General features: G+C 41.3%; 7 protein-coding genes, 1 long non-coding RNA gene and 1 pseudogene across 20 annotated transcripts; 4 read left to right on the top strand and 5 right to left on the bottom strand.

Moving 5' to 3' along the window:
- Positions 1-192,029: 192,029 nt before the first annotated feature.
- Positions 192,030-663,154, top strand: Lrrc7 (leucine rich repeat containing 7). Of its 2 annotated transcripts, XM_051165943.1 has the most exons (27): positions 192,030-192,561; positions 312,959-313,056; positions 400,467-400,669; positions 423,690-423,807; positions 449,999-450,077; positions 461,499-461,588; positions 465,602-465,658; positions 526,571-526,634; positions 551,179-551,253; positions 559,520-559,664; positions 564,696-564,768; positions 579,727-579,856; positions 581,156-581,271; positions 585,035-585,104; positions 586,825-586,924; positions 589,317-589,441; positions 591,338-591,586; positions 596,598-596,798; positions 603,523-603,634; positions 603,840-604,020; positions 605,237-606,917; positions 610,310-610,450; positions 617,695-617,814; positions 627,457-627,678; positions 635,329-635,421; positions 651,300-651,374; positions 662,864-663,154. In XM_051165943.1, coding segments are annotated over exons 1-27 (4,728 nt in total). In that variant the 5' UTR covers positions 192,030-192,559; the 3' UTR covers positions 662,972-663,154. The 2 variants fall into 2 exon arrangements, with proteins under 2 accessions (XP_051021900.1, XP_051021899.1); XM_051165942.1 differs by lacking the exons at positions 526,571-526,634; positions 551,179-551,253; positions 559,520-559,664; ... (15 more) ...; positions 651,300-651,374; positions 662,864-663,154 and adding an exon at positions 489,780-491,162.
- On the bottom strand, positions 437,074-437,964 carry LOC127206614 (prohibitin-2-like; annotated as a pseudogene).
- A 16,412-nt stretch (positions 663,155-679,566) lies between the features above and the next one.
- Positions 679,567-714,538, bottom strand: Lrrc40 (leucine rich repeat containing 40). Its single transcript, XM_051165893.1, has 15 exons — positions 714,341-714,538; positions 709,039-709,220; positions 708,008-708,081; positions 706,437-706,566; positions 702,404-702,527; positions 698,911-699,053; positions 697,322-697,494; positions 695,740-695,827; positions 695,576-695,621; positions 689,809-689,917; positions 687,303-687,410; positions 684,468-684,578; positions 683,268-683,345; positions 682,035-682,220; positions 679,567-679,684 (listed from the first exon to the last, which is right to left on the bottom strand). Exons 1-15 carry the CDS (start codon positions 714,489-714,491, stop codon positions 679,579-679,581), a joined length of 1,809 nt encoding a protein of 602 aa, XP_051021850.1. The 5' UTR covers positions 714,492-714,538; the 3' UTR covers positions 679,567-679,578.
- Positions 714,539-714,572: 34 nt separating this feature from the next.
- On the top strand, positions 714,573-743,125 carry Srsf11 (serine and arginine rich splicing factor 11). 8 transcript variants are annotated; one of them, XM_051165889.1, is made up of 14 exons: positions 714,578-714,702; positions 716,212-716,314; positions 722,900-723,096; positions 727,028-727,161; positions 730,938-731,047; positions 731,915-732,007; positions 732,511-732,560; positions 734,471-734,598; positions 736,635-736,716; positions 738,280-738,411; positions 740,106-740,195; positions 741,082-741,198; positions 741,522-741,660; positions 741,761-743,123. In XM_051165889.1, exons 3-14 carry the CDS (start codon positions 722,915-722,917, stop codon positions 741,953-741,955), a joined length of 1,452 nt encoding a protein of 483 aa, XP_051021846.1. In that variant the 5' UTR covers positions 714,578-714,702; positions 716,212-716,314; positions 722,900-722,914; the 3' UTR covers positions 741,956-743,123. The 8 variants fall into 8 exon arrangements, with proteins under 8 accessions (XP_051021843.1, XP_051021845.1, XP_051021842.1 ...); XM_051165892.1 differs by lacking the exons at positions 714,578-714,702; positions 716,212-716,314; positions 722,900-723,096 and adding exons at positions 729,147-729,208; positions 729,672-729,780; positions 730,529-730,645 and having other exon boundaries at positions 727,026-727,161; XM_051165886.1 differs by lacking the exon at positions 716,212-716,314 and having other exon boundaries at positions 714,573-714,702; positions 741,764-743,125.
- A 4,642-nt stretch (positions 743,126-747,767) lies between these two features.
- Ankrd13c (ankyrin repeat domain 13C) lies at positions 747,768-800,488 on the bottom strand. Of its 4 annotated transcripts, none has more exons than XM_051166069.1 (13): positions 799,978-800,486; positions 780,056-780,160; positions 775,442-775,527; positions 774,048-774,093; positions 771,842-771,908; positions 765,737-765,881; positions 762,493-762,576; positions 761,541-761,672; positions 758,448-758,609; positions 753,814-753,893; positions 752,295-752,393; positions 750,252-750,352; positions 747,768-748,435 (listed from the first exon to the last, which is right to left on the bottom strand). In XM_051166069.1, exons 1-13 carry the CDS (start codon positions 800,411-800,413, stop codon positions 748,305-748,307), a joined length of 1,674 nt encoding a protein of 557 aa, XP_051022026.1. In that variant the 5' UTR covers positions 800,414-800,486; the 3' UTR covers positions 747,768-748,304. The 4 variants fall into 4 exon arrangements, with proteins under 4 accessions (XP_051022026.1, XP_051022027.1, XP_051022028.1 ...); XM_051166070.1 differs by having other exon boundaries at positions 762,493-762,573; XM_051166071.1 differs by lacking the exon at positions 762,493-762,576 and having other exon boundaries at positions 799,978-800,485.
- A 17,295-nt stretch (positions 800,489-817,783) lies between these two features.
- Cth (cystathionine gamma-lyase) lies at positions 817,784-845,583 on the top strand. Its single transcript, XM_051165494.1, has 12 exons — positions 817,784-818,002; positions 821,470-821,551; positions 822,477-822,572; positions 824,368-824,477; positions 827,881-828,012; positions 830,151-830,208; positions 830,733-830,810; positions 832,445-832,597; positions 833,873-833,994; positions 835,643-835,695; positions 842,263-842,401; positions 845,247-845,583. Exons 1-12 carry the CDS (start codon positions 817,838-817,840, stop codon positions 845,253-845,255), a joined length of 1,197 nt encoding a protein of 398 aa, XP_051021451.1. The 5' UTR covers positions 817,784-817,837; the 3' UTR covers positions 845,256-845,583.
- A 241,989-nt stretch (positions 845,584-1,087,572) lies between these two features.
- Ptger3 (prostaglandin E receptor 3) lies at positions 1,087,573-1,114,283 on the bottom strand. The gene is made up of 3 exons (XM_051165740.1): positions 1,114,029-1,114,283; positions 1,113,106-1,113,972; positions 1,087,573-1,088,766 (listed from the first exon to the last, which is right to left on the bottom strand). Exons 1-3 carry the CDS (start codon positions 1,114,281-1,114,283, stop codon positions 1,088,503-1,088,505), a joined length of 1,386 nt encoding a protein of 461 aa, XP_051021697.1. The 3' UTR covers positions 1,087,573-1,088,502.
- Positions 1,114,284-1,125,020: 10,737 nt separating this feature from the next.
- Zranb2 (zinc finger RANBP2-type containing 2) lies at positions 1,125,021-1,136,578 on the bottom strand. 2 transcript variants are annotated; one of them, XM_051165493.1, is made up of 11 exons: positions 1,136,439-1,136,553; positions 1,134,912-1,134,964; positions 1,134,715-1,134,823; positions 1,133,904-1,133,986; positions 1,131,815-1,131,891; positions 1,131,283-1,131,417; positions 1,130,473-1,130,642; positions 1,129,028-1,129,114; positions 1,127,142-1,127,300; positions 1,126,138-1,126,212; positions 1,125,021-1,125,650 (listed from the first exon to the last, which is right to left on the bottom strand). In XM_051165493.1, the coding sequence occupies exons 1-10, from the start codon at positions 1,136,492-1,136,494 to the stop codon at positions 1,126,179-1,126,181; spliced, it is 963 nt and encodes a 320-aa protein (XP_051021450.1). In that variant the 5' UTR covers positions 1,136,495-1,136,553; the 3' UTR covers positions 1,125,021-1,125,650; positions 1,126,138-1,126,178. The 2 variants fall into 2 exon arrangements, with proteins under 2 accessions (XP_051021450.1, XP_051021449.1); XM_051165492.1 differs by lacking the exon at positions 1,126,138-1,126,212 and having other exon boundaries at positions 1,136,439-1,136,578.
- Positions 1,136,579-1,136,628: 50 nt separating this feature from the next.
- On the top strand, positions 1,136,629-1,141,394 carry LOC127206228 (uncharacterized). Its single transcript, XR_007832784.1, has 3 exons — positions 1,136,629-1,136,935; positions 1,137,961-1,138,001; positions 1,141,262-1,141,394. It is a non-coding gene; the product is annotated as an uncharacterized LOC127206228 (long non-coding RNA).
- Positions 1,141,395-1,153,433: the final 12,039 nt, after the last annotated feature.

Here is a 1,153,433-nt window from a genome sequence, read left to right as displayed (position 1 = left end):
TGCTTCTTTTCTGTTGTCCTAGTATACAATGATGGGTTTTTCTTCAATATCACTAATCTCTTTTCAATTAGGGTTGCTTTGAGCCTGCTTTGCCTGTATCTTTAAGATATCTATACATTTAATTACATATTTGGTATTGTATCTTTCTAGTCTCCTTTTTGTTCTTTTTTCCTATAACCCTTGTGAGTGTACAGCATGATGAACTAGTTTACCTGGCAGAGAATTTTCAAGGAATGAAAATATTCAGGCTGAAGCACAATAATTACTGGCTGTTTTTAATATTTCCATTGAAAATTAGCATCCAAAAAATGAAACAAGATCTCAGGATTTACAATTTAGAGATTTCCCCCAAAAAACCTAAATGCAAATTACAGTGTGATCCAGATATATTACTCATGGGGATATGCAAGAAAAATGTCAAATCATCCTACACAGAGACATTCGCACGTCCATGCTTATTGCCGATATATACATAATAGCCAGGAAATCCAACCAGACTGGATCATCATCAACACATTAACAGACAAAGAAAATGTGGTAAGTCTATGAAATTTTATGCAGCCATAAAAATTAAATTATGACATTTACAAGAAAATGAGTAAAACTGGAAAGCATTTCACTAAATGAAATGAACCAGGCTCAGGGCAACTACTTCATGGTTTCTCCTAAATGCAGAACTTAGATTGTGTGTGTGTGTGTGTGTGTGTGTGTGTGTGTGTGTGTGTGTGTGTAAGAGAGAGGGAGGGTGGGAGACATTGGGGGAGGAGAGAGTCACAAAACTAGAAAAGGGATGGAGAGATTTTTAAATTATTTTAAATTTTTCTTTTTTATATATACACTTATATTATTACACATATATACAATACTACCTAGAAAAATTCTTGGAGGTTATTCAACTACCTGTTTCTCCCAAACACTAGAAAATTAACATGATTCAGTCAAGCTCTTTACCATTATTTATACCAAGAAGCTACATTAACTACTTCTCTTGTTACTATGACAAAATACCTAAATATATTAGTTACTTCTTGTTACTATGACAATCAGTCTAAGGAAGGAAGGGGTTATTTTGACTCACAGTTCAAGGCTGAAGCTCCTCACAGTAGAGCAGGCATGAGGGCAGGAGCAGGAGGCAACTGCATCCACACACAGGAATCAGAGATGGGTGGATACTTGTGTTTAACTCACTTTCCTCTTTTTATTCAGCTCAGAACCTTAACCAATGGGGTGGTGCTGTCAGAGTTAAAGTTGGTCACTTGCCTCAATTACCCAGTTTATAAACACCTCACAGACATGCCCAGAGGCCTCTCTTCTGGATGACCTGGATGACCTAGAGTCTGCAATGTTGACCAGCAACATTAACAATATGGCCTTCCTCCACAGTCCAACACAATTTTTATTTCCATCTTTGATATCATCATAGTGTTTTCAACCACTTAAATATTCTTTTAAACCCCAAGAATGTCTCCAGAACTCTCTTTTCCTCTTGTCCTTTCCAGGACACTTACAAGAATTGACTTTCATGATTAACTTACAGACATATAGCTTTTTCAACTTCAAAGCTCTCTTATCTTCTAACAAGAATGTAGAGTACTCTTTAGTTCTATATTCTTGCATAACAGTGTTCTTATTTTCAGTACCAGTTTTTTGTTTTAATTGATTTGGGCTGCTAATAAGAAATTTGTTTTTCACAGTTAAGAGGCAGAGACTTCTGAAAATAAATATTGGAGTTTTTTTCCCAGAAGAGGGCTTTCTCATGGGCGGCCATCTCCCAGTTGTACATTATACAGAAAAAGCATTATCTGATCGGGTCTCTTTTGGGGATTTCTTTACTTTCATTCTGAAGACTCCATACTCACGGTCTAAGGACCTTCCCCAAACCATCCTTCCTAAGCATACCACCATGAACCTTAGGATTCTAGCTTATGAATCTTTGGTGTACTTCAACATTCGATCCTTTGTATAATGTAACCAACTAGAAAATATGTAATAAAGTTTTGCTTAAATATATTCTTTTAAAAAGTTTCATAGATGCCCCACCCTCAGTTTCCCTTTTCTCTTGAAGTCATGATGACTCTAGCTGAGCTTCAGCAGGGCCTAAAGGGGACATGGAGACTTCTATGTCCAGGCAGGACTTACAGTGATGGGAAGGGAACACCAACTCACCTATAAAACCTAAGGCCTAAAATTTACCCTGCCTACATGATGTGCAGAGATAAAGATAGAGCAGAGATTGAGGGAATGTTTAACCATGCCTGGCCCAACCTGAGACCCACCCCAACTCCTGATACTATTAATGATACTCTTTTATTTACGAACCAGAGCCTAGCATAACTGTCCTGTTAGAGTCCCCACTCAGCAGCTGTGGTGAGACTCACAGCCAAGCATTAGACAGAGCTCAAGGAGCCTTTTGGAAGAGTGGAGGGGGAGGGAATAGAAGGATCTGGAGGGCACAAGCCACAAGGAGATCAACAGAGTCAACTAACCTAGGCTTATTAGGGTTTACAGAGAAGGGGGCACCAAAGAGCATGCATGGACTGGACGTAGGTCCCCTACACTTATGTAGCAGATGGGCAGCTTGATCTTTGTAGTAAAAGGTTTTTGTTTTGTTTTGTTTTGTTTGTTTGTTTGCTTTTTCAGAACCAAGGTATGCTATGTTTTTGTTTCAATCCCAAGTGTGGGATATGGGGCGGCTTTCAGTTTGTCCACAGCTGAAAAGTGTCTCATGTGGGTTCAGAGAGGCATGCGGTCTTTGCTAGCTGAGATAGTTGAACTCTGGGGACTCTGAGAAGGATAAATGCCACAGTCCAGAGACAGAGAACAGTTCAAGAAAATGCTCTGAGAAGAAAGAAGGTTGCTGCTGGTTTGACCTATTACTGTGTTTGCTGTTTGCTGTTTTGCTTGTTAGTTGGACTGCAGGAGATCCTGATGACTGAGATTGGTATTGCTCCAAAGAACCCAACAACTCTAATTGGCAGGAACTAAGTATAGTGAGGACCATGTCACCTGTCCCTTCTAATCTCATTTCTCTCCTACCTTGTGTTGGAGGTTGAAAGGGAGGTAGAGGTATAAGAAATGCAAATAAAAATAGTTTTAAAAATACACACTACAGATATTCACGTGGGTCCCCTAGTAAGTTGAATAGGTGCTGTCTATGACATGGATTATGTTGCCTGCTTTTTGATCACTTCCCCCTATGGGGCTGCGTTGCCTGGCTTTAGTGGAAGAGGATGAGCTCAGGCCTGATGCTATTTGATGTTGGTGAGTGGTAGTAGGTTGGTGGTGGGGGCTCCCCTTTTACGAGGAGAAGTGGAAGAGGGATAAGAGGAAGAGGGTGGGAGGGCTGGGACCAGGAGGGGAGGAGGAAAGGCATTACAATCAGGATGCAAAGTGAATATATAAACTAAAAAATGAGTTTTAAAAGTTGAAAATAACTTGTTTCTTTGACAACTAAAGTTATTTGTTGTAACTTTGAATTATATAGGCCATATTTATTTAGCCTAAAACTATGAAATCGGGGAGTAAAAAAGATTTGGGCATTTTTGCTTTATTGTTTTGTTTTGTGAAAGTCATAAGAAAGGCATACATCAAGACAATAGCTACATATACTAATAAGAATGAAATGAATATGAAGTATATTTGGAATTTCTGTAGAATGGGAGAACATGTAGGAGTGAAGCAAAGGTGTCTGAGTATTAGAAAAGGCTCATGAACAAAACTGAGCAAATAGCAAACGTGGGTGGATAAAAGCTCTAAATGAGAACACCTTCCATAAGTCATGCTGTAAAATAAAAATGTTCACATTTATAGAGAGTATAACTAAAAATCAGTAGGTGATTATTAATTTCATGAATATAAAAGATACAGATATATATATATATATATATATATATATATATATATATATATAGTTTTGAATTAGAAAAGGCTGACATCACATGGTAATGCTTGTCTATAAGACGTTCAGGTGGTAACTGACACACATAAATAATGACAAATGACAGGATATATTAACAGGTTCTTATAAAGGAAGTGAAAAAACAGTAGACAGGTAGGAACTATATTGTGGCCAGTATTTCTTCTAAATATGAACTGACTGAGGAGCAGAGAACATATTACTTTGAGCACCTACATGTTCAGTGTCTTAAGCATTAACCATCACCATGTATTTGTTAAAGGAATAAATAAAACACTGAAATAATCACTGTGGAAAGACTGATCTTCATAGGTTTTTTCCCACAAATATTTATTGAGAACTATTCTACAATGAGTAGTGTGTTATAAAAGCAAGTAGAACATTATCCCTGCCTTGTTACACACAGTGCTTTTGAAGCACATTAGCATTTCCTAACCTTGGTTATGTAGTTATTCAGATTTAATTTGTGTTCAGTTTTTAAAAGAAGAATGGTTCACGAAGGATAGAGTAGCATGCATGTTTAAAAAATAAGATCTGAGAAGGATCTGGAAAGAAGAAAGAGCCAAGTGTGAAAAAATATGGAAAAACCCAGTGTTCAGTACAACAGTCACAGAAATGAGTAGGAGCTAAACCCAGAGGTGAGGAAAGAAACAAGACCAAAGGAAAACTGTAAATCTAAGAAATTAAATGTCATAAGTAAAGTAATAACTTTAGCAGTTCATAAGAGGGGAAAATGAGGAAGTGGGAATGTAAAGAAAGTATGTTTATGATCCTTTATGCTTGATAATAAATTAAATATTGCAACATCTACAGGGCTGCAGGACTGGAAGCCAAATGCTCATAGCAAGAACTAGAAGAGAGACAAAACCAATGTTAGCTACATAAATTGACATTAGAAATCTACCCAATATATTAGTCAGGGTTCCCTAGAGAAACAGAATCAAAAGGAAATAGACAAATGACAGAAAAACAGATAACGGAAAAATAAATATATACATAACAAACAGTTCATTCACTATGTGGAATTGGGTCATGCGTTTATGAAGGTTGAAAAGTCCTAAAATATGCCTTGTGCAAGATGAAACCTGAGGAAATCTAGTAGTGTAGTTCTGATTCACGCCTGGGTCCTTAGGACCATGCAAACCAATGCTATATATTCCAGTTGAAATTTGAAAACCAAAAGACAGGTACAACAAAGCAACATATCTGAGACAGATCAGAGTCATTTTCATTCAGTTCTCTATGACTTCTGTGAATGACTTATGTTACTCAGTTTACCTTATCAAATGCTAACCTCTTTTTAGAATATACTCATAGTCACACTTTGAGATGTTCAGTACCTCTTTGTCATTCAGTTTCTCCCACCCTTCTGTCTGAGGCACATAATCACATAATAAAAATTTCACCCCTGAATTGTGATTGCCTCACCCAGAGCAAAGGAACATCCTTGTTCTCAAAGATGCAGATATGCTAAGAGGATTCTGGACAGTAAACCCTTGTTTGTTGATATTAATCAAACTCCCTTTGTATAATTGATCTCCTGTGACTATCTGCTCACACACAAGTTGCTGTACATTGATTCAAAGTTGTCATTTCTCAGGTCTTCATTTCTGGATAAGACAAGGTGTCTTAGTTAGGGTTTTTATTGCTGTGATTTAAAAAATCACGACTAAAAGCAAGATCAGAAAGAAGAAATTTATTTCCGCTTACAGCTCTCAGGTCACACTTCATTACTGAAGACGTCATGACAGGAACTCTAGGCAGGAACCTAGAGGCCGAATATAAAGCAGAGGCCATGGAGGAACACTGTTTACTGGCTTACTCAGTCTGCTTTCTTATACCATCCAGTATCATCTGCCCTGGAGTGGTACTGACTGCAGTGAGCTAGGCATTTATACATCAATTACTAAGCAAGAAAATGTACTATATACTTGTCTGTAGGAGAGTTACATGAATGCATTTTCTCAACTGAGAGTTACTTTTTGCAAATGACTCTACAATGTGTAAAGTTGACATAAGATTAACCAGCACAGAAGGCTCCTGTATCATATAAATCTTATTTTGAATAAATATATCTATATTTTTCTTGTTCTAATTTTTTATAGTGAATGAAACCATGAACATTGTCCTAATTTCATTTCTGTTACTGTTATAAAATACTATAACAAAGTGACTTAAGGGAGAAATGGATTATCTTAACTTACAATTCCAAGTTACAGTTCACTGTAGCATGGAAGTCAAGATGGCAGAAACTTAAAACAGCTACTCAGGTCACATCCACAGTAGATGTATACATGCATGCCAGCACTTTTAAACTTTATTTTTATGTATTCTCTCTCTCTCTCTCTCTCTCTCTCTCTCTCTCTCTCTCTCTCTCTCTCTCTCTCTCTCTCTCTCTCTCTGTCTCTGTGTGTGTGTGTGTGTGTGTGTGTGTGTGTCTGAGGGAGGGAGGGTGGGAGGGAGGGAGGGGAAGGGGAGAGAGAGACAGAGAGAAGTTAGAGTACCCATGGGTTAGACATGATGGCTTCAGATTCCCAGGAACTGGAGTTACAGAACACTGCGAGTCACTTGACTTAGGGGATAGGAAGTGACCTCATATTCTCTGGAAGAGCAACAAGAATAATGTCTCAGCCCCTGGTTTCTCATTTTTTATACAATGCAGGACAAAAATTTATGGGTTGGTATCATCCATGTAGTCAGGTCTCACCACATTAATTACTGTAATTGAGACTATCCCCAGCATCCTTACTAAGAAATCCACCTAGTATAGATTAGCTCTCATTAAGACTCAATTCCCAGGTGATTCTCAATTACATAAAGTTGACAAACTACCACAGCCTTGCACTGGAAAAAATATTTGCAATTTCTCCTTAAAGAATCTTTCTTGCCTTGTGGGTGGAAACATACCTCAGAAGTCAGATGTTACCATGTAAAAAGCCTATGTGCAGGAAAATCTTCTTCATCATGCCATTCAACAATATCTCTGAGTAAGGTAAGAAATTGAATTAATTTTCAGTTTGTTTATATGGTGGATTACATTGATGGATTTCCGTATATTAAACCATCCCTGCATGCCTGGAATGAAGCCTACTTGGTCATGATGAATGATATCTTTGATGTGCTCCTGTATTCGTTTTGCAAGTATTTTATTTAGTATTTTTGCATCTATGTTCATAAGAGAAATTGGCCTGAAATTCTCTTTCTTTGTTGAGTCTTTGTGAGGTTTAGGTATCAATGAGACTATGGCCTCATAGAATGAATTTGGTAATTTTCCATCCATTTCTATCTTTTGGAGTAGCTTGAAGAGTATCGGTATTAGCTCGCCCTTAAAGGTCTGGTAGAATTCTGCACTGAAACCATCTGGATCTGGGCTTTTTTTGGTTGGGAGACCATCGATGATTGCTTCTATTTCTGTAGGGGAAATGGGACTATTTAGCTTGTTTATCTGTTCTTCATTCAACTTTGGCAAGTGAAATTGTTCAAGAAAATCGTCCATTTCCCTTAGATTTTCAAACCCCTTCCCAGATCTAGCCAATGGTCAGAATATTCTCCACAGTTGAGTGGAGAGTGTGATACGACTTTCTCACGTACGCTGGTGCCTCACATTTGACCATGTCCCCTGGAGGGGGAGACCTGGTGGCACTCAGAGGAAGGACACGACAAGTAGCCAAGGAAGAGACTTGATACCCTATGAGACTATAATAGGGGATGTAATCCCCCTCAGGGAACAGTCCCTAGGGGGGGAATAATAATGGGCAAAAATGGGGGGGGGGAGGAAATGGGAGGATACAAGGGATGGGATAAACATTGAGATGTAACAAGAATAAATTAATAAAAAAAAAGAAATTGAATTAAAAATGGTGACTATTTTCTGTTGTTCTTAGGCATTTCCTGATGTGTGGCTACTCCTTCCAGAAAGAAAGACTGCTCTTGACATTGATAGAGCAGACAACCTCTGTGGAGTGCCCATTCAATGCCTTGTCACTAGAAAATCAAGCTTCCTTAACCTTTTAATTTATATGCTTAAATAAATATCTTGTAGAACAAAATATTCCTTTGGATATTGAATAAGTCAAAACAAAATTAAACTTAGATGAATCTTAAATTCTGCAGGAGATAATAAAAGCAACTCTACTCTCTTCATGAAAGACAGATCCGTAAGACCTTGCTTAGATGCTAACAAAGATCACTCTATCCTTTTGATTGACCTGGCCTTTCTTTGACTTCTCAGAACACTGACAAAGACCTCAATCAGTATTTCTTGGCATTCATTTAGTGGGGCCTAAGGACAGTGAAAAGCAGTCACTGTGCTTGGTATATTGGTGTTCTGAAATACCTGTCTTATTGAAGGCAGAGAAATCAAATTACAGTTTAAAACACACATACAGCCATTCATTATTAGTAAGGTGCTAGAGTATTTATAAAGACAAAGCTGGAGACCAAGTGTCATGGATGGTTACACATTTGGAGATCTCAAGAAAACTAAGAATGGAGCGACTAGAGAGGCACTGAAGGGAAAGAGAGGAGAAATAAGTGAAAAGAACACAGATAAAAAGGAAATAAGGGGAGAGGATATTCTAGAGTTTGACTAAGGCCATGTCCAGAGCCACAGTGAAGATGGGGTCTGTAACGAAAGCTACTTAGATGAAGTAGCATAAATTGCATATTTCAAAGAAACAAAAATTTCTGGTTAAGAAAGGAGAGAAGGAGTGACGTTCACTAGGAAGTGATGAATGTGGGGAGGCTGAGGACAAAGGTGCAAACCTCATGGTTTGACCATAGGACTCTTTTCGTGCTTTTATGCAGAGCATGCCCAGAAACATTCCAGATTGGGAAAAATGAGAGGAGAAACAGGTAGCTTAATGACTGTCTTTTGACATAGTGATACACATAAGAAGAGATGCAAGAAATAGCTGAGGGATTTTTTTTTATCAGTCTTACAGGATCACAGTGTCATAGTGAAGCAAAATTCTGAACTTATTCTAGCTTGCTGTTCTAGGGAGGAGGACAAAAATACCCACTGATGGAGATTCTGTGCCTCTCTTCCCTTGTGGAGAATCTGTCAGTAAGTCTTTGGTATTTCAAGTACAGAATAGAAATTAAATACTCAAGGTCAGTGCAGCTTAGTCATTCAGGTTAATCCTTTTACTTCAGATATATTAGACATAAAGGTGACACTTATGTCCCATCACTTTTCAAGTCCAGTTAGTCTTTAATCCTAATTATGCCTGACCTGATTTAAAGTGAACAGAAACTCATCCTCCACAGAGTAAACAGGAGCCACAGAGCTTTTGTTATTCATTAGAACAAGCCTCTGTCTCCATTCCAATTATCACTTGGGGTTTTAAGGGTCCAGGTTAAGTGGAGTTGTCAGAGTTCTGTTTGTTGGATAATGAAGTAAGAAACATGAATTAATAACAACAGCTCAGGTTTGGGCCATGTACTGAAATCTGCTGATGTGTCCATTAGTTCATTTCAGCCCAATAATGTTAGGCAGAAATTGTGCCTGACTCCTCATCCTTCTAGTGGGAGTAAGACCTGGCCCTTCCATCCTGAGTTGATAAATTTAATGAGCTTGATGCCATACCAGGAGCGTAGCAAATGCTAAATAAATGCTGTCTGTTTCTGTTGATCTTTTACTATGAGAGAGAAGGAAATAAGGAGAGACAGAAAGGAAACAGAGATTTATATCAGGCGTATGACTGAGAGACTCTGAGCCTCATCTGTTTGAAAATGTTGTCCAGGGATGTGCTGTATCATTAAGCAAAGTGGATTGAAGCAGATGTATTAAAGTAGTATTGATTCACTTTGTAAATATCCAGTTTCTAAGTCAGCAAGGGGTATAAACTAGAAATGTGAATAAACAGGTTTCAGGAGAGAGAAAACAGACTAAAAACCACTGGCCATCTACATGGAGTTGTGTGTTTGTATTTCATCTGTCCAGACTCAGACTACCCTCTCTGCCATGTCAAACTGAACGTGCGCATGCGCACAGACACACACACACATACACACACACACACTTTTTAAGAAATTAATGTACTCACTTTACATCCCAATTATAGTTGCCTCCTTACTCTCCTCCAAGTCCCACCCTCCATCCTTCTTCCCCTGTCCCCCAGTACTCAGAAATGGGGAGCCCTCCTCCTTTATGAACTGACCCCAGAGTATCAAGTCTCTTCAGGACTGTCTGTTCCCCTGTGACCTGGCAAGGCCACCTAACCCAGGGGAAGTGATTGCAGAGCAGGCAACAAAGTCCATGGCAAAGATGGCTCCTGGTCCCCTTGCTAGGTGGCCCAAATGGAGACTGAGCTGCTTGTCTGCTACATGCCTGGTCCTTGGTTGATGCATCAGTCTCCGTAGGCCCCCTTGGGCCCATATTTGATGGCTCTCTTGGTCATCTTGTGGAGCTCCTGTTACCTTGGGACCTTCTATCCTCTCACTCTTCCAAAATACTCTCTGCACTCTGCCAAGTGTTGGGCTGTGATTCTGAGCATTTGCTTCGATCCCCTCTGGGTGGAGTTCTTCAGAGGACAACTATGGGAGGCTCCCTTCGTATTCCCTCTCTCCAACCACTTCCAGTGTTTTTTCTATTTGCCCTTCTTAATGAGAATTAAACATCCTTTTTAGAGTCCTTCTTGTTACTTAGATTATTTTTTGCTTTTCTTGTTTTTTATTAACCATTTTTTAATTTTTTTACATATGTATTTATATTATTGCACATATATACAATAAACTACCTATAGCAAGAAGAACCATGACACAATAAGGAATTATATAAATGTTACATTCTTAGTGGTTTTGTCTATTTGTATTTGACAGCCTTGAAGGAAACATCTTTCCTATCTTGGTATATCTAAAATTCTGAATGTAAATAAATATCTATCATATCATTATCAACTTAAAACATCTATCTAGACCTAAAAATATCTTAACCCCTAAACAACTAAGCTTCATTGTAAAACTAAGTTACCTGGTCTTCAACCCCATCAGAGACTTGAGAAGGAATAAAATTGACTACTGGAGTATACCGGGAGTACAGGTTAGTAGATTTACAAATGAGACAATGACAGAGACAGTTTGCTACCTGAATAGTCACTCAAAACTCTCTATAACATTGGAGCATCATTCTCGGCCTTCTGGCACAATCTGTCAGACATATTTTAATGCACTGGTATAGGACTGCTCTTGAGGACTTGCTTACCCTGTCCTGTCAGAATTTGGCTGTCAACTCTGCCTACATCCAAGCTTGCCCTTTTTAGGCAGAATTCTGTCTGTGGTAGAAACAAGAAAATTTTGCCCAGTGGCTTGTTTGCCACATTTGAAGCCATCTCCATAAGGAGATTCTTTGATGTTCATCATCCTCTTTGAGGTAGGCTGGGCATTGCCAGGAGTTAAACTGTCAATGAATCTTTAAAATAAAAAAAAAAAATTTTTTAATGCCATATTCTGTATGTCTCTGAAGTTTTGAAGACCTTTCTAACTATTTTACCTTATCTTTCTATAGAATCATATCTATCTGTTGTGCCTAAGAAGTATATTCTTGTGATAAAAATAGACTAGTAATTGATATGACCATGATTTGATCAACTAACAATTAAATTGTATAACTTATTTATCCTAAACAGCCTTCAATAGTACTTTTAAAGTATTGGATGTGAACCTTGTATTATAATTGAGTTATATGGGCATAATACCTCATATTAGAGTAGAAATATATCTAAAGTGTGTGAAAAATAATCTGAAATTTGAATTCTATACCAATGTATCTAAAATTACACTTATTTTGCATCTATATACAAAATTCTATACCAGTGCATTAAAAATAACCTTGTGAGTGACAATTGAGGCATTAAGTTGAGGAGTAGATTCACTAATCTATTTTTTTGTTCTATCTTCCCTATATATTTCTATATTTCCCCTTCATTTTTCAACCCCTATCTCCAAACCTAAGAATGGGAGATAAAGGAAAAGAAAGACATCCTTGAGTTCAAATTTGTTTTCTCTTTAAATAAGACTAATAATAGCTTATGACCAACTTCCATTGAAAATAACCCTCCATAGTCCAAGAAAGCAACCAAAAACCTACACGACCCTCATTAAAGGAAATGGAGCGTTGTTCTCTTAGGTTTCTTCCAGCTGATTTGGGATGAATAATACCTTTGTAGGGTTACAAACAAAATTTGGGAAAAGGTTAAACAAGCTATAAATAGTATTTGTGGTCCAGTTTCTAATGTTGAGAAATTCCAGGCTGAATTAGAGTCCTGTGTGGGAGAGTCTGAAATTCTGGACCAATTGGGATTGGAAGCTTTCTTTGAAGGTGTCTTGGGAGCTGTCTTGTTCTGGTAAGGAAAAGCAACCGAAGCACTTGGTGCTGGGAATCAGCAGCACTGGTGTTTTGTAGCTTTCAGATTGGTCTTTAGGTCGCTGTGAAGTCCTGGTTGTCCTTACAATCGATGCAGTGTGCTATCAGTGCCACCCTCTTAGATAGATAGAATCTTGTTATTTAGATTATTTAGGTCTGTAGATTGTAGTATGGTTATCCTGTGTTTTATGGCTAATATCCTCTTATAAGTGAATATATACCATATGTGTCTTTCTGGGTCTGGGTTACCTCATTAAGGATGGTCTTTTCTAGAACCTTCCATTTGCCTGCACATTTCATATTTTTAATAATTTAATAGTATTCCATTGTGTAGATGTACCACTGTTTCTTTATCCATTCTTCTGTTGAGGGACATCTGGGTTGTTTCTAGTTTCTGGCTATTACTAATAAAGCTGCTATAAACTTAGTTGAGCAAAAGTCCTTATTTATGGTAGAACACCTTTTGGGTATATGCCCAGAAGTGTTATAGCAGGGTCTTGAGGTAGAGCTGTTCCCAATTTTCTAGAAAGTGCCACATTGATTTCCAAAGTGGCTGTACAAGTTTGCACTCCCACCAGCAATGGAGGAATGTTCTCCTTTCTCCACAACCTTGCCAGAAAATCCTGTCACTTTTTTATCTTAGTCATTCTGATAGGTGTAGGATGGAATCTCAGAGTTGTTTTTATTTGCATTTCTATGATGACTAAGGATGCTGAGCATTTTTAAATTGCTTCTCAGTCAATTGATATTCCTTTGTTGAGAATTCTGTTTGGCTTTGTACCACATTTTTTAATTGGATTATTTGGTTTGTTGGTGTTTCATTTCTTGATTTCTTAAACTTTATATGGAAAAACAAAAACCCAGAATAACTGAAACAATTTTATACAATAATAGAACTTTTATAGATATCTCCATCTCTGATTTCAAGGTATACTACAGAATGATAGTAATAAAAACTAGATGATAGTGACATAGAAATAGACTGATTGATCAGTGGAACTGAAGACCCAGAAATAAACCCACACACAACAGACAATTGATTTTGACAAAGGAGTCAAAACCATACAATGGAAAAAAGATAGCATCTTCAAGCAATGGTGATGGTCTGACTAGATGTCTATATGCAGAAAAAAATGCAAGTAGATCCATATTTACCACCCTGCATTAAACTAAAGTCTAAGGGGATCAAAGACCTCAACATAAAACCAGACACACTAAATCTACTAGAAGAAAAGTGGGGAAGATCCTTGAACTCATTGACACAAGAGACAATTTACTGAACAGAACACCGACAGTTCAGACTCTAAGAACAATAATTAATATGGACCTCATGAAACTGAAAATCTCCTATAAAGCAAAGGATACTGTAAACAGAACAAAATGGTAGCCTACAGACTGGAAAAAGATCTTCCCAAACCCTACATCCTACAGTGAAGAGTACATTCTTAATTATGTTTTATAATGTAGCTACTAATGACAGAAGGCATTTAGAATCCTTCTTGTAGACTGAGTACATAAAGAAGGAAGTTCAATAAAGTTCTCTCTCATTTTACTCTACTTATTTCTTTGATAATGATCATTGTTCAGATGCATGGATAATTATATAACTTCTCATTTTAATTGTTTCTCTTCTCACTCCATCTACCATGATAGTGTGCATATGTGCGTGCGCACACACACACACACACACACACACACACACCTGCATTGGTACTATGTTCTTCCCATTGCAGGCCAAGATTTGGGGTACTGTTCTGGGGTGTGTGTGTGTGTGTATGTGTGTGTGTATTGAATGAAACTCATTATATATCTCAGATAGGACTCAAAGCCATGTCTTCCCTTCCTGCTTCAGTTTCTCAGTTTCTTGAGTGCTAGGGTTGTAAGTCTCCGTACAATTTTGGGATGCATCAGAGTCCCAAAGTAAATACTGCTTTAAAGTTCTAGAAATGAAGTCATGACCATCCATTCTCACTTGTATATGTTACTTTCTGGCTGCATAACTTTAGACTTGTAACTATATTCAATAGTCACTACAATATTTTTAAATACAAATAAAAAATATTAATACACACAGATACCTGTGCAGATGCAGGCATGCTATCTGTGACTATTGCAATCATTAGATTAAAAAAAAATACATGCAAGTTCCCCAAAACATTTTATAAATACCTATGTGAATACAGTTAGCATGGGACAATTCTTTTTTTTTTTTCTTTATGCATTTTCTGATAACTTTCTTTTTTGTTGTTGTTACAATTAGTTCTTTTTATTTATTTTTTTAAAATATTTTTCCTTTTTTATTATTAATTTATTCATATTACATCTCAGTTGTTATCCCATCCCTTGTATCCTCCCATTCTTCCCTCCCTCCCACTTCCCCCACTCCCCTCCCCTATGTCTGTGACTGAGGGGGACCTCCTCCCCCTGTATATGCATGGGATAATTCTTATCCAATAAAGTTTCATCTACATCTTCATAAGGGAGTAGACATGATTAGCACAAAGATTACCACAAAAGAAATTCATAGTGACTCTACCACACTGACTTTAAAAACTAGGTAAAGTTGATGACAGCTGATATGATGTTGAGTCTCACAAATGGGGACATACTCTTTTCTCTAAGAGCTTTTTATTGAGAAGTTTAGTTTTAGAAAATCTCCATGTTAACAGTAATTCGTCCACATATCCAATCTTTTTCTTTTATTTCAAGCTGCTCTCAACTCCCCCTTCTGGGCAGAATGTTCAGGGCCATGCTTTCTATGAAAACTTCAACAGACACTGTGCACTCTCACAGGACGCATCCTCTAATACCTTTCATTGTTTCTGTTCTAGGACAGTCCTTCATATCAACTTGGATAGTGCTAAATGTTTCATTGTATTTTCACACTCATGGTTTTCTCTTTAGATTTGATTCCCTTCATTGACTATTTTAAGTAATATTTGTCCTTCATGAGTGGTAACTACTACCTCATATACACTCTTAAAACATCCAGGTCCAAGTCTTTCAGGCTTATGCCAGCCTGAGACTGGACAATTGTTGATTAGGACAGTGGCTATTCTGAGTAGATGTTTCACTGTAGATGCTATGCTTGAAATCACAGGCAATGCACTCTGTACGTTTAGGAAGTTACACACCAATAGAACCTTAAGACTGTGTGATGGACTAGTGAGAAGTCCTGTCAAGATTGATTTCTCCCTAAAACAATTTCAGGAATGAAATAAGAGTTCATTAAATGCAAGCCACGCACATGGCTAATGCTTGGCAAATGAAGTGTATTCAAATTACATTTATAAAGTCCATTGTTCTCTGGCATTAATTACTAACATTGCTGCACCAACAGTGATCACAAAAGAGCCACACACTTTCTTGATGAAAAAAAAAAAAAAAAAAAACCTGCCAGACGAATTAGATTGAGGAATCATGTGGCTCTGCCAGGAACAGGATCACAAATGAAATTCCTTCATCTCTACTGCCTTCTCGGCTGATTGGCTTTTACAAGTCAAGTCATTTTTCCGAGACAGGGTTTCTCTGTGTAGCCTTGGCTGTCCTGGACTCACTTTGTAAACCAGCCTGGCCTTGAACTCACAGCGATCCACCTGCCTCTGCCTCCCAAGTACTGGGACTAAAGTCGTGCGTCACCATGCCCAGCTACAATTTATTTTGGTTTGGACTCTGTTACTGAATTATTTTCCTTAATTATTTTAATTTATAACAAGATAATGCATAGAGGTTTCACCAAAGGACAGTCTTTAGATCAAAGAGGAAACCATGTCAAAGGAAGGAGCATAAAAGTATGAGCTTTCGGTAATTTATAGTTATGCATTTTAATTAAAAGTAATAATTACTTATTTGTACCATGTATAGGTCAGAGAACTACACAAGCAATTGGGTTTCTCTGTCCACACATTATGCTGACTTATTAGCGTCTCCAAATCCTGATACTTACCAATGTCACTGTTAAAATACTCAGTTAGTTCTACTAATTCCATTTTGTTAGGTATTACAAAATTGACAAATTTGGACATATTTAATTAGTAATTCAAGTGTCAAGTGTTCTCTACATTAAACAAAACTGGTGATCTTATAGTTAAAAGGCATAATTAAGAGATGAATTAAGTAATTACAACAAAGCAAGAAAAAATCTACAAAAATTTTCAAAGTTGTAATATGCCCTACCATAGTTAATTGCTACATATAACATTGTTAGGTTGAAATAATGCTTATGTTTATGCTTGAGTCATGTCTGGGTGGAGTGTAGGTTAGAGTCTTGTATTATTTATAGAACATGACTTTTACTACTATAAAACTCCACTAGCAGCAAGTTGTTATAGAATGTATGTTTATTTGAGTCACAGATATCTGGAAACAATCATTTTCTTTCTACTCTACTTATGCAACTTTCAGGAGGATTGCTAATGTTTCAAGCCTTAGTTTCTATTTGTGAAAGGAAGGGAGTCGATCTGAGTCACAGGACAGTTCTGAAGTTTAGGAGATTGTTTTCTTTCCTTTCTTTTCTTTTCTTTTTGTCTTGTTTGGTTTGATTTTGGTTATGGTTTTCCAAGCATAGTTTCTCTGTGTATCCATGGCTGTCCTGGAACTCACTCTGTAGACCAGGCTGGCCTTAAACTCACAGAGATCTGCCTACCTCTGCCTCCCAAGTGCTGGGATTAAGTGCATGCAGTGCCACCACCACCCTGCAAATTTAGGAGATAGTATATAACAAAATTCACTCACATTAGCCATAGAGTGGTTAATAACTGCACCCCTTTGTTGTAGAATTTAATCTAGTCAGAAAAACTGACACAAAAAAAAAACAAGAGAAAACAAAATAATAACAAATATCATCATGATGTGTACAAAGACTTTGTTTTAGGCAGTGTATGTTTGTAAATTAAAATTTGAAGGACACAGACAAGCTTATCAAGCAGCTTGTAAAGGACCAACACAGCAATAATTTCTAATTTACAAAATTTCTCTGATAACAGTGATTGATTATTCCAACTTAACAGACTAAGCACCCAAGGGATTCTACTTAATGTTATGGGCTATTAAAAACAAAAGGGTTTAAAAACAAGAGGGTTTGCTCTACACATCAACCAAGCCTGAAATCTACCAAGGGACAAAGCAAGTAAATGCTTTTGGCTTAGTTGGAGTCCATGCTATCTGGAAAACAATCCTGCTAAATAGTTTTTGAGGCTAAAAGATAAGAAAACAAGGGGAATGTTCTGTCCCTTGGCTAGATCTGGGTAGGGGTTTGATGATGACTGCATGTTTTGTCCTTGGTTGGTGCCTTAGATCAATCAGAACCCCTGGACTCAGATCCACCCATCATAATGTTCCTCTTTTAGGTTTCTTGGACCCTCTGGATCCACCTACTTCCCTATCCCCTATATTTTTCTCACCAGGAGTCTCAATAGGATGTTCTCACCTCTATCTCACTTTCCTAGTAGGTGAAGACTTTCATGGGACCTGCCCCCTTGGGCTAGTGTCCAGTGATAAGTGAGTATATACCATTTGAGTCTCTCTGCTTCTGGGTTAGCTCACTCATTATGATCATTTCTAGTTCAATCCATTTGTCCACAAATTTCGTGAATTCCTTGTTTTAAATAGCTGAGTAGCATTCCATAGTGTAGATGTACCACAGTTTATTTATCCATTCTTCTACTGAGGGACACTTAGGCTGTTTCCATGTTCTGGCTATTCACATGATCTCTGGTGCCCCATATTTGGCCATGCCCCTTTGTTGGGGAGGCCCAATGGCACTCGGAGGAAGGATAGTGGACTACCAAGAAGTGATATTCTAGCACCATAGTCAGGGGGAGGAGGTCCCCCTCAGTCACAGTCATAGGGAAGGGGGGTTGGGGTGAAAGTGGGAGGGAGGGAGGAATGGGAGGATGCATGGGATGGGATAGAAAATGAGATGTAATATGAATTATTTTATTTTTCAATAAAAATGTGTTTAAAAGAAAGAAAGAAAGAAAGAAAATAAGGGGAAGGAGAAAATGTCCTGTAGCACAAAAAACAGCCTAGCCATTTTTTTAGACAATTAACTATCACATCCTTCTTGCAAAGTGTGATCATTTAATTGATACATTTGAGCAGGACTAAATCATAAATAATAACATAATTGGTGGCCACCAGGCCAAATGACTTGTGTTCTTACCTAAGTAAGTTGAAATCCAAGGCAGAGTGAATGAACAGAGTATTTTTCAAAATTATTTTTAATTTGCTCATTTTACATCCTTATCACAGCCCCCTCCCTCATTGCCTCCTATTCCCACTCTTCCCCTTTCATCACCCCTCCCTTTCTCATCCCCCTGGCCCTAGTCCTCAGAAAGGAGGAGCCCTTCTCCCCTGTCATCTGACCTCAGCCTATCAAGTCTCATCTGAACTGCCTGTATCCTCTTCCTCTGTGGCCTGGCAAGGCTGCCCGGCCATGAATAGGCACGGGATCCATAAAATTCCTGTGTTGCCTATTTACTGCATCTGAGCAGTGGCTGTAGTTCCTCACCATGTACTGTCCTTGGTTGGTACATAGGTCTCTGCATTACCTCTCGCCAGCCTGGGTTTGTTGATCCCATGTCTCCTTGTGGAGCTCCTATGCCCTCCAGCGCCAACTCCTCCATAAGACTTCCTGGCCTCCACCCCAAAGTTTGGCTGTGAGGCTCTACTCAAAATAATTAGTAGCTTTCCTTTATTCAAAAGGCAAGCAGGCTGAGAAAGAAATTAGAGAAACATTACTCTTCACAATACACACACACACACACACACACACACACACACACACACACACACACACCATAAAGCATCTTGGTGTAACTCTAACCAAGAAGTGAAAGACTTGTATGACAAGAACTTTAAGTTTCTGAAAAAAGAAACTGAACAAGGTATCAGAAGATGGAAAGATATCATATACTCATGGATCAGTAGGATTACCAGAAATGGCCATCTTACCAAAAGCAATCTACAGAGTCAATGCAGTTCCCATCCAAATGCCAACACAATTCTTTTAGCCCTTGAAAGAACAATTCTCAACTTCATATAGAAAAACAAACAAACAAACAAAAAACCAGACTAGCTAAAACTATCCTGTACAATAAGAGATCTTCTAGATGTATCTCCATCCCTGATCTCAAGTGTGCTATAGAGCAACAGTAATAAAAACTGCATGGTACTGTCACAGAAACAGATAGTTGGATTGAAGAAATCTAATCAAAGACTCAGAAATAAATCCACACACCTAACACTTGATTTTTGACAAAGCATACAATGGAAAAAAGATAGCATCTTCAACAAATGGTGCTGGTCTAACTAGATGTCTATGAAGAGAAAAATGCAAATAGACCCTTAAAGGAGAGGTAAACTTGTTTTTTAGGATCCCAAGTGTGGATTGAAACGGTCTTGTAAGAAAACAGGTGAGGTTAATCCACTAAAAGACTGACCACCTCGTGCGAGAGCTTGATTGTTGCCAGCTGAAAAGATCCTGTGAGGAGATATATAAATGAGCCCAGAACTGGAGGCAGGGCTTTTTGGAGACTTGGGATAGTTTTGGCTGTTCATCGCTACACTTTGAGATGCTCCTAGAAAGAATCACTCGAAGGAAGGCTGTGGGACTCCGGCTCCTGCTAAGGTTCTGGGTTCTGGTTACTCTAGGTTCCAACAAAAGAAATCCTGCAGATTGTGCCAGGAGAATCATTCCTTGGAACCGATATCCTTATGGTTTTGTTATTGTGTCCATTAATCCTCATTTCCTATTGTTTTGGTTAGTCGGGTTATAAGTGATGTATGCTCATTCACTAAGTTGTTAATAAAATATATTGTTTAAAAAATTGAACATACAGACCGTTATTTATGACCCTACACAAAACTAAAGACCAAATGGATTAAAGACCTCAGTATGAAACCAGGCACACTAAATCTGTTAGAAAAATAGTGGGAAGAGCCTTGAGCTCTTTGGCACAAGAGACAACTTGCTGAACAGAATGCCAACAGCTTAAGCTCTAAGATCAACAATTAATAAATGAGACCTCATGAAACTGAAAATATTCTGTAAGGCAAAGGACAATATTAATAGAACAAAGTAACAAAGTAACAGCCTACAGACTGGGAAAAGATCTTCACCAACCCTACATCTGACCAAGGGCTAATTTCCAAAATATATAAAGAACTCAAGAAATTAAACACCAACAAACCAAATAATCCAATTCAAAAATGGGGTGTAGAACTAAAGAGAGAATCTTCAACAAAGGAATATCGAATGGCCGAGAAACACTTAAAAAAATGCTCTATGTTCCTAGTCATCAGGGAAATGCAAATCAAAAGGACTCAGAGATTCCATTTTACACCTATCAGGATTGCTAAGATCAAAAACTCAAGTGACAGCACATGTTGGCAAGGTTGTGGAGAAAAGGGAACACTCTTCCATTGTTGGTGGGAGTGCAAACTTGTACAGCCACTTTGGAAATCAATCTACTGCTTTCTCAGGAAATTGAGACTAGTTCTACCTCAAGACCCTGCTATACCTCTCCTGGACAAATACCTGAAAGATGCTCCACCATACAACAAAGACATTTGTTCAACTATTCTCTTAGCAGCCTTATTCATAATAGCCAGGAGTTCTCTGGTGGAGTTTTGAGGGTCACTTATGTACACTATCATATCATCTGCAAAGAGGGATAATTTGACTTCCTCCTTTCCCATTTGGATCCCCTTGATCTCCTTTTGTTGTCTTATTGCTCTGGCTAGAACTTCGAGTACTATATTGAAGAGATATGGAGAGAGTGGGCAGCCTTGCCTTGTTCCCGATTTGAGAGGAATTTCCTTGACAACTGAGATGTTCTTCAACTGAAGAATGGATAAAGAAACCGTGGTACATTTACACAATGGAATTCTACTCGCCTATTAAAAACAAGGAATCTTGAAATTTGCAGGCCAATGGATGGAACTAGAAATGATCATTCTGAGTGAGGTAACCCAGGCTCAGAAAGATATGCATGCTAAATTCTCATTTATAAGCACATAATACAAGATAAAGGCAAATAGAATAGATAACAGAAGCAGCTGAAGAGAAGGAACAGGATGGAACCTACCACAGAGATACTCTGAAAGACTGCCCCCAGCAGGGGATCAAAGCAGATGCTGAATCAACACAGTCTTAGAAATTTAAAAAATATTAGCTGTTGAGAAACCACTAATCCCTTTACATCTGAACTATGACAGTTAGAAATCAACTGAACTACTGCCAAACCTTACCAATCAGAATTCATTATTTCACCCCTACTTAAAGGCTTCCCATTGCAAAAATAGAATGTTATCTTTCTCTTGTCTCCTAGAATGTGTTCTGGATGTTTCCTCTCACAGTTCTTGCTGGATTTCAACATTATGTTGGGTCTGGTCCTCCTCAATTCACAAGTGTCTTTCAGATTGTATAAGTCTTTGAAATTTTAAGTTTATCATTTTTGCAAAGTGAACTTATATAATTTCAAAAGGAAATGGCTTTGTGTTTAGTTATAGCTTTCATTTTCCCCTGGGAGTTCCACCCATTTAAAGAATAAAGATGTTACCCACTCAAATCAAAAGTAAGACACCTGGTCCCTTTGGTATAAATATACACAAAGATTTTGCTTATTATACTTCAGAAAATAGGCCAAAAATGTAAGTAGCACAGGAGTCCAGAACATTATGCATTTATCTTACTTGTAGAAGATTAAAGATCAGAATTGAACAATGCAGTCTATTTTATGGGATTATTTGTCAAAGGTATGCCAACACACTCCCTTGTGTCCCATTTATTAATCTAACTGCAGTTATCAAAACTACAAATCAATTGTAGCTATGGATGGAATTTGTGTGTGTGTCCATACAATTTGCATTTGCTTCAAGCAGTTTCACAAATGTTTAATGAGTGAATATCCCTACATACTTTAAAAAATACAAGCTAGTGAGAAAAATAGAGTCCTTCCAATATACAATACAAAAACACTTTGGCAAATCTCAGACAGCCCCCCCCCCCCAAAAAACAATTAATGAACATAGCAAATGACTCATTACCACTCCAATTTAGCCTTATGATTTCTTACAAGTATGAGTTGAGCCAGGGGAGTCAGGACACAACAAGAAAACACACAGAATTAAGTACCATAGACTCATGGAGGCTTTCATAGACTGAACCTACAACGAGGGAGCCTGCATGGGTCTGATCTAGTCCCTTGAACATAAACTATAGTTTTGTAGCTTGGTCTGCTTGTGAGAGTGCTGTAAGTGGGAGTGGGGGCTATCTATGACTCTTTGGCCTGCTCTAGAGATACTTTTCTTCCTGCTGTATTGCCTTATCCAGCTATAATATGAGAGGAGGGGCCTAGCATTACTGCAACTTCATATGCCGTGTTTGGTTGATACCCACAGGAGGCCTAGCCTTTTCTGAGGACAGAGAAGTGTGGGGAGGGGAAGTGGGGCAGAGTGACTGGGAGCAAAGGGAGATAGAAAACCGGTGGCTAGAATGTAATATATAAGAGAAAAATAAATTTATAATTTAAAATAGTATGAGTTTTGTATCTTTTAAAGGTGAATGATATGGGAAAAATGGAAGGATTCAGTCAAGTTCATACATTGTGAAAAGTAGAGAATTCAAGTTATTCAAATGACTACTGGCAAGCCTCGCCCTGGCAATCATGTTGAGTAGAATTATCAAGTTTTTGCCAAACACACTGCTGTATAGGAAAAATCTGTGGAAGCTGACCTTTAAAACAAAACAGACAAACAAAAACCAAGCAAATTGCTTTCAAAATCTTAGGGGAATATCCTCCTAGATTCAGACATTTTGTGAATCTTACAGTATCAGGTAGATAAATATTAAGAGGAGCATATACAAGGCGCACAGCAGCAGCAGTGGCTCCTGCCAAGCCTGATGTGGACATTTTGGTTTCTTTAAAAACTCAGTTATGTTATGTAAACATGTTTTTGTTTGAATCCCAGATGCAGTATATGTGGGCTGCTCCAGTTTGTCTACAGCTACTAACAGCCTTGTGAGAGGGTGTGTGATCTTTGTCAGCAGGAGACTGCCTCATGTGGGGGCATGCTTCTTGCCAGCTGGAAATCATTTTGTGCAGACTCTGAGAAGGTATAAATGTGGGGACCCAGGTAGAAAGAGAAAGGAGGGCTGTGAGAAGACTGCATGGAGGAGATGGTAGGAGGAGGAAGAAAAGGCTGCTGTGCATTTGCGGTTGCTAGCTGAATATCCTGACAACAGAGATTGGTACTGCCCCCACAGAACCCAAGAACCCTAAACAACAGGAGGCAGCGAAAGACAACTATATCTCTTCTCCATACCAGCCTTTCTCTCCTACCCAGTGTTGAGGGGTTGGAAAGGATTGGGGTGGAAAAGAGAAAAAGAAATATAAGAAAAGAAAATAAAAACAGATTCTAAAAGTATACCTTGACTCTCCACTTCCAGTCTGTAAGGCAGAGAGAGCAGAGGACCTCCCATGGCCATCTTTGTTTGCCACACCTCTCTTTAAGGGGGGCACTGTCAACCTAGTGTGACTTGGGAATCATAATAGCTGATGGCTGACTCTGTCAGTGGTGGTCATTGTTCAAGAACCTGAAAGATGCCTAAAGAGTCTTAAAGAAGTTCCTGATATATTTTGATTTTAAAATTATGGATTAAAAAACATAACAATATTAAAAGAATCAGCCTTATTCCTGATCACAGAACATAAGGTTTAAAGGGACTATTGATAACTTCTATGCTGTTCCCTTTGCATGTATGTGTTATGTGTTATACATTGCCAGCAACTTACACTAGTATTCATATTTTTGTATAACAAACATTGTATTCTTATTAACTACTTCAATCAACTGATAACTTAAAGAAAGTTGTTTATTTTACCATTCTTTTTTATCTTAGGGTGATTCTACCTGTTTAAAAAAAGAGATGAAACTTTACAAAGCTGCATCTTTGCTCTAGAGGCCATCAGAAGAGCACATAAGGCCCCAGTTTACAGACAAGTTGACCTGACTTATACTCTTCAGTTCTCCAATTACTAGTCCTGTTATGTCACCTTTATTCTCTATGTTATATATAATCTTTATTTGGTACTGTCTATTTCTAACTCTTTCTACAGTGGATTGCTCTGTTGTAGAGTCTAGAAGGCTAAAGATTACATATTTTAAGTTTTCTAGTAGTCAGAATTCTGGATAAAAATTAAGTTCATCAATCAGGTGAGAACACATATGTCTCGAAAGGAAATTGGAGGACATATAGACTATTTTCTTTACACAAGTGAGCAAAAGTCCTGTGGAAATAAAGCATTTTCTTGAACAGTGAACTATAGTCTCAATTTACAACTATCAGGAGAGAATTTAGATCACCTTGGGAGCTGCTACAACTCTCTTCTTTGACCAGTTGTGTGTCGGGTCTCTTATGCCGGCAGATAGGGCTGGAACGGGAGAGTAACCAGGCATGCCATTCCCTCTCCCTGGGGGCTGAGCAGGATGACGACCCAGCCTCTTCCTACGATGCCCAGAGGAAAAATACACTGAGTCGGGAGGTCTCAACTTTATTGTGGCAGGTTTCTCTTATATAGAGTATAGGGAGTGGGCAGGGCATAAGGCGTCAGGGGATATGACGTCTCCCAGGATGTAAAGTCACCTGATATTGTGGAACCAATTGGTTTGTGTTACGTAGTTGTTGGTAGGCGGGGCTTCCACCAGGATGGGCCATGCTGAGTCATTCCTATGCTGAAGTATTTACCAGAGACTGTTGCTGAAACTTGAGCCAGGCTCCATCTTGTCCTCAAGGCCTTAGAGGGCTGACAGATTCAGCCATAGGGCCCAACAGTTGTGGATGAGTCTTCAAACAATAAGTCAGCAAGATTGTCCCCGGGAGGTAGTATTATTACAATTTCAGAGCACTGTACTTAGCTCTAGCCTAGAGCCTACTTACCTACTCCTCATTACCCTAAGTACCTCAGCCTGTGGGTTTCAATCCATTCCTTCTTACACTGCCTAGTGGTTTCTGAATCCCAGTCTCAAGCCTCAGCTTTCTCGTGTGGAAATTGGGGCAAATAGGTGCTTGTTTAATGATAAGGAGAACTAAGTCATGTGTCTTATGCAGAGTTCCTGACTTAGTATACTGCACAACATGAACCTAATATATATTTAGCCTGATCTCAGACCAACACACAGCTGAGTTTAATTCAGTCACAAATTGTCAGTCATGATCAGATAAGCTCAAATCAGGCAAATATAATATATAACCACCCACACTGTTTGCTGCCCTTGTTGATGTTACATGCACAAGTGGTACCTGCCACACTGTTCTACAAAGCCCTAAAGTCTTCTTATGCCAGTTACAAAAGTAAAGAATGGTTCTACACTCAGTTAATGAGTTCATACTTTCTATTTCAACAGTAGGAACAACTTAGATGAGAGCACTTCTGAACTCCAGACTGATTTAACAACAAAGTCACAAAATAGGCTTGTTTTATAAAGAGAACTGTGGGTGTGAACTGAAATTCCCAGAAAAAGAGCCACACCTGTGTTGTACACTCTACAAGACTGATCAGTTTTGGAGTGCTAAAATGTTACAGGTTGAGAGCCCAAATTATCTTATGCTATCTTTATTCTCTTATTTTGTGTTCATTGCCCACATTGTATCTGGCCTAACACTCTTATGACTATGAGGTAAATCTTTTGTTGGATTGTACAAACATGCCCAACTTTTGTCTTAAGGTTTCCATTGCTCTGAAGAGACACCATGACAAAGGCAACTCTTTTAAGGAAACCATTTAATTAAAGGTACAGTCTCAGAGGTTCAGTCCATTATCATCATCGTGGGAAGCATGGCGGTGTTCAGGCAGACATGGTGCTGGGGAGCATAGACTTCTATTTCTTGATCTGCAGCCAACAACAGGAGACTATATGGATTTCACACTGGGCATAGCTTGAACATTTAAAACTTCAATACCCCACCTCCACAGTGACACACTTCCTTCAACAAGGCCACACCTCCTCCAATAAGGCCACACCTCTTAATAGTGCCACTGCCAATATCCAAACATTCAAACACATAAATCTCTTGGGCCCATAACTGTTTAAACCACTGCACCTAACTTTCACCAATCCAAAGGCTAATAGTGTCCTTAAAAACTATGGAAATTTATTAAAAATGTCCTTAAGAACTATGGAAATTTATTAAAAATGTCTTTAAGAACTATGGAAATTTATTAAAAGTGAGCATTACAAGTAATGTAAAACCTTTGACACTGGGTAGCAAAATATCTTAGAACAAGGCATTTGTTGTCCCCCAGTACCTGAATTCTATTACCTTGCCTTCCCTTTGTTGAAGAACCATTTTATCGATATTTAACCACTGTCTTAAGAAAATCTGCCCAGAGGGTTAATTTTAAGACTCATTAGAAGTAAGGATTCTGAGGATATTTATAGCATACCTTTTAGTCATTTTCTCTCTCTTTTGCATGGGCTTTAAATTAGACACTCTTTTCCCCACTTCCTAAAGTTCAGTCAATCAATTCTGCCTTTATCTTTTAACTAGTATCTCTCTATGCAAATTAGAGGTCATGGCAGAGGTGATTAAATTAGAAGAGGCTCTACAAAGATACTTTAATGGAAGCTATTGATCTGCTCATTACTTGGCCTTGAGTTTTTAAACATCATTAGCAGAAGACAGAAATTAACTGAAAAGTTTCATTAATCTGGGGGTTGCTGGCATTAGGAATATATGAAAGTCAGGCTTCAGAGCTCTTTGGCCATGTATGAAGCAGAATTTCTGGCTACATCAGTAGAGCAACCTTACTGACACCTTCCTTCATGATGTGAGCTCTATACCATGTCACTTAATTAATTATTTCACTTTCAACAATACAGTAAGATACACTGAATAAACCCACTGTCAGAGAGATTCAAGAATGTCCATGAGAAGGTCATCCTCAATATTTACTTTATTTTATGTAGAATAGATCTAATTTTAGAAAAATTCATGCATCTTCATATGAACATAGCAGTACTCATGGAAACAAGGCTTCTGGAAAATATAATATATAAACTTCTTTTGACATAGAATAACAACCCTGTTTTAAAGAATGTTAAAAAAAAAAAAGTGGTTTTGAGCAGAATCTGAATAGATCTGGCCTGGGAATTTAGATTCAAGTTAAATTGAGTGGTGCATTCCGCTGTGAGAGAGATCACAGGAACTGAGATAGCCAAAGAACAAATGCAGTGATCCAGGAGATAAGTTGGCCTGGAAAGTGCCTGCTACATAATCATGAGAACTTGAATTCAATCACCAGCACCCTGCAAAAAGCTTGGCATGGTAACACATGCTTGTCATCCCAGCACTGAGGAGAGATAAGGATGGATCCCTAAGGCTACCAGACCAGCCTAGACAACTATATGAGTTCAAAGTCAGTGTGAGTCTTACAAAGGAAAACAGAGGAAGAGGAAGATGGCTCAGTGGGTAAGAGTGCTTGCTGTGCAAGTATGAGGACATGAGTTGGATTCTTAACAGGTGCATAAATATCCAGGCTTCAGGCATCTGTGACCCAGGGCTGGGGAACAGGCTTGAGAAAAAATCCAGGTTCAGTGAGATACCCCACCTCCAGAAAACCAGACAGATAGCAATAGAATAAGACATTCAACACCCTCCTCCGGTTCCTGTACTTGTACACACACACACACACACACACACACACACACACACACACGCACGCACGCACGCACACACAGAGTGGCCAAATTCTGAGGAACAAATATCCCCTAAGATTGCCCTCTGACCTCAACATAAGCAAACAACAGTTTATATTCACCCAAGAGTACAAACACCAATCTATGACCCTACACACTCAAAAAGTGTGAAATAGTCACAAATCAACAAACTTGATGCATACATTGCTGGGTTGTTAGTTAAGTTGTTTATGAGTGCTGAATAGCTTGTACATATTTCAGCTGTTGTCTTCCAGCATCTTAGCTGCAGGCTTGTAGAAGCTAAGGTGCTAAGCATAAGGATAGACTATTGCAAGTTTACTAGTAGTCGTAAGAATATGAAGTCAGATGTAGAGGTTGAAAGCCAGTGGATATTTGGTTTATTCATTTAGCCTAGTCTAATTTTGGATGTATAACCATGACCATCCACTTCTCCTACACCATGTTATTCTCTTCAGGCATCTCAGTGCTGATGAGGCTTTCTCAGAGAACTACAGCTTCACGTACAGTCAACAGGCCTGTTCTCACTCTGTTCATAGGTCCGTGGGGGCTCAGGGGAGAAATAAATATGATAAGATGTAATAGCCTATGACCATAGAATGGGGGAGGAGGTCCACCTTGGTCATAGACCTAGAGAAGGGGAATAGGGTGAAGGCAGAGGCGGAGGGAGGAACGGGTGGATACAAGTGAGGGGAAAACAATTGAGATGTAATCTGAATAAATTAATTAAATTTTAAAAATTAAAAAAAGAAAAAACCACCAATAATATTGTGGTAATTGAGTGATTATATGTATTTAATCTAGTCAAATATCTGCTTAGTAAAAATAAATTAGAATTTCAATGTGATACATAATTTTTATTTTTGCAAATTTTAAAGCCATACCAAATTCACTAGTAATGACCCTTAAGAAATATTGACTGTACTCCAGAGAGTATCAAAAATTCTACAACAAGCACTCACTGAAAATAATCTCAGTTTTTCAAATGTTAGTGTTACTGGTCATTAAAACAAAGCAAAACAAAACAAAACGTTCAACATTTTTATCCATCAGGGAAATTCAAATTAAAACGACTTTGGGATTTCATCTTAACCCAGTGAGAATGGCCAAGATTAATAAAGCAAATGACAGCAGATGGTGGCAAGAATGCAAAATAAAATAGAAATTATTCATTAAAGGTGGGAGTGCAAACTGTTACAACACTGTGGAAATCAGTGTGGTGGTTCCTCAGGAAGCTTGGAACAGATCTACCTCAAAATGCAGCTATATTGTATACACAAAGGACTCTACATTGTGCCGCAGAGACACTTTCTCATCCTTGTTCATTGCTGCTCTACCCATAACAGCCAGAAACTAGAAATGAACTGGATATCAGTCGACTGGTGGATAATTAAAAATATGCTACATGTATACAATGGAATATCACTGAGGTATTAACAACAACAACAACAGCAACAAAACTAAGAAAGTTTTAGATAAGGAGATGGTGCTAAATACAATAATACAGAGTGAGGTAACCCAGACCCAGAAAGAAAAGCATTGGGTGTTTTCTGTTATATGTAGATATTAGATAATGCATGTTTCAATGAAAACAATTATAGAGGTTAGGTGGCTTGCAAGCTCCAGGAGGGGAGGAGGGAAGCTGCCAAGAAAGAGGACATAGAATGTAGAGGTGTAAGGAGATAAAGAGGAAACTAGAATAAGAGAATTAAGTGGGAGGTTGGGGGCCCCCTGGGTCATAGTGCTAGGAGAGGGGAATAGGGTGACAGTGGGAGGGAGGGTGGAATGGGAGGATATAAGTGACAGGATAACAATTGAGTTGTAACCTGAATAAAATAGTAAAAAAAAAAAAAAAAAAAAAAGTAAATTTATTTTTTTTTTTAAAGTAGAAATATTAGGAGGGGGAGCTAATACTAAGGGCCTTTTGAAGTCACATAGATAACTTTTACCACAGAAGTTTCCTAAAATGTAAACATTTATGAAAGAAAGTGGAGTCATTAAATAATGGTGGAGACAATGCTCCAAGTAGATGTCTTATGCTATCTTGTAAAACCTACAAAGACAGGAATGCATTGTGTCCTGTTGAGGCTTGGGCCAAAGGGATCCCATAAGCTCCTCCCCAAACATCACAGGTTATTGTTGCTGTTTTTCAAAACCTGATGGTAAGGAATACTTGCAGAAAGCACAACTTACATATGTCATTGAACATGGAGAAACTGAGCTGATGCCCAACTAGAAGTATCACCCCTACGAACACAGGGTCATGATTCTGAAAGGCGCTCCGAGTGCTACCAGAGAAGAACAGCCATCACCACTGTCACACAGCTATGAACCCGATAACATGCAACAGAGACCAGCCTGTACAATATATTGGTGCAATAGGGGCACAAATGTTATGGGAATAACCAAGCACTTTTTAATTGGATTTAAGACCCACTTATAAGATAGAACCTACACCTGACATTGCTAATGTGGCCAAGACTTGAAACTATATAAGTCATGGTCCCTAGGGGGATAACACAAAGTCCCATAACAGGACAATGTGCAGAAATTAGAGAGACCTTAGAACACTCAACCGTAATGAGATATCTGTATCAAAACCATCCCCCTTATGTCTCAGGGATTTATATGAAAAAATAAAAATATGCAGGCAGAAAGATTTTTAAGAGGCAGGGATGATTAATGACTCCAGCGAAAGTGTGTCTTCTGGACACACATATGACCACACAGAGACTGTGACAGCATCCACATGACCTACACAAGTTCAAACCATACAAAATCTCAGCACTGAGGAGGAAAAACTGACACAAAATAGCCATGAAGATATCTATAATTAATATCTGCTAGGGAAGGGAAAATCACCTTTCCACAATGAAGTGGTGCAGAGCAGGTTTATCAGCCTATTTCCTGGGCAGATGCCATGCCCATGAGAATTTGGCCAAGTCAAAAAGGACTCCATGTTTTTTAAATCGTGCTTTTTGTTTTGCTTTGTTTTAGGTTTTTTATTTTTTGTCTTGTTAGTTTTTGTTTCTTTTTTCTTTTCTTCCTTTTGAGAAAGAGTTAAGAAACATGAAGCTGGTGGGTAACAGGATGGGGGCAATTGGGAGGGGGGGAGAATGTGATATAAAAACATATTGTATGAAAACATTTATTAAATAATAAAAATAATTGACACAGTTTATTTTAAAGGTTCATGTAGGTTCTAGTTTGCTCTCTATTTCTGTGATAAATAACATGAACAAAAAAAATACTTGTGGAGAACATGGTTTATTTCATCTGACCCTTATATATCAAAATCTGTCATTGAAGGAAAACAAGGCAGGAGCTTCAGGAAGGAACCTGGAACAAAATCTATGGAGAAGGGATGTTTCCTAGCTCATAGCCATGCTCAGCTTGCTTACACAACTCAGGCCCGCCTGCTTAGTATGGCCTTATGCACAACGACCTAGGCCTCTGTCAATCAACACAGTCTCTCATAAACACGCCCAATCTGGCTTTATCCCTCAATTGAGGTGTCTTCCTCCCAGATGACTCTAGATTGCCTCAAACTGACAGTAAAACCTACCAGCAAAAACATTTTTAATCTTGATTTTTGCTGAGCCCTAGGCTACCTCCTGAAGGTCTGAGAAAAATATGGAAACAAAGCTGTTGTCTTTTTGTCTTGTTCACAAATTGCATTTATGGTTTTATATTAAAAATATATATTTTTAATTTAAAAAAAAAGGATAAGGAATCCCTTACATTTGAGACCATTTCTAGCTCTGCAGCTCTAACAGTCTAGGAGCCTGGTATTCTTATCTATTGTCCTCCATTAGCAGCTTAAGACCTATCAGGAAAAAGAATTTGCATTAGAAGTGAAAATAAAGGAATAAGGGAGAAGTCATGCATTTTTTTCCAAAAAGAGAGTACCTTAGTGAGGTCTCCCATAGTGCCAGTGTGTGTTGAGGTCACCTCAGTGGGAGAATTTATTCTGTTAGAATCAGGAGACAGAACGTGTAGGCCAAATGCACATCTTGCACTTACACCTACTCAGCCAACAAGCATTGCCTAGGGTCTTACCAGTGCTCTCAACTCTGTGCTCTGGGGAAGAGGGTATGATTAGTGTAAATTGGCTCCCTGGAGCTTTCAGCATCACAGGAGCCATGAAAAAGTGAACAAAAACTTAATAAAAAACTTTACTCTCTACCTTTTATTTTTATTATGGAACACATGTGGGTTTCTATGATCCTGAGACAGATAGGCCCATTATTCAGCTGCACATAACTGCTGTTTTGTGGAGCTGAAATGTCTCCCAAGGGCTCACGTGTTTGAACCCTTAATCCCCAGCTGGTGCTGGTTAGGGAAATTCTGGAACCAAGAGCTAGGTGGAGCCTTGCTGGATGAAGTACCATCACTGGGGGAAGGCTTTGAGGCCAGCCTCATTTTTTTTTTTTTTTTTTTTCTCTCTGCTTCCAGAGTGTAGCTTCGAGGTGATCAGCCTGCTCCCTGCTCCTACACCTTCCCTGTTTGTTCTCACATCATTTCCAACATGATGGACTGTATCTCTCTGGGACAATAAACTGAGAGCCCTTTCTCCTTTGAGTTGTTTTTGTCAGGTTTTTCTCAGAGCACCCATGAGGCATTGGTTAAAACTGTCATTCACCTTAGTAATACCGTTAACAAAACTGGAGAGTGTGTTTGGATTTTTCCAGTGACTTCATTAACACTTCTCTGTGTTTCAAATCTAATCTAGCATATGACCTTACACTGAGAAAGTAGATTTTCCCCTTAGTATCCTTCATTCTTTCATCTTTGAGGATTTCTCAGTTTTTCATGACTTTTAATATCCTTGACATATTTGGACGGTAATGGGTTTTGTGTGTTTGCATGAGTGGGCAGGATATTAATCATTTTAGTTTGTCTGAATATATATATATATATATATTGCACTGAGGGGAGGAATACAACAGATCCTACTTTCAAAGTGGGATACAATGTACTTCAGGACATTTTTGTTGAGTTCTTTAGAAAGGAGTCTACAAATCCAGTTTACACTCAAGGGGAGAAATTAAAACTTCACTTTATGGAGGAAGCAGTGTTTAAGAAAGAATTATTCTCAAAGAAAGTGTTGTATCTTTACTCCAGTCATAATAAACAGTTTTGGAAGTGATAAGAACCTTATAGGAAAATAAAAGGAAGATGTAATATGGAAAGATGGGAGCGTGGGAGGGTATCCCTGTTATCCCTCCCTCCCTCCCTCCCTCCTTCCACCCATCTCTGTCTCTCTGTCTCTGTGAACGTGTGCACACTGGTACAGATAAGCATAAAGGTATATATGCATATGTGTATGAAGGCTAGAGGTAACCTCGGGAGTTACCCATCTGCTATTCTGAGCCAGTCTCTCACTCTCTCATTGCCCTGGACTTTGCTCATTTGGTTAAGCTGGCCCTCAGCAACCCCAGAAATGTTGCTGTCTCTACGTTCCCAGTGCCATGATTACAGGCTCACTCCATTATGCTGGAATTTTCTATGTAGGTTCTGGCAGTTTAACTTGGGTCCTCGTGCCTGTATGAAAATCGCTTTACAAATTGTGTACCTCCACAGTCCCAGAAGACATCTCTTGGGGCAGCTGTATAAGCAGGGCATCAGCATATGACTGTGGTTGTGAGAATGGTGGAAGAAAAGTATACACCAACCTGACGCATCTTTTCCCATTACCCGTAACACAGAACCAATACTACCTATTAGGGATTGATGGTGCTAGGAGACAGCATCAAGGAAAAGCAAACAAAAGCAAGGAAACATTCTGTTTAGGAAACTAATAGAGTTCACATACTGAAGTGATAGTTACCACTAAAAAACAAAACTAAACAAAACAAAACAAGACAGAATGTCTTAGAGGAGTTTTTAAAGCAGAACTTTGAGCAAAAAACCCACAGTGGTCACAAGTAGGTTTTGTTACTGGGACCCTTCTAGGAAGATTCTCCCCTTATGTTTACTAAGCCTAAGTACTGTAAAACATCTGGGAATAACAGGATGGAGTGTCACAATTAGTACCTCAAAGTGAAATCTTGGACACGTGTAAATAATGCGACCATTGAAGAAAGCAGAAGGTAACAGGATGGAGTTGGATCCTCACATCTGATGAGACTAGACTGTGAAGTTCCAAAATTCGTGCGAGCTTGCTAGCACCACGCAGAAAGGAAATACGAATGTAAGCAAACTGAATATAAAGCCATAGGAGGACCACGATTATTTTTAAGTTGAAGAATTAAGAGATCAAATAGAAAATGGATTGATTAGGTAACTGGTACCTATGTACACCAGGAAAGCAGATGAAATAGTTAGATAAAAGTGCCCCTAATCTCGCCTGCCCTTATTTCCCGTGATGTTAACTTTTCCCACAGTTCTCAAGCCTGTGCCCTATTTCAGAGTCTTTTCCCCCACTCATCTTCTGAACTTCAGGATACTGAGGGAATTTGATGTTCAGACATTTTATTTTTAGGATATCACATTATATAATACCTTGGGTTGGTGTCATTCATTTCAGAAACTGCTGTTTGAACAAGAAGTGAAGGAAAATGTACCTAGTAGATGTCAATCTTTACATTTAAACCTTGAAATCACCTAAAAAAAATAGCCCTCCTGGAAGCAGTTTTCTTTTCATCTATTAACACATGTGACTCAGGGTTCATTTTCAAAAACCAGGTTCCTGCACCATTATCTCTAGCAGCCATTTTCAATCAATTAACATTCCTGAGAACAGTTAGGTACAATCCTTTTTAAAAAGACCTTTTATTTATTTTGTTTCCCTACTGTGTAAGACTGCATCACACTTCTTTTGAAAACTGGCCTCTCTATTCAAGGATAACCATGAAAGCAGGTTAGAGAAGAAAGCAGAAAATGTGCCAATGTCGGGACAATGGAAATCGTTGCATGAGGCTCCAATATCAACAAACTGCAAAACATTTCTGCATTCACATCTGCTCAACATGTAAACTGTTCTTTTTACCTTAAAGGAATGTTCTGTGGTACCGCTGACAAAAATCAATGTCAATTTGAATTTTTTTGCATGGAGAACAATAGGGAGCTTCCGAACAACTGTTATCACAAAAGAAAGTTACTACTTTCTCCTGGCTTTCCACTGAATTGCTAGGGTTACTTTGGCTTTTCCTTATCTCTACCAATCATTTGCTACTGCAGTCTGTGATTTAGGGCAAACTCTGTGAGGTAACATGGAGCAGCCATCTAGAGCACTCCAGAGATGCTAGTGCATGAGCCAGCCCAGTCTTTCACTTCATTGCTAACAAAGAGGAAAAGCATGTGTGTAATTACATGGACTGCAAAGCCAGCAGCCAGAGTTGGCACCAGGGACTGTTTTCCTGCCTCCATCATTTCATCTGGACAAGAAGCTGCCTGCACACTTTCAAAGGAGGGGATGCGGGCAGGAGGAAATCCACAAGGAGCCACTCCAAACAAGCCTCTCTCTAGTTCCTGCCATTTCAGCTAATTTTAAAAGTTACTGAACTCACTGAGTCTATGATTTGAGGCTCCTTATGACTACTCTAGGGTCAATATATTAAAAATACATGAAAATAATAGTGATACTTGGAAAATACAAAATAATAAGTGAGGGTCAGAGGCATACGGATTGTTAGTCACGAGGCTCGCATGTGTGGGTTTGCTCACCGTTGGATAGGCGGTGCTCACTCGTGAATGTTTTGTTCAGTCAGTTAGCACGTCACTAGAGGTCAGGAGCAAAGAGTGCAACATGAGCCTTTTTGAAGAACTCTGCTCCAAATGGCCTTATGGCTGAAGGCCTCTCCATAGCCAGTGGACCTCACAGACACATGTGCAGCCTACAGCCACCGAGGATGGATAAGCACTGCAAATTAGTCCACTAGTGCCAGAACCTGATATACATAAAATGTAGGTCAAAGTATTCTATTTTATACCATATTTTTCTTCAGAGCTTGAAACATGAGAATGTTGTCCCAGCATTAAAGAGAAATGATAAATGAATAGCCTCTTAAATGCTATTTAAGAGACTGCATTCAGTTTCCACATTATGACTGAAATATGAATTCCACAAGGTAGATAACCTGTGTGTTTTGTTTACTGTCATCTGTCATGCTTAGCACCGAGCTTGCCTCAAACAAGCTTACTCACAGATATACATAGATTTGATTACTTAGCCACTGATTCAGATCTGCAACTTTACATGAATTTATTTATCATTATTGTCCTCTATAAAAAATTTGAAATATGGAGGAGGACATTGTTTATTTGTACTTATTCTGTGCCTAAGTAGGTGCTTGGCCAGGGAAGAGAATGATCTAAGAAAATGATGGGTTGTGAATTGGGAGCTATGTCCATAACTTTAGTACTCAGTGGGCTACGGCAGGAGGATTGTGTGTTTCAGGCCACCAAGGGCATGTTAGCCTGGGCCTCAAGCATATGAAATAAGAAAATGAGTCTTCTATCTGGGAAATGTCATTTCCAAAGATTAAGACAGCAAAATGATTCTATTTTTTCTTTCGCTCTTTCATTCTTTTGTTTTTGTTTTTTGGTTTATATTACTCTTTATGAGTTGAAACTTTCAAGCCATCAACCTCAAATACTCACTTGACTTGTAAAAGAATCAATTTTATCTCTGAATTTGGCTGTAGTTATGCCACAGAGTGGCCTTGTTTAAACTTATTTACGGATAGTGATCCAAAGCAATACAAACACTCTCGTAGATAATGCAGAGGATAGAAAAGGTAATGTACAGGGTGCACTGGTCACAGAATGACAGGTACAGTAGACCAAAAAAAAAAAAAAAAAAAAAATCAGAACAAGCAGAGATATAAAAAATAATTCATGAAATCAAGAAAGGTAACAAAAAATTGGGTAAATATAGCATATTGGTTTTTACATATCAAAACACAAACACTTAAATATATGTTATGGGTTTCAACAGTAAGAATTTAAAATAAAGAGCAAGGAGACAATTGGATGACTGGCCGCTAGGACCCCTCATACACAGTTATGTGGGTATGGCAGTCAATGCATATTGTTAGAAAGCCTTGGTAGGAATGTGGGAACATATTTTAATGTAAGTGAATTCAGAGAGATAATAATGATTGCAAACCTGCTGTGCATAAGACTTTCTGTTTGTGTTTTTAAGACTCAAATTTTCTCTTTGCTGGTCAATTAAAATGATATGGGCAGTACTTTCTTGGAGAAACACTAAAAATTTCATCACAAATTGTATTGAACTACTTGAATATTCAGGTATGCATCAGAAGTGGTTGCCTTTTTTAATATATGTCATTTTCATGTAATGATAAATTTTATCATTTAGCTATTATCAAAATATTCTTCCTATAATTTGTGAAAATAAGAATTTTAATACTGAAGGACATGGACAAACATATTTTGTGTTGCTACAAATGATTTATTTTGTTACTGGAAATTATGTTCACCCTTAATTTTAAAAAGAAAAATTTTGGTGTATATGTTACTGTTACTTGACAGAAAATAAAGCAATAACTGAGTAACTGCCACATTGAATTGAATAGAGATAGTTAAAGTCAGTACCTGACTACTATTTTCAGTGACTGTAATTGATTGCTGTTTTAATAAAGTTTACATGCACAAAAGCAGTTTTCTCCTTTAGTTAAGGTGAAAATAATGACTAAAACAAATGAAAAATAATAAACTACCAGGCATTTTATATGCATTAATAATTCATAATAATTCTGTGATAACTAATGTCCTTGTGCTCAGAGTCTTTTGGAATCTGAGATCCACACTGTCATTATTGTCACTGTTAATTATATTCATAGTTCAAACGGAAGCAGATCTTTGTGTGGCAAGTTAACAACAAAACCAAAGTTGGAAACATTTACCATCTAATTAACATTAAAGTCAAGAGTTAATATTGATCTTGATCCAAGTTGTACTATATATAATAAAGTCGAGATGAAGGCACTCAGCTGTATAATTATAGCCAATTCAGAGGTAAAATTGATTCTTCCATAAGTAAAATTAATGTTTTGATGTAAATGGTCTCAAAGTTTCAACCCCTTATAAAGAACAATGCCATAAATCAAACCACTTTGAAAAGAAGAGAAAGAAGAAAAGTAAAGATGTAAAGAAACATAGAAAATAGATGGAAAGAAAAAAGATAAATTCGTGGAGCACATTTCTGACTATTCTGAGCAGAGTTTGCGTCACTCCTTAGCTTTTTATAAATCCTGTATTTTAAGCATAGAGAAATTGTTTCAGGGCCGTAAGCAATATAATTGTTCTGCCAATTTACTTATGTGTAACAGTGAAATCAAAATACTTTTATAAGAGAATAATTGATTCTTCATTTTCAGAAAATAAGTTTTTATGTATATGGTACTGGTGATATAATCTAAGGCTTTGCATGTGCTAAGGCAAGCGTTTTGCCACTGAACTACATGTCCAACTGCAGAAAATAACTCAAATTACATATTTGCTCCTTTCTTTATGTTCTCTGTGGCCACCTGAACATATAGTCTTGCTAGGATATTGTCAGTGACTAAATTTATGAACATCATAACTTACCAAGATTTTTGAGATATGCATCAAGTCTACAGCATCAAGTCAGATGGCTGAAGAGGTAGGGTAGGTTTTAAAAGCTACGGGGCCCCCACCTGGGTTTTTCTTGAGTCATCATCTGATGTGATGGTGATGATAACATCACTGAACACCCACAGGAGACAAACTTGTGAAAGGTTAGTGAGGTCTACCCTCTGCAGATAAGACCACTCTGCTCCATGTGATCCTAAAACAGAGCAAGTGTTAGGGTGAGCACCTGTCACACCACGGTTCTGACACCTATCCTAGCAGAGGAGGGGTGCACTTTCTAAAACGGCTTCTTCTCTAGTCCTTATCTTATTTAGCCTGTGTTTCAGCTCTGTGAGATAAAACAGTACAACAAAAGAGAGCTGGTTAGTCCACTTAACAGGTAAGAAAACTGAGCCTGTGGAAGGTGAAGCCACAAACTCACATTGAAATCTCTTGGGTCCATGTCTTCTGGCTTGCCCTGTGCTGGTTGGAATAGGCATGTACCTGGTGTAGGATCAAAGGCTGGGGTAAGCTTTGCTCAGTGTACCTTTCTCTCCTCTGAGTGGGAAAGTGGAAATTGCTCAGCTAACAGGTGATGCTTTCATTGGAAGTACTGTGTAGGGATATGTCATTCATGATCTCTCTGAGGTTCTCCGCCTGAGAAAGGGAACCAGGTGTATGTGTCAATTAGTGCTAACAATTGGTTAAATACAAGGGTACTACAATGAAGTAGGTTGAACCAATTTCTACCTGGAAAAACTTGGAGCATGCTTCAGATAACCGGAGAGCAGACACCAGAGTCTCAGATTAGCCTGCAGGCTCCGGAAGCATCCTAGAGATGTTTAACTGTGATCACAGGATAGAAAAGAGGGTACCGAGAAAAATTAACTTCTATGACATATTTAAATCCATATTTCTATATGTCAATACCTTTGGTTACATTCTTGGGAAAGAATTTTATCATGAGAAGTTTACCATGTGAAATTTCAGACCTATGAAACAGACACAAAAACATACAAGTACATGCAAACTTAAATATAAAAACAGAGACACACAAGCACACACAGAGACAAGCATACACACATGTGTACATTTCTCTTGGTCTCCATATTTTAGATTTCATTGTATTTTCCTTTACAAATCTTTTATGCATTGTTTTATGCCATTTTGGGAAAAAATGGTGCATAAGCATACCTTTATTAAAGACCGAAATACATAAAGAAATAGGCATATTATGTACAAGAAAATAAGTTCTGTGGGAGGGAGAGAACAGATTAATGGTTATCAAGAGTGCCTGGGCCGGGGGGGGGGGGAGGGTGTGTGTGGTTGGGGTGAGCTTTATGCAGAGGGTGACACTGAGCTGCCTCCAGGTCAGAACATGCTTGAGGCATTTGTCAGAAAACAAGGCAATGAGTGGGCTTGGGAGCTGAATTATTATTCAGCTTTTCAGGAAAAGGAGGGAAGTTGACAATTGTAAGCAAATGTGGACAGAACCCCAAGCGTAAGTGAGCACAGGAAGATTTTACAGTGTCATTCCGTCTGCCATGCTGAGATTAGCTTGAAGGGAAGCAGAATGGAGGCAGGTCTAGTGTGGAGTCCCAGTGACCACTAAGCCAGAGAGGAGCTGGGCTGGTGAGAGGACCTACCTATCTACTCTTAGTATATTTTGAAAGATCAGGCAGTAGACTTCTAGAAAAATGCAAATAAAATTTCTTGAGTAAAGGTCCAATTTCTTTCATATTGAGAAAAATTCACTTTAATACAACATTAAATCATATCAGAACAAGAGTAAAGAAGATAGTCTCAACTATAAATTAATTAAGATATGATGTTAGTTGGATTCAGATAAACAGCTGCAGTGTAAATTTACATGACCATTTGGGAAACAATTTAAAGGTATTTGCTGGCATTGAACATATGCACTGTCTATGGCCCAGTTGTTTCACTTCTAGCTACATGCCTAACAGAGATATCTGCTCAGGCTCACAGAATGGCATGCGTAAGTATTCATAAGGCATGTTTGTAATAACCCAGTTGAATGCTACTCAGTAGTAGAACGTATATTATGAGATAGTCACATGATTGGATACAATAAATTCTTCATGAAAAACTGTATATTAATTCTCTTGACAATCACATGGTCCAAGCAGGCCAGTTAACTTACGCTTGACAAGTCAGGTGAAGATCACCTTTGTGTGGTGTTTGGGGCTGCTGCTCGGTGCCTCCACTGGTATGCCACCAAGTATGCTCCCATGGCTGGAGGCGGTCAGAGGCAGCCGTGCAGCCTGTAGAGAGCCATTTATTCATCCCACCTACAATCTAATAAGATTATGCTAAAACTCTTTCACCTATAAGAATGTCAGGAGTAGAAAATAAGTATTGTAGGTCTATGATATTATGAATGTAAATCAGAGAAACTTCTATGAACCATGATTTTCATCTTATCAAATATAAAACCAGCAAGCATATACATTATTTTTGCCACAAATCTTTTCTAAAGAATACATCCTTCGACTTCATTACAACACAAGCAACATGGCATATGAGGGAAGTTATTCCTTGAAGCATTGTGTGCCTCAGCAAGAAGTTGAAACAACCTCAAAGGCTATCAAGTACAGACTCGTTGAAATTAATTATGGCAGCGCTGGTTCAGTGGACAAACATGGGGCCGTGAAAAAGCATGAGGAAGAGTACTAAGCTCTGACTTGAAACAATTATTGTTAAATTCCAAGAAGTAGGGCATAGGTGGCCTGGCATGCACTGCTGTTTATATACAAACCTATATACAGGCCTTCAAGTGGTAGAACATGACAAAAACTGATAGTAGTGGTAGAAAAAAATTTACCAGCTTAGGTGAGTATATTACTTGTTTGAAACACAAATGCAATGGACATTGAAACAACAGATTTTCCTAGGGAGAAATTCATACTCCTACCCCAAAACTATTGCAGTCAGGGAGAAAAGGGACATTGTACTGTACAACAAGTGACTTTGGTATTACAAAATAACACCTTGTATTATTAAGTGTTAGAGTTAATAAATAATTGAAGACATTCAGAAAAGGTAGTTTTATAGTCCCTGCTTAATAGGACATAGGACACCCTATTAAGTGATGTTACTGTCAATTTAAGGCCATGTCTACTTCCTTGTTCATTGAATTGAAGTGAACATAGACCATCTAACAAGTAATTAGTCTAAACTTGCCTTTGGTTTTCAGTTTTTCATAGCTTAAATGTAAATGCTGCAGGAATTTTTTTAAAATATATGTGTTTTAGGTATCTCATATTACAGTGAGAAGACAAAGGTGCAATTTTAGCTGTGTGTATTCACCGAGGTGTTTTTTCATCTGCCCAATGTTTGGTTACACTGAAAATCTTCCCATACAGTTGGACATTTATCTTTCTTTTTTTAGGAATGTCTGTGTGGATCCTTTGCCCACTTATTAAATTGTTCTTTTCTTTTAGATAATGAGTATTCAAAGACGTTAATCTTTTGCTTATTATATATCTGGAAAATAGTTTCAACCATTCCACGTGTTTTGTCTTCTTAATTTTCAGCTTTATATAATTGCACTTGTTTTTTTATTTTTTTTTATTTTTTATTTTTTATTGATTTATGTCTAGCTAGCTAACTTTCACCTAACTGCGATCTATCAATCATCTATTTGTTTATTTTTGGTTTTGGTTTGGTATCATAGCTATGAACTCATTGTCAAGATCAATATTATATCTATCTTTCTATTTGTTTATTTTTTTATTTGGGTTTGGTATCACAGCAATGAACTTACTGCTTTTTAACTGCCTCTTTTATTAGGTTAGCCCAGGGAATTTTGAATGCCCTGTGGATACTTTTGTGGGTGATATAAGATAATTGTTCAATTTTAGCCTTGCCACAGAGGAAGTGTAGCTGCCGTGTGCCATGGTTTCTACTAACTCAGGTTCTCATATTGAAGGGGCAGAGAGCAGCAAATACATTGGTTTTCAATGATGTTAGGCATAGGAGAATTTGCTTTCATAAGGTCGTATATCTGAAGATTTAAAATAATTTATATAAACCACCATTCTTTTCAATGTCACTGTCTTTATGATTTATTGATAATTATTATGACTAAAATCAATGTTCCATTAAGGCCATGAGTTCAGCACTTGGTGGGGGATTCTGGAATGTGCCAAAACCTTTAGGAAATGGGGCCAACTGGAAAGAAGCAATGTGTGGGCACACCCTGAAGGCATATCATGACCCCATCCCCTCTTCTTCTTCATCTTCCTTTGCTTATCGGGTTCAAAGAAGAGAACAGGTACCTCTGCCCTACTATGACAGACCCAGAGCAACAGGGGCAAATGGTAAACTGAAACCTTGAAGCTTTGAGTGAAAATAAACTTTTCCCATTATTAAGATGATTACCTCAGATAATTTGGTACAGTCATAGGAACCTCAACAAGATAATATATTAATCTTTCTAAATTGTATTTAATTGCTCGTCTTTCGTTTTCTTATTTAACGACTGCTAATTGCAAACTCAGTAAGTATTTACGTTGATGTTAAAGAAATCTTTTATCTTTGTCTTGTTTTGTTTTATTAGTTCTTACTGAGCATTTTATTTGCTTATTTTTAATTTTTATTTATTTAATCACATTAAAGCTTGATACCAGCCCCTTCCCTTCTCTTTTCCCAGGTCCACTCTCACACCATTTCCCCCCAATTTCCCCATCTCCTTCTCTGAGAAGGGGAGGACCTTAAGGGTTACCAACCTACCCTGGCACCTCAAGTCACAGTAGGACTAACTGCATCTTCTTCCACTAAGGCCAGCAAGGCAGCCCAGACAGGGGAAAAGGATACACAGACAGGCCACAGAGTCAGAGACAGGCCTCCTCTTGTTGTTAGGAATCCCACATGATGACCGTGCTGCACATCTGCTACATACATATGTAAAATGGATCTAAGTGCAGCACATGCAAGCTCTTTGGCGGTTAGTTTACTCAGCCTTCTTGTGGTATCCTTAAAGGCACTGGCTCCCTTAATCCTTCCTCACACTCTTCCACAAAACTCCCTAAGCTTGGCCCATAGCTTTGGCTATGGTTCTCTGCATCTGTTTCCATCAACTGCAGGATGAAGCCTCTCAGAAGACAGTTATGCTAGTCTCTTGTCTGAAAGCATAGCAGAGTATCATTCATACTGCCAGTGGTTGGCTCTTTCCCATAGGGTGGGTCTCAAGTTGGGCAAGTCATTGGTTTGCCATTTCCCCGATCTCTGCTCCATCTTTATCACTACATTCCTTGTAGGCAAGGACATTTTGGTTTTTTTTTTTTATTAATTTATTCTTGTTACATCTCAATGTTTATCCCATCCCTTGTATCCTCCCATTCCTCCCCCCCCCATTTTCCCATTATTCCCCTCCCCTATGACTGTTCCTGAGGGGGATTACCTCCCCCTATATATTCTCATAGGGTATCAAGTCTCTTCTTGGCTACCTGCTGTCCTTCCTCTGAGTGCCACCAGGTCTCCCCCTCCAAAGGACATGGTCAAATGTGAGGCGGGGTCAGAGGTTTTTATGGCTGAGTTGGTGTCCCCTTCCCTCCACTGGAAGTCCCTCCTGGCTACAGGAGGTGACAACTTTAGGCTCAGGTCCCCACTGTAAGGGATCTCAGCTAGGGTCACCACAATAGACGCCAGACAGCCTCCCCTGTCCCAGAGAGGCTCACCCCACTGATTCCCCCTTCCCTCTTCAGTTCCTCTCCTCCCACCCCCACTGCAGACCCCAGCTCTCCCCATATTTGATCCCTGTCATCGTTGCCCTCCCCTCCTGGTCTCATACGCAGCTCTCTCCCTCCACCTCCTTCAGATGTCTATTTTATTTCCTCTTCTGTGGAGTTTGAAGCCACAGTTCTTAGTTGGTGGAGCAATTTACTGAGTATTTTAAAGTGTCAAGTTATGTCACTGGAGGCTCCAGAATACACAACTAAGAATTGTTATACTTATTCTCTCCCCGTTATTATTTCAGCAGATAAACACACACACACACAAACACACACACACAAACACACACTATATATATATGTACTCAGTTATTTAGCCAGTGTCTCATAGGCACCTGGTGGCTGAATCATAATGATATTGTGATTTTAATGACTTTTTATTTTATATATATTTTACTAATTTATTCATATTACATCTCAATTGTTATCCCATCCCTTGTATCCTCCCATTCCTTCCTCCCTCCTGCTTTCACCCTACTCCCTTCCCCTATGACTGTGACTGAGGGGGACCTCCTCCTGTATATGCTCATAGGGTATCATAAACATTATTCTTGTCATTGAATACTTGCCAGTTGTTAGGAATTATTACCTCACTTGATTACCTTTTTCTTTTCCTTATTCATATGATCATGATTTTATTTTGTTTCCATATTATATTTCTATGAAATTATATGAGTCAACATGAACTCCATCCCATCCTCTGGTGCAAGGAAGAAGCTTTTAAACTGTAATCAGGGTTGGGCCTACTTCACTCATCCCTGAAGAAAGGAGGTTTTGTCACCCATGTTAGGGTCTTGGTGCCATGCTTCATGTCTTCTGCCAGACTTCCCTGCTGCAAAAACTGATGAAGTGATGGTTGCCTGGTGTGGCTCCTTATTCCTCATCCCTACTGTATAACCCAGAGGTGCCTTGACTCCACTGGCTGTCAGATGGTTTGGCAGAAGTTGACTTCATACTGGCTTGCAGTTTCTCCACACAGGCTGTGAGATCTGTACTGGGCAGAAGCGTTTTGGGATGCTGGTGTGCTGGATCCTTAGTACAGCAGAAAGGCTTTCAACTTTCAGTATGGTGTTTTTCTTTTGAAATAGTTATTCTGTTATGTTCCTTAAAATCAAAGCAAACACTCATTGAGATTGCAATTAGCAGTCATTAAATAGGAAAACCAGAGACCAACAATTAAATACAATTTAGAAAGATTAATATAGCCATGGTACATTTAATATCATTGCATAGCTAATTTTCTACTGTTGTCATCAAACATCAATGTGATTTTCTTTATACACCATGCTTTAATGAGGAACTTCTTATAGCCTACTTGGCAGCTTGTCCATTTTCAATGCCAGATATTATTTGCTGAAGCAATTTAATTCCTATGTGTGACGTTGTTCTTGCCAAGTAAAGAATACTGATATGAATGTAACCCAAAATCATAATTTTAAATAATGTTTTACTCAAAACTCTCACTCAACTATATTTCTTGAGGTTTTTATTGTTGTTGTTGTTGTTTTGTTTTGTTTTGTTTTTGGCTAGAATTTTGTTTGGTAAGGTTCTTCCTTCTATAGTACTTAGTTCCATATTTTAATGTTCTATACTTTAAGACCGGTAAAGTTATTTGTTAAAATGTGTTCATTATGAGCTGCCTGTATGATGTGGTAAAGGCTGGAAGTATTTGACAATTATTTGCAGAGATTTCCTTGTTTGGTCATAAGCAACAATGTAAATAAACTACTTTTATTAATTCTAATATATTAGGAATGAAAATGTAGACTACATAAGTAGAGGAAATTACTGATATATTCAACTTGATATATAAAGAAAGGCTTCATAAAGTGTGGAGTACTGAAACTGAATCTCAAAAGTAGAGATGTAGTCTCACCTTAATGGAGAGGATTTTCATAAAAACAGGGAATAGGCCTTTCCACAAAGAAAGGAAACCAGTCCTATCTGTAGCTATAGACAGGAGGAGAATGTATGACCACAGACAGAATTCTGCCTAAAAATGGGCAAGCTTGCATGCAGGCAGTGTCGACAGCCAATCTCTTCACAGACAGGGAAAGCATGTCCTCAATTAGTTCCTGCCTCACAAATATGTCTGTCAGCTATATTGGGCCAGAAGGCTGAAAATGACGCTCCAACATTATAGAGAGTTTTGGGTGGCTGTTCAGGCAGCAAGCTGTCTCTGTCGTCTTTTCATTTGGGAAGCTGCTAACCCGCACTCCCAGTATACTCAGGTAATCAATTTTATTGCTTCTCAAGTTTCTGATGGGGTTGAAGAATGTTTAGTTTTACAGTTAAGCTCAGTTGTTTAGGGGTTAAGAATTTTTAGGTCTATACAGATGTCTTAAGTTGATAATGAGATATGATAGATATTGATTTATGTTCAGAATTTTAGATGCACCAAGATAGGAAAGATATTTTCTTCAAGGCTGCCAAATACAAAGAGCCAAAATACTATGAATGTAACATTTATAAAATTCCTGATTGTTTCGTGGTTCTTTTTGCTGTAGACAGCTTATTGCATATGTGTGTAATAATATAAATATATATATATATATAAATATTTAATGACAAAGAAGAATTTAAAAAAGAGAAAATTTTGTGTGCAGTGTGACTACAGCACAGACAGGCAATTCAGTGACTCTGGGGAGCAGGAGTGACTCAGGGGAAACTGAGTGAGGTCAGGGTGCATGAGGGGAACAGGAGGAATATTAGAGGCTCAGAGGCTTTAAGGTATGCATGAACCATGGGTTGTGGGTACACAGAGAGCAACAGCACCTCTAAATGAAGTCAGAGTCCTCCCTATGGCAGTGAAGACGAGGATGAGCTGAGCTGAGGTGAGTAGTTACAGCCGTGCTGCCAAAAGCTATAGTGGTTTAGACTGAATCAATTATAGCAAAGCCTGTGGAAGTATTTAAATATAAAACAGATGATTTCTAGTTAGCAAAAAGTGGTTAAAAAGTGTGTTTTGTGTGTTCATTCATTAATTATTAATTAATTAATATTAATTAAATTTACATGTGGCTGTTGATCATTCTTCAGGGGAATTACCATGATGGATCATCCATAGCTACTGTTCTTAGGCACATCATAGCTTACAAGTGGGGAAGTATGCTGAATTTCAACACAGGACACTTAAAAGGCTGTGGCAGGGGGAAATCCCATGTTCTAATCCAAACTGGAATATATAGCATGGTCCTGTCTCAATAAATCATCACCAATGACAAAAAATAAAAAAATGGAAAAAAAAAGAAAAAGAAAAAAATAAAAAATTTGAGTAGGCCATTTTTGTAGAGGTGTACCATCCAAAGTTCTCCATAAAAGTGTAGCAGATAAGATGAACAACTTGGAAAAACACTTCTGCATAAAGCTAGGGAGCATGGAGGGCAATACATAGATAAGAGCTTGGAGAATCAGACCAGTGTGATTTAGCGAATGAGATACACAAAAGAAAGTGATTCACATTTCCTGAGCATTGGAATAACATCATAACTGTGCTCAAGGTATGTATTTGTCACAAGCGTATAAAATGAGTTGAAACAGATAATGAACATGTGTCTGTCATCAGTATGTGAGTGAAAAACTATCACAGGCAGGAGATAACAGGTTAGTGTTAGGATGATAGATGGGGAAAGAGGAGACGACTGCACGTATTTTCCTAATTACGCTAAGAGCACAGAGAGAGAGAGTTCTGGGAAGAACGAACACCCGTGTGAGCTGTCAGGATCAATGATGGTGAGAACTTGGGAAGATGATAACTGTGTCAGCATCAAGTCAGAGATGAAGATAGATGTACCAATCAGAGTTCTCCCCTGAGGGCAATGGTAGATCCTAGACTGTTACCTAAGTAGATGGTGCAAGGAAGGAAAGGAGTACTGAGGTCCTGTGAAGAGGCATGTGGCCATTTAAGCCCTCCAGGACAATTTGCATTATAATTGTATGAATAGTCACCACTATTAATATACTCACTTTACAGATGAAGAAATACGTTTAACATGACTAGCTTGGACCCTGATCGCCTTACATTGAAACTATGTGCTTAACCTAAACACAAACCTGCACCACATGTCAGACAAGGAAACATGCAAGATAAGATGAGTTAATGTAATGGTGCTTTAAATTGTCCTGTTAGCTACTGAAAAAGTGTAGTGCTCTTTTGTAAAGGGGGAATGCTGACTCCCAGAATAAAATCCTGTGGCTATGCGGTGGGGGCTTCTTAACTCACATCCTAACAACTACCTACCAAAAAAGATCATGAATATAAAGAGAAAATAGCTGTCCACAGACTGGGTCCATTTGTTGAAAATGCAGTGGAATGCTCTATCTGCTGTCCCTCTGGCACTGCTCCACAGGCTTGATAGTTCTAGTAGGAGCAATTCTGCCACACTGTTGCATGAGCCTGTCCCAAAAGTCCAACCTGGAAAGGTTTCAGGTCTTCTAATGATCTTTTCCCAACACCAGTTTACCAATGCTAAATTTATTTCTGCTCTATCTGGATAGTGCAATTTCTGTCACAGAAACACTAACTTCACCAATTAGTTGCAACTTTCAATTTGTCACAACCTTCAGTAGCCTGGAAAGAATTGTAATGAAGAACTATGCAGATCATGTTGGACTGTGGACATGACTGAGGGGAGTTGTCTTGGTTGTTAATTGATGTAGGAAAACCCATTGTGGGTGACACCATTTCCTAGGCAATTGCTTCCGAAAGATAGAAGACAAGAGCAAGCAAGCAAGACTGCATTCCTTCCCCCGCTCTTGTCTGTGGGTCCAATGCTTTAACTTCCTCACAGTAATGGATGGCAACATGGCATTGTAAACAAAAATCAAACCTAACAACCAAACAAAAATCTTATTATTATTACAGGAGCAGAAATGAAACTAGGATACTAACCTACCTCATAAAATACCAAAGCAATAAAATTAACAAAACAAGTTTGGTAACACTGGAGTTTCACATTTTTTCCCCAAAACATTTTCTGAACCTTCTGTGTGAGACAACAACGTGCACATCCAAGAAGGCTGGATTGAAAGACATGTTTTAATAGTATATTCATCAAATGAGTGGAGAAAAGGGCCAATGGTCCTCTTACTATTTCCCTTTTTCTCGAGTGTTTTTTAAATGTATTGTAATTGATTCATATTACATCCTGATTGTTATCCCCTCCCTCCTATCTTCCATTTCCCAGCATTCTTCCCTCTTCTGCCCTATTCCCCTCCCCTAGACCTCTGACGGGGGTTGGGAGGGCCATCATGTTTTAGGACTTTTGTTTTATGATGTTGTTGCTTTCTTACAGAGTTTGCCAGAATCAAGTAGTCTTTATGTAAAAGCATTGAACTTTAAGGAAAACGACTTATCAAAATCTGAGTCAGGAACCATCTGTGGTGATTCCACTTACAACAAACAAACAAACAAAATCCAAGTTCCTCAAGGACGTGTTATAAATGAAGGCTCATGCCAGGCACTCCTTAGAAGGAAAAGAACATACTGTGTTCATTATAACAAAGATGTACGTTAGTTCACAGTTCCAGTTAGAGGTTAAGGGACTATATCTTATTACAGTATCTCCCTGGCTTAGTCCTATGGTGAAACAGGGTGATACATGGTAAGGAAAAAAAAAAGCAAAAGAGACTTGGCCACAGTCACACTATCAGAGCCAATGGTTACCCATCTACATCTAAATCACATGAACATTAGGAAGAACTCCAACTGGATCTTTGGGTTTCTATTAAGTGCTCCCTCCCTCTCTGTTCTCTCTCTCTCTCTCTCTCTCTCTCTCTCTCTCTCTCTCTCTCTCTCTCTGTGTGTGTGTGTGTGTGTGTCTGTGTGTCTGTGTGTCTGTGTGTATACATGTGAATGAGTAGGCACATGTTTTGAGACATGGTCTCTTGTTGGCCTGAACTTACCAAGTAGGCTGCACTGGCTCATCAGCAACCTTCGTCTCGACCATCTTTGCACTTGGATTACAAGAATAAGCTGCCATGATCAGCTCCTTACATGAGCTCTGGGAATCAAACTTGGGTCCTGGTGCTTGCAAGACCAGCATATTCCTGGCCATGTTATTGCTTTAGCCCTGTGTTAGAATGGGGAATATTTCCATCCACCTGTCAGCAGGGACAAAGGTTCGCACCTTACCCTTGCTGATACAGTTTGAGATTTTTCTCTGCTTTCCATTTTGTTACAGTTGGATTAACATCTAATAAAGCAGCTTTGTACTATTTAAAAATTGGAATTACCCTGAAACAATCAGGAGTTATATAAATGTTATATTCATAGTGTTTTGGCTATTTGTATTTGGCAGCCTTGAAGAAAACATCTGTAGGCAGTTTATTGTATATATGCGTAAATATAAATGTATAGGTAAAATATTTAATAAAAACATACCAAAAAATTTATAAAATGGAATTAATTTATTTTTTTTGCAATTTAACTTATAGTCCATGTTTATAACTGTTTGTAACTGTGAGTTCCTTTCTTTACAACATTTAACATGGGTCTATATTTACTTGCCTTCATTAAAGATGGTTGAAACCTATTCTGTTTACTTATCTTTATGCACCATAACATGCATGAAAGATATGCATTTCTGTATTGATTTCTCCCTGACTTTCATGCACTACTTGAATACCTGGCTTCCAGCATTTTGATAATATGATATCTAAGTATATGAGATGGCTATGTTCTTATTAGGGATTTGAAAATTGTAAAGTATTGCTGTACATGCCATTTCCCTTGCTCATGCTTTTTAAAGCTTAAAAGTAAATACCCACTTTGTCTGATTGAATAATCACGGAATCTAGAAGCCAGTCAGTGGACAGTAAAAATTCTACACTCTCTAATTAGGCTCCTTTCTAGTCAGCCTGATAACTTCCCAGTTAGAAAAGGGCCATGCCAAGGTCATAAATTATTTGTTTATTTTACCATCAGTATGTGCATTCTTGAGGATTAAAATCCATTCTATGAACTTTAATTCCTAATATTTAATCCCTTTAAACAACAATATTTCATGAAGTATTTCCCTCTATTCAGTTAATTTAATAGATCCAAGCATGTTGCTTGGGCTTTTACTCCAGAAAACTGTTATTTTTCTCCACACACTTAAGAGCCTCATAATGGATTTCTCATGGTTTTTCTGTTTTCTCAGTCTCACTGGGGATTAAAAAAGATTAATACTATCATTTTTAGTGCTGCTTGCTGCTTTGACAACTCACACAAGTTTTAATAAACTCCAGGAAAGGGCAGTGCTATGGTGATAAGAGAGAGGAGTGACCATGCGCCACCTCATTGGACTAGTGTTTGTGAAATCACTCAGGTCAAATCTCACGTTCTATGCAGGTTAAAAGTATTTGGGGTTCTTTGGTTATTGTTTGCACTTAATAAGCAACCCTTACCTTTGAAGGGCATCTTTTTACAAAGACGGCATCTTCACCTCTGTTTCAATCTTAATAATAAATGAATATGTATAAAGAAGTGTAAACAGAACAGAGAAAAGATATACTTTCAATTTCTTCTGAATGCATTTGTAATTTATCAAGTTGATTGATTTTCACATCTATGAATTTAGTTTTTATTATGTTCTTAATGTTCAATGTTTCATAGAAATTCCACTAGTCAACTTCAAGTCTTAATTTCAAATTCTCAGTGAAGAGCTTTTGTGGTGAGAAGCTCTTTCCAGAGTACTTGGTTCCAGATGGTACCTTTTCTCCCAGGGTGTGAACGCATGACTACACTTCCAGTCACACGGTCAATCTCTTACACTGTAATACCAAGTCCAGCTATGTGCTGGAGGGCAGGTGCAAGGCGCTGTGCACATGTGATGTGATGTATTTGATTGTGTGTTCGCGTGCGTGCATGTGCACTTATGTATATGAGAGAGGAAGTACAGGATGTGATTTCCTTTTCATGGGGGTGAAAGCCAGAGGTTGATACTGGAAGTCTTCCTAGGTTGCTTTACACCTTAGATTTTGAGACAGGATTTTTCTTCTCACTGAACCTGCAGCTCACTAATCGGGATATTCAACAAGGCCAACGGCTCCCCCTCTCCCTATCACTCCAGAGCAGGGATGCTCACTGCCGCTTTGCTGCTGCTGTTATTTGTTTCATTTTAATGTGACCCAGTGAATTGGACTGACGTGAGGTGTTTATACTTGAGAATAAAACATGTTACAAATTGAGCCCTCTCCCCAGTCCCTTTCCATGTCCTTTGTATTCAAATATCATAAATTTTGATACCCAAGTTATTCTCAAAGAACTATAAAATATAGGCAAGAAACAGGAGCAAATTTTTCAAATAACTGGCATGGTTATTATGCGTTGGCATTAAGAACACAGTTTTGGTTATAACACAAAATGATTTCCTGCCTGTATCTTCTTACTACTGTCAGGAGAAAGTACTCAAGCTTGGAAATGAGGTAAAAAAGCTGCTAAATGTAGTTTCAATGTTACACATGGGCAGTGTTTAACATATCACAAATCTAAAACTTAATTTTTAGGAGCATGGCCATCCTCTGTTATTTACTACTTATTGGGAGTTAAAACTGTAAATTTGCATGTGAAGTTAAGAAATTTTATTGAATTCAATTTGATCCCTTTTGTAGAAAAGCAAATTCAAGGTTAACTGTAGTATATTAACTTTCTTAAATCCATCTAATCATTTTTTTCTTAATGCAAAAATTGCTGTTGTATTTAGAGTTAGGATCTCCTTTAACAATTCAGTTTGTCCTATAACTGAAAATCCTCCTGCCTCAGCCTCCAAGTGCTTAGTGGCCTGTGCCTCCATGCTGGGCCTGAGAAATGTCATATGTGACATGCTGTAACTGATCCGTTTCCCAGTGCCTTTGCATCACCTTACTGATCATGTAGTCTTCATAGGTAAGCTAGATACATTGTTTCTACAAGGTTACTGATTGCACCTTGTAGGAATCATTCTTTGTAAATGTAAATTTTGCATGGATTCTAGACCTCTTCTGTAAGTGATCTTAAGACTGTGGAGAATACCTCTGTGATCTTAGATCATTAATTCTCTGCAGTTTATGTAATTGAAAGCGTTCTCCCAGATGAGGGAAGGAAAACCAGTGTGGGCACTGCTACAATCTGATCTCTTGGTCTCCCTGGCAGAGATGACATCTACTGAGAACAGATGTAGGTGGCAGGCTCACATGACCCTGGAAAGTTCCAATGCAATGGTGATTGACATGGCTTCTAACTGCCTCTCACCTACAGCTTCCTGCTGCCTTTCTATGAGTATCCTATTCTGAATACTGTTTTGTGAACATTTCTTTCCTAAGTTGACACTTTGATTTTATATTCTGGATTTTATATTAGTTATCTCTGCACTACACTTCGCTGTCATGTGCCAAGTGAAACTCAAAGTATCATAACATGGTTTCTAGATTCTATTTTGTGGATAGAAAGAATTCAATAAAAACAAAACAAAACCATTCAAGAAAAAAAAAATAGCAGGTGAACACAAGTGACTGATGTAAGTAGTTTTAGAACTAAGTATCTTAGAACTACTTCTAAGATAAAAAAAGAGGTTTGACTATAAGACAAAGGTCCAATATCATCATTAAAAAGGTTCCCATGGGTGGGCCACTATGTCATAGGCACCTGGTACAGCCACAACAGTGACTTCAAAGAGCACAGACAATGCTAAAGTGGCTGTGTTGTTAGGACCTAAAGAGAAATTGTCAGTGTTTGTTGTATAACACTATGGCAATTATTTACATTGAATAGAAACAAATAATTTTCTCATATTATTTGTGATTCATGCCATTTGTACCTCTGCATCATGAAACAGAGGCAGTTACTTTGTTTTTCAAGAATATACTTTATATAAGACTGTGTGTCTAAAATCAAGCCCATATGATAGAATTCCAAAGCATACTCAGAACATCTGATAATGTTAGCAAATGTAGCCATATCTCCAGGGGAATGTAGCAGGAATCCTAGCATCTGCTCAGTGGCAACAGAGGTCCCTGGGTTCCCAGCCTGCCTCTGTCTTAATTTCCTGTCCTCATTTTTGTTAAATTATTTAACCTACAATTTTATAATTAATGTACAATGATTTCAGATTCTTGAAAATTGTCTCATTCAATCTCATTCATCTCACCTGGGCTTTTAGCCCCAGCCGACTTGAAACAAGTTAGACTAAGACATCTGTGCCTTGGTGTTCAGGGCTTCTGCATCCTGCAAGTGTGGGAATGGAAAGCTTGGGAGAAAAGTGAGGCAAGGTTTGAGTGGTCCATTGTGCTTAGACCAAAGGACTTGAGTTTGCTTCCTTGAATCAAGTAACCAATCCCCCAAAGGACAAAACTGTTATTCTGTTTGGAATCGCATTCCAACTGAGCATTTACCATTCCAGGAGCACAGACAATGGCCATCGTCTTTTAGACTGCACACCGGAATGGAGTTTATCTTCTATATTTGGCACAAATTACTATGTTTATTTCTTACACCTTACATGCTGATACCCAGATTTAATTCTCACAAAACACTATTTTCTGATTTCAAGGGTTTTATGAAAAGCATAAGTTCAGTTGCCGATGCTGGTGGCATCATTTCTTTTTCTTTAAAATCTTACTCCTTTTTCCTGATTAAAGTCTTCCCCTTTATAGCAATCACAAAACACTTAATGATATATTATACAATACTCTCTTAGATATGGGCAATACAAATATAGGTAAGTTCATGTAAAAAGAAAGCCATAAAAGATATGCAGATGCAAATGGCAACAACCTGCTCTTCTCCCTCTGAGATCATCACACTTTTCCCTTCCTTAAAGGTAGCCTGGGTGTGGCTCTTCCTGTCCACATAGGCAGGGTAGGCTTTTGATAGCACATATTAATCGAACCTTGAGTGTTATGGTTGAAATGTGAAGTGTCCCCTCACAGGTTTATGTATCTGAACACATGGTACCCAATTGGTAATACAATTTTAGGAGGCTGTCAAGCTTTTGAGATGTGAGACCTACCTGGCAGTTGTAAGCCTTGAATGTTATAGCCTGACACCACTTGTGGCCCATTTTTTCTGTTTCCTGGTCCCTGGAGATGTGAACACTTTTCACCACAAGTTTCCACCAATGTGGACAGAGTTGAACTTCACCCTTTAAACCATAAGAAAAAGCAAATCTATCTTACTGTCAGTTCTTCTGCCAAGTCTTCTCCCCCAGAAATGAGAAGAGAAACTAATATATTAGTCATTGCTTCTTAGAGTCGCAGAGCATTGAGCTCTAGGCAGTAGTCACACTATTCCCTCTGTGTCAAGGGATTTGTGCTTTTCCTGGCCAGCTTTTTGGTCCTTGAGTATCCTTTCAGCTGATACATAAATTTAGGACTAGTCCTATTATTGCTAATGGAACCAATGGCAGGGAATTACCTATTCAAAGTAAAAAACTGCATTCACCAAACAGGGGTGTGTACAGTGACCTCTTCTCTACCCAGATGTATTGCTTTTCTTCATAAGGAAGCACTCAGATGCTCAGAATATTATAACATCTTATCACCAGATAATGGTCACTGAATGGTAAGTTTCACACTTGTGAGACCTTGGTCCAGAGCCTTGTGGCTCAGGCTTAACATAATCTACAAACATCAAAGATAATGATAAATTGTACCTGCTTCAGGGTTAGGGAGATGTTTAATCAGTAAAGTGCTTGTTCCATAAGTGTGGGGGCTTGAGTTTGATTCCCAGCACACACAGAAAAGGCTAGGCAGGGAGATATGGGTGCATCTGTTGTTCCAGCACTGAGAAGGTAGAAATAGGGGCATCCCTGGAGCTAGCTAGCCAGCCAGATTAGCCAAATCAGTGAGCTCCAAGTTTAGTTAGAGGCCCTAGTGCAAAAAAATGAAATGAAGAGTGACTGGAAATGATACTGAGATATCAACCTCTGCCCCACAGATGTATACATATATGTCCATGCATGATAGTGTACACATATATACACACAGAAACACATAAAATATTTATTTGAAAATGAGGAAATGGAAATAATAGTGAATAGTGTACATGAACTCATTATAAATAAATTCATTGGACAATCTGAAATTAGAAAATGTTATCACCTTATTGGTGAAATAATAGGTGTGTGTGTGTGTGTGTTTCTGATTATATTACCTCAGGCCTCACATATACTAAGGAAGTACGCGCTTACGAAACCACATCCCTAGCTCCAGCACTATTTCTACATTACAACTTTAGGTAGAGAAGAGGGTCTATAAATAATGCTGTACTTATGCCATGTTTTGAATTGATCCTCTCACTGAGAAGAGCTGGAATAGTTAGAAAAATATTTTTAAATAAAATATATTGTCACCTATTACAGAACCATCAAGACAATCTTGTGAGACTAATATTTAGAAGGAAAAGGAAACCTTTGAAATTTGTGCAGAGAAACCACTCTCATACACTGAGGGAAAAAGCACTGCTAAGAATTCTTCTGGGATTTAAGTAGGGAGAGTGGATAATTAGAGTGTTTTCACATGACACAGATCTTGGTATCATGCAGCAGTGTTCACATGCTTTGGTTTGAACTGTAAAATGGGTGACTAATGAATTGCTGATTAGGATTCAGGCTCTGAATGACAAACAGAACCAAAACTGCAGCTTTATAGTCTGCAATGTGTACAAACCAGAAGTCTCTTTTCTCATTCAATACTAAGGGGCTCTCAGCACAGAGCCCTCAGCAGAGAACTAAAGCAGGCTAACTGCCTGTCGGAAATTGGTCTCCACACTGTATAGAACATAAAATGGGCCCAATATGGAGCTCAGCAGATAAATCAGCAGTTAAGAATGTGTTCTGTTCTTTCTGGTCTTGGAAAAAAAACTGTTTGGTTCCCAGTTCCCATACCTGTTAGTTCACAACTACCCGTGACTCTGGATTCTGAAAACCTCATGTCTCTTGTCTCTGTAAGCACTGGCACATACTCCCATGCAGATGCACACATGTATGATTAAAGTACTAAAATCATAAGTGTTCCAAATCTCTCTAATCTTATAGAAATGTTAAGGAATAAAATAACTAAAATGTGAAACTAATGTGACTACATATGGACACTTTTTCTTCTCCTTAGTTACTCTTCCTCGTTTATCCCTCCTTCTGTTTCTCCATGCTTCCTCCACTATCGCCAATCGACACCCTGTAGGCTTTTAAGCCAGATGAGATTTGAAGGTAATCACTCTCTTTCAGAAACCTATGGATTTTTATCCCCAAAGAAGCCTCCATGATTAGTTGTTCATTTTTTTTAATCTACCTGCCAATTAGTTCTGGCCAAAAGTCCATTTATGACGTAGATACAGATGCTTGATTTGATGCAAAAAGAAACTAGCCAATGCCAAACTGATCTGGCTGTTAAGATAACCATGCTACAATTCACTAAAAGTAATTCTATCCATTGCTGACCATTGATTCCTAATTCCTTCCCTTTTGTCCACTCCCACAACCCTCCCAGAGTGTCGTAGCTGTGCTCAGGGCAGCAGAATTGCACTTGAGCATGATGATGACAACTCAGGGAAACTAATCAGCGCAGACACAGAAAATCGAAGGGGACGCAGACAGGTTCAAACTGTGCCTGAGGCACATGAAGGCTGAGGATTCTTTGGCAACAGGAAACGAAATCTGTTCTGGAATAAGCACTATCTCTACATGCTGATTCAGTGCTAATATTGTGATTTTTTTCCCCTTGATTTTGAGATATTATTTTTTCAACTGATTCTAAGTACCATCAAAGTCAAAATCACTTTTGCATTTATGATGATTCTGGATTTTTCCTGATTTGAATACTTTGTAATTCAAAGTCATAACTGGCTGATTACTCTTAACCCAGGGAGTACCAATGACATAAGTATCCAAATATATTAATTCTTTCATGCCTCACAGCGTTTCATCTGGATTATGTCAAGTCCTTGGACATCTATACCTAAGTGAAGAGCTTGTTTAATTTTAAAACACTGTTGACGAATTTAAGGTTCACTAACTTTGTCACTCTTTGGGGTGCGTTACCTACTCATAATGATTAATGACTACCAAAGTAGGTTTATGTTAATGTTCATGAAGTTAGCTGAGAAAGAACAATATATTTGACTCTAAAGTTTTGAGGGTTGCTGTATACATGGCTTGGGATGTGGCATTTCTTTGGTGTTTATTTGGACTAGAGTGTTGAGTTGTTAAGTCTGATTAAAACAAACCAACAAACAAACAACAATGCAAGCTTAAATTCACCATATAGAAAGACTCATTTCATTTTAAGAATTGACACCAGACATCATGGGTCACTTAAACATAATTATCTACACGGAATGTTATCTGCAACAATCCAAGGTTTATAGAATGGGAAATTCTCTAGTCTATTATTAAAAGGACTTTAATCATTTGCTAGTTTTTTACTAAGTATTTTTATAAACAAATGAATCGTTAAAGCATAAGAGTTGTATACTGTTCACATTTGTTTTTACATTTTAAAACACTTTTATTTACACATATGTGTCTATGTGTGTGTGAGCCATGTGTGTATAAATGTGCCAGAAGAGGGCATTGCACTCCTGAAAATGGACTTACAGGTGGTTGCACTGCTGATGCTAGAAACTAAAGTAGTATCCTTCAAAACAAACAAACAAACAAACAACAAAAAACAAAACAGCGAGTGCTCTTAACTGCTGAGCCATATCTCCAGACCCTCATTCACACTTTTAACAGAGAAAATTTCAGTAATGAGATGAACATCAGTGTTTTCTGTATACAATAAACCCTCATGAGGGTTTATTTACAATTGTATCTTTCTTTGTTATGAATAATCAAATAATAATTAAATGTACTAACATGAATAATATTCACCAATAATCATCTATTTAAATGGTTTGCTTCAAAATTTCTATTTTCTTCAGAGCCATTAGTAATCATTGAACTCATCAGAGGAAAACAGGTACATATTGACTTTTTTCTGTTTGCAATTATCTCACAACTGCTATCCTTATTGTTCTTATACATGAACGGTATATCCTTCTATATTCATATCATAATTTATTTAAGAAATTTTTACAGCTATAAGGATAATATATATTCTACCCTAATAATTAAACATTCTACTGGAGTTTTGCATATGAATTAGTAAGAATATAGTAATGTGTATATACTGTTATATGTACATTATATGTGTATAAGGGTTGTGTATATACCATAAGATAAATACTTTAATTGTATCTAAATCACATTTCAACAATTTTTATTTATTTGTGTATGTGTCTCAGTGAGTGCATGTGTGTGTGTGTGTGTGTGTAGGTGTGCAGGTTTGCACACCTATGAGCACATGGAGGCCAGCAGAGATGATAGAACCCTTCACAGCCACAGCTACAGGCATTGTGAGATCTTTAGCCTGTTGCATGGGCACTAATATCTGATCTCTGGTCCTTGTGATTGTGCAGCAAGTGTTTTAACCTCTAAGCCATGTCTCAGGCACCCATTTCATTTTAATTTAATATTTTAATATACTTGGTAATAAATACTTGAATAGCATGATTATTGATGTCATACATCGTTGTAAGTAATTTGATGAATTAATTCCCTATTGCTGGACATTTTGGTTTTTCTGAGACTTTCATATCAGCAACATATTACCTTTAAATATCTTACATCAGCTTTTGCACACTCATCAGTAATTATAGGATATATGTACTATTTCTTAAATGTAGTTAATAATGATGGCTCTATTTTTATGCTTTTTCTTCTAATATCTAATTTCCTCTTCGTGACCATCTATCCTAATGCCCACTTCTCCCTGTCACAGAAGGCTTGGCATGTGCATCCCATACCCCTCATTTCCATCATAATACACCTGGAACTGATGTCACCTCTTGCTCTGGAAGTTAGCTGTTCTCACATGTACCCACCCTCATTAAAAAGTATGCTTTATTCCCAACCCTGGACTACAAATCATAAAGCAGTCCTTCTTCACAAGGGAGATGATCTCCTAGAGACCCCTGAAAGGATTTTTGAGTTATGTCTGTCATCCTGATCAGGGATGGCTAGAAACAGCATTGTTCCTGGTAGGTTTGCTTCACGCCTAGAGTTTGGCCTTTGTTTCTCCTCAAAGAATTTTTGTGCATCTTGAAAGACTTATTAAGGTACACCAGTCACCTAGATGGGTTAAATATCTTTTTGTTCAAATTTCCTTAGCTTTGAATCTAACTCAGTTTTGGATTACACATGAATTTTTTGGGAAATTTTAATATATATTGAATTTTCAGAAATTTAAGCACTATGCACATAGTCCTTTTTTCTCAAATATTATCAAACTGTTTGTAGTATTACAGAAAATTACATCATCATTGACAATGCAGCTCAGTGTTTGACTTACTTACACACACTGTCCCTATAGGCCTGCAATTATAGCTGCTGCAGGCTTTTGTGTGAAATAACAGAAGTTCACGACATTCATTTATTCATGGAAGACACATCAACTTTATCTCTCCTTTTTGTTGCAATCATTCTGGGGATTTATATGTTGGGATGAATATACTATTTTTATTAATTTGGTTCTTTCGTATTTAAATGATTAAACTCATTGATAGCTAAATATCTCATCTCAGGGTAGACAGAGGAGGAATGACAGTCATGCACAAAGGGAGTTTGTGCCCTGATAAGATTGAGAACTATTGGCATCCTAAATTCTTGTTTTCATAAAATATTGCCAAAATGTATAGTTTATGTTTATGTGTTTATCAACATTACTACTATTTATTGACTTATATGATCTGTATATGAATAGTTTTACTTGAATTTTCCATGAAAGGCAGGCTATGTTGATTTTAAAATTATGGACACTGGGGAAACTGACTTAGGTTAACATTTTCCCCTTATTAGTTGTATATGAACATTCTATACTTAAAAGATGATGAATAACTTCCACATTTAAATAACAAAAATAATTTTAGATGAAGCAGTCAAATTATGAATCAGTCAGTAAACACAAAAACATGATTGTAATACCACATTTTTTAGAAGCCAGGTATGGTTGTGTACTTGTAATCCCAGGACTGGGGAAGCAGATACAAGAGGTGCAGTAGCCAGGCAGCTTCGCTTGGAGAGCCCAGGCCAGTGAGAGATCCTATCTCAATGAATAACTAACTAAGAAGATAGATAAATAAAAGAAAGAAAGAAACAGCCAAAGAAACAAATGAACAGAGAAAGAAAGAAGGAAGAAAGAAGAAAGAAGCAAATAAATATCTGCTAAAATAAGCATCACCTGAAGAAAAATACCCACAGTTGCCTTCTGTCTTCAAATGCATGTGCACACTCACAAAACTGTATACACATGTGCAACCTTTACATATGTGGAAATTTATACTCACCTGTGCACATATTGTACCACAAACATTTATAAGCATAGATAATGTCTAACCCATAATCATAAACACTTAATTCATTTAATATAGGATTTAACTACAATTTCTATGAGCTGTATAGCATGTCTATAAATGTTCTAGATTCTCTAAAAGAAGCTTCCTTGCAGTATTATACAAGGCTGGCAAACCACGTGACATGATTAGGCTAACAAAATATTGCTAAGGCGATTGCCATGTACTTTCTGGAGTGTGCACTAAAGGTGTGTGTCTCCACAGACGTCATTGAGAACTCCTTTAGTGACAGTCTTTCTGTGACCTCTGGAGAAAATTTTCCATTACTTCTCCAGAAATATTTCTGATAAATTTTATGCTTGATAGAAACAAAATTTTCACTTCCCATCTGAGCTACCATCTCTACTGAACATCAAGAGCTTGCTTATTTTTACCTTACAATTTTTATGAACTGTATTTACATTCAATTTCTTTTCACCTAAAATGGAAATGTGAAGTATTTACTGAAAATAAGACTATTCTTGCCCTGTTATAAAGGAAAATTAATGCAGAACTCTAAGTTAACAGCAGCAAATTGGATGCCTGTATGGATGCTGCGAAAGTGATTTAGAGAGCCCAAGTCATTTCTGTTATTATTGTTATTTGTAAAACTCATTTGAGAAATTGCTTATTCCTTCCAGTTGGATTTTCCTATCTAAAATTTTCATCTTAAAAAAATCAGAAGGTTAATTTAAAACTTCAGCTCTGACCAGTTTTCTGAGACCATGTTCTTAAACAGTTAGTGGCTCTTCCCTGACGTGGGGACTATTCCCCAGTGGGGGTCACATGTAACTACAGAAAAAGGAAAGTGTAGAGTTTGGGGATGAAGAGGACTGTGAGAAAGCTTGTCTCTGCCTGATAGTGAAGGGCTGGACTCACCTGGAGAGACTGCACAGAGAGGCATATGCCACATTCGGAGCCCACAGACAAAACTGTAAGGCTCTGTGTGAGGAGCACCTGTGGGCAGATAGGGGGACACCACTCCAAAATTAGGTTCATTCACCTTAAATGACTATGTCTAGTAATTTGAAAACATGACAATATGTACTTTTAATGTTAAATTTTACTATGGGACTATATAGCAAAGATATTTTATATTGTCAGGCTATATAAAGAGATAATTTATTTTTAAGTTATTCCCCCCATAAACATTTTTTTACTTTTTTAGTTCCAATTCAAAAAAGTGTACTCCCAGGAACAGTGGAAGACTTGCTTCCTCCTCATCAGCAGTTCTCTAGAACATTCTGAAACACTCTAAGTTGCAGCACAAATCTGTGACAACCATGTTGAGAGTGAATAACCCATGCTATGAAGTTTACACTAAACAAACCAGAATTTTCTTCTAAAATTAATCTTATTAATAGACTATTTAAAATAAAATTTACATTTTATTCTATACAATAATAATCAACATTTATTTGTTGATTAATGAAAATGATTGATGAAAAGTGAAAGAAAGTAAGTAATTTCAAATATGTAATTAATAATTTGTATATAACACGGACTTACTTAACAATGAAGGCAAAATCCAGTTCCTTACTCTTTCTGCTGATGGACAAATCACTAGACCACCACGTACTGCTAACAATAAACATATTTCTTAATATCATTTCATTTAAAACTTGATTGGTTGTCTAGAGGCATAATTTGTAAATCAAAATGACCAAACTAAATGACCTTTAACAAATATTGGCTTTTGGAATTTCTTAGAAAACAACCACAAGCATTACCTGTCAATGCATGTATGGTCTTCTAGGCTTGAAGGTAAGACTGCAGGCACTGTGTCTGGAGCTCACTCTGCGTGTACAGACTAGACTGTATTCTCAAAGCACCACAGGGAGGCCAGGCAAGAAACAATCTCCCTCACTCGAGTCATCTCCTCCTGAAGAATATGATGGCTTGGGATATCACTCATTAGAACAATTTGTTGACTCCACAGATACAAAACTGTCAAAGATGCTTTTAACGGCTATATAATGGGAAATTATAAATTGGTCTCTTGACTACAAACATAGTTCTGAGAACATTAAACAGTTTGGACTTTATAATTTTATCACTGTTAAATTTGAGCCTTAAAAGTTATATTTTTAATTAAAGATACTTTAAAATCCAAATAAATTTTAAACCATAAGTACAGCCCACAGAGAGACCAGGATCCTCATTTACAAAGTAACATAAGTTTTTGTTTGAGTTTTGTTTGTATATGACTCAGTTTCTATAAATAGCTCAAGGTTTAAAAAATTAAAAACGACATAGTGATTACACTTACATACTAATTAAAACTATCTTGGAGGCTTGTTGTTTTCTCCTTAATATTAGGAAAACAAAATGAAACAAATCATCTTGGAGGCCTGATTTTGCCTTGTCTCATAAAAGAGGTGATCAACATCAGGCTCAGCAGCATGAGGGGTCTTGTGGGTCTGACCATAATTGGTTTATATCACGTGGTCATATTGACGAAGGTGGTGGTGAAGTTATGTGACATTCCCTCCCTGTAACTCAGTAACAAAGATGTCCTAGCACATGGTTGCTTTCATATGAGGTCATCAGAAAAGATGACAACAAGGCACTTCCTTGCTTTATACTCAATAGTGATCACGCCGTCTTTTTTCTTATTTTCTCTTCAAAAACATCTGTTTTCCTAAATAAGAGTCGAACCCAAGTTACATACACAGTATGCTGCAGCAAATTAAGATTGCCTATGTATATATTTTTAAGTCAACCTGTTTTTTCAAACCATGTTTTAAGATGACCTTTTTTTTCCTGCATGAAATTTAACAGATTTGCTTTTGAATCATACCCAATTAACTTACAAATTCTAAAATACAGAAAACTAGACTTAACTTTTCAACAAAAGTTCCAAAGATTGTAAATAAACCCCAGAGGGTGCATTCAAAAAGTTAAGCATCAGAAAGTTAAAGTTACAAATTGCTATTTATAACCTCTGTAGGAAATAGTTTGCCTCTTAGCTGCTCTCAATCACAGTGTTTTTTCCTGAGATGTTCTGTTTTGCTTCTTCTCTGTGCTACAGCCTCAGGTGGCCAGCCTGATGCAGAACATATGTATTGGAGGAAACTTTTAAACTAAGAGGGTATGGAGTAAGCAGGTGATGGAAGAACCTGCTACTTAAGGTTGTAGTCCTGAACTTTTTCTCTGCCTGAATTCATTTAGCGAGTATCTCTAACCTGGTCTCCTACCTGTGAGGCCCTGTAGCCCATTGCCAAAACGCAGGTTTAACTTTCTTTCTCCTGATAAGAAACTGCCTGGCAAGTATCTCAAAGTCCTGGTACGTAAATAAAGCGCCTATGCTGGGAAGCCCTGACACACACACAGGAACTATATAGCCCTTGTTCAACTTGAATAAAGCTGAGCTGTTTCACCAAAGCTGCTCCCAAAAGTTAGTTATTCCCTCATATTCATAGCCATTGGTTTTCTCTGCTCCCTCTCACCTCATGGACAGATAGATATCAGCTGAAGATACCAGTGAGAAAAGGAGAGTCATAGCTGGTGTCTGAACGTTCGAGATATGTGACAATCCCTCCAGAGGGTAGCAGCATTTGTCCCCTGACCTTTATGTTGCCTACTTTTCTTTCTTTGCTTTACGTTCTCGGTTTGTGCCTTTGCAAGGGAGAGCCTACATTTGCGGACATCTGAATCTTTTTGGTTGTGGCTGCTCCCCAGTACTGGCTGGTGGTCCTTCTACCCTCATTTCAGACCCCAACAGCCTGGCTGGGCATAGGCAATAATTTTTTAGCCTCTCATACCGAACCTAGTGACACAGAAAACATTGAAAAGTCCCTAGAAAGGCTACCAGTTTCTCAAATCTTTGGACATGCTTGAGCTTGTTAGGGAGTGTCAATACTCCACTGGCAAACTGCCTGGAGAACTCCAGGGAGTGATGCATGTCTCTGGCAGCATGTCCTTTTTCCTATTATGGGGAATTTAATATCACACCAGAGGGATTTCCAAATTTGTTCCCTGAGAGCCTAACTTAAATCAAGAGAACTTAAAATCTCCCAAAAGGAAAGCCTAGAATTCTGGAAGAGGGGCTTCAATTCACACCATGGGTACTGTCACAGATATCTTTAACCCAGTTGTCTGGACCTAAGTTGCCTACATGGCTTGTAAAAAGAAGTCCAGGAAGGCTCGCCTTCTTCCCTATGATAGCTGCCATGAGGCAATGCATAGAAGAAATTCTCAAAACTCAAAATGACCCATTAGAGGAAAAAGCACAGGCAGATAGACAAAGGACAAGACTGAAATGAGGAGGGAGACCCTGAGGATTGTCAGGAGCTGATTTAACCACTTTAGAAAAAGCAATTGATCTAATTAGAGAAAAGTTACTCCATAACCCACAACACTCCTCTCCCCTCTATGCCCCAGCCCCCAATGAACCTTTACTGGCAAGGTCAAAGATGAGAAATTGAGGTCAAAGCTCCTAAAGATACAGAGATAAACCCTGCCCGACCCTCTGCACACAGCCCCCACCCTACTACCACTGAGTAACTCTGTAATCTCAGAGACACAGGGAGCTATTACAGCCAGCCATCTCAGGCTCTATGGCCCAGGAATCTAGAACCTCCATGCTTCCTCTTAGCCTACATATACAAGACAATATCCACTGGTGTGGTATTCTTTCCCAGCAGCAGACTTGAAAGAATTATGCAATACTGTCCACCAGGATGCAATTCATGCCCCTTGGACCAAGTCTACTTTACAAAGTATGGATAGTGACCTTTTAACATCCCAAGACTGGGGAGATACATGCTGGTTCACTCTCCCTAGACCTCTGTACAGTGAAAAGCCCTATTTAGAGATGAATGTCAGATGCAGGCTAGGAAAATTAATTACATAATCATCAAATAGGACCAAAAGGGCAAAACCCTCCTGCTCAATTAATAAACTAGAATCCTGACCAGCTGGTTGGCCAGGGCAACTTCTCCACAGGAATTCAGCAGGCCTTACTCCCTCCTGACTGCTTTGATCAGGTCCACTTATGTGCACTTCAGGCCTGGGACCATTTAATCCCTTTGTCCACAAAGCCTGGAGAGACCTCCTCACTGACCTTCCTAAAACAAATACCAACCGTGACCCTGACTGATTTTATGCTAATGGCTAGAGCCAGTTCAGACAGGAAAATAATGGGCTCTACAGCCAAAGCAATGCTCCTGAATAATCTTATCTAGAAAGAAATGATCCCAGAACTCAGACAGGCATGCCAGGAGCTAAAACACGAACATTATGGTAAATGGGTAATGGCTACCTATGATATTGGGACTGCCTCATACAAGGCCCCCTCCCTTTGCCCAAGCCTTTGAAGGCACAACAAGATGTAATTCAAAGTGTTTTAAATGTGGGAAGACTGAACAATGGAAGGGAGACTCCCGAAAATATGACTCAGCTGCCCTCAAACCTCCTAAATCCATCTATGCCTGCTGCCTTTACTCATGATGGAGTCCACCCTTTCCCAGCTATAATACATGCAATTTACAGCTGTCCCCTTCCTCTAATCACTCCCCTCAACTCCTCCCAATGCTTTTTATGTGTCATCCAGCTGCTACTGAGAGCTGATCCATTCACATCTCTCTTCATGAGCTCCATGGGGCCTTACCCACATGGAAGTTACAAAAACTTCTTTTCTTCAACCGACCACTCCCCCTTTGTCTTGAAGGGTCCTTGTCAAAATCTCACCCTACGTGATCCTGTGGCATCACTGTCACCAAGACTACATGTGCTAGCCCATCTCCCCGACCTTCTCTGGTGCAGAAACCCCAGCATTAATCTCCTGCATTGAACCCCTCTTTTACTTGATTATTGTTCCCCAGGTTTATCTCTGTGAGCCTGAAGAACTTGCATACAGCTGAGAAAAGATCAAAAGGAAAGAGAGATCTTCATCCCTCTGCTTGTCAGACCGGGTCTCACTGAGTGCCACCAAAACCTGGAGCAGCCCTCCTTCAAACACACCATACATGCATTTTAGAAACTGTAAAGGTACAAGCAAGATTTTTCAGGTTTGGAGAGAAAGAGACACAAATAGGCTAAAGGCATGAAGGCAAAAGGCATAGGATAAAAGAGTACTTTCCTATTTCAGTAATCGTAAAGATTTCAGTTTGGAGAGCCAGCAGCATTTGATCCCTGGACATGGCTGCAAGCCAGACAGAGCCTTGAGAAAGAGTAAAGTGAACTGGGAGCGTTGTCATGAGAAAGGCCTCAGACCATGCTACCATTCTGTTTTATGGGGTCATCTAAATCAAAGTTTCACATTTGTGCCAACAGTGGCCATTTGTCTAATGTATATTGAGGCTGGATTCGCACTGCAAGATGAATCACCAGGCTCGATGATCCTAATTCGAGTTCCTTTATGTTAGCCTACACAAAAGCTATGGTGGAACTCATAGTGGATGAAGGATCAAGGCAAAAGCAGGAGTCAAGTCTAGACACCTGGGGTACCCCTTTGGTCTTGGACTGACCAAACAGGCATGAGCAGTGTATATTATGTGGGTAGAGTCTCCATGTCCTATAGTCCCATGTTCAAAGAGGCCAAAAGGGATTCAATGCTGTCTAGTGAGAAACCAGGGAGCTTTCCTCTCCTACTCATTCTTGAACTATGGTGGATCACTGTAAATTGTAGCCATCTTAAACCCCGGAATAATCTTGGAAACAGAATCCTCACTGAATATAGCAGTAGGTTGTCTGAAAGCCTACCTGAAGTGCCTCTTAGTGCCTACACAACTTCTGACAGTGACAAGAAAACAAGACTTTATTATTTTGTTGTAGCCACTGATAGTGCTTGCTTGTTTCTTGGTATTGTTAATTGCAACTGAATTGAACTTTCAGATACTCATATGTTTGGGTTAATTAAGTCCAGAATCAATTAAATAGGACTAAGGCTGAACACTGTGATAATTATTTCTCATATGAACATTAAACATTTTACAGTACTAACCTTATTCGAACATAACATATGTGAAATAAGGCAGTCAACAAAAGCAGAAAAACAAAATAACACTTCTTGGGATGTATTGAAGAGCAGATTCACAGTGTGTGCCTGAACTGTGTACTGCAGTCTGACACTTTGAGAGAGTGGCTCAGGATTAACAGCTAATATCAGTTACCAATGCCAGTGGGAATTCAGAGGCAACATCTTATTGTTCTTCTTTTAATACAACTTCAAAACAAAATCAAGTAGGTTGGATTAAGAACAAAAGATCACTGTATGAACCCAGTAGTCCTTCACAAGGGCGCCATGGACTCTAGCTCACAGGCCACCAGGGGCCTCTGAGAGTCTCAGATCCTCATTGCCATAGCAGGGGTCTACACTGAGACACATGTTGATACAGAGATACAGTGAATGTGCCTAGCTCAGTGCTTAGCAAGTGAGACTGATGGTATCTTAACTTGCCTCTAGGCTAAAGAATGTCTCAAAACTGGAACAGTCATAGGGGAGGGGAATAAGGGGAAAATGGGAGGGAGGGAAGAATGGAAGGATACAAGGGATGGGATAGCCATTGAGATGTAACAAGAATAAATTAATAAAAAAAAAAAAACTAGACTAACTTCTTTAGTGACATAAGGAGAGAAAAGAATCACAAACTATTAAAGCAAGTAATGCAACCTGCAGTCACCAAAAGTTTGGAAAGCTGCGTGATGACTACTGTACCCACCTTTGGCTTTATACTGAAGACAGTTCCTTGACAAAGAATGCCTCAGGCACTAGAATGATATTCTAATGTATGCCTAAAACCTCCAGAAGATGATGAAAATTAGCCTTCCCCATACTCTCTATCCAAACCTGCTTAACCTCTTACAGGTCTAGAATATTTTAGAAAACTTTGCAGAAACACTGTGTGTAGGTATAGTCTCTTATGTCTATAGGGAAGCATCGCCTGTCAATGTCCTATAGATGATGCAGGAAATAGGAGAGAGGAATTCCAGTAGAAAGAGTGAATTCTGGGGCACAGTGCAGGGAATTATCCCCAGGACACCGAGGAGAATAAATGTATGAAGCCTGAGCAGAACTTAAAATAAACGGATATTAGTTATGAGGAAAGTCATGGAATATACCTCGCTGTATTGGCCTAGGCTTCTGTAAGTATATTTAGGTCTTAGAGTCAGGATTTCTGGAAACAAGGGCATGGGTGAAAAACATGGGCTAAAGAAAACCCCCATCTACAACTGTGAAGCTTTAGGGTTATGGGCTCTGTTCCAATCAAATATCTAACTTCAGAGCCAAGATTTCACATGAAAAGACATAATCGCAAGATATATTGGTAGATTCTAGAAGTTTTTCCATAGATCTGGGACTTGAACCAAGGACCTTATATATACTAAGTAAGTACTCTGCCACAGTTGCTCCTAAAGACTGTATCAGCATCCAGGTAGTTCTTGTTTCCAGACTTCTTACATAATCAACTCAAGCAGTTGGATTTCCTGTGATGCAGAGATCAGGCCATTGTATGGTTTTGACTTCTTTGTTAAAAGTCAAGTGTCCCTGTGTATATAGGTTTATTTAAGGGCCTTGGATTCAATTCCATTGATCTAATTGTCTATTTCTATATCAGTGCCATGCAGTTTTTTATTACTGTTGCTCTATAGTACATCTTGAGATCAGAGATGGAGATACCTCCAGAAGCTCTTTTATTGTACAGGATTGTCTTAGCTATTCGGGAACTTTTGTTTTTCCGTATGAAATTGAGAATTATTTCTCTCAAGGTCTATAAAGAATTGTGTTGGCATTTTGATGGGAATTGCATTGAATCTGTAGATTGCTTTTGGTAAGATGACCATTTTACTATGTTAATCCTACCCACCCATGAGCATGGGAGATCTTTGCATCTTCTGATATCTTCTTCAATATCTTTCTTCAGAGGCTTGATTTTTCTTTCATACAAGTCTTTTACTTGCTTGGTTAGAGTTACACCAAGGATTTGAGGAGCTGGAAAACTCAAGAATATCATAAGCACATGGCTCACAGAATCAATGTACCAAGACTCAAGTGGTATCACAGAGATTAGGGAGCCTGAAGGGGTCTGACCTAGACCTCCGAATATATGTCATGGCTGTATAACTCAGTGTTCTTGTGGGATTCTTAACAGTGGGAGCCAGGTCTGCGTTTGACTCCTTTGCTTGCCTTTGGGATCCTTTTTCTCCTATGTTGCCTCATCCAGCCTTGATATAAGAATATGTGACAGGTTTTATTATGGTTTATTATGCTGTGCTTGCTTTGATGTCTCTGGAATGCCTGCTTTTTTCTTAGGGGAGATGAATGGCAAAGGGATTGTGGGAAGGGGAAGGAGAGGAGAAAACTTCAGGGAGGGGAGGAAGGTTTTTTGTTTGTTTGTTTGTTTGTTTTTTTATTACATCCTGCAGTCAGGATGCAATCTATGGAAGAAGAATAAATAAAATGGGAAAAACCCCAACAACCACCACCACAACAAACTACCCTAATGGACCATGTAGATAATTAGTATCTCCTATGAATAAAAGTTGTTTTGTACTTTGTAAAACTTTTAAAAGGTAGGTTGAAAGTTTGGGGCAGTGTATTCACAGTTATTTCATATAAATAATAATTAATATTAATTATATTAGGATTTGGTACAATTCACTTCAGAATAAATAAACAACATATATAACATGCAAAGGAAAGTTCACTAATTCTACAACAAAAGCTCTGTGATTCTATTAGCAAAACCACTTATCTGGCAGATAGAAAACTCAAGAGTATAGTACAAGGGCTAGCTTATAAATTGATTATTTCTTGTAAATCAAGATGCCATTAAAGCACAGTAATTATTTAACATGCATGGCTTCTCCAAGGAATGGGACAGTTGTGCTTTAAAGCCTTAATAAGTACAGTCTGCATTTGAAGAAAACACCTAAAAAGCCAATGCTTCCTTCCCTAGAAAGCACAGCAGGGATTGTATACAAATCGCTGGTGAACTGATATACAGAGGAACTCCTTTATGATATCTTGAGCCTTCTATCTTAAAAAACTCGGAAACAACTCTTGTTGTGACTAATTATCATCCACATGCTAGAAATGACAAATCATCTCTCTTCAGCACAAGACGGTGAGCGGGGGTGGGGTGGGGGTGGGGGCAGAGAACAGACAGAGAGACAGAGCTACAGGATTGTATTATAGTAAACTTGTCTGTTTAATATGCTAACTAAAGTTTTTCCATGCATAAAGAACTGTGATTTCTAATAATTAAATGGATTTTTGAAGTCCATGCCATGCGAGAGTTTAACTAATGTTTCAAAAATTCAGAGTAGAAGTAGAAAATTAAACATTAATTAGAAACAAACAAACAGAAAAGCTACAATGATTATTTGAGGTAATATTTTTTGAAACCTTGTTTGTTCTTGGATATAGCAAATGCCTGATCTAGCATTTTCAATCAAGGCATTGTATCTGGTGGGCATCTCTGGAGCCTAAAAATCCCAGAGTCCTTGAGGGATGGCTGTGCATTGTGGGAAGAGCTACTGTGTCTGACTCTATAGACCAGGTGCTAATTGTCTTACGTATCTAATCATCTCATCTCATATTTAATCATTTTGAGATTGTGAACCAAAGAAAACTGATAAAGGATGCATGACAAGCCTGGAGCATTAGCTGAGATGTTATCTATAAACTACCTGGTAAGGTCTCTGGTGAGGACTTAGAAGTTCTTCAGGTGTGAGGAGGGGTGTGTGCTGACATAGCTTAAAAAAACAAAAAACAAAACAAAAAAAAACAACAAAACAAAACAAAACAAAAATAAAAACAAAAACAGGACATCCATGCAATAGAATTCCTTTCATTTGACCTTTTCTACCAAATAATGTGGTTGGTCGCAGGATATATTCCTAGCAACATCATATTTTTAAGAATCAGATTAATCTAATCCAATTACTGAAGTAATTTATTTTACTGCAGTGTCATCTCAAAGCAGGACAACAATACAGGTGTTTATCCTGCAATCAGTCAGCATCTAGAACAGTAGCTCATTTTCCATCGCAGACACTATTGCCTTTGATTGCCCTCTACAGGGAGGTATTTTCCCAATGTACACAGCTGGGAGTGGAATTGTGCCATTTTCAGGAGCAGGCAGAATCTCTCCATAAAGACTTTGACATTTGTCAGCCTTGTTGCTGCACAGTGTGCATGACACCCATTGGATCCTAAGCAGTGCCTCACTGAGGCATTAGTGGGCACCCATGATGCTTCTTGGCTGGAACATCTTCCATACATTCAAAGTCACCCATATGCCTCCTATAAAATGCCTGTGAATGTACTTGTTCTATTTTAATTTGCTCATTTATTATTTTGTTTTTGTTGTTGCTGTTGTTGATTGGTTAGGAGGCTATTATCCTTGGTTGGTTGGACATGCTGTACCATTTACTAGGTTATTAGCTTAGATGTGTATTCTTTATGCAATCTTTTGATTACAGGTTATTAATTTTCCATCAATAATTTGCTTTCTGATTTACATGTTTCTTTTCCAAGAGATAAATAAACACATCATACGTACACACACACACACACACACACACACACACACACACACACACACACACACACACATATCCTATCATCAGAATAGCATTCCATTAGTATTTTATTGAATTACGGTTGTCTTACAGGGATGTAAGAAGTTCATTGACATACTTTCTTCTCAAACGAGCAAACTGATTCCAAGCCAGGCACTGAGAATCTTTTTCTGTGTGCTGACGCACAAGGCCTCCATCATAGAGTCTCTTCATAGTGCACTGCCATCACTCGGTTCCCTTTCCTAGAGTTCTATTCCCAGTCCAATACCATTCTATTAAAATCTTTATAGCTTCATAGTAATTTTTATCAGAATGAAGGAAGTGTTCTTCTTTATAGCTATTTTGGCTCTATACTACCTTAAACAATCTTAAAAACTTGTTTGTAAAATTTCACAGAGGCTCAGCGGGGCTAGAATTTAGAACATAGGGAGATGTGTCTAAAATTAACATTGCTAGCTAAGAACTGAGCACACTATATGCTTTATTCCTCTATTACACCTTCAAAAATATTACAATATTTTTCACAGAGGTTATAAACTCCCTTTTTACATTTATTTTTAGATATTATGACTTTCTCCTTCCTATTTATACTGTTTGTTTATTTAAAATTTTCTAATTAACAATTATTTTTATACCTTTTAAATAAAACAAAATGGCATCGTGTACTGCCTCCTTTTTGTGTCCAAGCTCCCTTGTTCTGTCCGCTCTCTCCCTTCCCTGAACTCTCACTTGATAGCCTCTGTCTGTGATTATTGTTGTTGCATGCACACAGTGATGACTTTTAATAGCAATCATCTCATCTGTTATACGTGTAGATTGTTTAATTTTTAATTCTTTCTCTCATCATGACTTGATTGTTATTGCTTTGAGGCTTATGGAAGCCTCAGCTTATCAGACCTCCAGCACAATATTGCAGTGGTAAAGTATATGTATCCTCATCATGCCCTTAATTGTGAACAGAATATCAATGTTTTACTTTATATGCAGCATGTGTTACAGATCGGTGTTCAGAAACCCATAGTTCAAGGCATTCTTTTTCTCTTTAGATCTATATTCTTTGTAAAGTTTTCACTTGGTGTTTCAAAATTCCCAGTCCTTAGAAGCATCCATAGAAAGGCCATCCCCTGTATAACCTCTTATGTCTCCTGCTATGACATTTCTTAAGCCTTGCCTGCTCTCAGCTTCAGTGACACTGGACCTTTCTTGACTTTTCCATCCTCCAGACATGTGTCTGCCTCATATTTCTGCTTTGCTGCCTCATGTTATCTCCTCTAGATATAGGCAGGGCTGCCACCTTTCCAGGCTTGGGATCATTAGTAGAATGTCTCATTCCCAAGATGTGCCAGAGTCACCATCTTTATCCTCACCTTGACAACTTTGGTTCCCCTCCTCACTTTCACTTTGTCATTCCAGCTTATTGTTACTGTACTATACATTATTATCTTGTTAATATCTTACTTTGGGAAATTTTCTGTTGAGAATCTCTGTCTTCACAAATAAATCAACTGAGAAATTGCCAAAGATACAAATAGACTCCATTCTGTTTCATTATAACCTACGTGTACTGATTATTCTTTGTCAGAAAGGAAAATTGTTCAGAGATACTCTTCAGTGATATGCACAAGTCCAGAATTATTTATATGTGGTCATTTAAAGTGACATTTACTTCTCTCTCTCTGTCTCCATCCATATCTCTCTCTCTCTCTCTCTCTCTCTCTCTCTCTCTCTCTCTCTCTCTCTCTCTCTCTCTCTCTCTCTCTCTCTCTCATGTGTGTGTGTGTGTGTGTTTTCCCCACTAAGAACAATAGTTAATTTGTGTTTTAGTTTTGTTTTTTAATATATATGACTGTATTAATTATAGGAGAATGTAGCTCCTTTCCTAGTCAGAATGATGTGGAGTAGCAAAAAGTTATTTTTAACATGGAACAGATTGACTACAGCTATGTTTCTATGGCTACTAAGGTCCTTGAACAAAAGATGAAATAACAAAAACATTACTGGATGTTATAGTCTCCACGAATTTTGCTTTCATGGGCATGTATATTTTCAAAGCAAATGCAATTGTTTTTATTTGAAATTGAGAAGAGTGAATGAATTTACAGCTCTCATTGGGAAGTTGTACTATGGTAGAAAAAAATACCTTTGTGTGATGTTGGCTTGCTGTTGGAAGTTTCACTACACAGAAAGAAGAGTAGGGTAGATATTGAACAGACAAAAGAATAAGAATAGATGATTAACCAGCTTAGCTAAACAAGACTTCAAAAATATGTAAGATAGATGATCTGTTTCTTGGTAAATAGTGACTAGTTCCTTCTTGGACAGTGTATGCCAGCATTTTAGTTAATATGACAGGCACCTTTACTTGTAATTAAAGCACCCATAAAAATAGAATATGGAAACTGTGGGGGTTTTCTTCTTTACATGAAACCTTGTTGAGTACATAAGGAGTTCTAGGCTCTAGTATATATCATCAGTACAAGGACTAATCCATGAGAATTTAACATGAAGTAAACAAACATAAAAATAAATTGGTGAAGTGTTGTAAAAGGCCTGGATAAAATGTAACAGGAGAAAGCTCAAAATTCACAGAAGAATAGTGTCACAGTTTGGTGAATAGACAAAGGAGGAGAAGCCTCTATAGCTTCCTCTCCTAGCTTATCCTGGAGAGGGGTAGGCTTTGTGCCATCCTGAAGTTGACCACATGTGTAATCTATAAAAGGGTGTTGGGGAGCCACCAGGTAACACGGAATTAGAACTAGAGGGTGGTTCAGGATTTTCTTTCCTGCCATAATAAATATCTGTCACGCCCGTTACTGTGTGTGATCATCTACAAAGAGATAATTAATTCTTGTAAGCTAAAGGAGTCAAGTGCCGACTCATTATCTCCCTCATGTGTGAGACTCATTTGATAATTATGAATATAAGATGGACTCTATCATAAGGAGTTGTTGACTATTTATTTAAAGAAGGTCTTAACTGATTAAAAAATGTCATATTCCTTCGGTAAACTTTGTGAAGTTTCTTATGATGTCAGCCACATTTTTTGATTAAGCCCATTACTTCAGAAAGTCAGTGATACTGTGAACATGAGCTTACCAGAAAGAAAGGCTCATTGGCAGGCTGATGGTGGCTTATATGGTAATATGTCAATGGGTGAGCTGTCCTAGGAAGTATATGAAAGAACAGGAGCATAATTGTTAGTTTTTCTTCCTAGAAAAGAGGAAAAAGAGAACACTTCTAAGTATAAGAAATGGAGAAACATATCTCTTTTTAGAAAAAAGAGATCAATTTCAGGAGACAGAGAAACTAAAATCATCGTGATAACCCAGTGTGTGTTAACCCAGTGTGTGTTAATCCAGTGTGTTTCATTGTAACTATCATTCTAATGACAACATGGTTCCTGCAAATTTTGTCTTGATTTAAATAAACCTGTGCACCAACATGAAGGACTAATGTGTTTGCCAGACAGCATTGTAGGGAGCATGTGATGTAGGTATGAACACAGATCTAACCATAAAGAGCTTACAGTTGACTGGGAGACATTGGCAAATTAACAAAACACATTCTGTGAGAGGATATCAACTACTATCTGAAGTAAACGTCATGTGAAATGAGGTCCCTAAGGTGAAGTGTTGAAAATAGCTTCCCAAAACTTATTTCTAAGCCAAAAAATGCAGTAAATAAGTAGCTGAGCATAAGCAAGGTAAGAATTCAAAGAAGCCTGTGCAGATGCTTAGCAAGAGCAAAAGAAACTTCTGATTCAAGGATACAGGTGGTTCTGTCTCTACAGCTCAGAGTATAAAGGGAAATGCTAAATGATGCCACTGGCAGTCTGTAGTTTCGAATGCTCTTGAAGCAAGACATGGAAACACCTTGTTTCTAAACTGTAACAAACAAAGGGATGATGTATTATCAGCCTGATGCCATGGCTCATGAATGCAGGAATCTCTTTGGCTTACAGAAAAAAAAAAAAATAATGAGGGTGATGGTGGCGTCTAATTCCCTTTTCACTGCTCACTGGCCTCCACCTTCCAGTCTGGCTGTACTTCCTGACATCACTGCTAGCAATCTCTCTCAACTCAGCACACTGCAACTTTATCCTTCCTTGCTTCTCATACTGAACACACAGGAAGCTATTGGATTTACCTTGCTTTGTAATGAGGATCTCTTAAACTGTAGGGCCCAATAACATTATGTGCCAAGTAATGATGCATGCACACACACACAGACACACATACACACACATATACACACAACACACACACACACACACACACACACACAAGGCTTATCAAGGACCCAAGTAGACTTGTGGAAGATAAGCAAACAGTTGTATGCTCTTCAAAACTATCAAGTCCACTGTAGTCTACTCAAGTGATTTTTAAACCCCTGTCAAACAGTGCTTTATTGCATATTTCAATATAGCTAGAAAAGGAGATTTTGAACATTCTGACATAAAATACAGATGCTTGAGGTAATAGATTTTCTAAATATCCTGATGTGCTTATTATCTTATTTGTATAGATACTGAAACCTATGGCTACCTTTTAAGTATACACAATAACCATAGGCTAATAAAACTTAAAAAATTAATAAAAACATGACCACCTGTCCATTGGTTAGATCTTAGTAGGGGTTTAAAGTTTAAGTGGGAACTGACTTTCACACGTACTCTGGTGCCCTATATCTGACCACGTCCCCTGCATGGGGAGGCCTGGTGGCACTCAGAGGAAGGATAGCAGGCTACCAAGAAGAGACTTGATACCCTATAAGCATATACAGGGGGAGGAAGTCCCCCTCAGTCACAGTCATAGGGGAGGGAAGTAAGGGGGAAAGTAGGAGGGAGGGAGAAATGGGAGGCTACAAGGGAGGGGATAACCATTGAGATGTAATATGAATAAATTAATTTAAAAAAATATGGGCACCTAACCAAAGATGAGACAATGACAACACATTTGCCTGTTTAGTAGCTTGAATGGAGACAGCTGAAGTGTGGTGTTTTGTATGCAAATGGCCCCCATAAGCCCATAGAGTGTAGCACTATTAGGAGGTATGGCCTTGGTGGAGTAGCTGTGGCTTTGTTGGTGAAAGCATATCACTTCAGGTGGGCTTTGAGGTCACAGATGTTCAAGACAGGACCACTCTCACTCTTTTCTTTTTCAATCCAGTGTCTCACTCTCTTCCTGCTACCTACTGATACCAATGAAGAACTGTCAGCTACCTCTCCAGCTTTATAATGCATCTGCCTGCATGAAGGCATGCTTCACACCGTAATAACAACGGACTAAACTTCTGAACCGTAAGCCAGCCCCAGTTAATTTTTCCTTGGCTGGTGCCATAGTTTGAGCGGGACCCCTGGGCCCAAATCTGCCTATCATAATTTTCTTCTTGTAGGTTTCTAGGATCCTCTGGATCCTTCAACTTTGCCATTCTCCCATGCTTCTCTCATCTAGAGCCCCAATAGGATGTCCTCCCCTCTGTCCCAGTTTCCTGGTTACTGAAGACTTTCATGGGACATGCCATAAACTTCAAACCCCTACCCAGATCTAGCCAATGGACAGGACATTCTCCACACTTGAGTGGAGAGTGGGGTCTGACTTTCACATGTACTCTGGTGCCTCATATTTGACCATGTCCCCTGCATGGGGAGGCCCGGTGTCACTCAGAGGAAGGATAGCAGGCTAACAAGAAGAGACTTGATACCCTATGAGCATATACAGGGGGAGGAAGTCCCCCTCAGTCACAGTCATAGGGGAGGGGAGTAAGGGGAAAATGGGAGGGAGGAAGGAATGGGAGGATACAAGGGATGGGATAACCATTGAGATGTAATATGAATAAATTAATAAAATAAAATAAAATAGAAGAATTTTTCCTTCTTAAGAATTGCTATGATCATAGTGTCTCAGTAGTAGAAACCCTAACTAGGACTGATGATATAGAACTAATAAATGATGGGGACATTGAACGGAGTGCTTCCTGGATTAGAAAAGAAGTTCAGTAAACACATGGATACCCAATGAAATACAGAACATACCATTATGATTCAGTTTTCAGTATATACAAATTGGAATCTTCAAGCTGACAACATTTTATTAAAACAAGAGATATTCTTGAACTAGTTTGTCCCAGTGTATTTAGGATTTGCAAGTTTTTCATGTACTTGCAACTCAGTAAGAACAAAGGCAATCATGGCTCAAGGTGGCCATGGCTGAGTCCTTTGTGCTCCCAGGAGTTCCTGTACTACATCTGAAAACAAAAAATCTTACCAAGGACCACCCTGCTCTTCACAGGGCTCCCTGTAGGCTTTCCATTCTTCACAGGCAGCAAGAGTGACAGTGGTGGGTGGGAACAGATGATATCCCAGTGTTTAATTTGGGCATTTGAATTCTTATATAATGAAGTTTTCCTATATTTATTTTGGATATAGTCTTGTGTTTTCCTATCAGGCACCATTATCTGCTTCTCACCGCCAGCACAGTGAGAGTTCATCCTGGTCATGGAGCAGATGACATATCATAGATTGTACTGTGTGCGGACATGCCAGTAGGCAAATGTTTGCAGAGTTTAGAATTGCACAGACAGTCTCCTATAATACTCAGAAGCAAAAGGAAATTTTGGTTATTGTATTAACACAAATCAGAATAGTGTAACTACTCTTTATTAAATGCCCATTGTGTCCTGGGTGCTTTATATAATGCTGCATTCACATGAGTGTCTTTCTTGTTCAGCTTTTGGTAGAATCCTAAAGCTAGGATGCTGGGGGAGGTTATAACAGGTTCCAATTACTGCTGAGCAAAAACATAGCACTAAACCTCAAAGCTTCAAGCAACATTTGTATTTGGTGTAGCAGTATATGCTCATAATTGTACTGCTCAGGAGGCTGAGCCAAGAGAATCACATGTTTGATGCTACACTGACTACATGGTGAGATGCTGTCTGACAATAATAAACCCAAACAAACTAAATTAGGTATCCTATCTGTGGCTTCAGCTGCCTCCCAGGCCAAGGGTAATGCGAAGGGTAGGCCCAAGTTGTTTGAAGACTAGTCCATTCATATTATTAGGCTCCGTGAGAAACAGAAGCTTGAAACTGGCATCTAGAGTTTTCTATGCAGCTTTTCCACTTGGTCTGGCTCCCCACAGTGTGGTCATCTTACATATCTCCTTCTGAGACACAGGTCCTAAAATCCCAGGGCAAATGTTTCAGGGCAAATAAAACAAAGCTGCACCACCCTCTGTGAGTCACCCAGGGTCACCTCCCTAATTTTGTGGAAGCCTACCGATTTTCAAGGCAATATAATCTCCCTTGTTAATGGATGTCCAAATGTTAACAGCGTGCATTTTTTTTTTTCAGTTAAAGCATCTGCACATGGAGAAAAAAAGCTGTCAGTTTAAGTTGCTCTGAGAGAATACCACAGAATGGCTGGTTTAAAGAGTACTTGTTTATCTCTTGAAATTCCGAAAGTACATAAATCTAAAGATCCAGTGCCTAGTAAGGACACTTTCAACACAACACTTTCAAAGTTGTGTTGTATTCGCTTTACAAGTATAACACATACCATAAGGGGCAGAGAGCTTGGTATAAACTATTTATAAGGGTACTAAGACCTTTAATGGGCTTTTAGCTTCATGATCTAATTAAACCCCAAAGTTTCCACCTCATAGGCATAATGCATTGACAGATAAGATTTCAACATACAGATTTTAGAGAGATACAGATATTTAGTCCATAGTGGAGTGTGCACTACAATCTAAAATCAGCAATGAAATGCATTACTTATCACTCTGGATAATAAGGCAAATGCATGGGTTAGCAATTGGAGGAAAGAGCTTTTTGAGACATGCCAACTGTAGCCATATTTGTTAATTCTGTTAAACAGTTATAGAGAGAGGTCTGAAGTCTTAAACTGAGCTGCAATTAACTAGCCAGTGTAATGTAGACAATCCAATGCTGTCTAAAGTAGATACCCTCCTGAGCCAGGCTGGGCAGGGACATTCATGTTGTCACAAAGGATCAACTGCGAGTTCTCTTGGAAATACTGCAATATTGTCCTCCATTCAGAACTAAAGAGTCCTTAGCAGAAAGAAGACAAAAGTGTTAGAGGAAAAGGCTTAAGGGAATTTGGTAAATCAGGTGTATACTGTCACTGTTGCCAAGGACTTGATATCAAAGATATCAAAGTTAAAAGCACCAGCTATCTACCATAGCCTGACAAGAGAGCAATTAAGTATTCCTATGTCTCTAGACTTCTCTCCCTCCCATTGTGTTACAAGACGACTTTCAAGAAGGAACATGCCTTATGACAACGGGAATCCCTTCCACTAGAGGATATGGAAAAACAGGCTTTAGTTGAATGAGAATTCAGGGTTTAGAATGCCTGTGGACTGATGTGTCATTAAGACTTGGGGGAAGAAAGTTTGGATGGAGACCCTGAGAATGACTAATATTAGACAGACAGACAGAATGGTTTCTGTCAGAGATTTTAATTGCTGGTTAAATATTTAAAAGCTCTAAAGAATAGCAGTCATTGGGAAAGCATCAAGCATGCTTGCTTTCTAACTTTTCCCAATATTTCAAATAAATGTAAACTCATGCACATTGAACTTGTTCTCATTGATTAGAGACATAGAAACTATTATTCCACGAACAAAAAAGAGTAAGTCTATATCTGTGGCACTTCTGCAATAAGCCCTAGTATCTCTGTGTCCTTGCATTGTGTACAGGTCATCTTTGTATTGGCTACAGTGAAAAGAATACAGAAGAAATAATGTCATGCCAGCTTCCAGGCCATAGCAGTGACATCTGAGAGAATTCTTTGTCTTAGGTAAGCTTCTCTAAGATCTGGATCTACAGTGAAGTCCAGTAACCTCGGACTGCCATGCCCATCTTTGGGTGCCAACTAAACCTAAATTCAATCCAGACAGGGGTCAGGCCAGGAAGTCATACAGAATGACTCCAACTACCTCCATCTCCAAGGAAATCTCACAAAGTAAACTCAGCTGACACTTCATAGAAGAGGGAAATACCCCAAGTCGACTCTGTCCAAATCAATAACTTACAAAAGGATGAGACACATTACACATTGATTGTTATTATCTAAAGCCATGAAGTTTAGAGAAAATTTCACATATTAATAAATACACCCAAGATCCCCAATTTGTAAATAAGGAAACAGATTCTTCAACATAAGATTGTCTGAATGCACAGAACAGAAGATAAGTAACAAACCAAATCTGATGTGTGTTGTCATGGTAGTCTTGGGATTGAAGACTGTTTGGTCTGTAGTCAGGTTAACAGTTCAGTAAAGAACTAAACAGAGATGAATAGGATTATGGGCATTAGAGAAGATGCTGACAGGAGCTGCAAACATTCTTAAGGTGAAAACAGATGGGTTTATTTACATATGAGATAAGTTCTGAGACAGTGAACTGGGAGTCAAGACTGATCTCAGCATTCTTACCTAAACTAGATGCCAGTGGGAGTGGCCAGTAACAGAGGCAGTAAGGATGGAGCTATGTCAGAGCTGCCCCATGGAGAGAATACAACCAGTGAGACCACAGATGGCTGTATATACAGAAAGATCTGTAGCTGATATAATATTAAACAAAACATAATTTATCACCAGGGGAACCCAACTGTCATTATTCATACACTGTTAAAATAGCTGATGTGTACCGCAGGCTTAGTGAGTGTCCCATTGGAAAAACAGAAACTATGTCAGCATTTGCATAGAAGGTGTTTTATGTAAATAATCAGTTTCATGTTTAATTACAGTTATAGGAAGAATGGGAAAAATACAGAAGGCCCAACACACTTCAAATTTATTTATGAGATATGTCTCAAAGAGCTGTGTTGCTCCTAGGAAGCATCTGCACAGCGTGATTTCCGTGACCCCATTGATATTTGGTCTAAGTCTAGCTGTGAGGTATTTCATGGGATGAATTAACATTCTTAATCACACAGGGAAGTTTTCTTAGCTATCCCAGTGGGTGTGATTCAATCAGATGTAAGTTTCTGAAAATAGTGGATCCCTTTCCTGAAGAAGAACTCGTCCTTAATTCAGTTCAGCCCAGAGTCCCAGTGCATCCTTTCTCGGGCATGTCTGTGAATGCTGGGCTTTCTAAGTCATCCAGCTCCAGCAACCAGTGTGAGAACTAGAACAGATCTTTTCCCTTTTCTGTTTGATCCCTGGCTGATTTAGTAGAGATGATAGAAAAACCTTATCTACAGCAGGTGTCAGGTGGGTGGAAAGTGAGCGGTGAGGAAGGAAGAGTAATGAGAGAGAGACAGCAATGGCAAGGTGAAGCCTTAACATGGGCTGTTCATAAAATATGTACATGCATATATTCTAAATGTAACCTTCTCTCTGCCTGAATAATGCTACCTAAATGTATGTTTTAGGGCTGTTTGGTATTTGACAACCAACTGACGAACTCTACTCTGGAGAGGAATATATATCCTGCTTTCAGCAATTCCTTGTTAGCTATAGTTTTGACCTCCTTGACAATGCATTGTTATTTCTTTTTCCATGCAGAGTGCAGAGTTTTTTTTAAATGTTCATATTCTTAAGCCATTTCTCCTTTCATTTTCTTCCCTTCAAGCTCTCCTTTGTACCACTCTTTGTTCTTTTGATTTTTAAGAGAATATTCTATCAGTGGTTCATTATTTCTTTTTTACAGCTGAGACAGCAAAAAAAGACGATTTATTATATTTATTATACACAAGTTATATTTGGCCACAAGTGAAAACAGAACTAGTTCAGAATGCTACAGGTTGAGGGTATAGGGCCAGAAGGACTATTTGGGTTGTAATTAAGGCAGGTGGTCTTAGCAGGAAGATGGTGACATCCCAGGTCCCCTGAGACTTATTACCGACAGTAGCATGCAGCCCAACAACTTGTACCAGTGTTCCAGCCTTCAGCATCCCTTTCTTCTGCTCCTGCAGCCTTCATGATGCACAGGCTAACTTTCTTGGCCCTCTGATTAAAATTTTTCTCTTGTGCTCCAGCCTACATGTTCATTTCCTCCTCCACTTCACTCTCACGGTGCAGGAGTTTCAAGGAAGATGACACTAAGGAAGAGCGCCATCTTTGGGATACATAATGGCTAGAATGTAAATGCTTTTAGTTTAATATTTGATAGAATGATAAGTGAATAAAAATATCATAGAAAAAGCAAGAATATAATCAATGCACACTTACTGAACTTCAGAATACTAAAAAGAATAGAGTTTCTGGTGTCTAACACATTATAAAGTTGCACTTCATCTTTGAATCAGCCACTGTGACATGAAGGTGTCACATTGTAACTAATCCTCTCTGAAGATATATGGCTCTGTCTGCTAATACAGGTGTGCAAACCTTCTGAGTGCATCATGGGATGTGGCAGCCATTGTTGTCTGGATCATGTTCACCCCATCTCTCTGCCCCTTAGCGCTTGTGGGTTAAATTCAGCTACTCAGTGTCCACTGTCCCTGTTTCTATTATCCTCAATAAAAGCATTCTTTTTTTCTTTTTTAACATATACATTTATGTTATTACACATGAATAAAATAAACTACATATGGCAGGAAGAACCATGAGACAACCAGAAATTATATAAATATTACATTCATAGTGATTTGGCTATTTGTATTTGGCAAAACTTGTAGTAAACATCTTTCCTATCTTGTTGGGTCTAAATTTCTGAATGAAGATCAATATCTATCATATCTCATCTCTATTAACTTAAAACATCCATCTTCAAACTCTGGTGCCTCATATTTGACCATGTCCTCTGGAGGGGGAGATCTGGTGGCACTCAGAGGAAGGACAGCAGGTTACCAAGAAGAGACTTGATACCCTATGAGCATATACAGGGGGAGGAAATCTCCCTCAGGAACAGTCATAAGGGAGGGGAATAAGGGGAAAATGGGAGGGAGGGAGGAATGGGAGGATACAAGGGATGGGATAACCATTGAGATGCAACAAGAATAAATTAATAAAAAAATTAAAAAAAAAAAAAACAACTTAACCCATAACCAACTAAGCTTAATTGTAAGACTAAACTATCTGGTCTTCAACCCCATCAGACATGTGAGAAGAAATAAAACTTAAATAACTGAGTGAATGAGAAATGCAGTTTAGCAGCTTCCAAAATGAAAAAAAACGACTGAGACGGTTAACTGTCTGAACAGTCACCCAACAGTCTCTATAATGTTGGAGCATCATTCTTGGCCTTCTACCCCATTATATCTGAAAGACATTTTTGGGAGGCAGAAACTATTGAGGACTTGTTTACTCTGTCTTGGCAAAGTTTGGCTGTCGACTCTGCCTACATCTAAGCTTGCCTATTTTCAGGCAAAATTCTGTCTGTGGCAGAAACAAGGACCTTTTTCCCAGTGGCTGGTTTGCCACATTTGAAACCAATTCCATAAGGAGTTGCTCATCATCTTCTTTGAGACAGGATAGGTGTTGCCAAGAGTTAACTTGTCTTGTTGTCAAAGAATCTTTATAGGAATAAAAACATCTTTAAGTGCCATATTCTGTAGGTCTCTCAAGCTTTTGAAGACCTTAACTATCTTACCTATATATAGAATCTATTAGACCTAGGATATATATATATATATATTCTTGTGATAAAATTAGACTAGTATTTGACATGACCATGATTTGCATCAATATTCAAATTGAACAAAATTCAATACCAATGAATTAAAAATTACCTTATTTGTGAGTAACAAACAAGGCCTTGAGATGAGGAGTAGATTCAATAGTCTACCTTTTGTTCTATCCTCCCTCTATTTCAATAACCCACCTTTCTTTTCAGCTCCTATTTCCTTACCTACAAAAGAAAAATAAAGAAAAGGAAAGACATCCTTGAGTCCAAACTAGTTTTCACTCTGTATAAGACCAATAATCACTTTTAATCAACTCCCGATGAAAATAAGCATCTGTAGACCAAAAGAGCAAACAGAAAACTACCCAACCCAACTTAGAAGAAATGGGATTTCAATCTCTTAAGGTTTCTTTGGACTGATTTAGAGAAAATAATACCTTTGAATGGCCCCTCAAAAAAATTTAGGAAAAATGGTTAAGTAAGCTAGGGATAGCATCTGTGGTCCATTTTCTAAATGTTGCAAACTTCTGGGCTTAATAGGAGTTCTGTGTGGGACAGTCTGAAATGCTGTACTAATTGGGATCAGAAGCTTTCTATAATGCTGTCCTGGAAGTGTCCTGTTCTGATGAGTAACAGCAACTGATGTACCTGGGGCTGGAACATGGAGGATGAAGGATGTCAGCATCTAGCATGCTAAGAGGAATGAATCCTGTCAGGTCTGATCCAGTGTCAGTGTCCAGTTCTTTTGTTCTGAAAACATAACATCTCACACGAATTATACAGTTCTACCATTATGATTACATGACATATGCAGAATGCACAGAGCAGCTAAGGCTGGTTCTCTTCAGCACACATTCTTAACTTGTACTTTCTCTTTAGGCGTCTAATGACCCTTGCCTTTTCTACTATATTAACAGTCTCAGCTGACCTAAGAGCTAAATGGCCTAAAGAATATGCTGACCACTTACTGGTCACCATGGCTCTTTAGTCTAACTTAAAATTAGGACTTTTAAAGATGCAATAGAATTATTATTTGAATTTTCCCTCCCACCCCAGTCTTTTGGGGGCTAAAGAGCACAGCATTATTTTGGTACTATAAAAGTCTCCCCCATGGCCTTTTTACTTATTTTAAATGATCACATAACCATCTTTTATAAAATAGGGTCACATTGTATTAAGGAAATCATAATAAAATGATTAAGTTACTCTAGATTCAAATGGACAAGTGTTTTTTAGCTTCCAGGATAATAATGGGTAAGTTTTCATGTTTGTTTGTTTGTTTATTTTGTTTTGTTTGATTGTTGTTGGGAATAAAATGGTGAGTATCTTATAAGTAAAATCAAGCTTGTAATATATAGTAGGAAATAAGTGACTGTGGTTGTTTTCACATGTTTGCTCAAAGGTACCAATACCACGAGCAAGGATAAGCCAAATTCCACAATGATCATTAAATCTCAGGTATGAAATGCGAAACTCTGGAGTGGATTTGATGAACTTCACCTCTGGTTGCTGTGTTCAAATCATCCATCAAAGGCTATTGCCAGGAAAAGCAGGGTTTTTTTGTTTTGTTGTTTTTTTTTTTAGTCTCCTGGTGACACACATGGCTATTCTACATAATGTCATCATGGCTAGCTTTTATACTAGAGTTTCTGAATAAGCTTTGCAGTGCTGCACAAAATGGGTCCTCTGAAAAATAAGAGTAAAAGTATGTGGTACACATCTCAGTGATGCCCCACAGAGCAAATGCCTAACTGTTTGATCTTTGTAACTTAAAGATAGATGTGAACAAAACAGATTTTCTAAGCACAGAGTCTGTTTAAAGAATCAGGCCGATGTACTGAGACAAACATTAACCTTGGCATCAGGACAGTCAGTTTTGCCTCAATAGTTCGTCCCTCTGTGCCTCAGTTTCCATATTGGGAAATTAGAGAACAAAATAAAGATTGTTTTTAAATGATGTCATTAAAGAAGGCCTAGGTGGGTCATGCTTGTCACCAGTTACTTTTGCTTGTCACCAGTCACGCTTGTCACCAGTCACACTTGCTTGTCATCAGTCATGCTTGTCACCAGTCACGCATGTCACCAGTCACACATGTCACCAGTCACGCATGTCACCAGTCACACATGTCACCAGTCACGCTTGTCACCAGTCACACATGTCACCAGTCATGCTTGTCACCAGTCACACATGTCACCAGTCATGCTTGTCACCAGTCACACATGTCACCAGTCATGCTTGTCACCAGTCACACATGTCACCAGTCACGCTTGTCACCAGTCACACTTGTCATCAGTCACGCTTGTCACCAGTCACGCATGTCGCCAGTCACGCATGTCACCAGTCACGCTTGTCACCAGTCACGCTTGTCACCAGTCATGCTTGTCACCAGTCACGCTTGTCACCAGTCATGCTTGTCACCAGTCATGCTTGTCACTAGTCATCCTACTTTAAGTATCAGTGTGTATGTGAACCCTAGTATCCCAGAGAACATTAAAATGCCCATGGGGGGCCTCCTCGGGGAGTATGCACTTACACCTATGACTCTAAATACTGATCATATGTGTAGAGACCTTCATGCAATGTGCAGACAGTACTTTTACAACTTTTATAAATTTTATTTGCTACATATGTCAAGTCAAACCAGTGGTCACAAAATAATAAATGCACTAAATTCTTTTCTCTAGTATTTGAAAATATCAGCAAAAAATTACATGGATTCATGATATCCCTTTCGTTCTTACTATTTTGGCACACCAACAAGTAAAGGCACACCCTCATCTCCCTAAGCTTAGTATTTCCCTATTACCTAAGCACAACTAAGTTTAGGTGTCAGGAAAAAGACAATTAGAGAGAAAAGAAGGGATAGGACCAAGTTGGTCTTTCTTTTGGCTTGAGGGAGCTGCAAAGCCCCTTTGACATGCGTTTTCTCCTCAGCTGCAGACACAAAGCCACAGGAATAGCCTACATGTCTCTCAACCAGCACTGAAGGCCTTGTGTAAAACAGTAAGTGGGGAAACGGTTTTCTATCTTATTGCCAGGAATTGAGACATAGGTGTTTTCACATAATTTGTGCACTAGAAGCAGATGTAGGATTCATTACCAGTAACCAAAATCACAAAAATAGCAGATCTCTCCCGTGCCATCATCAAAAGAAACAGCTGCATAGTTGATAGCTGAATTGTTGTTGAGGAAGTCCACAAGGACCACACTGCAGCCCAGAATGTACAGCTTTCTGTCCATTGCAATGTGATTCTATATAAGCCTATCAAATAGCTATGGAGGAGTCACTATATACTGCTGAAAAATTAGGTTCAACATGTTTTATTCTATATCAGTAGGAATCAGAAATGCAGGAATCAATGAGGGTTCTTATCGCCTTCATAAAGTATTATATTAAATTCTGAAAGTTTTGTTTCAAGTTACTCAGGCCAGATTCAAAGAACTCCTTTGCCTAGAATTGACAGAAATTTTTGGACAAAATACTAAAATGAGACTTGCATGTAAGCACCACTTCTAAGCAGATAAGAAATTTAAATTTATCACACTAATATCAGAACAATGCTTACACTTTGAACAACTTTCAGATCATTTTATAATTTGAAAGTCCTTGCTGAGAAGTTAAAATCAAGTGAGAACAAAAATTAGAGGCCAGAGCCCATGAAGAGTGAGGACCAAACTGGAATACCACAATAATTTGATGCTTCAAGAATAAGATTCAACCAAAACATACCATCTTTCTGGTGTTTCAGTTTATTACCGTCTGTTTCTATTAAGATAATCAGTGTCACAAAATACATATCAAAAGCAAGTCCACACTATGTGCAAAGATGACCACAATCTCTCCAACAAGTGGCACCAGGCTAATTAATATGTATACAGAAACGATGGATTGGAATGTACTTCATTCCCATATATGCAATACTCCAATCATGCAATAAAAATAAAATAAAAGGCAAATAAATGAAGCTTTTGAATATTGAACAGAAGCAAGAACTACCCAAAAGAACTACACTGACTGCATTGAAATTAACATTTTTCTAAGGAATGGGAAAAATTAAAAATGTTTAAATCCACTTACTTAAAAGCTAGAATGCTCCAAAAGTATTTGTGGCAGGTTATAGAATTTCTACAAATCAGTAAGCAAAACTCAAGCAAACCAATAGAGAAAATAAACAAAAGACTTGGACTGATGCCATCTTTTGAATATTTGTAAAAGGATATTTTAGTATATTACATGAAATATCTTGGTCATTCTAAGCAAATAATTCAAACTGATCTGCATCACCTGAAACAAAACTCTTAGAATGTAGGTTAGTATTTCTATTGCCTACCAAACTTCCTAAGAGAAATTTAAAAAACCAACAACAACAAACCAGTCAATTCATGGTTTTCTAACTCCTGTTTATATGGAATAAAGCATATATTTAAATGAATTCATCAACAGACTTTGCTTCAGAGCTATGATAGCTAAGAAACTGGGAAACCTAAACAAGGCACTTTTCTGCACAAATCCTCCCTGCTTCTGGGTGTAACATTTTCCCTCCAGGATATGGGGCTGGATCCCCCTGAAGAAGAGCACTCAGTGACCTAAAACGAGATGATAGCAAATCAGGGATTTTCTTTAACAGCAGCTGAAGACAGGAAAAACAGGTAAAGATCAGATCTTTCCTGATACACCTTGGGGAAGAAAATTCTAGCTTCAGTGGTTTGCCCTGGGTATGAAGTTATAACTCAAGAGCTGAGGACAGTGTGTGTGTGTGTGTGTGTGTGTGTGTGTGTGTGTGTGTGTGTGTGTGTGAGAGAGAGAGAGAGAGAGAGAGAGAGAGAGAGAGAGAGAGAGAGAGAGAGAGAGAGAGAGAGAGATGATATCTGATTATATTAGGACAGCAGAATGAAACAAAAAGGAATATGCTACAAGCCATCATCAGACCTCTGGATAGCTAAAATGAAAAAGAATTTGAAAAGAAAAACTTTACAGTTGGATTGGTAAGAGTTGAGAAAAACTGGTAAATTATACACATCAACTATTAACTAAACATACTGCCTATATGGGACTCCACTCAAACCCACACATTGATATTCACCAAAGACAGACTTAGATGGGAACATAGCTGCAGTGCCATTATTCATGATTACCCATCATGGGAAATTTTTGAAATGTCCACCAACAGACAGGACGTGGTAATACTTAAACACACAGGGAAATAAACAGCATGTAAAGCAACAAACCTCTGCTACAAGCTGTGTCTCAGGTAATCACACTGACAACGTGCAGAGTAGAAAACACTCCCAACTTTGGGCTGAGGCGATATTTCAGTGGATAAAGCTCTTGTAACACAAGGGTAAACACTGGAATACAGATCTCTAAAACTCACATAAAAGTAGGTGAATATGCTGGATATCTGCAAACTCAGGAAAGAGAAACAGGGGATTCTCTGGACAAGCTGGTCAGCTAGACAGACTAGCCAGAATCAGTGAATCCAGGCACAGCAAAAGGTCCTGCCTCAACAAAATGGAAGACTTCAGGCCTCCCTACAGAAGTGGCTGCACACAAGCAAGTGTGCCCACACTCAAGAAAACATAGAACCACACAAAAAGAAGGAAAAAAAACTTCTTTTATGTTGCAGATGCATCCCGATGGTAGAGTGTTTGCCAAGCATACATCTAGCTTTGAGTTTGATTTCTGATGAAGAGGGGAGAGAAAGGAAGGGGCTATGATTTGAATAGCAATGGCCCATCTATTTCCCCTGGGAGGCCTTGCTGGCACACAGAGGAATGGGAAGCAGGCTATCCTGATGAGACCTGATAGGCTGTGTTCAGATGGTGGGGGAAGAGGGCCTCCACCTGTCAGGGGACTAGGGGAGGGAAGTAGAAGTGGGAAGGAGGGTGGGAACAAGAAGATAAAAGTGAGAGGGTAATAACTGGGATATAATGTGAATAAGTTTTTAAAAAAATTTTAAGTCCTATAATGGTATGATGACCATTTTTACTATGTTGATTCTCCTGATCCATAAGCATAGGAGATCTTTCCATCTTCTGAAATCTTCTTCAAATTCTTTCTTCAGAAATTTGAAGTTTTTCTTTTCATACATGTCTTTCACGTTCTTGGTTAGAGTTACACCAAGATACTTTATATTATTTGTGGCTATTATGAAGGGTGTAGTTTCCCTAACTTCTTTAGGTCACTGCTCCCTGAACATCCTGTCTCATGTCAGCTTCAAGATTAATTACAGTAGCCATGGTCTTCACTCAATGAGAAGCACTAGGATTGGTACCCAGAAGAATTTTGGATGCTATTTTGTTTTGTTTGTTTTGATATCCCTAGGTGCTTTATGGCAGCCCCTACTGAAAGAATTTCACTAGTCTACATGTCTTCCTCATCTGCAGTTATTACCACAGGCTGTTTTTACGACTAGTACATCTCATGTGTATTCATTAATGTAAAACATGTGTATAAGGTAAAAGTATGCATTCTTGGTCTCATTTCCATAAATATTTCTATAAGCTTATTTTAAAATAAAAGATGATCTCTGTATAAAACTGAATTTCTTGTGTTTAAAAGAAATTTTCTTCATAAATCATTACATATAAAAATTGAGTTTCTGTCATATTTGGGACACAGAATTTTGTTATCTCAATAAAGATTTCACTGGGATTCATGAAAAATTAGTTAAAATATTAAAACAAAGTACAAGAGTTGTGGAAACTTTCAGCTATTATTGCTTCTTTCCTCTTGTGGAAACTATAAGAATTTCACTCAGTTTACATAAGCTTCCAGAATTAGACACTGTGCATGGTATTGTCATGGTATGTGGAATTTTATGTTGTCCACTAAGATTTCTGACAATCTAATGAGTGTATACTGTCTAACTCTAGGCACAACAATGATGAGTGATTCATGCTGTCACTAGGTTCACAGTTAGTTGATCGTAAGAAAAAGATCATTCAGATGAGCCTTTAAACCCTCAGTATTTCTTTGGGTTGGTACCAAGTATCCAAGAGATAAGACTGTACAGACAGAGTGAGAATCAGCATTCATTTCATAAACTATCAATAAAATGAAGAGACTTGTATGAGTTCAGAATGGTGATAGCTACCAAGGAAAGGGGTCCATAGTTCCACAATCCCTAGGAACCAACTTCTTCCAACACCCAGTGTAAGTCAAGACCAGCAGACAGTTGGACATCAGCCTGTTACCCTTGAGTAGAGAACCTCACTGTGCCATTTCCAGACTTGTGACTTACAAAAATGAGTAGGTCTTGTTTCAAACTGCTGAACTCTGGCAATGTGTTATAGTGCAATAAAAAGCTAACAAATTTCAGTGCCTAGGAGTGGAACACGACTGTCACAGACAACTAAAAATGAGAACTGATCTGGGAACTGAGCAGGAGTGAGCTGGTTTTTGAAGAGTGGTGAGTACTGTACTAGGAAAAGCTTATGTTGCCTCAGACACTTTTAGTGGAAGTGTGAATACTGAAAAATGCCACTGACACTGCTGCAAAGCAAAGTGAGAGAGCTGGATACTGGCTGTTTAGTGTGGGGTCATGGAAACTGCCCATGTGTGCCTGTGTGTGTGTGTGTGTGTGTGTGTGTGTGTGTGTGTGTGTGTGTGTGTTAGAAAAAACAGAAGTTATGTAATTGATACATATTGATACATTGGATATAGACTTAAAGAGATATTCAAGCAAAATGTCAAGAGTCGGGACTAAATCTGGCTATTTTTGGTGCTTGTAATAAAAATGTGATGAGATGGGTGTAAATGAGGATGAGGAGAGCGAAATGGGAGGCTGTTTAAGAAGAGATTTGCTGGAGGCATGCTTCATACTCTGTGCTGACTCTACAATCCTGTGATGAGACCTGCAGAGATCACAAGGTCAGAATATTCATCCACAGTAGATTAAAGTTGTGTCAAGCAGATCCTTTCAACCAAATCTCATCATCTGGGGAACTTTCAGAGGCCTGTCTCTAGCTCACCGAGAACCAATTTGAAAAGTTACTATTTCAGAAATCTGTGCGTATGGTTTTGTTTAACTGAATGAATCCCGCATCACATCCACACAAGGCCCTTAAAATTATGTCAGTAGAAACACTTCCAGCATAGACAAGGCTTGAAAGACTACAAAAAATAAAGAAGTTCTGAAACCTCTAAAATTCTACTGGAAGCATGTAAAAAATTCTGAGCTACAAAATCTAAAAATTTTCATGACTTACAGGAAAACCCTGCAAATATGAGAGTATGGCAAGGTTGCAGGGGGCAGAGCAAAGAGCAACACAGGCTTATTCCCAGGCCTGGAGGACGAGTCAAAGAACTCTGGTTGGATTCTAGCCACCTGGACTCCAAAATGACTTTATACTACCAAGTCATTGTCCTTGGATCCCTTTTGTATAGCAAAGCCCAGGACTTCCCAATGCTCATCCCATGCTTGTAAGTTGGGATTGTTGGAAGCAGAAGACAATGTTTATCTTCTGGTTATCATCCAGTGAGACAGTCAGCTTGGAAGGTTGAGGGGAAGAAATAAAACAGAATGAGAGTAGAACTCCCTGTAGGTTAGCACACAAAGTAAGGCAGCTAGGGGTGCTCACAGAGAATTTAAAAATGGCTAAAGAGAAAATGTTCAAGAAATGCCTTTATGAAAAGTATCTGCCTCTGCAAAAGCAGGAGTTTTTGGAAACATATTTGAAAGAGGAATCCTTCAGAAAAATGAAAGTGTGCTTGGAGATCCCACAGGGCTCACCTGTCATGATTATACTGTGTACTTGAAGGTTCTACACCAGGGATACAAAGATCTTTCTTCAATGATAATTTGGAGGCTGGCATCTTGGTTGGCAATCTTTAACCAAGAGCTCTTTGATGTTGCAGCAATTATAGGCTCCCTCTGCTCTATGGAAAAGGATGTGCTAATGGCTTCATGTTTGTATTTTTCCCTGTCTTATAAATTTAAGCCAAGTGTTTAATCAGTACTGTGTGTACAACAACATTTTAAAGTGCAAATGACAGCATTTTATCTCTAACAGTCCTATAACTGCAATGGATGTCATTATCCCTAAGGTTTTTTTTTTTTTCTTTCTTTTTTTTTTTTGCTTTGGTCTATTCATCACTAGTAAGGCCATTTTTTCATTGTTTAACAAAATCTAAAGTATGCTTTTAAATCCCCCTATATGCGCCACCATTTCTCTGGTAGATGATCACTTATACTGTAGCTGATAATAGTGTCTTAGGAACCAATGAAGAAATCTCCCAGCCTTAGTCTTGATTATTATGATGTTTTCCTGAATTTCCTGGTTTCACTCCATTACCTTTGCTGTTCTTTCTGGTCACTCCATGATTAGCATCTCAAAAAATGTTGTGTCTCTTTCTGCAACTGGGCTGTGCTTTCACTAGCATCCTTTCCTGGGCTCTTCAAGGAGCCCAGCCACAACTTAGCATCATCCCTTTAATTCTGGGGCTTCAACTGCTACTGAGGCTGCACCTTCATAAACACAGTGCCAAGCCCCTGCTGGTTTTCATGATGCTTCTTGCCTTAAAAACCAGTACCACAGCTGGGCGTGGTGGTGCACGCCTTTAATCCCAGCACTCAGGAGGCAGAGGCAGGCGGATCGCTGTGAGTTCGAGGCCAGCCTGGTCTACAAAGTGAGTCCAGGATGGCCAAGGCTACACAGAGAAACCCTGTCTCGAAAAACAAAAACAACAACAACAACAAAAACCAGTACCACCTGGGCGACTCTTATACTACCAAGTTTGGCTGGCAGCATGAGGCACATCCTTGGCCACCTCTGGAACACAACTTCTGTGTGCTGATTCTCAGGAAACACCTCCCAGAAAGTTTTACCTCAGAGATTGCCTAGGTTTTTTTCTTAATCATTGCTAATTTCATAGCTCCAGCTAACCAGCATTAACCAGTAAAACAAAGATTTCACTTTAGTGTTTCTGGTCTCTTGTTAATTGGAGACCAATTTTCTTAGTTGAAAATATACAACAGGCCCAGTGGAGTCTTTAAGTGACTCTCCGACCTCCCTCTGGAAATTCACATGCTGGGTCGCTAGCCTCGGCATTTCTCTGAACACTGTTGTCTGTGAGCTACCACAGAACATCTCAGAAAGCTTTGAACACTTATTGTCTCTTCTGTCACAAAGTCCTTTGCAACTATCCTGAAAACAATACAGTCAGGTCTGTCACTCATGGTAACAATTTTTGTCTTAGAGTTAATATTGCTATGATGAAATGCCATGGCCAAAAGCAACTTTGGGAGGAAAGGGTTTATTTTTCTCATACTTCCATATAACAGTTGATCATAAAAAGCAGTGAGGGCAGAAACTCAGACAGGTTAGGGATCTGAAGCCAGAAGGCGAAACAGCAAATGGAGGGAGGAGAGTTACCTAATGGCATGCTTATCATGACTTGCTCAGCCTGCTGTGTTATAGAAACCAGGACCACCAGGCCAGGGATGGCACCACCTACAATAGATTGGGCCTCACACATCAGTCGCTAACTAAGAAAATGCACGACCGGCTTTCCTGCAGCCTGATATAATGAAGGCATTTCTCAATTGAGGTTCCCTTGTAGGAATAATGCTACTGTATAAAGCAAAGCTGATTTCTGTACCCCGTACCATGTCGAGGTGCAAGCCGTGTTATGGCAATCTCCTCTATCAATGTAAACACTGCTCCCCAACTGTCCCCTGGCATGCCAGTTTAATCCTGAAGGCTTTGATCTTCTTAAAACCTACTGTGTTTTGTGGATCTTTAATGCCTCTACCTCCCTTCCAACCCACCTACCCTAAATAAGAAAGAAAGGAGGTTAATAGGGAGAGTGGAAGTAGACCTTTCAGACGCAGTTTCTTGGGGCGATTCCATTCTTCATCATCGGCGTTCCAGCAACAAACACAGCAACAGGAGAAAGAAGTGGAAGCAACAGCAAACACAGCAGCAGGAGAAAGTGGGAGCAACAGCAAACACAGCAGCAGGAGAAAGTGGGAGCAACAGCAAGCACAGCAGCAGGAGAAAGAAGTGGGAGCAACAGCAAGCACAGCAGCAGGAGAAAGTGGGAGCAACAGCAAACACAGCAGCAGGAGAAAGTGGGAGCAACAGCAAGCACAGCAGCAGGAGAAAGTGGGAGCAACAGCAAGCACAGCAGCAGGAGAAAGTGGGAGCAACAGCAAGCACAGCAGCAGGAGAAAGTGGGAGCAACAGCAAGCACAGCAGCAGGAGAAAGTGGGAGCAACAGCAAACACACACAGCAGCAGGAGAAAGAAGTGGGAGCAACAGCAAACACAGCAGCAGGAGAAAGTGGGAGCAACAGCAAGCACAGCAGCAGGAGAAAGAAGTGGGAGCAACAGCAAACACAGCAGCAGGAGAAAGTGGGAGCAACAGCAAACACACACAGCAGCAGGAGAAGTGGGAGCAACAGCAAGCACACACAGCAGCAGGAGAAGTGGGAGCAACAGCAAGCACACACAGCAGCAGGAGAAGTGGGAGCAACAGCAAGCACACACAGCAGCAGGAGAAAGTGGGAGCAACAGCACACACAGCAGCAGGAGAAAGTGGGAGCAACAGCAAACACAGCAGCAGGAGAAGTGGGAGCAACAGCAAGCACAGCAGCAGGAGAAGTGGGAGCAACAGCAAACACAGCAGCAGGAGAAAGTGGGAGCAACAGCAAGCACAGCAGCAGGAGAAAGTGGGAGCAACAGCACACACAGCAGCAGGAGAAGTGGGAGCAACAGCACACACAGCAGCAGGAGAAGTGGGAGCAACAGCAAGCACAGCAGCAGGAGAAAGTGGGAGCAACAGCAAGCACACACAGCAGCAGGAGAAGTGGGAGCAACAGCAAGCACACACAGCAGCAGGAGAAGTGGGAGCAACAGCAAGCACACACAGCAGCAGGAGAAAGTGGGAGCAACAGCACACACAGCAGCAGGAGAAAGTGGGAGCAACAGCAAACACACACAGCAGCAGGAGAAGTGGGAGCAACAGCAAACACACACAGCAGCAGGAGAAGTGGGAGCAACAGCAAGCACACACAGCAGCAGGAGAAAGTGGGAGCAACAGCACACACAGCAGCAGGAGAAAGTGGGAGCAACAGCAAACACAGCAGCAGGAGAAGTGGGAGCAACAGCAAGCACAGCAGCAGGAGAAAGTGGGAGCAACAGCAAGCACACACAGCAGCCTCTCTGAAGACTTATCTGTAGAGTCTTTATCTAGGAGCATCTTAAATCAGGATTGATGAGCAGCCAACGTATTGAAGTGAAGCAAAAGCCAAAAGCCAAGCCTCTAGTTTGAGGCTCCTATTTATATCCTCTCAAAGTCCATACCAAGCTGTTTTTTTGACTGGCAGGGACTCTGCTTCCGCAAAGGGCAGTTCCCTTTCTAGCAGAAACACATGCGCCTTCTCACACATCTGTTTTACATCCCACATTTGGGACCAAAACAAAGCCATATTGACATCCACTACACTCCCTCATTTGTCATATATAACAAACTATAGTTTACGTCAAGTTGATATAATTTAGCCCGCACACTGAGTTTTAATAGAAACACTCAACAATGGATTCTATAATTAGTGAGAAATCAGCCTCAAGCAATATCAAACCATACTGAGCACTGCAGCCATCACACTAGGTACCCTAATAATTCCCCAAGATTTTTCTCTACTCAGAGTCTAGAGTTTCTCCCTTGCATGATTTCTTTTTAGAAAAAGCTAACTCAGCTGATTATAATTACGAAAATTCTACAAGAATGGAAAAATAATTAAAGATAACATGTATTATTCTTGAAATAGAAACTGTTTGGGAGAATTCAAAGTGAACATGTGAGCTTTGTGTTGGAAAAGATTTGACTGCAGCTCTACCATTAGCATTCACTGGTCCACATAACTCATTTTAATAACGAGGAAACTGGAACAGGGTCTATGTGACCTGCCTATGATCACAATGTCACACCCATAAAATGTGGTGAGTTGACTCCAGACTCCAGGCTCTTGTTGTGGACTGTTTATTTATCCCTATTTGTGCCATCACTGAAGAGCTATCTTTCTTCTATTCCCCTCTGCTATCCCACTCAGCAAATTAACTTTTTTTTTTTTTTTTTTTGCTTCTGCCAGCCCTCATCACATCAGCTCACCTGTAAATTCACACCAAGTGAATAGCTGTTTCCTCAATGAATCTGACTGAACATTTTTCTTAGGGCATGGAGAGTAACACTCAAATAGGAAAAACATTTCTGATAATTGTCAAAATGGATTAGAACCTGATCCAAAACCAAAATTCTTCCCAAAGAAGAGAAAACTGAGAGTGGCCTGTAAGAGGAAACATCAGAGGTGGTGTGTAGGGACCCAGGGGTAGGAGCTAGACAGGGGAAGGAATCACGGTGAGAGCCCTGCTCCCTCTTTTGATTCTCTCTCCTACTTTGAACGGCTCGTTATATAACCGTTTAAGTTACCCATCTTAGAACTGAGAAGGTGTCCACCAGGTCTGACACCAAACAATCTCTATAAATTTTTTGTCTCTCTTTGAAGTTGTGTGCTTACCCGAGAAACAATAACAATATATGTTAAGGTTCTGTTTTCCTTTAACTGGCCTCAACATCTTGAAAGATTTCTCCAGAGGTAGTTTTTCGGATCTGAATGTGAAACTTATTCAAAGTTGCTTACCTTTGTCTCAGGTAGGTGGCAACATGCCTATGTTAGCTGAACGGCGTGGTCACTCAATTCCAACACAAATATGGTCTTGGTTTAAATAAGTGGACCATGAACTGTGTAGCATATAATTTTCTTTTTTTTGTAATATCCTATTATTTGAAACATTTAAATATGTAATTTTTTTTCTTCTGGGTCTTTTTTTTTCTGGGTCTTTTCTCATTTGAAAATTTATTTCATTTCTATATGAAAGAGCGTGTTATCTAAATAACTATTTTCTTTCTCCTGTTCTTGGCTACATGCAACACTTTAGGCTTTCGTCTGGGGGTCTTATTTAGTAGCAAAATTGAGAAAAAAATATGGAAAGTTAATGGCATTCTTCAGCAGACTCTGCTTATACTAAAGACTCGGGGGAAATGAAAGCCACCCAAATACACCAAGTAGATGGGGAATATTATAAGATCCAACTCAAACTATTTGAGTACAAATCCTCCGAAATGGGTATAAGCTATTAAGCAGACACAGAGAAAACTATGTGTATTGCTAATTACATTTGTCCTTCAAGAACTCAAGATTAGCTACACAAGACAGAGAGATGGCACTTTGGGAACTTCGTATCTGTAACAATACTTGAAGGGTTTTTTGTTGTTGTTGTTGTTAATTTCAGATATGAAGATAAAAATACCTGTTTAGGAAAAGATGTGATGTGAAAATAGCAGCAAATTTATTCCTACACTTAATTATTATACATTTATTAATCCAAATAATATATTTTTATTGCAGTGAAAATCTTAAATTGGTAGTTTTTAAAAAAGTAACAAAAACAAGATTCTGAACACTTCAGGACAAGCCTCTACTACAGGACAAGCATAGCAGTGTACCATGAGTCTTCTGCCTGTACTGTCTATACTCTGCATCACGGGATATATTACACATGATTTCTATTTTACTATGATTTCTAAATATACAGTTCATATCTTAGTTTCTTAAATTTTTTGTTAAGGCTCAAGCTACTCTCCACATTATATTGTCTACACTGAACAAGCTATAAATCAGAATATATAAGTTGAGGGTCGTGTCTTATTTTAATTACCTTTATCTGTTTTAATGCACATTCTTTTAGAAATTGAAAAGAATGAATTGTATTAGAAGAATCAGGTGGCAGTTTTGTCTTACCATGCTAGTAAAGAATAGCATGAGAAAATCTACCACACTACTTGTCCACTCTATAATCACTGATACCTGTTTGTTCCCCTTAAACTATGGCCACAAATTGTCCAGGATGCTGTTTTTCCTCCATTCACAAACTCCACAAACTCCAGGGATAGACCTTTGTGTCCTAGCAACACCACTGATTACACATAGGACACATGTGGTGGACTCCGTCCTCACCAATCACGACACCTCTTGTGTCATTTCTTATGATCATCTGTGGCATATTACAGTGAGTTCTTAAGAGCTTAGATTTTTGAAACACAGGGGACTCCATTTTTACACCTGCAAATAGTTTGCTTTTTAAAATGGTTCTATGCTGTATTTCCCTGCCACAAAAAGTCAAAAGGTACAAGAAAACCAGAGGCAAACATCTTGGTATATATTCCCCTCCAGTATTTGTTTTCCTTTGGTGCACGCATGTCCTGCTGGGCCTTGCAGCGTGGTTTTGTATGTGCACAGATTTTCTACCTGCTCCAGTCTGCTATGCAAACATCGACAACAGGAGGCGACTTTACTTTCCCATGAAAGAGCTGATTTTTAATTTTCTGTTTATGACATTAGTGGCTCCCCTGTTGGGAAGAAATATGGATGCCATGCCACACACTGAGCCATGTCATTAAACGGGGCTATGCCACACCTCCAGCCTGCTGGCTCTGGTAGCACTGCAAAATAATCATGTAATAAAACTATGATCAATATTGTATGAGTTTCAGAAGCATATGATGAATTCTAAATTGCTACTGATAAACTCCATGTCACGTCACCAGTCAGAGCAGAGGATGAGCTGGCATGCAGGATGAGATCCAATTTGAGCTGCTGCTTTTGAGTAAGGTCATGTGTGGTGTTCAATAACAACGGTATTACAGTAATTGACTCTTCTATTGAGCACAGAGCAGATGTCAACGTTATGTTGCAGCAGAATAGCATGTTAATGAGTCATTGACACCTTCTCAACATTGTGCTAGAGGGCAGGGCCTAGAATTTCTACAAGAGTTCCATGAAACAGAAAGACTATGGATGCTGAGTCTATGAGACATAAATCTCATGTGAGACTGACCACTCGTTTTTAAGATGAAAAGGTTTCTCTTTTAGAAAAGATGCATTTCAAAACTTCAACAAAACATTCATCTGATATATTAAGTGAGTTAGCATGTATAGAATTAAAATGTACTTTAAACAATAATATGAGAGAATAAATTTTAAGTGTCATGAAAGGCAAGTTATCTGAGATGAGTTGGAGATATTGAAAGTCTTCACAGAAGTAATCATCTAAGATCAGTCTTAGTAACTGCCTGGGATTTTGAATACCAGATGTCAGAAATGAAAAAATGCATTAAAAATTAATAAATGGAGAATAACATTAGTAACAAACAAAACATGAGGTGCATCAGGGAATAAGCTTAGCAAAAGAGGCTGATGTCAGGCTGATTGGATGGCAAGAGTTCTTCGGATACAGGTGCTCCAAACAGTATAATTGAATCAATACTTTAATGTGAGGCAGGATCTGTGCTATGTGGATTTTCCACCTTCTATCAGTACCCTAACCTGTAGGAACAGCATCGTGCACAGACCTCAGGATGCAGATCTGAGTCTTCAGGACATCCCGTGGAGGAGGGGTCAGAACCTGGGCTAGAAGATGTCATCATTGCTGTATTTGTTATTCTCCTATGCATGTGGGCAGGAGGGATGGAGCTGGGATTTAAGAGTAGAGTAAAAGATGGCAGAAATGCATATCTGAGTATCTTTAATTATTGAAACAATATCTGCAGAATACTTTCCAGATACCTGGTGGTATAAGAAACATAATTGTCAAATTGGTGACTCCTGCTTATTTAATTTTTGCTCCCAAATCTCTTTTTTCCACCATAAGTGCTTCCTGATATTGTTGTTCTATACACTGACAGACTTTGTTTGAGTAAAGTTAAATATTTATTTGCTGAACTTCATACACCCTGTTCTATTGGTTTTTTTAACAATTACTTTAAAGAATTTTGAGAACTAAGAAAAATAAAATATCTAGTATGGGATAAAACTACCTATCATTATCAGTAGATGAATAATAACTCACAATGAAAAAGACGTCCTTATTTCAAGAATGTGGTGTAAACAGTGCTGTTTTTGTTGAGTTGGCTTCTTAGACATATCTTTGTACACTATGTTTGGTCTTTCCTACTACTCGAAATAAATGAATATTAGAGATCACTTTGGTCCCAATCCAAACAGTGATTTCAAACCCAGAGGATTAACATAAGGCAGGAATATGATGTCACTGTTAGGGTCTGAAATCCAGGTGGTGTCTACCTTGCTGCTATTCAGGGCTGTGGCTTCATACGCAGCTCCCCTGAAAAAGGAAAAGCCTTCACGCTATGTGCTTCCAGGCAGCTTTCAGTTACAATTTCAGGGAACATAGCTATGTTCACAACTAGCATTTATCCTGCTCCTTTTATCACTCTAGCAAATCTGAGTTTCTGTTCCGAATGGAGGGGATTATACAAAGATGTAAATGCAGGTTTAGAGGATTGTGGATGACACTAGAGGATGCCCACACCATAACTGGACAGATATGGAACCGGTTAGGGGTCCTAGATGCAGAGGTTAGCATGGCAAGTGTGAGCCAGGCTTGACTGGAAGCTGTAGAAGTGTGGTGCTCCGCTGAGACACCAGTTCATGGGTGGTGCCTGATGGGCTCTCCCCAAAGCAATGCTACAGCAAATGTTGGCTGAGCTTTTGTCTGATAATCTTCCATACTATTTCTCATTTAATTCACCCTTTGGTTCAGTTTGTTGACTCTTGAAGCTACCAGAAGTCTTTCCAGCAAATACATTTTAAACTATAATCAACTAGATGTGGATTTCTATTTACATAATCAATAAACCATGACTGATATACTTAGAAAAACAAAAGTTGTTTTCTAGGATCCTAATCTGTGAATGGCACCTCCCCTGACTTCCACTGTTATAGACAATAAAGGCAGAATTAAAAAATCTTTTTAACTTGGTGGCAACCAATAAAAAAAGATATATAAAATATTTCTTTTCCCACCAGAAATACTCCTAACTCCTCATCAGGCAAAGGACTCCAACTACAGGCTTCTACAGTGTCTCTCCCTCAGACAGTGATTGTGTTCTAAGACTCATTTATTAAATAAAATAAAATTCTTCCAACTATATATAATCTGGTCTCTGATGTCCATGGATAGCACCGGTGCTAGTTATCTACTTATGGATTTATCTGTCTATATTTATCTATCACCTATCTATCTACCTATCTATATGTATTTTATGTAGATAGATGATGGATAGATACATAGATGATAGATAGATAGATGATTGATAGATAGATAGATGATTGATAGATAGATAGATGATTGATAGATAGATAGATAGATAGATAGATGATAGATAGATAGATAGATAGATAGATGATTGATAGATAGATAGATAGATAGATAGATGATTGATAGATAGATAGACAGATAGATAGATGGATGATTGATAGATAGACAGATGATTGATAGATAGATAGATAGATAGATAGATAGATAGATAGATAGATGATTGATAGATAGATAGATGATTGATAGATAGATAGATGACAGGTAGATGATAGATCGATGATATAGATAAATGATAGACAGTTTCTTACATGCTTGCAAAATTAATGAGTGACTAAGGCATCAAAATAAGAAAAAATGTCTGTCTCTTTTTCTCCACCATCTTGGTCTATCAGTTACCCATGTCTATTTGTGCCAAAAGTGATAGAATTCATGTTCCTTTACATCTTTTGGAAGTTTTATCCTCAGAGTACTGGTTTCAAAATCCATTCACAGTTAAATGTTCTAGTTTTGCCAGTTATTCAGTTTCATAAAATGGAAATCCCCTAAATAATATTCACAATTTGACACAATATGAGATGAAATATGTGTGTTTGTGTGTGTGTGTGTGTGTGGTGTGTGTGAGAGAGAGAGAGAGAGAGAGAGTGTGTGTGTGTGTGTGTGTGTGAAAGAGAGAGTGTGTGTGTGAGTGTGTATGTGAGAGAGAGAGTGGAGTGTGTGTGTGTGTGAGAGAGAGAGAGTGTGTGTGTGTGTGGCTGTGGTGATGCACACAGGTACAGGTTCATATGCATGGGCACAGGCCCATGGAGGCCAGAGCATAACTTCCAGGCATATGCCTATATCACGCCTTCCTGACCCATTCGCTCGAAACAAGGTCTCTCAGTGCAAAAGAAGACTACAGTTAGCCAGAATCACTTCAACAAGCTCTCAGGATGTACCTACCAATATCTTCACTAGGACACAAGTATCCATGTTTGGTTTTCTTTTCTTTTCTTTTTATGTAGGTGCCAAGGATTTGAACTCAGGTCTTGTGCTTAAAGAGGAAGTTCTCTTGCCCACTGAGCCATCTCCCAAGTTCCTATAATGAAACTCTTTCTGAATGTTTATAATTAAATGCATGTGCTTTGTTGTTATATTTATATTTCATACCTGTATATTGTCTCTGCTTCGTTTGAGTGTTCTTTGTTGTTTTTAATTTAGACCACAAAGATATCCCATGCAGCACAGCTCATATTGTCTCAAATAACTATGTCTGTGTACAATTTCCAAATGCTACATATTCTTTACGACATGACCAAATATTATGTTTTCTGTACCTTTTACCTCTCCATCCCAAGATATGGTATTATAATTTATGTGATGGTATATATGTTACATATCTTTAAGTATGTAAGTTCCTAGAGTTGCTGATGACTGATATATGTTCATGCTTTTTGTGTCTCACACACACATGGATCTTACAATGAGGAAAATATACATAAAAATTTCACTGAAGATGACTTGACCTCAGGAAGACCTGATCTCCCGACAACAAAATTAGGTTCTCTTAATTTCTTCGTGATGGTAAGCATGCAGTCTCCATATATATGACCCTAAAAGATTGCATATTCTAAATAATGTTACTCATTAAAACAACAAAGAAATATTTAAATTAAAACCTTGTCAAACTGATAAGCTTTCTCAGTTTGCAGTGTTGCATGCCAACTGTTTCTTATTTTATTCTACTTATCTTCCAGGAAAATTGGAATTGAGAGGGACTATCAGCCCATTTTGCTCAATGATGTCAGTCAACCCAGAGCCACTGTGTTTAATTTCCTCTGCAAAGCTCCGAGGGTTCTTTCTTTAGGCTAGTGTAGTTGGTTCTCCATTGCTTTGCCCCAGGGGATCCAGAGACACAGTAAAGAAAAGAAGTCCTTGGTGGGGAAAAGGAATGCATATCATGAACAGTCTGTAAAACTACATGGGCAAGCCACTGAAATATAAACCTATCTATGGCAACTCAGTGTCCTCACTCTTCTTTTCATAGAGAAAACCTAGAGATATGCAGTAACCCAGAATTCCCATCATTTCTTTTTATTTCTCCCAGGTCTTACATGACGCTTGCTTTATCCACCATATTTTATGCACACATAGAAAGAACGTAGGATCATTGATTAGCATGGTTACCTATTATAAGTTGGATATAGGTTTACATAGTGAAAGTATAGGGATAGAATAGAGCAAATTTCTTTGATAAAGAAGCAAAGGATTTACCTCATTTTAAATGTATAGAGATGTGAACATACGCTTTAGTCTCAAAGCCCTATAAACACATGTTGCTGCTTCTAAGAACTATTCATAAAATAAAAACAAGATGATGAATGAAAATAATTTAAAGTTTGGGCTTTAGGGTATGATTATAAAGGTAAATGATCCTAGGTTGGAAATAAAAATTTAGATTTTTGTTAAAGAAAATGCTCATAAAGAACATTTATATTAATATATGAACATACCAGTATCTCTTTCTAAATAGTTATACTAAATGTATCTTATGTTAACTAAAATTTCAATGAATTATTTTTCTGTTTCAGAAGACCTAAATTTTAAAAGTAATAAATAAGCTGCTTTGGCACACAAATTCAAGCAATGAAAACTCACTTGATTTTGGAATGAGTTTCATATTAGCAATCTGTTTTCTGAGGGGACAAAAGCAATTCAATGTAATAAGCATTTTCTGTTGAAAGTCACAGTGGGAATTTTATTCTAGAATAAGTTGCATGCTGTGGCTTGGATTCTAAATGTTCCCAAAGGCCATGTCCTAACTCCGTGGTCACCAGCCAGTGGTGCCCTTGGGAGACTCTGCAACCTTGAAGAAATCGGAGTGAGTAGACGGAAGTGAGGACTGTAGTGTGCCCTGGGAGGCGACACTGCAACCTCAGCCCCTCCTTCTTTTTTTTGCTTCCAAGTTGTTATACACTTGGTCAGCAGATCCTTCTACCACCTGTTTGTCACAATGTCCACCTCATCACAGGTTCAAAGCAAGACAGCTGATAGCTGACCATAAAACTGAACAACACAGATTTTCCCCTCTTTTTAAGCTGGCTTCCCCTTTTTTCCATAACAGAGATAAAAATATCACACAATAACAAATTCTTAATTATAATTCCATTTTAACTCATTGTGGTGGTTTGAATAAGAATGGCCTCCTAGACTCATGTGTTTAAATGCTTGGCCTACAGGAAATATGTGGCACTAGTAGGAGGAGTGGCCTTGTTTTGGAGGAAGTGCGTCAATGTGGGCACAGCTATGCCCAGTGTGGCGGACAGACTTCTGCAGCCTGAGGATCAAGATGCAGAACTCTCAGCTCCTTCTCCAGCACCATGTCTGCCTGCATGCGGCCATGTTCCCTCACATGACAACAATGAACTAAGCCTTTAAGACGGTAATCCAGCCCCGGTTGAATGCTGTCCTTTATTAGACACTGCCATGGTCGCGGTATCTCTCCACAGCAACAAAAACAAAGAACCCTGGTTATTCCAGATGCTGTCCCACCCTGCCCAAATCCTTCAGAGATTTGGCTCTGTCTTTTAAGTATCTTGCACATCTTCCATATTTTCTCTCTTCTGGGTTCAGTCTGACTATCAACAACATCTCTTGCAACAGTGTGCCTTGTGTGCTCTCACTCTCTGTGCACTGTCTCCTACTTTGCTTTCTTCTCCACTCACCACCTCCACTACGTTGAAAATGGAGCCCGGCTGACTCCAAACTAAAAATCTTCATTCTTTCCCAAATATCCACAAGTAATGTTTTACCTCTGTATCTGATTTCTTTTGCATGTTTGTAAATATTTTAGAACCTTGCTCCACAGACAGTGCATCAAAGACAGGTTGAGTATCTACCAGTCAATGCAGAAAATTCTGAACCAGGATTCCTGTATCGTCCATTGAGAAAACTCTTGGGCCCTGAGCCAATCCTCCCTTCTTGGCACCCACCCTCTTTTTCTGCTCTGTGCTCTGTGTCCTGCGTTCTACCTTGTGCTCCTAGAAAACAGTAATAGTTAAAAACTCCCGTCACGCTTAGATTTTAGGAAATTTTTCTCTAGAAAACCCCTCCAACAGGAGTTAGAATTCCCAAATGGCATCTTTTCTTACCTGTGAGAAAGCCAGGCATGGTGTAGACCCACCACATTCTTTTCATGTCCTAAGCTGAACTTACTCCACTCAGAAACTGCACCAAAAAACATTGCTAATTCAAGATGAGCATCTTCCCTGTTTCTTCTGTGTCTGATTTGACCTGTACTTGATCTGAAGTAAGTTGGCCCTGTGACCTGCCAAAGCATCTAAGAGAACCAGCTTAAATGGGGGAAGGTTTATGCTAGATCAAGCCTTGGTCATTTCAAGCTGTTCCCATTACTGTAGGCTGCTGTTGAGGCAGAAATCAAGGTATATTTGGTAGAGCAAAGGTGTGTCTCTCATAATGACTGGGAGATGTAGAGACAGCAAAGATCTGAGAACAAAATATATCCTTCAAAGTCTCTCCCCCATGGAGGTACTTCCCGCAATGGAGGCCCGTTTTAACTGGTCCACGGGGAAGTTAGAATCCTCAAGATAGGAATAGCTCTGAAAAGTGCTACCACCCAAAGTTCATGGCTGCTGCATCTGAACTTTGGGGGGACACTGGATATCCAAGCCACTGCACGTAGAACTGGGCTTTACTCAGAGACTGCAATGCAAACAAAACCCACAGGAAAGTTTTTCCCAAGAACTTTTCTGGTTAAAGTGAAGACACAGTCTGGTCAGCTCTCCAGTTAGTCTGCCTATTAGCCCTGCTGCCTTCTGACAGCCAAGCTAGAGCTTCATAGTAGAAGGGTTAGGAAACCATGCTTTTCTTCTTCCTCCCAGACACTGGCTTACTACAACAGTTTTTTTTCAGAACCATCACAGAATTAGTCTTTAAGACATTATTTTTTAAGAACAGAGAGGTGGCAGGATTGAGAAATAAAGTCCCTATGATTAATTAGTAAGGTTTCTGTAATGAGCCCAAAATGTGCTAAAACCTTAAAATGCTGAAGAGAACTGAAGCTGCGGGTTCTGCTTCAGTGGTAGGGTAGCCTTCATTCACAAGGCCTTGGGTCCAGTTCCAGCAAAAGAAAGAAAGGCAGTGATTGAAGAGAAATGAAATTAGGGTTATCTAAGGATATTTTTTTGCCCCGAAAACGTAATTGTATTATGCTTGAGATTCAGTTATGGGAAGTGATATTGCAAATCACCAGCTGTCTGACCTTTCTTAACATGTGTTAGGTGCAACGTACTAGGCAGGTTGATTTCTGTGACCAGTCTCCTAGAAATTATAGGGGAAAATGACTATAAAGAAGAATTTTATTAGAAATTTCATTGTGTTTTTAAAGAATTATTGTATTCAACTTCTCTTGGCTATGATGTGCAGATATCAATGCTGAGCAGTTTGTGTATATGTCAAAGTCTCTGGTGCCTCCACATAGCATGGTTGACTTTATTTTTTAATGTACAGTAAAGAGTAATTCTTCTACAATATGTGTTAATTGTAACACACTGCAAGGCAGCATGCTATGCATTCCTTTTTAAAGCTTAGCTTTAAATTTTTTATTGCTCTTTGGCTTGTAATTATATTACATACAAGTAGAAAACAAAGATTCTTTAAGTTTACAAATTGAGTGTTTTATTATGTTCCAATTCTAGGTATATTAAGAAAGGATTATTTTTGGTTCACATACTGAAATCATATTCCTAAGATATATAGATGTGATTAGAAACACTTCACTATCCAAAGTAACACAAGGACTTTCTAAAGTGACATCTATGGCTGGTAATATATGTGCTCATCATTCTCTGAGCTGGCCTTGTCTTAAAAAGACGGAGCAAGCTACTCTTGTAGCAGCAAGGATAGAATATGCAATAAAACTAAAAATAAACTCAGGAAACAAACATTCACAAATTCTACCTTCTACCACTATAGCAATTGGTGTGACTCACAGAAATGATAATACAAGGAGAAAGAGACAAAAAATAATCAACACAATTTAACTATGAAGAGAATAGTAGAACCAGGTCTAGGAAAAGGCTGCTGAGAAGTTGTGCTTGGCACTTATAATTTCTAATGTGGGCTTTCCTACATAGTCAGCACTTAACCAATTCAGGGTAGCCTGTTACCTACACACCATTATTAGCATTTGAGTTAGATTTAAGTTCACATTAATTAATTTCTGGGTAGATAAGAGCTTCTCTTTCTCATTTGGCTAGTGTTCCTTTAAGAGAAAATTATTTAAATTTTCTTAACCATCCACCTATGGAAATAACATGAAACTTATTTTTCTTTTAAAGTTCAAAGCTCCTGAGAAATTTTCTAGTAGCAAATTCTGTGACATCCAGTTTGACCCATGGCTACAGACTAATTTTTGACTCCCACCCTCTTTCCTACCTCAACCCCATTTTTTGAAAAATCTATGTGTTAAAATATAACCATAGAGAAAAGCGGCATTTTCAAAGCATACTCCAGATTTTATGGGAGAATACCATGTTCACCAATATGTACAAGGCAGATTTGAGGCCTGACTTCCAAATAGGTACATATACACCTGGCTTCATCAAATACTAACTACAGGAAGTTGCTCTTGAGAACCCTGAGTAAGACTATGTTTTTCCCCTTGAGATGAGAGCAGCTCCTTAAGCTAAATTCTTCTTACATAAGAAACATAAATAAATCCAACTTGTTCATAATGCTTTTAGAAACTTTATTTTCCTTCCACCTTTCCCTTTGGTCATGTGTCTGGACAACAGCTCAGCCCACTCAGTCATGGCTCCAACCCACTCAGTGGCTTTTGCTGTGGGAGCTGCTGACCAGTCGGCAGTAGGAAACTGCTGGGTGGGCACAGAGGGCAGCTGCATACCCTCCAACCAGCCCACAACCCCCACCTCAGCAGCAGCAAACTCAGGTGCTGGATCAACCATGCACCCTGGTCTCTCTCCTTGTCATATCCTGCTCCTCCTTATCAGTCTCCTCTGGGCCTCTGTAGAAGTACAGATCAGGCGTAGCCCCCACTGATGCTAAGAGGAGACAGTGTCACACAGGCAGAGAACTTCCTGAGCCAGACCCACCAAGTGAGCTCCCTTGTTCTCTGGATGCCAGTGCTCACATAGCACAGAGGAGCATCTGTTTTACATGGAGCAATGATGGAACATAAAATGCTTCTGTGAGTGGCTGGTGCTCAGCCCTGGGACTCGTCACTACTAGAAGGTTGCATGGATCTGGTTAGTGAAGATACAAGGCGTGAATGGGCCAGCACTTGGATTTGGCTTCAGTAGCACCACTCAACATCCAGTGTTCCTGGAGGAGATGATGCTGACATCAGCAGGATTCCCCAGCAAACAACAGGTTGAGCTGGGAGCAATAGTTTCTACCTAGTCCTCTTCAAACTATAATATAGATACCTTTTCTCTTTGTATGTGTATCATTCCATCTGGAAGTCAAGATTGGTACCACCTACATGAGTTCCTGCAGAAAGGAATTGGAGGATACCTTCTTTCTTCATCTGCAGGCATCAAGGACTCTGGACATTATATGTTTCCCTTTAAGTTATTATGGCAATCAAGAAAAATGCCACATGGACCTGTCCCATTTTAAATAAAACTTAAATAACTAAGTTTAAGATGTTAATTTTAAAAATGTGAATTTTGTTTTTGTTTTTGTTTTTGTTTTTTTGAGACAGAGTTTCTCTGTGTAGCCTGGGTTGTCCTGGACTCACTTTGCAGACCAGGCTGTCCTCGAATTCATAGCGATCCACCTGCCTCTCCCTCTCGAGTGTTGGGGTTAAAGGCATTCGCCACCACTGCCCAGCTAAAATGTGAAATTTTTAAAATATAACATATATAATTATCAACTTGACACATCTGGTAAGAAGGAAGATCAACTGAAGTATTCTGTCTATCAGATTGGTTTGTAGGCTTGTTTGTAGGGCATATACTTAATGTAGGAGGACCGGGCCACTGTAGACAGAACCATGTGCCAGGGTGCAAGCCAATAAGTAGCATCCCTCAATAGTCTCTGCTTCAATCCCTGTTCCTCGCTTCCCTGAATGATAAACTGTAACTTGTAAGCCAAATAAGACATTTCTGCCTCCAGTTGCTTTTGTTCATTGTTTTATCACAACAACAAAAAAGGAAACTAAAACTGCATATGACAATTTTTATGTTTGATATCAGCCAACTCTCTCATTATCACTCAGTTAAGCACTTCCCAGTGTGTGTGTGTGTGTGTGTGTGTGTGTGTGTGTGTGTGTGTGTGTGTGTGTTGTGACTATTGGTTTACTGTACATAAACTTTGGCTATTATTTGCATCTTTTGATTTGGATGCAAGTCCCACATTGTAATTATTTCCTTTTACCTCCTCTCTATATTTTGCTGGGGTCCATGCCCGGGGTGAGGGCCAGGGTCTGAAAAAAGGGTGGATGCAGAGTGTCAAGGGAGGGAAGGAAGGAAAGAGAAGAAAGGGAGGAATAAATAAGGTATGGGCATCAGGAGGGGTTTGGCAGCCTGCCTCAGTCCACCCTTTCTTCATTTTCCTCCCTTGAAGCTCGACATCCGCCCTTCTTCAGGCCCTGACCCTCACCCTGGAGCTGGACCTGGCAATGGTGCTCAAACAGGGACCTGAAAATAGGGTAAGTTTCCCCCTCACTGTCTCAGTGCAAAGACGGACCTCACTAGCGTGCTACAGACCCATAGTATAAGATAAGTCTGGGTAAGAGAGTGAGAAGTAGAGAAAAGTACACAATGGAACAAACTAACTCCTCTGAGAGCTGTATGTTTATAGATACCTCCCCAAGAGTTCCCTTAAGAAGAATGAAATTCAAGTTCAGGACAGTAGCTTGTCAGAATTTTTATGCTTTGCACAAAAGATTAGCCCTTGGTTTCCAGACCAAGTGACTTTAAATTTAGAAACCTGGAACAGATTTTAAAAACATATTCAAGTTTGGTATCAAGTGCATGGACCTGAAACTAGGCCTACTGAGACTTTTCTTATTGGAATATGCCTCGACAGGCTGCTAATGTCCCTGAGATTGCTCAAATCCTAACAAGAGCAAAGGAGGAAGCTTCTTGGGAGGCACTGACGTATAAACCCCTCAAAAACTTAAACAGGCCTCTGCAGATCATGGTCCTCCCTCTCCACACACAATCACTCTAGCAGAAAGTTTCACTGCTAGATGCATGACCTCCTATGATATAGACAGAGGCTAAGGTTTGATTATTGTTTTTTCTTAGTGGCCACTGTTAATAGCTGTTGACCCATTACTTGGAAACCTGAGACTTTATATGAATGAAACAAATCCTCCTAACTACAGAAAAGGTACAAGCAGCCACAGACTAAGCTAATGTACAATTAAAATAGTCCTTCTAGTATCTTCTGTAGTGCTGGGTTTGAGTATAGGTATTGTTTAAATTTGGTTTTACCTTAGAATATCTTGCTTTCTCCATCTATAGTGATTAACAATTTTTCTGGGTATAGTAGTCTGGACTGGTATCTGTGGTCTCTTAGAATTTGCAGGGCATTCCACTAGACCCTTCTGGCTTTTATGGTCTCTGCTGAGAAGGTTGAGTATGATTCTGATAGGTTTGCTATTATATGTTTCTTGGCCTTTTTATCCTTGCAGCTTTTAATATTTTTCTTTTGTTATGTACATTTAGTGTTTTGATTATTATGCAGCAGGAATATTTTCTTTTTTTTCTTTTTCCCCTAATATATTTGGTGTTTTGTAGACCCCTTGCATGCTTATAGACATCTGTTTCTTGAGACTGGGGAAATTCTCTTCTATGATTTTGTTGAAAATATTTTTGGGTCATAGAGCTGGGAATCTTCTCTTTCTTTGATTCATATAATTCCTTAGTTTCATCTTGTCATGGTGTCCTTGGTTTCTTGTATGCTCTGTGTCAGGAAATTTTTTTTTAGCTTTCACATTTTCTTCGATGGATGAATTTCTTCCATCGTGTCTTCTACTCCTGAGATTGTTTCCTCCATCTCTTGTATTCTGTTCACAGTGCTTGCCTATGTATTCTTGTTTTCTTCCCTAAATTCTCCCTCTCCAGAATTACCTCCGTTTGTGCTTTCTTTATTGTTTCCATTTCTGTCTTCAGATCATGAACCATTTTATTGATTTTTCCTCCATCCATTTGTTTATATTTTCTTCTATTTCTTTATATGATTTATTCAATTCATTCATCTGTTTGTATGTTGCTAAAATTATAACAATGATTTATTTATTTCCTCACTAAAGGTATCAGTCTGTTTGTTAGTACCTTCTTGTATTTCTTTCAGGATTTTCTTCATTTCTTTCATTATCGTTTTCATAAGTATAGATTTAATGTCATTTTCTTGTGTTTCAGTTGTTTTAGGGGATCCAGGACTGCTTGCCATAGGATAACTAGGTTCTGAAGATGCTATATTGCTCTGGTTGTCTATGGTGTTGCCCATTAGAATTCTGTGGGGTGGGGAATGGTGTGCAGGAAGAGCCCTGGGCAAGAAGTTAGATGTTCCTGAAGGTGACCTTCTCAGATTGTTGGGAATGGTCTCAGATTAATGGGTGGTTCTCAGGGACTTTCTGGGTCTCTACAGCTGTATGATCCTAGGAGCCAAGGGGCCTCCTCAGGAGTCCGGGGACCCCCTTCTCATGAAGGGAAGTCCCAGAGTTGACTGCTTTGCTACTGACTTCCTTCCTTTCGTTCTTTCTTTTTCTTTTCTTTTCTTTTCTTTCCTTTTCTTTTCTTTTCTGTCTTTCTTCCTTTCTTTTTTTCTTTCTTTTTGAGACAGGGTTTCTCTGTGTAGCCCTGGTTGTAGATCAGGCTGGCTTCGAACTCATAATGATCCGCCTGCCTCTGCCTCCTGAGTGTTGGGATCAAAGGAGTGTACCACCACCCCTGGCTGCTACTGACTTTCTTGCTCCAAGGTTAATTAGGCCCCTCTGCCTAGCCACTGTGCTCAGTCAGTGTGTTCTGATACTGTGTTCATCGAGTTGGGGAGCGCACAGGTTGAATCTGCCTGTCTGGGTATCGAAAGGAATCCATTCCTCTATGGGAGGGGCTGAGGCTGCTGTGCCCTGAAAGTCTCTTCCGCCTGCTCGTGAGTGTGGGCACCTGAGGTGGTAGCTGCATGTCCCTGACCTGGAAGGTAATCATTTCACTGGAGGGACTGAGGTTGGAGCCTACAGACAATGTATGTGGAAAGTCTCTTCTCAGTGATGGTGGGCACTGAGGTCGGAACAAAGCCCAGGAGTTTTGCCCAGGGTTTAGCCGGTGACCTGGGGTTGGACTCACGAGTTTCCTACACTGTGGACTCTTGACTCACCCGGGAAAGATAGATATTGCCTGTCAGTTGCTCTGCTCTTACAGATGCCCTGCTGTTCAGTTATGACGCCTACTCAGCGCCGCCATCTTGGATCTCCTGGAGTAAAATTTTTATCTTGGTAAATCAACTTCCTTATGCTTTATTACCTGTAAGGCTAAACCAGTCTTGATTTGATATACCCGGGCATTTATGCGTTAGATATCATTATCAATGTTCTTAATCGACTCAAAAGATTTGTTACTGCTCTTATATTAAAAATTACTGCCTTAATTGAAATTTTAAGGTCCGTCATGGCCTCTGCCACAACACTAGTTTAACATGTTCATATTATAGAACATGTTAGTCAACTTTCAGAATAATGCCTTGTCACTAATCACTCAAGAAAAAATTTGACAAAAGTCTAGAGGGTAGAATAAATGCTTTTTTAAAAAAAAAAAACCCAGTCTTATTTAAGGATAATCAAATTCAAAATATGTAAATTTGGATTAATTATTTTTTGTCATTCACTGTTTAAGTAAAGTTGTACTGCTTTACTTCCACAAGCACTCTATGATTACCTGGACAAAGAGTAGGTCCCACCTCCAGAACCTAAGAAACGATTCCAAATTAGCCACAAATATACAATCTTTACATCAACAAATTACAACCATTGGAATCTACCTCAACTTTTGAGACTGCAAATAGATACAGTGTCTCACTTCTTCTGTCTCAGGACTTCTCACCTATTATCATCAGTTCCAGGGCAATTCTGAAAAGTGTGCTTTTGATTATTATCCTTCCAGTCATCATCTGAGGATTGAGAAAAGTGCTACATTCTGCACAGTGAGATCTACAGGCCCTTAAGTTTACAAATAAAAAGGGGGGAAATGGCACACTCATATCTAATGGGAACAGCAAAAGTCATAAAGCTAGCACAGCTGTTTGACAAAGCTCTATCAAAGCTGAGCTGAGTGATGCAATTGCTGTGGTGTGGTCCCCACTTTTTGGCCTTGAGCTCTACGTGTCACATGCTTCGTGGGCTTTTTATTATTTGTACAGCTTGGGGATACTAGATTAATAGAATTTTTCTTATGAATCATTTATGCCCTCTTCCCGGAATACTGCTTCTAAGGTTCACCAGGAAAGTTCTAAGCATACCACCCCTCCTGCTTTTAGGGAGATATCCTTATATGACCCTACCTGAAGGTCTTCCTTATGCCCTGGAGTTTGTGGCTCAAATAATTATGGCAGCGACCTCCTTATGAGCCTTTTACTCAAAAAGACTCCTTGGCATATCTGCCCCTGGTTGTTCCTTACTCGGGATCAAGATAATCAAAACAGAGTAAACTTTAAAAGGTAAACAATATTCAGTGGTAGGTTAAAGAAGTTGGCAGCAGATCAAATTAAAAGCCTTTTCCTACCAATGAATGGTGTGGATAAATGGTAAAAGAATAGAATATTAAGACCTCCTTTCACACATACTCTGGTGCCTCATATTTGACCACGTCCCCTGGATGGGAAGGCCTGGTGGCACTCAGAGGAAGGATAGCAGGCTACCAAGAAGAGACTTGATAGCCTATGAGCATATACAGGGGGAGGAAGTCCCCCTCAGTCACAGTCATAGGGGAGGGGAGTAAGGGGAAAGTGGGAGGGAAGGAGGAATGGGAGGATACAAGGGAGGGGATAACCATTGAGATGTAATATGAATAAATTAATAAAATAAAATTTAAAAAAATAATAAAAATAAATAAATAAAAAAGTAAAAAACAATTGAGTTGTAATCTGAATAAATTAATAATTTAAAAAAAGACCTCCTTTTCTTAGAAAAAGTTAACTCATACAGGGCCACTAAAGAACAAATACCAAGATTAGATATGTAAATAAACTCTACAAATATATAAAATGGAAACACTGTGCTGTGGCAGAAATTGAATAACTGCAACAATTTTGGCCTGAGGGTTTTTTTCTTTGGGTGGTGGGCTAATGACAATGTGCACTCTGACTATTAAAATTTGATACGACACTGCTTAGGATATGACAATCTCCCCAGGCTGGCTTGGAGATTTTCTTTTTTGTCTAGTGCCCTTGAAACTGCAAGAACTCTTAGCCTGAGAACAGGCTCTCATACTTTGGCAGAATATGCCCTTGAAACTTCAATATTGTTAAAAGTTGTCTTGTAGGGTGGATGAGGGAAAATGGTAATAAAAGATTATTCTGTCCTGTAATGTTTTATCAATAGTGACTTAACTTACAACCAAGCAGAAGTTAAAACCAAGTCCCGGCACAAAAATTATAGGACCTATGTTTTAAAAGAACATGCATCTATCCTTGTCTATTGTGTTCTGTATAAATAAAGAAGCACTCTGACTGACAATCAGCCAGGCTGAAAAACTCCCTATACCCATGCCTGACTCATCCCTTTCCTCTCTCTCCTCCCTTGGTTGCTCTGCATCTACCCTTTTTCAGGCCCTGACTTCACCCTGGGGCTGGACTCTGGCAATGTTTAATCTCCCTCCCTCCCACCTTCCCCTTACTCCCCTCCCCTATGACTGTGACTGAGGGGTACCTCCTCCCCCTGTATATACTCATAGGGTATCAAGTCTCTTCTTGGTAGCCTGCTATCCTTCCTCTGAGTGCCACCTATTTATTTATTTTTGCTAAAGTCCCAGGGTTTTTTCTTTCCCCTAATGAATTTTGAAATATGGTAAATTTCTGTTTAAGATTATTTGCCACAAAATTGTACTGCCTGACTCACCTGTTCATTTATGTTGCCAATGAAATCTGACCTTCACCACTGTGCCAGGCAATTATGTGTGCTCTTAAGGTTTGGAGCTTACCAAAGAGAACAAATTATCCCTCAAGGAGATCACATCTTTGTGTGGTAATGAAGACAGAAAAACTCACGATGACTCTACATGGTGATAACGTAGGAAGCCGTGGACTATGGTAGAGCCTGAAGATAGCAGATGCATGTCAGTGCATTTAAGCAAAGCCTTCCTTGAGGATGACAGAAGTGTGTTTAGTGCTTGGACCTTTAGCTGTCTGTTGGGACACTGAGCAGTGAAGTCTGGATTTTCTCCTTGTTTCCTCTGTGCTACTGTTCTGATGAACTATGAATGTTGGTTCCTAATAAAGTGACATTAATTGAGTTCAGTTTTATCTCAAGAGAATTGCCAAAGCTTCAAAACCAGGGCTTAACTGTAATATATTTCTGATTTCTGGTCAGTTTACTTCTAGTACTCTCTGGTTCTGATATTATATCCCAGTCTTTCATACTTAAGCTTGAAGCATCACTGCCTTTCATACCCACCCTCGACACTATTCTTATTTTTAGTTTCCATGGACCAGAATTAAGAGGAGTAGGTAGGACCTCCTCACCTTCTTCCCCCACTTCTGCCCCAGACTCTTGTACAACTTGGCAAGGAATGTTAATGGGCAATATCTCCAAAGCAAGTTGAAGTATTTTGTCTCAGTTGACTTTTCTCAAGTACAGAGTGAGCAGATAGACTTTCTGGATGAATTTTAAGTAGGATATATTTTTGGTTTTCTTTGAACATTTGTGTTGTTGTTGTTTTTTTCAATCTTTGGTTTTTGAAGGAAGATGTGCAATGTTCTTATTCTAAAAATTCCACCTAATTTGTTGAAGTTCTTCTTCTTAGTGTTCTTTATTATGTATTTGAGATAACTATTGATGGTTTTCACTTACTATATGAAGTTTTGTTTTAAACTCTTAAAAATTTCTATAGGATATTTATACATCTTCTCAGGAGATGTATAACAGGACAATATTGTTATATCTGTGTGAAAAGCATCAAGGATTTTTATGAGTTGTTTCTACAGACTTTGAAGGGAACAAGGGACATAAACTTTACACAGCAAATATTTGGTGCAATGTACTTTTGTTTGTCAGCAGCGCTGGATACAGAAACACATACATGCGTACACATTCTGAGAAGGTTAGAACTCTCAATTACAATTAGCTTTTCAGGTAACATGGAAAGTTAGGAGAAAAACCTTGAAGATTTACTTTTTTCCTGCAGTCTATATTACAAAACTTATTGTACAATGCATACATTTTACATACAATTAACAATCCCAAGATTCTTCACATTTCTGACGGCTCTAAAAAAACATCCCCACTGTTATAATACAAAGTTATTTTTAGAGTAGAGGGCAGCATGTAATTAATGCTGTGATAATACTTTCCATGTTATCTACTTTAGGACTATTTGGAGAAAATAATTTTAGGGCAAATGGAACCAAACGTGATACTAAACCCTAAGGAACAGTTTAATAGTTGTCTTCATTTATGTAAACCACCTGAAGGAGACTGCCCCTCATAAGGACCCACAGTTGTGAGAAATAAAATCAGAATCTGCAGAATTAGGTTTCTTATGTTTAAATCCTTACAGTTTTATAGAGGAGGGTGACAGGGATAAAAAGGAATTGGTAGATAGAGTAATCAGAATATTTTATGCATCTTTGAAATTGTCAAAGACAAATTTAATAAATAAGAATTCTTATATATTATACATTTCTCTCATGTTAGTGGAGCAGGTAGGCAGCTAACATACAAATTTTTAATTGAGCATATAAATCTCCAGGCTCAAGCACATATATTAATGGAATATGTAAGAAAGAAAAATATCGCAGATATTTTGTTATAGCACAGGTAAGATCCCTCTTTTGTCCTTCACTGAGTGATTTCATACCTCTGTCAAAATTCATTCTGCTTATTTGTTACAACTCTTCCTCACCAATGTTTTTCTTTTGTGACCAAAGAAACTGCAAGTCTTCATAGTAAACTGATATATTTTCTTCTATTTTGTTCTTTGTCAGAATAATGCTAGCTGATGAGGAGTGGGCCTTTACCTATTACATCATATTATGCATTAAATTTAGGACCAAGTCTTTAACATAACTTCTATATGAATCACTTTTAGGTTATTATTTTATGTTTTTCATCATAATTCAATAAATTACATAGTATAATTTTTGTATGTGATTATTTTTTATACAGAAGTAAGTACCCAATAGTTTCAATTTCTCAGAGTTGTTGTAAATGATATATATTCTATTCTTGTGTCTCTGCATTCTTTTTTAGGATATGAAAGTACTTTTGATTTGGCAGTGTTGAGATTATATGAACTTTTCTTTAATCTAGTTAAGAATATTTAAAAGGTTTTGTTTTGTTTTTCACATTCCTTAAGAATCCCAGCATCATAATTCTACCATCTGGAAATAGCTTTATTTATCACCTTCTAAACTCCATTTTTTTTTTACTTTTAAAATTTCTTTTAATTACAGTATTATTGTGTGTCTAGGCTTAAAAATAAAGCAAACATATTTATTATATGGTAGCCTGATTCTAGGCTGGCAGTATTTGCACTTTTAAAATGTTCCAGACAAATTTAAAACACCTGTACCGGTCTTTTTATTTTTTCAGTCCTTTTATGAATAGCAAATATTAATAACTAACTACTTATACTTACATTCTTTCATAATCTACACTATTAAGTAGGAAAAGTTATTTTAGTTTATCTATCTTATTATTTAGGTCTATTACTCCAGTGGCATACCCTGTATGATCTCATATCTTTAAACTACATTTTTAGAAAGCTCTAAGGATGTTGTAAAAAAAAAAAAAAAAAAAAGGCCTTTAATCTGTTACCAATTCTTCTGGCCAGTCAGAGTTTATCAACCATCCCTGAGTTTTCCCTGTTCCAGTCTATTGTATGAGTCTTTTTTAGGGGTGGATAACCCCCAAAGATCCTTGAAGTCATCCCCTCATAAAGAAATTTCTAGTGTTTTAGTGCTCATCACAATTTCCAGGGCATAAAGAAGACTTCCAAATAGAGCAAGATAAGTTATATTTATAACATATATATATAATTTAAAAGTTATTTCTCTAATAGGAGAGGGGATAGTAAGTTTAGAACTTTCCTAAAAAAGACTGGGGCACAATTTTCTAGGGAAAACACATTAAGATGACTCATAATGAAGAAATTCCCCAAGAATGCAACATGCAGAGACCCAAACCTAAAAGCGAGAGGCAGAATGACAACTATTGGCGCATTTGGTTCAGCTTTGCTGGAACTGTGTCAAACAGCTATGCTGGCTTCATGACTTTCACCATGATGGACTCACATAGGGCAAATATGGCAGAGAAAAGTTCCCTTTTTGCCTTACACATCAAGGGAGTTGATTTCCAATCCTATCATCCATAAAGATCTCGTGAGCAAGTCTCTTGGCAAAGGCTGATACAGATAGCCTCTGTGTATACATAATGCCCTGTATATATCTTGTGTGCTTTCAATAACTTTGCATTTATTTATTCTACTGTAGTAAGATGATTTTATGCTATTGTGTGAGATATTACTTTTTTGCTATATTTTTTAATATGTAGCAGCTAGCTATGTAGCAGCTCACGTTGGCCTAGAACTCACAATACTCCTATGTCAGCTTTCTGAGTACTGAAATTATGGGTGTTAACCCCATGCCTATCAGGAAAGTCTTAGAATAAAAATTTCAACCCTATTCCATCTCATACCCCTAATAACTAACACAAAGACAACGCCAGATGTTTGCTGAATACTCCTTGCAACTAATAGGGCTTTAAGTATTAGAAAAATGGTTCATATTTTCTACCTCAGTTGATAGTCTCACTATGGCATCATTTCTGTTAGAGCACTAGTTCTTAACCTTCCTAATGCTGTGACTGTTTAATACAATCTGAGCATATACAGGGGAAATAGGTTCCTCTAATTCACAGTCATAGGGGAGCAGAGTAAGGGGAAAATGGGAAGGAAGGAGGAATGGGAGGATTCAAGGGATGGGATAACAATTGAGATGTAATATGAATAAATTAATAAAATGTATTTTTTAAAAATACAATTTCTCATGTTATGGTAACCCTCAACCACAAAATTATTCTCTGGTACTTTAAGACTGCAATTTTCCTACAGTTATAAATTATAATATAGATATTTGATATGCAGGATATCTAGTATGCCACCCCTGTGAAAGGCTCATTCAAGCCCCAAAGTGGTCACAACTCACAGATAGAGAATTTTTTTATTATAGATAATCCTCAGAATTAGCTATTTCACTCTAATTTTGTGGGCAAGAAAACTGGGAATTGTGATTTCATGTTGTCCCAAATCAGGGAACAGTGTCCTGCTTTCTAAACCAGATGAAATAAGGTCTTGTGTTTGTATGTGCTTTGTAGAGTGGGAAGGTAGATATATGCACTTTTAAATTTTTTCACCGAGAAACTATGACAATCATGGCAGTCAGAAAACTCATAATATCCAGGCATGGTAGTGCACACCTTTAACCCTAACACTCAAGAGGCAAAGGCAAGAGAATCTCTGTGAGTTTGAGACCAGCCGAGTCTACAAAGCAAGTCCATAGAAACCCCGTCTTTAAAAAAGCAAAAACAAACAAAAAATAAGAAAAGCAAATAAAACGCATATTATTAGATTCTTCTCTTGAAATGTTGATCACAAACCTCAACATAGAGAGTGAACGATTGTGAGGAAAGGGTTATTGCTATTGTTTTCCAAACCAGTGGGGGCTAAATTGAAAATATTTCTGTGACAGAAATACAGAAATGAAATATTGCTCAACACTGTGCTGTTTTATCTCTAATTGTGCCACTAGAAAGAAGCAAAATGTGAGTTTTATTTACATTTGTAACTGAAATTGCTCATTTGAATCCTGGTTACAGTTATTCAAACAAGGATAGCTAAATAGTTCGTGTTCTGAAATATAAAAAAAATCAGAGTAAAATTTGCTTGCTGAGGCACGCTGAGGCATGCTGAACTAGAGATGTTGATTTGAGTTAGGTCTGCACCATCTCAACTCATCTAAATTAAATGCTTGTGTGACCTCTATCAGAATGCCTGCCACTGAGGCTTAGGAACGAATGCTGCTTGATTGAGATGGTAGCAAAGGAGAACACTGAGTTTCTGAAGACCCCCTGTTTGGACAACATCTTTACTAGGATAAATATACTCCATTATGTAATATATAAAATTTCCACTCTGTCTAGCAACAATCAGCTAAGTTCTATTTATATTGGGTCAGGAAATCTTGCACCAAAGCTAAACAATTTTGAGTGAACATAAGTTCAGGAAAATTCAATGTATTCTTGTTAACATTTTCTGTTTCTTCAAAATATTATACTTTATTCTAGGTTTTTTAAAAAGCCAAAATAGTGAATGGAGCCACAAGGACAACACTGGGAAACACCAGAAGAAGTGAGCCTGAACTAGGAGAGGATTTTAAATGCAGGAATAAACTTCGTTACTTTGTGCCCCCACTGCATATCCACCTTGCCAACTAGACAACTGATAAACGGCTCCCATTATTTCTCGATGCCTCTAAAATCATAATAAGATTCTCAATCATGGACTTAGTTTAACAACCCATGAACTTGAACTTATTCCTGTGTGAAAGGATCCCAGAAGCTTCTGTGCGGTTATAATAAAAATAATTAATTGGGCCACAATCCACATTGTTCACCATTCCAAGGAGGCCTATGGGGCACCCAAGCAGCTTCCTGCTTAGAGCTCTCAGCTTGGTTCTCACATGCCTGGCCCAACTGGAACACAGACAGCAAACCTAGCAGAGCAGAGCTGGGTGCAAGCTCCAACCTGATTGTCCTCCATCCTGAGGAGACCTGTGGGGGAGTCCTAGCTTAGAGCTCTCTTTGCCTGCTCCCACTCTGTTGTCCCATCTGGGACATAGACAGTGACCCCATCAGAAGTACCTTCAGGCCTGCTAACACCAGAGACAGCCAGATGGCTAGAGGCCAGCAAGAACACAAGCAAAAATACTCAGAGACATGTGACACAACTGGAAACCAGTGGTCCTATCACAGCGAACTCTGGAGATACCAACATCCCCAAAGCATAGGAAGATGTTTTTAAATCTAAGGTGATACAAATTATAGAAACCTTGAAGGAGGAAAAGAAATCTCTCAAAGAAATACAAGAAAACACATTTAAACAGATAAAGGTGTTGAATAAATCCTTTAAGGAATTACAGGGAAATTCAATAAAACAGGAGAAAGAAATTAAAGAAATGAATAAAACTATTCCAGACATAAAAACAAACAAACAAACAAACAAAAAAACCAAAAATCAGAAGCAGCAGCAGCAGTAAAACAAACAAACAAACAAACAAAAACAAACAAAAAAAAAACACACACACAATCTGAGGCAATTCTGCAGTTGAAAAACCTAGGGAAGAGAACAGGAACTGCAGACACAAGTAACACCAAGAGAATACACAAGGTAGAAGGAAGAATCTCATCTCACGTGTAGAAGATACGGTTCAAGTACTTGATACACCAGTCAAAGAAATTAGGGATACTATACACTTCACAATAGCCACAAATAATATAAATTATTTTGGTGTAACTCTAACCAAGGAAGTGAAAGACTTGTACAAAAAAAAAACCCCACTACCAACAACAAAAACAACAAAAAGCCTTTCAAGTCTCAAAAGAAAAATATTTTAAGAGATATCATAAAATGGAAAGATTGTCATGCTCGTGGATTTGGAGAATCAACATAGTAAAAATAGCCATCTTACCAAAAGCAATCTACAGATTCAAGGCAATCTCTATCAAAATACCTACACAATTATTTACAGACTGTGAAAAACCAATTCTCAACTTCATACAGAAAAACAAAAAATGGGAATAGCTAAAAAAATCCTCTACAATAAAAGATCTTCCAGAAGAATCTCCATCCCTGATCTCAAGTTGTACTATAGAGCAACAGTAATAAAAACAGCATTGTACAGGAATACAAATAGGCTAGTTGGTTAATGGAATTGAATCAAAGATCCAGAAATAAAACCACACACTTATGGACATTTGATTTTTGACAAAGAAGCCAAAACCATACAATGAAAAAAAGACAGAGTCTTCAACAAATGGTGCTGGTCTAACTGGATGGCTACACATAGAAAAATGCAACTAGATCCAGACTTATCACCATGTACAAAACTGAAGTCCAAGTGAATTAAGGACCTCAATGTAAAACCACAGACACTAAATCTGTTAGAAGAAAAAGTAGAGATGAGTCTTGAACTCATTGGCACAGGAGACAACTTCCTGAACAGAACACGAATAGCTCAGGCTCTAAGATCACCAATTAATAAATAGGACCGCATGAAACTGAAAACCTTCTGTAAGGCAAGGGACACTATAATCAGAACAAAAGGACAGCCTACCGACTTGGAAAAGGTCTTCACCAAGTCTACATCTGACAAAGGCTTACTATCCAAAAATACATAAATAAGTCAAGAAATTTAATACCACCAAATTATCCAATTAAAAATGGGGCACAGAGCTAAACAGAGACTTCTCAATAGAGGAATATCAAGTGGTCTGGAAACTTCCTTAGTGAACAGGGAATACAAATAAAAAACAACTGTGAGATTCTATCTTACACCTATCAGAATGGCTAAGACCAAAAATGCAGATGACAGCACATGCTGGAAAGGATGTGAAGAAAAAGAAACACTCCTCCATTACTGGTGAGAGTGAAAATTTGTACAACTACTTTAAAAAGCAATTTGGTGCTTTCCCAGAAAATTGGGAATTGTGCTACCTCAAGACTCAACTATACCACTTCTGGAAATATGCCCCAAAGTTGCTTTACCATAACAAAGACATTTGCTCATCTATGTTCATAGCATATTTCTTCATAATATCCAGAATCTGAAAACAGCCTAGATGTTCCTCAATAGAATAATGGATAAAGTAACTGTGGTACATTTACACAGTGCAATACTACTTAGATTTAAAAACAAGGAAATTGGCAGGCTAAGGGATGGAACTAAAAATAATCATCCTGATTGAAGTAACCCAGATCCAGAAAGACACACACGGTATATACTCATGTATAAGTGGATATTGGCCGTAGATAGATGTCCTCTGAGAGACTCTTCCCAGTGGGGACTGGCACAGATACTGGGGCTCACAACAGAACTCTGGGCAATATACTGGGATTTGCATGGAAGATTTGGGAGGACAGAAGTATCCAGAAGGTTCAGGAGCTCCACTGGGAGACCAACAAGCTAGTGGATGTGGACCCTGGGCGTCTTGCACAAACTGATGCACCAACCAAGGACTTTGCAAGCAGAGAAACAAGACCCCCTCTTCAGATGTAGGGGATGGACAGCTCATTTTCTATGTGGTAGTGGATAGAGCAGGGACTGCCTCTGTCATGAACTCTGGTGCCCACGATTTGATCACTGCCCCTTGTCCAAATGGCCTTGCACAGAGGAAGGGGATGCAGATTATTCTGATGACACATGATAGGCCAGATGGTGAGGGAGAAAGGCTCCCCTATCAGAGGGGGGGTGTGTGAAAGGGAAGATAAAAAGCAAAGGTATAACAATTGGGATGTAACGTGAATAAATTATAATAAATAAAGTAAAATAAATGTGAAAAAATAAGTAAAAGAAGGAAAAGTCTGAAATTAAAAGAACAAAACAACAACAACAAGACGAAGCTACGTTACAAGGAAGTCCAAAGAGAGCATGCTTCAATCTCACTCAGAAAGGGAAATAGAATAGGCATTGGAAGAGGATGGAGGAAGGGAACTGGGTATGGGAGGGGGCAAAGAAGGAATCAGGGATGGGGACTAGGGGTAAGGATATCTGTGTAGAGAGCAACAGGCATCTAGGGGATTTCCCAGAGGCCTGAGTTAAGGGACCCCCACGAAGTCTATGGGGGTCATCTGAGCTGAGACTTTCAGTGACAGAGGAGTGGCCACATGTTGTAGCATGGCAGGACTTCCAGTGAGGGGATAAGAACACCAACCTACTCACAAAACCTTTGAGTCAAAATTTACTCTGCCTATAAGTTGTGCAAGGACAATGATAGAGTAGATTGAGGGAATGACCGTCCATGACTGGCCCTAATTGAGACTCATCCCATGGAAGAGAACCAATCCCTGACACTATTAATGCTACTCTCCCATGCTTATAGACAGGAGCCAACATAACTCCTCTGAGAGGCTTCACCCAGCAGCTAATGCAAACAGATGCAGAGACACACAGCCAAAGATATTTTTTCTTAAACTCAGTCTGTACTTCTTAAAAGTATCTTATCTCTCATGGAAATAATAAATATAATAATACTATAAAACAATACAGGAAACATGGCTCTGTAGTCTGAGAGAAAGCATTCTAGACCTTGCAGAATCAGTGCAATTCACAATCACTGTTTCAACATGTATCTGCTGTTCTGAACCATCTCGAATCCTTCTCGGTTCCTCCCTGAACTACAAGGCACAAAAAGGAAGCAGTTGAATGTGCAGAACAAAGATTGTTAATAATGAAATCTGGGCTACTCTAGAAATGTTATCTGGAACACATCAGGTGCCAAAACATGAGAAAAATTATCTTTCTATTTCAACCTCTCGGTATGGAAAATACCTACCTGGCTTCTGCCTAGAAATGGGATTCTATCAATCAGAAAGCAAAGGGATTGACTTAGATAGTAAGATAAGAACACACACACACACACACACACACACACACACACACACACACACACACACACACCTTTTATTCTGCATGATTTCAAGTTATCCAGGATCCAACGAAGATGCTTACATCTCACTCAGAAGGAGAAATAGAACACAGAGGTAGTGGTTGAAGAGAGGTAGGAGAGGAAGCACAAAGAGACATGAGGGTCAAGATCAAACCTGTGGCAAGTGAGGGCTGTAGGACAGAAAGTCTGTAGAGAAAAGAGAAACCCTGGCTGGGGGCATCTCTGTGACAAGCTAAGTCAGGGTAGACTCCTGGAGGGATATGAGGGGAACTCAAGCAGAGATTCTTAGTAGCAGGAGCCATAGAGACTGAAGAGGACACCTTCTAACTAGACAAGTCTTCTAGAGGGAAGGGAACATCAACCCATGCACAAAAACTTCTACCCCAAATTAACCCTGCCTACAATATGTGCAGGGATAAAAATAGAGCAGATAGAGCAGAGATTGAGGGAATGTCCAACCAATGCCTGGCCCAAGCCAAGACCCACCTCGTTGGAAAGAGTCACCCTTGACACTATTAATGATACTCTGCAGACAGGAGCCTTGCAGAGTTGTCCTCTGAGAAGCTCTATCCTACAGCAGTTGAAACCGATGCTGAGACTCACAAGCAAACATTGGGTAAAACATAGTGAGTCTAGTGGGAAAGTGGGGGAAGAAGAAAAGAACCTGAAGGTTCTCCACAAGAAAACCAACAGAGCCAACTGACCAGGGCCCAGAGGTACTTTCTGAAACTGAAACACCAACCACGGACCTTGCATGGACTGGACCTAGGCCTCCTACACAGCTGTAGCCTATGAGCAGCTCAGGCTTCATGTGGGTCCTGGAGTAAGGTCCTGTCTCTGACATGGGCTCTGCTGCCTGCTTTTTAATCACTTCCTCCTGGCAGGACTGTGTTGCCAGTCCACAGGGGAAGAGGACGAGCTTGGTCCTGATGCAACTTAAAGAGCTGGGGTGGATAGGAAGGGAGGGAGGGACTGGGAGGTGAGGAGGAATGGGGCTATGACCAAGATGTAAAGTGAATTAATAAAATAAAAGATTTTGAATTTGAGTTTTATCTCGCCAACTATGCAGTAGGGCTTATAATGACTGTAGTTTCTCAGTAATTGGTAGTAACAACGCTATAGCAAATATTCATTTACAGTTTGGTACATGTCAGGGTGACCAAATGCCTACACACATTTCTTCATTTTATCATTTGATAACATTACTGGGAAGGTTCTGTAATAATCAACGAGAGAAAATATAGGCTTACTAAATGAGACTGAAGTTACTGGAGTGAAACACAGCAGGTAGCTAATTCAGATGTGGAACTATGCAATTTTGGCATGTGAGTTTCACCCTCAACATGACTACATCATATTAAATGGCAGCACACATCCGAGAGAAAGCTTCATTTAAAATACTAAGGATGTATCAGCTTTTTCCTCTCCCCTCTGAATGTGTAATGTTAGAAATTAAACAATAAAACCTTGTTGATAATCATTTTTGTTTTGCAGACTCATAAATAAGGTCTATTTAAATGTAAATTTATTTCACTGTATTAAAATGTAGCACACAAATACAGGATTAATCAAAGAAAGGCTTATGGAGAAAGCAGAGAGATCAGTAACCGTGAAGAAGATTCTTCTGGCCATTGGAAGTGAATACAAAGGACTTGGCATAGATCTGTGAGCTAAAAAGCCATTCTAAAAGAAATAATTTTTGTAATTTTTCATTGATTGTGAGGAGCTTCTCTTAGGATGTTCATCATTTTCCAATAGAAATCAAGTGCTTTATTGCCCTAACAAAAAAGTCTGTGTGTCGTAATGCCCTATTTTATGTTCACAAGCCTGATTCCTGGGAACTCTTTAACTGTGGGTGCCCACACTTAATTAACATCCTGATTTACATGGTGCAGCTGCTGCTTTTTAAGACTGGTCCATTATTGGAAATGCTGCGGAGGAATCAGAGGCAAGTGTGCTCTTGCTTCACTGGACACATACTGCACAACCAGAGGTATTTGTAAGTCAAAAAATGATGCTTAGTAAGTAAATTGGAGGTTGCAAAACTAGATAGTTCCAGATATTTTCTGGCAAAGATGATGTATTGCTGTGAGGCCACTTATAAAAGTAGGCAATTAGAATTTAATTTATGGTTATTATTTTATTAACTTGGTACTTACATGTACTTTTACCTGGATTGGATCCTGTGTACAATTAGTCAAATAAAAGATTGGTCTTCACCTAGATCCAGTCATAAAAGGAGACTCAGAGTTTCAAATGTGGAACATTTGCATTAGTAAGGCTGAGGCAGAAGGACCATGACCTTGAACACATTCTGGCTATATAAAGAGTTATAGGGCAGCCTGGGATGCATGGGGAAACCTCATTTCAAACAACAAAACAAAATAAATAATTTAAAATGTTCTCCACAAATATAAAGGATGCATGGTGCTGTCATTTTGCCACAGGTCAGAGGGTCTACAAATCACCAAGGCAAATACTTGCAGAACTGTCTTGACTTACAGTTGTGGTCTATCTAAGCAAACCTACCATTAGCTGAAGAAAACATTAGCCCCACAGCATGTGTCTACCCTCTGACCATCACAGCCTAGCAATGCCACTTTCTCTGCTTCATAATCACAATGACAAGGCACTTAGGCTGGTCTGTCTAGGATTACCAGAGTGTCCTGAAACAGTGGTCTGCAGGGTGTGTCTCAGTGGCTTTAATATATTTTGTCAATAACTATCTTGTCAATAAACATGATTTCCCCCTAAAATATGTCCCTTTACCACTACCATGCAAATCTTTCTTTAAGTCCATTGTCTCCCAGTCTCCTAGATAGCTATTCTGTGCCTTCCATAGCTTTGTTCTGATCCTTCAGAACCCCTGACATTTATTCCTAGATTTGGCATTTCCCAATACAATACAATGAGGTATTCGGGTTTGAAATGTATACATTTTTCAGAATCTGTAATTGAAAAAGTGCATTGAAAAAAACCATTTTTTTCTGAGTTCCTGGAGATTGAACAGAAGTAAGTCTGGCTGGACCAAAAAGATCAGTTCCTTAAAATAAAGGTACTCATGTTCTGGGAGTTTGTGGTTGAAATTTTATTTGCTGTGCACGGCAGTTTTTGCTCCTGACTCTGTCTTCCTCTCCTCCTTGCCTAAAGCAAGTCACCTATCTCTGATCTCTGCAAACCTGACATCAGTCCTTCACTTTGTTTGCTGCTGCACCTCATCTCAGCCTCCTGTTCCCCTGACTGCGCACTGGAATCTGGAGTCACCAGAAATGGAGCTACTTTTAGATGTCGATCACAAACACCCAGTGCCTGACCATGCGCCTCTGTAATCTTGCAAGCCTGTTCTTCACCAGAATGTCGCTGTGCACTACAGGCTCAGAGCAACCCGCTATCTCATCCTCAGTACTGCAAGCCACAAGAAACACTCCTTCTAACAGGCCCTTGGTAACGATAACAGAAAACTGACTAAGACAGTTAACATTTTAGATCTCAATAAAGTTGAGAAATTAAAGAAACTATGCTAGATAAACAGGAAAAATAGCAAAGAAAGAATTTTTTAAAGAAGATAATCCAGCATCCAGGCCACAGTGACTTTAAGATGAAGGCTTCCAGCTTGAGAGAGGCATGCTTCTGAGACCACCCATAGACTGACTTTGCATGCTTCCTGCTGCTTCTTTCAAGAGGGCCTCCATCTTTCTGGTTTCTCTACCATCTTTGGATCTACCTTAGAGATTCATTTTCATTCTCATAGGCCCCCACATTGCCACACTAGGGGAATTTTGGATATTTTGATCCCCCGGCATGCTGCTTGGCCTCCCTGGCTGCCCATTATTCCTTTGAAATCTAGGTGGAAGCCTCCGGAACCAGAGAAGCCAGCATGAAATGACTAACACAGATCTGCAGACAGCATAGATTTATTGGGTTGACCCTGGGCTGTGGACATACCATGGTGGAAAATGTGGAGATATAGACCAGAACATAGTGGACTGAAATACCACTAGCACAAAGACAAAAACTAAATGAGTGAAGAAAAAAGATGAATTATAAGGGGAAGTTGGGTTTATTTCCCTTTGTGAGCAAATGAGGTGTGGAGATTTTCCTATATACAAGTGTATATAGGAAAGTACTGTGTGGGGAGGGACATTCCAGACCATGCTAAGTTGAGGAGCACATCTATGAGTGTGCAGTTCAGGTCATAGATTAAGATGTCACATGTCTTTGGGAAGTATATGTCTAGCTCCAGACTGTGAAGGATGTAGTGAAGTTAAAAGGTTAAAATGGCCAATAAAGATGCCTTTGGGCTTGTTAAATTTTTCTAGTTAGTTTAAACCAACAAAACAAACAACAACAACAACAACAAAAAACAACCTAAGAAAAGGAAATTTTGTACATGTATGTTTGCATATATGAATTTGGCCCTAGTGTTTTTGTTGCTTAAGAGCTAAAGGCAAACTCACCTTTAATCACAGCACTTGGGAGGCAGAGGCCAGTGGATGGATTTCTGTAAATTCTGGGCCAGCCTGGAATACAGAGTGTGTCCCAGGATAGCCATAGCTACAGAGAGAATCTCTGTCTCAAAAAAAAACAAACAAATAAATAAATGATAAATGATGATAGATCGATAGATAGATAGATAGGTAGATAGGTAGATGATAGATAGATATTATAGAGAGATAGATGTCAAATAAAATTTAAAAAGTAAATAAGTATATAAGGTTATTCATCTCAAGGTGTCCAGAGATTAAGAGGAAAAAAGGCCCGGACTCCCATAATCCTCTCTGGTGGCATATCTTCCTGATGACCCAAAGCCTCCTGGGAGCAACATTTCTACTGCATCCTAGTTGTGCCCATGGAGCACTAAGCTTTCAACACAGGAGTGCCTGACAGGTATATGGAGGAATCAGAATCCTATGGTTTGAAACTAGAATACCCTTCAAAAATTATAGCAAATACCCATAGCTCACTTACTTCTCCCTCTTTCTGGTTTATTACCTGTTGTAACCCAGCAGAAAGGAAGCTAATTATTTTCCCTTTGTGTTTACCACATTGTGTATAAAAGTCAGCCATTGGTTCTGGCCTTTACAGAGCTGCTAGGTAAGCTTTTCAATTATAGTGATTTTGAAAATCTTTCAAAATCTTTCTGTATACTATCTTATCTGAGCTTACAGCAAAGAACTTCTGTTTCTGATACCTTGTCTTATATAATGGGAGGAGTAATTCATTTTATTTACATGGTTTATAACTATCCCAGAGGTAACATAACATAATATGATATCCTTGCACTTTCCTCAAGATTTCCCACCCTCTTCCTGAATGGTCAATTTGGAAACCTGGCAGTTCTCTGTGATAGTTCATGTCATGTCAACTTTACGTCCAATTCTGTACTCTAATTCTTCTGGCTCCCTATCCAGATCCATTTTCATGGCTTCTGACCTAGAGGAAGAAGCATCATTGCTTCTAACTCTCTTGGGATTATCTCCCACAATGTCATCATAGAGACGTTTTCATTCTTACAGTTTATTTACTAAACCTTTACCTGGTCATGACTAATAATGTGCTTTGGGTCATGAGCAGTTTGGGAAGGACCCATAATCCTTCCAGAGAAATGTTGCCTCTTCTTCCTGTCCTAGAAAGAAGCTGTAGTGTGTTCTGCCTTTGTGACCTGTTGCTGGCCCATCTGTGCACATTCATTTTGCATCAGGGTCTCTGTTGCTTCATTGTCGCCCTTTAGGAATAATGATCTTCTGAGATTTGTGTACATGATCAGCACTTACTGACACAAACTCTGCTCTTTTCTTTTCTTGTGGAGCCATTGTCCCAGAACACCTTGAAATATGGTCTCTCCTATTTTACTTTAAAATTTAAATATCTTCTGTGAAAATTGTTTTTTTGAACATATTGGCTTCTGTTTATAAGTGAATCCCATCAGCTTTCACTGGGGCATGCAACCTTCCTGGTGTTTGGTGTTTAATACAAGCAAATGTTGTAGATTTTCTCTAAGTTCAAAGTGATTTCTTTAAAGACTTGCTAGTGAATAAGCAACTTTATGGACAGTTTCTTTGATAAGCAATATTTCAGCAAAGTTATTTGGGGTGATAATTAATGTAAGGCATTTAATCCCAGTCATTTATGACATAGTCAAGTTGCAGCTTGTGTGTAGCTGCGAAATTGTAACAAAATCTAGTCTGTGAGATGGTTTACTCATTGCCATGAGATGTTGCAGTGTGATTTTTATCTACTAGCTGCAATTTCTCACTTCGGATAGGCAGCTGCTGAGAATCCCAGGCAAGTGGGGTTAAAGCCATCATGACCACTGACAACATGGAGTGGATAATCAAGCATGTGTTCTACACAAAGCAGGATTAAAATTTCATTTTTACTGACAACAAATGTTGCTGAATGTTATATTAGAATAGTTCCACTCTGGTAACATAAATTAAATGGCTACTTTGCTTTTATAGAAAACTTTATAATTTTTTAAGTGATCCACAGGTGAAACTGAATTCAGCAAGACAACAATTTTATTTTTATTTTTTTTTCAAATAAACAGCTGTTAAAATGTGTAATCAATAAGGACACAAGATTTACTTACTGACCTTGAGAGAACAATATTCAACTTCATATGGAAAAAAAAAAGGATAGCTTTAAAATTCTTTACAATAGAAGAACTTCTGGAGGAATCACCATCCATGATTTCAAGCTCTGCGACAGAGCTATAGTAGTGAAAACCTCATGACATTTCTATAAAAAGAGAAAGATTAATCAATGGAATTGAATTGAAGATACAGAACTAAGTCCACACATGCATGGACATGTGATTTTTGACAAAGAAGCCAAAATTATACAATGGAAAAAACGAAAGCATCTGCAACAAATGATGCTGTGCTACCTGGGTGCGTCCTGTAGAAGATGCAAATGGTCCATATCTATCACCTGAACCAAACCCACATCTGAGTGGACAAAGACCTCAGCATAAAACCAGTTATATTGAACCCCATAGAAGAGCAAAGGGGAGTAGCCTTGAAGGCATTAGTGCAGGAGACAACTTCCTGAACAGAACACCAACAGTACAGGCCCTAAGATAAAAAATTAGTAAATGGGACCTCATGACACTGAAAAGCTTCTGTAAGTCAAAGGACACCATCAATAGGACAACATGGCAGCCTACATAATGAGGGAAATCATCACCAACCTCCCATCTGACAGAGAGCTGATATACAAATATATAAAGAACTAAAAAAAATAAAAAATAAAAAACAAAAAAAACTAGACATCAGCAAAACAAACACTCTAATTAAAAACTGGGCAAACAAAAACCTTTGGGTGACTGTTCGGGCAGCAAACTGTCTATGTCATTTTTTTCATTTCGGAAGCTGCAAACCTGCAGTTCCAGTTTACTCAGTTAATTGTCTTCCTTCTCAAGTCGCTGATGAGGTTGAAGACCAGATGGTTTAGTCTTTTAAATTAAGCTTAGTTGTTTAGGAGATAAGACAATTTTAGGTCTAGATAGATATTTTAAGTTAATAAAGATGAGATATGATAGATATTGATTTACATTTAGAACTTTAGATTCATCAAGATAGGAAAGATGTTTTCTGCAAGGATGCCACATACAATTAGCCAAAACACCATGTATGTCACATTTATATAATTCCTGATTATTTTGTGGTTCTTCTTGCTGTATGTAGTTTACTTTGTTTATGTGTAATAATATAAATGCATATGCCCAAAAAAAGAACTGTAATGAATTCAGCTTTTTAAAAATGGGGTGCAGATCTAAACAGAGAATTCTCAACAGACTAACCTCAAATGTCTGAGAAGAACTTAGAGAAATGTTCAACATCCTTAGCTATTGGGAAAATAAAAGTGACTGTGAGATCCCATCTTATACCTGCCAGACTGAGTAAGATAAAAAACATAAATGACAGCTCATGCTGGAAAAGATGTGGAGCAAAGGGAACACTCCCCCATTGCTGGTAAGAGTTTAAACTTGTTCATCCACATTGGAAATCAGCATGGCAGTGTCTCAGAACATTGGGAATTCATCTACCTCAAGGCCCATCTATACCACTCCTGGGCATACACCCAAAGAACACTCCATTTCCATGAGGACACTTGCTCAATTATGTTTATAGCAGCTTCATTCATAATAACCAAAAACTTGAAAAAAAAACCCTACATGATTCTCAACCAAAGAATGGATAAAGAAACTGGTACATTTACACAAATGGATATTTACTTAGCTATTAAGAACAATTATATTGTGAGATTTGCAGGCAAATGGATGGAACTAAAAAAATAATCATACTGAGTTAACTCAGACCTAGGTTGACAAGCATGCTATATACTCATTTATAAGTAGATATTAGCTGTAAAGTAAAGGGTAACCATGCCACAGACCCAAAGAAGCTAAGCAACAAGGGGAACTCAAAGGGGGAGAATGAATCTCCCTGGGAAAGGAAACAAAATAGATAACTCAGGTAGAAGGACAAACACAGGTGAGATCAAGCGTGGGGAGGAGGGAGGGAGGGATGTATGGAGTACTTGAAGAGGTAACTGGAACTGGGGATGAAAGGGGCATCTCAGGATGAGCTAGAAACCTAGTGTGATGGAAACTCCCTGGAATCTACAAGGGTGACCCCAGCTAAGACTGATAAAAATCGGAGAGATGGAGCCTGAACTGGCCATCGCCTGTAACTAGGCTAGACTTCCAGTAGAAGGATTGGGAGAGCATTCAGCCATATAACCTTCAGCCTATAGTTAGTCCAGCCTACAGGATGTGATGGGTTAAAGGTAGCACAGAAATTGTGGGAGTAACAAACTAATGACTGGTACAGCCTGAGATCTATCCAGGAGAAAGCTCACCGCTAACACAGCATGGAGGGCCAGGCCCCAGAAGCTGGATATCTCAAAGAACCTAGGGTAGAACCAAACAGGACTGGCAAAGAAAAAAAATGTCAATGAAATTATTCCTAATAGCATTCTGATACTCATAGGTTGGTGCCAAGCCCCATTGCAGTCAGAAATGCATCATTCAGGAGCTGATGGAAACAGACACAGAAAGCCATAGCTAAAACTTAGGCAGAGCTCAGGAAATCCTGTGGAAGACTTGAAAGAAGGAGTGTAGGAGCCAGAGCCAGAATACCACAAGATCTCCACAGTCACATCTCTCTGTGATCCCTCTCCTACCTTGTTCCCTGTCTTCACCTACTACCTCTGTCTATTCTATTCCCCTTCTGGGTGAGATATAAGCATCCTCTCTATGATCCTCCTTGTTACTTATCTTCTTTGGGTTTTTGCATCGTAGTATGTTTATCCTGTACTATGGCTAAAATACACTTATAAGTGAGTACATACCATGTGTGTCTTTCTGGATCTGGGTTACCTCACTCAGGATAATCTTTTCTAGTCTCATCCATTTGCCTGAAAATTTCATATGTTCTTTGTTTTTGATAGTTGAGTACTATTCCATTGTGTAAATGTGCCACAGTTTATCAATGCTTCAGCTGAGGGTGCTAAACATAGGAGAGGGAGCACAGAGAGATATGACGGTGGATATCAGACCTGGAGAAAGAGGGGGTGGAAGAACAGTATACCTTTGGAGAAAGGAGAAACTGTAGGTAGGAGCATCTCTGTGATGAGCTGCAGACCTAAGTCAGACTAAGCTCCTGGGAAGATATGAGGGGGACTCCTACAGAGATTCCTAGTAGCAGAGACCATAGAGACTGAAGAAGATACCTCCTAACTACACAAGTCTCCTAGTAGAGGGAGGGGAACACCAAACCACCCACAAAAACATCAACCCAAAACTCACCCTACCTACAAGATATGCAGGGATAAAAATAGAGCAGACAGAGAAAAGATTGAGGGAATGTCCAACCAATGCCTGTCCCACCAAAGACCCACAACATAGGAGAAAGACACCGCTGGCACTATTAATGATACTCTACTACGCCTGCACACAGGGGCCTAGCAGGGTTGTCTTCTGAGAGGCTCCACGCAGTAGTGTTTCAAAACATGCTGAGACTCACAACCAAATGTTGGGTGATGCTTATGGAATGTTGTGAAAAAGTGGGGGAGTGGAAAAAAGGACATAGAGGAGACAGGAGCTCTACAAGAAAACCAACAGTGCCAACTAACCAGACCGCAGAGGAGTGTGCTGAGAGAGTGGGGGCTTTATCTTACGTGAACTCTGTTGCTAGCTCTTTGGTCATTTCTCTCTGTCAGGACTGCCTTGCCAGGCCGTGGGGAAAGAGAATTCCTTCAGTTCTCCTCCAAGTTGATGAGCTGGGGTGGATTGGAAGTGGGGCTCCCCTTTTCTGAGGAATAGAGGAGAGGGGTGGAAGAGAGGGAGGGAGGATGGGACTAGGAGGTAAAGAGGGATGGGACTATGAACAGGATGTAAAGTGAATAAATAAATAAATTAATTAAAAAATAAAATCCTTTTCAAAGTTGAAAAATATCACTGGAAAACACACAGAATAAATTAACCTGGGCTCATGGGGGCTCGCAGAGACAACTGACAACCAGGGAGCTGCATGGGACTCACCTGTGCCCTCTGCATATATGTTACTGTAGCTTGATAACAGTGGGATCAGAAACTATCTCTGACTCTTTTAATGGCTCTTGGGACCCTTTACTCCTCCTGGGTTGCCTTGGCAATCCATATACAAGAGGAGGTGCCTAATCACTGCAATTTGATATGCCATGTTTGCTTGATATCCAGAGAAGATCTGCCCTTTCCTGAAAAGAAAACAGAGAGTGGATAGGGGAGCAGAGGAGAGTTAGGGGGAGGAAATGAGTGGAGAGAAGGGAGGGCAAAAGTGATTAGAGGATAACAAATAGTAATAGCAATAATAAAATTTAAGAGTATTAACTCTCACGTACTCTGGTGCCTCACATTTGACAACGTCCCCTGGAGGGGGAGACCTGGCAGCACTCAGAGGAAGGACAGCAGGTTACCAAGAAGAGACCTCATACCCTATGAGCATACACAGGGGGAGGAAATCCCCCTCAGGAACAGTCATAGGAGAGGGGAATAAGGGGGAAAGGGGAGAGAGGGAGGAATGGGAGGATACAAGGGATGGGATAACCATTGAGATGTAACAAGAATAAATTAATTAAAAAATATTAAAAAAATAAAAAGAATATGAGATGCTATTCTTTTTATAAATGTAATAATATGTAAAACATAATTCTAAAATATGTGTGGGATATATAATACTATCAGTATTTAAAAACCACAGTCCAATTATTCTTTTGCCTAGTGTTTCATACATTGACCCACACATTGCCTAGTGAATTAAAAGCCTTAAAGCAAATATAGAATCCACATATAAGGTTATGAAAATAATCATGACAATGTTTAAACGCAGTCATAAATTCTTTAGAATTCTCCCTATAGAATGTGTAATGGGGAATAAATGCCTGGTTTTACTGGTTAATAATAGAGATTATATTGAACCAATTTCTTGGTACATGTATTTAAAACTAGCTCAGGCTCAAGATCCATTCCTTTCTTTTGGCTTCCTTGCATCTTATTTCTCTTAATAGTTGCCCCCCCATACTGTGAGGTTAGGTATACAGTTTACAAAGAAATGCGAGTAACGCTGGAAGCTATGTGTGAGCACCAGTTACTACCCACTCTTTAAAGTAACTCATTGCCAATTCTGATATGTGATATGTAGCTTCTTTGTTTTGTTTTGTTTTTAATTATATTTTTACATGTATATTTATATTATTACACATAAGTAAAATGAACTACATACAGCAAGAAGAACCACAAAACAATCAGGAATTATATAAATGCTACATTCATAGTGTTTGGGCTATTTGTATTTGGCAATCTTGAAGAAAACATCTTTCCTATCTTGGTGCATCTAAATTCTGAATGTAATCAGAATGTAAATCAACATCTATCATATCTCATCCTTATCAACTAAAAACATCTTAACCTCTAGACAGCTATGCTTAATTGTAAGACTAAACTATCTGGTCTTCAACTCATCAGAGATATGTGTAGTTTTAAACTCCAACCTGCCACAACCTAAAACCATCTGAGAATGGAATCTCAGTTGAGGAATAATCTAAACCAGCCTGGCTTTTGGACATGTTTATGGGAAATTTTCTTCATTATTAATTGACCCAGCTTACTGTTGATGACACTATTCCCTAGGCTGCACCCTGAATTATATAAAAGTGAAGAAAGGTAGCTATGAAACCAAACCGGAAGAACAGTAAGTGAATTCATTTCTCTCTGCTCTTGTCTGTGGATATGGTATGACCCACTGTCTCAAGGCCCTGCTTCTGTGACTTCCCTGTAATGATAGACTCAACCTGGAAGTGGGAGCTAAAACAAGCTCTTTTTCTTCTATGCTGTTTTTTACCAGGGTATTGGTCACCATAACTAGGATATGATATTAACCACCCTTCTGCTCATCCTATACTAGCATGGACTGAACTTTATAACATTAGGATATAGGATACATACAAGCAATATATAGCAATACATACAAGCAATATAGACTAAGCAATAAAGGCCATTGCAATTTTCTTTATAAAAATATTTTTATTTTAGTTTTATTTTATGTGCATTGGTATGTAGGTGTCAGATCTCTCAGAACTGGAGTTACAGAAAGTTTTTAGCTGACATGTGGGTGCATTGCAACTTCTAAATCCTCTCAAAACCCTGAGGAATACCCCATGAAGCCACTCAAACAGTCTTCGGGACCCAAGCACAAGTGTGGAGTTGAGATCTTTAGCCAAAGCCTGTACCAGTTCACAGTTCACAGGAGTGCACCTTTTGAAAGCAAATTCTTTAGGCCCACACAAATTCGAGGGTATCCACAGCCCCAATGGCCTAACTGACAGAACCCAGGGGGGCTGATCCAGCTGAGCCTCCTTCAACTTTCTAATCACAGAATCTATATACAAAAGGCAAGTGCTTTTTCACTTGCTAAATTTGAATTAATTTGTCCTGTATTGATAGATAGTGAATGCACAGGCATCAGGAAATCATCTCAGAAGTGGATTTTCCAGCCTCTCTACGGCTACCATGTAGAGAACTGAAACAAGACGTCAATGAGTCTCTCCAGAACAACAGCTGTGTGCACCACATAAAAGGACTGTTCTTTTAAGCCACAAATTGTAAAGTAATTTGTTGTGTAACAGTTAATAATGATCAGGTGATGAGTTTACAGAGGTAGAAAAGTACATTTACAACAGTGTTAAAAGTGAGATTAGATGACCTACCATTGTTAAAAAGAGGAGCACCTCACCTAGACACCACAATGGGAATTCCAAGAAAACTGCCCACAGCAAGGATTACCTGAGCCCTTATGGAGAGGATACTGCTTTTATTCTGGTGTTTGGTAATGTAACATGTTCTCTATATATAATTTATTTTGTCCTTCATTATCCTTGGAAATCCAAGTTTATAGCTTTATACATATACTGAGTGATAACTATGTTTACCCAAATAAGATTCTGTAACTTTTTTATTATTATTATTGTCTTGCAACAAATAATAAAAATAAGGACAGCATATGACAGGAACTAGGACATTTAATACCTAATGCAATTAAGATTTATAGTTTAGGTTAAATTAATTGCTGTGGCTGTAAAGAAGATATTTCATTATGACACTGTATTATGGATCTGGATTCAAAATGCTTGTTTTCAAAATCCTTCCTAAAAATCTTGTGGGTGTTTTTTAAATATAAATTTTGTCCTCCTATAATTCCAACTGGGCGAGGTTCCTTGGTTTACAGAGGTAAGTACAAGGCAAACATTCTAAGAAACTAGTTTTCTATAGTTTCTGGGATCCCAGACAGCTGATTAACTCACCAAGAACATCGTTTTTCAGAGAGACTGCTCAGTATTTCAAGACCAAGGACAATGTGGATGTGCAAACAAATATGTCCCATAGACATTATTATCAGGAAATTCAGAGAGAAAACAAATACGGCATTCACAAATTTATCAAACATTGGTTCAGACTATGTATTCTTTATAAAACTGAATCTCTTCCACTAACAACTTTAGTTATGCTCATGGCACAGTTGCCTGGACCTCCTCTGAGTATGGCTCATTAGACTACAAGCAGTTGGTTCTAACTCTTCCATTTTATAGTTAATGTTATACACTTTTGTTCTTTCAGTCAAGTCAGGAGGCCACATGTGAACTTCAACCTCAAGTACCTTAACTGTATTTGTTGTGCTGCTTAAACTCATTAGTGTTGTGCTCTTGGAAATACACAAACCTTGAGATGGCTTCACTTTTGTTTTTATTCCTTTCAACATCTTGATGTAATATCTATTCCCACTGAATTCCAGAATGAATCCATCTCATTTCATCTGATTAGCTTTGAAGTTTTTCTTCTTCCTTCTTTCTGATCAGTGCTGTTTTTGAGGATATCTTTGATTTAACAGGGAAGGACACCAACTCTGAAATAACATAAACTTCATGCAAGAATTCAAGTATAACATATCCATATCCTAAGTGATAGGTTACTATGGTCAGGGCCTGACTACTATGTCATAGTATATAAAGATTGCAATGGTGGTGGCTTCATTTCAGCCTGCTTGGAAAAGGAAGAGCATGATACCAACCCATAAAGACCCAGACTAGAAGCTTCATATATCACTTTTTATCCTTAGTATAGGTCATGCCAGGCTGCAAAGGAGACTACATGTGGCATTCTAAAACTTGGAGATTTAACTACAAATCAAAAAGGAGGCAAGAATGCCAACAGAAGTTATCAAAATCCATAAGGGAAAAAAACAAAATTGTAATATTATATGTCTAATTATGATTTATAGGAGAGGTTTTATACATAATTGATACTGAATAAATGTTGTTTAAAAGCTATATAGTACATATATTTAAGGATAGGATAAAATCATTATTGCTTTTCTTCTGAGACAGATTCCTTAACCATTTCAGATTTTTAATATCAGAAAATGGAGAACCACTTCAGTACTATGAGTCTGCAAAGAAAACATCATAAGTAAAGATTCCAAGTAGAAAATTGCATTATTTTGCATGTCTCCAGCATAGTATAGCATCAAAAAGCAGCAAGACCCCACATCACAGACTCAGAAGCATGATGTGCAAATCGGCTTGAGATTTTTGATAGAAGGGCCATAATGGGGCATCTGTGCTTGCAGAGCATGGCAGGTCCTGGTGAGCAGATGCTAGGCATCAGCATGGTGGGAAAGCCCAATCACAACAAATCCAAGGGGAGAAAGAGAACAACACATGCCATGTACAATGGCTACGTACACCTTTAACTATGGTCACAACCAAGAAGATTTTAATTCCAGCACCTTCAATACTGTAGCTGCCTGTCCTCAGCACCACACCCAGAAAAGTCGCTGGGTCATAGTTCCTTTGGTCTCTCAGTCAACCCACTCCACTGTCATGGCTCAGCCAATGTCAAGTTCTTATGAGCTACAATCCATTAAGAAAGAACTGACATTACTCACAGAGGCCTCTATCAGCAGCATTTATCATTTCCTATAACCTCACCAAGAATATGTATATGTGATCTTACAGGGCCCAGAAATACCTATTGCTTTCTCTCCTTAGTCTAACTGGCATATGCTGTGGCGCATCAGGGTTTCCTATCATCTGTATCCATTTATTTTTCTTGAACTGTGTCTTGAATAAGGGTGTGGTGCTTTGCTAAATTTTCCTGTCAGAAGATAATTTTGAATTTGTCAACCCATCCAGCATGATGACTGGAAAATATTTGAAAGAAGATACAAAATGTACTTAGCAGGAAGCTGAAAATACACAGCAGTGTTTTCTACTTGTCACTGTAAAAGAGCATGACAAATTCATTGTGATCCTGACTTCACAGCTGTCAGCTCTTCTACATACAGTGGTCACATAGGAGCTATGGTTGTCACCAGCAGTGGAATTTGATGTATTTACCAGAACATCAAATATCACCAATTGCCAGAAAAAAATGCTCATAATCCTAGTAAGACAATGAGTATCAAAAGGCACATAACGTGTCTACTCAGGGGGCCAAACAATTTTGGCAGATAAATTTGTGATATTTAACTTCATTCCAACTGCTGACCAGTTTTTTAGGGAGGAGAAGATGCCCTGAGTGGGTAAAGTCCTGAGTGAATTTGCGCTATTGACATGGCCATGGCTGTGTCAAAAACCCCAACCTCAGATTCATGGAAAAGGTGACAGCCTTCCCAACTCTAGGTTTAGGAAAAGGCAAAGTTTCTTATTCTGGTCCATGTGTAGATATTGATAGCATGTACAGAAAATGTCCACCCACAGATTCCTCCATCTGTTATTGTTGCCTGAAGACTTCTTCCCAGAGAGACTGCTCCTACTGAGATTAGCTAAACCTGTGTCCTTGATCCAGCTGTACACCACTTAACTAGCTCTCCTTGTTTATTTGCATTGATGGCCCAACATTGTTGTTCAGCTGTATGCAATAACCCAGTCTCCCAGTCCATCTCCACATAATCAACATGCCAAACTCCCAGGGTTCTGTTGTTTCTCCATCAGATAGCCCAGACTACCAATCCCAGCCATTTCTGTGTTTCTGTATTTTCATTTCCTCTTTGTCCCCAGCCAAGTTAAATCCCTGGAAGCAACACAAGGGGCACAGAAAAGTCATCATATAAATATGTACATATTGCTATAAAATGAAGCCCATTGAAGAAGCTTATCAATTATGAATGTATCTGAGACAGAAGATCTATGTTCTCCAAGGAGACCACTGTGTGCTTGGCAGTGTGCATGGGGTCAAGATGTAGAAAGGAACGTGGGAAGATTTTCTGGCATGTGGAAAGGTCAAGTGAAAACACCAATGCAGGTGTGGGTAGTGATGGAATTAATTGAACTATACATGGAGTTTGGGTGTCTTATGGACTTGCAGGAATTGTGAGTGGCTGACTTGTAAATAATACAGTGGTGACCATGTGGCAGAAAGTAGGAGATGTCACAGTGGATTTTAGGAGCTGTTAAGAAGCCCTGAAGCAATCTGGGCATGGTGGCCCACACCTTTAATTCCAGTACTTGGAAGGCAGAAGCAGGTGGATCTCTGTGCATTTGAGGACAGCCTGGTCTACAAAGCAAGTCCAGAAAAGCCAGGACTACAAGAGAAACCTGTCTCAAACAAACAAACAAACAAAATAAGTAAATAAAATAAAAAAGAAGAAGCCATGAAGCAAGAGTGAGCATTGGGTTTGGGAAGTTAGTGGTTCCATGCTGTGTGGTTGTAATTTGTGGAAATCACAGCAAAAATATAATGCATATAAGGCAGGCAGGGCTTGGGTCAAAGAACTTTCTAGACCTGTATGAGCTGCTCTGTTTCTTACCCAGAAAATAACATTATGCTTGCATGAAAGCAAAGAACATATCTTCAGAATTTTGCTAGTAGCATGGAAAATAAGATTAGAATATTAGAACTAAATCCCTTTGGTTAAGTGCTGTCATTCTGTGACTCAACTTTTGCTTCTCCAGGGAGATTCCTACAACTGTTGCAAGACTAACACGTTAACTTACACAGGAACAGATCACCAGCATTTCTGCAACTGAGCACAAATGTTCGACTGTTAGAAGTGCTGGCCTCCTGGGACACTTCTCATTAGATAAGAGATGTGCTGTGAAGACACAGGGGGGTTAGAGAAGCGGGCTGTGCACACCGCGTCACAGCAGGAAGGCATTTCCAAACACAAAGGCCTGCATATACCTGCAGTTCTCTCTCTCTCTCTCTCTCTCTCTCTCTCTCTCTCTCTCTCTCTGTGTGTGTGTGTGTGTGTGTGTACACATATATTCCCAGACACCATCAGATAAAATCACCTGGTCTAGCCTCAGATGATCATGGCCTTAAACAGTAGAAAAATATTCTCAACACATTAAGTCTTGACATGTCCCTGAAAAATAATAAAACATGGTATGAAGACATTGGGGTGGGGTAGAGAACTAATGCAATTCCTACATATTTCGATTTGCTGATAGTCCATTTTTTATTTATATTTGTCGCAATAGGTTTTTGCAGTGTATAGCACTGCCTGGCCTGGATCTTATAAAACCCCACCACCATGCCTGGTGTTTGATTTTGTTTTTGTTGCTGTTTTCATGCAACATAATGTACCCTGATTACAGTTTCCCCTCCCTCTGCTTCTCCCAGTTCCTCCCTACCTCCTCTTTTATGTAGGCTTACCCTCTTTCTGCCTCTCAATAGAAAATAAACAGGCTTCTAAGGGGTAGTAGTATAATATAGTAAATATAATATAATATATATATAGTACCTATTGACAAAAAACAAAGACTAATGCATCATAGTTGGACAAAAAAAAACCCAGAAGGAAAAGAACCCAATAGAAATCACAAGAAACAGAAACCCGCTCACTCACACACTCAGGAATTTCATAAAAACACTAAAACCAGAACCTGGGGTATATATGTAAAGGATCTGTAAGGTAAAAAGAATGAAAAATTAAATTAAAAGATAAATTCTTTTTTAAAAAAGAGAAGTCCTGACATGACATTGTGCGATAAGGAGCCTCCAAAGATGTTGCTGAGTTCATTTTCTGTTGGCCATCTATTGCTAGACATGGATCCCACCCAGAGTAGTTTGGTTGCTTCATAAAACTCCCTTGGAGGAAACTAAATCTTCATTTGCAAGTGTTTACCAACTGGAGATGGCTTCCGGGTTAGGAATGGGCTGTTTGTCCACTTCTCTTTTCAGATATAGGAGCCCATCTCTTGCAGACCAGTGTAGGCTGTGTGCATGCTGCTTCAATCTCTGTGTATTCATATGTTCATCAATCATGTTGATTTACAGGGTTTTGGTGTCCTCCATCCCCTCTGGCTCCTATACTCTGTCTGACTTCCACAGAGTTCTCTGATGCCTGAGAGGAGTGATTTATGGAGACATCATGTTTACGTTTGAGTATTCACAGATTTCTCACTTTAGGCATCATGTCTGACTGGCTCTCTTTATTTTTCCTATCTGCTGAAGAAAGAAGCTTCTCTGATGATGACTTTTAATTTTAAAATATTTTCATATTATTGATGTAAAGTGAATGTACTCATATGGCCAACACTTAAGTCTAGAAATAAAATATTACTCAAGGAAGTTATGAAAGTAAGCAAAACAAAATATAAACGACTATGGTGACCTCTAAACTTGTCTTTATTTTGAGATTGCATCTTTCCCTTTCTTTCCTTTGGTGTTAAAATAGCCTTTTCTCTCGGGAAATAATTGTAGAACTGAGCCTTCTTTGCTGTTTTTATTGTCTTTAACTTGACAAAGGGTGAGGTATTAAAGTGCTAGCCTCCCTGGGTACTCCTGAAACACAATCTTTCTGCAGCCATAAAATCCCAAACGTGGATTACTATCAATGAGAATGACAGAAAGAGGATTTATTTAGGTGCATTAGGAGTGGAACATATTAACTTTATGTCCATCCCTAAAGTGAAAACCAGATAAATAATTTTTCAACAAATAAAGGATATACGATTCCTCTCCTGGGGAAAACTGATTAAAAATAGTGAATGTTTTTTTCCATATCTCACTATGAAATTTTTTTTTACATATTTAAATTTTTATTTAATAAACATTTGTTTTGCAAATTTTAGTTTAGTTAGTACATTAAAAGATATATAAAGTTAAGTAACTCATGGTTTAATAGTTTAGAAATTAAATTAGGACATTTACATTTTTACTTGAATAAAGTACATTTCTAAATTTAATATACTAAGCATAGCTTCTAAATTATTGAAAATCCATAAAAAGCTAAAACATATTGCATATTTTATTTTGACAAATTTATCTTCTTGAAAATATTATTGATGACAGTAAACTGTTTTGTTATGAACTCACCCTGTCCAAAAATTGTATAATATTGGAAAAGATCAATGCAAATTTCTTACAATCCCTGGAACAGTCGCGCTAGACCAGAGTACTGATAACAAGTTTGCCACATTGTCATTGCTTACAGAGATGTGGCATATGCATTGTGATGGAGGAGAATTGCTCCCCAACCAAGATCTCTGACCCACTTTGTCAAGCAGCCTCCACAATGCCCTAACTTTCCAGAACTTCACTGTTATGTGCCCACTCCAGTGCAGGGAAGCAGCTGTTCCCTCTCTGCCAAGTTGATACAAAGAGAAAAGTATTTTGTATATAACAAATCTGTAATTTATGAATCCATTAGTGCTCGTGATAATAAAATGTATCAGAGAAAGGCATTCAGAAAAGGAAGAAGATACTGGGCATCACATGAGAAGGGAGTTCAAGATGTAAGCCACAATTGTGTACCATGTGCAACTGAAGATCCTGAAATACAGTTTAACAATTCTGCTCCAGTCACTTAAAAAAAAAATGTGTAGATGTTTAAAGTTTACCGCCTGTATTGTCCTTGGCTGGTGCCATAGTTTGAGTGGGACCCCTGGGCCCAAATCTGCCTATCATAATGTTCTACTTGTAGGTTTCTAGGACCCTCTGGATCCTTCTACTTTGCTATTCTGCCATGCTTCTCTCATCTAGAGTCCCAATAGGATGTCCTCCCCTCTGTCCTAGTTTCCTGGCAAGTGAAGGCTTTCATGGGACATGCCCCTTGGGCTAGTATGCAGATATAAGTAAGTATATACCATTTGATTCTTTCTGCTTCTGGGTTAACTCACTCATTATGATCATTTCTAGCTCAATCCATTTCTCCACAAATTTCAGGAATTCCTTGTTTTTTATAGCTGAGTAGTATTCCATAGTGTATATGTACCACAGTTTCTTTATCCATTCTTCTACTGATGGACACTTAGGTTGTTTCCATGTTTTGTCTATTATGAATAAGGCTGCTATGAACATGGTTGAGCAAATTTTCTTGTTGTGTGCTGGAGCATCTTCTGGGTATATTCCAAGGAGTAGAATAGCTGGGTCTTGAGGAAGCCCTATTCCCAGTTTTCTGAGATGGCACCAGACAGACTTCCAAAGTGGCTGTACTAGTTTGCATTCCCACCAGCAGTGAAAGAGTGTTCCTTTCTCTCCACATCCTCGCCATCATGTGGTGTCACTTGAATTTTTTATCTTAGCCATTCTGATGGGGGTAAGATGGAATCTCAGAGTTGTTTTGATTTGCATTTCCCTGATGACTAAGGAGGTTGAGCATTTCTTTAAGTGTTTCTCAGCCATTTGATATTCCTCTGTTGAGAATTCTCTGTTTAGTTCCAAGCCCCATTTCTCAATTGGGTTATTTGGTTTGGTGGTATTTAATTTCAGAACATTCTCCACAGTTGAGTGGAGAGTGGGGTATGACTTTCATACGTACTCTGGTGCCTCATATTTGACCATGTCCCCTGGAGGGGGAGACCTGTTGGCACTCAGAGGAAGCATAGCAGGTTACCAAGAAGAGACTTGATACCCTATGAGCATATACAGGAGGAGGAAATCCCCCTCATGGACAGTCATGGGGGAGAGGAGTAAGGGGAAAATGGGAGGGAGGGAGGAATGGGAGGATACAAGGGATGGGATAACCATTGAGACATAACAAGAATAAATTAATAAAACCTTTTTAAAATGTGTAGATGTTTGTATTCTTAAGGTATTATACAAACATTGTGAAGTCACTTTGGGAAAATGCCACAAATAACTGAAAAATACTGTTTCCTGTATATAATTATGGAAATTTCCCCAATAGGTCTTTTGACATAGTTTAAAGCTGCCTTCTTCTCCCCTGATGTAATATGACTTTTACTTTGTTAGCTATCAAGAGAACTTCAAACCGAAGTAAGGTGCATTATTTATAATTGTTAAATAATCTCAAATTAAATATTATAAAATTATGCAGTGCTAGAACAGTTGCAATGAAACCTAGCAATTATGTATTGTAGGTGGTTTTGGAGACAGGCATGATTCTTCTGAAAGGTTATCAAAAATACTTTTTCTGAACAATACATTGTTCATATCATTTGAAACATTAAAAGATTTTTTTGCTCTTGGAAATTTGTTACAAAAAGACATACAAGGAACAAGCTACAAGAAACAAGATAGGTACCACAGACTGTTTAAGAATGAGTCAAGTATGGGGACTTGTACTGATATCACAGTCGCTGGCAGAAGGAAACCGCAGTTTCATGAGTCCAGTGCTAGCCTGGGCTTCCTAATGGTCCCATCTGTGTGACAAAACCAACAAAAAGATTAAATTTGACACAATTGTAAATTTGCTAAAATTAGTGGAAGTTGTTTTCACCTCAGAAGCTTCAGTTGGGCCACTCAAGGCAAGGGAGTAAGAAATCAAGGGAATGTGAAGAGATCAGCCCTGAGGGTCAGGGTGAGGAGACGTGGATCAGAGGAGGAGTGCTGTGGGTGGTTGTGTTCCAGACATGGCATGGCTATTGCAATAATAAACTCACAGCAGCTTTGGTTACCTGTGCAAAACCTCCACAAGGCAGCCAAAATCCCAGCATGGGTAAAGCGCATGTTCTTCGGGCACCACCCTTACTGAGGAGCTACTAGAAATTTAGAGTTGGTAGAGCAAGGAGATTTATTCTTTTGGGTTTTTTCCTTTTCTTTCTTTGTTTCTTTGTTTCTTTTCAAGGGAGTGGCCATTGGTAGATTTTTCATATTCCAGTGGATGGCCCCACACCCATGTGCATGTGGGTAATGCTAACTGGACTTAGTGGACTGTCAAGAAGAATATTTGAATTTGGGAAGGGAGCCTGTTGGGAAAATATGGGAAGATTTTGAGGGAAGAAACGGGGTATATGCTCTTATGCTTCATTGTATGAATGAATTATCTAAAATGTAGACAGAGAAAGAGAACACAGAGATGCTTTCCTTCTTCTATCTTTTTATTTCCTTTTGTAGCCTGTACTTGCACCTGCACAGCTCCGTTTCTGCAGCAGCCTGCTTATGAAACCACAGGGTCTCATAGACCTCATGCCCACCTGTGGTGATCTCTGGCATATTCTGGAAGATTAAGGATCAGCAGTGTTATGGTTTCCATATTTGAGGAAAACAGCCCACCAGGACCTTTTGTTCTATTTCAACTCTCTACAGTCTGACTTCGGTCATCACTGGTGATGTGAACACCTCTATAAATGTCATGATGGCAGTACGTTTGGTCCTCTCAAGATGATGCTTTTCTTCCAGTCTTACTTACAGCTGAAGGGTTTCATAAGGTTTACCTCTGAATTTAGTGCCAGTTTGGTTGGTGTCAGTATCTCCTTATATGCTACTTTTCTACCTCTACTTTATAGTTTGATTTTTTTTTCTCAGCACTCAATCCTAACTCTCTTCTCAGTATAGCTAATCACTGTAACAACCTTATAGGCCTCATAATTTACCTACATATTATATCTAAATTATTATATTTATTGTATCTAGATTATTCAGGAATCCTGAGACCAAGTCTGAAACCCATGTAAATAATTGTATAAATGTGATTTTTTTGTGCAGACAACTCAAACTCTACCTTAGCATCAGCCTATTCTTACACAATTAAGCCTCTTTGTAGCCTCCCTCCACCAATGCCACCTTTTGGACTGTCTGATTTAATAAAATGATATATTGACTGCATTCCCATTGCTGTGATAAAATACCCTGGAAAAACTAACCTAACTGAAACATACTTGCTCTGGCTGACAGTTTCAATGGGATACAGTCACTCATGGTCGGGGAAGACACGCATGGGGCTGACTGATCACATAAGCAGAAAGCAGAATAAACGGAAAGTTCTACAGCCTAGAGGCCACCCTGGTGACCCACTTCCTGTAGTGAGGCCTCATTTTCTAAAAGTCCTGTGACCTGCCTAGACAGCCCCACCAGCTGCTATGTTCATACGTGAGCCTCTAGGGAGACAATTTACATTCAAAGCACATGTATTTCTGAAGCTGTTGACTCTTCTTCTTGTCGGGATACACTCTTAAAAACGAGGCGCCATCGTTCACAGTCCTTCCCAGTCTCATTCATGGTTTTTCTCTGTAAAGACCACTGAAACAATCCCTTCAATGTCCTCCTAACCACGTTTCCAGGCCACTCTGGGCACAGCAAGTACAGTGGTTGTGCTGAAACACAGGGTAGATTGTGGTCCTATCCTGGGGAGAATATCGACAGCTTCCTACTTTCTGACGTGGGATGAAATCTGAAGTTTTTATACAGCACAGCAGAGCTGTCTAACTGTGTTTCTAACTGTTCTAGCTTGACACAACTTTCAACCCAGGTAATGTCTTAATAGTAACTATGTTTTTAAAAATAATTTTTGTTAATTTTTTGGTTTTTACATATACATTTATATTATTACACATATATACAATAAGTGGCCTATAGCAAGAAGAACCATGACACAATCAGGGGTTTTATAAATGTTACATTCTTCGTGTTTTGGCTATTTATATTTGGCAGCCTTGAAGAAAATATCTTTCCTATCTTGGTGCACCTAAAATTCTGAATGTAAATCAATATCTACCATATCTCATCATTATCAACCAAAAACATCTGTCTAGACCTAAACACAGATAGATATGATTCTATAGAAAGATAAGGTAAAATAGTTAGAATATGGGATTTAAAAATGTTTTTGTTATTTTAAAGATTCACTGACGATGAGAAAGGTTAACACCTGGCAACAACCAGCCTACCTCAAAAAGGATGATGAGCATCAAAGAACCTCCTTATGAGGTGGCTTCAAATGTGGCAAACAAGCCACTGGGCAAAATGTTCTCATTTTGGGTGACTGTTCAGGTAGCAAATTGTCTCTGTCATCTTCTCATTTGGAAAACTACTAACCTGCACTCCCAGTGTACTCAGGTAATCAATTTTATTCCTTCTCAAGAGTTTGGTGAGATTGAAGACCAAATAGTTTAGTTTTACAATTAAGCTTAGTTGTTTAGGGGTTAAGGTTTTTCAGGTCTAGACAGATATTTTAAGTTGATAACATGTACACTACATTTATTATCTCATGTAAAATTGATGTGCAACATATAATTATAATGTATAGTTCTGATCAATCATTATAATAATTGGGACCATAAAGGAAAGGATACCAAGATGAAGAAAAACCAGGTCATAGGTTGCGTTCACACAATCAGTTCCTAGCAGAGACAGATGAATTGAAACATAACCATCATCTTATCTCTCCATTGGGGTCTCCATAAACTATTTCAAGTTCTCCAAATATGCCAGGAATTGTAATTCAGGCATTATTTTTGGTTGGGTTACAAAAGAGAATCAAATCAAGTGGGTTTTTTCAGTTTCTATACAGAAGAAAACCTGTCACCTATACATCATAGTTTAAACCATAGATCTAAATTCTACATTAAGTGAGACATGAAAGTAAAGACTTTCCACATTCTCAACAACATTTAACACCTGAAATCTTCAATATAGACTTTAATTTTTCCTGACAATTACTTGATATTTTCCTAATCTTTAAAATGTAATCGTTATCAGTTATAATGTAAAGATATTTTGTTTGGGGTTTATTTAATTAAGCAAGGAAATTTTCATGATGACAGTTACAAATCATAAAATTTATTTATTTTGATCCTTGGAGAGACAGATACATAACAAGCTTATCGTATGAAGAGAGAAAAAAACCGCCAAATTCCTAAATAAAATGGAAGGTGTTAGAATGACTTCAAAATACACAGATAGCTCAAAAATAAATATTTACACCTTTTAGAGGATTCTTTATGCCATTTTGTCAGGGGAAAAAACTCAAACAGACACTGTAAGAAATCATCATACAGTTTGTCCCAGGCATTCCAGGATTGCTATGTACCTGCACAGGAAAGGCTCACCTAGAGGACTGACCCTCCCCTCTTTTCCTGACTCAATGCATGCTAATGGAACTCAGGGGCTTTGTTCCTGACAAGATAAGAGAGTCCATAATTGGTATATGTTCAATGAAAACGAGCAACAAGAAAAAAATCCTCATTAAAACTTAATTGAATTACATTTTATTTTTCTAAGGTAGCCGTGAACCAATTTCCTATGTTTGATAACCTTGCACGCATTGGCCCATCCCCCACAGCTTTTTCTTTCTAGCTTCTATAACTGAAGTATTACTATTTTGTTTTCATACTTTATCTAATTTTAAAATGGTAAGTGAATCATGTACAATGTGAAAATAGACAAAGTTAATTAACATCATTTAATGCCACCTTGCTTCTCTATGACATGAGTAGAAGGAGCAACTTTGTGCATCTTGGTGAGCATCACAGAGATCTTATAACTGGCAAACTGCACTCACCGCCTGAAGACTATGATTCCATCCAACAACCCCATCTCCAGAAAATTCCTGTCTAATGTCCATAATCTTTGTTGAAGTAGCTAAAATATTTTTTATGCTTAGAAGATGATGGAAGTAAATATGATTAGTTTATAAGAAGGCTGTCAATCAATATTCAGCTCAGAGCATTGGTATGGGGATTCAAAGAAGAATGTATATTCAAGTCCATAAAAGAAGACCAGGGTGTACACTATGCACTTCATAAGCATGTTGTTATTATTCATACCACATAGCAAAGTCCAGGAGAAAAGAAACCGCCTGGAGGAAATATGAATGAACATTAAAAGAATTCTATTGCTTTCATTACACAAGGTTAGTATGTTTTCTGCAGTGAACATAGACAGAAGTTTTGGATGTTGACAAAATAACATGTTTAACATTTCTTTGAGACATTTGTGCCTTAATGTATATCTAGACACACCTGGGAAGTCTCTTACTCAGGGGAAAGGCTTAATAAAACAATCAGGCTGAAATAAATATCTAGTAGTATGGCACATCCTTCTGCAAGTTTATGCCTCATCCTATAGTTCCTGGAAATTTCTCTTACTCATCTCTGCTCCCCCTGTGCCTAGCAGATTTCTCTGCATACATGTCTATGCAGTAAAATTGATATGATAAGCTTTTCTGGAGACCTCCCAAGTATCACTGGAATAAATTGTCCTGCTGTGAGTGTTACAAAGCCTTATAATAAAGAATATACCAGCCAGGCATGGTGGTGCACTCCTTTAATCCCAGCACTCAGGAGGAAGAGGCAGGCAGATCTCTATGAGACCAGCCTGGTCTACAAAGAGAGTTCCAGGACAGTCAGGGATATTACACAACGAAACCCTGTCTCAAAAAAAAAAAAAAAAAAAAAAAAAAAAAAAAACCACAAAAACAAAAACCCAAACAAATAAGAATACACCCTTCTGAAATCCAACAAAGTGTTAAAAGTGTTATTATTGACTAAATACAGAAACAAATAATGTTTACTGGTAAATAGAAAACAATTTATCATAACCTGTAAAGATATATTTAAAAAGATGTAGTTTAAAATAAAGTAATATTTTCTTAATTTATAAAATTTTGCTATATAAAAATAACTTTAAAGAAAATCAAACAATCCTGGAACTATAGTGTGATGATATTTACAACTCCAACCCTTGAAATTGAGAACTTCAGTCCATGGTAGGCAACATTTTCTGTTGAATTTTGATAAGAACTAGAGATTTGTTTACAAGCTATATTGGGTGTCTTCTGAAGAAAAACACCTCATCTAAGGCCAGTGTTTCATAGATAAACAAGTCAGCAGTTGATACCTTGACATCCTGTCATATTAATTCAGACAATTACAGATAGAGCCTTAGATGTATCTTTTTTATTATTAATTTATTCTTGTTACATCTCAATGTTTATCCCATCCCTTGTATCCTCCCATCCTTAGATGTATCTTGAAAAAAGTGTTTATCCATTTTGTGGGATGAGAAAGTTGCACTAGTGATATTATTTGTATAAATTACATAATTGCATTACTAATGGTATTAGTTCTAAAAATATGACAATACCTGATATACCAAACCCCTATTCACAAAGACTTGTGCATCAATATCCAGGGTTTCAAAAGTCATCCAAGAAGCTGCACCCCTCTATTTAATGAGGGTGATGTTACCATCACATTGCTGGTGACAAGAGACAGTCCTGGTGAAGAATACATAGTAATTGCCCAAGGTTAATCTGCCCAGGTAGTCACCAATGCTTTTAAGAAGCATTGCATATTACAGACTAGTATTGAGAAGAAATGCAACTTCCCAAGGCTGGGATGGGACATATTCCTGTGTTCCTGCCTGCATTCAGGCCCAAGACTTTATTTTAATTTCCTTCTTCAGCATGCTTACTGGGCTATTATATTTAAATAAGGCAGTTATAATTGTTCCACCATTGTGGAGTATATAATTTGTACTTATTTCCCTCTACATATACCTGTCTTAACCTAATCTTCAGTGGTTTTGTAGCTATTTAAAGCTTTTTTCCTCTAAAATTTTATTTTAATATGCAATTCTCTGTCATTAAACTATTAAGTGATGGTGATGTCTATTCTATTCATTATCGGTGGTCTGTCACTAACCAGACCTGTAACAATTTAAATGCCAACTGATATTTTCACTTAATACCAATTGTTATATTTTAAATAATTACTCATTCTTTATTTATTTCATGAATGCCTCAGGGCAAAAGCAAGTTTCTTCCAAAAATAGCTACTCTCTTAATGAAGGTGGTATTTTCTTGAGGTCTCTTTTGTACAGTCTTTCCAAAATTACCTTCCATTACTTTTACATAGACAGTTGTGAGAAGATGTCAGAATAAAGCAGAAAAAAGCAATGAATATGTTGTGGTGTATAACAGTGGCATTAATTTCAATATCTCCAGAATTATTACCTACAATGAAATACACATTCAGAAAAACACAGAAGTATATTTCACCTTCTGGTGGTAAATTTAGACTTTATTTGGAAATATATACTTTGAAAATATACTTTTTAAAAGTTTTTCTGACTCTTAGCCAGAAATTCACAGACAATTTAAGGGATGGGAATAAGTAGTCAAGAATATGTTACAGTAGAAACAGTCTTTCATCCTTCTATACATTGCTGCTGTGGAATAGAACAGTTAATGGGAGCTCTGGGTGTATTCCCAGAACAAGAGGAAAGCATGGAGATAGACGTGAACTGTTCTTAAAAATTAAACACAAGGAAATGTTCTGTGAGAAAATAATGGTGGAAATAGAAGCTTGGTGGATCCAGTAGAACAACACATTAGGTTCTGCTACACAGATAACAGTAAAAATGGAAGGCAGCATGGTAGAATTTGCAATTAACAGCAAGGAAAAATCATGAATACACAGGAGAGTGAAGGAGACATGGTAGAAAGATTCAGTGCAATGCAATGAAGGTCCCAGAAAGAGGACCAGAAGGGAAGGGGGAAGATGGGAGGAGCAACTAATGTGAGGGTCTATACTGGCCGACTAGATCAAATCTTTGTGACTAGACTCCTGTGAACCGCAGAAGGAAGTGTGAGCATTGGGCTCTTTGGTGATGAGCAGTAAATATGACTTTAAAAAGACAAAAAATAATGAAAAACTAAGACAGAGAAAATACACACAGTTTTCAAAGAAACATCCATGTGACTGAATTCCATAAGCTAAGGACAACAAAACACAGAAGTAAACATCAAGAAGCAACTGCCAATTAGAATTCACACTTAACAAAGTTATTCCTCAGCCAAACTTGAAGAAGAAAGTCATTTTTATTTTTATATTTTTATAAAGTCATTTTTAAACAGAATTGAGATAAATTTTTGTCACCATACATGCATTTCAAAGAATAGTCAGAGGTGTCATTTTAACAGATGGAATCAGAGATACAAAAAGGAAAAAGAGCATCAGAAAGGGTCAGTATAGGAAAAAAAAAACAGCTTAAAATTTGAGTATATTAATTAAGATGGTTTCTGGAGTCAGAAATCAATATAAATGGTAGACCAAAAATAATTTAATATAAACAACTATTCACTAGGCAAAGTAAGATGACTATTAAAATAGGTATCAGAGGGGCTGGGTTTCACATGTGCATCCAAAACAGAAATGCTAACAAAAATGAGTCTAGATCCTGGAGAATAGAAAACAGAGACTGAAGTCTAAAGAGACATCTTAAAACACACTTCCCAAAAGCTGGAAAGCATGGCTACCCAGCCACATGTTGTATCCAAATGGAAAAGAAAAACTTTGGAAAGAAAAGTCAGAGCTGAAATATATTGCTCTTGTTCGAAAGTGTGGCCTGACTGGATCTGGTCATGAAAAACTACTGAGAATGGAAAAGGAGTTCTCCCAGGGCTTGCCGACAAGCACAACTGATCTCTGGGAAAAGCTGTCTGGGAGGAGAGCATGTCCAGAGGGTGGTGAGAACTGGTCAGCCATGTGGCCAAGGCACTCATGAGCCATAGAAACAGGAAAGAACCTGCACTCTAAGAAGGAAAGCAGCTCCTCCCTGTTTCTTCAGCCATTGTTCTATAGTGCACTCTCTTGTCAAGTCTCACACTAGTCCAGTGGACAAGGATCAATATTCAGAGAGCAACAGGATCCAGATTGACAAAACAGGTGAGGAGAGGTGAAGTTTATAAAATGATAAGCATTTAACGCCTGCAGTGGGGTTTTGTACTCTTGTGTCTCTATTTCATTTACTTATTATTTACTTACTTTTATATAACTAACAGGAGGTGTATCTGCAACATATTTTTAAAATATTGTAAAAGTCCTATGAAAGTCTTCAATTACCAGGAAAGTGGGACAGAGGGGAAGACTTCCTATTGGGACTCTAGGTGAGAGAAGTTGAGAGAATGGGGAAATGGAAGGATCCAGAGGGTCCTAGAAACCTACAAGAACAATATGGTGGACGGATCTAGGCCCAGGGGTCCTGCTCAAACTATGGCATCATCCAAGGACAATATGTGCAGTAAACTTTGAACCCATATCTAGCTAATGGACAGGACATTCTCCACAGTTTAGTGGAGAGTAGGGACTGACTTTCACACGAACTCTGGTGCTCCATATTTGACCACGTCCCCTGGATGGGGAGGCCTGGTGGCACTCAGAGGAAGGATAGCAGGCTACCAAGAAGAGACCAGATACCCTATGAGCATATACAGGGGGACGAGGTCCCCCTCAGTCACAATCGTAGGTGGAGGGGAGTAAGAGGAAAATGGGAGAGAAGAAGGAATGGGAGGATACAAGGGATGGGATAACAATAGAGATGTAATATGAATAAATTAAAAAAATATATTTTAAAATATTGTAAAAGTTAGGAGTGAGATAAAGAATGATTGTCATAAGAATTTTATTTTACCTACAAAATGGAAAATATACTATGGTGGAGTGCACCATATCGAAGATATTTGTTGTTGTCTCTGAAGAAACCATTAGAAGGATTACAAAAGACCTTGTGACAGAGGAGTAAAAATGGCAGCACTCACTGTGTCTCACCAACAGGACAGCAGTGACTGCACAACAACACAAGGAGCAAACTTAGAGCTACAAAACCACAGTGCTGGTGTTTCCAAGGTTAGATGGGTCAAAACTGTGAAGAGTATGGGTGGGTCCAGCTCCAGGCTACCTGGCTAATTCACAGAAAAGTCCCTGGGTCCCTGCAGGCATGTGTGCAATCTCCAAAGTCTAGCCACTCACCTACTTGCATTTGGCACCTGTGCTCCGTGTCTGAGAATGAACAGTGTGCCAAAAAACACCAGTGTCTGGGTCTTGTAGACCAGAGAGGAATCCATGATCTGAAACATAAATGGATCTGACCTCAAGTCACCTGGCCAATACATGGAAAGTTCTGAGGTCCACACTGGTGCATGCATGCTCTCCAAAGTCTAGTCACATGCCTGGCAGTGGCATACAGCATCTGATATATGCTCTGTGTCTCAGACTGAATTGTGGGCCATAAAACATGAGTGACTAAATCTCCTTGCTAAGAAGAGACACCAAGGTGTAGAACACAGGGAGATATTACCTCAGGTCACCTGGCTGGTCCATAGAAAATGTCCAGGTCTGACCTCAGGTCACCAGTCTGATCCACCAGAAGAGTTCCCAGATCCCCACAAGTAATGAGTCTCAACCTATGGTCACTCACCTATGAGCTACACTCAGTGGCCAGTGAAGAACACCAGAAACTACCATCCAATGCCAGAGATAGCCAGATGGCTAAAGGCCAGTGTAAAAACACAAACAACAAAAGCCAAAATAATATACCATCTCCAGAACCCAGTTATCCCAAGGCAACCATGCCTGGACAGTCTAACACAACTGAAATACAATAAAATGACTTTTCCTTATGATGATGATAATGGAGGAAATGAATAAAAACTGTAAAGAAATAAAATAGGACTTAGCCAAACAGATTGAGGCCCTTACAGAGGCCATGACATAGCCCTATAGAGAGGAAATCAATAAACCACTGGATGAAATTTAAGAAAATGCAAAGAATCAGGTAAAGGAAATCAATAAAACAATTCAACATTTGAAAATGAAAATGGAAGCAATTAGAAAAGCACAAATTGAGGAAAGCCTAGAAAGAGAGAATTTAGAAAAGAAAGCTGGAACTGTAGAAGTTAGCATCTCCAACAGAATATCAAAGAGGAAAGAATCTCAGGTGTAGAAGATACAATGGAAGAATTTGATGCAACCATCAAAGAAAATGTTAAATCTACAAACTTCATCAGACAAAACATCAAAGAAATCAGGACACCATGAAAAGACAAAACCTAAGGATAGAAGAAATTGAGTAAAGAGAAGATGCTCAGTTCCAAGGCCCAGAAAATATTTTCAACAAAATCAGAGAAGAAAATGTCCCCAATTTAAAGAAAGAGATGCCTATAAACATACAACACCTACAGAATAGAATAGATCAGAAAAGAAAATCCTCTTACCACATAGTAATCAGAACACTAAATGTACATAACTAAGGAAAATATTAAAAGCTGCAAGGGGAAATGGCCAAGTAACATACAATGGCAAACGTACCAGAGTCATACCCAAATTTTCAGCAGGGACCATAAAAGCCAGAAGAGGCTGGGAAGATGTCCTGCAAACCCTAAGATATCAAAGATGCCAGTCCAGACTACTATACCCAGAAAAACTTTCAATTATCATAGATGGAGGAGAAAAAGATATTCCAGGACAAAAACAAATTTAAACAGGACCTACCCACAAATCTAGCCCTACAGAATATACTAGAAAGAAAGCTTCAACCTAAGGAGGCCAACTACACCTAGGAAAACAAAGTAAATAGACAACTGAACTTTAGCAAAACAAAAATTATAGAAGCATACTACCACAATAAACATTGAGATAAAATAATCTAACAGGCAGTTACTCGACATTAATAGTCTCAACTCTCTAATAAAAAGACACAGACTAACAGAATGGATGCATAAACAGGACCTAACATTCGGCTGCATACAAGAAACACAACTCAGCCACAAAGACAGACATTATCTGAGAGGCTGGAAGAAGATCTTCCAAGTAAAAGGACCCAAGAAGCAAGCTGGAGTAGCCATTCTAATATCTAATGAAATACCCATTCAACCAAAAATTAATCAAGAGAGATGAGGAAGGACACTTCATACTCATTGAAGGAAAACTCAACCAAGATGACATCACAATTCTGAACATCTATGGCCCAAATACAAGGGCACCCATATGTGTAAAAGAAAAATTAATAAAGCTTAAACCACATATCGATCCATACGCATTAATAGTTGGAGACTTCAACACAACCCTTTCATCAAAGGATAGGTCAATGAAACAGAATCTAAACCAAGAAATAATGACACTAACAGATGTCATGAATCAAATGGACTTACCTATATCTACAGAACTTTTCAACCCAACACAAAAGATTATACCTTCTTACCAGCACCTCATGGAACCTTCTCCAAAACTGATCATATAGTCAGTCACAAAGCAAGCCTCCACAGATACTAGAAGACTGAAATAATGCCTTGTATCCTATCAGACCACCATGGACTAAGGCTGGGACTCAATAAAAAGCCTACACACATACATAATCTGACCAACTCTCTACTCAATGACAACTGTATCAGGGAGGAAATAAAGGAAGAAATTAAGGAGTTCCTAAAATTCAAGGAAAATAAAGGTACAACATAACCAAACTTATGGGACACAATATAAGCAGTGCTAAGAGGAAAGTTCATAGCACTAACTACCTTCATAAAGAGATTGGAAACATATCATAGAAGCAACTTACCAGCATATCTGGATGCCCAGGGGGAAGAGAAAAAAAAAGAAGCAGATACACCCAAGCAGAGTAGATAGCAGGAAATAATCAAACTCAAGTCTGAAATCAAATTAGAAACAAAGAGAACAATTCAAAGAATCAAGGAAATCAAGAGCTGGTTGTTTGAGAAAATCAATAAGATAGACAAGCCCTTAGCCAAACTAAGTAAAAGCCAAAACCATAAAATGGAAAAAATATAGCATCTTCAACATTTGGTGCTGATATAACTGCAGAGCTACATGTAGAAAAATGCAAATAGACCCATTTTATCACCGTGCACAAAACTAAAGTCCAAGTGGATTAAAGACCTCAACTTAAAACCAGAAACCCTAAATCTTTTAGAAGAAAAAGTGTGGAAGAGCCTTGAATTCATTGGCACAGGAGACAACTTCCTGAACAGAACACAAACAGCTCAGGCCCTAAGATCAACATTTAATAAATGGGACTCCATGGAACTAAACAGGTTCTGTAAGGCACAGGGAACTGTCAGCAGAACAGTACAACATCCTACAGACTGGGAAAACATGTTCACCAATCTTACATCTGACAAAGTACTAATATTCAAAATATATAAGGAACTCAAGAAGTTATCCACCAACAAATCAAATTATTGAATTAAAAATGGGGTACAGAGCTAAACAGAGAATTCTCAATAGAAACTATCAAATGGCTGAGAAACACTTAAAGAAATTCTCAACATCATTAGTTTTCAGGGAAACACAAACCAAAATTAATCTGAGATTCCATGTTACACCTACCTAGCAGAATGGCTAAGATAAAAAATTCAAGTGACAATACATGCTGGCAAGGATGTGGAGAAAAAGGAACACTCCTCCTTTGCTGTTGAGAGTGCAAACTTGTACAACCACTTTGGAAATCAATCTTGTGCTTTATTAGAAAATGGGGAATTGTGTTACCTCAAGACCCAGCTATATCACTCCTGGGCTATATCCAAAAGATATTCCACCATACAGCAAGGACAGTTGCTCAACTATGCTCATAGCACCTTTATTAATAACATCCAGAATCTGGAAACAACCTAGATGGTGCATCAATCAAAGAATAGATTTTTTTTTTAAACCTGTGGTACATTCACACAATGGAATGCTACTCAGCTATTAAAAACAAGAAAATCTTGAAATTTGCAGGCAAATGGAAACAACTAGAAGTGATCATCTTGAGTGAGGTAAACCCAGACCCAGAAAGACATGCATGGTGTATACTCACTTGTAAGTATATATTAGTCCAACATAGATGTCCTCTGAGACACTCAGCCTGAGAATGTAAATTATGCCGGGTCTCCCAGCTGGACTCTGGGTACTGAGGGTAATATGGAAGACTGGGAAGGTGGGGTGGAAGGACCCAGAGGGTTCAGGAGCCTCACAAGGAGACAACTAAGACCAGTGGATCTGGACCCAGGGGACTTGCACACACTGGTATACCAACCAAGGCAGTGGATGTGTATAACCTGGACCCCCTTCATATCTAGCCAATTGACAGCTAATTCTCCATGGCTGGGGGATAAGAATGAAGTGCCTCTGACATTAACTCTGGTGCTTGTGATTTGATCACTTTCACTTGGCAGGGAGGACCTGTGGGAAGACAGAAGATGGGGATGCAGGCAAACCAGATGAGACCTGATATGCTGAGGGAGATGGTGGGGAATGAGGAGCCCCTTGTCAGAGGTCAAAGGGAGAGGGAACGGGAGGAAGGGTAGGAGCAGGAAGATGCAAGTGAAGGGATAACATTTGGGATGTATTATGAATAAATTATAATAAATAAAAAGGACAGTGTGACTAAGAAACTGAATGGAGAAAGAAATAATGAAATAGATTTAATTAGAAGAAGGAAGAGAAGGGGAAGGGGAAGAGGAGAGGAGGACTATGAAACAAAGACCAAAAATTATGATTATAAACTGCCTAGTTACAAGGAAATATTTTAATACTGGAAGTACATTAAAAACAGATTAAAAATTGAAGTGGACACAGTATTAAACTGACTCCTAATTCCTATTTCATAATTATACCCAAAGAGTTATGGATCTCTCAACCCTACAAGAGAAGCTGCTATTTGTGGCAGATGCTATTAACATGGAGACTCATAACTGGTCAAATTTCAGAGAGTAAGAGACTACAGAGTGTTCATCCCTAAATGAAAGATATATAAAGCTCCCTCCTCCCAAGGCTCAGAAATAATTATGGAAAAGAGGATAGAAAGAGTATAAGAGGCAGAGGTGGGGAGAGACTACAAGGAGACTGTCTTCTGCACATAGCAGGGCAGCTCGCAGAAGTTATGACAGAATGCTCAAGACCTGTACAAGCTTAGCACTGGCCAAATTTCTAGCTGGGAGCTATTGACAGTTGTCAGCTTCGAGGAAATGGAAATTCAGTTTTTTCAAATAGCGTGGCCTCTAATAAGCCAGCCATACCCTAGTAGATAGTCACACATCCAGTAATATTTTGGCTCAACAAATTGGTCCTAACGGGTTAAAAGAAAGAAGAATGCAATGTTGGGTTCATAAGGTATGGGGTGGAATTAGAAAGAGTTGGAAGGAGAGGTTGAATATAATGAATAAAACACTAAATTCTCAAAGAAATGATAAAAATTATAATTTAAAAGCTAAAAATTAGATAATACAAAAAGATGTAATGTAAAAGTCCAGAAAAGACAAAACCAGTAGAGCTGTCTTCTCAGCAAATAGCTTGGACTTGAAGTCAAGACACCATGACTGGGGACAAAAGGAATTTTCCAGAGTGATGAAATAATCATTTCAGTAATAACATAGTTCATAATTTGTAAGCTGCTAATAACATGGATTCAAAATATCCATCATAAAACTAGAATTAAAGAAAAAGGCTCTTAATTACAGCCAAACATTTTATATCATCTCTACCAATAACTGAGAAGAAAACAGGCCAAGTACTAGGAAGGGATGAAAATTTAGAAACCGTTGCTAATTAAGTCTCCTAAATCACATACTAAAAGGACAATATCAACAAATGCAGGAAACACTGTATCTGGGTATACGTCATACACTTACCTAATAGACAAATTATGCCATGAATTAAAAAAAATGTTAGTCGTGGAAAACTTAACCTACTAGTGAATAATAAATAAAACTCTTCAAAATTTATAAAATATTGATAAAATATAAGCACTAAGAAAATGATGAAGTGGGAGTCCATAGACTGGAAAAAACAATGTTGGAAAACACTATTTCTAGCTAAATTAGTATACAGACCAATACAACCCCAATTTCAACTAAAATTCAAGAGATGTTGTTTTCCTTGCTTTCTTGGAATAGAGACTGGCAATGAAACTAGGCAGTGAGTGTAGAAATCTGGCCTTTGTAAGCTAGCAAATACAGTATTTTAAAAGAAAGGGATTGGGTGAGACTGTATGTTCCTAGGAATAAATATGTACTGTTTTGCTGTCATAATTAAAATTGCTGTATACTTTTGAAAGGAGAAACAGTCTGATGGAACAAATTTCAAGGAAAGCCCTGCATGTGAATTTTTGGTCAGGGTCTCATGCTGGCACCAGTCTGAACAGTCAAGAAATAGTAATTGTCAGTGTGGCATCCTTAATGAAGTTACAAAAATAGAATGGGTCATATGTAAATCCAAAACATATCTTCAGTTTATATAGTATGTCAACCTAAGCAAGACTTCTAGAAAATATTTTTGTGATCTTGAGATAGCCAAGTATTTTTGATGTGTGAAACAAGAACTGATCATTATTAAAGGAGAAAAGTAGAACATTGGATTTCATTGAGATGGCAAACATCTATTGTTAAAGTAAAAACAAAACAAAACAAAAACTCCATTACCAGACTACAGATTCCAATCACACAACATATCACATTGTGTAAAGAACAGACATTTTATAAATGACTCATAAATGGAGCATATATAAAATTCATAGCAGGCAGTAGAAGAGACAATGGCTCAGTACTATATAGGGAAATATCTGAACAAAAGGACAACAATAGACTGACTAGTAAACTGCAAGGTACTCAGCCTCCTTAATCACGGGGAAATAAAAGTGAGACTCTCAGTAAGACCCCATTTGATTTTAACTTATAATAATTACTCAACTCTTACATGGGCAGGAGAGTTCTTAGAGCCTTACTGGTCTTAAATATGGTGGATGGTAAGAAATTTAAGGTATAGCGTGTATGTGTTGAAACCTTAATGTACCTAATTACAACTGTGAAAACAGACTTTGCATTCAATAAAATCAATAAAAGTCAAGTCATTATTGGTTTAATAGACATAAGGGATATGTGAGTTGGTATGTTCCAGACTCCTCCTGAACTACCCTCAGTAGCAGAACAGAATAAAGTCAAAATTCCTACAGTTCTGGAAGAACTGTTCAAAGATTCTGAACCAAGCAGTTTCTTCAGAACTCAATTTTTTTTGTCTTAAAATTGTACATTTATTTTCAGGTACTCTATCATAAGCCTGTGCTTGACTTATTATGAACTAATGCTTTGCAATACATAAAACACAAAAAGATGATGGTATGAGAAACTGTTTGAAGCCCTGGAATACATACATATCTCTATGTTATCAGCTCTGGTGACCTGAGGCCAGTGGCAATGAGACAAACTCTTTAAAAATAGCTATAAAAATAATGAGGATATTCTTTGTCAACATTGTCAATGGGCATTTTATGTACAGATCATTACATGGTAAACAATATGCAGTTGTGTGTTCTCTGCTCTAATAGGGGAGCTGGTAGGCAATGAACTGACTGCTGGCCAGACTCCCCTAAGGTTTCTGTCATTATCTTCCTGAGATTAGCACAGCCCAGGTGTTTATTTAGTGTGGATTTCTGACTATGGTGGTTCTGCATCTTAAAATCTTGAGTCTCAACAAATCACTGATACTGGGATTCTGTCCAACACAAGAATGTGAGGTACTGCTTCGATGTTTAGGTGGGTGTTCACCTGTCAGTACACATACTCTCATCAAAGAAACAGAAACTTATTAAAAATCAGCTCAAATGTGAATCAATATTCCTTCTAAAGGAATCTCTGAAAAGTTGCCTAGGTGACTAATTAATCAATTACATGTGAGCCTGAGGTTTCTCTTGTACTCTGGGGCTCAGGAAAAGAAGTCAATTGCTTCTCTGTATGAGATGGACAGTACACTGAGGCACTTCCCAGTCATTCACATGCCTGTCTGAAAACTGTGTTGTAATATCCTTGCCACAGCCTACAGCTCAAAAGGAAAGGCGACTCAAACAGAGAGACTTTTGTTGTGATAATTCGTAATTTAAGATTGAAACTGAAAAGCAAAACAAAACAAAACACAAAAGACTGAGACTTATAGGAGAGGCAACTTCACTTGAGAAACACCTACCCACCATCTTTTGGTGTGACCAACTGTGCTAATTCTCCCACAACACCATGAATTTTGAATCATATTTGGCATCTTTTGAGTGTCTCCAACAGGCTCATATGTTGAGCGCACCTAGTCCCAGGTGGAGGTGAAGTTCTGAGAACACGTGTGACTTTCAGGAGGTGGGCGTAACTGAAGAAAGTGTGTCACCAGGGAAGTGGGCTTTGTGGCATACAGTCCGTCTTTAAGTCTTCTCTGGCTCTCTGCTTCCTGAATAACTGAACAACCAAGATGTGAGAAAGCTGCCTCATGTTCCTACCACCAAGGCCGGAGAATATTTAGGAGGGACACGATGTCCTCACAATGGTGAGCTGGATGCATCATCTGCAAGTGAGTAGATAATAGGGTTGGAGAAGATCCTCGAAGGAAGTGACATTGGAACAGAGACCGGCTGGAGTGTGTCATTTATAGGAGTGTCTGGGTATTATTTCAGGGAGAGATGTTACCAAAACAAGTGTCTTGAGAAATTGTATGACTTGTACAAAGCATTCAGTAAGGTAGCATGACAGTTGTTTCACGGTGGACTTGTGATGAAATGGTCATGGTGGTGGGACAATGTGGAGAAATGGATGGACGTGCACACAGATAAAAGCAACTGAATAGCTGGTACAACGTAAAAGTGCCCTAGTTCTACAGTACACAAGTGTGGGCGTGATAGACCTCAGTTCCATGTGTGAGTGTAAAAATGGGAGGCCTAAGTGTGCATGAATGTGAGGGTGGGAGATTATGCAAACGACTCAAGAGATGAGCCAACCACAGAGGAAAAAGGTTTCATCCTTAGTTGCAAGTGTGATTTTCATGTCAGGACACCATGCAATTAAGGGTCTCTTACTTGCAACAATTTTCTATGTGTGAGAGATCTTGAGCAACCAGAAAGGTTCCCAGAGACCTAGAAGGCGTTGCTCTTTCTTAATAGGGTGCAACATGAGAATCTCTCTTGCTAGTTCTACTTACATTCTATTTGTCAAACTCTACTTAGTAGACTACTTGACTGTTAAATATGGAGGTTTGGAAATAGAATATTTATCATAAATATTTCCTTGCCTGGCTAGAAAACCCACAGAGGGGAATAAAATTATATGGTAAAATTGCTATCCTACACCATTCTTTTAAAAAAAAAAACTTCAAAATTCAAAAACCCAAATCTACCAATTATAACCCTGCTTACATATCTATTGACATAAAACTCAGTTCCATTAAGCACTTAAATACTGGAATTCACTCTGCAGCAGTGCCATGACCAACTTTTCTCTTAGTAAGGTTTAAAACCCATGCGAAACACTATTTGGTTTGCTGAATTCCTAAGCTAAATACCGTAGCATAATCAGTTTTAATTAAGTGGGCAGCCATACCCAACAATAAACACTTCATAGGTACCTGTCTGGTTCCAAACTGTACTGAATGAATTTTTTATTGCCTATTTCCCTTCACTTCCGTGGAATTTTTTTTAGCCATTTACAAGGCTCTTCTATTTCAAATTTGATGGACATGCATAGTACATGAGGCAATCTATATTTATGTTCCCTGAAAAGGCCAGAAGTTCACTGAGCACACCTGGAAATGCCCCTGTCAGAACGTACCTGTGAACGTCATGAATACCACATCTCCTGCAGCACCCGCTGGATCTGGGCAGTGACCACTGCAGCAAACAGCAAAGACTCATTCATCTCCTGCAGCATCCGCTGGATCTGGGCAGTGACCACCGCAGCAAACAGCAAAGACTCATTCATCTCCTGCAGCATCGCAACAGTCAAACATGTTAAAAGTCGTCTTAACAATTCTTCACAAATACTCATCTGTAAGAAAATTTAATTGTCATAGTGCCAATTATCTTATTTTTTAAATTTTTTTTATTAATTTATTCTTGTTACATCTCAATGGGTATCCCATCCCTTGTATCCTCCCATTCTTCCCTCCCTTCCAGTCAATTATCTTAGATTGAGAGCTAGAATGAATTTAAATGTCAGTCTCAATTTATTAGCATGTTGTTATGATAAGGCATCATCAACAAATTCCGTAAAAGTAAATGAAAACACTACTTTTTATCTTTGAAATAATATAAATAACATCTATTTTTGTTTATATTACATATAATATAATTGTCATACAGTTTAATAAAAATAACTAAATGAAGGATGTAGGCATTTTAAGAGTCTGGTAAGTTTCAGTTATTTTGGAAACAGGAGCTTTACAATTGAAGTGTAACAGTCAAGGAATTATCACAGTAGAACTCACTAACTTTCAACCTGCACAGGCCAACTGATTTTGAAAACATAATTTTAAAACTATAATTAAAATGTCTAAGAAAGATCAAACATCGAATTGATAAAGGTGAATACTATAAAAATATACTCATCAGTGAAAAAAATGAACATTATAAAAGCTACAGCTACAATAAGAATGTTCAAAACAAAAGACAAAAGTGTTAGAAAATAGCATCACCTGGGAGGAAACTAAAAAGAATAAAGATATCAAAAACAGGAAGGAAAAGAGGCAAAAATTAAACACTTAACATAAAGGTCATGTAACTGAATAGTAAAAGTTCTGAAAACAATAGAGGAAAAATAGTGATACATTATCACATAATTAACAAGAAAATATTTTTTCAGAGCTAAAGGTCCCCCAAGTTTTTGCACTCACAAAGAAGATACTCCAAGGATCCTGCATAGTGTGTAAAGAATGCACTATGCACAATTATAAACCTTCAGTACATACAGACTTTGAAAGAAACAAAGTCCAAAGAGGTCAAATGCACGGGCCAGTGACCTTCCAGGAGCAGCTCCAGGGCCAGTAGTGGTCAGCCATGCCTTCCAGGAACACGAAACATTCAAGAAGGAGTGTGCACAAGATTTTTGTCATGAAAACAATATTACTTCTTAGAAACTTAGGTGAACAATAGCTTTGGGTTTCATCAAAACTGGACAAGAAAGAAATATCTAAGCTAGGGAGAAGAGAGGCAAAGAGTAAAGGGATTTGCCTGGTAATATCCATTTCAGAGACTGAGAATGAAATGTGTCCGAACAGGGAGAGTAGAGAAATGACACGGTGGGCCGAAGTGCTGGCTGTGCGAATGTGAGGACTAGAGTTTGCATGCACAGTAGTCTACATGTCCAGGCCCAGCCGCGCATGCATGTAATCTTAATGCTTGGAATCCAGGGAGCCAGAGAGCCAGCCTGTATAGCCAGTCAGTGCGCCTTGTGTGTAATGAGAGATCTTGACTCAGAAGACAGAGACAGCCTTACAGGAAGACATCCGTGTCAACTCCTGGTCTCCACTCACACACATAGTCCATTTACGTTCCTTTACCTACTCCACATCTTATCTTGAAGCAATTTTGGATATTTTCTCTCAATTTCATTTTATCTTTGCAGGGTAGTGTGTGTGTGTGTGTTCATGTGTGTGTGCGCGCGTGCATGTGTGCGTGAGCGCAGCAAGCAAGGAGGTGGTGTATGCATGCATGTCTGGAGGCCAGAGGCTGATGAGCACTGACTGCTGATTTCACCAAAGACCTGGATGCCTTACTATAAGGAAGATGAAAGGGGACCATTGAATAATCCAAGATCTTTACTATAACAAACTTAATAAAATGTTATCAGAATGATCCAGGCAACATAATTCAGTTTCTGCACAGTATTTAGAAACGCAGGTTAAAACAAATGCAGCTAAAACCTGGAGTGAAGCTGCTTATGAGAAAACAGGACTAGAAGATAGGAAAGGAGGCTGGGTTTTAAGGGGAAACTATCTGTTTATATGCACAAGGTTCAATGATGTACAAATATGTGCCCAGGTTGCTCTTTCAAAAATTATTTGTGACCCTTTATCCTTTTGGTATCATTTCTAGTATGTTAAGGTACATTCAGGCAATTGAGCACTCATTGATGATTTTCAGAGGTCAGTATGGCAGCTGTAATATAAGTTGTTTCTGCAGGGAAGCCTCAGGACTACTCTGCTGCGGAATCGCAAGGGCTGACCGCTGAGTTCAGAGGACACTGCTTCTTATCTGCTTAGAATTTTGGCTTCATTTTTTGTCGTTTGATTAAATCAACTTGGTTTTTTCTCTAGTAGATGGGACATCTTTTCAGGTTCCTTCACTAATGCTAGCCAGAGTTGGCTTGCAGCAGCAAGAGCTCTTCCCTGTCTTTGGGGTGGCAACTTTTCCACACTCATTGATAAAAGTCAGCTGTAAAAGTCCATGAACCAGGTACCAAGGGCAGTCTCACACCCTAAATGCAAAATGAAAATGCAGTTTATGAGGCCGCCCTCTGTGTTTTGTTCTACTGAAGGCAGAGGACTGTTCACCTACTTTCTACCTTCAATCTTTCCAGTGTGCCAGTAGGAACAGTTCTTGAGTGCCTTTAAAAATCTAAGTGAGCTCCGGACCTCTCTCCTGCAGGCTGAGAACACAGGCTCCATTTCTTCACCTTGTAGAGGAAAAGCCCACATGGTATCAATACTCCAATAGTCCTCCCCTATTGCTTTTGGTCCTCTCCTGGTGTGAGAGATACTCAAGCCTGGAAGCATCACATTTGCATCTGGTCAGTCAGTGCAGTGCAGGTGCACAGGACCAGCTTCAGAATGCAGGGCCATGTGACAACTTTGGCTTTGTGCCTGGCCTCCTGGTATCAAATGTATCTAAAGAGACATTTTGTCATCTTGCTGCACTAATATTTTAGTAATATTTGCTGAACTATGTGCATTTCTATTTGGATTAAAAAGTTAAGACTTCTTTCCACTCAAGATTAGAAAATGTAGTAAGACATCACAATATAAACTAAAAATAATTTATAACCTTAACACTTTTATTATTGTTTCTCAGTTTCCGTGGCGTAGGAAGACTTGGCACGAACCATATGTTGACATGAAGCAGCAACCTCCAGTAATATCTCTGAGACTAATCTGCAAATAACACAAAATACAATGACCATAAAAATGAGACACAACACACATAAATGAGGTGGTGACATACAGCAGCTCCTTACCGTCCCAGTAACTGTGGTACACAGCTGTCCAACAATATCCACTGGAATTATGATTGATAAACAGCTGGACTTCAATATCCCCTGTAACGTTGGTACACAACTGCCCCTCAATGTCCCCTGTAACTGTAGTACACATCTGTCCCTAATTATCCCCTGTAATTGTGCTATACATCTACCCTTCAATGTCCCCCTGTAAATGTGGTGCACACCTCTCCCTCTGTCTTCCACAGCTATGGCATATAGACATCCTTCCATGGCCCCAGCCTTTCCCCACAGATTCCTATATTCACAGATGTGCAGGACATATGCATAAACAACGAGTAGCTGCATATAACTTTAAGGTATTTATTAGTTACTATACCACATAATAAAATGTAAATGATATGTAAATATTTGTTATACTGTATTGAATAGGGAATAATGAAAGAAAAATGTATCTGTACATGTTGCATACAAAATCCGTCATGGTATACACTCCGATTAGTGGGTTAAGCAGTGAGAAATGAAGAACTGGAGTGTATGCACACCGGTTGCCTGCACTTGACCATGTGGATTATGCACCGTACTCAGGGCATGGCAACCTAAAGTTTTGTTTTTAGAGAAATTTCTGTGATCTTCTTTCTAGGTGTTTTTGGTCCATGCATGGCTGAATAACCAATAAAGGAGCTCCACTCATCTAAACAGAAAGCAGACAGCAATCAGAAATGTATTGTTCTTTCTTTCTAGTTCCTGACATTGAGCTGTTAAAATCTCAGAATTTCATAAATGACAGATTTCTACAGGTTAGAGCTGAGGTTGTGCTCCTGAAATGATGGGTCTGAGGCCTCGCAGCAAGTGTGAATACAAGAAAAGCCTTAAAGACCAAGTGTTCAGAGAATGGTGCCTTTCAGAAGCAGAACCTCATTCCAGGTAGGTGCCAGGGAGAGCTCTAACACATCTCCTGAGCAGTGAGATGTGGGCAGCTCCTGAGCACACAGACATGTTTGAGTGGGAGGTGCAGCAAAGAGAGGCCATGGAAGGTCTGCACCTACGCTGTACCTTACCTGTGCATCCTGCCCATCTGTCTCCTGAGCTTTGTTACTTACAAGTGACTGTAAATGAAATATTTTCTGAGTCCTATGATCCATTTTTAGCAAGTAATCAAATATAAGAAAGGTCATAAAATTCCCAAATTGTAGCAAGTGAAAGAAGGTGCCCTGTGCTCTGTTGTAGAAAAGTCTTAGGGGAATGAACCCTTAAATTCGTAAGATCTGATGTTAGCTCCGGATGTGAATCATGTGTCTGGATACCCAGAGGGTTTCAGAGAACTTTCAGGATCAGAACACACTTCCAAGAAACTTTACCAAAGCCTGAAATTGCGAAGGACATGAGCCTGGTGTGATAGCCACCATGTATTTCTGTGTTTCAGCTGACCCCTAGACAACTATATTAAATATTCCCATATGTGTAAGAAACTAAGCTTATTCATGATCTCTTTTTTTTAAGTATTTTTTTATTAATTTATTCTTGTTACATCTCAATGTTTATCCCATCCCTTGTATCCTCCCATTCCTCCCCCCCCCCATTTTCCCATTATTCCCCTCCCCTATGACTGTTCCTGAGGGGGATTACCTCCCCCTATATATTCTCATAGGGTATCAAGTCTCTTCTTGGCTACCTGCTCCTTCCTCTGAGTGCCACCAGGTCTCCCCCTCCAGGGGACATGGTCAAATGTCAGGCACCATAGTACATGAGAAAGTCATATCACACTCTCCACTCAACTGTGGAGAATATTCTGACCATTGGCTAGATCTGGGAAGGGGTTTAAAGTTTTCCTCCTATATTGTCCTTGGCTGGTGCCTTAGTTTGAGCGGGACCCCTGGGCCCAAATCTGCCTATCATATTGTTCTACTTGTAGATTTCTAGGATCCTCTGTATCCTTTTATTTTGCTATTCTCCCATGCGTCTCTCATTTAGAGTCCCAATAGGATGCCTTCCCCTCTGTCCCAGTTTCCTGGTAAGTGAAGGCTTTCGTGGGACATGCCCCTTGGGCTAGTATGCAGATATAAGTGAGTATATACCATTTGATTCTTTCTGCTTCTGGGTTAACTCACTCATTATGATCATTTCTAGCTCAATCCATTTATCCACAAATTTTGGGAATTCCTTGTTTTTAATAGCTGAGTAGTATTCCATAGTGTATATGTACCACAGTTTCTTTATCCACTCTTCTACTGAGGGACGCTTAGGCTGTTTGCATGTTCTGGCTATTATGAATAAGGCTGCTATGAACATGGTTGAGCAAATTTTCTTGTTGTGTGCTGGAGCATCTTCTGGGTATATTCCAAGGATCTTAAAACCAACAAAAAACACTTTTTAAACCAAAAACTAAAAAGATCCTACTATTTTTAAGACAAATTTGTCAGCATGCTCTGAGACGTCTGTGATCTCTGGATATGGATTACTTTCATATGATGTCAGATTTCTATGAATGATGCTAAGGGTGTAGGTGAGATACTCTATTTCCATGCTGCTATAAACCTTTTTAGTATTAGCTCTAGATTGAAGAACCATCAAAACCAAGGTCAATCACAGCACTAAATCATTTAATAAATGCATATTAAATGCTTATTACATACAAGGTGATTTGCAAAGAAGTAATACAACACAATGACATAAGATAATAAAGCCTTCCTTTCTGTACATATTAGTGTCAGAGTCCTGAGTTAAATAGCTATTATGTCATAGGTTAAATGTATAAAAAAATAAATAAACCCTTTCTGGAAAAGTCACAGGTGAAAATTAAAGCATAATCTTGGCCTAACTATATTACAGACCAATAATAAATTCTTAGCCAGAAGAGCCGTATCCTAGCCCGTATGCCCTGCACTCACAGTGGTTGGCCCATTTTGACTCACAGCCCATGAAGTGCCTGCTATTGCACTGCTAGATCTGAGTTTACAGATTGCTCTGGTGCTGCTACCAGCTTCATGTGCACAGAAGGCCAGAGATGCGCCCTTTACCCAGCACACCACAGTCCCAGTGGTAGCCCCCTAACCAAAGACTATGTTCCCCAGGGCTTCAGAAGGCCCCATTCATTTGCCCCTGCCAGAAAGGCCCAGAGACAGTGCCTTCATCGTTATAGATCTTCCCTATAAGATTGTTTTCTGCTGAACTTTGCCCTCTCATTTAACTTTGTATTGCTGTACCCACTTCCTAAGTTCTTTAGAAGTCTAAATCAGTTGCTTGGAGAATACAGCAAGCCACTGTGGCCCTAACAAAGAACCACAAGCAGGGTGTCTAAAAAGCGGGCAGTGTAGTGTCAGTCCTGAAGACCGAAGTCCCAGATGTCTCTGGAGCTCCTGCCTTGTGACCGCTGAGGGGGAGACTCTGCCTTCTCATTCCTAACTTCACTCTGGAGCTCCTGCCTTGTGACCGCTGAGGGGAGACTCTGCCTTCTCATTCCTAGCTTCACTCTGGAGCTCCTGCCTTGTGACCGCTGAGGGGAGACTCTGCCTTCTCATTCCTAGCTTCACTCTGGAGCTCCTGCCTTGTGACCGCTGAGGGGAGACTCTGCCTTCTCATTCCTAGCTTCACTCTGGAGCTCCTGCCTTGTGACCGCTGAGGGGAGACTCTGCCTTCTCATTCCTAGCTTCACTCTGGAGTTCCTGCCTTGTGACCGCTGAGGGGAGACTCTGCCTTCTCATTCCTAGCTTCACTCTGGAGCTCCTGCCTTGTGACCGCTGAGGGGAGACTCTGCCTTCTCATTCCTAGCTTCACTCTGGAGCTCCTGCCTTGTGACCGCTGAGGGGAGACTCTGCCTTCTCATTCCTAGCTTCACTCTGGAGCTCCTGCCTTGTGACCGCTGAGGGAAGACTCTGCCTTCTCATTCCTAGCTCACTCTGGAGTTCCAGCCTTGTGACCGCTGAGGGGAGACTCTGCCTTCTCATTCCTAGCTTCACTCTGGAGTTCCAGCCTTGTGACCGCTGAGGGGAGACTCTGCCTTCTCTTTCCTAGCTTCCCAGCAGTTACTTTTGTTCCTGAACTTTGTTCCCAGCCCTCAGACACACACGGTATCCCGTGATCACATCTGCATCTGGATTTTCTCCTTATGAAGACATCTACCACACTGAATTATAATTTCAAAATAACACTACTTTAATCTCACTCCTTATATCTCCAACTAAGGTATTTCCATATAAGTCACTGGGAATTAGTACTTAATCAACTTTGATGGCAACACACAATTCAGTACTTAATAAAGTTTTTCTAGCATAACAGGTTCATATAAATTTTTATTTCAATGTCTGCTTTCAGAAAGTCTTTGTGCTGTTTTAGATTTAATAATGGCTTAATTGCAATACTTAGAGTTACCAGAAATGCCACTCACCTAAAAATTTTGTAAACGTTGATTTTATTTCCTCAGATGACAGAATGAGATGAGAGCTGTTTCCGAGCCTTCTAGCTTTCTCTGGACATTCTGTGGCTGGTTCAACTCAACTGTTCTGAACTAAACTCCTTTCCAGGATGACTGATTCAAATGCGCTTCTATTGGCTTCTGACTGAGTTTTTCTGCCTAGCCTCAACCTAATTATGGCAATGTGTTTTAATCGTCCGGATCCTTCCCTTTCTCTGGTTCTTTCTGTCTTCACTTGTGTCTAGCTTGTTCTCTCTGCAACCTGTCTCTGTACAACTGTCCCAGTAATCAACTCTCTGTAAAACCTACTCTCTCTCTCTCTCTCTCTCTCTCTCTCTCTCTCTCTCTCTCTCTCTCTCTCTCTCTCTCTCCCTATGGTGCTCTTAAGTAGCCTCTCTTTCCTGTCCTGTTCTCTTCAGGGTTGGGAATATGCTATCTCTGACTCATTATGTCAAGTATTTCTCTGATTTGTCACTTTATCTGTCCCTCAATTAGACATCACTTTCCTTTTAAAAAATGGGTAGCCCAGACTGGCCTTGAACTCATCCCACCTCCACCTCCTTCAGGAAATCCTACCAGTGTGTGCCACCATAACTGGCATAGGCATCACTTTCAAATATGGCTGCTTCCTTCTACAAACTAACCTTACCATCATTATTTAAGATTAAAGATGTGTACTAAGAGTGTGTCTGCATTCCAGGCAGATCATACTGTAATTCAGAGCTTGTCTGCAGTCTTGCCAGATCACATAGACATAGAAGGTCTTTGGATGTGATCCCTTGTCAGAGAAACCATGTTTCTGGATTAAAATTCCTCTACAAAACTGACAAGTAATAAAAACAATTAATTAAATTATATAAACAAAAAATTGAAAAGAGTCATTTTTGAAGCATAATTTCAAGAATTTATGAGTCACTGAACAAGTTTCATCGAGTCCTGACTGTGTGTTTTATTTTAAGCTATAACAATAAAGAAAAACATTCCTAGAATAGTCCAGAGAAGGTAAGGTTTAAAAAGAAACAAAATTATTACTAAAATATTTATTAATTTAGATGATGATAATGGTGTGGTAAATATTAAGCTGGTCATGAGCCAGGAGGTGTTTGTGTGTGCATGTTTGGAAGTGGGAAGAGGGGCTTTGATGGTTTGGTCTTAATAGGATTCAATAAAAATCTAACATTTCAATGAAGACATGGAAGCAGCAAGGAAAGGATTTCTGGGAGTGTATGATGGAACCGCGTTCTAAGCGAAGGGGGTGGAGGAGCCGTCTCAGATAATATGGAGCAGGAGAACCATCTGTTCCTTAGCAATGAAAAGGTTCAATGTGAAGAGAAAGTTCAGGGGGGAACACTGTTCAAGGACAAAGGCACTGGGCTACTGCAGAGCTTTGGCCTTACTCTGGATTATTGGAAAGCTGTTAGGTGGTGCAGAGCTGAGAAGAGTGCAGTACACACCTGGACAGGCTGTCCTGCCTCTACGCTGAGAGCTCAATGCGGCCAGGGAAGCAGCAGGAGACTGGTATTGGAAGGGTATTGTAATAACCAAGAGATGAGGGGAGTTATGTTGCAGCATGGTAATCTATGTTCAGGTGGTTACTGATGCATTTGATCTTACCTGGTTATCGCTTTCTTAAGGTAAAATATCTTCAAAGACTGTGACTACCTTCTCAAATCACTGTCCCCAGAAAACAAGTCACATCATCAAGTGGTTTTTCTCGTGGTAGAAAGAGGACCATCCTGATATTTACTTGGTAATACCAGCAGAAAATTATATATCTGTAGTTTTATCCCAACAATGACCCAAGGGCCCTCCTGTATACTACAGTTGAGGCCAAATGTGCAGTCATCCAAACAACATTTTTAGAAGATGGCTTAGAACCCAGCTCTATACCAGAAATCTTGTCAGGAAAAAAATAGAAATTCCTTAAGTGGCCTTAACTCATTTATCTCTCATGGAGTGGGCAAAAATCATTGAAATGTACCATCAGTTATAAAACGGGAAAGAGATACAATAAACACCACTGAAGGCAGCCAGTGTTAACTGCAAATTCAGACTGGTGATGGGACAGGTCTGTTTGTTCACATCTTTGTGGTGACTTCATATAGCACTCCGTACGGAATAAGACTCTCTAAAGATAGATTTTAGGAAGAAAGGATCTTCCTAAATAGAATGGTTTTCTTTGTAGAGGGGTTCTAGTTTCTATGATTTGTTTAAAGGGAGAGCTGAAGACATGCAGGCAACAAAGGATTCCAGAGAGACTTTGCTTCTGTGACCCAGTGTCCTTGAAACAGAAATAATTAGAAAACAAAGTACTACACTTGGGGTTATCATTTTTATTTATGTCTTTAAAAAAAACACGATTTGGTTTCACCTGCTAAGTTGTACATTAGTTTAATTGTGCTGTAAATCTTAAGCAACTAAATAATTCAGTATACATGTGCTTTCTGCAGTTTATCAGGTGGAACAAGCCAACTCTGTGTAAGGATTACAAGCACGTCTATAAGAATGGTGTCAACACCAGGCAGAGCACTAATAGCCAGCTCAGTTACTCCTAATTACCTGGAGCATTGTTCTTAGACCTCTATATATTCACCTCGCTTCCTTCTATTATTTAGAATAAGGCTCTCCAAAGTGCACAAACAAGCCAAAGAATGTCCACAAACTTACCCCAAGCCAAAGACAGAAAGTTTTACCACAGAGTCTAGAGTCTGTGTCTACCTGGAAGGCCAGTAGAGACGTTCCTACATTACTTTTTGTATTCCAGTTTCAGGACACCTGCGATTAGAACAAATCAATTTACAGTGTCTCTGGTTTTAAATCTATAGAAAATACCAAAGCTACTTTCACAACATTTAATATGATCTGTGTACAGCTGGTTCAACTGACTTCACCACGTAAAAGTAAAGAAAAAAATTTCAAACTTAGTTCTATCACCTAAATATTTACAAGTTGAAGCTAGTCAAATACAAATAATTATCTTTTAAATTACTTGGCTTAACAATAAACAAAATAAACACTTTACTTTTTAAAGTTTCATTATTTTATCCTATATTTTTCAATATCTGTAGCACATTTGAAAAAGTGCTAAGACTGCATTTTATCCTCGGCTTTGTGTCCACTTGTTCTTTGAAATACAAAGAAAAAAAAAACCACCAAATTATATCTAATTTTTCTTCTAGTTTTTATGTTTCTTTTTTAAACTTTTATTATTTTAAAATAATTTATTCAGATTACATCCTGATTGGTATCCCCTCACTTGTATCTTCCCATTCAACCCCTCCCTCTTCCACCCTATTCCCCTACCTTAGACTTGTGACAGAGAGGACCTCCTCCCCAACCATATGGTCACAGCCTGTTAGGTCTCACCTGGATAGACTGCTTCCCTTTCCTCTGAGTACCTCCATGCCTGCCCACAAAGGGGAAGTGATCAAATTGGGGCCACCAGAGTTCATATCAGAGGTAGTCTCTGTTCTCCCTACAACCATGGAGAACGAGCTGTCCATTGGCTACATCTGAACTGGGGGTCTAGGTTCTCTGCATGCATTGTCCTTGGATGGTACAGCAATTTGTGCAGCCCCCATGGGTCCAGATCTCCCAGCCTTTCTGGTCTTCTTGTGGATTCTCATGGTCATTCTATCTCCCCATTCTTCCAACCCACTCTCACCTGGAATCCAACAGTGAGTCCTAGCATCTGTCCTGGTCCCCCGCTGAATGAAGACTCTCAGAGAACACTCATGTTGGGCTAATATCCACTTATAAGTAAGTTTATACCAGGTGTGTCTTTTGGATATGGGTTATCTCACTGGGTGATCATCTTACAAAGGTCCTTCCTACAGTTGAATTCAGCATGCAGATAAAACACAGTAATAGAATGTCCATAGGCACCTGCATTTGTATGCTGAGACATTTAGTGTATTCATAAAAGTAAGTATTCAAGAGTGTGTGTGTGTGTGCGTGTGCACATGCATGTACATACACACACTGTAGTAGGAAAAGTGTACACATGCACTACATACAGATTAATACATATGTTTGTGCATAAAGAACATATACATGTGTTTACTATATGTGAACATGAAACACAATGTTTCAGGTAATATTGTGATACCTTACCACCATTTGCCAAATGATCTCAAAACAAGTTTCCACCGAGGAAGTTAAAGCTAATCAGTTTAAAAATGGACGTGGTTCCAGTGTTGTTCTAAACAGAAATAAAACAGATTCATGGTTTTAAATCCCAATCTCCAGTTCCCATCCAAGGAAAGGGAAAACAGAAGTCAAGTCTAGCTTCTCACCATAGACAAATTCACCTGGAGTGTCTTTTCCTGTTCTCCTGTGAAGTGCTGGTGAAAATGGTTAACCCTTAAGCTCTAGCCTGAATTAGATGCCAGAGTGAGCAAACAGATGCAGCTCTCAAAAATCTGACAACAACTCTCATCTTCCTTTACTGTGAGTTGGTTCTTTACAGATTTCCCCAAGGATGATGAGTAAGATGTTGACTGCACAGCACTCACGCGCTCTAGGAAGTCTCTCTTGAGCTCAGATACTATCTTTTTAAGTAAAGAAATGTAAACTTTGACCTAATGCTCTGTATAAATGCCTTACCTACATCTGTGCCCTGTCGGTATTTCATTTCATCTCATCTTTGGTTTTCTTCATCTATAATAAGATGTTGTTATGAAGACTCTAACAGGATAAGTTTATTATCTTGACACATAAATATTACAAAAGAGCCACAATGTCTTTTAAATGCTATTTCTGTGTATTAACTTTCCAGTGATGAAATGGAAAACAGTATTAATTGAACAAATATCATCAATACTTGTATAGTATACATTATGCAATGGTTAAGCAGAAATGACCCAGTCACTTTAGGTATACAATTAAGATCATAAAATGTCCTTTTATGATCTAGGAAATAATATCTGCATGAAGATTCAGGATCTATTATAAAAATATAATGACTGACATTTAAAAATAATGTAAATGAGTTGCTTCCATAGTAATTTTCATATTGTAGTATCAAACTACCATTTTCTTACCTATTGTTTTTAAAGTACTTTGTAACACAACAGGAAATTATTCTATCCACTTTTATTTGAAATAAAGTATCAGTCTTCACTAAATGACTGGGGTGGAACTATATTTCATTTTCTTTTACTCTGCAAGAGAAAACACACTAAGTCTTCTGGGCTCAGAGACACTAGTCTATGGCATTCTCAACCAATGGAACACAGAGAACATCACCAAGTTGAGGAATAATAGAATTTGCATCAGGACCTGATGGAAGAATAGGTTATCAGAAACACTTTGACTGAATCTACATGATGCCAGGTATTTCTTCAAACATTAAAACATTCTTTAGTTGGAGGAATGGAGTTTACATCTGGGTTGTTTAAACTCAGAGGCTACCAGTGATTCTAGAATCTGTGACCTTTTCTGGGGAGATATGTGAATGGGCTGGATGCTGTAAAGGTGAGCCTGTAATAGACAGAGAAAGCAGCGTCATCTTTTGCTATTACTACTAAAGGCTCATGGGATTCACTAAAACTTATTTTCTGCAAGGTATTGATACCTTACTTTCAGTTATTTTTGTCACAGATAAAAATATATTGAAACAATGAGATCTTGTCCATTCTTTAACATATGGTGGGGGAGGAGGTCCCCTCCTGACAGAAGTCTTGGGAAGGGGAATAGGGAGAAAGAGGGAAGGATGGTGGGAAAGGGAAGATGCAAGTAAGGGGATAACAGCTGGGATGTAATCTAAATAAATTATGATAAAAAATTAAGACAGAGTAAATCCTATGCATTTCAAACCTCATTATTATATATACAGAGATTAAATAAGTAGCATTTTCTATTAAGTTGGGGAGGGTTACATGATCATTACTCAAGGACAAAAGTGAAATGGACACAGGAATTCTGACAGATAAATGGTGTGAACATTAACTGCTTAACATTTGGACAATTGGGAAAGTGAGCATATGAATATTCTTTTTTATTATGCATGTGAGTGAGAGAGAGAGAGACAGAGAGAGAGAGAGAGAGAGAGAGAGAGAGAGAGAGAGAGAGAGAGAGAGAGAGAGAGAGAGAGAGTCTTCTGCTGGGGCATCAAACCCACCACTTCATATATACTAAGCCAAACTCCCTTCTGGTGAACTGCATCCCCAGCCATGACAATAATATGTCTAAAATATATCCTGGACAAGTCATATATGCAAAAACAAAACCACAAGAGTTTTTAAAAATTTAATTATTTAAAGTTTATTCACTTTACACATCTATCACAGCCTAAACCTCCTCTCCTCCCAGTCCCACCTTCCCACTCTCTTTCCCCTTTCCTCCCTCCCCTTTTCCTCACAAAAAGGGATCCCCATCACCACCAAGCCACCCCTGCAAATCAAGATGCATCAGGACTAAGCCCATCCTCTGATGCATCCCCTGATGCCCAACAAGGCCGCCCAGTTAGGGGAACATGTCAGAGACAGCCCCAGCTCTAATTGCTAGAAGACCCTCTCTGAGTTATTTTTATAAATCAGTATTTGTTTCTCTTAGTTTATTTCTTAATCTGGCTATCACACAAATAATTGAGATTCTTTTATAACGCAAGGCTTCACAACAGAATCTGAGCAGTTCAAGTCTGTTCTTAACCCCCTATGCTATCCTGTCTTACTCCCAGAGATATTTGTGCTTTGTAGCTTTCCTTGGCTCCCACTCCTTGCTCCTTCCTACTGATCTTGCTTGGACTTCTACCCGTGGCTGATTCTCTGCTTCCTCTCCTAACTACCCACCTTCCCACTCCCACCCCAACCCCCCACCTCTCCCCACCAAGCCAACACACACATAGGAAGTCCAGCCCTATGCTCTCCCCTACTCATTGATTAGGGATTCCCTGTAAACTGCTTTATTGACATAACAGGAGGACAATTGGGGAGCAGAGTTTATACAACATTTAGACAGGAAATCAGAATTTAAACTACATAATAACCTTATGCCCACAACCTTCATGAAGATAGAGCTGCCCATCAGCCACATATGTGTAGGGGACCTAGGTCCAATCCATGCATGCTCATTGGTTAGTGGTTCAGTCTCTGTGAGCATCCATGGTCTTCGGTTAGTTGACTCTATTGGTCTTCTTGTGGAGTTTGTGTCCCCTCTGGGTCCCTCTGTCCTTCCCCCCATTTCTTCTACAAGACTCCCCATGGCCTAATGTGTGGCCATTGGTCTCTGCATCTGTTTCCATTTGCTGCTGGGTGAAGCCTTTCAGAGGACATTTATGCTAAGCTCCTGTCTGCAAGCATAGCAGAGTATCATTAATAGTGGCAGGGTTTGGCTCTCTCCCATGGGGTGGGTTTTAAGTTGGGCTAGTCATTGGATGACCATTCCTTCAATCTCTGTTCCGTCTTTATTTCTGCATATCTTGTAGGCAGGATCAAAGGTTTTATGGGTGGGTTGGTGTCCCCCTCCCTCCACTAGAAGTCCTGCCTGGCTATAAGAAGGGGCAACTTCAGCCTCCATATCTCTGGCTGCTAGGAGTCTCTGCTAGAATTGCCCTGTATCCTTCCAGGAGCCTCCCTTTCCTAGGTCTCCAGCATGTCCCAGAGATGCCCTTCTCTCTCCTAGCCCTCTCACTTCCCACTCCTACTCTCCCTCTACCTGATCCCCACTCTCAGTCCCCTTCCCACTCCCTCTCTCGTCCAGTTCTCTCTCTACATCCACTTCCAATATCTATTTTATTTCCCTTGGGCTCTCCTTGTTACTTAGCTTCTTGGGTCTATGGATTGTAGAATGGTTTTCCTGTATTTTGTGGCTAAAATCCACTTATAAGTGAGTACATACCATGTGTGTCTTTCTGTGTCTGGGATACCTAACTCAGGATAATCTTTTATAATTTCATCCATTTGCCTGCAATTTGCATGATGCCCTTATTTGTAATAGCTGAGAAGTGTTCTATTGTATAAATGTACCACGTGTTCTTTATTCATTAGTTGGTTGAGGTACACCTAGGTTGTTTTCAATTTCTGGCTACTATAAATAAAGCTTCTATGAACATAATTGAGCAGGTATCTTTAGTCTATGATGTCATGATTTAGGTATAAGCAAGCCCAGGAATTGTATGTCTGTGTCTTGAGGTAAACTGTTTCCAATTTTGTTAAAAAGCACAAGATTTACTTCTAAAGTGGCTCTACAAGTTTGTGCTGCCACCAGCAATGGAGGAGTGGTCCCTTTATGCCACTTCTTCACCATTATGTGCTGTCACTCCATTATTGCAAAATAGTTTTTAAAAAGAAAAATATGAAAGAGACTCCATATACTATAGGGGTACAGCTATACAAGTTTCTGCAAAGCGGTAAGAATATACAGGGATTGTGTTATTTCTGAAACACAGTGTGTTGTTCATCAAGAAGAAAGCTGTTTACTACTGAGAATACATTTCTGTAGAAACAAAAGGTAGCAAAATAATTGTGTGTTATTATATGCTAATAAATAGTTATGAAACTATATTATATAAATAACTAGGAAAAATTATTCATATATATATATATAAAACTAGGAAACAATTATATAGAACTTTAACAAAATGTCTGAATCTCTTAGGATGTTAACAAAAGGCCTATATTGTTTATATATACAGAGATACAATAGAAATATATTGTTAAAAAAGCAATGTATTCTTTCAACAACAGTAATGTAACTGGTTTCTTTCATTTTTTTTTTTTTCTTTGAGACAGGATTTCTCTGTGTAACAACCCTGGCTGTCCTGGACTCGCTTTGTAAACTAGGCTGGCCTCGAACTCAGAAATCCACCTGCCTCTGCCACCAGAGTGCTAGGATTAAAGCTTGCACCACCATCGTCTGGCTGGTTTCTTTATTCTTAACTCTCAGCTTATTGATGAACCTTTCACATCTCTATCAAAAGGTACAGTGATGTTCAATTTGTTTGCTTTTCTAATCTTCATTTCTCAAACTTTAACTCAGAGCAACAAGATGAATGTTGGGAATTTCATGATTCCAGTTTTTTTATGCATGGTTCTATAAAAATCTAAAGAGAAGCATTGGCATAGTTAAGATTTTATGAATTGCAACTAATGTCTTAATTGTTATTCACAAGGTTATTTTTAATTCACTGGTATAGAATTTCACATATAGATGCAAAATAAGTTTAATTTTAGATACATTGGTATAGAACTCAAATTTAAGATTATTCTTTACATACATTATATATATTTCTACTCTAATATTCAGTATTGTACCAATACAACTCCATTATATTACAAGATTTACTTCCAATACTTTGAAAGTGCTATTGCAGGCTGTTTAGGATAAGTAAGCTATACAAGTTAACTGTTATTTCATAAAATCATGATTATATCAATTACTAGCTTATTTTTGTCACAAGAATATACATCCTAGGTATAACAGATAGATATGATTCTATAGAAAGATAAACCAAAATAGATAAGGTCTTCAAAAATCTCAGAGACCTACAGAATATGACATTTAAAGATGGTTTTATTATTTCAAAAATAGATTTACAATCAGACAGGCTAACTCCTGGCAAAATCCAGCCTACCTCAAAGAAGATAATGAGCATCAAAGAACTTCCTTATGAAGATGGCTTCAAATGTGGCAAACAAGTCACTGAGCAAAAGGTCCTCCTTTCTACTACAGAAATAATTCTGCCTAAAAATGAGCAGGTTTGGATGGAGGCAGAGTCAACGACCAAACTCTGCCAAGATAGGGTAAGCACGTCCTCAGTAGTTCCTGACTCACAAATATATCTTTCAGAGATATTGGGCCAGAAGGCTGAAGAAGATGCTCCAATGTTATAGAGAGTGTTGGGTGACTGTTCAGGCAGAAAACTGTCTCTGTCATCTTCTCATTTGGAAAGCTGCTAACCTGCACTCCCTGTGTACTCAGCTAATCAATTTCATTCCTTCTCAAGTCCCTTCCTAGTCTAGTTCCTAGAATATTTCAAAGAACATGGGTATTTATGCTGCTCTAAAAGTTTGCTAGATCTCATCTGGGTAGCCTGCTTACCCTACCTCTGAGTGCCACCAGGCCTCCCCGCCAAGGGGAAGTGGTCAAATAGGAGGCACCAGCGTTCATGTCAGAGTCAGTGCCTGCTCTCCACACAATGTGGAGAATGCACTGTACATTGGCTAGATCTGAGTAGGGGGTCTAGGTTTACTGCATGCATTGTCCTTGGTTGGTACAGTAGTTTGTTCAGGCTCCCCTGGGTCCAAAGGCTGATTTCATATGGTCCTTGATCTCTTTTAGTTGTCTCAGTGCTCCAGCTAGCACTTCTAGTACTATACTGAAGAGACACGGAGAGAGTGGGCAGCCTTGCCTTGTCCCTGATTTTAGTGGGATTGCTTTGAGTTTCCGTTTAATTTGATGTTGGCTATCAGTATTGATAAAGGCTCTATATTATAGATATAGACCTTGTTTCTCTAATATCTCCAAGACTTTTATTATGGGGGGAGGCTGTGTGTCTGTGTTATATTTTGCCAAAGCCCTTTTTTTTTTTTTTTTTTTTTTTTTTTTTTTTTTGCGGCTAATGAGATGATCATGTGATATTTTTTTCTTCCAATTTGTTTATATGGTGGATTACACTGATTGATTTTCTTATGTTGAGCAATCCTTATATCCCTGAGATGAAGCCTATTTGATCATGGTGTATGATATATTTTATGTGCTCTTAAATTCAGTTTGCAAGTATTCTATTGAGTGTATTTGCATCAATGTTCATGTGTGAAAGTGGTCTGAAACTCTCTTTGTTGATTCTTTGGCAAAGAACACTGTCAATAGAATGAAATGGCAGTCTACAGATTGGGAAAATATCTCCAGGAATCCTACATCCAACAAAGGGCTAATGTCCAAAATATATAAAATACTCAAAAAGTTAAACACCAACAAACAAAATAACCCAAATTAAAAATGGGCCATAGAGTTCAAAAAAGATTTCTCACAGAGGAATCTCCAATGGCTAAGAAGCCCTTAAAGAAATATTCAGTATCCTTATTCATCAGGCAAGTGCAAATCAAAATGACTCTGAGATTCCATCTTTTTTTAATTTTCTATTTTTTGTAATTTTTCACATTACATCCTGATTGCTACCCCTTGCTCTTATCATCCCATTCCCACCCTCCCTCCTTCTTCTGGCCTATTCCCCTATCTAGTCCTCTGATTGGGGGTGGCCTTCTCCTCCACCTTCTGACCACAGGCTATCAGGTCTCATCGGGATAGCCTGCATCCCAATCCTCTGTGTACCTTTGAGGCTGCCCTGCCAAGGGGAAGTGATCAACTCTTGGGCACCAGAGTTCATGTCAAAGGCATCCCCCTACCTCACCCCTGCCTCCATGTGGAGAATGAGCACCCAACAGCTACATCTGAACAGGGGTCTAGGTTCTCTGCGTGCATTGTCCTTGGTTGGTGCATCAGTTTGTGCAGCCCCCCTGGGTCCAGATTCACTGGCCTTGCTGACCTCTTTGTGGAGCTCCTGACCCCTCCAGTTCTTCTCCCCCTCCCTCTCTTCCATAAGACTCTAATCACTCTGTCCAGAGTCCAGCTGCACCTCCCGGGATCGACCCCAATCCCCAACTGGGTGGAGTCTCTCAGAGGACATCTATGTTGGGCTTATACTACAAAATAGTGAGTATGTACCATGCCTGTCTTTCTGGGTCTGGATTATCTCACTCATGGTGATCTTTTCTAGTTCCATCCCTTTGCCTGAAAATTCCATGATTCCCTTGTTTATAATAGCTGTGTAGTAGTCATTGTATAAATGTATCATACTTTCTGTATTCATTCTTTGGTTGAGGGGCATCTAGGTTGGTTCCACATGAAACCAAATACCTTCTTTAAAACAAAGGACACTGTCAGCAGAACAAAACCACAGCCTATAGACTGAGAAAATATCTTCATCAACCTTACATCCATCAGAAGGCTAATGTCCAAAATATATAAAGAACTCAAGAAACCAAACACCAACATGCCAAATAATCCAATTAAAATATGTGGCACAGAGCTAAACAGAGATTTCTCAACAGAGGAATATGGGTGGCTGAAAAGCACTTAAAGAAATGTTCAACATTCTTAGTCATCAGGGAAGTGAAAATCAAAACAACTCTGAGATTCCATTGTATACCTGTCAGAATGGCTAAGATCAAAAAACTCAAATGTCAGCACATGCTGGCTAGGTGTAGAGAAATGGGAACACTCCTCCATTGCTGATAGGACACCCTCTAACTAGATAAGACTCCTGGTGTAGGAGGAACAGCAAGAACTCTTCATTCTGTTTCCATGCTGTATTCACATCCCACCACAAACGTCTTTTGTCTAGTTGGATCTTTATAGCCCAAAATGAGATTTAAAAAATTTTTTTTAATTTTTAAAATTAATTTATTCTTGTTACATCTCAATGGTTATCCCATCCTTCATCCCTTGTATCCTCCCATTCCTCCCTCCCTCCCATTTTCCCCTTATTCCCCTCCCCTATGACTGTTCCTGAGGGGGATTACCTCCCCCTGTATATGCTCATAGGGTGTCAAGTCTCTTCTTGGTAACCTGCTGTCCTTCCTCTGAGTGCCACCAGGTCTCCCCCTCACTTTCTCACATACTCTGGTGCCTCTCATTTGATTTTTTTTTTTTAAACGTATTTGCTTTACATTCCAATTTTAGCCCCTTCCCTCTTTTCCTATTGATCCCACCCTCTCTCTCTCCCCCCACCCCTAGTCCTCAGAAAGGGGTAGCCTTTCTCTCCTACAACTGACCCCAGCCTATCAAGTCTCAAGACTTCCTGCATCCTTTTCCTCTATGGCCTGGTAAGACACCACACCAGGGGTAAGTTTTCAAAGTTCAGGTCACAAAGTCCATGGCAGGGACAGTCTCTGCTTCCCTTAATAGGAGACCCATATGGAGACTGAGCTGCCTACTGGCTTTATCTGAGTGGGGGGCCTAGGTCCCCTCCATGAATTGTCTTTGTTTCTTGCATCAGTCTCTGCTGCCCATGCCCCCTACCAGCCCCTCTGCCCAGATCTGTTGGCTCTGTTGATCTTCTTGTAGAGCTCCTGTCTCCAAAGGATCCTACTCTTGGGAGTCTGTAATGAGATCATAAAATAAAGAAAAAGGAGAAAGAAGTCATGTGGTTTAAAATGTTCTATTGCTGTGGCACTGAGTTTCAGTTTCTGGTTCTCACAAGTTTTTTCTCCCATTGGAAAGGGAAACAATGTCTCCCATCTTGTGAAAGGCCATTTCTTCAGTCTATGAGGGCCAGGAGTTACTCATACCCAGTTGTATAGAATGTCTTTGAAATGTTTCCATACATGAAGTCAAAGTAAGGAATTCTGAGTTCTAACGCAAGAAGTCCTAGGTTCAGATGAGCTTTTTGTGTCTTTTTCATAAGGATAGGCCCAACACACAGCTTTAGGAAAGAAGTGAAATACTTTGTGAGAAAGAACAGCCTAAGAAGTACAGAAGAGAACTGGAACCTTGCAAAGGATTTTTGTAACGGGAAGTAAGCTGTGATGAGCTACTTTTAATAGATTTTCAATTCATACATAAAAAAATTTCATAGCACCTCCTCCAGCTGAGACACTGTAACTTACAGCAAGATGTTCATAGAACAAAACTGAGCACACACATACACACAAACGAGTTCAGCAAGGTCGGTTTTTCAAAAGTGTCCTTTCAACATTTTCCCCCAATTCTTTGTCATTATGAGAAGAAGTTTTACAATATTCCACATGCTTAAAAATAAAATCTGCTTTTCCAAAATGCACTCCTTTCCCCCTCCTATATGTAAATTAAGGGAAGTCTCCTTATAAGTCAACCCACATATTCACAGTGCCCTGAGAAAGCAGCAATCCTCCCCCCTTGCCTATCTTAGATGAATCCCAGGCCCAGTGTCTTTCTAGACAATCCCTGGCAGCCATGGGGGCAAAAAGGACTTTTAACCTTGAAGAGTTTTAATACTCCAGATCTAAGATGCCAGCACTTTTACTTTTCAGTAAATAGGGAGCTCACACATAGCTCTAAATGGCATCTGAATGTCACCATCTACTAACTAGCATTACAGAGAAAGAAGATGAAGGCTCCTAGCCCTACTGCCTCTAAATCGCAAAAGAATCCCGGGATAGAAAGAATTCGGCTGTGGTCTAGAGAAAAGGGGTCTAAATATAGCACGTTTCATCAGTATTCTTTTTAAAGCTTTTTGTACATGCCTGGGCTTCTGTGTGTGCATTCCTGTGAACGTGTATGGGGGCGAATGTTCCTGAGTTCAGGGCAGAAGAAGCAGGATTGCGAATAGATGAAAGGAAGTTGGGAAACACTTCTCATTTTTGCGTATTCCCAGAGCAGCAATCCCAGACCAACATGAGAAGAAAGGGTCTTGAAAGCTGCCATTAACTCTGGATGACAGTAATAAATAAGCCACTGGACTCACAAGCAGAGACGTTTCTCTTGAGCATCCTGCAACCTGCAGCGGGCAACGCGGGCAGAGAGGAAACCCCAAGAAGGCGCTCCTGGCGGCCTCTTTGCTGAGATAGCCGGAGCGGCAGCCTACGGAGCCACGCGCAGCGTCACGAAACTGGTGCGGGAGCACCCGGCGCGCAGGCCCGGAGCCGCCTTGCTGGCGGATGCCGGGCGCTGCAGAACGCCGCGCCACCAGCAGGATTGCCCAAGGCTGGTGGGAGAAAGCCCCGAGGAGTCAGAGCCGGCGCTGCCCCATGCGGTGCCTGGTGACACCTGCTTTGTGCACTCCAGGCAACCGAGGAACCTAGAGAGCCTGGCTGGTTGTCTAAAAGCTGCGGGTGGTAACGGAACCAATGAAAGCAGAACATCTCTTTTCTGCGCGGGACATGGATTGTGTTCCTCCAAATTGCAGGGAGTCCAAGTAGAGGTCACCAGGGGCAAGCAAGGATGTCCAAGAATGGCTGAGGTCTAAGAAGATGGTCAACCACTCTGAGCCCTGGAAAATCTCCTTGACATTTTTTACACTTTGAAGCAGCTGCAGCTAGTGTCGTCGGAAAAGAGGGTGGGAGGAAAGAGAGGGGGCGGGGAGAGTGGGGAGTCACAGGCGCGAGCCAGGAGCAGCGCCTCATCTGCCAATCCTGGCACCTGTGCGCCAAGCCGCGGCACCGCGGAGGACCCCACTCCGGGCCAACCCTGGGCTCCAAGCCAAGGCCACCCAGCCTCTGGGCCAGCGGGACCTGCAGCCGCCCACCTCGGGCCCCCCCCCCCCCGTCCCCCGCAGCTGCAGGAGCGCACAACCCCAGGCAGTGCTTGCTGTGCCCCGAGCCACGGGGTCCCTCGCCCCTTCAGAAGCGTTGTGGCCGGCCCAGGCAGCAGCCGAGTTGGGGACACAATTCGCCCGCGCTGCCGTTCTCTTCTCCACCCAGGATTTATTGTCTGTGGAGCCTTTGGGGGGCGGGGAAGGACCTGCGCCTCCTCCTCCGCCGCCGCCGCCGGGGCCGCCACTGCTGCTGCTACGGTCGCTAGCGCGGAGCGCTGGGCGGGCGGAGGCTGGGGACTGGCCGCATTGGTGCTCCGGGAGGGCTCCCGGCGTCCTCCGGGCACCTCTCCATCGGTGCACCTGAAAGGCAGATGCACTATGGTCTGACGTGGCATCTGCCTGGAGTCCCCACTGTCTTCGCTCCGGAGGACTCCTGTACTGGCTTCACTGCGGACCCCAGAGCACTTTAAGGAGTAACCCTCAGCAGCTGCAAGGCCTTCGCTCCCTGGACCCTCATGGGTAGTTTCTGCCTCTGGCGATGTGAGTAGGGCATTGGGGAAACCTCTGCCGCGGTTAAGGAGTGGGGTTCCGGGAGGCTCAGGTAGCCAGCAAGCCTCAGCGTCGGGGCGGTTGTTAGGCTGTGAGAACCGCGCTAGCTGGACTAGTGCTTGGGAGCAGGGCGCTTTGGATGGTCCAGGGACCCTAAAGGGTTACATATTGCGAAAAGGAAAGGTGAGGAGCGAGTGTGGGGCATCTGTGGGGTCTGGCAAGATTGGTTTTCTGAATTTTTATTGTCCTGGGGTCTCCAGTCCGCTTTCTCCGGAGGTGTGTGAGGGATGGAACGAGTGTGATCTTTACACACACACACACACACACGCACACACACACACGCACACACTTGTGGCAGCTCACACTTGTGCTTTATCTTGGAAGGTGTTGTATGACTGTCTTGGTATCTATAAAGGAATTGTTGGGGTGTATGTCATTGAAGATGGAAAGAAATGGGTGGGGTTGGGGAGATGAAGAGGATGGGAAAGCAGGAAAGACTAAAGGGCAGAAAGAAGTGGAAAGCGATGGGGATAATGCTTTCACTGGAGTCAGGGAGGATGCTTGTCTCCCAAAGCCAGGCAACTCCTTTGTGTTCCTAGGGAGAAGCCAGGGAACCTCAATGCTCCTGGTTCAGCGCGGGGGTCCCTTGTCTTCTTCCGGAGTCTTTAGGGATTCAGGACGTGCTTTGTATTGCATTTGGGAAGAGGAGAAAGACCGCCAACATTGGGGTAACCGTGGCACCCTGACTCGGAAAAATTAGCTGGGCTACCAGTGATCTCCTGTATCACCAATTTTAGAGTCAAGATGGGGGCGGGATGGGGGTGGGGGCTGCACAGATTGTCATTAAAAAACAGTGACTTCATAACCGAGATGGCTGCAAAAAAATTGCTTCATTATACTATTTGGCCGGCAGGGTTAGGGGGAGAAAAGGCCCATCTCCGCCCCCTCTCTCTTGCTGGTTGCCCCTCCCCACCAAGGTACAAAGAAGCGGCACCCTCAGCAGGCAGGGAAGGGGTTACTTTCACAACTCCTGGGAATCAGCCTCAGGAAGGAACCATCTGTGACTCCCACATTCCTTTCCAAGTTCTCCACGTAAAATGAATCTCAGAAAACAGGAGAGGGTGGGTGGGAACTGAGGCAGAGGGCCTCCACCTGCTCCTTGCTATTACTTTCCCAGCACACTTAAGCACATCGGAATTACCTGCAGTGGTAATTGGGTCAGCAGGAGAGCATGTGCACCTGAGTCTCTAGATGGGGCTCTGCTGATGGATAAGAAGCAATTTGTGTTTGAACATATTTTAACCTGGGCAAAATTTCTAAGCACAATAGAGGTTTCATCGCGTGGGCGAGCAGAGTGCATACCAGTGAGAGTGAGCACGTGATCCCTCCAACGCAAGAGAAACTGTACTGGGAAGTAGATTTTCTTTGTTCCAGGCTGAGCCTATGAGAAGCTCAGCATCCCAGGTGCTGAAGTTCCCCCTTTATTTTTAATAAAGTTAATCAGAGGCAAAAGAAAGGGATGAGGAACAGAGCCTGGGATGGCTCTTGGCTAGCAACCTCAGACATTTCTTTGTTACAACCCACCCTCCACGCAGACACCTGGTCACAGCTGACTCCTACTTTGAAATGATGAGTTCCCTCTGAAGGCGGAGGGGGGAAGTTCCTTAGAGCCCCCCCCCCCAAGAGCACGTGGGTGCACTAGAGCCTCAAAAGCTGCTGCCTTTCTGAAACACGTGCAGGTGTCTCTGGTTCAAGCACTCCCAGTTCCAGGGGTCCAGGAACCGCCTGGAGAGCTTGCTGGGGAATGACTGGCTCAGTCTGCCAAGCTTCCTTCAAATTATGCATCATAGCACAGGATAGGAGAGAAAGTAGGGTACAGGGGTTATTTTATTTCTCCTTACCCATCTGAGACTAAAGTTATTTAGGGGTGTACTTAAGTAATGCCTGTGTTTGAATCCCTCAGGTGCCTCAGGCTTGCAAATGTCCGGAACTCAGATAATTTATTAATGTAGTGTAAGTAGAGCTGGTTCCCTACCCAGTAGTTGAGGACAGTTGGCTACCTAACTATGTGCTACATTGCCAATTCCCCTCCACAACACCCAGATGCCATAGGAGAAAAACTGTCCTCAATTTCCAGAATATACTGTGAGCTGAGAGGTCTTTATGCACATTTTTTTTTTTCATTTAACTTCTCAAAAAGATGTGTGCTCACCATGGCAACCCTTGCCTCCCACATCCTGGCTCCTGCACATATGCGGCTTCAGAATTAGAACAACTTCATAAGAAATGAACTTGGTCCAATTACAGGAACCATGTTTTATTCAGAATTTTAGCATTGCTTTAGGCAAGCATGAATATCTTCTTAATTAAAACCACATTAAATTTTATTTTGTAACCTTTTAATTTTTCTAATTTTCCATATTATACAGAACATAATGTAAATTGTTTAGTGTACCTTTTATTTGCTTCAATTTTTAAAAAACTGTGAAGACATTGTTATTACAAATCTTCGTTGCATATGAAAGACATCTATATGACATTCAGCATGCTAATCTGGGGTTTTTCCACACAGTGCACAGTCCTATTTGTTGTTAAATAAAAAGTTCTCTGATTATAACTTAAAACATCACTTTCTACAATAGCTAAAAAGTTGTAGGTATTGGAGTCCAGTTGATGGTGGTACCTTCCTGACACCGTGACTCTGTTCCCTCAATGCCCATAACCCAGTGTAAGAATGGACCACACATTCCACAGTATGAAACTTCACTTTACACCCAAATCAAGAGTACACAGGAAATGACCAGCTGCTCATACATTTCCTGTTGGGTTGTTTCTGGATTTGTTTGTTTGTTTTGTTTTGTTTCTCCACAGATATTATTTCATGTCTTAGACAATTCTAAGCCTTAAAAATATATGGTGTTCTTTAAACTCAAAAACACCCACACACACCATTATTTTGTTCTCTTTAGCAGCAGCTTACTTTGCAGTGAATCCTCTACACTTCTCCATGGGGATGGGAGAGGTCTAATTGTCCTTGGATTTGCATCTTGACTTTGGGAGCAATTAATAATAATCTGTGACACAGCGGAGATGTTCACTCTTTTCTGATCCTGGAGTGATTGCTATCCCTATGGAATGACAAAGTGGAGATGTTCTAGGACCTTCTGAGAACCTTGAAGTTTTATCTAGGAATCTCTAAGTACCACATCAGAATATGGAATTTGAACATTAAAATAGTGATTTCAACAGTGTAAAGATACTGTATCTGGGGAAGTAATGGAGCAGAAAATACACAGATGCATGGGCTTCTGTATGGTCTTTAAGAATCTCTGGAGCAGAATTTACTTGGCCTATATTCACACCATCAAGCAAAGCCCATACTTCATTTACATCAGGGTTCCCTCTGTGTTACATATTATGTGAACTTTGTCAAATGCATAATAACCTCCATCAACCATTTTAATATTATACAAAAATGTTTTATTGCCTTAACGGCCCTTTATATTACACTTACTCATCTCCCCCGCCCCCCCCACACACACACACCACACACACCCCACACACACAAACACACACACACATACCACACACACACACCACACATACACACACACACCACACACACAAACACACACACACATACCACACACACACACCACACATACACACACACACCACACACACAAACACACACACACATACCACACACACACACCACACACACAAACACACACACACATACCACACACACACACCACACACACACAAACACATACACACACCACACACACACTGAAACTTTTGGAGTGCTGAAACTTTAGACTCCTTAATTTTGCCTTTTATCATAATGTGATATAATCAGATTGCATGTGTATTCAGGTCAGCTTCTTTGACTTACCAATATTTGCATGTCTCAAAACAATCAAAATATGAGGCTTAGTCCAATTTTGTCAGTGGAAGGAAGTATGGTGGCATGCAGCAGACATAGTGCTGGAAAGGAAGCTGGGAGTTCTACATCCAGAAAGAGAGATGAACACTGGGTCTGGCTTGAGCATTTGGAACCGCAGAGCTAACCCCAATGACAGACTCTCTCCAACAAGGCCATACTTCCTGATCTCTGTCAAGTAGCTCCTCACCCTAAAATGACCAGGCATCCAAATATATGAGCCTGTGGTGGCATTGAAAGCCTTCATATTCAAACCACAGGACTCTTCTACAATGCTTTCAACTTTGTTCTGTGAATCAGGTTTGATTCATTAGAAATGTTCTATATTTCTATAGAAGTGACCTTAGGTGCCTGCAATCACCAACGACATGAACTTTTTTTTTTAACTGTAACTGAGCTAGAAATCATTTCTATCTGCAGAAAATAATGAGAGTTCCACAAGGAAAGTCAGTTGTCAGGTTTTATGAGCTCTTGTTAAATTTTTTGGTATAAATTAGTTTTTCTGTGGTAATGAGTGTTGTCTCTTTGTGTGTGCTTACATACAGTGGTGTAATGCGAACATTAAAACAGTTCTACTGAAACAGTCCACTCTCTTCCTGTTCTGGAATTAGGTGTGCATGCTGGGGAGTCAGTGCACAACACTTGATAATCTGCCCTTTCTTAAGGTAAACAGTGGCTGAACTACACAACACTATTGTAGGAAGCATTATCCCCACCACTTTAAATACTGGACACTTGAGGCTCAAAGGTGTGAAATAAAACTTGTAGAGTAAAATTCCAGAACATTTTCTATTTATTTATTTATTTTAAAGTAAAATTTTAATTTTTAGAATTCCATCTACAGTTATACTATATTTACACACTTCCACCGCTCCCTCTCCTCACTCCAATTCATGCTCAGCCCTCATATTCATGACATCTTATTCTATGCTTATTAGTTTACATTTATAAATATAGTATACATATATACAAACTGCCTATATCATTTAGTGTTGCTTTATGTACATGTGTTTAGGTACATTGATAAAATTTCTGTATGGTTGCCTAAACAAAACTTAAATTTTCTTGATGTATAAAGAAATTAATGTATTCTGATCTAAATTTTCAAAAACCAGCTACATATTTGGCAATAACATATATTACTTTTTTGACTACCTTAAAATAAGTAAAAGAGATAGTATTGCTTGTATCCTAGGAATAATTACCTCATGGAAGAAGTATTTCTATTACCTGTTAGAATCTGTTACACTAAATTGTATTAAGAGACTTTCAGTAAAGTACGCATCATCAATAGCTGTCATCTATTCTGAAACAATGATGGGAGAATTGATCAATATCTTCTTGGGAAGTGTCAGATAGGCCACTTACATTACTAACCAAAATAGAACATTTGTCATTTGTCATTCAAAGACATGTGGAAAATTTATCAAATAAATGCAACTCTGGGGGTTTCCCATATGCACTCAGTTTCATTGACTATTCATTGCTTTAATAAATGTAAAATATCCATCTCAATCATCATTTTAATACACATGAAATTAATAGGAGTGATCAGGGATGAGATAGTGAAGCTTCTATCAGCATCAACATAATCTATTCAAACACTTTAACCAAGGAACCAAGTTCACATTGATATCATTTCTCCAGTTTCCCTGGTTATCTTTGCTTTACATCAAGTTCAGATTGTTTCAAAGTTATTTGAAATTATGGGATAGTTGTAGTATGCAGAAGGGATAACCATAGGAAACTTATTAGGCTAGAAACACAGGCTGTGACTACACACACATATGTCTATGCTTTCATATAAGGACAAAATTATATTTGTGGAATTTAGGAGGTAAAGTAGCAGTAAAATATGTGTTTCTATGAGGGAGGGAGAGGAGGAGAGGGCAATGGGGGGAGAGAGAGAGAGAAAGAGAGAGATTGTTCTACTGCTGTTTTTCAAACTTTTAAATTATTTTTTAATAACTTATTCACATTACATTACCCCCTCACTCACTTGTAGCATCCCATTTCCTCCTTCCCTCCCTCCCTCTTATTCCCTATTCCCTTCCCCTAGTCCTCTGACAGGGGAGCCCTCCTCCCTTAGCCTATGAGGTCTCCTTAGGATAGCCTGCATCCTCTTCCTCTGTGGCCAGGCTGCCCTGCTAAGGTAAAGTGATCAATCTGCAGGCACCAGAGTCCATGTCAAAGGTAGTTCCAGTTCACCTTACCAGGGGATCCGTGTGGAGAACGAGCTGTCCATCTGCCACATCTGAACAGGGGGTCTCAGCTCTCTGCACTCACTGTCCTTGGTCGGTGCGTCAGTCTCTGCAGGGCCTCTGGGTCCAGATTTGTTGGCTTTGATGGTCTCCTTGTGGAGCTCCTGTCCCCTCTGTATGTTTCTATCCCCCATTCTTCCATAAGATTCTCAGTGCTCTGCCCAGAGTTTGGCCATGAGTCTTAGCATCTGTTTTGATCCCCTGCTAGGTGGCGTCTTTCAGAAAACACCTATGTTGAGCTAAAATTCACTTATATGTGAGTATATGCCATGTGTGTCTTTCTGGGTCTGGGTTACCTCACTCAGGATGATCTTTTCTAGTCCCATCCATTTGCCTGCCAATTTCATGATTTCCTTGTTTTTTAATAGCTGGGTAGTATTCCATTGTGTAAATGTACCACAGTTTCTTTATCCATTTTTAAACTGAGGCACACCTAGGTTGTTTCCAGATTCTGGCTATTATGAATAAAGCTGCTATGAACATAACTGAGCAAATGCCTTTGCTGTATGGTGAAGCATCTCCTGCTGGTTTGCATTAACACTTCACCATAGGATTTTCCTAGGAAGAAAAGAGCACAGCATTATAAACAACAGGAAATCAGAAATAGTATAGAAAAGTAGAGGCCAACAGCTATAAAAGAAAAGTTTGACTTAATTTGGTGAGAAAATGAATGGTTTATGCTATTATCATATTTGAAGGAGGAAAAAAATACTTTTGTGAAGTGGCCATATATCTTGTAGAAGGCTGCACCACCAAGTTAAGTGCTTATAGAAGGAAAACAAGAAGTGAGACATTGAGGCACTGCTGTGGGGACATCAGTGTACTCGGATGCCAAGTACCGGAACAGAAAGCTGAGATGTGCAAGCTGAATATCAAGAAATCTTGTGATACAGACGGTGTGAATAAAATAATTAACATGGGTAGATAATTAGATTTCATGAGTAGTAACTGCTCAGTGGTCTGTACTCACCAGAACAGGCACCTCTCAGTGTCACAGAGGGTGGAAAGGTACCTGGGACCACTTTTCACCACATGTGATGAATACAGTGCCATTCAGAGACAGTGTAGTGTGTTACATAAATTTTTTTCTTCTCCATTTCAAGTGTGGTTAATTTTGTAAGACAATTATAAATGCTATGGTAATTAAATTATTAAAAACCCATTTAAACTTGGAGTGAGTGTTAAGCATTAGGTATCCCCTGGGATAATATTAAGTGTGGTGCAGCAGGTAGAGGTCATATCTGCACACACTGCGCATGGTCTGTTGCTCAGTACATGTGACAGGAGAATCCTGGTCTCTCATCGCTTCCGAAAATCTTCAGAGCTGAACAAAAGTCCTTTATATGAGAAGACAAGTTGAGGCTTGGAGGAAATTTGCCTCTCTGTTCTGGTCAAAGAGCTGTAAGTGGGAGCAATTGCTGACGACCAGCTCTTAGTGTCCAAGCTTTGCCCATAAAAACCACACTCATGGAAATAGTGAAGCATTTTATACCATAGGGCATGAGCAAGACTTAATCCAATAGGTAAGGTCAACTGAGCCAGCCAATGAGATGGCACCACACATTTATATTTTTTATTAGCTTTGGCCTGAATTTTTCACTAAGATTTTATTTGGCTTAGTTTTTGTATAATTGCCTGATATTTTCTCCTTAATTTAACTATATAAAAAGACTACAATGTCATAAATTTAACATTCATTAAGTATTCCTTTTAAAAATATGTCTTTATTAAAGAAATACAAAATTAACTTTCACTAATATTGAAGCATTCTAAATGTAGATATTACACCCTATCTTAATGAAAACTAAATTTTTCTCTTAAATCATCAATATTTTCATGATAATTCCAGCAACATGAATCTTGGGTGATGAGAAATGTTCAATTTATTTTACATAACTAGATTGTTTTCTAAATACATTGATTTTATTACAGGCCAATTGCTAAGTTTTCTTAGTTAAAAAAAAAACTATTTAAAAAGGGAGGAATGGGAGGATACAAGGGATGGGATAACAATTGAGATGTAATATGAATAAGTTAATAAAATATATAAAAAATAAAATATTACAGCTTTATAGAAAATATTACCTTTAATGTTGAGTAGGAAATCATTCTAATTTGGGAAGATACATGCAACACAATTGGAGTTTGCACATCAAGCCACTTTCTGTGCTTTTCCCACTGTTCTGTGGTTTGCTTATTAGCTTTCTCAATTCCAATCTCAAAAGTTACAGTTTACATTACCTCAGAAATGACAGATTTTTTCTTTTCAATGTGTTTGATATCTGATATACCATATTTGTTCTGTCACAAGACAAACTGTAAACAGTGTCCCATGTGCTGCTCTTTCTAGGGCTAAACTGATCACCACACATTTTCTAGCTTTGCTTATCAGAAAATAAGGGAAAGACCTGTTATTCCACAGATAAAACATGCCAATACTTTAAAGCAGTTCTGAAATTTAGATGTAAACCTGTTTAAAATATGTATTTACCTTAAAACAGTGAAGCATAGAAATATTTGAAAACATAATGTGAAGGAAATTACAGGTATAATCCTCAGCCCATAACCACTTTTCCAGGCATATTGAAGGGGATCGGATAAGATAAGTAGATAAAATGCTTGTTGTGCAAGTGTGGGGGACCTAGGTTCATAGTCTCAGAATCACGTAAAGAGGCTAAGTGTGGTGGAATACATTTGTAATCCCAGTGCTGGCAGGAGAGCAGACAGGGAAATCCCTGGAGCTTGATCTCCAGCCAAATCTAACCACACTGGTGAAATCCAGGTTCACTGAGCGACCTGTCTCAAAAAAAAAAGGGGGGGTGGGGAAATTAAGGAAGGCATCCAATGTCACCTCTTCCACACATAGGCACATAAATAAGTACAAAAAAATGTAACACATGTGCGCGCGCGCGCACACACACACACACACACACACACACACACACACACACACACGGTGAAAGACAGATTAAATCTTGTTTACAATTGTAGGAACACCAACCATAGTGACTAACTACTGCACTGCATATCAACACTGATCCCACCGCACCTCTCCTCCTGAGAAGTGCTTACTCATTCTGGCCTTTGGCATGCAGGTTTAAGGCTCGTGGGTGTGACAGAATGGAACATAGTTCCGCATTTGAGAATGCAGTCCCACATACCAGTCTGCACGACACGATCTGAGTGTTAATACTTCTGTGTTAACAGGAAGACAGATGCCGACCTCCACCAGCCCAGGCCTCCACTCACCCTCATAGTAACAACTGTTGCATCTTTCAGGTCTAGTTTTATTTAGTGAGACAATATGTAAGAATGCAGTGTTTTACATGCTTTGTGATGGCTTACTTGTTAGATTTCTCACACTCAGCATACCTAAGTGTGTATACCTGTGTACTGCTTCCTGTAGTCACATAGCTCTCCTTGTAAATTCACACACAGCTGACACTAACGTAGGGTGTGAAGATCAGGGCCGTTTGATAAGAAAGTGCATTTTTCACTACCTCTGTACACGAGAAACTGCCCAAACTGACATATGATTTTGCAAATGAATATCATGAACCAGACGCAGAGGAAGGGTAAGCAGGCTACCAGGATGAGACCTGATAGGCTGTGATCATATGGTGGGGGAGGAAGTAGATAAACTTTATCAGATTAAATTATGGCCAGGTGTAGTGTATCATACCTTGAAACCCCATTATTCAGAAGAATGAGGTAGGAGGATTGAGACCCAGAGGCCAGGCTCCTCTACAAGTTAGCTACACAGTGAGGCTATGTCTTAAAAAGGGAAACAGGAAAAGAGGAGTATGTCCCATCTTGAGACAGAGTCCCTACTCACTAATGAAACCCTACCATATGGCAAGTGTGCTGGTGAGTGAGGGCTCAAGCAAGTGTATGTGCACAGGGCCTCAGAGTTGTGTGTTGTTATTATCACAAATGTTTATGTAAATAAATATATACATTAATTGACTCAGACTAAGACCACCACCTTCGGGAGCAGTTGCCATGACATGTACCTCATTTAGTCCCCTAAGACATGAGATAATGGAGACTGCTAACCATGTGTCTGTTCTGTCTAGCGCATTTTCTGCTGCTATAACTGAATTTGAGTTGAGATATTTTATAAAGTAAACTTATTCAGCTTACGTTGTAGAGACTTGAGGCCCATGAGCCCACGAGCCATCCCTTCTTGCTGTGGAAAATAATCCAGAGTCCAGATGTGATACGGTTGTAATACATAGGATGAGGCTGGGTACCAGAGGCAGAGCCAACATGGTTTCATAATAGACACGCCCTCAAATAACTCTTCAATCTATACATCCACAAGTAAGTTCCGTCCTCATGTTATAATCAGAGTGTGGCTTTGAAAATCCTGGGCAAACACCCCATCACCGAAATGCACCGCCAGCCTCTACTCACCTTGTAAGAGTTCCAGCTGGCTCTGGCTCTTAAAATCCCACAAGGGATGACATTCAGCATGAGTGTTGAGGGTATTTAAAGGATAGTGGCTGCTCTGTCTACAGCCATTTTTTATTCTGCATGAGACACAGACAGCGCCATTGCTCAGAGCTTGACTTCTCATGTGTCAAGCTCACACTACTTTCCGGACTGCTTTCTAAATCTCTTCTCTCTTTCCTGACAGGATTTCGTTGTATGAAAAATAGAAATCTGTATTCTGATTCTTGGAATATGGATTAGTTCTTTCTTGTTTAAATGCCATTTACTGTTAATATCACTATTTAACAGTTTATAAAATGTCATACTCTCATTATATAAGACACCATTTTATCAGGAGCTAAGAGTCACTGTCCCATGAGCCAACGTTGTAACAAACACGATAATGCCTGTTGGTGTTTCAATTGAGAACAAAGGGAAAAAAAGAGCCTTAAAACTCTGCTTTAGGGTTTCATGCTCTTCCCTTCTGGAGGAAAAACCATTAAAAACTTATCTTTGAACTGAATAATTATCGCTGTTAGTTGGTAAATTCTTTTTAGAGTAATTAGTTGAAACAAAACTATATCAAATACATAGCAGTTTAATGAAATGCACCATCCCCTGAGTGCATTGTCTGTCTGTCACTCTTAAAAAATTATCGTACCTTTATATTGTATGATTTTAAGCAATCTTCCCAGGTGAGGATTCATACTATTGTTGCTTAAATAATAGCTGTTGGTTTAGATATGCATCCCAATCAAGAACATGCATAGGGACTCTTTTATTTTGTCCACTTCTAGAAAATTAGCCAATGCCTTAATATAGAAAGACATGCCATTGTGTGAATGACTGACTGGATGTTATTGAGGCCTTGGTGACACTTAGACCACGACTGAACAAACCTCATCTGTCTTAGACTAGTATAGGACCATGCTTTCCAGCTTCTCCTTCTAGTCATACATGATCTTGAAACATGCCTCAGCAAGAGTGACAGAAGCATCTTTTTTCCGAGAGCCCATGACTCAGTGGGCTGTGGGTTCTTATATGGCAATGGGGCAATGGTAAAAAGCAATGTTGTGATGGGGCCTACATCTATATGTCTTGACTCTGAACAGATACACCAAGTCACATTCATTCAGCAAACATTCATTCACTATATAGCTTGATGAAGACAGACAGCTGAGACATACTGATGAAGACAGACATACTGAGACTCAGGGGTTGTTATCAGAAATTACTGTGAGGACTCCTTTTTGTCAGTCTGAGAGACACAGATGAATTCTAGTGAAGATGAAATTCTAATGTTCACCCAGTGTATGGCGTTATGATTATAGAGATAATGTGTGTGTGTGTGTGTGTGTGTGTGTGTGTGTGTGTGTGTGTGTATCACGCCTGTAATGTAACAATGAATCATGAACACATGAACATAATCCACTTAAGAACATCCTTTATGTTTTAAACATCTATTTTTCTCAGTTTAAATCCTATGTGTGTATTCAAACACAGCAGAAGATTAGAATTAAGCTACGGCCCTTAGACTATCAAATCGAGGCCAGGGTCATCAGGTTCTTTTTATCTGTATATTGTTGGGATAACTTTTATAATGGAAGATGAAGCTAAGATTTTTGTTGTATAAATAGATACAGTTAATCTAGAACTGTGTGTTTTAGGTCCATTGCTGAAATAACAGTGAAGACAGTGGAAAAGTGTGGAGTCAAGAATGATTTCAAGCACTCTAGCTTGAGAAATTAGATATGTGAAGGCACAGGCTGCAAACTGTAGAATCTTGGAGAAGAAGCTAATTCATCCAAGTGCAACTAGAACACTGATAATAACAGGAATGAATCCAAGTAACAAGCTAACATATAGAAGCAGCATAAATCAGAGCAGCAATTAATACAAAGTAAATGCACCTGTATGAAATTATTAGAAATACATTGAGCACTTTTATGGAGGAAAATAAAGCCTCCTTTAAAAGTATGTTTTCAAATAAATGAAAATTGGATATGCAACAAAATTACTCATTTTATTTTGCTATCTTGATTTCCTTTTAATTAATTTTTGGCATGAAAAGAAAGCATAAATGCATCCCTCTTCTTCTGAATACTAATTTCATCCATCCATTTCTGTTTTGCTTTACAGTTTGAAAAAGCTGCTTGAGTTCTGGTCTTTTGTATACTTATTTCCTGAGATAAGTAGAGACTTCACTCACATGTAACATGTTTTAGTCCCATCCACACCTCATTAGCCAAAGCAAGTCACACAAACAACCCAGCAAGACAACCAAGTAGCTTACTGAGGTCCACATAGGCATAAAGGCTCGCTGATAACATGAGGGTCGCAGCTTCTTTCTGCAGCTGTCTCTTGGCTTTATTGTTTTTCAAAAAGACAGTTTGTATTCTTAACATGGGGCTGCCTCCTGGTGGGGACAATACTTAACATGGCTGCCTCCTGGAGTCCTGCACCTTAGGTCCCCACAGTAGTGAAACCTACTTCTGTGGTCAACTGGAGCTGAAGAGTCAGCCATGATTAACAAGAAACCAGCACGAGCGCAGAGAAACCTTTGCTTTACTGGGACAGCTGATGCTGTTCAGCTAGAGCTAAGAAATTAGTGCTGATTAAGAAGAGATCAGCATCACTGGGGTGGAATCTTCTGAGAAGTTGTTTGTTTGTTTTGGTTTTGGTTTTGTTTTTCCTGAGAACACAGTGAAGCTGTGTTCCAGAGGCAGCCATGATTGTGCCTTGTATTGGTAACCAGACTTGGTAATACCCAGGTAGTACCGGTTGTAAAGGCATGATGGGTCATGAAGGGCAGCTGAGGTGTGGTACTGTGAGAGGCCGGAGTGGCCGTCGGTGAAGATGCCGCCTTAGTGGCAGTTGAAGGACGAGGATTAATGAGGCCATGTGAAGAAGTTGAGACATGGCACCAGGAAGATGTCTTGGGGAAGCTTTTGGTGAAAGTGCAGCCCACTTAGAGCAAGAGACCCCAACCCCACCCGGCAGCGGTGGAAGAGATTGGCTGTTTTAAAGGGATGGGAATTTTAATGTGTTTGAATTTATAAAGATTATTGGACTTTTTTATTTTGTGAGGGTTTTTTGTTGTTGTTTTATTGTTATTGTTTGTTTGTTTGTTTTGAGATTGGGTTTCTCTGTGTTATCTTGGCTGTCCTGGACTTGCTTTGCAGACCAGGCTAGCCTTGAACTCACAGTGATCCACCTGCCTCTGCCTCCTGAGTGCTTGGATTAAAGGCCTGCACCACGGCACCAGGCTGTTATTTCTGTTTTTAATGTGAGATCTTGGGGATGAATAAGGGAAGGATGTGGCTTAATAGTGATGTGTTTGTGTGTCAGGTTGACAAGAGGTTAGTTGTACTGGCTCATTTTATGTCAACTTGCCACAAACTAGAGGCATCAGAGAGGAAGGAAGAAGCCTCAGTTGAAGAAAAGCCTCTATGAGGTCTAGCCGTAAGGCATTTTTTCAATTAAATAAAGGGAGAGAGGGCCCAGCTCACTGTGAATGCTGCCAGCCCTGGGCTGGTAGCCCTGGATTCTTCTATAAGGAAGCAGGCTGAACAAACCAGGAGGAACAAGCCAGTAAACATCACCCCTCCATGGCCTCTGCATCAGCCCCTGCCTCCAGGTTCCTTCCCTCTTTGAGTTTCCATTCTGACTTCCTTTGGTGATGAACAGCAATAAGGAAGTGTAAGCTGAATAAAGACCTTCCTCCCCAACTCGCTTTTTACTGGTAGTGTTTTCTTGCAACAATAGAAACCCTAAGACAGGTATGAACAAATTTTTGGCTTTCTTTGAATTTAAATGCATTTTCAAATTTTCCCAAGGTTTCCCTTTGCTATGCCTTAATATTTCACTAAGGTGTAAAGCATTTGGAAAATATATGCAGCTTGAAAATATAGAATAACAACCATTTAGTTCTTGGTGAAAGGAAACTTATCTTTTTGAAACATTGGAGCTTAGTAATATAACAAAATTAGAGAGCCTTTGAGATTTCAAGAATGGGTGTACTTTATGAGATCTGAGGTACTTACAACTCTATTCGATATTTAAAATTGTATATATTATGCCTTAAATTTTGGATTAAATGGTTATTTATAAATCTTATTTTCAAACAGAAAAGGTTTCATTTTGTTCATAGGTGAAATCAATAAGCTTGAATGATTTGTCTTAATGTTTTTATTAATTCTTTGAGAATTCCATATAATGTATAAGATCTTATTCACTCCTTACTCCTCCCCCTAATTCTTCTAAGATCCACACCTTACCTACCTGTATCTGATAACTTCATGTCTTTTAAGAAAACAAACCATGAAATCCAGTGCCACCCATATACTCTGGGCTGAGGGCCATCCACTGGAGTACAGTCTACCTACTAGGGTCCACACAATTAGAAAACTGACCCTTCCACCCCTAAAACCATCAACTGTATACAGTTCCTAACTAAGGGAGGGAGCTCATGTGAACCTTCCCATTTCAGGATGGGATGCTGACTGGTCTGATCTTGGGCAGGTCTTATGCGAGCAAGCACAGCTGCTGTGAGTTCATGTATGAACTGGTCCTTCATGTGTGAGTTCATGTCCAGAAGATACTGTTTTGTGCCATTTCTTCTTGATCCTTGGGATCTTCATCTTTCTGCCTCCTCTTCTCAGATGGTGCCTAAGCATAGGCGAGTGGCTGTGGATAGACATGTTCCATTTATGGCTCATCACCCCACTCTGGATTTTGACCAAGTGTGGGCTTCTGGATTAACCACCCTCTACTGTAACAAAGAACCTTCTCTGATCAGATCTGACAATGCACTAATTCGAGATATAGAGACATAAATGTAGTTTTGTACGATACTCATATTCAGCAGAGTAATAGTAGTCAGCTTACCCTGAAAGCCTACGTGGTTCTGGCCATACATTCTTGTCTAGATTTGTAGTGCCAACATAGGCTTCCCCGTTGAGCAGACTGTACATCCAATTAGAAATCAGCTAGTTGCCCCATAAAGCATCTTTGCCACAATTCCACTACTATGCATGCCTTGCCATGCTCGTTATTATTGCATTTTGTGGTTTTCACGAACCAGAAACAGATCTAACATATGACCCCAAACACAGGAACACTTACTCACTTATGTTCATAGCTGTTCCATTCACAATAGTCAGGCCATGAAAACAATCTAGATGTTCTTCAACCAGGAATGGGTGATGGAACTATGGTACCAATGTAGAATAGAACTTCATTAAGCTGTAAATAAAAATGGATTTGCAGATGAATTGGTGGCTCTATTAAACATTATACTGTAACCCAAACTCAGAAAAAAATCACGTTATTATTCATACATGGATTTTAGCATTGAATCTGCAGTTTGGACTCCTTAATAATCTAGGAAACTAGAAAGAGACTGCCGGTTGAGTGGGAGAAGAAATATTCCAAAGGAGAGGAAGTGTACTAGAACACAAGCAACGTGATGGGCGAGCGGAAATTCTAATAAATTAAATTCTTTAAACCATGTTTTGTTTATACTTTAATAGTAGTTGTTTGTTTATTTGTTTGTTTAAATAAGTTAGATTCTGGATTTTAGGAATAACAAACTAATCTCTGGAACAGTGTTTTTCAGGCTTTCTTTTTTCATGGTTTTGGTTCTTTTTGCCAATTTAAATAGTATAGAGACCTCCAAAGATAGGTAAGAAGGCTGTGTTTAAAATGGATGTTTTATGTTCAAGAGCTGTCATGCTAAAGCATGATTAGTTTATAATTTCTCATATTGTATTTTAACAAAAAAACCCTTAACTCCCCAGGTGGGGATATTAAATAAAAATATTAGTGTTGTTTGTTTCCCCACAACAGACTATCAGTACACTTGATCATCTGAGCAAAGCCACTTGAATCGCCTTGTAAGTACAAACACTTACATTTTGCTGGCTCCCATTTTTGGTTGGTTCATTTTATGTTCTTTAAGATCGGGCTTTAAGAGTGGTTCACTTTATCACGCCAATGTGCATACAAACAGGTGTTTTGGCTTCCCGTTTTGCCACTGCTTAATATCCTGTGTTCTGCTAAATAAAGGAAAAGACAAAACAAAAGAAACTCTGGGACTTTTCCTATGATCTGACATATGTACTCACCCCAGAAAGAAACTGTCATAGATCAATGTAACTATTACACCAAAGTCCAACTTAGTAGAGCAATGGCTCTTTATTGGAACTACTAACAGAGATATGGTGGTGGTGGTGGGGGGGTGTTACACACAACAAGTGCAGGGATGAGTCAAAGCAGTGCAGCACTAAAATGTGCACCTCACCATGGATGGTGGTCCGCAAAAGCTCCAGCCATAGACTTCTGCATAGCTTACAGGCAGCAGCTGGACAGAATTAAGAATCTCTTCTTGACAGCTCATCTAGTCCCTCTATTCCCTTCACATTTGCTTACTCCTTCTAGGAATCGGTTCAGAGGCCTCTGAAAATCTTTTTTTTTTCCAGTTATGAACAGGTTCTTTTTATTTTTTATTTTAATTTTATTAATTTATTCAGATTACAACTCAATTATTATCCCATCACTTGTATCCTCCCACTCCTCCCTCCTTCTCGCTCCCCTAGGTCTATGACCAAGGGGGACCTCCTCCACCACTATATGGTTATAGGGTATCAAGTCTCATCTTGGTAGCCTGCTTATTCTTTCTATGAGAGCCACCAGGCCTCCCCACCAAGGGGAGGTGGTCAAATATGCAGCACCAGAGTTCATGTCAGAGTCAGTCCCTGCTCTCCACATAACTGTGGAGAATGTCCTGTCCATTGTATAGATCAGAGTAGGGGTTTGATGTTTACTATTGTATTGACCTTGGTTAGTGCAATAGTTTGAGCAGACCCCCTAGGCCCCGATCCACCCATCATGATGTTCTTCTTGTAGGTTTCTAGAACCCACTGTGTCGTTCTATTTCCCCACCTCCTATATTTCTCTTACCCAGAGTCTCAGTAGGATGTCCTCACATCTATCCCAATCTCCTGGTAAGTGAAGACTTTCATGGGACATGCCTTTTGGGCTAGTGCCCAATTATAAGTGAGTATATACCATGTGAGTCTTTCTGCTTCTGGGTAAACTCACTCATTATGATCATTTCTAGTCCCATCTATTTGTCCACAAATTTTGGGATTTCCTTGTTCTTATAGAGGCCTCTGAAAAATATTGCAAGTTTCCACTGTCCTAGACCTGTGACGTCTTTTTTTTCACCTCTTTAGCTTCATGAGCCACCTCTTGTTTCAATCCAGAGGAATCTGCTTCGTAAACTGGGAGCTTGGCTTGGAGGGTGAGGACATCTCTTTAGAATACTTACTTTATTTCCCTGTTGTGATTAGCTAAAGAGTTTATGAAATCTGGCTGTAAGATGTTATCAGAAGGAGTTGCTCCAGAGGTGACGATGTAGGATGGGTGCATTCCTTCAGATTCTATACCTCTTACTTCATGAGAAAAAAAATATACAAAGGTGTTCTGTGGGAGCCCTATGCATTAGAAGACAAAGGATTTTGTCATTCCATGTTATTTCATCTATATCTCATTGTTATTCTGGCCTTTGAAACTGCCAAATACCTATCCAAGTTGTATTTTTCTGGTATCTGATGCAGTGGCACGTGTCTTTGAACGCAGTTAGATCAAAGATTGGTTTTAGAGATTTTCTGTTGTTATCTGTAGCTAAGTGACCTTAGAAGGTTAATTGTTTTAACAAAGCACATCACAGTGTATTCATTTGAAGTTAGTGCAATAATAGCTATCTTGTGCAGATGATTAAATGGTTCAATAATTTGGCTAAAATACAGCCTAGAACAGCATTGCCTTTATGATACTTTGGGTGTTCTCTGGTGATCATCTTGCCCCTGTCTCACTGAAACAATGTATTCATTTAATATTCATTTGGGGATGAAGATGCTGTTGGGTACACTTGGTAGATTCCCATTTTCCTCTCTACTTGAACAGAGTGGCTGCATCATTAGAAAGCTCTCCCATCCTATTCTCATTGACATTGTATGTTTAACAGGATACCTCACACAGTGCCCCATACGTGTTCACAGAGCTCTTCCACTAACTTACAACAAACCATGCAGATCCTTGTTAATGTTTTACTACAAACATATACAAAGTTACTTATTTGAGTTTACATACATACATACATACATACATAAAATCCTCACCAGCTCTTTGAAAAAAATATGATAATCAGGAAAGGAATAAAAATACAATTGTCATGTAATATCATTATAATATGATGTATCATTATATAATCACTTTAAACATTAAGTTCCCTGTCCCCATTCACAGGGAAACAAGCATCAAGTGCAGTTTAGAAAATGAACTTTTAGAGGTGACCCTAGTTGAGATTCCAAGCAGCTGCTGTTAAGGAACATGAAGTCCTCACCTCCTGTAGCCAGGTGAGACTCCCAGTAGAGGGGGAGTAACACCAACCCACTCATAAAACCCAAAATTTACAAGAAGTATAGGGGTAAAGGTGGAACAGATATTGAGTGAATGGCAAAACAGTGACTGGCCCAGCTGGAGACCCACCCCACAGGAGAGGGCTGAATACTATGATTATTAGTGGTACTCTGCTACGCTTGCAGACAGGAGTCTGTAATAACTAGCTTCATCTGCAGCTGATGGAGACAGATGCAGACGCAAGACCAAGCAATGGACCAAGCTTGGGAATGCTGTGGAAGAGTGGGAAGCATAGAGGAAGCTGGAGGGGTCAAGGGTACCACAAGAAAAACTGCAGAGTAATTTAACCTGGACCCACGGGGGCTCACAGAGACTGAACCACCAACCAAAGAGCATGCATGGGACGGACCTAGATATAGCAAATGTGCAGCATGGTCATCATGTGGGTCGCCTAACATTAGGAGCAGGGACTCTCTCTGACTCTGTTACCTGCTGCTGGTTCACTTTCTCCTGGGTGGGCTGCCTCACCACTCCCTGGTACAGGAGGATGTGCTTAGTCCTGCTGTTACATGAGATGCCAGGGTGGCTTGGTACCAATTGGGAGGAAGAGGGCAGGGAATGGGAGAAGAGGATTGGATATAGAGTGATTAAATAAATTTTTAAAATGAACATTTATAGAAAAGCTACAGGATTATATGAAAGCTTAGAATGCCAGGAATCCATGTTGCAGAGTATTCTGATTCTTTTATTTTTCAGATAAAATATGTTAGTTCTATAGATCAGGCTAGATACAGTAGTCTAATCCAGCCATGAACCCTGAGGCTACAATGATGATCAGTTGGGTAAGATGGTCCAACTGGTGGCAAGATTGCTGATGGGAGCAAGGGACAATTCTCTTGGTTGGATTTTAGGCCTGCTCCACAGGAGGGAATTCATGCCTGGTGATATAAGCATGATTAAAACCCAGCACTAGGGAAGTCATAGAGCCTAGGAAAGAACATAGTGATGGTGCTTTTCTAAACAATCAAGTTGTCAAACTGCCTTCCAACTCTGGTTTTCTGCTGCTCCAAACCTTGATCAGAGAATCACCTTGTTGTAGAGGACAGTAGATAATGTAGAGTCACATTCCTATTAAGAATGCTAAGAATAAGCAACTATGAGTACTCAGTAATAAATGGGACACCTGTATCAACACTTGCCAAGTGTGGGGGGACAAGGAGGAAGTGGGGACGGGAAGAATGTAAGAGCTGGGAGATGGAGCAGAGAGCTATGAAGTGCTATCCTCTGGATGTGACGTGGCCATTATGTATATGAACTCACAGCATCGGTGCTTACCTACATAAGACCTGTGCAGGATAAACGTAGATAAAATCCCTGCATGGAGATGAAAGGGTTTCCTGAGGCCTCAACCCTATCTGAGGGGCTGTCTGCAGTTCGTGGCTTTAGGAGGGTCACTTTTCTTTAGGTTTATGGCTACTGGAAGGTTTCTCATGCCTCATTGGATGACCCCCACATTCAAGCACTTGCAGACAATAATGAATAGCCTCAGTTTGTTTTTTAAAAATTACTTAATTAATAGGAGGACGTAAAGTTGGGAGACAGATTGATAAGGGCTCTGGGGGGCAGTTGAAGGGGGCAAGTGAGGAGTAGGTATAATCAAGATACATTGCTATATGTGTGAAATTTCCAAACAATAAACTTATAAAATGGTATTAGGGATATGGCTTAGTGACAGGACACTCTTCCAGTACTCACAAGTCTCAGAATTCTACCACTATAGCTGACAGGGGAAAAAAAGCATATACCAGGTGCACATGATATAGTAATACATGCGTGTTTATAAGTTGAACCATTGTAATGAATATCACTCTGCATATGGAAATAACCTGTGATATTAAATTGTACTGAAAGCACCAAAAAAAAAAAAAAAGAAAGAAAGAAAAAAAAAGCTTCCAAATAGCCTGTAGATGTCAAGAATAAGTTGTGGACGAGCACAGTAAACATTTCTTAGAAGTACAAGATGTGATAAAACATTTGCAGCCAGTTAAATGAGGGCCACTGACCTTGTCAGAATGACACAGCTAGCCACCAGGGAGTGTGGAAAGAACTGCACAAACTATTACCAGGAAACACAGGCTTCAAAGAGTTTTAATTATCAAACTCTCCCATTGTTCATCTTAAACATCTTACAAGATAATGTCTTTGGTTCCTTTACTCCATAGATGAATATCCACTCCTAAAAGCATTGCTTACAAAATGGCTTTAGAAATAGAAGGACACAGACTCTCGCATAAATCTATAATGCTAAAGGCTTACTCTGGACTAGATTTACCACTCACACAGTGGAGGGACAAGAGTTTGTCTGACACTTGGCCTTATTGTTTCCAGTCATGTTAAAGATAATTCAAACTTAAGATTAAATTCATGCGGCTTAAAATATTGACTTATTTAAGAGATTTTTCTTTCTTTCTCTTACTGTACCCATACATAAAATGGTGAATATCACTGTACTCAACCAGTCTGACTTCATTTCCATTATCCATCTGGCAAATTAATATTTCCTGTGTGTATATATGTCTGCATGTACACTGTGTGTGTGTGTGTGTGTGTGTGTGTGTGTGTGTGTGTCTGAATTCATGTTCATGTTTGGTTTGTTCATGTGGGTATAGAGCCCAGGCATCACCTAGGGTTTTTTTTTAATTTATTCTTGTTACATCTCAATGGTTATCCCATCCCTTGTATCCTCCCATTCTTCCCTCCCTCCCATTTTCCCCTTATTCCTCTCCCCTATGACTGTTCCTGAGGGGGATTTCCTCCTCCTGTATATGCTCATAGGGTATCAAGTCTCTTCTTGGTAACCTGCTGTCCTTCCTCTGAGTGCCACCAGGTCTCCCCCTCCAGGGGACATGGTCAAATGTGAGGCACCAGAGTACGTGAGAAAGTCATATCACACTCTCCACTCAACTGTGGAGAATATTCTGACCTTTGGCTTGTTCTTTATCTCTAAAATATTGTCATCAACTCCTAAGGGAAAATAATTTAAGATATAAGACATCTAATTTTTTTGTTAAACTTTGAATTTTCAGTTTTGTAAAAATCTGTACAAGAAAGCATAGCCTACATAAATGGTGCAACTCTGGGAAGCATTTGCTCTTTGAGTATGGCAGTCTGTGGAAGGCACTGTTTTCTTTCCTTTGGTATATGAAGCACATGCATGGCAGATTTGTATGTCTTTCCTCCCCCTGGGAAATCTGTAAGTATGAAAATGGAAAAATATAGTATGATGTCAGTGTCGATGTGTGATGTCACATCTCTCCCATACAGAGAAAATTTCCCTTTAAAAGTCTCCTCTGTTCATTATTTCACTTCTTCACATACATTGCATGTACTTTTCTTGAGTTTCCTGATTGATGCCAACTCACACTCATTACTGTTTCCTCAGTGAGTTCCATAGCTCATGACTTATGTCACCTCTAGCAATCTCTGGGGGTCTACACTGGTTCCTCTTCTGCAGTTCACTCAACTTCACCTCTAGTCACTTCACAGTCTGGAGGCTCAGAGAAGGGCATGGACTCAGGGCCAGTTGTCACTTCTCCACCAATAAATGAATAGCAAAAGAGCTAGCATGAAGTTTCATAAAAGGTGTGAGCAGATCTACTTTCTAAACCACTTCTTTCTTTCTGTTGTTAATGCAGATGACAGGGTTGACTTTCCTAAATGAACTATAAAGTCTAAATACAACAAATCCTATTCAAAAAACAAAGAAGGCATAAGATTTGGAGTGATTGAAAACAAAAAGGAAAACAAAAATAACTCTGGATTTGAGCTTTAGCTGTGCCAATATTGAAGAAATGTCAAGTAGGCTGCACAGTTTTACAAAAAACTATTATATTGTTATTTATTAAAAACCGATTTTATTTCCCTCCAAATAAAGAAAACAATACCATGTCTACCTCATCATATGATGATGAAAATTGAGGATTATAAATTGAAATGCTTTGTAAACTGTTAATAACCAGACATTTTTATTTAGGATTTGATTACATTTAAACTAATGGCCATAATAATTAATATGATGAAGTAACACAGCTTTAACAATCTCTAACCTATATTCCTGTACCTATTATATTTCTATTTTCTTATAAAACTTTTAAGTTGCATTCAATCTAAAACAATTTCTTCCTCTTTTGCTTTTCATACTGTAGTTGCCGCTGCTGCTGTTCACCCCTCCCGTGAGTGAGTGAGTGAGTGTGTGTGTGTGTGTGTGTGTGTGTGTGTGTGTGTGTGTGTGTGTGTGCATGCAGGGTGGGGGTGTCTTGGTGTGTTTGTACAGGCAGGTGTACATGACTAACTGTGAAAGAGATTGCAATTTCTAAATGACATACCCTCTCTTTCCTCTGATCTCTGTGCACATACTATCACTAAATTTATGTATATCCCCTCACACTACTGAATACTCAGTAACAGTATTTTATATGATCTTATTTCCAACACACCAGGCTTTTAGAACCTTTCTGCCACTCCTGCTCACCCTGAGAAACTTGAGCTTGGACACTTAGTTTCTCATAAGGACTCTCTGGGGCCTGGACTTCTGGGCCTATGTCTACAGAGACCTCCTTCGGTCTGCTAAAGCAAATAGCACTGAGGCCCTCCAGTGTTCTGAGGAGCTTTTAGATTTTCAGGGCCTTTGGGGAACAAAAACATAAGATTCAAATGAAAGATTCTTTGTTGTTGTTGCTGTGGTGGTGGTGGTGGTGGTGGTCGTGGTGGTGGTGTTTTCTTTTGTTTTGTTGTGTTTTTTAACGTTTATTAATTTAATCACTTTACAACCTGAACCCAGTTCCCTCCCGGCTCTTCTCCAAGTCCCAAGACTAAGAACATCCTTTCACATGGAGCCTGACAAGGAAGTCCAGCTAGGTGAAAGGGATTCAGTGGCAGGCAACAGTCAGAGACAGCTCCTACTCCCATTGTTAGGGGACCCACATGATGGCCAAGCTGCACGTCTGCTGTAGGGGGTCTACGCCCATGCCATGAATGCTCTCTTGTAGGTGGTTCAGTCTCTGTGAACCTCTATGGGGCCAGCTTAGTTGACTGTGTAGGTCTTGTTGTATAATTAACCCTTTTGGCTCTCTCTACCCTTCCTCCCAATCTTCTATAGAGCTCTCTGAGTTCAACCTATCCTTTGGATGTGGGTCTCTGCATCTGTTTCTGTCTGTTGCTGGATGAAGCCTCTCAAGACAGTTATGTTAGGGTCATGTCTTCAAAAATAACAGAGTGTGACTAATAGTTAAAGTTGGCTTTCTCCCATGGGGAAGGTCTCAGGTTGGGCCACTCATTGGTTTGCCATTACCCCAATCTCTATTCCATCTTTACCCCTACACTTCTTATAGGCAAGACAAATTTGGGTGAAAGGCTTTATGAGTGGGTTGGTGTCCCTCTCACTCTACTGGGAGTCTTATCTGGCTAGAGGAGGTAGCAACATCAGGCTCTTTAATACCCATTGCTAGGCGTCTCAGCTAGGGTCAGCCCCCATAAACTCACAGGAGTATCCTCTGTCTGAAAGCAATCTACAGACTCAATGCAATTGCCCCTCAAAAGTCTAAAACAATTCTTTATAGACCTGGAAAGAGTAATTCTCAACTTCATATGGAAAAAAGCCAGGATCACTAAAATAATACTGTACAATAAGAGAACTTCTGGAGGTATCACCATCCCTGAATTCAAGTGATACTTCAAAGCGATAGTCATAAAAAATACTGTATAGTATTGGAATAAAACAAGGCAAGTAAATAAATGGAATCTAATAGAAGACCCAGAAATAAGCCGACACACCTATGGATGCTTGCTTTTTGGGAAAGAAGCCAAAACCATACAATGAAAAGAGGAAAGCATCTGCAACAAATGGTGTTAGTCTAACAGGATATTTGCTTGTAGAAGAATGCAAATAGATCCAAAATTCATCACCCTGCATAAAACTCAAATCCAAGCTGATTGAAAGACCAGATACACTAAATCTATTCAAGGAGAAAGTGGAGATCAGTTTTGAACTCACTGGCACAGGAGACAACTTCCAGAACAGAACACCAATAGTTCAGATACTTAAATCAACAATTAATAAATGGGACCTCATATAACTAAATAGGTTCTGCAAGGCAAAAGACATTATCAATAAGACAAAATAGCAGCCCACAGACTGGAAGAATATTTTCACCAACACTACATCCCACAGAGTGCTAATATTCAAAATGTATAAAGAAGTCAAGAAATTAAACACCAGCAAACCAAATAACCTAATTAAAATGGAGAACAGAGCTAAACAGAGAATTCTCAACAGAAGATTCTCTAATGACCAAGAAGCACTTAGAGAAATACTCAATGTCCTTAGTCATCAGAGAAATGCAAATCAAAATGACTTGGACTCTGAGATTCTATCTTACACCCATCAGAATGGCTTAGAAGATCTCACGTGACAGAGCACGTATGAATGTGGACCAAGGGAAACACTCTTCTATTGCTGGTGGAAGTGCAAACCTGTGCAACCACATTGGAAATCAATCTGGAGGTTTCTCAAAAAATTGGGAATAGGTCTTCCTCAAGACCTAGCTATACCACTCCTGGGCATATACCTGAAAGATGCTTCACCATACCACAAAGCCATTTGCACAATGATATTAACAGCAGCTTTATTCATAATAGCCAGAAACTGGAAAAAAAAACTAGATGTCCCTCGATGGAACAGTGGATAAAGAAACTGTGGTACATTTACGCAATGGTATGCTACTCAGCTATTAAAAACAAAAACACCATGCAAATTGTAGGAATAGATGAAATGAGAAAAGATCATCCTAAGTGAGGCAATGAAGAATGAGAAAGGCACGCGTGTTATATACTCACTGATGAGTGTATATTAGCCATAAGGTACAGGATAACCATGTTACTATCCACAGAGCCAAAGAAGTCAAGGAGCTTCTAAAGGAAGATAGTTGAATCTCACTCAGAAAAGGAAATAAAATAGACATCTGAAGTAGATCATGGAGTGAGGGAACTGAGTAGGAGAGGGCATGGGACGTAACAGGAATAGAGATCAGATGTGCAGAGAGCACTGAGGGGAGGAGAGAGGAGAGAGAGAGAGAGAGAGAGAGAGAGAGAGAGAGAGAGAGAGAGAGAGAGAGAGAGAGAGTGAGAGAGAGAGAGAGAGAGAGAGAGAGAGAGAGAGAGAGAGAGAGAGAGAGAGAGAGAGAGAGAGAGAGATGAGGGATTCTTTATGTGAGATCCACACATACACCCCACATCTTTCGCCTTAACGCTAGGCCCCTTATTGGCATCCATAGTTCTCTTTGCTCCAGTTGTCTTGACTCGTCCTGTACAGCCAAGCACTTGTTTCATTTGAAGAGAACATCAGATAATGTCAGATAAAATTAGAATTTTTGTCCATTTCTCTTAGTTTGATATTTAATGTGTAGCTTTTAAAACTCCAGGATTGTATAAAATATACTCTGTCAATCGCTTGTATTGATACTTAAGACTGAGTAATGATTTCTTTGTTCTCAGCTGTGTTCATTATCTTCCTCTGTAATGCAATCTCCCAACCTCAGCCTTGTAATATAGATAGGTTATAAGAAGAAATATATTGAAAGGCATTCATACATTAACTATCCTCCAATGCTATCTGTTTATAATAAATTAACATCGCCACATGTTATTAAATTTTTTATTTCTTTAAATAAGTTATTGTTTATATTCTAAAATACTTGAAATTATAGAAGATTTGATTATTCTGTGTCTTTAACTAGAAAGCAGGGCAGGTTTCTGCATCTCTAAACTTCAGTAAGAGTGTCTTTCTGGTGAACTTAACCATATTAGCCACGATAATGAAATAGAATAATCAACAAATTATTAGTGGGAAGAGCTCTTTAATGGAGTTAGAAGGCTACTCTTCCATGCTCTTACATCATGTTATGCCAAAGAACTTAAATGTGTCAGTTGGCAACTCAAATCAGCAAAGTCTAATAATGTCAACAATGGCTCACAATCATTGTGCATAGGCATCCTTTCTTCACACTGTGACTGAGACTGTGGATTGTGTTTACTCAGTAGTGAGGAGGCCCTGCCTCTTCTCCAAAATGCCTTTGCTGTAAACCACTTCTCCTAGTGAGATATAATGTCTGAAATATGTACTGGTGTCGCAATGGCAAAGGGCCTGTAGGAGCAAGTAAGTCTATACTTCTCTGAACAGAATATCCGGCCAAAAAAAAAGCTAAATGAGGAAGAATTTATGTTGGTTCATGGGTTTTAGAAGTTTTCATTTATCAGCAAGGTGGAAATGGCAAAGGAAGCCGCTGTCTCTGGAGGTAGAACACTAATGCAAGGGAAAACAAAGAGAGCTGGACTTGAACCAAGGTTGAGTGAGAACTACATCTAGTGATTTACATCTTCCAGCTAACTCTATGTCCTAAAGGCTCCACAATGATTAAAGTAATACTACCAACTATGGATCAAGCTTTCCTAACATGAGTCCATGGAGACCTTCTGGATCCAGGCCATAATAGCAAGGATCATGTCCTAAAATTCTAACAGTGTATCCAAGAAATCATGACAATGCCATTCACTAAGGAGTCTCGTCAGCTTATGTTGCACAGTTAAGCTATAAGATCCCAGCTAAAGGATCCAGGTCACTCTCCAAGAATATCAAATGTGAGTAATAAACACGAAAACTAAATATAAGATAGCCTTTTTTAGAAGTGCAGTCTCTGAGCTCTGCTTAGTCTCACCTACATGTAAGAATGGGAGAAGGATATACATTGAAACATCTGTCATAAAAATTACCATTAAATATATCATTAATTATGTTAATAAATGATGGATAGATCCTGTGACTATTTTGCGTAAACACTAAACAACTTGGATTTCACATATAAATCTAGTTTAAACTCTAGTATATCATGCCACAATTAATTGAAATAAGAAACAAATTCTAAGTAATAAAATTAAAAGAGTAAAGTATACTTGTGTTTCTGAAAACTGTTAAGGGATAGTTAACTTGTTTTCTGCCTGAAAATTTATAAAGATAAAATCCCAGTGAAACTGCTGAGCAGTGAGATGGTCAATCACCAAAATATCCCCACTTCATAAACATTTCACTTCTATTAGCTTACATTAGCATCCAGGGCTGCCAAGGAAATTTTATGTGTGCACCTTATCAAAAGGGGCAATGGATAAGAAGAAGCTGCATCTCAGAATGGTGTTTGCCTCACAGATGTCAAGAGGAAAAATCTCTCTGCCCAGGAGGCATAAATCACACAGGCTCTGAAGCAAGGCCATCTGAGCCTTAAGTAATGCCCCTGTGGAAGGCACAATAAAACAGGAACACCCATGATGGATTCCTCTATGGGAACTTATTAATAGTATCTTTAGTATCCTGACAGCTTAAAGTGGTTTTTTTTTCCTATGAACCATATTACCCAGGTAGACATAAATACTTACACACACACACACACACACACACATATATATTATATATACTATATCTCTATATATACATCATATATATGTGCGTATATATACATTGCATGGAATATATTTATTATATTATATCATATTATATTTATTATATTACCTGGAAATGTACCAGAAATCTGGACTTAAGTTTATGATTCATAATCAAGTGAGGACTTAACTCTTCATTTTTGTTGTTGTTATTTTGAGGCATGGTCAAAGACTGGCTTTGAACTCACTACATGATCAAAGACAGCCTTGAACTCTTGGTTCATTTGTTCACATGCTCAGATTCTGGGGTTACAGGTCTACACCCCCATGTCTGGTCATGTGGTCATAGGGATCAAACCCAGGGCTTTGTGTGTACTGGACAAGAATTCTACAATTGACCTGTGTTCTCTGCTTTTCTCATCCTATTAGAATCCAAAGGAATCTGATAGAGCAAAGAGTGGACACTGGTGTGTCTATCAATCTGTCTGTGCTCTGTCTCCCAAGGCTCACACTGTTCTCACTTAGAATTTTATTTCTTCTTTCATATTCTTTTACTTTTTGTCTTGTATACACTTATTCAAGAATTCTTAAGCCATGTGCCCTGCATAAGAAACACTGGAAGTGCTGTGATAAGATTTAATTCCAATTTCCTTATCCAAAGTCTACAGGAAGCAAAGGATATTGTATTTTCACCCACTTCATGGGACAGGGAATCCAATCTCCCTTTATCCCTGCCTAGTCACACACACACACACACACACACACTCCTGCGTGATGACCATTTGAAATATCACCAGGAGACCTGGGTGTGTGAAATGTGATATAAAATATACTTTCCTCATTTGGTAATTCTCTTCCTGTACAAACACAAATACCTGAGTTCAGATCCCTAGCACCTACATTAAAAACCAAACACACAACAGTTCACAGATGAAATCTCAACACTGATGAGGTGAAGACAACAGGACCCTGGGGCTCCCTGGCCAGCCACTCTAGATGAGTCAGCAAGGTTCAGGTTCTGGGAGAGACCTTATCTCAAAAAGGAAGGAGGGGGGTAATAAAGGGAGACATGTGACGTCAGCCTCTGGCACACACACCTCCAGATGCAGGTATTCTTGCACACACACACCTACATATTTGTGTTCACACAAGAACTCAGTCACATATACTTCCAGGCTTGAGTATCTGATTTCTAAGATGGCTTTCCTTCATAAAGCTATGTTGCAACAAGATAAAAGAAAAAAATTAAAATCTACAAGTTTTCTTTGTATATTACTCCTTTTCTTCACAAGTCTTTAAGGTACATACATGTAAGGTTGAAGTTAAAGACTGACCATGATTTTTATGTTCTCCCTTTTTGTGATATTTGTCAACCCAGTGCCCAGATTACTGGCTGTGGATTCAAGTTCCCTCAGACTTGAGTTTGAAATTATGCTCTGATATTTCAACTCAAGAAAAGAGAGGCTGGAAAATTTTATAGGCACAAATACAGCAACCAACCCTAAATTTTTTAGGACTTTGTGCCAATCCCTGGGACATTCCACCCCTCTGCAGTCCACTAGCCAGAGGGATCCTTGGTTTAACATTTTTTAATTCTTTTTTCCTCAAATAAGAATAAAAATTCTTCATGTTGAGAATTGTAGTATCTAAATGAAGTATCACCAAGATGTCAACAAATACTGGAAGTTATTAAAATGTGTAATTTTTTGTTGTTTTGGGTGTCTTGTTGTTTGTTGTTGTTGTTGTCGTTGAGACAGGGTTTTTTTGTGTAACAGCCTAAACAGCTGTCATAAACTAACTTTGTAGACCAGGCTGGCCTCAAACTCATAGAGATCCACCTGCTTCGGCTTCCCTAGTGCTGGGAATAAAGGTGTGCGCCACCACACCCAGCAAAAAAATGTGTAATTCTTATTGTCTTCATGAAGTTGACATTTTTATAACTGTCCAGCATATACAAGAATCCCCAGTGATCTGGACATTTCCCCTAATATCAGTTATATCAAAGTACATGTTTCTGTGCATACTTCTTTATCATTTTGGTGGCTGAAATGAAAATGTCACACACATACACCCCCCACCATAAACTCATATGGAGTGACATAATTGAAGGTGTCGCTTTGTTGGAGTGTATGTAACCTTGCTGGAGGAAGTGTGTCACAGGGAATGGGCTTTGAGGTCTGAGAAGCTCAATCCAGGCCCAGTGTCTCACGTTTTCTTCCTGCTGCCTGCCAATGTGGATATAGAACTCTCAGCTACTTCTTAAGTACCATGTCTGTCTGCATGCTGCCTTGCTTCCTGCCATGACAATAGTGGACTAAACCTCTGGACTATAAGCCAGCCCCAGTTAAATGGTTTCCTTTATAAGAGTTGTCACAGCAATAGAAACACTAAGAAATGATTTGGTGCCAGGAGTCAGGTGTTGCTGTGATAGGCCTAATCATGATTTTGCTTGGGAAATATAGAACAACTTAGTACTTTGGACTGTACAAGTAACTGGGTATTATAAGTGCAGTGGACCATACTACTAGGAACATAGAAGACATCAGTGCTGAGGATGATTTGACCTATGGAGCCTAGATCAAGATGTTTTTAGAGGAAACGAATATTTGTATGTGGCCTAAAGGCCATTTTTGTGATATTTTGGCAAAAAAAAAAATGTGACTACTTTCTACCCTTGTCTTCCTGAAGCTAAATTGAAGAGTTTTAGATTAATGACATTAGCAGAGGAAATCTCAAAGTGGTCTTGTATTTACTCTGCCATATGGTCATTAATGTTCACTGTTATGCATATCTATAGTGAAAAGGAGCAAGTTGATCAAGGAAAAATACAAAATACACATTGGAGGAGAAAAGAGACACCAGGAAGTGGAATGGAACTAAATCCTATGTGCAAAAGAGGGAAACATATTAAAGAAAAGCCTAATGTTAAACGGAATAAAGTGATGAGTGTTGACCTCAGGGAAAGACTCCATCCAGATAAGCTTCCAAGTTGTAAAAAGAAACTAAAGAGCTATCTAGTGCTGTGTGTGGTGATGCACACTTACAATCCCAGCTCCCCAGAGGCAGAGACAGGCGGATCTCAGAGTTTGAGTTTCAGGACAGCCAAGGTTAGGAAGTGAAGAAAAACATCAAACACACCAACCTGGTTAAAATGTATTTGAATAAGGTGATCATATTGCAGCCACAGCAAACATGGAAACTTAGGAGCTTCTGCCACGTGGTTCTAGCTTTAGAGTCAAGGATACAAGAACGGGGTTATGGAATCTCCCTCTATGACTTAGGAAAGCCACTAACTAAGACCATAAGTGTGTCAGGGCTGTGCCTGCACAGAGGCCCAGAGAGACCATTATGAAACTGAAGGTAAATCCTTGATTGCCTTAGAGACTGCAAGATATTGATGATGCCAGAAGTATGGGATACCTTCCAAGGAGAGCTACTAACAGGCAGTGGGAACAACTCAAGAGAAAGAAATGTGTTTCAGTAACAAAGCGGAAAGGAGTTGAAGACCTAAAGAGCACATTGGCATCAGTCATGAAGATGCAGAGTTGGGAGTTTGCACAGCTTGCTTTTTAGTCTTGTTTTGGTCCACTGTTTTCTCACTTTGATCCAGTATTTCCTCCCTTTTGGAATGGTAATATATATTCTATGCCATTATATATTGGAAATATGTGGTCTGGTTTTTAATTTTTATTTCATAGGGGACTACACTTAAGTGATTGCCATGAGTCTCAGAAGAGACTTCGGACTTTTAAACAGATTTGGGGCTGTTATAACTATGGAAACGTTTGAAGTTGGACTAAATATATTTTGCACTATTATGTGGCTACAAGTCTATGGGGACCAGGGAATGAAATGTGGTGGTTTGAATGAAATGGGCCCCATAGATTCATAGGGAGTAGCATTTTTGGAGGTGTGGCCTTGTTGGAGTAGGAGTGGTCTTGTGGAGGAAGTATGTCACTGGCAGTGGGCTTTGAGGTTGTGGAAGCTCATGTCAGGCCAGTGGCTCACTCTCTCTTCCTGCTGACTGCTGCTCTGTATGTGGAACTCTCATTTACCTCTGTGGTACCACGTCTTCCTGCGTGCTGCCATGCTTCCTGCCAAACTGATAATAACTAAACCTCTGGACTGTAAGATGGCCCTAATTAAGTGTTTTCCTTTATAAGAGTTGTCATGGTCAAGGCGTCTCTTCACAGCAATAGAAACTCTAATAAGACAATCCCTTTATTAGCCAACTTTATTCATATCATTATATTCATATGTTATTTATTATAATTAAAATTGTAGTATAAAAGATTGTGAATTTTTATAGCCTTCTATGTATACCATCAGTTTGTTTTCAGCAGGGTTTTGATAGTCACTGGCATTTGAAGTTTTAGTTTTTTGTGGTGTACGTTTTAGAGTGCAAGGAGTCATATGAGCGGTTTCTGTATGTTCTTCTTTAAAGTTAGGCTAGGAAGCTCTTCTTGAGTGCTAGTGACTCTGTTAAAAATTTTAACTGTCCTGGATCTCTTAGGGATGATTCTATAACCTTCTTCCTGAGAATTCACATTGAATACATCGTTTCCTTCTTCTTTTCATCCTTCAGACTTATCCATACTCTGTCTACACAGACCCACATTCACCCTGAATCCTTTTTTTTAAATTTTTTTAAATTAATTTATTCTTGTTATATCTCAATGGTTATCCCATCCCTTGTATCCTCCCATTCTTCCCTCCCTCCCGTTTTTCCATTATTCCCCTCCCCTATGACTGTTCCTGAGGGGAATTACCTCCCCCTGTATATGCTCATAGGGTATCAAGTCTCTTCTTGGCAACCTGCTGTCCTTCCTCTGAGTGCCACCAAGTCTCCCACTCCAGGGGACATCGTCAAATGTGAGGCACCAGAGTACGTGAGAAAGTCATATCCCACTCTCTACTCAAGTGTGGAGAATGTTCTGACTATTGGCTAGATCTGGGTAGGGGCTTAAAGTTTACTGCCTGTATTGTCCTTGGCTGGTGCCTTAGTTTGAGCGGGACCCCTGGGCCCAAATCTGCCTATCATAATGTTCTACTTGTAGGTTTCTAGGACCCTCTGGATCCTTCTACTTTGCTATTCTCCCATGCTTCTCTCATTTTGAGTCACAATAGGATGTCCTCCCCTCTGTCCCACTTTCCTGGTAAGTGAAGGTTTTCATGGGACATGCCCCTTGGGCTACTATGCAGATATAAGTGAGTATATACCATTTGAGTCTTTCTGTTTCTGGGTTAACTCACTTATTATGATCATTTCTAGCTCAATCCATTTGTCCACAAATTTCGGGAGTTCCTTGTTTTTAATAGCTGAGTAGTATTCCATAGTGTATATGTACCACAGTTTCTTTATCCATTCTCCAACTGATGGACACTTAGGCTGTTTCCATGTTCTGGCTATTATGAATAAGGCTGCTATGAACATGGTTGAGCAAATTTTCTTGTTGTGTGCTGGAGCATCTTCTGGGTATATTCCAAGGAGTGGAATAGCTGGGTCTTGAGGAAGCCCTATTCCCAGTTTTCTGAGATAGCACCAGATAGATTTCATTCTTATCCCATTAGTCCTTAAACAGCCAAGAATCATCTTAGCAGATTTTTCTGTCACTGATGTATGCTGCCAACATTCTAAGAAATATTAATCCATCCATTATGTCATATGTCTTCATTATGATTTAACCTTCCTTTGGCCTGAGTGAACTCTACTCAAAATGAAAACATTGTTACCTGAACCCTCCTGAAGAGTGGCAAGGAGTCTATTCTAAGGAATAGGCCTTCTTGTTAGCATCTGATAGAAAATGGTTACACTACACCTAAAGGCATCTTTGCAAAAACGAACAAAAAGATCACTTATGCCTCTTTCAAGAGTTTCCCTTTATATTTGGGAATACATTAGGCATTTTTTCCAAATTGCTTTACTTAAACATAAAGCTACATAGATGATGGGCACTATCATGCTCACACAGAGCATAGCTCATGTGTGGTAGCTTCATGGTGGCCAGATATTGTGATGGATGCATTATTCTTCGGTCCACAGTGAAAGCACAGATGTCATATGGTAACATGCTGAAGTACAGGATTTGTACAAATACATCACATTTGACTCTTTCAAAATATTTAATATTTAACTTCAATTGTGTTACTTAAACACTAGAAGTTTTCTTTAACTTCATCTTTTACAATAAAGTACACTTTAAAAATTGTCTGTATTTAATAAAATTTGTACAAGATAATTGCCTACTCCTAAACTGTTAATTTGCATTATATGGAGGCGATTGTGTGACTTAAAGTGAGGTCTAATTACTTCTGATATGAATCTTCTATATTATCTTTAATCATACAGAATTGGATTGTGATTCGTACAAGTACTGTATCTGTGCAGTTCTTTAAAGCTCTTCATTTGTGCCAGGCCTTATTCTGGCTACTTGATTAAGATGAGCTAATTTATTCTACACATGACACCAATACTCATACCATTTGAAGACTGAAAAAGTGAAATATCAGATTGGTTAGGTGATTTTTTAAAGGTCACACAGCACATTAATTGATGGGAATAGAATAAAAGCCCTGGAGATTTGGCTGTAGAACCACTGCTGCCCACCACTGTATAAAAATACCTTCGTGTCACATCCCTCGGCCTGAATTTCTCAGTAAATGTAAAACTTCTAGCTTCTCCCCATGCTCAGTTGATACTCGAGAAAAATAGTGGGTAAGATGTTTTAAATTTGAGTTGAAATTATGCCTACTGATAAATCTCCCAAACCTCAGTGTTCCATGACGAGGTAGTGATAATAAAAATAGACAGTTATAGCTTGAGCTTAAACATATATTTCTTTCATTCCAAGTGAACAAGAAACAATAACTTGAATTAGGAAAAAAACTGGACCACTTATGTCCTTCTTTAGAAATAAACTTTTAAATATATCTTGTAACTAATCAGAGAACAGGAGTGATAATGGGCAGTATCAAATGAATTTGCAGTTTACCACACATGTACCTTGAATTCTTTCCAGAGTAAATTCAGGGAAGTAATGTGTATAGTATCTTCTCCCCCTTGATTTCCTCTGGTGCCAGTGCTTTGCTGTTCAACAAGATATGATGACATCATAGTGTTGGTGAGATCTGCAGCCAGTACCACGCTAGTGACACTTCTCCGAGTAATCAGCTTCAGAAATCTTCACTTATTCTCTTTTAAAATTGAGTAATACAAAGCAATATATACTAGCTGTCTAAATTTCCACTCTCTAATATCTTTCCTTGTAAGTAGTGTTTTAGGCTAAGGATAAAATAAAATAAAATAAAATAAAAGACTGTGGTTTTAAGAATTCTCTCTTCAATCTTTTTTTATGATTTCAGATAACATTTGTTAATATATTTTATTAATTTATTCATATTACATCTCAATTGTTATCCCATCCCTTGTATCTTCCCATTCCTTCCTCCCTCCCTCCCTCCCATTTTTCCCTTATTCCCCTCCCCTATGACTGTGCCTGAGGGGGACTTCCTCCCCTGTATATGCTCATAGGGTATCAGGTCTCTTTTTGGTAGCCTGCTATCCTTCCTCTGAGTGCCACCAGGCCTGGCCATTCAGGGGACGTGGTCAAATATGGGGCACCATAGTTCACATGAAAGTCAGACCCCACTTACCACTCAATTGTGGAGAATGTCCTGTCCATTGGCTAGATCTGAGTAGGGGTTAGAAGTTTACCTCACGTATTGTCCTTGACTGGTGTCATAGTTTGAGCAGGACCCCTGGGCCCAGATCCTCCCATCATAATGTTCTTCTTGTAGGTTTCTAGGACCCTCTGAATCATTCCATCTCTCTTCAGTCTTTAAATAGCTGCTGTGTCCTCATCAAATGAGAAGTGCTATAAAAGGGAGTGAGGGCCCTTGGCTGTGTTAGCTAGTTTTATCTCAACTTTACACAAGCTAGAATCATCTGAAAACAGGAAGCTTCACCTGATAAAATGGCTACTTAAGATTGGGTTGTAGACAAGTGATGGAAGCAGATGCAGACACCCCTGCAGCCAAAGGGGGGCAAAGCCAGATGAACCTTTCTGATTAGAGGGAGAAAGAATCCTAGGATCCAAAAGGGTCAAGGACACCACTAGAACGTGATGTACGGAATCAACTAAGCAGGGCTCATGGAGGTTCACAGAGATGCAAGTGATACAGACCCTACATGGGTCTGTGTTAGGACCTCGGCGTACATCTTATGGTTGTGAGGTTTTGTGTTTTATGAGATTTCCAAAAGTGAGATTGGGGGTGTCTCTGACTCTTTTGCCTGAACTTGGGATCCTTTTCCCCATACTGGGTTACCTTGTCCAGCCTTGATATGAGAGTCTATGTCTATTCTTGTTGTAATTTGTTATATGCCATATTTGGTCATTACCCCTGGGAAGCCTGCTTCCTTTACTTTTCTTTTTTAAGGGAAACAGAGGGAAAGTGGATCCAGGAGAGAGAGGAGGTGGTGGGTAATTGCAGTCATGATGTAATATATGCAAAGAATAAAAAAAAATACAAAAAAATCAAGGAAAATAACAATTACAATTCAGGAATAATTTTTAAAATTTGGACTGTAGGCAAGTGTGTAAAGGATTTTCTTAACCAGTGATTAATGAGGGAGGTCACAGCACATTGTGCCTGGTGCATCCTCTGGGCTGGTGGTCTTGGGTGCTATAAGAAATCAGTTTGAGAAAGTCATGAGGGACATATAGTAACCAGCACTCCTTTGTGGCTTCTGCATTAGCTCCTGTGTCAAGATTCCTACACAACTTGTGTAGCCTTAGCTCCCTTCAATAGAGTATGATTCGGGATATGTAAGTCAAATAAACCCCTTCCTCACAGGAGATCATCAATCCAATAGAAACCCAACTAAGACAGTGGGTTCCCTAGTATAGCCCTATGCCACCCCAGGATAGATAGCCTTGATGGGCTACTTAACTTTGCTGAATTCCAGGTTTTTCTTTTCAACAGGAAAGATTGCATTCCAGCAGACTTATTGCAAGAGCCATAGACAACATATGTAAATAACATGATATATTGCCCTATACAAAATGGAAAACCCATAAAGTGTCCACTATTGTTTTCTGCCTTTCTTCTTCTAGACCTTACCTACTTCTACCAGAAGCTGTAAATAATTTTTTCTCTGTTTAACAAGAAAAGTCTTACAAGCTCCAATTTGAATAGTGTATCTTCTAGATCAGAATTTGAATCCCAGCATCAAGCAGTGTGCTAAATGCCTAAGGAAATACCTCGTATGTAATAAATGGTCAATAAGTTGCTGCCCACTGAAATATCTATTTTACTGAGTTTCAAAAAGCATGAAGAGGAAGTGCAGAGTGGTGCTTCCTCAGGAGAAGCCTAGACTGGCTGGCTCATTCCACATGATGTGCAATCACTGTTCCTTCAAAACAGCTTCTTGGACATTAATTGTAGCTCTAGAACACAGGGAGAAATAAAACAGGCAACCTGACCCATTACCTCCAAGTGAAATTCTAGAGAACCAGTTCCCTTTCTCTCTTGTAAGGTTTTGTTATTGGGCAAGGTGAATGGATCTAAGTTTAATGTGTTGTGCCATTTACTAAAGCATATTTGAAAAGATATGTTTAGTCACAGTGATATAAATTACTGCTTTTTAGATGAAGCTGCTCTTTCTTTCTCTGTAGCTAAGGAGTGACAGATTTCTAAGCTTCATTTCCCTGTATTCCCAAGACTAAGCTTCCAGGAATATGAGTTACAGTAAAACAATTAGCAGTATGCCTTGATCTGTTTTAAAATGAAAAACTAAAATGCACAATGATGGTGATGCTTTGGACTAACAGCACAACTGAGGGCAGTCAGACTTTATAAAGTCCTTTGAGTGTTAACTTGGTATGTAGTAGGCATAAGGGAAAACTCATTATTATATTCAGCAAATTGTGATATTAGCTCATTATACCTTTCTCATAGAATATTACAAGAAAAGTTTAGATTTTGAGATATATGTTGTGTTCCTCCAGGGAAGTCTTGTCTCTTCAACTAATTTCCTCCAGCAGATACTGTGAATGCGTTACTGGGTGCTGTGGCTGTGCAATATGATTGGCACACAATACAGTAGGGATAGTTACAATTCCAGTGTTAAACTTTACAGTCAGAAAATATCTTCCACTCTTATTGCTATAATAACTATCATATGGGGGAGATGAGTCCCCTCCCAGATGCTAAATCTAGACAACTGTAGCCAGGGAGTGAGTGTGGACATAGGAGGTAGCCAAGGATCATTACCACAAACCAGGGAGTGGCAGAGCTACAGCTGAAATGCAGCTTTGGCCCTCTTTGCATGAGCCTTTCTACTATGTCATAAAATGAGAAATAGATACTGGCATTGAGAGGTTGAAAGAGATGACAGAAAGGGGCAGATAAATTGAGATCTGGGATTCATTTAATGATGGGAGTATGGTGGGCCAAAATATGGTGGGGCTTGAAGGCAAGAGATGAGATACAGGTTAAGTCTGAGCAGTCTGTTTGCCAAATCCCTCCTTACAAAGGAAGCATTAAAGTTTTATATTTTTAAAGATTTAATTTTTATTTTATGCATATGTACCACATACAGAGGCCAGGAGAGGGAATTGCATTCCCCAGAATTGGAGTCAATGACAGTTTGAGCAACCATGTGGAGCTAGAAATGAAACCAATACTCATAACCACTGAACCATTTCTCAAGGCCCAACATCGAATTTTCCCTGTAAGATTTTTCACAGACTAGATGAGGCCACTGCATTACAAAGACTAACCTTTGTTGTTCAAAGTACATTGACTGAAGTGTGAATCTCATCCTATAAACACCTTGATTAAAGCAAATGTTTAATCAGCTAGTTATAGGGGCACAGTGGTCTAGGTAACATACATATAAATTTAAATTGTCTCTTGCAACTCAGTACACAGGGACACTATACTGGATACAGTTACTTAGCTTGAGGACACCAATCATGACCTCTAGTGTTCTCAGGCCAGGCTCCTGATGCCTCTGTTCAACGTTAGCATTGACCCACCTGAGCCTCTGAATCTCTTTTTATGTCTACCAATCTTCAGACTATTTCAGGTCACAGTGGAATTAATATCCTCTGCTCACTCATTTCTTACCTGACCCAGCATGGTAAATGAAGCATAACTATTAGCTGAAGTATGCCTGACATTCTAGGAAGAGTCTCATTAAAAGGAAAGAAGAAGAAAAAAGGAAGCAAAACTGGCCGAGAGACGTTTGCTGCATCTAAGCATGGAGCACACAGGGATAAATAAGACCATATCCCAGCTATACAACTGGAGAAACAAAGTCTCAAAGAAGGTCAGTAGGCAGCCTAGTAGCTGACACTCACCGCCATTTCTGTGGTTCCATGTTCTTTTGATTTTTCTACGTGTGCCTATAATTCCATGCTCTGAAGACACAGTCAGGCAGCTCTCTTGACCACTTCTTGCAGTGTTCTTCAGTCTGCAATATGACTCAGGGTAGATTTTCTCTGGGAACGACACAGAATTGCTGGTGGGTGTTACTCCTGCATTTCCTTTATGAACCTGGCCATGACAGAATATAGAATTAATTATTAATTTCCTAAACTTGATTATAAGCTATTTATTAGGTTTGTTTGTTTTTTAATTTGGGACAAGGTCAGTAAAAAAAATGCTTAGTTACAAAACTTTAGAAAATACTACTTCATTCATCAGGAAGTTCTTTCAATACAGAGAAGGGACTATGATATAAGTGACACCTGGCGGCCTTGGAACCTGGGCCCAGTCATGGCTCTGTGCACTAGAGAATGAGATGACCTCAAATGCAGCTATGGTGGCCATGACACCCAGTCCTCCTCTTCGCTCATGGCCATGCTCCTGGGTTGCATCTGTGCTGCCTACAAGCGATGAAGATGGACGTACTGTTTTCCAGCTACAGAGCTGAGCAAGTTCACCCTCACCCATAATGACCTTCCAGAGTACTTGTCAGTATAAGCTTAGACATAGTTCTGAGGCATGATGGAAGTCTGCAAAACTGTTTCTTCATTACAAGGAGGAGACAGAGCAAGGGCCTCTGGGAAAAACAGAAAGGAAGGAGCCAGAAGGTTCCTTTTACTCCTCCACAGCCAGTCAGCCTCTTGATATGATCTTCTATGTCAGGTAAACTTTCAGTACTTATTTCTTGTTAAACAACTTTTTATTTTATAATAAATTTATATTTTTAGAAAATTTCAAAGGTAATAAATGGGGTACAATTTTGTCCATATCCACTGCCTCCTTTATGATCTGATATTAATTTGCAATAATAAATTGATACATTGCTATTAAGTATAACCCATACATTATTCAGACTTAATGGGTTCTTTATCTATCATTGATTTGTATATTACTGATATCCATTATTAATTTCAAACCCTTAATTTTTGGTATTGTGCTAGTCTTCTAAGACCATCATGACAAGTCTCCCAAAACCAGATGACTTAAACTAGCAGAAATTTGTTGTCTTGATATGGTGAGGCAGGAAGCTTCAAATTAAGGTGTGAGACAGTGAGCTCTTCTACATAGTTCTAATCAATTAACTAGTCCAATCCAGGCTTCCTTAACAGTGGCTAGAGCTCTGGAGACCTGTGGCAGTCCTTGGCACATGCCCATAGAACCTTGAGTCTACGTTTTTCTTCACAGGGCTGGCCCTATGAAGTCTGTGCCATTCTTTACCTATGTCTTCACAGGACTTGCTTCTTAAGTGCTCAGCCTCTTTCCCCTTTTTTCTGCCTTCTTATATTGTTACTCCTGGTTACATTTAGGACTCACCTTTCCAAATAAGGTCATGCTAAGTGACAAGATTTTTTGTACTTTTTGAAGCCAGCGTTCATCCCAGTGCAAGAATATAGACAGTAAAATTTGATCCGGGCATGATGGTACATGCCTTTAATCCCAAACAAAGGTAAAGTTAGTTTATAGAAGGAAGCATCTCTGTTTGAAAGTGATGTCTAATTGGGTGGCATAAAAGGTGGCAAATCAGAGAAGATTTGACAGATTAGGATATGCCCAAATCTTTTGAGAAGAGAGTGAAAAGTGAAGCTACTTAAGAGACAGTTTTCTACAAGGTTCCCAAATACAATTAGCCAAAACACCATGAATGTAACATTAATATAATCCCTGATTGTCTCATGGCTCTTCTTGCTGTATGTATTTATTATTTATATGTAATAATATAAGTGTATATACCAAAACAATAAAATAAAATCTCTAGAAAAAAGGAATGAGAGAGAGAGAGAGAGAGAGAGAGAGAGAGAGAGAGAGAGAGAGAGAGAGAGAGAGATTTACAAAGAGGAGGTAGTTTTACCAGGTCAGTAACTGAGAAATGGCTTGCAGAGAGAGAACTCAGGTGAAGACGGAATGAGCCAGAAAATGAGAAGAATCCAGAAGATTAGAGCAGATTGCTGAGTTAGTTTGAGGCCAAGCAGAGTAATTCTGAGCCAAGAGAGAAGCCAGAATAAATAAGTCAATAGGAAAAGAGTTTGAGCCAGAACAGCTGAGTTGAACTGGCTAGCCCAGGGCTCAGAAAGAAAAAGTAAGGGTAAGTTTAGTAAGCTTCCAGGACTAGGCCAGGAGAAGGAGCTAGTAAGCCTCCCAGAAAACAATTGACCCAGGAAAATAAAATTTACTCTTACATAAGACAAATGGGACCATTAGCTCAGCCAAGGACAATACAGGAGGTAAACTTTAAACCCCTTCCCAGATCTAGCCAATGGTCAGAATATTCTCCACAGTTGAGTGGAGAGTGTGATACGACTTTCTCACATACTCTGGTGCCTCACATTTGACCATGTCCCCTGGAGGGGGAGACCTGGTGGCACTCAGAGGAAGGACAGCAAGTAGCCAAGAAGAGACTTGATACCCTATGAGAATATATAGGGGGACGTAATCCCCCTCAGGAACAGTCATAGGGGAGGGGAATAATGGGAAAATGGGGGGGGAGGAATGGGAGGATACAAGGGATGGGATAAACATTGAGATGTAACAAGAATAAATTAATAAAAAAAAAAAAAAAAAAAAAAAAAAAAAGAAAAATAAATAAATAAATAAATAAATAAATAAATAAATAAATAGAAATTGCAGTTTCAATGATTGGATTGTAGATTCTAAAAGTATATATTTTGGCAACTTCTGCAATGATCTTTAACAGCCTTCATATTTCTTGTTTTAGTTTAATTTTGTGATGTATTCTTTGGAGAGTCTAGGATGTGGTAGTGGGTGAGGAAGCTTTTCCTGAGGGTTGGACATGATCGGCTCTTCCAGGGTTCTTGGCACCTCTGGGCTCTGTGATGCTAAACAATGATTCTGGTTTTCATGCTCCACAAAGCTGGTTAGAAAATAAGTGAATTCTTCTCCAACCATAGAAATCCTTACATAAACTCAATTATAAGGTTATGAATTGTTTATTTTTTTGCCTTTGGAATGTTTTTGATATTGTAAAATGTAAGTTTATTTTTCAATTTCTTTGGACCCAGGGAAATAAATTATGTTATTAAAATGTTTAGGGAGGGAGGACGTTGATATAACTTTCATTCCACTAAAACTGTATTTTTAAAAATCCAAATCATGGCTTTTACAGTGTTTCTACTATTTTTCATGGATACACTTTTTTTTTTCAAATTCAAAAACATCTATAATCTTACATCTCTCAGGAATTTATCTAACATACTAATTTTATTTTATCTGGCCTACCCATTGTTGATTTTATTCTAGTCCACATAGCCAAATATCATTATTTTACCTTGGAACTAAAAAACAAAATTATTTTCACAATAAGTAAATGGCCTTTAGAGAAATTAACATATTTTTAAAGTCACCCAATAATCCCACCACGAATGAGAAGCAGGTGAGTTACAGAAGTGATCTGCTAAAGCAAGAAGGGGCACCACTAACACCTTAGATTGATTAATGGCTCGAATTTTTGGATTAGCTCTAACAAAGAGCAGGACCCTGAGTTAGCAGCATTAATGACAGCTTTTATTTTGATGAAGGGCTGCAGTATTTTGGCATCACTCTGTGGTTTGATGAAATAATTATTTGTAAATAATTATAAACGTGCCAATATACTTGTTTTTCTTATGTTATCTCACTGGCAGCAGGTTTTAGGGTGACTTGGTCACTGTTAGATTTGTGAGATTAAAAAAATACAGGTTAAAAAGTGCCTATAACTAGTGGATCAATGGAATTGAACTGAAGACCCAGAGATGAATCCACACACATTTGGTCACTTGATTTTTGACAAAGAAGCCAAATCCATTCAATGGGAAAACAACAGCATCTTCAACAAATGGTGCTGGTCTAACTGGATGTCTACATGTAGAAAAATGCAATTAGACCCCTATTTGTCACCATGCACAAAACTCAAGTCCAAGTGGATTAAAGACCTCAACCTAAAACCAGAGGCATTAATCCAGTTAGAGGAAAAAGTGAGAAAGAGTCTGGAACACATAGGCACAGGAGACAACTTCCTGAACAGAACACCAACAGCCCAGGCCTTAACGTTAACAATTAATAAATGGGACCTCATGAGGCTGAGAAGCTTCTGTAAGGCAGATGACACTGTCAAGAGAACAAAGCGACAGCCTACAGACTGGGAAAAGATCTTCACCAACCCTTCATCTGACAAAGGTCTAATATCCAAAATATATAAATAACTCAAGAAATTAAACACCACCAAACCAAATAACCCAATAGAGAAATGGGGCTCAGAACTAAACAGAGAATTCTCAACAGAGGAATATCAAATGGCTGAGAAACACTTAAAGAAATGCTTGACCTCCTTAGTCATCAGAGAAATGCAAATCAAAACGACACTGAGATTCCATCTTATACCCATCAGAATGGCTAAGATCAATAACTCAACTGACACCACATGCTGGCGAGGAAGTGGAGAAAGAGGAACACTCCTTCATTGCTGGTGGGAATGCAAACTAGTACAGCCACTTTGGAAATCTATCCGGCGCTTTCTCAGAAAAATGGGAATAGGGCTTCCTCAAGACCCAGCTATTCCACTCCTTGGAATATACCCGGAAGATGCACTACCACACAACAGGGACATATGCTCAACCATGTTCATAGCTGCCTTATTCATAATAGCCAGAACATGGAAACAGCCTACATGTCCCTCAGTAGAAGAATGGATAAAGAAACTGTGGTACATTTATACTATGGAATACTACTCAGCTATTAAAAACAAGGAATTCCTGAAATTTGTGGACAAATGGATTGAGCTAGAAATGATCATAATGAGTGAGTTCACCCAGAAGCAAAAAGAGTTAAATGGTATATACTCATTTATATCGAGACACTAGTCCAAGGGGTACGTCCCCATGAAAAACTTTACCTACCAGGAAAGTGGGTCAGAGGGGAGGACATCCTATTGAGACTTTAGGTGTGAGAAGCCTGGGAGAATGAGGAAATAAAAGGACCCAGAGGAAGACTACAGGCAGGTCTGGGCCCTGGGGTCCTCCTCAAACTATGGCACTGGCCAAGGAAAATATAGGCAGTAAACTTCAAACCCTTACCCAGACTAGCCGCTGGACAGAACATTCTCCACCATTAAGTGGAGAAGGAGCTCTGACTTTCACACAAACTCTGGTGCCCCATATTTGACCATGTCCCTTGGACAGGGAGGCCTGGTGGCACTCAGAGGAAGGATAATAGGTCATCAAGAAGAGACTCGATACCCTATGAGCACATACAGGGGGAGGAGGTCCCCCTCAGTCACAGACATAGGAGAGGGGAATGGGGGGGGAGCGGGAGGGAGGGAGGAATGGGAGGATACAAGGGATGGGCTAACAACTGAGATGTGATATGAATAAATTAATAATAAAAAAGGAAAAAAGCAATATAAAAAAATGCCTATAAAAGTCAAGCTAATGACTGTGATGAATGTTAGAGGAATAAAATAAAAAAGGCAGATCATTCATACAGCTTCTGAATTTTCTAGAGTGTGTATACTCACTACAAGGTATCTAAAATCTACTTCCAAAGACCCAACATCCTTTCCTGACCTCTTCAGGCACCAAACACACGCTCAGTGCTCATACATACAGGTAAAACGTTCATATACATAAAATAAATAAAATAAAATTATTTTTAATCTAAACAAAAATTTCCTTGAAATAAATGAGGCATTGTTTGTAGATTGAGTTCCCCTGGTATTCTTGGTGCATTTCTGGTCTTTCCTGAAGAAAGAAGTATTGGCTGTTGAAAAAAATCCCCTAGTTCTAAAAGCCAGCTTCCTGAAGAGGACTTAATTAGCATTTCATGATGTTGGCTCCTGCTGAGGGCGGTCCCAAGTTGAATAATTCCCACTTTGAGACACAAATAACCAGCCCCTAGTAAATGTATGGCTCTCCTCACCAGGGGAAGAAAATAGATATAGGATAAATCTCAGAATCATCCAATAAAAAGAATAACTGTACTTTGAAAAATGATTTTTTTTGTTTGTTTGTTTAAAAGCAAACTTCAACAAATACAAAAGAACTGCCCCTACAATTTCATTGAAGGTTTAGCTTCCTGTAGCTCTTAGTAGCTGCCTGCTTACAATCAGGTCGTTAAAACCAGGCTTGGTTGTAGGATTATCTTCTCAGTTTATCTCTCCCATTTAGACTGTACCTTTGGCAAATCTAAAATGAAAATTTGGTTGTTGTCTGGACAAATTTTCAACAGCATCCAAGTGTCGAATATTTCTTGCTGATTCACAGTTTCAAAATACAATGCCTTTAACAAGTCTCTTTTATTCATTTTATGTCTTCATTACTATTCTTTTTTTCCTTTTTAAAAATTTTACTAATTTATTCAGATAACAACTCAATTGTTATCCGATCACTTGTATCCTCCCATTAGTCCTTCCCTCCTGTTTTTACCCTATTTCCTTCTCCTAGGTCTATGACCAAGGGGGACCTCCTCCACCACTATATGGTCATAGGCTATCAAGTCTCATCTTGGTAATCTACTTTCTCTGAGAGCCACTAGGCCTCTCTACCAAAGGGAGGTGATCAAATATGGAGCACCAGAGTTCATGTCAAAGTCAGTCCCCACTCTCCACATAACTGTGGAGAATGTCCTGTCCATTAGGTATATCAGAGTAGGGGTTCGATGTTTACTGTTGTATTGTCCTTGGTTAGTGCGATAGTTTGAGCAGAGCCCCCCTGGGCCCTGATCCTCCCATCATGACGTTCTTCTTGTAGGTTTCTAGGATCCTCTGGGTCCTTCTATTTTCCCATCTCCTATATTTCTCTTACCTAGAGTCTCAGTAGGATGTCTTCACATCTATCCCAGTCTCCTGGTAAGTGAAGACTTTCATGGGACATGCCTTTGGGCTAGTGCCCAATTATAAGTGAGTATAAGCCATGTGAGTCCAGAAAATGCTCCAGCACACAATAAGGACATATACTCAACCACGTTCATAGCTGCCTTATTCATGATAGCCAGAACCTGGAAACAGCCTAAATGCCCCTCAGTTGAAGAATGGATAAAGAAACTGTGGTACATTTACACTATGGAGTACTACTTAGCTATTAAAAACAAGGAAATCCCGAAATTTGTGGACAAATGGATGGGACTAGAAACGATCATGAGTGAGTTCACCCAGAAGCAGAGAGACTCACATGGTGTACTCATTACTATTCTTAAAGGAGTCTCTCTAAGGCACCTTTCCTTAGCCATCCTGGACGTCAGCCTTTCTTCCCATGTGCTGGACACAGCATCATCTCTGTAAACTGGGATTTCTGCAAACTCACTGAACCTCCCTAAAGTGCTTGCTATTTGGCTGGTAGGGAATATGGTAATGCCTCCGGCAGCCAGCTGGGGCAAGTGGAGTCCTCAGCCAGCTGAGCTCCCAGGGCTCCTTCCTACTATTACTAACAAGTCATTCAGACTAGAGACCTGCCATATCCAATATCTTCCAACAAACCAAATAAACAGTTACATTCTTTTTAAAGTAATATTTTATTAATTATTTAAGAATTTCACCCATTCATAAATAATGTTTTCATTATTTTAGCAATTGCAATCTTACAATAGCCTGGAGGTTTTGTTCAATGATGGACATGCAGGGAGAATGTGATTATCTACTTACACTATCCAACATTGTGTCCAGGAGCATTGACATAAGAAAGGCCCGCCTCTAACTTAACAACAGATACGTAACTTTGTGTATTAAGCTTCTCTAAAAGAACATAACTGATAGAACATATAAAGACTATATATGACGTTCACTAGAGTCACTTACAGTCTGTGGTCAAGCTAATGCAGCAATGACAATCTTCCCATGGAGAGACCAAGAACCGAGTGAGTCTATGAGGCTGGGTATCTCAGGCGCTCTTCAATCAATGCTGGAATCCCAAAGAAGTAAATTCCTTTATTGTTTTTTACTTTTTTTTAATAATTTTTTTAATGTATCCACTTTACTTCTTGATTGCAGCCCCCTCCTTCATCTCCCCGTGGACCCACCCTCCCTCCCATTTCACCACAACCCCTTCCCCCTACTCATCAGAAAAAGGGGAGCCCTTCTCCCCTACCATCTGACCCGACCCTATCAAGTCTCATCAGGACTTCCTGCATCCTCTTCCCCACAAGAGGACATGATCAATGATCAGGCAACAGAATCCAAGGCAGAGGTAGCCCCTGGACCCCATATTAGGGGATGCACATGGAGACTGGGCTGCCTATTGACTACATTTGTGCAGGGGGTCCAGGTCCTCTCCATGCATGGTCCTTGGTTGGTGTATCAGTCTCTGCAGGCCCAGCTGGGCCAAGATCTGTTGTCTCTGTTGGTCTCCTTGAGGAGATCCTAACCTCTGCTGGTTCTTCTATTCCGCAACACCGCCATGAGACTCCCAGAACTCTGCCCAAAATTTGGCTGTGAGTCTAAGCATTTACTTTGATCCCCTGCAGGGTAGAGTCTTTCAGAGGTCATCTATGGTAGGCTCATGTCCTATTCTTTCTTTTTCAACTACTTCCAGTGTCTATTCTGTTCACTCTTCTGAATAGGAATTAAGCATCCTTCTAGAGTCCTCTTTGTTATGTAGCTATCCTGTATTGTATGGTTAATATCCATTTATAAGTGAGTATATACCATGCATGATTCTCTGGGTCTGGGTTAATTCACTCAGGATGATTTCTTCTAGTTCCATCCATTTGCCTGCAAATTGCATGATTTTCTTGTTATTAATAGCTAAGTAGTATTCTGTTATATAAATGTATTCTTCTGTTGAGGGACATCTGATTGTTTCCAGATTCTAGGTATTATGAATAAGGATGCTATGGACATAGTTGATCAAATATTATTGTGGAATTATGGAGCAACTTTGGTGCATATGCGCAGGAATGGTACAGCTGGGTCTTGACGTAGCACTCTTCCCAATTTTCTGAGAAAATGCCAGATTGATTTCCAAAGTGGTTGTACAAGTTTGCACCCCATTGAGCAAAGAAGGAGTGTTGCCCTTTCTGCACATATTCGCCAGCATGTGCTGTCACTTGAGTTTTTTATCTTAACCATTCTGATGGTATAAGATGGAATCTCAAAGTCATTTTGATTTCTATTTCCCTAATGACTAATCATGGTTTAAGTGCTTCTCAGTTATTAGAGATATTGGGTAGTTCTGTATGCCATTTTTATTTGGATTATTTGATTTGTTGGTGTTTAATTTCTTTATATATTTTGGATATTAGCCCTCTGTCAGATAGAGAGTTGGTGAAGATCTTTCCCAGTCTGTAGACTGTTGCTTTGTTCTGTTGACAGTGTCCTTTGCCTTATAGAAACTTCTCAGTTTCATGAGGTTTTATTGATCTTAAAACCTGAGCTGTTGGTGTTCTGTTCAGGAAGTTGTCTCCTGCTCTTCCCTACTTTTTTCTAATAAATTTAGTGGGTCTGACTTATGGTGAGGTCTTCAATCCACATGGACTTTAGTTTTGTGGAGAGTGATAATATGCATTTGTATTTTTCTATGTGCAGACATTCAGTTAGACCAGCACCAATTGTTGAATATGCGGCTATCTTTTTTTGATTGTATGGTTTTGACTCCTTTGTCAAAAATCAAGTGTCTGTAGGTGTGTGGGTTTATTTCTGGGTCTTTTATTTCACTCTGTTGATCCACCATTGAGGTTTTTATTGCTGTTGTCTATAGTACAACTTGAGATCAAGGATGGAGATAACTCCAGAAGATATTTTATTGTACAGAATTGCTTTAGCTATTCTGGGTTTTTTATTTTTCCATATGAAGTTAAGAATTGATCTTTTAGGTACATAAAAAAATGGTTTTGGCATATTTAAGGGAATTGCATTGAATCTGTAGATTGCCTTGGTAAGATGGATATTTTTACTATGTTAACCTTAGTGATCCATGAGCATGGGAGATCTTTCCATCTCCTGATATCTTCTTCCATTGCTTTCTTCAGCAACTTAAAGTTTTTTTCTTACTAGTCTTTCATTTTCTTGGTTAGAGTTACACCAAGATACTTGATTTTGTGTGTGTGTGTGTGTGTGTGTGTGTGTGTGTGTGTGTGTGTGTGTGTGTGTGTGTTACTATTGTGGGCTGTTTTGTTTCCCTGATTTTTCTTAGCCTATTTGTCTTTCGTATACAGAAGAGCTACAATTTTTTTTTTAGTTAATTTCGTACCCAGTGACATTGCTGAAAGTGTTATCACCTGTAGAAGTTCCTTGGTAGAATATTTGGTGTCACTTTGTATACTATCGTCATCCACTAATAGTGATATTTTGACATCTTCCTTTCCAATTCATATCCCCTTGATCTCTAATTTATTGATTTCAGCCCCAAGTTTCATTATTTCCAGTCATCTACTCCTCTTGGGTGTATCTGCTTCTTTTTTCCTAGGGCCTTCAGGTTTGCACTTAAGTTGCTTGTATGAGATATATCTAATTTCTTTATGAAAGCACTTAGTGCTATGAACTTTCCTCTTAGCACTGCTTTCATTGTGTCCCTTAAGTTTGGGTATGTTGTGCCTTCATTTTTATTGAATTCTAGGAAGTATTTAATTTCTTTATTTCTTCCCTGACCCAGTTGTACTTGAGTAGAGATTTATTCAGTTTCCATGTGTGTGAAGCCTTTTGTTATTTCTGTTGTTGTTGAGGTCCAGCTTTTGTCCATCGTGGTTTGACAAGACACAGGCATTATTTGAATTTTCTTGTATCTGTTGGGCCTCGCTTTGTGATCAACTGCATGTCAGTTTTGGATAAAGTTCTGTGATGTGCTGAGAAGAAGGGATAATATTCCACGTTTGGGTGAAAAGTCCTGTAGATGTCTGTTAGGTCCATTTGATTAATGATGTCTATTAGTGTCATTATTTCTCGGTTTAGTTTCTGTTTCATTGGCCTGTTCTTTGGTGTGGTGTATTAATGCATATAGTTCAATGTGTGATTTAAGTCTAAGTAATGTTTCTTTTTAAAATATGTATACCCTTGCATTTGAGGAGTAGACATTCAGAGCTGAGGTGCCATCTTGGTGCATTTTTCCCCTTTATAAGGATAAAGTGTCCTTCTCTATCTCTTGTGATTAGTCTTTGTTGAACACCACTTTATTAGATATTCTCATGGCTACTCTAGCTTGCTTCTTGGGTCCTTTTGCTTGGAAAACTTTTTTTTACAGTACTTTACTCTCAGATAATGTCTATCATTATGGCTGAGGTAGGTTTTTTGTATGTAGCAGAATGATGGGTCCTGTTTACACATCCATTCTGTTAGTCTGTGTCTTTTTATTGGAGAGGTGAGTCCACTGTTGTTGAGAGATATTAGTGACCGGCGACTGTTGGAACTTTTTATTTTGATATTGGTTTTGGAAGTGTGTTTGTGTGCTTGTCTAATTTTGCTTTTGCAGTAGTAAACTTATTTTTATTCTTTGTTTTTGGGGGGTATAGTCTCAGGTGTGAGTTTTCCTTCTAGTATCTTTTGTAGTTCTTGGTTTGAGCAAAGATGTTGTTTCAATTTGGTTCTGTCGTAGAATATCTTGTTTTCACCATCTATGGTGATTGAAAGTTTTGCATGTTATAGTAGTCTGGACTGGCATCTGTGGTCTCTTAGGGTTTGTAAGAAGTCTGCCCAGGCCCTTCTGGCTATTATGGTCTCTGATGAAAAGTCAAGCATGATTCTTGTAGGTTTGCCATTATGATACTTGGCTTTTTCCTCTTGCAGCTTTTAATATTTTTTCTTTGTTCTGTATATTTAGTGTTTTGATTATTATATAAAAAGAGGATTTTCTTTTCTGAATCTATTTGGTGTTGTATAGGTGTCTTGTATGCTTATAGGCATTTCTTTCTTAAGATTGGAGATATTTTATGCTATTATTTTTTTTGCAGCTGCTAATTTAATGCATTTTCTTTTTAAATTTTAATTTTATTAATTTATTCAGATTACAACTCCATTGTTATCCCATCACTTGTACAACTCCCCCCCCAGTTCCTCCCTCCCTCATGCTTTCACCCTATTTCCCTCCCCTAGGTCTAAGACCAAGGGGGACCTCCTCCCCCACTATATGGTCATAGGCTATCAAGTTTCATCTTGGTACCCTGTTTATCCTTTCTTTGAGTGCCATCAGGCCTCCCCACCAAGGGGAAGTGGTCAAATGTGGGGTACCAGAGTTCATGTCAGAGTCAGTCCCCGCTCTTCACATAACTGTGGAGAATGTCCTGTCCATTGGGAAGATCAGAGTAGGGGTTCAATGTTTACTACTTGTATTGTCCTTGGTTAGTGCAATAATGAATGTATCTTCTATCACATCTTGTTGTTTCTCAAACATTAAGGGCAACATCTCTTAAATGTGTTTAAGAAATATAATGAGAGTATTATGACTCCCCCGGACCCACCTGGCTGGACTTGGCAGGGGACCCAGAAGGCTGTATACTATTATTTTGTTTAAAATATTTTCTGGGCCTTGAATCTGAGAATCTTCCAGTTCTTCTTTTCATGGTGTCCTTGATTTCTTGAATGTTTTGTGTCAGCAACTCTTTAATTTAATATTTTCTTTGAATGATGCATCAATTTCTTCTATTGTGTATTCTCCACCTGAGATTCTTTCCTCCATTGCATCCCTTGTAGTCTGTTGGCGATGCTTACCTCTGTAGTTCCTGTTTGCTTCTCTACGTTCTCCCTTTCCAGGATTTCCTCAATTTGTGCTTTCTTCATTGTTTATATTTCCATATTCAGATGTTGAACCATTTCACTAATGTCCTTCACCTGTTCATATGATTCTACAATTCTTTGAGTGATTTATTCATTTCCTCTATAAAGGCTTCAAATGTTGCCTGTATCTTTTTGTATTTCTTTAAGGATTTTATTTGTTTCCTCAGTTACCACTTTTATAAGCATAGATTTAATATCATTTTATTGTGTTTCAGTTGTGTTAGGGGATCCAGGGCCCCCCACCTCTGATTTCTGTTCTCTCACCTGGCCTGCTATCCATACTCCTAATCCCCACCCTGGTTACCAATTCCATCCTGTCTCCTACCCTGTTCCCTCATTCCATCCACCTCCAATGCCTATTTTATTTCTCCTTCTGAGTGACCAACAAACAGCTCAGGCACAAAGATGAACAATTAATAAATGGGATCTCATGAAACTAAAAAGGTTCTGATAGTCAAAGACAGCAACAAACAGAATGGAAAAAGATCTTCACCAACTAACTGTACATCCCACAGAGGTCTAATACCAATGTATATTAATAACCCAAGAAATTAAACACCAACAAACAAAATAACCTAATTTAAAAAGGGGGCACAGAGCTTCACAGAGAATTCTCAACAGACGACTGAGAATCACTGAAAGAAATGTTCAATGTCCTTGGTCATCAGGGAAATGCAAATCAAAACAACTCTGAGATTCTATTCTATCTTACATCCATCAGGATATCTATGATTTTAACAAAATCTCAAGGGATAGCACATGCTAGTGAGAGTGCAAACTTGTACAACCACTTTAGAAGTCAATCGTGTGCTTTCTCAGAAAATTGGGGATAGTTCTACTCCAAGATCCAGCTCTACCACCCCTGGTCATATATCAACAAGATGTTGCACCATACAAGGACATTTGCTCAACTATGTTCACAGCAACTTTATTAATAATAACCAGAATCTAGAAACAACCTAGATCCCCTCAACAGAAGAATTGATAAAGAAACTGTACTACAGTTATACACTGGAATACTATTTAGGAATTAAAAACAAGGAAACCTTGAAATTTCAAGCAAATGGATGGGACTAGAAGAGATCATCCTGAGTGAGCTAACACAGACCCAAAAAGACATGTATGGTATTTACCCACTTATAAGTGGGTAATAAACTATAAATTATAGGATAACCATGCTAAAATTCACAGACTCAAGGAATCTAAGTTAGAAGCAGTGTCAAAGGAAGGATGCTTCAATCTCATGCAGAATGTATGGCCTAAATTTAATGCAGATCTTCCCTTAAAGTATTAAAAAAAATCTCTCCCAGGTATGCCCTACTGCTTGGATTTTTCAGTTGATTCCAGATATAGTCAAGCTGACAACTAAGATTGCCATTACATTTTGCATAGCAGCAACAACAAAAAAAAAACCCCAATAATTTAAACTACAAATTTCATATAGTCTAAATACAACATGATTTTACAAAATTTTTATTTCTGCATAAAACATGCTTAAGTCTTAGCTTCTCTAAAGATGAAACAAAACAAAGACAGACTGAAAATCTAAGGCTTTGAAGGTTGGGTAAGAATTGATTCTGTGAAAACAAAAAGGAATAAGAGAGAAAGAAGATAGACTTTACAAGTGTCCTAGGTTTGCTTAATGTAGCTCTTAGAATCTTACTTCCATTTAATTCATTCATCTATATGGTACTTTATACGCTGATGATTCAAATATGACTCACTTTTGGATTTTTATGAAGGTGATTAAACACAATTGCAGAACATAATTCATCACATTACTCTTTGCATGTGTCTAACCTCTGCTGGCAAAAACTTTTTCAATAAATAAAAACCAACTGACAGTAGTGCCCAGAAATAAACACAGACAATACAAAGGGTTATAAACAGCTTCTTAGTATGTTTATTACAATTGTCACTGCTAAGTGACCAGGCTCTACTCAAACCAGTGCAGCTTCAGGGCTTTGTTTCCAACGACGTGAATAATAACTTCCTTAAGGTAAAAGTTCTAAAAAGCAGTGTGTGTGAGTGTGTATGACTGACCAGAAACATTGAGCTGCTGTTTATGCAGAATTTTCATTTTGCACATTGCCATCCAGAATAATTTTCCATGTTTTTATATGCATACAAAGCAAGGAAACAGAATATGAAAATGAAGCCTCAGTAGCCTGTGTCCAAGTTCAGCTGCTGTTCCACTCCTGCTCCATGGAGACCGGCATAACTTATTCAAGGTTTTCTAAAGAAGAACCAATGTTCCATTATTTCCCCTGCTGCACTGTGGGGTGCAATTTACAAGGAAAGGCGTGGAGATTCTGTAATGAGTCCTTCTTTCTTGTAGAAGACACAAGGCCATTTTCTCTGAACAATTTTCTGTGATCAAAGCTTAACTAATCCTCTGTGATGGTATTTAAATAATCATGTTATCTTTTTTTTTTTTTTTTTTTTATGAAATACCGGTGGTTAGTTCTGAAGTCTTAGTGAAACCCTGTACTGGGTTTGGAAGGGTTTGAATGTTCCTTTGTCTACAACGAGATTTTTTTAGTTCATTTTGCCCATTTTCAGTAGTCCTCAGACGACTGTTCTCCAGTGCTTCTGCCTTCCTGTTTCTCTAGCTTCATTGCAAGCTTGTTATACATTTCTATGGGTTCTAGATTTAAAAAGAAACATGTTCATTGACTCTTCATCTTATTTATCTTATCTTGGCCTTGTAGTAATTTTAAATTTAGTTTAATAATATAAGATATATCATTAGAGTCAACTCTTGTTATTCATATATATATATACAGTGTATACATATATATAATTACATATGCATATATCACAAATTCTTATTACATACCTGGAATACAATATAGCTACTGCTATGAGTTGCACCTTTAGAGTCTGTGTCAGTGAGTTCCAAAGCAATGTTTCTAAGGGAAAGTCAAATGTAGGCTCATGTAAGCCAGTACATAACTTTCATTGACTGAGCAGTACATAACTTTGTTTTATGAATTTTTCTACTTTAAGAATAATTTATTCAAATTAAATTTTTAATTACTTAGATGTTATATGCATCAGTGATTTCCTCACATGCATGCCTGTGCACCACACTTGTGTCTAATGCAGAGGTCAGAAAAGGTGTTGGATTTCCTGAAATTGGGGTTTTAGACCGTTGTGAGATACTATGTGTCTCTGCTGCTAGAGCATAAGTTCTCTTAAGTACTGATCCATCTATCAAGCCCTTCGCAACATATTTTTGTTGATTCATTAGTGTTGGGTTCTTGACCAATACTAATTTTATTGTTAAATGCATTGTAACTCCTGCCTCAAGGGTCCTTCCTGACACATGTCATTTCTACATGGCTGTATCTCAGCCTTCTTATGACTAACGGCTGGACAGTGCTTTGATGTTATGCTGGGGCCATGTAAAAAACAACCTCAAAAAGTGAAAATGCTAAAGACCACAAAAGGGACATGTGTTTATCATGAGTGAGTCACTGAAACAAGAAAACAGGGATGGCTCACTTGCACATCTGCCATAGCCATCCAAGCCAGCAGCTTCTCTGTTTACAGATGTCTGTACAAGCATGGCAGCTATGGGTGTTTGACTGGCAGCTCAACTTCTGCAAGTAGGCAACTTCAGAAACTAATGGCAATTGCTGTCCTTCAGTTTGTGATTTTTTTCCTTTGCTTCTTCTCTGTCATTCTTATTCAATGATGTCTTAAAAGAAATTCTGTGCTACTCATAACATTAACCAATATTTCATTACAAACTTTATTTCCACAAAATGAAATTAAAATAAAACATAAAGCTGGTGTTTTTTGCAGTAAAAGAAAACATACTACACATTTTTAAGACTTTAAGGTTTAAAACTACTACATCAAAAATTGATTTTATCTAACATTAAAAAATCATCACAGCCAGTAGGAGGAAGCACACACTTAATCCCAGTATTCCAGAGTTGTTGGCAGGTAGAACTCTAGACCAGCCTGGTTTACAAAGTGAGTTCTAGCCCAGGCAGGCCTACACAAGGAAGCCCTATCTTAGTTTTCCTCTTTCTTCTAATCCAGAAAAATAACTGTACTTTATTTGTAATTTTCTGTTTTGTTTTTGTTGGAGCTAATAAATGACTCACTGATAAATATCTGAATACTTATAACTTAGTTTATTAAAAGTTTAAAATTGAGGTTATTAGACATTTGACTAAATATTTTAATTAGTAGGAAGTGGCCATGAGGAGAGTTAGACATAAGCCACTATGAAATGTTTTTAATAGGGAGATTAGGTTTTCTCTGACAGTCTTATTGCTCGCTATCCTGATTAGCTTTCTATCAACTTGATTCAAGCTAGAGTTATCTGAGAAGAAAAACCATAGTTGGAAAAAAATGCCTTCATAAGATTGGTGTGTAGACAAGAATGTGGGGTTTTTGTCTGCATTAAGGGTTGGTGCGGGACGTTACAGCTCACTGTGGGCTTTCCCATGCCCAGAACTGTGGTCTTTAGTATCATCAGAAAGCAAGCTGGGCAAACCATGAAGAGAAAGTGAGTAGGCAACACTCCTCCATTGTCTCTGTTCTAGGTCTAGCCTTCCTGCATGGAGTTTCTACCCTGACTTTCGTCAATGATGGGATGTGACCTCAGAGTTGTTAAATAAAATAGGCCCTTTCTTCTCCTAAGTTGCTTTGAAGTAATAGCCATGCAGTAATGTAAAGGACAGGACTGTTTACCTAGTTTTTGTAAACCTTTTTTGGTTTAAAAAAAATTATTTATATGTTCACTTTACATCCTGATTGCAGCCGCCTCTTCTCCTTTCCCTCCACCACCTCACACAGCCCTCTCCTCATTCTCTGCTCTCCTTTTCCTCACAAAAGTCGCCCTTGGGTACCAACCTGCCCTGGTACATTAGGTTACAGCAGGACTAGACACATCTTCTCCCATTAAGGCCAATTTTTTTATGTTATATAATGAATTTTATGAAGTATTTCTAATGGTTTTAACTTAGTTTTGTAAACTAAGTTAAGTTTTATAAATTAAAGTTTAGGGGTTTTGATAACTTCCCTTAATCAAAATCTTGCCCAAGGTCAGAGAGCAAGTAAATGCTAAAGCCAAAATTGGTGTTCCACGCCTCACAAAATAGTTTCATTATATTAAACAGCTCTTTACTATAGCTGCTTCTGTCTAATCTTATGGCCTGTGTACCTGGAAGTTCATCTTTTCAAAGCAATCTTTTTTTTCCCTTCTGAAAATGGTGCTTTATTTTATTTTTTTATTAAACATTTTTTATTTTTTACATATACATTTATATTATTACACATATATACAATAAACTACCTATAACAAGAAGAACCATGATACAATCAGGAATTATATAAATGTTACATTCTTAGTGTTTCGGCTATTTGTATTTTACAGCATTGAAGAAAATAGTTCTGAGACTGGCTGAGACATGAATATCTAGGCATAGACAGTGTGTCTTATTGGCTACAGAACCCTTATGAATTACTATTAGATGCCATTCTTCCTTTAGCATAAATAAAGATTTACAGATTTTTTTCTGCTCATACAAAGAACTGAAGACCAGCCTTAGTTGTTCTGTGCATCACGCACACCTTACACACTTATAATTTTAGGACTGTATAATGCTTATGAGAAATTAATGTGCTCAGAGCAAAAGAACCCGACACTGACATTGGATCGTACCTGACAGAATGCATTCCTCTCAGCATGCTGGATGCTGACATCCTGTGTCCTTCATGTTTCAGCATTAAGTTCTTCAATTGCTGTTCCTCATCAGAACACGACAGCTCCCACGACACTTCCAAAGAAAGCTTCCAATCCCAATTGGTCCAGTCTTTCTGACTGTCCCATACAGTACTCTAATTAAGCCTGGAATTTTTCAACATTTAGAAACTGCACCAGAAATGTGATCCCTAGCTTGTTTAACCATTTCCCCAATTTTATTTGGGACCTACTAGGTAGTATTCATTCCCAATCAGGCAGAAAACAATCTTATTACTTCACCCGTAATTTCTTAGAGAGCTGTGAGTCAATCTCTTAACTTGTTTTGACTTACACAACCACCATAGGCAGAGTAGTTTGAAGCACTAACATTTCTCACAGATCAGGGGCATGGATTCCTGATTGACCTGCTTGTTGAATCCTAATGTCAAAGACCATAAATAAGTGCCCAAGCTTTTCCTAGTATCTTTCCATGAGGGTGATGATTTCAAAGAGAGATGTACCTTTATGATCTTATTACCTCTCTGCCACTAACATATATGTCCACAGCTAATTTCACAACAGTTAAGACAGGAGTCCATCACTTGTATACACAAAATCTTTACTAGAAAATTTTAGCATGAGAATTTGTTATTTATCTTTGCTCTTAAAGTGAGTATTTATGGGATGCTAGTGTAAAATTAACAGAAAAGAGGCAGGTCTAATTCTTAATACTTTTTTGTGAAAACAACTATGAGATATAATGATAAATTAATAATAATAATAAAAATATTAATAATGTAATTACTATAGTTTCCAGACCCAATGGCATGATAAAATTTATTCTAAGAAGTACTAAACACAATCAGATGCAACCCTGAAGTGCAGGATAACTGTGTGTGGCTATTTCTATCAAATTGGAATGCAGAGCAGCTCGGAAATGTGCTCCCTGTTAGCTGTTAGCACTGGGGGAGGTAAAGCGTTCATTTGTCCTGGCTACTATGGCTGTTTCTGTCATTGACTGAATGCCAATTTGAACTGTGTCTTTTGGCACATGAAGGAGCAGGAGCAGTTTAAAATCGCCTGCAGGCAGCTTTCATTGTCTTTCTTCATGTTCCCCTTTTTGGCACTGATTACTTATCTCAGCTCTCCTGTTAACTTCCATGTGACTTCAGGGATAAAGAAATTTAAAAACTTGTGTGATCTGTCTTATTTGTAAAATGCAACTAATCTACTTACTGCAGCAATGTGTGGGGTTGCTAATTACACCAGACAACTCTAATTACTTGGCTGGCTAGAAACAACTCACAAATTTGGTCAGTACATAGGGGTTATATAAACAGTTTGACATACAGACTTCTCCACTACCTATGCCTTTGGACACAATAGAACTCTCTGAGTTTATTGCATTTTTTAATTTGAATTATTTGTAAGAATCTGGGATTTTAATTTTCTTCTGATTTTCTCAATGTTTGACTAAATACGTAACATACAACAATCAGATTAAATATAACTACAATGGATTAAAATCCATGCAATTGTCATTTCTCTTTCAAAGTATAGGTTTTTATCACCAATTTCATGTTTTATAACGAATATATAAGTGCCTCTGTAGAAATCATCTTCATCCTCTCCTCATTTGCATCTACAAGTACTGAAAACAAGGTTCTGGTTTTACTCAGACTCTCTTGCAGATGATTGACCTTGTATAGTATTCTGATCAAGAAAACTTTTGCAGAAGGCTTCTAGGTATTTGTGAATCCTCCTTGCTCCTTCCATGTTTATGCTCAGAAAGAGCTGCAGAAACTACCTTGAAGAAACAACCAACATAACAACACTTGAAACAGGTACCAGTGACTTGCCATGTCAGTGTTGACAGCTTTCTGACTCCTAAATACTAATCATAGAGAAAAAAAAATCTTTCTTAAAAACTGAAGCCACCATAAGTGTACTCATTTTAGGCCAAACATTCTGAAAACAAGATGAAAGATATTAATATACATTAATAAAAGAACATAGTGGACACTCACATGAAGCATGAAAGATATTGGCCTATGACAGTGATGAAACCCAACCTGGTAGAATATGAAGACCCAGACCTCCTCCTGGCGTTGGTAGTTGGAGGGTTCTATTCCTTCTACTGTCCAGAAGAGCACTTTGTCCTTTCCAGAACCATGACTCCATGCTCTAGGAAGCCCTTGCTTTCTTCCTTTCCTTCACTGTCAGAGCTGAGGAAGGTGCCTGCCTGGGTCCTGCCCTTCCTACAGCATTCTGCTCCCTACAGAATGAGACCAGAGACACATTATGAACATGAAGGTTATTTGGGCTCCCAGTTTCTTTAAGCATCTATTTCCCTTGAAATCTTTAGGAGCTTGAGACTTGTTTGTTTTAGTCAATTCTGTTTTAATGGTTCTACCTTATGTTCTTTCCTCTGTATTCCAATTTCTCTCCAATTATTGATTTCTTGTTGAGAATATCAGACACAGAGAGGATGGTTCTCTCGTAATTTTCTCCTATATTAAGACAAACTTTAGTAGACTTTGTCTCTTAGATAATTTTTCCTAGGCAGAAATTTCCTAGAGGTAATAGTCTAATAGTCTTCAAAGAATCATATTTGTGGGCTTTCTTGTTCCTACCATTTCTACCAAAATACTTATCAACTGTTACTTGAGCATATCCTTATTTATATTTATGAAAACAGCAACAGAAGTCACACACGTAATTTAAAACTAACAGGTCAGGGGTTATCACGTCACTCCTTACCACTGTTACCTTAACCACATAGTATAGGTTAATGTTCCATGTTTTAGTTTTAGATGTATTGATCTCTGTATTTAGAGAGTCTGGCTGCTGCCATAAAAGTGTTCTCAAGTGTCTTAAACAAAATTATTCTTTCTCATGTCACAGCATAGAGCTGCCTTAGTGGGGGAGTTAACCTTCTCAAGGTAATCTTTCAAAGATCTTATGGAACCATAGTCAGCACACAACAGAGATGCATGTGTTTCCAAGCTTATGACCACACCGGAACACAATTGCCAAGTTATGGGATCAGTCTCAGTGCCACTCAGTAGAGGACTAGAAAAATTAAATATGGTACATATGCACAAGGGGATAGTATTCATCCATAAACTGATGATTTATGTAGAGAAAAGTCTGTAATATAATGAAAATAAGTCAGTGTCAAAACTGACAGCCATGTCATATATTTTTTCCTCAGATAAATAATCTACATTTTTAAATGAACACAAAAAAGGTGGGCTGAAGCGATGTCTCAGCAGTTATACTGAGCGCACAATACTCCTTTAAGAGCACCCAGCTTGAGTTCCCAACATCCACAGCAGGAGCCTCACAACCATTTATAACTCTAGTTCTAAAAATTCAATTCCCTGTTCTGATCTCCTCATGCACTAGCATACACACGGTGTAAATAAATCCATGCAAAAACACACTTACAAATAATAAATAAATAATTGTGACTATTTAAGAAGTGGAAAGGACTATAGAGGAAAAGCAGAGAAAGGAGTACCAGGCAAAGTGATGGGAGAGTATATATGATCCAATTCTGTTATATGTATATGTATATACATATATAAAAGAAAATACAGTAAAGCTCAATCTTATACAGTGAATAGTGATAACCAGCATCCACAATCCATTCACGTTTGGCTCCACTTCTGTCTCTGCAGTAGTCCAGCTGTGGTCCACAGACCTTTGCTCTGGGTCTGGCTTTCTTGTTTCTATTTGAACATTTGTGTCTATTTTTGGTGAGTTGACATTTGCACCATAAGTACAAAGAAAGAAGTAAAACTACAGCTGTCTTCACACAGACCAGGTAGTGGTGGTCAAAGAAAGAAGTAAAACTACAGCTGTCTTCACACAGACCAGGTAGTGGTGGTCAAAGAAAGAAGTAAAACTACAGTTGTCTTCACACAGATCAGGGTAGTGGTGGTCAAAGAAAGAAGTAAAACTACAGTTGTCTTCACACAGACCAGGTAGTGGTGGTCAAAGAAAGAAGTAAAACTACAGCTGTCTTCACACAGACCAGGTAGTGGTGGTCAAAGAAAGAAGTAAAACTACAGTTGTCTTCACACAGACCAGGTAGTGGTGGTCAAAGAAAGAAGTAAAACTACAGCTGTCTTCACACAGACCAGGTAGTGGTGGTCAAAGAAAGAAGTAAAACTACAGTTGTCTTCACACAGACCAGGTAGTGGTGGTCTACCACAAAAGCTACCAGTGCTGTTTTCTGTCACTGGCTTATATGAAATACTGCTGCTTCTCTTAAGTATTCCTGCAACCAATAAGAAAAATGTTAATTCCAATAGAATATTTTGATTTATTATCAACAGATTGTATCCTTTGTGTAGAAATGTTTTTCCATTTTTTCAATGAAGAAATAGGATATAGAGATAAAAAGCATTATTGTGCACAGAGACATATTATTTGATCTCAAGGAAATGTCTTTGTGTGTTGGCTTGAGCTCAAGTAGATCCTGTGTGCTTTTCCCTCTCAACCCCATTTGGCTTCCATAGGATAAAAGTTTTGCAATCAGAATATATGGTATAAACTATATGGTATAAATGACCCATCAAAAATACATGAATGAGATAATTGCATTAAGGATAATAGCTGACTGTATTTATTGAAAATTGTAAAATTTTAGATTTCTAGTAAAAATTAGAATAATTGAAAACTTACTTTCCTCTAAGATCTTGAAAGCCTTCCGGTAAAGGTGCCACAATGCTGTTATTAATAGCAGTGCTGATGAAATGCTTCAACATATAGAAGATTCATAAAACTGAGCATGGGATGCTGAGCAAATGACCACCTTATCATAGTTTGAAATTAAGTGTTAATAAACATCCACTCAAAATGTCATAATTGTGTAGATTTTCATGTAAAGAGTACAAAAATTATTATTATGATTTTAAATTCTATGCAGAAGAATACTTGAAGAAACAAGAATTTTAGACAATTACAGAATATCTTGAATCATAAGATGTTTTCTGAACCAGGCAAGGTAGCATGCATCTATAATCCCATCACTCAGAAAGCTGAGTACCACATAACCAGCTTCTACCTGAGGTGTACTGTGAGATCCTCTCTCAAAAATATATTCTTTGATTTCCTGGTTATTTATTTGGATTTTCATGTGAAGAAGCAGATTCTGACAAGACAGTCATCTTATATTAAACTATACAAAAAGAAAGTTTTTAAAATATACATGAATGCCTTCATGCTTTAAAATTTATAACTGTTTGGATTTTAAAATGTCATTTAAGTTAACATGTAATGAATTGCTTCAAAATGTATTCATGGATATTTATTAATTCTCTCATTTTTATATATGTAAATTTTATAAATATTTATAATATTATAATAATTGGAAGACATATTTCACATTAAAAATATACTCTTTGATTGCTGGAGAAATGATTCAGTCAGTAAAGTACTTTCTACATGAGCATTAATACCTGAGTTTGCTATTCACTGCCCACAGAGACTTCCAGATATGAACATGTGCCTGTGTTGGGAAGACAGAGACAGGAGGTCCCTGAGGCTGGCTGTTCATTCTGCTTATCTTCATGTTTAGTGAAGCCTTATTTCAAAAAATAATAACAATTTGGAAAGCAATAGAGTTTGATAACACGCCTTGATCTCTGGTCTGCATGCACACATACATGTTCAGAGAGAGAGAGAGAGAGAGAGAGAGAGAGAGAGAGAGAGAGAGAGAGAGAGAGAGAGAGAAGAAGAAGAAGAAGAAGAGGAAGAAGAACAAGAACAAGAACAAGAAACAAGAACAGGAACAGGAACAAGAAGAAGAGGAGGAGGAGAGAAGAGAAGAGAAGGGAAGAGAGAAGAGACAGGAGACAGGAGAGAGAGAGAGAGAACCAGCTACTTGAGCCCCTGAATGATCAATAACCTTATGAGTATAAAATAATTCTGAAATTTAAAAATAAATTAGCCTGTTGCTCTAAAACAGTGGTCCTCAACCGTTGGATCATGACCTTTTTGGGGGTCAAATGACCCTTTCAGAGGGCTTGCCTAAAGCCATTGGAAGAATATGATTCATAACTGTAGCAAAATTGCAGTTATGAAGAAGCAATGAAAATAATTCTAGGGTTGAGGTCACCATAACATGAGGAAGGCTGAGAGCCACTGCTCTAGGATACCCTGTTCAAGCACTGCTGAGGGAGGCACACTACACGCACAGACTGTAATGTAGCTGGCCTTTTGGCCACGTTATTGCGTTCTTTTCTGCCTCCACATGCCACTCCTTTCCCCTCCAATCTTTCAACACGACATAGGAGAGAAAATAGGTTAGGGAGAAAAGGGAGCATCAATATTGTTAGACTCGTTCCTGCTGATTAGACGTCTGAAGTTCCTGGAGGCAAGTTTGATCTTTGTCATCAGCATATCTCCAACCAGCAACAGCAACTGGAGCAAACAGCAACAGTTGGGGGCCGCAGCAGAAGGAGCATCAGCCACCTGCCTTGGGACTCTGGCATTATATACACTCTAAAGATTCCCCAGAATTCCAAACACAAACTGTCATCAACTGGCAAAATTACACCACTGCTAGTGCATGAGGTAAATCATAGTCAGCTGCTAAGGACAATTTGAACCATCCCCATATCCCACACCTGGGATTAAAACAATAACTTATTCCTGTAACATTTCTGTGTTTTTAAAGAAACCAAAATTCTCACTACATTTTGTTCTTTCTAAGTCACTGAATGTAATATGTTTAGTGAGAAATTATAAATAAAGACACTTTCAGTGAACTAAACAGTTTCTCAGATTTGTGGCCAAGGATTTCCGGAGATGTCTCCTGCCCAATTCTAATCTTTACAAGTTTTGATGGTATCCGTAGCTTCTTATTTTCTTTGGAAACAAAAACAAAACAATATTCCCAATGCAAAACTATTGTAGACTTCAATTCTGATGTTAACACATCCTTATAGGTTGATTAAATGGCACAAATTTTTTCTATAACCACTGTCTTTCAACTGCAGGAGTTGTATTTTTTCATTGCCATTCAGAAAGTTTAAAGTTAATGAAGCATTATTTACTTTACTTTTAAAGAAGTCTTTACTCTTTTTTGTTTATAAGGATTTCTTTCAAAGTACAGTTAGTTCTTTCTACAACTGCTTGTCCTGTAGGATTGTGTGGTATGCCTCAATATGCTTTATATTATAAAAGGCCAAGAACTGCTTCACCTTAATGGAAACATGTGTGGAGGCATTGTCAGTATTGATTTGTTCAGGTATCCCCATAATAGCAAGTACTTCCCATAAATGTGTAATTACAGAATCACCCTTTTCAGAACTCAAATAAGTTGATCGTTGAAACCCTGATTATATACCAAAGGTATGATGTACACACTTTAGTTTTCCAAATTCAGCAAATTGAAATAAATGCATCTGCCCAATTTCATTTCTTTTAGTATCCTCAGGGTTACCTGCACAGGGTAATGGAATTTGGTTATAGGAAGAACAAGTGGGATATTTTCTTATAGTGTCCTTGGCTTACTGCCAAGTGATAGAATATTTTTTTCTTTAAAATTTTACTGTTAATATAGTGTTCTATGAAATTTTGAGGCTACTAACACATTTGATATTAATTTCTTTAGGTCCTTGAAAAACATGTATGAGACCGAATATGAGTGACATATAATAGTCTTTATTTCTGATTGTTTGTTGCAGTTGCATTAAAAAGGTTAATTCTGAATTATCTGGAATATTTCATCAGTTTCTATATACAATACAACTCTTTCTGCATATCAACAGTACTTATATTAAGAGACTCAAGAAAATGTAATAATATCATAAGGATTACATACAACTCTGATTTTTTAACTGAAGTATTTGGATTTTAAATTACTTTGCTTATTTTGTCTGACTTATAGCCTACCATTTCCAACTTATTTGCATCATTATGTACTGTAGATGCTTCAGGAATTGATGTTCCCTTTACAGTACATGGAAGAATCCTATTATTTCTTTTTATAAACAGAAGATGCTTTCTTTTAGGATATTTGTTATTAGTTTCTCCCCAATGGTTACTACAAACTCTTTACCAATCTTCATTAATTGTCCATAATGACATAGTTTCAGCATTAGTAAAAGGCACTATGATTTCAGCTGGGTTTGTTCCTGACAATTGACTTAATCTTATTCTACCAAAAGGCATATCAGAAACCTTTTCTATGTAAGTCTTTAATTCTTTACTTTATGTGCTAAGAAATCTATTCTATAATACTATCTTCCCTTTGCATAATGAGCCCAGTAGAAGAATAAGTGAAGGCAAAATAAGCAAAATACAATCAACTTTAGAATCAATTAGATCCATGTATGCATACTATAATCTCTGTTCTAGCAGACTTCTCTCTCTCTCTCTCTCTCTCTCTCTCTCTCTCTCTCTCTCTCTCTCTCTCCTGACTGTTTAAATCCAAATATCCTTGTAAAATTTGAAACAAATTACTTAACTCTTAAGTGATTAACCCAATGGTAGGCTGTAGCCAATTAATTTAGCCCATTAAAAATTTTAAACCATTAAGCATCTGCAACTGGTCTCTTTGGATCTGTACCTTTTGTGGTTGAATTTTTTGTTGACTTATTTTATAACCCAAGTAGCTAATAGAATCTCCTTTCTGTTTTTTCAGTAGTAATATATAACCCCAAGTATAACAGAATTCCTTATGTTTCCTTAAACATTTTCTCTAAAATATCTGCATCAGAATCAGCCAACAAAATATCATCCATGTAATTATAAATAATGGATTGAAGAAATTGCCTATGAATTATTTATAATGGTTTTTACACAAAATATTAACATAAAGTTGTATTATTTAACAGTCCCTGTGGAAGATCTTTCCAATGATGTCTTTTTATTAGTCTACCATTATTGTTAGTAGATCATGAAAAAGCAAACACTTTCTTATTATGCTCATGCAAGGAGCTTGTGAAAATCCTTTAAATCAATTACTATCATAGGTGAAGACTTAGGTAATGAAGAAGGTAAAGGAATTTGAGATTGTTATGGACCTCTTGGTTGAATTACCCTATTTACTGTTCTAAACCAATTATTATCCCCCATTTTCCTTATTTATTTTATTACAAACATAGGAAAATTCCTTGAACTGGTAGACTCTGGTGTATATTGAGCCTCCAGCTGTTCTGGTACAAGCTGCTCAAGTACCTGCAATTTTTCCTTATTTAGGGGTATTGTTCTACCCATACGGCTTTGACCTTCAACTATTTTAAGAATAGGGCCCTTGGTACTTCAGCAGTGGTCCCCCTTATAAATTGGGAAATTCAATCCCTATGATGTCCTGTGTTTGGACAATTGGCACAGCTTTTTTTTAATGACATATATCAATATCTTACCCAGGAGCATCTATCATTTAACCCAAAATTTCATCATGAACTGTCTTTGGGATTGCAGCAATATTAATCTGAATATCCCAGTTCTAAAGGATGCCACTTTATCTCATCATAATAGTGATCTGCACTATTAGCAGGCATGTGCTGTACAGTAACTGGGAAAACCAATGATCCTTTTATAATCCCAGGATGCCCCTTCTCTGGCATCACAGTGGACTCAAGATTAGCCCTCATTTAACCCTGTCATCCTGCACAAACTGCTCCTCTTCCCAGCCACACACCCAGCTTCTACCACAACCAAAGACTACAAGAACTTGAAACTGGAAGTGCAAGGTTCCATGTGGGGCTGAAATCCACCTTCTTTGCCAATTTTCTTTCCTCTTTGACACTGATGGTCGCTCCCGTTATCTTGATCAGTCTTTTATTCCTCCTTTTCTAGCACTATTCATGTCCCAAGTGATTCCACCTCTACCTGCAATTTTTCCAGTTTAACAGACAACTCTGCCACTGCCACCATTTCAAAAATGATAGAATAGAATGATGCTTTTGGTTTCCCCATTTTATCTACTTTTTATTTCTTAGATTCTATCATTTCTACCTGCAACTTTTCAAACTGCTCAACCATTCTCCCAACTTTTTTGAGACAGAATATATGAGAGAGGAGGATGAGGATGAGAAGGAGGAGGAGGGGAAGAAAAAGAAGAAAAACAAAAACAGAAATTCCCCTTTGAGAGCAAAGAAGGGGATAGTTTAGAAGAAAGACCCACAACAAAGCTTTTATTGATGTCTTGAAACAAAATATTTTTCCCTTCATCTCCAGTCATTTCCTCTACATCATTTATAATCAGATTTCCCATTCTGTGGAGTTCTACATCTGGGTGGCACTTGTAGTTGGTCTTTTGGCTATTTTATTGAGTTCTTTTTCCCTACCTTCCCTATCTCTTCCATTCCCCCAGCAATATGTAGAACAGATATAAGGTTTGAGGGGAGATGGGGTTACATATCACTAGACTACTCCCTGCTGATTGGGGACATCAAGTTCCTTGGGGCAAACTTGATCTTTGACATCAGCTTATCTCCAACCAGCAAGCAGCAATCCAGAAAACAGAAATAAGCAGTAACCAGCAACAGCAGGAGGATCAAACAGCAAACAGGGGCAACAGCAGAAGGAGCATCAGCCACCATCTCTTTTGGGGCTCTGGCATTACATACCCTCTGAAGAATCCCCAGAATTCCAAATGTAATCATGCCCCTGCTAGAGCACAAGGCAAATCATAGTCAGCTACTGTGGACCATCTAAAGCATCTCCATATCTCATATCTGGGATTAAAACAGAAAAATATATTAAAGGAACCAAAAATTCTCACTATAGTGTAATAGTTTTTTTTTTTTTACTAAGCTGGCACCATAAATCCTACATTTTACAACTCTCTTCACTATCAGAAAGCTGCAAGGGATACAGACAAAGAAATACGAGAGGAATAATAATTATCTGGTATCCACTGACCATACTGAAATTGGAAATTATACTTTTTAAAAACTGTTCATTTCTACTGATGTTTGCCTTGCATGAAAATATTTTCCTTTTCTGAACTTACCATTTGTGAAAGAGACTTCATACACATTTTTGTATTTTTAATTTTATATAGTGCCTGACTATGTAATCCATGCTGTACTCAAGCCTATGATCCTGCATCCTCAGTATCCATAGTGCAGGGATTAAAGTTGTGCACCACCAAATAGTTATGAGATGGTATGGGGCTTGTGACTTATCTATCTATCTATCTATCTATCTATCTATCTATCTATCTATCTGTAATGTAAATAGCCCATGAACCCATAGTCCTATCTTCATTTCTCAAAAGTGAAATTTTATGTAAATGACGATGACAAAAGTTACCCAGTGATTTCTCTTGTCAGAATTCAAATAAAAATTTATCTAGTCTACCTTTCCTCCTCCTTCCGGCTTTTCACACTGGCTTATAGAATTATGATTGGTCAAGATCAGAGCCTTGCCCTTTGAACTTCTATGATCATCTACCAGTGCTCATAGATTCTCTAGTTTATACTGTTTGAAGTCCTGGATCTCAAAAAATTTCTAGGACTGAATTTATATTTCTTGAGTCAAGTATATAGATCTTTCCCTCACTAAAAACTTTCCTGGCTGAAATATAATTGTCTCATAATTGCAGTCACTATTTTCCCTAGAATTAGAATTATTTTTTCTACTTTAGAGTATTAGCTTGTAAATTGCCTTGTCAGGTTCTATCATTCTATTTGTACAAATATGTTTGCATTGCGGGTTCTAACTCCTCTGGTAGCAGTGGCTCTAATAGCTTCAGCCTCTGAAAGAAGAAAATTGGCATTGCCCTTTCATTAACTGGTGCTGTTCTGTGTGTGGAGATTTCATCGTCCTCCTCTGCAACTGTCAACAGTAAACACTCCTCGCTATTCCTCCAATTTTCTTTTTATCTTCCATTTCCCATAATCCAGTTCTTCCTACACATTACTTGTGTGTGCAAACTCTTCCACAATTCTGGCATGTCTGGGCCTCCTGGTTTACCACCTGTCATACATTCCTTTCTGTTGCTGCCATAAAACACAATTACAAAAACAATCTAGGGCAGAAAGGATTTATGTTAGCTCACAGCTCCAAGTTATGGTCCTTCCCACAGCAAGGAAGTCTAGACAGCAGGAATGTGAGGCAGCTAGTCACACCTAGTCAAAAGCAGAGAGACAGAAAATGTCTTGCTTTCTAATGCATAACTTCCATTCTCCTTTTCAAATCTCTTTCTAGAACCTTTCATTCTGATTGCTATAATGTACTTTCCTTGAACACCTGCCATACTCAGCCAGTATTGTTCTACCTTGCAGTGTCCCTGCATTTACTGTCTCCTGCCTCTGCTTTTTATTCTATTAGTTACTGCCTCTTCATCCAATCACAACTGACTGGATGCTATTGATTCTTCAGCATTTGCCTGAGTCAAAACCTTTCTCCAAGATTCCTTTGGGTTATTGTACCATTTCTTCATCTGTTCATGTGGTGTGGACTGAAACATGAACTTTCAGAATGTAATGTGAGGCTCTCTGGTCTGTATCCTCAGTCCTGCTTCTTCTTATCTGAACTCCCAGCTATTTTTTTTTTAATACTTTGCACCTTTCACAGAGCTTCTAACGTGTGGTTTGTGTTACAGTTCCATTTACTTACTTGTCTTTACCTGAATATCAGTTATTACTCTCAAAGAGGAAATACTGTCTTGCTTATCTTCTACCCACCTAATATCCAGAAATCACTGTATGATTTCAGCTGTTATTCTCATATTTTAAGATTATTAATTAGTGAATGCTGAGTGGAAAATTCTGCAAGACTAAGCTTCAATTGGGGTGGCTTTCTAACCCATTGTTCTCTCATTCGTAATTTTAGTACAGAATCCTGTCTGTCTTAAAATCATACATTCATTGTAATCAGTTCCCAAATGGCCTTGTGTTCAGATAGCCATTCCATCAGTTCAGGACCATTTCCCACAGGCCAGTCTATTCAGACTGTTCAACAAATGTTAACAAATCCCTCTTGTCTAAGATCCCAAGGAGTATCTATTAGTTTAGAACTACTGTATCTGATATGGACATCAGAGCAGCTCAAAGATATTCTATGAAAGGTAAATGATGATACACTTTGTACATGAATTGCAAGCATGTGCAGCTACTCAAAAGGGATGTCCCTTGTTAAAAGCCATGGCCTGAATGCCAAGAATGGAGAGCTTTAAGATAACTATATTAAACTCATCTTGAAACTAAGTTTTTAAAAAGTAATACTTGACTTTAAAGAGCAAAGGACACTGTCAACAGAACAAAATGACAGCCTGTAGACTGGGAAAAGATATTCACAAACCGTACTTCTGACAAATGGCTAATATCCAAAATATATAAAGAACTCAGGAAATTAAGCACCACCAAACCAGATAACTCAATTTAAAAAAATAAGAGATACAGAGCTAACAGAATTCTCAACAGAGGAATATCAAATGGCTGAGAAACACTTAAAGAAACCACTCTGAGGCTCCATCTTATACATATCAGAATAGGTAAGATCAAAAACTCAAGTGACAGCACATGCTGGAAAGGATGTGGAGAAAAATGAAGACTCCTTTACTGTTGGAGAGAGTGCAAATTTGTACAACCACTTTGGAAAGCAATCTGGTGCTTTCTCAGAAAATTGGGAACAGTGCTATTTCAAGACCTAGGTACACCATTTCTGAGCATATACCCAAAAGATCCTCCACCATACAACAAGGACATTTGCTCAACTATGTTTATATCAGCCGTATTCATAATAGCAAGAATTTGGAAACAACCTAAATGTCCTTCAACTGAAGAATGGATAAAGAAACGGTAGTACATTTGTATGACGGAATACTATTCAGCTATCAAAAACAAAGAAATCTTGAAATTTTCAGGTAAATGGATGGAACTAGAAAAGATCATGCTGAGTGAGGTAGCCCAGACCCAGAAAGACACACATGGTATATACTCTTTAGTAAGTGGATATTAGCCCAACATAGATGTCCTCTGAGAGATTCCACCCAGTGGGGGATCAGGATAGAAAATGGAACTCACAGCTGGACTCAAAATGAAGCACTGTGAGTTGTAAGGAAGAGTTGGAGGTGGGGTGAAGGTGGGGATGTCCAGAGCTCCACAAAGAAACTATCAAATCTGGGGGATCTGGACCATGGAGGGATAGGGGGCTGCATAGGGGCTGCACAAACTGATGCACCAACTAAGGATATTGCAAGCAGAGAACCTAGACCCGTTGTTCAGATGTAGCTGATGGACAGGTCATTCTCCACGTGGGGAATTGGAGGGAGTAAGGGACTGCCTATGACATGAACTCTGGTGCCCCCTATTTCTTCACTGCCCCTTGGCAGAAAGGCCCTGTGGGAACACAGAGGAAGGGGATGCAGGCTATCTAGATGAGACCTGATAGGCTGTGGTCAGATGGTGGGGGAGGAGGACCCCACCTGTCGGACGTCATGGGGGAGGGGAATAGGGCTGAAGAGGGAGGGAGGGTGGGAACAGAAAGATAAGAGCAAAGGTATTACAATTATGATGTGATGTGAATAAATTCTAATAAAATAATGTTTAAAAGAAAAAGAGTTTAAGGTTTCAGAAAGAACTTTACCAGGTTTAATAAAGCTCTTCCTAATAAATTTCTATGGCATATAATATACCACACTATTATTGAGTTTAATATATATATACATCTTGCAATTCTATTCTAAATGGCTGATCAGAGTGGTGGCAGGCTCATGACTGGCACCTGATTCTTCTCACCACTGAGAAGCTATTGGCTCTTTGTTCCACTTCTTCTGACCAGGAACCAATCATAATCAGTGAGGATTTGCAGCACCTTACCTATCAGTCTACGTTTTCTGTCACATGGGCCTTAAAGGAAGGAATAAAGGCTTCTTGTTCTTCTATGGCTCCTGGCCCCAATCAAAGGTCAATTGCTTCTTTTACAAGGTACTAGAAATAAACATTCCTTCAGAGAATATACAACTTCAGTCACACAGATATGATCTTATAAAATCCTTTAAAGGACAATTAAAGAATTTAGTTGACTTGAGTCAATTCTTGTGGGCTTTTTACAGTTTCAAGTAAAAGATGTTTTGGAGATAATTGTGATGATATACTGTCAGAGGTAATCTACCCAACTTAAGAAAATGTGCATTTTGATCTAATCACCAAAGACATGGAGTTTGGTTAAGAGATATGGAAAATTATGTGACAGGATATCTAATTTCTCAGCATAAATCAACTGCTTTACTCAACTGAACGTTCTCCCAGAAGTTAGTGCTTTATATTTGGTCTCAGTATTTTTTGTCAGGACAGTAGGAAAATCTGATATAATTTTTTATCCTCTTTCTTAAGAAACAAAAGACAAAAAAGACCCCACAAATTTCTGCTGGATGTTTTGTGCTTTTACTAATTTGAGACCACTATATATTAAGAGAAAAGCTTCATCCATAAGTATAAATTTTATTTTATTTTATTTTATTTTTTCTTTTACTTTGTTCTCTTGTTTTATTCACTTCAAATCAAAGACAGCACACAAAAATATGGACTTGGAGCTGAATAACACAAAACTATCCACACAACTAGCATACTGACAGTGCTGGGTACAATATACTGGTCTCCTTTCCTTGGTCTTCCTTGGTCTTCCCTATTAACTCTACTGTCTTTGCCTCCCTAAAGATATGACTAGTTTGGAAAAAATATTACCAGTTTGATATTTCACAGAGTAACTTATTTACCTGTTTAAACTACAAGGTGGAAAAAAAAAACATTTCTTTTATTTTCCTTTCCCTCGTTTTTTAATTTATGTCTGTGTTCATTTTTTATGTATTCCATTGTTTGAATACCTCCACCAGTTGTTTGTCTCTTTCCTGAACTTTGGCTTGGCAATGGCTTACAAGACATAACAGTAAAAAAATTCATAAAAGACAATAACTAATACACTAGCCTTGGTTAAAGCAGAGGTATTTCTGCTCTGCTAGCAGCACTATTAAGAGAATGAGAGGTATATCTGTGGGAAAATACTTTCAAGTATCTGGTAAAAGATTAGCAGAAAATATTTTTTAAATGTTAAAGCTGAACAATTAGAAACAAATGATCTAATTAAAATTAGACAAAAATATGATCAAGTACCTCATTAAGTAAGCTATATTACATATATGGTAAGTAAGCATATGAAAAGATGTTCAAAATTATATCATTGGGAAATTCCTAGCTAAAACAATGATATGTAAATATTTATCTATTATAATGGGAAACATCTAAAACAATAGCAGAGCTGTCACATATGCAGAGATCAGGGGTCTTCACAGCTGGAAGCTGAAAGATGATACAAGATTTGTGCAAGGAATGTGGCAGGTTTGACAAAGCTAAGCATGTGCTTATCATATAAGCCAGAAATCAAACCGTGTTTCAAAAAAATCCAACCCACAGGTGTTCATGGCTTTTTTATTCACAAATAGTTAAAGTTGAAAGCAACAAAGATGCCTTTCTACAGGCGAATGAATAAACAACTCTCTCACATTCAATCAAAGGAATAGGGCAGAAATGAAAATAAATGAGCTATCAGCTGAGTAAACACATGGAAGAAATTTAAATGTGTGTTCTTAAAAAGAAAAGTCAGCCTAAAGAGATAAACTGCATTATTCTAATCCTGCGAGTTTCTAGAAGAGGAATGTTTTAGACAGTAAGCGGGTCAATGGACACCAGAGAGATTAAGGCTGATGATAGTTGGATAGGAGGAACTAAGACCACTCAGGTAATGAACCACTCCCTAAGATTTTCTAATGGCAATACGGGTGATTATACACAGGGGAGGACATCCTGTTGGGACTCTAGATGAGAGAAGCATGGGAGAATGGCAAAGTAGAAGGCTCCAGAGGGTCCTAGAAACCTACAAGTAGAACATTATGAGAGGCAGATTTGGGCCCAGGGGTCCCGCTCAAACTAAGGCACCAGCCAAGGACAATACAGGCGGTAAACTTTAAACCCCTACCCAGATCTAGCCAATGGTCAGAACAGTCTCCACAGTTGAGTGGAGAGTGGGATAGGACTTTCTCACATGCTCTGGTGCCTCACATTTGACCATGTTTCCTGGAGGGGGAGACGTGGTGGACAGCAGGTTACCAAGAAGAGACTTGATACCCTATGAGCATATACAGTGGGAGGTAATCCCCGTCAGGAGCAGTCATAGGGGAGGGGAATAAGGGGAAAAGGGGAGGGAGGGAAGAATGGGAGGACACAAGGGATGGGATAACCATTAAGATGTAACAAGAATAAATTAATTTTTTAAAAAAGACTTTTTAGAGAAAAATCTATTAAATCCTTCCCCCAAAAGTTATGGTTGACTATGGATTTATTTGAAGCTGTGTCTGAAGACTTGGAATCTTTGATATATTTTCAGAGTTTAGAGCAATATTATCACGAGGAATTTATCATGCACAGACTGGATCTTATCAGTTGGAAACAAGGACTTTTTGTAGCTTATGCTCAAGTGTCTAATCTTCAACAGCATCTCTCTAAGACCAACCACTTGCCTGTTTTCTAGTCCTAAAATGCAGTGAGCTCTTGCCTTATTGTTCATTTTCTTCCTGCAGAGTCCACCTTTCTTTCCACTCTAAACCAATTCTGACTTTTCAGTATTTCATCCTAGCTGCCATACATACCGTCAATACACCTTTGGCCCCTATATCTTTTTTCTTTGCAATCATTGACAAGCTGTCTCTCTAGTCACCAACATATAGGTAATAGGAGATAACCCATAGATTGACACTATTTGAGTTGATACTTTTAGAGATTACTGCTGATCCCTTGTTCCTGTTTTATTTGGTCACTATTTCTTACCTTCCCCCCATATCTAACTTGATTTCAACTCTAACAGTTCTCATCAGTTAAAAGTATCACTCTAAAATTGTGGGGACTATAAACAAGATTCACATGAAATGTGTCCATTTTTGACCACCTAGTCTGCACCCATCCTGGCATGTGCACCTGTCTCTCTCCTCCCTGTTTCTACTTGCAAAGGTAACTGCTTTGCTGTTGCTTCTGACTGTGCTATTCTGCCTCCATTCTCTCTCTCTCTCTCTCTCTCTCTCTCTCTCTCTCTCTCTCTCTCTCTCTCTCTCACTCTCCTTGTTCCTTTCCCTCTTACTGTTTGAATCTGAGTGTTCCTTACAGGGTTTCAACCCTCATAGAAGGACAACCTCATAGAAGGAAGGACTTGACTGGAAGAAATTGGGCTTTAGGAGACAGGGTCATCACAATTCAGGATTGTGGTTTGTGTGTCCTGTGAATAAATCACCATCTCACACTCTCACCTACAAGGATGGATCAATCCACTCTACTTTCTTTTTCATGATGGACTGCTCTGAAACTATGAGCCAGAACAAACCCTCCATCCCTGAAGCTCCTTCTGTCAGATATTTGGTGAATAATGACAAAGTACTTTTAACAAGTAATAGAGTCTTCCATTAGCCTATATTATATTGTGGCCATTCTTACATCTGCTTCATCTTCCTTCCTTTCTTCCTTCCCCCTGTACAGTTTCACAAAAGAATTGTCTGCTCTCATCCCAATGCACAGTCTCAGTAGTACACTATCTCAGAACATATTGTTGTTTGTTATTGATGTAGAGGTTTGACTTTTATGAAATTTCACAATGATGGAATGCCAAGTTCAGTCATTAAGTGACACATGACTATACTGACTACATTTATTTTGTAATTCATTATTATGTTTAATAAAAAAGTAGACATGACTTCTTGATTTCACCATTTTAGTAACTAATGATAGTTAACAACTTCTTAAGCCCTCATTGAGGATTTCTTTTTCTAATAGTCATTTTGTCCGTAAAACTTTTTTATGTTTATATTCATAGAAACTTTTATACAAATATTTATTTTAAATATTCTATTTCTTTTGCAACTTCCCAATAGTTGTATAGTTTAGTTTGTGCTGTTTCTTCCTTGGGTTTTGGGTTATATGCTTTTAAAAGATATCTCTTTTTGAGAAATTTGTTCACACAGACTCCCTACATTTACTGAAACTCCAATATGCTTTAATCCACTCTAACATTTATTTCCCTCAACTTCCCTCATGGCTGCCACTGTGAAGGCCATCAATGGAAAGTGACCATGTAATTCACAAGACACTCTTTTCCTGCAGATTCACTTGACACTGTTCACTGCTTGTTCTGCCCTGGTCCTTTACTGATATATATATTATTCTTGTTACATCTCAATAGTTATCCCATCTCTTGTATCCTCCCATTCCTCCCTCCCTCCCATTTTCCCCCTACTCCCCTCACTGTTCCTGACTGTTCCTGAGGGGGATTTCCTCCCCCTGTATATGCTCATAGGGTATCAAGTTTCTTCTTGGTAGCCTGCTAGCCTTCCTCTGAGCTTTACTGCCTTCTTAACTCAGGGAATTTTAGCCAAGGAAACTTAACCTTTCTCCTTTCACATAGCTCTGACTTGTAGCTACAGGTTTGATGCTGTTTTGATGATTCAAACACCACGGTGAGGATGGTTTCTCCTCATAACCTAGAGCTGCAATACTTCAGAATCACAGCTTAATAACTCCTCTTTCCACCTTTCCACTACACTCTAAGAAATGTAGACAAGAAAGTGTCCAAAAAGTTTATTTTTTAAGGCTGGGCTGGTATCTGATGATATTCATGGGCAAGTTCTCCTGACTCAGGAACATCATTCCACCTGCTGCTCTCATCTTCCCAAAAGCCCTGATCACGTGATCTTAGCACTACTGCATCTTCCTGCTCAAGCTCCTAACCAGCTTGTCCAGTGGTTCACACTCTCTCCCTCTACTCAGAACCCATCTCAGTTTTAACACTCTGACCATGTCTGTATCCTCATCAGATATTTCTAAAGCCCAGCATTAACCCAATGTCAAATTCTAAAGCATGTTTGTTTGTTTGTTTGTTTTTATCATGTCTTACCAGTGAGTTTCTGACTGGTTCTGCCTCTAAAAGAGCCTCCCTTTCTTTTGTGACATTTTAATTTTTAGGTTATCTATGTATTCTTTGTGGGCTTTGTGACAAAGCCTTGGCTCTCCATTCCCTATAACACTTTCACAATGTTGTGTTTCCTTAGATCCTCTTTGTAACTCTCACACAGCACTGTCACAATGTGTGGCTGGACAGTGTTCTTACAGCAGCAGACTGCCAGGAACATTTACACAGTCTATCAATAGTTGTTGAATTTAGAATCAACACAATGCCAAGCATCCTCACACACAAGTTAATATTTTTTTTACACTACTCACTCTTTGTTCACATACTTTTGACTAATGTTTTATATAATTTGTTACATAAATCTCATGTTATTGAATTTATTCTCCAGAAAACAGTTTTATATCTATTTTCCTTTCTTACGTGTCTTAGCATTTAAGCCGCTGTTGTGTGGCATAGTGTTTTGTTCCTGTCTTGGGGTGTTCCTTCCTTTGAGTATTCGATGTTTATGTTCTTGCTGAACAGGTGGATGAGTGAATGAGTAAGTGCTCTCTTCTCTCCTAGACTATCAGCTGCACCCCAGCAAGGAATAGGATGTCTTGTTTGTCCACAGAATCCCAGTGTATACAGATAAGTCTAATGAATAAAACATCATTTTAAGGTGGTAATTGTCAAGAAAATGAAATTCTTCTGACTAACATTTTTAACTTGTATTATTTTTTCAGTTTTAAAGTAATGAAATAGCAAATTAGAGCATTTACTACTTGTAGTTTTGAAAACTGGCTGTTATTTATTAGATAATATCTGATCAGCATGTTTTAATTTTTGTAGTTGTTTATGGATTCCAAAGTGCAACACATACCTGTAAAATTGACATGTCATGCTGACCACATTCCTCCCTTCCTTGTAGAAAAATAAAGTAGTTTCATGTTCTAGAAAATGTTTGTAAATCAGTAAACTCTCTTATTTTGTTTATTTTAATCTCCATGCATTTATAATACTGTTGCATATTATATATTAATATCTCATTATTTATTATATGAGAAGTCACATTTATAGATTAGCTACAATTTCCTTCAAAGTTAGAAGATCCATATCTGTCTAACCATTGTTTATTTGCAGTATAATCCACTGTTTAGACAGTATCTTAAGGCTTTGACTTCATTTTCCTGCCTGTTTGCAAGCTCATTTCTACCTAATCCTTTCTTTTAATCTTTTGTTTTATATTGACTTTGACCCTTATAAACAGCTTATCATTGGAATTTGTGGCTCAGAAAACATTTAAGTATTCTTAAGGTCATTTGAACATGGCATGGCACAATCACTCTACCTCAGATTCTGGAAATAGCGGATATAAGTTTAAGTTTGAAGATCATCACAGGGGCCAGTGCAGTCAATAATTCAGGCAACACAACTGCAGAATGAAGCCAGTAAAAAAGTAAAGCAAACACAAAATATTACTCCAAATAGCTAAGCTTTTACTTTGGTGAATGGGATTAATCTTTGATTACTATAAGAAAAAGAGAAAAATAATTATTTTAAAGTTATATTAATAACTCCAATTATGTCACTAATTATTTTATTACACTGACTTAACAGGACAAATTAATCACTAGAGGAAACTGAGGAAAAGTGCCGATAAAACTAAAATAGCAGAAATTAGAGGCAACAGCATAAATGGTATCAAAAATAACAAAGCAACTTTGCATTTTTGACAAAATACATTTTGAGTATGTTTTCTATTATTTATTCAGCATGTTTATTTAATCAAAATAATTGGATTTTTCTGTGGGTTACTTTGTGTATTTTTGATGTTTCTATTATTATTGAGTTTCTATTATTATTGATGTTTTCTATTATTGTTATTATTATTTATTATTATTATTATTATTTTATATTTCAACTGTAGTTTCACCTCCCTTTTCTCCTCCTAGATCCACCTCTGCACCTTCCTTCTATCTCATCACCATCCATTCCTCCTCTGTTCCTATTCAGAAAAGGGCAGGCCTTCCATGGATATCAACCAAACATGCAATATCAAGTTGCAGTAAGATACCTCCCGTTGTATTAAGGCTGCACAAGGCAACTCAGTAGGATAAAAAGGATCCCAAAAGCCAGCAAAAGAGTCAGAGACCAAGCTATATAACTGTAACAAATGTGCAGAGGGCCTAAGTCAGTCTCATTCAGGCTTCCTGGTTGTCAGTTTAATTTCTGAGAGCCCCTATAAGCACAGGTTAATTCATTCTGTGTGTTCTCTTTGGTTTCCTTGATCTCTCTGGCCCCTACAGCCCTTCCACCCCCTCTTGAGCAGGATTCCCTGGGTTCTGCCTACTGTTTGGCTGTGAGTCTCTGTACCTGTTTCCATCAGTTGCTGTGTAATGCCTCTCTGATGACAACTGGGCTAGGCACCAACCTATGGATATAACAAAATGTCATCAGGCATCATATCATCAACATTTGTTGCCCACCTTGTTTGGTTCTATCCTAGGTCTCTGGGTTATTTAGTCTATGACCCTGGTCATCCAGGCAGTGTCACAGGTAGGCTCCCCTTAATCGCATGAATCTCAGGCTGGACCAGTCGCTGTTTGGCCACACCTGAAATTTCTACACCATCTGTACTCCAGCACATCTTGTCCACAGTACATATTGTAGATCAAAGGTTACATAGCTAGGTTGATGACTCAGTCTCTCCATTGGAAGTCTTATCTGGTTTCAGGACATGGTCAGCTCAGGCTCCATATCTCTCATCACTAGGAGTCTTAGCTAGGGTCATCCTCTTAGACTCCTGGGAATTCCCATTGCGCTAGGTTTTTATCTCATCTATGGATTACATTTCAATGTGAACATTCCATGTGCCTAGAATTTTTTAAAGCTATGTAATCTGAAACACAAAACAAATTGCTCTTGTTAGAAAACATCAAAAAGGTGATACTGACCATACCAGGTCAGCAGTGTTGGTCTAGTGTATTAAAGCCAATGTAAAGATAGAGTGAAGGGCTCACCAAGTCATTTATGTTTGTTTTCAAAATCTGCCAATATTTCTATATGAATTATATTACATAATGCAATGAGAACTGTTTAATAAGTGAAGAAGAATGAAGAGGGGTGTCAAATTCTAGCCAAAAACCATGCAGATGTTACATATAGATGACTAACTTTTAAAATTGTAGGTAAGATAATAAAATAGGCGATATGTTTTGTTTGACACACATGGTGAAGGGCTGAGTGATGATGAAGCAGGAGGTGTCCTTACATCATGCAGCCACATGAACGTTCACTTCTGTGCAGTTTGAAAACATTTGAATACGTCTTCCTTTTCCTGTATGTGGCCCAGTTTCTTGTTAAGTATTCATTAGGGCTACAGATAGAATACAGTCCAGCTAAATTTAGAATATATTGTCCTCTTCTTCAGCCTTCTGACAGACATATTGGGCCAGAAGGCTGAAGGAGATACTCCAACATTATAGAACTTTTTGGGTGACTATTCAGGTAGCAAACTGTCTCTGTCATCTTCTCATTTGGAAAGTTACTGATGTGCACTCCCAGCACACTCACGTAATCAAATTTATACCTTCTCAAGTCTCTGATGGAGTTGAAGACCAGGTACCTTAGTTTTACAATGAAGCTTAGTTGTTTAGGGCTTAAGATGTTTTTAGGTATAGATAGGTGTTTTAAGTTGATAATGACAACATGTGATAGAGATTGATTTGCATTCAGAATTTTAGATGCACCAAGGTAGGAAAGATGTTTTCTACAAGGCTGTCAAATACAAATAGCTAAAACACTAAGGATGTAACATTTATATAATTCCAGTTTGTGTCATGGTTCTTCTTGCTATAAATAATCTGTTGTATATATGTGTAATATAAATGTATAGGTAAAAAATTTAAAAATGTGTAATTAATTTAAAAAAATTTAAAAGAAGTATTGTCCTCAACAGTCAGTAAGTAAATAAAATGGAATTACTACATGTGCAAAGGCACACACACACACACACACACACACACACACACTTACTTCAGATGAATTTGCAAATTGAAAAGGAAAGGTGGAGGTGGTTCTCTAAGGTTGTTTGCAGTCTTTATTGTTTTTATGGTCACTTTGCTTCAGTAAAATTTTAAGTATAAAAATTGTTGATAGATTAATCTGTCTTTGATATGACAATAAAGGTAATATTTTAATGTTCACTAAGCATGATTTTGCTGAAGAATTCAGGTAGGCAGAGACCTTTATAGGGTTTAATGGTTAAAGTCCATTGTATTGAGAGATACACATGGCACTAGGGACACATAACTTTAGGTCAGCCCAGGAAGATGTTTTCAGAGAGGCTTGATGGGGGGAGGGGTGACCCACTCTGAATGTCTGAAGCATCAGTCTCAGGCAGGACTCCACAGAATGAAAAAGGAAACAGGAAGTGCCAGCTGGGCACAGGGATTTATTCTCTCTCTCTGCTTTTTCTGTTGTATCTTGGACCAAGTTTTTCCATCCTCCCTGCTTTTCATGCCATGATAGACTGGTTTCCTCTGACCTTTAAGACAAAATAAATCCTTTCAATATTCTGTGTCTTTGTCAGGTAACTTTTGCCCAACAACAAGAAAAGTAGTTAATATATAGGATTAAAATAAAACAATAACAACAAAACCACCTAGGATCTTGAGCCTGTTAAAAATGAAAATGTCAAAGTTATATTTATTTAAAATATTTCTGAACATACTGAAATGTAATGCTGTTTTTTTTTCTTTTAATATATTCATTGGAGGAATTATAATAATAGACAGTCTAAAGTTAAACTAACCATGCATTCCTGGAATAAACTTATATTGATTATGAAAGACATAAATATGTATACCTGACTGGATTTAGTTTGCTAATATTTTATTCATGATATTTCAACTATGTTTATGAGTAAAATTAGACTCTCATTTTTTCCCATGTATCCATTGTCTTGTTCTTTGATATGAAGGTTAACTGGAAGAATATTCTATATTCCCTCCTTTTTTCTTTTCATCTATGTCTTCATTTCTTACTTTCTTTCCTCTCTTTTATCTATAATCATTTGTGTATGATAGATCATCTGAAGCATATAGGCTTAGTTTTTATTTTATAGTGATGTTTACTGATTAATGTTGTTTGTTTATAGAGAAAGATTTTGAGCTGTTAAATAACTATTAAATTTAATGATACCTAATTCTTTTTAATATTTTTATTTTTATATATAATGTATACATTATACAAATATAAAGTAAACTACACAGAGAAAGAAGAACCACAAAAGATCAGGAACTATATTAACGTTACATTCATAGTATTTTGGCTATTTGTACTACACCATGGTACTTAATTCTAATTGCTTTTTCACTATCTCTTCTGTTCATGTGTTCCGAAGAATAGTGCATTCCATTTGTATTTTCAGACATAGAAAAAGACTGTCATTATAGTTGTAGGATCATTTCTATGCAAATTTCTGTACATTCTGTAAGTAGGAAGAAAGGCAGCAATGCAAGATTGACAGAAGCCTTGTTTCTTATCATACTTTTTTTTCAAATGTGGAGGCTCCGGTAGGATTCTTACTCTCAATTTTACTTGTTTACATGTATTTCTGGAAATGCATGTTACCACTACTGCACTTTTAGGTTTATCATGCCAAGCTGGTTATTGGTGTGATTCTTAGGTATCATGGCTGGGTAGGACTGTAGGTTGTGTCTCTTCTTTGGAAGCTTGCACGATGCCTTCTGGTACCATAAAAGCTAGTCAGAAGAAGAATTTTTTTAGAGTTTTAGAGTACTATCTGAATGTTTGATTTTGATTGAGCAATGTTCTAAGCTGAACTGGAACTTATGATCCTCCTGCCTCAGACTTCTGAATACTGGGATTTCAGATACGTGCCATCATATTTTGTTTTTATAATCTGATATTATAGGTAGATTAAAGAAATATGTTTCAATCTGAAAGCTCAGTGATGGGGGATTGTTTTGCTTTTCTTTGTACTTTGACATTAGCCTCAGGCCCTGTGCAAGCTTTGGCAAGCACTCTTTCTGAGCTACATGAGTAGCCACCGCTTTGCTTTCAAGAAGCTGTCTTGCTAAATTCCTCAAGATGCCAGGCATTTTTCACTCTTTCTTTTTCAAACTCTGAAGTGAGTCTTAATACATGATATGTCTGTTTCAACATAATATCTTACTTATTTAACAGTTGTTTTTCATATTGTCCTAAGAACTGAGGCCAATTTTGTTTTGTTGACTTTAAAACTAGCTTGAGGACAAAAAAGAGTACAACCTCCGTACTACCCTGGGTAAACACAGGAAGGCTACATGGAATCAAATTTAAACAGTGTCTAAATATTTTTTTACTCTTCTTAATAGCAACCATCAGGTCATTTTGACCACTAGTGTACAGAAGAACAGTTCATCCAAATGTACCTCTGTTCCATGAGCATCCTGGGTACCATTTCTTGTGGTGATCATTCCATTTCTCCCCTGCATGTGGGATTATTCCTTGTTGTTTTTTAAAATTATAATCTGTTATATTGCTTAATGAAATGTAACAGTGGATAGATAACAGCACTTGAGACTCAAGACATTGGAAGTCTCTATGACCTAGTAAGTTGTGAGCTAAATTTGTGATCTCTTCTGTGTGAAGAGAGAGCACTAGAACCCTCCTGATCTGAGGAGCTGTGGAACCAGATGTGGAAACATGAAAACCATCTAACTTTATTGTTCCTTTCTTTTGTGAAACTACTTTTGTTTCCCTCAACCATAGAACACCATGTGGCTGAGGGCGCAGCATTCTCTTCAAGAACAAATATTTCCACCTGGGCTGTTGCTATGATATGTAAAACAGCTTTCTGCTGTATGGTCACCACCACCTGTCCATGCAGGGGCCCTGTCAAGTCAGAGATTCCATGGCTTGTGTGCTCTGTGCTTTGCATATTCTGTATCAGGTACACAGATATCCAGTTCTTATGTCTCTTTTATAGTATTTAAAAAAAAAGAGAGAGACTTTGGCTAAGGAAGTCATTTCAATTCAAAAGTACACTTGACTGGGTAAAACTTAAACAGAGGCCACTGTCTTCTTTGTGCTTTAAAATTCTCCCTTTTTTTCTTCAAAGAAAAGATACTTGTTTGTTTAAACGAGATTCTGGGTATCATCAAACGCATTGCAATGGCAGGTCTCAGTTTTCTAAAGTAAGACAGCCTGTGATTGTAATCAGTAAGAGGTACCCAATGTTTCAGCCATAATGGTCACATAGTGTTGTCAAATGATATTTTATATTCAGTAACACCTTGATGATAATTGCCGCTGTGCAATGAAGCTTTAAGTCCAGAGGCCATCTGGTTTTTATAAGAAGGGACCATGCAGTTGAGGACAAGTGGTTGAAACTAATCACTTCTGCAGAGTGGACCTGCCTCTGAACATACCCCATTTCATTTTAAGCTTTGTCTTCCCCAACAAAGGACATCAAAATGCTGTTGTGTTAACAGCTTTGAAATCCTCTAAGTAACTAAAACAATTTATTATTATGGAGGAAATCCATGAGTTCTAGGGTAGGAAGAACATGTCATAAACAATGCAAATTCTTTGGTTCACAGAGCAGTGAACACTGTGATTGTAACTGATTGGTAGGAACAATGGAGCTAAGAACCCAAAACAAGGCCAGGCACACTATCATTGTCTGCTGTTCTCCTCAGGGAACATAATTACCTCCTAAGGGATATGTGGACACTGTATATTGATGCTTTACTTACACCTAAGTAATACAGAAAGACTAAAATTGTTTTCCGATTTGTAAATGAATTAGCTGTAATTTTGAGTTAATTAAAATTGGGGAGATGAATCACAAAGTTAACTCTACTATGCTTTAATTTCTGATATGAAGGAACAGAAATAATATAGGGTAAAATGACAAATTAATGTCCATTGCTCTTCATTGTTTGTCAAATATGGAAAAGAAGTTGAAGATTGTTTGTGGAATGAAATACTAATATAAGTCACTATATATACCATTAACTTTAGCAATATTCTATTACTATGTAAAAATATATATGTTTATTACTGGAAACAAACAGTTCTTCAAATATGGGAGGAGGACAAAATGATTAAAAAGTTAAAAGATCAGAAGATCAAAGAATGTTTTGTTTTATGTAAATAGAGAAACTGGAGCATTGATAAAAATAAAAATAAAAATTACAAAGCTATTTCTTTGTATCTTTCATGTAAATAATGTTCAAACCTTTGTTGTCCTAGTAATAAATCCACTAACACTGTGTCAAAACTGCCAAAATTTTGAAGAAATATATTTATTTCAATTCATTATCCATAAATATTAAAAACTTAGAAAAGTAGCTGATCTTACACCTTTTATATGTATAGTATAAAATTCAAATATATGTATCTTGTACTGTTATTCGATTGATTTCACTCATATGTATGTGTATTTTGATATAGCCACAGATACTAGAATTTGAATATGTATGCCCACAATTCATCTTTTATAAGCATAGTATCCAAGTCCCTATGTTATTGAAGGTGGGAGATTTGAGGAATTAAGATCAGATAAGGTCACGAGTGGAAAAAAAGTGATTGCATTAATGGCTTTGTAAAAAGGGGTCATTTATACTTGGCATGATTGCTCTGACTCCCAGGGGGTATCCTTCTCTGTGCTTTACGTCCAGGATGCTTTTGCTGAATGCTAGGTGGATCCAGTGCCGTGCTCTTGAATGATACTGTCAGCAGCATAACAGCATTAAAAGACTAAGCTGATTTAGAGACCAAATATAAAGCTATTTTTTCACCTTAAGTAATTCTGAAAAAAAAAATATAAAAAAATATTATTTTGGAATTGTTGTATCAGGAACTCACTATATTATACTTTAAAAAGTTATTGTTAATCTCTGCAAGGTCCCATGAAAATAGAAAAACAGAAAGGATGGAGAAAAAATGGATATAAAGGAAAATAACCTTCAAGTGAAAGAGACAAGACAGAGGATCTCCTCATGAAGGCTCTCTCCAAATCTTATGCTTTTGTGCTTTTCTCGTGCTATAAGAATCTGAAAAACACTCATCAAACACCAGACCTCTACAGCTTCAGATTTTTGTTGATGAACTTATAGTGGCTCAAAATATTCACTTTATTGATTATCACATGAAGAAATACCATACAACTAGGTAGACAGAAATGGCTGAAAACTTCATGAACTGTGGTAGTTACTGTAGTCATCTTCATAGAGGGAGAACTGTAGGCTTAGATTTTTCAAAAAACCTACTTTCTTTAGGGTTCTCAAAAGCTTCTACCTCCCTCCCAACCCACTGACCAGAGGTAGGAGAGGACGAAGGAGAGGATGGAAGGATGTGGACTTTCTTAGACCTAGTTCCTTGGGCCACTCTGCACTGACAGGGTACCGGAAGTCCGGTCCAGTAGCAAACACCAACAGCAATACAAATTCATAGAGGTGGTGCAATCCATCAGAAGCAGTAAGGCTTTGCTGAATCAGCAAGGTGTTCTTATGGGGCCAGCGTCCATGCATAGTTCTCTGGAACACTTCTTTCTGGGCAGCAAAGACCAGCAAAGTGGTGTCAATGCAGAAGTGTTGTCTCAGTGTCTGTGGGTTATACTTACTTATATTCTTTGTAAACATCATCATGTACTCTCTCACATGTCCGTTTTCAGCAAAGTATCACATGCTCTCTCCCAGAGCACACAAACTAGGAAAGCTGTTTCCTTCAGAACAGAAGGTTCTTGGTCCTGGGGTGTGTAAGGCATCAGGCTGAGCAAGCCATGAGAAGCAAACCAGTGAGCAGCATGCCTGCCTCCAGGTTCCCACCCTGAGTTCCACGGATGATGGACTATACATTTTAGGATGAAATATATAAACCCATCCCTCCCAAGGTTTCTTCTGGTTGTGGGCTTTATCGTAGTAATGTAAAGCAAACCTGGGCATAATGGCTATGATTCCTCCCCCCACCCCCTTAATTTGGGCAATTTTTATACACACTTAACTTCTGATAAAAACATCCATCTCTCTTTGCTCTATTGAACCTTCTAGAAAATTTCTTTACATCTTAGATCAGTCTTCGCATTTTATAGCTCAGAAAAAATGAGGTGCAGGGGGCATGAGTAGCTAAGCAGGCTTATGAGGCCAATCTGAATTTAACAGTTCTCTATGAACAGCAGTCAAATGCCACAGCTCACGCCATTTCAGCAGGCTTCTTTCCTTAGAACGTTTTATATAACAAATAACTTGATGCTTAATGAATAAATAAACTCTGTAAAGAAGAGAAAATCCAAAATTAATTACTGTGTTTGTGATATTTTGATAAAATAAAAGCCAAGTTTTATTAAAGTGATGCTATAAAAGGTTCTGACTGGTTTGGGCATCAAAACCAGATAAATATCAGTATCAAATTGATTTTTACCATTAAAATTTTAAAAGAAAGGTGAATTTGATTTTATTTTCTTGTTCTAAATTGCAAAACCCTAGGGGTTGAAAGGCTGCTGTATTAAATTTTAAATTTTGGAGTAAACAAATTATAGTAGTGTCTTGTGACATGCTGGGATCTTGAAAGTTATAATAGCTGTCTGAGCAATGAAGAAGGGGACATAGCAATGCTCCTGAGTACCCTAGTCTAAAGCATGATGACAGGTGACTTTCATGTAACACAGAGAAGTGTGGACAACACACACCATACAATCGAAACTTGATTGTGTGAGTGCCAAAAAGAATTATTAGTGTTGTATAAGCTCATATGTGTATCTCAATATGTGCTCCCCCCTTCTTTCATCTAAGAGTATTTTTAAAAAAGATCTGGAGTTCTAATAAGCATTCTTGCATAGATTACTACTTAAGCCATTATTTCACTTTTCCCCATCTTTCTGGAGTAAAGCAATAATATAATAATTTTTACTTCTTCCTCAAAGTCATCTGGGCTCACTATGAAGCCAAATGCTAATTCAAATGTTCATACAAAAAAATCTAGCTTCACTCCAGATGGATTTTTCTGAACACAAATGAAAATACCTTCAGTTCATATAACATTTTAGAAGGTTTACCTTACAATATTTGTTTTAAGTATATTTCAATGAATTTTAATAATTCCACGTTATTATTGTTAGCTATGTGTTTCCTAATACATGTTGGAGCCACACCAAATACTAGTTTAATATAGGAAAACATGATAGGCAAATTCATCTAATGGAACCTGGTTTTAAGAAAGTGTAGCCTGGGCACCACTGTCAGTCTCCTTGATTGTAATTGTTACTGGTTTTATTAGAAAACAGTGCTTGCAGAATTACAAAATTTTCATTGTATGGTTTTGTGTGTAAGGAGAGCCAACAAGTTTCTCCCTTCCATAGAAATGCGTGCCAGAAGGCAAAGAGGGTTAGCTTATTTTCAGTTGGACCTACTCAAAGGAAGACCTGAGCTGAAAAGAGCAAAGCAGATCACTTCTGTTCCCCACCACCAGGGTGGCCAAGGTGGCAGCTATTTCTTCTTGGTGATTTATTGTTTCTGCCTCCACCCACAGGAGGTAAAATCCCAGGCTTTTGTTTCCTCTGTATTCATTAGCCCTAGAGTGCCTTCCACTACTGTAAACTCTGTTAGTTCTCAGCACCACCCTTCCTTCCATCATCATTTTCTCTGTACTCAGTTTCTCTGAGTGTATATGAAAAATACTTGACTTTTTTGTGGCTGCTGTTTGGATTGTTGTTTACTACACCTCTGAGACACCTGGTTAAATAAGTGAGGTGATACAGAGGAATTTTTATCCAGCAACAAGACTTCTCAGGCAAGGGAACACACCCAGAGACTTAGGTCTGTGTGGCCCAGCTGTTATACAGACATGCCCTTGTATACACCTTTAGTCTCTCTGCCTGGAATACAGACATTTAGTACATGCCCTTAAACCCAAACAATGACATCTAATTGTGGGACAGACACCATGACAATCAAAGAAAGATTTGACAGAATGAATGAGAGATATGATACTCCCAACTCTCATGAGAACACACAGGAAAGAGAAGCCACTTAAGAATAGTGCAAAAAGATAGCAAGGGAGTTTGTGAGGGAAGCACAGTAGAATTCAGGATTTCACTGCAGTTCGGTGCAGTTCAATTGAGTACAGTTGAGTTCATATGGTTCAGTTTGTGGAGTTCAGAGGCAGTTTTTTCAAGCAGAGCAATTCGGTGAGAAGTGGAGGGAGCCAATTTGAATCAGTCACCTTAGAGAGGAGTTTTGAGCCAGAACAACCGAGTTGAACTGGCCAGCCAGAGTTCAGAAAGAACCAGAAAGCATGAGCTTATTGAGCAGTAAGTCTCTGAGGCTGAAACCATTGTAGGCCTAGGTTAGAAGATAGAGGCTAGAAACTGAAGCCTGCAAGGAAGCTAGAGACTTCCACGACTAGGCCTAGGGGATGGATGGATAGACAGACAGACAGATAGATGATAGATTAGATGATAGATAGATAGATAGATAGATAGATAGATAGATAGATAGATAGATAGATAGAGACAGAAATGCTCTGGGACCAGCACAAGCCATGTATTATATTAGTAAAGCTTTGGTACAACTCTCATCTCATGCCCTCATCCGAGTAAATAAAAACCTTTATAGGAAACATGTTCTAAACTCTTCAGAGAGTATGTATCAGGTCTGTGTATGATCAGGAAGATCATGGGATGGTATTTTTTGTGGATTCTAGAAAATTGCTGGAAAATACTGAGAACATATTACTTTGAAAAAGTAAAGGTGCATTCATAAAGAGGAAAAGAGTTTATCATTAATGTTGCTGATTGTTCTTGGGTTCTCGACCTGCTTTCTACACACTTCAGCATCTTGGCTAATGAATTAGGCCATGCAATGCTGTGCCAGCTGCTTTGTCACTTGTGCCTCACTTTAATCGCCTGTAAGAAGGAAACATTATTTCATCTTATAAAAATGTCTAAGACAGGTGGCACTCAGAGGAAGGACAGCAAGTAGCCAAGAAGAGACTTGATACCCTATGAGAATATACAGGGGGACATAATCCCCCTCAGGAACAGTCATAGGGGAGGGGAATAATGGGAAAATGGGGGGGGGTGAGGAATGGGAGGATACAAGGGATGGGATAAACATTGAGATGTAACAAGAATTAATTAATAAAAAAAAAAAAAAAGAAAAAGAAAAAAAAAAATGTCTAAGACAGTACCTGGGAGACAAGTCCTAAAAATTATTGGTTATTATTTCCCCAATTTCGTACTTGGGAAGTAAAGAAAGTAATGACTGTACGTTGCCTAATCAAAGGCATGACTGGGATCAGCAGTGCAGGGGAGGGCGAGAGCTGCTGATTTCAAAGGTCTGTGTCTGAGAAAGGGATAGTAAACATAGAATGCAAAAAACGTTTGAGCTTCTAAACAATGACATATATTTTCCTACGTTAAAAGAAAATAACAGCATAAAAATGCAATCAGGAGGAAGTAATGGGGGAGATTAGGAAGAAATTTAGAAGTTCTGGGTCCATCCAGAACAAAGGCCAACAAGACCTGCACACCACATCATGCTAATTTAAAACAACAACAACAGCAACAAAACACCAGTAACTCTCCAGTCCCCCCATGCATACGGACACCTCTAAACCAAGCGCCCTCCTGCAGGTACAAACTGCCTCCAGCCTGTACTACACACAGCCTAGATATTGCCTTGACCTGCAAGGCTGGTGTGGAGCTCTTAACATAAACCATGAGGTTGGAAAGGGCTTTGTCAGAGTACCACCTGGCCTCAATCACAACTGCGTAAGCCCCAAGCTCCCAGGTGGGGATTTCACAGATTTGAAAACCTCATGAATCATGGCAGGTGAGTATAAGTAAAAGATCGCAAGATGTCATTAGTGGATCCATCAGCATAAACTAAATAATCAAGATGAGTATTAATTTATGTCGTCCCCCCGCCCCCTGCCAAGGAGAGGAAATATCACAACAGCCACACTGTTGCTTCACTGTTCATTCTCTACTTCTTTTATTCAAAGGAAATTTCCTGTATCTTACTGTAAATCTCACTTACTCTTCATAAATAGAGAGAGTAAATTTACTTGTAAATACTTTTGAGCATTAGTTAAAGGCTTCTTCATACACAAAAGCAAAGACATCTCTCATTTGTTACAGAGGAACATATTGTTTTATACAGATATAGAATCTTCATCAAGTATTCATAGTGAAGAGCTGAAGAGAAAGCTCAGTGGTTAGGGACACTGCCCACTTTTCCAGAGGACCCAGGTTCAGTTACCAGCACCACATGGACACTCACAACCATGTGTAACTCCAGGCTCAGGGGACTTATTTCCCTCTCCAACCATCTCTGGGAACCAGACGTGCACAAGGTACATAGACATACATGCATATAGAAATCCACACACAAAAAATAAAATAAATAATTTTTTAAAAGAATGCACATTTGGCTGACTGTAAGCTAGACTGTGCCTGATGCCTATGCCTTAAAGCTTTGTATCCAATTACTGCCTTTAATAAGCGTGCCTTTCTAATAGAATGTTGTACAGTTTCTTACAGTGAGATTTTAATTCTTCTTTTTGAGATGCACTCTGAATGCTTTGTGATTACAGATATTCCAACAGAGTTGGGGAACATGTTGCAAGCACCATTACCCTGGCTATCGCTAGCTTACCTAATTTAACGGGTGTATCATCCCACATTTTTCACTCTATTATAGCTGCCACTAGAAGCAGTGCTATCCTCGTAAAGGTTACCACCGTGCTGACAGGTGCAGATGTTGGACTCTGAGTTATGGAATGAGACTTCCAGCTAAATCACACCCAACACCACCCGGCCAACCTGGTATGTCTGGATTTATGAAAATAAGTGATGAATGCCAACTGCTCATAAACAGGCGACAAATGAGATTTGCTACCTGATATAACTAAAATTTTGTATGAACTAAGAAGCAAACATAATAGTAACTGCTTAATGGTTTCCTCATAATACTCATCTCTATCATTTCAAATCTACATTGTTATCTGAAGAAATATAAGGGTATTTAACAAAACTGATGAAGAAGATTAAGGGGCAGCACATTGTCTGTGAAAGGAAAGCAATTACAATTTTTATGGTTAAGATTAAAATGATGCACCCGCTTTGGACACAATGGAACTTTGAAAATCTAGCTTCACCTGTCAACTCAAAGGTCTTTTTACACTTTACCTTGTTCTACCAGCCAGTTATTTTAGATAACATTGGCAGATAAAGTTAACTGAAGAGTGCCGCCATAAGTCAAAAGCCTGTGGGTGGACAGATGTCAGAATCCAAAGCCCAGCTCTTGCTCACCACTGAAACACTAATTTAGCAATAATATATGGGACGATTTGTCACTATGAGATTTTCAAAATTCAATTAAAAAGTGACAGCATCCTTGCCTAGCCCATGGAAGAGAATACCTGAGTGGGGACGAAGCGCAATGCTGTTAGCAGGTATCAGATCCTGTGAGAATGCCTGGCTTACTAATCAATGCTCTGTCAAGGAGAACGAAAGGGAGAAATACGCCTTTCAACCTCTACCTCCTCAGAGTGCCTCCCAGGGACTGGCTTCTGTTTCCTGTCACTGAGGTTACTGCTCTCCTTGGCAGAGTTCAGGTGCCTCCTTTGAAAACTAAGAGGAAGAGGTCGCAGCCAGCTGCATGTCTTGGCATGAGCATGCGAAAAGACCCAACTTGAGTATTCTTCCTCAAAAGTGTCTGAAAGAGAGGATTGAGGAATGTACCCCATGGTCCAGCACTCCAGGGGGCTACACATGCTTAGGGACTTGTTTCCAGCTGAAGGCACTGAATGTTTAAGCGAAGACACAATGTCATGGCTGCTCAGAAAGAGTCAAGTGTAAGAGTAGAATTAAATAATAGGCAGTAAAGTCAACAAGAAAGGAAGGCATTGCAAGTCCCTGAGGCTCTCAAACTGAGATCTGCACACCTACGCCTATGTAAGTTGCATCTTCCCCAAAGTTTCAGAGTTCAAGTAGGTCGACCCATGTGTAAAGCAGTTTACAAAGAACAGGAGTAGTGACATTTTTTTTCAAATGCAGAGATCTCCACACAAAAATATAAAGCATGGGAAATAATAGGAAAAAATTTATGACTCCAGCTCCTTAGTCAAAAGACCTGGAGAGATGAAGCATCCAAGGAAGTCTCCAGAATACCCTTGGTAAGAATGCCCTGTACACCAAAGACATCTATGCTTCAACAAGGCAAGGCACACACAGGAAGAAACAGATGCTGGGGCACAGAGAAGCTGAACTAAAGGGCTCACACAGAAAGATCAGCAGTGAGCTTTGTGATACAAATGAAGACCTCAGAAGGTCATTTAAAAACATACAAAAGTGAGAAGAACAAAACCAATTTAATTAAGACTGAGAAATTTATTGAATACAATTAAACAGTACCCATACCTTAACAGTTCTAAAAGACAGAAATGAGATTCATAAAATACAATGACCAGTCCTGAAAAGACTCAGAGGGAAAACTACCCCAACATACACCATCATGAATGCCAAATTATAGAGACAAAGGACTTTGTGAAAAGCAAAAGATCACATATAACAGAAACCTCATAAGAGGCAACACTCCGAGAAACATTTGGCAGGTACAAGGAAGAGAAGATATATTCAAAGTGCTGGCAAAAAAAAAAAAAAAAAAAAAGGTACCAAGAATATTATAATTAAGAGGGGGTAAGAAAAGGGGTGAGGAGGGAAGAGAATGGAAGGGGAGGAGAGGGACTAATGAATGAATTTCCTACAAAGTGGAACCTGAGGACATTTGTCTCCATGGTAAGTGCTTTATGAGAATGACACTTATGTTCCTTTCGGTTAGAACGACATGGAAAGGCATCCTGAACTAATATTAAAGTCTAGGTCTCAAGGCAAAGGTGAGTGTAGATGTACAAGTGAACTTGAATTTGGCAATGTGTTTTAAACAGTGCAAACTATCACTAAGATCTGTCAATGACCACAGAACATCACATGCAAACTGTGACTTCAGAAACAAAGTAGACTGAGAGTTAAGAGTGTTAAAATGGCTGTCCAAGTTAAGTTCTGATTAACATAAAATAGACAGTTATAAGAGGTTTTAGTGGTAATGGTGAAACAATTGTCTTTTAATGATGAACAAAGGAAATGAGAATCAAAACTCCAAAATGATGTTTAAAAAAAAAAAAAAACAGTGTAAATTAATAAAAAAAATTCAAAAAATAAAATAAAATAAAAATAAAAACACACACACACACAAAAAAAAAACAGTGAAATAAAGGATGAGAGGCACAAACTCTGTGGCCAACAGAAGCATTTTTTAAAGATTTACTTATTTTTGTTTTATGAGTATAAATGTTTTCCCTGTGCATATGTACATGCATATTAGCATGCAGCCTTTCAGAGAACAAAAAAGGACACTGAATACCCTGGAACTAAAGTCACAGAGGGTTGTGTGGTGTGATCTGAATATGGGTCCTCAACAAAAGCAGCCAGTACTCTTAAACACTGAGCCATCTCTCCAGCCAACACACACACACACACCCCACACATACACACACATACCAGACACACACACACATACACACACATACCACACATGCACACACATACACACACAGAGATACACACGTACCACACACACACATACACATACACACACATACCACACATGCACACACATACACACACACAGAGCCACACACGTACCACACACACCAAAAGCTGGCTTAATTCACTTTCTCCTCAGTGTACTCCAGTTTTACTTTTACCCAAATAAATTATATGTATAAATTTAAGAGAAGTAAGGGAAAATATGAAAATGTAAGCTGAAGGTGGCTGTATCTTTATTTAATCAAATACAGAAAAGCAAAGATGCACAATAAGCCTGCCCCCTTGAATTCGTCATAGATATTTTTTCCTTTGAAAATTCCTTTTTTTTTATTAATTTATTCTTGTTATATCTCAATGGTTATCCCATCCCTTATGTCCTCCCATTCTTCCCTCACACCCATTTTTCCATTATTCCCCTCCCCTATGACTGTTCCTGAGGGGGATTACCTCCCCCCGTATATGCTCATAGGGTATCAAGTCTCTTCTTGGCAACCTGCTGTCCTTCCTCTGAGTGCCATCAGGTCTCCCCCTCCAGGGGACATGGTCAAATGTGAGGCGCCGGAGTACCTGAGAAAGTCATATCCCACTCTTCACTCAACTGTGGAGACTGTTCTGACCATTGGCTAGATCTGGGTAGGGGTTTAAAGTTTACTGCCTGTATTGTCCTTGGCTGGTGCCTTAGTTTGAGCGGGACCCCTGGGCCCAAATCTGCCTATCATAATGTTCTACTTGTAGGTTTCTAGGACCATCTGGATCCTTTTACTTTGCTATTCTCCCATGCTTCTCTCATCTAGAGTCCCAATAGGATGTCCTCCCCTCTGTCCCAGTTTCCTGGTAAGTGAAGGCTTTCGTGGGACATGCCCCTTGGGCTAGTATGCAGATATAAGTGAGTATATACCATTTGATTCTTTCTGCTTCTGGGTTAACTCACTCATTATGATCATTTCTAGCTCAATCCATTTATCCACAAATTTCAGGAATTCCTTGTTTTTAATAGCTGAGTAGTATTCCATAGTGTATATGTACCACAGTTTCTTTATCCACTCTTCTACTAAGGGACACTTAGGCTATTTCCATGTTCTGGCTATTATGAATAAGGCTGCTATGAACATGGTTGAGCAAATTTTCTTGTTGTGTGCTTGAGCATCTTCTGGGTATATTCCAAGGAGTGGAATAGCTGGGTCTTGAGGAAGCCCTATTCCCAGTTTTCTGAGATAGCACCAGATAGATTTCCAAAGTGGCTGTACTAGTTTGCATTCCCACCAGCAATGAAGGAGAGTTCCTCTCTCCCCACATCTTCGCCAGCATGTGATGTCGCTTGAATTTTTGATCTTACCCATTCTGATGGGTGTAAGATGGAATCTCAGAGTTGTTTTGATTTGCATTTCCCTGATGACTAAGGAGTTTGAGAATTTCTTTAAGTGTTTCTCAGCCATTCGATATTCCTCTGTTGAGAATTCTGTTTAGTTCTAAGCCCCATTTCTCAGTTGGGTTATTTGGTTTGGTGGTGTTTAACTTCTTGAGTTCTTTATATATTTTGGATATTAGACCTTTGTCAGATATAGGGTTGGTGAAGATCTTTTCCCAGTCTGTAGGCTGTTGCTTTGTTTTCTTGACAGTGTCTCCTGCCTTATAGAAGCTTCTCAGCCTCATGAGGTCCCATTTATTAATTGTTGACACTAAGACCTAGGCCATTGGTGTTCTGTTCAGGAAGGTGTCTCCTGTGCCAATATGTTCCAGGCTCTTCCCCACTTTTTCTTCTAAGTGACTTAGTGTCTCTGGTTTTATGTTGAGGTCTTTAATCCACTTGGATTTGGGTTTTGGGCAAGGTGACAAATATGGGTCCAGTTGCATTTTTTTACACAAAGACCTCCAGTTAGACCAGCACCATTTGTTGAAGATGCTATCCTTTTTCCATTGAATGGATTTGGCTTCTTTGTCAAAAATCAAGTGACCATATGTGTGTGGATTCATATCTGGGTCTTCGATTCGATTCCACTGATCAACCAGCCTGTTGCTGTGCCAGTACCATGCTGTTTTAATTACTATTGCTTTATAGTACAGTTTGATATCAGATATGGAGATTCCTTCAGAGCACCTTTTATTGTACAAGATTGTTTTAGCTATTCTGGGTTTTTGTTTTTCCATATGAAGTTCAGAATTGAACTTTCAATGTCTTTAAAGAAATTGTGTAGGTATTTTGATAGGGATTTCACTGAATCTGTAGATTGCTTTTGGTAGGATGGCCATTTTTACTATGTTAATTCTCCCGATCCATGAGCAAGGAAGATCATTCCATCTTTTCAGGTCATCTTCAATCTCTTTCTTCAGAGTTTTGAAATTTTTTTTCAAACAAGTCCTTCACTTGCTTAGTTAGAGTGACTCCTAGATATTTTATATTGCTTGTGGCTAATGTGAAGGGTGTGGCTTTCCTAATTTCTTCCTCTGCAAGCTTGTCATTTTTGTATAGGAAGGCTACAGACTTTTTTGAGTTAATTTTGTATCCAGCCAATTTGCTGAAGGTGTTTATCAGCTGTAGGAGTTCTCTGGTGGAATTTTGAGGGTCACTTATGTACACTATCATATCATCTGCAAATAGAGATAATTTGACTTTCTCCTTTCCCATTTGTATACCCTTGATCTCCTTTTGTTGTCTTATTGCTCTGGCTAGAACTTCGAGTACTATATTGAAGAGATGGGGAGAGTGGGCAGCCTTGCCTTGTTCCTGATTTTAGAGGAATTTCCTTGAGTATCTCACCATTTACTTTGATTTTGGCTATTGGCTTGCTGTATATAGCCTTTATTATGTTGAGGAAAGTGCCTTGTTTCCCCAATCTCTCTAAAACGTTAAACATGAATGGGTGTTGGATTTTATCAAATACTTTCTCTGCATCTAAAGAGATGATCATGTGGCTTTTTTCTCTTCAGTTTGTTTATACGGGGGATTAAATTGATGGATTTCCGTATATTAAACCATCCCTGCATGCCTGGAATGAAGCGTACTTGGTCATGATGAATGATATCTTTGATGTGTTCTTGTATTTTGCCAGTATTTTATTTAGTATTTTTGCATCGATGTTCATAAGAGAAATTGGTCTGAAATTCTCTTTCTTTGTTGAGTCTTTGTGAGGTTTAGGTATCAATGTGACTATGGCCTAATACAATGAATTTGGTAATGTTCCATCCATTTCTATCTTTTGGAGTAGCTTGAAGAGTATCGGTATTAGCTCACCCTTGAAGGTCTGGTAGAATTCTGCACTGAAACCATCTGGCCCTGGGCTTTTTTTGGTTGGGAGATTATCAATGATTGATTCTATTTCTGTAGGGGAAATGGGACTATTTAGCTTGTTTATCTGTTCTTCACTCAACTTTGGCAAGTGAAATTGATCAAGAAAATCGTCCATTTCCCTTAGATTTTCAAATTTTGTGGCATATATTCATTCAAAGTAGGATCTTATGATTCTTTGTATTTCTTCAGTGTCTGTCGTTATGTCTCCCTTTTCATTTCTGATTTTGTTTATTTCAATACTGTCTCTCTGCCTTTTAGTTAGTTTGGCTAATGGTCTGTCTATCTTGTGATTTTCTCAAAGAACCAGCTCTTGGTTTTGTGGATCTTTGGACTGTTTTCATAGTTTCTAATTTGTTAATTTCAGCCCTGAGTTTGATTATTTCCAGACGTCTACTCCTTTTGGGTGTTTCTGCTTCTTTTTTTTTCTAGGGCTTCCAGTTGTTTCGTTAAGATGCTTATGTGCGATGTTTCCAATTTCTTTTTAAAGGCACTTAGTGCTATGAATTTTCCTCTTAGCACTGCTTTCAATGTATCCCACAAATTTGGGTATGTTGTTTCTTCATTTTCATTGAATTTCAGAAACTCCTTGATTTCTTTCTTTATTTCTTCCCTGACCCAGGTGTCATTTAGCAGAGAGTTGTTTAGTTTCCACGTACGTGTAGGCGTTTTGTTATTTCTGTTGTTGTTGAATTCCAGCCTAAGGGCATGGTGATCTGATAGGATACAAGGTATTATTTCTATCCTCTTGTATCTATTGAGGCTTGCTTTGTGACCTACGATGTGATCAATTTTGGAGAAGGTTCCATGGGGTGCAGAGAAGAAGGTATATTCTTTCTTGTTTGGGTGAAAGGTTCTATAGATATCTGTTAGAGCCATTTGACCCATGGCATTGGTTAATGATATTATTTCTCGGCTTAGTGTCTGTTTCAATGACTTATCCTTCAGTGAGAGTGGGGTGTTGAAGTCTCCCACTATTATTGTGTGGGGATCGATGTGTGGTTTAAGCTTTTTTAGCAGATCTTTTACAAATGTGGGTGCCTTTGTATTGGGAGCATAGATGTTCAGAATTGTGATGTCATCTTGGTTGACTTTACCTTTGATGAGTATGAAGTGTCCTTCCTCATCCCTTTTAATTAATTTTGGTTGAAAGTCTATTTTGTTCGATATTAAAATGGCTATGCCTGCTTGCTTCTTGTGACCATTTGCTTGGAATATTTTTTCCAACTTTTCACCCTGAGGTAATGACTATCATTATGGGTGAGATGTGTTTCTTGAATGCAAAAGAATGTTGGATCTTGTTTATGCACCCATTCAGTTAGTCTGTGTCTTTTTTATTGGAGAATTGAGACCATTGATGTTGAGAGATATAAATGACCAGTAACTGCTAAGAGTCTTAATTTTGATGTTGTTTCCAGTCGAGCGTTTGTGTAGTTGTGTTTTTGCCATGGGGTAGTTATCTATTTCCTGCGTAGTTTTGGTTGTAGCTTTACCCTTTGGGATGGAGTTTTCCTTCTAGTACCTTCTGTAAAGCTGGATTTGTGGATAGGTACTGTTTGAATTTGTTTTTGTCATGGAATATTTTGTTTTCTCCATCAATGGTTATTGATAGTTTTGCTGGGTAAAGTAGTCTGGCCTGGCATCTGTGGTCTCTTAGGGTTTGCAGGATCTCTGTCCAGGCCCTTCTGGCTTTTATGGTCTCTGCTGAGAAGTCAGGTATAATTCTGATAGGTTTACCATTAAATGTTATTTGGCCCTTTTCCCTTGCAACTTTTAATATTTTTCTTTGTTCTGTATGTTTTGTGTTTTGATTATTATGTGACGGGCAGTTTTTCTTTTCTGGTCAATTCTATTTGGTGTTCTATAGGCCTCTTGTATGTTTATATGCATCTCTTTCTTTAGATTGGGGAAATTTTCTTCTATGATTTTGTTGAGACTAGTTTCTGGGCCTTTGAGTCTGATATCTTCTCTTTCTTCAATGCCTATTATCCTCAGATTTCTTCTTTTCGTGGTGTCCTTAATTTCTTGGATGTTTTGTGTTAGGAGTTTTCCAGATTTGGCATTTGCTTTAATGGTTGCTTCAAGATCTGTGATTGTATCTTCTAGACCTGAGATTCGTTTTTCCATCTCTTGGATTCTGCTAGAAAAGCTCACCTCTGTGTTGCTCGCCTTCTTCTCTGAGGTCTCACGTTCTCGTTTTTTCTTCTTTCTTTGTGTTTATCATTGAATCCATTTTCGTTTTCAGATCTTGAGCTGATTTTTTTTTTATTTCTTTCATCTGATCATTTGTATATTCCTGAGTTTCTTCTATTGCCTCTTTATAGGTCTTCAGAGCTTGAACGGTTTTATTTATTTCTTTCATCTGGTTGTTTGCATTTTCCTACAATTTTTCCAGTTCCACTCTATATGCTTCTTTTATGTCTCTCACCTGTTTGGCTGCGTCTTCCTGCATTTGATTATGAATTTTATTTGTTTCCTCCATTATCATCCTCATTACTAAGGATTTGAAGTCATTTTCTTGTATTTCCGTTGTATTTGAGTTCTCTGGGTTGTTTTCTTTGGGAAAGCTGGAAACTGGAGACGCCATGTTGTAACCTCCTAACATCCACACCAGTGAAAGTTCTTGTTGTGGTAAGACGTCATGATGACCTTTGTTGCTAGTACATCTTACATGACAGTGGAGCCTCATTATTCTTCCATGTTATAGAGAACTGTCCTTAGCTAAGACCCTCCTTTCTGATCTGTTTACTTTGATGTACCATCAGTTCATTTTCACCAAGATGAATGCTTTTGTTAGGTAGGGGAGGTATCAGTACTGCTCTTCTGCAAATAAGTAGAAGGAAAGTTGAAACAGTAATAGAACTGTGGCCACTTGCCATTCATTTGTTTGTCATTTATAAATGACAAGTTGTTTTAATGACAAATTTTTTTACTTGTCAGAAATAAAATTAATTTTATCAAATGCATTCTGGTGATGAATTATCAAGATGGTCTAGAACAGAAACACTCACCAGTATTTTAAGGAGACTGGCTTCAACTCAGGAACCCCACACCAAGACTCAGGTTTCCTTCTGGTGATGCCACAGTATTCTGTATCTCAGAGCTAATTGGGCTTCTTTCACTAGCAGACAAATTAATCCCTGGAGCGTGTTAGGCATCATGAGAAAGCTATGAATTTGCTCTGATTTTCTGTGATAAATTACCACTTTATAAATATTTAATGGAGTTAAATAAAGGAGTTCGCAGAAATGCTTGGATACTCTTGCAATCAAGATATTTGCTTAAGTTATAGATTACATTCAACTGTGAGGAATATAAATCACCCAAACCATCTCAGACCAGCAAGCAGCCATTTCTCTACATGTACGTCCACCATCGCTGCTGTGGCTCCATTACAAGCGGAAAATGATCAGAAGGTGAAGAGGGCAGCAGAGCCTCTTAAAGACCTCTCCAGTGTCCCCAGGTGACTTTTAATGTATAGCAGAAATGGAATGCATTGCTACTCCGAAATCCTCAGGAGATAGATTTTTAATATTTAGGTACATTCCCCAGAACACATCTGAAGCTATTAAGGAAAAAAAGTTATGTAAGGCATCTAGCAACATCTTCAAATTATATGAAGACTGACAAAAATATTCAGACATTTTCATGTACATTGGCTGATAAGTGAGGGATAATTCATCTTTCATTTGCAAACTAAAATCTGAAAATGATTTAAGGTATACTTTATAAATAAAGCACTGCTTTCTGTGAGTAAAGCCATCATGCCACCAACTTGAAACCAGGAGTCATAAACAGAAACATGTGACCAGGCACAGGGATGTGACAGATCACACATTTCCAATTAGACCACAGTAGATCCAATGATTGGTTCTTCCTGCTTGCATATTGGCCAGATAAAGAGTTATTTGAACTGAGTCCTTGTTACAGTGCAGGTACCTTGTAAATAAGTGGACATCCTACTTATAAAAGATGTAATAAGTGACTACTAAATTTATATTAAGTATTCATAGAAATGGTGTACACATGGACCAGTAGATATATTTTTTAACTAGAAAAATAATGATCAAAGCTTGAGATATAAACAATGCTACAATAAACTGCCAACTTCCCTTTTTGTATTAAATATGCCCAACTTAACTCTGCCCTTAACTGACACTTTGAAATTCAACAATATCCATTAGGAAGCCCAGGGACGCCTTTTTCTTTTTATCTTTTCTTTTCTTTTCTTTTCTTTTTCCCCATTTTGTGTCTGTTGGCCATTGTTGCACTACATTCTGGGTGAGCAGAGTAAAGATCTTTCTTTAAAGTTCTGATTTCATTTTCTGTGGGTTTTTCTATTTAATCAGTGGAGGGTGGAGGGAACACTACAGTACACCTGTGGAGGATAAACAACTTTTCTGTGTCAAGTCTCCCCTTCGGCCCCATGGTTCTCATGGATGGAACTCAGGTTACCATGCTTGGCAGCAAACACCTCTAACCAATTAGCCATCTTGCCAGAGGACTCTATTTCCTGCACACACTACTCCATCTGTTATGCTTAGTATTTTTATTCAGTGTATAGCATCTTTAATTAGAAAAAATATTATTGTTTAGAGATGGTAGATAAGTGGTGTTTTGGGAAATGGGATTAAATACAAGGAGGTACTGCAGGTTGAAATTCAGTGTTCCTGCTGTTAAACTGTGCTAGGGCTGAAAAAATGTCTCATTTGCTGCCACAGGATGAACATCTCAAGTAGTCATTTTGGCAATAGCCATTCTTACCAAGGAAAGTGACATCTCACCACAGTTGACTTCTAACTTACCTGCTGGATAGTGATATTTAAGGTTTTTCTAATTCCCTTACATTTGTGTGTTTTCTTTTGAGGAATGTCTGCTTAGGTCTTTTGCTATTTTTAATTTGCTTGAACCACTTTGATTGATGTTGAGGCTACAGCAGTGAATACAGCTTCATTCTGCTCTTGAGGGGCTGAGGGGCTGACTCAGTTCAGATAGTGTAAGCCAGAATCACAGTGCATAGGCCACATAGATCAGTAAGTTAAGGATGCTACCCTCACCAAATGTGCTACAGTGATTTTGTTCTTCATCCATTATTGGAAAATGGTGTTTTCCTCAAAGGTGGGGGGGAGGTTGTTACCTCATATAGTTGCTTTTGAGGATTAAGCAGGTTGACATACATGCATTGTATAAAGTGGTAAAGTTTAGTTTGGACAAATGTAGTGCAGTTTAGTTGGTTAGCAATGTAGGTTGTGGAGCGAGATGGCCTGGATTCCAATTCTGATTTCATCATTATCTAGCTGTGATAGAAGAAGTTGTTTCATCCTCTGCAAACTGCTAACCATAATTTACTAAGGACCTTCACAGGGGAACTGAAAAGTTAATGATATGTTTAATTCATACAATTGGGAATTTTGAATAAATGTTGATTAATAGCTTATTAATTGAAACTGGAATATTGGGCCTTGGACTCCTTCGTACTGGATACTGTTTGTCGGATATTTTACTAACCATGTTATATTATTTCCCTTGTTTTTGTTAACAAAATATGGTAGTTATAATTTAAATTTTCCTTCATTTCAAACGTCATTATAAATCTGGAGAACAATAGAGTGAATTATCTCAGGCTTCATGAGTGCTTACTAAGCACTAAGTGAATTTGTACTTTCTAGTCAGGTGTTTATGTGAGTTTCATAACAAGGATTATTGTTGTGGGACTTCAGAATTTGTTTTTTATTTATTATTGGTTTCTTTGCATAAACTGTTAATTCAGATAGTTCAGGCATCTTAATAAATGGATACAGTACAAATAACATGGATTTTCTAACCCTGCAATATATCAATATTTCACCTTTTTTCAGAATAAATATATTTGAATAAGAATGGCTCTATAAGCTCATAAATATGAATTCCAGGGAATGGCACTATTAGTAGGCATGACCTTGTTGGAGGAAGTTTACCACTGGGGGTGGTCTTTGAGGTTCCAAAAGCCCAAGATAGGCACAGTGAGTCTCTTCCTGATGTCTGTGGTTCAGATGTAGAACTCTTGGCTCCTTCTCAGAACCATGTCTGCCAGTGTGCTGCCATGCTTCCTACTATGCTAATAATGGACAAAACTTCTGAAACTGTAAGCAAGCCCCAAATAAATGCCTTTCTTTATAAGAATTGCCCTGCTCATGGTGTTTCATCACAGCACTATAACACTGAGTAAGACAATAAGTAATTTACTTTACTCCCTTTGATGATTATTGCTCTTGATACTTGAAGAAACAATCAGCCAGTGCAATACTTAAATCAAACCTTCATTCACAGCAGGTGATTAAAGAGCAATCTAAAATTCTGAAGCCATATAAGAGGTTAAGAGTTGAGCAGAATCTTTATTTTCTATGAAGAGTTGGGTCATCACTCTGTCTCCTATTCGGTTCAAAGTGACAGAGGCAAGCTCAGAAAATGGCTCCTCTTCTTGGCTATGATCAGACCATAAAATTTCAGGAAACAGAATAAGTCACCATTAGCACAAAATAAGATAAAAACCATTAGCAAAGAATCATACTGTATTTTTCTAGAGCTGTTATAACAATATTGTATATGTTCAGACAACAGAAATTCCTTTTTTTCCTTTCTGCAGGCTGGAAATCCAAGTCCCACCTAACAGGCGTTATGTCTACTGAGGTCTCTCCTTGGTTTAGAGGTTCCTCCTGTGACCTCACACAGTCTCTCTTTTTTTATTTCTTTTTTATTATTTAATTAATTTATTCAGATTACAACTCAATTGTTATTCCATCACTTGTATCCTCCCACTCCTCCCTCCCTCCCATTTTCAACCTATTCCCCTCCCCTATGACTGTGATTGAGGGGGACCTTCTCCCCCACTATATGGTCATAGGCTATCAAGTCTCAACTTGGTAGTCTGCTTATTCTCTTTTTGTAAGCATGGCTCTGGTATTACTTTATGTGAAAATCTTCTCTTCCCATAAATACACCCATCAATTATACTTCCGATTGCTTTGATCACTTTTCTTAAAGATCTTATTTCCCAAAGCACCAGTACTTACGCTCCCACATACCAGTTTTGACAGAATACAATGAAGCTCAGAACAGTCTGTTTAGAGTTCTTCTTATGGATGGCTACAGTTGGACTTCAACTGGAATACACAAACCAGTAGTAACACGAGATGTTATGTCTTTTCATTATTTTCAATAGGCAATCATTTTTATGTTCAAGAACCTGCACTTATAAGACAGTTCTATATCAAATGAGAGATATGTTATCTGATTATTTGGGATATTTCCCACCAACCAGATAAAGATTTTAGTAGAGTTTCTAATTAATTTGCCCTCTGAGTTATTCGTCAGCTACATATTGCTCACTGGATGTAGATTATCTTACAAGGGCATCTGTTTGCCTCCCTCTGCAATTTCCTAATGCACACATGCATGATGAGGGTGAGTGGAACACAACACCACCTTAGGATCAAAGTTTAGGAAGGACAGTATCCCCATCATTCCCAAATAGCTGCTGGCTGAGGACTTCCAGAGACTTCCCAGTAGAATAACACTACTGAGAGGATGACAAGAGAGAATTTTCTGTAAAATGGAGCACACTCCAGAAACAGGAAGAGTGTTATTTCTCTGTTATTGTGGTTCCACCACAACTGAGTTGAATTTCCAGGGGAACTTGGTTATTCCCCATGTCTTCATGTGAATTTTGCCTTATAATGTTCATGGTTCCTCTCAGTTACTTGGATGTGCTTGGTCACTAGTATTCTTTGATTTTACAGACTTTTCATTTTTGGTGCTTCTAGATGGATTGCTCTCCTGTTTTCTTCGTTGTCTGATAAGGTCTTAGGTGTTTGAACACACCCACATGCATTTACAGCTGGGGATTTTACTTATGAAATGTGTAATTAGCCACTAGCCTCAGAATGCCTGTTATATACCAACATGCTTTTGGGGACATAAAATCCATTATGAAGTATGTATTTAATCTCTTCCTTATCATGTTGGTTAATAATTACATTTTTACCACTAGCTTCTCCCCAAATTAGATGTTATCATTACCTCAATTTCTGTATTTGGTTGGCCCGTTGCTTTTAAGATTATGACGTGGAAAGTTGGGAAGAAGTTTTTCAGCTTGTTGTAACGTGTAAAATGTTTATAGACTGTGGTGGGGATAGAAGAGAGGTGAGGACAGTGCCAGGCACACCATTTCTATACATGTCGGGTACCTGCTTCTTCCAATGAAGCACATTTCCTCCACCTGCCAATTACGGCACCAAAATGTGAATCCACCAGTGGATGAATCTGTCAGTTAGGTCAAAGTCCTTCTCATCCCATCACCACCTTTCACAGTTCCCACATTTAAAACCACAGCAATGGGACTCAAGCTTTCAACATGTGAGCTCTTGGGGGATATTTCAGATCCAGCCCTGATACTACCATTTTATGAGAAAGGACATGTTAAGTCCAGAAAAAAGCCTAAATTAAAGCTTCAAGAAAAATGTGTTTTTCCTCATTCCTTAAGTGCAAATGGTGGAAATTTTAAGCTGTTGATCTAGAGAACAGAAGAAGTAATGAGAAGGTAATGCCTAGAATGCTAGACACAGACCCTTTCACAGGCTAATGTGTCTGTCCTCAACATGCTAGTGATTCGGTAATAGCCAGAAGAATGGTTGCAGGAAATGCAAAAAGAGATAAGATTTGGTTGCTTTAGTAGACAGCAATATAGAAATGAAAAATAGTATTTTAAAATATTTTTTGAAGTCATCCATGTGTTGCTTAACTTTCCTAGAAACACCCACCTGCCCAGTCTATCTAACACAATTTATAGTTCAAACACTCCTCCCAATATAAAGTGGGCTTTTTCCAAAGCTTTCCTATTGTACGGTGACCCTTTCCATCCCAGAGGCTGGTTAAATGTTGCTAAGTGCCCTTGACAACTAAGAGCAACACAGTGCAAAGGAAAACATAAAAAGCAGATGCCATCATGCCGCATTATACCACAGTCATAGCGAGAAGATGAGGAGCGAGGAGACGAATAGACAGAGGGGGAGGGAAGCAATAGAATAAATGCCCAGCGACAAAACCACACTGCTCCGTAAAGACAAGAAATCCGTGGCTGGTTATAAACCTCAGATTAGGTCTCTCCAGCACTTCTGTGTTACTGATTTACTGAGAGTGAAAAATATTCCTGAGTTTATTAGGATTAATTTGAAAGAACTGAAAGCATAATCATTTTAAACAAAATGACTAACCCATGAATTCTAGTTATTTAATAAGAGCAGTTGATCAGTCAGACATGGGACTGTTTATGAAGAGGTTCTTGCAATAACTGGAAAATCGGGAAGTAGACAAGAGTTGCAACAAAGAGAAATCTCTAGCAGAACCTCAACTACCCATAAATATGAGTGTCCAAGACAAAAATGAGTTTATTATATAAAATCCCCAAATACATGGAGAAACCAATGTCCGCAAGAGACCTGACCATGAACCAGTGTACAGAAGGGAGACTCAGAAATGTTGTAGCATAGGGTTCAGATACCTGAATCTTCTATAGTGTCTCAAGAAATGTGGGTGGAAACGTGACAAGGGTGGAGTCTATAAAAATAACCAGATGAATTGATAAGACAAGAGAAGAGGAAGCTAAGTGACAAATCAGGGTGATGCAGCCACAAAGTTTCCAGGAACAGGAAGCTGCTTCGTCTGTGTCTAAAGGAGAAAAGCAGAGGTCAGACCAGATGTAAGCAACTAGCAGTGAAGCCGTAACCAGGGAGCCAGCGGCGATGCTCTCAGGTGCAACTGCCCATCCTTGACTCACTAACAAAATCAATTTCAGAGGTTCAAAATGTAGACACTTCAGATCAACAACTGTGCTCATTTAAAATCTCCTGACTCAATCGAAAGAAACTTTTCAAATATCTTCAAAACTAAAAAAAAAAAAAAAAAAAAAGTGGTTTTAAAAATAGATAATTCAGTAAGGGATAGTAAGTATATATTAAATATATAAGTTTATCTGGGCATGAAAAGAAAGTACAAGATCAAAACAATAAAGTGGAAAAGAAAGCTTAGCTCAGAAAATGGAAGAAAAGTGAAATAAAAAACAGAAAGCAAAATAATTTAGAAAACATAAATCCAAATTAGTGTCAATTAATCATAAATACAAAAATATTATTAAAACTGATTTTAACGTGGATTTAAAATAAAAAAAAAACAAGGGGCCAGAAAGGAAGCTCTGTGGTAAAGAGTGTTTGCTGCTCTCATAGAGGACCCAGATTCCATTTACAGCAACTCACACACAGTTCACAACTACCTGTTACTCTGGTTCCAAAGGATCTAATACCTGTTTCTGGCCTCCTTAGCACTGGATGTATATAGTGCACAGACATACATGTAGGCAAACACTCATGTAGATAAAATATTTAACAATATATCATCACATTAGATAAGAAAAATAAAACAAAGCAATAGGAAAAATAAACAAATTCACCATTGACTTTGGAAAATATTCACATTCTCTCATTTGTTAATGGAAACAAAAGTAGTATCATGTTGTTGCACACTCATTTCTAAAGCACATTTGGACTTTTCTAGTCAACAAAAAATTATGAACTGAAGGAGGATAAAGATGATGCTAGAAATTGATAAACACTTTTCCTTTTTAGATTTCACTTGGATATTTTTTCTTATTTTACATGTACATTTATATTATTACACATATACACAATAAACTACATACAGCAAGAAGAATGATAAAACAATCAGGAATTATATAAATGTTACATTCGTTGTGTTTTGGCTATTTATATTTAACAACTTTGAAGAAAACATCTTTCCTGTTTTGGTGCATGTAAAATTCTGAATCTAAATCAATATCTATCATATCTCATCTCTATCAACTTAAAACATCTATCTAGACCTAAAAACATCTTAACCCCTCTTCAACCCCATCAGAGACTTGAGAAGGAATAAAATTAATTACCTGAGTAAACACGAAGTGCAAGTTAGCAGCTTCCAAAATGAAAAAATGACAGAGACAGTTTGATGACTGAACAGTCACCCAAAACTCTCTGTAAAGTTGGAGCATCATCTTCAGCCTTCTGGCCCAATATATCTGACAGACATATTTGTGAAGCAGTTCCAAATCAGTTGGAAGAAACCACAGGAGAATGACACCTCATTTCCCTTGGGGGGGTTGGTTAGGTAGGCTTTTTGTTGCTTTCTTCAACTATAGATGTGTATTTTCATTGGGAGTTGTTTTTAAGTTATTATTGGTCTTATTCAGAGAGAAAACAAGCTTAGACTCAGGGATGTCTCTCTTTTCCTTTATCTTTCTTTCTTAGGTTTAGAGATAGCGGTTGAAAAGAAAGAAGGGAGAATATAGAAATATATAGGGATGATAAGACAAAAAGTAGATTAGTGAATCTACTCCTCAACTTAAGGCCTTAATTGTTACTCACGAGATTTTTTTAATTCATTGATATAGAATTTTGTATATTGATGCAAAACAAGTTTCATTTTGATAGATTGAGATAGAATTCAAATTGAAGATTATTCTTCATGCACATTATATGTATCTCTACTCTAATATGAAGTATTGTACCCATACAACTCAATTATAATACAAGGATTACTTCCAATGCTTTGAAAGGGTATTGCAGGCTGCTTAAGATAACAAAATAATACAAGTTAATTGTTCGTTGATCAAATCATGGTCATGTCGATTACTAGTTTATATTTATCACAAGAATATACAACCTAGGTTTAACAGATGGCTATGATTCTACATACAGATAATGTAAAATAATTAGATAACATCTTTAAAAACCTCAGAGATCTACAAAATACGACATTTAATGATGTTTTTATGATTTTAAAGATTCTTTGACAGTAAGACAGGTTAATTCCTAGCAACACCCAGCCTACTTCAAAGAAGATGGTGAGAATCAAAGAACCTCCTTATGGAGATGGCTTCAAATGTGTCAAACAAGGCACTGGGCAAAATGTCCTCATTTCTGCCACAGACAGAATTCTGCCTAAAAATGAGCAGTCTTTGATACAGGCAGAGTAGGATCAACAGCCAAATTCTGCCAAGACAGGGTAAGCAAGTCCTCAATAATTCCTGCCTCACAAATATGTCTGTCAGAAATTGATATATACTTAAATCAAAATGAAAATAAGAGCGTTCTGGAGAAGACCAAGAAGCTACAAGGAGGGGAGGATGGAGGGTGGCCTGTGGAAGAAGCACCATTGAAAGTGTAACATCTGAACAAAATGGATAGGGAAGTAATTCTAGAGAAAGGATACTACAAGGTAAAGGCGTAGGACAAGAGTCTGTCATATTTGTGCATGTTCAGTCTACTGAGCATAGATAACACGGGATCAAATATGAGAGAAGAAAAAGAGAGATGAGGAGAAGTTATAGGTGGTCACACACAAAACCGCATGGGCAATTGTAACAATTGAAAGAAACAGAAGTTCTCAGAGAATTACAGAAAAAGATCGACTCACATATTGAAAGGCCTCAAGGGAACAAAGATGAGCAGGGAAACTTTGACATTTCTTTAGTGGAAAATATGTTTACCTTTCTCAAGAAAGTCAATAGTCAGTGTCTAGAAGAGCGAGTTCTTCCTTCTCCTGGGAAAGAACTAAGAAAAAATGAGAGGCACAGAAGCTGGAGGTGAAATTACTGTGTGCCTGGTGTTTCTTAGTGATATCAAAAAGCATTAGGATAAAGGCAAAAGTTTGGGGGATTATTTGGTTTGGTTTAGTTTGGTTTGGTTTGGTTTGGTTTGTTTGGATTTATTGTTATTCTTCCTGGAATTTATAAAAAAAATCATTCAAAGTCCATCAGAGTTGAGGTGCTGTAATTTTCACCAAATCTTAAATGGGTATTCAGTTAAGGTTTCCCCAGAAACCTATTATCCTTAATAAATGAGTCATTGTTATTATTTCTCCAGTAAAGTATACCACATGCTCTATTTCCCCATCTTAGTATAAAATACTAAGCTTAAAGTAGTATATGATTTGAAAAGCCCTAGAAATTACTGATGTGATTGGGATCATGGTGTTGCCCTCTGCTCATGGCTATCAGAGTGTTTGCTGGGTTATCCAAGGTGAAAAAAATATAAAGTGTCTTTGTTGTGAGTTGTCATTACCATATACAAAATCTAGAGAAAACTCCAGAATGTCATTCTAGCAGTTCTCAGTCCAAAGACTGACTACTGGGCTTTGTTACCAGAAATTCTTCACAAAAGGAGAATGGGTTGAAGGCAGAAGTTACTCTTCATATACCTTACTCTAAAGACTGATGCAATTTATATTCTGGGACGTTAGAATATGTTATACTCAGATAGATAGATAGATAGATAGATAGATAGATAGATAGATAGATAGATAGATAGAGTGTTATTGATTTTGTTGTATTTCCAAAAGAATGACATTTATTCTTTGAGCCAACCACATCCATTTTCCTTCAAAAATGAATATTTTATAGTCCCCCAGCATGTAATTCTTCTATGTCTAAGAAGTTACCATATATGGTAGTATTTGTTTCTCTGAGACAGAACACTCAGTAAGGCTACTCAATGCCAATGAGAGCAAAGAACTTCATCTGCCAGCTCTGTTCAAGTGGGGAGATCTGCAAGAAGCAGGAAGTCTGAGTGTGAGTCTTGACCTTGCTCTAACACATTAACCATAGAGACTTGTTATGAGACCAAGTACAGGTACAGCCACAGACACGTTAGCCCTGTGTTGGAACACATATTTGTATCAAATGCCATTTGTTCATTCACTAAATCTTTTAAAATGAATGAACCATTTTCAATGGGTTTGGCCAAGCTCTGAAGATATGAGTTCTGCCCAACTCTAGGGTATAATGAGTGTGTAAGATTCTGAGACAGGAGATTCAGAAGATGGCTGGGGAAGAAAGTCAGACCATTGCAGCTCCTTGAAGGGGAGGAGTCTGTGCTTTGATGATTTTTGGCATCCCACTCATAAATACCAACCATTACAAACATGAAACCCAAATTATTACATGCAGATGAAACATAAATTGTGACATATATATATAAAATCTTTTATGAATTAGTGGCTGGAAATGTTTCCAAATCTCACAAGTTAATCAGTCATTTTATAAGAACTTCACCCAGGAAGATTTGCTGTCTCTTGTGCTACCCAAGACACAGTCATAAAGCCAGCATCATTCTACCACACTGCTAGTATGTAGATGGATAAAAAGTACAAACCATTTTCTAAAAAATAAAGGAAAAAAATTATGTAAGACCCAATATCTGGGAGTTTGAGGACCTTGATTTTTCCCTGTTGGTTAAAAACAAAAGCCGACGTTCATCTCAGGTTTTTTTTAGAAAGCATTTGCTTGCTACATCTGCAGAGAAAGTTATATGCGGCTCTCATTCTAGCACTTGTTTCCTCTCAACACATTTTAATGGCATGTATCCATTTTAAATTCTGTTTAAAAACATAAGTGTGGAGCTAAAGAAAGAGTTTAATTGGTAACGTTTCTAGCACGTAAGCATGAAGACCTGAGTTCAAATCCCAAGAACCAAAGTAAAACCATATTCACATAGAGACAGCCTTCAGGACATATGCAGATAGGAGTATCTCAAATGCTGGCCTCTGGCCTCCACTTGCACGTATGCATGTTTACCTGTAAGTACTTGTGAACATATGGACACACACATATACCACACAAACACAAATTAAATTAAGGTAAAATAGTCAGATACAGTCTTCAAAAACCTCAGAGTCCTAAAAATCAATTTTTAAAATTGGGGAAAATGTACCATTATGTTTCCTGGCTCTCAAAGTACATGATACAGAAATGTTAAACTGTTTCCTCTCTGAAACCATTGATGATTCTTGTTCTTTGAGAAATTACTTCTATCTTTCACCAAATACCTGACTCAGCTCCAACACTACAGCCTTTTTGCCTGTATTTCTGGTCTAGTAATTTTACTTTTTCTAGGTAGTTTGAGTGAAATTCATTCTCTTCATGGTGATCTTCCCTTTAAACTTTGTTTTTAATATAGGTCAGTTCAACATACTTATCCAAGATAATTGGGTACTGCTTGTTTCTATGCTGCCATTCATAATTCAACTTGGATCCATATAAGCACTAAGTTATATTTTGCATGTGCATTCTTTTGGAGTCTACCCATGCTTGGGAATTACATTACTGTGATTTGGATTCAACTGTCCTAAAGAAAATTACCACTGACAAATTAAGACCATTTCCATTGCACCATCAACTCTTCCTTGAATTCAAAACTAAAAAAAGAGACTTGGAAGTTCAGGGTGTTGACATTTTAAGGACATTAGAAATTAATGTTCATAGTATGTTAGCACTATGCATTTTTATTTCATTTTTTCTTTCCCCTATGAGGCTATAAAACTCTGTCCACTGTTATATCTAACTATAATATAACAATTATCTTTTTATCTGTATCATCAGCTGTGCTTTCATTTTTATTCCTAATTTGTAATTTGTTTAGTTTTCTATGAACTATTTCTATTGCTGTTTTAACCTATAGAATAGTGGTTCTCAACCTTCCTAATGCTGCAGTCCTTTAATATGGTTCCTCATGTTGTGGTGTTCCCCAGCTACAAAATTAATCTTGTTGCTACTCCATAACCACAATTTTTCTACTGTTCTGAATTATAGTGTCAATATCTTTGGAAGTCGAAGGTTGCCAATGGCATTTTAACCCACAGGTTGAGGACCACTGCTATAGAAGTATAAGCTATATTATGTCAGCCAGTTTTACATCAACTTGACACAAGCTAGAATCATTTTGGGAGAGAGATTCTAAATTTATAACATACACCCACTAGATTGGCCTTTGTCAAACCAATAATGTATATTCTTGGTTGATAATTAATATGAAAGGACACAACCCATTGTGGGTAGTGCCACCACTGGGCTGCTCGTCCTGGGTGAAACAAACAGCTGAATAAACTGTGAAGAGCAAGTCAGGAAAGAGTATTCCTCCATAGTCTCAGGTTCAATCCATATCTCCAGATTCCTGCCTTGAACTCCTGTCCTGACATCCTTCAAAGATGGACTGTCATGTGGAACTGCAAGCTGAAATAAAGCCTTTCCTCCCCAAGTCGCTTTTGGCCATGGTGTTTTATTACATCAATACAAAAGTAACTGAAATGTGCATTTTCTTTGACTGTGTTATGATTAGCTACTTCCAGACATGCTAAACTGTGTAAATCTGTAGCTATATGCAGTTATTGAAATTCCCACTGGAATAAACCAAGACTCAATGAAGCTATTGAATCCCAAGTTTAGTTCTTCTGTAACACTAGCCAGTTTGCAGTCGATAGTTGTGTATGGCTAGAAGCTGGGCACCACAGATGTCTCGCATTTCCTTCCTTTTCTGAAGCTTAAATAGCAAAACCCTCATTAAATGGAGGCAGATCTGATATAAATACAGAGTTTTCTTCTGTGTAACCCTAAGCAAATCACTTGGTGTCATCTCTGAGAGAGAGGCTCGTCAAAATGAAATGATCATGAAAGATAATAATAATACCTACAATAGGCATTTAGGATGCTTATACCTCACAAGTTACTTTTCCCAACTTCTATGTCCATCATGAGCCAGTCAGTCAGTCTCTCTTCTTTTTCCATCTAGTATAAATCTACTTCACCCAGATTTTTATTCTTAACCTCACTCTCATTTCAGGCCACAATTCTGTATGAATTGAGTGTGTATTCTTTCCCAGTCAAATCTAAAGTCACCACTATATTGTGGTGATCATAAGACTTTCAAAGTGATCCCTGGCTTCTCTGATGTGGCAAGGCTTTGTTATCTCTCTCTTTGGCCGTTCCTTACCCTTATGGCATCCATCATAATTACAGTCTTGCCCTGAACCCTTGGCCCACTTCTATATTGGTGAATAATTTTATCAACTAATTGATCCATTAAACTTCCTCCCTACATTTCCAAATATGTAATTGCTGTTTGTAGGAGTTCTCAAACACTGAACAGGGTCTGAACAGAATTTTTCAGAAACTGATTTCATTGATTACACCCTTAGTGAGTATCTTTAGCTTTGAAGTAAACAGAAGTTTGCATAAATAGCAGGGTGATCTCCAGAAGACTGTAGTGTCAATTATATAACACTGTGGACATGAATGTGTGTCTACCAGTGGGCACGGCATTTGTAATTTTAAATAATAAAGATAATTTGAGTGTCTTCAATGTTTGTTTCCATGACTGTGTGATGTATGTAATTTATAGGACATTTCCTCAGCTCCAGTTAACTTTTCAGTAGTTCTTAAACATAAAATCTCATTCAATGAAGCAGACATTAAATGACACCAAGACAGTAATCAAATGCAGCATGGAATCAACATATTAACAAGCAAATATACATTTTCACAATGTTGTTTGATGTGATGAGTAGCTTATACATAAAACATTCATATAAAGGTATGGAGCTAGAATTAGTTTTCTGTTTATGGATGATTTTAGCTCAATCAGAGATGTCTTACTCAATAGAGTAATAGGCATATTGTTTCTATAAAATCATGTGCCCATGAGAATAGTGGAGTAAAAATTAGAAAGCAAAACCTAGGAAAGACTGATTATATCTTCCACAACCCATGTGGCCCTGAGTAGGTAGCTGGTAATCTCTAGTCCTTCAGTTACATCTCTCAGTGGACTTCTCTGGGTATTGAATGAAACAGACAAATGGTGAGATATCACAGAGGCTTCAGTCTTATTCCCATGGTCAGAGAGCAGTGCTAAATTTTGAAATGTCTAAACTCTCAGAAAAATAATAGGGTATTTAGCTATTTAGACAATATGATTTGGATAACAGGGCATTTTTATTTATCCAAGTATTCTTATATTATCATTTGTGAGCTCTTAAATTGAGTTTGTTAATGGAAGTTTGCTATAATAACATTTTCATCTCTGAAAACTGGCAGTTTGTGTGTCTGTGTCTGTGTCTGTGTGTGTGTGTGTGTGTGTGTGTGTGTGTGTGTGGTTCTTTTTTTCTTTTTGTTTATACATGGTCTTCATAGATATTCTCTCTCTCTCCTCTCTCTCTCTCTCTCCCTCCCTCTCCATATTCCTGGCCTTGGGCCTCTCTGTGCCTTTCTGGTCCCAGTATTCCAATCCCCTCTTATCATGTGTGTTCTAACACTGCCCCATCCCTTTCCCTCTTCTTCTCAGGGGCCCTTTCTAATTTCCTGATCACTATCATTCCTTACTCCCAAATGAATATATTTGTATAAAAATTAAAAGCTAAGAAGGTATACATAATATAATTTGTTTCATCCATCTTCCCGTGAATTTCATTATTTTACAGCTAAATGAAATTCTATTGTGTATATGAACCAAATTCCCATAATCTATTCATAAGTTATGGTCATCTGGTCTGACTCCATTTCCTGGATATTGTGAATAATAATGATATGGGTACAATCTCTGTGGTGGGGTGTGCGGTCCTATGGGTTTATTTTAGGAAAGATACAGCTGGGCCTTATGGGAACTCTAATTTTAGTTTTTTGAGGATCTCCCTCATACACACACTGATTTCCATTGTGGCTTTTCCAGTCTGCATCAAGCCAATGATGATTAAATGTTCCTTTCCTCACATTATTTCCAGCATTTGTTATCATCTGCCTTTCTTTGGTGGTCCTTCTCACTGGTGTAAAGCAGAATCTCAAAGCAGTTTAATTTACATGTGTCCAGTGGATGTGGGTGTTTTCTGTTTCCACAATGACTAAAACATTTGTTTCCTCACATATTTCCCCTACAAAGCCAAAGGTTTCTTTGCTTTACTGAATAACGGGCAGTTTCAACATTTTTACTAGCACAATGGACACGAAGGAGTTACTTTCTATTTTCATTTCTAAGCCAAGATTATGATCCATAACCATTCCTTCACCTGCCCCGTTGCCTGTGACATATCACAAACCACCTCACCTATGCCTAGGTATCTAATCCTCACACAAAAAAAGTACTAGAAGTGGCCATCACTTTACTGATGAAAAACTAAAACACAGATGGTATGAGCAAGTTTCCATGATGCCATCTGTGAGAGATAAGATATTGAACTAGGCCCCACAGCCAGCAGTCAGCATGAAGCCCACCCTGGCTCATCCACCCTTTACTACAAACGTTGTGTTTCTTCTGAAATATGTTTGGTATTTCCAAAATGCAGCCTTGGGACACTGGGTCCTTGGATGCCAATTACAATCATCCAAGGACAAAAATCCCTGAGTCTTGGAAGCACCTCACCTGCCCCCACCAAGGCTGGGTGAGAATATACTTCTCTCACATGTTAGAAATATTTTTAAAGCAATCGTTTTCTTGAGTGGTTTATATATATTTCTAACCTGGATAACTTCTCATCTCATATCAGAATTTAATTATGATAAATAAAACTGATTTTGTTTGACTATTTGAGGGCTGAAGATATGGATCAGTGCTAGAACACCTACCTGCTACATTCAGGCCCATCATCCAATCCCCTACATTAGAAAAAATACTTATACACAACTATGGAGACATTTGCATATTCAGGTTGCAATTACTCTATTTTTGTATATTGAATTCATAAAGACAAGTCAATGTTTACTTAAATTATCATTAGACCATCATAGAAATTCATACATTTACTAGACTATATTATCAAAATTGTATAATGAATTGATTCAAGAGTTGGAAACTAGAAAACATACTAAGTTTACTTTGCATATTTAACCATCATGGCAAAAGTTATGACTCTCTTCCACACATACACTATTAGAACAAATTATATCTTAACTCCTTCAAATCCCTCTTGGGCTTTTGCCATGGTACCATCATTATGTCAAGAGCAGTAATTTTTCTTACCTAAACTAAACTTCAAATGGAACTAAGAGTCAAGTCATAATTGCATGTAAGAAGCATTTTTTTATACTTTACAGACATGGCCACAAGCACATTAGTATGTGTACATGGGAATTAGTAATAATAATGATAATAATAATAATAATAATAATAATAATAATAATAATAATAAAACAAGGAAATAATAATAAAAGAATCCTTTTAGATTCACTCAGTATCATGGAAAGAAGCAGCGAGTCTATTCATGAAAACTAATCTTTGAAATGTTCAGTACACATTCTTTCTTCCTAAAAGATGACCTTACATTTTTTTATAAATGTATTTACTTTCAATTAATTATCCCTTTTTAATAACTTCTCATTGGATTTATTGAGATGTTTAATAAATTATCATAGACTGTGTAGTTAAATGATAGACATACACAACTCATGGTTTTAAGGCTGGGAAACCCAAGGTTGTGGTGCTGGTAGATTTGCTTTTAGGCAAGGCCTTCTTCCTAATGTGTGGTCTTGTGTGGAAGAGAAAGAGACCTCTGTTCTTTCTCCCTATTTTAGGAGGACAGTGATCCCACTGTGAAGATCTCACCCTTTTAACATCCTCTAAATCTAATTCTAAATCTAATTACTTCCAAATGCCTTTATATTGGGGCAAGACACAAACATTTAGTCTCAACGGTCTCTTACTATACTGTATGAGTTTTGTCCACATAGTGGTGTGTGGTGTAATGTGCTGTGCTGTGTGTGTGTGTGTTGTGTGTGTGTGTGTGTGTGTGTGTGTGTGTGTGTGTGTGTGTGTGTGTGTGTGTGTACATATATGTACACATCCATGTGGATGCCAGAAGACAAACTCAACTTTCATTGTTCGGGTAACTTGGTGTTTTTAAAATAGAGTTTCTGTCCTGAAAGTTGTTGAGTAGGTTGTATTGGCTGTCCAGCAAACCCCGGGAATCCACCTGACTGCCTCCACAGCACTGGGATTACCAGAACATGGCACCTCACCCGGCATTTTTACATAGTTTATGAATATCAAATTTCAGTTCTTTTGCTTATAAGGCAAGCACTGGCATTACTGAGCTGTCTCTCTAGCACCATATATATTAAGTCAAAAGACTTTTAAATGCCAAGAATTCTCCAGCTTACCGTGCTCCATGCTCCCTTGTCATCTTATTTGTTGGATATTCTCAGTAGTGTGGCCTTCAAGGCTTATGTCAGTATTTAAATTTTAATTTGATATTTCCATTACCAATCAAGATTTTGGTATTAAAATACTCTTGCTCTTTCTCTAACAGGATGGAGAGCATAATACGGGGACGGAATCCCCCACAATATCAGCGAAGTCCTTGCAAGGAGGCTCGTGCTGCACTTCGAAAGAGGCCTGAAGAGGAGTGTAAGTCTAATCAGACTAACCATGTTCTATGTAGAATTATGGTGAAAACAAAACAAACAAAAAACAGGTTCACATGTTCACATTTAAAAGCTCAGGCAAATTAGAGAAGTAATAAATATCTGTTAAGCTGACCTTTTTTAAAAATTACAAAAAAAAAAAAAAAAAAAAAAAGAAAGAAAGAAAACAAGTTTTGTGAGTTCTGTTTTCCCATGAGTGTTTCTCTGGCACTTTAAGAACTTCCCATGGTTGTCACAGATCTTCAGAAGACAAGACAGTTGACACTACTACAGATGTTAAATGTCTGCCTTCTCTTTGTGGTATCTGTGGTGCTTATTATGTTTCTGTATTTATTTATCTCAAATGGATCATTTGCATTTAATTATCCAGTGTATGAATAGGTATGGAAAACTGAGGCCATTGCTTGTTAACAGATCACTTGTGTAGAATGAATAAAACTCTAATTTCAATTCCCAGACCTCCCTGCAACTGACAGAATAAAGATAATTCAGAAAACAAGCAAATAAACAAAAAACCCAAAAACTTCCAATGGCATTTGAATTTTGTTTTAAATGAGAAAAGTGTACACAGTACTCTAAATCTTTCAAGATCTCTATACACTGAACAGACTAATGTCCTAACGCAAAGAACCATATAAAATGTGCTTTAAAATCAACATTTTACAGTTTTCTTTGCACTACAGTTCTCTCTTGAACATATTTTTTCTTTCTTAAAATGCCACACTCTTTGAAAAACACTGTGTTACTAGAGAATTAAATGCCTGAGGGTAAATGTAGAGCTATTTGTCAAACTGAAATGTTTGATTTAATGGAATTTAGTAAAATGTTTTGAAAGATAGATGCTATAAATGACACTGTAGAATCACTTTAATCCAGCCTCAAATTATTTTGTATTAGAATGTGTAGTCATCTCTAAGACTTCATTTAAATATTTATATTCCGTAGCATATAACAGATTGTTGGAGACTTTTGACATGCTATTCGCATTGGAAGTGTATAAGATAACTCATTATATTCACTTCCCTTGTGGTATTTGGATACAGTTATTTTTAACATAATAAATTATGTTCCATTATGACAAACATTAATCTGAATTTTGTCATATTTTAAGAATTTACATGTTTTAACTGTAGAGTTAATGCTGAGCTCCACAGACATAGCTGGCAGAATAGATTTGTGTTTTGAACTGGTTTGAAGTGTAGGTAAGAATCAAATGCACTGCCTGCATGCTCAGCAAGCGAAATACTCAGAGTGTTGTGTAGTGATACCAATAGATACCATTTTGCAGTAGCTTTTATGTCTCTAGAGTGATCTTTTACATGGTGGATTTATGTCTTTTAATCCTATAAACAATATTAAATAAAAACTAAAATGTGAAAGTGAAAATGCTATTCAGCCAAAAATACTTATGAATATCCTTGATTTTAAGTACTATTTCTGTTACTAAATCTATAGGAAATACTGGGCTTTCTCTTTTCTGATTCAATACTTCATGTTCATCTATGGTATAGGTCTAGAAATCTTACTTAAGGCCTCAGAAGATATGTGGATACATTAATAGATGGTTCCCAGAGAGTTGCTGGTTACCATAAACAGTGATTTCATGAGTACCCTTTTAGTGAATTAAATAGGCTAATGGTTGCTCAACTGCAGTATACTCTGCTGTCTATCCTGATGATTGTTTCTGTCCATACGGCTTTATGGAAAGATGGACATCACATATTTGTTCAAATGTTCTGCAAAACTACTTTGGGCTGTGCAGTAAGACTCAAGCAGTCCTGAGTCAGGCCAAATGCTCCAAAAAACAAAGCTGAAGTTAGTTACCTGGTTCTTTATAGAAAAATTTGTGTTTATAAAGTCTCACTAGGTAACCCAGATTTTCCTCTTGCCTCAGCCTTCTAAGTGCTGGCATAATGATTGAGCCGTTCCACATGGCTTAGGAAAGATTTGAACACCTCTCTGAAGTACTGGTTCTTAAATTGTGGCATCTAAACCAGCAGCATGTGAATCACCCAAGAACTCAATAGATGTGTAGATTCAAAGGCTGGTGGCCAAACTTGCTGGATTAAATATCTCATCGGACAGTAGTGATCTGTACTTTAAGAAGCCATATTAGAGACTATGATGTAAGGTTAAGCCTGAAAGTCACCAGTTAAGCAAGTAATTGATGGAAGCCTAGAGTAAGCCATCAGCTACACAGGACTAATGATGCTCGATATATCGGTAGACGTATTTCATACTTCAGCCATGTTGCTTTCTGGTGTAAACTACATCTGTTGACTACATATACTTCGTATGTAGTTAAGAAAGGTATTGCTATAACTGACAGAAGCCCTCACATGGTGTGTGTGTGTGTGTGTGTGTGTGTGTGTGTGTGTGTGTGTGTGTGTCATCTTCCCCAGAGATTTAGGTTACCCCTTGTTGGCTTTTTGTTATTTCTGTTGTTCTTGAGGTCCAGCTTTTGAGTCCATGGTGGTCTGATAGGATACAGGACATTATTTCAATCTTCTAGTATATGTTGATGCTTACTTTGTGACCTAAATATGGTCAATTTTGGAGAGGATTCCATGAGGTTCTGAGAAGAAAGTATAATCTTTTGTGTTTGGGTGAAAAGTTCTATAGATACATGTTAAGTTCATTTTTGGTGACATCTGCTAGTGTTATTTTTTCTCAGTTTAGCTTCTGTTTTGTTGACTTATCCTTTGGTGAGAGAGGAGTGTTGAAGTCTCCCAGTATTAATGTGTATGGACTGATGTGTGGTTTAAGCTTTATTAATGTTTCTTTTACAAATGTGGGTGCCTTTGTATTTGGGACATAAATGTTCAGAATTATGATGTAACCTTGGTTATATTTTCCTTTGATGAATATGTAATGTCCTTCCTCATCTCTTTTGGTTAATTTTAGTTGAAAGAATACTTTATTAGATATTACAATGGCTACTCCACCCTGCTTCTTGTGTTCATTTGCTTAGAAGACCTTCTCCCAGCCCTTTACTCTCAGGTAATGTCTATCTTTGTGGACGAGGTGTGTTTCTTGTATCCAACAGAATGTTGTGTCCTGTTGATGGCTCCATTCTGTTAGTCTGTGTCTCTTTTCTGGAGAGTTAAGACCATTAATGTTGAGAAAGATTAATAACCAGTAACTATTAGGTCCTTTTATTTTGATGCTGGTTGTAGTAGTGTATTTGTGTGCTTGTCTAATTTTTGTTTTGATAAAGTGGAGTTATCTATTCCTGTACGTTCCTGGGTGTAGTTAGCTTCCTTGGGTTGGAGTTTTCCTCTAGTACCTTCTGTGGGACTGGATTTGTGGATAGGTACTGTTTAAATTTGTTTTTGTCAAGGAATATCTTGTTTTCTCCATCTATGGTTATTGAAAGTTTTGCTGGCTATAATAGTCTGGACTGGCATCTGTGGTCTCATGGGGTTTGCAAGACACCTGTCAGCCCAGGCCCCTTCTCGCTTTTATGGTCTCTGCTGAAAAGTGGGGTGTGATTCTCATAGGTTTGCCATTATATGTTATTTGGCCTTTTCCCCTTTCCACTCTTAATATTTTTCTTTGTTATGTACATTTATTGTATTTGTGTACAGAGTTTATTCATTTCCTCCATTATCATCTTCATTAGGAAAGATTTGAAGTCATTTTCTTGTGTTTTAGTTGTGTTAGAGTTTTTACGGCTATTGCTTTAGGATAACTGGGCTCTGGGGATGCCATATTATTTTGGCTTTTGTTGTTTGTGTTTTTATGCTGGCCTTTAGCCATCTTGCTGCCTCTGTCATTGGGTGGTAGTTTCTGATATCTTTCACTGGCCATTGAGAGAAGCTTGTAGGTGACTAGCTATAGGCTGAGAACCCTCACCTGTGGGGATCAGGGAATTATTCAGGTGGATTAGACATATGACCTGAGGTCGGACCCTGGGATTTTGTGTAGACCAGCCAGGTGACCTGAGGTCGAATCTACTTCTGTTCCACACCATGGTGGCTCCTCTCAGCAGAGAGACTTAGACACTGTTGTTTTGCATTCCACAGTTCTTTCTGAAACTCAGAGTTCAGGTCCCGTGTGCCCCACCAGGCATGTGGCTAGACTTTGGAGTCCATGTGCCTGCCTGTGTAGACCCATAAACTTTCTGTGGATTGGACAGATGTCCTGACACCAGATGCACTTGTGTTCCAGACTCTGAGGTCACCTCTGGGCTAGAAGACCAGGGCCTGGTATTTTGTAGCCTACAGTTCTGTCTGAGACACAGAGCTCAGATGTTGCCTGTCCCACCAGACATGCTGTTAGACCTTAGAGCTCAGGCTTGTGCCTGCATGGACCTGGGAAGTTTGGATTGGTCCTGTTACCTAAGGGCAGATCTAACTGTGTTCTAGACCATGGGTAGAAAAACATTGGTGTTTTGTAATCTTCAGTTCAGTCTGATACCCAGAGCGTAGGTGCCATGTGCATGCAGGCAAGTGGCTAGACTTTAGAGACTGCATACACACTTGCAGGGACCCAGGGACTTTTCTGTGGATTAGCTGTGTAGCCTAAGGCCAGACCCACCCATGCTACACATAGTGTGGACACTTCTCACGTGGAAATAACCAGCACTGGTGTTTTGTATTTCTCAGTTCTGTCCTAGGATGTGTGATCAACACCGCCATCTTGGATCTGTGCCTAGGTTGCTCCTTGTAAAAGGGAAGTCCTCACTGTGCTCTGATAGGGAGACATTAATCCTGAGAAAAAGATGCCATTTTTTAAATAGTAGAAACAAAACATTTTGGTAGTCTTTTTAAGTTTAGAAAGGCACGCAAAGAAGTCTATTCTACATCACAACACATGTGACAGTAACTAGCAGCAAAACAGTGCTTGTTATTTTCATAATGCCTTGATGCCTTAATGGACTATTGTGAGAATATGAAGAGTTATATGATGTGCTGCACAGATCCTGAGACATAAAAAGTTGTCTTTGGCCCTTTGATTTCTCCCCCTTCCTCCTACTTTGTCCCTTTTAGCTTCTTAATATTACTGTCTTGTACCAAATTAATTTTTTGTTTGAGGATAATAGAATATGTTTTATATCAAAAATATAATTTATCTGAAAATTCATGAACCTCTAGCTTCCAAAAAATGAAATTTCAGAAACTGAAAATTTATGTTACTTCTTTTGATAGAAAAAAATATGTGGCACACTTCAAGTTTCACCCAGGTGGCATCAAGCTGATCCTGAAATTGCTAGAATACAAGTCATGTTATGTTTCAATGCACTCTTGATGCCACAGGTTCAACCCAGGGTCCAACCCATACCTTCTGGTCACATTTCAGGGAGAGTTGCCGCATGAGTCGCTTTTCAGGGAGAGCTGCCGCATGAGAAAAACAGCATCATAGGAGGTCTAGGGGCATCATCCACTCATTATAAGAACAGAGAAGAATGTGGAGCTCAGATGACAGCATCTCTTTGTGAAAGAGGGTCTTGATAAATGGAGTAATTCACACTGCCATCATTTGTAAGCTCTAATCTTTTATAGTGCTTTCAATATTGAGATTGACATTATGTCACCAGATACTGTCCTTGGCTAGTTGTTAAATATTAATTTTATCTAGCTGTGCTGAATCTAGAAGGCTGAGCAAACATCCAGAAAAAAAATAAGTTAATTCTTATGTAAACATACTTATAGACATAGGAAATTATTTCTTATTTTTTTTTTAAAAAGTCAAATAAAAATTTGTCATTAAAACTATAATGAACCCTCAGTCACAGACCTGGGGTGGGGGGAATAGGGTGAAAGTGGGAGGGAGGGAGGAATGGGTGGATAGAAGTGAGGGAGAAAAAATTGAGATGTAATCTGAATAAATTAATCTTAAAAACTAAAATGAAACTGAAAAGCTTCTGGAAGGCAAAGGATGCTGTCAACAGAACAAAATGACAGCCTATAGACTGGGAAAAGCTCTTCACCATCCCACATCTGACAGAGGACTAATATCCAAAATATATAAGGAACTCAAGAAATTAAACACCATCAAGCCAAATAATCCAATTAAAAATGGGATAGAGAACTAAACAGAGAATTCTCAACAGAGGAATAGCGAATGGCTGAGAAACACTTAAAGAAATGTTCAACATCTTTAGACATCAGAGAAATGCAAGTCAAACAACTGTAAGATTCTACCTTAGCCATTATAATGGCTAAGATCAAAAACTCAAGTAACAGAACATGCTGGTGAGGATGTGGAGAAAGGGGAACACTCTCCCATTGCTGGTGGGAGTACAAACTTGGAAATCCACTTTGGAAATCAATCTGGAGATTTCTCAGAAAATTGGGAATAGTGCTACCTCAAGACCCAGCTATATCACTCCTGGGCATATACTTAAAAGATGCTCCACCACACAACAAAGACATGCGCTCAACTATAGCAGCTTTATTTGTAGTAGCCAGAATCTGGAAAACCAACTAGATGTCCTTCAAGGGAAGAATGGATAAAGAAATTGTGGTACATTTACACAATGGAATACTACCCAGTTATTAAAAACAAGTATCTTGAAATTTGCAGGCAAGTGGATGGAACTAGAAAAGATCATCTTGAGTTAGGTTACCCTGGCCCAGAAAGACATGCATGGTATATACTTCCTTATAAGCAGATATTAGCCACATAATACAGGATAACCTCACTACCATACACAGACATAAAGAAGCTAAATAACCAGGAGGACCCTGGGGAGGATGCTTAATTCTCATTCATAAGGGCAAATAGAATAGAGACCGGAAGCAGTTAATGAAAAGTAACAGGATGAGGGCCTACCATACCAGTCCTCTGAAAGATTCTACCCAGCAGGTGATCCAAGCAGAAGCTGAGACTGACATCCAAACTTTGGGGTGGAGATCAGAGAGTCTTATGGAAAAGTTGGGGCACAGAAGGCCCTGGAGGGGACAGGAGCTCTACAAGGAGACCAATGGAGCCAAACAATCTGGGAGAGAGGTGGGCTGCAGGGACTGATGCACCAACCAAGGACTATGCATGGTGAGGACCCAGACCCCCTTCTCAGATGTAGTAGGTAGGCAGCACTGTCTCCTTATGGGTCCCATAATATGGGGAGTAGGGGCTACCTCTGTCATGAACTCTGGTGCCCACTTGTTGATTGCTTCCTCCTGGAGGGGTGGCCAGAGGAAGAGGATGCACACATTCCAGATGAGAATTGAGAGGCTGAGGCCAGAGGGTAGGGAAGGAGCCTCTCCCTTTCTGAAGACTAGGAGGGGAGGAGTGGGTATGAGGGAGAGAGGGTGTGACCAGGAGGCAACAATGGAGGGGCCTACAGTCAGAAGGTAAAGTGAGCAAATTAAAAATATAAATAATGAAAGAAAAAGGAAAAAGACTACAATCCTGATCATATAAAAAAAAAAAAAAAAAAAAAAACACCTGTTTATGTCCTGTTCCAAAGATCTCCCCAAAGAGCCTTCTGTGGCAGCCCCATTTGCTTGCTTGACACTTGCTCCTTCGGACGAGCCTGATGGGACTGCAGCCCGTCACTCCAGTGTGCAGCTTCCATTCAGATCTCACCGATAACCTCCTCATGCTGCCGTCAGTGTTGCTGTCTCCATGTCAGCAGATACAACAAACACACTGGCTTAATTTGTTGTGAGTTCAGACGTAGGTTCTCTGCTTCTGGTCTTATCAGAAGCTCAGTTTGGGAAGGTTCCATTTGTGAATGCTTTCAGTGTGCTAGTAGAATTTATTCCTTTAGAGATGATAACAAACTGTCCCTTCTTTTTGTTGGCTGCCTTCTGGGAACACCGTTTAGGTTAGGTTAGGGTTATGGATCTGTATATATTACTTATATCCTGGTTTTTAACTTCTTATGTGGTCCTTTAAACTCATCCATTCCTTTCAAGTTTGCCAACTCACTAAAATATAATGTTTGATATATTCCCTAATGATCTTCTTGATTTCACTAGAGTCTACTGAAAAGTTCCTCTTACTTCTAATTTTATTAGTTTGAGATTTCTCTTTCTTTGTATTAGTTAAGATTTTGACAATCTTGTTAATTTCTTTTTTAAAATAAACTCTGTTTAATAAATTTTGCATATTGTCTTTCAGACTGCCGCTTATTAATTTCTCTCTCAGCTTTATTATTTCTTGACATCTAAAGCATTTGAACTTGGCCTCTGTTTTTTTTGTTTGTTTGTTTGTTTTTTTCCTAAAACCTAAAAGTTTACTATTGGGTCATTTATTTGAGTTAGTTTTAATTTTTCTTTTAATGTAGGCACTTATAGATATAAATTTTCCTTTTCATAGAAGCTTGGCTGTATTCCAGAGGTTACTGTAAAAATTACTGCCATTTTCATTTGATCCTAGAAATTTAAATTTTTCTTCAATGACCTGCTATTCATGCAGAGGTGTGTTGTTCAGGCTCTAAGTACTCCTGTGGTTTCCAAGGTTTCGGTTACTCTTGAGTTCTAGCTTATTCCACCACTAACTGATAAGAGACAAATAATGTTTTTTTTATTTTGATTTGTTGAAGTTTGCTTTGTGATCGGTAATGTGATCGGTTTCAGAGAAGGTTTGATTTGCCACTGAGATGAAAGTGCACTCTCCCTCTGTTAATTGGAATATTACATGTATATCTGCTAAATGCCATGGGCCTGTTGTATTACACAGTTTTTACGGCTCTTTATTGATATTTAGTTTGGGAGACCTATCTACATATGAGAGTGGGATAGTGGTGCTTTCTATTGTAGTCAGGACATATGTAGCCATTTGTATCCTTTATCATTTGTTTTGTGAAACTGGGAATCCTAAGACTCAAACAGTGCTGGCAAAATAAGAATTTAGACTGATAAATTTCACTAACAAAAGTCAACTGAAAATGGATCAAAGATCTTAAAATGTGAAAAACTGAAAACATGGGGAAAGCATCTCAAGATGCTGGCACAGGCAAGGTTTCCAAACAGGACTCCAGCTGCCCAAGGAGTAGCCTGACTTGACAAATGAAAATGAATATTAAAATAACTTTGCATATCAAAGGAAACTTCTGGAAAGTAAACAGATATCCTACATGATGAGACAAAACTTATGTGAGTCACACTTCAGATACGAGGTCAATTTCTAGAATATATAAAGAACTATAAAAATTACGACATATATATACAACTGTCAATCATTGGGCCAATGAGATGAATATTATGTTTAGGAAAACTGACCAAAGTAAGTACTTATGCCATGCAACTATTTCAGATATCAAAATGTTTTACATTAGTCCCTTTAGTGAAGATCATTGTGTTTAGTCCTGTTACTATCTTGGTATTAGCCACTGGAAGTGAATGAACCTGGTCCTGTGCTTGAGCTGGCTTTACAAACTCCTTACACTGTAAACTGTAACCCCAGAGTTCTGGCTGTGTGTTTCCCTCTATACCATGGTGTAATATGTCACGTCCTTGTAACTGATCATATTTTGTAACCATCCTTTTCCCCCTACCACACAACTACATGGGATAAAACAGGGTTTCATACATGGTAGACAAGTACACAATACTGACCTATATCCCACTACACTTACTCTTTTTTAATGTTTTAAAATAGTTTGAGATAAAGCCTTGATAAGTTGCTTAGCTTGATCATTCCATAGCTAAGCCAGCTTTAAACTTTCCATCTTCCTGCTTTAGCTAACTGAGTAGCTGAAATTGAAGGCTTATGCATTAATCAACTACCCCGCCTTTTGACATTGATTCCCACTTTACTTTTCTCTTTCAGAGACCTTGAAACTTTGACAGTCACTTTTGATAAGAAATATAGATTTTAAGAGTCGGTGAATCAACAATAGAAACATTAAACAAATTAGATGCTGTATTATAAATAGAGGAAGATCAGTTAAGAATGTGAATGCAATATAGGCATGGACTCCTCTGGCGGAAAAGACTTGGAAAGTTGTAACCGCAGCAGTAGGGAGATAAAAGCAGAATAGCAAATTATGGTCTAACCTGAGCTACATATTCAGACTCTCTTTCAAATAGCAAAACAAGGAAGTGATTCTGGAACTCCATTCCTCTAGTCAGCTTCTTTGCAGCTGAGCTGGGTGAAAAAAACTCTTCTTCATCTGCTCCTTATTTCTACATGATGCCCCACCTCTGTCTAACAGCGCAGTTTTGTGCACTCATCTGAGGGGAACCAGAGTTCTGCAGTCCTCGTGACTAAGGTTCCTTTCTTCTAGGTTCCTTTCTTTTTCTTCTTCTTCTTCTTCTTCTTCTTCTTCTTCTTCTTCTTCTTCTTCTTCTTCTTCTTCTTTTTCTTCTTCTTCTTGTTCTCCTCCTCGTCCTCCTCGTCCTCCTTTTTCTTTTTTGAGACAAGGTTTCTCTGTGTAGCCCTGGCCCCTGGCTGTACTGGACTCACTTTGTAGACCAGGCTGGCCTCAAACTCAAAGAGTGCTGGGATAACAGGCGTGTGCCACCACGCCCAGCCATAAGATTCCTTTCTAAGATGACTAAACTCTACAACAAAATCAAATTGATAATATACATGATTTTAGCAAGAGGGCTAACAACAAAAACAGAGAATTCTGATTTTCTCTAATTGTGAACCAATTAATCTTATCAAACATCATGCTGTTTAGGTTAAAGTTATATAGTATCAACCAGTTGATTAGAAAGCTGAACTTGTACTCAGTTAAATTCTATATCCACACATATAATCAACACATTCCACTGACTACTTGTTTTAACACAATATAAAAGAAAGATTAAAGGGAGGTTAGGTAAAGTTGGATTCACAGTTTAAACATTTTTATACTTTAGAAATAAGTAACAGCAGCTAAAAACCTCATACCACCCTAGGGTGTTCAGGTCTGTTTGGAAGTTTTTGCACCTCAAAGCAGTAATAAAAAATCCTAGCAAAGAACGTATTTAAGAACACTGTATCCTTGCTTTGGTACAACTACCTTGTTATTTCTGCAGCATCTCCCCTAAGATGAAAGATCAGATACAAGTTTAGAAAACATCCATCATCATTTATTTTTCTCTCACCTGTTACCTAGCTACCCGTTAGTTTGCGTTGGATTTGAGCCTATATGGGATATATACCCTGAAATGCAATTTGTCCAGTCACATAGTAGTTAACTATGAATGGGTTTTAACCTCTAGCATCCATGACTGGAAGGAACCAAAGAATAAGGGATACTTGACAAGAAAAACCACAGGTAAAATCCAGAAAACTGATAGGAAGCTTTGAAAGCAAAGTTTTATCTAGGCCATTTTGGTGAAGGATTGATTTGTTATCAGATAAAAGACTATTTAAATAAGATGTTCATGTCTTAGACTTGTCTTGTTTCTTTGTAAGCTTAGATTTTCCAAAGCCTACTTTACTTAGGGTGCTTAAACACTTCAACCTCACTTCTAATCAACTAACCAAAGGGAGAAATAATGTTAATAGGAAAAAGGGTTTGTGGATCCATTTAGACGTGGTTCCACTCTGAATTGTGCAGATTCCAGAAGTCCAATTCAATAGCCAATACCAAACAGCAACAGGAATCTATAGCAGTGGCAGGATCCAGCAGAAACTACAGGCTCTGCCAAATAGGCACGAGTCAGCGGAAGTGGCAAGAATCAGCCAGAGTACCACAAGAAGTTCTCTGGAACATTTCTCTCTGCGAAGCAAAGACTAGCGAAGACCAGAGAAGACCATTGAATACCAGCACAGCATTCCATGGCATAGCAATGCAAAAAGCCTCATCCTTCCAACCACCATGCACCTTCTCATGTGTCTGCTCCCAGCAAAATATCACATGCCCTCTCACAAGACAGCTTTCAGCAAAACACCATATGGTACACCTGAGTCTTCAAAGGAACCAGAAACTTCTACTTCATTTATTATTCCTTCCTTTGTGACCACGTTTCAGGTTCCTTTCTTCTCTCTTGGGGAAAGATGAATCTCCTCCTCATTGTTTCTGACACTCTTTGGGCAAGAAATTTTTTTTCACATACTTCCTTAAGTCTTCCTGTGTTACTTTCTGCAGTCCTTGTGTTGTTCCTGTTGTACTTCCTGTGGTTCCTGGGGTTCTCATGTAGTAATCCCTGCAATACTTTCTGCAGTCCCTGTGTTGTTCTTGTGGTACATGTCTCTTTTAGGCCCCTCAGTTATTAGCTGCTTAGGGATTGAGGAGACACATTTTATGCATAGTTTTATCTCTGTTATTAAACACAACAATTGATGTATAATCGCCTCCTTAAATAGTGAGTAATCATGAAAGATGCAACTTAATTACTACTACAGAAGTTACAGCTAAAAGTATAGTTGGACTTGACATCCAGCAAATTACTTCTGTATTCCAGTGGCAATCTCAGCAAAGTGCCAGGCAGTTACATATCATCTGTCATTTTTATGATTTAAAAAGGCCAGATTGGATGGCTGGATTGTTGTTTTTGACAATTGAGTTCTTTATATAAAAGAATTATGTAAACCTTCTTTGCAACATCAGCTCTATCTAAAGGAAGGGAGGGCTGGATGCTGATACAGGGACTATTTCAACCTTTACAGATTCAGTAAACTGCTTAAGGATCTAGAGAGATGGCAGCAGTTAAGAAACTTGATGCTTTTCCAAAGGACCCACTTTTTTTGTTTTTGTTTTTGGGTTTTTTTTTTATTAATTTATTCTTGTTACATCTCAATGGTTATCCCATCCCTTGTATCCTCCCATTCTTCCCTCTCTCCCATTTTCCCCTTATTCCCCTCCCCTATGACTGTTCCTGAGGGGGATTTCCTCCCCCTGTATATGCTCATAGGGTATCAAGTCTCTTCTTGGTAACCTGCTTAATTCCCAGCACTAACATTAGGTAGCTCACACCTACCTGTAACTCCAGCTATAAGGCATCTGATGCTCTTCTCTGGGCTCCATGGGAACCTGCATGGTGTACATTCACACACAAACACACACAAACACACACACACACACAGAGAGAGAGAGAGAGAGAGAGAGAGAGAGAGAGAGAGAGAGAGAGATTTAAAATTTTTTTTCATATAAATGCATAACAATCTGAAAATCATCTTATCCTTACTAAGGCAAATATCACAGATAAAGGTTATGTGAGATTACCATTATTAAAAGTTTCAGCCCATTAGTCATTGTCCCCATGGCTCTAAGACCATGGGTAAGCTGCATAATTTAACAGAAATTGGTGTTCTGTTCATTTTATGATTGGGAAATATAAAAGAAGAGGAGCAGTAGACTAAGTCTCATAATCCTTATTTAAGACCCAGTCATTTCAAACCAACCATTTGGCCCAAGATTTCCCACGCCAGCCCACCTAGCATCTCCCTAGGAGTTAAAAGCCTATAACCCACGTGCTTCCAGGGAGGGACTCTTAAGACACAGATAGCAACAGTGGTGGGAAACTACATAAGTGTAGAGAAGACTCTATGTCTAAGGCTCTCCATAAATTTTATTCTCCCAGTCTATTCATGGCAATCATTAAACCTTCAGTAAGCTCCGGAAGCATTCAATTGCCCTGTAGACATCAGATCTTTCTTTCCATTGAATCATTATAGGGTCAGAGAAGGTCTATACTGCCAACTTTACTTCAGGAGAACTCTGGAACAGTCTTGACACTTCATGTTTCATTCTCTTCTAACTGCCGTGTGCCATGTGCCACACATATGATCAGATTGCATTAACCAAATATGCTAAAGGGGTGTGTGTGCTTCTCTCTACTCCATGGTGCCTTTGTGACATATTTCCATGGTCCATTTCTGTATCAACTTGATATTCAATGTTTAGCTAAATATTACTTTTATGTGCATAAAATGTAATTCCATGACAGGCCACCACTGCCATTAAATGGACTAAGTAAATTAGATCACCTTTCCCTACAGTGAGTGGACACCATCCAACCTCTGATGGCCTGGAGAGGACAAAAAGGGGGTAAAGAGCTAGATTCATGCTGTCACACCGAGGCCATGTGGACATTGCTTTCCTCTGGTTGCTATTGCTCTGGCAACAGCAGATACAGCATCTCTCTGCCTTTGCCTCTGTTTTCCAGGCCTTTCAGCCACAATTCTGCCTACACCAGATCTCTAGCATTCAGGAAAAGGCTCTTACACATCTCACGCACCAGAATTGTCGTAATAACGTATTATATTTTTAATGAGTCTCATCATATATAGATAATATGTAATTTATACTTTTCTATAGAATGATAATTGATACACAATGTAAAAAACCCTAAAGCCCAAGTAGACAAATACTGACACCTGATGGAGTTGGAAAAAACAAACACAAAACAAAGTAAGTTAGGAAAAATTCATAGGTATTTATACTGTGAAAAAATGGAGTAAAGTCACAGCACTTAAAAAAAAAAACAAATATAAACGACGTACAAGAATGAGGATGCCTGGAGGACGCCTGTTGAGAATCTGTGGCTTACGTCTGTACACTCAACTAGCAGAACTTTCCTCTCAGGGATTGTTTGCAACATCTGCAGAAGCAGTTGCCTAAAACACTGGTCGTGGTTTTGGAGGAGTTAAGACACTCTTGTGTCTTTTTCCAAAGTTTAAGAACTTGCAACGCTGGACACTCAGTTTATCAGAGCTTGTTTTTGTTGTTTTTCTGTTCCACGTCATGTTTTCGAAACTTTAACATTCCCCTTTTCTTGCTGAGCACAGCGGGTGTTAGTCTGAAGAGCCAGTGTCTCTGACCCTTGAGCCCCAGTGGCCACTGTCATCTGGGTGGCTGTAGAGGTCAGGTCCATCGAACCTAGTCGGCCATTCTTGTCTGTTCCCGCACCACCATGACCCTGACCTGAGCCTGCTGTCCCTATTGCACATGTGTGTCCCAGGGGGACCTGGCGTGGAGGAGGGTTACTTCTTCAAGAAAACTGTTTTCCTCTCCAGCAGAACTTCATACTGCTGCATCTTTTTTTTCAAAAGTAAAATTGACAAGTAATATTTCATCACTCCTTGTTATACTTCAAAATGAGGTTGCCATGAAAATTACAAGATTTTTTAGATAGGTAAAAGTTTTAGTATAAATTTTTCTCTGATGATATTAAGAACATACTTATACATGTATGCCTGTATGTATATGTACATACATACATATATAATCTTCATTGCCTATCTGACACAGGATTCTGAAGAGAAAATGAAGAGAACACAATGCTTATATATAGAAATTTATCTTCAGGAGTTGGCTCACCTCATTATGGAGGTTGCCAGGCACAGTGAGCTGGCAGACTTGAAACCCAGTGTGGCAATTCAGGCTCAAAAGATGTCTCCTCACAGGAGAGGGCTCAATCTTTTCCTGCTAAAGCTTTCAGCTGACACCCATCCAAATTAAAAGCTCGATATGTTTTCCACATGGCTTACTGATTTACAGGTTAATCTTATTCAAACCACCTTCACAGAAACATCCAGACATAGGTTAACTGAGTATCTGTCACTCTGGTCCAGTCACACTGACAAGTTAATCTTCATAGGAAATATTTGTTTGCCTGGCTACTCTCTTTTCAGGCCTCTGAACTGGATTTAGCTTGAATGGCTTCCCTTGTGGACCTCTTCCTTTCTTACACAATGTTATCCTACCACTGCTTACTACTATTTTATTGTTACTTACTCACTACTTTAGAACCCAAACATATTTTTGTAAATTATTTCTACAAATGTGATGTCATTAGGTCTCCCAAATGAAAAATAGGCTATTCTTAAATTCTAAGCCTTCAAACTATCCTCTGTTGTAATCCTGCCATATTTGTATGTTAGAGAGTGTCACCAAAAAGAACTTCCCCACTTATAATGAAACCCAAGGCCAGATGGGGCCTCTCTCCACTCTGCCTTTCTCTTCGTGTGAGAGGCGCCTCTGGTGCTGAGTCTTGTTTTTCTGAAAATTGCCCGGTTCCATACATTTCTTTTTTTAATAATTTATTCAGATTACATCCAGATTCCTATCCCCTCGCTAGTATCTTGCTGTTCCTCCATCTCCTTCCCTCTTTTGCCCTATTCCCCTCCCTTAGACCTCTGAGAGAAGGAGACCTCCTCCCCCACTATATGACCACAGTCTATCAGGTCTCATCTGGACACCCTGCTTCCCCTTCCTCTGAGCACCACCAGGCCTCCCCACCAAGATGAAGTGGCCAAATAGGGAGCACCAGAGTTCATGTCAGAGGCAGTCCCTGCTCTTCCCACAACTATGGAGAATGTGCTGTCCATCGGCTAGATCTGCATAGGAGGTCTAGGTTGTCTGCATGCATTGTCCTTGGTTGGCACGTCAAAGGTGTATGGAAGAACGGGGAGATAGAAGGATCCATAAATTTATTGAGAGCTCTCTTAGGCAAGATAACTTGAGAATCCATAGAAATAATGAGTTTTAAACTCACCTAAGAATAGCATGAATATTTTGTGGGTTTTATATTGTGTTGGTTTTCTGTCTCTTCCTTTTTAAATATGTCCAGTTTTTTTTTTTCTGGGCTCCTTCTTACCACCACTATTTTTCAACCTACAATTCCTCACTTCTATGCAGGCTTTTTTTTTTCTTTTCCTATATGAGAGAATTTTATTTTCTAGGTCACTAAACAAACACCATTCTTGCTTTTATGACCAATGCAAAGGCCCTTATAATTTTTTTAATTAATTTTATTATTTTATTTATATTACATCTCGATTGTTAGCCCTTCCCCTGTTTCCTCCCATTCTTCCCTCCCTCCCACTTCTCCCCTTCTCCCCTCCCCTGTGATTGAGGGAGACCTCCTCCCCCTATATATGCTCTTAGAATATCAAGTCTCTTCTTGGTAACTTGCTATCCTTCCTCTGAGTGCCACCAGGTCTCCCCATCCAGGGGACGTGGTCAGAAAAGGGGCACCAGAGTTCGTGTGAGAGTCAGATCTCACTCTCCACTCAATGGTGGAGACTATCCTGTTCGTCAGCTAGGTCTTGGTAGGGGTTCGAAGCTTACTGCCTATATTCTCCTTGGCTGGTGCCTTAGTTTGAGGAGGACCCCAGGATCCAGATCTGCCTGTCATAAAGTTCTTCTTGTAGGTTTCCAGGACCCTGTGGGTCCTACTATTTCCCCATTCTTCCATGCTACTCTCGCCTAAAGTCTCAATAGGATGTCCTCTCCTCTGACCCACTTTCTTGGTAAGTAAAGATTTTCATGGTACGTATTCCTTGGACTAGTGTTTTGATATAAGTGAGTATATACCGTTTGTCTCTTTTTGCTTCTGGGTGAACTCACTCATTATGATAATTTCTAGATCAATCCATTTGTCCACAAATTTCGGGAATTCCTTGTTTTTAATAGCTGAGTAGTATTCCATGGTGTAAATGTACCACAGTTTCTTAGTCCATTCTTCTACTGAGGGACACTTAGGCTGTTTCCATGTTCTGGCTATTATGTATAAAGCAGCTATGAACATGGTTGAGCATATGTCCCTGTTGTGTGGTAGGGCATTTTCTGGGTATATTCTAAGGAGTGGGATGGCTGGGTCTTGAGGAAGCCCTATTCCCATTTTTCTGAGAAAGCGCCAGATAGCTTTCCAAAGTGGTTGTACTAGTTTTCTATGCAGGCTTTTAAAAGAACTTTTTAATTGAATTATTTTTTATATATACATTTATATTATTACACATATGTACAATAAACTACCTACAGCAATAAGAACCATGAAACAATCAGGAATTACATAAATGTTACATTAATAGTGTTTGGGCTATTTGTATTTGGCAGCCTTGACAAGAACATCTTTCTTGTCTTCATGAGTCTAAAATTCTGAATGTAAATCAATATCTATCATATCTCCTCATTATCAACTTAAACATCTATCTAGACCTAAAAAATCTCAACTCCTAAATACTGAGCTTAATTGTAAAACTATCTGGTCTTCAACACCATCAGAGACTTGAGAAGGAATAAAACTAATTGCCCGAGTAAACAGGGGGTGCAGGTTAGCATCTTCCCAAATGAGAAGGTGACAGAGACAGTTTGCTGCCTGAGTAGTCACCCAAAACTCCCTATAACGCTGGAGCATCATCTTCAGCCTTCTGTTCCAATATATCTGACAGACATATTTGTGAGGCAGGAACTATTGAGGACTTGTTTACCCTGTATGCAGGCTTTTTATCTGTGGCCACACTGTCACATTATCCTTGATGGTCTCTCTAGAGGGTGTACTATCCAACTGTTCTCTGAAATTCTCTCGTCTTCTGTAGATTTCTCTATGCTCTGCATCTCTTTTTCTACATCTCTGTTTTAGATTACTCAGATCCTAGTCTATCTATTCATTTGAATGTCTGTTTTCCCAAGCTTTAGGAAACTACACTATTTCATAGCTCTCTAATTTAGACTATAAAATGCAAATGTTCCCCTAAGGAAATCTCTCTCTTCAAAGTAAACAGTTTTTTATTTTCCACTGCTCTGTTCCCAAAATAAAACCCAGACCATCTCATTCACCCCTGTGCATCCCAGGCCTGTTACTCAGTCTTTCTTAAAGCCTGATATTCTCCAAACATAGGCTTTTGTTTTTCTCCTCTTAGCCTCTGATATGCAATAATTTCAATAAATGTTTTGGCATTTGTAATTCCACTGAGGGCAAAGCAGATGTTCTTCATCATAAGAATTGGCCATCATTTTTTATTTGTGTGTCAATTCACTAATATTTAAAGGGTGGTAGGAATGCATACTGAGTGCTGGTTTTTTGCCTCAGAAGAACACAGAAATCATTTGCAGTATGAATTCTTCCAAAGACTCCAGTAGCTAGCCCACCTTCACTAGCAGAGGCAGAATACAGATGCCCAAATGTGGGGCTTGCCTGCAGCTAAGAAGGGGTCAAAGTATGCTTAAAACCCCAGATTTTCTTTCTTATTTATAAATTGATTTATTTAACTACTTTACATCCCAATTTCAACTTCCCCTCCCCCGTCTATACCCAGTCCCTCCCTCTCACCTCACCTCTCGCTATGCCTTCCTCTCTTTCTCCTCAGAGAAGGGGAGACCTCCCAGAGATATCAACCCACCTTGTCATATCAAGATGTAGTAAAACTGGGCACATCTTCTACTGAGGCTGGACCAGGCAGCCCAGTTAGGGGAAAGGAGTCCACAGGCAGCAACAGAGTCAGACAGCCCCTCCCCCTGCTGTTAGAGGTCCCACATGAGGACCAAGTTGTACATCTGTTACATAGCTGTAGGAGGCCTAGGTCTAGCCCATGCGTGCCCTCTGGTTGGTGTTTCAGTCTCTGGGAGCCCCTATTGGTCTAGGTAGTTGATTCTGTAGGTTTTCTTGTGGTGTCCTTGACCTCTCTGGCTTTTCCCATCCTTCCTCCCCCATGTTCCACAAGATCCCCCCAGCTCTGCCTAATGTTTGTCTGTGGGTTTCTGCATCTGTTTTTATCAGCTGGTGGGCAAAGGCACTCAGATCAGAGTTGTGCTATCTTCCTTTCTGCCATGGTAGAAGAATATTATTAATAGTATTATGGGTGTTTTCCCTTTCATGGCATGGGACACAAGCTTGACGTGCCATTGGTTGGCCATTCCCTCCCTTTCTGCTCCCGCTTTATACCTGTACCTCTTATATCCAGGAAGAACTGTGGGTTGAAGGTTTTGTGGCTGGATTGGTATTTCCATCCCTCCACCGGAAGTCTTACCTGGCTACAGGATGTGACCTTTTCATGTTCTATATGTCCTATTGCTAGGAGTCTTAGCTAGGGCATAGATTCCTGGGAGTTACCGTTGTCCTAGATTTCTAGCTTGTCCCAGAGATGCCCCCACCCCAACACATACACATTGCTTCCAGTTCTCTGTCATCCTGAGAGTGGCAGGAGTTTGGCTGCTCTTCTGCCTTGCTCTGGTACCAACAGACCTGAGCATAAACCTTTCATGAGTTAGGATCTGCCCTGAAGTCAAAATCTTCTAGAGCCAGCTTATGAAAGTGGGAAGCCCTGGGTCTATCCAAAGCTTTCCTGGGTATTACTTCATTTACCAAAACTATCTTCTGTAGATCTATCTTCATTTTTGTAAAACAAAAACAAAAACAACAAAAAATCTAGCAGTCGTGTATGTGGCTTGGGTACTCGCTTCAGTGATCTCCTCAAGAATTTGTATGTTGCTTCAACACCAACTGCCACCAACTGAGGCTGTTGCTGGCAAAGCCCTGAGACTCCATGTGGAACTGAAGGAAGAGAATGGCTGCTCTTTGCATCTTCAGAACCTCAAAATCAGATATCTCTTCCATCTGTGGAAAATAGAGAAAATTTCAGGATTTGGAGAAAGGGCTCCCCCATGAAACACGAGACATGAGCAACCATCCTCTTCCCTCAAACCGTACCTGTAACTGTCTGCATGTGGGCCGCTCTTCAGTAATAAAACTGAACACTGATACCTATAGTGCCATCCCAGGATGCAAAGCAAAAGACAGAAAACTCAAAATTGCTCCATGATTTCATGAAAACTCCAATTCCAGCTTAACTCCCCCTTTCAACCAGTACTTTGCTGCACAAATGTCAGTCTCTCCTGACAAAAGGGATGCCCTCCCAAAATACATGGTCCAAGATATAATCAAAACCATGTTCCACAATAAGACTTATCCAAAGCTTCAATTTAATAAGTGAACAAAAAGCCTTCCATAACCAGAGAATTCCATCTGTGCCTCCTTGTATAATTTTGTCTTCCCAAAAAAAATCTTGAAAAGTGAAAAAAAAAAAAAAAACTTCTAGTCTTCTTAGCCTCACCTTCCATGCTAAATATGACTGGGATGTCAGCAATCACATTCCATGGCACAATGGATAAGCAACTAGATATTTGGCTCCCTTTTAAAGAGTTTAAAGGGGATATCCTTTTTTTTTCCAAACCTTAGAAAATAACCCTATGGTTGCTTTAATTCACAAAACATAAATTTGATTTTTACAAGAAGAATATCTCAGTCTAAATTGTTGTCCAACATTTTTCATTCAACTTTAAGAAATCCCTTCCTTTGCTACTCACCGCAAGTATGCCTGTTCACTTGTTTGTCTCAGTCAGGAGAGTGTGGTGTCCATCTTCTTACTCTCGGCCCTATCATCTGTCACTTCTTCTCTAATTTCTTTGCTCAGATTGAGAAGGGAACTTGAGAAGCTTTGAGGAATACAGGAAAGTCTTATGTGGATAGAGACTTTGCTCCCTACCAGTGACGAGCCATGCTTACCAGAAGCACATGCCATGCCTTTTCTTAAACCTCTTCCTTGGCAGAACTTTTCACCTGACCTCTCTGGATGCACTGTCCCTTCAGAAGGTCCTTGAAACTCCTTTGCCATCTTTGGGTAACTGAAGATTTGCCTCCAAGTTGTTCTCTGAGGATTTATCTGTCCCACCAGACAGTTATATCAGGCAGGACCAAACAGATGGACAGAGATGCTCATGCCTTGCTTGCTTAATAACACTGAGCATGCATAAGACTAGGTCAGCAAAGATAGGTACTAGGACCTCTGATTACCTTGGGCTACTTCGCTGTGAGGGTAGGACAAGCACCAGTCTTCTGTATTTGAGTGCAGGAGATAGACTACAGGTTTTCAGAGGACTCCAGAGGAAGCCTGTCTCCCAAAGCGTAGAGACAAGGATAGCATCCTCCTCTGCATAAGATTTGTATTCACAAGAGAGCACATAACAAATCCTTCTTCACAAATCCTGCTCTGATGCTCGTGCTGGGCCATGGCCGTTAGGAGTAGCTGGAACACAAAGGGGGCCAAGGTGTCTACATTTGATTAACATTCTCCTCATGGCTAGCCTTGGGCCTTAGGAATTTGCTTCTTCTTTATAAGTTGTTTTTTTTTTTTTTTTTTTCATAGAGAACAATACTAAGGCTTATATGAGTTTATGTACAATAAAGCCTGTAGAGAGTTACTGAAATGCAATATATACTACGGTACTATTTTATAAGTCATAGCACAGTGCTATGTTTTCCTGTTAGGTGACTTTTTCTGGGGAGACTAAGTGATTTATATTCAGCTAGATAGGGCACCAACAATAGATAAAAAGAAAGGATTTGCTGGGTCTGGTTTCGAGAACCAGTAAGCCTATTTAGGGTTCCATACAGGATTGTGAGCTACTTACAACAGGCTATACCACTGAAGAAAAATCTCTCTTTCTCTTCCTGGCAACTATTAACTGCCTTCAGGGAGGAGAATATGGCTTTGTGAACTCTTCTTTCTCTCCAAAAGAAAACAGTGGGTCCGGTTTTGTGTGGGTTTTCTAGTAGAAACCACATTAACCTGGCATCTTTTACCTCACAACTATAAGCAGAAAATCAAAGCTGGAAAGCACCTACCTATGTGAGGTTGGTTTCACTACTTTCCTAGAAAAGCAAAGCAAGGCTTTGAAAGAAACCTACTGTCAAATCTTAATAATATATGTGGCCATTTGACTCCAAGAGAGAAAAAAACAGACTGAGAAGACACAACAATCTAGAAAAGTGTAGGAAGCCTCCCAGAAATTCATGGCTACTGCCTCTTCAATGGTGTCATTTCTGTGATTTGGCCCCAAAGGTCTGAAATCACCAACTTTCCACTTCAGGATTTCAGACATTTCCAGGGAGTTTTCTCCTGCAGCTTAGAGCCAATCACTGTCGGTGCTCCCCGTGGCTCTGTCTCTGTCAGCCTCTGGGGTACCTGAACTCCTACCTGCTACATCTGTAGCTGTAAACTCAAGGAATCTGCATTCAGATAAGGGTATTTCCTAACTTGAAATAGATAAGATTGTCCCTGTGGCTTAAAATTATGGATAGAAGACAGCTATCAGGCTTCAAAGAACTTCCTGTCTGAATTTTCAGGTCAAATTCTGCTTGTGAGAAACTAAGGTTATCAGTTAGGAAACTGCTGTGTGTTAAATGTGTCAGCTTCATGAACTGTGTAAGTGCAAACACAGCCTCAAGCAGAAAAGCTTCTAACAAATTGATAGCTGGTAACTCATAGCTCTGAGGAGGCAGGGATTGTGCCTCTGTGGCTCCTGTGTTACCACCAGCATGGAGCACAGGCGTGGGCATGCGATGATGCTCAGCAAATACCTGTCTTCTGGATAAATTAATCAGTAAAAGACATCTTCATTTTTTAAAAAACATACATACTTTCATTTTTGTTCTCTTATCTTCCACATGAAATGAAAAGGCAAGTCATTAAGTTGATGGCATTTTAAGCCACTTATGTATTTATGAATTCATGTCTCTTGGTGGTTCCTGATGGATCCATTAACAATCAAACCTCCAACCAGCACAAGGCTGTTTCAAATCTAGAGTATGTAACTGTTTCTGTGAATTAAAACTCTTAAAAAACAAGAAACTGTCTGGTGTATTCAGAACATTCTAGCTTTAATAAATCTTGTTGTTTAAACTGAGTGGGTGGTTTTAAGATCATTGAAATTAACTCACTTCAAATTAGTGCACAAAGGTTGCTTGTGTTAAATGATTCCAAATGATACCTGGGTATTACACAGGTCAAAGGAGAGTTTATTCTAATGTTTTAATTGTTTGAATTAATGCTGTTTAAAATGAAACGCATAAAAAAATCTTTGCATTTATAATTTTAAACCATGCTCATAAGTTCAACTACATTTTAAACCAGACATTTTGCTTTATTTTGTCTGCGTCTGGGTATCTGCAAAGCAGAACACAGATAAATGCTTCCTTATTAAGTTAAAAACAAAAATACATGTGACTTTTTGAGGCATTTGTCTGGGTGTCTAAAGACTGAAAGGTGTTACCTCTCTCTCTGCTCATAGGTCATGGTGTTTTCACTTGCAACACTTGGCACACTATGTGTCCTTCGGGTACTGGGGAATGACACAGAGCATGTCAAAAGCACATTGGTCCTTACTGCTACCTCCTGATATCAACACTGCTGACCACATGTGGCAGTTCTGCATTCAGCTGCACTCTGGCTGGCACAGTCATCCACAATACTTTGTCTGGATGCCACTTCCAGACAGCCCCTGACATGCAATGTGTTGGCCACAAAGTTACCTTAAGGCTTTTTATAAGCTTTTGTCTTTTTCATGTTTTTCTACCTGTAGAAAAACTCTTAATTAAATTTGTTATAAAGAGTATTAGAAGGGTCAGGGGAGTAAAGAGAGCATTGAAACGAATTCTTTTACAAGGGGAATTTTATGTTTTATTTTAAATTTTGAGAATTCATATAAACGGTGTATCTATGTCAATTCCTCTCTTCCCTCTCTCCATGTTACTGTTCCCACATTCTCCCTCTTCCTCTCAGTTATTGAACTCTTCTTCTCTAATTATTATTATTACATGTAGATATGCATACATGTATACATACATACACTGGCTAAATCCATTTAGTGCTGCTATATGTATCTTAGAGCTACCATTGCTTGATGAAACACCATGGCCAAAGGCTTGGCAGGGACAGGATTTATTTTACTTAGACCCCTAGGTAATGGTCCCTCACTAAGAGAAGTCAAGGCAGGAACTCAAGCAAGGCAGGAACCAAGAGGCAGCAACTGATGCAGAAGACATGGAGGGGTGCTGCTTACTGGTTTGCTCATCATGGATTGCTCAATGACTTCTTATAGAACCGAGGACCACCATTCCAAAAATGGTACCACACCCAACGGACTCCAGCCTCCCTGATCAATCACTAATACTCTAGCTTGCATCAAGTTGATGTAAAACTAGCTAACGTGTGTGTGTGTGTGTGCGTGTGTGTGCGTGTGTGTGTGTGTGTGTGTGTGTGTGTTCAATTTCTTCAAGTGCTACGTCTGAATTGCATATTCTTGATATAGGGTGCTCACTGACCTTTAGGAGAATCAGGTGTACTGAAGGTTGCTGCAGAATGAGTGGAACAGAGAGTGAGCTTAGAGAGAAAAATATCAACACTGGGAGTGATTTTTGATTGAATAAACAATTGTGGGTGGCACTTGGGAATTAATTGCTAATCTGACTGAGGAGATGTGAAATACACAGCATCTCTGGCATAGAATACTATGCATTAAGTAGCTGTAATGACTTCCTGTGTTTACAAAGGAATCAATAGCAGTCAGGATGGGGTGAGCAGGTGAATGAGTAGCCATCATCCAGATATGCTACTCCCGTCAAGATCAATGGCTATGTTTATTAAATAGACATAATTTATATTTCTAGTGCTGCATATTATCTGCTCTTTCATTAAGCGGGCCGCGATGGGCGTGTTCTCCACCTTCCTGTCTGCCTAGACTTCACCTTCTAATTGTTTGATGAATTTTATTTTTATCTTTTCCTGGTTCATTGAACATTCTTACAGAAATAAGTCTTTCCTGGAATTACCTTTGTAAGTGATTAAACACACATCATTCATTTTTAGTAGTCATCTAATGTTTTAAAACAAAGAAAAATAAGTCTTTGTCATAAAACTCACTTAGTATATTAGCTTAGGTTTTCTGGAACTTATTTATTATAATGTTGAGCAAAATTTAAAATTTTCTGATATTTTATTTCAAATTATGGGATTATAAGAAGTAAAAAAGACAGTAAGATTTTTGTATGTTTGTCCAAGAGTATCAAAATTTAAGATTCCTTCAATTTGATAATAGTCAAATGGCCACCTGTCTATTCTAATACCGATTGAAAATAGTTTTATCTGTAGTACTCGTTCAACAACTTATATAAGCAATATTTCAAATATACAAAAGTCTATAAATAGATATTAATAGTATATTTTCATGTAAATAATGATGATCATCCTTTCAGTGACATAAAATATTTCAAAATATCATCAATTCAAAATTATACCTTCTAGGTAAATAGATAAATCAATAGATAGATAGACGATGCATGGATACATAGTAGCTGACGTATATGTGATAGACATGTGTAAGTAGGGGATATGTAGATAGATGATCGATAACTAAATATGGTGAATGGGTATATGATCTATAGATGCAATGAAAGATACAGATGAATGAATGATAATACATTCATCTGAGTCACTATCCCTTACTATTTAATGTAATTTTTATTCCTTTCTGGAAGAAAAAATTAGTCAATGTTCTTGCTTAGAGATGCTCTAGGTTATAATGTGTCTAAATAAACAGGTCAAGCAGCAGTAGTGTCTTGAATAGATGTGCTTTCTTATAACTGAAATGTTTATTTTCCCTCACTGACTGTCCCTCTTTTTCACTCAATATTAAGCCATAATAAGCCTCCTAGTCTTCAATAAGATTATTTACTCTCCTTTATTTTACTTTTCATGATTATATTTTCTTTATCAAATACTAGTTTATATTGATCATTAATTACGTTTCAAGTTCTTTCCTGGAGGGTAGTGAGAAAAGGCAATAAAATATTAAAGTGAATGCTTAGGTTGTATACATTTTATTTGTTAGCTCAATGATCAGTGACTGAACACTTCCTATGCATATAAAGTTTTTAATTAGCATTTTGTTTTTGCTAAATCTCTTCTTAAGGAAAAATATATCCAGTTGGGAGGGAAAGATTTTTCAAAAGAAATATTAACCAATGACTAATTTTCTTCTACTCTAGCAAGCTCTGAATTATGTGACTTTATCTTTGGGAGCATGCATTCCAGTCAAGGAACCATAAAGACCACAGAAATAACCCCACCCAACTCTAGCTTGCTGACCCAATGAGCTTATTAGGAAGCATGAGTTAGAGGGTCCTTACAGGGGGCTGCACACTGGAGAAGCCCACCCCACCATTGGTGATGGCTGGTGGAAGATGAATTCCTGGGGCTCCCCACACAGCTTCTAGGCAGCTCTTCCTGAGTCTCCTCTACTAGTAACTGCTTACTGTTTACATAATCTCAATGATGGTGCCTCCTGGGTCTTGAAACTTTGAGTTTTCTAAGATTTCTTAGGATAGAGTCTAATGAGCCTCCCTTTTATTTAAAAATTTGTACTTGATTATTTAGAAGACAGTTTTACTATGTAATTCAGATAGCGTTAACCAGTGCTTCCCCTGCCTCAGCCTCCTGAGTTCTTGAATCACAGATCTTGTCTTAGTTACTTTTCTATTGTTCTGAAGATACCATGAGCAAGGCAGCTTAGAGGATGATGAGTTTGCCAGGCTTTACCGTTCCAGAGGGCTATAGTTCATGACCAGCATGGTGGGGAACATGGCAGCAGGCAGGCAGGCATATCACTGGAGTAGTAGCTAAGAACTTACACTCTTATTCAAAAGGAAAAGAAAGATAGTCCACCTTCAAAGACACATCTCCTCCAACAAGGCTACACTTTTTTTCTCATTTATTTATTCATTTAGTCACTTGACGGCCTGATCTCAGGCCTCCCTCCTCTTCTCTCAGTCCCACCATCATGCCTTCCCCATTACCCACTGCTTTCCTTCTTCTCTGAGAAGGGGAGGCCCCAACAGTTTACAAAACCACCCTGGTACCACAAGTTGCAGCAGGACTAAGTGCAGACTCTCCCACTGAGACCAGACACAGCAGACCAGCTAGAGGAAAGGGATCCAAAGGAATCCAAAGGATTCCTAAGCCCTCTTAGACAGTTCCATTGAAGACCAAGCATTCAAATATATTAGCCTATTGGCCCACTCTCTTTCAGACCACCACAACTATGGTACATCCATCTTGGCTGTGAAGTGTTGCAAGTAGACAGACATCAACTTTTAAATCCCAGAGAGAAAAAGTATATTTTAGGAGGCATTTAAAAGTCCATTGCTGAATTAAGGATTACCAACTTGATGTAATTCACTTGAGTTTGGCTTTGGCAACATGAGCTTCATTTCCTCATCAATAAAAATTTAAATATGTCACTCTGTCACCATGACCTTTGCTCTGAATTTCTTATGTTCTAGAACAGCTTTTGTGCCTAGGAAAAATCTCAAAGAAATTTCAATTTTTAAAAAGTTTAAAAAGTTTATATTAAACATAGTTTTTAAAGTATTTTTCTTAAAAATTGAACATGAAAAGATATTGTTTACAAATATGTTAATGTTAAATAATCACTTCAAGATGTATTTATAGACTTTGTTCCATTTTAAAGGTATTTTCTTTTATTCATAGCTATAAATGACTTTTTCTACTTATTTATTTGTTTATTGTATATTTTAAGCCATGATATATTACAGAGCCACCCAAAAACTGAAATTCCATCTCTAATCAGTTATGTATCTGTGGGTAAAGATACCCAAGTTATCTTGAACATTATGATCCACTACCAACCCTCAGAATATAATTCTCCTATGTATCCCAATTAAAATCAAAATAGAGTAATTCTTTTTCACTTCACTGGAATTATATGTCCTCATATCTTAATAGGTCAAATTCTTTAATTTTATTAATACACTTAATACCATTTATACATTTTCTTATATTAAACCACAAGTCATTCCTAGAATTTATTTTTCTTTATGATTTCAGTTTCTAATTTGCAAGCTTTTCCCAGAATCTGAAAGTCACTTTTTATAGTCTTCTCACAACTTTATCACCGGGTAGACATAGGTCTAACACCTAAGTGTCACATCAAAGTGTATTTTCCAGGACTATGGCACAGTGACTCACAATGGCTCCACCTCAGAGCCACCTCATCTTCATCCCATAATCTATTTTTTAAAACTGGAATCCAGAGCTGAGGCTTGCCACACATAGAAAAAGAACCAGCGGATTGCAGCAGGTTCTTCGGACTTCTGCTGGTTTGTTCTCCATTAGCTGGAGTGAATTACTTGCCTGGAAGAGACCAGGACGAGAGGTACACCCCTCCCATCAGGAGGAGGAGGATAGCATAGAGAAATGCATCAAATAATTTCATTTGGAAAAAGATCTCATGTAGCCCAGGCTGGCCTTGAACTCACTATATAGCTGGCAATGACTGAACATCTGATCCTCCTCCCTCCACTATACAAGTGTTTGGACTACAAGGATTAGCCACAATGCCTGATTTATGTAGTGCTAAGGAGCAAACCCGAAGCTTTGTGCACACTGTGCCAGCACTCTACTTACAGAGACACTTTACCTCTCAGGCATCAAATACTGCACATTCTTATCCTGTCGCCTATCAAGTATGGTTAGATAAGTGACTGCCATCAGGACTTGGGCTGAGATCCAGCAGCTGTTTTGTTGCATGGCCTACTACTAAATTATTTCCCTGTTTTTGTCAAGGTGTGTGATCAAGCTAATGGCTCTCTCTTGAAGCTACAATAAGGCACCTGAAATGAAATCATCTCTGTATCCTGAGCAACATGAGCAATATTATATTGTTCTGTTTCCTGTTTCTGTCTTCATCCTTGGCTTTTTCATTTTGCTTCTATATCTGTGTCCTTTGTCTTCAGGTCCAGCTATCTAAAGCAAAATAGCTGGTTTGTACATGACTAAAAGGAACTGCACTGCCCTGTCGTGACACTTTGCCTGCCCTTGTCTTTTGTCAGGAGAAAGAGACTGATGCAGTCTTGAGTATTCGGACCAACCCGCATTGCTCTAGAGATCACATTTACCCTCAGGGGCGCTCTTCACGTTGTTATTTTGAGAGACTAGATCATGCTGTTTCCTAGTATTACACTAACTTAACAATAAGCAACCTGCAAGCTGTTTTATCAGATAGCTGTTGGCAGCATTTCATTTGTCCTGTAATGTGTTTGTTCAGTAATTTTTCATAAAGATGCAAGAATAATCTAGCTGCCCAGATTATAGAAGGATTTGAAAGGAAAAGAAATTTAGATTTAATGATGTAGGAAGTAGGAAATAATTGGGCTTTCTGAGGCAGGAGACAGGAAAATGGTGTCATTATCACAGTAGGGTAGAAGGTTAGGATTTCATATCAGATCATCATGAGCTGGAATCTTACCACCACGAATGGAACCTCATGTTCCTACCCAGTGAAGAAGATCTCCCTACCTCCTCTCTGGGAGTCTCATCCATGCATTGATTTGGCAGACATCAGCTTCCCTCTTTCTAACCGATGTTAGTACATGAAACAAGTCAGTCCTTAACCATGATATGCTTGAATTGATGACAAAATTAAAGCTTTGAAAAAAAGAAAGCAAATCCATTGTGAACAATTTTGAAAAAGAAAATCTCCAAAGGAAAGAAACAAGCAAAAGTGAATTCTGGCAAGAGACATTTAAAAGAAATTGGTAACAATGAGGAGCAGGTGAGAAGAGTTTATGCTGTTGAGGACTGCCTCCCAACCCACCTGATCCAAAGGTAGCCCAAGGGTCTCTTTGAGTCTCCTCAGAACACAGTCCCAGCTTCTCAGAGTAGAACATTTCTTCCACTCATTATGTCTTTCTTTTCCTTGTTTATTTTCTTCTTTACTCTTATATTTGTGCTTTCTGAGAATCTTATCCAAATAAACTATTTATTCTTCAAATTTGGTCTCCATCAGAGTCTACTTCTGGGGAAACTAACCTGAAAAGAACCATTTGTACTCACCTGGGGTAAAATCAAAGTAAAATGCCTTCTCAGCAAATGTTTATTCACCCTTATTTCTCCTGACCCCTAGGCCAAGATGTTTGCAGTAAATTCCAGGTAACAGCTGTAGTCCATTTGGTTCCCCTCCCCCATGTCTTTAAGTATGCTTTTAACTACCAGCATTCAATGCTGTTCTGTAGTGTAGCAATGACTTTCTAAAAACTTTCATCAAATATCTTGGTTTAGGAGCATTCAAATCATGACTGACTTGTCAATAAGAACCCTCCACTCTCCCTAGTGTGTCCTGGTGTCCCCCTTCTGGGATCATACAGTATGAAGGCTGTACTGTGTCAAATTATATCTCGGCTTATGTTTAAATGTGCTTTATCTCTATCCCTCCACAGACCCTTCTGTGGGTATGTTCATAACGCATCATAAACTCCTGTTTCACTTGATGAATTCTGTTTTCCATCTCTATGGGCAGACCTTTCGCCACACCTGTCTACTCCACCCAGATTTTACTATGTTTAAATGCTTGATTTCTTGCTTCTGGTGAAATACCCTACTCTGGTTCTTGGTTTGACTTCTGATAATGGGTTTTATGAACATACTGGTGATGTTTAACATGTAGTTGGTTTTCACTTGTTGAGGAATGAACAATGGATCTTTGGAATTTTTTTCACCCTTGTAATTCACCCTTCAAATGCCCTTTGCCATAACTCACTCGCTGACTGAGATGCTCATTGAATTTCTTTGCTATGCAGTGTTTGTACTTAATCAGCTCCTAGGATATTATTGACATTAAATAATCAATAACGATTAGTAATCATGTCACAGAAACCCTAAAAAAAGCATTGACTATGACATTAACTTAAAGCTTCCAGACAAATCGATACTTTATTGCAAAGCATGCTTGACATTTTAAGTTCTCTGGACTTTTCACTTAAGCATCCTTTTGGATCCTCAATCTCATGCTTTGCAACTTCCAGACCCCCTCTACCCTACGGATTTCAAAGGATGATTTTAATGATTGCTTCAGTGTTTGCAATGAAGAATTGTATTTAAGTATATCATTAGTGAATGGCAGGTTGTAGGGCTTGACATCTAGGCCTGACATATTTCCCTGTACTCACACTAAAGCCTGAAGCGATGCGTGTTAAATATTTCAGTCCAACCAGACTCTCAGATTAAAAGTGTAACACAAGAAGAATTTGCCCCTGGGAAATCATGTTCTAAGTAGTAGCTTATGCCCAGAGGGTTTTTAACATGTGCTTTCTACTTTTGAGTAGTTTGCCAGAGACACAGTTCAAACTCTGGGCAATTGCTGACTGAGAGGGTACTCCCGAGGATCGTACATAAACACCGCAGCACGCATGCGTCTGCCCCATCATGGTCTACATACGGCCACAGCATCCAGGACCATGGTTTAATTTCTAGAATGTTAACTAAGAAACAAAAAAGCTAGAATTTCCACAAAAATAATTAGAGCCCAAAGCAAGGAGCCTTTTTTTTTTTCTAAGCTTTTAAACAATACATCTTTGTAAAAGCTCTCTCAAGTCTTTGAAATGCTCAGTTATGCAGCCAAGTATACCCTGCACAAATCAGGACTGGAAGAGCACTAGAAAATTCTGCTCACTTATGCACCTTAGAGTGTTTTATTTTATTTAGAGGAAGGAACTGGTTGACGCTGGTATGCTGGAGTCTATTATAACGAAGAAGTGTCTTTGTTTGTGATTACTGTTTTTTATTTTGAAATGTCAGTATCCCACTAATCACAGAGACTATCGCAAACATCCAGTTCTGGAAGGGAGAGCAGCAAGCTTGCCCAGGTTTTAAGGAGTAGAACATATACTCTTATAAATTAACTACGTGTTCCTTTCATCATAGCAAATAGTAAGTTGACTTAAGTAAAAGCAGGCAGTTTTTTTTTATCGTAAAAATGGGAACAAGCCAGAGGTTTGTGTTTGTAATTCCAGCTCATGAAAGCGTGAGGGACTCAAACAAAAGGATTCTTGTCTATTCAAGGCCGTCCTGAGCCATGGAGAGACCCTCAGAAAGACAGAGAGGCTATCAAAAATGAAATGTATCACCTTTTAGAGTAGAATAATATATCTTTTCTTTTTTGTTGTAGTTTTTGTTTTTGTTTTTTGAGACGGGGTTTCTCTGTGTAGCCTTGGCTATCCTGGACTCACTTTGTAGACCAGGCTAGCCTCAAGCTCACAGTGATCTGCCTGCCTTTGCCTCCCGAGTGCTGGGATTAAAGGCGTGCGCCACCATTTGTCATAATAAGACAACAATGAGTGTTTGGATTTTAACATCTTATATCAGTAAATAAAAACACATGGTGAAGTTCAAATACTGTTGTCATTTTGTAGCTGACTCCTATTTTCTAGTTTGAAGATCTAAGCTGTATTAATGGTCTTTAGTTGACTATAGAACTTCTGTTTCAGTAACATGAGCTATGTTCCTGATCAGTGCAGTTAAATCTTGCTTATTAAAATTTGACACATTTGAAATATGCATGAGATCTAGTATAAAATTCACCAAGGAATATTCAATTCTAAGGAGTAAATGAAATTATTAAATGCTAATTCAGCATTTTACTCCCCCATAGAAGCATTTCCACTACAAGATGTAAACCACAATTGTTGATGCTATCTATGTGTAATAGATTTTACCCTAAGAGCTTTGCTGGACTACACCAGTCAGTAATCTTGTTAGTTCCTAGGACTGTCTACTTTTTCCCTTTGTCAAGGCCAATGGTCAGATAACATCTGCATAACATTATTTTTTTTAGAATTTACAAGAAGGAAAATATATATACAAAAATTTGTTACAAAAAGGAGCCACAGCCTTTTGACAGGTGACCCTCAAACTTACACTTCCCAACAGTATAAGTCAGCTTTCTGTTGTTGTGACAAAAATACCTGAGATTATCAACTTATTTGCTGGAAAAGCTTATCTGGTCTGTTAGTTTCTCAATGTTCAGCTCATGAACAGTTGGCTTTGTTGTTTGGGGCACTGTTGTGAGAGCAATCATTGTGGTAAAGAGCATGACAGAGAAAAGCTGTTTGTTTTATGAAGGCAAGGAAGTGAAGAGGGGAGAGAGAGCCAGAATGCCAGAATCCCTTCAGGTTCAACTCACAGTGTCTACTGTCCCTCACCTGGACCCTACATGTAAAAAGTTCCTTCACCTCCAGACAGTCCCATTGGCTGGTGACCAAGCTTCAACACATGGCTTTTCAAAACAGTCTAGACCCAAGCACCAGTAGCACCCTTCCCTCCCCAGGAGAAGATGGTCATAAACATACACAGCTACTCTGAATCTCTGCTCCCATTTTAGAGGATAAATGCATTGAGAAGCCTTCCCAGAAAGGCCTGATACCTTTTTAGATGCCCTCATAAAAACAAAGTTTCTTTAACCTTAAATAATAAACAGCATATGAAGAGCTTACAGCCTGTAATGAACAGTCTTAAGGGGAACCCCAAGAGTAGGAAGAGAGAACAGGCTAGAGAAAACAGCAGTTTGTTTGATGTAAATCTAAGTTGGAGGCACAGAAAGTTTGAAGGACCAAAGGACCTATGGAGGAGCATGCACTTCAGAACCAAAACTGACCCAACAGAGAAAGCCTATGACCTCAACTTTAAGGTGAATTGTGCAAACTGACCTGAAGATATATGAAGAGCAAGAAAACTTAGGCAAAATGAAGAATGGTTGAAAAGGAAGGAGACGAGGCCCTGTCCCCATATCTGTGTAAAGAAAACGTGTAGCTGAGTCAGTATTCATGTGTCATAACAGGAATCTGGATTTTTTTCACTCCCTGACACAACGATGACAATTCTATAAAGATGTTAAACCACATCAATTCTGTTTTCTTTCTCATATTTTATTGCTGCTATTGTTTGAGTTCAGTTCTAACAGATACATTGTATTTTAATTTAACAATGCATATGTAATCAGAAAACTACTTGAGCCTAAACACATGGTTTGCTAAGCTTTATTTTGTCTAAGACTGAGCATTTCAAACAAGTAAATAATTGCATCAATTAAATGAACATAATCATCATCATTTTAATTGCTATTGATACACTGTCACTATGTTTTTAATTTTCTAAAACATCCTTTGGTGAGTTCTCCCTGGAGACTAGCCCTTAGTGCCTAAGTTCTTCTGAACATAGTTGGCATAATTAAATACATCTTGACTATTTCCTTCATCTCTTCACCCCATTTAAAGATTTGGTTGGAATATTAACTAAGTAAAAGTAACAATAGAAGCTTTTGGAACTCTGTAAAACTCTCTAGCTTTGCCTCACTCTGCTTGGACTAGATGGTTCTCAGTTCTACAGTAAGTGATGGATGTACATAATCTGGGTAATTTAATAACTCCCTAGAGATGGTCTCAGATGAGCTGTGGATAGAAAGACTTAATATAGAATATTTGAATGAATACATTTAAAATATTTTTTTATTTCCCACATCAACCATGGGTAGGACACATACAGAAGTCAAACCTTTATGAAAAATAAATGTATATAACTTCATTCACCCAATGAAAACTACTCACCAAAATTTAATTATTACAAGTGCTTTGGAATATGTTTGGCTCAGGTTTTTGGTTTTTTGTTTGTTGTTGTTGTTGCTGTTGTTGTTGTTGTTATCCATGATATGCAGAGAACAACAGCCATGGCCACTTCTACATGAGAACTAACCACATCAAAGCAGACTGTTTTGTTTTAAGATCACTGGAAATTACTAATTCAGTGTTTGTAGTAATGAGAACATAAAACCTCATTCAAATGGAATTATTGGAAGTTCCTCTAATATGTAAGAAACAAATCGTATATTTTTAAAAGAAATTATGTTTTACAATTTTCAAAATAAAAGAAAGAGCACTGTGTACCCATCATTCAGGTCGTATAGTATTAAATCAGCAAAGGGGGTATTATGGTTAATGTAGTCTTCTCACAGGGATGAAGAGTCGTTTCAAAAGCAGAGGTCACACACTGAATTTACACGGCCATGTCACAAATGTTTGAAGGGTGTTTTGGAGAGTGACAATGATAGGAAATGTTGCATCAGACAGCTAGAAATGTCCCTGAACATTCTGTTCTTGCTTACTATGTTCATTTAGATGCATTTGTTAATTTATAAGTACAGTTAATTAAAATTGTTTAAATTTTCTTTTTTTTTTTTTTTTTTTTAAGGAGCCCGCTACATGAAAAGAATGCAAGTCAAAGTGCCCACAGCCTAGACGTCTTCAGAGACAGGAGTGACTAGCAAGTAGATACTGTGATACTTCCTATGCCTAAGTGTACAGGGTTCAGCCATGGAATGGGGATTGACTCTATGATGACCAAACATTCTTACCGCTTTAAAGAGATGCTTAGCAATATTTGTGCTAAGCTCTACTATGCCACAAAAATAATTAGGAAGAATAATGGCCATCATGAGTTTCTGGAAACTCGTTTTCTGTCAGTAATAATGAAATCATTTTTTAACATAAATGCGAGATTAAGTACTGTGTCTTCCCCCAGGCCTTACTTTTATATTCCCAATTCAACACTTATTCAGTCATAAAAAGAGTAAATCAGTCTCCTAATTTCTGGCGACATATTCAACCGTGGTACATATGTATTCATGCATGTCATAAGCTATTTGAGGACATTATTTTGTAATAACACATTCACTTCTGAAGGTTGCACTTCAAAACTTTGAGGTATTATGAAATAAAACCCAGGCACAGAGTAGAAGCTCTGACCTGAGCAGCACACCCTGACATCTGCAAGAGACAGCATCAGAGATTCAGTGACAAAACCATGTAATGTGTGGTTGAATAGATTAAAATGTTGGGGGCTCCACAGAGAGAAAAGGGTATATAAGATTAAGGGAATGGCAAGAGAAGGTTTGAAGCACTCTTGGGTTCATAGTAATGTGGTCAAAGTCGAATCTCCTCAAATTTATCTTGAATATTATAATAGAATCAAATGGTCAGGCCAAAGGATTTTTGAAAGTACATGCAATAAATATTTTACTACAAGTAGATTTGTATTTTTAAACTCTATGTATTAGTATTTCAAACATTTACATATATGTGCACATAAACATCATTTCAAGATAAAAATTAGTGTCATAAATTATTAAGCCTTAAAAACAAATTCATTAAGTTTTTTCCCAACAAAAGTATATAAGAATATGGGTTTCACATTAAATTTTTTTAATTGTGCGTGTATTTATGTATTTAAAATCTTATGTAAGGAGAAAGTTCTATGATAGAAATTATAGAAAATATATAACTTGTATTTGAGTTTCTTAGCAACACAGATTCCTAAAGCCAAAATAAGTGTCTTCCTTTTCAGTATCCTTTGAAATTTTTATGAATGAAAAATTACAGATGATAAACAATTCATATACAAAGTTTATCAAATATTTATACAGTTGAGACCACACAATTTGAGAGGAAAGCATACTTAGCAATAACTAAGTGAAGATAAAAATTTTATAATGTAAATTATTTGCCTTTAAGGCATTTGCTTACACATTTAGAGATTTTATGATGGGCTAGCAGAAAGCAATACTTCTTACAGTTGGAGGAAATGTGAAAGAATGCTTCAAAATGCAGTCAATTTATAGTTCACCTAAGCAACCTCATACTTAAGGAGGAAAATGGTGAAAGTATGCTTATAAATATTTTTATGTAGATATCAATAAATATTCAAGAAGTCCATGATGTTTAGAAGGCAGTAAGGAAACTAAAAATAGAATTGTTCTTTAAATAAGTGGAAAACAGTGGGTGGCGGATGCCACCGGACTCCTGCAGGTATGCTGCTAGCAACCAGGATGCTGACACTTGAAAGTAGCCAGGTATAAATAGTAGGAGCTAGATCTGGGAAGGGGTTTAAAGTTTACCTCCAGTATTGTCCTTGGCTGGTGCCTTAGTTTGAGCAGGACCCCTGGGCCCAAATCTGCCTATCATATTGTTCTACTTGTAGATTTCTAGGACCCTCTGTATCCTTTTATTTTGCTATTCTCCCATGCGTCTCTCATTTAGAGTCCCCATAGGATGCCTTCCCCTCTGTCCCAGTTTCCTGGTAAGTGAAGGCTTTCGTGGGACATGCCCCTTGGGCTAGTATGCAGATATAAGTGAGTATATACCATTTGATTCTTTCTGCTTCTGGGTTAACTCACTCATTATGATCATTTCTAGCTCAATCCATTTATCCACAAATTTCGGGAATTCCTTGTTTTTAATAGCTGAGTAGTATTCCATAGTGTATATGTACCACAGTTTCTTTATCCACTCTTCTACTGAGGGACACTTAGGCTGTTTCCATGTTCTGGCTATTATGAATAAGGCTGCTATGAACATGGTTGAGCAAATTTTCTTGTTGTGTGCTGGAGCATCTTCTGGGTATATTCCAAGGAGTGGAATAGCTGGGTCTTGAGGAAGCCCTATTCCCATTTTTCTGAGATAGCACCAGATAGATTTCCAAAGTGGCTGTACTAGTTTGCATTCCCACCAGCAATGAAGGAGTGTTCCTCTCTCCCCACATCCTTGCCAGCATGTGGTGTCGCTTGAGTTTTTGATCTTAGCCATTCTGATGGGTGTAAGATGGAATCTCAGAGTTGTTTTGATTTGCATTTCCCTGATGACTAAGGAGGTTGAGCAATACAGGAGGTAAACTTTAAACCCCTTCCCAGATCTAGCCAATGATCAGAATATTCTCCACAGTTGAGTGGAGAGTGTGATATGACTTTCTCACGTACTCTGGTGCCTCACATTTGACCATGTCCCCTGGAGGGGGAGACCTGGTGGCACTCAGAGGAAGGACAACAGGTAGCCAAGAAGAGACTTGATACCCTATGAGAATATACAGGGGGAGGTAATCCCCCCCAGGAACAGTCATAGGGGAGGGGAATAATGGGAAAATGGGGGGGGGGGGTGGGAGGATACAAGGGATGGGATAAACATTGAGATGTAACAAGAATAAATTAATAAAAAAAAAGAAAAAAGAAAAAAGAAAAAAAGAAGAAAATAAATAAATAAATAAATAGTAGGAGCCCAAACAGGTGGTGACAAGAGAAGGGAAGACATTAATTTGAAAGAAACATTCTGTGCATGCTGCATGCACTCATATGTGCAACTGCCCTGCTGCAACAAGGAAAACACTGTTTCCTTGTAGTCATCCGTAGCCTCTGGCTTCATCTTCAATCCAGACAAAATCCCAGCATGAAAGGGGAAGTGGGCAGGAAGTCCCACACCTTAGCTGAAGGCCTTAGCAACTGATACCTGTTGATAAAGGAAAAGTCAGTTTTCTTTAAGGTTGTGACCCTGGTAGATTGACTTGCTCATTGTGAGGCCACATACGCAAGAATACTTGGGCAGCACAACAGAAAGAAAGAAAAGACACAAAGTTGAGTAGGGAGGACAAGGATGATATATCTAGAAGAGTTAGGGGAGGGAAGTGAAGACAATCAAAATAGAGCATATGAAATTATCAAAAAACTAACAAAAATGGAAATGATACATGCATACTCCATGGTCCATCATAACTTTAGACAGATAAGCTGTGACGTGGAACATTTTTTAAAAGTCAGGGATAGAGGGGAGGGCAGCTGACTTCCAGTGGAGTCTGTTACCATGGCAACTGTGTTTAGGAAGCTGAAGTCTCCCACCTCTAAACTCAGTAAGCTGAGAATGACCACAGTGGAGAGCTAGCTGGAGTCAAGCCTATGTACTGAATAGCCTGGACAGAGATATTTGAAGCCACAAGAACTTAACCAGTCAGAAGGCAGGTTACAAAGTGAAAGGTGAACATTAGCCAGGTACAGCTCTGAGGCTTAAGATTCAGTCATCAGGATTATGTTTAAGGAACTAAACCATAAATTAAGAGTAAACTCAAACTAAGAATGTACCAAATAAGTTACTGGTATTCAAAGCTGACGAAAGTTCTTGTGTAGAGTGACTGACAAAGACTCCAATTAGTCAGTAACTGAGATGGGTAGCTAAGCCAGTCTAACACTGAGAGACTTGATCTATGAATTCAATATGGTACCTTTGTGCTGTTTCCTGTCTGTAGGGGCAAGTGGGAGATTTCAGATTTACCATGCCAAAGTCCAGTTTTAAATTCACATATTCTATTTGTTGAATTCTATTTTCCATATAATCTTTGTTTGCTCTGTTTCTGCTTCTCCTGGCCTCACAATGTGGGCAACTTTTCTAGTTGCGATCAGTGCAGGAATGATAAAATTATTTTAGATTCTTTTTGTTTAGATAAAGATAACTCTTATTCTTTTGTCTATGTTCTTCCTTTTACTGATGAACATAAAAATAACTTTACTATAAATACCTGGTTATATTAATAATCTGAGCTCACTGTAGAAGTTTAAACAATACATTGATGTACTAAAAAGAATATATAAATCATGTACAAAGCACCCAGGTGATACCAGAATGAAGTAATATAGCTTATTTGGTGAATATTTCACAAAATGTGCCTTTTTATCATTAATAAAAATTTTTGTTTTAAGTCTTTTCTAATTTTTTTTCAAATACTGGCAGCTTTCTTTTAGTTAACATCTGTGTGTTTTTCTTGCTGCATCCTTTGTTCAACCCTCTTGCTCTTGAATTTGAGTTCTCTATACATACCATCCAGTATGGAAATGTTGATCTTCCTAGGAATACGTAGTTAAGTTACACTTAGGTTTAATTGAGATTGCTTCTTTGTATTTTCTGTGTTATTTCTTATTTTATCTTTAACCTCCCTGTGCAAGTTCCCTTTTCTCTCTTTTATTACTTTCTTTGGGATTGTTTGCTAATTTGATTCTTCTTGTTATTTCCTTTCTTTTTCTGTGTCAACCTACATTCACTTGTTGCAGTTTAACTCAGTGAATGTTGGCAGTTCTCTGCTAGGGATAGAATTCTGAACGATGCTCCATCTTCTGCTGCATCAAGACATGTTTCACGGAGATTGCTTCATCCTCACATCGTTCCCGTTGTAAATATCCACTGATAGTTACCAGTTGTTTGCCCTGTCTGTTGCTCTTCATTTCTTCCTGCATATCTGTATCTCAGATAATATCTTTTTATGCTTGATAGAACCTCCCCAGCATTCCAAAAAATATGTTTTCTAGTTTTATTTCCCTTGACAATGTGTGGACTTTGTATTTACAGGCTCTATGATTTCAGTCATTGCATAATGTCCTAGCTTCCACATTTTTGGTAGTAAATATCAAAATTGCTTACTGTATTGTTTTGTTTTATTGTATAAATAATTTGTATTCACCTACAAATATTTCTGTAATTTTCTGGAAATGGATATAACTGGAGATCATCATATTAAGATAAATGTGTGTGTGTGTGTGTGTGTGTGTGTGTGTGTGTGTGTGTGTTGATGGGTATCTATTGACTTCATAACTCAACTACAATAGTAGTGTAATGAAGAGTGAGTGTGTGTGTGTGTGTGTGTGTGTGTGTGTGTGTGTTGATGGGTATCTATGCTGACTTCATAACTCAGCTACAATAGTAGTGTTATGAAGAGTGGTATGTGAATGTCTTGTGTCATGTTGATGCAGACTCTGAATGTATACACAGGTGAAGCTAAGTCATACGGAAGTTCTACTTTTGAAATGTTTAGAAACCACCATTGTGATTTCCTTAATGAACATACTAACATACATTTCAGCAAGACTGAGAGTTACCTTTTCCTCCCTTCTCACTAGCATTGCTGTAAACTTTTCCTGATAGCCATCTGACTGGGATAACATGGAATCATAATGAATTTTAATGTGCCCTTTGTCTGTGTTGTCCTATCTTTTATGTGTTAACGAGCATTTGAACTTCATTCTCTGAGCACTGTCTGCTGGTCCATTCTATTGTTCCATTGTGTGATTGGATTGTTTAGGTTTGGAGTATTTGGTTGCATTCTCTATTTACTCTAGGTGTCAGATACAGAGCTGACACTGACTTTCTCCCATTCTCCAAGCTCTCTCTTCTTTTCCTTTGAAATGCAGAAGCTTTTTAGTTCCATGTGATCTCATTTGTCAATTCTTATTACCATTTCCTGAATGATGGAGTCCTTTGCAGGAAGTCCTTGATTACGCCTGTATCTCTAGTGGGTTTCCTATGCTTTTCTCTAACAATTTCAGAGTTCCAGGAGAGACCTTGGATTAATTTTTTTGAGTTAACTTTTATACAGGGTGAGAGGTGGAGAGAGAATTCCACTCATTTATATGTAGAGATCTATCTTCCTCTACACCATTATTAAAGCCATCTTTTCTCCGGTGTTTGCTTTCTGGATCTTTGTAAAGAATAAGATGACTGAAGCATTGTGGGTTTGACTCTAATTCTAGGCTATTCCTTGGTCTACAAGTCTTGTTCTGTAACACTGACATCTTGCCCTTTGTTCCTTTGGCTCTGCATTCAAATCAGACATCAGGTTACCTAGAGCAAGCCTCTTTCTTACTGCATGGGGTCTGCTGAGCTTTCCTGAGAATTTTAGGAAATTTATTCTATTTCTGTAAATGTATCATTGGAATTTTGTGGGAATTGCATTGAATCTGTAGAACATATTTGGTGATATAGCTATATAATTTCAGTACATCAGTTCTGTAAACCCGAGATCATGAGAAATCTTACCATAATCTGGTGTCTTCTTTCATTTCTTTCTTCATTGTTTTAAACTATAGAGGACTTTAACTTTCTTGGTTAGGTTTATTCATACGTATTTTTGAAGCTATATAAATAATATCAATTTCTTGATTCATTTCTCACTGTGTTCCTTATTCATACATAGAAAAATTCTGATTTTTATATGTAAATTTTGTTTTCTTACACTTTCTGAAGTGTTTGTCAGTACTTAACATTTACTGGTTTTACAGCCTGATGCCCAGGATCATATTATCTGCATCAGAATTAATTTGACACATAACTTTTCCATGTGTACCCTTTAATATCTTTTCTTTAGCTCACTTTTATATGAAAACTTAAAGCACTGTTTTGAAGAAGTGTGTAAGAAATACACACTATTATTTCATTCCGGATTTTAATGGTAACACTGAGTTTTTCCTTATTTAGTAACATATTAGCTATTTGTCACACATAGACTTTATTATATTAAGGTACATTCCTTCTCTTCCTAGTTTCTTTGTTTTTTATCATAAACGATGTTGAAATTTGTCAGAGGCTTTCCCTACATCTACTGAGATGATCAGGTGATTTCTGTGTATAAGTCTAGTAATATAATACATAAACATTGAAATATTGATTATGTTTCCAATGCCCATTTCTTAGAATGAGGTCATTTTTGTTATAGTGAATGGGTTATACTTTGGGGTTTTTTTTTTATTTTCCCAATACATAATGGAATTTGATTTGAATGCATTTCTGAAAATCTTTGCATCCATGCTCATAAGAGATTCTGGTTTATAAATTTTCTTTTTTTGTTATGTTTTTATTTGCTTTGATATCAAACTAATACTGAATTCTAAATTGAGCTTGGTAACATGCCTTCCGTTTTTAGCCATGTAATAGTTTGAGGAACAATGTGCTGTTTCTTCTTTAGAGGTCGGTAGAATTCAGCAGCACGTACACCTAGCTTTTGCTAGTTGGGAAACTTTGTAATGATTTCTTGGCCTTAAGTTATTTATATATATTCTCTTGGGCTATTTTTAAGTAAGATTTGTCTAGAAAATTATCTATGTTTTCCTAGTTTATTAGAATTTAGGCTTTCAAATAACCCAAAGATCATTTAAAGTTCATCTGTACCTGTTGTAGTATTTCCATTTTCTCTCTCATTTATTTTTATTAATTAATAATTTTTACACATAAATTTATATTATTACACATTTATACAATAAACTACCTATAGCAAGAAGAACCATGACACAGTCAGGAATTATATAAATGCTACATTCTTAGTGTTTTGGCTATTTGTGTTTGGCAGCCTCGAAGAAAACATCTTTTCTATCTTGGTACGTCTAAAATTCTGAATGTAGATCAATCTCCATCATATCTTGTCATTATCAATTTAAAACATCTATCTAGACCTAAAAGCCTCTTAACCCCCAAACAACTAAGCTTCATTGTAGAACTAAGCAGCTAGTCTTCAACTCCATCATTTGAGTGTTCTTCAATGTGTTTATTTTGATGAACATTTTGCAATTCTTTTAAATTTGTCTTTTAAAAGAACTGAGTCTTGGCTTCACTGAATCTGTTCATTTCTGTTCCATTGGTAGTTCTCCACTGGTGGTCTCTCCATCTGCAGAGTGTGCATCAGCTTCTTCTTACTTTCTTAACATCCTGTAGTACTTCAAGGTGTTAATTATTTGATATTTCTCTAATGCTAATGCAAACATTTATAGATCTAAACTTTCCCTAGGAGCTACTTTCATAGTGTCTGACCCAGTGTATTGTATTTCAATTTTAATAAAACTTTAGGAAGTTTTAAAGTGCTGGTTTCTTTCATGACACATCCATCACTCTGTCACATGTTGCTCGATCTCTATGAGTTTGTGTGTTCTATACACTCCCTTGCTATAGATTTTTAGTTGTACTTCACTGTAAAGTAAAAGAAAGACTTCAGTTGTCTGTATTAGTTAAGGACTGATCTGTATTCCAAAGTGTGGCTTATGTTTTAAGAAAGGTCCGTGGGCTGCTGAGGAGAATGTGTGTCACTGGAATGCCTGTTAAATCCATTGACTATAGTGACAGTTATCTCAGGTGCTTCTTTACCGACTTCTTGTCTGTGTGATCCATGAAAGGAGTGGGTCGTTGGAGACCCCATTACTAATATGTTATGGTCAACTTGTGCCTTTATATACAGTAGTGTTTGTTTTATCAAACTGGGTATGCCAGTGCCATCTTGTTTTTATTACTATGACTCTATAATATAAAGATCTAATGATAATGATTGTTCCTCCCTCAGGATTGTTTTGTCAATGTGGATGGAGTCTTTCATGATTCTGTATTATTATTATAATAGTTTTTTTTTTCTATTCTGTGAAGAATGAGATGAGGATTTTATTTGGTTTGCACTAAAAATATAAATATCATAGAGTGAAATGGTCCTTTCTGTACACCAGGACTCTTACCTGGATGTAGGTATTGGCCTCTCTCTGCAATCCTTTGTGTGGGGTACAGGTCCTGGCCTTTGTGTGTTGTTGGCAAGGTCATGAAAACCATGCCTGTCTCTCTGACGTCCTTCATGTGCACCCATGTCCCAGGTCGGCCTCTCTTTGTTGTTAAAATGGTTGTGGGAGCCATACTTTTCTCTTTCTGGTTCACTCTAATCTGTGACTCGGCAGATTTGTATCCTACAGTTCTGATTTAAAGAACTACCATTGTATCTAGGGGCATTTTGTAGGTGAGGTCTAGACGACACTCCGAAGATACTTGCTATGGATTCCCAGCATAAGCTCTGGAGGGACCTTCACCTCTAGTGCCTTCTGAACATGAGGTGGCTTTTTGGTGCTGTTCTTGTTGGGTGAGATAAAAGAGAATTTTGCCTGTACATAGTCCTGTTGCCACAGGCTTTTTTTTTTATCTACCAGTCATCTGTCTGTCTGTCTGTCTGTCCATCTGTCTGTCTCCCTTGCCTCTATTTCTCCCCTGTGTGTCCTATTCCATGTATGTTTTCTCTTCCTCCTTGCCATCTCCTTCCCCCTGTCCCCATCTCCCTACCACATCTCATCTCTCATCTCCTCTTTCCCTCTACTTCCCATCTTCTCTGGTTAGCTCAAGCACTTGCTTTCTTTTTTGCTCTTGCTACTCATAAAAAATGTGCTACTGAAAAGAATTTTCCAACTCTTATCCTCACACATTCACTAGGAAAAGGATATTCTCAAGGACTGAGGCCTCAGGAAAGGATTTAAACTCTCTTTCCCTCTGTTCTGCTCTCCAAAGCTTCCTTTCCGTCTTGGAGACATTTCACCCTCACTCTCCAGGTCTCTACTCTCCCTCTGTCCTGGGATTTTTCACAGAGGTTCTGAAATCCATGCACAGTGTGGCTGTCACAGCTCATTGTGGTTTGTATTTGCAGTTTCCTGGTGGCTAATTATGTTAACATACTTGCATGTGCTTATTAATCATTTGCTGGAGAAATGTCTGTTTAACTTTAATTTTCTAACCTAGAGAGTTTTTGTTTCTGGCTGTTAACCTGATATTCAAAAGCCCTCCATATTTTTTTCTTTTTTAATCTTTAAATAGATGTTTAATGATTTTGGACAGTTTCACTCATGTATGCAATGTATTGTGGTTAGATTTACACACCCACTAACTGCCCTGTCTTTTCACACCCCTCCTGCTGGCTTGCTTTCTTTCTTTCTTTCTTTCTTTCTTTCTTTCTTTCTTTCTTTCTTTCTTTCCCCAGAAGTAGATGCCATACATTAATGAAACCGCCATCACACAGAAGTACTCTTATCAGCAAATACACAGCAGAGTTAAAAATGTATTTTGCCTTAAACACATGGTTTTTATAAACAGAAACATTACATCAGGATTATCTGTGGAAGTTTACAAAAAATGTTTAAGTCCAGGCCTCACTGTTAGAATGGGAGTTGGTACCATAATGTCTTTGTGTGTGGTTTGTGTTTTTGTTTTTGTTGTTTTGGTTGGTTTGGTTTTGGCAGCTCTGGGTACTGGACATCAGTACCTTGCAGAGACTAGTAAAGTTTTCTACCACTAAGCTATACCTCTAATCCAGGGCTAAAGTTTGGTTTTTTGAAATGGTTCTTGCCATAGCCGAGGCTTGCCTCAAACTCCTGATTTGTTGCCATCCACTTCCGGAGTGCTAGGATGAAGAGAGCACCTTTCCTGAGTGTTCTGTTTAAGTATAATAATTATAATTGCCTAATATCTTCTTATGAAAATAAGGATCTAACACTTGTTATTTGTTTAGTCCAGGGTGCTAAAGCCAACGCATGATACTCTCCCCCCTTTACTTTTCATTTTCTTCAGTTTACTATATGTATAGTAAAATTCATGTTTCTACCATGTATTTTTGTTTTGTTTTTACTGCTAATATAAAGCCTTCTATCAGGTTAGGACAGTCTTAGCCATTATTTCATCAGGTAGTATTTCTTTTTTTTTTAATACTTTATTTTTTGCATATACATTTATATTATTACACATAAATAAAAATTACATACAGCAAGAAGAACCACGAAACAATCAGGGATTATATAAATGTTACATTCATGGTCTTTTGGTTAACTGTATTTGGCAACCTTGTAGAAAACATCTTTCTTATCTTGGTGATTCTAAAACTCTGAATGAGAATCAATATCTATCATATCTCATCTCTGTCAAATTAAAACATCTGTCTAGGCCTAAAAACATCATAACCCCTAAATAGCTAAGGTTGAATCTAAGACTAAACTATCTGGTCTTCAAACCCATCAGAGACTTGAGAAGGAATAAAATTTTACTTGAGTGAACCAGAAGTGCAGGTTAGCAGCTTCCAAAATGAGAAAAGAGGGGAAAAAAATTGACAGAGACAGTTTTCTGCCTGAACAGTCACCCAACACTCTCTATAACATTGGAGCATCATGTTCAGCCTTCTGGCCCAATATATCTGACAGACATGTTTGTGAGGCAGGAACTATTGAGGACTTGTTTACCGTGTCTTGGCAGAGTTTGGCAATCAACTTTGCCTGCATCCAAGCTTACCCATTTTTAGGCAGAATTCTGTCTGTGGCAGAAGTGAGGATATTTTAGCCAGTGGATCCTTTGCCACATTTGAAGCCATCTCCATAAGGAGGTTCTTTGATGGTCGTCATCTTCCTGAGATCAACTGGTAATATTTCAATCTCATTCTTTCTGAGACCTCAACCTTACCCCTTCCCTCTGCCTCCCATTGTTTTCTCACCCCTTTTTCTGTGCACTAAAATCTTTTCTCCCACTTTCCTTTGAATTTTTTTTTATTACTCTACTTCCCAGTTCACATTTCTGGATTTCTAACATGGTTTTAAATGTATTTATTAAGCACTGAGTTTGAGATATTTGTCAATCCAAGTCCATTTGAGTTTTTATCATATTTCAGTTCTCTGGTGAAATTCTCTTTATACTTTCATTTTCTTCTAACTCATTAGGTGCCTTTTCTCCCACCTGTTTGAGCAGAATATTGTGATTCTTTTAAAGTTCTTGCCTAGTAACTCTGATGTATTGGTCATCTTTATCTTTATTTTTAGTGTTTGTTTTCTTAAATTTTAGGTCATTATGATCCTGTCTAATTAATTTTTGTTTTAAAACAAAAATCTTAAAATATTTAACAAAAATTTGTGTGGTTTATTATTTACATCATGTTGTTTTAAATTATTACTCTTCTGCTGTAGTCACAGCTTTTGAAGACCTCATGCAAGGGAAATGGTCAACAGAAGTAACTAGTATATGCATGCCTTCATAAATTTAACATACACTTTTTATAATGAGTGCTTTTGGGCCTATAGCCTTAAGCATATTTATTGAATGACAGTCTTGAGCACATAAGATTTTACAACCTCTAGGTGATAAAAAGCCAGGCAAGTAACATGGAGAGCAGATTATAAATAACTTTTCAAATACTAATACAAACAGAAGCAGGAGCCCAAGTCATCCAGAGGTGTACAGTGTCCAAAGTGTTTCCCTTTCAACAGAGCGCATGTGTGTTCAGTGTGGCACTGCCCTGAAGGGCCTCAGGCTGGAGGGACGACTTGGACTACCTTCTGCTTTATATTTCAGAAGGTTGAAAAGTCCATGTCGTGATCAATTAGACTGTAGCAGCTGAGACAAGAGGCCAGCTGGACACTGAGCTTCCTTACTTCCTGTCCTTACTCCAAGCTCCCAAGATAAAATCCTTTCATCTCTAAGTGATTTGTTATTATGTGGATTGTCCCACAGTCTATTCAATCAGAGTAAATTGTTCTAATTTCTGAATTTGACTTTATAACTGGATATCTTTCATTAACATCTCCTATTTCCTGTTTCCAACATGTTTCCATCTAAAATAATGATATATGCACTAGCCTGTATGTATTTTATTTATTTATTTTTTGTAAAAAGTAAAGTATATCCAGTTACAGGATTATGGAGACATAGGAATGTCTTTAAAGAAATTATTTGTAAAATTGTTTTATTGAATAAAATATGCATAAGAAGGCTGCAGGTGTGGCCTGGAGGTCAACTCCCATTACCATAATTTCAGCAGTCAAGGTCATTCTCTGCTATGTAGTAAGTCTGACAGATACATGAGAGCCTATCTCAAAAATAATACCGTAATATAGTAATATATGTGATAGAAATTAAAGTTTTAACAATTTACATGTATAAACCAGTGGCATTTAATCAACTCATATTACTTTGAAAACAGTTTATAAGTAATAGCTCATCTATTCACAAATCTAAACCTTTTAAATTACATCAGCTGGATAAAATTCTGTCCCACTGCTATTACCAATGATGTAATTTTACTCTGTATGGAAGGTAACTACTATTGCCAGCTTATGATCTAAAAATTATAAGAATAATTTTCACCTGTGTGGTAGATATAGGTTGTCATAGTTTTTCTTTTCCATATTTATCACATCATATTGCTTTTTTATTTACTGTAAAATGCTACCTATCATATCTTCCCACAAGGAACTTTCATGCTTTCATTTTTTGAGTCTCCTCAGTGATACCTTGCATGGTTCTGTGCGACGTCCACTGCTGCCCTGCTCTGAGTCACCATGTAACACAAAAGTGGAATTGCTAAGCACAATGCTATGCAAATTTGTAATTTTATACATTTTATAAAATTGCTCCTCATTAGTACTGTTTCATTTTTACCATTGTTCATACTGTAATGGACATGGCATTGCAGCTGAGTTCTGGTTGATTCCCTGATCGTGGGGCTGTGAGCATCCCTCCATTCTTTATGTTCTACGTGGGGAGGGACCTATTCCTTGCCCTGCTACCCAGAAGTCGGCTAAGCAACAGTTGCCCTTTTCTGCCTTTATTATTCTGCTGGTTGCAAAGCAGTGTTTTGAGTACTGCCAACAAACATTCTACTAGAAGAATTCATCCTTTCATAGAGTCCTATCCTTTATATTATGCTAGCTTCTTCACTTTATCACTTTATAACTATTCTTTGTATATATGCCACAGGCCAGACTTATTTTCTTTCTAATGCACTGCAAATGATTCCCCGGATTTTATTGATCTTAGGTTTTACCCTTTTAGTTATATAAGGCAAAAATGCATCTATTGTTTTCACGTTGCATAAACTAGTTTTTATATAACTTTTCTAAATATACTTTGTTTCTATATTTAATCCCCCCAGAGAAATGGGATCATTCTTGTAAGTTATAATGATAAATTTCTTATTATTTATTTCCAACTAAATTCACTAATGATAGTGAAAAAAATCTCAATTTCTATAATAAAAGAATCTTTTATCTTTAATTTAAAACACACAAATGACTTCACACTTTTGTATAACTGTCCTGAAGAAGACATTTCCAAGATAAAAGATGTCAAGAGGGGCTAAGAACATGGCTCAGTGGTTACGAGCGTTTGATGTCCCTGAAAAACACAGGTTCAGTTCCCAGCGCCTACGTGGCAGCTCACGGTCACTTATCACTTCAGTTCTGCGACACCCATGTGCTCTTCCGTCCTGTGTAGCACTGTGCTCACATCAACAAAAATTAAGGATCAAAGCAGAAGCAGGATAGGACCAGAGGCTTTTGAATCACACCTGCCATCTTACTCGGGTGTCCACGTGGACTGACTATTAAGAAAGGAAGGAAAGTCCTGGGAACCCGAGGTGACACCTGCCTGCAGAGAGAGCTGGAGAGAAGCAGAGAGGTTGGCACACGTGTGCTTGGCTCTCGCCAGCTGAGAGAAGGCTGCTACCATTTTACTGGGTAAATTCCACAAGTTATTAGAAAATTTAGAAATTAAGCCTTTAAATTTTCTTACTACTCAGTTTTTGTGATGATTACAGACCTTAAGTCTTTGCAAGTCAATACTGGGACATATCTAATAATAAAAGTTCATTAGCATAATTATGGGGGTTAGAAATCCTGAGGTCAGGGTGTCTGCAAATAACACGTCCCGGTAGAATGGTTTTCTCTTAGGCTGCTGTCTTCCCTCATCATCTCCTGTGGTAGAAGGGGCCGGGAGGAGTCCTTGAGCTCACCTTGTAAGGCCACTCATTCCATCTGTGAAGAACCCAACACTCTGCAGGACCCCTCACCCCTGATACCTTATAGTGGGGAGAGGGTTCCATCTCAGGTGTTTGGTGTGTTGTAAATGATCAGCCCATTGAAGATCAGGATCCAGAACAGCAAAGGCATATGAGTCATGAAACCATGGGACCCAGCTGCTGAAGATGCATATTATGGAGTCTAATCATCTGGTTTAGAACACAGTGTCTTTCATGGTAGTTTCTGGATGATCACTTAACCTTTCATTCATTCTATCCACTCATTTTAAAAATTGAAGCTAGCTCAGGTCAAGAAGGCCTGATTGGAAATGCTAGGGGCATACATGTTCCTTTCTGGTTCCAGCATTCTTTGTGTTTTAAAATAAATTGTGTATGTGTGTGTGTGTGTGTGTGTGTGTGTGTGTGTGTGTGTGTGTGTTAAAGATAAGAAATAAATGTCAATGTGCCATTTATTTGTTTATTTTATATAATATATATATAATATATTATGAGCTTAAATAGAAAATAGCTTCAAATCACAGTTTTATTATACCCACCCACATTGTGACTGTAACCTTGGTGAAATCATGCACAGTGTTCTACTTCTGACATCATGTGCATACTCAAAAGTTCTTAAATTTTGGAACATTTGGGACTTTCAGGATGTCCTGGCACTTCCTCTCATGATGAACAGAGAAACAGGATGAGCAACCTCACCCTTCACAAGCAAAGTCCCATCTCCCTTACAGGAAATAGGAAAGCAGGGAATGAAATATCCTGTCACACAGCAGAGAAAAAAATGCCCATGGGAATGACAGGTGCTCCTTACCTTTCTCCAGAGAAGAAATGCATTTAGCACATCTCTTTCATCCAGCATCCTGGCTTGAAAACCCAGGACATAATAGTAAACTAGCTTACATCCTATGGCCACCACCAGCCAGCTCAAAGCTAGATTCCCCTGCCAGGGCCTAGCACCAGAAAGCATCCCACTACATGCTGCCAGCCAGAGAAAGGTGAGAGCTAGGACTCTGAAGTATGGCTTCTACTGATCACTTTTTTAACACAACCCCAAAAAGGTGGGAAGCCTTAGTCAGTGGCCCTTGGGATGCCATACAGATCAAATTAGACAAATTTATTTTAAATGAAAACACAGGTGGAGCTTGTTATTATTATTTAAAATTCATTAACCTGTTCTAAACATGTTCTGAAAATTGTCATTCATAAATTGTGAAGGCGAATAAAGTGTAAAGTTATACAAAAAAAAAAAAAAAGAGAGAGAGAGACAAGAAAGACTCTTCAGAGTCTGCAGAGGCGCCTCAGTGCTGGCCTACAACTCGGGGGTCCACATGGACTGACTATTATGAAAAGAAGGAAGGTTCTAGGAGTCAGAGGTGAGCTGCAGACCTGCCAGCACACGAGAGGGAGAGGCTGGAGACAAGCAGAGAGGTTGGCACACATGGACTTGGCTCTCACCACCAGAATGACAAGTGAAGGCTGCTGTCAGACGCACACTCCAGGCTGCCAACCATGCCTGTGCTGCTCTCTTCCTGAGCCAGCAGCCCCGCTCTTCATGCTGAGAGGTTCCTATGATGAGCAACCAGGTTCAGTATCTGCTACATCTGGCTGTATAGCTGTCGTCTGTGCTGAACAATGAACCAGACCCCACCCTGAGATCCCAGGTAGCTCTGAGAAACTGAGTTAGATGTTTAAATGATAGCCAGAGCCATATGCCTGGGGAGGGAAGGAGGCACTGAGCCGAGGTAAACTGACATTGATGGAATAAGTTCTCTGTAGCCCCAATATATTTAGACTCATGCTTTATTCCCCATGCTATTTATTTAAAAAAAAAAAAAAAAAAGACAAGTCACTGGGGGAGGGGAGGTCTCTCCTGACTTTGCTGTGGTTGCCTCGGTTGCTAGAGGAAAGCCCACATGTTCCTATATAGTAGAAAGGACCATTTTGTCTCTACTGTATTGGGCTTACTTAAAATAAATTAGATGGAGAGAGTATTGTAAAATTTTATCACCTCAATAAACTCTATAGAGTGATAACATCATGAGAAGAAAAAATTAAAATCTTCTTAAAGCAAAAACAATAGAACGACAGTGACAACAGAAACCTTGATGCCGTTGACTAGGGGGTAGGATGTGGGGAGGACAAGGGACCTTAACAGAAGAGGCAGAGGACAGCCACCAGGTGGTGAGCATGCCTGGGGTTCTCTGAAATGTAGCACAGGGGTCTGGAGTGAGATGTGAACTTGGGAAATGAGTCCACAAAAGCAAAACAATCTTTGAAAAGTGCTTTTTTTAAAAAAAAGAGTCAAAGCCTGTGGCGAGGTCTAATTATCAGGGGAATCTGGTAGTTTCTGAACCTTTGCAGCCTGGAAAATTGAGTGAGTCTTAGGTTGGGTGCCTTAGTTTGTTTTTGTTTTTGTTTTTGTTTGTTTGTTTGTTTGTTTGTTTGTTTTTTGAGGATTTCTGAGCAGCGCTGATGGGAAAGAGAGAAAGACCAGGGTAAGCTGAGGCTGCAGGAAAGCCTCGGTGGATCATCGTAGCTGGGAAAGTCCTTAGGACAGTGCCTTGTGTGAGGTTGAACGGCTGGCTTGAGGTTCTAAGCCAGGATCCTAAAACTCACTTACAAAAGATCATATTCTGAATGAGGTGAAATTGCATGCTTAAAGGACGAGGCCCCAAAAAAGGGTGTCTGTGGCCATTAGTGAACAGGCTTGCAGCAACGTGTAGCAATGCGAAGTGTGAGCTCCTGTGTTCCTCAGAGCACCGTGGGAAAGTCAGGCTTCCTGATGAAGTTTGCTGTAACGCTGTGGTTTTCTCAGTCTTCCTAACGCTTCAGCCATTTAACGCAGTTCCGCATGCTGTAGTGACCTCCAATCATGAAATTATTTTGTTGCTACTTCATGGCTGTAGATTTTATGCTGCCACGGATCATGATGTAAATATCTGATATGCAGGATGTCTGATATGTGACCCCCTGTGAAAGGATCATCTGACCTCTAAAGGGGTCGCACCCCACAGGGTTGGAAGCACTGCTGTAAACAGGGGCATTATTGACGCCTCCCATACCCCTCTCATGTTCCTTGGTGCTTCCATGTAGCCAGCCCCTCACTGACAGATCTTCACAAAGAGAGGCTTCACTTACTCTTCTATTCTCCATTTGAGCAGATCTTTTGTTTCATGTTCTCATTGACCCACTGCTTACCTGAACCACAGGAGACAGGGTAAGGTTATCATGTGTTATGTAAAAAAAAAAGAATATATTTTACAGAATTATTTTTATACCAATTACCACTAGAAGGGAGGCTTTCTGTGGAACATCTAGGTTAAGGATTTCAGAAGTTACAGGCTAAGGCAATATATCATTTCCAAACTCTGAAAAATGTAGAAGAGCCTGGCTTTGCATATTTTATGTTTGGCTTTGCCTTTCCTTCAAAGAGGATGCTTAGTGAAGAGGCCACAATTACAAATATGAAATTTTAACATATCTCATGCTCATGAATATAGAAAAGGTTAATAAAAGCTGTTAATCACTCTGGCAATTATTAATTTATGGCCACTCTGCGTGTAGGGTGATGTAAAACAGTTCCCGGGTGGGATCTGAGTCAGCACATATGCTAGCCTATCATTTTTATTTTTTTCCTCGTCCTGCATTTTTATGTTCCCTGTAGCTACTTAATGCGATGCTAACTACATTCAGCTGTCTGTGATATGTACTGAGTGGAAGTTCATTAGTTTTCAAATGATATAGAACCATATTTTGTCATATTATCAGTAGAATAGGTTAAAATGTATTAGTGATAAGAATTTTTCTGAAACTGTGAGGTTCTTGGGAGCCACTTGTGCCCAGCATTGATACAAACTCAAGAAGTGAGTCCACAGAAGCAAAAAGAGAGAAAAGTATAAAACAAAACAAAAGCAAACAAAAACCCCAACCAAAGAAAAAAATGTCAAAAGAGAGAATGGATGAAAATAAGTCTAGTTATTTATTAAATCTGGCCCTTAGGATAAAGCTGGAATCTGTGAGCAGATTGCATCACTTTGCTTTCCACTGCGGCCTACTACCAAAACCTCCCAGATTTGTTCTTGCTTTGAAAATCGTGTGTAGACACACACACACACACACACACACACACATGCACACACGTTACATTAAAGCTATAAACATGTAGAAATGGAAGAAAAAACAACATTGACTTCCCCTGTTTTGGGGTACACTCCTTGGTAGAATGGGTAGTTACTGTTAATTCAGACTACACACTATCACAGAGAACCACAGAGTTGGAAAAACAATGGTTGACTCCAAATCCAGCCCTTTCTTTGATCATTAGCCAGAGAAAGATAAAAATTAATTACATTTACTTCTATTTTAAAGAGAAAAAAATCTTAATTATCCCTACCAAGCAAAACTATGGCAAACAAAAGGAGACTTTTATTTGTATTTGGGGAACTTGTGACTATTAAAGATCATTAAGAACTGGCAAAGAAATAAAACCACTTACATTCCTCAGATCTGCCCAGTGCGAAGAGGAGAAGCCTGAAAGGTGCACTTGCGAGCTGAATAACGGCAACTGTGCGAGCTGAATGACTGTATTACAAAACGCAGAATCAGCAGAGACAATCAGGCTTATTAGGGGATGCCAACAAGAGTCACACTGCCCCATAAACAGCCACTGCAAGGAAAAGGCACCATAAAACTTGTGTGTTCATCCTTTGCAAAGGTAGCTTTTTGCTTGGATGATGCTTCTAAAAATGTTCCCTTTGCTAGCAAACAACAAATTGGAAAAATGTTATGTGGGACAAAATGTTCAGTGTCAAACTTAGTGGATGTGGTCTCCATCTGTGAATGTTAGCAAATCTTTCCAAGAGCGCTGTTGATGCATTCTGAAGACAGCAGAATAACATCAGATGCTCAGAACAGTTTATTACCGCTTACAAAACAAGAACCATAGCCAAGAGAGCCTGCTTATAAATAGTAAGAAATAATTTCTTTTTTATTATTTTTAAAATATACATTTATGTTATTATACATATATACAACAAACTACCTACAGCAAGAAGAACCACAAAACAATCAGGAATTATATAAATGTTGCATTCATAGTGTTTTGGCCATTTGTATTTGGCAGCCTTGAAGAAAACATCTTTCCTATTCTATCTTGCTGTGTCTAAAATTCTGAATGTAAGTCAATATCTGTCATTTCTCATCATTATCAACTTAAAACATCTATCTCTGAAGATGATGCTCCAACATTATAGAGAGTTTTGAGTGACTGTTCAGGCAGCAAACTGTCTCTGTCATCTTCTCATTTGGGAAGCTGCTAACCTGCACTTCCTGTCTACTCAGATAATTAATTTTATTCCTTCTCAAGTCTCTGATGGGGTTGAAGACCAGATAGTTTAGTTTTACAAATAAGCTTAGTTGTTCAGGGCTTAAGAAATAATTTCTTACGTAGAAATAAGAGTTAAGAGGCCACCCTTTGCCTTCTACTTTATAATAAAAAAAAATGATATATTTCGGATAATTGCTTGGAAATACCAGAGAAAGTACTTGATTCCTTTATCCTAACTTTGACTCGAGTTTTTGAACTACATAACACCTAGAAAATAAAATTAAGTAGGAAGTGCGGAAAACTCTCACTTTAAAAAAATGTATTATGAGTTACAAAACAATTCTAATTTTGTAATAATAATTATCAGATACTTTTTAATATACTGATTCTTACTGAGTCTAGAACTATTAAGGACGGCTGTTTTTTAATGAATTAAACATTTAACATTGTATTAAAGAAACAGACTTGTGTTTTTTAAAATTCTAAAACATTTCATAATATGGCATAACCTGAAGTGTGTGTGTGTGTGTGTGTGTGTGTGTGTGTGTGTAGACTGAAGTAGCAGAAATATAATTGTTTTCACTGCTGACTTGCAGATTGAAAATTTTATTAATTTATTTGACTACAGACATGCACTGCATTATGGGGTTCCTGTCACAGTTTCCCTACCTTATAACAATTTTTCTGTGCTTACTTATGAGTAAAATAAAAGGCAATTTGGGTGTCACTTGTACCTAGCATTGATAAATCAGGTATTTAACAACAAAAAAAAAACATAAACTTAAAATAAATAAATCAATCATTAGCCTTGTTTTCTAGACAGTTTAAGTACAAGTCCTTCATTGAGTTAACCTCACAGTCTGTGCTCTGTCCCAGGGTAGACAATGTGTCATTTCATAGGATGTAAAGAAACTCCTATTCACAGAGAGAGGAACAAGGACCAATTATAAGCTTAACTGCATGTCCAACAGGCGGCAGGATCCTTGCCAGACTTCCACTGAAGGGCTTTGGATTAAGAGTCAGTAGATCTGGACTCTCGTCCATGTCTGTTGTCAAGCGGCCACACGGTCTAAGCCAAATCACCTCTTGAAAACATGTCTCCCCTATAAACAGAGCAATTTCAGACTGCTGTGATTACTTGACTTCATTGCTTTCTAAATACACAATGCATGTTTTCATTAATATATAGCAAAGATTTTCCTCATCAAACATAGTTTTGAATTAAAAAAAATAAAGTAAAATGTGCATCTACTTGAATTAATGTGAAGTGTTTTTTACTTGGGTTTATTTGGCCAATAATAAGTAAATCAAATCTTATCTAAGAAGGATAAAAAGCAGTATGAATGTCTTCAAAACTCTGACTTGTCCTTCTTTTCTTAATTTTAACCTTGTGAACAGTGTATCTTGGGTATTTAAGAAGCATGGAGTATAATTATAAGATACAAGCACAGTGACTTTGCTAAGATGAAGCGAATTCACATGTCCCTCCCTCATACTTTCTCCCCTGTGATAAGAGTGACTTTCTGTCCATTTAGCAAAACCCCTAATGAGTACAGTTTTTCCAACCACGGTTCCCGAGCTCAACATTCAATTTCTAAGCTTATTCACCTGCCTATATGTAACTTTTCATCCTTCCCGAACCTAGCCGAAACCGGTTTTATTCACTCCCCCTCTCCCAACCTCCTCTCTTCCTCCCTACCGCCATGCCTCACTCCCCTCCCTTTTCTAAACTTCTATTACACATATAAGTGAAGTGATAAAATACCTTTCTTTCTCTTTTTTGGAGGGGGGGGGGAGGTTGAGACAGGGTTTTTCTGTGTAGGCTTAGCTGTCCTAGACTCGCTTTGGAGACCAGGCTGGCCTCAAACTCTGCCTCCCCAGGGCTGGGATTGAAGGCATGCAGCACCGTGCCCAGCTGAAATACTTTTCTTTATATGCATGGTTTATACCAATTAAGTGTGCTGTATAACCAGTCCACCCATATTCTTGTCTATTCAGGGACATTAATTTGCATTTATATTTGTATGAAATATACCTATGGTCACATTTTTCTGTTTACTCTTCATTAATACATATTAAAGTTTCCTATACCTTCTGACACTTTAGTTGGTGAGCATGAGGCGCAGGCATGTCTCAGGTTCACTGGAGTCCATCCTGAAAGGCATTGCTGTGCTGTATGAGTTCTATCTTGGTTTTCTTAGAGTTTCCATACCCTTTTCTATAAAGGTTGTACCAACTGCAGTCTCAGCCGCTGTATGTAGACCCTCGCCTGCATTTGTTATTTTTTTTTTTTTTTACCATCCTTGTGTGCATTTGAAGTGTAGTTCATGACAGTTTCAGTTTGTATTTCCCACTGATGGCTAATGTGATCATGTTTTTTTTATACCTATAGGCCATTGTTATGTTTTCTTTGAAAAAAACTGTGTGTTCAAGGCCACTTGCCCATGTTTTCATCATGTTATTTGATTATTGAATTGTAAGGGTGCTTTATAAACTTGGGCATTAATTCCTCAATGTGATGGAGTTTGCAGCAATTTTTCCCAGTTTATATGTTGCCTTCTGTTCTGTCACTCACTCCCTTTGCTGTGTTAGTTTGATATATACCTGCTTATTTAGTGTTGTCTTGTAACTGAAGTTTCCCATGTGGTATTCAAAAAACTCACCTCCAGGCCAATGTCAAAGAGGCTCTTGCTATTTTTTCTTCTATGAGGGTTGTAGTTTTAGGAGGCTCGTTCTTGAATCTTCTATCCACTTTGAGTTGATATTTGGGCATGATAAAAATAAAAGCATCCAAATTCATTCTTCTGTGTGTGATAATCAGCTTCCTAAGCTTCATTTATTAGAGTAACCACTCTTCATTGCTTCTGATGTACTGATCAAGGGTTAATTGGCCATGTGGTTAGACTTTTTCCCCTTGATTTTCTCTTCTGTCCCATTGGTCACTGTTTGCACCTGTATTTCAGCGATAGATTATTTTGAAAATGATATGATGTTAATTCAGGAAGCCTAATATCGACAAATTTATTTTTCTTTCTCATTATTATTTGTTCTACTTCTGTGAAGAATGCCAGCAGCAATTTGACAGAGACTGAGTTAAATCTGAGTCATGACATGGATATAAATTCCCTCCAGTGTTCTTCATGTTTATGAACATGGGATAGTTTGCATTTTCTTCAATTTCTTCCATAACCTTTAATTACTGTAAATATAGAGCACTTCTTTGGTTAAATGTATGCCTGATTGTTTATTTATCTTGATGTTATCATAATGCAATTATCCTTTTTGTTTCTTTCTTAGCTAAGTCATTACTTGTCTATAGAAGTATTGGTTTTTATATAAATTTACATTCTGTGACTTGATTAAATTTATTTATTAGTTCTAACATTGCTTTATAGAGTTGTTGTTTTCTATGTACAGAAACATATCATTTGTAAACTGAAGAAATTTTAGGGTCTTTTTTTTCCTTTCCAGTTTTTATACATTCTTGGTTTTTTGTTTATTTATCTGATTCTTCTGGGTAACACTTCTAACACTAAATCAAGTAGATATAGCAAGACAAAAGCTTAGCAGGAGAGCTTTAAGTTGTACACACACACACACACACACACACACACACACACACACACACACACACCAATAAGTGTTTGCTTTGGATTTTCTTAAGTGGAGTTTATTAGGCTGAGGAATTTTTTAGAGTTGTTTCAAGAAAATGATGTGGACCTTTGGCAAAGAGTTTCCTGCATCAGTAGGGATGACATCATGGTTCTGTTACTGCAAGTGTGAAGTATTCCACCTACTGTTGCACATGTTCATAAATGGCTTCTTCTGATTATCATGTATGGCCTTTTCAGTGTTATGAAATTTGGTTTATTAACATGTACAGATGGGTGTGAAGTTCAGAGATTGACATCAGGTAACTTCCTGGGTGTTTTAAGACATGTTTTGTTTTTTTCACTGAACCTGGAGGTCAACAATTGAGCTAGGTCAGCTGCCAGTGAGTCCTGGACCACTTTCCATATCTCCAGCACTGGGCACTTAGCTGTTCACTGTTAAGTTCTATGCGTTGAATGCAGAATCCTTATGCTTGCACGTCATGTAGTTTACCCAACTGACCTGACTTCCCAGCTGTGTTTCTGATGTTCTTTGGCGATACTGACCTCTGGTTTCCTTCTCTGTGTTTTTTGCTTGGCTTATGTGTTATGTGTTCTTGGACTTTCTGCATGGTATTTCCTCTAGATGTATTTTTGAAAGAATTTAAGAAGTTTTTAGCACTATTTCTTTGGACGTTTGGTAAATTTACATTTCAAGTAATCTGGTACTGGCTTGTTGTTGTAGTGGTGGTGGTGGTGGTTGTAGTTGTGGTTGTGGTTGTTTTTAAGGGCTTTTAAGTTATTCCCTTAATTTCTTCTGTGTTATTGTTACTGGTTTAGAGGTAAAGTGTTCCCCAAAGGCTGCTGTGTTTGGACACTTTTCCCCAGCTGGTAATGCTGTTTGGGGAGGCTGTGGAACCTTTAGGAGTGATACCTATCTAGAGGAGATAGAGTGTTGGGAAGAGACTGCCCCTCTTCTGGCTGAGTCCCTGTGAGTCCTCTCAGATATGTACAAATTCTTGCCGCCATGCTTTCCCTGCTGTGGTATACAATACTGTAAGACACCGAGCCAAATAAGCCCTTCCTCCCTTAGGTGGTCAGGCATTTGGTCACAGTAACAAAGAAAGTAGATAATGGTAGTCTGCTTAGGCTTTCTGTCTCTTCTCTATTCAGTTTGGACAGGTTATTTTTTCTAGTAATGAATCCCTTTCTACAATGACTGGTTTGTTGGTACACAGTTGTTCCTAAGAGTCTCTCATGGTGCCTTTTATCTCTAAAGCATATCTCTACTTTTACCTCTGATCCTGTGTCATATATATTTTTATAATATTCTATCTAAGATCTTTTTTATTGTGTTTTCCAAAGAACCAACTCAGTTTTGCTGAATTTTATTCTGTGGCTTTTCTTGTTCTTTATTTGGTTTGTTTATGTTCTGATCTTTATTACATCTTTACTTCTACTGGTTTAGAGTCTAGACTGTTACTTTCTAGCTCTTTTAAGTCATTTATTTAGTGTCTTTATTCATCTTAAGTGACAGCATTCATTCCTATGAAATTCCATCTTAAGACTTCTCACATAGCTCATGAGTTTTGACTTCTTATATTCCACTGTCCTTTGTGTACAGATGTTTGAAGTCTTTCTTTTTATTTCTTCTTTGATCACAAATATTCTGAAATGCTATTTAGTTTCCATGTACCTGTGGATTTCCCAGGAGCCCTTCTTATTTTGACTTGTAGCTTTATACTACATTTATCAGAAACAATACTGGACATAATTTTATTCTTCTTGGGTTTGTTAAACCTCTGCCTAACTGGAGTATGTTCCCTGTGCCCCAGAGGTGGTTTGCTGTTATGTGTTTGTTTGTTTGCTTGTTTGTGTTTTTATGGAGGTTGTTTTGTTTTTCCTCTTGAATGGGAAGTTCTTTATATGTCTCCTGAGTACCTCTTGGTCTAGAATGCTGTCAAATACATTCTTAATTTCTGTCCTGCTTTAGCCATTGATAAAAGTGGTATTGAAGGCCCTTACTCTTGTTATATTCTATTTCTTCCTTTAAATTCACAACCATTTGTTTTCCATGCATAGAGGCTGTGATGTCAAAATATATGTGTGTATATGGATTTACATGAATATGTTTATATGTATATTTGTTAGGTCCTCCTGATTAAGTGGACTAATAATCACAATGATCATTTCTTACAATACTCTAGACTATATTAAACTAATAACAATTTTATTATATATAGGCATTGCTTACCTTTCTCCTGTCAATTTATGTTTCTGACATAAAACTTTTATGCTATTTTTATGTATTGTAGTGATTATCTTCTAGTATTTTTACTTTTAATGTTTGTGCTAAAGGTTTCTAGGAACCTCTGGATCCTTCTATTTCCCCATTCTCCCATGCTTCTCTCACCTAGAGTCCCAATAGGATGTCCTCCCCTCTGTCCCACCTTCCTGATAAGTGAAGACATTCATGGGACATGTCCCTTGGGCTAGTGCTAGAGAATTGAAAACCAATCTCTTCAAATTTTGACCTGATTATGAATTTCCCTCTGCCTTTGAGTTTTATGTTTTCTAGTATTTTCTCAGGCATGATAATCTTCACTTCCAGTTGTTCTCTCCTCTGAATCTGCTGAAGCTGGGCTGGCGATCATAAACATCTCCACTTTTGCTTGTCTGAGAAAGGTTTTCCATCTTTCATTTCTGGAAGGCAGATTTGGTAGATATGGCATTCTTGGCTGCCAGGAGTCTTCTTCCCACACTTTGAGTATGTCAGCCCATTTTCTTCTGACCTGAGGAATCTGCAAACAGTATAACGGAGACTTGCTTATTTTCACTTCATGTGTTTCTTTAGGTACTTCTACCCTTTCACTTGTTTGATTTGGTTTGGCTTTTGATTCTTGGTAGTTAATTAATTACATCTCAGAAAAGACCTCTTTGGGTAGAATATACTCTGAAAGCTTTTATCTTCCTGCTTCTGAGTATCCCAGCATTCAGACAGCAGAAGCAGGAGCCTCCTCAACTTGGGGCCAGCCTGACCAGACTGTATACAGTCTTTTCTAGGCTGGCCTAACCTATATAGGCCTAATTTCAAAGGGAAAAAAGTAAAATAAAAAAGAGAAGCTTTTAAATAAGCTTTCTTTGTTCCACTCTCTCTCCTCCTTTCTAGCATTCCCGTAGTGTGAAACTCTTCACTTATGGGTATTGTACAAATGCTGTAGATTCTCTTTACTCTTTCTAGTCCTCATGCCCACTTCAGTTGTTTTAAAAGATCAGTCTTCAGTTCCAGAAGCTTTCTTTCTGTCTGCTCTAGTCTGCTACTGAAGTTCTCAGTTGTACTTTACTTAATATGTATTTACCGAGTTCTTCAGCATGAGACTTCTGTCCATGTAATGCATCTGCTGAGTTTCTCATTTGGATCATGATTTTGCTGATTTCATTGAATCGTCTCTTTGTTTATTTGTCTTGTATCCTCAGAAGTCTTTGTAAGATCATTGCTGTAAGTCCTTTCCTAGCTGATGGCCAGGTACCTGGTGGCTTAGTATCTCTGTTGATGCTGGGTCAGTGTCTAATAGAACACCTTCTTATCATATCCAGTAGTGTTACAGGGAAAACTCATATCTTTGGAAGGGTTCTCAGGTCAGTTGAGGGGGTTTCATTAGGATGCAGCAGTGTAGTCTCTGTGCAGCTAGCTATACTGTGTGTAAGCCATGTATGTGGTGATTACTGGCCTGGGCTCCAGGAGCTGCTGGAGATAGTTGCAAGACCAACACAGATTTAGTGGCAAATCTTTATAGACCACCCACCATCACTTTTCTTCCAGGGGAGAGACTTAACTGAGGATATCTATATTGGTGTTAGATCTGACCTGGCCACAGGCAAGCACAGAGGCACCATACTCTAGGGCATGAAACTTATGGTGCCTGAGAACGACTGTGGTGCCTGTGCTATAGGGCAGGTTCACCCCTCTAGGTATTGGGATCCTTCCCATCAGTTCACTGCAACCAGACCTGGAGAGCAGGTCGCAGCACTGGTGTGGTTCCATTGAAAACAGGGCGTTGTTTGGCCATGAGCATCCCAGCTACAGCTTGTTCCCTGGGCCTGCATGCCAAGAACATGGCAGCCACTAAATGAAGGAAATGGTGTGCTTCCATGCCCTTGTCCTCAGGAGAAGAGAGCTATGGGCCCAGCCCTGGAATGGCTGTGTGTGACTATGGATGGACCAATGACTGAAAAATATCTTAAGGAAAGAAAGCTGCAGTAGTTGATGTCTCTTGGAGAAGGAACCACTCGGGTAGTAAGTCTAGTTTCAGGGCCCAGCACGTAGCAGCTTAGTCATGGGGGAGACAAACTCTGCCAAGACATGGAAAACCAGTCCTCAATAGTTCCTGCCTCACAAATATGTCTGTCAGATATATTTGGGACAAAAGGCTGAAGATCATGCTTCAGCGTTATAAAGAGCTTTAGGTGACTGCTCAGGTAGCAAACTGTCTCTATCATCTTCTCATTTGGGAAGCTGCTAACATGCACTTCCTGTTTACTCAGGTAATTAATATTATTTCTTCTCAAGTCTCTGATGGGGTTGAAGACCAATTTTACATTCAGAATTTTACACACACTAAGATAGAAAAGATGTTTTCTTTAAGGCTACCAAATACAAATAGCCAAAACACTATGAATATAACATTTATATAATTCCTAATTGTTTTGTGGTTCTTCTTGCTGTCGGTAGTTTATTGTATACACACACACACACACATATATATATATATATATGTGTGTGTGTGTGTGTGTGTGTGTGTGTGTAATAGTATAAATGTATATGTAAAAAGAAAAAATAATTTTAAAAAATTAAAAAACAAGAAAGAAAACCTGTTCACAGGCCACACAACAAAGATTATTGTACAGGCCTGCCACCTTGTGGGCAAATCTTTTCTTAAACAGGTCACTCCACAGTTTTCATACCAAGACTTTTGTGGCAAAGACATAAGAAGTTGAGAAATACTAAACATGAATTTGCTGTTTTGGTTTTTTCCTTTATTTTTAATTTGAATGTTCACTTTACATTCCAATCTCTGTAAGCCCCCATGGGACTAGGTTAGTTAACTCTGTTGGTCTTTTTGTGGCCTGTTTGTCCCCTCCAGGTTCTTCTATCCTGGCCACCCACCCCTTTCTCAGGACTCCCTGAGTACTGCCTACAGCTTGGCTGTGAGTCTCAGCATCTGATTTGATCAGCTGCTGGGTAGGGCCTCTCAGAGGACAGCTATGCTAGGCTCCTATCTGTGAACATAGCAGAGTATTGTTAATGGTGTTGGGTTGGTTCTCTCCCATGGGGTGGGTCTAAGGTTGGGCAGGCATTGGTGGACATTCCCACAGTCTCTGCTTTATCTCTATCTCTACATACTTTGTAGGCAGGGTAAACTTTGTGTAGACAGTTTTGTTGGTAGACTGGTGTTCCCCTTGTACCCCTACAAGTCTTGCCTGGCTAGAAGATGCCCTCTTTGGTCCCCTGTTGTTAGGAAGGCTCCACCACTGGAAATAACCTAGATTTCCCTCAACCAAAGTATAGATAAAGAAAACATGGTACATTTACATAATGGAATACTACTCAACTATTAAAAACAAGGAAATCATGAGCTTTTCAGGCAGATGGATGGAACTAGAAAAGATCATCCTGAGTGAAGTAACCCAGACCCAGAAAGACACACATGGGATATACTCACTTACAAGCCAATATCTGCCCTATATTACAAGATAACTAACTGCACTACAATTCACAGACCCAAAGAAGCTAAGTAACAAGGAGGGGCCTTTCTTGAATCTCACTCAGATGGGAAAATAGAATAGACAGTGGAGGTGGATGAAGAGATGGACATGGTGAGGAGACGGTGTGGGGAGAAAATGAGAGGTGAGGATCAGATGTGGGGAGAGTGGGGAGGGGAGGTAAAAGGGCTTGGAGAGAAAAGGGAAACTGAGGGAAAACGAGGGTATCTCTGAGGTAAGCCAGAGATCCATGACAGGGTAGGCACTAGGGATGATATGGGGATGACTGTAGCTGACACTCTTTTGTTTTTAAAGAAAAAGTAAAACAGCAAGTGTAACCCAAGTCAATTGTTGCTTTTAACAAAAATCTCAATCATTTGATTTAACCAACAGAGACTTGGGCGCTAGATGCTATGGTAAAAGCCCGCTAGCACAGAGAGGCAGAGAAAGCACTCAGCTGACCTTCTTCCTCAGTCAAGGTCCCAGAAGGAATCTCTTCTTCTCCAGTCTGACTCAAAAACCCCTCAAACTGAATGCCACTCCCTTCTACTCCCTGTGTGTCTCTTTAGCTGTCCTCCTGACTTCCCCTTACTCTCTCTGGTTTTTTTTTTTCTTAATAATTCTATCTTCACTTCCTGTCAACCATTTGCTTGTTCTGCCTCTTGACGGATGGTTGGCTTTATTAAATTCTGTTTACAATATTCAAACAGAAAGTTCTTGGATTAAAGGTGTGTGCTAGGGCTGAGACACATCACAACTGAAAACAGGTTTTTCCAGTAAATAACATAGTCTCAGGGATTTCAGTGTGATCCAATATCCTGCAACAGTCATCACTTGCTTCAGTAGGCTCTGTGCTTCTGTTTGGAGAAAACTGCCTTTTTGCCAGAAGAATATAAAATCTTGTCTGGACTTACTGGAAGCTCACAGGTGCCAAATGAAGACCAAAGTGCCTATAAACTTCCCTCTGTATCTTGCTGAGACCACAGATAAATGAAGTGTGCTTCATGCTGACAAAGAGTGCTGCATTCGTCTTTGGATCCTATGTTCTGGGAAGGTAGCAGGGATGACAGAGCTGGGGTTAGACAACCCCATCGTGTGGGCCCTGTACTTGCCCCTTCCTCATCTGCCTCATGCTTCCGAGCTGGTTCTGATCAGCCTTTGAGTGTTTTTATAGGGTCTGCGATATTAGGACAAATCCACATAAAAGGCTTTTGTCTGCAAGTTTTACCTTGCTTTTCTGTATTTTCTTGCAAAGTCAAGAAGAAACCTGTAACTCTAAGTACTATCTGCTTTAATGTGTGCAGTGTTAGTTTAATTTGTGGACATTTGTTGTATTTATTTGCTTGGGGAAGGGGAATAGCGCTACTTTGAGAGAAGGGGAGAATATTTTTGTTTAAAACAGCATATTGGGCAAGGGTGTGTTAGTTGTAAAGACAAAGCCCCAATCCCCAGGGACAGTTTGTATGGAAGAAAAGGTGCACAGAAAACACAGGAGAACCAACCTGCCTTACTTAATAAGCTAGCAGAAATTACAAATGTGAGTCTTAGCAGTTTGAGAAGGGAAATGTGTAAGTGAACCCTGGAGACTTAAGAAACTGGAGGCAGAAAGAGGTCCTTGGAGGACTCTGAAGAGTGTGAAGGCAAGCAGGGCCTAGAAAAGATGCCCAGTGAGAAATCCCTTACAGAGGAAGAAAATTAGACTAAATTATGCCCAGAATAACAAAATTTAAGTTACTGAGTATAATGCAAAATTTCTGTGTAGAAAAATAAAAGGGGGTGGGTCAAGAGACTAGCTAATAATACCATACCAGAAGTTGGTCACTATGGTGACCGGAGGAGACATAATATTTGTGGAAAAAAAATTTCAGATTGGGCCAAAGAGAAAGAACATCAATTTGCTTCTGCCATATAGTGTTTCTCAAAGTGAAAAAGGAAAAGTGGAGGGAGCCAGTTGGGTTAGAAACCATCGTGAAAGGAGTCTTACAGCTTTCACCATATGGGACTAGCAGAAGAAAAGTAAGCATAGTAATTATAGATATTAATCGTGGAAGGGCACAAACTAAGGCTTTAAATGGATCTAGCATAGATGATCGAGAATATTCCTAGATCCACGTGTCAGAATGACTGAAGGCCACGTCTTTTCCATCATGATAATGTGGTAGCTATTCAATGTCTAAAGCCGCATAAATTCAATGAACATAACATCAAAGAGGAAAAGATTGTGTTGAGACTTTCAAAATGTCAATTAATTTTCATGCAGGCCTTTGTGTTCACTTTTTTTCAGTTATACTGAAATGTGTTCATATTTAACTTTAAAAAGAGAAGTGAGCTATATACTGATTAACTGGGCAGTGTATGGCTAATAATGCTAAATTTGATTTAAAAAAAAAACAAATTACCAAGATATCAAGTCATATTTGTGTGTGTGTGTGTGTGTGTGTGTGTGTGTGTGTGTGTGTGTGTGAGCCTAAGGGCAATGCCAAATCTTCTTTAGTTATTCTCCACCTTAGTTGCAGGTGTCTGCCACATGCCTCACTTTTTACATGAAATCTTGGTAGATCACCTGTGGCTCAAATGCTTCCACAGTAAGTGCTTTACCCCCTGAGCTATTTCAGCCAACCCCTCAAGATATAATTTGTCAAAAACAAGTTTAAATTGTGCACAGAGGTGGCTATGAATTGAATCATTCAAGATGTTAATCACTAGAGAACACACTGTTTTCTGGCTTCTGATAATAAAAAGGGAATTATTAGGAAAATTGAATTCAATAATGTTCTCAACCTGCTAGTCAGAATCAAATTGTATATACCCAATGTCCGTGTATATGAGCAGCATCAGAAAGGAAAGTCATCTCCTTCAAAGAGCCACCAAGTAGAAACATAAACAAAAGGAAGATCAGAGGGCCCACTACACGTTAGTCACTTAGGGTAGTCGCACAGGCACGGAGCTGTATAACCAGCTGGGCCTGATATTGTGGATTGGGTGTGGCTTGGTCCCTCTGAGACTCATGGTGAGATTTGTTCTTCTGCATCAGTATTGAGCAGTAGCAAGGATGTGAGGAGGTGAGTTAGGTCTTAGGAAAGGGTTTCATTTCCGGGAAGTGGATCCGTGACTGAGGTCAAGGTCTCCGGCACTCAGCCTCTTATGACCTCCTTCCTCATACTCAGCCTGCTTTCCCTCACTCTCACAGTGCAAGCAGCAACAAGAGGCCCTCTCCAGGAGCAGCCTGCCAATATAAGACCTGGACTTCCAAGTTAGGTATCATGAAAAATCTATTTCTTCTTAAACTACCAACCATAGACACTGTGCTACAGTAACGACAACAAAAGGCTAAAACTTCTGCCGTTATGAGAGACCCTGATCTTGTAGGTGTCAGGTGTATTTGAGAGTTCATGTGCAGATGGAGGCAGAAGTCAAGCTCACATGGAGTTCTCCAGGAACTGTCCACCTGCTTTTGTGAGGGAAGACCTCTCATTAGCCTAGAGTTCACCAATGAGACTAACATGGCTGCCAGGGGGCCCAAGGGATTAGCCTGCCCCTATCTCCTCACTCCCTAGGGCTCAGGCAATCAAACTTGAGTTCTTGGGCTTGCAAAGTAAGTACTTTATTAAATAAGAGATAAATGTATTTAATCTTATGTACTTCATTTTGAGTGTGTTTAGTATCTTTATTTCAAGTTGTCATCAGAGCATATTTGTACATGTTAAATGTATGTATATAAATATTATATGATATATTAGCAACTCTCTATTAATAACTTGGGGTATGAGGCTCATTTATTTAATAATGTTTGACAAGTTTTACTCTCAAGTTCACCATTCACAGATAAAAGCATATTTTTGAAGAATTATACCATAGACTTACATTGTTTAAGTCTTTCTGAGTAAAAATATTAGGGTAGTACCTTCAGTTTTGCCAAACATGCCCCTACTTTCTTAAAGTATAATTGTAATATATCAAACTATATATGCAAAGTGTATATGCAAGGTGTAATTGTAATATATGCTCTCCAAAACCATGGCAAATTGCAAAGAATTTTTTTTTAAATACCATGTGTTCTTGTTTCTACATAGGATACAGAAAAGCACTCCTATGTCATAGATTAACTAAGAAAGTGAAGAGATTCTACTGAGCATGAAACCAAGCTGAGATATGGTTATGTTTATGAGAGTTTTTTATTTACAGCATAAATGTCACCAAGGAAGACATCCAGTGAAGGATGATTTGTCACTTAGATGTCACCTATATGTGATGTCTAGCAATATACAGGAAAGTGCTAAAGATTTTTGTCTTCATTGGAAATTAGCAGCCGAGGTCACAAACAGTCCTAGGTGAGCCCTGTCACTCAGCAGAAGCCTAGTCCCCTGAAAAGCTTACAGCCTGGGGAAGGTGGTGACCTTTGTTAAGGGACTGAACTGTAGTGAAGTTGGGTGATCAATATTTCTCTAAGTTTAGGAGACATTCACAATCCTTCTTGGCAAAAGAAAAATGTTTGCAAAAGTATAGAAGATGAGGAGGCTTCACACTTAACGCCAGCCAGGAAGAGGCTGTCAGCTTTACCAACAGGATCCAAGAAACCCAACTGAAAATCTGCTTAAGTAGGGACCAAGGGGGAAAGCAGCACCTCAGCTCTGCTACAAAGAGGAGAGTCACATTTGCAAGTCTGACTCATCCTTGACATGAAGTGGGGAAGAGATAAAATAGAGAGTGGGGGATGCTTCCCACAGCTGAGAGGAAGGTATGACAAGTGATTGGTGAGAAAAGATGGCCAGATCTTAGAAGGGTCAAATTTGGAGAGAAGAAAAATGAGTGACTGTGTAAACCCTGTTACTTGTCAGAAGGTGGTGAGAGCCCTGTGGGTGGCAGTTTGTACAGAGGCAAAAATTTATGGGGTAAAGTCTTATAAGAACTAAAATAGAAACTTTAACACTAAAATTGAAGGTATATTCTGTTATCATGTAATGTAAAGGCTTTACAATTACATACACTTGTTCTATTTAAAAATGAAAAAAAAATCTCTAAAATGTGATAGGCTATTTCTTATGTCATACTCATATCTATTATAAGCTTTACAAAAGAGTTTAACAAAATTTATAACCCTGAAATAACCAAAAAGATATGATAAATGTATTCCATGCATATGCTAGGAGAATCATCACCATTTGAAGTGGCAGTAGGAAAGGAAAACTTGGGAATATTTTTCTCTCCATCCATGTATGCCTGGAAAATAAGCCTCCCATTTAACAAACCACCTAGGAAATTATATAGAGAAATGCCATATCGGTTCTTCAAATGCCGCAATTTAGAAGTTACCCAATCATTATAAGGCTCTCTTCTGATAAATGCTGTCTCTCCAAAGCCATAGCAAATGGCAAACTCCCATGAATGCTATCTGGGTGATCCACATTGTATTGGAACCAAACCTGAGAATGAGACTAGTTATCAATGTGAGGTAGTAGAAGAACTTTTCCCAAGGAAGCATGGAGAAACTGCATGTTTACCATAGATGGGACAACAATGACAGAAATAAAGAGCCAATTTCAGGAACATGAGCTGTTTATAGGCAGCTACACTACCTCCCACCAGAGGTTTCTTCCAGAAACTGCTGTATGCCTATTTACCATCTGAAAAAGTTATATAAGTCCTCTTCCTTTGCAGCCTCCAATTGCCTAAAAGGCCTCAAAAAGAGGTAGGACCTCATTAGTCCTTCTTCTTCTCCACGGGTCAGTCTTGTGCTCATAGCCTGCTGGCAGTCCTGCTGAGGTGCAAGAGGACAGCAGCGACATCAGAGCCACAGAAGAATGGTGCACAGCAGATGACACAACCAAAAAAAGAAAGAAAACTGGAAACCTATGAGATTGACAGATCTCTAGGAAGAAAGTGGGGAATCTCCAGATTTGAGGTTGAAAGGCAGTGATTGATAGAATAATAATTTATTTGTACTCCTTTGAATTAAATCTGTTCAGTAGACTAACCTTTTTTTTTTTTTAGTCCTACATTTTAGAATACTTCACTCTTGTTGCTCTATTTTAGTGGGACATTTTTCTTTTTCATTCTTTTTTATTATGATTTATTCACATTACATGCCGAGGAGGAGCCTCCTCCCCCATCTTTTCATCTGGTCTACCAGATCTCCTCCACATAGCCTCCATTCCCTTCCTCTGTGGCCTCACATCATCTCCCTGAAAAGGGGAGGTAGTCAACTGTGGAGCACCAGAGTTCATGTACAGGTAGTCCCTGCTCCCCACACAACCCTGAAGAATGAGCTGTCCATTGGCTATCTCTAAACAGGGTTGTAGTTTCTCTGAATGCATTGTCCTTGGTTGGTGCAACAGTTTGTTCAGGGGTCTAGATCTGTCAGCCTTGATGGTCTCCCTGTGGGATTCCTGTCCCCTCCTGGTGTCTCCATCCCACTCAATCTTCCATACCACTCTTAGCACCCCACCCAGAGTCCAGCAGCAAGTCCCAGCGTCTGTTCCCATCCCCCACTGGATAGAGTCTCTCAGAGGACATCTATGCTGGGCTAATCCACTTATAAGTGAGTATACACCATGTGTGTCTTTCTGTGTCTGGGATACCTCACTAGTTCCATCTATTTGCCTAAAAATTTCAAGATTTCCTCATTTTTAATGGCTGAGTAGTATTCCATTGTGTAAATGTATCACAGTGTCTTTATCCATTCTTCGGTCGAGGGACATCTAGGTTGTTTCTAGATTCTTTCTATTACAAATAATGCTGCTGTGAACATACTTGAGAAAATGTCCTTATGGTATGGTGGAGCATCTTTGAGTATATGCCCAGGAGTGGTATAGGTAAGTCTTGAGTTAGCACTATTCCCAGTTTTCTGAGACAAGGCCAGATTGATTTCCAAAGTAGTTGTCCAAGTCTGCACTCCCATCAGCAATGGAGGAATGTTCCCATTACTCCACATCCTCTCCAGCATGTGCTGTCACTTGAGTTTTTGATCTTAGCCATTTTGATAGATGTAAGATGGAATCTCAGAGTTGTTTTGATTTGCATTTCCCTGATGACTAAGGACACAGGGCATTTTTAAGTGTTTCTCAGTCATTCAATGTTCCTCTGTTGAACAAGTCTTTGTTTAGCTCTGTATCCTATTTTTAATTGATTAATTTGGTTTGTTAGTGATTAATTTCTTGAGTTCTTTATATTTTTGTAAATGTAGCATTGGTGAAGATCTTCTCCCAGCTGTAGGATGTCACTTTGTTCTGTTGACAATGTCCTTTGCCTTACAAAAGATTTTCCGTTTCATGAAGTTCCATTTATTAATTATTGATCTTAGAGCCTGAGCTATTGATGTTCTGTTCAAGAAGTTGTCTCCTGTGCCAATGAGTTTGAGGCTATTCCCCAAATTTTCTTCTAACAGATTTAGTGTGTCTGGTTTTATGTTGAAGTCTTTAATCCACTTGGGCTTTAGTTTTGTGCAGGGTGATAAATATGGGTTGATTTGCATTTTTCTACATGTAGCCATCCAGTTAGACCAGCACTATTTGTTGAAGATGTTATCTTTTTTCCATTGTATGGTTTTGTCAAAAATCAATCAAGTGCCCATAGATTTGTGGGTTCTTTCTGAGTCTTCAATTCAATTCCATAAATCAACCAGCTTATTTCTATGCCAGTGCCATGCTTTTTTATTTACTGTTTCTCTATAGTACAGCTTGAGATCAGGGGTGGAGATTCCTCCAGAAGATTTTTTTATCATACAGCATTGTTTGGGCTGTTCTGGGTTTTTTGTTTTTCCATATGAACTTGAGAATTGATCTTTCAAGGTCTATAAAGAATTATTTAGATATTTTTATAGGGATTATATTGAATCTGTAGATTGCTTTTGGTAAGATGGTCATTTTTACTATGTTGATCCTCCCAATCTGCAAGCATGAGAGATATTTCCATCTTCTTATATCTTCTTCAATTTCCTTCTTCAGAGACTTGAATTTTTAATAATACAAGTATTTCATTTGTTTGGTTAGAGTTGAACTAAGATACTTTATATTATTTGTGGCTATTGTGAAGGGTGTATTTTCACAAATTTCATTCTCAGCTCATTTATATACAGTAGGGCTACTGACTTTTTAAAATTAATCTCATATTCAGCCACTTTGCTGAAGGAGTTCTCTGGTGGAATTTTTGGGGTCACATATGTACACTATCATATCATCTCTGAATATCAATGCTTTAACTTCTTCCTCTCCTATGTGGAGCCTCTTGATCCCTTTTTGTTGTCTAATTGCTCTAGGTGGAATTTCAATTATTGTATTGAAGAGATGTAGAGAGAGTGGGCACTCTTGTCTAGTCCCTGATTTTAGTGGCATTTCTTTGAGCTTTTCCCAATTTAGTTTGATGTTGTCTATTGGCTTCCTGTATATATTGCCTTTATTATGTCTCAGTATGCTCCTTGTATCATTGATCTCTCCAAGACTTTTAACATGAATGGATGTTGTATTTTGTCAAGTGTTTTTTGTTTTTTTGGTTTTTTTGGTTGTTTGTTTTTGTTTTTGTTTTTGTTTTTTGTTTTTGACATCTAAGGAGAAGATCATGTGGGGTTTTTTTCTTTCAGTTTGTTTATATGGTGGGTTACATATGTATGCCAGTATGTTGAACCATACCCATATGCCTGGGATAAAACCTACTTAGTCATGGTAGATGATATCTTTGATGTGCTCTTGGATTCAGTTTGTGAGTATTTTATTGAGTGTTTTTGCATCAATGTTCATAAGAGAACTTGAACTGTTTTACTGATTTCCTTCACCTGATTGTTTGCATTTTCTGAATTTCATCCATTGATTTATTCATTTCCTCTCTGTAGGCCAGTGTCATGGCCTCTCTAAGGGTCTCAATCTTTTGGGCTGTTTCTTCTAGCATTTTGTACAGATTTTATTCATTTCTCCCATTATTGTCTTCATAAGGAAATATTTTAGGTTATTTTCTTGTGAATCAGTTGTTTTAGACTGTCTAGGGCTGATTGTATTGCAATAACTCTATTCTGGAGCTGCCATGTTATTTTGGCTTTTGTTGTTTGTGTTTTTACACTGACCTTTAGGCATCAGGCTGTCTCTGGCATAGGGTGGTGGTAGTATCTGGTGTCCTTCACTGGCCATGCAGCTCATAGGTGAGTGGCTATAGGTTGAGCTCCCTCACCTGCAGGGATCAGTGAACTCTTTTGGTGGATCAGGCAGGTGATCTGAAGTCAGATTTGGGAACTTTCCGTGGACCAGCAGGGTGACCTGAGGCCTGATCCACTTATGTTCCAGTCTATGTTGTCCCCTCTGGGCTAGAAGACTCAGACACTGGTCTTTCATAGCCCACAGTTCAGTCTGAGTCTCCAAGTGCAGGTGCTAAGCACCGCTGCCAGTCCTGTGCTTAGACCTTGGGGCCTCTGCCTGATGAGTTATATCCTGGCGATTTAAGCCACACTTCAATTTGAGACATACAGTGCAGGTATCACACAGGCATACAAGTGGCTAGAACATGGAGGCTGTGCATATGCCTTCAGGGACCCATAGACTTTTCTGTGGATTTGCTGGGTGTCCTGAGTTCAGACCCACACATGCTCTGCATAGTGTTGACCCCTCTCGCCTGGGAAACACCAGCACTAGTTATTTCTAGCTCTGTTTAGTCCTGAGGTCATTGTGCAGTCACTGCTGTCCTGCTGATCGGACACAGTGTGTGATCTATGCCACCATCTTAGAGTCTTTCCTTTTTAATCTTTTATGTAACATACATCCTTTTTTCATGTTTTTCTTATAGTTTTCCCACTCCTTCCACTCCTCCCAATTCCTCTACACCTTTCCTCCTCTCTGGAAGTACTCCCTTCCTGTCTCTCATTAGCAGGTACTTCTAAGAGATAAAAACCAAACATAATAAAATTAAATATAATACAATGAAGCAAAAGATTATCATATCAAAGTTGAACATGGCAACCCACAGGAAGAAAAGCATCCTAAGAGCAGGCACAAGACTCAGAGACCTACTCATTCTCATAGTCAGGAGACCTATTAAAAATACTAGGGTAGTATCTATAATATATATGTAGAGGAACTGATGAAGACCCATGTAAGTCCTGTGCTTTCTGCTTCAGTCTCTGTGGGCTCATATGTGCCTTGCTTAGTTAATTTAGAAGACCTTGTTCTCTTGGTGTCTTCCATCCCCACTGGCTCTTCCATTTTCCCACCTCTTCTTCCACAGGGTTCTCTGAGTTCTAAGTGAAGGGATTTAATGGAGACTTTAGACTCCATCAATATGAAATTTTAGATTCCATCAAAATTTAGTCTCTCTCTCCATATAATGCAATTGGCTAATTTTATAAGCACTGGTGCAAAGAAAACACTACTGAAGACAAGGATTTAAGGCACCTTACAATACTGCTGCATCATCAAACTGACAGAAGTTGAAAGTTTGTTGATAACAGCTGCTGACTGTGGGTCAGAAATGAGTATACATATGGAATACCTTAAGTAAGATCACTCAGTAGAAAGAATTAACTCCACATTAGTCAGTGGTGAAATTTTAAATCCTTTTCAGGCAGTAGACATGCAAGAAGGTGTGTTTGTAATTGTTTGACCAGACATGGATTAAAATGTGAAGAAGTAATGACTTATATATGCTCTGAGCTTATAAAGAGCACTCTTCAAAAAATTAGTAGATATATTTGCAGTCTACACAAAAGTGTTTCAAGGAATGTGTGTGAGAATGACATGTTAGAATGTTTACAGTATGACGCCAAGTGAATGAACGTGACACAAAATATATTTAATCCTTTTTCTTTTTAATGTGTTTTAATTGAAATGGAATCATATCATTTTCTCCCTCATATTCCACTTCTCCCTCCAGTTCCTCCAAGCTACACTGTCTTGAACACCTTCCATGCCCCCCACTCTTGTTGATACCTTCCTTTTCTTTGACTATAATTATTTAACATATACATATAATGCTTAATATATATTGCTAAGTCTGTTTTTGTATATGGTTACAAAACTTCCCACTCTATTTAATCTTAACAATATGTGTGCCTGGCATGTTATTGTATGTATTTAGCCTATCACCTTAAGTAAATGAAAATATGGACTCACTCATATCAGTGCCTTCTTTCTGGATATCAGAAGTATGGGAAATGATATATTCATATTTATTCTAAATTTCCTAAAATTTTATTTGTAATCATGCATTTCTTTTATAGCCTAAGTAAATAACACATGGAATTTTAAATAGAAAAATTTTCTGAGCAAGCAAAGTAGTGTGGCCAACATACCCAAATAGTTCCATGATTATTGTGACTCCTTCTGTCTGAGAAACAATGTTCACTCGCAACACCACCTGCTAATGTAGCTCATGGTCTGGTGTTTGGCAGTGTGCTTTCTTAGTCATGTGATTTTTAACTTCGCTCTCTGTCTACATCATTTTCAACTGCCATGCAAAGATCTTGCTTCCAGTGGGAGCCACTGTTCTAGTTGACATAAACTCCTTTCTGTATGACATCTGTCATGGCATTTTCAAAACACATTTAAATTCATTAATTCTGTGGATTAAATTGCTTAAGTACAAGTGGCTTATGACAACCACTGCGGGGTTGCCTAAGGACACTGGGAGTCAGCTCTTTTCCTGGATTTACATTTCTGAGAATAAGTGGGCACAGTTAGTGTTATCTTTCTGTGATCTCATACATGCTCTTCCCTGTGTCTTATTTTATGCTTTCCCTGGACATTTTTATCTGCATCTGAAATCATATTTATAAACTATCTTCAACAGGCTTGTGAGCCTAAGACCAAATAAGACTTTTATCTTTACATATCCAATTGCCTATAATGAAATGGTGCCACTCATTGTTTGAGACTTATGCAATGTCTATGATGTGTTAAGTGTACAAATTAAAGATTTAGAGTCTAATTAACTGCTGATACCTCAAGAGTTTGGCTAGCAGACAAATGTGGCAAGTCCATCTGGCATGGGGCCATCAGCTTTCTAGATGTCAGAGAAGGGCCACTACCTGCCTTGGGTTGGAGGCTGAAGACGATGGTGGCAGAGGACTCTAAGGGCATCTGTGATTTAAAATAGCACAAACTGGGACCGCATAGTGCTGGGATGTACACTCTCATCTTCCTTGCACCTGATGGCTAAAGTTCAGGTGATAACACTGCTGCTTCCTTTGAGGCTATTCCTTGTTTTGTCAATGGCCCTCCACTTTGTGCATCCTCCATCCTATCCCTACATGGCCTTTCACATAGACTTCTGTTAATAAAGACACTAGTCCCATTGGAGGAGGGTATACACTACCTCAGTTGACAAATCAGAACATTACATCTACAAAAATTTCATCTTTCAAATAAGGACAGAGTTTGAGGTCCTGAGATTGGAAGGCAAACATATTATTAGGGAAATTGCATACAACCTTATTTAACCCTCAATGCAGAGTACTTTGGAGGGAATTTTGCATGAGTTTAACCCCTATCCTTAGCTGAACAAGATTATTCTTTCTTAGAAGCATAGCCCAGGAGAACTGAGTAGGCAGGAGTCTTCAGGTCAAGATTGAGGTATGACAGCCTAAACAGAGAGTGTCAGGGCATGTGGATATTGTTCAAGAACTGGGCCCAGGTGTGTAATCAGTGGCAAACACTGTGTGATTGACAGTGAAAGCAACAGGGAGCTCATGAAGAGTTTCACACACACCACATATGAAATTTATAACTCATTAGCCCTGTAGTTCTATGGTTACATGGAATACGTTCTGTCCAGTGGCAGGACCCGCTGTTTGAACCCACCCTTTTTAGTCTAGGTGCTATCTCCCTTCTTTGGCCCTTTCCAGTGCTTTTCAAAGCATTTTCTCCTGGTTTGTATTCTTTTAATTCTCTCAAAATCTGTTGGCTTTTAATCATCTTCTAAATAATTTAATTCAGTAACAATTTCCTTTCACTAAGAATGAACCAAATGGTTCTGGCATTTATTGCTTACAAAACGAATCAAGATGGGTGCTTAAATATTCAGAATGTTGCAAATTGCTGCTTGAAATTGCACTTTTTATCCCATATCATAGACTAACAGTGAATTCTGAATTCTAACAGAATTGTTCAGCTCTAAAATGAGCTCTGATTCAGCCATTTGGGGTTTTCATGAGCTTTTCTTGTGGGTGTTTAGTCGGAGGCTGCATTCGCTATGCCTAGCCTTCCTCTGTAGACAGCTTCTTGAATTAACTCTTGGTTAACTCTCCTTTTAGCCTTAGGGTGACATCAGGTAGGCTTGTACATTTCATGACTGTTAAAATCTTCCCAATTAAAAAGTTACTGACTAGATTTATACCCAAAGCAATTTAATTGATTAAAAGATTATCACTACAAGCCCTGTTTACTTTGGTGAGTCTCAGAATTGCAGTGTTTGATCTAACTGTCCTGAAGGCACAAATACAACCATCATCAGCATTAATTAAAATATTAATAAATACAAGCAGTATCACTGAAAGTGCTTTCTTTCAGTCACTTATATAGGACTTTCAAAAAGCAAACATTTCCCCCTAACCTGCAAAAGGGACCGCAGGTTCTATCCTCCCAAAGGGAAGAACAGTAGGATAGAACACTTTACTTTGAAATGCTTCCCAGCTCTGAAGCTTTTATTCCAATGGAGGAAGATGTGGTGTGTTCCACAAAAAGCACATCTTTTTCAAAAAAGGAAATATTAACATCTGTATACCCACCCTTCTATTTAGAACAGTATTTGTCATGCTTAAATAAGCTTTGGGCGACTCTGATATCACAAAGAGAAGTGAACTTTCTCTTGATAACTTCTTAAGATGAGTGATCACCTTGACTTTGTACTAACGTGTTAAGGTTTCTCAAGAGATATTAAGACATAAGGACATCACCTTAGCAATTTACTCAAGAATGGGATAAGTGATTAGACTCAGGGTTCCTCTCAAACACAGGGTTCAACCGAGGAAGCAGCCTCTCTGTCTCTCTGACAGAGATGTTCTGGTCTTTTCTGTACCTCCATGTCAGCAAAACTCTGAATGTCAGGACAGATGAAATGCAATAATATGAACTAGGAAAAACTTCTCCTGAAAAATAAAGCCCAGGTGGAAGACATAGTTCAGTGAAATACCCCTGGAGACTCTGAGTTTAATACCCCATACCACAAAATGGAAGCTTTTTAAAGGAAAAATGTAGATCCAGTGAAACTTTTAGAACTAAAGAATGCACCTAGCTTTTGGGAGATAACATAGTAATTAATACATAATATCATATTTTAATGTACTTTATTTCTCTAACTGTATTAAATGGATGTCAATATATAAAAGCTAAAAACTCTGCTCTTTCATAGCAGTTAGCATAAAGAACAATTATAGATTTATTTTCTTGGCCCTCTGTTCAACATTTATTTCTTCTCACTTGCCTATAAATTCATTAGTTCAGGGAACTCTTTTATTCCTTGGTGTTTCCCAGCATATTACCTCGTATCTAGCACAGCAGGAGAGCAATAAAAGTGACTCTGAGCTGCATAAACAGCAAGCCACAAATACAAACAAGAAACCATGAAAGCACAGTCCCTAAGCAGAGACTTAGCAAATATCTCCAAGGTCTAAAGTCGAGGAGTGGAATTTATTTAAATTGGCCACCTCATTAAGCAGTTGAAGATGAAATCGAGAGTGATAGGTTTGTACTGGGAATCACCTTGGAAAGAAGTCCTTTGAAGCCAGTTTGTAAGAGCTACCTCAAAGACTGCAGATGCAGCCCTTGGTGGTGCGTGCCTGTGATCCCAGCACTCAGGGAGGCAGAGGCGGGCTGATCTCTGTGAGTTTCAGGCCAGCCTGGTCAACAAAGTGAGTCCAGGACAGCCAAGTCTACACAGAGAAACCCTGTCTCAAAAAAATAAAAAGAAGAGGAAAGAACGAGGAAGGGAGGGAGGAGGGGGGGAGAAAAAGACTGCAGACAGTACAGGAGCCCTAAAGGCCTGCTAGGAAGAAGCTGGCACAGGTGTCAGTGAGTACCCCTGAAGACAAGTAATCCCTCTTCTTGCCTCCTTGATCCCTTGTTTTGATTGCTGATAAGATGGCATCAGCACTGAAGTCCAGGAGGTGGTCTGCCCAACAGCTGAGTGATCCTGGCAAGATGATGTTTCTTGTGATGACAATAAATAAATAAATAAATAAATAAATAAATAAATAAAAAACTTTATTTTGTATTATAATTGTAAGACGAAAATGAACCCACAAACTCTAATTGGGTTTTGAATGCAATCATTTCAACAATCAAAGAACTAAACAAGCCTCTGACACTGTACTCAGCATCGCTGACCCTCGTGGAGATGACCCTTGATACAGTTTCAGAGATGTCTTTGAGCTCAATGAGTTTAAAGATGCTTCTTTCTAAGTAGGACACGGAGTGAGCTTGGCAGATTTCCATATTCCTGGGGCACAGTTAGTGAAGCAGCTAGAGACACTTGTCACTTGAAGAATGAAAGGCTATGTGGATGAGTAAAAGCTGCATGTATGCCATAGAAAACCTTGACAAGACTAAGCCCTCTTTTGTTCCACACTGCTGCAGGGACAGCATCTTAGGCAAGATCAGCTCAAAGCCTAAGGTTATAGTGGGTAAAAAGGCACTGACAGTCAGGCACACAGTGCATGTATTCTCACCTTCTGGCTTGTGCACATATAATTTCTCAGGTGACTGAGTTCCTTTTGGTCTAAATTTTCAGTGCTATTGGATTTATATAATGAAAAGATGGATCTTCCCATGGTTTCACCTGGAATAAGCCTGACTAGGAAGCACTGCCACTCACATGTTTGTGGTAACGTATTAAAGAGGAACTGTGGCTGTAGACCACATGCTGTGATTGTAGACAAGAAAAAAAACCCTCTGAAGGTGTTCAACTCAGACTGAAAAACATACACAATTTAAAAGACAGGGAAACTACGCGGTGTTGTGGTAACCCAGAATCCAGAGGTTCGTGTCTTTGACTTCAAAAAATATATACTGTGCCAGCCATGCAAAACACACACAAGCGCGCATGTGCACACACACACACACACACACACACACACACACATTTATTTTCCTCTTGACCTTTTCAATTCCTCTAAAAAAAACCCAAGAACCTAAGAATTTCCTTTTTTATGCCTTACTTGAGAGCAGGTCTCCCTGTGCAGCCCAAGCTGGACATGAGCTGGCAGTCTTCTCACTTCTGCCACCCACGTGCGGGGATGACACACCTGACCTAACCCCTTTTTCATGTTGGGAGACTGTAAATTGGTTTGAAACTGCAGTAGACTATATAAATTTATAAAACTGAAATCATCTTTAGCATGCATATCCATTGACTTTACACAGTTAACATTTTTGTGTGTCTCCTTTGAACCTGATTTGCACTCATCCTGAGAAACACCATGTTGAACAGTCCAGATGTGGAGCCTGCCCTCACAAGCTTCTGATATTGTTCATAACACGGAGTTTTGAGTAATTAAAATGTGATCAAAAGTAACCCAAAGCATGTAGCTGCATGGCATATTCTCATGCTATAGAAATCAGATAGGGAAAAGCTATTTTTCTTATTTGGTTTGAGTTTCTAAAATACAGTGTACCTTTGTTTCCTGTGCAGAGGAAGGTATAGCTTACCTGGGGGCCTGGTATAAGAATATGTGACTTTTAAAATTTATTTATTTATTCATTTTACCCTAACCCCCTCCATCCTCTCCTCTGTGTCCCTCCCTCCTTCCTTTCCTCTTCCCCCTCCACTATTCCTCAGAAAGGGAGCCCTCCGTCCACCCACCTCATCTCATCAAGTCATATCAAGACTGAGCACATGCTCTTCCCCTGTGGTCTGTCTAGGAAGCCTTGCGGGCTGGGGGAGGAGGCTGAGGGGGTTGTGGGTGGGCAGGGGTGCTGGGGGGATTGTGGACGGTGAGTGATCAAAAAGCAGGCAACAGAGTCCATGTCAGAGATAGCCCCCACTTCCACTTCCCATACCGGCGACCTACATAATACCTGAGCTGCCCATCTGCTTCATCTGTGTGGGGGGCCTAGATCCAGTCAGTAACCAGTCCTTGGTTGGTGCTTCAGTCTAAACAAGCCCCTCTGAGCCCTGGGTAGTTGGCTCTGTTGATCTTCTTGTAGAGTTTCTATCACTTCCAGGTCCTTCTATCCATGCCCTCACTTTTCCACAAGACTCCCTGTGCTTTGCCCAACGTTTGGCTATGAGTCTTTTCAGCTGTTTAGATCCACTGCTACGTGTAGCCTCTCAGCAGACAGCTATGCTAAGCTTCTGTCTGCAAGCATAGCAGAGTATCAATATTCTCAGAGGTTGGCTGTCTCCCATGGGGTGGGTCTCAGGTTGGCCAGGCATTGGTTGGACATTCCCTCAATCTCTGCTCTATCTTTATCCCTACACATCTTGTAGGCAGGGCAAATTTTAAGTTGAAGTTTTTGTGGGTGGGTTGGTGTGACTTTAAGTGCTCCACAAACTGACAGCAGGGCCCCACCGCAGAGGACAACAGCCACACAACTCATTGAAGAAGTTGAGCTGGTGCCTAAATGGAGCCCTCAGCCTTACGTTCTAGTCTCCTTAGGGTGGGAAGGTACTCTGCAGAATACAAAAGAGAAATGTGGACATCAATCCAGCCACAATCTTTTAACTTATAATCTATCCTGCCTTCATAATATGCTAGGGCAATGGTGGTAACCAATGTCTGATTTGACCTAAGGCCCACTCCATGATGAGGAACCCACACACAACACTGCTTTTGTAATCAAGAGCGAGAGAGTAGATAGCCAAGAGATTTACAATAAAACCAAACAGTTCTGGTCTAAAAAGAAATCAATAAAAATGATTCCTAATTATATTCTGCTATATTCATACATCAGTGGCGTGTACAGCCATCATCAGAGAAGACACCTCTGGCAGCAGACGGGGAAAAGATGCAGAGACCCACAGCCAAGCATTAATTGGAAAGAAAGTCTAATAGAAAGTGATAGAGAAGAAAAATCATCTTGTTAAGGTTTTTGGTTAGCTTTTTAAAGATTTCCACGTTTAAAAAAAATATGTAACTGCTTATTTACTAATTTGTCCCCAAAATATCCTTGCACTAATTTAAGAAGTTAAAGGAGGCGTAAGGACAGCCTTGGATGGGAACTCAGTAGCTTTTAAGTAAATTGCACCTGGTTGCTGCCATATCTGAATCGAACTATGCAAAAGCCACATGAAAATAGCAGGTATAGCAAGGCGTGCTTGTGGTCTCAGAGTTAGGGTGAAAAGACAGGAAGATTCTCCTAGGCCTGCCAAGATAGCTGAATTAGCAAACTCCAGGTCACTAATAGACCTAGTATCAAAGTGTAAGACAAGGCAAATGAGTTCTGAGGGGCAATACCAGAGGCTAGCCTATGGACTCTATATTCATGTGAACATGCATACAGATACAGACAAACACTCATACATATGACCACAAACCAGACAGAGAGAGAGAGAGAGTTGGTGGGCAAAAATAGGAAAATTGCCTCTGCAAAGAAGCATTTTTCCAGAGCAGGTAGATGACCAGAAATTTTGGCTTTAGAATTTTCTTGGCTCAGTAACAGTTATTTCTGAAATGAAACCTGCCGTGGACACAAAGCTTCAATTACCCTTTCAGAGCATCGTTCAGTATTGGAGGACAGCCATAGATGACCAGATATTTCAGGACAGCCATAGATGACCAGATGTTTCAGGAAAGCCATAGATGACCAGATGTTTATTTCAGGAAAGCCTCTATTCTGAGAGCTGAGGACCAAAGGAACCAAGCAAAGCAGAACTCAGGAGCTACATGAGGAACAGGGTGCGGGGGAGGTGAATCTATAATTAACATCCTCTGAGAGAGATGAAGTTGGCATGGCCCTCTGACACACAAACAGGAGCTGTAAAAGCAGAACACTCAGGATGCAGCACACAACTCTCATAAGGTATAAAATGCACCATTGGATTTAAGGCAAGCCACTACCTGGGTTTAGAAAATAAACTTGAGAAAACTTCCTGGAAAAAAAGAATCAAAGAACTGTGACATAGAAATTACTAGAAAATAAGCGATTTACTGGTAGGCTATATCTAAGATATAGTTCCCTCATCCACTTAGTGAGGAATTGCAGGAGAAAAAAACTTTTTAATGAAGGGGAAGAAAGTATCCATTAAGTAACAACCTTCAGCAGAATTGCAAGATGAGGGGCTGGGGTGGGAATCAAAATCAAGCACAGTTTAAGAAAACACAGGGCGCATTTGTCACGAATTTTTAAAACTGGAGATAAAAAATGTTAAACTTTCTGCTGGAGAAGTTGAGCGTGAAATGGGACTTTAAATAGGAATGGAAGTGGGCTACCAAATATGTGCCTCCAAATTCATGGCGAAAAAGTATTTTTGACCTAGAAATATATATCCAGATGAAATTTCAATCTTTTGTAGGTAAAACATGCCATCTTCAGACTATAAGAAAAGTCAAAAAACAAACAAACAAATGAACAAACAAAACAAAAACAAAAAACCCACAAGTATCTACTATACTTCCTTTCTCAGAAAACAAATGGAAGTTATCTTCTGCCAAACTGAATGAATAAAATCTCAGAGGGCAACATGGAACCCAGAAAAATATAAGCTATAACACAAAAAGGAAATGTGGATATCACAGAATGATAGCGAAAAGAAGCTCTGCATGGATTTACAGAAGCAAAAGCTCCAGAGGAGAACAAGAAGACAGTGTTCTCAGAGTGCAGATGCAGGGGTGGGATTAAACCTGTGGGCCACATCCAGAGAAGACAGTCAGGAAACTGAGTCAGTGGAGGGTGAAAAAAAAAAAAAAAAAAAACAGGCAAAAGTCACACCCATGCAGAAGAAGCTGTCAGTAAGAGCCCTCGTTGCCCGATCATGAAGGTTGGATCAGGAAGGTTCATTTACCAAGCCAGATGCTCCATGCCTATCTGTTACCCCGTCTTTAAGTGGAGCAGGGACAGGAAGATTGTTGGAACTTGGTGGCTTCTAACCTAGAGGAGAAAATGCAAGCCCCAGATCCCAGGAGAGACTCCACCTCAAAGGTACAAGACAAAGAGCAATAGAGGAGAGCACCAGACACTCTCTTTCAGCTTCTGTGTATGAGGCACGTGCATACGTGTGTGCATCACACAGATGCACACACAGATAAACAAATCCTTGTAAAAACGAAACAACTATTTTAACTAAACACAAAACAGAACACACAATATTATCTTTCCCACCAGGAATTCTTACACTTCCTGCTAGCTGTGGCCTATCATCATTTACCTTCATAACTGCGAAGCACTCCACAGATAGTCTCCAGAAGACAACGGGATGCCTCTCACTTGTAAGATGCTTTGTATGTGCTACATTCCAGATTTTAATAATATTTGGTAAAATTCTAGTTACCAGGTGTTTTGATTCATTCTCTAGAGGTGGGAAGTGTCAGAGTTGAAGGAATAAATCAAAGGCAGTGGAGCAGAAAGTCACCTTATTAAGGTGTTTAGGCAGCTCTCTACTGACTTCCATGTTTAAAAAAAAAAAAGTAACTGCTTATTCACTAACGTGTCGCCAGAATATCCTTGCACTAAGTTAAGAAGTTAAAAGAGGCATAAGGATAGCCTTGGATGAAAACCCAGCTGTTTTTAAGTAAAATGTACCTGGTTGCTTCCAAATCCGAGTCAAACTATGCAATTAATAAAATGCTATATAGCTTTTTAATAAACATCATTAATTACATTTTACTTAAACAATACATTTTTTAAAGATGTGTGTGTATGCATGCGTGTGCAATGGGTGAGGGGGGATGCCTGCAGAGCCACCTAAAGTTGGTCCTCAAAACAAAACACCGGTCCACTGCAAGAGGAGCAAGCACTCTTAACTGCTGAGCCATCTCTTCATCCCCTCAACAGTAACCTACTACAAACCACCAATTAACAGGCTGAGGAAATAGATCAGCATCAACTGGCAAAGTGCTTGTCACACAAATATGAGTTCATGAGTTCAATTCTTGGAGCTAATGGAAGGAAAAAGCCAGGTTTGCTGGTGTTTCTAATCTCAGCACTAGGGTGGCAGACAAGAGGATCCCTGTGGCTTGCTGGCCACATGGCCTGGCCTACTTAGCAAGTTCCAGGCCAACAAGAGACCCCACCTCAAAAAAAAAAAAAAAAAAAGGTGAAGAATGACTCCTAAGAATCACACTGGATGATTTAATCACACACACACACACACACACACACACGAATACACATACACACATGGATATACATACACACATGAATACACACACACACACCACAAATACATACACACACACAAGAATACACACAATATCAAACTGACATGAATTATATTAAAAAATAAGATATCTCATGTATCTAATATATTAAGGTATACTAAGATAAATATTTTATATTTAAAAATATATTAGTCAAGATCTCCTTCAAAAATGTGGAGAAAGAACACACAGTTAGGAAAGAGTGTCTTCATTGTTCGCAGGCCATACTCACAGGAAGAGTGACCATTAATTAAAATGAGAAACTTCGAAAGCCAACTAACAGTAGCTGATGGCAGTCAGGCCATAACTCCCAGCTAACAGTAGCTGACGGCAGTCAGGCCATAGCTCCCAAGCATTCATTTACTCACCCACACATTCACCTGTCACTCTACGGCCGGTAAATACTTACCACTGTCCAGTACTAGGACAGATATCAGGAGGAATAAAACATTGCCGTGGCCCTCAAGCTTATCATAGGAGAAAATGACATGAAATGCTGTAAAACTAAATTTAATGTTGATGATATCATGGTATAAGACTGCAAGGCCTTTGTTCATTTTGACTTAGAGAAATCAAAAAAAAAAAAAAAAGAGGGAAGTCAGGTTTTTTATAAATAGTTTTCTTCCATCTGAATCAAGACTTTATGGCTCTAAGAGCATAGAACCCATAAAGACAGTGTTTAATGAGAGTGTGAAACATTGGTGTGCCCCAATAAAGTCATTCATGGGGTCCATCTGTGGGTCAAAAGGACAGCATAAACTCTGAGGTGAAATGTGACTGGTTTTGGAGAAATTAATACTCTTTCTAATGGTTCTGTGGAAGTTGTCCTGTATCTGACTCCACATCTCAGGGCAGTTAAAGGGCTCAAGGGTGCGATGCTCCCATGTCCAGTAGAGACTGTATGCACAGAAGAATCATAGTCAACCCCTTCATCTGAAGATGCAGCCTTCCTTGGGTGTCAGTGCTAAACACCTATATGTCTTCTCTCCCAGTGCAGTGCCTGGAGATGACCACCAAACGGAAGCTCATCGGCCGCCTGGTGCCATGCCGCTGCTTCCGCGGTGAGGAAGAGATCATCTCAGTGTTGGATTACTCCCACTGCAGCCTGCAGCAGGTGCCCAAGGAGGTCTTCAACTTCGAGCGCACACTAGAAGAGCTCTATCTGGATGCCAATCAAATTGAAGAGCTGCCAAAGGTGGGTTCTGACAAACTGGAAGACACACTGTCAATGCCAAGGTCCCAATGCCAAGACTCAGCATGGAGCTAGTTAGCCTTCCTTCAGTGCAGGAGACTGTCACATAATGTATCACAGCCACTCACAAAATAGACTTCCATCCGGGTAATACACCACAGCTTTCTACCCAGGTAGCTGACAGAGTACAGCCTTCTGCCATGATATTTGGTGTACAGCTGCCAGCTATCCAGATCTGGCAGGTAACACAGCAAGAACTTCCATCTTGGTCACCAACTTGGCCTACAGAGTGAGTTCTTCTGGTCTATAAAGTGAAACTATGGGATTCCTCATTCATATTTTTATATCACAGAGAGAGAGAGAGAGAGAGAGAGAGAGAGAGAGAGAGAGAGAGAGAGAGAGAGAGAGAGAGAGAGAGAGAGAGAGAGAGAGAGAGAGAGAGAGAAATATGATACAATTTTAAAACATAAGTTTATGATATGTGCTAAAATTACTTTTCTTTAAAACATGAGATAAACTATTCATTTTAGGTCTAACATATTTTACTAAGAGCATATTATATAATGACAAACATGATAAAGAGACTGCAGACATGGACAGAAAAAGAAAACATTGAGTTAGTGAGTTTTCGTGTCAAAATATTCCCATAAAAACTTTAACTATCAACCTTTACATATGCACACTGCCATCATAAGGAAAACTAAAACTCTTGTGACTTTATTCTCTGTTAAATGATTAGGAAATGACTAAAGCAAACCAAATACAATACCTCAGAGAAGCTCAAAGTTAGAGGCAGCCTGAAAGTTACCTAAATAACTCACAAACTTGAGCAGTCAGCTTGACATTTACTTGCGAGAGACTTATACATCCAGCATATTCCATATGCAAAAGTTTGTTAAATATTTTAATATGCTAATCAAAGCAAATCATGAACATGATATTTTACATGAGGTTATGAATTACGATGTTTATAAAATGTTTTGAAATTAGGAAATGCTCAATGTTTACTTCAAATATAACCTACTTCATTTTTTAACAATATAAACTAAACATGAAATTCTAAATCTTGGCTCAGAAGATCTGAGTCAAGTCTAGAAAATTGGTTAATCACATGGCTTAACTCCAGGAAGATCCCCAGGTGACTTCTCAGGAAGGGGTATCACTCAAGTGTGCTCTCCCTACCACTGGAGGGTGGCCACTAGAAACTGGTAATGTCAGCCAATCACCGGCATTCAGTGAAGACATATCTGGTGCCTTTAGCATTGCACATTCAGTCTACTTGGCACTGACTATTCAACAATGCACAGAATTTCATGTATTACCACAAATATTTAAACTAATAATAAATGTGGAGGTTTTGAAATTTGGGAAAATAAGTACAAGATTTTTGGCAACTGTTGTTGGTTTTAGATCAGACCAATATTAGATTAGCAGACAAACTAAAGGTTGAGTTAATTTTTTCTTTGTGTTTTTTCTTTATTTATCTGCTCACTTTATATCCTGATTCCAGATCCCTCCCTCCTCTCCACCCAGTCCCACCCTCATGTCTCCAACCCTCATCCCTTCTCCTTCTCTAGAAGGGGAGGCGGGGCTCCAAAGGGTAACAACATACTCTGGCATCTCAAGTGGCAGCAGGACTAAATGTATCCTCTCCCATTGAGACCTGACAAGGCAGTCCAGCTAGGGGAGAGGAATCCAAAGACAGGTAACAGAGTTAAAGGCAGCCCCTATTACCATTGTTAGGGGATCCACATGTTTACCAGGCTGCACATCATACATAATTGTAGGGGGTCTTGGTCCAGCCCATGGTTCACTTTGGTTGGTGGTTTAGTCTCTGTGAGCCCTCATGGGACCAGGATAGTTGACCCTGTAGGTCCTCTTGTGGTGTCCGTGACCCCTTCAGCTCCCTCCATCTTTCCTCCTGCTCTTCCACAGAACTCCCAGAGCTTGGCCTATTGTTTGTTTGTGGGCCTCTGATTCTGTTTCCATCAGCTGTTGAATCAAGCCTCTCAGAAGACAATTATGTTAGTCTACAAGCATAGCAGAGTGTCATTAATAGTGACAACAATTGGCTCTCTCCCAAGGGGTGAGTCTCAAGTTAGGCCACTCATTATTTTACCATTCCCTCAATCTCTGTTCCATCTTTATCCCTACACTTCTTGTAGATGAGACAGATTTTGGCACAAAAGTTTTATAAGTGAATTGGTGTTTCCTTCTCTCCACTGAAAGTCCCACCTGGGGACAGGAGGTAGCAACTTAAGGCTCCATAACCCCCTGCTAAAGCTGAGTTAAACTTAAATTCTGAATTTTAAAAAGAGACCATAAGAATTTAATAAATAGATCCCAAATATCACACTGGACACATTTATGCTGGAAGAAAGCTTAAATTTCTATTTACCCTAGAATCATCTTTCTTTGGCTTCTAAAGATAGTAACTTTAGGTCAACCTCATCTTAAAATATTTTGCCAGATATATAAAAAAAAAAAGAAAGAAAAGTTTAAGACAACTAGTGAAAGCATAAAGCATGGTGAGTGAACGAAGCAACTAATTCTCTGTTACATTACATACCTTAGATCTTTAGAAAAAGGTCAGTCTCTGCTTCTGAGGATTTGGCAGCCTGATTACAAGAAAAAAAGAAAAAAGAAATATTGGATACCAGTAGAAATAATGTTTCATAGAAGTCAAATACTCTTGCAATGCTATGCACAGAAGAGTTCCCTTCTTGGGGAGATAAAGAAAGGAATTGTCCAAACATGGATAAGCAATCAGGATAGCATTATCACAGGGAAGGGAAAACAGAAGTGTGTGGGCAGTCAGGGTGAGTTGGGAACATAGGAAGAAGAAGGATCAGAGAGTGACAGGTGTCCCGACTTACACACAGCACTGTTGAAATGTAAGTGTCAGCAAAATAAAATCTTGAAGAACATATGTTATGTGATTCACTGGGATCCTAGAGAGGGTTGGGGAAAAACCTTAAGATAGTTTGTCTGTCCTACTAATTACACCAATCAACTAGCAATAAATAAAAACAACATATTGTACCAAGCATTTAATGTAATTCCTCTGTACTTAAATAGAAAAGAAACTGTTCATTGTCTCCTACTCTTTACATATTCAAAACCTCTTATATAATCACTTAAGGTCTATAAAACAGACCTTTTTTGTTTGTTTGTTACTATCACCTACAGCCTTGCTGGTCTGTTCTGTGGTACGCAATGACCTGAGTTGTTTGACATTTGAGATATGATCACAACAGTGCAGGAATATGTTTGTAAATTGTCAGAAACACTAAGAAAGTAAGAAGCTATCTAAAAACAACCCTAAAGCATGTGGTGTAAGTCAGGTTTCTCTTTTCCCTGTAATGGATAGCCCCATCCAAACTGACTTTTCAAAGATGTTACACAACAGAAAGAGAACAAAGAGTCAGGGTTGGCTGCATTTGCAAAGATGTGTCAAGTTATGAGAAAAGAAGCAAAAAATAGATTTAGAAGAACAGGAATATTTTTATTGCAAATAGTTCCCTCTGTGGTGCTTAGTTTTCTATAGTAAAAGGTAAAAGTACAAAAGCAATCCTTTCCCACAGAGACAGAAGCTTGTACTGTTTGTAATTTAATTCTGCTTTGCTTTTTATTTTGGATTAAGAAGTAAAATATAGACAGGATAATAAACTGTAATTTTAGATTGAAATAATATACAAACATATACATGAATAACATTGTAAAATGAACAATACAAACTAGTTCTTGACATTTAAAAACTCTGTAAAACAGAATGAAAATTATTTAGAAAGCCAATATGTGACCAAAGTTATAAAAGGGGAACTTGGTCAATTAAATCATGCTGACCATATCTAAAATGGAGTGGATGTAAATTTGAAACATTTTACTTTGCAATCTTATCCCAAGGGTATTTTAGAGACTGAGGGCTTATGTTGTGGACCTGGGTTTGATCCTAACTCTGCTACTTAGTTGGGAAGGAATTTCTTCCCAGAAGCCTCTATTTCTTCACCCAGAAAATAGCAGCACTCAGTTTCCTGGGTGATGGTATATGGGGAAGACCTAGAACTAAAAAGTCAAAACCAGGTATTTACCCCAACTCCGTACTTCTCAGCGAACCTCTGTACAACTAGAATGGCCTCTGTGGAAACCCAGAGCTTCATTTAGGGTTTTACATCATGATCAGCTACAGTTTCATTCATTCACCCACAAGTGGGGTGTTGAAGTCTCCAGCTACTAACGTGTATAATCCTATGTGTGGTTTAAGCTTTAGTAATGTTGCTTTTAAGAATGTGGATGCCCTTGCATTTGATGAATAGATATTCAGGACAGAGATATCCTCTTGGTGGACTTTTCCTGTTATAAGTATGAAGTGTCCTTCCTATCTCTTTGATTAATTTTGGTTGCAAGTATATTTTATTGAATATTAGAATGGCTACTCCGGCTTGTTTCTGGAACCATTTGTTTAGAAAGCCTTTTTCCAGCCCTTTATTCTGAGGAAATGTCTATCTTTGTTGCTAAGGTGTATTTCTTGCATGCAGCAGAATGATGGGTCCTGTTTTCACATCTATTCTGTTAGCCTGTGTCGTTTTATTGAGGAATTAAGTCCACTTATGTTGAGAGGAAATAAATAACCCCACACCAGCAAAACCAAAAGAAAAGAATGCCCTCTCTTTCTCCTCTCTCTCTCTCTCTCTCTCTCTCTCTCTCTCTCTCTCTCTCTCTCCCTCTCTCTCTTTCTCTCTCCTCATCAACATAAAAATAATAGGAATTAACAATCATTGGTTATTAATATCTCTCAATATGAATGGACTTCAATTCCTCGGTAAAAAGACACATGTAAATGTGTAAATACAGGAATGGGATCATTTTAATATGAAAAGAGATTTGTTTTGTAAGGTTTATTTGCTTTTTCAAAATAATAACAAATACCATATTATGATAAACAAAAAAATTGCCTACCAATGGCTGTGAGTTTAGTATTTAGTATGGATGTGTAGTTGTGCCTGTCAAGTTTTTTGTGGCCATGTTAAATAATAATGAACATTTGCTGGCTCATAGAACTAAGAATAGCATAAAGAAACTGATGTGGAAAGAACAGAAAACAGACTTTGAGGTGCCTGGCCAGGCTCTGCAGCACAGCGACAATGTAGGTCAGCTGCCCCAACAGACCCCATAAAACTGTGACATTTGTTCAAGACTCCTGCATATTCAAATAATACCTAGTGAGGATTCCTTGTAGGGAATGACATGGCTATGATGGAGTAAAGGTGTGGTTTCCATACAGGCAAGCTCACATTGCACACATACACCACACACATACACATATGTACACACACAAACACGTGAACACACCATGCACACACACCTGCTTGCACTCATACTCACCTGTATACACACGTATTTATCACACACAATGTTCTCCAATATCTCACAGTAGCAGTGTCTTCAATTATATTGATTTTCTTTTCATTTTCTCATAGTTGCTACTTAAAGCCATGTTTACTAAATCTTTAAACATAATTATTTAAAGGCCAAGACACTCTTTTGTATTGTGAAAAGTCTGATGAACCAAGAGAATCTAGATGGAAGGTAACAAGTTAAGAGATGCTAATTCATAGGTGTATTATACTTTATGAAAACTTGAATATCACTATTTCTTTCTGTGACTAAAAAGAGTCTTTTTTAATAAAAAGAAACTACTTTTATTTCTATACTCACTGGTTAAACAATCATATCTGAGAACTATCAAATGTCTTAATCAAGATTTAAAATGACCTAAATTTGAATTGTGGAGAAAAAAAAACTGCTGCTTGATCACTGACACTGCTTTTTGGTGACTATAATTATTTTTGAGTGTCTCCTGTAAATATGGATTTGTCCATAATTTGGCATTTCGTGTAAGTACTGCCCACCACACAGTTCTCATAAGGACCCTGCATTTAAATAAAGATGAGAAAAAAGATGCATCATTAACTTTCTGCTTCCTATCAATATCTGGGGCACAACATTCTGACTTTCAGTGTAAAAAGTATAGTGTTTTTCTGACTATATAAAACCATATTAAAAGTAAAAGTGCCTCATATATGTGGGTAACTAATAAAGATGTGACAAGGATGGACTGTCTAATCTCGTCCTTAGAGTACCATTCCCAGATGCAGTCTTAGAGTCCAGTTATTTTGGCATTCATGTGGACAGGTTTATTTTTACAGCAATTGAGAATTTAGGTGAAGTCTTCAGGCATGTGAAGGAAAATGAGAGACAAATGAACAAAAACTGCTCTTGTAGAGAAAATATCAGATTTCTTTTCATTCTTAGATCCCTACTGTTGCTTAGAATTTTTCACATAGGAAACCTAACCTGTCTGTTACTCTTAGACATTAGTCAGGGAATGAGGGGGCCCTTCATGCATTTCAGTCTTCTGGGTGAAGACTCACTTTTTGCTTATTTCTCTAAAACTGGGAGAAGCTTATTTGAAAAGCCCATTTATTAATCTTTGCTGCCATTTTGGGGTAATCATATAAAGCCCCTAAATTTTAGGTAGAATGTATATATTGCTGTACTTCTTCATTCTGCATATTTTCTGTAGATGTTATTCTAGGTACCAGGGATTATTATTGGAAAAACCAAGTTCCTGTCTCATAAAATTTATTTTACTGTAAAGAGTAAAGAATTTAAATAGTAATAGGTAGCAGCAGGTGACCTGATGAAAATAAAATGAGGACTTGCCCAAAGTCCACTTCAGGTTGAAAGGGCAGTACATGCAGCCATGAATCATGACATTCTGTGTTCTGCCCTGACAGACAGGGAGGAGTCACAAGGAGAGAGATGAGAATAGACATGCTACGCCAATAGTCCAGGGACTTGCAGGAGAGTGAGTGTGTGGTGAGTGCAGAGGAGGAGGGTGAGTGTGTGGTGAGTGCAGAGGAGGAGGGTGAGTGTGTGGTGAGGGCAGAGGAGGAGGGGTGAGTGTGTGGTGAGGGCAGAGGAGGAGGGTGAGTGTGTGGTGAGTGCAGAGGAGGAGGGTGAATGTGTGGTGAGGGCAGAGGAGGAGGGTGAGTGTGTGGTGAGTGCAGAGGAGGAGGGTGAGTGTGTGGTGAGTGCAGAGGAGGAGAGTGAGTGTGTGGTGAGGGCAGAGGAGGAGGGTGAGTGTGTGGTGAGGGCAGAGGAGGAGGGGTGAGTGTGTGGTGAGGGCAGAGGAGGAGGGTGAGTGTGTGGTGAGTGCAGAGGAGGAGGGTGAGTGTGTGGTGAGGGCAGAGGAGGAGGGTGAGTGTGTGGTGAGTGCAGAGGAGGAGGGTGAGTGTGTGGTGAGGGCAGAGGAGGAGGGTGAGAGGTGTGGTGAGGGCAGAGGAGGAGGGTGAGTGTGTGGTGAGTGCAGAGGAGGAGGGTGCGTGTGTGGTGAGTGCAGAGGAGGAGTGGTGAGTGTGTGGTGAGGGCAGAGGAGGAGGGTGCGTGTGTGGTGAGTGCAGAGGAGGAGGGTGAGTGTGTGGTGAGTGCAGAGGAGGAGGGTGAGTGTGTGGTGAGGGCAGAGGAGGAGGGTGAGTGTGTGGTGAGGGCAGAGGAGGATGGTGAGTGTGTGGTGAGGGCAGAGGAGGAGGGTGAGTGTGTGGTGAGGGCAGAGGAGGAGGCTGAGTGTGTGGTGAGTGCAGAGGAGGAGGGTGAGTGTGTGGTGAGGGCAGAGGAGGAGGGGTGAGTGTGTGGTGAGGGCAGAGGAGGAGGGGTGAGTGTGTGGTGAGGGCAGAGGAGGAGGGTGAGTGTGTGGTGAGGGCAGAGGAGGATGGTGAGTGTGTGGTGAGGGCAGAGTAGGAGGGTGAGTGTGTGGTGAGGGCAGAGGAGGAGGGTGAGTGTGTGGTGAGGGCAGAGGAGGAGGGTGAGTGTGTGGTGAGGGCAGAGGAGGAGGGTGAGTGTGTGGTGAGGGCAGAGGAGGATGGTGAGTGTGTGGTGAGGGCAGAGGAGGAGGGTGAGTGTGTGGTGAGGGCAGAGGAGGAGTGGAACAGACAGGGCAAGAGGTTGGCAAGAGCTGGTAGACAAAACCATACTGAATTTCAGATCTTATTCTAAGTGAAAATGAAGGATTTTAAGAAAAGCAAGGATATGAAACTCCTCATATTTTTGAAGTGCCACTTTTGATGCAGTGGGAATACAGCATGACCAATGAAAAGTAAAAGTGAAGAAATCGGGGCTGGTTAACTCAGGGGAAGCTAGAGGCTTCCACTTCAACCATGGTAGGAAAAAAAAAAACCTTCAGGCTAGGTTTTTGCACGTGAAGGGGATAACTTAGCTAATGGAATGAGCTCTGGACTGAGAGATTTGGGACTGAGAAAGAACTAGAAAGAATAGCCATTTGTAGAGCTAGAAAATAGGCATGGAGAATCACTGAGAATAAAGGAGGAAAGCACACGTTCACAGGGAGGCAGATAAAAATAGAATGTGCTTAAAAGTAAGAGGGAGTGTGAACAGAGACCATGACTCTAAAAACAGGGAGCACTGTGTTTAATAGACAGAGATAATAGGTACCCTCAACAGAGTGTCTAGGTGACGGGGAGTGAGGAAAGAGCAAGAAACATGGAGAGAAAAGTGAAGCACGCCGGAGAAGCCTGTAAGAGCACGGTGCTGCTTTCTCTCGTGAAGACAGGTAACATTTGGACATGGGGAGACTCCAAGGTTCAGAGTGTGGGAGCTCTGACACCTTCTGGCCTCCAGGGCACCAGGCACTTAAGTGGCACACTTAGGTGGTACGCTTAGGTACCTCAGACAAAGCACACAGACACAGTAAATAAAAACAAATACATTTTTTAAAAAATGGGAGCTCCTTGGTACAAATCAGTGATGTTGAAACTCATTTGTCTAAATAAAAGTGAGAGAGAGAGAGAGAGAGAGAGAGAGAGAGAAATTGGATGCGGGAAACCCCTATCTTCATTAGAGGAGCCATGTTCTGGTGGTAAAAGAACATAGATTTGCTGAATGTGTGAAAGGCTGACTGAGAAAAGCAGGTATCTCCAGTCAATGTAATGAGAGAGAAAGGAGAAAATGTGGATGCAAAAAGCAACAGGTTATGGGACTTGTGGGACATAATACACACTGAAATTTGTGAACAATAGAGGTTTTAGTGTGTGAAAGGAAGTTCTGAAATTCAGTAACCTAAAATGGTGGGAGTAGGTGACCGTACAATATGCTGAGAAGATGGGTGTATGAGTGCTAGGCTTACAGAGGAGGGCCACATGACAGGAACTAAGATATGTATGTCAGCCATAATTTGCAATTTTTCTTCTTTAAGTAAGGACGCAGTAATGACCATCTGTGTGTGGGGCCAAAGGCGCCTCTTTGTCAGGACAACTCTTTCAGGTGGTTTTATTGGCCTCTCCTTTTTTTTTTTTAAATATATTTTCTTAGCCTCGTTTTGAATTTAAGTCCACTGAAGCTGAAAATGTTAGGAGATGACGAAAGGTTTTGCACTTGGAAAGCAGAACAGTTTTTAATATAAATTTAAGTTTATATCATGTGTGTTTTCAAACTCGGTCTTGCACTAACTAAACAAGTACTCTATCACTAAGCTACAACCCAGCTCAGAAATATCTCTATAATCTAACATTTGATTAAACATGTATGAATTAAAAGACATAATCAAATATTATAGGATTTAAACCCTAAAAACTAAGAAAATTATAATATTCAATTTTGACATAGGCTCCCATTTATTATTTGTTGTTCTACGTGCCTGTTCTGTGTCCTGCACAAAATGTCCATTCCTGTACCAATGAATTCAAGCCTATTCTCCACTTTCTCTTCTATGTGATTCAGAGTATCTGGTCTTTCACTGAGGTCCTCGGACTTGAGCTTTGTGTAGGGTAATGAGGATGGATCTATTTTCATTCTTCTACAGGCAGCCATACAATTTGGCCAGCACCATTTGTTAAAGATGCTGCCTTTTCTCCAGTATATATTTTTGGCTTCTTTGTGAAAAATCAGGTGTTCATTTGTGTGTGGGATTAGGTCTGGGTCTGCAGTTCTATTTCCTTGATCATAATATATCTGTTTTTATGCCTAAACTGTGCTTCTTCTATTACCATTGTTCTGTATTACAATTTGAAATCTGAGTTGGTGACCCCTCCAGGAGTTCTTTTATTGTTCAGGATTGTTTTAGCTATCTTAGGTTTATTGTGTTTGCATATGAAGTATAAGTTTAGTTTTTCGATGTCTGTGAAGATTTGTGTTGGGATTTTTCTGGGACTTGATGGAATCTATAGCATTCTTTTGGTAGGATGACCATTTCTACAATATTAATCCTGCCAATCAAGAAGCAAAAGAGGTTTTCTTTTCATCTTCTGATGTCTTCATCAATTATTTTTTCTATGTTTTTCATTTACATAGTTAGAGTAATTCAAAGATATCTTAATTTCTGAGGCTATTGTAGAAGACATGGTTTCTCAGATTTCTTTCTCAGTGTGCCATTTGTATACAGGAAAGCTACTGATTTTGTATGTTGACTTTGCATCCTACTACTTTACTGAAAGTGTTTATCAGCTATTGAAGTTTCCTGGTGGATTCTTTACAGTCTTTTATTTATAAAATAATATCATCTGAAACAAGGATACTTCATCTTATTCACTTCCTAATTGTTTTTTGTTTTGGTTTGTTTTGATTTGTTTTGTTTTGGTTTTTCTTTTTTCTTTTTTTCTTTTTTTTTTTTTTTTTTTTTTGAGGATGAATTTCAATTACTTTTTTTTTCTCCGTTTTATTTATTTATTTATTTTTATTAATTTTTTCTTGTTACATCTCAATGGTTGGTTTGGTTTTTCAAGACAGGGTTTCTCTGTGTAAACTTGGCTGTCCTGGACTCGCTTTGTAGACCAGGCTGGCCTCGAACTCACAGTGATCCGCCTGCCTCTGCCGCCCGAGTGCTGGGATTAAAGGCGTGCACCACCATGCCCGGCTTCATTTCCTAATTGTATCTCCTTGATTTCTTCAGTTGTCTTATTGCTCTAGCTAAGATTTGAAGCACTATTTTGAATACCTTTGGAAAGAGTGGGCAATCTTAATCTTGTTCCTGATTTTAGTGGAAATGTTTTGAGTTTCTCTCCATTTAGAATGATGTCATCTATGATCCTGTTGCAAATTACCTCTATAATGTTGAGATATGTCTCTCATACACCTTGTCTCCCCAGGACTTTTATCATGAAAGGTGTTAGAATGTTTGTTATAGAAAGAAGTTTGATATATTTTTGTTAGATACAAAATATGGGTTCTTGGCTCAACATTTCCATTAACATTTCAAGGAAGAGGGAGCCTTGGGTCTGAGTCATTCTATCATGGCCAGAAATAAAAGACCAGCTTTTATTCTGAGACCAGAAGCAAGTAGTGGGGCTTCTTTAACTTTGATACATCTTTAGAAATGAGTTAGCAGATACCTTATAGACTTCACTCAAAAGTCCAGATTTCTGCCTCCTCTTTTTAAAAATCACACGGAGATCTAGTGAGGCCCATAATAACAGTTGTTGACAATGCCAGGTGATAGGGCCTTACAGTGAGGAAGTGTGCTTTGTCAGGGACCCAGGGAGGCTCACGGCAGCACTGAAATTTTCTGTTTAGATACTAAAAAATAAATGAGTTTTAAACTCAATGTAGATGTGCTATGATAGTAATATTAAGCTTAATAATAAAAATTTAATTTAAAAACATCATTGGAACACTAAGCATTAGTTATGTGTTATTTGTTCATCACAGGAGAACAGGAATAAAAAAGATTGACATGCTTGTTAGCATGGAAAGCACAGGTTCAACAGCACAGCTATCAGGTCTGTGTCTGCTAAAATGCACAACCAAGCAGTGACTGTGACACTTTTGAAATGCTCAGTGGAGCAAGACTTAGGGATGGGTAGGAGCTTTTCATGGGAAAAAAAAAGTGAGTGCATTCCAGGGTGTGATTGAGGCATTGCCGAGGAATGGAAGTTCCACATTGTGTATGTAAATAAGGCAAAAGAGAGGAGTGACGCTGAAACGATGTAGCCTTCTGTGCTAACCTAAAGAACTTGAATTTTGTCCTGAAATCTATTTCCAGACAAGTTCAGCTTATAATGACAAGATAAGACAATCTTTTAGAAAAACAGTCTGACTGTACCAACTATAGACTATAAAGAGTGAACACAGAGGCAGGAAGGCCATGTACCCTGAGCCTGAGGCAATCTCAAAATCTGGGGTTGGCCTGACCTGTGCAAAAAGCTCTGGAATGTCAGGTTATTCCAAACTTCTAAAAGAACATAAGAGTACTTGAGAGCTATTGTGAGTCTGACCTTCCCTAGACCTGATCTTCCCTCAACTATGTAAACCACCATGTGCCATTAGCTTCCAAAAGTTGGTAGATCCTAGGTAAGAAAACACTTATGAGAGTCTACATGCGCTGCATCCTGCCATAGTGACCAATAATTGAAAGACTTCTAAGACAGAAGTCTGAGTAAGCTGTAGAGTTCACAGTGACCTGAACACAGAGATAGAAAGCATGTTCTCTCTTTTGTCTTCTCAGAGGTATGGAGTACAAAGGTTAAGAGAGCCCTGACTAGACTTCAAAGAGAAAGAACCATTCCTTTGATAATGTGGGTGCATGCTGGTGTTAGGCAGTGGAGACCACACCTTGGAGCCAGGCCATCTTGACTTTAGAGAATTCCCTAACATGGGTTCTCACCTGTGAAAAATGAAAAACTGTCTTGTACTTCACAAGAATATTTTGCCTGTCTTTCAATTTTGTCATCAACTGACCTTGTGGCAATGCTTTTCTGTTTTAGATTAAGTAACACCACATCTGAGTGAGAGATAACATGAGTGTTTTAGCAAGCCAACTCTCACTAGCTATCACATTGTAAACAGCACAAAACTGTTCTCTTTTTCTTCCTATAAATTGAGAAATGACAGTTCCATGTTCCAGAATTTAAGTGATCTTTTTATAAATTAGCATTGATCTAAAGCAAGAGAAAAATCATCTTACAGGCACTCCTTTCACAATTTATGTGGAAATTTAAAGTAAATGAATCTCTGGAACTAGCTCTTCTTGCCATGCACTAAGGCAACTTATTGTTTCCTTATAAGCTTGATGCAGCACTGGTCAGTCCCCTGGCTGGTCAGACTCAGAAGCACTGAAGGCCTTCTGCAGAGCCTCTTGTCACTTCCAGCTTCCCTGGTAACGGCAGATCCTTGCTATGGGGCGGTGGAGGAGAGAAAGGAGGGAACTTATTGCCCAGGAAGTTTTCTATTTTCTTTCAATTTTAAGTAGATAAATTAAAGATTTTTTTTCCTTTTTGGCAATACAGGTTAACTGTGCTGCATTTAATTTCTATAGCCTTGGTAGTCTTTTCTATGTCGGCTGTCTTTGTCTTTGTTCTAAATAATTAATGGTTGACTACAGAGAACCTTGTAAAAATGTGTTCACCATGCCAATGTTCTCATTGACATTGATAACAATAGCTGTTTTGATTGTCACTGAAAGAGTGTCACTAGCCTGGTAAGAAACCTAATTCAGAACTGTGGAACAGAGCTTGGTGTGGAAGACTCTAGCAGACAAAATCCCAACTCTATTTGCAGAAAAAGGGGGCACAGAAACCGGGAACCTAGAGAGTCCCAAGAAGGGATAGCTGCAGAGCTGGATCCTCACTCTGGCCAGGAAATGACGCCTCCTTTGTTGATATGTCCAGTCCCAGCCTCAGTTGTGGGGAAAGCAGGTTCTTCCTGTCCTGTCCTGGTTCCCATAGCAACCATTCTCCTGCTCAGCACCACACTCAGAAGCCAATCAATCACCCAGCTCAATGCTACCTCAGTCTTTGGGCGTTCACCCTTTCTGATCTCACTTGAGCACTCATCCATACTCAATGAGCCTAAGTGTTGCCATGAAACCTGTGTGCCTCAGTTTCCCTCATCTCAGTAACTACTTATGACTTTGGGACCCTGTCTTCCTTGACTTCCTCTCAGCTCACCTTCCAAACAAAGCCGTGTCTCGCCATGTTTAGTTTTGTAATTATTTATTAAATTTCTCCTTAACCTTCTCCATCCTGATCCATTTGTCTGGCCCGTGTCTGTAGGACACTAACAGAACAATCACCTTATTGATAGATCTTAAACTAGCTCGTTCCTCTTGTTCTGTTCTCCACACAGCCAACAGTGATATATTTCCTATGTAAATATGACCAGGCCACAGAAGAAGTTAAAGCCTGTTAAGGAAGTTAAAGCCTCACCTCTGCTCTGCCTTCTAAAAAAACCTGTGTACCTGGGCCTAGGCCTGGAGTACTAAAAAGAGTCCCTCATTGCCTGGCTATAATGACCTGTCTAACTTTTAGCTTCACGTGGTTGATCCTGAAACAGGAAATGGCATTTCCTCTACCTGGTGTCCACTTTGCCCCTCATCTCAAGATCTCTTCCTTCCTGACTTTTTTCCTTCACTTTCTGACACAATCACTTCATACCTCCTTTTATAGCTAAATATACAGGCTGTTGTTATAACTGCTCACATGACATATATATTGTACGTTTGTTCTGTGTCCACAGACACAGGGAGAAGCAACTAGTGCTGTTGTGTCCACACCCCTCTAAAAGTCAGGTCAAAATCAGTATTCAATCTAAAGCTCTATTCTTGCTACATAGTCATTGCATAAGTAACATGATTTTGTAAAAGTGGATCATAGGAATATAAAAGATTAAATTAAATGACAAGAGATGCTCCACAGACCATGTATGAAACTCTCTATCAAATGTCATCAGACCCAGTATTGTTTGCACCTATACTTATAGTTTGCCTGAGACAAGGCCAAGGCTCCCTTAAATTCCAGATAACCAGGAATCAGATAAACGTCTAGGCAGCAGAAATATAACTAAAGAGAACTCCAAAATAATCTACACCAGCACACACATCCCTGATCTATAGTTTAATGTGATATTAGAATCTACTCTAGGCTTACAGTGTAGGGAAGGGACAGAGTACCTGACTTGCAAAGCCTTGGTTCAGTCCCCAACACTAACAAAACTGTATACCCCAAATATCCTAAATCATTGAAACTGGCAAAATTAAGAACAACTAAAGGTATGATTTTCTTCTCAGTATTGGTTTCTGTTTCTCTTCCAATGTTACTACTTGATACTGCCAAGTAATCATAGATATTTAAGTTAAGTTTTTTCACCTTAAATATTAAACGAACATGATAAGTCTTTAATTGTGTTATATCTTCTATCTTCAAACCAAAAGTTGTTATTCTAGTAATCATAAGACAGTGACAAATGCTAAAAACTACCCTGCTGTTCCAAAAGAAAAAGCAACCCAGCATCTTTGCACAAGTCGTTGCTGCAAAGATCCATATTTTAGAAACATCAGCCACACTATTTACCATTTTATAAGATGAAATGCATGAGGACTTGTTGCAATCTTTCTGCAAGACATAAGACACATCTCTTCCTTGTAGCTCACACAATATTGCCAAATACATTAAGGTGAGACAAACTGCTCCATTTCCTATGCCTGGAATCTCACCTTGCCATGCCTCACACCTGCTGGATTTATGACCCTCATGTTCTGGTTGCTTATATGCTGCTCTCATATGGGGACTTTCATCTCCCACCATCCCACTTTCAGTCACAGGAACAGTTCTTTTACAAACACAAATTTAAATAAACAAATAAATAAATTCATTGCCAATAAGCATTTAAAGTGGGTACAGGTTCTCTAGGTTAAGGATAACCAAAAGTGTTTCATCTGATGTCCTCAGAAAACTCTTTCTCTGATGTCTTGTTTAGCTAAGATATATGGCATTTCTCTTTACAGTTGACTGGATGCCTGAGGAAAGGGGTTGTTTATCTCTCTTCGAGTCCTTCCACTGTATAGCTGTTAAAGACGTCCTAGCTGAAGATCAATAGCCTGAGAAGAAGCAAGGGGTGGGGGAGGAGGGCAGAAAGGAAAAACAGGAGGAGAGGGAGGTATTATTTGGAAGTGTACAATTTCACAAAATACACATATAAAACTATGTTTAATCTATTATGTCTGAATTTCTGCTTTCCTAAATAAAGATAATTAGTCACACTTATATAAAACTAAAGTATTTTACTTTTTTTTTTTTTTTTTTTTTGTAATGCACACAAAGTAATTATGTCCTTGAAAAACCTTTCAAACGAAGTTGGGAATGAAAGTGCTTGAACGTTTGAAAGGAGGATTCAAGGAGGTATTTCTAAGAAACCAGCCATCCAGAGATACTAGTTCATGATACTAAAGTCCATTCCCAAAGCCTTCTCTGTAAGCACCCATAGCCCTCCGAGTTGAAAATTTAAGATTTTACATGAAACTTTCCAGGATAAAAGTTCCCAATTAGTAAATCCTCTTAGTTGTGGTGGAGAGTTATTTTCTTATCTGTGCCCCACCCACCCCAGGAACTATGTTTTGACATACAGTTACTCAGAGGCAGGTCATGCCATTGCTACAGTGGCCATGAGTCTCCAAGCCTGGAGGTAATACAGTGCCACGGCACAGTGTGATAATGTCCAGCCAGTGCTTTAGGCTGGCACACACTCACATGCCTCACCAGCTGCAAGTTTGCAGCTGTACGGTCATCAGCGAGCTTCCTTTCAGCCCTCCTGGGATGGCTCATGGATGCGCCTGGTCCTGCTCACTCTCCTTACTTACTCCTCTCAGATGTCATAGTTACCTTTCCAGAGGATAGATCTTGGCAGAGCGGGTAGTGCACTGCTTTGGGGACAGCGCTGTACCTATACAAATGTGCATGTGCGTTGTTGGCTCTGACCTTTGGTAATTATATACTATTAAAAATGTGTTCTCCTCTGGAGGAGTTAAGAGTGACATATTTCCAATACTGTTGTAAGAATAAAATAAATTTTTATAGTCACTGTAGCAATGACATGACATGCATGTGACTTGTCTGTGTGTAACAGGCACTCAGGAAGTGGGCTTCTTCCATGTTGCATTATTCCTCCTTGTAATGCTGTTCTTGCGGGAATATCTTCTCACTAAGAAGATGAAATACAGTAGACCTCCCTTGACACACTGTCAAAGCTACAGACAGGAACAGGAAGAGCATTCAGTGCAGCCGTCACACACATGAACCTTCATGAAAGCACCTCAATGTAGGCAGTAAAGACTTGTGCAAAGAAACAGGCAGAGCAGGTAAACTGATGAGAAGGTGTGAGCATGCGTGTGAAGAAGGAAATGCTGGGCAGGAGGCAGGACAGGAGAGTAGAACACCAGTGGCAGACAGAGCGCGCTGTCCTGGATGATGGAGGCAGTTGGAGGAGGCACAGGTGAGAGAGGGTGTGGTAGGATGACGAAATGCAGAGATGAGGCCTCAATGGCCACAGTGAAGAGTCTCCAGAAGAATAGAGGACCGACCATTAAAAGCTTAAAAGTGCTAGACTGTGCTGCACTTTAAGAAGTAAAATAGGGCCGTGCACATGCCTGTAGTCCCAGCACTCAGGGAGGCAGAGGCAGGCAGATCTCTGAGAGTTCAAGGACAGCCTGGTGTACAAAGCGAGCCCAGAACAGCCAACACTACACAGAGAAAAGAAGAGGAAGACGTAACACATGCTTAACTCTCAGACATTCCCTAGAGACACATCCCGAGGGTTAATTACCAGGGACTTTTTAATTTAATATCTCTCTCTTGACAGATATGCTTTCATTCTTCAGAATTTTAGTTCTGCCCCATTTATTAGCCAATAATTAGCACACTACTGTTGCTTTAAAGAGTAAATGACTATTTAGGTTTACCTATACTCTCCTTTTAATATATTACTAAATTTACTTTGTCTTTACTTCACCCATGACGTGTCTTCTACAGTCGTTTTCTCTTGTGCTTACAGAGATCATTTGACAATTGCTTTAATCTGAGACTCTTGATAAAGAACTCAGCTGTTCCTGTCTGAGATGCTGCTGTTCTGCACTTTTTGTTTAAAAAAAATCTGTCAATATAACATTATCCTTGGGTTTTAAAGATTAATATCTAGTGAATTCCACTCTGACTGTTTTCCTTAATTACATTTTACTTTTTTTGTTTTTAATGGACACATGTTTATGCATGCTTATGGGTTGCTATGAGATGATTCAATACATGTCCACGGTTTATAACAATCTAATCAGGGTGATTAGTAACCTGATCCCCTCCAACATTTACTGTTTTCATGTATCGAGAACTGACAAATCATTTTTATGGTTTGGGTGCATGATCTGAAATTGTTGTCAACCACAGCTATCCTGTGCTGCTAGTGCTAGTCTCTCCAGCCTCCGCACACTTTTAAATAAAGTCTTTCCTTCTGGCGGTTTTTTAGACACTCTGGTCCTTGCACTCTGAAGTTTCATCTGAATCTGTGTGCGGACTCTTGTTTGTTTGTTTGTTTGTTTGTTTGTTCGTTTTGTTTTTCCTTGTTCAGAATTTGTTGAGCTTGTGCCTCCTATAAATGAGTGAAGCTAAGTTTTCTGACACCCGTTATCAATCCCTTCCTCTTCCTCTCTACTCACTTTTCCTAGTGTTCCAACAAAACTTCTTTCCTCTGTGTCATTTTGGAGTCTTCTCGATCACATGGTGTTTTTCTTGCCACATGTATTCTATTGTTCCTTGCTGCCTGAACTACCATTACTTTCTGCATCTGGCTTCAATCTCTTTTAATCTTCTTCCTCTCTGACCTCTCTCCCTGATAATCTCTTGTTTCATTATGCTTTCCGATCCTGCCTTAGTTATCTAAACATAACCTAATAAGACATTCATTTCATAGGGTTTTTTGTTGTTGTTTTGCTGTAGCAGCTATAACAGCCTATTTCACTGTTTATTCAGCACTTTGTAATTATCACATGAATACTGAAACTTTTTGGAGGGGGACCAACAATGAGCTTTATTTTTTGTATACAATCACAAATTTGATCTTTATTACTTATACAAACTTGCTTTCACAGTTCAATTAATTGATTATTCTATTTGCAAAATGTTTCTGGGAATTTGAGGCTGGGTTTCAATGCAATAAAATACTCCCCAGTTAAAGTAATTTACTCAAATTTTCATAAAGCAGCTTTTGACATAGTGGGAAGATTTTCAAAGAGAAGCCACCATGTCTCTAAGGGAAGGTGTAGAGGGCTTTCTAAGGCTGTGACTATACCAGACCACTGCCATTTACACCATCCTGCTCCCGAATGTGCAGTGTTCAGTGTATGTATCTACCACAGTGACTCTAACAACTCCTCTCTAATCCCAGGGAGCAGATTTTGTTTCCCAAATAGAAGGGGGGAAAATCCACAACAGAAACTACAGTACCAAATATCCCCACACACATATCATAAAACACTTCTGCAAAAATATCTGTAGGAGAAATTTCTGGAAGTAGAATGGCTAGGTCAAAGAATTTACAATGGAGGCATTACAGTGTCAAAGGCAGTGCTGGATCACCCACTGTTGGTGTAGGCACAAGGATGCTTGTCCAGTGTTAATTGGAGTGGAAAGTGGTGAATAGTGAAACTTTGTTGGCTAACTCCTCGGTTCAGAGATTGAGGTTGACTCAAAGGCAATAGTGACAGTCAGCTTAGATCCAGCACATGCACCTGCTATACAAACACTCAGGCCACTCTCCCCAAGTACCAGATCTCCTCATACTATCAAGTGAATGTCTGAAACTATTTTAAAGTGGAAAGGACAGAAACAGCATGGCCACTCCTCAGCCCCCCTCTGACACGCCCACATAGATTCCTTCTTTTCAACACTCCATTCAGAGAAGCTTTCTAAGTTGCTGGTGTTCTTCCCCAACTCAATCAAACGCCAGATCCTACGTACTTATTTCTGATACCCTAGTACAGATTTACACAGGGCACTTGCATGTATGTCTCTGTATTCAAGCAGAGTCTAGACCTTTACCTTGAGCACTGTTTCTCAGTCAGTAGAACCCAACCTTGTGTCACTTTTACTTTATGTCACATATACTTTACAACAGCCTAGGTGACTTCCCTGTTGTTTATGGTCCAGGCCACACTTGACTCCCTCAGACATTTGTGTATCTCAGTCATTCTCCCTAGACCTTATTCTGAGAGCTGTTTCTCAGTCAACTGAGCCCGTCTCTATGGAAGAGGCCATATCTACTTTATAAGGACTATCAATGTAAACATGTCTTAAGCTTTGTTGTACACATGGGATTGAGTAAATTACCATCATGAAACTGTTTTCTACAAAATTGTGCTAAGCTTAAATATGCCCAAAATAAACCGCCCAGGGTCAGACTCTAGAAGTTTGAACCAACACCCACTACCGAGTCATGCTGAACAAGATTTCTTTCTTGCTTCATAGACCGGTACTTTATTGGCCATGGTGTTGGCATAGTCCCACACAATAGAATATACCTTTTTAGCCTCAAATATTTTTTTACTCAACTTTTGGACCTTTCAGAATCACAAGTTTTAAAAAAAATGTCTAAGTGTCTGTGCTTCGGTTATAAAAGCTTCCTACAGAGTCAGTAATTTAAGTTGCTTCTGAAACCGATATTTTTCCAGAGTTAAACTGCTTCCTTACCTAAAGAGAAAAGGCACGCTAGTGCAAATGCATTTTCAGATTCAAAACATTTCTATTGTTTTTCAAATGTGATTATTAGCCAATGAAAATCCGGGTACCCATATAGTTAACAGTTTGACTCTAATCATCTATTAACTGTCAGTCTTATTTCCTCTATACTGAAGAATACAGCTGTTTTATAATGATCCACCTCATTTCCACTCAAAGCTTGAATCTCACAGAGGCTTTAAAGGCCTCTTATCTTTGTGGAGGGCATGACTCATGGGACGAAGTTCACGCAGATAAAAAACTTGATCTAGGAAACAGACTCCACCAAGAATGTTTACTTCTCAGAAGCTTCCTGTCCAAAACCGCCTGTCTCAGCAGGAGTTTGGCACTCTTCTCGTTCTCCCTTTAATTATCTGCACTCTCAAAATTATTGGCTCAGCATAAACTGCGGACAGCCAAGCATCCTGTGGTAAATGCAAGAAGAAATATGTGATACCCAGGCAGGCTGATCAGGACTCTGCCTCCAAAGAAACGGCTTTGTTTAGGAAAATAGCAAACGGACCGTCATATTGCTGTACATTAATGTACTTCTAACTGCTAACAGTAGCCCACCTCTCCTGGACACTGCAGATTCACAAGTGCTTTATTCGCCAAATCTAAGGCCCTTATTATGAGATAGATCATTAGAGTAGGAATATTGGGATGGGGGAGATAAAAACAAGTTACTCTTGATTGTAAGGTACATCATTCCAAATGTCAAAGACATTAGTAAAAGAAAACTGTGGGGCTTAGAATTGATAGGCTTTCACTCTCTCAAGTCTCAGGTTGTGTGGCTTAGCATCCCTGCTCCACAGACAAGAAAACTGCTGGGTTCAGAGATAACACTGCACCAAGAGTCAGGATTGAGCAAACACTGATCTGGGGCAACTGCTCATTCTGGCTTAGATTTTCCCTGGTTGAGCATGGAAAGGAGTTTTCTTTTTTAATTTTTTATGTCACTTTATTCAAAATTGAATATAACTAGGACTTCTACTAAATTTTGAATGCATATGAGAAATTAGCTCCTATAATAAGATTTAAAAGACTCTATTTTAAAAATAGTGAGTCTTAACATTCCTTAAAAATGGTTGTGGTAATCAGAAGAAAGAATGGTTAATACGTTTTACCTAAATCAGGGATGAGATAGTTTGCGAAGCTGTAACTAACTGCATTGCATGTCCGTATATCACATCACTGTCTTACTCTATAGTACAGACTAGAAGGGAGTTGAGAGCAACTTCCAGTACTGTAGCCATGTGTTTTCCTTCTTAGTTAGGAGGAATCTCTTTCAAAGAATCCATTAAACTTCTCTTTTCAAAGTTTTATAAGAAAAAAGAAGAAGAAGTATATTTCTATATAGGGTGCTAAAAAATAATTCTAACATACCAACTAGTAAATAATCTTTTTTTTAGTAAATAATCTTCATAAAGAATCCAATATGACTAACCCAAAATGAGAGACTTCATATTTCCTCTTATGTAAGAAGTCCTATGATCTCCTTTTTAAAAAGCTAATGAGTTAAGAAATAACAACCATATGCTAGGCTGGTATTTTTCCCTATAAATAAGGAATTACATGTTGGAAGAAATGGTACTAGTTAAATATACTGTTGGCCAACTGCATAATCATGATTACCAGACTTCATCTGTGGAAGTTCAGCAAAGCAGAATTAAAAATGTCAAAAAAGATCTCATTAGGATAATTCTTCTAGAAATTAATAAAACATTCTCTTCCAACTGTTCATGCCTTTGGCAGTCAAGATGAGCTGAACAGAGCTTTTAAAGATCTTAGAGTTGCTGTTTTTCACAATGAGGTACTGGAAACACCTATATAAATCACCCGAATTGTTGTCTTACTGAAAATGTAGGTTACCTTACTCTTAGAGTGGCTCAAGAAGCCATCTCGGAAATAGATCTTATCTCAACCCACTAGGAACTGTAGGCAAGTGGGGTTCCAGAACCAGTTGTAGCACTTGGTTCTCCCTCCCTTCGTACTTTGTGCTGACAGAACTGTGAATTAAGCCTGACTGAATTTTCATCCTCTGTTTCATTTATGAGTGATTAGCGAGGCACTGCAAGGGGACACAAAAGAATGTGAGTGTTGTGTTCTGATAGGCCACAGCTCTTGATAGCACACAAGTATGTATTTAGAATGAAGAAATGAAAGTAAGGCTTTCTGAAATCTAATAAAACTAGCTTCAAGAATGCAGAGGGTAACTCCTGAAGGCTTTTGTCTGCCTGGTTTTCATTTTATTCTGTTCTGTTTATGTCTGTGTGGGATAAAACTGTGAGGCACTAACAGCTGGATGCCTTGTGAAGCTGTTCCAATTTGGGTGTGGAAGAAACTAAGGCTTTATCAATGTTTCTTTTACTGTCACATTGATAAAAATGGCAACTTCAAATTTTCTACTGAGTTTATGTATGAGTGGGTCTAAGCAAACTGTGGCCTAACTAGTGAGTGGTCCTTTTCTGTTGCAGCAATTGTTCAACTGTCAAGCTCTGCGGAAACTAAGCATTCCTGATAATGACCTCTCAAGCCTGCCAACCTCCATTGCTAGCCTAGTGAATCTGAAAGAACTCGACATCAGTAAAAACGGTAAGATAAGAATCTCCAGGCAACTTCATAACTGTTTTGTTGGGGGAGAACTGATGTATTTTGATGCTAATTACTGCTTGCTGTCTGACCCACCTTTTGCTTAATAAAAAGCCCCACCTGGGCAGGGCAGGAGATAGGTGGGGCTTAGAGAGGGAGGAATTCTGGGAAGAAAAAAGACTGGGAAGAAAAAGGAGACCTGAAATGAAGAGAGGAAGGCCGCCATGGGTTAGCTGGAGGAGAAGCACATGGCTGGCGTGGATGGAGAATCCAGCCCAGATGAAGAACATTAGCAAGTATTTGGGATTATGGATGGGAGGTAGCTTGATAGAAGTTATTAGAAGCAGATGGTGTGGGATTGAGGCAGGGATCCCATGCCTGCCCCACTATGGGAGGTAGTTTAGAAGATTGATATCTGCCCTGCCTTGGTTAACTCAGACTATTTTAAAATATAACACGTGTCTGTGTATTGATTGATTGCTAGATGGGCCTACAGCTAATACAGATAATTTTTAAAACAATACCTTTTACTGAATATTTCTTCTAATTTCTTAGTGAGTGATGACTTTTCTTTGATTTTATTAAAATTCTATTAATTTTAAGAGCTAAACTGTAAGCCATACCTCAAAGAGAGCAATCTTCTCCTTTCCCTCTCACGGTATACCTATCTTCCTCTGATCGGATTCCTCTCCAGACTTAGATATGCTTTCTAACTTTCTAAACTATTCCTTATCCTCTGCTAGGTTACTCCTCATTTTCAGAGTGTTACGTACTCAATGGGCTCCTTGAAATAATCCTCCCCCTTGCTTCCCTGGGCACTACTGTCCCCTTGGCACTCACCTCTGCACAGCATTACCATGGTAACTGGCTTTCTTCTTCTGAACCATATCGTAAACTCTATCAGGTGACAGGAAAGATATTACTCTTTGGGCTACTAACACATTCCAGTTTCCTTGAGCAGAGCCTGGAAAACCATCAAGTCTCAGTCACATCTGTTTGAGCCAAACTCATGTACCTGATGATTTTTGACATGGTACTAATATTGATTGTCATATTGATATTTTCTCTGAAGGTTTCCTGGAGGAATCAGGGCCTTCAGATGGTCTCAAGTGTCCTAATTTATTCAGTAGAACGTCATTCCTTTCCAAATGACTTCAGCTGCCTACCTATCTTATTAGAATAAGTCAAACATCTATCCCAAAAGATTGTGACCTGATAATTTGTGGATGCAAAACACAGCTCTACCATCATCAAGTTCTCAGAAGGAAAATGTGCCTGTAGTCACTTACAAGTAGTGCTATGGTTACTCTGCTCAGTATGGTGGATGCCAAGGGGACAGGCATGAAAAAAAGGAAATCCTCGCTCACAAAACTTGCATCTTAGAAAGTGATTTAGATAGCTAAACGAGTAAGGACAAAGGATTGAGTAAATGGTTATATGTAACGCTCTGTTCAACCTGAAGGCCATCCTTAGGAGGAGGGCGAATGTGGGGAACATTTCCTACAAAGCAATAAGCAAGACAAGAGGGAGCTGGATAGTCCTGGATTGATATCTAGCTTAAAGACTTCTGGCAAACTCCATTGGTTACATGTAAATATGGCATCTGTGAGATGCCTGATGCCTCATGGCACTCTATAACAGTGCCCTGAGGGGAACTCTCTAAAGGCACTGGCACTAACTTGAATGTCCTCTTCACAAACCTTCTCCTCTACACCCAGACTCTGCTGGTGCTGTCCACTACAACCAAATCCCATTTCACCCTTTTCCCACCTGTGAAGATGACTTGCAATATTGGTAATATATTATCTTCAGTCAAGCTGCTTCCTAACATTTAAGTTGAGTGATGTCTCAGGTTTTGTTGTTGTTGTTGTTGTTGTTGTTGCTTTTTTATTTCCATTCCTGCTATTGTATGGCTGCTATAGAATCTCAATAAGTATTTAATGAATGAATTCATGGTTGAATGGTTGAAAATCATCACTAAGTCTACAGTGTCACTGGAGAGATGTGGCAGGGACCTGCAAATAATCAGTGATCTCTACAACACTACTCAGAGGAGTGTTTAGTTATGTGCATTTTTAGAGAATGGGAAGACTAATTAAGACTCTTGTATTAATAGAAACGGACTCAAGTTCCAGATTTATCCTGAAAATGCAATACATGTTTCAACCAGACACTTAAACAATCTTCCACAGTAAGCTAACTGGCCACTCAGAGGGTTCTCGTGAAGACAATTCAAGAAAGACAGAATAGCAACCATACTTGGACCCGTGGATAGGGCCTCATAGCCACTTTTATTCTTGTAGGATTATATTTACTAGGGGGTGGGGAAGTGAAGTGATGGCAATTAAGAAACTACACAGTTCTTCCTGAAGACCTTACTTAAGTTTCTAGAACCCACACCTAAACTGCCTATAATGGAAACTCTAAAGGAATCCAACACTTTCAAGGGGCATCGGTGAGCCCAGACATATCATACACAAATAAAAATAAAATAAATGTATGTAAAATAATAGATTTATAGAGAATTCCCTGTGTGTTACTACTGTCAAAATGCTTATATGAATTTATATTTCAAATTCTATTTTCACCTTATAATTCTAAGAAATATAATGTTACTAATAGCACTTCTGGCCTTTGGACAGGTTTTGTAGACAGGTGTGAGTAAATGAAAACATTACCTTATTTTTAAGGATAATCAGACAACATATCATGTGGGCATCTTTGGAAGGTTTTGAAACTATTGCTTACCTTCCCTCCCATATCCTGGAAACATTTACACAAAATGGCATGCAAAAGATGTCAGGACACTGTAGTGTGCATGTTTGATTGCAAGGGTATGAGGTGACAACGCCCAGACCACAGCTGGCAATCACACAGACATGCCTTCAGGAAATTATAGCTGCAAGCTGTCCCCTGTCCCCATGTGCTGTGACAGGGACCTGGGCAGTTACACAAGGAGCTTAATGAAATCTTTCAGGAATCTGTCAAGTGAAGAAAGAACAGGAGCCTGAAGCAAGTAGAATCAGCATTATAATTGGCAGTCGAAATAGCTCTGCTGGGAGGGGAGCAACAGCAGCAAAGCTGGAGTACAGGGGCTAGAACACAGATCGATACCTCTAGGCAGACCCATGCAAGGACGCGTCAACCTAAACAAAATCTTGACTGAAGTGTGCTCGGATTAGATGAACTCACTCTGAGTCGAAGGCTGCTTTTGGCCATCCGTTGTAGACTCTAATCTTATTTCTGCCATCTTCTTGTCGTATCACCCTTGCTCATTGCAATAGGAGCAAGCTGGCCCCTTCTGACACAGGAGCTGTATGATTCTCTCAGCCCAGGTTCTTTCCTCTCTGGACAAATGCTATAATCTCAAAAGTCTTCTGTATATGAGAAAAAAATTCCAAGTGTGCCTTCATGCACAGACGTGCACACACATTCGTGCACACATGCATACACACTTATATACACATACTCCATACTCACACACACACAGCAAAGAAGGCGTTTCAAATATGTGTTCTAAAATTTTCTTTTTTTTTTTTTTTATTAATTTATTCTTGTTACATCTCAATGTTTATCCCATCCCTTGTATCCTCCCATTCCTCCCCGCCCCCATTTTCCCATTATTCCCCTCCCCTATGACTGTTCCTGAGGGGGATTACGTCCCCCTATATATTCTCATAGGGTATCAAGTCTCTTCTTGGCTACTTGCTGTCCTTCCTCTGAGTGCCACCAGGTCTCCCCCTCCAGGGGACATGGTCAAATGTGAGGCACCAGAGTATGTGAGAAAGTCGTATCACACTCTCCACTCAACTGTGGAGAATATTCTGACCATTGGCTAGATCTGGGAAGGGGTTTAAAGTTTACCTCCTGTATTGTCCTTGGCTGGTGCCTTAGTTTGAGCGGGACCCCTGGGCCCAAATCTGCCTATCATATTGTTCTACTTGTAGATTTCTAGGACCCTCTGGATCCTTTTATTTTGCTGTTCTCCCATGCGTCTCTCATTTAGAGTCCCAATAGGATGCCTTCCCCTCTGTCCCAGTTTCCTGGTAAGTGAAGGCTTTCGTGGGACATGCCCCTTGGGCTAGTGTGCAGATATAAGTGAGTATATACCATTTGATTCTTTCTGCTTCTGGGTTAACTCACTCATTATGATCATTTCTAGCTCAATCCATTTATCCACAAATTTCGGGAATTCCTTGTTTTTAATAGCTGAGTGGTATTCCATAGTGTATATGTACCACAGTTTCTTTATCCACTCTTCTACTGAGGGACACTTAGGCTGTTTCCATGTTCTGGCTATTATGAATAAGGCTGCTATGAACATGGTTGAGCAAAGTTTCTTGTTGTGTGCTGGAGCATCTTCTGGGTATATTCCAAGGAGTGGAATAGCTGGGTCTTGAGGAAGCCCTATTCCCATTTTTTCCTTCTGTCTACAAGAAGTAGTGTTTGCATGGTATAGTTGCCTGTTCTATGGTAACTTTTGCCTTGTTTTGAGCTTATCTCACCATTTCAGTGGGGAAGTTACACTGGGGATCCAGCCTGGGGCTTTATGCCTGCTAGGTAGGCATTACTTTTCAATTTGTTTGTTTCTACACATGGAATATTATGATATCTTCAAATTCAGAAACTATCTTGTTCACTTTTCTATTTGAATCTATGAGCACGATGTTCAGGGCTTGTTTATTCTAAGTCTGGAGCAGGTAAATAACATTTTATCGTATTAAAAAGTACAATGGTATTTATGTGATAGTACATTCGAGACTCCTCATAAAGTTCCACCTGGCACATGGGGAACTTCTGAATGGTTTAACTGAATGCTGGAAAAGCTGGGGAAAGACTGAGACTCGCACCGAGTAACCACTAACCTTAGTGCCAACCTAATGCACTGCAGCATGTTAAATACCTATGTCCTTTGGGGTGATGAGCACCACCTGTCAAGCTCTGACCTTCCCTTTAGCTTCACACTACCATAGCAGGCTGTCTGCTGGGCATTGCTATAAGAAAAAAGAAAAATTCCCAAGTCATTTAATTTTATCAATGAAGACTCGGGAGCCAGATGCTGGGTGAAAATCTGCTAGCTCAGAGAGACAGACAGAGAAAGCACCCAGCTGACATTCCTACTCATCTCTCATTCCAAAGGAAAATGCGAAACGGCCAAAAGCCAAAGCCCAAGACCAAAAGTGGCCTGCTAGTTCACCCAACACCCCAGGAGGAGAAAGCTAAAAGCCAAAAGCCTCTTCTTCTCCATGCTGTCTTAAATACTCTTCTCTCAAGGTCCCTCCTTTCTACTTAATCCCTGTCAGCTGGTTTCTTGCTCGGCCTCTTGACGTAGGGTTAACTTTATTAAATCCTGTGTGTAGAAAGCTCTTGGACTAAAGGTGTATGCTAGTGCTGAGCCACACCATAGTCACTTGTTTACAATAAACAGAAAGGTTTTTTTTATTAAAGATGTGTGTTAGGGCTGAACCACACAAACAAGAAACCGGTTTTTATAGTTCCCCACAGACAATACAAACATCTTACAGTTAAAAACCAAACTTTTCACCACCCCGTTATGTGCATCCTTCTTTTTCTAGTCCTCTGCTTATTACTATGGCCCACTGAGACAACTGATGAAAACAAAATTGTTCTCACTTCTAATTTCTTATCCACTCAGTTACCATGCCTACCATGTCCTATGTCTGTGGAAGTCCATTTACTTCTTTTGTGTCTCACTGTTGTAGTTTCATTCTGTCTCTGGTGTCTGGTTTGTACTGCCCACCTAAACATCCCCTAACTGTACATATTCAAACACTGCCAAACCAGTCCTCCACTTGTTAGCTTTAGCACCCACTAAATGGCTAGCATGGCTATGTTTCTTTGTAGCCTACGGTGTTTCAGTGGACCTAGGACGCACTGTAGGCTCCTCAGCACAAAGCTCAAAGTCTCTCTCCACAGCTGACCTAACAGCACTTCCATTCCAAGTGCCAATCTAACCACAGATGACTGGCATTTTTTATCTTTATGCTCCAGTACAGAAAAGCATCCTAAAACATTTAATAGAGCTTCGCGATCTCTTTCCCTCTTCAAGTATTACTTCCTCCTGTATAAATCACTTTCCATGTCTCTTTTATCTGGCTCACTTTCACTCTACTCAATATTGAAATGTCATTGTTTCTGTGAAGACTCTGGATTTCTAAATTAACTGGAGTTTGACCTCTGTGTGCTAGCGTGACTTCTGTGTTCCTTCATTTAAGACAGTTGGTAAATAACTGTATTTAAAATGTACGGGGTTTCAAGTTTTAAGCTAGTGAATACTTTAACTATGAGGAAAAGAATGCCAGATAATGTGTCTGTCATGAACAGGGAGTGTTAACATGCATTGCAGATACCATATTCTTCTTAGATGAATAAAACCTTACAAACCTTCACCCTCCTTGCTATAAGAATTAAGGTTTAAGGTTTCTATAAAGTGCTACCACATTTTACAGATTATTCTTCAAAAGATTTTTAACTATTATTTTATTTTTATTTTTGTATATGAGTTTTTTGGGTCTTTGTGTCATATGCATGCAGTGCCCAGGCCAGAGAGGCCATAAGAGGACATCAGATCCTTTGGACCTTGAATTGCAGATGGTTGTAATGAGTGGCCATGTGCACGTAGCCACTGAGAACTGAGCCCTGGCTTCCCAGTGACACTCAGAAGCCTGGGCCTCCGCTGACTGTGTAGTCTTCCGGTTCTTCAGCCTCTCGAAAGGGCTGAAGCTCGCTGAACTGTTCCTGTCTGGCTGGGACCTCTTCTCACTACTACAGTGTCTTATGGAGTTTCACTGTCTAAATATTTCTGTCTTCTCTTCCGTTCTTCATTTTAGGTGTCTCAATGATGCTATTAATATCCAGTCCCAAACTTTAAGTCAAGCCTGTTCAGATGCACAAGCCATCTGCAATAATTTTAAATTTTTGATTTGAACTTAACCATTAACTTGGAAAGAACTTATGCCTTCAAGGTGATAAATACCAGCAGGCTACTTCCTTTCATTATGTCTTACTTTGTGGCTTTCGATGGAGTTTTATAAATTTCTCAAAGTGACACACATATTTAGTTGTCCAGTGTGTGTGTGTGTGTGTGTGTGTGTGTGTGTGTGTGTACTTGCCGCAGCACATGTGTGGTGGTCAAAGACCACCTACAGGAGTCAGTTCTTTCCATCCACTGTTTGAGTCCCAGGACTAAATTCAGACCCCCAGGCTCAGCAGCAAATGCCTTTACCCACTGAGCCATCTTGCCAGCCAGTTTCACACATATTTTGCAGTTACTGAGAAATGTTCTAAATCACTAGTTTATAAACTGTGTGTCTTTTAAAAAAAAATTTTTTTTTTACAATTTGGTTGTTCCATATTTTAGAAATATTATTAATTTTGAGACATTTGTCTTATACTCAGTTGCAGTGCTGACTACAGTGCTAACATATTGGCTAAGAGTTCTGCTGAAATTCCTGTATGTCATATAGACTGAACATGGTCCACTTTCTTCCTTTCTAATTCTGATATCTCATATCTTTGTGTATTCTTGACTAGTTCTTTCACAAGTTACAATCCAACTAGTAACTAGACCACTCAGCCTTCCATATTTTTAGTCTTATTTTTAATTCTTTTTTATAAATGTGGTCATTTCAGTCTTCTATGATCCTTCACCATGTCTACGGCCATCTTAAACTCTGCATTCCTAAGATTATTTAATCATCTAACTTTTTATCAAAAGTTTTAATAGTATTTCAAGTAGTCCTCCTTTGCCTTTTTGGTCTTATTTGGTATTTGTTTGTTTGTTTGTTTTCAATTCATTAATCCCACTTTTCTACTTCTAATGGCAAGTACTTTTATTATGTATCTCTGTGCTTACTCAGGTGTCTTTAGCATTCCAGTGCATTTGATACTGTTGCAGCCACATTGTCTTTGCTGGTGTGTGGCCAGCCACATGGTGTGGGTGATGCTAATTTCTTGTTATTCATTGGCTTTCACATTGTAACCAAGTGGGTTGTCAATGTTCAAAATGTTGCTGTAGTGAAAATGCACATTCTCTGAGGGGTGGGTGCAGGGTAGACACATGCAGGTAGCACAGCCCAGCCCTACTGTCAGCTTCTCCGTTATGAATATATCATGTTCATATCTTAATACACTCCAGGCATTCAGAGGATGAGGAGATGGCCACCAGGGGAGCCTAAGTTAGTCACACGGAATGAGTGCTCCCAGCTCTACTGCACAGGAGGGGGATTAGAGTGATAAGGCATGACATGTTTCAAAAAGGAAAAAAAAAATGAGTTCACCAGTGAAATGATAAATGTCTGAGGAAATAGGCAGGTGTGGACCCAGTGTACTCAAGCATCGGAGTATCACAGGGTTCCTGGTCAGATGCAAACAGTTCATGTTCTCATCTTTCAGGTAGAAAATACATTTTAAAATACATTTAAAAGAGTAAAATACATTTTAAAAGTAAGTAGAATATTTTCCTACATGGTATAAACAAAATATCCAATTAACTGGAAAGCAGTGTACTAGAAAATGGGGCTACAGCTTCTTACAGTCAATGAAAACAGCATTTCTTTTTCTTAAAAATAAGTTCATTAACCTTGACCTTCTAGTTGACTTTACTAAAGCTCTGCCATTTGTGTAATGAGAGAAATAGAACATGTCCACATTGCTTATGTGTCAGCCTTTCTTCCTCAGTGATTATTGTTTCCTGACTGTGTGCAGCGGCCCAAGGGAAGCGTGCTGGTGTCCATCCCAATATCCTCCATCTGTTACCCTCTGGGTTGGATAGTTTTATGTGCACTTTACACAAACCACTGTTATCTGAAAGGAGAGAATCTCAACTGAGAAAATGTCTCTAAAAGATCCAGTTGTAGGGCATTTTTTAGTGGTTACTGATGGGAGAAGGCCCAGCCCATTGTGGGTGGTGCCGTCCTTGGGCTGGTGGTCCTGGCTTCTATAAATAATCAGATTGGGCTGAGCAAAGCACGGTGAACAAGCCAGTAATCAGCCAACCTTCGTGGTCTTGGCATCAGCTCCTGCCTCTAAATTTCTGCCCTGTTTGAGTTCCTATCCTGACTTCTTTCAAGGATGGACCGCAACTTACTTTTGGTCATGGTGTTTCATTACAACCACAGAAACCCTAAGATACTCACATGTCTAAATTTGATAGTGAAATAAGATCTATGTGAATCAGAGAGGAATACATTTCATGATAATCTGCTCTCTGAACAAACAGTCTAAGTCTACTTGTAGCTAATTCACAGCCATTGTAGAGTAATTGTTTTACATGGTGACATTAGATTATAAATGATAAGGATTAATTAGTCAGTGATTTCATTTCAAGTTTGATTGTTGATTTGTCATAGCTTCTTGCAGACAGTGGCACCATAATATAAGGATTTTAATGAAAATGAATTAATTTGAAAGTGCTTCCTAATTCTCCAGCAATTAAGTGATTTTTTTTCTCTCAACCCCTAAAACTTATTTCTATATGTGAATGGATGTGAGCAGCATCATGGAGGGCGAAATCACCAGTGTTAGTTTTAATGAGAGCCAATCCTGGTTGAAGGGCTTTTATGTGTGTTAGTGATGTGCCAATTACTCCGCCCCTTCCTGGGGCACTCGTGAAACGGGGCAAATCACACTGCATCTGCAGAAGGAAAGGGAAACTTTCTGTTCCAGAGTCACAGTAGGAAACAGTTGATGGATTTTTAAAAAGGTTTAAACCTTTGAGGATATTGAAAGAGGAGCTCTGGCTGTCTGGGCTGTAAGTCCTCGTAGAAGTTCCCTTGGGATGCTTCATGCGTGTTAGGGAGAAAAATGTCGACATGTGTTCACAATCAGTAGCTGTGCTTGTGGGAACCCTGCCCTGTACAGCTCCTTACTTCCACAGCATCACAGCACAACTTATTAAAATCACTGTCTCTTGCACCTGAAGTCTACTTTCCCTGTCTGTGGAATCCCTTCTGCATGTGGTAGTTTCAAATAAATTCAGAGTCTCTTTTGCTCCACCAAATGACTTTATGACAATGAAAATCAAAGCTGTTCCTCCTGTCACCCACAGCCCAGCACCAGGCATTTTAACTCTACCGTTCTTGTAGAGACATGACACCTGGAACCTTTCAGCAGCACTCACAGTCGGGTTAGGCAACTAACACACGGACAAGAAGAGTGCCATCACCTCACCCTCGGAAGCCCACTCTGGGTTCTATGAACTAATGACCAGGTTCCCCAGGGTCACGGGAGGGCCTTTTCAAAACTATATGATTGATTAATTCTCCATGGTCTGTAAATCCTTAAAAGCAATTTGAAGAGAACGAAATTGAGCTTGTATGAGCCATTTTAAGTGCTCATAGCGTGCAGTACTCACCGTCCATTGTGAACAGGACCTGAACCTAACATTCAGAGCCTCCTGTCAAAACACAGGTGGGTGGAAGGCACAGTGAAGCATTCCACTAGAAATGAAGCGGGAGCCAAAATAACATTAAATACAAAATAATGTTAAGTAGTCTGTTTCATGAAATTCTCACTCAAAATCTCTGTTGTTGGATGAAAGAACGGGAACACAAAATCAGTGCCAATCAAGGAGTTTGGACTGAGTCACACATATCCCTTTGTAAACACAGTATGTGTCAAGGTCATAAGAACTTTACAGAATTGTCCCAAGATATGTCCCTGAGGCAGATTCCATTGTGTGGATGTATCCAGTTACTGGTAACCTCACCAGCATTTGGCTGTTCTAGTAATGCCACTGAGACCGGCTCTCACAAGTAACCTGTGCTACCCAGGCTGTGGTGCCTGAGTCCCTCTTTCTTCTCCCAGGAATAGACCACAAATTCACTAGCCCAACAGTTACACACATGTCACTTTGACCTTTCACAACACTATAAACTGCCCTCTGCAGTCTCCTTGTCAGTCCTCATCCTGTAAAGTCTATGGTGTAGACTGTTGCCCTTTGTGCCTCATATCCTTAGTAGCTGTCTATAAACACTAATATATGAAGTAAAATTAAACTGTATCTTCTTATTCATCAAAAAATTTAATTTGTTAGTCATAATTATTGCAAAATAATTCTTAGTTATCTTTTTAACTTTTTAAAAATGTATTATAATTTATTCAGATTATATCCCTACTGCCATCCCCTCACTTGTATCTTCCCGTTCCTACCTTCTTTCACCCTTCTGCCTTATTACCCTCCCCCTAGACCTCTGACATAAGGGGACCTCCTCCACCACCATATGCCCACAGCCTATCAAGTCTCATCCAGATAGCTTGCATCTGCTTCCTCTGTGTGCCCCCAGGGCCTCCCCACCAAGGGGAAGGGATCAAGTTGGATACACCAGAGTTCATGTCAGAGGCAGTCCCTCATCTCCCCACAACTGTGGAGAGTGAGCTGTCCATTGGCCAAATCTGAACAGGGGGTCTAGGTTCACTGCATGCATTGTCCTTAGTTGGTGCAACAGTTTGTGCAGGTGCCCCTGGGTCCAGATCCACTGGCCTTGACAGTCTCCTTGTGGGGCTCCTAAACTCTCTGGGTCCTTCCATCTCCCCATTCTTCCATACCACTCTCAGCACTCTGCCCAGAGCTCAGCAACAAGTCCCAGCATCTGTCCCAATCCCCCACTGAGTAGAGTTTCTTAGAGGACATCTATGTTAGGCTAATATGCACTTATAAGGGAGTATATACCGTGCGTGTCTTTCTGAATTTGGGTTACCTCACTTAAGATGATCATTTCTAGTTCCATCCATTTGCCTGCAAAGTTCAAGATTTCCTTGTTTTTAATAGCTGAGTAGCATTCCATTGTGTATTGATCGATTTAAGTTTCTAGTACTGACATGAGCTCATCCATGTTGTCTAACTGACTGTTTTTATAGGAATGGTATGCAGGTATTTCAGATCCTTGGCATCCAGTGAATCTTACTTGCTTTCTTAGTCATTTTTTTTAGTTCTGGAGAATGAAATAATCTACATATAACATCTTTCTCTATACCTTTCATCTTTTACTCCTCAGAGTCTAATCCAACTTGTTCAGCATGTAAGTAAGCTGCCTATGTTCTTCTCAAAATAAAAATCTATAATTTCAAGAATTAGTAACAATTAAAATAAAGATGAAATGTTTATTAGCTGTGTTTCTGTTTTGTTTTGTTTTGTTGTTATATCAGATGCAGCACTGCAGTCTTTCTTATCATTTAGCACTTATACCACAGAGCAAACTATTTGGTATATTTGTGTGCAATTCAGAAAACATAATCACTTGGTGTATCCACCCTTAATTATGTATATTCATTTGTGCAAAACTTTGTAAGTAAGAAATGCTTCTTATAAATATGAAGGGACACTTAATTATTTAAGTTTGGCATTTATAAAGTCTGTTATTTTGTTTGTTTGAAAAGGAATAATTATCATTTTCATCTTAATATAGGCAATTAAAATCTACATCCTCTATACGAAAATGAAGTGTTTCTTACCATGTCTGAAATGTATTTTAGTTCAATGCTTTAAGCTATTGCTGTGGAATATAATTTACATGTAATTCAACAAGCATTTGCCAAGTTGTCATGTTGTTATAGGTGCAACCTAAATTAAACATTAATGAATCCCAATGTCTGACTATATCGTGATCTTCCTAGGTCAGTCTCTCCTAGCTGCTGTCATCCTTAACTCTACCAAACGTACCAGTCCCTAATATCGCGATCTTCTCCTGTGCCACATCCCAGCCAGTATTAAATGTTTTCTTTACTCTTTCCGTGATTCAAGTTCTGTGGTTAATTACCAATGTGTTCTTCTGTAGACCTTCTTAGCACCCCGTCCCTAGCCAATGCCTATGGCTCAACAAAACTACCAGCCCGATTGAATTCAGTTCTTTGCACACATACTGGCATCGCAGAATTCATGATCCGGATCCAAAGTGCAGCCTTCTGCTCCTTAGCAATCATCTCATTCTCCCCACTGTGTCGATGACCAGATCTGCTCCACCTCCAGAACTGTGACCTGTCATCTCCATGTTCACCCTGCTGAGTATGCAGCACTGAACAATCTGAACCTCTCAGAAGATATTTCCTTTCCCGATCCAGCCTCTGTCCTATACTCCCTGATGGCTGCATGTTGGTCTTCCTTAATCAAGAAGGCAGACTCAAGGGAATCCATCACATGATGCTTGGGTCTGGGTCACCCCCTCCCCCCTCACACACACACAGCTGGCTCCTTGGAACTGGAGGAGTGCACCCACTTCTCTTGCGGTGTTCCTGCTGTCCACTCATTTCTTAACCCTTTATGAGGCTGTCGCTTCCCCGAGTAAAGCTTTGATCCTGTAGCTTCAGCACAGGGTCGTCAGCTGTGAGGCAGATGTGGTTCTATGATGTGGTGATTGTCTTGGAGATGTTCTGGGCGACCCTCTTCCGGAACTTGCTGTATCCGGGATTCTTGCTCAGTGCTTCTCCGAGCATCCTGGCAGCCCGGCCTCCTCCTCAGCCTGCACGATCTTCTGTCACCCAGTTCCTGATTTGCTTTTTCCACCAAAAACTGGGCCCGTTGGGCTTCCTGCTAGGCCACTTGTTTGGCTTCTACAGCAGCTGTGTACTCTCTGTTGAAGCTCATCTCTGTGATGGCTACAGCATCCAGGATGAGGCTCAAGGTCTTGGCTCACTCTATCAGCTCTCTTCAGATCAAAAGGGACACCTGAGCCCTCTGGATAATCAGCTGTGAGGCATTGAACTTGGCCACCCTACTCTTGAGCACCTCGCTGAGATGGACAGCAGCGCTTGCTCCTCACAGCCCAGCCCTAGGTGTTGGTACATGCTGGGGAGCTCCTGGGCATTGGATCGAGATAGCACGCGCAGGGAGATGTTCACCATCCGCAGGTCTTTGGAGCCCGTAGGGGAGAAGATTTTTCAGGGTCTGGCCGGTATGTCATAGATGATAGGGTACTGGAACCAGGGGATCCTGAAGTGAAGGCCTTCAGCCAGGATTGTGTCTTGTTGCACACTACCGATATAATTAAAGAAGATGTCTCTGTGACCACCTTCCACGGTGAACACGGATTCACGGACAGCACAGGCCACAGCCACAGCCCCCAGCAGCAGCTTGAGCACCGTGCGCATGCCCTGAGGCCTGGTGGGCAGGTATACCACTAAGTCTTTCAAGTTCTGGGCCATGTCTGATCCTCTGGAGGGCATCGGCACCAGCGGTCAGGAGCGGGTGCCCGCCGGCTTCTACCCAACTCCAGTTTATAGACGGAATCTGTGATTTTAAATCAGCCTTGTCTACATAGCAAGCTCCAGGATAGAGGTGCACAGTGCCCAGTTTCCACAAACAGAACAGAAACAGCCCCCGTGAAGTCAGAGCGAGATAAAACTCATCCAGAAACCACTCCTGCAGTAAGATGAGCTCTCATTCCTCTGGCAGGTGCCAACATCTGAAACAGGAAGGGGGCTTTGAAAATACACTGGCAAAAAAATAATAATAATAAATAATAAAATAAAAATGTATTGACAAAAGAGCCCAGGAAGAACTCTGAGAGGGAGGCTCCAGGGTGAGCTACTGAAAACGCAGAGCTCCTCCCAACACGTGCCTGAAGATGCTCACAAATATGGATGACATCCAGAGAATCTAGACAGTGAAACTGTTACTGTCCAAATCCTCCTTCTGAGGAATCTGAGGCAGGCAAATTCCTTGTCCAGGCCATGAATTTGTACCTAACACCTTCCTGGGGGCCCTCCAGGTGGGAGAAAGACCCGCTGCCTTGTTAAGCTGTAACTAGTTAACCTGCAGCCATCACCTTCTTAACTAGGATGGAGCAAATAAATTCGCATTCCCCTTTTTGTTTTCTGAGACAGTCCATTTGCTCTGCACTGTAATTCTACACCCTCCTGCCTCAGCCTCCCCATCACTGGGGTCTTAGGTGTGAACCCCTCCACTTGGCTTGTCTCTTTCTTCTTCCTCCTCTCCTCCTTTCTTCTTTTTTAATAAAATTTTATTCAGCCCAGCATGGCCTCAAACTCTCAAACTACTGGTCCTCCTGCCTCTCCTTCCTAAGTTGCAATAGGGGGTTACAAAACAGAAAAATTAAGGCTCCTGCAAGCCTCTTTTCATGGACTGAACATGTACTTGTGTGTAGTGACCTCAGAGGTCAGAAGAGGGCTCCAGATCCTCTGGAACCGCTGTTGCAGGTATCAAGAGCCGCCATGTGGATGCCAGGATCCCCAGCCCCACACAACCCCTTGCTATAAGAAGACAGTAAGATCCTGCTTGACCTTTGACCTTCAGAGCCCTGGAACTGTAAGAAGCTGCTCTGTTCTTTATTCCAAGATACTTCCTTAGAGAATCTGTGGGAGCAGCACAAATCAGCCTAAAATCCAGGGTAGGAGCTCAGAGCAACTCGAGATCAGGGAAGACAAACTGACCATAGACTAGCGGGAAAGGAGGAGAAGCAACTAATTAACAATCAACTTTACTAAGAGCCTTTTAGAAATCAGTCAATACTTTGTAAAAAAAAAAAAAAAAAAAAAAATTGCAATATTGATTACAGTAAAAACACTATCTCCAATGAATTGAGGGCCCAAAATTCCAATCACATACATTTTAGTGCGCGTTATTAGTCTGATAAATACAAGGCTAAAGGAAGAAAAATGCACTACTTTTGGACTATTAAGAGCAAATACTAGGCCGGGCAGTGGTGGTGCATGCCTTTAATCCCAGCACTCGAGAGGCAGAGGCAGGCTCTGTAGAGCCTGGTCTACAAAGTGACTCCAGGACAGCCAAAGCTACACAGAGAGACCCTGTCTCGAAAAACCAAAAAAAAAAAAAAAAAAAAAAAAAAAAAGAGCAAATACTGAAAAATGAGGCACTATAGAGTTGCTATGCTGGGCAAAGCACCACAGCTAGTGGGGCAGGCTGTACACTACAAACATGAGTAATCTACTGAGGGGCATGAGTCAATATGGATGCAGGGTTGGGGACTGACAAGCTTTTTCACATATGAGTCTTACTTACAAGACCCTTCCCTCTCGCTCCAAAGACGGCTGGGAACTGAGCCAAGATACAGCAGATACAGAGTGGCGCCTCAGTCAAAGTCGGTTCTGCCAGCCACCCACTTTGGTTAAAACCCTTCCCGCAGGCTCTCTGCATAGAGCTCGATGGACACTGAGATTTTCCTGCCATGTCATATCCCAAGGGTGGCAGATTCGTCTGGATAGCCAGCCAAAATTTCCCTGTAACATTGGAACATCCATCACCAGCCTTCTGGCACAATGTATAACAGACTTTATTGAGAAGCAGGAATTATGAATGTCTTGCCTAGCTTGGACTTCCTTTGTTGTTGTTTCTTTTTGGTTTTTGTCTTGTTTTGTTTATTTTTATTATAATTTGTTCATATTACAACTGATTGTGATCCCCTCACTCTTACTTTTCTCTTCCCACCCTCCCTCACTCTTACACCCTATTACCCTCTCCTAGCCCTCTGACAGGTGGGGCCCTTTGCCCCCACCATCTGACCACAGCCTATCAGGTCTTCCCTGGACAGCCTGTATGCCCTTCTCTGTTCCCACAGGGCTTCTCCACCAAAGGGCAGTGATCAGACGTCGGGCACCAGGGATCATGTCAGAGACATGGATCTATTTGCATTTTTTCTACATGGAGACCAACAGTTAGACCAGCACCATTTGTTGGAGATGCTATCTTTTTTTCCATTGTACGATTTTTGGCTTCTTTGTTAAAAATCAAGTTCAATAGGTCTGCGAATTTTTTTCTGGATCTTAAATTGGACTCCTATGATCAACCAGCTTATTTCTATGCCAGTACTATGCTGTTTTTGTTACTGTTGCTCTATAGTATAGCTTGAGATCCAGGATGGAGATTCCTCTGGAAGAACTTTTAATGTACAGGATTGTTTTATTCTTGGTTTTTTTTTTTTTTTTTTTTTTTTTCAATATGAAGTTAAGGATTGATCTGTCAAGGACCATAAAGAATTGTGTGGATTTTTTTGTGGGAATTACATCGAATCTGTGGATTTATTTTGAAAAGATGGCCATTTTACTATGTTGATTCTCCTGATCTATGAGATTTTTCCAACTTCTGATATTGTCTTCAATTTCTTTCTTCAGAGATTTGAAGTTTTTTCATTCAAGTCTTTCACTTGCTTGGATAGAATTACACCTAGATACTTTATATTATTTGTGACTATTGTGAAGGACATAGTTTCCCTAATTTCTTTCTCAGCCCATTTGTCATTTGTACACAGGAGGGCTACTGGTTTGTTTGTTTGTTTGTTTGTTTGGTGATTATGTATTCAGCCACTTTGCTGAAGGTGGTTATCAGTTATAGGAGTTCCTTGGTAGAACAGTTGAGGCCACTTATGTATACTATCATACCATCCATGAATAGTGATAATTTGGCCTCTTCCTTTCCAATTTGTATCCCCTTGGTCACATTTAGTAGTCTTATTGCTCTAGCTAGAACTTCAATTACTATATTGAAGAGATACAGAGCAAATGGACAGCCTTGTCTTGTCCCTGATTTCAGGGGGATTAATTTAAGTTTCTCTATGTTTAGTTTGATGTGAGCTACAGGCTTGCTGTATATTGCTCTTACTATGTTTAGGTATGTGCCTTGTATCCCTGCTCTCTCCAAGACTTCTAAAATGAATAGGTTTTACATTTTGTCAAATGCTTTTCCAGCATCTGAGTAAATGTCCATGTGGGTTTTTTTTTCTTTCAGTTTGGTTATATGATGGATTACATTGGTGAATTTCTGTATATTGAACCATGCCTGCATGCCTAGAATGAAGCCTACTTGGTTATGATGAATGAGATTTTTTGATGTATTCTTGGATTCAGTTTATGAGTGTTTTGTTGAGTATTTTTGTACCAATATTCAGAAGAGAAATTAGTTTGAAATTCTTTGTTGAGTCTTTCTGTGGTTTAAGTGTCAAGGTGACTGTGGCCTCATAGAATGAGTTTGATAGTGTTCTTTCTGATCCTATTTTGTGGAATAGTTTGAAGAAAATTGGTTATTAGCTCTTCTTTAAAGGTGTGATAGAATTCTGCACTGAGTCCATCTGGCCTTGTACTTTTTTTGGTTAGGAGACTTTTGATGATTGTTTCTATTTCCACAGTATATATAGGACTATTTATTTTGTTTACCTGATTTTGATTCAATTTTGGTAGTTGGTAGCTATCAAGAAAATTGTCCATTTCATTTAGATTTTCAAATTTTGTAGAATATAGGCTTTTGAAGTAAGACAAAGATCTTTTGGATTTCTTCAGTGTCTGTTGTTATGTCGCCCTTTTCATTTCTGATTTTATTGATTTGAATATTCTTCCTCTGCCTTTTAGTTAGTTTGGCTAATGGTTTGTCCATCTTGTTGATTTTCTCAAAGAACCAACTCTTGGTTGCCTTGATTCTTTGAATTGTTCTCTTTGTTTCTATTTTATTGATTTTAGCCCTGAGTTTGAGGATTTCTTGCCATCTACTCCTCTTTGGTGAGTCTGCTTCTTTTGGTTCTAGTGCTTTCAAGTGTGCTGGGATCTCTCCAATTTCTTTATAAAGGCACTTAGCACTATGAATTTTCCTCTTAGCACGGCTTTCATTGTGTCTCATAAGGTTGGATATGTTGTGCTTTAATTTTCATTGAAATCTAGGAAGTTTTTAATTTCTTTTTTTATTTCATCCCTACCCAGTAGGGAGTTGTTCAGTTTCCATGAGTTTGTAGGCATTGTGTTGTTTCTTTTGTTGTTGAGTTCCAGCTTTAATTCAGGGTGGTCTGATAAAACGCAAGAGATTAGTTCAATCTTCTTGTGTCTGCTGAGGTTTGCTTTGTGACCAAGTATATGGTCAATTTTGGAGAAAGTTCTGTGAGGTGCTGAGAAGAAGATGTATTCTTTTCTGTTTGGGTGAAAAGTTCTGCAGATATCATTTAAGTCCATTTGATTCATGATGTCTATTAGTTTCATTATTTGTTCATTTAGTTTCTGTCTTGGTGATCTATCTATTGGGGAAAGTGAGGTGTTGAAGTCTTCCACTATTAATGTGTGGGGTTTAATTTGTGACTTAAGCTTTAGTAATGTGTTTTGTTTTGTTTTGTTTTGTTTTGTTTTGTTTGAATGTTGGTGCTTCTGCATTTGGGGCATAGATGTTCAGAATTGAAACATCATCATGGTGTTTTTCCTTTCATGAGTATGAAGTGTCCTTCCCCATCTCTTTTGATTAGTTTTTGTTGAAAGTCTGTTATTAGATACCAGAATGGCTACTTCAGCTTTCTTCTTGGAATTTGCTTGGAATACCTTTTTCCAGCAATTTACTCTGAAGTAATATCTATCTTTATTGTTGAGGTGTGTCTTGTATGAAGCAGAATTATGGATCCTGTTGTACATCCATTCTGTTAGCCTGTGTTTTTTATTGGGGAGTTGAGGCCATTGTTGAGTGAGTGATATTAATGACCAGTGGTTATTGGTTCCTGATTTTTTTGATGTTGGTGGTGGTAGACTCTGTGTGTGTGTGTGTGTGTGTGTGTGTGTGTGTGTGTGTGTGTGTGTGTTTCCTTTCTTTTGATTTATTTTCTTTGTTTTCTAGGATAAAGTTAGCTTTTTGGGTTGGAGTTTTCCTTCTAGTATCTTATGTATGGATTTGTGGCTATGTACTGTTTAAACCTGGTTTTGTTGTGAAATATCTTGTTTTCTCCATCTATGGTGACTGAAAGTTTTGCTGGATATTGAGAAGTCGGGTGTAATTCTGATAGATTTGCCTTTATATGTGACTTGGCCTTTTTTCTCATGCATCTTTTAATATCATTTCTTTGTTCTGTACTTTTAATGTTTTGATTATTATGTGGCAGGAATATTTTAATTTCTGGTCGAAACTGGAGTTCTGTAGGCTTCTTGTATATTTATAGACATTTCTTTCTTTAAGTTAGAGAAGTTTTCTTCTATGATTTTGTTGATAATATTTTCTGGTCCTTGGAGCTTGGAATCTTCTTTTCCTCTATTCCTTTTATTCTTAGGTTTGGTCTTTGCATAATGTCCCAGATTTCTTCGATGTTCTATGTCAGGAGCTTTTTACATTTACTGTTTTCTTTGACTATTGTATCAATTTCTTCAATCATATCTTCTACCCCTGAGTTTCTGTCTTCTATCTCTTATGTTGGTGATGCTGTGTCTATAGTTCCTGCCCTCTTCTCCAGGTTTTGATTTCCAGAATTGTCTCAAATTTTTTTATTGTGTCTATCTCCATTTTTAGGTCTTGAATCCTTTTATTCATTTCCTTCTCCTGTTTGCTTGTAGTTTCCTGTCTTTAACTACTTTAAGTGATTTGTTCAATTCTTATATCTTTCTTTGTTTATTCCTGTTCAAGTTTGAGGGATTTGTTTTCCTCCTTTAATGCCTCTATCATTTTCATAACCTCAGATTTGAAATATTTCTCTTGTGCGTCAAGTGTGGTAGTATCTCCAGGGCTTGTTGTGGTAGTGAGACTATTGGGTTCTGGTGGTATCAAATGGCCCTGGAAATTGTTGCTTGTGTTCTTACTCTGCTAGGAGCTGACATGTCTCACTGCCAGGAAAGCATTTTATTAATAAAACATCTTTAAATGGCATATCCTATAGATATCTGAGGTTTTTAAAGGCTAGCTGTCTATATTATGTCTGAATAGGCAAATGTTTCTTTCAGCTACTTACTATGTGTTCAACTTTGAAAATATCTTTCTGTAATTAAGTAGACTAGAATCTAACATGACAGTGAGTTTGATTGCATTTCTTAATTATCCAAAATAGCTTGTAATAGTAGCTTTCAAGGACTAGAACTTCATGTTGTATTTCTAAATGGCTTGCATTTGTTCAATACCTTAAATAAGAGTTAAAACGTGTATATATAGTATTTACTAGCCAAATGTAATATTAATTGTGTATTAATATACAAAGATCTATACCAATGTGAGTTTTTTGGATAGTAATAGCTCTATAGTTAAGACTAGATTAAATAATCTACCCTTATTTCTATAATTTCTAAATTATTCCTACGTACTCCTTTTTTCTTTCAACTGTTTCCATCCCTTTTACCCCTAACAAAGACGATAAATAAAGATAGAGAAAAGAAAAAGAGAATAATCCCTGAATATAATCCTGATACTTTTTCCCCCTTGATCAAGACAATTAACAACTTGTAACTAACCTCCTTTTAATGATGATCAGCACCCAAAAAATGACCAAAAACCTCTCCATCCACTCTTAAACCAAATCTCGTTCTTCAACCTAATTACTTCCTTCCTGCAGGTCCCTTTGCGTCACCATGGGCTTTTGCCAAGTGTAATGACTACTCCTGATTCTCTTTGGATGTTCAATCAGCAATTTTCTGGATTAGGTTCACCTTGTCTCTCTAATGGAAACGACTTCTCCACTTACAGTCTAGGGCTCAATGCTCTCATTTTGTCTAGGACCTTACTGGGCCTCTTGTTTGGTCTCCTATGTTAACTCTCTCTTATTTTGACTGGCATCACAGCTTAATTTCCTGTCATCTTCATTGTCTTCTAGATTGATTCTATCTGAGCCAACATCTGTTTCATAGTTTAGATATTGTGTAATAATAGAACTCTCATTTCTTTTGTTTTTAAGATTTATGTATTATGTATACAGTGTTCTGCCTGCATGTGCACCTGCAGGCCAGAAGAGGGCATCAGATCACATTATAGATGGCTATGAGCCACCATGTGGTTGCTGGGAATTGAACTCAGGACCTCTAGAGGGACAGTCAGTGCCCTTAACCTCTGAGGCATCTCTTTTTTAAATTGTAGCTGAGTAGTATTCCATAGTGCAAATATACCACAATTTCTTTATCCATTCTTCTACTGAGGGACATTTAGGTTGTTTCCAGGTTCTGGCTATTACAAATAAGCCTGCTATGAACATGGTTGAGCATATGCCCTTGTTGTGTGGTGGAGCCTCTTCTGGGTCTATTCCAAGGAGTGGAATAGCTGGGTCTTGGTTTATTTATCTGTGGGTGAGGGTTGGTGTACATATGAGTACAGATGCCTTCAAAGACCAGAGGAGTCAGATCCCCCTCTGCAGGCAAAGGTACAGGTATTTGTGAGCTGTCTGATGTGAATGCTGGAAATTGAACTCAAATTCCTGAAAAACAGTATGTGCTCTAAACAGCTGAGCCAATTCTCCAGACTTAAATTACCAGTTCTTAAGTCTGTCTGGCCCTCTCTGTTAAACTCTAAGTTTACAAACAAACCCTTCCTAGTACAACTCTGTCTTCTCTCTCAAGGTTAGTTCCTATACCATGTTCCCATCAGAGCAGGAAGTAGCTCAGTCTCTCAAGTCACCCAGCCAAATGTTCTAGGGCCGTCCTTAATTCCCTTTTATCCAATATCCAAGTTTTTTGTGATACTTCTCATCACTAAAACACAGTATATATTTACATTTACATATTTCTTCAGTGTATGCATTCAACTAATAAAACGTAAGCTCCACGAATAAAAAGCATTCCCTGTCTTTTCTAAACTGCTTCCTCTGTGTTCAGCACTCCCAATACAGAGTAAAACGCTCAGTAAAACCTCCTGAATATGTGAATGACTCTTCAGGAGCACAAATTAAATATATATATATTAAAAGAAAAATAACAGAGTCTTTAACTCGTAACCATGCACAATGCTGTTCTGTTTCATGTTGTTGTATTTTCTGCTGTTTTTTTTTTTTTTTTTTTTTTTCTACTCTCATTTGATTTTAGAAGCAGAACAACAGACAGTAAGAACAAAGGGCTTAAAATGGTGGAGTAAATCCTCATGCAAATGCTAGAATTTAAATTTCTCTATGTGGACGGTTTTTAGACCTGGGTTTGGTTGAGAAATTAGATAAGGCAGGCAAAACTTAAAACAAACAAAGCAAACATCGGGAAAGTGAGATGGAAAGACAGCTTCTGTGTCACAGAAACCTCACAGTTTTGTTTCCCTCTGTGTGATGTCATTTATAGGCTCAGGAGTAAATGTTCTGTTGCTGTCAAGCTCAGAGCTTAGTGGTGACAAAACTCTTTCCTACATCTGAATTACAAGCTTAACTTCTATACAGAGATAAATATTTCTTTTCATACTTGGATATGCATTTAAAGCCAATTTAAAGCTAAACACTAATTTTAATGACATTACTTTGGTTTCCTTTTTTACTTCATAAACCTTTTTATCATTAGAGAAAGCTGAAAGCCATTTTAAGTACAAGCTTATGAGCCTCTGTAAGGGGCTGGAGAGGTGATTTAAATATCAGACTCTGAGTTCTGCTCCCTGGCATCCATTTAAAATGCTAGGTATGAGTGGGGTCTGACTTTCACATGAACTCTGGTGCCCCATATTTGACCACGTCCCCTGGATGGGGAGGCCTGGTGGCACTCAGAGGAAGGATAGCAGGCTACCAAGAAGAGACTTGATACCCTATGAGCATATACAGGGGGAGGAGGTCCCCCTCAGTCACAGTCATAGGGGAAGGGAGTAAGGGGAAAATGGGAGGGAGGGAGGAATGGGAGGAAACAATGGATGGAATAACCATTGAGATGTAATGTGAATAAATTAATAAAATATATTAAAAATAAAATAAAATAAAATGCTAGGTATAGTGGCATACTATGACCCCAGCACTGATGAGGTGGATACAGGAAGGCACCTCAGGTGAGTGAGTTTCAGGTTCAGTGGCAGACCTTGTCTCAAAAACTAAGATGGGGAGAGATTAGAGAAGACACTCAGTATGAATATCTGGCTTCATGATGAGGAGTGTATTTGAGCAAACAGGCACATGTGTGTCACCCTAACACACGTGACCCTGGTAAGATGATGTGACCTTCATTTGTACTATCCTGTCTGTTTCAGATAGTGTAAAAGTATCTTTTATTCACCTAAAGTAATTATCATCTCAGAGGCTTACTGCCTCTGTCTGCTAGCCTCCATACAATCTAATCTAGGCCCAGGACGTTTTCAGCCTCTGAGACTTACTGCTGAATAAGCTAACCCTTTCTAGCTCTTCCTTAACTGTCACTGACAGGTTCAACTCAGCTTTTCAGCTCAAATTCCTCTCCACGCCGATTGATTCAAACTGGCTTTTCTAAGCTGCTGACTGAATTACTCTGCTTGGCCTCAGACTAACTTTGGCAATATGTATCAATCTTCTGGCTCTTATTTTCTGGCTTATTCTGTCTTCACCTGTGTCTAGCTTGTCCTCTCATACCAGCTCTCTTTTTAAACTCTGTATGGCCGATTCAACTCAGCTATTCTGGCTCCAAACTCCTCTTCAAGCTGACTGATTTAAATTAGCTTCTCTCAGCTTCTGACCGAAGTGTTCTGCTTGGCCTCAAACTAATTCTGTTCTAATCTCCTGGCTTCTTCTCACTCCCTGGCTTATTCTGTGTCTAGCTTGTTCTTTCTGTGTAACCTGTGTCTGTAAAACTCTCGAGGTAAACTACCACCTCTCTGCTCTCTGTGCTGCTCTCGCCTAAGTCAGTTCTTTTTCCTCTTAGTTCTTGTGAAAGTTGGGCATACCCTATTCAGTCAAATCTTTCTCTGATTCATCACTTTGTCTGCCTGTCAATTAGACCTCACTGTCAAACATGGGTGGTTCCTTCTACAAGCCAACTTTACCTTCATTGTTTGGGATTAAAGGTGTGTACAAAGGGTGTGCCTGTGTTCCGCCCAGGTCACACAGACATAGAAGGCCTTTGAATGTCATCAGAGCAGACATGTTGATGGATTAAAATTCCTCTACAGTATAGGAAAGCCCAATGAAAAGCACAAAATTAAACCTCCTAACCTGACATTTATCCAGGATTTTCTGTCTCCCCCTCCTCATGACAGGTAGAAATGATAAACTGATTAATCTCAAATGTCTTTCTTCCCTAATACATTCTGTTTACTGATAGGAGAATGAACAAGCATGACGTCAGAGACACAGGAAGCAGAATGTGTACAAGGAATTAAATAGCACTAATAAGTAACAGACAGGTTACTTCTCAAACAATTCAGAGTTTAGAGAAAAGACTTTTATTTTCCTTTGAGCCAGGGCTCATGTAGTCCCAGCTGGCCTTGAATTACTATGTAGCCAAGGATGACTCCACCTCCCAGGTTTTCTGGGACTGCAGGTCTGTATCACTACACCTCATGTGTGTGGTGCTGGGAATCAAGCCCAGGCCTCTCTCCACTCCAGCACACACTCTGCCAACAGAGCTACAAGCCCATTCCAAAGCAGGAACATTAAGAAATGTTCAAGCATCATATTTTTTTAAATGGGGAGTTCAAACAACAAAATTAATCGAGTGTAGCAGTTAAGTATTATATTGTATCTATTCCCTTCAAGTAATAATTACTTTGTTAATATAGTTTTGATTAATTCTGTGATTTAAAAGTTTTGTTTCTAGCATAGCTGGTTTAAAAAGCAGGAATGCTGTTTGCCTTTTGTCATTAATTTTGTGAACCCAATCAAATTATATTTTCTGTTACATTTATTGAAATGAATACATTTGTGAAGTAGCAACATAGTGCCCTCATTTGGTCTCTCTCTTACCTGTCTACCCCCTCCCTCTTAATGATTAATGTCGCTTGCTATTTGTGAATAATAAAACTGCCCATTTTTAAAAGCAAACATACCATTCTGTCTATAAAACACAATGCCCCCATATAATTAGTGACCAGAGAATGTTCTGGTAAGAGTTTGCTTCTATCATGAGGCCAGTTCAGCATAACAAGAATGTCCAGATATTCCAAGAAATGAACATAGGGTGTTCTTACAAGGAACTCATATAGCTTCATGATCCTAGCTGAACATCAGGGTTTAGAACAGCGGGTGTGCGATGCTGATTTTACAGTCAAAACTTTTGCAACATATTGTATCATCAAGCTACTACTTTTGTTTTCATTCCTGAGAGTAAAGCACTAAATACAGTTGTCCTTAATTTTGGATGCAACTTCCAGCTATTACTATCCTAAAGTATTATTTAATATCCAATTGCATTAGGAAAATTGCTCGTATACCTGTCATTTTGCATGGTTTTATTATATTCAGTTATCATCTCTGCTTGAATATTTGCCTTGCATGCAGTTTAGATCCAAACTTGTAGTTTTAATGGCTTATTTTCACTCTAGGAACCAGAGCTTCAACAAGCTTGCTGGGATATCTTCATAAACTCAGATCACTGTTTTGTTTTGTTTTGTTTTTCAACCTTTTAGGTGTACAAGAATTTCCTGAAAACATAAAGTGCTGTAAGTGTTTAACCATTATTGAAGCCAGTGTCAATCCCATTTCTAAGTGAGTATAAATGATTAAATTTTACTTATATTTTTATTTGTATTTTCATTGGCTTACAGTGTGCCAAGATAGGCATTTTATGATAATAGTTTCCAATGCAGCATCAATTGTTATAGTTAACAGAATAATAGGAAATCTACCACGGATTCAGAGTTTCATTAAAATGATTAAAAGCATCGTAAATGTAAAGAAAGACCCAACTGGCACAATATAGCATTACTTTGAGCAACCATGGCATTGGTTTTCTGTAGTTCTCAGCAGTATTCCATGGACGAGAGTCAAAGTCAAGGAAATAGTTATTAGTGGCAGCCATGATGAGAAATTAGCATCAAGGATCCAATGTTATGATTAATAAAAAGAAAATAAGACAATAAGATAATAAGATACCAGGTAACAGATATTACATTGTAGAAGAGTTTATTAAATGAGCATGGGGGGCGGGGGGAGGAAAGAGTACCCCCAGAGAGAAAGAGACAGGGACAAGAAGAAGGAGGAGGAGAAGGAGGAGGAGGAAGAAGAAAGAAGAAAGAGACAGAGAGAGAGAGAGAGAAAGAGAGAGAGAGAGAGAAGGTAAGAAGAGAGAGGGGATAGAGAGGTAAGAGAGAGACCATGTAGAGGGTCTGTCCTTTTATATGGCCATGGGCAGGGTCACGCCCCCATGGCAGGTAAGCAATGGCATCACTGGTAGGCCGACTGAAGCAGAATGCTAACACCCAATGGAACTTTAAAACAGTAGAAGGTGTAAAAATGCCAAAGATGCTTTAACTGTCGAGTGTCCCATCAAAGATATTGGGTCTGACTATAGCTAAGAAGTGCCTGGTCCCAAAAATAGCAGAAAGAGTAGAGGGGAAAGCCTAAAGGTGTGGATGGAGAGATATGAATAATAATGATGCTAACATCAGGAAAAGGTGTCTGTGGCTCAAGACCTATTAGTTAAGGAATCTTGTAGGAAAATGAAACTCAACATATAGCTATACTGCTGACTCATGTGTTTTCTGGGGTGAGAAGGAGGTCTGTGACATCATTAACAAGTCAGTTAGGTAAGTCTTGAACCTGAGCATTCAAGTAAAATGGAAGCAAGATTAAAATTCAGAAAGGCTGCTGACATCTTAGTAGTCTAGTGGGAGAGACTGGAGCAGAGCGGTCCTGGAATGCAGATGGTGGTGTTCAGAGAGAGAGATGGCATCTTAATTACATGAAGCTGACAGCAAAGTCCTTCAGGACTTTGTCTAATTGAGTAGAGGAGACTAGAGTGCTTAACAGAGGAAGTATTTTCAAAAGACACAAAAAGGCTGGTCAGGGTTTTTTACACCAGAGGACACAGTAGACAGGGGTAGAAAATAAACAGTGTTGTGTGAGACACAGCAGAAAAATGTGACGTATCAAACAAAATCAGAGCTTTTACCTCAAAGTACAATAAGGAAGGGGGAAACAAACCCAGGCCTTGACAACAGCCCCCCAACTCTACACCAAATGCATTTTTCTCAGCACCTCAGCATAATGGATACCACTAGCCTATCACACCACAACTGTAAACATGCCCTAAGGCCTTGCAGCCCAGAGTGCATGAAGAGCTAGGCTGCTTTACCACGCATTAGTTTGTGTGTTTTCTTTAGTTCCTTGATTCAAATATGTTGCCTTGTTTAGTCATTGCAGCCAGTCTTTTAGGGTAGAAGACAGATTAAAAATTACATCACTAAGAATTTTAAAACTAGTTTTATCATACACATATCCAAATTTATTTTATATATTTAACTTTGTAAAACATTTAGATGACCTGTCTCATCGAGAACACTTAACACTTTAAATATTAAAGAGTGTGGGAGTGTATAAAAACATAGTCAATAGAAAACTAAATGTAACTAGTGTGTCCATCTTCAAAGTCAGATTTTCTTTTAAGTTATATAAGTAAAACCCCCTCATCTTTTGTCACATCTGAGTAAACTTTGACAGATGGTTAGTCACAAACTATAATCACTATAAATAATTCCAACATCCAATAAACTCCCTTAACCCAGCTGTCTTTTCCAAAATGCCTTGTGGATGGCTGGTGTCTGTGTCTGTGTCTAGTTTTTTTGTTTTTGTTTTTTTTTTTTTACTCATCTTGCTGGCGGTCTCTTTGTCCACATGTCAGTCCCTTTATTGTCAAGAGCATCCCATTGCAGAGACATCACAGGACTCTGTCCACTGATGGGAGCTGAGATTGCTTATGTGCAGTGCTGATAGAAATTGTGTGCAGACATTTGAGAAATCCACGCTTCTGTCACTTGTGTTGCTTAGTGCCTAGCATAGTTGAACAGAATTCATATCCTTAAGCATAAAAGAAACTTACAAGCCTTTGCAAATGGTGGCTGTTCCTTTGTCACCAACCACTGCTATCAGCTCTCATTTCTGCAATTTCAGTCAGTCTGGTAGATGAGCTGTCTCCTTGTAGTTTTAATTTCATTTGTAGTGTCCAATCAGCATATTTCTCTGCATATTAATTAAAAGTATTGTTTCTTTGGCAGTGATTCAAATTCTTTTCAATTTTTTTCTTGACTTGCCTTTTAAATGCTAAATTATAAGGTATTTTCAGATTTCAGGGGGCAGTATGAGTCCCAGTTCCATGGTTTGTTCCTTCACACTCTAAATAGTGCCCTTCAAAGAGGCTTTTATGTTTGTACAAAGTCCTGTTTAAAAATATGAATCTTAGCTTCCTGCTAAAAAATAAAATAAAATACACTTTGCCAAGCTGAGAGTCCTGTTGATTTCTCTGAAGTTTTGCTCTGGAGCTTTCATAGCTCTGGCATCGCTTTGCCTTGGCTTACAATCCTCACCACAGCCAACCTCTACCTAACATAGGTGCTTCGTGGCCTTGAGGCTTTCCTCTGATGTCCAAGTGTCCCATTGCTTCAAATCAGTTGTTGGGAAAGATGCCCATCCTGACGAGTGCCACCAGGTGCCTCTGCTGAAAGCTAATTGGTCATATGCGTGTGGTGTCCATTGTGCCTTCTGTTGCATTGCACCAACCCATGTCGCAGATGTTCCCTCAATTCCTGTAGCTCTACATTGCAAAGCGTGAAGTCAGGTAAAATGAGCCCTCATTAAGTTTCTTCTCTGTCATCATGGCACAAGTTAGTCTCCGCCTTTTGCTTTTATACATAAATTTCACAAGTAGCTTCCCAGTTTCTTCAAAAATATAAAAATCTGCCAGAATGTTGACAGGGATTGCATCAAATCAGTTGGTCAAATTGGCTAAGATCAATATCTCAGAAATATTGAGAACCTTAACCCTAAATATATCTCTAAACTTTCTTGTATTCATTTTTATAAAGGTTTACATGTACATATTACATGTTTTATTTATTTATTTTCACAAGTTTACTTTTAAGCTATTGTGAATACTTTTTATTATCCCATTTATTTAGCCACATATATCAATACAGTAGATTTTTATATATTTATATTATAACCTAAAAGCTAACTAAACTTTCTTTCTTAACACTACTGGACTGTTTCTAGACATTTGCAAGGGGGGTCTATGTATGTAATCATTCATCTGTGGATTTGTCTTTTCTCATTATTTCTATTTGCTGAATATTGACTTAGTTGTCCTGTTGGAGTAACAAAGAAGTTAAAAACAGGAAGCACAGTCTGGTTTTTTATTATCTGTCATTGCTTCTTATTTTTCACATATACCTTTTGTTGGGTTAAGGAAACGTCCCATCACTGATCTTCACTTCCGCTGATGATCCTCCCAGCAGGATTGATTCAAGGCAATATGGCCTTTGTCTGCCATGACCTGTGCTTGTGGTTGGTTGGTTTATTGTTTGTTTGTTTGTTTGTTTTTCTATTTCTATATTTTAACGATACCCTCTTCTATATTCCCAATCTGCTCCACATTTTGGGGAGGTTCTTGTGGCAGAGATATTATTCTGAGTATCAATGCATATTCATTTCCTTCTGTGTAATAAATGCCCATAAGCTCAGCAGTTTGTTTACTGTCCACCGTCATCTCCCAGTGTCTGTGGTTCAGAAACTTGTACATGGCCAATTTCAGCTGCTGGTTCATATTCTCACCCCCAGGAAAGAACCGAACAGTGTTTTCATGGGGCTCAGATAGATAAGAGTCTACTCCAATACTCACTGGAACTCACTGGGGCTGTTGCAGAATTCCCTCCTCCCACAGGGAGGCATGTTCCCAGCTTCCTGCTGGCCATACTCAAGGCATGATGCCTCTCAAAGACACTCCTCCCTGCTCTGTAACTATCTTCAGAGGCAGCTTGCTACCTAGTCAGGAAGATGCTATGGGAATGGCAGCCCATTGACAGCCACCCCCACTGCTTTTACTGACAGGAAAACCCCTACCTTGCCACCATACACTGCAGAGTTGTCATGCATTTGGTATCTAGTTTGCAGAGTGCTTATTTATTTTTATTGCATGTTGGATTTGGCCAAAGCTGATTTCTAAGATCTGTGATCACTTAGCTTTCTTTCCTCTGGTTTTATAGCAACTCACATTGTTTAGGGTTTCCTGTCAATCATGCTTGCCAGGAACAAACTCTATTTAGCCACGAGTCTTGTGCTCATATTTATGCTTTACCGCTCTGGTTTACTAGCACTGACTAATACTTTGTCTGTTGATTTCGTGAGCTATGCCATTCAGATGCTTCCACTAATTCTTTTGTCCAGATTGTTAGCAAGGTAAAACTGGTTTCATGAAGTGATCTGGGAAATGTTCTCTTGGGTTTGCTATGGTAATTAGCCTAGATTAGTTCCATCTCTCCATTAACCCTTGGTGGACTTTGCTGGTGCAGCTATTTGGCCTGGAGTTTCCATTATGGCTGTTAGCCTTCCCTTAATAGCTACAAGCTATCCAAAGCAGCTATTTCTTCTTTGGGTACTAGCAGGAACTATTTTCAGGAATCTGTGCACTTTGTGCAAGACATGCTTTGCTGTTCCCAGTGTGATTTTCTCAGTCCTTGACTGTTTCTATTTCTGTAGCTCTGGTGTTATTCTCTCATCACTGACTTTGAGTCTTATTGCTTGGCTTCTCACTCTGACTACCAATTTATCAGTTTTATTGGTCTTTTCAAAGATAGATTTGCTTTTATTGATTTTCCTGCAGTGATTTTTTTTTAATTTTTTCAGTAAGAACTTTGTGAAATAATAAGCAATGAAAACACTAGAAATATGAAAGTTACAGTTTCAGAATCACTACTTTGCTTTGCTCTCAGTCGCCAGGGAACATAATCAAAGTAAACCTTAAAATGACTTCTTAGTGAGAAATCAGAACCCAGCATTTACTGAGAAGCCTCTCTGGCTTCTAAGTGCATAGCTTCGTTTTGCTTTCCACAGTGATATCAAAGAAGAGCTGTGGCTGAGTCTCACTGAAAACACGTCTTACCTCTATGCCAGTCACACAGTGGACACGCAGCCTCCGCACATGGGAAGGAAGGTGTCGGTCAATCTGCCTGGGGTCTCTACTCATTTCTATAAAGCTCCTACTATCTACCCTCTTCCTTTCTTGTTTTCTTGAATCTCACTTTCCCAAAGAGTAAACTTATGCAAACATCCTCCTGGGAACTATATCCAAAAACAAACACACTCTAAAATCCAAGCTGAAGAAAGACAGTTACAGAATGAAATAACTAGTATAAAATTAGTGCCCTGAGAATCTGTAAAGAATCACTACCAGTCAATATCAAACTATTGTGTGTAAAGTTGCAGACAAGTCTGGTGTACCATGGAAGTAACCCCCAGTACTAGTAAGACTGAGGCAGGAGGAGTGATTGGAGTTTGAAATCAGCTTGAGCTATATAGTAAACTCAAGGCTAGTCTGGCTTGTATAGCCAGACAATGTCTGTCGCAAAGGGTGGTGGGGGTTGTAGTCCAGACCACGGGGGTGGGGGTTGTAGTCCAGAACACTGGCTCGGTGGGTAAAGCATGTGACCCACACATTTAGCATCTTGACTTCAATCACCAGATAGCACTTAAAAAGAAGAAAAGAACAAAATTGTCTTCTGACATCCAAACACACTATGGCCTGACCCACCGCAACAAATAATAATAACAATTTTTAATTTAAAATTGTTCAGGAAAAGGATTTTCTATGAATAAAAAAAAAAGGAAGAAAGAAAAAGCGGAAGACCTGAAAGTAAAAGATACTCTTGGATAATAGAAGGAGGTAGGAGTGGGAGAGGACAATATCTGTAGATAACACTTAGTGTTAGGAGATGCTACGGTGAAGCCTGCCCATCTGAATAACCTGTATGCTAATGAGGAAGGAATAAAAGAAAATTATTTCCAAGAAGGGAATTCGCTGTTTAGTTTGTGTTGACTAAAAGCAGGTGTTAAGTGGATATAAGCAAAATATGCTGGCAACTGTCCAAGGAGATGCATATTCAGCATTCAAGAGCTACACTGGACTTGCTTTCTTGCGAATGCTTCAAGGACATAAAGCTCTACAGAGTTACAGAGAAGGCAGATGAGAGAGTGAGTTATTTCACTCCTGCTCCACAGCAGCTGAGGACTGCCCCTAGGAAATTCCGAGGCCCTGGCTGAAGACACCATCCTACAGGGACTGTGTTGGCCTCAGTGTACACAAAGCCACAAGCTAGATGGCAGGGTAGAGATGCAGGAAAATAACCAAAATGAATAAACATGTTTTCCACAGAATATTAAAATCAAAATCTGACTATAATTGATCATTGAAATTACCATTGTATTAATTGAAAGAAAATATATTATTATTTTACATTACAACGTTTATAAAAAAGAATGATATGAAAAAATACCTAGTGAAGCCAAGTGTCAAGAAGGACACGCAGAGGGACTGGAGAAAGTCTCGACATTAAAAGCTTTGTCTGCTCTTAGAGAAGCCCAGGCTATGTTCTCAGTCTTTAACTCTGGTGTTAGGGGATCAGACGCCCCCTTCTGGCCTCTTCAGGCACTGTATTCACATAGTTCACAAATATATATGCAGGCAAAGCACCCACATACATGAAATAAAGAAAGAAAAGGGCACAGAAAAGGAAACTCTTACAAAGCTGCTTTGGTTATAAATAGATGGGGGGGCTATGAATAAAATTTGGCTATCCTCAGGAAATTTAAACTTGCACTCCCTGCAACGCATTACTGTTGCTTTCAGGGAGGGCAATTGTGTGGCCTCTAGTGAAAGGTCATTGGGATATGTGTTCAAATGACTTCACAGAAGCCACATGTATGACCTCAAAGGAAAACCCTGAAAATAACTACCCTTTGTTTACAGGAGAATGCTAAACAAGCTCTGCTGTTACTGTGTGACGGCAGGGCTTTCTAAGACAGATAGTTACTGTCCAAATGGATGAATATGCAGAAAAAGTAAAGCCATTTTTTAAAAGCCATGGAAAATATAAACAATATGATTTGACTTATATAACATGCAAAAACCACAAGCAAGCTTCTTTTTAGGGAGGTAAGCAGGCACACAGTAAAAGTCTTTTTAAAATAAAAATAATAAGCATTTAAGAATTTCTGGCTATTGTGAAGGGTGTAATTTCCCTAATTTCTTTCACATCCTGTTTGTCACTTCTGTACGGGAGGGGTATTAATTTTTTTAATTAATCTTGTATCCAGCCACTTTGATGAAGGTATTTAACAACTTTAGAAGTTGGTGGAATTTTGAGGGATCACTTTTGTATAAGTATCTTATCATCTGCGAATAGCAATACTTCGACTTCTGCCTTTCCAATGTGGATCCCTTGGTCTCCTTTAGTTGTCTTATTGCTCTAGCTAGGACTTCAAGTACTGTATTGAAGAGATGGAGAGAGTGGGCAGCCTTGTCTTGTTCCTGGTTTTAGTGGGATTGCTGTGAGTGTCTCTCCATTTAGTTTGATGTTGGCTGTCGGCTTGCTGTGTATAGCCTTTATATGGTGAGATATGTGCCTTCTGTCCTTGATTTCTCTAAGATTTTCATCATGAAAGGGTGCTGGATTTTGCCAAAGCCTTTTTCTCCATCTCAGAAGATGATCATTAGATAAGTTGTCAGGAGACAACTTCCTGAACAGAATACCCACAGTTCAGGCTCTGAGATCAGCAATTAATAAATGGGACCTTTTAAAACTGAAAAGCTTCTGTAAGGGAAAGGATACTATCCAGAGAACAAAATGATAGCCTATAGACTGAGAACAGATCTTCACCAAACCTACATCTGACGAAGCACTAATATCCAAAATATATAAATAACTCAAGAACACAAACAACCCAAATAACCCAATTAAAAAATGGGGCACAGAGCTAAACAGAATTCTCAACACAGGAATCTCAAGTGGCCAAGAAGCACTTAAAGAAATGCTCAACGTCTTTAGTCATTAGGGAAATGAAAATCAAAAAAACTCTGAGAGTCCATCTTACACCTGTCAGAACAGCTAAAGTCAAAAACTCAAACAACAGCGCGCGCTGGTGAGGATGTGGTGGAAGGAGAACTCTCCTCCATTGCTGGTGGGAGTAGAAGCTTATATGGCTACTACGGAAAGAAATCTGGTGCTTTTTTAGAAAGCTCTACCTCAAGACCCAGCTACACCACTCCTGGGCATATACCCAAAGATGCTCTACCCTATAACAAGGACACTTTCTCAACTATGTTCAAAGCAGCTTTATTTATAATAGCCAGAACCTGGAAATGACCTAGATGTCCCTCAGCCAAAAAAAAAAATGGATAAAGAAATGGTGATATATTTACACAGCATGATACTACTAAACTATTAATAAACAAGGAAATTATGAAACTAGAAAAGATTACCCTGAGTGGGGTAACACAGACCCAGAAAGACATACTTGGTATGTACTCATTTATAAGTGAATTTTAGCCATATAGTACAGGATGAACATGCTACAATACACAAACCCAAAGAAGATAAGTAACAAGGAGGACCCAAAGGAAGATGCTTAAATATCACTCAGAAAGGGAAATAGAACAAACAGAAGCAGTGGTTGAAGAGAGGGAACAAGTAGGACAGGGAGCACAGAAAGAAATAGGGTGGAGAACAAAGCTGGAGAGTACAGGGTACGGGGGCTGGCGGGGGAGGACAGAGGTGGAGAACAAAGCTGGGGAGTACATGGTAAGGGGGCTGGCGGGGGAGGACAGAAGGCCTTCAGAGAAAAGAGAAACCATGGGCATGGAGAATCTCTGTGACAAGCTGGAGACAGACCTACATCAGCATAGTCCTTGGGAGGATATGAGGGGGACTCTAACAGAGTCTCCCTCCTAGTAGCAGAAGTTATGGAGACTAAAGACGGACACCCTCTAAATACACAAGACTCCTAGTGGAAGGAGGAGAACACGAAGCCACTCATAAAAGCTTTAACCTAAATTTACTCTACCTACAAGATGTGCAGGGTTAAAGACAGAACGGACAGAGCAGAGATTGAGGGAATGACCAACCAATGCCTGGCCCAACCTGAGACCCACCTCGTGGGAGAGAGTCAACTATTAACAATACCCTGCTATACTTTTATACAGGAACCTAGAAGAGCTGTCCTCTGAAAGGCTCCACAAAGCAGCACATTAAAACAGATGCTGGGACTCACAGCCAAACATTGGGTGAAGCATAGGGAGGCTTGTGGGGAAACTGGGGGAAGGAGAAAGTACCTTGAAGCGACAGGAGCTCCACAAGACCAACAGAGCCAACTACCTGGAGCCTAGAGGGGCTTATGGAGACAGAAGCACCAACCAAAGACCATGCATGGACTGGACCTAGGCCTCCTACACAGATGTAGCAGATGGGCAGCTCAGACTTCATGTGGGTTGCCTAGTAAGGGGAACAGGGATTATCACTGGCATGGACTCTGTTTCCTGCTTTTTTGATCACTTCCCCCTGGCAGGACTGCCTTTGCCAGGACACAGTGGAAAAAGACATGCCCAGTCCTGATGCGACTTGATGAGCTAGGGAGGGTGGGTAGCCAGGGGACTCCTGTTTTCTGAGGAAAATGGAGAGGAGGAGAAGGAGGAGGAGGAAGAGAGAAGGAAGGTGGGACTGGAAGGAGAGGAGGGAAGGGCCTATGACCGGGATGTAAAGTGAGTAAATAAATTAATTAATAAAGAAATTAAATTGCAATAAAAAAATTTGTAAGACAAGCCTGGAATGATGGTACATGCCTCAGAACTTAAGAGGCAGAGGCAGGCGAATCTCTGTGAGTTCAAGGCCAGTCCGGTCTACATAGTTCCAGAGAAGGCGAGGCTGCATAATAGAGGGACAAACTGGAAGATGTAGCCTTGGAAAGGCCTGGGAGGATTCCACCATACTAGCTGTTTCTTTATTCTGTTGTGTGTGAACACTCATTCTTTTACATAGGAAAAAAAAACATTTCATAAGAAAGTGTGAGCAGAAGAGAAACGATGAGGGGAAACCCATGGGCCACCATGTTCCCACAGTGGGATGTGGAGGCTGCAGAAAAAAGCAAAGGGAAGGGCTGTCAGTGGTGACAGGGTTCTGTAGGCAACTTGAGTTGCAGAGTGAAGGGCAAAGGAGACCTGGTGACTGCAGACCAGAAACACCAGAGTAGTCGGCCTCAGTGAGTGCAAGCAGCAGTGCGCAGGATGCCAGCAGCCAGCTCAGGGAAACGGGGTACAAGGTGAGGAAAAGGTGACTTAGAAATGTTTTGTGGAAGTCCAGACTAGATTATAGATAAAGACATTAAAGTGTTAAAAATAGAAATACAGTTGTAGAAAATGTTGTTCCAAGAAAAATACTCGTGGAGACTATTTTAATTAAACAAAAAAGATTAAAGATTTAATGTTTGCAAGTAATTTTTAAAATTTCATTATTTTAAGGTTATATCTTAACTTTTCAGTGTCACTTACCGTCTTCATGGCTCTGTTCAAATATCTTCCAAATCTTCTTGCTCACCTTTAATTAACAGGAGATAAACCAATTTTGCTTTTATGCAGACAGGTTAAGCTAGCATTGGAGAAACTATTAGAGTGGGAGACAGTTGAGTCCCTTTTCACATGGAGCAGGCTTCATTACCATGGTGATGATAAACTGTAGGGAAACATTGATGACTAGCGAATCAGCTCGGTGTCAGGAGGTCCTTGCCTGACTTGACGTGACTGTTCTCACAGGAAAGTCCTGCTCATCTTAAAGTCCCATGGTCACTCCGCTGAGATTTCCATAAGAACGTCTTGACTGGTGTGGAAGATGCAGCCAACAGGATGAGATTCCAGCTCTCAGTGTTGTCAGTGTTGTCAGCTCAGGAGAGCAGCACTGGGGGGAGGGATTGTTTATTTTAATAAGTTAGAAGTTTTAGAGCTTTTAGCTGTAACTGTATGCTCAATAAATTCTTCTCCTACTGAAAGGAGAGTTTGAAGACACAATTCCTCTCTCTTTTTCCTTCTCTAAGGTGTTGTTATGTTTCTATAGCAACACTGACGCAGTGACTAAAACTTCAATTCCTTTTTAGGCTTCCCGATGGCTTCACACAGCTTCTTAACCTGACCCAGCTTTACCTGAATGACGCCTTCCTCGAATTTCTTCCAGCTAACTTTGGAAGGTAAGGATAAAAGATGTTACCTGTGTAATCTCATCTTTCCTCTGCCAAGTGCTTCATTAGTGCAAGGATGTGAGTGACAGAGATGATTACAGTTTGGTCTCATTAGCATACAATACATGTTAATTAAATGTTTTATAATAATTAGCATAAAATCAGGTCGCCACATAATATGATTATAAAATAATTTTTAGGTGAGTTAAAGTTAAATATAAAAAAGAGAGCCCAGGTAATATGAGCAATTTCAGGAGGGTGTTCACAGCTCTTGGATTGCAAAATTCCTTTATACACAGGGAAGCAAAAGACAGCATTATAAATGTGTAGATAGATTTGACCGACAAAATACTTTTCAGATAGAATAAATCATAAAACATAAAGCAAAAAAAAGTTTTCATTATGTATGAAAACAAATGACGTCCTTAATATATAAATTCATTACAAATGAGCATGAACACAGTGATACTGGGAAGGATTTGTGGCTGCACAGGCAGCTTGTGATAAAACATAAACACATAGTGAATGCAAGAGAAATGTCTGCTTCCACAAATATCTGGTAAATACAAATTAAAACGACAACAAAGTACTTAACTTGTCCTAGCTTTTGAACCCACCTTATCCAACTGAAGGTTAGATACATGCTTAAAGAACTTCAAAAATAGTAATGCCATTCACTGCCTTTAAATTTATTACTAGAAATACTGGGTTCACATATGGATTTTGTAGACAAGTTCGATTTTCACTGCTGACAAAACGAAGACAATGAAATCGCATCTTGTCTAGGAATTTGGCTGACTCTCCTGCAGTGCTCCTGTGTGGCAGAGCTGTGGAGAAACTGATGGTCATCCAGGAAAGCATGCTCTAGTCATAGATGACTGTTTGAAGGCTAAAGTTCTAGGTGGCTTTGTTTCCATTCATATCTCATTTCAATATCTTCTGGTGCTGTTTTCCTGTATAATATACATGTCATTAAAACCAAAGACATTCCAACGCCATTGTCAGCTTTGGTTATTGTTTTTGAAATTGTGAAAATGGTTAACTGGGTGCAATTCTGCGCATGGCCCTTGACAGTGGTGAGGAGAACAGTAGGTGGCATGAGGAACTCACCTGACACACAGTGATCTCTCTTCCACACTGTAACGTCCCAGACTCCTTAACTTCTATGGATGAAGATATCACAGCATCCTAAACCACATACATGACGGAAATTACAAGTCATGCACTTATAAAAGAGTGTTTTCTCCAGCTGCACCTACCTTTGTAGACTAGAATTATCCTTTGAGTATCAACGTTAGCACAAGGGGCTCTAAAATGAACAAATCATAAAATATTTATGACACTATAAGACACTTTTTATTATTTCTCTTTTTTTGTTATTTCTCCTAAAATGAGTATGAAGTGTAGGCTAAGAGGACACATAATATCGATTATCAAAGCTATTTTGAATTAGAATTTAAGTTTTGTTTTAAGTTGTCAAAATATGCTCTGTTTAATAGCATATTTACTTTATAATAATTCATAATCTAAGCAGTTGTCCTGCCTTCAACTAGGTGGTTTGACAAAAGAATGCTCAAATTTTCTACCAACCTGAAACTTTGTACTCTTTTTTTATTTTGTTTTTTATTGAACATTTTTTAATTTTTTACATATACATTTATATTATTACACATATATACAATAAGCTACCTATAGTAAGAAGAACCATGACACAATCAGGAATTATATAAATGTTACATTCTTAGTGTTTTGGCTATTTGTATTTGGCAACCTTGAATAAAATATCTTTCCTATCTTCGTGTGTCTAAAATTCTGAATGTAAGTCAATATCTATCATATCTCGTCATTATCAATTTAAAACATCTATCTAGACTGAAAAATATCTTAACCCTTAAGCACCTAGGCTTCATTATAAAACTAAACTACCTGGTCCTCAACCCCATCAGAGACTTGAGAAGGAATAAACTTGATTACCTGAGTATGCTGGGAGTGCAGGTTAGCAGCTTCCCAAATAAGAAGATGACAGAGACAGTTTGCTGCCTGAACAGTCACCCAAAATTCCCTATGATGTTGGATCATCATCTTCAGCCTTCTGGCCTAATATAGCTGACTCTACTCTGCCTGCATCCAAGCTTGCCCTTTTTAAGGCAGAATTCTGTCTGTAGTAGAAACGAGGACATTTTTCCCGGTGGCTTGTTTGCCGTATTTGAAGTCATGTCCATAAGGAGGGTCTTTGATGCTCATCATCCTCTTTGAGGAAGGCTGGGTGTTGCCAGGAGTTAACCTGTCTCATTGTCAGTAAATCATTAAAATAATAAAAATATTTTAAGTGCCACATTCTGCATGTCTCAGAGAGTTTTGAAGACCTTGTCTATTATACCTTATATTTCTATAGAATCATATCTATCTGTTGCACCTGGGATGTATATTCTTGTGATAAAAATAGACTAGTAATTCATATGACCATGACTTGATCAACTAAACCAACTCCCATTGAAAATAACCCTCTATAGCCCCAAGAAGGCAACCAAAAACCCACCTGACCCCCCTGGAAAGGAAATGGGGTGTCATTCTCTTAAGGTTTCTTCCAGCTGATTTGGGACAAATAATACCTTTCTGGGGGCCCAAATAAAATTGGGGAAAAGGTTAAACAAGCTAGGAATAGCATTTGTGGCCCAGTTCCTGAATGTTGAGAAATTCCAGGCTTAATCAGAGTCCTATGTGGGACAGTCTGAAATGCTGGACCAATTGGAATTGGAAGCTTTCTTCAAAGGTGTCCTGGGAGCTGCCTTGTTCTTGTAAGGATCAGCAACTAAAGAAACTTTGTACTCTTAACAGATGGGATTGGTCTTACTGAACTGTTAGCACAGGCACTGGGATGTGAGCTTTTCAGATGTCTACGAAGCTCTTACTATTGGGGCTTTTGTATGCTGAAGCATCTTATTTAAGAAAGAATTAAATTTAAACTGAGGACTAGAGAAAAGAAAAAGGGACATGAAAAAGGCCTAGATAAATACCTAAAAGCACAATAAAAACACATAAGTGAAGTCATTTAGATAGTGAGATTTTTTCCTTAAAAATTAAAATTGTGGGACATCCAACCAGTACTGATTTTACAATAGCATTGTGAGAAACAAAGGCAAGGCTCAGTCTAGTCGTGTATAGCAGTGTATGTTCCTGACACCACACCATTATGTCATCATGTGTGAGGTGCCTTTCTGTAGCACAGTGGTCTGCAAGCAGCAAGAAAGGTGAAAGCAGCCTCTTCTACTCAACACTGCCACAGCAAACAAACCTTCTCAGAAATGGTATAATGCAAACCTTGGGGTCGATAAAACATAATGTGCAGAAGTGTTCCCATTGTGCCTCTAGTGAGATCAGAGAGAGCAAACACTTAACCACAACTCATGATGTGCTGGGAATTTGTGTTCATGGATGACATCATGTAAAGTATTCAATCTGAGTATTTAGTGCTACTGGTGAGCACACTAAAGTTGGGAGGGTAATGGGTTAATTAACTTGCATAAGTTTATAGAGACGGGATGTACATGTATCTGATTTCACATCAAGCCAAAGACTCATAGCTCTGGAATATTCCGTCTGTCTTTCAGGTCTGTCTATAGTCTCTCGATGAAAAGCATTGTTATGTCCCAATGAGCATAACACCTGAAATTGAGAAGACACTCAATAATCTGATAAACACACAAACTTACTCAGTATAAAGTGAACATACTTTTATGCAGCATTAGGAACATAGTTATACGTCGTTGTCAGTGGTAATGTGACCCTGCTCATCACAGGCTGCATGTTTCTTTAAAGCGTGGCACGGGCACACACACTGTGCATAGGTATACACGCAAGCAAGATACCCATGCACATTAAAAATAAGTAAGTATCTGATACAATACTAAAAAACTGGTGAGCTTTTCTGTCTAATTAATGGTCATGATTGTTCACATTGCTATATAAGTGCTTTTTATGTAGAAATTGCGAGAAGTAATTTTTAAAACTCTCCTTTATAGACTTGTCAAATTGCGGATCTTGGAGTTAAGAGAAAATCACTTGAAAACTCTACCAAAGTAAGTGGCACCATCTTTTCCAAAGTCCACGTGTGACTTTTCACTGCTAGCAAAAAAAAAAAAAAAAAACCTTTTCTTTTATTGTGGTAACTTTGCCATTTTGACTGTATTTTTCTACACATTCTTACGAAAGTCAAAATTCTACAGTAAACTATGGATTCGTATGAAGTAGTAAACTTCCTGCTTTGCAAAGCAACTCACTGGCAGAGTTTTGCTTGTGGCTGAAGAGCCTTTGCCATTAATCTGAACCAGCATCTGTGTCATTCTTACAACCAGAACCATTTCCCAGGCTTCAGCCTTGGATGCCTCACTCTGCAGGTTACACTGCAGATTGCGGCGGTTTGCAGTTGTAAATTAAAATTAAAGTGGTTTAGTAGGTGAAAAAGAAAGGGTTATATTTACATGTTCTTACAAACTGTTCATTTTAACCAGGCAATTTAAAAGATGGTTTGTATAAATATTCAGAACATTTTAAAGCAAAAGCTAATTTTATACAGTTTTGTAAAAAATGCTTTGTTTTCCCCATATTTTTTCATTCATGTACAGTAGTATAGTTTTTGTTGTACAAGAATAAATGTTTTTTTCGAGATCAAAATATATTTGCAATGTTTTTCACTCAGGTGAAGTGATATGCTTCGTCTGTGTGGAGGTTCAATGTGCATCTTGTTACTAGTATGGTTTTCCTTCAGTTCTGCAAAGACACCAAGTACACCCATTTATTCCCAGCCTTCCAATAAGGCTTAAACATATTACATTCATCCTCTGCTCAACTAAACTTAATCGTCATAGTTCCTTTTAAAATACATTATCTGACCAAATGAGGCTAAATATACAGATAAATTAAGTGCAATTATGTATGACAAAATATTCGAACATTTCATCACGGCTACACAGCGTGAGTATTTGGGAGGAGGCACAGCCATGCTCTGGAATCTACTTGGACAGACACAGGGAGAATTGTGTGCTTGATTCTCTCTGTGTGGCAGTAAAGAAGAAAGTCTCAGAACAAGAGTGTGCTCCACATCAGAGCATCCTGTGTGCCTTTCCTGGACCGGATTCCTAGACAGGCGTAAATGAAGTGGAATGTCTCCAGTGTAGGTCTCCTACACAGAGAACTAATGCCACTGTTTCATGTGGACAACTTCTGCTTGTCACCTTGAAACCAGCATAACAGCTAAGTGGGACAAAAACCAAGACGGAAGAGTGCTGGCATACTTTTTAAAACTATTTTTATTTTAAGTTCCTTGTGTCTCTTTCTCCTTTTTCCACCCTATTCCCTTCCAAAGCCCCAACACAGGTAGGCAAGAAGGAAGATTAGTGGCCAGAGGGGGCGTAGTTTTCCTTAGCTGCTTCCTGCTGTTTAGGGCTATTGGTTTCCTTGGGGCAAGCCCAATTTTCATTTCAGGATTATCTCCAGCTTCTTCTTGTCAAACTGCATCAACAGCAACCAGGAGCAGCTTGGAATGCCCATCTCTCCCTAGGTCTGGCTTTTTTCCCCCTGACAAAGACCATGCTCCCTGCAGGAGGTAATTCACAGCTGACAAAGGTCCCTTACCCTCCCAGGAGACAATTATCAGCTGTGGACAAACTAGAGCAGACCCATATCCCACATATAAACTAAAACTTCCACAACAGAAGAAAACTGATTGCTTACATCTGATTGTATTCATTTAATTCTGGGAGAAAATCCTTAAAGTGCAGAGGGAAAAGAACCACCTCCTAGGTCGTAAGGATTTTAGTATTTTTGATATAAGTTGTAATATGGAAGTTATAATATAGGATTAATTCATAATATGGACTTCACAGGTATGAGTAACAGTGCTCTTAATTGATGTGTGGATGTTTTTCAGAGCTTCAGAATCCCACCCAGCATTAAGCAAGATTAAATTAAGTTGAACAGTGGGCCTGGAATGTTGGGGAATGCAAAACTTTGTCAAAGTCTCTCAGAGTAGAACACTGAGTATCATTGGAGGACTATTGTACATGTCACAACTATACGGTTTTATCTTTAAGAAACATTTCAGAGGTGTTTGCAATTCAGAATTTGTTTTATGCTATGTCAACAAGAATCTAAGAAGCAAAATATAGGCAGAGAATGCATGATGCTTTAGTTTAGTTTTGACATCTATGGAATGAAAATTGCATAAAGACATTCTGTTGAATAAAGTAAACTGTACTTCCATGTAGAGCCTACTATTTGATCACCATCTGGACCTGTAACTTAGAGGTACAGGAGAGCTTTGTACATTCCTTAAGTTTGCTTTTGCAATGAAATAAAAAAAAAAGCCTTAAATGTAGTTTTGGGAAAAACTATTTAAGCTTCATAATAAGCGCTCAGAGAATCGAAAGCTTGTGAGATACAACAAACTGGAAGCCAATGTTGGGGTTTTTTGTTTTGTTTTTTGGTATTATTTTGTTTTATAGGCTACAAATGCCTGGCAATCGATAGGGAGCCCCAAAGTCCATAAGAATTGATGTAGTAAACATTAGAATGCAGCCGTGTTGCAACATGACAGGCTTTATGTATGCAGAATCCAAGGTCTGTGTCTTGGTTTGAAATGCGAGCATATGCCGTGCGTTTCCTTGCAGTATCCCTTGTGGCTAATCCTCTAGTGGTTCAAAGAGCAGTGGGAGTTAAGACCCTCAGACATTTGCTTAAAGACTCGCTGAGGTTGCAGGAGGGCACTGTCTGTGGTAAGAACGGACACAAACGTTTGAAAGTATAATACAAAGAAAAATCTTGAGGCTCGGCCATGCCGTTTTTCTTACAACACAAATAATTCTCCTGCTACCTGAGTGTTCTGAGTGGCAGTCGGGACCTGTGGAACTGACCATCCAGGTGACTTAGATGTGAAGAGAAACCTGCCGTGTTTTCTTCGTTTCGTTCACGTTTATTTACCTGTCTGTTTCCTCCTTTGTTTCTGTTTTAAGAGTAGCTGGGAGTCAGAATTAAAAAGAAGAGCTCCTGGCTGGTTCAGGGTATCTCAGAAGGTCAGAGCCCAGCTGTTGACTGGGCTGCAGCTGCCCACAGCCCTCTCTGTCTGGAATCTGCTTCTGTGTTTTCTGGGGGTGCTTGGTCAGTGTGTTTCCAGATGGCTGTTGCAGAGAGATTTGGCCGAGCCTTCGGCGTGTAAATCTATTCCTAAGTTGCAGCTAGCGCCCCTCAGAACCGGTGAGATGTTGGGGGAGGCAGCTAGGGAGAATAGGAGAAAGAGGTGGGGGAAGCTTTGACATTTTTATAACTTGATCTCAAAGGCGATATGCCAATGACTTCTGTCATATGCTGCTGGTCCCCAGTTTTCAGGACCCTGCATATGGAGAAAACATGAGTGACTCCGAGAGATGGGCAACCAGTGGCCACTGTAGAGATGCCCGCTGCTCAGCATGGCTGTCTACCGTTCAGTTCTAACAGTGCATCCGCGGCATAGGATGTGGCAGGCGAGCTCACAGAGCACGTGCGGGAATCTTGAGCAGGGAACAGCATTCCTGTCTCCCGAAGCTTGCTACCTACTTGTGTGTCTGAGAGCCATACCACTGCTGCTTTTGCGTCAGAGACTTCCTCTAGCCAATCCTGCATGGCTGGTCACCCCCTGGACAGTGCTGATAGTCAGACCACCCAAAGTCAAGCCTGCTGATCGCCTCAGTCTGCTCTTTGAAGTTCTTTCGATGATTTTGATCCCTAACTTACTTGTAAATGAGATCATCAGAAGGTATCCATGCCACTGAGGGAAAGCCTTCATTTCTTAGTTTTCCCCCTGCTCTGTCGCTGTCAGGTGCTGTTGTTGTTGTTGCTGTGTTGGTTGGTTTGGTTTTTTTCCTGCCTATGTCATGGTGAACAGCAGTAAACCAGCAGGACTCTGACGTAATGAGTTGCCATATAGACAGGATGTTGGTGTCGCCTGGTTGTTTCCGCACTGAATACTATGTAGGAATCTGTAAGTCTATTGTGAGCCATGTGGATCTAGAAGTCATCCTGTGAGCAGCTCTAGGTGGGGAACACAGGGATATGGCAGGTAAGAAGCAAGCCTTAGAGGTCACTGAAAGAAGGGGCTTAAGGCGGACAGAGGCGCCCAGCACAGAACCGTGTCCTCTGGGTGACAGGCTCCGCTGAAAGCCTGAAAAGCGATGTTGAATCTTTAAGATCCTAATTTTAAACTCATAATCTTGGAACGTACTTAGGGCATTTTTGTGCCCATTGTTAATTTTCATATTTCTATTTTCACCTAGGAACAACTTATTTGGCTGTTTATAAAAATAAAATGCAGCAAAATGCCTAGTATACTATAAGGGAACCCCACAAAAGACCTCCAAACTCTGGGGCCCAGGCTTGTCCATAGACAAAGATCAAAGAATTGTTTGTTGGCATATCACCTCAAGAAGAGTCCTTCGTTGAAAAAACTTTCAATGAGGCTGTTTTAAAGGGTAAATATCCAAATATACAAAGAATAATCTGAAGATGATCAGCAGTTTATGCTACATAAACTAGTAAGTGGAGGGCCTCCTGTTTACAGGGTTTCATTTCTTAAGCACCACTGCTGCTAAGTGATTTTCCCACTGCAAACTGAGCTTCAAAAACACCTTTTTCTCTCTGATATGTGAATGTCTAGCAATCCATAACCATACACATCATACATACATACATACATATTACACACACATACACACATACACACACATACATGCATGCATACACATATACACACATGTGCATACACACATACACACACATACATGCATACACATACACACACATGTGCATACACATATATACACACACATACATGCATGCATACACACACACATGTACTCAGGTGGTGCTGACACAGTATAACTTATTCACTGTGACTGATTTGGGGCACTTAACAGATCTACCCGTTGCCACATATGGGAAAATGTCCTTTTTAAAGGATGAATGAGACTCTGTCACCTGTGCACACCACTTTGTCTTTACCCACTCACCTGTTACAGGACTCCTGAGTTGTTTCCATACAGAGACTGTTGTGACTGTTGACACAGTCAGTGTTGGGGCTCATGGATCACTGTGAGGACTTCATTTTGATTCATTTGAGCATTGCTGGGTCACATGATAAACCTAATTTTAATTTCCTGACAAGGTTGTGCACAATGTTTTACTAAGCTGATTTCTATAGTTGGTATACAGCTTTAAATTCTACCAGAGATAATATTAAATCTCATTCTTAAAAAATTATTTTTAAAGGTAGTTTCTAATGATAAAAAGCATGATCAACACAGAGAAAGGTACAAGTTTTGTTTCCAAAACCTTGTGGACATAGGGATGAAGAGGACAGTGTACATGTGTTAGCTAAGATGCCTGAGTATAAAAGCCACTGCGTTTCAATTGAAAAAAAGGTGTATGTTTGTGCTGTGTGTGTGATCTGTATAATGCCTATATTCATAAATATCACTCCGATGTCTAAAGTGCTCATTTCCAAGCACCACACTCTGCCTTACAGTCCAGAGAATGATTTATAACAGCTGTGCTCCAGGCTTCAAATGAGTGAGCTTACACAGTATTCAGCAGAGCAAAAACAAAAGAACAAATAGCAGGCGCAAGGCAGATAGGAGCAGTAGACAGGAACAAAATACCATCGAATCAGGTACTTACACCATCCAGAAGAAATGCAGAGAGAGGAAGCAAAGGCGACATAGTCAAACCAGGAGTGTACAGCATCCCACAGAAATCAGCAGGGGAACAAAGTTCCTCTGTCCACGAGCTTCTCCCCTCCCCTTCCCAGTGCCAGAGCTTCTGTGATCTGGGGTAAACAGTAATCACTATTGGAAGCAGTCTCTTTCCTTGGCTGTTCTCAGGGCACCATGTTTTTAACTTAGCTATGTTCTCCGTTCCCCCTGTTACAGAGGTAAGGGGCCAATCAGCCCCAGGATAGGAAGTGTAATCTGAGGCCTCTTCACCCTGAGTGTTCTTCCAACATGCTTACAGAGCACATGAAAATTTGCCCATGCCATCTATATTACATGTGTTTAAATTTATGGAAGATCTTCATTCGTCTTTGCTAAGGATATTTCGTTGACAGATTTTCCTGGAGGGTCATGTACTGGCTGAGTTCTCATCCCCTTTAAACTTTCCCTTCCTTCATCCTCTGTTTTGATCCTGGCTATCATTGTCAACACACTGAAGGAAAGCTCAGAAGCAGCATGTACTCTGATCTGGGCCGCAAGCCCACAGCCATTTCTCCTTTCCTCTCAGCGTACTGTGGATGGGTGGTACTCAACCTCCATATCAGTGAAATACTTGGGGGTGAGTTTTCTAGTGCCTTGCAGCAAAAAAAAAAAAAAAAAAAAAAAAAAAAAAAAAAAAAAAAATGCCCTGGTCAGGCACAGCTTTCTGAATGGCTTCTTGGTATTTCTATTCTGATTTTGTGATTGTTGTCTATCTGTAATTTACAAACAGATATTTGTGTTTTATAATCACATTAACAATGTTCCCTGCTGAAGCAAACATTTCCATTTACTATGCACAAAACAGCACGAGAAACTATTGGGAAATTGTACGTGTTCTATAAATATAACCCTAACCGCATAGACTGACTGCGATTGAGTTCACAGAGGGCGAGCGACTGCCCCCAGGCCTCACTCCACTGTAGTGTGCAAACCCTGTCACTTGGCTGTGGTTCTCCTGTTAGCAGGGAACCATGGTCTGCTTAATAAACAATTTAAGTTTTTAAAAATATTAACTTTTGATTAAAAAAAACATACTTGAATATTTCTGAAATTTATATTTAACAGAATATTTTTTATTTTGCTGCTAAAGTACTGGCACAGTGAATCTAATAGTTGTCTTATCCAAAAAACAATACTTATTTTTATTACATAAAGTTTTTTGTTTGTTTTGTTTTGTATTTTGGTTTTTCAAGTCAGGGTTTCTCTGTGTAGCTTTGGTTGTCCTGGACTCACTTTGCAGACCAGGCTGGCCTCAGACTCATAGCGATATGCCTGCCTCTGCCTCCTGAGTGCTGGGACTAAAGGCGTGTGCCACCACACCCAGCTTTTTACACCAGGTGAGAAAATGTGAGGCTTTCTAAGGCCAGAGGAACCGACAAGGTTTCTCTTGGTAAACTAGCGTGTCACCATGCCTGTTCCCTAAGGAAAACCCAGAATGGGATGATACTATATTCAGCAAAACCATAATACATTGGAAATTAATAAGGACATTGGGATCTTGACACTAGTTTTCCAGGCCAGGCCGCTCTTCAGTCTTCAGGCTGGGAGGTCTCTGCTGGCACTCTCTTCCTCTGGGATGGCGTCCTTCAAGTGGGAAATTGTAGCAAGGCCTCTGGGTTCAGAGTGGACCAACCCTGACCCTGCTTTTTCCTCTTCAGAGGCATTTACACTGAGTCCAGAAAACTTCTACTCAGAAAGGAGAGGGATGATCTTAGAATCAGCTCTTCCTGTCCCTAAACCATGAGTCAGACATATGACTGGATTGCTTAGGTTCCAAGGACCCACTTATTTTCATCTCCTGCGTTGGCTGCACTCTCACTCTAAGGAAGTGCCCTCAGAATCCTGGTAGTGTTCTCAGGAACCTCGAAAATGCTTGGAATTTGTTCATTCTGTGGTGATGAAAGATTACTCAGCAGGAAGCTGTAACAACTGTAACAATGTCAGCACAGTGTCAGAGTGCTTATGCATGTAAGGCAAGTACTGACAGATCTGAGACGAGACAGTGGCAACATATGTATTCTTAGTTAATTAATTTTTAATTGACCAAGAATGAATGCCACTGTTTATTGTAGAAAAGAATCTTGCCTCAGCTCTCCCTAAACATTAGCCTGGGTTGTTTCCAGCCCATAATATTCCATGTTTCTCCTATAAAAGGTTCAGCATGTGTCATCTGTACAGATAAGGATTATACTAATATGTGACTAGAATGGAAAGTTTTGGAAATTTCTTGTAACTAGAATTATGATTTTAGTTTACAGTAAATGTGCATTTAAGTGTCTAAAAGTTGACATTTTTTCAAACCTATTATTTTAGCAGCACCTATCCATGTATGTGTATATATCCATTGCATAGTCAATTATGATCTAATTTGATATCCATAGACAACAGGGTTAAATGACCTGCCCATGTGTACTAACACTAGCTTTTGTAATGACCTGCCCATGTGTACTAACACTAGCTTCTGTAATGACCTGCCCACGTGTACTAACACTAGCTTCTGTAATGACCTGCCCATGTGTACTAACACTAGCTTCTGTAATGACCTGCCCATGTGTACTAACACTAGCTTTTGTAATGACCTGCCCATGTGTACTAACACTAGCTTTTGTAATGACCTGCCCATATGTACTAACACTAGCTTTTGTAATGACCTGCCCACGTGTACTAACACTAGCTTCTGTAATGACCTGCCCACGTGTACTAACACTAGCTTCTGTAATGACCTGCCCATGTGTACTAACACTAGCTTTTGTAATGACCTGCCCATGTGTACTAACACTAGCTTCTGTAATGACCTGCCCACGTGTACTAACACTAGCTTCTGTAATGACCTGCCCACGTGTACTAACACTAGCTTTTGTAATGACCTGCCCACGTGTACTAACACTAGCTTCTGTAATGACCTGCCCACGTGTACTAACACTAGCTTTTGTAATGACCTGCCCACGTGTACTAACACTAGCTTTTGTAATGACCTGCCCACGTGTACTAACACTAGCTTCTGTAATGACCTGCCCACGTGTACTAACACTAGCTTCTGTAATGACCTGCCCACGTGTACTAACACTAGCTTTTGTAATGACCTGCCCACGTGTACTAACACTAGCTTTTGTAATGACCTGCCCATGTGTACTAACACTAGCTTCTGTAATGACCTGCCCACGTGTACTAACACTAGCTTCTGTAATGACCTGCCCATGTGTACTAACACTAGCTTCTGTAATGACCTGCCCATGTGTACTAACACTAGCTTTTGTAATGACCTGCCCATGTGTACTAACACTAGCTTTTGTAATGACCTGCCCACGTGTACTAACACTAGCTTTTGTAATGACCTGCCCACGTGTATTAACACTAGCTTTTGTAATGACCTGCCCACGTGTACTAACACTAGCTTCTGTAATGACCTGCCCACGTGTACTAACACTAGCTTCTGTAATGACCTGCCCACGTGTACTAACACTAGCTTTTGTAATGACCTGCCCACGTGTACTAACACTAGCTTTTGTAATGACCTGCCCACGTGTACTAACACTAGCTTTGTAATGACCTGCCCACGTGTACTAACACTAGCTTCTGTAATGACCTGCCCATGTGTACTAACACTAGCTTTTGTAATGACCTGCCCACGTGTACTAACACTAGCTTTTGTAATGACCTGCCCACGTGTACTAACACTAGCTTTTGTAATGACCTGCCCACGTGTATTAACACTAGCTTTTGTAATGACCTGCCCACGTGTACTAACACTAGCTTTTGTAATGACCTGCCCATGTGTACTAACACTAGCTTTTGTAATGACCTGCCCACGTGTACTAACACTAGCTTCTGTAATGACCTGCCCACGTGTACTAACACTAGCTTTTGTAATGACCTGCCCACGTGTATTAACACTAGCTTTTGTAATGACCTGCCCACGTGTACTAACACTAGCTTCTGTAATGACCTGCCCATGTGTACTAACACTAGCTTTTGTAATGACCTGCCCACGTGTACTAACACTAGCTTTTGTAATGACCTGCCCACGTGTACTAACACTAGCTTTTGTAATGACCTGCCCACGTGTACTAACACTAGCTTTTGTAATGACCTGCCCACGTGTACTAACACTAGCTTTTGTAATGACCTGCCCATGTGTACTAACACTAGCTTTTCTAATGACCTGCCCATATGTACTAACACTAGCTTTTGTTACAATTTGAACCAACATTTTATTCTCTTCTACCGTTGTGATAGCACTTATAGATCTAACACATTTAAATCTGTCTTTTGAGAAGTAACCACAAAATAATCACACTGAGAGACATTTTTCTTAGCTAAATTATAAAAACTGAAATGCCAACCTTTCTCTAACTGTAATTTTTTGTTTAAAGTTAACAAAGTTGACACATATGTAAGTAATTCAAGTTAGTAGAAAATAGTTTCTTCAAATTTATAAATAGGATAATCTCATTTTTACTCACTTGAAAGCAATAATGCTTTCCACTCTAGAGAACCCACTCAAAATAATACATAACTACTAATATATAACTATTTGGAGACATGATACAGATATAAAATTTAAGCTGACTATGCCCATACCTCTCCCAGGTTACTGATGGCTCACTTCTCTAGTTTAGTAGTTGTTCAAAGCTTAACAGACCACCCTGTTTGCATTTCATCTTTTCTTTGTTGATGTGATATCAATTTTCTCAGTAGCAGTTTCATGTGTTGAATTTCACTTTTCTGCATATCCAGCTGTCATATTTGTGGGGTTAATGCTCTCTCAAGACATCTGTAGACATTTCACAGATTCTGGGTGCATGTTATACCTGGCAACATGCTGAGCTCACATGGTGTCATTAGGCTGTTCCTCAGCATGTACTGTGTGCACTCTATGTGCTGTAAGTTCCAAATCTGTAACGAGAAACAGCAAGGGAAGGGCTGAGCACATTGGCCAGCATCGCACAGCTCCCATCTCTCTCCCTTCCCTTCATTTTTGTTGTCTTCTGCAGAGCTTAAGCGTAAACCCTAGGCGTTCCCACACCTAGCAGGTGCTTGTCCCTGAGCCTCAGCTGCAGCCTCAGTAGTACTCAACACTTATAGGTAGTTGAGGAATGAAAATGAGCTCTGCCAGGCTTGTAACCCCCAAATGGAAATAAATAATGGCTATGTCCTTGCTGACACACAATCGTCATGCGCTGGCAAATCTGAGACTTAATACCTAAACTAATAAAATGAATAGCAATTATTTTCTAAATTATTTTATTTGTGCTGTATGGTGTGTGTGTGTGTGTGTGTGTGTGTGTGTGTGTGTGTGTGTGTGTGTGTGTGTTGCCATGGAGACCAGAAGAGGATGTCAGATACCTGAATCTGGTGTAACAAATTATTCTGAGACCAAATGGAAACAAACCCTGGTCCTCTGCTGACCCATCTCTCCAACCCTAGAAAAATAATTTTGTAAGATAGAGAGAGCCTAAATATAAGAATGTTAATAATTTTTATATGCCTTCTAGAAAAAAATACTGATAGAAAATTGAAAGAAATATTGCATTCCTTAGAGGAAAAAAAAAACCTGTGATACAGAGGAGTAAATTTCACAGAAAAAGCATAAAATTTGTAAAATAAATCATTGTTGATAAGCAAAGAAGATATGAAAATAATGAAAAAGTAGTTCTTACATAAGATTTAATATCTCAAGCTATAATTCTTTTTATGAAGTTCAGTATCAGTTTAACTAAACTGCCCTGAAGTTTCCTTAGGCTCTTAATTGAATGAGACAATCTGTGTTCAAATGGGAAAAAATAAATGTCAACTATAAATTTTAATGAATATTAATGATAGAAGAATGATCTTAACATACATCAGAAGACAGTATTTAAAGTTCTTGGCAAATAAATATTGTTACAAAATAAAAGGTAAGAATAAAAAATAGGAAGTCAAAAAGTAGATCTCAATGTTTGTAAAAACTTAAAGTGTGACAATGTTGATCATGTAAGTCAGTGAGAAAGGGTGGACTATTTAGTAAATAGACTTGCCACTTGATAACAAAATTCTATTAGACTTAATGCTATGTTGAAAACAATTGCCAGGAATATTTCATACCAAGAAAAAGAAGACTAAGAAAAGTCTGTTAATAGAGTGAATGCTGAACAATAATGGTGCACAGAATTTTTAAACCCATGTCTATAAATTATTGTTGAGGAGAAAAGGGCCATCCAAGTACATATAAGATAGTGAACCTTTACAAACTAATAACTTGATAGCTTCCTGCAATTTGTGTGTGTGTGTGTGTGTGTGTGTTGTACACAATTATACAACTGCAGAGAAAAAAGTAGAAATATATACTGGCTTATGTACTTGGATCAGCTAGGCGGGAGGGTGGTGAAAGACAAACACTTGATATTTCAACTATTTATAACTATTGACAATATAGGTGTGTCAAATCACACAAATTTAGATAAATCATACTTTAATTTTACATTAGTAAAATTTACATATATGATTTTACATTATGTATGGTCAAGGCATCAAATCCTATAAAGGTTGAAAAGACTCCCACTGGTATATTTTAGGTGCAATCAGAAATATAAATTTTGTTGCAATCCACTATAGAATCCATATTTTCAGCAGTGTTGGAACTTTTCTGGAATGCTCTTTTGGTGGTAGTGGTGGTGGCAGGTTTTTTTGTTTTGGTTTGGTTTGGGGTTTTAGGGGGTGTTTGTTTGTTTGTTTTGTGTTGTTTTTGTTTTTGGTTTGATTTGTTTGTGTTTTGTTTTGTTTTTGAGACAGGGTTTCTCTGTGTAGCCTTGACCATCCTGAACTCGATTTGTAGACCAGGCTGCCCTTGAACTCGCAGCAATCTGCCTGCCTCTGCCTCCCTGAGTATTAAGATTAAAGGCATAAGCCACCGCAGCTCGTTGAGATGTTCTCTAGATGTATGAAGTAAGTGCGTGGCTGAACATTGGTCAGTGAGCTCAGCATATCATGACTTTGTGCCACAAGTGTTGATGTGATCATCACTAAGAGTTTCTGGGTACTTTTTCCCCTAACATACAACAAATTCAACTTTGAAATCTGCTGGACACAAAGAATGATTGCACAGGTCCAGCTTATAGAAAGCTGGGAGTGAAAACCAAGCGGAAAAACAAAAGTGCATCCATCCAATAGGTCTGACACAGTCAGCATAATGTCCCCAGAGAGAGAGAGAGAGAGAGACACTACCAAATCCAAGCTGTACTTCAGACAGTAAAGCCCTGATCTGTAAGAAGAACCAGCTGCTGGTGGTGGATGGTTCCTCCTACAGAAGCCATACCCCCGAGGGCCAGCAGGGAATTCAGGCTAGCTTCCAGACCAGACACTCTTGCTTTGATGATTTGCTTCCATGCCTGCCTGTGTGGGGCTGGAAGCACAGGTGTTCCTGTGGCTCACAGACAAGTTATAGTATCAGTTACTAAAGTCTGGCTTTCTGGCACCCATTGAAGAGTGCAGCATGTGACGAGTAGGACGACTCTCTGAGGTTGAGCCATCTCTGCTAAAACAGCATTCCATTGCGAACCCCACCCTCCCCTTCCTGCCCCCAGTTACAAGGTATCTAGAAGGATAGTCTCTAGAAGGCTGGTGCACACACGGGCACACTCTACTCTGGATTGTCACTATTCGGCACAGTGGTTTCAAAATCAAGCACAAAAGTTTTTGGTTTGGTTTGGTTTGGTTTTAAATAAAGTGGAATTATTGCCCGCATCTGGACATAAAGGAAACAGTATGTGGCCCGAGACAGTGTTAAAAAGTATTTACTTACAGTTGTGGCGCTAGCTCATCGATGAGAAATACTCTCCTTACACACACAAGTACTAGTTCAATCTCTAGAACCTACATTTAAAAAAAAAAAAAAAAAGCTGAGCATTGACAGGCAACTCCTGTAATCTCAGCACTGAGGAAGCAAATACCTAGGGCTTGCTAACCCAATGTGGAAAGATCTAGGCCACTGGCAGATGGGGGAGGTGTTGGGAAGCGGGTGGCAGAACTATTTTAAGAGACAGAGGACCAGGAGGACACCAGCTGTGAGGTAGTATCCTCTATCTACAACAGAGAGCTCCACCCTGGAAATCTCAGCAATATAGTCGCATAAACAAAATAAATCAGTGAAATCACCAGTGGCTATGCCAGTGTGGACGGGGGTGAGGGTGGGTAGAAATAAGCTCACAAGACCACATGCCTACATGAAGGCAATTCATGCCTACATGAATGCAATTGGTTGCATTAATTGCAATAGGCAATTAATAGCTGCTGATAAAGGAAGTCTCAATCTTCTTCAGGAGACGACCTCCTTGATAGATTATCCAATCATGAGTGGTCCGCACATATACATATGTGCAACACTAAATGGACTTGTGTGTGTGTGTGTGTGTGTGTGTGTGTGTGTGTGTCTATAAATAATAATTTTTTTAAAGCTCATGACTTTGAGAAAAAGTCGGGATACAAAGGACACTGTTCAGAAGCAGGACAGCATTCAGCGAGTGTAGTCAGTGCAAAATTGTCACGTTAAGAGTTAGCAACGTGGTGGCTGCTCTTCATTCGTGGCCCACCCCCTTCTGTTCTTAGTGGGCACGTCTTGGAGCCTCTCCATCTTAAGTTCCACACATCCCAGGTGCTGTGAGGTTGGAGTGGGACAGTCCTGCTCTCCCTCTGCTTCACTGTCTGGACTTTGCCTGGCATTTGCAAACTCAACTAATAGAAATAACATTTTCTAGAGCCTCTGAATCATCTCAGTCCTATTTCTTACTCCCACATTAGTCAGTCAACAAGCTCCATCAAATCTGTCTAACTTGCTTATTCATTTCCTTCTGTCTAAGCCTCCTTTATTATCATTCAAATCTCAAATCAAATGCCATTTACCCGTAAAGGTCTGTGGTGGTCCTTGCAACACAAAGTAGCCACCCCCATCACTGGCCACACAATTATAATTTCTATGTTAACACAGATAAGTATCCCGGATTTGCCCCTGAGAACAGAGCTCTTTCCCAGCTGGTTCGCCGCTCTGTACTCACTGCGCAATAGACTTCCCAGTGTATCAGATACAAAATATGAATGTCACCTTCAAGTTCGTTCATTATGAGATCCACTCAGCAGCTGACTCAGTGCAGAAGATAGAAGGATGAATAAAATAGACCCTGTCATTCACCTCATGAAGCCAATATGTAAAGGCAATTACCTAATAAGTACACGCTCAGTGTCAAATTGCAATCCTGAGTGGTGTATCTTATTTTCCCTTTTCTACGTGTTTGTTGCCTGTGCTTTAATTCAGTTCATCATAAGAATTGCCCATTTCTGGTCCTCTGCTCTCATTGACATCAGCTCTATGTCCAAAGCGAAAACACAAATCCAGTGTCACTTGTGACATTGAAATCTTTAGTAAATTCAGTGACTTCAGTCATTAACAATTTCAGAAATAACTATCCACAGGCTTTTAAGATAACATCCCCCTATGGATTCCTTTCTCTGTCTTTGTCTCCTCATCACTACCCTTTCTCTTTTCTACAGCCTGTGAGTCACTCCATAAATTACACACTTGCTCCTGGGCTTCTGTGTATATGATCCCTCAACCTCACAGAGCTTCCCCTACCCTTCTGCTCACTTATTTCCCACAACTCTAGAGATAAGTGGACCTAGAAAGCCTCTTGCAAGCCGCTCAGACTAAAGCCCCACTGATACAGTTACAGAAACAGCTATGTAGACACCACCTTTACTCTGTTTACTGACTTGTTTATTTCCCTTGAAAATCTAAGAGTTCCTTCTGCAAAAGTGTTTTTCACATTGTCATCTCTATTGCCTAAAACCGTGGCCGTTATATAAAGTCTTTGAAAGAATAGTTGAATAGATAGTGAGTTATCTGGAAAATAAAAGTGTGTAATGATATCCAATGATAGAGCTTCAACATACACCACTGGGAATGCACACGAAGTGATGGGGACATGCTTGGTAGGAGAATGTTTGGCTTGCCAAGCATGTAAGAAGTCCTGGTTTAACCCCCAATACCATTTTAAAAATTAGTAATAACTAGGCATGGTAATGCACACCTTTAACCACAACACTTGAGAGGAAGAGGAAGGCAGATCTTTGTAAGTCAGAGGACAGCATGGTCTACAAGTCCAGTCTAAGACATCGAGGGCTCTGTTACACAGAGAAACCCTGTGTCAAAAATAATAATAATAATAATACTGAAAGAGTGATACAAAAAGGATATTGACCAGAACAGGAAGGTGGAAGCCCGTTTTGAATCTTTCTAACACTGGTAATCAACACAAAGAGCCTTAAATCTTTTCTGTTATTGATATGAAGAACAGCAGCCAGCCATAACAGTCAAGGCAGTGTGGCAGTTATGCCATCACACAGAGGACACTGCAAGGTTTCTATCAGCAACACAGAATGTATCAGCATCCCCCAGTCATTAATGAGACTTTAAAAAGTGAATAATGGGTGTGCTTAGGGACTCCTCTCCACCATGTAAGGAGTGTGGGTAGAAGCAACACTGCTTTGTGTGCTAAGAAAACTTGAGTGTTTATGGCAACCAATAAGGTCTAATGAAGGCCAGGAATTGATGCGCCCTTTTGCTGTCTTATGAATGCTGACTTGTTAGGGAGAGGGAGGAGAGAATGGAAACAAAGGTTAATTGGCCCTTGACCAAATGCCAGCATCCTTTTTTCAATCAAAATGTTGTTTGTGTCATTAGCCATTGAGGCTGGAATGAGTATTTAACAAAAGTTCGGGAGTAGAATTTCGTCATTGCACCCGAGGACATCCTAGCTGAAAGGAACTACATTCACCCACCTCCAGGGCCCAGGAGAACCAACCTTGTTTGCCTCAAAAGGTACATGAAGTAACAGCACTGGGTCTTACAGTTCAGCCATGTTATCAAAGGCTTCAGCTGAACAGCTGTAGAGTGAGCACCGAGAGTTCTGCGTGTACTAATTAATACAGGCTGCATTCCATGCACAAGACTTCATGGAGTCTAATTGTTGGAAGCAAAAGCTAAGGATTGCTGGTGGAAGGGCATCGGTACTAATAGGTAGAAGATGGCTCCAGGCAGGCAGCTAAAGCCCTGCAGAGCATCATGATGAGCTAGCCACTGAAGGTAACTCCCTGTGTAGAGATAACACAGAAAGATGGGGCTCCCAGAACCATACACATATCTCAGGGGTGACCGGTAAATCAACTGTGACCAAGACTTACTGGCAGTAATGAGGAAGAGAGGTTTGCCAGGATGTTATGGCATAATAGAAAAGAAGCCTTGGGGTAGATGAAAATTTTGCAAAGAAATTAATGCCTGAAGGCACCTATCTAACAATTCCCTAAGACAGTCATTCTCAGCTTGCAAAATATTGAAAGTAGAGATAAACTCGGGAGAGAGCTGCAGCTACAGCTGTGTTGTTATTTCTAGCACTGTGGTATCAGGGTAGAATGGCCAAGGTTGGTTGTATTTGCTTTTTTTATTTTATTTTTAATCAGTGGATCTGAAAAGAAGACAAAGAACAGGAGGTAGGAGATAAGAAAAAGAATCTCAGCCCAGCTTTCATTCTACCCACAACCACAGATACCTTCTAGACATTGTAGCTTCCCAAAAAGGCATTGTTTCCATGCCAAAGAAGAGAATGCAAATATAAATGTTGTTTTTATTTACTTAGCTGAGGGGATGAGATGGGAGCCATTCCCAAGCCTTTCTAGCTCTTTCTGGATTCTGGCTGGCGAGTTCAACTCAGATGTTCTGGCCTAAACTCCTCTCAAAGCTAATTCAAACTGGCTTCTCTTGACTTCTAACTTAGTTTCTCTACCTGGCTTCAAACTAATTCTGGCAACATGTTTTAATCTTCTGGCCCCTTCTCTTTCTCTGGCTTGTTCTATCTTCACCCATGTGTCTAGCTTGTTCTTTCTGCAACTTATGTCTGTAAAACTCTCAGCAAAGAACCTCGCTCTCCCTATGCTACTGTTAAGTGACCTCTTTCCTCTCTTGTTCTCATGAGAGTTGGGTGTGTCCTATTGACTTCTTCTGCCAAATCTTTCTCTTTGCCCCTTAACTAGATGTCCCTTTCAAACACTGTTGCTTCCTTCTATAAACTAACCTTACCTTCATTATTTGGGTTTGAAAGCATGCATTAAGGGTGTCTGTATTCCAGCCTGATAACAGAGACCTAGAAAGTCTTTGGATGTGATCTCTTGCCAGAGCAGTCAGGCTGCTGGATTAAATTCCTCTACAGGCAATGGGGTCAGCAGTTGCAGTGTAATGCTGGACAAAAGAGCACACTCCCAGATGTTGCCTACCTCTGTGATAGACACAAAAAAACCCAATGTTAAAAAAAATTAAACAGGCTCCAATGTTAGGCAGACTTTTCAAACATGGCTCCTCTGATCCAAAGGTTGTTTATCACACTGTACTCATGAAACATATCTCTTAAGATGACAGAATTATCACCAGCAGGCCCAGAAAATGAAACCACCAGAACATTCTTGGAACTCATAATCAAATCCAAACAATAAGCAGACTTCGTGAAGTTGTTTTTCAAAACAAAGTTTCTTCCATTAGCTTTGAAATTAATTGTTTAGCAAAGAATGTAAACTTTGCATCCACATTCCTTTGCTAGTTACTTCCTGCTGTCAAGGGTCATTAAATTGCAATGTTGAAAGCTGATGACCGGTTCCTTCTCTAAGACTTATTCTTAGAACAATAATGCTTTTATCAATGTGTTTATTTTTTTGCCAATGACTGTTAGTTGACTAAGCCCTAAAAAGTTTATATATGAAGGTCACAATAGGAATAATATGTTAGTTCTTCACACTCTTTGGGACACTGGTGTGTAATAGTTTAGCAAAGATTTACGTATAGAGAATTTGCAAAAGCGTTTTTACTTCAGTTCTGATGAGAATTTTGTTGCAAGTTCTTTGTTCTTTTTTTTTTTTTTTTCTTCTGTCTCTAACTTTGAACAAACAGTGAGTAATTTATCAGTAAAGGTATTGAGATGGTTTATTAATGCAACATCTAGTATATATGCTGGCCTGAGAAAACAACAACCTTGGCTTTGGAGGACCCAAGACCTGCTTCAGAGCACAAAGCTGAAGAATGAGCATAAGTAGTAATATGCAAATTCCAAGGCAAATTTGAGGGAGAAAGAGCTGAGGAGTGTGAGGACAGGCTTTTAGTGTCTGCGTCCAGGAAGTGGTAAGAAGCAATTCTTGTATCAAAGCAGTGAAATGGATAAGACACAAGACTTACTTAGGAAAGAGTAAACACCTTAGTGAATAAGGGTGTTGCAATCGTGCAAGACTGATAGAAAGAGAAGTAAAGGGAGACTCTGTTTTCCACATGGGCAAAGTTGTCCTTTAAGCAGTGTAAATAACAGTTTGAGGTTGGAGAGTTGCAGAGAAGAGGCTAATTTGAACTTGTGAAGTGTTGGCATGCCCAAGAGACAATCATACTCCCAATGAATCCAGTCTGATAACTCTGGAGGTAGCAGCAGGGCTGATTTCTCTGCATCCACTTTCCTGACTTTGCAGAGAGAACTGTGCCCTCTCTGCCACTGTGTAGTTTTTCCTCTGTGTATGTCCTAAACTTCCCTTTTCGTAAGCATAACCATCATACTGCATTAAGGTCCACCTTTATGGCTTCATTTTAAATTAATGACTTCTTTAAAACCAGCCACATTTTGTGTTCACTAGAAATTAAGATGCTTACTTAAGGTATGATCTTTAGGGAATGCAACTCAGTCCATACGGAAATGATGAGGCTGCAGTCTGTTTGACAATCATATGAAGCATAAATTCAACAGAGGGTCAGAGCAGCAGCCTATTATAGCAAGCCAGGCAAAATCAGAGATAGAGGAAAGGTTTAAGTGAAATTATACTGCATTACATAAAGAGAGATAGAATCAGCAGTTCATTTTTTGTTTTTGTTTTGTTTTGTTTGTTTGGTTGGTTGGTTGGTTGGTTTGGTTTTTTGACGCAGGGTTTCTCTGGGCAGCCTTAGCTGTCCTGGACTCACTTTGTAGACCAGGCTGGCCTCGAACTCACATCGATTAGCCTGCCTCTGCCTCCAGAGTGCTGGGATTAAAGGTGTGCACCACCACACCTGGCCAGAATCAGAAGTTCAGTGGAAGTGGATTAGTCAGTGCTGAAAACAAGCATCTTCCAATGGGAAAGTGTGAAGTGTTGGCTAGGGAAGGAATTATAATGATTTGTGAACACTGACACCTCACAGTGATACCCCAGGCTTTTGTGTGGTAGACACAGGTGAAGGATGACATGGAATGTGCTGTGATTTTAGCACCACAACAGACCGAGGAAAGGATTAATGTATCCTTTCCACACACTGAGCATGCAAGTCAGCAAAGCCATATGCCTTGCCTAAGGTTGGCCCAAAAAGAGCAGATGTGAGGTCCAGCCGAGAATTTCTTTCATATCACCAAGAAAAGTAGATCAGTGGAGTAGAGCTCTTGTGTTGAAAAGAGAATGGTTTGTGAACTAAAATAGGTCATGTATGTGGCATACACCCATAACTTCAGCATTCAAAGGCTGAAGTAGGCGGATTACCATGTGTTTGAGGCCAGCCTGGGTGATACGGTGAGCTCAAAGACAGCATGGACTACTTATCAAAACATCCCAAAATACAGCACCAAGCACAATGACCAAGAAAAGGGGATAGATGGCTCCTTTCAGAAGACAGCTCTTGCCATTTCCCATCACTCCCAGTCACTGTGTGAGCTGTCTTTATATAGTGCATGCTCAATAAAAAGTGTTCAATGACCAGAAATAAATGTTTGCTGCTAATTGCGGAGTAATGTGTGAATACTGGGATGGCAAGCAGAAGGGTGTAGATCTAGCCTCAGAGTCTGGAGCCAGTCAAGAGGCTAGTGCTGAGAGAAAGTGCAAGGAAAACAAGACACCGTTCTTCCTGCGGGAGGTGAGTGGGTTAGGATGAGGATACTGATAGAGACTGCACCTAAGTTAAAGGAATAATGATCCTCTGGGGTTGAACCAAGGGAGTGTAGTTAAGAGACAAGCGTGGCTCCCTCCTAGGCACCTTGTCTAAGTTTCTTGCTTTAAAACTTCAACAAGACCCTGTGCTGGAATTCCCTCTTTTCATTGTTTATTAATGCTTAACAAAAACGAAGACCTAAAATAGATTTTTTTTTTTTTTTTTTTTTTTTTTTTTTTTTTTGCGCTCAACAGGTTTTTCGTGCTCTGTCCCCTTTCTTTACCTTTCACCTCATTCACTCCTTATTCCAGAGACACTTGCAGGCTTTTCATATACAACCTCCTAGTTATTTATTGATCTCATTTTGTAATATATTAACAGATAGATGCAATATTTAAAGTGTTATTACGTGCATTTTAAAACGAAAGTATTTCGAAACTTAATTTTGTTCAAACACAATTGAATTTATTTAATTCATCCTCTGAGGTTTTTAAAGCTACATTTTTTTTTAAACTTTTTTTTTCTTTTTGGCCAAAGACTACCTGGCAAAGGACTCTTTTAAAATAAAAAAAAGCATACTCACAGTTCACTGAGTTTTATTAATCTCATGTGGCTAATGACATGTGGTTGAAAACATTATGTAATATATGAATAAAATGTGGTGTGCCTAATTTGTGTCTACGTCTACAACAGAACTCTTGCACCTAAGGCTCACAGATCATACTGGAAGAGGGTCAGAAATATTGTAAGAGTCAGAGGGACAATGGGTTTTCTGTGAGATTTCATCTCCTAGAAATTTTAGAGAAGCTACACTGATGAAATCTCACCAGCATGGCTGCCTAAATAAGACTTGAATAGTGAGGGCACCAACGGACCTGCTAACACCCAAGTGGGAAACCTCATGTGCCAAAATCCTAGTCAAAAAACTACAGGCGACTGGGAAATGCTGAGAGTGAGAAAATGGTTATCCTATACCAAATTGTTAGCCCTGAAATCATATGCATACAAGTAAATTATAAGAACTGAAAAGATGGTGTTTATATATTACAGATGTGAGCGTGTGTGAGTGTGCATGTGTATATTTAAAACAACAGTTAAAAGAAAAAGAATAATTATATTATTAATGAAAAAATATAGTAACATTCTGTTGGACAGTTTCATTATTGAATTGTTTATGACCTATGAAAACAGCAAATGGTCAGGCAGGAATCTTACCAAAGTACTAGTACTAAGACGTGATTTTCTTAACGTTCTGTAACTAGCACATTGCCTACTTCCAAATCATCTGAAGAAAATACAAAGGGAGCATGTGTGTCTTAAACTTAATGTTGAATTGAATTATCTAATTTGATGCACATATGACTTCAAATTTCAATCATTAAGCACTTTCTATTTATGTTTAGGAATATATATATATACATACATACATACATACATACATACATACATACATACGTACATGTCAACTACTAAAGAAATAGAATCCTTGAGTTTGAGAGATAGCAAGGTGGAGGCATGGAAAAGGTTAGAAGGACCAAAAGAAAGTGGGGAAATGATGGAATTATATTTTAATTTTTAAAGACCTTTAAAATGCAGTCATATATTTCAAATCTAGGAATACATCATTTTTATATAATATTATGCACATGCTCTTTTGTCTTTTATGACAAAATAAAAATGTGAATCAATAGGCACACATTTTCATATTAACCTGAAAATAAATATTTCTCTCAAATGATGGATTATTATGTCTAAAAACAAAGAAATGTAACCAAACCTATAACAAAATCTGGATACAAAACATGCACATAATGAACATACATTGCCAGTCAAATGCACCAATGAGAAATTTATTGCTTCAGTATGCAATCCCAGTGTGCTTTAATTTTTAAACCACTTGACAAGTTCTTCTAATGTAATTGATAATCATATAAATTTGTAGATTTTTCATGCTTTTTAATGTAAAATACATAAAGATTAGTGTGCATTCACTTAGTTATATGTAAAAATACTATAAGGAAACATTACATTTTCATTCTCTCATTGAAATTTCAAAAGTTCTTTTACTGTAAACAGAAACTTCTAGTGTATCTTAAGGTATTTTTCCGTGATCTCATATTTTGCAAAGATATAATTGCATTTATCTGAGGGATCATAATTTGCTTTGTGCTTTGTTTTGTAAGTATATCTGGTTTTTTAATTATTTGTATTAATAAAAGTGTAACATTTAAAACAAATAAAATACAGTACATCAAAAATTATTAACAAAACAATGTATAAGCCATTAATTAAAATCTATGATTGATAGTCTTCCTGGGAGTAAAGTGTAGAGGAAACCAAGAAATAGTTTGATTGAGTGACTCTGAATGGCTTCTATAACAAATTCTGCTCTGTGAGCATCTGTCATAATTTGTGTTCATTTGTCACTCCACCATACATGAAACGTGATGGATCTGGTAGAAGTGCCTGTGTAAAAATGCCAGGTCTTGAAAATGGTTTCTTTACCTCTAAACATCTATTATGTGGTATGGCTTCCAGAGATAGTAAATGTTCTTGTAAATGATTTTGTTTTAATATATTTACCATATTGCATTCAAGTCTGAAATGTTTTTCAAAATACAAGGTGTCCATATTTCATTAAAACATAAAGCCATCAAAAAGCCATCAAAATTTATTAAACATTTATTATAGAATGAAAAAGTAAAACAATTGCTTGTTTCAAGCACAACATAGTCTTCTAATCAGAAATTTGCGTTTTAGACTATATTCCCAAGACTGTCCTCAAACTTGTAACCCGTCTGCCTCAGACTTACAAGCGCAAGGGTTATAGGTATATGCTGCCAGGCCCATCAGTCAAAATGTCTTTTAATGTAGTAAAATGCTTTCTTTTACAAAGGCAGGCATATATATGCACACACACACACACACATATATATATGCACACACACACACACACACACACACACACACACACATATGCTGGCATCTCTTTGTTTTCTCACATGAAAGCTTTTTTTGAAACACAGATTGAACAGATGTATTCTGCACTGCTGGAGATGCACGAGGACAATGGCTCCGCCCTTGTTTGAACAGCATGCGTCACCATTGCTTGTGTTACAGAGCAGCTTGTTTGTCTGAGCACTAGTAGTCTCAGAAGTGTACACACAAAACTCGCTCTAGAGAACGGCATATAATCGCTGACCGTCCAGGGGAATCTAGCATTCTCCTTTAGGGCAGGAAACATGCATGGGTTCTGTCATCCAGTCACTTCCCTGTGTTTAATTACTGATATTTTTCCTAAGCCTGGACGCGCTCCTCCACACAACACCTTCCACACGCCCTGTGTAAATGTGACCCACACTAAAGCAAGCCGGCATCTCCCTCCCTGCCATACAGGCCAACTGGTAGTGACCGTAGTCACCCTCTGCCTCGGGAGTTCCATCTTTTGGGCATTGAAATTGATTTTTCTCATCTTAGCATCTGAAGATCCCGAGTGTCCCCCTTGCCCAGTCGCCTGAGACTGTACAGTGGCACCTACAGCTGAGGAGGCGGCGGCAGCAGCAGGAGCTTCGGCACCAGTAGACTTTGGAGAGGTAGTTCTCCCAAACCCTGTCATAGAGCCAAACATTTGTGCTGTGCCACCTGCAAATAGGGGCAGCCATCTTACTGCCTCTCTGTACACAATGTTTGGTCTTTGTTAAAAGTTTAATGGCAATATTCCTGGCTAGTAGAGGGATCTAATTTTTCTTCGAGTGTATTTTGTTGCCATTACTTGCAGTACATATGAAATTTTATCAGTTGCAGGAAGCCACAAACCTCATGCTTCATCAGCTTCATTTTCCCATGTGTTGTGTGAGGCTGCTGTTGCATATGATTTGGTTATTTTTGAATCAAATTCTTCGGAGACTGAATGTTCCCAGTCTTCCTGCCTGATGTTCCATGGTAAGCTTATTTTGCTCAGTGACAGACTCCCAAGTGGGAATTACCCATAATTCCTATTTCCTACATGTAGTTAGAAGTAGGACATTTAGCTATTGAAGCTTTGAGAGGCATGCTATTCATCAAACAGGGGGTCTTCACAGTACCATCTTTTCTTTGGGGAGAAAGGAAAAACAAAGAAGTTATAGCCATTTTCTTGGGGATATTGCTTGACCAAATACCGTTGGAAAGATCTTCCTATTACAAATGAAATGTACTAAACTTAAAAGCTTGTCCTCTGCTTTTGGTTATATTTCATTTTACTGTCTAGGAAATAACAAAATCTGACACTTCATTCAAAGCCAATGCTATAGAACCAAAAGGAATCTTTCTGAATGTTCCGGGCTTGTTTGTGTACTCTACTATGAGAAATATACAAAAAGAGGAAAGTGCTCTAGAAGGCAAAGCTATTTGTATAAACCCCATGTGCACATAAAAGTGGATTTTTATTCCTTTGTTAAAATTATGTATAGCTTTGTTTGTCTATGAATACTTACGGATGTGTTTGTAAAGTCACTCAGTATGTGTGGCATTATTTTCAGCTGTGTGTGCTATGTGCTGACTCCTGTCATTTTCACATAGTTGCACATATGTCTCAGAAACAATGTTCTGAAAAGCCTGTGCTATTCTGAGAAGCCATGCCATCATTCTTTCTTGCTTCTTTAGTACAAATCGTAAGATCTTGGTGTGGTTATATAATATGTTCTTATGAATTTTCAGTGCCATTTGAATATCACCAACACTCAGCTTCCTAAAATATATTTTAAAGATAACGTGGACCACTTGTCATGAAAGTGCTTTAAAAATTACAGAAACCTCACTATTCTGTTTCCATGGTGTCCTGAGAAAACCACTACATTGCCCATTGACGAAGCTTAAGAATCTAATAAAGCTAAGCTGCACAAGTAGCAGTGTCCAGGTGGTGGGATGACCTTTTGAGGATATGTCCTTACTGCTGTAAGCCAGGCTGCCCTCTGGTTTCATGGGAACACATAAGCACTGAAGGTTTATAGAACAGAAATCAGCAACTCGGGTGACTGACCCAGGGCTCAACCTCACATCACAGAACAGCCTCTGCCCTGTACTTTCTCTGCCCTCCTGTGTGTCATTGTTAGCACTTCAGGAGGTGTCAGTGATCCTAAATCCATCTGTTTGTGTCAGTTTAATCTTTTATCACCATATTAATTGAGCATACTAATAAATGTGCTTATTTTATGAAATACATTCTCTAATGGTAATCTTTGATTTTTTAACTAAGATAAAATAACAAAAGAATGAAATGTGCTAATATACATTTTGTAATTGAAACAACTTTTAGTGAATCATACTTCAGAAATATATTTATATTTTTAGACTTTATATATGTATACAATGAAATATAAACAAACCTAGCCTTTATTTCTCCCATCCAGCTCCCTGAATATCCCCCTCCCAACTTTATGGGGTTTTTTTGTTTGTTTGTTAACTCATTAAGTTATCAGCTCTGCTCACACACACATGGTACCAAGTCATCCAACAGCCTTCATAGCACTAGCTGACACTATGAAAGCTAGCCAGCAGAGAGAACACTTCAGGTTAGTTTAAGAGTGATTTATTTCTCTACATCCTATAAAAAAAAAAACTGTGTGGTATCATAAAGAAGTGCCTTATGCCCTATACTTTGATTTTCAATTAATAGTATTGTCTTCTGGGAGGAACATTGTTCACCCACATAGGGTAAGTCCATCCAAACTCTTTTTGTTATTGTAATTTAAAGTTATCTTACTAAGTAGCAGGGATCCATAAAGCTTTTTCTTATATCCATTTAGTTAGCCCAACAACCACTCTGTCCTTCTCTTCCCTTCCACTCTCTACCGGATCCCTCCTTCACCCTTGAATTCTCAGTACCTTCCATTCTTCTTTCATTTCACACGAAGGCTGCTGTCCTTCAGTTGCATTCTTCTTACACTCATTTGTAAGCTCGCAGGCTTCCATGTGGCTCTTCATCTCCTCCTCCTTTAAGTTGTCCCTCTCCATCATGCCTAACCAGGGAAGGGTGTTGGGAGTGTGGGAGATTTAAATTTTCTCAAAAGAAATTTGTGATTCTTGTACAATATGTTTGTTAAGAGTAAAATGGAAAGAAGCTATACGTGTGTTTTGTTTAATTCTATATCATTCTTGTTTCAGGCATCAGCCAACAGAATAAGTTGGATAAAGGCTGATGGTGTGTTTATTGGCATAAGAAGAAAATATTTGCCTGACATCACGACATGTGCACAACCTATAATTCTAGTACTTAGGAGGCAGAGGTAGGAGGATTACCACAGATTGATGCCAGCCTGGGCCACATAATGAGTTCCAGGCAAGACAGGGCTACATACCAAAACCTACTAAGAGGGTGGAGGTAAACATATAACAGCCGGGTGCACAGAAACTGCACAATAGCTGAACATCTGTTTAAGGTAAGGTGGTCTACCAACCCAAAAATCCCTACACACACACACACACACACACACACACACAAGCATGCACGCCACACATACACTCCTGTTTTGATATGTGATGTAATGTATAAACACACCTGAAAATTTTTTTAAACAATTTTTTTTAACTTTACATGCTGGTCATAGCCCCATACCTCCTCACCTTTCAGTCCCACCCACCTTCACTCTCCCCCATCTCCCCTCACCTAGTCCTCAGAGAAGGGGAGGCCTCCTTCCATTCCACCCCAGCTCTACAAGTCACATCAGGACTGAGTATGTCCTCTGCCCCTGTGGTCTGGCAAGGCCATTCTGCCAGGGCAAGTGATCAAAAAGCTGGCAATGGAGTCCATGTGAGAGACAGCCCCCACTCCCCTTACTAGAGGACCCACATGAAGCCTGAGCTGCCCATCTGCTACATCTTTGTAGGAGGCCTAGGTCCAGTCCCATGCATGGTCCTTGGTTGGTGCTTCTGTCTCAGCAAGTCCCTCTGGACCCTGGATAGTTGGCTCTGTTGGTCTTCTTGTGGAGCTCCTGTCACCTCCAGGTCTTTTTCTGTCCCTGCCCCCACTCTTTTTCACAACACTTCCTATGCTTCACCCAAAATTTGGTTGTGAGTCTCAGCATCTGTTTCAAACTGCTTCTGGGTGGAGCCTCTCAGAGGACAACTCTTCTAGGCTCCTTTCTACAAGAGTAGCAGAATATTTTTAATAGTGCCAGGGGTTCTCTCTCCAATGGACTGAGTCTTGGGCTGGGCCAGGCATTGGTTGGACATTCCCTCACTCTCTGCTCTATCTGCTCTGTCTTTATCCCTGCACCTCTTGTAGGCAGGGTGAATTTGGGGTAAAAGTTTTTGTGGGTTGTTTTTTTTTTTTTTTTTTTTTTTTTTTTTTTTTGGTGTTACCCTCCCTCTACTATGAGACTTATCTAGTTAGAAGGTGTCCTCTTCAGTCTCCATGGCTCCTGCTACTAGGAATCTGTGCTAGAGTCCCCCTCATATCCTCCCAGGAGCCTGCCCTGACTTAGGTCTCCAGCTTGTCACAGAGATGCCCCCATCCACAGTTTCTCTTTTCTTTACAGGCCTTCTGTTCTCCTGGTCCTGCTGTGCCCAGGTCTGATCTCTACCCTTATTTCCCTCTGTGTTCCCTCTCCTATGTCTTTCCTTCTCTTTAACCAGTACCTCTGTCTATTCTATTTCCCCTTGTAAGTGAGATTTAAGCATCCTTTCTTGTATCCTCCTTGTTACTTATTTTCTTTGGTTCTATGCATTGTAGTATGTTAACCCTGTACAATATGGCTGAAATCCACTTATAAGTGAGTACATACCATGTGTGTCTTTCTGGGTCACTAAGGATCCATCCATTCACCTGAAAAATTCATGACTTTTTGTTTTTGTTTTTAATAGCTGAGTAGTATTGCATTGTGCAAATGTGCCAGTTTCTTTATCCATTCTTTAGCTGAGGGACATCTAGGTTGTTTCCAGATTCTGGATATTGTGAATAAAGCTGCTATGAACACAGCTGACCAAGTGTCCTTGTTGTATGGTGGAGCATCTTTTGGGTATGTGCCCAGGGGTGGAATAGCTGGATCTTGAGGTAGCACTATTCCCAATTTTCTGAGAAAGCACAAGATTGATTTCCAAAATAGTTGTACAAGTTTGATTTACAGAGTGGTTGCACTCCCACCAACAAGGAAGGAGTCTTCCCCTTTCTCTACATCCTTACCAGCATGTGCTGTCACTTGAATTTTTTATCTTGGCCATTGTGACTGTTGTAAGATGGAATCAGAGAATCATTTGCATTTGCATTTCCCTAATGACTAAGGATGTTGAGCATTTCTTTAAGTTCTTCTTGGCCATTCAAGATTCTACTGTTGAGAATTTTCTATTTAGTTCTGTGTCCCATTTTTTAATTGGGTTATTTTCTTTCTTGGTGTTTAATTTCTTGAGATGTGTGTGTGTGTCTGTGTCTGTGTGTGTGTGTGTGTGTGTGTGTGTGTGTGTGTGTGTGTTCCACCCCAGAATGAGACAAAGAAGAAAGGCATAGCTGGGGAGAGATGCCAAGGGGCTCATTTTATACTGTATTGTTAAAATGTGCTTTGTGAGCAGCAGTGTGGTCACAGTGAACAAGGATTAGAGGAAATTAAGCCAGACTTGTTTGTAGTGGGGTTGACTTTATGAATAAAGAATTCACTCACCCTTAGCCTGGGTGCTAAAGAAGCAAAGAGGACACACCATCCAACAATTTATTGCTTTAAAATCACTTCATTGAAATTTGAAGCTGTTTTTATTAAAATAGTCTTAATACACATTTATACTGTGAATATAAAATATGCTCATTTTAACTGTAAAAGTCATTGTTGTTTAATGAAGTCATAGCAATCTATAATTACCAGCAGAATCTGATTTTGCCCAATCAATCCCCACTCCTATCTTCTCTCTAACCCAGGCCACAGATAAGCAGTTGTCTGTCTTCTAACTCTATTCATTTGCCTGCACAGTACAATCTTTGGTATTTGGAATCTTATATTTTTAATATTTCTGAGGTTCCTGCCAGGATGTTACTACACAAATACAATGAAAACATTTCATGCCAAAATAAACTGTGAGCAATGAAGAATGAGGACATGTGGTAAGCGTGTTCCTGAGCATGCTCAGAGAGCAAAGACATGTGGTAAGCGTGTTCCTGAGCATGCTCAGAGAGCAAAGACATGTGATAAGCATGTTCCTGGGCATGCTCAGAGAGCAAAGACATGTGGTAAGCATGTTCCTGGGCATGCTTAGAGAGCAAAGACATGTGGTAAGCATGTTCCTGAGCATGCTCAGAGAGCAAAGACATGTGGTAAGCGTGTTCCTGAGCATGCTCAGAGAGCAAAGACATGTGATAAGCATGTTCCTGGGCATGCTCAGAGAGCAAAGACATGTGGTAAGCATGTTCCTGGGCATGCTTAGAGAGCAAAGACATGTGGTAAGCATGTTCCTGAGCATGCTCAGAGAGCAAAGACATGTGGTAAGCATGTTCCTGAGCGTGCTCAGAGAGCAAAGACATGTGGTAAGCATGTTCCTGAGCATGCTCAGAGAGAAAAGAAATGTGGTAAGCATGTTCCTGAGCATGCTCAGAGAGCAAAAGACTTAACACTGAGGCAGCCAGGACCATTAGCCAATGAAGAGCTAGGCTGAAGTGAAGGAATTGGCCTCTGGGCTTCAGGAAAAAGCTGAAACAGTGTCTATGCAGTTAGGAAAACACACTGTACGACTTCACCTAGAACCAAGGAGATGTTGCAGGCTGAGAGATGGGTAGCCCTCATGGTTGGTATGAAAACTGAAGTTCTTAATACAGAAAAGTGAGGATTCCTTTGAGAATGGGCTGTACAAACAATTATAAAATATCAGTAAGGGCCATGGCCCAAATAATTAGAACCTTTTCAGTCTCAACAAATAACTGTGCAGGGAAAATAAACATCCTTTCCAACAGTAGTAGTTTAGTGAATATGGTGGGCAGTGGATGTTGTGTACACAGAGACAAACTGCTCTAAGCAGGTCAACAGAGAGTGAGTACCACGGAAACAAAGATGGAGAAAAGCAAGGAGAATTGGAAAACAAATTTGAAAATAAACTCAAAGGACATTCATTCACATGTGCTTTTTTTTTCAGCACATGTAGGGGAGAAATTGATGTTCTCAAATGTATTTCAGATCATTTCTCAACTGCAGGCTTCATTCTGTGTCTCTGGGACTTAATTCACGTTATTTTACAGACAGAACATGGAGGTATATTCTAATGCAGCTAAAGACAAGTCACAAAGGCAAAAAGGGGCATCTTGCTCAGTAGATGAGTGTCAACAGCTTATCTGGTAGCATATAAGAGCTGTGCAAAGTACATGGCTGCACATGGCATGCATATAGCATGTTGCACATGGCATGCATATAGCATGCTTATTCCTCCATATCAGCCACTTTTTACATTCTTATCCTTTATTTCCCATAGCCTCACATGTTAGAGAAAAGAATGAGATAATTGTCTTTGTAAATGTGGCATACTTCACATAATATGATAATCTCTAGTCCCATGCATTTGAGTGCAAAAAAATTTTATTCTTTTTTGTTTTAAATTAAACATTTTTTATTTTTACATATACTTTTATATTATTACACATATATACAATAAACGACCTACAGCAAGAAGAACCATGACACAATCAGGAATTATATAAATGTTACATTCTTACTGTTTTGGCTATTTGTATTTGGCAGCCTTGAGGAAAACATCTTTCCTATCTTGTAAATCAATCTCCATCACATCTTGTCATTGTCAACTTAAAACATCTATCTAGATGTAAAAACACATTAAGCCCTAAACAACTAAGCTTTGTTGTAAAACTAAACTACCTGGTCCTCAACCCCATCAGAGACTTGAGAAGGAATAAACTGATTACCTGAGCATGCCGGGAGTGCAGGTTAGCAGCTTCCCACATGAGAAGATGACAGAGCCACTTTGCTGCCTGAGCAGCCACCAGAACCCTCTATGATGTAGGAGCAGCCTAATACAGCTGACAAACAAATGTGTGAGGCAGGAACTATTGAGGACTTGTTTACCCTGTCTTGGCAGAGTTTGTCCACCAACTCTGCCTGCATCCAAGCTTGCCCTTTTTAAGGCAGAATTCTGTCTGTAGTAGAAATAAGAACATTTTTCCCGGTGGCTTGTTTGCACATTTGAGGCCATCTCCATAAGGAGGGTCTTTGATGCTCATCATTCTCTTTGAGGTAGGCTGGGTATTGCCAGGACTTAACATGTCTCATTGTCAATGAATTTTTAAAATAATAAAAATATTTTTAAATACAATATTCTGCATGTCTCTGAGGTTTTTGAAGACCTTATCTATTTTACATTATCTTTATATAGATTCATATCTATCTGTTGCATGTAGAATACATATTCCTGCGATTAAAAACAAACTAGTAATTGATATGACCATGATTTGAACAACTAACAATTAACTAGTATAACTTACTTATCCTAAACATCCTGAAATAGCACTTTCAAAGTACTGGAAGTAAATCTTCTATTATAATTGAGTTATATGGGTACAATACCTCATATTAGAGTAGAAATATATATAGACATATATATATATGTGTGTGTATATATATAATGTGTAAAGAATAATCTTAGGTTTGAATTCTATACCACTGTATCTAGAATTAAACTTCTTTGCATCTATATGCAAAATTCTATACCAGTGAATTAAAAATAACCTTGTGAGTTACAAATGAGGCATTAAGTTGAGGAGTAGATTGTCTCCTGTGCCAATGAGCTCAAGGCTTTTCCCCCACTTTTTCTTCCAACAGATTTAGGGTGTCTGGTTTTATGTTGAGGTCTTTAATCCATTTGGACTTCAGTTTTATGCAGAGTGATAGATATGGATCTATTTTCATTTTTCTACATGTAGCCATTCAGTTAGACCAGCACCATTTGTTGAAGATACTATCTTTTTCCATTTTATGGGTTTGGTTTTTTTTCTCAAAAATCAAGTATCCGTAAGTATGTGGGTTTATTTCTGGGTCTTCGATTTGATACCATTGATCAATAAGCTTATTTATATGCCAGTACTATTTATATATACCATGCTGTTTTGGGGGCAGGGTTGTGGGTTTTTGTTTGTTTGTTTGTTTGTTTGTTTGTTTGTTTGTTTTACTGTTACTTTATAGCACAGCTTAAAATCCGGGATTGAGATTCCTCCAGAAGATTTTTTTTTTTTATTGTACAGGATTGTTTTAGCTATTCTGTGCTTTTTGTTCTTCCAAATGAAGTTGAGAATTGATCTTTCAAGGTCGGTAAAGAATTGTATGGTATTTTCATTAGAATTACATTGAATCTGTAGATTGCTTTGGTAAGATGGTTATTTTTACTATGCTGATCCTCCTGATCCACAAGCATGGGAGATCTTTCCATATCTTCTTCAAATTCTTTCTTCAGAGATTTGAAGGGTTTTTTTCATACAAATCTTTCTCTTTCTTGGTAGAGTTACACCAAGAAACTTTATATTATTTGTGGCTATTTTGAAGGGTGTAGTATCCCTAACTTCTTTCTCAGCCTGTTTGTCACTTGTATACAGGAGGGCTACTGATTTTTTTTTTTTTTTTTACAGTATCCAGCCACTTTGCAGAAGGTGTTTACAAGCTGTAGGAGCTCCTTGATAGAATTTTTGGGATCGGTTACGTACACTATCATATCATGTGTGACTAGTTATAGTTAGACTTCTTTTCTGATTTGTATGGTATCTCCTTTAGTTGTCTTATTGTTCTAGCTAGGACTTTGAGTACTAACAATATTGAAGAGATGTGGAGAGAGTGGACAGCCCTGTCTTGTCCCTGATTTCAGTGGAAGTGATTTAAGTTTCTCTCCATTTCGTTTGATGTTGGCTATTGGCTTGCTGTATATTGCCTTTATTATATTTAGGTATGTGCCTTGTATCCCTGCTCTCTTCAGGACTTTTAACATGAATGGGTGTTGGATTTTGTCAAACATTTTTTTGGCATCTAAGGAGATTACCATGTGGGTTTTTTTCTTTTAGTTTGTTTATATGGTGAATTGCATTGATGTATTTCTGTATATTGAATCACTGCTACATGCCTGAGATGAAGCCTCCTTGGTCATGACAAATGATAGTTTTGATGTGTTTTTTAATTCGGTTTGCAAGGATTTTATTGAGTACTTTCACATATATAATAGAAATTGGTCTGAAATTTTCTTTCTTTGTTGAGTCTTTCTCTGGTTTAGGTACAAGGTGACCGTGGCCTCATAGAATGAGTTTGGTAATGTTCCTTCTGTTTCTATTTTACAGAATAGTTTGAAGAGACTTGGTATTAGCTCTTCTCTGAAGGTCTGGTATAATTCTCCACTGAATCCATCTGGTCCTGAGCTATTTTTTTCTTGGGAGACTTTTGATGACTGCCTCTATTTCCTTAGGTGTGATAAGACTACTCAATTTGTTTACCTGATCTTGATTCAATTTTGGTAGTTGGTAGCTATCAAGAAAATTGACCATTTAATTAGATTTCCAGGTTTTGTAGCATATAGGCTTTTGAAGTAAGATCTGATAATTCTTTGGATTTCCTCAGGGTCTGTCATTGTATCTCCCTTTTCATTTCTGATTTTGTTGATTTGAATACTCTCCCTCTGCCTTTTAGTTAGTCTGGCTAAAGGTTTGTCAATCTTGTTAATTTTCTCAAAGAACCAGCTCTTGTTTTCATTTATTCTCTGAATTTTTTGTTGTTGTTATTGTTTTGTTTTATTTCATTTCATTTTGTTTGTTTCCAATTCATTGATTTCAGCCCTGAGGTTGATGATTTCTAGCCATCTACTCCTCTTGGGTGTGTCTGCTTCTTTTTGTTCTAGAATTTTCAGATGTGCTGTTAAGTTTCTAGTATGGGATCACTCCAGTTTCTTTATAAAGGCACTTAGTGCTATGAACTTTGCTCTTTCATTGTGTCACATAAGTTTGGGTATGCTGTGCCTTCAGTTTCATTGGATTCTAGGAAGTTTTCAATTTCTCTTTTTATTTTGTCCCTTACCCAGATGTCATTGAGTAGGGAGTTGTTCAGTTTCCATGAGTTTGTAGGCTTTTGGCTGTTTCTTTGATTGTTGAGTTCCATCTTTAATCCATGGTGGTCTGATAAGATGCAAGGGATTATTTAAATTTTTTGTATCTGCTGAGGTTTGGTTTTTTGTTTCTTGTTTTGTTGTTGTTGTTGTTTGTTTGTTTGTTTGTGATCCAGATTGTGGTCAATTATGGAGAAAGTTCAATGAGGTGCCAAAAAGAAGTTGTATTCTTTTGTGTTTGGGTGAGATGTTCTAAAGATATCAGTTAGGTCTATTTGTTTCATGATGTCTATTAGTTTCCTTGTTTCTCCATTTAGTTTCTGCCTTGATGATCTGTCTATTGGGGAAAGAGGGAAAGTGGGGTTGAAGTCTCCCACTAATAATGTGTACGGCTTGATGTGTGGCTTAAGCTTTAGTAGCGTTTCTTTTATGAATGTGTGTGCTCCTGAATTTGGGGCCTAGATGTTGAGAATTGAGACATCATCTTGGCGTATTTTTCCTTTGATGAAGATAAAGTGACCTTCCCCATTTCTTTTGATTAGTTTTGGCTGAAAGTCTATTTTATCAGATACTAGAATGGCAACTCCATCTTGCTTCTTGGGTCCATTTGCTTGGAAAACAGTTTTCCAACCCTTTACTCTGAAGTAAAGTCTACCTTTACTGCTGAGGTGTATTTCTTTCTTTCTTTCTTTCTTTTTTTTTTTATTAATTTATTCTTGTTACATCTCAATGTTTATCCCATCCCTTGTATCCTCCCATTCCCCCCCCCCCATTTTCCCATTATTCCCCTCCCCTATGACTGTTCCTGAGGGGGATTACGTCCCCCTATATATTCTCATAGGGTATCAAGTCTCTTCTTGGCTACTTGCTGTCCTTCCTCTGAGTGCCACCAGGTCTCCCCCTCCAGGGGACATGGTCAAATGTGAGGCACTGTATTTCTTGTATGCAGCAGAATGATGGATCCTGCTTTTGCATCCATTGTGTCAGCCTGTGTCTTTTTACCACAGAGTTGAGGTCATTGATGTTAAGAGATATTAATGACCAGTGGTTGTTAGATCCTTTTATTTTGATGTTGGTGTTGAGTATGTGTTTCTGTGTTTTGGATTTGTGGATGTGAAGTTATTTATTTCCTGTGTTTTCCTGGGTGTAGTTAGCCTTCTTGAGTTGGAATTTTCCTTCTCATACCTTCTGTAGGGCTGGATTTGTGGTTAAAAACTGATTAAACTTGGTTTTGTCATGGAATATCTTGTTTTCTCCATCTATGGTGATTGAAAGTTTTGCTGGGTTGGCATCTGTGGTCTCTTAATGTTTGCATGATTTCTGTCCCAGCACTTCTATCTTTTGTAGTCTCTGTTGAGAAGTCAAGTGTAATTCTGGTGGGTTTGCATTTATATATGATGTGACCTTTTTCTCTTGCAGATTTTAATGTTCTTTCTTTGTTCTGTACGTTTAATGTTTTTATTGTTATGTGGTAGGAGGATTTACTTTTCTAGTTTAATATATTTGGAGTTCTATAGACTTCTTGTATGCTTAATAACATTTCTTTCTTTAGGTTGGAGATTTTTTCTTCTATAGTTTTGTTGAAAATGTTTTCTGGGCCTTGGAGCTTGGAGTCTTCTTCTTCTTCTATCCCTATTACTCTTAGATTTGGTCTTTTTATACTGTCCTAGATTCCTTGGATGTTTTGTTTCAGAAACTTTTTTAGTTTCAACGTTTTCTTTGATTGATGTATCGATAACTGCAATCATATCTTCCACACTTGAGATTCTCTCTTTTATCTCTTGTATTCGGTTGGTGTGTCTTGTGTCCATTCTCTTCCTTATGTTTTCCAGCTCTAAGATTGCTTCAGCTTGTGCTTTCTTTGTTGCTTCTAATTCCCTCTTTAAGTCTTGAATAGTCTTATTCATTTCTTTCTTCCATTTGATTGAATTTTCCTCTAATTCTTTATAGGATTTATTCAATTTCTTCATCTGTTTGAATGTATTTTCTTATGTTTCTTTGAGTGACTTATTTTCCTCTTTCAAAGCTTCTATCATTTTCATCACCTGAGCTTTAAAGTCTTCTCCTTCGCTTCATGGGTGTTCATATCTCCAGGGCTTGCTGTGTTAGGATCACGGTTTCCAGTGCTGTTATATGGCCTGAGTTTTGTTGCTAGTCTTCTTGTGCTGTCCTCTAGGCATCTGGTCATCTCTGGTGTTAGCAGGCCTAGAGTTTCTTCCAATGAGGTCACTGTCTGTGTCCCACGTTGATCTGGCAGGTTGGGAAGAAGTAAAGAGAGCTCCAGGCCGAAGATTGTTTGCTATGGCTCCCTGAAGGCCTCCTCAGCACAGTGGGTGTTAGAGCCTGCACCCAGCTCAGCTCAGCTGGGTTCCCTGACTGTATCCTAGCTGGTTCAGGGAGGAGAAGAGTGGGCTGATAAATTTTCAAGCCCAAAGTTGCTCGGGTGCTCTATAGTCCTTTTTGAGATAGGAGGGCTCTGTCTATCTGCTCTGTGTTCCAGATGTGCTAGGCCAGTAAGCAGCTGGGTGAGGGGCGCAGCAAGAGCTCAAGCTTGAAGCTGCTCAGGTGTCCCACAGACCTTTTTGAAATGGCAACACATGTGAGTCTTGGTCTATGCCAGACTCAGCTCTGTCTATCTGTTCTGTATCCCAGATGGGTCAGACTGGTAAGCCGCTGGGGGGCTGAGGGGGACCAGAAGCCAAAGCAGCTGTTCTGCTTCTCTTCTCTGTGCCCCCAGGGCTGGCGGAGAGAGATTAGAGCTGAAAGCTGCTCATGGAACAGCAGCTAATGTGGGGTGTGGCTCACACAGGTCTCTGCTCTGCACATCTTCTCTGTGACCTACATGGATCAGGCCAATAGGCTGTAAGTGGGCATGGTGAGATCAGAGCCAGAAGCTGCTAGCAGGATTGCAGCTAATGCAGCTTATGGCCCCAGCAGGTCTCTGTTAATCCTGTTTGCTTTGTGTCTTAGCTGTGTCAGAGCCGTATGCTTCGGGAGGGTGGGTGAAGACAGATCAAGGCCCGAAGTTGCTCATAGGATGGTGGCTAATGTGTATTGTGGCCAGCACCTGGATTCAGCTCTGCCGGTATGCTCCATGTTACAGATGGGCCCGGCTGGTATGCGGGGGGGGGGGGGGGGGGGGGGGGGGGGGGGGGGGGGGGGGGGGGGGGGGGGGGGGGGGTGAAGAGCAGCGGCAAGGCAGAGCTGTGAGAAATGTGAGAAATTGGAACTCCAAGCTGCTCAGAAGCTCCACAGGCCCTGTTGAGATGGCTGGGCTCTGCTTATCTTCCTTGTGACACAGCTGGGCTAGGCCAGCAAGCAGCTGGGGGCTGAGAGAGATCAGAGCTCAAAGGTGCTTGGGTGCCCCACACTCTTTCTCAGGAGTCAGCTAATGTAAATTATGTCTGGTGCCGGGACTTAGCTCTGCCTGTCCACTTCCAGTCCCTGATCTGGCAAGCAGTAGAGAGGTGGTGAGAACCCAGAGCTGCACAGATATCAAACAGTCCTTCTCAAGATAGCAACTAATAACTGAGTAGTATTCCATAGTGTAAATGTACCACAGTTTCTTTATCCATTCTTCTACTGAGGGACACTTAGGCTGCTTCCATGTTCTGGCTATTATGAATAAGGCTGCTATGAACATGGTTGAGAAAATCTTGTTGTGTGCTGGAGCATCTTCTCAGTATATTCCAAGGAGTGGAATAGCTGGGTCTTGAGGTAGCCTTATTCCCAGTTTTCTGAGATAGCACCAGATAAATTTCCAAAGTGTTTGCACTAGTTTGCAATCCCACCGAAATTTGTGGACAAACGGATTGAAAGACTCAAATGGTATAAACTCACTTATATCTGCACACTAGCCCAAGGGGCATGTCCCAGGAAAATCTTCACTTACCAGGAAAGTGGGACAGAGGGGAGGACATCCTACTGGGACTCAAGGTCAGAAAAGCATGGGAGAATGGGGAAATAGAAGGATCCAGACGGTCCTAGAAACCTACAAGAAGAACATTATGATGGGTGGATCTGGGCCCAGGGGTCCTGCTCAAACTATGGCACCAGCCAAGGACAATACATGCAGTAAACTTCGAACTCCTACCCAGATCTAGGCAATGGACAGGACATTCTCCACAATTGAGTGGAGAGTGGAGTCTGACTTTCACACAAACTCTGGTGCCCCATATTTGACTACGTCCCCTGGATGGGGAAGCCTGGTGGCACTCAGAGGAAGGATAGCAGGCTACCAAGAAGAGACTTGATACCCTATGAGCATATACAGGAGGAAGAGGTCCCCCTCAGTCACAGTCACAGGGGTGGGGAGTAGAGGGAAAATGGGAGGGAGGGAGGAATGGGAGGATACAAGGGATGGGATAACAATTGAGATTTAATATGAATAAACTAATAAAATATATTTTTAAAAAGATAGCAGCTAATGTGAGTTGTCCCCCAGGACTTTTCTGTTGGTTAGCTGTGTGGCCAAAGGTTGAACCCACCTGTACTCCACACAATGTGGATCCCTCTCACCTGGAAATCATCAGCACTGCTGTTTTGTAGCTCTCAGTTTGATCTCTAGGTTGCTGTGTAGTCCTGGTTTTCCTGTTAATCAGATACAATGTGCAATCGGTGCTGCCATCTTGGATTGACCCCAACTTGATTCTTTTATGGCTGAATAAAACACTAATATATATATATACACACACATATACACACATATATATGGTGTATATATGTGTATACCTATATATATGGTGTATATATGTGATGTGTGTGTGTGTATGTGTATGTGTGCATACCATATTTTTATTTGGCCATCCATTGATAGGAGCCTGGTGCCACATCAAGCCTGGGTGTGTGAGAGCTTCCGCAGTAAGCTGACTTTCATTCTTTTGGGTTCATATCAACATGTGTTACAGCTCCATTAACTGTAAAGTAGTTCCGTTTTTAAATTTTTAGAAGCCTTCCTGCCGGTTTCCGTAGTGGCTGGAACAGGCACATTCCTATCCATGGTGTACTAAAGGTTCTCCTTTTCCACATCCTCGGCAGCCTTTGTTTTCATTTGGGCTCTTTAATTTTTCACGATGACTATTTGACTTGAGTGAGACAGGATGCCAATATAGTTTTGATTTTCATTTCCCTGATGACTAGAGATATTAACACTTTTCTGTGTGTCTACTGAAAATTTTTACTTCATTTTAAAAGTATGTGCTTAAGACATTTGCTCTTTTGTGGCTATGAAGAACTTAAAAATATTAAATGCAAAAGAGCAGCTAGTACAGACTTCCTCTTGAACACAAATGGCTTTCCTTTATTGTTTTGGCCATGATCCAGCCCAAACACCAGTGCCTGGGTGAGGAGCTCCATGCTCTCCAACCCCAGTCTCTCTGTCAGAAAAGCACATGGCACTTAGGTGTGAAATCCTAATGAGGTTTCCTGTTGTGGGTCTTCCCACGCTCTGACTTCTTGGGCTCTTTAGAAACAGGGTGGCTTTATTCAATGGTGTGTTTTCAGTGACAGGAAAGCTGACAATGTTAAAAGATATGTTATTATTTGGGAGGTCTTTTCTACGATCCCATTCTAACTCCCAAGTAAATAACACAGCATCTTATAAGTTTATTAATAAGCTGGGCAGAGATGATCTATGCTAATCCTTTATACTAGTCTGGCTACTTCCCAGCCTCACGCCCCAAATTGCTTGCCATATTGGTCTTACCTGAGGTGATTTTGCTCCATTAGGTCAGTCCTTATGACCACGACCTTTCCCTAGCTTTTCTTTTTTCTCCCCTATCTTGTGGTTTCAACCTGAGACCATGTAACTGGGAATAAAAGTCCTGCCTGTTCTTTCTTGTCCAGCTATAGGCTCATGGCAATTTTATTAGCCAATCACAGATTTTGAGGGAGCTAAATTTACGCAACATTGGTCAACGAATGTGAGAATGGCCATGTCCAGACTTCAACCAGATCTTGGAGCCCAGAATTCAGCATCCAAATACACAGAGCACCAGGCCAAACCCCAACAAAAATCAGCAAATGGATAGAGGAGATGTGGCAATAGAAAAAACAGAATTTACTGATTAGTATTCTAGACTACTATGTATAATAAAACAACTTAACTAAAATATCTAATGGTATTTTACGTATCTATTCACAAAACTGTGAAGCCAGAATTATTCTCAACTGCCTAGTACATTTGAGATGTCAGTTTAAATCATTCAGTGACAGGTTGATTATCTCCTGTCTTACATGCATGGGAGAAATTATTTAAATTTCTTTTTATTTCAGACTATTAATATGTTAGCAAAATAATGTATCTTGGAGATGAAACTGGAGTCCCAACATAAAATTGACTTAACCTGAAAAGTACCTTTTACAGAGCCTAAAGATAATTTTATATAATATTTGTAGTGAGTCTGAATTTTGACTGTGGCCTGTCACACGAGATCAGGTGTGGAAAATTCCACTTATTACATTACATAAGAGCCCAGAAAGTTTTGGATTTGGAAGTATTCTGTATCTGAGACTTTCAGGACAGGATTATTCAACCTGTGAAACATTGTTAAGACAAAAATGGTTGGCATTCTGAAACCAGCAAAGCATAGGCACCAGCTCACTTTTAATGGTATAACCATCATGGCAAAAGCTCAGACATTCAAAATGAAATAAAACAGATGGTATGGCATTCAGCTGAATGAAAATCAGCACCTCAAAGAGACATCTGCATTCCGGTATTCACTGCTGCCACGGTGTAAAATAGCACATTTTAGTTAACTAATGAATAAGCAAATAAATTTCTGGGTGTGAGTGTGTGTGCATCATGCATCTGTGGTGTGTGTTCGTGTGCATATGCACTTGAGCATGAGTATTTGTGAATGCCAAATCAAGTGTCTTCTTCAATCACTGTCCATCTTATATTTTAAGACAAGTTCTCTCACTGTAGCTAGAACTCCAATTTCCACTAGCGCCACTGGCCAGTGACCAGTACCCAACTGGTCCCATCCCTCCTCACCAGCCCTAGGGTTGCAGACGCTCACCACTGCACCAGGATTTTTACTTAGGGACCTGGACTTTTGTCCCCAGGCTTTTGCATCGAGTATATTACCAACTGAGTCATCCTCCAGCCTCGCATTTGAACACAGAGTTCCTCTATTGTGAAATATAAGCATTCATAGCAGCTCTCTCAGTGTGCTCAGGGTTTCACAACAGAGATGAACAGGAAACTGCTAAACTATGAAGATGCTGAAAGGTCTTTGCTGGGGCCTCGCTGGCCCCTGAAGGAGGCATCACTTCTAGACTGCATGCAGTGCAATCACTAGGTCAGAAATACACATTTAAAAGCCTCATTGAAGTGAAGTGGCATGCGATAATGCCTATTTGATTTTGCCTAATTTAGGAAGAAGAAATTTAACTCTATTAATTAATTGCTAATATTTGAATTTGAAACTATTTACACAGATTGACACATCAAGTCCTCTCAGCAACACAGTCACTCAGAAGCAAAACGTCATTTCACAAATGAAGAAACAGATACACTAAAAAGCATCTTTCCAGAGGTCACAAGACTAGTAAGGTGAAGAAAAAAGAGTTACACCCAAAATCTTAGCTCTTCTTGACTACCATTATACAGATGCCTACCCAAATTATATTGAAACTCTAAGGATTTATGGTATTTCCAGAAGCGTGACTACATTGGCTATTTATTGATCTCAGAAAGATTTTAGCTATATTTTTCAGTGGAATTAGCAGACCTCCTTTTTATTGAAGAGTTTTGTTGAAAATTAAGTGACATAAAATAAATTGCACATACTTAAAATGTATAAATTCATGACTTGCACTACAGGCCTGCCTTCCTCTCTCTCTGTGTGAAATTTGTTGACTGGGTCATGTAATACAAAAAGTTGTTCTGAATTTGGTCGTTCCTAATTTGGCTTACAGATCTATTTCTCAAAATAACCATGACATTTATTAGCATGTACTATGAGCCATCTACACATTTTACAACTACTAACTCAGATAAGGATCACACTGCAACAATACTGCATTTTTCAGACATGGAAACTGTGAAGGTTAGGGCAGCTAAATGCACGGTTTTCAAGCTTTGATGAATCTGTTGGTGTGGAAAGGCATGTACTATCTGTACTCGATGTTACCAGTATAAAGCTAAAGTAAGTTTCAACAGGAAGAAAAGAAATGTGCATGTCTGTGGTGCTGGGAGAGCGGGGGTGGGGTGCGGTATGAAATCCAGGTGTTAAGGGTGTGATAGGAAAAGGCAGAACATTAAGCTGTGATTCCTTCTTGAAAACCAGATAGTTTAGTTTTACAATTAGGCTTAGTTGTTTAGGGATTAAGATGTTTTTAGGTCTAGATAGACGTTTTAAGTTGATAAAAATGAGATATGATAGATAATGATTTACATTGAGAATTTGAGACTCATCAAGATAAGAAAGATGTTTTCTTCAAGGTTGCCAAACACAACTTGCCAATACACCATGAATGTAACATTAATATAATATCTTTTTGTTTCGTGGTTATTCTTGCTGTACGCAGTTGATTGTATATATGTGTAATAATATAAATGTATATGTAAAAAAAGAAAAAAGAAAATAATTCAAACTGACAAAAAAATGCTGGAGGAGGAAGAGAGAGAGACAGACAGACAGTGCTGAAGAGGTTTAAGACAGCATCTCCTATCTTGAATTTTGGATCTGACCTATGAAAATTCAGAGTGCCTCTATTTCAGATAATGAAACAGAAAGGTGCTGGCTGCCCAGATGCTGGCACCTTGACATCAGCCTTCCTGGCCTCTGGAACTTAATCAGTTACCCTTCCCTGGTACTGCATTCTAGCACACTTGTGCTCTGATAAGATTCCAACCATGAAAGTCAACTTCAGGTCATTTTCTTTTATCTTGGCACAGTGTTTTTCTCTTGGTTTTTCCAACTGTTTGAAAAATGTGAAAATTTTCTAATTTTTAAGTTGCTACAAAGATCAGTGGACCAGCTTCCTCTAAATAATAATCTGTACCGTGGATAAGACTCTGTGGCCTTTATGAATAGCATGGGACAAGAACCGCACTATTCATCATGTGGACCTAGAAGTCAGTACAGGAGAGGTTTCAACTCCTCTGGGCCCTCATAGCAACAGTAGACCACCCAGGCCATAGGTTTCGGAACAGAGGCCGTGATGGACTTCCATGGCACTGTCATTTTTCTTCAGTGATGTCTAAGCACAATCTTCTTCAGGGGACTCTAAGGGGCATTGTCCATTGCTTGGCCACATGTGAGAGCTTTCACACTGGCTCCACATGCACCAAGAGGCTTCACTTCATGTTGACTATGGTTTTAATATAGATAAAAATACCAATTTGGTAGTATACAATTTTCTTCTAAGAAGCCAAATATAATAAATATTTCCCCTGGCAACTGCTCATTAAAAAGAGACCAGAGAGACTTTATCCAGCAACTGTTGGAAGTAGATTTGGAATCTAACAGCAAAACACTAAGCTGAGCTTGAAAAGTCCTGTGGAGGAGGGGAGCGTTGGAGGAACCAGAGGGTCAGGGACATCAGGCGAGTACAAGGACATGAGGACATGGCCCACAGAATTAACTGGCCGTGTCTCGTGGGGACTCTCGGAGATCAGGTGCCCAATGGGAGCAAACACTGGTCCTCTGCATGCGCTAACATGGCTGAGTAGCCTGGTGTTCTTGTGGGAATGCTAACCCTGGGAGAGCGACTGTCCCTGATTCTTTGGCCTACTTGCAAGACTCTTGTTCTCTTACTGGGTTACATCATCCTACCTTGCTGTGATGGTCTGTGTCTGGTCTTACTGTAGCTTGCTATGCCATTTGTAGTTGATGTCCCTGGGAGGCCTACTCTTTTCTGAGGCAAAGTGGTAATGGATCTGTGAGATAGGAGGGGGCGGGGAAGACTGGGTAGAGAGGAGGGAAGGGAAACTGTGGTCAGGATATAATAGTGTCTTCTTGACTTTGTAGACATCCTCCAGGTGTGTGTAAAAGACTCTCTAGTCCCTTACCCATGAGTTTAGATTCATCAAAGCAGGGATACATAAGAGGGCCATCCACTTAGGATGCTGCTGCTACCTCCTCTGGCTGTAGATAACGTGATAGCGGTGTTACAGACAGTGAAACTAGAAAATAAGCTGTGGTCAAATTTCCAGGTAGCTTGAGTTCATTAGTCAAGAAGTTGAAACTTTTACTAAAGTGTTATGATTTCCAACGCCAAAAACTGCAGGATTCACCTACATTGTGGATTACCCAGGTGAGGGTAATACAGCCTGCGAGCAGAAAGCAGAATCTGGTGAGGAAAGTGTGCCAAATGCCAGAAAGCTGTCAGTTAGGAAGGTAAACAGAGACAGTGGGAGACCACGCAAGAAAGCTCAGCTATGTCAGGGGATGTCACAGGGCCGAACCACCGGGGGCTGTGGCAAGGTGTTTTAGAAGATAATCAAGAAATAGCCTCCAGGCTCCTTTTATTCTGGGATATTGGGAAGGTAGTGGGGGTGTTTATGGCGAGAGGGAAGAGGAAGAGAGGGAACCAGTTTTGTATGTGGCATCACTGGCCTGAGCAGCCCTCTTCCTTTGGAGATGGAGACTTTGTGTTCTGGTTTGTCCAGTGGCCGTTCCTCAGATGGGGCCCCCGCAGTGTGAAGGCTCTGATAGCTCAGCCTGTGGACTCACAGAGGAATAACTCCTCAGGAAAGCACGGCTCGGCTCTGTTCCTTGGACATGAGAGCTAAAAGAAATGAGGACACCTTTGATCTCCATGTCGCAGAGAGGTTTTCTGAGAAAACATGATGCTATTTCTAGAACATATCAGATACTTTAGCAGCTAGGAAAAAATGATGACATTAATGCCACCTGTTGAACTCTCATTTACGCACTAGCTCATAAGAAGCCTTGTCTAAGTTGGGCCCTGAAGTACCAGTTCCCTTAGCAATCTGTCTTCTCCTAGGTTGAATGAACCCCAGTAAAATTAATTAAGGTATTTCATCATCACTTTATTTCTTAACTTACTATATCTCCTACATAACATCCAGAGCTGGGACTGTACCAAATTTGCTATGCTAGAACTATTGTGCTGTGCAACCTAAAGCCATATATCGACTGTCCTTACTCTGAAGCAGGAATGTGTGTGTGTGTGTGTGTGTGTGTGTGTGTGTGTGTGTGTGTGTGTGTGTGTGTGTGACACTGAGATGCAGCTGAACACTGCAGCTAGATTGAGGTGCCTAGCATCTAGGTATGCAAAGGAGTCAGGTAAGCTAGTGAAAAACTATTTAGTTAACAATAAAGGCTTAATTTATAGAGGATTTAGTAGGCGGTATGATGTATCAGCATGGAATGAAGGCAAAGAGTTTAGACAGTGGGCTTGTTTTGTCCATGGTGAAAACCGAGGTTTGAGGAATCAGAATCCTCAGTTGCATTTCACTTCAGAGTACAACTTTTACTGAGAAGCTGTGGTAGATCTTGTGACTATTTTAAAACAAGATTTACCTTATACAGATGTAATTACCCATTTTAAAAAATGGTGATTAGACGCATCTTTTACGCCGTTGAACTGAAGCTAGTTTCCTTATGAAGTACGTTCACAGTTTCCTCAATTCAAGTAGCTTTTTTGCCCATTGATATTTTTAGTGTACAGTCAATTATTCTTTTTTTTTCAATTTTAATAGCATGTTATTTTCTATATTCCTTTTTCATTGATTAATTTATTTATTTACTTTACAGTCTGTTCACAGCCCCCTCCGTCCTCTCCTCCCAGCACCACCCTCACACATCTGTTCCCCCATTCCTCTCTCCCCTTCTCCTCAAAGCAGTCAATTATTCTTGATAGCTATCCTTCTGTATTTCACTTCAAAACTTCTAAGTAAAAGGTGTTAGAATCATATTTTAGCATGATAATCTGCATGCTATATAATGTCTACTGGAAAAATTAGACCTAGTTAAGGGCAGTTGAAATTACCCTAGATGAAATTCATTCTTAATTGCCATTGTAAGCATAACTAAATACCAAAAGGAGAGTCACTTCAGTTTTGGAACAAGATATAATTTCACTTCCCTGCATAGTAACTGCTGTTAACAGATGTACCCAGACAGGAAGAGGAGAGCCTTGGTGAGAGCTTTGCCTGAAAGGACTGGATAACTCTGAGTCCGATATGCTTTAAATGAAGCAAATGAGCAGAAGGTTTCATTTTCTTTGAAAATATGATAAATCTAAAAGGAGAGAAATGTGTATTTGAGAAAACTGACGACTAAATTTCAAAATCTATAAAGAAATACAATGTAAAGAAACTATATATTTAAAACACAGAAAAGTGCTTATAGAAAAGACTAGAATTCCTGTGGAAATATGAAGAATACTTGATAAAAGTGACATAATTTAGAGTGGGACTCTAGAATACTGAAAAGTCCAATGTGAGAAGGAAAACTAAGTGAACAACTTATCAAAATGCATTCTTGTTAGTGTGTAGTTAAAATTAAAAGGTGTGTGAATTTTTGCATTCTTTCAATATCTTATTTAGCAATTTTTATTTTCCATGATCCTAAGGGCATGTTTTGTACCAAATTAGAAAGTGATCCACATTGTTTCAGTTTAATATCCATTACTTCATAGCATTTTAATTTGTATATATTATCAAAAAATTCTAAGCTGGGAGCAGTGGTGCATGCCTGTTATCCTAGCACCTGGAGAGGCAGAAGCAGGTGGATCTCTGTGAGATTGAGGCCAGCCTGATCTACAAAGCAAGTCCAGGACAGGCAAGGGTATACAGAAAAACCCTGTCTCAAAAAAAATCTAAATGATAAAATGTTAAAATTATTTTCTTTCTCATTGATTTACTTTGCTTAGCATTACTAAATTCATTGTTGAAAGCGAGTTCTGTTGTTGTTGTTTATTTGGTTGGTTGGTTGGTTGGTTGGTTGGTTTGGTTTTTGTTTGTTTTGTTTTGTTGTTGTTGTTGTTTTTGAGACAGGGTTTCTCTCTGTAGCCTTGGCTTTCCTAGACTTGCTTTGTAACCAGGCTGACCTCAAACTCTCAGCAATCTACCTGCCTCACCTCCTGAGTGCTAGGATTAAAGGTGTGCGCCACCATGCCCGCAGGTTCTTTTTTTTTTTTTAATGTGTGGTACATCTGACCCTATTGAATGGCTTTACTTTGCATTCTAGCTCCACTACCTGGCACACTCAGTGAGATTCTTACTTGTTTAGTAGCTTTCCATTAAAATAACTGAATTCTGAATAGAAGTGGGCTTTTAAAGAGTGAGCAGATGTCTGCACAGTGGCATCTCTGAATCGGGTCAGTGCTGTGGTTGTGGTCCCCCTGGCTGGATTTCCTCCTTTGGGCTCGCTACACTTGCTTCCATAGTTCTGGGGCAGCTTGGGGTGTCACATGCTCATGCAGCCTGAACAAAAGTGGATGGAAAAGAAAGCTTTTGTGTTTCTCTCTCCCTCAAATCAGAGAAGAAATTCACTTCCTGTCCGAGAAGCCAGGACAGGACTTTGAGCTTGTTTCCAAGCTGGGAAGCCTGTCTGTGTACAACGTTCACTTTCGGTCAGTGACATGGGACATATTTGCCAGCAAGAATGGAAGATGGAAACCGCTGTGGATTCTTTGGTGGGATTTTCAAAACTCTCACTTAGCGTCTCAAGTGCTAATTTTCCCTCATCTTAGTTGCAGGCTTCAGCCTTGTTTATTTGTTGGGCAGGACATCAATAGCTAAGCCATATGACATATATGAGTATTAATATAAGGAAACCCAAATATAAGTGTCAAGATTTTCCCAGAAGTTTACCCAGAAACATTGACCCTGGCCTGCCTCTGCATAGCTGGGTATGCACACATAAGGTGAATATGGCAGAAGTCTTTGAGAAAAGAAACTTGTGGTTTTCCCGGCACAGTTATCTGCAGGCGTTCCAAACAGCCATTTTGCTTCAGATTGTCCAGTAGAACCCAAACTTGTTCATGAAAGAGTAATAGAAACTGCAATATCTTCTACGAAAGCTGATGTGTTTGTCGCTTATGACAGTGCCCACAGCCTTTTGATGGACTCTCTAGTGCACAGCAGAAGATGTAATTACAGAAGCCAGGCTCTGGAAATAATTGCCCAGGAGCCCAGCAGGCCTTGCAAGCTGGCTTGATTACCTTCTCTGCATCAAGAGATACAGTTTGCTGATGGGAAAGTTTGTGTGCAGGGTGAATGAATAATTGGTTCACGTTATAAACCTGAGAAAACCAAAAAGCAGCAACAAAATCCAAGGCTCTGCTCAGCCTAATGAGATAAAGCAAGGATCCGGGATTTACCTGTTGACAGTTGCTCTTCTAAAGGTGTACACTTGCATAATTCAGTCTGTCTATTTCAGCCAAGTACACTTGGCTACGTCAAGTAGAAGGCCCTCGGCAGCTTACCATGTGGATTTGGTACTTCTCCCAGAGTATTTCATTTAACTTGAGATGAGTCATTACAGTCAAGAAAGTGTTTCCAATAAAATAATAAAGTCAACTAAACTTTCAAATGTCAAGTTTTAATATTAAAAATAAAAATATGAAGACACTCAAAATGGGAGACAACTTGATGAAAACTATAGATTTTAAATGTCTGCTATAGTTCAAGTCCACAAAGAGAAATCTCTTAATGGATTAAAAAGCTGGTCAAAAAAATAGATCTTTCCAATATTCTTTGGAAGAAAAACAGATATTCAATCTGCCCCCTACCCTTCTTCTAGAAGGTACCAGAAGGCAGTTTGGCTATTTTTGGTGTCAGGAAAACCTGGGATGATTCAGAGTACGTGAATGTCATAAGAGTCATTGGTTCAAGATCTGTAATAAAAGGGGTCCAGGGGTTGGGAGGGTGGCTCAGTGGGTGAAGTAAGTACCTGCCACAGAAGCCTGGGGCCCAAGCTCAGACCTCCAGGATCCACACTGAGAAGTGAATCATGGTCATGAGCACATGTAACTATATCGCTGGAGATGGGGGCAGAAACATCAGGAGCCCTGAGACTGTCTGGCTGGGAAGTCCATCTGACCAGCTGGTGCCAGGTCCAGAGGGAGAACCTGTCTCAAAGGATAAGATGAAGAGCAGTCGCAAAGGATATCTGACTTTGATCTCTATCCACCACACTCACGCGCATGAGTGTGTGCTCTCTCTCTCTCTCTCTCTCTCTCTCTCTCTCTCTCTCTCTCTCTCTCTCTCTCTCTCTCTCCAGGGATTTTTTTTCTTTAAAACATCTGATTGTGTAAATTATATTTTACTTGCCATCAGAAACTAAATTTATCTTGTTTCCAGGTTTGTGGCAATAAGCTTTATGTCTTCAAAGTGAAATGTACTAGTAATTACCAATTTGTGCTTATTTGTGTGTGTGTGCGTGTGTTGTACACATGTAGAGATCAGAAGACAACTAGGGAGTTGGTTCTTTCTTGGCATCTAGATTGAATTTAGGCTGCAGGGCCTGCATACAAGCATCCCTCCCATTAAGCTATCTCATTGGTCCAGTAGATGTATTTTCAAAGAATTCCTGGACTTTCTAGGTTTTTTTGGTATGTGCGCTGTAATAAGAACAACAGGGTCCGGTATGATATGGGAGTTCTTAAATGCATAGGTTATTACCAAGAACAAAGCGTGATCAAGTGAAACTGGCAGCTATAAATTATAAAGTGTGTCTCTGCCAAGCTTGGTGTACAGCCCAGGTGGAGTGCAAAAGAACCATGTCTAAATACTGACAGAGAAGCGTGGGAGAGCAACATTGAGTTTCCCTGTCTTTGTGCCACAAATAGCCAGTAATTGGAGAACGTGTGCACACTTCAAGGGCAAGTTAAAGTTTGAATGCAAAAGCTCATGCCAGAATCTCACAGAATCCTGTAAGTCAGCAGCCACGTGACTCACTGGGGATCCAGGAGATGCTGCAGTCCTGCCAACTTTATATGGCTCGGAGGTAATTATCCATTTGAACAGAGAAAACCTCTGAATGAGATGAACAGAAAGACATAGATTGCACTATTCCATCAGTGTGGCAGACTATGAAAATACTGCATTGTCTTCCATCCAGTGCCAGCTGGAATGTTTGAAGAGGATAAGTGCTGCAAAGTGATAGCATGGCAGGACACACTTGACTTTAATAAACACAGCCAAAGGACAGTGTTGAAAGCCAGTGTCGCAGACACCAGTAACATATATAACAAAAAAATGACTATTTCAAAAGTACTTACTTATAATTATCTAGGGGAAGCTTCCTAGCTCTTCATTTATCTGCCCTTTGTGAAGCGTTTGAAATCTTTACTGTTCTTAGGGACTAAGCTAGTGGCCCCAACCTGTAATGTTGTCTAGATGTGAGATTTTTAAAGGCTGGTACAGCAAGTGATGAAAACCTTTTTTAAGCTTTTTTAAAAAATAATAATAATAAAACATTATTTGTAGGGCTGTAAAGATTTCTCAGTGGTGAAAAACACCTCTCGCTCTTGCAGAGGATCCAGGTTCAATTCCCAACACCGACAGGGAAGCTCATATTCACCTGTAAACCCAGTCTCAGAGGATGATCCCATGCCCCTGCTGTCCTCCATAGGCACTAGGCATGCATGTGGTACACAGACACACATGCAGACCAAACATCCATACATATAAAATAAGAATAGATATACAATAGATAAATAGACACACAGACAGACAAATGATAGATAGATGATAGATATAGATAGGTAGATAGATAGGTAGATGAGTTTCATTAGACTTCAGCCATATCTGAGTATTGAAATGCCATCTATGGCAGCTTTTTCTCTACAGTAGTGGATTAGAGAGATTGAAACAGAAACCACATGGGCCACAGAGCCAGTAGCATTGCCTATCTAGCCCTTTCAGAACATGTTTGTTGGCCCCCGGTAGAGACCATAGTGAGCCGAAGAGCACTTTTTTTCCCATTAAAATAAGCACTAGTCACTTAAATAATGGCCAAGGTAAACAAAATAAGTCAGGTTCAGACTCTTGCCTGGAGCTGTAAACAGGCTGTGATCTGAGCCAGCTCCATTGTGTATTTCTTTTGAGGTTCTGACACATCACCTAGTCTTTTCTCCTAAGATAGCATTTCCCTTCCGTGGGCTTGCTATGTGTGGTTCCAAGGGGAAAAAGCCAGGCCATCTCTTGGGGAAGCGTGGGAGCCAAGCCAACGAGTAGTGTTCAACACAATCACATGGGCAAGAACCTGCAGTGAACCCTGGGTCCTAGGGTAGAATCAGACAAGTCTGTGAGACATGACAAGAGAAATTGCACGAATGAAGTTTCAGTATCCACAGTGGCCCATGCTTTCATGAAGTCTGTGTGCCTGTGACTCTATGGACTGAGGTGGAATTAAGTTTTAGGTAAAACATGAACTAGTCTAGCAAATGTCAAGCAAAGTAAAATGCTCCATACCAAATAAACAGAAAATAGCCTGTTTGCATCTGGTGGAGACTCATCTGGTAGAGCATTCATGAGTTTTATCTGAGACTTCCCACCAACACAAAATCTATCCCCAGCCAGGTATGCATTTTATCCCATCATGTGGGAGGCAGAAGCAGACAGATCTCTGAGAGTTAGAGGCCAGCCTGTCTACATAATGAGTTTCAGCAGAGCCAAGAATATGTAGAGAGACCCTTTTTCTTTTCCTCAACAAGCTTTGGCCAAAACGTACCAGCCATTCAAATTGTTTTAAAACTCCTACAATATCTGTAAGTTCATAAGAAAACTTCAGAAAATGATGACTTACAATCCCTTAAACTGAGCTAACTCCTATTGAGTGTTTTTGTGTCTGTTTTAGTCACTGCAATGAGCCCGTGGCATAGAAGTGCATGTCTGCCTCCTACTCACAGTAGCTGAGAAAACAGGAGTACAAAGCAGACAGTGGGAGATCATCTGCTCTTTCCTCGTAACTGGGAGAGCGGATGGCCATATGGCCATGTGTGTAGCTATTTTGCTTATGATAGCTGCTCAGTGCTGCTGATGCCTTGTCTGGGGAGGGCTTCCCATACAAATTGTCAGCAACTGAGAACTGCCCCCAGATTCCTCCTTTTCCATCTACAACAACAAGGTACTAGACTCTTAGCAACAGCTCCCACGAGAATTTCTTCACCTTGGACCAAAATCGTTCGCCTCCTTTGGAGAGACATGTCCATATTACATGTGCAATTATTTGAGATACAAACTCAGAGGAATGGCGTTCTATCTTTGCTCTGGATGTATTCTTTTGGTGTTTTCATTGTTTCTTTTCAGATGTGCAAATATACATGATTCATGCTACAAACCCTTCAAACCCCAGTGGAAATGTCACTGCTTCCTGACATTATTCCTAATTACTAAGTCTTTAGTTCTTCCGACCTCCTGTGGCACTCTATACACATTTTTTCCCTCGCAGTAATCTCTCTGGGAAGCAGTTACTCACTTAAAGGTCATTCCCATTTAGAAAATGAGCCCTTTAGAAAACAGGCCGCGTAGGGTGTGCTAAAACTCCTACCACACACTTGATAGCCCCCATGTCAGAGAAGAAACCATCTCAAAACACCAATAATGCCAAGTTTGAGAAGCCTGCTTCTTAGAAATGCTGGCAACTCCACTGCTCAATGTGGAACCTGCCGAAAAGAAACAGTTGAATTTCTAGCCAGAGCAATAAGACAACAAAAGGAGATCAAGGGGATCCAAATGGGAAAGGAGAAAGTCAAATTATCCCTATTTGCAGATGGTACGATAGTATACATAAGTGACCCCCAAAATTCCACCAGAAAACTCCTACAGCTGATAAACACCTTCAGCAAATTGGCTGGATACAAAATTAACTCAAAAAAGTCAGTAGCCTTCATATATACCAATGACAATCATGCAGAGGAAGCAATTTGAATAACTACACCCTTCACGTTAGCCACAAGAAATATAAAATATTTTGGAATTACTCTAACCAAGCAAGTGAAGGACTTGTTTGAAAAAAATTTCAAAACTCTGAAGAAAGAGATTGAAGATGACATTAGAAGATGGAATGATCTTCCTTGCTCGTGGATTGGGAGAATTAACATAGTAAAAATGACCATCTTACCAAAAGCAATTTACAGATTCAATGCAATCCCAATCAAAATACCTACACAATTTTTTAAAGACATTTAAAGTTCAATTCTCAACTTCATATGGAAAAAGAAAAAACCCAGAATAGCTAAAACAATCTTGTAAAGTAAAAGATCCCCCTGAGGAATCTCCATACCTGATCTCAAGCTGTACTATAAAGCAACAGTAATTAAAACAGCATGGTAGTGGCACAGCAATAGGCTGGTTGATCACTGGAATCGAATCGAAGACCCAGATATGAATCCACACACATATAGTCACTTGATTTTTGACATCTTCAACAAATGGTGCTGGTCTAACTGGATGTCTATGTGTTAAAAAAAAAATGCGATTGGACCCATATTTGTTACCATGCACAAAACTCAAGTCCAAGTGGATCAAAGATCTCAACATAAAATCAGAGACACTAAATCAGTTAGAAGAAAAAGTGGGGAAGAGCCTGGAACACATTGGCACAGGAGACAACTTCCTGAACAGAACTCCAACAGCCCAGGCCTTAGACTGAGAAGCTTCTGTAAGGCAGGAGACACTGTCAACAGAACAAAGCAACAGCCTACAGACTGGGAAAAGATCTTCACCAACCCTACATCTGACAAAGGTCTAATATCCAAAATATATAAATAACTCAAGAAATTAAACACCACCAAACCAAATAACCCAACTGAGAAATGGGGCTCAGAACTAAACAGAGAATTCTCAACAGAGGAATATCAAAACAAATGCTCAACCTCCTTAGTCATCAGGGAAATGCAAATCAAAACAACTCTGAGATTCCATCTTACACCCATCAGAATGGCTAAGATCAAAAATTCAAGTGACACCACATGCTGGCAAGGATGTGGAGCAAGAGAAACACTCCTTCATTGCTGGTGGGAATACAAACTAGTACAGCCACTTTGGAAATCTATCTGGCACTATCTCCGAAAACTGGGAATAGGGCATCCTCAAGACCCAGCTATTCCACTCCTTGGAATATACCCAGAAGATGTTCCAGCACACAACAAGAACATTTGCTCAACCATGTTCATAGCAGCCTTATTCATAATAGCCAGAACATGGAAACAGCCTAAGTGTCCCTCAGTAGAAGAATGGATAAAGAAACTGTGGAACATTTACACTATGGAATACTACTCAGCTATTAAAAACAAAGAATTACTGAAATTTGTGGATAAATGGAATGAGCTAGAAATGATCATAATGAGTTAACCCAGAAGCAGAAAGAATCAAATGGTATATACTCACTTATATCTACACACTAGCCCAAGGGGCATGTCCCATGAAAGTCTTCACTTACCAGGAAAGTGGAACAGAGGGGAGGACACCCTATTGGGACTCTAGGTGAGAGAAGCATGGGAGAATGGGGAAATAGAAGGATCCAGACGGTCCTAGAAACCTACAAGAAGAACATTATGATGGGAGGATCTGGGTCCAGAGGTTCTGCTCAAACTATGACACCAACCAAGGACAATTCGTGCAGTAAACTTTAAACCCCTACCCAGATCTAGCCAATGGACAGGACATTCTTCACAGTTGAGTGGAGAATGGGGTCTGACTTTCACACAAACTCGGGTGCCCCATATTTGACCACGACTCCTGGAAGGGGAGGCCTGGCGGCACTCAGAGGAAGGATAGCAGGCTACCAAGAAGAGACTTGATACCCTATGAGCATATTCAGGAGGAGGAGGTCCCCCTCAGTCACAGCCATAGGGGAGGGGAGTAAGGGGAAAATGGGAGGGAGGGAGGAATGGGAGGATACAAGGGATGGGATAACTATTGAGATGTAGTATGAATAAATTAATAAAATATATTTTTTAAAAAAACAGTTGAATCAAGTGAATAAAATCTCAGAAAGGACACCTACCATGGAAATGCCGTGACTCCTGCTCACTATTAGTGGCAGCCATACTTACTGCATGTGTTCCTCTAAATGAAAAATATGGGGGACAAATTGACAGAATGACTAGAGTTTACCACCTAGCACAAGAGAGACAAAGGGTGTGAAGGGAGTAAAAGGAGGGAATGAGGGGAACCGAAAAAAATAAAAATATGTGACATACTTGGAAAAATGTTAACAGTATATACAGTGAAACTTAGCGATATACCTATATAATTAATAAATGCAAGCAAATGTACATAAAAACTGTCTATAAATTCTTGTGAATGATAAGTATAAGAATTTTTACTTATTTGCTTTAGAGTTTTATTTTACTATTAACTGAGAAATAAAGAAAAACTTGTATTTTTATTAATGAAGATAAAATTTTTTTTCTAATCAGTTTTTCCTGTCATCTCCTTTCAGATCCTCTCCACTTTCTCACAGAAAACAAACAGGACATTTTTTAAGGGAGTAGAATAAAACAAAGGAATCAGACAAACTTACAACAGAAGAAATGAAATAAAAATCACAAGAAATACATACACACCAAGAGACACACCCACGTTTACAAAAACACAAAACCAGAGACCATAATAGAAGAGCAAAAGACACGTAAGGTTTAAAAATGTCCAAATAAATCATTGTAAGTCAAAACATCTCCAAAAATACTATTGTATTCACTTTTGTGTTGGAGCACCTGCTGCTGAGCATGAGGCCTGCCCTTATGTGTGGCTTGTGTACCCAGTGAGACTCTCATGCAGAAGACGATCTTTTTCCTTAGGGGGTGATTTTCAATTGGAAATAGATTCTGAGTTAGTTATGGAAGCTTCCACCACCTGGGCCCCATCTGGTTTAGACCTGTACAGTCCCTGTGCCTATGGCCACAGTCTCTCTGAGTTCATATGTGTGTCAATCTGTGTCTATAAGACCTGGTTTCCTTAGTGTCTTCCATTCCTACTGGCTATTATAATCTTCCCACCTCCTCTTCCTCATAGTCCCCTGAGCCCTGAGGGGAAGGGTTTGATGAAGACATTCCTTTTATGATTAAGTGTTCCAAGATCTCCCATTCTCCGTACATTGTCCAATTGTGGGTCTCTGAGTTGTTCCCATTTACTGCAAGAGCAACCTTCTCTGATTTTGGTTGAGCAAGACCCTGATCTATGAATATAGCAGAATGGCTTTAAGAGTCATTTTTACTGTTATGTTCCTTTACCAGAACAATAGTATTTGGTTTCCCCATAGACCCATGGTCTATTTAGTCTCAATTTCTTGGCTCCCAGAGCAGTGTCAGAAATTTATCCATATGGGCTCCATCTCATGGAGTGGACCTTAAATCCAATCAGATAACCATTGGCTATTCATGCACTTGTGCCACTATTGCACCAGCATATAATACAGCCAGTTTAACATTGTAGATTGTAGGGTTTGTAGCTAGGTTGGGGATTATTTGCCTTTCCCCTTTGGTAGTATGCTGACTATTTTTCAGAACCATGAATACTAGTCAGTAGGAGTGAAGGCCCATACTTAGGAATCAGCCTTACTTCTCTCTGGTCAATTAGACTAGGGAACCCACATGAAGCCCACGCTGCCCATCAGTTACATCTTTGTAGGGTGCCTATGTCCAGTTCATGCATGGCCCTTGGTTGGTGCTTCAGTCTCAGCAAGCCTCTCTGGGCCCTGGTTAGCTGGCTCTGTTGGTCTTCTTGTGGAGCTCCTGTCACCTCCAAGTCCTTCTATCTTTCTCCCACTTTTCCACAAGACTCTGTATACTTCAACCAGTGTTTGGCTATGAGTCTGTTTTGATCTGCTGCTCGGTACAACGTCTCAGAGGACAGCTATACTGGGCTCTCCTCTATAGCACAGCACAGTATCTTTAACAGTGTCAAGGGTTGGTTCTCTCCTGTGGGGTGGGTCTCAGTTTGGGCCAAGCATTGGTGAGACAGTCCCTCAATCTCTGCTCTATCTTTAGCTCTGTACATCTTATGGATAGAGTAAGTTTAGGTCAAAGCTTTTGTGGGTGGGTCAATACTCCCCACCTTTCATTAGTAGTCCTATCTAGTTAGAGGGTATCCTATTCAGACTCCATGACCCCCACTACTAGAAGTCTCATCTAGAGTCACTTTCATATCCTCCCAGAAGGCTACCCTGTTGTAGGTCTCCAGATTGTCACAGATCTGTTCCTACCTTCAGTTTCTCTTCCCTCTGAAGGCCCTCTGTCCTCCTACCCCCATTCTCCCCAGGCCTCACCTCACCCGCACTTCTCTCTGAGTGCCCTCTCTTCAAACACTTCAGTGGCCTATTTTATTTCCCCTTCTGAGTGATATTTAAGCATTTTACCTTGGGTCCTCTTTCTTACTTATCTTATTTGGGTCTGTGAATTATAGTATGCTTGCACAATTCTTTACAGACCTTGAAAGAACAATTCTAAATTTCATATGGAAAAAAAAACAAGAATAGATAAAGAAATCCTACACAATAAAAGAACTTATGGAGGTATTTCCATCCTTGATTTCAAGCTGTACTACAGAGCAAATGTCATAAAAATTGCCTGTTTGGCATAGAAATAGAATGGTTGATCACTGGAATCAAAGCAAAGACCCAGAAATAAACCCACACACCTACAGACACTTTATGTCTGACAAAGAAGCCAAAACCATACAACGGAAAAAATAAAGCATCTTCAACAAATGGCTCTGGTCTAACTGGATGACCACATGTAGTAAAATGCAACTAAGTCCATATTTATAACCCTGCACAAAAACTCAAGGCCGAGCAGATCAAAGACCTCAACATAAAGCCAGATACACTAAATCTATTCGAAGAGAAAGCAGGGAAGAGCCTTGAACTCACTGGTGCAGGAGACAACTTCCTGAATAGAACACCAATAGCTCAGGTTCTGAAATCAGCAATTAATAAATGGGACCTTTTAAAATTGAAAAGCTTCTGTAAGGCAAAGGACACTGTCGATATAATAAAAAAGGCAGTCAACAGGTTAGGAAAAGATCTTCACCAACCCTATATCTGACAGATGGCTAATATCTAACATATATAAAGAACTGAAGAAATTAAACAACATCAAATAAATAATCCAATTTAAAAATGGTCCCAATTCAATTAAAAATTAAAGCTGGATTTGGTATCAGAGAGTGGCTTTCTCGTTCTCGAAACCCCCACACATTTGTTAAAGGAAAATCCAAAGTCTCATGTCAAAAGATCCACCTGGTATGGGATAAAGGAAAGCAAAAAATAAGAGACCATACCATTGCCATGAATCTGATAATCCTTTGGTTTTCATTTGACTCTCTGAAGCTTTTCTTACAGTATAAATATTCCTTAAAGATCTATAAAATTGTGTATGTACATATATTCTATCGTGATACTAGTAGTCATATCGAGTACCAATTCCGGAAAGAAGCTTCGTCTAGCTTCTGTATGTGCTTTTAGGTCTGAGTCTGAAGCAGGAACAAAATACGTGTACCTTGGATGTGGATGTGCTTAATAGATTAAGGAGTGTTTGATCACACTATGAACGTCAAGATTGTGTTGTTCATTGGAAAAACTTGTTTCTAGTTGTGGTGTAGCTCAGCCTTAGCACATCTTTAAGGCAAGATCTTTCTATTTGAATATTGTAAACAGAACTAAATAAGGTCAACAGAGAAAGCAACCAGTTGACAGAAAGTGAACATAAGATTATTAAGAAAAAAACGTAAAGTAAGAAGAAGTCAGGACAACAGAGGGAGAGAAAGGCACAGGAAGTAGAAAGGAGGTGTATTCCATTTGAAAGGGGTTTTGAGATGGCATGGGAGAAAGCTTACTTCTTGCACGTTGGCTGAAGAGAAAGATCAGCTGAGTGCTTTTTCTGCCTCTCTGAGGTAGCAGTAGTTTACCTCAGCATCTGGATCCTCGGTTTTCATTGGTAAAATTGAATGACAGGGATTTTGATAAAAACAACAGTTATCTCTATATAGACCGTATAAGCAGCAGACTTCAAATAGTGTTTCTACAGTTTGCAAAGTTTCTGCCTAATCCATGTGGTTCTAATGATCTTTTGACAACTTAACAGACAGGCATGGCTGTATCCCAATAGATCTTTATGCAAAGAAAGGCCCTAAATTTGGACTTGGTCTTGTTTTGGAAAGTAAATTAACAAATTTCAGCATTTCCCCAAAGGATAATTAGTATATATAGGGGCTGAAGCTGTCATGCAAAGGTGATTAAAGAGAGAACAGTTTGGCCAAGAACAAAGACAAATCCTATAACTAATACAGATTTTTGAATGCACGTGAAGATAAAATTCTATTAATTTCTTCATTTAATAAAATTAATTTGGTCTCAGTCTTTCTTTGTAGTGCTTGGCAACAAGTCTTTCGTTTTATTTTGTCTTCTCTTTGGACATCAGTAATACAAAGAGTTCATAGGTTGCCAGATTATGGATTGGACTCAGTCTTCAGAGAACTCTCATTCTCAGTAAAAAAAAAAAAAAAAGACTCGTTATCTAGAACTATGCAGCCACATCACAGGCAAGAGCCTGTTGTCATCTCATGTACCCTACTACACTGTCCATGTGACCCCTTTACTGGACGTCACAAAGTTCTTGACTGCTGCTCAAGCCTGTGGTCTCAAAGTCGTATTAAAAGATGCCTCAATAGTCTCCGAGTCAGAAAAAAAATCTAATTATCTCTCCATGGGTCTTAGGTACCCCCTTGCCCAGTCCAGAAGCATCTAGAGATGTAGTGAGAGGAGGAACACATGGCCTTAAAATGATGACCAGGGCCTCACAACCACTTGTGGGCTGAATGTCCACACAAGCCCTTCAGAGTATCATGAAGCACATCCTGACATCTGGAGGTAGATAGGTAGAATATAACAGTGAAAACGTGTGACAAATTCTTAAGAGTCTTGGAAAACAAGGGGAAAGGAACGAGTTAAAAATAAAATCTTCACATAGAATAAAAAAGGAATGTACCACTTTATTCTCAAATATTAAAATCCACTCAAGACCTTTTATACCAGTTATGCATGCATGCATATGTCGCATACCACACACACACACACAAACACAAACACACACACTTTTCCCTAACATAAGTGTCTCATTCGAACTCAATGGAATAAACTGAATTCTTTCAACCTATTTCTTCCTTAAATTTGTTTCATCACTGTTGCCACAATGCTACTCAAACTAGAAACCATCTACCACGTCTGGGTAGACAATTTTTGGAGCGATGTATCAAATGCTGCATTGTACATAATGGCTTCGTTTTCCATCTGTTACAGGTCAATGCACAAACTGGCCCAGCTGGAGAGACTTGACCTAGGCAATAACGAATTCAGTGAGCTGGTAAGAAAATGTGCTTCATAAACTTATCAAACAAACTCCTGGAGATTCTTTCTGTTGTATTTTCACAACCCCAAGCATTAAAGCATTGAGTAAATATGTTTATTTTGTAAACATTAATATAATGAAATCTAGGAGTTAGGTTGTTTGACTATATAGTAACCCACAGGGACTGTGTACGACATACCACAAAAAGAGTCAGAATTAGAGCAAATGTATGTTGACAATTTAAGTACCAAAGGTGTAGCAGGAGGAACCAGGTTAAGTGTGTTACAAGCTTCATCTCTGCTAATTCTTGCCTGGCATGTAAATGAGCTTGACGTGGTCACTGATACACACTGTTACATGGCTGCATGAGAGTTACAGGGCTTACTCAGAGCCCACACCTTGAAGACTGCTCTGCTGCTTTAGATTCCTAGTCCCAGGATCAGCACACTTCCAGGTTTAAGTAAAGTGCCTTTCCCAAGAAGACATGTTGATGCCTCACTGCCTGTGAGACTGGCAGTGCTCTGACAGCCATTTTCAAGGTTTGGCATTCTTTAAAGTATGCCCAAAGACCAGAATCACAAAATCAAATTAGAACGCAAACATAAAATCATTTGTAAGAGAACCTGGCGTTCTGTATGCAGAAGTTTTTCCATTAGACATTGTCAAGTCTTCAAAACCCAATGTATCTGTAGTTAAGGGAAGGCCTCTTACTAATCAATCAGCTTTTCCAACCCTTCAGTGGTTGACTGATTTGGGGGAAAGTCAATTAATCTCTCAGCGTCATTTTCCTAATCTATAAAATGTGGAGTATAGTGATGGCTGCCTCAAAGGGCTTACGTGAGAATTCAGTTAAATAATGTGTTTTTAAGACCTGGCCAAAAGAGCTCTTGGCCAGTGCCCCTGTGTCAGGATGGCAGAGTTTCCATTCATGCTAAAAGGTAATTCATGAAAAATACTCTGTCTAATTTGAACATATCCTGTCAATTAATATGCTGCCCTATCAGCTGTTTATCAATGGCAAAAGAAAGATTTTATTTATCTGTTATTAAAAGCTTTAATGTGTCTTTAAATAAAAATATCCTCACTAAAATATATTTTATTCTGCTACCGTCCTCCAGTAGAGAAACTGGAATATGGACCAAGGTCGTAACTTGTACTTGTGAGCTGGATGGAAAGGGCTCCTGGCATGAGAGGCTTGCAGTGTGCCAACTGCACATGACGATGCAGGGTTCTCAGTCTGGACACGTTGAGACATGTGCTGCAGCATGTGCCTCTGAAACCAAGCACTGTCCCGCTCACTCTCCCTCTTAAATACACTGCCATGGTTGGCTCTCCTTCTGTGCTCCCTCCAGAGCCAGCCAGCCTACTCTGAGAGTCCTCTGGGTGTGCATAAACTGAGATAAGGCCAGGAAAGGTAGACACCGGAGCTTCCATCTGTCATAGCCACTCAGAGAACTGACCCAGTCTGATGCACCCTGACATGCATTTTTCTTTTCTCTGTTTCAAAGATTTTTTTTCAGTGTATGTATGTGTGCACACATAGTGTAGTAATAGAAAAGACTGTCAGATCCTTGTGTGCTAGAGTTACAGACAGTTGTGAGCCACCTAACCTTGGTATTGGGACTTGAACTTATGTCTTCTAGAAGAGCAGTAAGCATCCTTAATCACTGAGCCATCTCTCTAACCCTGAGTCATGGCATTTTAAGAAATATATGTGTAGTGCCAACCACCCACAAAATTTTCGACCATAAATTTACCCTGTCTACAAAATGCACAGGGATAAAGATAGAACAGATAGAGCACAGGTTGAGGAAATGTCCAACCAACAACCAATCCAAGCCCAACCCCATTGGATACTATTAATGGTACTCTGCTGTGCTTGCAGAAAGGAGCCTATCAGAGTTGTCCTCAGAGAGGCTATACCCAGCAATGGTTCAAAACAGCTGCTGAGACTCAGCCAAACATGCAGCAGTGTGTAGGGAGTCTTATGGAAAAGTGGGGCAGGGGGCAGGAAGGAGAAAAAGATCTAGAGATGACAGGAGCTACACAAGAAGGCCAACAGAGCCAGGGCCCAGAGGGGTTTGCTGATATTGAAGCATTACCCAACACCACGCATGGACTTAGGCCTCCTACGCAGATGCAGCTAATAGACAGCCCAGGCTTCATGTGGGTCCTCTAGTAAGCGGAGTGGGGACTGTCTCTGATATGGACTCTGATGCCAGCTTTTTGATCACTCCCTGCTGGTGGAACTGCCACGCCAGGCCACAGTGCAAGAGGACATACACAGTCTTGATGTGGCTTGATAAACTGGGTGAATGGGAAAAGTGGGGCCTCCCCTTTTCTGAGGAATAGAGGAGGGGAGAGGGGGAGAGAGGGATGAGAGTGGGGCTGGGAGGAGAGGAGAAATGGGGCTATGACCAAGATGTAAAGTGAATAAAAAAATTTTTTTAAAGATTTGTGTGGTGGAGATGTGGATTGGTGAGGACGGTAAATAGTAAATGGTGCAGCAGGGCGTGTGTGCAGATAGATTTGACGTCAGCGGCTCTGGGGAGGGCCCTGCTTGCCCTGAGCACATATGTCTTGGTGTCATAAGAAAAAGAACATATGTACCACAGTTTCTTTATCCACTCTTCTACTGATGGACACTTAGGCTGTTTCCATGTTCTGGCTATTATGAATAAGGCTGTTATGAACATGGTTGAGCAAAGTTTCTTGTGTGCTGGAGCATCTTCTGGGTATATTCCAAGGAGTGGAATAGCTGCATCTTGAGGAAGCCCTAATCCCAGTTTTCTGAGATAGCACCAGATAGATTTCCAAAGTGGCTGTACTAGTTTGCATTCCCACCAGCAATGAAGGAACATTCCTCTCTCCCCACATCCTCGCCAGCATGTGGTGTCGCTTGAATTTTTGATCTTAGCCATTCTGATGGGTGTAAGATGGAATCTCAGAGTTGTTTTGATTTGCATTTCCCTGATGACTAAGGAGTACCCTATGAGAATATACAGGGGGAGGTAATCCCCCTCAGGAACAGTCATAGGGGAGGGGAATACTGGGAAAATGGGAGGGGGGGAATGGGAGGATACAAGGGATGGGATAAACATTGAGATGTAACAAGAATAAATTAATTAAAAAAAAGAGAGAAAAAATTATAATGCAAAAAACTTAAAAAAAAAAGAAGAAAAGAAAAAGAACATAGCAACAGAGATCTTCACCTCACTTTGTAACTGCATCTTCCTTACCTTTAAAATAGCATTGTTCCCACACGTCTCAGGGCCTTTGGGCAACCCTGGATGTAAGAAAATCTGCAGTAAACACTCCATGTATGATCTGAAGTTCAGTCACCAAAGACTTTGCAAGCTTTTCACATCAACACTTTAAAGATTTAGATCGAGGAAAATGATTGGGTATCTTAGGCTCTCTTTTGCTATGAAGAGACACCATGACCATGGCAACTCTTATGTAAAAGAAAGCATTTAATTGGGGCTTCCCTACGTTTCAGCAGTTTAGTCCATTATCAGCATGGCACACAGGAAGACATGGTGCCAAAAAGAACTGAGAGTTCTTACGTCTGGAACCCCAGGCAGCGGGCAGAGAGAGACATTGGGCTTAAGTATTTGAAACCTCAAAGCCTTAGCCCTGTGACACACTTCCTCCAAAAAGGCCACTCCTCCTATTAATGCCAGTCCATATAAGCTTATGGGGGCTGTTTTCATTCAAATCATTATCCTAGGATATGTTTATTTTTATGAAATTATAGTTATTGAAGTTGATTTATGATTTACTACAATGTAAGCTTCATGGTGTGTAATAAATCATCCTCTATATCAGCAGTTCTCAACCTGTAGAGTGTGACACCCCCCCCCCAAGACTATTGAAAAACACAGATATTTGCATTACAATTCATAACAGCAGCAAGATTACAGTTAGTTATAAAGTAGCAGTGAAAGTAATTGTATGGGTGGGGGGTCACCACAGCATAAGGAATTGTGTTAAAGAGTTGCAACATTAGAAAGGTTGGGAACCACTGCTTTATATAAATGGTTTTATTATTTTTGTTTCCATTTTGCAATTTTCCACAAGTACTTCTACTCACTCTTTTCCTTTTTTCTCTTTAATTTATTTATTCACTTTACATGTAGACCCTAGCCACCTCCCTCCTCTCCTACTAGTCCCACCTTCCCACGCTCTCCCCCCATCATCCCTCCCTTCTTCTGAGAGAAGTGAGCCCCTTCTTCTGAGAGAAGTGAGCGCCTCCACATATTGTCCCACCTTGCCACTTCATGTCACATCACGGCCAAGCACATCCTCTTCCGCTGAGGCCAGACACAGCTGCCCAGCTAGAGGAAAGTGATCCAATAGCAGGCCATTGCATTTTCATCAGTGACAGCCTCTGGCCCAGTTGCTAAGGGACCCAGATGAAGACTAAGCTGTCCATCAGCTCTATAAGTGTAAGGGCCCTACGTCCAGTCCATGCATGCACTTAGGCTGGTGGTTCAGTCCCCGTGAGCCCCCATGGTTAGTTGACTCTGTAGGTCTTCTAACATGGGGTTCTTGACCCCTTCAGGTCCCTCTATTCTTTCTCCAACTCTTCCACCAGATTCCCAGATATCCATCTAATGTTTGGCTGTGAGTCTCTGCTTCTGTTTTGACCTGCTGCTGGATAGAGCGTCTCACAGTACAATTAATTTGGCTCATGTCTGCAAGCATAGTAGAGTATCATTAATACTGAGAGGGACTGGCTCTCTCCCATTGGGTGGGTCTTAAGTTGTGTCCGTCATTGGTTGGCCATTTCCTCAAACTCGTCTACCTCTTTATCCCTGCCCATCTTGTAGGCAGGGTAAATTTTGGGTCAAAAGGTTTCTGGTTGGGTTGGTGTCTCCGACTTCCTTTGGAAGTCCTGCCTAGCTATAGGGGGTAACCACTTCAGTCTCCATAGCCCCTGCTGCTAGGAGTCTGAACTAGAGTAAGCCAACTCTTCCTAAGAGCCTACCCTGATAAGGCCTCCAGCTTGGCCTAAAGACCCCCACCCCACCCACTTCCCATCTCTCTTTCATCCCTACCACCCCCCACTCCTCCTTTCCCACACCTGGTCCCCACCCGGTTTCTCTTCCCCGCCCCCTCTTCCACCCAGTTCCCTCTCTTCACCTACTTCTAATGTCTGTTTTATTTCCCCTTCTGAGTGGTCTTAACCATTCTGGTGGGTGTAAGATGGAATTTCAGAGTCGTTTTGATTTGCTTTTCCCTGACGACTAAAGACATTGAACTTTGCTTTAAGTACTACTCAGCCATTAGAGATTCCTCTTTTAAGAATTCTCTGTTTAGCTCTGTACCCCATTTTTAATTGGATCATTTTGTTTGTGTTTAATTTCTTGAGTTCCTTACATATTTTGGATATTGGCCCTCTATCAGATATGGGATTGGTGAAGATATTTTCCCAATCTGTAGACTGCCATTTTGTCCTATTGACAGTGTCCTTTGCCTTATAAAAGCTTTTCACTTCCATGAGGTCCCATTTATCAGTTGTTGATCTTAGATCCTGAGCTATTGGTGTTCTGTTCAGTAAGTTGTCTCCTGTGATCAAGGCTCTTCCCCACTTTCTTTTCTATTAGATTTAGTATCTGGTTTTATGCTGAAGTCTTTAATCCACTTGGACTTAAAATTTGTGCAAAATGATAAATATGGATCCATTTGCATTCTTCTATGACTACATTCCACACTGTCATCATGACCCTCAAGAAGAAGAAATGTTGACATTTGCTCAACAGACCACTGGCTCTACTACTCAATATTTGACTGACATCAACATTTCAATACCCTTCTATATTATATGTTTTTAGTTTTAACAGTTCTTGCACATGTTTAGTTTCTTGCTAAGCACTTTGCCTTTTGGTTGTAGTTACAACTGTTTAGCAAATATAATCTCCAACCCACTGGGTTTTTTACTTTTACATAGCTACTAAATCTGTTTAATAAAATATGAACAATTGGGGCTGGAGAGATAGCTCAGTGCTTAAGAGCCCTATCTGCTCTTCCAGAGGTCCTGAGTTCAATTCCCAGCAACCACGTACGTGGTGGTTCATAGCCATCTATACTGGGATCTGACGCCCTCTGCTGGCATGCAGGTGCACATACAGATAAATCACTCATGCATAAATAAATAAATAAATCTTTTTTAAAAAATATGAACAGTTCCTACATAATCTTCAGGGACTTCTCCGTAATGATTCAAATAGTCTATGAATAAATTGGTTTCTTGCTCTTCAATTTTTAAACAATATATGCCTCTGAATTTAGAATTTTCCCTTCAATATCTTAGTGCTTTTGGGTTTTATGGAAAGAATTTCCGACGTAAAGCCACTTTCCACTTCTGAAACAAACAAACCACAAGAGCATGTGTGAGTGTGCGTAAAATAAAGTATCTTATACTGGATATTTTATAAGCCATGTAAATTCATTCTCAGGGTTGTAGGCACTGGAGGATTCAGTTTGGGGTTGGGGTTCACCGCCCCTGCTTCCAGGATGACCCAGTTGTGCTCTTTCATGGCAGAAGACAAGGGCAGAACAGTTGAACTCCCTCAGAAGCTTCTTTCCAAAGCATATCCATCTGGTTTGGGGATCACAGTCCACAGGGTGAATCACTTGTCAAATGCTCATGTCCTGATACCACTGCAGCGAGGATTACATTTCAGCATGGATTTTAAAGCCACATAATAAAAATCACCATATAATATATTCACTTCAATACCATTCCAGATTTTTTTAAAAGTTGTGCTCACAGTTGTAATTACATACATTATTCTGCCTGCTTTATGGATTCTTGTTATTCATTGATTTGTGGTAATTTCCAGTGCTTATCTGTTTAAAATTACCTTCTAATCTACTTTATGTTCTCTCTTGCTAGAATTATTAAATATGAATGTAAGCAAGAGATTCTGCATGCTTAATAATTGCAAGCAAGCTGGACATAGTGGCATATGCCTGTGTCCCAGTACTCAGGGAGGCAGAGGCAGGCAGATCTCTGTGAGTTCAAGGCCACCCTGGTCTACAAAGTAAGTCTAGGACATCTAAGACCACACAGAGAAATCATGTCTCGAAAAATTTTAAGAAAGAGAGAGAGTGATAGAAATGAAACCTACTTAATTATTTTATATATTTCATGAAAAATCCCAATAAAGAATGATTTTAAATATATATTTCTATTTCCTTAAAAACATGCTTCCTGTCTCCCTGCTTAGAAATATCCAGCATCAATTCCCCAGCATTAAGATGGACTCAGCATTTAGATCTTTCTGGAGAGGTCACTATGGGAATACTGGCAACTCTGAAATTATGCATAATGTGCCAGTTGCTAACAGAGCCTGCTACACAGGGGGCACTACGCTTTTGGGTTAAATGTACTTTTAAGAACAACTAAGTGAAAGCCAAAGCAGTATATCAAGAACAAGAGAAAAATATTTTATCTATAGAAAAGACAAAGACAATGTTTTGCCAATAATGCAAAGATGGATTTAACATCTCATCATTGTGAATTCATACAAAATTAATAATATTCAAAAATATCAGAAAACTTTTCTAAAAAACAGTTCGTAAAATAAGTCACCCAAGGATATATTAAAGAATTAACATTCTATGAAACTTCCTTATAGAGAAATGTAAAGAAAATATTCTGTATTCTATAAGCCACCTTTCAAATCTCTAGTGAGGCTGAAAATTACAGGAGAAAAGAGTTTTCATCTCAGAATTCATATGAATTTTATTTCTGTTTGTTTTTCTCTCTTGACTTTATAAAATTTTCAAATGAAAATTTGTGGATTGGAGATGCCCTGATCTATATACCTAAAAAGATCAATGGTTTGCAGACTGTGTGCTCAGGCACTATGTTCAATGAATATATTCTTATAGAAATTCGAAGTTATTGAGTACTTTTCTTAATGTCTTCACATGTAATTGAAATTCACTGAACTGTTAAACTACTTTTGTTAAAAGCATGACAGTACAAACATCCACTTCCCTAGTTTTCCCAAGGTTTGCTTATTTTTAATTACCTAAGATGCATGCACACTCAGAGGCAAGCAGTACCTATTCATTTCCTCCATGTTTAATTACAGCATGTTTTCTACATCTAATCAAATTTTACCAATTGTTCCTTAAGTAAAGATTATGTTAAAAGAACAAAATAAGAATGGATCATTACATAACAAGACATCCTATCTTTAGGCAAAGCATTTAAGCCTTGAGACATCCTGATTAGTAATGCCTCCACATGTCTGCATTTGGAGAACTAGTAAGACTTTGAATCACAAGCACATCAGAGGCATTGCCGGAAGTCATTAGCATGACAAGAAAACTTGAAAACTGAAACCCACTTCTACCGTTATTGCAAGCACATCACATCCTAGTCTGTCTTGGTCAGGAGGTGCAAACTGTATCAATTATTTCACAGAAGTTTTGCGATAAAGAGTGACTAATTATGCCCTGGAGAATGGAAAGAAGAGAGAACGCAGAAATTATGGCTCCAGGAAGCCACTAACCCAGAACAAACGAGAACAGGTGAAGACTAAGGAGAACCCACAGGTGAGAATGTTGGAAGTGCCTCCTGCTGCTGCTGTGACTTTAAAGCCAGGACTTTTGTATCCTATAGAGAAAACCACAAATGGAAACAACTGGTCTTACTGGTTTTCAATGTCACCACAGTGTGAAGAAATGTTGCTGGTAAAATAATAATGAGAAGAAAAGCTAAAAATCCCTTATTTTTCCAACCTCTCGTTCTCTCCAAGATGCTGTATTTTATGAAGAGCTCGTCACAGACCCACTTGTCAAAAAGATATGTGTAAACTCCAGATTTCCAAAGTAGACTATAAAAAAATGAGCTCCCATTAGAAAGCCAGTAAGTTTAATAAGCAGAAGCTTAACTCTGTCCTGAGAACAATAGAAATTCTTTCTGACTAGATTTTGGCACCATTTTCTCCAGAAATTTCTCTGTGACCTAGCAGAATACCCAGCTCCCACCTGGCCCTTGGGATGAATCATTTGGATTTAAAAACAAACAGTTCAGTCACTTTTAATCATCAGAAGCTTGTCCACGTGTGCAGGAAATGTTTAATTTAAGCTAGAACAGTAATGCGGGTGGAAGAAATACTTCCATTCTTCTGAAAAAGCAATCATTTTATTATAAACCGTCCTTTGAAGAATCAATCCCCCCCCGCAAGCAATATTAGACAGCCTTCCGTACAAGTTATGTAAGAAGCTTTATAATACAAAAGTGTGGCCATTATTACCATGCTGGATAAAGCTGTATCCATCTGACATAAGACAGTCGTTTGGGAAGAGGAAGCCCCAACTGAGGAACATGAACACAGGGACTGGTTAAAGCCATTGCATGTTCAGAGCTCACTCAGCTAGTCTGCAAGTCCTTGGAATGGTGGGCCAGAAGCAATGGAGGCCAGGCTTGTGAAGCTGCCAGGGAAGTAAAGACTCTATCATGCCCATCCATGATGTTTTTTTTTTTTAATTAAGACTGTGGTTCTAGTCAGCTTGGGGTGAAGAATCAGCCATGACTAAGAAGAGACCAGAACCACTGGAGTGAAATGGCTTTACTGGGACAGTTGATGCTGGTTGTTACCTGGAACTAAGAAATCTGCAGTGGTTAAGAGACACCATCATCATTAAGCATCATAAATCTGGGAGTGTTTCCTCCGGGTCAGCACACAGAAACTGTGGCACAGAGGGAGCTGAAGCTACACCTCATGGTGGCAGCTAAACTTGGCGTTGAAAGGACACCCAGGTGAACTGGTTTAGAAGGCATGAAGGGGTCATGGACAGAAATTGTGTCTTGAGGCCATGAGGGTCAAGGCTGGAGTAGGAAGAAATGCTGGCACAGCTTGTGGGTGAAGGTGCAGCCTCAGGTGCAGTAGAAGGCTCAACATTGAAAGGGTCATGAAAAGAAGTTGAGGCTTGGTGACATTCAGTAGGGTCAGAGTCCCTGAGGAGATCTCAGGAGAAGCTATTGGTGAAAATTCAGCCCTGCCAGTTGTAGCAAGAGACCCCACCATTTAGAAAATGTCGATACTTTGGGGTACTGCCGAGAACAGCAGCAGGTAGGAGTGGAAAGCGTACTATATGTGCTATGACAAGACCCTCGGAGAGAAAGACCTTAAATGAGAAAGCATTTAATTTATTTTTTATTTTACTGGGCCCAACTGTTGTGTGAGATTTTAGAATTTTAGAGAGATTTTGCAGCTTTAGAAAGAGAGGTATTTTGAAGAGGTTGAACTTTTAAAGAGTTTGAATTTTTAAAGACTTAGAACTTTAAAAAATTGGAATGTTTTATACTGTGTTGTTAATATTAGCCTACTATCTAGGGGATAAATAAAAAAGAAAAGGTTCTAGTTGAACAGTGATATGTTTGTGTGTCAAATTGACAAAAGATTGATTATGATGGCTAGTTTTATGTCAACTTGACACTAGATAGACCTGTTTTGGAAGGGGGAAATTCAATTGAGAAAATTCCCCCGCTAGATTTCACCTATGGTCAAGACTTGGGTGCATTTTCTTGATTGATTATTGATGTGAGAGGTCCAAGCTCACTGTACATGATATCACCCCTGGACTGGTGGCCCTGGGTGCTATAAGAAAGTCAACTGAGCAAGCCATGGGGAACACACCAGGAAACAACATCCCTCCATGTCCTACGCATCAGCTCCTGCCTCCAGGGTCCTACTTGAGTTTGTGCCCTGACTTGCTTTAGTTGTGGGCTGTAAAATAAACCATTTTCTCCCCAAGTTTCATATTGTTCTGGTGTTCTCTCACAGGAAGAGGCCTTACTCTGGAATTTGAAAGGAATACTTGATGAATGATTCAGTTAAAATAATTTTTCCAATGAAAATAGTTGCAGATATTTCTTTCATAAGAGGCTCTAAGAGCAATGCAACAGCTGTTGACACAGGATCTCAGTTCAGGGTTCCCACTGTCAACTATGCAAATAAACACTTGGTTTTGTGGTTTCAAACAGCAATAGCATAAATCATTTTGCTGGGTTTGCTAAGAAAAGAGATTTTTCATGTTTGCAGTTCTCATTACTGCAGTACCGTGATGGCCACCATGAATGGAATCAACCGACATCTATAATGAGAGGGCATGTTCTTTCAATTTAGTAAAGTACAAGTGATTCTGTCAACATTTTCAACCAGAAAAATTAAAGGAATGAAAACAACTTGAAGGAACCACAGTAAAGTGTGGTAAATGTGAGTTCAAGTTCACAATCAAGACTTTTCAAATAAAGCAACTGTACTATGTAGTCTGGGAGTGAAGCCTGGGTGTTGGGCTATGCATAGGTTGTGCGTTAACCAGAAAACAACCAGTGCATTTAAAAATAATAATCAGAGTTAAGCCTTCTGACTTATATGCCCAAATGGTAATATCTAAATATTAATAAATTAATAAGAAGTAGTTAATAAGAAATCAATAATATTAATAATTAAGAAGAAGAAGAAGAAGTTACTTGACTTCAGACTTCATAATAAACAAAACTATGTGGTGTTTTACCCATCCAACTCAATTATAATATAAGGTTTACTTCCAATACTTTGAAAGTGCTATTGCAGGCTGTTTAAGATAAGGTAAGTTATACAAGTTCATTGTTAGTTGATCAAATCATGATCATGTCAATTACTTATCACAAGAATACACATCCTAGGTGCAACAGATAGATATGACTCTATAGAAAGAAAAGGTAAAATAGTTAGAAAAGGTCTTCAAAAACCTCAGAGACATACAGAATATGGCATATCAAGATGTTTTTATTATTTCAAAGATACATTTATAATGAGACAAGTTAACACCAGGCAACATCTAGCCTACCTCAGAGAAGATGATGAGCATCAAAGAACCTTGCTGTGGAGATGGCTTCAAATGTGGCAAACAAGCCACTGGGGAAAATGTCCTCATTTCTACCACAGACAGAATTCTGTCTAAAAATGAGCCAGCTTGGGTGCAAGTAGAGTCGACAGCCAAACTCGGCCAAGACAGGGTAAGCAAGTCCTCAATAGTTCCTGCCTCACAAATGTGTCTGTCAGATGTATTGGGCCAGAAGGCTGAAGATGATGTGCCAACGTTATAGAAAAATTTTGGTGACTGTTCAGGCGGGAAACTGTCTCCATCATCTTCTCATTTGGGAAGCTGCTAACCTGTATATTCAAGTAATTAATTTTATTTCTTCTCAAGTCTCTGAGGGGGTTGAAGACCAAATAGTTTAGTTATACAATTAAGCTTAGTTGTTTAGGTGTTAAGAAGTTTTTAGGTCTAGACAGATGTTTTAAGTTCATAATGATGAAATATGATAGATATTGATTTACATTCAGAATTTTAGACTCACCAAGATAGGAAAGATATTTTCTTCAAAGCTGCCAAATACAAATAGCTAAAATACTATGAATGTAACCCATATATAACTCCTGAAAGTTATGTGGTTCTTCTTGCCGTAGGTAGTTTATTGCATATATTATAATAATATAAATGTATATATAAAATTATTTAATAAAAAATTGTAGAAAATAAAATAAAATCCTCAGTGATGAGTCAAAAACAAAAACAAACTAAAAACAAAACAAAAAAAAAAACCAAACAAACAAAAACACTGAAAATGATAAAAAGAAATATGAAGGAAATGTAATGGGGAGAAAGTGAACCTAAGGTGGTCTTGTAAGACTCCCACAGACATTTTAGTAAACCCCTGAAGCGGAAAGCCATGTGTACATGTATGGAAAGGCACTTCCTCGTGCAGGGAAGTAGTGCACGCCGGAGGTTGCAAGGCCAGAAGGGAGCAGTAGAATGTGAAGAGGAGGTGGCAACGAGCCAGTAGTGAGCAAGGGAGAACGCCTAGCCACTGGGTACCCTGAGTCAAGAAAGGCTCCGCTGGCGAGCCAGTAGTGAGCAAGGGAGAACGCCTAGCCACTGGGCACCCTGAGTCAAGAAAGGCTCCGCTGGGGCTCTCACTCAACCCTTTCACCTTCTGGCCTAGGCATTGCCTTATGTTACACAGCGTTACTGTTATCTCTTTGATTACTATGTTAAGCATGAACAGGAAGAGTTTTGGAGTGGAGGTTGTTGAGGTGGAGTCAGAGACGCTATTAAAGTCACTGTCACAATCCAGGGGAGAACAAGAACGCCTGAGGGAATCCGAGCAGTAGACAGGATAAGAAGTTAGTCTCTGAATCAGCTGTGAAGGTGTTGTCAGAAGATCCCACGGAGTTTGAGCTCTAAACTTTTCCCTCTCAGCAGAAGTAGCAACCCTCACAGACTTTTGGAGCTCACTAGAGGAACCAAAGAATTCTGATTTCCCACAGAGAGTCCTTTTGGTTTTATGAAGTCAGAATGGACCCAATTTACTTTATTGCTTCTAGAGCTCCACCTCTAAGTTCTAGCCTCTTGCTATGTCTTTCCTGGTCACTAACAGTAGCATTTTCCCCTTCGTTTCTTTCCATTTAGTTTTGGCTTCGTCATTTGGGCTGGAATGGAAGACAAATCTCTCTGGTGCCTCGGGTCAGATTACTGTTTATTCATGCCGCACACATTTGCCCTATGTTTGTTTGTGCAGATATTCTGTAAGAACTGAGGTTCCAAAGATTGATTAAACACAAGTTTGGCTTTTTAGAAATCCAAGCTTAACAACAGGAATACAAATTAGTGGGGCAGCTAACAGAAAGCTAGATGGAAAAATAAGATAGGAGAGCTGAAAGCCGGCTTCTATTGGAAAAGGTATGGAAGTTCAGAAAAGGAAAGCTTTGCAAGTAGAAGGGAAGAGAGCACAGCTCTGGGAAGGCACAGCAGCATGGCACGTGAGACAGCTGGGAGGGCTGTGTGGTGCTGGGCCAGTAGTGACCCTTCTGTAAAAAAAGGGAGAAACATTGGGAAAAATCGCAGCCAGCACAGCAGAGTCTTCAATGCCATCCAGTCATGGTTGGCAGCCTCTCAAAGGTCAAGACCCTACACATAAAAAGAGCCCTGGTATGAGTGATGACATACCAACAACTGTTCACTGCTAACTCACTCTAGGTATCTCAAGATGCAATGGGAGCTATAACTTCAATAGGAACAAAAAAAACCAGTAATCTGTGAAAATCACGGTGATTTAAGAAACACTGTGCTACCAGAAGCAAAGTGAAAACGGAGGAAATGAAACGGGAAAGGGTCGGTTTCGGAGCACGTAGGGAAAGCTAGTGTGTGGCTTTGGCTGCAGTATGAATAAAAAGTAGAGAGACGTAGCTAGAGAGGAAAGTGAACTGAAGATAAGACAGCTCCAGCAGCATGGAGTTTGAGTGCCTTTGAAACATGTAGGGGAAAATAACCAAAAGGAGAAATATATATGCAGGACTTATAAAAGGCTCGTGAGCATCTGGGGCTCACCAGCAGAGTTGGCCTATGTATATGATAAAGACAGAGAAATTAATGCAGAACTTATAGAAAGTGTGTAAAGTAACAAATACACAAATGCACAACTTCATAAAGTATGCAACGTTAACTGGTAACTCCATGATTCAACAAAAGTTGCACAATGTCAGAGAGCCTCGCCCTATTCACCAAGATGTCACACATCAGACTCTGAGGAACACAGGAAGAGTTACCAGGAAATGACTCCCCTTCTCTAGCGTGCTTGCTGCACAGCTGGGACACGGCATTTGCTGCCTTTCCCCAGACTCTCTACAATGCTGTTGAGTTGGTTCCTCCAGCTCTTTAACTCTGAGGAAATAGGTTCTTTCTCCAGCCTCATCTGTTGTGACAACTGAGATCGCCATTGTCTTTGTGGGCCACTGCTGCTCTTCCCCACCCTGGGTGCGCATTTTTATATGGTGTTAATAAGACAGAAACACAATAAAGAAAAATGTTCAGCTAGCAAAACATAAGCATGTATTTGTCATAACGTCATCCCAGGTTAGAACTCCCTATTCACCTTCAGGCACCTCCAACATCTCAGCATAAAACCACCTGTGTTTGTCAACAGTGAGAAGTGGCAATCATCTTGTCTGCCTTGCTGGCGTCAGCAGAGCACAGAAAACACAGGTGGCACATTGTCTTCTTGTTTGCTGCAAAGACTATTTTATGAATGAAATAGTCTGTAGTAATCAGTCAACAGAAAGTTTTTTTTCTCAATCCTGCCATAAGCTAGACAGCGTCTCCATCCTGAGAGAATTACAAAGAAGAATGAGGGATGCCCTTGCCTTCAGGTAGAGGTTATTTTTATGTATTAGAGACAGGCCACTATATGCATCTTAAGAAAATGGCATGTGACCAGCACCTAATCATCTCATGTCCCCTGAATATATGGGCTGTAGATTGACCATAGTAGATGCTGGGTTATTTGGAATTGGTGTGTTCACAGGGTGAATTATGAATAAAGAAATTAAGCCATATTCTTCATGGTACAATACTTTGTTGACCTTGAGAAATGAGTTGGACTTAATGTGTGTGGAAGAGAGGGCATGCTGGTCAGGAGGGCCAACAGTGAGTTCAACAAGAGCCAGAGGCAGGTCAGAGGAATGACGCAAGGTGCCTCCCCACAGCATAAGCTCTAATTTCATTTTCATGCAATAAAATGTTGCAAGCTGTGTGCCTGGATGTGATTAATGACCAACGAGGGAGCCATAGAGCTGACTTGGCATCTCTCCACCACCATGGCATGGGCAGAAATATAAGACTGATACCGAAGTAACCAGCCCAAGTGTCTGTTCACAACTCCACATGAAAGGGGAAAATAAACCAAAGCATATGCTACAAGAAAAAATATGGACAACATTTTTCATATGACAGCCATAAGAATTTACACTTTTAGCAAAAATTTACTAGCTTGTTCATGCTAAATAAAACAACACTAAAACTAAGTTTAGAAAAAAAATAACAGCACCTGCTCACAGGTGGAGAAAAGACTATCTTGTTACAAGAAGGGCAATAAATTATTTATGTATATATGTATATATACATGCTCGCACATATATGTGTATATATATATATATATATATATATATATATATATATATATATATATATATATATGTTCCTTTGTTATTAGGACATAGTGGCAGCCCATGCAGCTATGATTAACTCACCTGTGCACTCAGCAGTCTGTAGGTTGCTATTAGCAACTGGCTGACCGCTTGTAGAATCCTACGGACAACGTGATGAGGAAAAGCCCACAGTAGCACTTGTTCTTACATGATGGCAAAGCCAGGTGTCTTTAAGTTTTGACCACTCATTCATCCATTTATCAGCTACTGGATGAGTGGATAAATTTCCCCATCCACATTTTGCTCGCTCTCATATTGCACTGAGCAGAGCACAGTGTCTAGTAAATGTTTATAGTTGGTAAAGTTCAGATGAGCACACTGATCCCTCTCTCAGGCCGTAAGAATACACATCTATAAAGTAATATGGGAAAAGTAATAGTGCTGTGCCACTCATCTAGAATCTAGAAGAAGACGCACTTTAACAAGTGAGATCAGACCTGTAGGATTCTAACCATGACATATGAACTGAAGTTTCTGGTGAAATTTTCTCCAGCACACCAAAATGCCCTGCAGAAGTGATCTTCAGCTGAAACATGAAGGATGGATGGAATTAGTACAGAAAAGAAAAGTAACAGTGCTTTATTCAGAGATCTTGGCAGAGCACAAGAGGACAGAAGGCTGGTAAAGGTGAACCTATGTGAAGATAGCTTTCCCAGAGTTCCAGAATTATAAGTGTTAGAAAAACTATGTAGCCAAGAACATGCATTCTTTTAAGTTGCTGAAATACCAATTGGCTTAACAAAACCGATGTGTGTGTAATTGCCAAAGGTTGAAGTTACAACCCAAAAGCTCTTCGCTCATTTGTAATGTAAAACTTTGACTAAACAAAGCAAAAAGTATTATAATCAAAACAATTGAGCATGTACTTTTGAGTTGTATAACCCTGGTCCTTGTAGATTACAGCAATAAGATTATAATTTTACTAACTCACACAGTACCACTAGCCTTCACAAGGGTTAATAAAGAAGTCAATGTAGCACCAAGAGGGTACTTTAGGTGCATTGATGTACAACTGTATTGACCTTAATACACCTGGCAAGCAGTTCATTAAATTATTGTTTAAAATGAATTTTTAAAACATATTATTAACTAGCATTGTTCATGTAAGAGAATTCATACAAAGAAAAGTAAGGCTGAGACTATGAAAGAGCAACTAAGTGGTGTGAAACAAAAGGAATGTTTGAAACATGCAGAGCCATGCATGCTCGACTTTCAGTAGCTATGAAGCTATGGAGTGCAGGCCAAAAAGACGGGCAATAGTCAGTCAACTCATTCAGTGTTTCCTGTGGCACTTACGCTTATAACATTTACCACAATCTCGGACTCCAGATACATCTATCACCATTAATCTGTCCCATCTACGCGCCCTACGGCAAAAAAGATGGTGCAGACATAAGTGTTGGTTCCTGCTTCCAGTCAGTGAGATGCTCACAGATCATCAGATTGGTGGCACAGTTCCTCTGAGGTTTCCTTTTTCAGCAATTGGGCAAGACTCATAAAGTTTAATAGAATAAAAAGCCTTATGTGCCTGATATTGACTGCTGACTTGCAGAGAATTCCAGTTCTGAGTTGCACAGTGCTCACTGAGCAGTGCTGCCTAGCGACCCACAGGCATCCTGTTTTCTCAGTGCATCTTATGACTTGCAGGAGTTTCTGCGAGCATTTTTGCAACAGGAATATGGTTAATTTCAGGGATTCAGAGAGGCGCGCCTTCCTCCAGAATTTACAACTGCCAGTGTGGACCTCACAGCTGAAATAGGATGAAAGCTATTTATTGGCTTATCAACAAGAAAGTAACTATTTCATTTTTCATTTGTTGAAATACCTAACTTAGAAAAAACTATTTCTCTTGTACAGAGGAAGTAAAAGTTTATTGATTTTTAGATGTTAGCTCTCAGGAATATGTGGTGATGTAATTGCGTATGGAATATATCTAAATATTTTTCAGCATCTCAAACACTGAGATGAAGAAAATTAATCTATCACAAGAGCCACATAGCTTGCTCCAGATACAGTTTTCATTAATGAACAACTACACATCACTTGAAGATTCTAAAACTAAACATTGCCCCGAATATTACAAATTTTTGTCTTAAAAGTACCACCATGAAATTTCATTGAATCAATCGGTCATGAATGTAAGCTTTGTGTTTACACATTGAAATTTTTCCTTCCTTATGCTCTTTTTGTCTGTTGCTAGGAAGGCACCAAGTCTGACAGATGCAGATGATGTCTAGGGTCCAGCACCAGTATTGAGGGGATACAGACTCTGCAAGTCCCTTTTTGTCCTGCATCGGAGCAGGTTTAATAGTGAAGGGAGAGCAGGCAAGATACTTCTGCCATGTTCCTGTGGGAAACAGCAGGTGGGAGAGGGTAAATAAAAGGGGCAACAGAGACAGTGATGAATAAAATGAGAGCAAGGCTGCTGCTGGGAGGGGCCCAGTGGAGACAGACTGAGTGTGCATAAATAAGAGATGAACTCAAGACTGGTGTCTGTACAGATCAAGAGATCAAAACACGGGTAAGACGTCCCCTGGATGGGGAGACCTGGCGGCACTCAGAGGAAGGATAGCAAGTTACCAAGAAGAGACTCGATATTCTAAGAGCATATATAGGGGGAGGAGGTCTCCTTCAATTACAGACATAGGGGAGGGGAGAAGGGGAAAGTGGAGGAAGGGAAGAATGGGAGGAAACAGGGGAAGGGCTAACAATCGAGATGTAATATGAATAAATTAATAAAATTTAAAAAAAACATGGGTAAGAAGGTCACACAAACTTGGGAGGTACAGTTGTAGTGTACAAGAATCAGAAAAGTTACTGAAAATATATAAGTTCATTGCAGTAAATTTAAACTAAATGTGCACCCAACTCAACTTCAACCAGGTCCTAAGTGGGCTACTTTATGCTATAAGAATGTGATTTTGTTGGGGGAAAGGCAGTGTTTCGGGGGCGTTGTTATTGTCGTTTTGTTTTGGGTTTACAAATGATTTTTTGGTTTTGTCTTTTGTTGTTGTTGGTGGTGTTTTGGTTTGGTTTTTTAGAGACAGAGTTTCTTTTGTAGTCCTGGATGCACTGGACTCACTTTTTATGTAGCCCAGTCTAGCCTCTAATTCATAGCAATCCGCCTGCCTCTGCCTCCCGTGCTGTGATTAAAGGTATGTGCCACCACACCCAGCTGGTTTTGTCTTATTTTTAAGTCAAGTTCATACTCTGTACTCTTAGCCAAGTAGTGGGGCTATAGGTATGAGCTATTACCTCTGGCACCAGAGAGATGCAATAAAGAGAAAATCCATGCATCAAGAGAAATGCTTTGGCTAATTGTCTGCTTATTTTTGTAACTATACACATAGGAGCCTAAGGCTGAAGTTTCAGATGGGTAGAGTCAGTCTGCTTGGACTGTCACTACTTCAGGGACCAGCAGTGAAGGTGGAGGAAGTAGAAGGAAATGACACTTTAGACAAGGGTGAAAAATCATCTCCAGAGTGCAAGACAATTTCCTGAAGGACAGTTGTTAAATAGCAATCACCCAACCCCCACCTAAGGCATTTGTCAGTGATATGAAAGGAGGCCAAAGCCAAGTTCCATCTCTCTGCAACAAATGCTGGTATAGTTGCAGAAAGGGCAGAGGGAAGACCCTTGCTAAGCTCCGGATACTGCACCAAGAGTTTGCTAAATGGTATGCTGAGAAACTGTCCATAACACATCTATGCTTAGGAAGGAAGAAGAGAGAACAAAGGTAGTTAGTGGTAAGCCGCACTGGTTAACTGATGCATGGGTTTTGTGGGATGCTGGGCTAAGTGAAACCGCCACACAAGGAGGGGTGGTGAATACATGGTGCCGAGACTGCACATAGCTGAGACTGCAAGAGTGCCACTGATCACTGTGGTGGAAATCTGCGTTATCTTACAAGAGTGATTGATAAGGGTTTTAGGAAACTATCAATTAGGAGCATGAGTTGCTTTTTTGTTCAATTCAGATGGGCTTTCAAGGGCATTCCCACGAATAAGCTGCTTTGGGAGAAGCTGGAAACAAAGATGACAAGGGAGTTCGGATACAGCCTTACAGCATCTCAGTGTCACGCTACAATTCAAATACCAACGGCGAGAAGGATGTCTGTGCCAGCCAGGGCTCGGCAAACAGGCCCAGGATGACCAGATGGTAGCAGGAAGCATGCAAACCGCAGAAAATGGAGCTCCTCATGCCAACAGGGTGTTGGGAGAAGACACTGAGTAAACAGGCCAGATGTGGCACGTTCTGTGTAATCTGAGGCTTGTAGTCTTTGTGTAATAGGAAGCTTTACAAATGGGAGTGAGCACATTGGCGTAGTTCCTGGCTAAAGTGAGCACAGAGGTGGGAAGACGTGAATGGCTACCACTTCTAGAGAAAGAAAGTAAAGCCAATTCACATTATGAGGCCAAAGTATACATAACGTTCTCTTTTAAACTGACAGTCTAGCAAGATCAGCAAATTTGAGGTCTTAAGTGGACGGCAGTGCCATAAAGTGAGATGTCTGAAAGCAGAGTTGCTTCCCTTGACCAAGCCAGGAAATGTGAGCTCCCTGAGCTACCTCCCAAGAGGCCTGTTCTGTGCTGTTGTTGTTCCTCCATTCCAGAAAATAACAGGGGCTCGGTTCATGCTGAGCAAGCCTGTCAAAAAAGGCAAGGCCAAACTCTAGCAGCTGACCTCTTCTCACTAACAGGCTCTTCCCGAGAAATAACCATGGACACGTGGACGACTGTCATTTCCCAGGATGACTCTGGTCCTGATCTTAGTCACCATGGTCCATGCAGCTTTAAGATCAGGCTACCCTCGGATGCTGGTTGTACAACTTGAGCTGCGTTCATTTATTTCTTTTAGGCGCAGGTCTCTGTGAAGTAAAGACTAAAGCTAACTCACCAAGTACTGAGCACCAAGTGGTTTGACCGTGGATGAAACATTTTCCACAAAAGTTCATCTTTTGGGAGCTTAGTGTGGGTGGGACAGTGCCAAGAGGTGACTGCGCCTTTAAGAGATAGAGCCTAACTAGAGATACTTAAGACACTGAAGGCCTTGCCTTTCCCAGGAATTAATGTAGTCCTCACATGGGGAGGAGCTGGTTGGTCCTCAGGAGTAAAAGCTTCTGTAGAGAAAGCCAGCTTGCATTTTCCTTCTGTCATCTTACGGTTAGTTCTCTGCTATGTTGTAATACACCAGGGAGACCTTGATGAAATGGAGCCTGTGGCCACCACAAGTGCTAACCTGGTGAGCCTCTTTACTTAATAAAGTACCAACCCGTGGGTATTTTGCTGTAATGATGGGATTGGATTTAAGCAAAAGCTCTCAGAAGTCTCCCCCTGTGGGTGGTAATACCATCATCACCCAGAACTGAGAAAGAGCCTGAGACAAAAAAATGACAGCATGGATCTGCCTATCCCCAAACCCCTCTTCAATATTACTCGAACTGTCTATCAGCAATGATACCTCCCTCAATGATTTCGTAAAATGTGTTACTGAAAATAATCTGTGGGAAAACACCTTGGTGGAGCTTTGAATGAGTTGGTGGGACTGTCCCAACATGCACAGAACCTTGGTTTGGCCCCCAGTATCATATAAACTAAGTATGTTGGCACAGGCCCGTAACGTCAGAAATTCAAAGTCATCCTTGGCTACAAAGTGAGTTTGAGACCAGCCTGGCCTTTGTGAAGCCCAGCTCAGAAAACAAACAAAACCTTTTAAAAGTATCTTACGAGAGAAAGTATCCAACACATTTTAGCCTTTGTTGGTTATTGTTATTTTTGTTGTTGTTGTTGTTTGTGTTTATGTTTATTTGATACAGGAAACACTATATCTGAAAGAAGATTAGATAATTTCCTTTGGAAACATCTAACCAGGAACATCCCCTGCCCACTGACACAGACTTTATTCTGTCCCTGTGCCTGTGATAATTATTTCTAGTGCAAATGTGGAATCAGATGAAGCCAGACCTGCTTGCTTATAACAACTCTGCTACATTTAGAGATGAGTGAGTGGAAGCCACGTTCTCTACTCTAGACCACGAGGGCACCTTACCATTTCTCCTCTCGAGCTCCCTCCAGAAGCGCTGCACATTGCCACTTTATTTAAGATATCTTTGCACTTGGGCATTCAGCAGAAGCAAAATTCTGATATCCACATGTGACCTTCTGGCATCTATAGAACAGGACATTCAAAGAACAGGAGGCAGGACAGCCCCACCACTGTCTGATTAGGTTCTTGGGTGCTGTAGTGTCTTCTTGTGCGGAAGAGATATCTCCAGAGTGAATGAATTCACAGTGAATACCAAGCTTACCCTTGACTTAAACTCCCAAGTTTACTCACTGTTTGCTTCTGCGCCCAGACTTCTGGGCTTGGTCTGGGCACAGGAGACTCTAAACAAACCTCTACTGGCTGTTGCTTTCTGAGTAATGGCCTGCCTTCCGGAATCTTTAGATATCTTGCTACGCTCACTTTGTCATTTCACATATTGGCTCTCCTTCCCTACATGACATCATATTTTCCCCTATTCCATCAATATACTTATCTGAGTATTTAAATGGGATGCATAAAATTCAAAAGACATTAAAATATTCATAAGAGATTGTGGCTTAAAGTATTTTAATTAATTATTAATCAATTACATTTTCTCAGCAGTGCCTTTCATTATTGTCACTAGAATACCTATTTGTTCACTCAACAATTACTGAAATATCACATCATTTTCTTCCTATATATTCCTGAAAGTGCATGAATTAGAACAAAAGCTTTAAATTTTTATGAGCATTTTAGTGGAATTGACTCTGAAATAAAACAGAGAAGAATAAAATTAATGTAACCTTGAAACAGGCCCAGACCGTTTGGAAGTGACCTTTCTGTCTCCAACGAAATTACCTGAAGAGGTTAGACAATCTCAAGGCATGTTGTACATCACAACTGAGAAAATAAGTTGGCTTTTCATCAAGTGCTAAACAATTTCAGTCATCCAATTTTGTGTATCAGGGTTTCAAATGTAGGCTATGAAATCCATGAATAAAACATTCACCACTTGTGAGAGCCAAAGGGATTGTAATAAAGCAAGTGTGTTGTTAAATAAAAGGTTTAAGAGAAAATGAAAGAAAGTTTCTGAAGCTGAAGTTAAGCTTCCCTTGTGAGGTGCAGATTTCAGATGTTACCCAACAAACTGAAAGGGTAAAGGGTGAAAAAGAATTTAAGCACCGATGACCGGGACATTTAGAGGAAATGATGTGATTTGTTGTTGTTTTTTAAATGCATCCAGTGAATTTTGCCTTGAGACTGGGACAGAATTCCAACATTTTTTTTAAAAAGCAGTTTTTACCATCTCTTATGGGATGTGTGTCAGAAGACATTCTTAGCACAATTATAAAATCAAAATATCAATCAACTTTGAAAAATGTTAAAGATGCTCTGCTTTCTGCAGTATTACACATTCAGAATTTTAGTTCCTTATGTAAAAATAAGCATAGGCATGTTATTCATATGCACATTTGCTTCTGTCATTACTCAATCCTGAAATTATATGTGTACCAAGAAATGTTTTAAAATAAATTTCTGTATGATTTTTGTCAGCAAAGGCTTAATTCGTATACCACTTTTCGGATCTATATGCCTAGAGTCACCTAGATTTCTCAGCACAAGGGGTCTGCCAGCGGTAAAGTTTAGCCAGCCTGCCCTAGAAGAAAAGTAACTCTAAGGCACAAAAGAGCTCTGTGTCATCATCATGAAAAACAGTTCTTGGTGACAAAGGGAAGAGAGGAAGCCAAAGGCTCTGGGTTGTGACTACCACATCTCGGTTCTGCAATGCTCTCTGCCCACAGGCATTCTGTGTGAGGTTCTCAAACACACAATGAGAACCTAATGTGTGCAAAGAGCCTGGGCCTTCAGATGCTGATACCACTTGGGCTGGCTCAGGGGTTAAAAGTAAAGATTGCTCTTTTAGAGGGCCCGGGTCAATTGCCAGCATCCACACTGAGGCTCCATAACACCAGTTCAAGACGATCCAGTGCCTACTTCTGGCCTCTCTGGTGCTGCATACGTATGGTGCCCAGACATGCATGCAGGTAGAACACCACACACATAAATAATAAATAAAAAGGTCAAAAGTTTAAAGAAAAAATCTTAAGTTATGCAAAAAATTACCAAGTAATTAAAGAACAATTAATGTAAGAAAGATAACTAAGCTATATTAAAGAAATAGATTAAGATGTCTGAGTAATGGGTCTTAATTTTTATCATAATTGTTCTGACTGTATCTAAATCATTCTAGAGGCCCGCTGATCCCTCTATACTGCTTTTTTGGGGCTTGGGGGTTTTTTGTTTTGTGTTTGTTTGTTTGCTTCTTTTGGGCGATCTCTTAAACTTGAAATTTATTAGATTAATAATGATTCTTAAAAAGAAGATCAAGACTCAAGAAATGGCATCTAATATCTATTTTCAAGGAACACTGACTTGGTTTGTCTCTCCTCTCTTTCTCCCTGCCTCTCACCCAGCCTGAAGTTCTGGATCAAATACAGAATTTGAGGGAGCTATGGATGGACAACAATGCATTGCAAGTGCTGCCTGGGGTACGTAAGCTTTGCCATGCATGTGTTCTGACAGTTGGTTATGGTTACCCCCCCCCCAAAAAATCTCATTTAATTTGCTTGTCTCCTTGTGATGTTATGCAGTGATGCAAAGCCTGCATGACAGTAAGTGTGGATGTAAGAGAGGTCACCACACAGTGGTGGGTGATTCACACAAGGGCCACTGAGCACAAGAACAGTTGTTTATTTGATGACCAAGGTGAGTCCTAACAGAGCCAGTCACTCAGGTAGCGCATACAGCGTGGGTACTCTGCACAAAGGATGACTGGCATTTTGGGAAGACAGAATGAAGCTCTTCAGTGCATGGCCTCATTGCACTGTTTGAAATGGCATGCAGTCTGAAACGTTTAAAATCGATTGTTTCTGAGATTTTCCAGTTAGGCTTTTTGGACTGTAGTTTATGACAAATAACTAAAACCATGAAAACCGACACCTCAGAGGCCTACATTAGTGTAATCTCTGCCAGACACAGTCACTTGTACTATTTTTGCTGACGCTAACTGAGACTCTTCTTGATGCACGCTATCTCTTTGGGTTCCCGTTGCGTGTTTTTAATCGTTAATCCCTCATCTCCATTCTCAGCATTTGGAAAGCAAAGTGATGCTTTTTAGGGCCTCCAGCTCTGTTTGTCTTTAATCTTCTGTCTTTGTGACTTTTTTGCAAAAAGAAAACATCTGAGGATTCTCTTGATGTCCATTATCCTCCTCACTGGATTTTAAAAGCTGATAAGTTAGTTCACGGTTGTTCTAAGACACTTTCCTCTTACAAAAGCAGACAGATGACTGCACGGCTGTCCTTCCTTTTGCTGTTATAACTCTTCTGTGAGAGAAATGGCTTCCTCCGCTTCTTGCCCAGTAGAACCCACTTACACCTCTGAACATCACAAGGATCCAACCCAACACAAGCGGAGCCAGAGTTAAGTTTTCCCTCTGTGAGAGGTGGTTCCGTGATTCCTCCCCTGAAGCAGGTTCACCTGTTGGACTCTCCAGAGAGACTGTTGCTGAAGTCCCTATCTAGTGAAAGACTGGCTCCTGGAAACAGCCCTGCTGCTAGTGGCCACACACTGGAAAGAGTGTATACTCACACATGTCCCTCACCGCCTTTCCTGGCCATCCCAACACACATATCACTGAACAATGAGTCAAGGCAGGTAGAGGGAATCAATTTTCAGCTAAGACAGAGGTTTCAATATTTCCTCAAAGCAAATTTTACTATTCTTTTGAATTTACTTTAAATTATTTCACAGGTAACATACACAAGGCATTTATTCTCTGTGAACAAGCACGAGCCCGTAGAAAGGGAGGTATCTGGGAAAACAGTAAGGACTTTTATTTTGGAATGGCTACATCTACAGCATCACAGACGTAAACCAGGAAGTTTGCCCACTGTGTCCTTACTGATTTACACAAGACTGTGTACTAATGCAATCAGAAACTGTGCCAGCAGCAGTCAGGGACCATGTAGTCAGCTCCTCAACTGGACTGTTTGGGAAACTCACATAATAGTAACTCCAGAGAAGAAAATTTGTGAATTTAAGTGGTTGTTTACTTGTTTGTTTATTTATTTATTTACTTTTGATTTTTTTCAAGGCAAGGGTTCCTCTGTGTGGCTCTGGCTGCTCTAGAACTAGCTCTGTAGACCCAGCTGGCCTTGAACTCAGAGATTCGCCTGCCCCTGTTTCCCAGGTGCTAAGATAAAAGGTGTGCACCACTACACCTGGATTAAGCAGGTTTTTAATAGTCTACTGTTCTAGTGTTTTATTGCAACCTATCACTGTTTGATAAATTTTATTATAGGCAAGCATACAGAGAAAGTCACAGTCTGTACAGGGCTGGGTCACAAGCAGTTTCAGACATCCACAGAATGTCTTAGAACATGCTCTTGTGAATTAAGGGAGACCAGTGTATGAGAATGCAGATAAAACACCTCTTAATTCCCAAACAGAGATGGAAAAGTCAGAATGTTACCTAGCAACAAGTTTACACCAGCTTCTTCAATAGATTAATTTACTCAAAGCCACTTTTACTTTCCATTTGCTGTGTGAGGCACTGCCTGGTTATTTTATAAATATTTACCTTTGGAATCCTCAAACAAACCCTAGGAGTAGGTTCTGTCCAGCCCAGGGTCACAGAGCCAGTGATCTCTGGGGCTGCAAATCAAAGCAGCTGCTTTTACCCAGCAGTGTCTGACCACACAGTGTGTGTTACCCTGTTCTCTGGAACTTGTACAAGGTACAGATGAGAATCAGAGTCATTGAACTTTCTACAGAGGTTATATTTTCAGAATTCAGAGTCTAAACAGGTAAGTAGTGAGACTGACAATCTTGCCCAAGACCTGTCTCTTTCAAAAATTTTGCATCTAATATACTAGCTCAGCTGTGGCCCGTGGCTAATTTTATTTAGCATGCTTTGATTTTTAATTTGACATTTTGCTACGCCCTGTGTGTGAATATGACATTCCTTCCAGCTTAAGTGGCCTCAGCCTGCTCTCCAGTTCTACATGGTCTTGGCTGCCTGCTCGTCTCCAGTGCAGTCAGCAACGCAACCTGTCAGTCAGTCTCAAAAATGAATATTTACTGTATAAAGATGTGAAGGGAAAGCACACCCACTTTTTCCTTTGCTCGTGCATCCTAACATAGTAAGTTAATGTACTTATAGAAGCCTGGACTCTTGTTTTTTACTCATTTTCCACAACTCGGAGAGACAAATAGACTGATCAAGATGGAGATCTACAAAACTCTGTCTTCTAACTATCAATCCAAAGTTAACACACAAAACTATGGCCCAATGGTGTATGGGCTTATATTGTTTCTAAATATTCTGGCACCTTCATCATCCTGTGATTTCCACTCTTTCTTCTGTCACTCACGTTCGGACACCCCCTCTGCACCCTGAATAGTGCTGGCATCCCCACGAACTGGAGACCTTTGCTGCAACATAGGCTTCCTTTAGAAGGTGTTTGAAAGACTCAAAAATAAACGCCCGAGTGTTGTTTCCCTTCCAGGGAGTGCTTAGAAACTGCACAGCCAATGCTGGTCAGCGCTGGAAACAGCAAAGCAGCAGCAGCATTGAGAGCAGCTTCGAGGATTAAAAAACCCTTTTCCTGACTAAGGAGCACGAAAGTGAATGCAATGCCGAAGCACACAGGCTCCTTCACCCCTGGAAAATAGAGGGCTACCATGACTCATACTGTCCTTGGGATGGGACATGATCGTAAAGTGGCAGTTCCGAGTTGGGAACATGCCACCTGCTCCCTTCTTGCCCTCCGTTCTGGAAGCCAGCTCCCCTGGGACACGCAGAGGCAGGATGGGGCCCTGCGCTGATGAGCGTCATGGGGGACAGGGTGGTCTTCAGTCCAATCCAAGGAAGGTTCAGTTTCAGCTCCCGCACTCATTCGTGGGGCAGCCTGGGAATGTCAGGAAGAAAGATGTGTCCGTTCTTCACGAATGAGGAGCTTTCTCTAGTCTCCATCTGCTGGAAATGCGGGGTGCAGCTTCCCAGGCCCCTTCGGGTTCCCTTTTCTGATGAGAGCCTCCTCGTTCACGGCCAGAACCCCACTGTGGGCAACCTTCCTCCAGTAGCCCACAAATGCAGGATGTGAAGACCCTCCGGTCCTGCTCAGACACCTGAGGGGTTGAGAGAAAGCTTGGCTGGAGACTGTTGTTTTTAATTACCAGCACAGCCTAGTAATTGTTTATTATTATGCCTATACCTATTATTATTACATCAGTATAACCTGCTAGCAATCAGTCAAGACACAGACACTTGTTATATTTTAAAATAGCCTTAGTTAACCAGGGGCAGGGCAGACATTAATCCTCTAAACTACCTCCCATAGTGGGGCAGGTATGGGATCCCTGCCCCAGTCCCATGGCATCTAGTTCTAATAATTTCTCTCAAGCTACCTCCCATCCATAATCCCAAATACTTGCTAATGTTCTTCATCCTCCATCGGTGCCAGCCATGTGCTTCTCTTCCATCCAACCCATGGTGGCCTTCTTCTCCTCCAGTCTCTCTTCTTCTTCCCAAGATTCTCTCTGTCTTCCCAAGCCCAGCAACCTTAGCCACACCTGTCTCATTTGCCCTGCCCAGGTGTGTGGCTTTTTATTAGCATCAAAATAGATGCCATCCTCCAACAGGGGCTTTCTCACAATGTCCTCACCACAGGCCAGGTGTACAGGTCTGCTTCCTTCCTTCCCTTCCCTTCCTCCTGTCCTCTGTTGTTGATTCTAAGAGGATTCTTTCTGGAACTCCCATCATTGCCTCTGCTTCCTAGGAATCTTCACCCACAGCCTTAAGCTCCAAGCCTCAGTGCCTGCTGAAAAGCAGCTGCAGACAGTGGCTGTGCGATAGGCTGGCGAGTCTGCTTTCCTGGGAGGCCCAGGGAAAGGGGTAGGGGATCATTACAGCTGATCCACATTGCAAATTGTATCACAAGAATATAAAATACTAAATTTAAAATATGTAAAAACTCTTAGTGTCAAGTGTCTGTCTATTGATTAATTTTGCTGGCTTATTTATGCTCTAAGGTGCATGAATTGCTATGCAATCAAAAAACATGAGACACTTATCTGGAAACACCCTGAAGCAAAGGAAGATGCAGACTTTTGCCTAACTGTTTCCTGTTGTACATGTGCAAGCTGAGTGACCACAGCAGGGGCTGAACCGCCCACCCTGTGCAGTCAGTCAGAAATCCTTGACTTGACTTCACCTCTTTCTTGAGTCAATCCTTCTTCCTCCTCACGTCCGCTGCCTTAGGAACTTGGCTACTACACAGACAAAATACTTTGTCCAGGAGCCAGTAGTTCCTTATTGTCTGAGGGATTCTTCCAAGACCCTGCATACCGCAGGATAAAATCCAGAGACACCGAAGTTCCCTATAAGAAGCAGAGCAGTGCTTGCAGCTAAGCATCTGAGCCTTCCAAACGTCTTAAATCCTCCCCAGACTCTGGGTAATAGCCACTACAACAAAACGCTCTACAGCCACGCCATTTAGGGTATGGCAGCAAGAGGGAACTCTTCAGTAGTTTCTCTTTATGTGTTTTTTGTTTGCTTGGGGATGATCTCCTTCATGTTTCTTGCTGGGAACTTCCTGTAACTTTGCATATTTCTGACATATGATTGGTTGTGATGCCTCAAGCCCATGGCACAGCATCTAAGAGGGTCCTAGATTCTAATCATGAGTCTGCCTTTGTTAACACCCCTTGAACTTACTTTTTCTTTTTCTTTTTTTATAGTTCCTCTTTTTTTTTTTATTTAATTAATTTCTTCAGATTACATCTCAAGTGTTATCCCATACCTTGTATCCTCCCATTTCTCCCTCCCTCCCACTTTTACCCTATTCCCTTTCCCTATGTCTATGACTGAGGGGGACCTCCTCCCTCACTATATGGTCAAAGGCTATCAAGTCTCATCTTGGCAGTCTGCTTATTCTTTCTCTGAGTGGTACCAGGCCTCCCCGCCACAGGGAAGTGGTCAAATATAGGGCAACAGAGTTCATGTCTGAGACAGTCCTCACTATCCAATCAACTGTGGATAATGTCCTGTCCATTGGCTAGATCTGAGAAGGGGTTTGATGTTCACTGAAAGAACTGTCCTTGTTTGGTGCAGTAGTTTGAGCTGAACCCCTGGGCCCAGATCCGCCCATCATGATATTCTTGTTGTAGGTTTCTAGGGCCCTCTGGATCCTTCTATTTCCCCATTCTCCCATACTTCTCTCACCTAGAGTCCCAAAAGGATGTCTTCACAACTATCCCAATCTCCTGGTAAGTGAAAACTTTCATGGGACATGCCTTTTGGGCTAGTGACCAATTATAAGTGAGTATATACCATGTGGAGTTACTTTTTCTAAGCACAGATCTGATCAATCTATTTCTATCTAACAACCTTTTCATAGCTCCTCTTGCCTGAAAGATTAAGTTTTCACGGCCTCATGTCATGTGACTCCTTTCTGCACCAGTCCTCTTCCTGAAAACCTGAGTAAAGCACACATCTCAGTTGCTATTAATGCTTTCAACATGCCACTTCTCCAAGCTTCTCTGTGAGTGAGAGCTGTTCTCTCTTCTCTTCCAGGTTTCCTCTTTCTTTTCTTTGTGTGCTTGTGTGTGTGTGTGTGTGTGTGTGTGTGTGTGTGTGTGTGTGTACGTGCGGGGTGTGTGTGTATATATGTGCACGTGTGCACATGTGTGTATGTGCTAGTGTGAGGGTATGTGCATATGTGTGTACATATATAGAGTCCCTGAGATCAATATTAGGTGACCTTCTCAATTAGTCTCCATCTTATTTTTTAACATAGCATCTCTTGCTATACCTGAGGCTCGCTGGCTCAGCTAGCCTGCCTGCCTGTCTTCAGGTCTGTCTCTGCCTCTCCAGCACTAGGATTGCAAGCACACGCCACCATGCCTGGTTTCTGAATGGGTGCCAGGGATTGAACTGAGGTTCTCAGACTTCTGCAGCAGACACTTTACTTACTAGACCATCTTTCTACCTTTAAGTTTCCTTTTTCCTGGCAAATTACACCTGCTGGACGATCTTTGTCCTTTCCCCTTTCCTCTGTGATATTTCTCATATGAATTTTCATGCAATATAAGGAATACTTTAATTGTTTCTTTGGATTTTTGCCTTCAGTAATGTGAACTTTCTAAAGATGAAAAAAAAAAAAAAAAAAAAAAAACCCTTGTGATTATCATGGTGTTGAGCAGTAAAGATCAAAGTCCTTGGAAGGAGGAAGCAGAAATGTTTTGAATCGAAAATCGGCCTGTACTTCACAGGGAGAATTTGTTTACATTTTTAAAATTCCACTGTGTTCATCTAGACAAGTTTTTTCCTAGACATATCTGCTGGCTCATGATGTGGTCTGCAGTATGGTAGCGCAGACAGCAGCATATGAAGAGAGTCTCAGAAAGGGCTGGCGAGTGAGCAGAGTGACGCAGGGGTCTCTGCGACCACCATGGCCAGCAGAGTACTGATCTGTGGGAAACAAGAAGTCAGTTCAATTCAACATGAGTAAGTACCCGAGGCCGGTTCAAACCTCGGGAGTATGACCTTGAGTGGTTTGTTTTAGGCATATTTAACCACAGCACAATTGGTGAAGACTTTGCTGCTGGTGATTAACTCAATCCCATGTGTACAATAAAGCATACATAGATCTATTTGAAGAACAAAGTAAGCTAAATAAAGATCAGACATGACTACATCAAAACTCTTTGTAAAGCACATATGACACCTTCCATACAGATAGTCTCAGTAGACTAACTGAGAAAAACAAGGTTATGTTAAGGGTCTGGGGGAGGGTCCAGTATAGTCTTGGCCATTGGCTTCTTCTCCGAGACTTCTGGGCAGATGGCAGGTTATGTATTCATTTCTTTGAAAAAACAACCCTGTGTGTTTAACATTCCAGGTTCCTCTCGTCCTTATCTGCAAGTACAAAGACTTCTTTGCCTCCTACATTGTAATTGCCAAAATCAAGTCCAAATTATAATTTCACTTCTTTCTGAGGCATCTAAACCTTAAAGATAATACACAGTGTTCAGTACTCCATTGGCAACGTTGAGACCTGTTGTCCTCTGACTGCTGCATTGGCGCAGAATTTATCTATAACCACTGCAGTAAGATAAAATTCACAGGCTGTATAACTCGGCAGGTTTTTCTTCTTTAGCAGACTCACAGTGTTCTAGAATAATCATCATGCTCTAACTTTAGAACATTTCCATCACCCTTAAAAGGGATCCTAAATCTTTGGCAATCTTCTCCACTTTCTGCCTATAAATTTACCAGTGTTGGACATTACATATGAGTGTAATCCTGTAATGTGTGGGGATGTGTGGCTTGCACCTTTCGAAGTTCATCTATTTTGCAGCACATTTCAACACTTCACTCACTGTTACTGCCAAATAATATCCATTATGTGGGCAGGCCACTTTTGCTTACCCATGCAGTCACTGAGGCAGGCTTGGGCTGCTGCCACTTAGCTATTGTGAATAATGTATCTGTGACCATTTGTGTCGACATGTGTTTTTATTCTGCAGAATAGGTCTAGGAGTGTGTTGGACATGTAAGGATTCTGTGTTTCCAAACGGATGCACCAGTATCCATTTCCAATCAATGTACATGTGATCAATGCTTCCACGGCCTCTCTACTGTTCTGGTGATGACTTTAAAGTTAATTTCCAAACACTGTGGTTTTTACAGCTTCGAGAGCCTTGTGGAAGTTCCCCCGACTAACCCTGAGTTTATGCACTGTCTTCAAGTCTATAGGGAGGTTAAAGACGTTGGTGTACCTGGACGTGTCAAAAAACAGGATAGAAACAGTCGACATGGATATTTCTGGATGCGAAGCCCTCGAGGACCTCTTACTATCGTCCAATATGTTGCAACAGCTGCCTGACTCAATAGGTGAGGATGTAACACTTTGTCAGGAGTAATTGTGTCTTGTACAGTTTTCTTCTTTGGCAGTATAACTTATTTATGCATGTACCACTAGCCTGACATTAATGAATTAGCAAATTTACCATGCAAGACCATAAAACAGTATATTACAAGTAACTTAAAATGAACTGTAAACTTTAGCTGTTAACTCTGTAATGAAATGTTCCTATTAAATTGATGTATCTTAAAATTCTCAAATATCCTGAGTTGTACAGTTTTGTCATAAGGAGCAAGTATTTAAATTTAGAGTTATTTGGTGATGGTGGGTATATTATAACATTGGTATAACAGGTAAATAAGACAAAAACATATGAACATAAAATAGATTTTAATTCCATTAGTTTTTAGAAGACATATTGTCCTTAATGTTGTAAGATGCTTGCCAGTAAAAAATAAAATGTGAGTAGGTACAGCATGCACCCTAGGTTTTTTACTTATAAATTTTATGAGGAAAGTTATAATCCTTTGTATTCTTCCTATTATTTATGAGACATCTGAGGTAGGAGAATAGTTGTCAATTCACTTAACTTTGAAGTGGGAATTTTAACTGTTTGGAGTAGATGTGTCATGTATCCAGCAAATTGCTAATGCTTCTGAAAGTTAAATCACAGGCTACGTAACCCAACTGGGGAAACTTGATGACAAAGCAGTTTCCTGTTCCCTCTGGTATTTGATCGCCACTTTAACCACCTCTGAAGGCTGATGGAGAACACTAGTTTTAACAAAAATCACACTAGCTTTTCTCATAAATGTGCTGACTTTTTTATTTGCATATTCAACACATCCTAAAAAGTGTTTTTCCAGCCGTCAGAAGTAATGGAAAGCCTGCTTAAAGTGCTCACATGTCCCTGATGCATCTCAAGAGGTCTGGTGCTGTGAGCATATTGGTCACCTTAGATGAAATTTGTGGGCAGAGGAGTGCGGAAAGAGCTGGTGTGTGTGTTGTGACACCGAGGAGGCTTGCTGGCTACACAGAGCATTGTCTGATCAAGACAACAGAGTGTCCGTGTGTGACTCTGCACCCTCAGCACCACTCCATGCAACCAAAAATACATAGGCAATTCAGAGAACATAATTTTGCCCATAGCTGTCTTCCCAGTACTGAGACTGTGTGTGTCTGGCCTCTGCTATGCCCTCCTTAGTAAATAACTTATTTATGATAAGAAGAATGAATATTTACCTGACAAATAAGGAACCCCAAAATCATGCAGGAAAATGAAGTTAAGTAAGTATGCTAAAAAACAAAAATGTGCCTACTTAAATAGAGATAAAATGTATAAGGGGTAAAGTATAAGAGGACAAGAAATTGAAGGGGAAAAATCCATACAGAAGACAAAATAAAAGAAGTTAAAATAACCATAGACTAGAAAACAATAAAACTGTATGTCATAGATGTCATAGATCACAGCAAAAATAACAATTACATAAACATGATTTGTTTGAGAAGGACCAGTCAATTCAGAAGACAGGGCATTCTTACTTTGGCAGGATTATTTGTTAATTTACATTTCTTTTAAAAGGAAATTAAAATTTTTAATTAACCTGCTGCACTCATGGGACCCACAGAGACTGAACCACCAACCAGAGTGCATGGACGAACTGGACTTAAAACCCCTAGACATATACAGCAGATGTGCAGCTCTGTCAACGCATGGGAGTCCAGCAGTGGGAGAAGGAGCGGTCTCTGATTCTGTTTCCTGCCTCTGGATCCCTTCTCCTAGCCGGGCTGCCTTGTGCGGCCTCAGTGCTGGAAGATGCTCTTAGTCCTGCTGCGACTGGAAGTGCCAGAGTGGGTTGGCAGCGCTTGAGGGCCTCCCCTTCTCTGAGAAGAAGGATGGAGGGAAATGGGAGGAGGGGGAGATGAGAGTGGGGCTGGGAGGAGAGGAGGGAGGGGCTTGGGATCAGGCTGTAAAGTGATTAAATGCAAACATACACACATATATACAGACATACATTTTTTTTAAAATTCAGCCTGAGGAGTTGTCCACCACTTGGAGGAAAGGCATCCTGTTTGATTGATATAGAACACTGAGCTGAGTGGGCAAGACCTTCTCACTGGACTGGAATTTCAGGGGTATCTGCTGGGGCCTGGTTATATACACAAACCAGTCTTCTTTAGGAAATTCTCCTATTGGCCAACAGACTTGAGGGCTTTATTCTGGGCCCTGAAATAACCACAGACACCAACTGGGTGAGTAATGGCACCCCCTCTTTTTTTATTGGAACATGGATCATCTATTGAGCCACCAGGAATTTTTAAAATAAGACCTAAGAATTTCCAGAGAATTAGTAAAATAAAATACAACTAAAACAAAATATCCACTGGTGTCATGAGTCCTGCAGGTGAGAGTCAGTCAACAGAGAGGCAAACACTCTGTGTTGGTTCCTCCATGTGCTGTCTCCAGGAAGGGTGAAATGCCCTCTATTCCTCTCTCAGACAGTTTTAATTAAAAAAAAAAAAAAAGCATCTTTAGATACAAATAAAATCAGTAGAGGAGGATGAATAATGTTTTGCTTTTCCAAATATGATCACTTAGTAACTAGAGCAGGGACTCCACAGTCAAGATACCTGAGTTCAAGTTGCTTGACAGCTGTGTGACCTTCAGCAAGTCACGTGATGGCTCTGTGCTCCATTTGCTCATCACTGTGTGGGAGTAACACCACGTTCTCATTTTGAGGGCCTCACTAGTTAATATAATGTTATTAGAAAGGCTCTGGCATACCAAATATTCAGTCAGTGACAGCTCCTGTAAGAGCTTAGACTTACTGGGGAGTACACAGCCACTTGTTTTCATAGTGCTACTACAATGTGTGCAAATGCCAGATAAACGTCTACTTTAATAAAAAGGCTATTTTAATGTTTGGTGCATTCATATTAATTATTTGTCTATACAAGAATATCTACAATCACAGCAATAATCCTCCCCATCCTTTTTGCCAATACTTCAAATTCAGGAACGTTTAAAAAGACAGAGAATATGGGGATTGCAAACACAGAGGAAGAAGAAGACAGGAGCCTCAGTGGAGCTGCGGGTTGGCCCACAGCTAAAGTCCTCCCAAGCCTCTCAGATAGTCCAGCCTACATTCGTGAGGAGTGTATGAGCAGCAGAACAGCTGTGTGGATGTAAATCCACAGACTCAGGCAGAGCAGAAAGGCCTGGCTTGCTTCTGCTGCAAAGATTCCTGTGAGAGCCGCCCCTCTAGTCTGCATAGAAAACATTTGCCTGAGTCTAAACCTGCCTGAAGTTTCCCTCATAACTGCTTTAAGCCAGAGGCCTCAGACTTTCTGGAAAAGCTCATAGTGACCTGATGTCCTGGTGTCTTCTCAGCCTTCTATCACCCACACCTCAGCTTCTTGTGAGCCAGTACAGTGGTAAAGAGACTTAACACTCCCACAGTTACACTGATTGACTAGAACACAGCAGTGTCGTTGGGGCTGTGAGCTACAAAACATTCTACTGTAATCTGTGAATCCGTGCATAAACAAAGCTGTGTGTCCTCTTACATCCCAGAGTTGATGTTTCAAAATATATGCACACACACACACACAGTCACAGCATGCTCAATACCCATGTGCATGTGGGGACATACACAGACACTCACACACACACACACACACACACACACACACAGTCATAGGATGCTCAATACCCATGTGCATGTGGACACACACACACAGGCAGACACAGAGACACATATACACAATTCCAAGACAATTTCAGAGGATCACATTTCCATATTATTATATCAAAAATTCCTAGAAAAACTTTGTTATAGAAAATGGTTTAATTTTCTTTAGTTTGGCATTCCTTGAATGATATTTGATCATAAATTCAACATTTTAATGACAGAATTTCTGCAGGACATAATAGTCTACAGTATATAGATATATACACAGCTCCCATATAAAGCAAAAGCTAACCTGGTAAGTGTGTTTTGTCCTTGGGTTTGGCTATTCAAGCCACCATTGATTTACAGGCTGTATAATAGGGGTGATTTTGCCAATGGTGGCTGTTCTCTCATTACTGTGTAGTGACTGTACATTAAAGTGCTAGAAGGAGAGCAAGCCATAAAAATGTGGAGGGCATGGGTCAGACACTGAAAAAATAAGAAGTTGTGGGGCTATGGAGATGGCTCAGTGGCTGAAGTACTTGCCAAACAAGCGAGGAGTAGACTTTAGATTCCAAGCACCCAAGTAAATGGTAGTCTGAGCCTTAGAAGGTGGAGCCAGAGGACCCCAGAGCAAGCCTGCAAACCAGATCAGTAAAATCAGCCAGCTCTGTGTATGATGGAGACAACTGGCCCCAACGAAGAAAGCAGGTGTAAGAGCAATCCTAGAAGACTCCAGAAACCAACATTGGCCACCACAGGCATACATACACACATGCATCCACAAAGCACATACACCTCTCACACACACGAAAAGAATAGTCCATTAACATTAATCCCTGGCCAGACCCATTTGATGCATTAAACTATCACACTATTTTTTTTAACCTAACGTTGATCAAGTCTAACACTTCTAGGATCTCAGAGACCAGTTAGTCATTTTCCAAGTCTGTGATCATAAGCACTTTATTGCGGGACCTTTCCTTGCCTCTTGTTGGCTGTTGCACTCCATTTAGATCTGTGTCCAGTTTGTAACACAACAAAAATTAGTTACTGGTGCCTGGGAATTAATTCAATATTAAATCTCAGCTGACTCAAAATGTTTCTACTGGTCCATTCGTTTGCTGATGAACAGGAAAAGATGTGGGCGCATCTCTTGGCAAGTATGTGGACCTTGAGTTTGTTTATTTGTGTGCTATTATGCTATTTACTCCCACTGACGTGTGAATTTTTACGACAAAAAACAAAGCTAGTCTGTGTCTGCACGTATGTTGCATATGCAGAACGTAGCCGATCAAAACACCATGCACCCATCACAAGTGACCCTCTGATCTCCATCGGCGGCATTTTCTCCTCTGATGTTTTAGTAAAATATCTTCTCTGTTTTAGGATTGCTGAAAAAGTTAACAACTCTAAAAGTAGATGACAATCAACTTACAATGCTACCCAACACCATCGGAAAGTAAGTACCCATGCCAGCCCATCAGCCTGTGTGTGAAAATTCTTCCTTTAGACTGTATTTCATTCAGTTAATGTTTGTATACATCTTAATAACTTTATATCTAAACACTAAATCAACTGCTGATATACAATATAATGAGAAATAGTCAACCATGAGCATTTCTCAAGCAAAGTGACTATCATGCCTGCAGTTACACTGTTAATGGTACTTTACAGAGAATACCAGTATGACACTTTTTACTGAGTAGCAGCTATAAATTCACTTAAATACTTCTTGAAAAGGGGAATCAATTTTTTAAGTCTTGGCAATATGTATGTTGAAATTACACTCTATTAATTTTGTATGTGTAGACGCTTGGTATATTTTTAGATACCAAAGAGAAAATCATTTGCTTATCCAGAATTTTTTTTTAACTGAAAATAAAATCCCAATGTTGTCTTAAAGGATAAAGCATACTGCAAATTTTTAATTGATTTGAACTTAAATGGCTTATAGCATTTAGTTTACAATTCCTTATGGGCTACGTATGCTCTGTGTTTCACTGAAGTGACTTTATTGACAATGTATGAAATGAGGTGTCAGAACATGCTATCTCCAGCCTGAAGTCATGTGAGACCATTCCTGTAAGGCCATTCCTTCAGGCTCTGGCTACCTCATCCTAGTGTGGAGTATATAAATTCTTTCATTTAACAGAGTTCAGTACACACAAGGAGGGAAAACTTCAGCTTTTAAAAAACAATTAGGGATACCTGACAGAAAACTGCCTGTTAAACTCTTCAAGTTGACAAAGAGTTTAGCTCTAGAGCCACTACCACTGCAGGCTACATGGTGAACTTGTCACTACTTTCTCTCATCCCATCTGTCCTCCACCAAGAGGACAAGCAGCCACTTGTCTGGAAAGAGTTTCACTTCTAAAAAGTGAACAATACAACAAATTTACATTTACACATTCTATTTTGGAAAACAGTAAAAGGTTCAACCACTAACACAGTACTCGGGCCATCCAGCACATTTCTATAAAGTTAGTTCCATTTTCTCCACCAGAGTGAAATGTGCATTTTTGGGGTCTTGAACAAAAGCAATTTTCTTTATCAATATGATTTTCTTCAAAAACCTGTTCCCAATATATGTTTAGGCACTGGTCTTTCCTCCCTAGGTCAAACTCAGGGAAACTGAATCCAAATTCATTTATCACTACAAATGCTGTGATTGGTATTTTGCCTCTTAGTTTGCATGTATATACAAGCTAGTTCCTTGATTTTTTTTTTTTTTTTTTTTTTTTTGAAGACAAAAATAAGAAGTTGGATTAGCCAAGCATAGGCATGTTTTCTCATCAGGAAAAGGCACCAGTTTTAGTCTCCCTGAGGAGTAGTTCCTATCCAGAGGTGTGGTTTTCAGCATCTATTAACCTCTTGTCCCCTGAGGAGACAAACTGGATTCTGGAATCTGGTTTAATCCCAGACATATTTAGGACAAAGTCCTGTCATAAACTGGGAGTCCACATGCTAAATTTCTGTGTCTGCCCAGTGCAGGATTTGTCTCATGCTGGTAGGTGCAGGACTGAGTGTCTCTGCTTCCTTCCCAGAAGCCAGGTAGTGTTGCACAAACTCTAAACTAGAGTTGGCCTTTGAGTTTAGTCGTCTTTAGGATTTACTCAAGTCCCTTGACTTATAAATGAGGAGAAGCCTTAGCTGAGAAATAGTGAATCAATACAGGCATTTACACTACTGTGTTCAAAGGACCAGACCCATGATCACAAGTCAGCCATCAACTCTCATGTTGGTATGTAGTAAATAGAGTAACACTACACCTTCAAATACTGATGAGATAAAGCACTGAATCTCCATTATGAAATTACTGATTATGTCAACAAATACCAACAGGATAGAGCACTGATTCTCCATGGTGAAACTGTCCATTCTTATGAAATTCTCAGATGCACAAAGCCAGAAGAAACATTTGTGCTGGGTGAAAGAAGCAATATATAGGAGTTCAGTAGGGCCAGTGCCTCCTTAAAGGAGACCTGGCACCTTGTTGCTTTTTTATTTTATTAATTTATTCAGATTACAACTCAATTGTTATCTCATAACTTGTATCCTCCCATTCCTCCCTCCCTCCCACTTTCACCTTATTCCCCTCCCCTAGGTCTAAGACTGAGGGGAGACCTCCTCCCCCACTATGTGGTCATAAGCTATCAAGTCTCATCTTGGTAGCCTGCTTATTCTTTCTTTGAGTGTCATCAGGCCTCCCCAATCAAGGGAAGGTGGTCAAATATGGGGCACCAGAGTTCATGTCAGAGTCAGTCCCCACTCTTCACATGACTGTGGAGAATGTTCTGTCCATTGGGTAGATCAGAGTAGGGGTTCGATGTTTACTACTTGTATTGTCCTTGGTTAGTGCAATAGTTTGAGCAGATGCACTGGGCCCTGATACACCCATCACGATGTTCTTTTTGTATGTTTCTAGCACCCTCTGGGTCCTTCTATTTCCCCACCTCCTATATTTCTCTTACCCAGAGTCTCAGTAGGATGTCCTCACATCTGTCCCAATCTCCTGGTAAGTGACGACTTTCGTGGGACATGCCTTTTGGGCTAGTGCCCAATTATAAGTGAGTATATACCATGTGAGTCTTTCTCCTTCTGGGTGAACTCACTCATTATGAGCATTTCTAGCCCCATCCATTTGTCCACAAATTTCAGGATTTCCTTGTTTTTAATAGCTGAGTAGTATTCCATAGTGTAAATGTACCACAGTTTCTTTATCCATTCTTCAACTGAGGGGCATTTAGGCTGTTTCCAGGTTCTGGCTATTATGAATAAGGCTGCTATGAACATGGTTGAGCATACATATGTCCTTGTTGTGTGGTGAAGCATTTTCTGGGTATATTCCAAGGAGTGGAATAGCTGGGTCTTGAGGAAGCCCTATTCCCAGTTTTCTGAGAAAGCGCCAGATAGATTTCCAAAGTGGTTGTACAAGTTTGCATTCCCACCAGCAATGAAGGTGTGTTCCTCTTTCTCCACATCCTCGCCAGCATGTGGTGTCACTTGAATTTTTTATCTTAACCATTCTGATGGGTGTAAAATGGAATCTCAGAGTCATTTTGATCTGCATTTCTCTGATGACTAAAGACATTGAGCATTTCTTTAACTGTTTCTCAGCCATTCAATATTCCTCTGTTGAGAACTCTCTGTTTAGTTCAATTATAGAACTTGAAGCAACCATCAAAGGCACTTTGACTTAATATAACCAACATTGCCCTTGATCACCGTGGACTGTGTGGACATAAGGATCCACTCTCAGGCTACTGTAACTAGTTGGTCAAGTGTTCTTAGGCCCAGGAATCACCCCTAATGGGGCTCACAAGACAATGATCAACAGAATGAACCATGAAGAAGTCTGATTTATAGTGAAAAGATAAAGGGATATGAAGGTGTCTGTCCTAGAGAAATGTTTTCTGATAAGCACCTGGAGTGAAGGTTCACAGCTACAAAAGCAGAGTATCTAGAAACTCGTGGTCACAGGCTCCAGCCTTCTACTGTACTTTGCCAGGGCTACTTCCGGCCTTTGCTGACACATTCCACTCTCCCTACCACATACCCCAGGAACCCAGAGAAACACCATCACGCATTGTTGCCCACTCTAGTCCTAGATTCTCTTTCTGATGTCAGAGTAGGTAGTATGGTTTCCTTAGCCACTTGTACTGGCCAGCATTCCATCACTATGAGAAAATACACTTAAAGGAGGAAGTTTGTTTTGGCTTATGGCATCAGTTGGGTGCAGTGCGTGGTCACGTGACTCTGTTGCTTGGCTCCAGTGATACAGCTGAACTCCCTGAGTGTGAGAAAAGCAGGGTTGCTTAACTCACAGTGTCTCAGACGCAAAGTGCGAGGAAGGGAATGGCCCACATGGACACGCCTCCTAAGCTTCTACCGCCTCAGCAGTCCGTCAGGCTATGGATCCATCCATGCATACGGCGTTAGAACTCTCATGATCCAGCTGCTTCCCAGAGCTCTACCACTAACACACCACACGAGGGAACATGAGGGCCCAGCTTTCAACACTTAGAGACACAGTTCACATCCAACCTTGCTTCCCTGTGATGCAGACGTGAAGGCGCTGACCCACAACTTTCTGAAGACCTACAGTCAGAGGTTTCTGCAGAAGGGAGAGACATCATCTTCAGTGGTGTAGCTTCTGAAAAGTTGTCCACACTTCTGTAATGATGGGTCACCTATGCCTCTGCAGGCATCCCTAATAAACTCCACAGTTTGCAAAGAGAAAAGAAAGAAGGAATGAAAATGCTCAGGCTTTGATGGTACACATATATTATGCCAATCACTGGAGAAACCACTGGCTAATGTTCTAAGATTAACAACTCTCCTGATAAAACATACAAACACTGTTTACACTGGCATGGCTTTTACACACCATGTGCATCAGTCCCATCACTCTCTAGGCTTCCCTTGCTCTGGACTTCCAATGAGACAACTTTGTTCTGCCTCCTTAGTCCTGTCTTACTTATTACCTGGAGTAGTCTCTTCTTCTTTTCCTAAGACTTACTGCTTTTCATCTTATAGTCCATGCTTTCAAAATTCAACATGCATCACAGACACCTGACAATCTTGTTTAATGGACAAGCTCTGGTCTAATAGGAGCGATACCTTAGGGCTTAGACGTCTACACCAATCTCAGGTACCCAAGTGACATCACAACATCTAATTCACAGACAACCCTGAGTCGGAAGGGTCCAGATGTGATTGCCTTCTGCTCCCTACCAAATGTCTACTGGAAAATGTCCTCTCTTGGGAGGCAGAGGCAGGCAGATCACTGTGAGTTCGAGGCCAGCCTGGTCTACAAAGTGAGTCCAGGACAGCCAAGGCTACACAGAAAAAACCTGTCTCAAAGAACCAAAAGAAAAAAAAAAAAAGAAAGAAAGAAAGAAAGAAAGAAAGAAATTGTCCTCTCTCCCTGTGGTTGCCTTTGTACTTTATACTGCCAAGCCTCACTTTTTATATTCCAGTCCACAGAGTTTATAACTGCTGATTTCATAGGTTATCTTACTCTTTAATTCCAACTCACAAGTTGTATTAAAAAGTCTCAGTTAAGGCCGTCTTTTACTCCCAGCTAAAAAGTTGTATAAATCTTCTAAAAATGACACTTAATTTGCTCTTGGTAAACTGTCTGGGGCTATCTGTGGATCTGTGGTTAAGAGGTTGAAAGCATCAGGCTGAAAGGGTGGGTAATGGATGTGTCTTTCTATTTAGAACTCTAATGTTCCGACTTTCCACTAATTGCCTTGACTCAGAATGAAAATACAAAATAAAAAATGGGGAAATTACAGGAGTAAAATGGGTGCCAGGTTATCACATACTTAATTTTCTTTTTGCTAAAATTGGTAACTCTCTTAAAAGTGTGAAAAACAAATGGGACCACTTAATTCAAAGGTTGGTGGCTGGCTTACAGGGGTAAAGATTGAGAATTTCATCAGAATAGCTTGTTTTTCAGAGATTTTTAGTGTTATTATGTTCCTTTGATTGTTATTTCAGAAAATGAATAAGGAAAGTGTCAGTAGATTGGACTAACTCTTCTGGAAAAAACTCACTTGAAAATCAGTAGTGAATGCAAAGGAAACAAAACAATGGTGCTTCTACCAGGTCTTTGGGTTTAGTTTTATTGAGGGGGTATTTGTTTTATTTGGTTGGTTTGGTTTGGTTCAGGAAAATGTACTTACTTTGCATGTAAGTATAATTAAGTGCTGGAGAAATGATTCGGTCAGTAAACTAACTGCAGCCACTGCAGCCCAAGCTTAAGGACCTGGCCTCATTCTTCACAAAACAAATGTTCCACTTCCCCTTGAAAATGTAGCGATGATCTCCCTCTCTCTCTCTCTCTCTCTCTCTCTCTCTCTCTCTCTCTCTCTCTCTCTCTCTCTCTCTCTCTCTTTCTCTCTCTCTCTCCCTCCCGCCCTCCCTCCCTCTCTTCATCTTCTTGGAATAATAGCCCCACTGAGATGGCTGAAACAGGAGACATGCCTTTTGATGGTTTTAGAATTTGTACCCAGGAAGGCAGTCTTCATCGCACTGTTCTTCTCCGGCCCTCCAGAAGCTGCTGTACTTCTGTGGTTGTGTTATCTCTCTGTTGTGTATGGGAGGAAGCTTGAAGGTGCTCTCTCCTCAGTCTCATAGCTGCCTCCAATTGCACTACCTCCCACAGGCTCCGTGTCGCGACCTCATGACATTGGGCAGGGCAGAACATCAGCATGTGAGTTTGGGAAGAAAACACCTATTCAATCTATAACATACACATTTGAAACCTCTAAAATACACTGTTGATAAACAAGATATATAGTATTTTCCAATGCGTGTGCGAGTTTGTGTGTGTGTGTGTGTGCGTGTGTGCGTGTGTGTACACATGCTTGTATGTGCACCTGCATGTGGAAGCCACAAGATAACCTTAGGTGTTATACCTTAGGCACTCTGCCTGTCTGTCTAACAGATAATCTTTCTTTGGCATGGAGTTTACTGAATAGATTGAGCTGTCTGGCAACAAACCCCAGAATCCTCCTGTCTTTGTGTCTCTACTGCTGGGATTCAAGTTTCCATGTCCAGCTTTTTTATAGGGGTGCTGGAGATCCACATTCAGGACCTCATATTTGAGCATCAAGCCCTTTACCCTCTAAGCCAGCTCCTCAGTCCTCCAGGCTTTCATAGAACCCTCAGGAGTAAACTGCTCAGAGTCATGGAGCAACCAAGAGCCACTTGATGACAGGGACATCACTGTGTGAAGACCACAGAGGCACTTCCTTCCACAGGCACAGCAGTGAGCTTTTGAGGAAGTTGAAGGAATACCCTCCAAAACACTGATTAAAAACCATGGCCTAGTAAGCACTTTACACAGTAGGTTGTTTACTGCCTGCCGAGAGCAGCATCACCTCACACCCAAGTGCAGAGTCATACTATGTGTTAGGGTATCACCCAGTAACCAGGACTCTGCTTTGTCTTGTTGTGTATTTTGTTTTGTTATTTCATTTGTTTGGTGTTCTAAGGACCCATCACATGGCTTCACACATGCCAGGCAAGAGCAGTGGAGTCACTCTCCCACGTTCAGCAGTGAAAAACCTTCATCCCCATCATTATGTTTCTGAAACTGCATCATAAATGCCATCTGCCATTCACAGAATGATGACTGCATACTACATCTATCGCTGTATTTGATTTCAGGTCAAAGGTGTTAAGGAAATTTGAAACACATAAATTAAGCATATTGCCCCAGTGATAGATGCCCTCACATTCATGCACAGGTTATTGAGAAAAACACAAAAGTAATTACATGGCATCCACTGTGGTTTTTAAATACATACAATTTAAAGGATTCCTAAGAGGCACCGTTTTCCCCCGCTGCCCTCACAGCATCTCACAGCTGTTGTTTGTGGCTGCAGCGAAACTGTCATTGCACATAGCCCACATGCATGAAATGTTTCTGTAGGTTTAACTAGTAACACAATGATTTGGTATTGCTTAGTATCATTTGGAGCAGATGGGATTTGTTTTTAAAGTCTGTCGATAGGCAGAGTTATTTCCTCTGTTTTCCACTAAAAATTGGTAGAGCAGTATTTGGGATTTTGAGAATAATTTTTTTTCATGCGATCTAAAATACTTTTTCATGGTCTTCCTTTTCAGTTGATCTAATTGGCTTCCCAATAGAGCAAAGAACATGAAAGCTCGTAGCTGCTCTGGGTGGATGGCAGTGTTGGGTGGAATGGAAGTGTGTTGTCTGTACAATGATGGGACGTGCTAGGGTCTGGCCAGTACTTCTAAAACATGCAGCTCCCTCCTCTGTTTGACCAAACCCAACTTAGGCAGAGATTTAGAACCAAAGTGAGCAGGCATCTTCTGTTATCAGCACAGAATTAATCTGACTGAAGTCTGGTAATGTCCTCTCGTTATTTGGAAACAGCCCCACAGCTTACCTAAGGTTAATGGGAAGTATGAGGTCTAAGACTTAATCTCCAGCCTAAGTTAAATGAGTAGTTTTATAATATCTGAAATAAGAATAACAGAAATCACGTTTTCTCTCATACATAGAATTGGGAAATGTGTAAGTGGAGAAGGGCGATCTGAGAAAGGGGCGTGGCCATCAGAAAGGGGGCGTGGCCATCAGAAAGGTCAGGGGTAGCAGAGGAGTTAGTGTGTTTTACATATATGTATGAGCCTGACATGTAAGCTCATTATCAAATACAGCTAATTTATATTTATGGAAACACCTTTAAAAGAGTATAACAAGATTACCTCAGTGTTTCTCTTGCCCATAGAAGAGCTTGATGGGCTTTACTTCCTTCCTGTGTACTTTGACCTCATAGACATGTCTAAGCACTACTGTCACCTCTGCTACCCAGCCATAAAGCTGACAATGGGCCAACTGAGCAACTCAGCTAGATACTTCCTCTGATGGTTGTGAGTGTAGACATCCAGCCCAACTCACAGCCTGCAGCTTGGTCTCTGCCCTGCGCTGGGCTAACACAGTCAGTCATACCAAGTCTGCTTAAAGACCCTCTCTCTCTCTCTCTCCCTCTCTCTCTCTCTCTCTCTCTTTCCCTCCATCCCTCCTTCTATCCAAAATATCTGCAGATATACAAAATTCTGTAGAGATACACTTAGTTCATATGCCTCCCACAAACCACTAATCAACTTCTGATAAGTTATCAGCAGCTTTACTTTAAGACACAACCAAGTTTAACTAAGTGAAATTCCCCTAACAGCATCTGAATGTTTCTGAAGGAAAGCTCAGACAGTGATTCCTCAGCATGCCGTCTACCTCCTGCTGTTCAGGGTTAATGGAGTCTGACCTCTACACCAGGCGTTAATGTGCACTTAACCCTTATTGAGCCTGTACAGATTGTGCGTTGCCCATTTTACAGTTGAGGGGGTTATGGTACATGAAGTTCACTCAGCTCTCAAGGGCCACATTACTTCTGTTAAAGACGCGCTAAGACGAAGACCAAAGTCATCTGTTTATTAGCAACAGCATTCATGTAGCTTCACTAGCCGTAAATAATGTTGAAGTGGATTATAGATTATCTATGTGACATGTTCACATTCCTTCATTCATCCTGTAACCAAGGACCAGCCAGGAATCTCCTGAAGGTCAAAATGAACTAGGGAAACGCACAGGACATGTCTTCGGAAACAGGGCGGAAGCTTTTTCTTCTGTTACTGTCACTGGTGCTCAAAGAGCTGGGACCTAAATACGGCCCCAGCTGTTGTTGGCATGCCTACCGTGTACGTTACATCTTGCTCTTGAAAGAGTTACGAAAGCAATATTTTACGCCTTCCTGGACCCAGAACATGCGTGTCTCCCCGGAGCTGGTTATGGGTGCAGTCCGCTCCCATTTCTAACTACAGCATCAGAATCTGCATCTTAGCAGGTTGCCCTGAAATTTAGGAAGCACTAGTAAAAAAAAAAAATACCTTATGCTTGTTTTTGCTTTTAACCTGGGAAGTTATAGACATTGTCTTCTACATAAATACTGCCTGCTTGGTCTGTTCTTTATAATTCGTTTTTATTAATACCAGTGGTAACCTGATCAAATGAAATAACTGATTTTATATAAGAGCCTATATTAAAATACCTTTAGTGAATTAGGAGTTAGTAATTAATTAATTAAATAAATTTATTAATCATTAACAAACTGAGGTGGCACTATATGTCATGAGTTTAAATCTTGGGAATTTCAGAGGTCATTGAGAAGTGTGTATTTGTGCCCACCAGCTCTACTTCATAACCCAAAGATTCCAAATAACTGTCAGGCTCTTAATTCTTTCTGTTCATTGCATAGGGCAAAAAATGGTATCTGTTTTTTCTTTTATTCACTTTATAGCATTGACTGCAGCCACCCTCCTCTCCTCCCAGTCCCAGTCTCATATGCCCCATTTCCCCTCCCCCTTATCCTCAGAGAAGGGGAGACCTCCTTGGGTACCAACACACCCTGGTACCTCAAGTTGCAGGAAGACTATGTGCATCCTCTCCCACTGAGGCCAGACAAGGCAGCCTAGCCAGGTGAAAGGGATCCAGAGACAGGCAAAAGAGTCAGAGACACCCTTCACTCTAATCATTAGGGGACCCACATGAAGAACAAGCTGCTCATCTGCTACATATATGTAGGGGCCTAGGACCAGCCCATGCATGCCCTGGTGGTTCAGTCTCTGTTGTTCCCCATGGGCCCAGCTTAGTTTATGCTGCAGGTCTCTTCTTGCCATGTCCTTAATCCTTTCCCCCACTCCTCCCCAAGTCACAAAGCTCAGCCTATTTTTTTTGGCTCTGGATCTCTGCATCTGTTTCCATCAGCTAGTGGATAAAGCCTCTCAGAAGACAGTTATTCTAGGCTCCTGTCTACAAGATCCTGTCTACAAGCGCAGCAGAGTATCATTAATAGTGACATGGGTTGGCTCTCTCCCATGGGGTGGGTCTCAAGTTGGGACAGTCATTGGTTGACCAATCCTTCTATCTCTGCTCCATCTTTATTGCTGTACTACTTGTAGGCAGGACAGATTTTGGGTTGAAGGTTTTGTGGGTACATTGGTATTTCCCTCCCTCCATTTGCAGTCCTGCCTGGCTGCAGGAGATGGCTTCTTCAGGCTCCATACATCTCGCTGGTAGAACTCTCAGCTACAGTCACCCCCGTAGACTCTCAGAAGCCTCCCCCGCCCCAGAGTTGCACCACAATGGTTTCCATTCTCTCTCCCAGCCTTCCCCCTCCCAACTCATGATCCTCACTCCTATTTCCCCCCCGCCATACCCCTCCCACCCAGTTTCCTCCCTCCATCTACTTCAGATGTCTATTTTATTTCCCCTTCTGAGTGAGATTCAAGCATCCTTCGGTTGAAAAAAAGAAAGAATCTTCAATAAATGGTACTTGTCTAACTGGATGTCCACATGTAGAAAAATGCAAACAGGTCCATATTTTATCACCCTGCGCAAAACTCAAGCCCAAGTGGATCAAAGACCTCAACATAAAACCAGACACACTACATCTAATGGAAGAGAGAGTGGGGAATAGCATTGAACTCACTGGTACAGGAGACAACATCCTGAGCATTCACTAAGATCAATAATAAATAGGACCTCATGAAACTGAGAAGCTTCTCTAAGGCAAAGGACACCGCCAATAGGACAAAACAGCAGCCTACAGAATATTATCTTTTTAATAAAGGAAGTTCTCAGTTGCATGGTAGCATGATCTTATATAGCAAAAAACTCTGTGTGTTTGTGTGTGTGTGTGTGTGTGTGTGTGTGTGTGTGTGTGTGTGTGTGTGTGTGTGTGTCGTTCAGGATACAGTACAAAAGCACAGAGAGAACAGGACTGTTGACTGAAGTGTCTGGTCTTTTCCCACACCAAATAGTTACTCAATCATCAGTAGGCCCAAATTGGGATGATACTACTTAATTCTGACACATTTTTATTTAGTTAAAATAAGAAGACAACAAATAAGGGCTCAGTCCCACAAGGCTGCCTCTGAACTAGGGATCAAGCACAAACCCTGACTAACCACTTTAAATAGGAAGCTCTTGCAATTCTTTTTTCAGACTCAGCTTTTTGTTTTTGGTTTTGTTTTATTTTGTTTGTTTGTTTGTTTGTATGATGTCTCAGAGAACTTGGGAAAGGGTTGTGAGTTATATTGCAAAGGCACAGATGAGCAGCAACAACAGAAGTCTTGCAGGGAACAGTATTTTTAAGAGAACGCAGAGCCCCAGTGCCTCTCTGTTGTACTGCCTTCCAGTACGTTGTCCTTTTGGTGTTTTATTGAGGCTTTATTTTTAAAACATGATTGGCATGTCATTGGCCTTTGGTAATAAGCTCAACTTCGGCTTCCCTCCTTACCAGAGGTCTGGTGTGACTAGAATTACAACCTTAAAGTTATGTGGCTACCTCCCTGACACACACCTCTCCTGCAACAACTTTCAGTCATGTCTTCTCATTACTATTCAAAATCACTTTGCCTTTGACCACACCAAGAGTTTTAGGGACTCTGGGCCAAGAGCTGATTGAATATCAGAGTATTAAATACATATCTCTCAGTATAAATTACATTATAACTAGTCCATAAGAATGATCATACATTTTGACACTGCATGACTTTTCGACAAAAACTCTTTTTTTAAAGATATGCCTGTTGTGACATTAAGTACTCTAACCACATATCATAAGTGTGTAAAAATATGAGAAAATAGTAAAACTAATTTTTGCTTAGTACACTGTGCATTAAGAAGATTGAGAATTAAGGTTTCATTTTGTTTTGTAAAAGTCCACCAGGAAGACCTTGACTAGCAAGTTTGATACACATGAGCCAGCATCTTTCTTTGCCTCGGTAGATTACCGTCCTCCAAAATTTGATTCTTTGTGGTCTCTTTGTCATGCCCCTCAGGTGAAGAGCCTCACCAGCATCACTCTCTTCTGGGTCACTTCTTTTAGGATGTGGGTTGCTTTGTCCTCAAGAATAGCCTGGGAAAGCCTATCTAGGATTCCCTAATAGTGTCAACATTCCCGTGGTCAATTATTTCTCCTGTAGTTCTGTTCAAATCTTGTGGAGTTATTTCCTCAGAACACTGGCAGTTTCTGCTGTGCTGCACTCTATATTTGTGAGAGGGTGTATGGTCATGCGTATGCCGCTGCATTTGTGGGGTAGGTAAGCACATGGGCACATACAAAGACCAGGCCAGCACTGGGTGTCTAGTCTCAGGAGCCATGTGCCATGTTTTTGAATCAGGGTCCCTTACTTATGTATAGCTCGCCAAGTAGGCTATATTGGTTGGACATCAAGCTTCATGGATCCTCCTGTTTCTGCCTCCCCAGTGCTGAGATTACCAGTGTGCCCCCATGGGCCTACCTTTTGGTGTGGGTGCCAGGAATTTAACTCAAATCCTCATGCTTGAATGATAAGTGCTTTTCAAACTGAGCCATCCTCACAGCCCTAGAAGTAATGTCTTAACAATCAACCTGTTTTGCCCAAGTCTGAGCCTACTCTTGGCAGACAAGGAACCAACACACTGCCTGCTTTGCTGTCTATGCGTGTGCTTACCACAGAGGCACATAGCTAATCGCAGCAGGGCTTTGACAGTGGCGCCTGATCCTTGATGCTGACACTCGACCTTATTCACGTTGCGAGTTTTAGATGTAAGAACCTGTGATGACCCATGCGGTTAAAAACCAAATAGCTGAAATGTCAGTGGTGTTGAGGGACTAGTGTTATTACTGAACCATGGTAACTTTGCAACAGAAACTCCCAAAGCAATGAGTGCCTTACTGCCATTCAAAATTGACCTGTGAATGTGTGTATGAAAGAAAGAAATAAGGATTTTATGTTAACTTTTTAAATTGTTTAAAAGTCCTTAACTCAACCTCTGAATATACAGCTGATTTTTTTCCTTAAGTATCAAAAACAAAACAAAACAAGAACAAAGCTATAACTCTAAACTATTTTCTAAGAATATGGCCCTAGGTTCTTGACAGAAACCTTTGATCCTTGAACGGCTCATAGGCCTGTAGGGACTCTGGCCACAGTCACGCTGAACAGAAAGACACCAGCTATCTCCTGAGACCTGGCCTGGGGCTGCCTTCCTGATTGCACTCAGATGATTAAATGCACTCTGCCATTTCTGTCGTGTAGTCTTGGTGACCTACTCTCACGCCAATCTCTTCTGTGACTTTTCATCCTCAGAGAACAATTTTCTTCCGCTGTGTGTCCCTTTGCCTGGGAGGTAAATGAAGCAGCTTTGGTGCTTTGAGCTGTGGTGGGTGGTCGTTGTGTTAGTCACTGACTCTGAAAGGCATGCATCAAGAAAATGACAGACCTGGAACACAAATCCGTATCGCTGACTTCTGAAGCTAACGAGTTGTCGTGTGTACATAAGAGAAAGCTTATTCCTCAACCTTAGTCCAACTGGTTCATCTTTCCTTCTGCAGTGATGTGCCCTTTCACTCTTGGGAATTCCTTCCTGCTCACAGGGCCCTAAATATCACTGGCAGTTTCAGTGCTGTTAGCGCTTATGCTGAGCCGATCCCTCCTCATCTCCGAGTTATGCTGAACAGGATAGAATCATCTTGTTTCCTCATGATCATTTATTTCAGAGTGCGGTCGCCAGTTCTCTTCTAAGGACTGATGTGACTACGTGTGCAGAGCTGGGGTCTGGGACAAACTAAAGCGGCATGCCCGCTTGAAGCAATGCCTCTTATTCCATTCTAAGTGTTGACCGTGGACAAGAAAAGGCCCATTATTTCAAGAGGCACCAAAATCTGAGCCATTGTGGAAAAGTTAGTATATTTTACAAACACTGTATGATTCAAACAGCACACAGCTCCATGCTGGACATGTCCCGCCTGACGGGTGGGATGACGGAGCTGAGAAAGCTATGCTGTCGTTGCTTCTGCCTCACATGTGCCGCTATGTGGCCAACAGCACATTCCTTGGTCTCTGTAAGCCTCAATTTTCCTCATCTGCAAAGTGTATTTTAAAGGTAGATATTGTATACAGTTACTGCAGGGGTCTTTAACCAGGGTCTAATCTCTTAGGGCACTCAGTAAAACCTGAAGCAGCTCACCCCTGGTTCTATCTTGTCCTCTGTGCCCCTCACTTCCTGCCCTTCCAGCTACAGGTGTGCATTCCATGTCTTCTGCTGCCAATGACACCTAAGTAGTAAACAAACTGTCTTTTGTGTCATCCTGAGTGGTTCAGATAAATGACAAACACAGCCGTGTGTGTGTGTGTGTGTGTGTGTGTGTGTGTGTGTGTGTGTGTGTGTGATGGTATTTGGTCCACTGTACTTACTAACTAGATTGATTTGCATCTTGTTGTGTTACTCCAGGTTAATGGTAGTGTGTGAATTTGGACATGTGGCTTTTTCAAAACTTTTTTTTTTAATTGCAACTTTTAGAATGTCTAAAACTGTGTTTTAACTTCTCAGCCTGTCTTTATTAGAAGAATTTGACTGCAGCTGCAATGAGCTGGAAACCCTCCCTTCCACCATTGGCTACCTGCACAGCCTTCGAACCTTAGCCGTGGACGAGAATTTCCTCCCAGAATTGCCCAGAGAAGTGAGACGCAAGCCCATTTCTATCAATTAATTTTCAATTAATCTGTTTTGAAATGAAATCGCACCTAACAGGTGCAGTCGCAGGATAGATTTATGAGTTGAACTTGAACTGTGAAAATATGTAGGCATTGCCTATCTGATTACATAGATGTTAATTGCTTTTTTGGGTGATAAGCTCCATACCATTTTGCATGTAAAGAAAAGTAGAACATGTTCATCAATGCTGAGAGATGCAATTTTGAATAATTTATTTACTTTGCTTTTAAGAATAGTGAGGCACAGCAGTTAGGATAATTGCATTTCTACTTCTGAAGCAAAACAGTGGGTTGTTGCTGGGCGCAGTGGTGCATGCCGTTAATCCCAGCACTCGGGAGGCAGAGGCAGGCGGGTCTCTGTGAGTTCAAGGCCAGCCTGGTCTACAAAGTAAGTCCAGAACAGCGAAGGCTACACAGAGAAACCCTGTCTCAAAAAAAGAAAAGTGGGTTTTTACTATGTTTGTGAAGCTTGATGTTTCTTTTAACATTATCTTAATTTCTGGATATGCGAGGAGAATATTTTGATTTTTATCTCTAAACTGGATTTTATTTATTAAATGTCAAGAAAAACATGTGAGGTGTATTTTCAACCTAAAACTTTCTACTAAAAATATCCACAATGACAAATTAATAATAAATATATCGTTATTTTACATTTGACTTAAAACCAGGTTTGCTGAGGAACTATCAAGAGTGTTATTGAATGTGTGCTGCCCAGTTTTAAGTACAGGTAGATTGGTAATCATGTAGAAAAAAAGCATGATTTGTGAAAACATCGCTACCAAGTGTTTAAACATTTACATTGTTTAAAAATGTATTCTTAATATGCGCAAGAATATGAGATGCGCATTGCTGCTGTATACGCTGCTGTAAAAAGCCAGGTTATAAATCCGTAAGACAACTAATACATACCCTGCATGCGCTAAGAGCATTGGAATGTAAAGAGTTCTCTAGGCCAGGTGTGGGGGCACATTCCCACTGTCCCAGTGCTCAGGGACAGATGAAGGACAGCCACCTCACAGTCAAGGCCAGCCTGGCTCATACAGTGAGTGTTGGGTTAGCCTGGACTACAATGGTTTCAAAAACCCAAAGAAAAGAAGAGAGAACATAACTACGGTCTAAGCTGTTCTGTACACTAGAGAAACAAATATGCAGTAACAATGCATTGTGATTCCTTCCTAAAATGCACTTTTGTTTCTTGTTCAAGAACTCCGTACGGTAGGCAGCACAACCCTGTAATCCCCACTTCTTTTTGTCCCCTTCAGATCGGAAGTTGTAAGAATGTCACAGTTATGTCTCTCCGCTCCAATAAGCTAGAATTTCTTCCTGAAGAGATTGGGCAGATGCAGAGGCTGCGAGTCTTAAACCTGAGTGATAATAGGTATGTAAACTATTTGATAAAAGTAGATTATAGCGCAAGAAGTGGTGTCACACGCCTTTAATCCCAGCACCCAGGAGGCAAGGACAGGTGGATCTCTGAGTTGGAGGCCAACCTGGTCTACGTAGTGACAGGTAAAATATCACTTGTCAACTCTGATCCATTGTAGTAAGGATGGATAATAGTGACATTCAGAGTAAGAAGGATCTTATGACAAACAAAAATGAAATTATAATTTGTCTTTTTTTCCCATCCCTATTAAAATATTTCCTCATAGGAAATGGAAAGAGTAGATACTGGTGGGTAATGTTTCTGTCTTGACACAGTGGCTACAGAGACGGGTGCATAAACCCTGTTCTTGCAATTTCTGTTGGATGAGTGATGGTATGAATATCTCATGCCTTGCACTAGGGTCATCGAGACCAGAGTTTGGGAAGTCATAAAGAATATGCACAAAAGTTCAGGAATAAGCATAAAAGTTTTGTTTTTCAGTTTCCTTTTGAAAACAAAACGTCAATTAAAAAAAAAAAAACTCTACCATCTTTGTAGTTAAGCCATGTTCCCACATAAGAGAATAAAGGGTTTTGTTGGGATGCTTGAGATTTTAATTATAAACCAAAGCAGCAATGTGACAACAAGGCTTTGTGCATCAAAACTCAGTCACATCCTCCTCGGGCTTGGTGACCAGACTGGCCGAAGAGGCAATGCCTTGAATGTCACATCCAAGAAGGCCTTTCTTAAGATCTTGAAATACATTCTTAAGAGCTACATTAGGAGGTAGGAGGTAGGCTTCTATCGGCTGCAGTGGAGTCAGCGCAGGAGGATGAGGTAGGCTTCCATCGACTGCAGTGGAGTCAGCACAGGAAGATGAGGTAGGCTTCCATCGGCTGCCGTGGAGTCAGCACAGGAAGATGAGGTAGGCTTCCATCGGCTGCCGTGGAGTCACCACAGGAGGATGAGGTAGGCTTCCATCGACTGCAGTGGAGTCAGCACAGTAGGATGAGGTAGGCTTCCATTGACTGCAGTGGAGTCAGCACAGGAAGATGAGGTAGGCTTCCATCGACTGCAGTGGAGTCAGCACAGGAGGATGAATTCCTATTGGGGAAGCATCACAAAATGAGTTATCTGAGCTCCGTGGGCACTGTCAACCTAGATAGAGGATTTTCATTGACCAGCTATAGAACTCCTACATACTCAATTTTCCTAAACATTCTGAATGATTATATGGACAGTACACTTGCCAAATATCACAAACAAACCATAATAGAGGTATTGATATGCTGGTGGTCCTCACCTAGCAAAGCTGGTAGGATTCAGCACTTGTCACGGGTCAAACACATTTGTGGATGCTGAGGAAGTAAATATGAATAAGATATCAGAGACGCACAAAGCCAGAAATTTAAAATACATCCTCAGGTTAAAAAGAAAGAAAGAAAAAAAGAAGAAGGATGCTCAAAGCATCATATATATCCTGTAGTACAGTGACTGCAAACACAGCCAAGTTAATATTTTCAGTTCATTGGGGGTAGGGCAGACAATGCATAGTGAGATCTGAGGCCAAAATTAACATGGCCACAGAAAACCAAGTGCTTAGAGGGACTTTATATGAGAAGTGCTGTCATAGTGATGAACTGTTGCGATTTGTGTTTAGTATGATTGGGTTGCAGAGTTTGCCACGATAGCTAGCAACGGCGGCTGTGTTGCTCTGTCAGCTACCAGGTGGTGCCTTGGCCAATGCCCTGCTCGTTCATCAGTGATCACTGGGGGAGTATAAAGCATTGAGGGCCCCGCTGTCCATCACATTCTTCTTTCTGTACTGCACATTAGGCCTGCACCATGATGACCCTCAGGAGCATGCGTGAACATAGCATGAATATTGATGGGTTTCATTGATGCATCACTTGGTGGCAGCTTTTTACTCAACTGTATATAATACAAAAATACTGCCCCACCCCATAAATCTTACAGTTCTAGTCTAAGTAAATTTAAACAACCTATGTGAGTAATTCAGTGTTAAAGTTATAATTCTGTGCCCCCAAAACGTGATATAAGTAAACCCCTCCTTTGTTTGTGTTCTTATTCATATTTTACTGGTGTTCATTAGTTCATAAGATTTAGGTAGTCTCCCTAAGAGCTCTGTCTACTACACACTCTTAACATGTGCACTGTGGTCAACCTCTTTTAATATTTACTAAATTGATTTAAAGTGCCTGGTTGCTTTTGGACAATGACTCCTTATTAATCATTATATTTTGTACTTCCTTTCTAAAAGTGCATTTGTCAATTGGTTAATAGGGTTCCAATATATAAAAGACTTATTAGAGTCTTCATTGCCAGTTATGTATAGAATGTTCGTGTGTTTGGGGATGAGCCTGTGGAGGATGTTCTTGTGAGTATGTTTGTGTTGCTGGCTCTGCAGCTCGAAGATGATGGTTACCCAGGTAATCAGAATGTGCTGGTCACACACTGGTTCGAAGGCATCCGGAGCACACCGAAGTAGACGTTGGCCAGCCTGCTTTCCCAAAGGCAAAAGCCACATTTTTACTGAATGATACAGCTGAAGCCAATCTTCACATGTCTCCAAATAACTATTTTTAAAGATTCTTTCTTCTGGTGTCTCCCATGCAATGTTCAAGGCCTGAGAGAAGATAAAAACACATTTTCAGGAGACGATCATTGCTGTGGAGACTCTGAAGTGACTTAGATAGAAGGCATCGTGGCCCTTGCCCTTTTGGAAACTAGTGTTGTGAGGACGTCAGATAATAAGCAGCCACAGAAATGGTCACCTGTAAAAGCTACAAAGTGTTCTATGCAGGAAGGGCAAGGCACTCTGAGACTAGGCTGAGTTAAGTAACTTAGATTGGAAACCAGGAAAATATTTTACATGAAAAAATGGTATTTAAGCACCGAAGAACTGTGGGATTTCAGTGAAGCTGTCAAGTGAAGCATGGCAGGAAGAACATTCTGGAAGGGGATATGCTGAAGTTTCTCCTGGGTTGTTTGAGCATCACTGTGCACTCCAGCTATGAGAAAAGGGGTATCACTGCTAGGGTATAAAAATGACTTTAGGGTTTTTAACACTTTATTTTTATTCTATTATTTAGGAGTGTATGTGTGTGTGCACACACACAACAATAGGAGCTGCTTTGGAGTACATATTAGGTTTTTAATATTTTATTTTTATTTGTGTGTGTATGTGTGTTACATGTATGAAAACCCCCTGAAGTTAGGGTTAAAAGGAGTTGTGAACCTAGTGTGAGGACTGTGATCTGAACTCATGTCCTAGAAAGAGCAACAAGCTCTTTTAACCACTGAGACATCACTATCCCTGGGGTGCAAACTGTAGAGCAAGACCATGAATGTTAACTGGACTTTTATATTACTTAGATAATATGGAAAGCATTTGCATGAATAGAAAGATTTTTGTTGTTTGAGGCCTGGGAGATGTTCTCAGAAGGTAAACGTCCTGATGATCTACATTTGGTCCTGAGGGCCTACATGGTGGAAGAAGAGAAAAAAAAAACTCCCACAACTTGTCCTCTGACTTCCACATGCTCATCGACACACACACATATGCACACATGTGCACGTGCACACACACACATGCACACACACACACACACACATACTAATAAATAAGGAAGGAAGGTGTTCATTCTTTTAAGACTGTTTGGACACTCAGGAGAAAGGATTGAAAGAGCAATAAGTTGACACAGAGCACGTTTGCCTCAGTACCTGTGCTATGAGATGTCTCTTGTCTGTGCAGGCTGAAGAATTTGCCATTCTCATTCACCAAACTCAAAGAGCTTGCAGCGTTGTGGCTTTCCGACAATCAGGTAAAAAAAAAAAAAAAAGAAAGAAAAAAAAAAAACAATTATACCATGATTTATTGTGCTCCTTAAATGAACTGTAATTGAAATCTTAGGTTACTGAGTCCCAGTAGGTACTCTTGGCAACTATTATAAAATTCAGATTCGTCATGCCTGGTGGAGGGATTTGAGCAAGGCTTCCATCACACACTGTGCAGGTGAAGCTGTGGCCTCTATGCTCCGCAAACAGCTCTGCTCGGCACCTGCTTCATTACCAGAGCTAAAGACAAAATTGATGGTCTGTATGGCTTTTCAGCTCCTGGTGGTACACACGTCCTTAGAGGATACACTTTAATTAGAGCTCTGACGGTAAAAAAAATGAAAAACCATTACTGTAATCCCACAAGAGGGAACTGCCAGCCCCTATCTTCCTTTTGCGTCATTGTTGTTAATTATAATCAGCTTAAGTCTAAAACTTTATAAAGGCCTTTGCTTATATATTGATAGCTATCTTCAGTACTTTTGTGGTTATCTTGATATTTTTATATACTCTGAAAATAGATTATAATGGAATCAGGGGTTACCTGTTAATGGATAACTTTATTAACTGAAAAAGAAAAGAAAACAGAGACACACACTTTGCCTCAAAAGCAGCTGAGGGTCATTTCAGCAGAATTTACTGAGAATCATTTTTTGTGTTCCTAAATCTTTGAAACTCCTACCCCAAAATAATGAATGGCCAAATAAAAACAATGCGTCTTCAGTTTGATGTATTAATATTCCCTGGGCATCAAGTCTGTACTTCAATTACTTAGGTTCTTTGATTACACCTAAAAACAGCTTCTACGACATTTACAGTGTAAGCCCCAGAGTCGCCTCCTCTGCTCCCAGCCCTTGCTTCCCCCTGCTGGTGAAAGGCTGGATTGTCATCCAAGCTCTGATGGCCTCCTCAGCAGCACTTGTCTGTCCTTACAGGTGTATATCTCCAGGGTCGGACAGCTCTGCTGCTGGGTCCATAGCTTTACATTGTAAAAATTTCTTATCACAAGTGTTATTCTAGTGGTGGGGATAACCAGGAAAGTTACCACACTGTTTAACTTGAACTGTGGTTTAATATCTCTAGACAGCTTTGTGAGGTGTACAAGGCCCCCAGAAGACCTTGCTTCTTCCCTGTTAAGTACCATTTGCACTATCCTTACGAACGTAATACTTGAGTTCTAAAAGCCTTCAAAAGTAGTATTTCTGATATCAAACTAGTGGTGGAGAATAAAATAGAGCACAAACATTGGCTAAGTTCACAGCTCATATCCAGATGTGGGCCGTGCCTTGCTCAGTGTCTGTCTAGACCACAACCCATGAGAAGGAATGTGTGCCCAGGACCACACCAAGCACTCACTCAGTTGAACAGTTTAACACGCTCTGGCCTCTGAAAGATTAGAACTGAAGTGCACACTTGAACAGATTCTGGTTAGCTTTATAAGAGTATACTAAAATTAATAATTAATAATAATAATAATTATTGTTGTTGTTGTTGTTATTATTATTATTATTATTATTATTATTATTATTATTATTATTATTATTATTATTATTATTATAACCTTAAAATCTGGAAAGAGTCTCAGCATTGTCTCCGGTTGTGTCATCTTATCGATTCGTCTCTGAGAGATCAGATCGTTGGCCAGTTTCTTATATTAACTCTTGGATGATTTGTTCATCTAACCTGTGCTGTGCTTGTTACTTCCAGTCCAAGGCCCTTATCCCTCTACAAACAGAAGCCCACCCAGAAACCAAGCAAAGGGTACTGACCAACTACATGTTTCCCCAGCAGCCCCGTGGTGATGAAGGTATGTTTTTGGCATATGCATTCTTTAATGTTTATGATGTAGTGGATAAAAAGAGATGTTTTTATTTCTAATCTCTGTCCAGAAATACTGGTTCACAGGCAGCAAATGAAAACTCTATAGTACGCCATCTGGGAGTTTGAGTCTCTGTGCTGTAATATTTTAAGTAAGATCCTAAAAACAAGGCTCATTTGGGAGGTAGCTCAGTTGGTAAGGTGCTTGCCGTGCAGTCATGAGAGCCTGAGTTCAAGCCACACAATCAGTATAGAAATCCCAGCATGGTGACCCATAACCGTTAACCCCAAACCTGAGGAGCAGAGACTGAAAGGTGCCTTGTGCTTTCTGGCCAGCAAGCCTAGCCCATATGTGAGGTGCTGCCTCAAAAACTATGGTAGGGGTAAAATGAAGAAGATACCTAATAATGATCTCTGGCCGCCACTTGCATGTGAACACGCATATAACCAAATGCACATGAATAAACCGGTGTGCACATGAACACACACACACACACACACACACACACACACACACACACACACACACAAGAAAAAAGTATTCCTCTTTATAGCTCATGTCAGCACTCTACAGTGATCTCTTTAAGAGTTAGGCCACAGGGTATGGAACCTGGTCATCAAATGTGCCCAACTACCAGCAGCAAAAAGACAGGCTTCAGAGACAAAAAGAGACGATCTCCAGAGTGTCTTCTCTTGTGCTCACACATTACACAACATATTTTAAACATCAGGGCAGCAATATTGTACCCCTACATGTGAGTTAGTCACAGGACAGGACTTACAACAATGACATTGAGATTCACTAAGCAATGTCAGCAGCTATGATTAAAAGATACTTTCTAAAAATCGGAATCTGCTACAATAAGTCTCCTACCTATGATCACATTATTGTACAAATCTTTAAGAAGGTTTGACCTTTCCTGTTTGAAACCGCGTTGGCTGACATGTGTTTTCTGTAGTCATGCAGAGTCTCGGTGTTGCTTAGAACAGTGTACCTACTTTAATGTGCGCACAGATAACCCCACTGTGTCTGAAACTACCTTGTGATATGAACTGTTTGCTTGTGTGTTCTCTTTTTCAAGAATAATGATAGTAAATGGCTTTCCACCTCTGATGTCCAGATACAAATGAATATGTAGGGATACTTTTGACTTGCAGAAATAGGAAAAGGGAAGGTTGTTTTGAAATATAACACTATCCCTGGGTTTTAAAATAATGTGAGAAAAGATAAAAAGTAACCCAGACCCATAAGCCATCCCTGAGATCCAATGTGTTGCCTAAACCCCTGGGTAGTTCTGGGTTGTTAGGTCAGCAAGCTGGTGACCTAAAATATAAGGGCATTTGCCTTCCTGCCTTAGATTTTCTGTGTGTTTTTCTATTGAGGACAGAGGTTTGGTGTAATAATTGAAAAATAATTCTTGAATTTCAACTCAGTCAGTCACCTTCTCTCTGTTGAGAAGAAAATAGTAAATGAATTTTAAGAACCCTATAAAGCAAATAAATATATGACAAAGAGAAATTCTTTGGAAAAGGATTTAGCCTCGACTGAGCAGTTGTTACTGGGGTTCCATGCAAAACTTACTACTATATTACAAAGCAAATTTTTCCATTAGACAACATTTTGATGTAAATTGGGGATTTACAAACCATCTTCTTTGCTTCTTTGAGACATTTAAATGAAATGAAACTATAGTGTTAAAATTGAAAATCTCCATGTGTTCTCTACCTTAAAAATACGGTAACTACACACACACACACAGAGAGAGAGAGAGAGAGAGAGAGAGAGAGAGAGAGAGAGAGAGAGAGAGAGAGAGAGAGAGAGAACCAACAAGGGAGTCAGATTACAGAGCACTTGACTGACTGAAAATCATTGCTGTGTATTATCTAGCTTTGGTTTGGTTTTAAGGTGGTGAGGGCTCTGCAGTCACCCCAACATAGAGTAGAACCCAGGACCTGAGAGACCTGGGGCAGAATCTGAAAACGCAGCCAGCTTCTTTGTAACAAGGATGACGATGGTGTGATTCCTCCACTGCTGTGAGAATTCAAGAGACTGGAATGTTTTGACCAGTCTCCATGCTGTGACTGTTAGCCCAGGGGAGCTCATCCTGTGCTGGGAAACTTCCCAACATCTCATGACTAACAGTAAAATGCAGAAGACCACATAGGAAACACCGAAAAGATTTTTCCTCTTTCCCCTTCCTGCCCTCTAGCTCTCTCCTTTTCCTCCTTTCTCCATATGTCTTTTCCCTGTCCCTTTAAAAGTATTTATTGTATTCACTGGTGGTGCTTGCCGTCTCTTTTTGCATAACATATTAAACTTTTTATTAAATACATTGTGTATGTAAAAGAAAAGAAAAGCATTAATACTTTGGACTCCATAGATTTCCAGTCAGACAGCGACAGCTTCAACCCCACCCTGTGGGAGGAGCAGAGACAACAGCGCATGACTGTTGCCTTTGAATTTGAGGATAAAAAAGAAGATGACGAAAGTGCTGGGAAAGTTAAGGTGAACTTTTGGCCTTTGTTTCTCTGTTATTGTTCATATCTGTCCACTGTTGTTATTCAGCTAGAGGAGGGATAGAGTAAGTGGCCTCTCTGGAAGATCATAGTTATCTCTATTTTCATGAACACGCCCCAGTACAGAGGGCCAGTGCTTGGGCAACATTTGGTGTGATTCAGAATTGATAAAAATGTCCCAGTTCTGACTAAGCAACTCTGATTTGCACTCACCCCTCCACACACCCTCTGATATAATGACATGAGAGAGATTCAAGCTGAGAGTGGGGGAAAGCTCCAGGGGGTGAACCTCACCTAAGTCTTCATTCATCTGTAACATTCTACGATGGCTCTTCTGTTCACTGGGCCATACCTCACGCAGACAGTACTAGCCAAAACACACCTGTGTGGAAGACAGGCTGGCTAGCATGCTACAGTTGCATTGCAACCCTAAAGCCTTCTATATGGCTCGGGAATTTGAGAAGAACTTTTGTTTCTTTAAATTTGAGTTTTAGAAGAAGGTGAGTGTCCAGCCACAAGTGACTATCCTGAATGAAGAAATAAGATTAAACTTTTAATTCATATTTTTCCATTATTTAAAATTTCAAATATCAGAATTGGCTGAGATTTCATTAACACTTACTTTTCATGCTATGTCATGATGGCATCTTGAATCTCTCATTAATTTTTTGCGCTTTGTTAAAACCATCATGAACACTAACATCTTTCACTCATACTGACTAATGACCTAAGTACCTATTTATGCATCTTATTAATAAACCAAGGTTGTGTGATGTGTTCCCTGTTCCCACCTTACCACATATACTAAATTTTACTTCTTAAGCTATTGTTCATGATGACTATGTCATCACAGAAAACTCAAAATGGAGTCACAAATCCAAAATGACAGGTTTCCTTAAAAAATTTTTTTTATTGAAAAAGATTTATGAATGATTGGTTACTGCTGTCTTCCAACCAAAGAAATGTTTTAAAACATATGGATTCTTATAAAATAATCATGCTAAAATGGATACAAACCTTTAAACTCCCCCTTTTCAAGGATTTTGTGTTAAATCAAGATCCAATGGGTGTTGGACTCTTGATTACATTTTTATATTTCATTGAATTTTCAAAATAACTATATCCTTCCTCCCTGTTATAAATACATAACCGAGGATTCAAGAGAAAATACATGTAATATGTTCCATATTTATATTGATACAAGCATGAAATATAGAAATGGAAACAAAAATTTAGAAGCCCTGTTCATGTGCTCTGTTGTCACTAGTTTGTCTACGCTCAAAGCGGATTCCACGTGCTTCAGAGTGGTTTGAGTGTTTTGTTTTGTTTTTTTCCTCTGCATTTATCTAAATTCACTTTATTTGTATTTTGGTAAAAACAATACATGTTTTTCCAAAATCTCAAACTACTTGGCTTTGACTAATTTGGCTGCTTCTGATGCCTTTGGCTATCAGACGCATTAAAAGAGAAGCCCTTGTAGCCACACCATCCTGGGAAGATGATGAACGGAGCACCCTGGATCTTGCCAGCTCTTGTTCTTCTGGTTCATTACATGTACATTAAAATTAGCGCCACTTTAATTTTAATTGACCTGAAATTTAAAAAAGGAACCACGGGGCTATGCTATCAGCTTTCAATGGGACAAAAGTAAAAAGCCCTGCGCGGAGTGTGTGCAGTGAGTGTGAGTGCTGCATCGTGGGAGGAGGCTGCCACCCATGGCTTCATGTCATGCTGTTTTAATGGGGTTAGAAATCATTGTTTTAAATGTGTTGCCCAGAATGAGAGAAAGAAAAAGAAACTATGCAGGGGTTAGAGAATTATCAAGCGAACATGTTGCTGCAGTGCTCCTGTTTCTCCCAGAAAATGGAGATTCCTTCTCCCACAGGCTCTCTCCTGCCAAGCCCCCTGGGACAGGGGCCAGCGTGGGATTACTCTCCAACCTGCCAGGCTGTCTGGCGATTGCTGCACACCATGGGCCAGGTGTGATCAGCAGATCCAAGATATGCCCGTCCCCCAGAGTGACCCCCAGCTGGCATGGGGTTGTATAAGTGGCCTCCAGCAGGAGAGGAGCGTGTGTGCTCCCTTGCCAGTGGCAGCACAGTCCACCACTCTTCCTTCCCTGAGTGGCAGACAGGTAGGCCTAGGTGTGTGGGGAAGGAGCAGGCCAGTAGAGGCTCCCTTGGAGCAGTGCTTTTCGGGGTGCTGCTGCATGGATAAAGGGTGATAACTGGCTGTCGATTCCCCAGCAGCCTTCATATTGCCAGCGTCTGAATAGACTACTGACTTGGCAAGGTGGGGAGGCCTGAGTCAGAGGGCGGGGACATCGATTTAAGGTGGCCTTTTCGTGGGATACCTGGCATGGCTTTTAAGTTTGTTTGCTTCTCTTCGGTTCTTTTTTATCGCGTGGGATACTGCCCGTTTGTGAGAATGCTGCCCAGACTTTGGAGGTGTTAGGGTTGTCCTCCGGTCCGCATGCTTCTTCTCAGTCAGCTTGGGGAGACAGGAAAACACCAGAAGTTGAAACTGAGATGAGATTGGCCGGGGGATGGACTCTGAGCAAACAGAGACTTGTGTTCAAAAAGCAGCAATTTCCCTTAATTTGATGATGCAAATTATACGAATTCCTGTAAGAGAAGATGGGGTTGGGCGTATGGCAGGGAGGAGGTCCCATTCCCAGAGATGGATAATTGATAGGAAAAACACAAACAAACACTGTGTTTTTATAAAAGTTGCCGCCCACATGTAATGGACTAGATTCTCATCCTGTGTCTTATATTCCTTCACGATATAAGACAAGTTGAGAACGCACCTTCCTGACTAAAACTACCCTGTTTCTGTCTTTGTAAAAAAAAAAAAAATTCCCCATTAATTTCTAGAATAAAATTATATTTAATAATCACTGCAAAACTCTATTGTTTCTCTTACTGGAATTTACAATCAAATTCTATGTTAGTGATTATGTAGAGTATATTATATTATGCATATATAATATAATATATGAGAAACAGTTCTGTCTGAATCCAAGACACCATTTCTGAATGCCCACACTATTATCAGTGATTCTTTACTGAAATTCCAGGATCTTCACTGGCTTGAAACTGCTATTTGCATTTATTGTACTTTATGTAGATGCTAAGAGTCTTGTGAAACATTTTACCTCCAAAAAAGATTTTTTTAGTGAAAGTCTTGCATTCTACTACAATGTATATGTGACATGAGCAAATACTTTATAGTGAGTGACAAATTTAACACTATCTCAGAATGAATTTTGGAGATTTGCCCACCTCTGCATATCAGAAATTCATATATGTTTTATATCATATTAGGATGGAGAATGTCTCCAGGCCAGGTGTTTATAAATAAAGAAACTGGTTTTAGATACTAACTCACTGAACTAGTAACACAGCTCTTCATATCCAGCTCACTTCTGAAGTACTGAAGACAGGGACTCAGAAGGTCTGCACAGACCTCAAAATAAGAATTGAGTTATAAAACACAGTTTTAAAAGAAGTGAAATTAGAATTACTTCGCTTTATTTTTTGAAATTTCAATTACCCAATTATTTAACAGTAAACTTCACATTTTAGTTTGACAGCACCTTTTCCTCAAGGTTGCACAATTCTGTGTCTCCCTGTGCCAGGAAATATCTCTAAATTGATCAACAGTGATGTAGACCTTAGAACCCAGAAGGCACAAGCTTTAATGTGACCTCAGAGAAAAGTTAAGCTCTCTTACCCCAATATACCTTTTGTAAAGTGACAACAGGTGCTTTATAAAATTTAAATGTACAATTGCAAATTAATGACATTCTATAGTGCATATTATTATTCCACATATGGTGATGTATATGGTAATTTGTATTTAAACCTATAGTATTACTGCAGTCATATAGCTAATTAGTAATAAGTTAACTTCCTCTATAAAACACTCAGCACAATACCTGAAACATGGTGAACCTGGAAGACAGATTCAACATGTAGTCAGACATTGGGGCAGAGCTTAAACTATCAAAGGAATCCAGAGTTTTTAAATAAACAAGTAAAATTACAGCACTAAAAACAGTATCATGATGGGTGTAGTGGTGTTTACCTGTAATGTCAGTAATCAGGACACTGAGGCAGGGAGATTGAGAGTTCCAGGCCAACCTGAGCTACAAACTAAGATCTCTGCATCGACATAATACACTTTCAAAGTACCTTCATATTTATGTCATTTTAGTTATAAATAAATGCAAGTGCATGGGAAAGGTGTTAGATTTCCATTGTTCATAAGGAGAAGCCACAGCCTGGGGCTAGTGGCCACTTAGAGATAGATCTATGGCTTGCATTTACACTTCATGACCCCAAGTCCAAAGTTCTGTGAGAAGAGTGTGTAAGAGGCAAAGTGCGTACTTTCTAGATGAAACAAATTCAATTTTAATGGTTCCTAAAGATTCCCAAATTTGGGGGAAAATATAAAATGACCCATATCAATAAATAAACTGCAACCTTCACAATACCCTTGAAAGTGACAGCAAATGGTTTAAGCTTTGTGACAGATCTGCTTCGGTACAACAGTAAAACAACCAAATATATCCTGATGATGTGAGCAAAACACTGCACCAAGTCACTTTCTTTGTTGTAGTTTTGTTTTTGTTTTTGTTTTTGAGACAGGGTTTCTCTGTGTAGCTTTGACTGCCTTGGACTCATTTTGTAGACCAGGCTGGCCTCAAACTCACACCCATACACCTGCTTCTGTCTCCTGAGTGCTGGGATTAAAGGTATGCACCACCACAGCCAGCCCATCAAGTCACTTTTTAAATGACCAGAAGGCCTCCACACGGCCATTACCATGGGGGTAAGACACTAGGGTGAAGCATGGGACTCAAGAGGAAGAGCAGGGCACATGTCTGCTGTGTCACACCGTAACATCGTGTTATTGAGAAGAGAAGAACATTTGAGTTGCAAAGAATTTTTGTGTACTTCCTCACTTTATATTCTTTTTTATAATCTACCACTGGCTATTAAAAGGCAAAATGATGTTTCTAATTGGCAAGATGGACACTCCATTCTACAATTCACACTTTATGAAGTGTAGCTTTGTAGGGTTTTTTTATTTATAGGTCCTTGATGTGATAGTAAATACTTTTAAACAAGTTTGATACTGTACCTTAAAAATAGATAAAATCCAGAACTGATGTTTCTAGCATGGAATTAAAGCAGATGCTTGAGGACATACACTCTAGTGTGCTCTGCCCAGCAAGGGCATCATCAGTTTATATATCCTGAAGAATACACTATTTGTTAATCTCCTGGAACATACCACTGTAGAACTATAACAACTCACCGTTTCCTTAAAAAAAAAAAAAAAAAAAAAAAAAAAAACTATTTTTCCCTTGGGTTTTTAATTCTACTTATTAGTTCCATTTTCATTTATTGGATACATAAAAAATTAAATTATATTTTCCCTACTTTAAAAACACCTTTTACTCTGCATTCCAAATATGCATTAAAAAATAATTTTGTTTTTTCTTAATACTTTTTATATTTACATATACATTTATATTATTATATGTATATAAGATAAACTGTATAAAGCAAGAAGAACCACGAAACAATCAGGAATTATACAAATGTTACATTTATAGTATTTTGGCTGTTCGTATTTTGCAACCATGAAGAAAACATTTTCCCAGCTTGGTGAGTCTAAAATTCTTAATGTGAATCAATACCTATCATATCTCATCTCTATCAACTTAAAACATCTATCTAGAGCTAAAAACATCTTAACGCCTAAACAAATAAGCTTAATTGTGAAACCAACCTATTTGGTCTTTAATCCCATCAGAGACTTGAAAAGGAATAAAATTAATTACCTGATTAAGCAGGAAGTACCATTTTATGTTTTTAATATCAAAAGAAATTGCATGGTAATATCCAGTCCTGGTATCTGATTAGAATAATGAGCCACAGTGAATTCTAAGAGTAACACCATTGGTGAATTTGCTAAAATAGCAGATTAGCAAAAGTGTTTGAGTCCTTCATATTCTCCAGCCTCTCCTGCATGCCATGGACTGAGTTGGGAGTCTGTCCTGGATGCTTCCGGATGCTTCCCTCTGCTCCTACTCTCTTCCTCCTCCATTCTTTCCCACTTCCTCTGCTCCCACCCTCCACCTCACACACATGCTTTCCACAAACACATACCACAACCACTTAAGCCATTCCATTGTAAAAAGTTGATTCTACTCAGATTCAAAATGACAGAATTGTTGGCACCAGTCAAACTGGCTGTGCCTATCTCTTTATGTGAGTCCCTGCCTGCATTCAGCATGAATGAGCTGTATTGATTCTCTTTTAAATAAATACATTACAATGGGTACTCTCATGGTAGACTATTCTACATGAACGAAATGGCTATAAGAAGAGTCCTTCAAATGTGTTCTTGGAAGTTAGACTAACACCTTTAAATGGATTTAAAGCTGGAAAAACATCAGCCAAAATCTGTACATTAACCTAAAACATATTAGGAAACAGACTTTTAAATTTCTCTTTATATAAGCTGCTACTTAAGAGGCATATGATTTTATTAGTTTAAAAAACAAGTATGAAGGCCATCCCAAAAAAAAATTTTTGGAAGTACTAAAATAATAAGCCACCCTACCTTTTAACAGTGTTCTAGTTATAAATTTGTGCTAACACCTGTTTGGCTTTTTCAATGCTTAACTCTATTTGTAAATCTTCTGAAGTCTCCTCCCAATACCTGCACTGAACTCCAAAGATGTTCTCACTATGAAAATTGTTAAATTTTAAAATTATTAAATACCAAAGGTGGGAAACTTTTAAGATACAATGCAGCTGATAATATCTTGATTACATTTTTTTCAACATTAGCATTACTTAAGAGTTTTATTCACTGATATTTCACTCATCAAAAAATAGGATATAATCTAAAAAACATGTTTATGATGTATAAGAGTATAGAGAAGTCGGGGCCCACAAAGTTGAATGTGAGTCAAGCCCCACTCCTTGCATCAGCAGGAGTTCCCTGGGCAGCTCAACACTCACTGTACTGCATTTGTTTTTGATGATGCTTGTACCATGGAGTAGCTTGGTGAACATGCTTGCTGAAGTTATTTTTATGTTAAATTTCTTTTTATAAACTTCTAGGTTGAAATAAACCTAAAACGATATCCAACTCCTTACCCAGAGGATTTAAAGAATATGGTAAAATCTGTTCAAAATTTGGTGGGTAAGCCAAGCCATGGAGTGCGTGTTGAGAACTCAAATCCAACAGCTAACACGGAGCAAACTGTGAAAGAAAAGTTTGAACACAAGTGGCCGGTGGCCCCAAAGGAGATTACAGTGGAGGTATTTGGAGGTTATTGGTAATTGCCAGTGTGGTTTGACGTTTAGACTTCTGGGTAATGGTGTTTCTTATAACTGAATAGATTGCTTTAATAAGAAGTTACACATTATTTCCTCAAGTTAAAAAATGAGTCTTTTTTGAGATATGAGGGTTGCGTTTAGTAAATCAAAGATGGCTGCCCTACCTCATGGCCAAAATTATTACTATGTCTTTAATACATGCAATGGCTCATCAGCTACCCAGGCTAGCCAGGAACATATTATAACCATGAAAATGTTGGCTACCTAAATTTTATCTGATTATTTTCTGGGAAAACCAATGCAACATTTTTATTCAGACAATCACAGTAAAATTCCTACTAAGTTTAGAATGAAATTTTTAAAAACTTTTTTGTGTTTGAGTTTCAGCCTTGAAAGGGAGAGAGAGAGAGACAGAGACAGAGAGAGACAGACAGACAGAAACAGAGACAGAGACAGAGAGAGAAAGGAAAAGAAAGGAAAGGAAGGGAAAGGAAAAGGCCAAGCCACAAATGTTAACCAGAATCAGGAACAACTAAAAACTCAGACCTGTGGAATCTGACCATGAGAATCTTACTTACTACATTTAGAAATAAGCTACAAGTTCAGTCTTACTGATTTGTTTGGTCTGAAAAGAATTCAACTACATTCTGCCACCTCTACTACTCATCAGCTCTTTGACTTACTAGTTGCATCCTTTACTTTCACTAGAAACAGAAATAGAGTGAACATGTCTGGTCCATATTATTTCTCTATAATCTAGACTGGCAAAACTCTTTTACGAATCTGCATTTCAAATAATTCATTTGTGGCATTTGAACACAAACAATATATGTTGCACTGTGCTAAACACTGTGATAGGAATGAAATAAATAAAAATGTGTCCCAGGTTCCCAAGTGATTCAAACAAAGCTAAGCCAGAAACACACGTAAAGTGATCTGATGATTTCTCGTTCTAAATTGGGGCTGAAGCCTATATTAAAGATGGCATAATTCTTTAAAATAGGAACCAGTGAAGGGAATTCCTTTCCAGACAGAGAGACTTTGAACAAAAACAGCCACAGTCAGTTAGGAGGCTGAAACAGGAGGATGGCTGGGGAAGTTCAAGGCCAGCTTAGGATACAGAGTGAGGCCCTATTGTAAAAACAAAGCAAACAGTTATAGTATGCAGAGCCACAAAAGGGAAGTGCACTCTGACACCTCAGGAGGTAAAACCTGGAGTTTTAGAGGGCAAAGTAAATTTTCTTTTCTTTGCCGTATAAGTGCCACTGTGTTCTCTGTTTCTCATCACACACACACACACACACACACACACACACACACACACACACACACACACTTTGTATTTAAACTTCATGGAATCACACCCTAACATCCTTTGTAGCATTGTAGTAATGAAACCTAAAAGTGAATAAATTCACTACAAATATAAGAAGACTTATAATTGCTTAATTTTGGAAATGGAAGGGTAAAAGGGGAGAAAAATATCTGTGGTCACAAATTTAATAATAAGCCGCTGGTAGGTAAAAATTAGTTGAAGTCTCCCATGAACATGCAAAGATAATACATGCAAAATTAAATTTTACATTTCCTCCCAAAACTTGTTCCCACTTCTGTCCTGACCTTAATCTGATTTCACATTATCTACCAGCTCTTTTAGGCTAGAAATAGGGCTGATAATTTCTTCTTTCTCTTCACTCATCATCCCTTCCAAACAGTTACCCCAACCAGCACATTTTCACCTGTCTTTTCTCAAGTCTGTAACTCTGTCAGCATTGCTACAGAAGCCATTGTCTCCTTGCCTTACTCTGTCCCCTGCCTCCTTGTTGCCTTGGCAACACTTTTCCTAAAGCGTGCAAAGCTAATCGTTTCCTTGGCAATAGCTTCTTAGTGCTGGGAGAAGAGCCTGGGGTTCCTCATTAGCCAGGGCAGCTACGATGGAAGCTGACTTCTGACTTCATGTTTACTGTGTAAGCTGCCCTATCCCTTTCTTAGGCTTCACCATCTACTGATGTGATCTCTGTAAAAGGACATTCCAATGGAGATTTCAGTACTTTCTCTGAAATCGAGATTCTGTGTCTCTTTTTCCTTTTAGTCAGCTGCAGGCAATCATTGCCCTCTTAAATGCAACCAAAGTAAGGACCACACTAAATTCCACTCAGTATCTTGATTTAGTTACTGTGGACACTAACTAAGTGTCTTATTGATTATGAAAAAAATCAGCATTTATTGTATATTTCATATCTGTATATACTTTTCATTTTTTATACAGGGTTTCAAAATTTTGATATTAGCCCAGGCTGGCCACAAACTCAAGACCTTCCTGCCTCTGTCTCCTGAGGATCATGATTGCAAGTTTGTACCACCATGTCTGGTCATATGTGTAGACTGTGCAGTAGGGAATATGCACTTCATGATAGAATCAGCCAGGTGACTTAAACACCTTAACCAAGGGAGGAAAAAAAATGAAGACTTGAGAGAAGCAAGACAATAAATAAATAAATAAATAAATAAATAAATAAATAAACAAACAAACAAACAAACAAATAATAAGTCGGGGAAGGCAATACAGGAACCTGGTGGGATGGTGTACGTAGAAGGTAGAGGCAGGAGGATTAGGAGTTTCACGATCACCTTTGGCTACACAGTAAGTTCAAAGCTAGCAAGATACATAAGATTCCATCTCAAAAAGACAAAACATTTCATAAGCAGCCGAGTGAATGGGAAAGAAAAGCCAGCCCCAACTGACCTTTTCCCGTTTCCTAGAGTTTTCGCACAGGCTCCCCTAGAGAAAGAAAAGAGCCAGGACAGCCATAGGGACCAAGAGAGCTGGTGACAGGAAAGCTTCCCCTTCCTGCCTTTTCCCCCTTTCATAATGCCCTCGGAAGCCTGTGTGCTCACTCCCCAGCTCTGGATATGCTTAGCATGCCCTCACCCTTCAAATCTCAAAGGGTCACCCCTCATCAGTCTAACCTTCTGGCTATCTTTGCTGTATCATTCTGTGTTCTTGCATTAAAATGCAATGAAAACGCTTAGGATGGTTTTATATGTTATCTTCGGACAGTTTCAGAAGATAGGCGCCATTTTTATCTTGCCTAGAATGTGCAGATGATCATTCAAGTTGTGATTTTTTTCAACTTTGAGTTGCCGCCAAAACCATCAGCTCTTAGTAAAAAATCATATTCCAGTTTTTGGATTCTGACCTTTTGCCAGGCTAACAATATGCTCTCCTTAGTTGACAGCAAACCATGTGCCCTTTGGCAGCTGCAGAATCCCAAGCGCACAACCAAATCCACTACAGTGTGCCAGGCTGCTGGCCTGTGCAACTCGGGTGTTAGGAATTTCAAAAGCATTTTACTTAACAATATTTCCAACGTATACCGGGTTTATTTGATGTAACTATAGGCTGGGAGCATCTGTATACTCAGAATCCAGCACAGAGGAAGCGTACAATGAGTTTTTGTTGAATAAAACAATGGTTGGCTAAGTCTAGCGTTATCTCCATCTGATTAGAAGTTCGTGGGAGTCCAGGCGAACGTCTGAGCCTTGTTGGATTGATCCAACCTCGTTGGCTGCCTTGTCTAGCCACGCTTCACCTGTGCATGGAAGACATTCCTGGAGCACTCATGCCCTCTGTGTCTCAGCAATTTTTGCTATTTTGACATCATCAGAAAGATAAAATTCATAGACTGGGAAATAAAATGTTTTATCTTTTTTTAAAATAACCAGAGCCAAAATATTAAGATCCATGAACCAACAGACATTGACCATTTTTTCTCAAAGCTGGAAGTCATAGCAAACACAACAACTCTCAGTCATCACACACCAATATTCAGGTTTTACTTTTTGATCATAGCAATCACCAAAGTCTAACTTCTTGTGGACTGACACCAAGAATGTACAGCCAGATGTTGAAACGAAGTACAACACTGAGCCAGTGTTTCACAACTGGCTGGTTGGTCTCAAGCAGTACCTCTCCGAAACACTCTCTACAACCCATAATATCCCTGTGAATTAGCAACGGCTTCCACAGCTGCCTCAGGACACAGTTTGGGAATCATGGGGAAAGGCTTTTAAGTCTAGGAGGCAAGAACTGCTCTCTTGTGTCTAACTTGTTGCTGACCTCAGCAAAGTAGTTGTGTCCAGGCCACAGTTTCTTTACCTCTAACAATGTAGGCGCTAAGAGACCCTACAGTGATGGACTAGGGTGATGACAGGTATTTATATACAAAGCTAAGCCTAGAACTTGGTACAGAAGAAGGCTAAAGCAGGTAATTCCAGACCATTCCTCAGGAGAATAAAACTCCAGGTCCTGCTTCGTTCTCTTTAGTGTTCTGCATATCCCCATCTGGATACCTGTGTGCTGCAGTCAAAAATGATACAAGCCTTTTTCTTAGTGAGGAGACAGCCTGTTTTCCCACGACAGAGAAGCCATCTTGTTTCCCTCATAACGGGGAAACAGTCAACTGTCCCGGAGGTTTTTCCTTTATTGCTCTTCTTAACTCTCATCTTAGACTCTCAAAAGCTCAAAAGTACACTTTTATTCTTCTTGACTTTCACCTTAGAATTATCTTTCTCCATGTTATTAAGAGCCAAGATTTTGTTTAAATAAAGGAACGATATTGGGATAAAAACAAAAAAAGGAAAGGGCTTTTGTCCTCCCCTTCCTCCAACTTTGGTCTCCTCAGCAGGAGACATATTTAGATGAACTTCTGATGAGCCACTTACTAAGGCTGCTTGCCTTCCAGCAGCTTCCACTGTTTACCACCATGGAGGCAGTCTAAAAAACTGCTTTCCTCAGTTTTAAGAAGGGTCAGAGACACATACGCTATCTGGACCATGCAAATACGTTGTTTCATACAAATCTGTTACCTTTATCTACATAGATTAGGTAGAAATTAGCACTAATTCTATGACCTAGCACCTTCTTCTGATGGATGTGTTGGATACGGGTCTGAGGACTACATCACCTCACCTGAGGTACCCGGTTAGTGAGTGATGAGGCGGACACAGGATGGGGACACAACACCATGTGGTTGACAAGTCAGCGTGTCTTGTTCCTTGCACAGGAGTGCTTCTCCAGCTTGTATCTTCTTACGCATCCCTTCCAAGTCACACACATGCTTTTATGCTTTACTACACCAACTTAAAATCCTACCATTACATTTCTTGCGCTGAACTTAGAAACTCCATGGAAGTGCGATTTCTCTCTTCAACCCCAGGCTTTTCAGTTCTCCTTTCTCGTCAGGATACCGTTCAAATCAGATCCTTGCCTTTAGCCTTGATACTGGGGGCCTCACTGGAGGCCTCACTCTGGAAAGGGGAGCTATCCATGTGGGAACCTAAGAGAGCTACATTTCAATGCTGGGTCTTTGTTAAGTGTTTCTCTGAGCCCCAGGTCCATGAAAGGGTTGAAGTAAATAATAGTTCATTCTTTATCTCTCTTGGAATATTATTCTTCTAAAAATTCATAAGTATCAAATGGATATTGGGTTTTCATAAGAAAATATTCTCATACACCCCCAAAAATAAGTTCAAAAGAACATATTTAAGCCAAGCATTAAAGAAATTGATGTGTTTTTCTGCAAAACCGGAAACTTAAAGCCTGTCCCTTCGAGTGCTTCTGTATGTTCATTGTAGCAACCAGACACTAGACAAATGTATCCAAATTTCTGATAGTTTACCCAAGAATAGACTTCTCTGATTCAACAAAGTATTTCTACTTGTGTTAGTTCAATGCTCCAAATTAACAAGATGCTAACAAACAAGCAAAAAACCCTGAATGTTCTTCTTTGAATTCAAATTACCCTAAAGAGGTTATAAGACATCGCTGTTGTGTATAGAAAGTGGGACTTTAGATTTTGGCTTTATCGGTGCTCTCCTGATAGATGTTTAATTGGGAATTATCTGGATTCTAGTTATTAAAATTAATGGAATATGTGCACTGTTGAAATGACTCAGTGGTTGAGAACTCTGGTTGCTTTTGCAGAGGATCCAGGTTCACCAGCATCCACATAGTGTTAACTTCTGTTCCAGGAAATCTAATGCCCTCTTCTGGCCTCCCCAAGCATTGCATACAAATAGTGTATTTTCATACATACACTAACAAGTAATGCCATGAGAACACCAACTACCTCAGGAAGGAGGCTCTCGGCAGACCCACAGTGACTGCCAACACAGCCACACAGCCAGCTGGGACACAGCAGGGATTGAAAAGCAGAGGCTAGGGATGCACAGATACTGGACCGCCCAGTGGGATAATGTGATGGAAGTGACAAGGATCCCATTGCTCAGCAATGCCCTTTCCACTTGGAACTCTTGGGTTCTCCCATCCAGCACATGTGACTATGAGCCACACTGCCTGTGGAGGGCGTAGCATGATTAAATGCTGTGTTGAAATGAGCTCTGCTTCATCTCAGTTAGGTTGGGAATTCCCAGAAGACCCCGTTGTGTGTCTCTGAGGAATCTCCACAGTGCCAGCCACACGAATAGCATCCAAAAATACATTTAGTGAATAAATGGGCTCATATAAATTTTTTTAAAGTATTGCTCAATTAGAGATACACAGGGTTCTTTTTTGCAATGCCCCATAGTGAATTGAAGTCTAGGGCCACCTCTTTTTGAGTCTGAGCCAAATAACATATTGCCATCTTGCTTAACCGTTATTTAAATGTTTACTTTCCTTGTCCTGTATTATTATATCTCTCAGGATTCTTTTGTTCATCCAGCTAATGAAATGAGGATTGGGGAACTTCACCCTTCATTAGCTGAGACCCCTCTGTACCCACCCAAACTTGTTCTGCTAGGGAAGGACAAAAAAGGTAACACCATCGTGACGCCGCTGTGGAACTGTGCCCAATGCATGTGCATGACAAACCGCCACTTAATCATTATGACACGCCATAGTCTCCGAGTACTCGCACATGTGTGCTTCCGGCATCAATCATACGGAATCTGCTTTTCATACTTTCTTTCGCACCCGTCAGTGTCCGTAGCGTTGTAACATGTTTCCCCTTTAAATTTCAGAATCAACTGATGAGTCTGAAGTTGACAAAACTCACTGTCTGAATAACAGTGTCTCCTCAGGCACCTACTCAGACTACTCGCCCTCCCAGGCTTCCTCGGGATCCTCTAACACTCGGGTGAAAGTAGGGTCCTTGCAGACGACAGCTAAAGATGCCGTCCATAACTCTTTGTGGGGTAACAGGTGTGTTGAGAACGCCCTCCCCTCAACCTTCTGTGTTCCCAAATGCTCGTTTTCAGCAACTTTGACAGAGTGGAATCTGTTTTAATGTTGAATTTGTTTTTAGCACATGAGTAGCACAGAATATAGAAGATGCAGGTAAGCATATGGGCTTACCTGGGACTAGGGGTGTCAACGCCATCCTCCACGGCCTGGCACCCATGCTGGTGGGAAGGGACTATGGAAAGTCACAATAAGAACTAAAAGCTTGAAAGTAAAAATTTGTGTTTGGTCATTGCTAATGTGTGTGTGTGTGTGAGTGTGTGTGTGTGCGCGCGCGTGCACACACACACACACACGAGATTATAAGTATATATAATTCAGCATTATTAGCAAATTAATTCAAGCACTCTCAGGAAAATAGGCATATGCTGGAGGTGGCTACTGGCTCAAATGTGCCACTAGCCTGATGCCATAGTACAGTCAATGTTATAGACAACCCCTAGATATACTGCCCGTAGGCTGATATAAGACTGTGAAATCGTGAGAAAAAAGAAGATCTCGAGGGTGGAGGAAAGAGAAGGCAACAGACACATGTGACAAGAAACTCGAGAGAAAGCACAGGAGAACAGGGAGGAGTGAACTAGGGCAAAAACTACTGGCACCTAAGTCTGAAGACGATGTTTGCGCCAACTTTAAAACTTAATGAAATAAACAAAACTGGAGACTTGGCCTTACCTGAAGAGAGCGTTTACTCACTAGAAGTACCAAGCCTTTTAAGCTCCCTCACCTGGTGGCTTGGGTGTGTTCTCAGTCAGATACATAGGGGAACCCCTCCTGCCAGCCAGTCGTCAGGGCCGTGGCTAGAAAGGAACTTATTTCACCCATTCGCTCATTTTGTTTATGTGTATCCTGAGCTCAAATAAGAAAAAGACCTCCCTCTTCCTGTTTGCGTTCCCTGGGAGGACCTAAGACGGTATACACCGAATACACTAAGCGGTGAGTTTCCTAGCGTGCCAGAAGGCCATGGTTTCTTCCAAGATATGAAAGTCAGAACAGATTAAAGCGGGCCTTTTTGGATGGTGGACACGAAATGATGCTGCTTTAACTATAAGCCAGGTGGAGATAAATGAGCTACACAAAGGCTGGTGGCACTCTCTGTTTCTTATTCTTCTTCTGGAAGCATCACCTCTTCCTCTTGGTTACATATTTTTTTTTCTCCTTTTGCTTACGTTCACAGGATTGCACCACCTTTCCCACAGCCTCTGGACGCAAAGCCGTTACTCAGCCAGCGGGAGGCTGTTCCCCCAGGGAACCTCCCCCAGCGTCCAGACCGGCTGCCAATGAGCGATGCTTACCCTGACAACTGGACCGATGGCTCCCATTATGACAACACGGGTTTTGTCTCAGAGGAAGCCACGGGCGAGAACGCCAACAATAACCCTCTGCTAAGCTCCAAGGCTAGAAGCATACCTGCTCACGGGCGCAGGCCTTTAATCAGGCAGGAAAGGATTGTCGGCGTTCCTCTGGAACTGGAGCAGTCCACGCACAGACACACACCGGAAACAGAAGTGCCTCCCTCCAACCCCTGGCAGAATTGGACCAGAACACCCAGTCCGTTTGAAGACAGGACTGCTTTTCCTTCCAAATTAGAAACAACCCCTACTACCAGCCCCTTGCCTGAAAGAAAAGACCACATGAAGGAGCCCACGGAGACACCAGGTCCCTTTTCTCCAGGAGTGCCATGGGAGTACCACGACCCCACCCCCAACAGGAGTCTCGGTAACGTCTTTTCTCAAATCCACTGCCGCCCAGATTCATCCAAAGGTGTTATTGCCATTAGCAAAAGCACGGAGAGGCTCTCCCCACTCATGAAAGATATAAAGTCCAACAAGTTCAAAAAGTCTCAGAGCATTGATGAAATTGACATTGGTACCTACAAGGTGTATAACATCCCGCTGGAAAACTATGCCTCCGGGAGTGACCACTTAGGAAGCCATGAGCGGCCGGACAAGCTGCTGGGGCCAGAGCATGGTATGTCCAGTATGTCCAGGAGCCAGTCGGTACCCATGCTGGACGACGAGATGCTCATGTACGGAAGCAGTAAAGGGCCTCCGCAACAAAAGGCATCCATGACTAAGAAGGTCTACCAGTTCGACCAAAGCTTCAACCCACAAGGAGCGGTGGAAGTGAAGGCAGAGAAGAGGATCCCGCCCCCTTTTGCACACAATTCTGAGTATGTGCAGCAGCCCGGCAAAAACATCGCCAAGGATCTGATCAGCCCCCGGGCCTATAGAGGATACCCACCCATGGAGCAGATGTTCTCCTTTTCCCAGCCGTCTGTAAACGAGGATGTCATGGTGAATGCTCAGTTTGCCAGCCAGGGGCCCAGGGCAGGCTTCCTAAGGAGGGCTGACTCCCTGGCCAGCTCCACCGAGATGGCCATGTTCCGAAGGGTCAGTGAGCCCCACGACCTGCCCCCTGGTGACAGGTACGGCCGAGCAGCCTATAGGGGAGGGCTGGAAGGCCAGAGCAGCATTTCAATGACTGATCCCCAGTTCCTCAAGAGGAATGGCAGGTACGAAGATGAGCACCCTTCATACCAAGAAGTGAAATCGCAGGCGGGAAGTTTCCCCGCTAAAACCCTTACCCAGAGGAGGCCGCTGTCTGCCAGGAGCTACAGTACAGAGAGTTACGGGGCCTCCCAAACCAGGCCAGTTTCAGCTAGGCCTACCATGGCAGCCCTCCTGGAAAAAATACCATCTGACTATAACTTGGGTAACTATGGTGACAAGACGACAGATAACAGTGATATAAAGACAAGGCCCACCCCTGTGAAGGGAGAGGAGAGCTGTGGCAAAATGCCGGCAGACTGGAGACAGCAGCTGCTTAGACATATAGAAGCTAGAAGGTTAGACAGGGTATGTCTGGCGTTTCTCTGTAAGAATTCCCCTCCTGCCTTGGGTTTTTCTTCCCTGGTGTCTCTGAGCACTTGTGGCGGCGCATGAGTTTCAGGAATGATAGCTCCCAGAATTTTATTTTATTTTATTATTTTTTGTGGGGGAGATGGATTGCAGTAGCTTATTGTGGGTATTGCTTGTGCTTTCTGAGAAAAACTGGCAGGTGAATTACATATCAAAGCCTAAATATTGTTGGTAAGACAGAATTTGACTCTGTTGTTTGGGACGGTGCTTCAATGTCTTTCTAGCCATGAAAGCAAGGCCGCCTCTCCCAGGACCCAAAACTGTTCCCTGGTGACCTAAAGAGTGTTATTTTTATTGAGTCTATAAAAAGTGAGTATTTCATCCTTTTCCACATGGACTCACTTATATTAAACTTGGGCTTAATTTGTTTATAAAATTTGCACATAGCTACAGCTAAGGGACAACTGAAGTTATTACTTCTAATGAGCAATAATCTTCCCAGCAAGGAACAGAAAAATAAGTGGAGATTAAATGCCCTCCTACACACTATTTTATTCGATTAAAAAAAATCCTGCCATTTAGAACATTGGCTTTTATGTAGAGGGAAATTCTACAATTCAAGTCAAGCTACAAACAACAAATGCAGGTGATGTCTCGGGAAACACAACAAATGTAACAAATCCGTGTGCACAACACAGCAAAAAAAGGAAGTAAATATCAAATTAATCCTAATTCAGTTTAAAAATTGAGTCATAATATTGTATAGGAATGAGCTATGATTGGGTAGTTAAAAACAAAAACAGAAAAACAGTACAAAGCACATGGTTAGTTCTTGCCGCCTGCTTGAATTGCTCTGAGAGAGACCGAGAATTTCATTTTCTTGACTGCTGCTCGTCCACATCATCATCCAGAACCTCGTGGCCCTAGTTCAAAGGATTCTGTGTGCCCCAAACTCACGTGCAAATTAAAGATCCTTTGCAAAAAAAATGGAGCCGTTCCCTCTCCTGTCCTCAAGTTAGGGTGCTTCATTCTAATGTGTTGGCTTTGTTTAATGCTTGGCTTTTAGAAGGCAAGCTCACTGTGTTATGAATTTCCTTAACTTTAAACTTGAGTTTTCAGGTTAATTCTTTTTTTTTTTTTTTTTTTTTTTTTTTTTTTTTTTTTTTAATGATAGGTAGGCTGTGTCTACATAACAAGCGAACAGTTTTCCTAGAGGGGGGATGAATTAATCAATGTAGCTGCGGGCCCTGATTTCTCTGCATGAAGCCTCAGCGCTGCCTTGTGAGATACTTCATCAAAATGTTTCAAATAGGTGTACTCTGTTCCTGAAGAAAACTTTGTTAGACACCTGGGCAGACGGTACATGCCTCACCGAAAGTCATACCCTCCATGCAGACAGATAGGGGTGAAAATATTTAGGGTCGAATAACACAATGCAGTTGGGGACTCTGGCCTCGTGTAGACCATATAGAACAGGGCAATGAGGTAAGAACAAAGAAGGCGCTAAGAAGGTGTGGGGCGTGGACGCACGACAAGCAGCTAGAGACAGGGTGAGTGGGAACCAAGTGGGACGTGGAATAACCAGGTGTGACGCATTTGGTGTCACTGATTTTCGGGCATCCTGGATAGACGTGCCCCACCCACTTTGAAGGGAGACATTAAGCAGTAAGTGCCTCCCATAGCTGGAGATAGGGCTGGGAAAGGGTTTGGACAGGCAAGACTGAAAGCCCTGCCTGTGACTAATGTGAATTTATCCGTATCACGTTGCTGTGATGACACCTTCCTTTTCTATTGAGCCCTCTGTTTATAATCCACCGGTCCTAGCGCTCACTTTTCAGAGCAATTTTGATGTATATTTAGTACTTCCTCATTTTGATCCAAGAAGTTGAGTTACTTTAGACTACTGTTCCAAGCCTCAGTTTCCTAGGAGCTTTCTTGTTGTTTACTCCAGGTGACATTTCCTTACCCACTCAGCTGAGTGACTTAGCAATAACTTAAGGTGCATATCCTTTGAAATCTCTCAGATATCCCCCTCCCTAGTGAATCCATGGTGCAGTGCACATGTTACCATGTCAAACAGTTCTGACAGAGCTGGCATCCTGCCAATGGTCAGATGGCACCAGAGATGTAGGGTAATTCTTTCCTCCAGAACTCAGCTAAGCTATCCAACCCTGAGCAAACAGCAATACCAGCAGCTACAAGATCTTTGTGATTTCACATAAAACTAAACTGCCTACAGGACTTCTCATGTTATAGGCTTAACAGTCCAACATGGAGTTGGCAAAAGATCTCAGTATTGGCCTTGGAGAGACAGCTTCAAGTGCTGCACTAGCAAAGGGATACTGTTTCCCCCCTTGTTTTAGTTGAGAATATTTCTGTGACAGAGCCCCACTGTGGCAAAGAATTTAAAACATGAATCCATGTGTCTGAGATTGCTGGTCCTCTATGGGACATCAGGGAATTAGCCCTGAACCAGGAGAAGGAGAGTCTTTTTCACTTTTGGAATGGTGACAGTGAACTAGTTCTTAGTCCTTAACAAACTGAATTTTCAGACAAGTATATTACCAGTCATGTCTCTCCATAGCTCACAAAACTGGTGATAAAAAAATCATTACTTTGGTACCAGTGCTCTTGAGCAAAAACAGTCATTAGTCCTCAGTGATAGCTAAGAAAAGATCTACTGCATTAAATAAAAGAATTACTGACAAAAGAAAACATTACAAATGACTATGTATACACTGTAGATTGAAATTTTGATGCCAGACCATTTTTTAATATCTTAATATTTTTACTGAAGCTCTATAGAGAAAAATTACTAATAACTAGTACCTGGCAAAGGATATTCACAATATAAATATTAACAGGGTGCTGTGCAGATATTTAATGTATACTAAAAAATGGTACTAACCCATTTTCAAATCATAACTGCCCTAAGGTTGCCACACATTAGCTTAGGCAGAGTTAGAAATTAACATCTGTCTTTTATGTGTGCAGATCTTACAATGTGAGACAATGAGATTATTAGTAGATGTAATCTTATTAAAATCTCACTGTTAGAATTTGCAGAACTAATAGACTACTGCAGATGAGCAAAACTTGTCTCAAGCCAGGATCACCCTGATATCCGAGAGACAGACACTTAGCCTTTATATGATAGCAGGTGTAAACAGCGTATCTTTGCGCTTGTCGTTTCCGTAGCTCTGGGCGGTACTATTACGTGCACAACTAACCCTGTTACTGTATGCTTTTGTCTGATGGAGCGCATGTTTATAAAGAGTTACTGTTTGCCCGCTTACAGTTCAATGTTATGAATTTAGATGTGTTCATGTAATGATCCGTTTGTGGAGCCCGTGTTTACACCCTGTCACATGGTTATCTCCTCTACTCAGAACGCTGCTTACAAACACAACACAGTTAACCTTGGCATGCTGCCCTATGGAGGTATTTCAGCAATGCATGCAGGCAGAAGCATGACTTTAAACTTGCAGACTAAGTCTAAATTTGACCTTCAAGACCTACCTCTTCAGAAAGTAAGTATGGACTGCCCTACATGTGCCAGCATCCCAAAGCCACTTGATGTTTGTTCCCTTGGTGTGTTCAGGCTGTGCATCCAGCCCTGCTTGCTACGGACTCTCCATGGTCTGGAAGCACCAGGGCAACGATGTAGCACCTGAATCAGCTGCTCAGTGTTGATTGTAGCTAGAATGGTTAACCAGACTCGTGCTTTTTGGACTGAGCAGGCACATGGCTTTTGGGGTTGCTTTAAACGTCATCTCTCTGCTTATTTTTCTGTTCTTTCATGTTTTCTTCCTTTCGCATTCACACATCTGTTGTTTACCGTTTTGGAAACTACCCCTTCCCTCCTTTGGTGAAGCATTCTGAGAACAATACTGAAAACTGCTTTTAGATTTGGGTGGTTCCTTTAGAAGGCACAATATCCTAAAAGAGCATGAGAGTTAAATGTTCAGCACAGTAGATGCTTTTTTCAAGTCCACATTCCTTGTGGAAACAGCACAGGAGGAAGAGATGTACGTAGTAACAAGTTCGTATATTTAAACAAAAATGTAAGCATGTTAGCAATACATATAATACTGTATGCTAATGAGAGGAAGAATTCCCATCGTTAAGGAAACATTTGTTCAGTCAGCACTGGAAATGCCCATTTACCTGCTAAAACTGATTAATGTTTTTTTCCCCTCTGTTATATCTCAATGGGGACTAAGTGAGTCATTTTCATACAATGTTATTATGACAACATGTTAATGTGGTCACTTTGTAGAGAAAGAAGTACAAGATAGGATCCCACCCTCCAAACTTTTTTTTCTGTAGAATATTAAATGTGGGACAAACTCCCATGTCTTGATGCCTCACATTCACTGTCAAATGTCTAGTAACATCCCCTAACTCTAGATAGTTTAATTCAGGCTGTGGGTAGCATAGCATGCTTAGAGTTTTATGTCCACAACTACAGAGAGAGAGAGAGAGAGACAGAAACAGAGAGAGAGAGACAGAGAGAGAGAGTGAGAGAGAGAGAGAGAGAGAGAGAGAGAGAGAGAGAGAGAGAGAGAGAGAGAGAGAGAGAGAGAGAAATCAAAACCTACCTAAACTGGAGACTTTTAAATATTACTTTATTTATTCTCAGTCTCCCAGGGGATGCCCAGTGGTGTTTGGTAAACAGCCCTGCTGGTGTTTGCTGAGGTCAGCAATATCTCTCATCCTGACGCTCACGCACCGGCTCACAAAATCTAAACTTAGAACTGGGCTTGTGTGCAGTTAGTTTATTAAAGCGAGCACAAGTTGGCTCTATCGTGTTAACTGCACAACCATTTTTCTTGATACCTGCTAGATGTCCAAAGTCCTCAATCTTTTTCCATCCAAAAAACAACTTATTTATCCTATCCACACTCTTGGACGGATGAGCAGTCACAGCTATAGACCCCTCCACAAGAGCACTTGGGAAGTAACGTAAATCACTTTGAAACTAAAGTAAAAAATTTTTTTTCAACAAATTCATGAGCAGATTAAAAGGATCTTGATTTAAAGAAAGCTACTGCTAGAACCCTCTGAAAATATGTAGTGGCAACAGCCATGTTGTGACCAAGTTGGAGCCTAATTACTCTAATCCCTACAACGGTCTGGATGCACATGGCCATGGAACAGCAGCAGTCCCCTTGAATGTGTCTCGGGTGTCTCAGCTGTTTTCCAGATATGGGTTAAGGATGGCTGCCCTGTTGTGTTAGCCTTGCAGTGTGGTGGCCCTGGAGAACAAATGTGTTACCTCTCACTGTTACCACACACCGTAACAGCAGTATCACAGAGCTGTATTTGAGGACTTCAGCTACCATCACTCGGGCACTGACAGGACTTAAGGAAAGTCCCTTAGGAAGAGATGTCCCTCGGGAGAACACAATAAATTCTAAACCTACATTTAAAAACTGGAATCCTTCAAAGTAAATTACTGTCAATATATTATCTCCTGCATGAAGGAGGAAGGAAAAGGAAGAGTAGGAATGAAAAGGCCATTTCTAAACTTAGAAGCTTAAGGTCTTTAAAAATGTACTCTACCTAGTGTGTAATGAGTTTGAAAACATTTATTCATAAGTATTCAAAACATAGCCAAAGCTGTGGCTGTGGCAGTTCAGCCCATAGGTTACACGTTAATCTTCTATAGCTTCTCCCAGATTTATTGTCTCTGCAGAGCTTGGGTTTGCAAAGTTGGGGAGGTTTCCTGCCAAACTATAGAATTAACCTATTTTTATGTAATTTTTAAAATTACCATGCAAGGGAGTCACATGGACTCTGTCATCCTATTTTCTCCACCCCCCTTAAGATTTCTCATGGTCCCATACACATGCACAAATATATATACACATATATTAAAATCTGTACATGAGCAAAAACGTGCAGCACTTGTGTTCCTCTCTACCCCCCAAACTTGGCCTCGGGCATCAGGAGGAAGAAGAACTCTTATTCCCTCAAAGCACAGACACTGCCCCTAAGCGCACTCATAATAAGCTAACTAAAGGACACAACTGCCTGTACTGAAGAGCCTGGCACCTGGTAGTGCTTGAGGCACAGTGTATATTCAAGGGCATGGGGAGGGGAAACATGTTGCTGTTTTGAACATTTCTCACCCATCACTATTTAGTGCATCCCAGATCAAGCATATATTTTTCATGGATTAAAAGCCAATTATAGTCTTTCTATTCTGTAAACAGTAAATGATAATTTCATGAAAGTCTTTTAAGATGCTTTTGAAAATGCCACCAAATACAAAAAAGAAACACTTAACACAAAGATTAAGATTATTCATTAATCTGTTGGTACCTCTGCTGAACTTGAAATTCTAAGAGTGTTTATGAACTAGAATGTTGACATATAAGTCAGACTTCAGTTATAGGATATTGATATTTTCTATTTATTCATTCATTCATTCATTTATCATTTACTTGCCGCCTTTCCAAAAAGCATTCAAGTCAACTTTCTATGATGTTTTTAATGGTTCGTGTGCTTTTTTTGGATGCGTTCTACTGTACTGAGATCAGCTATTGTCTTGAAATGTTATGTTACTGGGGAAAGGATAACATTATAACGGAATGTCAGTTTAAAACGCTATTTTTATTGCCTACATTAATGATATAATGATAAATATTGCCATTTGGGGAAAACAAAGGCTGAGAAACACTGAGAACCCACTTTGTGTGTTACCACAGGGCACTTTAAGGATGTTTTTTCTAGAAGCTCATAAACCTAAGTTGACACATTTAGGAGGTGTACGAGACAGACAGGAGACCAGGGTTCACAAGTCACACAGACATATCAATGTGCTTTACTGTCATACCCATGGCACCCAGCACAGCAGTAGAAAGAATTGAAATCTGACTCTACCTGGTAACCAGTGTTTGTCCATTCTATGGTAAAGTCTTTTCACAATTTGTAACACCTGACATTTTTATACCTAACTCACAATAGTTGCTACATCCTTCCTCAGATAATACTCCTTATTACCCAAACAGCCATAAAGTTCATGATATGGATAAAAAAATTAAAAAGGGAAATAAATGGACACATGCCCCATCATTCTGTGGGTACTGCAGGTGAAGTGTCTCGGGTTATCAGTGATCACCACTTGCTTTGTCCGGTCCATCTGCACTTCCTGACAGTTCAGTCTCACCAGAATGTGCTTGGTGGCATGACTACCACAGACTCCTAGCATCACGTGATAACCATGCTGTCAGCTGCATGGTTAAAGCCAAGGAGTCACTTACTCAATGCCAATTTTCGTGATGAAAGCAAATCAAGATCTAGGCTATACCTCAGGCTAGCTTGTGCCTGTAATTCCTATTGATTCTGCTATGTTTATTATGGCTCCTTTTCCTTCCAGTAAGAGCCATCCAACATTTTATTATGAAAAAAACAAAAAACAAAAAACCAACAACAACAACAGCGTCCTGCAAATGCACACAGTCTTCACAGGCAGAGACTAAAATGTGAAAACGTTAGTATCAATGAGGGGTGATCTCATCTCTTTTACACACTAGCACAGTCTTTAAAAGCCATAACCATGGAGATTCTTTCTCACAATATATTTGCCTTTGTCATAAATATCTCTTCTCAGAGGCTTGCTGGAATACTAATACAGAAACAATTTCACTAAAAACACTTTGGGGAGATTATTTCTCTAGCGGTTACTGTTTTTGTTTTTGTTGTTAGTTTTTCTTTATTGACTTGTATGTTTGCTCCAGTTTGGGCATTTTGTTTTGTTTTGTTTGTTTTGTTTTGCTTTGCTTTGTACAAGGTCTCAGTATGTAGCCCAGGCTGGCTCAAACTTGTGATTTTTCCAGCTTCAGCCCCCCTTCTGAGTGCTAAAACTATAGGAGTGCGCCACCATGCTGCTTGGGACAAATTATCTTTAACATTTTCTTAAATCTTTGGAAATTTCCTTTGCATACCATGTGTTAATTTTCTAATAAAATAGACCCTTGCATCATGATTGATGTCACAAGAACTCAGCAAAGTGTCAAAATCTAATGCCACTTGTATATTTTCTCAAGCAAGATGGCATCACATGTAATCTCACAAGCATGCTGCACACCATTAATTAGCAGATAAACGGGGTTGCTCGTTCAGCTATGCCCATTTTCTTGGGCTAATGCTATTCACACATATATGCTTAAAGAATATGCATTTATTTGGAAACATCACACAAATATATGTACAAATATACTCAGACATCTGGAGAGAGATTCACATTGATCAGAAATCACTTCTTTTACTAGACATTTGTCACCATCCCTAGTTCTCGGACTCCTCAGCACTAAGTCGACCAATGACCACAGCAGACTTGGCAGCCAATTTCTTAAGCTATTGTCCTTGTGGAAATGTTTGCTTTTGCAATAATTCACACTGGCCGTTTCCTCTGTTATCTAACAGCTAAGTCCTGTGCACTGTGTGTTACCTTAGCTGGTTATGTGAGCTGAGGTACGTCAGGCCCTTTCCTGGCCTTTAAAGTCCTAGAGTCCTAAGGCTTTAGCGTGCTCTCTCTGAAATAAACCTTTGTAACAAGAGCTAGGCAACAGTATGTACCTCACTTTAAGTAACAATGTGAGCATACTAAATATTTTTACTTTTCAGTTGTCCTCTTTCACTACCCAACATCAATAAGTTATTTCTGTGGTCCTTCTATTTCCCCAGGCTTTAGTGCCTCGATTAGGAAAAATCAAATAGTAGCCCATTCTTGAAATTAATAAGGAAACCACTTTCAGGAAGTTCCATTAATTTCACTCTGTAGTGAAAAAGAATCTTGTTAACTGATCCTGAATGTTTCTGTTCCTGTGTCCCCTGTAATATGAAAGAATTAGTGCGGTAGTTAATTCTAGTTTTTAAAAAGAGACAAATAAATTTATAAGCGTTTGAAGAAGCTGGGTTATGGTGTCAGGGTTTTGATAGAATGGAGCTGCACCTTTGTTGTGGGCCAAGAAGAACTGTAGCATTCTGAATAGCTCTCAGTGGCAATTCAAGAGAGGGCTATTCATTTCTGGGCAGGTAAGAAAATGCATAGGAGAAAATACATAAACATTGGGGTTGACATGAACAGTGAAAGGAAACCTGTGCTGGACTCTGTCTGCCTCTCAAGAGTGCATCTTACACAGAGACAGCCAGTGACACCTTGCATTATCCCCTCCAGGCAGAGGACCCACACCAAAGAGATGAAGATACTGAAATCCGAAAAGAAAACACTTTACCAGTCACTCCTGAGTGCATGAACACCTTTCAGCTACTTAATCTTTGTATTCAGATTTGCCATATCTTAATATCTAGAAAAGTAGTGTGTGGGCACATGTGAATATCTTAGTCTAGAAATAGTAAAGACTAGAAATCTATTTCAAACATACATCAGGTCACTACCTCACTACTTTCAAACATGTTTTTCATGTTTGGGTCTCTTCATTCGACTTTTTAAACACAAAGTTACTCTTAACACAAGAGTTTACATTGAAAAACATCTTTTTTTTTTTCTTTTTGTCTCTTTTGATGGGCTTACAGAAACAGAATTTGCACAGCCAAAGCCAAAGTGAACTTTGCACTGTGACCTTTTCATTATGTCCACTAAAGGGGCTGTGAGACAGTCTCACTCTGAACCCTATTAATTTCTCTGTATTTTCTGGCAGTTCATTAAAAACATGCTCATGGTCAGAATACAGACAAGGTCTTTTTAAAGAGACCATAGTAGGGCTATTCAGGGCAGCCAGATGAGGCCTACCAGGCAGAAACCCAGCTCACCAGGGCTGAAGGACCGATGCACAGAGAACCAGCAGGCACTAACCAGGCACTGCTACTGGGCATTCTTCAGACAGCCATGGGCAGCAACTAACTCACACAGGGATTCCCAATAAAACAAGCACAACTCATGCATCCTGTAGGTTAGTAGGGAAGAGGATTTTGTACACATGCCCACACTGTTTGTACCACCAGCGACCTCTCCAGTAGAAGCTATGGGTCTCACCTTCCTGATGGTATATGACTGCTTAATGTTAATCTATCTAGAGTATTGATCATCTAAAAATATCTAACATCAATACTTGTAAAGACAGGGGTATTCCTATTTGCAAAAAAAAAAAAAACCACAAGCAAGAAAAATGAGCCTTTTAAAAACTTCTAAGAAGTTTAATATATAAGTGATGCATAAATAACTGAATTTAATAACCAGAACGGCCATGGCTTTACTTGACCGTGATTCTAGCAGCTGTCTCTTAATAAAGCATAGCACCAAACATCATCACATGGTGCTGATCCTCCCGAGGGTTAGTGGAAAGTGCACCCTTACAAAACCATATCAAAGTCCAAAAATTGCATGTTAGGGGATGGCTTGGAATATTGCACATTCCAGTCTGAATTGCATGGTTTCAATTTATATTATAAATGGTAAGATCAGACTAAAGAGGCAAACTAAGCAAGCATTAAAATGTTGTGGGTGTTTTTAAAACATTGACTAATTTTATTTTGATTATCTTTATTTAGGTACTGTAGAGAATCTAAACTTTAAAATTCAGTAAACTCTGAGGTGCTTATTTTTTTAATTGTATTTCTCATTGTTTCCAAAATAGCTGTCAGCTTAGAATTCCTAATCAGTAAATAGTGTATAATCGTGTTTCCAGTTAGGGTATATGTTTTCTATAATCAAATAAAATTAATTTTACCATAATTGTTAGGGACTCTTTTCAGAAAACTATCGTAAACATCACTAAAGAATGCCATACCATTTTCGCAATAGACCCCGTCCCAGCAAAGCAACACTTTAGACAATGGACAAGAAGAAGCCTCTCCTAGTGGCCAATGGGATCCTTACCCACGTGGGAGGCGGGATGTACCTCCGGACACCATTACTAAAAAGGTAATCAATTTCAAGTTGACACAAACCATGAACCTCACACATCCATCGTAATATGTAGTCTCTATCTTGTGTCTTAACATCATTACTAACTTCATGGTAAATTCAGGTTAAGTATTCTGCCGCTCAAGGGCTTCTGGTCAACCGTCAACGCATTGAAAAAGGATGGTCCTCAGTTAGTAACAGTTGTAGGTAAACAGCTTTTCCCATGCTCAGACTCGCCGTTTCTAAGACGTGCTTTGAAATGCAAGTTGTGTTACATATACTCCAACAGTGCACATGACCAACTTCCACAAAATTATATTTACCATTAAAAGGGGTGAGTGGCCACATACAATGTTGTTACAGGACCAACGAGATGCCTCGGCATGGAAAAGTGCTTGCTTTCAAGCCTGGCTACCTGATTTTGGTCCCCAAACCCACTTAACAGAGGGAGAACCAATTCTCACAACTTGCCCTCTGACCCCCATACATGCTTTGTGGCTCGAATATGACCACACACACACATACATGTGCACAAACAAATCAATCTGTAAATAAGCACAATGAAAGTGTTTAAAAATGGTGTCTGACATTCAAGATCATGTAACATTTACCAGAAAACTAGGAAGATTCAAATGTCTGTCTGCAGGAACGTGTGTGAATTCTACTGTTCGCACAAAGGAATATTTTACAGAACCGAGCAAGGAGTGAATATGGTTGTGATAGTGGGTAAAGGCCCTAAAAGCATAACCAGTAAATACTGAGCAGGCCCAGATCTGTGCATTTTTGTTAGCACATGATAAGCACTGTGCTTAGAGTTCTGCATACTTTACGGAGAGCACTGGGCCAGACCCTTCCACCAGGCGTGGTTCGGGTGCTACGGTGTTGGGGATCCAGTGATGTCACATTGTAACTACCCTTCACCGACATTGTAACCTTGGTGATTTAGCCTCTGATGAGTTGGTGAGCCATTGCCTTCCAGACACCACTCATGCCTTAGGCAACACTGAGCAGCACAATGTACTGTGAAGGGTGCAGGCTGTGACCATTCCTAGGAAGGACACCATTTGGGGGAGGAAATAAAGCGAGCTAAGGGCAGGACCATGGTAACCACGTCACTGGAAAAATAGGCAGAAGTTGAATCGTGTCGGCTGTGTCCTGTAGGAAATAAAAGAGGGAACTATAGGAGTATTTTCAAAGAGAAACGGCATGATCCAATGTTTATTTAAGCAGATCTCTGACAGATTTTCAGAGAACACTCTGCAAAGGAGAGAGCTTAGAACCAAAGAACCAAGAGCTTCTCTGACTATTCAGAAGAGAAAAGATGGAAGCATAGTTTGTAGAGAAAAGGGCTTACATGCAGTACAAACCTGTCACGTAGAGCCAGGAGTGCCTTGTGGAATCCCCTTCACATATTCAGTAGGCAAACTGGAATGGAGGTAAATTAAATGTACTCTTTACATTCCCTAGGAAATCAATACAGCAATGTTTTTATTTCTGTGCTATGGGAATAAAAATGAATGTTAGGGCTAGAGAGATGGGTCTGCAGATAAGAGCATGTACTAACTATTCTCACAAAGGACCTGAGTTCAGTTCCCAGCAACTTCCTGTAACTCTAGATCCAGGAAGACGCAAAACCTCTGCCCACTGTGAGCCCCTGCCCACATACATGCATGAGCCCACACAGAGACACACATTCTCATAAATATAATTTAAATAATTAAATAAACATCTTTAAAATAATAAATATGTTAATTGGACTTACTATTTATTATTACTGTGTAATTAACATGACATGGAGAGATGCTGGGGAAGACAGAGATAAGAGAAAAAGGAGAAAGAGGGAAAGCGACATAGCTACTTGTAAACAAGAATTATATAAAGCCCAAAAATCCCATGAAAGTGAGACTCTACAGAGGCAGCTCCATGGTAACACCTGCGTCAGGAAGATAGTATTGAAGAAGTAATAAGATATTTTTGAAGAAGTCATAATTTCCCTTTTTACTGATCCATTTCAAGTATTTGTTTTGATAACCAAAAAAATCAGGATGATATAACCCTATAGATTGCTTTTAATGTTAACTGGACTGTGTAAAAATGTTAAAGGCTTACTCTTTCTGTTATGTAACTACAACTATTCTGGAAAGTGACAGTGACATGGCTAGGCGCTTCTGAAAACATAAATCACAAAATTGGTCTAAAGAAGTGACAGGTGAATAGCAGGTGTTAGATGTGACAGTCACTGCCCTGTGTTCTTACACATCATTATTTTTATTTATTTATTTTTTCATCACTCTTCTTAGCAGAGCACATTCCTTTATCTCCTGGTGCCAGTGTGGCCATGCGGTGGCCACGAAGTCAGGAAGCCCTCTTTATGCCCCGCTGACTCTGAATCCATCCCTATGTTAGAAATCAAAACCCAAAATTATCTATTAGATAGCTATTAAGTCAAGAGGTAGAAAAATAAACTCATCACAGGTTAAAGCAATGGAAATTGACTGTCAGTCTTTGGCATGGGTGCCCCACAAGGCGAGTGATTGCTCTTCTTCAGGAGTTTGAGATAAATCAATCACATTCCCATCATCTCTGCCTTTGAGAAAAATCTAGAAGCAAAAATGCAAAATTAACCCAACACCACAGAAATGTCCATGGCTTACTGTGTAGCCAGAAGACCTAGATAGCACAGCAACAGTTGGTCAAGGGTTATTGCAAAAGAGAAGATTTAACTTGTTGGCATGTGGTTATTAGCCCTCTAACCCCATCGGGTCTGGGTTCCTAAAAGTGTTAGGACAGAAAGAAATGACTCGGAGCCTTTATCACTGTTGCTAGTATCTCCTGTCTCTTCTCTGTATCGGGGGACTTGTCAGAGTAACATTAGAAAACACTACAGGTTGAAATGAACAGGCACACACTGACTTTTGCTGCATGCCACTCTCACAGAAGCTTCGTTGTTTTCCACATAGGTTAATAACTTCCAGTACCATTGCTGTACCCTGTGTGTTGATGTTTAATCATAGAATAGTGTGCTGAAGGATATTCAATAAAACAAAGGTGACTTGACCCACATCACCCAGCTGCCACCCTGTGGCATGGGGCATCAAAAGAGACGTCCTTACCTCATCTTTCATCTGTTACTAGAGACCAAGTGGTGTGTCACCTGCCTCTAACTAAAACCTGCCAGATCAGCAAGACCAGTGAATGCCCCTCACATTGAAGACATGCCATCAAACTCTGTGAGGCAGCAATCTAGGGCCCAGGTGTGGGGAGTAGGTTTGGCCACCAAATATAAATTAAAAAGCACATTCTTCTCAGCATTAGCTCTTATGGAGTTGTCACAGTCATGCATATGTTTAGATCGGGCACTACAGGAAAGTTCTTGAAAGCCTCGTGTCGTCTTCACAGTTTCATGCGATGACAACCTGACTGTATGGGATTGACAAACAAGGAACTAGAACTAAGTGTTGCCTGAGCGTGTGGTGTGCTCACGCCTGTTTTCCCGTCGGTGTCTACTCACTGTGCTTTGTGATAATTAAATAAGGAATGTACTTTGAGCATACCCACCCATGCCTTCCGCAACTCCCCTCCCTTTCCCAAGAGCCCCCGTGGGCCCTACACACTTTTGTTTCCATTTTCATACCATATACACATGCATGATTTCATGATCTGTATAAAATCTAGAAACCAAAATGAGAGACAACATTCCTACAAAAAAAAACGTAAGTTTGTTCATTATGGCTGAAAAAGGAATCCTCTTTCCCTCCCCCCTTTATCCAGCCCCCTGTTGTTGGATACCTGGGCTGGCCCATGACTTAGGTGCTGTACACAGTGCTGCCAGAAGCTCTGGTGTTCAAGAGTCTCAGTGATCTGTCTGCCTGGAACTCTTCGTCAGCACTCTGGGGTGAGCGCTGGGTCATAAGACAGGCCTATTTCAGTTTTCTTAGTAAACCTCCATACTGATTTCACAGTGGCAGAACTGGTTTAGATTCCCAGTAGGGTGTACATGGACCCCTTCGTCTACATCCTCACTGGCATGTGATGGTGTTATTCTTAGTGGTTGTTATTTGCACTTCCCTGAAGGGTGGTAAGGGTCTCGTCTGCTTATTTCATATTCTGAGATTTGCCTACTCATCTCATTAGTTCCTTCATTGACTTGGTGATTTGATTTCTTGTTATTTAGGTCTTGTGTGTGTTCTTTAAGTGTCCTAGATATTACGTCAGATGGATAGCCAGTGAAGCTGTTTCCTTCTCATCCTCTAGCCTGTCTCCTCATTCACTTGTTTCCTTTGCGGTGTACAATACTTTTAGTTTTGTTAAATCTCATTTCTCAATTTTTGGTGTTATTTCCTGAGTCACTGGTGTCATTTGGGGGCGGGGGTAGTCCCTGCTTATGCCAGCATCTCTGAGTGACTGTCTTAAGGTCTTTGCTTTACTGAGCCCTGCTGTCACTGCAGGGGCCTGCCCGTGTCTCTGTCTAGCAGGCGAATTTGGTGGTGTGATTCTCGCCTTAGCTGTGTCCCACAGGCCCCGCTGATTATATCTTCATGGACAGTGTTCGGTGCACTGTCTGACCTGCCCTGGCCTTTCTCATTGGGCCTACACTGTTTAGAAATATGTTGTTTGCGGTGTTTGGGGAGTGTCCTCCCATCCTTCTGGTAGGGGCATATAGTGTAAGGGAATTGTGGTTGGAGACCGCCTTCGGGGTGACTTCAGTCAACTTGTTGAGAGTTGTTTTTCAGTTCAGGTCATGCCGTAGACAGATTGGGAGGATGCTGGACATGACAATGTCTAGACATGGTCAGTGCATGGTTGTGTTGGGCTCCCATGTAATTTTTTATTCTTAATAATTTTCAGCCTATATTTTTCTATCAGTCATTTGGAAATGGATATTACAGCTATCTAGTCCTCTTCTACTTCAACAATTTTTGTTTTCCATAGCTGCACCTCTGTTGTCTGACTATATAGAGATGGCTACAATTTTTGATGAACTAACTTCTTTCATAGTATAAAATTCCAATCTGTCTCCGGTACATCATTTTTCTTTTCCTTTGATTAACATTTACACAATGTAACTTTGTATATCAGTTTTTCTCTGTCTGTATCGTGGTATTTAAAGTAAGAATTGAGTGGCTGAGAAGATTGGCCAGTTGATAGTTTTGCCGGACACAGGCTTGGAGGATCAGAGTTCAGATCAGAGCACAGGTGAAGAGCTAGAAACAGCAGGTGCGACTTGCAATCCTGGCACTGAGAAGGCAGCTGGAAACAGATCCCTGGGTTTTGCCGGCAAGCCATGCTCAGTCAGTGAACTCAGGTTCAGTAAGAGAACGTTTCAAAAAATAGAGTGGAGAGCAACTGAGAAACACTCCCAACATCAACCCCTGTCCTTCGCATGTGCATATATACCCACATGTGCACACTCACAAGCATGGTGATAGAGACACACACGTGCACTATATATGCACATACAAAAACAGTAATAAATTAAGGATTGATGCATCAAAGTTTTAATTTTAATTTTTTTTACTTGTAATTGTGGGTTTTGTTGCTTCTGGTTTTTATTTCCCTGCTTCTTATTGAATGTCTCCTCAAATTTAATTTTCATTTATTAATTATATTTTTAGTGTGACCCTTTATATAGCTTTTGTAGTGCTGCTCCTGAGGTGTACACACACACACACACACACACACACACACACACACACACACACAGAGGGAGGTTGCAGAGAGACAGGAGAGAGAGATTACAGATCTACTGGTGTCGAGATTTAGTGGCTAAAGCTACATGGACCTGACCTCCCTTCCACTTCATGCTCTCCCCTGCCTTGTGTGGTCAGACTCCTCTTGTGTCTGGCCTATGTGTGTCTGCACATAGCCACACAAGATAGTGTCATAATTTTATTCTGATCCTAAACGAAAGCTCACAAATTTAAGGGAAGAAAAGCCGACTTATCCACTGCCTGATCTGTTGGCAATGTTTTTTCCTCCCTTCTTAACCATACAAGGTTTTTCTGCTTCTGTTTCCTTCCTGCTGGTGAGCTGCCTTATGATACTATTTTAAGAGAGTCCTTAGGACAACAAATTTCCCTCATCTGAGACTGTTCTGATTTCCTGTTCATTGCTGAAGAATATTTGGACAGTTAGAGAATTTAAGCTGACAGTTAATTCTTTCCAGCACTTGAAAATTATGTAATTTCCTTCTGTCATTCATCGCTTCTGGCGAGACATCTGTTGACATTCAAATTGTTTTTCCTTGTAGAGAAGGTGTCGTCTTTTTCTCTAGTTGCTTTGAAGGTTTTATTTGCCTTTAGCTTTTAGTCATTAAATTAGGCTGTGTCTACACACATACCTTGTTTTCTATGCTTCCTGAACCTGTCAAGTCTTGTCAGTTACCAAATTTCTAGGATTGGTGAGGAGATTATTTTTTTTTTTAAGATTTATTTTATTTTTAATTATGTCTGTGTGCAGTGCCCACGTAGACCAGGAGAGGGTATCCGATCCCCTGGAGCTGGAGTTCCAGGATGTGGACGCTGGGGCATCTCCCAGCCCCTGGGTACTGTTTCTTCTGGTTTTAGCTCCACCCCCTTCTCTTGTCATTCTGACAGCATGATTGCTAAAACACTGTGTCATCTCACAGGCTTTTTGAGACTTTCCTCATATTTTTCCAGTGTGCTCTTTCTCTGTTACTCAGAGAGGATGATTTCTGTTGTCCCAGTTCCCAGCTCTCTGTGGTCTCTTGCTAGGATTCTCCATCACCTGGGCTTTCTATGTCAACCGCCATGCTTTTCAGCTCTAAAATCCCCATGTCCTTCTTTCTGCCTGTCTCTGTTCACTGAGCCTTTATCCTTCTTTGCCGATGCTTTTATTACCCATGTGTATTGGGTGTATACCGTCATGTTATGGAACATGTATGCTTTTCTCCAGCCTCCCCTTTCAAAGCCCCCAAATTATCAAGTCGTCTGTTTCTTCTTGTCATTCCAAACATGTCACACTGTCTTTGCAGAATCCTTTGTGTTTGCATTCCCCATACAGTGACAGGCAGCGCGCACATGCCTTACTTCCCTCAAACCCCCTTGCTTGAACAATCCCAGCTGCTGACATATGTGTTCCTGCCGATGTGTTGTACTTCATTGTCAGCATCCTCATCACCTTCATGAAGCTTCTGTGTTTCCTGTCTTCGAACCACATCCATCCCTCTAAAGCATCTTGTCATTTGTGTTTGTTTGATTTACACAACAAAGTGTTTGTTCTTTGCCACCTGCTGCCCACAGCCCAGGAGAGTGGACGGGCAGGCAGAATCGCGTGTGGAGTGATTGCTTGCTCCCTCCATACACACAACCTGAGAACACAAGCTTTATCAATTCATAGTAACAGAAAGATTGTTGCTAAGTGCAACAGCACCACCCTGATGCCTACCTGTAAGCTTGAAGCCCCAAACAGAGCATCTGAGACCCAGCAGGCCTAATCCGAGCTGCCAAGGACCTGCCTGTGCATACCAGCCAGACCCTGTGGTTCCTCTGCGTGGTTCCCTTGCCGTCCTCAGTTGAGCTGGTGATGGGGGCCAGGCTGCAGTGTAAGGCCATAGTCAAGAGGATGACCTTTGATAGACGGCTTTGCCAAATCCTTGTTTGACAGTTCCCAGTTATATGAATTACTTGGGCACATTGCATACTGTTGTACAACCTTAGTTTCCTCTTCAGTAAAATTGTATAATGATGATAACAACAATAATGATGGTGATGATAATCACCTCTTCGTGTGGTTGTGGAACTCGAGGAGGTGAGATGTCACTCAATCCTCAGCACCACATGTTTGCGCGATAACCATTGTTTATTCATTGATTTGCTGCACCATTCACTGAGCAAAGTAAGTAGGATATGCTTCGTGTCCTTAAATATTCAAACTAGGGGCAGGGGGATGGCTTGGTTGGTAAAGTGCCCACATAGGCAGGATGGCCTGAGTTCAGATCTCCAGCACCTACCAAAAAATCTAGTTATAATGGATGATTGTAAGCCCAGAACTGGGGAGACAGAGGCTGACAGCTCCTGGAGCTAACATAACCAGGCCAATGTGCTTCAGGTTAGGTGAGAGAACCATTAAGAAAGACACTCAGTGTCAACCTCTGGCCTCCAGATGGGCATCCACACATGTACATGTGCACACATTCATGAACATGTACACACACCATAGAAAAACAATTGAAGTATCTATATAGTTCTGAGTTCAAACTGGCCTGACAGAGGGAAAAAAAATCAGGAAAAAAAAAAAAGAAAGAAAGAAAAGAAAAGAAACAAACCATAAGCCTAAAGTTAAGCGTTCTGGAGAATAGAGAAGTCTGTTTCACCTTTCAACCAAGCCATTTCCAAATTAATCAGAAGAGTGGCTTTCAAGCAGACATTATTGATTTTCTCCTGCAGAGCATATATTAAGGTGCCGAAGCTGCCAAATCTTTTACCAAGTGAAGGCGGGAACCAGGTAGGAATGCAGAAATCAGCCCCAGTCAGCCTTCCTCCTCTGGCCTCTTGGATCATTCTCTCTGATCTGTAGCTGCCTGTGCCCAGTGTGGTCATTTAGCAGAGAACAGCTCAGAATAGACCCCTAGCTTTACTGAGCTTCCATCCACCAAGCAAGAAAATGGAAAGCTTGTGGCTACAGAGATGAGATGAACTTCACATAAGGACTTCCAGTCTCCTGGGCTGGCAGGAAAGTGAGAAGGTTTCTGGAAGGTTCCTAAGAATAAAGATGAGCCTGGGGTATAAGGATTTGCCTTTGGGGTTATGCTAGCCGGGTACAGGAGACCATCACACTGAGGTCACTGCCGTGTCACTGGTACAGGCCAAAACCCCACCCCCTTCCCTCCAATTCCCTATGGCGGAAATATCTCTAATGCTCCTGAAGTCAGAAAATGGGTTTACAATGCCGAGACAGCTAACCGGACACCTAAAATAGAGTCCAGAGGCTGGTTGTTTCGCATTGCACATTGCCAATTAATAAATTAGAGTATTCTCTCTCTCTCTTTTTTAAACTACCTCTCATTTGGAACCCAGCAACATATGTCCCTCTAGATGGTGTTCCGTGTTCACTACAGGTTTCTTTATTTTTAACAGAAGGAAGTGCACACCTCATTCCCGCAGATGGCAGCTGCTTGCAGGCATCTAGCACATGATTAATTTCTAATGCTCTTGGGCTAATAATGTAACAAATTAATAAACACTGATTATTCTCTTCTGAACAGCTCTCTGTGCTCCCATGTCACAGAACTTAGGCAATTCCTCTGTTTTCACCTCTGATCTCTCTGGGTTATTTTTTTTTTCAATATAAATGTGAGCTAGAACTCTCTTTTATTTTTAAGTTGTGACATATATATATATATATATATATATATATATATATATGTATGTATGTATCCTTCCCAGATGAATTTTATTTCCTTAAAAATCAGGAATAAAATATTTGGCAAACCACCAGGTATCTGCACCTGTAACATCTCCATCAGCCCCATGGACACACCCTACCTTTCCTATGTCATCCTGCCCAGCCTGAGCTGAAAGGCCACATGATGCCTTCTCACCTGTGGGGGATCTCCTTCCAGACTCTCGCCCAGGGTGTTGCATGGTGCCTTCTGTTTGCATCACAGGGAACCCAACCTGACAATTCTACTTTCCACAGGCAGGCAGCCACATTCAGACCCTGATGGGGTCGCAGAGCCTTCAGCACCGCAGCCGGGAGCAGCAGCCATATGAAGGGAACATCAACAAAGTGACCATTCAGCAGTTCCAGTCGCCGTTGCCTATCCAGATCCCCTCATCACAGGCCACCCGGGGACCGCAGCCTGGACGGTGCTTAATTCAAACAAAAGGGCAGAGGAGTATGGATGGCTATCCTGAGCAGGTAAGGAGGCTCCTGTAACTGTAAGTAAATATTCAGGAAGGTAGAACGGCTCCACACGGCATGCTGGCCCCACACACACGATGTCCTTCGTGGACACTGACCATGGTTATGGGCAATGACACATTGGTAAAACACCCTTCACATGCAAAATGCAATGGCTCTCCAGTCCTGTCCTTCCTTCCCACTGTCCACGCCGACTCAACTCTTCAGCACATCTGAGTGTTACAAAGAAACTCTGTGGACAGGGTGTGTTCACTAAGGCCCCTGGGGAACGGACGGTCTGAAAGGTGAACTATGATTCTCTCCTCATTTGCAGAAAAACATTTTTAGTCCTATTTTTTTCTGGTTGTAGAGTATTTAAAACTCTAACAAGTTTTATTGGAATAGAAATATTTTAAATGCTCCAGAAATGATTCATATGGTGTAGATAAATCACAATAATGAGAAAGATTGTCCTCCCACCCTGACTAGACCTGGGCCTTGCTCCCCACTGTAGAACACCGTCCTTCCTTGAGACCAGAAAAGATATCACCAGACAGAAGTTTAGCGAGGAGACACTGTCATCTAACACATACAGTTATTCTCTCTTTATTACTCAGATTATTATTAGACAAAGATCCATGGCAATTTCCACCCTTCACGTAGTTTATAAACCGCCCGTGCTGTTATTGATTATTCAAAGTGTTACATGCTAGCCAGCGCTCTTTTCTAAACATCCCTGTCAACATTAGCTTCTCTCTCTAGTTCTTCTCCATAAAACCTTTTATCACTGGGACCCCTGCTGCTTCAAGCATTGTTTCTTTCTTATATCTGCCCTGTGTCAATCATTCTGAGGATCGGAGATGCCCAAGACAATTCTATTTCCCTTTCCTTGATCCAGGCCATGTGTTGGATTTAGTGTGTAACAAGCCAGGCAGGCACCTATAGTCAGATAATGACGGATACACTGATTGCCCCAGAGGTTCTAAAAAGCTAATGAGGTGAAAAATATGCTTAAACCAAGGTTCTGTTCACATCTGACTCCACAGGAAAAACTACCCTCCATCAAAAAGTTGACATTGCAAGGGGGCAAGTGCCCCAAAGCAGAGGGTGCCTCGTCTGATGAGCTGCTTGGAATGCTCCTCAGTCTCTACATGTTTTGCCTTCCCTAACCTCTGTTCTTCCTCATCTGTCATCCAAAAAACATCACCAAGCCAGGGGCTCGAAATCCGCAGCTCTTCCTTTACTGATATGAGCCACGTGACCCTGGCCATTCACTCCTCCTGCAGTTCTTCCTTTAAACTGAAAACAACTCCGCCTGTCAACAACTTGGCAAGTTTTTGGTAGGGCCAGGAGATGGCTTGGTCATAAATGACTCTCTGTGCTAGCATGAAAACATGGTTCTAGGGACAGAGCCCCGGTAAAATCTGGGTGTGGTTGTGCACCATTGTGATCTCAAAGCTGAGGAGGAAGATTTCAGTGGCTCCCTAGCACGCACTGGCTAATCAAGACTACTCAGTGAGTTCCAGGCCAATAGGAGATCCTATCTCAAAAAAGCAAGGTGGTTGGCACCTAAGGAACCGTGCCAAAGATTAGCTGACTCCTTGGCTCTGTGTGCATATGCACATACACCCCACAAACGTTTTGGTGAGAGTTAGATCCCACAGTCCTATGCAGAGGAGCATAGGTCACCTTCGCTGACACCTTAGCCTCCTTCCCAGGTCACCTCATTTCTGTGTTGACTGTGACCTAGGTGATGGGGATCTTGTGACATCCTCAGTGGTTCTGCACAGTTCAGTCGAAGTTCAGAGCCACTGCCTGAGGCATTCTATAGCCCAGCAGGGCCACAGTTGGACAATGTCCTGGCACCATCACTATGTAGAAGCCATACAAGCTGAATATTTTTAAAATAAGCTAATAGTGCCTCTGATCTTTCTTTATGCACGTTTATAACTGAAGGCAGAACGTGTTACATGCCTAGAACATAGAGATGCGCAAGCAGGCATGAGGAGGACACCACCAGGACAGTGAATGAGACCTCCCAAAACCTTCAGGAATTTACCATATGGTTCAAGTCTCAGTTCTGTGGTCCAGGATTCCAGGGTCTATCTTACTGAAAAGGCTAAGAGGGGCAAAGTGTTCCAGGTGGCAATATAGCAGCTAAGAAGCTGAGCTGCAACCAGGATGTGGTTTTGTGGAGTTTTTGTACTCCATGTCACGGCCTGAGGCACAATAACCCAGAATACAGCTAGACTAAGTCCCAATGAGGAGTAGAAATGGATAATAAACCCAGCAGTGCACAGTCTCCACCATGTGATTGCACACAACTTACAGAGACAATGTGTAGGTTTCACTGTACGTTCTTTGCCAAGCGATGAATTCTAAGAGCTTCAGCATTATTCTTGGGCTTTTGGATCAACTTATGGGGAAATATTTACAAAAAAAAAAATACTTTATGGAGGATCTGAGTGGGGAATAAGGAATCTTAGAAAACAGCAGATATGCCAGCCACTCAGTGTGTGCTGCCTTAATTAAATTGTTGCCTTTTAATATAAAAATTTGATTTTTTTTTTCTCTCCCTATTTTCTTTTATTTTCCTCCAGAGGGCAATCAAGCAAGGGCTTATTAAGAACTACAAGAAAGAGAGTCATGAAAATGCGTTGGCTTATATTTTTTCTTAGCATGTACTAATTGCATATATTTGTGGGGTTGAGATACACACTGCACTAATCTAATACAGCCTTCTTTGTCCACCCTCACGTCCTAATACCCAAACTCTAGAACCACTGTTCTGTGTTCATGTTAACTTTTCAAGCCTCAATATGTGAAAGAGAGCATAGTGTGCCATCTTCCTGTCTCTGGCTTATTTCACTTAACATAGTGCTTTCCAGTTCTGCCCATCTTGCTGTAAGCACCAGGGTTCCATCTGCAGAGCCAGGTAGCATTCCACTGACTGTAACTGCATCTCCTAGACATAGCTCTGCAGTAAACACAGACATGCAGGCTTCGCTCTGGTATGGTCAGTGCAGAGACTTCACTCTGTTCCCTGTAATGGTGCCTCTCTTTCTACATCACCACCACTTGTCAGTTTCTGTTGCTTATATTAACAACCATTCTAAGAGTGAGGTGGTATTCCCTTGCAGCTTTTTGATAAGTAATTTAACCAACTTTTTCAAGCCTTCCATCTTATGTCATTCACCACAATGTAGCTTTATTCAGCTACCCCCAAGAGCTGAAAGCCTCCACTGAAGTCTGGCACACGCTTCCAACAGCTGATAAGAGACCAGCCTATGGAACCAGGTGTCTGAGAGCGCCATATCTCAGCCAGTGCCTCACGGGTTCCATGTACCCCAAGGTAGCTCACAACCATTCACCCTGAGATGACTACGGATTGTCTGCTCCTGGCCTCCAAATACCGGAGTGGCCCAGTGTCCAGTCTTTCTGTCCACATCATCCCCACAGTGGCAGCTCCCAGTGCCAGGATGGGTGATTCCAGACTCTCTGTCACCAGCCCTGGCCTCCCACCTGCATTCAGCTGTCCAGCCATGTCTTCCCTCGCCCTCTGCCTGGCTTTTCTAAGCACTTGATCAATACGGCCAAAAGAGCTGTTGACCTTTTGACCCTGCCCTTTCTCCCACATCCCCGTCTATTTCCAGACATCCACATCCCCTTCAAGGACCTTCTATTCACCTCTCTGGTACAACCAAAAGTATCCCAAAACACCTCTGGAGGAACATCCTAAATCTCACGCCTTCCTTGCCACCCACTCCCATCCCGTTCTATCTACTTCTGAAGCTTCCTAAATGATATCTTTCCAGGGCGCCTCCCTCTGATCTGATCTGCTGCCAGGGTTATCTTTTGTTAATGAAATCTATTTAGAGTGCGGGGAGTCTTGTGGGAAAGTGGGGGTGGGGGAAGGATAGGAGGACCTGGAGGTGACATGGGCTCCACAAGAAGACGAACAGAGCCAACTGACAGGGCTCAGAGAGGCTTGCAGAGACTGAAGCACCAACCAAGGACAAGGCATGGACTGGCCCTAGGCCTCCTACACGGATGTAGCCGATGGGCAGCTCAGGCTTCATGTGGGTCCCCTAGTAAGGGGAACAGGCGCTGTCTCTGACACAGACTCTGTTGCCTGCTTTTTGATCACTTCCCCCTGTGAAGTTGCTTTTCCAGCCCACAGGGGAAAAGGATGTACTCAGTCCTGATGTGACTTGATGATATATTTTTTAAAATATAAAATGCTTTGTCCCATATAACAGAATGGAAAAATAAAAAATACATCCAGAAAATGAAATGACTTATTGTCCTCCAATATTTCTGAATAAATTTTTAGCTTTTACAGAATCATATAATGTCCCTGTGGGTCTAGCCCCTGTTCATATTGCCTTCTCTTCCTTACCGATCTGTCTTTTGCTCACGATAATCTTGCTGTTTTAAACTACATTTTATACACACACACACACACACACACACACACACACACACACACGCACGCACGCCACAGACTGGTATGTTTAAAGCATGCCGGTTGTATATTAATATTGTATAGTTGTATCATCACTGTAATACAATTTAGAACTTTCCCATCCTTAGCACTTACATCCTATGGTTCCCCCTCGCCTTCAGCCCCAGATGGTTATTGACCTCCTCCTGTCTCTGGTGAGTGTCCCTTGCTGACACTGTGCATCTCTTGACCCTTGCTTTCACCTACTCTGGTGTGCTCAGTGTTCTAATTACAGTGAGATCAACACAGACCAGAAGTGTCCAGTCAAGCAGCATGCGGAGGCAGGCTGAGCCTCACAGACCCACTGGTGACTGAGCTGACATTAGACATACATGTCATTTCATCTCTTAGGAGAAGAATGAAATACCAATTTCCACCAAATAAGCCCCTTATTAATTTGTGAGCCTTTTGTAAAAGCACTGCATCCCGGTTCCTTTCAGCGTCTCTTGCCTGCAAGGATCTTTCTCTCTCTTCTGACCCATAGCAGGCAGGTGCAAACCCTCAGCAAAGAGAAGCCCTCCTTCCCACAGGCCTTAGGAAAGCCCAGTAACTGTCAGCACTTACGGATCTGGTACATTGAATATTCTGGAAATAGCCGAGCTGCAGGTCACAGCCCGTGTCTGCCACCTTTACTATTTCTATTGTTGAAATGTATTGTGACACTATTCCCCCACCTGGCACCACCAGCCCTTGTTTCCCTTAGCTTCTCAGCACATTCCAGACTTTCAGTAATATAAATTAAATATAATCATTCCTTGGGAAAGGATGACTGTGGGAAGTTTTAAAATAATTCAGCTCTGGTTTTACAGTGACCTGAGAGTAGCCAGTAGGCACATCTTTTGTGCTATGTATGTAAAGCTTTTGTGAGACAGAACCAGGTTTATTGTCGTTGTTGTTGTTACAGATGCTTGTGTGTGTGCTCATGTGTGCATGCATGAGTGTGCATGTGTGAGTGTGCGTGCTCATATGTATATGCACAAGTGTTCATGTGTGAGTGTGTGTGCTCATGTCTGTGTGTATATGTCCATGGACTTCATTGTACAAATATAGCCAAGAAGAGACTTGATACCCTATGAGCATATACAGGGGGAGGTAATCCCCCTCAGGAACAGTCATAGGGGAGGGGAATAATGGGAAAATGGGGGGGGGGAGGAATGGGAGGATACAAGGGATGGGATAAACATTGAGATGTAACAAGAATAAATTAATAAAAAAAAATTTTTTTAATTATTATATATTTTAAAGTACTGGGGTTTTATGAGGACATCTTTGTATAAAAATACAATAAAGTATTTTCGCTCCATATCCTTTCTCTCCCTTCCCGTGACCTTCTTCTTCCCTTAGATCAATGGTCCTCAACCTCCCTGTTGCTTCAACCCTTTACTGCAGTTCTTCATGTTGTGGTAACCCCCAACCATAAAATTATTTTTGTTGCTACTTCATAACTGTAGTTTTGCTTCTGTTGTGAATCATAATGTAAAAATTTGTGTTTTCCTATAGTCTTAGGTGACCTCTGTGAAAGAATTGTTCAACAACAGCCCCCCCAGGGGTCATGACTAACAGGTTGAGATATTTCTGCTTCTCCTTTGTGTCATGTGTACATACATGACTTTTATGTGTCTATATAATACCTAAGACCCACAAATGAGGGAACATACGCTGTTACTATTTTTGAGACTGGCTTAACTTACTTAATGTGACACTTGAGAATGCATGCATCTGTAGCAAATACAAATGCATTGGATGCTTTCCTGTCGTTTTCTAATTATTAAATAGTAAAGAGGCAAAGTGCTACATAAATAAAGCTAAAATATCCCCTCTCACTACATCAAATGGTTTTATATTATAAGCCATTATAAGCTAATTTCTGCTATACTGTGAAAACTAGTTTTAGCAAATCCAGATCAGTTGAAGAAGTTGCAAATAAGTATAACTTAAAAGGGACTCTTTGCAATTGCAGTTACTTATAATTAGAGATTATCCACTGATGAGTTGAAAATAAAAATTACATTAGTGGTTTTTGTCCTGTTGCAAGTAAACCACAAGACAGATATCATTTTAGGGACAAGCACAGCTCACTAAATATGGTGCTACTAAGTAGGCTCGGTTCACTCCAAGTCTGGGAACTCATATGCACTTTGATTAATCATGAAATGTGATTCATATTTACCTCGAACCTTCTACAAAGAGAGACTAGAGGTGTTTTTAAAATAGGGAGCTGAGAGTGCTTTTGGCATTGGCATTTAACAGGTTTAGAGGCTGGGTGACTGCTGCGAGCCAGAGGCTTAAAGTTGCTTGACCAGCCAACCACGCAATCATCTTTAAGAAGTTTATTTATGTGTGTTTATTTAAATACAAAACACATGCCAGCATGCATATCATCATTTTCTTTTTCTTGACCTGTCACCTCACTGCTGCCCTTTGTTACCACCAGCTCCCCTGACTCCAGTGCCTGCTCTGTACCTAACACCTATGAATCTCCTTTCATTTAACAACAGAATGTTGCCTCTTAGATAGAAGGTTGTCATCATCTGGGGTCACCCTGTCCCACTCTATACACAAAGCCAGTATTTCCCCTCGGTCCCAACCCACCCGCAGCTCAGGATCCGTCCAGATGCCCTTATCTGTTGATGTGTCATCCTGCTTGCTCCCGTCTGCAAACACTGGGTCTGTAGTCTACATCAACATAAACACCTTCCTTGCACATTACTGAAGCCACAGCCCTCAGTAAGCCATACTTCTAAGATTGTCTGATGCCTCAGGGAGCAAGAGCACAGACTGCCAGACCAAGTTCTCCACAGCCCTGAAGCACTGGGTCCTGTCCAGTCTCCAGCTTTTATGGACCTTACTCTTTAGCATGTGACATAAGGCTTTCCTTCTAGTCCTCCCACTGCTGCCTCAGCAGCTGCTACAAAGCTGCCCTTTTGTCTCAGTGTTTCTACGTCAACATCCTGTTTCTGGTCCCTTCCTCAAACTAAAAACCTCAACACCCCTAAACACTACCGTGCCCAGAGACCTAGGGAGACATTGCCGGTTTGATGGAGTTTTTGTTGTTTACATCAGATCAGCATGGGCTCACTGAATACATGAGTGAATTGTAAAGCTTGTTGGACAATATTTAGTTGTAATGGCTGTTTGGTGACTTTTCCTATCTTTTTCCTTAGTTCTGTGTGAGAATAGAAAAGAATCCTGGGCTTGGATTTAGTATCAGCGGTGGAATTAGTGGGCAAGGAAACCCTTTCAAACCTTCCGACAAGGTAAGACGTGAACTCCTTCCTCCCAGCCTGAGTTTCAAACACTGCCTTCCACCGTGACGTGACAGAGGAAGGGAGCTGCCAATGTGTGTGTTGTGTCCAGCTGATCTAGCTAACCACGAAGCCAGTCAGAAACAGAAACATGTCTGTACAGGGAAATGGAACAGGAAAAACAAACATTTAACTTTTATGTTTGAAAAGAAAAGGGGTTTTGGAACCAGTCTCGTGGTTAGTTTTCATAGAGTTTGTGTGTGTGTGTGTGTGTGTGTGTGTGTGTGTGTGTGTGTGTGTGTGTGTGTGCCTATTTGTTTTAACTTTACAGTTGTATGTGGTAAAGAAATCTATGTAACTAATTTATAAGAAAACATTTCAAAATATTTATTTGTAAATTGTTCATTTGTTACTTAGGTAAAAAAAAAAAATTTTATAGTAACAAAATGATCCTACCTTGACTGGGTGTTCAGGCCGGCACCTGACCTCTACCCACTAGACTTGCAAAGGACTTCATCAACAGAATTTTGGAAATGAAAGTGACAGAAAACTAAGTTAATAATAAAATTAAAATTAGCATTAGCAGAAGATTCAGACCCTCCATGCAGGCCACCTGCCACCTAGCAGGACAGCCTAACCCCAGGCTCTGGTATCTAACTTTCTACCCTGAGCTATGTAGCCTGCCCTGCTACTATGAATGTGTAATAATCTGAAATGAAATCAATGTGGACAAATCCATTGACAGTTAGAATGATCTAACTTTGCTCTCACCAAACTTCGCTGCCTCGAGTGACATCTGGTACAGACCTTTCCAATTTACTGCTATTACAGAAGAAACTCACAAATGAATCTCTGAAAGCAAAATCTACTTCTGAAGAAAACTTGAACGCAGGACTGGGAGTATCTCCGTGGCTAAAGTACTGGCCTTGCAACCTGTAGTCCAGAGTTTGGATTCCCAGCACCCTGTAGGCATGGCAGCCAGCCTGTAACCCCCAAAGCAAAAGGCAGAGACCAGAGAACTAGAGCAATCTGCCAGCTAGAGATGAGTCTGTAGGCTCGAGGATGAGACCCTGACTCAAAGTATAGGATGAGGTGACTAAGGAAGACAGGTACACGAGCGATTGCTTCTATCTGGAGATTTCGAAAGCCTGAAGCAAGAACCTCATCCCGTATTTTTCTAACCTCTTTTCAGCCATTGTACTTCCGGCATTCCTCCTGCCCTTCCTCCAGTCTACAGAATGATAGAAAAGGTTGGGGTGGATTTTTTTTTCTTACACAGTGATGGCGTCCAGTAAGGAGATATGCAACTGTTTCAGAACACCACAGGTGAGAAGACCTTTGGCCAGGAAGCTGCTGCGGCACTGCAAACGCTGGTTCACCTTCACTTACATTCTGAGATGATGGTGACTTACAAAGTTAAAATAGTTGGTGACCTAGTCGTGGCAACCACTTATTTAATTAGGTAACTTGTCAGTAAGAGCTTAGATTATCAGGAACCTGTATGATACATCATTTAAGGTTCATGCCATCCTGTTTTATCCGTTGTGGTCCTCTCTTTCCAGTTCTTATTGGTGGACATTCATTCTGTGAGGTGATGGGCTTCAGGATGGCTGCTCTTCCCATCCTGCTAGTCCCCTCACTTTTCCCAAATACACCCCTTTTATTTTTGTGTCACGCACATCATGTTTATGAAAAATGCATAACTTGAAGTTGCACATATGAGAGAACGTGTACACATCTTTCTGACTCTGGCTTGTTCCCACTTTCCTGGAAATTAGATGATCTCATTCTTTATCACTGAATAAATCATAGGTTCTCAAGCGCGCGCGCGTGCGCGCGCGTGTGTGTGTGTGTGTGTGTGTGTGTGTGTGTGTGTGTGTGTACATATACATATACATATATGCATCCATCATCTGTCCACTGAGCTGATTCCACAATGTGACTGTGAGCGGTGCCACAGGGATAGCTCCGTTCTGTGCTAAGAGTCCTTCAGGTACAGTCCTGGGTCGGATACATCTGGGTCACGAGGTAGCTCTGTTTGGGTTTTTGTTTTTTTGTTTTTGTTTTTGTTTTTGTTTTATCTCTATATGGCTTTCCTGGTGGATTACTTAATGAGGGGATGTTAAACTTTTCAGCTGTTTGTATATTTGGATACTAAACCTCTCTGTTCTCTAAGCTGTTACCAGACTTCTCTGTTCAGTAGGATGCCTCTTCTCTTGTTTCCTCGCCTGTGAAGATACTCTGAATTTTATGTGACATCATTTCTCACTTCTTAGTTCTCTCCTGTGCCATTGAAGTCCTACTCAGAAAGTTCTTCTCTGTGTTAATCAGAAGAGTTTCCACTGTGTTGGTTTCTAAGTTTCAGTTCTTTTTGGTCCATCTTGGATTTACTTCTGTGCACAGTGAGAAATAATGGACTCAGCTTCACCTTCTATGTGTCTTGCTAACTCAGCACCATTTGTGACAGAGGCCACCTTTACCCAGCAGATGTTTCTGGCATCTTTGTCAAAATCCAGGTGACAATAGCTGTGTGGCCGACCACTCTTCCTGCCTTTGCCCTCACATCTCTTCGCTGAAATCTTTCAGTAAAAAGTTAGGTATCTGACCATCCTTTGTGCTCCTTTTCTCAGCATAGAAATTTTTTCAGCTACTTTTGGTAGGTAGAAGATGTTCTTTCGTTAGGAATAAACACATTACTAAACAGGGTGCTGAAATGGCACTCCACTCTGCTGTTTCAAAGTACAAAGACTGAGAACACAAGCTTCAGCATCATTTTCTTCTGCTGTGATGGCTCTGAATGCCTTTTAAGCATTAATCTAATTTTTGTTTGGGTGATTGTACTGACTCAACTGTGTCTGTGATCGTGTAATTCGCTCCTTGGGTTAAATGTAGCAGATAGGGAGTTCGCATTGTTTAACACAGCTGTTGGAGGGCTCTTCCTTGAAAGTACTTTTCTCTGCCTGATTACACTCCAAGCCACTTTTCAGTCTAAATCATGTCTCTCTATTATTGCAAAAGTGGTGGAGGTGACCAGATTTTCAGGGCTACAGAACATTGCTCAAGTTAGTAATACTTCCCTTGGCAATCCTAACTTATAATGGGGTCCTGAATGGCATTCGAACGGCCTAAAGATGTTGGCTCTAACAATTTACACAGGAATTTAGTCTGTTCACTGGGAGAGAGTTTCGTTCCTCGGTCTCATGTCCCACATAAGCCCAGGGCTTGGAAAGAGAAGATGGATAAAGTGCTCACCTTGAAAGCACAAAGATCCAAGTTCAATCCCCCAAGAACATACATTTTCAAAGTTGGGTTCAGTGACACGCATTTGTAATCCCAGCACTGGGGAAGCAGGGTGGGGTTGGACAGATCCCTTGATAGCCAGCTACCCCAGCTTATTTGGAAGCTCCAGGCTATGAAAGAGCCCTCATCTCAAAAAGATGGAGGACAGCCTGAGGAATGAATGACATCTGATGCTTTAGTCTAGCCTCCCACACACATATGCGACACACACACAAACACACATGCCCCTACCTGTAGATGCACTTAGCAGCAGAGCACATGACAAACTCACACCTTGTGGCATTGAGACACAGACGGTATTCTAACGCTGAGATGCTGAGAATATTAGTAATCAGCCAAAATCCTCCCATCTGCTTCAACAAACCCATGGAGATCAGCGTGCCTCCTCCACTGAACCTCGGTAATCAGGGAGTACAGTAAAGTGAGGGTTGACAGTCAGTTATGTGGCTTGAGGGCTAATGTATCCTGACAGTGGTGATTCTGACAACGGGGCAAACACACTGTGCTTTCCAGCAAGACACGCTCACCACTTCATGGTTTGCAAAATCCAAGGAATTCCCCACTGTGAGTCCCATGGGAAGATGTTAGGAAGAGGAAACCAGACTAACAGAGGATGATGTCAAGCTGCGCAATATCCCGTAAAGCATCCGAGACCCTTCGGATGGAAGCGCTCCTAATAAAACATTCAGAGCTCATCCAGGGCCTAACCTCCTTCCTGGCTCCATTGCAGGAGAGGACTAACTGCCTAGGATTTAAAGATTTTCAGGGAGACTTGCAGTGACATCTGGTCACAGACTTACACGCTTTGTTATGGACCCAGATCACCCACATGGGGCTTACAGCAGGAGACAGCTCTGTGGGAGAGCCACCCACCTACTCTCCGCAGTTCATCAAATGCCCAAGCTAGGCCAACAGCATGGCGCTCAGCCATTTTTTTTCACCTAAGGAAATCTGAATGTCAGCACAGAAGTGACAAGAGAAATGAGTCCATGTTTGTTTGTTGATTTGCCTGAGGTACAGGCAAAATTCCAAGCCCTGGGAAGAGTGTTGGGAGATGTAAAATAGTCACCAATGAACTTTAAGCAAATGCCATAGGGTCTCTGGGATATCACCAAATTATTTTCAATCGTTGCCTCTGCCTGTCTGCATGAGTTGCAGCAGGGCCCAGGCCCTTCACACCCTGCCTTCCACTCCTGGAAGCAGTGAGCCTTTTCTTTTGTGTAGATATGGAAATTATGTCAAGTTAAGGTTCTTGTAAGGTCAATACCAAAAAGGGAAAGGTAGCTAGATGCAGAAGCAAACTGATTTTGGACACCTTTGGGCCAAGACATCAATACCAAAGACATCAATAGCAACACCAAATCAAAAGTGCCTAAGGATTATTTTCTCTTCTTTCTGTAATCCTCATGGTATTAGATGGTTCATAAACAAAGAATTGCAAAGGTGTGCTTTTAAATTCTGAAGAAAAACAAAAAACACAGTCCACGCATGTTTCTTGTCTCTTCGTAGATATGAAAACCGTGAACGACAAATAGACTTGTCTTTATCACATGTAGTTGACGCTTACACACGTATCAGCCCACATTGTTGATCACACGCCTCTCTTCCCTTTGTACAACTACTGGATACATCTGACTTACTGTCTGGACTCACAAATTCATTTTGTAATATAGTTTACATATCTGCCCCACTTTCACTTCCACTTAAAGCTGTAGTGACTGTGCAGTGCTTTGGAGACGCTATCAGTTAAGGCAAAAACAACAGTGAAGATGGAAGGATAGATTTCTCGGTGCTTGTTAACTCAACTTTGGATGACTTTTTAAGAAGGAGATTAAAACAGAGTGTATTTCACATGTAAACCTGGATGCTTTCAGGTAAACTTTTAGCACACGTTATTTTATAACACACTGATTGTTTCAGGTGTGTCTTACCCCATTGCAACATGAAGTTATTTCTGGACAGTAAAAGTGAAACATGATGTGTTTTTTTTTTTTAAATAGAAAGCGAGTCATTGCTCATTTCTTTCAGTGTCTCAGTACTGGGAGGAAGCAGTGGTGCTCTTAGCAGAAGGTTGGTCTTTATAACCAAAAGGATTGCTATGGGTACGACTCCTTTCAAGTGTTACTAAAGAGCAAGCGATGCCTATTGACCCATTAGAAAATGTCAGCAACTGCACCCTTGAGCAGGAAGTATTCTGACCTAGGAAAGCAGCTAACGTCGCTTGGTGCAGGCTCAGCTCTTGGGAAGACATAATGAGATGTATAGGGTCCATCTCTCCAGCCCCCCGCCAAAATAAATATTTTTAAAAATAGCACTCTTAGCTGGGTGTAGTAGTGCATACTGTACCTCCGCGCTCAGGCAGCTGAGGCAGGAGGACCTTTACAAGCTCAAGTCCAGACAACTTGGAGTACATATAAACTTTCAAGACAGCCTGGGCTACATAGTAAATCCTACCACTCCCACCAAAACAAAAAACAAAAAACCGAAGTCCAATGAAATCAAAGCCCCTGTGGATGGCCAGCTGTGCTAGCACTGACTCGTAATTATTAACATCCTCTCTGCTAGACCACACTGGCTAGCTAGCATGGAGCAAACTCAGCCTAAAATGGAACCAGACAGAATTTGCCAGCTTTATCTTCAGGTTTGTTTCTGTTCATTGAGAAATGCCAGACAATTACAATCAAAATACAAATGCACTTTAAAGTCACTCAGAGATCACATCTTATACAAGTCTAAGAACTGACATCTGCTCCATAGAAGGGAGTTGCTGAGAACCCAAGTATGGGTGTGTGTGGACTCTACCACACCCTGTTTACAGAGGACCCTATTTTCAGCTGTTTTTTGGAAGTGCATAATGTTCTGGCTTCCTATTTTCTTAAAAATATTAATCAATGTAGAATTCTTGGAATGATTTTAAAGCCATAGTAATAAAACTAGAACACAATGAATGAATAAAAAGTAATGGCTGTCAGGTCTCTGCCCATAGCAGTATTAATTAATAATTATTCATATGTTCTGTTTTCCCTCATTCTGCACTGAAGTTCTGTGCTGGGCAAGCCAGCATTTTATCTCCCAATCCTAATTTCCAGAAGTCACTGGGAAACAGAAAACAAAGTCACCAGGAAGCAGGAAACCACACCAAGCCTGCAGCCTGTGACTGTCAGCTGAGGGTGGGATCCATCAGGAATTAAGGAAGGAAGGAGGTGTGTCTAGTAGACTCAGGTCTCACCAGCTCCTCTGAGTGCCGTCCCAGAGCGAGTTGTCCATCTGTTGTGGGTGGCAGGCCTCCTCAGGGAGGAGGGTGCAGCTCCCACATTTTCCAAAGAGGACATTGCAGGCTGAGGGTAGTTTTCTGAGAAGAGTCCCTCAGGAGCTTCCAGCAGCACCGACAGTGGGGGTAGTCAGGACACATCACACCAAGGCGTTATCAGTGGGATTCCTCTCCCTTTCCTTCTGAGTAGCCTTAGAGCCCAACCAGCTTCTGTCTACAGAGCTCTCAGCCACCGTGACTGAGTGTTCCCAGCGTCGCAGACCTCACTATGGACTCTGACCTCTTTACATCACTGATGAGGCCCTGCCTGACCCTTCTAATTACTACATCTTCAAATCAAAGCCCCAGCCCAAGCATACAGTCACTCACTGAACAACATTGTGTTCTTTTGTACCTAAAAGAAGTAGCTTGAATATTGATAGGAAGAAAAAGGCTTCTGGGGTGAACACTTGGGGAGTTTTCTTAATGTCAAGTGTGAGCTTCGGTGAGATCCAGACATGAGCTGAGCGAACACCAGGTATGTTCTCGCTGTTTGTGCCTTTGCTCCCAACTCATCCAAAAGCTCCTAGGGATCCAGCAAGGTGCTTAGTGAGCCTGATGGCCTGAGTTCAAAGCCCAGAACTCTCATGGTAGAAGGAGAAAACTAATTTCCACAAGTTTCCCTCTGATTTCCTACATACATGCTGTGGTGCTTGCACATCCACAGTCATGTACACTAAATAAATTAATAAATGCAAAAAAACTGAGAGAATAAAAAGAGAAAAGAAAGATCTTGAGGACATCACCTTTAGCCATCAATTCAACATAAAGTTCCAGAAATATACTCAATAGTTAACCAGTGCAAATTAGTTTTTTTTTTCAAAATTATTAATGAGGCTCAGAGGCAAGCACCTTCACTCACTAAGACATCTTGCTGGCTCCCCGAGAGCTTTTGGATGAGTTGGAGCAAAACCACAAACAGGGAGAACATATTTGTTGTTCATTCAGTTCACTGATAATGTTGAAATAAAATCAAAATTTTATATATAAATTCTGTGTATATAATTTGAAGATTAATCCAAAGTTAAAGTAAGCAACAATGAATACAAAGTAACAAATTATACATTCATCTTTACAATGTAATGCATATGCATGTACATACTCTTAGTGATTAACATAAAGAAATGTGAGCTGGTGCAGTGGCACATGCCTTTAATCCCAGTACTTGGGGAGGCAGAGGCAACCGGATCTCTGTGAGTTCAAGGCCAGCCCAGTCTACAAAGCAAGTCCAGGACAGCCAGGGCTATACACAAAAACCCTGTTTCAAAAAAAAAAAAAAAAAAAAAAAGGAAAATAGAAAAAGAAATGTGTTCTCTACTTGGAATCGCACTTAAACCCACCATCATATAGTAGGTCCTTGTCACTCTCATTTCACGACTGAGGACATTAAATTAATAAGCAACTCCTTTTGGTGTTGAACTAAGTAGTGACATGGGAAAAGAAATGTATATCTAATTTGTAATTTGCTTCTTTGCTTCTGGGCATCCTCTAATGGACTGAGAATGGCTAATTTAGTCCATTTGCTAGATTTAGTGTATTTATTTACCCTAGCCAAGCAACTCAAGGAAGGAATGGCTTGTCATCTTCAACTCCATCCCAGCAAGGCAGGCAGTGCAATGGGAAGCCAGCTGGTCACATGACAGGGAGGTCAGGAAACATCGAACAGGCCGTAGGAACAGGCTGTGATATCTCAAAGCTGCCCTCCCCAGTCACCTTCTTCAGCAAGGTTCCCCCTCATAGTCCTGGAGACCTGAAGGTTCCATAACCTTCCCAAACAGAGCCACTAGCTGTGGACCAGTGTGAAAGCACGTGAGCCTCTGGGAGGACATTTCTCACTCGAGCCATCACACTTGGGAAGTGGCCCTCTTATAGCAGGAAAGACACAGGAGTCTGTATTAACTACACTGGGTCAGCTGGTTGGGTTTGGCTCCCTGAAGGCTGTGAGTCTCTGAATCATAACTTAATGCAATCAATAGGACCAAGAGCCAAAGCACCACTTTTCCTGAGTTTTCAGCGACAGGGCAGCTGCTAACAGGACTGATGATGTCTTTAAACAAACTCTCAGTCCCAGATGTATAAACCAGAGAGCTCGTTTCCTTTGACCTATACCTTTTAGAAAAGAGGCAGAGTCGGGTGTGGTGGCGCACACCTTTAATCCCAGCACTTGGGAGGCAGAGACAGGGGGATCTTTGTGAGTTTGAGGCCAGCCTGGTCTACAAGTGAGTCCAGGACAGCCAAGACTACACAGGGAAACCCTGTATCAAAAAACTAAAAAAAAAAAGAAAAAAAGAAAGAAAGAAAGAAAAGAAAAGAAAAAGAGGCTGTACAAGCAGTAAGTGAAAAGTTATCACTATAAAGTTTCATGTAACACAGGGTCTGGAGCCGGAAATGCGATCCAGTCGGTAGATCACTCACTTGCTTGTCCTGTGCTCTGTCTTCGACACCACCTAATTATGGTGTGGTGGTGCACAGCACACCTGGAAGTGCAGGCGGGAGAGTCACAAGTTCAAGGTCATCCTCAGCTACACAGTAGGTTTGAGTCCAGTTGTGGATATAGCAGACCCTGCCTCAAAAAAAAAAAAAAAAAAAAAATTTCAAGCAATACAGAAATATAAAGATCAAAAATTAGAAAGAGAAAACTTCATTGTACAGTTCCGTATGAAAGCCTGTTCACCCACAAGCACCAGGGGTTCTCAGCTGTAGCGTCTATGCGACAACTGTCTCCAGACGTTTTGAACTCTTGATTTCAGCATCACTTTCTAAGAAATATCTCTACAATGGTCTTGATACACAACAACGCATAGCTGTTAAATAAAACAATATCAAACCCACAAGAATCATGACTACATTTTATAAATCGTATGAGAAACATTTTCTCACCACCAAAAATTTAACTGTAGTGGTGGGGGAAAAAAACTTTAACTAAATCTGTTGCTCTCCTGTTCATGGTTTTGAAATAATGCCGTGTCCAAAAATAGCACAGTGACAGGCCTTTGAGGGAGCCTGCGGGGGTGATGGGTGAAGCCTACATGCTGCCACCACTATTTTAGGAAGAGCCTAGAGAAGAATCCAGTATAGTTTTTAATAGTTACCTCCTGTTTTTAATAGTTTCTGGAGCCATTTGTAGCTTAGACAGAGTCAGTAAGTAACCTGTGCAAAGCTAACCAATCCAATTTTCTGGCTCTGCCAGTTGTGCAGGACTCAAAAACAGCAATGCAAGTGGAAGTTGTCCCCTATGCCCATCTCCCTAGAAAGCCAGAAATCTGGGCCAGACAGCAAAGAGGTGACCACTGACTTTGAGAAAACACCAAATGAAACTGTTTTAAGCTCAAAAAATTTAGCCTAGAACTAGACAGCATTAAAAATGTCCCTTTGAGCCTCTCAGGTGGTGATCTGTGAGACAACAGTGGGGTTCCTGGAGCAATTGCTAAAACTATGAGACCTGACAGGCTGTGGTCACGTGGTGGGGGAGGAGGGCCCCCCCTGTCAGACGTCAAGGGGAGGGGAAGACAGCGGAAGAGGGAGGGAGGGTGGGAATAGCAAGATATGAGTGAGGGGATAACAATCGGGATGTATTATGAATAAATTATAATAAATTTTAAAGTGAAAAAAAAAAAGAATATACTGGAAAAATCCATAATCCAACAGCCAAAAAAAACCCCAAAAACCAAAAGCAGAGGTTTCACTCTTACATTCCAATTCTCCAAAGGACAATGCTCTAAAGAGTACCCTAGAAGTCCATCCGTCATTTCTAAAAGCAACCTCACAGAAAATGAAATAAATTGCTTATTTGGGGTGCTCTTAAGTCAGAAAACCTTTGGTTTTGGTTATTTTTGCACTAAAAACATTTTGGAATGAGAAGGGAGAATAGAAGAAGACAATCTGAAAGACCAAATCATGTGTTTCTTCCGCTAGAGTAGAGCAGTGGTCAACCGCAGATTTTCTTGGTTGTTGTTTTGTTTGAGGCAGGGTTTCTCTGTGTAGCCCTGGTTGTCCTGGACTCACTTTGTAGACCAGGCTGGCCTGGAGCTCACAGAGATCCACCTGCCTCTGCCTCCCCAAGTGCTGGGATTACAGGTGTGTGCCACTAGCCCAACTACCCAGTTTTAATTTGAATCTCTGTCACAAAATTTTCTAGATCTCCAAAGTAATTCTCCTTTCTGGTCATTTTTATAACAGTTGCTTCTCTCCTTGCTGTGGCACCTTATCTGATAAAGCAATTTCCAGAGGGACTGATGCTAGCTCAGTTTGAGGGCCCATCTAGTGTGGTGGGGAGGGTGTGACAGCAGAGCATGAGGCTTGTGGTCACATCACATCTTCAGTCAGGGAGCAATGAGAGACAACTCTGGCATTCAGCTAGCTTCTTGCTTTCTTCTTCTTCTTCTTCTTCTTCTTCTTCTTCTTCTTCTTCTTCTTCTTCTTCTTCTTCTTCTTCTTCTTCTTCTCTTCTTTCTTCTTCTTCTTCTTCTTCTTCTTTTAATTCAGTCTGGAACTGGCCCCTGTTTATGGAGTGGGCTACCCACACTTAGAGTCTTCCATCCTCAGTTTACCCTTTCTGGAAACACCCTCCCACACAGGCCCAGGTGTGTCTCCTAGAGGATTTTCAATCCAGTCAGATTTACACCAAAGATTAATCGTCACAGGCTTTTATGATTATTACCTGTGTGTGTGTGTGTGTGTGTGTGTGTGTGTGTGTGTGTGTGTGTGTGTGCGCGCGCACGCGCGTGCGCGTGCACGCAACTGTACAAGACTGTGTGCCATGATACACACATGGAGGTCAGACCACAATTTCCAGGAGTTGGTTCTCTCCTTCCACCATGTGAGTCTGGGGATCAAACTCAGGCTGTTAGACTTGGCGGAAGATACCTTTATCTGCTGAGCCATCTCAGTGGCCCCATCATGATTCTTTATGGACTTTAAGCTTCGCTGTTTGGAGGATAAGGTTTGGGTAAGGAAATACTATATCCAGCTCTGGCCACCTTCCTTCCTTCCTTCTCTTTCATTTTTTTCCTACTCCATCTTGGCTTCCTTTCTTCTTAGTTTCTAATGGCGATGGAACTAATCTCTTGTCTTGCCTCCTATAAATTCTTCTGATACTAAGGCAGCAGTATTGTTGAAAGCCTGAGACCTGACACATAGCAATTAAACTTTAAGAAAGTTCATCATTACAAATTGCTGATGTCTTTATTTTTGGTGTGTCCATTCTAGTTCTTACAGAGGTTATGCTGTGGAGAGACCCAACTTTGCTCTAGAAGCCTCAGCATAAGTAAATCATGTTACCTGCTTTAAGAAAGAAATTAGCATGTAACACTTCTCTGGAGAGAAGACAGTATCCCCTGAAACACTATTGCATGTCCAGTTCTGTTTGCTATTTTAATGAGTCATTTCCCTCTGGAAACGCTCTTTGACCTTTTACACTTAAAGGAATATACGAAACATTGTGTTCTAAAATATTTGATGTGTTCTGGGTTGTATATGTAATTTTTGCTTGAGATGCAGCCTACCTAGAAACCATTTTCCAAGCGATGACTAGAGGTTACACTTCGGGGAATTTTAAAAAACATATTTCATGCACTAAGGTTGCAGGTCCCTTAAGAGTAGCTCTATTTTTGTGCCTATATTGACAATAGCTGGGACTGTCACACTCATTTACCTTCTTCATTAAAAATCATATGAAGTTCTGATCTCCTCTAGAGTTGAGGTGTGAAGTGCTGGCCTTGCAGACTTAACTTGGTGAGTTCTTGGATTATATTCAGAGGTTCCGGGCCTAGATAACCAGAAGAGGTCAGATCTTAACACTCAGAAATCTCAACTTACCACTTTGCAAAAGCACTTGTGGGGGAAAAAAAGTTTCCATAAGCCTGTTCTTGAAAAGTCATATAACTTACAAACAGACAAATTCTAATACAAGACATAAATATAGGAACTGGCAATATAGGTTAGTGATTAAGACAACACACTGCTCTTGCAAGCTCAGATCCTTGCATCCAAATCACGAAGCTCACAATTGCTTGAAACTCTGGCTCCAGTGAGATCGGATGCTCTTGGCCTCTGAGAGCAATTGACATCCATATGCACATACCTCATACAGACACACACACACACACACACACACACACACACACTTACACACACACACACACACACTTACACACACACACACTTACACACACACACCTAAAAGGATGTGGCAACAGGTCACATCACATGGAGCAGCCAGCTGGCCCCATCTGGGTTAGCAATGTTAGTGTCGCAAAAAACAATGATTCAGTCTTTGGAAAGAATTTCACAGCAGCCACAGTGTTGCTCTGCTATGAGACAGCACCTAGGAGGGGTACCAAGCTAAGCTATGTGTCTGCATCACTAAAGAACCGCAGAGGTAATCATGCAGTGAGCGGCATTAGACAACCACCATCAGAGACTCCAGAAACTAGAGTAGATTCTGTCAGCCATACAAAGAGCTGAGGGCTCTGTGTCGGGAAACCATGAGAAGAGTGTCTGGAAGTCATAAAGCGCCACCGGGACCTCCACAGATGGACCCCAGGTCCTTTATGGCCAGTGGCCAGTGATTAGAGCCATTGTCACCATGAGGCACTGCAAGGAGTCCACAGATGAGGCAAGGACTTTCCAGTGTAAGAGGAGCTGATCCCTTTACCTGTGGAAATCACATGAAGATGACAGTTGTTGGTCTTAAATATACTCACTGAGAGAAATAACTTTTTGCCAGTGAATCTAGGAACGCTCTCATTTTGCTGGATAAAAGATGTTCAACTGTAGCTCATCTTCACAACCTTCAAAAATTATATTGATGGTTATTGGTTATCTGTGGATTGTCTACCATCACAGGTATTCTATATATATATCTGCTTGCCTAAGATAGCTCTCTCTTAGGTGCCATTTTATACACATTTCACTAATGAAGAAGCATTATGTATCTAAAAATGGATTTGCCAGTGTGAAAATGTTACACACAGAAGGCTAGTTCCAGGCCGTGTTGGAGTGGCTACCATATGCCAGAGAGAAAATATGATTCCCCAAATGTGGCCACATTCTAATTTCCTAAGCCTGTGAACATACCATGTCATATAGTAAAGGGCCTTTGAATATGTGAACCTTGAGATTATCCAGATTGGTCCTTGGAAATAAGAAATCTCTCCTGGCTATAGTGGGAGGGAGAAATGTCACAGAGAAGGTCCATTGCTGTATTTGAAAAAAGAAAGAAAGAGCCAGGCGTGGTAGTGCACACCTTTATCACAGCACTCGGGATACAGAGGCAGGTAGATCTCTGATTTCGAGGTCAGCCTGGTCTACAAAAGGGATCCAGGACAGCCAAGACTACAAGAGAAACCCTGTCTCGAAGAAAAGAAGAAGAAGAAGAAGAAGAAGAAGAAGAAGAAGAAGAAAAGAAGAAGAAAAAAAGAAGAAGAAGGAGAAGAAGAAGAAGAAGAAGAAGAAGAAGAAGAAGAAGAAGAAGAAGAAGAAGAAGGAGAAGAAGAAGGGAAAAAGAAAGAAAAGAAAAAGAAACGAAGGGAAGCCATCAGCCAAGAGCCTGTACATCCCTAAAAGCTGTTCTAGTAGGGATGAAAAAGTGAGCTCTCCACACGAGGACCATACAAGGCACACAGCTTACCCAGTGCCTTTGATTTAGCACCGCAACAACAGGGACAGAAACCAGCATCGTGAGATGATAAATGCGGTGGTTTTTAAGTCACTAAATCTGTGGTGATTTGTTACAGCTGCAGTAAAAAGCCAAATACATATTGTTCAATGTGAAGGGATGTGTAGGGGAGGGGGTGCCTCCCTGGAGCGAGGTTGTATTTGGCTGTAACCTCAGATGGCGGGATGTTAGTGCATGTTCTAATGCGTTGCTTGCAGCACATTCCACACTCTGTCGTATGTCACAATCTGGGCATGCTTAGGTCCTCCCAGTACACTTATATGTTGCTAAAATGCCAACCAGATGGCTTCCTGACGTCCCAGAAACTTAGAAGATACTTTTTCTTTTACTAAAAAGTATGTTACTCATTTAATTTTTATTATAAAAACTGATGATTCCCTATCAAATTCTGGTGGAACGCTGCACTCCTGGTGCTACTACTGGAATTAGGCACACTGCAGATGTCACCTCCACATTCTTCAGGCAGCCACGCGCTGCACTTCGAGGTCTCCAGTACTGTCGATGTGACTGTGTAATTAGGCCCCCTATGGTCTGGATTTATGCAAACCTTATTAAACTGTCTCTGCATGGTGAGCTGAAGAGGGGAGATGAGATTCAGCCAAGTGGCAGTCACTGGCAGCTGTGAGGCAGTGATAGTGGAAACTTCACCTCAGCAGCCCCAGACCCAGTGGCTTGTTTGGGACAACACTGCCATTGTGGCTGTTGCTGCACAGTAGGGAAGAGGGAGCTAACTGCAATCATTAGCAGTCCCCCTGAGGGGATGTGTGTGCATTCTGCCAGGCCAAGGAGGAAATGCAGGGTCTCTGTTTGTCATCACAACACAGATGTCCCCAGTGATCAGGGAAGTCAGCACTGCATCTCGGCCATCTGTCTTGATTTTCAAACAACTTGATTCCCTTTTTCCGTGCAAAATTTCCATTTACAACTAAATTTGGCAAAGCTGTTTTCATTGTTGGATGTTTTTGTTTGTTTGTTTAAATTGGTTTGGTTAGTCTTTTATTAGTTGGTTTGTTGGTTTGCTCACTGTTGAAACAAGATCTCACGTAGTTGTCCAGGCTGGCCTGAACTCACTATGTAGCCCTACTTGCCTCAAATTCACATCAATCCAGGAGCAGATCCCTGAGTTCAGAGCCAGCCTGGTCTACAAAGCAAGTCCAGGACAGCCACGGCTACACAAAGAAACCCTGTCTCAAAAACAAAAACAAAAACAAAAACAAAAACAAAAAAGTTTTTTTTTTTTAAATTTCACATCTATCCTCCTGCTTCTGCCTCCTGGGTACTGGAACTACAGCCTGCACCAAATTCATAGCTTATTCAAAAAGGCATTTCTATTGATGGCTCTGAGGTTGATATATAAAGTACAAAGTTTATTTTTTTTTAAAAAGGTAATCTTTATGTTACACGTGGCTTTTCTTAGACTTGACTCCACAGAGAACAGTGCTCTACTTTTAAATAGCATAACCCTTGTAAAGCTTAATTGTGTAAAATGTGATTTTTTTTTAAATGATGTTTTCACTGTTTCCTATATATGAATGAAAATGTTTTTAAGTGCACCTGCTTGTTGGTGATATGCTCCTAACCTCTATCACTTCTGACTTATAGGGTATCTTTGTTACTAGGGTTCAGCCGGATGGGCCAGCATCCAACCTACTACAGCCCGGTGATAAGATCCTTCAGGTGAGACGAGTAAAAGCTGACACGCCAATGTCAGATTGAACATGTGGTGCTGCTGGGTTAGGGTACTTGAACAAACGCAGACAATCGGTTCTTCTTGTGTCTATTACTTGTCACTGTGCATTAAAACCCCGTCGGCCATAAGCCTATGTCCTAAGCCCCTCCATTTTAGCTGAGCAATGGCAATTCCTGAAACTAGAGTGATTTGGTTTCTATAATCAAAGCAACTTATTCTAGACTCTTGCCCTCCCCCACCCCCATAGCTGATTCTATATATAGGCCCCAGGCTCACAGGCTCCCTGCCTTCCCCCTCACCCACCAGAATCAGAGACAGCTTGATTGCAAACGTGTTCAATGGACTTCCCGCAAGTCACTTCCTACAAAAACTCCTCCTTCTTCTAAAATGTGTAAGAGGGGTCCCCTCACTCTGCCGTGTAGACATGATCTCTCCTCAGAGCCCAGCCTTGCTGCTGTCTATGGCCTTATTAGCTCTTCCTGCAAAGTTCTTACCCACGAGGACAATCTGCCTCAGTGTCTGCCTTTCACTAAGCACCTGACATGGTCCCAGGACATGGCAGCCTACACATTCTTCTTGGATTAAATGGAATCACACGGTGGCACAAGAACCTTATACATGTAAACACATGAACTGTGAGGTCGTAAACTAAAAACAAGCATAGCTGCTCCTGATGGGCATCCGTGTCACATTACATGAGAGAGATTGTGTGAGTCGTGTCATAAGTGAACTTCCATTTAAGGGCTGCAACACATGGTTGTGTCTGTCTGCTGTTTTGTCCACAACACAAGTCACGCTTTTAAAATGTCAGGTAGAGAAAGGCTTTCTCAAACTTTTAGCTGTACATATATAATCAGAAAAGAGCCACAGCATTAAACAATTAAACATGCTTCAGTTAACCTTACCCTTTTGGTTCTTTTTCCTTCTCCCCAAATTTAGCTCCCATGTAAGAGATGTTTAATTACTCCCCACACAGCATGGAAGTCCCTTAAGGAGCACTGGTGTGCTCGAGGTTAAATGATTTGGCAGAAGCTGCCCCCACCACTCCCACCCTGCCCCCACCTCCCTACCCCCACCCCCGTTATATGAGTGATAGAACTACCTGAAATTGCTAGTGCTTGCCTCAGGTACCCTGAGAAGACAGCGCATGTGGGAAAAACTTTGTCATTAGCTCTGTAGTAGCAGTCAAAAAGATACAGAGACCTTTTTCCCTCGGCTCTGAGAGGCCCTCTGCCTTCCATGTAAAGAAAACCAACAAATGCCTCACAACAGGGAAGTGCACTGTAGCCCAGTGTGGAGAGAAAGAAGGGGGGGAGCAATAGCAAGATTGCTGTAGTAATTTATCCTCACAAATTTTTAAAATTTATTTATTTATTCACTTTACATCCCAATTGCAGCCCCTCCCCTCTCTCTCCTCTCCTCACAGTCCCACCCTCCCACCCTCTACTCCCTTTCCCCCCTCCCATTCTCCTCAGAAAAACGGCAGCTCCCCCACATACCAATCCACCACAGCACATCAAATCACTGAGGCAACACAGGCAGCCCAGCTAGGGGAATGCGATCTACCAGCAGCCAAGAGACTCCATGTCAGAGACAGCTCCTTGCTAGGTGTCCTACGTGAAGACCAAACTGCCCATCCAGCCCATGTGAGTAGGGAGACTAGGTCCAGTCCATGAATGCTCTTTGGTTGGTGTTTCGGTGTCTGTAAGCACCCCTGGGCCGAGGTTAGTTGACTCTGTTGGTCTTGTGGAGTTCTTGTCCTCTCAGGGTCCTTCAGTCCTTCCCCCAGTTCTTCCATACAACTCCCGGAGCTCTGCCTAATGTTTGGCTGTGGCTCTCTGCATCTGTTTCAGTCCACTGACGAGTGGAGCCTCTTAAGAGGACAGCTATGCTAGGCTCCTGTCTGCAAGCGTAGCAGAGTATCATTAGTAGTGCCAAGGGTTGGCTCTCCTTTAAGGGTGGGTGGGTCTCAGGTTGGGCCGGTCATTGGCAGACCATTCCCTCAATCTCTGCTCCGTCTTTATCCCTGCCCTTCTTGTAAGCAGGGTAAATTTGGGGTCAAAGGTTTTGTGCGTAGGTTGGTATCCCCCTCCCTCCACTAGAAGTCCTGAGTGGATTAAGAAAACATGGTACATTTACACAATGGAATACTACTCAGCTATTACAAACAAGGAAACCACGAAATTCACAGGCAAATGGATAGAACTGGAAAATACCCTGAGTGAGGTGACCCAGGCCTAGAAAGACACAGATGGTATGTACTCGCTTATAATTGAGTATTAGGCGTGTGTTACAGGATAATAGTACTACAATTCACAGACCCAAAGGAAGCTAAGTAACCAAAGAAGAATATTTGAATCCCACTGAGAAGGGAAAATAGAATAGACATTGGGAGTGGATGAAGTGAGGGAACTGGGTGAAAGAGTGGGGGGGGGGGAGCAAGACTGAGGATCTTATGTGAGGATAGTGGAGGTGGGAGGTGGGAGGGCTGGGGGAAAGAAAGGGGACTAAGGTGAGCATCTCTGGGACAAGCTGGAGACCTGTGACAGGGTGGGCTCCTGGGAGGATATGGGGATGACTCTATCTGAGACTCCTAGCAGCGGAGGGGGGCAGGAGACTAAAGTGGCCACCTCCTAGCCAGGCAGGACTTCCAGTAGAGGGAGAGGGATGCCAACCCACTCACAAATGTCAGCTACTCAAGTTTCTAAAAATGGTAGGTGCCCGAAAAGACCATGGGCTGCTTCGGCTGTAGCAGTGTCGCCATAGCACTGTCCAGATGAGCCAACTCTACAAGGTAGATGATTTAGGAGAAGGCCTTCTCAGGACTGGAAGACAAAATAGACATAAAATAATTGAGATTTTTTTTCTTTACCACTTCATGAGGAAGATTCTGGACTTTGAAGGTCTAACTAGTACATTGAGCTTAAGTAGTTTGCATCATATTTACAGAGATCAGATATGCTAAACACAAATATATTATAGTTTATATTAATATCCAAGGTTCCTGCCAGATCAAAATTTCAATTAGATAAATTTTTTTGAGTTGTAAAAGACAGACAAGAATACACTAACAGTACAGCTTTCTAATACTTGGTTTGCAAGCTCTCTCTCTCTCTGTCTCTCTCTCTGTCTCTGTCTCTGTCTCTGTCTCTCTCTCTCTCTCTCTCTCTGTCTGTGTGTGTGTGTCTGTTTGTCTCTGTCTCTCTCTCTGTTTCTGTCTCTATCTCTCTCTTCCTCTCATTCTCCCCCCCCCCCCCCCCGTCTCTCTCCTCCTTCCCTCCCTCTGTTCTCCCCTAGTCCTTTCACTCACACTGTCTCACGTGCTCCCCTCCCCTCATGAACTTCAAAGGAATATCAGAATTTGAAAAAACTGACCTAGTAGAAAGGCAAGGTAGGTAAATTCACATCTACAGCCTCAGACAAGGTGGTAGACTCCCATCCACCCACACTGGAGTTAGAAAAGGGACCTGTGTTCTGCTCATACTCAGGAAAGAAAGCTCTACCTATGCAGGTGGAAAAGAAGACGAACATGTCTTCTAATAGGATGAGTGAGTGTTCTTCCCTGTGAAATTCTGGCAGTGCTGCAGTAGGGCAGGAGGGTGTGGCTTTCAAATCCTGAGATTTACACATTGGCTGCCAAATATACAGAGTCGGATTCTAGAACAAGCGGTGGGGAAAGAATTATAAGTCACTGTGTAAAGAGCAAGAACGTGGCTCAAATCTCTTCTCTCTACAAATGACATTGGGGATGTGCCATTTCGTTTTCACTTCAGAATTTATTTCACAGTCCACTGTCAGGAAAAGAAGGAAAACGCATAGCTCTTAATAAGATAAATTACTGTAGCTTTAGGTTTACTCATAGTAGTCAACAATCAAAAGTAGTCAATTACAATCTTTATTTTAAAAAATGAGACACAGTCTTTGGTAGCTATCAGTGTCGTAAGTGGGAAAGTAAGCTATAGTCTTGATTTGTTTTTACACTTTTGAATCCTTAAGAATATAGGGAAGTGGCTTTGTTATCAATAACAAAATCAGTATTGTACTTTGTCATTTGGAAAATATATTACAATGCTTAATGACAATGAGACTCCTGAGAAATCTAAGTAAAAGGAAGATTTGACATCAACAAAGGAGGCACAAGAAGGCAAAGAGATGCCACACTCCCCAACCTCCCAAGCCAGAATTTATCAAATCTGCTCTTTCTCGCCTTTCCTGTGACTCTATTTGATGTGTGTTGTGGGTGTAATGCATGTGTGTATGTGTGTAACATATATATGTCTAATTTGTGTATGTAATGTTTGTGTGTAACATTTGTGTATGCATGTAACATACATATGCACAATGTGTGTGTGTAAAGTGTGTGATACGTGTATGTGTGTAACATATATGTATATACATGTTGGCCATAAGCAAACTGCCAGGGAGCAGCATCAAGCATTGTACACCACTCTTCACCCTAATTTTTGAGGTGAAATCTCCCACTGAGCCTGAGCTCACTAGCTTGCACACCGAAAGAGCCCCAGTTAGCCCTAGGGATCTTTGTTTTCAACCTTCCTCACCAGAACTAGGCTTCCAGACTTGTGCTAGCCTGGCTTTTACATGGTTGCCTGGGATCCAGACTCAGGTTGCTGTGTTGATGCTTCAGGCACCTTAACAACTGAGCCACCTCCTGGTTCCACCCATCACTTCCCTCTACTGCTGTGAAACAATGAGCATACAGCTGAGTTACAGGAACATGTGCTTAAAGGGTTGGTGATCATGCCAACATGGCCCTCTGATTTCTCTGTACTTTACCAATTGTCTTCCATGCATACATACATGATGATGGATGAGTGTATTCAAACAGCTCAGGCCTGTTTTTGCTTTAAAAACAACACAGAAAGGACTCTATGATCAAAGGGACGGTCCTTCGCAGCCTTACCTGGAATAACTTATCGAAGAAGGAAAGACAAAGAACTGAAATTACACACACACAGAGAGAGAGAGAGAGAGAGAGAGAGAGAGAGAGAGAGAGAGAGAGAGAGAGAGAGAGAGAGAGATTAAACCCTTAGTATTTGCTGATCAGTAACCACTTTGTTATTTTAACACTCACCGTTCTTTCTTCTTTCTAATGTTCTTTCCATCTGAAAAAAATTCAACCAAATCCAGTCCATGCACTGCAGTTCTAAATGTAGCTGTGCAAAGAAATGCCCAAGACTGAAGTTACTTTGTTGAAAAGATTAGTAGATTGGAGGAAATTACACTTGCTAATGAGCAATAGAATTCACAACTACAGCGGAAAGCCCAAACACTTTGTGCTCTGCTCTGCTCCACCCCCATTTACACAGTCCTAAGGAGGAAAAGAGGAAGTACATAACTTATAGAGAGGTCCCCAAAAGCACTGTACTTTACCAGCTATCAAACCTGATTTTTTTCCCCAACATGAGGCATATCAATGTGTCACCCTATTGAAGATAATTGTCATTTCTTATATCTTACAATCATTCTGAAGTTTTTGGAATAAGTAATATGTTCTTCTGGTTCATGGCTATATATACTTCCTTTCTTCCTTCCTTTTTTTTTTTTTTTTTTTTTTTTTTAAGACAGGGTCTTACTACGTAGCTCTTGGCTAGCCTGGAACTCTTTACGTAGACCAGGTTAGCCTCAAACTCCTTTCTAAGAGACCAAAATAAGATAGTTAAGGTAACAATAATATAAACTATGTATTTCTCTCCTTTTGCTAAATGTTTTGCTTATATTTTTATTTTACATGTTTGAATGTTTTACATATGTGTATGTGCATGTATGGTGTGCATGCCTTGTACTTGTGGAAGTCAGAAGAGGGCATCAGATCCCCTGGACCTGGACTTACAGATGGTCTGTGAGCCACTGTGTAGGAACTGAACCCAGGTCCTCTACATGAGTAACAAATGCTCTTAACCACTGAGCTATCTTTCCAACCCTTGTGCTAATTGTTAAAACTGAGGTCAAAATGCATATAGAAGTTTAAAAAACAGTTGTCAACCACAGCGTCTATCAGTGAACACTTGGGCTGTTTGCAAGTGTAATTAGGATGGTGTTTAATGTTTCATGTTACTTTTATAAAATCTGTGCCAGTCTGTTACTTAACTGTCCTTCTTTTTAACCACTGACCACTCGGCTCTATATCCCCATTAGTGTCTTATGAGAGGTTGGTGATAGATGCTCCTCAGCCAGTGCTGTGACCAAATGCCTGAGGGATGAAGGGTTGGTTTTGTTTGCGTTTCAGAGGCTCCTGTCCAAGGTTCCTTAGCTCTATTGATTCTGGCACATTCTGAAACAAAGCATCATGGTAGGAGCCCCGTAGTGGAGCAGTGTGGCTCAGTGAATGTCCTACAGGAAGCTGATAAAGATGGGAAGAAGGAGTCAGGAATGACGTGTCAAAACACACACACACACACACACACACACCTCTGACAGTGGCCTGCTCCTTCCAGCCAGCCCCCACCTTTCAGCCTCCACTACTTCCCAACAATACAGTCATATTATTACGCTGTGCAGAAAATAATCACTGATTATGTCAGAGCCCTCAGGACCTCATTATCAGCTGCCAACTAAATTCCCAGCATCCCTCCAGCTTTTGGTGGATGCTTCATGTCCAAAGTGTAACAGGAATATTAAATGACAGTGAGGTCACATCCACCGAAGGACCTCGTAACTAAGGAGACAAGTGTGGCAGGTGCCTCGAAACACTAAGAACTGGGTTCTGTGATGTATTCCTAAGAGGCGTTATCAGAGTTAAGAGCATGAAGTGGCTGAGAACAGGCTGTTTATTGGAGGGGATGGCTACCCACAGGCAAAAATAAAGGACCCGCTGGCCCTTCTCACAGTGAAGAGCATAACAGGGGCACTGGAGATCTTGGGGACCTCAGGATGTGTAAAAAAGAGAAAAAGATCTTCTGCCCAGTGACAAGGTTCATCCTGTCCTCACACTGGGGAGAAGAGGGAGCGATGGGGGAGGAGGAGGTGGGGCGGTAGAGGGAGTGTAGGAAGAGGAACACTTGGGAGAAAGACACCACAGCAGGATAGGAGCTTACACCAGAGTGGGTAAGGGGGCAGGGCATGGAGGGAAAACAGGAGAGACTCAGTGAAGACAGAGACCCTTAAGGCACTGTGCCATTCCCTATAGATTTGAAGGAGACCCGGAGACAGGTTGAACCAGGTGGGACTTAGTACCTTGGGAGCCCTGAGTGGCAGCCACAGATTCTGCCAAAGTCTGGCAAAATGCCTGTGGGTGGTTATATGATCCATGAAAGAGGCAGATTGCCCTTGTCAGAATGAGATTTTGTGGCTCTTTAATGACCCGTGGGTGTGATTAGCTAACAAAAATCATCTTAAATAAAGCTTGTGTACTTGGAAGCCTCCAGCTACCATTAACAGAACTAAAAACAAAACAAAACAACAACAACCAGTCTCTGAGAACCCACAGCTAACGCACCAAAGCTTCCACATGCAGTCTAACAGTGAGGGCTGGGAATCTCTTATCTGACCTTGCCGAACTCACAGAGGAAAGCCTCTAGGCCAAGCACATCGCCAGAAGCAAGCTGTTGCAGCTTACCTACGCATGGAGAAAATGCACTTTCTTTAAAAAAAAAAAAAAAAAAAAAAAAAAAACACACACAGAAGAAGGTTCAACACATAGCAGTCAGACAGTGTAAGCCAGTAGCTTTGCAGTGGTTCTTTTAAAATTTTCTTTGGTAAATGAGTCCCTCGGTCAGGTAAGTTGCAGCCACCTTAAGCCCTTCCTGTTTCAGGATTTCATACAAAGCTGCTTAAAAGCTTCAGAGTTTTACAAAGCCCTGTGCTTCCCATTAAAAATCATTCCTTTTAGAAGGAGCTACCCCCAAAGCCCACAGTTTTTTCCCAGATCAGTAGGCTTACAGTCATTATTATGAGTCACAGAGAGGGTTGCAGCATAGTCATTGTTCTGAATTTTAAAAAATTCCTCCCCAAGCAGGGCATGGTGGTGCATACCTTTAATCTCAGCAGAGGCAGGCAGATCACTGTGAGTTCGAGGCCAGCCTGGTCCAGAAAGTGACTCCAGGACAGCCAAGGCTACATAGAGAGACTCTGTATCGAAAAATCAAAAATAAATAAATAAATGAATGAAATTAAAAAAAAAATTCCTCCCCACAAAAGTCAGAAAGTGAGAAATGTTTTTAAGGTTTAAATGAAGTTCCGTGCCTTAAGGAACTTAAGTCTAGGCATTGTAAATAAGTTATGTGTAGTTTATCTTAGTTGGTGATTGAAAAACCACAAACATCGAGGAACCTGAAAAGGACCCTTAGCCACATATTTCCTCAAAATTACACAGATCTTATGTGAATATGATAATGTTTGTATAAAATGAAGGCATATATATGTGTGCATATATATATATGTGTGTGTGTGTGTGTGTGTGTGTGTGTGTGTGTGTGTGTGTGTGAGATAGCATTTCAAATGTTCCCAGATTTATCACTGGTCCATGCTAGTGTTTGCGCTTGTATTATGTGCATATTTAAATGTCTTATGCATTGTGATTCCTGTGGATTTATTTATCAAAACATTGAATTTGTGTTCTGCTGTTAAAACCCACCACTAGATCAGCTTTTCTCTTCTCATCTGCCACAACGTTGCTGGTTGTAGTCTAGGGTTTCTCTCATCTTTATTTAATCATAAAAATTACAAATTCGACCACTCTTTGAGTCCCTGAGTTACTTAAGGTGAAAGCAGGCATCCATGCTTGTGGTCACAGGAAGGATGTAAGTTATTTTGAGCTCTTCTGTCCTGATGTTAAAGAAATGGTTCTCTGGGACAGAGCTCCCGACTTCTGCCAGCACTCAGCCTGTCTCTCCAGCCTCCTCCAGCGCTACTTCCCGTGAGAACAGGCCTTTTAGTGTGTTCCACACAAACAAAATGCCCAGGGCCCAGCACTGAGAAGGCTCAGCAGAAAGGTGCTGGCTGGTGGGCATGATGGCCTAAGTTTGATCCTAGGACTCACATGGCAGAAAGAGAAAGCTGGCGTCCACATGTTTTCCTATGACTTTCACACATGCATCCACACATATACATATACACAAAAACGTAAATAAAAATGTAATACATTTTTAAATAAAAAAATTTTAATGAATTGCTCGGTTACTATTTTAAAATAATTCTGGGAATAGTGGCACACACCCATGTGTTTATAACAGGTGGAAAATTAGTTCCAAACTACCCTGAGCCACAGAGCTAGACCCTGTCTCAAAAAACAAAACAAAAACAAAAAACAAGCAAACAAAAAACAAAAGCAAATTAAGAAACATAACATTTAGTAAGCCTAAATGAAGAGTTACCACCTTACAACATCCAGAAAGACTGTAACGAAGTCAAACTGTACCAAGTACACTGCTAGGTACTCTGTAAATGCCTGTTTGCCAGGACATGGTCTACAGTGGTGCAGGTTTGTCTCTAACTATCTCCCTATATCCATGCATCTGCCCAGCTCTCAGTCTCATCTCTTGTCCTCTGACTACCACCTCCTCAGGACTGCTGCCCCCTCCCTTACCGGAAGCCGGCTCCTGTAGCTTCTCTTCACTCCCCATAAACCTCCCAGTGCCTCCCACAGTGCCTGGTTTGCCAGCTCACAGCAGACATCTGTAATTAACGAAAGGAGGGAGAAAGGTCATCCTGGAAGGGCACAATCATCATTAACGAGCTTCCAATGACCACATCAATCAGATTCGCACCCACTTGTTTTGACTACCCTTCCCCTCATCACTGACACTGTCATTTTTTTTTTCAGCACATCCTTATATGTTGGTTCTAATGGTGAACAGTGTATGATTTATTATTTATATATGGATTCTCCAAATCCAGCAGTCCCCCACACCTGCGCTTTGAAATATAAAATTGTTGGACAAGTCCTTGAAAATTCTCAGAGGGTTTTGGATCGTTTGCAGTTCTAAACTAAGGCTGCAGATAGACGAATGTGGGCACTGGCCAAGGCATTATTAAACGTTGACACTGATATGTTCCATTATTAAATTGTAACTTCACATCTAAAATTTACCTTTTGAGGACATTGAGAGCAGTGAGTGCACCCTCCTGCTGCAGTGGGACACTCGTGTTTCTTAAGGGTTTGCTGCTTTCCCAGTGACCAAACTAGAACGAGAAAGGATGAACTTCCTTGGGCCGAGTCTTATTCCTTAAACCTTGTTGGTTTTGGGTTTTTGTTTTGTTTTTCACTATACCCTAAAGTGAGAAGGTTTGTTGTTGTTGTTGCTGCTGCTGCCGTTCTTAAAGCAAAATGTTTAACTTGCATACCCTCGGTTCTACTCAGCTACTGCCTCCTGCCACTGAAATAACTCATGTGGACCAGTCAGTGTTTTCATCAACTGAATGCTATTTAAAAAAAAAAGAAGAAGAAGAAGAAGCAGCAAACTGGGGCCTTGCTAATTCAAAGCAACTTTGCAGCCCTAGGAACACAGATTCCCTTCCTGTTCCTCAGTGCGTTCCCTATTGATGTGCCATGGTTGGTTTTAAATACAGCATTTCTGAACCTTCTTTACCACGTTACTATCCAGTTTTAAATAACTAGGGATAAAATATATGCAATCATTTTTATCTAAGTTATAAAAGTGTGTAGTATTGTTGGGGTGCAAAGCTGTTTGAAATTTGGAAGCAAAAAGCCGGGCGTGGTGGCGCATGCCTTTAATCCCAGCACTCGGGAGGCAGAGGCAGGTGGATCGCTGTGAGTTCGAGGCCAGCCTGGTCTACAAAGTGAGTCCAGGATGGCCAAGGCTACACAGAGAAACCCTGTCTCAAAAAACCAAAAAAAAAAAAAAAAAAAAAAAGAAATTTGGAAGCAAAAAAAAAAGACAGTGAAACGCATTTTAACGTTTAATTGAACAGTTAATTAAAATGTTAAAAACCTAAATTAAAAAAAAAAAAGAGTTAAGTGTCCCCAGATTAAGTTTGAGTGCACTGAAAATTGGAAAGGTCAGGCTAGAGAGATGACTCGACAGGCAGAGTGTTTGTTGTACAAGCACACGGACATAAATTTGGATCCTCAGCGCCCATCAAAATGCTAGGCACAGCATTGTGCACACATAAGATGATGGGTAAGGTCTGCTGCCCAGCCACTCCATCTAAACTGATGTGCATCAGATTCAAAGAGAAACCCTGTCTCGGAGAGTAAGGTGAAGAGGAAGACAGCTGATCCCATCCTCTGGGCCTCCACGTGCGCACACACATGCATGCACGCACACATACACACTCAGGTATACACACATGCACGCGTGAGTGCACACACATGCATGCATACACAACGCACGAGTAAACATACATGCATGCACATGTGCGCGCACACGCATGAACACACATGCCTAGAAAGTTACCAGTTCGAGCACCTGACTCTTTCCAAACCCAGTGCATCTCATCCTGCAGAGGGAGTAAAAACTGTTAGCACTGAACGACCTGTTTCCTTTTATGTTTTCAGGCAAATGGACACAGTTTTGTGCATATGGAACATGAGAAAGCTGTTTTACTGCTGAAGAGCTTCCAGAACACAGTAGACCTAGTTATTCAACGTGAGCTCACTGTCTAAATGTCTTTTATAAATAGTGAAGATATGTCAGGCCAGAACTAATGTTCAAAAAATAAATTTATACATAGAAATAAAATTTGCCAGTTGCTGGACCAATGGCAAACATCAGTGCCAGGTGTATAATACTGTACGTTAGCCTTGACCACCCCGAAACACGTTACTGACAAATACGGCGTTTGCCCGCGCGCGGGGTTCTGTATCAGTCCCAACGGCAGCCCTCTGGCTGTGCATTGGTGCGGTTTTGTTTCTGTTTTTGTTTTTCTAATCAAATAAGTTGTCTTCTCAAAGTGGATTTCCTATAATTTTGGAGCACGGAAGCACACACAAGCTCTTTACAAATTCTGCTCTCCATCAGAAATACTGCCTCAAAAGTTGTATATAAAGAGATGTAATCCCCATAAAGTATTTCTAGCACAAGGTGTATGTTGGCATATATACAAAAAAAAAAAAGAATATAGAAAAAAACGATATTTTCGTAAACATCTTGGACTGAGAAAGAAAATATATCTTAAAATAAGACTTTACTATATTGAATCTTTTTCAATAAAAATTACATGATTAAGCCTTATGGAAGCAACTGTACATAAAGTATAAAGTATTTATATTTGGTTCCACAGCCATTTGCTAAATTCCCATAGCATTGTGAAATAGTTCATAAATTATCCATTAATCTCTGGGACCTGAGTAAAAATCAGAGAAGGTAAATCTGTTTAATGCCCTTAGCTAATTAAGAGGACACAAGCAGACTTCAGAGACAGACCACATGTCTGCGGATCACTCTCGTCACCACAGCCAGAAGCAGTGAGTGATGGGCCCGGGCGGCTTGACGCTTTAATGCTCTGTTTCCTTGGGGCCATGTTGACTATAAACTGTGGCCCCTGTGATTCCTTTACTGTAAATGTGGAACTTATCTGTGTGCTGCTTTGTTTAATTTGCTACTTTTAAATCATTTTAAATGAATTTTGGGAATTGATAACATTTATTATAGAAAAAGACTTGTTAGAAAGCTATGGTGGGTGATTTCAAACCTTTGGTATTGAAATATGAAACTTCAGATACAATTTCTCAGAGCTGTGGCCTACTGACATCATTAATCTTAATGCCTTTTTTAGTGGACAGAAATGGACAAGCTGTTTTTTTCTCCAAAAAAAGTTTCAAAGAACATAAACACGAATGTGACCACAGTAGAGAGTGAGAAGAGCCTAGTTTATGGACTATTACACTCTGCTGCCCTTTGTGAAAATTCAAATTTTGTTTTATAATCATTTAAAATATTTCTTTTTATAGTAGCTATTAGTTTGGTTAAGTATTAATTTGGAATTTCAGATGACCTTTACGGAATTGGTTGTATACATTCCCTCATATATCCACACCACATTTTATATAATAAATTTATCCCATGTGCTAGAGTTTGAAATATTCTATAGAATTTTACAATAGAACCACATATGGATGTCACCAGAGCTCTGAGGATAATATTTGTAAGTTTATGTTTTATGGGGGCATTGAAAATATTGTATTTTTGTAGGATCTATTAAAATGAGTGCCACTTATTAGAAGTACAGTGGTTTTTTGGCATAGAATGTGTCACTTGGAAACAAACGTTACTTCATTTTACAGGCAGTGCACTAGTTTTGGTACTGATTTATATCAGGGTGACACAATCCCATGGCTTTACAGACTTTGACAATTAGCTACTGGTTCAGATTGGCCTTTTTGGGGCATATTACACAGATGCAGCTTTTAAGTGCATTTTAAAATATATAGAAAGTATCTAATGAGAAATGTCTTTCAAAGCCTAATTTTTCTGTGTCAAAAACTCATGGCATATCACTATATGTTCTAGGCTCAGCCTTAATCAAGAGAAGCCAGCCAAGCTCAGAGCATAGTGTGGTAGTTTGAAACACCCAGAGAGTACCCATCAGGACTGCACAGCCATCTACAGAAGAGGCAGGAGGCAGCCAGATGGGGCTCCTGGGTGATTTCTTGTGTCAGAGCACAGGTACCCCTGGGCCTTCAGCTGAGGGGATGGAGCCCGCTCTGTGATGGATGGCATTGCCAGGGGCCTTGCTTTGATGCTTCCTTCTCTGCAGCTCAGCAGTGGGGAAAGGAAGAAGGGGCTTCCTGACCTCTTGGGGGAGGTGTGGATATAATCCAGGCTGATAGGCAGATGCACACGGAAGGGCATTTTCTGGCTTAGGTTAACTCAGTGGCATCGCTACTCACTTGTAGTGGGGGGCTTCTCATTGATTTCAACAGTGGCTCAGCCAGTAATCCACCCCAGCTATACCACAGAGGTGTTGACTTTTTGTTTCTGAGTAACTAATTTGCTGCCTGAAACTAGAACCTGGTTTGTGTCAACAAAAAATAGAAGACAAGCGTGTGCCTTAGAAAGGAAAGAAATAAAAAGAAAAGTACGCAGCACGAAGAAGTGGAATTCCCGGTGGCACTATCAAGTCCCTACCTCTTAACAGGTCCTGGTCTCCCTGCTGCGGAAGCTGCTTGTAGACGTGGGCCGATAGGGCGATGTGGCGGAGGTCGGAGACATTAGAGGTAAACAGAGCAGAACTGACAATGACAGCCAAAGTCTGTGGGGTTTGCAACGGTTAGGCATAAGGGGCCAATTTAAAAAACATTTCACAAGGCATAGAGCATTTTGTCATAAGCACTTTCTTTAGGTGACTCTAGGCTGCCAGGCAACATAAGTGTCTCGATGGCTGAAGCCTGTGGAAGTGTGCCTGTCCCTTAGAGTTGTCGGCTGTGCTTGGATCAACAGGGGAATCACACCTCTACATCAGGGCTGTGACCCAGCCCTGTTTTGTTTCTAGAGATGAGTGTGTGCAAAAACATTGCTGTGACTCTTTAAACGTGGGGCGGAGCTCCTCCTTACCTTGTGTGAGAGGTAAAGGGAGGCGGGCCACAGGGGATAGGAAATGAAGAAGGGCTTTGATTTACATATTATCCAAATGCCAAGAGGAAAGTTCACAAATTATCCAAAAATGTTAAGATGGAGAAATCCAGAAACGCTTAATTTTTAGACGTAAAGCCCGTCTAAGCGTGCACAACACCGTGTAAGGGTTTGGAAAAACTGCTCTTTTCATCTCTTCCTTCCCCTGGGTTGCAGCTGTCCTCCACCATTTTCTGCTTCTCTTTGTCAACAAGATCAAGGGTTTCTATTCCAACGAACGCATTCATGACCTAATCAAAATCCATGTGGGTGTCAGACTGCCCCTTGAGCCATTACCTCAGGGGCTCCCTCAGCATGTCTGACCCATGGACGGCAACCGGCCCACAGAGTCACTGAAACACCAGGTCAGCAAAAAGTAACCTTAGGAAAATAATGAACTTCCGTCCGCTAAGAAACGGGCCCTTTAGTGCAAAGACAGCTGGGCTGAAGTGCCAGCCTGCCAAAGCCCTGTGGCAGAAATGCTTACCTTCCTTGGCTCAACCCGTATTCAAACACCACCCAGGGACACACCCACTTCCCTCTCATGGGTGTAGCTTCTGGACCCAACCGTGACCTTGGTGAATTTTCAACATTCAAGACTTACACCGACTTTTTTTTCCTTAGCAACCCTAGGAGAGGCACTTTGCCCTGGCACCCCCTGAAAACAGGCTACGGCAATCAAATAGCACCCGGGCTGAGGGGACGTGGGTGTGCACTGGGGAATGCACATAGAAACTGTTGCCAGAGACGGGTGTGTTGGCTCTCCTGCACAGCTGTCTGGCTTTCGTTTTAGTCTACAGGACGCAGTGAGTCTCCAACTCTGCTCTGACGCACCTGGGCCCGTTCCTGCTTCTAGCACGTAAAGCAGGCCCCCTCGGGACTCACGCCTTACCCACCCACGCTATTCACAGGAGGTGGGCGTGGTTTCCATCCCTTGTAGTCCCGGAGCTCCAGCTGCCAGAAGACTTAGCACGTCCATCAGCTGAGGGATTCCACCTTGGCTTGGAAGGAATTCCCCCCAGGGGAGGAGCCATGCTTCGCCATTCTGACAGCAGCAAAGGTATGAGAGGGTGGCAGTGCCTTAACAACGCCACATTTCCCCTCTGTGTTTATTTTCACCGTTGCTTCTCTATTCTAAGTGTTAGGATTTTGCCACACCAAGGCGCTTTCTCTGAGCCTGCTTGTATGCATACTGAGGCACCTACTAGTCTTCCCAACCTTTAACACTGTGAGAAAATTATCCAGAAGCACTCTCCTGTGAGGGCAGGAGTGTGCCTGCACTCTACACTAAAGACTCCAACAGTTCTGAAACAATAAAGGGGAAAGACCACTTTAAGATGTTATTTTAAAGCCAACAAGAAAAATGAAGGAGTGTGGGTCACCTCGCTTTCTCACTATGGGTTGTCTTGATTTTCCTAGGAGCCATTTGGGGGGGGGATTGGGAGATCAGAAGTCATACTTTCAACTTCAGTGGTATCTTGACTGTCTGGGCTCCGCAAATGGATCCTATAGTATCACCTTAAGTAGGGAGAGAAAATTTAAATGACAGGTCTGGACCCACCATATGCAAATAGCCAGGAGTGCTAGGATACATGCATTTCTTCCAAATTTCAAAACACACTCTTGTTTTGGCTCGACCTTGTTCATGGTACCACCATAAATAATTAGATATTGGGAAACTTCAGGTAGCATCTATGCAGAAACTGTTGAAATCCTGTGGCTCCTTTTCTAACACTGGACTGGTGTAGACACGGCCCAGTGCTCAGCTCCACGCTCTGGCATCATGAAAATGTCTTAATAGACAAGGGCCAGGCTCCTCCTGTGTCCACTGCCTTAGGACACACTTTCAGTGTGCAGCATTAGAATTAGCCACTCGGAAAGGCAGTCACCAGTGAAGTGGTGATGCCTTTAATCCCAGCACTCTGGAAGCAAGAGGCAGGTGAGTCTTTGTGAGCTCAAAGCCAGGCTGGTCTACATAGTGAGCTCCAGGACAGCCAGAGCTACACCTTGTCTCAAAAGTAAATAAATAAAACAAATAAATAATAATACAGAAACTTAATTATTAAAAAGAAAAAGAAAGAAAGAAAGACAGCGAGCAGGGACTGACATTTTAGGTCTTTGCAGTTCTCTGTAGATTTAAGAATATTGTCATGGCCTGGTGTTTAGCCCGTGCCATGATCAAGCCACCTGTGTGCCACTGGATTGCACAGATCTACAAATGAAACCGTCTGTTTGTCTTTAGGAACAGCTTGTTTCTTCTCCCTGCCTTACCCAGACTGGGTGCTCTTTGACTTCTGTGTGCCCCAGTGCTTCACTGCCTTGGTGCATACTGGCTCTCTGGAGGCAAACTTCTTTTCCCAGCCTCCTCTCTAAGTTGCCAAAATCACACTCAGTCTTCAGGGTCCTGCCTACTTGCCACGATGACCATGAAGCCTTTCTAATCTTAACAGGGGGAAATTCTTTGTCAGTACCACCAACATGGTGCAGTCTTCACTCTGCCTGAGCCCCTGGCTGCTTGGTCTGGGTTATTTGTTATCAAGTACAGAATCCTGAGAGAAGGGAGACACACACACACACACACACACACACACACACACACACACACACACACACACGGGGGGGGGGGGAAGAGAGAGAGAGAGAGAGAGAGAGAGAGAGAGAGAGAGAGAGAGAGAGAGAGAGAGAGAGAGAGAGAGAGTTCCTAGAAGCCTCTGGAGCCTTCTGGATAGCAGCCCAAGTAGAACACACCAATTCCTCAGCCTGTCTCAGTACCAGGCAGGGCGAGTGCAGGCCTAGCAAATATGGACTTACATGGTGACAGATGCGTAATCTGTATACCCTAACCTGCTGAACCTTGTACCTTCCGCCTCTTCTGTAGACTCACTGTTCCCACTTTTTTGGGGGGTGGGGAATCCTCTAAGGCAAATTTCCCCCTCTCCTTGCTATTTCTTCCTCTCAAAGGTCTTCAGAAACTTTGTTCTGTTTGGTTGCTCGGTTTCATTTCCTTTTTACATGTCCTAAGGACCCCAGCACTGCCAAACACCGTTAACAAAAATACATTTGTTGTCCAGTTGAAAACATTTTATTCATATCCTTTTAATTAGTTCAGACTTTGTTCCTTCTGGGGGAAGGCTATGCATACAGTTGTCAGAAATATCCTAGAGACATGAAGGATGGTGTGAAAGTCACAAAGCTGTGGCTTTAAGCATCTTAGACGCCACCAGGCCCAGGATCCCATCTTGGCCATAGCTCTCAGCCCTGGTGGAGTGACTGTGAAGCCTGTGTGTGGTCAAGGCTGAATTTAGACCCATTTAATGTAAAGATCCATCTGGCTGTGCACTGTGACTAGGAAGGTTATTGGCTTAAACTTTTTGTAAAACACAAACGTGGGGAGAAGAGTAAAGAATGTCATAAAAGAAAAGAATATGAGAAGTTCAGAGGACAAAGGAGGTTCCCATAGTCAACAGGGCACTTTCCTGGGGTACAGGCCAGTGTCAGACACCTACAACCACAGGAAAAAGTCCTGTAGAGATGTGAAAGCGTCTGTCGTTCCTGAAGACAGGGGAGGACCTCAGGGGACAGCTAATACACTTCCTAAGTTCCCCAAAGAAGGGGCCTCTCTTACCTTTGCGTCACCACTACCCACAAATAAAAACTGAGAGAGCACAGAATTATTTGTTGCTTTTCCACCCTGAGATAAGCACGCAATCTTTTGAACAAGCTTAATTTTTGAGGAGCATGTAGTTACAAAGAGTCACCACTAGGTGGAGAGTGTCTTCCTAGCTTCGATGCTAGCGTCTGGACAAGTCTTCACAAGTCTTCACACCCCAATTCCCACGCTCTTCATTAAGATTGTAATTGTGCTCTAAGCCTAAATGATGGATTCTATATCTTCTGTAGTAAAATGCTCAGGATGAGTCAACTTCCCAGAGTACATATTTCTCTCTTTCAGCCTTGGACCAGTGTGTGTTGAGTTCCATCTTCCCTGTTCAGCAAACACATCCACTAGTTTCGTAGTTTTCTCTAGCTTACTTGAGTCTTCCAAATATTTTGGGCTGATCTCCCTCATTTTATCCGCACTTTCCTTCGGTTGACGTGGCGATATGTTTGTTTTAAACCATCATTATTTACTTTGTAAATTATCTCTCCAAACCTTTGCCTCAATGGTCCTGCCTGAATATGCATTTATAGAAATGTGCATTTGATATACACCTTGGCCTCCTCAGTGGCACATTGTGGTTCCGAGATGTTTACGACCCCGGGGCCTCTGATGGCTGGGTCCTGGGGAAAGAAGCACGCCTAAGCAAAGGGTGTCTTCACCTGAGTTTCTCCCTTGCTGGTCCCATCAAAACCTCCCGAGGAAGCTTCAGACTCCCCTCTGCTGACAGTCTTGTCCTCTCCCAGCAAAAGCAGACGGGAAGACAAGATGGTTTTCTCTGAAGCTTATAAAACATAAATCCTGGTGTTTTTCTCCAAAGGAAGCTTCTTTCTTCTGGCCACAAGGTCACCAGCTCCTACAGTGAGCTCTCAGCAGATTCTGGTCAGCCTCTTTAGGAGGAGTCTGCTGACTAAATTGCTGTGACCTCAAGCCTTCTGGCTTTATGACACCGGGCAGGCTCACCAGGCGAGCTTCCATCCTGCTCCTTTTGGGAGGCTAAGCATCCCTAGACAGCTAGTACTTGAGCAGTGTCACCTGCCAGCATGCACAATGGTGTCGGCCACGGGTCTCTTCTTTTGGAAAACATTTGGCTTTCTTCTCTGTTTCATCATTAGCCTCCTTTCAGACTTCCACAAGGTTCTAAAAATTGGGTTGGTTATGGAAACAAGGGAACAGAAACTAAGAAGGGCCTTGGGACAATGCTCCGAGTGTGCTCCACATACTGCCGCCCCCTCCCTGCGGATCTGGCACTGCACCAGTGCTCCTTAAAGTATCTTATTTATTTATTTGCCTACATAGTAATCTTCGTGTTTTATGCCTAGAATAATCTCTCGGTCAGCACATCCCTCCTTGTGCAGGGGGTCATGATCCTCTTGGCGTTTTGAGCTCACTGTTGTTGCTTTCTAACCTGCCAGTTCTGATGCAAACAACCTCTTCTGCTCTGCAGTAGGAAGGGATCGGGGTTGTGTTCAGGGTGTTACCCAGGTTGGTCAGTGGAGTAGCTTTCAGTGTGGGAAGAGAAGTCTGCCCAAAAAGCTGTCACAAACTTAAGGGGCCCCCGACACCTTCCCCTAACCCTGCCCCACTGTGCAGCCTCCTGTGAGATACAGGTGACTTGATGAGGACCAAGGTTCACTTTATTGGTGTTCATTAAAGCAGAGGTCTATAACGGGCGGGGAGTGGGGGGCAGGGGGCGGGGAGAGCATCAGGGGGCTGGCAGCCTCTTCCAACACTGTATGTAAGCTGTCCTGAGTCACTCATCTTGACTAGTTTTCTTCCTGATTTAAACCAGCTGGTAAACACATTTGCGTGCAGTTCTTGAGCCTTACTGTGGGATCCAATTGAGTCGGCAGGAAGTACTTTGCATTTGATAGGACCTCGCAGCTTTCTTCTGACCAAGGGAGACAGCAGCAAGCCCCATCCTGAAGCAAGCTTTGTACAGTCGCAGATGCGGTAACTAACTTCCTCCAAACACACACACACACACACACACACACACACACACACACACACACACACGGTCCCTCTCAGTATTAGCACTCCTTTTTCTTTTTTCTTTTTTTTTTTCATTTGCACATATCTCCACAAAATCTGGGCCTCTGGGAGCTAGGGCCCTGGGTCACCATAAAGAGCTCAAAAGTAAGAAAGCATGACTGTGGTTTTCCTTTTTTAAATTGTTTTCATAAATACTCCCACAGGTTCACCTATGGCAGGTTTGTTTATTCAGAATGCTTCTGGCCCTCTAGTTTGAATACCTGTTGTTCAGGGCCTGTGTGCTGCTGTTTCCTGTGTGTGTAGCAGACCCCGGCTGTTGTTCAGGGCCTGTGTGCTGCTGTTTCCTGTGTGTGGAGCACACCCCGGCTGTTGTTCAGGGCCTGTGTGCTGCTGTTTCCTGTGTGTGGAGCACACCCCCGGCCTCATTTCATAAGAGTTCTAGTCTGCAGTATTACTACCTTTTTTTAAAAATTGTCAATGACTGTTTTAAACCTTTCTTTTTCTGGCTGTCCTTTCAATTAAGTCATATAAACAGAGGCATCGAAGCTCTACTGTGGAACAGCTAGACATAGCAGTTCCACCCCAGCCTTTCCCACAGAGACAGTCATGTGGGTACAGATGTGTACGAGGCCTGACCGCTGTGTCTGCATGGAGGACGGGTGAGGGAGAGCGCCTGCTCGTTGTCTCCCTCACTCTGGCAAACGGCAAAGGATGCCTTAACACGATGTGAACATTCTAGAAGGCCAGCTCTGGAAACAGAGGCAGCAGTATCAGCAGTATCGTCCAGAACAGGCCGTATTAGGCCTGGCTCCTTCTGAGTCAGTCCTTCAGGGCAGCTGTCCTCAGGGACCAAAGCCAGAGACAGTGCAGGAATAGGGCATCTCAAGGCTGGGCAACCACGGCCTAAGGCTTCAATCTATGTCCTTGAGGTATCATGTTTATACAGAAAATAGGACCCAGAGAGGCCAACAGGAAACGCAACTTAAACTGCACTTAAAATATTAAAACTGACTGAAAAGTAAAAAACACAGAGTTCCTGAAACTAGAATGATGCAAACGCTCATGAGTGTCTTTTAAGCAGCTGAAGTTACTAGTATTCAGTCCCGATGGGCCTTTCTCTAGGGTGGGCCAACAGTGACATTTCAGCTGCCTGCTCTACATTAGCTCCTAAGAAGTGCTAACTCTCCAGGTTACCAGGGGGAGGTCTCTCCAGAGAACAGGTAATTCTGTTGGTTGTTGGTTGGTTACTTTCAGTAAAACACCCATTTCTGTTTGTTCCTCGAGTTTAAATTTTGAGCCCCCTGCCTTTCTTTAGGATTAGTCTAGGGCTGGGGCAGCACTGGTACAATTAGGACGCATTCAGGTATAGTAGCTGCACAGCCACCCTGGTGGGGAAGAGCTAGAGTGACTTAGTGTATCTGTGTATTAAAATACAAAGTGTTTAGCAGAAACATGCAGCACAGCTGCATTTGATGAAGATATTGTGCACTTGGGAGGTAGAGGCAGGTGGATATCTGAATTCAAGGTCAAACTGGTCTAGAGACTGAGTTCCAGGATAGCCCAGGCCACACAGAGAAACCCTTCCTCCAAAACAAAACAAAGCAAAACAAAACAAAAACCCAAAAAGTTTAAAAAGGGGGAAGAGGTTGTCTTGAAATCAGTTCAATTCTTTCCTGACCTCCAGCACCACTTTGAGCATACTAGGTACCCAGGTTGGGAGGTATGGAAGTGTGACCAGTGGCAGCCATATGGAAAGTCCACTTGTAAAAGTTGATAGCGTCTGCCCCGAAACCATTGTCACTTCACTCTTGAGTCAGGTTTTAGAATTCCTAAATCTTTGTGGCAGTGAAAAATAATAAATATCCTTTGTTAAGGAGACTGGTTCTTTTTTCAATGGTATACTGTTACATGAAAAACAATAAAAAAACACAAAACCAAAAAACCTGCAAGTTGTGTCTGCCACACTAGGGTATTAAACATAACAGAGAATCTCTTAAACAGCCACCAAAGAAATAAATTTTAAAATTAAAAAAAATTTTTTTAAATAGAGTAGGAGCTTGGGAGATGGTTCAGTACATAGAGGGATTACTTGCAACTTTGAGGGCCTGAGTCAGGACCCTCAGAACACATGTAAAGTCTGGGCAGCTTCCTGTCATGCATTGGCTCAGAAGGCAGAGGCAAGCGACCTCCAAGGCAAGCTGGATTAGCTCTGCCTTCAGATGGAAGGCCCTGCTCCCGTATGCCAGGTGGAGAGAGATTGAGGAAGATGTTTGCCAATCGCTTTGGGCCTCCACACACATACATGCACACATGTGCACACACACACACCCAAACATACAGATGAACTCACACAAGAGTGAAAGCATGCAAAAGACAGTGGAGTAGAATTTCAGGTCTTAGTCGCTTACAGGGGCACTGACAGCATGGAAGTCTTGCCTGTGGGACAGAGGTGGTAAAATTACCACATACAGGAGATGGGCGGCCTCTCACAGGGGCTCATTTGCTCAAAGAATGAGCTACCAGGAGAGGGTCAGTCAGTCTTTAAAGCTAGCCACACTTCAGTTTAGCCCTCGACAGCTAGTCTTCCTCTAGGCATGAACCGCCTGACTTTAGACACCACGTACACTCAGAGAAGGAGCAATTTATTCCTTGGGCCATCTTTACGGATTATTCCATCCTGACTTTCACTGTCTTGTTAATATATAGACATGTAGTCTACATACACCATACTTTTGTGTTCAGCCCGCTCCCTAGCCTGAGTGTTCAGATCCCTCATAGATTCCAGAAGTCTCTGAAGGACTCTGAACGTTGCCAAAGGCTTCAGCTCTAACAAGCAGGTCAGGAACTCACTGATACATCTTGGTTTCTAGAGAAATGGTTTCCAGGAGGCTGCCTCAGTCATCAGACACATGGCTTTGCTCTGACTGCTCAGACTCCACGCGTGGTGGGCGTAATGTTTTAATCGTGTGTATTAGAAAGGTCCCGAGGTGAGGGCGTGTGATAGTTGTCCCTGTGGTTTGGAAATCAGCTCTCAGGGGGGCGGGGGCTGAGACATCATCTTTCTTGGACCTTCTGCGTCTCACAGTGCAATTTAGGATCTGCTTGTTAAAATAGCTTTTTGGAAAGCTGCAAGGACAAGGGAGGTGGTTTCCAGCAGCAGAGATGCACACCCACCTTCCTCATATCAGCGTTGAAAATGCTGGGTCCTCACTAACAGCTTCCCCACATCATCCAGCAGCTGGCTCAGGGAGGCTTTGAGCAAGTCAGGAGAAATCCGTATCTCCCCTGCGAAACTAAATCCCCACCTACTTAGGGTGGTTGCCTGGCTGGGGTGGGGGGGGGGGGGGGGGCGGAGGCGGGGAGGGAGCAGCGCTGGAAATCATGGCTTTTGCTGCTGTTCTTTGACTTTTGATTTTGAATTCTTGAGAGGCTGCTTCCAGCAATAATGTGAAGTACGAAGCAACCCTGTCAGGTAATATGTCAGGGTTAGGGTTAAAGCAGTCTGCTGAAGATGGCCTGCTTTACCCACACAATTCACACGGGAGCTGGAAACCTTAATTTATCAGGGATGGAGCTAGGTTTTATAGGGTTCCTCTAACCAAATAAGCTGGCCGCTTTCTCTTCTCTTCCTGCATTTGCCTTGGGGCCACAAACTGCTAAGTCATTTCGGCCATTTTCATCGATCTCAGTAGATGAGAAACACTGTCTTTAAATCCCAAAGGCTTAAACAGCCATGTAGAAAGCAACTCATCTTTCTTTCCCCCCAATTTAATTCTTCACTCTTTGTCTTATTTTCATTTTCCTGCATTAGTTCCCATGGCAACAAGTCTATTGGCAGAGAAAGTGTAACTCCCACTTTTAGCTTTGCGCACAATGTAAACTCCTTTTTAGGCAAGTGCCACAGAAACAAGCAGAGACTGGATTCTCTGGCTAGTGAATCTTCCTGCACTCACTGATTTCCCATTCCAAGGCTCTCACAGGTACTGCTCAGAGCCCCTGCAGAGAAATACGCAGAGGCCTTCTAGGCAACCACAGCTTCAAGGAATTAACCTTTGGGTTCCTGTGGCTTCCCTCTTCCAAGTGTCAAAACCATGAATGCATCTATCAGGGCTGCACAGAAAAGCAACTTTCAATCAATTTGTGTCAAAACCGCCCTCAGTATACCTGAGGAAATATTCATGTCCTGAACTGAGCCACAAATCAGAGTCTAACAGCAAGATGAGAGGCACTTAAGCAGATTTCCTCCCAGTAAGTAAACTGTAAAAAGGCCAAACTCTAAGCTCTTGAAAAGCAGCCGACTCAGGTGTAGAAAGCAGCTGACATGGTCTTGGTAGCTGCCTGCACACAGGGGAACTTCAGTTGAAACAATTTGTGACCACGTATAAAAAAGCAAACAAAGCCCTGTGGTCCAGCCATGGGGGCTAAGGCGGGAGGATTACAAGTGTGAGGCTAATCTGGGCTACACAGTAATATCTTGCAAGGGTTGGGAGGCAACTTACTGGGTTAAATACCTAGCACTAAAGTCTACTGAAGCTAAAGAAATGTAATGTAGAGATGACGTGAGGAGTCTGCAGAAAGCCCAAGCCCAAGACGAAATGTTTTTAACATTAGGTTCCACCATGGCTCATGGCACTGGCAGCCCAGACTGCTGCTTCAGTGTCCAGGAAGCAACAGGTCTGTCAGAAACTGAACAGGACTTACCCAAATGTGTGTAGTTTTTTTTTTTTTTTATAAGAAAAACTGATAAATTCAGGGGTATAAATATATATTAAATAAAATGTGGTTATCTCAACTATAGTTAGGAAAACAATCAAATGTAAATGATCTCCTTTCTGCTTAGTCTTATGAGACACTTTATCACTAAGCCACTCATATTGTATAAATGTATTTTTGGCTGTTCAAAGGTTATTTTCCTATATTAAGAAGTTTATCAAAATCTTTTATTGCAACTCAGGTTTTGTGTCTTTTAGACACACTTTTCTTTGCTAGTTTGTTTTGCACAGCTGGAGTCTGTGGGTGAGGCAAGTCAGCTGACCTGCCTGGTCGCTAGACTAAGGGAAGTGTTTGACACATGGACAGACCACATTGTTTTTCATAGCTCTCCATCCTTCTGCTAAAGAATACTGTTAGTCGGGGAATCTTGGATGATTTTGTTTTTGAAAGTCTCTGAAAAAAACCAAGACGAATCACTCAGGCAGATAAAGATTTTCCCGTTTTTGTCCAAATGTACTATTAAAATATTTTCAATACTTGTTTTTCCACCCAGAGGGCAGCGCTGGTATCAAACCAGGTGGAGAGGACACCCGGGTCAGGACAGCTGAGTACTGTTTAACTCTTAGGAAACTTTGTTTTCCTTTGATGACAGTGTCCACAGACTGCAAGGAATGTTTTCTATTTCTGCTCCAATAGTTAGACATTTCCTTTGCTTCCCTCATCAAAAGAACAAGCCTTACTGTTCTGAGAAAGGTGACTGACAGACAAACCACACAACTTTTGTGGAAAGAGCCAATCAAGTTCTTTCTGTGCTGAGTGTGTATTAGGGACTGACGGAAGATTAAGACAGCGACACCGTTTACACATGAAGAACTGTCCAGGGCTGGCAGGACTTCACAAGGGTCAGGTCATTTCAAGGTGACACCCAAGGCCACCCCACACTCAGCTTGTGTATGAAAAACTCAACTATGGTCTCATTTTTTTTTTTGGGGGGGGGGGAATATTAAGCATCAGAAAAGTGGTTCTGATGGAAGAGAGTGGTGGGTCCCAAGCAGTTTGTAAAGAACTCTACAAACACACTGCAGGCTATTTTTTAAATATTCACAAAATTTATTTTTCACTTTCAAAACTATCAGATAGATGACTTTTTGCCCTCGGTAGTTTATGGGAAATAAGTCTACTTCATTATTCTGTAAGTTCTAATGTTTTATGTGTCAAACACATACAAATTTCTGAGGTCTTATTAGCCAAACAGTGAACTATTTCACTCTCATAAATTGGGTCTTTAAAGTGATACTCTCCGATGGGATCTGGCTTCACTACCGTAGTGCAGCAGTCGGGTGACACATCTGCAGGAGTGGGGCTCCTCCAGCAGAGCTTGGCCTGGGACCTCAGCCCTAACTCTCCGTTCTAGCGGACAACACCCATGTGGCAGGTGAAGTGCTCCTTCTGTCCATCCGTTGCCGTCTGTGTGGACATTCTGATGTGTCAGTGAGCTGGCATTCTACACGCTGTATATAGTGCATGCATTTCACTGCAGTCTGCGGACGCCCCCTCTGCAGAACGTTTATGGAAGAACCAAGAAGCCAAGGCAGCTTAGCAAAAGAGGCTCAATGTTCATAACCTGGGGCCTTTTCCGTCTCTTTGCTAGCCTATGTGGCTGTACAAACAAGCGGGTGGGAGGGCAGCCAACACCTCACATGGCACATTTACATTTTCTACTTGGGTATACTCTAGCCAATTCAAAACAAATTGCTTACTTTAATAATAAAGTTTACCATTTTATATTTAAAAATCAAACCATGACATGTTTAACTGAAATGGCTGTATTGTAATTAATATTTTGAGATAATTGTGATTTTGAGCTTAAAATTATATATAAAATTGTCATTTTTGTATGTGTTAAAAAGATAATGTACCCTGAGTAACAGTACTTTTTAGTTGAACCACATATTAATGTAAATAAAACTGAATGGAGAAACACTTACTACTTTACTAACATAGATTGTGAATGTACTTCATGGTTTTTTGCCATACGAGACCATAACAACCTTGACAGTTGTTTAATTTTATGTGCAAAGTCCCACTAATCTGTATTCTGACTTTGCCAGGCCAGTGAGTTTGACGTGTGACCTGTGCCCTCCGGCTGTCTCGCGTTCTGACACTCGGGGCTATAAGGTATAGTCTAGAAGCATCTGCAGATGCGCGTTGTACAGATAATAGCGCTGTGCAATGTACAGCAGAGCCATTTTAGGGTTCTGTTGTACTCAAATTTTTCAGTATTTAAGTGTTTTGAATAACATAAAAGTCTATTGTATAAATAATAAAATGTCACCTTATTACATGATGTCTGGTTTACTATGGAAGGCGCTCTGAGCTAAGGAGCTGTGACATGGTAAAGGTGTGTTTCTTTTTATAACAAAAACACTGTACCAATATCTTTAATATGTAACTTTTATTATGAACATGAAGCATGTAACTTTATTAGCACTAGCTTTTCCTAAGATCAATGACCTCAACCACCTGCAAGCTCTCTACCTCTGCCCTCTGCCCGCTGCCACATGCTAGCACTGAACTGGCTATCTGACACAATCACATGGTGAGCCAGGATGGCTCATAAATTGACTTTTGATAATTTCAGTGTAAAAAACAATGTTTATATTGGCTTTTATTAAATCCAGTTTGCCGGTATCTAATTCCCTTTTAGAAAATTACTGTAAAACTGCCAGTCTAGTTTTAATTAGACTGCAAGCAGACTTCAGAATCAAGGTTTTGGAAATAATAAGATTTACCAGGTTGGAATAAAGGACACCCAAACATTTAAAAAAAAAAAAAGTCAAAACCAAACCTCTAAATATAAACATGCATCAACACTGACCACACACAGCAAGTCCGATCCTGGGCAATGAAATGTCTGGCTTTCTTTAAGTGCCAAAGAATAATATTTAGTAAAGTTTGCTGACTTTATACTTAATACAGTCTTGCTCACTTCACATTATATGGAAAATAAAAGGAAGCCAGGGGAACCCAGATCTACAAAGACGGTTGCCTTATCATTATGAAATATTAAGTCACATCAAAAGTTTTTTTTTTTTTTTACAATGTCATAAGGGAATGAATTTGCAAAACATTTAAAATGTGTTGCAGTAAATATCATTAAAGATGTTCACAGCACTTCAAAAGCTGTGAAGGTTGAGGTGGAATGAGCACAGGCTGAGCAGTGACGGCCTAGTGACGCTGGAGTGCAGCAGGCGCTGCAGGCCAGCCATGCGCAGAGTCAGAAGCCCGCTGTACTCAGGCAGGGATCCGGCCCCTCAAATACTCCTGCACGGCAGCTGTGCCTTTCGTTAATATGGTCGCTCGGGGAACCCGGAATGGATTTCCATCCAGCAGCAGTGTTCTAAATGAAAGAAACAAGAAAAGCAAGCAGTTCCCACTAGTGATTCTCTTTCCGTGAAATAAAACTATCGTTTGAAATTTTATAAATAAGATGTGTATTATTCCTTATGTGTCTTTTACAAACCCAACTAAGTATGCACACGACTGGAATTAAGACAACGCCCAGCAGGACAGTGACTGCTGCCACATGAAGGGCACGTTATGGAGTTAACATTCACTGACTGTTGGTTCTGTCTTAACACACTTATGGTGTAGGTATCACTAATGTTTCCATTTTAAAGAGAGAAATACAAATCTGGAAAGACAGATGCCTATTCAGAATAAACAGCTGCTAAATGGTGGAGCTATGACTTGGGCTACTGTTTAGTCTCCTCTTGATTTCCTATGACCACACATTAGATAATAAAATAAATTTAGTCAAGGGAATAAACAAACTGACAAGGATCACTCATCAAGAAGGGCCTTTCACACGCCTGCCTCCCTCTGGGGATCTGAGGGCCAGATCCTAAGTCCATTATATTTGAAAATAAGACTCAATATATGAGTTAAGGGCGGGTTTGTTTCTTTCTTTATAGAATTAATAAAATGTCATGAATCAAGGGGATTTAATAACCTAAGTTTTTATATAAATAATATCAAAAGCTCCTATTACATATTAAGGTTCATCTACATTTCTTCAGCTAGTTCCATGTTACTTGGGAATTGTACACACTCAATTTTCTTAGCTTCTAGAGGGGAAAACCTGCAGTTGACTCTCACTGTGCACAGGTGTTGTATCTGCACAGTGCTCACCCCCTAATGTCTGTAACCCCAACCACTGGATCCACCGCTACGGTGAGAATAGGGAAATTGACATCACTTACGGGTGTGCCTCCATGACGTCTGACAGGGTATCTGCAGTCACACTGCAGCCAGGCTCCTTGCTGGGCCCACTCGGCAACATAGTTTGCATGTTCTTGTACTGTCTGTTTACAGCGTCACTGTTCTAAATGGATCTGAATAGCCAGGGACGACAGTCCACGCTTATAACTCCAGCATTTAGGAGACTAAGGTAGACATGTACTAGAGTCTAGCCTGGGCTATATAATGAGACTCTCTGTTTCAAAAATAAAAATAAGATACTAAAACAGTCTCCACATGTAGTTCTAAATGCTGTTTAGTTTTCACAGGTACAAATGTGTCTACTGAGAAACATGCTAAGTTTCTTTCAGGCATAAACTACTGTGGCATCTTCACGAGGAAGTAATAAGTTAAGGTGTTACATACTGATGAGGTGAAATCCCAAACCTTGTATTTACTACACAGTTTAGCACTCATTAACTTAGTTCATAACTTCAGCAAACACTGAGATTTGTTTTACAAATATAAGCAACCATATTTATTCCCTACAATTCACTAGAAATGAGGTACCAGCGCTACCCCACTGAGGTGAACAGTCAAAAAATTACATGCTGCTTTCAAGAATAAAACGGCTTTCAGCTGACATCTCAAACCCCAACTTCTTGCACTTGCTTAACCAGAACTCAACCACATGCTTAGGACGCCTGGAGCTTTGGTACAGCGCATTTCTGGATTTAAGGGGAAAAGTGCAACAGATGGGCCCAAAAGAACAGTGGGCTATCTCTGTGTGGAGAAGAGGACGGCTCCAAGCCTGGTCACTACTGAGAGCAAAGTAAGGGCAGAAGGAAAATCAAGTGAGGAAAGACGCTCAGGGCTGGGTTTCTGAAACTGGGTGGTCTGTAATCTGACCTCAGAAATCCCGTACAAAGCTAAGGAGGGCCAGGGCTCCCTGCTCTTTACCCCAGTTCAGTTCTGGATGGTAAGCATGTGGTGTGTGTGTGTGTGTGTGTGTGTGTGTTTGTATTTACTTATATATATATATATATATATTTGTGTATATTTATTTATACATGTTTATACATATATGTTATATTAAGCCAGAAAACATCTGGTGAAACATAAAAAGAAAAGTCAGGGGCTGGAGAGATGGCTCAGCTGTTAAAGGCTAGGCTCATAACCAAAAACATGAGTGGGCTGGAGAGATGGCTCAGAGGTTAAGAACACTGACTGCTCTTCCAGAGGTACTGAGTTCAATTCCCAGCAACGACATGGTGGCTCACAACCATTTATACTGATATCTAGTGTCTTCTTCTGCCCTGCAGGTGTACATGCAGGCAGAGCATTGTATACATAATAATAAATAAATAAACCTTAAAAAAAAAAAAAAAGAAAAATCAGGCACTTGGTTAACCATTATTATTATAAGGTCTTAAGTTTGTTATTTCAATTTCCTGCAAGGAAAACAAAAACAAACAAACAAAAAAACAGTCACCCAATCAATTGGAAGTTACCGTAGCTGCACACAGTTGCCGAGCTCTGGGGGAATCTGCAGGAGGTCATTGTTCTGCAGGTCCAGAGTGCTCAGGTTTTCCATCAGCTTCACCTTCTGAGGGTCGATAGAGCCAACCTGATTGTTGCTGATCAGAACTGCTTCCAGTGTGGGGATGTGATACAGGACTGCAGGCATCACTCTGAACCTATTAAGAGATGGACAGGAGGGGCTGGAGAGATGGCTCAGAGGTTAAGAGCACTGGCTGCTCTTCCAAAGGTCCTGAGTTCAATTCTGAGCAACCACAGGGTGGTTCATAGCCATCTGTAATGAGATCTGGTGCCCTCTTCTGGCGGTCAGGCATACATTCAAGTAAAACATTGTGTACATAATAAATAAATACATTTAAGAGAGAGAGATGGAGAGGAATAGGAGCCAGGTAGTTGGAGCACGCCTTTAATCCCAGCACTCAGGAGGCAGAGGCATAGGCAGGCTGATCTCCATGAGTTGAAGTCCAGCCTGTTCTACAAAGAGAGTCAAGGACAGTGAAGGCTACACAGAGAAACCCTGTCTTGAAAACAAAACAAAACAAACAAAGAAATCTATGAACAGGACACCTCTGTGTAATAGGTTAAAGGTCAAATCATTCTTAAAAGCAGATGATCTTACTTATGAGTGGTTTAAGTCCTATATTAAAAATTTCCAGAAAATAAGAAACCAATTGCAATACATATTTAGCAGACATAAAAGGTACCATTGATTGTAAAAATCAAAAATAAACAAAAGCTGAGGAAAAGTCATATCTCTGGGTCTCTACAGGCTGCCCTCAGAAGAGTGCTCTTGATTTACTTTTATTAATAATTAATAAGTTTCAATTCTTTTTTTTTTTTTTCAACTTTGTTTGCCTGAGGCTTCCAGAACAAGGGCATTCTGATTCCCTTCAAAAATGACCGAATGTCACAGACACCGGCTTCACTGTCCAAACCAAACCACCAGACGCCAGCGACATGTGTGCCAGGATAGCGCACCTCTTTCCACTACAACGATTATAATTAGTCAGATGTTTATCTTTCTTCTAAACTATGAGTTTCTTGGAGTAGTAAAACAAACAAACAAACAAACAAACCAGGTAAGCATCAATCATGTGAACTCCGCACAGCACTATGTCCAGCAGAGTCTAATGAGAATAAACCTGCTAGTGAGATGCAATAAACAGAAAGGCTTCCTGTCAACCAGCTCTCAGATGCCTCCTTACCTGTTAAAGCAAAGATTGATCGTTTGTAGCTTTGTCAAGGATGACATCTCTTCAGGCAAGGAGCTTAAAAAATTATTCCTAAATTGAAAATCAAAACATGGTTTTTGAAGTTTGAAACTTTTACAAACTTAAGTCCTAGGAGGAATAAAACCACACAGGCGTGTTTGTCAATTCTTACTCTTCTGGTCTTCCGAGGATGGCCCCAGGACTACAGCATGTGACAGAAGTCTCCTGAAGCCTTTCTTTTCTATGCTCAATTACTGTCTGTAGAAGCTATGCTGCACAGCCCACACCTGTCCTGCTCTTTTCCTCCAGTCTTTCTGCTGCCAGACACGAGAGCAGATTTAGTTCTTCTATTAGAGACTCAGGGACAGTCACAGAGAGGCACATATATAAAAGCCTGGGATCAAAACAAAGAGACAGCAGGCATGGGGGCCTCCCTTTCCCCAATCCATCAGCTTTACACTCGGCTACCCCAGAGAAGAAAAAGCACCTCACTTAGTGCAGCCAGATCGTCCTGCCTCAACTATACATTTTACCAACAAACAGGTGCTCCTGCTAACATCAAGAGCGCTAGGAAAAAGGCAGGCACCAGAAACACAGCTACGGGCAAGCACAATGGTAAGGCCCAAATACAAACGTTGTGCGGCCCTGAGACACATGGTGTCACTGCTTGAGCTGTCAGCTTCTCCCTGAATTTGCTCTGATTGGGTTCTATCTCTTGGCTTCAGTCTCTCTAATGTCCCGCCTGGGATGCAAGCCTGGCGCACTGTAGAGCAGCAGAGAGGGTGGCAGGGCGTCATTACCTTCTTCAGAAACAGACAAGATGGGAGAGACAGTTCCCATGTACTAACTGTCATTTTACTTAGACATAGATCTACAGAACGTTTTAAAAAGTATTTTAGATAATTTTATCTCACTACTTAAGTTATAAACTACCCACAATGGCAGACTGGTTAAAATACCTAAATAACTTAATTTTACATTTTCCCTAAATTAGCTAGTACCCTGAAGACCAGGTTCCATACTCACCAATGATAATATGATATAAAGACTCAAAAGTGAATCTTAACTTTTTTTTTAATTAATTTATTCTTGTTACATCTCAATGTTTATCCCATCCCTTGTATCCTCCCATTCCTCCCCGCCCCCTTGTGAATCTTAACTTTTAAGGTGGCAAGTAACAGTACTATCAAGTACCTTAAATCCAAAAATGTCAATTTCTGAAGCAAGCCAAACTCCTGGGATATAAAGGAAAGTTTGTTAAAACTGAGGTTGACATCCGATACTGTTTCCTTCAGCTCAACAATCCTGAAACAAAGACAATTTTAGATGTTACTCCTAACTCAGAACTGAGACACAGAGGAGAAGCAGCAACAAGCCTTCTGCTGGCCATGGCTCTCACTTTCCTCACAAAACTCCAGAGACTGCTGTGCAACAAAACCAAGAGTTTTAAAAACAACCTGACTGTGATCTGTATCAAGCTTCAATCCGACAGTAAACGGATAGTGAAGTTTAATTTAAAAACTCCCTGGTTATATGTTTAACCTAATTATGACACAAAAGGAAAATTCAGACCTGGGTGGCTACTATACTATTTTGGCAGTGAACTGAATTCACAAAACGCATTGTTAGAAACTGATAAAGCAACATTTTAGACAGCACAATATACTTCATATGTGCAAGCACTTAAAAACATTTTTAATGGATTGGAGAGATGGCTCAGACATTTAGTGTACTGGCTATTTTTCTAAAGGATCCAGTTTTGATTCCCAGTACCCATGTAACTCCTGTTTCAGAAGATCCTCTGCACATGCCAGGAACTCAAGTGAATCACAGTATTACTTTAATCTGACATACTCACTTTTTGCTATTTATTTTTTTAATATTTATTTAATGTATAGAATGCTCTATCTCTATGTACACTTACACACTACATGAGGACATCAGATCCAATTATAATTGATTGTGAGCTTCCATGTGGTTGCTGGGAATTGAACTCAAGATGTCTGGAAGAGCAGCCAGTGCTCTTAACCGCTGATCCAACTCTCCAGCCCCACACCTACTTTTTAGTAAAATGTGTTATGTGAATTATCATTAAATCCAATCGTGGTTAAAGCAAGCTCTGAAGCCAGTTTCTAGGTTTGGCAAGTGCTACCCCTAAGCAGCTTAAGATGAAGAGGAAGGACTAAACATCTCTAACTAATAAGCTTAATCAATAATCAAGATTAGCTATTTTAATTATGTGACTGATATAACCTGCCAAATAAAATTAAGCTATAACAAACTTTTTTAGACCACCACATGAGCAAAGTGAAGATCGTCGCAGCTGGTGCTCAAAATGCAGGCAGAAACTGAGTTTCCATGTGTAACTGACAATCTTTTTAAAAAGTACTGGATATACATGCATCAAGAGTCTCAACACAGTAAATTTTCTGAAAATTTGGCCTAAAAAACAGTATTTTTAAAAATTGCTGTAAGTAACAGCATGTAGCTAAGTTAGATTTTAAAAATATTACTTATGAAATAAGGAAATAAAAAATCAAATAGGTAAATACATATATAGTAAATAAAGTATTCAAGAAACAAATTACACGTAAAATTCCAATAGCTTAAAATAAAACATTGCTAAGTTAACATCTATATCAGTGACTGTATGTAATGTCCTTCCATTTCCTTCAGTACTTTATGAATATTCATTATGAATTATAAGCACAGAGTGGCTTAGAAGCACTCTAACAGCAAGGATATCTGTGCTATCTGTCTTCTTTGGCTTTCTAAGTTGCTTTAAAAAAAAAAAAAAAAAAATCGAGCATCCCTGGTAAGAGAACAGCATCCTGCATAAGAACTCGACTGTGGGGTAAGATAGGAAGCAAACTCTAAGTGAGTGAGTGCAGTGAGGCCAGCAGCATCTCGTGCAGCTCTCCACCCTTAGGCCATCAGCCAGCATGACCAGGGTCTGCCCACACACACCGCGTGCATCTGATAGCAAACCAGCCGTCCTCTTAGCCCTTCCACAAAAGGCAGCAAAGGACAGGTCTCCTTTTGTACTGGGATATCTTGCTCCAAGACCTACGTCCCCAGTGTTCTCTGTGAATAGGACATAGTTTTAAGTTTACCCTTTAACATCTGAAAATCTGGGCCGTTCTATGAAAGCAATTCTATTTTTTTTTTTTTTCCTTCTTGATACATCAGCCTTCAGCACACTATCTGTTCCCTTGTGTTCTGTCTTTGCATACCTGTTTTCTTTAGGTGCCCGTTTATCTACTCAGACATTAAGTATGATGTTGCTGTACTGCACAGGCAAGGAATCTAGGAGCAGCCACAGCAGACACAGCACGTGCAGTGCAGCTGCGTTTCCTCACCAGGGCCTGTCCTGTCTTGCAGGCTGTGTGCAGTGAGACGTCAATCATCCGGTGCAGACAGTTAGCAAACTCTTAAAGTTCAACAACATACTAACCTTCTCATATAACCTAAAGATTTTGCGAATTAATGCCAACAGTGGCATACTGAAGGGAACAAACGACTGGAGTGAGGGGTCCTCTACCTACACTCAGACACTAGTAGCTCAGGGATGTGGCGTGCATTCTATCATTCTAAGTAAGTAAGAACAGTCAGGAAGTCAAGCTTCCCTCACCTGAGCCTGCAAGGGAACCACTCTTCCCCCTGCGGCCTGGGCGTTCTCTCAGGACTCTCTCTGCTGTACTTCATCCCACAAGACTAATAATTAAATGTTCTCAACAGTCCAAACAGATGTAGTCACCCACCTCCCAAGTTTACAGCCTACATGGGGAGTTTTAAGATACTGTACATCCGAGGCCAGCCTGGTCTACAAAGCTAGGCTAGGACAGCCAAGGCTACACAGAGAAACCCTGTCTCGAAAAACAAAAAACAAAACAAAACAAAAAAGATCCTGTACATCGCTCAGAACAGTGGGACCACAGTTTGCAACAACCCTCTAACATTGACAGTTCAGGAAACTAACACTTGCTTTCCAGGATGCAACCTGAAGAGAGCATCATTGGGTAACCCTACCTTTTTGGAATCTCACACAGGTGATTCTTACTGAAGTTGACCGTAGTGATGATAGTGCTTCTTGTGGCATCAAATATGTCATCAGGAATCAGGGTTGCTTGTTTATCACTAGGTAAAAGGTGGTTTAAAAATAAAAACATTCTCAACAATCCAAAAATTTATAATCATAATTCCCCATTTCTAAAAGCCTTTACATATTTTGCCAAAACATTCCAGGTAGCTGATGTTCCGTGAGCTCAGAAGGCTCTTCTCTGCTCATGCTCAGTCACACCAACAGAAACAAAGGCATCCTGAAAACCGGAACCTTAGAGAATGCAAGGTCCATTTCTCTACCTGAGACTGGAACTAAATCTGATTTTAAAACTAAGCTTTCCTCTGAAATCTGGGACACCTGCCCGCCCTGGAGACTGACAGACAACAGGTGCAACGCTGTGCAGGTTCGGTGTAACCACCCACACACCTTCGCACTCCTCTACTGTGTGGCAGGAGACACAGCAGGAGACAGGCTGAACTCACTATTTGTGCTGCCACGCTGATGAGCTTTGTGGCTCATCCTGGCTTTGAGATTAGAATCTGAAGCAGTCTTTAACATTTATGCCACCGCTTTTGCAAATGTAAATACATATAATAATGTTGTATGACTAGAAAAATACAGAATAGGTACAGGGGAGTCACCCTCTCTTAGTGTGGTGTCGTAATTGCCACAAACATTAAATGGTGGCAACAAGAGGTGAGAACACTGTGAATAGAAACCTTCACCCTGAGAGGATCCTATCAACTCAGTTGGATGAGGAGCCGCATGGCAGCTTATTGGTTCTTTAAGGAATAGTTGTCATCTCTCCACCCTAACGCCATATTGGAAGGCGTATGAGCAAAAGCGTTGGCCGCACTGCTCACCCTCACTGCTGCTCCACACGTCACTACAGAGCGCCTGACAAAAACTCCGCCTCTGCAGGGTGATCCAGATTCTTTCACTCATCTGACACACTTCCACAATATATAGGAGCTTTAGTGCCTTCCCTTACTCTGTTCACAAATATTGCCAGTGTTCATGTTATGTGTACCCAGAATGCAGCGCAACTATGAGACATCATCACAGTTCCATTCACAAACTCGAGGTAATCACTTCTCAAACTGCTTGTTAGTTAGTCAAGCTTTTCATTAACCAAATGATAGTTTCTTAAACAGACACACCCTCAACATGAAACTTTCTCTAAATGCTGTTACTAAATTTGAGAACTTAAATACCAAACTATCACTCATATTCTTAAAATAAAATCTTACCATAAAAATGTTAACATCAATTCATTTGTCTCTCTCATATTTTGCAATTGACACTGCTTTCAAGCAAATATTCTTGATAGGGAGGCTAGGCAGGAAGAGAACGACAGGACCTCCGCAGCCACCTGCCTCCCACAGACGGACACTGCCTTTGCAGCAAAGCCCACCTCATTCCCCATGAGGTTAACCCTGTGTCTTTATTAAAAACCACACACAACAAAACGCTGAAGGGATGGCTCAGTGGTTAGGGCACTGACTGCTATCAGAGGACACAGGTTTGATTTCTAGCACCAGCAGGATGCCTCACAGGCTTCTATACCTCCAGTTCCAGATCTCACGTTGCTTTTGGTCTCCTGGGGTACCTGGCATATATGAGGTGCACAGACATACAGGCAGGTAAAGCATGCAGGTAGAATCACAATAAAAAAAAGATTCTATTTATAAAAAAGGGGGGTGCAGAGCATAAGTTCTTTTTTCTCAGTGTGCCACCCCCCACTTAATTCACTGCATTACCATAACACCCTCCTTCCCACACCTCTCCACGGATACTCAAGGGCTCCATCTTCTTCCCACAGCACATCTCCCTGATACTAAAGCACTCTACCTCTCTGACTCAAGGTCTGTTTTGAGCTGGATTTTAAATTGTTCTGTGACCCAAGTAACCTGCAAAGGGGAATCTTTTCCAATGACTCTGTTTTTGTCCTCACTAGCTGTCCTGTCTCTGAAGGACTCTTTCTCAAAACTTTCCCATGGGCCTTGCAGTAGTATGCAGATGGAACGCATACCTGTAGCTAATAGCTTTGCTGTGACTAGTCAGGCACTGCCTGACTCTCCCATGCTATGCAGATGGACAGTGTGTGGCCTGAATGAGAAGAGCCTCCACAGTGTCATGTCTTTGACTGCTGGGGCCAGGATAGTGGAGCTGCTTGGGAAAGACTAAGAGGTATGACCTTGTTGGAAGAGGGAATGCTTCGAGGGTTCAAAAGCCTGCACCATTCCAGTTAGCTCTCCTCCGCTCTCCCTTTCTGCCTGTCTGTCTGTCTGTCTCTTTCTCTCTGCCTCACGCTGCCCTAGCACTATGCTTACTTGCCTGCTGCCAGGCTCTCTGCTGGTTATGGACTCGAACTCTTTGCAACCGTGAGTCTAACTGTGAGCCCCAAATTAAGTGCTCTGTTTTATAAATAGCCTTGGTCATGGCGCTCTGTGACGACGGCAGACGGCATACCTATAGTCCAGCAGCTTTAGAGTGACCATGGCATGGGTATTGACTCTGCATTCACTGGGTAGTGTCATGGCAGTGACAGGAACAGAATCATTTTGAGTAGTTCCATCATCTGGAAAAGAAAAGTTATATCAAGTAAATATTAATATTATACAGCCATCTTTAAACTGTTAACAATATATATAAATATTCATAATTTCTATACAGTACTGATAATGCCCATAGTCATATATTTTAGTCCGAATAACTGAGACCTCGTTTAAGAGATGCATATTAATAGAAAATAAAGTTCTTCAGTATAGTTTCAAGTACTGCCTCCCCATCCCATGCAAAATCATCCCACTGTTGGAAAATTTAGCAATTAGAAAGAATTTTCATAAAATAACTACAGCATCTAACAAAAAAACCTTTCTCTTGTGCAAAATAATATGGCCCAGTGGAAAGACCCTGCTAACATCAGAAAACTACTCAAATGTCTAACAATAATGTACCTATGCTTTTATTTGGGATATAATAAAGCTAATTATTTTCAGTCACTTAAAGCATGGCAGTTTGCATAGCGATGCTTTTGGATACTATTACCACTAAGAAGTTTGATAGCCAAGGCCAAGGCTTTACAGCAGACATTGTTCTCGCACGCACAAACACTCACATGTCCAAACCACCTTACCAACCAGAAACCAGCACTGTCCTCTGACAGCAGCAGCAACAAAACAGAAAGCCTACACTTTTAGAGAAATGGGTTTAAGACTTGAAAATGTCAAAATATAAAAAAGTAAGCTATCAGCTTTCAACAATGGGAGGGGATGGGCCATCCCAGGGTACACTAGTAAGAAAAAGAGGCAGAACAAAACAAATTCAAGAAGACCCCATTTCAAACAACAAAACAACTAAGCCAGGTGGTGCAGGGTTTAATCACCCCCAGAGATGGAAGCCAGCGGCTCCCTGTGGGTTCCAGTCAGCTTGTGCTATACAGTGAGAGCCAGCGTCAACAACAAACAAATCGACAACATAGAAAACACACAACAGACTAGAGCATGACAAGTGCTACTGACCTTTGCCACCTCAGAGACACCTTATGAACACCTGAGGAACATGCTAAATGAGCAGGTGCATTTCTCTTGTGTTATCAGTTACGTGTTAATCAAGATTAAAATGTATGGACATTACTGTGAATCAACAGAATCTACTTCGAGAAAATGGATCAACAATTATGCCCCATGCAAACACAACGTGGATGCTTTACTCATAAAACCAGAACAGAAATAAAAGACAACAAGCAAAACATTAGCATTGATTAAATGCTTTGCTTTTTATAGAACTTCCCTAGCACTTTGGTCATATTCCTTTACAGCTTTAATTTTGTTTGTTTGTTTGTTTTTAAATGTGAATGGATGGTTTTTCCTGAATGCAGTACCCTCACAGTCCAGAAGAGGGTGTCATATTCCCCAGAACTAGAATTTCACATAGTTGTGAGGAACCATGTGAGTGTGTGAGCCCTATCCTCTGAATGAGCGGCCAGTGTTCTCAACTACTGAGCCATCTTTTCAGCCCTTGGTCACACTACTGTAAAAGATACATAATGTATTGTCAAAATTACATAAGGAAGGGCATAATATTAAATCATTAAAAACAAATGTGATAACCATTCTAGTATACCACGTTGAGCACACACTATGAAGCTAAGACGCTCTCCATTTCCAAAAGTGAACTTCAGTCGAGTCAGGGAGCCGCACAGTGCGCGAACACACATTCATGTTCACTGTATGGCTTTGCATTCTGTTTTTTTTTTTTTTTTTTTTTTAAATCGCTGTGCAGGAAAAAATAAATGTTAAAAATTTCAAATAAAAAAGACCTACCAAATGAATACAATGAATAAAATTTCAGAGTAATGGGGACGAGGTACTTTAAGTTTACAAGAAGATGATATAACTTGTTAAAAGTGCAAGTAGTTGACAAAACATGGCTGGAAAACAGAACTCCAGTAAAGCTGGAGAGAAAATAGCTAAAGGTGCTTCCAGCCATTCGCTCGGTCAGACGAGAGAGCAAAGGAAGATGAACCCAGGGAAAGAACAGACTGAAAGGATACGCAGGTGTGATGGACACAGGCTCAAAGAACATCCTCCTGGGAGGGCTGGGAATCTGTGCAACCTGGACGTGCTCAGTAAAGAGGTGGGGCCTGAGAAGGAAGTCAGAAACCAAAGCTTGTTGTCAAAAAGAATTTTCAACAACTTGCCACCTTTGTAAAATTTTACTTGGAAGACTGTGTTATTGTTTGGTTATCCTCTGTTGAAGGAAAAGGAAAAGAAAATGGACAGTTATTTTCTGAGAGACCTACGAAGAAGGGATTTTTTTTTTAATCACCAAAAAGAAAAAAGAACAAGAAAAAGAAGAAACTACACATAAGTCACTAATGCAAAGGCAGAAGAGATCCTATGTCTAGACTTATTATGACACATTTATTCATTTACCTACAAACTATTTGTGGCTATCCTGGAACTCATTAAGTAGGTCAGGCTATGTAGAGACCGCCTGCCTCTGCCTCCCTGCACCCTGGGACCACAGGTGGGCAGCACAGCAGCAGGCTCACCCATGAACCTCTACAATGCCTCTGCACCCTGGGACCACAGGGGGGCAGCACAGCAGCAGGCTCACCCATGAACCTCTACAATGCCTCTGCGCCCTGGGACCACAGGGGGGCAGCACAGCAGCAGGCTCACCCATGAACCATTACAATGCCTCTGCACCCTGGGACCACAGGTGGGCACCACAGCAGCAGGCTCACCATTGAACCACTACAATGCCTCTGCACCCTGGGATCACAGGTGGACACCACAGCAGCAGGCTCACCCCATGAACCTCTATAATACCTATGTACCCTGGGATCACAGGTAGGCACCACAGCAGCAGGCTCACCCCATGAACCACTACAATGCCTCCCTGCACCCTGGGACCACAGGTGGGCAGGACAGCAGCAGGCTCACCCCATGAACCACTACAATGCCACTGCACCCTGGTGTCACAGTATCAGGCACTGACAGTAGAACACAGCAAAGACCTGGCAACACAATGGTGGCCCAAACACTGCTCCTAAGTACAAACCTTCAATGCAACTGAGGACAAAACACAAACTGCACCATTTATTTCCAATTTGTAGGTAGTTCTCTGTGGTTACATTAACAATTCACCATAAACTCAAAGCATTTGTTTTAAATTTATTCTCAATGTTTTAGAGGTGAGGAGCAGAGCCAGGGCTTCATTTATGCATAGCAAGTGCTCATGGACTGCAGCCATTTAACACCCAAGCTCCCTAGGAGGTGGGTCCTTCACAATTCTAGAATGGGCTGGGTGGCTTAGAGGAAAGAAGCTGTCTCCCCACTATGGGAGCATTTGTTTCCTTCCCTTTCTAGCTTTTAGAAGATGCACAATATCCTTGGTTCACAGCCTTTTCCCTCATCTTCAAAACCAGCAATGGTGCCTTGTTTGCATAGTTTGTAATACGAACTTCTTCTGCATCCCAAACCTACTTTTAGGAATTCAGGTTACACTGTGTTCACATAGTTAACCCAGAAACCCTTAAGTCAACTTCCCTCTGTTTGGCTTCTGGCTTATGCCATGCAGTCCACAGTATTTGCCACAGCAGCCCATGGAAAGTGATTTTGAACTTCCATTTAAAACATCCAAAAAGACAGGATTTCACTCTGTAGCCCTGACTGGACTAGAAATCACTGTGTAGACTAAGATGTCCTCGAACTCATAAAGATCAGTCTGCCTGTTCCTCCTGAGTGCTGGAATAAAAGGCGTGCTCAAACTCCCAGTTTTTCTGTTTGTGTAGTTTCTGGAAAGAATAAAGCTGTAAATGTGGCGTCTTTATTCACATATGAATAAAGGCTGTATAACAGAAACATGTGCATGTAATTGGAAGTTCATGTGTTTTTTTGTTTTTGAGATAAGGTCTCAAGTAGTCCAGGTTGGTCTCACACTTATCCATGCAAGGGAGGAGGACTTTCAACTCCTGAGCCTCCTCCGACTTCTATTCCCAAGACACGCATTTGCAGATATGTACCAATATGTCAAGCCTTGCTTCTTAACCTACGAAAACGTGAGGGCTCTGACATGTCTCAGTAGGTAAAAGCTGTGGCACAACCTGGTGAACATTCCAGGAACCCACAGAGAGAGCAGTCCTGAAAGTCACCTTTGACATCGACATAAGAGCTTATCCTTGTACACACAATAGTAATAATTTAAACACTAAGCACCCACGAAAAAACAAACAAAAGAAAACAACCATTGGGGCTGGTTAAGACTGCTCAGCAAGTAAATGTGCTTACCAGCAAGCCTGACTCCCTGAGCTTGATCCCTGGAACTGACATGGCAGAAGGAGATTACTCCTCGCACTGTTCTCTGACCTCCACCCACGTACGTGGCATGCATGTGACCCCCGCAGCAACAGTGAAGTTCTGGGATGGTTTCTTACACAGCGATACTTTTTCCTTCAATCGCTAGTTTATACCAAAATGATGGACATGAAATACAAGCTGAGGTTTATCATACTATCAGTAACACATTAAAAAGTTAATAAGGGGCTGGAGAGATGGCTCAGAGGTTAAGAGCACTGACTGTTCTTCCAGAGGTCATGAGTTCAATTCCCAGTAACCACATGGTGGATCACAACCATCTATAATGAGATCTGATGCCCTCTTCTGGCCTGCAGGTGTACATGCAGGCAGAGCACCATATACATTAAAAAAAAAAAAATCTTAAAAAGAAAAAAACCAAGAAGTTAGTAGTGGTGCACGCCTTTATTCTCAGTACTTGGAAGGCAAGCGCAGGAGGCTCTTTATGAGTTGGAGGTCAGACCTTATCTACATAGCAAATTCCAGGACAGCCTGAACTGCATAACAAAACAAACAAAAAAACCCAAAAAACGTTAAAGACAAACTGACTGCATTGTTCTCATTTTTCCTTTGTGTTCATGCTTTTTGCTCACCAAAACCATGAACGGAGTGGACACACCGAAATCTCACTCACCAGCCAGCACCGAGGAACCCAGAGGCTTTTTTAAAATCCAAGCTTTTTAGAGGAACGCACACTCCTTTTTCAGAGCTAACGTGCTGGATGCGCACTACACTAGTTAGGGGCTGGACAGACTGCTCACTGGTTAGAGCTTGGGCCGCTCTTGCCGAGGGCCTGGATTCAGTCCACAGAGCCCACACAATGGTTCATAAGCAACAGTTCCGGGAGACCCAGCATTCTCTCTGGCCTCTGCAGTCACTGCATGCACATATGCATACACAAACATGCATATGCATACAGGTAGGCAGAGCACCCAAGAAAAGAAAAAAAACTAAGCCTTGTGATGGCAGTCATAACAGGTAGGTATCAACGCAAATCTGAAGGACTGAGACAAAGCATTACAATCATGAACTCAAGAGCTTTTTAAAAAGATCTGTGTTTTGCTTTGTGTGTTTGAGTGTTTTGCCCTCATGTACACATATGCACCGTGTGCATGCCTGGTGGCCTGGTGAGCTGCTCTGTAAGCACTGGGAAACAACGCTGGTCCTGTACAAGAGCAGCAAGTGCTCTTACTTGCTGATGCATCTCCCCAGCCCCTCAAGCACCTTTGCAAGTGACAGCCTGTATTAATATAGAATTAGAACCACACATGCCAGGCACTCTTTCTCTAATAAAAATATCGAAAGAGCATTTAAATTGGTGTCCTGTCGGCACCACCACTCCTCGTATAACCCCTCAAAGGCAGCGGCGGTACCTTGGATCTTGCTTCGCAGGTACTTGAGGACTTCCTGAGTTCCTTTCTGAAAGGGTGGAGACAGAGGCACGTTACCAGCAAGGCACACTTAGAAGTTTTGTGCATCAACATATATATCTGAATTTTAATTTTAAAATAAGGTGCTAAATTCTAATGGTACTTACAGCTATAATTTCTCTTCGAATTGTTCTTAGAGGATTTCCTTCTAGTGCCAGGAATTTCAAGTGAAGGTTTCCCAATAAGCAGGGCAGACTACATAACAGATTGATTTCAGGGAAGCATTACAGTAAGTCTAAGTCAGTCAAAGGCATGACTGTAAAGTAGCAAATGACAGCATGTCACGTACAGCCGCTGAAGCATCTGCTCCAGCTGCCCAGTGCTCACAGGGACTAAGACCACCAGCCGGGAGCAACCTGCAGCCAGCGACAAATCAGACTTCAGCCAATCACAGCACAGCATCTCCAAAAACTAACAAGTTCCAAGCTCTCAGTTTGTAAGATTCTAATTCAGCGGTGCCTCCCAATCTCTGTCTTTTCAGAGTCCTAAGTGATCTCAAACCCATCTAGGAAACTGTTGCCCACCCATTGGAAAATCCCACGGCGTTGCAAGCATGAGGCGGCTGTCTGTCTCCTGACAAGTGGGTCCAGCAGCACCGGGAAGTCTCTTATGAGAAAGTGTGGAGGGCACAGACAGCTAGGAGGCTGGGAACTGCACCCCCGTTCTTCATCCAGATCAAAGGCTCACTTGTGCCCTTGTTGTATAAACCCAGAAGTCCCATGGTAAGATCTGCAGGCTAATCCTTTCCTAACACCATGATCTGTGACCTCCACCGTTCTTTCCTTATCGCTCTGCTCTTTCCAACCCCAACACAGACAGCCACCGGCTGTAGAGACAGCTCATCCCCCTGGGCTATCACCTCCTTCCATCTCTCCCCACTGCCACTGCAGCCACATCACACCGCTATCAACAACCAGGACAGAGAAAGGTTTCTTGGTGACAAGTATCACTAAGCTAAACTGACAGGTCATTTTTAAAGCCCGCCGCTCACAAAACCCTTCCCAAAGCACCACACTCACCCCCACTAACTGGCTGCTTTATGGGCTTGCACTCAGTGTCTTCGTGGTATGTTTGTGGCTCTGACCTAAGAAAAACTATTTGGCCTAAATTCTTAGACTTCCCCACTTGAATGCTATTCAGAGTTTCCAAAGTGATGTGTATGCTGTCTTCTCCTGACATATGGATTACACACCAACTTTCACACGAAATTTGCATCGTGGCTTACAGATCAGCTGGTGGAACTCAGGGGCTGCCTGGTCCTGAGCACGAGTGTGCTCTTAGGTGCACCTGTGCCAGGCAACTAACCTGCTAACTAACTAATCTCGGTCCCGTCTAAGTTCTCCAATCATACATCCTGCAGTGGCCAAGTACTTCAAGTTTCTCTCAACTCTATGATCATTCTCCAAGCCCAATAAGTACTTGCTCTGTCAAGAAACGGACAGTAACTATCTGGAGCTGAAGCCATGCATGAAAAAGATACACAACAGCCCTTAGGAGTTCTGAAATGTGTTCAAACGTCTGCTTCCACTACTGTGTTAACGTGGCTGACAAGGAAAAGAAGTAAGCCTTCTCTGCATATGATATGAGCTCAATATAGAGCTAACAGGTTTTTTAAAGGAATTAGAAAAATTAATTATAATCCAATGCAGAATAAATTCTACTTTACAGCCATTTCGCCTTTAAACATACCTACTAATATCATTGTTGCTTAGGTCAAGCCTCTCCAAGGACTGCAGCAGGGCTATCTCCTCAGGAACAGCCTGCAGCTTGTTGCCCCTGAGGTCCAGCACAAGGATGGCCTGCAGGTGCTGAAGATGCTCTGCTCCTAATGTTTGGATCTGGTTCTCAGCCAGGTGCAGTTCCTATGAAATTAGGGACAAGAAATTCCAGTGGAAACAAGTGTGAGTACTCTTAGTTTTAAATCATTGAATCATAAAGCAAAAACAAAATTGTAATTATCATGATATTTAGATACAACCTATTTTAAAGCTAAAATATGATGGAAGGAAAACACTTTTCTGACAATCTCAAAATAATTACTGTTAAACCTTGCAGAAACAGTTTTACAAAACTAAATCAGAGAAACAATTCATTAATAATATTTACAGAAATAAAAGTATAAATCTAAATGCAATACTAATGAAAAACTAGTTTCAATACAAATGAACCCATTCACAACTGTTTCCATGGTAACAGAATATTATCACCAGTGACCATTATATATACCAACCTCCTAAAAGAACCTAGCATAGTGCTGCTGTTAAATTATCAGTATTGCCTAATAATTGCCTGCTGTTGTTAATTTACCAGTATTGCCTAATAATTTTTATTATTAGGCCTATAATTATCATTACAGCAGTATTTTCTAACCCGCTAGCAATCAATCAAAAAACAGTCACCTATTATATTTTAAAATAGCCTAGTTAGCCTGGGGCAGGGCAGATATTAATACTCTAAACTACTCCCTATAGTGAAGCAGGTACCCCACACCTGCCCCAATCCCATGCCATCTGCTACTAATAAGTTCTATCAAGTTACCTCCCACCCATAATCCCATATACTTGCTAATTATCACCATCTGGGCCAAGTCTCCATCCACACCAGCCATGTGCTTCCATGGCTACCTAACCCATGATGGCGGCCTTCTTCTCCTCTCTTCTTCGGTCTCCCTTCTTCTTCCCCAAGATTCTCTCTGTCTCCCCAAGCCCAGGAACCTTAGTCACTCCTAGCTCATTTGCCTGCCCAGGTGTGACAGCTTTTTATTAATTAGTATCAAAATACATCAGTCCAACCTCCAACACTATAGTGGATGGAATTCCCCACTGCCACGGTTCTATTTAAAAGAAACTTGCCTGACACCAAAAAGAACGAAAGCACAGCCAAGCTAGAAGGAGGCGGCGCCAATGTTACACCTAAAGCCCAAGGGTTAGTTCTGCGTATGCGACTGCGCAGGTCACCCAGGGAGGTGGCAAACTAAGGAAGGAGGCCCACGCCCTCTGGGTCCCACTCGCCCAGCAGAGCACAGCGCCTCACAACATGACCCTTCTGTAGGCACAAATTGCTCACCACACGAAGTACACAAAACCTACTTCTGAAAATGATTAGTTCTTTTCACTGCCAACAAAACATCAGTACTCTCAGAAGCGGACTGAAGTTTTAAAAGATATTAACAGAGAAAAAAACCATCCATAGATGATGCCCAAAAGATTAGCTACTTTTTAAAAACCTCAATTTATCAGTTTTGGAAAACATAGAGTGATGTATTAACCAAGTTGTACCTTTAGTAGCTTACAAGAAAAAAAATCAGGGAGAACACGTAATTTATTCCTCCGCAAATAAAGCAATTCCAGTGACTCCATGCTGCCCACATCAGAAGGCACTGTCTCCAGGAGATTGTCATCACAATCCAAATGCTTTAATTCTACAATACAAATTCAGAGACAATAAAAAAGAAATAAACACAGAATAATTTATTACATAATTAAATACAGAAAAACATAAAATCATAATAAATATCACAAGAAAGACTTCTGAATATATTCCTATGGATGTGACAATCAAAAGTAGGTAAACATCCTTCAACCCAATAAATAAAAAATTGGTTTTTACATGTAATTAAAGAGAAATAGTAATGTGGCAATCAATATTGAACAGTGCAGGCCACCTTTGAAATGCAGTTAAAAACACAGTTTTCAGCACCCTGCTGAGCTGTTCTGGAGGATAAGCTGGGTGAAGCGCACTGCTTCCAATCCCCGCTCTGTAAAGGAGCAACTGCAACTGAAGGTGCCTCAGAGTGCCTGCGTATTTGCTGAGTGAGGGACTGTGATGACGTGGCACACACCTACTTGTATTTTCACGCACGCTTTCGATTTCTATGTACTCCTCCCTGTTATCTCATCCATCCATTTTGCTTCTCCCTTTTGTCTCCTTTTCTGTGGTGAACTTTATGTGTGATGTGCATGTCGCATATGGGTGCATATGCTTGCGATGTGAAGAGCAGATGTTGCTATTTGGTGTCTTCTGTCTTTTCCACCTTGCTTTCTGAGACGGTCCCTTAATGACCCAGGACCTCAGTGATTAGGCCAGTGAATCCCAGTACTCCTGTCACTACCTCCCTTGGACTGAGATTCTACATGTGCGTCAGGGATCCAAACGCAGACCTGCAGCCTTGTACACAACCATTTTACCAACGGAGCCATCTCTCTAGCTCCCACATGCTGTCCCTGATGCCTAAGCTAATCTGCCCAACAAGATTGAACACTGTACTTGAAGCATGGCTTCACTTTCAGGGTCTTTACTCTCCTGGATAGTTCTCCTTTGTTTGTTTGTTTGTTTGTTTGTTTTGGAGAGAGGGTGTCCTACCCTCTGTGAGGCTCAAGCTGGCCTCGGATCTGGGTCGCCAAACCTCTTGCTTCACACTCCTCAGTGCAGAGACTGCAGAGGCACAGCACCACTTTGCCTGGTGTGTGTCCTTCTTTTCTGGAAAAATAAAACTGTTTGGGTACAGGTGTTCTCTAAAGACTGAACAAGCACTTTTCTCCTTCAACCAGAGTCTTCCATTCTAAGACTAAAAACATTTTTCAAAAATTCATCCTCAACCCTCCAAAGAACTGGAATAAATAGAACGAAAGCTGCACTGACACGCCGCCTACAGTTTCTTTGCTTTTAATATATGAAGAAGCTAACCACTTAAAAAAAATAGAGTAATGCTATTTTTAACTTCTAAAAAAAGTAGATTAAAAAAAAAAGTTTATTGTGTATGTGTGTGTGTGTGTGTGTGTGTGTGTGTGTGTGTGTGTTTTGCCTGCTCCAACAGCTTATGTATTACTTGACTAGAATAGTGGGAGAGGGTGAAATGATCACTCAAATCTATAAAATTCTATAAACAAAAGTTCATGGCAGGGGCTGGATAGATAGACAGCTAAGAAACTAAGAGCACTGGGCCTCTTTCAGAGAACCCAGGTTCAGTTCCCAGCACCCACATAATGACCTGTGACACAAAACCACCCATCATTGCAGTTCCAAGGGATCTCTTCTGACCTCTGCAAATGTGATGCAAATACAATGCATGCAGGCAAAACACCCACACATAAAAAATAAATAAAGCCTAAAAAAAAAGTTCTTGTAAAGTCGAGGTGGAGTCAGGAGCACTGGCTGAGGAATAAAGCAGGGGGGAGAGGAGAAGTGGAGATACAAACTCAGCTCTAAACTTTATTTCTAATCCCAAAATTATCAAGTTTTGAAACAGGGGAAAATAACAATCACTGTGGCATTTACCTCACTGCACCACTGGGAGTCATACAACGGCAAACAAAAGACACAGCATTCCACTCACACACCATCACGTAAATTAACATCGGAGGCTCTGCTCACCAGCAGCAAGGAACAAGCCAATGTCCTGTGTGACATACAGGGAAGTCTCTGCAGCATGGCTGACACAGACTATAGTCAAGGAGTCATCAGACTGCTGTATGAGCTCAGAAGCTCTGCTGCTGTCTCAGCATGCTCCAGTTATGGAAAACAGAAACAAAGCAGAAAAAACAAAACAAAACAAAAAACAAACAAACAAAACCCCCATGCTTCTGGCTGACTGAGCAGCAGCACTTGCCTGGCATACACAAGGCTCTGCGTTTGACCCTGGCAGGCAAAGAAGGGAAGAAGGGGCCGTGCTCCTCCTGGTTATACAGGGTGCTGTTCAAGGCAGTGACGTACTGAAAATGGCAAAGATTAGAACCCTAAGTACCAGGGGTGAAGGCCAAGGCCTGCCCAGAATAACTTCATTTATAGAGGAGTTCAAGTAAAACAGCAAAGACTTACAATTTAATTCAAAGTTATCCATAATCAATTGTAGAAAAATCTATGACTTCCAAAAATATCACCAAGAGCTGGACATGGCAGCTGAAGTGTGTAATCCTAGTCCTAGGCAGGGGGCAGCGGGAAGATCAAGGCCATCTTCAACCACATAGCAAGTCGGAGGCCAACCTGAGTTATACGAGATAACATAGCTCAAAATCTATCAATTTCTCAGTAAATGATTTAAATGTAATTTATAGTAATATTTCCTCTGGAAAAATGTCTTCTATATTACTAGCCAAAAAACAGTTACCTATAATAAATAGTGGGTAGTAGTGTACTCATGAACCTAGAAACACTAACCATTTTTTCCTCTTTAAACGAACAAAAAATGTTTTACACTATAAATCAGTAGCTCTGAGCCAGGCATGGTGGCGCACACCTATAATCCCAGCATTGGGAGGCAGAGGCAGGTGGATCCCTGAGGCCAGCCTGGTCTAGAGAGTGAGTTCCAGGACAGTCAAGACTACATAGAAAAACCCTGATTCAAAAACCAACAACAACAACAACAAAACAAAACAAAACCAAGAAAAACAGGACTCTCACTAGACATCTTTACTTCCAAGCCAAGAGAAGCCACAGCTGCACGCCCACGCATCCCAGGTGGAGTCAGTCAGAAGGAAAGGGTGACAAGGACACGCACTAAGGCAGCATGAAGCAGAACCTAAATCAATGCCCCAGTATGTACTTTTCTTCTGCTCACCAGTCCTATTTTCATTTTGTCATGAGCGTACATGTCTTTTGGCAGTCTGGGTTAGGCAAACCCTAGATATTATGGTCTGGAGAATATCAAACTAAGTAGTGTTTGCATTACAGTAAAATAATTTGCTTTCTTTCTCTAAAATTGTATTAACAATTATTTCCCTAAAAGAAAGCTGCATTAACGTCAAATTCATAGTGTTTACTATGGAGATTTACTTTTCATCCTGCTCATTTCAGGGGGCAAGCTCTTCAGCTGGTTACTAGAAAGACTGAGTCGCAGCAAACTGGGCAGCAAGGCAACATCAGCAGGCACAGCTGTGAGGCGGTTGTTTGACAGGTCCTTTAAAAAGGAAAAGACAGAAAGCATCTAAGTGAGTAAACAGCAGTCAACAGACACCCATGAAAGGAATTCCAGAGTTACAGAGTTACGGAGGAGTTTTAAGATGAGAGATGACTTCAGAGAACAGGTATTTTCAACTTCAGCCACTGTCTCACAGGCCAGGATTCACTCAAATGCTCTTCTTTGGTACCTGCAGATCCACTATGTGTCTATCAAAGTCAAGGATAGGAATTAAAGCTAGTTCCTACTCTGAAGGCATTTTACATGATGGTGTCTACTAATCCCAAGTCATCCCTCTGCAGTGGAGCATGTGATTCAAAAGATAAAAGAATTCTGGAGATTAAGGGTTAAGTGGGGATAAGGTAGTGGGATGGAGAACCAAAGGGTGGGGGAGGGGGAGGCTAAACAAAACTAGAGTGTATGAAAATCTTTACAAAAACTCAGTACTTTGTAAGCTACGTAAAAAATATAATTAAAAAGGCTGGAGGGATGGCTCAGTGGTTAATAAGTCACACTGCTCTCGCAGAGGACCTGGGCTTAGTTCCCAGTCCCCGTATCAGGAAGCTCACAACCACCTATATAAATATAACTCCAGGTTCAGAGGGGATTCAGTGCCCTCTTCTGACCTCCACAAGCACCCACACTTACATGTACACACTCACACTCATACATACACATACATATAACTAAGAATAGCCATATGGACGAGTGGTGTGTGTCTGTGTGTGTGTGTGTGTGTGTGTGTGTGTGTGTGTACACAGTTTAAAGGAAAAAGAGTTTTAGCACAGGTGCCTTACATTGGTAAATAGTAATGCTTCCAGAAGACATGAGTCATTAAACAACAACAATAACACCCTCAGTGCCAGGCCTAGCTTATCTCCCTATGAGTTATTGGTTAGGGAGTTCCCAAAGGCCCCCCTGGGCAACACAGGTTATTTCCATTGCTTCTGGCTGCGCACCATAACTAGATGGTAAAGCTCTATGGCTAAAGCCACCACACACTTTGGTTGCAGGGCACAGGTAACATGGAGCTCAACAGGAAACCTCCTCCATAATGGCTAGCTTTCAGAATGCCAGAAGGCGCAGCCCCTGGGGGAGAAAACAGAGAAGGAACCTACTCAATACTGGACCCTGCATGTTGCATTACTGACTGCTCAGCAAGATATCCTTACAGTAGTGGCTTGACTGCTGTTACGAGGGTGACGCCAGCTTTACGCTTGGCTAGGAGGCCTGCTCCATGGAAGAATTCATGCTGGCAATGTAAACACGGTCAAAAGCCCAAGACCGGGAAGGCCATAGGCTCTGCGGGCAAGGTAGATGAACTTACTATGGTGGTTTTGCTAAAAGGCCATGCTGTGAAACTGCCTTCTAAATGTTTATAATCAGAGATGAGTGCTACTCTCAACCTTAACTAGAAAAGCCTCTTGCAGTCAGCAGCAGTTAAACACAACTGGTCAAAGTACTGAGAAAAATGAGTGGACAGGCCTGGTGGTAGTGGGACACGCTTTTAATCCCAGCACTCAGGGGGGAGAGGTGGGCAGATCTCTGTGATTTTGAGGCCAGCCTAGTCTACAGATCAAGTTCCAGGACAGCCAGGCTAAACAAAGAGAAACCTTGTCTCAAACAAAACAAAACAAAACAAACCCCTGCCCCCCCAAAAACAAAACAAAAAAACCCTAACAATAATAATGATGATATTAATAATAAATTAATGAAATAAAAAAATTTTAAATGAGTGTTAAGTCCTGAATGAGACACATACCACCACCCCGTCAAAGCTTAGGGAACACTGAGAAAGAAGGGGTAGAAAAAAATGTAAGGTCTGGAGGACGGGCAGGAGTGCTGTGAAAGGCTGTTCTGCACATGACTCGGCCACTGAACACACAGCAGCTGCGGACACCAGCACAAGATAAACCAACAAGACAAGCCAGCATCCCAGGAGGCAGCACTAATGGGACTCGCTGGGTTCTAAGTAAGAAAGAAAGGGGGAAAAAAAAAAAAAAAGGAAGGAAGGAAGGACAATCGGGGGATGTGATGGGAGTGTCTGGGAAGGAAAAGGTGGGGTGGGTGTGATCAAGATACAATGTATAAATATGTCAAAGAATAAATAAGATACTCTAAAAGAATTAAATTATTTGGAAGTCAGATTGAAGGGTATTTTGGAACTCTCTTTACTGTATATGTAAAGCTTATTAATAATCTCAAACTTATTCCAAAATGAACTAATTACTGACAACAAAGAGTTCCTAACAAAGAAATTAAATTCTGAAACCATGTGAAGAACTCAAATGATTTCAATAAAATTCCTCTGAGCTTCTAAACAGTATCAAGACAATCAAATATTTAATCTTATGTAAAAATACTTGGAGCTGGAGAGATGGCTCAGCAGTTAAGAACACTTGTTGCTTTTGCAAAGGACAGAGTTCTAGTCCCAGCACCTGCACGGCAGCTCACAACCACCTGTAACTGCAGTTCCAGGACCCACTCTGGTTTCTGCAGGCACCAAGCACATATAAGGTACAAGCACACATGCAGGCCACACACCCTGCACATGTAACAAAACTTCAAAAACAAATACAATATATATACTGATCCATACTTATGACAAGTTTTTTTTTTTTTTTTTAATATTTACCTAGTACTGTTGGGCTAAGCAAATTCTACATAATATGGGGAAATATTTGCCTAAATGATTACAAGTGTTCATATCTTAATCCGTTTTAAAGTATTTGCTACATTGATATTTTATTTAATATTGAATGTTTAAGAAAAATTCTTAACTGGAGCTGGGCAGTGGGCAGAATTCAAAGCCAGCCTGGCCTACAGATCGAGTTCCAGGACAGCCAGGACTACACAGAGAAACTCTGTCTTTAAAAAAATCCAAAAAGAAAAGAAAAGAAAATTCTCAATTGAAATATCCTTTCATTATGCTAACAACTTCTGGGAACACATGAGGTAGGAAGAGAAAACTTCATTTATTATAAAGTTTCTTTTTAACTTTTACACCTACATGATGCTCCTTTCTTAAGAAAAACAAAGCAAAAAACAACTATTGCAACTGAAGAGACAGCTCAGCAGCTGAGCTAGCTGCTCTGCAGTTCCCAGCAGCCACAGTGCGCTGCTCACAACCACTTGTTAACCTCAGCCTTAAGGGCCCCAACACCTTCTCTCAGCACTCTCACAAACATAGACACATAAAATAAAATATATTTAAGGTTTTAAAAAATCTTTAAAATTTTTCTATAAAATTAACTTACAAAATTAAATATTTTTCTAAATTTTTTATTTGTTTTTATTTATGGTATATGAGTGCTTTTTCTGCAGAAGAGTGCATCAGATCACATTATAAATGGTTGTGAGCCACCATGTGGTTGCTGGGAATTGAACTCAGGACCTCTGGAAGAGCAGATGGTGCTCTTAACCACTGAGCCATCTCTCCAGCCCACAAAATTAAATATTTTTTATATGAAGACCTAATGGTTTCCTCCTTTCACCTTATCTGCAAACGCCTTCTACTTCTTGTTGCAGGATTATTTGATCCCATTGTGAATCGCAAGATCGTGAATTGTAAAAACCTGTTTCTAGTTAAGGAGTGACTCAGCCTAGCACAACACCTTTAACCAAGAACTTTCTGTGAACAAGAGCTAAATAAAGTTATAGGTCAAGAGGCGGAACAAGAAACCAGCTGACAGAGACCGCTCAGCCATTAAGAGAACCAACTGCTCTCCCGCAGGTCCCGGGTTCAGTCCCAGCACCCACATGGCAGCTCACAACTGTCTTTAACTCCTGCTCCAGGGGTCCAACAGTGCTGTCTGCGTCCTACAGCTTGAATCATACATTCAGTTCCTCAGCCTAGTGAACACATGCATCAGCCCCACATCATGCCGGAAGCCCAGCGTCGTCACTTACTAAGTCTTCTAAGCTGGCCAGGCGCTCCAACCCCGCAGGGAGGCGGGCCAGCTCGTTGTGTTGCAGGTGCAGCGTCCTCAGGGATCTTAGGCTTGTGACCTCTTCAGGGAGCGTTTGCAGTTTGTTGTGGCTGTTAGTTAATACAACAGATGCTGAGTGACTTAGCAGTAAACTATGTAACAAATATTTACCAAAGGCATTTCTGCCTACCAACCACATGGACACATCCTAACTATCAAATGGTTCAGTTGTTCAATTGTTCATCAAGACCCACATCTCCAAAATATACACCCATCAGCAAAAATCAACCAAGTTAGAGCTTGGGGGGGACAAAAAAAAAAAAATCAATGAAAAACATTGTTTTTGTTTTTGTTTTACCTGAGTTTTGTGTGCCTGTGGTTTTTTGTTTGTTTTGTTTTGTTTTTTGTTAGGTTGGTTTGGTTTTGTTTTTTGTTTTGATTTTTTGAGACAAGGTTTCTCTGTGTAGCCTTGGCTGTCCTAGACTCGCTTTGTAGACCAGGCTGGCCTCTAACTCACAGAGATCCGCCTGCCTCTGCCTCCCGAGTGCTGGGATTAAAGGTGTGCGCCACCACCGCCCGGCTCAGAACTCTTAAATTCTTAAATTGTTCTCTCCTAGCTAATGTAGCACCAAAAGATACCTCTCACTACATTATGTCCAATACCTCTGTAACCATATCTATTTTATAAACAAGTTTGTCAAACTATGCTTTAAATACATTTTGTTTGTTCTAAAAAAAATCTCAGCGCTTAAATTATCTATATAACATAGTTAGACAAAGATACTGTCTTAATCGGGATGTGTAGTGGGAGCGAAGCTCAGCCCTCACCGTGGGTGCCTAGCCTCACCTGCACTAGCAACGCAGGTCCAGAAACGTGACTATAGAGCCCAAAGGTGCTTGCACCTGTTTAACTGATACTGACAGAAAAGTCATGAGGGCAAGAGGTCTCCACTAAGGACCACAAAACCCAAAAACTCAAACCACAACCAACAAAAAAGTACAAATTCTTCACCATTAGCGAAATAATATTTCTAACCTACTTTGTAATACCTAAATTTTTAGGCTATCAGGGTCCCTTAAAACCTAAGACTCTGAGAAAGAAAAACAACAGTATCGTAAAAACATAAAACATAAAAATCAACTGATCTTATATTTGTAAAATCAAAGAGGATGTAATAAATTCTAAAAACCAAACACATAGACTAGACTAATGAAGTTGCTATGTACAGGCCCACAGACCTGTGAGACTAAGGCAGGAGTCCCAGAATACAGCAGTTTTGGGTTACGCTACGGCAAAAAGCAAGACTCCTCCAAAGAGAAAAAAACAAATAATTGAATCATTAAATCCTTGTTCTCCCTTAACTAGTTTCCGGGATGAAGCAAAGATCTGATCTTGTTTTTCTCTCTCAGGTGCTGGGTAGAATCCAGCATCTGGCAGGTGCTTGGTCAACCCTGCTTCCCACTAGGCTGCCTGCAGCTCCAGGCTGAAGAAAAGGGATTTCAGGTTCACACCACTGTAACTGCAAGGTTAGAAATAGGTTCACACTTTACCTGACGTTAAGTTTCTGAAGATTGCCTAGCTCTCTTATAGCTGAAGGAAGAGCTGTCAGCTGATTATCATGTATCTAAAATGATTACAAGACAAAGTCAATATTCTTAGTCTTACAATCAGCAATATTTGAGCTTTGCCACTGAACAAAATTATTCACTAAAACCCTGTTCTTCAAATTCAGTGGTAGTATGTTAGGTGATTAGTAATTTATTCTGTGTGTACTGATCAAACTGCTGTTCAGAAATAAAGTAATGTTATTCATTTAAATGTTACAAAAATGAAAAGAGACAAACAAAAACTTGACCTGGGTAGGGTTTCAACTAGCGGAGAGGTAGAAGCTGGCAGGAGCGCTCTGGTGCTCTGTTCGCATCACACACAGAGCAGACATGAGCTTTACAGTCTCACAGAGTCACACTGTCTTCACAGTAAAGAGAGCTGCAGAGTAAGCCGGACTACTGTGTTGTTATGTTACAGACACAAAACAAAACCACCTCCAAAAACAGCACTATCCACACCCATTATTTCCATACATGAATTGAAGGGTTTGGACACTAAAAGTCTGTAGATGCTGAAGTAAACCCTTCACTTGTTGCATGATAGGTCGGCATTACAATACAGAATCAATTTTTAAAAACCCAACAAACAAACAAACAACAACAAAAAAACCCCAGTTGAATAGTTCCAGTCAGTGAGTCTGAGGGCAAGTTATAAAACAGGATTGTAAAAAGCCCAGAGTCCTATATTTTAGTGTCTAGAATAAAAGGTAACAAAGAAAAGGAAAACAATGAGTAGCCAAGTGCCAGTTCTGTTTGCACACGACGCATTTAACCCCAGCATCTACACCAGGTCTGTGGACATGGAGACAGAGAGCCAACCTTCCAAGTTGGCTCTTTCCAATAGTTTCTTATTTATATTGTATTCTACAAGCTCAGCAAGGAAAATTTCTTGTTTAGCAAAGCCTAAATTTAGCTCTTCAACTTGGCCTACATTAGTCTTTTCAACTAAGATCCCATAGTTGCAGTCAACTTACGTCAAGAACAGTGAGGGCAGGCAAGAGCCGGAGGTCATCACAAAGAGACTGGAGCTGATTGCTGGAGAGGATGAGCTTGGTCAGATCGGTCTGCTCCCACCACCGTTCAGTGGAACTGAACGAAAGGTTCTGATTGGCCTCCTCAGGAATGTCCACATTTATTCTCCAAACACACGGAGGGACTATCTCCATTACCACCACATCAAGGAAAAAAAGGGGAAAAAAAAGATAAAAGTGGAGTAAACACTAAGTGCCATACTCACTGGATACTCAGCTTGCAAATTGACCCAAATAACTGCCAGGGTCTGAGGGACAGCTTGCTGGGTATGTTAGTGACCTTTCTATTGCTGTGATGAAACACTGTGACCAAGGCAACTTACAAAAGAAAGTGTTTAATTCGGGTTATGCTTTCAGAGGGTTACAACCCATGATGGTGGAGTGAAGGCTCAGCTGAGAGCTTGCATTCTGAGCCACAACCATTGTTGGCTTTTTCCCCTCAGTCTCCACTCCTCAGGGCTCTGGGGAAGCCAGCTTGGGAAGGCTTGTCCTGAGAACCGATGACACAGAGGGCTGAGAACACGGAGGGTGAATGAGGGCCCGAGGTGCTCTCAGGCAGAGGGGAGCCAGGTTCTTACACTCTCCTCTGCAGGAGTGAGCTCTCTGCTTCTGCAGGGCCTGCCCCTGGGCCTGAGGAAGTGCAGGATAAGAGTGCTTTTAGCCAAAATAAGGCAGCCAGGAGACAAAGAACTAGGTTTTAATTGACACACTAAGTCTCAAACATTTAGTCTAGAGGAGAGAGACCAAGCTAAGCTGACAAAAGGAGAAAAAAAAAAAAGAACCTAGGAAAACAAGAAAAGGACAAAAGATTTGGGGTCTGGAGGACAGGAAAAAAAGGGACAAAAAGCACTTCCCACTCGGTCCTGGGCTTTTAAAGCCCTGGGCTGTACATTGCTGGGGCCTGCCTACAGAGTGGAGTCAGGCCGGGTTTGAAATGTCTTATCAAAGGGAACCAGGCTCACATCTTCTCGCCAAATGGGATTTTATTGTTTCTTTCTGGAGACAGGAGGGAGTAGCTTCCCTTTATCCAATACAGGTAAAACTGGCTTCTCCAGAGAGGAAGTGACTTAAACCTCTGTCCAGGAAAGGTCCCACAACCCATGAGGTAGAGAAAGGCACACTGGGAACGTATAAGTCTTTGAAACCTTAAAGCCCATCCTCGGTGATTTACTTTCTCCAAGGTCATATCTCCAAATCCTTCCTTAACACTTCTACCAACTGGGGACCAAATATTCAAACATCTGAGCCTACGGGGCAGTCTCGTTCAAATCACAACAGTGGGTAAGTACACTTGCTGTCAAGCCTTCCACATGAGTTTGAACCCCAGAAAATACATAGTGGGGCAAACCAACTCCTGCAAGCTATCCCCTGATTTGTCCATGGGTGTGCAGGTAAATAAATGTAGTTTTTAAAGTATCTAAATTTCAATAAATTATAAATAGACTAGGTTTATTTTATTGGGAAAAAAAAACAGACCGCAGTGTGTATTTTACACAAGACCCTGAGTTTGATCTCTACCACACTGAAAACACAAGATACAACATTAAACCGTAAGCATAGTTCAGTATTGTGCTGTAAAGCTTATTAAGCAAACATAGTCAAGTTTCAATTATTTGGGTGATAGCCAGGATAAAGAGAGAAACTGACACACATATTTTAAAGCAACCACTAATATTAAAACCTAACAACTCAGTGAGACAGGCGGTAAATGTGTGAGCTATCCAGGGTTAAGCAGGCATGTCAGCACTGCACTCTGCGCCCCACAGTGGCACCAGCCGTTACAGCCTGTGAACAGTATCTGACCCTAGCAGCTGCTCTCCATTTTACCAGACATCATTTTGTTTCTGACCCACAACACAAAACTGTGTCATTCTATGTGGTGAAAGGTAGCTCCTATAATGTAGTGAGTACAACAGCCACCATGAAGTGGAAGTTCCACAAGAGTGCTTGCCTCCAGGCAAGGCCCGAGGTTCATGCCTAACACTGTACTGAGATAAGCAGAAGTTTGAATCTCTAGGAAGAAGCTTATTAGCAGGGTGCAGCACATCTACTTGTGCACTTGTGTCGCCAAACTCTGTACAGAGAGCCCTTCACTCCTGGACAAAGGTCTAGCTGCACACCGGGTGACACAGAATGTGGAATGGCTGCACTCCATCCAGTAGTCACTAGTTTGGCCTTCACTGCCATTCAGAGTCACCAGACCCTCCCCTGCGGGGTGCTGGAGCGGAGGCTTGCCTCTGTATGACCCAGTAAAGGAGAGCCAGAATATGGAAAGCAGGTTTTAATCTCAAAGAGACAAAGAGAAGAAAAGCTTTGGAAATTCAAAAGTGAGAAAAGCAGAAAGTTGTTCCAACATTGCATCTTTTTTTTTTTTTTTTTTTTTTTTTTTTTTTTTTTTTTTGCGAGTCTGGCTTTTTACTATGCTATCTTTTATATATTTTAATTTTGTATATTTTATTTAAATTTTATGCTATATTTTCATCTTGTATGCTTCTGTTATTCCCTTCCACACATTCATCTAACCTGTTTATGCTTCCCTCCCACTTCACTTGCAAAGAAATTTCTGTGTTGACTACTTTTAAGTCAACTTGACACAAGCTGGAGTCACGGAAGAGGTGGGAGCCTCAATTGAGTAGATACAGGCCTATAGGGCATTTTCTTAACTAGTGATTGGCAGAAAAGTGCCCCGTCCATTGTAGGTGGTTCCATCCCTGGGCTGGGGTCCTGGGTTCTATAAGAGAGCAAGCCACAAGGAATAAACCAGTGAGCAGCACTCGTCCATGGCCTCTGCATCAGCTTCTGCTTCTAGGATCCTGCCCTGACTTCCTTCAATGATGCCAAATAAACCCTTTCTTCTCCAATTAGCTTTCGATGATGGTCTTTCCTCACAGCAATAGTAACCCTAACTATGACAACCACTGATGGCATATTAGTGAGCAATAACTGATTTTCAATGTATGCGCATCTTTACAGTTTAACGGCTTTTGGAGTCACAGCAGTCTGTTTCTTTCTTGATGGGTGGTATTGGAAACTGAGCCCTCAAGAATAGTCTGCTCACTATGAAGACAACCTTCAAAACTCTGCACTAGATCGCACAAACCAACAGATGTGCAAACTGCAACACGGAGCTATTGAAAAACATGAGAAGGCAAAGAAATATGATCCCTCAAAAACTGCAACTGCTCTTACAGACAAAATGCCACATGAAACTTCCCAATTTACTGGTAAGAAATTATCAGTAAATTAAAAGAAGACACAAACAAGCAGATGATTTCAATCTAGGCCTTAGAGAAGAAAGTTGGCAAAACAGACGAAAATATCCACAGTGTGGATGGAAAAGTTAGCAACATGGAAGAAAAATTCAAAAAGGAAATTGAGACCTGGAGGGGGAAAAAAATCTTTCTACATTAATTAGCATAGTCAGAACAATCTCCCACAGACCCACCCACAGGCCTATCGTAGCTGACCCTAGAGAAACACTTCCCTAGTGCCCAGTGCTGTGCAAGAGGCTTCTCTGCAATGGTGCTGGTCTTTTTATTATAGCTGCCTTTCCAGCACCAGGCTGGATACTCTCCTCCTGAAGCTGCCTCTGCCAAACAAACCAGTGCATCATCTTCAACTTCCCCCGGGTACTCAGGACACGAGTGGAATTAAGTCACATTCTTGGCCAAAACACAATGCAAACGGCTGCTAACCCAGTTCCCATCAAAGTCCTTGCTTCCCTGTGAAACATCAAGAGTTTCCTGTCAGCATTCTTATTTTCCAACTTCCCATTAAAAAAATAAAATAAAATAAAAAATAGAAACACAGCCCGTAACACTCAGTCTTCCCTAACCCTACATCCCCAAAGCCTTCTACATTCTGGTCATATAAAAGCTCACATGTCATAGGTGCCACATAGGAAAGTTTACCACTGCAACGACTCCACTTCTTCCTGGGTATCAATTTCTACCCTCGTAAAATACCTTCACAAAGCCCTTTAGAGGAGAAGCTTATTTTAGCTCACAAGTCCACTGGCAGAGCGTCACAGTAGGGGAACTAAAGCCTCGTCATATCACAGCAACAATCAAGAGCAGAGGGAGAAATGAATCAAGGCCAGCAGAGTTTATTATACAGCTCATTCTTATCCAGTGCAAGACCCAAGTCAGGGGATGGTGCCCCCCACAGGGGGCTAGACTTTCTCCTACATCGATGATCAGTCAAGACAGGTTCTACCAGACATGCAAGAGAGCAGGGCTCTGACAAGCCCCCACTGGCTGTGTCAAGTCGATACAACTGCCATCACTCCGTAAGCATGTCTTTGAACAGTTTACCTTAGAGATACACAGGTGCACTATTACAAGTAGCATATTCCCTGGGCATCGTGGCGCACGCCTTTAATCCCAGCACTCGGGAGGCAGAGGCAGGCGGATCACTGTGAGTTCGAGGCCAACCTGGTCTACAAAGCGAGTCCAGGACAGCCAAGGCTAACACAGAGAAACCCTGTCTCAATAAAGAAAAAAATAAAGAAGTAGAATATTCTAATCAATGCAAGTAGGAAAAATATTAAACAATGCTTTACTTCTCACTCCTGTGTCTCTGTCCACTCCTAACACACACATACACACTACAAAGGTATTTGTACTTGGTAGTATGCAGATTTGTGCTTGTTGGTCATTCGAGGTTTCCTTAGAAGTTCTCAAATTCATACACTTTGCAGTATTTATTCTCAATTACTACCTAGAAAATATAATCATTATTTGTCATTGGGATTTTTCTCAGCTGGAAAAAAAAAAAAAAAAAAAAAGAAGAGGCTTGAGAGGGAAGGAAGTGTTTTAAGCTCACAGTCAGGAGCTGAAGGGGATGGTCAAATCATTCGAGGTTTCCTTAGAAGTTCTCAAATTCATACACTTTGCAGTATTTATTCTCAATTACTACCTAGAAAATATAATCATTTGTCATTGGGATTTTTCTCAGCTGGAAAAAAAAAAAAAAAAAAAGAAGAAGAGGCTTGACAGGGGAGGAAGTGTTTTAAGCTCACAGTCAGGAGCCGAAGGGGATGGCCAAATCAAGTACCTATCATCTAATCATCTATCTCACAGCTAGTTTACTCCCAAACTAAGATGTTTATCCCACATTCTGTAGACACCCCAGCCAACACTCTGAAAAAGTCATGGCCACAGTCCGTTTTAACAGTGCCTCTTCCAGGAGACGCCGCACGGGTGGGTCCACAGAGGACCAAGAGGCTGTTTGCGCGCTGCCTCACCTTCCCCGAGGTTCCTTCCCGCCAAGTTGAGCTGGCCGCTGCTCCTCGCTGCCTTCAGCAGGCCCTGGGGGACAGAGGGACCTCTGTCCTTGCCCTCCGCATGGAATCCGGCGCGAGGGTCAAACCTAGGGGCTCTCAGCTGGCGCGACATATTCAAAAGTTCAACCCGGAAGCCCTGGCAGTGGCCGTGACGTCGGCACGGCGCCGCAGCTAGGCAGCCCCGCCCCTTCCGGCTGGCGGTAATCCGGGCCTTGCCTTTGCCGCGCGCGCTGATGTCGTCACCGCCAGCTCCCGGGGCCGCAGCACCGACGAGCCCTTCCGTTGCCCTTACCAGCCTCGCACTAAGGAGAAACTTCTTTAGGGTAAGTTTGTCTAACGCGCCGAGAGGCCCCGTGGGCGGCCTGAGCTCCCTCCGCGGCGCGGTCGGGGATGGTCGGCCCGCCGTCGCGTCAGAACGTGGCGGCGACGAAGCCTGCGGCGCGGCGCGGCCTGCGGCTCTGGGCGCCGGCCTGGGGGGCGCTGGGTTCCGGGGCGAGCCGTGTCTGGGGCAGACACCGTAGGTAGATTGGCATGGCCAGTGGCCCTTAAAGACGTGTGCCCGCCTGACAGCTAAAGCTGCGGTGTATTTCGAGCAGCTTGGGCTTCGAATCCTACCCGCCTACAGACTTTGTGCAGTTGAAGTCCCACGCTTAAGCTCATTTTGTTTTCTTTTACTGACTTCTGCATGGTCCAATTTTAACGAAGTTTTAAAAATACTTTCTGACAATGAACATTTAAATACTGGGCTGCTACCGGAAATACAAAGGTGGAAGTTTTGTTCAATAAATAGCTATTTCCTGCTTAGTTTTCCACCCGGAATTTACAATTGCTTGGTTGATTCCTCACTGACAAAGTAGCCCTCGACTCTCCTGGGCTGGGGATGTAGCTCAGAGGGATGGTGCTTTTCTAACGTGGGCACGGCCGTGAATTGTATGCCCAGCACTGCACCAGACTTCTTTGCCAGAAATTGGTTTTGTATTACATTTTTCTTAATTTCAGTGTTTGTTTTTGCATACGCTAATGGGTTTGCTTGCCATGGTGCCTCTGAAAGTCAGAGAACAACTTGAGGGAATCGGTTTTTTTTAATCAAGTGGAGTGGAACTCACAGGGTCTTATGGCTTGGCGGTAAATGTCTTTACCTGCTGAGCTAGCTCGCCATCGTGGAAATTTCTATGGGTCTGGGAAAAGGCGCTTATTCAGATACTGGCTCCAGGTCTACAGCAAGAACTCAGGGTTCCCTAATGCAGTGCCCATCCACCTCAGTCTGCGGCTATATGGGTAAAGAGCACAAAATTACAATGTGATCTCCGGCAAGCAGAAGGTCCTCTAATGCAAAACAAACCTGTTTACAGAAACAGCAGTGGAAAAAAAAAGTTTGACATTTTACAACCGTTAACATTTCGAGATTTAATTTTGCTATAGTTCTTAAGCACAGAGATTTTTAACCCTTTAAACATAACGCTAGCCATCCTCGAAACTATTGTAATTTTTTATTTATTTTATGTGTATGGGTATTTGACTCTTTGTCCTGAGAAGGTATCAGATCCTTTGTAATTGTAGTCACTATTTGGGTGTTAGGGTCAAACTTTGATGCTCTGAAAAAGCGTTAAGCAATCCTAACTGCTGAACCATCATCTTTCCAGCACCCGTTTTCTCTTCCTGTCTTGTAAATGTAAGGAGCATATGCAAGGAGATGACTGCGTAACTCCTGTCATCCTACTGAGGAGAATGGTATTATCAGTTGAAAAGTAGATTTGGGGTGGCCTGGCAATTCTGCATCACATGCAGTTTCACCCAAATCTATTTTGGGTCTTTCTGTGTTTTTGTTTTAGAGTCTACAGAATCTCACTATGTAGCCTTAGCTAGCTTGGAACTCACTATGTAGACCTCCAACTTGAAGAAATCCACTCTGCCTGTCAAGTGCTAAGATTAAAAGTGAGTGCCACCACATCCAGCATATTTCCATATCAATAGATATGAACCAAAATAAGGATTTAACTATTATAAGTTCATAATATATTGTGTATTATGCTATTATAGCATGTGGAGAGTGAACAGTGGTAGCCAAAATTATTTCTTGGCATTTGAGAAAATTATGTATTTGTTGATAGTTGATGGAAACTGGGAGATAATTCATGAATTGAGCTTGTTTATAAAATGTGGCTATGTATAGTCTTAAGAACTAGCTCTTTATGGTAGTTGAATTACTTTAAGACTAATGCAATTAAAACGAAACATCTAGTCTCTTTTCAGTAATGGCACGGTATTTGCTGGTTTAAAAATCAGACAATATGGGGACACTTGGAAGGCTTAGTGGTTAAGAGCACTTACCCCAAGAACCCTGTTTTTGTTTACATCAGGCAGCTCACAATTGCTTTTAACTCCTTTTCAGGAGATCTGGCCTCTGCCAGCTCCTGCACACATATGGTGGATATAAATGCATATAGGCACACACATACATAAATAAAAATAAATATTTTTTTTAATTAGACATTCTGCATTATTGAAGTAGTACCCAAAAAAATCAATCACATCTTCTGGGGCTGCAGTTCAGTTGTAGAGCACTTGCATATCATGCAGAGGCTTTGGTTTCTTTCCCGCTCTGTGGAGTGATAGAAAGGAGCCCGCGTCTGTCCAGCTGCAGGTTAGGCACACCTGCCTCTTGTTACAGGGGTTTGGGGCTGTGGTTTATTATGTGCATTTCATTTAATGTCTCACTCCTGAAACTTCTTTACTTCGAAAGAAGAAGATACCAAAAACACATTAGCAATCAAATCACGCAGAAAATGGTACTTGGTTTCATGACAAAAAGTAAGATTTACTACAAAATAAAGATAGGGAAATCCATTCTTAATTACAATTTAACAGTACATTTTCAAACAGGGCTATGTCACTCATAAAGTTTTGTGTATATATTAGACTTTTTTTTTCCAAAATTGAAAGCTACAGTTGATGGGTTTGTTGAAATCAATAGCTCCTGTTCTAGTAAGAGAAAAAGAGGCTAATTTGTGCAACTTTCAAGCACACTTGTTTGTACAATACAGATGAGCACAGAGAACTTGCTTTGCAGACATTTGTCGGTTTATTTTTGTGAAAAGTAAGTATAGCCTGTTTTGAATCAATATCATTTTTATGTTTTAGAATATTGCATGTCTTACATGTTACTGAGAGAACATCTTGATTTTCTTTAAAAATTTCAACTTGCAGTTCTATTTTTGATGTCTCTATCAGCTGACTTCTTAAAGTAGTCAATAAAATACAATGCTTGCTGCCTTTGAAGGCAGGGCATGTTCATTCCCAATTTCAAGTGTAGCTTTGATTTGTATTTTGTTGTTGTTGCTGGAGTTGTGGCCAACTTAGTGTATTTGTGTTTCATTGCTTCTCTTCTTGCTTTTGAATGGTGAAGCAGTCTCTAAGACGTTCATCATGATTCTAATAAATGGTCTAATACATTGTTTTGTACCTTTAATACTAAGCAATTTAGCTCTCCCCAAGATCTGGAAAATACCATTTTCATTTCCTTTAATAAAAGAGGGTGTGTGTTTGTTTGTTTTTGTATTTTTCCTTTTCTCGTGAAGAAAAGTGGAAGAACTCAGAATTAAAAAAAAAAATATTATAAATGCTTTTGTTTTTATTGTTAATTTTTCATCCTAAAAAGAAGCAGTAGCTAACATCTGTGTAGTGATGAGCCAGTGCAGCTTACATCATTTAAGTACTCTGATATTGCTATTCTGAAAATATTTTCTCTTAATCCCATTGATTATCACTCATAGCTGTTAACAGACAGTATGGTATTCTTACCCCGCCCCCCAAGATTAATGTTGGTTAACTTAAATAAAATGTTGGTCATTGTATTAATTGTGTGGATGGTATAAATTTCGGCAGTGACATTAAACTAATGAAATAGTATAGAGATAGATCTGGGGCGTTATGTTATAGGTGTACAAAATTGCTACAGAGTTATAATGTTGAAAAGGAGGTTTTACCCCTGATCCAATGTAGTAATTGGACTACATATCACCCCCTGGACACAATTTGGATTCAGCTTGCAACTTTGTCTATGTTAAAGAGACACAAGTAAATGTTTGTAAGTGGCACATACTTTTTTCAATATGAGCAGAGATGTATTGTTTTAATAAGACATGATACCTACTCTAAAATATTTCTTGCATCAATTTAAGTTGATAAAGGAAAAGGTATAAATAATGTGATAGTTCATTGATAATCACAGCTAATCCGTGTTAACTTAAGCTTTGGTGATCAGATTTCTGGGTGTTTTAGTCACTTTTGTAGTTTGATTGATCTACAATTTCTTTTCACCTGAGCTATTTTTTTTTTTGTTTGTTTGTTTTGCTTTGTTTTCTACATCGTTGAAAATAGTACAATGACAGTTATAGCCAGGCACGGTAACTCAGTATTGGGAGACTTAGGCAGGAGGATCATTCTGAGGTTGAGACTAGTCTAAGCTACACAGCAAGCTCCATGTCAGCCTGCACTGCAGAGCGAGAACCTGTCTCACAAACCAGCCAACAAACCCATATGATATGTACTGATGAACACTTAAATACAGTGCAAGTGTATAAACTCTTCCTTGTGGTCCATCATTGTAGAAATGCCTGTTTTCTGCATTTTCCAGCCTTGCTTTCCTATCTCCTTATTTCCCAGAGTTATTACCGTCATCTCTTCTCTCCCATAAGCTACTTATTTGCTCAGTGTCATCCAAGTGCTGTGACCTTTATGTAGCCTGTGCACACTGTGGCTGTTGGAATTTACAGACTGCTACTTACTTACTTCTTTGCCAACAGTTGAGATTATGTCAAATAATCTTTCTGTGTTCATGCGTTGTTCATTTGAGACATGCCACAGTAATTTTAATTTGTTTATCAAAGATTTTCAAGTGTTTGCGTGTTTTGTAAATCAGAATAATGCTCTAAAAGCACATTAAAACAAAGTCTTCTTAAAAGAACTTCTTGCAGACATAGTGTCAGTGTGTCAGAGCTGTTTGTTAGCAGTCATCTATAAGTATGCTGACAGATGGACGTCCCAAATCTCCCCTGTTTACAGTGCAGCAAAGAGGGCCTATCTTTACTATCACCTAATGGTTTATAGATACTGTCAACTTTGGACAGCATTCATATAGCTTAAGGTTTTAACATTAAGTGCATAATCTTTATAGTAAAAAGTTTACAATACCATGTAAAAATGTAAAATAAAAATAAAATATGCTATATAAATTAGCTTTTCCATGTAAACAATAAAATAGCATTACCCAGGATAATGTTTTCAAATGGGAAGATTTTGCCAGATAATAAAGGAATTCTGAGACTAATCACTAGACTTTTATAGTGTTTAAAAAGTTTTACAGAATTATGACAAGTAACTGCCAGACAACAATGGAATAAAAGCTTTGGGAGATGGCTCATTCTGGGAAGTTCTTGTCTGGATCCCCAGCACTGGGGAAGTGGAAACAGGAAACACTTTGGAGATTGCTGTCCAGCTGACTAGGGTTGGTGGTGACCTCCAAGACACAGTGAGATACAATAAGGTGTACAGAGACACTGATACCGTGTGTCAAGAAGAGCTCTCCGTATCAGAGATAGCCTGTTGTGTATGTGTACATGTGCCCCCACATATGCACAGTGTGCATTCATATGGACTTCAAATAACTGAGTCAGGCATTTCTGAATGTGCTCATCCCTGTGGCTAGTGTGACTAGGCTTCCAACTTGCCTTTGTCATTAAAATGCCCTTAAAGGCCAAATTGGGAGGAGGGCTAGAAAGCAGTTGAAAAAAGATACCCAGTATCACATTCTGACCTGCACACATAAAACATATACACATATCTCACACACATACACACAGAATTAAACTAGTTGCTTTACTCCCCGTCCACCTCCCCCTCACCCCCCAGACAGGGCTTCTCTTTGTAGCCCTAGCTGTCCTGAAACTCCCTCTGAACACCAGGCTGGCATTGAACTCACAAGATCTGCCTGCCTGCCCCTGTGCTTTACTTACTTTTGTTTGGTTTGGGTTTTGCATCTTAGGACAAGACTTAACAAGGCCTTTTTTTTTTTTTCCCCTTCCAGTTTTGATTGATAATATTTGTCATTCAGGATATAGTGATTTATGCCTATACTCTCAGCATTTGGAATGCTGGGGCAAGAGAATTTCTTAAAATTCAAGACCAGCCTGGACTACAGTCTGAGAACCTTGTCTCAAAAAACAACCCAGCAGGGACTGGCATTTTGATCTTCATCTCTTAGTGTATGCTGTGCTTTCATCACGAGGAGGTGGAGGCAGGTCTTTCTCTGCTGCACACCCGCGTGAGCAAGGGAGACACTCTCAAAAATCAGTCTTCCCGAACTTGCCTGAAAAGATGGGTTAATGACCTCTTTATGGTTAGTTCTTGAAATCTTCATACTTCTAGGAGGTAGTTGTGTCTAACCTGTGGTCTGCATGTACCCTTACATAATTATGAATGTGGCCCAACATAAAATCATACACTTATGTAAAGCATGAGAGCTGGACATTCCTGGAAGGTCTTTAAAATGAGAAATTCACAAGACAAATGTATGTCTGTTACGGTGTGCTCTGCTATCTGAACAGATTCTGCCTTATGAATACATGTGCTCCTTACATCTTCATGTTTGCTTACGGAGCGTTTGTTATAGACCTGCAATTCCAGTAAATTGGGAACATTGGCTATCCTCCTTCTGTTTTACTTCTGGCACCTCAGAAATCCCTGGAATATAGCAGACACATGCTATTTGGAGAACTTTGTGAGTTTGGGGTGCCTTTTATGATATTGAGGAAATGGTGAAGAAGAAAGAATTTCTTGCCTGTTTCCAGACTCTGTATTACATTTTGCCTTATTTGACAAATCTTAAAATCAGTTATGCTGGCATAGATTGGATACACTTGCTGTTTGTCTTAGTATTTTTGTCATGTGCTCTTAGCTATATATTGTTTCTGCGAAAGTCATTAACAGTGCTAAATATTTCATTGCTTATTCGACTTAGTAGATCTATGGCACTAGTCAAAATTATTATCCAGTTGTTTATTTGATTGAGCAGGAGAACAGTGGGTTTTAAATTGCAGTGTCGTTAAGCTAATCTTCCTGAAGTTACTGCTTTTTATTTTGCAACCACTAAATATTTGAAAATACTCACATAAAATTACCCTTTGCTAGTCTCTGCATCAAAGAGCATCAATTTAAAAATATTTTATCACAGAACTTTATTTAAGTCTGTAGTTTTTATTGCAAAACACCAAACATAGAAAAGTGTAGAATGGAGGCTGATGACTCAAGTGTGATCGGCGATCCACATGGTGGAAGGAGAAACTGACTTTGGCAGTTTTCCTCTGACTTCCACAGGGACACCATGGCACACACATACACAATAAATAAATGTATTAAAATTTTTGTTTAATAATATTGAAAAACAGGAGACAGGCTTGAACTCTTGCCATCGTGCTCTTTGTTCTGTCACTGAGTATTATAGATAGGATGTGTGGCACAGGGGTGCACTCCTGACACTGAGCTGTGAGAATCTGTGAGTAGCAGCGAGTGATACCTCTGATGCAGGGAGAAACCACTTGGCACTATCTTGGAAGATGCATTGATGAGTGATCGTGTTTTCTAACTCTGATGAGACACATTAATCAGCTCCTGCCTTCTGTTCTTAAGAACTAAGTCACTTAGCAAGCCAGTCAGTACTGACCAAGAATTATTTGCCAGTATAGAAATTTGCAAGCCTCAAGGTTTTATTTTAATTCTCAGAAGTTTTTAGTCAAGTAAGTTAGTGTACCCTGTAGGATAAAGTGTTGAGTATTCAGAGCTCACTGGACAGTAACTTTGTTTCAGACTTTGTGCTAGGTCTTGCAGGGAATTCGTCTCTATAACAAATTCAAGCAGTGCTGTTACCAGCAGAGCAGGCCGTACCGGTGGTGGCAGTGAGATGAGATGAGGGAACTAAGAGGCTTGTGTCAAAGCATAGATAGAAAAAGTAGTTTTTGTGTCTTTATGTTGGAGAACGTGAACAGTTCAGACGAAGCTGAAGAAATGAGGCAGGGGTTTTTGTTTTGTTTTTGTAGTGAAGAATACGCGTGTTAAAGCAGGTGTATTTCAAACTGCTGACCATATACTGTAACATATTGAAGAACTATAAACCTCTTGGGAAGGTAAGCTAAAGTTCATGCGCGTACAGAGCGCCACGGCCTTTCTGTTATACTGTCTTTGCTGGAGGTTTCAGTGGCCAGGTGGAGGGATTATGCCTGAAAATGCTTCTGCTACTGTGTGGCATATGCAGGAACCAAGTATGAGGTGGCGCAGCTGGGTGGGCGCAGTCGGCACAGCTGCGGGAGCGCGAACTGGACGCGTACTTCCGTGCTCTGGGCGCATGCGCGGGCGGGCGCATGGCATTGTGGGCCGGCGGCGCTGCGCGAGGTCGGCGGCCGTTTGTGTGCGGCCGGCGGCCGGTGCCGCGCGCTCTCACTGTCTTATGTTTCATGTGTTGAGCAGGAGGCAGCCCGCGCCATGAGCAACACGGCCGTGGTCCCCAGCGCGCCGGGCCAAGGCCCGGGTCCCAGCGGCGGGCCAGGCGGCGGCACGGAGGTGATCCAGGTGACCAACGTGTCCCCGAGCGCGAGCTCCGAGCAGATGCGGACACTCTTCGGCTTTCTGGGCAAGATCGACGAGCTGCGCCTCTTCCCGCCGGAGTGAGTACCGGGGCGCTGCGGGCCCGCGGCCCTTCCGGTGAGGCGAGGCGAGGCGCGCGGTCTGCCGAAGCCTAGCGTGGGAGATCGCGGGCCCGCCAGGCCGCAGGCCGGGGATGAACGCCTGAGTGGAGTTTCAGGGATGTTTTTTCCCTTGACGTTGTTTACATCATCATTTTGCTTTGGGCTCTTAGTGTTTCGGTTAAATCCCCCTTTAAAAGAAAAACTAATCCAACAATGAAATTGTTGCTGTAATGTTCACTTGGTGGATTGCTCTTAGGTGTTTTTGGACTAGGGAAGAACATCAGAGATCACTTATCCCTTTGACAGACGACTGTGGTCCTGTATGCTAAATTTGTATATATAGTTCAGAAATTCATCATAGCTGTGTTGTTTAAGTAATTTACAGATTGATAATTAATCGTGAAGGTATTTTTCAGAATGTTGAAATTTGAATTAGATTTTATGTGTTTCTTATCTTGTTTTGAAAGTGGTTTTTATTGCAATAATGCTGAATGAGTGTATTCACTGTAAAGAATAAAGAAATAATAAAGATAAGTTGAAAATGCACATTTGAAATAATTGTGAACTCTCTAGGAAGGATTTTGAAGTTTAGTGAAAACGGGAGTAAACACTACCAAGTAAATTCAAAACAGTCTCATATTGTGCGTGTAATTACTAGTTATGCTGAAGCTGACCATTTGGCCTATGTGTTAATTATTACATGTTCATGACTTCCTACTTGAAATATTTTCACAAAGCTGTTAGTGCTTGACATGCGAAGATTAGACCAGAGTCTTGGCTGTGGAAATGAAAGGGGAACACAGACGCCATTGCCCTCTGGTCCTCACCCCCCGGCCCTTCAGATGGCTCCTGAAATTAATGTGCTTGGATTAATTATGACATGACTTTCTCGTCCTGCGGATTAACCACTCACTTTAAAATGCTTTGTTTATGCTCCAAAGCAACTCTATTATGTGTTATAAAAGATAAGAAAGAAGTAGGTATTGTGTTGTTGGTTGTGTTGTTGTTGTTGTTGACCTAGTTGGCAGACAATACCTTAAAGGAGGTTGTAATGGGCTTGAGTGTGCACTTTTCATGGTGATATGGGTAAATCTTTCATAAGCTGAATAATTAGAGTAGTTAATGTTTTAAGGTGCTCTGGGGTCCTTCTTCTTATATATAAACACTGTAGCACAGCAGCTGTCATTAATTCACCGGCTAAGTTCAGCCCTCCTGCCCTGCATTGACTGAGGTTCTTGAGTTCATTGGCATTGCATTTTAAAGAATGTATGTCTCATATACATATACTAAAACACTTCAGGTTAGGGAACTGCTTCTTGAGAGGAGGGTTAATGTAGCCTATGCTGACCTCAAATCAGAATCCTCTTGCTTTAGCCTCCTGAGTGCTATGGTTATAGGCATGGTCTTCACTGTATCATTGTGGAAGTGGGTAATATAATACTTAGTTTTATAGGAATTTCACAATGGAATGCTTATCTAGGACATGATCCCAGTGAAACATGTCTGTTTTACTGTACTTGAAGGCTACTGTCTTAGCCAGAAGTTTATTCATTATACACTTCCACAGACTAAACATGGATAATTTAATGTTCTTATAAACAGCTTTATACAAGGGTTAGGGAAGAATTAAATTTACTTTTCAAGAACAATGTGCTTTAATGAGAACTTGTATATTCCGGTATATAATTAGAAAGAAGCAAGCGAAGTCAATAAAATTGTTCTCAAGTGAATGTTACTCACTTTACCTGTACTGCTTTTTGGGCTTCAAAGATAACTTTATTTATATGCTCAAAATTCTTCTCCTTAGAAATGGCTGACAGTACTCAGGTAGACTTAAAAGACAAAAGTGATGGCCTAAATCACGAATTCTTACACTTGAATGGCCATGAACAGGGGGATCTTACAAATGACGTCCCTTCTGGTAATGGGAGTTTAATTCAGTGGGCTCTTGGTGAACACCAGGAGTCACAATTTTCTGTGTGCGTATTAGAAGATACTTTGTCAGCAGACAGAAGCATCAGGGAAGTCTTTTTTCTTGCTTCTTTGAAGTAAAGATATTTGTGTAAATGTGTTTGGTAAATAGGAAGTAACCCTTGAAGCCAGGGTTTTATGATTTTCAAAAAATAAAGTTAAAAAAAAACTTGTATTTCAAGAATTTTTTTTATTTTAAAAAAGATTTCTGCTATAAGTGTTTTGCCTGATTGTGTGTCTGTACCATGTGTGTGCCTGTGTCAGCGGAGGCCAGAAGAGTGCACTGGGTCCCCTCGAACTGGAATCATGGACTGTTTTAAGTGCCATGTGAGTGCTGGGAATCGAACTTGGGTCCTCTGCAACAAGTGCTTTTAACCATTCAGCCATCTTTCCATTCTAAGAACTGGTTTTGCTTTTTGTTGTCATGTTTTCTTTTGTTTTCCCAAATTGAACAGTAACCAGTGTTAACAAAGGCCTGTAATTTCCTAAGATATTGTTCTATTGGGTTTTAAGAACAGAGGGTAATGCCATTTTGAAGAGCTTTTTAAATTTAATATTTTTTTAAAATTAATAACAGGAAAAAACAAAACAGATGCCTGAATGTTCATGCTAGAACATTCTTTTCACTGTTTGTGCTTGATTTTTTTCTCAAATTCTAGACACATTTAAATATATATATATATATGTATGTTCATTGAGCCACATAATCTCAGCAGCAGGAAGGTGGAGGCAGGAGGGTCACGGGTCTCGGAAGACTAGCCTGAGCTTACCTAATACTCTGTCTCAAAAAGACGTCCTTACCTTTGAGAAACATTGAGCGCTCAGACTTGTGGATGCGGTTGCCTTGTTGCTTGGTTCTCTACCCTGAGTTCATTGTCACATGTCAGGAAAAATTAAAGGAGGAGGAAGGTTTGCATCGTCAGACATCTTGATTTCACTGATGCTGTGCTGTCAGGGAGCCTGGATAAGATTTCCCCACCAATAGTTTTCTCACAGCCAAGGACTGTGAAATTGTTAGTTTCAGAAAACTAGTATTCAAATAACTTGTGGTCTAGGTCTAGGAACCAGCCCTTGCCTTTACCCTAGAAATTGGCCCGTTACATCTTTTTAAAGCCTATTCATTATCGTCTTTCACTGCCATAGCACTTGTTTGTCTGTGGAAGCAATGTGCTCTTAGTGAAGGCTAGTATGAGAAGGAGGTGTGAATGCTTCATTTTTTTTCTGAAGGAGCGTCAAACCAAAAAGCCTTGTTGAAAATGCTTAAGAATTGTTATGTATTGTACAGATGTTGGGTCAGGGTGTAGAATCAGTTTATGACTGAGGTCAAGACTGCTCAATGATATCGAAAACTACATTAAATAGATGCTGTTTGCTGTGCTTTGGTTTGTTTGTTTTTTTGTTTTGGCTTGGTTTGTTGTTTTTGAGACAAGGTTTCAGTATAGCCTAAGCTGGTCTGGAACTTAAAGTTTCTGTTCCAGCTTCCTGGGTGCTGGGAATTACAGGCTTGTACCATTGTGCCTGCTTAGATGTACTTTCCTATGGTATTTTACCTATGAAATAAACAGTTCTTAATCGTTTTTACACTGAGGAATTATCTATAATGAAAACCTTCTAAGCCAGAACTGTCACTTGTGTTTAAAAACAGTTGGTATTGCAACTAAGGATGTGGGTCGGTGAGCAACACATTAAATGATACATTGTTGTCTCTGACTTAAGCAGTTTTTAAACTGATGGGTTTTAATTTAAGTGGCAGTTATAGGATCATGTCTGCTCTGCATCTCATTCTGTTAGGCCATCAGATCATGCAAGACATTCTCTTTTCAATTGGTTAAAATAAACATGTGCATCTATGTATTTTACCTGAGCATTGTCCTTTTGGTGGTGTATATGTGTTGTAGCCAATACTATTTTCCTCCAATCTTATTTGTTTATCTTTTAGTGACTCGCCCTTGCCAGTCTCCTCTCGTGTCTGCTTTGTTAAGTTCCATGATCCAGACTCAGCAGTTGTGGCGCAGCATCTGACAAACACTGTGTTCGTTGACAGAGCTTTGATAGTCGTACCATATGCTGAAGGTTTGTGCTTTGTTTCACTACCTATGTGGGCACCCCTGCCTGGCCATGGGCCGCAGTGTAGCTGTAGAGACGCATCACTCCTAGCCTGCTAGACTCCAGCATTCATTTGAAACCCTTGTTATACTGTACTCCATAATTCTTACTTGGAGACTTGTTTTTTTTTTTTTTTTTTTTTCATATTCTAAAACTTCAGAAATCAGGTCTGTTTTATAAGGTAATTAACTCTTTACTATCTTTAAGATGTTCTTAAGCTTATTAAAACTGAGTTCCTAATTGAAACTCTGAGATATATTCATCTCAAGTATTATTAAGAAGTCCAAAGGTAAACGGTTCATACCTTGTCACTCTCACACAGAAACCTTCAGATAAACGCATGATGCTTTTATTTCAAAATCAGTAGGTAAGTCAGTCTTACGTCCTTGATTCTCTCACTCCTAACTTAAAATAAAATAAACAAAAACAGCCCACACTATATTCCAGTATACCAAGGGTTACAATAATTTTAGTTTTTGTAAAACTTTTAAGATTTCCTATAGTTTAGGTGCCAGATGGGCACTGTGTGTTTGTTTTTATGCCAGATTTTCTTGTTCTTGTTATATTTTCTAGAATATCTCAAAATAATGAACTCTTCTCTCTGTTGTGTGTGTGACTTTTGTAGTGGAGAAGGCACATGCAAACCCTCCCAGATGGCTGGACACAGTGGGTGCTCTGCAGCTGCAGGCTCTAGACACTAACTAACCCAGCGAGCACTCGAGCCCCCAAGTGTTTTCCTGCTGTCACCATTTGTTAACTGCATTTTCTCTCTTTTTACGTTTTAGGCTGTTAAAGTAATTGACAGGAAAAAAAATGAGCAGGTTTTTGGATCTAAAAAAGCCACTGACAGGACAGCACTATTTTAATGCCATTTTGTAAAACTTTCCTAAGGCATATTTTACAGTTAGCTTGTTCCCAGTGAACTGCTGCTTGGTTTGCTTTTGGTAACTATAAATCTTTCTTGAGGAAATCATTAACATGATATACTTACTGAATTTTGACTTAATAATATACTGTCCAGGATCTACATGCTTTCCCCTTCCTTTAATAAACTAGTCAGTGGAAGCAGTGTCTTGTAATTGTTGCTTTGTAGATGCTTCTTAGATAACTGAAGACAAATGTGAAGATTTGCCACCATACTTTGTAAAAGTTGCGAAAATGTCTTTATCATAGAGAATTGCCTCTGGTTTTTCTAAAGAAGTTATTGAAGAGATGAGTTAAGGCATGCTATTTTGGTAACAATATATTAAGATATGTGAGATGTGAGGCCAGTAACAATGTTTCTATAAAAGGAAAGATAGAAAGAAAGAAGCTGATTTAGTGTGTTTTGGATAAGCACTTCCTTTTATTTCAGTGTGCCTGTTGTAAGTAAGACTTAACCACCACCTTACACCAACAGAGAACTCAAGTCAGGATGAGTAAAGTAGACAGTAGGTCTTGAGACTGTCGTGCCATGTGAGTAATGCACAGAGGGTTTCAGTTAGCCATAAATGCAATGAGCCTGGGGTAGAATATAGTATGTATCTGGGGTTTTATAACTATTTTAAGCCATAGTAATTCTTGTAGATGTGTTTTTGAAAGTGAGGTCTTGGAGAGTATATGTAGAGCTATAGAAATACTTAGTTCAGAAATCTGGTTTTGCTGCATTTAATTTGTGGTATGATGTGCTATATTAATGTTATTTCCACAAGTAAACTGATATATTCAATCCCTTTGTCGCCATTCAGTCTGGTTTTAGCCCTTAACACTTTGGTGTTGGCTCTTGGTCAGTGTGTTAGAGCAATAGACCAAAAGTATACGGTAAGAATAGTCTCACTTGGTAAAACATAGAGATAGCTGCATATGTATGGAAGGTGCTCTTAATAGTAATGGATTTGGGGGCATCTAGGTTCCTTGGTTAATGTTTGTTTCTTTTGTCTGTTTCTTTCTTTCATTTCTACACATTCATGCAGTATTTCATGGTTCTATCAAAGCAGCAGTAAAAAAAATACTCTTGAAGCATGAAAATTAACTGGTGAGGGGCCTCATTGCTATTTTTAAATTGTAGTTTTGTTTTTAGTTCTTTTTTAATCAGAGGATCAGATGCATGACTTTTTAATGGATGCAGATCTTCTCCCAGGTGTCTCACAGTAAATTCAAGAGGATTTTAGTTTGCCAGAAATGTTACAAGTGCACTAATTTGAATAAGATATTGATACTTAATATATCCTCTTGAGACATAATTTTGCATGCAAAATTATCCCTTTATCTTTGTAGGTTTGTTAATATTGATGCATTAATGCCCTGTATCCAAATGATCTTCTCCCCTTCCCTCCATAACTCTCGGTATCTAAATTGATGACAGCTCTGACACAAGCAAGATAGCAGTGCTGTGTAGTATACATTTGTTTATATTATCGGCACTTCTCAGTGTAGGTGGAAGGAACCATTACCTTTATTTAACAGTGGTTTTTCTTTTTTGTTGTTGTGTTTTACAGTTCTTTTCCCTGGTTCAGCCTGAACTATATACCAGGCCCTGCTGAAAATACCACCCAACAGTTTTCTTCTGCAGCTTATCCAGTTTCTCTTAAGTGCCCTGTACATATTGTATGTTTTATGATGAGATGCAGTTTCTTAATATGTATTACAGAAATACTACTGGTATTTGCAATTATGTAGTTTAATTGTATTATTGAACTCTCATTTTGGGGGCTTGGGCACATTAACAGATTAATCCATCTGTATAGGGCTTTTGCTGTTGGATAGAATTTAAATTGTCTACATAAATAATTTGTCTTAGGACCTTTAGATTTTATCTGAATACACAGATTAGGCTTTAAAAGCAGGCATACATGTGGTTTTGGGTTTAAGGAGTTTTGGACAAGTTAGATATTGAACTGACACTACCATAGCAACATTTTTTGATATGGTTAGCATGGCACATATTGGAACCTAAAGCATTTACTGTACAGGTAAGGAATGTGCCATGTTTTACCTATTCTCTATATCTATCTATCTATCTATCGATCGATCTATCTTTCCCTCCCACTGCCCCTCCCTCCTCCTCTCTTCCCCGCCCCTTTCTCTTTCTGTACCTCCCTCTCCCCTCTACTCCCCCTACACACACATTTCTCCTGTGTATTCAGAGACCTTCAGAAACATTCATGTCATGAGTCAGCAAAAGCCCTACTCTTGATTCCAACAGAGTATTTCCTCTACGTACTTTCCTTCTTTTAATTTTTACGAAGTTTGTATGGTAGGTGTAAAGAAAATCATAGTAACTGTACCATATTATTAACCCCTAAATCAAACTTTTTTTGTCTTGTGTATCTTGATTTTTCTGTGTGCTTTATAGTGAAGCAGCCGACACGAGTCGTTGTTCATAAAACAGCTTTTGAAAGTTGAGAGCACACCCCTGGAGAACCGACTGTGCTTGCTTACGTTTGGTTCATGACTTAAAAATCGAGTACAGGTGATGAAATCTTGGCAGTGTTAACAAAACAGTAGTGTGTATTGTGCTATTTTTTTTACTCTAGAAACTTAACCATTGTAGAGAAAAAGGAAACAAATTTTCACACATTGAAGTTTCATTCTGACATAAAATTAATGATAAATAATCATAGAGATCAAGCTTTATATTTTAGCCAACATAAGTACTTTTCAACAAACTCAGGTGGTGTATCAGGGAGACATTTTCTGGGTGTTTTTGTGTGTTTTCTGTCTTACGAGAGGGTGTGTTCTCATGCCAGGATGTTTCTCTGCAGGAGTTATTCCTGATGAGACTAAGGCTTTGTCTCTGTTGGCACCAGCTAATGCAGTGGCAGGTCTTCTGCCTGGTGGAGGACTCCTGCCCACCCCTAACCCACTTACCCAGGTATTTATGCCATTGACTTCTGAAGATGCGGGCATATCTAGTGTTGTGAGGTAGTGATTGACAATGGCTGAGTTCAGGTGTATGGAAAGTCAAACTGCCTCTGTAAGACTTTACATGTTTGTGTTTTAATTGTGGTTTAATTAAAAATTCTGTAAGGAAGAAAGCAGGATCTTGGTAATGTAATTGGAAACAAGGGATGGTTAGGGAACAGGACACGGTCACTACACATCTAGTGACTGAGTAGTAATCCCAGTGAGGAACAGGGCTGCAGAACAAGAGCATAGGAACATTTTGAGCAGAGGACTTAATGCTGAGATTTGCACTTTGAAAGTGTGGCTGAATGTTTCTTGGAGATAGTGCTAAAACTCACTGAGAGGAGAGTACACAGAGGCTCCCCAAAGAAGCCTCTGCCTCAGTGTCCAGACAACAAGCAGTCAGTAGGCAGCATACATGACAGCGGCCAAAAGAAACGTATTTCCAGGGTTCTGTCATCTTCGTAGTACAGAGCCAAACAGAGCAGCAGGTGTGCGTTGAAGACGCAGTGAGCAGTTAAGACTGTTGAAAAGTCTGTTTTTCTTGTAATGAGTGGTGATGTTTTGTAAGGAATGAAAAGCTGACCATCATATACACAGGTGTGAGGAACTAACTATAGACCACACCTTCATTTCTGCTGATACACTTTTACTGGGACATGGTTATGTCTTGTTTAGATACATTGTATATAGCAGAATTTAAGCCATAGCAGTAATTGTATCCCATTGAGTGGTTGCAACAGGACACACATAGTCTGCATAAATGAAAAAGTTACTGTCACCCCAATACAGAAAGTTAAGGAAATTTTATATAGGAAAACCTTGACTGTTTCAGATTGGCGCTGTTCCCCTGGCTGCGTTGGGAGCTCCAGCTCTTGATCCTGCCCTTGCTGCTCTTGGGCTTCCAGGAACAAACTTGAACTCTCAGGTATATCTCACTACCTTTCATCTGTAAACTTGTTTTCATAGGGGATTATTTCACTAAATTTTAGTTTGTATTTCATAGCAAGGGTTAGCTGCCTGTATTACTTTTTTTTTATTCTATTAACTTGTTTGAAAGAGATTTAAATGACCACTGAATTATATCAGTCATTAATCTTTCACACATTTAGAGAATATTTTGTTTCTCAAAGTTGTTTTTTGGAGATGTTGTATAATTCTAAGGAGTTCCAGATGTTTTTTCTTTAAGAGCTGGCCCCTTAAACCAGGGTTGCTCAGACTCTTTCTTGATAACTTGCTTCCCTCCTCTTCCACAGCTGTAGCCACAAAGTCACCTGCTGTTAGGATTTTTAGCTTACATTTTACCTGTTTGCCATGCATGTACACAGGGCATTGCACTTTTTATAGGTTGCCAGTTTGTCCTAGAACTTTTCAACAAACTTAAAAAAGTAAAATACCATTACTTATATCCCATTGTACTTTTTTTTAAAGTCCCTTGCTGCAGACCAGCTGCTGAAGCTAATGAGTACTGTCGATCCCAAGTAAGTTTTTTCTCCTTTGGTTATATTCTGTGTGATTGTCAAGAGAACGGTTTCACTGCCATGTGTTCACTGTGTGGTCCAGCCTGACCTCAAACTCCTGTCCTTACCTTTCCAGTATGGGCATTCCAGGCATAGACCACCACACCAAGTTGAAAACAGTTACTGTTGACAGAAAATTAGCTATTCTTATGGACATACATTATATATTACATTGTAGAACAGTTACTGTCAACAGAAGTTAGCTATTTCTAGGATATTCTTTTACATTTTTATGTATTACATTGTAGAAATGAGAAGGGGAATCCAAAAATAAGCCCAAATATTAAGGGTTTTGTTTTGAGTGTTTCCTAATAATTGTAAGTGGCTTGTTACATATTGAAAGCATGAAAATTGTATTTTGATGATTCATACAAAATACATATCAAAGCCCAGGCATGGTGGTGCACACTTTTAATCCCAACATCTAGGGACAGAGACAGGCAGGTCTCTGTGAGTTTGAGGTCACCTTGGTCTGTGTAGTTGCATTCGAGACCCGCTAAGGCTATATAGTGACTAAGAAAGAAAGAAAAAATAAAATACACATAGCATTTTCTATAGTCAGTATTTCATTGTAGCACAGTATGTGCATTCAAATGGGAAAGTACAGAGGTGTCAGGAAAGGGACCACGGAGAGAAACTTTGATTTTTTAGATCAGAGTGTGAGCCCTGGGAGTTGTGAGAATTGGAAAAGGCTGAGAAGGAAGTACCAGTGAGGTGACTAACACGGCCATGTACTTACAGCTGCTTTTGCCCAGTACTTGGAATTCTTTCCTGCTTGGTGGTAAAGGATTCATGGGGCTTTTTCCTATGTAAACTAAATTGGACCTTTATTCCATGTCCCCTGGAGTTGGTCAAAGTCACTATTAATTAAGTGGGAGCACATGGCAGAGGACATGATCAGTTTCATCTGGGTGGTTACTATTCCCACAGCCCAGCGTATCAGTAGCACTAGTGTGTCATGGGTTGTTCTGCCTGCTCTTACTTTGTGGGTGCTTTGGATTTTTTGTTGTTGTTGTTTTTTGTCTTGTTGTTGTTGTTGTTGTTGTTTTGTTTGTGTTTGTTTTTGAGCCAGAGTCTCATATAGTCTTGGTTGGCCTGATACTTGCTGTATAGATCAGACTAGCCTCAAACTCATAGAGATCTGTTTACTTCTGTCTCTTGTATGCTAAGATTAAGGAGTGTGCCGCCACACCCAGCACTTTTGTAAAAATTAATTTTTCTTTTCTTTCTTTAATGTACTTAGCAGGGGCCTGTGCATGCATACAAGCTACTGTGTGAGTGTGTAGATTAGGATATTTTTAAAGAGTTGGTTAACAGTCATGAGACTTTCCAGCAAGAGTGTTTGCCTTCTGAGTCATCTTAAGGGCCATTGGTGCCTAGTCTTGATAACATCCCACTTCATAGATTACTAAGGCTGTCGAGTTTGTTGGGTTTGGTTTTGCTTTTGTTTTGTTTTGTTTCTCCTGGCACGTGTACCCACTTAAGGCAGATCTTTAGCCTTTTTAAAGGTCAGTATTTCATGGGTAATTTTGTTAGCTGTTGGCTACTACCTCAGTTTCTCCCCATCTGCAGTCTAAAAGATGATGCTTTCTCCCAAGAAGTGGGTGTGGAAAATTTCTAAACATTATGATGGAAGGTTAGCTTTAGTATCAGCATGTTCTCCTTTTACTAGCATCTACCAAAATAAAGGAGGTATCTTCTTATTCCTTATCCTTGTCAAATACTGAAAGTGGCACTTCATCGCACACTGCAGTGAAGGAAGTCCCCTGGTCCCTGCTTTCAAGGATTATTTACAAAGTTGATCTATGAAATGTGTTTGTTTACTTGAAATAGAAGTTTACATTTTATTCCATTTCCTATGCTTGTTTTAGATTGAATCATGTGGCTGCTGGTCTTGTTTCACCAAGTTTGAAGTCAGACACCTCTAGTAAAGAAATAGAGGAAGCCATGAAGAGAGTGCGTGAGGCCCAGTCCCTGATTTCTGCCGCTATTGAGCCAGGTAAAATGCTTATACACATTTTCCTTGAATGTTGAACTGAATTTCTTGGTAACACTAATAATAGCCTACATGTAGAATAAGACTTTGTATATTCAGATGCATAAAAATCATGTATGTATTAAGAGTGCCAGTCAGATACTTTGGGTGGTGATAGGAGTTGCCAAGAGGGAACTTAGAGGTTTTGGATGCTAATCAGGTATACCACCACTAAACTAGCCCTGGACATACTATTTTTTAAGCTTGATTAGATAGATGAATTGTATTCCAGTGTATGTGTGTTTATGTATATGTAATCTTTGGTAATGAACACATTTTCCCAATTTAATGTTGGAGTCTTTTTTTTTTTTTTTTTTTTTTAAATCTTATTCCTTAGGAAGTGAACATGTTATTATTTGGGAAGTAACTTTTAAAGTATAAATAATAAACTGATAAAAATGAACTGATAGGAAATACTTCGAGCATATAATCTGATAAGGTATCAAGTGAGTAATAGGGGTCTAAGATAAGCAGCTGGGTTTGTGCAGCTCCAGAGTTTTTGTTTTGTTGTTTGTTTGTTTGTTTGTTTTTAAAGATTTATTTATCATGTATTGAATATCCTGCCTACATGTACACCTGCACACCAGGAGAAGACACAAGATCTCATAGGTGGTTGTGAGCCACAGTGTGGTTGCTGGGAATTGAACTCAGGACCCTTGGAAGAACAGTCAGTGCTCCCAACCTCGGAGCCATCTCTCCATCCCAGCTCCAGAGTTTTTATGCTATAAGTGCTTGTGTTAAAAACTGAGGCTGAAGGGTTGGAGAGAGAGATGGTAAGAGCACTGTCTGCTCTTCCAGAGGTCCTGAGTTCAATTCCCATCAACCACATGGTGGCTCACAACTGGAATCTGATGCCCTCTTCTGGCATGCATGTGCACATGTACATGAAATAAATAAATAAAATCTAACAAAAAAACAAAACAAAACTGAGGCTGAGCCAGGTAGCATGGCACACACCTGTAATCCCAGCATTCTGGAAGGCAGAGATTGGCGGATCTCTTGAGTTCAAGGCCAGCAAGTCTACAAAGCAAGTCTAGGACAGCCACAGTTACACAGAGAAAACCCTGTCTGGAAAACCAACAAATAAAACGAACAAACTAAGGCTAAGATGACAGTGAATTCTATGGTCATAGTGGCTTTATTTATTTCTTTCTTTATTTATTTACTTTTTGAGCAATCACTATATATTAAAGCCTATAATGAAATGACCTAACTGAATTGGTGGCATTATTTGGTGGGAGTGAGCATGTGAAAAGATCAATGCCTTTAGTTGCCTCTTAGGCCCTGAGTTAAAGAAATTGGGTATGTTTGAAGTGAGACCGTTTTGCTGAAAGTGTACCACTGAAAATGGCATCAGAGAGTAGGCACATACTAGGGAAAAGCTGGCTTCCAAAAGTCAGTCAGACTCTGTCATTGAGGTACAGTGACAGGAGAATGAGTTATGGCTTTGGATTTAAATTTTGACATAAATTATACTTATGTGGTAAAGAAAGAAAATGTGCTTGGTTCCCTAAATATATACACATAGACATGTATTATACGAATATTTCATTGGGCCAAGATCTGAAGATGTTTCTATTAGTACCTGAATTGTAGGTATATTTGTAAAAACACCCTCAGTAGAGCCTTGTGGAGAGAACTAATCAGAAAACCAAAGAATTATGGTGATGCTTGGGGCCCTCCATAGCATTTTAAACTATATAACAAATGAAACCTTAAGAGAGCAAATACAGATGGCCATAGGATTCCCTGAAAGCTGAGGTAATTCATATCACTGAAGCAGCTTACCTGGTGAGTCTGTGTATAAGATGATCACTTGCAGCATTTGAAGGTGTGTTACAAAAGGCTGAAATAAAGAGCAAAGTCCCTGAAAGCAGCAAGGTGGCTAACTGGTCATGTGTGCTGTGAGAGCTGGAGGGCTGCCGTTCTGCCCCTGAGTCTCGCATGTGCACCTCTGCTTCAGCATGTCTTAGTACATGTTCCCTTTCTTCTTAATCCAGACAAGAAGGAAGAAAAGAGAAGACATTCAAGGTCAAGGTCACGCTCGAGGAGGAGGAGGACCCCCTCATCCTCCAGACACAGGTTAGATTTCTTGACTGTCAGGAGTGCCTCCTGTATAAATTGTGCCTAATAATTAGTCATTGCTGAGAAGGGGGTAGGTGGACAGGTGACTCGTACCTAAGAGTAAAGCAGGCAGCCGGGCGTGGTGGCGCAGCATTTAATCCCAGCACTCGGGAGGCAGAGGCAGGCAGATCGCTGTGAGTTCGAGGCCATCCTGGTCTACAAAGTGAGTCCAGGACAGCCAAGGCTATCCTGTCTCAAAAAAGAAAGGAAAAAGGGGGAGAAAAAAAAAAGAGTAAAGCAGGTTAAAGTCCTTGCGCTGGTAGGAAGCTTTGGAACTTAAGCTGAAATGTCCCGGTTGTATGAAAAGAACTTGCACTTTTGCGCTTGTGTTGTAGATCTGACCTTATAACTGTCAGTTGCCCTGCTGTATGCACGGCAGGAGTTAGGCTACACCTGTTCTCGGCTCTGACATCATTAGTTTTTCCCTTTCTGTGAGCACACGAGGTTTTCTGTAATACAGTAGGCCTTCCTCCAAACTTAGGAGTCTTTAGCGTTCAAACCAAAGCATAAAGCCAAGCTGGGCATGATGGCGCACACCTGTAATCCCAGCACTGGGCAGGCGGAGGCAGGTGGAGCTCTGAGTTTGAGTCCAGCCTGGTCTATAAAGTGAGTCCAGGACAGCCAAGGCTACACAGAAAAACCCTGTCTTGAAAACATTAAATAATAAATAAATAAAATAAAATAAAACCCAGTATGCTTTAGATATGTAGGTTATATCTGAGCATATTAAAAATTGAAATTGTCATAATGGCTAACCCGTCTTATTTTACAGAGCTTTGCAGCTTACCGCTCCCCAACAAGGGTTTGTTGTACTTCACCAATCTAAACTGTTAGCTTAATATTCAAATTGTTTACCCTTTTTTTGTTGTTGTTGTTGTTGCTGTTGTTCTTTTGCTGTTTTCTTGGGGGGCAGGGCAGTGTCATGCTGTTTTGAGATGCAGTATGTAGCCTTGGCTAACCTGGAACTCACGATGTATAGCAGACTGCCCTTGAGACACCTGCTTTCTCCAAGTGCCAGAGTTAAAGACCACATCGCCATGCTTGGCAACATACTCTTTCTTTGAGAGTTTCATACAGTGTATTCTGATCATAATTAGCCTTGTTCTCAAATGTTTTCAAACCTAGATTCGTGGCTATGCAACTAAAAAAATAAAAAGAGTTTTAATTATAATCATTGCTTGATAAATTACCCAAATGTGATATGATTTCTGGTTGCTAACCAATGCTGTGAAATGGCATTGATATCTCAGATTTCATCAGAAAACCAAGCATAAACTTAGTGCGCGCGCACACACACACACACACACACACACACACACACACACACGTGTATAGACTGTATACATAAGCATAAATGCATGCACATGCACATTAGTAACTCCTGCGGTCTAGAAGATAGCTGTGGCCGAGTGATGGCCGCAGCTGGAAGGAAGGGAGTTGTTCTCCAGTGCTTGGTAGCTCATGCCTCTGAGATAGGTACAGTGTGCATTTTACATCTATGCCCATATATTACATTTTTAGGCGGTCACGAAGCCGATCAAGAAGGCGGTCACACTCCAAGTCCAGGAGTAGAAGGAGATCCAAAAGTCCAAGACGGAGGCGATCTCATTCCCGAGAGAGGGGTAGAAGGTCAAGGAGCACATCCAAAGCCAGGTACACTTGTACACAACAGGTCTGAGACCTCAGTGCTGTGCTTCTTGTTACGGCATAGGTGAGGCGTGGAGGGGACTGAATGGAAAAGGAACTATGGCTTGTGCATACTGCTCTTGGTTTTCTTGTCTCCTGTCAAGCTGAAGGTCTAACATTGTTTTGTTTTGTTTTTTAATATTTGTGCGTATGGGTGTTCTGCCTGCATGTCTGTCTGTGCACAGAGGCCAAAAGAGGGAATCACAGCCCCTGGAACTAGAGTTGCTGTAGTTGTGAGCCGTATGAATGGTGAGAATCAAGCAACAAGTGCTCTTGACTGCTGAGCCATCGCTCCACCCACTTGTGACATTCCTTAGTAATAAATTGTTCTGGCTACACTTGTCACCTACTTTGTTGGCTTTCCTCTTTTCTATTCAACCACTACTGTGACTGAGGGTTCAGGACTCCCAGACATCCCTGTTGTGTGCCAAGGACCAGTAAGCAGACAGCTTCACGTCATCACCAGTGATTGTAAACAGTGCTGAAAGATGGTTGTGATCCGGACATGTAGCCACGTTAGAGAAAGTCTCTTGTCCCGTGATCTGATCAGTAGTTAAATTGAGAATTTGTAAGAAAAGAAAAAGAAAGTGATATTCTCCCCTACTTACAAATACATTTTTAAAAAAAATTAGTCTTGCTAGGCAGTGGTGGCACACTCCCAGCACTTGGGAGGCAGAGGCAGGCAGATCTCTGTGACTTTTGAGTTCCAGGACAGCCATAGCTACATGGAGAAACTCTATCTCTAAAGCCAAATACAAATACACCTTGTCTTGGGGCTAGAGAAATGGCCCAACAGTTAAACAGAGGATGTATCTTTTAAAAATCAGCCCATCTTTTCATTCAGAGACAAATTATTTTGTCAGTGGTCTAGTCTTGAATAACTAAAAATAACAGTAGTTCCCATTTGTCCCACCCTTCAAGTGTTTATCACTGGTAAGATGTACATTAACTGACAGGAAAGAACTTTCTATTTGAGAGCAGGGACTCATCACCCAAGAGGGAACGATGTTAAGTGATAGATAGATTCAGGTATATTGTCACCCAGCACACACTTGTGCCTTGAAACACTAACAAATACATGGTGTACTTGCAAAGGTGTACTAGACCCTGTTAGGAGATGTGATAAAGGCTGTCGGACAACAGAGGATGACTGCTGAGAAAGATCCGAGTAGGAAGGAGACAAGGTGGCGAGTGTGTGCTGTGGGATTTGCATAGAAATGTACTGGGAAGGGCCTCCAGGGAGCTTTGGAACTGAGTGTGGTCACAGCACCTGTCTAATGCGGCACTTGCCCAGGGTGTGCAGTAGCAGAAAAAGAGAGTCCGAGATAGGGGTTTCCTCAGCATGGTGTGATTGAAGGAAAGGGGGCATCTGAGTGGCTGGCTGTGGTGCTCTGTCGGCCTCTGCGTGGAGACAGAATTCGGAAATGTGGAATCAGCAACAGCGAAGCCTGTTCAACTCTCCACCTAGCACAAGAAACTGGCCAGCATCCTAAATACTTTCTCAGCACTTAGGCCACTTTAGTATTGGAGATAAGTTCTAGATGAACTATCAGGAAAATGGGAAGCTTAAAGAAATATTTTATTACAGATATGCCATTTGTCACAAGGGTAAGATTACATTGAATGAAATGTTAGTCTTCACACTTTATTATATTTCTTAGAGACAAAAAGAAAGAAGATAAAGAAAAAAAACGTTCCAAAACTCCACCAAAAAGCTACAGCACAGCCAGACGCTCTCGCAGTGCAAGCAGGTAAGGCGGCAGCACCTGAGGGGAGGTGGGGGGCACATTGAGGGAGGAACGTGACTGTGCTTTCAGCAGGCCACAGAGGGTCCAGGATCAGACAGATACATCAGCCTTAAGAAAATGAGGTTGAGACAGACAAGTTTTGATCACTAAAGCATCCTGAGTTGTTAGGGTAACTTCACTGTGATATGTTTATATACTCGTGTGTTATGCTCAAGAACGGGAGGCACGTTAACTACTGTGTCATTCTAAGACTATAGTCAGCTACATATAAGTCATGACAGTGAAAAAAGAAGTGATGTGGCAAAGGATAGAATATACTCTGTTGATGTTGACTCCCTTTCAGCCAGATTCTCTACACATGCTTGGGGGCAGCGTTTGTGTTGTGACCCCTTTACCTTAAATGAATGTGCCAGTTTTCAAAAACAGAAAAGTTAAATCAAAGACTTGCTTGAGATCTGATACTGTAAAACTTTGAGAAGAAAACTAAACTGAGCTTCGGTGGCCTTGAGTAGTTTGTCATTGATTCCAGTGAGGCATAGAGAACTGTGGCACTAGATCTTTGCCAAACTGCATGGTGACACACACATCAATTACCACAGCCCTTGGGGAACTAGGACAGTAGAATGCCAAGCCCAAGGTTAACCTAGACTATATTATGTGACCCTATCTCAAAAAATGACACCAAGAAAGTAAATATACTTGAGGAATGCTGGAGTAGAGGTCATTTTTGCTTTAAATAGAAGGGACCTTACCCACTCCTTCTACTTACACATTAGTCTTTTCTTAAGCTTGAAGTGGTTGTTACCTAAAACAGTATTGTAGAGGTAAGTCTTGGGCTATGGAAGCTCCTAGTGGAGCTGCTGGGACCACACTATATTTTAAAGCCTAGTTTGCACATTTGTGATTCTAGGGAGAGAAGACGGCGGCGAAGCAGGAGTGGTACAAGATCTCCTAAAAAGCCCAGGTCTCCTAAAAGGAAGCTGTCCCGCTCGCCGTCCCCACGGAGGTAGGGGTATCAATTGTTTATACCTGTGACTCATACTGTCTTGAAGTAATGAAGTTTTTAAACTGTTAGGTTTTTTTTTACATATGCAGTAATTTTGGGGGGGATTACAAGTATTTGTTCTCTTTAGTTTTTCAGTGTACACTTGGGGTGGGCCCGTATCTAATGTAGATTCTTACTTTGATTGCCCAATGTTTCAAACTTGGCTCTTTGGGTTCTTTCTAGTGAACTTGGTTAAGCTTAACATCTAAGCAGGGTGGGTATGAAGCTGACAGAAGTTCCCACAAAGCAGCTTTTATATAAGCATATTTTAACTGTCATTCTAGACATAAAAAAGAGAAGAAGAAAGATAAGGACAAAGAAAGAAGCAGAGATGAGAGGGAACGATCAACAAGTAAAAAGAAGAGGAGCAAAGACAAGGAGAAGGAGCGGGAACGGAAGTCTGAGAGTGACAAAGATGTCAAAGTAAGTATGCAGGCTGGGGCAGCACCGCACGCTGCTGCCGCTGTTGTAATGAGTCCTTTTCCTTTGAAGAAGCTTATTTTTTTCATTCTCCTTGGCAAAGCAGGTGACTCGGGATTATGATGAAGAGGAGCAAGGCTATGACAGTGAGAAGGAAAAGAAAGAGGAGAGGAGACCAACGGAAGCAGTGTCCCCTACAACAAAGGAGTGCTCTGTGGAGAAGGGGGTGGGCGACCTTCGAGAGTCCAAAGTGAACGGGGATGATCACCACGAAGAAGACATGGACATGAGTGACTGAGCCCTGGCGCCGGCTGCAGATGGGCCTCGGTGTCATTCGCAGTGCTCCCTCATGCTGTGTGTTCATCTCACCTCGGTGTGTACAGCTGCACATTACCAGTGGCTGCAGAGCACCCAATTGTGACCTCTAGTTCTTTATAGCAAAAGCTTTTAGAAAGTGGTACCTGGGTGACCAGCACTGCCATGGTTACATCCATTTGCGTGACCAAGCAGCTGTGCAACTGCTGCTTCTAACACAGATGAACAGCTGCATGCATCTCCAGCAGGCATGGATTGTCTCTGTCGTATGACCCTCAGTGCGTTCACTTAGAGTATTTCTAGAGTCTGAGTCCTTGCCGTGATAGAGCCATGTAGGGAATGCACTGATTGCATGTTACCCCAAACGTCATGAAACCCTCTGACACGGTGACCCACTTAATGGTCTTGTTTGTTGACATGACAAATTAACATTCTTAGAGTTATATCTGGAAAAAAGCATTTGTGATAGATAAGCCTTTTGAGCCTTGTGGCTAAATTTTTGTGGCTTTGTTTAATTTTCAAAGGTTATATACTCACTAACCTTTTTTGATGGCTAAGTAGGCTTTAAATTACAGGAAATTTTTTGAAATAAAACTGGCTGTAAAATATGATGTTTTGAATTAAAGTTGTTCACTTTTTCATAGCTACTTACGTTCTTTTCCAATAATTTATTTCACATCTCTACACATGAACGCAACCTGCTTATCCAGCCCACCACTAGAAAATGACCTCATCCTGATTTGCAGTTTTCAACTTTTATTAGTTTTTAAAGCTCACTGTTGAACAAGAGTAGGTGGTGGTGCATTTTAAATTGACCTTCATGTGCTTTTAAAATATGACAAATCTCCTTGATAATGTACTTTTATTTGATCTCAAGTTGTACAAAACCAATAAATTTGTGTTACTTTGATTGCAGTAGTATCTTATGCACAGTGATTCCATGTTATATGCAGACTAGGTAGGCAAATGTTTTCTTAGTTACAGGAGTTACAAGCTTCACTTTTGTGCAGTAAAAAAACAAAAGTAGGCTACCGTCTGTGCCATGTTGATGTACAGTTTCTGAAATTGTTTTACAAGACTTTGATAATAAAACCCTTAAACCCACAAGTCATGCTCCTGTAGAACTGCATTGTGTTTCTTCACACGTTGAATATATGTCAGTTACCTCATCAGTTTCCATGTCTACATGTTGAACCATAGTAACCAAACGGAGTCCACCCCCTCAGGATAGATGCCAACAGAATTGTCATCAAATACCTTCTATCACTATGGTCTAACTTGTGTTTTATATAAAACTGGCACCATGCAACAGTAACTTGAGGATAAATATGATCTCACCTATACCTAGTAAATTATATTTTCATTGAGGTTACAGAAGCTTGCCTTTTCTGAAATAATATGGGAGTTGCTGATCACATGTTTGTACGGTATTACAATATTGAACAGAAATGGCTAGTGTTGGGGTGGCTGAGGGGCTGAACTGGGGTTTGTATTCTAAAAGTTTTTAATATAAATTAAACTTTGAGTGTTGTATAGAAAAGCAGCCTTTTTACAGTTTGTAGTTGAGTAAAGATTTTATGAGCAGGAATTTGGTTCATGACAGATGCATCAAATTCCAGTAATGGTCTGAATAGCCACTACATTTTAAAAGATGAATGTAGGTGACATTTGCTTAAAAACTTAGTTGAGTAAAAAACAAAAAAACCATGTGGTGGCATGGCCAATTCTGTAACAAACAAAATAACTAGCAGTTCCCAAGACAAATCAGTATCCAGAGTTCATCCCATTGCCTGTGGCCTCTTAGTGCAGACATTCACTTTTCTACAGTTTGGGTTTAAACTGATGCCATTGGCTTAAGATGTCACCAGGATGGTAGGACATTTCTCTTGTGGAGTATGCACAATGGTGTTGCTGTGCTGGCGCTCCATGCCTTCTAGCTGATGAGCAGTTGCATCTAAGTGAACACTGCCACCACAAGTTCTCCTTTGAATTTGGTGGTAAAACAATTTTAAAATAAAAGTGTTTTGTTAGAAAAATGTTTGTCCTTATTTACTTTGTAGTCAGGAAAAACTTGAGGCTGTGCGGATTTGTGAAAGGTGGTCCCATGGTATGCCTGACCTGGTGGGTGACTGCTATTTTAAAACCACCTGGTAACGGGAGTGCCAGAAACAGAACCACCAGGCTCACGGCATTCAGTTCTCTCTGGTGACAGCTAAGCCTTCTGGGAAGATGAGTTCTGGCTACATCATGTCTCTAGAAGTGATGTCTGCATGCTGTTTTCAAACAAGCAGCTTTTATTTCTTCAGAGTGTGCCACTAATGTGAGAATAGTGCCTCTCTTTACGTCTCATGGTAGAATTAATGGTGTTTTTTGTTGTTTTGCATGAGGAATTAAAGGTTGAGTGTCACAGTGGAGTGCTACAAAGCTTTTAATAATCAGGATTTTATCCCAAGATAGAATTTTTACTTCAACAGTATTTTAAATATAAATTGATTTAGCTTCCTGAAGGTAAATGTCAGTACTTGATGTTTAAGAAAAAAAAAGTTTTAAGTACTTAGCAAGCACCCAAAAATATCTCATTACATTTAATCGGTTTATCTGTGTTAGCCTCGATTGTCCTGGACTCGCTTTGTAGACCAGGCTGGCCTCGAACTCACAGCAATCCGCCTGCCTCTGCCTCCCAAGTCCTGGGATTAAAGATGTGCACCACCACTGTCTTAATGACTGAGCTTTGTTCCCGGTGCTGCAGGTGGATCCAGGCAGTGGAAGGAGTGGCCCTGGCAGCTCTGGTAGACTGGACCCCATAGAGCAGACTCAAATGGCCCACAGCTTGTTGCTTGTGACTTTATGGGGGTCCTGCAGAGGAAAGACTGAAGAGCTGAAGATGCCTCAGTCAGAAGTCTTAACCTGTGCTTCATCCCAAAGGGATGAGTAAAAGTTGCATTTTAAACTGCTCTCCAGGCTTGCCCCACCACTGCAGTGTCTCACCCTTCAGAGAGGAGGCGGAGTTACTTTGTTGTTGCATGTTTCTGCTCTGAAGTCATACTCAAAGAACATCGAAGTCTGAATGACTCAGCAATAGCTGACGGGCTGATGCCTACAGACCTGCGCATGCTGAGGATGTGGCAAAGGGGTTAGAAGTGCTGGCTGTTCTAGAGCAAGCCTGAAGGGAGCAGCTTCGTTTTACCTAATGCTAGCCCTTCTTTGAAGTGAGATCCTAAAGTTGCTAATATGCCTCAAAATTTCTAGGTGGCAGCTAATGCTGCCTGTTTCTGGCATGAAATGGTTTTTATAAGCCTGCAGCTTTATAGTTTACCAAAACATGCCTTTGGCTGAGCTTAATTTGGCTAGCTCTTTGTGATTTAGTATCTCCTGTCCATTTCTCTGTGGACAAATTTCACTGTTGTCTGCAAAATGGGTCCATCCCTCTACCAGTCCTGTTCCCTCACCCTGACCCTGGGCTCAAAAGAACCAGATCTCTATCTGTTGTAGACTTGGTCTCATAAGAGGCAAGCATGCAAGCCAAAGTGCTGCATCCGTTTTGACACAGTCTCATTAAACACTTTTCTTGGTCTTGCTGCCTCACCCTCCAAGAAAGCTGGAATGGACTACGGAGAGGGGAGGCAAGCCACTCCCTCCTTTTTTTAAAAAAAGTTTTTCAAGACAGGGTTTCTCTGTGTAGCCTTGGCTGTCCTGGACTGGACTCACTTTGTAGACCAGACTAGCCTCGAACTCACAGTGATCCTCCTGCCTCTGCCTCTCGAGTTCAGCTGCTTCTATAATCACACGGTACAACCTGCTGTACACTCCTTTGATGAACTGCAAGTCTCTGAATGGTTTCTTGAAGATGGGAACGGCATCTTCAGGTGTCACATAAGTGACAATTGCATAGCTTTCTGAATGGGACTTCTAACAGTTTATAAACATTAAATTTACACTAAAGAATCTTTTCCTTTTGTGTGGGGGAGGGGTTCAAGACAGGGTTTCTCTGTGTTGCCTTGGCTATCCTGGACTCCCTTTGTAGACAAGGCTGTCCACAAATGCATATAGATCCCCCAGCCTCTGCCTCCCCAAGTGCTGGGATTACAGGTGTGTGCCACCACAACTGGCCTATAATATAGTATTTTATACATTTACATTTCAAAACAGTGATTTGCATGTAAGATGATACAAAATACTGATCTTAAACAATTTCATAAACAGGATTAATAGGCACATCATGAAAAATCTAATATTGTGAAAAGTTTATTTGCATTAATTAACTCCTTTTTCCACCATTTTAAGAGATACATTTGTTCTTTGTGATCAGAGAAAAAACATTTTGGAATGGACAGTCTGATTTTACTATTCATTTTTTTAAAAAGCGAAGTCTTAAAACAATCCAGTGCAACAATTTTCAGTAGTACAATCCAGTAGTACAATCCAGTGCAACTATTTTCAGTAGTACAATCCAGTGCAACTATTTTCAGTAGTCCTATTTTCAGTGTAACCCAGCAATATTCACATGTTTAAGAAATTCTCAGTCCCCAAGCTGCAATTTATCACTTTTTCCCACATGGCCAAGAATCCTAAGCCAACAGTGGTCACTGCCTTCAGAACCTCGGACCCCAGGACTAATGACAGAAACCCGGAACTGAACCTGGGTCAGCCTGAATGCCAGTGGCCAAACTATTCCATCAAGCTTGCTCTGGACTTTTCAGTTCTTAAAATTTAACAGATCACTTACTGGAGCGATTAGGGCTTTGAATTTTTAATGATTATTTTTCTTATAAAAAGTAATAAAATCCCAACATATGCAAGGTGGTATCACTATGAGATGGAACTGTAAAGAAATAATAATCTCATGGCTGATGCTTTGGATTTTTAAATAAGTCATCTCTGCAATAAAAATCTCAGTAAAAGTTTAAGCTACTGGTCACACTATGACAACCGGACAGTTGCATCCTTGACACATTAGGACACACAAACATTTAGTTAAGTCTTTAATACAACATGATACCTTATGATTTAGACATTATTCTCCCTAATTTATTTTTCTTCTTGGACCTTGAAACCTTCTTGTAATAAATATGAAAAGATTTAAGTGCAAAAATGAATAATGCATGATTTTAACACTTTGGAGACAAATAAGTAAATATTTTCCTGTGATTTAAAAAAAAAAAAAACCTTTCCATCTTTTATGTTTCTGGACTTTTAGTCTATAACAAATATATTGTAGCATATAAAATGTTTTTAACCTTATTTTGAAAGCATTACACACATAGTTGTCCAAAATATGTATTTTTGAAAATTGACACCAATGCATCCATATTCCATTAAAAATAGTCTGACTTACGTGCTCTTACTAGGAAGCAAGTTTAAAAATTTGGAATTTGTTTAAAGTGCTGACACTTAGGAGAGGGCTGGCTGTGAGCATGGTACCGTATCTATCCACAGAATAAGAACCCTTAAACTCAAGGTTAGGGGGAAAATAGAGGCTCTGTGAAAAGAAGATGAGTAACAAACAGTCTCCACTGGAAAAGGGCTCAGGTAACACAAAGAGCACCACATGAGCTGCACAAGGTGCTGGGGGCACCGCATTCCCAGCAGCGCACGCTCCCTCAGAATGCACGGCAGCTGTAAATGCAACTGTTACCAAGGTGGGGGGGGGGGCACCGCATTCCCAGCAGCACGCTCCCTCAGAATGCACGGTGTAACTGTTACCAACCTCAGAATGCACAGCAGCTGTAAATGCAACTGTTGCCATGGTGCTTGGGGGGGGGGGGGGGGCGCACCGCATTCCCTATAGGGAGCACTCCCTCGGAATGTATTGCAGCAAACTGTGAATGCGACTTTTTGATGGTCACCATTGTTCTGTTCACCTCAGAAAACTGCATTCCTTCTAGTTCACTGAACATCCAAGTACAACTATACATAATGATGAAAACAAAGTTTAAAGGAACATGTATACATGCCACCCTCGATAAAGGCGACATGTTTCAAAGGGTTTCATATCTCTTAAGACACTGAATTTATGTTAATGGTCCAGGAGTGTTTTAGATATAGCTATAGATATATTTATATGCATATATATTTCAACAAGAAGTGTAAAAATCTTTAAAAACAAATCACAGCACTCACAGCTGCTTTACATAGGAAGGTTTGAGGGTCACTGGGTGTCAAACTATTACAGACAGGAAGTGGTGACTTTAAAAAGATGAATGAATGGCACATCAGGAAGCTGTGGATGTTTTATTAGAGGTCAGTTTCTCATCACATCACTGATGTGTCGACTCTCTGCTTAAAGAGAAGCTCTGTCCCTGCCACCTGGAGTCTCTTCTCTTCTAGATCAGTTAAAGGTCAGGAAACCGACTCGGGTCTTCCTTGTAGTCTTCAGGGATGGCAAAGATGGACCCATCAAATTCATCACATCGGAACTCCTGAAAAGTCACAGTGGCTGTGATCGTGGGGAACACGGGTATATCTGGAGAGTAAATGGTGAGATACAGTCAGATGTCCATCTTTGCTAGCCCCCTGGAGCCAGCCACCTTCCTTCACACAACTACGTCTCCACAACAACCCAACTCACACCTGCCCCTGGGACCCGAGGCCGCTCCTGCCTCTGTAGAGGAGCATGCAGATTTTTTCAAATCTTGACACTTTTCCTCCAAATGATACCTCATCTGCTGTGTAACACCATTATTACTTCAGCCTAATAAAAACATGTCAGAGTTTCTAGCCCAAACGGTAAGTGAATCTGGAGAGTAAGTTCACCAGCAATGATCTGCTCATTTGATTCTTCCTGAGTTCCTAGAAACAGCACAGCCCACACAAAAGCTTATGATTCCTAACCCACTTTACTCAGGAGCCTCAGATTTCATCTGCCAACAGCCTCTGAAGCAGGCTATGGAAGCCAACCCAAGAGTCTATCCACACAGTAAAGTTGCTGTTATAAGCTTAGTATTTTGTTTGCAGAATATTCTCACACTAGGAACAGGAAGGGAAAGCTTTCATTAACCATCACCACAGGCACCCGGGAGCTCCCAGCTTCCACTGCTGCCTACTGTTGGACACACAGCCTCCCAGGAGTAGCAAACTCAGGCCTTCTGACCAACCGATTTTTGTTGGGCCTGTAAGAATTTTCCTAACTTGGGTCTTTAACTTCTTTGTAAACTAAGGCAGGGGAAGGCTCAGTTTCTGTTTTGTTTTTTGTTTTTACTCGGGGTGGGGGTCTTGTTTACTCCGCCATCCTGAGCTCCAGACAGGGTTTCTCTGTGTAGCCCTGACTGTCCTGAAATTCATGCTGTAGACCAGGCCAACCTTGACCTCAGCAATCGCCTGCTTGCCTCTGCCTCCCGAGTGCTGGGATCACTCTCACCGTGTGGGAGAAACCTCTTTTCTGTACTAAAGTGTTTGCACCTTTGTCAGACTAGAAGTGTGTTAAAGGACCTTCCGGTCCCTCTGCTCATGTGCACACATGCAACACACATGTGTGGTCCTATAGACATGGAGTTAGGGTCATCCTAAAGGGAATAATTGTTAACACATTATGATTCTTTGTCAAAATAGTTCAGCTGTCATGACCCAAGTATGCCATCTCAGGTTCTCGGCAGGGACTTCAACCCAATAATTATCAGGTAGTCCCTGCCCTGAGAAAGAAGACCACAAAGTTGAGCCCAGAAACTGAATGCCACTTCTCAGCACATGGGAGGCTGCTGAAGCTCATGAGGCACCAGGGTTCAAGTCAGCAAGGGTATGACCCTAACGGCAGTGCTGATCTGAGACTCCAGCGCCACAGCTGGAGTTTGCTACTGAAGGCATTCTGTGACAGCTGCTAGGGAGGGTCTAGTGAACTGTGCAGAATTCTGCTTCCTGACTTCCTATGTGAATACTAAATGATTTGTTTTCTGGAGTTTACAGGGTACGAATGTGCAGACTCTGCCTCTGCATAACCTGCTTAAATTCCTACTGCTGCTGTGTAGACTGCAGCAATTCAAGTCTTCTGTTTTGTTTTGCTTCATTGTGTTTCTCTGTGTTTATTTTAGTGACTTAAAATGTTCACATATACTCTCCTGCAGAAAGTATTCCAATGTCCTTTCTATTTCATTTAAATCACATAGAAATCTAAGTTGCACCAGGTACTGTATTTATCAGGCATTTATATGCACCCAGAAAAATCAGAAATAGTTAAATAAATAAAATGAAACAGCTAGTATATTGCCCTTCAAAATATATACTTTACTAGGCTTGAATTAACAACAATAAAAAGCACTAAAATTCCATCTGAAATTTTGTCTTACCTAGTTTTACAGGAAAGCCTGGAGGAAGCTTCATTTGAACAAATTCTCTAAGCTTGTTAAAGTGCTTGAAGGGTGCTATTACTTCTAGAACATTCAATAATCTGAAAAATGAAAGGAGAATAATGTTTTCATGGTTCACGTACTTAATGTTCTTGAACTACATACATGGCTCAAATTTTACAGATTAACTTCAGGCATGGCGGAGGAAAGGAGCCTGCTGTGCTACCCGCAACTCTCTGACGACAGGCGACTCAGTCCATCTGGGATGGAAGGCTGCATGAACTTCTATTTCCATCACTGAGCTCACATAAACTTTAAGTTGCACAATCAATCCCTGTGTAGACTCCAGGGTCCTTCAGAGCCCTGCATCACAGGCACATGACAGCTCCCTTGGTCCTTTGGCTGGGGCTTATTTCCCAGTGCCCTTCTGTGAGCAGCACTAGTAAGCACTGAGTAAGCGACAGAGCATGAGGCCCAGGAAAGCCTGGGCTACAGCGTACAGCGGGTCCTATCAGAGCAAAGAAACCCTGCATTTTGACATGGTCATTTTTGATGTTGCCTGTTCTGTACCTAATTTGGAATCAAATGTTATCGCACAGACTCCATCCTTTCCTAAGATTTTTCTTCTATCAGATTTCAAACACTAGCGCAGCCACATTTGGAGGCTGGTACATGAACATCAGTGGCTCTTACAGCAATCATGTCTGACCCTTCATCTGCTGCCAACACTTAATTTCAGCTACATCTACGCTCACCAACTGTATCTAATGTATTTGGGTTTTGTTGTTGTTGTTTGAGACAGGGTCTCTCTGTGTAGCCTTGACTCTCATGTACTTGCTTAATAGATCAAGATGGCCTTGAACTCAGAGCTCCCCCTGCCTCTTCCTCCCTAAGTGATGGGATTACTGGTGTGCGCCACTGCGCCCAACTGATGCATGTATTTTTTGAGAGTGCTGTTCCCTTCTCAGTTTAGTGTACCTCTGGCCTCCCCATCTCTTTTCATTCCACTCTGTTGTCCTTCCTCTCAGGAGTGATCTAACCACACTGACTCCCTTTGTCCTAGGACAGTGGTTACATCATCCCATGTCCTAACACATCTATGTCTCGTGTCTTAGGATCTCTGGAGTTAACTCCAGACACACTGTAAAATCTGCTGCAACTCTTTATTAGGATCCAGAGAGAGTCCAAAGGTCCCAGAGCTACCCATGTTTCCCAACTCCTTCCTCACACTGCCTCCAGATTCTCCCCACAGCTGACCTCTACAGAGAGGCTTTACACAACATGGCATCTGCCCTTCTAAAGCTTGAGGTGGAGAAGGCAGGGAGTGTGAACAGACTTTGTTGAAAATTTTAGAACCGGCTATTTTCTCTAGGAAAAAAAAAGTCATCATGTTGGTTAAAAAGGGAATGAATTAGAGAAAAATCATAACTTAGTCCTCTAACTCCTGCCCAGCCAGCCACATTTTCATAAGGAGCTGAGAGCACAGCCTCCCAAGAGTGAGTCCAGCGTTTCTACAGGAGCATCTGGTGTAGATGGGGCTGGAGGGGTGTGTGCAAGGTGTACACTGCAGGACAGTTTTCAACAGGGACAAACTGAAAATACAACGTTTATCAGTAAAAGAACCACAAAACAAATTCACAGGAGATCAGCACTATAAATTCCAAGAAAAAGGGATAAAAGACAAATGTGATTATTGTTGGAATCCCAAGAACCCGTAAAGCACTGAAGCCTGTGTGCCAAAACGCACACTGCTCCCAGGCTCTACATGCATACGTATAGTCAAAAAGACAGTCTAACTAATGTGCTGAAAGAAAATCTTTTTATTCCACACATTTCTATGAAGTATTTTTATAAGCATGTGTTGCTTTAATACTTTTCCTTAGACTACTCAAAACTATAGAAAAAGACACCTTTATAAACCATAAAATTTATGGGTGGGTACACACTCTTAAGACAAGAACTGTCTGCTTTTTTTGATATTTCAACACCTCAGATGCAAATACTGATGCCTGTCAGAGCTTCTGTAATCAACAGCACACTTACGACTCAATTCCCAGGGGGAATTCCTGGCTCATGGCTACAGTGGCTTTAAATGTTTTCTTGCTCTCTTTGCACACCAGTTCTCTGCCGAGGTGTGGTGCCCTGCAACAGAAATAACACTGTCAGAAGAGGCCTTGCTGACAACTCATCCCCTCCACCAACACTCACTAATACTTCCACCTTCTTACCCTCCTACAGAAATATTATGCTAAAAACAAGATGTATATAAGAAATGATAGAAAAGAAGTTTAAAAGTTTTGAAACAAACATGAATACTCAAGAAATTTCATACTGAGTAAGTGAATTTAATAATAACTACCATTTTAAGGAACAAAGAAAATCACTACAAAAACAAAAATTGCTGAATTCAATATCTCTGTCTTTTATAATTTCAGCACTCAACAATAAAAAGTGCTGTAATTAAGGAGCCTGTGCATATGCATTGTTAACATTATGCAACTTTCCAACTCACTTTCTGGTGTGTGTGACTAACGCACTTTCTGGTGTGTGTGACTACAGTAAGGCAAAAGCTCATTCTACTGACATAAAAGGAGCTGAACAGACAGAGCTAAGCTGAAGAAAGCAGAAGTTATTTCAAAATAATTTCCCTTATAGAATTAACACAGAGGGGACCTCCTCTATTCCACTGAGTTGTGAATGGGCTTTCCTGCCCTGTTTCAAAGTTCTGTTGAACTATCTGGCACATCATGCCACAGGTAACCACATGATGGCCTCCTCTGGCCTGCTGGGGCATCTAGTGAAGGCTAGTCAAAATAATGGCCACTCACAAAAAGATAATGTCCAACACTCTAAAGAGTATGTTCAACATTCTAACCCTAGAACGTGGAAAACCTGTAAACATAGCACACCTTTCAATAAGAAAAAAGTAAAATCAAGGCAGCTTCCTCTTGAGCACAGTGGAGGGACGGAAGGGATGGGTACAGGAGGAGTATTTTGTTCTCCACGAAAAGGGAAACAATGGGTTACACCCATCCATCCTCTCTCCATCCATTCACTCAAATAAGCCTGACTGACTCATCTCTCTTCTGACCAATATATGTGAAGAAACAGAGACGCTGTGCCTAACTCCTCTCCAAGAGTTAGCGATACAGCTAAGTAACGGCTTATGGAAGAATGTGAGAGGTCAGTGAAGTGAATGACCAGGGCAGAGGCAACAAACTGGAACAGCCTTACAGGAAGTGCTTCAAGCATCAGCACAGCTATGAACACAAGTCTGCCAGACAAGGAAAGCTGAACAGGTCCTACAGGGTTCTTACTTGTTGGTTGGTGTGACTGGCAAAAGGACTGTAAAAAGACTCTAGACTCACAGTCCACACATGATTTGGGAGGTTTCTTTCTCATGTTTAACTTATATTTTGTAAAGTTAGAATAATAGCCTCAAATAAAAATATACCAATGATATTCTCAGAACTCCTGTATCCAAATATACTGTTTTAAACAAAATGTTCTCCCTAAAATCCAAAGAAAACAAACAAAACAAAAACAAAACAAAACCACCTACTTTCCATTTTCAGCAGATATGTATTCTTCCCACGTAATAGTGTTCTGAGGAGGAGGGGTAAGGGACTGTCTTCTAACCGGCTGCCAATAAGAGAAAGAGACAAGGAGAGTATAGAATGTAGGGTGAAGAAAATCACATTTCAAAATGTAAAGTTAAAACACACTGAGGCAGGAAAGCGTAAGGAGAGCTTGGTAACCTAGAACTCTTAGCTCAAGCTACATGCACCTATTTCCTAACCATGAACTTAGCAACCTGGGACCCTGACCCACAGCAAGGTGAAAATACACCCCACTCCAAACAACACACAGAGTTGGCTCCTCCCTCGAAATCCTTTACTAACCCGAGTTGTCCACTCAAACATATCGTAGGACATATCCAGCTTGGTAATGCACAGTAAAGCAGACTGTCACCTGAGCGAAGGAACATTTCAGAAAAGCCCCTTTCTACCGCCTGATGCTAATACATGACTGTACGTACCTATGACCAGCATCAGATGCACTGTAGCAAGGGACATGGACAGCGGGAAGAGCTTAGGTCACTCAAGCCTGTCACTCAAAACAACCATCATACCCTCCTCTAGCAGCCAATTCCTCCTTTCCCCAGACTCCGTAAAAGGAAACCCCAAACACTACCTGTGGCTCTTGGGTGCTCTAGCTCAGGTTAGACCACTGCTCTTGTACTGTGCTTTCTTGATTAAGATGTCAAGAGTTTGACCACACTGGGTCCAGACAGAACTGCCTCACAAGACAATAACTTGGGGTTGGGGTATTTAGTGATAGACATCAGCACACCCCACCAAACAAACCATTTAGGTACTAGTCCACTTAACCTTCCTACATAACATTTAATGAGGCTAATCTCAAAGTAGTCCTGTGGCAATTTAAGTATTAACATGAATATTAATATTGGCATCAAGCTAACACTACCTCTACTTCACTGTTTCAGTTACCTAAAATGTTCCAGGCATTATATCAGATTCAGAAGCACAATAAAAATGCAACATACTGGCTTCAAAACATTTAAGGCAGCAGAAAAAAAAACGCACATTAATGAGCAGTTCAGCAGGGAGGGGGAGGAGAAAGAGCTCCAATCACTGGGAATAGCCCGCAATCCCAACGCCTGCAAACCTGAGGGTCAAGGTCATCCTTTACTACACATTAGGCTCCAGCCTGAACCACGGCCGACTGCCCGCCCCGCCCCGCCCACACAGAAAGAGACTGGGTCTATTCACACTGCCCAGACAAGGACGTAGGGCTGAAATTTACTGCAGGCTTCCTACAATTCCAAAGTCCTAGGCTCAAAAAAGCCTCCATGTGCCCAAGTTAAAGTGCCCAGAACTTTATCTGGCTCAAAAACCATTACAAGCCAAATGACAGCACAAAAAGGCAGCTCTACAAACTTGTGGACATTTTCATCGTTCTGGTTTTGTTTTTTTAAATAGGGTCTCTCAATGTAGCCCTACCTGTCCTAAATAAAATTCACTATGTAGACAAGGCTGGCCTTGAACTATCTGTCTCTGCCTCATAAGTGGAATCTTCAATCCTGAATGGACTATAATAACCTTGTAAAAGCAGGGGGAGTCTCTGATGAAAAATATGAATTGATGTACTCATTTCTACTACGGTAGAAAACAAAAAGGAGAGATCAATAACACAAGATAGTTACTTGTTAACTATCTTTAAGGTTAGAGTTCAAGGTCAGTTAAGTATGAGTCTAGATCACTATAGGATGAGCCAGCAACAGGAACTAAACTAGAGGGAGGCAGTGCAAACTGAATACATGAATGACAGTCAAATTTAACACCACCACATACACCCTGGTCAGAGAAGGAAGGATTTTGTTCTGGCTTGCTGTTTTAAAAGTAGTCTCAGGTAGCCCAACCTGGCCTCAGGCTCACCACTTACTCAAGATAACCTTGAACTCCTGACCCTCTGCCCCACCTCCCGAAAGCTGAGATTACAGGCATGTGCCACCTGACCCACCTTCCTCTTCCCCTAATCAAAGGAAGAGATATCTCAGTAAGAACAGGGATGAGTCAACTGTGACTTATCTCAGCTAGTACAGACTCTGCAAATGCCTGGGAAGGCCACAGGGTCCTTGTTCCAAAGCAGCAGTAGCTGTACAGAAAAGACACTTCCTTTCAACATTAGGCAATACAGAAGATCCATCCTTTAAATGGGGGCTGGAGGGATGGCTCAGTGGTTAAGAGCACTGTTTGTTCTTCCAGAGGTCCTGAGTTCAATTCCCAGCAACCACAGGGTGGCTTGTAACCATCTATAGTGTGTACTGATGCCCTCTTCTGGCATGCAGGTGCACATACAGATAAGAGTGCTCACACAAAATCAATCAATAAATAAATGACAGCCTATAGCAAACAGCTGCCACAAAGGAACTGGATAACAGGGGAAGAGCTGGTAGCTGAGGTTAGCCAAAAGCTGCAGTGTACACACACAGACCGGAGTTCTAGACCCAGATATCTATATCTTCAAACCAAGGGTTATGTACCAATGGATTTATCTATAATTCAATGCCATAATCATCGAAAGTCCACCTCCCCCACACATGTATATTAGAAACTGATAAACTAAACTTAAATATTCACCAAGAATCATAAGGTTCATAACTGGGTTTGGTGTGCAGAGCCACAAGGCTACGGCAGGAGGATCAGAAGTCTGGGTCCTGCTTAGGAGAAACAGAATACCCTGTTTCAAAAAAAAGCAAACAAAAAACTCAAGCCAAACCAAAATGAAAAAGAAAATAACAACTGTCTTTCTCCTGTCCTACTACTATCTGTGATGAGCCGCCTGCAGCAGACATTTCCAGGACCAGAAACTAAGGCAAAGCTGCCCCACTACACACAGCCAAATGAGGCTACAGCTCACCAGAGCCTTTCCTTCAGTTTCTGACTAAAGCTGATAGCTTATGTAATTCATATACATTAGTCTGTTCTGTTCTATAGCTACATCCAGTAAACTATATCTTCATTTCAACTTAAAACACTACAGCTGCTTAAAATATCATTTAAAGAGCCCTTTGGCAATTCAAGTACATTAGAGCACAATTCATGTAGCTGTAAAATCAAGTTGCCTACTTAAGTCTGACTGGGCACCAGCCAGGTCTGTAGACTTACTCCCCAGATTGTTTTTTGCATGCATATATGCAGCAGTCAGCTCGTCAGAGCTACGTGGCAAATGGCCCATCAACTTCTTCTGCTTGATACAGTGTCCTACATATTTATCCCCAATATAAAGCAAGGGTAGCGCAGCCACCATCACAGCAAAATCTACTTTCAAAACAGGCCTTTCATACTATCCAAATCACAGCACAGCCAGGAGGGTCCAAGGAGGAAGCAGCGTCTGCCAGGCTCCCTGTGTAGTGAGTGAGCTGCCTCTGCTGTGTGCTTTCTCACCTACTGACCAAGTGAATAAATGAAGACTGACAGGGTCCTGATTCTGGACAGGAAAAAGCCTGAGAAGCACATGGTAGAAAAGGATGGTAACACACTAACTTGCCCTACACAGTTTTAACTGAAATACTTAAACTATGGCTGATATGCTTAACTTTCTAAGTGTTGCAATACTTCCCCCAACACACACAGTACTACCGTGGACTGTTGAGAACTTGTCACACTATTTTCAGGAAATGTGGCCATTTTGCTATAGGCAATGTACCCACACCTGTCTGTAGCTTCCAGTCTTTCTGGCTGTAGCTCTAGCACTGACACATGTGTGTGCCCTCACAGACACACCCAGGGCCCTAAGACCCATGCCTCACAGAGCAGCAATGACTATCACTATGTGAGATGTATTTTAACTGCTTTTAATCAGTTTTATTAAGACACTAGTTTAGAAAGAAAGTAATCATGACCTACTGGAATAATTCCATTCTCCCTCACGGATCCCTATTCTGAAAATTTGAAAAATCTCCGGTACAGAGAAAAGAAGTAGTAGGGGTGGGGGGGGTGGTGGTGGCGGCAGCAGTAGTAGTAACTATTTTTATTATTGTTGTTGCTGTTGTTGTTGTTTCGATAAGAGTGTATGCCTGAAACAAAATAAAATTTAAGAGCCTAGGAAAGATGGTGCAGTGGTCAGAGCAATCACTGCTCTTTCCGAAGACCTAAATTTGGATCCCAGGACTCATATCTGCCACCGTACAATCACAACTCTAGTCTCAGAAGACCTGACACACACTTCTGGCCTCTTGTGGGCACCTGATCTCATACGATGTGCATACACAATATACATAATACATTTTAGAAAGAAAAAAAGAGCAATTTCTGGTTCATATTAGAAATCAGACAGTAGAACAATTCCCATTCTTATGTGTTAATTTCCTTTCCCCATGCCTTCCTGACTCCGCACTCATGGCACACAGTGTCTGAATAGGCAGAGGCTCATACACAGCTCCCAGACTGCACAGGCTCGAGCTGACCTAGGACAAGGGTGACGCTTCAGCTGGGTCTTTAAGGTAGAAGGCAACAGGGTATGGGATAAAAATTAACACCAGGTTTCATGCTTACAAAAATGACTTCAAAGACCAAATGTAGACTCAAAAAATACTAAAGGTCCCCCGCCTTTTCTATTCTTAACAAAGAAAATGAAGATTTGCAGGTAGACAGTTGATGAGAATCGCACCTCAAAGTTCTGCTCCGTCAGGCTCCCGCCTTTGCTCAGGCTTTCCATGATGGCCTTATTCCGCAAAATGTCCTCCTCGCTGAGGTGCTCTCTTCTTTTCCTTGATTCTAGAACAAGTCCATTCACCAGATAAAAGTCTGCCAAAAAGTTTCCTACTCTTTCCTAAAACAGAATCAAATATTCCAAAATGATAGTTTTAAAAAAGGTTGATCTCAGATTTTAACGTACCATGTAGGTAAAAATAAATATTGATATTTGAAGTCACCAAATTATTTTCATAAACTGAAAATACAATAATTAATTTCCAAACTACAAAGGAAAATTTAAAGTACAAAAGATGTATGCTGGTTAATCTGCAAATTAGGCAATCTAAACAGAAGCATATATGGTATTCTTTCACTGCCTACTCCCAAGTATCACAACGCAATCTGAGAGCCTCACTAAATAGTCACACAGAGCAACAAGGAGGGGTCAGGGGTATAACAGTGTTCCCATTTTATAGATAGAAAAGCAGAATAAAAATCCACAGTCCATGCCACACTGGACCCTCTCTGATCTCTGATTGGGTAAAATTTCAACTTACTGCAGCTCACTCCTTTAGAAAAGAAAAAAACAAAAACAAAACACCAAAGTAGCCTTGTTCACTAATAACGTGTAAAAAGTTCAAATTACAAATGTAGGCACAGAAACTCAAATGATAAAAAGGCAGCGGGAAGAGAACAAACAGTCTTACTAATCATCCGAGGCTGACCCGTACCTCCAACACCCACACAGTCCCATGTAAATTATCTACTTGAATTTCCTTGACCCAGCTTCCCATTTCTAGCTGTATCCAGGTTGCCTACTCCACCTTGCTGTGCCCTGGTACTCCAAAATTATGTGTGCGTCTCCAGTGTTTCTGTAGATCCTTAGAAGTCACCAGGAAGCCAAGCACTTTGTACCCGATTCTACCTACAAAATGGGAACCATGGCATACTGACTCCCTCCTTACCTGTCAAAGACTTAAGAAGGTCACCTAGCCGCTGCTCAAGAGCTTTTGGCTGCTTAGTGGTAACACTAGATGGACAGCAGTTTCAATTTTTATCTTCTCTTGAAGTGATCCATCTAACGCTGCCCAGAAGAACAGAGTACAGACAAGTAAGACTTCAAAGCAAAAATGCACCGCAATGCTGGGCCCACAGCCTTGAGCCCTAAGTGCCACTTGTGCCAAATAGGCTTTGAGGGCTCAAGGGCATAACTTATGTGTGGCTGGGAGGTGGTTAACAGGTCTTGGGACCATATAAAGAAGCAACACTTATCAAACAAAAACGGCCCTATCAGCTGGACAGTGGTAATGCATGCCTTTAATCCCAGCACTTGGGAGGCAGGCTCTGTGAGTCCGAGGCCAGCCTGGTCCGCAAACAGAGTTCAAGACAGCCAGGGCTACATAGAAAACCTTGTCCGAAAAACTGGGGAGGGAAAAAACAAAACAAAAAAACAGAACAAGAAACTGCTATAAACAAAAACGTCAAGTATACACTGCTCCTGATCCAGCTACGATATCTACTGCTCCTAACCCTAAGCCTGTGCTGTGCAGGGCAAAGGCATGTGGGAAGGGAATGGACCTAGTCACCATCTGCCCCACGCTAAGGCTGCTGGAACACGTAGCACACTCACTAGGCAACATCCAAGCTGCTGAGGGGAGTAAGCAACACTCTGTGAGGAGTAGAGGCCCTCACCAGAGTCACAAAACAGCCAGTCCCAAAGCTTTTGACAGCACTGTGTTAAAGGGCATCAGTACAAAACACTACACGTATTTACAGATAGCATATGTATTATGTGTGAGAACCACTAAAAGGGTCTGCAGGGTTCCGGGATTCTAGAGCGCTCACTGGAGTCTTCTGGCTTCATTCATTCATCTTGGTCTGGTCAATGAGCTGCTGTGGTGGAATTTTTAATACAACTACCACTGAGTTAACAGGCTCTGGAAAAGTACATTTTCCTCTGTAAACTGTGGGTCTCATCTGATCATTTGAGTCTTAACCGCAAACACTAAGAATTCTAGAGGAAAAAGCAATTCCACTTCAAAACTGCAACAGGAAAACCATGACATCCTATCTACAGACTTCTGACTCTACAGTGCCAGCTCCCCCCTAACATCCAGCCTGCAATACACTCAACGCAGCTCAGACCTGCAAAGTCCCATAAGCACACAAGCCAGTCCCTCACAGCAGAAAAGCCCCTACATAGCCCTCTCCTGTGTCTCCCATATCCATCCTTATCTTACGTCACTCATATCCGACAGCCTCCATTCCTATCTCCTATGAGTTAGTTTTAAGTGAATACAAGGCTTGTTTTTGTTTTTCCAATGTAAAAATGTTATATTCAATAAAATGTAATTTTAAAAATCACTAAATTTCACACCTTACCTGATATGGCTTTTATTATTAAATTTATATTTATGCCATTAATTTATAAGCAAGTTTATTACAATGTTTTATTCTCCATTTCGTTATTACATTGTGTAGTTAATATATATTGGCGTTTAAATACACAAACATAAATGCTTGTGTGTAGACTTGCTATGAAATTCAGGTCAGTTTCAAATCTGAACACATCTAGCTCAATGTTGCATACAGGGCATGCCAGGTGAAAGTCTTAGCGTATTTCTAGGTGATCTTAAGTTGCTCTTGTTGACAGATGTGATGGAATTATGGAAACTTCCACTAAGATTTAAATTCACCAGTTTTACAGATATGTAAGCTTAATTTGAGTAGACATAAGATACAAGAACTCTGAAGCAGGAGGAAAAAGGCAGCAAAACAAATCCAAGGGCACATCTCTTCACAGGCACTAGAAAAAGAATGGAGCCATGTGCAAACTCCACTTGGGGTAGACAAGGCAGACAACAAGAGTCCAGATGAACTGCATTTTTTTCCTCTCCAGGCTTTCCCAAGACTGCACATGAACTCTGTATGCACTGTAACTATATGGATTCAAAACAAGAGAGGAAAGATCAGCCCACCTAAAGACAATTTCTATATTTCCATCATTATTTTGGTGATATTAGATAACAATTTTTTAAAGTTCAAAAATATCTAGATTTTTACATACTGTTTTATCTTCCCGAAAAAGCCATCCAGTTTGGGCACGTGTGAAAGAAATAGATTTGGTTGATAAAGTTGCAGAATAAATATCACTGCTCATTAAAATATCAACTTCTTCTTCTGTTTCCATCTCTGATTCCTAGGTTGGGACAAAAATTAATATAAGAATCTGGGTTTTCTTTAAAGATACTACAAACTTCAAAAGACAGAAATACAGTTACTAAGTAATGTGAAAGTTTATTTATTCTGAAACTAGATGTTTACCTTTCACATCTCTTGTAACTCAGAATCATAACTAATTATGAATCCTTAAAACCAAGGCAGAAAAAAATAAAGCATTTCCATACTATTATATAAATAAATGTAATAAGGTCAGCTATTCATTACAGAACTACATGGCCTATAGAATAATTTTCTTTAACTTCTTTGAGAATTAAATAGAAAGAACTGAAACAAAAATTCCTATACAAAGGTTTTATTTATTTTAAATGCAGATAAGTTAGCCTTCAGTTATTGCCAATTAAAAAAAAAAATCCATCACTGTTGCCTAGGTCTTAGCAATTTCTGAAAGGAACAAGGGAGCTGGCCATGGTGGCACATGCATTTTATGCCAGCACATGGGTGGCACAGGCAAGAAGATCCATGTGAATTCAAGGCCAGCCTGGTCTTCATATTGAGTACCCAGCCAGTCAGAGCTAACATGGTGAGACCCAAACTTCTAAAGACATGAAGTAATTAGGAGAACACGGGAGAAAGTTGGGTTTTCCCACTATTTCTTATTAGAGAAGAAAGCCATGAATATGAGCTATGACTCCTAAGAGTCACACAAACAGCCTTGCTTCAACTGTGTCTTCTTTTCTCTTTTAAAGAATTTCTCCATACACGTGTGCATGCATGATGTGGATGTGGGTGATGGGGGGTGGGGGGGGGGGACGACACATATCTGCCATGATACACACATGGAAATCAAAGGACTGCTGTGTGTGGCTGGTTCGAGGGACTGACCTCAGACAAGCAGACTGGCATAGCTGTTCTCTCTGCTTCTAGAACAGAGAACCCTGAGGTGCAGGGCTTGGAGACCAAGCAGACAGCGATGTGTACGGAGAGCTCTCTCCCCTAACAGGCTAAGGCACTCTCATCTCTCATGTTAGAAGCTAAGGAGTGGAGGCTGCCCAGGGCTGGCAGTGGCTACACGCAGATGGGCGCCTCCCACTCTTCACACCTCACTTTCAACCTGTGTAACTGAGCCTACAGCACTTACACCAATGCATCCTCACCACCCTAAAAACAAAAGGTGCAAACCCCTGAAAGTACTGCGAATGCATAATGGTGAAAATAGATTCCTGGGTAACACAAATGGGGAACATAGTTTTCTAAAGAAATACTTCCATTGCAGTAGGTTGAGAAAAATAATCAAATATTCCATTTTAAATTTTTCTATAGCTTGGGTATAGAACACTGTAAAAATCCTATTTTTATGCTCAGACAATAGTCCTGGACGTTTTAAGAAGGCTGCCAACCTATGGTGTAAATGCTATGTCAGGTAACAGATGACACAACTGAAAGAACCTAATCGCCTTCAGGGAGATAGAACAATAAAAAGAGGGAATTGAAGAGGTTGGGGGCAGGAGGCATATAAATTAAGTTTTGTTTTGTTTTGAAATATACAGCACAGCATGGGCTGGCCTCAAGCTTGTTAAGTAGCTGAGAACAACCTTTAACTCTTAATCTTCCTGTCTCAAACTAGCAAATGCTGGGATCATGTGTGTCTCCTAACATTACCAATTTAAGTGATCAGACTTAAGGTCTTGTGCTGCTAGCCAAGCAAGCACTCTTACCAACTAAGCTACACACTAGGCCTTGATTTGAGACATAGTAACAGCACAAACACAGGAGTACTTGTGTTTATATATTTATACAACTGTTCTCGCAGAGGACCTGGGTTCACTTCTCAACACCCACACAGCAGTTCACAGTCATCTGTAACCCCAGTTCCAGGGGATCCAACACACTTATCCAGACTATAAAGCAACCAAGGACACATGTGGGTACATAAATGTAGATGTAGACAAAACATCCACACATATTAAATAATAAAATACTTTAAAACAAAAAAGAACATAAATACCATAGTTACCTGGCAGGGGGAAAAAAAATAACACTAAGTAGGTGACCTTGGTATAAGGCTGCAAGGGCCTTGCAGGACCAGGGAATAGAAATGTCACAAACAAGAAAGGAAGTGACACAGGTGGCTAGATGGAAGTTGACTATGGGGTTATCTAAATCAGAAAGTCAAAAGCGGAAGTAAAGTTGCACAAAAGGAGCCAAAGCAGTTGCAATTTCACTCTTAAAGTGATATGGAACTTGTAAAATGTCTTAGGAAAAGGCCCATAAACTTATTTTCCAAATTCAATGTTGGACAAATTAAAAGCAGACAAAGAGAGCCAGGAAGATTACATATAAGGTTTTCACAATACTTCAAAGGGAGAGATACTGATAATCTAAATTCTAGAACAGCATGAACACAAGTGTTGACATGACATTAACAAAAGATATGAGCAGGCATGCTCTCCAGTCAGAAATCACGGAATGTGAGAAAAGATGTCAAAAATAACTCCTGGGTTTCTAAGATGATACCACTTTCTCAGAGAAAAACAAAACAAAGAAGTTTTGAGGAAAACAATGTTCTTAGAAAGTGTGTATTTTGCCAGGTTCAGTGGTACAGCCCTGTAATCCCAGCACTCAGGGAGGCAGAGGCAGGCAAATCTCTGTGAGTTCAAGACCAGCCTGGCCTACAAAAGCAAGGACAGCTAAGGATACACTGAGAAGCCCTGTCTTGCAAAACCAAATAAATAAATAAACAATATATTGTGTATCTTAATCTCTCCTATTTACCACAACAACCCTAGTACTATTATCACCCCTCAGATGAGCAACTGTAAAATCTTCTCATATAATTTCCAGTTGCTCTCTAATTCATTTTGGGCCCCGGGTGATACCGGAGCCGTCACTGTCACCTATAATCTATAAAACAGACACACTAATTCACACACAGCACTTAGAGTACAACCCTAACATGAAGGGTAAGTACACTCCAGTGACTGCCACTGCACACTGCTAACATTAAGGGTAAGTACACTCCAGTGACTGCCACTGCACGCTGCTAACATTAAGGGTAAGTACGCTCCAGTGACTGCCACTACACGCTGCTGCCACCCGGCACTCGTAGCAGCTATGGCATATGTAATAAGGAGAGGGCAGGTAAAGAAAAGCTTAGGCCCAGGCATGGTGGGACATGCCTTTAATCCCAAATGAAGGTAAAGTTAGTTTGTAGAAAGAAACACTCATGTTTGAAAGTGATGTCTAATTGATTGGCAGAAAAGGTGACAAATCAGAGAAAGATGTGACAGCATAGGATACGCCCAACTCTCAGGAGAAGAGAGAGGAAAGGGAAGCTACTTACGAGGCAATTTTACAGAGAGAGGAGGCAGGTTTTTTTTTAAACCAGGACAGTAATTGAGAGATGGGTTGCAGAGAGAAAACTCAGGTGAAGATGGAATGAGCCAGAAAATGAGAAGAAGCAGAAGATTAGCGCAGGTTGCTGAGTTAGTTTGAGGCTGAGCAGAGCAAGTCCAGGCCAAGAGAGAAGCCAGATTAATTAAGTCAGCTGGGAGCCAGAACAGCTGAGCTGAACCAGCCAGCCCAGGGCTCAGAAAGAACAAGTTAGGGTGAGCTCTTTAAGCAAGCAGTAAGTTTCAGAGGCCTAGGTTAGATTGTACAGAGGCTAGAAGTTACCAGGACTGGGCCTAGATTAGCAGAAGGAGGCAGTAAGCCTCCGGGAAAACAACTGAGCCAGGAGACTAAAAGTTACTTTTACACTCTGCCTCTCTGAGCTAGCAAGTTTTCACCCTAGCATGTGCCTCCCGAGTCTTTATTCTAATATTGAACGTTTGGGATTTTAATTTTTTCTAACAACAAAGAAGGGTCTCATTGTTAACACAGACTCAAGACATGACAGCCAGTGAAAACGAGGAGAAGCCAGGGCCACCAGCCAAGGGATGAACTGAACTCTATGAGAAGAAATGAAAGCTTTGAGAATTAACCATGTCAATTATGCTTTTAAAAAGCAATTATACAGAGAGTTTGCTAAATAAATGCACATTTTCAAAAACCCTTTAGGAAACATTAATAAGCCATGCTTACCTCGTGGTGTATTCGCTGATAAACCTTTTGTTCGTTGTCTAACACTACAAAGGACTCAGAGGGGGCAGCATCCCCATTAAAGATGAAGCTTAGATCCCCTCGTTGGCACTTCATGTCAGTAAAGTCTATGAGAGTTGTGTCAAGCCTGTAAAAGATGAACAGGTAAAAATGAACAGAATTTGATAAAACTTTATTAATAATTACGTAAGCTTCCTGTCTCTCAAGCTCAAAGATGTTAAACAGCCCAACTTAGAATTTATAGATAAAAATCTGAATTTAAAAATTTATTAAAAATAGTTACTTGAGCTTGATATGATGGCACACATCTTTCATTTCAACATTTGGGAGGCAGAGGCAACAGATGTCTGAGTTCGAGGACAGCCTGGTCTACAAAGTGAGTCTAGGACAGCCACAGCTACACAGAGAAACTCTGCCTCAAAAAACAAAACCAAAAAATAGTGCTTGAATACATACGCTATTATCCCTCTTCTGAGCACCTAGGTAACCTAGGAAAAGGTCCCCATGGCGACATTCCCCTTCCTGTGCCACTGCTGACTCGTTCTCTGCTATACCCCGCAGGGAAGCAGAAAGGATCGTATCACTAGCTCAGACAGTACTCACGGTGGGCACAGCAGCATGAGGGCCACACTCGACCCAGAATGCCATTCTGATTTATAACTCTATCCTACGAGTTTGCCCTTCAGCCTGAGCAACCACGTCTACCTACTGCAAACCTTTGGGCTTCTTCTTGGGCTTCCCAGATCTAGCCAAACACTGTCTTTTTAAACAATATTCCTATAGCCTGACAGCCTCATGGACTGCAACAAGGAGATTTACCTAATCCACCTGGCATAATGTAGAACCAGGCGGGAAACAGTCTACATCAGGTAGGCCTTCGGAATGTCAGTGGGGCACTGTCTTGAGTGTGCTAATTGATGTGAGAAGACCCATCCTGACAGTGGGTGGCACCATTCCCTAGTTCTGGCCCACAGCTGTCTTAAGAGTAGAAAAAGTAAGCTGAATTCTAATCATGGATACATTTATTTCTCTCTGTTCTTGACTGTGATGTGATATCACTTGATGCTTCAAGCGCCTGCCACTGGGTTTTCCCTGCAGTGATGGGCTGGTCCCTAGAGTTGTAAACTAATATAACTCTTTCCCTCCAAGGTTGTTGACAGAGTATTTTGTCTTAATAAACTTTTATTTATTTTTATTATTTTAAGGTGTGTGTGTGTGTGCGCGCGCGTGTGCACATGAGTCCAAGTTCAGATGTCCCTGGAGCTTGAATTATAGGTGACTGTGAAAACATTTGATGGGGGGACTGAACTCTTTGGTATGTGTCCTTAAACACTGAGCTATCAATCCAGCCCCAGCCGGGATATTCTTATCATAGCAACAGGGTCTAATCAATGACAGAAATCAATCACTACCACACATTTATAGACCTGTAGATCTGCACGTTTACTAATTCCACAAGTGACCAGGACCTGCCATGAATGAGGTGGTCTCGGACATTCCACAGATCACTACTTGACGTTAGGAAAATACTAGGATCCAAGAGTTTTCCACCACCCTTGAAGTAGTCAGTCTTGCATAAGGCCTATATTACAGGTTTCTACTCTAGGCTCACATACCATCTGCTCCACACAGTCTTTAATCTCAGAAACTACTTGGCACAGCTGTCAAGAGAGGGTCATCACACTCGCAGAATGTCTCAGTAAGATTTACATGAATTTCTAATGCAACTCTAAAAATTCATTATTTTGTTGACTTATCATGTTTTATTATAGACAAAGCAAGATGGATTGACTTTCTTGATTTCTTTACACAGGAAAACCTCAACTATGAGCCCTAGTTCACATGCGGCATCAACAGTAACTAGGGTTATATATAATTTTACATCAAAACCAACAATTTTAAGCATGAAGACTGAACTATGAACAATTTCACCAAGACAACAGGGGTGAACTAAAGCAAAGAAGCAAGTATGGTCTCCACACGCACAGTCTACACCACCAAGGAGAAAGCATGGGGGCGAGGAAGGTGCTCAGTGATGAAGAGCACTGGCCGCTCTTACAGAGACCCCAGGTCCAATTCTCAGCACCCAATGGCGGCTTATAGCCATCTGTACTCTACTTTGAGGGACCTGGCACCTTCTTCTGGCCTCCACAGGTACCAGGCACATGAGTGGTACACAGGCACATTACACGAGTGGTACACCGGCACAATATTCATATATGTAACTTTTAAAAATTAAGCCAGGTGTGGTGGCACACACCTTTAATCCCAGCACTTGTGAGGCAGAGGCATCTCTAAGTTCAAACTTAGTTGGTCTACAGAGCAAGTACCAGGACTGCCAAGGCTACACAGAGAAACTCTGTCTTGGAAAAAAAAAAGTGAGAGTGGGGCATGGTGGCGCACACCTTTAATCCCAGCACTCGGGAGCCATAGTGGATCTCTTTGAGTTCAAGGCCAGCCTGGTACAAACTGAGTCTAGGACAGGCTTGGAAAAATCTAAAAAAATAAATAGATAAATAAATAAAGTGAGTGTGGTCCCCACATGAACAGTCCAAACAGTATAAAGAAGTGGAGTGCAGTCTCTATGTGTACAGCACACGTACCATAAAGAAGTAAATACAATCACCATGTGCACGGTACACACACACCATCAACAAGCAAATAAGGTTACCACATGCACACATACAGACCCTAAGAAAATGAGTGAGCACAGTGCCGGGTGATACTCATGCATGCAGGTGGATCTCTGTGAGTTCTAGCCTGACCGACAGTCCCTACATGCCATGTTGCCATATGTGTACATACATACGTAAGTGAATGTGGTCCCCACGTGTATACACTCACACACGCACACATGCACACGCACACACATACACGTATACATGTATACCATGGCTGCAGCATGAAGTCGAAAAGTCTTAAGAGCTGTAAACCGCTTACAGGGTGAAGCTTCTCCTGGTACCAGGTCTTCTCCCCAGAAGTCTGCCACCTAAGCTGCTTAAGAAAACCTGTCACTGTGAGCACATATAGCCCAGGAGAAAAGAGTCAGTAGTCATGTCAAGGGTTCACCTAATACCAAAAGGGAATCTTACACAGCTAGACGATCAGGCTCCAAGCTTCAGCCACTCGGGACTTCTAGACTACACTACATGAAAGATAGCAAAAACAGTCCTTTGTCTCCATTTCTATCCCTACCACCCTGAGAATTGTAATGGGCTTCCAGGACGGGAATGAGAGAAAAAGAGATATACAGAAAAAAAGGCAAAAAAGGCAGAGACACGGGACCTCTGCAATCCTAGCAGGTGCCAGCACAATGGTCATGAGCCTAAGGCTTCAGTTACAAAGAACTCAGACCCAACAATATGTACCATTGGTCAAAAACCTCTTCAATTAAACTCATGTTGCCAATTTTAATTCTATATGTGTTTGTATAATTACAACTGAAGGAGGAAAGTAAGTATCTATTCATCCCCTGCAGTGGCCCAGACACACCAGCGGACTATGCACACAGTTCAGAGTAATACAGGCGGCCACAGTGCATGCTCATGTCTAACTAACCTAGACCAGCAGAACCCAGACTCAAGGAACATGGAGGTGCCCAGGTACCTTAATACACTACAGCCTAGAATTCCTCAATTCCTAAATTCAAGTGGTCCTTCTGCCTTAGCCCCCCAAGAAGCTGGAACTACAGGCAAAAACCCCACTGTGCCTGATGGGCCTGAATAGTTAAATTTTGCTGTGTAATTAGACAAGAAAAAAAGAGCTTTATTCAACCCAAAACCTCGAATCCAAAGTATTCTGATGAAAGCCTAAAAAAATGCTTCATGCCAGACATGCAAAATGCAACCCTTCCCTTAACACAAGGCAAAGCTTGTAGTGAAAGTCTCAGTGAGCTGTCAAGGGTATGTTCTTTCTGTGTCTGTCTCTCTGCCCACCCCTACCCCCAAGATATAGCTCAGAATGGCCCCCTCCTCCCTCAACTTCCCTGGTGCTGAAATTATAAATGTACATCATGGCCATCTTAAATAACATCTTAATTATCAATATTAGTGAAAATGCTTATCAGTACTTTTTAAATTTTTTACCTCACATGTATGACTGTTATCCCTGAATTTGTGTACATACGTGCACCAAATGCATGCAGTACTACAAATGCCATAAGAGGACGACATTGGATACACTGTAACTGAAGTTACATATGGTTTTGAGTTGCTATGTAAGTGCTCACAACCAAACCCAGGTCCTCTGAATTGCTGAATCATCTCTCCAGCATCCCCTCCTCCAAGCCAAATTTTTTTAACTATGTAGTCCAGGCTAGTCTAGAATGCAACACAAGCCCCAGGCTGACCGGGATGCTCCTATGTACCTCCCAAATGCTAGGACTACAAGGACATCTGCTTACTTTATTACAGTGTTGCTCACTCTCTCCTTTGTCTACTCAAGTATTAATTCCTCTTTGATCGTATTTCCAGTGATTACTAGGCTCATACAAGATGGTAAACATTCTATAGATTCCTCTGCTATATTTAGAATTTAGCTTCCTCTGGGGTTCTCCTTAAAAAGATTGTCTTAAGATACTTACAAATGCAATTTCACTAGATGTTAATTCCCTTTTTAAAATGGAATCTTATAATCTAGGAAAAAAAAAACAAAAAACAAAAACTTTGCTATGCACCCTCCAACCCAGCCTCTGCACTATTCTGGTGCCGTTTCTTCTTCAGCCTGAGGCTGGAGGAAGTCCCATGGCCAAGACCTCCCTCAATTGCTTCCTCTCACTCTTCAACTTCTGCTACAATCCTCCTGTCAGACTGTCTTGTGTCCCCAACATAGCATTTTCACAGATACTTGGTAATGTGCACCCCATCAATACAATTTTGGACCCCCACTACCCCCACACATAGCATTGGTGATCACATTTAGGATTTCACAAACACAGGGCAAGTGTTCAGCCCTCACACCGTTTACTGTAAAACATGTAAATGTAAATTTTTTTCAAGACAGAGTTTCTCTGTGTAGCCTTGGCTGTCCTAGACTTACTTTGTAGCTGCAACCGGCTATGTAAAGCAATTTTTTAAATTAGTCATTTTGCATGAAAAAAAAAAAAAAAAAAAAAAAACAAGCACAGCTAAAATATAAAATAATCATTTAAAAATTACTCAATTTCTCTGAGCTTTCTCACCTACAAATGTGAAGTGTATATAAAAAAATTCTTTCTCAAGCTAGGCACAGTGACACACGCCTGTAATGCCACACGTTGGGAGGCAGAGGCAGGCGGATCTCTGTAAATTAGAGGCCAGCCTGGTCTACATAGAGAGTCCAGAACAGTCAAGGCTACACAGAGAAACCTTATTTTAGAAAAAAAAGAAAACAAACAAAAAGTAAAAAATGTTTAAAAATAAAAATCCCTCAAAACATTTAATTCAAAGCATCTAAATAATCTAAAGACACACAGGGAGAGATATGTAAGGCTCTCGATGACACACTCCTTAAATATATCCACGTACTATGTACAGATATGCAAATTGGAATACCTATTAGTATTAATATAAATTTAAATTTTTGCTACATTTGTAATCTAAAAATATAAGCAATGACAAAAGTAAAATTTTAGAATAAAATACTTTTACTTCTCAAAAACTTAACAATCATAACTATGAAAGGAAAAGAAGAAAATTAAAATTATCCTTAACATGTTGGCTGAAATGTAAAGGTGACTGAAGACATGAGCCTCCAGAGACTCGGTGGATATATGGACTGAAAACCCGGAAATGGAAAGGTCTGGAAGATATGGGGAAAAGCTCAGGTGTAGGTGGGTCCTTCTTAGGTGTCCTTATTTCTAAATAAATCCAAGACCAAGGGTGCACTGTGGTACGGCCCTCCCTGATGAGAGTCTGCTTGGATGACGCTCATCTTAACAGGGTTTTGATGGCTTTGGTTCCTTATCTGTACTAGGTCTTGCATGCGCACAATATCTGAATGTGTTACAGTACTTTAAGCTACTAAACACAAGTAAACTATGACTACCAGAAAAGCTGCCTTCCAGATGTCACCTCGCTTTTACTCAGAACACAGAGCACATCACCTCACCTGATGTTGATACCTTGCTTGTATATTTTACAGGCATCAGAAGGCAGAATTCGGGAAAGCAAAGGCACTGTAATTTTAGAAACAAAAGGTTAAAAAGTAACTGAAGTTTAAGATATTTAAAAAAATTTTTAAAAGCAGCACCACAAACGTTTTACCACAACTGTTGATTATGCCTCTAAGATAGTATCTCCCGCTCAGACTCGCCCAGCTGCGGTGTCAAAGCTTCACCACGGCCTCGACCCACCCACTTCTGACAGGAGCAGAACCAACGCCCTCAGGCTGCTACGGTGATGCTACAAATGAGGAAACAGTACTCTGGAGTCACTAAACAGTCTTTAATAGTACACAAGCAATCTTGGGTCCTACCTAATAGATCCATAAATATCATCTGGAAAAATAGTAGAAAAAGTAACATACTAAGGAACACCTTTGAAACGAGGCAGATGTACTTAAGTATGAGCCCTAAATGCGCACCTTGTTCTTTAAGCTCACCGTGCCTCAGTTTCCAGTTTCAAAATCTGTACAAGAGAATTCAGACCGTTGGCCCACGCACCTCTATCCTCCTAGGCATGCACACATGTTGAGGTCTGAGTTTGATGGTGTCTTGCTTTATCGAACACCTTATGTTTTTGAGACACCATCTCTCAATGAACTGAGAGCTCATTAATTTGGCTAGAAGCACAAGTCCTGGGCCCCTGCCTCTCTGCATAGGATTACAGGCATGCGCTGTTGCATCCATTTTACTTGGGTGTGAAGGATCAGAACTCAGGTCCTCACACGTGAACAAGCACTTGACCAGCTCCTGAGCGAAGAAGTGAGGCGAGTGTGCACACCCCAAGTGCAGCTAGCATTGAAGGGAATGGAAAGCTCCACATTAAGTTCTATTTATCAATCTTCCATGGCCTCCAAACTGTAAAATGTCTATTATTTTTCTACTACTACTGAACAGTTTTTAGTAAGATCTAGAAAGACCTATTTATGGAATATGTATGCCAGGCAGTGGTGGTGTAGGCCTTTAATGTCGGCACTCGGGAGGCAGAGGCAACAGGATCTCTGAGTTTGAGGACAGCCTGGTCTACAGCGTGAGTTCCAGCACAGCCAAGGCTACACAAAAACCCTGTCTCGAAAAAGCAAAACAAGCAAACAAACAAAAACCCAAAATTGTTTGTTAGTTCTTCAGTTAGCTTTTTAAAAAGGTCCAGGTCATTTTCTGGAAGTGGTGTTGTACACTAAGGAGTGGGGCTCCCGCTGCTATGATGAGTAAGTGCATGCAAAACAGCAAGGCCAAAACTAAACCCTTTACAAGTAACAAGTTCCGTGCTAAGACAGCGGCTATAAAGTACGTAAGGGGTAAAATGACTGAATGGGGTTAAAATACAATGAATTTTAGGCAAATCTCAGAAATTATAGAACTATACTTTAAACTTTCTTAAGCTGACTGCTCCAATAATCCCATACTTTTACACTTTTTAAATTAAAGCTTTATTTTAATTCTTATGGTGTGTGGTGTGAGAGTGATAGAGAGGAGAGAGAGAGTGGGGGGGGTGGAGGGGAGGAGAGAGGAGAGAGAGAGAGAGAGAGAGAGGGGAGAGAGGGAGAGGAGAGGAGGAGGAGAGAGTGAGAGGCGAGAGGGAGAGGAGAGAGAGAGAGAGAGAGAGAGAGAGAGAGAGAGAGAGAGAGAGAGAGAGAAGCCTGAGTGTCTATGTGTACATCAATGCACACTGCACCCACAGAGACCTGAGGAGAGCGCTGGATCTCCTGGACTGGAGTTACAGGTAGTTGGTGAGCCGCCTGACCCGGGTGCAGGGAGCTGAGCCTGAGTCCTCTGTGAGGGCAGAAGTGCTCCTCACCATTGGGTCCCAGTATTCTCAAAAAAGGTCTCACTGTCAGCAAGCATGGCCTGACTTAGCAATGGCTTTGAGCCTGTGGCTACACTTCTGCCTCTACAGGCCTGGAATTGGACGCTAAGATATAGGACTAAATTATGGTAGTTTTCAACCTTAAGTATTTTTAGGTTGTTTTACATCTTAAAAACTAGAATTTTGAAAGCTGCTTCTCTAGCTAAGAATGGAAGATTACAAGAAGGTTTTACAGTGATTATGCTAAACACAATGAACATAACTTTTCTCTAAACAGGCTATCAAATGTGTCATGCTAATATTTCTGTAATTTCACATTTTATAGTAAAATCATAGCATACACTTACCCCAGCTTTGAAAATCCCAGTGAAGTTCTAGGTAAAAGTCACCTAACTAAGAAATAAAATAAGGAAAATTACTAAATGTGCTTTAGTTATAATTTCTGATATTTAACAATTTTGTCCCTCCAACACACACAAAAAAACCCACCTGAATATCATTTAAGGTCTAAAGACAAGTGGAGAATTTAAGAAATTACCCTTACTTCTTATGTTTAGAGTTTTAAAAAGAACGAAACTATCAAAATATCTTCTTGGAACACCAGCACCAATCAGGAAGATGTGGCCACCAACCTGACGCTACAGTGCACCTCTTCTAGGGTACCTGTCTAGTGTACCCACCAACCGTGACGCTACAGTGCACCTCTTCTAGGGTACCTGTCTAGTGTACCCACCAACCTGACGCTACAGTGCGCCTCTTCTAGGGTACCTGTCTAGTGTACCCACCAACCTGACGCTACAGTGCGCCTCTTCTAGGGTACCTGTCTAGTGTACCCACCAACCTGACGCTACAGTGCGCCTCTTCTAGGGTACCTGTCTAGTGTACCCACCAACCGTGACCCTTCAGTGCACCTCTTCTAGGGTACCTGTCTAGTGTACCCACCAACCTGACGCTACAGTGCACCTCTTCTAGGGTACCTGTCTAGTGTACCCACCAACCGTGACGCTACAGTGCACCTCTTCTAGGGTACCTGTCTAGTGTACCCACCAACCTGACGCTACAGTGCACCTCTTCTAGGGTACCTGTCTAGTGTACCCACCAACCTGACGCTACAGTGCACCTCTTCTAGGGTACCTGTCTAGTGTACCCACCAACCTGACGCTACAGTGCGCCTCTTCTAGGGTACCTGTCTAGTGTACCCACCAACCGTGACGCTACAGTGCGCCTCTTCTAGGGTACCTGTCTAGTGTACCCTCCAACCGTGACGCTACAGTGCACCTCTTCTAGGGTACCTGTCTAGTATATCCCCAGCTCAAAGATGTTTCTACTAAAACTCAAAAATTATAACCCCTTATTTTTATTTCAATTACTGAATTTAAAAATAACTTTTCCCATTTACTGATCCTTAAGTGCTGAGAATTTAACTTTACTTTAAAGGACTGCTTAAGCGGCTGGAAGAGAGGCTCAGAGCTAACAGCACCTGCTGCTCTTGCAAAAGGCCAAGTTTGGTTCCCAGAATCCATGCTGAATAGCTCACAACTGCCAATAATTCCATCTCCAGTGCCTTCTGGCCTCTTTGGGCACCCAAACTACCTAGACAGACAGACAGACAGACACCACACACACACACACACACACACACACACACACACACACACACACACACTTTTCAATGCTTCTTTAAACTACACTGATACTTACTGTTTTAGTAAAGAATGAGCAAAGAAGCTGCCCAACTCACCTCTTTCAGGGCTTTTAATAACCGAGGTCGTTTCTCTCCAACACTCTCCCTGGACTGCTGCTTGAGTTTCCTTAGAAGAGCTGTAACTGGAGTTTAAAGGAAAAAACTGATTAGAAATTCTCTTTCTTTTTTGTTTCTAATAACTGTTTAGTTTTTAAAGTGAGTTTCATTGGCTTTCTAAGTTTTTCAAAATTTGTATTGTTGGGGGTATGTGGGTGTGTATGAGTGTAAAATTTGTGTGAAGATGTCATAGGCCATTCTATGGACATGGTTTGTTCCTTCCACCTTTATGAGCTGTAGGGTGGCAACTGCCTTTATCCCTAAGCTGCCCTGCTGATCCTCCCCCACCCCACCCCACCCCACTCCTTCTCACAATAAGAGATAAAATTTGTTAAATTTTAGCCAGGCACGGGGGCATATGCCTGTAATCCCAGCACACAGGAAGGCAGAGGCAGATGGATCTCTGTGAGTTGAGGCCATCTGGTCTACTACAGAGAGACTGAAAAAAAAAGAAAGAAAGAAAAGAAAAGTTAAAATTAAAAAACTCAAGGTAGTAATCAAAGTCCATAATTCAAAAAAATTTTAAGTTTTATTTTTGTATATGTGAATGTGTGTGTGTGTGTGTGTATACACACAAAGAAGAGACTAGAAGTATTAGATCTCCTAGAACATAACAGGGATATGTGCATCATTTGCTCCATCAGGATAATTAATTCTTTGAAATGTGCTAGTTGTTACTAATTAACAATTGGATCACTATGAAAATGTGTCACAAACCTTCTCTCTTAAAAAAAAAAAAAAAAAAAAAAAAAAAAAAAGAGGCCTAAATGAAGAAGACTGCTTGGTCTAGACAGACAGCAAATTGACAGACTCTTGTGTACCAACAGACAGTGCCCAACAGAATTCTCCAAACTTTCATAAACCCATACAAACTATGTACAACCCCCACAGACCAAAGATAGCCTGTGCGCACAAAATGCCACAGCTGTCTGTATAAGGAAAAGTTGGGAATTGTGGGAGAAAGGTAATTAAAGTTGTATCCACTTCCTCCATATGTGCTTAGGCCATCATTGTTCATCAGGTAAACACTTTAAGCAGAAAACCAATATAACCTTGAAATCTTACATTGAAATGAAGTAGTCCCTGAGAAGTATTTGCCATTATCTTTTTTTTTTTTTTTTTTTTCTTCTTCTTCTTCTTCTTCTTCTTCTTCTTCTTCTTCTTCTCCCTTTTCTTTATTTTATTTTATTTTACTTTTTGGAAACCAGGTCTCCTGTAGCTGAGCTGGCATAGAACTCCCTATGTAACAGATGATCCTCCTGCCTCCACCACTCTAGTGCTCAAGTGCCTGGTTTTACCCAATGCTAGAGATCAAACAGCAGTTATACATATGTTGAGGCATGGTCTGGTGCTTTATATTAATTGCTAATTTAATTATCCCTCCTCCCTACCCCCGCCTCCCCCCCCACTCCCCCCACCCCCGACAATGAGGTTTGTTTGCTGTCCTGTAAGAGCAGACTCCTCATTGGCAGATTAAAAGGCCTAACCTGGGTAGGGCAGAACGGGGTAGGTGTGGCCAAAGTTCCTAGGCTTTGAAGATGAGAAGGATCTTGGGATTTTGCCAGCTTGGTGGTGCATGCCTTTAATCCCAGCACTCAGGGAGGCAGAGGCAGGCAGAGCTCTGTGGGTTTCAGGCCACCTGGTCTACAAAGCAAGTTCAGGACAGCCAAGTCTAACAGAGAAATCCTGTCTTGAAAAACCAAAGAAGGACAGGTTTCAGAGGAGAAAAGAACAAAGGAGCAGCGATGGGTTAGCTGAGAGGAGACACGGCCAGATCCGCGTGGATGAAGGGGTGCAGCCGAGAACAAGCACGTCCTTTAGGGAATTATGGAGGTACCCAGACAGAAATGATCACAGAGGTGGTGAGAAGCCCAAGCCTACTGTGTTTTGGATCAAGCCATTAGACTTGTTGGAAAATCTGCAGAAAAGGGGCAACAAATCAGCAACTGCCCCAACATCTGGTCTGGGGCTACACTAGGTATGAGGTGACTGCTCCTTCTCCTTTGCTGACTGTGCAAATAGGTTACATAATACCACCATAACAACTGTAAGCCTAACAATAAACATTGTTAGGCCATATTTTAAAATAGCAGCAACATGACTATCTGTATTCTACCAGCTGAGCTACACATACTGGTCCTGACTACTCACTATACAGACAGAACGTTAGAGAAATTAGCAGGAAGTAAACAAGAAGACAAGATCACAAAACTTTTGCTAATAGTTTATATTAAATCTTCTCATTTATCAAAAAAAAAGAGTAACTTTATGCCATAGAAAATTTCAAGGAAGCACAGCTAAATAAAGGCTTAAAAGCCGTCTCCTTAAACACCATCACAATGGCAGCTTCACACTGTATTCCTAAACATACAGCATTGGTTCAACTAAGTCTCCTTTAAGATGTGGATTTGGCAGCGTCTGACATGTATTCCAAGCTGGCCTGGAACTCACAGCCTCCTGTCTCTACTTCAAGTGCTGGAATTATTAAGAATTAAATATTTCTCTTATGTAATAGGCTGAGGTGAGGTATAAAATTAAGTAGCTACGGGGATGTCCTAAAATTGGTTTTCTGTCACAATCATTTCCTGGTTCTCCTCTCCAATGGTAAACTCAAAATGACAAAGAATCCTGCCTTATTTTCTTCACCTTAATACACAAAGAGGCTTTACACCTTTTTTTACTGTAAATAAAAGATCCTTGGAAGTCCCATGGTCCTCACTAGTTTTCCCTTCACTCTGCTAATTGGTTAGAAAAAAAATCAAAGAAAGGGCTTCAGACAAGCTGCCACTCTGTTCTCGGTCTCTTGAATATGTACATTTTACCTTTGCTCCGCAATAATTCAATCATGAGGGCTGTTTCCTGCTTTCATATGGAATTCTGATATTTGTCCACAAAGGACAAGTGTCATTTAGTAAACAGTATACATGCCAACTTAGCTGTTAAACTGCCACAGTATTATCATCACATATTACTACCCTTTACTGTCAGATAAGAGTCTCATCATTCATTCAAAGTTGTCTGAGAAATTCAGACAATCTGCACATGTAATATATGGATTACTATAGAACTGAATCCTGAGAAAAGTATCCAGAAAAATCCAAAACTTACCATGGAAGACTGTCAGTACAATGCTACACAATTCTTCAATAGACACGATAATTTGTTTTTATTTTTCTGTATACCTATTTCAATTGAGTCTCCCCTGAACTATGAAAGAATAACAGTGCCAGGGAGATAATGGCTCCACTCCCACAGATTAAAGTTCCTTAACAAAGACACTGGACATGTGCTAAGATGTGTGCATCAGGCACAGCGGTGGTGGTTTAACAGGACCTTCCTAGATTAAAGTATCCCACCCCGCAGGGAGGTGAGCAACTCAGAACAACCTCATCCGAAGTCCCTGAAACTGACCTGACTCCCTAGGTCCCTCCCTGCCAGAGTAATAAAAAAAGAAGAGAGTCCCTCTCATATGGCGCTAAGCCAAGCTGCAAAGACTCTTCAAGACTAGACCAGCTGCCTGTTAGAAACAGAAACCAGCTGAGCTGCCGGGAAGAGGTTTAGAACAACTGAGGCACTTGGAAAGGACACCCTCCAACCTATTCATCTGCATGCAGGCTGTGCAGTGTGTTCCGAGTTCCCAGCTTTGTGAGCTGGGGCAGGCTTTGGTGATTGATGTGGTCTTTGAGTCATTGTAAATAACCCCCACCCATATTTCTCTAAGCAGTAACAATAAAACTCAGGGTTCACCAGATGGACATTGGTGGTATTTGTACTGAACAAAAAAATAGATAGAAAGCCAAACTGAGTGCTAAGGAGATTCTGTGCCAGTTCACAGAAGACACTCATGTACAACAATACAGGTGAAGATTACCAAGCCAGGGCCAGGAGTGGGTAATTTTCCCCCAAGCAAAAGGTTATGCTTGTGGCGGAGGTGGTCTGCCAGAACCCCACCCCCACCAGCCGTGCTTAGTGAATGAGGAGGCTTTAGCCACTGTTCCAACCCAGAGTTCCTGACCAGGGGGGCCAGCAGGTGCAGCAAAGGAAAGCAGGGCCACATTCATCGTTAGCCCTGAGTAGGTCTGAGCAGGTTAAATCAGGCCGTGGGTTTATCAGGTACGGAGAAATGAAGGAGGCCCTGTGAAAGAGCTCCAGCCAAAGGAAACATAATGGCTCAAAGACTAAGCCAATGGACAGCACAGGCCCTAGCTTCTAGCAAAGTCTACATCCACTTAAAGTAGGTAAGTGCTGTTAACACAATGATTAATTTGCATTTCAATTAGTATACCAGTAATTAAGCAGAAATAGTAACTTGTGAGAAAAGAAACAAGGTTGTGACTTCAAAATGCTCACGCACATGTGCACGTCTGTGTTTGTACACCTGAGGAGGCAGAAGAACGCTGCAAGGTAGAAATGAGCAGCATTTCCCACAGGACTCAACTGTTCCTGCTGCTCATGCTGGAATTCCCAAGTCATGGATAATTCACGTGTAAGTTTGCAGACTACTGAGAAGTCATACCACATACACATAACTTGCATTTTTAAAGGACTGCTTACTCATCTGTCTGTCTCCATAGCTGATGGCTTCAGCCAGAGGGCTCCATCCCTGAGCATTTTTCACCTTTACTGGAGCATTGTGAGCCAACAGTAAATGTGCACATTCTGTAACATAAAAAAAAAAAAAAAAAAAAAGGAATAACTATCAGACATACAATATTTAGAATCTTTAAATATGAGTGTTATACAAGAGAAACCAAATTACTACATAAGTGATATAATGCTGGTTTATGTACCATTAACTTAGAAGTTCCCATGTGTATAATCCTGATTGAAAGGAACCTAACCTAGCTAAAAGTAAACTAGATACTATCTGAAAATAAAGTACTTTCTTGTCCCCAAAGACTACCTGAAGAGTGTTTACATACACTAAAGGTAATATATGACCATCAGGAGTCATTTCTACAATTCAACTGAGCATGGTGGTGCAAGCTTTTAATCTAAGCACTTGGGAGGCAGAGGCAGGTGGATTTCTGAGTTATTTGAAGGCTAGGCTGGTCTGTACTCATGAGTTGCAGACAAGCCAGAGCAAAATGGTAAAAACTTGTCTCAAAACAAAAATCAAAGAAAATATCTGCAACCCCAAAACACCCAAAGGAAAATGTGCATATCATATCAATGAAATGCTAATTATTTATTTCAGGGGAGAAAATAGTGCCTTCAAAAGGAACCACACCGGGGTCTCACAATATAGGGAGTAGGGGCTACTTCTGACATGGACTCTGACCTCCCCACGTAGATCACTTCTCCCTGACAGAGCAGCCTTGCCAGGCCACAGAGGAAGAGGTTACAGGTAGTACAGACGAGACTTGATAGGCTGAGGCCAGATGTTAGGGAGGAGGGCTCCCCTTTCTGAGGACTAGGGGGGGGAGAAAGGGGACATGAAGGAGGGATGGTGGGATTGGGAAGTTACGAGTGAGGGGGCTATAATCAGGATGTAAAGTGAATTAAAAATTAAAAAAAGAAAAAGGAACCACAGTGGACACTTTAGACGCTTATCTTGAGCTTGTCTGCCTCAGACAGTATATCACTATCCTCACCCAGACCTTAACTTGATCCTGTTTTCTCAGATCATCTTATCTTTATGGGAGATATGACTTGTACATAGGACTGAGTTATTACCAGGAAACTTTTGTTCCAAATTGTGCTGTGCTTAAATTTGCTTAAAATACTTTAGGCCAGACTCTCAAAGTTTGAACCAATGCCAGCCAAGTCACGTTGGACTGAACTAGCCTCAGGCAAGCATCCCATCCTTAACCTGCATCCTCGGCCACTCCTAACTACTAGACACTGGACACAGAAGTGAAGGAAGGTAAGGTCTTGTTATCAAAGCTTAGAGCCTAGAAGGAAAACATCATCCTATGAGGAAGACGACAAGTAAATCAATGAAAAAAAAAATGTATCAACTGTTGTAAAGGAAACAGGTGTTACAGCTGCATGAAGGGGCGGGCTAAGGAGGATGGCAGGGCTTCAGCAGCATTCTCAGGTGGCAGAGGGGATGCCAATAGCAGCACGGAACTCTATTAGGATGACAAACTAAATGTAGACATTCCACAAAAACTAAATGTAGACATTCCACAAACGCACTGAAGGAAGTCTGCTTGAATTATGTAAAATGTGACACAAGAGAGTGTTTTTTAGGGTGTGGTGGCTCACCCCTTTAATCCTAACACTCCTCAAGACAGGCAGATGGATGCCTGTGAGTGTCAGGTTAGTTTGGGCTACTGTAGTCAATTCCAGGCCAGCCAGGGCTACATAGTGAGACTGACTCAAAAAAGATGATTTTTCAATACACTGACAGCAAACTAAATGTTCACCATGGTTCCTAACGATACAATTCCATGCACACTACTAGAGGACTATATGGTTATCACAGAGAAACACTACAGCAAGGGGACAGGAGTGAGGGAGTGGTCAGTCACTGATCAGATTTAAGAAACTGCAAAGAGCTAACCCCTCCCTTCTGTAAGTCCCTTCCAGTCAGCAGGCGATATAGCTGGAGAAGATTGCAGGACCCAGAGTACTGCATGGAGGAAAAGCTCCTGTAAGCATCCATCCCGTGTCAAGTGTCGCTCTAAGATTACTGAGTAGAGTAGAATGTCTGCAACAGCCACCGCTGCAGACCATCACCAGAGCAAGTGAGAAAACTCAGACGCTGACAGTGAAGAGCACAGTGTGGGGCCAGGAGCAGTAGGCGGTGCTTCCCCTCTGGTGAAGCCAAGCTCGGGATCTGTGCTACAAGGAAGGATTGAAGGCGAGGAAAACCTTTGGACTACAAATATGCACTATTACTATCAGGAAAAGAAACGAAAAGAGAGGCTTTTTAAATAAGGGGCATTTAGGAGAACCTTTTCCTTTTTTACACTGGTGTTCTGCATCCATGTGTGTCTGTGTAAGAGTGTCAGATCCCCTGCAACTGAAATTGCAGACAGTTATAAAATGCCACATGGGTGCTGCCATTTGGAAGAGCAGCCAGTGCTCTTAACCATTAAGCAAAAAAACTTACTTTTAAAAAGATTCTGTTATTCGTGTGTCTACACACATGTATATATCTGTGTTTTTATACCTGAGACCAGAAGAATGCCAGATCCCTTAAAGCTAGTTATAAACTCTCAAGCCCTAAAGTACTTTTAATTTAAAATGCTTAATATAATAATATTTTTAAAGGGCTAGAGAGATGGTGCCATGGTTAAGAGCAGCACGTTAGGTGACTCATAAGCACCTGTAACGCCAGCTCTGAGGAACCAGACACCTTCTTCCGGCCTCCAAGGGCACCAACCATGCCCTGGTACACAGGTGTACATGCAATAGAAACACATACACAGAAAACAGAAAAAAAAAAAAAAAAAAAAAAAAAAAAAAAAAAAAAAAAAAACCTGAGTGTTTGAAAAAAAAAGAATAATGGGCTAGAGAGATGGCTCAGCAGTTAAGAGAACTGATTGCTCTTCCAGAAGACCTGGGTCCGGTGCCCAGCACCCACACGGCAGCTCACAACTATCTGTAACTCCTGCCCCAGGGGATCCAACCCTCATATAGACATATATGCAATCAAACACCAATGTACACAAGATAAAAATGAGTAAATGAAAAAAAAGCATAACAACATTGTTTGCAGGTCCTGAATCATCTATTCAAGTCTTTCCCAAATTCTTCCCACTAGGTGTTTGTCTCTTAAAGACTCATGAACAAGTGGGATCATTAAATAACTGTCCGCACAATTCACCACAACCCTATGCTTGCCCCAACCTCAAAGTCACAGCACACGCTAGTACTTCAAGGTTCTAGGCTAAACTGCCAATATTAGTAATTCAGTTTCTCTCAAATGGATTTTACCTGTAAACTCTATTTTCTTATGGCTACTTACCAGTATTTCCTGAAACCAATGTTTTATGAAGTTGTTTTTTTTTTACATTTATTCATTTTATCTTCTGCGTGTATGTCTGCACCATGTGCATGTTTGGCACACACATAAGTCAGAAGAGGACACTGGATTCCCTGGAAGTAGTTACAAATGGTTGTAAACCACTATGTGGATACTAGAAATTGAGCCAAGTCTTCTGCAAGAGGAACAAGTGCTCTTAACCACTGAGCCATCTCTCTAGCCCCTGGTTAAGTAATTTCTTTTTAATTTATTTATTATGCATACAATGCTCTGCCTGCATGTGTGACTACCAACAGAAGAGGACACCAGATCTCATTATAGATGGTTGTGAGCCACCACTTGGTTGCTGGGAATTGAACTCAAGACCTCTGGAAGAGCAGCCAGTGCTCTTAACCTCTGAGCATCTCTCCAGCCCACAGTTAAGTAATTTTTAATGACAAAACTGAAGCCAACAAGATGACTCACTGGGTAAAGGCTCTTGCCACCAAATCTGATACCCTGACTTTGATACCCAGGACCCATGTGGCAGGAGAGACCAATTTCCACAAGCTGTCCTTTGATTCCCATATACATGTAGAGGCATGCATAAAGCCACATATACACACAAATAAATACGACTTTTAATGGACAAACTGGTCTGTGAGTGAAGCTAAACATTAAAGTATTTACTGACCTTTATTTCCCAACATCACAGCCAGATGCAGAGGAGTGTTTCCTAAAATTAAAACAAAACTAAGTTAGAAGACATAACAACATAAGAAATTTTATTTAAATATGGTTTCAGCTCCTTCAAGATTTTCATTGACAAATTTTAAGCAAAAATAACACTTCTGATTTCTATGACAAACTAAGAAGGGGAAAAGCGCAGCTCGGAGTGCCTTCCCTGCCCTGCCCCAAAGCACCTAGCAGGCTATGCCCTCTCTGAGATGTCCCCACAGGCTTCAGGTGCCTTCTGATGTTCACCATGCCAGTCTTGGTTATTTTAGCAAATAATTCCCATTTCCGCTCATGTAGCAACAGAAAACAATTAGGACTTAGTCCCAGTCTTCAGCAGGTCGGAGGCCTTGCACATGTATGAGTCAGGACTCTTTAATAACCCTCAAACACCAAACATCAAGCATCTCCTTAGGGAGCTGCAGAGATGGGGAAGCAGTAAGAGCCCTGGTTGCTCTTCCAGAGGACCCAAGTTCATCCCAACGCCTGCATGGTGGCTCACTACTTTTCATAACTCTAGTCCAGGGGATCCCATGTCCTCTTCTGGTCTGTGTGTGCACTGCACACATGTAGTGCAGATGCAAATAGGCAGGCAAACACTCATACACATAAAAACAAAAATGCACAAAAACTTAAATATATATATATACACACACACACATATATACTAAAAATAAAGGAAACTAGTTTCAATAACAAGCAGTATGACTGGGCTCACTGTGGTCCTACACAGAAATGCGACTATGCTTAGGGTAAACTGGTGAGATGACGTCAATGCCGCTCACAATCACACACACAGTCATGCCTCAGTATACAAGGGTCAGTTCAAGGACAGCCCACTAAGGACAGCCTCGTATAAAACGATCAGCATCTGCCGATGATCCACACATGGCCTTTGTGTGCCTCACACCTCAAGACCATGTGGCTGCTATGCTAACTGTCCCAGGAACTGAGGAGAAGGGGGAGAGGTTCCCTGGACTATCCCAACTTCCTTTGGGTAGGAATTATTTCACAATAAAGTTAAATTTTCATTTTTAAAAAGTTTCCAAAGAAAATTCTTTTTTGAGACAGTGAGGCAGCTCAGTGGGTAAAGGTGCCTGACAGGCATCATAACCTGAGTTTAAATCCCAGGGACAGAGATGGCAGAAGGAGAAATCTGAACCCTGCAAATTGTCCTTTTACCACATGTGCACACACTGAAAATAAATGTTTTAAATTTTCTCTTTTCAGTACTTTCCCCTAAAACACACAGTATATCTCTGCCTTTGGGTTCAAATCTAATTTTAGATCAGGAGAGTTTTCTTGTGGATAAGGCATGACTGCAGTCACAGCAGTGAGCAGGGCAAGAGGACCCGGGTTCAAGGCCAGCACGGGCTGAAAGAAAGAGAGAAAGAAAGAAAGAAAAAAAGAAAGACTTTCCTCTTTATACCTTTAAATATATCTCCAATCTAGTTGCTCTCATTTTCATTTAACTAATATGTACACAGTATCTGCCATATTGATATTTTTCATCTTTTCAACTTACTGCAACTCTATACTAACTTTTAGTATAATTTATATATCACTCAATTTTTTTTTAGGTTGTCAAGGATACTGGCATGTAATGTCAAATGAAGGAACTGCATCTAAAATTCCCAGCTGTGGGCTGGAGAGATGGCTCAAAGGTTAAGAGCACTGTCGGCTCTTCCAGAGGTCCTGAGTTCAATGCCCAGCACCCACATGGTGGCTCACAGCCATCTATAACATGATCTGGTGCCCTCTTCTGCCTTGCAGGTGTACATGCAGATAGAGTACCCACATACATAAAATAAATAATAAAATTCCCAATTTCTTTGTATACTGACTCATTTTCTTCAGTTTTAAAGAAGTAATCCTTATAAATGGATTAATGAAAAACCAACCAATTATTATCTAAATCTTTCTTCTGTTTCTCCCAATATTATTACTAACATCTTCTATAACAATGACCTTTTCTCTTATAATGAATATTTTTCAGAGATATCGCAAATGGACTTTATTTTCTCTTCATTCATCCTGCAATAAAGATTCAGGTCTCAGAGGAAAGGAAAAGCAACTGCCCTCTGTTTCTGCTCTACTGAGCATGCTAAACCCCTGTAAGCACTCACTGAGTCTGGCATTCACAGCACTTCTCTGTGAGAGTCTCTTCAATAGAGAATTCAAGGACCTGAAGAAGTGGGGCTTGCTACACCGAAGAGTATAAGAACAAACTCTGGAAATAGTTAAGCACCTAAATACAACAAAAGCACCAAAGTTGCATATCAGATTAAATGTAGTAAGAAACACTCAAAGCATTAGTTGAGCAGACATATCCCCCCACCCCCCACCACCACACACGTACACACCACCCCTAGACAGGGTCTCTCTGTGCAGCCCTGGCTGGCCTTGAGCTCAGATACCTGCCAACTTCTGCCTCAGAGTGCTGGGATTAAAGGTGTTGCACCAGGGTGCCCAGCAAATCAGACACATCTTTAGGTTCCAGAGTGGATGAATACACAGCTAGCACCATACGAAAGGCAGGGGCCCTGAACTGAACAAACAGGGTAAAGGAGAAAGCCCCGTGAAGGTGGGAATTCCCCTGTGCTCTGCTTCCTGATCCTGCAGGATGTGAGAGAACACTCTCTTCTGCTGCCACAGTTGCCAGCAGTTCCTGCCTCACCATCCTGCCTCCGCAGCATGGGCACAAAATAACCCCTTTCTCCTTCAAATTGCTTATCAGGTATTTGATCACAACATGAAAAGTAACTAGCACACCACCAATACTATGCAAGTTGGCAAAGTCAAAGCAATTTCCATGAAAATCCCCAATAATTTTTTTTTTGTGACTTGAAAGCTGTATTAAAATTCATATAAAATTTTCAAGGAACCTGGAACATCATCAACTCAGAGCTGGCAAATGGCAAAGCTTTCCTGGAACCTAGCCACAAGCACATCTCTTCTGAATGGTTTGTGGCTGCTCTAGGAACAGCCCGTAGGGCTGACTAACTTAAGACACTCACTTGGTACCCTGAGCTAGGTACATGTTTACAGACCTGCTCTAAACACCTACCTGCATTTGGCTTCCACAGCAGAGCACTTTCTAGTCACTACTAAGCTTACTAGAAGAAATGACATTACATTGTTATTTAAATGTCCTCTCATTATCAAACTTACTAATTTTGGCACTGTTGTAACTTATAATGTCAGGATCATGAAAAAACAAAACTAAAACACCATCTGATCCAACAATGTCAAGCTAAGGTGCAGTGGCTCTCCACCTGTTTGGGGGCCGAGCAGCCGTTTCACGAGGGGTTGCACTATCAGATGGCACATCGCAATTCCTAACAGCAGCAAATTTAGTTATGAAGCAGCAACAAAAACCACACCACAAAGTACTGTATTAAAGGGTCACACAGCATTGCCATTCTGTCAGAGACACCTACATACTTGTGTTTGTTACAGTACAACAGCGAAGACGCAAAAACACATGGACTTTTAAAATGGGCACACAGTGGAATACAATCCAACCATAAAAGCTTTACTCTATTCTGGCAACCATGGATAGAAGTGGAAAACATCGTGTTAAGGGAAGGGAGAGAAGCTCAGAGCCCCAGACAACCCTGCTGCTCCTACTGGGGGAAGGTAGACAAGCAAGTCACACAGAACAGAGAGACAAGCCCTGGTGCTGTCACTCATCTGCAGATGCTACAGGAGCTAATGCAGTGCACGTTGAGTGCAGAGCAGACAACGGCACTGAACGACAGTAAGGCACCGACAGCCTATAGCTACGGCTCACAGCAACTGGCACTGAACGACAGTAAGGCACCGACAGCCTATAGCTACGGCTCACAGCAACTGGCACTGAACGACAGTAAGGCACCGACAGCCTATAGCTACGGCTCACAGCAACTGGAGGTCAGAATCTGAGGCTTTCCAAAACACAGAAAATAAAACTATCTAAGGAAACAGAAATGCTAATTATGCAGTTTGGTCACTCCACAATACATGCATGTATCAAATTATAGTAATTTACACTATAATTATGTAGAAATACTATGTCAGTGGATGTCCAAACTAATTTTTTTTCTCTGTATAATAGGCCTGGCTGTCCTAGACTCACTTTGTAGACCAGGCTGGCCTCAAACTCACAACAATCCACCTGCCTCTGCCTCCCAAGTGCTGGGATTAAAGGCGTGCGCCACCTCTGCTCGGCTGTCAAACTAATTTTAATTAAAAGTATAAATCTCTAACAGATTTATACTGAGGTCTTTAACTCACTTGGACTTTATAGTTTTGTGATAAATATGGATCTATTTGTATTTTTCTACATCAGTTAGACCAGCACCATTTTGTTGAAGATGCTGTCTTTTTCTCCATTGTATGGTTTTGGCTTCTTTGTCAAAAACCAAGTGTCTGTAGGCGTGTGGGTTTATTCTGGACCTTCAAGTGGATTCTATTGATCGACCAACCTATTTCTATGCCAGTACCATGCTGTTTTCATTACGTTGCTCTATACTACAGCTTGAGATCAGGAATGGGAGATTCCTCCAGAAGATCTTTTATTGTACAAAACTGCTTTAGCTATTCTGGGTTTTTTGTTCTTCCATATGAAGTTGATAATTGATCTTTCAAGGTCTCTAAAGAATTGTGTAGGTATTTTTATAGGAACTGCACTGAATCTGTAGACTGCTTTGGTAGGATGGCCATTTTTACTATGTTGATCCTCCCGATCCACAAGCAGAGATCTTTCTGTCTTTCGTTATTTTCTTCAATTTCTTTCTTCACAGACTTGAAGTTTTTTTCATATAAGTCTTTCACTTGCTTGGTTAGTTATACCAAGATACTTTATATTATTTGTGGCTACTATGAAGGGTATAGTTTCCCTAATTTCTTTCTCTGCCTGTGTGTCATTTGCATACAGGAGAACTACTGATTGAAGAGCCTTGAACTTGTTGGCACAGGAGACAGCTTCCTGAACAGAACAGCAACAGCTCAGGCTCTAAGATCAACAATTAATAAACGAGACTTCATGAAACTGAAAAGCTTCTGTAAGGCCGAGGACACTGTCAACAGATCTTCACGAACCCTACATCCAACAAAGGGCTAATATTCAAAACATATAAAGCACAAGAAACTAAACACCACCAAACCAACTAATGCAATTAAAAATCTGGGGCACAGAAGCTGGCCATGGTGGGCACAGGCCTATAATCCCAGCGCTTGGGAGGCAGAGGCAGATGGATCACTGTGAGTTCAAAGCCAGCCTGGTCTACAAATCGAATCCAGGACAGCTAAGATATCACAGAGAAACCCTGTCTGGAAAAAAACTTAAAAGGGGGGGCGGGGCAGAGCTAAGCAGAGAATTCTCAACAGAGGACTATAGAATGGCTGAGAAACACCTAAAGAAATGCTCAGCATCCTTAGTCACCAGGGAAATGCAAATCAAATCAAAACGACTCTCAGATTCCATCTTACACCTATCCGAATGGCTAAGATCAAAAACTCAAGTGACAGCACATGCTGGTAAGGATGTGGCAAAATGGGAACACTCCTCCATTACTGGTGGGAGTGCAAACTTGTACAACCACTTTGGAAATCAATCTGACGCTTTCTCAGAAAACTAGGGATAGCTTTACCTCAAGACCCACTTATATCACTCCTGGGCATCTATCTGCAAAATGCTCCACCATACAACAAGGACATTTGCTCAAATATCTTTATAGCAACTTTATTTATATTTTTTATTTATATTTTATATATTTATTTATATATTATATATGTTTATTCATATAAAATATAAATATATTTACAGCAACTTTATAGCCAGAATCTGGAATCAACCAGATGCCCCTCAGTTGAAGAATGGATAAAGAAACTGTGGTACATTTACACAATGGAATACTACTCAGCTATTAAACACAAGGAAATCTTGACATTTGCAGGCAACTGGATAGAACTAAGAAAGATCATCCTGAGTGAGGTAACCCAGACCCAGAAAGACATGCACTTATAAATGGGCATTATTAGCCCAACACAGATGTCCTCTGAGACACTCTACCCAGCGGGGGATTGGAACAGATTCAGGGACTTGCAGCCAGACTCTGGGTGGGGCTCTGAGAGTTGCATGGAAGGGGGAAGAGGATAGAAGGACTGGAGGAGGCAGGAGCGCCACAGGGAGACCATCAAGGCTGGTGCGTCTGGACCCTACTCCCTCTCCCTGCACCAACTGATGCACCAACCAAGGACAATGCATGCAGAGGACCCAGATCCTCTGTTCAGATGTAGTTGATGGACGCTCATTCCCCAAGGTTGGCAGGGGATGCCTCTGACAGGACTGTGGTGCCCATGATTTTATCACTTCACCTTGTAGGGGAGGACCTGGGGGCACACAGAGAAAGGGGGATGCAGGTTATCCTGATGAGACCTGATAGGCTGTGGTCAGACAGTGGGGAAGGACGGACACGGACACACACACACACACACACACACACACACACACACTCACTCTCTCTCTCTCTCTCTCTTTCCCCCCCTCCCCGTCAGAGTTCTAGGGGAGGGGAATAGGGCAGAAGAGGAAGGGAGGTGGGAACAGGTAGATAAGAGCAAAGAGATATCAATCTGGATATAATGTGATAAATTATAATAATTTTTATAATTTTAATTAATTTTTACATATACATTTATATTATTACACATATATACAATAAACGTCCTACAGCAAGAAGAACCACCAAACAACCAGGAATTATATAAATGTTACATTTATAGTATTTTCGCTATCTGTATTTGGCAGCCTTGAAGAAAACATCTTTCCTACCTTGGTGTGTCTAAAATTCTGAATGTAAATCAATTATCTACCATATCTCATCATTATCAATTTAAAACATCTACCTAGACCTAAAAACATCTTACTCCCTCAACAACTAGGCTTAATTGTAAAACTAAACTGTTTGGTCTTCAACCCCATCAGAGACTTGAGAAGAAATAAAGTTAATTATCTGAGTATACAGGGGGTGCAGGTTAGCAGCTTCCCCAATGAGAAGATGACAGTTTGCTGCCTGAACAGTCACCCAAAACTCTCTGTAACATTGGAGCATCATCTTCAACCTTCTGGCCCAGTATAACTGACAGACATATTTGTGAGGACTTACTTTCCCTGTCTTGGCAGAGTCTGGCTGTCGACTCTGCCTGCATCAAAGCTTGCCCATTTTTAGGCAGAACTCTGTATATGGCAGATACAAGGGCATTTCCCCAGTGGCTGGCTTGCCACATTTGAGGCATCTCCACAAGGAGGCTCTCTGATGCTCCTCGTGGTGGTGCAGGCCAGTAGGATTTGCGAAGGAGGCAGAGGCACGAGGATCAGAAGTTCAGAGGCCAGCCTCAGCTATAATAATATTTTTAATGAAAAAAAAAAATCTATATCTATAGTGTATGACATAGTGAATAGAGCACATTTTGAGACCTGTTTCTGGATTTAGTGAGAAACATTTTTACCTACCCTGAGTAAAGGCTAGATTTAATTACAACAATCAGAATTGAAAACGGTTTTGCAGTATAAGACCAACAATTGTTTAACAAGGACCCACTGTTGTCAAGGGAAAGTTTTCTTCAGAGCCTCTCAAATAGGTGAGGGAACTGACACTCAAGCTCACAGAGCAGTGACTTCTTAAAGGCATCTACAGTGAGGAATCAAAATTCTATCTCAATTCCAAATGCACTGGTTTCTCTTGTACTGTGGCTAGAACTTCTCTCTCTCTCTCTCTCTCTCTCTCTCTCTCTCTCTCTCTCTCTCTCTCTCTCTCTCTCTCTCTCTCTCTCTCTGTGTGTGTGTGTGTGTGTGTGTGTGTGTGTGTGTGTACACGCACGCACGCTGCAAAGGACCAAACTCAGAGCCTCAAGCACACAAGCCCAATATTCTACCTCTTGGCCACACTCCAAACCTGAGACATACTATCATGGAAAACAGTATCTAAAGAAGTTTCATGGGCATCGAAATACTGACACATTCCAATAGACAGTGTCAAAACAGTAGGCTGGATGTGATCAGAGAAATGGTTTTAAGAACCAGGAACCTTGTAAGCTCAAAATGGCCAAATTAAAATGTTTTCAAAATTCTACCTTGCCTTTTCTTTTAGAAACAGAGTCTCTCAGGCCTGCCTGCCCCGGAAATTACTCTGTCCCTAACTCAAGATATCTGCCTGCCTCTGCCTCCAGAGTGGTAAGATTAAAGGCATGGGCCACAGCCCAACTAAAGCTTAGTGTTACTCTTTTTTTTTGTTTGGTTGGTTGCTTTTTTTTTTAGAAAGGGTCTTTTTGGTTTGTTTGGTTTGATTTTGCTTTTTCAAGACAGGGTTTCTGTATGATAGTCTCAGCTGTCCTGGACTCACTTTGCATACCAGCCTGCCTCTGCCTCTGGAGTACTGGGATTAAAGGTCTGTGCCACCTTTGATTGCAAACCTTTTTCTTTTAATTGGCAGCAAAAACAGTTTTGTGCCTTATGGGATCAAGCTCGCTTTATTCACTTTCCAGAGAAAAATTTGTCAAATGTCTCATTTGTGTATAGGCGCCCCCTCCACAAAAAAAAAAAAAAAGTGCTGTGGGGAAAGGGTATGTAGTTCGGCTACAGCCAGCTTCAGAAATGCTTTCCCCTTATTTCCCCTCAGCATACAGAAGAGCATACAGAAGACACCCCAAAGTCAAGCAAGCGTTCATCAGGTTTCCGTGCTCCGTGAACACGCCAGCACACAGAAGGCAAGCAGTAACTTGTATTATAAGACAGTTTTGATCTATAAACCCTAATTATAGAGCAAAGCAAAAAAAAATCACACATACCAGATGCAATACAGCTCCAATATAAACACATCCAAGACCCACCCAGACAAGGGAGAAGAGATTCTCTCTTCAAAAATGCTACTACTGAGTAAACTCACAGAGTGCCCCGCACCCACTCCACCCTCGCTTTCAATAATGGCTATTCCACAAACTTGTCTGCAGGCGTCTGCGTCCTGGAGCATAGACTGGGCTTTGCAACCACAGTCAGACCTCTGCTGAAGACCTGTGCTCCATGTTATTACGTGCAGAGCCAGCCCTACAGGTCTATGCACACTTACAGCATGGCTGTCTCTCAGGTCTCTGAACTCCAGGCACATTTCCATTTCCTGCCCACTTCATCACACAGTGCTCTTCCAGCCCATGATGGCAATAACTTTGCATTTACTGTCTTTTGCTTGAAACGCTATTCTAGACTCTGTCCTGCTTAACTCTCTCACTCGCGCCCACCCCTCACTCAGTGTGACTCATTAACAGTCTCCACACACATTCCCTGGCTGTCTGCTGTCCGGCTCTGCAACCAGCATGCAACCTACAAGAACAGGAATTGTGCTAGTCTGTTCGCCTCTGCATCTCCAGCATCAAAAACACTATCACTTACTGGAAGCTTTGTGTTTATCTGTTGAATGAATAAGCCAACTAATTACAAAAACAAAAACAAAAGCAAAACAAAAAACAAAACAAAACAAAACAAAAAAAAAACCAGAAACTATTAAGAACCAAGAGAGCAGTCTCTACTCTGTGTTAACTCTCAAAAATACTCTCACTCTAGAACAAGGAAGTTTCCTCTGAACTTTCCTTGAAAACCAATCAAAAGATACACATAAGGACAGGACCCCAGGGTTTTCTAGATTCAGCACAATGCTGTAGAACCTGCACTAACTGTCACAGATATGTGTAGCCAAAACTCTAGCAAATCCAGGAGTCAAATAATCTTGCCCTCTACTGTAATAACAGGCAGGATTAAAACATCATCAAATTAAATTCTCAAAAAATCTACCTAAACCTCAAGAACAAAGCAGGACCACCCACAGTAGAAAGCTTGTGACACACCAGCCAACAGAATCAAAGGCAGAAGTCACCAAATCTCCAAATACACCAGTCACTTCTCAGACCAACTACGAAAGGCTGGTGTGAGCACTTCCTACATCCAGCAATCTCACTACTCTCAGTCACCTCAAGCTTGTAACAGTCAGGAAGATGTTTAACTTAGGAAAAAACAAAACAACATGTTTATCAGGAAGGAATTGTGATCCAAACCAAGTCTTCAGCCTAATTCTACCGTTCTCAATTCTGAAGTACTGAATAGGAAAACCACCACTATAAATACCAACTGTCCAAACTACCCAGGGCAAATATGACTCAGAAAAATCTTGACACTCAATGTAAAAGGCTACACTCCATCCTTTTCTTAAATGTTCACTCTGTGTGTGTGTGTTTGTCTCCCCATAAAGGCAGGTGTGCTCACAGAAGCCAAAAGAAGGGTGTCAGATTCCCTACAGCCAAGTTGCAGGCAGCTATGAGCTGCCCAATATGGATGCTAGGAACTAAACTTCAGTCCTTTGTAAAAGTATCAAGTGCTCCTAACCACTGTGGCATCTTAACCACTGAGGAATCTCTTTGTGCCTTAATATTTAAGGGGAAAAATAATTTATTTGGCCAGGCAGTGGTGGCGTAGGCATTTAATCCCAGCACTGGGGAGGCAGAGGCAGGTGGATCTCAATGAGTTCTAGACTAGCCTGGGCTATAAAGATAGTTCTAGGCAAGCCTGTCTTGGGAAAAAGAAAAAAAGTATTTAAAGATATAATAAAAATAAAGACATACTAATTTTGTGTACTTTCAATGTGGTTATTTTCTCTTATTCTCCCAAAACTGCTATTGAATAATACCCAAGGTACAATTATTTAGCATACTGAACATAAGATCTACATATTTTGTCATATTTAACTTTTATTTAAAGCAATGTTTAAGCCAGAATACAATTTTTCTGAACATAATTAGAGGCTGTACTCAACCAACATTTTATCAAGGAAAAAGCATATATAACAAAAAATTTACCAAAGATCAGTCCAAACTGAAGAAACTAATGAACAATAAAGCCTAAGTAGTGACGAGTCTACAAGTTAGCAGCTTCTCCACATAAAACGAGGGGAAAGGTCTCAGCGAAATAAAAATACATTAGCCAGGTGTGGTGGAAAACGCCTTTAATGTCAGCAGAGGCCAGCCTGCTCTACAAAGTGAGTCCAGGACAGCCAGGGCTGGTACACAAAGAAACCCAGTCTCAAAACCCAAGCCCTTTGTTTGAAAAGTAACTGCAAACTGGGTGTAGGAAGCGGCAGGATACAGCTCAGACTACACGCACACACAACGACATCTGTCTCAAAAACTGGTTGGGTAGGTGACAGGTAAGCACACAGACAAGTGCAGGAAGGGATAAGGCAGGGGAAACAGCAGGTCACTTATTTTTCAAAAGCACAGATTAAAAAGTTTTTACCTGGGGCTAGAGAGATGGTTCAGGGTTAGGAGCACTTGCTGCTCTTCCCCTGACTCAAGTTTGGTTCCCAGCATCGACACCAGGCTGTTTACAACCAAATGCAGGTCAAGCTCCAGGGGAGTGATGCCTGTGGCTTCTATAGGCACCTGCACTCACATGCATATACCCACACAGACTGACAAGACATACACATACACACATACACCTATATATAATTAAAAGTAATAAAAATAGCCAGATGTAATGACACATGCCTTAATGCCAGCACTTGGGAGGCAGAAGCAGGTAGGTCTCTATGAGTTCAAGGCCAGTCTGGTTAACATACTGAGTTCCAGGACAGCCAAGGACCCTATCTCCAATAAGTAAATAAATATATAAATCTGCTTAGCCTTTAGGTCTTTTCAAAAATACATTTGATTTTAAATTTTATTTATGAATGTGTGTTTGTGTGTGTATGTCATATGGCAAGTGCCTGGGGCTAGGTGGATCTCTTAGCAACAGAAGCTGCAGGTGGCTGTGAGTGGCCAGCTGTGCTGTGAACTGGACTCGTTCCTTTGGAGGAACAGTAAGTGCTCTGAGCCCTGCTGTCACGTTCCCAGCCCTGTTCTGGTCTCGGACTATGAGGCAGTGCTGCTGTAGAGTGTCTGTTCATGGCCATTCCTACCTGAGCAGTTCCAGCAAAGATCAGGACAGGCTGCCATCCTCACAAGGAAGATGAACAGACTAAAATTCCATAAGCAGAAAGACCTATTTTTCACTTACTTACTTAAAACACTGACAGTATTTACTATGTTTTAGGAACATCTAGGAAATGCTCTGAAACATTTCACAGAGCACACAAGATAGCGTTTCTGTAGCCTGAAAATGAAAGGGCACATCATAGCTCCTACAAGGATTCTGAAGGACTATCATGTGGATGAATGATCCAGTGTATTTATCTGTGCCATTCCAGAAAGAAATTTAAAAACATGCAAAAACTGAAATTTAGTTCCAAAATCTTTCCACCAGGCTCCTATGAAAAGAGTACAATGCTCCTAGTAACTGAGAGAGAAGGGGAAAAACCCCTAGGGCCACAAACCTCTCTCATAAAATACTAGGTGAGAAATATACATTAAAAGCTCTACTGCGAACAAAGCAGACACAGGGCTGCCTTGCCTGCAACACCACGGGCCGCGACCTACAGACACTCAGGCAGAGGTTACGGGAGCTCAGGGGTTCTAGCCGCCAGGCATTACTTCCATTTCTTTATCTTTCTTTCCGTCTTTCTTTTTGGTTTTAGTTTTTAATGACAGGGTTTCTCTGTGTAGCCATCCCTGTCCTGGAACTCATTCTGTGGGCCAGGCTGGCCTCAAACTCAGAGACCCTCCAGCCTCTCGGCCTGAGTGCTGGGATTAAAGTGGGCCCCATCACTGCTCTGCCACTAGTTCTACTTCTAGTCTCATGGTTTCTATTCCACATGGAACCTTTGTGAAGTTCCGTGCCTCTCTGGACTCTTTTCTGACAGAAATTCAGTAAGAGCCTTTTAAAGTCAATCATCTGACAATGTCGACTCCGTTGGTAAAGTGCCTGCCAAAATCATGAGGACCTGAGTTCGAGTCCTTGAGAAAGTTGGTGTGCTGGCACATGCTTGAAATCCCGGAGTTACAGGAACAAGACAGGCACATAAAATAAAAATAAATCTAAAAAAAAAAAAATTAATAGTTACGCTAATTGCAGATAGGAACCTATCAGAGTTGTCCTCTGACAGGCGCCACCCAGCAGCTGTTCAAAACAGATGCTGAGACTCACAGCCAAACACTGGGGAAAGGGTAGGGAGACCTGTGGAAAAATGGGGGGAAAGAGAAAAGGACCTGGACATGACAGGAGCTCCACAAGGCCAACAGAGCCAACTAACCAGGGCCCAGAGGGGCTTGTGGAGACTGAAGCACCAACCAAGGACCACATATAAACTAGAGCTAGGCCTCCCACACGGATGTAGCCAATGGGCAGCTCAGGCTTCATGTGGGTCCCCTAGTAATGGGAGTGGGGCTGTCTCTGACACCGAATCTGTTGCCTGCTTTTTAATCACTTCCCCAGTGCTTTGTGCTGATGCAACTTGATGAGCTGGGTGGATGGGTAGGGGGCTTCCCTTTTCTGAGGATAGGGGAGGAGGAGGAGGGAAGGAGGGGCTAGGGTTCCCCTTTTCTGAGGATGGGGGAGGGGGAGGGAAGGAGGGGCTAGTAATAAATTAATTTTTAAAATTAGCTAGGCTGAGCTGGGTGGTGGCAGTGCACGCCTTTAATCCCAGCACTTAGGAGGCAGAGGCAGGTGGACCTGGAGGTCAGCCTGGTCTACGAGGTGAGTCCAGGACAGCCAGGGCTAAAACAGAGAATCCCTGTCTTGAAAAACAAACAAGCAAGCAAACAAGCTAGGCTGTGGGGGAAAAGAACCCAGAGTAAAAAGTAACACTATAGGCATGGGGCAGGGAGCAGACAAGATGGCCCTGTGTGAACAGGTACTCACTCACTCTCAAGCCTGACAACCCCAGCTCAATCCCGGGGACCTACACAATGAAGGAGAGACAGAATTCTAACAAGTTGTCCTTGGATCTCTACATACAGGCACAGATATAAATGCAGTTTAAAAAAGTATTTTTTAAAATAATAATTTAACAGGAATATTGTGCAGGAGAGCACAGCAGAGTGCCTCTTCCTTGTCAAGAATGTGCCAGGAGGGGAGAGGGCAAGGCAGAAGTGGAAGGCTGCACTCATTCTAAGTGACATGGAAGGAGATAAACAAAATGAAATATTTCATTTAAAAAGTGGATTTTGGAGCTGGGCATGGTGGTACACCCCTTTAACTTCAGCACTTGGGAAGCATGTAAGTTCAAAGCCAGCCTGTTCTACAAAGCAAGTCTAGGCCAGCCAAGGCTACACAGAGAAACTCTGCCTTGAAAAACCAAAAAGAATTCTGGTGGGTAAAGGACAGGTGTCTAAGGATATAGAGAATTCTAATTACTCTTAAAAGAATTCAGGTTTAAGACAATGCTAACTACAGACCTGAAAGGCCAACAATCCTCTGCGTTACCCACTCAACTCCTGAAGAGCACTAACTCACAGAAAGAATGTTTTGGCTATTTTCAAAGTGACTTTAAGGCTTGTAACTAAGTTTTAAATGCAAAGATGAAACCCAGCTATGTCTGAGTAACAGCCTAATAACCAATACACACTGTAACTACAACTCAATTACTTAAGTCAGGATATAGTTCTCAGCAGCAGTCAAATGTGCTTGTTACAACAGCAGCACAAAATAAACTAAGAGTAGAAAGGAAAACGTGGAGACAGCTTCACTTTTGTGGTGTTTATGACAAATGATGGTGGTGGCATTGTAACTATAGCATTATCAGTTGAGGAAAACAAGTTCAGTAAGAAAGCTGTACCAAAAAAAATTATTCCCTTTTTAGTTTTCTATTTTTGTTCTAATTTTAAATAAGAAGCCTACAAAACCAATGAAACTCGGGGAGCTTATTTCACAGGTGGTACTGCATTAATGTGCAATACCATTTCGAGCAGTTTATATTAATGTATAATAATGAATAACGACACCTAATGTATAACTGTCAGGTTAAAACATCTGCCAGCAATATTTGCTAACAATTTTAAGTTTAAAGTGGCCCATTAATAAAACATTGGTAAACAGTACTACCACTCTCATTAGTTTCAACAATTTACAACAATTTATGATTACACAAGGCCTTAGGTACAATCCTCAGTACCGCGAGGGGGGAAATAGATGCAAATAAATCTCAAAACTCCTTGTTGCTTGAAGGGGAAAAAAAAATCAGCTGACAGGATGCAGCCAAAAGTAGATACCGTTCACAATCAGTTATGTTTTCTCAAACATACTGCTATAACTTTACTATGAAAATTGTAGTGCTGCCTTTAAGTCTCAGTCAGGAGGAGACACTGTTCCTACTGTGGAAAAAGCAACAGAAACAAACAGCTACTAAGAAGTCTCTTCAATTGCTCTGGGAAATCAGATGCCGACACATTTCTGTGTGGCTTTCAAAACTCTTATGTTTTAAGTCTCCTGAAAGCCGACAAACAACAGCAAAAATAAGAATACAGCACGGAGACAGGTAATACAATACACCTAATTTCGGTGAACCCTGGTTCCGTACCTGAGCGATGAAGACGGGCAATATACATGTTCAAAGTTAAAGCTCCAAGAAACAAGGAAAGGAAAGGGGGGAAAAAAACGGTTCCCTAAAACCAAGACGATCTGCCTGGATGTGAGAAGGCCAGATCGTTTGGTATACGGACGGTCTGCCGCGGAGACAGGGCCAGCTTGTCCCGAGATGCTCAGGCGGACAAGAAGAAAACATCCCTTCTGCACCTACAAGACCCGAACCCCTGACCCCCAGCTCAAAGGCTCGGGGCTTTCCCGCAGAGGACAGCCGCTCGGCGCGCGGGGCAGAAGCCCGGAGCCCCGAGGCCACGGAAACCGGGCAGAGCCAGCGGAGCTCACCGTGATTATCCTTCTGTCCGATATTGTGCGTGCGGATGAGCGAGGACAGTCTCCTCACGTCCCCCTTGAAGACGCACTCGTGCACCGGGTAGAGCGAGGGGCAGCCGCCTCCGTCTGCGACCACAGCCGCGGGGTCGCCGCCCAGGCAGGCCGGGGTCGGGCAGGCGGCGGGCAGCGCGTTGTGCTGCGGCGGGGCCGGGGCGCCGGGGCCGGGCGCGGCGGGCGCCTTCAGCTGCAGCCGGTGGTGGTGGTGGTGGTGGCTGAAGATCTTATGGCCGGCCTTGCCGCCCTTGCCGCCGCCCGCTCCGCTTCTGCCCCCGGTGAAGGCGCCGCCGAGCGCGGCCGTCGCCTCCTCCTCGCAGGGCTCCAGCACGTCCCCGTCCTCTTTGCTGGGCTTGTGGTCCCTCCGCAGGGAGCGGATCTTCTCCCCGGTCATCGCCGCCGCGGCGCGCAGGGCGGGCTCCGGGAGGCTCACCGTGGGCCGGGCCGGCGCGGCGGCGGCGGCGGCAGATTAGAGCGGCGGCCGCGAGCCTCGCGCGCAGCATGAACTCCCGGGGCGAACGCGGGCCCGCGACGCGCGCATCTCCCGGAGGCGGCGGCGCTCGTCTCGGACGAGGAAAGCCGCGGCTCGAGAGCGCCCGACCACACGACGCCGGGCGCCGCCGCTGCAGCCGCCTCCTCACACGGAGAGATCCGGCGCAGCCATCTTACCCCGGCTCCTCTCGCGAGAGCTCCGGAGGAAGCGCCGCGGCGCGTGAGCGGGACGCGCTGTGTCCGCGACTCTTTGTCCGGGCGGAGCGCGCACTCCTCTCGCACAGGGTTCCCCCCGCGCCTGGGCCGGGCTCTGCGGCTGGAGGCTCAGAGCTCTCTGATCCGGCTGCTGCTCTTGGCTTCCGCCCGCAAAGGAGGAGGTCAAAGACAGTTGCAAGCTCTGGCTTGAAGGCTTAGACCGCCGTTTGTGAACCTCCCTCAGAGCGACGTGGGAAGACAACACCGATCGCCGGATGTGTCGTCACTGAGCTGCGCTGGATAATCATTTAGTAAACATTTGCTAAGAATCTGTTTGGTTCCCTTACGCGCGCTGGTCCTTCCCCTGACTGGCAAGGCTGTAGGGAAGGAAAGATGGCCAGGTCACACAGGAAAAGAGAGGTAAATTTAGTGTTGGAGAATCTGAAAGGTGATCTTGGAGGAACTTAAAGTCTGACTTTGGAATTTAAAAGCTTCTTATAACACCAGGAGAGGAGGATTTAGAAACATTTGTTAGTTGAGTGTATTTGGAACAAACGTCGGAGTTAAAGTATGTTTGTGGAGGATGCTTGCTTGAGGAAGTGGAATAAATGTTTTAAGTAAGTGGGCAGTAATCCAGGTGGAAGATGACGAAAGCATGAACTGGGATGGAGTGAGTCTGGAAAAGGCTTAAGACTCTAAAAATGAGTTCAAGTTTAGCGTATTGAGTGGAACGCCCTTTGCTGTTTGGAAACTGGACATAAACTCTTAGGAAGTGAAAAGCAGAGTGTAGATCAGACTCAGGGATTATACAGTAACCCAGAAGTGGCTGCATTCGCCCCATAAATGTGCAGAGTGAGGAATAGAATGGTGTAGAACAAAGCCTTGGAAACACCATAAAACGTATAAAATGAATAGTCACGATAATGAGTGAGAATTAAAGTTTTGTGTGTGTCTCTCTCCCTCCCCCTCCTCCTCCTTCTTCTTCCTCTCTCTCCTCTCTCTCTCTCTCTCTCTCTCTCTCTCTCTCTCTCTCTCTCTCTCTCTCTCTCTCTCTCTCTCTCTCTCCTGTGTGTGTGTGTGTGTGTGTGTCGTGAAATTGTGAACAGTTAGAAGCCTAAACTATGCATGGTGGCTCGTACCAATAAATTCCAGCACTCTAGAAACTAAGGCAGGGCAGGAGAATCACATAGATTCAAGACCAGTCTGAGCTACAGAGTGAACACTGTTCCAAATTTAATAGATGGGCCAGTGGGATGGCTTGCCACCAAGAGTTAAATCTCTGGCCCACACAGTAAAAAAAGAGAGAACTCACTACAACACATTGTCCTCTGGTGCATACACAGACACACACACAATAAGTCTAAAAAAATAATAACAAGTAGGCAGCTAGAGTCATATGCCTAATAACTGGCTGCTACCTCTTGATGGATGTAAAAACTTGTAAGTATTCTTCCAGTGAAATCAAACACCATAAATATTTCGTTTTAAATCAGACAACCTGCTGTGGTGGCGCATGCTTATAATCCCAGCGCTCAGGAAGTAGAAGCAGGAACGTCATAGCAAGTGACTGTTCTCAGAAAACAAACAGACATTCATCCCCTTAAACTGTGAGGTTTGCAGGCTTACAGTATGGATCAAGGTAGACAGCCCATTGATAATGGGTAAGAAACCTGCCTCTACAGAAGGAGGGCAAGCTCCCCTGCATGGGGCTGGGCGTATGAGGCTGCCTAAATATCTAGGTTATGTGTGGATTCGTAAAGATCTAGTTGTACCTTGGAAAACAGGAAAGGGAAATAAGATCAGCTAAAAGACACTAGACTGTAAACTGGGTGTAGCAGTGCACACCTCTCATCCCAGCACTCAGGGAGGCAGAGGCAGGTGGATCTCTGTGAGTTAGAGGCCAGCCTGGTCTAACTCAAGGAAGAGATGCAGAAAGACAGCAGTGCAGATGATGCAGACAGCAGATCCCCCTGCTGCATGGAGCCAGCTTAGCAAACCAACTGAAGAGGGACAGACAGTTCATCAGACTGGCAGCCTGGAAACCCTGGGTGCTGCAGGACAGATGACCAGGACTGCAGTTACGGAGCATCGTCCCATCAGTGGCCAGGCGGATCTTCATAAGGACATTTGGACTGGAAGACTGTGGGATTGACAATTGTCTCTATTGGAAAATTTTTAGCTTTAGCAGAAAGAGGGAAGTTTTAACACAAACATGCTTTTAATCTAGAAGAAAGAGACAAACACATCTAAATTCAAGGCCAGCCTGGTATAGAGCAATTGGAGTAAAGAAAAGCTTTGATCCAGGTATGGTGATACAGGCCTTTTATCCCAAACAAAGGTAAAGTTAGTTTGTAGAAGGAAGCACCCATGTTTGAAAGTGATGTCTAATTGGCAGGAAAGGTGACAAATCAGAAAAAGATTTGAATAAGATACACCCAACTCTCACGAGAAGAGAGTGGAAAGGGAAGCTACTTCAGAAGCAGTTTTTTCAGAAAGAGGAGATAGCTTTACCAGGACAGTAATGGAGAGATGGGTTGCAGAGAGAGAACTCAGATGAAGACAGAACAAGCAAGGAAATGGGAAGCCAGAAGATGAGCGCAGATTGCTGAGTTAGTTTGTGGCCAAGCAGAGCAATTCTGGGCCGAGAGAGAGAAGCAAAATTAAATTAGTCAGCTGGCAGAGGAGTTTGAGCCAGGACAGCCGAGTTGAACCAGCCAGACCAGAGCTCAGAACAAGTAAAGGTAAACATTACCCAATAAGTCTGAGAGGCAGAAAACATTCTAGGCCTAGGTTAGCTTATATGGAGGCTAGAAACTTCCAGGACTAGGCCTAGGTAAGCAGGAGGCAGTAAGCTTTCCAGACATCAATTGAGCCAGGCAAACAGAAGCTACTTTTACAGGAAGTGACATCAAAATATGAGTAATATGGAAATATTCAGCACAAGAAAAATACAAGATCTGAAATTCTGTAACGTCCCAATGTAACATAAGAGAGGAAATGATTAGTCTGATATTGGCATACAAGTTAAATTATCAGGAAGTCTTTGTGGAGAGGTGGGTTAGCAGTTGAGCACACTGGCTACGTTTCCAGAGGACCTGGGGTTCAGCTCCCTGCACCCACATGATAGCTTACAACTGGCTGTAGCTCCGGCAGTTGCAAGGGATGCAACACCCTCATTCAGATATACATGCGGGCAAAACACCACTCACATAAAATAAAAATAAATAAAATCATTTTTAAAAGTCTCTGTGGAGAAAGTGATGGCTAGGACTTCCTGAAAGCCGACTCTTCACTTAGGCAGCTGGCTTGCCCGTCCTGGCAGGCCTCTGTGCCTTTCCTTGCACTGTTTGGGTGGCTAGAGCTCATTGCTGTTTCATAGTCTACATTATTACTCTTCTCTGCATATTGGTTTTTGTTAACTTGGCATAAAATTTTGGATCAGGGAATTACAGCGAACTTCACACTAACATGAAACTTAGTGTCTCCTTTTATTCTGAATGTCAGTCATAAACCACAGTAGCATAAGAATTAATAGTATTCATGCGGTGAAAGGGAAGGAGGGAGCGGGGAACGGGAAGATACAAGTGATGGGATGATAATTTAGATGTAATCTAAATAAATTTAAAAAACAGTATTCATGCTTTGCAACCAGATGAAATGAGCAATTTTTCCCCCGAATTCTATCACAACTGCGCCAGATAGGAATATTTAGTACTCATTACTGGCTAAAAATTAATACTAAGTCTACTACTACCTGTGTGTTCTGAAGCAGTTTTGATACACTTTATGATTGTTTTATGCTCCCAGAAAATTATTTTTAAAATGAGTGACAGGAATTTGCTGTGGTATCGAAGAGGTGGATGGCAGGAAAAGAGACATTGGGAATCATTGGTAGAAATCACCTCTGCTAGCAGGATGCAGCCTTCTGAGTTGTTTCCTGTTACAATTTCCATGTGCCACCCTCATACCCTTGTCCCTCAAGTTCTGTCAGCAGGCAGCTATACTTAGTGTTGGTGTCAGGGACCAGATGCAGTGTTCCCTGCTGCCACCTGCAGCAACCTCGGGTGCACTTTGCAAAGACATCTGCTCTTCTGAAGCAGGAACCTGTAACTGCAGCACAGGAAAGAATCCAGACCAGGCAATGAAAGCACAACTGGGAGTTTACTAAGAAGAGTTTAACATATTTAAGCACAGAAAAGGAACCACTTAGGGAAAGTAACCAAATGGGCTTCTCAAGAGTCACATTTAAGTATTTTAGCAGTCAGCTGACAGTGGTCATTCCTAAATTTACATGAAGAAGAGCCGTGCTTTGCCTATCGCAAGCCCTATGCTTGGTTCACTACGATTTAACCTCCTTATTTCTAATAGCTCCACATGATATGTTCTCCCTGGGCAACTTTAATAGAAAGTCCTATCAGTTGTGATGGGATTAGTTCTTGACTCTCAGCTAGGGGAAGACTCCAGAGTGAAGGGCACAGCCCCTCCCCCTCCCACGCCCCCTGTGTTCTTATTCTGCCTCAATTTCAGAACAGTGCCTCACAGATAACAAATGTTTGCTATTGAGAAAATAAAGTGCTGAACTAATCAATTAAAACATTAAATGCTGAAGTATCTACAGTGTGCCAAGATGACTGAACCATGCTAAATAATCTAAGTCTGAACCAGGCATGGTGGCGCACGCCTGTAATCCCAGCACTCTGGGAGGCAGAGGCAGGCAGATCTCTGTGAGTTCAAGGCCAGCCTGGTCTACAAAATGAGTTAAAGACAGCCAAGACGACACAGAGAAACCCTGTCTAGAAAAAAGAGAAATCCCAGTCTGATTAGGGTAGAGTTGAGTACTGCTTTAGGCCCAAGTATACATATATTATTTAGGACTTTTTTGTTTTATTTCCACTTAGAAGTAACATAACAAACTCAGACAAGCCTCAAGAGTAACCCTTCAAATCGCACACTGGTGTCCTGGTGAGCCAACTGTATCCCAACTGTAGAGCTACTCCTCAGTCAATGCCCATCAAGGACACAGGAGGCAGAAGCAGCAGCATTCTCACCTTCCTGGGTGTGAAGTGGGTGGCCTGATTAGTGTGAGCCAATAGGACTCATTTTGAGTAGAGGATGTGATCAAGTTCTCACAACAGCAGAACTGTGTCATAACTCTAATCCCCATTATATTGGGCTGACAAACACCAGGAATCAGCAGCCGACTTTTACACCCCGAGAAGGTGGAGGGAAGGATGGGACTCCTGGGATAGGGAGAGAGGGAAGGAGGGAGCTGCTAGCAGTGTTTTGCTTTAGGTTGAATATGACCATAAAAAGGTCTGGATGTATAGAAAACTAATAACTCCACAAACAACACAGTTACTTTTTAGTCAAACAGTGGTGACGTAGAATCATAACTCAGGCACTGAATTTACCACACAAAACCATGTTTTTACAGACTGGCACTCCTCAGTTTCATTCTGATGTGGCTATGAATCCAAATTATGAGCCAGCAAGGTGACTCAACAGGTAAAGGTGCTTGCCACTAAGGCTAATGAACTGAGTTCAAAACCACACACACACAAAGGTTTTGTTTATTTGTTTTCCACCATCCTGAGGTATCTGGATCAAAAGGTCAAACAAACAACTGTTTCTCCCCTTCTGTCATAAGATGTGTTCAAGGGATCAAAGTCACAGTGCCCATCTTCACCTGCTGAGCATGTCACTAACCCTCTATCAGCTATTTCACCTGCTGAGCATGTCACTAACCCTCTATCGGCTATTTTTAAGCAAAGTTTTGCTAAATGCCTTAATATGTTCACAGACACACAGGCTAGACAAGATAAATCTTATTCTAAAAGCAAGTATTTCTGACTTTAACGAGAAATGTTTGTGTCTGCATAATGTTAACCCCACAGATACAAGGAGAAACACCACCAACCCAAACATCGTGGCCAAATTAATTAAAGCAATTTTTAATTTGTGTACATGGGCTGTCTTTCCAAAAAGTGAGGTTCAAGAGGAGTGGACATGTGTTGGTGAATATTAATAATTAATATTCAGTCATATATTTAGTAAAGCCTTATTTACTCATTAATCAATTATTTCTCCAAATAACCACATATTAAGACTGATACATTCAAAATTAAACACAGAGGTGAACATAATAACTAATCTAGTATCCCACTATCAGTATATCTTCCTCCCAGCCAAGGTCCCAGGTACTTGCATTATCATCCCCTCTGGAATCCATCCGTCCATTCTCCTCCTCCCCTGCAGCTTCTCCTTGTGTCCCCTGACCTCGGCCTCACAACTCCAAAACTCCACCCCCTTTTCTACCGAATCCCAACCTTCAGCATTTCTTTATAACCAATCAGCTTTAAGTTAGGTGGAGCAAGGTTTACACAGTAAGGACAGATATAGGTGAGAATGTGCTGAGCAGGGACCAGATCTTGAGGGCCAATAATTAGCATTAAAATACGTAGCACCAAACTAACCCCCAACAGACATGAGTGAGATAAGGGTTTTTATGGTTCAGGACTCAGGGGGTTCAAAATGGGGAACTTGTCAGGCAAGCAGGTGGGGCTGCAGGAGCAGGACATAAGCATAAACAAGTGGCCATGAAAACCTCTTGAAACAAAAAACATGGTTGCAAGGTAATTATAGCAAGGTAGTCACAACAAGCAATAGTAACAAGGTGGTAATAACAAGTGGTCATAATAACCTTTTGGGTTTTTTGTTTGTTTGTTTGTTTGTTTGTCTTTAAAGACAGGACCTTTCTATATAGTCCTTGCTGTCCTGGTGCTTGCTCTGTAGATCAGGCTGGCCTTGAGCTCACAGAGATTCACCTGCCTCTGCCTCTTGTGAGTGCTGGGATTAAAGGTGTGCACCACTATTCTCCAGCCATCATAACTTTTTGGAACAAAGACTTGCTTTTGGTTTCCTGGAACAGACAGTACAGAACCATTTGTAGTTAAGATCACAGGTGGGACATAGCCCAATCCTTGAGAAACAGATTAATCATAAACAGGAATGAATCGAGTTTGTCTTGACTATAAGATGGCTTTCAAGCCTAAGATGGAGGCAGGCTGGTTTACCAATTAACCTGTTGATGGGAAGCATAGTTCTCACCAGGAAGGGGAGAGGAGAGAATTGCTCTGAGCAACTAGGTAGGAACATCAATTTGTGTTTCTCTGAATGGCGGTTTCCAACATCGATGAACTTTAAGAAAAGAAAGTCATAAATCCATGCATTTAATAAATATACTGATAGAGAGACAGCTATAGCAAAGTGGGGGGAAGTGCTGCTGTGGGTTTTGGAGATTGTCTAATGGCTTGTTTTGCTTTGTGGCTAGTGGAAGCTAGTCATCTGCTAAATTTATACCTTACATAAGTTGTCTGATAATTACCAAAGGTGGGCGGTGAATGGCTGTTAAGGGGACCATGGTGTCTGGATAGGAATAACTCCTATAGATTCCTGTGTCTGAATGCTTGGTCACCAGAGAAGGACACAATTAAGAGGCATGGCCTTGTTCGAGTAGGAAGTGTGTCACTGGGGGTGGGTTTTGAGGTTTCAAATGTTCAAACCAGGCCAAGTGTCAGGACCGGCAAACAGGAGAGGAGAGAGATGGATCTGCGCTAGGGAGGACTGCACAGGCAGTGAACAGCTCGTTAAGGGAAGCCAACCGTCGGCTGAACAACTACCTAGAGGATCTAGTTGCTGAGGAGAGGTTGAGGAACGGAGGAGAAGGAAAGACTTGAAGACTCAGGCATATGCAGTGCAAGCTGAAGGTCTTAAAGCCCAGGAGAACTCTTCTATCTGGCTCTGTCTCGCTTGCTGTCTATCTGTCCAACTAATCATCGTCTTGCATGCTGTTACCCTGCTGTCTGTCTCCTTGCTCCTTGCTTGCTTACTAGCTTCTTGTCTCTCTCTTTCTTCCTTCCTTCCTATCTACCTACCTATTTTTCTATCTAGCTATTATCTATTTATTATCTATCTAATTATCTAAATATCATCTATCCCTCTATCTATCCATCTACTTATCTATTCATGTATCTATCTATCTCTTGTTGTTACCCATCTTTTTATCTCCTTGCTTGCTCGTTCCCATCTGTCTTTCTCTCTTCCTGCTGTTCCCCATGTCTCTCTCTTCCTATTGTCCCCTCTCTCTCTCTCTCTCTCTCTCTCTCTCTCTCTCTCTCTCTCTCTCATGTCTGTTACTTTCTTGCCTTTTTTGCCATTCCCCATTTATCCATCTCTCTTGCTGTTCCTCACCTCACTCTAGCTTACTCCTTCACGTCTGTTACTTGCTTGCCCTTGCCTTCTAACTAACTAACTAACTAACTAACTAACTAACTAACTCACTCACTCACTCACTCACTCACTCCATGGGCCAGTCCCAGTATTTTATTGAAATGAAGTTCAATTTTTTTTCATTACAAATGACATCATAATTTTTTTCATCATTACAATCACTAGGGCAATCAAAAATGAACAGAGCAACAAGGAAATACAAAAAGGTCTGTAACCCACAACAAAACATACAACAGAAATCATTATTTTCCAAACAACGGTCAGCATAACCTGCTTATTACTCAGGAAAGTTTAATCATAAATTTCCCTGGGCTAAAGCCAGTGTGTTTACAAGATGGTCATAGCAACATAGCTTGAGCTAAATATTCTCTAAAGAAAAAAACCTTGACCTACTTCCAGTCCCAGACCAACAGGTGTGCTATGCAAGCTTAGGCTAACTGCCAAGGGGTCCTCAATTGTAAAATATCTGTAAAGCATGATGTTCCAAGTTCACCTTCTATTGCTCTCAGAGCAGAGTCTACAGCTAACAACATCTGGCTAGGTGCTGTTATGTCAAAGTCTTAACTTGACAGTGTGGAGAGAATGGGCCGTGTGGCTGTTGAACCCTTACAGAATGTGCAAACAGTGTTTTGCTTTAAAAATCAACCTCTTATTGATATTCCTAGGATTGATCCAATGACTGGCAAGTGCCTGTTCCCAATTCCCGAGGGGAGGGGACGGAAAGGTGCCTAACTCAGCTGTTGGTAAATCTATCATGGAGTACTCCCTTCAGGAAGGACCTTCTCATCTTTGATAACTCCCTCAAAGTTAGCTCCCTGTGCCGCTCTCCTCTGTTTTTCCTCCCAAAGAAATTCCACTCAGGAACCACTGGGCAGTTAGGTATTGGGTTAGGGTCATCTTTTATATAATTCTTTTTTAAAATATTTTATTTTTATTATTTCTAATTATGGTTACAGGCAGTTATAAGCTGCCTGACAGGTGTGCTGGGAATCAAACTCAAGCCCTCAGGGGGAGCAGCGTGTGCTCTTGACCACTGAGCCGCCATATAGTTCTTTATTGGGATAAACAACGTCATATCGGACCTGTAAAAATAATTTGACATTTGAGGGCTTGCTGCTTTTGCTTAATTTACTTATTTTTATGTATATGTATGTTTTACCTATATGTATGTGCAGTGTGGGGTTCCCTCCCCACCAGGGATCATTAGCCACCATCCCTGAGGGCAAAGGGAGCAGAAGGGATGAACAAGGATGGGGCAGGGGGATGGATGGCCTGTGAGTATGACAGAAGAACTTTCCAGGACCGGCTTCAACAAGACTGTCCAGCTTTATTTGGGGCAAACGAAGGCTAAATAGCTCTTGGTGAGTGAGTGGAAGATTCTCAGGGTAGATAGATGTACGCTGTTGGCTGGAGCTTGTGCCAGGAATGATTTATTTGGGAGCACAGTCCCACCATATGAACAGAAACACAGTACCTAATTATCCTGTGGTCACAGCAGGGAGACCCTTAGCAGGGAACTGAATCAAAGGTCATACTCCACATATGGTTAGAGGTATCTGTGCCTAAACACACTCTCCAGATGAGGTCAGGCAGAGAGTAGGAGGCCCTGCTTGGGGCAGGGGTGAGGGAGCTCCATTTAGCACAGAGCTCAGAGCAATCCAGACATGATAGACTGCGACCTCGGACAGCAAGGCCCTCCAACAGTACAGTTGTATTCATGTAGTGACCACAGAGGCCAGAAGGAGGTGTCAGATACCCTGGAACTGGACTTATGGGTGGTTGTAGATTGCTGTGTGGGTGCTGGGAATCTAATCTCTGTCTGCTGAAAGAGCAGCCAGTGTTCTTAACTACTAAGTCATCTCTCCAGCTGCCACCTTGCTTTTGAGACAGGATGTCTCCTTAGCTATTATTAGCCTAGTAGGCTAAACACGCTGCTAGCAAGGACTAGGGATTTTTCCTGTCTTTGCTTCCACAACTCTCGGATTTCAAGCATGTGCCACCACACCCAATATTCTGAAGGACTTAGACTCAGGTCTTCATGCCTGTGTGGCATGGTAGGTATTTTACCAACTGAGTACAGCCCTGTATTTTTACCTTTTTTTTTTTTTTTTTTTTTTTTTTTTTTTTTTGAGACGGGGTTTTTCTGTATAGTCCTGGCTGCCCTGGAACTCACTCTGTAGACCAGCCTGGACTTGAACTCAGAAATCCACCTGTCTCTGCATCTGGAGGGCAGACGGTTCACCATCACTGCCCAAATGTGTATTTTCATTTTAATGGGGATTGTCTAATGATGTTCTTTAAAGTCTCTCCCTGAGTGTCTATCAGTACGGCCTTGTGTGCCCTTTCCTACACCCAGAGAAACGGGAGATTGACAGTACATCTTCTTCTGCTTCTTATTAGCTGGGGAAGCAGATCTCAGCATAATCTCATTCATTACATTAAGGATGACTGGGGCTGTGAAATGTATCAACACTTCAGAGCACTTGCTCCTCTTGCAGGGGACCAGGGTTTGGTTCCCAGCATTCGCATGGCAGCTCACAACCACCCGTATGTAACTCCAGGTCCAGGGGGCATGACACTCTCTTCAGTAAATAGTAAGTGAGTGATTCTGTGAGATAATTCTATTCTATCCTATACTAATCATTAACCATCCTAACCACTCAATTCAAGTCTTGAGGATCTTTTATTAAATGACGACTTACCATCAGATAAGTAGAGCAGTGGGCTCAGTGCCAGTGTTAGTGTATGAGATGTCTTGGGAACAGATCTGGTCACAAAGAATGTTCTGTAGCAAAGCAATTTTCCGCAACATGTGGTGACACACAGTTGTATTCTCGACACTTAGAAAACTGAAGCAAAAGGATTAAGAATTTGAGGGTAGCTTGGGTTACATGAGACTCCATCTCAAAAACAAAACAAGACAAAAGATTAGAGGATTTTTACACTATAAGCATACAGTTATAAATGAGGGAACCTGCCTTTTATCTCTTCATGTACCATAGGGCACTAAACCAGAGCCGTGTGTACGGTAAGCAACTGCTCTACCACTGAGCATGTGCCCAGCCCTAGTTGATGATGCGCACTCAGGCCTTCAGCGTTCTTTACTGCAGAGAAAACATTTCCCACTTAAAACGCCACCACATAAGAGCAATTATCACTATACAGCTAAACGTCACAGTACTGGAATTCTTAATTCTTAGTTGTTGAGACAGACGTAGCCAGCCCCTGGGGTAAGGGCTACTCTCGCTCCCCCAGACCCCTTACTCTTTACCTCAGTCAGGAGGGAACAGTGCTCTAGATGGTGAGTGACAGCCAGAAGGGACAGGTGAAGAAGCAGCTGTGCTGTCCCCTCCCCTTTGGCCTGTGACCACAGGCTCTTCTCCTTCTCTGCTCTTCTTAGTGAGCCCTAATGTTGTTGTAGCTACTACTTTTGTTTTTTTAGTTCTTGTTGTTGTTTTTGTTTTGTTTTGATTTGTTTTTAAGACATGATCTCTCTGTAGCCCTGGCTGTCCTGGAACTTGCTCTGTAGACCAGGCTGTACTTGGCCTCACAGAGATCCACCTACCTCTTCCTCCCTGATGAGTGCTGGGATTAAAGGTATACACCACAATGCTGGCCATATCTATTACTTTCTATGTTCAAAGTTTTAGTTTAAAAAAAAAAGTCACTCTCTGGGGCATAGCAGGGTCTCTCTCTAATATTCTCATGCATTGTTAAGTTAGTGACACATTTACTTACTAAAAGATCAGGGCCACTTAAAACAAATAGAACAGTCAACAATTAGGCAACACGGTACACTTTTACTATTTATTTTCCAGCTTTTCCAAGGACAAAAACTAAGTCACAGTACTTCTTTAGTTTTGTGAAGTTTATCCTGGCAGTTAGAGAATATTGTTGAACATCGAGCTTGTGCCTGAGTCAGAGCTGGGTGTTAGTGACATGAAGACAAATTTTCTTTTCTTTTCTTTTTCTTTTTTCCCCAGAACATATAGGCAAGCAAGGAACATCCAGACAAGCAAGTACAATAAGAACTATGGAGGCCTTGTAAGTCAGGGAACGGAAGCTTCAGACAGATTTTACCTGCAGAGAAGCATGAGCTAAGACACTGAGGACATCTGGGGACAAAGTCGAAAAGAAATCCAAGGACAACACTGTGGGCAGATGTGGGCGTCCCCAGGAAAGGAATGCAGCACAGCGTGGGGAGGGGAGAGGCAGTGAAACAGCACAACCAGGAGGAACTCCGGATTAGAGGTCAAGGAACATTAACTCATCTTGAGGGATCCTGATGCTCTTGGCAGAACCTCCTGCTGTGGGTCCTGCGGGTTCATTTTCAAAGTCCTTTCTGATGGAAGAACGGAGGCAGTAAAGAACCAGAGCTGTGGGATGCACCTGAGTCAGGAGGCGCCATCTTGCTTGCCCACAATTGGGACTGAGTAAGAGTTTGTTGATGAGCAAGGGAATGAGTGGGCGAGTGTGGATGAAGAATGACAGCGTTGCCGTTTGGGCACACCACACACATACGGAGCTCTTTGGACAGAGCAGCCACAGAATGTCTTTCTTGGTGTGGTGGACTTGAGAGTATTTTTCTGATTAAAAAAAACAAAAAATCAAACCAACCACACCCTACATTTTTGAGAAATTATTCTGACCCTGCAAGATGAGCCAGAGAGGGATCAGTCCTGAGTACACATTATCGGCTGGCATAGGAGGACGGATCAAAACCTTGGGGAGAGAGCCAGGGAGGACGGGGTGTGGAGGTCAGACACTCCATTCACGCTGCGCTCCTGGGAAAATGGTACTAAGTCTTTGAGCTCCCCCGGACTCAGCGTGGCGCGGGCGCAATGTCTACTCTCTGGCATGCCCCGAAAGGACTGTTAAGAATGCTTAGCCGAGGCTCAATATGAAGCAGCTAAGTGAGTCTGTTTTCGAGCGCTGCAATGGCACACCTGAGGCTGCCTATTGCGTATGGAAGTTTATTGACCTCACGACTCTGGCGCCTCACAGGCCCAACAGGGGCATGGACCAATCTGCTGGAAGCAGACAATGTTGAAAGGGTGAGTGTATGTGCACGTGGAAGAAATATAACACATCAAAGCAGAGAGCAAGACCAAGACTGGGATGCAAAGAAGAAAGTCTTTCTGCTTCCTTTCTGGGCAGCACCCTTCCTCCAACAACCCAGTTACCTCACCTTCACCCCTACTTCTTAAAAGGCCCATCACACAAGGAACTACGCTTCTACCACAAGCATCTTTACAGGCCACCTAACTCTAAGCCCTTAGCAACGAGTTCCATGGTGTAATTACTGTTGTGGATATATAGCTTGTCTGTCCATAGAAGAAAAGCACCAATAGGGTCAGGGAAGTGGGACACAGTGGAGAAACTGAGTCAACTCACATCACCTTCTCAGTAAAGATGGCAAGAAGAGACCGACAAAGGAAGTTCTGGAGTAGAGATTTTAGAGAGAGTGACACACAAACACAAGATGGTGATAGTTCAGAGAGGAAATGGCTGGCGGTGGACCCAGTTCAGATCTGTCACCACATAGCTTGAAAAGCCTACCGGGGTCCTGGACCAAATGCTAGTGTGCTCTACACAATGGGATGGCCCCTCTCCCGACAAGTCAGACACTTAGACAGTTATCTTCGGCCACTTTCTATCTCTTTTCTTTTTTTCTCCGAGGCAGGGTCTATGTCTCCCAGGCTGGCCTGGAACTAGCTCACCAGCAGCTGAGGATGACCTTGAACTCTGGAGTAGCTGAGGATGACCTTGGACTCTGGAACAGCTGAGGATGACCTTGGACTCTGGAGCAGCTAACTGAGGATGACCTTGGACTCTGGAGCAGCTAACTGAGGATGACCTTGGACTCTGGAGCAGCTAACTGAGGATGACCTTGGACTCTGGGTTCTTCATCCATCTCCTGTGAGCGTGTCATGGTGCTTACCTTCATCCATCTCCTGTGAGCGTGTCATGGTGCTTACCTTCATCCATCTCCTGTGAGCGTGTCATGGTGCTTACCTTCATCCATCTCCTGTGAGCGTGTCATGGTGCTTACCTTCATCCATCTCCTGTGAGCGTGTCATGGTACTTACCTTCTCTGTAACCAGTAGGAAAACAAAGCCTGCCAGCCTTCCCAGAGTCTCTCAATATAAAGTCAGTGGGTGACTAACGTTTTCAACTTTCTTACTCTCAGAAGATACTATTTTTAGCCAGGTGTGGTGGTGCACACCTTTTAATCCCAGCACTCAGGAGGCAGAGGCAGGCTGGTCTCTGTGAGTTTGAGGCCAGCTTGTTCTACAAAGTGAGTACCAGGACAGCCAGGACTACACACAGAAAAACCATGTCTCAAAAAACCAAAACCAATATATATATATTTTTTTTTATTTTCCTGATATATATATATATATTGAGTCAGAGTCTCACACTGTAACCCTTCTAGACCTCAAACTCATAGCTATCTCTACAACACCAAATATATATATATATATATATATATATATATGCACACACACATATATATGAGGCTGGAGATATTGCTCAGGTGAAAGAGTGTTAGCTCAGCATGCAGAAAGCTATGCAGATTCAAGATTGTCCTCTGCTGGTTTGAGGCCAACTTTGAGAAATGGCAAGACCTTGTCTGAAAACATACAACGACACAAAAATGGAAGGAAGGAAGGAACATGTGACCTTCCCAAATTCCATACCCGAGAGGAAGTCACAGTTTAACGGTGCTGTGGTAACTTCATGGTACTTACAAGGAGCTCTAAATGAAAAGTCAGCTCAGAGGCCATTCACTGTATTTAAAGCGGCCATCACTCATTTACTTAGAACATTTTTTCTAGTTGGGTGTTGTAGAGATGCCTATGAGTTTGAGGTCTGCAAGGGTTACAGTATGAGACCCTGACTCAAAAAGCCTCTCTCTCTCTCTCTCTCTCTCTCTCTCTCTCTCTCTCTCTCTCTCTCTCTCTCTCTCTCTCTCTCTGTGTGTGTGTGTGTGTGTTATGATTTATTTTACTTTATGCATATTAAATGTAAAGAAATTTATTTTTCCCTGTAGACCCGTGGTTTCTGCCACTACGATTATTTCAGATGCCAAATCATACATATTTTAAAAGCTCGTACAGAATAGTAGGCACTCCTGAATTCACAGTTTTGCAGTTTTCTTTGCTGTGTTGGAAATGGGAGATCACGCCAGTTTTCTTCTGGTCTTCTGCCCCTCAGCACTTCCGGTGTCTATCCTAGAGCTAGCTAGCTGGGCTCTGAAGCAGTTACGGATTTCCATCACTCTAGCTGAGAGTAAGGGTCACCCACGCTCACCTTTGCGCTCACCTTTGCACACAAGTAAAAGATGATGTGTGCGGGGCTGGGGGGGCGGGGTGCATTCCTGAGTGGAAGGAGCATGCCCGGGAACAGAGAAATGTAAATCCTAAGATGCCATTGCGCAGTCTCCTCTCACTGTAGCAGGGGCTTGTTCAGAGAGTCTGTGTAGGGGCCGCTTTACAAAGAACCCTTTATGACAGTTTCACTAAAGAAAATGTCAGATGAGAAGATGGCTCAATAGGTAAAAAACGCTTTCCACATAGCCTGACACCCTGTGTTTGACACCCCGACCCCCCTACCTCCTTGCATCCCCTTTTGTGCTTTGACGCCTCTATCCCAGCATTCCTACTTGTAAGAGGCAGAGAGGGGAGAATCAGTTGAAGTTCCTGGGTAGGCTGGCCTGGGGTAAGCAGTACAGAGAGCCCCTTCCTCAACAGCTTGCTAGGAGACTGTCTTCTGACCGCCACAGGTGCACCACATACGGCTCTGCACCATCACACACAATGAAAAGACAAGTGCACGAATAAATAGAAAACGCCCATGTTTGTGTATCCCAAGACTTGTCAACGATACTTAGAGCTGGAATCATCAGAACTGTTCCGGGCCCTTCTGGCCCCACGGGTTCTGTGTGGCCACATCAAAATGTACCACATGGCTGTAGAGATGGCTCAGACGTTAAGAGCACTGGTTGCCCTTCCAGAGGATCCGGGTTTGGATTTCTGTGTCCACATATCAATCACATCTGTTTATAACTGCAGTTCCGGGAGATCTAACATCTCTTCTGACCTCTGTAGACACTAGCCATACCTGTGGTGCACAAACATAAAATAAATAAACTTTTAAAAAAAACATAGTGGTTGAAATGTATTCAGGCTGAGAACATATTTTAAAAGGAGAAATATTAATCAGATACTATCCCCATTACCCCCCTGGGCCTCCAGCAGTGTATACTGCTAATCTGCTAATCTGAAAGGCAAACAGCCTACTTTTGCTCTTTACAGCCTTTTCTAGATGGTTGCTTTTTTTTTTTTTAAAGTTATTTATTTCTTAATGCCTTCTAAATTCGTTAGACAGTGTTTCAGAGTTTTAGGTTCAACTTCCAGGGAATAGAAACGCCTTAAACTAGCCAGTTTCCAGACAAGGTGTAAAATTAGGTCAAGGCTGAGTCTTTTGGGAGCAAAGCTTGGGCCCTATGCCAGCACTCTGGGGCCCTACAAAGCTGCCCGAGGAGGCCCGCAGCTGCCTCTTCGTCCAGTGAAGAAACGGTGCATCTGGGCTCCCTGCTGTAGTTGGCTGCTGAGGTCCTAGCAGCACGCACCCACGTGGGCGCTGCTCTGTGCCACTGGTAGGCGGGGCAGGACCGCTCCGGGTAACGCCTCCACCACCAACCAATGGGCAAGGGCGCTGCCTAAGGACCAGGGGTGATTGGCCGCGTTGGCTCCTCCCCACCTTGGATATAGGCGAAGCTCGGGACAGGCTCCGGTGGTCTTCCAGGTGCCACAATCCTGCTCTCCCTCGCGCCAGCATGCAGAAGGACGCCTCCTCGAGCGGCTTCCTGCCCAGCTTCCCGCACTTCGCCACGCAGGCCATCCACGTGGGACAGGAGCCCGAGCAGTGGAATTCGCGTGCGGTGGTGATGCCCATTTCGTTGGCCACCACGTTCAAGCAGGACTCTCCAGGCCAGTCCTCCGTGAGTGGCCAGGCTGGGCTGGGTGGACCGCGGGAGCGCTAGTTGTATAGCAACTTGACACAACCTATACATCTGAGAGGTGAGGGGGGGGGCGGTGGTGGTGGTGGCCTTAATTGAGAAAATGCCTCCAGAAGATAAAGCTGTAAGCAGGCAGCATTTTCTTAGTTAGTGATTGATGGGGGAGGACCAGTCCACTGTGGGTAGTGACGCCTCCTCATCCACAGGCTGGTGGTCCCGGGTTCTATTAGAGCAGGGTTAGCTAGCCAGTAAGCAGCAGCACTCCTCCTTGGCCTCTGTATTAGCTCTTGCCTCCGGGTTCCTCTGTTACATGAAGTAGAATAAACCCTTTCTCCCCAAGGTGCTTTTGGTCGTGGTGTTTTATCACAGCAGGCGAAGGTGCTTGCCACAAGACCTGACCACTTCAGTTCCATCCCATAATCCATATGATAGGAGACAACCAGCTCCTGCAGTCTCCTCTGACCTACACACTGTGTCTGTGTCTGTCTGTCTGTCTGTCTTCTGTCTGTCTCTCTCTCTCTCTCTCTCTCTCTCTCTCTCTCTCTCTCTCTCTCTCTGTCTCTCTCTCTCTGTCACACACACAGTCTTAGAATTAAAATCAGTTTCAATATGTGTATATTTGGTTAATAGCTACTGACCACTTATGTACCAAGCACATACCTAGAAGCTGTGTGTGTTTTATGTAGAGACATTCAGTGTTCACCAGAAGGATCCTAGCGTGGTCTCAGTGTTCAGATTGAGATAGCTGAGATGGAGGGTTTACCAAGGCTCATGAGCAATGACTCTGGACTTTAATTTATCTAGAACCCCACCCTTCCGCACCCGGCTGCACTATAACCGAGCTAAGTAACAGTTCAAGCCATTTCATCTTCCAAGCGAGCAGCTCTCAACCTGCGGGTCGTGACCCCTCTGGGGGTGGAACAACCGTTCCAGAGGGGTCGCACATCAGACATTCACATTACAATTTGTAGTAGTAGCAAAATTACAGTTAAGAAGTGACAACAAAATTAATTTAGTGGTTGGGAGTCACCACAGCATGAAGAACTGTACTGAAGGGGTCACAGCATTAAGAACATTGGCAATCACCAGCTAAGTGAGCAGTGTGGCTTTGTGATTGAGAGCCCGTGGGTTTTTAATTCTTACATCAGCTCTTCCGGCTGGGTAACCTAGAGGAAGCTATTAAACCCACCCAAGCCTTGAACTGGCCCTGTTCCAGCCTGGACAAATGATAGAACACCCTACGCAAACTGCCGCTGCTATAACTCTGTGGCGCACACTCATTACTCAGAGATGCGTTGGTGTTTGCAGCTTTCATGTCTTACTGTTCCCATCTGACCACAAGAACCGGACCAGAGGGTAAGCATTAAATCCTTTTACAGAAAAGGAAACTGGCCCAGACTCAAACACAAGTGACCTGTTAAGACGCAGCCTTGTGGCTCTCCTGCATCTTCCTTTTGGATGGCTTACTACCATAGCTCTTGGTGCATTAAAAATTGCCTCGGGTTCCGAGGACGACAGTTAGAGCAATTGCTGCATGTTTTCAGGTGTTGGCCGCTCTGGAAACTGCCTTTGTGTGTTAAGTCAGATAAAATTCTTACCGACAGCCCTGTTTTATGTGAGAAGTCCCAAGGGCATCTCTACAGCAGGTCGGGATTCTCCTAACAGATGGTTTGCATCCAAAATGTGTACATCAGCTCCTCCAAGCGCATAGTGTGGCCCTCCTTTGTAGGTTTGCTGTCCGTATGGAACAGTGTGTAGAAACGGAACATTCAGTGTGAGATTAGTGTTTTAGTGGTTCAGAGAGCAAGTGGCAGCGGGCAGTTAGATCCAGTATGCGCCCAGAATCTCCAAAAGATAATAGCACCGCAGCAATGAGAAGTATCAGAAATCTTTAGTTCCATCTGAAAAGCCATGGAATGAACAAGGTGATTTGCCAGTGAAACAAGCTCTCCTCCCCTGGAAGTAAAACATCTGCATGCTTATGAATATTTATGAGAGTATGAGGCTGCTGTAGGAGCCAAGCATTTGAAGGGAAGTTTGGTGAGTTTAGCAGCCAGGGACAGTGGTTGAGTGTTGAGGACTGCTGGAGTCCTGTAAACTATGTGTTTATTTAACATAGGGGGAAATCTCTTAAAATTATTCTTACTAATATTAGAAGCTTCAGAGTCTGAAACAAGGGTGTAAGTAATGGTGTGCTGCCTAAGTCAAAAGGAGAAAAGTGTAGGATGTTTCTGTTTGTTTGAGACAGTTTCTAAGTAGCTCAGATGGCTTTGAACTCATGGACTCGAGCTTGTCTCTGCTGGGACTGCAGGTGTGTATGACCACAGCAGTTTAGATCCTGGAATTGGCTTTGTCCCTCATACACCCCAGGTCTTACATTTGGCTTCACTTTTCTCCATGTAGGTCACAAGGCCAAGTAAAATGATTATATGACTCTTAAGTTTAAAGGGAACCTGACACAGGGCAATCTTCCCTGAGAACTGCTTCCTGCCTTTTATTTGAGTCATTTTTTAAAAATAGGGTTAAGATCTGACCCCTGAGCACTTGAATGGCTTGTTCAACCCTCTTGTCTGCAAAATGGACCTGTGTCACTCACGTCTTGGAAGAAGAAGCATAGGTTAGACTCATGCGAGGGTGAGGCTAACATAATTGCAACGTCCATCATTCCAGTGTTAAGAGCTGCTACCCAACTGCTGGTCAGCATTTGCTGAGGGATATGCAGTGAATCCATGTTACCCACTTTCACCCTCACAATTGTGCAATGTGCATTTCCCCCTCAGCCCCAGACTGACTTTCCCTCCTAGCACCAAGTGGCAGGTACACCATTCTTTTTTGTTGTTTGTTTATTTATTTATTTTTGGTTTTTCGAGACAAGGTTTCTCTGTGTAGCCCTGGCTGTCCTAGACTCTCTTTGTAGAGGAGGCTGGCCTTGAACTCACAGAGATCTTCCTGCCTCTGCCTCCTGAGTGCTGGGATTAAAGGTGTGCCCCACTGTCACCCTGTGTGGCAGGTACATCATTCTAACTCAATTTCCTCATTTCTATTTTATGTGTACAGGTGGTTTGTCTGAGCATGCATGCAGAGCCTTTGGAGGCCAGAAGAAGGTGTCAGATTTCTGGAATTGATTTCCAGACATAGTGGACCGACATGTGGCTGCTTGGAATTGAACTAGGTCCACTGAAAGAGTAGCAAACACCCTTAATTACTGAACCATCTCTTCAGCTCCACTTTGGTCATGTTTTGAGCCTCTCCATACTGCCACAGCCACAACAATGCTACACTTCCGTCTTATGTTAAGGTGTTCCATGGCTAGATAATAGAAAATAATAATGGGATAGGCCTGTAGCTATGACCATGTCTTCATTGAGATCTGAAAATAACCAAAAGCTCTCAAGACGATGAATAATAAGCCCTGTCCCTCCTCTCCCTCCTCTGCGTCTTGTTTTCAGGGTTTTGTATACAGCCGTTCTGGAAATCCCACAAGGAATTGCTTAGAAAAAGCAGTGGCCGCCTTGGATGGGGCAAAGCACAGTAAGTCACATCTGTGGTGAAAGACAGATTCTCCTTAGGTGTCTAGGGACCACAGAGGCATAGAAGGCAGAAAATAGAGATCATCGTACAGGGTCTCTCTGTGTAGCCTTGGCTGTCCTGGACTCACTTTGTAGACCAGGCTGGCTTTGAACTCACAGACATCTGCCTGTCTCTGCTGGGTTTACAGGCGTGCGCAACTACGCCTGGAGAGATCCTCGTATGCAAATTCCCATTTTCCTCAGACAGTGAATCCCTTGGCAGCATTCTTACGCTGGCTGTGTAAGCACGTGCTCGCTAGTTAGCAGTAGACAGAGGCAGAGCAGAGGGCAGTACTTATTACTCTTTACTCAGCCTGTCACTGTGCTCACTCGCCAAGCCCGAAACCCTTGGCAACACTTGGGGAGTGGGCTCTAGTTAAGTCATCTTTGTATTTTCTTTCTTTTAAGATTTATTTATTATTTATATGATATTCTGCCTGCATGTGTGCCAGCAGGCCAGAAGAGGGCACTAGATCATATTATAAGGTGGTTATGAGCCACCATGTCGTTGCTGGGAATTGAACTCAGGACCCTTGGAAGAACAGCCAGTGCTCTTAACCTCTGAGCCATCTCTCCAGCCCCATCTTTGTATTTTCAATATAAATGATGTTAGATGATCCCATAGTGAAGAGAAAAGGTCTCAATATTTGCTGTGTGTGTGTGTGTGTGTGTGTGTGTCTGTCTGTCTGTCTGTCTGTCTAAATAAATAAATACATAGTATTTTAAAGGTTTCATTTTGAAACGGAAAGGGCTGTTGTGGCATTAATTGGAGCTCTGAGAGCCACAGGAAGGGCTCAGGCAGCTAGGGGACTATAGTAGGAATGGCAATAGGTCGATGCTAACATTCTGGGCCTTCTCAGCTTACTTGAATTTGCTTTTTATGATAGGTTTGACCTTTGCTTCGGGGCTAGCTGCCACCACGACAATTACCCACCTTTTAAAAGCAGGAGATGAAGTCATTTGCATGGATGAAGTGTATGGAGGTAGGTGATCTCTCACTCCCAGGGTGTGCCAGCTGGGAGCCTTGAGTTACATGAGCACCATTGCCAGTTTTCAGGGACAATGTTTTTTCAAAGGTTTGGCAGGCATCTCTATGGGGCTCAGATTCTGTGGTCTAGAAGATTATCTGGATAATCAGAAAAGAGCTTATCTGATAGGAACTGTCTTTAAGATGCTAGAACAAGGATGTAGGACTTGATCAGCCTTCAGACACACCACGGCCTTGGTCCTTGTACACACAACACATGCACTGGGTGCCGGTGATGCTATCAAGCCACATGGTGCCCATGAATGCCATAGGAGAACAGTTGCCGAGAGTCAGGTCCTGCCTTCCACAGTGTGGATCCTGATCTCAAGCTCAGGTTGACATGCTTGGTGGCCAGAGGCTTAGATCTGTGCATCTCCGCAGTGATGAGTCATTTGCTTTAGACTCAAGTGCTATGAAGGAACTGCTAACACTTGCTTGTGCCTGTAATTGCAGCACTCGGGAGCTGAGGCAGGAGAATTGCCATGAATAGGCCAGCTTGGGCTATATAGTGTGTTTGAGGTCAACTGGGCTACAGGAGACTCTGTGCTTTTTAATATACATATTTGAAATTATAAGTACACCCTTTTCCTTTTCTTCCCTTCCATGTATCTTGTACACACACACACACACACACACACACACACACACACACACACACACACACACACACACGAATGCTCTCTCAGGTTTGTGGCCTCTTTTTCTTCAATTATTGGTGTGTGTGTGTGTGTGTGTGTGTGTGTGTGTGTGTGTGGTGTGTTCCTAAATACATAAATACAACTTGCTCGGTCCATGTACTGTTACCTATGTGTTTATTAAATCAGGGTATTGAATAACCTGTTGGGGGGGCTCTTGTCTGGGGAAGACCATTTTTCCTGCTCTCAGCATTCTCTGGTTGTCTGTAGGTCTTTGTCTAGGGTTGAGGCATCATGGTTTTTCCCTCCCTATGTTAGCATGCCTGTTGGTTTCATTGTTCAGGTCTTAGTTAGGCAACCATGTTGCTGAGACTTTATGGGTTAGCTTCTCCTGACATTTCTCGGAAATGCAACCTCACCGCAAACTTCCACCCGCTCCCTATTCTGTAATGATTCCTGAGCAGGAACTGTGTGGTAGATGTATCAGTTGGGACTTTGGCACCAAGACCCTGTCTTAAACATACCTGCATATGGATGCAGAGCTTTCTACAGAAGATGCTGTGTCAGGAAGCTGCCCCATGTTGGAATAGTAAGAAAGGGGAGTTCAAGGAATGGCTCCATTCTTGCCACTGTTTGCCAAGTGCATTGCATTTGAATCTGTGCAACAAGTGTGCTGCATGTGAGCCTGTGGGGTGTGCCAAGTGTGCTGCATGTAAGCCCGTGGGGTGTGCCAAGTGTGCTGCATGTGAGCCCATGGGGTGTGCCAAGTGTGCTGCATGTGAGCCCGTGGGGTGTGCCAAGTGTGCTGCATGTGAGCCCGTGGGGTGTGCCAAGTGTGCTGCATGTGAGCCCGTGGGGTGTGCCAAGTGTGCTGCATGTGAGCCCATGGGGTGTGCCAAGTGTGCTGCATGTGAGCGTTTGGGGTGTGCCGAGTGTGCTGCATTTGAACCTGTGGGCATCAAACCAGGTTGCTTAGCTACACTGAGTCTGTTTTCAGTTGCATTTTTTTTTTTTTTTTTTTTGAGAGTTCTTCTCATTTGGGGAGTTTGCATGTTTGCCAAGAGCAGACACTTCCTGACATTGTGTTCTCTGCATTTTATCTGTCTTCTGCCTCAGGCACCAACAGGTACTTCAGGAGGGTGGCATCTGAATTTGGACTGAAGATATCTTTTGTGGATTGTTCCAAAACCAAATTGCTAGAGGCAGCAATTACACCACAAACCAAGGTAACCAGCTGGCTTTTGATTTTATCTGTTTTCCGTGCTTTTTTTTTTTTTTTTTTTAAGATTTTATTTTATTTATATGCGCACTCTTATCTGCATGTGCACCTGCATGACAGAAGAGGACATCAGATCACAATATTGATAGCTGTGAGCCACTATGTGGTTGTTGGGAATTGATCTCAGGACCTCTGGAAGAGCAGCCACTACTCCTAACCACTGAGCCATCTCTCAAACCATTTCCTGTGATGTTTTACATCCTCTAGAGGATGTAATTTAAATCCAAATAACATTCTACTGAAGCTGTTGGAAACATTGAGATTGACATGGGCTAGAGTCTCTGTGGCTTGACAGTGTAATTATCTAGAGAGCACACACAAATTATGAAGTCTAATCCCACATGGGCCTTGAGGTAGGAAGGAGAAAAAGAGCATTAGACAGAAAATGGTAAATGTATTTTTAAAAGCCACATAACAGGGCCTTAAAAGGAAGGAGAGATTTCCTTTTAAAATCTGCAGAGGAGGGGCTGGATAGATGGTTCTCCGGTTAGGAACACTTGCTGCTCTTGTAGAGGCCCAAGGTTTGGTGGTTCCCAACCATCCCAGAGGATCCAGTGTCTTCTTCTGGCCTCTGAAGGTACCATGCATGTATATAGTATACAGGTAGATACACACAGGCAAAACACTGAATGCACATTAGAAATAAGTAAATAAATGTAAAACCCAGAGAGTGAGAAAGAAGGGCTGGAAAGATGGCTCAGGGTGAAGAGCACGTGCTGCTCCTGCAAGGGGTGTGAGTTTGGTTCCCCACACCCTACAGTGTGAGTTTGGTTCCCAATACCCTACACTGGATGGCTCATAACCGCCTGTAACCTCAGCTCTGGGGGCTCTGATGACTTTGGCCTCTATGGGGCACCTGCATTTACATGTACAGACCCACACACAGACGTACACATGTTCCCACAACTAAAAGTAAACTCTCTTTTAAAAAGTGTGAGAATGAGATGGGGAAAGGGGGAGAGACTGGCAGAGACAGCAGCCACATGAGGAGGGTAAGAGGTGCCTGAGAAGTGTCTCTGTAATAAATCTTCATGGCAACTCAAGAGCAAAGGGGATACCAGACTTGAAAGTTTCACATCGTGTGATTTAGTTCAACACTGTGTACATACAAAGAGCACAGAGCACGGATGAGCCAGGCATCATAAATCAGGGACTGCTGTTAGTCAGCACAGTCTGCTTCTTAACTCTCTGTTCCAGTGAAAGTTGTACAGAGGCATGGCACAGCCTCTTAAAAGGGACCCTGTCTTTTAAGGGTACATCAGTGTTGTAACAGTAAGTTTAATTTTTTAAAAAATGTGAATTCTGTTAGAAGCTAGTGTGGGTCTAATTTCTTTTTAAGAAAATTTAAAGAGTACATAGTTCTCAGACAATACCAAGTGAGCATCATTCGAAGTCCTTAGACACCCCCCCCCCCCCCCATCCAGTGGCTTTGATCTCAGCCCTGAGAACTGTGGGCCATGGAAGGTATCTGTGCCTGAATAGCAGATGTGATATTTGGGAACCTTGTTTAAATTCTGCAGCAGTGAACAGCCAGTGTCTTCTGTGAGTGAGCCTTTCCAGCTCTGCTAAGAATGAAAACATTAGACTGTACCCAAGCTCGTGTGGCACTGAATGCTAAAAGGGGAGTTCTTCCCACGAAGGATTCCTTCTAGATTAACCCCGAAAGCAGCTCGCACTGAGGAGGCTTTGTTTTCAAGGAAGTTGTGGGGTTTTGTTTTGTTTGTTTTTGTTTTTTCGAGACAGGGTTTCTCAGTGTAGCCTTGGCTGTCCTGGACTCACTTTGTAGACCAGCTGGCCTCAAACTCACAGTGACTCACCTGTCTCTGCCTCCTGAGTGCTGGGATTAAAGGCGTGCGCCACCACACCCGGCTGGAAGCTGTGTTTTTAATCTTGCTTGAGAGAAAAAGCTTTTTCAAATAGCTAGTGTGAGTCTTCCTAAGGGACGAACCCAGATCATAAGTATGATAAATTTTGTCCATATAATTTCAATTGTTGGCTTGCTTGATTTACATATATATACATATATCTGTGTATATATATACGCATTATATTTATTCATTTTATGTATATGGGTGTTTTGTCTCTATGCACATATGTGCACCATGTGTGTCCCTACTACATGTGGAGGGCATTGGGTCCCTTAGAACTGGAATTACAGATGGTTAGAAGCCACCATGTAGGAGCTAGGAATCAAACTCTGCTCTCATGAACAAGTGCTCTTAACCACTGAGCCATCTCTCCAGCCCCTGTGGTCAAATTTTAAAGTCTTCATAAAACTTATTCTGTACTTTAGTTACTTGGTTTCATTTTGTTAATTTTAAATTAACTTGATGAGAATTTATTATTCTTACCCACAAGTCATTTTTTTAAATAGTTTTTTAGGTAAATCAGAAAATGTAAAGTACTTTTTAATAGCAAACCTCTAGACCAGGGAATGTATTGAACCAGACATCTTGTCTGTCTTTTATAGGCAATACACAGCCATTAGGTCTTCTGAGAGAAAGCTAATACAGTTCAAAGCAGAGGCACCTTACTTAACAGGTTCTTATTTGGACTTTTCAGTAGCTGTTGAAGGTGCACCTCGTGGTTGGTTTGTGGTAGATCAAGGCGCTGCCAGTGAACTTGCTTTCTGCACGGCTGCCTCTTCTTTGCTTCAGCCTAATGCACGTCCTCAAGTTCAGAGTTTCTAGAGTGTTTGTTCCTAGTTAACTCTGAAGGTGCCTTTGGCATCCTGGGCATAGTTCTCATTGATGCAAATTCTAGGATGTATAGAGTTGCTTATTTCCGAGACTGTCTGTGTAGCTGATGGTAACCTTGAACTTGTGATCTTTCCGCTTCTGTTACTTGAATGCTGGGAATATAGGCATCGGTCGCCCCACCCCACCCCCCGGCCCCTCCTGGTTGCTGAGGTGCGAGGGACCCCAGGCTTTATGCATGCTAGGCACAGTCTTTACTGAGCCACTTTCCCAGAGTGAAGATATATTTTTGTAAGATCTACATTATTTGTCTTTGAGAACAGAAGCTCCAGACACATGCCTTTGGGATAATTACAAAATCAACTTTTTCTTATTAGATACAGATAACCTGATTTGGGTGTAACACTTGTTCTGTAAGCTGGATATCATCAACCCTTGTATGCAGATGAGGAATCCAGGAAGGAAGAAGGGAACTTGGGGAGCAAAGGCCCATCAGGAACTCGGAGGGGAGGCGCAGATGTAGACCTGGCCATTCCAGTCTCATTGCCCAAGCCTTGCCAGCATAGGAAGAAGTTGCCTTCCGTGTTGTTGTATGTGAGGTGTGTGTAATGTGTGGCATATTTTTACATAATGTTGTTTGCTGAATTACTGTAGCTTGTTTGGATCGAAACGCCCACAAACCCAACTTTGAAGCTGACTGACATAGAAGCCTGTGCTCGAATCGTCCATAAGCGTGGAGACATCATTTTGGTTGTAGATAACTCTTTCATGTCTGCATACTTCCAGGTAAATGAAATAAAGGGTTTTGCTGTGATTAACACATCACACAGTTAACTGTAATCAGAAAAGGGACTACTTTATAATATAGTTGTTACCAAACTTATGAGATATAACTATTATTGATTAGGCAAAGAATCAAATTTGAACTTAAAAAAATTAGTTAATATCTCAAAACTATGTTACTATCCCATTGGAGATTTTTCTGGGAACAGTGAGCCTCAGCTAGCTAGGAGTAAACATATCTGCCAGGCCAGAATCGCTAAGAATAGACACTCCGGACAGAAATATGGTGGCTGAATACTCAGAGAGTCTATACCTTTGAGAAGCAATGGGGTCCTTTATCGCAGGTAAGAGAAGTTACCTGGCCTCCTTATCCTTCTATCCCTTCCTCAGCCACCAGGAGTTAGCACTAGGCTGGAAGGCCTTACAGCCTGATGGTGAGACACTGGGGGCTTTGCTTTGTAGTTTAACCTTTCTGGTCTGCAGAACATCATCGGGGCAGCCCTTTCTGGTCTCTTAGGCTTTGTAGAGGCCGTGAAGACATGGCTTCTTGGCAGTGGTATTTCTGATACCCTCCGTATCACAGGCACTAACTAGGATGGCTGTGTGCTGGATATCTATCTATGCTAAATAAGGAATTTGCGCTTCACCTGCCTCATGTTGTGGCGGAGAATTCTTGACCCTTTAGGGCTGCTGTAGCATGGTGCACCAACATGGGTGGCTTCAGAGCAGGACTTTGCATTTTTTTAAAAAAAAGATTTATTTATTATTATGTATACAGTGCTCTACCTGCATGTACAGCTGCAGGCCAGAAGAGGGCATCATATCACATTATAGATGGTTGTGAGCCACCATGTGGTTGCTGGGAATTGAACTCAGGACATCTGGAAGAGCAGTCAGTGCTCTTAACCTCTGAGCCATCTCTCCAGCTCCCAGTTCTGAGGCCACTAAGTTCCACCAAGTGGAGGGCCACGTCTGTGTTCTGGGAGAAGCCAGGCAGCTCTCTGGGACATCTGTGGGGGCTCTGCTGCTTTCCGAAGCAGTTCTGCTGTCATGAGCTCACCGCCTGCCAGAGTCCGGATCATTAAGTTTCAACATGTGAAGTGGAGGCACAGACAGTCCAGCCAGAGCCATGACTGTCTTAGATTAGTTTGAGCTACCCAGAGAGACTTGGTCTGCAGAAAAACGACAACAACAAAATATGCGCATATGCATCTAAGTATGCGTGTGTGCGTGTGCATATGCATCTAAGTATGTGTGTGTGCGAGTGCATACGCATCTAAGTATGCGTGTGTTCATGTGCTTTAAGATGTGGGTTGGTTATTGGCAGCAACATTAGGGCAGAATAATCTGAACGAATTTGCTTTTGAAGACATTTATTTGTGTGTGTGTGTGTGTGTGTGTGTGTGCGCGCGCGCGCGCTATAGAATAGAGGTAGAGGTCAGAGAACAACTTTGTCTTCCCCTTCAGCCTTTAGGCTCCAGGTTCAGTTTTTAAATTAAAAACACTGAGCCACGTCTCCTGAGTGAACTGGTTTCCTTGTGACTTTATACTTGTCAAAGTTAGTATAATTAAAGAGTGATTAGGGGTCAAGAGCTTGGCAAACCAATTATGAACAAACACCTTGTACTTTGTAAGGTTTCAATGATTAAGAATCCAAGCAAAGTAGTTTGTACTCACTTGGCACAAAAATTGCTGGATGGGTCCATAAAGTGTCCGTGTGTTTAACAAGTCATAAATGTAGCCGTCTCTACTGCAAACCACAGACTCAGGGCCAAACAACACTGAACTACCAACACTGTAAAGGAGCCGGTTTAGGGACACTTACCTTATTGGTTTCCGTTTCTGTGCAACTTGTGCCCCTGTCACATGCTGAGCCCAGCTCCCACCCCACCCCCTATGCCAGGTTCATTTGTTTTGTCTTCCTTTTTGTTCTTGGAGCTTCTCTGCAGAAGGAACTGTAGGGGCAGACTCAAGATGTTAGAAAAATCAAAGAAGTGCAGCCTCTCACACAGCAGGGTAGAGACAGAGGCATCTGGGGTTGAAGACAACAATGCAAGTGGGCAGGACGGTGCACTGCAGGTCGCTTCTCATTAGAAGTAACATGTCTGTTTTTTGTTTGTTCATTTGTTTGTCTTTTTCAGAGACCTTTGGCTCTGGGTGCTGATATTTGTATGTGTTCTGCCACAAAATACATGAACGGTAAGAAAAGCAGAGCTCACATCTTAAACATTCTTCTACACAGATAGATGGCGGTAGGCAGGGCTTGTGTAGGATTTATTTGTTATTTGTGTTAGAAGTAAAATAACAAGAAGTGCTTTGATTTTAATGTAGCCAAGGCTAGTCTAGAACTCACTACTTGCCAAGGCTAGCCTTGAACTTGTGATCTCCTATGTTTATCCCCCAGGTGCTGGGGTGAAAAGTATGCATCACCACCACACCCAGAATTTCATTTCTCATAGGCAAAACTGTGCTCATGGCTCACAGGGTTTACTGTGAGGTATTATGCTTCCATTTTGCTGCCAGCTTGGAGATACTGACTCTTTTTTTTTTTATGATTTTTATTTTACTGCTTTATATCAGTGCTATAAAACTGGATAAAGTTCACATAAATGATCAAAGACAACGCCTTTAGCCTAGGGTTTTACTTTTCATGGTTTTGAAATTATGAAATGAAAAATAAAGCACAAATTGTTGTTCATGGTGATGTTTTTGTTACGTTTTAGGCCATAGCGATGTTGTCATGGGCTTAGTGTCTGTTAATTCTGATGACCTTAACAATCGACTTCGTTTCCTGCAGAATTGTAAGTGGTCAAAGCCTGGGTTTCTTTCTGTGGTATGTGGTCTGTGTGTGTGTGTGTGTGTGTGTGTGTGTGTGTGTGTGTGTGTGTGTGCTGTGCACACACACCTTAAAGCTTTGAGACAGGGTCACTCCCTCAACCTGCAACTAAACCCCAGTGACCCCGCTGGCTCTGGCCCGCACAACACTGGTGTCACAGGTGCACAGAGCCATGCCCAGCTTTCTGCTTGGGGCTTGGATCCTAACCTAGGCCCTTGCTCTTGTGCAGCCAACACTCTGTTGCCCTGGGCCATCTCTCCATTCCCCTAAGCCTGGATTTTTGTTACCCCATCAGAGGCTACACTTGTACTTCCACAAAATATTGTAACACATTTAGGGAGAGAGAAGGAAAAAAAGTTTAGAAACATAGTTGCACCCACTACTTGATAGGCAGGAAGACCTCTGAGTTTGAAGCCACCCTGGTCTACATAGTGCGTTCCAAGATAGTCAGGTCTCATAAAGTGAGTCCTTTTCTCAGGTAAACAAACAAACAGTTGCAGCATAGCAAGCTTTCATGTCGGGAGCCTAGTGAGGTTCAAGCCAGTCAGGGCTACAAAGGGAGAGACTCTGTCTCAAATAAACAAAGAAAGAAAGAAATAGAGTTACAGCACAGCAAGATTTTATAACTTTGTGACATTATTAAGGAGTGAATTTTTTTCTTAACAAAGTTGTTAAAACCTATGACTTTTTGGGGCTCAGTGGATTGTTTTAACCACTGAGATGTTGGCGTTCATGTACATGAGCACCTGGAGTGGCAGCTGGCTTGTAGCACTCAAGACCTAAGTGTATACCTACCTACACATAAATACCTTTCCTGGCACTTTGTTCCATTTGCCCTGACTAGAGGTCATCACTGCACACTGACAGATAACAGACAGCTGGAACTAAAAATTAAAATGCCCTTCTAGAAATTGCTCTTAAAGTAAAGGGGTTGAGGAGGGGGAGTGACTGACTGCTTCACAAATTAGTAGGAATGAGGTGGTGCAGCAGCTAAGAGCTGGAGCTGCTCTTGCCGAGAGCCCCAGCTTAGTTCCCAGTACCCATTGTCAGGCTCAGTCACCTGTAACTCCAGCTCTGGGGGTCTGACTCCCTCTTCTGGCCTCTGTAGGCACTGCACTCACATGCGCATGCACACACACACACACACACACACACACACACACACACGCACACAATTTAGAATAAAAATGAAATCTTTAAAAGGGGAAATAAGGTAAGTTGTTAGTCAGTGGGTTGCGTACCAACAATCATGATCACACTGCAGATTTTCTCCTTCTTGTACCTCAAAGACATAGGTGCCCACACTGTGTGGAATGTCACACCATTGAATTGTCCAGGACTGTCCGTTTCCTAAGGGTTGAAAACCTCATCTTTGTTTCCTAGTTATGGATGCCCACTTTTCTGGTTTAAAGTGCATCCCTCTTAAGTACATTTTTGTTTCTATTCCATGCTTCCGGAACGACACTTTCTTCCTAACACACAAACATTGAGCTTCATAGCTAGATTCTTCTGAGTCACTATATTGAAGAAGAAGAATGCGAGGATTCCTTAAGCTCCATGGCTGCCTTAGAGCTAACCCAAGATCTGCTCACTTTATAGCGCTCGGGGCTGTTCCTTCCCCTTTTGACTGCTACCTCTGCTGCCGAGGCCTAAAGACTCTGCAGGTTCGGATGGAGAAACACTTCAAGAACGGCATAGCAGTGGCCCGATTCCTGGAGTCTGATCCCCGGGTAGAAAAGGTTATTTATCCTGGTATGTGAGCCTGAGTTTCCACTATCTCTGTTTAGAGGAAGACTTTCTATGGGTCATTCTTTGTGAGTCTCCGTTCTCTTGTAGTTTTTCATTGTTCGTTGGTTATTGTCATTCTGTGTCAGGCCCTGGAATGAGCATGGTGGAGAGTGGATGGACAAGGTGCTGGCCTAGTCAAGCCGGGCACGGTGGTGCACAGCTGTAATCCCAGCACTTGGGAAACAGAGGCAGGCAGAGGCAGGTGCGTCTCTGTGAGTTCGAGGCCAGCCTGGTCTACAGAGTGAATAGCCAGGGCTGTTACACAGAAAAAACGTGTCTCAGAAAACCAAACCAACCAAACAAACAAACAAAAAATGTTGTCCTGAAGGCAGTGGATGTCAGGTACTAAGAACACTTTCTCATGCTAGATGCTTCTGTGGTGGTTTTTATCCCTGTGTGTACACCCCAAACACAGGATAATTCTGGTTGATTGGCTGATGACCCTGCCTGCCGTCTGCTTGTTTAACACTAGCTCTCACTATAATCTGACATAAGTTTGTCCCACTGAGACTTGCTGTACCAAGACTCTGTTCAGGCTTTCCAACTCACACCATTTTCAGGTAGATGAGCAGGCTCACTGTTACCATTAAGTTTATGTTACCAGTTAAGCTGTCATGGGCTTGTGCACCCTTGTTCTTAGATTCTGTAGCTATGGGATCTTGAGTGTAATGTAGTTAAGATTCCATCTTCAAGGAAATTGGATAAGCCAAAGTAGAAGTGTATATGAGCTCAGATCTCCACATGGCATCCATAAACACTGCTTGCTGAGGCACATTTTGGATACAGGTAGAGAGAAAGGCTCTGATCTATGCCCCAAGTAGTGGGTAGCACTTGATAGATGTTTGTGGCCAGGTGTTCACAGAGGCATCCAACAACTGTTGGGCCTGGATGTTCCCTAGGAATATGAATCAATGTTAATAAAAATAACTGGGTTTGTACTCACGAAGACAGTCTTGTTCCTAAAATTCATTCATTAAGGAATTACAGAAGGGTGTGATTAACAACGGAGCCCAGAGATGCAGAGGCCTTGAGTGAAAGGAGCAATTGCTGATGGAGTCAAGAAAGGACATAGGATGGCATGGGAGGATGTAGAGGAGATGTCCTTAGTGCTGGGCACGGGAGAGAGACCAGCACAGCCCCATTGTCAGGCTACTTGCAGCCGACTTAGGGGATAGTGACTTTGTCCCCTTGAAGCTGCATGTGTGGCTCTGAGACTGCTCTTGTACTTTGTGGTTGCAGGGCTGCCCTCTCACCCTCAGCATGAGCTGGCCAAGCGCCAGTGCACGGGCTGCCCAGGGATGGTCAGTTTCTACATCAAGGGTGCTCTGAAGCATGCGGAGACTTTCCTCAAGCATCTAAAGGTGAGCACAAAATGGGCTTTCCCTCTGAGGCTTCCTTTCTGTGGCTTCCAACTCACTCCCAGGCTTGTGCTTGCAGGTCACTCCCATAAGACTGAACAAGGTTCTCCTGGCTCAAATCTATCTCTAAGATTAGGATACTGTTAACTTTAGACGTTTAGTAAAATTAGGCTAGGTAGTCCTAGCCACCTGGGACATTGAGGCAGGAGGATCATGTGACCCTGTAAGCGTGAGACAAGGCAGGGCAGCACAGTAAGAATGGCACTGCGGCACACTCTTGGTCCCTGTTGCCACTGTCATACCCAAGCCTGGAAATATTTGCCTGATTTTCGTTTCTACCACAAAATGCCAGACATGGGCTGTTTTATAATGAAAGTTTACTTCACTGGCTGTTCAAGACCAAAAGCGTAAGGTCAGAGTTAAGTGGCTCCTTCCTCATGCCCTCTGCTGAGGGCCTGGTGGGCAAATGGCATCATGTGTGGGCGTGAGTGCAGTCTCCACTCAGGAAGGCTGCTGGCCCCTGGGGCCAGGCTTGTTCTGATGGGAGTTGGCAGTGCCTTGGTTTGTCCTCCCCTCAGTGACCCAAAGGCACCCACCAAGTTCCACTTCTTAAAGGTATGTGACACTGAGGACCTTGGCTCCAATGCATGAGCTTTGGTAGGACCAACCTCACTCAAACTAGGCAGGTCGCTCAGTCTACAGTTCCGGCGGCAAAGGGGACCAAGTCACCTGTCAGCATCCATGTGGCAGAAGTAGAAAGGGCATGTGGGAGCAAGAAGGCAGGAGCAGGAGGGCCCATGTTTTCCAGGCACCGCTAATCCAGTGAGCATGACTCAGGGCTGCACCGAGAGTCCCCTTCTAGAGCCTTCACTTGGCAGGACCCTCCCCTTGTTACATCACATGGGCAACCTCGGGCGCGGTCGTGTGCAAACCAAAGCAAACCTTGGACTAAGAAGTTTCCCCTTCTCCATAGGCAATTAAAGCAGGTGTGAATCTAAGTGTGATATGTATATATTTGTTATTAACGTTGCTTTTTTTTTTTTAAAGACAGGGTCTCATTCATTCTATAGCCTAGAACCCTAGCACTTGATCTGTAGATAAGGCTGTCCTTGAACTTGTAGCTAACCTGTCTCTGCCTCCTGGGTGGTACCATAGCCACGTTTTGTCTTAAGCATATTTGATGCTTGCAGATTCTGTCGGTATTGTCTACACTAGGGTGATGCTGGAGGAGGCTGACTCTTGTCAGTTTATTGTTGACTGATTCTTCAGTGCAGGGAAGAAACTCAGGGTCTTATACATGCATGGCAAGCACTCTACTGCTGAGCAACAGCCCTCAGACCTTGTAAAGTTCACAGAGATAAGGTCGCACTGTGTTGCTCAGGCTGGCCTCAGACTCAGATCCTTCTGCCTCTGTGTCCTGAGTGCTAGGATGACATCCCTGGCTGTGACGGCCAGCAGCTTTTCATGTTTTAAAGATTTGAAGGCAACACATTTAATTGACAAAATAGTATCTTGCCTGATGTTCAGTTTATTCATAGTGACCACCACCCTTCATCCTTCTGGGTGGGCTGGAGAAATCTCCTCAAAAACATTTATTTTTAGATTTTAGCGCTGTGTTATCAGGAGATCTCAATTCTGTTTTCTTTACTAGGTATTTGCTCTGGCTGAGAGCCTGGGAGGCTATGAGAGTCTGGCTGAGCTTCCGTAAGTACGCTCCAGATTATTAGCTTCTCGTTTACTTGGTCTTTATTTAATAGTTGACTGCTTTACCTTGATTTCTTTGTGTGTCATGCTGAGCTGCTGCATTGGTCTGTACCTCCCTCACCTGTTGACATGAAGCCATGGCTCTCACCTTAAAGGGAGTAAGACCATGGGCCCCAGAATGCAGATTAAGTTAACCTAAAGTCCATGTTCCAAGGTAGAACCAGCTTGTTTTTTTAAAATTAATTTATTCAGATTACAACTCAATTGTTATCCCATCACTTATATCCTCCCATTCCTTCCTCCCTCCTGCTATCACTCTGTTCCCCTCCCCTAGGTCTATGACTGAGGGGGACCTCCTCCCCCACTATATGGTCATAGTCTATCAAGTCTCATCTTGGTAGCCTGCTCATTCTTTCTTTGAGTGCCATCAGGCCTCCCCACCAAGGGGAAGTGGTCAAATATGGGGCACCAGAGTTCATGTCTGAGTCAGTCTCCGCTCTCCACATAACTGTGGAGAATGTCCTGTCCATTGGGTAGATCAGAGTAGGGGTTCGATGTTTACTATTGTATTGTCCTTGGTTAGTGCAATAGTTTGAGCAGCGCCCCCCGGGCCCCGATCTACCCATCACGATGTTCTTCTTGTAGGTTTCTAGCACCCTCTGGGTCCTTCTATTTCCCCATCTCCTATATTTCTCTTACCTAGAGTCTTAGTGGGATGTCCTCACATCTATCCCAATCTCCTGGTAAGTGAAGACTTTCATGGGACCAGCTTCATGTTTTTTTGTTGTTGTTGCTTTTTGGTTTTTTGTTTTGTTTTGTTTTTATAGTTTTACAGAACAAAGAGAGTCATAAGTCAAGGCAAGGTTAAAAAAAAACTGGTGGGTCCAACAGAGAGTCAGGTGCAAGGAGATGGTGAGAGCTATTTTGTGGTAACAAGATGCTACTGATGGCATCCTTAGCCCTTGTGTTTGTGGAAGCTAGTGTTCTGCTAACTCAATAGCTTCTAAGAGCTTTTATTTATTATCACAAGATGTTAGTTTAGACAGAGTGGGGGGCCTGGCACAGCTGTTCCAGAAGCCCAACACTAGCCCAATATAAAGTAATTAGCAAGATCCCGTTCTCTCCACAGTACTGAAATTCCAATCAGCCCTCCAGTCTCTGTAGACACAGGCGCCTTCCAGTTGTTTTGTTTTGTTTTGGTTTGGTTCACAGCCAGACACAGCCCTGTTTTGCAGTTTTTATTCACCTCAGCTTCCTGGGGCTGAGGGATGACAGGCATGTGCCATCCCCCAAGTCCTAAACCAGTGGGGACTAGGTAAAGGGGTGAGCTATGCCTTTCTCAAATGTTGCTTCTTTCCTTGTCTCCACAGAGACAGGAGTAACCATGTGCTGTGCTGCTGCTGTTCTTGACACTGGGCCTTGAAAGGGATATTGGGAACTTTATTCTGGAAAAGCTGTCAGGGTTCCCTGGAAAAATACAAAATGGGCCCCGTGCCCAGTGGGTCTGACTGTACTAGTAAACCCACTTACCTGTCTTTGTATGGTGTCTTTGACGGTGCTGTGCTATCTGATAGATAGACTTGAACTCACGTGGTATTCCACAACCCTCATAACCCAGGCATTAGCCAGAGGACTTTAGAGAAGAGGCACCCAGCAACTTACATCAGAGACAGGGAACCAGACTCAGCCAGCTCAGTGGGTTACTCAAGAGTACACAGCAGCTTCATTCCTGAGGCTTTGCATCAGGAACAGCGTGGGCTGGGACTGGGGCAACGGGTCAGGAGGTCAAGTGCTTGTCACAACACAACCAGGAGGACTTGAATTTGGCTTCCTAGTAGCCATGTAAAAACGTTGTGCATGGTGGGGCATGCCTGTAATCCCAGTGCGTGGGGAGGAGGAGAGAGGAGGGTGCCAGAGGCTTCCTGGCTATCCAGCGCAGCAGCATTAGTGAGCTCCAGATTCGTGGACAGCGGCCTCCAATGCATGTGCAAGTAAGTGCAGAGGCCTCTGATACGGTCCCAACAACCCCTGCAGCCTGTTTGCTTCTGTAGGACAGGATTAATATTAGGTCGCTAGTTACTGCTGACTGCTGGCCTGGCCTGCTGAGGAGTCCAAGCCATGTGATCATTTATTACAGCTGTTACCAAAATCCTCCTCCTACCTCCTCCTCCTCTTCTTCTTTTGTTTTTTTGTTTTGTTTTGTTTGTTTGTTTGTTTGTTTTGAGACACGGTTTCTGTGTAGCCTTGGCTGTCCTGGACTCACGTTGTAGACCAGGCTGGCCTCAAACTCACAAATATCTGCCTGCCTCTGTCCTCCCGAGTGCTGGGATCACAGGTGTGTGCCACTGTGCCCGGCTGCATCACTGCTTCTTATCGTTTACCTTTTATCAGTGAACATGATTTTAGGTTTTTGGTTCGTTTTTCCTTTTTTTGAGGCAGGACATGCAGTTCAGTTTGTTCTCAAACTGCTCCTACAGCCAGGGATGGCATGAAATTGCCGGCACTTTTGTATCTACCTTCAAATGCTTGAACGTGCAAGCGTGCACCACACACTTAGCTCTCATGAGATGTCTTCATAGTATTTTTGTACGCATTTGTCAGTGACCGTGTCATGGAAGCTCTGTATTAAAGTGCTTTCAAGTGTGTAGGCACACTTCCCATCCATGGTTGAAAGGAGAATCTGACAGTTTAAGGAATATATCTAAGTCAGGATTTGAAGTACACCAGATAGCATGACTCTTCCTCAGTCTTTCAGGAAGATGCCTGAGAGAGAGGGTCTGTATGCGCAAGAGGGCACGCTCACGTGTGCAACCAGCTTGCTCCTCACAGGAGGAAATATTCGTTGCTTTAAGGCTTTCTCCTTTAAAAAAAAATGGATGTTTCCTGGTTTATTAGGGATTGAGTTTAAGGCTGCTTAGGCCTCAGATTGTGGATAAGTAAATTTAGGTCTGAGCTTGTCTGGTCATCCTTCATTCAGGGCCTCCCCAACACTACTGTGACTAGAGAGCCCTGTGATCTGGAGAGGAAGCAGAGTGTGCACACTGGGTAAGCCTCCCAGCCAGATACCGTATGCTAACTCTATAGCCTTAGAAACACTTCGGGCCTGTATGAATCAGGGTTTCTGTGGCCGCAAGGAAACACCATGACCGAAAACCAAAAGCAAGTAGGGGAGGGAAGGGTTTATCCGGCTCACACTTCCACATCACAGTCCATCACTGAAGGGAGTCAGGACAGGAACTCAAACAGGGCAGGATCCTGAAGGCAGGAGCGGATGCACAGGCCATGGAGGGGTGTGCTTACTGGCTTGCTTATCATGGCTTGCTCAGCCTGCTTTCTTATAGAACCCAGGATCACCGGCCCAGGGCGGCACCCCTTGGAATGGGCTGGGTTTTCCCCATCAATCATTAATTAAGGAAATGCCCTACAGATGTATCTTATGAAGGCGGCTTCTCAATTGATGCTCCCTCCTTTCAAATAAGTCTTGCATGTGTCAAGGTGACATAAAACTAGTCAGGGCATTACTCTTTCTTAATCTCAATTTATAGGGGGTTGTGGAAATGCTTGAGTTCATGCCCTGGCTTGTATTAAACTTAAAAAATTTTTTTTCTTGCTAGGATTGCTTTAGGCCTCTATTACATTCCTTTCCTCCCTCCTTCTTTTCCTTTCTTCTTCCCTTCTTCTCTACCCTCCTGCCTTCCTCCTTCCTCTTTCCTTTTTCCTTTTTTTAAAATTTTGTGTTTTTGTCTCATGTATTGGAGCTAAATAGGACAAAGTGTCCCTTCGGTGGTCCTCAGTCCATGAAGGTTTGCCTCTCTGGGCTCTGACAGTCCATACTTCTCCAGAATTCCCTGATTAGAATAACTTTAGGTATTTTAACTGATGCTTATGCAATTCTTTAAAGATGGAAGCTACATGTAATTTCTACACATTAAAAAGTAACAGCTGGCATGCCCAGAAGTACTTGGCCAACAGGAAATGAACTCATGGCATCTTTGGAGGCTCCTTGTCTAATAATGTTGTGTCAAGGCTTTTCCTTTTACTTAAAATTATCTTTTAAAACCTTTTATCTTATTTACATTCTCCCTCGCTCCCTCCCTCCCTCTCTCTCTCTCTCTCTCTCTCTCTCTCTCTCTGTCTCTCTTTCTCTCTCTACCCTATAGGTCTTTTGCATATATATATTATGGCTTCCAGTTTAGTGTTTTTATGGGTCCTTGAGTGTGCAAACGAGTGAGTTTCTCTTTCTTTTTTTAAAAAATATTTATTTATCTAATGTATACAAGTGCTCTGTTTTCATGTACACCAGAAGAGGGAATCAGATTCCACTACAGATGGTTGTGAGCCACCATGTGGTTGCTGGGAACTAAACTCAGGACCTCTGGAAGAGAAGACAGTGCTCTTAACCACTGAGCATCTCTTCAGCCCTGGTTCTCTGTTTCTTACGCTTTCTCTTGGAGTCTTTTAGCTCCTGTTTGTTTTGTTATAGTCTGTGTTCATTTTTGTCTTATCTGATTATGTCTTATTTTATTATTTAAAAAAATAAATGGTGCTTTTCTTAAATTAAAACAAAAACAAAACAAAACAAAACAAAAACACCAAAACCCAAAAAACAATGGTTGGGCTTGGTCTACATAGTGAGTTCTAAGACAACCAGAGCTATACAGTGAGACCCTGTGAATCCAGCTGAGGTTGCTTTGAAAGGGAATGTTGGGATTTGTTTGTTTTTTGTTTCAAATGCTTTATTTATTTTTTATTTTATATGCATTGGTGTTTTGCCTATATGCCTGTCTGTGTGGATCTCACTTTGTAGCTCTGGCAGTCCTGGAACTTGCTCTGTAGACCAGGCTGACTTCACACTCATGGAGATCTGCCTGCCTCTGTGTCCCAAGAACAGCAGTTACAGGCGTGTGCACCGCTAGGCCCCTGGAGGTTATTGTTGTGCTTGTGAGCAAGGTCTGTGTGCGGGAGGGGCGTGTGTGGGTCAGAGGACACACTGTGGAGTCACACTCATGTTACGTGGATTTCGTCATAGAACTCAGGCCATCAGGAGACAAGGTCTCTGCCTGTTGCTAACCCTGCTGGCGGAATCGCATTCATTCCTAGGAGTGTTAGTCTCTGACTGTTTGGTCATGCGCCCGCTCCCTTAGGGAAGAAAGGACTTGCTGGGGCAGAGTGTTTTTAGGTTAATGTTCATGCATAAAAACTTCCGGTCTCAGGGTTTCTGTTGCTGTGATAAACACAGGACCAAAACAACATGGGGAAAAAAGGGTTTACTTCCTTTTCTAACTATCAGATCACACCTCCATCCCTGAGGCAAGTCAGGACAGGCTGCAGGCAGGAACCTGGAGGCAGAGGCCGTGGACAAGTTCTGCTTATTGACTTGTTCTCATGGCTTCCTCAGCATTTTTTTCCTTATGTCTCATGACGACTTGCCCAGGGATGGCACCTCCTAATTAATAACCGATGTGTTTGGGCCCAGCGCATTTGTTAATTAAGAAAATCCCTCCTAGGCTTACCTTCGGGCTGATGTTATGTAGGCATTTTCTCAACTATGGTTTCCTCTTCTCAGATAACTCTAGCTTGTGTCAAATTAACAAAAGAAACCAAACAAACAAAGAAACAAACAAACAAACAAAAACCCCAAAAACAACCTGAACACTTCCTTAGAGAGCCAGCAAGATGGGTCAGCAGATAAAGACACTTGCTGAGTACGCCTGGCTACATGACTTCTGTCCCAGCACCCATGGCACAGTTGTCCTCCGACCTCCACACACATCCTTGGCCCTCCCACCAATCTTATGCACGTACATAAAAATGAAAATAAAATTTCCTTAGAGCAACAAAAGAAGATCCTGTTTGTGTGCTCTACTTAGACAACTCAACCCGGGTCTGTGGGTTCCTGGTTCGCTTGCAGAGCACAGGGAAAGAGCATACCGGCAGCAGTACACACCAGGATTAGGTGCTCTTTTGAGCTCCCACAAACCTTCCTGCCTGGACTGCTTGGGTCAGTGTGTCTGCTTTTTCTTTAATGTCTCCTTCATCCGCTAACAGAGAGAGAGAGGACACCTAGTTTCTCCCAGGTTCTCCTTACTGTGCACGATGCAATGGCAACCTGACTTTACACCTGCTGAGGATGATTAGCTTCTAGCTTGGAGAATTCTTCCGGCCTTTCTTCCACGCTTCTATACCAGAGTTGCTGTTGCGAAGGTGGTAGCTGGAGGAGGCCTGGGATTGTCTCTCATGAACCTGCCCTCAGAAGGACGTTTCTTGTAAAAAGCAGCCTAGGAGCAGTTTATTCTCAGCCAAAGCCTCATTCGGTGGCCAAATCCAGGGGTTGCTGGTCTTTTCCCTGACTGGGCTCCAAACTGCTGTCTTTTCAGCTCATTTTTATGACGTGTAAGTAATGTTGTGAGCAGTCTGGCTTTTCATTTAAAAATCATGATACAAAGAGATAAGTTTGACAAAGTAGGAGCAGGAAGAGACCTGAAGGTAATTTCCAACGGTGAGCTGGAAACACGCTCCACTGACTGGCACAATGCAGTGATAAAAATTGCTCACTTTTGCTTCCAGAGCAAACATGACCCATTTATCCGTGCCTGAGAAGGACAGAGCTGTCCTTGGGATCACCGACACACTGATCCGACTTTCTGTGGGCCTCGAGGATGAAAAGGACCTTCTCGAAGACCTGGGTCAAGCTTTGAAGGCAGCGGTGAGTTTTGTGTGTGTGTGCATGTGCGTATGCATGTGTGGAGTCTTTTTCTGTTTTATTAAAAATAAATTTTTCACATAATATGTTCTGGTTATAGTTTCACTGCCTTCTACTTCTTCCAGTTCCTGTCCACTTCCCCTCCTATCCAGATTGATCCACACCTTTTTTTTTTTTTTTTTTTTTTTTTTTGGTCTCTTGTTAAAAAACAAGCAGGCATCTAAGGAATAGGAATAATAATAATAAAATTAAATAAAAATAAGCAAATTGGAATGTGACAAAACAACCAAAGAAGAAATAGTCAAAGAAAATGCACTAGAAATGCATATAAGACACAGAAACATACTCATTTGCGTACATAGGAATTTTATAGAACTGTCAAACTGGAAGACATATATATAGTAAGGTTTAAAAAAAAATGGTTTGCTTCCCCAATGAGAATCTTTCATTAGCAAGTGGCTGTCAAGTGGAGCTAGCTTCTGGGTTTAAGGATAAGGGCGAGCATCCACTTCTTTCAGGTCTAGGACCCCATCTGGTACAGACTCACGCAGGTCCTGTGCAGGTCGCCCCAGTCTCTGTGACTTCCTATGGTGCCAGCCCTGTTGTCTCCAGAAGGCCTTGACTCCTCGACATCTTCCATCCCTTCTGGCTCTTAGACTCTTTCTGCTGCTCTTCTACAGAGTTCCCTGAGCCCCGAGGGGGAAGGATTTGATGGAGGACATCCACTTTAGGGTGAATGTTCCAAGGTTTTTCACTGTGCATGTTGTCTGCCCAGGAATCTCCTTGTGTTTGTTCCCGTCTTCAGCAGGAGGAAACTTCTCTGATGGCTGAGCAGGACACTGGACTATGTACGAGTGTCGCAGAATGTCACTAGGAGCCATTTTATTGCTACATTCCTTTAGCAGAACAGTAGTAATTGGTTTTCCCCTAGGTCCTGCCCTATGTAATCACAGATTCTTGGCCACCCAAACAGCACTGGGCATGGGTGCCATCTCATGGAGTGAGCTTCGACTCAAGTCGGTTATTATTAGTTGGCTATTTCCACAAACTTTGTGCCACTGTTACACCAGTGCATCTTGTAGGCAAGCCACCACTGTAGATCAAAGAGTTTGTACCTTCCCCTTCTGGCAGCATGCAGAGAACCTTCCAGTGCTATGAGTCCTTAGTCTGTAGAGGTGGAGAACCTAGGTAGGCACTAACTCAACTTCTCTGTATTCGGTGAGTTTTGTAAGTGTTGTCTTCAGTGATAGGACCTTGCTGTCAGTTTATGGAGAGCTACCAATAGCTTTGGCAATCGCCTGGGTTGTTCGGGGGGTTCTCACAGAACCATTTTTGGCCAAGAACTCAATTAGATGTAACCCATTTCTGGCATGGGAAACTTCACTTGGTACCAAGAGAGGTACAGTTGGGGCTCTGTCTCCCCTGTTTTTTGGCAACCAATTTAGATCACTGCCATATATACAGTAGATGTATTGTGGGAAGCATCTACTATATTAAGTTTGTACACAGCCCCCCAAATGGCCCTTCATTTCAGCCACTCCTCCTTATATTCTCTTCCTTACCCCTCTCTCCCTTCCCTCTCTGTGTTTGATCTTCCTGTTGCAGCTCCCAACACCTGACCACCCATAATTATTTTCCTATTTCCCCTTCCTACGGAGACGTATCCCTTCCCCTAGCCCCTGACACACTACCTAACCTCTGTGGTTATATAGTTTGTAGTTTGCATGTCACTGACTTAACAGTGAACATCACATGTAAGTGAATGTGTACTATATCTGTGTCTGAATTAACCTCACGCAGGATGATGTTTTTCTAGTTTTATATGTTTACCTGTAAATTTAATTTTTTGTTAATGGCTGAGTAATACTGTATTGTATAATATGTAGCATTTCCTTTATATCCCTTCTTCTGCTGAGGGGCATCTGGGTTGTTCCCAATTTATGGCTATTACGAATATAACAGCAATGAGCATGGTTGTGCGAGTGTCCTTGTGCTAGGATGATATATCCGTTGGGTATTGGCCAAGAGTGGTATAAGTAGATCTTGATGTAGATTGATTTCCATCTTTCTGAGAAACCACCACACTGATTTCTGTACCAGCTGTGCAAGTTTGCACTTGCACCAGCAGTGGATGAATGTTTCCCTTACTCCACAGGCTTGCTAGCACGAGCTGTCATTTGTTTTATTGATACTGGCTGTGCTGATAGATGTAAGATGAAATCTCAAAAGTGGTTTTGATTTATATTTTCCTGGTGATTGAAGATGCTTAACATTTCCTGTAAGTGCTTTTCAGCCAATATGTGTCTAGTCTTGAGGGTAGAGGTTACATTTATAAAGAGAGATCTCACCAGATATCTCTACTCAGGGAAGTGTGCCCGATACGTGCCTGGACAACATCTATGAGTTTGTCAAGTTCCTGAGTGACAAGGTGACCAACCTATTGGTCCCTCAGTCTTGAGTCAACTTATCAGCAGGTCTTTGCCCCTCTAAGAAAGAAAAAAAACCCAAGCCTCACAACATCTCCTCGTGTAACATGAGACGCTGTGAGCACGTTCAATGATTTAGACTTCTGGACCACATTTGGCATCATCTCCAGCATCTTGGGTCTGCATAGCATAGACACCTCCTTCCCATCTCCTTCATCCATTCACCACAAACCCCAATCTAGATCCACGCCATTTCCAATCTGATCCTCATCACTAAAATTAAAGGAAGAAAAAGTGTCCACACCGTCACGCCTAAAAGTGTCCCTTTCGTACAGCTGACATGGTGAAGGTGCAGTTCTCAGGCTCTCCAGGTAGGAGTGTGGCGGTCACTGACATTCTTTTTCTGTGCACTGCTGATACAGCATCCTTGAAGTTGGAATCAGAGCTGGCATTCCAGTGCTGCCACCTGGAGCTGCATCCAAGGGGACAGATCTTCTGAATAACTGGACAGGCCTTTCAGGAGCATTTGCAGGATTTCCCAGTGAACATGTTAAAGCAGTACACTAATGACTTTTACTGCTGTAACCTTCCAGGGAGATCTGCCCTGTTAAGGACTATCTTCTGTTTGTCTTCTAGCTGACAGGTTGGTTCTGTTAGTATCATCTTGGTAATTTTGCTACATTTGTGACATTTGCTACATTGCCAAGTGAGAATTGTGCTGTTTTGGGGAATCGTGTTGCTTTTGGTTTTCCTTTTTTTTTTTTTTTTTTTTTTTTTTTTTTTTGTAGCCTAAGATATATTTTAATCATGTTTACAATGTCATGATTCAGTACTGATGTTTTGTGAAACCAAATTATTAAATGAATGACCTCAAATCAACTGTGGTTTTTTTTTGAAAAATTATTAAAAGTGAGCGGTTTTATTTAATTACCATAAGCCAGAAATCAAATATTGAAAACCTACTGTTAAATTCTAGTGATTAAAGATTGTACTTGATACTTCTTACTTTTCTTAAATAAATCTAATTATCAAATATGCCCCATCCTGATAATGCTTTGCTGTCTCTGGGTTCTTTTTAATTTCCAGTGGCTGATCTAGAGGCTGCAAACTCTATTGGTTTTTATAAGTGTGTCTGAGTAACTCTTATTCTTATGGTTTAATATTTGCATAGTAGGTACACATTGTATGCATGGAACTTTTTATACTTTTCATATCTTTGGGTTATTTCTCCAGCAACAAGAGCTCTTTCTCATTTTTCCTTAATGAGTCAACACACACACTCTGTTACAAAACAAAATAAAACAACCCACAATTTTTCATAGTTAGGCACGTTGCGTCATGCGTAAATGACCATGGACAGGCTGTGAGTCCAACAGTGAGAGGCTGTGAACTGTGCTTTAGCCAGAGGCTGTAGGTCAGGTATGCACAGCCTGTCGGCTGCAGCTGCTGGTGGTTCTCACTGGAAGCAGGCTGTCTTTGTGGTGGGTAACCAGCATGCTTGGCTTTCTCTGCTGAGTCACAAGCAACGTAAAGTAAGGCCAACCATTAGTTACTAGCAGGCCTTGGATGTTAGGCTCTGAGGGCTAATGAAGCTCTCACCTTCTGGGTGGCTTCTGAGAGAACAGTCTAGCTTTCTGTAAGTCCAGCTGACAGGGTGGATGTAGATTCCAGATAATGGGGTTGATTTCCTGGCCAGATTGGCCCAAATTGTACCATTTACATAGGGTCCAGCCATTGTATGTTCAGTGTCTCAGGACTTCTGGGAGAATTAAGTGACTACTATTATGATTGTTAGTGGATGTAGACTAAGAGATATGTGTGCATGCCTCTGTGTGTGTGTGTGTGTGTGTGTGTGTGTGTGTGTACATGTACAGGTGCACGCACTTCCTCTGCCTGTGTGTCTGTGTGATTCATAGGATCACAGAGATTGAGTCTCAAGTCTTCGGAACATTCCAGCAAACTGGAAACAGGTAGAATTTAGGCATTGAGGATTTGAGGTGAAATAATTTTTCTTTAAGGAAATCTATCATTGGTCATAATGTCTACAGGTAGGGGAAGGCTTCCATTGCAGGGTTAATATCCTTTATATTAACAGCAGCATCTAGTCTGGTGTTGACCAAACAACTGAGAGAACCCCGGTTGACACTTGAGTAAACATCACAGCCACGCTGCAGATGCTGTCCCTCAGTCTGAAAAGGGACTGCTATGGTAATTAGAGACAAAACTGTAGCTTTTGAACCTCCAGGAGCTGTTCACACTGAAGTAATGATTCTGTTTTAAAGCCCTCCCTACCTTCCCTCTTAGTAAGAGGGACAGTCTGCTGAGGTCGGACTTCCGGGGTTCCCCCCGCCAGCCGTTTCATACAGCATACTGCACAAGGCCCCCTCCATGCACTACTGAGAGCAAGTCCCAGCCTGACTTGAACAGGCTCTCCAAGGCATCTGTGCTTCCACTCAGATGTTCGAGGAACATTCTGTGGAGACCCTGGCTGTCTTGGAACTCCTTCTGTAGACCAGGCTGCCCTCAAACTCAGAGATCCTCCTGCCTCTGCCTCTCAAGTGCCACCACTGCCTGGCTAAATTAACGCATTTTTAATGATAGAGCAGATCTTAACTGACTTGATTTATTTATGGAGACAAGAAATAGCCTGGAACTGTAAGACCAATCTAGCATAAGGATGAACTATTTTTATGTTTTTGCTTTTTTTCCATTTTTTATTTATTATGTTTCTTTTTTAGCATATACATTTATATTATTACACATAAATAAAATAAACTACATACAGCAGGAAGAATCATGAAACAATCAGGAATTATATAAATGTTACATTCATAGTGATTTGGCCGTTTGTACTTGGTAAACTTGAAGTAAACATCTTTCCTATCTTGTTGAGTCTAAAATTCTGAATGAAAATCAATATCTATCATATCTCATCTCTATTAACTTAAAACATCTATCTAGATCTAAACACATCTTAACCCCTAAACAACGAAGCTTAAACTATCTGGTCTTCAACCCCATCAGAGACTTGAGAAGGAATAAAACTTAATTAGCTTAGTGAGCCCGAAGCTCCAAAATGAAAAAAATTACAGAGACAGTTTACTGCCTGAACAGTCAACCTATTTTATTTGGGCCCCTTCAAAGGTATTCGCCCTAAATCAGCCTGAAGAAACCTTAAGAAAACGATGTCCCATTTCCTCTAAAGGGGGATTGGGTAGGTTTCTGTTCGTTCTCTTGGTCTACAGATGCTTATTTTCATCAGAAAGTGGTTATAAGTTATTATTGGTCTCATACAGAGAGAAAACTAGATTGGACTCAGAGACATCTCTCTTTTTCTTTATCTTCTTTCGTAGATAAGGAGATAGGAGCTGAAAAGAAAGAAAGGGGGATATAGAAATATAGAGGGAGGTTAGAACAAAAGGTAGATTATTGAATCTACTCCTCGACTCAAGGCCTTAATTGTTACTCACAAATAAGGTTATTTTTAATTCATTGGTATAGAATTTTGTATGTTGATGTTTTTCTTTTTTAAGGCAGGGTTTCTCTGACTGTCCTAAAACTCATTCTGTAGACCAGTGTGGCCTTGAACCTGCCTCTGCTTCTGAGTGTTGGGACTAAAGGCGTGTACCAGCATGCCAGGCATGGTGATGAGCTCTTAATAGTAGCTTTAGTTCCATTTGCTTCATCAACATCAGACTTCTGTGATAAAAAGGTTGTAGGCTTCTAAATAATAATTGAAGATTGTTTGAGAAAAGAGCTACTGTCTTCCTTTCTTCTTCTTCTTCTTCTTCTTCTTCTTCTTCTTCTTCTTCTTCTTCTTCTTCTTCTTCTTCTTCTTCTTCTTCTTCTTCTTCCTCCTCCTCCTCCTCCTCCTCCTCCTCCTCCTCCTCCTCTCCCTCTTCCTCCTCTCCCTCCTCCTCCTCCTCACCCTCCTCCTTCTAAATAAACACATTCAGTTAGATGTTTATCTACTTCTCACAAAATAATTGTTAAGTTTGATCCGGTGATGCCATGCCCTCAGCTGTTTCAGGCACTCCTTTCCTGGACTAGTGTGCCTGTAACAAGGCATGAAACACAGCTGGGGCATTACAGGGTCTGGCTTCTTTACCGTTTTCTTCCATTAGGAAAAGTAATTGAGGCCTGATTTTCAGCCCCCACGGTTGTTCACACACCTGCAAATACAGCTCACCAGAAGCTTGGCCTACATCACTGCACGGTCTCCTGACCTTTGGTTTCATTGCTCAACACAGAAATCTTAGGCTAGCATAGAGGACTCTCAATAGGCTAGCAAGCCACACTCCTCAAACTGCAAGTTAGGCTGCACTCAGAGCCTCCTAACAAAACCCCTGAGCTTCGGTTGGGAAAGGGTAGGCTGGTGACACGGGTGTGTTTCTTGGTTTGCTCCTAAGTGACACAGTGTCTGAAGTAAATGCACCCTCGCATTGGGGCCAACAAGACAGAGTAGATAGAGGAGTCCCAGGTGACTTTCCTGGCAGGGAGCTCTGGACTGCTGAGGATGGACATGCACTGGCCTAATCATGGGTCCTGATTAACACACCACAAGCCATGCTTCTTGCTGTGCCATTACCATCAACTCACCCAAGCCAGTCTAAGCCAGCAGGCACGGCTGAGATGTGTTGGTTACGGTACACAGTGTGGTGTGTAACACGTAATAGGTGCATGGTATGTAATGCATGCCCCTCTGTTATGATGTTTCTTTTCAGCAGAGTTTAAGGAGTTAGCCCAGAATTAAAAGGACACTTATGAAGATGTGATGCTGGCTAATTTTGTGTCTACCTGACACAGGTCTAGTCATCTGAGAGAAGAGACCTCAACAAAGAAAACATTCCTGCCGGGGGCTGGCCTGTGGTGCAATTTCTTGTTTGGTGATTGGTGTGGGAAGGCTAGTTCACTGTGGGCAGTGCTATCCTGTGAGAAGAGGAAGTAAGGGAGGGCCATAGGTGATGAGGGAGGAGGCTACGAGCTGGATGTAAAGCGAATACATTTAAAAAAATTTAAATTAAAAATTGAAAAAAAAAACAGAATTACAACATAATGAAATTTGCTTTAGGCTTTTCTTTCTTCCAGCTGTAAACCTACAACTTATAGAAATACTTACCAAGGTGGATTTTGGTGGTAGAACATGGGCTTAGGTGTGCGCAAGGCCCCAGGTTCAACCCCCAGTACTGCAAATGAATAAATAAATAAACTATTTGATGCTAGGCATTCTCTGTAGGTTGGATTCTCACATTCAAATAACCCTTGTAAAAGGCAAAACCATGCCAAACTGCGGAGTGGTTGTGTTAAACAATCAGTGTGGCCCTCCCAATGCTGGCTGTGTGTGAAGCCCATGCGAGCCTTCTTTGAGCAACACGTACTACGCCCTGATACTTTACTGTGTCCGCAGGAGAGCCCTCGTGATGTGCACAGATGTTCAGAAACCCAACTGTTACCCTCCTGTCTCTAACAGCAGCTCTAGCTGAGCCTAGAGGTCACAGGTCAAAGCTCATGCTCTTTTGGGGGTTACCAGAAAAGGCACCTTCTCATCCTCTGTGGCTTAAGCCTGCCTGGGGTATCAGCAAAGCCACCTCCCCACGGTGAAGGGGACACCCATCTGAGATAATAAAGCAGAGGTGGCGACTCCAAGAGGTGGAAAACTGGGGGACGGTGGAGCCATCTTAAAACACAGACCTGTGCTGGTATGCGTGGGCCTCACGGGCAAGCCCTTCCCTGCTCCTTGCTTTTTTTCCAGCTTCTCTTCCTCCCCTGTGTTCTCCTGCATTCTTCTCTTTGGCTGCTGCCTTCTCTCTCCTTTCTCTTTTTCCTTCTTCCTTCCCTTCCTTCCCCCCATCTTCTTTTGGTTTTGCTTTTTAAAATTAATTGGTTTATTCACTTTATATTCCAGTCGTAGCCCGCTCCCTCCTCTCCTCCAAGTCCCACCCTCGCTTCCCCTCCCCCCTCCCCTATACCTTGGGAAGGGGGCCCCCACCCCCCCCCCACCCCAGCTCATCACGTTGCATCAGGACTGAGTTCATCCTCTTCCCTTGCGGCCTGGGAAGGCAGTCCTGTCAGAGAGAAGTGATTGGAAAGCAGGTAACAGAGTCCATGTCAGAGGCAGCCCCTGCTCCCCTTACTGGTGGACCCACATGAAGCCTGAGTTGCCCATCTGCTACATCTGTGGAGGGGGCCTAGGGCCAGTCCAGGCATCCTCTTTGGTTGGTGCTACAGACTCTGCAGGTCCCCCTGGGCCCTGTTAGCTGGGTCTGCTGGCCTCCTTGTGGAGCTCCTGTCACTTCTAGGTCCTTTTCTCAACTCCTGCCCCTCTCCCACTCTCCCACTAAACTCCCTTCACCATGTGTGGCTGTGAGTCTCAGCACCTGTTTGGACAGCTGCTGGGTGGAGCCTCTCAGAGGAAACGCCTAGGCTCCTGTCTGCAAGCACAGCAGAGTATTCTTAATAGTGTGAGGGGGTGGCTCCCTCCCGTGGGGCCCGTGGGGTAAACAGGAGTTCTCTATGCCGCCGGGACTATGACTTTATTTATAATAGTGTTGGGCCTAGCTTACCCTTGTTTCCAACTGGCTCTTTTTAACCTACTCTCTGTTCTGCCCTGTGGTTCTTTACCTCTCCTCCATTTTCATACATCCGTCTTCTGCGTCTTGTAGGCAAGTCCTCCCGTGCCTCTCTCTCCCCCCTTTGCTATATATGCCAGTCAGCTCTTTAATCAACCAATCAGAAGGTGGTGGAGACCAATGTTTTAAAAACTACTGAGGCAGGAAATGCTTCATTAAAATGATAATACCAAAGTCTAGCCTGTACTCTCTGGGTACAGAAATCAGCCTTTGAATAATACAAGGACAATCTTTACACAGTGCATAAAAAGATCACCCAAACAAGCCAAATTTTCTTTTATCTTTTGTTGCCACCGCTCTTAGTAACCGAAAAAGTTTCATCTGGTGTTGAAATGAGGGTATTGAAATGGTGTAATGAAATTCACTAAATAATTCGATTAGCTCACCGGATGTTGCAGGACAATCTGACCTTCCTTCTAAGACCCTGAACCTCCATCACGCTTGCCGGGATGCTACTTTATTCACATAGGGTTTTTGCGAGACGTCTAACCCCATCACTGGGGCTCCAACCCCATAACCTCATGTAATCCTAATTATTTCCTAAAGGCCCAACCTCATGTCTCATTACATTGGAGATTAGAGCTTCCACATATGAAGGTAGGGATAGGAATAGGGGTAAAAGTCAGGGGCTGTGCTGCAAACATTCAATCTACAGCAGAGAATTCAGGAAAGAGTACTAAATTACTAAAGAATTAATATTTTCCTGGTTAAAAATAATGTGTGTAGAGGTATGGAGGAAAGTGCATCAGTCAATATAGGGCTTGCTTAGCATGTATGAAGCCCTGAGTTCAATCCCCATAGGCAGATTGTGGTGGCACATGCCTCTAATTCCAGCACTCAGGAGACAGTGGCAGGAGAAATCAGAAGTTCACTACATAGCACATTTTAAAATGTGTGTTTATGGGTATGTGTATATATATGTGAATAAAGCAGTAGGCTATTATTAACATCTTGGCAAGGGTCTCTCCCTCCCTCCCTCTCCCTCACCCCTGCCTCTCTCAGCTGTTCTAAGCTCATGGGAGAGAAGAGTCACTGACAGGCAAAGGTGGCAGGAGTGTGAAAACCGAGATGCGAAGCATTGACTTTATCTTTGTATTTTGCTTCCTCAAGGGCTGGTGATGTAGCTCAGAGTTAGAGAGCTTGTCTTGTTTGGCAAACCCAAGACCCTAGGTTCCACTTCCAGCACTAAAGACAAAGCAACGGCAGCAGCAACAAGACGCCAGAAGACCCATGTGGCACACACTTCAGTCCCAGCACTTGGAAGCTGGTGGCAGAATTTCAAGTTCTCAGCTTCAAGACCACTGTGGCTATGTAGCAAGATTGTCTCAGGAAAACAGAAGGAAAAGAGAACTGAAAGAAATGTTTGGCTTCATCACTTCTCCTATGTTTCGTCCTTGTTTTAGACTGCTGAGTGCTGGGGCTATAACAGCTTGGGGCTACTTATCCAGATAAGGTGGGGCCTTGGCAAGTCATCAAGACATTTATACACATTGGTCTTTAAGAGGTAGACCTGGCAATTGGCCTGAGAACCATTGGGCTAATGGCTGTTGACCCATTGACACAGATAACATCTTGAAGTCAGAGTCATTAAACTCAGCTCTTGAGCCCAGGATGGGAAGAAGGTTACTCCCATCTCAGCAACTGCAATACTGGCGTCCACCCACCTCATGCTTCCTCAGGCTGGGTCAGGGATCCAGTCACCGCGAAGGAAGAATCATAATTTCTTCTGTTTGTGGAGTTGCTGTTTGCGCAGGGATTGGTCCATCCAGATAACCCCTTGGCCTCCACCATCCGAGACATGATTACATTGGCAGCTCTGACACTGAAATAAAGTTCCTATCAGGTCGTTGGCTCCTAGTCAGACTTTCTTGCAAGACAAGAAAAGGTATATACTTAGGAGATGGAGCCATCCAGATCAGAACACAATTGATGGCTGCTGCTTAACTGTTCAGAAACGCTTAGGGAAACAGCTAAACAGTCAAGACATTGATAGAGTAAATGTCTCATCATGTAGCCCTGGCTGTGCTACTCACTCTGTAGACCAGGCCGGCCTCAACTTACAGAGATCCACCTGCCTCTGCCTCCCTGAGTGCTGGGATTAAAGGCATGCACCACCACTGCCTGGCAAGTTTTTTTTTTCATTTATGTTCTCAATAAATAGATATTAAATTTTTACTATATGCCAGGCACAAATGGAGGTGCTAGAATTACAACAGCAAATAAAACTGATAAAATTATTTATCTAAATAGGTCCAGGACAGGAGCAGAATGTGTGTGTGTGTGTGTGTGTGTGTGTGTGTGTGTGTGTGTGTGTGTGTGTGTACAAGCCACAGAAATGCTCCCTCAGAGTTCCCACAGCAGAGAGCAGGGAAGGAGGGAAGCAACCTCTGCCAGTTAGCTGGCTTTATAAATATGGTGAAGAATACACATGTGCTTGTGTGGTCACTGCTAGAAAACTGTCCCTACTACCCTGGCAACATCACAAAAGCCTGATACATATGTTATTTATTTCTTCCATTCTTTTTTTTTTTTTTTTTTTCATCTTGAAGAAAACAAAGAAATGAACCCAAGTTTCTGCAGTAAAGCAGTTCTTCACAAGAGGTGCTACTGAAGAGCTCTTAGGGGCAAGAAGCCACCCAGGAACGCATGGAAAGCCCGCACAATCCTGAACGGTGTACAGTGGGTTAAAAGTAGGCCTGACTATGTCAAGAAGGACAGTTAGGTAAGTATATCTGAATTGCCAATATTTTGTTGGAAAGAGCTTATCTTGTGTCATAATCCAGAAGGCAAGAAGCAAGGGCCCTGGAAGACATCACTGCCTGGATGCCGACAAGGCAAAGCTTCTGTCTGTGCGGGGCATGGGCATTATAGCCGTGGACACAGACGGTGCTGGAAAGTGGGTGACGTCCCAGAGAATGCCTCCACGGTCTTAAGAGAAGGTAGCCAATGACAGTGACTCCTGAGGAAGATTAGGGTTTCTGTTTGTGCAGCTACTCATTTCAGCCTCGATCACTTTGAAATGAAACCACTGTAGGATCTCTCCAGGAATTTTTATCCTTGTCCAGTTACTTTATATGATTTGAAAATGTATGTCTTGGTTTTGTGATTCTGAGTTTGAACTGACTGTCTCTTGGGGCCAAAATCACTGTAGTCAATAGCATTTTGAGTCCACCCTCCTAGTAATGCTGCCACTAAGGAAAATGGCTTTACAGCTCGTGCTTTGGCAACCTCATTAATTTCTCAATAAAAGTGTAGATTGTTGTAAACAAACCCAAGAAATGCTACATGCTCTGGTGTGACCAGCGTGGCAGAGCCAGTCACTCCTGAAGGTAAAGACAGAGGCTCCAATGGAGCCCTAACCTGCGACACGCGCTGCTCGGAAGCAAGGACTCAGGAAGAAAGTTCTGTTGGCAGAGGCCTCCTGGGGCTGGGTGGGCAAGAGCCGCTCGCAGAGCACTTTGAAGTACTGTAACATCTCGGGACTACCTGCTGTCGACAGATGGCATTTGATCTGTGCTGGACTGAACACTTTCTGTCTTTTAATACTATGCAGCTTGAGTAAGACGATTGGCAACAGCCCGTGCGTGAGAGCCCTGGCCTGCTTTCTGCCACAGGCACAATATGTTTTAAGACTGACATCTTTTACAAGTACACACTAAAAACTTTGCCTATAAAATTATCTAGTGTCTTGGATTTCGTGAGAACATGTCCATGTGCTGTAATTGCATGTTGAGCGTGCCCCAAAGGGTGGTGTTTTAAAGACTGCATCTCAGAAAGGTGTTATCAGGGGCTGGTGCTACCTCCAATTAGCAGGTCTGTGGGAGACCCTTAGGTTATTGGAGGCATGCCCTGGAAGGGGGCTATGAGACGCTGACCCATTACTCCTCTCTCCCCTCCCCCCACTCTCTCCTCTCTCTCTCTCTCTGTGTGTGTGTGTGTGTGTGTAGGGAGTGTCTCTCAGTGTGTGTGTGTGTGTGTGTGTGTGTGGGTGTGGGTGTGTGGGTGTGGGTGTGTGTGTACATGTGGACACCCAGTATTGATATTGGGTTTCTTTTCCTCCAAGACTCTTCCCTTTTTGTTTTTTGAGACAGGGGTCTCTCACTGAACTTGAAGCTTATCACTGTCTAGGCTGACCAGCCAGTGAACTTCAAGGCCCTGCAAACCTCCCCGAGGCCGAGGTTACAGACATGTGCTGCCGTGCTGGAGTTCTATAAGACCTTTGGGGATCCTCGCTTCACGAGACTGAACCCATACTCAACACTATTATCAGGGCCAAGATCCATGGCTAGACAGGTCATAGGCCCTGAGGCGGGGCACCTAATGCTGTTTTTCCTCAAAAAATGGACATAGTATTAAGATGACTCCTCATGACTCACAGCTATACCCATAAATTAGTGCATCTCTCAGCCTCATCAGAGAAGCTTCATAGACGGTGACTAACACAGATTTCCAACTGACCAATGTACAGAGAATAAGAAACTGCAGAATGCTTGGCCCCAAGTAGATCATCTGTGTTATGGCTTTTCCCCTAGTGGCTCAGGGGTCTTTGTGAACGAATGGGCAGAAGGACTGTAAGATCCAGAGGTGGTGGGTGACTCCAGGGAAGCAGTGTTTTCCAGACACAGCTGGGAAGTTGCACAAATGAACTCAGTGATCTTGATAGCATCTACAACACTTCTGCAAGCTCGAGCCAGACACAGATCCTAGCGTGAGGGCTGAAAGGCAGGCATGAGGCCCCACCCCTAACTGAAGAGACTTCCTGAAGAAAGCTTGCAAGCTGGGACTCAGGAACACACACCCATGCGCAGACTTTGGTTACAAAGTTCAAAGCTGAGGTTTTCCCATTCTGTGAGGAAACCTGGCCTTTGGCCACTTTTCTCTCCAGGTATTGCTGCCTCTTCAGAGGTGATATTTAGTTACTCATATGACTGAACTCAGAGCTTTTTATTCTCCCTCTCTAAAAGGAAAGCTGCTGTGAGATCCCTTGACTAGGTCACCGGGAAGGGCATAGTTCCAGCTCGATCTCTGGATGTTTATGCAGATCTTGTGGTTCCAGCTTTCGCTTTGCGGACTCAGTTCTGCAGAACAGTTTCCCATCAACCCTAGTTCAGAGACAGAACCTCAGGACGGCTCTGGGACTTGACCCAGGCACTGCATATGGTGTCTGAGGCATCGGTAACAGACAGCGTTCCTATCGTCCAGACACCCAAAGCTTACAGACAGGTTGTTTAGAGGAACGTGACACAGGGACAAGGAGTCAGGGCCACTGTTGTCCCTGTTCATGGCCCCACTGTGGCTCTGCATCTTGTCTGTGCAACTGTCCGGTGTTTACGGAAGCCGGTGAGGAGGGTGGAAGGTTCTAGGCCAACAGTCTGTTTGGGTTGTGTTTACACATTTTGTATGCATAAAGCTGAGTGAGGACACTGGTTACTGTCCTGTCTTCTTTTAGTACCTTTTAGACTCCATTAGCATTTTTCATCCAACACAACCGCACGGAGTCATTAATATCTCTTTATACTTAGACATCTGGCCAGCTTTTATTATAACTCATTCTTTTAGCATACTAAAAGTTATTTGTTGAAAATAAAATTTCCATTCCTTTCCATATTTCCCTAAAAAAGTAAAAACCACTGGAGCGCCCACACTCAGTAAGGTGTAACTTGTTCAAGTCCAAAGCAAACACATTTCCGTTTCACCACACAAGGCTCCTGGTGAGTGACCGCTGTGTCCCTGACCTTTCAGAACTGTGGAGTTTATGAACTCACTGCAGATAAAGAGGGATGTCCATGGGGGCAGTGCAGCAAATATGGAACCCAGTTGCAAACATGAGAAAGGGCAGAGTTGTGCACCAACGACCACAGTGTAACCAGGTCATGACATGCCCGGGAGGACGTCAACCACCACTGTGTAACTTTACCCTCCACTTCAACCCACCAGAAAAACTTCAAAATCTCTCCTCAGTCCATTTTCATCTCTTTTTCACTATGGCTACCATGCCAGTCAGGGATTTAGGGATCCGATGATGTACTGATCTGTTATCAAATCTTCTGTAGGCTAGGCAGTGGTGGCGCATGCCTTTAATCCCAGCACTCAGGAGGCAGAGGCAGGTGGATCTCCATGAGTTAAAGGCCAGTCTAGTCTACAGAGTGAGTTCCAGGACAGCCACGGTTACACAGTGAGACCCTGTCTCAACACAACGAACAGACAGACACAGTCCTCCCATTTCTCCTAGCACTTAGGGATGCGCTGGAAAAGCTCAGTTTGGCTCATGTGGGCCTAGCCACTGCGCTGCTGGCTTGTTCATCAAGCTCTTACTTGTCTCGTTGCTCACTAGCCGAGAAGGGATGTATTTAATTCACTACTCAAGCCAAACTTATTCCTGCCTTGAGGAGTCTCTTTGCCTTGCTTTCCCAGGACCCTTCTGGTAAGCTTTCCCATGTCAGGCCCTTTCTGGCATTTGGACCTAGGCTTCTCTCTAGCATTCCGGAAGATCCTATCTTCTCCGTTGATTGCCTCAGCTGAGCAGAGAAAGTTCACTTTTTTCTTCTCCTGACAGTTAAGAAGCCGCACTTTGGGAGCAGACAGTTTTGGAACTTAGCAAATCAAAGGCTTCTGGGAACTAACTTTTCTGCTCATGTGTACCAACCCGCACCCCATGATTCTTCTCTTTGTTCACCCTCTGAGGCAACATGGGAGATAGGACCCAGCTGCTCTCCTGACACGCGCCCCCACAGGGTCTGACTTCCGGATGACACTAGCTGCCAGTGCTTTTCTACTGTAAAGGTGTGTCCCCTGCCTCAGGGGGTCCCACACCAACTCTACAGAGACCACACACACACACACACACACACACACACACACACACACACCCAATTTTACAGAAGAAAACTACTCAAGTTTGCACCAATGAAACCTCCAGAGCATCACAGTCCAAAAGAAACTTCCAGGCTATGGTCAAACTTGTGCAAATCAACTCCAGGGAAAACCTTCCCCACCTTACGGAAAAGCGTTTGCGTCTGTGAAGTTAGAAATTCTACTCCTGAGTTTTTAAATGGAGATGATTCATTCACCTCACACCTGCTCCATACCTACCCCAATGCCTGTTGCTATACGCAGGGGAGCAGTTCTCTTGATGGACTGGGTTTGAGGAATTGTCACAACAGGCCAGACCACCCCAGCATCCCTACCAGACTACAGGGATCAAGTGCATATCCTTGTTCACAAGGCAGATGAACATTTAGGCTGGGTGGAGCACACAAAGATGGTTGTCACATGATTGCTGGTAGCTGTAACCCATTAAACCAGCCAAATACGTTTGGCTTCTGCTTTAGTCTGTTTCCCATTCCTATAACTCAGTATCTCAGACTGGGGCTGCGATCGAAGCGTTTACTGTAGAAACTCAACACGGGCATTGTTAGGTCTCTCTCAGGCTGCGGGCTTATCCAGAAATGAGCTCTTCCTGGACTCTAGGAGGATATCTGCTGCTTAGATCAAGGCCAGACTTCACTCGGGAACTTGTGAAACCGTCCCATGTGCCAAAAGGAGACACGGCCCTTACCTCTGGCAGAGGGGATGCGTGGCTTCACTGACATGTACTGGTGGCTGCATGCTTGCTTCCAGGCTTCCGTAGGTTCAAAGCCCCCATGCCAGTCTCCTGGCCCTAGCTGCTCATCCTCCTTAAACCCGTCAGTCTCAGTTGCTCTCAGATTGCATCTCTTACTCTTGCAGTCCCCATTTCTGCTTTATTCTCTATCTTTTACTCACCCGACTTCTCCATGATTCTCTCTACTGCCCTGCTCCCCTAGGCCTGGTTGTGTCCAGCCTACTTTTTCCTCTCTGCTTCGGACACTTCCAGATGCGTCTGACTGTTTGCTTGCTCTCTCATAGCTATAATAATAAAATAATAATAAAAATAAATACCACCACCAACAATAATAAAATTCCCTAATAATGGAGTGGTCGCGTCAGCAGTTTCTTTGCTGTGCCTGCTCATATACAGCTGATGCCAAAAGCCTCTCATACAAAAATAAACGACACAGTCCCTCTTCTAACTTACCGGAAGATCAGTGGTGAAAGCGAGGACAGAGCACGGAGGAATTAAAAGTAGAGTGTGGTTTGCTGAAGTTTTTACAGAGTAGTGTGACAGGACCTGGCTCTCAAAGGGTGAGGAAAAATTGGACACACGGACATTTTGAAGATAAATCCATAGAAAAATCTTTCCCAGTAAGAAAGTTATCTGAAGATCAAAGACATGTTGATTTGGATAGTCAGTGAGACCAGCATTTCTCCAAAATTTTTAATGATTGTTGTGTCTCTGTGGAGATCTTGAAGTATTCGTTTTCAGAAACCTTGGCTAAGTTTAACCACATTCTATGGAGCTGTTTTGGGAAGAGTCAAATGCCCTCTGAACAGTAGAACTAGCCAGTGGAGCCCTAAACACAGACGATTGTGCCGCATCCAGGAGTTGTCAGACTTCCCCCCAGGACAAAGTAAAAATGGACGCAACTTCTGACAGAGTCGCCAAGAAAAAGGAAAGCAAGTTGAGCTAGTTCTCAAAACACAGGAACATGACAGGAAGCCGAACTCCAGCCTTAGACCCAAAGGAAAGCCACATAAGCAGCAGAGGGCGACACCTAGTGGCTACTGAGGGAAGAGTCGACAGCTGGGCACGCTGGTCTTGGTTTCTAAGCACCATGCCAAGCTTGTTTAGGGTTTACTCAGGTGGCAAAACCGTGGGAAAGTGTTTGTAATTTCATTCTGTGCTGTCAGGTTCTTCCAGGAAGCACTATTTTAGATGCCCTCAGGTGGCTCCAGGTGATGGGAGTTTATGGGATGGGAGGAAAATGAATCCACAGTAGTGGTCAAACAGCGGCTCTGCCCGCTCTTTATAGCCGAGGACAGGGTCAGCACACCAGCAGCTGTGGATCTACTGTCTGGGCTCCCGACCCAGATCTGCCCCAAGAGAAGCCTTCCAAGGGCAGCCCTACCACTGTGGTCCTCACAGCCCGTGTCTGTTAGCAGCGCCGGAAGGAAGACTAATCAGTGTGGCATTAGCGGATTGGAAGGAAAATCTTTGCATGTGGGCCAAGTTCCCAGGTGAAGCTGAGGCTGTAGTTGAGGAAATTGTGTTTTGGGAACCTCAGTGACTTTTCAGATCTCACTTCTGGAACAGGAGCAAGCACAGGCTGTATACTGCAGAGTCAGGGAGGTTCAGCGTGAAAGGAAAGAGAGGAACGTGAAGGTGAAGACAGGGCCAAGCGCGGACAAAACGGAAACAATACATCTCACCGGTCCGTCCGTCCGTCCATCTATCTGTCCATTCATCCATCCAACCATCTATCCACCCAGGCATTCATGCTTTAAGAAATATGTGCAAAATATGTGCCAGAAATTGTTTTAGGAGGAACTGCATATATTGCCATCATGAGATGTTTGAGAGAAAATAGCTTTCAGCTAAGTGCTGTGCACTCAGTTAAACCACATTTCTGCGGATCCCAAGGCAGTGCCTGTACCTGCGGATCCCAAGGCAGTGCCTGTACCTGCGGATCTCAAGGCAGTGCCTGTACCTGCAGATGCTAAGGCTGTGCCTCTAATGTCTTTTGCTGTCCAGATGCTTAGCACAAATACCAGGCGTGTTTCACATTTAGTATGGACTGTGGTGCGAACCCTCCAGGGGAAAGGCTAAGTACATTTACCAGAACTCAGGTTGACTAAGCCTCTGTCTCTTTGTAAAACAGAAAAACCGAGGCACCCATATCCTAGGATTGCTGTGAGGCAATGCTTATAATCTTGGCTGACTATACACCGTGTGAAACGTGAAAATATTCAGATGCCTCCATCCTCCCCTGAAGATGAGGCCAGATCCTATTCAGGAGATCAGGGCGGGGCCAGGGCTCCACATTGTCAAAGAGCACTCCTGAGGACTTATATGATCAACCAAAAATGTTAGAAATATTGTTCGAAGAGAACGGCTTCAAAAGCCAACAACTGAATCAAACCCTCTGTCGTCTGTAATTTTAACAGCACCGTAGGTGATTTTGAGCGCACTGACGCACAGGACACATTGCTAGACGCCCGCAGTGGGTCTGCATGTTTGCAGTCCCAGCACGAGGCAGGCCGGAGCAGAGGAATCAGGAGCTGTGAGGTCATTTTTAACTACAGGGTAAGAGCCTGTGCTCCAGGAGACCCCATCTCTCTCCACACCACCAGACGAGCCACTGATTGCGGTCTTAAGTTACATAATCTGTCCAGCTTAAAATAGGTGTGTTGGGCTAGTGAGACGGCTCAGTGGGTAGAGGCACGTGCCACGCAAGCCGGACAACCTGAGTTCCATTCTTGGGTTCCATGGTGGAAAGAGCACTGACATCTCCACACATGCACTGTAACAAGCATGCATCTTCACTCACACACTGTAAATAACAATAATAACAATGAAACAGGTGGAGAGAGCGCTCAGTGGTTAAGAGCACTGCCTGCTCTTTCAGAGGGCCCGCAGTTCACAGCTGCTTATAATTCTAGTTCCAGGAGATCTGACATCCTATTCTGGCCTCCTCCAGCACTGCACACAGGAAGAGAAACCACACACATAAAAGAAATCAATCTTTAAAAGTAACCAGTTAGATATGGCTAGTTAATACCCATGTAAAACAATGCTAATGATTACTAATGACAGAAAAGATTTGATCAGTTTGTCACCTTCTGAAATGGCAAATGAACTGGGTATTTACTTTACAGGTATTTATTTTTAAAAATTGTGTGTGTTCATGTGTTTGCAGATGTACATGTGTACAGGTGCCTGTGTCTGTGAGCTTATATGCAGAGGCCAGAAGTCAGCCTCAGGTGTCATTCCTCAACCTGTCGGTTTCTTTTCAGATTTAAAATTTTATTTTATAAGTATTATTGTTTTGCTTGCCTGTACATGTGTATACCACATGCATGCCTGATGTGCTTGGAGGCCAGAAGAGAGAGCTCTGTATCCACCGACACTGGAGTTACTGAGGGATGTGAACCACCACTTGGGTGCTGGAACTGAAAACAGGTCCTTAGCAAGAGCAACAAGTGTGTCTAAGCAGTGTGCTGGGTCTCCAGCCTCCACCTTGGTTATTGAGACACCCCGACCTGGGGCTTGCCGGGCTCTGCCTCCTCAGGGCTGGAATTACAACTGCGCATCTCCAAGCCTGACTTTTTCTTTTCCGCATGGATCTCAGAAGATTGAACTAGGTTCCTCTTAAATGGCAAAAACTGAGGACAGCTTAGGTTACGCATTCATTAAGGCGATGTGGCAGCCTGATTCGGTCACTCTTGGCTTTAAATATTTATCTGTGGGCACCAAGATGGTTAAGACCACATCTTCAGCCATCAGGAAGCAGAGAAGCAGGCTGACAAGATCAGAAACACCTGTGTGAGGTGAGGCATCGAAGAACTTAATTAAGCGTTCTTCAGGTCCTTTCCCCTGGCATGTGTTCAAATAGCCATCTCGTTCTGTTGGTTCTTCCTCTGTATGATTTCCTCTTCTCTCCCTCCACACAATCGCTTCCCTAAATCAGACCTTTTGCTCTTAGCCTTTTTTAGGCCTTCCTTCCCCGAGGTTCCTCCTTCCTCTCATAGCTGGTTTGATGTTTATAATAAAAAGACACTTTCCAGATGTCTTCCCTCTAGACTCAGGCAGTCTTTAAGAGGCAAATCTCACTGTCACTTCCTTGTCTGTAACTCACAAGGGCTTTCACTGTGGTGAAGTGTAAACTGTTGAGTGCCTGCATAGATCTTTCCTGCTCTGGCCAAGCTTAGAGCAGGATAGAAGACTGAAAAACAACAAGCTGGGACGCAATTTATGAGCCAGGCTGTAATTAAACTTCCACGTAATACAGACAATATTTCAGTATTGGAGCACTAATCAGCGGATGTGGGTTGCCAAGAATACCTTACAGCAGTGAAGTCTTTATTGACAGGCTGGGTAACACTGTGGGAATCTTGGGAAATGAATAGGATTTGTGCATTATCACAGTCGAATATGCAGAATTATTGTTGTACAGATGGACATTTCCAAACATTTAAAATCTGCTTTAGCAGGAGAAAACTGAGTGCTGAGTGCCCTTTCTGTTGCTGTGACAAAACACCCTGACCAAATATAACTGAGAGAGAAAGGTTTCACTTTGGTTTACATTCCCAGAGCGTCTATTATGGGGGGAAGATATGACAAGAGGAAGACGTGGCTGTGGGAGCAGGAAGCTTGCTGGGCACACTGGAACCACACAGGAAGCAGGGGCGGATGTGTCCTGTTAACCTGGCCTATGCAAACAGCTCTCAGCTGGGCTTCTGCAGACGGGAGCACACTTAGTTCCTCGTTCGGGAGTTGGCAACCCACCACAGGCGTGCTGGCAAAGTACAGTGGGCGGGAGACAAGGTGTCGGTAGCTGCCTTCTGGGGATAGTCCTACATGCACAGGGAGGAGAGGGGAGGCAGGTGCTCTGCTGATTCTTCTCATAAGTGCATGGATTTCATTGCTGGGCTCTGCACTCAGGGCCAAGCTGCCTCTCAAAGGCTACCATCTTCAATACCGCAACCCCCAGGGCTCTAATGGGTGGACTTGGGGGGGATACAAACACTCAAGCCACATCAGGTGATGGTCATCTCTTGTCGATGTTTTTAAAGGGCTGCTTGTTTCCAGGTGATTGAGTGACCCATTTTCTCCGTCAGTATTAGGGAGAGTGTATAGGCATGGTGGTCCCTATACATCTAGGCACCTGCTGTTCCGCATGCGTTCTTTTTACCACTCACTTCTATGGCTCTGTTGCTCTATTAGTTAACATTGATACTTCCACTGTCTCTCCTTACTTCATTATATATTTATTTATTTACATTTATTATAATGTATTCACACATTACATCCCGGTGGTTATCCCCTTGCCAAAAGGAGATGAGTCCCTTACCTCTGGCAGAAGGGACACATGGCTAATGACCTGGAACTCCTGATCCGTTTGCTTCTACCTCCTGATAGCTGATATCGCAGATGCGCCCCACTCCTCCCAGGTTATATGGCGCTGGGGATGGAGACCAAGGCTCTGCGCACCCTAGGCAAGCACTCCACCAACTGAGCTACATATCCAGCAACACCGCTGGCTTTTTAAAAGTAGGATTTCAAGGGAGATTTTTGTAGATGAAAGTTTGCCTGAAATTGATTTGAGTTCCTTCTCTTCCTGTGTTTATCGCTGTGAGTTTTCATAGAGTTCTGTCCTGGGATGTATTTGGTTCTCGTGCACACGCACATCCTCCAAGAGTGTCACTTGCTTACGTGTAGGGCTTGAAGGCCAAGCTCTTTGAAATACAGCACTTGTGCTGTGTTGCTAATGATGGCCTTAAGCCCTGAGGACTCAAGATTCAAAGTTCTGGACTCGGAACTTTCTTCCCGCCGTACGTCTAATTCTTTAGGATCCCTCAGGTTTATCTATTTATGACGTTTCCCACAGATGATCTGGTCTCTGGTTTTTTTACTCATCATTTCTGTTACTCTCTCTGCTTCCTAGTTTATGCTGCTGCTGCTGCTGCTGCTGCTGCTGCCGCCGCTGCGGTTTGGATATGAAGTTGTCTCTCCCAGATGTCTTAACTCTTGGTCGCCATCTGGTGGTGCTGTTGGAAGGCTGTGAGCCCTTCAGGAGGCGGAGTCTCTGAAGGAGGCGGGTGCCTCAGGAGGGCCTCGGGTGTTAGAGGCTGGACTTGCTTTCTGCTTGGATAAAATGTAAGCAATTCAGCAGGCACAGATTCCTGCTGCCATGCGGCTCACTGTGTGTCTTTCCTGCAGCGTTGACTCATATCCCTTCAGATAGCGGCCCGTGTTGTCAGATACCTTGTCTCTAGTGCCTCTCCCCTGATCCCATCCTGCCTGGCAGAGAGGCCTGTTTCCTTTTGCCCACAAGGTTTGTGCTGGGCATTTCTGTTTTTCTTACCACGTGTCTCACTATGCTGCACCTAGGAGCAGGGTGTCTGGAGCTCTGTCCCTTCCTGCTTCCGTGTCTTTTCACCTCTTGGCGTCCAGCGGCAGGTCCCACCCTTGCAGAGGCTTCTGCAGGACCTCAAGGGGAGCAGGCAAGGGTGCGAGGCTACTTATTCCTGTGGCTCTCACTCGGGTGCAGCTTGGCTGCGCTCCTCCTCAGAAGGCCTTAGTTATGTGTCCATAAACCACGAGCTTCCCGGAGATGGAACCCAGGGCCTTGTGCATATTAGGTCAGTGCTCTAGCATGAAACTTTAGCTCGAATGCCCACACCCTCAGAGGCAGTGTCCTCACCAACTCAACTATAGATTCTGATTGACTGTGCTATTTGTCTCCGACCCTGACTCCTACAAACCCTAAATGCCTTTCTACTACCTACTGAAAAGTGTGGATCTTCAGGCGTAAGGCGGGCATCACACGTCATGCTCCTCTTCAGCTGTGCTTCTACATCTTCACATTGCCCCTGTGCTCCAGGGAAGCTGGGTATCCCTGGCTGGTTTTTGGTTCATGGTATGCTATTTCTCTAATGCCACCTGTCAAAATCTTGCCAGAGAGAGAGGGAGGGGGAGGGGGGAGGGGGAAGGAGAGGAGGGGGAACAGGAGGGGGAGGGGGGAGGGGGAAGGGGAGGGCGAGGGTGGGTTTGTGCGCGTGTGTGAGAGACTCTTGATTTCAGACTCCATGTCTTTCATGATACTGTTGGGGTCAGAATTTAAGATGCATCCTTCTGTTAGCAATCATTTATTCTTGAATGTTCTGAAGCTTGTGCTTTCCCTTGCCTTGTATCTATCCGTGTGTTTTTTTCACCTTCAACTTTGTATAGTCTTTGTGGAAAGAGTTGAATTGGTTGCATGGTTAGTGTCGATATTATTTAAATATGTGTGTGTGTATATATATATTTAATATATATATTTAATGTGTATATTAAATTATATTGGCTGGAAGTAAACAACAGACCATTTTAAGGTAGAAACAACGGCCCAAGTCAGTTGGATTTTTTTAAAATCCCAGTTACAGTGTAGTAATGATGAACTGATTTGATAAAGAAAGCTCAGGTGTATCGTCTCTGTCATTCTCCTATTTGCTGACTGTTTTCTGTCTACCAGGGACGTTCCTAACTACTTTAAAGCATCTTTACTCACAGCAACACAGGTTTTTCTATTTTTTTAAATTAAGAAAATAAAGAGGAAATTAGAATTCATTTAGATATTCAATAATGAGCTACTCAACCAGCAGTTTTATATTATTGTTGTTGTTGTTATTTTGTGTTTTTGAGACACAATTTCTCTGTGTAACCCTGACTGTCTTGAAACACTCTCTGTAGAGCAGCTGGCCTAGAACTTAGAGATTCACCTGCCCCTGCCTCTCAAGTACTGGGTTTAAACCTATGCATCATTACAGCCCATCTAATTAGCAATTTTATAATTAACCTTTTTTGGATGGTTTTCAAATAAGTATGACTTAATTCCAAGGCTGTATAGTAAAGTTCATAAAAATGCAATACTTTTCTCACTGTGCACCAATGTTTTCACAGTGAAGTGTTTCCTCTCCCCCGAGAACTACAAGACAGTTATCTAGACTTACTTTTGCCCTGAGATTTAACAGAAACACAGCAGCCAACTGGTAGGAAAAAATGTGCCTCAGGGAATGGACATGGTGGAATTTTAATTTATAATTATTATTCTCACATTATAAATTGTGGGTTCTTTTGTTTGTCTGGTTGATCAACAAAAATCTTATTTATGGGACAGTGAGGATCCTTTGCAGTGAATAAGTGAAGGAACAGTACGGTGAGGCTTTTTGATGAGAGGATTTGTCTGTGGCTCTGCTCTCCTCCATGTGGCTCTGCTCTCCTCTTTAGTATTTTTACTCTGAACTATCCTGTTTTCTTCTCTTCTCCTCCTCCTCCTTTTTCTCCTCCTCCTGCTCTTTCTTCCTCTTCTATCATGTGTGCACACATCTCTCTGTTCTCATGCATATGTACTTTGTGGGTTTTCTCCTATTATGTGAGTTCTAGCAGTCAAGCTCATGCCATCAAGCTTGGTGGCAAGTGCACTTCCTATCGCTTCCATCTTTCTTGCTGGCCTTTTATTTGTTTGTTTGTTTACTTGTTTGTTTTAAAAGCAAGCTACAGTGTTGGACTCTTGAAGGAAAAAAACAAAATAAAGAGAGACCAAACAGAACTGTTGCAGGATAAGGGACCTTATTTGGTCACACAAGTGCTCAGATGCTAAGATGAGCACCTGTTGAGTATTCAGGAAGCAGGAGCATGCTTCCGGTTCTCATGCTGGAGGACTGTGATGAGCTACATGTCCAGGGTGGTGACTGTGAGGACCAGATGGTATAGAAGTCTGAGAGCCCCTGAGGTGAATTCTCCTGCTGGCTTGTGCTCAGTCTGAGGTGCAGCCTTCTCTGTTTTCCTTTGGAATACTCAGAGTCTCTCAGCATCTTTCACACATGTCTGCACACCTTTAGCACATTAGTGTAAAAGTTAAAAATTCTTTTTCTGTAAAATTAATTTTCTCTTCTGTAGCTGATTGTGTCTAATTTAATGTCAGTTTTATAGAATGATAAACTGGAGTCATTTTTCTCTCATGATACAGAATGAAAATAACCAACAACAAATCAAAGAGGCCAAGAGCAATAAATATTCGAGGAGAATTGCTGAGATTCTTATGTTTTCCTCCAAGACATGAAAACTCGGAACACAAAGTACATTGCTTTGCATTTAAGGAACCCAGACTCCCCAAGGTGAGAAAAAAATTTCCACCCACTAAAAAGTAAAGCTGAAAAGCAATCCAAAAATCTAGTACAGACTTTAAATCTTATTGCTTGAAAATGGTAATAAAACTTCTGTTTCCCTCCTCCCTGTGGAGCTCTCGTGAGGGCTTTACTGACAGATCTCTGTAAATCTGACTCTCCAGCCAGTCTGGACGTTCCAGAGTACAAGGAGCAGAGGTCAAGTGACATGGTCACACACAATCTCTGGCTCTAAACTGTTGTGCCTTCTTCCTTCTTTCTGTTATGTCATAGTACAAACTCCTGGTCATCTTCACTTGACTCTTTTTTTTTTTTTGTGTGTGTGGCATTTTTATATGTTCATATCTCATTTATTTTGAAGAAATGTTTAATATAATGTATTTGATAAAGGAATTTAAGGCAGTGGATGTTGCTGATCTGATGAGGCCACATGGTTCACTTACCTTTTAACACTTAATTTCTTTTCTTTCTTTAAAAAAAAATTATTTATTATGTATATAACATCCTGCCTGCATTTGTGCCTGATCACCAGAAGAGGGCACCAGATCTCATTATAGATGGCTGTAGTTGCTGGGAATTGAACTCAGGACCTTTGACAGAGCAGATAGTGCTCTTAACCTCTGAGCCACCTCTCCAGCCATTAACACTTATTTCTTTACCAAAATTTTACAATCTGATTTTTCTCATTGTTTGAAAACCTTAATGCATGGGACTTGGATCTAAAATAAGTGAGACTTTTTCCATTTAGGGCAGACAAGGTAAAGATGGTTTCCTTCCTTCTTCCCCTCCCACAATTACTTTTCTTTTGAAAAAATGGTATCTACACACAAAGTCATATTTATCCTGCATGTAGTATTAAAATGCTAATATAAATGAAGAAACTTAAACTTCTCCTACAACGCCAACCCACCAGGCAACGTATGCCCACTGCTGCAATAGCGGCATGACCACTCTGGGGAGCAATTGATGGCTGACGCTCCCAAAAATCAGATACCTGTGAGAACATTGACAAGACTGGGGGAAAACAGAGCTTTAGAACCATTTTTGTTGGCGTAAGGACTGCATCTGCCATACACACTGGCCTACCACTGGGAACGCATGAGTCATTTTCCCATTAAGGATGTCATGTCTCCCAGATTCAGGTCTTCATTTCCAAGTTCATGTCCTAGATCTGCAGGTCCTCCCATCCCTTCCCTCACTGTGTGAGGCATCTTTCCAAACGCGTTCTGCCTCTTATAGAAACTGAGGTGATGAGCCTTGATATTCAACTGCCTGTCGCTTCTTTACAAAGAGTATGAACCAGATTCTAAGAGGAAAATAAGAAGGAGAAATTGTTATAAATTCCAATTCATTGAAACTGTCTCAAAGACTGGTCTCAGTGGTTTATTTCAATGTCATATGAAGTGTTTAGAAACCAAAATAAGATAGAGTTATAAAGAGAGAGAAAGAAGAATTGTTTTCTAGAGCCTCTCCAAGGAGCTGAACCAATTTTTAAAGCACTTTGAAGTCTCCATCACTGCGGATGACCGGTGCTGAGTCACTCACAGGGAACTGACAAAGTAACTCTTGTGAGAAGAATGTGGGATGGACGTGGATTCTGAAGCTTGCCATGTTGGGGAGGGTGCTATCTGCTTTGTCCTTAAGTGCCAGCCCGAGCAAGTACTGTGTGCTGAGTGAACTGCAGGCACTGGTCTCCACAGTGGGAACATACAGCCATGGCATGGTCACTGTTTATTTAAAGCGTGGTCCTCAAAGCAGTCTTGGTGCAGCAGTGACGATGACAGGGCCTTGGCTGGGAAGTGAAGGGGGTGGGCAGGCGATTACAGCTTAGGACGGAAGAGCCTCTTAGTAGCCAATAGTTGAAATCAAGCCAGTACGTGATAAGCAGTGTCCATCAGTTGACTTGTACCAACTTTAACTGAGTTTATACGCGGACTGTTTAAATGGAAGGACTATGACTCTGTCTGTCTCCCCTCTTCCCTCAAGGGTTCAAATAAAGATGACAGGAACAAGAATATTACCCAGGGAAGTTAAGGTGCTGACGAGGCCTAGCCTTAAACAGCAGGGAATGTTAGGGTTAACAGGAAGTGAGGCAGGAATCGCAGGCAGAGGCCAGAACTCGGAAAGCGTTTTAAACAAAGGACATATGACTGAGGTCTAGGATGCATGACATTGTAAAACACTAATACACACGACTTCCTTAAAAAAAAAAAAAAAACAACCTGTGTTCAGTTCTTAGATAATATCAGAACCTGAACAAGTTCTTCGTGCACTCTTGCCTACCTTATGCACCCAGCATCTCCAGGCTCTGCCCTGAGGGAGGAGCTAATAGGGGCTTAGTAGGGAGAAGTCTTGGACAGTCGCTACACAAGTAGTGAAATAAACATGAAGATGTGCTGCAGAGGCTTTCAGAACATTTTGTAACACTTCAGAAAAGCATTTATTTTTTTCCCCTCTCTTTGGAAGAGGCCCAAATACAGTTTGTTCTCAGAGACGGAAATCTGCTTTGTGAGCAAATGGATCCACATGTGTATTGAAGGTATCAAAGGCACATTCTTTATATCTCTAAACCCCGTGTTTCTGCTCTGCTTCTCTGAGGTGCTACCCTGAGCAGCCCTCCTCCCCATCCCCCATGTGAGCCTTTGTGTGCAGGTTCCTTGGTTATGTTATGGCTCATGATTACTCTAACCATCCAGGCAAACGTGAGCATCTTCTAGTCGCTTCTAGACTCCCATGTATCTTCTTCTCTATAGTCACCAAAGATAAGGAGTTGTTTTTATAATCATAGAATGAGATTTTCAGTTAAAGCCTGGCATGGTGGTGCACACCTTTAATCCCAGCATCTGGGAGGCAGAGGCAGCCGGATCTCTGAGTCCAAAGCCAGCCTTCTCTGCATAGTGAGTTCCAAGACAGCCACATCTACAGAATGAGAACCTGTCTCAAAAAAATTAATTAAAACTTAAGGGGATTGTATGGGCTTTGGTGGGGCACACCTTTAATCCCAGCAATTGAGAGGCAGAGGCAGGTAGATCTCTGAGTTCAAGGCCAGCTTGATCTATAGAGTGAGTTCCAGGGCACCCAGCACTACACAGAGAAACTTTCTCTCAAAAAACAAAACAAAACAAAAAATTAAGAAGTAGAACTCCTCTTCCTCCTCCTCCACCTCCTCCTCCTTCATGATGTTTTTCAGGACAGGGTTTCTCTGTGTAGCCTTGGCTGTCCTGGAACAAGCTCTATAGACCAGGCTTCCTGAATCATAGAGATCTACCTACCTCTGCCCCCCGATCGAGTGCTGTGGTCAAAGGTTAAAGGCTTAGCTTAAATTTTGTTAATGTTTTGGTTCTCAGCTAGTTCTGGAAATCATGGAATGGAAAGCATTACTTGTTTGCTTATTTCTTCTTGGTGTTGGCAACTGAATCTAGGGTTTCCTGCATGAAAGACAGTGTTCTACCACTGAGGTACAGCCCCAGTTGCCCGAGCTGTCCCTGAGCTGCCTCTGCAGTCTGCACAGGACTTGTAGCTGTGGTCTTCCAGCCTCAGCCTCCTGACAGGCATGTGCCACCAAACCTGGCTCTCTGGGTCAGTTAGAAGCAAGCTGCTAAGTCCTTTATTCTCTTTATATAACAGAGTCCTGGCTTGCCTCGGGTGGAGGGCATCCTAAGAGCTCCTGTGAGAGGTCATAGTCGGTGGGCACAACGAATTGAAAGAAGACTAAAGATGGTGCTTTTCACCACAGCCTGACTCACTTGAAATCCTTCGCTTGTTTAGAGGTCAGGAAGAGTTTGGAGAGGCAGACTGAATTGATTACCAGAGACTTCACTTAATGTCTGAAATTCACAACTGCTCTCTCCTGCCACTTGGCACCCAATTACTGAGCGAGAGCCAATCGAAAGCAATCTCCCTTGTGTTCGCACCTTCACTTCCTCTCTGAGCTTCCAAGCCAGCTCTCCAGCCTGTCGCTGTGACTGAGGTCAGGAAACAGTTCTGTCAAAGGCCCAGTTCTCCCTCATCTTCTTCCTCTATTCTTGTCCCTTGGAACACTTTAAAAGTGTTTAAATCATTCTTAATCCCAGGGTTACAGAAAAGCAGGCTGCTGCCTAGGTTTTGCCATGTCCCCACCCCCTTCAGCCTACAGCTAACACTGAAGCCCAATTTAATAATGACTGTGGTCATAATGACATCGGCTTGCTAGACTTTTAAGACAGTAATGTCTGAAATCTCTATAAAACTCCAAGCCTTGCTGGGCTGTGTGGTGCTGGAGACAGAACCTGAGGCTTTGTGGCTACGGGAGGGTGAGAGCTCTACCTGCTGGGCCACATCACCCTTTCTATCGCTCTAGTTCTATCTCCACAACTTGATCCTAGATGCCGACAGTTTTATTTTTCACGAAGAGTGATCCTTTGTGACAGTATAACATGACCAGCTACTGCTGGAAAAAAAAAAAACATTATTGACTCCACAGAAACTGAAATCACTGCACTTGATTCTTTTCACTATTTCGTGAATGAATCCAACAAACTATCAAATGGCCACATATCCTATCGCTTTGCTGAGAGTTGGAGCTATGGCTGTGCATAAGACAGACACGTTCCCTGTGCTACAAAGACGACACATGACTGAACACTGGGAGGCACGAGTAGTAACTGAGGGCCCAGTGGTTCTAGAATCCTCATACTGGCCGTGTTTAGTCAATCAGTATATGTGTTCTGGCAGGTGGATTCGAGGTTTAATACTCTGCAGTCTAGAAGAGAAGTTGTATTAAGGACGAGTTTTAGCCATCTGGTTTATTGAATTAACTTACCACTATGTATTTCACCCATTTCTCAGATGTTTTAATTAGTCAAGGCTCCAAATGTTGAACAGAGCGGCTTTAACACAGCAATCATGCCTGAGCTTAGTGAAGCTCTAATACTGCTCTAAGCCTTATTAAGGGGGTAACTTGTGAGCAAATCAGTCTCTGGACCTCCTCTCAGAGACTCTGGCTAAGGATGGAGCTGGGAAGGTGTGGTCTATGAAGCTCCTTGCATAGTTCTGAAGTGTGTTTAAAAGTAACTTTTATTCTCCTGGCTCAATTGTCTGTGGACTCATAAAGGTATAATTGCATCTTGTTGAGGGGGGGATAAGATTAGCTAAGACACTGGGTTGTAAACTGGATGTGGTGGCACACACCTTTAATCCCAGCACTCAGGCAGATCTCTGTGAGTTTGAGGCCAGCCTGGTCGACGAAGCAAGGCCAGGACAGCTGAGGCTACATAGAGAAACCTTGTCTTGAGAGAGAGAGGCTTTCAGGTGAAAGTTACCACCCAAGCAATGCTGATGACATAGAAAACAGATCACCCTGCTGCGTGGAGCCAGCATTACAAACCAGCTGAAGAGGGGTGGACAGTTAGTTCATCAGTCTGGCAGCCTGGAAAACCGTGATGCTGAAGGATACATAATCGGGACTCTTTTTTTTTTCATTTCTCCAGACAGAGTTTCTCTATGTTATCTTGGCTGTCCTGGACTCGCTTTCTAAACCAGGCTGGCCTTGAACTCACAGTGCTCCACCTGACTTCACTTCCCAAGTGCTAGGATTAAAGGCGTGTGCCACCACACCCGGAGATCAGGACTCTTTTTTTTTTTTTTTAAATTGTCTTGCTTTTTTATTTTTTAATTAATGAAAGCAAAGCAAAAATTATATATTTAATATGTCACATATTATATATACCAATTCCTATCATGAAAAATGAATAAAGAAAATATCAGTTATCATAAAATTCTATATGACAGTTTTTTTTCTTAAAATTAATTAAACATTTTTATTTTTTACATGTACATTTATATTATACATATATACAATAAACTACCCATAGCAAGACAAAAAACCTCAGAGACATGCAGAATATGGCATTTTAAAATGTTTTTTATTATTTTAAAGATTCACTGACAATAAGACAGTTTAACTCTGGGCAACACCCACCCTACCTCAGAGAAGATGATGAGCATCAAAGAACCTCCTTATGGAAATGGTTTCAAATGTGAGAAGCAAGTGACTGGGCAAAATGTCCTCCTTTCTACCACAGAGAGAATTCTGCCTAATAAAGGGCAAGCTTGGATACAGGCAGAGTCATTGGCCAAAGTCTGCCAAGACAAATTAAACAAGTCCTCAATAGTTCCTACCTCACAAATATGTCTTTCAGATATATTGGGCCAGAAGGCTGAAGAAGATGCTCCAACATTATAGAGAGTTTTGGGTGACTGTTCAGGTAGCAAACTGTCTCTGTCATCTTCTCATTTGGAAAGCTGCTAACCTGCACTCCCAGCACACTCAGGTAATCAGTTTATTCCTTCTCAAGTCTCTGATGGGGTTGAAGACCAGGTAGCTTATCAATCAGGACTCTTTAAGGAGGGTCATCACATCAGTGGCCGAGTGGATTTTTGTAAGGACATTCAGACTGTTAAGATTGTGGGATTGATAATTGTTTCTATTGCAAAATTTAAACTGTGTACAATCTTTAGCTTAAACAGGAAGGGGGATATTTAGGTCTGTGTGATTTGCCTGGAATACAAACATGCCTTTAACCCAGGACACAGGGAAACAGATCTGAGTTCATAGGCAGTCTGGTATAGGGCAAGTGTCGGGTAAAGAAAAGCTTACTGCGGCTGGACCACACAGATCTAAAAGGTCTTTGGATGTGACCCCTTGCCAGAGCAGCCATGTTCTGAATTAACAGTCCTCTAAGGTACGCAGTCCATACTGTACACTTTGACAAATAACTGCTTAATATAGAAGACAAAGATGTTCTTCTTCATGCCTTCAAGAGCGCACAGTTATTAACAGAACCCCGTCCTCCAGGCCTACCTTGGAATCCTTTAGGGAGCCTTGGTCTTCTGTCTTATTTGCCTGTACAATTGCCCAACGTATGCTTCATCCTCTTTGACTCTGACTAGAGCTGTGCTTGGCTTTTCTTGTCTTAAAAAATTTAAACAGTAAATCAATTCGTTTTATGTGTGAGTGTTTCACCTGCATGTACTTGTGTGCACCACGTGTATGTGGAGGTCAGATGGTACCAGATCCCCTAGAAATAGAGCTACAAATGGCCGCGAGCCTCCGTGTGGGTGCCGGGGACCGAACCCAGGTTCTCTGCAAGAGCGGTACGCGTTCTCAACTGCTCAGCCATTTCTCTGGCGCTGGATTTACTTGCTGTGCTTTCTCGATTTGTGATGTTTTCTTGTGAATGGCTCTTGTTGGATGCTGGATCCTTCAGAAGCTTTTCCTGAAACAGTGATTAAGACGAAGCTGAATTATGTTTACGATGGCTGGGAGAGCCCATTGTTGGCAGCGCCTTAGCTTTTTAGTGCAAGAACATAGGGCCAGGGTGCTCACGGGTGCTCTGAGGTCTGCTGCTTTAATGAAGACAACACTTAATGGATAGGTGTGTTGTGATAGTCTTACGTTTGTACATTTGAGGTGAGGGATGCCAAATGCCTTGGGACGTGAACTTTTATTTATGTTTTCTTTTTTCTTTTTAAGAGTTGATGGTCTTTCATGAGGCTCTTGAAATAAGCAGAAAAGTTATTTTCAGGTTTTATGTTCCTGGTAGGAATTTTCTTGGAGAGTGATGTCATGTTAATGGCAGGGCTAGAACAATGAAATCACATAGAAGTAGACCCTGAGTGGGCTGTGCGAAGATGGCTGAGGCTCCCATTTTTTTCCTAAATAAAAACGATTCCAGTCATATAGATTACCACTTATTTCTTTATGGATTCACTTTACTTGCATACAGTAGAGTATATGTTTGAGTTTGTAGTATTCCCTGAGTCAGTCAAGATTAAGAGTGTCTACTACATTTTTTTTTTTTAAGTGTGGAAAGCATTTTGTTGGAATATGGTGTTTATAGAGACCTCTGCTTTCTCTCTCTCTCCCTTTTATTTTTGAGACAGGATTTCTATATAGCCCTGGCTGTCCTGGAACTTACAATATAGCCTAGGTTGGCCTCAGACTCACAGAGTGCTGTGACTAATGGCATGTGCCTCTGCACACTGCCACACTGCCTTCTCTTAAGAAGGGACATGGAGAAAGTTACTTCTAACATTTCCTATTGTTTTGATACAGGAGGTAGTCAGAAGTAATTCTGTTCTTTCTTTTTTAGATCTAAACCAAGAGGTCTTTAAGTTTTCTATGTATTCTTCTCTCATTGTTCTAATACAGGTGATACCAGCCCCCTCAAGCCCCTCTTTCCCCGGTCCACTGCTCTTCTGTTTTTATAATAAGATTGCATGAAGTTAAAAAAGTTTAACATTTAAGTCACATAACTTTTTCACCGCCACCATCATCATCATCACCATTAATTATTAATTGTTTTTTCAAGAAGTCTCTCTGTATAGGCCTGGTTATCTTGGAACTATGTAGACCAGGGGAGCCTTGAAATCAGAGATCCCCTTGCCTCTGCCTCCCAAATGCTGGGATTAAAGGCGTGAATCAGCACTCCCAGCCTGACTCCACATAATACTTACTTTTTTTCTTTTCTTTTATTCACATGTATGTATATGGGCCACTTGCATGCCTGGAGCCCACGTGGGTCAGATAGCACTAGATGCTCCGGAACTGGAGTTGATGGCTGTGAGCCACCCGGTGTATGCTGGGAATTGGAGTTGATGGCTGTGAGCCACCTGGTGTATGCTGGGAATTGAAACTACATCTTCTGCAAGAGCAGCCAGTGCTGTTTACTGCTGAACAATCACTCCAGACTCTTAGTTCACATAATTTTAAAGGGGAAAAAGTAGATAACACTGAAGCAATTACTAAATTTAAATTAATGTTTTTCAACAAAAAGAAATATTATTGTTTAGCAAAAGAGGGTAAACTTAAAAAAAAAAAAGAAATGTTATTTTAGAAATAATTCTTGGAAGTTTAGTAATAAAAAGCTATATGGGAAAATCCTTTAATGTACTGGAGCTGGTTTTCATAATTTTCTTTTCTTTCTATTGTTTAGCTAGGAAGACAATGAGGGGGCCATCTTGCACACACCCCTTTCTGAGCTCTTCCCCCTATTGAGTGTAGGCATTCGCTCTCCTCATACTCCAGTCGTGTGGCGTTGCAGTTCTGCTTTCCAGCCCTTTTTCTTTTGTTTTTAAATTTTAACTTATTATAATTTATTCAGAATCCCGATTGTTATCCCCTCGTTCGTATCTTCCCATTCCCACCCACCCTTCCTCTTCTGCCCTATTTCCCTCCATTACACCTCTGACAGAAGGGGACTTCCTCCCCCACCATATGACCACAGCCTATCAGGTCTCATTCTGATAGCCTGCTTCCCCTTCCTCTGTGTGCCACCTGGTCTCCCCACCAAGGGAAAGTGATCAAATTGGGGCACCAGAGTTCATGTCAGAGGCAGTCCTTGCTCTTCCTACAGCCATGGAGATTGAGCTGTCCATTGGCTAGATCTGTACAGGGCTCTAGGTTTACTGCATGCATTGTCCTTGGTTGGTGCAGCAGTTTGCTCAGCCCGTGCTGGGTCCAGATCCGACGGCCTTGATGGTCTCCTTGTGGGGCTTCTGAACCCTCAGGGTCCTCCTATGACCCATTCTTCCATACCACTCACAGAGCTCTACCCAGAGCCCAGCAGCGAGTCACAGCATCTGCCACAATTCCCCCTTGGGTGGAGTTTCTCAGAGGACATCTATGTTGGGCTAATATCCACCTATAAGTGAATATATACCATGTGTGTCTTTTTCGGTCTAGGTTACTTCACTCAGGATGACCTTTTCTAGTTCCATCCATTTGCTGGCAAATTTCAAGATTCCCTTGCTTTTAATAGCTGATTAGTATTCCATTGTGTAAATAAACCACAGTTTCATTATCCATTCTTCTGTTAAGGGACATTTATGTTGTTTCCAGATTTTGGCTATTACGAATAAAGTTGCTATGACCTTTATTCAAATAAATGTCCTTGTTGTATGGTGGAGCATCTTTTAGGTATATGCTCAGGGGTGCTATAGCTGGGTTTTGAGGTAGCTCTATTGCCGGTTTTCTGAGAAAGCGCCAGATTGATTTCTGCAGTGGTTGTACAAGTTTGCACTCTCACCAGCAATGGAGGAGTGTTCCTCTTTCTCCACGTCCTTGCCAGCATGTGCTGTCATTGAGTTTTTGCTCTTAGCCATTCTGATGGAATTTCAGAATCATTTTGATTTGCATTTCCCCGATGACTAAGGACATGGAGCATTTCTTTAAGTGTTTCTCATCTATTCGATATTCCTCTATTGGGAATTCTGTTTAGTTCTGTACCCCATTTTTAAATTGGATTATTTGGCTTGATGTTTAATTTCTTGAGTTCTTTATATATTTTGGATATTAGCCCTTTGTCTGATGTGGGGCTGATGAAGATCTTTTCCTAGTCTTTAGGCTGTCACTTTGTTCTGTTGACAGTGTCCTTTGCCTTACAGAAGCTTTTCAGTTTCATGAGGTCGCATTTATTAATTGTTGATCTTAGGGCCTGAGCTGTTGGTGTTCTGTTCAGGAAGTTGTCTCCTGTGCCAGTGAGCTGAAGGCTCTTCCCTACTTTTTCTTCTAACAGATTTAGTGTGCCTGGTTTTCTGTTGAGGTCTTTAATCCACTTGGACTTTAGTTTTATGTAAGATGCATAAATGACCCCCAAAATTCCACCAGAGTACTCCTTCGGCTGATAAACACCTTCAGCAAAGTGGCAGGATAAAAAACAAACAAACCATCAGCCCTCCTGTATACAAATGACAAATGGGCAGAGAAAGAAATTTGGGAAACAACATCCTTCACAATAGCCACAAATGATATGAAGCGTCTTGGTGTAACTTTAACCAAGCAAGTGAAAGACTTGTATGAAAGAAACTTCAAGTCTCTGAAGAAAGAAATTGAAGAAGATACCAGAAGATGGAAAGATCTCCCATGCTTGTGTGATTGAGAGGATCAACATAGTAAAAATGGCCATCTTACCAAAGCAATCTACAGATTCAGTGCAATCCTTATAAAAATACCTTTACAATTTTTCCAGACATTGAAAGATCAATTATCAACCTCATATGGAAAAACAAACAACCCAGAATAGCTGAAACAATCATGTACAATGAAAAAAATCTCCATCCCTGATCTCAAGCTGTGCTATAGAGCAACTGTAATAAAAACAGCATGGTACTGCCATAGAAATAGGCTGGTTTATCAGTGGAATCGCATTGAAGACACAAAAATTAACCCACACACCTATGAACACTTGATTTTTGACAAAGAAGCCAAATCCATACAGTGGAGAAAAAAAAGATAGCATCTTCAATGATTGGTGCTGGTCTAATGGGATGTCTACATGTAAAAAGTGCAAATAGATCCATATTTACCAGCCCTTTTCTTAGTTCTGATTTATCTCTTGGTTGATTACATTTTAGGACCAATTTTTAAAAGTTATTTGTTTTTTTGTCTTCCTTGCTTTCTTGTCCTTGTTTGGTCCAGAAAGACTCAGATACTGGATTCTCAAGGTCTTCCACACTTGACGATTATCTGCTAGTTTTATACATAAAATGGATGTGACAGGGTTGGGGATTTAGCTCAGTGTAGGCCCTGGGTTCTGTCCTCAGCACTGGAAAAGAGAAAAAAGGAAGCGACAAGCATTTGATGTTCTAAGTTATGTTTCCTCAAGACCGTAGATATCCAAGGTTGACTTAATGTGTCCCTACTTCCTGTGGCTTCTTTTCTCTCCTTGGTGAGTGAAGAATTATTTTCCCCTGAAATACATAATTTGATGGTGCCACATTAGTTATTCTACATTATTACTTAGGCCATTTAGGCTCCAGTCTCAAGAGGTTTTTATTCCATCTCCCATCTTGACTCACAAGAGCCATTAATATGAAAAGGGGGGCGGTGGGTGGGTGTGAGGATGCTGTCCAGTGATTGCTCCTGTTTTAGTCAGGGTTTTATTGCTGTGAAGAGACACCATGACCACAGCAACTCTTATAAGGGAAAACATTTAATCAACTTAAAGTTTCAGAGGTTTAGTCCGTTGCCATCATGGTGGGAAGTGTGGCAGCATCCAGGCAGACGTGCTGCTGGAGAAGGAGCTGAGAGTTCTACGTCTTGTCCCGTGGTCAACAAAAGGGAGTATGTACCATACTCAGCATAGCTTGAGCATAGGAAACCTCAAAGCCCACCTCCACAGTGACACATTTCCCCCAACAAAGCCACACCTCCTAATAGTCTCATTCTCTGTGGGCCAACCATTCAAACACATAGTCTATGGGGGCCACACCTAGTCAAACCCCCACAGTTACCTAACAAGGGTGATGCCCTTGGCAGCACCATGAAGCTAGCAAGCGAGTGAGCAAGATCCAGGTGGACTGGATCTGAAATGTCCCCCAGCTCACGACTTGGAAGCTTGTTTTTGCACGGTTGAGCTGTTTTCAGGGAATTGGATCCTTTAGGAGGTGGGGGGGGGGGGGCGGCAGGGGAATCTAGCTGCTAGAAGTGAGTGGCTCTGAGGACTCCACTGTGGTCCGCTGTAGTGTGAGGAGTATCCCTTTCACATTACTGCCCCCAGGAACTGAGCTGCTCTAACGTGCTGTCCTTACCAGGACACACTGAAACGCCGAACTCTTACTGGTTTCTCTTAGAGATTACACTCACAGATGTTACCAACAACAGGAAACTCTTTTCTTGATAAGAGTGGATCAATCAGCACTGAGGTGAGAGGCACTCAGAATCTAGTGTCGATTCTGTAAATGAGTTCTTCAAACAGCAAATGGTGTCTGCTGCACTCTATTCCAGGTGACAAAGACAACAACCATCCCCGATCTCATGTAGTGTTGCAAGCCAGTAAATGCACTGTGCACAGTTCATTGATATGTTTCCAATGTGATGTCTTTCAAGCAAACCCAGGGCTCATTTTTCTACTTCCTCAATGGTGGTTCTTTTAGTGCTGTGATCCACACAGTAATGCAGAAGACCCTGCGGCTCCCTGCGGCTGCCTTACCTGTTTCAGTGGATTTTGATGAGGAGTGGAGTGGAGTGAGCATGGCTGGTTGGAGCTGCTGTTATGTGCTGGTGTGTTGCCACGTGACTTTCTTCGGTGACAGGACATATACTGTATAGCCACTTTCACCGGCCCCAGCGTGACTGTCTTAGGACTTCAGTGTTCCGTAGCAGTAGTGTTGTCTTCACGCTGAGACACATTTGCTGTACAGACCAGCCTCATTCTTGTTTACCAGGCTTATCAAAAATCTGACCCTAAACAAAGTCTTTTTGTAAAACAGTTTTCTGAAAAACTAGAAAGATTTGGTTAAAAAAAAAAAAAAAGACAGTGTGGTAAAGAAGGCTTATGTAATGGGTTGTTTTTGTGTTCAGTATTTATATTAATTTTCCTTGTTTTGACCTTTTCTGTTTACGTCCCCCTCCCAACCCCCCATAGACCAGGCGGGTTTTGAGCTTGTGATTTTCCAGCCTCCTAATAGCTGGTACTACAGGCCTGTGTTATAAGGACCAATTCCACGTTTTCCAATTCTTAGCCTCCATCAAAGTGAAGTTTATTTTGTGCTGTAATTGGTCCTTAACATACTGTTTCTTTCTATGAGTGAGTCACAGAGTCCTGGATGGACAACCTGACCTGCAACTCACAGACATCAGCCTGCCTCTGCCTCCTGAGAACCGGGAGTAAGGATAGCTGTACGCCACCACGCCTGCCTAACTACTCACTGAAACACTCAAGGCTTTGACTTAGTAAATATATTCAGGAAAACAAACAAACAAACAAACAAAACCTTTGAGAAAATAAACAGAGCCTCATAAAGGTTTTATACTTTTATGACTAGTGATGTTTTTAATTGGTTACATATATTCCAAGTACATTGTAGAAAGTCTTCAGCACGCTTAGAGACAAGTATGCAAGCTATCACTTCAATATTCATGCGGGTCTTGTGAGCAGCCGCTTCCCACCTGGAGCCTGTCATTGTCCCTATGTGTGAGTGGCGGGCAGGCTACTAAGATTAATTGCTATCTCTGTACCTGATTATCGAAGGAGTGTGCTTTCCTTGCCTCTTCCCATCTGTTCTCTTTTTCCTGATGACACTCGGTCACTGTCCTCAGGTTTTTCTAAGTATTTTAACCAAAAGGGAAATGCTCACTTTCAGATTTTAAAAGTCATAATTACATCTAGTCTGAACTTTAAGATCACATCAAATTTCAAGCAGCTCCTCTAAAATGTTGATTCTCTGTTGCTACATGCCAAACTATACCAACACGTGATTGCTTAGGAGTCAAGAACAAATGTTATTTGTAACATGTCCTCCAAAATATCTAGAAATAAATTTAATGAATGAGGTAAAAGATCTCTTTAATGAAAACTATAACGTAAAGGAAAGAAATGGAGGACACACAAACGATAAGCTATCATGTTTTCATGGATCAGAAAAAAAATCAAAATGACATAGTGTTTATAGTTGCCATGGCATCCTCTGCTACAGTGGTTCTCAAATGACGTTCTCAAAATGACGTAGTGTTTATAGTAGCCATGGCATCCTCTGCTACAGTGGTTCTCAACCTTCCTAACACTACAAACCTTTGATACAGCTCCTCATGTTGTGCTGACCCCCAACAATGAAGTTATTTTGTTGTTACTTGATAACTGTAACTTAGCTACTGTGATTGTAATGTAAACATATGATGTGTAGTGTGACTGATATGTGACCCCTTAATGGCCATTTGGCCTCCAAAGGGGTCATGACCCACATGTTGAGAACTGATGCTTTCTACTAAAACATTCTTCACAAATCTAGAAAGAAAACAATCCAAAAATTCTAATGGAACCAGAAAAAAAATCCCAAAAGAGTCAAAGCAATCCCTAGCAATATCATCTATCCAAGAGAAACTAAATTGCCAGGGAAGATAAAAACCAGAGAAAATTAAAAATTAGATTGGAAAAGTACATGTGAACGAAATCTGGCAAATCAAAATAAGACAATGTAGGAAATAAGGCAAAAAGCATAGTCATCTGAAAATCACCACATGATAAGACAATTAATCAAAAAACATAAAAATTATGAGCTCCCATGTACCCAGTGTTGTTTTACAATATGAAAAACACCAAACTGTCATAATTAGATAAATTTATTAAGTTCGTAAACACACTTGACAGACAGAGGACGAACGCAGTGCTTCTGAGTAACATGAGTGGCTCGAGCTGCATTCCAAGTCAGGAGGCACACACCCTTCTTTCTTTCCTTTTGTTTTGTTTTTTCGAGACAGGGTTTCTCTCTGTGTAGTCTTGGCTGTCCTGGACTTGCTTTGTAGACCAGGCTGGCCTCGAGCTCACAATGATCCCCCTGCCTCTGCCTCCCCAGTGCTGGGATTAAAGGTGTGTGCCACCACACCTGGCACATATACTCTTTTTTAAGAGTACAGAAAAACAAAAACACTGGCCTGGTATTTGGTTTCAAAGAAGTCAATGAAGGCCAGAGCAAGTCATCTGAATGTAGAGCATTAAATTAAAAATCAAAGCAAAATCATTTGGAAGGACTCCTTGGGGTTACATGTTAAGAAAGCACTGCTATGTAAGTGTCCAGAGGAGGTCACCATGGAGACAAGCTGCTTAGAGCTGGTTGATAATGAAAGTTCTATGCATCAAAACTGCTGGGAAAATGATCACAGGTCAATTTGAAGATAACTGAGCTATTTGTCAACTCAAAGAGCTGAAGAAAATTGATGAACCAAAGGTTGAGGACAGAAAAAAAAAAAAAAACCCATAAAAGAAAAGAAAAGAAAAGAAAACAAACAGAAATAGAGGAGACCAATGAAGACAAATATTAGATTAAAAAATTTGTGTGCATGATTCAGACACACATGTACACATGTGTGTGGAGGCTGGCAGGCAACACCAGGTAGGCTATCCTGGCTGGCCAGTAAGTCCCAGTGATCCCCTGGTCTCTAACTCTACAATGCTAATTAAAAGGGGTACCACAGTACCTAGCATCTTTTTAAACTGTGTGTGTGTGTGTGTGTGTGTGTGTGTGTGTGTGTGTATGGGTGTTCTGCTTGCATGGCTATACATAGTGCACAAACAGTACCTCTGGAGCTCAGAAAGGGTGTTGGACTTCCGGGGACTGGAGCTGCCGACGGCGTGAGCCACCATGGGCTGGGGATTGAGCTGGGCCCTCCGGAAGAGCATCTGCTGCTTTAACCACTGACGTGTCTTTAGCCCGGATTTTTACATGGGCTCTAGGCATGAAACTCAGGTCCTATTGCTTGAGAAGGAAATGCTTTGCCGACTGAATTATCTCCGTAACCCTCAATCTGGTTGTATATTAAGCTCTTAGGTCTACACAAACGTTTGTGCGTCTGAAGTCCTGTTTCCCGGTGTTCTGCCAGAGAAGCAAGGGAGAAAAATGCATTTGCATTCCTTCGACCCTGTAGTCTTTTCTTTTTTTTTTTTGTATCACATTGTACAGATGCCATGCATTCTTTAGCTTTCACCGAAGCCGAGGAACAAGAAAGCACTGCCTTTTAAAAATTTGCAGAATAATAATTTTCCTAATACTTTTTTCTTTTTTCCTTTTCTTTTCTTTCTTTCTTTCTTTCTTTCTTTCTTTCTTTTCTTTTTTGTTTTTTTTGGTTTTTCAAGACAGGGTCTCTCTGTGTGGCCTTGGCTGTCCTCGACTCACTTTGTAGATCAGGCTGGCCTCGAACTCACAGCAATCCACCTGCCTCTGCCTCCCAAGTGCTGAGATTAAAGGCGTGCGCCACCATGACCCACTTTAATATATTTTCTAAAGCATGATAGTCCTGTTATACATTCAAAGCAACTTTCTTTCTGTGTGATGCTGGGAATCAAACCTGGGCCCTCAGGCATGCTAGGCAAGCACAATACCATTGGACCACCCTCCCAGCCTTCGAAGCAAAAAATACCCGAGGCAAAATTAAATATAAATGTAAAAAATGCATATTCAAGGCAGAAATGGTTTTAAATTTCTCACAGAGTCTGTGGCGATCTGGTGGGTTCTATGTTTCTTTCACAATTTCAGGGGTCAGGCTTTGTTTAGCTGCAGCTTAGTGTTAGGTCCGTGGTCCACCCTTTCATAGCATGCAGCTTAGTGTTAGGTCCGTGGTCCACCCTTTCACAGCGTGCAGCTTAGTGTTAGGTCCGTGGTCCACCCTTTCACAGCGTGCAGCTTAGTGTTAGGTCCGTGGTCCACCCTTTCACAGCGTGCAGCTTACTGTTAGGTCCGTGGTCCACCCTTTCACAGCGTGCAGCTTAGTGTTAGGTCCGTGGTCCACCCTTTCACAGCGTGCAGCTTAGTGTTAGGTCCGTGGTCCACCCTTTCACAGCGTGCTCCGTCTGTCTCCAGGATGGTGCCACCTGTCTTACTAGTGACTCGCAAACTGTCTGCACAGACTTTGTTTTTTATTTGAAGCACTAATAAATGCTAGAGAAAAGTCTGTGTTTTACTGAGCAGTTTCATTTATATAGCTGCACTTTCTTACTATTTTTCTCCTCTATGAAGCTTTAATTTCCTTGTCCAAATTGCTCAAAATAGGTTGCTCTCAGATGCTGTAAAGTAAGTAATGAAATGAGTTTTGCAGCCAGACCTTCTTGGCACCCTAATTTAAGGCAATCAGGTTAGACACTAAATCAGACAGGCTCTGATGCTTTCTCTCCAGTGCTTTGCAGTCAAGGAAGACGGTGTCATTACTTTAGGATGACAGTGTTTTGTTAGTTTTGAACTCAAAATGCACACACCCTGCCTCTTTTTAGTAGACTTAGCTTTGCTCTCACCGAGTACCAGTCTTATGGTTTTTGTTTTGTTTTGTTTTGTTTTTTTTGTATTATCACTTTGTCTTCAAGGTCAACCCATATTTAAGTCATATTAGGATAAAATTGGCTTTGCTGGTCTTTGTCAAAAGGAAGTGGGAAAGATTAGAAATTATGTTTAGCTTAGTAGGTATTTATTGAGCATCTAACTATGTTTCCTTTTGTGAGAGAAAAATAACCAGAAATATTATTTTTGCTCACTGAAAGCCTGAGTGACCAATGGTGCAAATGCCAGAGTCACATTGGGCACTTCAACTTTGTCTATAAGAAATGTCAACGTGAAAATGTTGCGGTCGGCTACATTCACATGACAAATGCTTGGTGAGCACCTAGGACACAGGATGGGATACGTGGGTTGGGGCCGGACCTAGAAGTTAAGAGCCATGTCGGAAGGCTCACAATCTCTTATCACTCCAGCTCCTGGGTATCTGATGCCCTCTTCTGATCTCTGTGGCAATGTACATGCATGTACAAATACCCACCTAGACACATACTCGTAATTAAAAGTAAAGTAATAAATCTTTTTAAAAAAGAAAGAGAGAGAGAGAGAGAGAGAGAGAGAGAGAGAGAGAGAGAGAGAGAGAGAGAGTTTTACTGGCTGAGCCGTCTCCTAGCCTGCCCCTGCTCATCTTTATAATAAGACGCTCGCTACTCTGTGTCAGCTGCAAGCTCCACCACTAATTCTCACCCACTTGCTATTACCTCCACTGAGGTTTGGAAACCCCCCCAGGTCACGCATCAAATTCGAGGTCAGCTTTCCCCCAAATTCTTATGGTGTTTGGTGTCTTGACCAGCTATCATGAATCATGAACGACCTTAACGCTGTCCCGAATAATAAATGCTTCCCAGAACGGTTTCAGTGGGGATTTCCCAGATCTATTAGAGAATTTATAGCATCTGGCTGCCATAGCCTTACATAAGACTTAAATAATACATGCTAACAGAATTTCTTCCTGTCTCAGGGTCTGCAGAATATATGCTGCTGGGTTAGAGACCTCCAAACAATGCTAACCTCACTGTACATCCACACTGGGACTCTTGGAAAAGCAGGTAGGTGCATGACCGAGGGTAATACCTTAAAAGGAATCCTCGTTTCTGAGCAGTAGGTATCAAAATTTATTCATATTTATCAATTTACAGGACTTAAAATATTTACTAAACTATGCTATAAACTCACCCAGGGTGTTCAGACTCTGATGTTCTATTTATAGAGCACAGCCAGAGTGGATCTAGGATTATTCCTTAAGGATTTGAAGAATGTTAAATAAATGTTGGTTTGAGCTTGAAGTCACCAACTCCATTCATCCGTGACTAGAGAATCAAGCTATTCTTTGAAACATTGAAAGCAGACATTTTATTGACCATTTTCTAGTTAAGATTCAATTTAACTAGCCATTTCTTAAAGTCAAGAATGTCTTGATGTCTTAAAGTCAAGAATGTCCTAGATGACACATTGGTCCACTGGAACCTGACGCTCACTGCGGTCACCTTCCTCACCTGTCTTGGCTACATCTGGGTGGACACCGCGTCTGTTGCATCGACATTTGCTCTACCACCTGCACTTTCATGTTATGGAGTTAGGCTTTCCCCCTCACCAACCAACCTATTACTGCTTCCAGCTTCTCTTCTGCAGCTTCCTTACCGCTCCGGCCTTCATATAACTGGAGGGACTTTGCCCTATATTTGGCCTTAAAGGACTGATGTGGACAGCCAGATCGTTTATCCAGACCTCTGAAGCTTTCTCTGCATCAGCAGGCTTTTTTGTTTTGTTTGTTTGCATTTTGCTTTGTTTTTCTATTTTTAAATATCTCACATGTTTTTGGAGCCTTTTTAAAGACTTTTCTTTTATATATACAATTACATTTGATTATATCTCAGATCTCATTTCACTTTCTTTCCACACTTAATAAGTTTTAGTTTTGATTTAAAAGGGGGAAAGCTGTGATGTCTTCTTTACTTTTTTATTTACTTTACTATTTCATTATAAGGTTATTAAGTATCCAGGTAACACTACTGTTTTCTTCTCAGGGAATGGGGACACCAAGGAGAGGAAAGACCAGGTGACATCAGGCACGGGCAGACAGGACACATAAACTTGGCTAAGTTTGCCATGTTTTACAGATGAGCTTGGTGCCTCCAAGACAACTACAGTGGGTCACATCAGAGATTTAGTCATAGATCCAGCATATTTGCTAGAATAAAAACAACCAAAATATGATGGAAATTACCAAAATGTGACACAAAGAAACATACACTATTGGGGAAATGATACTGGTAGACTTGTTTGCCTCAACATGTGAAAACTTTAACACTGTGATGTGCCTGAAAGCAACCTGCACCGAGTCAGGATATGGCTCTACCAGGAGGAGAAAGATGCAGCGAAGAGTATGAGGAAAGCATGACTAAGAATAAGCACTTCACCATAGACCTAGGAAGCTCAGAGAGCAGAGAACAGGATAATAAACACCAAAAATATCTCATATGAGGCATATCAAATTCAAATGGAAAAAGAAACCTCTGAAAACCAAAGATAGAATGAAGTCAGACAACAAACAAACAAACAAAACACAAAACAAACAAACAAACAAGACCAACCCAATCCAAACCAAACCAGCATAAGACCCCTTTGTGCCCCTCAGGTTATCGCTAGAGAAGGGAAGACACCAGTTAGTTGTCCCACTTTTTAGAAACTATAGAAACAAGAAGGTGTTCGAATAAAATATTTAAAGTGTTCAGAGGGGGATAGGGGGAAGCAGTGAAATTACCCTTTTAAAAATCAAAGGAGAAATAAAAGATATTGCTACACAAACTGGGAGAATTTCTGGTCATTAGATTTATTTTATTTTATTTTACTTTATTTTATTTTATAAGTAATGGTCAAATAAAATCATGAGAAAGGAGAAAAATGATTTAGATAAGGAACCTGGATAAAATTAAGCAAAAGTATTATAGAATAAATTAAAATAACATGATTTTGAAATTTTTATTTATTTTTAAAAAGTTGTTTACGTACATGAGTACTTTATCTGCATGTACACCTGCACACCAGAAGAGGGCATCAGATCCCATTCCAGATGGTTGTGAGATACCATGGGTTGGTGGGAACTGAATTCAGGATTTTTGAAAGAGCAGCCAGAGTTCTTAACTGCTGAGCCATCTCTCCAGACTGAAAGTTTCTTATTCTTTGTTGATCAAACAGATGATGATATGTTCTAATTAGTTCAACAGTGTGTTCAGAAACTATGGCTCACAAGTATGTACTGGAAGGGTCAGAGGGAAAAACCAAGATGTTATAAGTCCACTTGAACTATTTGAAAGAGGGTATGGACCATCTGTAAGTGTATCCTGAAGACTGAAGGAGAACAGCTGTAGAAAGATCTTAAAAATGCTGGGTGTGGTGGTGCATAGGCAGATCATCATGAGTTCAAGGCCAGCGTGGTCTACAAAATGAGTCCAGGACAGCCAGGGCTGTTACACAGAGAAACCCTGTCTCAAAAACAAAAACGAAACAAAAACAAAAACAAAACAAAAACCCAAAACAAACAAATACAAAGTTCTTTTAAAAGTCAACGTAGTAAGAGAGGAGGGAAAACAGAATCATATAGAATAGTCAGTAAGAGAAGGCAAAAGAATACAAAATAAACCCAAACAAAATAAAACCAAAATAAAACCAAAACAATCCACAAAACCCAGACACCCAGCACAGGGACAGAGAATAAACACAGAGATTGGTAGGTATTAATCTATACTAGTTACCTTTCTCATTGCTGTAATAAGATACCTGACAAAATTAATTTAAAGAAAATTAATTCAGTTGATTAAAAAATCCAAAGGTTTGTTTTTGCTTACAGCTCAAGAGAATATGTCTAGCCATGGCTGGGAAGTCAGGAAGATGGTCACATCATGTGTGGTCATGCAACAAAGGGGGACGAAGGCTCTGCTGCCTTCCTTCTTTTCTTCTTCTTATTCCTATTTTATTTCTATTTTATATATTTATCTGGAAATACAGGCATTATGGTAGTCCAACTCACCTTCAAAATAAGCCTTCTGTTCTTAGTTACGCCTCTCTAGAAGCACTCACATGGATGCCAGTGTGTGTCTCCTAGTTGATTCCAAACCCAGTCAAGGTGACCAAGAAGACTGACCATTACATATCCAGCTAAATCAACAACCACCGTCGATGACAACAGTCTAGCTAAACCAACTAAGAGATGATGGCACTGAGTGCTTGGGAAAACTAACAAGATCCAGTTTTTTTGTTTGTTTGTTTTTTCAAGACAGGGTTTCTCTATATTATCTTGGCTGTCCTGGACTTGCTTTGTAGACCAAGCTGGCCTCGAACTCAGTGATCTGCCTGCCTCTGCCTCCCGAGTGCTGGGATTAAAGGCGTGTGCCACCATGCCTGGCTTACAAGATTCAGTTGTATGCTGTCTAAAAATAGACAGCTTTAATTGGAAAGACCCAAGGGATAGAGAAAAGTGCACCACAGAATATAGACCAAAAATGCTGTCTGGAAGTAGAGAAGCCATCTTGTGGTCCTAAGCATGGAAGTATTTCTCATGTGCTGCGTTCTGGGTCGTTGTGCTTCCATCCGTGCTATGTGATAAAAGAAACACTAGTGTGTTTGGGGTAACTAATTACACAGCTGTGGGGCTGGTGAGCTGAGCCACCAGGGAGCCGGTCTGGACCAAGAGTGAAGTTAAGATGTGTCTAAACCTAAAAAATCTCATCCTGAGACAAGAGTAGGACTGCTTCCTCCCTGTGCTGGGCCTTCATGCCCCGTGCTTCTATCCTTTTGAACCCCTTTCTGCCATCCTGGAGGTATGGCCAGGTTACAGGTTGAACTTCCTCTCTCCCTATCAGGACATGTCCAGCTAGCACCTGGAATTCCTCTCTGTGCAAGTGAAGCGTTCCCAGCAGCTCAGCCCCAGCCAGTGCTGTACACTCACCCAAATACCCCTACCCATCCCCCAGTTTATAAAGCCTTGTTTTCCCCCAATAAGGAGAGCTGTTTCACTGAAAACCATCTCTGGAGAAGGCCTGTTTCTCCGGCACTCAGATCCTGCCTAACCCACCTGCCTGGCTAAGCTTCATTCCTTCCTGTCTGATGCACAATTGTATCTAAATACCCCAAGGAGAAAAGCAGACTTGAGTGGCACACAGCCTTAACAATCTTTAATGGACACTGCAGGAAAAAAATGTATCAGCAATTCTCTTTCAGAAGTTTCACATATTTTATTTAATGCCACAACAATATTAAAAAAGCATGTCCTTTCTTTTTAAAAAAATTTATTTATTTATTATTGACACAGTATTCTGCCCTCACGTATGCCAGCATGCCAGAAGAGGGCACCAGATCTCATGATAGATGGTTTTGAGCCACCATGTGCTTGCTGGGAATTGAACTCAGGACCTTTGGAAGAGCATCCAGTGCTCTTAACCTCTGAGCCACCTCTCCATCCCCACAACAGTATTTTTGTTACAAAGAAACTTAGACTCAGAAATAAAGTCTGCAGCCTCAGGTTGCGTGGCTGCGCATTATATGGCGGAGTTTGGTTCTCAGCCCAGTCTTTGAATTTACACATCACCGTGGGGTTGCCACCACTTCTTAGCTCATCAGCGTGTTCGTGGTCAAAGCAGTTACTGACGGTACGGATAATTCACTGTTGCTGCTTTTGCATTTTTCTTTTTTGAAACAGGTTTTCACTAGGGATCCCTGGTTGGCCTGGAATCTGAGATGTAGTACAAGCTGGCCTTGAACTCGAGAGACACACAATTCTTTAATATAACTTTCAGCAAACACGAGCTCCTGTTTTTATTTGGGATCGAAGGTCTTAAGAACAAAGCAAGAGTCAGAAAAGGCTAAGTGCATTTACTCTGCCTCTGTGCCTGCTTGTCAATACAGAACTCCAGGTGAAACAAAATAAAAAAGCAATGAAAATAAATCTTTAAAAACAACCCTTTTTGTTTCATGGTTGGAGAGATGGCTGAGCCGTTATGAGCACTGGCTGCTCTCAGAGGACTTGAGTTCATGTCGGAGCACTCACATGGTAGCTCACATCCTCTGTAATTCTAGTCCCAGGGGGTCTGCCATCCTGTTCTGGCCTGCATGGAAACTGCATGTACACAGTACACAGACACACATACAGGCAAACACTCAAAGTAATAAACAAGTGCTTAGAGAATTTGAAACAACAACAACAACCACCTTTCATTTCTCTCTTTCCTTCCTGAATTTGGTTACTAAGACGTCATGAAGCACTTGGGAAACAGCTCAGGAGGCTGGATCAGAGCAAGGGAGTAACTTACTCAGGGAGAAACATCTTGAAGGCTCATAAAGAAGAGAGATTACAGGCTGTATTTATGTGTGCCTTGCCAGAGATGGATGTCTGTAAACAGCTTTGCACTATGAAATTGTCTAGTAGAAGTTTCTGGAATGTATTAAGCCCATGATCATGAAGATTATTTTTTTTTCCCCACCACCATCTTCCTTTTAAATTGAGAAACTCACCTCTGATTAGTGGGGGTGGGGGATGGTTTCCCCTTTTCTGATGAATAAGGGAGGGAGAGGGGCAGGGGAAGAGGAAGGGAACGTAGGGCCAGGAGAAGAGGGAGGAGGGGGCTATGATCGGTATGAAAAGTGAATAAATTAAAAAAAAAAAAAAAAAAGAAGAAGAAGAAGAAGAAGAAGTGAAGGGACCCAAAGCAAGTGTCTGCCCATCTCAGTGAAATCCCACCTCAGATGGCTGCAGAACTGCTTGGCGGGTCACAGGGAGTTTGAGCAGGAGTCCTGGTGGGTTCTTTCTTCAGATGGTGATGGGGGATTGAGGCTGAAGGGTAGCAGGGCTCCTGCCTCAGATGAAGGTGGAGTTGGTGCTGAAGTCTCAGGGCTTGGGGTTGGGGAGGAAGTCTGACTGGAGTTGGGGCTGAAGTATGGACAGGCTCCCTGCCTCAGATGCTACAGGAAGTTGCAGAACGAGGTGGAAATCTCAGTTGGCTTCACACCGGTAGTTGGGGCGCAAAACATTTTTAATTTTTTTTTCACTTTATATTCTGATCGTAGCTCCTCTCTCCTCTCCTCCTAGTTCTGTCCCCCCTCTTTTTCCCCTTTTCCCCTTCTCTTTTCCTCAGAAAAGGGGAGCCCTCTCTTTTAAAGGTATACCAAATCTTTTTTTTGTTTGTTTTTTTGTTTTGTTTTTTTCATGACAGGGTCTCTCTGTGTAGCCTTAGTGGTCCTAGATTTGCTTTGTAGGCCAGGCTGGCCTTGAACTCACAGCGATCCTCCTGCCTCTGCCTCCCGAGTGCTGGGATTAAAGGTGTGCGCCACCATTCCTGGCTACCAAATAATTTTAAATGGACTTTTAAGTTGATTTTTTCCAAAATTATTTTTAGCTATGGGTGTGTGCCTGTCTGTGAGTGCAGGTAACCTCAGAGGCCAGAGGTGTCAGTTTCACATGGAGATGGTTGTCAACCATCTGACGTGGGTGCTGGGAGTCAAACTTAGCACCTCTGGAAGAGCAGACCACTGAACCATCCTTCCAGTCCCAAGGGAATACCAAATTATAAGCTATTATGAATACTTTGCATACATTGATCTTGAAAGGCAAGTGGGACATGCTTTACACATCTATCTGACTTAGTGATGAGTCAAAGTAAGGATTACGTGGGATAGAATGGGGATGGGTCCAGGGTGGCTACTTCGTGTCTACTCAAATGAACACATTTTTCTGAGCTACTGGGAATGAACACAGTCTCACTCATACAAGGCAAGTGCTTTACCACCGAGCTACATCTCTATCCATGAATACTTTTTCTTTCTTGCTTTCTTTTCCTTTCTTTTTTTTTTTTCAAGACAGGGTTTCTCTGTGTAACAGCTCTGGCTGTCCTGGAACTCGCTCTGTAAACCAGGCCGGCCTTGAACTCATGGAGATCCGCCTGCCTCTGCCTCCCAAGAGCTGGGACTAAAGGTGTGTGCTACCACCGCCCAGCGCATGAAGACTTTTTCTAAATATAGATATTACTTAGATAATACACTAAACCAGTGGTTCTCAACCATTCTAATGCTGCAACCCTTTAGTAAGTTCCTCATAGCACGGTGACCCCCAACCATAAAGTTATTTTTGCTGCTCCCTCATAACTGTGACTTCGCTACTGTTATGAATCATAATGTAAACATTTGATAGGCAGGATATCTGATATGTGACCCTCAAAGGGGTCATGACCCACAGGTTGAGAGCCACTGTGCTAAACAGTATTTAATTTCCAGAGGTTTTTAACATATATATGTTAGACATATATGCATATAAATATTTTTTTGAGAAAGAAGAACTGTACGTTTGAAACTGGGTGCCTTTTTCAAATTCTGGTGATTCCTTGATGGTCAATAGATAGAGTGCCAGAGGCAGCCATGACTAGTGTGCTATCTCTCCTCATCCCAAGGCTGATTTACAGGTAAAACAGAAGCAATTATCTGGTCCTATGTACCTAGGATTGGTGGTATGTGTGTTGCTTCCCGTTGGGATTGTGTGGAATGAACTGAGAAGCTGGTTTACCTGCCCCCTGTGATGAAGATGGCTGAGAACCTGTCTGGCCTCTGCTTACAGCTCTCTCGGTACAAAGTCCATATTTTTCACTTATTTCTTTATTAAGCAAATATCTACTGGACATCTGATATATGACAGACACTATTCTGGGTTTTGATTTATATCAGTGAACAGGCAAAATAAATTTTCTTGTATTTCAGTGACATAGGTGAAAAAAAAAAAAGCAAAAATGGACAGCACACTCTTACAGTATGACAAATTCTATATAGGGGACAAATACAGCCAAAGCAAGTGTGTGTGCTGAGGGGCTCTATTTTTAAATCATGCTCAGGGGCCTTACTGGAAAGGGTGACATTTGAGTAAGATTATGAATAGGTGAGGAAGTGAGTCACTTAGTTAAATTTTAGTAATTGTCCTCATTAGGTGGTCATTGATTTGGAAGATTAGTTTAGCTTTTAGCCAATTTAGCAGGGGCGGGGGGGGGCAGAGGGAGAGACACACAAAGACAGAGAGAGGGAGGGAGGGAGGGGAGAGAAAGAGAGAGAGAAAGAGAGAGAGAGAGAGAGAGAGAGAGAGAGAGAGAGAGAGAGAGAGAGAGAGAGAGAGAGGGATTTTTTTTCAGGATGATGAAAATGCATAATAAAATTTCCCAGATGCAGCTCAGTGCTTTAGTGATACGTCCTTACCCCAGGACTGTATTCTCAATAGTCATCCCTTCTACAGCCACCTGCCACATAAATCATGTATTCATAAAACATATGACAGCAGATCTGGAGAGCTGGCTCAGCACAGGATGGTGCTTCTGGGCATGTATGTATGTATGTATGTATGTATGTATGTATGTATGTATGGGAGAACTCAAGGGGCTTCAACTTTTGGTAATGTAACACACCAGTAATCATGTCTGGTACAATCTTGTAGTCCCACCAGAAACTGAGAAGTGGATTTGGTAGAAGAATCAAAGCAAGTGGAATGTCCTAAGCAGGAGCTGAGTTTGCCAAAAGCAAAAGAAAGTCGAGAAATGGAGCATTTCATTTCCCCTGATTGCACTGATAGGGGGAATGGTGGTGCTGTGAGACCTAATGAAAGAGACGTCTCCCACTGCCTCATGGGTTCATGTCCAGGCATACTGTATGAGGGAAAAGCTTGATGTATATATACATATATATGTGCATATATACATGTGTACATACATGTGTGTGTATGTATGTGTATATATATATATATATACACACTTAATTATACACAATGAAATAAGCACTCCCTTGCTAAGATCCCGTTTCTGTAACACTAGCGAGCACTACACAAAAGTCCTGCAGTGAGTGTATTGTCACACAGAATGAGGACCGCCAATGATCTTTTCCAGAAGGTTAGCTCTGTCCTAAACCAAACTGATTGAAGAAAGATGGTTGAGTACCGATGCCCAGATTCTCCTGCTGCCCCTGGCTCTCCCCCGCCCCTGAGTTTCCCTGAAGAAAGCTTCAGCGTTGTGTAAGAATGGACCCGAGCCCTGGACGTTGGCCTCCTGTGCCTTCGGAGATGTCTTTTGAGCACAGTTCTCACAGCACATTATTGTTTTTCTTCCTGAGAACAGTCCCAGAAATTAAAAAAAAAAAAAACCAACCCTTTATTATTTATTTATTTTTAAATTTTAAATTATAACATATTCAGATTACATCCTGATTGTTATACCCCCTTCTTGTATCTTCTGTTCCCACCCTCCTTCCCTCTTTTGCCCTACTCTCCTCCCCTAGACCTCTGGCAGAAGAGGACCTCCTTCCCCACCATATGACCACAGCCTATCAGGTCTCATCTGGCCTACATCCCCTTTTTCTGTGTGCCCACAGAGCCTCCCCACCAAGAGGAAGGGATCAAATTGGGGCCACCAGAATACATGTCAGAGGCAGTCCCTGCTCTTGCCACAGCTGTGGAGAATGAGCTGTCCATTGGCTAGATCTGAACAGAGGGTCTAGGTTTACTGCATGCATTGTCCTTGGTTGGTGCAACATTTTGTGCAGACCTCCCCTGGGTCTAGATCAGCCAGCCTTGATGGTCTCCTTGTGGGGCTCCTGAACCCTCTGGATCCTTCCATCCCCCCATTCTTCCATACCACTGTCACCTGGAGTCCAGAGCAGTGAGTCCCAGAGGCCCAGAAATCTTTCAGTGACTTTCTGGGTCACAGCAGCTGAAAGAGCCTATAAACCAGAAAGTACTCTGTTCAGACACTAATAATTCATAAAAGCGCGTTGGGATTATTTGATAACGACATAGAAGCTCCCCTATAACCTGATTTAGGAAACTAATATCAACTCTAAAATAAGAATGACGCTGGCATAACCATTTGGAAGACAGTCTACCCCAAACTGATCTTCCTTTTCAGGGCTAGATTTCTGAATGTTGCCCATGGGGATTTTCTGGAGACTCGTGTTACTTTCCTTGTGGAAATCAAGAAATGAACAGCTCATCACTAATGGATTGACACCAGATAGTGCACAGCCATTCCTATACTGAGCCAGCATTTCTAAATGGTTTATGCATATTCATGAGGCTTTTATTACAGAATGCTGATTAGCGGTTTTTTCTTTACCACCCACCATTTCTCTTTGCTGTAGGCTCTTGTGTGGTAAAAGCTGGCTGTGGAGTAGTCGATTGCCCCACGCATACACAACTGGATGAGCTGTCAGGACCGAGGGCAGGCATCTAAGTTTTGTGACATTATTTGTGTATTTTTGGGGAGGCTAGCTTTTGAAGACTCAGTATTTTCCTAGTTGTGTAACAGGAATCACAATAATAACTTGGGGTTGCTCTGAACACAGCGTGTGACACTGAATACAGAGGAGTGTTCTGTGTGTGTGTGTGTGTGTGTGCGCGCGCGCACGCTCGTGCTGGCAACAGCACCTAACGGAGCACCAGGCCTGCACTAAGGGGCTAAGTTACTTTCCCTGCTCTGCCCCATTCGTTGCCTTGGGATTCAAGGTCATGGTGAATAGAAACAGCAGAGCTCTCGGCTCAGACAGCGGTGATGGTGATCACTGAAGGAACAATGAAGGGCTCTGACTGTGAAACGCTGGGATATCTATCTCCCTTGCTTGGGAAGCCTGGTGGAGATGGCTTTTTGTACCCCATGACATAATGTCCTTTTAGCGAAGTCACTGAGCCTCATTGGTTTTTTGCTGACTTGTCTATCTCACATGTCACTGGTGACGCCATGCTTATAACTTCCGGGAAGTCACTTTGTGTAGAGTGGCATGTTGCAACGGCTTTTTCTAAAGCATTGTAGAAATTTGAAAAGTAGAAAGAAAGAGCTCAGGATGACATGCAATTTTAAGTTTTTTTTTTTTAATCAAAACTGTGTCATTTATATATAGAAGGACAACTGCATCACACCATTTCTTTATCTTGCGAGTTTGGTCCCCAGGCTGCATCTACAGCGACGTGTTTCTGTTTACTTTCCCGTGATCCTACCTGCTGTATTCCTGGGTTCTCGGTGGACCTTCTGCGGGCATTTTACTTACAGCTTCTGCTATTCACTTAGAGTTGTCAGAGCTCTAAGCTGGCTGCTTGCTTCATTTGATGCCAGCTGTTCATCAAGTCTCCTGGGAAGAAACAAAACCCATCAGCTCCCCTCTCTCTGGAACGCCTCCCCAATAAACCCTGAAGAGGACTTCGACTTAAGAATTTTCCCAGTGCCGTGCATACACAAATACGTTATTTTTTGCACCATGTTTGCTTGAATTTGTGTGTGTGTGTTGGGGTATCTTTTTTTTTTTTTTTTTCCCTTAAGCTCCATGTGGACGGGGACTGCGTTTTTGCTTTCTGCCTCCTGTAACGCCCAGCACCATGCATGTCCACATGTTGAACTCACACAGTTACTGAAGAGATGAGAATGCTTATTGCACAATCAAATCACCGCTAAACTCCTAGGGCGCCTTCATTCCCAGAGTCCTTCATCCCTGAGCCGTGACCCCTTGACCTCTCCCACTACTGCCTAAATTCAGGCTCCCCATCGCCTTACACTGACCCTATGAGTTTTGCATGCTAGCTCTTCAGTCTCTGTTCTCTAGCTGGGTGGGACTAAGAGTGTGGTCTCATTGGTTTTGTTTCCTATGATCCATGCCTTCCTAGCTGTAGAAAGAAGCAAGAGGAATCGCTTGACAAATACTTGTGGCTCCTGGTGTCACATCACAGTATGTCACCCTGGAGAGGCCAGGTGCCTGCTACCTATCCTAGACCAGTCTCAGACAGCAGATTCTGATCTGTCTGTGAGTATTTAGAAACAGTTTAGCCTCTGCTATATGGTGAAAGTGAGAGTCTACTACAGTTAAACATATTCACTAAAAATGAGAAACTCCCTTCTGTTGGGAGACTGTGATCTGAAGGCTCCATAAGGGGGGGAAACTGAGAAGGAGATCCACTCTAGGGGAGAATTCACTTCCATTTCTCAGACGTTCTTGGAACTTGCCCTGCTGGGTTGTGATCATAGGGTGCGTTTTCCTAGTGCAACTCTCTAACATTTGTGGGAAAATATAAGAAGATCCTTCCTTTTCTGCCCGAAGCTCCAATTTTCTTTTTTAAACAGGATCTGCCCTTCCACTCTTCCCACAGTTATTATACTGATGTCAACAGCAGTGAAAGCTAAAAGGTCTTTTCTCGCTGGGACCTTGAGGCACTAATTTGCAGCATTTATGGTAAAAGAGGCCCACTGCAAGCCTTTTCTGGCACATGTATTTCCACTCCCTGACCTTTCAAAATTGGCCTTTAAGAAGGAACAGTTGTCAGGAATGGGAAGTAGTAGGGACAATCCAAAAATTTTACCATTTTCTGTCAAAACTGACCTCTTGATGCCTCTCAGGGGTCTTCTGATGATACCCAGCCACCTTAGGGAATTGCAGCTGCCAGGGCGCCCTGCAGACAGTGTCTAGAAAGGCCTGTGCTCATCCTCACCCCCCCCCAAAGCATCTGTTACTCATATGAAACAACCCCTTAAAGTGCTCCTGCACCCAGGAGTGCCCCTCCTTTTGAACATGACCACTGGTCACGTGCGAAGGAAACTAAAAGAGGAAAATGAAGTTACTTAAGCAAAGGTGGGAGCCTTCTAAGCGTAGTGGAACCAGGCAATGGAAGAAGCGATGTTGTGACTTCTCTTTGGATGACTCTCATCACAGGGCTGCACCAGTGTACTGCAAGGTCTGTAGCACTTCAGCTGCCTCCTAAACGAGTCAGCTTCTCCCAGGGCTTTGACTTGCTTAGGAGCTCCAGTCCCAGGGCGATCATAACTAGGGGCACCTGCACTTGCTAGTTCGTGTACATATGTTCATATGAACGCATGCGTGTGTGCGCGCGCTCGCACACACACACACACACACACACACCACACCACACCACACCACACTATGCACGCATGTGCATGCACAGAGGAGAGAGGGGCTAGGGAGGGCGGGGAGAGAGAGAATTTCTGAAGTCTCACTCATCCTCTGATTCTGTATTCCTTGCCCAGGTTGGACTCCCAGGAGCTGGTGGTTATTATTCGCCAGATGCTGGTGCCAGGAACTGCACCCGGGTCCTCCACAGGTGCAGTATGCACTCTTAGCTACTGAGCCGTCTCTCTAGCCCCTTCTCGTTTTCACTTTCTACAAACATGAACCTATTTCTCCCTATACTTTAGCAGTGGCTCAGATGGAACATCTAGAAGAAAACGAACAAATCAAGTGCCTTGTCCAACCCTATCTTTTGACCTCAGGGATTCCACTATTTATAGAATTCGAGCTAGGTTATCCCACTGGAAAATTCTTCTTCCTCTAAGCTAATTTATTTATTTATTTGGTTTTTTTTTTTGTTTTTGTTTTTTTGAGACAGGGTTTCTCCCTGTAGCCTCAGCTGTCCTGGAGTTGCGTTGTAGACCCAGGCTAGCCTCAAACTCACAGAGATCCACCTGCCTCTGCCTCCCAGAGTGCTGGGATCACAGGCCTGTGCAACCACACCCGGCTTCCTCTAAGGTAATTCAAAATGGAAAAAAAAAAGAACCAATGTTATAAAAATTTTGCAGTTTATTTTAACAAGTCATCATGTCTAATACACACACACATATATACACGCACACACACAAACACAATATATGTATGTAGAGTTTCACTTGGCAACAGTTTTCAAGAGTTTAAGCTTAAGGCGTCTCACACAGGTGAAGTTCGGAACACCGATCCTCCTTCCTCCCCGTAGCTGACGTCACACAGCCCTGGGGGTCAGGGCTTTACCTTGGACGTTGGAACTTGGGTCTCAACTCATGCTGTTGTATAATGAAGGGAGATTTTTACATGTTATAGCAAACAGAGAAAGCCATCTCAGGACAGGAGGCACGGTGCCAGGACGTGTGAGCCGGGTAAGCCTAATGATCGTTATTTTTTGGGGGCATGATTACATGGGAGGTGCCTAAGACATGGAAGCCATGAGTCAGGAAAAGTAATCTTAAAGTAATCTCATATTCTTTCATATGACTAGGAACAGAGCTTTGTATTTTGGCATTTGCATTTTCTCAAACACCCCATAGCTCATTAGAATATTATTCTATTTTTAGATATCAAGGGAAAAGGTTGTTAAAACAATCAAGAGAGGCATAATTTAAGACTTTGTCAAAACTCAACATGTTTTTTTTTTTCTCTTACTTGACCTCAGGTTCTTCTCAGGCCACCAAATAGTGCTTGCTGTAAAGGTGTCCCCGCTGTCTTTATATTTCCCAGCACAATAACCCCATTTCTACTGCCTTTTCTACATCAGATAGTCAAGACGAAGGAGATAGATTAGAGATGGCTGCAGCTCAGGGTCAAGCTTGACTGGACCACGTTACACAGGGAGTCGGGACCTTAGTAGTGTGTGTGTGTGTGTGTGTGTGTGTGAGAGAAGAGAGAGAGAGAGAGAGAGAGAGAGAGAGAGAGAGAGAGAGAGAGAGAGAGAGAGAGAGAGACCTACAGTATATAAGGATTATGAGAGACCTACAGTATATAAGGATTATGTCTCTGGCCAGCAGTGAACACTAATTTCTCTTCTCCGTATTTCCTCTTTTTCCCTCTGGGCTATAAATTTTCCTTGCGAAGTCGGCCTAATATAAGGATGAGTGGAATTAATTACCACACCATTTTCTTTCCTTTTTAGCTCCAAATCTCAATGCCCATCCTTGTCATTAGTTTTTAAACTAGCTGCAGCTCAATGGGTTTTACTATGGTATGTCACCCATTTTTTTAAAAAAAGATTTATTGCTTATTTATTATCATGTATACAGTGTTCTGCCTGCATGTATACCTGCAGGCCAGAAGAGTGCATCAGATCACATTATAGATGGTTGTGAGCCACCATGTGGTTGCTGGGAATTGAACTCAGGATGTCTGGAAGAGCAGTCAGTGCCCTTAACCTCTGAGCCATCTCTCGAGCCCATCACACATCGTTTTTATTATTCCTTTCCCCTCCCACCTTCTTGCTCTTGCTTTCTTCCCTGTAACACTGATCTGCTTTACTGTCACATGTACATTATTGTCCTCTTTTCTGTCATCAAGATCTTTTCTTTTCCTCTCATGGTCCTATTTTCATGGCCTACCCCCACATATGTGTACACAGACACATACAAAATTTAAAATCTAGGCTTTGCACGCGGCAGAAAAGATGGAATTTCCTATCTGAGTACGGCTTATTTTGCTTGACATGATAGTTTCCAGTCCGTCCACTTTCCCGCCAATGGCATGAATTTATTTTTTATGGCTGGATAGCCATTGTGCTTATGTATCCCATTTATTTACTTATTTATTTTTATTTTATTTTATTTTTGTATCCCATTTTTTTTAAAAAGCGACTCATCTGTTGGTGTCTATCCAGGCTAGTTTCATTTCTTAACATGTATGCACAGGTGTCTCTGTTGTATTCTGAGTCCTGGGTACACGCTCAGGAGTGGTTACAGCTGGGTCACATGGAAATTCTGGTTTTAGTGTTTTTGAGAAAACCCCATATTAATTTCCACAGTGTCTGTATAAGTTTTTGCTCCCACCAGCAGTGACTAAGGCTTCCTCACTTCCCACCTCCCCTCTGCTATGCCATTTTCATAAAGAAAGCCCTTCCTCCTGCTTCCCTATCTCCACTTCCTTGTGACGGACAAATATGGGTGGTGGTGAGCTATGACCACGCAAAAGGGCAAACAGCCACCAAACATACAATACAGTAAAATGAGCCAACAATAAGAGGGAATTAAGGCTGAGTCATGAAGAGCTTTGATGGCCATTTTCCTAGCTTAGAGAGGTGAGCGGCAATGCTGATGGACATGTTATTTTAGATAATTTACCAGGTTTTTGTTTGTTTGTTTGTTTTCTTTTTTTTTGAGACAAAAGCTTGGGGCTCACTATGTACACAAGGCAAGCCGCAAACTTAAAGCAATCTGCCTGCCTCCTCTGCTTCTAGAATGCTGGGGGTTAAAGTCATGTACCACCATGCATCTCTTTTATGAGCTTCTTAATTATTACTAAACATTTAAATTTTCTTTACTGCACCTTTAACTCCAAGTCAAAATACACTATTGCAGTCTTTGGATTTGGGCTTTTAAGTAACCTAACCAGTGTTGGATACCTTGATGAGATTTTATGTTCTTGAGTGTGCTCCACTGCACAGCTGTAAACATGGCTTCAGGTTAGCCCAACAATTTCTGTTCTAGACCTTCTGCTCCGGGGCCCCTTCCTGAAGTGTAGGTCCCTCAGAGTTAACATGTCTGACACTAATTTGGTTTTCTCTTCTCTTCTCCCCACCTCGTCTCTCTCCTTTTTGTTGATTCTTTGTGAATTTCACATCATGCACCTAAATACTTCTCACACCCCCCTGCCCCCGCCCCATCCCTTCGTATCTGCCCTCCCCAAAGAAAATTAAATAAGATAGAAACACACACACACACACAAAACCCCAATCTTTTCATGGAAGCTGTAGTCCATCACAGTGTGTCACACAGTACATGCTTCTGTCCACACATCTTTACTTGCAAATGTTCATTGCAATAAACCATTGGTCTGGTATGAGGCCTCTGGCTTCTGCTACACCATCAGTACTGGACCCTTATGGGACTCCTCTTGGATATCCTGTTGTTGCCCTGTGTCATGGAGATCCTGCAGCTTTGAGTCTGCAGGAACCGGTTCTTTCATGTGCTCCAGCAGATCATAGATGGGGTAGATGTTGGAATGGTCAACTCAAAGCCCTGGATCTAGGCCTTGGATGTATTTGAGTTAGTCAGCCTACCACCTCTCCTGTGCCTGCACCATCAGTGCAAGTTCTTCAGCACTGCCCTGTCCAGGTCAACCAATGCCACATTCAGCAAGGGGCAGGGTCAGCTCTCCTGCTCTCATGTCCTTGGGGTGGCTCACCTGTGCTCTTGCCACTAGGGCCAGTTCTTCTATGTTCCCCAGGTGCGGGGTAGGGCTAGCTCTCCTGAGTGTGGAGGCCAGTGAGGGGCAGGGCCAGCTTAGCACAGTGTCTCAGGTAGCAGTCCAGATGAGGGCTATCTGCAGGGCCTTGGTGGTAACATGGGCTGGGACATCAACACAGAACCAGGCTGCCATAGGACCATGGATCTGGACACAGCCCCTAGAAACAGCATGGGCCTGGTTGTCCCCATGGCCTCAGGTGGCCATGCAGTTCACTCAGATCAACATGTCCCCATGTCGGCTCAGCCCTTACATATTCATATGGTCTCTGGTGTCAGCCGACAGCTGCGACGTCTGTGTGGCTTTGGTGGTAACTCAGGCCACAGACTCTAGCTGTAGTAAGACCATGGACGCAGATGTGGTCTTTGGTAGCAGCCTAGGCCAGATCCTCACCATGATCTCTTTCTGTTTCAACTTTGTATACCTTATACATTCCCCAAAAATTGTGGGTATGAGTGTTTTGCCTACATTTGTGTCTGTGGACCGTGTGTGCCTGGGACCTATGGAAACCAGACTATTGTGTCAGATCCCCTGGAACTGGAGTTGCAGACTGTTGTGAGCCAGCATGTGGGTGTTGGCAATCAAACCTGGATCTTCTCGAAGAGCAGCCAGTGCTTTAAAATACTAAGCCATCTTTCCAACTCCTACCTTATGTATTACTGTTTCTCAGGCTCAGATTACGAAGCATGCTTTTAGGCTCATATCTGTAAAATAGTCTCATGGCGTTATTATGGTTAATTGATGCAATAGCTAGCCCAACATCCAGTAAATGTTCATCAATTAGCGGTTCCTATGATGACACACCCACATGTGTATCTGTGTATTCATGTAATGGACAATTGATGAACATTATACATAAAATTAAATGAAGCAAATGTGAACATAATACAACGTAACATTACATGATTTATACTTAAACCTCCGTTGTTTCAGCTTTGAGAATAGGAAAGCAAAGGTCTGGGGAGATAGATCACAGAGACTTTTAGTGAAAAGCAAAGGTGACCCTAGAGACTCCAGGAAGAAAAAGGACAGATGCTCAGGATCCGAGGGTCATGACTTTTCCTGCCTGGTTTATCTCTAAGCCAGGAGAGGACGTTACTGCAACCGCATCTCCATCCTGGCCCCTGCCTTTTTACCATCCACTCCTCCGTGTGCCTGATGGTGCTCTCCTCTTACCAAATCTCTGACTCTCTTCTCTGGATAATCAGGTGCTGATGACTTGTCATGGATTCTTTTTTCCCCCTACAGTCAGATGCTAGGAAGAAGGATTCAGTTTTGCCCGATAACTTAATGTTTGATGGCCCTACATAAGGTGTGGTCAGACAGAGTCAACTAGTGCATGGAGTTTTGTGCATCCTAAGAAAAGGTGGTAAGATGGTAGGTAGCTAGGCAGTAAATCTGAAGTGGTTTATGGAAGCTACTTTAGGGAATTAGATGCCATACATTAAAGTTAGTATGATTTTTTTATATGTCTGATAGTCAGAAAAGATAGGATGCAGCCTTTGGACTGGGACTTAAATGAGAGTCACAGCAGCTGCACCTGTTGGAGAAGAAGGCCACTGTACCTTTATTCATGATGTGCAATTGCAGCCATAATGCAAGTAGCCCTTGACCTCGCCAGAGCCCTGGTGCTCTCCACACGCCAGAGGCCTGGTGCTCTCTACACAAGGGCAGCTCCTTGTGTTGTCTGATAACTTCCTAGTGTAACAGTCTGTGTTCCATCCAGTGAGCCAACTTTCCATTAAACCCTTTCTCCAAGCACTCCCCACGGCTGAGCTTGCACAGGTGTCACAGCCACTTGCCAGGTGGAGACTTAAGGAGTAAGGAAGACTTCACACACTCCTCAACAGGTCACGATCGAAAAGAAGATAGAGAAAGTAAAAACCAATGTATGCAACTTAAGCCAACAAGGATTTTTTAGTCATCTTATAAAACTCTCATCTTTATTTTTAGTTTTAATTCACTCAGGAAACCTGGAGTTTTACAGGCTACTTGGAGGAAAAAAATAAACGTTTCAGTTCTCTTGAACGAGTGCTCGTGTTTATTTCTATTTTATGGTTTTCGGTAATAGTTAAAAACTTAAAAAAAGATTGACAATAAACATTTTAATAGATAGGTGTAATTCATATGCTAATGTTAAAAGAGAATGTGGGAGGACTCACTGGGGAGGTTGAGTCTGGTTTTCCTCACCCTCTTCAGAAAGCAGCCTGACTATGTGGGCCTTGAGGCACCGGATAGGAGCTGCTGTGGAAACTTCTTTTGTGTGCATGTTGCAGAAGCCAGGGGAAGCCCAGCACCATCGCACCCTGAGCCACAACAACCCTGTGCTTCACAGCCTCTCCTGCGCCTTCGCCTCAGCTTAGTCACTGTGGTTTCTTCGTCCCTTGTCTCCTTATCTGTAAGACAGGTGTTTGCTGACCTCTAACATCTGCTTTAGCTTTGATCTTTAGCTAAAGGTTCACGGACTTTTTTCCCCACTCATACCTTACAGTATCTCTTTAATATTTTAGAGGAAATGATTTAAAGATAGACTTTAGGTCATTTAGGAAACTTAAAAAAATAGGGCATATAAATTTAATTTGTGTGGAGATATATAGCCAGTACCTTTGTAATGTATGGTTGGAAACCTAACAGTAACCAGATTGACTGGACTCTCATCACATGAAAGAGACAACTTAGATTTAAGGGCAGAAATTTAGTTCCTTAGTGACATGGTGAAGAAAAAGGCTACCAGAAGAGCTTAAGCAATTTGGGAACATTTCTTGAGCACATTTAAGGATACCTTGAATTTCTACCTAAAATATGAATTTCAAGCAAATATGCAAATTTGTAAAATGACCCCGGAAGAAAGATTCTGCAAATGCATAAGGGAATTTAAAAACTGTTATAGAAACGGGTAAATAGCAAAGAATTTCATAGTAGAGAGCAGAGACACATATTTGTAATAATTCTGGGCCAGGTCCGAGGTAGATGAACTATACATGCTTTGAGAAATATTTTTCTGCTCATTGTATTTAGGGAAAATAGTAAGCAACTCTTCAAAAAAAATTACACTCTGATTTTAGGACGCTACATCCCTCTACCTTCAATCAAAATCTTTAAACTGTGTCTCAGAGAGAAGCTCAGGGGAATACACATTTTTAAATAGGAGATGGATCAAGAATTACAGTAAGATTTTTAACACACACACACACACACACACACGTATGTCTTTTGAGACAAAGTCTCCCTATAGAGCTCATGCTGCCTTCAAACTCTCAGGCCTCCTGCCTCAGCTCCCAAGTGCTGACACTACAGATGTGCACCACCACACTGGCACGGCAGGGTGTTGGAGATGAGAGATGAACTAAAGCTCAGCAGACTGCCCCAGGCAGTTACACAGCTCTGAAGTTCGGACTGTGGTGCTTTCCTCTGCTCCCATCTGTTGTGTGCTCCTTGTATTTGGATGCCCATTGCTCTCTCTAGGGTTGGAAAATTTCTCATATAATTTCATTGAATAGCTTATTCAAAACTTCCACCCTGATATCATTTCTTCTTCAACTCCATTGATTTTTAGGTTTGATTTCTTGAGTATTTCCCAGAGTTCTTGTAAGTGTTGTTTATGCTCTTTAATAGCTTTTCTTTATACAAAAAAAATTTTTTTTGGTCTTTTGGTTTTTCAAGACAGGCTTTTCCTGCATAACCCTGACTGTCCTGTAACTCACCCTGTGGAACAGGCTGGCCTTGAACTCAAGAGACGGGCCTGCCTTCCCCTCTGCTTCCAGAGCTCTGGGATAAAAGGCATTTGTCACCACCACCTTTGTTTCAACATTACCCTTCATCTCTGGAATTTGCTCTTTCTCTTGGTCTTGCCTGTTGATGATGCTTTCTGATATTTTTTATTAATTCTTTCATTTTCACGAATTCCATTTGGTTCCATTTCAGTGTCTCAGCAACCAAATATTCTCAGGTTAAAAATAAGTGCACTTGGTTGGTGACCTCATGCACACTTGTGGTGTGTGCCTTTGAAAAGGGAGAAAAGACACAGATTGGACTGAAGTGGTTGGAAGCGATCAGAGACGTGGAAACAGAGAGGGAAGGAACGCGCTTGCTCCTGTGTTTCGTGCAGGACTGTTTTACACCTGGGCTTAGGCATTTTTTTTTTCTCACACGCAGTATGGCAGGGCTCAGGGAAGTTTAAGAACTGTAATCCCCCTGGTAGACTCAGTGTGGAGTGGGGCTTAGCAACATCTGACTCTCATTAGTCGGCTGTAGAGACGGAATCACATGACTCATTGTGCTCTGTAAATCGTCTCTAAGTTTAATAGTGCTGTTGTGCAATCAGTCATATGGGTCTTTTCAGATGGAGAAGACAATGAATGCTGTGCTCTGCCCATGTCCGAAGGGACTTCTGAGCGTTGTGGCTCATTCTAGCCTTATAAAGATAGGCCAAGGAACTGAGGCTGAGGACCTATCTAAATTGCCTTCTCATGAGCTGTGTGACTTGAGAGGCAGTTTCCACCTCTTCCTCAAGGGAAATTTATTGTGCCTTTACTTCTTGACACAGGCTTTTCCCTCGGGTCCTGATTCTGAGCTCCGCCTGTGCCAGTCAGACTCCCACCATAGATGGCTGTTTCTCTTTCTAGTCTCAAGATAACATCTCTTCAGTAAGCATGAAACACCATGAAGCTGGGGAAAATCACAACCCTATTTCTAGAAGCAGAAAGACATTGAAAATCATTGCTGGTGACACAGTTTGAATTGATATTAGAACTTTAAATCTGAGTATTTGTCTTTTTAATGTGATATGGTTTCCTAGAACCAGAAGAACCATTTAAATTAAGTTTTGAGAATTAGAATTAATTAAAATACAGAAGAGAAAGTACTTAAACTGACTAAGCTGCTGAAAGTTCACAATTATTATTATGTTTGACTATATATGGATTGAAGTTTCCAAATAATAACTAAGTACTGTAAACTTTAATGTATTGAAGATATTACTTGCTGAATAAGTAGATTTGAGGACTCTGTGCTCCTCAAACTACACACTGTGAGGCTTGAATTTGTATCAGGATGCTAACAACCACAGAGCTGGTATGACATGAATAATAGTTATTAAAAATATTTATTGACAAAATGTGATGACACATCCCCATAATCTCAGCACTTGAGAGACTTACACAGGAAGAACTCTATGGTTTTGAGGTTGACTCAGGGTATATAGTGAGACCCTGTCTCAAAAGCCCAATAAGATGGATGGATGGATGGATGGATGATGGATGGATGGATGGATGGATGATAGATGGGTGGATGGGTGGGTGGATGCATGGATGATGGGTAGATGATGGCTGGATGATGAGTGGATAGATGGATGATGATGGATGATGGATGAATGGATGAATGGATAGATGGTGGATGGATGGATGATTAAAGGGAACAAATTACGTTCACATAAAAGCCTGGATGGAAATATTCAGAGCAATTTTGTTTAGGATCACTAAAAACTGAAAAGAGCTCAACTGATGAGTGGAAAATCAACTGTCATATTTATATAAAAAGTTCTCAGCAACAAAAGGAGAAACCCTGACAGACTTATTCCAGAATGTTGAAGGCTCTCAAATGGTTTATATTAAGTGAAAAGCTGAAATTAAAAGGCCCTATGGTGTGTAATCCTGATTATATGCATTTCTGAACAAAGCAGGTTGTATGAACACAGAATAGAACTGGGAAGTGGTTGACTATAAGGTGGGACTTCTGGGGTGATGGACATGTTCTCTAGCTTGATGGTGGTGTAGCCTTATAACTAGATTCCTCCATACTCAGAGCTTGCATCAAGGAAGAAGAATTCTTTTGTGTATTAAAATATTTTAAAATTACACTTATGTGTTTGTTTCCAAAACCATAATCTTTCCATGTTATCAATTAATTTTATTAGGAAAATAACATAATTATTGTACATTAGTTAAAGAATAGCAGATTTAAAATTTTTTTCTTGAGAGATACATAAAAGCTGTCCATTTCTGTGATTTCTTTTAAAAGTAGCATGAGATTGAGTAAAAACAGAATTTCTCCTGCTATAAATAAGCAAAAGAGTTGAAATGAAAAATATGGTTGCTAGGCAGACCATTCAGTGAGGTTTGGCTTAAAAAAATCTCTTCGTGTACTTCACCGTTGGATCCATCCCCAAATTTTTATGCTGTTAATCCAGCCATGACCTAGAATCATTATGTATTTAAAGTCAGAATGTGAAAAGCTAGAATTTCAGATTTTGCACATTCTTTTTCTTGGAAGCCTAAAGTTTTGAAGTCGGCCCAAACTTTTCATTCCTTTTGGTCAATTTGATTTTGGCAAACTGTTCTTAGCTCGCGAAGCTTTTAAGCTTTCAAACTCTCAGACAAACACTGCAAAACAGTGTTTTGCTAATTAAAAATAGATGATGTCAACCATAAGATACTTTCTTAAAAACAGCCACATATCTTTAAAAAAAAAATCAGGTGGGAGGGTACTACAAACTGTGCTAGGATGAGATGAGAAGAGGAATATTTGTGGGTGAGATCGTTGTGACAGAAGCTGTAGATCCAGGGGTCTCATTTGGTAACAGACTTGCCATGTTTGGGAGATCCTCTTGTGCTCACAGTGGTGTAATTGTAAACAAGACCAGTGCTTTGCCCTTCTGGCACAGACTTACGTTTATGTGAGTCGGAAACTGGATCAAGTGGAGATTAGCTCACCCTCAGGTAGTTTAGCCTGTTCATGAGGCACAGATTGAGTGACTTAGTAAAGTTAGTGATGTGGGAAACATTGAAACTCAGATCCTAGTATCTTTTCCTAGTCAGTCCCTCTCCAGCTTACAGAGCACAGTTCTCTTGAGCTCAGTCACTTGCCTTTCCCCTTGGGTCCACAGTAGGAGACCTTGTTTCTGATCCAAACAGTATTCTGGTCTTCCAGGCACCAAATCCATGAAGCTCATGAGCCTCCCATATTCTCCCTCTCTATACTTGTTCTCAGCTCTTCATCTTGGGCTCTGAGTCCAGGGCCCCTTGCCCGTTACGTGCATGCTCCTGAACTACTTACTGACTGCCATTCCCAAATAATGAGTTTCCCCTTGCATAAACACACAGCATCTGTAAACTTGCAGAAGATACCATCCCACAATGCCACTTATTCCTTCCAGCTAAGATCCCATGGTTCCTCCTTTTATGGAAATGGTGAAGAAATTATTTAGAGAGTCTATGTGCCCCTTGTCTTCCAATCTCTCTTAGAGTCATTTTACTTAATGACTCTTATTAAGGTTACTTAAGCCCTTCATGTTGCCCAAGTTAATGTCAATATTCAGTTCTCATTTCAAGAGCACTTGGTAGAGTTGCTTTTTCTTTCTTAATGACCATGCTTGTTTGAGGATGTCCTAAATGAGCACTGTGGTTGACATTAGAATTGGTTACTTTGCTGCATAATCTTGCTTCTTATTTTTTTTGAAAGTAAAATATGATTATATCTTTTTTCACCTACCTTTCCTCTCTCTAACCCTTCATATACACCTAAATATATAAATACAACTCACTCAGTCTGTATAATATTACTTGTATGTAATTAGGGCTGATCACTTGGTATTGGATAAGCAGTTGATATGCTCTTCCTTGGGGAAGACTTTCACAGTCTTGACATTTCCTTAGTTGCCTGTGGTTGTTTTCTCCTCCTCTTCCTCCTTCTCTTCCCCCTCCTTTTTGTCCTCTTCCTCCTTCTTTTAGAGACAGGGTTTCTCTATGTAGCCTTGGCTGTCCTGGACTTGCTTTGCAGACCAGGCTGGCCTTGAACTTACAGCTATCCTCCTGCCTCTGCCTCCCTGAGTACTGGGATTACAAATGAGCGTCACCTCACCTGGCTGCCTGTAGTGCTTGTCTAGGCTTGAGGCACAATGAGATTTCCATGTTGGCATGTCTCCTGGTTGTGTTATTGTTCAGGTTATTGTTAAGGCAGCCATGTTGATGAGGCTTCATGGAAATAGCTTCTTTGACATTTCTAGGAGATATAATCTCACCACAAACTCCCCTTCCTCTGGTTTCTACATCTTTCTGCTCCTTCTGCTGTGACTCCTGAGCCTTATGTGTAGGAGTTGTGCTGTAGATGCATCAGCCAGGCCTGACCACCACATTGTCATTTGTTCTCCGCGTTTTCCTCAGTTGTGGTTTTCTGTGATGGTCTCTGTGTGCTGCAAAGTGGTGATAACCACACTTATTTGTGGGTGTGAGGATAAATGTTTACAATGTAGCTAAGAATCATGCTGATTTAATAAGGTGGCAGTAGTAGGTTCTCTTCCACAATTCATAACTTCACTGGCCCTGGTAATTGCCTGGGTTTCCAGTAGCAGGAGTGACGTGCCTCTTGTTGAACAGGCGTGAAGCTCAGTGAGGGATCTGTTGGTTACCACCAAGGAGTGGGTGCCACTCCTGCACCCTCAGGGCTATCATGCCACTCTGCTGTTGTTGTAGTTCATAAGTGTCATATGCCCATTGTTTGCTTCCCTCTCTTGGAAGCTTGCCTGACGACTTCTGGGATCATGGGAGTTAGTCCTCAGGGAGAAGGGTTCCAGGTCATAGCCAACTTCCACTGGGTCCTGTGTCTGAAGTACATGGTGTCTTCAGGAGGATGAGCTTACCTTCCACCTCTCAGGGGAAACCAAGAGTTATAGTCTGTTAATGTTTTTGGTGACTCTTGGACAAACCTGACCAAGAACTCTAATGGGGGCTTCTCACGCCTGTTGTTGAGAGTTTTGTTGATTTTTTTTTCCTTTTGGAGAGGGGATTGTCAGCCCAGATGGGAAAATGGCACTTAATCTATATGTGTGTGATGTATAGGTAATGTACATGTGTATGTAATGTATATGTATGCTGGTCCTGTTTGGGGCTTCCATCAGGCCATCCAGACTTCTCACTTCCAGGCAGAGAAGGATGAAGTGTAGGGTCCAGGGTTCTGGTTCTGCCTTTCCCAGGAGTGCCGGTCTCCCAGCTTAGCAGGGTGGAACATGGAACTGAGATTCATGCCAGAAAAATCTCCAGTTCAGCCGGAGGTGCAAGAGAAAAAGATTTCTCTGCAGTTAAGTGTTACTGCTCTTTTAGCTGGGGTGCCAGCACCAGAGTAGGTGGCAGCGGGGAGCTCAGGGCTCCAAAACTGGAGCCAGGTGCAACAAGGGCTCAGCCTGATTCCCTTAATGGAGGCTCAGGGCTCTGAAACGGAGAGGCAGTGGCAGGAGACCGGCACTGCTGTGGGCAGAGCAGCATGAGAGAGATGCCAGCAATCTGCCCCGACATGCTGGTGAATGGTGGAAGCTCGGGGCGGCCAGCCTGGTAGGCTGTCGAATCGGGAGTTCCAGTGGTGAATTCTTCAGAGAAGATGGGACCCCTTCTTTCCCTAGAGTCTCTGATATCTTTGATGAAATAGATGGTTCTGGCCTGCTTATTTCACGTGAAACAGGAACTTGTAAACCTTGGGCGGGGGAGAGGGGGCAGGGGTTTTGAGAATGAATGCATGTCATTGGCTGGGACTAGGATGCTGGCAATGCTGTGTTTGCATGGGAAAGATAACAAGAGACAAGCTCATGTGACCCCCTGTAACCTTGGGCGCTTTGCCATGTGCTCCTGAGGCAGTCACGGAAAACAAGGAGAGAGCTTTGTTTTACACCTTCGGTTCTCGCTTCCTTCCCTAATGAAGGACCTCTGTGTTTCCCATTGTCTCTTTCGGTTTTGTTTGTTTGTTTGTTTGTTTTTGTTTGTTTTTTGTGTTTTGTTTTTCGAGACAGGGTTTCTCTGTGAAGCCTTGGCTGTCCTGGACTCGCTTTGTAGACCAGGCTGGTCTCGAACTCATATCAATCCGCCTGCCTCTGCCTCCTGAGTGCTAGAATTAAAGGTGTGTGCCACTACGCCTGGAACCCATTGTCCCTTTCAAATCACTTGTGCCCTGTTGCTAGTCCCTTCTTTTGCTCCTACTGTCCACCCACGCTGGCAATAGTCCTGTTTTGCTTTCCTGGTTTCTGTGTTTATGGTAGGTTATATACTCACATCTGAACACTAAGATGTAGGAGCTCAGAGGAGAGAGAATATGCTCCATCAACTCACTAAACTGGACTCTGGTGCAGGCTGTGCAGGATTTGGCTGGGCAGAGAGGCTGGGCTCTGGTTACAAGGAGCCTGAAGGTTTGCGTAATTTCACTCTTTAAGACTCTTACTCTTTGGAGGACTCAGGGCTCAGTTCCCAATCTCTTTCTCTCTCTCTCTTTTTTTATCTGTAGTCACTTTCTATTTCATTTCAGTTAAAGACTTTAACAATATCCCTATGCGACTTACACTTCTAAGGTCTAAGCTGGTGGTCTGTTTCACAGTTACCTCACATGAAGCATCTAAATGTGAATTTCTGCTCTCTCAGCCTCCTCCAATACCTATACCCCCGAGCATAACAAATAACATTTTATTCATTCAGTTGCCCTAAACTACTGGAATAATTTCTTATTCCTCTTATTCTTTGGAATGCCAGACTCACTCATTAACAACTGATGCCCTGGGGCTAACCACTTCTCCTCTCTTCTGGCCAAACCATCGCCTCTACTACAATTGTCCACTGTGTGCCTTGTTGCAGGATGTTTGATCCCACTGTGAACCCGAGATTCTTGTTTGAACCTTAACACACACTTTTAATCCAAAATCAGTCTCTTTATTTTAAGCAGGTGACTATGGTGTGGCTCAACCCTAGCATGCACCTTTAATCCAAGAGCTTTCTGTACACAGACCTTAGTAAAGCTAACCCTAGGTCAAGAGGCGGAGCAAGAAACCAGCTGACAGGGATTGAAGAGTAGGAGGGACTTTGAGTTGAAAAGTATTTAAGACATCGTGAATAAGAAGAGGCTTTTGAGCTTTGAGCTAGAAAGCTCTTCGGCTTTTTTTTTTTTTTTTTTGCTTTTCCTCCTGGGATGTCAGCTGAGATAGTGAGCTTTTTGATTTTTTCCTCTGACACATGAGCTGAGTAGGAAGGTCAGCTGGGTGCTTTCTCTGCCTCTCTGAGCTAGCAGGTTTTAACCCTAGCATCTGGCTCCAAGAGTCTTCATTGGTAAAATCGAATGGTTGGGATTTTCATTCTTTATAACAGCAGTGCCTGCCTTCCCACTAGGCTTTTTGCTTTTATAACAGGCTGTGTGCACCCACTGGCTTCATGTATCATTGGACTCAAGGTTTTACTATTCATTACAAACACCTGTACAATTCAGCCCCGACCTCTAATCCCTTTTGCTAGCATTGTTTACTGAGTTATTTTTCTTTATTCAGATCCTGAAGAACCCCCCAGAGTACACATTCTCCAGGCCTCTTACACATTCTGTTGAATATGATTGGAATGCTCCTGCCTCAGCTATTTTCTGGGGTTGCTGCTCTGTGGGGTGGATGAGAAGTGTACGGCATCTCCTACTTGATTAAATGCAACTGCCCTGTTTGCACAGCTTAGCTCACGGTGTTTGCACAGCTTAGCTCAGTGTGTTCATGTTATGCACTGCTACTCGATGTATCATTTACCAGTCATTAAGCTCACGTGGAAACATGGTGTCTCTGAAGCGAGGATTACTGTGCTTGGATCACAACTGCATTCTAAGGGCCTATTACATAGAAAGGCTCCCAATATGTATTGACTGACATGCTGGATGTAGCGATAAAATAAAACACACCTAAGTAAATGTTAGATCAATAGCAAATAATATTTTTAGTGTAAGCATGTGCCAACCATTTCCCAAATCTTATCTGTCAGTTTTATAAATGATTCGTCATTAACCTGGGACAGTGGTGAACGACCTCACCTGCATTCAGTATCTGGCTACAGTATCATGTGTGTCCTGAAGAGTTTGCTTTCAAAAGTTTGGCTACTAAACCAAACTTGGAAATGAACATTTAATATATATGTATATATATGGAGTGAAATTAGCTTACCATGGAGAATATGATGAGGAGCAGCATCTACAGCTCTGGTGACTAAAAGGTCACAAGTGCTGAAGGATGTGGGCAACCATTTGTTCATGACTATCAGAGATGAGCTATCTGCAAGTGAGGACACTCAGCGGTGTACATTATGAGCAGATCAGGTGAATATGAATGACCTAAACTTTGTTCATTAATGATTTAAAGGAGGTAGTGAGAACCACTGGCAGTGCTGCCAGCTGGCAGTCCGTGTAGAGTCACCGCAGTGCTGTTACCATGGTTACATGTAGACTCTGACACATGGAGGTGCAATTTGGATCAGTGACTGGGCCGATTGTGGGGGGATGAAGACCCGCGTGGGTCATCGCTTCATTTACTGAAGCTTGCTGTTTATGTGAAGAGCCAGGGCTTACTCCTTGTGACTTTAGCACGTAGGATCCTGTGGCTATTATTGGCTAAAGCTCACAACTTTCCCCATGAGCTGAAGTTGCACAGAGCATGGGGTCAGAGGGTTTCAGAATCACACAGAAATGTACTCAAATTAGATAACTGAATGTGCCAGGAAAATAAAAGGGGCAGTGCAGGCAGATGATTAGCAAGATGAGGAGAGGTGTGGAAGATTGCTAGCTGTAGCTGGACACAACTTTGATGTATTTCTGCTTTGCCTGTCCACTGAGAGTCAAAGTTATCTGTGAGCTGGGTTTGTAGAAAAAGCCTGAAAGGAGAAAGGAAATATCAAATGAGAGTCTAGTAGCATGGAATGCTGACTCTAACCCAGCATCTAAAAATGTCAAGAGGACACACTTTGATGAACAGAGTGTTTCTGGATCAAGGAGCTTAAGCTGAGGTCCAAATAGTGCCAGAGGCCTCCTGAGGTTAAAATGCTGCATGTTTCAGCCTTGAAGTGGCATGGGTGCAGAAGAGATTCCTGCTACAGATGGGAGAGGTGGTTCCACCATCCCTTACTTAGTCAGTGTGGGAGAGCTGTGGCCCCAAGTACATAAAAGTTGGAGAGTTTGCCCTGCCATGTGGCCCTGGCTACAGCACTCTGAAGAGACATTATTACCCTGTCCTCACCCAGGCAGGAGAATGAGGCCCACACCTCACCTCAGTAGCATAGTAGAGCTAGCCCTGATGGTGGGGGCATGGGTCAGCCAGGGTCTCCCAAGGGCGTGAGAGCAGGTGAGCTTGCCCTGCCCCTCACCAGTGGCAGTACTTGGGAGAGCTGGGTATGTACCTCGCCTGTGGAATTGGCCTTGGTGGCATGGGTGCAGTGAGGGTCACCCATATGATAGGAGAGCTGGTGGGCTGACCAACTCAGCTACCACCCAGGCCTAGATCCAAGGCTTTGAGTTGGCCCACGCCAACACCTACCCCATCAATGAACTGCTGTAGCTCATGAAGGGTCTGATCCTGTAGATACAAAGCTTCAGGATCTCCCTGACACAGGGCAGGAAATCCTAGAGGAGTCCCAGTGAGGATGCACTTTTGATAGTATAGCAGAAGCCAGGGCTTCAAACGAGACCAGTGACTCACTGTGATAAACATTTGCACGTAAATCTTTCTGGGCAAAAGGGCACACTGCATACCATAGGACAACAACAGGATATCCTAGGAGAGTCCCAGTGAAGATCCAACACTGATAGTGTCGCAGAAGCCAGAGGTTTCAAACTGGACCAATGACTCACTGCAATGAACACGTACAAATATGGCGAGATGTTTGTTTGTTTATTTTTCTTACTTTTTATTTTTGTTTTCTTTTTGGGGGGACTGAAAGGGTAGAGAGGGGATATGGAGAGATGGGGAAGTAAGGGGGATTGGGGTCCATGATGTAAAATTTATGAAGAATCAATAAAAAATTTAAAAAATATATTGCATGCTGCTAAGTGTTTAGAAGTGAAGTCCCTGAGAGGCTGATGAAGCCTTGAGGCTCCACAGCTCATGGAAAGCCACTAGTACTTAGAGCATGACTCAAAGACACAGTTATTTTCCCTATAGAACCCTACAATTTAATAGCCTATATTAAACTTTCAGGATTTGGAAACTGGCTTTAACTGCGCCTTGTCTCAGTCAGCAAAGCTTTGGCAGCCTAGGACCTGTGGTCTTATTCATCATCCTCAGATGAGTAAACGGCCGATCGCACCCTCCAGGCCTTTGCAACCAGAGTCAAGAGTCAACCAGAGAGCTACAACAGCTGTTAGCAGAGAACTGCAGCTGTCTTGACTGTAAAAATGGCTCAGGGCTCAAAAGCCAGTAGTGGCAAATCCAGCAGGGGTGGGGCACCAAGGGAACAGTTAGCAAGACACTCCTAGAGGTCATTTTCCTGTGAACTTTCTGCTAAGACAACAAGTATCTTCACTGTTCACCCTTATCACTCTGGCAAGATGTAGCTTTCCTTTTTCTCAAAAGGGTCCTGCCTATTAGGCTGTCTGCATGTTACTTGCTAGAATGTATCTCCAGTATCCCTAACAAAAACCCATCCGAGTAGGTACACAATAAATATCTGACACCTAGAAATATACACTAAATGTAAGAGCTCTTCTTTCTCGTAGATATTTTAGAAATTGCATTTTTTAAATAGATTTTTTATTAATTTATTCATATTACATCTCGATTGTTAGCCCTTCCCCTGTTTCCTCCCATTCTTCCCTCCCTCCCATTTCTCCCCTTCTCCCCTCCCCTATGTCCGTGACCTAGGGAGACCTCCTCCCCCTATACATGCTCTCAGAATATCAAGTCTCTTCTTGGTAACTAGCTATCCTTCCTCTGAGGGCCACCAGGTCTCCCATCTGGGGAACATGGTCAGAAAAGGGGCACCAGAGTTCCTGTGAGAGTCAGATCTCACTCTCCACTCAACGGTGGAGAGTATCATGTTCGTCGGCTAGGTCTTGGTAGGGGTTCGAAGCTTACTGCCTATATTCTCCTTGGCTGGTGCCTTAGTTTGAGGAGGACCCCAGGATCCAGATCTGCCTGTCATAAAGTTCTTCTTGTAGGTTTCCAGGACCCTGTGGGTCCTACAATTTCCTCTTTCTTCCATGCTACTCTTGCCTAAAGTCTCAATCGGATATCCTCTCCTCTGACCCACTTTCTTGGTAAGTAAAGATTTTCATGGTACGTATCCCTTGGACTAGTGTTTTGATATAAGTGAGTATATACCGTTTGTCTCTTTTTGCTTCTGGGTGAACTCACTCATTATGATACTTTCTAGATCAATCCATTTGTCCACAAATTTCGGGAATTCCTCGTTTTTAATAGCTGAGTAGTATTCCATCGTGTAAATATACCACAGTTTCTTAGTCCATTCTTCTTCTGAGGGACACTTAGGCTGTTTCCATGTTCTGGCTATTATGTATAGAGCAGCTATGAACATGGTTGAGCATATGTCCCTGTTGTGTGGTAGGGCATTTTCTGGGTATATTCCAAGGAGTGGGATAGCTGGGTCTTGAGGAAGCCCTATTCCCATTTTTCTGAGAAAGCGCCAGATAGCTTTCCAAAGTGGTTGTACTAGTTTGCATTCCCACCAGCAATGAAGGAGTGTTCCTCTCTCCCCACATCCTCGCCAACATGTGGTGTCATTTGAGTTTTTGATCTTAGCCATTCTGATGGGTGTAAGATGGAATCTCAGTGTCGTTTTGATTTGCATTTCTCTGATGACTAACGAGGAAGAGCAAGAAATTGCATTTTTTAATGCCACAATTATTTCAAGTCTTCATAACTTGAGACAACAAATATTGCTGGTCTGACATCATCACTCCAGCACATGTGTGGCTGTGCTGAGGTGGCTGGAGGTAGCACAGCGCTTTTCATAAGATTGCTGTAGAAGTGGGCGAAGGATGCAGCCACTTCTAAGCTGGATGGGAAGCTTTGCTCCAAAATAGTGACTCCTATGCTAATGTCAGAGGCCTCAGTTCCTAAGTCAAGGAGCCTCTGTAGCTTTCGTCAGTGTTGTGGCATGACTGCTGATGCGTCTCCTGAGCAAGGGATGGGAGACAAAGACAGAGATACAGAGAAAGACATGGACACAGAGACAGAGAGAGACACAGAAACAGAGACCATGTCACAGAGACAGAGAGCAGATTCAGCCTAACGTTAGTATCTTTTACATAGATACATTGAGATCAGCCTGGTCTCAGAGTCTGATATTATGCATCATGGTCCACTAACTAAGAGCCACACAACACCACCCTCAAGGGGAGAGGGTTAGCTCTTTTGAGGACAGGAAATTCAAACTTACTATTTTTTTTAATTAAACTTTTTTCATAAAACATATTTTGACCATGCTTTCCCCTCACCCAAGTCCTCTCCGATCCTCCCCAAACCCACCCAAGTTTATATTCTTCCTCTCTTTCAAAACCAAACCAACCCTCCCACAAAAACACAAAAAATAAAAATAAAAACAAACAAGGAAAAGATCAATAAGACAGCAACAACAAAAAGCTCAAACTTAAACAAAATGAAACAAAAGTCCACAAAATCCCCCAATGAAAACATTGAAATTTGTCCTGTGTTGGCCAAGTGCTTGTGGGCATGAGGCCTGCCCTGAGGTTTGGTTAATGTATCCAGTCAGACTATATTGAAGAAAACTGATTTTTCCTTTGCCAGTGGGCATCAATAAAGAGAGCTTCTTTCTTGGGACCATGTCTGGCTTGCACCTGTGTGGTCTTGTACATGCAGCCACGGCCTCTGTGAGTTTATGCTCTGTTGTGTATTGGTTCTGCTGTGTCTGGAAGATTCCATTTCCCTGGAGTCACCCATCACCTCTGGCTCTAAAAATATTTCTTCTTCCTCCCTACGTATGTCCTGAGCCTTGAGGAGAGGGCTTTGGAGAAGATAATCAGTTTAGGACTGAGTATGCCAAACTCTCAGGGTTATCTTTATATTGTCGTGCGTCTTTGTGTTAGTTACCATCTACTACAAGCAGAAACCTTCTCTGATGAAGGCTGGCAAGGTATTGATCTATGGATGTAGCATAATATTATTAGGAGTCATTTTATAGTTATATTTCTTTATCACAATAATAGTATTTGGTTTCCCCAAGACCCATGACTTATTCAGTCTCAGGTTTTTAACCCCTTTAGCAGGTTCCCATATAATGGACTGGGCCTTATATCCAATGGAAAAGTGGCTGGTACTGCCATAGTATTTGTGCCTCTATTGTGCCAGCGTATTTTACAGGCAGGTCACTGATGTAGGTCTCAACAATATCTCTTTTAAAATACTTAAGAGGGATTTTAAGACATATTTGAAAACTAGTGCATGATGGAAGCATGCGGTGGAAGGCTATAGGCCTGTTTCCCACTTTGTTCTTGGACTTCCATTAGATGCCTCTTCAACTCTTTCTTTCACAATCTCACCTGATAGTGACAGGATTGCAGAAGCAATATGCGCAGCCAAAATGTCACTTTTTAAAAAACCTCTATGGAGAGCTGGGCGTGGTGGCGCACGCCTGTAATCCCAGCACTCAGGAGGCAGAGGCAGGAGGATCGCTGTGAGTTCGAGGCCAGCCTGGTCTACAAAGTGAGTCCAGGATGGCCAAGGCTACACAGAGAAACCCTGTCTCGAAAAACCAAAAAACAAACAAACAAACAAACAAAAACCACCAAAAAACCAAACCTCTATGGAGTTCCATTGGCCATAGGTTAAATGTTGTCTGGGAGGTGGTGACTCCAGAAGCTGTAGCCCCTGTGATGTTTCTGCTCTTCCCTCACTCTGCTTTTCAGCATGTGAAGATGATGGGGTGTTGGTAGAGGCAGTCTCTCAAGAAAGCTGAAGCCAAGAATGATCTTCAGAAAGCGAGGAAGAAATGCACAGAGCACAGAATGTAAGGAACATTGACTGAGGAGCCGTCAAATAAGCTTTTAGCAAGCTACCTTTTCTGTTCTGTTTACACTAGTGAGATACAGGGTCAGACTTAGATCAGTACATGTGGACCTGAAGAAGTTCCCTTTCCTGTGGAATTAATGGTCTGTCCTCTCCTCAGCAATGCATGGGCAGAGATTCTTGGGGCTGTGTTCCTGGCCTGGGGACTCCTGCTTCCACTTCAAAGCACGTCACTCTGATCTCTCCTTCCTTTGCCATCCAGCTTTGCTTCTTCTGCAATCTAGCATCTCTTCAATCACCTGGCTGGGTCAGCTCAGCTGTTCTGGCTCAAAACTCCTCTCCAAGCTGACTGATCCAACCCTGCTTCTCTTGGCTTCTGACTGAATTGCTGTGGTTGGCCACATGCTAACTTTGGCAATACAGTCCAATCTTCTGGCTCCTTCTCATTCTCTGGCTCATTCTTTCTTCACCTGTGTCTAGCTTGTTCTCTCTTCAGCCTGTTTCTGTAAAACTATCCTGGGAAAACTGCCTTTTCTCTCTGCTGTGCCCTACTCTCTCTTCTTCCTCCCTCTGGCTGCTCTCTTTTAACTCCTCTTTTTCCTGTCTCTTCTGGTAAGAGTTGCATGTGTTCTATCCTGACTCATCCTGCCAAATCTTTCTCTGTCTTGTCACTTCGCCTGCCTCTCAATTAGATGTCACTTTCAAACATGGGATGCTTCTTTCTGCAAGCTAACTTTACCTTCATTGTTTGTATTAAAGGTGTGTAATGGGAACATGTCTGTATTCTAGCCAGAAAGATTAAATGTGTGTGTGCTAAGGGTGTGTCTGTGTTCTAGCCAGAGCAGCCATGTTACTGGATTAAAATACCTCTACAGGTCATGACCCACATGCTCCTAAGACTCTAAGGAGAAGATAAAAAACCACTGAAGGAAGCATTACAAAACAAATGTAAAAAGGCACAGAACTGATGAAACACAGTGCAGTCTAGAGCCAGGAAGGCTTATTAAGCTGAGGAGAGGCAAAACAAGAAGAGGTGTAATGCTACCGTGGATTTGTATCCCATCCCAGCAGCCCACACTCCACATGTGCGAGCACACTGTCAAAGTCCATGGGTCCTACCAAAACATCTCAAACAGAACAACATGCCACCAGCTGTGCTAACATTCGTCCCATGCCATCTGTGACAAAAGGCACACTTCATTGTGCCAGTAGCTGCAGTGCCAGTCTCAAGGAGATGTGACAGAAAAGCTTAATTTAAAATGAGATTGTGATCTCCTCCAAGCAGTTGCATCAGCACGGTATCGAGATAAAGAGTGGATCCGATCAATGCCTTATTTCCTGGCTGGCAACAAATATGTGGCTAAAAGGCCAGTGCTTTTTCATTTAACCCCTAAGCAAGAAGGTCTGAAGAAAGGCAATCTCCTTTCTCCACCAAAAGTTACCAAGCAGCTTGGACTGAGCCACTCTGCAGCAGCTGCCCGCACACCCTCTCCCCGCAATCTGTTACCTAGCAGTTGGGATCTTTGCTGCCTGCTGCTCACCACACAGGGTCAAGGAACCAGGCAGATTGCAGGAGAAACCAATAGTAGGGAAGGCTGGGTGCAGACGCCACAGCATGTACCTAGAGCGCAGGTAGGGATATTACTCTCACAGTCTCATCCTTTTACACTCTGTGTTTTCTCGTTAATTAAAAAAAAAAACTTTTGTTTCTTTGTGCATTTCCCATCATCTACCCCAATCACATTCATCTCCCCGCTCTTTTGTGCCTGCCTTCCACCCTTGAACCCCCCCCCCAAATATAATGCGAAAAATCTTACTGTGCAAGCTGCAGTGTATCATAGTGTGTCCCACAATATACTCTTTTGTCCAAACATGTTTACTTGAAAATGTTCACAGCGATGAGTCTTTGGTCTGGTTCGAGGCCTCTGGCTTCTGCTACCCTATCAATCCTTATCAGGGTTTCTCTTGGATGTCCTGTTGTTGCCCTGTGTCACGGAGGTCCTGCAGCTTTGGATCCACAGGACCAGCCCCTTCACATGTGCCAGCAGTTCACAGATGGGGAAGATGTTGGGATGGGCCAACTCAGAGCCCTGGGTCTGCACCTGGGTGGTAGCTGAGTTCATCACCCTGCCAGCTCTCCCCCCACCCATATCATCAGGGCCAGCACTCTTGCATTGCCCTGGCCAGCTTACCCAGTGCCACAGCCAGTAAGGAGTGGGGCTGGCTCTCCCACACTCCCACTCAGAGCTTCTACTGTGCTGCCATAGGCAGTGAGGATGGGGCCAGCTGTGGACCAGAGACGACTACCTAGCCTTTGGTGGTAACATGGGCCATGGCCATCCACACAGAGCCCTGCTGCTATCTGGCCATGGTTGCAGACATGGCCCTCAGCATCAGCATGGCCAGGACCACAGCATGGCCTCAGGTGCCTGCACAGGCTACTCAGTGGTCCCTCCCACCCTCGTGTCTGCAGTTCCATCTCTTCATAGTGCTCAAACTGTTCTGCTTCTCTTTCTCTCCCATCTGCCCACCACACACTTGTACATTGTAGCATCTCCTGCTGTGGGTGAGTGATGTGGCAGGCCTTCTTCTTAATTTCTTTATCTGACACTTTGGTACTTTGGGAGAGCAAAGACCTTAAAATGTGATCCACATAGTCCCCTCCGTAGCATAGCCACCCATCATTCTTCATTAACACCAAGAGTAGGACAAACATCTAACAAACACAAACAGTGCTGTGTTGTGTAGCTGGGATTAAGGTTCGTGCTGTCCTCTTGGTTCTATGTTTTATTTTTGCTCTTGGTTCCAATAAATACAATTCTTGACCTAATGAATTTTAGCTTTGTTATCCCCCTAGCTTACTGGCCGACTTTGAACTCACTAGGTAAGCCAGGGTGGCCTCAACTCAAAGCAACCCTCTTTCCTCAGTTCCTAAGAACTGGAATTAGAGACATTAGCTTCAATGCCCAGCCTGAAATTTATGTATATGATCCAAATTAAGCACAGGAAAATTAAAGGAATTATGATGACTTATGTAACCGGCTTTTTCAGAATGGATCTTTCCCTCAACATCCAGCTAAAAATATAGCCCTGGCCATCCCTGTGCCCACATAATTCTTCCCACTTTATTTTCCTCCCTCCTATTATTAAGCTCATGCATTATTTTATATTTGTTTATCTTGTTGGTTGTTTCCATTACTGCTAGACTTCAAGCTTATGAAAACAGACATTATCTTCCTTATCAGTCTGAATTCTGGTGTTTGTTGGAAGCAAGAACAAATGAAGGAATGGATGAATTATACTTTCTTTATGTGAAGCAGCCAACCAAGTGTCAGATATGGTCACTGCCTTTACATTTATCATGGGCATCGTCATTCCATAGAGTGGGACGGTGCTTGCTTAAGTTAGCATAGCTAGTAAGCGATGGGGCAAGGTCAGGCCAGGTCTGTCCTCATCACTAGACTCTATATAGTGTGCAAATAAAACAGTGGCTTGCAGAAATGGTGATGAGGCGTCACTGTTGACAGGCCCTACTGCAGGGTTCATCTGCCTGATGATAATATAAATCCAAAGCAGGTTTTGCTTGAGGAAACAATCTAAATGGCTCACTATTTTTACTATCTATAATTACTATAGAATTTTCTTGGTTTCATATCCTCCTGCAAGATTTGTTTTTTGTTGTTTTGTTTTGGATGGAATTATAAAGTTCATCTAGCATGTGACCTGGAGGAGTGCATTGCTTGTTAAGGCTTGAGCTCAGGTATTTGTGGTTAAAAAAAGTACACCCTTCTTTTAAATGAGTCGACAAGGCAGTGAGTAAGTCAGGAAGGAAATACTGTCTGTAGCTTGCACCCCTTCACTGGTGTCAAAACTTCTGTGTGCTGGGGATGCCTTCCTGGGATTCTGAAAAGCCTCTTGCTCCCACCAAAACACTAGAACACAGTTCATAACAACCGACACACTGAGTGCTTTAAGCCCAGGATAGGGGTGACCCTGCCCCAACAAAACCCAAGACACAGGATGGCTTCAAAACTAGGTGTCAGATATAAAATAGATATAAAATAGATAAAAAGTAGTATTTGCTTACATATGTACAGCATGTAAAATACTAAAACTTTTTACATGTGGCCTTACTCCAAGGAAAACACAAGACAGTGCACATGCACGTTAAGAAATGGCTGTTGACAGAACATCCGCGAAGGTGCCTCTGCCCACTAAATGACCATTCTGGATGCTTGGCAGTTTCAGAAATAGTAGCTCGTAGTGTCACTTGATTCCTGCTATGTGGGCAAACAGAGGCTCCTTCTCCCAGGCCTGAGCTGGAAAAAGAAGGTGCAGGGCCACGTAGGTGCCTTTTGAAGGTGAGGGAAAGTGTAACAAAGTCAGCCATTGGTTTAAGAAGGTCTGTTCCAGGAACATCTTAGAAGTGAGTAACAAGGCTGTTCTGAGTTCCGAGAGCCAGGCCTCAGTGACACCATGCAGAGATGCCTGGGCCATGGTGGTGTGGTGCAGAGGTGCCCCTCCCCTCTCTATTTTCCTGTGTTGGAAATATCTATGAAGTTTTGTCAGAAAGAAATCACAAGTGCTTGTTTCTGTTAGAGAAAATATTTCTCAGTGCTTAATATTTCTGTCAGGAGAAAAATGGAAATGCTGGCTTGATTCAGATGACATTAAATTAAAAGACCTACTTGCTTGCCGGCTCATGAAATGCAGACAGCCAGAGGGTCATGTGTACTCAGTTATATATTTGTAATTTGACTGATATCTTATTACACAATGAACAATTGTGTTTTTTTTTAAACTAACATTTCAGCTGCTTCTGAGAGGACTGGTTTTCAAGTTACAAACATTGTTAGGGATTAATATGGCGCTCTTTTTGAGTTCTGTACAGCTCTGATGAGCACCTGCCTGAGCTATCAGGCAGTTCAGTAGCATTGAAAGTGGGTCAGCCATATTTCAGAGCACTTTCTTCACGGCATTTTTCAGGTTAAATGTTATTTTAGATGTCTGGTTCTTTCTCCTAGTTAGTACTACATCTGTCAGCTACAGATAAAATGTAACAAGATGAGTTTAGGGATACAGTTGGACTCAATGAATGAATTCTAACCCTTACAATTTTCATCTTGTTTGCCCATTAGGGAAGCATAGGCTGGCCTTGTTAGTTCTTGGGATTTCTCTTCTCTCTCTCTTTTTTTTTTATTGCAGTGAGTTTAAGGACAGTGACACCTCATGTAATTCTGTATTAGTACAATCAGTGCCATCTTCTCACAAGGTGGTGTATCAGCTTATCAGCTAGCTGTAGATAGTGAACTAATCTCACCTTTGGATAGTTTTCTCCTATTCTTTCCACCACACCAAAGTATAAAATGACTCAGTCACACCTGCTATGTTGGATATGAAATATATCCCAAAGTGCCTCATGTCCTAAATGCTTAGTTCCAGATGGTGGTGCTATTTTGGAAGACTCTAGAAAATTTTGGAAGTGGAATTTTGTTGGAGGAAGTGTATCATTGGAGAGTGTTCCTGTCTTGGCCCCTGTGGGGTTTTTTCTCGGTTTGCTGAGACCAGCGGCCCCCTCTGGCATACTCTCTTACTGCCAGCACCATGATGATCCACCCAAACACTTGGCCGGAGCGTCAATGGATTGAAACCTCAGAAACTGAATCAAACCAATCACTTCTTGCACTCCAGGTCCACTGGTCAAAGCAATTCATAAAGTTAAGGTCAACACCAATGGGGAGGGAATATGACCAGTTCGCTTAGTCACAAAGGAGAAGATGGCGTCCCTATAACTGGGTGAGAGGGGGGGCTGGAGGCAGATCTGTGTACCATACGCACCCTCTTCTCTCAGTGCACTGTGGCATGTCCATATTATTTATCTCCTGCTGTCAACATCCAGAAAGAGCTAAGGAAGAGCTGAAGAAAACACAATCCTAGATAATATAAATCTATTTAAACTCAGTCTTTTTATGAGAGGGGATGACCATGTTTTGTGAGGTTCTGGTCAATGTCGTAGGTGTCCTGTTCACCCTCCCAGGGACAATGCCCCAGTGTCTCTTGAATGCAGGCCACAACTTTCTCTTAATGAAATGTGGCAAACACAGTGTAAGTCATTTGTGAGGGTTATCACTGTAAATCCTATAAAAAATCCTGTGATGTTTATAAAGGACTGAAATTTACAAAGGTTAAATGTTTCCACAAACACTGGGAGAGACGGATTGTTCCGAGGTCTGGCAACAGCTGTCGGCAGAACTGGGTTTTAGTCCAGTTACTTGAACAATTGCTGAGTGAAATGTTTTGAGAACCAACTGATCAGGAGAAAAACCCTTTCTTTCTGACAGCCAATCAGGACTCCAATAAACACATCCGAGTTTCCACCAATCAGCAACAGCTTCATCACCAACCACCATTTCCCTACGTATATTAGGTTTGCTCACCTCTAGTTGCCTCCGTGTCTCCTAGAATTCTGCCCAAGGCCGGTAGAACTTGTGTCCTTTGAGGACCCACTTTGTAGCTGCACTGATCCACACAAGGAGTGTTGTCAGACACTGTACAATGGGTCTGTTGTCCTCCGAACGTAACGTGGCCTATGGCCCACAGCAGGGAAATGCTAGGCGCATCATGCGATTCACCTGGCTGCATCTGACTCTCAGCCAGCACACTCACCTGCCTTTCCTCACTCTGAAGCATGAAGTGGCTCTTGCCCTTTCTCCTCTGGTGGTGCTGCAACTTAGCTTCGCACGTCTTTCCTCTCTAACAACCTGTGGGATTATTTGAATCTTATACATGTTCTTATTCCTGTGGCGACCAATTCATTGTCTATTTATTAATTTAAGAAGTATTCAGTTAATTGTTCATGAGTGCCAGGAAACTAAGGTAGTTTTAACACTAAGGAAATTTTAGCCTGGAAAGAACTGAAGAAACAAAGAAGCCAAAGAGGCAGAAGGTATTGTGAAGTGTGGGGCCTAGGCAAAACTGTGAGGAAACAAGTTCCTCAACCTCTGGCCGTGGGCACTGACCAGCTGACAAACAACTAATATTTAACTCCTTCGAAAATTATTTGGTGTGTGTGTGTGTGTGTTGTATGTGTGTGTATGTGTACGTGTGTGGGGTGTGTGCATGTGTGCACATGCATGTGGATATGTGTGAGGTGTATGTGTGTGTATATGTGTGTGTGTATGTGTGTGTGGGGTGTGTGTGGTGTGTGCGTGTGCGCGCGCGTGTGTGTGTGTATACAGAGATGGCTCAGTAGTTAAGCGCACTGGCTGCTTTTCCATAGGACCTGGGTTTGATCCTCCTCAAGGCCCATGTGGTAGTTCACAGCCTTCTGAAACGCCAGTCTCAGGGAGTCTGATACCCTCTTTGGACTCTGTAACATGAGTCTCAGGGAGTCTGATACCCTCTGTGGACTCCATGAGCACTAGACACGAACATAGTGCACACACATCCATGCAGGCGTCACGCCCTAAAATTTGAGTTACAGCCAGTTGTGGGCTGCCATGAGAGTGTTGTAAGTATAACCTGGCTCCTTACAACCTCTGAGCCAGTTCTCTGGCCCCAATTTAAGTCCTTAAAGCAAATATCTTTTTAAAATTGTCAAAAAAAAATGACCTTAAATTTGCTAAAAATCATTAGATAACAAATATTGAATCAGGAATCGCACTAGCCTGGATCTGTGCTACTTAGAGCCATATTTAAAAAATACATAGTTTTAAAAACTTCCTTTGGATTAAATTTGTGAGTTTGTGTGTGTGTGTGTGCAATAGACTGTGACCATGTGCAACCCATCCCTCTTCCGTCCCCTGCTTGACTAGCGTCCCTCAGGCACTAGTTTTTGGTGCAAGTCCGGTGTAGGTAGCCAGAGCTGCTGTGTGTTTATGATTATACCAGGCTCCTCATACCCAGAAGACAGCGTTTCACAGGTCTCTTCTGGAGCCCCAGCTCTCACAGTGTTCCTGCGTCTTTTCTGTATGCTCCTTAAGCCTTGAAGGGGGTGATATTGATGCCTACTTAGACCTGGACAGTCACAGCCTCTCATTCTTGGTTCTCTGAGCAGCTGCAAGTCTCTGTATTAGCCATTGCACACTGTGCAAAGAGGCTTCTCTGCCATAGCTGAGAGCCACTGCTGGTCTAAGGGATAAACAAAGATATTTAGAAGGCATTTTGGACACACAGCTTATTAAACAATAAAAGTTGCAATAAGAAATGGCACTTTCTGTTTCATACCCAGAAAATTTAGTTCTTATTTTTCTTAACAAGTACACTTTCAGTTGTCCAATGTAGTATAAGTTTACAAAAAAAAAAAACAAAAACAAAAAAAAAACAAAAAAAAAACAAAACAAAAAAAAACCACACAGGTAGAAGGATTGTGAAAATATGAAATGCGGTGAGACAGGAACTGGTTTAACAAGAAGGCAATGGCTGACGGTTGGTTGCCAGCCCAACAGGAGACAGCCTTTAGCCACACCTGGAGCAGACCAGCCTCTGGGCAGCGCTGTCCAGGCTAACTGGCGTGAGGAAACTCCCTTGATAGTGCATGGAAGACCCTTGCCTTGGGTCTGTGGAAAAGAATGGAACTAACTGAGCAGAGCATCAGTGTCCTGGTGCCTCCTGACTTTGGATGCAATGTGACCAGCTTCCTCAAGCTCCTGCAGACAGGACGGAGGGACTGGACCAGCCTGGAACTGTGAGCCAAAATAATTTTTCCCCCTTCTGTGCATTGTGTTTGTTTCAGCAAGGAGATTTAGACTGATTACTTATTTGTGCAAGACTATCTGTCTGGGATATTTTACCCTCCTTTTCCTTGGTGCTTTTTACCAGTTTTGAAACATCATGTAACCAACAAAAGTTCTGTGCATCAGGAAAACCATCTCTACTTTACACAGAAGCTGCCCAAGCTTCAGATTCAGGAGCAGTGTTTTCATTAGCTCCTGACTAATGGCTGGACAGGGACGTAGATTTCAGTCCTTTTTTTTTTTTTTTCCTTTTTCCAAAACAGTTCTGGCCTGTGCTGTTATGTTTCTTTTTTCTTGTGGCTGAACTAAGAGCTGCTGCAGGATGGGTGCTCCTGCTGCGGGGAGAGCCAGCTTCTCTGTGCTGGCAGACATCTGCTTCGTTACCACCACCAGAGCCTGAGAGCCAACAAGGACGTCTTAGGGGCTTGTCTCTCTTCAGTAAAGCCAGAGAGGGCTGTTTGCTGGACCCTGTCTTCCCTGTGGCACTCCTGTGACCTCAGTTTGCTCAGGTACCAGTGAAGGCCCTGGTGCTTCTTGCTTCCTGCACCAGTGCCCTGTGCTGGAGACACTTGGTGCTGTTCATCGATCCCTTGTTCCCACTCCCGCTTCTACAGCGTGACTTGTCACACATGTGGCTTCTAACTCGGTCACTCTCATGGCCATCCTCACACCAACTCCAAGTACTCCCAGTGATGGTAACAAGCACCCTGGGCTTTGTGCTGTGCATTTCTGGTACCAGTTCCCTCATTCTGCAGCAACGTTGTGGAGCAGCAGCTGATACCACCCTCAGTCTGCAGCCGTCAGAGCCAGCTCAGAAGGCTCAGCCATTTATTCAACTGGCAAGTGGTCAGCTAGAATTCAAACCCAGACAGGCTGGCTCCTGAGACCATCTCTCTCTCTTCTCCTTCTGTTTCTAGGCCTAATATCTTTATCTAGGCCTCGTTTGTCATCACTCCGAGTTTTCGTTTATTTACTCTTGTTTTAGTGCAAGTGCAGACAAAACCAATGCCTGTGTACTTGATACTTGGGGACTTAGAACGTAAATAAATTATCTGACAGCAGTGTGCTCAGCTGCATTCCCAGACACCAGTGGGCTTTTAACTGCATCAGGAAGGAGGCATTGACTTGTGTAGAAGGCACGGCAGGTCAGTATATATGAGCAGAGTGCTAACCAGGCTGGCGTGCGTGTTGGTCAAAGGAATTGACACAAAATAGATTATAGCAGAGCCTATGATGAAGGGAAAGGTCTTAGAGCCTGAGCTCTGAGAGCAGAGGGAGATGGGGCTGGCGTGTGATGTGTAAAGTCCATGGCAATTTCTGGAAGCATTGACTCTGGTGCTCTGAGACTGTGTTTGAAGTGAAGTGATTAACTGATGCTCTTTTTCAACCTGGATAGATGTGTAGACACTTCAGGCAGGAGCCATCCGTTCTGCTACAGACCTGGAAGGACCTAACAAGTCTCCTCACGTGCACAAGTAACATATAAATTCAGTATTCACAACACACCGGTCTCTTTTCCCAGTTAAAAACATTTTAACTAACACATAAGAACAAAATGTGCATTTCAGTGGAGGTACCACTGACATATTTTGATATGTCATGATTTGTGTCATGTTTAAATCAAGTTAAACATAGATATCTCCTCTAAGTGTAAATTATTTCCTACGGTTAAATACTGAAAAGTCTAGATTTTTTAGATATAGTACGTAAACTGTACAGCAGAACTGAAGAGCTTTCTACTCCTATCTAACTACAGTTTGGCACCTGTCACTCAAGATCTCCCCACCCATCTCCCCTCTGATGACAGTGGTTCTGCTTTCAATTTCTATGAGATCAGCTTTTTTTTTTTTAGCATTTGCATGTGAATGAGATCACGTGATACTCATGTTTCTGTTTGTGGCTCATTTCATTTGTCATCATGGTCTCCTTCTATTGTGACAAAGTCAAGATTTCCCCCTGTCTTGTGGATTAGTAATATTTCAATGTGTTTAATTAAATATCACACTTTATCTGCTCATCAGCTGAAGAGTGTTTGGGTTGACCAAATCTTAGCTGTTGCTTCAGAAATATTTTAAAAAATAGTGTCCATGTGTTTCATATACTATTTTGTCTCCTAATGCCCCCATTACACTCTCTGTCCTTGCAATTCCTGCTGCTGTGTCTGCACACCCAGTACATTTCAGTGATGGTCATGTGCTCCAGAATGGTCTCTAGCCAGTGACTGACCAAGGCAGGACAGTGGTCCATGAAATCACAGCACCTTCTGACATCAGAGCCATTTTAATTTGTCTGAGTGCCTCCATAGTGTTCAGATAATGACAAAACTCCCAGTGAAGATTTCTCAGTGATATCCCTCTGGGTGAGAGACTCATGACTCTATTTTTGTCCCTCCCCTCCCCCCAGACCCTCTGCTGGACTTTCTGCCTGCATGTACACCTGCAGGCCAGAGGAGGGCACCAGATCTCATTATAGATAGTTGTGAGCCACCATGCGGTTGCTGGGAATTGAACTCAGAACCTTTGAAAGAGCAGCCGCTGCTCTTAACCTCTGAGCCATCTCTCCAGCCCCTGGTGGGACTTTCTACACTCTTGTTTGTTTTCAATAGGCTCATAAGTGCACACCACATGGTTTCTTTATGCTCTAAGTCATTTGTCAGACAATACTTCCTTCTCTGTCATCTTGGTATTGGAATCTGAAGATTGTCTTTTCTCTCTCACTCATTTGAGAACTGTCTTTGAGATAAGACATTTGAGAACTAGAAATAACCTTTTTCTTTTGAAATCCTATATAACTCCTGGATCTTGTTTAAGCCTTTAGCTGTTTGTAGCTTTCTTTCACCACGCAACAGGAATTGTCACATCACTACCGACACACCAGAACCACCCCCTCCCTCGGCCCCAGAGCTCTGCCCCCATGAGCTTGTACTTGAATGGGGCTTGTGCAGCCTGTGTACCAACTGGGGTGTGAAAGGGTTCCCAGGTTTCCTGTGCTGCCTCTATCCACAATAGAACATTTATGTTTCCAAAGTGGTTCTCCGTTCCTGGCAGCCCATTCTCTAGCTGTTTAGCTGGAAAGAGTGAGCAATGTGTCTTGTTTTCTTTTTCTGTTTCCACACATTGGCATTTATAGGATTCAGGCCTTGGCAACTCCAGGTGCAGCGGGTATTAGGTGTGGAGATTAAAACTCATTGTCAATTTAAGTGAATTCGGGATCTCCCAGGAGACTGTAAGGCAGGCCTTTGTGTGTGCCTATGATGTGTTTGCTGATGTGATTAGCCTGAAGTCTGGAAAACTCCGCCCTGAATAGTCACAGTACCATCCCTGTGCTGGATGGTAAAAGAGGAAAAAGAAAAAAAGAGCCACCCTAGCCTGCACTAACTGATGCACCAGCCAAGGACAATGCATGCAGAGAACCTAGACCCTGTGTTCACATGCAGCCTATGGTCAGCCCACTCTCCACGTGTGGGGTGGGGTGGGAGGAGAGGAGACTGCCTCTGACATGACGTCTGGTGGCCGCAATTTGTTCACTTCCCCTTGGCAGGGTGGTCTTACAGGGCCAGAGAGGAAGGGGAAGCAGGCTATCCTGATGAGACCTGATAGGCAGGGGTCAGATGGTGAGGGAGGAGGACTATCCTGTCAGAGAACTAGGGGAGGGGAATAGGGTGGAAGAGGGAGGGAGGGAGGGTGGGAATGGGAGGATTAAGAGCAAGGGCGTAACAATTGTGATGTAATGTGAATAAATTATAAAAAAGATAAAATTTTGAAAAAAAGAACAAAACAAAACAGAAAATATACTAATTAAAACTAATTAAAAACTGTGCTTGCACTAAAAAAAAAAAAAAAAAAAAAAAAATCCAGCCTAGTGCTTATGCCCATCACATTGAAGGTATGTGAAGCAGCCCAGTAGGACGAAAAGGGTCCCACGAGCAGGTAAGAGTCAGGGACTGTGGGGCACATGGACCGTGCCACCAGAGGCACTGTCATAGAAATGATGGGGTGGAGCTTGTTCAAACCCTGGAAATCTCATCCTGAGATGAAGGAGGGGGACAACTCCTCTCTCTGTTTCTTTGCTTGCCTCTGAGCACACAGCACAGCGACCCTCAAGGTGGTCACGGGTAGCCAATCACTTAGCACAGCACCTGGACTATGCCCCCATATAAACAGAGCATCTTAGTCCCAGCCGGACCCCCCACCCCACCATCCCAAGGTTCTTCATCCTGGAATAAAGGCGAGTGTAAACTGTTTCACTAAGTATCATCTCCCATTACTAGAGTGTTTGCTAGGGATACTCTCATAGATGCCAGGGAATTTCCATTGCACTAGGCTTCTACCTTGGCCCCTAATGTACCCCTTGATCCAGTCATTTTTCCTACAGCCATACTATCCTGAACACGCCCCATGACACATGATCTAGGAAGCTTTTCTTTTTTTTTCATGCCCACATTTTCCTTCATCGGTGTGATTCTTCACAGAGGCTCTTCAGTTGATCTTTTTTGGTTATACATTTCCATGAAGGACAGTAGGAAGTATCCTCAGGAAGGACTCCCCCATCCCAGCTCAGTTACTTCTTAGGGACCCTCTAGGAAGGACTCCCCCTGCTTCCCGTCCCAGCTGTGTCGGTCTGAATTACTACCCACAGGTCAAAGGATTAGTTAGTTCATGAAGGCAGTCTTGAATCTCATGCTAAAGTTGGAGACCACTCTCTCTACTCTTACTGCAGAAACAGTAATAATCCTGTGTTAGCAGCTCAAATGCAGTTCACAGAGACATTTGATAACTTGAAAGAATACAGAGTGATGCTTTCCTCCTCAGCAGGCTGTAGTGTGACACTGTTTGATTACCTGGCTGCGAGGCATGACTATCTTGCTAGCCCAGTGATTATTGAAATTGTTTATGGGTTCCCCGGTGAGCAGATCAAAGGATTCTGAAAATGGCAGACAAATTGTCTTAACTGAAGAGGCCAAGATTGAAGAACCACAAAATTTCCTAGACTATATTAGTGAGAATAAATTGTTATGAAGGATCTCTAGCAGCGAATTGTTCTTGGCAGGAAGTGATCAATAGCATGTCGTTGCCTGGATCAATTATCTATAGGTCATATCCAAGCTAACAGATCATTTTGTCGAAGGTCTCATGAAGTGATGGGGGCAGGAGAGAGCAATGTCAGGTGTTGTTCCTATGGCAGTGTGAACATTGAAAACACACACATCAGAAAGAACGTAATATATATGTCATTGTTATTTTATTTTCCTGAAAAATAGACATTACATAATATAGATGTTGCTTGGAAAATGTGGGTGGTTGTTTTTGTTTGTTTGTTTTTTCTGGCTGTATTGTCTGGTCAGACTGAGTAAGAAGAATCAGCAGAAGTCAGTGCGATGTGGGCAGTTCAGGGAGCTTTCTTTCCTCGTGATGGTCCCAGTGTATCTATCGATGGTAGAGCCAGTTTCTCTCTGGACACATTGTAGTCTGGCCTAAAAGCAAACACATTATCCACACTTACTCATCGCAGGTGTTTGCTAAGGTCCTTATTTCTGTGCCCTGTCTTCACATAATGTCCACACCATTCTGCTGACCTACCCATGAGACTGCCCATCACATAATCACTTATTTTTCTATGTACACAAGTGGTCATTTGTCTGCCTGGGCATTGATCCATCTCTAGAAAGGATCTCTAATTGTGGCCGTTCAACTCTTTGACATGGGAAAGTGACAGAGTTTTTAAAAAAGTATAGATGCAAATAATTGCTGAGCCCATGTAGACTGTCTGTGATTGACTCCTAAAAACGTATATCCCCCAGACTCAAATTTATTCAACAGAAATTTGTCTTGTATTAATGAACACCTCACTACAGATGAATAGACAAAGATCTTCCCGGAAAGCAAAGCCCAAGAGGAGTGGGTGAGGCGAATCTGCAGACAACATCATTCTTTGCTTCTTCAATGTTGAACAGATGGTTAAATTTTCCTTTGCTTGGGTAAGAAATTCTTAACAGTTTTTTTTTTTTTTTTAATTTTTGAATTCAATATGTGCTGTAGATACTTTGGAGGTTGGGACACATATAATTTGTCCTTTTAGTTTGAAGTCACTAAAGCGTGGAATGGCCCATCAAGTGCCACAGAAGGGCCAGTGCTGTGGATCAGTGGCAGCGCACTTGCCTCACGAGTGTAAGTGCCACAGAAGGGCCAGTGCTGTGCATCAGTGGCAGCGCACTTGCCTCACGTGTGTGAGGCCCTGGGCTTTGATCCCCAGTACCAGGAGGAAACTGGAAGAGAGCCTGTCGTCTGCCTTAGGGGAGTGGGTGATTTCTAACATGATGCATGATGTATATGCTGGAAGTCTGTAAGGAAACTCAAAATTCTGATGATGGCAGACCCTGCAGACAGAACTTTCAACACATGCAAACATGAAGTTAGAAGTAGAAGTCTTTACGAACACGGGTTGCTGTGGTTTTGTTGAACGACTAAGTGTTAGCAATTTTCATCTTGGATTACTCTAATGTGAAAAAAAATTGTACTTGTGATGCTCCCTCTTGGCCTGGAATTGAACACAATACGTCACTGCTGTCTGTTCCCTCTGTGTGGCCACTGGAAAGTCATCTATGGGTTTAATTGTTGATCATGTGTAGGTAATATCTGGTTTTTTCATTGTCCTTCCATGTGTATTAGTTTGGATTTCATCTTATCCTATCAATGTATCTTTTCAACTTTAAAAATTTATATATACCACAAAATTGAGAAAATTTATAGAAATCTTTTTCTATATATATGTATGTAAAATATATATACACACACATATATATGCACACACACACACATATATACTATGTACAGTTGTACACATGTCCATACCATATATATGTGTATACACATGTACATATGACAAAGGTGGGAGCATCTCAAGCTGCTATTTATTCCATTTCTTAATTTTCCCACCATCTGTCTCACTTTCCCTCTGTGTGTTGTACTTCTAGTTACTGCCTACATCTCCAGTTTAGTCACTACCTCTCACCTGTGTCTGACCTGTTGCTTGGTTTGAAAACACCTATTCTATTTCTTGTAGGATGCTCTCGTAGGATGCATTGCAGATGAGGCAGTGCTGTTTGTTTTCCTTTGGGAGATCCACTTATTCATCCTCATGATGCGCTGTTTTTTTTCGTAGGTTTGCAATTTTCTTAAATACTCTGAGCTAGGTTTTAGTGATTGTTTCTGTCTCTTCTATTTTGTCTTAGACTATAGAAATCATATAAGTTTTGAATATATTAGAGAGATTATCAATCTAATGTAAATGTTATGGTATTTTTTTTACCACTCTAAGTACACTTCATTCAAAAATGTTAAATTCATTTAGATAAGAAATGATGACAAAAAAATCACATGATCATCATATTAGATGCAGAAAAAGTTTTTGACAAAATCCAACACCTCTTTATGATAAAAGTATTGGAAAAGGACATTTTCAAAGAAAGCTTCCAATCTCAATTGGTCCAGCATTTCAGACTGCCCCACACAGGACTCTAATTAAGTCTGGAATTTCTCAACATTTAGAAACTAGACCACAAATGCTATTCTTAGCTTGTTTAACCATTTCCCCAATTTTATTAGGGCCCCTACAAAGGTATTATTAATCCCAAATCAGGTGGAAGAAACCTTAAGAGAACGACTCCTTATTTCCTTTAGTGGGGCGGGGGGTGGTCAGGTAGGTTTTTGGTTGCTCTCTTGGGCTTTAGAGGGTTATTATTAATAGGAGTTGGTTACAAGTTATTATTGGTCTTATTTAGCCAGAAAACAAGGATAGACTCAGCGATGTCTCTCTTTTCCTTTATCTTACATTCTTAGGTTTGGAGATAGGGTTGAAAAGAAAGAAGGGGAAATATAGAAATATATAGGGAAGATAGAACAAAAAGTAGATTAGTGAATCTACTCCTCAACTTAATGCCTAAATTGTCACTCACAAGGTTATTTTTAATTTACTGGTATTGAATTTTGTATATAGATGCAAATAAGCTTAATTCTAGATACAGCGATATACAATTCAAATGTAAGATTATTCTTCAAACACATTATATTTAAATATTTCTACTCTAATATGAGGTATTGTACCCATATAACTCAATTACCAATACTTTCAAAGTGCTGTTGCAGGCTATTTAGGATAAATAAGTTATACAAGTTAATTGTTAGTTGATCAAATCATGGTCATGTCAATAACTAGTCTACTTTTATCACAAGAATATACGTCTTAGGTGTGGCAGATGGATATGACTTTATGGAAAGACAAGATAAGATAGTTATATAAGGTCTTCAAAAACCTCAGAGACATGCAGAATATGGCATTTTAAAATGTTTTTTAAAAAATTATTTTAAAGACTCATTGACAATGAGACAAGTTAACTCCTGGTAACACCCAGCTTACCTCAAAGAGGATGATAAGCATCAAAGAACCTCCTTATGGAGATGGCTTCAAATGTGGCAAACAAGGCACTGGGCAAAATGTCCTTGTTTCTAACATGGATGGAATTCTGCCTAAAAATAGGCAAGCTTGGATGTTGGCAGAGTCGATGGCAAAACTCTGCCAAGACAGGGAAAGCAAGTCCTCAAAATTTCCTGCCTCACAAATATGTCTGTCAGATATATTGCACCAGAAAGCTGAAGAAGATGTTCCAACATAATAGAGAGTTTTGGGTGACTGCTCAGGTATCAAACTGTATCTGTCATCTTCTCATTTGGGAAGCTACTAACCTGCACTCCTGGTACACTCATGTAATCAACTTTATTCCTTTTCAAGTCTCTAATGGAGTTGAAGACCAGGTAGCTTAGTTTTACAATGAAGCTTAGTTGTTGAGGGGTTAAGATGTTTTTAGGTCTAGATAGATGTTTTAAGCTGATAATGACAAGATATGATAGATACTGATTTACATTCAGAATTTTAGATGCACCAAGATAGGAAATATGTTTTCTTCAAGACTGTCAAATACAAATAGCCAAAACACTAAGAATGTAACATTTATATAATTCCTGATTGTTTCATGGTTCTTCTTGCTATAGGTAGTTAATTGTATATATGTGTAATAATATAAATGCATATGTAAAAAATAAAAGAAAGAAAGAAAGAAAAAGTCTTGGAGAGATCAAGGATACATGGCCCATACCTAAACATAAAAAAGACTATATACAGCAAACTGATAGCCAGCATCAAATTAAATGGGGGGAGGGGAACTCAAATCAATTTCACTAAAATCAGGGACATGGCAAGGCTGCCCACTTTTTCTATATATCTTCAATATAGTACTTGAAGTTTTAGCTAGATCAATAAGACAACTAAAGGAGACCAGGGGAATACAAATTAGAAAGGAAGAAGTCAGAGTGTCACAATTAGCAGATGATAGTGTACATAAATGACCTCCAAAATTCCACCAGAGAACTTCTGCAGTTGATAAAGACCTTCGGGAAAGTGGCTGGATAAAAGATTAATTTAAAAAGAAAAATCAGTAACCATCCTGTATATAAAAGACAAATGGGCTGAGAAAGAAATTAGGGAAACTACACCTTTTACAATAGCTACAAATAATATAACTCTAACAAAGCAAGTTAAAGACCTGTATGACAAGAACTTCAAGTTTCTGAAGAAAGAAATTGAAGAAGATATCAGAAGATGGAAAGATCTCCCATGCTCATGGATCAGGATTAACATAGTAAAAATGGCCATCTTACCAAAAGCAATCTACAGATTCAATGCACTCCCTATCAAAATGCCAACACAATTCTTTATAGACCCTGAAAGAACAATTCTAAACTTCATGTTGAAAACTGAGAACCCAGAGTAGCTAAAACAATCCTGTACAACAAAGATCTTCACTTCTATCCCTGACTTCAAACTATACTACAGAGTAATAGTAAAAACAAAAACAAAACAAAACAAAACCAAAAAACCAAACCAACCAAACCAAACCAAAACCCCTGCATGGTACTTGCATAGAAATAGATTGATTGATCAGTGAAATGGAATCAAAGACCCAGAAATAAACCCACACACCTATGGACGTTTGATTTTTGACAAAGGAGCTAAAACCGTATGATGGAAAAAAGACAGCCTCTTCAACAGATGGTGCTAGTCTAACTGGATGTCTACATGTAGAAAAATGTAAATATATCCATATTTATCACCCTGCACAAAACTCAAGTCCATATAGATCAAAGACCACAACATAATACCAGGCACATTAAATCTGTTAGACGAAAAAGTGGGGAAGAGCTTTGAGCTCATTGGCACTGAAAACAACTTCCTGAACAGAACACCAACACCGCAGGCTCTAAGATCAACAGCTAATAAATGGTACTTCTTAAAACTGAAAAGCTTCTAAAGCTAAAGACACTGTCAATAGAATGAAATAACAGTCTAGAGACTGGGAAAAGATCTTCACCAGTTCTACAAAGGGCTAATATCCAAAATGTATAAGTACTCAAAACATTAAACACCAACAAAAAGTAACCCAATTAAAAAGATATGTGCTGCAATAAACATCTTGAAACAAACAAACAAACAAACAAAAAGGGCAGGGCAGGGGTGGAGACCCACAGAGCTAAACAGAGAATTCTCAACAAAAGAATCTTGAATGGCCAAGAAGCACTTAAAGAAATACTCAATGTCCTTATTCATCAGGGAAGTGCAAATCAAAATGATGCTGAGGTTACATCTTACACCTGCCAGAATGGCTAAGATAAAAAACTCAAGTGATAGAGTGATAGTGCAAGCTGGTGATGATGTGGAGAAAGGGGAACACTCCTCCACTGGTGGAGGTGAAAACTTGCACAACCACTATAGAAATCAATCTGGCCCTTTCTCAGAAAATTGGAAATAGCTCTACCTCAAGACCCAGCTATACCACTCCTGGGTATATACCCAAAAGACTCTGTACCACATAACAAGGACTCTTGGTCAACCATATTTATAGAAGCTTTATTCATAATAACCAGAATCTGGAAACAACCTAGATAATAAAGAAACTGGTACATTTACACAATAGAATACTATTCAGATATTGAAAACAAAGAAATCATGAATTTTTAAGACAAATGGATGGAACTAGAAAATATCCTGAGTGAGGTAACCCCTATCCAGAAAGACACAGAAGATGTGTACTTACTTATAAGTGGATATTCGGCATACAAAACTGGACCAACGTACTACGATGTGGAGACCCAAAGAAGATAAGTAACAAGGAGGATCCAAGGGAGGATGCTTACATCTCACTCAGAAGGAGAAACAGAATAGACTGAGGTAGTGGTTGAAGAGAGAGAACAAGGAAGGAGAGGGAGCAGAGCGATGTGAGGGTGGAGATCAGACCTGGAGGGGACAGGGGTGGGAAGACAAAAGGCCTGTAGAGAAAAGAGAAACTGTGGGCAGGGGTGTCTCTGTGACAAGCTGGAGACCTAAGTCAGAGTAGTCTCCTGAGGGGATATGAGAGAGACTCTAGCAGAGACTCCTAGGAGCAAAGGCCATAGACATATGGGTCCTGACCCCCTTGGGGTGTCAAACAACCTCTTTTGGTGCTGCTGTCTACACATAGGACTATTGGTAGAATTAGAGCATCTGGCACAAAGAAAGATTTAACAGGTGTTAGCTGTTGTACTTATTTGTGGAATATTGTTAGAAGTCCTTAGGTCACATTTAAGAGTGCATAAGCTAACCCTAACCTAACCTTTCCTGTCTGGTGTCTTCATGGTTTTTAGTGTTACCTCTATTTGCTGAACAACTTTTCACTCTCAGGCTATTTGTACGGACACGAAACACTCCAGTGTTCTTAATTTCATTGGGACCTCCATGCTGGGGAAGCTAAGACAGCTTGCGATGGTAGTGATGTCTCCTTGCCAGCTTCTATTAGAGCCATTTCACCTTTCCTGGTGGGCTCCTCTCCTCACTCCACTGGCCAGCTCCTCATAGCACAACTGAGTCACCGAACTTGCATATCTCTTAAAGAAGTGCCTGTTTTATTTAAAATAATTTACCATATGGAATTTATGAAAGGATGTGCCTTCTTGTATTTCAGTTCCCATCAGAGATACAGGTGAGGAAGGACACACTCAGTGCCAGTGGAGATGAACCCTCAACGACACTGGCAGATTCAATCTCTGGTCACATTACCTACAACACTGAGCTAAAGTGCAATAAAAATTCCTCAAGTATATTCATATGTATGATTTCAGTGAAGCTGAATATCATTTTAAGAGAAACAACATTAACTCGTTGTGTAACTTTTATTTTCAATAAACATGAAATTTAACAGTCCCATGGGACTCTGAAACAGGCTGTCTCTTAGGGCCAGCTCTGTTTTGGTTAAGGATATTTGGGTTCTTGGAACAAAACATGATTCAAGGAAGATTAAACAGAAACACAGGATGGCCGTGAATGCCAGCATGATTCGTGGTTTATAATTTGTGTGTGTGAATCAGATTTGACATGATATTAGTTATTACTTCCACATGACATACCCAACAGGAACAACTTAGTGGAACAGAGGTTCACTCTGATCCATGCTTTCTGGGAGTTGTAGCCCAGTGGAGAGGGTAAAACATGTATGTGTTCATATGGTTGGAGCACACAGGCCCGACCCAGCAGCCGTGGTTCTCAACCTGTGGGTCCTGACCCCCTTGGGGTGTCAAACAACCCTTTCTTAGGGGTCACCTAAGACCACTGGAAAACTACATTACCATTAAAAACTGCAGCAAATTACAATTATGAAGGAGCAATGAAAATAATTTTTTAAAAATATATTTTATTAATTTATTCATATTACATCTCAATTGTTATCCCATCCCTTGTATCCTCCCATTCCTCCCTCCCTCCCATTTTCCCCTTATTCCCTTCCCCTATGACTGTCACTGAGGGGACCTCCTCCCCCTTTATATGCTCATAGGGTATCAAGTCTCTTCTTGGTAGCCTGCTATCCTTCCTCTGAGTGTCACCGGTCTCCCCAACCAGGGGACGTGGTCAAATATGGGGCACCAGAGTATGGTTGGGGTCACTGCAGCGTGAGGGGCTGTATTAAAGGGTCGCAGAGTTAGGAAGCTTGAGGGTCCAAGAGGATCCCGAGTCCTCAGAACAGCTCCTCGTAGTACTGGGAACCAAGCACTTAGACCACGAGTCTGAGAGAGCCATTCTGGGTCCCAACCATGACAGTCCTGAATTAATGCCAATCATCTTTTTGAACATGCATGCTTATTATTTCAGTTGCTTATTATTTTACGTCCTCTACTTTGATTTCATTGTACTTACTTTTTGTCTCATTCTTGGGTAGCACTGTAGGCAACTGGATGTTGGTCCTTCTAAGTTTTAATATGTGAATTTAGTACTATCAGGGATTTCTAAGCCCCGTATTACCCACATACCACAAACATTCATTATTGAGAGTTTATTATTATTCATTTGAAATATAGTCTAGTCTCGCTTGTGAATTCTTCTTTGGCATGTGACTTACTTATAAATAGTGTGCTTTAATTCCCAAGAATGTGGGAGTGTTCCAGACATCTTTGTGTTATTAATTTCTAGTTTAATTCTATTATGATCAAAGTGAATATTTGAATGACTTAAGTAGGCTATGTCGATGTGGTTTGATTTATTTTCTAAATATGATCTATGATGCTGAACATCTGTGTGGATGGGAACTGTGTCTTCCGTGGCTTTGGGGTGGTAAGCTCTATAAATGGCAATCAGGTCAAGTTGATTTTCTGTGATATTCAGTGTTCCATCTCCTTCTTGATTTTTCCATCTTCCTGTTTTATAAATTATTTAGAGATGACTGCTGAAGCTGCCAACCCTAAGTGCAGATTTGCCTGTCTTTCCTGGCTTTGCTCTGTGTGTTTCTCTTAGGGACTTGTATGTTTAGGATTGTTACTTCCATCTCTGTGTGGTGTCCTCTCTAGTAATATTCTTTCTTCCAAACTGCATAGACCATGTGCTAATCTGACAATTCTATTTTTATGAGTGTGTGCATGCTGGTTTTTTTTTTTTTAGCATATTTTATTTGCAGTCTAAGCCTTTGTATTTGAAACTGAATGTTTATTTTTCTTTTTGAGATTATATAATTTCTCCCTTCCACTTTCTCCCTCAAAAGCATCCCCATATAACCCACCTTGCTTTCTTTCAAATTCATGCCCTCTTCTTTATTAATTATTATTACATGCATGTATGTGTATGCATATGCATTCCTAAATATAGCATGCCCAGTCTGATTAGCATTACTTGTATGTATGTCTTCAGGACTGGCCATTTGGTATGGGGTAACCAATTGGTGTGCCCTTCTCTGAGTTTTCTCCTACTCCAAGCATTCCTTAGTTCCTTGTAGCTCTTTGTGTGGGGTTGAGCATTTGTGGTCTTTCCCTTGTCTTCTTTGGCATGTCTGTTGTCCTCCTTGTTCAACTCATGTTTGGGCAGTCACGTTGGTAAGGGTATTGCCTCTGACATCACTAGGAGACACAGTCTTACAGCAAACTCTCTGATCTTTTGGCTCTTACAGTATTTCTTCCCCCTTTCACTCACTCAATGTTATCTGAACCTTGGGTGTAGGCGTGTTTTGTAGATGTGTACATTGAGACCGGGTTGCACGCTCTGCATTTTGACGGGTTGTGGTTTTCTGTATTGGTCTCTGTCTGTTGCAAAGAGAAGCTTCCTCGATGAGGAGTGAAGATTACATGTATCTGTGTGTATAAGGACACACGCTTATGCTGTTTTTAGTAAATTGGTGGTGTGGGTTCTCCTCCAATAGCCCTGGCTCCACCAGCACCGAGTGGTTGTCAGGTTTCCAATACTATGTGTGGTTTCCTTCTTGTTGAACAGGCTCTAAGTCCAATTAGAGGGATGTTGGTTACTTCCAACTTTTGTGTGCCACAACTACACCTGTGGAGTTATTGTACCATGCTGGTCATCAATGTGGCTCATAGGAATTATAGCTGGGAGAAGTGTTGCTTGCTTACCTCCCTTGGAAGCTTGCACGGTGACTTTTGGTACCATGAAGGCTAGACTTCAGGGAGGAAGCTTTGGAAATAGGTGTTTTATAGATACTATGGTTATACTCCTATTTTATGTATTTGCAACAGGATCTCACTGTGTATCCTTGGCCGGCTTGGAATTCACAAAGATCTACCTGCAGCCTGCACCACCATGATTATTGTTGTTTGTTTCTTTTGTTATTTTTAACTTTTAATTATGATTTATTTTATGTGTATAGATATTTTTCTTGAATGCATGTTTGTGTACCACATGCATGTATGGTGCCTGCAGAGTGCCATAAGAGGGCACTGGACCCCCTGGAACAGGGGTTATAGAAAGAACTGTCTTGTGGGTTCTGGGAACTGAACTCAGGTCCTCTGGAAGAGCACCCAGTGCTCTTAACTCCACTGTCAATGCTACCCTTCCAGTCCCTCACCATACTTTCTTAGAAAAATGTAATAGGTTTTTCATACAATATATTTTGATCACAGTTTCCCTCCTTCATTTTCTTCTAGATCCTCCCTACATGCCTGCCCACTCAACTCCATGATTCCCCCCCCTCTGTCTCTCTGCCCCCTCATCTCTCTTTAGAAAAAAAGTGAAATAAAGCAAACAAGAATGGAATAAAACAAAGAAAATGAAAAAAAAAAACAAGGAAAAAGCATGAGAAGTACATGCACACAGAGAGAAACATGCACACACACAAAACATGTAAAAACAAAACAAAACCAGAAACCAGAATATGTAAGCAAAAGACCAGTAAGGTGAAAAAGCCTAAAATAAATCATCATGAGTCCCTCCTCACACCAAATACTCTAAAATACCACTGAGATCTTTTTGAATTGGCTGTCTACTTCTGAGCATGGGGCCTGGGTTTGTATACCCAGTGAGACTTCATTGGAGAAAACAAATTTTTCCTTTGTGAGGAGTTGGTTAGTTGGACATAGCCCCTTAGTTAGGAATGGGGGATTATGCTCACTTCCCCCTCTCAGTGCTCAATGCTAGGACCCCATGTGCTTGGGCCTGTGCATACCCTGTGCATGCTCCTACCATCTCGGTGGGTTCATATGTGAATCAGTCCTGGTGGGTTCATACGTGCATCAGTCCTGTTGTGTCTGGAAGGCCTTGTTTCCTTGGCTTTTCCATCTTCACTGGCTCCTACAGTTTTTCCACCTCCTCTTCCACAAAGATCCCTGAGTCCTGAGTGGAGAGGTTTGATGAAGACATCCCATTTAGGACTGAGTGCTCCAAAGTCTATCATCCTCTGCACAATGTCCAGTGGTGGGTCTCTGTATTTGCTCCCACCTACTGAAAGCAGAAGCTTCTCTGTTCATGGCTAAGTGAGACACTGTTCTACGGGCATAGCAGAATGTTATTAGGAGTCATTATAGTGCTGAATTTCTATAGCAAAACACTAGTATTGGATTTCCCCCCAAAGTTCACTGCCTAGATAGTCTCACGTTCTTGACCACCTGAGCAGTATCGGGCATGGGTTCCATCGCATAGAATGAGACTTAGATCTAACCAGAGAGTGGCTGGCTATTCCCACAACTTTTGTAGCACAACTGCATCTGCATATCATGCAGGCAGCCCACCACTGTAGACTGAAGGGCTTATGGCTGGATTGGTGCTTACTTTTCTCCTGTGGTAGCATGTAGAGTAGTTTCAAGTACCGTGAAGACTAGTCAGTAAGAATGAAGGTTTCAGATTGGCACCAGATAGATCGGTTTCTTTGTGTTTCGTGAAATATGGAGGTGTTGTCTTCTGCAAAAGAACCTTGCTATCAATTTATGGAGAACAACCCCAGTGGCCTTGGCAATAGCCTGAGTTGTTTGGAGGTTTCCATGGACCTCTTTTGCCCAACAACTTGATTATAGCGTAACCCATTCCTGGCACTGGAAGTTTCACTCAGTGTCAAGAGTTATCTAGTTGAGGCTTTGTCTCCCAATATTTGGTGATTTCATTTAGAATTCTCTCATTTATGTGTATATGTTGAAAAGCCTCTAGTGAAGCAGATTTTCATATAAGCTCTAAGATGACTCTTAGTCATCCCTCCCACGTTTCCTCCTTTACCCTCTCTTTCCCCCTCTTCACTTTACCCTCCTACTCCAGTCCCCACCCCCTGCATCTCCATAACTTCATCTGAAGCAGGATCGGGCAGTCTATTTCCTCTACTTTAGGAGCACATCACCTCACTGCCTTACTCTATACCTAACCTGCGTGGTGATGCAGATAGTATCATATGTAGCAAAGGCTTAAAAGCTAAGATCTACATATAAGGAAATATATTTCTTATTTTTCTTTTTGGGTCTGAGTTACCTTACTCAAGATGATTTTTTCCCTAACTCCATTTACCTGCAAGTTTTAATTTTTTAAACAGATGAGTAATATCTTAATGTGTAAACTGTAACACATTTTCATTATCCATCATCTGTTGCTTTGATAGACTTTTAAGCTGCTTATAGTTTCTGTTTATTATGAGTCAGACAGCAATAAATATGGATGATCAAGAGTCTCTGTAGTATGGTTACTAACATAATGTCTGGTGGTTTTAACTCTTGTGGTTAGAATACATACCTACTTGCACATATGCTTGTAGTTTTGTTTGTTTATTTTTGAGGCAGGATCTTGCTATGTACTCTTGGGTGTCCTGGAGGTCTCTAAATAGACCAAGCTGATCTTGAACTCATAGAGATCCTTTTCCCTCTACCTGTGCCTTCCAAGGGCTGGGATTAAAGGCATTCATTAGTATGCCCAGCCATGCTTGTATTCTTAAGATTTGACCAATATTTACCATCTTGTTAAATTTTTAACTTTTTGACATTTGTTTTTCTCCCTTTAGTTTCATATTATATTTTAACTGATTATTTATTCACTCAATGTTTTTATTCTTTCTTTCTTTGCTTATTTGTTTATTTAGTACTGGGTCTTATGTAGGCCAGGCCTCAAATTCACTGTGTAGTATTAGTCTTGAACTTTTGATTCTCCCGCCCTCACCTTCTAAGTGTAGGCATGTGCCATCATGCCTGATATGAATGGTACTAGGGATGGAACCGAGGACTTCCTGCATGTTAGGTAAAACTCTACAAACTGAACCCCACCCCCCAGTTTCCCAACTGAATATTTAATGGTCATATTATGTTTATACTATTGTTGTTATTCCTAGCTCTAATTTTAATGTGCTACTTACCCTTGGGTTTATAATCAGGTTGAATTTAATTAAAATGTATCTTCCCAGTTTAAATGCACTGCAGAAAACAATGCACGTAGTGTCTCTGGCCTGTGTTGTGTGCCACAGTTAGCATACGTCCCAATTTTGCATATGTTCTGAACCTGTTGGCATAATGTTTTTGTGAACTGTGTACAGTTTATCCTTTTTCATTCAAACACTGATTTCTCTACCCCATTATCTGGTTTCAATCCAGACATTGTATTGTGATGTTTATTCTAAGTATCTCCTGTCTCAAGTTTGTGTAACCATGCCACCATTTGTTCTCTGTATTGCCAATAAAAGCCAACTAGTCAATGCTGAGCAATGCAGAGACTAGGGTGGGACATCCTGGTCCAGTGAGGGGAGGAGAAAGAACAGAAGGACAGGGGTAATGCATGTGGAGAGGACTGAGAACCACCAGGAGAAATGAACCGGACCTAGGGTATGAGTAAAAAGCAAGTATAATGTGGGAAATCTGAGTGGGAGGAAACTATGCTAGCTTAGTAATTATGACACAGCATTGTGCTCTAGGCTAATTAAATATCTCCTAGTGTCTCTATGTGGTTATTTGGAGCTGGTTAAGGGGTAACTGCCAATTTATCAAAATAATAAATCAATATTAAATATTAATAATCATTCAACAATGACACCCAACGTGCGGGCACCATTATGTTACTGTTAATTTAATTGTATGGCCTAACAAATGTTTATTATTAGGCTTCTAATTATTATGGCAGTAATATCTAACCTACTGTCATAATAAAAAAGACACAGACACCTGTTGTGTTTTAGAATAAGCCTTATTTTACCTGCAGCTGAGCAGATATTAACCCCAAACTACCTTCCAATATTTCTCAATCTCCATCTCATGCTATCTACTTCTAATAATTTCCATTTGGCCTGCCTCACATCCGTAATCGCACAATCCTCACTAAGGTTGTCCATCTGGGCCATTTCTTTTACATGGAACTTCAGAGTTCCTCCTCTGGACACACATGGCTCTTTTATATCCCATGGTGATTCTCCTCCTACTTCTTCCCTCTGCTCCTGTCTGTTTTTTTCCCCAAGATCCTCTCTGCCCCCAAATCCTGTGAACAGTCCCCATGCCTACCTTCCTCCTGCCCTGCCCAGGTATTGGCTTTCTTTATTAGTCAAACAGGGAGGCCAGGTGTGACAGCAACACTTGGGGTACACGGCAGTCTACAGTAAGAATATCAAGGGAGCAAGCAATTAACAAATACAAAGCACCCAATCACATTCCAACATGAACCCACAACACATTGGTTACACTTAACTTTCATATCAGTGATATTTTAAAATAGAAAATAAAGTTAATACTTTCTGTTATATTAAACATTTCCAGGAACCCATCCATTTTTCTTGTGTCATGTTTCTTTACCTTGAAGAATTTACATTAGCATTTCATACCATTATGATCTGCCGCTAATTAAGTTTTTTCTATCACTGTAAAGGCATTCATCATTTTTGAATGGTGTTTTAATTATGTAGAGGGATGACAGCTTTTCTTTGAGAACTATAAAAATGTCACTGTGTTTTCTTCTGACATATGATGTTTCTGCCAGGATGACTGCTATATTCATTTTCTTCTTCATTAGCATGTATTAATATTTCAAATGATACAGTGTCATATTTGACTCTGGGCAATTAGCATACCCGTCACATTAAGCATTGGATACTGTTTGTGGTGACACCATTTGAAATCCTTCCAGCTTCTTGAGGTGTTGTTATTACCAGTGCTTATTCTGCATTAAGCATTGGATACTGTTTGTGGTGACACCATTTGAAATCCTTCCAGCTTCTTGAGGTGTTGTTATTACCAGTGCTTATCCTGCATCCACTAGGACACCAGAACTTATTTCTCTTCTCTGTAACACTGCAGTGTTGACGAACCTCGTCCTCATCCCTCTTTCTCCAAGCCCTCCTACTGCAGAAGTAACCATTCTTTCTGTTCTACACAGGCACCTCTCTTTATTAGAATAGTGAACTATAAGTGTGTTTATTTTTGTTACTGATTTATTTCACTTTTTGTTCCATCTCAACCTCTCCACACTTCCAGAAAAAAAACTCTTTCTCTTCTAATATTTCGCTAGTGTTCCCCTTTTGGCCCAGTCTAGTCTCCTCATAAGCTAGATGAAGGTGCTCTTCGTCTCCGTCGCTGGGATTTATTTCTTTAGCGTTTCTATCGAGCTTACTTTTTTTTTTTTAATCTTTTACATCTCTGTTCTGAAACTCCCCACCTGCTCAGACATGCTGACCACTTCCTCTGCTTGTTGACATGTGATCCCCAGTTATTTTAAGCTCTTCTTTAATAAAGGCACCATCTGGACTATCTCTAAATCTCGCATTGATTCATTTGTCTTCAGAGTGGTGTGTGTGTGTGTGTGTGTGTGTGTGTGTGTGTGTGTGTGTGTGTTTTGATTTTTTGTGTGTCTTATAGATTTCACAGAGAAATTGTGATAATAGAGATTAATATTGTTTAATGTGTTCTCAATATTTTTTTTTAATTTTTTATTTTTTTAATTTTTATTAATTTATTCTTGTTACATCTCAATGTTTATCCCATCCCTTGTATCCTCCCATTCCTCCCCGCCCCCCATTTTCCCATTATTCCCCTCCCCTATGACTGTTCCTGAGGGGGATTACGTCCCCCTATATATTCTCATAGGGTATCAAGTCTCTTCTTGGCTACTTGCTGTCCTTCCTCTGAGTGCCACCAGGTCTCCCCCTCCAGGGGACTTGGTCAAATGTGAGGCACCAGAAAGGAAATATCATGTATTTATGGAAACCAGAAGAATCGACTTTAAACAAAGAGAGATGCAACTTTCTTTTAATGTTATTTGAGAACGAGGTTACATTCTTACACTGAATCAAACCACAATTACTGTTGCACTTGTTTTGTTTAGGAGAGTGTCAAAGTACAGTTGCACATTTTACTAGTTAGAAACTCTCAAGATGGAGACACACTGGTTGGGGCCCCGTGACTTCAATGGGTCTGACTTATGCCTCCTCGCTGAGCATCTGCTAAATGCTGGGTGTAGCAGTTACTCTTCTGTTCCTGTGGTAAAACACCATGGCCAAAAGCAACTTAATGAAGAAAGGGTTTACTCTGGACTGTGGCTTCCCAGGAGTGGGCTCCATCAGATGAGGGAAGGCACAGCACTGCAGCAGGGGCAGGAAGCTGACTGACCACATTTCCGTGGAACTGTTGTACAGGGTAGATGGTGAAGGTGCCGGAAGTCCATTCCATCACCATGTTTACACCCTGTTATATTTTATGGACAAGGCATGGTTCAAAAAACAAAAAACAAAGAAACAAAAACGTCTGAAGTCCCCAGAGAAACTCCAGGCAGAAATAACTATGTCTGTAATACACATTGCGGACTTTCAAGTAAGAAAACTTAAAGATGATGGACAATGGGCGACTCTCTCTTTGAAGTGAAATGTTTATTTAATCCAGATATACTTGGATATCTAATGCTAGGAATGTGTGCTGCCCTTAATTCTATTTGTATTTTGTTACTTAAGAGAGTGAAAACGGGGCTTCTCACACAAATGACATGCCAGATTCTATTGAGTGAGAGTGTTAGAAGTGGAAAGTTACAGAAGTGTGTTTTGTGCTCTAAAGGCTGACTCCTTTGTCTTACTGACTGGCAGTTTTTCTGAATGAAAGACAGAAATGAGGAAATAGGAAGGTTTGCTTGTGTAACTTCGCCCCAGCAATCCCACTCACAGTTAGTCTGATTTCAAAGGAGCTGCACTGGGTCCAGTTAGTGTAGACAAAGAGCCTTTTTTGCCCCTACTGCTGAGGGAAATGGATCTTTGCAATGAGCTTTGATCTCAACTCAGTTAAACCCGTGGAAGGCAAGCTTGACGTTCAGGAAGCACACCCTTGAGCCATCCTGATGCGAGTGCCAAACTCTCCGCCCCTGGCCGGAGAGAAGATAAAAGCGGTACTGCTGTGATTTAATAAAGGAGAAAGGCACAGACGTTTCTGTTTAAGTGGAGCCTTCTAGAATGTTTTCTGGAAACTATGATGCATTTCAGTTCTGGATCCTTTCACATCTCGGAGTGCTCAGCTGCCTCAGGGTGAAGGGATCAGTATGGCCCTGTGGGTGGGAGCACCGTGTCCGGGTGTAATTAAGTCTGATGCAGAGCACGCCCATGACATGACAGTGACCTTGGTTTTGGGGGGGGGGGAGCTTGTTGGGGATATTTTGTCCACACTGAAGGCCGAGTACTTTGGTAGTATGCACATAGTTCTTACAGTTTAATCTCACAGCAGATCTGAAAGTATTATTGTTATTTTGACAAATAAAGGAATGTTCCTCTATCACACAGCGAGGATCAGGCCTGGAATTTGAATCCAGATCAGCATTTTTGCTAACATATTTCCTACTAGCAAGGGGTGATGGGGCATGATGCCTGGAGAATCACCTGCTGTGAATTTCGGGCACAAACTTCCCTTTGCTGAGGGATAAAAGAGCCATGGGTAGAAAATTGAGGTTGGAACAACTAAAGTCACCCTGCCCACTTTCCCCACTTGATGGCAGTAAGAGGTGATGCTGAGAGCCTTCCCCAGCTGCCCCCATATTTCCATCTGTCTGAGGAAACAGCAACAAGCCAGTGATGGTTAGAGGTGTTGTCACGTCTGCTGTGGCAGTTTCCAAGAATCAGTTCAGCCCCACTGCTGCCTGCGATTGGTAAACTACCCCCATCCCCCCCACACCCACTGCTTTGTTTGCTCAAGACACTTACATATTTAAATTATTTCTATTATGTGTGTGTAATGTTTGTGTAGGCATGCACATGCCACTTTGCACATGTGGAGGTCAAAAGACAACTTTGTGAGGTCTGGTCTCTCCTTCCACCTTTACCTGGGATTTTCCCAAAGGCAGCAAGTGTCTTTACCCACTGAGCCATCTCACAGCCTCTACATACTTTTATTTGATATTTCACCATCCCCATTAAAAATTTTTTATGTTTGCTTATTTATTTTATGTGTAGAGTGTTTGTTTGTGAGTGTATGTCTGTGCACCATATGTGACACATGAAGTGAGTGCCTGGCCTCATCTACCTCCTCTTAAACAAAACAAAACAAAACAAACAAAACAAAATTTTATTTTTCTTTCTTCTATGAAGTTTGCTAGTATCACAGCCACAACAAAATTGAACTCCTTCACAAAGGAATGATCTTTCGACTGTGTACAGTTGTGTGTTTGTGCGTGTTTCCTGCAGATTTAACCGAGGGCCTCCAGAATGCCAGATGAGTGCTCTGCCACTGAGCTGCATGCACCACCAGCCCTTTGGAACTTCCAGTTTGAGATGATCTCCCTAACTCACCCAGGCTAGCCTTGAACCTGGAATGTAACCACACAGGACTTGTGATCCTTCTGTGTTTAGTCACCAATGCTGGGATTACAAAAAAAAAAGAACAGTCTTATGAGAGAGAATATTTGGACCTTACGAAGTGGAAGATTTGTGTAACCAAGAGGGCAGGAAAAAATCCACCAGAATAAGGGTCAGCAAAGTTAAACCTGGGAAGGTGGCCCTGAGTCAATTCTGAAAAGCAAGGTGGAGATAAAAATTAGGGTTCAAAGCCAACGGGGTGTGAAGAGAAAGGCAGTGATACAGGATGAACTGAGAAAAGTTGAAATTGAATGGAAAGTGTTGAAGTCCTGGTGTTTAACTGGGACTTGATGTACAGACACGGTGGTTGTTCATGGCTGCCTACCTTCCAGCAGTTTCTATTTAGTGTTGTGTCAGACTTCTCTGTATGAAAACATGGGCCTTCTGTTGTTGCTTTACCCTTGGGTGTATGTAAAAGTAAAAGATCAAGTATTTGAATACTTAGTCACCAACGAGTAGAACTGTTGGATTAGAAGGATCGGGAGGCCTTGGTGGAGCCTCGTTGGAGGAGGTGTGCCACTGGGGGTGGGCTTTGAGGTTTCAAAAGCCCATGCCAGGCCCTGTCTTAACTGTCTCTTCCTGCTGCCTTGTGGATCCACATGTGCGTCTCAGCTCCTTCCCCAGCCCCGTGTCTGCCTGCCAGCTTCCATGCGCCTCACCATGATGGTAGTACACTCACCTCAGAAATTATAAGCAAGCCCCCAATTAAATGATTTGTTTTTATAAGAGTTGCCTCGGTCATGGTGTCTTTCCATAGCAATAGAACAGTGTGTAACACAGGTATATGTGCAGAAGAAAGTGTGAAGTCATTAAGTTCAGAGTTAATTTTGGAAAAACCTTGTCTCACTTCTCTTATCTCTGAAAATAAAGTAAAAGAGAGACAAGTCATTTTTCTTAGGTGAGGTGTTACCAGCATGCAGAGCACTGACCTGTTTCTCTCCCCAGCCCTGATACTAGATGGAAAAATGAACCTATGCCAACTGGCCTCCTCTGGTCCATGAACAGTTCAGTTCATTTCAAGCAGAAAAAGAAAACTGAATACAAAGAGGATGGGTAGCTCTGGATGTCAGTGTGTGGTCGGCTTTTTACATACAGATGTAATGTCCCTACTGCCATCCCAGTGGGCTAGGTCAGGACACAGGCTTGCTGTGCTAAAAGAAAGGCTGCTTCCTGAGGAATAGCCACAGTTTACTTCTGAGCCACGGACCCTGGTGTTAGGCCCAGCACTGATTTGTGCAGGTTACCTCTCCACAATTGCAGTCAGCAGCAGAGAGGAAGGTGCACCCCAGAAAAGGATGGTTGAGCTGAAATGCTCCTTTTATTACTAGAGGCACAGTGGTAGGTAACCACAGAGACTAAATATAGAACTTGGCCACAGTTTTAGATTGGTAGGCAGGAAATAAAGAGGGGCTTGGTTATACCTAACACAAAGGTAAGTAGGTGAGCCGGATGTGGTGGCACACGCCTTTAATCCCAGCACTCGGGAGGCAGAGGCAGGCTGAGGCAGGTCGAATGCTGTGAGTTCGAGGCCATCTTGATCAACAAAGTGAGTCCAGGACAGCCAAGGCTACACAGAGAAACCCTGTGCCAAAAACAAAAAACAACAACAAAAAGATAAGTGGAGTATGGGTTATAGTTGTGTAATGCTTTAGTTATTGCAACTAGATACACAGGTTACTATAACTTCTTAAAAGGTATACTTATTGTAATTAAAACTTGTTTAAAATATCAGTGAAACAATATTGCTCCAAATACAGTTGTTTCTGTGACAGTAAAACCTGGTAAGCATCCTTGGCTGCTCTTTACCTCCTGCCATGATGTTAGGACTAGAAAGTCTGTTCAGGGTTGTTTGACACACAGTGTGTCAACCCAGCTGTAAGTAAAGAGTAAGACCATGTTGCTTGTCTGTAATATCTTGAGATGTGACAGAAAAGTGTTCTGGGGATGAGTGAATTTCTTCTTTGAAGAGGTTTTTTTCTTTTTTCTTTTTTTTTGAGGGAGCTGGACAATAAATTTCTTGAAAGTTTTCTTGAAACTTTCTGGTGTATATCTCTCTACACAGGATAACAATAGAAGTGGAAAAAGCTAAGACCTTGTTAACTTTGAAATCTCCAGTCACCATCCATGCAGTTCTGTATGCTACCATTACAGCAACAGCGTCTGTGATCTGTGAGGGAGACACGAATGCCTTCATGTACTGTTGTCTTCATAAAGATGATAGGGCAGTGGTGAGCGTTTCATTCTGCAGAGAAGACAGTGTAAGTATGCATTTAAGAATGGCTTTTCATTCCTTTCCCTTTGGTCTTACGAAGGGAAGAGAGGAGGCTGGATAGGAGATGGGGCAAGGTGAGACGATAGCACTTGGATGGAGGGAGGCGGGGGGGCCAAACCGAGAGGAATGGACCTGCTTCTTGGCACAGAGATGTTCCAGAAGGATACGTGCTCTCCTTATCTCTGCTGGCTTAGTTGTGATGTGTAAATAATATAAAAGTAACAATGTAGGGCAGCATGATGAATGCCTTTCAGAGTCACCTGCTCTCTTATCAGTTTCCTAGGGGGAACAAGGTGGCTTAGAAACTGTGACATCACAGTCACAGATAAACACCCAGGACATTCAGGGGTGGAAAATCACCCAGTGTCAAGAACAGAGATATGTGCTGCACAGGAAATGACCTGGCATATCAGGCCGTGCCACTTTGGAAAGCACTCTTAGGCAACATCTGATTAGACACTGATGTCTGCTTTCTTCCTGTTCACAGCCAGGAGAGATCTCAGCAGCGGAGTCTGACAGAGGGAAACCAGAAGAGCCCCGTCCTCTGTGCACAACCTGAAAAGCAGAGGTGGTGGATGAGACTCCCACCTCCACAATGCACCTGGGGACAGGTGGTGGGTGAGACACTGAGAACCATAACCAGATGCCTACACAGGACTCTCACCTCCCACAATGCACCTGGGGACAGGTATTGAGGCAATATAAGACACTATCTTGCCGTTCTGTTCTGGAGGCTTTCCTGCCTCTGTCCTTACTAAAATGCTGCTTTGGAATGTCATCCACTCTCAGTCTAGATACCTATTTATCCATTTTCTTCTTTTCTCACTAGAATACAAGCACTTAGAAGCTGCAGAACTTGCCTTGCTAATTAGTGCATATCTGTTGTAGGAAACAAAGTCTAATATATTATAGCCACTAGAAACTGTCAAGTGAGTGACTGAAGACAGTGACAGAACATTCAGTTATGCAACTAGAATCTGACATTATTCTTTAAGAGACACTGGACAATAATTTCTTTTAAATATGAATTCCCAGGGCGTTGGTTTCATCTGGAATATGGGTAGATATATGATCTTAGGCACAAAAATTATGCATTTCTCCCTTTCTTCATCCTCTTCCTTCCTCCTTCCCTCTTTCTCGCCCATCTTTTCTCCTTCCTTTCCCTTTTTATTTTTCTCTCTTCTTCCCTTTCCTTCCCCGACTATTTCCATATCTATCTTTGTCTCTATGTCTACCTCTATTTTCTTATCTATCGTCATCTTCATGTCCCTCTCTGTCTCTATGTCCCTCTCTGTCTCTATGTTCCTCTCTGTCTCCATGTCCCTCTCTGTCCCCATGTCCCTCTCTGTCTCCATGTCCCTCTCTGTCTCCATGTCCATCTCTGTCCCCATGTCCCTCTCTGTCTCCATGTCCATCTCTGTCTTCATGTCCCTCTCTGTCTCCATGTCTCTCTCTGTCCCTATGTCCCTCTCTGTCCCCATGTCTCTCTCTGTCCCTATGTCCCTCTCTGTCCCCATGTCTCTCTCTGTCCCTATGTCCCTCTCTGTCTCCATGTCTCTCTCTGTCCCCATGTCCCTCTCTGTCTCCATGTCTCTCTCTGTCCCCATGTCCCTCTCTGTCCCCATGTCCCTCTCTGTCTCCATGTCCCTCTCTGTCTCTATGTCCCTCTCTGTCTCTATATCCCTCTCTGTCCCCATGTCCCTCTCTGTCTCCATGTCCCTCTCTGTCTCTATGTCCCTCTCTGTCTCTATGTCCCTCTCTGTCTCCATGTCCCTCTCTGTCCCCATGTCCCTCTCTGTCTCCATGTCCCTCTCTGTCCCCATGTCCCTCTCTGTCTCCATGTCCCTCTCTGTCCCCATGTCCCTCTCTATCTCCATGTCCCTCTCTGTCCCCATGTCTCTCTCTGTCCCCATGTCCCTCTCTGTCCCCATGTCCCTCTCTGTCTCCATGTCCCTCTCTGTCTCCATGCCCCTCTCTGTCTCTATGTCCCTCTCTGTCTCCATGTCCCTCTCTATTTCCATGTCCCTCTCTGTCTCTATATCCCTCTCTGTCTCCATGTCCCTCTCTGTCTCCATGTCCCTCTCTGTCTCCATGTCCCTCTCTGTCTTCATGTCCCTCTCTGTCCCCTTGTCCCTCTCTGTCTCCATGTCCCTCTCTGTCTCCATGTCCTTCTCTGTCCCCATGTCCCTTTCTGTCTCCATGTCCCTCTCTGTCTCCATGCCTTCCTGTGTCTGTCCTGTCTTCATGCCCTTTTCTCTCTCCATGCTTAGTTTATCTCTATCTCAACGTCTATCTTTAGCTTTATCACCTCCATTCATATCTGTTTCTATTTTTCTGAAAAGTGCTTTGGCATGACAACAAATTTGAATTTTTACCTTTTCCCCAGTTCAGATTCTTCAAAAATGACACGTGAGAACTGTAAAAATTCAGCCTGAAATTTCCTTTTACACGTGATCTGTCTCTACTCTTGACCCATCTGCATTTAGGCACATTCTGTTTACATTAGCATATTACTTTCAACCTCTACCCTAATCTGACTTTATTATCACAGGAAATCCTGTCCAGGAAGATGAAATGGGAAAAAAAAGCCTTTTGTTTATTTCAGGGCCTCCTAAATTTTTATGTGAAAAATCAGTTTTTTTCTCACTAAGTAGCCTCTTCTCAGAACAATAGATCACCCCCACTGGGCTCATCAAATGATCATCAGCCTTTTTAAAATTTTTAAAGTGCCTTCCCTCACTGTGCCCATTAGCCTTATACTCTTAAACTATGAGCTTTGTTCAGAATGAAGCATATCACTTGGCAGAGAGCCATGGCAAGCCTGGAATATGCCCCCAGACTTCAAAAATGCTGCTTTCTTAAAGAGCACAGAAGAAACATGTCAGATCATTTTCAAGGACTTTTTAGACATGGCCCTAAGACCACAGGAAGTGGAGACAACCTAAGGAATGAAAGAAGGTATTTCCAACACGTGTATCTGCTGAGGGGTTGCGTCAGGCATCTTACAGGGGCACTAAGAAGTCACTGCCGGTAACAGAAACCGCAGTGACAATGGTCTGGTTGAGAAGAGGCCGTAGGTCTAAGCACATATTTCTCAAAAGTAAATATTCATGTATCCAGCAGGCATCTGAGAACAAAGCCGGATGTCTCTGGTTATCACAACCTTGTAAGAATGGCTATTTTCAGAAAGACTGAAGATAGTACTGGCAGGGCCGTGTTAGGGACTGAAAGTGGCTCAGACATTGTGGAAAGTAGCACAGAAGTTCATCAAAAAGATAAAAATGATCCATGACCTCACTCCTGGGTGTACATGTGAAGAAAATGAAACCAGCGTATCGAGACACATAAAAGCTTTAGCCTCTCCCAAGGATGAGGCCTCTTACTGGCTGTTCAACGCAGAGTGGTCAGCTGTTGTGCAACAAAAATGGAGTTAGCTGGTTATGTTTATACATTTTTGTGTGTACACACACACCCATGCTCGCATGTAACAATAATAATCAAAGAAAAAGAGGCTATCAACTTGAGAATGGGGGAGGGGCTCAAAGGAGAGCAGATGGGAGGGGCTGGAGGGAGGAAATGGAGTGGGGAAAGTGCTATAATTCTGCTTTAACTATTTTCTTTTATTTTTTATGATATATATTTTATTAATTTATTCATATTACATCTAAATTGTTATCCCATCCCTTGTATCCTTCCATTTCTCCCTTCCGCTCACTTTCCCCCTATTGCCCTCCCCTATGACTGTGACTGAGGGGGACCTCCTCCCCTATATATGCTCATAGGGTCCCAAGTCAGATAATTATATTTTAATATTTTAAAACATATTAAAAAAACAAAAGAAGTAGAAGCAATGGGAAAGTAGACGATGGATGAGCAGATAGAGAAAGTGTGTTGCAGCCACACGGCTATACTGTGGATGCTAATGAGCCAGACAAAGAAAGGGATCCTACCATGTATGAGGTGGGTGGACTGAAAGTCATCATGTTAAGTGAAACAAGCCAGGCACCTAAAGTCAGAGATCAGATGATATCACTCACTTATGTAATCAAAACACTAAGTGTACAGAACAAAGAAAGAATATTAAAAGCTGCAACAGTTATGTAATCTATAAAAAATGCTTAATTTTAGAGAAGTTGAGAGTTGAGCAGTAGTTTTTGAAGGGTGAGGAGAGAGGGTGCAGGGCAGGGTGGGCAAAAGCTGAGCAGTCTGCTAGGAATGTTGTGCTAGCCCTGTTGTGTCTCTGTGCCTGTAGACAGCAGGAATGCGCTGTCTGAACACTCCACAAAACCAGAAGGGCTGTAAGTGCTTTCTTCTTAACCGTGAAGCAGTGATCAATACTAGAAGAAATAGACATCTTCAACCAGATTTAAATATGGCCGAATTGTAATATATAGGACATCACATGATTGGAATTTGCATATCTCTGTAAAGAGTAATTTAAATCTATCTTAGATTTTTTTTTAAGAGTGAAAGGTGAAGAGTGAAGAAGAAATAAAAGTCTGAGGTCTGAAAGGCCTAAGGGTCAAGAGGGAGTGGCTCATTTTCACAGGAACTTCTCCTGCTCCATCCAATGTTGTTTTTGTTTTAAGAAACCTTTAGAAATGTTGGCATCTGAAGCAGAACCCGAGATAGAAGAATCAAGCTTTCTAGATGCATCAAACCTGTTAGAAAAATCCCTTCTCACACACAGCTGACCTAACAGCGTGCTACCAGTGTAGGAGAAAGTGTTCTTCTTCCTTTAGGAGAATTTTACATTCTCTAGAATTGGTCTGGGTATAAATGCTACCAGTTTCATCATCTGAGACAAAGGAAAGATCTTGGCTTTTCCTGAGCAGGGGTGGCAGAGGATCAGCTTTCTCAGGGTCATGAATCCACTACACCACAGTGGCTGTTAAATACAGTGCCCAATGCGGTCATGTGCATGCTTTGACAGCGTTAGCCTCCTTTGAACACAATGTACTCTTTCTGACTAGCTACAATCACTCTAGCACTTAGGCTGTTATTGGGTAGATTTAGACTGTAGCCATTGGAAATTTTACAGCACCAACAAAAATCCAGATGCTCCATGAAAGTGTCAGAGCTCACAGCCAACAGCTGTTGACAAGCGTGGAATGGACGTTCTCAGCACTCAAGTGTGTTCTAGGTGGTAACATCCCGGGACACCAGTGACCGTGCTGAGTAGAAAAACTAGGGAAACCTGCAAGAGTGCTTAGGACAAACAGCGAGCCCGATTGCCATGATAAGAACTGCTCTGGATGAATAGAAAGTGCATATCCCATGACTCAGTTACCAATCACCATGGGTCATTGGAGCCATACTTGTCTAGTGTGTTTACTACTCAACAGTGGGGCTCAGCCATTTTCATCCTTCCTTTGTCATTTAACAATAAAAAGAAAAATCTGTTTAATTACAATATAAGCCAGTTGTCCCTCTATACCTTACAGCAACACAGCACAATATGGTGTTCGTGTTAAGTCCCAGTGGCCTGATTTCTGTGTGGTTTGTGTCAGTCATATTTTCCAGGACCATGTGTACTAATCACAAAGTTGATTGTGATTTTTGATTTTAACATTCATGATTCAGCGAACCCCTAGACAGCCCTGTGAAGTTGCAATAGACCCATGTACAGAGGTGGTGTCTGACCAGAAGATATATATGACTTTCCGTGGGTCACATAGTAAATCACAAAAATGAAGCCATAAACCAGATTTCTGTCTCCCAGAAACAATACCTTTGCTCTACAATACCCAGATCCCCACTAATATATTTAAAAATAATTACAGAAGAGATGTAACAGATCCCTCAGATACAATCTGACCAGTGTTCATTTTGAGGAAAGTGAAGTAATCCAGCATTAATTTTAATTGCATTCTCTTTCTGAGAACAGCAACCATGAGAAAAGAAATTAAAAGATGGAGTTCAAGATTGATTTTCTTGTCTTTATTGCAATCCCTGAAGCCCCAGGAAACTTGTAGCTAGTCATCCTTCAGGGGAAGCTTTGGTTTTATTGTGTCAGAGCATGAAAGGCGAGCTTGGAACATGTTCTTAGTCACAGTGGTCTCTGACTCAGGCCTTTATGGGTGGATGTTTTCATACATTGCAAACAGACTGGGCAGAAATGTGCTCACGTGGGGCACAGCAGACAGAGAGCTGCAGGTTCCCAGCGCAGATGTACATAAGGCATGTACATGGTAGCAGTGTTACATGCAATTTAAAAATTAATGTTCCTCTTCGTCATACACCCACATTATATGTGTGACCCGGGCTCTGTGGGCACAGGGAACTTGTCCTAGCTCACACAGGTGTTACTCTACTGAGTCAGAACTTATTTGTGGGTCTATATGAGTCTGAAGCTTTGCTTTTGTTCCTGCTCCTCTGTTGTAACATTTTTGAGCTTTGGGGAGGGGGGAGATAGAGAGGGGTCCTGTGGGGAGGAGGGAGATGAAAGAATAGAGAGACAGCTCAGTAGGAGAAGTGTCTAGGCATGTGGGCATCACTGGAAGAGAGATCAGACATGGGTAGGTCTGGCCTGAAGGACAGGGTTTTCAGATGCAGCCTTACCTATGACATGCACCTGTCTTGCTGAGCCTCACCACAGTTTTCTAGAACAGTTCTGTGAGTTCCAGAAACTGACGTGGCATGGCTTTTCAGAAGTGGGATCACCTTGAAAGAAAGAAACTCATTCCTCAGTTTCTGCTGTGTGCTCTGTGTTTACTGAGTGCAGAGAAAAATGTTTTCCAAGTCATGAGGAAGATGCAATCCATAAACCATTAATTGTAGGCATGAGCTTTAAAAGTTCAGAATGCTGCCAATAATGGTGGTCTATGCCTTTAATCCCAGCACTTAAGAGGCAGAGACATGAAATCTTTGTGAGTTTGAGGCCATCTAGGCTATTTAGAGAGACTCCTCCAAATAATCAAACTGAACCAAACCCAAACTGGGAACAACAAAACTTTAAGATGGCCTATTAGTAGGCATAGAAGGTCTCTCAGAGGGAGTGACACTTAAACCAAGAGCAAGAAGGCAGAGATAGAGATAGATAGATAGATAGATAGATAGATAGATAGATAGATACAGACAGACAGACAGACAGAGACATAGGATGACAGATGAGAGAGGGAGGGACACACATAGAGAGAGAGACAGACACACGTAGAAACAGACAGACAAAGAGACAGAGACACAGAGACACAGAGACAGAGACAGACAGAATATTCCAGGCAGACAAACGTCCGCAAACACTGGAGAAAGAAAGAGTCTGGATGGATCATGAGAAATACTGTGTATCAGACCCACCTAACATGGCAGCCACGTTCACTGGGCTCCCCTCAGCCCCTCTTGTTGAGATCAGGCTGTGTTCTGCTTTGTTACTCCTGTGTGAAGGTAGCTTTAGGATGTGACTGGCCCTGAGTGACTCCACTTTATAGGCAGTATTTGACTCTTGTTTGAGGGCAGGACGCAGAGGCAGGATGCTGTCAGATGTCACCAGCATCACCCATAAGGTGCTGACTGATAAGTGACTTATTCATGGAAGTAGAAAAGCTTATGAACTTATTTAAGTAAGTTGGAGCACATGAGTGTATTAAAATCACATCAGAAAAACCAGGTCCGTAAACTTTTCCAACACACAAAATCAAGGAAGGTTGGAACACCCTCACTGGGACCCTATAAGAAAAAGGACTCCTGGGTGACTACAGTGCCACTAACTTATTATGTGATCACCTGGTGCATATGTCAAGGGACCACAAACAGATAATAACTCCTGGCTGTCCTAGGGATCATCTATCCATGCATCCATCCATCCATTCATCCATCCACCGATCCATGCATCCATCCATCCATCCATCCACTCATCCATCCACCGATCCATGCATCCATCCATCCATTCATCTATCCATCCATCCACTCATCTATCCATCCATCCACCGATCCATGCATCCATCCATCCATTCATCCATCCACCGATCCATGCATCCATCCATCCATTCATCTATCCATCCATCCACCGATCCATGCATCCATCCATCCATTTACCCACTCACCCATCTGAACCTGGTCCTGCTCATTGCTTTAATGACACTTCACCCCTGTCACAGGGATTGATCCTGAGACCCTGTGACTTGGCTTACCCTCTAGCAATCCTCCAACTGGGAGCATTAATATATAGTCACCTGCATTAACTCTGCATCTGTATTAGCTCTCTGTCTCCAGCCAGTAAGGCCTTTTTGACCATTGCAGCCTCTTAATTCATTGCCCATCCTGTAATCCACACACACACACACACACACACACACACACACACACACACACACACACACACTGACAGTCAATTTTAGTGCATATGATTGGAACCTTCCTCATGCCTGGATCCGTATTCGGACCTACACTCTTAACATGAATTCTTGGATGTCTTATGTGCCCACAAAACTCAAGTCATGGCTTTTCTACCAAAACCACTAATTTTTAGCCTTTCAGACAAAGACAAATTGAGAAATGAAATACATAAGTGGAAAGTAGAAACCAAGCATCACTGCTGTGCACACCAGGAGTCCAGATTGCTAAAATCTTGCACATCTTGTGCCTTTTCCCTTCCCACTCAGTGAAGGAACATGAAGACTCATATCTTTGGTGCTTCTTCTCAAAGCAAAAGTAAAAATAAATGTAATCTGCTCTCATTTTACTAAAGTAGTGTCTGTGCTTTGTCTCTGCAGGAAGGATGCTGGGGAATCCTGGTGATGGCAACAGTGCCTTCCAAACTTAGCAACACTGTCGTTCTCACTGTTTTCTTGTTTTGGTCAGCTGTGCTTTCTCATCTCCATCTGTCAACCTCCTTCTTCTGAGTCCTACCCTAACCCTGACCCTGACCCTGACCTTAACTTGTTATTTAAAAAATGAAAATCCCAATCATTCAATTTTTCCAATAAAGACTCAGGAGCCAGAAGCTAGGGTGAAAACCTGCTAGCTCAGAGAGACAGAGAAAGCACCCAGCTTAACTTCCTACTCAGCTCATGAAGGAAAAGGCCAAAAGCTAAAAGCTCATGGCTAAAGGCTTGCTAGCTCAGCCGACAGCCCAGGAGGAGAAAGCCAAAATCCCCAAAGCCAAAGAGCAAAAGAGCTCAAGAGCTCCTTATTCTCCTCCTTGTCATAAAAATTCTTCAACTCAGGGCTGGAGAGATGGCTCAGCAGTTAAGATCATTGTCTGTTCTTTCAGAGGTCCTGAGTTCAATTCCCAGTAACCACAGAGTAACTCAAACCCATCTATGATGTGATCTGATGCCCTCTGCTGGCACTCATACATAAAATAAATAAATAAAAATCTAAAAAAAAAAAAAAATCCTTTAACTCAAAGCCCCTACTTTCTACTTAATCCTTGTGAGCTGGTTTCTTGCTCCACCTCTTGATCTAGGGTTAACTATTAAATCCTGTGTCCAGAAAGTCCTAGGATTAAAGGTGTGTGTTAGGGCTGAACCTCACCAGACAAAAGACAGGTTTTTACAGTTCACAATCTTGCAGCTCACAATGGGATCAGATATCCTGCAATGTCCCACCCTCTTTTGTCCAAATAAAAGACTTTTCTCTAACATCAATGAACTATATATTATCTGGAAAAAATGCATTCATAATGTCTAGTCCATTAGTCTTTGGCAAACTTGGAGAAAGTATTGTATTATTTATCCTATGTTGGTGAGTCCAAAGTTCTATACCTAAACCACTTTCTATCATAACTTGCATTACCAATCAAAAACCGTCTTTTTAGGCCTAAAACATCTCCTTAAGTCCTAAGCAACGTAAGTTTAATTGTAAGACTATAACTATATAACTATTATATTATATTATATTACTATTTAGTCTTCAACCTTGAAGGATAAATAGTATCTGAATAAGCAGGAAGTGTAGAGCAAGCAGCTTCTAAAACTATGGAAGTGACAGAGATTGTTGGCTGTCTGGACAGTCACCCAAATTTTATCTATAATGTTGGAGCATCATCTGCAGTCTTCTGGCTCAGAATATCTGACAGACTTTTCTGTGACGCACGTAGTATGAAGGACATGCCTACCTTGTCCTTGCAAAGCTCTGCAGTTGACTTTCCTGCATCCAGTTTTTCCATTTTAGGTAGAGATCTGTCTGTAGAGAAGCAAGAACATTTTCTTTCCCAGTGGCTAGCTTAGCCATCTCTTAAATCAGAATTTTTTGATGCTTATCATCATCTTCAAAGTACCTTAAAAAAAGAGTTGACACAGAGTATGTAACAAAATATAAAGTTAATTTTGTACCAATATACAAAGATTTATACCAATGTAACCAAGAATAACCTTAACTTTGTAGTTTGAACTGAATGATAAAGCTGTCTGATGAACTATCACTTCTATTCAAGACCACTCACCCTCCTGTTCTAATCTAATCTTTATTAATTTTCATGTTATCGCCTGTGTAAACAGAGACAAAACTTCTTCTCCAACATAACATATATCCTGGTTTCTATTCTGAGGTCAACACATATTTAAAATATACAGGTTGATTTAATTCAGCAGTTTTTTTCCTATACAGTGTCTTTCTGCAGCTGCTATTCCTCTCTCATTAGCATTAAAACAATTTAAAGTTAATAAAGTGTAATCTGTCTCTGAGGACCTTTCTTATCTTTTTCTGTTTATTAAGCATATCTTTTAAATTGTGATTAGATATTTCTATAACTGCTTGTCCTGGTAAGATTATGTGGTATACCTGTAATATGCTTTATATTGTAATATGCAAAAAAATGGTTTCATTTTACTGGGGACATATGCTGGAGCATTGTCAGTCTTAATTTGTACAGGTATCCCATAATATCCATAACTTCTAATAAATGTGAAATTACAGAATCAGCCTTTTCAGAACTTAAAGCAGTTGCCCATTAAAATCCTGAATATGTGTCTACTGCCTGGTGCACATACTTTAGCTTTCCAAACTCTGCAAAATGAAACAAATGCATTTACCAAATGTCATTTCTTTGGGTACCTCTTGTGTTACTTCCTGCAGGTAATGGAGTTTGGTTATACAAGGAACAAGTAGGATATTGCCTTGTAATTTCCTTAGCTTGCTGTTAAGTGATAGAAAAATCCTTCTTCAAACCTTTGCTGTTAACATGGTGTTTCCTATGAAATTATGAGGCTTCTATCACATTTCTTCTTAATAGCTCATCAATTTCATCATTACCTTGTGCTAGAGGACCTGGTAGGCACATTTTGGATCTGATAGGTGCTATACACAGGATGACTTCTATTTCTAATTACTTGTTGTAGTTGAATAAATTGCCAAGTTAATTTTGAATCATCCAGAATAAGTTCAGCAGTTCCACTATGTAAAGCAACTCTTTCTGCATATTGTGAGTCAGTAGCTATATTAAGAGATTCATAAAAATCACATAATAGCATGAGAATGCCACACAACTCTGATTTTTGAACTAAATTATAACGTTTCTGAGCCATTTTACCTACTTTTTCTGACTTATAACCTGCATTTCCTGATTTATTTGCATCAATATAGAATGTAGGTGCTCCAGAAATTGGTGTCTCTTTTACTATATGAGGGAGAATCCAATTAGTTCTTTTTACAAATTGAAGTCTCTTGCTTCTGGGATACTTGTTGCTAATCTCTCCCAAAATTTTTTCCATGCTCTTTGCCAGTGTTCATTTTCTGCCCATAATGAGGCAATTTCAGCATTAGTAAAGGATACCACAATTTCTGTTTGGTCTATTCCCGCTAAGTGACAAAGTCTTATTTTCCCTTTCAGAATTAATTTTTCACGCTGTTTATGTGCTAAAAATATCCATTCAAGGATACCATCTTCTCTGCATAAGAATTCCCATGGGAGAATAAGTAGAAGACAAATAAACCAAAATACAATCTAGCTTTGGATCCAAGTGATCCACACGTGCATCCTGTAATTCCTTTCTTTTCTTTTCTTTTCTTTCTTTCTTTCTTTCTTTCTTTCTTTTTTCTTTCTTCTTTCTTTCCCAGAGCTAACTCTCTCTGAGCCTCAACTGATAATTTTCTTGGACTATTTAAGTGTTTATCACCCTGTAAGGCTTGAAATAAATTACTTAGCTCTTGAATAGTTAATCCAATTATGGGATGTAGTTAGTTAATATCTCACAGCAATTTTTGAAAATCATTAAGAGTTTGTAATTGATCTCTTCTGATTTGTTCTTTTTGTGGTTGACTTTTCTGTAAACCTATCTTATATTCTAAATAATTTATAGAATCTCCTCTTTGAATTTTTTTTCAGGAGCAATTTGTGATCCCCAGCAAGGCATAATTCTCTTTGCTTCATTAAACATTTTTTCTAAGGTATCTGCATCTGAATCAGCCAGTAATAAACCATCCATATAATGGTAAATTTTAGTGGAATTTCCTTGAGTTTCTCTTCATTTAACTTGATTTTTTGCTATTGGCTTGCTGTATATTGCCTTTATTGTGTTTAGGTATGTGTCTTGTATCCCTGATCTCTCCAAGACTTTAAACATGGATGGGTGTTGGATTTTGTCAAATGCTTTTTGCACCTAAGGAGATGATCATATGTTTTTTTCTTTCTTTCAGTTTACTGATATTGTGGATTACATTGATGGATTTCCATATATTGAACCATCCCTGCATGCTTGGGATGAAGCCTATTTGTTCACCGTGAAGGATATCATTGATGTGTTCTTGGATTCGGTTTGTGAGTATTTTATTGAGTAGTTTTGTATCAATGTTCACAAGAGAAATTGGTCTTTAATTTCTTTTCTTTGTTGTGTCTTTGTGAGGTTCAGTTATCAAAGTGACTATGGCCTCAGAGAATGAGTTTGGTTATGTTCCATTTATTACTATTTTGTGGAGTAGTTTGAAGAACATCAGTATTAGCTCTTCTAATTCCACTAAAATCAGGGACTAGACAAGGCTGCCCACTCTCTTCATATCTCTTCAGTATAATACTTGAAGTTCTAGCTAGAGCAATAAGACAGCAAAAGGAGATCAAGGTGATCCACATAGGAAAGGAGGAAGTCCTATTCACAGATGATATGATAGTGTACGTAAGTGAGCCCCAAAATTCCACCAGAGCACTCCTACAGCTGATAAACACTTACAGGAAAGTGGCTGGATACAAAATCAACTCAAAAAATCAGTAGTCCTCCTGACAATCGTGCTGAGAAAGAAATTAAGGAAACTATACCCTTCACAATAGCTACAAATAATATAAAGTTTCTAGGTGTAACTCTAACCAAGCAAGTTAAAGACTTGTATGAAAAAAACTTCAAGTCTCTGAAAAAGGAAATTGAAGATGACATCAGAAGATGGAAAGATCTCCCTTGTTCATGCATCAGGAGAATCAACATAGTAAAAATGGCCATCTTACCAAAAGCAATTTACAGATTCAATGTAATCCCTATCAAAATACCTACACATTTTTAAAAAAAGACCTTGAAAGATCAATTCTCAACTTCATATGGAAAAACAAACAAACAACAAAACCAGAATAGCTAATACAATCCTGTACAATAAAAGATTCTTCAGAGGAATCTCCATCCCTGATCCCAAGCTGTACTATAGAGCAACAGTAATTAAAACCACATGGTACTGGCATAGAAATAGGCTGGTTGATCAATGGAATAGAATCAAAGACCCAGAAATAAATCCACACACCTTTGGACACTTGATTTTTGATAAAGAAGCCAAATCCATACAATGGAAAAAGGATAGCATCTTCAACAAATGGTGCTAGTCTAACTGGATGTCTACATGTAGAAAAATGCAAGTAGATCCATATTTATCACCATGCACAAAATTCAAGTCCAAGTGGATTAAAGATCTCAACATAAACCAGATACACTAAATCTCTTAGAAGAAAAAGTGGGGAAGAACCTTGAACTCATTGGCACAGGAGACAACTTCCTGAATAGAACTCCAACATCCCAGGCTCTAAGGTCAACAATTAATAAATGGGACCTCATGAAACTGAAAAGCTTCTGTAGGTCAAAGGACACTGTCAACCGAACAAAGCAACAGCCTACAAACTAGGAAAAGATCTTCACCAAGTTTACATCTGACAAAAGGCTAATATCCAAAATATATAAAGAACTCAAGAAATTAAACACCACAAAACCAAATAACCAATTAAGAAATAGTGTTCAGATCTAAAAAGAGAATTCTCAACAGAGAATTATCGAATGACTGAGAAACACTTAAAGAAATGCTCAACATCCTTAGTCATCATATAAATGCAAATCAAAATGACTCTGAGATTCCATCTTACACTCATCAGAATGGCTAAGATCAAAAACTCAAGTGACAGCACATGCTGGCAAGGATGTTGAGAAAGGGGAACACTTCTTCATTGCTGGTGGGAGTGCAAAATTGTACAACCACTTTGGAAATCAATCTGATGCCTTCTCAGAAAATTGGGAATAGGGCTACCACAAGACCCAGCTATACCACTCCTGGGCATATACCCAAAAGATGTTCTATCACACAACAAGGACATTTGGTCAACTATGTTCATAGCAGCTTTATTCATAATAGCCAGAATCTGGAAACAATCTAGATGTCCCTCAACAGTATAATGGATAAAGACACTATGGTACATTTACACTATGGTATACTAGTCAGCTATTAAAAACAAGGAAATCTTGACATTTGTAGGCAAATGGATGGAACTAGAAATGATCGTCTTGGGTGAGGTAACCCACACCCAGAAAGACACGTATGGTATAGAAAGCTGGCTATTAAGAATAAAGTATAAAATACCAAAATCTTAATAATCATAATTGGTATTGTTCCAATTTGTTTTTAGTTACTTAGCTTTTCATTCACTGCTTCTATTTTTAAGTCATCTAGAGTAGCACTAAGCAGGCTTCTACAGCCTTCTATTAAGTTCCAGGCACGTTCCATCTTTAACACTCTTCTTGAAGACTTCCCAGATGACTTACCAAATCTGATGGCCTCTCAGTTTGTCTGCTGCTGGAGTGATCCTTCTGTCTGTGGGGTTGTGCCACTCATTGGAGCACCAAAATGTTGTTATTTAAAAATGAAAATGCCAATCATTCAGTTTTTCCAATAAAGACTCAGGAGCCAGATGCTGGGGTGAAAACCTGCTATCTCAGAGAGGCAGAGAAAGCACCCAGCTGACTTTCCTACTCAGCTAACATCCCAGAAGGAAAAGTCAAAAAAAGCTTGCTAGCTCAGCTGACAGCCCAGGAGGAGAAAGCCCAAAGCTCCAGAGCCAAAGAGCTAAAGAGCTTCTTCTTTTCCACCTTGTCTTAAAAACCCTTCAGCTCAAAGCCCCTCCTTTCTACTTACTCCCTGTCAGCTGGTTTCTTGCTCCACCTCTTGATCTAGGGTTAACTTTATTATATACTATTTACAGAAAGTTATTGGATTAAAAGTGTGTGTTAGAGCTGAGCCACACCATAATCACTTGTTTAAAATAAACAGAAAGTTCTTGGATTAAAGGTGCATGTTAGGGCTGGGCCACACCAAATAAAAGAGAGGTTTTTACAGTTCACAATCTTGGGGTTCACAATGGGATCAAATATCCTGCAACACTAACCCTGACCCTGACCCAAGCTTATGAGCAGAGGCCTGAATCTTTTTTTAAAAAATTAATTTATTTATTCACTTTACATCCCAGTCATAGACCCCTCCCTCCTCTCCTCCCAATCCTCCCGCCCTCCCTCTTCCCCCACCCCTCCCCTTATTCCTCAGAAAAGGTAAGGCTCCCCTACCCACCTACTCCAGCTCCTGAAGTCACATCAGGAGTGAGTGTGTCCTCTTCCCCTGTGGCCTAGTAAGGCAGTCCCTCCAGGGGAAAGTGATCAAAAAGCAGGCAACAGAGTCCATGTCAGGGACAGCCCCCTCTTCCCTTACTAGAAGACCCACATGAAGTCTGAGCTGCCCATTGGCTACATCTGTGTAGGAGGCCTAGGTCCAGTCTGTGCATGGCCCTTGGCTGGGGCTTCTGTCTCCAGGCCCTCTGGGCCCTGATTAGTTGGCTCTGTTGGTCTTCTAGTGGAACTCCCGTTGCCTCCAGGTCCTTTTATCCTTCCCCCCAATTTTCCACAAGACTCCCAATGTTTGGATGTAAGTCTCAGCATCTATTTTGAACTGCTGCTAGGGGAGAGACTCTCAGAGGACAACTCTGATAGGCTCCTGTCTACAAGTATAGCAGAGTATCCTTAGTAGTGTCAGGGGTTGTCTCTCTTCCATGGCGGTGGGTCTTGGTTGGACCAGGCATTGATTGGACATTCCATCAAGAGGTTGAAGAAAGGGGACTAGTTAAGGAGAGAAGTAAGGATGGAGATCAGACCTGAGGAGAACCAGGAGGTCTTGTGTGTGTGTGTGTGTGTGTGTGTGTGTGTGTGTGTGTGTGTGTGTGTGTTTGTAGAAGGACAGAAGACATGCAAAGAAAAGAGAAATCGCATGTGGGGGCATCTCTGTGACAAGCTGGAGACCTAAGTCAAGATAGGCTTCTGGAATGATGTGAGGGGTTCTCTAGCTGAGACTCTCTAGTAGCAGGGGCCATGGAGACTGAAGAAGACACCCTCTAACTAGACAAGACTCCTAGTGGAGGGAGGAGCACACAACCCACCCACAAGAACTTTGGCCCAAAATTTGCCTGTCTACAAGATGTGCAGGCATAAAGATAGGCCCGGATATTAAGGGAACCCTCACAGGGTTTCAGGCTGGTATTCCTTTCACTGACTTCTCTCTCTTTCTCCTGGAATGGCCTATTACTATTTTTTCCATGGGAGTTGTGACTTCCTTGACTCTATAGACTGTGTTTTCACATGATTCAGTCAGTTATTTCTTCATGTTTTAGTGTTTGATCTTTAAAAGAAACTTTTTAGTGTTCAGAAAACTGTTTTCTCTTTAAAAATCTGGCTCTCAAGACCACTGCTCTAAATGTGCTGCAAGGTCTAGTTTGAAATCAAATTCGAGCAGTGTATCCTTTGTTCTCCTAGGGTAAGAACTGTACTTTCCCTGAAGCATATAAACATTACTGTTTTAATGTGTGAGAGGTTACAGGACAAGCCTTAGAAGGAACTGAGAAGGCATCAGATCGTGTCTTTAACAATTTTCTGGCCATTGAACCTGCTTCTCCCTCAAGATTTATCAGGCCAAGAGACAAACAAAGGGTCTGATCCAAGATTGTTGAGTTAAAAATCTATGTGAGTGAAATGGGGGAGGGGTAAACAGCACAGGGGCATGGAGAATATTACCTGCCAGGGTAGATTAGTAAATTAATAAAACAACAGAGAAAAGTTACACTTTTACAATCTAACCTAGGTTTCTAAGTTTGTCTCAAGAAATATAAGAATTGAGTATCCACAGCAGGACAATGACTGTGCTGGAAGGACTGTGAAGCAGGCAGCCTGACCTCCACGTGAAGCCTCAGGGCATGGAGCTCCAGTGGGATCCTTGCCCAGGAAACCAGCTATCCACAGGCAAGGTTGCGGGGTGGTTTTGCTGTGGGCAAAGAGTAGCGAGAAGCCCACAGCAGCCAAGTTGTCCAGTGTTGTTGAGGTAGGAGGGTCGGGTCTGACAGATCTGGTATCATAATTCACTAGAGACAGAAAGGAAATTTAGAGGAAACTGAAATTCTCCCACAATGAGGTCCAGCCAGAGGCCATCGAGATATTATTCACACAGAATTGTCCCCAGGGCTGGGAAACTTCAGCAACCCAAGGTCACATGCAGATGTTAATTGCTGCATCCTAGCAAATATTTCCGTATTCAGCTCAACCTCGCAACACCCTCGTGGGCACCTAGGACTGAGTTTCCAGACCCATACCATCACAGTTATAATACTGTTGAACTACCTATTCGTAACTGATAAATTCCAGGACATTTTCTCCCAACTCCAGTGAGCACGACTAGTTGTTTCTTAGACAGTTTTTTGTAGGATTTCCCTCTCACAGGAATCAGTCTTGTTCCTGTGCTTTGTCCAGGAACATCGTCACTGTGGGATGCTGCCGGCAGGAAGCAGAGTGAGGCACAGGCTGAAGGCAGCAGGTGGAAGGATGAAATGTCCCATGGCTGCTGGAGCCCAGCACGGGTCTGCGTTGTCAACTGACAACCAGACACACCACTTTAGGCACAACATTCCACCGCTGACTCCTTATCTAACAAGTCGAAGTGCAGTTAGTGCATTCGTAAAATGGGTTGAGCTCAAACATTTATATCAAGAATAACTATTCTGCCTGTATTTGTAGCATGTAGACATGTGAATGTGTTTTTACTTCAATGTATATCAACATGCCTTTTTTAATTTTTGGAAACATTTATTGGACAATCTTAAGAAAATATCTAGAAATTTAAAACCTCAATTATTTTAGTACCCCTTTTCATGGCCAGCCTATGTAATTTCCTCTATGTTCCTTTCCTGCAAAAACAGTTTTTAAGCGTGCTCAGCTCGCAACTGTTTCTCCACACCTTTGCTCATAAAAATTCCTCAGTGTGGCAATTCTACGTCACCCTCACTTCCTATCATCAAGGTTAGCTTTTACCTGTCGTGCAATACTTTTCCAAATGAGCGTGCATGTGCACACATGTGCTGATGAATTTCACAAATGCAAACTAGAATTATCTAGTCATTTGAAAGAATTAAGCTAAGACAAAACTCAGTTCAGAAACCCATCGAGACAACCTTGAGTTGTACTTGCCAGTGTTGGTGACTGCCTCCCAACTACACTGCCCCTCGGTCATTTGCATTCCTAGAGGCTGGACAGAGAGACAGAGATACAGAGAGACAGAGAGACAGAGCGACAGAAAAAAGTACAAGAGTAAGAGACAAAGTAAGAGAGTGGCATTGGATGGCTGGTTTGTCCTTTTATCCTGGGCCCACATCTAGTGTCGGGGAGGCAAGGATGTCAGAGGTTGCTAAGCAACCTGGAGGCAGCCTTGTGAAGCTGCTTGTATGCTAACACCCATCCATCCTTTTTTATAATTAAAAAAAAAATGAGGATATTGGATTGCTTTTCATGCAAGGTAAGTTAAAATACATAAATGAAGGTTCATTGAAAGCAGCTCTTGACTGCGATGTGTGTGTGTGTGTGTGTGTGTGTGTGTGTGTGTGTGAGAGAGAGAGAGAGAGAGAGAGAGAGAGAGAGAGAGAGAGAGAGAGAGAGAGAGAGAGAGAGAGAGAATGAGAACAAAATGTCCAGATTATATGGTGAAGGAGACAGAAGAGGCCCTGCTCTGGAAAGTTCAGGGTAGAGGGCAGGGTATGCCAGCCTTGTCCTACAGCAGATAGGGACAGAGGAGTTGGGAGAACCTGGAGCTGTTTGTCCCAGGTCTGAAGCACACCGTGGATGACAAGCATGCACCACGGGGTCACATTTATAACTAGAAAGTAGAATGAGACTTGCTATTTGCCTTACAATGGAAATAGACAAAACATAACAAAACCCAAGGCTTCTCTCTGACATCAATATCAAGACGAGAAAACCCAGGGCTTGGGCCTGTCTACTGCATGAGGCAGGGACAACTGTGGTTTAACCCTGAGGGCTGCAGGCATATACACCAGGGACAGCACAGTGGAGTGCTTGAGATGCCTCAGTGGCCTTACCATAACACAAGCTGCCAGCACCTGGCTCATAAAGCGCAGAAAATGTGAGCTCATCCCATGAGAAATGTAGGATGGCGGCAGAGGAGGGTCTCAGGTATGTCCATCCTTCTGCTAGTTGCACATAATGTGCCCACTTCTGAAGAATTGGGGCCATCCATGCCAGTCGTTGTGTAGAGGAACTCGTGTGTCAATGAAGTAGAAACCCAAACCTCTGCAAATCAGAGGAAAGAGGAGAACGTCCATCGAGAGAGGGGTAAAGTCACCTGGCAGACGATGCTGGAGTCTCTGAAGATCAACAACGTCATTTTGGCTGAGATCCTTGGGGGGGGGGCGTCTCAGGAAAAAAAACAAAGTGTCTAATTGCAAACCCCATTTCGTAGTCCATGGTTGCTACATTGTGTTGTGACCGAAATACCTGATGAAGAAACAGCGAAAGGTTTATTTTGGCTCAGTTTCTGGGGGTTTCAGACATGATGGTATGTCTCTAGCCACAGCAGTGAAGCAGAGAGCTGGCTGGCATGGCGCCCAATAGCCTGGGTCAATAGGCCCACCCCTATTCACTTCCAGTGAATGCCTGTATCTTAAGAGCTCCACAGCCTTAGAGATAGCATTATGAACTGGGACTATACTACAAGCCCCTGTAAGACACTCCATAGTCAAACTCTCACATACTTCAAGCCTACTAATCTTTGTTAATAAAATAAAATTAGATTTATTTTATTTTATTTTATATTTAAATGTTTTGCTTGCATGCAAATGGACAACCTGTGTGCCTGGTGCCAACGGAGGCCAGAGTAGGGTGCTTGATCCCTGGAACTGGAGTTACAGATAGTTGTGAGCCACCATGTGGGTGTGAGGAACTGAGCTGGGGTTCTTTGGAACAAACGCCAGTCCTCTTAGCCACTGAGCCATTGCTCCAGCCCCAATGAACCTACCAGTCCTCCTTTATTGGAACTGTTGATGAGGGAGGAAGCTGAATTCTAGTGCACAAGTCTCTGGTGGAAGGGAAGAGGGTTGAAGTTGGTTAGAAAAGTAGCTTTTGACTTCCATATAGTGTCTGTATCCTGACATTTTAAGTCTAGAATAAAGAGTGTGGGTACACTGAACATGCCTTTTTGGTTATGTCATTATTCGCAGCTGTTCTCTTTCTGGTTTAATTGGTCTGGATTGAGATCTGAACACAGGAGTTCTAATTTAAAATTCCCTGGAATGATTCTAACATGACAATGTCAAAACCCAGCAATGCCCATCAGTTTTCCAAAGATTAATTTGCCACATCAAATTTTAAAATTTTGATGGTTATGTTTTTTTTAAAGGACACAGAAAAATATGAAATTAGCCCATTGCCGATGTTGCTTAGGACAACAATGCCATAAGATACATATTTATTCAAAACCAAATGCTCACCCACCTGATGAGGCTCGCTGAGCTTAGACAACCTTGGCTGGCTTGTGAGGCAGGAGGGGAAGGACAAAAGAACAGAAAATTTGTAAAGACAGAAGAAGGATGCTCAACCCATAGGGCAGAGGATGCAGGTGAGACAAAAAACAGATGATCTAGAAGAAAGGCCACCTTCTCTAGGTCACACTGTCAAGGTATTTAAAAACAAAAGCAGCATGTGGTGACACAGACACTGTGGAAACAGAGAAGTTTCCACTAATTCTCCTCCTGGGTAGATGGTCAAACTGACTCTCTGTATGGATGGACCAGTTTGAGTTAGCTGTGAGGTGAAACTTTGGGCCCCATCTCCACCTATAGACACCTAGCAGGCTTGTACGCAGGAGAGAAGGACTGAGGGTTTCCGCAGAGTGAACGGACTGACAGCAGCCAGGAGGACAGCAGCTTCCACTAACTGCAGGGCTATCTTGCCTCTGCTCCTGGAGGCTGGCTTGCCACGTGGAGAGCAGTTCAGGAACACTGAGGGAAGTCACTCAGGGCAGGGAGGTGAGTGATTAAGATCCCAAAGGCACTTGTCTCTCATTGGCTGGAAAGTCATCCTGACAGCACAGCTTCTTCTTCCACCAGGGTTTCTGCCAGCAGTGCTGAGCTCAGGAGGAGGGGCCCATGACCTCCTCCTGAGGCTGCTTTCAGAGGAATGAGTGTTTTCAGCATTCAGATGCCAGACAACAGCCTGGGTGGCACAGAAGAGTGGCCATGCTGGCCATGTTCTCCTTTATGAGTTGGTTAATCTACAGTGGAGGCTTAACAACCAGAGTAATCATCCTGTTGGGCTAAAACTTGGCAACTTAAAACGAATGAACTGAGCTGAGAGATGGGCAAGTGGTGGGTGAGCAAAGCTCCCTGGACTAGCGTTTTGTAGAGCTGACTGCTTGTGCCTGCTGGCGAAGGTCTTCACACTGTGTGCACTGTTTGTGCCTAAGGGAACCCTTCTTCCTGTAAACTCTGTGCTTCAGTTTGCTGCCCAAGAGCTGCCTTTTAGTAGACAGACTTAGTCTTTCTCATGCGTAAAAAGCAGCATGTATTAATATACCCTCGATAGCCAGCAGTGGGGTTACATCGTGATAGACCCACCTAAGCTGAAATGTGGTGCACTGAAACTCCACCTAGTGCATGCAACCTGCTGAGCATGAGCCTAGCAACAGGTCTGCCGAGAGCTGTGTCTGCATGTTTACCCTCACAGTCACTGCCTGATGGAGAGTGGCGGCTCTTGCCGCTGCCCAGCACCGAGAAAGTGCTGTCCTTTTTACCCTTGGCTGTGGAAAAGCAAATCAAAATGGAAGATCCAAAGTACATTTCTACTGATTGCACATTACCTTTGGGCCCTTATAAGGTTAAGAAATTGTAAGTCAAGCCACTGCCAGTCGGGCGCCATTTGCTTTGTCATTCTTCTCATGTTTCCAGAACTTTCTTGTGGGGCATTGCTTCCATAATTCAATGTCTATCCCCTAATCTACCTATGCGACTATTAAATTAGACAAGTTTGGAAATTAAATTATTTTTAAGAGTAGTCTTTAGAGTGAGCTGTCCCTGGGCACTAATTCATAATTTAATCTAACAGCAGAGACACTGAGTGATCAACCTGTCTCTGGACTGGGACACTCATGGCAGACATCTGTTTTCTAAGAAACCTTGAATATCCTGTTATGGGAGGAAGAAAAGTAACATGAAAAATGACTCTAGATCCGGATGTTGAACCACAAGAGCCTTCTGGTTGCTGTGGGCACGCTATGAGACGCAAAGGAGTGGAATGGATGCTCTGGCTTTCCCCAGGAGCACACTTATTCTGATGAGACCATCTGTGGTTCGTATTTAAAACAGCTATGCCAGTTTTTAAAAGGATATTATCGCTTTCTTGTATATATACGTCAAAGAAACATATTTGTTCACATTACATACAAGAAAGAAAAGGGAGATCTAGGAGGAAGCACTGGTCTCGATTTGGAAAGAGACGGAACATTAAAGAGGGCTTCTGGGGGAAAATACAGTACCAGACACGTTCTGAGACCTGAAACATCAGTAAGTCAAGGCAGCTGAGAGCGCCAGGGTGTGGGTGCAAGGAGGAAGAGCAGGAACAAGGCTCAGGGCCAAGAAAGAACTTGCTATTCCACGTTGCTGAATGCGCTCACTTTTGACAGGATCCTAGAGTGGGAAGAAGGTGACTACAGATTGCCCCACGCCAGTGGCTTCTAAACTGCAGCTCCAGACAAGGAGGAAGTATAGATGAGACCTAATCTGTTTATATGCTAGAGTCTTGTCTCTTTATGTTTTTCACACCCTTCAAAGATTTATCTATTTGTGTGTATGCCTCAGTGAATTCATGTGCTGCAGAGACCAGAAGAGGCTGTTGGAGCCTCTGGCATTGGGGCTGCGTAGATGGAGGTGCTGGGAATCCAATCGGAGTCCTCTGCAAGGTCTTGCAGCAAATGCTCTTAGCCACTAAGGTGTCTCTCTAGGCCCCTCTTTTTTCCCTTAACATAGACATATGTTACAGAAATTGTCTGGATAGATTGAATTTCCATCTGAGTGCCCATTGGAATGTTTGGGAACAGCTTAGTGAACTCTAATGAAAAACACTTGATTCACAAAGGTTACATTGGGCCCAAGGAACTAAGAGCATCCTGATTGTAACAGGGATCTCTGGTCTTGTTCCAGAAAACACTGTCAGCATTTTCCTCTCTCAGGGCCTCATAGGCTCCTCCACATTCCTACAGGAGCTGTTGTTGGGTGGGACAAAAAAAGGAGTCACTTTGCATCTCTCTAATGATGACTTGCAGGCAAGTCAAGGTCATTGTGGCCATGGCATGAAGAAGAATTTCAGCACCCCTGATGGGGAGGCTGGGGTGGCGGACATCAGGCATCCTGAGCCATCTCTCTGTAGCTGGACACACTTCTCAAGTGCTGCTTCCATAAAGAAGAAAGAGACAACCATTGGCTTCTCTGATATTCTCAGCTTCATTGGGCTGAAGCCGAATTCAAACAAGATTCGCTAGGAAATGCTCTTGGGGTAACCTGGTAAGGAAGTAGAGATAGGAAGTGGGGGAAGTCAGGGTGCCAAGTCCAGCAGAACCAACTGGGAGTGACTCTGGCTCAGTCCTCAGAGGACTAGAGTCCCACCACTTCCCCCTTTAGCCTTGTTGTGGTGACCAACTGAAGACTTGGCACTAGTCAGAGCTAAGACCAGATCTCCACCTTCCTCTGCCTCTTAGCCCTTTCTGCAGGGGGCTTTGGAGTCATAGGCCCTTTGTCTGGTTGGGCACAAGAGCAGAACCTTCCTGCTTGTCAGCGCTCCTTCAGTGCTGTCCTTGGAGCACATGTAAGCTCTTTTTTGCAGTTTGAGACAAAGTTCCATCTTAGGTTGACTTCGAACCCTTGGTTCTCCTTCCTCCATCTCCTAAGAGCTAAGACTGCAGGTGTCCCTGTCCATGCTCAGCACACAGGCAACTTTTCAGGGTTTAGTTACTTCATGTGGGAACTCTGCTTTGCTTTGTCATATGTACTGTCTATCACAAATAAAAGCATACATCACCACTTGTGTTTACCATCTTTTTGTGTGTGTGCGCATGCGAGCGTGTGCACGCATGTGTGTGTTTATCTGTGTGTGTGTCTGTCTGTGTGTGTTGAGAATTCAAAACCTGCTGCCTTAACAAAAAACAACACAAAACAACAACAGCAACAAGCAAGCCATACAATAGTCCCGGCTGTTCACCCACCGTATAATCAGATCCCTGGGACTAATGGTCTTCTATGTGGAAGTTTGTGGCTGTCACTTGCACTTCCCCCTCCCCACGCCCATGCCCGGTCCTTGACAACCACCAGACAACTTCACTCTACGGCCATGAAGGTGGTTTGTTTAGACTTCACAGAGATGAGCGGCATCACACAACATTCATCTTCCTGGGTCTGGCTTTTCTCACCCAGTTTTTTTGTCGATGCCACCTTCTTCCCTCATCGCACCCCTGCCTCCTATGCCCACAGCCTCTGCTGCTCTGTTCACCTGATTCAAGGAGGCATGAAGACAAGAGGGACGTGAGGACAGCAGTTAAGGAAGGTGAGCGTTAGTGGGCTTTGCAGACTGCCTGCCTCCTGCGCGTTCGGCACCACTCTGTCTTCTCTCCTGCCAAGCTGAGGCCATTTCTTACACTTTAAGGATGAAATAGATAGGTATATATTTTGCCTGAGGACATTGTGCCTTGTAATTAGAGAAATTAAAATTGAATTTTGTTCCTAAAGTTTATTCTCCTTTATCCATTGCTACATGACGTTAAATGCAGACACTTGGGACCAAAGCTCAGTTCAGAGAAGAAGCCTGGAAATATATATTGTTGGCAAACCTATGATTCCTCTGATATGTGAATTTGATAAGTCCCTACAAAACAACGTGGAACATCCTCAGTCCACTCTAGCAAACCTGACTCCTGATTGTGACTCCACAGCTTCTCCTTTAAGTTACTGAGTCTATCAGAATATTCCAGCAGCAGCAGGCCCCTCACTGTGCCTGGAAACACTGGGCATTTCAAGTCTCCAACTCTCATGCCTGCTCTCCTGGTACGGCGATGACACCATGGCTCTGCATAGTGATGGAAGCCTGCTTGTGTTCCTGCCTCTAGTCATCACTCTAGCCGCAGTGAGTGTGTTTCCCCCTCCGCAGCTGTAGCCGTCACTCACTTCCTCTTGTCAATTACCCTGGTACCTATTCTCACTTGAAATAGACGCTTACTTCAGCAGTCATACTGTGTGCCTTATTTATCACATCAGTTGGCAGAGGCCGTTCTAGATGCAAAGGAGATGGAATAAAACTGAACGTTTCTTATTGAGGACATAGGGCAAGGAGACATGGGTGCTGGCTGTAGAAGACTAATTCCCACACCCTCTGCAACCCCAGCAAAGTGCTTAAGAGTCTGTTACTAGAAACACTTTTAAAAAATATTGTCATTTGCAGTCAGCATGCTGAGTTTCAACATGAGGGTCACCACATCCTACCTGTGGGTATTGGTGAATAGCTTGATCGCTCACTGCTTCAAGCTCCAATGAATAGAGATATTAATGGTCTCTCTTCCAGTGAGTTGCGGTCCTAACTAAATGAGTCAATATGAGCCCCCACTTTGAACAGTGCTGACCACATGGCAAGGATTTTGTAATGTTTGTCTGATTTTGTTATTCCCCCAACAGTCTCAGAGAGGAGGCTGCAGGAAATAGAAGACGCGGGGAATTGAAAAATAACAGAACAATCCTCCTCAGGAACAGTCATAGGGGAGGGGAATAATGGGAAAATGGGAAGGAGGGAAGAATGGGAGGATACAAGGGATGGGATAAACATTGAGCTGTAACAAGAATAAATTAATAAAAAAAATTAAAAAAAAAGAAAAATAAGAGAACAGTCTTTGAGTCACACCATGAAGTGGGGGAAGATTCCTTCATCCCTCCTTTCCCCCTATTCATGCCCTTCTTGGGTTTATACTACCTGGAAGAATTCACTGGATATGGTGTCACTCTGCCCACAAGCTGTATGGGTGACATACTGAACAGCCAGCACCCCCCCCCCAAAGCAGTTTTTACTTGCTGATGGAATGCTGGAGGATGGAAAATAGCTGCAAGCAAGACAGCCCTGGTGCTATTGTGCTATTGCTTATAATGCAATGGGAAATGACAGGATAAGAAAGAACCACTCTAGGGTGAGGCTTGGGAAAGGCAGGGCTCACTGAAGCTTGCCTGGGGCGGGCCATGCTTCTGCTGAGTGCTGACAGACAAACAGAATAGCTATGCTCCACAGATTGGCTCTCCTTATGCCGCTCATTAGTTCAGCATCAACAAACAGACATTATGGTATGAAACACTTGGTATGGTTGGTCACTATTGTAACCCAATGCTCAGTAGACAGAGGCAGGAGGTGCGAGGCCAGACTGGTCTACGTAGTGTATTTCAGGAAAGGCTCCAGTATGAAACTCTCCCTCTCTCTTTGCCTGCCTGCGTGCCTCAAATACACATACGTACACACATACACACACACACATACACACATACACACACACACATACATACATACACACATACACACACATACATACATACAGACAGACATACAGACATCTGTGTGTATATAATGAAACAGTAGTGGATCAAGACAATATACTGGTAGGACTATAATCAAAATTCAGAAGAGAAGGTCTAGAAATTATTTGTAATGCGTCATGGAATTTAGAACAAGACAATGAAGTATCACAAGATGGAATGAGATAGATTGTTGGATAAATTATGCTATAACACTGGTGTTTGAGAACAAGATCAGGTTGGGTTTCTCACTATAACATGCTGAGATTAATTCTATATGAGTCGAACAATATGACATAAAAGCAAAATAATTTAAAAATAATGAATTTTGACTTGATACATTCGATTTAATAAAAAGACATTTACTCCTAGCTCAAGAGTTATTGGTGATTGGTGGCTACAGAAGAGGAGAGTCGAGATGTGGCTCTTGAGCTGTGCCATGCCCCAGTAGATGACCCTACACCCGGGCACACACTGGCAACACCATGTGGACTCAGTGGTTAAAACAAAAAGCACATGAAATTGGGAGGAAATAGTGGTGAGGAATAGGAGAGATCAGAAGAGGAACGAGTGGGTGGATTTGATCAAGGTACATCCTATCCATTCATGAATTTATTAAACAAAAAATATGTATGTGAACATTAGCTATTTGAAGGCAAATGATAAATCGAATGTGCCTTTTCACTGTGAACAACTTCTGATCTGAGGAGAAGGGATCACTAGTCTCATAGCTTGAGGGTGCAGTCTGTTATGCTGTCATGCACATCAGTGCAGGTGTGCAGCAGCTGGTTACACTGCACCCAGACACTGCCTGTCACTCACCTCCTTTTCTCCTCTCCCAGTTTATTCACTCAGATTTCAGCTCCTGTGATGGAGAAAGAATGGGATTAAAATAAGCCTGTAGAAAATATGTACACAATACAAAAGCAGGTACAAGTGGAAGATTAAAGAAACAATAAAGATGTGAAACAGAAAATAAATGACAGAATGTCAGATATTTAAAAAAAAACCCTTTACATATCAATAATCACATGTCAGTAATTAAATGCAGAGAAATTAAATATCATACTCAAAAGTAAGAATTGACAAAATCAACTTAAAAGTCAATGATCAGAAGATCACAATTAGATTTAGAGGAAGCATAGACCAACCTTTTGACAGACATGGGAATGAATTACAACATTAGCAACATAAATTCTACAATATTTGAAAAATGTGATTCCCCACAGCAAAAGTCAGGGGAAGAGACGCATTAGTGAAGTCAGGGACTCAGAGCTGCAGCAACTGCAAGACAAGTGCCCTTGAAACCATGACGATCTGTAGAGGACTGTGAAAGTGACCTTCAGTCTCCTGGCTCAGTTGTTGTCTGGGAGGCTGACTAACTCCTTCTGCTAACCTAGGCCTCATCCCGGAAGCTTCTAGCCTCCTTACAAACTAACTAACCTAGGCCTAGAATGTTTTCTGCCTCTGAGACTTAGTAATTGCTTAAAGAGCTCACCCTTACTTGTTTTTTTTTTCTGAGCTCTGGTCTGGCTGATTCAGCTCAGCTGTTCTGGCTCAAACTCTTCTCCCAGCTGATTTATTTAATCTGGTTTCTCTCTGGGCCCAGAATTGCTCTGTTTGGCTTCAAACTAACTCAGCAATATGCTCTAATCATCTGGTTTCTTCTTATCTCCTGGCTCATTCCATATTTACCTGAGTTCTCTGCAACCCATCTCTCTACTAATGTCCTGGTAAAAACTGCCTCCTCTCTCTGTAAAACTACCTCTTAAGTAGCTTCCCTTTCTCCCCTCTTCTTGTGAGAGTTGGGTATATCCTATTCAGTAAGATCTTCTCTGATTTGTTACCTTCTTTGCCACTCAATTAGACATCACTTTCAAACATGGGTGCTTCCTTCTACAAAAAAAAATTTTTACCTTCATTTGGCATTAAAGGCATGTATCACCACGCTTGTATCTAAGCTTTTCTTTACCTGATACTTGTTCTATAGCAGGCTGGCCTTGAACTCGGATCTGTTTGCCTCTGTCTCCTGGATTAAAGGCATGCTCATATTCCAGCTGGATCACACAGACCTAGGAGATCTTTGAATGTGATCTCTTGCCAGAACAGCCATGTTCTGAATTAACATTCTTCTACGGAGGATAAATAATAAAACTAAGCATAATTCTATGCTGTGGATAGTTCTATGCATAGTTCTAGTTCTATAGTTGGAACTCGAAGGGAGTTTTCTTTGAAAGGTAAAAAAATAAAAACAAAAAACAAACTCATTGCATCATCTCATCACTTTTGTACGCCTACACGTGTAAAGCACTTGTGCTCAGTGCTGAGGATGCAGATGTGAAGAGTACCAAGTCTTTCTCGGTAAAAGCCTGACCATGACTATTTAAAGCCCTTTCAGTATTCGTGCATTTTTGGAGGAAACAAAGATGCCAAGACCTGGTCTTCAAAGGACTATTATGTGCAAGTACAAGAAAAAGGCTTGATTTAATTAAGGTAGTCATAGATCCTTCCTCTCAGATTTATGTGGTACACAAATATAGCTTAGATATGTTGTGGTTAACTTAATTGTCCACATCTTGGTACTGTTGTTCTCCTGCCGCTGGGTTTAATTACATTACATTACGATGGTAATTAACAGGGCCAAACGTCATTGCGTCATTAATTGGTTTTATGAGGCTTTGGAGCCTTTTGCTAAGAGCTCTTGCATTTAGTAGGAGCTGTCACCACTGTGAACAGTTTTCCTAGTTTTTTTTTCCCCAGTCACCCTGTTGTTAGGTGGATGGTGTTTGAGCTGTGGGTGATAATAGCCTGCACCACTCCGTGATGTCATTTTCATTACTCTTGTTTAATTGCTCTGTCTCAATGGGCATCTTAAGGATTGAGGGCAGCCCTGCACAGTTCATTCCCAATGATACACCTGTGTGTGATTAACACAGGAGCAGCTGCCATTCATAAGCATCTCATGGTGTTCTGCATTGAGTGTTGGTTGGCTGGTGGGATGGAAATACACTGATGGGAAGGCACTATGGACCATAGCTGCGACTACGGCCCAGCTCTGTACAGTTGGATAACTGCACCTCTTTCAGCAAAGCACTGTTATCTGTATGTTTGTGTTTCTTGCATGGAGAGCATTTTGCCCCCTCCATCTATGGTTTTACTTGAAAGCTATGCTGCTCCCAGCCCAGGCAGTTTTTCAGATGGTGTACAAGCCAATATGTTGAGATACGACTTCATTCCAGGAACTGATTTACTTCTTTGGTGTCATTAAATCTCATAGCCACTGTGGGCATCAGCTCTAATATGGATTGTCAACTTGATAAGATCTGGACCCACATAGGAGGCAAACCTGAGAACGTCTGCCAGGGAGTTGCCAAGTTGGGTTAACTGAGACCAGACACCCATTCTCAAGGTGGGCTGCGCCATGCTATGGGCCCGCAGTGAGCTGAGCAGAAACATTTGTATCTCTCGGCTTCCTGACTGTGGGTACAATATAACCAACACCAAACTGTGAGACAAACCCTTTATTAACTTATTCTTGCCAGGTATTTTGTCTCAGAAGCAAGAACAGAAATGTAGTCTCCATTATCACAGCTTTAGGTATAAGAATACCGAGACAAAACACTTCGCTTTGGGTAAGCTGTCTACAAAAGACACATCTGGTGTTTACGATTTCAAAGCTGAGAACCATATTTCTCTATTGCTATTGACTCTCGAGAGGTTGTTACTTGACCACTCATCTGTAATGCAGAGCAGAGCCAGGGGTATACAGCAAGGGAACTGTTATGTGTCTCTGTAGCTTGGAATTTACAAAACAGTAAGAAGTCTTTGGTAGCCAGTGAATCCAGGCAACAGACATGTTTGTTTCTTGTGTGTTCCCTAAACTTTGGTGCAGTGTCCCTGAGATGCCACTCTTAGCTCTCTTCTGACCTCTGTGAAGAGCACTGTTGTCAAGCTCATGCCATGATATTAGAAGAGGGGCCTCATTATCTCTCAGGCTCACCCCACATTATCCAGCATTCCTTGAATCTACTCACAAAAATAAAAGCCTCTAATGACCACATTTCTTATTTTTCCTTGAGCTCCTTGCTTTAGAGTATTTTTATATTTACAAGAGAGTTACTGATGGAGTGTATAAGTGCCTTCTAAGCCCTCCACTCTCCATCCTCTGATGTTACAATCAATGTGATTATGGCGTGTTTATTGAAAGAGACTGGTATTGGTACCAATGCTATCAGTATCAACTGAATCCAGATTTACTCTAGACTCCACTCATTTTTCTACCTTCTTCTCTTCCAGGATTGGTTCAGAATCTTATGTCACACTTAGCTGAAAAAGACATGTTTCAATATTGAGTGGCAGTCACTGAAAAATAAATGGGCAAGGATTGGAGAGATCAGTTCAGTGATCCAGAGCACTATGTGCTTTTGCTTGGGACCTGGGTTTGATTTTCAGCACCCACATAATGACTCACAACCATCTATCTGTAGCTCTAGTTCCAGGGTATCCCACATCCTCTTCTGGCCCTCTTGGGCATGGTATACATGTGCTGTACAGACGTACCTGTAGACAAAGCACTCATACATAATACAACAATCAAAGTAGAAAGGAAGGGAGGGAGGGAAGAAGGGAGGGAGGATTTCAATAGAGGACAAACTTCACTGTGGAAGTAGACATTCTCAGAATTAAAATGGAGAGCTTATACAAGCTAACACCACACACACACACACACACACACACACACACACACACAGCTGAGAATGATAAAGGGCAGTCTCACACATCATTACCTGAGAGAAAGTCCTCTGGGTCCACAGAGGCCACCACAGAGTTGAATAAAACACACTCCTCTCCAGTGACTTTCTCTTCAGGCTCACAGGGACACTACACATTTACTCTTTCAAAAAAATCGACACAGCAGCCTCCTTATAGTTTCTTTTAAGACAGCTCTGGGCATCCACCTGGAGAAGAGCACAATTGACTGTGCCAAGCAGGTGCCTGTACTCCCAAATATTTACCGTCAGCATTAGTATTATAACTTAAGTTGGCATGCAAATCAGAGTCTCAGAATTCCACAGACAGAGGAAATCCCCTGAGATCTTTCTAGGAAGAAACAACATAGGAAGAGTTCATGAGTCAGCCTTCCTGACTGCCCTGCTTCGTCCTCTGAAGGGTGAGACTGAAGAGGTGAACATCTTCCATTGTGCAAAATGTCAGCCCCTGCTCCAGGGACCTGCGTGCCTTTGGTAGCTCTGGGGGTGGGGTGGGGGTGGGGCGGGGTGGGGAGGAGGCAGGGAACAAGGTCCAGTTGCTCTTTCTGCAAGGAGTGTGTGCATCAGTTTACCTCTGGGACTACAGAACAGAACAAGTTTGTTTTAGGATCAACATGTCAAAATCTAAAGGCCAAAATCTGACCTCTGTACACTTTTTTTTTTTCTAGTTACACCACAGAGGCCTAATGAGCTGGTTGCACAGTCTATAACAGGGACTAGAACACATAGGCTGGGGAAGGCCAGCTGAGGGCCTTAGCTGTGCACCGTAGGGAGCTGTGCTCCATGCTGTGTGCAGCCCTTTCAACTGGGCAGTTCCACCTGAGAGTCTGCTTCTGTGGAGCCCTGTGTGAGGCACTTGGTGGGAAGCCCCGGTTCTGAGTAGTGGGCTGTAACTTTGAGACTACACTGGTGACTGAAAAACAGCAATCGAACAGCGGAGGGGCTTCCCCTCTGGACTCAGGGTAAGGCAGATCACGTTGTCAACTCACCTGCTTTGTTGCCTTTGTCTGGGACCTTAAACGTGCTGGGGACAGGTTTGGCATTGTTAAGTCTCTGCCCTGCACGCTGCTGCCCACAGCTGATTGTCTGAGGGAGGAGGGCGAGCTTGTGATGCAGCAACAGTGTGCAGGAGCTCTTAATCTTCCCAGCTTCTCTGGGGCCTGGCAAGAGCTACCGTAAAAAGGAGCAACCCTACTGCTCTGCCTTGTGGGAACCTCTGACTCTTTCAAAGTCACACATTTGCTGTTACTCTGGCAGAGACAGTGGGAGATCCCCTTGTCTTGGTTTATAAATATTCTGAATTTCAGCACCAATGGCTTGAAGTTTGGGCAGTTTCTTCGCCTCTTTCTTAAATAAACACAGCCAGCCTAGCTCGGTAATTTAAAAAAATCACAAATAACACTCAGTTTTAAAATAAACCATAATCCGTGAAACTTAAGCCAGGATTTACTTACAATTATGTGCTACATTTAAACATTATACAGATCTCAGGAAAATATGTACGAATTTGCTTGAGACCTCCAGGCTGGGGTCTGCCAAGAGAGAGCCCTGAGCTCAGGAGAGCAGTTCTTTCTTTTGGTTCTGATCTAGCCCTCAGTCCCTTCCTATATCCTTGGGCAAGAATTGGGGAATAGAACATTAATTCGTTCTGAAGAGCCATGATGTGTTTGTTAGACTGGAGTAGAGCAAACACCAACCCACGAAACAACCAGAGCCTGCATCTGAGGTACAACCAGACCTGACTGGCATCTCGATGTCTTTGCTGTGCCTGTGTTCAACTCTGAAGTCACCTGGAGGCAGGCCCAGGGTTACTCCTTCCTTGCCATGTATTCACCTCCCCTTAGCTAACTGCCAGGGGGAAAAGCAGAACTATGAATCGGGAGCCCCATTTATAATCTGCTATGTGAAAAAAAAAAGTTGACCAGAATCCACAATCTTCTACGTGAAGTAAAAAGAGACTACAAACAAAAGCAGTGCTAGATTTGAATAAAAATTTACCCATAGATTGTAGGAACAGAGGGAAACACCTGGATGACTGAACCCTTTGCCACTCATAACTTGATTTCCTGATATACCAATGAGCCTAAAGGACAAGTTCATTTTAATGGTAAAATTATTCTGTGATGGCCCAGTGAGTAGAGTCAGGTTTGGGCAGGCTGGGGCCCTGAGTTTGATACCCAGATCTCACAAGTTGGCAAGAGAGTTCTCAGGAGAGAGTTGTCATCTGACCTTTACTTACATGCAAGTACCTGGATGCACACACAAACATACTTACATGCAAGTACCTGGATGCACACACAAACATATTAAATGAAAATAACTTTGAATATGTTATTTTCTGCTTTGTTTTAGGATGTTCTCCAGCATCACCCGCTTACAGATTGAGAACACATTGTTCAAATTTTACCAACCATCTTCACCTTCTGTGAAGCTACTGAGTTGGGCCAGGTGTCCTGGAATGTTCATGTAGCACTAACCATCTGCCCAGTACTTACCGTGGCACACAGATGTCATAGGGTCAGCAGGCACCAACCTCACACCAAACGGTCCACTAAGCAAATGCTCCAGACTTGAACTATCTTCATAAACATGGGGTGAAAAGGGTCTAAAAAGAAGGAGGAGAGTAAGAGCACGGGCAAAGGAGGAGATGCTGTTGCTGACCTTTAATGCACAGGGTTGTGTCTGATAAAGAGGTTTCTACAAAGCCAGGCCTCGTGTACCGCAGGAACTCTTCCTGTGTCAGCGCCTCAGAAGTGTGAGGACCCCACTAAGTGATTGGAAGGAAGGTGGTTAGAGATGCAGGCTTGAAAAATGGAAAACCTCATGCACTGTGCTACCTGCTTCTGAGGCTATAAAGTCTGAGCTGTCAGAAGAGAAAGAATTATTAAGATAGACATAAAACTAGAGACAGAAGAAAAAGACACAAAGAAAGAGACAGAGGTGGGGACCAAGATACAGGTAGAGAAAGAGTCACCCTCCCCACTAGAGAAAGAGACACAGAATAGAGTGGAGAACAGAGACGGTCAGGGACAGAATAAAGACAGACATGAAGATAGATGAGGAAGGAGGAGAGGGAAGGAGGAGATAGACACCATAGAAGATGCTGTAAGAGCTTGCTGCATAATAAATACACACAGGGATTGTTATTCAGAATGTATTTTTAAAATTCTCATGGAGAAATTGACATATAACCCGAGAAAGAAATTGTCAAGTTTTTAAGCAGGCCATTCACAGAAGAAAACCAAATGTTTCTAGGACTTGGAAGCATTCCAGCTGGACACTTTAGCCCAGAAAATGCAAAGTAAATAATAAGGTATCATTTCACAGAAAAAGGGAATCAGCGTGCCATCAGGACCTGCATGGACACACATGCTCACATGTGGGTGTACGAGTCACATATCCTTCATTACAGAATTCCCACCCTAAATGTAGCTATTAGAGAAGAATCCAGGCTGACTAATATGAGCAAGGACCAGATTCAATTTATTTCCTCAATCCTGATCATTTTGGTGAAATGGAAAGTGTGCTTATGCGTTCCCCAAAATTTTTATAGATTTTAAAACAAACACACTGTTTAGATGAAACTTAAAGAAGAAAGCAAGGTGGAAAATTGCAAAGTACAACATGAAATCATACGTGCAGGGTTGGATTTTTTCAAAACCTACTTTGTTTAGGGTCTTAAACACCGTAACCTCATTTCTAACCCACCAGCCAAAGGAAGGGGAGAAAGAACGCTAAGAGGAAAAAGGGTTTGTGGACCTGTTGGGACACAGTTTCTTGGGCCAGTTCCACTCTGCGTTGCCAGAATTCCAGCAGTCCAGTCCAGTAGCAAACACCAAACAGTAACACAAATCTGTTGAGGTGGCACGATTCTGCAGAAACAGCAAAGATCTGTAGAATCCACATGAGTCAGGGGAAGTGGTCAAAATCAGCCGGAGTGCCACGAGAAATTCTCTGGAGCCTTTCTCTCTGCGAAGTGAAGACCAGTGAAGACCAGCGAAGCATTGCATGGTATAACAATGCAACAAGCCTTGTCCAGCTGCCCATAGGGCGCTGCCTATATTCTTCCCACATATCACCTGCCTCCTCATGAGACAGCTTTCACAAAACACGTGCTCTCTACAAAACAGTTTCCAGAAAAGCATGACATGACACAACCGAGTTTCTAAAGAAACCAGAAACCTCCACTTCACGTTTGCAAGTGCCATGAACTTAAAACAACAGGAAACAAACACACATTGTCCTAATTGTTTTCTTTGTTAATTTGACAGAAGTTAGAGTTGTATGGGAAGAGGGACCTCAAATGCCTCTATAAGATTGTCTGCAGGCAAGTCTATAGGATAGTTTCTTGATTAATTATTGGTATGAATGGGTACAGCTTCCTGGTGTGGTGCTACTACTTTGCTGGTGGTCCTGGGTGGTATAAGAAAGCAGATTGAGCAAGCCATGGGGAGCCAGCCAGTAAGCAGCACCCCTCCATGGCCTCTGGATCAGCTCCTGCCTCCAGGTTTCTGCCTTGAGTTCCTGCCCTGGCTTCCCTCAGTGACGGAGTGTTACCTGAGAGATGTGAGATGAAATAAACCCTTTTCTCTTCAAGTTGCTTTTGGTTGTGGTGTTTTATATCAACACAGAAACATAACTATGTAGTAAACATAGAAAACATGCATGGAAAAGGAGCATGTCAACACCTACAGGAGGAGGGAATGGAGGGGAAAGGTAAGGATCTGAGGTGGTTTGCTTTTTTTCTTTTCCTTCATGTAGAAAAGAAGACCTTCTAGGGATGTGGTCTTGGCAGCAAAAATAGGTTTTTAATTCCTCACAAGTGCCTCCTGAAAAATAAAGTACAATAGCAAATGAGAGCTTCATTGAATGCACATGAGACAAACGCAGAAGGGACACCTGCTTTAGGTTATGGCCTCGTTGTTCAACCCCCTAGAGCAGAAGAATAAAATTAAGTTGAGTGACAGAATGTCGAGAAAAGAATGGCACAGCTCTGGAACTCATAAACCCAGGAGACAAGAGTATTACAATAGACGTCTCTTTGTACTCGAGGTGAGACCCCGAGAAATATTTCTGAGAAGGTCCAGGAGAAGAGAGAATCCTCTACCCCAACAGAGATATGGGAAAGCCTGCATGCAGACCTGAGAAGAACAGGTAACACTATAAAGAGTTAAATGGCCAGCTCATTTGCATTTAAGATTAAATTATTGGTTTAGGAAACCTGGTAAATAAGAAAGTGTGAAATGTATATCATGCTATAGATAACCTAGCCCAACCTCTGTAGAGCAATTGGGGAATAGGCCCTTTATTTAATTTTCCTTTTGAAGCATCTTTTCCCCCCACGATTTCTTATTTTTTTTAATTTTTAAATTTATCTGGTGCCCTATATTTGATGACCTCCCTTTGGTGGGGAGCCCTGATGGCACTCAAAGAAAGAACAGGCAGGCCACCAAGATGACACTTGATAGCCTGTGACAATAAAGTGGAGGAGGAGGTCCCCTCAGTCATGGACCTGGGGGAGGGGATAGGGTGGGATGGGAGGGAGGGAAGGATGGAAGGATACAAGTGACGGGATAACAATTGAGTTGTAATCTGAATAAATTAATTTTAAAAAGGAGAGAAAAAAAAAAAAAAGAAACTTGTCCACTTAATCCAGGCTATCAAATTTGTGGTCATAGAGTTATAGCATTACTTTGCTCTCTTAATGTACATGGATTTGTACGAAAATTACATATTTCGTTAAAATTTTTATTAAATTTTTCAAAAAATTATTTATTTATTTATTCACTTTACATCCTGATTCCCCCATTCTCCTCGCTTCCTCTCCTTGGTAAGTGTGTAAGTTTCCTCAGGTGTAGGAAGTGAATGTGACAGTGTTTTGCAGCCTTGGTTTGTTTTTCCATTCAGCGTGAGAAAAAGGCAAGTCTGGAATCCACGGAGCAGGTGGATTCACTTCTAAAGTTTCTGTTTAGGCTTCTCATTTTCAGACTTGAGCTAGTAGGAAACTATTTCTTTTTCTGGACTTTACCAGCACCTGAAACACCTGCCATACAGTATACACTTGCAGTGCCTTGTGGTGGATCATATCCCTGCTACTTTGTTACGCATCAGGCATCTATACAGACTCATCAAGTAAACGATCAAGAAGAGTTGGTGCATCTTCTGAGCTGACTTTGAGCTCTGTGGCATAGAAATTTCAGTTAACCACCTCAGAGTGTTCACAGAGCAGTAAGGTCAAAGCCCGAGCCCTGGTCGGTCTAAAAAGGCTGGGTTCAGCTGCCTCTCCTCAATACGCCAATTTAAGAGACGACTAATAGGTTCTCAAGTCTCTAATGGGAGTCGAAGACCAAATAGTTTTGTTTTACAAATTAAGCTTAGTTGTTTAGGGGTTAAGATGTTTTTAGGTCTAGATAGATGTTTTAAGTTGATAATGATGAGATCTGATGAATATTGATTTTCATTCAGAATTTTAGACACACCAAGATAGGTTGCCAAATTCAAATAGTCAAAACATTATGAATGCAACATTCTTGATTGTTCTGTGGCTCTTCCTGCTGTATGTAGTTTATTGCATTTATGTGTAATAAGATAAATGTATATGTAAAAAATGAATAAATAAAACTTCTTTAAAAAGAGACAACTAATAGTGAAAAGTTGAGAAATTTAATCAATGGTTTCATTCAGATGAGGAACTGGAAAAGAAATCCAGTGACCATGTCTCCCCAAGTCCCTCTTTAGTGTCCCATTGAGAGGTTTGGGTTTTCACAGAGGGTAAGAAGTGCATATAACTAAACAGTCAGGTCAAAGATACAGCTCCTCCTGTGCCTCTTCTGCAAAGTAGCCTGACACGTTGTCACAGTTGTGCGACATCTTTTTCTGGTAGACAAATACCCCCTTGGGTTGACACTAGGCTCCCAGCATGAGATTTCTGGGGAAATCCCAATTCCTGGGGTCCACTACCTTAATAGTCCGGCAGCCAAAAGGAGAGGCATCAGGGTCTTTCTTTAGAGTCCCTTATTTCCTGCCAAGAAGGTTATAATTGTTCCCATCTCTGTAAAGTGAACAGTGGAAGGAAAAACAGCGGCCTCGGCTCCTAACGTCATGGCTACTCCTCCTTTTGATGCAGCACGATTTTTGTTCATTTTATTGCATATCATCTTCAGAAAGATTATCTAAAAAGGGAAAATGCAAAATAAATCAATCACTAAATGAGCCATTAATTCTAATTGATGTACATCTTGTTATACTCTGGAAGTATTTCATGGTGGCTTCAATTCTTCTCCCACCACTGAAGGCTTTGGATATTAATGAGCGCCCAGCACAGTGAAAGCTGTAAGGGGTCTCTGTACAACAAAGCTGTGAAGTTGGCCATGTGCTCGCCAGAGACTTGAAGAAGTTTAGTTAACCTGCTCTAGGCTGGCATCTCTTATCATCACAGGTAACTGTAGACAAAAAGAACATGGTCTGTGAGATTGAGATAGAAGTGACAATTAGAACTGCATTACTGCCAGGTAGAAGGTAGGAAAACTCTGTATTGTCATACCTGGGGTTAGGCCTATGCTCTGTCTTTGAGTACCTAAGTAGTCAGACCTGGCAACTGTGGCTGCTCAAGTGTAAAGCAGAGGTGTTACCTGTTCCAACTCTTCACAGAACAAGACAGTAACAGAGTTACCTCTAAGTATTGCAGTAGGAGTTTGTGTTCACTGAAGATCTAGGAGAGTTTTGAAATCACTGGGTTATTTGTTTTCCTTACTTGAATGCTTATGCGTAAGTCAAAACTTTGATAACTATTGACGAGATAGCAAACACACCCAGTGAGATGGTACAACACACAGCAGACACGGGAAACTTTGTGCTCTCAGCTTTCTTCACTTGCTCACCTTGCTGATGGGGACAAGCACCTGCTGCCTTCCAGCAGAACTGGGATGGGGACTCTGACCTTGTAGCCTGGCCCCTTTCCAGAGAGGAGGGGGGAGAGAGAGAGTGGGGAAGAGAGAGAGGGGGGAGGAAAGAGAGAATGTGAGAGAGGGGAGAGAGACAGGAAAGAGAGAGAGGAAAGAGAGAGAGGGAGAGAGAGGAGAGAGCGAGAGAGGTAAGAGAGAAAGACAGAGAGGGAGAGAGAGAGAGAGAGAGAGAGAGAGAGAGAGAGAGAGAGAGAGAGAGAGAGAGAGAGAGAGAGAGAGAGAGAGTAGGTCTGTGTGAGACACACTTACTCTGAGACCAGCCTTGTCTCCTTATGTTCATAAGCCATGAATCAGAAAGTGAACTCAATAACCAAGCAGACAAAATAATCACAACATGAAATGGCATCCTTCTGATGGCTTCACCCATGTGACTTATGATTATGTGGCTTTATTTTTATCAACTTTGTGGAAGTTTCATGTCCTTTGCAAGTTGTAAAATATTAATTGGCACACTCTTACAATAACACTGGAGACCCCAGTAGTGGAACTTTTGCCGCCACGAGAGAGCCTGAAGCAGCTGCTGCTCCTCCTGCTGCTGCCGGTTTGTCCTGTTGCTGGTTGTCTGGTTGTCTGCTGGACTGCTCGATAATTCAGACTATGAAGATTGGACTTGTCCCAAGGAACCCCATCTCTAAACAGTAGGAAATAGCTAAAGAGAACTGTGCCCCGTCTCCCCACTAACCTTCTTTCTTTTCTACCTGGTGTTGGGGTGTTGGAAGAGATTGGTGTGGAGAAGGGAGGTTGAGATATAGGAACCCCATTAAAGTAGATTTTAAAAAGCACTCTACAGGCCCACTCAGAGAGAGTATTCCCTTTTGGTCAAAAGAACCAAAGCTACCTCTGGATGGAGACAATGGAGTTCCTTAAAAGTTAACCAGATAGGGCAGGTCAATCACCTGGCCAAATAACGAAGGACAGGAGGAATAATTATCCAAGATGATTGTCCCAGTTAAAGCTTTTATTGCTGTAATGAAACACCATTACCAAAAGCAAGTTGAGGAAGAAAGGATGTATTTGGCTTACATTTCCTTCATGGACAGAAGCTAGAACAGGAACTCAAATAGGACAGGAACCTGGAAGCAGAAGCCGATGCAGAAGCCATGGAGGGGTGCGGCTTACTGGCTTGCTTATCATGGTTTGCTTAGCCTTTTTTTGTTTTTTGTTTTTTTCTTTTTTAGAATCCAGAACCACTGGCCAAGGGATGACGCCACCCACAAAAGTCCGGGCCCTCCCTCATCAGTCATTAATTAAGAAAATGTCCTACAGCCAGATCGTATAAAGGCATATTGTCAGTTGAGGCTCGCTCCTTTCAGATAACTCTAGCTTATGTCAAGTTGACGTAAAACTGACCAGCACAATTTGTACTTCTCTTTTTCAGAAAGCATGCCTTCCTGAGGCTCTGTTAGGGCTGTCCATCTTTCTTACTCAGAAAAGGGCGACTTAGCCTTAAAAATTATATTTTTTCTAACTTTACGAAATTAAAATATAATTACATCATTTGCCTTTCCCTTTCCTCTAACTCCCTATCTGTACCCCCTTTTCTGTCTTTTCTTTACTTTTTTATATATATGTATATATCACATCTATTCTTAAATATATAAATATAACCTGCATAGTATGTATAACTTTACTTGTATGTATGTGATTTCATGGCTGAACACTTGGTATTGGATAACCAATTGGTCAGTTCTCCCTGGGGAAGACCATTTCTCCTTCTTTCAACATTCCTTAGCTGCCTGTGTAGGGCTGAGCCCTGTGAGCTTCCTCTCATCCATGTCAGCATGTCTGTTATCCGTTGCCATCCCACTTGCTCAGGGCCTGTGTAGGCAGCCATGTTGGTGACACTACACGGGTGTAGCTTCTAGGATATGTACTCTAACAGCAAACTTGGCTTTTATGGTCTCTATGCTCCTTTTCTGTGTGATGCCTTTTTCATCTTTTGTGTGTTTCTTTCAGATGTTGGCCAGATACTTTTTCTGGTGCTCTGGGTTTCCTCACTCTTTCTCTAAAGTTCTCTCCCCCACCCCCAGTCATTCAGCAGCTCCGTGTTTGCTGTGTGTTGCTCGTTAGGCTTCTCGGCCTAACTCAGAAACTGAGGCTTGCTCGCCTCCTTCTTTCCATCTTCCTTCTCAGGCAGCTACTGGGATTTACAGTTGTCCTGTAGTTTGCTTTTTTTTTTTTTTTGAATAAAATTGTCCTTGAGCTTTCTTCTGAGTCAGTTCTTAATTTCTTTTAGTAATAAGACTAAGAGCTCCAAGAAGAGACCCCAATTCCCCTGTGATACGTCATGACTCCAACTTCATGCTACATGTATTTGACAGGCTGTGTGTGTGTGTGTGTGTGTGTGTGTGTGTGTGTGTGTGTGTGTGTGTGAGAGAGAGAGAGAGAGAGAGAGAGAGACAACGATTTTCAGGGGCAAGGGCTTGGGTTAGAAGTAAGATGGCATCAGATGAGCAGCACTGTTATCTTACAGGGGAGGGGCCTAGTCACAGTCAGGGCATCGCTAATGAAGTGTGTGCAGTGAGTCAACCTGTGATGGTGCCTTTCAGAGCTCAGACACTGTACCATTTGCAACTTGGCTATGTGTTTCTGAGGAAAAGTAAAAATGAAGACGGGCCAAGTGACACAAGTCTTAACTCAGCTTATAACTATGTGAACCAGGCTTTTATTTATTTATTTATTTTTATTTTTATTTTTTTAATTTGGGGAAACACTCAGGGAACAGAATCAGAGAAAAGGGGAAAACTCAGAGTGTATTTACTATGCCCACAATTTCTGTGTGAGAAAACTTGACTCAAGCTGGGTTCACTTCAATATCCCTGCCACGTAACCCTCAGTTACATAGATGGTCTTCAAACTAGAACGTCTTGTTTTTTTTCAAAGATACATTTATAATGAAAATAATGTGTCTCCTAATTGTGAGATTCTAAGTTTCCAATGACATGAAGTTTTTCTCAAAATTTAGAACTATCACTTACACACTTGTTGTGTTAGACAGTAGACACCTGATTCTGGATGGCCTCTGTGCTTGCAGAGTACAGGGAAGTGAGTGGCATTCATTTGAAAACAGCGTGATAGTGAACTTCAGGGCTCAGGGAGGGCTAGACACGACCTCTCAGGCTCTCCTCGGCTGAGTGGATCAGAAAATGCCCCACAGGATACCGAGGTATGGCTTAAAGGAAGAACAAGAGCTGCGTCCACAAGGAGGGAATGTTCCAGATGCTCCTTTCTGTACAGTGTCTGGGACATGATTTCAGCAGTTGGCAGCTAAATATCAGGAGAGAGACGGGGAGGGGGAGCCGGGCGGGGGAGGGAGGGAGGGAGGGAGGGGGAAGCAAGGAAGCCAGCATGAGGCGGAAAGGCTAGGCAGGACTTTGCAGGCAGCTCTGGGCTCTGCCTTGGACTTTCTCCTTAAGGAGGGAGCAGACTAGAGGTAGTTGCAAATGGGTCATCCATTGTGTGATGGCACGAGGACAAATGGGGAGGCTTGGAGACCAGTGCAGACAAGAGGGTGGGAATATTCGAAATTCAGCAGCAGAATGCACAGCGTGAGGACAACGGTGAACTTAGATTGTGGGGACTGTAATGTGTAGGGAACCGCATAGCTGTGCCCAGCTAGCAATAAGCTATGTAGCTATGCATAATAACAAACTGCGAAAGCGCGATCTGAGACACAGTGAAGACCTGAGGAACCCTCACTACTCAGGGTGCTGATGACCTGGGGGCCAAAGACACAACATTTAAAAGGAAAGGACTATTGAAACACTCCACTTGGACACCAGACAAGACATAAAACAAGTTCGAAGCCTGGATCCTTTGGGGGAGTGTTTCTTTTTCTTTTCCTTTTTAAATAAAGATTCATTCCGCTCTTGTGTAATTTTAAAGCCAATCTAACCTCAAAAGTCACTTACTTACTAAGGAGAGGGGTGGCAGCTTCCCCTGGTTGTGATGGATTCTCTCTCAGAGCTGGAATAGTTTTCCTCACTTTGCTCAGCATGTGGCCTGCACAGCTCCAGACAGTAAGTTCAGTTAAGAGCACCGATAGCGTTGTATGCGTGAAGTGGGATGTCACTCACAGATGAGGAAGTGAGGGACTGTCCTCAGGTCCTCATGACCACTGGTCCGTGCAGGCCCTCACCTTCTCCTCCTGACAGGATTCAGGTGAGGAAGACAATTCAACCAAAATAACCAACCAACCAACCAAAACACAAGAGAGGGTCCCACTCCAGCCAGCCACCTGTGAGAACCACACAGCTTTTGGTAAACTGTTTTAGGCTAACAAGGACAGTGTTTCCAACTGAGGCTCATGGTCTGCTAGGGAGTTGTCTTGGTGAATCATCTTGTGGAATAACAAAACACTTATTTTGAAAATAAGCCTGGAAAAGACTAGAATAAAATAGAAATTTTTAAAAAATGCCAAGGCACCTCATACCTAGAACAAATGAGTGCTGGGAAGTCATCGAGCATGGGCAGGGAAGAGATGAAAGGCCTTTTTGGCAAGAGTAACAACCAGAGTCAGAGGTGAAGAAATGGAGTAGTCTGTGGAAGGACCAAGAAGTTCACAAGAGCTGTGCCCAGGATACATGGGAGTGACACAAGAGGTGAGGCTGGACCCTGGCCGGGCCCTTGTATGGTAACAGCCAAGATGTTGGCACATTCTTCTGCAGGCTGAGAACCACAGAAGGCGCTTGCTCTCACGAACGTCATGGCTGGACGTCTGGGAGCCGTGACGGTTCACGCAAGCAGTTGCAGCACTCAATGAGGAACGAGACCACATCCAACTACTTTCTTCCCGCTGCTGACATTGCTCACAGCTTCTGTGAAAGTGCTCTGGCTACAAGCTCCTTATTTTCCATATATTAGAAAAATTTCTCGGTCCCTGAGGTCCCTAAGTTGTCTACCGTGCTCATGGGCAGATAACTAGTGTACTTTTATTCAATGTCCGTGTCCTGCAGAAAGAACTTGTCCTGTTCTCAGCTGCATCTTCACAGTTCAGCATGTCTAACACATTGCTGTTTAATAATAACCCTTTGTTGAATAAGTAAAGGGTTAGTGGCACTTACCACAGAAAGAAAACTTCTGTGCAAGGGATCTTGGAAAGAGAAGGTGGAGAGACTTGGAGATTACCAGGCAAAGCAACCAACAAGGCAAATACTAAACCATTCTTTTAAATACATATTATTCCACATATGCTCTGGGACAGGTACTATGCTGGACCTGGAAAACCAACATGGCTAAGATGTGGTGTCCTACAGGACATGGATGGCAACTAGAGCTAATTCTTATAGATAACATTTCCTAGAAACCAAATCCTGCTCACAGTAGTTTATATGCATTAATCTGATACCTTTATGAGGCAGGTAGGGCCTGTTATCTCTGTTTTATAAATAATAAACCTAAACTACACAGAGTAAGTGCTTTGCTTTAGCGTCACTCCTAAGTGGCAGAGCTGCGGTTTGGTCTTATCTTTAATGCATTACATTGGATCTCCAGCCTGAGACTGGGACACAGGTAGGAAACAGACACTCGTGCAACGACACAGTGTCAGCTGTGCGCATAACTGACACAGAGAAGATGACTGTCTGTCCACAGGCACAAGGTCTGCAAGGAGGAGCCTCAGGGGAGCCACGTGAAATGGAGCACGGAGGGAGATATTGCACTTTGCCTTGTGGGAAGAGGGGTGGCGTGCATCCCAGGGGTCAGGATTTCAAGGCAGGAGGATCAATTGGACTTGGAGGGGTTGGGATCGCTGGAGAACACTTGAAGTCAGAGAGTCAGAGGAGACATAGGAAGCCACTGGACGGGTCAGCAGCAGAGTGTTTCCTGCCGCTTTATGGATCTAAGTCTTGAGCCTGAAGGTTATAGAGACATGGTGCATCATAAGACAGCATCCAAGATTAGGATTCTGTGTAGTGGCAAGGGCAGGATGGGCAAGGGTGGGCAGAGGAAAGAAAGGGGAGGGGAGAAACCTGAAGGCAGCTGCTGTCACCAGCCAGGAGGGCACGAGGCCATAATTGTGGGCACCAAGCACGTATGAATGCTGTAGTTTGCGGGAGGTGCTGGCTACAGGATGAAACAGGAGTCAAGTTTAGAATCTTTTCAAGGTTCTTGACTTTAAAACAGGGTCATCAAAGGGGTAGGTTCTGGTAGGTTTGAATGTGCTTTATGGAGGGCAGGCTAATTTTCTTGGTATGAAATCATGTGTTTGATTATGTGGGGCACCTACTAAATAAAAGCTTGAACCCCACAAGCACTAGAGAGAGTCATGAATGCAAGTGACATCATCAATGAGAGATGAAAACCAGGCTCCCACTGAAGGGCTTTGGGGGGACAGTGTGGGTGTCAAATCAGACAGTGGGGACAGAGCTCTTCATATCTCTCTGCCTGAACTTCTGTCTTAATGTTTGTCCCTGGAGGGACCCAGACAACAGTGCTAACTACAGGGTATTGGCTATATAAGAATCTCTTCAGGTGTTTCCTGGTCTAAACACCATAGGAAGTGGTTAGATTGTGTAGACTCCCTCAGAAAGAGCCACTGAAGACCTATTGGTTCCGGTTGATGCTTCTAGAAGGAATTATTGTTAATTCTCCAAATAACCCATGCTAATTTGTCTTCCTGGAAATCCCATCTCCTGTTAATTGCCATGTGAAGTCTTCACTTTCTTGCTGGGCCCATTTGTTTCTTCCAGGAGGTCTTCTCTGCCATCAACTCTGGGCCAAATCAGCATCCACCTTCCCCCAAGAATTAATTAACCGTGCTTGTATACAAACCCTTGGTGGCACAGATCGCACAAATGACACGTTCACATCAGTGTTTGAACGGAGGAGGGGACTCTGCAGTGCGAGAAAAGACCAGTGTCTTGATGATCAGTGAGTGAATGGGGCAGGAAACCCAGCCTCTGTGGGAATTCAGGAAAAGAGTTGGGGGATTGGACGGCCTGTGTTGACACATTGGCCAGTAGAGGGCGCTGGCGGCTCAGTCAGTCTGGACGCTGTAATCACAGGAACACAGGGTTGAAGGTGTTTGAGGTGAAAGCAGAACTTGAGCCTGGCTCTCCATATTTCCTTCGGACAGTAGACAAGGTGTGTGTGTGGCGGGGGCGGGAGGAGGCGAACTGGAGGGGGGCCCTTATATCTGTCTCAACTTCTCCACTGTGAACGCATTACTGGATTCCAGGTGACCATCTGCCCCACCTCTAACATATACTCGCCCAATCAGAGGTGGGTCCACAGCAAGCAACCCTTCTGAAGCTGTTTAGCAAGGGCCTCTGCAGTTGACCACCCCCTCCCCACGACACCTCAGTCAAGGCTTATTGACCACTTAGTTGGTGTTGCGTGATATTCTCTCTCTCCACAAATCCACGCTCACCTTCCTGGTGACACCAGCTCTAAGATTCCTCAAGGACTCGTCATCTGCTCTGAGTGCTCACTGTGGCTTTGAGTACTTCCATGAGCCATTTTCAGGGCCTGTGCCTTTCTAAGTCTGCTGTTTCCAACCAACGAAATGTGAGATACATGTACATTCTTAGTGACTAACTGGCTCATCTTTCTGTCCTATGCAGTCCATCCACGTAGGAAAGATACAGAGAATTTTGAATACTTCTGAAACCTTACTTCAAACAAGACACAGCAACAGGGTTTTATCCTATAAACTGAGCCAATGGTGAAAATTCATGCGGGGAGTACCACCGATGGAACATAGGATGGGCCACGGGGATTCGGAAAGTTTGAGCCATGGCTGCTCCCTAGTAACACGGTGTTAGAAGTCCTAGTAGCTCTCTGAGATGCCCTCCAGGTCAGATGGGACAGAGATCAGTAGGCAAAAGGTCAGGTTCCTCATGCCTGGACCTGGCTCTGCACCTGGAGACACATGACTAGAAACTCTTACCCGTTAAATCTCCAGGTGGTGTCGTTCATTTCTAAGGTGCTATTTCAGCTCTTCAAATATCACGGTATGTTCTCTCCCTCCCACATTCTCTTAGAGTCACATGAACGCCCGCTTGTCAACAGCTTCAGTCACCAGGGTATTTGAGCCTCAAGTGTGGTTACGTCGAAGGAAAGGAGGGGAAAAGTGGCATCAGGCTTTTTACTACTGCTGACCTATTGGGGGCCCCCCCGAGTGGTTTCTCAGCTGCTCTTCCTGGTGACCCTGAAGCATTCTAACCTGAAGTGCCGTGGACACACACCATGGAATACAGTCAGTGCCTGTGTTCTCATGGTGTTCTTTCTTCAAAGGGTGGCGACATTTCATTGAAGAGTTATTAACGCCTCACGTTGGAGACAGTGCACATGATAGTTGGCGTTTCCATTTTTGTAACTCTTGTCAAAATGTTTTGTGTCAAGATTTTGTCACACCTGTAGTAAACTCATTTTCAAACTGAGTAAAATTAATAACCATCGCCGACTGCTTACCATGTTCTGGGGACTAAAGAGCACCTACGCAACCCTTGCTCCTGACAGTGCTGAAAAGTGGACTGGGTTCCACTTTCATCCACGTTGTACAGATCTGAGAGTGACTAACTGAGGACATTCATCCCTTTTGTGGCTGGTGTGATAGCCACACTCAACTCTTGGGCATTGTGCTGAGGCCCCGGAACTGGCCACGTCACCTGAGAGGCAGTGATGGGTGCTGACCCAACAGTTGCCACTGTGGGTCTGAATGCTTCCATGGTACGGCCCTTCCAACCTGGCACTCCATCTCACACAGGCATGGCCGGGCTCTCTGGTACCTGCAGTGCTGCCTCCTGGCACACCAGAGGTCCACACCATGCACACATGAGGTGCTGCTTTTAGTGCATGGATGTGATTCCCTTTTCTGGCCTGAGAGTCACAGTTCCAATTCCACCTTTTCCATTTTCTGCAAGTGACTCTCTTTGCCCCACAGTCTGGACAATCACAGTACAGCTTCACATTCTTATTTCCACCTGGTCCATGCACAAGTCTCAACTCTCTCCCTTTTCTGCTCTGAAAACGTGAACAACTCCCCCCTCACACACACACGACCTTTCTGTGTCTTACTAGGCAGCTGGTGTGTAAGAGTGTGCGCCCACAGATGGAGAGGAATGGCTTCGATGACTTTGTCTTCCCCTTGCAAATATACTTTATAAACCTCTTACCAGGATAGCTGTATTTCTTCCAACCTCCTGGTTTATTTTTAGCCCTACAGATGCTGCACTTCTTTGCAGGTAATCTGAAGATATTTCATTCAGACATATGCCGTATTATGATATTCCTGAGACTAGGCTTCTAGACTGAATTTTATCAACCAGAGATTTAAAACTAAAATTCTGTACATTATATATCAGAGATAGAACGAGAACTGTGCTATACTGTCGTCTATCTCCCTTAAATTTTAATGTTTCTAATTTATATTTTATGATCCCAGATTTTTCTCACGAAGAGATGCACTGCTACTAGCATAGGGCCCTCAATCCGTCCAGGAAAGTCAGGGTAGGGCCAAGAACGGCTCAGAGGCCCTGTGGGTCCTCACGCTGCCTCTCTCCCTAGCATCTCCCTAGCTGTGCTTCCCAGCTCTTCAGAGCTGGAGAGAATTGAATTTGCTTCCACTTAGGCCCCAGTAGGTTGCCATGCTCCCTGAGGGCCTGCAATAAATACTGACTAAATTGGATATTGCCCTGTTATTGTTCCCTCCCTGTTTCTCAGGCCTGCCAGTTCCCAATTCTCTATCCTTGTAGTGTTCCCTCCATTTCTCCCATCTCGGTCACACACACAAACACACACACACAGACACACACACACAGGCACACACACACACAGACACACACACACAGACACACATACAGGCATGCACACACTCACAGACACACACACAGGTGTGCACACACAGGCATACACACACAGGCACACAGACACAGGCACACACACACGCATGCACACACATGCACACACACACACACACACAGGCACACACACACACATGCCTGCACATACGCACACCTTTCTGCATCCGCGCTTGTTCCTTCCAGCATCATTGCATTTTCCCAAGTAACTTGGCGCACTAATAGATTTTTATATATAGAATAATCCATTTAGCATTTTTTTCTTGGAAACATTTTTTTTTTCAGTTTTCAGCTGGAGGCACCCAGGAAGGTGGGTGGGTTTCTATTCCCCACATACCATCACAAGTCAAGCAATGGGCCACAGGGTCTGTGGGCCTCTGGGCTTTTTTTCTCAGCTTCTGCCCAGACAGACTGCATTTTTCAGTGCTGGGACACAAGGCACACTGAGCCCAGAGGGAATTCCCGCCTCCCGTTCCCCTTCTGTTTTAAACTGCACTTTAGTATCTTTGGCCTGAGATACTGGCAGAGGAACACAGTTACACAAACTCCTTGGAGCCTTGTGTCCTGCCTCCCCGCAACGCCCCCTCCCCCCCACCGCCCCGGTTTCTTAAGGACTGCTTCTGGATGTGGTGTGATGCTCTTGATTTTCCCTGCTGTCTGGTGAATACGGAAAGAGTGACAGCACCTGTCCTTCACTGTGTTACCTTTAGCATAGTTCTCTAAATGGTATTTGTGTCTGGAAAGTCAACAACCTAAGTGACACTAAGGGCTGAGGGCGTCATGTCGTGCGTGGACAGCAGAGGAAACTTCTGACTGGTTTAGGAGAAGCATATGGCCTGAGAACATTATTGGAGTGCTTCAGTTAACATGCTGTGTATATGTGCACACGTGTGTTTGGTTATACGTGTGTGTACATGTGTGTGCATGTGTTTGTGGTCTGGAGTACAGCCTCAGCTATCTTCCTTAGGCACCATCCACCTTGGCTTTTGACACGGGGCCTCTCACTGGTCTGGAGGTTGCCGCTCAGCAAGCCTCAGGGTTCTGCCTCTCTCCATCTTGCTAGGGCTGGCATCACAAGCACGCACCACGATATCCAGCTCTTTTTAAATGTGACTGTGGGCTCTTAGGTTACCATGGTGGCTTCCTAATGAACAAGGAAAGAGGTTGGAGGAGCCAACTGACTTTATAAAGGACACATACCCAAGAACAACAACACCACACTTGTTAAATGTGAGTGTTTTGTGTTCTCAAGGGCAGAATTTATGCCTTGAAAAGAAAATCTCTTCAAGGTTATTTTGGTATAAAGTGTCACTCATGTTTATGCATTAGTTTGTGATTATTTTTTTAAATACATTCATAAATTAGAAAAAATTTACAACTACTTTGGAGTAATTCTTTTAATTTATAGTCTAACTTAATTGAGTCCCCTAATATTTAACTACTTTCATTAATGTAATTTATTTTGATTCCTTTTTTAAGCACAGACATCATCTGACTTAACAGTCCTCTTAAGAACTCATTCTCACAAACCTGGTAAGTGAATTTGCGGTGTGACAGAATCAGATTCTCCTCAGGGTAAGACTTTGTCTGAGGCTGCAACTCTAAAATAATGACTAAATAACTCTAAAATAACAACTCAACTGAACAGCTCAATCCGAAGCTGCAAAGCTGCCTGCTGTTCCAAATGCCTGAGTTTTCTCAAACAATTTTTAAAAATGAAATTCTAAATGAATGCACCTTCCTAAGTACAAATATTTCAGAGTCATCACATGGCTGCTTGGATTCTCAATATATAATGGCAGATGTTGGCCTGTCTATAAGAAGACAGTTCTACCATCCCGAGTGACTATTTCCCTTGTGATGTTGGCCCCCTTGAGGACTGCTGCTGGGTCTCAGATGGTTGTCTTCATCTGAGCTGCGTGCCTGAGAGCTGCCTGGCCCGCGGCACCTCCTGTCCAGCTCTCTCTCCTGCAGGCAGAATGTGTGAGCATGACTCCTTGCTGTGTGGCCCCAAACAGGTGACACCTTAAAAGAGAGATTCAAGAAGAGAGAGGCAGAGACTCGGGCTGAGAAACAGGCTCCTCAGACGATGCCATCAGAGCTGACTGTACTCCTGGCTTCAGCCGAGAGAGGACTGAGCAGAGAACCTGCCTCTCCAAATTCAGACTCTCCTCCCCTCACATAAGCCAGGACCCTTTAGTTCCTAAGCTTGTGGTTTGTTAGAAAGGGGTGGAAACCAAATGAACCACATTGTTGTCTTTTGACCTCAAATGTGCTTCAGATTCCACAGAAATGTTGAGATATCCTTCACCTGTACACACACCATCCTGCTCCCAAGCTCTCACAAGTAGAAACTGGAGGCGGCCTCTCTACTCACAGTGCCCCACATTTGGGGACATCTCTACTAACAGTGCCCCACATTTGGGGACCTCTCTACTAACAGTCCCCCACATTCTTCTGGATATTAGAGTGATGCACCATGGAACTCTGTATCTCTTGCCACGGTATTTAACTCTTTTTCCCAAGAACACTGGAGTGCAATCAGTCTGATTCTGAAGAGCCAGACTCTACTTTGAGAGACAGTGGTCGCGTAATGACAATTAAACCATCTGTGTGTATAAGAAACGACGAAGAACATTTCTGCTCTGTGAGACCCTATGCTCAGGGTGGAAATAAGCTTGGAGATGCAAAACTGTGTGTTAGGTCACACGGCCCCAGCTGTGGTGCCCTCTGCTTCAGCACGTGGCTGGTAGGATGCTCCGGTCCTCAGACCCCGGAGGCTCCCGACATTTTCAGAGCTGGGGAACAGCTCAGGTTGTTTCCTTCCAGCTCACCCTCTGCTCTAACATGATAGATGGTTTATTATTTTTGTCCATACTTTCTAATGAAGAGTCTAAATAATGTCTCTGTATATTTAAAATTCCAAATTCTTGAGATCTTATAAAGCAGAATTTTAAAAAATCTGTTTTAGATGTGAGCTGGTTGATTTATATCTACCATGTTCTATCTGGGTGGCTATGCTACCTCATAATTTTTCAAAACTTATATTCAGGAACAAACTATAGACTGGTATGCAAACAAGAACAGAGATCAGAGAAATATTTTCTTTCTTTTATTGTGCTTGGACATAAGTTTCTATTCAGAAGTCTGAACAACCTAAAACGAGTGTGGGAAAGGCAGCTTTTGAGGCTTTTGGCCCAACTGGGAAACAATGAAGTGGTCTGGCCTTTCTGTTCTGTTTTGATGTTAATTAAAGATGCGGTGTTGTGGGGGTAGACAGTCTGAAAGTCAGAAGAACCATCATGCGCAGTGGGCGGCGCCATTCAGCCTTCTCCAGGCTGTGCTTCTGGGAAGGCAAGAACGCCCCACAACTCTCTGGAAGTGGCAGGGGACCTAGATATGCTACAGGAGGCTCCCCTCAGTCAAGAGGGACAGGAGAACCCAGATCAGCATAGTTGGGTGTGTGGGTGGCTCCCATGCACAGAGAATTTAATGATCAGAATAAATAAATAAATAAACAAACAAACAAACAAACAAACAAACAAACCACCGCGGGGACAGGGACAAGTGGAAAATGCACTGTGCTACATGCGGTTCTAGTCTTGGCCAGTAGACAATTCTTCTGTGGTCCCTACTCCATATTTTTCTTCTTGGAATGACAGGGTATCAGCAACTTCCGATATGTCTTCATGAAACCTTTAGCCTAGAAAGCAAACTTCCACCTCCTTAATGCCCTTTTGAAAGGCACCTGTGAAGTCTCCTCTTTTTGGGATTGATGTATTGTCTGTTGGGCCTCACCTTCCATCTCAGAATGTTCCTTCTCCCCCCACCTCCACCCCCTACTTTGACTCCTCTGTGAGAACTGGATTCTTGGCCTCTTTGGGAAAGCTCACTCCAGGCCTCTGTGGCGCTTCATTCCAGTCAGCCTCAGCTGGCCCTCATTCCCTTGACTGCAGGGCAGAGGGGAGGAATGCAGACCTTCCCCTCAGTGAACAGCTGCGGCTGCAGTCCTACTGGCTACACCCTCAGCACCCAGATAGGCATCTGACTGCCTCCATTTCCTCTTTTTAGCTTCCCTTGTGCCGACCCTGACATATGAATGCCCCTTTATCATCTTTACGGTGAGAACAGTACCGACTGTAGAGGCAAAGCGGGCTTCTCTAGATAAGATAAGCCAGTGAGAAAGTAAGGGGTGGGTTTGAGATTCGAAGCATCTCCCTGGATCCAGCTACTAAGTCCAAGAAACTAGGGGTGGTGATAAGAGAGGTGGACACACACACGCTGACCCTAAAGCCAGGTTCACAAAGGCATGCACACTTCAGTCACCCTTGCACACTGTCCCGCCAGGGTCCTTTGTACGTGCATCACTTGGATAAAGAGCATAATGAAGTCATTGGAACAACTTTTCTTAGGACAGAGCTCTCTTCACACCTTGGTTCTTGACTCTCTCTGGCTTGGCCTCCAGGGTGACCCGAAGGCTGAATGTAGCTCCAGAGGGACATTTTGCTTCCTTTACTTCCGTGAGTGTGGCCGGCCCTTGTGCTTTCTTGCACACCATCGTCTCTGGAACCTGCCTCGCCGCATTCTTTGCTCCTCTCCGCTGGGCTATGTTGAGATACTCCTTCAAATTCTAAGCATAGTCTGAAATTCTGTCAGCACGGCAGCCCGTTCCATGGCAAACCAGAGGCCCTTTCTGTATTTGCAGCTCCAGACCCTAAGCATCCAGAAGGCAGAGACTGTCACACACACCAGCACTCAAGTAATGACTAGTCAGTGCAAAGAGAAGGGGCTGCTCCACTGTTTCCACTTGATTTTGGGATGGATCTCCTAAATTCTCATTTAAACTGAAAAGGCCATAAAAAGCCTACAGGTAAGTGGGACAGATCTATGGTGAGATATGGCAGGCCACAGTGAGGTGTGACCTACAATCATCTGAGACAGGCCTGTAGTGAGATATAACCTACAACCAGGGATGATATACCTACAGTCTGCTGTGGCAGACCTGTAGTAATATACCAACAACAATATACAATATACAAAGAATGAACACAGGTGTGGTGGACTACAGTCAGCTGGGGTAGTCAGACACTACAGTCAGATACGGCAGACTCTGCTAGGTGTGAGGTAGCCAGAGACACCTTAGTGACCTCAAGCCTGATGGTTAATTGCTTTGCATCTTATTTTCTTTTTTTTTTGGTTTGTTCTCATATTCTCATACTCTAGATAACTGACAAAAATGAATTTTCAGACAAAAACAAGAAGACAAAGCCTCTCCACTTTTTAAAAATAGGCACACCCACTGTGGTCTGTGACCACCCACAAGGAGGGAATGGTGGCTGGACCAGTGGCCCTCATGGGTGGAGCTGTGATCTTGGCGCAGCCTGCTTGTTTGGGCACTTTCAGGCTTGCATAGCATTCCTTAGCTCTAACTACATCGGCCGTAAAAATAGCAAGGACTCTTACAGCCTTGCTTGTAGCCCAAGGAAGGAAAGAGGCAAAACTGTGCCAATGCTAGATCACCAAAGGAGATCACAGACAGTCCAGGTACTCCACAGATGCCTTACTCAACATGGAAAATGGTATTAAAAAGAGGCAGGAGAAAGGGCAGCTGAGTGGCAGCTAACAGGGGCACTAATGTATGTTGCATGACTTGCTATTCAAAATCTCACACACTGAGAAGGAAAATCAAAGCAGACCAGGGTCAATGCGGACATGAGCTTCTGAGGCCAGGCAGGGTTTTCAATAATCTATGAATAATTACTGGGGGTCCCCTTTAGTATGTGTGACCTTAAGTATGGGCTGCAGTTTGGAGCTGAAATGACCACCAAAAGCTGATGTATTAAAAGCTTGACCTCTGGCTTGTGGTCCTGAAATACTTGGCTCATGTGGTGCTGATTGGTGCATAGTTAAGTTTATAGCTAAATGGGCTATTGCTGCTTAGAGGAGGTAGGTCCTGGGGTGTGCCTCTGAAGGGAATATCCTGCCCTCCTCTTCTTTTCTCAGGCTCTTTTGCAGCTTCCTGTCTTCCATGAAGTAAGAGTCTTGGCGGTGCCTTTTCTTCCTGCTGCCCTGGTTGATGCCGCAAGCGCTACCCCACCCCTGCCCCTGCTCCCCACCCCAAGTTGGTGTTGTAGAGTATTTTTGTACAGCAACAAAGTTGACATAGAATTAAATTCTAGACATTCATGAGTTTCCAGGGGAGAAGCCGTGGGGGGAAGGCAGACTTGCACCATATGCTTAACTACATCCCTCACAGGCTGTGGCTGGGCTCCATCACACCTGTGACACCTCACCTGTGCTGTTCCTGATAACCCTGCTCATAGGTTTGAACAAGATAAGTTCCTGGAACAGGGTCTCACACAGAAGAACACCTGGCACAGGACGGTTTCCAGCTGCTGACATTTGTTTTGCACACTGCGCCAAGCCTGATTAGTGTTGAAGGAGAAAGCTGCAAAGAAAACCAGGAGTGAAGGGCTATCTCCAGCAGTCACACTTCTCTCTCTGCACCCCCGTACCCCCCATAAGCTGCCCCCCGTACCCCCCCATAAGCTACCCCCCATACACCCCCCCCCGGTAAGCTGCAGCCTCCAGAAGAATTTTAATTCAGAACATAGCTGTTCTGGCAAGAGATCATATCCAAAGACTTTCAAGGTGTGTGTGATCTGGCTGGAATACAAACACGCCTTTAAGCCAGGAGACAGAGGCAGGTCCAGGCATGGTGGTACATGCCTTTAATCCCAAATGAAGGTAAAGTTAGTTTGCAGAAGGAGGCACCCATGTTTGAAAGTCATGTCTAATTGAGTGGCAGAAAAGGTGACAAATAATGAAAGATTTGACAGAATAGGATAAGTTAGCTAAGGGGCAATGCAGGGGGCGAGGGGGGGAGGAAGAAGGGGATGGAGAGGAAGAGAGAAGGAGAGAGAGGAGAGAGGGAGAGGAAGAGAGAGGGAGAAGGGCGAGCAGAAAGGAGAGAGGGGGAGAAGAAGAGAAAGGAGGGAGGGAGGGAGGGAGGGAGGGAGATAGGGGAAGAGGAGGCAGTTTTACCGGGAAAGCTTTACGGAGAGATGTTGAATGAAAGAACAAGGGAGACACAAGTGAAGACCAAACAAGCCAGAGAACGAGGAGCCAGAAGGTTAGAGCAGACTGCTGGAGTTAGCTTGAGGCCAAGCAGAGCAATTCAGAGGCTGAGAGAGAAGCCAGATTGAACAAGTCAGCTGGGAGGAGTTTGAGCCAGAACAGCTGAGTTGACCCAGCCAGGCCAGAGCTCAGTAAGAGCAAGAAAAGGTGAGCTTATTATGCGGTAAGTCTCAGAGGCTGAAGACATTCTAGGCCTAGGCTAGATTGTATGGAGGCTAGAAGCTTCTGGAACTAGGCCTAGGTTAGCAGACAGAGGCAGTAAGCCCCCGAGACAACAACTGAAACAGGTGAATAAAAGCTCTATTTACAGCAGCCTCCCTGGACTTAGTTCACCTTTGTCTTTCCAGCAAGTGGTATTATGGCACCCATTGCAGATCCTGTATATACAATATACACACTATGTTACAATATACACACTACTATGTATCTCATCAGTGGCTGAGATGACCACTCCTGGAAAGCAGAAGCCATATTTGACTTTACGTCAAGTTCCCTTCCTCATGAATGCTGCACTGCCTGGCTGCAGTGTAAGGAAGAGGGAAGGAAAGCGTTGGGAGGCCTGTGTGCTGGCAGTGGCGGTGCAGGCGTCCTAGCTCTGCTTCAAGTGTATCGTTTTCTCGTGACTGCTGATGGAGGCTGTCTCCAGTGTGCCCAGTAGTCCAGCACTTGAGAGATGAAGAAGAGGAATCTCAGCCTCATCTTCAACTACATAGCAAGACTGAATGTTGCCTGGGCTACGTGAGAACCTGTAAAACTGATAATGATGAAAATAATAACAGCTTAATCCAGTTTCCTACATTTCCGTGTTACTGTTTATATTGGGTGGTTTTGCAGATATGTGAAATGCTTTGTACATGACTAAGGGCTAGTCTCTAAATAATACTTTCTCAAGAATAATTAAAATGTTATTGTACAGAACGTTAAAATAATTCAAGAAAAACTTCTTTTAATAATGACTGGTTCAACAAAATTCTCTAACTGTTCCAAATTTTTATTCTTAAAATAAAGGTGATCTGTATGTGACAGAAAAATTGGTACATACGGTTTGCCCAATTTAAAAAATGAAATTGCCTATACCAAGGACACTTTGCTTTTTTCATCAAAATGGAAAAGAATGCTTTGAAGAGCCAGATAAATTTAATTTCCTTATGTAGTTTTGATAGCATCATCAGTTTAATCCCGTTAACCAACAAATGGCATTTTGAGTCTGCCAGAAAATGACATCCAATTCTTAGCTTCCTAAATGGCCTCAAATAGTGTTACACTTTTCAGAATCTTCTGAGTGTCTGTTATGAAGGGTAGCTGGCTGTCTTCTATGGTTCTGAAAAGTAAATTCCATTTTCCCCTCCAAAATGTATGTTATGTAATTGCTCAAATCAAGATTAGAATATTTTAACAAGATGTTGTCACATGGAGAATTTCTGTGGGATTTAGACCACTGATTCCCTTTGGGCAAAATCATGTTGAGATTTGCATTTGTTTCTTGATGCTTTTCCTTCAGATCTGTCTTCTGTCACCAGCAGAGACTGCCGATTGTGGCTTCATCTTGCAGACGCCATGGGTCCCCCCCGTGTAGACAATGGATCCAGGACTGTGGAGTTGCACGTGTACTCTCTCCCCCAGTAGGAAGTGGCCATCGACACCCAGTCTTCCAGCTACTAAAATACCTCATTAGCATTACTACAATTTCTTCTCTGATCTGTCAACATTAATTACGGAAGATAAAATTTGGAAGAGAAATGACAACTAAGATAAAAATAATAAGTGATATAGAAATTAAATGTCTGCTTTCCGTTTTCTTATGTTCTTAAATATATCTGAAAATTGCCAATGCACCCTTTATTAGCCAAGTGTTGCTGGCCATGAATTGCAGCTCAGGTTAATGCAGTCCTCTGTGGACCATGTCACCTTGCCCAAAGTGTGAGGGAAAAGGTAAACTTAACAACTTGGTAGCAGACAGCAGGCTACAAGCTCCCCATCAGGAAAATAATTTGCCTTGAAGAAAGTCCTAGATACAGAATTTACTCCCTACAAAATAAATTTGGAGTGAGAAAATAAGAAGAAACACAGCCTGTAAGACAATGATGACAAACAGAGCACGTGGTGCTTAATATACACTGCCGCATGGTAGAGTCTGGAGTCACCCCCTTGTGAGACACCCTTTGGGTGTGCCTGTGGAGCATTATCCAGTTAGGGCAGTGGAGGCGCTACACCACCTTAAATGTGGACATGACCATCCCAAGAAGCAAGGGTCTGGGCTGAAGATAAAGGGAAGAGTGAGGCGAGTGCGAGCATCCGTCATCTCCGCTGTCTAACTACAGGCGCTGTGTGAGCAGCCACCCCAGGCGCCTGCTCCTTGTACGCTCTCCTCCAGGGTGGACTGAGTCTTCCGGTTGTGAGACAAATTAAAATCCCTTTTAAGGTGCTTTTATCATTACCCTTTTATTATGGCAACAGGAAAGGTGGCTAATGTAATGGTGGTGTTAAAGAAATGCCTGAATAAAGAGAGTAAGACAGCAAGGGTACTGAAGGAAGGTGTTTTCGGTTACCTGGTAGTAAGGAGGAGAGATGGGGAAACCCCTTCCAGTCACTCTGGGAGGCACATCAGCTTTTGTGGGAACCTGGCATGCTGAAAACGTGGCTAAGGAACACAGGCAGGTGGCTAGGAGGGAGATAAGTGAGTCTCTACAGGACGTATGGGGAGCTGTGCAGAGAAACAGATATTCAGCTAGGGCTGCGAAGGTCAGTCGATACGGGCTCAGGTCAAGGTGGGAAGTCAAGAGATTAAAAGGCTTGGAAAGGAAAGAAAACTTTCACAACAACTGCTGAGCCAGTAGTAAAGGCAGGGACAAAACCCAGGGAGATCCAGAAAGAAGGAAAGCAAGTGTGTGTGTGTGTGTGGGGGGGGACTGTAAAGGAGAAGGTTGAGAGAGTGTCAGGGCACAACCAGGAATCTGCAGAGATAGCACTGAGAGACATGGTAGGGCTGACATGTGAACCAGAGATGGTAGCCACTGTGGTAAAGATTTAGGTCGATCTATGAGCAAGGAGTAGCTAGCGATTCAGATTTGCAGTGAGTTGAACGTTGGTTTCCAAAAGATGCGTCCACATGCTAATGTCTAGAAAAGTCCAATGCTACGGTAATTTTTAAGTGTAAAGGTCTGAGCCACAATGGTCTGAGCTGGGATTGCCCAGCTGGCTGCTGAATCCAACCACACAGGACCTTAAAGGAGAAAAGCAGAGAAGGAAAGATGAGAGAGTAGAAGGGAAGAGGAAACAAGCGGACCAAGACTGGAGAGGTGCTGCCCGGGCCAGGATGGCTGAGCAGGAAGAGGCAAGGCACTTTTCTTCTCCAGCCTTCAGGGAGGTGTAGCCCCGCCCGCACCTCCAGCTCAGCTTTCGACTTTCCAGAACTGCATGAGGAGACTTTCCCCCCTGGTTCTGAGTCACCAAAAACTGTGTGTGTGGGGGGGTTTGTTGCATCCCTGAAGTTAACATAACCCCCAAGCTTGGTCATTACAAGAGAAACAGCAATGGCTTGCATGGCACAGTGCCCTCTGGTTCACAAGCCTCTTCTTGTGGGCACGATCTTATTCTGACGATAAGACAGTAGGATAGTCCGTGATATCCAGGAACCTGAGATTTAAATAAATACAGAATAAAATTCTTACATTTATTCTTGTATCTCCAGCTTTCTGTTTTACGTATTTTTTGGTAATGAATCTGTCCCTAAGCTCTGCCTTCTTGACATCCATCTGTTCTTAGTAGTTTTGAGTGGCGTCCAAATGGTCCTTGCAGACCTGGACTGGGAAGGAGGGAGTGAGAGGTGTATCGGGAAGTGAGTGCAATAGATCATAAATCAGGCCTAAGGCCCCTTTCCTATCTCATGGGTCTCAGATATTGATTTTGAAATATTGGGTTAAGAGTTTCAGACTCTTTGAGTCACACTTTTTCTCTTTTATGAAATAAGGATATTAAATCCTACTTGGGTTGGTTTAAGAATGAAAGAACTGTGTAAAACAACTTTGAAGTCTGCAAGGACATTGCAAAATAGCAATTCTGCTTAGAAGGGGAAGAGGGAGGGGGGAGGGACGGGGCCCTCTCATGGGGAGCTCTTGGAAACAGCATGTGCCTACCCTGCACTCACTGCGGAATCATTAGATCGGAGCCTCATAGACCTTGGGGGCATTATTATGTTTTATAAATCTCAAGTTAGTCTCGTGCCTACAGCCAGTTTTTAAAATCCACAATGGAGTGGAGAAAGGTGAACTATGGAGTTAAACTTATCTTGAAATGACTCACACAAAACAACAGAAAATTCCACTCTGTAAATTGAATGATAAGAGGAAAAGAACATTTTTTGGTGAGTTAATCTTGGTTGTCAACTTGTAGGAATTAGGATCATGATGGAAATGTGCCTCTGGGTTAGGGTGTTTTCAGGAAGATTCAACTCAGCAGAGAAGACGCGTCTATTTTGTTATCTTTTTTGAAACTAGGCCAGAGCTTGCTTTGTAGACCAGGCTGGCCTTGGACTCGCAGGGTTTCATGTGGCTCTGCCTCCTGAGTGCTGGAGTTAAAGGCGTGGACTACCACACCATGCCAAGGAAAAGCCATCTTGACTGTGGGTTGCACCATTCCAGCACCTGAGGTTCCAGGCTGAAGACAAAGGGAACAGTGAGCTGAGCACCAGCGCTCATTTCTCTCTGCTCCCTGACTGTGGATGTAGTGTGCCCACGTGTCCCACAGACCTGACTCTAAGCCTTCCCTTTGTGATAGGCTTGATCCCCAAACTGTAAGACCAAACAAATCCTTCCTTCTTGAAGTTAGTTTTGTTAGGAAGTTTGTCACAACAATGAGAAAACTTACTAACGAAAACCTCTTTAACTATCCGTTCCTGTAGCTTTAAAGTGGAAATAAGACCAACTCTGTGTACTCTGGTGGTCAGTCCTGGAACTCACTCTGTAGACCAGGCTGGCCTTGAACTCAGATATCCACCTACCTCTGCCTCCCAAGTGCTGGGATAGAGAATGTAGTGTAGTGCACCTTTAATCCCAGCTCCACTTTTTAATGCCAGCACTCTGGAGGCAGAGGTAGGTGGATCTCTGAGTTTGGGGCCAGCCTGGTTTACAGAGTGAGTTCCAGGACAGTCAGTGTAACATGGTGAGAACATCTTGAAAAAAACAAAACGAAACAAAAAGAGTAAAAAAATAAAAATAAAAATAAAAAAGATCAGTTAACTCACCATGCAGTTTTCAGAGCTGATTTAAAAGTACATGCACATGGGAGAGTGAGTTCATGTTGATCTGGTTCCTGACACCCTTCTCATGTCTGGAACATCAGAAGGCTGGAAACTTGGGCTGTGCTGACCTCTTCCTTATACACATACCTGAATTTAAGCCCTGTGCTGCATTTTCTCAGAGGTGAAGTCTTAGTAAGTGTGGCTCTGGTGTTGAGTATAGACACTAATCATGTTTCATTGATTTCTCATAAAGCCAGTAGTTTCTCCTATAATTATTCACATTAGCTAAGAGACTAAGTGTTTCTGCATTAATCATTGCCCTAGGAAAATGCCAACTGTTTCCTGTGCATAGCAACTGGGTTTGATTAAAGTCACAAGACACCGTGCCCACCGTCAAGGGCATTGTGGTCGCTGTAAGAAACAGTGGTGGAGAAGTCCAGGTATTGGACGTCTGTCAGCAGTCTTTGTTTTTAGTTATGGAAGATTAACTTCGTCTTGCAAGGCATTTCATTTTTGCCTTTGTTCTATAGTCTGCAAGGAATTAGAAAAATTGCTTCTTTTCTCTAAGGAATTTCTGACCAGGTCTCATACACACTTACCCAGCTCCAAGGAGCCTCATGTCATGTCATAATGAGCCATATTGTAACAATCTAATTAGAGTTGGTAAGAGAGCACTCAATTCTACGTAAAAATCATACAAGAAATGGCTGATTTCAAGTGGTTGTTTCTGGTGACTGGTGTCAAAGGGTCAGAGAAATCAACCAAATGGCAATAAAACAAATAAAACCAACTACTATGGGCAATAAAATAAATAAAGCAATATTAGATATAACCAAAGTACAGAAGGAACATCCACATGTTTATATTTATAAAAACAGCTAAATGGACAAGCAGAAAAGAGAATTTGTTCAGCAGAATTTTTGTAGTAAATATTATTGTTCAATGTTTATTGTATATATATTTTTTCATTAGTGTATTTATTTATTTACTTTACATCCTCATCAGATCTTCCCTTCCATGCCTTCCCTCCTTCCTTCCCCTCTCTCTTTCTCCTCAGAGATGGAGAGGCCTCCCATGGATGTCAACCCACCTTGACCTATCAAGTTGCAGTAGGACTAGGTGTTATTTTATTCTATTGAGGCCTCATAAGGCAGCCCAGTTAGGGGGAAGGGGTCCAAAGGCAGGCAGTGTAGTCAGAGACAGCCCCTGCTCCTCCTGTTAGAGGACCCACATGAAGATGAAGATCTGTTACGTATGTGTATGTGGTCTAGGTCCATCCCATGCATGCTTTTTGGTTGGTGTATCAGTCTCTGTGAGCTCCAGTGGGCCCAGGTTAATTGATTCTGTAGGTTTTCTTGTCAGGTTCTTGACCTCACTGGCTTCTTCAGTCCTTCCTCCCCTCTTCCATAAGATCGCCCCAGCTGTGCCTAATGTTTGGCTGTGGGTCTCTGCATCTGTTTTTATCAGCTGCTGGGTGAAGCCTCTCAGAAGACAGTTATGCTAGGCTCCTGTCTGCAAGCACAGTGGAGTATCATTAACAGTGTCCTGGATGGGCACGCTCTCTCTTTCTCTCCTGGCGTGGGTCTCAGGCTTGACTTGTTATTGGCTGGCCATTCCCTCACTTTCTGTCCCTTCTTAATCCTGAACATCTTACAGGCAAGAAAAAAATGTGAGTCAAAGGTTATTTTTGTGTCTGGGTTGGTGTCCTCATGCTGTTGTTGGAAGTCTTGCCTGGTGGTCATTTTAAGCTCTATAACCCTGTTGCTAGGGGTGTTACCTAGGGTTACCCTCATAAGTTCCACAGAGGTTTTGTTGTCCTAGTTTCTAGCTCACCCCAGAGATGCCCCCTCATCCCAGTTCTCTGTTGAGCAGAATTTCAAATCCTTTACAAGTTGCCTCAAACCAAGGAGGTGGGCAGAACTTCCCACTTTACCCTTTGCACAGTGGCTTCCTCCTAGAGTGCGTCAGATGAGAGGAAAGAAAAACAACTTACTGAAGACAGCCGAGCAGCATGGGGATCGGTACCCATCCACGTCCGCTGGGTCAGGATGCTGGCAGCGTGGTCCTCCGGTGACAACATAAAAACAGCCCCTTCCTCCCAAAGATCCACATCCCTGGTAAAATAATGGGCATGCAAGACACAAGAGTAGATTGTTATAAACTGTAAAGTCAACCCTCTTTAAAATTCTAGGGTCATAAAAGATGAGAGATTCAAGAAATGCAAGGATGCTTTGGCTGTGTCTCTCAACCCTCACGACAAAAGCGCCTTTCTGTAGGAGATGGTGGGTACAGAGACCCACAGCTGGTCAGTCAACATGCATAGAATAAGAGACTGGGCACATCTCGGCTCTAAGGGGGTCATTTATGTCACATCTCCTCCTGGAAAGGCTCAGGGGTCACCACAGAAGAGGGGTGCAGAAGCATTGTGATGAGCCAGCGGTAGTGCACATCTGAGGAGAGACAGAATTTACCAGACATGACAGGGCTGTTCTACACCCAAATGCACTGCATGCATAAGACCTTCAAGGCAGCTGAAACCAGAGCATGCATGGGGAGGGCCTCATGAAGTCCCCTTCGCAAGTTATGATGGCTGTGGGGTGGAGACTAAGTTTCCTGCAAGGAAGTGGCCCCCAGAAAGGCTCCCCATACTCCAGAGGATTGTCACATACCCATGTGCACACAGGCAGCACTAAATGGATTCGATGGGTTTGAAAACACAAGCTCACTCGCACACACATTGGGAGGTAAAAAACCGTGGGAGGGGTGGGGGGAGAATTGGAGTGGAAGCAGTGAGGAGTAGATTTGATCAAACATATTATATGCACACATGAAATCATCAAACAGTTAAAAAAAATAAGTAGACACTGTCACTGCCTAAAGAAAATATGACAGGACAGAATGTTATGCAGTGTTACGGCTGGCATCCTGGAGCATGAGAAGGCATACATCAGAGGGTTTGAGGATGCCTGAGTGAAGTGTGGTCTCAGTTAATTATGGCAGATCACTTCTGGCTTCTGAGTGTAGCAGCTGTACCACTCCAATGGAAGGCAGTATGCTGGAAGCATCTCTGCAAATTAAGAACAGTTCTAAGGTTCATCTTAAAACAAAGGCACGTTTGTGTAATGTGCTTTCTTGTCCAAGAAGGCAAGGATGGTAAAGCACGTACTGTGAACTAGGCACCTCACTATGTGTTGTGGTTATAAAGACAGGCGAGATTTTAAAGTTAATTTAATTATAAGAATATAGGTAAATAATGAAAATAATATAGAGTAATTGAGAAAACAATTATTTTATAATGTCATTCATGGAGATATTTTAACCAGCATTTGGTGAGAAACATTGAAGATTTAAGTTGCAGCTATATGAAAGAAATATTTCAGAAAAGCAAAAACACCAAACAAGACAAAGATGGAAATGGAAAACAATTGTTAAGTCATCAGAGTAGCTTCCTGAATAGAAAGGAAATTGGAAAAGTGGCCAACTAGACAGAAAGAGCAGCCATTTGCTGCTTACAGTGAGAGTTCTGTCAGTGGCTTTCATTCAAGTGCACATAATATGTGCAAGTTTTATGCAAGTAAAAGTGAAGTGTTTCAAACCCCTCACAGTCCTAAAGGCCTGGTGTCTTTTGATACCCTGAGAAAGTGGGGGTGCATTCAAAGAAGACTCAGGACAAAGGGTGGAACAGCTTCCGTGAGGACAACTCAGCCTTGTGGTGGCACAAACCCTCCCACCTGATCTCTGTACCATTAGGCTTCTGTGTGGCTCAATTTCCAGATGCAGCCACCTGCTGAACTGTGGGACACTTGGCGCCAACATACACAACACACAGACTATGATGTGGCGAAAACCACATGGACAGCAGAGCTAACCAGCGGCTCTTTAATGTCGCCAATATGTTGAAGAAAAAAATATGACAAAACTACCAATCAGGATGTGACATAAGAGTGAAGACTGGCGTGTTCCTGGGGTGGAGTACCAGTGGATTGTGTGGCCAGGTTGCTCTCCACAAGCTCTTGGCTATCAAGTCCTCCAAGCCATTAGGCTGTGCAAGTAATAACCTGCCACACGGTGGGTGCCAAGCTCGTGACAAGCTACAAGTATGCCCAGGTATGCCTGGAGGGTACAACTAAATTATGTCAGCTGCTACCCCGCGCCACCCGTCACCTAAGTTTATAGAGCAATGTCTCTCCCTCGGGACACACCTATGACCTCCCAGAGGGTTCCCATAAACATCTGTCAGGAGATGGCTGGTCTCTGAGTTAAAAGCATACTGCCTAAGCCAAACAGTCCCCTTCACTGGTGGCCATGAAAGACAGTGCATAGGAGAAGCTGATCTGTGGGAGGAGCTTCAGGGAGCCCCTCTGGCCACATGCAGACAGTGCTTGTCAGTTGGATTCCAACCCTGAAGATGCGCCTCGTGGTCTGACTGTGTTCTCTCCTGCTCAGCTTTCCAGCTGTTGAGTGCCTGAGTGGCTGTCACTCTGACCACTGCATGGCTGTCACTGTAACCACTGCAGCCCATTTTTGCACAGCCCTGAATGAATACCTCCCAGGCAGGGAGGCCGAGTGGGCTGGCCCCTAAGAGGAGGACTGTTTTTATAAACAAGGTATTCAGAACTTTCCTCCCACAGTTCTGGCAAGCAACTGAATGGTTTCTAGACACTTCTGTTTATGCTGGTAGCCAGAGGTAGCCAACCTCTGCTCTGCCCTCAATGCCACTGCTCCTAGAAAAAGACACCAGCCGGTGAGCGCCCACAGGACCCCACAGTGCACTAATGCCATACAGGCTTCCAGAGTTTTCTGACCAGGCTTGAGCTCTGCCAACCTCACCTCACCCACTGACTGAAGGACCCGATGGTGTTTTCTTCCCTTAACCACCCAAAAAACCATTTGTATTTGGACCTATGTCTTAGGGTCTGTTTCTAAAAGTTAAGGTACACCTACAGTAAAACACTCAAAGCTGTTGTAAATAAGGCTGAAATACTTACCTTTAGAGAAGTCTGAGATATCCCTGACTGGATAAAAGCCAGGCACAGGCCCCACACAGACATGTGTCTCACATGTTTCTGTGTGATTAACTTCATGTACAACAGCCAATGCTTTAGAGAGGCCTGTGCCCATGATTTGAAGAGACACATGTTTCATCCTATAAACCGTAGCTTAAATATGCTACTCACTCCAAAGGACATTTTAAAAAATATAAGAGAACAAAATGGATGGAATACAGGGCATCAAGGACAATAAGCCGGTGCAGAGACACAGCTGTCCTATGCCACTTCTCACGTGTAGACTCTCACGGGGGCGGGGGGATGATAAAAATAAAAACAGCCTATTCAGGGAAATTAAGATATCATGGGTAATCAAAGCCCACCATATGCATTAAAAAATATCCAGGTCTGTTATTCCGCGTAATTAATCTATGATACTGCACAGGGGAACCAAATAAAATATTCTGCTTTGGTGAAGACCTTAAGGTATCAAAGCATGTATGGACAGAACAACTCACTGTGTCTAAAAGAGTCTCACAGCCCCAGAGAACATGGCACCATGAGCCCATTAAGGCAGAAGTGTGACTGAGAGGGGGCAGCTCATGGGATGGGGCTCCACCATGGTGGAGATGTGCAGCCAATTTTATTAGAAGTATGAAGGGTTTTCTGAAACATCACTGCTGTTCCTCAGTGCGATGCCTTTCTCCGCACACCTTACAAAATAACCAGAGTAGAGACTATGAATTGGTCTGGTTTGTTGAATGTGGTGTCTTCATGGCTCAGAGTGCAGCGACCGACCTGAGCACCTTAGCTCCACACCATACACACACACACACACACACACACAAACAAACAAAAAACTGGGTAAATTTTTGTTTTGTCTGGCTTCTTGTTAACAACATATAACTGCGCAAGCTATATTTTCTACTAAGTGCAAGTTATTGCCTGACAATATGGACTTGGCCTCAGCCAAATAAATGTTTGAGAAAGGAAGTCTTGAACGAAGGGAGTCCTGGGGTCCCAGAAGAAAAACCTATGTCCATCAATCAGGATATTTAAGTGTGGGGAATGGGGTATTCTATGTCAAGGTGTGGAGAGAGAAAGGGAGTCACGATGCTGGGAATCGTGATGGGACATTGTGTCCGGCTCCCTTAGACCAGTGGCTGGCAGGGTTTCTCATGGGCAGAGTGTCCCCTGGAGCAATGGCTACTCACTCCCCACCCCCCCCACCACAAGGTTTAGTTTGCTTTGGGGCAACAGCAAATGGCTAGAGTTCAATGTACCTTCTGACTTTCTTCAAGTTGTGCCCAAAGGTGTGATAGAGAGATTCTGACAGCGGGACCTATGACACACTTCCTCCAGCAAGGGCACACCTCCTAATCCTTCCCAAATAACCAGCAGCTGGGGACCAAGTAGTCAAACATATGTGCCCAGGAGGCCTTTCTCACTCAAGCCACCTCAGTTACTAGATGGCATCTGGTGACAATGGAACAGCCATTGTCATCAATATAAACAATGGGCATGTGCACTCATAGGTGGACTTGTTACTTTCCGGGAACTGGGCTAGAGACTTGTTTATAGTTTGATAATCTTATCTGCCTCAGAGAATTTATAGCACTAAACTAAAAAATATTACTAAAGAATTTATTATAAATACAGTTTATAGCATCACAATAACTTTAGTAACATTTAAGCCAAGGACACTATTTAAACATAGCAGCACCACAATTTTTTTTATTTAAGTAATTTATTCAGATTACATCTAAATTGTTATCCCTTCACTTATATCTTCCCGTTCCCCAGCACCACAATTTTTATGAGATATATGAATTGACTTTTAAAAGTATTGTGTTTTTTTTTTTTTTTAAATAAAGGAAATTTGGCCACTCACATACCTTTAATGCCAGCACTTAGGAGGTGGAAGCAGATGAATTTCTGTGAGTTAAGCTCAGCCTGGATTATATAGTGAGTTCCCCAACAGCCAGAATGGTATAGAGAGACCCTGTCTCAAAAAAAATCAAAATAATAATAATAATAATAGAAAGTACTATACCATAATTTCCCAATTATAAGTCAAATTGGACAAATTTAAGAACATCAAATTTTGGTTAATACAGCAAAGTGCTTTTCTAAATTTTAATTTATTATAATTTATTCAGATTACATTCTGATTGTTATCTCCTTGCTTGTGTCTTCCCATTCCCACCCTCCATTCCTTTTCCACTCTATTCCCCTCCCCTAGACCTCTGATAGAAGTGGACCCCTTCTCCCACCATATGACCACAGCCTATCAGGTCTCATCTGGATAGCCTGCTTCCCCTTCCTCTGTGTGCCACTGGGCCTCCCCACTGCGAGGAAGTGATCAAATCAGGGCACCAGAGTTCATGTCAGAGGCAGTCCCTCTCCACCCCACCCAACAACCATGGACAATAAGCTGTCCATTGGCGAGATGTGAAGAGGGGGGTCTAGGTTCACCGCATGCATTATCCTTGATTGGTGCAACAGTTTGTGCAGGCCCCCCTGAGTCCAGATCTGCTGGCCTTGATGGTCTCCTTGAGAGGCTCCTGAACCTTCTGGGTCCTTCCACCTTCCCATTCTTCCATACCACTCTCAACACTGCACCCACAACCTATCACCCACTGGATGGAGTCACTCAGAAGACATCTATGTTGGACTAAAATCCACTTATAAGTGAGTATACACCATTTGTGTCTTTCTGGGTCTGGGTCCTCACTCAAGATGATCGTTTCTAGTTCCACCCATGCAGCTAAGTGCTTCTTGATAGGTGATGAGAGATACACATAAAACATTTTATGCTCTGGGCCACAGAGGGGTTGAAAGCAGGAGAAACTAACATTTTTCTGTAGATGTTTTACTTTATGCAATTACAAGACACTAGTAGTAAACACAATTTAAAATAGCTATGATTTAAAATAGCTATGAACTAGAAAGTTCTGTAAATTCACATTGCTTCATTAATATGTTATTTCACTTTGAGTGTGCAAGGATTCTGTCTGTTCATCACACAATGGGATGGGGTCAGGAGATGTTTGCATTCAGCCACTTTGGCCACACTGAAGGCCATTTACCAACCCTGTCATACATTTCTCTCTCTGGCTCCCTTTCTTTTCCAAAATTGCCCTTTTTATATTCAGGACAAATGAGCATATACATTCCATGAATGAGAGAAAATATGTGATGACTTACTGTCCTTCAAGTAAAGAATCCAGTAACTAGGGACCTGGGTTCCAAGACTTGATTGAAGGAAGAGTCTGGGTGCTTTAAGTTGAGAAAACCTTCAGACTATAGAAGTTCTATAAACTGTGTGTGTGTGTGTGTGTGTGTGTGTGTGTGTGTGTGTGTGTGTGTGTGTGTGTGAACGCGCGCACCGCTATTATGGAAAATAAAGTCTCAGGCATTTCTAATGGCCAATCTAAGGTCAACATCAGAAAAGTCTAACACCCCTTGCTGTGTTTTTACTCCTTGCCTTTTCTGTGACACCCGCGCCCTGAGGGATTTCTTCATTTTTCTTCTAACAACAAGACTGTGTCGTTCATAGCCATTATTCTGCTGTCTGCTGTGAGGGCTCGGGAAAGGCGAGTGCCAAAGAAACTGTGAAGTTAAGTGTAAGTATTAGCTTTTTCTTCAGGTTCTGCTTCTCTTCCCTCCCTCCCAGCTCTCCTCACACTTCTCCTCCCCCTCCCCCTCCTTCATACCCACCCTCCTTTCCTCCTCTCTCTCTCCCTCCTTCCTTCTCCTCTTCCTCTCCATCATACCCTCTCCCTGTTCTCCCCTCTTCATCTCTCCCATACACTCTCATGCCCAAGGTTCAAAAAGAATGAGGCTAGTTTCTGACAAAAAAATATTTAATTCTCATTCTGGCCTCTGTGATTGACCTTATAATTTAGGTAAATTTATGTAAAACATCAAACGTGTATATGGGGAGAGGAGGAAAATAAAGTAATTAAAATTAAATGAGTAATAACTGAAAGCCTAGTAAAATATTGACCATATCATTAACTTGGTCTTGGCCACTCTGGTTAATCAAATACCCTGCGACACACATGGCATTGAAACAGCATCTCACTCTCAGCCAGTCGCTCTGTTTACAGTCCAGTGGTGAGCTGGAAAATGAGTAAGGATGTAAGTCTCTCCGAGTTCCCAGAAGTCCCAAGGAAACGTTCTTATCTCAGCTGCCCTTTAAGTTACTGGTAACTGAGAAGTAAATAACACTTTGCATTTCTAGGGCTTTATTTGGTCTCAAAGAACTCCAGTAGAAAAGAAAGTGGGAATAAAACTTAAATGCCTGAGTGAACCAGTAGTGCAAGCTAGCAGCTTCCAAAATGAAAAAATGGCTGAGACAGTTTTCTGCCAGAACAGTCACGCAACACTCTTTATAATGTTGGAGCAAGATAAAGGCTTTATGTTAATAGAGATGAGATATGATAGATACTGAATTTCATTCAGAAATTTAGACCCAACAAGATAGGAAAAATGTTTATTTCAAGTTTGACAAATACAAATAGCTAAATCACTATGAATATAACATTTATATATCTCACGATTGTCTCATTGTCTCATGATTCTCCCTGCTGCATGTAGTTTGTTTTAGTCATGTGTAATAAAATAAATATATATGTTAAAAAAAGAGATTATATTCAGCAGTTTTAAATACAAACAAGAAGAAGAAGAAGAAGAAGAAGAAGAAGAAGAAGAAGAAGAAGAAGAAGAAGAAGAAGAAGAAGAGGAAAGGGAAGAAGGAAAGATCTTTCAGGAAGTTTTCTTCCAGAGAGCAGGTGGCTGAATTACATAGATAAATGAAACATAAGCAAGAAGCGGGAATGCTGTTTTCTGGCATGGGATGGAGCACACCCTTCTTCAGCTGCTTTCCAAGAAATATCTCTTGCCTACCTGTACTGGCAGGTTCACATCTTCAGACTTTTGGACCTAGATCATAGCATTCATATCCAAAGATGAAGCCAGCTGTTCTCTCCAGCCGGTTGTGCTGTAGCTGGGAGGAGATGACAGAGCTGAGTCCACGTGTGGGTCTTGCTCACCTTGCCAGCCTCGGCCACCTGAGTGCTTCTTGGGGCACTGTACCTATCCTGAGCCTTGCCATGTTTGGCTTTCTCTGCTTTGTGTCCAACCCATGAGCCACGATTTAATCCCCATCCCATCCTTTCTCTTTCCCTCCTCTTTACTCAATACCACACGCTCATGTGTCATGTTGTGTGTCTCATGTATCACGTGTCGTATTTAACATCATCAGTCCATTATATTATTATTTACTTCCATGTATATGCATTCCGTGGTTGAATCATGAACTCCCAAGAATCAGAGCTGTGTCCTTGTGCCTCTACCCTTGTCATCTTGTCTGGCGTGAGTTAGAGCTTGGCTAAGGCTTGATAGAGCATAGGTGTAAGGACGCCCATGGTCCTGCAGGGGTTCTGTGAGTCTTCATTGCCTCTGCAAAGCCTTGCATGCCATTCTTTAAAGGTGGAAATAATCTTCCTCCCTCCCTCTCTCTCTCCCCTCCCCCTCCTCCTCCCCTCCCCTATCTCTCCTCCTCCCCCTCATCTCCCCCTCCCCTTCCTCTCTCCCTCCATGTTTGTCTGTCTGTCCATCTCTCTCTCTCTCTCTCTCTCTCTCTCTCTCTCTCTCTCTCTCTCTCTCTCTTCCTCTCTCTCTCTCTCTTTCTCTCTCTCTCTTCTCTCTGTTCTCAAAATGCTTCATTTACTGCTTGTTGCTGCCATCAACATTCCTGTTTTTCACTTACTTGCACCCACCCTGTTAGGAAAGGACGCTGCCTTCTCTCCTCATCATCTCCATGTACAGTTCTGTGCTTTGTTGGAATGACTACACATCTGACTCGCTCCCCCACCCCCAATAGACAGTCATCAATGCAGAGGCTGCAGGAAGAGGAAGGCTGACCAGCTGAGAGCTAAACTAGACCCAAACTCTTCATGTGTCACAACAAGCTCTTCTTTACCGAAGGAGTGAAGCAGGCGGTGCTTCTTGGATTGAAAAGATACTCACTCTTCATTAATCTCCTTCAGGGTCTCCTGGAAATAACGAATTCAGGAAGGGTTGTGGCTTTGGCTTTTTTTTTTTTAATTCGGTGCTTAGGGATGAATTCACTTTTTTGGCACATATTTCCTGCACACAGATTGCCTCAACTATACCAGTGTCTCTCATATTCTCCCAGCCACCTCCCTCCCCGGTACCTACTCTTGCATTTTAAAGGTTTTAACACAGCTATATAAAAATCTATAGTTCACAAATAAGAGAAAACATTTGATAGTTATCTTTGAGTCTTGCTTTTTTACTTTAGCATGATGATCCATCCACACCCCTAGAGAGGACAATATTTCCAGGTACTAGAAATAGCTGGGGCAACATCTTTGATAGATGACTAAACGTTAGAGCAGGCTCTGCATGTTGAAGCCATCAGTGACATGACTGAGCATGGCAGGACCAACCAGCTACTGAGAGTCAAACCTGTAAGGATACCGTTCCCCTCACAACATACACAACTACACTTTCCACGGAAAGCTTCTGTATTCTAGACTCAGGCCAATATTACAAAGTCCTGTTCATTTCACCTCACAGTATCATAAACTAAGCATCAGAGGATGCTTCCTATAGGTGAGGAAAATAAGGCTCAGAAGTGTTCAGTAATTTATCCAATATTGGGTATTATCACAGGGTGCAATTTAATCTTGATCAAAGCTTACAATGGAAAAAAAATCAACCTCTCCTAGGACCTGCTATGGATGTAAGTGACCCGCACTTACCATCATGGCTTAAAAACATAACTTTATTCACCTCGATTCATTCAAAAGCAGAAAAAAAAGTGCAATCAACCCTTAAATATCTGGAAAAGGGAACTCATGAGCCCATACATGGAACCAACCACAAATAAGGCAATGCTAGCTAGCCCCAGCCAACACTGACCAACACCTCACAATTAGCCATGCGAAATTTCCTCCAGCTCCCTGCTGCCATCCTGCACTTCTGGTATAACCACGAGGAATGGAGATCAACGCCAAGATGTTGCTGCAGGAATCAAACAGACACCTCTGTGCTTCCAGCTTCCCTTCAGGATCTTAGCCGCCTGCGCTGAAGAAATGCAGCTTGGTGAAGCAGACCCTGGAACTCCACTCTTCTGCCTCAGTTCTGCACTTGGGAAACCCTGCCTCTTGGCACCTAGTTTTCATTATCAGCAAAAGCATCTGTTTACCCCAACACTACAGCCTTACTCGTGACAAGTTATAAAGGAGACACAGGCCTTTGTGTAAATAGGCAGGCTGCACGCTTACTGGTGTGAAAATAGACACAAACGCAAATTGTTACCTAAAACTGCTCATTACCAAAAACACTCGAAGTGTGCTTTGCAAAATCACTCCCCAGACCACTCTTAACAATAAAACTTCCTCAACAGAAGATGGTGGAATTTTCTTAGAAGTCAGTGGTTCTCAACCTTCCTAGTGCTGTGACCGTTTTACATAGTCGCTCATGTGGTGACTCCCCAACCAGAAGATTATCTTCCTGCCACTTCATAACTGTAATTTTGTTACTGTTATGAATCTTAATGTAAATGTCTGTGTTTTCCAATGATTAGGTGACCACTGTGAAAGGGTCATTTGACCTTATGCAAGGGGTTGTGACTCATAAATTCAGCTGTAATCTCAGCTGTTGCAATGAGGGCTTCCTCTGGCTGGCCGCTTTCAGCCTGCCAGTTCTAGACTTTCTCTTGCTGGCTCTTTCAAATGCATTTCGATCACTAGGCCAAACAGACCTACCTTACACAAGACACAACCAATGTTAAATGTGGTTTATACTTTAGAGATAAAATGAGAAAACATGCCTACAGCGAAACCACCAAAATGCCTCAGTCTTAAGGTGAAGCAGATTCGAGGGAAACAATTTAACGGTGATCGAGGAAAAGCACAGTAAAGTCAGAAACCGTTCAGAGTCAAGCAGCCCAAACCTCTTCTCACTGCCTCCTGGCTCCCTCATGTATGTTAGACTGCGGCGATGTGCCTGTCCGTTTTGCCTGCTCTTTCTCTTTCTGCTCAGTTCTTATAAACAGAAATAGCAATAAATATATCATCCAGCTATTTAGTGTATTTTAGCCTAAGTTAGAAATAGAAGCTGGACCTGTGCCTTAGTGGGAGGACTGTCTGGATTAGTGGAGCTGGTTCTTAACCTTGAACACGAAGCACTCACAAGTAAGCTCAGTGTAGAGCGTGACCTTGTTGGTGATGTTTGTCCTCGGTTTTATTGTCTGTCCTGCATTTAACTTGTTGTTATAGTTTACAAATCTGTGGGGCCTTAAAAGAAGCCCCTAGTGAGGCATCGGGGCTCTGTGTCTAAGTGCACCCTGCTTCCTGTCTTTGATCACTCACGTTCTACCTGCACAGGTGTTTTCAGTGGAGGGACAGAAACAACTGGCTGAATGCATGACCTTCAGGATAATTGAAGAAACCTTTACAGAAGGAAAGCACAGGTAAGCTTCAGCTTTTACCAGGTGAGAAGTATGGAAATCAAGCTAAAAAGGAAAAAAAAAAACTCCCACAAAGTCTCCAAGGTATCTGTCTTCCAGAAAAAGGATAATACCAGCAATTTCAGGACAGACTGTGTTTCAGACCATGGTCTCCATTGTTCTGGATGGGTGTTCTCTGATGTTCTGGGTGGGTGTTCTCTGGTGTTATGGATGGGTGTTCTCTGATGTTCTGCGTGGGTGTTTTTCAGCGTTCTGGATGTGTGTTCTTTATTATTCTGAATGTGCATTCTCGATTATTCTGGATGAGTGTTCTCCATTGTTCTGGATGGGTGTTCTCTGGTGTTCTGGCTGGATGTTCTCTGGTGTTCTGGCTGGATGTTCTCTGGTGTTCTGGATGGGTGTTCTCTGGTGTTCTGGATGAGTGTTCTTGATGGATGTCATCCAGAATTCTGGATGAAGGCAGGATTGCAGTGGCATGCAGAGAGCAGGCCCAGTGATGTTTCATTTCTTACTGAGCCATGACTTAATCCAACAATTTAACAGCAGAGAACTAACTGTGGATTGTAGCTCTACCCAGGGTACTTAATCCTAAAGGTGATTTCAGAATTCAAGACACTTAAATTCATTTGACTTTCCCTAGCAAAGGGAGACTGGTAAGATAAGATCCAGCTGAGGAGCAGGAAGGATCGATTAACTCCCAAGGACACAACAAGTAGCAATGATTTTGTAGGTTCTTCAGCAGAACAGTAGGGGAAACCAATCTTCAAGTGTTTAGGAAGCTGGTGTTTCAAACCGGATGACAGAAGAGAACAGAGGAAGTGTAGTGTTTGCTCTGGTATTAAGCCATGCTTGTTATAGTGAAGCTGTGTCACTTGAAAGGTGTCAGGGATGACCTCACCTGCCAGGAGTATCTACTTTATAGTTAGCCTAGTCTCCAAAATACATCATGGTAGAGTCACCTGTGGACTTGTCTCACGTCAGTTCCTGGGATAGCAAGTCCCTATTAGTTGAAATCTAAGAGAGTTGATAGCTGACAACTAGTAAATAGCAACATCTTCATCAAGAGAGAAACAAAGGACCAAAGCGCATGAAATAAAATACAATAAAACAACACTTTCAGAAGATCTTTTGTCCAAGATGCATCTTCCCATTTTGCATGCTTGAATAGGGCTCCTTTGTTCCCAAACAGGGTTGGGAATCACTTAATGACAGAGTTTAAGGTTAGAGATTAACATTAGCATCAGAGTAGAACAGAAATGACTGAGTATAAACAGTACATTTCAGAGGAAAGAGGATTATCAGGCACAGACCATCATGGCAGCTACAAGTTGAGGGTGGGATTGGCATGCTCTAAGCTTCTAGGGTTTCATTTATCACAACTAAAGACTCCTTAAACTCTATTTTAAAATAGCATGCAACATTCCTAATAAACTGCAGAGCATCACTAATTTACACACCACAAAGATACAAGTATTTTGATGTCTCCAACTTAACTTAGTGCTTACTGTGTAGCATGAATCACTTGGACTGAAAGTGCTGCACATGATGGAGATCCTGAGGCCCTCATCACTCATGAGCTTAGGACAGCATGACTTAAGCCATTCCGCTTCTGACTAAGTAAGTCATCACAAACATCTTTACTTCAAAACACTCTCCCAAACACACTGAAACCTGAAGAAGGAAGAAAGGAGGAGGAAAGGAAGAAAAGAGAGAGAGAGGGAGGTGAGGAGGAGAAAGAGGAGGGGAGAAAGAAGGGGGAGATTTCCTACAGGAGAGTTCCTTTCTGAGTCACTTCACTCTTCTCTGATCTTGGCTGTGAGGAAGGAATGACTGTTGTGTTCGGTTTGGGAGAAGGTGCATGGAGCAGAGCTATTTCCTGTGAGCTGGACTAGAGCCAGGAAAAGACTACAACACAAGAATCTCAGCATAAAACAGGCGGCTTGGCTACAGCCTTGTTTAGTTTTTATCACCACATAAAACACCTGAACTTGACAGACAGTGTGTCACTTTAACACACTTTGACTTTGTTTCTGACAGATGGAATTGGGACGGCTTTACAGATTTCTTTGAGACATGACAATATTTATAGACTTTGTTCTTAACAAAAGGTCAACTACAAACCAGTACCTCAAATATTTTCACAGGGTTCTCAGTCCCTCATGCCCATATAGAGACGCTCAACAGGGCTTTTACCTGATGAGCCAACCTTCCTGCAAGTGTTTTGTTTTCTCTGATCTTAAAGACTACAAGGTAAACTCTTGTCATTTCATGCTAACCAATCTAAGTGCTCTCCAAAGGCCCCTATTTTGTATCAGGCAAGCCTTTCAGGGGTATGATCTAGTCCTTGGCTCCAGTCCAACCACCATGGGAAGAACTGCTATGTATACCACCCACCCACAACCAGCTCCACCTGCGTCTCTGATGCAGTAAGTCAAACAACCCTTTCCTTACCTAACCTATCTATGGTGGTCTGAGCAAAAGTGGCCTCATAGGTCCACAGAGAGTGTCGGTATTAGGAGGTGTGGCCATGTTGGAATAGGTGTGGGATTGTTAAAGGAAGTATGTCACTGAGGGGTGGGCTTTGAGATTCCAGAAACTCAAGCCAGTCTCTCTCTCTCTCTCTCTCTCTCTCTCTCTCTCTCTCTCTCTCTCTCTCTCTCTCTCTCTCTCTCTCCCTGCTTGCTGCTGATGCAGATGTAGAACTCTCTGCTCCATCTCCAGCACCATGTCTGCCTTTGTGCTACCATGACTCCTGCCATAATGATTGTGGACTAAACCTCCGATCCTGTAAGCCAGCCCCAGTTAAATCTTTTCCTTTTAAAGAGTTGCCATGGTCATGGTGTCTCTTCACAGCCGTAGAAATTAAGACACTGCCCGTGCCAATTATTTGGTCACAGAAATGAGAAACGTGAAAGTTTGAGTGGTAAACATCAGTTTTTATGCAGGATATGGGCCTTTAAATGTGGGATGGAATGTGGCGTTGTAGCGCCAGACTACAACCCTACAGCTACTAGGGAGGGGTTATTTTGAAAAGCTATTTATACTCCTTTTCTTTGAAACAAAAAGAGAGTAGAGAAAGATCATAAAGAATGTTTAAAGTTTCTTATTTAATTGTATTCAGGGAAGTATTGTGTTTCTCAGGTTGGCCTTGAACTTCCATTGCAAAGGAAGAGCTTGAATCTTGGATCCTCCTGGATCTCAAGTGTTGGGATCACAGGCTTGTACCAGCATGCCTGACTCTGCAAGTTATTGGAAGTTAAACCCAAGGTCTTGGGCATACTAGGCAAACGTCTACAAAAGGATTGACATTCCCCACCTCTTAAAATGTCTTATTTAAAACAATTTATGATATTAAAAATAGGAAATCAAAATTTAGAAGACAGTTAAGACAAATTAGTGCCCAAGGATCAGTCCCCAAACATCTCAGGATAGATGTCAGGTTATACGTCCCAAGAAATGCAGGGTCTTTCATCACAGAGAACTCAAACATCATTTGTAGGTGATGTTTGCCGGGTTGTGATGGCTTACATAATTTACCATAATAGTGCTCTCTGAAATAATTATTTGAGGGAAATAGTTGATAACAATGCTATTTTAAAATATTTACATTTCCTCATATTAACTCATCTAAGAAGGTAAACTTCCTCTAACATCTGGACAGTATTTGGAGATTTGATATTTTTCCTAACAGTCGCTTGTTAGGAACTTTCTTTGGATTACACTGCTAGCCCAGTGGTCACGTGGCTATCTTTACTTTGGCGATATCTAGCTCTTGCCCTCACTTGAGCAGGTTAAGGAAAATGTGTAGTTAAGTGGCTCATGGCTTCAAGAGAGAATCTGTTTCTAGCCAGGAACTCATGGAGGAGGAACACAGCCAACTCTTCTTTGTTAGTTTACTTACTGGTTTTTTTTTTTTTTTTTTAATTTAGAATATTTTTTCTGTTTTCTTTCGCCTTTTCTTTATCTCTTAGATTGTTATTTCTTTCCTTTTCAGTGGGCTCTTATAAGAGCAGGCTTAATGCTTAGGCACACACCTCATGGTGACCCTTGCACTTGGCAGGACTGCATTGGCACCGAGAAAGCCTTCTATAATGATTTATCTTATTATAGTGTTTGACCCGCAGACCTTAGAAGGTGTGCACTTTCTCACTTTTGACATCAAATAACTGAAAAATAGCTGAAGCACTGATCTGTGACTAGAGATATTTAAAATGTCCCTTTTCGCTTAAGAGCCATTCTGTTTTGGCCCTAGAATGGGAGTTTTGAGACAGCATTCCTCTGCCATTCCCAGAGTCCACAGGTACAGCAGAAGACGTCATCCCGAAGTCCATGGGTACAGCTGAAGACGTTGGCCACGTATGAATACAACACCCATTGTCCCGTCCTTGATTACTGTAAATTTCAGTTTTCTTTCCTGAGATGTGGTTCTGTACTCAGAACTTTTTGGACATTAGGGTCCCACACGGCCTCAAGCTCACTGTGCCGCATGGAGCTCTTCCAACCTCTCCTCTTCAGTAACATAACCAAAATCTTGTCACTCAAGCTGGACACTTCGAGCTTCTAAAATCTTCTTCTTTCTGTCGCCTGCAAAGTCATCAGTAGTGATCCCAAGGACTCTCCTTCCGAGTGTCGGTTCCTCTGCTCCATCCTCCCTATGGATAGCCCTGCTCTGGGCCAGAATTAACTACACCATCTCTGGAAATCACGTCCCCACTTTGAGTCTGCTATAAATCTTTCTTCACAGGGCTAGCAGCAATACATGTAAAAATTAAATCTGATCTGGCTGTAATACCTCACACCTTCTGGTCATCCAAGCACTCAGGAAGCTGAGGAGGGGGAAGTTTGCTACCTTCATACAAACTTCCCAATAACTCAACAGTTTCCTTAATTACCTTTGCAACTTCATTTCTTGACTGCTAACTCTCACGTGTCCTAAGCTCCACCAAACCAAACCAGGCAGGATTCCAAGCTCAGACATGTATTCTTTTGTTCTTATGCCTTTGTTTCTGCTCTTCTGACCATGGGAACACACTCTTCCTTTACGTATCAGGGGAAGAAGAAGGTGTTGGGGACTCATGTTCAGCATGTGGCTGAGTGAGGTGCCCAGCCAGCTTGCAGGACACATGGGTGGGGAAGCCAGCCTCAAGTGTCTGGATGTTGACTGCCTTTGGAGACTGGTCCTTCAAGGAAGTAACTGAAGTTAAAAGAGGTTTGGAGACGGAGAATTGTTATCTGACTGCTCTCCTCCTGAGGACGACAAGCGTAGGCTGTGGAGAAAAGGCAACCCTCCTCCCAAGGATGATCCACAGAGGAAACCAGACCTCTTGTTGTTTTACCTTAGACATCAGTCTCCACAGTGGTGGGAAGGGCTCACCTGTGGTACTCTGAGGTGCAGCTGTGGCAGCTCCCAGGGGGCGGGGTTGTTCCTTCTCTGCAGCTCAGCGTCCCGTCCCTACATTTCCCCATTATCATTTACTGTAACTGTTTTCCATTCCTGGTGTCCTTGTCTGACTCCCTAACTGGACTGCCCATGTGAGAGAGGCTTCCTTAAGCCCTGACTGGAGACGAATTTAGTGTTGGGGTCCCTTTCACTGTCTACCTGCCAGACAGTGCATTTGACCCTCAGTGGCTGTGTTGTAGTCTCTGGCCTGCCTCTGTACCCCTTTCCCTCCTAAGCCTCTATACAATTCCTGAGTCAAGGCCATGAGTTCTGCTTCCTAGCAACAAGTTCTTTCTAGCAGGGGTGTTGGCTGTTGTAGCTGCTGCCTTTTGGTATTTTTTCCAGCATTCTGTTACCAGGGTAGAAAGTCTAAGGTGCACATAACCATAAGCTAGACCTTTCACATCTATGTTTTGCTTTACTCCAAGCTCTGTGCTGCATTTGGGTGGTTTGACTAATACAATTTTATCTCATGAAATTATAATCGAGAGCTAGAGAAGCTGATGCCAATTTCTTCTGTGTAGTTGAAACCACACCAGGATTGTGGGACGATTCTGAGCATTTGAGAAGCAGCGAAACCTGACCGAAGGGAGACATATCCCACTGCAGAGAAAGTGCAGAGGGAAAGACCGAATAGGGGAGGGCAGAGAAAGAAGGGGGGGGTGGCTTTTGTTCTTAGGCATTGCACTTCCTGCTCTCAGATTCCATCGGGTTCCTGGAACAAATCTCACTTTGCCTTGAGCTACTTCAGTGGATTTCCATTACTGGCTTAAGTTCATTGTTTCGCTATAGCTAGCATCTTAGATGTTGAACACCTGATGAATTCTCCCAGGAGTCTGATAACCACATTTCAGATGCCCTTTTTAAGTCACTTTACTCTGGACCACAAGGCTCAGCAAGACCATCGCTGGGGCAAGAGATCAGCTTACAAAGGAATTTATGGCGCATGCCGAGCCAATATTTTCATCAGTAACACTTGGAGGAAGCACTGTAACGAGGGGAAATCCTCCTGAAACTGCTTCCGTGGCCAGGCTGACAACCTGGAGCAGGACTTGACTTCAAAGACCAAAGCTTTATATGATTTGACCCGGCATGGGTTTTTTAAAAAAATAACAAAATTTTGCTATCCTGGTGATAGACTATCTGTTTCATATCAAATTGAAAAAAATTTATAAGGCAAGAAAAACTCCTAAAAGAGCCACCTTTATCACTTGAATTACCATTTGTGGACACATTTTTGGAAGAAAAGGCTTACTACTCTTTGAAAATCTTATTTCTTGATACACATGTAATGCATTTCTCTTGGTGCAGAAGGGATTCATGATATAGCATATTAGGAGTCTTCAGATTTTAACTGAAAAATCTATTGTATATCTATGACTTTTTTTTATTTCTGAGAAGCTACAGAGCACTAAATATTAAATGAAGATGGTGGTGGAGGAGGCTGTGTCGGCCTCTCATCAACCTCATCAAGGCTGGAAAGATGGCATCTGTTAGGAGTGCTTCCTGCTCTTCTAGGGGACCTAGGTTCAATTTCCAGCACCCAACCCCAGCACCATGTCACTAGCTACAACTCTAGTTTCTAAAAATCAGATGCTCTTTTCTGTCCTTTGAAGGGACACATACACACATTCACATACTCCAACACACACACATACACACACACACACACACACACACACACACCAAATCATGGATCTGGGAAAGGAGTCAGAGGTTAAAGGAAGGGCTACTGTTCTAGAGGAGCTGAGTTCCGTTCACAGCACCCACGTGGTGGTTCACTGAGTTCCATTCACAGCACCCACATGGCGGCTCACTGAGTTCCATTCACAGCACCCACATGCTGGCTCACAACCATTTGTAACTCCAGTTCCCGGGGGCGGGGGGCGGTGATTCCCTCTTCTAACCTCCATGGTCACTGCACACTTGTGTACACAAGTACATGCAGGTTAAACTTTCACATACATGAAATAAAAATGAGTAAATCTTTAAAACAAAAGTCTTATTTTTAAGAGGTGGAGCTGGGTTCGGTAAAGCAACCATGTGGTGACCACTGGAATGGGTTTCTAGAAGGGACGTTATGAAAAGACCTTTCAGTTCGCTAATGTTTCCATTGAGACAGCAAAAGAACTGAGGAATTCTGGGATAGTGTTGACATGTGGCCCCTATCGTAGGGAGATTCCTGAGATCTCTCACTTGTAGGTGGATGCCCCTACTTGACTCTTCCCCTTCAAAACCCAGACTGCAACCTGAGCTCTGAGCGTGAGCCCTGGGTGTGTGCTAAGCCTCCACTTCCATCGCACACTAGGTTTACACCAGACGGTTGCTCAGCTTCCTTCTTTGTTTATGATGCATGTACCTAGGACATTCTTGAGACAGACACTGTTTGAAACTCTTCTATCTTAACTTGAAAAGAAAAGAAAGAAAGAAGATTATGTATGGCTCTTAGCTTACAAATGAGTAGATGCAGAATGGGTGTGGCAGGCAGACTAGGCGGCTCCATTCTAGAGTGTGGGCTCCTTGTCCTGATGCAGTCTAAACTACAACGGATAATCAGAGAAAGGTGCTTCCTCCTCTCTATGGGTTTCCCACCTGAGACAGGTCATGTGAAGCATCTTACATGGGAGTAGGCAGAGGGGTCCATCGAGGTCTCTGAGATTGGCTACCGGGTAGGACCTAGGTGCTCATGGGTGAGCCTGCCTTGCCAACAGCACCTTTTAGGTTTACACACCTGGGCTTCTACTGTCATTTTTCCATTTGACCTTCCTGTTTTCAGTGGTGTGTCCCAGCCCTACCCCCAGCTTACTTGGCTGGGGTCCTGACTCAGGTGTGCATGGTCACATGTCTTGTGTTTCCAGATTGGCTGTACTTTATTGACTTTCAGAGTGATTTTCTCTCTGTGACCTTGAGCAGTCCTTCACTCAAATATAGCAGAGTGAGATGTTATTTTAGTTGTCTTCTACTGCTGTCCACTCTCTAGTAGTCTTTCCTAGGACTCAGCCGGGGCTCTGCAAATGCTTCTATACCACAGGAGCCAGACACTGCCATAACAAAAGCCACTGGGCTGCACAGCCCAATAGAACTGCACAACTCTGGATATGGCTGCATGCTTGGATGGAAAATTTTGCTTAGAGTAACCTCAGATGCTCCTCTGGTTTGTTCAAGGAGCTGCTCTGTGGTTTGTAGTGTGTGGTGTGAAGGGTGGAGGGAAAAAAAGTTCTCCATGTGGGACACACAGCCACACACAGACACAGACACAGACACAGAGACACAGACAGAAATGCAGAAGAATGGATTCTTGCAAAATCTTGGGAACAGCCCGAGTCCCCAGGGTTTAGCTGTCTTCCCTTATGAAATGTTTCCTAATGTCCTGTGTACAAAGTGCATCCAACATACCCCTTCTGCCTCAAATTGTTTTCTGATGTTGAGTTACATGAATAGCCCACCAAGATTAAACAAATCTCACACCTCTATGCTGTCCAAAGGGATTAAGTGCCTCCTCTTGAAATGTTCCATAAAACCAGAGTTGTGACTCACAGGAGAAGAAAAGACCATTCCAGACATGGCGACAGGAGATGCCAAACTGGAGCCAAGAAATGAGGGGGGTTGAGGACTGAGTTCGGGGGAATCTTGTAGTCGGACAGGTGGTAAAGGCCACGGTGGATTTTAAAGCTGAAAATTTGCCAAGAGCATTGGTATCAAGACTTTCCAAAGAGTTTTCCTGACACTGGTGCCCTCTAATCTGAGCTGGTAAGATTTGAGTCAGTTCGTCAATACTCTCTTACTACTTGAGATGACTGGGAAATGAATATATAAATTGAAGAAACTGATGATAAAAATTCAGAAAAACCAAAATGCAATTAGAATTCTGGTAAAAAAAAAATGAAGGTTACAATGAGGGGTTAACATTTAATCCTTTTGGACATCAAAATCAACTGATTTGTAGTGTCTTGATTTACAAAGAAAGGGAAAGAAAAACAAATTTAATAATAGGCATAAACCATTAGGACTTATCAGGTGTTTCGCCCAGAGGTGGGCCATACTTATAAAATTGAAATGTTTTAGCTTTCTGTGGAGCAGAGGCCAGCTTTGTGATCTTATGTATTTGGCTTTCTCACATGCTTAAGTCTGATTTTGTTGGGAAGTAGTGAGGGGTGGGGAAACTGCTTAGTGAATTTATGGTGAGAAGCTTGTGAGAGGGAAAGGTGAGAAGCAGCCATTTAGCCTTGCTAAACTTTTCATTAGTCACCCGCGTTATTCAGGGCTCTTCCTCTTCGGGTGGAGGGACAGCATTCATTTGAAAAGAAACCATCATGGTCCTGGACCAGCTTTATTTAAATGACATCACTGCTGGGGCAACAGTTTCTACAACATATTCCCCATCTCTTCTTTGCTAACTAAAGGTCAGCATAGGTTTTGCAGAACTCTGGAAATACAAAAATTTTGCAACAGTAAGATTTGGAGTCAGAATATGCTATACCCAAGCCCCCAAAATTAAACATATAGTTTTAAAAATCCATGGTCTTGGTTTACTAGGGGTCACCAAACTTCTCAAACACTCCAGGCACATTTCTTCTACACAAAATAAATCAAAATATTCTTGAATTCCTTCCAGTCAAGGCTGCAGCATCTCCCTGCATCTACACATTTTCCCTTTGCCTGGAGCAGACATATTGGTGGTTCAGAACCCATGCTACCCTATGGTAGGCCTAAACCGGGTTGTAAGTGGCCAACTTGTTTTTGCAGCTTTGAGGAAAATATGCCCAGATCTACCCCGGTCTAAATCAGCTCTGGTTGCTGATGAGTTGCCCTTTGCAAAGTCACATAGCCCGGAGGAAAGCAGGCTTGGGGCTGTAGCCTGAAACAGAGAATGTGTTTGTCTAAAGTGCAATGGTCACTGTGGCTTGTTGCCTCTCTTCTGTGCTTTGGTGACGTTAGGGTGTGAGTTCATACTGCTCAGGACACGGTATTTCTTCTTTTCCTTGTTCTCACCCACTACATACTTCCTCTAAAGTTGGCAGGGTACTACTGTATGGAGCCGAACCACTCTGGGGTCTCCCCTTTGCTGTGTGAGGACGTCTAGTGAGGTCTCAGGCCTCCTCTGATGCAGCTCCAGCCTGTCCACCCAGTCCCAGCACACATTCCTGTAGGACCTGAGGACTCCCACCATTTGAAATCAGGAAGATCCAGTTTTGTTGTGTGTGTTATGGCCTCTGCCTCCTGTAGCCTCCTCTTGACAAGCATAGGCCCCTTTGCATTCAGGGTAAGAACACACAGATTTCCAAATTAAGAAAATGCTACTTTGATAGAAGGCGAGAATTCTGGTGAGGTTTGCATGGCCTTGGTGTAACGCGTCCTTGTAAAGCTATGGTAGGCCCCTTGGGTGTGTGGGTCTCCTGAGGACAGCCTTAGGAAAGATCTAAGGAAACGTGTTGCATTTGCTACAAGTGCCATGAGAGGTTGACAGGGACTTCAGGGAGTCACAGGGAGGGAGGTACTATTGCATGTGTCAGGGGGCTCTTGAGGTACCAGGGCCTCAGATGGCCTTCACACTCATCCCCACAGCAAAGGCCATGTGATCTCTGCGGCAGGAAGATGGATGGCCACTTTTAAATCACCCATCTCACACAGAATAAGTGGAGAAGTTCAGACCCAAAACTAGTACCTCTGGTGACAATTTAATTTTCCCCTCTCCCTTCACTATTGATTTTGTGTGTGTGTGCGTGTCTAGACAAGAAAATTCAATATTGTCTAGGCCACACTTGACTCTCAGCGAAGACAGTTCTTAGTCATGCAGTGGGGGAAGTGTAATTCTGTTTTCTACATTTATCCAATGACTAAAATAATAATAATAATAAATAAAAGAAAGGGAGAAAATAAACTATAAATAATCTCATAAAATGATATGAAGGTGGTGGTGCCCAGCAGAGACCTTTCTGGCCAAGAAAAACAAACTTCCATGGAACTCTTACCTCTGCCTACAAGAAGGAAGAGAGAGTAGAGGTCTGTTCAAAATATCATTTCCTTAAGAAGTTATCAATGAGTTCTTATGAAGGATGCAACTCCTAACGGCTTTAAGGTAGGAAGTAAAATTGCATCAAGACTAATTAAAAGTTACTAAGTTTTAGATATTAGAGATACCTTGAAAGTTACATTCAAAAAAGGATTTGGGCTGGAGTGTGTGAGATCACTCCTGTGACCTCAGTAACCAGGGTCTGGAGCAGAGAACCTGAAATCATAGGCCCGAGCTACATAGTAACAGCCTGTCTCAAAGCACGTGTGCATGTGTACACACACACACACACACACACACACACACACACACACACACACACACACACACACACACACAGAGAGAGAGAGAGAGAGAGAGAGAGAGAGAGAGAGAGAGAGAGAGAGAGAGAGAGAGAGAGAGAGAGAGAGAGAGAGAGAGAGGTTGAGGCCAGGCTAGTGGGCTTGAATTTTAACTTGGTCATGTAATGCTACTGACCTTGGGAGAGTACATGGATCCCCAAGGTAGAGACAGATCCTGAAATGGAAGTTTCCAGTGCCAATCTCCTAGAAAGGAGACAGCTAGTGAGAGAGTGGACATGAAGCATCTAATCAGTGTGATTTTCAAGTTCCACATCATCTTGTAGGTTTCTAGGACCCTCTGGATCCTTCTATTTCCCCATTCTCCCATACTTCTCTCACCTAGAGTCCCAATAGGAGGTCCCCGCATCTCTCCCAATCTCCTGGTAAGTGAAGACTTTCAGGGGACATCTTGTTGGGCTAATGTTCAATTGTAAGTGAGTATATACCATGTGAGTCTTTCTGAGTTTGGGTTAACTCACTCGATATTATCATTTCTAGTTCCACCCATTTGCCCACAGATGTCATGATTTTCTTGTTTTTAATAGCTGAGTAGTATTCCATAGTGTAAATGAAACCTAGAAGAAGAGCACCATGATGGGCACATCTGGAGACAACACAAGCAGTAAATATTGAACCCCTACTCAGATCTACCCAAGGGACAGGGCATTCTCCACAGTTGTGTGGAGAGCAGGGACTGACGCTGACATGAACTCTGGTGCCCCATATTTGACCATGTCTCCTTGGTGGGGAGGCCTGGTGGCACTCAGAGGAAGAATAGGAAGGCTACCAAGATGAGACTTGATACGCTGTGACCATGTAGTTGGGGAGGAGGTCCTCTGCTGTCACAGACCTAGAGGAGGGAAATAGGGTGAAAGCGGGAGGGAGGACCGGGAAGATACAAGTGAAGGGATAACAATTGAGATGTAATTTGAATAAATTAATTTTAAAAATGGAAAAAAACTTTCACATCATGTGATTCTCAAGAGTCTCTGATTCCTATTTCCAAGTAATACAGAACAGAATGGGTTTCATTCAATCAATAATAAAAAGAAGGAAAGAAAAGAGAGGGGGAGGGAAATAAGAGGGGGAAGAGACCTGAGGGGAGGAGAGAGGGAGAACTTTCCCAATGATCCATATGGGAGGTTTTGACTAGAATTTTGCTGTTTGTGGCATCTAAAGGAGTGATTTCCATGGCCCTGGCATACACAGCCTCCTCACACTTTTGGGAAGGCTGTTTTCAAGAATTTGTTTGCTCATGTTTTATTTTTTAGTGTGTGGTGCTAAAAATCGAACCCAGGGCCTTGCAAGTGTTAGCCAAGTAAGTGCTCCACCTCTGAGTGACAGCTGAGGCCCAGCTCTGTTTAGCCTGGTGCCAGCTGTAATTGAGCAAACACCATGGTGACAGGGAAAACAGGAGGGCAAGTAGATATAGAAAGAACTTCATAAATTATGCCTGAAGTGTCCTTATTCCCCCCCCCCAAACACTTGCATCCACTTTTAGAACACAGTACACGTCTTTTCAACCACTAGGTTTTTTTTTTCCTTTAAAAGTGGGGATCTGAGTCTGTAAGTAATGTGCTGAGATGGAAGACAGCTGAGGGATTTACAGCCACAAACTACAAATCAGGGGAGATTAGCAGCAGGTGAGACTAGCAGTGTGAGCATTAGACACGGAGAGCAGAGCAGCTTTCTGTGCCTTTCACTAGCTCTCAGAGTCCACCAATGCCCCAGAAGGAATTGTGTTGGAGGCTGGAGGGAATGGGAGGATTGACTTGGACCAGTGAATACAGTTCAGGGTGAAGAAGTGCAGGACTGTCAATTATAACTCTAAAAAGCTAGTGAAAAGGAGACAAGAACGGGCCTCTGCACCCTGCAACAGCCACACACTCAGAGCCCTGTGCAAACGGCTTCACAGACCTACAGTTGTCCTCCTTGAACTACACGGAATGTTAGCTTCCCTCTACGCTTCAGCCCCTACAAGCATACGGCTCCGATTTGGGTCCTATCAGGAAGAGATCTTGACATTTAAAGCTCTGAGATCAGCTTGAGTTGAAAACTCTAAGAACTTCTAGAACTTCTCGCCTTCCCAACCATGGGACACTCTTAGTTTAATTCAATCATAAAAGCCTGACATAAACAACAGACACACCATTTCTATCCCATGCTCATGAAATGTGTGCTATGTGCTCTTTACCAGGTATTATGGGGTCAGGTGTATGGTGTCTTAATTGCAGCCAGGGGTGGTGTGCACTGCTGGAATTCGCATTCAGTCCCACATCACTATCTCTGGCAAGTGCTCTTCATGGAAGGTGCTGTGAACCACAGCTGGGCCTCTAATGACAAGGTTCATCACCCCTCCGCAAACCCTGATGAAGCTGTAAGTGTATATAGAAAGATGAGGTACAGAGGCCCTGATCCAGTTTTGCTGCAGCTGTGTAACCCGGGGTCCATTGAGCAGGAACACTGAGATGCCAAGGCAGAACATGATGTACCTACAAGCCACGGACACTGAAGGGCAGATGGGTCAACAAGTCATCACCCAGAGGTTTTTCTTCAGGAAAGAAGGTGGCAGAGTGGTCGACTAGCAAGCAGAGGGCCCTGGGTTTGGTTTCACTAGCAGAAAAGGAAAAAGGTCCTTTGGAAGAGAGGTTCTTTAGCTGAAGGTGAGTTAGGGTTTTTCATGGAGGGATGAGGACGGAGCTCCCCGTGTGCAGGCACAGTAGGTGCCAAGCTACCCTCAATAGGAAGCAAGACAGGGATGAGAGAGAGAGAGAGAGAGAGAGAGAGAGAGAGAGAGAGAGAGAGAGAGAGAGAGAGAGAGAGAGAGAGAGAGAGACGGTAGCAGATATAGAAGATGATCCTCTCGGGGTAATTCGGGTGCAGAGTGAACAAAGCTCAGACTCGATCCTGGTGGAAAAGACAGAACTGAGAGGAATGTACACAACTGAGTATTTAGCGAGCTCAAGAAAACATATGAGTTTGATACTTTATTTATTTTGCCCAAGACCACCTAACTTTCCCCCACATTTCCTTACTTTGATTTTTTTAATATTGCCTAAAAACCTGTTTCATATCCTTTACCACTAACGTCCCCGCCAACACCTTCCCCACCCCACTTAGAGCACTCAGTGAGCTATTTATAGAGACAGGTTATCAGGCCACACCTGATTAAGTCTTCCAATTTGTACCACACTCCTGGTTTCAGCCTGTCACTGTTGTTGGGAGCGTTCGTCTGGCTTCACGCTGGGATTTTAGTGACATGGGTCGTTTTTCCGGCACTACACACATTTCATGTGTTAATCTAAGGCACTGAAACGGACTCGGCACTTAAGGCAGAAGTTAAGTCGATAAACCAATACTGTTCTTCACCAAAAGAAATAAACTAAACACTGACCTTCATTGACAGCATCTGATGGACTTACTTACAAAAACAACCACTACACTTTAGCCTAAGCCCTTCTAAATTGTGCATTTTCTCTCATTATGCTCCATGTGTCCTCTGTACCTTGCATCTTCTGCCTTCTGTGGCCTGTAGGTGTGGCTAAAATTCACTGGGGACAAGGGAAGGCATAAACTCAGATAAATGTTCTCTTACACATGGACTTACATTTATTTATTTACTTTCTATATGAGCAGTCACCCCATATTAAAACATACTTAAAATCGCTTTCTATAAGAAGTTTGCTCAAACTTAAATACTGCCCAAAATGGGCCAAGGTCCAAGAGGGCATATGTAATGCACACTATATTGGTAAGTTGTCATGGGCTGTAAGTTCTCTCAGAAGTAGGCTGCATCAGACAATTGCGCCCACCACTACAGACCCAAGCTTGCACGTGTCACGAGTCCTCCAACACACCCTGTCCTGGGTCAGGCTGGCCCATGGCTCTGCAATGGGGAGAGGGAAAACAGCCAGTGGTTTAAAGTATTAAAAAACACTGAGCTCAATTAGGAACTCCAGCGGGCTGCCTCAGCTTCCCCAGTCAGCGTCTGATGGCTATTGTGAGCACCCAATTTAATCATAGTATCTTTTTGCTATTTGCTGTTTCACTTGGAAGTCTCACCAAGGGGGTCCCTCTGCTCCACCTGGGACTCACGCGGGAACTTCATCTGGCTGCTTCAGTCCCCTTCTGCTAGGTGTTTGTAAGGCCCAGTTTGATGACATTACCTTTTCCTGCTGTCTCACTTGGGCTCCTCCAGGCATCTCCGCTGGGTGCGGTGGGCACCCAGTCTGATGTTGGGCTGTCTGTCTGCTGCTCCTCTCTGTAGGCTTTGTGCTGTGTACTCTTTTACCTTTTCTCGTTACATACTGAATAAACTCATCCATTCAAAACCCAGAGCACAGTCCCTGTAGCTTATTTTCTGGGCTGGGCGGACAGGAAACCACAGGGTGACAGGGCAGGAGGTCGTCAGCCGCACTCACATGTGCTACAGTTAGACGGCAGACGACTGTGTCTTTATTGGTCACCTCTGTGTGCTTGCTCCCGCAGTGCAGGATGCATAGCTGACAGGATTCACAAAGCGCAGGTCCTGTTCACAGAAACCTCACAATGTGGCCAGCATTAAAAAAACAAAGCAAACAAACAAACAAAGAAAAAAACCAGCCATAAAGGCTGTTAGATGGGTTTCATACAAGATACATATATATATACATATATAATCAGATATTGCAAACCAAGCCTAAAGACATGAATGAAGCAAGAACCACTTTTGTTTACAGTCAATTAGACATTAAAAATAAGAAACTATTTAGTAAACCCCGGATTCCTGAAATGAAGAAGCACAGTGTTTCAAGACAGCAAGGAGACAGTTAAGTTGTCACAGTGAGGTCAAAGTATAGTGAACAGAACCTTAAGAAACCCACATTGTGACAGTATCTTATCCCGCCTTAGATACATTCCTAACCATTGAGGGTGTGAGAAGGCTGCATTGTTTTAAATACATTCTATAGCCTTCTTATAACTTTCACTTCCTGTTTTTTTTTTTTTTTTGGCTTTTCTTATCAATAATAAAAGAGCAGACCGATTAAACTCTGAATTTTTATACATATTGTAGGCTACTCTAAATAACTACAACACATACGTCTACACGTATCTGTAAAAGGTAATGGGTCTGCCCTTCTCTTTCTTCCTTGGGGAGACTGGAACAGATGCAGTTTATAATGAAAGCCTGCTTTCAGAGACCAGCACAGCCGCTTTCTGCCGGGCCGGGCTCTGGCAGCAGGCTTGGCAAACTTCCTGATATTCTGGCCTCACACTGCGGAAGCAGCCTGGTGGACATTTATTTATTTTCATTCACACTGGTTTGAATTGGTGCAAATGTACTGGAGAGTGGGCTCTGCAGGAAGTCGGTTTCCCCAGTGCAAATGTCAGAGATCTAAAGTGACTCAGAGCACATTACATGCAATATATTACACAGAACATGTTTGATGTATGTAACATGCCATATGTCACACATATGTAACTTGAATATGTGTAATACACTATGAAGGGCCAAACACACAACACATGTAGTATCTTACACATGATGTATAACAAAGAATCCACATACGTGTATGTGGAAAGGAGCAAGAACTCGTGTCTGCACATCTGCTTAGCACATTAACGTTACACAGCTCTGTGTGTTTAACCATAAGCTTTACGGCTGGTCTTAACATTGGGTCAAGCTGACCAATTCCACTGAGGCAGTGACTCAATGGGTCTCTTTATTTTGAGGACTAGACCTTGTTATATAACCTTATTACAATGGTTGGAGTGGTGTTTGCTGTCGATACTGATGATGAAGGCCTTAAAGATTAATTCACGTGTCACCAAATCACAGCACAAGGGCACATTATGTCAGAATTTTGCATTTCTGGTGAATCCAGTCTTCAGCAGATGGTTTCTCTGCACTATAACCAAAGGCATCCTTTGAACTCCATTCAGTTTTGTTGAATGCCAAAAACCTCACTGAAAACTAAAGCGTGTTTTAAACACAGCACCATAAAGTGTTTTACACGGACACACACTTTCTCTCTGTCAGACGAACTACACAGGGGCCAGCCTGGCACCCGAGAGTCGCCTTGGTCACGTTTCTGGTTGCTGCATGGATTGTCACTTTCACTGGAGCTAACACTGCTGTGCTGAGCTCAGTGTGACTCGTTTGCTTGGATACAGATGTGTTTTAAATCAGAAAGTTAACATGAAGTTTCCTCAGCTGAATGGTAATACAGGAGAAGCTTCCCACATAAATGGGTCCTACACATAAATGCCACCCCTGCTGATAATATACTAGCTGAATAGTAACTTTCTAAGTGCCAAACATGACAACATGGTGCTAAGAGATTGATAAAGAAAATATAAGAAAAAATGGCTCTAGATGTTGTTTTCCAAGGGGGGAAAAGGACACGCACAGTGAAGGTGCTTAAGGGACAGTGCAGTACAATGTCATGGGTCCCACCTTATGTCAGGGTGCGGGTGCCGATGAAGACACACCAGGGTACGAACTGTCTGAGACCTAAGACAAGGTGTGATCATGTGGGAAGCGGGAAGCTCTGCAAAAGTAAAGCTGATGGTGAGGCCTTACAAATGATAACACACAGGCACTAGAAGTGGGGTTGTGCCCATGACACTCAACTTCAAGTAAGCAAGTCAGTCGGAAGTTGACTGAGCGCTCATATGGAGTACTTTGAAATAATTCAAAACAGAGGCTTAGTCACTGCCAATGCCTAACTGGCATCTAGTGCATTACGGTACACTCCGTACCCAGTGGGACGTGCTGATGGGTGCAGCACGTACTATGCATGGTGTACTGAGAGTCAAATCCAGACTCTGCTGATGCTACATCACCTGTCTTATAAGTGAGGTGGCATTGCAGCAAATCTTACTGATGGTGCTTGTGGTGAACACGGCACAGAGAGAGAGTGAGAGCCCTGTCCTGTGAAGATGAAACAGTAGACGGCAGCTCAGTACCCACGGAGGTGAGAGATGGACATTCCTCTGGTGATGGTCTTTGCTCTGTGCTCAGTAATGGTCACTACACATAAGTCTGAGAAGGACACTGATTCAAAACAAAGCAGTGGGAGCTGACAGACGATTACTTACAGACAGACGGACAGACAATGGAACTTTGGTACAAGTCCTGGATTTTCTTCTCTTCTCGGGACACCCACAGAAGTGGCAGTGCAAAATAGTGAGTGCCAAAGCAGACACTGGGTATCTGCTGAACTAAGTGGCCTGGGCTGGGGGATGGAGTTGAGAGGGCAGATAGAAAAGGGGAGAGCAGGTTAGTGGATTTGCAGGCCGGTAAACGTGTAGCAGATGGGAACCTATCAAATAACTCAAACACTTTTTCAAAGTCCACTATTTCAAGACACACACACACACACACAAATCATTTTATTTCATAAAAAGTCACAGACTTATATGTAGAATAGCTGTCACTCATTAATTTTGCCCCCCCTTTTGGTTTGTGCTGCCTGAGCACAAATTATGAGAAACCTTATGTTTATTGTGATTCAAAAATAAGATTGAACTGGAGCCATAGTTAGCTGGTTTCCTTTTAGCACCTGGCCTTGGAACTGTTAGTGACACATGGGAAGGTGCCCTTAGCGACACTTCTCCCGTTACAAGTAGAGAAACAATGGCACATTTCTGAATTACTGAGGGTCCTTTAACTAGAATTAAATTAAAAACTTCGTTTCTCAGTCTCGCTGAGAAGGACACGACTCTGTGGTGCCAATGCCTGCGTGGCACAAGCATCCTTTGTACACTCCCTCCTGTCTTCCATGTGGGCTTTCTTGTCTTGTTAAGCTCCTGGTTCATTAGATGATGCTTGCTTTCAACACACTGATAGTAGAGTCAAACTATTAAACCACGTGAAGATGTCCATGTCCATAAAGGTTCCGGGGGCTGGTGCTGCAGACCCTGCTGCAGTGAGTCTCTCTGCAGTCCTGTCTATGTAGTCATGTTCCACTTCTCAAGTGCAGAGTCTCAGTCCTGTACAGGAGCCAATTAAAGTCCAGACTCTCAAATTATCTCAAGAAAGCTTGCTTGCCAGGCACAGAGGAGCTTGTCTGAAATCCCAGCACTCGGGGAGGCAGAGGCAGGTGGATCTCTGTGAGTTCCAGGCCAGTCTGGTCTACAGAGTGAGTCCAGGACAACCAAGGATACACAGAGAAACACTGTCTCAAAACAAAACAAAACAAAAACAAAACAAAACAAAACAAAAACAAAACAAAACAAAACAAAAAAAGAAAGGAAAGAAAAGAAAAGAAAAAGAAAAAAAAAAAAAGAAGAGAGAAACCTTGCTTGGTGTGTTTAATGGCAAGGAAAAAAATTAAAATATGAGGCCAAAAGGAGATACAATCCAAAATAATGCAAGGGCTTCAGTGAAAGTCCACTTCAGGTTGCTCATCATCTGTTACAACACAGAGAAAGACCTGTAAGCATAGTAGGAATGTTTTTTTAAACATGTTTGTGTACAAAGTAATAGTAACATATAAATAATAAATATATATGCCATGCACAGGAAAAAAACACATGTATGTAGAAGGTAGGTGTGCTTTATAAGGTGCATAAAATACATAGCCTAGCACACAAATCCCAGTAGATATAACTATGATTTTAAAAGACGGAAGAGCACCTTGAGCTCCCTGTCACACAACCTTTCTCCCATCACAGAGTCTTCTGCTAGATCTAAAGCAATGCGCCATGCTAGTTACTGTGAAGCAGCTCAGAGGCTCTCACAGACAGAACTGTAAATCTCTAATTCTCTTAGAAAGCATTTTCGCTGCATGTGGTTTTTCAAGAGCGCCATAGCTCACACACCACATACTCCTTTAGTCTTCTTCCACTAAAAGAAAATACAAGTATTAGAAAAAGTGATCTCATAACTGGGCGTGATGGCTCAGGCCTGAAATCCCAGCACCAGAAGGCTGAGGGAGGAGAACGTACCGCTCAAGGCAGCCCTTGGCTCCACGAGTTTGAGGCCAGCCTGGACTGCAGAAGACACTATCAAACAAACTAACAAAAAAAAAAAAAAAACCAGCAACAACAACAAAAAACCCAACCAACTAAACAAAACAGCAACAATAACCCATCAGTATTCCATGGTGCCCAGGGTGATGGCAGATCCCGGCTGAGGGAGCGGCTGTGTGCTCCTTGACAGACTCTTGCATACACAGTATATTAAAAATAACACAATATGTTAGTCTACAGTGTTTGGAAATACTCTGGGAAGTGCATGTTCTACATTAAAGAAACAAGAACAGTATTTTTAAAGCACACTTAATAAATGCCTACAAATGCGTGCAGTAAATGTACCAGGGAAGCTTCTGAGAGTCACAGAGAGGCTAGAGAAGTGGCTCAGCCATTAAGAGCTGTTAAGAGGAAAAGACTGTTAGTTTGTGAGTGTGTGAGTGTGTGTGTGTGTGTGTGTGTGTGTGGTGTATATGTGTGGTGTGTGTGTATGTGTGGTGTGTATGTATGTGGTGTGTGTGTATGTGGGGTGTGTGTGTGTGTCTGTGTATGTGTGTGTGCGCGCGCGTGTGTGTGTATGTGGGGTGTGTGTGTGTGTGTGTGTGTGCGCGCGCGCGTGTGTATGTGGGGAGTCATTAACTCGTGCACATGCCTTAGAGTCCAGAAGAGGGAACAGAGACTCAGATCCTTGGCCACTGTGAGTCACCTATCGTGCTGAAACTGCCCCAGGTCCAGTGCAAGAGGTGTCAGTGCTCTTAACCACCGAGCTATATATCCCCTAAGCTCTATAATTTTTAGGCATTTCCAGAGTCCACCAGCATATTTTTGCTGGTCTAGTTTCCAACTTCATAGAAAAACATATTCAGTTTCTTTCTCTGAAAAGCTGAAGTGACTCTCCCTCCATCACCACAACCAGAGATGATAAGTGGCCAGGACAGTAAGCTCTTGAGCATCGCCATGCACAGTAAGACCGTGCACTAAGGAGAGGTAGTTCCCACACCTGGAAAACCAGAGAACAACACAAAGCCAGCACACTGGCTTCCTACTTACTTAACACGCCAAATGTGCTGTTTTGTTAAAAACAATGAAGCCCTTTCCTTCACATCCTGTCTTTTGGATATGGGTTACAGAACCCAGTCAAGCTGGCAGACTTCATTCAATCCACCTGTTGCTCTGGGGTCCCTAACAGACACAGCGAAGCCAGTGTCCAGGGAAGAACTGATTTTCTAAATGCAACAGGATCAACTTGCATTTTACTCTCCATTACGCTCTGTTTTCCAGGGTGTTCATTCACTGAAGGATGCATTTCATACAAATCAAATCCAGAGGAGACCCGGGAGTGTGCTGGCCACATGCCAGAGATGCTGGGTTCTGGTTTCTAATCAAAACGCTGATTCAGTGCATCTTGTTATGAACACGAAGTGTCTGGGCAGCTGAGTTGTCTCAGTTGGCTCTCAGTGGGAGGAAATGTCTGAATTATTTTTCTGGATTGAGATGAGTGTGATGACATCCAGGGGTGAGTGAGTGTGTGTGTGTGAGAGAGAGTGTGTGTGTGAGAGTGTGAGTGTATGGGAGTGAGACAGTGTCTCCCACCAGTGTGGGATTTAATCACGTAAGTCAGGCCAGCTGGCCAGTGAGCTCCGGGGATTCACCTGTCTCCCCCTCTCATCTCTCCACCACTGAGGTCACAGGTGGACATCACACCCGTATTTTGACATAGGTTCTGTGGGTTGCATGAAGGCCCTCACGCTTGAGGCGCGCACTAACAGACCAAGCATCTCTCCAGCCTTTACTTCACATTTTAACTCTCACAGGTATTTTTGCCTTTGTAGCATCACCGAGACCTGCGCAGACAGTGAGGGAAGCCCCTGTCAGGCCGGCAGCCTTTTCGTCTCACCTTTCCAACTGGTCGGTCCACATCAGGGCTGAGGAGCCAGGGCAGGGCAGGGAGGTGGAGCTGGAAACATAGTTAGGGTGCTGCCTGATCTGTGGACAGACAGAGGTGTCAGAGGACAGAGCTACTGACCTTGGCTCTCTCCATCACATGATGCTCCCTCAACCATGATGGAAGACAAACCAAAGCCCCCTCCCCACACGCACACACATTGATTTACACTGGTCCTGATAAAAGAAGGAATATGCTTTATATTATGTTCCCAAGAGCATCACACTTCTATCACCATGCTGAGGACCTGGGATTTGCTCCCTCTATGTGCACATCTGAAATGCCTTCTAAGTCTCTGCAGTGGTGACCTCATCCCTTGTTCAAACCCCTGAATAAAAATGAATGCAATACAATGGTCTAAAGTCTGCTTCTTCCAGCTTGTCATTTTTCATTACTTCTGATTAGTCTTAGGCAAAGGCCAGAATTCTTAGCTAGACATAAAACAACAACAACAACAAAACAAAAACAAACAAACAAAAACAAAAATAAAAAACAAAAAAACTGTTTGGTTTGGCCTCTGCCTGGGAAAACTAGCCTCATTTTAAACTTCCTTCTGTTCCTGTGTCTTTAGCCTTCACTAGCCATCCTTGGTGGGGTACAAATGGGGTCACATCTTCCCTCCTGCAGGGTCTCTGCTCCTGTTGGTGGCTAACTCTTACTCCCACTGTAGACCTTAACTTGTAACTTGCTCATGGTTCCCTGCAGGACTTTCTCCACTACTTAATGCTTGCTGTTTGTCTCTTTAGGAACTCACTGTTGGACACCAATGGGCTTTATGTATATTTTTTGTGTACTGTCTAAGGGAGAAGACTCACGCCTCTCTGCTTCTATTTGCTGCTGTGTCTGTGACCTGCAGATCATGACAGTAAGTGTTTGTGGCTCAAGTGATGCTGCCGAATCAGGCCCAAGTGCCTTCACTCCATAGCGGTGCCAAAGATGCTACTGAGAAACTAAGAAGAGACTTCTCTGCTGAAACACATTTCTCTTTAATGTATATGTCAGTAATTTCCTTAAAAGAAAAAGCAGAATGAAATATGAAGTTGTTTTGGTGCCCAAGTGTAGTTTAGTCTCAATAAAGTCGTCGGGACCGGCTGAGGTGGCACACCTGTGAGAAACGCATGACATTGATTAGCTTGTCAGGTGAGGACGGCACTAGCTGGGTGAAGGAGATGGGCGAGTTCATCAGGAAAGCGCGTCTGGATGACATGACATGTCTTTCTTACAATTCTAGAGAAAACAGGAAATAGTGACTTTTTTTCATTCAAACACAACTCTGGATCAGGGTTAGATTTGGGAACAAACAGTATGTTTTGCCGTTTCTTCTACAAGGCCCTCGGAGCCTCCTTTATTTTTCTTGTAGCTGAAGAAATCCCATCTGGCTGGACCAGGTTCTGGCCTCAGCCAGCCTCGAGGTTCCTCCTGTTGCCAATTACACCGCTTCCTGGTGTGAAACACAGTTGAATCTGCTGTGTTTTTCAGCTACACCCGAGCAGTGGACAAAGCTTCAGAATATGGTATCAAACAGCAGAAGAACACTGAGTGGGGCTGCGGCAGGGTGTACCCGTCCCTGTGGGGCTGCGACAGGGTGTACCTGTCCCTGTGGGGCTGCGGCAGGGTGTACCCGTCCCTGTGTGGCTGCGGCAGGGTGTACCCGTCCCTGTGGGGCTGCGACAGGGTGTACCCGTCCCTGTGTGGCTGCAGCAGGGTGTACCCGTCCCTGTGTGGCTGCGGCAGGGTGTACCCGTCCCTGTGGGGCTGTGACAGGGTGTACGAGTCCCTGGGACTGGTCCATCCATCCGGAACCACAGCTCGTGCACCACACATGAACCTAACCCAAGCCATGGCCTCGGAACAGTCAGGTGTCTGTGTGAGCTCCTGGCCGGCAACGTGTGCACACCCTTGCTTGGGACAGTGATTATGGGTGCAATCATGAGGGAGAGTGGATAAAAGCCTTCACTTCTCAATTCTGCTATAAACCCTGGTTGAAGTGGCTGTATACTTGATTGATGATGGTTAATCTAACAATGGCTTTCCTGGTGATGGTTTATCATCCACATTTTTCTTATCTCAAACACACCCTCTATACCATTTCTAAGACAAACATCAATGTGTTCTACTAAAGACCTTTCAGTTTTTGTTGCAACTGGATAGAGCCCTCAGGCACCCAGGATGCCCCTGAGTGGCTCCTGCCATCCCCGTGGTGCCGCTGACCTCCATGCCACGTGGTGAGGCACGTGCGGCAACAGGAAGGACTCAGAAAAGGAAGCAAGCCATCAGCCAGAGCCACATGCACCATTTGTCACATTATGGTTAGCTGTGAGTGGGAGGGCTGCCACTGCATGGCTTGGGCATCCTGTGAGCAGCAGCATTTTCTGACCACCTGAGATCTGATCCCCTTACCTGGGCGGCGGCTACGCTTTTAGACTATGCCGAGAATCAGGATGTAAAAGTACGTTGTCACTTGGTAGGCAGAGGCAGGAGACTGGAAGTGTATGGCCAGTCTGGAACTTACTTAAGGTGGAAGGTGATAACAGTTGAGAATATTCTTTTGAAGCCTACCCTACCTCAGAGGTACCAAACTCTTGCTTTTAAAATCATTTCATGGTTAACTCCTCAAATGCCTCCCGCAGCTCCTCCAAAAGGGTGTGGGCAGCTGCAACCAGGCCTCTCAGACTCCTCAGCTCTCCAGTATGGAGCTCAGCCTTTGTGCTGCCCAAGGACTTCTTAGAACAAAGCCCCTCCCTCAGGTAAGCTCATAGGAGGCCAAGTGTTTCCCACGCCTCACGGATGTAATCTACTCAGTTTTCTTTGAATATGAGCATGCAAAATGTTTAGTCAAAGGCGTGTCATACCACTTATCTGAAAGTGACATTTCTAGACATTTTTTGGTAGAGTTTTGTTTGTTTTTGTTTTGTTGTTGGTTTTGGTTTTTTGGTTTTTTTGAGACAGAGTTTCTCTGTGTTATCTTGGCTGTCCTGAACTCTCTTTGTAGACCAAGCTGGCCTCAAACTCACAGTGATCTGCCTGCCTCTGCCTTCCAAGTGCTGGGATTAAAGGCCTGCGCCACCATGCCTGGCTGAGGATTTTTTTGTTTGTTTGCTTTTGTTTTGTTTTGTTTCCGAGACAGGGTTTCTCTATGTTATCTTGGCTGCCCTGGACTCGCTTTGTAGACCAGGCTGGCCTAGAACTCACAGTGATTTCTCTGCCTCTGCCTCCCCAGTGCTGGGATTAAAGGCTGCGCCACCAGGCCCGGCTCTTTTGCAAGTAAGGAAAGAAGTCTGCCTCACAATATGCCTTTGCTGACATATCAAGGTCGTTGTTCTTTAAGAATCCGAGTGTGACACTGAACAGCATCTGCCCAAGGCCGGCTTCCTTGTGGCACCTGTGGCAAGCGTGCTGACATACAAGTCACTGGCTAACACCTCAACACGGCTCGTGTTAAGTCTTTTCTCTGTGTGTCCTGTGAACCCTGTGGCTGCCGGAGGGTTGAGTGAGGGTAAACAGCACCTCTGTTTACATTGCCTCTGTGGGCTGAACTCTGAGCTAGTCTGTCTGTTCTATTCCATTCACTTTCCTAGTCCCTGCAGCTCAGGGCTGGAGCAGTCCACACTGAGGCCTCAGGACTCCATCAGTATAAACATTAGCTTCATGTTTTGAGAGGGGAGAGAAACTTCGAGAACTCTCTCTCCTCGTCTCTAGTCACCCCTGTTCTTATTATAACCATACTTCCCCGCTAGCTTCCCCGCTTTCTTCTGCCTCCTGTCCACTGACTCCTTTCTATCCATTTGAATGTGACTTATGCTGTTTGAATTCATCCTTAAAAGCAACCATAATTATAAAGTACCTTTCCCCTGACAAGCAATGTTCTAAACATTTAACCAATCTTAACCATTCAATTATCACCATCTTCCCTTAACACTAGAGGAAAATGAGGAACCTACAAGATGTGACAGAGTTTGGTTCAAACCGCGCATATATAAATGATACCTTACCAACATATAGCTAATATGTCATGCATACATGGCTTCCTCTAAGTCCATCACTGAGTTTCACTCAATGTTAATAAAAAAAAAAAAATCAGTGTTAGTAACTGTCGGTATTTGTTGCCACGGCTGGTACTGCAGTTGTTAAGGTAAGTATATCTGTGTTGTAAATTAAGCTCTAGCACAGATAAACTTGGCTCTTCCTTTCTTTATAGAAATAACCAAACATTATTATCTGGAATGAACATATTGTTCAGATGAGGAATACAGTAAATTTATTTTCATGACACTGAGAAGTAATTTGCTCAAAATTAGTCATTTGGTCACTAATGATTAAAACTAAACATACATGATAAAGATGGAATTGAAGAGAGTTGAAGGGCTATTTTAGGATGTTGATATGGAAATCCAAATCCCTCTTGGGCCACTGGCTTTTTGTAGTCCAAACAATAATATGCAGACTATATTGCCTGATTTCTGCCTTGAGAATGTATGAAATGGTAGAAAGTCCATTGGAATAACAAGAAACTGTAGAAAGGGCTCTAATTGCAGGAGGAGACAGCGTGATGTGGTTCTGTTCTTACTCAAGTGTTGAAGTCACAGCTCATCCTGAGGGTCAGCTCATCATCCTGAGGGTCAGCTCATCATCCTGAGGGTCAGCTCATCCTGAGGGTCAGCTCTTAGGCACAGGGCCAACCACTCCCAACAAGTTGGTAATCTTGTGAATAAGCAAAGCTGCACTTTTTAAAGCTAGAAGAAGTCTTAGGGATCAAGGAATCCAACTCATTTACACATGGGGATGTGAAGCCGAGCTGTTTTTCTGGTAACAAAGCTGGATTTTGGTAAAGTTCTGTCTGGAATCCAGTTTCCTCATTTTTGTCCCACATGAGGCCCCAAGAATAGATGAGTGGATTTCGTCTACTTTATAAACAGCCCAGAGCATAAGTTGTTCATCAAAAAAAGAGAAAAGAGGGAGGAGAGGAAGGAGGGAGAAGCACAGATAAGGAGAGATAGTGGAGAGAGGGGAAGGGAGGAAAGAAATACAGGACACACACACACACACACACACACACACAGAGAGAGAGAGAGAGAGAGAGAGAGAGAGAGAGAGAGAGAGAGAGAGAGAGAGAAAGAGAGAGAGAGAATGCATTACTGACCAGAATGAGAGCTGACAAGGCCGGGACTGCTTGTCCTGAGCTCCATATGTTGATGGGTTTGTGTGTGCCTCTGACAAAGCGCAGCCTAATTACTCCAGGGTATTTGAATGAGTGACCTTGTGTCCTCACATAGTATCTATAAGGAGAGATTAGCTCCAGTCATCGGCAAATGTTGTTGATCGTGATGTTTCGTTGAAGTAAGTGACTTGCTCAAATATAGATCATGAGCCACACCAGAAACCAACCGGGACTTTCATGTCACTCTCTGAAAGAGTTTAAGTTGGTAAACTATTCTAAAGGGAAGATAAGGACAGTGAGTCACCTCAGCCAAGGCATGGGCTTTCAGCAGCTCACTGAGGAGGAGGAGGAGGAGGAGGACGACGACGACGAAGACAGCCTCTGGTGCCAGGGCCCTGGCCCCGCTGCTGCAAGTAAATCACTGTCCAAAATGCTTGCCTTGTTGCCAGATTTTGTGACTCCAGTACTTTTGCTTGAATCTGGGTGTTTTTTAAATGGTACTCTGTGCTTTTCCAATACACTAACATGTATTCCAAACAGAATAAATCTTAATTACATTGCTCTCCCTGCATTAGCATAGGCTCACAATGCCTTGAGGATTTAGAGAAAGAGACATATAAAAGTGATTTAGGAGATTTGGGGTTTCCTGGGATATAGAAAGAACTGTGAGGAGGAAGGCACAATAATAGGCCTGAGCCAACACTGCCTGCTACAGGGGCATTTCACTTTGAGATGAGCAGTCTCTGGAGAAGCACAACACCCTTCCCCCACCTTCTCTCCATGTGCCCAAGGCTTTCACACACAATTTTAGGGTCACATGTGATAGTTGGCTGTCAAAAGCCTGAAGAACGTCCAGGGTGAAGTCAATTCTCCTGTCCTAAGAGCTTCCTGGGAGACAGCAGAAAAAGGCTGAAAATCCGAGTCCTCATCTCTTGACGTCTGTGACCACACCTGGAGCCTCTCACATCAGGCTCCAAGGAACCTGAGTGCTGAGAAGGGTCCTCGTCCCAGAGTGGTCTTCCTCTCACATGATGACATAATAGGCTTCAGCATGCTCCTTTAAGACCTCAACGTCATCACAGACAGCAAAGGAGGCTGCTTGTTAGTGCAAGATGTGTGCAGCCCCGGGTGGGACTGTCCAGAAGCAGGGCCTTCAGACAACTCAGCGCTTTTCTGTGAAGAAAGAGTTAACAGTTCTTTCCATGGAGTTTGATAGACACCATACTTCCACACGGCCAGTCATCTCTGTACTGCCTCGAGTTTTCATTTCCTCTTTACATGGTTATGTTCTAGGAGAATATGAGTGCTTCATTTGGACATTAAGTCATTTAAAAAATCTATATTCCAAAATGGTATAAGAAAAAAGGACAACAAAGATCCGTAATCCAAGTGGTTAGTCATGAAATTATATATATACAAGTGACTCTAAACAGTCTGAGTACATTGTGTTTATATATTCAGGTGTGTGTATTCACACATATGTATTTACTAATAACAATTAAAGAAAAAGAGGCCAAAATTTCAAGAGACAGCAAGGAGGAGCGTATAGGAAAGAAAGGGAAAATTATATTTTAATTTAAAATTTAATAACAAAAATTTAAGGTGGTATCTAAAGCAAACTCTATAGTCTAATAATCTAAATTTAACAAAAAATTTTCAGTGAATCAGTGTTCAGATATTATGCTAATTTTTAAAAATGTCAACAGGCAAATCACAAAGAAAGAAAAAAATAAATCCATATCCCAACTGTCTAGTTGAAATGATTCTTTTTTTATATATTTACTGTGTGTGTGTGTGTGTGTGTGTGTGTGTGTGTGTGTGTGTCTAGGTCTCTGCTTCATCTGTGTCCCTGGTGCCCATGCAAGGCAGAAGGAGTCATATCCCCTAGGACTGGAGTAATAGTTTTGAAACACCACATGGGTCCTGAGAATACAACTTGGGTCCCCTGTAAGAACAGTCAGCGCTCTTAGATGCTAAGGCATCTTTGCAGCATCAATTCTAAGCAAGACAAAACACAATACAACAGCCACAGCATTTTTTCACTTCCTTTTTTATCATCCCCGTATGATCATGTGGCCCCTGTGTTTCCTCCATAGACCCTGCCGTGAGTCCTCTCAATGATTGGACTGTGGCCTGGGAGTGTGAGCCAAAGCCTTTTCCTCCCCAAATGGCTACTTGTCAGAGTGTTTTCTCATGACAACAGATGAGAAAACAGAACACTCTAGATGACTGTGGGTAAGGTTGGAAGGGACAGAGCTGACAGTATGGCCCAGTCCTCAGGAGTCACGGCAGTACACTTTCAGCTGTTTTGGATGTGGTATTTTTACCCTGTCTGCAGTTCCAGGCCCCTATAAGGGCAGGGATAACCACGGTTCTCTTTTTATATATATATATTGTATAAGGATTCTGTCCACTGCAGTCCACTCTGACTGTGGGGATATGCAAATCCAAGTTGTAGGTTACTTAGCGGGTGACGTATGACCTTGCCAATCAAGGAGCAACTTGTGGGTTTGATGATTCAACTTGAGCAAAGAAACAAGCCTCTGGCGGGTCTATGGGGGAGCTTCTAGATGAGATAACTAAGGCGAGGCGACCCATCTTGGTTGTGAGAGCCACTGTCCATGAGCTGGGATCCAAGAATGAATGGCAGGAACAAAGCTCCGCTCCCTGAGTGTGGATGCAATGCGAGCTCCCACTCCTGACGCCTCTTCTCCGCTGTGGTGGATGGCACCCTTGAACTGTGAGCCAGAATAAATCCTCTAGTGCGTCCTCTGTGTCAGGTACTTCGTCACAGCAAGGAGGCAAGAAACTGGCACAGCTGACAAGGCCAACATGTTCTCTCTTTGAGGCTTTGAGCCTGGAAGGCTGTGTCATGGTTTGGGCCTGAAATGTCCCTTAACGCACCATGTCTTCTTAAATCATGAGCCCAAACCAGTCCTGTCTCCCATCAGCTGCTTTCTGTCAGGCTTTGCTCATAAAAACAGGAGAAGTAACCAATGAGAGTGCCTGGGGACTCACAGCCTCCTTATCATCTTTATTGGTTATTTTTCTTGGCAAATCAGGAAATAAAAGGCTCAGGCCAGAATTGGGGACATGCCCCAGTCATCCACACAGCCCTTAGGTCTGAAAAGAGGCCCCAGGGCCAGAAAGTATACAGCCTTCCAAAACAGCACCACCAATGGGGGACCAGTTCTTCAAACATATGAGCTTGTGAGGATACTTCCTATTCAATACATCCACTTGAATGGAAAATATTTTTAAAAGGAAGTATTTTTGTACTTTTTGTAGAAGATAGCTAAAAAGGAAGTGGTACAAAAATACCACCATATCTTCAAATAAACCTACATATGTATGAAATACATTAGAAAAAAATTTGGTTTCTGAGATTGGTAAAAATATTGTCCCGTAGCACCAAATTCCATTTTTATGCTAAGGGAACGTAACAGTAAGATGACTCCTACAGACATTACTATACTCATAGATTAGTGTCTTACGTGGACATCACCAGAGAAGCTCCATCCTATAGTAGGTGCAAATTAATACAGAAACCCACAACTGGACAATGTGCACAGAGTGAGGGGGATTTGGAGCAGAGATTACAGATGACACCAAGAGTACAGTGTCTTCCAGACACAACAGGACTGACACATGAACTCACAGAGTCTGGGGCCAGCATGAGCAGGGCCTGCCATGTTCGAGCCACATGGAGTCCTAGTGCTGACAGGAGGAAGTGCACACTGTCTCCCACGCCTACCTAAGAGTCTATCTCCACTTGACAACCGCTTGCAAAGGACAGACTTAGTTTTCTCTAACGGAGCCTCACTGGGTATATGAACCACACTTGAGAGTCGTCCTCATGCCCAGCTGTAGATGGCCAACACAAAATGCACGCCATGCATCCTCATGCCCAGCTGTAGATGGCCAACACAAAATGCACGCCATGCGTTTCATACTATTTGTCTTCTAGCGCTGTTGTTTTATTGTTTGTTTGTTGCTTTTGTTCTGTCTTACTGGCCTTTTGATTTTATATTTTGTTTTCCAATTTTGTGTTTTTATGGGTTTGTGTGTGTGTGTGTGTGTGTGTGTGTGTGTTTCTTGTTTTTCTTTTTAAAGTCTATTTTGTTTGCCTGCTTGTTTTTTCTAAATACAGAGAAAAGAAAAAGGCATGGAAATGGGTGGTTGGGGAGGACCTGGAAGGAGAAACCATGATCAGAATATATTGTATGAATTTTTTTTCAGTTAAGAAAGAAGGGAAGAAAGAGAGAAAGGAAGGAAGGAAGGAAGGAAGAAAGAGAAAGAAAGAAACCCTTTTTCACTGTAACCTGAGGGAATTGCAGAGTGAGTGCAGCTGGGCGGCAGAGTTGAGCTTGCAAAAGACCTGCTCATGTTTAGAGGAGGAGGTAACACTGAGTGTGGAGCAGAGAAATGATATCCTCCATCTAGCGTGGCACCTTGACATCAGGAACAGGAACCCCAAAGAGGAGGAAGAAAGGACCTAAGCCATGGAGGACACACAGACAAGGTGCATGTGTTTGAGTGTAAGAGGGAGGCTGATGAGGGAGTCCTCATTTCTTGTGGCTTACACAGATGCCACTGGGATTAAGGGATTGCGTGGGAAAGATGGACTATAGAGAGACCAGTTGGCTGTGGTTAGGGGCAGAGAGTTGTCCTAGTGGAGACTGTAGTTCCTACAGGTGAAGGGCCCAGAACAGTATCTCGATTCTAGAAACAAACGGCTGTGCCTGCCATGCTTTCTCTGCCAGAGGGAGGATAGTAGTCAGGGCTGAGCCCGTAGGACCACAGGGCTGCAGATGTATGAGGGAGCGCAGTTGGTTTACCAGCATCTCTCTTCTTTTCAAAATAGGGGTCATTGATGGGAAGTCGTGCTGGTTTGAGGGGCTGCACCTGGTCCACACACAGCTAGCTCGCTCTCTTCTACCAGGTAATGAGTCATATGGAAGAGCCTGCCCTTCACACTGATGCCATCACAGTAAGAGAAGACACAGAGAATGAGAGAGACCGCACTGTCCTTCTGCCTACCAGCCCCCAGCACATCAGTAAAGAACGAAGACTAGTGGTCCTTAGTAGTGTTTCCGTGTTCTACACAACAAACTTTAAAACAGAAAAAAAATTTAAAATCCCTAAAATCACACCAATTTTACAACAGGTATTGTCACAGTCATAGTAAACCATAAGTGGTGCATGCCACCACACACACCCCAGTTAGCAAAAAGTGAGAAGCAGATGTCATCAAAGCTGAAAAGTACAGCAACTGCCCCTATAAACATGAGAACATGGGCCTTTCCCCTCGCCTTAATTCATTACAGAGATGATCAGGAAGAAATCCAAATTACAGCCCACAATGACAAATTTAAAAAGGCCACCCTGATTCCAAACAAGCGAGGCATGTGTATATAAAGGCAAATTAAGCCTGACAGAAAATGCAGGTTCTCCTCTTTTGAATAACTTGCATCAAAGAGTTCACTGAGGCTCTCCTTGCAGTTTCCCAGCTCGGACAGAAAGCAAACAAGCAAAGGCTCTTACTCACCGCCGAGTCAGCAGCTGAGAGACTCAAGGAGAATGACTTCTGGGGAAATGGTGAGGTGAGGGAGCCATGGAGCTCATGATAAATCAAAGCTCAAAGCTCAGCTCTAGGGCAGAACAGGTTTGACTAATAATCTGCATTTCTGTGCACTGGGGCTTTCCAGTCCCTGATGCAGGTAGCTGCTGTCTGTACAAGTGACTTTCCATGGCTCCCATTATGAATCTTTTTAAAGTCATGTTTTATTTTGCGGTATTAAGGACAGTGTTCCAAAGTTATTATCCAGCAATAATGAATATGAATATATTGCCAAATTGCTTTCTCTCTAAGTTTGGGCCAATTGAATACAATCATTAACAATATACAATACTGAATTTTCAACATCTTTTAAAAAAATTTGTTCACTTTACATCCAGATTATGGGCCCCTCCCTTGTCACTTGATCCCACTCTCCCTCCTTCCCTCACCCATACCCTGTCCTTCACTCCCCTACTCCTCAGAAAGGGGATCCCTCTTCCCTTAACATCTGACCTCAACCTATCAAGTCTCATCTGGGCTACCTGTATCCTCTTCCTCTATGGCCTGGCGAGGCCACACCTCCAGGGGGAAGTGATCAATGTGTGGGGGCCAGAGTCCATGTCAGAAGTAGTCCCTACTCGTCATATTATGGGACCTACAAGGAAACTGTGATGCCTACCTACTACATCTGAGCAGAGGGTCCAAGTCCTCACAAAGCATGGTCCTTGGTTGATGCATCAGTCTCTGAAGCATGCCCCTCCTCTGCCTGGATTTGTTGGCTCCATTGGTCTCCTTGGACTCCACCCAGCAGGGGATCCCAGCAGAGGCTGAGACACACAGCCAAACTCTGGGGTGGGACACAGGGAGTCTTGTGGAAGACTTGGGGGCTAGAGGGACCTGGAGGGGTCAGGAGCTCCACGTAATCACCCATAGCCATTCCACAGCCAGAATAAGTTGTCCCCACTGGGACAGTTTGGTCCCATCAGACGCTCTCTTTTATGCATGAGACAAATGCTTCAGCCTTTCAGTGAAGATCAAATCAGTCACCTCTTGCTGATGGTGTGGATTTTTTTTTTGTTTTGCTTTTTTTTAATGTATAAGGTGTTGTCCAGGTAGTAGAAACATCTTAACTTGGTAACAACAACAAACTTGCTCTAAACAGCACATGGTTTAAAGTGACCACTATGCAGGATGCATCCTATGCATTGAGGGGCTACGGTGAGCCTAAACTCAGTGTACATTTCTCTATGTCCCTAAATCAGGGAGACATTTCCCTAAGGTGACAGGGTCAGCCAAAGCATGGCTATACAAAATCAGCTCCAGAGTGGGCGTCTGGAATCTGAGACAGAAGAGAAACGTCTCAGTTTTAAATACGAAACTGTTGTTAATAGGAATGAAACTCCCAACCATTAGACTTTACCAATAAAGACTCAGGGACCAGATGCTGAGGTGAAAGCCTGCTAGCTCAGAGGCGGAGGAAGCACCCAGCTGACCTTCCTCCTCAGCAGATGCCCCACTTCTACTCAGCTCACATCCCAGAAAAGGCCCTTTCTTCTTCTCCACACTGTCTCAAATACCCTTCAACTCAATGTCCCTCCTTTCTACTTCCTGTGTGTCTCTCTATCCTCCAGACTTCCTCTCACTCTCTATGTTTTCCCCCTATGTTTGTTTCCTGTCAGTGTTGTCATTTACTCTCCCTCTTGATCTAGGCTTAACTTTACTTAATCCTGTTTTCATAAAGCTCTTGGATTAAAGGTGTATGCTAAGGCCGAGCCACACTACAACGACTTGCTTACAGTAAACAGAAAGTTCTAGCATCAAAGTCTGAGCCACACCGCAATTAGAAACAGGTTTTTACAGTTCACAATCTTGGGGTTCACAATGGGAGCAAATATCCTTCGATATAAAACAATGCAGTGAATCATTATTATCTCGCATTTCTTAGTCTGAAAGTCACACTAACTACAACCCTCAGCCAGATACCCAGAAACTAAATAACCCCCACAGGGAACAGACGTCACAGGGCCACTCATTCCCTGCAGTGTGCAAAGCTTGTGGCTCCCAGTAGCTACTCTCCCCTTCTTTGTGAAAGATTCCATCACTAACTAGGTACCAATGCATTCCCTGTTCTCTCTGTGTTAGCTGTGGTCATGTGATGAAATTCTGGCCAATCGTGTGTAAATAGAAGTGATGAGACTTCTGAGAGTTTTAAGGAAGAGATGCATGCATGCCTTTCTTTACTTTCCTCCCTCCACCCCTCAGAAAGTAGACTTGATGGCTGGCACTCAGGCAATTGCATTGGACCAGGAGGCAGTGAAAAATAGTAATAATGAAGCAAGTTTGCTTGCTCACAGAAGGCTCACCTTTTTCCTGAGAGGAGGGCACACTTTGGGATCTTGGTGTGAGGTATGCCACAGACTTCTGCAGCCATATAGGGCAGTAGAGATCCCCCAGGTCCAGGACGCAATGCTCAAACCAGCTATATGACACATAGAGACACACAGAGATACTCACAGACCCACAAAGACACATACATGCACACACACACACACACACACACACACACACACACACACACACACACACATACAAGCAGTCACACATGCATGCCTTCTCCAATATGATGTAGGAAAACTCAACTCTAAGGAACACAAGCTCGCCACAGCCTATAGCTGGCTTGAGCACTGTGTCCTGGGCCTGGGGAATCTCTATTGCAGAAGTCTGTGGCACACCCCACATCAAGATCCCTAAGTATAGGGCTGGAGAGATGTCTCAGTGGTTAAGAGCACTGACTGCTCTTCCAGAGGTCCCGAATTCAATTCCCAGCAACCACATGGTGGCTCACAACCATCTATGATGGGATCTGATTCTCTCTTCTGGCCTGCAGGTGCATATGCAGGCAGAACACTCTATAAATAAATAAATAAATAAATCTTTTTTAAAAATCCCAAAGTGTGCCCTCCCCTCAAGAAAGAGGTGAGCCTTCTGTGAACAAGCTAACTTGCCTCATTTTTTTTTTTTTTTTTACCAGTTTCCCGTTAGGGCTCAGATATTGAAAGAATAATTTAAAAGGTCACCCTGCACAGTGGCTCAGCCTTTGGTGCCCTACCTCACACAGGCACACAAGAGACCCTCCAAAATCAAGTCCTTCCCACTCCTAACATTGAATGTGGACCTTAACTCTGGGTAGACCTTTTCTTCCCCAAACCAAAGATTCCTTAAGAACTCCATGTTTCCTTTCTCCATAGTGGAACACATATATCGAATTTACTTGGCTTCTGGTATCATTACTGTACCTTTGTCCACCCCGGTTTGTCACTGTCTGTCTTTCTTAAAGGGGAAACTCCAAGCGGGACAAGGGAAGTCTGGTGTGTAGTGTTCAGGCAACGACTATGTGGTAGTTGAAGAGCTGGGAGAGCCCTGTGCTACACCCGCTTTCTGAGGAATCCATGATGTGCTGAAGAGGGAAGTGGTCTTGGACAGAAATGCACATTTTGTGCGGTTAGACAACAGCCTTGTCTCTGCGGCTACAGACTCCGTAGAAGGTCAGGGCTAAGGAGTGTAGGAAAGCCTGTGGATCTGAGGGTTGGAGGGAGGTCGTGGAAAGCCCAGTGTGAGCTGGATCCATGATGAAAAGGGTAAGATCTGAGAATAACCATGGGGGCCGTTATCCACAGATGCAGGAAACACCTCGGAAGTATCCACCCATCACAGCCTCGCCATGAAAGGCCTTTTCATAAAAGGTTCCAGGAACGGACATAACTCGTCAACCCTTATCAGCCCCTTACCTCCACACCTGGACCGCTGAGTGGGTCAGGAGTAGGGGTACTGAGTCCAGGGTTCAGTGCACGCTGCAGCCAAGCCTCGGGCTCACCACAGCGACCCGTCTTTTCCGGCCTAGGTACTCTGCTCTCAGCTGTCTGCTGCCCAGTTGAGGCTTTTCTGGGGACTCTGAGTCAGTCCTGACCATGTTCTCCCCTTACCTTACCTCAGAAATATGGCGTAGGGTTCTGCCAATGATGGTGCTATGACCGCCGTGCCAGGTGGAGTCGCTGCTTGTTGAAATAGGCTAGGACTCTTCCTAGCGCTGTAGTAACTTCTGTGAACTCTATCGTTCTTTCTGCTGGGCACCCCAAAATTTCTTGTACTTATTGATGGGCAGCACTGTTGTGATCCTTCAATTCAATGAGTTTTTCTATAGCTGCTCAGTATTTCTACTCCAGAGCCTTCACTGACATCGAGGCTGGGCACGTGGGGAGAAGAGGGAACAGGACAGGTCAGAGCGCCAAACTTAAAGGTGTGGTTTGTTATTCATGGGTCTAGAGGGAGGTGGGTCAAGCTGTGGGGTGTGTGGGGTGTAGAAGAAACCATCACAGACACAGCTGAGGGACCGAGCAGAGAGGAGAGCCATTGGCTCTGAATTCGGCAGAGAAAGATTTAGTCTAAGCATTGATGAGTCTTCATGCAAAAGGAGAAAAAGGGGAGCGTATAAATAAAAGAACACAAAGCTGAGCTGTGGACATCCAGTTTGCCAGGATTCCAGAGAAGCTGGGACCCCAGCCTCTGGACACCTCGGGAATGAGAAATTGAGCCTATGCCCTGCTAGCTTTGGATAAAATACAACCTTCTATTTGGGACACAGTGGAAACAGCAAAGGCTTATGAAGGAACTACAGTTTGACTCTCCAGATGAGAAAACGAGGCTAAGAGGGGCAGACACTTGCTCTAGCAAACGGGGAGAGGGCATTTGAGCAAAGTCTGATTCAAACACTGCACCCACTCTTGGTGTGATTTTTCTTTTATAACCAATTTATTTTAATGGGCAAGTAACACTTTTGTATATTTATGGTTTATTTAATCGATTGATATATTAGTCTTTCTCTTAATTTATCTGTAAAAACTAAGAATAATTTTCTCCATCTACCTAAAACATCTGATGAAACAAAATTACATATATTTAAGTGCCTCGAAAACTGCTGAGTTCCATGACCATAAATGACTAGCACACTGATCTTTTAGTATAATCATAATTCATAATTTACGAACCACTCCTGAACTTAGCATAAGGCAGTTCTACAAACGTATTCATACTGCTCAGGGTAAACATTGGCCATAGTGGGTCAGGTAGGCTATACAAGGTCACTTCCCTTAACCACCTTGGAAAACACTATCCCTAACTTGGAGACATGAGCAGAGGCTGACACCTGCCCAGTTGCACTTTTTATATAGTCAAGAACCAGGCTTCATAGCGTCCATACCCAGTGGTGCTATAATAAAGGCTGCTAGGGAAAATCGGCAGCAGTCAAACTCAGACCCTGTAACTAAAACAGTGACTGGCCTGGCAAGCTAGGCCCATGGGTGTGCAAATATCATGGGGGTAAACAAATACATTCCAGTGGGACTTAAGGCCGTCTCCACAGGTACTGTAGAAATCTGGTCAAGAATCCATTTCTTTCTTTTTTTTTTTTTTTGACTTATGTGATTTTTTTTATTAATTTATTCTTGTTACATCTCAATGGTTATCCCATCCCTTGTATCCTCCCGATCTTCCCTCCCTCCCATTTTCCCCTTATTCCCCTCCCCTATGACTGTTCCTGAGGGGGATTACCCCCCTCCCTGTATAAGCTTATAGGGTATCAAGTCTCTTCTTGGTAACCTGCTGTCCTTCCTCTGAGTGCCACCAGGTCTCATGGGGCACTCCAGGGGACATGGTCAAATGTGAGGCACCAGAGTACGTGAGAAAGTCATATCCCACTCTCCACTCAACTGTGGAGAATGTTCTGACCATTGGCTAGATCTGGGTAGGGGTTTAAAGTTTACCGCCTGTATTGTCCTTGGCTGGTGCCTTAGTTTGAGCGGGACCCCTGGGCCCAAATCTGCCTATCATAATGTTCTACTTGTAGGTTTCTAGGACCCTCTGGATCCTTCTACTTTGCTATTCTCCCATGCTTCTCTCATCTAGAGTCCCAATAGGATTTCCTCCCCTCTGTCCCAGTTTCCTGGTAAGTGAAGGCTTTCGTGGGACATGCCCCTTGGGCTAGTATGCAGATATAAGTGAGTATATACCCTTTGATTCTTTCTGCTTCTGGGTTAACTCACTCATTATGATAATTTCTAGCTCAATCCATTTATCCACAAACTTCGGGAATTCCTTGTTTTTAATAGCTGAGTAGTATTCCGTAGTGTAAATGTACCACACTTTCTTTATCCATTCTTCTACTGATGGACACTTAGACTGTTTCCATGTTCTGGCTATTATGAATAAGGCTGCTATGAACATGGTTGAGCAAAATTTTTTGTTGTGTGCTGGAGCATCTTCTGGGTATATTCCAAGGAGTGGAATAGCTGGGTCTTGAGGAAGCCCTATTCCCATTTTTCTGAGATAGCACCAGATAGATTTCCAAAGTGGCTGTACTAGTTTGCATTCCCACCAGCAATGAAAGAGTGCAAGAACCCATTTCTTAGGAGCCCACAGGCCCCAGGGTTGAATCTACTATCATTACTCTGCTTAACAGACTTAACTTCCAACTGCCCTACAAACTCCTCCCTCTCTGCCCAGAGAGTGGTCCCACCCACAGCACCATCAGTGAGTTTCTTTGTGCAGTGGACAGTGGTTAGCACAGAAACTCACAACTCTAAGGGCAGAGAATCAGTGTCTAAGGAGTGTTGAGCCAAAACTATCTATGCACACACTCCTGCAAGGTCAGGGACCAACTGAGAAGAAAGAGTAGAAAGATGGTAAGAGTTAGAGCCATTGTTCTCCTGAACTCCAGGAGCTGTGGTTGCCTGCACGAGACTGAGCTGGTGAACATCCTAGCGTGGACTGGGAAGTTGTTCATGAGTCCACAGCCCCACTGGGCAGTGTGTGTGTGTGTGTGTGTGTGTGTGTGTGTGTGAGTGTGAGTGTGTGTGTGCATGTGTGACTCTCTCTCTCTGTAGGTGTGTGTATGTGCATCTGTATGTGTAAGTGTGTGTCTGTGTGTGCATGTGTGACTCTCTGTATGTGTGTGTATGTGCGTCTGTATGTGTGAGTGTGTGTGTGCATGTATGAGTGTGTGTGAGTGTGTGTGTGTCTGTGTGTACATGTATGACTCTCTGTCTCTGTGTGTGTGTATGTATCTCTGTCTGTGTGCATGTGTAACTGTGTATGTGTCTCTATGTGTCTATATGTGTAAGTGTGTGTATCTCTGTGTGTGCATGTGTGAGTGTGTGTATATGTGAGTGTGTGTATCTGTGTGTCTCTGTGTGGTGCATGTGTGAGGGTGTGGGGTGTGTGTGTGTGTGTGTGTGTGTGTGAGATAAAGTCTGGAAGGAGTGAGAGAGTGAGTGTTGATCTAGCAGGAGTGAGAGGTGGTGAGATGATTTGTGATCCAAATACACTGTGTGTATGAACGAGATCCTGAGAGAATAACAACCCTCGGCTTCCTTTGATGAGGTGTGATCTCACAGAGCGCATAGTACTCTGCACAGAGAGGATGTCTTCAGGGAATGCTTAGAAACTTCACAGGCCTCGGCAAAAAACAGACATCCGCACCAGAGTCTATGCTGTAGTGAGGTGTTGAGTAGTTGAGTAGAATGGCTCCTGAGCTTGACTAATCTGAAAACTATGGTTTATTCTACCTATCTGAGTACAAGGACCTAGTTCAGTCTCTGGGTTCACATGAAAGAGCTGGATTGAATGCACCCTTAATCCCAGCACTGGGAGGAACCTTGATGTCTAACCATCCAGTCTAGCCAAATCAGCAAGATCCAAGTCAAGAGACCCTGTGTCCAAAACAAAGTGGATGACATCTGAAGAAAACACCTGAGGTTGACCTCTGGTCTTTATATGTATGTGCACACGTGTGTGAATGCCTACCCCACACAGATGCTCCAGGACACCTGCACATTACATGTGTGTGCGTGCACACACACACACACACACACACACACACACACACACACATAGAAAGAGAAAACCCTATTGTTTTTTAAATAAACAAGGACAAGAACCCACTCTGGTTATGTAAACGTATCGGTTCCTTATATTAGTTCAGACTTGTAGTGCTTCCCCAAATATCTAAATCCAATGATTCATTCGTTCCTATATTTAAAACTCTATTTCTCTCTTTTTAGTTTTTAAAATTAAAAACACTTCACAGACTTGGTAATGCCACACAAAAATTTGGTGAGAGAGGTTCACAATGGGTTTATCCTATTAACTATATGAATAACATACATAATAAAAAATGATCCGAATAAACAATTAGCCGAGTTGGACCAAGTCCATTTTTTGTTTGTTTGTTTGGTTTTTTGAGACAGGGTTTCTCCGTGTAGCCTTGGCTGTTCTGGACTCACTTTGTAGACCAGACTGGCCTCGAACTCACAAAGATCTGCTTGCCTCTGCCTCCCAACTGCTGGGACTAAAGGCATGCGCCACCATGCCTGGCTCCAAGTCCGTGCTCTTATGAGCATTTTATAGTAAAATGAATCTGTCTCTCATATTTATGATTGCTAGATGTTCTCATTTAACTACTGGAAAATAATCGCTGTGGCTCTTTTAACTTTTTCTCTGTTTGTATGAACAGGATTGTTCAGACAAAAATACAAACTGGAGAAATAAACATAACCACCTATCCAGACTACCAGTACAGAGAGTTTAGCATCACACAGAAAAGATTTGTCTCAGGGGAAGACATTTGGTGACAGACACTGCTAAGTTCAACGGCTAAACTCTGATAAATATGCTTCGTTCACACCAGTTCAGACTCGTAGCCACTCTACAGCTGGTTTGTTTCATAGGACCCTGAAATCCAGAGTTGGGTGGAGCCTTAGAAAAGTATTTGTGTCCCCTCCTAGCTCCCCTCTGGTTGCCCAGCATTTGCAGGACACAAACAGGGTCAAGAAGCTTACTGGGTCTTCAAGTGCACCCTTCTATCTTGGGCCACATTGGTTTGGCTTTTTTGTTTATTTTATTTACATCAAGTCAAACTTTCTCTGTAGCAACTTTTCATCTTTTGCAGTATTGAAACACACCTGCTTCCATGTCACACTCCTTAAACACATAGAGACTCCATCTTGCCTGCTGTTTATAGTTATGCTTAAGGAGAGACTTTCAAAGACCAGCACTTCAAAGGGACGGATGATGGTTTACTCTGAGTGTCATCATACAATTTTCCTCTGCTCTTTGCTTTTCTCTGTGGTTGGAATTTCACACCTGAATATATATTGTAATTGTAATGGAAACTACATATAAAGTTACTTATATTGTGGGGGGATATTTAAGCCCTAAATATAATGAATAAAAACTGAGACTGTGTGAAAGAATCAAGTAATCTTAAGTCCAGGATGTATGCGAGCAAAGTCCAGCTCCCAGGGATGTAGCCTCATGTTAACAATGTTCATTAAAGCTATGTGGAGGACATAGAAACCAAGTGGTCACTTATTCAATCGGTAATCCAAACCTACACAAATCAAATACCCCCACACATCCCTTCTTTTTAAAGCATCAAAACCAGGAGAGAAATGGGACCTTCAGGACCAGCGGATTGCTGAGACCCCAAATGCTAAGGGAAATGTGATTGATTCTGTCCTAACCAAACACATCTGATGTCTTCATGTTTTTCTCAAATGCAATGTGGTCCAAGGATTCTTTGATAGTTCTTTTTGATAATTCCTCCATAACTAGACAGACACAAAAATTATCTTATGTGCATAAAAATATTGTTCTGTCTTCATCTTGATAGGTCTGTTGTTGATTTTATACATGAAATAACGGTGAAAATTAGAATGGGCAAATACTTTATGAAGAAGCCGGCATGCAATACTGACAGGTTTGCCTCTTCAAAACACTCACAGTCCCTACAAACTAGAAGCCATGAGGTAGCAGATGTGTCATGCCAGTCTGTACCAGCCAATGCTGTGAATCACAGATGAGTTTGGCCAGCCTGAGCTCTGCTGAGGGAAGGGGATACAGGGACTCGGCAAATGATCCTTTCTGAATTGCTACATGGTTCTTTATCTCACAAAGACAGATTGAAACTTTGATTATAAGCCAAGCGTGGTGGTACATGCTTGTAACGCCAGCCCTTGGAAGGCTGAGGCAGAGAGATCACCAGTTCCGTGTCAGCCCAAGCTGTAAAGCAATAACGTGTTATATAAAATAGAACAAGGCGCCCAGATATGCTTGTTTTGCTGTTTTTTTTTTTATAAATTCTCCTATTTTCTATGGAGCTGCTCCACACCCTTCATCTCTTACCATGAGGTGGGTTGATAGGACAGATATTACACACTGGTGGATACACTTAGCTTCATTTGAAGACTGAAACACTTGACTTCTAAGCTTCACTTCCATATTAATAATCCCCAGAAATGAAGGACCTCTACTGATTGCTTATGTTGGAGTTTCATGAAATGCTTACAGTGTATGTCTTTTTGTTTGTTTCTTTGTTTTTGAGACAGGGTTTCTCCGTGCAGCCTTGGCTGTCCTGGACTTGCTTTGTAGAGCAGATTGCTGTCGAACTCACAGAGATACACCTGCCTCTGCCCCCCTGAGTGCTAGGATTACAAGCATATGGCTTATCGGATAAAACTGTTGCATCTACTTATAGCTGAACTCAAGATTAGAAAAGATGGCATTGGTTTCATTAAGATGAGTAGATGAGTAAATTAACAGAGCCTATTTCACGCTCTGCGCGCTCAGATACAACATTACAGGGCTAGGTCTCTGAAGGCCACACAGCCAGGCAGGAGCCCTGGGGTCAGGCTGTCATGTGTGAGGGATTTCCCAGGTTGGTGCTACTGCAGCTGTCACTTTATCCCCTGCTGCTGAGGCAGCAACTCTCCCTCCAGACGGGTGTCCCCTCACAGCTGCCCTGTAAGGTAAAGTACTGTACTTCTTCATACAAAAAGGTTATGGGCTTTTACAGTTTCTTTCAAATCCCACAGTTATTAAGACCGTTTTGGACCCCTACACACATGCCCCCATAGCCCTGATGGTACTCTGGCCACGACACTTCCGTTCCAAACACAGACCCCACTGATCAAGTTGGCAACCTGCTTGTCTCCTGCCTCTAGAATATTCTCCCCTCGGCACAGCCTGTGCCGGGAAGACCGGCACAACGTTATCTGAGTGGGCCTTTTGTCAGTCAGAGAGACAGACGACTGTACTCTCTGCAATGAAACCACGGGGTACAGTCTTCCCTTGCTGCTTCGATTTCTTAACCACTGTCTTATTGAAACCTGCTTCCATGAGATGAGCTCCATCAATTATTATGTAATTTAAAAATGATATAATTACTGATAACTACTATGAAGACTTCTAGACGCCATACCCAATGCAAACTGCAGAGAAGCTGGCCAGCAGAGGGACATCACGGCTCATTTTCTTAAGCAACTCGTTTAATTTGATCTCATTAACTCTAGGCTAGTAAAAACAAAATTTTAAATAAATATAAGAAATGTGTTGAAGACATTCTGAATAAACCTCACTGGATTCCCTAGATGCCTGAGGGCTGCATTTATGTTGAAATAGTCAAGATTATCATAAGAGACGGGATCAGTACAGACTGCACTGCGTGCCAACTTTCAACTCACTAGCCCTTTGGGTAGTTTGCCTTCAGAATTCACGTCACAGTAACGGTAGAATTTGAATTTGGAGATGTTGAAACTTTATCCCCTTGGGAAAAGGAAACAGTAGATAAATGTTCTAGACAGTCTGACCAGGAACTGGAAAGCACCGAGAGGAAAACAAGAATAAAAAGCTAGCGCACGGGCTGGAGAGATGGCTCAGAGGTTAAGAGCACTGACTGCTCCTCCAGAGGTCCTGAGTTCAATTCCCAGCAACCACGTGGTGGCTCACGACCATCTATAATGAGATCTGGCCTGAAGGTAGAGAACTGTATACATATTAATAATAAATAAATCTTAAAAAAAAAAAAAAAGCTAGCGCACCACGTAGATTCTGCCTGTTAAGCAACAAGCGAAGGAAAACCCAAAAAAGAGAATCAGGAATTATTTCTCTTTCTCAAAGACAAAATACAGCCTGCATCCAAAGTTGCACCTTTGAAGGCACAAGCTAGTAGAACAAGTTTCAAAATCGGGCAGAGGGCACGACATCGCTGCTGACAGTGGAGCTGCAGTCCTGACCGCTAGCCTTTCACTTTTCAGCTTCTCTCCCATGCTAAAAACCGGAGAAGCAAAAGCCAAATGGGCTGGGAGATGTGATCTTGAAAAAACTACACGTGACAAGCTTTTAACTTCTGCAAAACCCGCAGGCCTGGGCAGGAAGTGCCTGCCACTTCAGTCAACCACCTGCCACCCCCAAGCAGGTCTCCCCTCCACTGCTCACGCATCTAAGGAGGAAGGACCTGGACGTTTGCAGCACTGTGCGCATGCGCAGATTAGACATATGGGCATACCAATTTTTGATGAGACTCTTGTTTGCTGATGTACCCAATCCTGTAGGAAAAGCTGGCTCGTTACAGCTTCTGAACATGGTCTGCCGTTCTTTGAGTAGAGCCTCAGAGGAACGCACCCTGAGGGATCAACTGGGAGTTTCAGAAATGCCTACAGCTGGGGCAATTCTTTGGTCAAGTCAGCTGGGAGCGGGTGTGAATCTCAGTTTTGCTCACATTCCATCTATGTACGTAGTTGGAGAGTAACCTCTAACGAGCCTCAGACTCCTTCTCAACAAGTCCTACCTTGTGGCCCAGGAACAGGATCTGTAGGCCCCGTGAAAAACAGGATCGTGAAATGAAGTCTACACTGCTGTTACTGTGACCTTGGGTTTGCTCACATTCACCTGAAGATGCCCAGGAATCGTAAGTTTTGCTCATCTGTGTTTTGTTTTGTGACAGGCTCACAGTCCATGCTGGCTTCAACTTCAAATCTATCTATCTACCTTAGCCATCCAAGTGCTGGGATGCCACCATGTGCCACCATGCCCAGGTGAAGGTTTGGCTCTTGACACATTTTCCTAATCAGAAGACCATTTTGAAAGCAAATACCATTAAAATAGTGGATACTTTTTTTTTTTTTTTAAATCAAGACATGGGGTGTAGAGGCCAGGGCATCCAATAAAGATGGATGAAAGGAATGTATTAAACTTGTAATCTATTTACAACGAGAGGATGGATGCAGAGAGAACCAAGGTCGGCACGTAGCATTTAATAATGGCTGAACAACGCAAGCAACATACACATTAGTTAGAAATGTAGCAGTGAAAATGTGCTAGGACAGCAATCTCCAAGCCATGCAGAGGTGCAGGATCTGAGCGAGGACCTCAAGGCTTGTGATAAGCCTTTGGCATTATTTTACTGGCGCATTCATTGCACATAGCAAAGGGCTTTAGAAACATAATTTTAGGAACACCGTGAACTTGGACCATATTTATCTCGCAACACACTCTCCTTTCTCTGGGTATTTTTTTTTCAAATTATATTGTTTAAGAAAAAATACTTATTTTGGGGGAAAAAACTACACAGTTGAGTTTTAATGAACTGTGACTGAGAGGTTAAGTTTTTCAGCATGAAGACCACACCTACGTGCAGCAAGCCCTTGTTTTAAAGATAAAGCCAAAAGAAATGGAGTAGCTATCCTAAATCACGTGCCCCATCTGGACAGAGACCAGTCTTCTAAGAGTGCTTGAGGTTTCTGATGACAGGGAGTGCCTAAAGCTGAAGGGAGGAGCTGGGGGAGACAGAACTACCATGTTAGCTTTCGGAAGGGGCTCCCCTAGTGCAGCAAGGAACAGGCCTCTCAGTAGGAACTGAGACTCTCTTGTTCCACTTGCCCTAATAATCATGGCTTGGTTGGAAAATTTGATGGCTTATCAAGAACAAATAACTAGTAAGTGACAGTCTGGCTGTTACTTGGCATTGTAACTCCTTGCCCAGTGTGGTAGACTTCCTCTTTTACTACTTTTCACAAGAACTTAAAAACTGGTTTTTTTGGGAAATGACTTTCTTTGAAGGATTGTTAAGAATATTTACACAATTAACCTCATGCATGGATTCTATCAGGAATACTGAAATGACTGCAGCCCAGGGAAGACCCGTTGATGAGCAACCCTAATTATTGGATGAATAGCACTTAGGTTAGTAATCACTCTTGGCCATTATATTAACAGTTATTTTTATATACAATATTGTCACCATAATTCTGAAAATTACACTGTTAGGCGGAATTTTTCAATGCTCAGAAAACAGCAAAAGTAGCCGAGCGTGGTGGCACACACCTTTAATCCCAGCACTTGGGAGGCAGATGCAGGTGGATTGCTGTGAGTTCGAGGCCAGCCTAGTCTACAAAGTGAGTCCAAAACAACCAAGGCTACACAGAGACCCTGTCTCAAAAAACAAAACAAAACAAACAAACACACAAAAACAAAAACACCCAGCAAAAGTAGACGACAATAAGCCATCACTTTTCTAAAAAAAAGAATGACATTTGATGACTCTTCTCCAAACCACTGACCCTCGAGAACCCTCATGTGTTGTCGTACAAACACTTCTACAGCCATGCAAGTCTACCCCCCATCCTGAAGGCAGCCCACTTCCACACCTGACAGCTATTTTTTCATTGATGGTTTTTTTTGAGGGTTCTAATATTTCATTTCTGTCTTCATGTATGAAGCAAGAGCAATGCAGAGACAGATTTCACAAAGCACTCTGAACTTGCCCCCAGACCATAAACTACAGTGCAGCCTCTTCTAAAGGCAACGGCTCAGTGTGAAGGGTGTGTATATGCCTTGTGTTCCTATGCAAAGACTGGATCAGCTAGATCCTCCTGGAGCCTGCATTTTAAATAGCAACGCACATGCTTAGCTCATGCAGAACTGCGAATAGACTTGTGCCTACTTACACATCCTAGCCATGTCACATTCTAACCATTAGCTTGTTTGCATGTGGATTGTACTCAGGGTTAGGACTGTACTTCTTATAAATTCTGAATATTGATTTGGGCTGCTCTTGCTGAGTCAGCACAAAGTGAACCCGCCCCCCCCCCCCCCCCCCCCCGCCAAAATCCTCTTTGTCTTAAGACAAATGAGTCACTGGATAATTTTTGTTTTTTTGTTTTTTTAAATTGTCTTGAAGGATTACCTACTTAATGTAATACTTGGCTAGTATTTGGTTCCTAGCACTGCGGGTTGGGGGATGGTGAGAGAGAGAGATCCTGTTCAGAGTGAGAAAAGCACATTTGTCTCCCTAGGTTTGGTCAGGCTCTATCTTATCATCCTGCAATGGCAGTTTTTAATGACAGTGTGATGAGGTCACTTGGCCCTGTGTCTTTCTGTCTGTTCCCATGGGTCTCAATAGAGGTGTCAAGGAGTATGGATGGCCCCTGGGTAGTAAACCTATTGACTTGGTTACAACTTCAGCTTTTTTTTTTTTTTTTTTTTTTAACAAAACAAGGAAATTTACTCAGTTCTTGACTCATGAAGAAACTCAGTGAGAGTCCTTAGCCTGTGTCCACCAACTCCCAAGGAAGTCCACAGATGGACTTGGTGGTGGTGGTTATATACTACACAGCTCAGAGGTCCTCTGCACTGCACACGAGGAGGGGATCAAATGTGATATCAAAGCCTTTGGTAATAATTCTGTCTGAGGGATCAGCCTGGTTAACTCACCCAGAGACATTTCCTCAATACCCACGGCCTGTGATAAAAACCATCTTCTGAGGAAATGCATGGTCCGTAGTTCCCTCACGTGCACCAGGCAGGTGAATGGCCCCTTAAAGCAAAGCTCTACAAGACAGCTGCCATGAAATGTGTCCTCAGTTACAGAGAATTAACACAGAAAGGGACATCAGAATGGATGTCGAGGCATCAATAGAAAGAAAATACTCCTGAGAGAGTGTACCTCCCCTTCTACGAATAGGCTTATGAGCTTACAGAAGCCGGTCAGGCCACTGTGATCCAGGCGTCACTGACATTGGGGTGCTGCGTTTTTGCACAGTCACACACACACATATTCTAGTGTCGGACTTTGGGGAAACACCAACATAGGGGACATACACCTACTTGGATCCAAGACCCCTTCCTTTCTTTTCTTCCTTCCTTCTTTTTTTTCCTTATTTATTATAATTTATTCACATTACATCCCGATTACTATCTCCTTGCTTATATCTTCCTGTTTCCTCCCTCCCTCCCTCTTCCACCCTCCTCCCCTCCCCGCTCTCCTCCTCCCCTCCCCGCTCGGGCATCTGACATCTGACCACAGCCTATCAGGTCTCATCCAGATAGCCTGCATGGTTTCTACTGGGGACCAATATGTCTAACTGGCAGTCTGAGGGCAAATTTTCTTGTCCCCATTAAGGACAAAGTCTTGGTATCTAGTGAGTAAAGGCCAACATGCTGTTTAACATTCCTACAAGAAAAAAACAATCTGCCCCAGTGTGTCTGCAGTGCCCAGGCTGAGTGGCCTGGTCAATTCTTTGGGAGTTAGAGGTGGGTGGGCCTAATTGGCAAGCTGTAACTTCTGGAGAAGTGACATGAAAAGACCTCTAACATCCTCTTCTCCCTCCAGGTTAGCAGCTGTTTCTTTTCCCCAAAACACAATACTTTGCCTGTCTCAGTAATTTTGTAGCTCTGGTCAATCCTCTCCCTTTCTTCCATTAGGTTGTAAGTGCAAAGTGTGAACTACATATCATCTGTTTAGTGTGTGTGTAAGTGTGTGTATGTGTGTGTGATTGTAAGTACAAAGTGTGAACTACATATCTTTTGTTTGTTGTATGTGTATATATGCATGTGTCTGTGTCTCTGTGTGTGCATGTGTCTGTGTGTGTGCCTATCTGTCTGTCTGTGTCTGAATGTGTGTCTGTGTCTGTCTGTCTGCCTGCGTGTGTGTGTGTGTGTGTGTGTGTGTGTGTGTGTGCACCCATGTGCCAGGGCTGCATGTATAAGTCTGAGGACAATTTCCTGGAGTTGGCTCCCCCCTCTGTCATGTGGAGCACCAGGATCCAACCCAGGTTATCAAGCTTAGCAGCAGGTGCCTTGACCTGCTCAGCCATCCCACTGGGCCCTGCAAAGATTGAGGGTTTAAAATTTTAATCCTGGTGTTTTATCACCATCCAGACATTAATGTGTGACAGGTACACGAAGTTACAAACAGAAGTACAGACCTGAGGAGCTGGCCCAGACTCTCCATGACCTGTGCCAGTAGCATTCACTCAACAGCTATTAGCACTAAGAACAATTGACTCCTGCCTGCTCAGGACACAAATCCAGGGACATCACACCCCATGGACAGAAGGTTCTCCATCACTGTGCTGGGGATTTCTAGCCAGACATACCCACTCTGGCTATAGCAACTTTCCCTGAGCTGTGCATAATGCAGAGTGGGGGTCCTGGACTTACAACTCCAATGTGGGAGGAACAAGAAACAGATTTTGTCCTAGTCGCCTTTTCTTAGGAAAGGAAGGAAGGCAGGCTAAGTGTACTAATTTTAATAGGTCTGAATTTCCAGAGCAGGGTGAAGCCTGGTCATTACCTGCACATGAATCCAGCACTGGGGACTGATATGCACAAGGATTGTTCTTATCTTAGGGACCAGTGGTAGTTTATACCAGTATCCACAAGAGCAATGAAAGAGTTTAATTTATGAATGAGATTTTGTGTTAAAAACAGCAACCTGAGGAGAGGCTGCATGCTGAAAATGCAGACAGAGTGCCTCTCCAGCATGCAGAGAATCAGTGAAGTGCTGCATGCGGTTATGCAAGGAGGACACGGCTATTGCAAGATACTGGCTGTCACTTTACCGAGCATAGCAGGTAGGAGATCAGCAAGATGCTTAATACCAGTGTGAACAAAATATCCCCAGCAAGAAAACATTCCTGAGTTTGGAAATAAAGACAGGGACACTTTATATCATTTGCTTTATTTTCCATTGACAGACAACATAAATAACAAACATTTATTAAATAAACAGACAAGCTGTCCTTGGATGCTATCAGAACTCTGACATGCATCTTACACATTCATTCTGTCTACACAGTATTAGTATCATCAGCCTATAAAACACACAGTAGGTATACTTTAAATATGCTGCAGAGAAATACCCAAAAAGCTTTATACAGGGTGGCAAAATATTCCTTCTTGCACAGCCAAGCATGTGGGGATGAAGCAGTGAGGGAGAGAGGCAGGAGGCCCTCTACTCTGATCTCTTCAGTGGAGCTAAAAGTGCAGGTGTAGCCAGTAGCCCACTCCAGACAGTGGGATCCTGTTAGCTGTGAGCAGACCATGGTAAGTAATGTGGCAATAGGTTAATTCCCCCCCCCCTCTCTCTCTCTCTCATTTAGCGATTATCTGAGTAAATACCCTCACCTCTTTGCTTCTGGGTGATCAGTGTGTAAAGTTAAACAAAGCCCCTCCCTGCCTCTGCTTCTGAGTTCTGCCTTAAAGGACCAAGGATTTTAATGCGTTGCAATGGACAAGTCTCATCACCGTCTCCACATTCTCCACCCCACGCACGCCTACGTGGTCATCCTTTTTAAAACATCAAGCATCTTGAAGAGTATGTGAATTGCATGCATCTTCCCTTGTTTCTCAACAACACCATTTTTTCCCCAGAATCTGAAAACTACAAAAGGAAACTTTTTTTTTTTAATGATTGCTCAGTTTTGGTTACTACACACTGTCCAAAGATCTGCTTACTTAAAAAAAAAAAAAAAAAAAAAAAATCAAACTCAAAAAACTACATACTTTAAGTGTAAAGCATTTCACACCAGGATCCAGCGGGTCACATTTAAGAGAGATATTAGATGTGGAAGTATTTCCAAGATACTAAAAAAGCATAGAAAAGGCTGATTTAGTTCTGGGTGATGTTTTCCTTTCCTCCCTCTCTTTACTTCCTAAAATTGCCGCATTGAAGCTGTCTAGAAACAAGCAACATGAGCCTCACCTACAGCAAGTATGTCTGTCCCCTGTGCTGTCTGAGAGGACAAGCAGGCAGGCTGAGGAAGGCAGTGTGGGTAAATCAGCCACATGGGTGGGTGTGGGAGGCCAGCCACATGCTGTGTAATGTTGAGGACACACAGCTGGCCGGTGAGAAGCTCCTGGAAATAATACTCTTTGTCTCAGTGGATTTCAGACATGTAGGTGACTGAGATGCATGTGGTAAGTTCTCCTCACTAAACAGAGAACGTCCTCTGTTTATGGCGTCACAGCGTGACGGTCGGAGCTAGAGGTCACAGGCGGACACATGATCTTCACCTCAGGGATCACAAATGTGGTACTTGAAGGAAATGGCCTCCTCAACTGTCTGGTTGGTGCTTTGCTTGCCAACTGCTTTCTGGGGTTGACTTTTAAATTTTGTAATACTCTCATATGCAATACTGTGAACTCTCATCAGCATTTTATTGCCACAGAAAATGCACCTCTGGGCTTAACCAAAGACGCAAAAGTTTTTAACATTTATTTTGGTTTCAATTTTGACATATTTTAATTTTTAAGGACTACAAAACAAACACCAAGTGACGATCTGTGATAATCTGCCACAGCCTAGGGCTTGGTGGATAAGACACATTTTTATTATTCTAGTTAAGCTGTTCCTGTATTTACAGCAACAAGCACTGTGCAGGGTGGCTTGCCGCTCTTCCCCACATCTCATGTGGCTTGAGAGTGCCTTTAGAGTTAACTGGCAACACACATGCCAAGAAATTTAGAAGAACAAAGTTTTTCTATTTTTTCATCTCTGGTTTGATCTCAACTCCAAAGAACTAATGAATAATTGAATAATTTTTTTTTATTCTGGGAAAGCTGATATCCAGCCACTAACTTGGGGCCTCCAACCAATAAAACTATGAAAACCATTGATTTAAATAAAGGGTCAAAGCCATTGGAAATGTAAGCATCTGGGACACTGCCAAGGGGCTACCATTTTGAGTCCTCTCTGTGAGGACTTTAAGTCTTGCCATTAACTTGTGGGACATTATATAATTTTTCTGTAACCTGTCAAGAGATCTTTTATGAGATGAGGAAGAGTTAAGCAGAAATAATACACATAACTTTTATGTAAGAATAGTTTAAACCTATTGTGAGTAAACATACGGATTTAAAATGTCTTGGTATAAAGCATAAGACAAGTTTCATAGAGCCCACTGTTTTGTTGTTGTTGTGTTGTGTTGTTCTTGTTGTGTTGTTGTTTTGACATGCAGTCTTTTGTTGCCTGCCTGGCAGGAAATCACTATGTCAGCCAGAGTAGCCTCAATGTGAGGTGAGCTTCTGGCCTGTACCTCTTATAGTCTGCGACTAGAGGCAGGCATCACCTTGCTTGGCTATAAAGTAACAGTAACACATTTTTGTTTCTCCAACTGAGGAGTATTTTTAAGATAGTCACTAAAATCCATTTTACTTGAAACCTTAACTCTTTGTATTTGACAACATATAGTCTCTCCCATCTATGACATGACATGAAGCCTAAATTCATTTGAAAGTTATAGACACTTGCTAATTTTACAGGTGTTTCTACATTTCACTCACTCATTCTTCCAGTGTGGTTTTTGGGCCTCTAACAAATCTTTTTAAGTTGAGGAAAAGGCTCTAACCCTAAACACGCACTCCTCTTCCTGTGTGTGTGTATGCATGGATAAACCAGCAGTCTGGAAGTGAACTTAAAGACTGGTCAATTGACCATGAGGGCTTTTTGGAGTGCCATGGTATTGATGACCACAGACTCACATTAAGAAAGAGAGACACAGAAGGCTTCTGTGACAACTCCTCCCCTCCTCCGCACCCCAAAAGTAACAGCCTAGACAGAAAGTCGTCGAAGAGAGGTCTTAAAAATTGCGGTAAGTATGCTGAGGTATAGTAAAACTGAGGGCTTCTGCTGGGGGTGCAGGTGGGGAAGGCCTTGGTTTCCCTTAAGGGGCTGGCCACCAAGAGTCCGATGAGGTGAGGGAGAGGGCAACACAAATCGGACATGCTTTTTGTTTTTCTTCCTCAACTTGTGGGGGGCCAGTCACATGGGGGTGGACTTGAGAAGGCTGGGAATTGAGAGCGCGCAGGGTTGGTGACGTGGAATTTTCAAATAATCAATAAAAAATATTACAGAAAAAAGAAGACATGCGTGAACTCAGAAACAGATGCCCCCTTCTGTCTGCAGAAGCACTCTCCCTGCACAAAGAGCCTCTGTAACACCTCACTGAACTCCCACTGTCAGGACTCTGGGGGACTTTTACTTCTTAGCACTTTAATTTAGCACTTGGGACTTTTATTTTACCGTTGGCTTCCTAGGTAACAAAGCTCACAGTCACAGTCTCTCCCTGTTTCTGCCTCCTTCTCGAGCTTGTTGAAAAGCAGCCTTTCCTTCTCTCCTACCTCAGAATCCCTGGCAGGAACTGACTTAGCAGCCAAGGATAAGTTTCAATCTCTTCTGCTTTTTCCCGATTTGATGAAAAAACTATGCTCTTTTGATAGTGACCTCCTTTACCAGTTGGAAATACATCCTTTAGATTATTAACACAAATGACAATGTGCTACACAGAAACATGGCAAATGCCTCTGTTTACTCATGTAAATAAGAAATCATTTACTATGGGCTGGAAGGGCTGTAACAAATTGTCAACTGCCCAAAGAGCGAGCAGAAGTTTTGGGAGAACCTCATTCACTCATCCATTGAATTAACAGTAGGTGTGGGGAGAGGTAACAAAATTACACTGTGTGTATTTCCTGATCACGGGAGGGCTCGGAAGCACCCCAAAAGCAAAGCCTACTTGCTATAGGGTCATGTAAGAATTGGGGAAGGACAGTTTTGTCCTATATTCTATGAAGCACATCAAAGGGATATTTGTTTTGTAACATGGATGGCAAAGGTTTATTCTTGTCTTATTTTCACATATGGGTTGTGGAGCCATCCTGGGCGGTACCAGTTCCCTCCCTAGACTTTAGATTCTGATTCAGTTTGACAGGACAATTTAGACAGATTATCCTAACTGACCTAGGCCAGTAAGCATGATTAATCTAACAGATACAGTGTAACAGTTACAATCAACCCTCATTCAAACTGGTACTAACCACAAGAAAATGCCACTGTGTAACGAGCAGAAAGAAAACTCCAGCTTTGAGGAAACTAAGACGCAATAATGCACAAACAAAAAATTTCACATTGTGTATTAAAGCAGTTGCAAAACGAAGCTGCCAAAGAATATGGACAGTGTCTGGGGTGCCCCTGAAGGGGCACAGTGTTTGTGGGGTAACGTTTCACCACTCCAATCCTGAAGCTTCTTGTTATGCACCTGTGACACAAAGAGACCTTAAGCCAAAGCATCAATCCCGTGCCCTCATAAGCTGTGTGCAAAGCCAGCCAGATGCAGAACTGAATTAGGAAGAGCGCTAACCTGAGACAAGGCAAAGGCTGGGGAGTCAGAATTAATATTCCTGTCTAATAAGGAAGGCAAACACTGGTGGGAACAGGACTGGCCCAAAGTTCTCGATCCAGTCTTCAGGTAGCATTCTGAAACACTGGGTCACGAGTCTCCTAGGTCGCTTATGACTCTCCTCCAGGCTTCTAAGAGTGCAAAATGCGTTCAAAGGGAAGAACATTCCACAACAGTGGGTAGATGCAAATGGTCTTATTGGAAACAAGAGTAATTGGAACTTATTGGATTAAGGAATAAACTTCTATACCAACCCAACCAAAGTTAAGTTTTGTAAGGTTATGAGTAATAATCTATTGAACAATATTTGAACAGTAACAAGACAATAAATATGTGGATACATTATACATTAAAAAAAACAACCAATTAGGTTCTTTAAATTTTGAGTGGGAGAAAATATGTCAGAAGAAAAGTAACAGAGACAATGATGAAAGAGAACACACCCAACATCCTTGGACAAAATACTTCGCTGTGGCCTGGTCCCCTGCCCAAGGGGTTACGCGCCAATCTTCCCACACACAATGTGCTGGAACAGCAACCATCCTTACCCCAGGCATCTTTGGGTCGTTTATCATAAGTGTTTCATCACAAGTAACCCCAAATTCAGCTACAGCTGGCTGAGACCCAAAACACCAGACTATGACTAACAGAATTTCCCTTTGTTTGTATTTCAGGATTTTGGCACAGAGGGGATTATCTATGCTTCTCAAGCCATCCAGCTTTATATCAAAAATTCCATCCCAGCACATAAACAGCGACATGCCAGAGATGCCTCGATCCGTAAGGGTTAGGGACATTGGCTGCAAAAAGCTGTGTGTGCGTGTGTGTGTGTGTGTGTGTGTGTGTGTGTGCACGCGTGCGTGTGCTCGCTAGCTATGTTCTCTCTCATGGCTGCACTACTTCATTAGTTAATGAGATGGGCTGCCCTTTCTGTCCATTGCTAGAGCAGCTTGAGACAGCGTTTGCTACCTGGCAGAACTTCTGCAGAAGGATCTTTCTTAGCAGCAGATAAACCCAGGGGTCCAAGATCTGGTTCAGCGATGCCAGGCGAACTGCAATCAGGAAGGAGTTGCATTCCTTCTCCTTTCCGGTCTGTGTCTTGCATTGCTCGACTGACGTCTGGTTGAAGATCATTTTCAACATCATTATCTAAGAAAGAAGCACAGAGAGTTGTTGCGAAGCTTGACAGGGTCGCGGGCATTTCTGCAGAGCATCCGGCCCAGACGGCGTTTTCGAAAGCTCCCTGCTGAACCCGAACCGGGTGTAGATCCAGATACAGTAACAGAATGCCACTACAGACTGTGCTACAGATTTTCCCACATGTTGGGCAATTTGACACGACACTGTCTTGTAAAAACATGTGGGTTCTTGGTTCTTGGCTTTTGAAATTTAAGAAGGCTGGATATAACACATCTCAAAATTAGCCGAATTTACTAGGAGGCTGGTACTGAAATGAGACCTAACAGTTCAGTAATAATGATGACACGTTAATATAAATTCCAGTAATTCTACCTAAACATGTCCCTGAAAGAAAAACATAGAAGAAAGGGTGAAAATACAAGCACATTATTCTGATTCTCATTAGTGGTTTTGTTTTGCCGACATGAGTGCCGTGCGAAGTCACTCATATGCATTTAGTAGCTTTACAAAGCTGGGTCATTACCACTTCTCTTTTGCAATTACAAAAACTGTAATTTAATGATGTGAAATGGCTGAGCCAAATTCAAATAACAGTTCATTAAAACTACGGGGTTGCAGCGATGGCTCCAAGGCTGTATAAACGCTGGCTGTTCTTCAAGACTTGGTTTTGATCCTTGGAACCAACATGGTGGCTCACAGCCATCTGTAGCACCAGTTCTAGAGGGTCTGCTGTCCTCTTTTCTGGTCTCTGTGGGAGCCATACATGCACACATGGTGTACATGCGTACATGCAGGTAAAACTTATTAATTTAAAGTAGATATAAGACCTTCATGACACATGTTATTTTATTTTTAAATCTTTGTATATATGTATGTGGAAGGGCATCTCCATCTACATGTTAAAACAAAGTCAGGATGGTGGGCTATCCTGGTGTTATCTCCCAACTTGGATAGTCCCAGCAACTACGGTCTGCTTACAGAAAACAGACACACATCTGGCAAGGGTTTATATTTGAAGGGCTATACTACATGATACATTGAAGATCAAACCAGAGATGAAAAAATAGAAAAACTTTGTTCTTCTAAATTTCTTGTAGCATTCACAAGTATGTTTGAATTAATATGTTTGTGTGGGTGAATATTTGTTATTTTCATATGAAGAAAAATGCAATGGTTCTTAAGCATAGAAGATGTTCAAAGTCATTAGTCATAATAAAAACACCAACAATGAGGAAGAAACATTTCATACCCACAAGATATTGTAAATGAGGAACTGTGGTCACCAGAAGTGTTAGTGAGAGGTGGGGCAAAAGGGACCCCAACACAGGGGTGGGATGAGCCCTGGTGAAAGGAAGCATGAAGATGTAATTTGCCTTTATTTTTTCACCCCAGCAATACCAAACACACTGTTGGGTCTTTCTGAGCAGAAGTGGTGTGTCATCATCCCTGGCATCCCTGCTTACATGACTGTGGGAGACAGGAACAACACAGAGTCCAGTTTATGAACAGAAGCAAAGACAGGGGTTGGCTTCACCTCCCCAGACCTATGCCACTACTAGCCATGTCCTCACGCAGTGCCTTAGTTAGGGTTTCTAATGCTTTGATAAAACACAATGACCAAAAGCAAGTTGTACGGGGGAAGTTTATCTGGCTTACACGTCCACCTCATTGTCCATCACTGAAGGAAGTCAGGACAGAAACTCAAGCAGGGCAGGAACCTGCAGGCAGGAGCTGATGCAGAGGCTTCTGACTCCCACATTTGAGCTGTGGCACACATAAGCCAACACTCATATGTACACACACACACACACACACACACACACACACACACACACACACGAGGGAGGGAGAGAGAGAGAGAGAGATTTAGAATTTAAGACCAGCAGTGCAGGGATGACTCACTAACAACGGGCTGGGCCCTTGCACATCAATCACTAAGAAAATACTCTAGCTGGGTGTGGTGGCACAAGTCTTTAATCCCAGCACTGGGGAGGCAGAGACAAGCAGATCTTTGTGAGTTCGAGTCCAGCCTGGACAGCTAAGGCTACACAGAGAAACCCTGTCTTGAAAGACCAAAAAGTCAAAAAAAAAAAAAAGAAAAGAAAAGAAAAAAGGAAAGAAAAGAAAAAAGAAAGAAAGAAGATGCTCTATAGTCTTGCTTGTCTACAGCCCAGTTTTATGGAGGCATTTTTCTCAATTGGGGTCCCCTCCTCTCAGATGACTCTAGCCTGTGTCAAGTTGATATAAAAAGCAGACAGCACACAAGGTTAGCCTACAGACAGTGCGTAGGATTATGGCTAAAGTATATTAAATCAAACACTGTTACAACTGTCACTTAAAAACTATTTTAAAGAATTTTTTACTTTAAAACTGTGGCCAGTCTCACCCGAGTCCAGATCCTTCAACAATTGTGTTGGAGCAGTGACGACAGTCACCTGGCCCCACAGCGCAGTGAAGTCTGTGTTCTCTAGAGCTCCTGTCTGAAGCCCCAACACCCACTGGGATGCTACCAGAGCCAGGGGTTTGGAGAGGTAACTCAGTGTAGATCATAGGACAATGCCCCTGGGCTGAGGTCAGAGTCTTTGTAAGGAGAGGGAGGTCCCTAATCTCTGTGCTGGCTGTGAGGACGCAGCCTGAAGACAGCCATGTCCAAGCCAGAAAACTGGCTTTTAGGGGAGCTGAGTCAGGAAGCACCAGGGCCATGGAGTTCCCAGCCTCCAGAGCCGTGGAAATGCATGCCTGGCATGTAAGGTGCAGTGTCTTAAACTGTGGGGTTGTGACACCATATGAGGTCACCTCACTGAATGTGGAGGTTGTAAAACAGAACAAAACAGAACGTCACTAGTGGTATAAGGCTGTTGCATGCGCAATGACCAAAAGTGAGTGCGAGATACTTGTAGATGTGCTGAATCTAGATGTCCCTAGTCCCACGCTGCAGCCTTGGTTCTGAAATACAGCACCCACCATGCCGCATGAGGCCTACACCACTGTCTTCAAACAGCTCAGCTCAGACTTGAGACTACTGTGTTAGGAATTACAAGGTTGAGCCTAGCGTGGTGTCACACGCCTTTAATCCCAGCACTCAGGAGGCAGAGGCAGATGGATCAATGTGAGTTTGAGGCCAGCCTGGTCTACAAAGTGAGTCCAGTAAAGTCAGTACTACTACACAGAAAAACTCTGTCTCTAAAATAAAATAAAATAAAATAAAAGGGAATTGCAAGGTTTTTACTGCACAAACAAGTCTTCTGTTCTCACAGGATGGTTTTTGTATGGAAAGAGACTTGCACTGTTCTCTGACCTTCTCACCTGGAGGTGTCAAATCAGTATAATTTTGGGTTTAGAACTGTGTTACAATATTTGGGATTAAAAATAAGTCTCTGCTTGAACTTCAAAGCATCTGTACAGTTAAGGAAAGACTCAAAGGAGTGGGGGAAATCTTTGCCAGCTACACATACATGCACAGAGAACTCAAGAACCAAAGCATTAAAAAAAAAAAGTACAGCCTTATCAACCAGGGAAATGCAAATCAAAACTTTAGAGTTAAACAGAGCTTATGAAGCAGACTACACCCTTATCAACCAGGGAAATGCAAATCAAAACTTTGAGATGTCATCATATTGTAGTCAGGGTGGGTAAGATTAAGGAAACAAATGACAACAAACGATAGTGAGGGTACCCTGAAAAGAGACCCTCTTTCTTCACCGCTGGTGGAACTGAGAAGGGTGCAGACACTACACTGAGGAAACAGTATGAACAGCCCTCTGTGTGCTATTCATGCATCTGCCTATGACTTAGCTGCAGCAGTCCCGGCCCACGCCCAAAGGGCTCAGTTATCCTGTCACAGAGGCACCTGAGATACCTGCTTATCCACGTCCGCAGCTGTTCTACTCACAATAGCAAGGGGACGAAAACAGCCTAGGTGTCCACCACCTAATGAATGTACAGTGGAAATGTGTTAACTGTATGCGACGGAGCTTTGTTCAGTCGTAAAGAGAAATGAAGTCAAGAAATTTGCAGGTAAATGGACAGGCGCTGGGGACTGGAAAAGCTATCCCAAGTGAGGGTGTCGGCTTTAAGCCTCTACGTTTGTGTGTTTAATATGAAATGCCGGTAAGTAAGGTAATACAGTAACTAGGAAAGAGGCCATGGGGAGATGGGGGAGCAGAACGCACATGATATGAAGGGGGAAAGAGAATAATAGGGAGGAAAAGCTGGGGGAGGGGGGAAGGCACAAGGAGGAGGGATGCTCAAGCTAAGAATGTTTGGAAAAAACTGTAAGTTTCCTAGGACATATGTGCATATAGGAAGGGATAGAATTGGAGCTGCCTACACCCCATACACTAGAGGCAGAAGGACACGGTCCTCCCAGAAGCCATAGCTCCCCAACAAAGAGCCCAGTGCTGGGTGCAGGATACTTTCCTCCGAGTTGTTGGTTGGGGAAAGGTGTCACAGAAGCCTCCCAAGCAATTGCCACAAACCTTGGTTACCCACAAGAGCTTGAGGATGACAGCTATTGGTGAGAATACCACTTGCTTTTGTCGCAGCACATAGGGAAATCAAAACAACAGTATGGCCTCCTGGACACACTGGCTGCAGTCCAGGGATGCCCATGTCAGACTAGCCTCCAAGTCTGTCAAGCTCAAGTCCTGTGCCTTTTGAGCCACCAAGAGTGTAGTGCCTTGTGAAATCAGCAGTAGGAAGTTAATACCTCCCCACACTGAGTTCCTATAAACAATAAATGTGGAGTGAGAACGCTGCTCTTGCTCAGGGATAAACAGTGTTTACAGTCTTCACTTTCTTAGGAACTCTTTCAAGAACTACGAAGGAAACGTAAAACATCACCATCAACTCCTGCCTGAGGGACCTCAGTTTCTAGCAGACAACAGACATCGCTGAAGGCATGCTATCCAGCGGTGTGAGGCTAGAGCTCAGTGTATTCGCTTAAAACTTCTCTTTTCAACTCATGGTTTTTGTTTTTGTTTTGTGTGTGTGTGTGTGTGTGTGTGTGTGTGAGAGAGAGAGAGAGAGAGAGAGAGAGAGAGAGAGAGAGAGAGAGAGAGAGAGAGAGAGACAAACACACTAATTAATCCTCTTTCCCCTTATTTTAAACAGTTGTGAAGGTTCTGCCTACTTCTTGCAGAACCTTGTAAAGGGCAATCATCTAAAATGTATTTGGCCATTGACTGTCTTTCAGGAATTGTTTGGACCAAGTTACTTAAAGTTGCTTGAAGTTGTATTTTCATTTTCTCTTATAAAATAAAGTATTGAGTTTCTTTAACTCTTTGTGGTCATGAATATTTACAAAATGACACACTAAAATAATATTTCAGTCATTTTACAGAGCCTTTCTTGCTTATTATAAATTAATTTTATGAGACTAATAATTTAAAATCGTTTTTATGAGGCTAACATAGGTTTCATATCCCTCACACAGGTTGCTAATTTCCTATACGTTCCCACTGGCAGTGCAGTGATTATAAAATTAGGAATAAGGTCTGTAAGTGAGGCTGGCACTCTGGCAGCCAAACCAGCTCTTCCCAGAAATCACGTGCTGGGACACTCTCAGATAGCTGGAGCTGAAGGCAGCACCCAGGATGCTCCGTTTCCAACTGACTGCAGAGAAGGAAGCGGGGCCTCAGATAGCCATCTCATCTTGAGTAAGAGTGCAACTTGGCATCTGCCTGCGGATTTCTTATGCTTAAGGAGCTAATCTGTGATGCCGACTTTCGTGTGTGAGCCTGCAAATTTTTGAAGCTGCTCAGACTTTAGGAGAAAACCTTGGGCATGGATCTGCACACTGGTGCAGTTCTGCTCTTCATAAGGGGGACGGGCGAGGAACATACAGAGCATATTCAACTGGTACAGATGGGGGTTTCTTTTACTTTTTAAATATATACCTTGCATTGCTTTTCCTTCTGAGCAGCCACATATAGGATCTGGTCAGGAGAGTTGAGAGGCAGCATCCCAGGTTTCTTGCCGCTACCCCTGGAAGGAGACATCTCTGCACTAAAGACAATCAGGACCAGACGCCATCAAGAGTGGTTTTCATAGTCTGCACTTGGATTGTACTCTGTGACAGCAAGTTGGGACTTCACACGCTTAGAAACTTTCAGAACTAGCCTTCTCGGTTCAGAAGCTCCATGCTGTGAGTTGTTGGCCAACTGTACCACTGAGGATGACGGATAAGTGCACCTAGACAAACTAATTAGTGTCGCAGAGATTAAAACTGGCAGGCTGCTCGCAGGGGCCATGATGGGACTTTCCCACATCCTTCCTAATATAATTCTTTAAGATAAATTTCTTTACAAGCCAATCTATCTGTGACATTTTGCTCCGGAGTCGACTGAGCTGCAGCAGGGCAACCTGCTCCACTGGAAATCCCTGTCATTTCATGAACAGGTTGCACTTTATACTGGAACCAGTTTGGGCCGGTCAAGCCCATAATTGCATGATTCGGAGGACTGCGGGAGGACCACGAACACTGCCCTCCAGCAGTTGCTCTGCTCGCTAGTCAGTTGTCAGATGGCCTCTGGGCTGCACTATGCTATTTCTGAGGCTTCCCTTGTTTATCCGATGCAAACACAGGGTGACACTCAGCTAGTAAACACCTAAGACAAGCTGGCGGAGTCCTTTCCTCTCTTGCAGGCTTTTGGCGCCACTAGTGGCTCTCTGGGTTTTGCCAACCACCTGCTGGACTAGAGACTTTCTCTAATAATTATGGAATAAAGCTATTTGGAAGAGAAAATAAACACAAAGGAAGAGGCTGTAACACAGAAGGCAATTCCTCCCGAGGGAAATTTCACACTTTTGGAGTAAATGAAGGACAAATACAAAGTTTGAGATTGTGGTTGGCGAATCGTGAAGCTCCGGGAAATGTGGCCTCAGGAGCAAAACTGAAGGCTGGAGGCTGACGCTTTGCCCAGGAGTTCAAGTCCTTTCATAAACTAGACCCGGTTCTGATGGCAGTTAGAGACAGGCACTTAGGGTTTGTTTTGTTTCGTTTGTTTTTTGTTTTGTTTTTCGAGACAGGGTCTCTCTGTGTAGCCTTGGCTGTCCTGGACTCACTTTGTAGACCAGGCTGGCCTCGAACTCACAGCGATCCACCTGCCTCTGCCTCCCAAGTGCTGGGATTAAAGGCGTGTGCCACCACCGCCCAGCCTAATTCACCATCTTTGAAGCAGGACCAGCACACGTTCACCACCATCCTCTCCACCTGGCCGGGAACTTGCAAAAATGACAGCAGGGTAAGTGTAACCAACGCCTCGTCTGCACAGGGCACCGGTTCCCAGCCCAGGGTCTGCCCTGCTGTGCTGCAGACTTCTAAAAACAAAAACAAGAACAAACAAACAAGAAAAACAAAAAACACTTGACATTCAAAGACAGGACAGTGCAGGAGAGGCAACCTGCAGGAACAAAAGTGTCTTAATTGCTTTTTCTGTTGGTGTGACAAAACACTGAGGAAAAACCCGCTTGAGGAGGAAAGGGTTTGTCTGGCTCACCGCCCGTCCTCACAGGAAACCAGGGCAGGGTCAGTGCAAGAAGGCAGAGTGAGCCAGGAAGCAGTGCTTCTCTGTGGCCATCGCTTCAGGTCCTGCCTCCAAGTTCCCCAGCCCTAAAAAATGGCTTCCATTGAACACATTATGTCAATGCTTTCTAACACTACCATTGAAAATCATGAAGTAACATGAAAAAATGTTCAGGATGTGGAAAAAGAGCACATACTGCATCTGTAACTAATTAAGAATCAATTTCTGTGTATATACACAGAATATTAGTAACAGTTACTAGTGAGCAAGAATTAAGGCAATTTCTGTTATCTTTTCTGTGTTTTTGTTTGTTTCCCAAATTCCCCACAATAATCATTATTTTATACTTAATAGAAGCATTCCATTTAGAATGTGTTAGGTGACAGCTCTACAAAATGGTCTAGTAATTTGTTGGCAAGTTGTTAATGCTTGACCCAGCCTAAAACCACAACAGGGTCATTTTGGTTTGGATCCTATGCAGTCAATGTGTGTATAATTTAACAATTAATAGGAAAAAACACTTTGTAGTTTATCAAAGAATATGGCGTATCCAATGTATTCATTCACCGCTCACTAGCTAGCTTCTGTTACAGCCACAGCATGCAAACACATTGCTTCCTGCACTGCAATCAGTGCACGGTATAAATTAATGGTCAGATTTCTTTTACTTTATTTACTGTTTAGCCTAAACTGGCAGGGCAGCAAACTCCAGGAATTCTCTTGCCTCTGCCTCTGAGCACCGGAGTTACATACAGGCCTAGGCCACTGCACCCAGCTTTTATGTAAGTGTGGGAGATTTGAACTCAGGTCCTCTTGCTTAAACAGCAAGCCATCTTCTCAACACTGGGATTATGTTTTAATTTACTTTTTTATTAATCAACTTATTTATTCACCTCACATCCTGGTCATAACCTCCTCCCTTCTCTCCTCCCAATCCTACTCTCTCTTTCCCATTAAGTTACATACAAAGTAATAGGTGTCCTTCATTAAGGCGTTTTCCAAACTGCTTTTGTTTTTCTCACCTGGTTGGATAACATCATTATTTAACGTTGTAGTGTGTCAAGATGACAGCTCTGGGTGTAGTGTGTGACACCTTCATCTTGTAGAAGGGTCCAGACAAAGCTGGAGTCACCTTCAGGCTCAGGGTCCCACCTGCACCCCACGACTCCCTCCAGTGCCAGGTCCGTTCTGGGGTATGTCATAAGCTGTTCACAGCCTTAAATCCCCTCTCAGAAGACACAGCATCTGTGACCCTGTCTGTGCCCTGGAAACCCTCCATCTAGAATCTCAAAACATTTCAACACCTTCCTAAGTCCCCCAGTTATAGTTAACTTCACTCTAGTTTGACTTTTCAGCTACCACTTGACATCTCTAAATTTCTGCTGGCTTTTTCTCTCCTTTTCCTCTGTGTCTCCCCCCCACTCCCCCACCTCTCTCCTCCTCCTTCCTCCCCTCTCTTCTCCTCCCTCCTCCCCTCTCTCCTCTCATCTCTCCCTCTCCCCCTCCCATCTCTCCCTCTCCTCCTGCCCCTCCCATCTCTCCCTCTCCTCCTCCCTCCTCCCCTCTCTCCCTCTCCTCTTCCCTCCTCCTTCTTTCTCCCTCCCATCTCTCCCTCTCCTCCTCCCTCCTCCCCTCTCTCCCTCTCCTCCTCCCTCTCTCCCCCTCCCATCTCTCCCTCTCCTCCTCCCTCCTCCCTCTCTCCCCCTCTCCTCCTCCCTCCATCCACCTCTCCTTCTCCTCCTCCCTCCTCCCATCTCTCCCTTTTCTCCTCCCTCCTCCTCTCTCTCAGGGTTCAGATGAACTATAAGTACCTCTTATTACTCATAACTTCCAGAAAATTCTATTTCTGGAATTCCAATTATAGCCACAGTAGTGCCTTGAAGCTGATAAGTTGAGGTTGGAAAGTAAGAAAAATGGCATACGATTAAAATAAAACATCTTGAGTCATTAGAAGAATTTCTATCATCTACTTATTTATTAGCATTTTCCCCAAAAAATATGACCCAAGGAAAAAGCAGAAGACATGATATGCTGCTATCATCCTTAGGATAGATACTTGCTGTCAAATCTCAGTATTCCATGTTAGCCCCTGTCCACTGCATGAGGGGACTATGCATGAGACCAGCATGAACTCGTGAATGCCTTCTTTACAAGCAAAATCCTATATTGCAGCACACAGAGTCTGAGCGGTGATAAGCCACCTCTGTTTTCTGTTCTTAAACAAGGTCACTGTGGTGTGGGTTGAATGTGAGTGGGCCCCGCAGGCTCACATGTTGAATTTTCAGTTAGCGTTGGTGGAACTGTGTAGGGAGGACTAGGAGCTGTAGCCTTGTCAGAGGGGGTGTGCCAGTAGAGGTGAGCTTTGAGGCTCCAGAAGCCCACCTCAGGAGGCCCCAGTCTCTCTGTGTCTCTGCCTTCTGCTGGTGGGTCAGATGTGAGCTCTCAGCTCCTGTTCCAGCACCCTGCCTGCCCTCTGCCATGCACCCCGCCTTGATGGCCATGGACTAACACTGAAATCGAAGCAGGTCCCCAGTTAAACGCTTCCTCTTATAACTTGCCTTTGTCATGGCACTTCATCACAGCAATAGAACAGTCGCCGAGACGGCCACTTGTATAAGTGTGTATCCGCTGGCCTGTGTTCTCAGACTAGGAAGTTCAAGAGCATTGCACTAAAATCTAGGGAAGATGGCACAAAGGCATTCCAGTCCGAGAGGAAGGCAGCTGCCCTGGTCCTCTTCATCAGGAACCTCCCAATGACATGGCACAGCTCTGATTCATCAGGAGGTGGCTCCCTCAGACCTCAGCCTTTCTAACCTGAGTGCTGTTACAATGACACCATGGATTTTACAGGGGCATTCACACCACAGCATCCACCCTCACAATTCAGCTGGCTTGCAAATCTTCCTGCCAGGGTTAGGCTTATAGTCACAAAGGCCACCAGAACTTCTAGACTCCATGGGAGTTCATTCTTTTCCCCAAACACAAAACAACACACCCTCATGGAATTGACCAGCTTTGCCCACATTAACACCAGTCCTGTTGACGGTAAGCAGGAGTTGAGTTGTCCTTCAAGGGCAAACCCACAGCTAAAGGGACTGAAAGTGTCTCAGTGCCTGGGGTTCCCTTGATGCCAAAAGACTTTGTGACCTTCTGACAAGAGAGGACACTCGGTTTCTAGTGCTTCCCTCACGCTGCTCATTGGACTGAACTCTTGCCCACATCATGGCTGCTGAGGAACATTTTTAGTGCCTTGTCTCCTTTTGAGGGCATTAGGAATGAAGACAGTACTTTTAGGGATACCAGCCTCAGAGAAGCCAGTTATTCAGCCTGCTTCACTCACAGTTTGGAAGCATTTGGTAAACTGAGTCTCAGCCACAGTCACTGGGTAAGTTCCACATACTGGTTGTTGACTGGTTGGTTGTCCTAGTTACTTGTGTTTTTTGATGAAATGCAAGAAGAACATCCTTTCATTACCATCATGTGGGTGTATGAGCTAAACAGAGGGGGCTCGTGGCTAAGACACACGACGGATGTGCATAGCGTGCAGTGTCCCTCACAGGTGCCTGTCCCTTTCTGGTCATCATCCTCTAAGCTGCCATGTCTTTACTGCCATACTTGCTTTCTGGTCACTACATGGGTGGCAGGAGGAAGCCAACTGTCATTTGGTATTTCCATAATGAATAGTGAACTTTAGGCACCCATGGACAATCTTGTTTGTTTGTCAGGAAATCTGACTTTAAGATGTCACTTAAATTATAGTCAGCACTTAATAATTTTATACCAGGTTTGAGAAACTTGAGAAAGATTTAAACACACTGTGTCTCATGGCAACATTCTCAATGATTCATCTGTTTGCTGTCTTGGCAAGTTTCTCTCTGTCCATTGGTTTACTGGAATTAATACCATTTGGTTTAGCAGCAGCACAGCCACAGAAGGAGGCACATAAGGAAGAAACTTACCTTCCCGAACTCTGCCTCCCTGAGGACCTCGGGCTCCCATCACCTGAGTCCAGTATCTCTGTCTCCCCGTGAAATGTGAACTCTGAAATCCATTCTCACCACAGTGCTTAGCCTTCCAGGGCAATCACAACACTGCCCACACTATTATCTCAAGGAAAACGCTTTAGGGGATTTCATTATAAGTTGTAATGTTGATAACTTCAGGAGTGTGTTTGCAGGACTGCCACACAGAATTTTTTGCTTTTCTGAGGAGACCTATTGAAGGAGTCTCTCAGTTAAAATAAGGGAAGTACAAAAACATCTGCCTAACACAGTACTGTGTAGTAACAATAGAAGTCAATCAACAAACATGAGCCATATTGTACATTTCAGCCTTTCAGTAGATTCACTTTCAAGTGATAAAACTAAACTCATTTGATTTGACGTAAAAACATTTAATTTTATTTCATTTTTCATTCAGTGTACCTGAATGCTAGTTTCAGCATCTGTTTTTTAATAGTATTGAGATGTTTTACTTCCCGTGTTTTGTTGTCCTGGTCATGGAGATGTGGTGGCCGTAGTAGTTCATGTCTGGAATCCCAGCATTCACGCAGCAGAGGCAGGCAGATCTCTGTGAGTTTGAGTTAGAGGTAACTCTGTGATAATTATGTAGCAAGTTCCGTGACAGTCAGGGCTACAGAATAAGGCCCTGCCTAAAAAAAAGAAGAGGGGGAAAAAGCCCTCATCTTTTAAAAACTTAAAAAAAAATAGTTTATTCATTCTTTGGCAGCTCATGTTTGTATACCACATACTTTTTATCGTCTTTACCCGCTGTGCCCTCTCTAAGCCCCACTTACTCTGAATCCTTCTTCTTACCAACAAGTCTCCATCCTAATTTTCATGTCATTTTTTTTTAATGACACAGAGTTTAGTCAGGGCCACTTGCATGAGCATGGGTGTGTCTCTACACCTCATACACTGAACCTGAAGCTTGCCAATTTTAGCTGGGCTGGTGTCCAGTGAGCCCAGCCACCTTCATGTCTCCAGCCTCACCCCTAGGACCCAGCCACACAGCCACACAGGGCCTTTTATAGGAGTCTGACCCCCAAGCTCGCACAGCAGTGTTCTTGTGCCGTGACCCATCACTCCAGCGCAGACTCTTCAGCTTGGGGCGGCTAGCTGAGAAGCCTGCTGCTGTGCTGAGCCCTGGGGTCACCAGCTCAGATGATGTCCTAACTCTGGACTGAGCTGTGCTTCATTTATGCTGAGAGCAGATTCCAGTGAATTTCCTCAGCAGCCTCCCAGAGCCGGTCTCCATTTGATATTTCCATTGTTTCTCTAATGTAACGGAATCCCCCATTGTTCCATGATACCCAGAGCACCTTTCCAGACCTCCTGTTCACTCTTCATTCTGTGGATGCCAGGAGTCAGAATAGCTGTTTTCTATTGTTCCCGCTGCTGCTTCTTTTTTTTTTTTTTTTTACTTTTTTTTTTTTATTATTAATTTATTCTTGTTACATCTCAATGTTTATCCCATCCCTTGTATCCTCCCATTCCTCCCCCCCCCCATTTTCCCATTATTCCCCTCCCCTATGACTGTTCCTGAGGGGGATTACGTCCCCCTATATATTCTCATAGGGTATCAAGTCTCTTCTTGGCTACTTGCTGTCCTTCCTCTGAGTGCCACCAGGTCTCCCCCTCCAGGGGACATGGTCAAATGTGAGGCACCAGAGTACGTGAGAAAGTCGTATCACACTCTCCACTCAACTGTGGAGAATATTCTGACCATTGGCTAGATCTGGGAAGGGGTTTAAAGTTTACCTCCTGTATTGTCCTTGGCTGGTGCCTTAGTTTGAGCGGGACCCCTGGGCCCAAATCTGCCTATCATATTGTTCTACTTGTAGATTTCTAGGACCCTCTGGATCCTTTTATTTTGCTGTTCTCCCATGCGTCTCTCATTTAGAGTCCCAATAGGATGCCTTCCCCTCTGTCCCAGTTTCCTGGTAAGTGAAGGCTTTCGTGGGACATGCCCCTTGGGCTAGTATGCAGATATAAGTGAGTATATACCATTTGAGTCTTTCTGCTTCTGGGTTAACTCACTCATTATGATCATTTCTAGCTTAATCCATTCACCACCAAACCGAATAACCCAATTGAGAAATGGGGTTTGGAACTAAACAGAGAATTCTCAACAGAGGAGTATCAAATGGCTGAGAAACACTTAAAGAAATGCTCAACCTCCTTAGTCATCAGGGAAATGCAAATCAAAACAACTCTGAGATTCCATCTTACACCCATCAGAATGGCTAAGATCAAAAATTCAAGCGACACCACATGCTGGCGAGGATGTGGGGAGAGGGGAACACTCCTTCATTGCTGGTGGGAATGCAAACTAGTACAGCCACTTTGGAAATCTATCTGGTGCTATCTCAGAAAAATGGGAATAGGGCTTCCTCAAGACCCAGCTATTCCACTCCTTGGAATATACCCAGAAGATGCTCCAGCACACAACAAGAAAATTTGCTCAACCATGTTCATAGCAGCCTTATTCATAATAGCCAGAACATGGAAACAGCCTAAGTGTCCCTCAGTAGAAGAGTGGATAAAGAAACTGTGGTACATATACACTATGGAATACTACTCAGCTATTAAAAACAAGGAATTCCCGCTGCTGCTTCTAATTAATTCCTATTGTGAAAGCAACATTGTTTCTCCCCCTCTTATCTATTCTAAAGATATTTTGTCTTCCTAAGAGTTTTTATTACATGTAGCAGAACTGAAACAATATTAACCACAGGAGAAAAAAACTGTATAGTATTCTTTTGTTTGTTTGGGGTTTTTGTTGTTGTTGTTTTGTTTTCGAGACAGGATTTCCTGGTGTAGACTTGGCTGTCCTGGACTCACTTTGTAGACCAGGCTAGCCTCGAACTCACATCGATCCGTCTGCCTCTGCCTCCTGAGTGCTGGGATCAAAGGTGTGCTCCACTATGCCTGTACTCATGAATATTGCCATGGCAACTGAACAGTCATTCATTGTGTACTAGCTGATTTATTGCTTTGGAATAACAGTTGTCATTTGGTTCACTAAATACCATTTATTGGGTGTAAGACTTAAAGCATACTGTTTACTAGGGGGGAAAAAAGGTAAAAGCATTGCTAGCAGCCATGATTCAGGAGTGATACTAATATTTTAAAAAAGTACCTAGGACATGTAAAGCTTTGAGTGCGGATTTACTGATCATCACTGATCCCAAGCCTTGCCTCCTTTCAGGACATTACACCATTTCATTTATTACACAATCATTTATGAGTGGCTGCTATGGACACACAGATACATCATCAAGTATCCATGATCTTCACTCTTAAGCCATTTATACTTTACAGTGAACCAGATAAAACAAGGATATCCATACAAGGGAGACCAGGTAGCTAACTTGTCAATTGCAGAGGCAGTAAAGCCAGACAGATTTGCTCTGAAGGCTGGCTTTGCCATTTCTAAGCTTTGTGGCCTGAAGAAGTGACTTAATATTCTCAAAAGCTGTTCCTTCATTTGTATATGGTCTGGTTGGCAGGACAAAGTGCCATGTATAGGACACGCACAACTCTGGCCCTGTAAAGCAAGTGCTGGCCAGCCGAGGGCGCATTCTTCACTGTTAAACACACCTGGATCTAAGGAGTAGAGGGAGGGAAAGGGTGCGCCAATCATTCCCCAGGCTAGAGAAGTGCCACACCCACTAAAAGGAGGAAAAAAAGCTGACAGTTTGGAGAATTTTGAAAGAGGGAGAGTTCATATGTCTGTGTGTGAAGCTGCACGAGTTATTCTTAGAACTCCAAGTTTTTTATGAATGAGGTGAGTATGTGAGGGGCATGGAGCATGACCTTAGGCTACGCGCGTGGCCAAAGCCAAGGCTCTGGATTAAAGAATCCAAAAGCATCTTTCTATGGCTAAGAGAGTGTGAGAAACAACATTCCAGGTCCCAAGTTGTAGTCACTGAGATCACACTGGGTCGTCTGAGGCTGTTTCCCTTTCCACAGCGGGAGAAAAGAAACTGATGAAATGTCAGCTGTGCTGCGCCATGCCTGAAGATTCTAAGTGTCAAGCAGCCTTCCTAATTTTGACTAACACCTACGCATTAACCAAAGAGTCCCCAGCAACCAGCTTTCTAAGCATTGCATGAGAAGAAGTCTATTTGAGACTACCAGCTGAAAAACACTGGCCTCATAAGACTTTGTCCCTGTGTGACTGTCCCAACCTCATGCCCATACAGAGAAGTCACTTACTGCAAGGCATTGTGGGGAAAGGGAAAGTTTTACCAGACAGTGCTAGACAGATAAAACTTCCACTGTCCTCTACAGGTACTTTAAAAAACCGTTCCTGAGTAACCTGTGTTCCTAAGAATACCAATCCATTAACAAATTGCTGGATGTCCCAGGAAGTCTTTAATCGGGATGGCTTGCTGGCCTACACAGACGTTATGAACTTATTTCACCTTACTATTCTTGATGAAATGATTAGAAAGTGTTTAAGCAAGCTAGTCAAAAAAAAAAAAAAAAAAAAGGGCTGGTAAGACAGAGTGTATAGAAGAATCTGGTCTACCAATTACTAGGGTTTTGATCCAGGAAGGTCTGTAATCTGAAATCTCATCAGTGCAGCTCAGAACCATAGGCCTGGAAACCCTGTGCTTGTCATTGTGAATGTTAAATCAGATACCACGAAGGGAAATTTTCTCAAGACTGACGGAGAGGCTCTCGGCACTCAGGGGTCCTTTTCCCTGCCTGCCTCTCTTCACAGTACCCGGCTACTTCATTTCCCCAGCAACACACACAGCCCACAGACAGTCACACTACATACTAATGTTTCTGAGCGTGAATTCAATGATAGAACTGAACTCTGTCTTTTACTTTAATAAACAGTGTTTAGGACATTTCCTTCCCCTCCTCCATTCCAAAAAACAGGCAGGGTGTCTGGTGCCTCTGGGGACGCCTTGACACAGCCATGTCTGCCGCAATCTTCAGGAATGTTTGTTCATCAGCCAGCAGTGCAGAAGGCATTTTCTGTGAAGGGAGCCTACATGGCCAACACTAGCCAAGCCTCCAGCTGCTCACTGACTCCTGATCCCACGCTGTCCCAAGATTCTGCTTTTTTGTTAGCTAGATCCGACTCTGGGGAGGAGACTAGGCTCTGAAGCCAGAAGATGTTTCTGTTTCCTGACACTGATCAATGGCATAATTTAATTAGAAGTGGATGCCAGAGGAAAGGGCTTCAAAATTTCCTTCATGTCTTTTGTAGAGCAAAAGCTAATGTTAAAAAAAAAAAAATTTTGCTCTTAGTTCCAAGCTAATCTTGGAGGAGGCCACGATCACTAAATAAAAAAAAAAAAAAAAAAAAAAAAAAAAATGCTATCCAGCATATTGGCCTCAGGACAGTCACCAACTTATCAAGAGGACACAGACTACAGGTTTCCCTTTATAGAAAAAAAAATCCAGAACTTCTCTCCTTTAGTGATATCCTCCCTATGACACTTAAGGATCAAATCTGAGCATTTAAAGTCCTACTGCAGACCTCTCAGTATGCTCCCTACTCACTTCTGGAAGACCCTCCAGCTGCACGCCTTCATCATAGCTTTGCAAAACTCACATAAGTCTTTGAAGTGATGCAGAGTAAGAGCAGAGGGGTTGGGGAGAGACAGAGAGAGAGAGAGAGAGAGAGAGAGAGAGAGAGAGAGAGAGAGAGAGAGAGAGAGAGAGAGAGAGAATCCATGGGATTTAAATGGCGCTTCCAGATGATGTAACGGTGAAAAGCAAAGCCCCGCTTGCAGACTGTGAATATAAACCGAGCAGCTTGAAGCTGTAAGCAAAGCTGAGAAGAAGCGATGTCTGAGGTTGGCTCCTGAGAATCAGGGCCTGAACTGGGGATTTTGACACTTGGCAAGACACCAAAGATACACAGAGAAGGCTGTCTCCAGCCACTTCAGCAACTGACAGCCCTGCTGTTACTAGAGCCAAGCAACCTGCCCTGGCCCTTCTTCCATTTATTGTCAGTGCCTGAAGTGGTTTTCAATACTCTTCTGTTGTTTATAATCAGACCGCCCTGATTTTTAAAATGTATAGAACACAAACTTGTGAGTGTGAGTCACCCCCCCTTCGGAAGAAAGCGGATGACCCTGAGGGCTAGTTTAGTCACATATGCAATAAACAGCAAAGAAAACTTTGCTAGCCTTGCCCCCTCCTCCCAAGGAAAATGGAATCTTAGCGACCATGAGCTAGAACTGAGAGCAGCCACCTCCCCCTCAGTGTGTCAGGAAAGCCATTTGTGGACAGCTCTGGTCAGAGTCGCCTTCTGGGACGGAGAGGTGAGGAGGGTGCACTGGTGCTTATGCAGTCTCCACTCCAGCCCAGCTCCTGCCGTCTCCCAGTGTCTGGACACAGTGGCACTCCCATTCTACGCTTGGCTTTTGTTTGGTTGTTTGGTTGTTGTTTTTTGTTTGTTTTTGTTTTGTTTTGTTTTGTTTGTGTCATCCAGCTATTCTGGCTCCTTCTACCTCTTGAATGCACTGAGAAAGAGTGTGCTCCCTCAGCCCAGTGTTCTGACATCCTGTGTGTTACTCTTCTTGCCGCTGTAACAAAACGCACCCATCAAAAGCAGCTGAAGACAGAGGCAGGTTTATTTTGACTCTGGGTTTTAACGGTGTGTTTATCACAGAGGGAGCGGCATGATGCCAGAGGCACACATGGCATCAGGAAGTGAGCGAGCAAGCAAGCGAGCGCTATTAACCAAATTCCTTCCTCCTCTTCTCATTTTTATTCAGCTCAGGATTCCAGTCCATTTGATAGAGCTTTAAACTCCCTGACAACACTCAGTGCTATGTCTTCTAGAAGATTCTAAGTCCAGTCAACTTGGCCATAAAGATGAGTCATCACACTTTGGCCTTTCTGGTCTCAGCTTAGAGATGACTTTCAGAGACACTGTCCCTGAGAGCTCAGTCCAAGAAGCCTCATCTCCCTGACTCCACATTGTTGGACTCCACCCACATCATCATGATAAACAATTTCTAAACAGTTCTAAGTTTCCTTTCATGGAATGTGGCTGCGAAAAATAATATGTTTTGTTAGAGCCTCACATTTATCTAAAGACCTACCGCGCAGGCTACAGTTCTACAAACACAAGGTCCACGGGTTTGTTCTACCAGGTTGTAGCACTGTAACTCACATGCTATCAAGGTGAACGTGTGTAACTAGAAACTTCAGGACTCCTCAAGCCATGAGCTCAGGAAAACCCATAGAAGCTGAGTGGGGGAGGGGTGACCCCAAGGTTCACGTGACTGCTGGTGCAGAAGCTTTGCGTGTGACAGCCTTGTGAGGCAAACAGAGTCATGTACTTTGAAAACGAAGACAGCACACTCTCCTGAAGTCACCTCTATAGTGTCTCTAAGGGACAGGACATGAGAAACATGGCTTTCTCTGGGTCACCTTTCCATCTCAAAGGAAACTCTACTGTGAGGCGCTCTTGCTTTTTTTCCTGTTAGAAACAGTTGTGTCAGTTGTCTTCCCGGCAGGAGTTTGGGAAAGTGACCAAGAGGTAAGCATTAAAGGTGGCTGGAATGTGGATTTCCTTGAACGTTGCTCAGCCGGACAGCTCATCAAGTGCAGCAGCAGGACCCAGCTGCTGGGAGTGAGGACCTTTCCACCATACATTGTCAAATGCCCAAATTGCTCACCCTACAGCAAGCAGTACAGCCATTGCCTGAAGCCAGGCCCCGATCTCCTTGAGTGGTATGGGGAAACCTACTTCTTTAACCACCCTCAGTGTCTTCTTCAAAGTGGGATCGAGGCTGACTTGGCTTTTTCAGTGGAAATATCTCCTAACCCCACCTAGCTCACCCTGTCATCTCTACTCCCCAGGGGGCCTTAGTATCTTTGTCTTGGGTCATAGCAGGGTGTGGGTGGGTGGGTGGGTCGGGGAGGGGAGGGGACACAATGGACTCTCCCAGCCTCCTCTGCATGGAAAGTTATGAGAATGCTCTACCGCAGGCCACCAGTGAGGGCCAGGATGCGCCACTTTATTTGCTCTGTCAACATTTGATAGGATCCTTGTGATTCAATGATTGAGCTAAAAGTAAAGAGTCTTGCTTTAAAACCTAACCACACACAACATCATCTTCTTTGTTTGAGACTGAACACTGGTCTATCCTAGCAGGGAAGAGTCATGGCGAACCAGAGTTATATTTTTTTGGCACACTCAGATGCTTTCTAAAAATTCTCGGAGTGTGTGTACTTCTTATTTCATAAATCTTAAATTTAGTGCCACAAAATTTTTTTTCTTCTTTCAATTTATTTATTTATTTATTTTTAATTTATTATTTTTTTATTAATTTATTCTTGTTACATCTCAATGGTTATCCTATCCCTTGTATCCTCCCATTCTTCCCTCCCTCCCATTTTCCCCTTATTTCCCTCCCCTATGACTGTTCCTGAGGGGGATTACCTCCCCTTATGTATGCTCATAGGGTATCAAGTCTCTTCTTGGCTACCTGCTGTCCTTCCTCTGAGTGCCACCAGGTCTTCCCCTCCAGGGGACATGGTCAAATGTGAGGCACCAGAGTACGAGTGCCACAAAATTTTAAACCTAGTATTCCAATCTGTTATTTGGTTTATTCCGAACTATAGTCTCCACCTTCCTCTGCATGTGTCTTATGTGCCAGAATTCGCGTAGGGATGCACTAACCTTGCAGCAGGGATTTCATGTCCACGCTCAGGTATTTTGTTGCTAGGACACATATTGATTGATTGACAGTTTGTTCAAATGTTGAAGAGACTGAGCTGTCAATTTTTAAAATGAGGGCTCTTGACAATATAAAAAGTTAGCTTTGTTCTATAAAACCAAGGAATAGTATTCAAAGTTAGGGGTAGACACAGATTCTGGCTCAACTAGTTTAGGGCAAAGCTGATTTTTCTAGCAGAAATGATGAGTTGAGCTACCCTGGCCTTGGTCTCGCAGCTTCACCTTAGCTCTCTGGCCTCTCTCTCTCTCAGATTCAGCTTGTTCATTATAAGCAGCTACTGATGCCCCCACTTAGGGAGGTTGTCAGGCAGTAGGAAACTCTTATGTGCAAACCCGTCTGACACAATGCTCAGCTTTGAGAACTTTCATCTTATTCTTGGGGGGGAAAAAAAAACAAACAGCAAACACTTTCTAAGGCAAGGTTTTCAGACAAAGCTTAATTTTTCACCAAGAATATTCCAGAAATATGTCAAAGAGATGTCTCCTTTACTACCTGGTCTTCCTGAGTGCTGGAGTTTTGGGTAAACCCCTTGATATACAATGAAGCACACAATTTACCCAAGAAGTCATGGGAATTCTAATTCCTAACTCCACATCCACTTTCCAGGGCTCCTCCTCTTTCAGTATGACTGGACTACAGTGTGTCTTGACGGCCCATCACTTGGTTTCCCACTGCCATCCTGCCTATTACCATGTGGCTTCCTCACACCTTTTACAGAAACTTCTGAGGGGAAAGGTTCCCTTTGATTGGCACGTCTACATTTTCTCTATCACCCGAGGACTCTGTCAGTCCTCAGATCACGTCCTCAGAGTTGTACATGGCTGGATTACTGGAACAGGTGTAGCCAACTACCAGAAGCTCTGTGGAGAAAGATGCTGCTCCTACCTTGTCATAGTCATGGCTGTGAAGGAGCTGGGCAGGCTTCACACTTAAACACCATAGTGTCTTCACATGGAATATAATCTGACAGCGCCCCAGAGCTGTGTAGCTGCCTAACCCTTGTGCCTATGAGCCAGCCTCATGGCTGGGTATCACCTGAACCATCAGTGTGGAAGATGGTAGTGAGTATCCAGTACGTACTTACTGAACGACTGGATAAAAAAAAAAAGTGTAGTCTTATCCCTTACATGTAGGCTTCAGGATGTCTTCCTCAGAAACGTGCTATTCCCTCACCATGAAACCCACTCCACGTCTGCAGCTGAGATACATTATCTGTTTAGTGCCACAGGAAGTCGGAAGCGGCAAGAAGGTTGGAACGGGTGCCAATTTTGCCTTAGTGATGAGATGAGAGAGGAGGAGCAAGATAAAGTGACAAAGGAAACAGATGAGTACTTCTGTGGCCCTCCACTGTACTCTGGCCTGGGGCTGCAGGAGACAAGAGACGACCTCTGTGATCCGCCAGGAGGCTGGCCCGGGTGAGGTAGGGTGAGGTAGCAGGTAACAAGAGCTACCAGGACATTCTGTACACCAAGCTGCTATTTTTGAGAATTCCCATCAAGGCACCACTTTGTTCTGCTGTCAGTTTGTTCTTAGCATAGACCGAGTGGGAAGACTGCTTAGGGAAGGGCAGGGAGAGGTGCCTGTCTGGATACAGCTCTGGGTCCTCTTGCAGGGCTCCATGAGTCCTCACCTAACTTGAGTCCCCAAAGCTGCCACCAGCATCCACAACACTTCAAGGTAAGAGTGAGCCTCCATCCTATTAGAGCCAGCGTTATGGCCCAGGATTCTTGCCTTCGAGTTTACTTTCAGTTTGGGTTGTGGTTTGCTTGCTACTTGTTTTGCCTGGATGCAGGGAATTCTTGCCTTAACCATGGTGTCGGAAGCCATGTGCCCTCTTGATCTGCAGTGGACCGAGGTGGCCCTTCTTTGGGGAGAGTGTCCTGAGGGTTGAGTGCTTTCACTTAGGAGTCTTATTAAAGCAAATGCCTCTTGAAGTGTGTCTCCACTGAAGCATCCCTGTGAGGGCGTGTGGATACTGAGGACAAACACTTCCAAGGCTGCTGTGTCCAGTCCTGGGGCCAGAGATGAGCATCTGCTTGCTCCTCAGACCTCACCTTTCATAGTACCCATAGCTTTGAATGTATTGTTCCTTAGTGGCCACAGAATATCAGTCACAGCTCCTCTTTGGAGGTACCAGGCTACACAAACTCAAAATGTCAGCCTAGCCTTGTCTGAGCAGCATCCTGAGGGTTCCTATGTCTAGGAATCTGATGATTATGTCAACTAACTGGACTATTTGGTGGGCACTGCTCATGAAAGGTTAATTTAAAAAAACTATAATAAGTCAGTAGGCTTCTGAATCAACTGGCTGATGCCAATGAAATGGCAACTTGACACCTCAACAGTCCAAACATTGCCCGCCTCCCCACAAGCCCCTTCTTACCAATCTCATCGTCTCAACAGCTTCTCACATGATGTAATCTGCAAAGGTTTTAGGAGAGAGAAGCTCTGTTTGTGCTCCACATGAGAATGAGTGTGACAGATGGGACAGCAGTGGAGCTGTACTCCCTGAGGTGGAACAGGGAGTCCAGTCTCTTCTTACAGATGCTGGTTGTATTAAGTAGAGCAACTTTTTTTTTTTTTGTAACAGTAACAATTATTATCAGAGTGACATCAAAAAAGATACATTTATAGCCAAGCAGAATATGGGTAACTAAATCTGATATGATCTCATGTTGAATTCATTTTAATCGGTTAGTGAGGAATGAACTTATAAAAGTGTTAGTTAAAATTCAACAAATTGGGAGCATCTAAGTGGACAGCCACCCATCCTTGTGTTTTAAGGACATCTCTCTCTATGCTCTGAACCACTGGGTGGGACCCCCAACTGTTGTAGTATGTTTGGACACTGTTTGCCTTTCAATCCATGCTAGTTCAGTGAAGTGTTTATTCTGGGAGCTTCATTTCCCTCTGCCTGGCCAACTACTCCCTATTTCTCAACCAGAGCAGTAAATGTCTAAAATTGGTGCTGATTCTAGTAAACACGGCACAGTGACCACTCTGTCACTTGTGGGCAGTTAGTCCCACCAGCGCTGTTCTGTCTGCACAGCCCCAGGCCAGTTATCGCAGGCTTTTCCAAGGCTTGTCACTGCTCAGGGGAGGGTGGAGGAAGAGAAGAGCCACACAACTTTTTGAAGGGAGATTTAACCTCATGTGGCACAGCAATATGATGCCCCTGGCCTCTCTGCACATGTGAAATGAGAGAGGGGAAGGGGAGGGAGGGAGGGAGGGAGGGATCAAGCCTACTATATAATGTTTGGTAACTGCGGGCACAGCAGCATGGGGCTGCTGCTCTGCACATCTATTAAGCCAGGCTGCCTGAGTCCTAAGTAAGCATCCATTCTTTGTGAATTAGCAAACCACACTTATCCACAGAAGTTTCTAGCTACAAGTGCCACAGAAGGAAACCTCAAAAACACCATGTGAGAGTAGGGGATAGGGAGCATGCGGAAGCCCAGCTTCCTCTGCTTAGTTCTGTGATGGATGGTGTGGGGAGCCAGGCACCAAGAAGCCCTTACCTCTTGTCTCCGGAAACAAAGAAGACCCCAGTGATCACTCACCACTGGGTGGTGCTGTTGCTGTGTGGGGTGGTACGGGAGAGTCCTCCACTTCTGTGTACACAACAACCTATGGGCTTCCCAGGGGCTGCAGCAACTGAGCCTTTCTGCTCCTCCGGACCGGCCAAGCTAGCTGGGGACTCTCACCTCTGGCGCAGAGCGACAATTTGCCAAGAAGGTTAGCCTGAGTGGAGCGGAGATCTCTGACCTGCCTGTCTCAGGTACCGAACTTTCTCAGCGGGTTAAAACTAAAACGCGGGCCGTTGGGCTAGATTTGTCATCACATCTCCACTCATAATGTGGGAGGGCAAACCTTAGTCTGCACTGGCCGCATCTGCTCACCTCTGCGCTCAAGCTGTCCGCACCTTCACCACGCGCGCCTGGCAAGCCAAGGCTGGCTGGGACTTGCAAACTCTGCAAGCGGCTGAAGCTCTGGGCTAGAGGCTGCAACCTCTCCAGTCTGCCCAGCGCTCTAGGTGCTCGTCACTTCCAGAAAGTCTCCTTTTACCGCTAGCTACAAACTCCCCACCTTATAACTACTTACCAATAGGGGCGACCAGCAGGCGGACAGCACACACATGATCCCCATGAGCTGGATGGCCGTCTCAGTGGTGATCCGGCCCCACTGTGCGCTGGACTGCGAAGAGGCGGCCTTGGCCCGGCAGCGGGACACCAGAGCTTTGATGGTCGCCAGATTGCAGGCAAAAGTTACCACCAGAGCCAGTAACCCCAGGCAGGCGAAGGCGGAGGCAAAGGCCACGCTGCCAGGCTCCAGCGCAGGGTCCGTCTCATTGCCCGCCGGCCCAGTGCTGATGAAGCACCACGTGCCTGGCCACTGCACGCTGTAGCGGCCCACGCCCAGCACCGGCAGCAGCGCGAAGGCGAGCACCGCCAGCCACACTCCCAGCAGTACAGCGCGCGTGGCACGAGTCTTCATGTGGCTGGCGTACCAGTGAGGGGCGCGGATGGCCAGCGCGCGCTCCACGGCCATGGCGCTGGCAACCAGGAGCGAGGACAGCCCGAACACCGTCATGGCCAGCCCGAAGAAGGTGCACAGGCTCCCCGATGGGTCCAGCTGCTCCCAGCTTCGCTGCGACAGGTACACGAGGATGACCACCGGGCTGGTCAAGAGCTGCCCCACCAAGTCTGTGAGCGCCAGCCAGCCAATGCACAGCAGGAAAGACTTCTTGCGCTTGCTTTCGCGACGCCGGTAGCTGCGCGACACAAGCAGCATGGCCAGCGCGTTTCCCACGAAGCCAGTGACCATCATGGTGATGGGGAAGGCCACGGACACGGAGCTGGAGTCCACCGTAGCTCTTGACTGGTTGTTGTGCGCTTCGTCGGAGCCTCCCAGCGCCCACATGCCGGCCCGAGTGACGGGGCCGCGGGCGGGCGCACGGGACCGGGGCCTCCAGGATCAGGTGCGGGGCAGCAGCGGCGCGCGCTGGGGGACAGCGCGGGACGGGCCTCTGCTCTCCATCGCCCGCGGCCGCCTGCGGGTCCCGGACAGGCGCCGCCCGGCGCAATGCGAGGCTCCTCCCGCGCCTGAGAGCCCGAGGGGCGGTGCCGCGAGTGGGCAGGCGGAGGGCGGTGTCGGCTGGGATCACCTGGTGAGGCACTCATAAGCTCTAGGGAGCTTCCTGTCCAACTCTGTAAAGTGCTCTCGACAGCCTTTGGGTTACATGTGTGACACTTGAGAAAAGTAAGGTTGAAATCCGACATGTTAGTATCTGCGTGAATCGCAATGCTGATTTCTTTTCAGGTTTCGGTGTCATTTAATCTTTTTGTATTTGTTTTATTTAGGAAGAATATATATTATACTATATATTGTATTGTAATACACACACATACATGTGTGTGTGCAATATATATATATATAATCTTACAATGGTACTCACAGCTGGGAAAGGATAGGGATAAGCTTGTGTTTTAAGTCTTTACTAAAGTATTGCCTTATTTACTCTGGACTAATTCCAAACTCATACTGGGAAAGTATTTTTCTACGATAATGTCAGTTTAAAAGCATAACAACAGTTGACGTCATTCTTGTATGTAGAAGCAAGTAAGCACTGGGGTGAGAGAGTACAAACCAAATTCATATTTTCATCAACGAATGAAATTCTAGTGTAACGATATATTTAAATTTTAAGAGCATTTCAGAATTCATACAACAAAGAAAATGCCACTCTAGTTGTATAAATTTTTTCTATTTATTAATTTCTGACTTATTTACATCAATATCCCCCTCTCTATATTTTACCCCGCTGTGTGTGTGTGTGTGTGTGTGTGTGTGTGTGTGTGTGTGTTTGCATGGAGGTCAGACTTCAGCACTGGGTGCCTTCCACTGTGACTCTCCGCCTGGCACGGCCTGCCACACCCCAGCACAGCAGCCAGGCTTTTACTCAGGTGTTGGGAATCTCAGCTCAGGTCTTCATGCTGGTATGTCTGGCCGTCCCTCCAGGCCTTAAAGTTTACTGAGTGCCTGCCATGAGAACATGTATTTGCAAAGGTTCAGTAACCTTTCCTTTGTTATAGCGTTTTTTCTCCACCCAGTGTCCTATACTTTTTAGCTGCTCACCTTGCACATAATGTTGAGGCGCTCGGTGGCTGACTTCCTGTTGGTTCTCTGCTATCTGTAAAAATCGACTGGCTGTTGGTCTGAAACAACACTGCCCTCTAGTGACTAAAATGCTAACACGCAGTGTCCCGTATTAAAGAGAATTTCTTTTAAAAAACAAAACAAAATGAAAGCTCTTTTTAAAAAACCTTGTGTGTGCGGGTACCCATGATTGAGGAGGCCCAGGGACAATCTGAGTGTCATCCCAGGAATGTTGTTCACCTCTTTTGAGGCAGTCTTTCATTTCCTGGAGCTCACAAATTGGCCTGGAATGACTAGCCAGGGACTCTCAGGATCCTTGTTCCCCAGCCTGCAGTGCTGGGAGGATAAATCCACGCTACTAGACAAAGCATTTCCACACGAACTTTGGGGACTGAGCTCAGTCCTGTACTTGCAAGGAAGCCACGGCCCCTTTCCCTGTTGAAGACAGCGTCCCAGTGGTCACTATCTGTTCTGCCTAGGGAATCTGAGATCTAGTCATTAGTAACAGTACTCGTCTCCCTCTCCCTGATTTAGTCCATGAAATTGCATCTCTGATTAACCAATAAAGCAGTGGAGACCGAAATTAAACAATCATGCCTTCATGTTTCATTAAAAAAATTAAAGCTTACATTCACCTGCTGTTATATCTTTAATTCTTCTCTAAAATGTTTTAATACACCAACAATTTATCTCATTTGTATCTTGCTTTTAGATTCAATCACATTTCAGTATTTAACTAAGGTGTATAAATGTATTTTACCATATTAAGCTTCCATAGACTCTAGCCTCAGAACTAGACCCACACTGTTGCCTTGAGAAGATCCTGTGACTCTCATGGAAGGAGTAATCCTCCATCTTTCACCCATTTGGAGAGTGCCCACTGGACACCTGGTCTTTGGACACTCTTAGTTTTAGAGGTTTCAATCAGCATATCGAAATCTCTACAGTTATCAGATTTATATTTTAACATTAAACTGCACCTCTTGCATATAAGGCTGGGCCATCCTCACCCCTACTCCCCAGAGTGTTGGAGAAGGCTGAGCAGCTGCTTCATTCCAACAGTAGCCCTTAGTTCCAGGCTGCCCTGTTTCTTTTCAAACCACCTCTTTGATTTCTGCATGCTTCTGAATGCTTCCTATTGAGATTAATACTTCAGCAGAATTTAGGTTTTGTTATTTAAAAACTAACATTTATTGAGATCTTCAAGGCAGGGTGATATCGGCATAGAGAGACATTGCTGTTTTTAACGTGTCCTTTCTAAAATGCAAGCATCAAATCTTCTTGTGATGGTTTTGGAAGTAGAGCTTATACAACACTCACATGGAAAGAACTAAGACAAAGGTCAGTGAAAGAGACTGTTCTAGAATTATACATATAACGTAACTACATGGATTCCTTATTGCATATACACACATTACATATTTACAGACTCAATTGTTTTTGTCACAAGTGTTATGAAAAAGTCTTCAGAAATGCAGTTATGAAGCTAATTATGGTGGTGTACAACTGTGATCTCAGCAGTTGTGAGGCTGAGGTAGGAAAATGCCCATGAGTAGAAGGACACTGGTGAAAGCCACATGGCAAGATCTTGTCTGAACTCCGACCCCTAAATAAAAACAGGTTATCTACTTGTATGGAAATAAGAATAAAATGATCTTCAGCACACATAGAATGAACCAAGATTTAAATGTATGTTTGAACTATAAATCTAGACTAGAACAGAACGTGACTAGTACCCCTGCAGCATATTTTGATCATCCCTTTTGGTGAACACACATGGAAATCATTCATCCTTTTTAAATGCTAATAATCTAACCAATTACTTTTGAATGTTTAGATTATTTGGCAGTTTGTCTTCACTGTCAAATTGGCTGGATTTATTCACCTAGGAGACACATCTTTGGGTGTGTCTGTAAAGGTGTTTGCAGAAAGGATTGAGCAGGGCTGGGACCCTCACTCTGCGCGTGGGCAGCTGCACTCACTGAAAAAAGCAGGAGGAAACCAGTTGATCACTGAGCATTGATCTGCCTCCTGACTGGGGATGTGATGTGATGAGCTAGTTGCCTTGCACATTTGCCAGGATGACTGAAGTGCACGATGGCCTGTTTCCTCAACCCCGCTCCAAACTGTGAGACAAACACTTGCATTGCTTTTGTCAAGTAACTTGTAATAACAATAAAAGGTAACTGATTTAGAAAGGCGGCTCTGAGAAGTGGGGCCATCATAACTGAGATTACCTAAAGATGGGCCCAAAGCTGGGTGCTGGAGGGGCAGAACTGTAGGTGAGTCTGCCAATCCTGTTGAAGGCCAGATGAAGACAAATGTCTCAAATGCTAGATGCTCAGATTTAGTGTTTGCCCTGCTGGGTTTTGGTCTCACTTTTGTCCAGTTTTCCCATTCCATCCCCCACCCCTTAAATTCTAAGTTTAGTTTGTGCTAAATATTGGAAATATTTGTTTTGGTTTTGTAAGGGCTCACAAATCATTGTCTCGAGTCTCCAAGCAGAAAGGGCATTTGTGCAACCCTGTAGCGCTTGAGACTAGGGACTCTTAATAACTTTGCATTATAAGATGAACAAGAGGGTTTAGAAGACAGGGATGGAAATATTATGACGCAATGTGCTTGGTGTCAAGTTGAAGAGGGCTAACTTGTTAGAGTTCATCTTCTTTACTTGACTGCACTTAGAGGCACCTAGGAAAAATAATCCGAGTATGTCTCTGGGGGTGTTTCTAGAGGAGTTAGAGGAAGGAAAGACCATGTTGAGTGTAGGCAGTATAATTCCGCCCATGGCCTGGGGCCCTGGAGTAAGAGGAAAGAAAGCCAGCTGAGCACCAGCACTCCTCTCTCTGGCTGCAATGTGACCCACCAGGTACCTCCAGCTCCTGTTGCCTTAACTTCCATAATTGTATCCCTTCAACCTGCCAATCAACAGACCCTTTCTAACTGTTGCTTTTGTTGTTTTGTAACAACAATGAGAAAATAATAGATTATTTCCATACTTTGTTAACAGAAACTGTTTCAGCAACACACTCCGGTGTATTTATGGGGCTCTTTCATGTGGTCAGTCTCCACTAGTGAGTGGCTGATGCCTCCCAGACTTCTCTACAGCACATGCTTTGCCTGCAACACTGGCAATGATCAACCAGACCTCCAAGATGCCTTTCCAGGCCTGCTTACTAACCACATACCATTCTTCCATCTTTCAGTAATACTAATTCTACCTTCAAGACAGGCCTCACACACATTTGCTTACTCAATCTCTTTAGCCACCACTTGGTTAGATTTCTCTTTTTAAAAATTGCCTTGATTTTATACAATTTAAACATTAAGCAAGTTTAAAGAGCACTTAAACCTCTCAACCTGCACTCTTAACCTCTCTCTTACCCTATCTGTCTGTCTCTCTGTGGGGCACCCCACCTCCCCCTTCCCTCTCTCCCAATACTCACTTAATAAACTCCTTATATAATAAACATTTTTTCAACCTGTATTTTACTTCCAAATTAACTAACATGAAGAGATTGGGACATTTTCTTTTACATTATGAAGATAGTTCTTTTTAAAAATGTGATTTTGCTTTTCTAGTGTTAAAAAGTTTAACCTGTGAGATACATTTTATGGTGCCTCTGCATTGAAAGACATTGTCCTCTAATGAGGATTTCTCTATTGGATGAGCATTGTCCTCACCTGTAGAAACTGCCTCTTCTCATCTATCTGCCCTGCACTTCACCGTTTCCTTTGGGGGTTTTGAGGAATTCTGTGTAAGGTGGTGTCTGAATTCGTAAATGAAACTTACTTTTGAGGTTTTTTTTTTCCTTTCTTTTTAATATTCACATCTTAATTTTCAAATACTGGGGATGAATTCGGTGCCTCAAATCTTACACACATTAGGCAAGCGATCTGTTGCTGAACTATCCATCTCAGGTAGGCTTTCAATTTCCAAGTCTCTTGCTTTAATATCTCAAGTGGCTATAACCAAGGGTTATGCAACCAGGCCCAGCTCAAAGGGTCACATAATGGTTTTATTTTAACAGGCACAACTAGCATCATTAGTAGCAAAACATTTTTCTCTACACTTAAGTTCATTAAATACTCATTTCACTGCTCTAGCTTGGTTGCAAATAGGTGCTCTTTAGCGGGAGCAGTGGGGATTTTGGAAAGATGGGTACTCCATGACTGTGCCATGTGCACCAGTGTGTAAAGATAGGATGGAGCAAGTCAAGGGGACATAAGTGCCCACTTTTAAGTGCTGATTGCCAATGCTCAACAATTTTAATAAAAAAAAAATACAGGGTAGTATTGAATTATAACCCATGTATAAGGTAAATAGATGTACATTCACATATTCACAAGTGATGGAATACACAAGACCACATATGTAGGTAACACCATCAGAAAAGTGACCCTGTTCATCAGTGCATGCCAGAAACCATTAATTCCAAATACAGTGAAAAATTACTTCATAGTGGAGAATGCTAACACAATCACTCATGCAAAGGCTAATTGAGCTGGTGGGTGCATATATCATGTACTGCATGAGATGAGGAAAAACACTCTTGTAGCATTTTTTTTTTTTAAATGAAAACCTATAATCCTAGTCTAATCAGAGAAAGGAAATGACAAACCAAAAGTGAAGATTATTCTACAGAAGCAATAAACTGTCTCAAATCAGAAGAGTATCCTTGATTGGGTCCTGGACTGCAAAGGTAACATAACTGTAAATTAGTGAAACTCAAAACCTGGTTTCTTAGACATTATATATGTACTATACATATAAGGAAAACTGAACGAGGGCATAGCAAAGTGTACTCTTTGCAACCTTCCATTGGGCTTGCAGTCTTTCCCATTATCTTCATGTTCAGTTTGAATGTATTTCTAAGGTGGGTACAAACATCCAATACAAAAGCCCAGAAATATTCATTGTATATAGCTCATATTTTGCACAAGCACAGGCAACTGTTAACCGTTTAGATTGACACATACAGTTCTGATTAAACAAGATTTATTTGAACTCCAGTCACTAACCACTGCCTTGATTACTTAAGTAATTATTTTGATTTCTGATAGCATAGCTAAAGTGCCCTTGAATTTTATGTATATTCTTATGGTATGTAGTATGGTCTAAATATGGCATGCTATGGTATTTATGTTGTCAACTCTGACTCTAGACCCACTTGGGTAAAGGGTACTTGTGGACATGACTGTTGGGGATTATCCTGATGGGAAAAGACTCATCCTAATTATGGGTGGGACAATTTGCTGAACCAGGAATTCTAGACTGTGAGAAAGAGAACCCAGTGCCAGCATGCATGGTGGCTGTCTGCTGACTCTCAACTAGCTGTTTTGATTATAAACTGAACCCTGCAAGCCAAATTAACCCATTCTTTAAAGATATTGTGACGGTATTTTGTCACAAAGGCAGTTTCTAGTCATAAATATGGACTTGAAATGGCCATGTTGATCCTTTCACAATGCTCCTTAATGTCAGATCAGTTGGTCAGCTCTCAAGTCCTGTTATTCTACCTATCACATCAATGCTAAGAAACCTGTGCTCATTTCGCCTTTGCAGCTCATTTTTGTTTTATATTCTGAAGACACCTAGGTGCAGCAAAAAGACTTTCAATCCGCTGATCTTACTCATTACTCACAGCTTTCATGTACACTTCAGGAGCCAACTCACTTTTTACTCGTATTTTGTTTACTCTTGGTAAGAACATGTTTCCATTTGGTTTAAGTAGACAGGTGCATTTCTAACTGTGGTGTTTGTTCATTACCTCTAGTGATACTGTTTGGCTTTAATAACTTCATTGTGTTTCTTTTCAGTGGAGTATGTAGGACACATCCCTTTCACAGGCTCATTAATTTTTTATTCCATTTAATGTCTGCTTTGGGTTCAGTGTATAAACTAGCTTACCTTCAAGACGAGACACAACACTGCACCGTACAACCATTTTGCACAAGTGTGCTTTAGCTTCTCTCTTCAGCAGCACGGCAGTTAGGAACTTTACTAGCACATACAAGCCCCACCACAGATTATGCTTGTAAATTAAACATTAAGCATATTCATGCGGATGTTGCCCTATGCCATTAAAACTCAGTGAAAAAAGGATATTTAAGTCTTTGGTCAGAGCTAGTGGTGAATTCTTTTCTCTCTTTAATGGTCAGTTGGTACCCCACCTACACTTCTGATTTGTATTTCCATGGCGTACACCTGGCTGGCCTTGCACCACACCATCTAATCTTCCATCTACTTCCCTTTCCGTTGGAAGAGGGAGGCCTTTCCGTAGAAACATAGGCAACCTGTAAACGTGCTGTGATATAAATCCATCTAAGCAGCAAAATAAGTAACAAGTGTGGGCAAATGAAGACAAGACCAAATGGAAAAACAAGTCTTTCCTAGTCAGAATTCGAGAGTGGATTTTGTATTTCCCATTCCTTTACTGGTGGTAGTCCACTTATTAGGATATTAAGAATCAAACTGCCCTAACTAAAAGCTGAGGCTAAGGTCGAGTTCCAGACCCTTGCCAAGCCATAGGCACTTTCTAACATGCAGACCTGGCCTCTAGGCTCTCCTAGCACCCCTAGTCCTTACCAGCTACAGGACATACTCCACCCCCCACCCCGTCCTGCATTCCCCAGGCCAGGGGCTCTTCACTACGGAATCCCAGTGGGGTAGGTGATAGCTATGTGGGGTGGCTTTAATAAAAATGGCCCCCGCAGACTTACAGGAGTGGCATGATTGGGGCTATAGCCTTGTTAGAGTCAGCGGGCTGGATGTTGCAGTTTTGATGCTTAAGAGAGGAACACTGTCTCTCTTCCTGCTGCCTGTTGATCCAGATGTAAAGTCTTGGTTTCTTTTCCAGCACCCGGTCTGTGTGCTGCCACGCTCCCATCAGAGGGAGCCTCTGAACCTGTAAGTCAGTCCCAATTAAATGGTTTTCTTTGCCCTAGTCCTGGTCTCTTCACATCGATAACAACTGTGTGACCTGGGCAGAATCCTTCAAGGCTGCCAAGTTATCAAAGACAAGAGTGACAAACTATGACACTGGGGATTAAGAAGGCATTATAATTAGTGTATCTAGACTAGATTCAGGGACAAATGAAAAGCCAGAATTTCATGGTAGCCAGGGGAGTGAAGTCCTGGTTAATTTTTCTTGTCACCTTGATACACTGAGTCACCTGGTAAGAAGAGATCATCTCAACTGAACAACTGCCCAGATCTGTACTGACTACTGCAATGTCTGTGAAAGCCTGTCTTAATGGCTGAGGTGAGAGGGCCCAGGCGGTACTATCTCTAGACAGGTAGGCCTGACCTGTATAAGAAAGCTAGCGGAGCATGGGACCAGTTGGCAAGACAGTTAGCAAGTGGTAATCTCCATGACTCCGGCTGTGTTTCCCTGGCTTTGAGTTATTAACGCTGCAAGCATGAGCAAGCAGTGCTGCCTTCAGGTTCCTGACCTCCCTCCTTCACTGAAGAAACATGGCCTGGAAGTATAAGATGGAGTATAGTCCTTATCCTTTAAGTTGTTTTTGTTCAGATTGTTTTACCACAGCAAAAGAAATCAGTAGAGACTAGAACAGGGAGTCATCTTCTTCAGTGTTTAGTGGCTGGTAGGCTGCCCATGCTCATGCAGGCAGCACTGACTGGACTCTGGGTTAAAAAGAGGATATGAAGGTGGGAATGGCTCATGTCAGCAGGGTCCCAACGGCCTCGTGGGTGGGTATGACTAAGACCCTTACATATATGTATGAACACTGTCGGAAAAAAGCAAACAACAAAAAACAAAGACAAAACATAAACACTATACCAGCATTATTCCTTAGTTTTAAGAAACTCATGGATCCACAATGTTAACAAATACTGGAAATAAGGAGCCAGTTTAAGTATATATAACCTTTGCAACTTTTATATAAACAGCTATCCCAAAAGTGCCCACCCACAGCTTCTTCATCAAGTTACTATGCTAAAAAATATTTTAACAATTGCTTTACCAAAGAAGTTCATCTGTTTTGCTTTGGTTTTTGTTGTTGTTGTTGCTTTTTTTTTTTTTTTTTTAAAATAAGACCTAATACCAAAATCTGTCATTATAGACTTGGCTCCTCTGATTCCCGCAAACAAGCTTTTCATTGCATTGTGCTTTAACCTTCCACGACCGTGTGGTCTGCCTGGTGAGCTGATTCAGTGGGTTAAAGTGCTGGCCACCCAACAATGTGAGACTGATGACCTGGAGCCGCCACGCAGGTGGAGCGAATGGACCCCACAAAGGTGCTCCCTGACCTCCACTTCCATACATGGCATGTGTATCCCACCCCACATATCACATACACCAACAACAAATAAAACCAACTCAACAAAAAGTGTTCTCTATTTTCCCAAAATAATACAACTTCCAGGTTAAGAAAGCCATGACGGCATTCTTACCTTAGAAAAAACAAAACAAAACAACAACAAAACAAACAAACAACAGCAACAAAACCCAAAAGCAGGCCACAGAGCCCTTCTTAGGCCCTACCAGGGGGCCTGAGCACCAGGCAGCAAAGGGACACAGAATGGCAGCAAATGCCCAATCATCTTTCCAGCTGCCTTGTACTGACAGTTGTTCTGGATGCCAGTGGAATCATAAGGAACTTAAAGACCATTGTGACTATCCTAACTGACCCTAGGGAGTGAGGTATGGGATGTCCGGGCAGCCAGCACACACATGACAAGCTCAAGCACTCCAAGTTGTCACCTTGTTTGTTATGTCTGAAAGTGAGCACAACAAAGTGAACAGTAAAAAAAAAAAATATTATGAGTTTAGAACATTCGATCAGAGCTTAAAACTTTCTAGTTTACTTCTAATAAACAACACTTGATGCTTGACTCACAGATTTTATTTACATTTGTCTACAGCTCAATTAAACCAAATCAAATCATAATCATCTAAACTGTTTGTAAACTCCTATTAACTAAATTTATAATCTTGTATTTGCCTAGTACAGCCCAAGTTTTAAATACAGAAAGCACAAGAACAAACCAAGGCTAACACGTTGGATCTAGAAGAGCTGGGCAACTCAGAAAGTCGACTTTTGAGAAGTCTGAGGCACAATTACAAGAGAGTAAGAGTTCATGTGCAACCTACAGTAAATGTAGCAAGGAAAATAAGACAAAAGCAAAACATAGGAAAGCTTGTAAAAATATTACCAAAATATTTCTACGTACGGTATTTTGTTTTCATCTTTAGTTCAGTTGAGGAGAAAAACACTCACTTTAAAATAAAAACATTTTGTTTGATCTGTCTACTAGACATCTTAGAATGCTTTACTTATTTAAACTGCAGAAGACAAATACTAAAGGAGAGGAGAAACAGGAAAAATAACTCCCTAACAAGGAGCCCAGCACAACTGTCGGTCCCTTAGATACTTACCTTGCTTTGCTGCGGAAGAGACTGTTAAGAGAAACCTTTGAATTTCTAAACCAGAGAACAAAATGGATCTCAAGTGACCAGATTTTAATTTGAGAAATAAAACTCTGAAAGCATTTTAAGCCATATGTTTTTTCAGGTGAGGAGAAAATGATTTTGCTTAAATCATGCAGATATAAGAATTCTTGTTACTTCAATATCTACAGCGTTGAAAATCAGACATCTCAAGGCAAATGTTCACTTAAATTCATGTCTCTGACAGCCTGTCACTGAGAATAGGTTTCAAAAGCTTTCTTCCATTTGCTCATTAACTATGATTTGTCCTTTTTAAAACCTTTGTCAATCAAGTACAATATTTGGTAACTAGATTTAAAGGATACCCACATTTCTTAAGACTTGTCTCTCAGACATCTGGAGTGAGATGCGGATGACCTTTCCCTCCCCCCGCGATGCTCCTGTGTTAGCCGTGGTGTGAGGCTGACAGGAGAGACACGGAGTCTAAGGCACCTTCAGCACAGAGAAACTACAGTTCCCAGGTGTCAGCTGTGCGGCTTTGTAGTTAACTTCTGGTAAGAACCTACTGGCACAGGTAATCAACACGACCGGGTTGAGTGCTCCTCCCACAGGAACAAGAATTGGTTCCTCCAACTAGTTTAACTAGCCTTGCCATGTGCCTGAAGTCCAGGCAAGGCCAGGCAACCCCGTCTCTGTCAATAAGACATTTAGGAATGAAAAGGACAAGGATTTAACTTAGGAAACAAAGTACTCTGTTATAGCTATGATGGTTTTGAACGAAGCAGATGGTTGTAAATAATGAACAGAGCATTCATCTGGGGGAACAGTATGGCTTAAAATGCAATGTACTTTCAATTTCACAAACAGTTGTATTCTTTTGAAAAGCAATAAAGGCATGCACCTCTACTAGCAGATGTAGCACTTCTGACCAAATGAGACATCAATGTCCTAAAAAATATGCTTCATGCACTGTACTCAATGTGTTTTTTAAAGATGTAAATTTTAATACATCATTTCTTTTTTGAACTTGAACGGGAACCAGAATGGGTTGATCCGGAAGACGACCTGTGGTGCCTGTAAGACATAAGAGGGCAGCATGGTCTGTAAACAGCACTAAATGAAGCCTCTGTTCCTAAGACTGCAAACACCAAAAACAGCAGAGCAAACACTAGGGACCTTGATGCTTACAGGAGTATAAAACCTAAGGTAGCTTACACATACTTTTGGATGTGAGCCTGGAATTGGTGTGATTTTAACTCAACACTCTCTACAATTTAAGAATATACACTCATTTCAAATATAGCCACCTCTCAATTATTCAAGGTAAATGAGGGAAACGCCCATAATCATATACATGTACAAAGAAGGTGTGTAATAAAATCAATGTCAGCTGTCCCACAGAGAGCACACCAGGTCTCTATGTAACACAGCAAGGCTTCTGAGTGCATGAGAAAGTACATTCAACGCAATGTAGTTTTGGAAGTCTAGATCACATAAGGTGACTGTACAGTTAGTTAAAGTGCTAGAGTCATGCAGCCAATATGAGTAAGTCAGTATCAACCTGGGCAAAGTGGAGGTGTTCCGTAGGGGTTGGCCCTGGGCTCAGGGTTGTTTAATGTTTTCACCAATCACCTGGCTTATGGAATAAAGAACATGTGCATTAAGTTTAGATGACAACAAACTAGGGGGTTATATGTGGCTAAGATAAGAATTTGCAGAAGTGGTTACGAAGTCAACAGTGAATTTCCCTCAGGACAGAGTAACTTTCTTATACACAGTGCATAGGCAGAAGATTGGGCATCATCTAACCTGAGAGAGTAGGAATAGCAGTCTACCCTCTGAACCTAGCTGTCACCAGACTCTAACTGTTACTCTTCTTTCACAAGCTGAGAGAATATGGAAAATTTGCCAAGGTTACAAATGAAGCCACAAATCATTAATTATGACATTGAGAACCAAGAACAATTAGTGAAACCAAATAATCAAGTCTGTTGCAGAAGATGCACTCTAGACACAAGGACCCAGAGAAGGTCCTCCTCAAAAGAGAGAAGTGGTCTGGAGTGTAAGATAAGAAAGTGCTGACTACAAACTTAATTTCCATGTAAAGGAAATTTCAAAGTAAGTCACTTACTAAGCAAACGCACGTGCACGTATTTACAGATCCCAACAATTCTGCAAGTTATTCCTAATCAGGTAACCTAGGATCCCTACCATTTCTAATATTTAATTAAAAAAAAACAAAAAACAAAAAACAAACACAGGTAAATTATTTCAACATACAGCTTTTGGGTTTCAATCTTTAAAAACACCAAAATAACCGAGAGTTGGCTATAATAATATACATGGAAATAAAATTCAAACAATAAAATGATCAGAGAATAGTCTGTCCTGTTAATATTTTCTAAAGCTAATAAGCAAGCTAAAGAAAGTAATCTGAATTTTGACATTTAAAGATAAAAAATATAATTAAAAGAACAAAGGAGAAAGAAATCTAACCCTCGCCTAGAGAGTCCACCTACAAAATACACATAAGAGCACCCATTCTTATTCTACAGAAACCCAAACCTTTCGGGTGACCGTGATCTCGTTCGTCTTTTTTTGCGAACAGCGGGTGAAGAAGGTCTAGAGCGACTCCTCTTCCTGTCTCTCTCAGGAGATGATGAAGAACTCGAGTAAGATCTTTTTCGTGGGGAGGAAGAGCCCCTGTGGGACCTGGAGCTGGATCTTCATTGATTGAGAGACAAAGCAGACGTTTCATTAAAGGCAGAAGTGAAGACTGTTCAGTTCCCCAAAGCAAACAGGATTGTGACTATGAGGATTTTATAAGAGGGAATACTTACTGCTTACTCAGCAGAAGGCTTCTGGGTCAACCATGAACATGTTCTATTTACGCATAAGCATTTTAATTTCATGTTTAAGAAAACTCTATTTACCCCATGGCAATTAAAAAGAAGCTTACTGAATTAAGACAGAATATTTTTATAACTGCTTATAGCTTTCCAATTTAAAGTATATAAATAGTGAAATCAAGAGGTAACTTCAATTCTGTGACTTTATAGTCAGAAAATAGGTCCTTCCGTTTGTGGGGTAAATCCATGTTATTTATGTAAAGCTTGTTGAGGACAATGAACTTAACTTCTTACAGGTAAGGTACTACAGAGAGCTGAAGGACATGGCCCATAAAAAGGACACTACACTGCGAAGTAGTTAAGGAAAATGCCAACTTTAAAACTTAACTTGTGCTTAGACGTGTGCTATGAAGTAGTAATATTCATGTTTTAGGTGGAAGTAAATGTGCAATTTAAAATGCAAATTGATCTTCATCTACATTTTTGGTTGAAGTAAGTTAGCTCAAACTTCCCAAAAAATTCACCTTTGGGCTTAAAATAAAATGAGAAAGCCCAAAAGGAGACTTCTTTGCAAAGTTGTAAGCAATTACAATGTTTGGGAAGGATATGAAGGCTGCTCGGTGAACCTCAGCCCTCCAGTTCCCAAAGGGCCCACACCAAGACGCCAGGGTTTGAAGTGAGCACCAACACGTTAATACACAGAAGAAAGCACCTTTGCGCTACTGTGCACTGGCTCAGTGAGTGTACCATCACTCTTCTCCTCAGTGGGACTCAACGGTAGCTGCCCTCAAACGCTAGAATGGGCTCAAGTAAATGAACCTTTCTCCAGAGCGCTGTTAGGAAACATCAATGTGAATTCCCACAAGTGGGATTCTAGAGGCTTTCGTATTAATGCTGCGCGCCTGCAGTAGACAACAATACAGTGACTTCACATAAAGGCAGCATATCTTGATGAAGTACAGAAGATTTTTTCAAGAAAGTAAAAACTAGCGTTTCAAATGCTTCTTTACCATTTTCCTTTGCTATTTGACTAAACACAAGTGAAATGTTCATGGCATTGCTTATATCAAACCCTAGCTAACATCCTACTTGGCTTACTTTTAAGAGGGATGTTTGTTACACAGATAACTTTAAAGTCAAGGAGATTGACTAGACACACACAGCACTCATTAGAAGCTGAGATAAAACTGGCAAAGCTGCTTCTGTAAACATCTACTTATAAAACAAAATGTTTTGAAGCTGTACAATAGGCTGGCTGGTCTTCTGCAGTAACTTTTCATTTGTGTCAAGTTTAAGTTAACAACTGCAAACGTAACATCAATACAGTGGCTATGCGATGGCGTAACTTGGCTTCACCTTCCTACAGTACACACATCTCAGCTATGGCCGCGCAGCCGCCCCGTCTTTAGCCACGGTAGCGTCTTGGTGCACTGTGCCATGGGAACATTGTGTGGTGAGATAAGCTGAGGCAAGTGCGTTAGCTCCCTAGTACTAGCATACAGCTGACAAACAGAAGCCGAGTCATGAGGGAAAGCGGCAGGGCCTCCTGCAGCCTGTAAGGATGTTCCTCTCTGCTTTACAGAGAGGTGCTACCTCATTCACCTTGATTTCGAACCACGGGATCTGGAATGTTCTCTGGAACCGGAGTGAGACCTTGACTGCGAGCTGGAAGAGCTTCTTGAACGGGACCTGGAACAACATGGAAGCATTTTTTCCCCTAGGACCACATTTTTTAGCTTTGTGATATGAACACTGAAAGAAAGACAATTATTAAGAGTGCACTTTTCCCATAAAAAGGTGTCCATGCAAGAGTCGCATTTTCCAAGCAATAATACTCAAACAAAGCTTCTTACTATAGGCTTAAACTAGGTTTAAAAAAACTCAGTGACCACTTTCCAAGCCCGATTAAATTACCAAAAGGCCTCTAGGTTGTAAGAAAAGAGCACCACCAGGTCATTACGTGGTGCTACAGCTTACGTTTCAATTCTCCATAGTGCTCTTACCATTTTCACTTGAAAAACTATTTCCAATGTCTAGTGGGCAGAAAACCCTGACTGCCACACTCCTTTTGATGTCCACTCTTCACTTGCTTCTCTCTAAACACAAAGCCTAGTGCTCTCCATTAGTTTCACTACTGTGTGCCGAGGGAAACACAACACTTATGCTCTGAAAACCACAAACGACATCTCTGACACCATTTTCACTTTGTCCTCACAAAGAGAGACTGTCACATTTTTATCTCAGAATTGCATATTTTTTGTAGGGGAGGAACAGAAACTCGGTCTCGAGTAGGGCTCCTTACATGCTGGACAAGGCTCTATCACTGGGGTAGATTTCCCCAGTCATCAGAACTACTCTAAAAATGGCTGGCAACACATTTATTCTAAATATGACTAAAAATAATTGGCCATTAGTTCTGATCTGTACAAAGTATTGTTGCTTTTTTGTTTTGTTTTGTTTGAGACACGGTTTCTCTGTGTAACAGCCCTGGCTGTCTTCAAACTCACAGAGATCTGCCTACCTCTATTTCCTGAGGGCTGGGATTAAAGGTGTGCACCACCACATCCGGCTTGTGTTGCTACTTTTAGTCATGTTATCAAATTCATGTTTACAACAACTAAATATGCCAGACTCTATAGAAGCGTAAGCATCCAAGGCTGGATTTGTTTCTTTATTCAGAAGACTAATCACAAAATAATCAAAAGTTGTGCAAATATCATTAATAACCAGAAAAATGTTAAGAGCTAACCCTCTAACATACTGAAATAATCTTCATTTTACTTGACAACATCTGAAAACACAGTGACTTAGATGTACATCTCTTACACAGTGCTTTTTGTATTTAAGTTACTCTAGACAAAGCTAAGAGGGTGACACAGAACAAGCAACTTCTATGCAGAGTACAAAGATAAAGTCTAGCTAAGGAGACTTGATTGAAATAGTTGAAACAAAAAGCTTATTTAAATTAAATAGTAAAATAAAGTTTGTAAGTAAAAAGTTAGATACTGACATTTTGACTGGCGTTACCCTTGGCCTGCACCCTTTACCTGGACCTGGACCTTGAACTGGAGGGGGAGGATGAGCGTGATGAAGACCTGGAGTGAGTCGACCGGGACTTTGAGCGACTCCGTCGGGTGGTTTTCTTTTTGTTACTATCTTCTTCTTCACTTGCATCAAGATTATATTTTGAGAGATCAGCATCATCTTCATCCTCGTCCTAATAAAATTTTTTTCTATTTAGGCATTTACATATTAATAATGCCTACCAAAAGGATGAATATTTATCGTACACGAACATTTTCAGGTAAGTCTGTCACTAAACATTTCAGTGCAGGCTTATTTTCCACTTGGGAGTTCACCCTCTATCTGACAGAAGAGGCTGGAGAACCACGCATGGCCAGACACGGTCAGGAAGCAAACCCCCTGGTTCTCACAACATGCTCCAAACAGACTGTCAGCAAGTTTCAGCTCTGTCCGGAGTCCGTGGTCCACTACCACCAGCCTTAGTTTAGAATACTGTTTTCTCTGTATTACAATAAACCACTTGCTTGGTTGTGTGCACCTTAGCACACTGAAGATCAGGCACCTAGCTCTTCTATGAGCTTGGCTTAGAGGATTGAAAATAAATAATTCCGAGGTTAAATACATGTCATTTGTTTTTTAAAACACTTGCATTCCAAGACTTCTAAGATCAGACTTCAAAGTGCCTCGTGTCTGGACTGTAAACTCACACCGAGGTGACAGCTGTCCTCCTCACTCCCCTGCTGTGGTGGGAGCAGGAGAGTGAGGTGTCAAAAGCATCTTGTGCTCCAGAAAAGTTCCAGTAAGATTAGGGAAGAACGGGCAGGGGACATCACCTCATCCAGCTTGTATTTAGACAGATCTTCATCCTCATCCTCTTCTTCTCCCTCTGACTCTTTATCTTCAACTTCCTTTAATATGGACGCAGGACCAACTGCCTTCCCCCTGTATTTTTTCTTTTTACGTCCGAACTAGAGAAAAAAATTTCAAAAGATTTCCATAGGTTAAAAACACATGGTAATTATTTTATTTTCAAAAACTATTCATTTCCATCTAGAAAGGCAGATGTGGGAATTTGAGCCTGTAATCCCTGCACTTGCAGGTGGAGATGGAGGATCCCCATTGGTCAGCTAGTCCAGCCAATGGTTGATGAGTTATAGGTTCAATGGAGCAAAGGAGACACTATCTCCTAAAACAAGAAGACAACAGTTTCAATCTACGGTCTCTACAGGCACACAAACATGGGCACATGCACTCCCTCTACTGTATGCTTCCCATACACACACTCAAGAGTTTTTCTGAACTCTAGGTATTTATTAAATTTCTCTAACTTAACATTTAGTCTGCAACTACCCACTGAGAGCTTACCTCATCATACTCCCCATCAGATTCTTCTCTTTCTATATATTCAACATTTTCTCTTTCGTTAAAACCACCTCCATATCCTTTAAAAAGAGGGTATAGATTGCTGTAACAACTCAAATAACAAAATGATTGTGCTCACATTTTTCCCAGCTAACAGAAAATGAAAACTTTATTAATGGTGGTTATTTATGTAACTAATAATTACTAGTCTTTTACAAGTAAAACTGATAGCGAATAAGTCAGATCTATTTTAGTTGTAAAGCCACAGCAGTACTTAGAGATCTTTATAACTTAAATTTTTTTCCTTGATAGGTCCTTTATGAAATACATGTGCAGAACATCTTTATCTTCTGCTATGACAAAGTTTTAAAAGGAGTTTTCTCTCCCTTGTAATTCTTCTAGCTCTTGGCTTATAAGAACCAGGGGTTAAATTTATATTTATCAGATAGTACATACACTGAAGGTAGGGTTAAGATGAACAGAGGGCTAGGGCGCATGGAACCAAGGAGCAATCTTCCTGAGGGCAGCATTAAGCACAAGTCACAGAGCTCTTCAAGAAGTGAGGTCGCAGGAGAGGATCACAGACTCAGTTAGGATGGAATGGGTTCAACAATTACATGACACTGTAAGACAAGTAGCTATGGAGGTAAAACAAAGAAATCTGATCTGGAGACACAAGTTTGGGTATTATAGTGTATCTCTCGTTACTTTAAAACTTTGGTTTTAGAAGGAAATACACAGCGATCTAAGAGAGGCCCAAGGAAGGCCTCTGAAGAGTCCACATACCCAGTGGAGATGGAATACAGACTAAACAGGGAGAAGCCCAGAGCGCTGACAGGAAGGAGGAAATAACAGGCAGCACTTGCAGGAGGCAAACCTGCTTGTGGGAGTTATAGGTGGAATCCAAGCCATGACAAAGAACACCTAGGATGTTAGGTAATAAGGCTCTCACACATCAAGAATTAAAAATAAACACATGTAGACAGAGACAGATAGACAGATGGACTGATCAATCAAGTGGAGAAAGAACAGCCTGCAAGGACTAGATCCAAGAGCTCTATCTGCCACTAGGCCTCTGGTTGATCTCCAGAAACCAAACAGGGACAGTGGTGTGCACTTAGGGAAAAAAGGCAAATGAGGAAAGTCGTTTTACCTACTCAAGAGCCTCGCATGCTGCATGTTTGTGACACAATCAATGGTTGGGTTAACTGCTGGCAGTGGGAAAACTGTTTTCTGCCACAGGTTCACCGCTGACATACAGAAACAACAGATCCATTGTATCAGGCTTCCCCTAGGTCGGTAACCTACCCAGCCATGGACTGTGTTTGCCCTGTTCATGGTACCATGTTTGAGTCTGTCTTCCTTAAAGAGCTTTAAATCTAATCAGAACATAGTAATTTCCATAACACAGTGTTTTTGAAGTTTCACTAATAATTCTAAAATGTGGCTAAGGTTAAGAATATCTTTTAAGCTTAACAGGATGCCTTTAAAAGTATCCTTTACCCACAGTCGTGGCAGTGCACATGTGCACTCCTAGCAATCAGGGAGGCAGAAGCAGGCGGATCTCCGTGAGTGTGAGGCCAGCCTGGTCTACAAAGCAAGTCCAGGACAGCCAGGCTACACTGAGAGCCCGTGTCAGGGGGAAGAGGGTGAGTATCCTTTACCTTTCTGTCATACTTGGTGCACGCTGCTGCAGTACCCTTACCAACAACCACCCACCCACTCAGGTGGGCAGAAAGGCCCTATCAAAGCACCCTAGAACCCCAAATGCTAGTGAAGGGCTGCCCAACACTATTTCATACAATGAAATTATAAAGAAAAAAAATTGAGTGTTAAGGGGGAAAACCCCTGTAAATAACATAAGATGTGCTGGGACATGCTTATCACAGCAGCACACAGGAGGATGAGGCAGAAGTGGAGAGGTGAAAGCCATCCTTCGCTATACACTGAGTTTGAGGCCATGTATGGCTTACATAAACAGAACATTCACACACACACAAACTGAAGGAGAAAATACAGGTTTCCTTCTTTCCTGTGCTCTCTTGAGAAGGCAGCATAATAACGGAGGCATTAGAGTGCAGCTGTGTCTTACCTGTTCTTTCTTCTAATTTAGCATACTTTGGAGTATTGCACATGTTACACTCTGATCTTCTGGCCCAATTCACATTACTGCAACTACAATTGTAAAAAACATCAATTCAGAAGGCCCCAAACATTGAAAAAAATATTAATTGAAAATTTTTGGTGAAAAATTAGTATGAAGTAATGTTCATTAATGAATAATCTAAATTTAAAAAAATATACTGTTCTTAGTGTCCTCTAAGAAATCCTTTGACCTATGTTTATTGGTAGACAATTTTACCTTACAGACTCAAGGTCTATCTACAGGTGTCCACAGTTTTATACAAGACACTTTTCTGATGCAGTGTTATTTCATATACGTATGATTTATTTACACAGCACAAAATGTGAAGACTGGGAAAAATTAATACAAAATAAACTAAACTTGAAAAGCAACAATATTAAGGAATCTAACATGAAACAATTTATTATAGAAAGCAACTTATGCTTTCCAAGGTACTTTCATATTATAAGAGACAAACAAACAAAAACCCCAAGTAAAAACTACGCAATTACTTAGTAGCAAGAAGTAGACCACAGAGCTTTCAATGCTGCCCATCTCTGGTTATCAGCTCATACACTCTACCACAGCAACAGCTGGGAACACCCCGGAAAGATACAACTTAAAATTTCCCTTTCAACATTCTTACAGTAAGATCAACAAATGTTTGGCTTAAAAGGACACAGTATCTTGTCACATAATTAGAAAAAGTTCAACATCTTAATGTGTGGTAAGTGCCAATATTTTGCTACAGTAACAGACAGCAGTCTGAAGCACATACGTTTTGCACTGCCAGTCATTTGCACTAAATAGGCCCCGGCTCTTCTCTGCCAGTGTCTTTCCTATTTCTGTTCCCCCGGCTTTCATCATCTTGGCCTCAGTTGTCTTCTCTGAAAACAGACAAAAAAATGCAGTCTAAATCCTGGGAAGAAACGAGCTGCTTATACAGTAGTAAGAGACCCGTCCATGCGCACTCACCCCGACCACATCTGTTACAGCTGGTTCTCCTAGCGAAGTTTACATTTCCACACCTGAAAATAAAAACAAGAAACACTTAAAATAGTAATTTCTAGATGTCTAAGATGAAACAAGAGCTGAGTGAAAAGCTCAACCTTGTACTCACAACTATGGTTGTGACCACGTCAGGACCCAAACCTTGCTATCTTCAGATTAGCATGTCTCAAAGTTGCATTAAATTCCCTTGTTCCAAGGCGTCATCAGAATCTTCTTCAACAATTAGACAATATACCAGATGTTTTGTTTTAATTAGAAACACAGTATCCAAGCTGGCCGTGGTGGCACACACCTTTAATCCCATCACTCAGGAGGGAGAGGCAGGCAGGTAACTGTGAGTTTCAGGACAACCACGGCTACACTTGGAAGCTGTCTAAAATACCCAAAAGCCAGTAACAGCCGCCCCCTCCCCAAAATCCTGTGGATGGACCTGCCAGGAAAGAACAAGTACAGAAGGATTCAGGGGATTCACTAATGTTCCCTTCGACTGGTGATAACAAGGGTTAAATTAAAAAACCGAAAACCAGCTACCACAGGACTAAAAAAAAATGAGATAAACAAGTAAACAGAAGTTTAACACTACACTGAATAACTCCATCCAACCTAAAAGGTTGCTTTTGTCTGTTAGAAAAAAAAAAAAAAAAGACATGACCCAAGTAACACTGAAAATATATTCTGAAAAACAGTCTCCTTGATTTATGTATTCAGTAGAAATAACACTTTGTTTCTGCCTCGTTTAGGTAGGTGACCACGATCGAAGAGTCCTTTCGAAGTATCTGAGTGTATTTTCGCTAAGAACAGACAACGCATTTTTCTGCGAGCCACATGGAAGGCAGAGGCTGGTGTCTTTCTAAATCTCTGAAGGGTTGCAAAGTGTCAGTTCCCTTCAGTGACAGCCCAAGAGGGCCTGGGTTCTGCTCCGTGCCTACGCCTGATCACACCGACCACTCAGGATGAGTGACATCGCTTCCCCTGCCCTCCACACACTACGCTACCTAGGTGTTAACTCTATTTCCTAGCAAAGGAATTTCAAGTTTATACTCTGCAGCGGTTAGAGCTGGCAACCAACCGGGGCTTCCTCCGGCGCTGGCTCTCTAAGAACACGAGCTGGTGCACCACAGGGTTGGTTTTTTTGCTTTGTTTTCCTTTTAAATAGGGACACCTATTCGGTGCGATCCCCGGGGCCATCAGCCGAGCACACCGGCTTCACGGGCCACGTATGCGCTCGGGCTCCCTGGCGGGTAGAAAAGCCAAGTCACCGGGGAGGGCCAGCAGGCTCCCGAAAGCACGGCGGCCGCGGGAAGGCTCGGAGCGCACAGCGACGGGGCCGAGAGCCGAGCTCCGCGCGGGGTCACGTGCGGGCCGCCCGCGACCGCTCAGGGCCCGCAGCGGCCGCCCCGCCGTCCCCACAAAGGCCGCGGCCCCGCCGCCGCCCTCACGGGAGCCGCCCCGCCGCCCCCGGACCCCACGCCGCCCCGCCGCCGAGCTCACTTCTTGTCAGGGCAGATCCAGTCCCCGTCACTGACTCGGAAATTCTTGGTCGACATCTTGGACTCCGGGAGCACGGCCGCCCGCAGCGACGTCCCCACCGGAGCCGCGGGGCCTCGCGCCGGGCTGCCCGCGCGCCGCCGGACCCGCCCTCCGCTGTGGGAGCGGTGGGGGGGGTAAAGAGGGGGTGACGCAGGCCTCCTGACCGCGAGCCTGGAGCCGCCGTACGGAGACGACGCCCGAGAACCCGCCACCCGAACTGTGGCTGTGCCCCGATGAGGCTTCACCGCGTTCCCGCGCAGGCGCCCTGCGGACAGCCCGGCCCGGCGGCCATCATGGCGCCGCAGGCGTAGCAGAGGCCTTTATAGGCTGAAGGACCCAGAAGAAGGCACTTCCGCTTCCGGGGCGGGGCCAAGGGGCGCGGACGCGGAAGTGACTCGACCTGGACTCGGAAGCCTGAGCCTGCTTGTTGCCTAGGGTTTACTGGGGCGAGCTATAAGGTGGGCGGTTCGAGTCTTTGGAGAAGATATTTAATTTTTATTTTATTTATTTTTATTTTTTTGGACAGAATATGAGGCTTAGCCCACGTTGCCCCGGACATTGGTGTTTCGTCCAGACCAACTTCGAACCTCAGAAACACCTACTGAAAAAAAAAACACCAGGCTTTTTTTTTTTTTTCCCCTGTGAGAACATGGTCTAACTTTTAGCTCCACTTGGCTTAGAAATCCTTGTGTAGCCAGGCCGCTTAGTATTTGGATGGAAAAGTCGTATTGATAAAGGAGGACAACTCTCCTTATGGGGATGTTTAAAAACTTAGCTTTAAAAATATATGTGTAAGAGTTAAGCCTTGTACACATGAGAACCATCCAAAAGTTTTAGAAATAAGACGTCAATATTGATACAATTACCGGTGTCATCTGATTCCAACTCACTGCCTTTCCCCAGATAAGACCCTGGCCCTTTGAGTTTATTCTCATGGTTTATAAAAGATTTATTTCATGTACTGTATGTGTTACAATGTAGTTTTTAAAGTGAGAAATAGGGGTAATTTGTTGCTATAGAGGATTGTTTTCAGTTCAACATTGTTTCTGAATTTGCAGGTAACTGCATGTAGCTCACCTATATTTCAGTTACACAGTTAAAAATTCTTTATTGTGACAGTTAAGCCCCAAACCTGCAGTTTATCACAACACTCATGCAAAAATTCTTACAGTTAGCCCCCAAACTCTGTGTTTTGCCATTGTGATCAATACTCATGTGAAAGAGTGGTTCTGCCATTTTCATTAGAAAGGTTTTCTAGCATATAGCTCATATCTAGGAGAAAAAAAAGTTAAGCTATGTTTTAGTTTTAATGTCTAACACCTTTGGTAATTATAACAGCCTGGTCATCTCAGTTGGAAGCTCTTGGTTGTACTTTAATAGTTGTCAGTGCCTTCCCAGTTATTTTGTATTCTGTAATCACTGATTTCTCCCCCACCCCTTGGATTTTTATCTTGGGTAATGTGGAATTTTTCTTTTCTTTTAGCAAGTAATCCTTGGGCTGGCACCACAGGCTCAGTCTTGCATGTGAGTACTGGTTCTATATCAGTTAGCTCCTCAACATTTGCTGTGCTTTTAAAAACATTGTATATGGGTGTTTTGTCTGCATGTATGTTTGTGTACCACATGCATGCTGGATGCCCTCAGAGTCCAGGAGAAGGTGTGGGTCCCTTGGAACTGGGGTTACAGATAGTTGTGAGCCACCATGTAGCACCTCTGGAAGAGTAGTCAGTGAGTAATCTTAACCACTAGAGCCAACTCTCGAGCCCCTGCTGTGCTATTTGAGTCTGTCCTATACACAAACACTTGGAGTGTACCGTAGCAGTTCTTTTAACTGTAGTCCATTACATCAGCTATTTCCATCCTGCTTTGATTTTGTTCTGCACCTGATCAGCTGATACATAAGCCCAGAAATGGTGTGGGTTCATACTAGATTTGGAGGGCGCACTTTTCCATCCATTTCCCCCTTAGATTCCTCCCACATACTCTTGTAGTGTGTCCTTTTTGTGGTAATATGAGGTTCCCTTGGAGTGTTAGCAGCTTATCATAGCTGTAGCATTTGACTAGGGCCCCAACATGGTGAAGTTGTGTGAGAAAAGAGAAAGGTGTGGGTTGATTTTTACCCCCAAGGCTACAGAGACTTCCTTTGCTCTGTGTTATACAGACGTATAGTTTGTCTGCTCTCATTCTGGTTGAGAAGGAGTGGTGATTAAGTATTTCCTCGCAAACTGGTAGCTCATAGATGTGTGTTTCCTCAGATCCTATGGCTTGAAACAATGTGGTTTTTCTTTTATTAATTCAGTTACTACTAATTGTGCTGATATTGCAGATTTACCAGCTTCACTGCCAGCTACAAGAGGAAATAGCAAAGCTAAGTGAAGCAACCATTAACAAATGCACACCACTAAGCTTTGGCTTTCTGCTGCAGTTTGCCCACAGATGAGGCTGTGTTTTATCCAAGTTTTCCTTGTGGTGAATGGGAAAACAAAGCAGCAGTGAGCCAGCCCCCATCCTCTGTTGCTGCAAGTTAGGGAAGTGCAAATTAAAACCACAATGTGGTACATCAAAGTGCACAAAGAGAAGCTTATACTACCAGGAGTTAGAGGACAGCTAAAGTCCACATCAATTGCACGCATGTGTCCTCAGCATTGACATGGTCTCGCTGACAGTATTTTGGTTTCAGCATGCTGTGAGTATACTACCCAGGGGACATCATAGCTGAACTTTTCTTAATCTAATGCTATTTGGTATGCTTGCGATTCTGGATAGTAACAGTGAGCTAAGATGCACTGGAAGAACTTAAAAACACTTGTCGGTCAGTCAGAACAAATGCATGCATACACTATGCCCCTGAAACTCCTCAGGGTGTTTCCTAAGCCCTGTGAGTGCTTCTACTGAAGACATGTACAGCGGTGTTTGTAACTTGGCTCCTCATGATGCTCCCAGTGGGAAGTTTCCTGACTTTATCAATGGTAGCCTGAGTAAACAGATAATCACACAGTTGTTTAGCGGAAGACAGCATGCAACACTTAAGAGTAACGTCAAAGCTGCGTTGACACCATGCATGTGTCACCCACAAGCACAGTATTGAAGAATACAGACACAAAATGGAAAAGTCTATATTATTTATGTTAAGTGTAATAACTTCAGAATTAGTCTCATACAGTGGCTATCATTGGGGAGGAGCTACTGATGGGAGCTAGTGAGTGGCATGCAATTACTGTAATAAAGGAGTAACTGCAGTTGGTGAAGCTACTAGGAGACTCAACAGAAAAGTTCCCTACAGTGCATCTGAGATGGAGTAGGCACAACTTGAGAGTGGCTTATGATAGCCCAGGATGGGTCCAGGGTTCTGGCCTGCCCACTCTACACTGCTGATCTTTGGAGAAATCACCCTTGTGGAGCTGTGTGTGGACTCTCCCTGTTCCCCAGAGAGGAACAGGTAGTTCTAGGTTCCTTCAGTTTGCCCCTGCATCCATTGTTTTTGCCATCCAGGGCTCCAAATGGCATGTTGGTTACTCTTGTCCCTTGCCAGGGCTTTTCTTGTGGCAGTGCAAAACCAGCTTTCCCCCTTTACACCATATCTTTTCCTGCTTTTAATTGGCACAGCTTCAGCCTGCTTTCCTGGGTGGTTGAAAGTTTTGTTCAAACAATGGGCATTGCTTACCCTAAGGAGACTGCTTCATGACTTGCCCAGGGCCCCTCACCTGCCCTTGCTGCTGGTGACTATGGGAGAGAGGCAGGCTCCCAGCTGGCTTTTCAGTGTTCGGATTCCAGAGATGCCATGAGGGGGCCCAGAAGGGTTAGAAGATGTGTGGACAGAAGATGGGTTGCTTTGTAAATGCTATGATTCTATAATGTTGCAATATGCAAACAGCATTTATGTGTTTGTGCAACAAAGCATAACATGTTTCCTGGGTCCTCTTCCACAAACACATTGACAACGCCGTGAGGGCCACGGGACTGTGGCTCGCAGACTGCACAGTGGATGCTGTGGGTTATGAGTAGTGACACAATAGGCTCTGAACAGATGGCATCAGGGAGGCAAAGAGGCAAAGCATTTAACTAAAGAAGACTGCAGAGAGTAAGTTACAGTGACCAACAGTGTCACCACCCTTTCCTTAAAGTGAGATCTATGAGATTAGCCAAGGATGGCATTTGTGACAAAAACACAAACAGGTTCCTCCTGGGAACAGGGAATGTTTTCTTGTGCATCAGCTGGACAATAAATAGCCATACAGAACATTTTCTCACCCCAAATACTTTTCAACACGTTGCTACTCCTCAGGTGGGCCCATAACTTGTACTTTTATATTCAAATTGTTGTTAGAGAGATGTCCTCTCTAGTCACCTCAAAATGTTTTGGGTACTTCTGCTTGGCAGTCTACACTCCTTTTTCTGCAGATCCCAGTATTATATCTTAGCTGTACCTTTATATTCCCAAAGGTTCTAGAGTGCTGGTCCGTTTCCCTGTGCACAAGCCATGTGGGAAAACCACAAAGGGAAAGGTAGCTTGTATTGGCTGTGCATGTGTGTGTGTATGCTGAGTATCAATTCAACACGAAATTAGTGGCACAGACAGCACATCTATATCTCTTAGCTTTTGTGGCTGAGAAGGCTGGGGGGCTTAGTTGGAGTTGCTTCTCAGTGTCTCATTGTGCATGTACCAAGGTGTAGATTTCTATTTGTAATCCCAGCTGAAGCTTGGCATCATCTTGTGAGCTATTCTGCTTGCTGGTTCTATGGAGCTCAGTCCACGAGTATTGAGGTCATCGTTTTCTTTGCAGATACTGGCCAGCTCTTTCTCACAGCTCCTAGAGACGGACATCAGACGTGCATTCCGTGGCCGTCGGACACCATGGAGCTTATTGCTCCGAAGCCCACAGGAGAGCTTCTCCCAATCCTGCTGCTGCTTCTGCTGCAGCTGCTCACAACCGCTATTGTTGTTGCTCGAGTCTTATATTCCATGTGATGCCGGAGGTGAAATGATTCCACCGCTTTTGGTACATTACATAACCTAATAAAAAGAGGGTCATCCCATTATACTCCCAAACCCTGTCTAGACTCAGGGCGAGGTTATAATCCAGGGCATCAGGAATCTTAGGAGCCATTTTTAGGTCTTGCCAACCATGGCTCTTGAATGGTAACTGCTGCCAGTATGTGAAACCCCTCTTAAACTGATTGTCCACTTTTTTTTCTTTGGTATTCTCTTGAGAACTCGGCCACTAGTTTATTAGTGTGCTTAGAAAGTATGAATCTACATGGACACTCATATGTCTCACAGACTTCAAGATACACCTCTGAGCATATTATGTCACATGGTCTGTTCTTTAGAATTTAAAATAAGTGTGACGTAAAAGTGATCCAACTGTGCACTTAGTATACTTTATAACTGACATTTCAGAAAGTCAGTGGGTAGGAGACTGGGGTGCACTCAACATGCGTGCACATTTCTTAACTCACCAGTCTAACTGCCCTTTTCCCCATTCTGTAGGAATCACTAGAACTTATTTGCCAGCTGGTGTTTCAGAGTCCTTTATAAATTAATTATAGTATTTACTAGCCATGTGGAGGTGGAAAAATCTAATTAGGTCAAGGAGGCTGGCCCTGCTGGAGACTGAAAAGCAAGGCAGGCTAAGGTGTCAGCTGCAGATCCCCTGTTGTGCTTTCTTGAGTACATGGGGGAAGGCTGTGCAGTGGAACAACAGAAAGGACAAATAAAAATTTACAGTTAAAATAATAATTTTGGTGAAAATGATTGAAGTTGTCCATCATAAGTGAATGAACAAACAGAATTAAAATACCGTTTAGCTGACAAAGCCCATCTCAGGTGTTTCATTGCAGTGTAAGAACTGGGTGTGAGGTGCTGAAAGCACAGTTGTTCGTCAAGTTGCTCAGGAATACAGATTGCTCTAGGTAAGAGAATTGTATCACAGTCTCCTACAGGTGTGCAGAGGTGAAAGCACATCTGTGTAAGGGCAAGAAATTGGGTTTTAGGCAGACTCAAGGGTAGGGAAGGTAAATGCATTGACATTAGTGCATCACGTGTGTCAGAACTTGATTAAGTAGACTCTATCCTTAAAGGGAACGCAGGGCAGGTGTGAGCCTCAGGCTCTGATCTTGGAGGCATTGCCTGAGAATGAATCTCTAGGATTGCTGAGTCCTCTCCCACCAGAACCCTCATCCTGTCACACTTTCCCTAGTCTCCTCAAAACTTTTTGTTTTTGTTTTATAAAATACCTTTGAGAAAACACTGATGTAAATAATCTAGTTTAACATTCATATTCTTATATGTTTTTTTTTATCAGAAATAAAATCTTAGAATCGGGGGTCAAAAGCCTCAAAATTTCCTAAGGCCAAAGAGTGACATAAGCAAATGACTGAAGGCCCGAGTTAGACATCAGGGAATGAGAGAGACTGAGAAACTCTTTGAGGGCAGGAAAACTTGACAATAAATGCTGTTTTAGCCAAAGAAAGGGTGACAGCTGGATTATTACATCAGGCCAGAAGTTGCTCCCATTTCCTGCCTGTACAGTTCAGTTGTGTTTAGAATTTTGTGGTGGAGTTTAGCAGAGAAGTGGACCTAAGAGCAGGAGACAGTGGAAGACCCTGTAGGTGAGCAATGCTCTTCTTCACCTGAGCGTGGTGGGGCGGCCCTGGCCAGCATCCCCTGGGCTCATTGTCTCCGGGGGCCCTGTGTAGTCTGAGAGCAGCAGAGCAGTTGGAGACTTCACAGCCTGAAACTAGAGGGGAACAGGCGAACTGTAGGGATTCACACCATCGGTGCCCCAGAGCTTCTTGTCAGCACTGGAGCAGAGTGGTCAGCTTCTTGTTGGCATGGGAGAGGTCAGCTTCCCCTGGGACTGGCCTGCTCTAGCACCCCCCACCCCAGGTGCTTCTCATATCTGCCTGTCACCTCGGGCTCAGCTCTGGATTCCTGTCCTATGCAGCACAGTCATAGGATCGAGTCTCCGGATGAGAAAGAGGAAGAGTAGCTGCCCTAGGCGATATACTTCCTTTCCTCGAAGGGCACCCCAAGGGAAAGAAAAGCAAGCTGGCAGCCCTGTTAGATCCGCTGGTCAGCAGAAAACACAGCTAAACGGGAGAACAGGTCTTTTTGTTTGCTTTGTTGTTTGGTTGGTTTTGTTGTTCTTGTTTTAGATGTCTGATTCTCATCGCAACCGTAGGAAGGAAGTATTGTTATTCTCCTTTTCCAGATGAAGGAATCCAGGTTCCTTCCTTGGAAGAGCATTCTTCCAAGGCGATAAGGCTGGAATGCAGATAGAGACATAGTCTTAACATGCAACTCAGCAATGCGCATGCCCAGATCCCTTGGGAGCCCCGGAAGCCAAACTCTGTGTCTAATAATGCTGGGCTGTTGCTCCCCACTTCTAACCTTTATAAATTACATCTCCACTGCAGTTTCCCCTTGCTCCTCTCCTCTGACCCCCACCTCCCCTCTCCCCCAAATTCTCTCTTCCTCTGTTTCCTTAAGAAGAGGGTAAGATACCAACCTCCCAGGGACATCACCAAACATGACGTGTCAAGTTGCAACAAGACTAGGCATATAACCTCATATTAAGGCTGGACAAGGCAACTCAGTAGGAGGAAAAGGGTCCACAAAACATGCAAAAGAGTCAGAAACAGCCCCCACTGCTAGGATTCCCACAACAAGACCAAGATACACAACCACATCATTTATGCATAAAACCATCATCCAGGCTCCCTGATTGTCAAGTCAGTCACCGTGAGCCCCTAAGAGCCCTGGTTAGTTGATTCTGTGGATTTCCTTGTGCTGTCCTTGACCCTCTGGCTCCTACAATCCTGCCTCCCCACCTTCTGCAGGATTCCCTGAGCTCCACCTAATGTTTGCCTGTGGGTCTCTGTATCTGCTCCTGCTAGTTGCTAGATGAAGCCTTTCTGATGAGGATTATTCTAGGCACCTGTCTATGAGTATATAGAAATTATTTTGTTGACTTTATTTATGGCTATCCAGCCTCTGGTTCCTGTCCTTTCTGGGCTCCTTCTTGTGTCAAGGGTCTCAAGCTTGACCAATCATTGGTTGGCCACTCCCACCTATACCTTTACCACCTGCTCCAGCTTGCACATCTTGCAGGAAGGACAAACTGCAGGTCACAGGTTTTGTGGTTGGGTTGGCGTCCTAGTCCCTCCACTGGAAGCCTTGCGTGACTTCAGAAGATGCCCAGTTCAGGCCACATATTCCCCATCACTAGGAGTCTTTGCTAGGGTCACTGTCATAGATTCCTGGGATTTTCCATTGTACTAGGTTTTGACCTCACTCCTTAAATGCACCCCACCCCCCAGTTCCAGTTCCAATTGTGTCCCCTAATACTACCTCGATACCTAATCAGGAGGGATTTTTAAAAAATCACTTTGCATCCTTATACCAACCTCTTCCCCTCCTCTGCCCAGTCCCACTCTCATGCTCTCCTCTCTCTATCCTTCCTCTACCTCTTTTCAGAGAAGCGGGGCCCCAGGGGTACCAACCCACTCTGGCTAGCACCTCAATCTCAGCAGGACTGAGTAATCCTCTCCCACTTGAAACCCCACAAGGTAGCCCAGCTAGGAGAAAGGGATCCAGTGGCTGGCAACAGCATCAGCCCTACTCCTGTTGTCAGAGGAGCCACATGATGACCATGCTGGACATCTGCTACATCTGTGTGGGAGTCTAGGTCCAGCCCATAGAAGCTCTTTGGTTGGTGGTTCAGTCTCTACGAGCTCCTATTGGCCCAGGTTAGTTTACTCTGTAGGTCTTCTTGTGTTGTCCTTGACCCCTCTGAATATCTCAATCCTTCCTCCCACTCTTCCACAAAACTTCCTCAGCTCAGCCTATTGTTTGGCTGTGAGACCCTGCATCTACTCCCATCAACTGCAGGATGAAGTCTCTCAGAAGACAGTCATTGGTTTGACAGTTCCTCAATTTCTACTCCATCTCTATCCCTACATTTCTTGTAGGCAGAAAAAGTTTGAATCTAAGGTTTTATGGGTGGATTGGTGTCCCCTTCCTCCACTGGAAGTCCTACCTGGCTACAGGAGGTGGTGACTTCAGACTCCATATCCCTCACTGCTAGATGTCTCAGATAAGGTCACCCCCATAGCTTCCCAGAAGTCTCCCTGTCCCAGAGCAGCTCCCCTGCCTATTTCCTCCCTTCCTCTCTCCCTCCCTCCTTCTCTCTCTCCCTCCCTCCCTCCTTCCCTCGCTCCACCCTCTCTCCTTCCCTCCCTTCATCCTGCTCTCCCCACACCTGATGCTCACCCCTGCTGCCCTCCCTTCCCTCTCTCCACACAGCTTCCTCCTTTCGTCTACTTCAGATGTCTATTTTATTTTCCTCTTTTGAGTGAGATTTGGGGATCCTCACTTGGGCCCTCCTTGGCTTCTTTGTATCTGTGGATTGCAGCATGCCTAACCTGTACATTATGGCTAACGTCCACTTACAAGTGAGTACATACCATGCGTGTCTTTCTGAGTCTGGTCACTCAGGATGATCTTCTCTAGTTCCATCTATTTGCCTGCAAATTGAAAGATTTTTTTTCTTTAATCCAGAACACTTTCCTAGGGCAAGTGTTAATTTTAGTAAGTTTGGAATCTGTTGTCTTATGGAACATGGTTACCCTGGAGGATGTTATGGGATGTCACACCACTGTCCAACTCTGATGTGTAAAATAGTGATGTTTCAGAAATCATATGCTCCCACTTTGTGAAATAGGATGCAAAACTTCTATTGAAAATTTGTACATTATTATAGATCATAGAAAGGTAGGGCCTGGAAGCCACCAGCAATGTTTCAGAACTTTCTCTGCTCTGTCTTTGTCTCTTGACTGCCTGCACTCCTGAAGTGATGAGTCAAGTTTGAGGCTATCTTTGGTTCTTTAGGACTGGTTTGAAGGCTAATCCAGGAAATATCAGTTAGAATGTAGCGTTCCCTAGGATTTGTTTAGGGACACTGGGAGAGTTCTGTCTTCAGTAGAGTTCCTCAACTGATATACATGAACATGTGAAACCTACTGTATAGAGCGTTTACCTACAGAAGCTATGCAGAGACTGTAAGAGCTGATAGATGAAATCAAGAGAGAGGAGGAGGAAGGGGAGTGGGAGAGGGAGGTTTGAATATAGCATTTGAATTTCCGACTTTAGCGTTGCATAACTCACGTCTGTTCATTGGACGTTCTAGTCACATGAACCAAATTAGAGCATTGTATTTTGGTTTAAACCCAATTGCACAGGATTCTGTAACCAGAGGCCACAAATTCTGATTAATGTTACAACAGCATTTCAAACTGGCTGCACTGGGAGGGTCTGAGGACTCAGGACTCAGTAGTATGCTAGGCAGGGATGGATCTCAGAGTGAGGGTTTACATATTGTGAATCTTCCCTCCAACCATGAATACATGTCACATCTAGTCACACATACCTATTACTGAGTTTTAAATAAGATTGCAGACATTCTGGTAATAGTTTAAGCATCTTACCCAATCTACTTATGAAGGAATATTCTTCCGTATTCTTTTGCTAGCTTTACCTTAGTGTGAACTCATTTGGGGCAGTGTAACCAGGTAACATAGGATGTTTTTATAAATTTGGCTTCGAATTGGGAAGCAAAACTCTAACAATTACTTTTTTAGGTTTTAATTATCTATGTGAGTATCTCTAGGGGATGGACTTTACCTCCATAGCTGCAGCGCCTGGAGCATGGTCGATACTCAATGCTTTTGGAACAAAGAAGAATTTTACTGTTTACTATCACTGAGCAGTATGCATCTACTGTGCGTGAAACTGTCTTCCACATGTGTGCTATTTTGCTTGGCGTGAGGCAAGTTGCTGCACTTACAGCATTTACAGCTGGCTCCCATTGTCCCAGTTTGGTGAGCGGTTAAAATCCTGCCACTAGAGACCTCACTCTGCCTCCTGAGAGCTTTGCAACCTCAGTTCAGGTCCAAGCACCACCTCCCAGCCTCCTTGCCTGGCTACAGGAATGGATGGATCCAGCTGTAGGCAGTGAGCACTGTATGCAGAGCAGCTGAGTGGGGAGCATCTGGACACAGCTAAGGGCCAAGCAAGCGCTTGCTATCCCTGTCATCATTGCTGTCTCTGGACCACATGCTCATCACTCTATGACTGTGCAAATTTTAAATGAGAAATTCTTACAAAAATGCCTGACAGCTGCACACAATTAAGCACACACACAGCCATAGCCCCTGTAATGTTTGCGTAAACAGGTACCACTCTAACCCAGGCTGCACTCGTTTGAGTGATTGATCCTGAGCGGGTTATATAACGTCTAGGATCACCTGTAATAAAACGAGAATAATGATAGCATCCACTTCCTAATGTGGTTTGAGGTTTAGTTACTGAGGTGCCCTAAAGTAATAAAGGCAACAGCAGGCGAGCAGCATGCAGCCAATAAGCCTGAGCTGTCAGTACTGCTCTGAGCCTCAACCACTGACAGTGGTGAAAGTGGTTACATCTACCTGTCCAGGCTGCAATGTAGATAAGATGTGACAGAACTCATGAACATAGCTAGTAAGTGGTGGGTACTTGACACATGCCAGCCTTCTTTTCCATTTTTATGATTCAGGGGACAACCCAGAATTTTATGATGCCTTGGGGTTGCCCATGAGTATTGACCTCATTTTTGTGTGGTAATAGGACAGAGAAGATCAGGTGGAATTTTACCAATGATACATTTTAAACATTGTTAGTTAAGTAAATACCATTCAATGGATTAAGTTATTGTCTGGATTTCTTCTAAAGGCTGCTTGGTCAAGAAATATGCAATACTTCTTGATTCTTTTGATGCTGATCACAGACATGTTGCCTTGCTCTCTGTAAAGAATGATAGAAGAATAGATTATTCTTTCAAGACTTTTGGTGGCATTCCCCGGCACACACTCTATGGGAGCTGCAGGAAGGTGCTGTCAATCACAGGGTGGGAAAGGAGCTCAGGATGTCATTACTTACGCTTTACTTCCACGACTTACACCTGAAGAATTCTAATAAGCGTCCCCTTTGGAGCAGCTGGCACTCTGCACAGTGCAAGGCTCGCCAAGCCTTTCCTTGTCTCAAACTGACTTGTCTTCATGGCTCTATTGGTCAAAGTCTTAAATGATGTGAGAGCCTTTGGTAAGACTATAATTGGTTGAAACACTTTTTTTTTTGATAATTCACTTCTGCATTTTATTTTGTACAAACACTCACAAAATAAAATCCTAATGTTGTTCAAGACTTTGAAGGATTTGTCTCCAAAGACTTAAACTATTTTCAAATGATTTTGTATTATACATACAACTTTAAATGTATTTAAAGAAATATCACATTATAGTTTGCATTTTCTTTTTTTCCATTTTATTATTTTATTCATATTACATCTTGATTGTTAGCCCTTCCCCTGTTTCCTCCCATTCTTCCCTCCCTCCCACTCCCCCCCTTCTCCCCTCCCCTATGTCTGTGATTGAGGGAGACCTCCTCCCCCTATATATGCTCTTAGAATATCGAGTCTCTTCTTGGTAACTTGCTATCCTTCCTCTGAGTGCCGCCAGGCCTCCCTGTCCAGGGGACATGGTCAGAAAAGGGGCACCAGAGTTCGTGTGAGAGTCAGATCTCACTCTCCACTTAACGGTGGAGGATATCATGATCGTTGGCTAGGTCTTGGTAGGGGTTCAAAATTTAATGCCTATATTCTGCTTGGCTGGTGCCTTAGTTTGAGGAGGACCCCAGGACCCAGATCTGCCTGTCATAAAGTTCTTCTTGTAGGTTTGCAGGACCCTGTGGATCCTACTATTTCCTTATTCTTCCATGTTACTCTCGCCTAAAGTCTCAGTAGGATGTCCTCTCCTCTGACCCACTTTCTTGGTAAGTAAAGTTTTTCATGGTACGTATCCCTTGGACTAGTGTTTTGATATAAGTGAGTATATATCATTTGTCTCTTTTTGCTTCTGGGTGAACTCACTCATTATAATAATTTCTAGATCAATCCATTTGTCCACAAATTTCGGGAATTCCTTGTTTTTAATAGCTGAGTAGTATTCCATGGTGTAAATGTACCACAGTTTCTTAGTCCATTCTTCTACTGAGGGACACTTAGGCTGTTTCCATGTTCTGGCTATTATGTATAAAGCAGCTATGAACATGGTTGAGCATATGTCCCTGTTGTGTGATAGGGCATTTTCTGGGTATATTCCAAGGAGAGGGATAGCTGGGTCTTGAGGAAGCCCTATTCCCATTTTTCTGAGAAAGTGCCAGATAGCTTTCAAAGTGGTTGTACTAGTTTGCATTCCCACCAGCAATGAAGGAGTGTTCCTCTCTTTCCACATCCTCGCCAACACGTGGTGTCATTTGAGTTTTTGATCTTAGCCATTCTGATAGGTGTAAGATGGAATCTCAGTGTCGTTTTGATTTGCATTTCTCTGATGACTAACGAGGACAAGCATTTCTTTAAGTGTTTCTCGGCCATTTGATATTCCTCTGCTGAGAATTCTCTGTTAAGTTCCAAGCCCCATTTCACAATTGGGTTGTTTGGTTTTGTGGTGTTTAATTTCTTGAGTTCTTTATATATTTTGGATATTAAACCGTTGTCAGATGAAAGGTTGGTGAAGATCTTTTCCCAGTCTGTAGGCTGTCGCTTAGTTCTACTGACAGTGTCTCCTGCCTTACAGAAGCTTCTCAGCCTCATGAGGTCCCATTTATTAATTGTCGACATTAAGGCCTGGGCTGTTGGTGTACTGTTCAGGAAGTTGTTTCCTGTGCCTATGTGTCCCAGGCTCTTCCCCACTTTTTCCTCTAACTGAATTAATGTCTCTGGTTTTAGGTTGAGGTCTTTAATTCACTTGGACTTGAGTTTTGTGACAAATAAGGGTCTAATTGCATTTTTCTACATGTAAACATCCAGTTAGACCAGCACCATTTGTTGAAGATGCTATTATTTTTCCATTGAATAGATTTGGCTTCTTTGTCAAAAATCAAGTGAGCAAATGTGTGTGGATTCATTTCTGGGTCTTTAATTCGATTCCATTGATCCACCGGCTTATTGCTTTGCCAGTACCATGCTGTTTTTATTACTGTTCCTCTGTAGTACAGCTTGAGATCAGGTATGGAGATCCCTCTGGAGGATCTTTTATTGTATAGGATTGTTTTTGCTATTCTGGGTTTTTTATTTCTCCATATGAATTTGAGAATTGATCTTTCAATATCTTCAAAATATTTTGTGGATATTTTGATAGGGATTGCGTTGAATCTGTAAATTGCTTTTGGTAAGATGGCCATTTTTACTATGTTGATTCTCCCAATCCACGACATCTTCTGATGTCATCTTCAATCTCTTTCTTCAGAGGTTTGAAGTTTTTTTTTAATAAGTCCTTCACTTGCTTGGTTAGAGTTACTCCTAGATATTTTATATTGTTTGTGGCTATTGTGAAGGGAGTAGTTTTTCTAATTTCTTCCTCTGCCTGTTTGTTATTTGTATACAGGAAAGCTACTGACTTTTGAGTTTATTTTGTATCCTGCCAACTTGCTGAAGGTGTTTATCAGCCGTAGGAGTTCTCTGGTGAAATTTTGCGGGTCACTTATATACACTATCATATCATCTGCAAATAGGGATAATTTGACTTCTTCCTTTCCCATTTGGATACCCTTGATCTCCTTTTGGTGCCTTATTGCTCGGGCTAGAACTTCAAGAACTATATTGAAGAGATATGGGGACAGAGGACAGCCTTGTCTGGTTCCTGATTTTAAAGGGATTTCCTTGAGTATCTCTCCATTTAATTTAATGTTGGCTGTTGGTTTGCTGTATATAGCCTTTATTATGTTTAGATAAGTGCCTTGTATTCCTGATCTCTCCATAACTTTAAACATAAATGGGCGTTGGATTTTGTCAAATGCTTTTTCTACATGTAAAGAGATGATCATGTGGTTTTTTTCTTTCAGTTTGTTTATATGATGGATTACATTGATGGATTTCCATATGTTAAACCATCCCTGAATGCCTGGAATGAATCCTATCTGGTCATGGTGAATGATGTCTTTGATATGCTGTTGTATTCACTTTGCGAGTATTTTGTTGAGTATTTTTGCATCAATGTTCATAAGAGAAATTGGTCTGAAATTCTTTTTTTGTTGTTGTTGGGTCTTTGTGAGGTTTAGGTATCAATGTGACTGTGGCCTCATAGAAGGAATTTGGTAGTATTCTGTCCATTTCTATCTTTCGGAATAGCTTGAATAGTATCGGTATTAGCTCCTCTTTGAAGGACTGGTAAAATTCTGCACTGAAACCATCTGTCCCTGGGCTTTTTTTGGTTGGGAGACTATCAATGGTTGCTTCTATTTCTATAGGCGAAATAGGGCTATTTAATTTGTTTATCTGGTCTTGGTTCAATTTTGGCAAATGGAATCAGTCGAGAAATTTGTCCATTTCCCTTAAATTTTTGAATTTTGTGGCATAAATGCCTTTAAAGTAGGTTCTTACGATTCTTTGTATTTCTTCGGTGTCTGTTGTTATGACTCCCATTTCATTTCTGATTTTGTTAATTTGGTTAGTGTTTCTCTGTCTTTTAGTTAGATTGGCTAACGATTTGTCTATCTTGTTAATTTTCTCAAAGAACCAGCTCTTGGTTTTGTTGATTCTTTGGATTGTTCTCTTCGTTTCTAATTTATTGATTTCAGCCCCGAGTTTGATTATTTCTAGGCGTCTACTCCTCTTGGGTGTTTCTGCTTCTTTTTTTTCTAGAGCTTCCAGATGTGTTGTTAGGTTGTTTATGTGGAATGATTCCTTTTTCTTTTTGAAGGCGCTTAGTGCTATGAATTTTCCTCTTAGCACTGCTTTCAATGTGTCCCACAAATTTGGGTATGTTGTTCCATCATTTTCACTGAATTTCAGGAAGTCTTTTATTTCTTCTCTTATTTCTTCCGTGACCCATGTGTCATTAAGTAGAAAGTTGTTTAGTTTCCATGTGTTAGTATGCCTTTTGTTATTTCTGTTGTTGTTGAAGTCCAGCCTTAGACCATGGTGATCTGATAAGATACAAGGTATTATTTCAATCTTCTTGTATCTATTGAGGTTTGCTTCATGACCAACTATGTGATCAATTTTAGAGAACGTTCCATGGGGTGCTGAGAAAAAGGTATAATCCTTTGCATTTGGGTGGAAAGTTCTGTAGATATCTGTTAGATCCATTTGATTCATGACATTGGTTAATGAGGTTATTTCCCGGCTTAGTTTTTGAATCAAAGATCTATCCTTGAGTGAAAAAGGGGTGTTGAAGTGTCCCACTATTAATGTGTGGGTATCGATGAGTGGGGCAAGCTTTATTAATAACTCTTTTACAAATGTGGGAGCCCTTGTATTCGGAGCATAGATGTTCAAAATTGTGATGTCTTCTTGGTTGACTTTACCTTTGATGAGTACGAAGTGTCCATCCTCATCTCGTTTGATTAATTTTGGTTGAAAGTCTATTTTATTAGATATTAGAATGGCTACCCCAGCTTGCTTCTTGTGACCATTTACTTGGAATATTTTTCCCCAACCTTTTACTCTGAAGCAATGTCTGTCCTTGTGGTTGAGATGTGTTTCTTGAATGCAGAAGAATGTTGGGGCATGTTTATGCATCCACTCCGTTAGTCTGTGTCTTTTTATTGGAGAGTTGAGACCATTGACATTGAGAGATATTAATGACCAGTGATTGGTAAGTCCCTTCATTTTTAGTATTTGTAACAGTCGAGATTTTGTGAGGTTGTGATTTTGCAATGGTATATTTACCTATTTCCTATGTAGTTTTGGTTGTAGTTTGACTAGTTGGGGTGGAGTTTTCCTTCTAATAGCTTCTGTAAAGCCAGATTTGTGGCTAGGTACTGTTTGAATTTGTTTTTGTCATGAAATAACTTGTCTTCTCTGTCAATGGTTATTGATAATTTTGCTGGATATAGTAGTCTTGCCTGGTATCTGTGTT

This window comes from Acomys russatus, chromosome 23 (genome assembly GCF_903995435.1).
Source record: "Acomys russatus chromosome 23, mAcoRus1.1, whole genome shotgun sequence".
Classification (NCBI taxonomy): Eukaryota; Metazoa; Chordata; class Mammalia; order Rodentia; family Muridae; genus Acomys; species Acomys russatus.
The sequence above is the reverse complement of the archived record's forward strand: the minus strand, read 5'-3'. Positions and strand labels throughout refer to the sequence as shown.

Excerpts from the sequence above, each read along its gene's own strand:
- Lrrc7 (XM_051165943.1), top strand. Across the intron at positions 596,799-603,522 it reads CAAAGGAGATTACAGTGGAG|GATTCTTTTGTTCATCCAGC; the intron begins GTATTTGGAGGT and ends TATATCTCTCAG. Across the intron at positions 635,422-651,299 it reads CTTTCAAACCTTCCGACAAG|GGTATCTTTGTTACTAGGGT; the intron begins GTAAGACGTGAA and ends TCTGACTTATAG.
- Lrrc40 (XM_051165893.1), bottom strand. The coding sequence starts at position 714,491 with ATGTCGCGCCAGCTGAGAGCCCCTAGGTTTGACCCTCGCGCCGGATTC. Across the intron at positions 689,918-695,575 it reads CCTGCGAAGCAAGATCCAAG|ATGATGGAACTACTCAAAAT; the intron begins GTACCGCCGCTG and ends TTTCTTTTCCAG. Across the intron at positions 687,411-689,808 it reads CTAAAGCTGCTGGACTATAG|TGATAAACAAGCAACCCTGA; the intron begins GTATGCCGTCTG and ends CCTTTTACCTAG.
- Srsf11 (XM_051165885.1), top strand. The coding sequence starts at position 714,613 with ATGTCGTCACCGCCAGCTCCCGGGGCCGCAGCACCGACGAGCCCTTCC. Across the intron at positions 714,703-722,899 it reads TAAGGAGAAACTTCTTTAGG|GAGGCAGCCCGCGCCATGAG; the intron begins GTAAGTTTGTCT and ends TGTGTTGAGCAG. Across the intron at positions 732,561-734,470 it reads ATGAGTACTGTCGATCCCAA|ATTGAATCATGTGGCTGCTG; the intron begins GTAAGTTTTTTC and ends TGCTTGTTTTAG.
- Ankrd13c (XM_051166069.1), bottom strand. The coding sequence starts at position 800,413 with ATGACCGGGGAGAAGATCCGCTCCCTGCGGAGGGACCACAAGCCCAGC. Across the intron at positions 771,909-774,047 it reads CTGGGATTTTCAAAGCTGGG|TGCCTTTGCTTTCCCGAATT; the intron begins GTAAGTGTATGC and ends CTAAAATTACAG. Across the intron at positions 752,394-753,813 it reads ATATCTGCTGAAAATGGAAA|GGCACCACACCTCGGCAGAG; the intron begins GTAGGTGGTTTT and ends TTTCTGTTGCAG.
- Cth (XM_051165494.1), top strand. The coding sequence starts at position 817,838 with ATGCAGAAGGACGCCTCCTCGAGCGGCTTCCTGCCCAGCTTCCCGCAC. Across the intron at positions 821,552-822,476 it reads CTTGGATGGGGCAAAGCACA|GTTTGACCTTTGCTTCGGGG; the intron begins GTAAGTCACATC and ends TTTTTATGATAG. Across the intron at positions 835,696-842,262 it reads GAGAGTCTGGCTGAGCTTCC|AGCAAACATGACCCATTTAT; the intron begins GTAAGTACGCTC and ends TTTTGCTTCCAG.
- Ptger3 (XM_051165740.1), bottom strand. The coding sequence starts at position 1,114,283 with ATGTCGGATTTCAACCTTACTTTTCTCAAGTGTCACACATGTAACCCA. Across the intron at positions 1,113,973-1,114,028 it reads GCGGGCGATGGAGAGCAGAG|AGGCCCCGGTCCCGTGCGCC; the intron begins GCCCGTCCCGCG and ends ACCTGATCCTGG. Across the intron at positions 1,088,767-1,113,105 it reads CCTGCTGGTCGCCCCTATTG|ATAATGATGTTGAAAATGAT; the intron begins GTAAGTAGTTAT and ends CTTCTTTCTTAG.
- Zranb2 (XM_051165492.1), bottom strand. The coding sequence starts at position 1,136,494 with ATGTCGACCAAGAATTTCCGAGTCAGTGACGGGGACTGGATCTGCCCT. Across the intron at positions 1,134,824-1,134,911 it reads CTGTAACAGATGTGGTCGGG|AGAAGACAACTGAGGCCAAG; the intron begins GTGAGTGCGCAT and ends GTCTGTTTTCAG. Across the intron at positions 1,131,418-1,131,814 it reads CTGATGGGGAGTATGATGAG|TTCGGACGTAAAAAGAAAAA; the intron begins GTAAGCTCTCAG and ends TTTTTTCTCTAG.